General features: G+C 56.3%; 7 protein-coding genes, 2 long non-coding RNA genes and 2 pseudogenes across 27 annotated transcripts; 6 read left to right on the top strand and 5 right to left on the bottom strand.

Annotated features, from left to right (window-relative positions):
- Window positions 1-46,813: 46,813 nt before the first annotated feature.
- On the top strand, window positions 46,814-108,092 carry DNAJB6 (DnaJ heat shock protein family (Hsp40) member B6). Of its 4 annotated transcripts, XM_032304269.1 has the most exons (11): window positions 50,279-50,288; window positions 62,002-62,006; window positions 69,394-69,485; window positions 71,075-71,184; window positions 73,798-73,854; window positions 74,405-74,515; window positions 84,814-84,945; window positions 86,606-86,747; window positions 87,220-87,290; window positions 101,334-101,549; window positions 107,339-108,092. In XM_032304269.1, the coding sequence occupies exons 3-11, from the start codon at window positions 69,421-69,423 to the stop codon at window positions 107,419-107,421; spliced, it is 987 nt and encodes a 328-aa protein (XP_032160160.1). In that variant the 5' UTR covers window positions 50,279-50,288; window positions 62,002-62,006; window positions 69,394-69,420; the 3' UTR covers window positions 107,422-108,092. The 4 variants fall into 4 exon arrangements, with proteins under 4 accessions (XP_032160162.1, XP_032160161.1, XP_032160159.1 ...); XM_032304270.1 differs by lacking the exons at window positions 50,279-50,288; window positions 62,002-62,006 and adding an exon at window positions 46,828-46,954 and having other exon boundaries at window positions 84,817-84,945; XM_032304268.1 differs by lacking the exons at window positions 50,279-50,288; window positions 62,002-62,006 and adding an exon at window positions 46,833-46,954.
- Window positions 108,093-161,079: 52,987 nt separating this feature from the next.
- PTPRN2 (protein tyrosine phosphatase receptor type N2) lies at window positions 161,080-871,042 on the bottom strand. 6 transcript variants are annotated; one of them, XM_032303991.1, is made up of 23 exons: window positions 870,856-871,042; window positions 791,052-791,102; window positions 675,287-675,400; window positions 617,722-617,824; window positions 603,206-603,368; window positions 587,401-587,761; window positions 569,284-569,496; window positions 566,667-566,707; window positions 563,439-563,803; window positions 545,585-545,671; window positions 527,898-527,977; window positions 393,582-393,646; window positions 259,782-259,994; window positions 238,410-238,604; window positions 216,549-216,696; window positions 203,530-203,603; window positions 197,680-197,757; window positions 187,815-187,934; window positions 186,727-186,893; window positions 181,418-181,471; window positions 179,500-179,564; window positions 168,725-168,798; window positions 161,080-162,640 (listed from the first exon to the last, which is right to left on the bottom strand). In XM_032303991.1, exons 1-23 carry the CDS (start codon window positions 870,947-870,949, stop codon window positions 162,569-162,571), a joined length of 2,997 nt encoding a protein of 998 aa, XP_032159882.1. In that variant the 5' UTR covers window positions 870,950-871,042; the 3' UTR covers window positions 161,080-162,568. The 6 variants fall into 6 exon arrangements, with proteins under 6 accessions (XP_032159882.1, XP_032159883.1, XP_032159884.1 ...); XM_032303992.1 differs by lacking the exon at window positions 870,856-871,042 and adding an exon at window positions 803,189-803,228; XM_032303993.1 differs by lacking the exon at window positions 545,585-545,671.
- LOC116568536 lies at window positions 209,792-215,090 on the bottom strand. The gene is made up of 2 exons (XM_032303997.1): window positions 211,359-215,090; window positions 209,792-210,896 (listed from the first exon to the last, which is right to left on the bottom strand). The coding sequence occupies exon 1, from the start codon at window positions 214,438-214,440 to the stop codon at window positions 213,139-213,141; it is 1,302 nt and encodes a 433-aa protein (XP_032159888.1). The 5' UTR covers window positions 214,441-215,090; the 3' UTR covers window positions 209,792-210,896; window positions 211,359-213,138.
- LOC116568537 lies at window positions 265,310-266,683 on the top strand (annotated as a pseudogene).
- Window positions 397,621-399,390, top strand: LOC116568539. Its single transcript, XR_004276661.1, has 4 exons — window positions 397,621-397,800; window positions 398,187-398,301; window positions 398,539-398,663; window positions 398,890-399,390. It is a non-coding gene; the product is annotated as an uncharacterized LOC116568539 (long non-coding RNA).
- LOC116568540 lies at window positions 428,118-441,555 on the bottom strand. The gene is made up of 4 exons (XR_004276662.1): window positions 441,546-441,555; window positions 438,969-438,974; window positions 432,803-432,811; window positions 428,118-428,198 (listed from the first exon to the last, which is right to left on the bottom strand). It is a non-coding gene; the product is annotated as an uncharacterized LOC116568540 (long non-coding RNA).
- Window positions 871,043-871,297: 255 nt separating the features above from the next.
- Window positions 871,298-877,261, top strand: LOC116568538. The gene is made up of 6 exons (XM_032303999.1): window positions 871,298-871,343; window positions 871,969-872,150; window positions 874,067-874,112; window positions 874,218-874,300; window positions 876,187-876,539; window positions 876,622-877,261. The coding sequence occupies exons 1-6, from the start codon at window positions 871,304-871,306 to the stop codon at window positions 876,767-876,769; spliced, it is 852 nt and encodes a 283-aa protein (XP_032159890.1). The 5' UTR covers window positions 871,298-871,303; the 3' UTR covers window positions 876,770-877,261.
- A 10,593-nt stretch (window positions 877,262-887,854) lies between these two features.
- NCAPG2 (non-SMC condensin II complex subunit G2) lies at window positions 887,855-945,572 on the bottom strand. Its single transcript, XM_032303990.1, has 27 exons — window positions 945,328-945,572; window positions 941,668-941,856; window positions 941,200-941,314; window positions 939,542-939,696; window positions 938,924-939,058; window positions 936,264-936,358; window positions 934,761-934,830; window positions 931,918-932,004; window positions 931,292-931,387; window positions 930,165-930,290; window positions 923,616-923,795; window positions 922,025-922,177; window positions 917,650-917,872; window positions 917,327-917,424; window positions 912,622-912,795; window positions 910,395-910,465; window positions 909,215-909,368; window positions 908,717-908,890; window positions 907,015-907,131; window positions 906,789-906,929; window positions 906,257-906,356; window positions 901,168-901,355; window positions 899,579-899,719; window positions 896,429-896,532; window positions 895,495-895,595; window positions 894,311-894,410; window positions 887,855-888,297 (listed from the first exon to the last, which is right to left on the bottom strand). The coding sequence occupies exons 1-27, from the start codon at window positions 945,403-945,405 to the stop codon at window positions 888,246-888,248; spliced, it is 3,417 nt and encodes a 1,138-aa protein (XP_032159881.1). The 5' UTR covers window positions 945,406-945,572; the 3' UTR covers window positions 887,855-888,245.
- A 17,104-nt stretch (window positions 945,573-962,676) lies between these two features.
- On the bottom strand, window positions 962,677-1,042,154 carry ESYT2 (extended synaptotagmin 2). Of its 3 annotated transcripts, XM_032305575.1 has the most exons (24): window positions 1,041,743-1,042,154; window positions 1,015,596-1,015,637; window positions 1,014,604-1,014,738; window positions 1,011,592-1,011,668; window positions 1,007,617-1,007,689; window positions 1,007,285-1,007,374; window positions 999,373-999,428; window positions 993,863-993,983; window positions 990,740-990,916; window positions 989,659-989,741; window positions 988,183-988,231; window positions 987,030-987,119; window positions 986,469-986,564; window positions 984,532-984,633; window positions 980,901-980,963; window positions 977,633-977,707; window positions 976,537-976,623; window positions 972,378-972,527; window positions 970,559-970,944; window positions 969,365-969,463; window positions 967,969-968,100; window positions 966,044-966,149; window positions 965,410-965,459; window positions 962,677-965,314 (listed from the first exon to the last, which is right to left on the bottom strand). In XM_032305575.1, exons 1-24 carry the CDS (start codon window positions 1,042,052-1,042,054, stop codon window positions 965,269-965,271), a joined length of 2,697 nt encoding a protein of 898 aa, XP_032161466.1. In that variant the 5' UTR covers window positions 1,042,055-1,042,154; the 3' UTR covers window positions 962,677-965,268. The 3 variants fall into 3 exon arrangements, with proteins under 3 accessions (XP_032161466.1, XP_032161467.1, XP_032161468.1); XM_032305576.1 differs by lacking the exon at window positions 984,532-984,633 and having other exon boundaries at window positions 1,041,743-1,042,153; XM_032305577.1 differs by lacking the exons at window positions 980,901-980,963; window positions 984,532-984,633 and having other exon boundaries at window positions 1,041,743-1,042,152.
- Window positions 1,033,769-1,034,218, top strand: LOC116568999 (annotated as a pseudogene).
- Window positions 1,042,155-1,052,315: 10,161 nt separating the features above from the next.
- WDR60 (WD repeat domain 60) lies at window positions 1,052,316-1,107,091 on the top strand. Of its 9 annotated transcripts, none has more exons than XM_032304536.1 (25): window positions 1,052,317-1,052,421; window positions 1,058,208-1,058,261; window positions 1,059,664-1,060,084; window positions 1,062,294-1,062,385; window positions 1,064,354-1,064,662; window positions 1,068,280-1,068,356; window positions 1,069,772-1,069,826; window positions 1,076,683-1,076,760; window positions 1,077,555-1,077,768; window positions 1,078,849-1,078,951; window positions 1,081,000-1,081,129; window positions 1,082,826-1,082,937; window positions 1,083,666-1,083,754; window positions 1,084,997-1,085,126; window positions 1,085,736-1,085,903; window positions 1,087,455-1,087,627; window positions 1,088,525-1,088,687; window positions 1,092,197-1,092,310; window positions 1,092,405-1,092,466; window positions 1,092,942-1,092,993; window positions 1,095,894-1,095,954; window positions 1,098,932-1,099,031; window positions 1,099,215-1,099,346; window positions 1,100,795-1,101,018; window positions 1,106,715-1,107,091. In XM_032304536.1, the coding sequence occupies exons 1-25, from the start codon at window positions 1,052,407-1,052,409 to the stop codon at window positions 1,106,887-1,106,889; spliced, it is 3,303 nt and encodes a 1,100-aa protein (XP_032160427.1). In that variant the 5' UTR covers window positions 1,052,317-1,052,406; the 3' UTR covers window positions 1,106,890-1,107,091. The 9 variants fall into 9 exon arrangements, with proteins under 9 accessions (XP_032160428.1, XP_032160427.1, XP_032160434.1 ...); XM_032304540.1 differs by having other exon boundaries at window positions 1,052,358-1,052,421; window positions 1,058,208-1,058,393; XM_032304535.1 differs by lacking the exon at window positions 1,052,317-1,052,421 and adding an exon at window positions 1,055,467-1,056,474.
- The last annotated feature ends 13,469 nt before the right edge of the window (window positions 1,107,092-1,120,560 follow it).

Genomic DNA, 1,120,560 nt, shown 5'->3' with positions numbered 1-1,120,560 from the left:
TCGGGGCCGCTGCCGGCCAGAGCCCCCGCCCGGGAGGGACGCCGCCTCCCCACGGCTCTCCGTGTGGTTAGCAAGACACGTGCAGCAAGCGTCACGTGCAGGAAGACTCTCCTGTGCTTTGTTTGCCTCGCCGTGTAGCGGTTTGCCTCTGTGCTTGCTGCTGGCGGTTTCGTGTGCAAAAACCAGGGTGCTGAGGTAAAGCGGGGGTTAGTCCTGGTGCTTCTCACACCCACCTGCAGGTAGATCCTGGCTGGCCGTCCTCGGTGCCGGTGACAGTTCCATCGGCGACTCGCGGGAACACCTCCGCACAGCCCGGCCGAGCTCCTCGGAGCCCGCGGCAGCCACGCGTGCGGTCGCAGGCACACGGTCGGCAGCGATGGGGAGCGGAGCCAGGGCCTCGCAGACCCGCCGACGCTCACGGGATTTGGAGCACAGGAAGGGCTCTGGAAGCTTCCCCAACAGGAGTGGGGAGCTTGACAGAATTTCGTACTGAAGCTGCCTCACACTTTAAAGAGAGAGAAACGGCCAAAGGCATACGGTGATGCAAGTAAAACAGAAAGAACCTAAAGAAGCCGACCGAAGCTGCTCCTTCGCTGATCTCTTGCAGCCGAGACAGAAACTCAGAAACTGAGAACAGTCTGCGCTTTGAAATTCGTCTGTTCTGGCCCAGGAGGCATTCCGAGTGAGTAGCGACCGGTCTGAACTGCCAGCCACGTGTTACCTCGCCGGACGCGGCTTCCCCGACACCTCCGTCCCCAGGCGTCCCCAGGCGAAGGTGTGTGCCGGCGAGGTCTCTCTTCATCGTCCAGAGGCGTCTCCTGGCGCTGTGCTGGCCACCGCAGTCGGCAGCCTCAGCGCGTCCTGCGGGAGGCTTTGGAGAGCTGAGAGGACCTGTGGGCTGCAGGGCTGTGGGCCATGCAAAGCTCCCTGCTTCCAGAAGATTCTGAGGGGAGTTCGTAGAGCCTGAGTGCTTGGTGCATCCGCTGGCGTGTGAGGTGGGGATGGTTAGGTACTTGGGCTTCCCAGCCGCGTTGCGCAGGGACGTGCAGTAGAATCTCACCGTAGCCTGGTCTCACGTGGTTTGATGCCACGTCTACCAACTGCAGGTGTGGACGACGGCATCCGAGCCAGGCCTTAGGAAGCGGGACGCTGCCCCATCAGGCGCCATCGCGGTGTCCTCTGCAGAGGCGGGCCGAGGACAGTCACCCATCTGTCTTCCCTCCCCTCCGCTCCTGCTGTGGGGGGACGGCTCCCCGTTTGCCTCTGCGTGCCTCTCGGAAAGGAGCATCCCTCGCTTGTTTGGGACGACTCAGCGCGCTGCGTGAGTCAGGGTGTGGCTCCTCCGCGGTCCGCACTTAGTGAGCCGAAGCTCCGTTCACCTTACCCGGGAACCCCAACACTGGCCTCCTCGCTGGGCTCTGGGGTCAGCACGGGGGAGCAGACGCACCTGCAGAGGCTCGGGGCCACGTGTGTTTTCTCTCCCTCCAGAGTCAAAGCAGAGGGCAGCCTTCTGGTGACCTTGAGCTTGCCATGGAGGTGGGACCATGTGTGCGGTCGGGTGGGGACACGGGGTCTGAGCACCTCTTGGGGCTCTGGCGGGCCGACCGCTAGAGCTGCGGGCAGGAGCACACATTCTGATTCTGGGTGAGCCTGCGGCCTGCTGAGCTTTCCAGAAGCTTCTGCTTGGACACGGCGCTCTCTGGAGCAGCTGGGGTGAGGCGGTAAGTGGCTGCCGGACAGACTAGACCCGAGAGCGGAGAGCCAGCCGGAGGGTCCCACTACGTGGATTGCCCCGTGTCCGTCACGAACATTCATCTCACGTCTGCTGAGCTTCCTCTGGCTGCCATCACACGCCCCCATCGGGTGGCGGGAACGGCAGCCTCTGTCCTCTGTGCGGGAGGCCCAGAGGCGTTTGATGCCAACCCAGCTCTCACTGGGGAGGATCCTGTTCTCTGCCTCTTCCCCTCCTGGTGGCTGCTGGCACGTCCATGCCGTGGCCATTCTCCTGCCCACGTCAAACCTCTGCCTGCACTGCTCAGGTGCCCGACGAGGAGCCGGAGTGACCCACCTCAAGATGCGTGATCCCACCTGCAAAGTCCTCTTTCCCACGTAAGGCTGCCTTCCCAGGCTCTAGGGGTGAGGACGCGGACCTCTGCTGGGGGCCCACCGTGCAGCCCAGCACCTCTGTACTTACCCTCCCAGCAACAGAGCAGCGCGCTCGACGAGCCCTGTGACTGGCAGTCGGGAACCGCGGAGCGCCGAGCGGCCCCGCCCTTCACGGTCAGGGAAATGCAGGCTCGCCCCAGATCAGGGCCCCCGGCTTGAACGGGGTGGGCCGGGGGTGCTGACCAGTCTGCATTTTTTCAAGTGTCCCAGACAGTCCTTGGGTAGCTGTCAGGAAACAATGACGTCACTTCGGAGAGTCTTGAGTTGATAAGCGCTTCAGGGCAGGGCTGCAGAGTGTCCCCACGCCTCCGAGCTGTGTGGGATCCGTTTCCTCCGTTCTGGGCAGTACTGGGCCCTCTGCTGCGGAGCAAGGCTGGTTCCCTCCAGCGCAAGTGCCCCACACAGGGTTGCTGGGAGACGGGCCGGGCAGTGGCCCCTTGTGGCCCCTTGTGGCTCCCTCCCCCCACACACCCACGAGCAGGTATATCTGGGGGTCCCAGTCCAGACGCAGACAACAGTTCACACACTGCGTTTGTGTCCAGAGGACTCCCCTGTGCCTCCACTCCCCCCTTGACCCAGACTCCGTGAGCCCAAGACACCTGCCGAACCCCGCCTGGGCCCCAGGTCACCTGCCAGCACTGCTCCTGCCACAGCCGGACCGACCACTCCTCACCACGTTCTGCCGCCTCCCGTCCTGAGTCCTAGTCTTGGGTTTGCCTGGCTCTGCAGGTGCCTCTCCAAGGTTCCCCTGCTCCTGTCCTTGGTCACCTCCAGTCTGTTTTTACCTCAGTAGCCCAAGGAGACCAGGGGGCCTAAGCCGGTCCTCCTCCATCAGAGTCCGAGGCAAAGCCCTGGTGACCGTACCTGGAGCTAGTGACCTGTCTCTTGCTCACTGGGCTCCACTGGCTGCTTTGGCTTCTGCCCCCGGCCTCAGGGCCTTTGCACTCACTCCCTGTACCACAGACACTCAGGTGCCCCTCACTTTCTTCAGGCACTTCTTTGCTCAGTGTCGTCTTTCCTTACCTCTTACTAAAAACTGCCGCTGCTCCCTGTGCCCCTCGTGGCCCGTCCTCACTTCCTTACAGCGTCCTCGGCCGCGCTAGCTCCGTCTGATGTGTGATGGCCTCCACGCCGCCGTCCTCCGCCCCCTCCCCACTAGCGTAAGTGTCACGGGGGTAGGAGTTTGTGTCAACGGCACTGTTCCGACTCCCGGAGTAACGCCTAGCGCACGGCCGGTGGCTCTGTAATCCTTGTGGAATGAAGTCGCTTTGTGAATCAAGAAAAGCTTTGCCAACCCAAGCAGGTTTCAAGTGAACGCGCCTCCGTGAACGTGCAGATGTGGACCCTCGGGCCCCAGTGGGAGACCCTTTGCCAACAGCAGTGAGGGGTCGGTTCTCTTTATAGGCTGCCCTGCCCTTTTGGCCCCAAGACAGACCCTTCTGGGGTGCTGTGCCTTCCGTGGGGACTCCCCTGCCGAGTGCCCAGCGGGGGGCTTTCTTGCCCTCCTGGGCGCTGACGCCATCGCCTCGGTGGGTCCGCAGGCCGCACGCGCACCCTCTGCTGGTGGCGGGTGCGGCTGTGCGCCCGGGGCCCCTCGGAGTCTGTCCAGGTTTCTCTCCGAGACAGCACCCGCCCGGCCACCGTCAAGAAGCTTGAACCTCGTCGCAGAACCAGTGGGGCTGTCCTGCTGTGTCTTCTTCACGTGCTGGCCCTAGAACGACAGGACGGAAAGCAAGGCTTTTGCGGAACGTCTTAGATCAAGTTTAAAGTCCCTTCACCTCCGCTGCTCAGAGCGCCACCCAGTTAGCAGAGGAGCCGCAGTCCCGGGCCTGGGTTTATGCCAAGACGGGGGCACAGTTGAGGAGCCTGGTGTGTGGGTGTTGAGAGATGGAGAAAGCCTAAGTGTCTACCCGCTGATGGGTGAGAAAATCAGCTGGTTTTGACACAACCCCAAAAGCACAGGCGACAGAAGCTCGTCGGTGCATCTTTGTTTCCTTTCGAGTAGACTTTTAGGGCAGTTTAGGTTCTCAGCCAAACTGCCCAGCGCACAGGAAGCGTCTGGAATGGTGTTAACGGAAGCCGGTCCGGCCGCGACTGACTCCACGTGGGCTCTCGCCCCGACTCCCCCGCCTCCGTGTCTCTGCCCCCGCCAAGCTGCCCGTCCGCCTCGCCTCCGCCTGTCCTGCAGGAGACCAAGCGGCTCCACGTACTGCCCTGTCCCACCGCGCTCGGGACCGGCACATGCGGCGGGGCCTGGGGGCGGCAACTGCGCAGCCAGGACGGAGTCATCCCAGCAGGCGGAGGGTCCCGCAGCCAGCACCGGGGCTGGAGAACCCGCTCCACTCAGGCACGCTGAACTGACCGCTGCCAGGGCCACACTCTCGCCACACTGACCCTCCCTGTCCCCGCACGGGAAGGGCCACTGCCCCGCAGGCCGTGCCCGCTGGGTCTCTCACGGAGCCGAGATCCTCCCCGGCCGGGTCTGCCCCTTGCCTGCGCACCCGCGCGCGGCTTTCTTGCGTGGCTTGTTAAGTTCTTATCCTCGTCCTGTGTCTGTCCTGTCGCTCTGTCTTGTGTGACAGATGAGAAACCCAGTGAACTCTCAGGAAATGTCATTGAGTTTTGCTTTTTTTTTTTTTTTTAGAGATTTTATTTATTTATTTGACAGAGATCATAAGTAGGCAGAGAGAGAGGAGGAAGCAGACTCCCTGCTGAGCAGAGAGCCCGATGTGGGGCTCGATCCCAGGACCCTGAGATCATGACCTCAGCCGAAGGCAGAGGCTTAACCCACTGAGCCACCCAGGCGTCCTTATTTATGTATTTGACAGACAGAAACACAGTGAGAGAGGGAACATGGCAGGGGGAGTCGGAGAGGGTGAGGCAGGCTTCCTGCCAAGCAGAGAGCCTGATGAGGGGGCTTGATCTCAGGACCCTGGGATCAGGACCTGAGCTGAAGGCAGCCACTTGACGACTGAGCGCCCCCCCCCCCCAGCGCCCCTGTCTTTGAGTTCAGAGTCGTGAACCTGCTGTGATGTTGCTGTTCTGCTAAATAAAGCCGGTTGTGGAGACGCGACTCCCCGTGTGCTCGTGGCAGGCCCCAGACAGGCTGAACCACGTCAGAGGAGGATGCCAGAGCCGCCCCGCGCCCCGCCTGGTGACCACCCCGCAACGGGACGCCAGCGGTCAGAGGCTCACCCGACACCCAGTCCACCGTGCCCTCAGTCCTGGGCTTCCGGGGCCAGAGTTGTGAGAAGTTACCGTGCGCGGTGTCCCCACGAGCTCGCGGTGTCTGCCGGGGCACGCAGCACACTGGCGCCCGCAGGCTCATCCGGTCTCCGCCGCCTTCCCTGCCTGCAGGAAGCCTCTTGCTGGCACCCTGACCTCTGACCTCTGGCCACCAACTGGACTGCCCCTGCCCTTACTCTGGTGCCCGGGACACCCTGGCTCGGCAGGTCATGGAGCCCTCTGTCCTCCAGCTGTGTCCCCTGGCCACATGGCTGGGCTCCCCAGGAGGGCCGGCCCTCGCCCGCCTCTGTTCTGTGCCGGCGGCCACCACGTCCTGTCCGCAGCCCGGTGTCTCCCACGTGGGTCTTCGGTCCGGACCTCCCTTTGCGCCCCACCTTCCCTTGTGCATACTTGGTGGCCCACTTGGCTATTTCAGGGCTCTTCAAAGTCTGTCTTCCCCAACCCAAATGCAGACACCCCACCACACTCTCCCTGCCCTCCCTGGGCCCCCCCATGCCAGGCCCCTGCCCCACAGTGAGCACAGCTGGAACCCCACGTGCGTGTCTGAGAAGGAAGGAAAACAGATGGGGTAGGACGGACACAAGAAAAAAACTGGAGTAAACAGGATGAGGGGCGCCTGGGGGCTCAGCGGGTTAAAGCCTCTGCCTTCGGCTCGGGTCATGATCCCAGGGTCCCGGGATCGAGCCCCGCGTCGGGCTCTCTGCTCAGTGGGGAGCCTGCTTCCTCCTCTCTCTCTGCCTGCCTCTCTGCCTACTTGTGATCTCTCTGTCTGTCAAATAAATACATAAAATCTTAAAAAAAAAAAAAAAAAACAGGATGAGAAATTCATCTTTTACATTTCTATGGATCAAAGACCTAAGCATCCTGTTTCATAACAAGAGGTCACCCCGGAGACGAGGCCTCAGGCCTTCGGGTCACTAATCTGTTACTTCCTGGAACACACTGACTGTCCCCTAACCTGTGAGCATCTCGGATTCCAGGACGCCGCGTTCAGGCTCGGCCTCCTGGGCTCCCCCCGCCTCCCCTTGAAGTCGTGGCCACAACCTCTCCCACCTGGCCAGGGTCCCTGAGACCGCCCCCAGGCTCCGGGAGTCACAGGACGGACTCACAGCTCCCGGAGCCAGGCTGGCTACACCGGGAGGGCGCAGGTTAGACCAGTGGAGGGAAGGCACATGGGTTGGACCTGGGCAGAGAAGCACCAGCCTCCAGGTGCCCCTGGGCTGAACCCCTGTGGCGGGGACGCTCACTGGAGTCCGGGTGTCCAGATTTTTACAGGCTCGGTCGTGAAGGCACATGGCACCCCCCTCGCTGAGCTCACGTGCTCACTCCGCAGCCCCCTGGGGACTGGTCCAGCACAGCCTCGAGCCCCAGGCACAAGAGACGGGCACCGCTGTACCCAACCGTATTAGCACACGTCATCCGGCCCGACCCAAGGTCCAGGCACAGGACATTCCGGCAGCTGCCAGATTCCTCCAGTCCCCAAGACCTTTGGAACACATAGGCTGGGACCAGATGGGCCTCACGGGCACCGTGGGCACCCATACCGTGTATGTGGAGTGCGAGCCCTTTAGCTGCGTGGGCGGGACCCGGAGCCTCAGCCAGGGCAGTTGGGGCCTGGGCCGTGGTCTCCACAGCGTCTGCTCGTGTCCGTGCTGGCGTGGGCACTACCGGCCTGACCACGTTCAGGAGGCCCCCGTGACCTCCTGCAGCACCCGACGCCCGTGAAGGAGACGCTCCACAGCCTGGGCCTGTGGCCACTGTGCTCCCCGCCATCTTCCCACAGCCAGAACCAGCAGGGCCGCGGCAACTATTTGCCACCGACTGCACGCACAGTGACGGCGGCTAAGGGGGGCTCTGTGTGTGCAGGGGGTGTGGAAGGGCAGGGGCTGTGCCGGCCGGAGGACACCTGAGTCTCAACGAGCGGGGGTGGGAGGCACGCACCAGGGGGGCGGGAGCCACTGGCAGGTGGCGCGGAGGCACAGACCAGGCGCCCCGGGGAAGGACAGGGGGGCAGCTGGGCAGGAACAGCGACCCCACAGGAAGTTGGGGAGATGGCTTCTGTGTCCCTTGGAGCCGATCCTGAACGTCGGGGCCAGCAGCTTGCGACGCGCGAGGCAGTCATGAGTCATGCAGGCGTGTGAGGCCGGACTGCAGGCTGCCCTCCAGACGTGAGCTCGTCCCCATCGACGAGGGACCCGCCGTTTGTTAACTCTCTGCAGCAGAGCAGGGACTTCGGCTCACCCCCATCCGACCGTTGGGGTACATGTGGGGGGATGTTTCAGTGGGGACGGGGCATGTCCGAAGGCCCGTGTCGGGAGCCAGGAGAGACCGACACGCTCCATGTCCTTGGTCTGGGGCTGCTCAGGGAGGACCTGGGCCAGGATCAGGCGACACTGTGGCCGCAGAGTCGGGTCACGTCCACGGTTACCCCTGAGCCCACAGCACAGGGTCATGCCGGTGGCCAGCGAGGCCGACAGCCACAGCCACCTGCGAAAGGGAAGGGGCCGGGCCCTGCCAGGGACGGAGACACTCGGGGGCCTGGTAGAGCGCGGGCGGGTGGAGGGCCCACCCCAGGTGCCGGGACCCGGCCCGCACCCACTGCGGACCAGAGGGGAGACGCCAGGTGACTTCATGCTCAGAAGGGGCAGAAGCCATCCCTGAGCCCAAGGAGGCATCTGTGTGAAGCCTGTGCTCCTGGGGCCCCGCAAGGGGACTCGGTTCTCGGCGCCCCAGGGACGTCTGGCCGTTCCCAGAGGGTGGCGGTTCTGTGCCGGAGCGGGCTGGGAGGGACCCACGCCTGGGGCTCAGGTCCAGAGGGACACGGGGCGTGGGGGGGAAGGAGACCGCGAAGGTGCGTCTGGGGTCCTGAAGGCAGGTCTAGCTGGCCCCGGACACGCCGCAGCGTTGTTCACGCGGGAGCTGGTGGGGAAGGGGCCTCAGGCCGCGTCCTATTCGGGGCCTCCCGACCCACCCAGCCGGAGACACCGGCTTGGGCGGTTGTGCGTCATTCCAGATGTGGCCGGCAGGGGGCGCTGGGGCCACACGCAAACACGCACACGGGCCGTGGACACACGCATTCACATACACGTGTGCACGCACACGGCGCACACACGCGCACCCAGAACTCCACCTGGTCCTGGCCAGAACCAGCCCGGGCTCAAAGAGAGGGGAGGACCCTCCCCCAGGAGGTAGCGCAGGATGTCGGGTCAGAACTTCCAGGGCCAGGCTTTCCCGGGACAGCACACCCTGGGCCCAGCAGAGCCGACCCCCGTGGAGAAGACAGGTTTTGCTTCCTTTGAAATCCGTCTTCAGAGAGATGGGCTGGGTGTCCTCCCTGTCCCCCCGCATCCTGAGTGTGGGCTCACTGCCCTCCACCTGCCCTCCTGCTCTTGGGCCCAGGTGTCCCAGGGGGCCCTGCAGAGCCTGGGGGGCCGTTGCCCGTCCTGGTGTGTCCAGCTCAGTCCGTGTGTGAGCGCAGGACACGTGGGAGAGGGGGTCCTTGGCCCCTGGGCTGGACGATTCCTCTTCTGGTCCAGCCAGAAACTCCGACTTGTGACCCCGGCTGAGTGCAGCCTCCGAGACAGGGTGGGGCTGGGCGACAAGCTCACGGCAGGACCCCGCTCCAGTGGGGGTGCCAAGTGAGCGACGCGACAACGGGCCCAGGAGTCCCCTTGCCCTTGTCCCCCACGCTCCTTCCCAGGCCTCTCTGGGGTCCTGGGCTTGGGGGGGCGGCAGCCAAGGTGAGGCCCGTCCATTAGCCACACCTTTGGCCCCACCTGGAGGCAGCCCTGCCCTCTCAGAGGAGGGGGACACGCCTCATGAACAGGGACCCGCATTCAGAAGAGAAATACCCCAGTTCATCGTGAGGGTTTGGTGACATGGCCCCATGAAACAGATCCCGTAGAAGGAAGGCTGTTCCCCTGACGGGCCCAGGAGGAGATCAGTCCCCACAGGGACCTCCAGCCCCTCCCCAGCACAGCGGGGGACACCACGGGTTGGGGGAGTGGCAGCCGACCAGGCCTCACGTGACAGGGGCCCCTCCCGCTGGGGACCCCCAGAGCCAGGAGAGGTTACGGATCGTCCCCCTCTGTCAGCCCCGGGGAGGGCCATCTGCGCCGGGCTCTGCAGGAGACAGAAAGTGAGAAACCGTCCCATGCGTGCAGGGTCTCAGCGGAGGCTCTCATGTCTCCGGTTTTCTCTCCTATTCGTGGTCATTCATGGAGACTGTCGTCACGCTGGTCAGAGCCGCTGTCTCCGCCTCCACGGGCCCGCACCTGCTTTCTCTGGGAAGGGCACTGTGACAGCATCGGGCCTGCCGGGTGGTCCAGGATGACATCCCCGTCCCAACACCCTAACCGCATCGCCTCTGCAGACCTGTCACTGTAGGGAGTGACCCGGCTCTGATGCCGTGGGGGCTGCTGTTCGGCTCCACACCCCCAGAGGAATCCCTACAGCGTCTCGATGGTGGTTTTGATTTTTTACTATTTTTTCAGGCTGTCACATGCTCTGGGCCTCAGTTTCCCTGATTATAAAATGACCACATGCACCAACTCGCAGGGCCAGGGCCCCTCCCAAGGCAACAGGTGAGGGGCTGGCGGTCCAGGCTCGGGAGCCACCCCGGCAGGGCCCCCACCCCCAGCCCCCTGAGCCCCCTCGCTGTTTGGTTCGGCTGCTGTTTTGTGAAATCAGAGCCGTGATGCGTAGGGTATAGAAGGACAAAGGCCGCACGCGCCCCAATCCCAGCGCCGTCCGCGCGCAGCCGTCACAAGCTCCCAAGGTCGTGCAGACCCCCAGTTAGAAGGTCTTCGGGCTGGCACGTGGGGGCTGCGTGTGCCAGGCTCTTCCGCTGAATCGCGGTGGTCGCTTCTCTGGGCTCCCGCCCGCCCTGCGTTCTGGTGCGACTTGGAAGCCTCGCTTCAAACCATGTTGTCCAGGTGAGGCATCTGGCCCCGGGGACAGTGAACGCCTCAGCTCGTGATGTCCTCCTGGACTGTCAGGGACGCAGCAGAAGCTGGGTCCCGTGTCCAGGAGGGCAGCGTGGCCGTGGGAACCCCCAAGCGCTGTGTCCCTCAGGGGAGGGACCCTCAGCTCTAGGATCTTTCAGGGCCAAAGACCACGGCCGTGAGGATGCAGAGCCACGTGCCCTATGTGTCCCCTGTGACCCGCGCGTGTCCCGGAGGGCGGCTCCCAGTGCTCTGCCGCGCCTTCCGCCCCGGCCCAGCCCTGAGCTTCCTCCAGGAGCCGCCAGACACGCTGCCTGCGGATCTGGGTGGCGAGCAGAGAAAGGGCGGGCTGGTCCCCGTCCAGGGTCAGGGAGCTTTCCAAAGCGAAGGGCGAGCTGATATCTGAAACCTGAGGGCGCCCGCTGTGCCCAGGGGCTGGCGTGCCGGAGAGCTGGAAGGGCCCTGAGAGCACTGGGGAGCCTCCAGAGGATTCCGAGGGCGGGCGGGGGTGGAGACCGGGTCTGCACTGCCGGTCCTGGGTCTGCTCAGCGTGGCGGGGGCGGGGGGTGGGTGGGGAGCCCGGAGACTCATGGACAGCGAGGGGCATGGCCGGGGGGTGCGGCTCAGCCCCGTGCGGGCCGTGTGGATGCGGGGCTCTGGGCCCTGTTGGGGGTGGCGGGTCCGCAGCTCTTGGCCACACTGGGAAACAGGCGGCACGCGCCAGCTGACGGAGGAGCAAGGCCCGGGTCACCCTGGAACTGGGTAGTGACCACACTCGGCAGAGCCACCAAGGTCAGCAGAGGGGACAGATCCGCTCCAGCCCGCGGGCAGCTGGCCTAGTCCCCCCCATGCCGGCCAGGACGGCCACCAGGTGGTGCTTCCCCGCGCGGGTCAGGAAGCTGGGAACCAAAACAGCTATTTGCGGCTAGCTGTGCCTGGGCTGGGGGCTGGAGGCAGGCGTCCCAGGCTCACCCCTGGCCAAGAACAGTGTGGCCCAGCCGGTTCTGGGGGGCGGTCTACGCCTCTCTCCTTCAGGCACAGACCCCACAGGCCTTCCAGAACCCACAGGTCCCACAGAGCCTCCCCTGCGCCAGGCACTGGGCCCACGGTGCTGTGACCTGCTGCATGCAGCCGCTTCTCTCACTGCCCGGAGGGTCACACGGGGTCTGACCATGTCCCTGGGCACTGCCGGGGGCCCTTCTGAGTGCCACAGCCGGGGAGGGCAAGTGGTCCTGGCGTCCAAGGGATGAAAACCAGGGGTGCTGCGGGCTGGCCATGAAGCCGGGACCCCCACCACAGAAGAGCCAGCCCCCAGTGCCCTGGGCAGGAGGACACGTGAATGGACGGAGGGGGTCTCACAGCAGCCCAGCTCTCCGCCTCCCTGCCCGACCGCGGCCCTGCCGGAGCTGGTCAGCCCGCCAGCCGGCAGGCTTCAGGTGTCGGCACCCAGCGGTGCGGTGAGCCCTCTGGGGAACGAAGATTAACCGTCGGGCACAGTAAGCCATCTGCTGTCTGTGCCGACTGTTGTGGGATGTGCAGAGGGGGCCTGGCGGCAGGGAGGGCCCTTCGCGGTGCAGGTCGAGTGGGGACGCGCACCCCCACTTTCCGGAAGTCTCTGTTGGGGAGTCAGGGCCTGGGGACCAGCCCCAGTGGGAGCTCGCGTCTCCCCCCCACCCCGAGGAGCGGGACGCCCAGTTAGGTGGGACCTTCAGGCCGACGGTAAACTATGGCCATTACCCCAGGCACGCCCAGGCTGTCCACCCGAGTGTCCATGCACAGGCAGCCGAAGCAGGGGGATGCAGCAGAGACAGGGCCTCTGTCCACAGCAGATAAACAGGGCGGGCAGGGCCAGCAGGCAGGACAGCCGACTCCTCCTGGCCCCACAGGATCACGTGGTGGCCTCCAGCTCGTCCCGGGGTCGTGCAGGAGGCCGGGACACTGGCCCGGTGAACAGCACCCACTTCCGTCCGGCCCGGCCAGGCAGCGGGTGGCAGACATCAGGTGAGTCTTGCGAAGACAGCCCGAGCCTGGGGGTCAGAGGTGGAAGGCTGGCACAGGGTCAGCTCTGTCTGCCCCAGGTGGCCCAGGGCCGCTGGTCTGGCGGGGCCCCGGGGTAAGCCTGGAGCCTTCGCAGGCTCGAGATAAGAAGAAGGTGAGCAGAGCCGTGGGAGGACAGGCCTGAGTCACCCACAAACAAGCCTGGGGGCGCCTGCTGGGCAGGGTGGTGTCTCTTCCCCTGCGTCCCCTGAGGAGGGAGGGGTCCTCGTGAGGCCAGGCCCCAGCACAAACTCCACCGGCCCTGGGGTCCTCTCAAGCCCAGCACAGCCCCCAGGGCCTCCCCACCTGGGCGGGGGCCCCCTTCAGCAGGTGTAGGCGGGGGGGGGGGTAGGCTCGTGCCCCCAGACCCAGGTTAGTGCGCGCCTTCCTGCCCCCGCTGTGCGCCTGGTACGTCCCCGTGGTCAGGAGCACACCATCCGCAGGCCCTTCCAGCCTCCCCTGGCGGCCCAGCCCCCCGCCCTGGGGGCTCAGCGTTGAGCCTCTGCCTTTGGCTCAGGTCACGATCCCAGGGTCCTGGGATGGAGCCCCCCGCATCGGGCTCTCTGCTCGGCGGGGAGCCTGCTTCTCCCTCTCCCACTCCCCCTGCTTGTGTTCCCTCTCTCGCTGTGTCTTTCTCTGTCAAATAAATAAATAAAATCTCAAAAAAAGGCAAGAAACGAGAGAGACCTCTCCTCCCCTGGCGGTCTTTCAACTCACCACGCGGTGTTTGATGTCTTTCAAGCCACTTTTTTTTTCTTTTAAGATTTTTCTTTTTTTTTTTTTTTTTTAAAGATTTTATTTATTCATCAGAGACAGAGACGGAGAGAGAGAGGGAGGCAGAGGGAGAAGCAGGCTTCCGGCCGAGCAGAGAGCCCGATGCGGGACTCGATCCCAGGACTCTGAGATCATGACCTGAGCTGAAGGCAGAGGCTTCACCCCCTGAGCCACCCAGACGCCCTAAGATTTTATCTCTAAGTCATCTCTAGTTCAACATGGGGCTCGGAGACCGAGAGCCGTGCGCCGTACTGATGGGGCCAGCGACCCCTCCAGCTGCCTTTCTTCGATGGCTCCATCTTCCCAGGCCCCTCCTTAGTGGAAGAATGGGCTCCTGGGACCCGCAGATCCCCAGGCGATCGGGCAGAGGCTGCTGGAGGCAGTGGGCAGGGGTCTCCCGGGGCAGGCCTTTCATCAGGGGGCACAGCCCAAGGGCACAGAGGGGACCCCAGTGGCTGCGAGGGGGGGCTCGCTGTTGTGCGTCAGGGAGAACCCGCCAGGCCTGGAACCGCCGACTGCGAGCCCAGTCCAGTACCACCCCGGGGGGGGGGGGGGGGGGGCGTGCTGAGCCGCTTCGCTCCCAGGCCCAGAGCCCAAGGCCAGGGCGCCCACGCTTCCCTGCAGGCCTGGGCCCCCAGGAGCGGGAAGGCAGGGCGTCGAGTAGAGCGGGGCTTTCCCCGGGCTCAGCTCCGTGAGGCCGGCCCTCCTGCCGAACCAGCCCCCTGACATGCGGAAGCACACAGCCCCCTGTGTGTCGCACACAGTCACTGACTGGGAGCTGGGCGGGCACAGTGGCCACGAACACCACGCGTCCACGCGGACCTCGGGCAGCCGGGTGAGAGTCCCCCTTGGCCGGCCACCTCCGAGGGACGGCGCGGAGATGAAGTCGGGGCCTTCACAGACAGGCCGGGCGCAGGCCGCAGGGCTGACCCCGGGCATGCGGCCGCCTGCCGGTGCTCCCAGCCCCTCTGCTGAGCCTCTGGGGGGCTGGCCTTGCCGGCATGGGGGGCAACACGGGGGGCAGGGGCCGCCCGTGGGGGGCAGCCGGGGGAGCCCCGGGGAAGTGGCAAGAGAAGGGTCCGCACCGGCTTACTGTGGTTCCCGCTCCGATCCCCTGAGCGGCCCAGCACGGTGTGAAGGAGCACGTGCTCTGCGGGAGGGCGGGCTTGACCGCCGAGACCACAGAGGCCGGGACGGAAAAGCCCCCCTGAGGGTTACCTTCTAGAACGTCTGTGCCTGGGCTGCCATCAGAGGCCCCTGTCCAGGCTGCAGCCCTCATTCTGGGGGGGCTACGCTAGCGGGAAGGGACTGGCCCTCCGGGGCTGGGCGGCAGCCTGAGGGTGGGGGTAGGGAGGGGCGGTGGGAGGGGCAGCTTGGGGCCAGAGATTCAAGCTCGTCAGCTCTGATCCCGGGCGGTTTACACAGGTCCCTGTGCCTGTTTCCCGTCTGTCAATCTGTAAAAGGGCCTCGAGAGGATCCGGCGGCAGGCCTGTGTGAGAACTCACTGAGGGGACCCTGCGCACCGGCGCACGGCTGCGGCTCCGGCTCCCAGGCCGTGGCCCCGTTACGGGGATGCACCCAAGGTCCCCTGGCTCCCCGACCCTGCGGGGCTGGTGCTAGGTGGTCTGCGCAGTGGTCCAGAATTCATGTCCCCCCGGGCCCTGGTAGACTGCCGCCTCCTCAGCGGGCCACCTGCCCACCCCACTGTACCTGCTGCCCCCACCGCCCCCTCCGTGTCCCCCCCACGTGTCCTCCTGCAGGGCAGGGCCACGTCCACCCAAGCCGCGTGCCAGCGCCTCACGCACGCCAGGCACAGCTGGGGTCCAGAGCAGCGAAGCCGGCGGAGGGGGCAGGAGCACCAGGCCCGGAGGACGCGGCTGGGCCCGCAAGCCCCCGACACGGCCTGGCTTCAGGATCCGGAAAGGAGAAGCCAGAATTCCAGCCGCTGCTCGGGGTCCTGAAATCGATCACACGAATCTGCCCTTTTCCGTCCCACCGTATTTCTCGTCTTCAGCTAACACTGACGGTCCGTGATGAGGAGAGCGAGTCGTTTTTCTGTGACTCGGTCACATGGAAACACCTGGGGCTGTTCTGTATTGAAAAGACACCACAGGAAAGGCAAGGTTCATGTGGTTTCGGTCGGTCGGCTCCGACCGCGGTGGTGGGGGGGGTTCTTTATCTTTCTTAAGATCCCGCCGCCGTGTCTCAGACGCGCGCGTGATTCATGATCTTGGAAATCCATCAAGTTCCGTTTCATGACGCCGCTGCGTTGCCGCGCCCCGGGGCAGGCGCTCCAGCCCGGCAGGCAGCTTTCAGACCACGGGCTGCTCCGTCCAATCCCCGCACAGACCACCGTGGGGCCCGGGGGCGTGTTGTCCGGGGAGGGGGGACGGGAGGGGGCCTCCAGGGTCTGAGTGGTGTCCTCCCCGGGGTGGGGGAAGCGGCGCGGGCGTCCCGTGCAGGCATCATTCACGGGGCAGCCGACGGCCCTGGCACACACTCCCCTCGTGACGGCCACTCCCAGGGCAGCTGCCCCATGGCTCTGTCTGTCCAGTTCCCAAAACCGTCCACACCACCCTGTACCGTCCACTTGACAGCAGGACTTCCCAGCCCGCCGTGACCGTGGTGACCAAGTTCTGATTCTTGCAAGAGAACTGTACTCCTTCTTCCTGTTCTGCCAGTTTCTCCAGGGACTTTTCTCTGGATTCAGAGAAACATCTGTATTTCCCGAAAAACGCTGGGCGGGACCTGCAGGCTCCCCCCCCCCCCCCACTGGCCGGGCCCAGACGCTCGGCACTGCAGGCCTCGAGAATGGCCGCGTCTGTGTCAGGTGCCGCCCAGACGGACACCAGACCAGCGGTCGCCCGGGGCCCTCCTTCCCAGGACCTTAAATGTCCTGTCCTTGGGACTGACCTTTCTGGGCTTTTTGTTGCCACCTTAGCTCTTAGTTTGGGGACAGGGCTTTGGCTTTGGTTTTGAATCGCTAGCAGGGAACGCTGCTCCGTCCCCGAGCTCTGAGAGCCTCGCGGTGGTGTAGACGTCACACACACATCATGGGGTGTCTGCAAGCACTTTAATCCACCGGGGCATCCGGTCCAGGCGGCTGGGGGGCCGCTGGCCTTGCCAGGAGCGGCCGCGGTGCACCTGGGGTCCAGGAGGTACGGGCCGTCCCCAGCACAAGCAGCCAGCAACGGAAGTGCCACTCGGAGGGGACTCGGTTCTGAAGAAGCTGCCAGTTCACCAGGGGACGCCCCCGCCCGCCCTAGGGCCTCAGCTGTCTGGAGGCTGGTTCTGGTCAGGACAGGCAGGGCATCCCTGGCTGGGGGCCACGCTGGGCCTGGCCAAGGCAGCAGGCGTGGGCAGGGCTGGCGGGGACAGGAAAGCTGTTCTCCGGAGACCTGGCTTCCCACAGACAGTGGGTGTTGCTCTCACCGAGATGCGCTCAGACGCTCTGCTCGGTGAACTGCTTTAGGAACCGCCGGCCTCTGCACAGGCCAGGCCCACCACAGGCAGCCTGTCCTCTGTTCTCCTCCCTCTGGAGCCCTCGGGGCCCACATGGTCTTTCTGGGTTCTGTTGAGGGCCAGTGGTGTGGGTCCACCAGCCTTGGCAAAGTGTGAAGCACAGATTTGCCTGCTCTGTACCCTGGAGTCTATATCTTGTTCTAGAACTTTCTTTAGGCCAGCCCCCACGCCCATGCTCCTGCTCGCACCGCCGTCTCAGGAGAAGAATGTTGCCGTCCCTCCCTGCACGTATCTGCACCCCGGGAACGCAAAAGGACAAGGCTTCACCCGCAGGGACAAGCCCGACGTGGGCTCACCAGGTAGTGTCCTGGTTCCTGACGCCAGCGAAGACGGGCTCAGAGAGGGGACCCCACTTCCTCCCAGCAGAGGCGGGGCCACGGCGCCGGGAGCGGTCTGCAGCCTCAGCCCCGCCTCCCCCAAGGACAGCACCTGCTCGGCGGGCCACAGCCCTGCAGGAGGACTGAGGGCCCAGAGCCATCACGGCTGGCGGTTGCTGCAGTGAGTGAGCCTCGGTCCCCGAGAAGAGGCCGTCGGGAACAAAGGCAGCGTCTCTGCTCGCAGGACCTGCAGGTTTCAGAGCCGGACGGGATCGCTGCCGACAGGAGGCCCCAGGGATCGTGGATTCCTGTTGGGCAAACGGCTGAAGGGGGCTTTCCGGAGCAAGATCCGGGGGTCGTTGGTGCTGGTCCGAGTCAGCACAGACCCCTCCCCTGGCGGGCACGGCCCCAAAGAGAAGCAGAGGATGCTGTCCGCGGTCACGGGCCAGAAAGGGATGGACACAGGTCGCGAGGCTCGTGGTGGACCGGCCCCTGGGAAGAGCAGTCCCCAGGCCCGAGACCACAGGACAGAGCAGAGGCCTGTCCATCGCCCTCCTCCCCACCCCACCCAAGGCCTCATCACCTCCAGGTGTTTCTTGGGGAAATCTGGGACCGACAGGCCAGGCCCCACCCAGACCTGCTCCCTGGGAAGTACCGGCTCCTCCCCTGCTCGCGGGCAAGCCTCCTCCCTGAATGGGTCCCTCTGTCCCCTCCCAGCGCACAGCCTGCTTATTCATGCTAACCTGTGAATGACTAACAGCCCGGCAGCGGGCAGGGCAGAGGGAGGCCCTCCCGGGATGAGGGTTTTCTTCAGGGGCACTGGGCTGAGACTTCTCAGGAGATGGTACTGGGTGGGGGGGGCAGCTTCCCCTCTGTCCTGGCCAGAGGACTGGAGTTGCAGAGGTGCTGCCTGTGAGGAGGGGGCTGGGAGCGCTTCCTCTGTGGGGGTGGGGAGGCCGGAGACTGGACTGAGTGAGTCAGGGCAGGAGGGCAAACAGGTTTGCCTGGCCGGCAGCACGGGCGGGGTGGGCGTGCTGCACAGCAGAGCCGCCCTTTGAAGCCCAGGGCCTCCCGGAAGGGCTTCTGCCCCCAGCTGCCGCCCTGCTGCGGGCTCCGTGCCTGACCCGGCGCCGTCTGCCATCTGCCGTGCTCGCCAAGGCTCCAGAGGGCCTAGTGGACGGGCACGTGTGCTCTGGGAAGGGCCCCGCTGGGCTGGGCTCAGCTGGTTCCCCTGGAAAGCCGGCAGCCTGGACGCTGGGTATGGGGGAGGGGTCAGGCATTGGGGGGGCAGGTCCGGTGTGGCAGCTGGGGGGTGACCCTCTGCCTGGGTGGGGCTCAGGCAAAGGTGCAGGTGGCAGGTTAGAGCCTCTCCCTTGGATCACCTGGGGGAGGGGCCGTGCTCTGACCTCGAGGAGCCTGCGGTTTCAGGGGGACAAAGGTGCAGGGGGAGCCGTGTCTCTGCCTGCAAGCACCCTGCCCACCCCGCCAGCAGCAGAGCAATGGACAGAGTCACTGGCTGTCCTATGATTACTCTGAGCCGTGTGCCTAGGAGCCCAGGATGGGGCATGTGGGAGGAAGGGCTCTGACCCCGTGCTGAGGGGGGGCGGGGGGCGCTGAAGGAGCGGAGCTGTCCCGGTGGCGCGTGTCCTCCAGGCCGAGCAGAGAGAAGGACAAGGAGGAGTGAGAGCAGGTGCGCAGGACAAGGACGGGACTCGGACGCCCGCTCCAGGACGGATGGGTGAACCTGGAGGACTCGTCGCTGAGGGACGCCAGCCAGTCCCAAGGGGACAAATGTGTGATCTCCTCCACGAGGGCCCTGGAGTGGTCAGACTCACGGAGTAGAGGGGTCAGGACTAGTGTTTATGGGGACAGAGTTTCCGTTTGGAACAGGGGAATGTTCTGTGGACAGTGGTACGATACTGTGAGTGTCCTCGTCCCCCCGAAATGTCACAGAGGTAGATTTCACATGTTGGGTTTTTTTTTAAGATTTTATTTATTTATTTGACAGAGAGAGATCACAAGTAGACAGAGAGAGAGGCAGGCAGAGAGAGGGGGGGAAGCAGGCTCCCCGCTGAGCAGAGAGCCCGATGTGGGACTCGATCCCAGGACTCTGGAATCATGACCTGAGCTGAAGGCAGAGGCTTAACCCACTGAGCCACCCAGGCGCCCCTAAATTTCACATGTTTACTACAATCCAAACGAACAGAAAAATAAAAAAATTCCAGAATAAAGCTACAAGCGTCAGTGGGAGGAAGGCCCGTGTCCCAGATCGGGGTTTTCGGAGAGCTCCCTGGAAGGTGGCGCCCGGCTCCACTGTCCACTCTCCGCCACTCCGGGCCTCTTGTCCCGCACGCATGCCCGGGCGTCTGCTCCCGGAGGACGGTGGGCCTCGCTGTGCAGCAGGAGGCCCTCCCACGGGGGCAGGAGAGCTGGCCACCCCTGCCAGGAGGACTTCCAGGAGGCGGTGTGGCCCTCCCGGGCGGCAGCAGTGACTACACACTTGGCACGCCCCCCCCACCCCGTGTGGCAGGAAAAGTCACAGGGCCGTTCGCACTCTTGTGTCATGTGGGAGACGTTTCCGAACAGACAGCGACTGCCTTCGGGGTGCAGGACCCTCATCATGTTTGGGTGTTGACATGGGGCTGGTGTGACGGTCAGGACTGGCAGCGTCGTTTGTATAAGGTGCGAAAGGCAGTCGTAGCGCGCGTTGAAGTTAACGTGTCTGTGCTGTCACCGTGCGGACCCGCTGGGACAGCTGGACCAGCGTTCACTCTGCGAGCTGAGTACGCCTGTAGCTTGCGTGTGTGTACGTGTAGGCATGTGCACACGTGTTTGAATGTCATGATCATGTGCGTAAACAGGTGTGTATGCACGTGTGCGGGCGCTGCCAGTGTGTGCATGGTGTTCCGTGTGTCTGTGTGCTTGTGTGTGCATGCGTGTGGGCATGTGTGTCTGTGTGCTTGTGTGAGCGTGCGTGTATGCGTGTGTGTGGGTGTGTGCCGCTGTGTGCATGCGTGAGTGTTGTACGGTGCTGCTCATCTTCGTTATTTGTGAATGTGTGTTTACGTGTGTGTGCATGTGTGTGCCAGTGTGTGTGTGAGCAAGTGTGCGTGTGTGCATGTATATGTGTGTCCGTGTGTGTGCTTGTGTGAGTGTGCGTGCTTGTGCATGCATGTAAGCGTGTCACAATTGGTACGTGTGCATGTAACCAGTCCCCCAGACACGCTGGCCTGGAGGACAGCAGCCCACGGGAGTCACACTGGGGGTGGGACAGAGGCTCAGGGACTTGGAAGCCGTCCCCCTGAGCACTGGGGCCCAGTGCCCTGACTTCCCGCTGTCCCTGCAGAGGGGACGGACCACAGCCCCCAGGCGCTGAGCCCGCAGCAGGGCTGGGCGGGCTGCCTGGGTCCAGGAGACAGAGCCCCGACCTCAGAACCCAGCAGTGGGCCTGCCTGCTCAGCCCCCGGATCGGGAAGACGGCTGTGGACGTCCACAGGCCGTTCCAGACCAAGTCCCAGGAAGCCCTGGGCTTATATGAGACTCTGGTCCCAGGGTGCCGGTGCCAGGAAGGTGAGTCCGTCCTCCGGGGAGCCCCGTGCTTTCCAGCAGCGGGGAGGGAAGGAAGGAGACCTGGCCCGGGGACTCGGCCTGCGGCCCACCTGCCACTGTGCTGGCCTCAGGGGCGCCCAGGCCACTGTGGGTGCCTGTCCCCCGCTGGAACCCATGGTTCTGAGTCAGCACCGGCTTGAGCCTTGGTGGGCGCGCTCTCACCGGGGCTGTGAGGGAGGGTGCGCTTCTGCAGCGGGACGGGCGCCGGACGGGTGCCTGCCCCGGCAGGGGTGGTCCTGAGGGTGTGAGTCCCGCTCCAGGAAGTATTTGGGGGCCTCTGTTAGGGCTCACGTCTGTCGAGCTCCAGGTGCAGACACGGAGAGGGCGCGGAGATGAGTCTCAGATGGCAGCGGGAGGGTCCTTCCGGCCGGCAGCCTGGGCCAGACTCTCCCCCGATTGTGGCTGGGCCGCCCGCTCTCCCGCATCGTCCGCGCACCGCGTGCCCTTCGGCTGCAGTTGGCGGGGTGTCCGCGGTGCCGCTGTGCCCAGCGCCCCGCAGACAGCACGCCAGGACAGACAGACGCCGAGCACACAGTTCCACAGGCGGTTCTTACTGGCGGTGTGGAAGGTGCCTGGCACATGGGGGGTGGTGTGTGCCGGGTGTGGCCCAGCCGCCGAGCTGATGGGAATTTGGACTGAACTCTGGGCGGTGGGAAGAGCGTGGAAGGGAGTGGAGGGTTGGGGAGGCGGGACGCAGGGAGGGCCAAGCGTGTGCAGGGCTGGAAGACGGACCTGCGGACAGCACGTGCGTCCCCGGGGCCTGGGGGTGGGGGACTGCCTGGTGGGCGAGCAGGGACACCTGCGGTCCTTGGGAACCCCCCTGCCAAGAGGCAGCCGGGGCATCAGGAGCTGAGGAGCAGATGCCGAGCTGGGGGAGCCCCGCTTCTCCGAGCCAGCCGTCTCGGCACCATCGGGGTGACACCCAGAAGCGGGCGCCCAGCGTCAGCCCCACGGAGCCTTCGGAGGACAGCTGAGCCAGCTCACGCCGCGGAAGAGGCGGCAGAAGCACGAGCTGCGAGCGGCTGATAGCCTGAGCACGCGGAAGGACCCTCACTCTCCTGATCCTCGAAGGCTCCCTCTGCTCCCCGTGGCGTCCCCTGCACCCCACACGGCCCTGCCCACACTGGGCCCCCAATGGCAGCAGCTGCCCGACAGCTGAGCGGGGCAGGAGTCGTCTTCTCCCTACAGAAGGGGCCCCGGTGAAGCGGGCGGGGACGGCTGGACCCCAGGTCGTGACCCACTCTGCGCCGCCCCACGCTGTCCCTCGGGCCCTCTCCTTCCTGGCCCCGAGCGTCTGCAGTTCGCTCGTGTCACCCACCGAGGTCGTGGCTGACTCCCGGGGAGCCACGGCTAACCTGGCTGAGGGCCGGGTGTCCCCGTCTTCCATTGGCCAGCTCAGAGCTCCGCACGGATACCAGGCACTGGGGAAGCCAGGACGCGACGCCCTGTGCTAGCCCGAGTCCCCACGGGCTGCGACCGGCGAGTCCCCTCCCGGGGAAGGGGCACCTCTCCCTGCCGGGGCGTCCCATTAGGTAAGAGGCTCACTGATGGTGTCCTCTGTGGGTCGCCCTGATCTCTTGCTGTGACCCTCGGCGGGGAAAGGGGGCTACCGGTCGGGAGTCCCCCACTGCGAGTGGCGTGGGTCGTCGGTCGCAGTCGTGCCCTCTGGCCTGTCCCTGAACGCCCATCTCTGGTAGCCGGGCCGGGACGTAATTACCTGCAAGTCGGGGTGCAGTGAGCGGGCCCCCGTACTCTGACCGTGAAGGGTGGTGGCAAACCAGGGCTGACACGCGCGGAGACCACGCGGGAGCCCGGAGGCCTCGGGTCCTGTCCGGCCCCAGCCTAAGGCACCGAGTTAGCCTGCGGGCAGGCAGCACAGGCAGTATCAGCGACGTGACTGTCCCGTAGGTTCCGCAGAATGTGAGAGCGACAGCGGATGAAGTCGGCAGTGGGGGACCGTCGTGAGCGGCTGGGGAACGGGCTGGGGGCCTGGTGGCCCGTGGGGAGCTAAGGAAGCCGGAGGGTGACCGTGAGGAACTCTGACCAGGAAGGTCAGACCCCGGCTCCTTGTGCGACCACCGAGCTGCGACCATGACAGGGTAGAGCCCGGGGGTTGTGTGAGTTCAGTAGGTTCCGCGGGGAACGTGAGAGGCTGTCACCTGTGTTTGCTGATAGGGCGGGTCTCAGCTCGCCGGGGCCACCCAGACAAAGCCCCTGCGGGGCACTGACAGGGGACAGATGTCCTCACGGTCCGGAGCCCCAGGGCCCCTGCTCAAGGTGTCCCTCCGGAGGCTGGTGGGGAGACCCGGTCTGAGCCTGTCACCGGCCTGTGGATGCCGCGTCCAGCCGGGGGCCATCGCCTCCCTCAGCCCGTGTCTCCCCCTCCAGATGCCCCCATTTACAAGGAAGCTCGGCATGTGGGATGAGACCCAGCCTGACCAGAGGACCCTGGTGACTCCCCATCACCTGACCCCCTCTGTGGTCCCTGCCCAGACCCCCAAGGCCAAGACCACAACAGGGGACACAGTTCAGTCCCTACCGCAGGGTCTCAGTGGAAAAGCTGGAGCTTTTGTCCTAGAAGAAATGTGGGGTGACCGTCCAGTCCCGGAAAGGGGAAGTGGATGGAAGTGAGCTTCCCAGCCCCGACCTGACCTCCCCTGGGGCAGGGGTGGGGTCGGGTGCGTCTGGGGCGGGTCTCCCTCAGGGGTCCCTCCTGGCCCAGAGAAGAGAGCCGCTTGGCTCTGGAAACCAAACAGACTCCGCGGCAACCGTCCACAAACCCTCGCATGCATGTCTGTCGGGGCTGGGCTCACCTGGCAACGGCGGTTGCCAGACGCACGCGGGGCTGCTCTGACCGCAGGACGGCGCCCGGGCCAGACGGCGGCCCCGCGACCGCTGGAGTCTGACACGTTGTTGGGCTCGGGATTTCCCTGAGGTCTTACGCACCTTGTCCTAGTGCGTTCTAGAACAGATTCATGGTCCTTGAGCCATTCTGTACAAGGATGAAAGGTTTCCTGTCTTGGTTTGGTTTTTCCTTCATTTTAAAGAGGGAGTTGGGGAAGGGAGAGGGAGAGAAAGAGAGAACCTTTTTTTTGTTGTTTTTTAAAGATCTTATTTATCTGAGAGAGAGAAAGAGATCGCAAAATAGAGCACAAGGTGGGGGGCAGGGAGAGGGAGAAGCAGGCTCTTTGATGAGCAGGGGACCAGCCACGGACTCGATCCCAGGACCCCGGGATCCTGACCTGAGCCGAAGGCAGAGGCTTTAACCCATTGAGACACCCAGGCGCCTCAGGATACACTTTTTAAAAAGAGCCTCAGAAGTGCACAGAATTCTGGGGCGCCTGGGTGGCTCAGTGGGTTAAGCCTCTGCCTTCGGCTCAGGTCATGATCTCAGGGTCCTGGGATCGAGTCCCACATCGGGCTCTCTGCTCGGCGGGGAGCCTGCTTCCTCCTCTCTCTCTGCCTGCCTCTCTGCCTGCTTGTGATCTCTGTCTGTCAAATAAATAAATAAAATCGTAAAAAAAGGAGAAAGATGTGCATAGAATTCTGACATTTTCTTGGTAATGTTTTATAAAAATGCAAACCCCTTCAACTATGAAGCTTCTAGAAAATATTTGTTGGTCATATGGAATTTGGAGTGGCAAGCAAAGAATTTGGGAGGCAGAGGGTTTGGTCAGTAGGGAACTGATGCCAGTAAGGAGTGGCGTCTCCGTTCTCCCCTTGGTCCCTGAGAATTTGCTGGAAGAGTCCCTGGTAACTACCCGGATGGGGTGGGTGAGGGCCTAGCCGGGGGTGAGGGGCAAGGCCGCCTTCACGCACACAGTAGTGGGAACGGCCGGCGGAGCACAGCTCTTCTTTTATTTGGTCGTCAGTTCCGGACGCCAGACAGAAGAGGAATTCAGCCGCCCGGGCCCCACCTCTCTGCGCCCAGGCCCTGCAGGGAAGCGAGAGCCTCCGTTCCCTGGCCCTGCCCTTTCTCGTCCTTGAGGCTTCTGCCTGCCTTCTTCCCAATCCACTGGGGAGGGGACCGAAGACTGGGGGGCTGCTGCCTGGCAGGCAGGTGGCCCCTTGGTGGCCCTGACGTCAGAGGGCGGCTAGGTGGAGCCTTCAGAAGACCAGGGCAAGAACTCAGCCCCCAGGATCCCATGCCTCTGGGCCCGGACGGACAGGCGTGCCAGCTGCAGCAAGACCAATGCCACTTCAGAGAGATCCGCGCGTGTGTCCCCAGGTTCTGCAGAATCTGGAAGCGCCTGGACCTCCTAGTATGACCATCAGTTCAAGGTTCTAAAGAGGCTGAGAATATGGACACTGGGAGGGAACCCCCTCACAGCCGTGGCTGGTCTGGGTCTCATTACCAGCTCTCTCTGAAGATGTCGCCAATCGCTGCCCTGAGCCACTCTCCATCAGGAACCGCGTGGTTCCTTAACTAAGTTGCTGGATGTAAGTTCCGTTAGGGAAGGAATCGTGATCTTAGAGGCTCGCACTCTCCTCCACCTTTTCGGGATATGGTTTCAGACTGGTATTCGTGCCTCTCAAAATCTGACCCTGGCCCACGAGTTCAAGTTGATCTGGCAGGGGAGGAAGAAAACTTTTCCCTCTACCCTCTTCGGTTCAGTCCTGGGGGTGGGGACTGCAAACTAAACTGACAAGAGAGATTCACAGGTAGGAAGAAAACGATTTTATTTCCGGGTGCGAAAAACACACAAGCCCAGGGGAGAGTGGGGAGTAACGGCGTGATGGCGAGCACGTGCGGCTTGTGGGCCGCGTCACTGGGCGAAGCGAAAGGGACGAGGGCGCCCCGGGAGAACAGCTGCCTGGTTTTCAGGAGGGTCAACGCGAGACAGCGGTTGTGGTCATGTTTGTCTGGTGGGTAGAGTCAACGCTTCCATCTCCCTGCAGGGCCATAAAGCTCTGCTGGCAAAGGGTTTGGGATAGGTTTCATTCTCTACTCAGGGAGATCTGCCCGGAGGAGGAACTTCTTGTGACCTTATTCCTGAGAGGTCACCGCTTGGAGTCAGATAAGGAAAGCTCCAAAGAGGCCCTTTTCTCTACGTCGGTTGAATCTCCAATGTCTTCAGCTTCATCTCTGTTTCTACTAAAGCGGCAGATCGGATCGCTTCAACCTCCATCCCGGTAACAAACAAACTCCAGGCCTGCGCTGCCTCCTGACTCACTTCCTGAGGGGCTGCCTTGGACCCCAGTCACCCACCCTCCCCCTTCAGAACGCTGAGAGCTCTGGTTCTCAAAGTGAGGTTCCCTGGACCAGCCTCCTTTGGGAAACTTGCCAGAAGTGTACCCTCAGGCTCCACCCGGACCCACTCTCTCGGAAACTCTGGGCGTTGGGGAGCTGGAAAGGCCTGTTTTTAGGACTCTCCAAGTGATTCTAATCCCCACTGAAGTTTGAGAACCACCGACAAAGTGGGACGCGTGCCTGGCACTGGGCAGCAAAGAAAATACTCTCCATTTTCAGAAAGTCCCATCATCCCAAGGAGACAGACAGACAGAAGCTTCACCTGCCAGACTGCAGGGAGCGGGAGGGCGTGGGAGGGAGCGGGCCCGAGCACTGTCTGGTGGGAGCGCGAAGTGCGGGGCGTGTGCGACCACAATGCGACAACGTGTGTTAGGAGGCAAAATGTGTCTGGTTTTCCCCCAACAATTCTATTTTATTTTATTTATTATTTTTTAAAGATTTTATTTATTTATTTGACAGAGATCACAAGCAGGCAGAGAGGCAGGCAGAGAGAGAGGGGGAAGCAGGCTCCCTGCCGAGCAGAGAGCCCGATGTGGGACTTGATCCCGGAACCCCGAGATCATGACCTGAGCCGAAGGCAGAGGCTTAACCCACTGAGCCACCCAGGCGCCCCATAAATAAAAAATCTTAAAAAAAAAAAAAGATTTTCCTTCACTCGCTAGTTAAGCTGCCGCGGCTGCTTCAGAAGCGTCTGGCGCAGCGCACGCGGGAAGAATTCTGGAGTGACTTTGCTGGTGAAGGTTTAGCCACAGGACGACAGGCAGCAGAGTCCCACTGGCCACGACTAATCTGCATTTCTGTGGACCGTCCACTGCCTCAACCGCTTTCCACAATTCCAGAGTCCCTGAGGGGCTCCAAGACAACAGGAGGCCTGACGCCTACGATCGGGTGCTCAGCTCAGGACCTTCCACGGTTCCAGCTGGGAACTGTGACGTCACTGACCTCAAAAGACAGGTGCGGGGCGCCGGGGGCTCCGGCATCAAGCCTCTGCCTTCAGCACAGGTCAGGAGCCCTGGGTCCTGGGATCGAGCCCCGCATCGGGCTCCCTGCTCAGTGGGGCGCCTGCTTCCCCCTCTCTCTCTGCCTGCTTCTCTTCCAGCTTGTGATCTCTCTCTCTCTGTCAAATAAATAAATAAAATCTTTAAAAAAAAAAAAAAAAGATTTTATTTACGTATTTACCTGACCGCGAGCGAGTGGGAATAGTCAGATAGCAGGCAGTGGGGACAGGCCTGGGGGCTCTGAGGGTGACCGATTACACACTGCGGAGTTGATGAGGTAAGGACACGGGGAGGTTTTCAAGATCTTTCCTCTGCTGGAGACGACCTCCAAGATGCCGGAGGCCTGGCTGTGGTCATGCTGAGGTGCTTTCTGCTTCTAGCACCGCCTCAGCCTTAAGAGAGTTGGGAGTTTCCTTCCGGAAGTCGGTTTATTGATAAGAACGCGTTTTTTCAGGCGCCGGGGTGGCTCAGTGGGTTAAGCCTCTGCCTTCAGCCCAAGTGATCCCAGCGTCCTGGGATCGAGCCCCGCATCGGGCTCCCTGCTTATCGGGGAGCCTGCTTCTCCCTCTCCCACTCCCCCTGCTTGTGCTCCCTCTCTCATACTCTGTCAGTTAAATAAATAAAATCTTAAAAAAAAAAAAAAAGAATGCTGTTGTTGTAAGTCACTTAGACATTTATGAATGGAAGACGACTCCTGTCGCGATCTCTGTGAGTTTACCCTTTGCTTTTCCCTCCCTTGGGTTTCGGGCAGCAAAGGGGGATCCCACCCAGGGCGGGAGGGGGTGCGGGGGGAGGGGGGTGCGGGTGTCCACTCCTGCTTCGGCCTCAGCCTGCCTTCTGCCCCGTCATCAACGTCACAACAGCACCGTGTCGGGGGCTCAGGTCGGCCCGCGGGCCCCGGCGGCCGTGGCCGGCTCAGCCGTCGTTGCTACTTCGGACTGAGAAACCCCCTTCCGCAGGAACTATCAGGAACCGGGGAAAATCACGGATTTCTACTTACACGGCCTGCAAAGGACACAGCCCACCCGGGCCCACGCAGCCGTCTCGCAGGTAGAGGGGAGACAGCGCGGGCTGGGGGTTCTGCTCACTCGGACTGGTTGGGGACAATACTGGGGTCCAGAGGTGGGTGATCACGAATTCTTGAACCGTCTTCTGTGCGGACAGGGCGGCGGGAAGGGAAGGAGAGGGGCCTCCCGGGTGCCGGAAGCAAGGCATCCAGGACCTTAGCAGAGGGTCCCCAACCGCCCAGTACACCCCGGTCGGGAGCCCCTTCAGATGTGGCCGGCGGCCACGTGCCTGAGGATGGTTGCTAATGTGTATCCTGGGGGCTAGACAGAAAGTTTCCAAAGAGGTATTACACGTTAAAGTGGACTTACAGGGCCCTAGGGCTTGGGCTGAGATTGTCTCCTGCCCTTGGGAAAGTGTCGAAATCCACGCCCCTGGGTTTCTCTGCAGGTCACTCCACCGGTCCATGGACTTGCCCAAGGGCCGCCTGCAGGAAGGAAATCCAAGTTTTCCCTTTTGCTTTTGACGAACTTTTGGAATGTCGGTGAGGTCCCGAGCGGGAGGCGTCTTTGGTCCAAAAAGGTCGTTTTAGCAAAGTCTGGGAAGGGGCCCCGGGGGCAGAAAGAGCTGCGCTGGGGGTGTGAGGAGGGGCCGGTCCTGTACTCAGGGTTTGAGGGCGGTGAGGACACACGGAGGTGTCCCGAAAGGACTTTCATCTGCTAAAGAAGACCCTCAGGGTGCTGCGGTGCGGCCCCTGTCCGGCTGCAGTGGTCGCTCCCAGCCCCCGGGCGCTCCGGGTCCGATAGCCGGGTCCTCCCCGGGGGATCCTTATGCCCCAAGTGCTCGTCAATGGGCTGCAGGTCAAATGCACATTTGATTCGATCTGCATTTCCTTCTGCCTTTGTCCCGGGGCAGCCCGGGAGGGCGTGAGGAATGTCACACAGATCCCACCTGCGGGGGCGGGGCGGGGGTGAGGGTGGGGGTGGGCAGGGTGGGCGGGGGTGTCGGCCGTGCCTGGTGCCACTGGCCTTCGGCTACCTCGTCCCCGTGTCCCCACCTCGTGGGTGAGGTTAAAACAAAACCCTGCAGGGGCAACCTGGCTCTTTCTCTAGTTGTGGGGCCGGAAAAAATCCAGACGCCTCAGGAACCAGAGCTTGACTCAGGCACCCGCCGCGCAAAAAGAAGAGCCAGGCGGGCGGGTGGGCGGGCTCTGGCGGTAGAGCGGGCGACCCTCGGACCCAGACTGGTGAGGTCACCTTGGGCAAGGGGCCGACTTAAAAAGAAAGGAAGAAAAGCAAAGCCCCCAGGCGGGGCTTCCCCTCAAAGGCCACCTCGGCTCCTTGGCCATCTCCTCTGGCCCTCAGCATCCTTGCGAACTCGGGTCGTGGTCCTGTGGTCCTGGGATCCTGGGATCCAGCCCGCCGTCCGGCTCCCTTCTCGGTGGGAAGCCTGTGGTCCTGGGATCCAGCCCACCGTCTGGCTCCCTTCTCGGTGGGAAGCCTGTGGTCCTGGGATCCAGCCCGCCGTCCGGCTCCCTTCTCGGTGGGAAGCCGGCTTCACCATCTCCCCCTCCCCCTCGTGTCCCCTCTGTCGCGGTCTCTCTTCTCTGTCAAATGAATACATAAAATCTTAAAAAAAAAAAAAAAAAAAAAAAAAGAGTGACACCTGGGTGGCTCATGGGTTAAGCCTCTACCTTCAGCTCAGGTCATGATCTCAGGGTCCTGGAATCGAGCCCCGCATCGGGCTCTCTGCTCGGCGGGGAGCCTGCTTCCCCCTCTCTCTCTGCCTGCCGCTGTGCTCACTTGTGCTCTATCTGTCAGATAAATAAAATCTTTTTAAAAATACTTAAATATTAGTGTAAGGACCTATTTTAGAAACTGTCCCTGCTCCCCTTCCCCTAGGGGATTTACAGGTAACAAAGCCCAGATACAAAGGTGGGTCAGGCCAGGTGGAGACATCCGATCAGTGGGGGGCGCGTACTGTCTCCCTGGTTACCAAGGAGTATGGGCCCCGCCCTTTGGGAGCCTTTCTGGCGCCAATCCCAATCAAGGTGTAACAGGCTGGTTTAAATGTCTACTAGGGTAAATTGTAACTCAACTGGTCACCTAGCTTCACTGGAGTTTCCTGTGTGTGTTATAATCTCATTGGCCACCTATGCGTGGCCAGGCCCGACCCCATGGCCTTTGCCCTTAAAAGCTAGTCTGTGAAACAGAGAAGGGTCGCCCTCTCTTGTAGGAGGTGTGGCCCCGAGCGTTCGGTTAGATTCTTGATGCTTGGCTCGAAATAAAGCTTTGCTTGACCTTCGCTTTGTATCAGTCTCGCTCCTTTAAACACGGACCCCTTATTGGGGCATAACAATTAGTGTATGAGGTTGAATCCAGTGAAATTTGATGGGTTTTGATGTGTAAAATGGCAAATATATTTGACCAATTCTTACCAACGTTTGACAGTTTTCACCTAATAAAATCACAATTTCGTCCAGTTTATTTTATTTTTTTAAAAGATTTTATTTATTTGTTAGAGATTCTGCCGAGAGAGGGAACACAAGCAGGGGTGTGGTAGAGGAGAAGCAGGCTTCCCGCTGAGCCGGGAGCCCAAGCTGGGAATGGACCCTAGAGATGAGGAGCAGGAGACAAAGCAAGACGAAGCAAAAGCGGGCACCTTGCACCCCCTCTCCATCCGCTCCCCTCGGTAATATGTGTAGCATTCCTCAGGCACCTCCGACCCCATAAGAAACAAATAGTTAACTTGCTGAGATCACAATCCTGCAAGACCGGAATCTCCCAACTGTCGTGATGTTACTGGCTTGCTAAAAGACAGCGTGGGTCTTGCGGCACCTCCTAGGCCCTCTTGAGCACATGAAAGCTCCGCTGAATCCTCCCTTCCCCACACCTTCCCCAACCGCAGGGTACTTAACCCGCCACCCCTCACAGCCCTGGGCAGCCGCTCTTGCTGCCCACGGGTCCTGTCCCCATGCTTTAATAAACCACCATTTTGCACCAAAGATGTCTCAAGAATTCTTTCTTGGTCATCGGCTCCGGACCTCAGCCTACCGAACCTCACCTAGGTTCTAGAACTTCATCACTAGGACCCTAGGATCATGACCTGAGCAGAAGGCAGATGCTTAACCACTGAACCCCCCAGTCGTCCCAGTTTTGTTCAGTTTAAAAGTCCCTCCTGCGTGAGCATCTTTGTATCAGACGGTGGGGCTGTGCTCTGTGGCCGTTCACGTCCTGGAGGAGGTCAGGCCAGGGTCCGAGTCTCTGCAGGCCGTCAGGGAGGGAAGTCCCCCTGAACGAATAAAAAACAGATTTCAGAGCAAAAACCAAGTTGTTTTTGTTTTTGTTTTTGTTTTTTAAGATTTTATTTATTATTTGACAGGGAAAGACACAGCCAGAGGGAACACAGCAGGGGGAGTGGGAGAGCGGGGAAGCAGGCTTCTGCTGAGCAGGGAGCCCGATGCGGGACTCGATCGCAGGACTCTGGGATCAGGACCTGAGTTGAGGGCAGAGGCTTAACCACTGAGCCCCCTAGGCGCCCCAAAAACCAAATTTTTGGGTGAGTTGCTTCTGCCTCTGCCATTGATACCCACAGGAAACTCTCAGAACCCGCGAGGGCCAGCGCGCCGCCTGTGGGGACTGCGTGGGAGGCTCCGGGCCCACGGGGTACATCAGTCCTCCCCGAAAAGACTGCAAGCGTCCGGACGAGTTCCCAGGGCTGCCGCCACAGAACCCACTCCCCGGGCGGCTGGAGCGTCAGGAACACGACCTCCCGGGCTTCTGGGGCTGGGAGTGCGGGTCCAGGCGACGGCAGGACTGTCCTCCCTCTGAGCCTCCGAGCAGAATCCTCCCTGCGCTCTCCGGACTCAGGTGCGGGCCGGCGATCCCGGGCCTTCCAGGACTGGGGGCTGCGTGCTCCTGCCTCTGCCAACTGTCACCTGGCCGTCCCTGGGCCATCTTCCTGAGTCTCTCTTCTTCAAGGACCCCTGCCTGGGCCTGAGCTCACCGACTCCGGCCCGATGGCATCGTCATCGTAACCCGCTGCGTCTGCAGGGGCTTGTTCTCAAGGTGCTGAGCCGCTGAGTTCCCCCCAGCGCCCCCCGGACCGTGCAGGAGCTCTTGGCGGCTGTGTCCCTGCTGCCCTCACCTCCCCTGAATCTGTACCAGGAAGCTGCTCTCCTGCTCCACGCGGCACGAGTCACAGGCTACGTGGGCAACCTCGGCCAGGCGAGGCTGGCTCTCCCCGTGACCGTGAACGTCACTGACGGTCCTGGGAACCACAGACAGCCCTGCTGTCCCTTTCTCCAACTGCCCCCTTCCTGTCCCCCATCTCCCCTGCCCCACTGTGTCCCCCATGCCCCCATCCACGGCTGCCCCTGGCCCCAGGGCACCTCCGTGCCACCTAACCACAAGACAGTCTCCTGACCATGCACAGACTTGGCTGAGCTGAATCGGACAGAACAATTCCGAGTCGGACCCAATGCGTCTCTGGGGGCATCTGCTGATGCATACATGGCCCTTCGGACCTGACCTTCCATAAAGTGCTCCCCATATTTTAAAGATTTTTTAAAAGATTTTTAAAATTTATTTGACAGAGAGATCACAAGCAGGCAGAGAGGCAGGCATAGAGAGAGGGGGAAGCAGGCTTCCTGCTGAGCAGAAAGCCCGATGTGGGGCTTGATCCCAGAACCCTGAGATCATGACCTGAGCTGAAGACAGAGGCTTAACCCACTAAGCCACCCGGACTCCCCGGTGCTGCTTTTTAAAGACAGTCCTGACCCTCGTCCTCTTGGCCCGAGCGTGGCGTCGTGGCCACTGGGCTGCAGGCTTCATTATCCCTGGAACCTAGAACTGGAGGGTTTCATTCTATGACCCAAAGGGGGAGTGGGCGCTGGGGGACACGGGCAGTCCCAAACCGATCCACTCTGGAAACAGTTTTGACCCCATCCCTGGGGGCTGAGGTCTCTAGCCCAGTGCCCTGGGCTTCCTAGTGGCCCGAGAGACCCCTGGTCAGGACGCAGGAGCGGCCCACCTGCCGTGGGGTGCACGGGGGGAGGCGGTCGGGGTTCTGCCCGCTGTCGCTGTCCGGAGAGGCCAGCCCCAGCTTCCCACAAAGGCCGCGGCCGACGGCCTTTACGGCCTTGACTGCAGCCAAACTGCTGAATTATTTACATGTCATCCGACTGGCTTTTCTCCTCTAACTTTGCTGTCCTCACCCTGGAGCCCTGCTAACACCACGGACGTGTGCCTAGTGGGCCGGGGGCGCTGTGGGGAGATGAGCACGGGGCAGCTGTCGCCGGAGGCGGCCAGAGCCTCGGGCAAACACGGCGGAGGAGAAGCAAGGCAAGGGACACGGGGTGTGTCTGGCGGTCGCCGTGGGTGGCTGGGCCCAGTGAGCGCCCCCACGTGGGACCGCGTCCGCGTCCGTCCCCTGCCTGGTCGGGCCACTCCGCGCGGCCGCCCCTGACCCGGGCGGAGCGGCCGCTGCTCAGCCCCTCGGCAAAGTGACAATGAGAATATTACGATTTCACATCTCACGAGGGAGCAGCTTAGTTGCCATGACTTCCTGGCTTTGAAACCATCTTTACTCGGAAGGAAAATACCAGATGAAGAAAAACGAGTTTTCCCTGCGAGCGCGGCTGTCCTGAATCGCAGGTCCTGATTGTTCAACGCTGTCGGCTTTCCCCACGTCGCCACGTCTGGTGAACCATCCGTGACCTTCGCAGACAAAGCCTGTTTGGAGTCCGATGACGTTGTAGGTGACGGGGCAGACGGACATGGGCCTTCCCTAGCTCCTTGCCATTTCCGGAAACAGCAGGGCCCATGCCGATGGCTCACGCTGGTGACTTTCGGCGGGAGACCTTGGAGTGCTGGAAGCCTGCAGGCCGGGACGCCAGCATCGCATGGCGCACGCCCACGTTGGCCTTCTCTCCGGCAGGCTCTCGGGGCCCGGTGCGCGAAGCCCGGGCAGAGGAGGCCCATCTATACACATCCTTAAACAACAGAGAGTGACTCGTCTACCTGCTCCTTCCCTGGCCGCACTGGGTCTTGAGTCTGAAAAAATCCTCCAAGAGGGAGAGGAGCCCCGCGGGGGTGGGGGGCGGGGGGCAGGGCCACTTGCTGGGACACACTCCCCTGCGTCCAAGAGCAGGACATCGGAGGACATCCTCCTATCTGGCATGGGAGGACGCTACTGGGTCCTGCACGGCTCCCGGGGGGTGCGCTTAGGGCCAGTGTGGCTGGGGACCCTGCCGGCCGGGGCCTGGCCCTACCCATCACCATGTTGCACAAGCCCATCCCCTTGGGGGCCCTCTTGGCCCCATGCTGGCTGTCAGTGTCTCTCAGACTGTAAGGAGCCCCCCGCCCCTCTGGCACTCTCGGACCAAACGCGCTCTCCTCAGGCTGTCCAGGACGGTGTTCATGCACGTCTCTACCCGCTGAGTCTATAGACGTGCACACACCATGTGTCAGGCTGTGGCCGCCCCTGAGTGGACGTGGGGTGTCTCCAGCCAGAGGAGCAGCAAGCCCTGAGCAAGGTTTGGGCGGGCGACACAGAAGGAGGGTAAAATTTCGTCAGTGTCCCATGAGGAAAGGCTCCGTCCGCTGAGGAGAAGCCCAGGAGGGTTTATCTACAAGGGGCCGGAGGGGCAAGGCAGCTCCGGGAGCAGGCACAGGGCCCACCGCCATAGGTCTAGCCTGAAGGGACAGCCCGGAGTGAACACCCTCCAGCGCGCCCCCGCCCTCCGCGGCAGGACCCAGGGGGTCCTCGGCCTCCTCCTTCTCTCCTGGAAACTTTGGAAACGTCTCTCTCAGAATTCTGAAAGCAATACGTGTCCATTGCAGAAGATGTAGGAAACACCAAACAGCAGACAAGAAGGTAAAAGTCCCACGCCCTGCCCACGGAAGCAGGGGTGGTTCATACGCGTTGCAAATCCTTGACCCCCTCCCTAAGCCCCTCTGTTTGAATATGCAGATTGTGGATGCAAAAATCGGTGGGCTGCCTTTTTTCATCAAGTCCTGCTAATGTGGACTTGAAATGCCCCTGCTGTCCCCTCTCCGTTCCTTTCCTTTTCTTTCCTTTTCTCTGAAGGTCATCTCCACACCCGGTGCGGGGCTTGAACCCATGACCCTGAGATTGAGAGTTGCGGGCTCTGTGGACGGAGGCGGCCAGGCACCCCACGTGCTGTGCTATCATTTCAGCAGCCCCCTCACAGATGATGGGTCACGTGCAAGGACACACTTGTACCTTTGCAATCCGGAGTGTCTGCGGGTCACCACCTTCCCACCAAGGGGTCAGACTGGGCCCTCGGCGGCAGAAGTGCCCGATGGCGCCCAGTAGGCCCACCGCAGGTCTACAAGCTGCTCTTCTAAACAATATCACCTAAATCTCACGGCGAGGAAGTACTCAGTCCAGTGCCCTGAGTGCGGGACATCCTACAAGCTTAAAACAGTCCACACGGCAAGACGGCACATGTGGGGACGGCCGTGCTGCTCCCCTGGTCGACGTGTCCGCGGCTCACAGGGAACCGGTGTCTGTTTTCTCACGGTGATGGTGGCGAGGGGGGCTTCCCTTCCTCTTGGGGGCCACGCGCAGAAGAATTCAGGGTCGAGCGTCATAGTAGCCACAACCTACTCTCAGACGGTCCCACCAACAACAAACGGGAAGCGAGGGGGAGCAATGGGAAAATGGGGGCGGGAAGGACTTCTGTGGGTTCATTGGACTCGTTTTTCAACTTTCCTGCAAGTTTGACCAGTGAAGTGAGGAGTCGGGGTGGCGGGGAGCTTCCGTGTTGAAGGTTCGGTCTTCGAGGGCGGGGCCGCTGCCTCGGTTTGGTTGTTCGAACCTGGGCTGAAGCGGGAGCCCCGGGCGCCTGGTCTGAGGCTCTGTCCAGCGGGTCAGTGCCCGCCCAGGGCCGCGCGTGCGGGAAACCCGTCCCGGGGCTCCAGGCTTCCCGCCGACCCAGGAGAGCCATTTAGCAGCTTCCTCTGGACTTCAGAACGGTCGGGGAAGGAAGGGAACTGTAACGCTTCACCGAAAACTGGAGGAGGGTCGCTCTGGTGGGGGGCTTGCGCGGGAGGTCAAGTGTTGAGGCTTCTGAGAGGAACAAAGGCTCCAGGTCACATTCGTTCCAGAATCAGATGCTCTGTTATCCCGCTGTCCTTCTCAGGGTCAGAGGCCACGGAGACCGCTGCCCCCCGCCCCCCACCCGCGTAAGGGCTGCCACAGCCCTTGGGGGAGCAGAAGCAGGGCGCAAAGCGGCCCTCCCGCAGGTGGAGAGTGATCTGCCGGGGGAGTGCTCCCCTCCGGGGACGACTCCTCCGGGTCCTGATGCTGAGAATCCAGGAACTGCCTCCGGATCCGCAGTGTCCCCCAAGCCGAGCGTCCTTGCTTGGATCTGGATCTGCCTGGTCGATGGCCCCATCGCGCCGGCAGTCCGGTGGACTCTGCCCGGGTGGGGCGGTCTGAGCGCAGAGCCGGCTCTTCGGTGTCCATGGGACGGAGAGGAAGGAGCTGACCGGGAGCTTTGTGGGCGGTCAGCTCCTCACCAGAATCCGAAGCGCGCGTGCCTTAGTTGGCTACGGTTTCCTTCAGGAGGTGTCTCCACAGCAGGACAACAGAGGCCACGGCACGGGGCGAGATCAGGATTGCGTCCTACTTGGTAGTGGGTGCTGAGCGGATGCTCCGTGCCACTAGCCCCAGAATGAGTTTTCCCACCAACCCCAGAGACGGCTTTCGGAAAGCCCGGGCCTGAGCAGCCTCCTCTCGTGTTCGCCGAGCCGAGTGCACGTCCTCTGCCGGAGGAGACGCCCGCGCCGCCCACCCCTGTCCTGCCTGGTTCTGGGGCTCACAGGTCCCGCCCGGCGCGGCGCGCACGGGAAAGAGGAAATGTGGGTTACAGAAGGGAATGCAGGAGGAGCAGGAGTCTGCCGGCTGCGCCTGGGCCGTGGGACCTCCCACGTGGCCACGGTGACTTCTCCTCCAGAGCAGTCCTCAGCGCTTGAATCGGCTCTCAAGTATCCTGACAAATGTCGGTTCAGTCCTTGAATGCTTCCGTCGATGGGGGTCTCATTCCTCCATAGGCAGTCTTCCTCATATTTTGGGATTGGCTTTCCTCCTCTCCCAGTCCTGCCTGCCTCGGCACCCCCGCTGACCTGGTGGGGCCAGGCGGGGTCTGGCTGGCGGTTCACGGTGCCCGCTGCAGACTGGACACCGAAATCTATGGAGGGACAAAGGCTTGGGACTGGCCATGGGCAAGCCTGAAAGATCACACATCAGATTTTTTTTCTCAAAACATTTTTTCAAGATTTTATTTATTTATTTGACAGAGAGAGACACACAGAGAGAGGGAACAGGAGCAGGGGTAGTGGGAGAGGGAGAAGCAGGTTTTCTACTGAGCAGGGAGCCCGATGTAGGGCTCGGTCCCAGGACCCTGGGATCATGACCTGAGCCTAAGGCAGATGCTTAACGACGGAGTTCCTCAGGCGTCTCTCCCCAATTTTTTTTTTTGTGGTAAAATACACATAACATAAAATTTACCGTTTTTAACCATTTCTAGGTCCACAGCTCAGCAGCATTCAAGTCATTCCCTCGTGTGCGACCATCCTATCCCCGTGTCTAGGACTCTCTCCCTGTGGTGAAGCGCAAACTCCGTCCCCACGGAGCGCTGACTCCTCCCGCCCCGGGTCCCCGAGCGCCCGCCTTCTCCTCTTTCTCTCCCTCTGGATCTGGCGGCTCCAGGGACCTCACAGATGGAAAACCAGAGCGCGGGCCCTTCTGCGAGCCGCTGGTTCCGGGAGCAGGAGGTCGGCAAGGCCCCTCCGTGCTGTGGCCTGCTGCGGGATTCTCTTCGTTGTTTTTTTTTTTTTTTTTTAAGATTTTATTTATTTATTTGTCAGAGAGAGAAGGAGAGAGCACGAGCGCAGGCAGACAGAATGGCAGCAGAGGCAGAGGGAGAAGCAGGCTCCCCGCCGAGCAAGGAGCCCGACATGGGACTCGATCCCAGGACGCCGGGATCATGACCCGAGCCCAAGGCAGCCACCCAACTGACTGAGCCACCCAGGCGTCCCGATTCTCTTCATTTTTGAGGCTGCGTCCTCGTCTGTCACATGCGGGATCGCATCCGCTTGTCTGCTGTCTGTCCGCGGACGCTTGGTTTGCCTCCGGCCTCGGCTCCTGTGAATGGTGCTGTGTGAACACGGGCGTGCCCAGAGCTCCTTGGGCGCCTGCTTCCCCTTCTCTGGGTCTACACCCACAAGTGGAATTGCTGGGTCATCTGGTAATTCTATTTTTACTTTTCTGAGGAGTGAGAACACTTTTCCAGCAGCTACTCTCATTCCCCTTCCTACCCACAGGGCACTGGGGTCCAGTGACCCCAGTTTTGCCAACACTCCCTTTCTGGCTTTGTTTTTGCTTTTTTGCTTTTAAGATTTTATTTATTTGACAGAGAGAGAGAGAGCGAGCGCACGCGCATGAGCAGGCTCCCCGCCGAGCAGAGAGCCCGACGCAAGGCTCGATCCTGAGATCATGACCTGAGCCGAAGGCAGAGGCCTAACGACTGAGCCACCCAGGTGCTCCTATAACAGTTGTTTTGAACAAAAATTTTTTAATTTTAATGAAGTCCAAAATACTGATTTTGTCTTTTATGACAAATGCTTTTAGTGTCCCGCACAATCTCTGCCGATGGAAGTCTCATGGATTTTCACTTGTATCTTCTAGTAGTTTTATGGTTTTAAATTCTCATTTGGGTCTCCGAGGTACTCGGGGCTCAGGAGCCCCAGGACGTGTCCATGGCCGTATTCGAGGCTGCTACCTGCTGAGCATGTCCCTGTGGTCACACGCCGCGCGCAGTTCAGCCGCTTGGCAAGGTGAGCCATAGAGTCATTTTATGGATATTTCCACCACTTAAATTCCTTGAACGCACGGTTTGAGGATGTGATGGCCATGGCACTCGTCAGCCACACAGAGATCAGAGAAAAGCAGTCGGAATTCACAGGAACCTGCAGGGAAGGTCAGCCCTGTGCTCTTCCTTTGTTTCTGCGGGGTCGGTGCCTGCTTTCTTTCTCCGTCCGTTTTTTGTGTTTTTTTTTTTTAATTTTTTTAAAAAGATTTTATTTATTTATTTGACAGACAGAGACCACAAGCAGGCAGAGAGGCAGGCAGAGAGAGAGGAGGAAGCAGGCTCCCCGCTGAGCAGGGAGCCCGATGTGGGGCTCGATCCCAGGACCCTGGGATCATGACCTGAGCCGAAGGCAGAGGCTTTAACCCACTGAGCCACCCAGGCGCCCCTCTCCGTCCGTTTTATGGAAATGCCGAATATACGGAACTGGTTCGTGACGCCATCGCTATGACCCATAGTTCATGTTACCCTGTGTCTCATGACGAGCAGGTGTCTGAGCGGAGCAGAACGCCCAGGGGGGCCCCATGGGTCCGGAGCTCTGACAGTCCCAGGCGCAGGGGCGCCGCGGCTGGCCGCCGAGTTTGACTGTGGAGCCGCTCGCTGGGTTTGCCGGAGCTCGTCCTCTGCGCGTGTCACCTACAGCTTTTCGGTTCATTTGATGGGAAGAGTGTGACAGCCTCCGTGACATGTCGTGAGCAAGTCAGAAGCTTCATAGCGCCCATCAGCTGAAGCCTGGCTGACCCCTTTCCCAGGGCAGACAGACGCGGCTCACTTCTTACCTAAATCCCGAAATGCCCACGAGCGTTGCAGGGGGGGGGGTGTCACAGGGGTTTAGACGACAGCCCTTTCCCTGGGCCTGTTGATTCTACATGTGGATACATCCTCAGGGCAAGGGGTTCAAGCAGGAAGCACCGGGGGCCCTGTTCCCAGCTTCCCCCACATCTACTCTGCCGCCCAGGCTCGAGGCTCCCACCATGTTCTGCCCCTGTGCACCCTCCCATGACCCGTGACTCTTTTGAAAAATACTAGAGCTATGGAATAGTGAACAACTCATATTTTGCACTTGGGTGCATCGATTATTAACACTTTGCCCCATTTTCTCTCTTTACGTATTCGTACATGTGCCTCCCGTCCGAGGCTACCAGTGAGTGGGCACACGTGTGTTTTTGTAGGACGTGCATGGTCTGTGCTCTTTAAAGCAGACACTTTACAGAAGTCCCAGCACTTCCCCTCCAACACGTGGCACCCAAAGTCAAGGACGCTACCCTTCATTTCTCCAGAACTGTAGCCGGCACATCACCAGTCATGTCTAAGGAACGGCGGAGAAATGCACAGTAAAGGTACTGGGTTCTCCTTTTTAACCCTTTCAACAAAAAGACACATGGAGAACTGCAACAGGGCCCAAGTATGACCCCACGTGGGCCCCACCCCGGCCGCCCCACAGACTTTCCGAGCTCACTGGGGTCACACGGCACATTCTGTTCTGAGCTCGGCACTGTGTGCTGGAGCTCCTGTGGTCACATACAGATCTGTCGCGTTAATGTTTTATTTTTAAAATGGTTTTGGAAAAGTTTCAGTAGCTGATATATTCACTAGTTTAACCGTCTAGAATACCACTCGGGAACAAGTCTCATTTTCATCCTGGGCCCTGTCCTCTCGGTGCCCCCCCCCCCCGCACCAGCATTTGGGGTTTGACCTCAGAGCCCCCTAAGCCACTGCAGTTGTGTTTCTTTTCGCACAGAAGGCAGCAGGGCACACGCGCCGGCCACACTTGGGCATTCAGCAGTTGGCAATAGGTCTTGGTGTTACAATAACGTGGTTTCTAGGAACGTATGTGTGAGAGGGTCTCAGGGACCCCCGGAGTGTGCGGCCGACTCTGTTTCAGGTGTCTGAGCGAGGATTAAGCTGCTATTTCTTTCTGTTTTGTTTGTTTGTTTGTTTGTTTTAAGATTTTATTTATTTATTTGACAGACAGAGATCACAAGTAGGCAGAGAGGCAGGCAGAGAGAGAGGAGGAAGCAGGCTCCCTGCTGAGCAGAGAGCCCGATGCGGGGCTCGATCCCAGGACCCTGAGATCACAACCTGAGCTGAAGGCAGACGCTTCAACACTGAGTCCCCCAGGTGCCTTCAAGCAGCTGTTTCCGACACAAACTGTGGACAACATGTTTTGAAGGCAGGAAATCTAAAACGTTAATCACTTGTATACGTCAGCTTCTTTGTGGGTGATGAAGTCTTGGGTGGCCTTTGAGTTTTTTTCTTTTTTTAAATATTGTATTTATTTGACGGAGAGAGAGAGACAGCGAGAGAGAGAACACAGCAGGGGGACTGAGAGAGGGAGAAGCAGGCTTCCCGCAGAGCAGGGAGACCCATGCGGGGCTTGATCCCAGGGCCCTGGGCCGAAGACAGACACTTCACCACCGAGCCTCGCCGGGCTGGGCCTCTGAGATTTTTTTTTTTTAAGATTTTATTTATTTACTTGAGAGAGAGACAGTGAGAGAGAGCATGAGCGAGGAGAAGGTCAGAGGGAGAAGCAGACTCCCCACGCAGCTGGGAGTCCGATACGGGACTCGATGCCGGGACTCCAGGATCATGACCCGAGCCGAAGGCAGTTGTCCAACCAACTGAGCCACCCAGGCGTCCTTGGGCCTCTGAGATTTTTGACTAACATGTGTCTCCTTGAGGATCCCGAGGGGGTGTTTTTGTTAAATATGTATGTGAAATAGCCCATTCTCATAGAATACCTCATGTTTTCATGATTCCTTTTATCTGGGGATCTCCAAGAACTACCCCAACATCCCTGGAGAGGTGTGGGAGCGGCCCCTAGGTGCTGTACAGACAGGGACACCGAGGCTTGTGGCATGGTTAAAGTCACGGCGTCAGTGATGCTGGCGCTTCACTGCGCATTCAGGGGATGCTGGGTACAAGGTTGAATTCCGGTGTCACACCAGTGTGGCCAGTACTTAAAAGCAGCTGGTTTTCTGGCCTCTGGGTTAGTCCTCTGCTCTTTCCCTGTTCCCCTAAAAAACCCAGCTGTCCCAGAGATGGCAGCGCGGGAGCTTCAAGATTGAACGAGTTGCTCGCAAGCCATTTGTGTTTCCTTTCAGAAGATTGGGGAACTCTCCGGTGCTCAGCTCTCACACCCCTGCACCCCCCCAGTCCCCCCAACCCTGCGTTCCCTCCGATCACCCTGGTCTGCCTCCCATTGCCCGCCCGCTGGCTCCTTCACTGAGTCCCACCGGTCTCCGCCTCTTCTTCCCGCGTTTTGCAGGAACAGCTGTAAATCCCTCCTTCCCAAGGGGAGATCCATTCCTTCACGCTTGTCCCGAACCTCCCGATCTCCTCCGAGGAGGAACTCCTCTCCCGATTGCTTTTCTCTGCTGTTCTGCTGTCCCAGCGGCTTTGATTGGAAAGGTGCTGGAGGGCCTTTGGGGCAATGGCCAGACATAAGCAACAAAACACAACTGAGAAATCCCAACCTTCATTCTCCAGCTACTGGCTTTCTTCCTCAGTCTGTTCCAGGACCAGTGCTGCCGCCCCCGCCTAGGTCCCAGCAAAGCAGCCCTCTGCCAACCTGGGCGAGGACCAGATTCTGCGGGTACCTCGGTCCTTGGCTGCCCGCTGTTATCGGGGAAGCTCGTGAGCTTCTGCACGGAGACCCGTCTCAGAGAAGCCTCTCGCCGGAGCCGGGTCACAGGGGTGCGTGAGCAACTGGTTCCGGGGATCCCAAACACACTGGGTTAGCCACGCGCCGTTGACAAAGTCCAAAGGTTCAGAGACGTGTGGCCGTGAAAGAAGAAAGGAGGTTACTTCAGTGAGGCCAGTGCTGGAGGACAGTGGGCTTGGATCTCAAGGACGCTGCAGAATGCTGGACCGACTTCTGGGTTTATTTTTTTTTTATTTTTTTTTTTAATTTTTATTTATTTATTTATTTTTTAAAGATTTTATTTATTTATTTGACAGAGAGAGATCACACGTAGGTAGAGAGGCTGGCAGAGAGAGAGAGAGAGAGAGAGAGGGAAGCAGGCTCCCTGCTGAGCAGAGAGCCCGATGCGGGACTCGATCCCAGGACCCTGAGATCATGACCTGAGCCGAAGGCAGCGGCTTAACCCACTGAGCCACCCAGGCGCCCTATTTTATTTAAAAAAAAAAATTTTTATTTATTTATTTGACAGAGAACACAAGTAAGCAGAGAGGCAGGCAGAGTGGGGGGGGCGGGAAGCAGGCCCCCTGCTGAGCAGAGAGCCTGGTGCAGGGCTCCATCCCAGGACCCTGAGATCACGGCCTGAGCCGAAGGCAGAGCCTTTAACCCACTGAGCCACCCAGGCTCCCCTGACTTCTGGGTTTATATAGGGAAAACGTGGGGCGAAGGAGGGTGGGTCCGTGAAGGCCAGCACTGAAGGTCAAATGGGTCACTGTCTTGGAGTCAGTCCCGCAGGGGAGGGTGGTCCTTACCCTCCAGGACAGAGTTTCTGCTCCCAAGGCGGGATGCTTTGTCTTGGGGTCTTCTGCCTGCGCCAAGCGACCACCTGAAAAGAAAAACCCACTGTAAAGTTGGGAGGTCAAAGTGGAGGCAGCTGAGACCACTTTGACCTACACACACACACACACACACATGAATATAATTTTATAAAGATGGTTTCACATTATGTGCACCCTCTTAATGTGTCTTGGATGTGTTTGGTGTCGAGAAATAGAGCAGCCCTGGGGTGCCTGGGTGGCTGAGTCGGTTAAGCATCTGCCTTCGGCTCAGGTCATGATCCCAGGGTCCTGGGATTGAGCCCCACATCAGGCAGGGTCCCTGCTCAATGGGGAGCCTGCTTCTCACACTTCCTCTGCCTCTGTTTCTGTACTCTCTCGATCATTCTTTCTTTAAAACAAATAATCTTAAAAAGGAAAAAAGAATGTCATTATCATCTTTATGGCTGGCCTGGTATTTCCTGATAAGGAGGAGCTGGTGGTCTGCAAATCTTGTACCTTTTTTCTCCTTGTTTCCTGTGTTTATTGCCTTTGGGAAATTGCTACAAATGTTCTTGAATCAAACATAAATTTCACAGTGTGATAAAAATTGCCACTGTCATTCTGGACCTTCAGCAGGTGCTCCTGGACTCCGGGATGCACTCGGCAGGGTGTGCGTGCAGGGCGTGCTGATGTCTGCCCACGCCTTCCTGTCATGGGCAAATGTTTCTGGGAAGTTTGTACCTTTCCTCCGTTTCTCAAAGAGGCCGGGACACAGAGGAGCCGTCGTTTGCTGTTACTCCCTGCCAGGCTGAGATGAGTGCATGGGACCAACCCTTCCCACAAGCCTATTATCTCCATTTTACAGATGCGGCAACCAAGTCACAGAAGCTCCCACTTTCCCACCCATCCTGGAACCCCCAGGTGTGTCTGTGCCGGGCCTCCCTTTCCCACCAGATAAGGAGTGAAGTCCTTGCTGTCCACACAAGTAATTATTTCCCGTCCTCGGGGCTGGAAGTCTCTGTACCCGGCAAGCTGACAGGCACACAGTCCCCGAAGCCACCTTCCTTCTCCGCTGGCCCTCCGCCTCCTCATTCCGCCTGAAATGGGCTTCACTCACCCCAGTTTAAATCCTTGCTGCTCTGTTTTGAGTTGATTGTACTCTGGAGTTTCAAGGAGCATCACCATCTGGGCTAAAATTAATTTTGGGATAAATCCTCAATCTTATTTTTAAAAAAATATTTATTTGACGGAGATCACAGGTAGGCAGAGAGGCAGGCAGAGAGAGAGAGGAGGAAGCAGGCTCCCCACGGAGCAGAGAGCCCGATGCGGGGCTGGATCCCAGGACCCTGCAATCATGATCTGAGCCAAAGGCAGAGGTTTTAACCCACTGAGCCCCCCAGGCGCCCCGAGATCTTATTTTGAAAGATCCTTCCTGTTGTTTACTTAAAAGAATTTCTTTTCTTTTTGTTTTAAGAGTCAATTAAATATTGCCATGTCATTTAATGTCACTTAATGTTTATCCCAGTCCACCCAGCATACCACGTGAATCCCAGTGGGTGGGGGTGGGGGTGTGGGGGATGGGGAGAGCCTTGTTTTGTCCTACTTGGTTTTTCTTTTCTTTTCCTACTTGGTTTTCTGATAATACAGTCTGCTGCACTGACAGGTGATTTAAATTTTTTTTTTTTTTTTTTTTTGGGAGGGAGGTTGAACAAGTTATTTGTGGGTAGCCTGCCACTTACTATTTAAAATTCATGTTTCTGTCCTGTCTGCATTTCAAGATTAGCTCACACTTGCTGTAGGGACTTATTTCAATGTGAAATGTCACATGATAGGACTGTCAACACTGGAAGGGACCTGAAATTCCATCAGCCGGCTGGTATATACCGTTACAAATGACAGTGGCAAACTGTGGATATACCTGAATGAAATTCTAGTCTCTGCTGAGATTATCTTGGGTTTTATCATGAGGTATCCATACCAAAAGCAAATACTGTCTTATTCCTTCCTTTTGAGCATTTATATGATCTACTAAAAGAAAGAAGAGGGAACTGACTCAGATAAAGACATGTTTTTTGTTTTCTTTTGCTAATAGGTCACTTACTAAAAACTATGATGTTAATACAGTGAACGTTTAAAAAACACAAGAAAAGAATATACACAATATAAACCTATCTTTTGTTTTTAAGTAGTGCCAGGGAGCATGAATTCCTCTTCCAGTTCCTTCTACCTGGGTTAAAGTTCAAATTAACATGAGGTAGATTAGCAGGAAAAAATCAAATTTAATAGTTTACACATAGGGCATCCACAGAGGCAGGAAATTCCAGAGACAGTCAGACAAAATAAGATATGTATACGTCATCCTGAATTAAGAAAAAGGTACGGGTCTGGGGCTTTGAAGGGAAGGAATGTAATTCACAGGGCAGTAAGAAAAAGAGCAAATGTTCGCTAATTAGGTTTGTCCTGCCATAGGATTGGTCACTCACATAAAATTTATCTCTGATAGTAACCAATGTTCTTGGGAAGACTCCCAATTTAGATTCTTCCATGTAATTAAGGGAGGGGCAAAAAATTCTGTTGAGCCCACAAGGTCTCCTTTGCCATCAGCTCAAAATAATCTTCATGCCAGAGTGGCCCACCTTGGGGCAGTCTGTCCCCCAGAATAGGACAAACTAGAGGCAGGGCCACTTAAGCCTTCCCAGAGCCTAGAGTGAAGCTTATTAATCAGATGTTATAAATAAAAAGCGTTGAAAGTTATCTTCTACTAAAGGCTCTCAAGGGCTTAGATCAGTTGGGGGGTGGGGGGAAGTTGCCCCTCTACTAATTAAACTGACCTAAGACCAAGTAAGAGGAGGAGAGCAAACAGAAGCCTAACAATGTGTGCACCTCGTGCATACCTAGGGGACATCCGGGAAAACCGAGGAGCCCCCGAAATGGTCTAAACCCCGCCTTCAACACCGTCCTGGAGCGGAAGCCAGAGGAGGCTGGGGTGGGGAGTCAGCTCCAGGAGGGGAGCTGGGGTGGGGCTGGGGGTGGGGGGTCGGTTCCAGGAAGGGAGGAGAAGACAGCAGGCAGGGATGGGGTGGGGTGGGGTGGGGTGGGGTGGGGTGGGGGGTCAGTTCCGGGGCGGGTGCGGGAGAGGCACAGCCGGCAGCGGGTCTGCGCTCCCCGGAGACGCGGTCAGTCTCTCCCTGCCCCTGCGGGAGACACGCTCGCGCCCGACGACCCCTCTGCACGGACGCGCCCGCGTACAAAGGGGCCGCTGCGGCTCGGGCCGACACTGGGCCTGCAGGTCCTTAAACGTGACCGCCCACGCTAGTCCGCGTCAGAGAGGCCTGTCCCGGGCGGCCGCGGCGGGCCGGACACCAGGGGAGGCCGACGGCCGCGGGCCCGGCCTCCTCCGCCAGCCCTCGCCGCGCGGATCCGCGGACGCCGAGCAACACTCGCGGGAGCTCCTCCCCTGCAGCCCCACCCCCACCCCCAGTCCGGCCTCCGCGAAGCTTCGGGAAGGCGGGCGGGGCGGGGCGCATGCGCGGCGTCAGAGCCGGGCGGAAGTGCTCGTCGCCGCGCCGCCGCCGCGTGACGCACTTCCTGTTTGTTGTCGGAGAAAGGAGAGAAAGGAAAGCGCGAGGAGCCGCCGCCGCCGCCGCCGCCCGCGCTGCCGTGCCGGAGCCGAGGGGACCCGGGCCGCCGCCCCGCCGCGCCTCCTGCTCGCCGCCGGCTCCCTGTCCTCGGTGAGGGTCGCCCGCGGGCGGGGGTCGGGCGCCGGGCCGGTGTGGGGCCGGGGAGGAGGGTTGGGCCGGGGGTCGGGACCTGCGGCCTGCTGTGGGGTCGGGGTTCGGGGCTGGGCCGTCTGGCTGGGGGGGGGCCCGTGGGGGGCCGGAGCCGCGGGGTGGGGCCGGGGTCCCGGGGTGGGGCCGGGGTGGGCGTCGGGCGGGGGACGCGGGCTGCGGCCGCGGGCGGACGTCGGGGGTCGGGCGTGGACGGCGGGCCCAGGGGTCGGCGGGTCGGGGGCGGGCATCTGGCCGGGCGCAGGGAGGCCCGGGGCGGGCTGGAGTCCGGGGTCCCGGGAGTCGGGGGCGGCCTTCGCCCTTGGCCGGCCCCGCGCCGGCGGTTGGGCCGGGGCCCGTGCGGGGCCAGTGCGGGGCGCGGGCGAGCGGCGCGGGCCCGGGCTCGGCGGCGGCGGGGCCTGCGGCACGAGCCCCTGTTTGTGCCCGCGAGTCCCGCGTGGACGCGCCCGGAGCCCGGAGCCGGCGGGGAAGCGGCCCCGGAGACGCGAAGCCGCGTGCCCGGAACTTCGGGGCTGCTCGGAAGTTCGCTGTGGGGCGGAGAGCGCCGCGGTGCGCTGGGCTCCGGCAGCTGCTGCCCGAGTAAGGGAAGGGGCGGCGCGGGCCGATGCGGCGCGGGCCGCGTGTGGGCCCCGAAGGCCCCGAGCGCGTCGTGGCTGTCGCCTGCTCGCGCGAGCCGGGGGCCTGGCCGCGCGGCAAGGTCACCCCGCGAGGGCCCGGCGCTGCGCTCCTCCGCGGCCTGCCCCGGCCGGCGGCCTGGAAGACGGGGCTCGAGGTGGGAGGAGTCGGGTCCGACGACGGGCGGGGGAAACCGTGGCACCGAGCTGCTTGCCGGCCGGCTTTCGGGCTCGTTGTCGCTTCCAGGAACGGGCGGCTCCGGAGCGTCGGTGGCTGTGCGCTTCCCTCCCGGCCCGCCCCGCCGCGGTCGCTCTGGAAACGCCGCCGGGCCCTGCCGCTCCGGGCGCTGGCGCGGTCTCCGGGGAGCCGCGGGACGTTCCAGATCCTGCCCGTCCGGTGCGGGAGCGAATTGGCCTGGGGCGGGTCGGGGCGTTGAGTTTTGAGATCGGCCGGAACGGACGCGACCTGTTGCTGTAGGAGGCGGTCCGGTGGGGCGTCGGAGCGTCCCCGAGAAAAGGTCGTCAGTGAATTTTACTGTCTTGGTCTGACATGGGTGGTTTGAGGGGTGTTCCTGGCTGCGGGACGGGCGTCTCTGGGGCGCCGGGTGGGGGCGCGCGCCGAGTGCCGCGCTGCAGGCCGGGTCGCGGGCGGGGAGCGGCGCTGCTCCTGCTCCTGCTCCTGCTCCTGCTCCTGCTCCTGCTCCGTGGCGGGCGCCCGTGTTTCTGCGGAGCTTCTGTTTCGTGCTTCCGTCGGTGGAAGAGTTCCAGTGGCTCCGGCCTCCCTGCCCTGGAGAGTCGCACGCTTGTGCACGCAGTTGCTGCAGGTCCCGTCCCGCGCGCCCCGGCCGCAGGTTTTGACCGCGGACTCCAGAACCGGCTTCGCGGTGGGAGGGGTCTGCGTACTTTCGGGTTTTGAAGCTCAGTGAGTTCCTCGGTGAAAGGTCTTCCTTACTGAGCGCGGGGGAGCGCGCCGGAGGGGAGCGCGCCGGAGGGGAGCGCGCCGGCCGAGGGAGCAGCAGAAGCAGCCTCGCTGCTCAGACCTGGCACTCCGTCCCAGGACCCCGGGGTCACGACCCGAGCACGAGGCAGATGCTTCACCGGCTGAGCCCCCCGGTGCCCTCACCCTCAGGGAGTTATTTTAAGTTCAGCTTTTCAGGGTTGCTGTGTAACGCTGACTGTGTCACCTTGGTGGTGCCCTGTACCTTCTACTGGTGGGTCCGCCCATTGAAGGTCGGCCGCTGTGTTCATGACACGCCTTTTTCTGAGTCGGCCTCTCTTGGTAAGGTGATATTTTAACGGAATATATAAAAACTTTTTTTTGTTGAAATCCTGGAAACGAGTCTGATTTAGGGTAGGGGGTGGTCTGTGTTGGAAATCTGGGTTTTTTTGTTTTTTTGGTTTTTTTTCCCAGGACACCACCCAGTGGTGAAATGGGCGTAATTGCAGGTTTATTGGGGAATTAGGATGGGGACAGTGGCAAGAATTAACAAATGCTGTCCTTTCTCTTTGATAGGATTTGTGAGAACTTGAAATTCAGGAGGCAGGGAGCCTGCTTCCCCCTCTTTCTGCCTGCCTCTCTGCCTACTTGTGATCTCTCTCTGTTCAATAAATAAATAAAATCTTAAAAATAAAAAAATAAAAAATAAATTGAGGAGGTAGATGAGAAGAACAGCAAGGTTGAAGATAAGCACAGTGGCAGGAGTAACAGAAGTGGAGGGGCACGGGACTGTAATCGCTGCCCCCAGCGTGGGGCTTCAACTCCCAGCGCCAAGATATGCGTCACCTATTGTACCAACTGAGTCAGCCAGGTGCCCTGGAAAGACTATCTAAAACCGAATTAAAGGAAATGAGTTAATGGGTAACTCGGCTTGGAGAACTTTGTTGCTTTTATTATATATCAACTACAGATTTTTTTCTCCAAATTTTGACCTTTAATGGTAGCATGCAGAATCACTGTTCACCTTTTTTGTTTTAATATCCTGCCTAAGAAAGTAAGTTTAGAAGATACTTACTATTCTTTGTGCTGTTTATTTAAATACTTCACTTTTAAGGTGGGGAAAATTAATTTCTGGAAAAAAAAATACAAAGGTAGGGGCTCCTGGCTGGCTCTGTTTGCGGCGCGCGACTCTTGGTTTCCGGGTGTAAGTGGAAGCTCTGTGGTGGACGTAGAGAGGACTGAAAATCCTGAAATAATTATAAAGGCAGTTAAGTTCCTCAGGGTTGCATTATATGTCAAAGTGGGGAGGAGTGTGTTTTATTTACACCTCTAATTCTTTATTTCAAAAGCTATTCCTTATTTGGGCATAGCTGGGTTTTCTCTGAAAACTTTGATCTTTCTTAACATTTGTGGGGAGTTTTGACCATCCTAAGAAACATAGCTGCCGGGAGTGCTCTGAGGCAGTAGAACTGCGTGGGTTGTGAGTTGGTTGTGAGTTGGTGGGGTTTCTTTTTTTGTGTGTATTTGTTTATAAAATACTCCAGTTATCTTAGGATTCTTAAGTTCAGTCGCAAGGATCAGTTGTATTTGGAAGGGTGATTTCTTTGGGTGGCGTGGGATTTGTGCCCTTGAAAATTCTCCTTCTCCTTTTCACCAACGCAGGATTCCAGGACCAGCCTGTGTGTTCTCTGGGAGGGGCCTGGAATCCTCCCTGCAGGCTCCCTGTGTGCCTGAGGCGTCGCCCCGGACGGACCGTGCTGAGAAAACCTTGTTTGGATTGGATCCTTCCTGGTTTGTTTTTGTCCTCATGACCCTTCTGTGATTAATAATGGAATCCAGACTTTCGGAACGTTGGGGGCAGAAATACCTACTTTGAATTCACAAACCAGGACTGGGTACTTGCCGTATTATCTATTTTATTTTAATGAAAGGAAATGAGTCGTGCCTGTAAGTGTCTGATAGTCGATAATTACTGGTTTTGGCAATCATTGGTCTCAGATCTTGAGTTCAGTGGAAGTAGCTTCCTTGTTTGTTTCCGGAATCCTTGAGGCACTTGAGGCATATTGGGTAACAGATATGTAAGTAGATGGTTTGTGGGAAGGAGTGACGGTTCCCTTCTGTGTGTCTGTCCCCAGGCCCCCCCCCATGAGAATTCTCAGGTAATGAAATGATACATAGGTAACTTCTCCAGATTTATTTTAGTTTCTTCTTTCTCTCTCTCTCTTCCTCCTTCCCTCCCTTTTTAAAGATTTAAAGAAAATACAAGCTGGGGAAGCAGCAGAGGGCGAGGGAGATGCAGACTCTGAGCAGGGAGCCCAATGTGGGGCTCCATTTCAGGACCCCGAAGGCAGATGCTTAACTGACTGAGCCACCCAGATGCCCCCAGATGTACTGATTTCTCGTTAAATGTACTGGGTGCTTTCATTTCCATTAAGCAAACGGCATTCCACTAAATTAGCTGATGCTACAGAAGAATTAAACATTTAAAAAAATGGTTTCTTGGGGCACCTGGGTGGCTTAGTTGGTGGCATGTGAATTATTGTTATTATTTTTTTGGACTGTGTGACTCTTGATCTTGGGTTGGTGTAAGTTCAAACTCCATGTTGGGTGTAGAGATGAGTTAAAAATAAAATCTTAAAAATAAAGTTTTCTTTACAGTTATTCCTTTTCTGAGTTAATAGAAGTAATGAGTATATTGATTTGCTGGGTTTTTAGGCTAAAGATTGGGAGTGTGTTCAGTGGTTATATGACCTTTCGCTGGAATTCTGTTACGGTAACGCACACTGAGCGGCGGTCCGGGTGGGGAGAGAAGGCGCTGTGCGAGGAGGAGGTTTTGCTCCTCCCTTTCCCGACGGTCAGTCTTCACAGATTGGGCAGAACAAAGGAGGTTTTTGTGTTTTTTTTCTTTTGCAAGCAGAGCGAGGTTTGTTAGATGCTAGGTAGAGAGGTATTTGAGAAAGGTCTTGTGGAAAGAGGGTCATTTGTGTCCACTAACGTTTTGCTGGGTGGGTGGCCAACCTTTGGGCTGTAGAGTAACACCTCAGAGCGTGGAGGTGTCTAAGTCCTAGACCGCACTGGACCTCGACTCCGGGATGGTCTGTAGATGTCTGAGGATGATGTACTTGAGCCGTCCCGCCGGGCCCATGTCGATTCCTAGGCTTCCTTCGCCTTCAGAAACCGTAAAAACAAGGCTGCGTAGCGGAAGGGGGCCAACTCAGCTGTGCAGAGAACGTGGCTTTAGAGAGCTAACTCGTCCTGCAGCACCTCACGTAGCTCATCAAGTCACACTGATGTATTTATAGTCAGAGCTGATAGAGAAGTTCCAAGGCTGAGAGCACTCAGAAGCCAAGCTGGGCCTCCTGAATCCCATAAGGTGCTCTCGGTGAAGGGACTGTTAGGAGTGGGTCCAGTCCCATGTGTTCCCTGAGACCAGCCTTCTCACCGCGCCCTCATCTTTGCCTCTCCCCGTAGAGATCATTTCTGTCAGCAGCCTGTTTCTGGGGCAGGGCTGGGGGCAGGTATTTGGTGGAGGGGTAGTAAATTTGTACTAGTTTAGCCTTGCGGATATTTTGTTACATTTAACTTAGATCTTTATTTTGGGGCAGGAGCGTCTGTTCCCTTTGTGGCTGAGGCTTTTCTTTTTCCGCAGACTGCTGCTGGCAGCTGGAGAGGAGTATTTGATTCAAGGGTCTGTGTTAGAGATTATCCATGTATTTAGAGAAAATTGAGGTGGTTAGGTTGGTCAGAGGAAGTTTTAAAGTGAATAAGGTGAGTTTTTGAAGGTAACCAAGAGGTTTGGGAGCCCCTAGAGTGCCTTTCTGGTATTTTTTCAGTGTTACACAGGAATAGAGATTAGTAAAGGTAGTTTGGGTGGTAAGTCTATGCACTTATTTCTCTCTCTCTTTTTTTTTTTTTTTAAAGATTTTATTTATTTTATTTGACAGAGATCACAAGTAGGCAGAGAGAGAGAGAGCTCCCCACTGAACAAAGAGCCCGATGCGGGGCTCCATCCCAGGACCCTGGGATCATGACCCCGAGCCGAAGGCAGAGGCCTTAACCCACTGAGCCCTGCACTTATTTCTCTTGATTGCAAAGGGAATGTCTCAGATACCTAGAAAAAAAGACCAGAGTTACTTCACCCAGAATTCTACCAACAAAAATTCTCTATTAATAAAATTTATAAATGTAAATCATAATGGCCTAATTTGCTTGTAGAGTAATTGTAGGAGATGGTAGCTGACTTTGCTTTGGGAATTCGAGCTTGGTGTTTTGGTATCCAGGTCATGGTACATGGGTTAAAGTAGCAAGCAGCGGTAGGGAAATGATGCTTGAATTACCAGCCTTCACTCTGAGGGAGTATCTTCGGTATTGTGTTTATACCCCAGGTTATTTTTTATAATCGGAACATCTATTTGGAGAAATCGAGAACCTTAAAAAAATTTTTTTTTTAATTTTTAAAGATTTTATATATTTATTTGACAGAGAGATCACAAGTAGGCAGAGAGAGAGAGGAGGAAGCAGGCTCCCCACCGAGCAGAGAGCCTGATGCAGGGCTCAACGCCAGGACCCTGAGATCATGACCTGAGCCAAAGGCAGAAGCTCGAAACCCCTGAGCCCCCAAGGTGTCCCGAGAAATGGAGAATCTTAATGGACAGGGTTAATCCCTTAGGAGTTAGACCGAAGAGACCCTTAATCCAAGGGTTGTCGGGGAAGGAGAAGGCATTCCCACTGGGTGGGCGCCGGGTGTGTTGTAAGGGCTAATGGCTTCACTCCAGCAGCCACCTCCTCGCACGAGCCGAAGCTTTAGACCACGGGGTTCATCTCTGCGTTGACAGGACTGTTGAAACGCGGTCTGAATGAAGTAGGAGTTCATCTTCGTAGGGAGAAGCTGGCCCTGGTGTTTTGGGCACAGTGTAGTGGGTGCAGGCAGCTCCTCGAGAAGATGAGATGAGGGTGCAGGACAGCGGCCTATACTGGGTGTACAGGAGCGTTTTCCTATTTCGCTAGTTGGGTTAGAATTCATTCTGATAAGTAGACTGGCAGCCTTGGGTTTGTATTCTAGAAGAGTGTGTGTTGGTCACCTGATGTGCTCGTTCAAAACACAGATTCACAGGCTGACCCCATATTAGGTGAGGCGGCAACCTTTTGCTCGGGCCTAGGAGTCCTCAGAGAAGCTTTAGTCCTTCCCTGAGTGCGCTGGGTGACTCTCCGCGGCCGACTGTCTTTGTGGGTTTCTCTTTGCCCGGGCTCCGCGCACTGGAGGCCCCGTGCTGCCGGTTCAAGGCCTGCCCTGTGCTTCCCCGGACCCCTGCGGTCTGAGTTGCACTGGGTCTTCCGTGGGTAGGAGCACTCTGGATCCATCGGCCGCTTGTGCGCAGCCCTAGCAGTGGGCGGTGCCAGCTGACGAATAGTTAAAGCTCAGCTTCTAGTGCCCTTTGCGTGATTTGGTTAAAAAAAAAGTCACGAAGTCCCGCACTTAGGTGGGCAACGGACAAGGGACGCAGACCAGTGGTTCGTGGGAGCGCGTCGGGCGCTCCTTCTCTTGGTGGGTGCAGAGTCCAGCGGGGACGGGGTTCATTCAGGCCGGCGCTGCTTCAGAGGCTGGGAGAACGCAGGCTGCTGAGCCCGGCTGGATGTACAGTGGTGCCGCCTCGGTGGAAGGCAGACGGGCAGCATCTTCCACGTTTTTGTCGCAGAAAGTCCTGCACGCACCTTGTGAGATCGTATGCGACACTGGGGGGGGGCGGAGGGAGGCCCATGCGGGGAGGGCCTGGGTCTGATTTGGGCTCCCGGGGCACCAGCACTGTGGTGTGCCCTGCTGCACCCTGGACAGGGACCAGTTCAGGACCTCAGGTTTCAGTCCTGCCCTTCTGGTGTCTGTGCTAGTGCTTGCTGGTGTCTGTGCTAGTGCTTGCCACAGGGCGGACTGTGTGGCTAGTGCTTGCCACAGGGCGGACTGTGTGGGCTGTGTCTGGGTGGTCACTTGTCCCAGTGCCTGCCGCCCCAGGGGACCGTCTTCTGGGAACCAGGGAAACTGCCCTGCCCGCATCTGAGCCGCCGAGCGCTTGCCAGCACGGGCTGAGTGTGCCAGCCTACCGGCTGCCTGCCGCGGACGGCGGACTCTGCTCTCTGACCTCTGTTTCGCATGGGTTTGTTCTCGTGTTCGTGTGTTTTCTGATTCTGGTGATTGAATCCTGAAATACTTTTACTTTTTTGAGATAAAATTGGCATATAACGCTGTATGTTTGCAGTGTGCATGTTGGTTTTAGACATTTGTGTGTTGCAGTTTTATACGAGGTTCTTGTCAGTTGCATTAACGTCTGCTGTGCAGCTGACCCTTCATCAAGTCACATTGTCTTCGTGCGTTTTCATGCTTCCCATGTATTTTTTTTTTTTACGATTTTATTTATTTGACAGAGAAATCACAAGTAGGCAGAGGCAGGCAGAGAGAGAGGAGGAAGCAGGCTCCCCGCTGAGCAGAGAGCCCGATGCGGGGCTCGATCCCAGGACCCTGAGATCGTGACCTGAGCCGAAGGCAGCGGCTTAACCCACTGAGCCACCCAGGCGCCCTGTAATTGTTTTTTTTTTTTTTTTTTTTTTTTTTAAGGATTTTATTTTTATTTACTTCTCAGAGAGGGAGAGCGCGCGCTTGAGAGCAGGCAGAGGCAGAGGGGGAAGCAGGCTCCCCACTGAGGAAGGAGCCCTGTGTGGGACTCGATCCCAGGATGCTGGGATCATGACCCGAGCCGGAGGCAGCCGCTTAACTGACTGAGCCACCCAGGCGCCCCTGCTTTTTGTAGTTTGATTGAACTTTTTATGTGATTCCATTTTCTTTCCTTTTTACCTTTTTTACTGGTTGCCCTCCAGTCCACAGAGAGTGGTCAGGTGACGCATGCCGCATGGGAGTGCGGGGGCCCGAGGACAGCCCCTCCTCTTTCCTCCTCCTGCCCGGTGGAGCCCTGTTCGCGTCCCCTCGCCTGAACTCAGGTCTGCACAGAAGTACATTGTTGCTGGTAGTTGGAACCGTTCTCTTTTGGATGACTTAAGAATAAGGGAGAGTTTATTTTCTATCCATTTAACCTTTCTCTGACGCTCCTTATGGTGATCTAGTTTTTGTCCTATTCTTCTTGTCTTTGAAGGACTTTTAGTATTTCTTGCAAGGCAGATCTACTGGCAACAAATTCCCTCAATTCTTAATTGGCCAGAGAAAGTCTTCAATTCACTTTTGAAGGATAATTTTGAAGGCTGCAGGTTGGAAGTTGGTTGGTACCCTCCCCTTCCCTGTAAAAATATTTCGTTTTTTTCTTTCTTGCATGGTTGCGATTCTTACTTAAGTTTCCTTAAAGGTAAGGTGTTTTTCCCCCCTGGCTCCTTTTTTTTTGTTTTTAAAGATTTTATCTATTTATTGGACAGAGATCGTAAATAGGCAGAGAGAGGCAGGCAGAGAAGTGGGGAGGGGGGTGGAAAGCAGGCTTCCCGTCGAGCAGAGAGCCTGATGCAGGGCTCAGTCCCAGGACCCTGATACCGTGACCCGAGTCTGAGGCAGAGGCTTAACCCACCGAGCCGCCCAGGCGTCCCGAAAATTTTTTTGTTTTTGATTTTCTGAAGTTGGAGCATGATAATGCTGAGGCGTAGGTTTTTCGGTGTTTATCCCACAGGGTGTTCTCTGAACCTCTTGATGTGCGGTTTCGTGCCTGATATGAATTTGGGGGCGATTCTCAGTTACTTAACGGCTTCAGAGCTGACTGATGCTTCTGAGCACTCTTTCCACTCCTAACTCCTGCCCGGTCCGTGCCTCCTGTCCTGCAGCTTGTTGGCGTGCCATCCGCAGTCTGCTTTTCCCCTTGTTCTGTTGGGAGCTTTCATGGTTCTTCGGGATTCTTCTGCCATGCCCAGTTCATGAGTAAGCTCATCAAAGGCATTCTGCATTTCTGCTGGGGCTTTTGGTCCCAGGCATTTCTTTCTGACTCCTAGAATTTTCACCTCCGCTTGCATTACTCACCTGTTCTAGCACGGTGTCTACGTTTTGCAGTTAAGCTCTTGGCATATTAATTCTACTTTTACCAAGTTCTTGGTTTGGTGAGTGCAGCATTTTTGCCGTTTCTGCCTTGTCCCGATGCTTGCCGAGGCTTGTCAGACTCTGTCTTGCCTTCTAGTGTGCCTTGTAATGTTGTTTTTTTTCAAGGTGGATGTGATGGACCAACCAAAAGCAGCTGCTGCCCACAGGCCTTCAGTGATGTGGAGGCCAGGTTGGGAGAGGGGAAGGTTTCCACCCTGTGGTCCACTTCACCGGTGTGTTCCACTTCTCCTCCCTCGGGTGGGCTGGTTGGGGCTGGAGGGGACTGGGGTTGGTTTTTCCCTGCCCCCAGGAAGATTGGGCTCTTGTAAAACAGTTTCCCCTGAGTGCAGACCTTGAGAAGAACCGAATGCTTTGGTATTTTTCTTATTTATTTAAAGACTTATTTGTTTATTTGAGAGAGAGCACGAGAGTGCCAGCGCCGGCACGCACACACAGGGGCGCCTGGGGGGCTCAGTGGGTTAAGTGTCAGCCTTCAGCTCAGACCATGATCCCAGGGTCCTGGAGTCTAGTCCCCTGTTAGGGTTCACACTCTGGGGGGGGGTCTGCTGCTCCCCCTGGTGCACATACTGTCAGGTAAGTAAAAGCTTAAAAGAGCACAGAGATAGTACTCACTTGTGTTCAGGGACGATGACTTATGTGACATGCTTTCTGAAAGTCCTGACGTGGTGGGTCACTGAGTTCATTGGAGGAGGTGTAGTTCTTTTAGTTAATGGGGATTCGGTTAGTGGGTTTATCAGACAGATGGAGTTAATTTTTTTCCCTTGGCCAAGCACATTTTGTTAGAAATTTCATGGATTAATAAACTGGTTGCCCTAAGAAGCATTTGTTTGTGTCTTTTTTTTTTTTTTTTTAAGTGTTTATTCATTTAAGTAGTCTCTGCCCAACAAGGGGCTCGAACTCAGAACCCCGAGGTAAGTGTCACATGCTCTTTTGACTGAGCCAGGCAGATGCCCCAACAGCATTTGTTCTTAACTGAAAGAAGAGAAAGTGTTGGTTTTCTGTTGCTTCCTTAAAATACAGTTTTAGGTTCTGTTAGTGGGAAGTGAGAGAAGTTGTAGAATATCTGCTAGAAAAGGTGATGTAGTGAGAGAGCTCTCCTCCCTTTAACCTTGAACTGATGGCTCTTGGGGTGTTTTAGACTCTCCCCATGCCTTGCAAGCTCTGTTCTCTGCTTTCCAGAGAGGAGGTCAGTAGCCTTTTGTGGCTGTGGGGCCAGGGGACTGAGCTTTTCCATTCTCCCTCACTGTAATGACTTCAGGGTTCTTGGCCGCCTGTTGGGACCCGTTCACGCAGTGAGGCAGTGTGGGTTCACAGGTGTGCCAGGCGCGGTTTCCACCTGTCCGAGGCCTGTGGGCACCTGTGCTTTTAGTTTACGTGGTTTATGTGGTCGGCTCTCTGACATAATGCCTGCTTCCTTTTTGGCACTTGGATGCAGGGAGAGAAGCCCTGGTCTCCTGGCAGTGTCTGTGCAGAGGGGAAGGTGCCCTGGGGACACCGGAGAAGAGACAGCACGTGGGGGGATGTCGCAGCTCCCCTGAGTGCTCCGATTTTTCTGGTATTGGCTGCCCCCTGTAACGGCAGTTGGCCCTGGGAGACTGGATGGGGAATGTAGGACTCTGGCTTGTGTGTTGCTCCTCCTGGGTGATCACAGCCCCTCTCAGATTCCCTCGCAGGTGTCGCTGAGGAGCGAGCATGGGTGGCTGATCCTAGGAGGTTAGTATTGTCCCGGCACGTGGTGTGTTTTTCTTGAGAATAAATGGATGTATTTGATGCTTTAGGAAAATTGGATTAAGGATTCTAATTTATCTGTGGCTAAGGAAAGAGTCTATATAAAATGGGCATTTTTTTTTTTAAAAGATTTTATTTATTTATTTGACAGAGATCACAAGTAGGCAGAGAGGCAGGCAGAGAGAGAGGAGGAAGCAGGCTCCCCGCTGAGCAGAGAGCCTGATGTGGGGCTCGATCCCAGAACCCTGAGATCATGACCTGAGCCGAAGGCAGCGGCTTTAACCCACTGAGCCACCCAGGTGCCCCTAAAACGGGCATTTTATCTGTACATCTGGTTGAGCAGCAGTTTACTTAAAGTTGTTCTGGAATTGGGTAGTATTCTTTTTTCTTTTTTTAAAATTTTTATCTATTTGACAGAGATCACAAGTAGACAGAGAGGCAGGCAGAGGGGGGTGGGAAGCAGGCTCCCCACTGAGCAGAGAGCCCAACGCGGAGCTCGATCTGAACCTGAACCGGAGGCAGAGGCTCCAACCCACTGAGCCACCCAGGCACCCCGAATTGGTAGTTTTTCTTTTCTTCTTCTTCTTCTTTTTTTTAGATTTCATTTATTTATTTGACAGACTGATAGAACACAAGTAGGCAGGGGAGGGTGAGGGAGAAACAGGATTTCCTCCGAGCAGGGGAGCCTGATGAGGGGCTGGATCCCAGGACTCCGAGACCACGACCTGAGCCGAGGGCAGATGCTTAATGACTGAGCCACGGAGGTGCCCCAGTTTCTACTGAAAACCGGATTAAAATAAACTTTTTCATCCGCATACCATGTTTGTACTAGTGGTTTAACGTTCAGTTTAGTCATGATTCAGGCTTTGTGGGCCTGTTCCAGAGAAGGCGCGTCCCTGTCTCCTAGCGGCCGTGCGAGTTCAGATCCAGTCGCGGCCACAGCCTCCGGGCCCCGAGGAGCGCCGTGGGTTCGCATCCCGAGTCCGAGTCCGAGCGCGGAGCCGCCGAGCAGCGCCGCCGAGGGACCCTCCCGCGCCTCCAGCACCGCCTTTCTCGTTTGACAGCTGCGGAAAGCGGGCGTCTGGGGGCGCCGTCGGTGCAGCGTCCGCCTGCAGCCGAGCTCGTGGTCCCCGAGTCCTGCGGTGCAGCCCCGCCTCGGGCTCCCTGCTCGCCGGAGGCTGCTTCGCCCTCTCGTCCTGCCCTGCCCTGCCGCGGTCTCGGTCACAGGTGGTTGTCCTCCGGTGCAGCCCTGGTCGAGCTCGCGGCGGGACGGGTCTAGAATTGCCCGTGGCTTGTGTGTCCCGCAGCCTCCCAGACAGGTTCGGTGCCCCAGTCCTGCCCTGCGAGCAGGTTCTCCTTCTGTCCCTCTCTCCGCTTTGAAGATTCCATGGGGCACGAGCGGGCACGAGCGGGCAGCCGCGGACGGAGAAGAGGCTCCCGCCGAGCAGGGAGCGCTGCGCGCGGCGGGACCCCGGCGGGACGCTGGGGCCATGAGCCCAGCCGGAGCGCACGCGGGGCTGACGGAGCCCTCAGGCGCCCCGCTCCTTGCTTCTCGCGGCCCCGTGCGCTGGCGGTGCGGTCCGTGCGCGTCTCCCTCCCGTCGGCGCGGACCTGCGGGTGCGCATGGGGCTGCGGGTGCGCGTGCGCGCGGGGGTGCCCGCGTCCCGGGCTGCAGCAGGTGGCGGTGCGTCCGCGCCTGCCTCGGCCGTGCGCCCCACGCTCTTGGGATAGTCGTTCGCGGCCCGTGACTGTCTGCTGGGCCCGGAGCCCGTTCCCGAGGCCGGCGTGTGGCGCGCGGATTCGCTCGGGGTCGCGTCGCGGCGGCCGCAGCCGCTGACGGCACAGTGGGGGTCGCGGCGCTCTGGCTGGCGCGGCCGGGCTGCGGGGCGCGTGCGTCGGGGCGGCGAGGGAGGCGGGCAGCGCCCCTGGAGCCGGGCGGCGCGGAGCTCGGCGTCCGTCGATGACTCAAGGCGGGAGCGTGTCCCAGCGGCGGTCCGGGGAGCCATCGTCTGCGTCGCGTCCCGGGTCCTGCGGAGGCGCGGCCGCGGGGCTGCTCCGGGCGGGGACCCCGCGGTGCTCCTGGGACGCGCCGCCTGGGAACGGACGCCGCGGCGGCCGCGTGAAGAGCTGATGGCGATGAAGCCCCGGGACGCCGGAGGACGCCCGTGCGCGAGAGACACCGGCGGGGCCGTGCGGCCGACCCCGCGCCGAGTGAGGACCCGCCCCCCACGGCCGCCCCCTGGAGCCGGGTCGCGTGGAGGAAGGGCGGGCGGAGCGGAGGTTCCTGCTGCGGGACCCTTGGCGAGGCGGAGCCGACACGGTTACTGGGAAGGTCCTTTTCCTCCACCGGCACCTGCTGCCGCCGCGGCCCGGTCCGTGCGCCGAGCAGCGCCCGGTTCTTCTCAGAGCGGCCGTCTGCTTCCGGCCTCGTCTCCGGGGCCGTCGGGGCTCTGGGGGCCGTCGGGGCTCTGGGGGCCGTCGGGGCCGGGGCCGCGCTGCGCGTCGGCCGCTCGCGGCCACCCCGGCCGACCGCACTTGCTCTTCCGGCCTTTTTTTGAACTTCAGACTGAGTGGATTTCCGTCCCCAGCCCAGTGCGGGCCTCTGCGGCCCGCCTCGCTCCGCTTCCCGCAGTCGTCCGTGTGGCCGCCGCGGGTCCCGCGGACCGGGGGTCAGCCGCGCTGCGGCGTTGCGCACCGCGAACGGGCCCCGCGTCCGGCCAAACGGGCCCGTCCGGAGCGCGGGTGGCGCTCAGCTGCTGTTTGTTCTGGGTCACCCCGAGCCGTTCTGGTTCTGCTCTGGTGGGTTTTGGGCCAGGCCTGTAATTTTCGCGGGCGCTAGGGGGCGTGTCCTGAGCCCATCTCGACTGTTCCTGCCCAGTGCTGGCCTTGGTCTCACACCGTGGGATCCCCAGCGGAGCTGACCCTGTCCTTTGTTGCCCGTGGGTCCGCTGTGCGCTCCGGTCCTGTCTGCTAGGACGGCCTTTGTAGCTGCCCCCGGCTGTGAGGGAGGAGGGTGTGATGCGCTGGGAGGGGTGAGGGTCGTGGGGTTTGAGATCCCTGGCAGACACAGCCTCGGGAACCGTGGGTTCCCGTGTGTGTTGGGGGTCGGTAACAGTGTCGGTGAGGGTGGAAGTTTCCAGGGAGAAGCCTGGAAGCAGAAGCAGAATTTGCTAGAGAAAGATGGTGAGTGCGGTAGGGAGCGGCTGGTGAAATTTGGTCCTGTTCTCTTCCGGAGGGCTGTCACACAGCCAGGCAGCTGTGGCAAGCGGTCATCTGTCTGGTCACGTCTGAAGTGCCCAAGAGAGACCTAGGACTGGAGCTTAAATTTGGGAGTCACTGCGGAACAGGTGGTACGGCTTGCATAATGGGAGTGGATGAGCGCACACGAGTGTGGCTTGAGAAGAGGGTTCTGAGCCCTGGCTTCCCGACCCGGTGCTCACAGGTCTCATTGGGAGAGCAGACCTGGGCCGGGGCTGGGGGCGGGAAAGGCCCCATGTGCTGAGGGCTTTGGGGAGTCAAACTGCACAGGGTTTTCCTCTTGACCTTTGTGAGCTTCAGGTGGTGGTACTGGTGCTGGGGGGAGTTAGACAGGGTTGGGTGCAGGAGCCCGGGAAGGCCTGTGGGAACGGAGCCTCGGCCTTGTGCTGACTTGTGCTGGTGGGGTGGGAGGTAATCCCAGATGACTGGGCTTTTCCAGTTCATTTGCATTTTCTTCACGTGGCAGCCTTCTAGAAAGACTGACCAGTAGCCATCATTCAAGTGGTGTTTGCTCCCCAGGCTCTGTTAATTGATGGTGCTTGTCCTCCCCCCACGCCCTTGGGGCTGTTGCAGATGGTCAGGTAACTAGACATTTACCACCTGGCGTCAAAGCCACGTTTCCACCCACTTCTGCACGACTGCCTCGAGGGTCTTGCCACACTACCATCCTCATCTGCACAAAGGTGGGCACAGCCTCGCAAATAAAGAGAAAGCGCTTGGGCTGGAATGCCAGCTTGGGAAGTGGTACCAAGGACGTCTTAGTGGCCTGGGATGCACATTGCTCAGGGGATGGTTCCGCTGCTTCGAAGTGAGAGCCTAGTCCTGAGAGTTCCCCTTTGTTCCACACGGCTGATCATGGCCTGATGTGTCCGGTCACCGCCGGGCGCCCCCGAGACACCCCACAGATGCGTGCCGCAGCGGCTGGCACTCACGAGGGCCATCATCTGGCGTAGTTAATTATCAGCCCTTTGAAGTAGCGTGCCAGGATGCTGACTTTTCTGCTGTTTCTGGCTGCCCTTGCTGTGTTGTGGGTAGTGGTGAGGTTTTTGTTTTCCTGTTGATAAAGCTTGCTAGGCTTCTTTGTCACGAGAATTGGTGACCTCTTCGGTGGCTAGTAATTTTGAGACTGAACTTGGCTGCTGTCACTGGTTGACCAGCGAGGAAGCCTTTTAAGATTGGGTGCTCACTTCTCTATTGTTAACTGATTGCATTGCAAGCAAATACTTTAGTATTGTGTGTTGTACGTATGCAAACAACTGCCAAACCGTATTGTGAACAACCATTTTCTCGTGGGTGCGTCATCCTTTCCATACTGCGGGAGCTCATGGCTGCCCCAGGACGGGCCACTTCTGCGTAAAGATTATAGCAGATTAGAAGCAACCCAAACCCAGCACATGGGGGAAGGGTCCTCTGTGTCCCCCTCAGCTGCCTCCGCTTCGGCTGGGAAGGAGAGCCTGCTCCAGGAAGAGCGCCGTCCGCGGCGGCCTTGTGTTTCCACGACTGCCCTCTGTGCTCGCTGACGGTCTTCCTCCACTTCCTGTCCTCAGACCCTCCCTGTCCTGAGCTCCTCGAAGCTCCCCGCTGCCTTTCTGTCGTCAGGGTTTTCTGTTCATGCCTGTCACAGTGTGTTCTCTCCTGTCGATGTGGACGTGGCTCTGAGTCCCGCTGGAAGGGCCACGGGGCGGGGGGTGTCTTCCTCCTCACCAGCATTCCCTTTCTACCTGTCTGTCACAGCTAATTGGGTTTTGGTGTTAAGTCTCAGGAATTCCAAGAAAATAGTCACCATATAGTTTTCTCTTCCTAATTTGTAATTTAAAAAAATTCCGGGGGGTGCCTGGGGGGCCCAGTTGGTTAAACGACTGCCTTTGGCTCAGGTCGTGATCCTGGAGTCCCGGGATTGAGTTGTGCATCAGGCGCTCTGCTCAGCAGGCAGTCTGCTTTCCCCTCTCATGCACTCTCTCAAATAAATAAAAAATTCTGGGAATCTCTTTGAGAAGAGTACATATTTTGATTTTTTTTGTTTAAGATTTTATTTATTTGTTTATTTAACAGAAATAGAGAGCACAAGCAGGCAGAGCAGCAGGGGAGGGAGAAGCAGGCTCTCTGCTGAGCGGGGCGCCTGATGGGGGCTCCATCCTAGGACCCTGGCATCTCGACCTGAGCTGAGGGCAGACGTCGACTGAGCTGCCCAGAAGCCCCTATTTCGATGTTCTTAAGTGGCAGGTCTTTTTTTTTTTTTTTAAAGATGTTATTTATTTATTTGATAGACACACAGCGTAAGAGGGGACATAAGCAGGCAGAGTGGGAGAGGGACAAGCAGGCTTCCGGGGGAGCAGGGAGCCTGATGCAGGGCTTGATCCCAGGGTCCTGGGAGCATGACCTGAGCCAAGGCAGATGCTTAACGGCTGAGCCACCCAGGTGCCCCTTAGATGGCAAGTCTTACTGAGGTCTGTTCTGAGTTCTTAACTTTCCAGCGTCTAGAACTTACATTGCTGTATTTGAGGTTATACTTTCTTTTTTAAATTTCTCCATCAGGTGATCAAATGGATGCATTTCACCTAAATATAACTTGATTTCCTTCAGGAGATCTTCGATCCGAGGGCTTTCTGAAAACTAGGTTTGTTTCCTGTCATTCGGTTCTGCTTTTGTGATACTGTTTTCTGTTTTTATTCCGTTGTTTTCGTAAGCATTCCAGAGCTTAGACGTTTGCAAGTTTTGCTTGGCCAAAGTGGCATGTTTGGTAAGAACATGAGTTTTCTCTCTTTCCCTCTTCCCTTCCCTTTCCTCCCCCTTCTCCTTTGTAAGGATTTTATTTTGAAGTCCCAGTGTAGGACTCAAACTCACAACCCTGACGACAAGAGTCCCGTGCTCTGCTGACTGAGCCAGCCAGGGGCCCCAGGAGCTGGGATTTTCTGATTGTTAGCTGCAGGGCCCTAGTTTATGTCCGTTATGACGTGACTGTGGATGTACCTTCTATTTTTTTGATGTAAAAAAAAAGATTTTATTTATTTGACCTTCTGTGAGAGAGGGAACACAAGCTGGGGGGTGGGGAAATGGAGAAGTGGGCCCCCCGCGGAGCAGGGAGCCTGATGGGGACTCAGTGTGGGGCTCGATCCCAGGATCCCGGGATCAAGACCTGAACTGAAGGCAGATGCTTTCACTGACTGAGCGCCCCCAGGCACCTCTTTAGTTGTAAGTCTTTTTTTTTTTAAGTTTTCATATCTTTTTTTTTAAAGATTTTATTTATTTGTCAGAGAGAGAGCGAGCACAGGCAGACAAAGTGGCAGGCAGAGACAGAGGCAGAAGCAGGGTCCCCGCTGAGCAAGGAGCCCAATGTGGGACTGGATCCCAGGATGCTGGGATCATGACCCGAGCCGAAGGCAGCTGCTTAACCAACTGAGCCACCCAGGCGTCCCTATTTGTAAGTCTTAATAATTATGTTTTGCGTGATCTGAAGTGCGTCTTGAGAAGCATTTTTCTCTGCGCGGTTCTGCAGCGTCCGCGGCGACGGCTGTCTCCCCTCCTGCACCGGAACCTGGTACCCGGTTCCCGCTGGTTCCTGCCCCGCAGCTTCTGGCATCCTGAAGGTGGTGTTTGGCTTGTGATGCTGTTCTCGGTTGGAGGTTTTGAGGCCGTGTCGTCGCCCCTTTCTTCTCTGAAGGAAGGCCTGGTTCCTGATCGAGGTTCTGTTCTTGCTTGAGAGTCACGTTGCTGTGGAAACTTCCCTGGTGTTTGCCTTGAGCCTCTTTCATGTCCTTGGAGTTTTTTTTTCTATCGCTTGGAAGCAGTGGCGCTTTTAAAAGAATGGAGTGGAATTACGATGCACAGTGTGTTCCTTAAACTCGTACAGCGCTAGGTTTGGTTGTATGTCAGACTGGAAAAACAAAACTGACTTTTAGCATATCTTTAGTCTTCATTTAGTTACAGTTCTTGTGTTTACTGAGGTGTTTGAGTCAAACGTGCTCTTGTCTGTGGAACACTGAGGATTGCGTCTGTTGCGACGGGGTTGACTGGAGACGTTTCCGGATTGCACTGTCCTCACCAGGTGCCCCGCCTTCCCTTGGCCACATTGTCGTTGCTGTGGGGAGAACATCCTGTAGGTCGGCTTGTCCAGCGGCCGAAGCCTTCACCACCGTGCTGACGGCACGACCCGCCAGAACAGGAGCGTCGCAGCACGGCTGTGCGTCTGGGCAGCGCAGCCCCGGTTCTCCCGGCACCCGGTCCCGTTGCTGTGAGCTCGGGTCTTAACGTTGCAGCTACGACCCACCTTCTCTGGTGTGTGTCCCTCTCTGTGTGCCTTCCATACCCCCGCAGGTGGCCTGTCGGCGTCCCCTCCGTGCCAGCGGGACAGCTCGCGACTCTGCGCGCCCCATACATAACCACAGGACCCTGGGGAACCAAATACTAGTTGGCCTTTAGAAGGAAGGAAACCGTGGTGGTGGTGACAGCGTGGATGAACCTGGAGGAGTGACACCAGGAAATAAGCCAGACATAATCCTGCCAGACCTCGTGTGTGGGATCCAAGGGAGTCGAACTCCCTAGACACGGCGCGCGCGTGGAGGGCTGGCCGCGGGGCTGGGGAGGGAAGTGGGAGGGCGTCTGTTGCAGGTGCAGTCGTCCAGCTCTGAGTGAGGTCACACTGACCGCCGCTTACACATGTGCCCGATACGTGGAATTTGCTGAGAGAGAGCATGTTCTCGCCTTCGAAAGAAACGGGACGTGTCTCCGGTGATGGAGCTTCCCCTTCGCGGTGGTCGGTTTACAGTGTGGACATGATCACAGCCTCCTCTTGTACACCCTCAGCGGCTTTGTCGTGCTGCGGTCCAGCCGGGGACAGGAGGAGCTGACCGGGCCGTGGTTCTGTCTGTTCTGGAGCTGAGCCACGTGGCTCTGGGCCCCCATCTCCCCGCTGGTCCCGGCCTCTCCTCGGATTGGGGTTGGGCCTCCTGACCCCCTGCGGCGCCTGCACGTTCCTGGACCGCTTCCTGGACCGCTTCCTAGGTCTCACTTGAGCAGCAGCAGCAGCTCCCTCCAGCTCCGTTTCACCGGTCTTAAATGGCCAGGCTGATGACTGAACCATGTGCGGAACGGGTGGTTCCCACCGCCGGTGTGCTTTCCGTTGGCTGTCGTGGTTATTTTACAAATGCTGACTTAATTAACTGATTTTCTATGAGGATGATTAGACAAGATACTTCAACACATTTATTTGACAGGGAGAGAGAGTTGAGAGAGAGCATAAGAGGGGAGAGGGTCAGAGGAAGAAGCAGACCCCCCACCGAGTGGGGAGCCCCAGGGGACCTGATGCCAGCCTCTGGATCATGACCTGAGCAGGAGGCAGACCCTTCACGGACTGAGCCACCCAGGCGCCCTGAATGCCTTTTTTAAATGCAAAGTATGATCCCTTTCAAGGTTTTTGTTTCCGATTCTCGGTGGTGGTCTCACTCCCGAGGCTCCTTTTCATGGAGCTTGCCAGCTCCTCTAGAGCGGGGACTGCGTTCCCCGCAGGAACCATGTGACCTGGCTTGGAGGGCCACTCGGGGCTCAGGGACACCTGCATTTGCCTCCCGGCCCCGGCTGGCTCGGGCCGCTGTGGAGTGGGGAGCACTGCAGGGCGATGAAGGAAAGGGGACTCCAGTGCGGCGGGGGCCTCGTCCTCCTCCCCGCAGCGGGCCGGGGAGGGTGTCTCTCCTCCCCTTCCTGTAATTACAGCCCTTCGGGAGCCGCAGTGGTGGGGGGCGTCGTGTGGGTCTTCAGTGCGGCCAAAAGCAACTCCAGTCCTGATGACACAGGACCCCTTTCACGGCACAGCAGGGCCACCTCTGGGTCCCCTCCCTGCTGGCTCCTGGCACGGGAGCCTCTCTCTGACAGCTCCGCTTCTTCAGACGCGTGGGTTGCACTTGATGTTTCTAGGTATCTCAGGGTGGTGGGTCTGTCATAGACCATCCCCTGGTGGTTTTGGATTATTTCTTGTGTTGAGCTTGTGGACTAGTAGCAAGTGGGTTTCTTTTCTTTTCTCTTTCTCTTTCTTAGGGCGCCTGGGTGGCTCAGTGGGTTGAGCCGCTGCCTTCGGCTCGGGTCGTGGTCTCAGGGTCCTGGGATCGAGTCCCGCATCGGGCTCTCTGCTCGGCAGGGAGCCTGCTTCCTTCTCTCTCTCTGCCTGCCTCTCTGCCTGCTCGTCATCTCTCTCTGTCAAATAAATAAATAATAAAAAAAAATCTTAAAAAAAAAAAAAGATTTTACTGATTTATTTGAGAGTGAGAGAATGAGAGAGAGTGAGAGGGGAGGGTCAGAAGGAGGAGCAGAGAGCCTGAAGCGGACTCAGTCCCAGGACGCCATCCTGGGCCTCTGGGACCATGGCCTGAGCAGAAGGATGCTCACCTGACTGTGCCCCCCAGGTGCCCCGAATTCATGTGCTTCTTCTGACCCTTTATTACTGCTTTTTAGATTATTTGGGAGAGCATGGATGGGGGAGAGGGGCAGAGGGAGGAGGGCCAAGCGGATTCCTGGCTGAGCAGGAAGTCGGTGTGGGGCTCAGTCCTATGATCCTGAGATCCTGACCTGAGCCAAGACCGAAGCCTGCTGCCCATCTGATCGAGCCGTTGAGGCGCCCCCTTCTAAATACGGGGTTTCTGTATAAATGCTCGGCTGTGGTACGTGTAGATGCTGAGTCATGACGTCCTACTGGATTTTGTCCCCTGTGGCTTGGTCTCCAAATGTTGGCAACAGCTGTGTTTGCGTCTTGTTTGGAGTAGTGGGAAATTGGTAATTGTAGCATTATTAACCTTAGACCTTACTGAGCCTTGGCACGGTGGCCTCGGGAAGACTGTCTCTTGGGTCTGATAGTTGAGTTTCTGGGGACTCCTCGGAAAGCCCAGCTTCAGGTGTGGGCAGATCAGGCTGCCTCGGGCCCTGCTCCCCTGCTGCAGTCCGCATGCAACGTTGCAGGCTAGGGCTGCTCCTAGGGAGTCTCCGTCAGTGGTTGGATGAGGGGAATGTGTTAGATTCTCACAGAGGGAAATGTATCCCTGGTGTGTGGGACCCAAGGCCCTCCTGTTAGAGGTGGCCGAAGCGAACGGAGTCTGACCGTCTTGCCCGTGAAGTGACACGGACCTGGGTGAGGCAGGTCGCCGGCGTGGGCTCTCGGGGCGCTCTGCAGTTGGTGTCAACGGCAGGGCCGTGATTGTTTCGTGGCTGGATGGGACTTTAAGCCAGAGGGTGAAGGTGCTCTCATAGGTGTCTAATCAGACCTTTCCTGCTGCTTCCCCAGGGACCTGGCGGGGGTGCGTCACCTCCTCACTGTTCTTCGTGTGGTTCGCACGTTGCAGGGACGGTGTGTTCATCCTGGTGGCTGTGCAGTCTTGCCCAGTGCCTGGCCCAGGAACGCACTGAGAGGAGGAGGTGGCCAGAGCTCCTTTAGCACTGCCCGTGTCGGAAAACAGGATTGGCGCGCCAGCCCGTCAGCGGGCGGGTGGTCGGGTGTCCACCCCGGTCCCCCCCCCCCCCGTTCCCCCGTCCCCCCCCCCCCCCCCCCCCCCCGCCCCCGGCCTTACTCAGCTCAGGCTGCTTTGCAGAGCTCGTCCTCCCACACAGAGCGGAGTCTTAGGGCACAAGTCTTGGAATCTGTTCCAGACAAGGGCCCAGCCTGACCGGCTGGGGATTAGTGCTCTGGAGAGGTGACCCCTTCCCCACCCCCTCCGCTGTGTTCTTTCTCACAGAGAACCAGACCTTGGCCGTCCTGTCACTGACCATGGATTTCTCATTGCAGGACTCAACTCCAGCAGCCTGTTAAAACATGGTGGATTACTATGAGGTTCTAGGCGTGCAGAGACATGCCTCAGCCGAGGACATTAAAAAGGCGTAAGTAACTGTATTTATTTAATAATAAATCTTGGCTGTCGTGCTGGTCCTTGGATATTGTCACTTTTTAATCTATTGAAATGGGCCATGGAACAGAACACCCCCTTTTTTTTTTTTTTTAATCTTACTTACTTATTCATGAGAGAGGGGGAGCAGGGTGTCTGACGCGGGGCTCAGTCCCAAGACCCTGGGATCGTGACCTGAGCCAAAGGCAGATGCTTAATGACTGAGCCACTCAGGTGCCCTATTTCATTTTATTTTTTAAGATGTTGTTTATTTGACAACGAGCGTGAGTCCAAGCAGGGAAGCAGACTCCCTGCTGAACAGGGAGCCTGACGTGGGACTCGATTCCAGGACCATCCTGGCCGAGGGCAGACGCTTAACAGAATGAGCCACCAGGCCGTCCTAGCTTTTTATTTTTAATGAGCAAAGCTGTGTGGTGGTGCATGTTCCCGGTCCATTTTGTGGACTCGAGGCTTTGCGTGCGCAGCGATCAGGAAAACCTGAGTTGGAGGAGTGACCGTGTGGTGCTCTCCCTCCCGTGTCTTCTGAGAAACCTCCAGTCCGGTCTGGTCTGAGTCACGGCCGTGTGCTTCCCCCACTCCGAGTGATGTGGCCTGCCGGTCGTGGTGCTCATTCTGGTGTGAGTCCGGCTGCGGCCTCCAGGCCCACCGGGAGGGGCTGCTTTACGGGCCGTGCCGCGTGCCTTGAGCCTGGAAGAGCTGAGCGGTCTCTCACCAAACCTGGACAGACAGCACGCACCTGCGTCCTCCTGCGGGACCTTGTTGCACAGCAACAGCTAGTGCAAACGGACACTCTCTCTCTGTCTTGTCCGTGCACTCTCTGTTCTTACTGTGAAGATTCGTGACGCTTTAGGGCTTGTGGTCTGCTTACGGCTTATTGGGGTCCATAGTGGTAGAAAAATAAAGTCTCTTGGTGTTGTAGAGAGTCCAGCGTTAACCAGATTTTAAGAAGGCCAGCCGGAGGTTGTTGATGAAAATGCTGTGGTTAATTCGAGCCACAGCAGCTTTGTGTCCCCTTGTCAGATGTCAGGAGGCCTGCCTTGTTCCTCGGTCTCATCTGGATTCTGAGGGGCGCGCCCCTTCCCTGTTCGTCCAGTCCCCACCCCAGAGGTGGCGTTGATGTTGAGCTTAGTAAAAGGGAGCAGTGTGTGTGTGTGTGCGCGTGCGCACGTGCCCGTCACCGGGACTGTTCTGGAGTCTCCAGTGAGACCTGGATGCGGAGTGGGGCTCTCTGTGGATGCACCCGGGGCATGAGCGGGGTGGCAGGCAGACCTGCTCCGAGCTCCTGGCCTCTCTGCTGTGCTCCCGCTGCTGCGTGGTCCACGCACCCCGCGCGCATTGGCCCTCGTGTGTGTCCACGGGGCTGTGTGTCGAGCAGTCGCTTTGCGCCTGTGAGGTGGATGGGAGAGCCGGTTTCTTTTGCGGTAGGCGAGGGAGGTTCCACTGCGGACATCGGTATGCATCTCGCGAGTTCGCGCTCCGCATCCATTCCCCGGCCCCGTGGAGTTCCACGGCCGTTGGGTTTCTGCACGTGGATGTGACCACTGTCCTTTGACTCTCTTCAAGGTACCGGAAACTGGCACTGAAGTGGCATCCAGATAAAAACCCGGAGAATAAAGAAGAGGCAGAGAGAAAATTCAAACAAGTAGCTGAGGCGTACGAGGTGTTATCAGATGGTGAGTTAACCTGCCCAGAGCTCGGCCTCTCCCCAGGGCCGGTGGATGTGCCTGGCTGAGGTTTCGGACCCTGAGAAAAGACATTCCTTCCTTTCCTTGTGAAGCTTTGAGTCCTGTTCCTGGCAGATACTCGACACCGTTACCCGTGAGTGCTGTGAGCACCCTGGCTTCTCGCACGTTCTTTTGTGATGGCTGTTTTAAACAGGATGGCAGCCTGTTCTGAGGACGGACGGGACAGATCAGGGCATAGGAATCCATCTGGGTCACCACGTGGTGGCGGCGGTCACGATCTGACGGTGGTGCGGTGCTCTCTGCCCCACTCACCTCACGTGGCGGGCCTTTTGATGGTTTTCACTGTGCGCAAGGACTTCCTTTGTTTCTGGGAATGTCTGGCTGAGCTGTAGACTTCCAAAATTTGAGGTGTCTGTTCCCTGCCCCAGCTCCAGAGCGTCAGTGTTGGAAAGCACAGGCTTTTTGAGAGTCCCCATCTGTTAGCCTGGTCTCCTTAGTCAGGCGGAAGGTGAGCTTGATGCAGTCCGCAGGTTCGTGGTGGAGAAGAGTGTGAGAGGGTCCTGGGCTTGGGAGAGCAGCGTGGAGCTTTGTTAGAAACCGGGAATCTGCTGACGCCGCCTCGCCAGGAAGCGGCACGGAATGACCTGGTGTGAGTCCGCTCCCAGGTACCCAGGATGGAGGAGTCCTCGCTGGCTGCCGGGCCTGGGCCCCGCCCCAAGTGTGTCCTCATGTGCTCAGGGTTACTAGAGAAAGGCTTTTTTTTTTTTTAAATGTGCTTGAGAGAAAGATAGTGACAAAAATAGAGAATACACATGGGGAGGAGAGGGAGAATCAGATGTCCCGCTGAGCATGGAACCGGACGTGGACCTTGATCCCAGAACCTTGGGATCGAGACTGAGCCGAGGGCAGCACTTAAGTGACTGAGCCACCCAGGCGTCCCGTGAAAGGCATTTTTGATTTTGGAGAGAACTCCATGCAACCACGCTCCTCCTTACTACTAACAACACATTGAACATCCCTGTTTTGTCTGTTAATACATCTTTTTTACTTTAAAGGAAGTCCCAGATGTTTTATTTCAGTAGTAACTGTTAGTAGAAAACACGTAAACATTGATAATTGTAATTTTAAAAAATTAAGGTCTTAAACTGAGAAACTTTAGTTTTTTTTTTTTCTCCTAAATTTTATTTGAGAGAAAGCTCAAGAGCAGGGGTGGGGTGAGGGAGAAGCAGGTTCCCCGCCGAGCAGGGCGCCTGCGGTAGGACTCGAGCTCTGGACCCCGAGACTGCAACCTGAGCTGTAGGCGGGGGCTGCTAACCGCTGAGACCCCCGGCGCCTGTGCCAGCGGCTTCCTGGACTGGACCGACAGGCGGCCCCGCGGCCCTCAGCGTCGTCTCTTGCTGTTCTGTTTTTGTTTGTGCCGAACCAGCACTTGCGGAACGTGAGAGAAATCGGGGACTGATCCCAAATTATTTTTCATTTTAGTCTCGTGGTTTTACAAAAACAAAAAATGGAATTCAGACTTGATCTTTGTCAGGAAGGGAACCTTGACCTTCTCGTCAAGATGACAGCGTTGCTCTTCTCTGCCCCTTCTCGGAGGGGGAGCGTTGCTCTTGTGGTCTTATGCAGCCGGCGGCCCGGGGGTTCCCTTCCCGGCGGTGGGTCCCGTTCTTACTAGAGCTCTGGCTGCCAGAAGCTGGCTTTCGGTGGTTTGCTTGTGCGCACGGTTTCCCCGTAACTCCTGTTGTTTTACCTCACAATTTGGTAGAACCTGATGTTTTGGGGTAAACACATGGCATTAAGAGAAGGCGCCTGTCCATCCAGGGCTGCAGTGCCGCTGTTCGTTCTAGAAGGTAAATAGGACAGCAGACCCTCACCAAGGCTTGCTTGGACTGTTGCTCTTCCAAGGGGATGAAGCCTGTGGGGTTAGAGTTGGCTTCTTGTCTGGCTTTCAGTACATCGATTTCTTGCCCCATCGAGGCCCCATCCTGTTTCCACGCCCCAGATCTTATCCCCCCAATTGGACCTGGTAATAAGAAGGCACACGTCTGGAATTGGAGTAGTTTTTATAACGTGCAGTGTGATTTTAATGTATGTGTGAGCTGCACGCTCTGTGCACAGGAGGCTGAAAGAAATACTTAGTACGTATAACCACATTTTAAATTTTTTTATAACTTTTTTTTAGATTTATTTGTCAGAGAGAGCGAGAGAGCGAGCGCGCTCACGTGTACAGGCAGGCGGGGTGGCGCAGAGCGAGAAAGAGAGAAGCAGGCTCCCCGCTGAGCAAGGAGCCCGATGTGGGGCCCGATCCCAGGACTCCGGGATCATGACCCGAGCCGAAGGCCGCGGCTTAATGACTGAGGCTCCCCCCCACCGCCAGGCATCCCTGTAATCACATTTTAAGCTCTCTACTACTAAAAAAATTTTGTTTTTATGGAGATGTACTTGGATTTTCCCTCTTCCCCTTTTTGAAGTAAGAGAGGTCTGACTCTTTAACTGAAACCTTGAAAGCCGCATTGGTTCCTTGGTTTACAGTCTGGAAATGTTTTGGTGAATTGAGGGGAAAGGAACTTGGTCTTTATTGACTTTCCTTTTTAATTATAGCCAAAAAACGGGACATCTACGACAGATACGGCAAAGAAGGGTTAAATGGAGGTGGAGGTACGTAAATGTTGATTTTTCTCTTGGGTTTGTACTGAGCAAAGCACTTTGTAGATGCGGAGTCTGGGGGGGCCCTGCTCTGCCACACTGAGTTCGTGCTCCCGGATCGGTACGTGATCCTGGGTCGGGATACCCACAGGGCTTAGAGAACAGATGGTATGCACACCCCTGACGGCCTGTGGCGGTGGCCTCACACGGGTGCTTGTGTTTGATGAGACGACCCGTGACGGCGGGCGTTGACTGAAGGCCGCAGCCTGAGCACAGACCGGGTTGACGAGCACGAGTGAACGTTTCCGCCCTTGTACAGGATGCTTCAGCACAGAAGAGAAACTGCCTCCTGGGTGTGGATGGCAGGTGCAGAGACGGTGAGACAGGCTGGTGGCCACGCTGTGCCCTTCCAGAGCGCGAAGCCCACGCTCGCGTGTCCCCACCAGCCGCAGGCCATGAGGCACCCATGGTGTATGAGCCCGATTTACAGGATGTTCTGTGGATAAGGAAGTAGCCGCAAAACCAAGGATTCACAGGCTGAAAGCTCTGTTTCATCTTGCAGGAGGGATTCATTTCGACAATCAGTTTGAGTTCGGCTTCACATTCCGTAACCCAGAGGACGTCTTCAGGGAATTTTTTGGTGGAAGGGACCCATTTTCATTTGACTTCTTTGGTAAGTTCATTGTTCTGTGGGCATGTCCGTGATTCCTTTTCTGCTCATCACCGTGGCGCCCTGTGGTTCAGCTTTGTTTACGCAGTGTAGGGGCTCTCAAACCCGTTGGTCTACTCTGGCAGAGGTTTCTGAATGAACGCCTCGCATGTGGAAACAATAAAGGTGTGAGTGTGTCTGTTTCCTTACATGTCCGGCTCTAATTAACCTCCCTTTTTTCTCTCAGTTAGACAGTGGGGAGGATGCAGGTGCCGGGGCGCGGAGGCGCCGCTGGCTGTGGAGCGCGGAGTTCTACATGCATCTGCCCCGACTTGTTCTGGGTAGACACTGGGCCTCGTAAGCAGACTTGTTCAGAGGGTATTGGCTCTGTAAACCCGGTCTGTTTTTCTAACGGTGGCGTACCGTGACTGTTGAGGTCACAGTCGGTGAAAAGAAAGGTGTTTCCGGAGCGAGGCAGCGCCGGTCTCGCGGCGGAGAGTAGTCTTTGCGAAAGGAGCCTGTGGCGTTCGACTGCCGTGTCTTCCAGAACGGATTTTCCCGCCAACCTCACTTCTAGCAGTGATGCCTGATGCCAGGTTTCCGTGTGTGTCTCTGACGCGAGTTGTGGGGGGGCACAGGTGCGCGCCGCCTGTTGAGAGCTCCCTGTCCGCGGCTGCCCGAGCGGCCCTGGGGTGCCGGGAAGCTCGGAGGCCGGAGCGCGCCAGGTCCGGCCACAGCCATTTCTTTGTTGGCTCACTGGGGGTCCCCAGCCTGTGCTTCCATCCTTTGTGGCCTGGAGCCTGGCTGGAGAGCCTGAGCACCACCTGCGTCCCTCCACGGGGGAAGCCAGAAGAGAGGTTCTGCTACACATAACGGGAGAAACCAGTGGACCCTTGCCCATCCTGGGCATGAAGAAGAGTAATTCGCCGCCATGTCTGGTAGGTATTGGGGCCTGTGAGATGCTGTGGCCCTGGAGTTTACTTCAGATGGGGGTTCAGAGATATTTTTTTTAACTGTGGTGTGGCCTGACTTGGGGAGAGTTGCTGACGGAGGGAGGGGGTACTTGTGGAATAGCCGTGTAGTGGACAAGCGTGGATTAGCGTTCTCACCCGCAGGCGTCAGAGTGAGGCTCAGTTAGGGGTGAAGAGGAGCTTGGTCTTCGAAGCTTTATCCTGCTGCCGCAGAGTGTGGACTGGGAAGGCCCCTGTTAACGTGGGAGGTGCATCTGTTTGTTCTTGATTAGTTGGCTTTCATGTATCTAACAGATCTTAACGTAAGAAAACAAAGAATTCGTGGTCTTTTCCTGTGCTAAACTTACTTGTGTGTCTCATTACCACCTTTCGCGAACTGTGCATGTGTTGTGTTGGGGGAGCAACGCAGTGTTGGGGACTCTCCTGGTGGCCAGGCGAGGGTCCTCTGCCCCCAAGGGTTTGGGTTCCTGGCGCACATGGGGTGGGGGAGCAGTGAGCAGGCTCATCCCCGAGCCTCAGGCCAAGCTGACTTTATTGCTTCATGGTTTGTTTTGGGAAGGAGTCCTTCGTGGTTGAATTGTAGCCAGATTTTGTTTTCCGTGGGCAAAGAGTCGGTGGGAATGGTTTTCATTGAGCACTTACTCCAGAGAGAAGGAGGCGCAGCGATTGTGATCGGGGGTGGGAGAGGATGTGAAGAGTGTTGTACCCGCTCCAGGCTGCTGGAGTCTCTGGGCTTGACATGTTCTAGGTTGAGAGGGGTGTGGGTATACAGAAATCTTGATGTGCACGTGTAGCTCACGGACATTGTGGGCATGTGGACGTGTGCACACTTGGGCAGAAATTTCTTCTTTTGGACTGGGAGTCCTGTTCGGTCGATAACTAGTCCTGCTGTCATTGTAGACTCCGGGCCCTTGGTTTTAGAGGCTGAGCTGCTCAGATTTTAAGACTGGGCGTTTCCTCTGTGTTCCCCATGCCAGGTGCGACAGTGACACTTCTTCAATCCATTCTTGTAGGTGTTCTAGGGGACTTCCATTTTCAGGCTCTAAGGATTTGCACACAGGAAAAGAAGCTGCTGCACGGCTACTACATGTACGAAGTAACGGTTCAGCCTGCTGGGGGTACGTGTAGTCGGGTCTTCACGCGGGGCTGGGGCTGGCCGCCCCGGCCGTGGTTTCGCGGTGGGGAACCAGCGTCGGCGCCGTTGTCCCTCAGCCCTGCTGTGACGTCCGTCCGTAGCGGTACAGAACGTCAGTCCTCACTTTCACCTTCCTCCCTCCCTCTGCTCTTCTCCTCTGAGATAAGTAGGTCAAAACGGGAGACGCTCTGAGCTGTACTTCGTGAGTATCAGAATATAAAATCCCATGTCTGACTCCAAATGAAGATGGACAGAACTTGGAAGAACTCACGAGCGAGCCAGTGGCAAGGACGGAGATGTGAGGGGCTCTGGGCGACTGTACACAGGGCCGGGCCTCAGAACGCACCAGGGAGAACTGTTGGGGAGGTAGAGCCCGTGGGCCCGGGGCCTGGCTGCTGCCGGTACCCCGATGACCACAGCCGCCCGGAGAGGCAGTTGACCTGGATTCCCAAACCCGCACAGAGCCCTGGCCTGCAGATTGAGGGTGCGGGTCCTACCTTTGCGGGCAGCTGATCTTGTTGGAATCCGTTCCCACATACCAGGCACACCAGAATGAGCTCTCGTCCAAGCGTGCAGTGGAAGGGATTGCGTTCATTTGAGTCCGGGTCACTGTTTGCTTTTACCGGACCCAGTGACTCCGAGTTCGGAGAAGGTCAGAGAACACTAATGTCTTACAGTCATTAGAAGCCCCAGCAGGACTGTCGTTTGTAAGAATGTCTCGGTATACTGAGTATTTTTATTTACTTCCGCTCTCACGTTAGTAAGAGCCAAACTTCAGCACCTAAAGCTGTTTCCTGAGGGCCCACTCTGTTCAGCCCATTTTCCCTTCCTGGAAGCCCTGTCTGCGCACCGGCCGTAGCCGCGAGGGGACACGCCTGTCGCGCGGGGCCGGCGGGCTTTTGGAGGGAAGTGGTGTTCCCGCGAGGAGGGTCGTAGCAGACTGTTCTGACCCAGACGTCCGTTTGACGTAGTGAGCCCGTCATTTTGCTCTCCCAGGCTTCGAGGAGGTGGCGAGTGAGGACTCGGAGCCCGGGTCGGAGGACTCGGCCGAAGACGCGGCAAGCGAGGAGGACAGCGAGGTTTTGGATGTGATCTCCAGCGAGGAGCTGGATGTCTGTAGCGAAGATGAGCCCAGCGAAGGCTGTAGCCGGGGCCGGGGCGAGCTGCTCAGTGAGGAGCTGGAGTTTGTGTCCAGCGAGGAGGCGGCGAGTGCGGGGGACGTGGAGGAGCTCAGCGAGGAGTGTGCGGAGCTGCTGAGCGAGGACAGCGGGCCGGAGCCGGAGGGGCTGCCCGCGGGCCCGTGAGCGGAATAAAACGTTTGTGCGTTACGAACCAGTGCCTGAGACCGTCCTTGCTCAGACAGCGGAGCGGTCCTGGAGGGCGCCGGCGAGTGGACAAGGGGTGGGCCCCGGGAGGAGAGGCGGGGGCTCCCGCAGCCCCACGCGCACCGTGAGCGAGAAGCCTTGCGCTTCCAGGCCCGCTGGGTGGCCTCGGGCAGCCTCAGTCCCCCAGGCTTGGGGGCTGGCAAGAGGAAATGGTGTCTCCTGGTCTTTGGAGGCCAGGAGTGTGGAACCAGGTCCTGGGAGGGAGCAGCTCTTCCAGCCCCCTCAGATGGTCCGTGCATGTCTGCACACTGGCCCCCTTTGCGAGAGTGTCCCTGTCCAGATGTCCCCCTCCTAGGGACGTGGCACTCCTGGATTCAGACCCACCCTACTGAGCTCGTCTTAACCTCATCGTCAGCAAAGACCCTGTTTCTTCTGGAAAAGGTCACACTCAAGGGCTTGGGGCTTTGGGATTCCACACCACTTTGGAGGGCCACAGTCCATCCTGTAAAGTAGCTTTCCCCAGAGAGTTGTCTGTATACTCTAGAAGCAGCCCTTTTGGAAGGGGAGAGAGGGGGAGGCCTTCGAAGCGCGTTGTGCTGGAAGAAGGTAGGGAAGGCAGAGGTGAGAGGCGCGGGTGCCTCCCCACTCCTCAGGGATGAAGTGTCACACGCATGTGTCCACGCACGTGTCCTCGGAAAGAAGGCGAAGAGTAAGACTTGACAGTCCACGTGGACACGTAACGCGTCCGGCTAGTTTCTGGCGTCGTGCTGCCTCGGTGGCTGCCCCTCTGGCTTCCCCGCTGCTCCTCTTGGGAGGGACTGGCTCTTTGGGTCACATTTTCCTGAAGAACGTGGCCGCACGTCCCTGTGCTGCCTTGGGAGCGCTTGCCCTTGGTGTGGAGCTGGCGTGTGGAAGCAGCTCCTTTTCGTTTGAAGTTCATGCTGGCGAGTGCGGGCGCCTCGGCTCTTCATCCTCGAGCCCGTGCTTGGGAGTGATTCCGAGACGTGCCTGTGGTGCCCTCCGGTCCCCGCATGGTCCCCGCCGCGCATGGTCCCCGCTGCAGGCCCGCGGGGAGAGGGGAGGCCGGCTGCCCGACAGGGTGGTTCTGAGAACTCTCTTCCCGGCCGGGAGAACAGCGGAGCTGGCCCACGGCGGGTGTGCAGGCCCGCGGGCGGGGTCTGGCTGCCAGGCCCTCCGTGCGGTCTCACTTTCCAGGGTGGCAGCGCCTGGACGCCTGTCGCTGCTGCGGTGTTCGCGTAGTTTGTAGCCTTGCTTGGGTCCGTTTCCGGACTCTGTTGTAGGGTTGGCTCCCTGTGTCTTCCACGTGGAATTTTGGTCCGTGTAGTTGAAGGAAACACTTCCTGGGAACTGGGAGGACAGGTTCTATGGCCGCAGCTGTGGGAGAGCGTAGGGCAGTCGAATGGGGGCCGCTGACCCTCTTTCTTCGAAATGCCCCTGCTGCGTTGGAGGTTCTGTCCTGTCTCCCCCCCCCGCCGCCCCCACGTTTTTCTTGTGGCCCAGGCGGGAGTTGATACTGTGAGGCCTGTGGGGGGGAGCCGCTGGCACCGCGCACTGTCAGAGTCTCCTGCCCAGTGCCTGGGGTTTGCGCCTCCTGATTCACGGGAGGGCTTCTGGGCAGTGGGCTGGGAGCCGTGTCAGCCGGGGGGACTGAGTTTGGTTCCTGTGCTTGTTTGGTGTGCGTTAAGGGAGGTGATCGACCTGTTTCTCCAAACTTGTTCTGTGTTTATCTGCCAGATACTGAATCTTGGTAAACCTTAAGAACGCGTATGGCTTTGAACACTCTCAAAATGTAAACTTTTTTCCATAAGGCTGTTGGCACGTGTGCGTGCACGTGTGTATCTGTAGTGTGCACTTGTGCTAAATTATTCCACAGCGTTCAGTTAAATGTACTTTTTGTCCTAAGTGTGACCTTGTTACGTGGCTGTTGGTGAGGATCTTGCTGATAAGACTGACCCCCTTCAGGGATTTCCTGTTTCGGGGAGACTAGCAGATCTCTGAGGTACAGAAGGTGTGCTTGGTACACAGCCGGGGCTCCTGTGACCATGTTGGCTCACGGCCCAGACCTGCGCCTGTTTCGGGTCGCCTTGGTATCTCCCCGCTTAAAGGTCCTTGTAAAATCAGTGATCGAGCATTCAGATCTTACTTTCTGAAGTCTGTGTTACGTTTCTCCAGAGAAGAGCAACAGGGCCTGTGTTTATGTGTTTCTGTTTCTGACCGTATAGCCCTCTCTGAGGAAGTTTCGCTGTAAGGAGTCGGCTCGCTCGCTGTGGAGACGGACCGGTTCCGAGTCGGAGAGCTGCGCTCTGGGGTGGAGTCCAGAGGCCGTCAGTCTGGAGGAGCCAGGGTCCAGCTGAAAACCCATCAGGCTGGAGAATTCTTTCACTGGGGGGAGGGTGGCCTTTTGTTCTCTTCAGCCCTTCTGTGGATTGGACGAGGGACACCGGTCCCAGGGAACCCAACAGGTGCCGTTCCGTCTGCCGACGGCAGCGCTGGTCTCACGCAGAGACGCACCCAGGAGACCAGCGGGCCCAGTGTCGCAGCGCGCCGGCGCCCCTTCCAGTTTCCCCGTGAAACTCGCTCCACAGGCCGCCCCCGTCCGCTCCGGACCCGCACTCCTGTCCTCCGGTGGCGACTTCATTTCGCCATTTCCCTAACAGGACGATGGCTGTGCTGTGCGTGCCCAGAAACGCTCACCTTCCTCCCTCGTGAGGTCCTGAAACACCGTGGAAGCGGCGTGTGTCTGCGGCGCCGCGGTGCGGGGTGGGCAGCCGCTTGCTGGTGCGGCCCAGTGTGCGCTCGGGGCTCCCCGACCCAGCGGGAAGGGCCCTCGCCGAGAGCCTCGTGCAGTCACATGTGGTCGCGGCCGATGACCGTGAGTTCGGGGGCGTAGCTAACACGGGTTTGACGCGGGCTCCGTTTCTGACGGTGGCATCGTGGATGTATCTTCCCACGGTTCCGCATGTTCGGTTTTTTTCTCTCACTTAGTTACCGAGGAACGTGCAGTAAGGACTCGCGGATCCCCCGGCCCGCGGTGAGCTTGTCGGCAGCCGGCCACGCGCAGCTCAGCTTCTGATGAACCCGGGCTCTGCTGGGGGTGGGGGGTGGCCCCTCGCCCCGCGTCGCTCAGGGTCCGTCCCTCCTGCGCCGGCTCCCGCTTTCCTTAGCCGCGAGACCGGCGGCTGCGGTTCATGTGCGCGCTGGGCTGGGAGGAGCACTTGGTAGCGTGGTGGGTCGCGTTGTGTTGTCTTGTTACAGCTTTATTTCTAAAACCAAACATATTTACCCTTCTTGAAGGGGATGCATGCTCAAGACTTGGGAAGTACAAATGGGGTAAGGGGGAGATACCAGCATTTGTCTTGCTACCAGAGAAGAATCCACGGTTCACAGTTGTCCCGTGCTGTGGTTGTGTGTGTTACCTAAGTGTTCTCTTCTGCCTTCGTCTAAGCCTGAACCTAACGGCCATTTAAATATGAACGTTGAAAAAGCTGTTTACCACTTCCACTTTTGGAAAGTCTGGTTATTTTCAGTTTTCAATATATAATTAATGGTTTGAATTCTCTTAGTGCAGTGAAATAGTTTCATCTTTGAGATGAATGATTTCCCTGAAATAGAACTGCTGGGTTGAAAAGTTTTTAAAAATTGATTGTTTGTAGTTTGGGGCTGAAGATTTTGCAAGGTCACGGGACATACGCCTTCACTGCTTTCTGAAAGGGCACAGACTAGTAACGGCCCGTGATAAGCTCCTCGTAAAGGTGTGTCGAGTCTCAGAGTGGCGGCTTTTAACAACATAGGCATGAACTTAAAAAAGAACGTGTTCCTTCATATCACCATGGCTGTTGTAACGAAGACTTTTCATTTTCAGGCTTAAAGTTTTATAACTTGAATATTTGAAATTATGTCAAGTTTGATGAGTAAAACAACTACCTGAATTGTCGAAAAACATTTAGACTGTGTGATTAAAAAAAAATAATAAAAGATTTTTTTAAAAGAAAATTACCAGAAAATGAACTTAAAATCCACTGGCCTTACTCCTACTTCTTCTTTTTCTTTTTTTTCTTCTTCTTCTTCTTTTTTTTTTTAAAGGTTTTATTTATTCATTTGACAGATCACAAGCAGGCAGAGAGAGGAAGGGAAGCAGGTTCCCTGCCGAGCAGAGAGCCTGATGCGGGCGGGACTCCGTCCCAGGACCCTGAGACCGTCACCTGAGCCGAAGGCAGAGGCTTAACCCACTGAGCCACCCAGGCGCCCGCGAAGTCCATTTCTTAGAGGAGAGTCAGAAATTGCACAGTGTGTTTAAATTGCATTCGTAATGTTTGTTGCTTCACGTGGGTGGTGGAGGTCAGGGTAGCTCTGGCAGAATTGGGTACTGCATTTGGCTGTGGTTTTAATTGAACAGGGTGAGTCTCTGGGGAAATATACAAAGTGTTAACTAGCTTTTTGTCACATTTGTGATGGACTTCGTTCATACTTTGTTACAGTGGGCTGTAATCCCAGCCCCGTTTATGACGAGTACGTAATAAAGGATTTTCCGGAAAACGATTTTGTGGAGGGCAGCATTTACTGTGCAGTGCGGGAGTAGAGTTGCCGCACCGGCAGTCTGGGTTACCTGTTCTCACCCGGTGCCCGCTGTGACTCTACGTGGGTTCCTCGGGGGCCGGTGAGCCACGTCTCCACCTTAGGATTGCACAGAGGCCTTCCTCCTCCTCTGGCACCTTCTCCTTCTGATCTTCGAGGAGGGCCCCAGTAATCAGTCCCTCTGAACGTGTCCTTCAAGGCCACCGTCCTGCTCGTGGCATTAGATAAAGCAGAGCAGACGATTTTCGCTGAGAACCGCTCTGAGAGGCCAAGACTGTGCCTGTGCTCTTTCCTTGGCCCTATTTTTTTTTTTTTTTTTAAAGATTTTATTTATTCATTTGACACAGAGAGATCACAAGTACGCAGAGAGGCAGGCAGAGAGAGAGAAGGAGGAAGCAGGCTCCCCGCGGAGCAGAGAACCCGATGCGGGACTCGATCCCAGGACCCTGAGATCATGACCTGAGCCGAAGGCAGCGGCTTAACCCACTGAGCCACCCAGGCGCCCTCCTTGGCCCTATTTTGAGCTTCTTGAACTGCGCTTCAGCCTTGCCTAGCCGTCTGTTCTCACTTGGGGCGATCTGTGCATGTCTGCGAGTCAGGGCCGAGTTCACCGCGAAGGTCACGTATATCCGTGCACTTCGGTTGCATGGTGAACTCCATTTCCGCGTGGGGCCGGTGCTCCTTGCGTGGTCACTCTGGCCTGCTCGTCCAGCGGGTCCAGAAAACAGATGCTGGTTCGGTAATTTCTGTGCGGGCGTGGAGCGTGTTCCTGGTTCTCTGGCATGCGTTTTTTTCTTAGTGTTCTTCAGGATTCCTTGTTTGATTTCATGCAGAGCCCCTCAATTTCCCTGAAAAAAATAGAACACTGATTAATTCACAGAACCACAGTGCACTTTAAAAAAGTCTCTGTAATTCTTACGTTTTTAATAGGTGCCCATTGATGGATAACCAAGAAAATATCAGGGCTAATCTTATTTTTATTTTCAGGAGCATTTGGTGTGTCTAACAGGAATACTGTGCCTATCTGTATTCGTAACTTTCTGTTAAAGCAGGGCACATCGTTCCTGTCTGCCAATTAACATTTATTCAGATTTGACTTTGATTAATCTATTATAAATTTTTTTTTGAGATGTCAAGTTTACAGAAAAGTAGATGAAATTCTTAAACCCCGTGGCCCAGAATCAGCAGCTACTAAATTTTGCCTTACTTGCTATGTTCTGTCATGTAAATTAACATTAAAATAATCCATTTTTTGGGGCGCCTGGATGGCTTGGTGGGTTGATGGCTCTGCCTTTGGCTCGGGTCATGATCCCAGGGTCCTGGGATTGAACCCCGCATCGGGCTCTCTGTTCAGCAAGCCGGGAGCTTGCTTCCTCCTCTCTCTCTGCCTGCCTCTCTGCCTACTTGCGATCTCTGTCGAATAAATAAAATCTTAAAAAAAAAAAAGTAACATTAAAAAATAATCCATTTTTGTTATTTCTTAATTACGTTGGGGAAGGTAACCCAGGTCCCATGGAAAACAGTTCCTTGAGTGCGAAGTTAGTCTTTGCAGTGGTGGCAGCAGGGACAGTGCCGAGTCGGACTCACAGGCCACACTGAAACAGCTCCTGAGAGCCCCTGGGCAGCTGGGGTCAGTTACGTGACTGCCATGGGCTTCCGTCGTGATGCTGGGCTCCTTGCTCAGCAGCGAGTGTGCTGCTGCCCCTCCCTCTGCCCCTTGCACCACAAATGCTCGCAGGCGCACTCACTCTCAAATAAGTAAAATCTTAAAAGGAAAAAAAAAAACTCCCCTAAGAAACTCTCAGCTCTGGGTCACAAACAAGTTCGGGGGGATGTTCCGACTGGGAGATGAGCATTAAGGAGGACGCGTGATGGGTTGAGCGCTGGGCGTCCTGTGCAGGTGATGAGTTCTCTGAGCCTTAACGGTACATGTGTATGTGCTAACTTGAATTTAAGTAAAATCTCGATGCGAGAAAAAGGAGGAAACCCCGGCTCCTTGTGTGAGTTTGGAGTGCACATGGGTGATCCCGGTTTTCATGTTGGTTCCGTGGAGTGATTATATCAACAGTCTGGTTATTTTTTCCTTAGTACATTCTAGCTGTGGTTGAATTAAACGAGCAAGTAAAGCTGCTGGTTATTCGGTGGACTTGGTGGCTCTGCGGACCAGCTTTGGTCCAGCGTCCTGACGAGTCTCTTCTGATGGAGTCATGTGCTGTGAGGCGTGGCCTGTTTCCCTCCATTGCAGCTCTGCCATGCAAAATAAGCTGAACTAAAACTACCTTTGTTTGTTTCTAGAAGACCCATTCGAGGAATTTTTTGGCAGTCGTAGAGGCCCCCGTGGAAGCAGGAACCGGAGCACAGGGTCATTTTTCTCTGCCTTCAGTGGATTTCCGTCTTTCGGAGGAGGGTTTCCGGCTTTTGATTCAGGTATGAAACCCTTCGATCTGATGTCCGGTCTGTGGCCAGCGTGGCGCCGTTCAGGTTTGGAAGGAGCGTCTGTCCTTCTGGTTCTCGTAGCCGTGTATGTTTGCGGTGGTTTCCTGTGTACCAAGTCTGTACTGAGTAACCTGCGTTTTCCTCTCTCCGCTTCCCGAGAGTGTTTTACTTGAAAATCCACTTCTCCTCTTACTACCAAAGGTCAACATTTCATGAAATTCCTGGTTAAAAGAAGTCCCTTGATTTGGGGTAACTAATTGTGAAAAATCCCACCTGTAGACAATCTCCCTGAAACCTTTTTTGTCTGAGCTCCTCGGTTGCTGTAAGAACAAGAGTCTTCTGGGAGGGTCCAGGCTGAGGAGCCGAGAAGGGGGCTCTGACCCTGTGCAAGCGTCCTGGGCCACGCAGAGTGCAGCCCGAGGGGGTAACTGCGGCCTTGCCCTACAGCGGCCGGCAGCTCGGTGGCACGCCTGTGACTCTTGAGTGTGAGCCCCATGCTACATGTAGAGATCCTCGAAAATAATAAAATCTTTTATAAAAAAAGGGCAGCTCATCAACCGGAGTACTGTGCATGTGGCCTGATGTAGTTACGTATTTTACCTGAAAAATAAGGATTTTTTCTTTGAAGTTCGTATAGCTCCCCTTAACAGAGTTGCTCTTGTATCTCCGGGTGCTCTGACTTCTGTGTGAATTGCTGCGTGGTAGGCGTTGGCCAGGCTTGTTGGGGGCACCACCCTGCAGCCTGCCGCTGGGCCGCCTTCCTGTCCCACGTGCTGCCAGCACAGCGCAGGCGAACGCGGGTTCAATGGCGTGTGGACGTTCAGGGCTGCCGCACACCCTTGCCTGCGGGACCACGCAGTGCCCTGCCGGTGAGTTTGCTGAGACTCGAGGGAGAGTCCGAGAAAACCCGTTGAATACGTCAACCAAACGGTGCTTCACTGAAGAAATGTGTGTTTTTCTGCCACGTGTGGATGCAGACCCTGTAGCAGCCCTGCAGAGTCTCCTGTGCAGGGGGCTGGGGATTTGCCCTGGCGTGAACGTCTTCAAGACGGACAAGTGGAAATAAGCTCCGGAAACACGCCGGTCTGCTTCAGAGATCGGTTTGCTCTTGTGGGACTTGAGGAGGTCAGGGCTTTCTGGCCTCTGGTGTGATCGCCGTGATTGAGAACGTTGTGCCCAAGTGAATTATGTGGGTCCGTACTTTCCCAGTAAGTGTTCGCAGCTAAAATTGTGCTCTGTAAACTCAGAGGTTTACCCCTTCGCGGTCTCTGCGAGGAGAAGGGAAGCAGGTCGGCTGGGGCGTCCTGCGCTGGCGAAGCCGCGCTGCTCCTGCGGCCTCCCCAGGCCCCCGGCCTCCTGCTCCAGCGTGGTCGTGGTGGTGGCCGGCCGGCGGTCGCCAGGGTGAGCCGCCAAAGCGCGCAGCAGAGTGCTGGTGGGGGAGGGGAGAGGAGACCGCGTGGGAGAAGGGGGGCGCCTGTTGGGCCCCCGGCCTCCAGAGGCGCACGTGCCCGTCCCCCTGGTCCTCGTGGTTCTGGGAACGCTCTGTGCAGGCAGCGCTCCTTGGTTTGGTCCGATCTCCTGGTTCTCCTGTTACTCGCACCTGCCTGCACCGGAGCCGACAGGCCGGCCCTGATCATCCGTTTTCCCGCAGGGTTTCCTTCCTTCGCGCCCGCGGGGCACGGGGGCCTCACCTCGTTCTCGTCGGCGGCGTTTGGCGGTAGTGGGATGGGCAACTTCAAGTCCATATCGACTTCTACAAAAATGGTCAACGGCAGGAAAATCACTACAAAGAGGTAAGGTGCTTATGTGGGCTTCTAAAGTGGTGCCGCGTGTCTTCGGCGGCGCTTGGAGCGTGCCGTGCGGTCAGCGCGGACACCGGGGGCCTCCTGTGTCCGAGTCCGAGCTTTCCCTCTGCACGGCTGCTTAGTGATCCTGCGGTGGAGGTGGCCTCTGTGTGGAGCCACGTTCAGAGCGTGTGACGCGTAGTGGCCGCGCAGCTGGAGCGCGCCGTTGGAGGGCGAAAGCCGCAGGCCGTCCGTACTTGCAGAGGGCGCGGGCTCCCGGGCCGTGCTGGGGACGCAGCTCTGTCTGTCGGGCAGAGTGCGCTTTAGGGAAGAACCGTCGTCAGTCGGTTGCTCCCCCTGGGTTCTTAGCCTTCAGCAGGAGCGGTTTCCTGTGGGCCGGTGGGAATGCCACCATTTTAAAATAGGTAACGTTCCGTGTATGGAGTCTAAAAAGAGGTCTGCGGTGCATTTTATCTTTCAGAATTGTGGAGAACGGTGAAGAGAGAGTAGAAGTTGAAGAGAACGGCCAGTTAAAGTCCTTAACGATAAATGGTAAGGAGCAGCTGCTGCGCTTGGATAACAAGTAACCGGGCCCGCGCGCGGCCGGAGCGCGCGCGGTAACGGCGCCGCCGAGGACCGGCACAAGCGCTTTTTTGGGAAGATTTCAAACGAACTCCACTTTCAGTATAATGTACCTAGTCTAAAGTATTTATACACAGCTCGCCGGAGCCCTGTTTGTCCTAGACCTTTGAGTTTCTTGTTGGGACCATATAATAGGACCATTGTTTGGGGGTTTCTGTTTTTGGTGGTTTTTTTGTTTTTTGTTTTTTTTGTTCTGTTTTGTTTTGTTTTTGGTTCTGTTTCGTTTTGTTTTTATTTTGTTTTCTTGTCTTTAAAATTGTTGTAAATCTCTGTATGCACTTTGCTTTTTTATTAAACGTAATCCAAGGCGGCCGTGACTCTTTCGTACACTAACACCAGCACGGACCTGCTTCCCATTGTGTTTGAAACGTGAGCCGCTAGAGTCAGCCTGCTGTGAAGTTAACATTGCCAGGATGAATCTTCCACAAAAATAATTTCAGTTCTTCTCAGTATTTAGTAGTGAGAGATATTAATGCATTAATGGTGATACATTTCTCGTTTAATAATAAATTGAGGATGTTTTCTAGTTGTGCATGAATGCTGGCAACTTAGTAAGATTTGACAATTGTTTAAATATGTAATGTTAAGCTTAGGTTAAAGTAAAGCTGGTAAACTGGGTCTTTGTCATTTGCTTTAAAAAAAAAAAAATAAATGCAAATGTGTTTGGTGCATTCTTTCCTGAGTGGGGCCTGCAGCCTTCTTGTGTCCGTGTATGATTTTCGTGCCTGGGCCTCCGGTGTCCCTTCGTCCTCCGCAGATCTGTTCCTTGCGGCGGACGCGGGTGCGCGCGACCTGCGCCCGTCTTCTCCGTGTTGTCGGGGGTGGGGATTGTCCTCTGTGTCTCCTGTAAGGACGAGCCGTTCCCTGAAGCCTCTCCTGTGGTGAGGCTTTTTTATGGGGAAGGAAGGAACAGCACTGCAGCTTTCTCATTCTTTCCAAGTAGGTTTTAGTTCTCTAGCGTACGCTTCATGCCGACCACGTCAAGACGTGACGTGCCTGGCAAGGTCATGGGGTGACGGAGACGTGAATGTGGACAAAACCGCAGGTCGACTTTGTTCTTGGCCGTGTCAGAGCTGCCGCAGTCAGCAGTGACGACTGGGATTCCAGCCACAGGGATGTTACACTGGACATGCTTGCGTTTGAACGCCCCCCACTCAGCTGCGTTGGGGTAAGCATAGGGTTTTGCCGGAAAGACAGGAGGACCACAGGGGTAGTCCTTCATGACACACAAGGTTCGGTCTGTGCAGGCCCAGTTGGAAGGCATCTGGGAATTGCCCAAATATCCTAGAGTCTTTACAGAGTCAAACCTGTGTTTGTTGAAAACAGTGTTATAGAAAATCCCACAGAAAATATAAAAAAAAGGGCAAAATGTAGTGTAAATTCTTACTTTTTTTTTTTTTTTAAAGATTTTTGTTTGACAGAGATGAGTACCAGCAAGGGGAAGCAGCAGGCAGAGGGAGGGGAAGCAGGGCCCCCCTCCCCCCCTCTAAACAGGAAGCCCAGCGCAGGACTCGATCCCAGGACCCTGGGAGCATGACCTGAGCTGATGGCGGCTGCTTAATCGACTGAGGCACCCCGGCGCCCCTTCGTGTCAGTTCTTACAGACCGCTGAACTGAGGGAAGCCGTGCAAAGTGCTGAAGCGTCTGCAGAAGAGAGGCACGGAGAGGCGTCACACCGAGAGGACGCTTGTGAGTTCACAGACTGAAATTGGGACACCAGAGAGCCCATTTCGGTTTAGGCTGTTAGGGTGGATGGTTTCTCTGTTCGGAGAAACAGACGTGGCACTGACAGTTGTCATTAGAGGTGGGTGGGGTGAGGGGCTCATGGGGACATCGGGCTCCTGACGAGACGTCCTGGCTAATCTGTTAGAGCTTCCTGGGGCGCGTGTCGCGCTCGAGCCGTGGCTTCATGTCTGCGGACCTTTGAGGGTGGCCGAGACTGTTGGGTGCACCTCCTGCAGTCAGCTCTTCCCACCATGCATGGTACAGGCAGGAGGTCTCGGACTTGCAGGGCCTTCCTGCCGAGCTGGGCAGTGCTGTTCATCGGCAGTGGGGAGCACAGCGTTGGTTCTGCACTGGTGGCGCGGAGAGCGAGGTTCATTTTGTGAATCCGGGAGCGGGGTGGGCAACTTCGTGGCACTGAGGACGTGAAGTCGTCTCTTCGAGCCTGGGAAGACGCCCCACGGCCCTGCGCACGTGGCAGTGGTGCTCACGCGAGGACGTGCCAGAAGACGTGCCCGCCAAGCTTGTAGTGCGGGCTCCGTCTGCTGGTCGGTCTCCACGCGCTTCGGTGTTTCTGTAGCTTCGGGGACTTTTGGGAACAGGCCATGGGGCACCTGCACTGACTTGCCTGTGCTCCGAGTGCATCGTGTGCACCGCTGGTCCTGCCCGCTTGGTGCTGTGTAGCTCTGTTTCGGGGCGGAAGTCTTTACAGTCACGGGCGACGGGACGGCGCGGTCCTGATGCGTGTCGTGCTGCTCTTCTCCCGGTACCTGTGGCGCTCCCTCCGTCCGTCCGATCGAGCTCCGATGGACTTGGCTTCCCCTCGCTGTTGTCCTTCGCCGCTCAGAGGACCCAGAGGCGAGTTTGGAAACTCAGTAATTATGACGAGGACGATGACGAGGCTCGTGGCCGCGTGAATGGTCATTTGTCTTTCTCCCCCTTTTGACTTTCCTTGAAGGGCAAATTGTAGAAGTCCGTGCAGTTAGCTTTAGGTTTATTGAAGTTACTAGAATCTGTGTACCTAGTCTGCTGAAGTCTACCCACCCTCCCCTTAAAAAAAAATTCTATCCATGTATTGGAAAGAAAGCACACAGGCAGGAGAGAAGCACACAGAGGGAGAAGTAGGCTCTCCACGGAGCAGGAGCCCAACACAGGGCTCAGTCCCGGGCAGGTGCTGGACTGAGCCACCCGGGCACCCCGGAAGTCTGATCCTTACAGAGTGGCCAAGCTCCAGGGGAGATGAGACAGCATCTTTCCAGTCATTTGTCATTTCTGTTAAGGGTCTCCTAAAGGTTTAAACTTTCTCCTTGGTTACGTGGCTCCTCGCTGTCATGCCCGCTTCAGGGACTGCTGGCCTCCGTTTCCTTCGAAGCAGTACTAGTTACTGAAAGTATTTGTATTTTCGGAGAACCCAGCAGCCGTTTGTAATCGGCCGTGTTGCTTCTTGGTGGTGGCGAAAGGCAGCCTTCAGCATGTTCGGTATGGCCTGGAGGTACTGGCTACCTTCTCTGGTGGTTTTCAGGCAAGAATTTCTTAGTAAATTGAACACTTGATGCTGTGTGGTCAGGAGGGGTTGACCTCTATGACCCAGTGGCTTACATTTTATTAAAAAAAAAAAAATGAGGTTCTGCTAACCAGCTCGTGTGTGTGTCTGGTCAGTCACTGTGTGTCGGGCAGGTAAGCGATGCAAGGCCTTCAGGAGACGCAGACCTTCATTTTTCTTCACCTCCATCTCCTGTCTGTATGGGCTGTGCAGGGCTTCTGCTTTGATTTTATTGTATTTGTTTATTTGACAGACATCACAAGTAGGCAGAGAGGCAGGCAGAGAGGAGGAAGCAGGCGCCCTGCCTAGCAGAGACCCCGATGCCGGGCTGATCCCAGGACCCGGGGATCATGACCTGAGCCGAAGGCAGAGGCTTAACCCACTGAGCCCCCCGGGCGCCCCTCTGTTTTGATTTTAGATACATTTCCCAGTCTGGTCATACGGGGACCTTTCTGTTGTTGCTTGGTCAGCTGTGAGGATGCCGTGGTTCCTTGAGCTGTAGCGGGTTGCGCTAATTAGACGTAGACCTCGGTTGTAAGTATGGTTCACAGTTGGGATGGTGAGAGGCCAGATGCTTTTCCTTTTGGCTAAATTAGTTCCTACATCTTGACATCGAGAGGGTCAAGGAGGGAAGGTAGAACAGTTCTTAACCGTATCAGAAACGTTGGTCATAGTGGTCCCTGATGTGCAGAGACCAGGACTAACTGGGACTTCAGAGTCTCACTCGCTGGGGCAGAGGCGGACGTGGGCACCAAGAGGCCCATGAGCTCGCGGTTTGCCCTTGGGTGGCACATACTTTTTCTTGTCTCTGTGGTCAGGCAATCTCAGACTCCCTGGGTGGATGAATCGTTCACAGGGGAGCCCCCAGGGGACGATTGGTCTTTGCCCTCGTGTCTGAGCATTTAGAAAACGGAGGACTCTCTTCCGAGTGCACGCGTCCAGGACTAGAGGCCCTTTGGGTGGCACCGCTGCTGGCGCTGGTGCTTGAGGAAGCAGCCCGGCATGGCAGGGGCTGTCCCTCTCTGGCCGTCCTTGTTCGTCTGGGACAGCACCGTATGCGCTCCTTCATGCCAAGTAATCTCGAGGTGTGGTGTGGCAGGCTTGGGGCTACGTCTTGGTTGAACATTTCTCTGCTGGGTGGACCCCTGAGCCGTAAAGGGTCAGTTTCAGAGTCTAGGAAACGGCAGTGTATTCCGTACGGGATTGAGGCGTGTGAGGGAGGAGTGACCTGCCGTCATGCCCCTTCCCCCCCGCCCCCCTTGCTGACCGCCGGGGACAACATCCCGATGCTGAAAGTGTTCCACACGTGGGTAGGAAGACCCCGGACATAGGCCTTTGTGCGCGAGTGGCAGGGAGCCTCGCCGAGGGAGCTCGGAGCTGAGATGCCGCCAGGGTTGGGACGGCGCCTTTGTTCTGCCGCTTGGGGAAGACCATGTTACGGCGGGTGACCCTGTGCCCCACGCGGGCCCTCGCCCCGGAGCTGGTGCGGCGGGGGCAGTGGATCGTAGCGCGTTGGGTGGACGCGGTCTTTGCCAGAGGCAGCCCGACGTGCTGCTGGGAAGGGCGGCCCGCGCAGGAGCGTGGCTCCCGGCACCGTCGCTCTGCCCTCCTGCAGGCACGCGGCGACACTGCGGTTGTGTAGTCTGGTGCCTGTGGGGGGCTTGTTTCTCAGGCGTTTCCCCCGTTTTGTTTCTTACCTAATAGAGTTAATGATTGTTTCTGAGTGTACGTATGCCAGCCTTCCTGGTCATAGATGACTCTTCACGTACGTACTGAGTCATCGGTTGTGTTTCTTTCCCGAACAGTTTTTTCATTTTTAAATTCTTTATTTAAATTCCGTTAGTGAACATATATATTCCTGGTTTCAGGGGTAGAGTTTAGGGACTCATGAGTCCTATTCTCCTCACCTGCCGGGCCCTGCTTTACCACCCGGTTACCCCATCCGCCACCCCCTCTGGGCCCGCAACCCTCAGTGCGTTCCCAAGACTTAAGGTTCTCTTACTGTTGGTCTCCTCTGTTTCTGTCTCACTTTGCCTTCCCTTTCTCTGTTCATCAAACTGGAACAGTGGACGAATTCTCGCGCTGTCCCTGGCGGGGTCTGTGCTAAAGCTCTGTCTGCGCTGCTGGCGCCGGCGCCCTGAACACTTCTCTCCGTCACTTCCCAGCCTGTCCCCTAAGAGGACATTAAGGACCAGTGTTTTCCGGCACTGATGGTGTGTGCCGTCGTGTTGGGAACACCCGATACCCTGTGCACCACACACTCACGCGCACGTGAGCAGAGGTCCTCGCAGAGTCGGGCCGGCAGAACACGGGTGTTCCGTTGCCTTCTCCCTCAGCTGCCGCCTCGGCGAGCTCGCCCCCTTTGGCCCCGAGCTGGCGGTGGGGGGTGCCGAGGGCCTCACAAAGCCAGGCTGCGGGCCGCTCTGCCTGTCCCTGATGGTAGGAATGTGCTGCTGACCAGCCCGCAGCCGGAGCAGATGACCACTTGCCTGAGCCTGCGGGGTGCCTGGTAGGGTGCCAGGACGCGCACCTGCGACCCGGAGCTGGAGGAGGTGAACCTGGGCTCCAGTGTCTCGCCCGTCTCCCCTCGTCTTCCCCTGAGCCACGGCCTGCGGACTGTCGGAGGGTCCACACCAGGCATCCTGTGTGCGCGTCTTCATACCTTGTCCCGAAAGGCGGCTCGGGTTTGACCTTCGGTTTGATAGCTTACATCTTCCACAGACGAGTTTTCTCTCATTTTCTTACTCTCTCACACCGCTGTTCAGGTCTTTTTGTCCCTCTAACTTTCGTGGAGCGTTTCTGCTGACAGCCGCTTTCTCCCAGAGGCGCCTCCATTTCCTCGTGTGCGCTCCCGGTAGACGCACAGCTGTTCTGGGACGCCTCGTCTTTTGGCCTTACTTTATGCCGGATCACTGGAAAGGGCACCTTGTTCCCAACCCTGTCTGGGTGCTCCTAAGGGCTTGGAAATGAAAGGCACAGTCTGCTCAGGTGCCCACCCCTGTCTGATTTCCTTCATTAATTTTCCTTTACTGTCCCACCCGAGTGAGAAAGTAAGTTTTACATTGCCGTCTTGTCCAGTGGCTTCAGTGTATTCTTGGTTCACTCTGTTTCTGTTTTTGTTAGATGCAGTGGGGAGGGCAGAAGGAGGGAGAGAAGTTTTTTTTTTTTTTAAGATTTTTATTAGAGAGCAGGAGCATGGGGGGAGGGCAGGGGGAGTCCAGATTCCCCACCGAGCAGGGAGCCCAGTGTGGGGCTCGATCCCAGGACCCTGAGATTACGACCCGAGCCGAAGGCAGACACTTAACCTTGCCTGAACCACCTAGGCGCCCCTTGGCTTACTCTTTTTTAAATAGTATCAATCTTTTATTTTTTTCAAAGATTTTGTTTTATCCCTCCTGAGCCGGGAGCCCAACGTGGGGCTCGATCCTAGGACCCTGGGATCATGACCTGAGCCGAAGGCTGATGCTTAACGGGCTGAGCCACCCAGGCACCCAAGGACAGACTTTTAAAGAAAGACTTCCTTGGCCCTTACCTCGCTAGAGCTCTCCGTCGACCAGCTGGTGCCTTCCCACTGTCCACACCGGGGTTGGCCGTGGAGTTGAAGCGCTCCGCTTCCTGAGCAGCTGGTCTGGGGCTGACTCGGGCAGGGCAGAAGCACCTTCACGTGCTGTGCACGCTGACAGAGGCTCTAATGTCCATTGTGGTTCTCTGTGTCACTGCGTTTTAACATGAAGATGTCCCCTGGTTTTGTTTATTTAAATTTCCTTTTAAAGAGAGGGTCAGGGCAGTGTTGCTGACGGGTCGTGTTCACCGCTGGCATTGAGCAGACGCAGGCCTGGGCCTCGTCGGGCCCCCTGGCGCAGCCATGGCGCACGGGAGGCACCTCCTGGCGCTGTGTGCCCTTTCCTCGGGCGGGGGTACAGTCCCCGGGTCACCCCCGGTGTGTCTTGCTGAGTAAAACAGCTGTAGCAGTTCCTGGGCACATACCTTCATCTGAAACAGATTTCTGAAAGATTTAACGGATACCAGGATTTCACAGAGGGTAGAGTAACTGAGAGGAGACTGGAAAAATCAGATTATGTGAGTATGTGAACCTGCAGAAATAGAATGTTTATTCTGCTTTATGACGAGCCTGGTCAAGGTTTGTTTCAGTCAGTGCCAGTTATATCACCTGTCCCGTCTCCGGGAGGTCCTGCTTCAGAGCGGTGCTTACTGAGGACTGTAGGGCCAGCAAGCAGGCCCAGCAGCACGCTTGGGGCCCAAGGGCTCCTTTCCCAGTTCAGGGGACACCCCCGCCTGCCATGCCCACGCTGGTCCTGTCTTCCCGAGGCTCTGCTGCAGCAGGAATAGGGCTGTATGACCCTGAGACCTCCGGCAGGATCGCTGCAGGGTCCTCGGGGGTGGAGGGCGGCACGCAGGTGGCCGCCGCCTCCCTGCACCGTTCTCTTCCTGACCCGGTCCTCCGTCTTCTGCCATTGGGTTGGACGCAGGGCTCGGCAGCGTCCTACGGTAAGGGTTTCAAACGTGACCCCTTGTCCCAGGACGGGCCCAGCTCTGTGGAGGGAGGCCCAGTGATTCTGGATGGATCCAGGAAGGCCGGCCACAGACGAGTGTGTGAAGCCCTAGCTCGCGATCCTCTGCTGTCTTCCGTTTCCGGCTCAGGATCGCCCTCCAGCCAGCCGGTGGCTGCCACAAGGTGCGGTGACAGGATAATCCCAGCGGAGGGCTCGGTGTTCCCGGTCCTGCTGGCTTCACTGCTGCTGTGACACATTCTGCCGGGGCTGTGGGGTAAGTGGGATCCAGCCCCGTCCCACCCCCCGCCCCTGCCCCCAGCCGCTCCGCAGGGTTTGTCCCAGAAGCTGTGCGTGTGGGGTCTCCCTGGGAAGCCCTTGTGCTTTCGGGAAGCATCTGTGGCCGCCCCCGCGTTTTTCAGGTGTCTGCCCGCTGTGCGGCCTCGAACACCACACGGTCGACGCCACACGGGAGCTTTGAGGTCTTAACAGAGGCCCGTCGTGGACCCACGCCTGCCCGCTAGCCACGGGAGAGGCGCCGTGGGCCAGGCCCGGCTGCGGAGCAGGTGGTCGTGTGGGGCGGCCACACTGAGGAGGTGCGGTGCGGCGCCTTCTGGCGCCTTCTGGCCTTGGCTTCAGCCGAAGTACTGGGGGGAGCCGGCAGCGCCGGGCCTCGGGGTGCAGCTTCCTTGCAGGCTGCTCCGTTGTGGCCCCTCGTGTGGGTCACGTGCCCCGCGGCCCAGGTGGCAAACTCCACGCTCTCGCTGGCCTTCACCCCAGATCTGGGTTCCATGTTCTGCTCCGAGCACTACAGCCCCTCCCTGCCGGGGCCTGGGCCCTCCTGTGACTTGGTTTCCCTTCAGGTGATTGGCCATGGTGTGCTTTCCTGGTGTCTGATTACTCGGAGAACTAGTCCTTGCCCCCCCTAGCGAGCAGGCGCGCTGGTCTGCCTGCCCGGTCCCGCTTGTGTGTCCCAGAGTCACGTGTCCACCATTTGCTGGCCGGGACTGAGTCCTTGTTGAGACGCGTGCTCCGACCCCCTCGGTTGAGGAGACATCTGAGGCTCTGTGACGCGTCTGTTTCCTGTTCCTGTCCCAGGCCGGCCCGTGGCCACTGTGTCCTCCGTCCCAGGCCTGTCCCGGTCTGTGCCGCTCCCTGTGCTGTTCTCACGTCTCTCCTTGCCCCACTTGCTGTTGGCCGTGCCCTGGCCGAGCCTGACGTGGGTGGCACTGACCTCGTGGTGGTGCCGTGTCCTGTCCGCGTGCGTCCCGCACTGGTCTCCTGCAGCGGCACAGGCCAGGCCCTGAGGTTTGACTGAATCTTCCGACGGGCCGGGGTGCGTTTTTGGATGTTTGTGTCCACTCCCTCTGGGTGGGAATACTCCTGGTTTCAGTGAGTGTGGCCCCTGCCTTGCCCGTGCCCCTGCCGTGGAAAAGCAGTCACGACCGAGGCCTTTTGGATTGTACTTATTTGGGGAACAGTGATGCTGTTATTTCTGGAGGATTGTTTTCATTTGCATGTCATCAAGCCGGACTGTGTCTGGGCTCTGTTTGGGGAGAACAGCGAGGTGCCAGAGGGGGCCGGGGCCGGGGCCGGGCCGCCGCGGAGCATTCCTGTCATAGCTTCCTGGTGACTTCAGTGCGCTTTGGCTCGGGAGCCTGGCAGAGCACGTCTGTTTTTAAATCTTGTAACTTGGTGCTAGGGGCAGGACCAGTTCAGGCGTCTTTAGTTTTTCAAATGAAAACGGTGCTCGGACTCTCGTCAGCAGCAGGAAGCTTATTCATGCGCACGAGAAGAGGCGGCGGAAATCACAGCGACATAGTCCTTTGCGCGTGGGTCACGGAGCTCGGTGCGGCTTACTGTTCTCCAGGTACTTGGTGTGCGCGTCGTCCGGTACAAACCAGTCCACGGAACTTGGCTGCCGCGTGCTGCGCGCCACGGGAGGGGAGGGTCTGGTGCTTCACGAGGGACAGAACATCTGGAGAAACCCGTTGAAGCAAAGAAATAAAACGTGGCTTTCCGCAAGTGTGGCGTTGGGTCTGGGGGTGACGTACGGAGGATGTCGTCGGGCTGGCTTTTGTTCAGAAAGTCGTCCGTGCCACCGGGGCCCCCGTGCATTCGCAAGTTGCCCGCGGGTGGGCTTGCCCAGGCGCATGCTGCCCGCCGCCCCCGAGCGCCCAGCAGGGAATCAGGCCTGCTCTCCTGTGTCCCTGGGCTTCCGTCGGAACCGAGGCCAGAACAGACGCTCTGGAGGGGGGGTGGGGGGCGGGCGTGCTCTGGCCCAGGCGTGGTGGCCGGTGCCGCCGTCGGTGCTTGGGACGGTGAACAGGACTGCTTCGAAGCTCAGCGGAGGTAAAGCCGGGTCTGTCGCTGCAGCACGGACCCTCAGAAGCTCCCTGTGTGTTGCTACAAGGTGGGAGCAGTGGGGGCCTGACCTGCCCCTTTGTAGCCCAGTCCATTCTCGTACGGGGCACGGGGTGTCCTTCCAGACGCTCCTCCCTCGCCTCCCCCCGTCCCCATGCCTCTGGGTCTGCCGCGGCGAGGGGCACTCAGCCTGGGGGACTTCCCGCCCCTCTGCAGGGACCAGAGCCCCCGCCGGTGCTGTGGGCTCTGCGGCGGGAGGGCGGGCACTGTGCGGGGCTCTGAAGGGTCCGGTCCGGGGAGCACCGTCCTTCTTCAGACCAGCACTTGTATCCCCTTCCTCAGTCTCGAGGTGTACATGCCCCCGACAGGGAGATGGTGGCCTCCTGGTTTCACAGACCTGTCGGGCCTGTGAGCTTGGTGCGCTCGGAGTGGGCCCAGTGAGTGCTTGATCGGGTCCGTGGGACTGAGCCCTTGCAGATGGTTTCCAGCGAGGATTTGGGTAAGACCGTGATTTAATCTTGCTTCTCATTTCTTTCCTTTATCTCCTATCTCTAAATCATTTTTCCTGGTGTTTGAGACACTGTCCGGTCTTGTGGGAATTTTGTGGGGTCAGTGACATGACGGTCCTTGCTCCAGACCCGAAGACCTCAGGAGCTCCTGGTGAAGTGATGGGCCTGGGGGAGCATAAAGGTCACTGTGTCCTCTGTCAGGGTTGGCTGTGGGGCCGGGAAGACAGTGACGTGTGGGACAGTAGGTGCTAAGCTGCACGCCTGAGCACTGTTCATGACAGGGTCGCTGTGGACCCGACAGCCGAGCTCTCGGCCCTGGCCGCCCACCCCGATCACGCGCTGATGGTCGCTGCAGGGCCCGCGCAGTGGGGCTCGAGGGAAGGAGCCTCGTGGGCATGAGGCCTGAGCGCAGCGGCACTAGGATTTGCTGGGGAGCACGGGAGATAGACGCCGACCTCTGTCCGGAGCTGGTGGCTGGGCTTGGGTCGCCCCGCGGGACCCCGGCTTCCCGTGCCCTCCTGCAGTCAGTGACGTGCTTGCCTCCTGCGCTCTGTGCATGTCCGGATCCAAGAGACGTGGGAGACGTGGCTCCTTCCCCCACGTTTGTGGAGGGCATGGAAGCCTGCAGCGTGCACGTGTTGTCTGTCTCTCCGTATTCCGAGTGTCCCAGACTCGTCCTCGAGCTTAACATCTTAGAGACTTCGGGATTCTAACCACACAGCAAACCCAGAACGTGACGCGTGCCTGTCTGGGCCTGGGGAGCGCGGTGGGTTTAGCGCAGAGAGGCCTGGGTGCAGGCGGGATGGCCCAGGCCTGGCGCTGCTTCCCTGGACGGTGGCTTGTGCAGCCCTGTGGCGGCCTTCCACCTCGGATGACGGAAGCAAGGCCGGCGGTCTGCGCCCTGATCTGCCGCCGCCGCCTCCCTGGGGGGGTCCTGGGTGGCCGTGGCTGCAGGTGCTTGTGGAGGCGACAGGGAGGCCACCTCTTCTCTGACGGGCGCTGGAGTGGCGGGCAGGGAGCGCCTCGGATCCGAGGACCCCTAGGTGCGGTAAGTAAGCGGGGGTGGGCGTGACTCCCCCCATGTGCTCCCGTCCTGGTGCCCCTGCCACGTCCGGGCCGGACGCCTACGAGGCCCGGCACTTACGGGGAGGTCCGGACCATGTTCTGAACTCGGGCTGACGTGTTCTTCAGTCCCACGGTTGATCACAAGGTGTGACACTGGGGGACTGGGAGGGGCGGCCCGTTTTCCTTCTGGGGCCCAGCTTCCTTCCCAGGTGGAGAGCGGGCTGAGCAGGGCCCTTGGAACGCTCAGGGCACAGAGCTGGTCCTGGTGTCTGGGCCACCCCGCCGGCCAGTGCTCTGGTGCCCCGGCCACAGGCCCCTCCCTGTGTGTGGCTGGCAGCGGGGTGCCCGCGGCCACTGAGGTCCTGGCTCCCTGCCCTCTCCCCCGGCCACTGCAAATTCAGGCTTTGAAGTCACATCCCCGGCCAGCAGGGACCCCTGTCACCCACTCCCTGGGGCCTTTGCCATGTATCTGGGAGCCATACTTCTGTTGTACTTGCCCCAAACAACACGATGCCTCGTAGCAGGCCACAGACCCCTGAAGCGGTGGGCTCCCCGAGTGCTCCCCCAGCCTCGATCTTGGCTCTGTTCTAGGGTCCCCGCTGACTGCCTTCCTGCTGCAGACGCAGGGTGGCCCTTGGCTGAGGCGCCCACCCCAGAGTGACGTGACTGCCAGGTCCGGGCGTCCCTGTCCTCTTAGTCCTCTGACTCAGTCACCAGCTCAGGTTTGAGTCTGAGTCGCCTGCAGCGGGTCAGAGGCCCTCCCCAGAGATGTCTGCCCAGGCCCCTCCTGGGCTGCCGGGCAATTCCCTCCCTCCGTGAAGGTCTGCCTGCGTAAACAACCCCAGAGCTGACACATGATCTCGGCTGGCAGGTGGGGCGTGTGGGCGGATGTGGGGCAGAACTGGATGGGGGCTCGTGGCCAGGCCTCACTGCGGGGCCGGGGGTCCGAAGGCCAGAACACGTGGAGCGCCCGTGTTGCGTCCAGAGCTGGGGGGATTTTCAGACTCACCACGCTGGGAAACCCGCCATGACAACTGCGTGTTGCAGGCTGCCCCAAGACTTCCTGTTTCTCTAATAATTTCTCTTCCTGGTGTGGGTTCGCCGCCTCCAGCGTGGCCCTGACTGCAGTGGCCGGTGCTCCTGTATGAGGGCAAAGGTCATACCAGGGCTCGGGGGCCGGAGCTGGAGGCTCCGAAGCTGATCCGGGAGAAGGGCTTCTGCAGGCTCTGGAGGAACGGAGGCGGGCGCGCTCTTCCCAGTGCCGAGCTGGGGCCCTGCTGTGAATGAGCGTGTGCCCGCACCTGGCCCGGGAAACGTGCGGACGGCCCGACGCGCTGTGTCTTGGGAAGTGGAGCCGGTGCTGCTCTGACAGGCCGAGCGTGCCGAGACCTGTGCGCTTGGAGGTCGCGCCAGGAAGACGGTGGCCTTTCCGTGGGGCTCTGGTTCTATGCGTGGGCTGTCTGGCCATCCGGTGATGCTTGCTTCCCTTGTGGTAGATGCCCCCCTCCCTGTACGGGGCAGAGCAACTGCAAGGCTCAGGGAGCGGCCTGGCCTCCCCGGGCTTGTTCCCGGGGATGGGGGCGAGTGGCAGCGTCATCTGCAGACTCAGAGGGCACCTTCCTTAAGCTGCGCGTCTGGCCATCGAGAGCCTTCAGAGAACGAAATCCGAGATCTTTCAGTGGTCATTACAGCTTGTTTTCTGATTTTACTTATCGTGTCTAACGTGCGAAACCGCTTTCTGTTTCTACAACAAGTAGACACACACCTTTCCAAGCAGTGAGGACGGTCCCACCTCGGACGTGTCTCTGGGGTGACAGACGATCTGTGCAGTCCCGGCCTCGGCTCTCTGCGGGCAGGGAAACAGGCCGTGAGGTCCCACCTCCCGGCCAGCGGACCTCTCCTCCCCTTAGAGGGACAGGTTCTAGAATCCAGACTGCCCGGCAACGGGACGGGAGGCTGCATCTGGAGCCTTTTCCTAGCAGGGTGCTAACCATTGGGTTGATCTTCGTGGAAAGTCTGACCCCCACTGGCTTTCAGTAGGCCGTGTGCTCTCCTGACAACGTGTGAAGTTGCTGGTGTGCCCTGAGCCTGCCCATCCCCCCCCCCCCCCCGGGTTAAGGTCAGGCCCGGATAGCCTAGGTGGTGGACTCAGCGTCTCTCTTCTGCAGAAGCGTGGGGGCCCCAGGACAGGTGCAGAGAGGAGCCGTGAGCTGATGCCCGCCCCGTCCTGTGCTTGCAGGTGTGGCCGATGAGAACGCGCTCCTGGAGGAGTGCCGGCGCAGAGGCCAGAGCGCGCTGCCCGCCCAGCCCGCCAGCACCAGCGGCCCGTCGTCGAGGTCTCACAGGCCGGCCTCCCTGCCCAAACCCGAGTCTGAGCACGTGCGCGAAGAGGAGGACGAGCCAGGCAGTCAGCGGGCCGCCGGCAGCCCCTGGGACCCCTCCGTGCTCTCTGCAGGTGTGCAAAGGGAAACCAAAGCGGAGCTTCCCCGCGGGGACGCTGCCCCTCCCTCCCGAGACCAGAGAGGACCGAAATCGCTCCTGTGCTGTTGTGTCCTGACCTGAGCGTGGTGAGGCTGGGCGGGGGCGCGCCAGCGGCTGCTCAGAGCACAGTGGTGGGAGGAGGCCCCTTGCTCTCAGCTCCCCTCCTGTGAGATCCGCCAATTAAAACGGGGTGCCCGTCTTCCACGATGCTATGGAGTGTGTTGTCTTGGGCAGAGGATGACAGGTGCTGCTTTTACCTTAAATGTCCCTTTTTGTCACTCTGCGCTTAGGCTTGAGCTCGAGCTGCTCACGCAGCCTGCGGGCGCCCTTCGGCGAATGTCTTGCTTTTGCTTTCTCACCCTGTCCTCCCCCTGCGCTTGGTTACAGAGACCGCAGAGCCCCTGGCTGGCCCTCCTGTCACCCTGCCTCCCCGGGGGAAGCTAGACGTCTCCGTCCCGCCCTGGACGTGCTGGGCGTTCACGACCTGTGTCCCCAGAGCCCGGCTCTGCCTTCCTCTGGCTTCTCGGCTTGTGATTTCTCATAGAGCCCTAGTGGGGCTTTGAAGTGAGCTCCCATAGAAGGTCCCGGGTTATTTCTGAGAGGACGGCTGTGCTGTGGCTTGGACCTGTGTTCTGAAGTCCTGGGTCAGGGGGTCTGAATTCTTGGTCAGTGTGACGCATTCATGCCCATCTTTGTTGCCGCCACGGGGGCAGCACGGTGGCCGTCGTGTGCTGTGTGGTAGGGAAGACCTGCGTCTTCGGTCCCCTGTGTTAGGGTGACGTGACGGTACGTGCGAGGCTCAGTGCGGGCCTCAGCAGAACACACCGTCGCAGCTGTCCCCTTCCTGCCCCAGAACTTTGTCGGACAGGTGGCGCCTCGCAGCCCCTCCTGGTCCTTCTCAGGGTTTTGTGAAGGACGACGGAAGGAAGGTGCCACCCGCTTGACTGTGGGTGTCCTGGGGCTTAGACGCAGCGGAGTGTACACGGGACACATGTGGCTCCCAGCTCCGCCCGGGGCGGGGCCGACACAAACCGATGGCCCCTAATGGGAGACATTAGCCTTTTCCTGTGTAACTGAATGACAGCTGGAGGGAGTCGGAAGGGCTGTATGAATTCAGAAAGAGCTCATTCTGCCTTGAACGGGCGTGTGGACATTTTCCTGGGATCAATTGTCAGCTCCTGGGACCGGTAGTCTTTGGGCAGGGGGCAGGCTTGTCGATTCTGTTTGCCTGAACGAGTCACTGTTAAGACGGTGATTTAGGGAGCCCTGTCTGTCTGGTTGGAAGGACGCCATAAGCCTAGCCCCGTTCCCAAGAATAAGGTGTGCAGAGATGGGCCCCCTGGTAGTCTTCCTCGCCACATAGCCAGGCTCCCGCGGCAGGACGGGGGCTGTGCTGTCCCCAGCAGAGCCGGCCCAAGGGGCACCTCCTGAGTTCAGAACGAGGCCCATGCTTCCCGGCGACACTGCTTGTTTGTTCTAGAACCGAGACTCCATCTCCGAGTGCGGAAGGAATGAGCTTCTTGGAGAGTCCTGGGATCGTAGAGTTTTTGATTCTTCTCCCTGAAATCTAATGGTTTTGTCAATTTGTACCATCAGGCCCCCTCTAAGCACTGATTTGACCCTGGCACAAGTCTTAGACCCACGAGGCTAGGGGTGGACTCCTGTCGTGTCGAGTCCCTTCTCCTGGGCTGTGGAGAGACCTGGTGGCTTGCCTTGTATTCCCAGAGTGTAACCCCTCCCTGGTGGGGTGGCAGCGGCCAGAGCACCTTCCGGGGGCGGGGTGGTTTCTGATGCTGTCGAATCACCATGAGTAATGGGGTCTTGAAAAGATTGTCGGGTTAAGTCACAAGAAATTACAGCCTCGAGCCCCATACAGGTTGTACGGTGCGCTCATGCCAGATGCTTACATTGTCTTCTAAGCTGTCCCAAAAGAAGGGTCCACAGACTGAGTGAGAAAAGGATGTGACACAAAACTGCAGTCGGGCACAGAGCTGGCGAAGGCTGTGCGGAGTAGTCCGACCGTCCCTCCGCCGGGCTCCTTGCCGCCGGCAGGAGGCTTTGCTTCCCTGCGCGGACCTGCGGCTTGGGGTCCCGTGTTGCAGATGCGGGTGTCGGCCAGCAGTGAGGGGGCGGACGTCCCGGAGCTCCGCATGAGCCCTGGGCTCGGGACACCTGGACGCCAGCCCCAGGCGGTACAGCCTGTGTGCTCTGGTGTGGCCTAGCGCGTCCCGTGGCGGCTTTGTGCCACGTTCCCAAGCCTTGGGTGATTTCTTCTTCAGGGTGAGCACCCAGTCAGGAACTTGTTCCCCGGGCGCCTCGGTGCAGGAATGGCTCCCGGACAGAGGGGCCCTGGGAGCCCGCCGGAGGCCGTGGGGCGTGGGGGGCCCGGCAGCTCTGGGAGGGATGCTGCTGGGCTGGAGGCGCACTCTCTCCTGCCTCTGCTGGGGACGCTGCATTTGTTGCTTCTGGGAGGGGTTCCCACGGGGCGGCAGGCCGAGGGCTGCCGCGCAGGGAGCTGCCGTGTCTGCGCAGGGCAGGCTGGGGTGGCGACCACGGTGCAGCGGGGTGGTGGCTGGTGGCGCGGTCTTGCCCAGCTGTCGTGGCCGTCCCTGGGCCGTTGCTCTGCGCGCCCAGCCTCCTGTCCTGTCCGCCAGCTTCCCTCCGGGGACAGAGGCTTGTCAGCCTTGCATGCTGCGTGTCACCTGGACACGGTCTGAGTCCCGTGTTGTGGAAGGAGTCATGCTTTTCCTGTGTGGACCCCGCTTGGAATGCATGAGCCAGGGACACGGAATTGTTCAGAAGGAAAATTAAAGTTACTCACCATGAAGAAAATTCACGAACAAAAGTCTAGAATTGAGTCCTGAACTTTGTTTTGTTTTCCTGCATGGGGGTTGGAGGGAAGCGCATGAGCCAGGCCGCCGGGGGCGGGGCCTTGCCTGGGGCTTGGCTGCCCGGCCTCCCTCCCCGGAGGCTGCGTCGCTGGGCTTTGACGTCTGAGGTCGGCGTCTGCAGTGACACTGGTGCATCAGACACGTGGCGGTCTTTTGACATGGTTCCCCGGGTGGGACCCTGGGTGCCGGGTGGCACTCGTGCGGGGCATCTGAGTGGCCATTCTGTGGACGGACCAACTGCGCCAGGTGGCAGGAGGGCCCCTTCTCTCGGACTCATTGTCCCCAAACACAGATGCTCGAAGGAACTACCCCAGTGATTCTGCTTTACCGCGGAGCTCGGCGGTACCTGCCTCACCTGTCTGGCCTTGGCGTCGACCTCGAAGTCCCAGGGCCCTGGAGTCCAGGCTCTGCGCTGCGGTCCCGTTGTCCTGCGGTTTCAGATCCTTAACATCCGAATTGTGTCTCTGCCCTATGATCACGCTGCCGCTTTGTCCTGGGGACGGGGCTGGTGAAAGCTGCTTCGTGGCTGCCCTGCAGGGTTCAGAGCAGACGGTTTGGGCTTGGCTCGGATGCCGCTTGAGGTTGGGCCACAGGTGCGGGCTTGGAGTGGGGTTGGGGGTGGGGGGTGGGGACCGGGGAGTGGGACCGTAGCCAGTCCCTGTGGAGCCTCTGCCTCGGGCCCTCTCCGAGCCCCAGGCCCTTGGCTCCCAGCACCTAATGCAGACAGAGGCGGCTCCGGGTGCGCTGGACTGCTTGTTCTCGTCTGCTCTGCGCACTTGCGTCTAGTGACTGGGGAGCCCCGGGCTCCTTGAGGCTCTGCTGGCCCCCGTCTTTGAAGGAGTGGTTGCAGGCAGTGCCTGAGCAGGGTCTTATGCCCGTGAGGCCCTGGGCCTGTCCGTAGCCTCGGGCTGGCCAGTGTCCCTCATGGGTCCCAGACGCACGGGACAGGCACCTCCCGGGTGGGACAGGTCCGTGGGGTCACAGGCCCAGAATCTTGTCATCTGTGCTGAAATTCCTTTAGTTGGTTCCACGTTATTCTTCTGATAGCGTCCTACAATTAAAAATGCCTTGTGAGGGGCACGTTAATAGGGACTTGGAGCGAGGTGTCGCTGTCCCACGTGGGCCTGTGCAGTGGTAGCCGGTGCCCTCTGGGGGCTGCGGCTGGAACATGGCAGCACCGAGCCCAGCCCTGCCCGGCGTGTGCCCCGGGGCTTCAGGGTCCCTTCTGGGTCAGGTGTTAGGACTTTATGACTGGTGTGAGGGTCGGGGGCCCCAGCTGCCGGCTCCACGGCCTCACCATGTTCCTCCGGGGCCGCCTCCCTCGTCCTGGGTTGTGGAAGCGACAGCCCGGTAGAGCACGCGCAGGTGGCACGGGGCGCGCGGATGGGGACGGGCTCCTCGCCTCCCTCTGACGGGCATCCAGAGCTTCCGGGCTGCGGGGACAGCGCAGCCGGCGTTTCTTCTTCTTGGGTTACTGTCCATGTGGTCGAGTCTGCTGGGGGAGAGGAGGCCGTCCTCCCCTCTGCGAAGTGATGCCTGCAGGGAGTCCGAAGCCAGGGGCCCCGTCCCCCACTTGGTCGAGCCTCCAGTCACTCGTGAGGCCTCCGAACCCCACTCCCTGTGTGTGCCTTCGGGGCCACGGGCCGTTGCCTGCACCACTCACGGCTGGCCTGCGAGCCCCCCGGGGGAACGGTTCTGTCGGAGGTTTCTCCACAGGAGACCCACCTGGGACTGGACGGGCCACCCTGGTGTCCCCTGTTGCTCCTCCTTTGTGTAATCTCGTCCGCTAACGGACCCACAGACGTGTCCCTGGACTGGCTCTGCCTCCCTGTGTGACGCCGCACAGTGGCTCTCCGTCCCCGCGCCCCGATCGTGGCTGTTTGGTCCGCTCCCCGGACGCCCCTCTCCCGTGCCCTGCCGCTCTGTCTTCTCCCTCCTGTGGAAGACCCCGAGGCCACGCTCGGCGTGCAGGAGGCAGGTGTCCGGGGGGTGCTCTTCGTGCGTTGGCTGTCGGCCCCCGTCTCACGGACCGAGGACCCACGTGCCAGGGGTTGCGGTTCTGCGGAAGGACGAGTATTGTGCCCCGTGGTGTCTGCTGACGGGCCGCGTCTGAGTCCCAGACGGGAGACGGGGCCCCACAGTGTGGTCATGTCCTTGAAAATCCTGAGAGTGCCTTCAGGGGGTCTTCTGGCAGGTTCAGGGGCCACGGGCGTTGAGGCCCAGGCCCACGGTGCCGGCCCATTGAAATCTAGCGTTGTTCCCCAAAACCAGCATCAGCCTGTGGGCCGCTCGTCTGTGCTGTTCTGCCGCCGTGTTGTTCAGACCCATCCGCTCGAGGTCTTGAGTCACTTCTGCAGAACCGGAGCTGGGGCTCTCCAGGGGTGAGGAGGTGATCCTCCGCCTCCGCGTACGTGGAGCCGTGGCCCGCGGGAGACCGAAGGTTCTCGTCCTCAGAGGAAGTGAGGGAATGGGTGGCCCAGAGCCGGGCTGCCCCGTGGGTGGGACTCCGGCCTGGCCGGGGCTGCAGGGAGCCCGTCCCCCGGGCCGTGTCTGCCCAAATTGGTTGGGGCGCAGGGTCTCGCGCGGGTGTGGGGTGGGGTTGGAGGGTGGCAGAGGGGAGCGTGGGCCGCACGCCCGCCCCCTGCGTGGCTGGGACGCTCTTGGAACCGTGTCTTAGGGCTCGCTGTGGGGTGGAACGAGACAGCCGGGGCCTCTGCTGAGGTCCCGGTGTGGCCTGGGCAGAAGCAAGACGCTGACTTTACTCTGTGGGGTTTTCCCCTAAACGCGGGGGGAGTGTTTGGAAACATGTCGGCCTCTTAGTGGGGAGGCAGCCGTTGTTCTGCACAGTGTTTCACGAGCCGTGTTTCCTTAGGATCTAAAGAAGGTGGCAAGAGGAAGAAGCAGAAGCAGAGAGAGGAGTCCAAGAAGAAGAAGTCGACCAAAGGCCACCACTAGACGGACGCGCGGCCACGCTCGCTGCCCGAGCTGGTGCCCCGGCCGGCTCTGTGTGGTCGCGGCACGCGCTAGCGCCACCTGCTTTGCCTCTGTCCCAAGACCACACCTCCTCAGCACGGGGACGCGGAGGAGCCGGCAGTGACGGTCGTGGGTGGCGGTGGCCCAAGTGTGGAGCCTGCCCGGACTGCCCTCGCTTCTCCCAGCACTAAATCCGATCGCGTCTTCCCGGAGTGGCTCGGGACCCAGCTCCTTCTTTTCAGCCTTTCAGCCACCAGCTGCCGGGCTACTTAGAGCTCTCGAGGTGTGACAGGCAGAGAACGGAGTGTGTGTTCGTGGAATGGCTTCCCTCCTTCCTGGCCGCAGATTCCTGGGAGCTAGCGCGAGGGAAGGGCAGGGTGGCGGAGCGGTCTGGTGCATCGGGTGACCGCCACACGGTGCTCTGTCCTTCAGACGGGGGCGGGGGGTGCTAGACCTTCCAGCAGCTCAGCAGCCGGCCTGGCCTGGCCCATGGGGGCCTTGGGGTGACTCACTTTAGATATAAAGTCATTCCTTCCGTTTACCGTAGTTCTAGTCTCTAGCCTGAACTTAACTTCAGAGACAGTTTAATTTTTGCTAAAACCCTTCTTTTTTTTTTTCTTGGACCCTTAATTCTTAGCATATGCACAGGATCCTACAGAATTTTGTTGGGTAAATGTCATCTCTGGCTCTTAGTTTAAGTGATGCTGGGGAAGGACGGACGAGGTGTTGACACACACACACACACACTCACTCACTCACTCTCTCTCTCTCTCTCTCACGTGCTGGTACGGACACACACACACACACACACCTCTTTCTCTCTCTCACGTGCCGGTACGGACAGGGAGGCTGAACAGAGTGTGTCCGCCTGTAAACATTGATTCCTTTGCAAACATTTTTCCTGGCAAGATTCTGTGCGGTTTCCTGAGCTTGTCTTTGCATGATCAGCTGCTGCTTAACCCTCTGCTCCCGACCAGACCCTGCCCAGCCCTCACCTTCCCTGCAATGCGCCCTGCCCGGGCCGCCCCTCCTCAGCCCGAGGGCGTGTTCACATCGTGCTTGCGTGGGAGCGAGGGGGGCCGGGCACTCGCGTCTGTGGCTGCGTCATGGGTGCGAGGGCCGCCAGCGGGTGCAGCCTTTGAATTTAAGACGACTGTTACAGGCAGGTTGGCTTGCTTTGGCTTTGTGGGGCGGAGGTGTGGACTGGCGGTCACTGCTTATGGGGAAACCTGCCTATGGAGGTGTCCTGTGTTTTCAGTGCTACCTACAGAAATAAAACGTAAACTCACCGCGCTGCTGCTCCGTGACGTCCTTCCTGGTGCCTGCACGGCGCCCCGTTACCAGCCGTTAACGGTGAAGACCGTTCTGGTCTCTCAAGCCTGCAGTCGGGAGCGATCCAGTGCGGGTTGGGGCGAGTGGCCGGGTCCGGGACGACTGTAGGGGGAGGGCTTGTGTGAGGACTGCACTCCCGCTGAGCTGACCTCGGGTGAGACCGAGGCTGGCTGGCAGGGAGGGGGCAGCAGAGGACTCGGGGGACGTGTGCTGTTTTGCCCGTCTGGGCCACGGGCGCGGCGTGACGAGGGCTATGCTGTGAACCACACGATTCTGGGATAAAGAGGCCCACAAAGGACCTAGAGCCTCTCACAAGGGGACGTGTGGCCTGTGGCTGTTCGTAAGGTGCTCGCCCATGGGGATCTGCCGTTGGCACCTGGGGAGGGTGTGAGGCAAGGTTTATAGCCTTGGTCCGTCACCGTGCTCTGAGGCCAGTCATGTCGGGACATGACATCTGTGGGACGGTGTCTTCGAGCCACACCTGGAACTGACTTCCGTCCAGCTCGGGGGCCCCTGGGCCTCACAGGCCCCGGAGGCGGGCAGCCCTCAGGCCTGGTGCTGGGCAGACGGCTCACTGAGGTCCCGTGGCTTGTACGGAAGAGCACGTGAGCTCACACCCTGCTCCAGGTGGGCTCCTGTGCAGAGGCCTGGGGTCCTGGGGCCAGTTCTCAGCGGACAGCTCTCGTAGGGCTCTGATGCCTGGTGGCCTCTTGGAGGGGCTTCCCGGGCGCTCAGCAGACATCGAGGGTGGCGGAGGGCAGGACACCCCCCGCCTCCACCCGCAGTGTCCTCACGCTGAGGGGCCCGCTTTTTGGGGACAGCTTGTGGGACTGGTTTGGGGGGTGGTGTGCCACGAGGAACTTCCCCTTACACACCCAGGGCCAAGTGCCACACCAGCTCGACCCAGCGTTAGGAGGAGAGGGCGCAGAGCTTGCGCTGAACAGATGCTTCCACACATGGTTCTGAGACCCTTGTGCATTTGCAGGATATTTTATGACGGCGCCCGGGGGTCCTGCATGTTGGCACCCGGTCCCCAGAGCAGTAGGGCAGTGACGGAGCCAGGAGTGTGACACGGTACCATCTGGTGGGGGGCACGATGTTAATAATCACATGCCCAGGACTCCTGACGTGGCCTCTTCCCGCCGAGCACGACGGAGGCTCAGGTGCAGAACCTTCTGTCTGCTCGCTGCTCCGAGGGTCCCCTGGCCCCCCGCACCCACTGGGCACCTGCTTCCTGTGCCCGGTTCCCGTCTTGCTGGGTGAGAGTGAGGCTGGGCTCAGACGGTCGGTCATGCAAGGAGCTGCCGATGCTGGGTGCTCCTATAGGCACCACGATGGGCCGTCTGGGCCCTGCAGCAATGCCAGGCTCGCGGCCCCGTCCCAGGTTCCCATGGTTTGGATCTGTTTCCTGTGTGTCCCTCCGGCTCCTACCGACCCTGCCCCATGGGTCCCCCCCAAGTGCCCTCTTCTTGCCTGCATCTGGGGCGCCAGCTGGGCCCCACGTTCTCTGCTCGTCCTTCCCCGTGTGTGCCCCACACGATTCTCAGCTGAATGTTAGGGGCGGCAGCCAGGAGCCGCCTCCCAGCGCTGTGCCTGCCGAAGACGCCCTGCGGGGGCGGCGTGCGGGCTGACCTCGGCGTGGCTGGACGCTAAGGCAGCTGCCCTGCTCTCCTTGTCACGGGTCCGGGTTTCACTGCAGCCCAACTCGGCACCCTTCGCAGAGGGCCATCCGCTTGACCGTGCCCCGATCACGGCTTCTCCGAGAGAGCCTCGCACCGTCGCTGTCCACCCCACAGTCGGCTCCAGCCTCGTGTCACAAGTCAGGGCATCCTGTCCCAGACACGTTCTGTCCCAGACCCACCGGGTCCGTTCTTCTGGGGGCCCCGAGGCAGCAGCGGGTCCTCTCCCAGACGCCACCCGGACAGCGGCTGTCAGGAGGGACAGGCGGTTTTTCTGGCTCCGGCCCCGCCGCCTGGCCCTCGCGTCACCTGCTGCGCCCTCATCCGGCCGTGGACAGGCTAATCGCGGCCTGTCAGCCTTAATTCTTTGCCTTTGTCTCTGGGGTTTTTATAGGTTTCGCTTGATCAACAGCATTTGCTCTTAGTGAACAAATGGAATTCAGTGTTTATGGCATGAAAACTATTGTTTCTTTGACCGACGAGCCATTACATGGTGACCCGGGGCGGCCCCAGTTGACACGGGACCATGAATCTTGCCCGTTGCCGAGAGGGAGTGTGATTGATGGGGTGGCGGTCAGCTGTCTGGGTCTGGAAGGATGGGGCTGGGCTGACCGAGAACCGGGACTTCTTCCTGTCCACGGCCTGGTTTGGGGACATTTCTCCTCAGCCTGATGGAGCCCGGGTTGGGGTGGGGGGTGTCGGGCCGGCCCCCGCCTGCCCCTGGGGGTGCCACCTCCCCGTGTTTCCGTTCTTGCCTCTGATCCCAGAGCAGCAGCCTGGGCGGCCTGGAGAGGGTGGCGCGTCTCCTCCTGGGAAGCTGTGTGGGCTGTGACACCAGGTTTCTCAGGGAGCCTTATGGTTAGGGAGCCCCGAGGCTGCCCGGCTTTCTCCTGTCCCTTTACAAAGGAGAGCCCAGATTCCAGGAGGTCATGTGCATTTCTCAGCATCCACAGAGCTGGGCCACGTGGGATCTGGCTGTCCTGCTCTCACCGAGTAGACCCCAGACATTGTAGGCTGCATCTCCGTTGTGCTCTCTGTCTGCTTTCTGGGCTGGGATGCTGGAAAGACGATTTTTTCCCGGGTCTGCTCTGTGTCTGGAACGCAAAAGCCTGAGGAATGCGTCTTTCCTTCCCAGGGCTCCTCCAATACCCACTTGGCGCGCGCGCTCCCTCCGAGGACAGCACAGTGGTCAAATGCTATCTCTTTCCAGTCCCCTAATGAACTTAGAGATTCTAAGATCTTTCTCGTGTTCCAGCCGTTGGAGCCCCATCCCAGGACACTGAAACGCACACCTCTTTTTTTTTTTTTTAAGATTTTATTTATTTGACAGACACAGTGAGCGAGGAGCACAAGTAGGGGGTGGGAGGAGAAGCAGGCTCCGCTGCGCAGCGTGCGGGTGCGGGGCTCCGTCCCAGCAGCCTACCACAATCATGACCTGAGCCGAAGGCAGACACTTCACAGTCTGAGCCCTCCAGGCGCCCCTGAGTCTCAGCCTTATCTGTCTGGAGGAATGACCACGCTGGAGATTATGAGAAATGTGTGTATTCAATGGGCTACTCCAGGACTCAGAGTAATTCTGGGTGCTGGTCTGGGCCTGGTGTGCCTGTATGACAGAGGCTCAGCAGAGAGCTCTGGTCTGGGTATGCCCCATTGCACAGGAGGGCACGGTGGGCCCACCTGTGACAACAGAATGTGCCAGGGGAGGGAGGTCAGTTTGGTTTCAGGGATCAGATACATTAAAATCCTTTGGGAAAAACTCAGGAGCTATACAGAGGTAGTCAGAAGGCAGCACAATTCCCATATTCTCGTTTCCCAGGGTGACGCAGGCGCAAAGAATTGCAGGCCTAATTTCTGGATGACCAAGAAAGGCTGGCAAACTGGGGCTCCCTTCTCTCTTCCTGGGCCAGCTGTTGCCACCAGATCTTTCCCCACTGCCGATGATCTCATGGAGGGGGCCACCAACAGTGTATCAGCCCACCCGTCTGTCCACCTGTGCGTCCATCCACTCACCCACCCACCCACCTACCTATCCACCCATCCGATTGTCTGTCCATCCATCCGTCTGTCCATCCTTCCCTGCATCCACCCACCCACCAATGCATCCGTTCATCCGTCCACCCATCCACCTGTCTGTCCATCCAACCGTCCATCCGTCCACCTACCCACCCATTCATCCATCCATTTATCCACCCACCCACTTGTCCGTCCACCCGTCCATCCATCTGTCCATCCATCCACCTATCCGTCCGTCCATCCATCTATCCACCCACCCATCCATCCGTCTGTCCATCCATCTACCTATCCGTCTGTCCATCCATCCGTCTGTCCATCCATCTACCTATCCGTCTCTCCATCCATCCGTCCATCCATCTACCTATCCGTCTGTCCATCCACCCATCCGTCTACCCATCTGTCCATCCATCCATCCATCCACCTGTCTGTCCATCCAACCGTCCGTCCATCCACCTACCCATCCATCCGTCCATCCATCTCTCCATCCATCCACCTATCCGTCCATCCATCCGTCCGTCCACCCATCCATGCATCCACCCACCCATTTCTCAGCTCACCTGTCCCGTCCATCCATCCATGCATTCGTCTGTCCGTCCACCAATCCAACTGCCCATCCATACACCCACCCATTGTCCATCCATCTAATGCACACTGTGTCCAACATGTGTCCAGCACAGCGGAGACATAGTTATATGAGCTGCAGCCCCACCCAGCAGAGGGGGCAAGAGGTGAGGTCCACAGGCAGGATAAATCCTCCGCAGCCCTGCTCTTGTTATGCCCCCTGCCATGGGCTCAGACATACGGAGGAATTCAGAGGGGCACATGCTGGTGGGTAGGAGCTTAACGGTTAGGCCTTGGAGGGCAAGAGGGCAGCCAGGCAGGTGTCCAGGCAAGGAGATGGGCTAAGCCAAGGCATGGGATGCAGGCCGGAGGGAGGGAGGTGAGCCCAGAGAAGGGGAGGATTTGGGGTGGGGCAGGAGGAGGTGAGGCTGGCAGGGGGATGGGCCAGAGGGACGCAGTCTGCAGCGACAGCTGGACCGTGGACTTGGTGCTGAACGCAGAGCACACGGCATCACCCGAGCCCAGCGTCACCAGCCTGGCCTGGACACAGACGGTTCCAAGGAGAGTACGGGGGCTGCGACTCCCCTGCCTGGCCCCTGGGCCCCGCTGAATGAGCAGTGGGGGCTGGGCCAGTGATGGGCCTGGCCTGACGACTGCGTGCGTGCTGAGCAGTGGTCATCTGTCACTCAGCACATGTTCTCTTACCTGATGACTCTCACCCTTGGCTCTGGGAGTCCTGAGTCCTTTCTTCTGTCCGTCATCCCCCCCTAGACCGTGCCTTAGGGAACAGCCAATGAGGAGCCAGGCCGGAGCCATCAGCCTGTGGAGTGGGATAGCCCCTTGCTGATCACCTGGCGGGGACAGCCCTGTTGATCTACGGAAGGCAGTCTGCTCTCGCTGCTTTAGGCAAGCCCCGTACTGTCCACCTGGGGTCCCCCCTGAGCAGGCCTGGAATCTTGACGGAGGCAGCCTAAAGGAGGGTCTGCTCTGCAGAGGAGCGCCCCGAGGGCAGAGCGGTCTGAGGGACATTGATCGCTCCCTGGGCAGAGGACCTCGGGGAGCCGAGTACTGCCCGCCCCCCCCCTTCTGCTGCAGCGACTAAGGCCTCTGTGTCATCTGCAGGAGTTGACGGGGGCCTCAGAAACGTACATTGGCATCCTAACCCAGGACCTGTGACCGTCCTCTGGTGCGGAGACCGGGACTTCACAGGCAGGATCCAGCCAAGGATCCTGAGAGCCTCAGGATTAAGATGGTCCCGAAGCCATGGACGGGTGTCCTAAGAAGAAGGAGAGGGAAACTTGAGACACAGACACAGGTGGGAGGAGGCCACGCGGAGGCTGAGGCTGAGAGTGGGTGACCAGATGCCCGGGGCTCGAGGCTCCAGAAGCATCAGGAAAGGGGGTCTCCACGGGGAGTGTGGATCTCAGTCCTCTGGGCTCCGGACCTGCTTCGGCGCTGGGAGTGCTCCGTGCGTGGCGATCTAGGGGGGCCACCCCCGACGCTGACCCGTTGACCCCTCTGGCCTGCGGAAGCTGCTCTCAGAAATTCGCCTTGGAATGTGGATTCCGTGGCTTCATACTTGAGCATCCCGACTTTCATACCCCAAGTCGGATATTTTCTGAGACATTTCCGTATTTTGACGTAGGTTAGTGGGAATTTTTCTTTACCGAACGTCCTCCCGTCGGGCGGTGTAGACGGCCTGTCAGTGTCCGGAAGACAGTGTTTATAAGGTGCAGGATCTCCCGTGGCCACACGAGGGCGCCTCCACAACGGAAACCGGGACCGGGCAGCAGAGCCTCCACCCCGAGGCACACGCCTGCACGTGCACGCACACACGCTCGCTCGCGCACACGCACATGCTCACGCTCACGCGTGCACGACCACGCGTGCACGCCCACACGGGCCCACAGGCACACACACTCACACACCTGTGCACGCCCACACGGGCCCACATACACGCTCACGCACATGCACACGCAGACACGTGCACGCGTGCACACGTACACGCTCATACATGCACAGACACGCTCACACATGCGCGCACACATGCTCACACGCACGCACATACAGGTGAACACGCAGCAGAGTACATTATTCTTGGACTTGAATGGTCAAATTAATCAAGACTAAAATGGGTTGGAGGGGAGGGACCTCCCTGGAGTGATTCCTGTGGACAGTGGGGGTTTTTCTCGGCGCACATTCACCATCTAGTCTCATAACCTTCTCAGTAACGCGTCAAAGGACTCACAAGAACACGATCTGAGGAGATGAAATTAGGTTGTACCAAAAGTTTGGGATTTTTTTGTTCTACACCCACATGCCAAGAATATTTCCACATTTTTCACTCCAGTGACATCTGACAAGTGGTAATTCGTGGTTTCCTGGGCTAATAGGGAAAATCTATCATCAATGTTTCTGGCGCCCACGGAACTCCGCCCCCGCCCCCACTAAGTGGCAGTAGGAGGAGATGTCGAATCTAGCGGGTGTGACCTGGGGCCCGCACTCGCCGGGAGCAGACGGACGAGGCCTCTCATCTTTGTGCTTGACGAGCCCCGTCCTGGAATTGTTTGGCAGCCGTTGGTGTTAAGTGTAGCTGGTCCGTTAGCCCAGACGTCCACCATCAGTGGTTCCCGGGTAGGAGCGGGGGTGTCCCCTCGCTGGGCGCGCAGTGTGCTCCTGTCCTGAGCTTTGTAGCGTCGGACAGGTGCCTTCCCGCGTGCCCCGTCCTTCATTTCCTGCCAGATCGTTACTGCAACCAAAGCCCAAACCGCAGCTCATGGAGGAAAGAAAGACGGAAAGACAGGTCAAGAGCCAAGCCGCCCCAGGCCCAGGCCCAGGCCCAGGCCCAGTCCCAGTCACGAGAAAGCCTCCCCCACCCCCATTTCCTGCTTGAAACACTCACGGAGGACCTGGTGATCGCGCGCTTTGAGGCTGCTGCCGCCTCTTTCACTCGAACAAAAGGTCCTGCCTTAGCTACGACGGTGACTGACCCCCGAGGAAACCCCCCGTTGTCACTGAACCCGCCAGAGGAACACATTCTTCCCATTAGGACTGGTTTCAGCTTTGTTAACTTAAGTGTTTGACCTAAAAACTGTTGGAAGAGCAGGTTGGAATGCGTGAGGCCTGGCGGGGCGCCGACGTGCTGGCCGAGGTGCTGGGCGGCGAGCCGGGCGTGGGCAGACTGGCCGGTGTGCACGTGCCCGGCCTGGCCCGACGCTCCGGACGCAGAGGCCGCAGTGGTCGCCATGCACCGGGTCGTCCAGAACTGGGCACCGGAAAATCAGAGCCCGGGCTAGAAAGAAGCCCACTTGCCGCCCCGTCTCGTCTATGGGCTCCTGCGTCTGCTTTCCTTTTCCCGTTAGCCGCGTTGACGAGAGCCGTGGGGACCAGGTGTCCCGGGGGGACGTCCGCGCCAGTGACATCGGTCGGCTAAACGCACCCGGTGCGAGCACGAGGGCCAGCCGGGGGGCCCGTCTCTAGTCAGGAGGGGAGCAGGAGCCCCCGTGCGCAGCAGCAGGCTGACGGGAATCTCCTGGAATCCAGGCTGGTCAGCGCGACTGTGGCCTGAGGGTGGCTGGCGGTGGTCCCGGCCAGGGCAGAGAGAGTTGGACTAGCTGGGGAGCGCCTCACAGTCCACCCCTAGAGGATGCCACGGATGGTGGACGTGGGCCTTCGCGGGCCAGCGTTTCCTGGATAAGATCCTTGGTTATTACCACCGAGGTGGCAGTTCTGAAATACATACATTTGTTGCCGCTTCTGGGGACGAGATGAACTGAAAGTTTGACATTCGGCGTGAACAGTGGTGGACTCCAGCCGCCGTGAGGACCCGCGGGGCAGAGGCCTGGGGCAGGACCACGGACCGGCGGAGCCGCCCACTGAAGCCCAGGCCCGGGGACGGTGAGCACCGGGTCAGTGCCTGTCACCTGCACTTTGAATTTTCAAAGCGGTTCACTGCGAGCTCAGTGTGATCGCGCAGAAGGGTCTGAAGCGGCAGGAATCCCGTGTGGAGTGAGGGGCCGCGTGGTGTGGCCTGGCTGGGCCGCCGGCGCAGCGACCCCCGTGGCGGCCGTCTGTGGACACTCGGGGGAAGACGGCTCCGCACGTTCCAGAAACTGCCCCAAACTGGGACTCTGGCCTCCTGCTCTGCCTTGGAGGTGGCGGCGCAGAACCGGTGTCGTCTCGACGCGCTGGTATGTGCAGCGATGGGCTGCGGCGGCAGAGTTGGGAGCACGTGTGGTCGCCCCCATGTTCTTTCTTGTTTTTGTGCAAAACCTTTTTTTTTCAGTGTGGAAGGTGGGGCAGGCAGCCCGCGTCTCGAAGGTGACCTGCTAGTTGGGACGCCTCGGGCCGCCAGCACAAGCAGGTCTGCACAGGGTGCCACCGGCCCGGCGGTCAGTCAGACGCGGTCGCGTGTGTCATCTGTGGGTGACCGGGGCCTCGTCGCGGGTGCACCGACGACACGGACATCCAGAAACCGCCCTCCCGATGGGAGAGGAGCGTGTCTGCCGTCGGCGGCGTCTGCGCCCGTCCGCCGTGTCGTTGGTCCCGTGGACTCCGTGTCGTGGACGCACGCAGGCCGCACAGCGTCTTCTCGCGCTCGGGTGTCAGCCCGGAGCCCGGCAGGCCGTCGGCACAAGGCGGGCTGTTAGGACACGTGGGGTGGACCCCGGCTGTCACGGCACAGAACCCCCACAGCCCGCGGCCACCGGACATTGCTCCCTCGTGTGGAGGGTGACGTCGTGTCCTCCCAGGACCTCCTGTCCCCGCAGGGGCGAGCGAAGGGGGCGTCATGGGGCAGTGCAAGTCCCAGCACACTCGTCCACGTGCGCTCCAAGTGCTGCACACACACACACACACGCGCGCGCGCGCCTCGAGGCGGAGGGCATGTGCTTACCCGGGGATGAGCCGAGTGCGGGTGTCGGGAGGGCCGCTCTGTGTCCCTTGTGAGAGGGCCCGCAGTGTCGCGGCTGCCGGAGGCTGCCTGGGGACCCGTCTGGCAAGCAGAGCGACAGTGACCGTGGCCGGCCCCCGGGGAGCGTGAGGAAGAGTCTGCGTCTGCCCAGTTGGCGGTGGTGAGAGTCTAACAGACCCTCTCCTGGGCCCCGGTCGGGGGGCGCTGACCCTCCGGGGCCTCTGCCGTCGGGAGTGGGATTGTTGGGGGCTGTGTCGCGTCCTCCAGAAAGATTGGGTGAAGTCCTAGATCCCGGAGTCTGTGAACACGAGCTGTGACAGAGCAGGGGTGAGGAAGCTGTGGGGGTGGGTCACTGGAGCCGGGCAGCCCCAAATCCCGCGGCTGGTGCGCTTATAAAAAGGCCGCACAACTGTGGAAGCAGAGGCCAGAATGACATGGCCTCAAGGTGGGCATTGGCGGCTCCGCCGGGAGCCGGGAGGTGGGAAGGGCCTCTGCTGCAGCCTCTGAGCGTCGTAGACTGCCGGCCTCCGGGCTGAGGGGGACACTCCTGCCGCTGTTTCCAGGCCCAGTCTGTGGTGCTGGGCTGCGGCGGCCCACGTGGTCTGGCATGGGGCTGCGACACGGACTCGTGGCCTCTCTCCCTGGAGTCCTGGAGCGACAAGAAAGTGGGGTGATCCCGCGGCAGGTATGGGGCTGGGCTCAGGACGGAAGGTTCAGGGCTCGGAATGAAGGGCGCAGGGCGCAGGGCGCAGGGCGCAGGGCTGGCCTCCAGAGGCACTGTCGCAGCTGGCGCGTCCGCGGGCAGCGTGTCCGTCCCTTTCTTGGCTCTGCTCACTGAGCGGCTTGGGCGGTTTGTCACAGCTTTTCCTGTGCCGCTCACACCCTTGTGAGCGTTTTTCTCTCCTGCTCAGCCCACACCCTGGGGAACGTGCTAGTTGGAGGGCAGAGGCAGACGGGAGTGGGGTTGCGCATTCAGACTCGAGGCCACAGCCGACAGGGCCAGGGCTGGTCTGGGGCCTGGCCAGGCAGGTGACGGGCTGCCCACGGGGCCTGCGCAGTCCTCACTGGCTCCAGGGCCCCGGTGTCGTCTTGGGGGTGCGTGGCTGGGCGTGGGATGGAACACCGGCCTTCAGAGCTACTCGGACGACTCAGACTTAATTTCGGCCTGAGACGGATTTTCAGAACGACCAGGTGCAGCCGTCAAGAAATACGAGAACGCGCTTTCCGTGCGTCGTTGAAACGGACTGTCACAGCGTTTGAGTCGAGGTGAAGAGTTGAACTGGATGATTTCCTTCTTTGGTTCTAACTTATATTTTTTTTAAAGATTATCTATTTATATAGAGAGAGTGCACCTGGGGTAAGGGGCAGAGGGAGAGGGAAAGAGAGAAGCGGACGCCCCCCTGAGCACAGAGCCTAACCCGGGGCTCAATCCCACGCCCTTGAGATCATGACCTCGATCTGGCCGCCGGCCGACTGAGCCACGCAGGTGTCCCTTAACATGTTCTTATAGGAAAAGTCATGGAACAATGGACCTTAGGTCACTAGGCAGCTACACAGTGGAAGCGAGGTGGGATGGAGCCCTTGGTCCCAGAGAGGAGGTGGTAGGAACCAGGTAAACAGGGGAAGAGCTGGGGCAGGCCAGGGGCGCCCCCTTCCCCCAGCACCTGGGGGTCCTTTCTTCTTGCTGAGACTCAGCAAGACCTCAGTGCTGGCGTCCCTGGGGAGGGCTCGGGTCGGGGGCCACCGCTGGTCGGCTCCGTGACTGGGGCCGGCCTATCGTAAAGGCACCGTTTTCCCATTTGGGAATAACTTGAGCTTCAGAGGTTGCGTTCAGTAGGAAATTCACCCGTTTTCTCACTGTGCACAGTTTGCTCATTCCTTCCCTTTTTTTCAGCTCTCTCTCTGTCTCTTGGGGACACTGGGGACTCTGCACGTCCCTGGTGTCTGCTACTGTGGTCTTGGCAAAGGGGGCAACACTGGGCTGAGTCCCCGGGAGTGGCCGCTCCAGTGGCCGTGGCCTCCAGGAGCCATCAAGTCGGGAGAACCATGTGAGGGGCACCACGGGCCCTGGGTGGCGGTGATCGGCAGGTGGCTGTGTGCGCCAGGGCCCGAGGCAGCGGGCCTCAGAGAGGGCCCTGGCTAGAGCCTTCTAAAAACCACCTGTGGACGTATAATACCCAGCCCAGAAAGTCCCCACAGGGAAGCGTGCAGCCAGCACCCAGGCCCGGAGCAGACGTGCAGCCCGGCGCGTGCACCGCTCTGGCGACAGGTGTGTCTGCGACCCTTCATCGTCTCCGTGGGGCATGCCCGGTGTGATGTCCGTGGTTCATCGGTGTGAGATCTGCCCCTGCTGCCGGGCCCTGCCGACCATCTCTAGGCACTAAGCTTTCTCTGGCTTCCTGCCTCGGGGGTGCCCCGCCTCACAGGTTCTGCAGGTCCCAGGGCGGGGGGCAGAGTTCTGATCCTCTCGGGCCTGACTGGCTGGGCTGGGCGAGGGGGTGAGGGCCTGGTTCTGATTCTGTGCTTTCTCAGTGGCTTCTCCAGCAGCAGTGGCTTGGACGCCCCTACTTCTCCTTGGGCTGCATCTCTGCCCCCGTAGCCAGGAACCTCCTGTCCAGGCTTTCAAGGCTCCGGGATGTTACCCGATGGGATCAGGTTCTCCCACAGTGTGGGAGCGCTTCCCCATCTTGTGGGCTGGCCCCTGCTCCCAGTGGTGACCCCGCCTTTGCCCGGAGTCTAAGCAGGGCCCAGGCAGGGCGAGGGCGTCTCCGGGTTGCTGTTTGCTCTCCACGGCGCTTTCCCAGGGCCGGGCTGTGGCAGACGTGCCCCCCTCACCCCCAGCCCCGAGGTTCCAGGAGGCGGTGCTCAGTGCAGCCTCGAACCCCTCCCCGAAGCCCAGCGTCCATCCGGGGGCGGCTGAGCCGGTGGGACGTGGGTGCTGCTGCTTGCAGACGGTGCCAACGTCCCCCACCGCGGCTGCAGCCGCCCGTCCTCCAGCCCTGGTTCCCCAGGACGCGTGGAACCGCCTTGCCCCCAGCGGGGTTTGGGGTGGGATCCGCGCCGACCGGTGCTGGGGGGCTGGGAGCGGAGTGCACGAGTGGGGCAGCGAGTGCCTGTGGCCCTTCCGCGGGCGTCCTTCCCGGCGCGAATCTCTACTTCGTTTTCCCTCCATGGTTCCTGGCGCTGGTCCGTCTGGCGGCTCAGGCTGCGAAGGCTTGTCCACCCGGGGTCTGGCTGTCCAACGCACCCTCCCTCCCAGCCCCAGTGGCCTTGCTCGTGGTGACACAGCCCCGCTGGGGCCACCCCCTGTGCTGGGGCCACGAGAGGAGATGGGACGTGTGAACGCGGCCAGACCCCGCTACAGGCCAAGTGGACTCAAGCCGGCCGCACCCCTCAGCTGGATCGGCGCAAGTTCATGCTCGGGACTTTGGCGGGCACCTTCTCTTCCCGGGGTGATTGGGGTGACTTGGGGTCACAGCCTCAGACCCAGAGGTCAGTCGGTCTGGGAAGATAAGTAGATGTGTGCCGTGTGTGTGTGTGTGTGTGTGTGTGTGTGTGTGTGTGTGTGTTAGCGAGAGCCTCGGTCCTGCCATCTGTGGCCTCCGTGGCAGCGTGGGCGAGCCTGGCTCGAGCCCAGAAGGACGTGGCTTTGATCCCTCAGTAAACGGGTGAGGTCCCATGGGCACGTAGAGCATGTCCGTCCCTGTCCCCGCGCCCCCAGGAGCTGGGGTCTCTAAGGGAGCCCCCCGGTCCCCGCCCCGCTGGGCAAAGCGGGCGAGCTGCAGTCAGAAGCTGTTGGAGGCGCCAGAGGTGAGGCCTGGGGGCTTGGGGTTCGGGGGGCTGGCATGAGGGTCCGATTCCTGTGCGGAGAGCCTTCGGGGGAACAGGTGTCCGAGGGGACGGGTGCTGCCAGCACTGGGGGGGCGGGTGTAGAGGGACAGGAGAGGCCTGAGAAGTCGGAGCTTCGTTGTCCAGATGGCGGGAGGTCATGGGTCGTTCTAGGGCCTGGCGCAGCTCACTGCCGCCCCTTAGAAGGCCCTGGAAGCCTCACATCTTTCCTCGCCCCTGCGTGGGGCTGCTCCAAGGAGGCCGCAGGCAGGAGGGACGTCACCGCGCTCTGCAGGCAGCCAGCGTCCAAGTCCGGCTGCAGCGGGCTGTGGGCACGTAGCTCGTCCCACACAGAGAAATCTGGGGGTGTCGTGTTCCTCGTGGCGAGGAGCATGAACAGCGTTCACAGCCCGCGTTCCCCCTTCTCGGGGGCACCCTGGGGGCCATTCAGAATCTCAGGGGAAGGTGATTGGGGGCTTATTGAGGCCGTCAGAGCCGCAGAGGGGGTTCTGTGGGGAGAGCTGGGGCCTGGAGAGCCGCTTGGGAAAGCGTAGGTGAAGCGACCTCATGCCCCGGAGAGGGGGTGCCGGACGGAGCTGTGTCCCCCAACTCCTGTGCTGACGGTGTGGGAGGTAGGCCTCTGGGGGTCACTGAGGTGACTGGGGTCACAGCGTGGGCCTCCCTTCACCCCGGGGTCAGCCTCCTTCTGCCCATGCACAGAGGGCAGGCCACCCTCTTGGAGGCAGGGCCGTGGCCTGGGGGGGCCCCTGCCCTACTGGTTCCAGCTTCCAGCCCCCAGACCCAGGCTAGGGCCCTCCGTGGGGCAGTGGGTCACATGAGCCCCGGGTGTGCGGCTTGAGGCCGAGAGGCGTGTCTGAGCCGGTGGGGCCACGGCCCAGGCTAGGCGGTGGGCGCTGACGGGGTGGGGGTGGGGGGCTCCCTCCGCCCCGTCTCCACCTGAGCCTGTAAGCGCGACCCAGGGGAGGGAGGGAGAGCCTGGGGCGTTTTCAGTCATTTAAAATGTTCTTCTCACGAGCTGAGGCTGTTCAGTAATTAACCTTCTCTGGGTGTTTCCTCAGTGGGACGTGGGGGGGAATGCAAGGGCGGAACCGAAGGCAGAACCCCTCCCACCGCAGCCCTGCGCGGACCCCTCCGGGAGCCTGGGGGCCCGTCACTGGGAGACTCGCTCTCCAGGCCGGCCCTCGGGGCACCCCGCGCAGGGTGGGGCTTCTGCCCTCACACAAAGGTCCTGGCTTTGGGGGGGGGCTGCCCTCACGGAGAAGCAGGGCGACCCTCTGGGGAGAGGCTGTGCCTCCTGGGGACACCTGGCTCGGTCTCCAGCTGCCAGTTCCTCCGGAGAAATCCAGCAGGCGTTCACGGCCCCGCTGAGTCCTCGGTGGCCCCATGGGCCCAGCTGCTGCCCTATGCGGCAGGGGCTGACTGTGGGGGCGCGCCTGTGCCCAGCCTGCGCTGTCCCCCGTCTGGTGAAGGGAGCACAGTCTGCCGGCGGCAGGAGGCCGTGTGTACCCTCCCTGCTGGAGGCCCGGGCCACCAGTGCTGGCTTTGGGACGCAGCTGGGTGGTGTCTCAGCTCCGGCACGTGCCAAGGGGGCTTGGCTGGTGTCCCGTCCGACAGATGAGGAAGCCCAGATCCTGCCTCTCCCTGGAGGTTAAACGCTCCCTCCCTCGCCCTACTGTATCCAGGCATTTGGTGTAATGAATATATACATTTTGTTTTTTCTGGAAAGGTCTGAACCTTCCAGTTTAATCGGACCTCCTGCTGTGGGGTCAGTCCAGTCCTCAAGTCCCACTGAATTCACCGAGGCTGGGGGATCGGGCCGGAACTCTGCCACGTGACCTGCTGTGTCTCAGCCCAGCGCAGGGCTTGTGAGGGACGTGGTTCGGGTAAGCGCCAACCCACGGAGGACCCAGTGAAGCCGGGGCGGCTGGGGAGGGAGTGGGGCTCCCGCGGGGCCTTGGGAGCTTCTCCCGGTGTTGTGTGTCCGGGCGAGGCGGGTGACTCTTCTCACCTGTGTCCAGGGATGGCCGGGGCCGACGCTGCTCCCGGCACGCCCACCCGGAACACCAGTCTTCTCCACTGCCCGGCCTCCTGATGGTGGTCCGTGGGGTCAGAGGTTCCCCTCAGCCCCCAGCTGGGACTTCTTCAGCGGCTCTCATGGGCCACGGGTGACACTGAAACCCACAGCTCCCAGAGGAGGCGGCCTCGTAGGGAGCCGCTCCCCCCGTGGTCGAGGTCCCCTGCGGGTCCGCTGCCCTCCACCGCAGACGTGCCCCCCGCGCCGCCTGCCCTTGCGGCCGTGAGCTGTGGTCCTTGTGCTGCGAGTGTTGTCCCACCGGGTGCACGTGGACGGCCTTTCCCCTCCATCTGGCCGCCGGTGCTGCCCTTGCTGGGGATGTGGCGCCGTGGGTGGAGTTTGCTCCTTGGGGCCAGGTCCTCTCTGCCCTGCGTGTTTCAGTGTCAGCACAGGACAGGAGTCCCCACGGCCTGCGGGCGCTCAGGCCTGTGCTGGGTTTTGTGCTGTCCCTAAAGTTGGAAGCAGTCCTGAAGGTGGCCCGGACCAGCTTCTGTGTGTCATCCCGTGGCCTCCCTACCATGGGCCTCCGCCTGCCCCGGGCCCACCGCTCTCCTGAAGCTGCCGGCCCTGTTCGTCCGAGTCTGTGCAGGCCGTGTCCTGTGTGTCCCGCCGGATGCCCACACGTTGACTGCACGGTGGCTCGCCCCGTCCGTGGTCGCGCTCACGGCACAAGCTGCGGCGCGGCTCGCGAGGCCCGGACCTGCCCCGCGGGCAGCTGTCACTCCTGCAGCCCGAGCCCACCGGAACCGTGGGGTCCAGGCAGCTCTGTGTTTGCTTCCAGGGAGGGGGATGGCGGCGGCCGCTGCCCCCGGCTTTTCTTGTCACCTGTCACCCTCCTTTGCTCCGGCGCCTCGAGCGGCCCTGGGAGGAATCGCGGCGCCGGAGAGTGCCCGAGAGCTACTCCAGCGGAGCTTCGGCCATTTGTTCTTTAATCAGAACCTGCCCATCTCTGGCTCAGAGTCTTGATTACACCCCTCCGGCGGGCGCCCCTGACCGCGCCTCACCCTGATGTGTCTGACTTAATTCCTCCACCTCCTTCCTGATTTCTGGGTCTCGCGTCGCTCCCCGGGGGCTGGGCCCTGTTGTCCGCTGCGCGCTTCCCTGGGGCCGGGGGGCTGCGAGCAAAGGGACTGAAATCCCTCCTGATGGGGCTCCCGAGGCCATTCTTCTTGGCCCCTCCTGACCCCGGGCCCTGCCGAGCCAGGGGTTAAGGGTCATTCTCTCAGCTGTCGCTCCTGCGGCTCTGCCCTCCTCCTCAGACAGACAGACAGCGGCATGTGGGCGGTGGGCCCCGCTGTCTGAAGCCACTTCCGGAGTCCTCGGGTCTGTCTTCCGGGGAGAGGCTTCCCGGGGCTCCTGCAGGGCCTGATGGCAGCCAGGCTCCCGCGGAGGAGGGAGGGGCGCGGGGAAGAGTGAGAGTGGGAGGAGGGCGCGCCGGGCCGCTCTGGGACAGCACGTCGCGCCCTGGGCCTCGGGAGGAAGCCACGTCCGCGTCTGAATCAGTGGCCCCATGGTCGCACGCGGGAACGGAGCCAGTTAGTGTAGACAGTGTGTGGGGGCTCCAGGGCAGGCGGCCCTCCCGCGGGGGCGAGGCGCTGTGGTCAGACCCTCCTCCGTCCGGCTCTGGGAGGACGTCCGACCGGCGCCCTGTGCCCAGCCATTCTCCAGCGGGCTTCTCCGTAGAACGCACACCCCGAGACGGCAGCGCAAGGCCTGTGGGATTGCACGGCCCGCGAGCCACCTGCCCCCGGGACCAGGCACTCTTCTGCCGCACGCCTTGTACACCGTGTGTGAGGTTCCCAGTTCCTCTGCAAACTTCCATCAGCCTCTGCCTTGGTGCTCATTCTAGAACTTTCTGAAGGAAAGCGAGCATCTTACCCTTGTTAATGGCACTTTCCTTGATAATGCAGATGCTCATTTAAGAAAAACTGGGAAACACAGAGAAGTCGAAAGAAGCTGTGAGCACCACTGGTAACCCCACCAGCCGGAGAGCATCGTGGTGAACGAACCAGAACGTTCTTCCCGCCCTCCGACCAGCGGGCGTATCGTGTGTGTACAAGCTCAGCACGCACAAACGTGGAGCCCTGCACGGACTGGAGGCGGCCTCCCACTTGGAAGTGCACACAGCAGACATCTTCCGCCCTCAGCCTCCATGGAGATCCTGCTCCTTGGAGTTCTCCCTGTGGGCTGTGAGCTGCGGGATATGTGGCCTGCGTGTCCCCCCGCAAGCCCGGGGGAAGGACACTCTGTGCACGGCAAAGCCAGACGACAGGGGACGGACCCTCATGTGTGCGTGTGTGCGTGTGTGTAGGAGATCGCACACAGGCGTGCGGTGGAGACACGGAAGTCCTTGACGGGCTTCTCTGGCTGGGCTGCCCTGGCTGGATGGATTCCGTGCTTGGTGGGCGTCCCAGAACTGCTGACCGGTGCGGAGTCACAGTCACAGGAAGCCCGTGGAAGTGGCTCCTTGGGGACCGGGCTCCGTTCGGGATTGAGGTCCCGCGTGGGCTGGGCAGCAGGTGTGTCTACACCACACCTGCTGTGGTGGGTTCTGAGGCGGGTTCTGGCTGCTCTCTCTCCCGGGTGGAAAGGGCCAGGGTACTTCGGCAGAGAAGGTTCCTGGGCCCGTGGATCACCTTTCCCGGAGGGCCACAGTCTCCCCGTCAGCGTGCCCGTCCACACACTTGATCGTGGACTCGGTTTGTCTAAACTCTCTTCACCAGGTGATGTGCACGGTCGCTGCGTGGAATTGTGTTCCTGCCTGTGTTTCGGGGGTTTTGGTCTTCTTTTAAGGGAACACATATTGTGGTAACAAGAAATGCACAGTTACTTAAGAAAGCAGGTATCTTGGGGGGGCGTGTGGGTGGCTCAGTGGGTTAAAGCCTCTGCCTTTGGCTCAGGTCAGGATCCCGGGGTTCCGGGGTTGAGCCCCGTGTCAGGCTCCCTGCTCAGCGGGAGCCTGCTCCTCCCTCTGCCTCTGCCTGCTGCTCCCCTGCCTGTGCTTTCTCTCTCTCTCACTCACTTGCTTTCTCAATATTTAAAATATTTAAATATTTTATTTAAAATATTTTTTAAAAGGCAGGTATCTTTGGGTTCCCACTATAACTTTTTATCAATATGAGTGGAAAAGAAACGCATGAAATGTTGTGACTGTTGTGACCCTGGAGACCAGGGGTGCGTTTGCGGCTATGTCAAGCGGGAGCCAGAGCCGGCGAGGCCCTGACCACACCCTCCCCACCAAGGCCATGTGCTGCTTTGGCCCTACAGACCGGAGGGGTTATTTATCACAAAGTCAGATCTGCTTTGCGAAACCCTCCCCTTGTGGTGCATGGCGGGGCCCAAAGCCCCATCCTGGCCCGACGGACCCCCGGGAGCTTGTCCCAGGCCCATCGCCGGCCGGCCTGCGGGCTGTGCTGGTGTCTGTGTGTCTCTTCTCCAAGGCATGGTGAGCTTTGTGGGGTCCGTTTGGACTCTGCGGAAATCCAAGCGTGGTTTTAGATCTAAATCATCACGCAGGTGACATTTTCATGTGACTCAAGGGGAAGGCACCCATTTCAATCCAGGAGAAAAACCCCACTTTTCCCAAGATGAGATGATTTTTCCAGTAGGATTAGAGGACCCAGCAGTCTGAGTCTGCGTGAGGGAATCATCTCTCATGAAATCTGCTTTCCGGGAGGTTCCGAAGCGGAGCCCCACCACCTCTGGGAGGGTGTTTGGGGCGGGAGGCGGACCCGTAGGATATTGCATTTTCCTTCTAGCTCTTGGCAGCTTGCCCAGGCTCTTGCTAATTTAAATTCAGTACAGTTCAAAATAGGGCAATGGGTCCCAAAATACAGCTTGGTGTGTCCATGAGGCATGTGGTTATCTTGGCTCTCACGGCCCGTGAGTGAACGGGACACGGAGGGCTTCAGGTGGAGGCCGCTGCCCGCCGCTCATGGGCCCGGAGGCCCGGGGGCCCGGGGCAGCCTTGTGAGCTCCTCATGCCTCCAGGAGACCGAGGTGGCCGTCGGCGAGCCCGTCCCGGCACCCCTAGTGCACGTCGGGGAAGCGCGAGTGTGAGTTGCCCCGTGTGTGGCGAGGAAATCTTCAGCGGGATGGCCCCGCTAAGGGCCCTGGCCACAGCAGACGGGAGGTCATCCCCGTGCTTTTGAGGGAACACAGAAAAGGGTGCTGCCCGCGTGTTCCCCGAGTGTGATGTGAGGTGCGGGCCGGACAGCCGGACGCGGCCGTGGGCAGGGCTGCGGCGCCCGGCGGTTGGGCCTGTTGGTGGCCGTGCGCTGGCTGGAAGGCCTCCGGCTCCCTGCGGGCCGTGTGGCTTCCGGGTGCAAGTTGAGCTGCTGTGACGCCACGAGGAAGCTGGAGTCGGGACACTTGCCGTGAAGGCGTCCGTCTACAAGACCATGAACCCGGATGTCGAGAGCATGACTCCCTCCCTCTCGTCCGGGGGCCGCCCGTGGTTCCTGGGGGCACACGGGACTCCCGCCTGTGCGTCCTCTGCGGTGGCAGAGCTGGGGGGAAGGAGGGCACGCTTCCCTTGTGTTGCGTCGCGCCCCCGATAGAGCGTCCCAAGGGACGGTTCCCGGGGCGTGGGGGGCGGGCACGGGGATGGGGCGCATCTGGGAGGCTCTGGGCAGAGCCCTACAAGCGACCCGAGGCGCGCAGAGCGAGGCGCTGGCTTCACTGGCAGTCCCTGGAGGCCAGGAGCTTTGGCTGCGGGGGCCTCCCGGCTGGGAAAACCGACATGCTTCTGCCTCCCGACCTGGGGGAACCCGCCCCGGACTGCGGCTCCTGCCCCACAGACACGGACTACCCCCTCGGCCCGAGCCTGTGGCTCCTGCCTCCCGTCCCGGTGCCCAGCCAGGGAACCGTTCATAACGAGCCCCCGTGCAGATGTGTGGGAGCCCCCCCAGCCGGCGGAGCGGGAGGCAGATGTGTGGGTGCACCCCCCTCCGACCGCCGGTGGAGCGGGAGGGGGCCGGCCCGGATTGGCTGCGCCCGCGTTGCCAGGACTCTGTTGCTAGGATCTGGGCTCTCTGCAGCCCCTGCGGGAACACGTCATGAATTATGGATGGCTGATTTTCTCCAAGAGGCCTGATCTGTAATGCAGATGAGCTCCAAGTTCCCCCTTTTCTTCTGCCTTCTTAAGAAGAAAAAAATCAGAGTTTTAAATCAGAAGCCGGCATTTACGGAGCCCGGGTTGCCGCTACCCGGCTGGGCCCGCTGATGTTAATTCTCATGCAAAGAGGGGCCAGAGGTCAGTGTCTGTTATTTGTTCTGGAAAAGCTTGTAGGATTTTCACTGAACTCGGTGACCCTTTGGGGGCATTCTTGTTTGTGTGGGATCAGAGACAAACCCGGAGAGGAACACTGAGCAGGCATTTTCTGAACACTGGGCACATTTCCTCCAGCTTGCGGTGCCAGGCTTGGGGGGGTGCTCTGTAGGACCCTCTCTCTGCCTCCCCGGCCCCTCCCTACCCCACCTGCGCCCCCAGGGGCAAAGAACGGCCTGGCCTGTCTGAGAACACCGGGACCTCTGGTCTGCACAGTCCTCCCCGCCAGTGCCCCGAAGCCGGAGGGGACTTCATGCTCCCTGTCTTGGGGTAACCCTGTCACCGGGCCCTCGGGGGCTGAGTCACCTGCTGGCCTGACCCACAGGTGGTGGCCGGGAGGGGTCTGTGCTGCCTCCCCCTTGGCACAGAGGCAGCCGGAGCACTCCCTCTCTGGCCCTCTCCCCGCAGCAGGGTCCGAGGGGCCGTCCCACAGCCTCAGCGGAGGACCTGGGTCTGGGAAGCGGCAGCCGGCCCCCAGCCCCATCTTCCTCAGAGCCCAGAGCAGCGCAGTGACGCTGCCTTCCCAGAGGGCCGAGGCAGAATGGGGCAGTTCGGGATCCTGAAGGCCACTGAGCCGAGCACCGAGCCCGTGTTGTGGAGAAGCCCGAGCCCGGCTTCCCGTTGCTTCCCGCCTCGGCCACACGGCCACCAGAGGCCTGCGGCCACGGAGAGGGCGGGGAGAAAGAACTTCCCTTCCAAGAGGCAATGTGTTTATTCCAGAATGATGAAAAAGCAGTTGGGGTGACAGTTACATTTGTCGCCCCAATATTAATGTTTATTGAGCCGTGGCTGGTCGGACCCAGGAATCCCGAAGACTCAGAGAATCGATTAATGGGACAATCACCCAGAGTCCTTCCAGGCCGCGCGTGGGTGCGGCGCCCTGTCCGTCCGTCCTTTCTTCCTCTTGCGGGAACGCATGGATGTGGTGTTTCCGGACTCTGGGCACTAATTTGTTTATGTATTTATTTATTTTAAAGATTTCATTCACTCATGTGAGAGAGAACTTGCATACAAGCAGGGGAGGGAGCAGCAGGCTCCCCACTGCTCGACACGGGGGAGCCCGACACAGGGCTCGATGCGGGCACTTGTTTTAGTGAGAAGGAAAGTGCCCACCTGTTCTGTTCAGGGCCCTGCCCAGAGGCGGTAATTGGTAAGAGCGGCTGTCGTGGAATTTAAAGGCAGCCAGAGAGAAAAGCCCAGAGGACTGGGCTTCCCTGTGTCTGTCCCTTGTGGGTGGTGTGAGACGGGGGTTCACTGGGGGAGGCAGGCGAACCCCAGGGAGGGGGACGGTGGGGGCGACTGTTTCCTACGGCACCTGACTGCCTCCCTGCCCTGCAGACCAGGCTCCCAGCAGGCCACCACTCTGGGGCAGGGGCGGGCCTGGGAGTGGGGGCAGTGCAGGGCTGGGGGGGATATGGGGGCAGTCCTGGGTTTCCCGGGCGACTGCTCTGGCTCATGGGCTCACGTGTTGGGTGTGCGGGGTCGTGTGGGTTCGGAGCATCTAACACAGACGGCCCGTGGGAAAATGATGTTGGAAGAAATCAGCTTCGTGCCTGTAGTTTCTGTTCGTGAGAACGAGGACACAAACGAAGGTCAAGGACAGTTCACCTGGCCTCTGAGTGCGGCTCTTCTGCACCTGGAGGGGTGACCCTCCAGCTCAGCTGAGAACCCTGAACGCAGGCCCGTGCCCGTCTTCTTGCTGAAACAGGCAGGCGGCCCCTCGAGGAGGCTGATTCTGTTACCCAGTAGCCTGTCCGTCGACCAGGTCCTCGTGGTTTTCCGTGCGTCACGATCCCACGTGAGCCTCTGGTGTGTCGGACCCGCAAAGCCGTGGAGGTGTGCCGGGCGGGGGAGGAGGCAGGCGCACCAGGCCGCACAGGGCCATCTGCAGAGGAAGTGGGAGCCACGCGGGATGCGGGGACAGGCGGCTCCGGCCAAAGCGGAGCTCAGCAGACCAAGATCGCACCGGAGGTTCCGGGGAGACGGCTGGGCCGCCTCAGGGGCCGGTTTTGGTTGAATTTATGAAACTGAACCTCCAAACAAAGACAGATGTTTCCTCAACCATCCAGACGCTGTTCCAGGGGCGGTTTGGGCACCTGGAGACCGAGGTGTGTGGAGAGGGGGGCACCGGGGCAGCAGCACTGGGGGGGCCGGGAGGGAGCCAGAGCCCCAGCCATGCCTGGGACGCTCCGCCTGGGCCCGTTCCCTGGTCCCGTCACGAGGGTGCCCGCGTGCTCTCTGGAGGGACAGGACGGTTCACGGGGTCAGATTTGCAGCTTGGCTTTCTCGCCGTCCTGGGGTGGACCCCACTTGCTGTAACTGAACGAGGGAACCCGGCTGACCGGGGAGACCCAGCCCTGCGCTCGCACACACCACCGGCTCGCCCCGCACAGGCTGTCTGCACAGGCGGCACTGAGGGGACCCGCATGTCCACCGCCGTGAGGGTGTGCCTCCCGCCTCGGCCCAGCGGCCAGCGGAGAGCCGGCACGTGCACTGTCTGGCCTTCTGCCGAGACAGGGGCATTTGGTGGGGGCCCAGGGCTTGGAGCGGCTCCGGGTTTTCCATAATGGGACCCCACTTTCCAGCGGGCACAACCAGGGGAAAGCCGAGGACAGGCTGTCCTGGGGGACATGGCCTGGCGGTCAGCAGTGGAGACCGTGGCCAGGAGGCTCAGGATCTGGGACGTCCCAGCACCTGCCTGCACAGTCCCCGTCTTCCCCTTGCTCGCTTGCTCACGCGTGGACGAGCTCGGGGTCTCCGGGGTTGAGCCAAGCCTTGGGGACCCGCCTGCACTGAAGAGCGGCGCCCTGTGCCCCAGAGAGGCCGTCCGCAGCTGGGGGTCCGGGGGAGGAGGACGCGCACACCCACACCCTTGGCACTTTGACTTCTCTCCCTGAGTCAAATCGAATTCTTTTTTTTAAGTATATAGGCATATTGTTTTTTGTTTTTTTAAGATTTTATTTATTTATCTGACAGTCAGAGATCACAGGTAGGCAGAGAGGCAGGCAGAGAGAGAGGAGGAAGCAGGCTCCCTGCTGAGCAGAGAGTCCGACTCGGGGCTCGATCCCAGGACCCTGAGATCATGACCTGAGCCGAAGGCAGAGGCTTAACTCACTGAGCCACCCAGGCGCCCTGAAATCGAATGTTAATTGAAGTCAGATTAACATACTCTTGCCCATGGAAACAATCACTATATTCGCAAAAATTCACAAGACTCAGATCAAAGTTTCAATCAGAACCCCGTCAGCTGTGGAAACCTGGTGTCCACCCAGGAGCTGAAGGTCCCCAGAGGGGCCGCCCAGAGATCTGTGTGCCCTGTGCGTCCCTGACTGTCGGCAGCCAGGACAGCACTGGGACTGAGCGGGGGCTTGGAAACCACTGTGCAGTCCGGCATGGCTGGAACCTTCAAGGGCGCTATCATTTAAAAATAATTCCTTTTATTGTATTTTGCAGAAGTATTGGAAACACAGTAATGAGTTAGAGATCTCGGGTCTGATCTGCCCTTTTGTCTCCGGGGGTGTGTGTCAGGCAGAGGAGAGCCACGCGGCTTTAGCTCCGAGGTCAGTTCGCATCCCAGTCCCGGTGGTTTCTGTGTGGGCTTGAGCAGATGCCCAGGCCACCTGAACCCCGTCTGCAGACCCCTCGCACCTCTCCTGCTGGGCAGCTTCCTGCAGCGGGAGGCCGAGCCCTTGCTCCCCTGGTCGCGTCCCCTGTGGGAGCAGAATTCCGTTTGGGACCGGGGCCAGGCATACGAGGTGCGTTGTTGGGAGGGGGTGTGCGCCGGACAGCTTTCACCTCAGTCGTCTAGAGCCGACCCGCCCCGGGGTCCCGTCCGCATCTCCTAAGTGAGGAGGCAGTTCCCACCTGAGACTGTCAGGACGCTGTCTTTAACCGGACTGGAACCAAAGCGACGCTGAAAGAGAAGAAGGTATTCACATGTTTACTGACCTCCCGCAGGAGCTCCTTGCCAGGGTGGGAGTCGGGACCCAACGCCCCTGCACACCAGCCCTCTGCCCCCCTGGCCAAGCTCCAGGGAGGCCTACAGGGCTCAGGGGCCAGGAGAAAAGGGGGCCTTTTGCACTTCTCAGAAAGGAGCCGTCTGGACTGGCCAGTGTCTGTGGTGCTGGTCAGCGGGCCTCCCTCGGGGTGGCGGTCCGCGGCGGGCGGCTAGGTGCAGCGGAGGAGTGTCTGGAGAAGCTCCTCCACGGGGAGACGGGCAGGTGGAGGTGTTGCCAGCGCGACTGGGGACCCTGAGCAGCACGCGGCCGGGGCGGGACAGCGAGAGGCAGCGGGCATGCTGCGTCCACCGTCCTCACCGCCGGCTCCGAGCCCCTGTCCTTCCTGCCGCTGGGCCCCGTGGTTTCCTCCTGGCGTTTCTGTCCGCTGCCTGGGCTGTGTGCGGCCTGCCCTTCCCAGGTGGTTTCCGTCTGCGTGTGTGACTGAAGGTGTGGACAGCTTTGGTGGCCTCCTCCCTGGGCGTGGCGGGGATTCCGTCCGGGGGCACCGGGGCTGGCTGCCGTCCCGACGGGGCTCTGGCCCTCCTGTGCGCGCAGGCTCTCCGGGTGGCGTGGGGTCCCGCTGCGGACGCGACGTGGGTCTTCGCTTTCAGAACCTCGGCTGCATGTTCCGGAAACTGCTCATCTCGTGAAAATCCCCCGGCTCTGGCTTCCCGGGCTCTTCTTGTCTGTGCCTCGTCCTCAGGCACGGGACAGGCCTGTGGGGGGCCCGGGGTCGGGGCTGCGGCACGCAGAGCCATGTGACAAGGTGGGGTTCACAGCAGCAGTGATGCTTCTGCTCCGCGGGGAGTCTGTCCGTCCCCTCGCCGCTCCCGGCCCCACAGAGCACAGACCCGCTCCAGAAGGGCCGTTCTGACACCTCCCGATGAAAGGGAAGGGCCATGTGGGCTGGACGCGCGTGAGGTGTCCGGCGTGTGTGCACGCGCGCTCGCATGCGTGTGTTTCTTCCCGGTGAAGCCGTCTGAAGGGATCACCCTGACAATCCTGAGAACGGACACAAGCGTCCGCACAACCACGACGGAAATACCATGTGCAGGAAATGGACAATTGCACCTTTATAGGCTCTACGCAGTTTTCCAAGTTTGGTCATTATCTCAATCTTTGTAGGAATTATTTTGAATAATTTAACATTTTTTATGTTTTATTCTTTAAAGTTTTTTTAAAATATCCTAAACTGTTGAAATGTTTAAAACCAAAGATCCACTGAACGGCCTTACTGCCCACGTCTCCTCTGGTTCCTTCCTTCCAAAGAGCCCCCAGACTGTTTTCCTGCCTGTGGGGTGGGGACGTTTTGGGACGTCCAGGTAGGGGTTTGGCCTCACAGCCGGGCCCTGTGTCTCCCGTGGCCACACCGGGCGCTCCCCCACCGCGGCCCGGCCCGGCCCACTCCCGGGACCAGCTGGAAGCACCCAGGCCGTGCCCAGCCTGTGCCCAACGAGGTGCCATCTCTAGCTATGGCCGCAGCGTGCTCCCTGCTTCCTAGCGGCGCCTCCCAGAGCCCGTGCCTGCCAGAGCCAAGGGAGCCGGCCGCCCCAGCTGTCCCGGGAGCCCGAGCAAACACGCGGCTCCCCGTGCCCAGCCCCTGGGGGATCGGCCTCCGTCCCCTGCCCCATGAGGGTGGAGGGGCCGGCGTGTGGGCTGTGGGCAACATGGCAGACTTTCTCTGTGTCGTCTGGTTTGCTCGCCCCATCCGTCCGTCCGTCCGTGCATCCATCCGTCCATCCATTCAACCGTTGTTCCCCGAGCGCTGGCACCTCTGGGCGAATTCAGACAAAGCCCTCCCTCCCCGGCCAGCGGCTGGGAGCACGTGTGTGAGTGAGCCCTGGGCACGATCACGACCCTCAGCTCGACCGGCAGGGGCTGTGGCTTCTCAGCTGCTGGGCCCAGGGCTGACCACACCTGGATGGCCATGGAGCCCTGGTGTCTGCTGAGGCCCCTCTCCCTGGTGTGTTCCCGTGGGTTCCTGCGCGGCGGTCCCTCTGTGTGTGTCCCTCGGCCCTTTACACATCTACTGAGCGCCTGCTGTGTACAGGCCGCTGGCTGGTGGCGGGTTCTTGGGGTTCTTGTGACACAGGATGGGATTGGGAAGCAGCCGGGCAGAGGGGAGGTGGGAGAGCCCCTCTGTGTGGGTCCGGGGGGCTTTCTGTCATCGCCTCCGAGCTCAGGGCCGTGCTGTGCGGGGGCTCGAGACGGCACCTCAGTTTCCCGACCGCCGCCATCCCTGTGCACGCCGGCCGTGCCCTTCACGGGGTCACATCAGTTCTGCGGGTGACAGGACACCAGGTAAAGGTGCTCTGGGGACCCATTTGGAGGCTCTGAGTTGTGTCCATTACTTTAATTTCTTAAGGTATTTAAATTTTTTTTTATTAAATTAGGCAAAATTAACCTCTGCAGATGTTACCTCTTCTTGATTTGGTGAGCAAGCGTTTCTCAGAGATAGGCGGAGGCCAGCCGGTCCCATGCAGGCCGATATGACCGTGACCTCCCAGGGCTGGCGTGCGAGTCAGCGCAGCTCTCCCCACCGTGAGCTGCGGGACGGGGGACGCGGTGCCAGGGTGGCCAGGCTCTGCCCCTGTGCCCATCTCGGATGATGTCGGCCTCTGCCGTCCCGGTGGCCAGGCGGGGCGTCCCTAGAAGGAATGTACTAACTGGGCCGTGGACACGTGGCCTCATCTAGACGTGGCGCCTGTGCGACTCGGCGGAGCCACGCCGTGTGGTCACAGCCCGAGAGCCCGTGTCTGTCTTTCTAAGGCTTCGTGTCTGTGTGTCTCTCCCTACCTGGACACACGGTGCTTGATTTTAACAAAGCTCATTCAGCTCGTGGGCATCAACGTCTACTTGCAAAGTGCCCCAACGACCTTGGCTCCAAGTGCTTCTAGTTCTTGGGAGAAGCAGGAAGATTCCATCTGCTTCTCTCTTGCTCTTGGGGGGGGGGGCACTGCCACTCGGGGGATGGGGGACAGTGGGGGTCTGTTGGGGAGGAGACCCGGGGCCCCCCGCATCGTCCAGCACATTTAGGGCTGCCGGCCGCCCCGTGGCTCACGCTGGGCCATGCTGGCCGGCGTCCACGGGCCCCGGCCTGCTCAAGGGCAGCTGGGACGTGGGCCGGCGCTGGGCCCGGGTTGAACGTCAGAGGGTCCCCTGAAGACTCCATCTCGTGGCATTTACCCGCGTGTCTGTCCCGTCCTCACTCACAGCCGATGTGAACGCTGCGTTGTGTCTCGAGGGACAGCCCGCCCCCCACTGACCCGTGTGGCCGACCTGCCGTGTCCCTCTCCCTCCTCTGCCTCCCGGACGCACGGCTCCCTGTGCCGCGACGCGTGAGGTGGCTTTGGGTGCGGGGGGCTCCTGACACACGGAGGGAAGGTTGACGGCCTCACCAGGGGTGTCCCCGAGTCTCCTCAACGTCTGACGCAGGAACGGTCAGCATCAGGGAGCCAGTCCCGCGCGGGGACCACCGGTGGCCTCAGAAGCAGCTCGGGAGGGAAGAGAGCAGGCTCGCGGCGGAGGCTCGACCGGCGGCCGCGGAGGCTCGCGGGGGAGGCCAGGTCCGGCCGCGCACCCGGGCCTTCGGGCTGGAGAGCTGGGGGGCTTCCGGGGAGATGCGCAGCCCACGGCCCAGCCACGCCCCGGGCTTGTCCAGAGCCGAGACGGTCCGCGAGCGTGAGCGTGCGCCGGCCCTCCCCTCCGTCCTGGCCCCGGCGGAGTCCTCGCTCGCGGGATCGGACGAACGCGTGGAGAGCCCGTCCACGGGCTGCCCGTCCCTGGGAGTTGGCGGATCCGCGGGGATGAGTCCAGACTCGTATCCTGCGCGCCTGGCGCCCTGTTGACGGACCGGAGCCCTCCGGCCCGGGGAGGGTTAGAGGCAAATATCATCGATACCTTCTTACGTATTTACTTCACAAAGTTCTGTTTTCTTCCCTTTATTTCAGCAAAATAGCTAATTACCATTTTAGATTTTTTTTAAAAATTTATTTATTTGACAGGCAGAGATCACAAGTAAGCAGAGAAGCAGGCAGAGAGAGAGGAGGAAGCAGGCTCCCTGCTGAGCAGAGAGCCCGATGTGGGGCTCGATCCCAGGACCCTGAGATCATGACCTGAGCCGAAGGCAGAGGCTTGACCCACTGAACCCCCCAGGCGCCCCGCTAATTACCATCTTATAACAAAAATTTTCACACACCTTACTCTGTTGACAGTATTGACCGAAAGGATTAAAATATAAAACGTGATTAGAGCTTAGTGTACCAAATGTGAATTAAAAATGTACATTAAAGTACATGTAAAAATTAAAATACGAGGGTATTTATGTCTTCGAAAAGTTTTTCCTTCTAGATTATTAAAATTATCTGTTAAAATTAAAAGGCTCAATGCACACTAGATGAATAAATACAAAAATTTAAATGAAAATTATCGAAGTACATTTAATGTTTTATTCAGTTTTGAACACTGCATAAGGCTGTCCTTAGGTAAAGCTGCGAAGACCCTTCCAGTGCCACCGGCCGCTGGCTCCACCGGGGAAGGGGGGGGCCGCCGTCTCCCCGCGGGCTGCACCTGCTCACGGCCACGCTTGACAGGGAGACGAGCCGGTGTCGCCCTGGTCTCGGGGGCCGCGCACGGCTGCCACGGACCCCGCACTGAGCCGCCGGTACCTGCCGCCGCAGTCTTCTGGGAGAAGCGCTGCCCTCGCCGCTGCGTTCCCTGCACTCCCAGGGCCCGTCCTGCCGGCAGGTCGAGCTGCAGCCCCGTGAGTTCGTGGGCCAGGCCGTGCGGGACTTCCCCTGGGGCCGGGGGGTGCCGGTCTCGCGAGCGTGGGTTTTGGGGTCGCTGTGCCGGGCCGCCGCTGACAATGTGTGTGTGTGAGACTCAGGCCGTCCGCGTGGGGCTCGGCAGGGCTCGGGTCGGGAGGGGCACACGGAGCGTCCGAGGCCGGCGGTCCCCTTCTCCAGAGCGCAGCCCGGGGACACGTGTGTGCCCGGTGTGTGCGGCTGCTCCCGGCCCCCCGGAGCCAGACCCCACACTGCAGCCCCCTCCTTCCCGAGAGAAAGGAAGGCCAGCGTGTCTGGAGCAGCGTGAGCGACAGCAGCCGCAGACCGGCTGTGACCTCGTGCCCGCGAGGGCGGATGGCAGGAGTCCTGCAGGCCAAACCCAGCCCCGCCTCCCCCTCCCGGGGCGCAGCCGCGCCGGTCCCTCCCCCACACTGCTGCCGCCGCAGACGGGAGACCCCGGGAGCCCTGGGAGCCGGTCCTCGGCCGCTGGCCCAGTCAGCGAAGATCCCATCAGTGAACAGCTTCCCGTTTCCGTCTCCTGAAGTCCCCGAAGTCCCACGTCTGGGGCAGAGACATCCCGACGTTCCACGCCTCCCTTTGGGACTCGATGGTGGGGGGACCCCATTCAGGTGCCCACTGGGTCACCCGGCCCCTCGCAGGGAGGGCACATGGCGGCGGCGGCCCCAGCAGCTCCCGTGCCCAGACGATGGACGACCTCAGCCCGCCCCACGCCTGCTCGCGGGAGGGCGCCCCCCAACCCCTGCAGCCCGAGAATCTCTCCAGGTGTTGCGTGACCCGTACCACTCACTCCTGAATCGACATGACGCAGAGACCCGGTTTACGACGGGAACTCCGTGTAGGAGGCGGCGGCGCGTCTGTCTCTGGTTGTGTCGCATCTGTAAGCAACAAGCGGACGTTGCTGGTTTTCCCGTGTGAGACCTTCTCTCCTGGTCGGCTTCCACCGTGACGCGTCTCTCTCTCCTCCTCTCCCCCGAGGAGCTTATCGTGTAATTTTTTATGCTTACGGCATAACTGAGGCCACTTAATCTACTGTGGTGGTTTCATTTCTTGCATTAAATTTTGTTTTTTCATGGAATCACTGACTGCTCTCTCTTTTAAAAGAAACAACTTTGTTCTTTCTTTCTTTATTTATTTTTAAGATTTCATTTATTTATTTGACAGGCAGAAGGCAGGCGGGGGCGGGGGAAGCAGGCTCCTTGCTGAGCAGAGAGCCCGATGAGCCCGATGCGGGGCTCCATCCCAGGACCCTGGGACCATGACCTGAGCCCAAAGCAGAGGCTTTAACCCCCTGAGCCACCCAGGCGCCCCAGCTTTGTTCTTTTAATGTGTCTGGCTTTGTCCGGACGGCAGCTCCGCAGGAGACACTCTCCCGATCCGTCCTGCCCTGTGCTGGGCGATCGGCGTCCCCGCCGACCCGTGCGGCGCCCCTTCCCGAGCCTCCCCCGCGCCGCACACCTGCCCCTCCCGCTGATGGAGCAACATCTGACGTTTCCGAGAGAGGCTGTGTGGGAGATGAGTATTTTGAGAACCTGCTTGTCTAAAAATACCTGCGTTCTCTTGTCTTTCTTGACGGGTTTTCGCCCGCGAACATGTTTCAGTTGGACGAGACTTTCCCTTGGAGTCCCAGAGGCCGTCCCTGCACGCTCCGAGCTTCCTGGATGGCACGGGGGTCCGGGTCCGCCTGCGTCCCTGCCCTCGTCCCGGAGAGCTGCTGGAGTCCTTGCTTGTGGCGGTGCGAGATTGGCGGTGCTCCCGGGTGCCGCCCACTCGCTCTCGCTCTCCCCGGGACGCGGGTGCGGGACAGCCCTGCCCTCTGTTCTGGAGCGCCCACTTGCTGCTGCCTGCGCCCCAGGCCGAATCCACTTCTCTTACCGCTTTGTCCTGCTGGAGTTCTTCGTCTCCCCGGGGAGAGGGCTCAGCTTTTCCTTCCGTGCTACTAAAAATTCTGCTTTTATTGTCGTGGGAATTCCTTCTTGTTCTCCGAATACTTTCTTGTTCTTTCTGTTCTGAATCGCATCCTCTGTCCCGTGGCTGCGGTGCTGCTCTTGTCTCTCTGAACACCCTCGTTATATTTACTGTGACGCTTTCTGTACGTGAAGAGCTAAACAACTCCTTCCAGAGCTTGGGCATCTTTGGACGTACTTGGATTTTAGGGGTCAGACTCTCCAAAGCTGGCCCAGGGCGGGGCTGGGGGGATGCCTGGCGGCGTCCGTCCCACCGCGGGGTCTCCGTGTCTGCAGCTCTTCTCCCTGGGTGTGTCGAGGAGCCCGCCGGTCTTGTCTGGTGTGTGAGCCGAAGGTCCAGGGGTTCGTAACGCGGTGTGCAGGCTTTTGAGGACGGTCCCCTTTTAGCAAAGCCGTCCCCTGCCCTCGGCTGTTCCTGGCATCCCTGAGCCCAGAGACCCTGGAGCCCTCCCAAGGGCGAGCCTGTCTCCAGCTGGGCAGGAGGGTGGTGTCGTGGCCCTGTGGCCTGGGGGTCCGTGGTGGTCCCCGTCTCAGGCTTGTCAGGACTGTCTCAGCGGGGAGAGCCGCCTCGGGGCCACAGCCTCGCTCCTGGGGCTGCCTGTCCTCTTGTCCCAACTGGGTCAGCTCTCCAGGTGCTTCTGGGCCTGTCTGCTAGGCTGGCGGGGGCTCTGGGGACCGCACCGCAGCCAGCCCCTCGCCCTTCTAGAGTTTCTGATCCCGCGGTCCCCCTGTCCTGTCCGGCCACCTCATCTCCACCTCAGAGTCGGCTCCGCGGGACCCAGCCAGGGGTCCACCCTCGTCTCAGAGTCCCAGACGGCCAGTGATGACATCCCGCACTCGCGGCACCGTTACACCACTGTACGCAGCACAGCCCACTACACCCCACAGACCCCGTTACACGTCCGTGCACCCTCCTGTACCCCAGCACACCCATCACCCCCCACCGCAGCACGGCACCCTGCACGCGCCACTGTAACCTCCTGTGTCTGTGCTGGAACCGCAGGACAGTCCTCGTGGAGCTCAGCGGGGTTTGGGGTGGAACCGAACACCTGTGCCTGATTCCCCCTGTTTCCCCTGGATCCACCCCAGGGGATCTTGAGTGCCATGGGTTTGGAGGCTGTGGGTCCAGGCGCTGAGGGACAGGGGACCTCGGTGGCTCGCAGACCAATGCTCAGGGGAGCTGGACGGTGGCTTCATCTTGGAGACACTGCGCTAGACCAGACTTGTGTGTGAGGGCAACACGGGGGGCATCACGGTGAGGGTGGCATGGTAGGAATGTCGCAATGGGGGTGCAGGTGTCACACGAGGGGTGTCACAGTGGGGGCGTCACCACGGGGCGAGCGTCACAGGGAGGACGTCACCGTGCAAGCTGGCATTTCTGCATGTGCCATGTCCCCATAAGCAAGAAGTGACACTTTCCTGGGACTTGGCACCAGGTCCGGGCTCCAGAGAGCAGGCTGGAGCCGGAGAGCGGCCACAGGTGAGCCCTGCGGTGACCCACGCCTGCGGACGTGCCCTCGTGCACTGATCAGACCCAGTGCTTGAGACGCTGGGTGTGTGTCGGGCGACCCCGTCTTTCTGTCACATGTGTTCCTGGCACCAACAGCCCAGTTCCCCCGAACTTCATCTGGTTCCGTAAGGTTAAATGCAACATCTTTTCCATCCGGGGACAGATTCTGAAGGCAGGTGCTCCCTCCCCTTCTCCCCGCAGAGCTCTGGCTCCGGCGACTCTGGTGACACCGACTCCGGCGCACACTGTGGAAATGCAGGGGACAAGCCAGATTTGCCCCCTTTAACCCAGGGTCGCTTGAAGCCTTCACAGGCAGGCCCTTGGCCGGACCGTCTCCAGCACAGGTGGGAGCAGGTGGTCCTGGGCAGACTCTGGCATCGCCGCCGTCAGGGGCCGCTTGCTGGGGGCTCCTCTCCGAGGACCCCCGGCCCTCACCTCCATCCACGGGCAGTGACAGTGGCCAGCGCTCCACACAGGCTTGCGGTGGCCTCAGTGAGCTGGGGCTCCAGCATGGACGCCCAGCCTGGGGCCCCCGAGGCGGCACAGAGGAGCCTCCGACCGCGGGGTCGGGGAGGGCCGCACGGCTCCAGGGGCTGCGACATGCGGACACAGCTGTGCAAAACCACAGGAACGTTTGTTTTTTTTTTTTTTAAAGATTATTTATTTATTTATTTGACAGAGAGAAATCACAAGTAGATGGAGAGGCAGGCAGAGAGAGGGAAGCAGGCTCCCTGCTGAGCAGAGAGCCCGATGCGGGACTCGATCCCAGGACCCTGAGATCATGACCTGAGCTGAAGGCAGAGGCTTAACCCACTGAGCCCCCCAGGCGCCCCCCACAGGAACTTTTTAAAGTGACAACGTACCCGTCCCTTTTGCAGACAGTCAATGGGAAAGGGTGTTTGGGATTACATAGATGTATATAGGTTCGTGGGTTTTTTTCTTTAAAGAGAGAGAAAGCGCACAAGCAGGGAGAAGGGAAGAGGGGAAGCAGGCTCCCCGCTGAGCAGGGAGTCCGAAGCGGGGCTCGATCCCAGGACCCAGGCTCATGGCCTGAGCCGAAGGCAGCTGCCCAACCGGCTGATGTCCCCATTTGTTCTCGGACTCATGTTTTAACCATGAGTGGAGACAGTTTTCCTAAAGCCCTGGGACCACTGTGCTTTGTAGCAGCAGCAGGAGCCATAGCAGTCCCAGCGGTGGGAGCAGCTGTAGTGCCGGGGCTGGGGGGCTGCAGGGCTGCGGGGCTGGGGGCTGGGAGCTGGGGGGCTGCAGGGCTGCGGGGCTGAGGGGCCGCGGTCACCCACAGAACCTCTGGTGGCAGCCCCAGACCCTCTGTGTGTGTGCATGTGTGCGCGTGTTTGCATGCCCATGGCCGCGATGTTGGGGAGGGGGTACCCACGGCACAGGGACGGTCTGATTTTCGTGGCCCCTCCCACGGATGCACTATCTGGGATAGAACAGGAGGGACGCATCTCAGTAATGAACCAAATTGCTGTGCTGTCCCTAAACCATCGTAACCAGACATAACATCACGGTTCTGCCTGGAGCAGAGCCTTGTCGTGTGTCCTGAGACCAGCTGTCCTTGGCCGAGCCCGCACACACTCTGCTCTCCTTTCTTCTTGCGTGTGATGCGTCTGCGCCCCAAGTCACCCCGAGCACCCCGGGCGGTCTTCCTTGCAGGGCAAGGCTGGTCGTGACATTTGTTTATGGGGGGCACGTCCCTGTGCGATTCTTTGAGACAAGCTGTTGTTTGTATTTGCAGTAATGGCCTCATTCATTTTCATACCGGCCCGACTGTGCGTCTAAGGCAGCTGGAGGCGGTCTCTCAGGTGGGGGCACAGGCAGGAGCGGGAGGAGCCTCTGGTGGGGGCTGGGAGCTGTGCGCTGACCCCCAGCCCCGGGGGAGCGGGCTCGCGGCTGATTGCTTCAGAACCTCCAGACACGCTCCCAGCCCATTGAAATTCCAGGCATCTCCTCGTACAGTTCCCACCTGTGTCATTGTCAACTGGACCTTATCATCATTTATTATGCAAAATTGAATTTTTTTGAAGCGTGAAGAATGAAGTAATTTCGTATGCAAACAGTTAAAACCCTCCTGTGTATTCTGATTACGTGCATGTTGATAAATTCACTTATGATGAGTGACAGTGTGAGATGTTGGGGTCGGGCGGTCGGTCCGCGGAAGACACCGATGCAAATGATAAACCCAACGCCAGAAGTGTCCCCGGCGCGCCGTGGAGGAAACGTGCGAGATGTCAGTGTCTAGCGGCGTCTGTTAATGACTGAAAATGATTGTGCGCAATGAGCAGAGGTCTTCCTGGTGATTGAAGTGTGATCGCTCTCCGCGCTCACAGATGCCGGGGCTTGGAGGTTCCCGGTGCTCTGTGCCGACAGACGCGATGACCCTCCACCTTCTAAGTGGTGTGGGCCCCGCAGTCCTTCACCGCGCTGAGGGGGGCGGACGCTGGAACCCCTGGGTCCCTTTCCCGCCTGCCCACCGTGTCCCTGGGTGGGAGGCAGAGGCCCAGGCTGGGGGACGAGGTTTGGGTTTGGCCTTCTGGGAGCTCATGGTTCCCAGCCGCTTGCAGGGCCGGACCCCATGGCCCGGCCGCCGTGCCCCCTCACACGGTTGGTGGGGGGTGCATTCTGGATCCATTCAGGGAGCCCGTGGGCCCGAGAGCAGGTGTGGGGCGCATCGGGGCCAGCATGGATCGTTTTGAATCTAAGGGCAGCCCAGGGCCGGGCACAGGCCACTCGGACACAGGGAGGGCTGGGGGCTGAGGCTGGGTTCCGGATGAGCGCGGAGTGGGGGTCCACACATCTGGGGTGGAGGAGCCCCCTGTGAGCCGTTTGTTGGGGCATCTAGGCGGTTACTCCCGGCAGGAAATGTGAGAATGAATGGGGCAGCTTCCCTTCCTCAAGGGGAGCAGACGGGCAAGCAAATTAAGGCAATGAAACGGCTGTCCGGGGTGGGGGCTGCTCTGCGCAAAGACCCCTGGGGTAGAGGAGCTCCGAGACTGTGCAGCGTTTGGGGTAGGCTGGCCCGGGGGTCCCCCACTCATTCTGACTGTGCAGGTGCAAGTGGGCCTGGGAAGTGATGTCCATGGCCCAGCCCCGGGTGTGGGAACCCGGTCTTCCCTCCACAATGGGGAGGGACTTACCGTTTCAATCATCCTGCCTGGGACAAGTTCCCGGTGGAAGCCGTGATGACAAAGAAAGGAAATGTCCCTTTTAGTAGTTCTAATGCTCCGTGTTTATAGACTGAAAATCTAATGCAAAAACCCCCAAACCCTAAAAAACTAAACACGAAGTAAATCAATGAAAACAAAGCAGGAGTACCGGAAACACGCAGGAATAGAAGCCAGTAGGTCAGCCGGACCCTGGGAGGAGACACAAGCCACCAGTTCCCACCCCTGCTTCCCCAGCTGGAGAAGGTGAATTGCATGAAATGCGTCCTAAAGGCGAATTCTTGCAGCCTGTGGGGGTTGAACTTAACCTCCGTACGTGTGGATTAAATTTATTTGGGAACAGGACCTTTGCAGGTGTCCTCGGTCCTACTAGAGGAGGTCCTACCGAGGTCCTGCAACTCACGTCCTTGGAAGAGGAAGGATATAGACCCACAGGGGACATTAGGTCACAATGGAGGCGTAGGCTGGGGTGACATGCTTACGAGCCGAGGGACATCAGAGGCTGGGGGTAAGGTGCGACCCTGCACTAAAGCCTAGGACTTGGGGCTCTGGACAGTGGAGGCGTATTCCGGCACCTGGCCGTGGCACCTGTCACGGCAGCCCTGGGGAACGGGTGCATTGGCCCAGTGGGCCGGTTTGGGTGCCTTCCAACCAGTGAGAAGTTCGCCTCTAACGTTAAGAAATAGCTCTGCTAGGCTCTAACACAGACACGCGGTTCCCGCATGTCACGTGCACGGCTCGGTGGTGGCTGCGAGAACTCGGTGCACCCTTGTCTCCTGGACGAGAAACTGGAACCCTGCAGCCTTCAGCTCCCGCCCTCGTCCCCCTGCTTCGTTCCCCCACAGCCCCGCCACGGCCTGGCCTCGTGAAGGACTGTGGTCTCCTGGTGCTCGGATGTGCTAGGGCAGGCGTCTCTCCCTGATTGTGGCGCCGCCCCTCCGTCCGGACCGCGTCTCGCCCCAGCGATGCTGCCTTTCTGCGCGCGGCCTCCTGCGGGGGTCCTGTGCACCCTGGCGGGGGGCTCACTGGGCTGGGTCCCAAGCCCATCGCTTTGGGCGGTTTTCTTTAAGATGAGAAGCTTGGAAATATGCTTGCCTTCCACGAGTGGCTTTCCTCTGTTCTCTCGTGCGCACCAGAGCGGCAGGACCCCAGCATTCCAGCGCTGGGGCGCTCCTCGGGGGCGTCCAGTTCAACCTCCTCTTTACGTGACAGGTGTGGCTCCTGGAGAAGCTGACCGCCTCTCCCGAGGTCCCAGGGCAGGGTGGCAGCCAGGGCCTCCTGGCGGGCCAGGTACAGGTTTGCGACTACCTGAGCTCCTGGCGGGCCAAGGTATAGGTTTGCGACCACCCCCAGAATGGCTCCTTTGAAGAGAGTCCTCGGGGTTAGAGGTGGGGCGGGGGGCGCATGCATTCTCAGAGGAAGGTAGTGGCCACCCCCGCCTTCCTCCTGGGACCACGGGCAAGTGCCTTTGCTCACAACCCAGCCCCGAGGTCGGCGGGCAGAGCCGGGGTCCCGAGGAGTCTTGGGTGAAGCGGGACGTGGAAGCTCGTGGCTTGCGTGGACTGAACCTGGCCCCGGCGGTCAGAGCTGAATAAATATTTGCTGATTGATTGAACGAGTGAATGTATAATTTTAAGCCTCTGGCTCTCCGCTAATCCAGGACTCCTGGGAAATCAGTCTTTGTGAAGTTGCGATCAAAGTTGCCTCAGATCCTTCTGGAACAGGCAGGACAGAAACAACAGTTTTTAAGACGGTGGATGCCAGTGCCAGGGGAAGGGCAGGAGGACGTGGCTTCCCACCCTTGGACACTTGACCTGCTACGGGCAAGGCTGGGGTATCACCACCAAGACGGGCATCCCTCCACAGACAGTCACGGTGCAGCGGGGGTGGGGAGACATGTGGCTCTGGGCTGGGGGGTTTGAGGAGACGGTGCCCTGGCCGGTGCTGGCCGTCTGAACGATGGGTACCTTTGGGTGACACTCTCCGTTTGCACTGGGCTTCCCGTTGTTCCCTCCTGGCTGTTTCACCTGTGGTTGGGGTACCGCACACCGGTCACCCCGTGCCCCGCGCTGGTGGCTCGCCTAACGGACCCTCTGCTCTTCCGAGCCACAGCTGAACTCCGTGGGCTTCCGTGCCAGAGCCGGAGAGCGAGTCCCACCCAGGGCCTGCCGTCTTCCGGAGGCCTCCACTGTCGCAGACTTTCCGTGCCCCCTTCACAAACCAAGGGTCTGAAGTTCCCGGGAATTTTAACTTCTGGGGAAACGGAGCGTTCCCTTTCCCTGCAGCCCTAGCTTACCCGTCCACTCCCCGCCGCCGCTGGGAGGCCGCGCTTGTCAGGGAACTGAAATAACTCAGGCCCCGTCTGTAACCACCTTAAAGCAGAGGAAGAGAGAATCTGTGCAGTCACGTGGCTTGGGGGGCGCAGGGCGGGCAGGGCAGGTGCAGGGCTTTGGGGGCACAGAGGCCCGTAGCAGGGCCCCAGGCAGGGAGAGCCCAGGGGGCCTGGGCCAGCGGCTCCCACAAGGGCTCCAGGACGAACACACCAGCACCCCTTGGCCTCTCCTTTTCCAGGACACCCCCCTCCCCAGTCAGGCCGCTTTATTGTGGCAGCGGTGACCCTTTCACGGAGCCCCCCCCTCCCCGCGGCCCCCAGGAAAACTCCCCAAGGCTCCGGCCTGACTCCCAAGCCTCCTTCCCTAGCAAGGTCCAGGCTGCCCTTCCGCCGCCTGCACTGCTGGAGCCCGCGGGGCCACCAACGGTTGGATTCCCCGGGGACGCAGCACCGGGGAGCCGGCCTCAGGGGCGCAAACTGTGCACGCGCAGCTCGGGGTCGCCCGGAGAAGCGGCACGAGAGCCGGACAGACGCAGGCATTTCGGCCTTGCTTAGGGACCGGGCGCCGTCCACCCTCTTCTTCGACGGCGCGTGTGTGACACTTGGGGGCGCGGGGTGGGCGCGGAGGGGAAGACCCGCCCCCGGCCGCGCGCGATCCCGCGGGGACACCCTGGGGCCCCCAGCGCGCAGGCGCAAGGCCCAGCCCGGCTGCGGGGGTGGGGGGCGCGGTGTGGCCCCCCGCCCCGGCCCGGCTCTGTGAAGGGGGCGGCCAGCTGGGCCCGCGGCACCTGCGCCCCGGAGCGTCTCACCGCGGGGACCAGCCCGGCGGCCGCCCCGCCCCTGCCCGCCGGGCCACGTGCGCCCGCCCCGCTGTCGGGCCGCAGGACGGAGTTAGGTGGGCGGCCACGGGGACCCCGGCCCTGATGCCGCCCCGCGCCCCCCGCCCGCGGGGCAGACCATGAGCGAGTTGGCGACGGCCCGGGCGTGGCCTCGGCTGCAGGTGACCCGCAGAGTCCAGGGCCGCGCCGGGGTCGCAGCGTCCACCAGGAGGGACCTGATGCGGGAGGGCGGGGCGGGGTCTGTGGTCCGGGGTCTGGTCGGGTCCCTCCGCGCTTCTCACGGAAGGGGAAGGTGCAGCCGCGGGCAGGGGTCCATTTCCTGGGGCCGCAGAAGCCCCCGAGGCGCTGCAGTTTCGATCCCGCACGAAGAGAAGATGCGGCCGTGAGGACGAGGACGAGCTTCCCTCCGGAGCACAACACCGCGGCCTGGATGAAAACGCATGGCCCCGCGGAGCCCACCCGGTTCTGAAGGGCGGGGCGCCCGGACTGTGGGGCGGGAGGAGCCGTGAGCCACCCCCTCTCGGCTTGTGGGCTGGGACAGACGCGCTGGGGGTCAGCAGCCACCAGAGTCTGGCCGGGGGGCCCTGGCCGTGGGGGCCAGGCTTCCACGGGGACACAGCGGAGTCCAGTGGTGGCACCTGCCTTTTCACCTACGTGGCCCCAGGGGCCGAACCTCACTGTTCTGTTCTGTTCTGTACAGTGGGAGTGGACTGGAAATGTCACCAGATGCTGACCACTCCGTCCTAGATGGACCTCCTTGTGTGTCCGGTGGCTGCCACGTGCCTGCTGAGCCCAGGGGCTGTTTCTGGGCTGTTTCTGGGCTGCGAGCCGGGTGGACCGGCGTGGGGAGGCAGGGACAGCTCGGAAGGGCCCTTTGCACCGGCTGGCTGATGCGGGCAGTTTCCCCCTGAGGCGTGGGGCGGAGCTCCCTTCTGCTGGAGCTAGTCCTTGGCTGAGCAGTGGTCCACCCCGTGAGCTGCTGTTTCGGGAGCGGGGTCCAGGCCCCGTGACAAGCCATTACACGATCCATACCGTGTGTGCGTCGCTCTGGTCCTCGGGTGTCCTGTGATTTCTAGGTGATACTTTTTTCCCCTTCCCGGATCTCACTAGGGAAGTCGTGTAGCCCCTCTGGGCCCTGATGTTTCCATCTGTGCACACACGTGTGTGTGCACCACGTGTACATGGGTGGACAGTCATGTGCACGTGCACACGCGTGTGGACGTACGTCTGTGTATATGCGCACCTGGTGCCCGAGGGAGGGCTGGGCATAGATGGCCTCGGAAAGATCTCCCAGACCTAAAATTCTCTGATTTCATCAGTCTTTTTCTTTTTTTTTTTTTAAAGATTTTATTTATTTATTTGACAGACGGAGATCACAAGCAGGCAGAGAGGCAGGCAGAGAGAGGGAAGCAGGTTCCCCGCTGAGCAGAGAGCCCGATGCAGGACTCGATCCCAGGACCCTGAGATCATGACCTGAGCCGAAGGCAGCGGCTTAACCCACTGAGCCACTCAGGCACCCTCATCAGTCTTTTTCAATGAACAAACAGTGCCTGCGCCTTCTGCTCCCGGCACTGTTCTCGGAGGGCCTCCGCCCTCTGAGCCCTGCTCGGCCCACCAGGCTTCCGCCGCGTCTCACCCCTGCTGCTGCTCGTCCCCGCTTCCTCCCCCGACTCACGTCTGCACAGGTGCCCTGCCCCGCGTACCTCCATCCAGAGCTCTGCCTCGGCTGCCCAGGTGTGTCCCCCAGCAGACCGTCACGGGAGGGGGATGAGAAGCCGGCCGCGGCAGAGCCCACGCCCAGCCCCCCCCCCCCCCCCCCGCATTTGCTCTGGGTCCGGGAAACCGGGGAAGGGAGGGACGGACAAACGTTCCCACTCGGGGACGCCGGACTTCCGCAGCGGGAAGGAGTGCTGTGAGCCGCTTCTGCCCTCTCTTGGATCCTGTTTCCACGCTGCGGTGTTCAGAGATCTGTCTCTGGTGAAGCCGGTGGAAACCGTTCGGTAAAGGCAGCCAGAGGCGATGGGAGGACCCGGGGCAAGCCTACCCCTCGTGCTTCTTGTCAAGATGCTGCCACAGCCTTCGCCCTGCTCTGGAGCATGGCCGTGCAGACTGTGCCCGTCCAGGCCGACCTGGGATAATAACGCGCACTTGTCCTTGTTACGAGCGCCCTCCCGTTGCAACAGTGCCCTACAGCTGCTCACCGCTCCGGGGGAACCAGTCCCTGTTTCGCCAGTGTGCTTCGGGCCCGGCCGGGACTCGGGAGGGGCAGGTGCGCCGGGGGGTTGCCCGTGTGCTCCGAACCGCCGCCCGGCCCCGGTCCCCGGACGCACACTTCTCCGGAGCCTTGAAGGGACAGAGCCTTTTGCAACAGTCACGTCCCCTGAGTGACGTGGTCGGGAAACTTGTTGCTTTAGTTAAATGTACATTTTGGGTCATTGCAACTTCTTACATTTATGTTTCGTGGAGTACAAGTTTCCAAAGAACTAAAATGCAGACGGCACTTACAAGCCAATATCCTTATGAATATGGAGAAAAATCTTCGACAAAATATTCGCAGACCAGGCCCAGCAACACAGTAACACAGTGGTCGTTCACTGCCATCAAGCGGGCTTCACTCCAGGGGTGCCGGGACGGCTCAACAGCCACACGCCATCCAGCGCGGCGCCCGCCCTAACCAGGTGAAGGGGGAGTCCTGCCGCCGTCTCCGTCTCCGCCGAAGCGGAAGAAAATCTGGTAAGACGCGACGTCCCTTTATGAAGAAAGTCTCATCGAAGCAGGCACAGAGCGAACACACCGCCACTAGCACAGGCCGCATACGACACCCCCACAGCCAGCGCCACCTTCGAGAGGACGGGGCGGAGACCAGGATGCCCAGACTGACCACCAGGGCCCCTGCCTCGCCTGGGGGTTGGCGGGATGCAGAATGGCCTCTGGCTTCTAGAGAGAGACAGAGCCCTGTCGGCTGCCCCTGGCCTGGCCCTCCGAGCGAGCGTCCCAGCTCCCTAGCTCTCCCTGCCCGGTGGCCCCGGCGGCGGCCGTGCCGGCGTGCTTGCCTGCCTGCCTCTGTAAAATGGGCCACTTTCTCTAGAGGCTGGTCAGGATTTTCTGGCAGTTTGGACTGTGCCGAAGCGTGGTTTCCGTCATGTGTTTCCTGCTCAGGCTGTGCTGAGCTTCCTCAGACTATAAAATTCTGTCTTTCACTGAATGCGGGACTTGGGTGATTATTGTATCTTCAGTTATTTTTGCCTTGTTCCTTCTCTCCTCTTTTTTCTGGGACTCCAGACCCACGAGGCTTCAACCGCGCGCTCTGGTCCCGCTGGGTCCCGAGGTTCTCTGTTGGTTTCCTGTTGCCGCAGAAGGAATCACCCCAGATGGACCAGACTAGAAAGTAGGAGCCCAAACACCGTCTCTGCAGGGGTCTGTCGGGGGGTGTTTGCACAGGGCCCGGGAGGGGCACGTTGAAGTAGACCCCAGACCCCTCGCTGTCTGTTCCCTGCAGGTGCCTCCTCCTGCTGGGCTCGGAGGGCAGAGGTGGGTCCTCGTGTCCGCACAGCTGGCCCCCGGCCCCGGGCCCCCAGGCTTTGGGGCTGTGTCCACACTCAGGCTCTGCTGGCCCCCACGCACAGGAGAGCCCGCGACACACCGCGGGAAGTCTAATTTAATCCATGCACAAATATGACAAGAATTTTATTTTTTTTGCTAATAAAACAGATTACTTATCATATGGCATGGGTTGAAAATTACTCAGTCTAAAAATGTCTGATGAACAAAGGCTTAATTTTAGCAAACGATTCTAAATCAAGCACTTATGAAAGGCAACTTTTGTTCCCAAACCAAAAGGACACCCTCCCTCTTTTGGATAAAAAGAGAACTTGCTCCAGCAGTGATGACGTCGGCGCGGACCGCCTCCTCACTGGAAAGTCAACGCTCCTCCCCTTGTCCCCCCGGGACAGCCCCTCAGCCCAGGCCCGGGCGTCCCGCACCTGCCGGGCTGTAAGGACGAAACTAGGGATGTGTGTGAGACGGAGACAGACACAGCGAGAGACAGAGACCGAGACCGAGACAGAGAGAGGGAAGCATCACATGCTGTAGCTAGACGGGCCAGGAGAGGGCTGCTGGGGACGGGCACGTGAGCTTTGCCGCTGCCCCCGGAGGCCTGTGCTGGCTCCGGGAGCCTCCAGGTGTCAGGGGTGCCCCCGACTCGGGCCTCCAGCACCAGGTCTGGGGAGATCACCGCGCTCGAAGGCCCAGGCCTGGGACTCCCCACAGGACCCAATGGGCAGGGGCGGCCGTGCCTCGCATCCCAGGAGCCCCCACGGCAGGGGCAGGGACAGAGGCCGCGCGCGTGGTGGGCTCAGAGCGCTGTGGAGAGGCAGCGGGGGCAGAGCTCCATTCAGGTGCGGGTTGGAGTGGGGTCGTCACTGTCCTGCCTCGTGAGAAGAGGCGTCCCGGGAGGCCTTGGGGTTGGGGCTGAGTGGGGACATCGGGGAGGAGCGGAAGGCACCGGAGGGCAGCCTGGGAAGGCAGAGCCACCTGGCCTGCGCAGGGGGAGACAGTCCCCCGGCCCGATCCCGTGTGGACGATCTGCCAGGGTTGGGGTCAGTCTGGGGAAGCAAACGTTCCGTCCCCTCCCAACCCAAGGAGCCACGGGGTGAGCCTGGTCTCTAGTGGTGGGGTTGGGGTCGCCGTGGGTCCAACCAGCCCAGGAAGCTCCGGGGGGGATTCCAGTAGGATCTGGCTCCGGGGGTCTCCGTGTGACACCCCCTGCCGCTTGTCTGCTTCCCCCCCGAACTCTTCCGCCCGGGGGGTGCAGGGCACCCGAAGGAACAGGGCTGCTGTGAGCTGGCCTTCCTTGCTGAGACAGGCGCGTTGGTTTACGCCGACAGCCCCCTGTGGGCCTGCCCGTGCCCATGAGCCTCCCTGGTGAAGCCGGGGCTGGCTGGGCAGTGGGGAGGAGCCTGTGGTCCCTCGCCCAGGAGGCACAGGCCTGGAGACACGGGGCTCGCGTCCCGGCCCCTGGAACTGGGAAGTGCCCTCTGCTCTGGCCAGTAGGCCTTGGCGGGAGGGACACTCAGGTCTCTGAGCCCGTGGCTTTTCTTCTTTCCTTCAGGAATTCCCTCTGTTGGGGCCAGATGTGTGGGGCACAGACCCTCGAGCTAGTGGCCGGGGGACAGTGAGAGACACAGCAGGGCGGGCCAACGCACCCTGACCAGCCCTGGACGGGCGCGCGAGCCCGTTTTGGACCTTCCCGCGCTGCCCCATGGGACCCCAAGGATCCCCAGAGTTGGGTCCGGTCAGCCCGGCGTCAGGAGAACCACCCACGGGGGGCGTGGACAGCGGGCGCTGCTGGGGGCGGGGGCGGGGCGGGGAGGCTCCAGCTCGGTCCTCCCGCTCTTCCCCTTGGGGCGGCCGGGCTGCCTGGGGCTAGTGGACGTGCTTCTGCGCACAGCTTCTCTGGGGCAGCGGCCGCGGGGCGCACGCCATCCGCCTGTCCCAGGAACTTGCGTGCGCATTCGAGGAAACGAAAATCCCATTTTAGTGCAATTTATTATGAACAAACTTGTAAAAATTTATATCATCTTATTAGTTTTATTTAGGAGCAGAGTTTCTTCTTTCTCTGTCTGGAATGAGGACTGGTGCCGGTTTGAGAGAAACGCACAAGGGACGCCCGGCTGGCTCGGTTGGTGGGGCGGGCGGCTCTGGATCCGGGGTCGTGAGTTCGAGCCCCACGGTGGGGGTGGAGATGACTTACAAACAAAATAAAAAAAAAAAAGCTATGTGAAATCCTACGTGACCAATGTCCGTTTGCTCAGAGGGAGACAGACCATCCTTGCGTCTCAGTCACCTTGTGCCCCACGTCAGAGCCCGGGGGCTGCGGGGACGGAGGTGGCCGGGCCCCAGTCAGGCCTGAGACCTTGCTCCTTAGTACTTCCGGCCCTTGGGGAATGCGTGGGACTCACAGGTTCACTCAGGCCCTGATACCCTTTGTTGGGCTTCCCCTCGCCTGCGGTCTCCGTCCCCACCTCCCTGGGCTCCCCAACCTGCCTTCCCCCCTCTGGAAGGAAAGGGCAGGGAAGAGGTGACAGTTTTATAGGACCACCCTGGCTGCCGCGTGGGGCGCAGACCCCGGGGGGCCAAGGCAGGAGCAGAGAGAGAAGTCCTCACAGTTGCCCAGGGTTGTGGTGGCTTGAATTTGCGCAGGAGCTGTGCGGGGCTGGGGACCTGGGCTTCAGGGGGGTGGCCACACTAGAGCCAGCAGCATTTTAGTTTGGGACAGAGAGGAAGACCCCACGAGGCTGCGGTGGCATCTGCAGAAGGGTAGAGGGAGGCTCCCTGGAGGCTGGTGGTGGCCTCGGGGAGTCCGAGGCCCTGGGGAGGCAGCTGGCTTCTGGGGGGCAGTTTGCTGTCCGGAGACCTAGCGGAGCCAGGGGAGGGGCGAGGAGAGGGGCCGGCTGGTACGGGCTGTGGTGGCTCCAGGCCACACCTGTCACCTGTCGGACATCGCCCATCCGTTCCTCTGGTTTGGAGACTGAGAGGCGGAGCCCGGACCAGGATGTCACATTTGCACAATCGAGAGGCCCCTGGGGGTCCAGTGGTCTCTGAGCCCACATTCTTCCTGGCCCGGGCTGGTGCTTCAAAGCGTTATTTCTGTCTTTAATCTTGTTGCAAGACAAGCGCTTTGAAACACTTGACAAAAATGAACAAAATGCAGGGAATCGGGGAAGAAGTACAAGAGGACAGAGTGAAGGGCGCGTGCCGGATCGGCCCCTCCTGCTTGCGCTCTCAGAACCTGTCGTGTGTTTGCCCCGAACTGCTGACCCTCGTTAAAAGCCCAGATTCCCCACTCCCGGATGGAAACCCTGACTCAGTAGGCCTTGAACCCAAACTCCGCTGTGACCTTACAGCTGGACAGGGCCCTGGTGGTCCTAGGCCTGGGCAGGTGCTGAGCGTTGTGCGATCGTCTCCTAGGCACATTCTTGTGCCCATCCAGAGCTGCTTGACCTCGTCTTCAGGCCAGGGACCCTCAGTTCCTCCCACCTGAGTCCAGTTGTACATGTTGTGCACTGCACAAGGACCCCTTGCTGAGGGGATGAATTGGGACTGAAATGCAGCTCTGGCCTTGTGGGCCACACGTAGGAGGCTGCTGGGTTCTCAGCTGCTGGTAGCAGAGAGATCCTGGTTTCTTTTTTTTTAAGATTTTATTTATTTGACAGAGAGATCACAAGTAGGCAGAGAGGCAGGCAGAGAGAGAGGGGGAAGCAGGCCCCTTGCTGAGCAGAGAGCCCGATGCGGGGCTCGATCCCAGGACCCTGGGATCATGACCTGACCTGAAGGCAGAGCCTTGACCCACTGAGCCACCCAGGCGCCCCAGCCCTGGTGTTTGTAGCTGCAGACCTCAGAGGACTCCTCCTGGAGCGGCTGAGGACTTTGAGCACCATGGGCGAGTCCGCCTCAAGCACAGTTAGCGGCGATGTTCTGATTGTCCCAGGCCCATCCGAGGGAGGGTCCTCCCCTCCACCCTCCCTGCCTGCTGGCCCCAGGGCCTTGTTCTGGGACGGTTCTGCCCCTGTTCTCCTCCTGCTTCTGCGCTGGCCTCTCCAAGCTGCCCCATCCCCCGTGACCTCAGCCTCTGCCCTGGAGTCTCTCCACTCTTCCGGCGGCCCTGCGGGATGGGCACGCAGCATTGCAGGCACCATCTAGCCCTCAGCCCCGGGCATCCCAGACCGGGTTGCTGAACCCCAGGAGCCACAGAGGGTTAGGGTCCCCTTGCCTTCGACTGTGTCGTATTTGATATGAGAATCTGGGAGTCATCATAAATCTTGATCTTGGAATCTGGGAGTTTATCAAAACAGCCTTGTTTCTCACTCAGTAATCCTGAAATTTTGTTTCTCAGTGATAGAGGTTTTTGGTTTTTTTTTTTTTTAAGATTTAAAAAAAATTTACTTATTTGACAGAGATCACAAGTAGGCGGAGAGGCAGCAGAGACAGAGGGGGAAGCAGGCTCCCCGCTGAGCAGAGAGCCCAATGCGGGGCTCGATCCCAGGACCCTGAGATCATGACCTGAGCCCATGGCAGAGGCTTTAACCCTCTGCGCCCCCAGGCGCCCCAGCAATACTGTTTTCTGACAATAACCCACATTTGAACCCAGGAGACACACTGTCAAGCAAGGTGTCTGCTGCGGTGCTGAGGGCGCGCGAGGGTGAGTGGGGCGCCCGGGCCGCAGATGCCCAGGCCGTGGGAGACCAGAGTGGGGCGGCCCCGAAGCTGCTGGGCACGGGCCGGTGGGGACCAGCCTGGGGGTGAAGAGGGCGCGGGCACCGCGTGCAGGGGAGGCCCTGTCCCCCAGCCAGAGCCGTCCCCTGCACCAACGGCTGGCCGGCCGCGCAGCCAGGACGTCCCACCCGAGGCCTCGCGCTGTGTCCTGCAGCCTGAGCGACGGACGGACGGACGGGGAGGTTCGCGGCCTGCAGCGCAGACGCCTCCGCTGGGAGAAAGAGCCGTTTGCTCAGGTGCCTCGTTAACACGACCCCCGGGTCTGGGGACACGGTCCGGCCCCGCAGAGGACGCAGCCCCCGCGGCCTCTCCCCCCACAGGCCCCAGCCTCAGCGCGTCCTCCTCTGGGCGGTCCAGCGGGAGCCCGGCAGGGGTCCCCCGCCCTGTCCCCACCCCGTCGGGCGTCGCAGCGGGTGCCCGGCAGGCCCCGCCCCCAGCCCCGCCCCCCGCCCCCCGCCAGCCGGGAGGGCGCTGCCCCGCGGGGCGGAACTGCGGCGCCTGCTGGGCGGTTGCTCAGGGACTGACTCTGCCGGTTCGAGGGGGACGAGGGACAGCAGCCGAGGGCGCGGGAGGCGCAGCCGAGGCAGGAGGCGCGCACGCTCCGCGCAGCCCACGAGCGCGCGCGTCCTCGAGAGGGAGAGACCCGGCGCCCAGGAGGACGCGGAGGGCGCGGCGGGCGGGCGGGTGGGGGTGGGCGGGGCCTGGGCGCGATGGGCGGGGCCTGGGGCGCGATGGGCGGGGCCTGGGCGCTATGGGCGGGGCCTGGGCGCGATGGGCGGGGCAGGTGCGGGCTGGTGCGCGGGTGCGGAGGCGCGAGAGCGAGGGCAGCCCCGCAGGGCTCCGAGGTCGCGTTCCCACGCCCCGCGCCGTGGCCAGAGCGCGGGCTCCTTCCGCCGTTTCCTTCACCCCCAGATCCCGCCCTCCCGCTCGTGCGGGGTGGACTCCGGGAGCGTCCACGGGGCCGGGGTGTCCACAGATCCGGGGAGCGGCTGCGGGCGGGTCGTGTCCAGCCGGCCGGGCGGCTGTTCTCCAAACCCGCAGCGGCCCGCGGGCGGCGTCCCCTGGAGGGGCCGGGCCGGAGTGTGGCTGCACTTTCCAGCGTGTCCGGCCCGGGGCAGCGGGGCCCACGCCCCTCGGTCACCCCCGGCCCCGGGAGGAGTGCTGGGAGCAGGGGGCGCTGCCCGGGTCCAGGAGGACAGCTACCCCCGCCGGCGCCCGCGACCCTCCCCGGCCGCGTCGTGTCCACCGAGCAGCTACGGCCGGTTCCCCCGCGCCCCGAACAGAAGCAAACCGGCCGCTGTGTAGGGACAAAGGTGTAATCAGATTCTGACTTTCTACCCAGTAAACACCTTAGAATGAATGCCTGTCGCACTAATGGTGAAGGTTTCGTTAGTGTTCTCCTTGACTCCTGAAGCACTCAGTCTCCCGAAACGTTACTGCCCTTCCCCCGAGGGCACGGAGGGCACCCGCGACAGAGACAGCTGACAGCACGCCGTCGGCTCTTCCCAAGTCTGAAGGTGATTTTCCAAGACACGCGCAGCCTCCTGCACCCACGGGGCCCCAGCTGGGGGAGACCCTGGGCCCGCCCCTGGTGCAAGGTGGGCCCGGCTCGGGGAGGGGCACCGTGACCTGCCGCCCTCGTCGGACACACTGGAGAAGTGGATCATGGTCCTGCCGCCACGGAGATAGCGGTGAGGACACGGTGCGGACACCGTGCGCGAGGACGCCCACCCCCGGCGGCGGGGCGTGGCGACAAGTGGACTCCGTGTCAGTGGACAGGGCTGTGCTGGCCCCCATGACCGAGGGCCTTCAGCAGAGGTTGGAAAACTGCGTGGTCCTGATCAGCCCGGGCCTCCGGTGAGAAGGTGCGGAGCGGGTCTGGCCGGGAAGGATGGGTTGCGGCCGCCGGCGGGAGGCAGGGGTGAGGGCCGTGGTGGAGCCGAGCTGCCGTGCCACAAGTGGGCCAGGCAGTGACCCCAGCCCCCTCGCGCTCCCAGGACTTGAGCGACCAGCAGGTGCGCGTATGAGCACACGCAGGCGTTTTTCCAAGGATCTGTGGTGACCCCAGTTGCAAAACCTGAACACGGATTTAGGGGCTCACTGTGAAGAGAGGCATTGTGTGATTCTCGAGTTCCTGGGGTTACGGAAGTGCAGGGCACAGCTCTTCCGTTTTCTTCCTGTAAGAGCACATCTAACAGTTTTTGTTAAAAAAAAGAACAGTCTCAAGCAACAATTTCCCGCATCCCGGAATCGCTTCCTGGTGAAGCCCGCGTTGTTGGAAGGGGACAGTTAGAACCACGGCAGACTCGGTCTCTGGGGGCGACTGGGGGAGGGGCGGGCGTCCGGCGTCGCTGCGCGTGTCCCAGTGAATTCAGAGCCTCCTGTAAGGTGGGTGACCGACCCCTCTCCGCGTCGGGCTCGCGGCCCCCTGGTGAGGGTCTAGAGGAGTGCACGTATTGTCCCCCTGCGCCCCCCAACTGCCCCCGTGTTCCATGCGATCTTGAAGCCCCTCCGGACCGGCGGCGGCAGCCCCTCTGTCGGAGTAAACACTTGGTGCACACTGCATGCTGGGTATTGTCGGGGAAGAAAGCCCTCCTGTGGCTGGGAGACGTGCATCCCAGGTCAGTCCAGAAGGAAGTGCCATCCCGGTACCCAGGACCTCCAGCAGGTGTCCGCGGCCGCTGGAGTGGGGGCACCTGGGGTCGGAGCGGGTCTGCAGGGCCCCGGGGTGGGGAGTGCCCTGAGCTGTGGGGCGAAGGCTCTGCAGGGGGCCTGGCCCCCGTCCTGCCTCCTCCCGAACGCCGCTGCCGGCCGTCTCAGAACGCCTGGCGCTTGCCTTCTTCCGTGCGGTCCTCAGCCCTGCGGACGGGTCGCGGCGGGTGCCTCAGCGGCTCCCGGCCTGAGGCTGGACCCGAGACCTTAAGCACAGCTTGTCCCGCGAGCGCATGTCATCCCGGGGTCTAGATAACCGTTCCCTTTGGATTTCCCTCCCTGAAGCTGTGTCAGGGGGCTTGGGGGGCTCAGTCGGTTCCATGTTCCACTCTTGGTTTCTGCTCGGGTCCTGACGTCGGCGCGGCGTCGGGGGAGTCCGTGAGGCTTCTCTTTCTTGCCCTCTGCCCCTCCCCCACCCCCAATAAATAAATAAATAAATAAATAAATAAATCTTTAAGAAAAAGAAAAGAAGTTGCGTTGGGTTCTTTTTCGAATCGGCTTCCTCCCCACCCTGTTCCGACAGGACGCTTGGTGTGCTCCAACTCCTTGTCTTCTGCATCGTGTCATGTGCGACTCAGAGGTCCCTGCCCTGCCGCGGTCCCTCCCCCCGAGCTTTGCGGTTGTTTATGGGGAGCTAGTCCAGTCCTTTGGGGCGCGTTCCTCTGCGGACGCTGCTGGCCCGCCCGAGTGGTTTTGCCTTCACTGAGGCTCCGCGCCCGGGGGTCCGCCGGGCTCACGTCACCTTTGAACCTGCTTGTTTGGTTCGGGTTTCCTGTGCCACGTGGGCAGGGTGGGCCGGCCCCCACCTGACGCCTTTCTTCTCCAGCGGGACCGTGGGGCCGGCTGGCCGGTCTCCAGACTCCAGACTCCGGCCGTGGTGGCCCGGTTCCGGGCGGGGATGTGTCGCGGACGGCGTGGGACGGCGTGGATTTTGTGAGCTGGTTGTCAGATACGGTCACTAATAGAAAGTGCCCTGTACGAACCGAAACTTCCTGTTAGCACACAGGCGGCCACTTGCTAGTTCCTTTGATCCCTGTTCCCGCCCAGCGGCTGCGCTCTTCCCGGCCCCGTCCTGGTCCCTCACCAGCCGACCCTCGTTGAAGTCACTCCTCGTGGGGGTATTTGCATCCGGGGAATCAGCAGGGGACTGGAGGGCATTACTGATGCCGGCGAACGCGGAAGACAGGCGCGGGGAGCCCTTGGCTCCGTGGCCCGGATGACGAGGAGGATGGGCTGCGTCGCGACCGTGGACTGGGCGCGTGGGCATCCTGGGATGGGCTCAGCGCGTCTGCGTGTGCACGGTCGCGGAGAGCCTGCTCTGGCCACCCTCCAGCACAGCGCCTCCCGGGGCCCCCCGTGCGGAGTCAGAGCCGGGGCTCAGAGCCGGCCCCCAGCCTCGTGCGGCTCGGCGTCCACACTCGCCCATGCGGATGGTGGTTCCTTCTTGTCCTTTCTCAGAGCTGCCACGTGTTTCCAGCACATCTTGTCTGGCGTTCCTGTATTCACAATGGAGGGCACCTTTCCTTGGGGATAACTGTGGCCCTGGGGCCGGCCAGGAGTGATTCGGACGTGGGCTTATCACGAGGGGCCTCCCTTGTGACGAGCGCAGCGTGTGCGGGACCAGCGACCGCAGTGTCAGTGACTCACGGCAGCGCCGCCGAAGCCCGGGCTGGGTTGGACCGCAAGGCTGACTCCGGAGAGGGCTCTGAGAGACAGATGTGACTGGTGTCCGCCCCGCGAGGCCGGGCGGGCTGATCTCCCGAGAAGTGCACACCTACGTGTGGGGGACACTGAGGCCCTCAAGCCGACGGGACCTGATTCCGTGACAGCTGACGCCACACACCACCCGTGCCGCTGTGGTCCCCGAGGCGGTGCGGGACCAGCCACAGTGTGCCACCCTGTGCTGCCCGTCCTTGTCGGGTGAGACTCCAGAGTGAGCGCGTCCTCTCGGGGCGGCCACTTGGATGTGCGGGGAGGGGCTGTTGGCCAGGAGGGGCGGGACCCTGAGGTCCAGGAAGGAAGGCTCACCGGCCACTGCCCCTGAGCTCACAGCCCGCAGAGGGGCATGGGAAGGGGGTGTGGGACACTGCACGGAGCACGGCCCCGGCTGGTCGCGGAGATCCTGCGACCTGTCTCTGGGATGCTCTAGCCTTGGCCCGCGGCTGACCCTGCTCAGGCAGACCTCTCGGACAGGCTCCACCTGCTCCCCGACCTCTAGGGGCAAAGGCCGGGCGGGGAAAGGTGTTCTGTCTTCCCCAGATAAAGACGGCTCGAATGTGAAATCAAAAGTTTAATCTGACACAACTAAATATATTCATATATCTCACACTGGAGGATTGTTTGAAACATCAGAAGTTAGAAATTACAAGTAGGTATATGCTTCCTATATTCAGATAAATTTGTTTCTATTCATTATTTCGATTCCAGACAGGGAGAGACAACTCTGGAAACAGTCACGGGTCTATGAGAGCAGATGGCATGAGTGTCGCTTCAAGACGCAGACGGTGTTCTGGCCTCTTCCTCCCCAGCACAGGCCGCGGACGCTGCTGGGTCCCGGGAGGCAGACTCTGCTCAGGGCGGGAAGAATGTGTGGGGTCGGCAGGCGAGGAAGGCTACCGAGGGTCTCCCCGCACCGAGTCGTATCACGAAAGCTGCAGCCTGTCTGTCTGCAGCCTGTCTGTCTGCCTTCTTAGAAGCCGGCATTCCAGCGACACGAGTTCCTCTCTCTCGGGTGGGGTGTGGGTGGGTGGGTGGCAAATTCAAATCGCCTCAAGACACTCAGGTCACACCCATGTCTGACCCAGCTGACCCGGGCGAGGCCCAGAAAATGCTGCGGTTTCCACTCTTCTCCGTGCAGCGGGGACCTCACACCCAGCAAAGCCGGAAACGCCCGTCCCCCTGCATCTCCTTCTGCGAGCGGGGAGCCCAGGCGCTGCTCTCGACGCCGGCAGGGCCCAGGACATCCCCCGAGAGGGGAGCACAGGTGCCTGCGGGGGCCAGGGGGCTCCCCGGGGACCCCGGAGCTCGCTACCTGCCTGGCCGGCTCCCCCAGTTCCCGTCATCCCCAAGGAAAGAGTGGATTAGCAGGAGCTGCTTTGGCAACGTGCAAATCTGGACTTTAAAGTTAAAAATGTGGCTCTAGACTGGTGGGCGATGGGAGGCCTCCCCCGGGGCGGCTGGCCTGGGGCTTGTGTGCCCAGAGATCCTGCCCTTTGGGGGGCGGGGGGCGGAGATGGGCTGTCAACAGCCCGGGGGCGGTGTCGCCTGCACCGGAGCAGAGGGGAGAGGCCGGGACCGTGTTATCCTCGCTTCCCCGAAGTGGCAGCCGGTGAGGGTAACAGCAGCCGGGCCCTCCCGGCCATCCGCCCCCACCAGACAAACGCCAAGTGTCTCTCCTGCGCTCGGCGGTCTTCACGCACTCCGCGTGCCGCCGGCTTTCTCCGCCACCTGCCCCCGCCCAGCTGGCCCGTCCCTCCAAGCTGCAGCCACGAGCCAGCTCTGTGCGGGGAGACGTGGGTCACTGCTGCGTCACTGCTGCGACACTGCGGGGAAGAGCGTGGAGCGGAAGTGACAGCAGATACGGTGACTGTCCCTGGGACCGATGACCCCACACGTCTCCCCTTAGCATGATCTGGGTGGACACGAATGCACATTGGATTCGGGGACCGTGCGGACGAGGGAGGGACACTGGAGACGCAGAGCTGAGCGGCATCGCGATGCGCGGCAACGGTCCCGGGCGCGGGCCGCTCCCAGCCTCGGGGTCACTGCGGGAGGGCCCTGAGGATGGCGTTCACCTCTTCGGCCACGGCCGTCAGCGCGAACTCAAACTGCTCCTGGAGGGACGAGAGAGGGAGGCGGAGTGAGGGGCCGTGTTCCCTCGACGGCGGCCTTCCGCCCGCTGCGCTGTTCTGCAGAAAGAAACGGTTCACGGAAGGAAAGGCCACCTATGTCCCTAGAAAGGAGAGGACGGACGGACGGTTTGTACGGCGAGACCCCGTGTTCACGGCGACTAGGGTTTCTCGCTCATCTTCGGTCACGGAGGGGCCCCCGCCCGGTCCCTTCTGATTGCTCAGGGACGGCAGAGTGCCCAGCCCCTGAGGCCCGGGGCAGACGCAGACCCTGGTCGCTCCGAGCTCCAGAGCCCACGCCGGCTGCCGCGGGGCCGGCCGCACGGCCTCCCCTGGGAAAGGCAGAGGTCGTGTCCTCGCTGTCATGGCCATCGACCTCGCGTCCGGCCGGCCCCGCCTGCTGCACCTGCCGGGAAGCCCCACCTCACCGCGGCTCGTCCAGCTGCAGACGTGGGTGAGCACACGCCTGCTCCCGGTCACCGCACACGCTGGGGGGGCACGCCGTCTCACACGCAGACCTGCCAAGACCAGGAGGCGGCAGCGAGGGCGGTGTCAGGCTGTTCTCTGGAAGGGGGGGCTCGGCAGCCGGAAGCACACACCCTTCCCCGCGGCTCACAGGCCACCCCCCCGCACGCGTCACACGACGCGCCCGCCGCCGCACGGGAGACTCGCGGTCATCCCAGAGGTCACAGGAGTAGTAAGTGGCACAGGCGAGGCCTCCGGAGAGCTTCTGGTGAAGGAAAGCCCCGGGGAAGGTCTCAGTGCGCGAGAACTCAAGGGGGAAGTGGCCGCAGATCCGGAAATCACGGCTAACACTGACCGAACGCCGCTAAGTGGCAGAACGGCAGAACGGTGGGGTGCTCCAGCGCTCACTCTGGGACCAAAGACTGTCACCGGGTGTTCTCTTCACACTGGCGCTGAAGGACTGACCCATGTGGACCCGCACGGCGACCTTGCTGGTGGGCACGCAGCCTCCTGACGCACATTTGGACGCTGCCGTCACGGGTGCCCCGTCGAGTTTGCCGCGGAGCAGCAGTGGCGTCAGGAGGCAGGCCCTGTGCACCCGGCGTCCCTCCTCACGCTCGAAGATCCCGGGGGAGTGGCCTCTGGCCGTCACCGGGGACAGGAAGCTGTCTGCTGTCACTGTCTCTCCGGGTAACAGCCTGTTCAGGGGGACACGTCTTCGGGAGGACGCAGTTCAGGACGCACAAACAGTCACACCAGACCATTTCTTCCCCAATCGCCGGCTTGAAACTTGCAAAGACGAACAGAGACTCTGGAACACTCACGTCCGGGATCATGTGCCTGCAGCGGCTTCGGACACCCTGAAAACCCATCCCGGGACACAGCGCTGATGGGGAAGGCGGCAAGTTCACACTGGGAAGCCTCCGCGGCCGTCAGGAGGACCCGGTCAGGGTAACACGTGCTACAGGGTCCGTGACAAAAGCAGACAGCATATGTGACCCTGTGCCTCGAATGCCCTCATCAGACAGTCCACGTTTGCAGCACGCATGACACGTCTACAGTCAGATCCTTACTGGGCGGTTCGGGCGGCCCCAGGAGCGGGAGGGCCTGCGGGACATGGTGGGGGCGGCGCAGCCCTGGGTCCCACCATAGGAGTCGCTCTGGGCACACCGGGAGCAGGAGGGGGGCTTCCTGGGACCAGGACCCTTGGCAGAGGCTGTGCGCTGCGCCCGGGGCCAGTCGGCGAGGACACGGGGCTCGTCAGCCACCCTGCACCTTCCTGGAGAAGCGGCCGCGAGTGGCCGTGCCACCGCGTGCTCTGGTCTCCGGCCACCGGTGCGCACGGAGGGCACACCCGCATCTCAGCGGCGTCACCTCTGCTGAGAGGCCCGCGTCGGCCCCTCCGGAGCCCAGGGGCCGACAAGCTGGGCAGACCCAGCCTGTGACGCCCTTGTGCTGTGGAGACTGCAAGGGTCGGCGGAGGCGTTCGGGGCGGCTGCATGTGCGCGTGCTCATCTGTGGGTGCGCATTCATCGTCACACTCGGATTCGTGCTTGCCATCCCTGTGGCTCACACGAGGGCTTGGAGGACACACACCATGGCCCCAGGACCGTCATCGCTACTGATTCTGAAGGGGGTCACGGCGGATGCCTCCCGGGGCTGCCCCCTGCATGCAGCGCCCACGGCCCCCCCGCCGGGCAGCGCTTTCCTGCGTCTCCCCCAAGGTGGGGGCGGGGCGGGACGTGCTCTGTGCCCTCGGCTCAGCCGGTCCTCACAGCCCAGCGCTGGCAGCATCCTTGCTGTCTGATGTCAGAGCAGACAAGGGACCGGGTGCGTGCGCGTCCGTGTGTGTGTGTCTGTGTGCGCAGGTGCGCGTGTGCGTGTACACACGAGAGTGTATGTGCTCCTGTGTGTGCCTGTGTACACACGGGTACGAACGTGTGCTCCCTGTGCACTGAGCGCACGCAGGTGTGCGTCACCACTGTGCACACGTGTGGATGTGCGCACACTTGCAGGCACGCAACGCTCGAGTGTACACGTGCGTGTCCATATGGCGCACACACAGGTATGCACAGGTGCACACGTGTGCATGTGCACGGCCACGTGTGCGCAGATAGTGTGCGTCCACAGGCATGCAGAAGCACGCACACATGGGCGTCTGTGCACGGTCATGCGCGTGCAAGGCGGTTCACATGCACCAGTGCACACATGCGTGCTCACAGGGGTGCACACGTGTGCGTACGTGCACATCCACGGTCATACGTGCTCACACACAGGTTCGCACATGCATGTGCGAGGGGGGACAGAGACACAGCACCTGAGGGGAACCATCTCCAGGTTCGCGCAGAGCAGGACGCGGGTGGGGAGGCAGGGGCTGTGGCCTGGATCACACCTAATCAGTCCTTGTCACTCCCGGCCCTGAGCAAGGTCGGGGACGGGCTTGTGGAGCAGATCACGGACTGGGCGAAACCCGAACGCGGGGCAGGCCGGAGGTGTGGGCAGCCCACGCGTACCCCGCGCCCACCCACCCGGGGCCTAGCGATGTCAGTCCTTCCTGGGGACGCCGGGTCAGTCCGCTTTTCTTTTTGAAACTGAACGTCGGAGAGACAGCGTCATCAGCATTCAGGCCTCAGTGAAGGAGGCGCCACCTTCAGAGATGCGGGCATGGAGGAGAGGCTCTGTCCACAGCAGGCGTAGGCGGGACATCGCCCGCCCCGGGACTGTGCAGTTTCCACTGCGTCCGCGACTGCATCTCCCTTCCTAGGAATGCGCGTCCTAGCGCACTCCTGACAAACGTGCGGTGAGGGGCTCGGGTCTCACGGGCTGTGACCCCGCTGCACAGGACGTGCCCGCGGCCGACACCAGCTCCGTGGCCAGTTCCTGTCCCGGGCTGACGCGCGGCCTGTGTCTGGGCCCTGCTGGACCGAGTCTTTGTTTCCGGGTAGAGAAGCGGCTGTCGGGTTTTTTGAACGTGAAGATAGAGTTGTGCAGTCAGGCTGTGCACTGGGGCCGGGTGTCCGGTCACCATCACCGCTGGGGGACACCGGGTATCCAGTCCTGGTGGCGAGGCGCCCGCCAGCCCCTGTTCCGTGTCTTCGGCTCCCTTGGCACAGTCCGACCACACGCGCTTGCGTGAACCGCCCACAGGCAACCTTCTCTTGGCTTCGACAGAAGAGTATTCACATTACACGACACTTTTTTCCCACAGAAATTTCCCTTTTGTTAAATTGAACCTGAGGGGAAGCTCCGTCTCACGGAGTAGGGCTGGGCAAAGCCGTCATGAGTTAAGGCGGACGGAGGTCTGGATGTGCTTATTGCTCTTCACCTGAGGTTCCAGGAATTGCACTCACGGACACACTTTGAGTTCCGGGAATTGCACTCACGGACACACTTCGAGTTCCGGGAATTGCACTCACGGACACACTTCGAGACAACTCTTGAACGCCGACCCGAAGGAAGAGGGTCGGGTCCTGACGGGAAGCTATGTGAGGCCGATTCTCTGCTGCCTGTTTCATCGCCCTTTCCCGCAAGGCCTGGGGGCCACCTCCTGGGCCTCAGGACCTGGTGCCACGAGGTCCATTCTGGCAAACAGGGCACAGACAAGAGGGCCGACGGGTTTTGGGGTGTATTAGGCACCGTCCCCACGGTTTTGCCCAGATCCACTCTGGAGTGTGTTGGGTGTCCTTGATCTGTCTGGGGTGGAGGAAGGTACCCAGGTGCAGAGAGCAGAGGGGGCCTCGAACTGATGATCTCCTGCAGGTCATCCGTGCGGCATCGAGATTCAGGCGAGAGAGAATCCATTTCTCGTTCCCGGTTATGAAGTGTCCTTGCTCACCAGGCCCCGGTTCTCAGCACCCCCCGCCACCCCCCACCCAGCCTCCTCCATGGCTGCTGGTGGCCTGGTGGGGCCAGACCTTCCAGGGACAGTGCACCGACCCTCCCGAGCTGGCACTATGAGGCCACCGCCAAGTGGCAAGGGCTCGTGGGACGGACCTTTCCCAGGCACAAACCTGCAGGCACTTGTCACTGCTGACGTGACAGAGCACGGCAACAGAGACCCATGAACCACGCCAAGGCTCTCCCCCAGGACACTGCGCATTACCAAGGAGAGTAGCCTGGTGGACACCCTGAGTCGAGTGGCCAAAGCTCACCTCCTTCTGAGATGGTCCTGCCTGAGGGGCCCAGCTGGAACCCGTCACAGGGCAGACAGACAGAGTCACAACTGCCAGTTCCCTTTGGAGGACCTCTCCGGGCCACCGAGCTGTCCCACTAGGGGAGATGTGGGAGGTGGGGTGACGGAGTGCAGTGGGGGGTCCTGCTCCAGGGGGAGGTCGCCGGGGACACGGAGGAGCTGGACCAGGTCTGCACCCGAGTAAAGGGCTCAGACCGGCGCCGGTTCCTGGACATGGGGTTGCATAAGGTGCTGGCAGTGGGACCCTAGTGAGGGCACAGGAGAAGGATCTGGATTGTCTCTGCAGGGGTTTTGCAGGCCTGGAATAATTTCAAAATTTCAAATTAAAGAAAAGCTCCAGGAAAACAAAGTGTGTCATGACGGATGAAATCCTTTCACTCGAATCAACTGTGACGGTCAGGTCAGGCCGCGCATGGCCCCCAGTGGGACACAGTGAAGGGCAGGGTGCTCGGGGCAGACCCACTCCACACGAGTGCTTTTTACGACTGCGGTCCTCCTGGGCGTCAGGAAGTCCTTCCGCAAGGGCGTCCTTCGGTGCCCGTGGCCTCCGTGCAGGTGCTGGCGGCATCGGGGTTGGGACCACCTCGAGAAGGGCAACATTCTGCATTTCATGATCTCGGGACCATTACGGGACTGACGTGTGGGAGCGTCCGTGCCCCTCGGACCCAGATACCTCCGAATGCTAAAGGAACATCACATCGAGCCCATTTCTAGCTCCGCTTAAGCCAACGCCAACCAGGCAGCTTGCGCTCACTCCGGTAGCGAGTGTGGCCGTTTCAGTCGGCAAATCAGGTATGGTGAGGTGCCGGGCGCCTGCGTCCAGCCCGGGGCCGCTCGATGGCCACGCAGCAGAGCTGTGGTTCTGAGGGCCGGAAACGGGGGAGTCTGGCAGGATGTTTGGTGAATCTAGAACATTCCCCTGCAAGGGTGCTGGGGTTATCACTGACCTTTTTAAGATTTATTTTAGGGAATGAGAGAGAGCAGACCGCGGGGACGGGCAGAGGGAGAGGGAGAATCCGGAGCAGAGCCCCACTGAGCGTGGAGCCCGACAGAGCGCGATCCCAGGACCCTGACGTCGTGACCTGAGTGGAAACTAGGGGTCAGATGCTCAACTGCCTGGGCCCCCCGGGCGTCCCCATCACGGAGCTCTTAGTCTAAAAATGTGGTGCTCTCCCCCGTCCCCGAATCTGGTGGGGGAGGGCTCCAAAGCCTGGAGATCCCACCGTGTCTTTACGCTGGAACGCGGGTGGCCACCGGAACCGCGGGCCAGCCTCCGGGGAGGGGCCTCTGAGTCCCACCTGGGACCTGTGTGGGCGACGCTCGGTCCCCTTCTCCTCTCTCCTTGCTCAGAAACACCTGCAGGAAGACCCCCCCCCCCCCCGTCCCCGTCCCCGAGGACTGGCCGACAGTACCTTCGTCTGGACCATGCCTGGTCTCTGGTCCCTCAGGTGCTCTAGGGTCGCGGCGATGTCGATCTCCTTGGCGCCTGCAACGACACACACAGGTGAGCTCAGACCTGGCGCCCGCGCCCGCTGTCCTCACCCGCACAGGCTCCCTTCCGGCCGGGGCCCCGTGACACTCGCCGCTCACGGGCCAGGCGGGCCGCCGCCACGGCCACATTCGTCTGGAAAGACGCGGCGCGCTGGTTTCTGCGGGTTCACGCGGGAGTGCGGGCTGGGGCTCGGCTGCTGGACGCCTGCTTGGTCCTCACCACAGTCATCGCTGTCAGAGACGGCCTGACGCCCCGTGTGTGTGCGCGGCATTAACAGAATGTTTCAGAAATAGAAGCATATAAGCTTTCATTTCAGTTGTGTAGGTTTTTAAAAAATGTCATGGAATGAGAAATTAGACTAATAAACCCCTTCTGTCTTACATCGAAAGGTAGAGCTCCTGGTGAGGGTCTCAGTAAGATAAGGTGGAGATGCCCTTGTGTGCGTCCGCGGCAGTTTTCCTGAGGGACCCCTCCCCACAGGGGACCCCGGCTTACAGAAATACCATTTGGGTTTGAAACTTTGACCTTGTCCTTAATTCCACGTGAGTTCTTGTTTCCGTGTGTTAGTAGACAAGGAACGGCGCGGGGTCCAAGCCCACAAGCGTCTCACAGTTAAGGTGCTGGGGCGCGTCGGCCACCGTGCAAATGCAAACTGTGGGAACTGGGGGGGCGCGGTCGCCTCCGAGGCAGAAGGACCCAGACAAGGTGTCATGTTCCAGACGCCACCTCCGCTCGTCACCAGAGCACAGGGCGTGGGAGCTGCCACCCCACCCCGCGCGGGAGACCGAGGCTCGTCCCGGTGAAACAGCCTGTCCCTGGTCACGCGGCCCATGACCGTGGTCGTCGTCAGCCCGCACCGGGCAGGGTGCACCAGGTCCTGACGGGCCCCTCTCTGTCTGCACAACGTACGTGAGCACGTCGCTTCTCTCGGCACAGAACCAGAACCACCAACTCGGACGTTTCAAAGGTAGTTTTTCAAGTTCTGGGGCTTATTTGGCCAGAACCCAAGCAGCCCGTGATGTTTCCCAAGCACAGCGGGTTGAGCCGGGCAGAGCGGGGGCGAGGTGGGCGCTGTGGCCGCCGCCCCCGCGCCCTCCCTCTCCCCGCCGGTCCTGGAGCAGACAGGATGGGGGCACTCAGCACGCCGGGGGCCTGCAGCGGAAGTGCTGGCCTTACGGGAACTAGGCTGGCAGTCCTTCCAGACACGGGGCACTGTCCTAGCAGGAACAGGGACACCCCGAGTTTCCTCAAGCGTTACATCAGGGCCTTCATAGCAAGGAGAAGAAATCCCCCATTGGAACAGCCAGACGGTCCCCCAGGGTGCTCGGCAGCTGGGGTCGCTGAGAAACTCATCCAAGGAAAGGACAGGGGTCGAGTTCTGGACGTGCGTCTCCTCAGGTGTGACGAGGCCACAATAAATTTGTTTTAAGGGAACCCACGACCCTCTGTCCTGTCCTGTGGATCTGTGTGTCTAATTTTGTGCCGGTACCAGGCTGGCTTGGCGATCCCAGCTTTGTAACAAGAGCTCGAAGTCCGGATTTTGATGCCGCTGGCTTTGGTTTTCTTTTTCTTTTCTTTTTTGAAAAATATTTTATTTATTTGACAGAGAGAGAGAGAGAGCACAAGCAGGGGGAGGGGCAGAGGGAGACGCGGGCTTCCCGTTGAGAAGGGAGCTCGACACGGGCTTGATCCCAGGACCTGAGCCCAAGGCAGACGCTTAACTGACTGAGCCCCCAGGCGCCCCTGGTTTTCTTTTTCAAGGTTGCTTTGGGTGTTTGGAGTCTGTTGTGGTTCTGTACACATTTAAGGATTTGTCTAGTTCTGTGAACGATGCTGGTGGTGTTTTGATAGGGATTACATGAAATGTGTAGATGCTTTGGGTAGTGTAGACATTTTAACGATGTTTGTAAAAAACAGATGAACGCAGGGGCAGGGGAGGAGAGGGAGAGAGGGAGCGGGACCGCGGGAGACTCCTGAAGACAGAGACCACAGCGGGACGGGGCTGGGCAGCGTGGGTGCGGGCAGGAAGGGGGCACTTGGGGCGGGCGGTGAGCACTGGGCGTGTGAGTGACGAACCTCTGAATTCTACTCCAGAAACCAACACTGTGTGTTCACGGATCTTCAAGTATGAAAAATAAAGCTCAATGGATCAGAAACAGTGAGTAGAAATAAAGGGAACCGCTGAGTCTGAGAATCTGAAACAAACAGGAGTTTGCCTGCTGCTAAACGGGGAGTCGGACAAGAGAGGAGCCCAGCGGTCGGAGCGGGAGGCCACGGCGTGTGGTGCCCCCCACGGCGGCCACGGCCTGAGGATCTGCTGCCTCGTCTTCCCAGGGTAGGCTGGGCCCTCGGGGCCCCCATGCGAGTTATGGGGATAAGTGCCCAGAAACGCTTTAAGACACCGGCCTTAGGGGGTCAAAGGCTCCGCGCACAGGGAGCGAGGGGCAGAGGGATTCATTCCACACACGCGTGGCGCTGCTCTCCAGTGGGTGGGGGCGGCCGCAAAGGTGCCTGCGGGACTGTGCACCCCGCGCCTGCCGCCCGGTGCCAGGAGCTCATGGCGCTGCCCTGCCCCAGTCTGAGGCTCATGCTCGGGTGTGGTCTCAGCGGGCACGGAGCGCCAAGGGTCTGACACGGGGCGACACAATGCGGCCACGATTCACAGCCCTGACAGCGCCCTAGGCGCTCGCAGCTTCCAGAGAATTCACCTGCTCGGTTCTGGCCACGCTGGCGGCCAGCCGGGCCACGGCGACTTCCTCCCACGACCGCGAGGCCCAGATTCGGGAGCATCAGGTGTGGGGCAGAGCCTTGTGCAACAGAGAGGAGCCCCAGACCTTGAAAGCCACGGCTTCACGTGGGATCTGGACTTAGGGAGAACCCTCTCTTTCTAAGGCCGTTCGGGACACACACTTTGAGTCCTTGAAGCTGCTCAACACCTCTTCCAGCAGCTCTTTATTCTGAGGGGCTGCTCTGTATGCTGGGACCGTACGGAGGCCGTCCCTGCTGAAGGCCACGGCCTGGGCTGGGGACCCATGTAGCACTCCCTCGTGGGCGGCTGTCCGCAGGTCGAGGGACAATGGCCGCTGTCCCAAGCCGGCAGGATCCTTGGATAAAACCCTACAAGGAACCTCTCTTGTTTTATCACTTGCTGATGCCCCTCTGGACCACTGTCTGGGGAGCGGGAGGGCAGGAGGGGAGGGTGATCGGGTGGTCCCTAGACAAGGCGTTTAAGGCACCAGCAGAGCCAGCAAGAATCCCGCTTTTCCTGGAGCCAGTCGGACACTTGAGGAGGTCAAACCGACACTGAAAAACGTCCAGAACAAAATTCAGGGAACTGATGGGTTGACGAAGTGAAGTCTGTTGTGGGATGCGGGTGGCTAATGTCCCCTTGCTTGTCAGGACTGCGGCGGTAAGTTATTTGCAGGGACACCTGGGTGGCTCAGTCAGTTAATTGTCTTCGGCTCGGGGAGCGATCCTGGGGTCCTGGGATGGAGTCCCACGTGGGGCTCCTTGCTCCGTGGGGCGCCTGCTTCTCTCTCTGCACCTCCCCCCCGCCCATGCTCGCTCTCTCTCTCAAATAAAAACCTTAGAAAAGAGAAGTTACTTGCAGTGAGTGCGGAGAGAGACGTTCACGGAACTCAGTCTGTGGTCTGTCGTGTGCGCTGGGGTCCCCTGGGAAGGGCGGTGGGAGAAGGCGCTGCCCGGCGCTCGGCGCCCCCGAGTGCAGGGGGCCTCACGGAGCAGGACACAGAACCCGCATTTGTAAAGCAGACGTGTGTAGAGCGGGGCGGGGGTGTGTCCCTCCTTGTTCTATGATGGGATTTATTTAAATCCCCCCGATTCCAGGAAGCTCCCTCCAGTGGAATCCCCTCTTTAAAAATCCCGTCTTGTGACCACACGTGAAACTGGAGGTGGACGGACCCGGTGCGGTGCTCAAGTGGGAGAGCCGGTAAGTCGTCAAAGAAGCAGAACGTGTGGGAAGATGCCCGTGGGAAGACCCGACGGGCGTGAGAGACGGGGGAGCTGCCTGGCGTCCCTGCCTGAGAAGCGTCGCCATCCCAACAGCAGAGCGCTCAGGGGACTCGGCTGCCCCGCCCACCCCGAGGTCTTCCCCGTGGCGCCCAGGGTCGGCTCGCGCACACGGGGTCCCACCCAGGGCGGCGCTGCCAACACTCTCCGTCTCTCCTTAAATTTCAAGAACGTTGGCTTCCAAGTTTACGTACCCGCTACATACATTTTTAAGCCTGGAGAGGTTTTTAAGCCCTAGATAAAAAGTATTAATCATGAAAGAATGAACACTTCAAGAACATAGTATGATTAAAGTATTAAAACTTTTTTTGGAGCCGGGGCGTCTGGTTGTTTCAGTCGGTCAAGTGTCTGCTTTCGGCTCAGGCCATGACCCAGGGTCCTGGGACGGAGCCCTGCATCAGGCTTCTTACGCAGTGGGGAGTCTGCGTCTGCTGCTCCCGCGCCCCCTGCTTGTGTCCCCTCTCTCGCTGTCTCTGTCACATAAATAAAATCTTAAAAGAAAAAAAAGTTCCTTTTACATTGAAAGGATGTTCTTGAAATTTAAGAAAACCAGGGTCTCGATGGGGTGGGCTTCGAGCTCTCCTGGCGTGGGTTCCCGGCCGCCGGCTCGTGCGGACAGTCCGCCCACCATGGCCAGCAGGCCTCCTGGCAGGTGCGCACCCCCGCACGGCCTCCGTGGTGATGCCTGACACACAAACCCGTTTCGTCGGCTTCTCCCCACAAGGTGTGCACAAGCAGGGCTCCCGTGCACTCTCTTCTTCAAGGTAGAAAGACAAGGTGTGTCAAGTGTGCAAGAGGGAAAGCCTTCGGTTTGCACGAGCCGGTGGTCTGGCTTCTGCCGTCAGGAGGCGCTGAGTGGGGGCTGTGCTCTGGCCGGGGAGAGCCATGCCCGCCGCACACGGCCCCAGCTCCGCCTCGGACAAGACCCGGTGGGCTTGGGCACTGTCCCGCAGGTGTGTGCACTGCACACGCACACACACACGCACACGCCTGGCGCAGGCTCACGCATGCGCCCCGCTGTCCAGAGCCTTCTGGCCGCACCTGCAGCAGCCGGGGGTTTCTGCTGGCCTCGGACATGAGCTGTAGTCTTCTGTCTCTGGACCGAAGGGGACAAACTTGCATCCTCTTCCCTTGAAAATCAAGTATACCAGGACCTAAACCCAAAATACTTTCCGTTTTTTTAATAAAAAACAAGTTCTGAATCACTTTTCAGGAGAAGCTATGATGCTTCCCGGTCTGTAGGTAAGCCGCGAAGTCAGGCAGGAGCCGGCCTGCAGGTGGTGCTCACGGCGACTGCAGCGTGCGGGGCTGCTGGGGCGCCGGCCACCGGTCCTCCAGCCGGGGCGTCTGCACACCGCGGGGCACCCACGGACCTGAGCATTTGTGCCCAGCGCCCAGGTGTGAGTGAGCTCGCTGGCCGCTGGGTGTGCAAAGGGACGGATGAGGGAGACGCCTGGCCCTTGGGGAGCCATGCACGGGTGCGGCTGCCTCTCCCACCACCCGTGCAGCAGGTGCGGTGCGCTCAGGGCGGGAAGGAGACGCAGAGGCTGTGGGGTTGCGGAAGCCGCAGTGTGGTCAAGCCTCCTGCTCACGAGGGTCCACGCAGCCCAGGGAAGGGCCCGACTCATGAACGCGCTCAGGTGTGTCCTGGAGCGCATCCTGGCTGCGGGAAAGGGGCCTGCAGGACGGCTGCCAAGCGCCCGGGAACGCCAGGGGCTCCTGGTCGGGGAGTTTGTGGCTCGAAGCAGCTTTGCCTGAATGCCCGGGCGGTGGGGACGCAGAAGCCAGCCGGGCCGGGCTGCACGGGCCGCTCCTGGTCAGAGAAACAAGGCCTTCAGCGCGACTGGCCCTCCATCCTCCGGTCACCAAAGCGGCACCACGGGCTCCGCCGGCCCCTCCCCCCTCAGTCCCCCGCTCCGCTTCTGATGCGGAAGTCGGAGTCGAGGCCTGGCGGGGCACGGTGCGGAGCCCCGCTGTGACTCCAGGCTCTGTTGGTGCCGCCCGTGAAGCACTGGGCCCTCCTCCGTGGATGCCTCCCGGCCTCATGGAAAGGAGGAGCAGATGCCCGGGGAGGCATCGGGAGGAAGCCCAGAGGCTGGGGGCACAGCACGGGACGGTTAACACGTAGCTCCGCGGGTTCTGTCCTGTGGAAGCCCAAGCGACTCCAGGGCCCTCATGAACGAGCCACTAATTCAGGGGGCAGAGACACATCCCCTATACCACTGCCCCGGCCAGATGGCACCTTTCTCACTAAAGCCTCAGACTCCTACTTGACACAGCCTGTGAACTGTCACTGCAAAGTGACCAAGATGGCTGCGCGTGGGGACTTCCTGTCACCAGGAATGGACGGGGTGGGGGGCGGTCTCCGCAGGATCCGGGACATGCCCTCGCTGTGCGGGGAGGAAATGGGCACGAGGTGGGAACTGCGGCGGAGCAGGGCCCGGGCAGGCCTCTGGGGTCCCCAGGGAGAGGGTCACGGTGGCAGACGGAGTGGCCTCGGCGGCCCGGCAGTGGGCCGAGCTCTGCTGGGGAGCGCCGCAGCAAAGCCACTGGGCGTGTGGGGCCGGGCCCGGCCATCGGGCCTGCCTGGGGAGCAGGACAGATGGTGACGCTGCTCACAGGGTAGGGGAAAAGTGGATGGACAGGTTGGTGGCCCAGGAACCAGCAGAAGGAGGCCCACTCACAGAAGGGACGGCCCAAACACCAGCCAAGTCAGGCGGGTTGACCCAGGTTTCTTGGTGTCTCGGGCTTCGTGTCTGTGGGTCGCCACGGACTCGTCAGACACGGAGGAGCGCCAGTAGGCCGTGTGAGCAGATCCGACCCGGGGCGTGTGGGAGGGAGGGCTGCTGCTCTGCGGCGGCCTCACGGGGACCCGCGTCCCCCCACTGGCTGGTCTGAGCACCCAGAGCCGTCGCCCGCCCGCGCTGCTCATCGCGGTGGCCTGCTCCACGGGGCAGGGACCGTTTAGGAGATGAATCTGGGATCGCGGTTCACAAAATTACCCAAACACGTGGTGCTCGTGCTGCGTCCGTGGGGTAAGCGGCCCATCGTGTCCTTCTCTCCGGTAAGCAGCGCCTGCGGTGTGGCCCGGCCGGGGTCCCGGCCCACGGATACAGCTCCGGGACCCTCCTCCGAGTCCAGGCCACAGCCGGCTGTGGGCGCACACGGCTCCCAGTGCTCCCAGTACCGCTGCCCCACCTGACCCCGTGAACCCGGCCCTGCCACGAGCCACCGGGCAGCTTCGTCGTGGGAATGCGGATCCCGTTGGGCGGGGGAAGGCGTCCACCCACCCTGCCTGCTGCGCCCGAGAGGCCCCCAGTGTCCTGACACGTCACCTGGACTGCTCGGAGCTGGGGAGGAGGCGTCCGGCTTGGAGGCCGTGCTGACGCCGACTCCCTGTGGAACCGCCGCGGGTGAGCCCTGGGGACGCCAAGTGAGTAAATCCCGTCACAGGAGGACACATGCCGTGTGGTCCCAGGCAAGACGCCCGCGGCTCCGTGAGATTTCGGGACAGCGAGTGGGATGGAGGACACGCTCCTTCCTGCAGGCGGCCGTCGCCTGAGGGGCACCGTGTGACAGAACACAGGAAGCAGGCCAGGCCACTGACACAGAAGGAGGGGCCGGACCCCGTGGGCACAGAGACCTGCGCACGTCCCTGCGGCGCGGGCACTTCTGCGGCCCGTCTGCGCCCCCACAGGCCTGCGGGGCACGTGATGTGCACGTGCAGTGCGGTCCCCGGAACCTCAGCCCTCGGCAGACAACAAAACCCCAGGGGGCCGCGCAGTGTGGCAGCCTGGGCCTCCCTGCCCTTTGAAGGGGCTTTCTGGACACGAGTCGCCGTCTGGAGGCCGGGAGGCCGTGCTGCGCCCCCGGGACAGCCCAGTGGGGTACGGCGGGCCGGTGTCCGCAGTGGCCCCCCGCGAGTGACGTGGCCAGCCAGCAGCCGCCGCCTCGGGGTGGCCCTCCACCGCTCCGCCTGGCCGAAGAGACGGCACGGGCACACGCACAAGGCGCAACTTAGGGAAACACGTCGGCGGCAAGTGCGTCCCAGCCCCCTGAGCCCCGCACCCCGAGGAGCCCCGTGCTCCGGAAAGGCGCCCCAACCAGGCTGGGGACGATGATGAGTGACCAGCACGGTCGGGGCCGCGGAGGAACGTGCGGAGGAACGCGCGGAGGGACGCGCGGAGGGACGCGCGGAGGAACGCGCGGAGGAACGCGCGGAGGAACGCGCGGAGGAACGCGCGGAGGAACGCGCGGAGGCTTCAACCGCGGCGCAGAGAGCTTTGTCTTCCGGCCGCCTGGTCATCGGCCTGCTACTGAGCCGGCGGTGGAGAAACAGCCCCAAGGATGCCTCGTGTGTTCTCCGAGGCCCCGAATAGGACACGGGCCCTAATCCGCGGGAGCCCGAGTCCGTGGGCGCGGGTGTGGGTGCCCCGCGTGGGCCTGGGGCGCTGGAGGCCGTGGGGGTGCGTCGCGAGGGCTTTTTTTGGTCCTCATGCGATTCATTCCTTCTAAGAAAAGGAAACGGAAAGAAAGGTTTCGCGTCCAGCCTCGGGGCCTTTGATCTTCCGCTGACCGCAAGGTCTGCGGCTCCGCCTGCAGCTTCCCAGGCCAGACAAAGGCAGCCCGGGCCGCACCGCCCCGAGAGCCGGGAGCCTAGAACAAAACCCCAGGGGGCCGTGCAGTGTGGCGGCCTGGGCCTCCCTGCCCTTTGATCTCTCCTGAGACCCAGTCCTGGGCCCCAGGTCAGAGGATTTCACTCCGCACACACGCACCTCACACCCCAGCAGAAGGAGCAGGTGAAGAACAGAAGGGTCCGAAGGCGGCCCTCCTGGGCTGGCCCGTTCTGCGCCGCTGGGCTGCATTGTTGAACGCTCGAGCGCTGGAGGGGATGCTGCGGGTCATGCCGCGGTGGAGGCCCCGGGGGCGGGTCCATGCCCTGCGGAGACCCTCAGACAGGCCGAGCTTGGACAATGAAGTCCGCCCCACCCCGGCCGGCTCCCGGGGCTGCGACCTTCTTCAGCCGCTGCGCCGGTGAAGCCGGCCTGCGCCTCTGAAAATCTAGGCCACCTCCCTGACCCACGGCTAAGAGAGCAGGGACGTCCGTCCACACTCTGTGGGTGAGCCGGGCTCCCGTCGGATGCAAACGGGCCCCGTGTTTCCCTTGTCGCCTTGATTCACCCACACGGCGTCACGTCAAACAGCAACAACCGTGCGCGGCCCTCGGAGGGAACCTGGTTCAGGCGCAGGGAAGTAGCACTCTTGCGACAGGCAGAGAAAGAGGGTGGGCGTAAGGGGGGAAAGATCAATTCTCTCTGGGCTCCCAGTACTTGCAGATTTGCACATGAAAAGATGTCCAGAGTGCCATGGAGGGTCAGGAAACTTTCAACTAAAGAAGTTAGGGCTGTGTTAGGACCCGAACCCGAAATACGTCATTAAAACCGGCACCAGACTGTCTGTCTGTCTGCTTTGGCTTCTGTCTTCGCACGTCGCCGACACTTCCCTCATTGGGGGCTTAAAATAAGATTTGATGGTGCAAAGCCCGTTTCCTGCTCTCCGCGGTGGCTGGGCCGGGGGCTGCCGACACGGAGGGCTGGGGTGCCCAGCCCGGATCTGCTGCGGACCCCCCGGGCACCGGTTCTGCGCGTCCGTCGCTCAGGTGCGCTGGTCCTTACGTGAAGAGCAGGGCTCACGACCACATTCTTGGCCTGGGGGTCCACTTTTCTCCTCCCTTTTCGCCAGAAGGAAGTGGGGTAAGGAAAGTGCTTAGCTTGGGCTCGCCGGCATCTGCGGGAACGCGCCAGAAACGATCTCTGTAATCAGCACCTGCTCCTGCTTCTGGACAAACGATGGAGGACAGTGTCCTGGAAGGCTGGGGCCTGTCGCTGAGAACACGCAGGTGTGTGCACGCGTGTGTACAGACCAAGGGAATGTTCTGTTCTCAGGTGAGGGATGATGGGGTCCCCACCGCGGCGGGCTTCCTTCCAGGTCCCATGGGACGCGGATGGGCATGATGGGAAGAGCAGTATGCCCGAGTCGCCGTGGGAACTCGCCAGGACTCTCCAAGAGCTGGGTCCCATGTGTGTCCTTCCCCAACAGTGGCTGTGGGGTGTGCTCCCTGGGCTCTGAAGAGACGCCCCTGGCTTCGGTCTGGAGAGCACGTCCCAGCGACCAGAGCAGCTCAGCGTCCACACATCTGGGGGGCCCAGCGGGCAGGGGACCAAGCTCTGCCCTTGCCGAGCCGCTCGAGGCCGGGTGGGCCGCCTGTGCCAGACCCGAGTCTCCTCCTCCCGGGGTCGGGTGCTGCAGCGGTGAAGTGCGTGGACCAGAGTGCGAGGGGCCGCGGCGGGAAAGGCCACGGCAGCCCGCTCGCCCAGCTGTGGCAACAGGGGGGCTTGCACAGAGGATGTGGCCGACACCGGCTGGCTCGGCCTCTGCGGGGAGGCTCCCCAGGCCCCAGGCAGCGGCTGCTGCTGCCCCACACCCCGCGCTGGGCCGAGCGCCGCCCTGGCCACAGGCACCGGCCCCGAGAAACACCCTGCTCGCAAGGACAGGCCTCACGTGACTCAGGGAGGGGACCGAGGCCAGGGAGAGGGGCCCCCCAGGTTGCCATGGCAACGCGGTCCCGGCTCAGCCGCCACAAAGCAGCTGCGCTGCCCGCCTCACCTTTGGCCATCTTGTTGAGAACCATGTCGATCAGGACGTAGGTGCCGCTCCTGCCCGCGCCGTCGCTGCCAACGGAAGGGGAGACGTGAGAACAGCCCCGGCCACGGGACCCCCACGCCCACCGAAGCCAGGGCCAGCGTTTCCCTCCGCGTCGGAGTGAGGCTCACGAGGGGAGAGGGAGGCTTGACTTGGAGAGAAAGAGGAAGAAAGTCGGGTGAGGAAGAGTGACGGGATGGGGGGAGGGGGAGAGGGCAGAGAGGAGGAGGGGGGAGAGGGCAGAGAGGGGGAGGGGGGAGGGGGAGGGGCGGAAGGCCGGCGGGAGCTCAGCTTCGAGGCACAGGATGAGCCCGTGCCCGCGCGGATCTGCTCCTGTCTCCCCTTCTCCCTCTCTGGCCAAAGACGTGGTGGGTTTCGTCGGAATAAACAACACACGAGTCTGGCCGTGTCCGTGCCGAGGGCGTCTGCACTGGCGGTGAGCAAGGTCACCCCAGCCGTGACTGCAGCGTCCCTGGGAGAGGGCAGCAGCCCTCGGCAGGGAGGCCTTTTCTGGGGAAGGCGGCTGCTTTGTGAGGCCCGAGAGCGTCTCCCCTCGCCCCAGAGGCCTGAGTCCCCACCCCCGAAGCAGCTGCTAGATGGGGAATGTCCCGTGCGTCCTCTGAGCAGAGGCAGTCGTGCCCACTTCAGGATCAGGAATTACGTGACCACGTTCCCGGGAGAGCTGGCGGGGCCTCGGGGGCCTTTGTGGGAAGGGCTCATGGGCTCTGGCTTTACCAGACCCTCAGACCCGTGGCTGGAAAAGCCGCGGGGACCCGCAGGGTCTGTGCGTATGGGGAAAAGCCGCGGGGACCCGCAGGGTCTGTGCGTATGGGGAGCTCGCTCATCACCCTGTCCCCACTGCTCCCCAGGTGACACCTAGCTGTCCTGGTTTGGACGGGCCTCCCTCCCTCCCACGGCGGCTCGGACACCCGCACACACCGGCCACTGCGGCCGCCGCAGGGCACCTCTGCCTCCACACACGGACACACGCGGGGACACACCACATGCACTGGCACAGACACACGCAGACACACACACACGGAGGCACGCACCTGACACACACTCCCTCCACACACACACACTCACAGGCACACCCCCGACAGACACATGCAGACACACACACACATGGAGGCACGCACCTGTCACACACTCCCTCCACACACACACACACACACACACACTCACAGGCACACCCCCGACAGACACACACACCCCCGACAGGCACGCTTAGGCACATACACGTACACTTCTTGACCGCACGGACAGACTGGGTGTCTGATCCTTGGAGAGCTGCTTTCTCTCCCAGCAGAAGGGAACGTGCTATAAGACACTTCCACAAATCGGAGCACGGTTCTCTGACCCAACGAGGTGGGTGTGAAGCCCGGACGAGAGGGCCCCGTGACACGGAGCTTCTGGTGGGACCTCTGCTTGTCTGTGCGGGTGCACCGGGCTTCAGGAGCCCCTGGATTTTACTCCATGGCCAGACTCGCATCCTAAGCTGGGTGAGGCCAACCCTGGGCTAACTCCCGACTCTGCCCCTGCTCCTGATGGGCCCCGAGCGTGTCCCCAGCCTCTCGGTTCCAAACCTCAGCTGAGTGAGCTGGCGGCTGAGACAAGGCCACGGATGAAAAACACCATCGCGCGGTGTTTGTGTGCGGGCAGCGTGTGGGCCTGAAACCAACGGGCGGCGGCCCCGGCGGGTGGACCAGCCCAGCGGGGCACACGCGGCCGCGCAGCCTGGACCTTCCGTCCGCAGCCTGGTCTCCTGCAGCAGGGCCGTTAGCTGCGCGTGTGAGGCGGCGAGAACGCTCGCGTGGGAAGGTAACTGTGGCTCCTTCTCAGGTAGCGAGCCGGGGTAGTGCGCGGGAGGAGTGGTACTTGCCTGCAGTGAACAATTATTGGACAAGAACGGCCCCTGTAGCTCTTGTTTACTTTTCTGAAATAAAAAGAGACAGAAATCATGGTTATGCACTACGACTCCTGTCTTGCAGACGAACGCCTAAGCCCCAACCAACAGACCGTGTCTGTGACATCGTTTTGCGACTGTCGCCTCTTTTGACAAAGAGAATCAAAATTACACACATATTTTCAAAGATTTATTTTTCTGTTCAATACCAAAGGATTAAACAGAGCTTTAAAACCAGTTCTGACATCGCCACACTCACTTCCCTTTCCCAGCAGGCGCCGCATCACTTCCCTTTCCCAGCAGGCGCCGCAGCCTGTCACCAGCCTGTCCCACGGCCCCGTTGAAGGCACCAGTCACCTGGGCTGCCTGGTGGTGACGGAAGAACCCAGATTCCTTGCTAAAATGTTTGAGTTCTGCCATTTATACCCCAAGTTTCTTACACCCTAGACATCATACTGGAACGTAACACGACTACCGTCTCCAGCGTTCACAGGGCCTCTTGGCTCTGTCCGTCGGCGGGAGCGCTACATCGCCGAGAAACTGCAGTGGAGACAAGTCCTTCCTTTGTATGAATATGTGTGTGTTTACAAGCAACTCTGCTGTGCAGATTTTACACCACAGTTTAGAAGAATCAACAAGCATAGGTTTTTTGGTCACCCAGCCCTAAATCAAAAAGAAGCACTGATTTCAAATGCACTGTATAGCTCCGAGTTTGTCGGAAGTCAGTGAAACATGAAACAACTAAGCGTGTTTACAAAGTGCAACGGAATTCTCAATAAAATATTTCTGCACAGAGAAAAGTCAGTGGAAAAACGTGTGCGGGGCTGTGTTCTAAAATGCTCCCTATGAGTTTCTACAGTGTATGACATGAAGCAAAATTGAAAACGAATGACCGTGCAGAAAACAAAAATCTTTTTCCTCGCACCAGACGTGGGAAAACGTCACCGTTCTTTGCAAAGGCTTGCCTGCCCAGCACAGGGTCCGCTGGAAGCTCATGATCTGTCAGTGGGTGGCCTTGTCCCCAAACCCCAGAGCTGAGGGGTTGGGAGGTGGGGGGTGTGTGCAGAAGGAGCTGGCAGCCCGCCCAGGCACCCAGCAGGTGTTTCCAAGTCTGCCCCCAGAGCAGAGCTGGCTGCTCCTAGTTCCTGTACAGGCTGAACAGAGTGAGGTCCACACGGCCTCCGAACAACAAGGGGGGAGCCTGGGTACAACGTGCCCCAAAGACGGGCCACGCCCAAGGCCACTGGGGTAGCCCTTGATCAGGGGCTGCCTCCCGTACCGTGTGGAACCTGCAGACCACCCAAAGCCATCTTAAAAATGAGAAGACCCAGAAACGCGGAGGAACAAGTACTCAGGGTCCCTGTGGCCACGTCGCTACTTCTGCTGGAGCTTTTTCTCACTTTCGAGGTCATTGCAGTGTGAGGGTTTAGTGGGAAGGCGAGAAGGTATGAGTGAGCTCATTAAAATCAGCGGCGGGCCCGGATGCCCAGAAGGTTCTTGGACCTTTGAGAATCAAATGGATTGGAAAATAAATCTCTTAATTTCTCCTTCTAAAGCCTCCCACTCTTTGAGTCCCCTGGCCAGCTCGGTTGGTGGAGTGTGCGACTCTCGGGGCCAGGAGTTCAAGTCCCAGGTGGGGTGTACAGATTACTTAAAAACTAAGGAAAAAATCTTTAAACCCCCATTCTTAACTCAGGTTGTAAAGGCAACATGAGCTTTAGGTCTGACGAAATGGACGCCAGACCCTCAGGACGAACCGCAGACGTGAGCTACGAGAGGCCGGCTGGCCCCGCCCAGGCTGCGCACATGCCCGCGGGCCCGGCGTGGGCCTGCGTGTGCGCGCACGGTGCGTACGCGTGCCAATCAAGCAAGCCTGGCTCAGACTCGATTTGGGGAAGGTTCGTTCCTACAGGCCTATTAGTTTCAAACACAAGGTTTTCTTAGCAATCTCTTGGTCGCTGGAGAACAGTCTGGCCGTTTCCTACGTGGCGGTCCAGGCTGGGTTGGCAAGGCTCTCCCCGTTCGCCTGCTCGCACACGGCTCAGTCTCCAGGTTTGGGGCATTTTTTCTCATGGGGCCGAGCATGGAAGTAGTACGTTAAAAAAAAAGAAAAAGAAAAAGAAACCACTCCCAGATCCCCTTATTCAGACTGTACCGGTTTCAGAAAACCGTCACCGTAAGGGGCCAGGAGAGCAGCAGCTGGTCAGCCCCGTTTCTGGCAGAGCGCACTGAGGGTAACTGCTCTTAGAGAGGACAGAGCGCTCCGCTAAGTGCCCTGCGGTCCCTGCTCTTACGTGACAGAACAGAGCCGCTTCCTCTGACGGCGGTGACCAGCCGCCTCGACTGGGGCCAGGGAGGGCTCACTGCGGTCTAACTGTCCACGCTGGCCCTACCCCGGCTGAACCTGTTTACGAACAGCCAGAAGCCCAGCGTGCATACGGCGTGCTGCCCGGTGGAGAGTTTTATTTACAAAGAATCAGAAGCTTGTATTGTTACAAGGAAAAACATCACAAATAGAAAAGTAACAGCATCACATAGTCAACAGAAGCGTTCACCTGGTCGACCCCAGACAGAGGCGCAGGGCGTTCGTGCAGATAAGCCATACACAGCTGTCTTGTTTGACTCGATTAGAACAAATCAGCAGTCGGCGAAAGGTTGCAAACGTTCAGAAAAATGGATATTATATGTATTTCAGCAGGAGGACTTCACTGAGAAAGAACGATTAGTAATACAAACCGACCCGTGGGTCCCTGAGTGAGGAGGAACTGTCACGCAACCAACAGCAAGCCAAGGTCAGAGGTCGCTAGAGGCTCAGAAAAGGGGCTTCCCACACTGCCTTGCAGCAGAGTCACAGCCTCCAATGATCACTTTTGTGACTATGCAACTGGGCTCATATTACTAGCTGCAACATCACAAAAATGACACTGGCCACCGCTCACGAGCTGGCAAAGTAAGGGTCTGTCCATTTCTACAGGGTCACGATGTGAGTGCCGTTGCGTACAGCAGGACGGAGGGCTCAGAGACACAGACGCAGAGAGAGAATTTTTAAAAGCAAAGCCCTCACATGTGATGCTGATTATCTCCTGGCTTGAGCAGCTCCTCTTTAAAGTGGAAATGTGCTCCCTCTGGGCTCCCGAAGTAATCACACGTCTCAGCGCCTGACGCACCCTGGCCGGAGCGGGGGAAGGCGGGGCGCGTGGTCGGGGACAGGGGTTGGCGGGGGGAACCTGTGCATAAGGTGACCAGTGTCTCCGGAAGCCGATGCCCCTTTCCGATTGCTGACCTTTGGGAGGTTCTTCTACCCAGAAAACCCCAAGACTTTTGATTCTAATAGACCGGCACATGTCACCGGAACAAAAACCTCCTGGAGCCTTATCTCCCGAGCCTCCGGGGAGAGGGAACTTGGGGCATCCGTGTTTCTCGGGGCAGGTTGTACGCACCGAGGGCTGGTCATGTATTGTTCCGTTCCATAGAGGGATATGGATTTCCACATCCGCCCATAGCATATATGTGCAAACACACTGGGTGAGCGTAAAGACAAAGCTGGTCTCTCTTTGTAGCCACGTCCTTTGGCCAGTAACGACTGCTTCCCAAGACGCTATCTCAGGAAATGCGCTCTAGGTCAGATTCTTAGGCAGCCTGCCTTTAGAAAGAAATGTGCTTTAAGGAGAGTTATCTGCTGGCCAGATCGCAGGGATGGACTGAGGGAACCATGCAGTCAGTGCTGTGGGGTGCGTTCAGGCCTTTCTGTACCGTGCACGCTCGGTATCTCTGGGCGGGGTCACCAAACGTGTGCCACGGCTGGGACACCACGAGCCCATCTCTCCGGGAGCTCTTTCCCACGCTATTTGATCCAAAGAACTATTCAAATAAAGATTTTGTTTTGCTTTTCAAAGTAGACTAAAAGGCAAAAGAAAGAGTATCACGATAAACTTAAGAATGTCTAACACAAATTCAAGAAACGCAGCGGTCAGCCTGAAACCCCACTGTCTTGCGTGACGTGGCCACAGACTCAAGGATGGGAACTGCTCGGACACGAATCCCCCCGGGGTGGGGAACCACGCTGGACTAAGGTGCACTTTATTTCCTAGTTCGTTGTTCTGGATGTCTGCCTGCTTTTGCGAGGAGGGGTGTTTCCCACTGGTTAGGCGTGAGAGGGCTCCGCAGAGCCGGAGCTCGGGCTCTGCGCCGCTCAGCACCTGCCTCGCTGGGCGACTGCCCGTTCTTGACCGCCACAGGCAACAGCTAGTGCCGGCCCCCGTCACCACCGAGTCCAAGGGACAAGCCAAGCTTCCATCCTGAAGTCCCCCCTTTTTTGCCTTGTCCATCGCTTCCTGAACGATGGAGTCCAGCATTGATCTCAACAGCTCAGTAAACACCCTCTCGCGCCGGACAGCCCCCTGGGCAGCCGGCTGGTGGGGCGTGAGCAAAGACTGGATGTTTCCAGACTGTCGGCTTCCAGACTGCACTAGAACACACAGTTGTGTGCTGATTCCATCCACGCTCTCCCCCAAGATCTAAGGTCCCCCAGGCCAGATCCGGGCCCACGTCTGTTATGTCTCATTATCCTGTCCAACCAGAGAGTATCCAGACTAAAAACCTGCTTTTCCTCATCAATATCCTGTGAAGCAGGAACTTCAGGAATCCACCACTTGGAGAATCTTATCAGAAACAATGACCACATTTCCATAATTCTAACGTGGCTATGTCCCCCCGTTTTAACTCCTGTAAAACCAGAAAACACCTTGCAGGTTCCGTGCACCGTCATGGAACCCCTCCCCCACCCTCTGCCTCGTATCGTACAGAAGATACCAGCGACCCTGGAACAGCGTGGCTCTGAGCTGTGCCGGTCCACTCACACCTGAATTTTTTTTTTCAATAAATACAGGACAGCACTGAAAATGTATTTTCTCTTCCTTGTGTTTTCTTTTCTCCGGCGTGCTGTACTGTAGGACCTCAGGGTCCAATACACCTAGCACACCAGGATGTGCGGACTGACTTCTTGTGTCACCGGTAAGGCTTCCAGTCAACAGAGGCTTATTAAGTTTCTGTTAAGTTTCGGGGGAGCCAAAAGTCAAACGTGTATGTTCCACCGTGTCGGGGGCTGGTGCCCCAAGCCCGTGCTGTTCAAGGGTCGACTGCACGTTTATGATCTGTAACTACAGACAGAGCGCGTCGTACAGCCAATGACCCCTTAGACGCAGGAACCCGGGTCGGACCGCGCTCCCTCCTCTCACGCCCGCGCTCCAACCGCGCTACCCTGCTTGCAGGGCTGTTTGTCCTACCTGCGGAAATCCAGGAGGGACCTCGCGGAGGAAGGCACTCCCTGGTCATACCAGCTCAGGAAGTGGAACTGGGTCACGGTGCGCGTCTCGCTGGTTTGCAGGTTCTTCAGGTAGAAGCTCCTGACGAGGAAATCCTCACACCAGATGTGCTCGGAGACAAGGTTCACCTGGACGGGAGGAAGGGGGGCATCGGGAACGTGAAGGGTTGTCTGAGCACCGTGGCACTGGGAGCAGCGAAGGGCGAGCACTGTGGGGACGGCCCACGGGTCGGCAGAGGCTGGACGGCCCCTCCTACCGTCTCCGTTTTAACCGGGTTTATGCAAACGCTCACTGTGGGTTTTTAGTATTGCCCAGGTGCATTAGCCAAATAGTTATAAAATTATGTTACAATCCAAAGTGATTCTAGCTTTCATCCTTTGTATTTCTAAGCCATCCAAACCTGCAAAAAATCTATGCTTTGGAACAGAAACACCAGCGGGTTCCACTGCACCTTGAATCTCACAGCAGGTGGCTGCTCCCCGAGGCGGAGAAGAGACTGGGTTTCCTGCAGCAGAGGGACTGGGTGCCTTTCGGGGTCAAGGCCATGCTCAGTGGCCTAAAAGCCAGGACTCTGAGCTAGGGCTGGTCCTCACACCCCCACCCCACAGGACCCTGCCTTCTGACTGATGTTTAATGCTGAACAACGGGCTCATGTGGGTTCGGGCTGAGCTGCCCAAGTTGGCACCATTTATCGTCGATGTGGGCAGAGGGTCTGGCAAGGGAACGAGCCTCGAATCTGTGCCTCCACAGCCTTGGCTGCCGCAGGAGGCCACGGTGCAGGCAGACTCTTGCTACAACAGCCCAGGAGGGTCTGTTGCTCGGGGCCTGGCTCCAGGGGCCTCCTCGGGGCATAAATGTTTTTTGTTCCGTCTGTCTGAATTTGGAGCCCTAAAGCTTTACAATTTATGCCAGAGCCCGGGGTGCCATCGCACGGCAGTTTGGAAGGTCTGGGGGTCCATGGACTGCGGGGACCTGGGGACGCCTGCCTGCCCGCCTTCCCGAGGAGGGGCCCTGCTCCAGCGGGGCGGCTCCGGTCCCCTGGGGTGTACCTCATAGACGTGGTAGAGGTTGGAGCCTTCGTCGGGCCAGTAGTGGTAGCACTGCCGGACGCCGTTCTCCGAGAGGGGCGTCAGCATGACGATGACCACACAGCCACTCTCCCACACCATCTGCAGACAGAGACAGGCCACGGCCACCGCATGACTGCCGGGTCCCGCGGGACGCGTGCAATCCCTGTGCTCCGTGACGCAGGCCACGGGGGCTCGCGCACGAGCACTGCCCTCTCCTCGGCCACGCCTCCTCCGTGGCTGGCTTCCCGCCGCTGAGTATGCCCTATAGCTTCCACACTCCACAAAACATGAAACACCTCAGTGGCTCATTCCACACCATTTAGAACCTCTTGAGACCTACGCTCAGCCGTCTGGCCTCTCGGCTTTGGATCTGTGGAGGGAACCTACCACACGGTACCATCAGGCAGGGTGGCCTCTGACGCTGTCCCCACAATGCCACGGGGGGCACGTCTGCTCCCGCAGGCGCTGCGGATAGAACCTGTTTTCCGGTCATTGTCATTGTTCTGCATGACTAGAAAAGCGTTTTGCTTTGTGACTCTGCCGTCCTATGGGAAGCAGACTCTGCTTACAGAGAGCCATGGCTGGGGTTTCTTTCACCTCCAGGGAATATGGCCACGCTAGGCCACGAACACAATTCACAGTAGCCACGTTACAAGCCACAGCGGACAGACGGACACACACCCAAATGAGGAGGACAGACACCCGGGCCCTCCGCGGGTCTTCGTCTGCAGCTCCCAGCCCAGTGGCCGTGACCCCGCGTGTGAACCCTGCAGCGTCGTCGCCGAGACCGCGGGTTCCGTGGGCCACGCAGAGGCGGCGCTGCGGAGCACGTCGGCCTGCTGAATTACAGAGCCCAGACGAGTCTGCTTTGCCCGCGGTGGGTTACGGGGACTTCACAGAAATATTTACAAGCAACTGCATTTAGACGTAAATTCAGTATCAAGAGAGCGTCTATTTCTTTTAAATACAGATAGAATGATCCCACGAGAATCCCCTCATTAAATAAAAAATCCACATGGCTCAGATAGAAAACGCTTTTCCTCCCTAGTTCACGTCACGAACCCCCTTTAAGTTATATTTTATGAAGAGACGAGTCCACGGTGTTTCCCTTTTTGAGTACTGATTTATATTTCCACGTGATGGGAATGGTCGACGCCTTTCCCGCACGGCCCAGCGCCTCATTAACCCTGGAATTTCATGGAAGCTGCCGGTGTTTATGAAAAAGCCCAGAAATAAATACGAATGTCGCCCAGAGCTACATGCCTTCCTTCTCCTCGGCGCACGGCCCGCGGCGGGGGAGAATTCTGGGCAGGCGTCTCCCTCCCGGCTCTCGCCGCCCCACTAAATTGGTCCCTCCCGCACAGAACCGTTTAATGTGTCTTTAGAAGGCGGAGAAGCTCATTGAAGCCATTATGAAAATGAGGAGAAACACAGATTTTATGAGTGTCATAAAAATACAATGATCTAGACCGTAAACCAGTCATCGAACACCCGCTCCTGCCACCCAAGTGTGACGTTAGGAAGCCCCTCGTTTGAGGACGGGTCCTCCCGGCCGGGCAGCCCTGCTCACTGGCCCGCGCCGGGCGTCTCCGTTCAGGAGCCCGTCGGCTCTCCGAAGACCTGGCTGGGATGAAATCCAAATGAAACAATTTGAACAAACAATCCCAGAGGCACTCTCGGGGATCATATTGCTTTCTAGGTCACCGAGCCTATGGGCAGAAAGGGGACTGAGTAAATCACGCCATCAGGCGGCCCGGCTCCGTGTGTCCACCCGGCTGGCGGCGGGAGTCCGCGCGTGGGCCGCCGGCCCTGTTCTCCCGTCGCACCAGCCGCTGACCTGCACGGCTATTATGGGCTCCGGTGGGATCCAGGACGCCGGAGGGACCAGAAACAGGGACTGGTTTCTCTGCTTCCGCTTCTGCGGCTTCCCCGGGCCTCGGGCGGTACCCGGCTGTGGGGCCCTCTCTGGGGCACCCTCCTCATTCTCTTCCGGGAAGCAGTGGTCTACCCCGAGGATCTCCGTGTGCCGAGTGAGTGAGCTAGATGTGCGGATGCCAGAAATGGTGATTTCTAGCACTTTCCGGTCCAGTATCAGCGCAACACGCCCAGTCACTGCCTGGTCTACTGGGCACCTTCACCAGACACCCAGCAGGTCAGAAGGCTTCGAGGTAACTGAAGTCTCCGCCGAGAGCCGGGTGAGCACAGTGCCCTGCGGTGCGCCCCAGGGCTCTGCCGTCCTGCCCGCAGCTCCCTCCATCTGGTGACTTTTCCCAAATGGGAAGCAGCTGCTTCCGTCCTCGGATCCAGATGAGGCCACCAACGTGGATGGAACATGAGCCTTCAGGGCTGAACCCTGAGTATAAACGGGGCTGTGCTCAGAGGAACCAGGTCCCACTTGCTGGAGAGCCTCTGCTCGGATGCTCCGGGGCCGGCGCTCAGACCCGGGACGCCTTCATGGCGCGGCTTCATGCCCCGAGGCGGTGGCATTGGCGACCTCTGGTGTATCTGGTCCCGGCCGCACTCTTCTTCGGCAATGGTGCGCTGCAGGGCTGGGAGCGGTCCCGATGTCCTGTGCCACCACTGGCCGCCAGTCCCTAGGAGCCCGCCCCGGGCTGCGTCTCCGGGATGACGCAGCAGATGAGCGTGCCCGCAGCTCCAGGGGCAAAGACAAGCCTAATTAAAGCAGATGGAAAGAAACCGCAGTGTCTCTTCGTCCAAAGTTTGTCTTGAAAACTAACTATTCAGCAAACCGAACTCTTTGAAAGCCCCACGGAGACCTGATTAAAGGAAAGCTGACCCATCCGAAATCGCAGGATGCCCAGGTCACGTTCTCTGTCAGGCGCCCGCTCCCTCAAGGCATAAAACTGCTCTCTGTACTTAGATCTCTTGTGATGTGTCTCTCTCTACCTTTGTCATCCTTGTTCTGTGCTCATGTCTTTCTCCCACTGGCCCAGCATCTCTGAGAAGCCCAGAGGCTGGTCTGGGCGCCATTTCCACGCTCCCCAGCAGCCAGGACCGTGCCTAGCTCTAGCGGATGCTCGGCTGAAAAGAACACATATGTTTAGAAGAGACCCCTTGAATATTTCTGTAAAAGGACACAGATAAAATCCTGTCTAAGGCAGGCCTGGAAGGAGTTCTCCCGGGACCTGCTCAACGCCAGAAAGGCTTTTTTTTTCATTTTCTTAGACGGGAACCATGTGCACGGGAGTTGGAGCCGTGGGCACGTGAGGCGGACAGCTTTTCTCGTGGGTGCTGTAGCCTCCACGGGCCTGACCGTGCAGCTCATTTCTGTGCTGGACTTACTTTTACAGGTTGAGGAGAGATATCTGAAGTCTGGCCAAGAGAAAGTGGACTCAGATTTTAGGAGTCCGTTAACAAGGTTTAGTAATGCTTGCGTTTTCCTCCTCACGGGCTCACTGGCGTCCGTTGGCTCTACCATGGTCTGAAACACATCCACAAGGGAAAAAGAAGTGTCTGGGACACTTTCTGCAGTCGAGACCCCCAACCCGCCCTTGGCCTCCCCGAACGCCACGTCCGTGCACTGCGCCAGGCTTCCTGCGGTCACGGGCTCTGCATCAAGGCACTCTGGGGACAGGCGGGGAGACCTCTGTCGTGTCTTCTGCGCACAGCTCAGAACGCACCCACCCAACCCGCTGTTTGGCGCACGAGACGTCCGCGTGGGCCTCCCCCGGCGATGACGACGCCGTCCACGCTGGCGGCGTGATGTCGGGTGCCGACACCCTGCGCCCAAGCCGGTCACGTGGCCACCGTCCCACAGGCCGTCCATGGCAGTCTCGACCTCTGAAACCCCTCCCACCAGGCGTAAAGAAGGCATCTCAGTCAGAAATCCCTGCCGTGTCCCTGGAACGGGGTACACGTTCTCTAGGGAAGACGGCGCGGCTCCCTTAGCTGGAGGCTGCTGGGTGCGAACCCTGGTCACGCGGGGGTTCCCAGAGCCAGGGCACTCGCTTCCCGGCACGCCCGCTTCATCCAGTCCCGTGCAGTCCCTACGGGCTCTCGTCAGTGTTCCGACGTCTGGGACGCTCCCTGGACCCGAGGGCGCGTCGCCACTTGGAGTCGTCCGCTGTCCTTCGGCCTTGCTCCCCTCCGTGAGCGACCTGTCGTCCGCTCAGATGCGCGTGCCGGCTCGGGCTGCGGCTCTCTTCCTCCTGGAGGAGGGGCGCAGCGGGTGGAGGCGGGTGAGGAGGGACGGAGGGCAGGACGGAACCAGGAGCGCACTTAGAAACGGAACGGCCGGGATGTCTGCAGCTGCGATCTGGAATACCAGCCGGAAAAGGAACTCAGGCGGCCCTGGGGGCGCCTGGGGGGCTCCATCGGCGAAGCAGCTGCCTTCGGCTCAGGTCGCGATCTCAGGGCCCTGGGATGGAGCCCCGTGTCCGTAGGGCTCTCTGCTCCGCGGGGAGCCGGCTTCTCCCTCTCCCTCTGCGTCTTGCTCATGCTATCTTGTTCTCTCTCAAATAAATGAATCTTTTTTTAAAAAGGGGAGAAAGCGCTCAGGGTATCTGTCTCTCGCCGAGGCCCGAAGGCTGCGGAGGGGACGCAGGGCTCTCCGCTGTGCGTTCCCTACGCAGAGTCACGAGTGCTCGGCAGATCAGGGGTCTCCAGCCCCACGTGGAGGGGACGTGGTGAGCTTGTGTGCAGGGAGTCCGGCGAGACGATCCATCAGCGGTAAAACGTCCTGGCGCGTCCCGGGTGTGGGACTGAAGGGGTTTTCCCAAGAAATTAACTCCCATCAGTTCCTGTATTTCCTTTAATTTAGCCCAACAATGTGCTTGAAAACCAGCCAGTCCCTAAGCTAATGGGGCTCTGGAGCCAATGTCCGCTTCCACAACTCCGCGCTGCCCCAGAAGCAGGAGACCCGAGGGTGTCCGGGAGAAGACCGATGACAGCACTTCACGAGCGTCACATGGCGACGGGGCTTTGGGGACAAGCTCAGGCTCTCGGGGGGGGCCTCTCAGGACGGCCAGGAGCCCGACGTCTCACCTGAGCCCCGGTGTGATGTGGTCCCTTGAGGAAGAGGGCCGAGGAGGCTGTGGCGGCCCTGGAGCTGGGGGAGGCTGGGGCTGGCCCTGGGGACCAGGCTGGGGCTTCTCTGGACACTGGCTCGGCTCCTGCGGGCTTGGACGGAGATGCCTCCGACAGGGCCGTGTGCGGCCAGAGTGGACTGCCCAGGCGCCAGCCACGTCTCTCCCTCTGCTCTCCACCAGGCGCGGGCCGGGGGCCGCGAGGGCAGGGCAGACGCACAGACTCGGTCCCGGGCCGTGTGTGGGCTCTGGGGACCTGCCGCGTGCAGGCTGCTCACCCGGGCTTTGTGTGACTCTCCCTCCCCGGTCCCCTTCTCGCCTCCCCCGCCCGACCTCCCGTGGAGAGTGCTCGGGACAGGGAACGTCTGCCGTCTTGGGCTCCCACGGGACCACGGCAAGAACTGCGATCAATGACGGCCTCTATTGAAACCCAGCCCATCCCTCTTGGGAAAGAGAGCGAGCCCCCGTGAAGGCTTCGTAGCGGAGCACCTTCGGAACGTGGCGGACAGGACTCGACGGGAGGGCTTTCTTCTCGGAGACACGTAGCTCACAGCGTCCGTGTCTGCGCCCGCTGCGCACCAGCGGGACCCCCATCCACGGGGCGGGCCCTCTGCCCTGGGCTGCGGACTCTGGGCCCCATCCCTGCTTGTTGGCCGCCGGTGCCTCCTGAAAGAGCTCCTCTGTCCGGCGGGCCGGGCCGGTGTCCCCTGGGCTGCGCCGCCCTGTGGTGAATGCGGGGACAGCCGTCCGCATCCTGTGCAGAATGTCGCAGGTCCCGGGGCCGGGGGCTGCCGCTGCCCCGCTCGACCGCTCCCACCTGCAAGTCGTCCCCTCGTATCCGAGCTCGGTGAACGGGGTGGCCTGACTTTCTGTGGCGACGCATCAGCGCGGCCACCGTGGAAAGCACTCGGTTCGGGCAGCTTCCCCTGTAATACGAGAGGAGGGAGGCAGTCGCCTGCTCCTCAGATCAGGCTTCCCTCGGGACTGGGTGGGGAGAGACAGAGTGTGTGCAGGTCCGCCGGGAGCTCCACTGTGGCCGTGGGAAGAGGGGGGCCCGTGGCAAGAATAGCCCCCGGCCAAGTCCCCGGGACGGCCCCTCCTCCCGCTGCCCAGGCTGCCCGCATGCCCGTCCCACAGCGATGTCTCTTCTGGGCGAAAGCTGTCCTCACGCTCCTCTGGAGACGGCTGGCGTGGAGCTCAGTCCGCGGGTCCCAGGACGCCTCGGGGGGCCGGAGCTCACCGCCGGCAGCTCTGACCTGCTCTGGGCCTCGAGAGCCGGCGACGCGGCGCCTTTGTGGACAGCAACATGTTAACTGTGCGAACGCCCACCGTCTCCGCGGGGAGGCTGCCTGCCGTGCGTTTCTGTGAGGGGACGGGCCCGGGAGCAGCGCCTCCCCAGCACGGCGCCGTCTTCCCTGTGGAGTGTGGGCAGCAAGAAGCCTGAGTTCGGGAGACCCGGGTCTGAGTCGTGCCCTGCCTCTAGCTGGCTGTGTGGACTCGGGGAAGTCGTTAGCCCCCGGCACCAGCCTTCTGGTAGAACCGGGACCACGACCTTCTCCCACCGCAGTCGAATAAACCTAGGACGTACCTTCTCTGCCATTTCCACAAGCAGACTTACGCAGCACTGAGAACTCCCGTTGCCACCATCCGTCCCAGAACGTCTGTCTTCCCGAACCCAAACTGTCCCCGTTAAACACCAGCTCCGTCCCGCTCCCCTGGCGCACCCCCCCGCTTCCTGTCTCCCTGGATCGGACTCCCCGCGCCCTCGTACGGGGCCCCCCGGGTCTCAGGTTCCCCCTCGGTCGTCAGGGGCGCCGGCGAAGGTGGCTGCCCGCCCAGGGCCAGGCACGCGGGGAGTCTGCGGCGGGGTTTCCCTCGTCCTGCTCATTCCTTCCTCTCCCGCGGACTCCGGAGGCCCCTGCGTCTTTCTCTGGAAGGAGCCACGCGGGCCGCACCTCACGGCGGCGGACGCCCTCCCAGCTCCGGACGTGTGTTCCCGCCTCAGCGCTCGAGCCCCCGGCCGGCCGGCCTCTCCTCCTCCCCCTCTGCCCGCCCGTCCCGACGTTCCCCTCCCCCCACGGCTCGTCGGCGCCCGAGCATCCCGGGGCCTGTGGGCTGTCCCAGGCTGCGGGACTGCCCGCTCGCCCCCGCAAGTTAACTGAGCAGTCCTGGGGACTTGCGCGTTCTGGACATCCTGGGCCTGGCTTGGGCCCCCTCGCTGACGGCCGCCCCTGCCCCCGCTGCCCAGCAGCCTCTCTCTGGATTCCCGCGGTGGCCACGCGTCTGTCTTAGCAGCAAAGTGTTCGGTCTCAGTCACTGCTCTTCTCTCAGTAATGCGCGGAATAGTGTCCCCCAAAGGTCACACACACCTGGAACCTGCGGACGTGACCTTCTTTGGAAATAAGGCCTCTGCAGGTGCGTTCAAGACGAGGCACACTGGCCAGAATGGACCCTTAGTCTAATGACCAGCGACCTTGGAAGAGGAGCAGAATTTGAGCCAGAAACACAGATACCCTGTGGGGGCTCACCCCGTGGATGGAGGCAGGGGGAGCGATGCGTCCACGGGCCAGGGCACCCCACGCCGTGCTGGCCACGACCAGAAGCTGGAGACAGAGACACGAGCAGGTCCCCCCGCAGAGGCTCCAGGTGGAACCGGTCCTGCCCGCGCCTGGTGTCAGGGCTTCTCTGGGCTACTTTGTTCAGTCACGGCAGCCTCTGAGCCGCTGTGCCCCGCCTTCCCCGCCACATGGTGTCTAGCCCCAGGGTGTCTGGAGTCGAACCAGTTTCTTTATGACAGACTTCTCAGCGGCTCCTGCGGGCCGTCGTGTACAATAACCCTGGAGTGTGTGCCGGTCCCCACAGAGCCTTCTTGTCCTGGGACACCTGCTACGTTCGCAGGGACACTGGCGTGTTCTGAACAGCCTGACTAGGGCTGTGATCCCACCTGTGGTCCGGCTTCTCCCGTTGCTGCATCTAAGACGGCTCCTTCCGTTCCTGAATGTCAGCCCTCCAGGCACTCTGGAGAGCGACCCATGCCCTGCAGACCCGGTGACATGACGAGGGTCGCCCCGACAACCACGTCCGTCTGGAACAAGGGGCAAGAGACACACCGCGGTGCTCGCGTCCACAAGCCACATGACCTGGGCAAAGTGGAGGCCTTGTCGTTTTATGACGGCAAAGATGGTTTTAACACACACGCAACCCTCTGGGCGGGACCTGGTCCACGGTAAGTGGCTGTGGATGTGACGGCTGTTACCGCTGGGACGTGTCCTTGTGCCTTCCAGAAGCCTCACACGTGGGAAGCAACGGCCGGCCCCTCAGGGTTGTTAGAAGCGGATGGCGGGTCTAGGTTGAGGACTCCGTCCTCCAGCACACAACTTGGAATGTTCTCTGCCCCCCTCCTGAGCATCGGAGGCCGGAGAGGTGGCTGGAGCTGGACGGCAGCGGCGCGTCGGGGATGTTCTCCGAGCAGAGCGATGGTCGTGGGCTCCCGTGAGCCTCAGCTGAGCCTCTGCCGAAGGTCCCCCGGAGCAGGTGGCCCATGGGTGCCGAGCTCCCCGAGCAGGGAGGCACCCCACGCCGGCCGCATGGCCTCTCTAGGTGTGACGTGGGGGAACGTCGGGGTCTCGTGGCTCGGGACCCGCTGGTCCTCCCACGGCCCTAACGCGAGTTTAGCGGCTCCTCGCCGCGGTTACAGGTTTGGACAACAGAACCCTGAGGCTCCGTTGGTTCGTTTTCTTCAGCAGTGTGACGGCTGCGAGGCACAGCCCGGCTGCACGGACACGCTCTGATCTTGGTTCTGCGTGGCGGCCGCAGTGAGCTAGGGTCCCCGGGATCAACAGGCTGAGAAGGCAGGGGGCGCGCCCCGGACCCTCCCTCAAGTTCTCCAGAGCCCCCCCGCCCCAGGTCCGTGCCCTGTTGCAGGTGCGGAGGCGGCAGGGGGCCGACGGCCCGTTGGGGAGCAGAACGAGAGACTCTGGGGAACAGAAGCGTGGAGCCCGTCAGCCCGGGAGGCCTTTGCTCTTGGAACTGCCACGCTGGACGCCGGCGTCACCAGCGGGGGTCCGAGGTAACCCCGTCTGAGCGTGCGGCCACGCTGCCAGGGGTGGGGCTTGCCACCCACCCAGCGCGCCGTCTGCTCACCCCTCACCTCTGTCCTGCACGGGCTCGGCCGGGCGGTTGGATGTCCCCGCCAGGGCTGGGGACAGCGGTGTGCCTGACGCACAGGGGAGTTGGCGTGACCAGGCCTCCGTGCGGAGCCCTTTCCCCCTTAGCTCTGTGGCCCAGCAGAGGCCGGAGCAGGACGCGGGGGGAAGGAGGGAGGCCCCCTGGCCTCTGGGGCCGGCGCTCATGCTGACTCAGCGGCTGAGCCTCCGTCTGGGCGCCCAGGACTCTGCCGGACGGAACAGGCTAGCCGGGCCCTTAAAATGCAGGACAGAGAGTCTACGAGGACGAGGAGCTGTAATCTGACACCGCTGTTTACCTCCAGAGGGAGAGAACCACGGACACATATTCGGACAGGATGCAGTAATTTAAACACTTATTAATTCCATTTCCTTCTATTTCATGAAACAAAATTTTAAAGTGCTTAGAAAAGTTAGGCTCTTTAAAGCATTCACTCTCTCGAGTTTTGAAAAACAGATCGAGAACAAACCATCGAAGGACCCACATAAATCAGTAGCGTTGGGCGAATGCCTCTAGAAACACGCTGACATTTACCGAATCGGGTCCGAGCCATCCCTCGCGGCCCGTTTGTCAAGGTCTCATCGTCAGAGAAGTTCTGACTCCCGCAGACTCACCTGCCAGAAGTCGGCCACGGTGGCGGGCAGCGGTCCCTGGGTGGCGATGTAGGCGGGATTCCTGGGGTCGTGATCCATCTGCAGAGACGAGATTAGGGGAACAAAGATGAGCTGAAAGCCTAGGAAACAACCAGGAAAGAGAACACGGCTCAGGAGGTGAAGGCGGCATGTCCCGGGCCGGATGCCGGCCCTGGGGTCGCAGAGTGAGAAGAGCAGGCCGGGCTTCCGTGCTGTCCCTCCTGATTGCGACAGTGCTTGGACCTCGGCGGAGCCCCGGGGCCCTGGGTGAAGACAGGTGGGGCGGCTCACACGGCGCCGTGTGCCGGGATGCCAGGGTTCTAGACTGCCCAGCCACGGGCCAGCATGCGTGGCCTCCACCCCGGCCAGGAGCCTCGGCCCCGGCCACCTGCCGTGTGAGCTGCCCACACGGGTACCCCAGGCCACATGCAGGGGTGTGGCCAAAAAGCGCCTGTGGGAGCCGCAGGTGTGGGGCTGGGAGAGGTGAAGCCGGGGGCCAGACCCATGGGACCCCCTTCAGGGTCCTGGAAGAATGAATGGACGCGTGCATCCTGCCTCCCACGAAAAGTTAGCTCCTCTCACACGGACGCTGGTTCCCATTACCCGGAAAGGGGTGCCGGCACCTGGGTCAGACTGGGGGCCTGCGAGAGTGGGGTGCGAGCCCTCCGCCGCCGATGAGCCCAGCCTTCCGGCCGCGCGTTTCCCATTCCAGTCCTACAGGGCCAGGCACGGGGCTGAAGACAAACAAACAGCAGAATACGCCGTGGTGGGCGTTCTGGCTGGGTGGTCTGTCCAAGCACAGCCTGCTGGTTGCGACAGAGGGCGTCTGGCTTCAAGTACCTTCCTTAGGACATTTAATTCAAAGACGTCTAAGCAGGAGAGCGCAGGGAGAAAGGGACCCAAGGAACAAAGCCTGGAGAAGGAAACTGGGGGGAGCTGCCGTCTGAGGGTCGAACGGACAGCCCCTTCCCTCCCGGGACTTCCTGGCCCCCTGTGCACCCCGGACGGACGGCACATGGGGAGCAGACTGGGCCTCGCACTGGAGCCTCACCTCAGCACCAGGCGTCTGCTCCAGGTCTGCCCCTGATTCTGTCCCGTCTGGAGCTAAACTCTCCGGATACCAGGGTTTAAGGAGAGATTCACAGTCCTCTGTGCTTAAAGACCGTAAGAAGACGTCTCCCAGTACAATGAAGACAGGAGGCGTTTTCAACCACACGTGGTTGTGTGGCAGCCCACGGGGGTGTCGGCTGTCCACCCCACAGCCGTGGGAAGGCCTGGCCCCGCCCTGGGGTTGACACTGCCGCGGAGGCGCTGGCTCGGCATTGGGGCGTCCTCGCAGAGACGACGGCCGTCAGCACACGCGGCACGGGGCCCACCTCGGATTGCGCGGCCCCTGGAAGAGCGGAGGCGGGTCAGTCCCACGGAACAGCCGTGGGACACCGGCGGGGGCTGGGCGGGAAAATGCTTTTTCTGCCTCCGGTCTGTGAGTCCCGATTAAGACCGGACCTCGTTTTCAGAACGCGCGTTTGTGGGGGCGACAGCCATGTACAAACCCCCCGTCTCTTTCCAGCAAACGATTCTGCGTGAGAACTAAAACCCCGCCTCCTTTTCAAATGTGGGTTTTTGCCCAAAGCAATTTCGAGAGCACCACATTTAAAAATGGTCAGTGTGTTCAACCTGCACCCGTAGCTGCTTTCAAACTGGGAAATCTGTGATCAACAGTAACAACCCGAGCAGGGCTTCAGGAGGGTCAACAGGCGACCCACTGTGGTTGGTGTCCGTGGTCTGCCATGGCAGGGGAGGCGTGGACAAGGCTCATGGTCTCCCAGTGCCCCGGGCCACGGCCACGCGGCTGCCACTTGGGGGACAGCGGACAGGGTAACGATCACAGAGTGGGAATGTGTCACCCACCATTTAGCAGTAACTCACAGACGATTAGGATTATTTCACGCTGCGCACATTCTGTTGAAGAGAAAATAACTCTGGGCAGAAGTGCTTTGTGTGTGCAGCAAGTATCAGGCAACAGAAGGCCTTCTCACAGTTCTGTGCAATCTTTAACCCAAAAAGAGTAAAGCAGATACTTGACTAAGTGAACAGGAGCGTATATTTAAGATTTCCAAGGCAGGAGGTGCTCCCCTGTTCTTGGCAGGAGCACGTTACTCGTGTGCACGTCTGTTCACACGTATCTGCTCTGGGACGGGGCAGGAAGTCAGCGGCTCTGTCTGGGCCCCACGGTCAGGGCCGTGAGGCGGGGCAGGGTGGAGGGGAGGCTGCACACATGAGCCCGCGGCCCGTCCGCTCTGGGAAGCCACGTGCCTCCCGTGCGGACTCCCTTGTGGGCGCCGTGGGCGGGTGTTGCCGGTAACCTTGAGGCTATCGGTCAAAGCCTGTGCGGTTCGCACCACACCCTCAGGTGGCCTTCTCCCCCGTGGATTGTGGGAGACAGAACGGCCCCCCAAATCAGACACGACTTACGCCCAGTGACTGTATAGCAGGTGAGGGCCATGGGGTGCCGGGTCCCAAGTACGACTCACACCACCATGTTGCTCTCACGGACTGTGTTGAATCCACTGCCCATGTGGCTGGCAGCACACAGAGACGTGTGTTCCCTCGAATTTCTAAATGCACAGGCCCCGCAAAGCCGTCCTAGCCAACCGCTCCAGGCTGTGCAATGCCAGTTAATAAAGGGGTGCGAGTGGCTTTCAGAAGCTCTAACCGGCGTTACAGACTCTGCAACAGTGTCCCCCGTCGTACGAACAAAACAGACTTTTAACCTCAAGCACTGAGTGTGCCAAGACCAGGGATCCACGTCCCGAAGCCTGGAGAGCTCGGGGGAGAAGCTGGTGGGCTGCCTGCTGCTGCGTCCTGCGGGGACAGCCAGCTCCGTCCGGCGCAACGCTCGTCTTGACCACAACCCGGGGAGCGGGGCCAGGCCTCTCACCCCGAGCTCTCAGAGCGCAAACGCGCACATCTTCCTTCTCTGTTCCTATCCGGCTGCCCCTGCATCTGTTTTCTCTAAACTTTAGAGCAGACTTCACAGGCCATTTTCTTCAAAACAAGCGAGTATGAAGCCAGAGTTTTCAAGTCCATTTTCTAGATACCCAGTCTTTGTAGGGCAATTCGCGGAGAAACGGTCGTTTCCGTGGTTGATGTGAGAGAGGCTGATTTAGGCACTGAAGCTGTTTTCATAGTTTTTTCTTCTGAGCTGGGATTCAAGTAAATTAGAAAGTAAAACACACACAGAGCTGCTTGCGTGTAAGTGTTTTCCGAGAACCAGAGAATCAGCTCCCGTATTTGGCCCGTTTCTATGATACTCACGACACCGCACCGGTCACCCTTTCCTGAGGGGTCCAGGTGCGCCCCTCACGTTAGTTAAACGTGTTCTGAATTAAAACATTCAACAACTTTATCTCCCTCCGTACACAGCGGAAGGAAGACGAAGTTTATTTTCAAGTGGGGGCAGTTTCAGACCCGTCCCTGGTCACAGCGTGTGGTGTTTCGAGCTCATGGCGCGGCGGGTGTGTTAACGACCCACCTCAGTGCGCATCCTTGGGAAGAGCCGGGCGCCCCCCGCGCCCCCCCGCGCCCCCCCACGCTGGGTGGGAGCACGGAACTCCTGTTTACTTCCAGGACCTGCTCTCAAAGCCACGCCCCCCGTGGCTGGCGCGTGGATGACTTCCCCGGAGCTCAGTGAGGACGACGGACAGACACGACGGATGTCGTGGCACAGCCAGGGTCGTCCCCGTCCAAGCGCAGCTGGGAAGCTGGTCACCGCCGCCCCCCGGTCATTTCAGAAAGGTGCCCCGGTTCATTCTTACGACCCAAATGCGGAGAAGGAGAATTGTGGCGTGAAACGAGGGGGAAACATGAAAGACGGCCTAAATCCCTTCTCTCTCCTGGCCTCGCCTCCCGACCTGAGCCCGGCCCGTGGGGTCAGGGTTGGGGGTGTCGTCCTGTGTTTCCCACAACGGACGTGCGGGGTGTGGGAGCAGCTCGGGCCCCGTGGGAGCGCCAGGCGTGTCCGAGGAGGACACAGCTTCCGCACGGACACTTCTCTTCAGCCGGAGATCACCGGCGGTGGGACAGTGGGACGTTGGAACCCGTCAAATAGGCGGGGCAGTGGGGGGAGGCTGGACGCGCCCCAACTCTGAACGCTCAGCTTTTAGCTTGAAAATAACAGCTCGGCTCTCTTCCCGGCCCACGCCCGGGACGAGGAGCCCAGCGGGGGGACACGGTGCTCCAGGCAGATCTGCGCTGCCGGCACTGTGGCCCGCCGCGGGGGACCACGTCCAGGCCCTCACCGCGGCCTCCCAGAAACCCCGCTCTACCCGCAGGAGAGGCTGCACACCCGTGAGGCTTTGACTTGGTTCTGAATCAGCATCGACAGAAACTACTGAGCCCAGCGGGGCATTTTTTGAGAGACTGGCTCAGGACGGGAACCTGGAAGACACGGGTGCGGCCAGTCCTTGTGGTCTCCCTGCACCGGTGGGGACAGCCACTCCTTACCAGCAACCGCGGGAGCTGAGGTCTGGGCTCAGAGGGAGGAGACCGAGCAGCCGACCAGCCCTTAACCGGCTTTCTCGTGGTGAGGACGCTACCCTGTGCTCCCGCTGTGCACCATGAGGGCCAGGGGACGGTCTCTGACCCACGGCACCCTGGGCTCCTAGGAGTACGCTTACACGCCGGGTGCCCCGGAGATACACGGAACCAGCAGCTACTAGAAGGTTCTGAAATCACAGAGTGAACGTCCTCAGGGAAAGCCTGCTACTGCCAGAACGCAAGGTTTTGTCAGGATGCCGCAGGGTGTGTCCCCAACCCAGACGCGTCACCGCCTCCCTCGGCCCCCCCAGGTCACTGGCAAGCCCCTGAGCTGGGACGCTCCTCACAGTGCTCCCCTGAACGCAATCTGAGGCTTTCCTGAGACGTCCCGACGCCTCCCTGGTGACCAACGTCGATGCCACCGTTTATGGGGGTGGGGCAGGGAGGGACACACCCGACGTCCCCCCGAAATCCCCGCTCGCTCCCAATCCCTGCCATCAGCCGCGCTGCCCAACACTCAGCCGCGGAGGCGCGTGTCATGGGCCTCCCACTTGGATCACTCGGACTTCACCTTGAGAAGCCAGCTGCGCACCGTGCAGGCCTCTGACCCGTCGCCCTCCGGCTGCTCCGACCGCCCCTCCCGCCATTCTCCCGGGGGCTCACGCCGGCGTGGGCTGCGCGGGATCCTCTGGGTGCTGTGGGTCACGGGGGTCCCCGGGGTTCTGTTCGCAGGACGCCTGGCCTGGGAGGCACCACCCCGCGCACGGCTCGCTGCTTGTCCTGGGGGCTGCACCCGGAAACAGCCGCAGGGACCAGCCTGTGCGTCTGCCTTGGTGCCGCCAGCCTTTCCACGGTGGGGGGGCTGGGGGCTGATTGTTTCCGCTGCCCCGGAACACACAGGGAACAGGTGGGTCTGGAAGGGAGAACGCCCCAGATTTTCCTGAAAGCCGTGGGTTCCCGTCAGAAAACCAGCGGCCGCTCTTGCTGGGCCCCCAAGCAAGGGGGCCCAGGACTGCTCTTGCCTGGGGAGGCCCCGGCGCAGGCCGGCTGGTTGAGAGGACTCACCTGGTTAGGATTAACAGCTAGGTGGAGCCTAGCTGGCTGGCAAATACTAATGACCTGGTTCACCAGTCATCGGTTGAGCCCAGTGCCTGGCTGAGACTACCTGGCTCCCTAGTCACCGGCTGAGGCAGCTCACCCAGTCAAGACAAGCCACTAGCTGACTAGTCACCCGGCTGCCACCATGGGGGCTCGCGACTGAAGACGGGTGGGGCCCCCGGGGCAGGTACTCACGATGGGGCTGGCATTGATGTAGTCCGAGTTGCTGTGGCTGTTCTCGGATTTCAGCAGGACCCTGGAGTGGTCGTCTGCAAGCAAAGACAGGAAGTTAGAGGAGCGTACAGGCCGGTGTCCCCAGGGGCCACCCAAGGGGACAGCAGACACCGAATGCCCTTCGAGGGCTGCCAGCTGCCATGCTGCTGCCCCTCCCTGGGGCTCTGCGGAGGCCACTACGGGTCACTCCCCCCGCCCCATCCTCCATTCACGCTCCTGCAGCCTTGGGGTGGAGAAGCAGGGGGTGTGGCAAGGACACTGCGGTTCGTCCGGCAGAATGCGGCCTTCCGGGTTTTTCTTAGGGTCCGACACCGGGGTCAGGGGTTCCGCTGCAGGATTTTCTCTGGGGTCTCCCTTCAGCCAGCAGACGCATGCGGCCGCACACAGCAGACACGTTCCACGTGAATACCCAGGAACCGGGCAACTGTCCTCTGTATACAATTTTGTGGTCTGGAAACTGTTCCGCTCTGGAGATGACAGTTTTCTTTTCTTTTTTTTAAAGATTTTATTTATTTGACAGAGAGAGATCACAAGTAGACAGAGAGGCGGGCGGAGAGAGAGAGGAGGAAGCAGGCTCCCTGCTGAGCAGAGAGCCCGATGCGGGACTCGATCCCAGGACCCTGAGATCATGACCTGAGCCGAAGGCAGAGGCTTTAACCCACTGAGCCACCCAGGCGCCCCCACAGTTTTCTTTTAAAGAAAGAACAGAAGAAATAGAAAATGTGGCTGAAGACGGAAGAGGGGTTGTGCAGGGAAGGCCTCAAGCGCGCGGGCACCTGACGGACGTGGCAACCAGACGCCTCCGGGATCAGCGCCACGGGATCGCCACCGCTTAGTGCGTTCGGCCCATGGATTAGTCTTCATCCTGATTCTGGAATAACCACCCGCCTGCGCACAGTGACATCCCTCTTTGCCTATTTCCGGGAACTTCCCGAGCTGCACCCTCAGCGGGACGCGGAGGAGGGATGGCGGGAAGCAGGGTGGTGCCTGTTGGGACTGTAACAGGCTCAGGGCAGGGACGCCCACGACACCCCCTCCTCCTCCCGCGAGGCGCAGCTGAGAACTGAAGGCCCCAGACCTGGCGGCTCAAGCCTGTTCTCTGGGCTCCAGTCAGTGCCTCCGGGCGCCACACACAGCCCCACCTCCTTCTTCTGAGAAACGAAAGACAAGCTGGCTGGTGCCTTGGAAGCCAGGGACTGTGAGTGTCTGACCTCAGCCCCGCACCCCGCAGAGTGTCCGTTCCGGGCCCCCAACCCGGAGAGCCGCTCGGGCAGTCGGCAGGGAAGCCTGCAGACCGTGCCGCGGCTTAGACGTCTTTCATTTCTCTAGAAGGTTTTACTTAAAATTTTTTTTGTCAACAACTCTGGGGCTTGGAAACTTGGCGAGTCCGCTGGACTGGACGTCATCCCGCCGGTTCTCCTGAGATCCTGACGTTAGCTGAGATAGACGAGGAACGTCGAGAGATGCGGACAGGCGACGCGCTGCGTGACAGGCTGACGTCCGCGTACGGTCTCTACCCAGAGGTGCTCGGAAGGCGTTTATGACGGCAGCTGCGGGGGCGGCCCCTACGGCGTGAGCAATGATACAAAAATCCCAGGTGCTCAACGCCTCGGGTTCCTGCACACACTTACTCTTGAGACAGTGAAAATTGGCCGTGGCAGGAAATTGAAATAAAATTTACCAGAAAATTCGGTCAACTCTGACACCTAAATACGCCGCAAACCCTCCTGTGCAGGGTAAGCGCAGGGCGCCGGCCCCGTGTTGCTCCCGCCTCTCCCGCAGCTGTGACCCGCAGCTCGGAAGCTTCCGCTCAGCCCTGCACGCTCGCGCAGTCACTGAAGGAATCTGGCTGACGGCTGAGACTCAGGCAAACCGCCCCGAAACCCACTCTCCCCCAAGGACACACGAAGCGTGTGCGGAAGTTGCTGTGTCCAAGGGTTACAGGACACTCACGGCCGGTGCCTCGCCGCACAGATCCGGCAACCGGGACAGAGAAGCTTCAGCGTCCCCGCCGCCCCGACCCCTTCTGGCCCTGGGATGCCTGCAGCCGTCAGTCACCTTCGAACTCCAGCCCCCGCCCCTTCCTCTTCTGTCTCCTTGTTTTATTTCGGCTCCATTAGCCAACGTGGAGAACATCATTATTTCAGGCGTAGCGTTCAGTGGTTCATTAGTGACGCGTAACCCCCACCGCCCACCACAACACGTGCCGTCCTTCGTGCCCGTCCCCGCGGGCCCCTCCCCGCCCCCCTCCCCCCTCCCCCCTGAAACCCTGTTTCCCAGAGTCGAGGGTCTCCCATGGCTTGTCTCCGTCTCTGACTTCTTCCCACCTGTTGTCTCGCGGTCCACCACGGTCCTCCGCACTGGACTTTACGTTCCACGTGTGAGCGAAGCCATGTGATCACTGACTCTCTCTGCGTGACGGAGTTCACTCAGCACAATCCCCTCCAGTCCCGTCCATGTCGGTGCGAAAGTTGGGTATTCGTCCTTTGTGATGGAGGCATCATCCTCCATAGAGTATATGGACCACATCTTCCTTATCCGTTCGTCCGTTGAAGGGCATCTTGGTTCTTTCCACAGTTTGGTGACCGTGGCCATTGCTGCTACGAACATTGGGGTACAGATGCCCCTTCTTTTCACGACATCTGCATCTTTGGGGTAAATACCCAGGGGTGCACCTGCTGGGTCATAGGGAAGCTCTATTTTTAACTTTTTGAGGAACCTCCACACGGCTTTCCAGAGTGGCCGCACTGGTTGGCATCCCCTTGTCCCAACATGAAAGAAGCCTGCGTTTGTGCGAGGCCATTTGGTTCTTTAGGATGACAGGCCGCCATCTTGGTCTGCTGGGTTTCTGGATGAAGTCGCTGTCCTTCCCTCACCACCCTGCCTCTCGGCTTGCTGGCCTGTTGCGCAGCCAGCAGACTGAGCCCGGCCCCGGTTACACTACGCCCATGAGGTTCCGCAAGCCCCGTGGACGCAGCGCGGTGCCTCATGCACACGTCAGGCTAGAGACCGTGCTGTGCTGCTCAGACGCGGGCGCAGTTTCTGCAGGACACTCTGGGTCTCCCGCTGCAGCCTACACAGGATTCCGGAATTTTTAAAAAGCGGCACTTTTGGGTGCTTCTGAAGGGTTCCAGAGAGCCTTCTGGGGGCCCTGCCGCATTGGAAACAGGTTTGCCACAGCCAACCTCTGGCGCCGTTGATCGCAGCAGTGGGATCCCTCCCGATGGTCCGAGAACCTTTTACAAAGAGCAGGGTCACGGGTGAAGGGACGGGAGGGGTCTAGGGAGGAAGAACCGCAGCCTCCGATTTCTGGCCTCAGGCGGCGCGCTGCGAAGGCCCCAGACATTACCCAGCCAGACAGGTGCAGGTCTGGGGGCCGCTGGGCGCCCTTCACGTCGGGCGGCACCAGCCCAGGGAATCCCGGCCCAGCGGGATTTCCGGTCAGCACGTTGGCGCCGCACAAAGTGGGAGTCTCGGCGGCATAAACACGCCGTCTGGTATTGCGCTCGGCGCTCAGAGCTCTCCACGCGGACGGCTGAGGAGACAGGCCGTTTGGCGCGCCCGAGCCCGGCGGAGAGGACGGGCTGCGCTCCGTGCGGCCCCGGGAAGCGCTGTTTCAGCCGTGCTTGCTTCCTCTGGGCCGCGCTTTCCGAGCCGCCTTTGAGTCTGGGACAAGGACCGCGAACGCCTCAGAGTTCCGCTGCCTCCACCACACACCTGACTTTGGCAGCAACACGCTCATTTCAAGGTTAACGGTGATCTGGTTTTGTTTTTAACGTGGGGGCACCGGGTGGCTCATAGGTCGAGCGTCTGCCTTCGGCCCAGGTCATGAGCCCGGGGTCCCGGGATGGAGTCCCACGTCGGGCTCCCGGCTCCTCCCTCCCCTCATACTCTCTTTCTCCCTCACTGACTCTCTCTCAAATAAGTTAATAATAACATCTTTAAAAATAAGATCAGGCCATCCGAACCTCCCTCTGAAGCAGCCGGAGCTGCCCCGGAAGGGTTGGAGCCCAGCAGAGAAACGCTGCCATTGCTGGGGGGCTTCGATGGGTTGGGCAAATCTCAACTATCTTGTGGATCGCTTTTTCCTCTTCGTCTTTTTAAAACGGCTGACATGGGGGTCAGTGAGCGCTAGGACGTCAAGCAGCCACCGAGCGGAGTCTGGCTGCCTCCAGTCTTTGTGTGGCCCGGCGGGATCGCAGGGTCCCTTGAGGCCACTTGAGCACGCTGGAGGCGCGGGACAGGGCTTGTGAGCAAATGGTCCTCGCCCTTGCCTGTACTCCCCTGACTGAGCACGGCCCGTGGGAACACGCACCCCTGCCCCGGGAGTAGACATGGGGGCCCCAACCGCGGAGCGAGGTCGCGTAGCCACTTGGGGATCTGCCCTTCGACTGAGAAGGCCATGTGTTCTCCGATTCTCGCAGACCCCGCTCGGGAGCCAGGAAATGGGAACTCAGCGTCCTCCTGTCTGTATTAGGCCCGAAGATGGAGCTGTTTTCTCTCATGAGGGCCACAATAGTGAGCTCTGTCAGGGAGGGGAGGAGAAAGACACCCACCAAGAGGAAACTTGGTACCTACACGTGTAGGGCACGTTCCTTTGCTCAACTCCTTGCTCAAGCGTCTTCAGCGCTCTCTGCTCGAGTAGTTTCTCTCTCTCTCTCTCTCTCTCTCACACACACACACACACACACACAACCTTTCTTCTTCCGGGAATGCGGTGCCACGGATAGAAGGGGGTCTTTGTCCCCATTTCAGGTTGAACTGATTTTCGTAAATGCCAACAGAAGAAACAAGTTCTAGAAGTTCTTGATTATGAGTGGGACAAAGAGCACGTGAAGGCTGCCCAGGGCACATCTGGAGGCCGGTGGCCGGGCTGCAAGTGGGCACGCCCCGCTCTCGCCGTCATCAGGGACGTGTCCACGTGAGCTGTTCAAGGACGGCGTGGGGAGGCTTCCTTAACCTGTCCTGCGGCACTAGGGTCCTGTTTCTTTAGGCTCCTGCTTACGTCATTCGTGCCAAGTGAGCTGATCCACGCGGCCGATCACCTTCACAGCACGAGCAGACGTGTTCCTGGACACTGACTGCCTTCAGAGGAGGCACGTGTGGGGTCCTGGTGGACACGGGCACCGCGTGAGGGAAGTCTTTGCCGAGTGCTCTGCCCACGTCCCCGTGGGGCCTCCCACAGGTTCATGACTTTCTCCCCTGCTGGCTGCTGTTCCCTGGCGGTGTGGCTGGCAGAAATGCGGTATGTCCGGTGACCCCCAGTGCCGTGTGCTGTGGAGTCGGGGCTCTGAGTCTTTACGGAGACCCGTTATCCAGGGAAGCTCAGCGGCGCCCACGGCCCCCAGTTTCTCCTCAGATTTCGCGGGTCCGTGGACGGTCTGGCGCACTGGGAACACAGCCTACGGCTCTCTGCTGCCGCCAGCTCCCAGCCGCTGAAGCTGGTCTAGCGATCCCGGCCAGTTCTGCATGGCAATGTCCTTGCTGATTTGGACTTGGCATTGTTGAGCAAAGCTATAAACGTCTGCAGACTGGTTTCGAGACTGAGTAGCTACAAGCTACAAGCTACAGCGTGCTTCTTTGCAGACCCGGGAAGTGGAAGACCACAGCGAGGTCAGGAAACAGGGCTGCTCTCAAGCGTAAGTCTCCAGAAAGGCTGGCTCAAGCATCTTCCCATGGCCTTCCCTTCCTCAGTAAGTAAGCGGGCGCTCTGCTCTCGGTAAGCGTGCTGGAAACCCTTAGCTCAAACTCTAAAGGTCTCCAAACCTCCCAGAAGAAAGCAACAGGGTTCCGCTCAGCGCCTCTCGGGTCCGCACACGATGCTGCGTCTGGGTGGTCTCCATGGTGAGACCCCAGTCAGGGCGCCTTCCCGCATCCAGAGCTGGAGAGGGAACACGGCCCATCCTTCCCCCCTGCCCGTCACCCAGCACAGAGCCTCGTGTCGGCCTCTGGCTCCGGATGCAGCCAGGGGAGGTCTCAGAGCCCCAGGACGGCCTGGTCTGCCTTGTGGCGGCCACATTGCCACTGGTCTCTCAGAAACCAATCCCCATATCGGACGGGCAGCTTGCTCTCCAGGGGAATGACAGCGCAGAGGACAAGGGCCGGTCCATGGCAGGACAGCCGCGCACGGGCCTCGCCCGCCACCGCATAGCCCGGGGACAAGGCACCTGTATGCATAGCGTGTGTGCAGCGCACGGCACAAGCAGGAACCGACCCAGGGGCCTTGCACTGACCACCCAGCCCCTGTGGGATCAAGTGTTGACCCGAGTGACCCTTGTCTGCTGGCGTCCCCACCCCAGGGCCCTCGGGCCCCACGTGGAGTGTCTGGTGTCCTTACACGGAGAGGCGGTCGCAGAAGGAAGACAATGTGGGAGACGCAGAGCCAAGCCTGGAGCAGGGGCTCCCTGAGAGCCTCCGACGTCGGCCCCGGGGCCGAGAACTGCCGCCTGCTGTCGCTGCTGTGGCCTGTGGTCTGGGGCGCCGCGGGCCGCACACGGGGAGTTGGGTCTCCGTCCCGCTACAGCTTCTGCACAACTGACTGGCCTTCCCCTTGCCAGGCTTGTCGCGTGTTCTCTGATGCACTTTCCCCGTCTCTCGCAGCAAGACCATCAGGAAGGGGTGCTGGCAGCGGGAGAGAATCCGGATTCTCTGAGAGCGCTCGGCAGAAGGACGTGGGGTCGCACCTGGAGCCCAGCACGAGTGGGAGAGCGGGCGCTGGCCCTGCCGGGACGTGCGGGTAGCCCGCCGCGGCGGGTGGCAGGAGCGCTCTTCCCACGCTGGTGTCGGGGCCCTGGCTGCCGAGCACACTCGCAGGGCGCCACGTCCGATGCGGAGGGCAGAGCCGAGGGAGGCAGTGCGGCCGGCATCTCGTGGGAACGGGGCCGCACGCACACCCGTGACGAGAGCGGACGCCACGCGAGCACAGCCACGCCATCCGCACGATTCTTCTGAGTCTTGCAGCCGGCGCCCACGGATGCCCCTCTGCTCGTGTGCGGAACCACGGCACACTCGTGGCCGGGACGAGGGGATTCACGGCCGCAGGTGGCGGAGGGTGCGGCTCCCACAGCCCCGGGGCTGGCGGTCACACACATTCGAACAACAGAGCTGGGTGTGTGGGGAGCACAGCTGCCCCCAGAGCACAGTCCCACCTGCACCCATGCTGACCGGGGGGGACCAGAGCCCCTCGGGGTGTGGACGGTGGGCCCAAGCCATCGTCTTTGAGGATGGTCCTGACATCTGAAGGGGACCCAGGTGGACAGAGTGTCCCCTGACCACTGGCGACGCCGAGACAACATTATTACCCCCAGGCCTTGCACACTCGGATGCTTCTGGAAAAGTAACAGAAGAGAGCACGGCAGGAAACTTGCTGATTAACGTATCAGAGCTGGGGAGCAGCTCCCAGACACCCCACAGAACTAGCCCTTTCCACGGGGGGAAGGGGTGTGGCCCTGGGGACGGTGGACCACGAACGGACGTGGGAGCAGCTCTGGCTTCCTCCGACCCTGCGACTGGGCCCGAGCGGCCAGCACCTCCCCCGGGTCAGAGGGCGCCACGCAGGCGAGGTCAGCGTTCCTGCTGAGGGAAGGCCGTCCGTCAGCGTCTCCTGGACCTTTCCCCGCGCGACGATGTGAGCGCTCTCCATGGAAACGGGGCTGAAGTGGACGAGGAGAGGGTGGGAAGCAGCGGGGGGTGGTGGAGAGAGGGAAGCATAGGGCTGGGGACGGGAAGTGCCGCTTCGAATCCTGAATTCCCGAGGTCCCGAGAGCCCACGGCGGAGCGTTGCTACTCACCCGCGCTGACTTCTAATGAGGAAAACATCGCTGAACTCAAGGCAACCTTGAGGGGAACGTGGCCAGTTCATCCTAGAGTGTCAGGGTGCCACAAAGAAAACGCTGGCTGGGGGAGAGAACTTTGTTCCGGAGATCCTAGAAGGGAGCCCAGCCCCAGAGACGGGATCGCTCGGCATCCGGGCCCCGAAGGCATGGCTGCAAATATCCCGGGTAACGAAGGGACAGATGCCCAGAGCAGCAGGACGTGTGGGATTTCGAAGGCCACGTGCGGTCGTCCATCCAAGGAAGGGGTCACGCGAGGGCGCAGACCTCGTAGGAGGAGTGCAGGGAAGGCTGACGCCCTCCGTGGGCTGATGGCGGAAAACACAGAGGAGGATGACCGACCGCCGTTTCGGCTGCGTTCGCTTAGACCTATAGATCTCACCAGGTACAAAGCCTCTGGTGCAGAGGAAGCCATGTTAACAGGCGATTTGGAGAAAATGTATCAATTACGGCTCTGCCTGGACCATCTCTTTCCAAACCCGGAAGGGCAGAGACGGGGTTGAGGGATGGTCGGCGGAACTGCTCACTCCAGTCCGGTGATCGGGCTCAGGCGTTCACGAGTCTTCCGGGGAGGCCACAGAAGCACGCTCGCAGCTCATGTTCACGGCGGCCACTGGAGCTGTGGAGACTGGCGCGGCCGCTCTCAGGCCCACGGCGCACTGGGCCCTGGGGCTTGGCTGCGAGACCCGAACAGGATGGGGCCAGTGTGGGGGGGCAGCAGGCCTGCAAACAGCAGGTGAGCGCCCCGCGGACCCGTCGGGACGGTCAGACTACCGGCCGGGCCGTTAGCGACGCCGGAATGGGAATGTGGTCAGTGGGAGAGTGGCTTCATTAGGGACGAGTCACGTCAGAAAACAAAAGGCGCTGTTTTCACAAGACGCACAGGAGGGAAGCTCCACCTGATTACGTCGTGGTCACGCACCGCCGTCCGCAGGTGCCCGCGGTGGGGCGATGGACCAGAACGAGAGACTCAGCTTCTAGCTGTAGCGACAGGGTTGTAGGAACGTAGGAGAATGGAACATCCTTATTTTTAGGAGGCACAGGCTGAAGTATTTACGTGAGTGTCACGATGCCTAAAGCTCACTTTGAAAGAGTTCAGCTAAAAAATGGGTAAAGCACGAACATGACGAGGAAAATCGGCATAAGACTTGCCGGGAGCTGGGTGGTGGGTTTGCAGGCCACCGCCCAGTGGTCATTTCTACTTGACTGTTTTAAAGCTTCTCCAATAAAACTTGTGGAGGAAAGCCGTGCCGCCGGTGACGTTTCTTTGCCAGGGCTCCCGGGCATGGGGATCCCTCCTGGTCGGGTCTCGCTGCTGGCAGCCTGGGGTCACTCGCTTCCCCTTCTTAACCTCTGGCTCTTCTACGGACAATGGGGGACAGAGGACGGAGCCTCCCGGGTCCACGTCTGCGGCTTCCATCCCCGTGTCCACATGCAAGTACTGGGTGAGCATCTTGACGTCCCCGGGAAGGCCTAGCAGGGCTGGACGTGAAGCCCTTGCTCTCCACGGGCCACCGAATGTCCCGGCCCAGACCTGGGTCCGCGTGGGGGGCCTGGGTAAGGCAGAGCCCGTACTGACCCCGTCGGATGTATTGTTATAGATGGAGACACATAAATCACGTCTGTCCAACGTGCAAACGGCAGAAAGCTGACAGGAGAGGGGGGAGTGTGGAACCAGAAATTGAGCTCTTGTTGGTGGTGAGCAAGGATCCGTGGACGGAGCGGAGAGCAAAGTGTCTCAGCGGCACCTCGCTGAGGACGGCTGTGGACGGGCAGGGACGGGGTCGGGGGCACGGGGTGGGGACGGGCAGGGACGGGCAGATCCGGGTAGCAGAGGAGACGAGCCGGCCTCATGGCTCGTGGTGTGCGTATGGCAAGGTGGCTGTGGACGGGGCAGGGAGGAGGCACACCCCGTCTGGGCAAGGGAGCCGGGGCCTGTCCGGACAGGGTGGCCTGGGCTGCTGGCAGGCAGCGTCGCGGCCCCAGACCTCACAACCCCGAGGTCAGTCTGTTCACAGCAGCGGCGGGGAGCGCAGGGAGCAGAGGCAGCCGGGCCCCACACAGCCCCTGAGCCTGCGCCCTGGCTCGGAGCAAAGGAGGAAAGGAAATATAAAATCCGAGCTGCGAGTGTTTGAGCCGAGCCGACAGTCACTGCAGCTCCTGACCTGACCGCCCAGGTCCTGGAGGCACAGGGGGCCAAGCACAGCACTCCTAGGGCCGCCTCAGGACATGGCCTTGTTTCCTGAAACGTTGTTTTTGCCTCTACCCGGCTTCCCTTCGAAACAAAATCCAGCCCTCTGCCCCAAGCGGCACGGCCGCCCAGGACGGCGTCTGCCTGACGCGGCCGGAACGTCTGCCGGGGCGTTTTCCTCAGCTCCGGGAGGCGGAAGAGGTGCCTCAGATGGGCCCGGACGCAGAAGGAGCGAAGGCAGGTGGAAGGCTCGGGCGCTGTGCAGGCTGTCCGGGCTCCGGGGAGCCACGGGGTCCAGCTGTGGGAGTCCACAGATGCCGGCCGGCCCGTGCTGGGGAAGTCAGGCTGTCCGCTCCGGCCTCCTGGGTGGAGGAACCGCTCAAGGGCTTCCTTGCGTGGCCAGGTGCGGAGGCAGGAGGACAGGAGGCCCCGACTGCGGGGTCCTGCCCGGGGTGTCCAAGGATCCGTCAAACCCAGCAACCAGGGAGCTCGGGGGAAGGGGCAGGGCGGGCCATGGCACAGGAAGTGGGTGCTGGGAAAGCCGGCCCCGGCTCCCTCCCGCCGTGTGGGTGCCGGCAGGGGTGGGTTCTGCGCTGACGGCCCCAGCCCCTGCCCATGGGCCCCGCACTGGCCGGCAGAGGCCGGAGGCACGGGGAGCCGATTCTGTGCCATGGGGAGTGTGCGTGCCGGGCCACAGGAAGCAGGGTTTCCGAAAGAGGAGGCAATTATCTCCGGTACAGTCTGGCAAGACCAAGACGGTCCACGTCCCCCCCCACCCCCGCTCAGGAAGGGGCGCAGGCTGAGATCCGACGGGAGGACTCCCCGACGAGTGAAGACAGCCAGAGGCATGCGGACAGGGCGGTCACTGCAAACGCGTCTGCGCCAACAGCAGGCGGTCCCTGCCCCGACTTCCCAGACCGGCACAGCTGCGCCTTCAGGACCCGGACAGCGAGGAGCCCGGCCAGGCTGCAGGACACCAGCCGCGTCCCCCCGCGCCACGGGAAGAAGCAAGAGGCGCCTGTCACAGGGCGGGTGTCAGGGCCCCAAGGCCTTGGGACAGGACACTCCACTGTCACTAAGGTCCTGTGGGCACAAGGGCCCGTGGGCAGCTGCCGTGGTCTGGGTTTCCACTGTGGGAGGAAGAAGAGGCTTGGAGTTTTAGTATTTACCGTTCGGGACCCGGTAGTCCCAGTAAGCGAGCAGACCCGGGGGCTGTTCTGGGTAAGCCTGCTGGGCGTCCGTGTGCCCCAACCGCTGTGCGCCCGAGGCTCGGGTGGCAGCCTCCCCCCGTCCCTGGCCAGGTCCTCTTTGAGCCCAGCGGCCTAGCTAGGGCCTCACACCTCCCAGCCTATCTGCGGCCCCTGCACACAGTAGGTGCCTAATAAATATGTTAGTCAGTTGGGGGTTCTTTGTTGCTTACCTTCTAAATATAGAAGCTCCTATTTTTATGTTGCTCTTAAAATTTTTTAAAAAGATTTTATTTACTTATTTATTTGAGAGCGAGCGAGAGATGAGGAGGAGCAGAGGGAGAGAGAGACGGGAGAGGGGACACAAGCAGAGGCAGAGAGAGGAGGAAGCAGCTTCCCACGGAGCCGGGAGCCCGATGCGGGGCTCCATCCTGGGACCCTGAGATCTTGACCTGAGCCGAAGGCAGACGCTTCCCTGGCCGAGCATCCCAGGGGTGCGTAAAACCTCCTCTTTTTAAAGCCCATCACGGAAAACCCCTCAGACCTCATGGAAATGGAGGGCCTGGTCTGAGCCCCCAGGGAACTGTAGAAAAAATCACTCCCGGAAGGGCCTTCAGATGTCAAGGGTCTGTGGTGCCCCGGTCAGTGTCGAAGGCAGTGCAAGGGGTCAGCTTTTAATACCCTGACCTGTGAGCCCGATGGGACTTTTGCCATTTACCATCAGCACACGTCCCTCAGCCAGTGCCAGGCCAGGTGAGGGGGAACCATCCGGAGCGTGTCGGGGGGGCACCGTGCAGGCGGCAGTGCTGGCTTCCGGAGCGCTGGGACACAGTGTGTGGGACGCAGAGTGTGGCTTCGCTGTGTCCTCCACAACGTCAGCTGACCAAGAACATTTTCCTATGTTTGAAGTGTGCTCGACGGTTCTCGCCTGCGGGTCCTGGGACGGGGCCCGGGTCACTTGCGCACACGTCGGCCGCACACGCGGGCAGCCTTCCGAGAGCATCTGTTTCTGGCAGCCACATGGGTCCCAAGCGCGTCTCGCACGCTGTCCTCTGCGCGGCTTCCTACCTTCATCAGGCTGCGAGCCTGGCCTGAAACCTGCCGGAACACGGGAGCCTGCTGCGTTTCTTGGCCAAGTGGCTAAGAAAGGGTCCTGGCAGCCAGGCAGGGGCAGACCAGGCCGGTCTGTTTCCGGCCTCTGCGTGGGCCTGTCTGTCCGTCCGAGTCACACCACGTACAACACGTAACCTAAGACCGTCTCCTACTGGATGCAAGTTGATTAAAGCGCTGGTCTCTCTCTGTGTCCGCTTCCTGGTGCCGATCTGCGCAGAGAGCGGGCTCTCCGTGACGCGGTCTCGGCACGCGGGATGCTGGTGGGCATCTGCAGACCCTCCCCCACCCCGGGCCCAAAGCACCGACTGTCCTCAGGGCTCAGAGCTTTCCAGGATGACGGGAGGATCGCAGTCAGACGAAGGGGAGGCTCCACGAGGCTAAGAAACGAGTCTCCAACCGCACAGCAGCAGGGCAGACGGCAAGTGTTCACTGGGGCCCAGACGCCCTCAAACCAGGACCGTGCCCCAGGACCACAAAAGAATCCACCGACTCTGTCTCCCGGCTGGGGACGGCTCCTCAGCCACGAGCACCCGCAGAAACCCAGGCAAGCAGGGGACGGCGCGGCGGGCCCCGCCCGGCCGAGTTCCCCTCCCCTGCCCAGAGCAGGGCCCGGTACGTACAGGTCAGCACCGCCGGAGAGCGGGGCCCGGTACGTACAGGTCAGCACCGCCGGAGAGCGGTTCTTGGGCACGTTCTCCTCCCTCTGGGCCACGAGCGAGCTGTTGGGCTCGGCCTGGTAGACACAGAGCGCCTCCCACTCCTTCTCCAGCCGGTTCTTGTTCTTCAGGTGGTCCTCCATGTAGGCCTGCAACGGAAAACGGAGACTCAGGGACGGCCGCGGACGGCGGGTCCTTGGCATGACGTAGGACACAGGGCGCAGCCCACACGTCCCTGCGCGCATGCGTGAGGAAGCGGTTCCCCCAGACCCGGAAACGCACAGGCCCGCCGGACGCCCAGGGCAGGGCGGGCCCTTTACCTGTTTCGCTGGTTGGTTCCCGGGTGTTCGCGGCGTGTGTGTTGCAGGGGCAGAGCCCGGCATCAGGAACAGCCGGGCATGGCGTGGCCCCGTCAGCGATTCCCAACCGACGGGCACAGAGAAGGATGCGCCACAGACCCGATCTGATCAACCGACCCGAAGCCGGTGTAGACAGCGTGTCCACACCGTGCCGTTTCCCTTTACAGCTGACCTACTTTTCTGAATCAAGTGGGTGTGAGGCACTGAAGACACGGGCTGCTCTGACGTGTGCCCGGCGTTAACCAGCGTGGGGTGGCCACAAAAGACAAAACAAAACCAAAACCCAGAACAACGGAACCGATGTCCTGACCCTCGGCTGCTCAGATCTTAGTCTTTCCGGGCACTTGTCTCTCGGTGGCGATGGCCGGAAGTGGATGAGGAAATGCTTCCGGAACATTCCCTCCCACAAAGACAGCCCTGTCCGAGCATTCTCACCAATGTGTGTAGCTGAGAAACGACCGTGGCTTTAAGGAAAAGCATTTCAAAGGACCAAACCCCAGTGGCTTTATTGTGCCCAATAAAGCCCACCCTGGGACGCCGTGTTTGTGGGTCTTTGGTGTCATGTGTGGACACAGGTCCTCGGCTATGTCCACATACAAGATGAGACACATGCACACGAGTCCGGGTCCCTGGTGTAGGCACCCCCACGCCCAGGGAGGGTTGGCCCTGACCCCCTGCCAGCCTCTGCCATCCTCTAACCGTGGGGAAGCACGAGTGTCCCGCCCCCGCGCAGGCCAGGACAGGACTGCCCCACGCCTGCCCCCCAGCCGGCCGCACTGGGCTCGGGGGCACCACCTGCTGGACTAGAGCTGACTCGGACTGGTTTGTGTTATTCACTCAACAAACAGCAGCTTATCCACAGCGGTCCACAAACCACGGAAAGCGCCGTAGGAGACAAGGCACCGCCCTCAGGGCTGCCTGGCCCAGCGGGAGGGCCAGCCGTGGCTGTGACCAGCATCTGAGTTGTCACTGTCACGCGGGGAATGGACCGATGGCCTTTTGTGCAGATGACACCGAGCCACACGAGCCACACGGTGACATCCCCGCGACCCTCCCCCAGGACCGGAGCCCAGGGTGCCGCGCCTGCCCACCCCTCCCCGCCAGGGCCCTGCACCGTGACCTCCGCCCAGACAGCCCCTCCGGTTCTTGGCAAGGGCAGGCGGTGGATTTAAGTGCAGTCGAGTGGCCCAATCCGGAAGACGTCTACTGCCTGGTTCTTTCCTTTGGGGACATCCTCCCGGAATCCTGAAGACGGGGTGACCCTGGTAAGGACAGTTTTGCATGGGATGACACTGACATTCCGTGAGATGTTTACCAGCTGCTATACGGGGTGAGGGAGCTGGGGGAGGGACAGTTCTGGCTGAAGCGGGAGCTCTGTGTTTCTGGGGTCACTGCCCTCAAGACGCCGTCTGCGAAAGGGGTGCCGGACGCCCCCTGGATTCCTGCAAACACGGGTGTGTGCAGGTTCACCTCGACGGAAGCGAAACCACGCCGCGGGCTCGCTGGGATTTCTCAATTTACAGCAAGAAACACCAGCCGGGACTGTAGGACGCACGGCCGGAGGGAGGAGGGGCGGGAAAGAGCAGACGCGGCTGTTTCCCACTGAGGACAAATCGTGTGAAGATACACTCGATTAGATCAAAACTGAGGGCACTTTTTCATTCTTTTGGCGTGTGCGGCTCCGGTAGCCCGTGTCTGTCACGCTCTGGTCCATTTGATCTGTTCTGTAATGTTTTCACGAGACATCATTTATGATACAAAACGGATGTAATTTCCCCATTCATGGTTTTGGAGAATTTCCTCTTTCATGTTTGTAGATAAGATTCTTGCTTTTCTTTTCTTTCTTTTTTGAAGATTTTATTTATTTGTCAGAGAGAGAGAGAGACAGAACGTAAGCAGGGGGGAGGCAGGAAGAGAGAGGGAAGCAGGCTCCCCGCTGAGCAGGGAGCCCGATGCGAGGCTTGAACCCAGGACCCTGAGACCATGACCCGAGTCAAAGGCAGCGGCTTCACCGACCAAGCCAGGTGTCCCAAGATTCTTGCTCTTCATCTGTGACACGAGAGTATATTTTCATGTTGTCTGTGGGGAAGCAAGGCCTTCGTCATAAAATAATGTGTTTTAACCAAAACCAAAACCAAACTGGCAGAATAACTTAATTCTGGGAGGTCCTGTCTCAAGGGTGTGAGGCGTGCGGATCAGAACAGGTAGTCACCCTCCTGAGACGCGGTCGCCTCTGGAACAATGGGGCACGTCAGCACGTGGAGGAGCTCCGCTCGGGCTCTTCCCCCAGAGTGAGCTCAGTGTGCGCGTGTGCGTGCGTGTGCGTGCGCGTGCGCGCGGCAGCGAGTGTGACGGCGGCGGCAATGGCGGGAGGCTGCAGGGTTTAAACCGCACACGTTTATGACACAGTAGCACGCATAATAAAGAACAAAAAATGAAGGTAAGCGGAACAAAAGCAAAAGCCCCTCATGACTCCGCCGCGCAGGGCTGACCGTCGGGCTCTCCCTGGCACATGCACGGCCGCTCACGGCTCCCGCGTTACAGGACTTCCTTGTCCAAGATGGAAAGAAGCTGAGAGGAAACGTTCATCTTATTTTCGGAGAAGCCAAGGCCTAGACTCCTTAAACCCTTGCCCCAAAGCCCCCGCAGCCACCAGCAGCACTGGAGCTTGGGTCTGCTACCTGGGACACGGCTGCTGTGTCTCGGCTCCAGGCTGTGACCTCCTCCCGCACCCCTCCCTTCACGCCCACTTCCCAGTCCACGCACAGAGCGACAGGATCGCCGCTCCTGGCCCCGGATACCACCAGTTTCAGAAACCACCAACGCAGCCGAGGCCAGCACTAGCCTTTGTCCAAACTTCGTTTGACCAGTCTGCTCCTTTCTGTCTCCCCAAGACCACTCCCCCGTGTTTCGACCACCCCCACCCCACAGCAACATCATTCTTTACACTTTGTTCGTGCGATTCTTCGGTAGCGGATCTATCCCGACGCTGAGGTTGGTGCAAACACGATCGTGTCCTTTGGGAGTCTGGGGTGTGTCGGGTTCTCATTTCCTACAAACCCACACTCTTCGTTGGACACTTACTATTTTAAAAGCTCCGTCTTCTGACAATCACCGCTCTCTGCGTCGTGCTCTGGCTTCGGGGCGTCAGGACATTCTGTCCCTCATGAGATCAAGATTGAGAATGGGGCCAACGTCTCATTCACTTGGCACATGCTTTGGGCACACGGTCAATATTTGTTGGATGAGTGCTCACAACATGGAAGTTTCTAGAAGTAATCTGTACTGCGGATAAACAGTTTATATCAACGATGGCATCCAAAAAAACTGCCTTAGGATCTTCTCAAGTTGGAAGAAATGCCCTGACAAGTAGCGCACAGACTTTGGAATGTTTCATTACCGATTTCCTCACCTCCTTCCTCCTTTGTGGGTTACGCAGCCCCTCCAACATCCACGCCGAGCGGGTTCTGCCACTTTCTAATGGTCCCGTGGCCACCTGGACGTAATGGCAGCCTTAGGAACTTGGAGGCACCACAGCAGTTCAGAGAGCTCTTCCCCCAACCCTCCTCCGTGGCCCTCTGAGTCCAGCGGTTGTTCCCCCAGTTCTCTGTCATTGGGTGAACCCATGTCCTTGGCCAGTGCCTCCCATTCAGGACGTGATACGTGCTGCCATGGATGCCATGAGGGATGCTTCTAGAACCTGTCATCGCAGAGCTGTGAGCATCTGCTGGTTAGGTACCCGCCTCAGCCACATCACTTTACACAGCTCCTGTTATGGCTCTGGAGTACCTCTGAATTAAAACTCCAAGAGACAGGCCCTGGGGTACACAAAGTACTAGTTAATAGTACTAGTTAATAGTACCAGAAGCAAAGCAGCCTGAGCTGGTGGGACCCCGCTGTGATGTGCACTCTGGAAATGTAAGAGAGGTGAGGAGTCGGGGCTGAGCCGTAGTCGGTTCCATCTGAGGGGCATCGGCAAGTCAATCTTGACAGCTACTGCTGGTCCTTGAAGAGTGGGAAGCAGGACCCCGAGCTTTGAGAGGGGCTCACTGTGCCCTTAATACTTGGGGTGACAGGGGTTTTGGATGAGTGCTGAGCGGGGAGCTGTCTAAATCGTCTTGAATTCTGATAGGTTTCCTGGGACTAAACTTAATGGGCTTGCAGAAAAGATAATCCCCAGATAAAGGGTTTGTGGGGGAAAGCCCGCGGTTTCCAGAGCGTGGGTTTTCCGAGTCAGTAACCAGGACACACCGGCTGACACCGGTCTCGGGCTCTGTGGCATCCGTAATTAGGGCAGGTGGAAGATGAGCCAGCACTTCGGAGTCCTCTGCCCAGCGAGAACCACACCAGCTATCGTGAGCCGCACTTTATGAGATATTAACCCAATCAGAGCTTCTCCCATTTAATCTTCCTCGTACGAGTCCAGATCCCCACCTCGTGCCTCCTTTTCTGGCTCAGACTGTTAGAACATTGGTAGGAAGACTAAAGACCCTTTCTGGGTCACAAGGACTATGGGCCACCAGATGACACAGCGTCCGTGTGTTAAACAAACTGACGGGCCTCCACGTTGAATGGGATCATTTTACACGGAATCCCAACCTTTGGGATGAAAAGGTTACTGCTTGGAGACACGTCCACCATTTGTCAAGATAGCTCAAATGTTTTCTGCAATGAGCTTTCTGATGGAATTGTCAACACCGTGACCTCAAGAGTGATTTCTAGAAACATGGAGCATTTGGGATGCTCTGGCACATGATGGGGTTTTACTAATGATCGCCAGAGCACTGTGTGTCTTTGGGAGCTGATCACAGCTTCTGTCCCCAGGCCTTCAGGAATGCCCCGGGAGCCCCCACTCAGCTGGGACACAGTGGACTGGGGCAGGCGCCGGATGGGGCTTCTTAACAGTGTAGGACACAGCAAGGGCTGGTCCCCACATAGACTCTCTGGTTATCCTCTGCTCTCACTGGCCCTTAATTCACTGCTATGTAAAATGGGGATCAGAACACGGATTTCTCAAGGCGGTTCTGAGGGATGACTGGTCACTCTGTGAAGTTGCTTCGGGAATATGAAATGTGCCCCGCGGAGATGACGGTGATCGCGGCGGGTCTCTGCTTTTCTTTGGAAACAGAGGGACTCTCTTGAGTTGGTACCTGCATTCTGTGACTTTATGGCACGTCCTGGGGACATTGTCCCTGAGATAATGACATACGACACGAGTCTCCAGAAACAGCAGCCACTGGTGCAGCCTGAACACAGAATCCCAGGGCTGCTGCGGGGACACTGCCACGGGGCACGGGCCGTTGCCGCGGGTGCAGCCGCCCGGTCGCCCTGAGTGCAGCGACACCACCGTAACTACCGCTGGAGAGGAAAGAAGCGGCGCCAGCAAGCGCGCAGTCCTGGCTTCCGAGTCCCGGCCTGGCCCCCGGGGCGGCGGCCTCCTGGCTTCCGGGTCCCGGCCTGGCCCCCGGGGCGGCGGCCTCCTGGCTTCCGAGTCCCGGCCTGGCCCCCGGGGCGGCGGCCTCCTGGCTTCCGGGTCCCGGCCTGGCCCCCGGGGCGGCGGCCTCCTGGCTTCCGGGTCCCGGCCTGGCCCCCGGGACGGCGGCCTCCTGGCTTCCGAGTCCCGCGGACGGAGCCGACTCGGGCCGGGACCGCCGCGCCGGGCTCACAGCCGGCCGACCGTGCCGTCGGGGATGGTTCCGGAGCTCATCCCTTCCTCTTGCTCCCGTCTGCGGCTCGCTGCCCCGGGAGGCAGGTACTGGTGACCAGGCTCGAGTCACTGGAAAACGCCAGCAGAAGAGAAGGTGTGAACTCCGCTGCTAATGAGACGTTTTCCGGCGTGGAGAGCAGGTGCTAATGCCCCGTGGCTGTTCGCACTCCGAGCCCCCGGCCCGCGTCCCGCTGGGGGACTGTTTCCCGGGCGTCGTCTTATGTGTAGTGTCAACGTCGGGACCGGTTCCCGGGTCACGAAGGAAATAACGCCACTTAGTAGAATTACTCTGTTTCCCCACACGCGACAGGCGCACGTCCACGCTTCGATGCCAGGTGGCAGGGCTCTGCCCACCTCTGAACGTCGGGTGCCAGGGGCGCAGTGTTGTCGGGGGTCGTCTGGGCCCAGCGCAGGGCAGCACGGAGGGACAGCAAAGGTTATTAGTTCCGTGAAACGTGGGGCAGGTTCTGTGTCATTCCAGCATCTCCCACCACCGGCGATGAAGGGGTGCGATGCCCGGCCAGTGGGTTCGTCATCACCCTAGAGAACAGTGGGAGCAGCTCCCTCTCACGGAACGCCGGCGCTCACGGGGAAGGAGGCCCACAGACGAAGAAGTGAAACACCTCCACTCACGTTCCCTCAGCCAGCGTACGCAGAAGCCATGGACGTCCGCGCCCGACTGCCCTCGCGGCGTCCGGACACCTGCGCCGTGGGTCCTCACACAGGAAACACGCCGAGAACCACCCGGTGGCGCATCATTCGACAGCAGCGCTGCCGGACACCAGCGCCTGCCCGCCGTGGCCAAGGTGTGCTGAAGCAAGCTGGGCTTCGGGAGACCCGGTTTTTATGGGGGAAGCTTTGTTTCTATTCCTTTCTTTCCTTGGTGCCTATGAGCGCGTTACTTTACTGTGCGACAATCAAACCTCTCGTCCGAGTGAAGAACGCAGCTCGTTTACATTCCCTTCCTCGTGAGAAGACCTTGTCTCGTGCTCTGAAGTCGGCGAGCAGTAGACGAACGTCTGTAAAGGCAGGAGTAAGCTGCTTCTGCTGCCGTTTGGGCAAAGGGAGGACCCTTTTCCTCTTTAAAAATTAACGTTGCCACCTATCTTCGTTAGTACGTGCAAGGCAAATGCTGATGTTAAATGTTTGATTTCCTGCAGCGAGAGGTCTGGGTTCCAAGCAGAAAGTATGAAAAGATGAACGGAGAAGTTCGGGGGGTTCGTCGTCCTGACTCGGGGGGCTCACGGCGCCGGCTGCTGGCTCGGCAAGGGGAGAGGCTCTGCCACCCGCACGGAACCACTCCAGGCCCACGGCCACGTCGCTCTGGAGCACCCTGAGCGGGCACGTGAAGATCCCCGAGATTCAGATGAGATCTGACGCAGTACATTCAAGTCCCCAGAAGCACAGATCTGGTAGAACGATCAGAGCGTAGCCTCGTTATTTCTCAGCTTAGGAAAGACTTGCTGGAAACAGGAAACGTGCGCCCAGATGGTGTTCAGATGGCCGCCCGACTCTACCACAAGGAAGCCGCGGAGTGGGGCCCTGCACGGAGGCCGTCGCCTGCCGGCCCAGCGGGTCCCGAACACACACCCAAACCCCGCTCCTCCTCCTACCTGCCGCGGGACTGCTGGTCTCCCTGGGTGGCTCAAACACGCGTTCCTCTGGCGGATAGACACACGTTACCCTTAAAAATGGCAAAAAAGCCACAGACCCGGGAAAGGCCAACTCAAACCATGTTCCTGTGTTGTCAGAACGGACTTTACCTGGGAAAAGCAAACACAGTTTGGCCTTCAGCCTCTGGGTCGTGTGTACAAAAAGCCTAAAGATGTATGTGTGAGGAACAGGGGAAAGACTTGGGGATCTAATCCTTCTGATCACATTTTAAAAATCGCTGCCATGGAAATTCGTTCTGGGAAGGGAACGTTTCCACACATCTTTGCAGTGAGCCTGGTTCATCCTGGTGAGGTTGACCAGCAGGAACGACCAGCAGGTCACCGGCAAGTGTGACCCCTCGTCACTTCCCCCAAACCCTCCCTCCGGGAGCTCTGGAGGCCCAGCGGAGTCCCTGCGGAGGGGTGTCAGGGCTGTCTCTGCGTGACTGAGAAACGCACGCTCTCGCGTTATGTCATCGCCAAGCCGATAGCAGTGACAGAAGTGTGAAAGGGTTAAAACGGCTGGGAAGAGTTCAAAGGCTGCCAAGTGGAGAGCCTTTAAGAGAGAGTCCCCAGCTCGCAGGCAGGCGAGGCACGGAGCGGGAGAACACGGCGACACGACCAAGTACAGAGGAACACGCTGGGTTTGAGCCTGTGAACACTGAGTTCTCTGTTTTATTTAAAATCCCTTTTGTAACTGAAAAATAAAACATATGCAAGAACTAGGAAAATAAACAAAACCTCTAAAGAAAACATCATGTTTTTCAAAGAAAGTCTGGGAGGCCCCCTGGGCAGGAGTCTCCGAGGCAGGCGCAGAGACGGCGTCCGCGTCCCCCGCGCTTCCGGAGGCTCGGGGAGAACACAGGGGCCTCCTCACAAAGCGACCACAGAGGGGACTTGAAAGTCATTACATCTTGTTATGAAGAACCAAACTAATTGGGAACGTTATTATAATTTTGGGTCTTGGTACCCTGCGTCTAGAACAAGGTCCAGAATGGCTAGAGATCGTATTGACAAAAGAGAGGCCTTGAACAGCGGCGGACGAGCCTGTGGGTCATTTCCTGGAATCCGTCAATAACTACCCTGGCCACGGGGTGGTCTTCAGGGGGTGCCGCATGCGCGCAGCAGGCCACTCTGCCGGACTGAACACACACTCATCGAGAACGTGCGTGACTGCCCTTAACCCCACAGACTGGCAGAGGAAGAAAACCACAGCTCGATGAAAACTCACAATTAAAACCTCGATGGGAATAGGTAACAATGAACACCTTCTGTCCCCAAAAGGTTCTACTTAATAAACTTCAAGAAAGCAGCAGATCTGTCCTCACCACCTACTCTTACTAAACAGGAGGGAAGGGGGAAGGTCTGTCCTGCAACATGAGGGTTCTGTGTGCACGTGGGGGCAGCGGGAGCGACTCGGGCTCTGCAGGGAGATGGCGGGGGGGCCCGCGTGCTGGTGGCGGTCACGCTGCCCCGTGTTTCAGGCCATCACTCCTCGAGGAACTGGATGGGCTTAAATAAACAATTTTATAAGTCTTATTATCTTATACAGCATCTCAGAAATTAAGGTTCTACGAACAGAGGTTAAAATACAAAGATGAAAGTTAGGAGCGAAGGAAACTCATTAAGAGAATTACACCGTACTTCCCATCCACGTACAGGTGCTAATGTTTAAATGTCAGGCAAAGAGCTTCCTTGATGGTATGAGTGAACGCGGAACATCTCCTGTAATTGGGGGAGCGAGCCCCGAGCTGCATTCCTGGTCTAGACTCCTGCCCGGGACGGCTGGCTTAGTGCCTTATTTATTCATTATTCACGTTGTTGTGAGCACGTCGGACGAGACGGGGGTGTGTGTGTGTGCACGTGTGTGTGTATGTGGTCCGGGGACCCGCAGAGACTCAGTCCGTGTGCGGCTGGTTTCTTCAGGCAGGGGACAGGCCGCAGATGGATACACGAACACGGTTACAATGGCGACTTCACAGAGCGGTAAGAACACGCGGCAGAGATTAGGCGAGGGGTGGGTGCGGGAGGCAGGGGCTCGGACCCCCGGAGGGGAGGCCCCTCTGATGAGCAGATTTCTGAGGGTCTCCTGCCGGCTGGGAAGGTCTCCTTGTCTCCGAAATGAGGGGTATCATAGGGAGACAGAGCAGCCAGAGTGAGAGCCCGGGGTGGGGACGGGTCTGGCGTAGTCCAGCCACAGAGAGAAGGCCAGCGCGGCGGGAGAGAAGGGAGCGAGGCGGGGCGGCGGCCTGTGCCCCGACCCCAGGGGAGCCCGCCGGCCGCGGGGGAGCCTGAGGTCTGCAGTCAGAGCGGCGGGAACCCGCTGGGGTGTTTTAAGCAAAGGAGGCACATAATGGGAAAGATGCTTTTAAAAGGTCACGCTCACCCCAGGTGGAGACCCAGCGCACAAGAGGGACTGTCCGCACACGAGGCGCGGGAGCTGACATCTGGGGACAACAGTGGCGGCGGAGGGCACGGAGGAAGGGGCGGAGGTGTCCTGTATTCCGGGAGCCGAGCTGCCGGGATTCACTCACGGGCAAACAGGGGACCCGAGTCCGACAGAGACCGCGCGTCTGCTTCCCCTGACACTCCGTCCGCCGCTCCTCGGCTTCCGGGACCTGCACCTTGTAGGATGTCCTGCAGCCAGGCCATGCCTTCGCCGGACGCCCAGCCGCGGCAGGGCAGGGTCCCGCCGAGCTGGTCGGAGAAACAGGGTCACAGCCTTCATCTACCCCAAGTCAAACGTCGGGGTAAAGTCCGACACGTTCCGTCCGCATTCCTGGCATGTCCAGCACCCTGCACGCTTCCCCGCGTGGACGAATATGCGGATGGCCGCTGCCCTACACAGTTGTCAACCTCACCACGTGTGTCCGAAGAGCCGCAGAGAATCAACAGCTCGGCTCCTGGTTCAAACGTACAATCCTACAGCCACACAGCCCCAAGCGCCTGATGCACACAGACGCGCGGACGGCGGTTCCCCAGGTGGACTCAGGTGTGCGAGTGTGGTCGGGCCTGGGGCCGGGGAGGGCCGGGGCCGCGCGCGCTGGGCAGGGGAGACGCGGTGCTGGCTCCTGCCGACCCGCGGCCCCGCCGGGACGCCCCCGCCGCCGTCCCCAGAGCTGCTTCCACGTGACACCGAACGAATCCACGAGAGGTCCGTGGATTGGAGCAGAATGAGGGATCCGTGCATTAAAGTGTATTTTTTTTTTTAATCTTTTAAAGACTGAAACCAAGAAGGGAGAACATGAGACTTCTGAGGGCATGGAAAGAGAACCCCCTGCTCCCCGGAACACCCCCTGCCTGTGCTCTTTGGGCGCCACGCGGGGGGCAGCCCAGAGTTTCCGAGGAACTGCCACAGAGCCCCACGTCCCACGAGTCCGCCGTCCGTGTGTGGCTCTAGCGTGGCCTGAAGCCCAGAACACACGTGGAGTTGCCACGGGTCCTAAAAGGGAACCTGCCCTCCCACGCCACGCTTCCTGGGCTTCTAGAAACCCAAACACGGCCTTCCCCTGTTGGTGGCAACACCGGGCGCTCACCCGATGGTGCTATAAATTTAGTATTTTAGTCCACGTCCTCAACTCAGTGGGGAAAAGCAGGACAAAAAAATAAATGTGAGCCACATTTTAGGTGCTCCCAACAGGCCAATTATTTTACCCCTTTCAGTCTCTCCACTACCAGCAGGAAGGCTGGCACAGCCTCGGCCGTCAACAAATATTTGCTGTAGGACTCCCCTCCCGAGACTGCGGGACGTGTCCGTGTCGCCAACCCGGGGCGCCGGTGGTCGGAAGCAGGGCCCGTGTGGGGGACACCTGCGTCCACGGCAAGAGTCTCGGCAGTGTCACTGATGAAATCTTCCTGGACAGATGGATCCCAGTGCTCCGTTTAACGGTTTTCTTTGAACAATATTTACCATTTACGATCTCAACTCACAGGAGCATTCAGAAGTGGGGAAAGGCAGATTTCTAGACTATTAAGCAGATTTCCATTGCTTTTAACATATTCTCATATGTTTTAAGTTTTTCAGCTCTGGCTCCTTCCTCTGGCTGGCTGACGGACCCTCTCACCTTCGCTGGGATATTTGGGAATATTGCATAATCTGTTCCCTGAATGCACGAGCAGCTCTGGGCCCTATAAAATATTCATTCACTTTTAAAAATATTTGCACCCCGCCGTCAGTGGGGACAAATGCACCCAGGGTCGCAGAAAGCAGCTGTTTTAACGGCACGTGCTTTCTTCAAACCTTTCTTTCCACTAAAACATTTTCTTCGAAATTATTTTCATAAGAAAGATTAACAGTTTCAACATTAGCGGCTAATCCTCTTTCATTTAAAACTCTGCTGATAAAATTCTTTGCTTGTCATTCAAATAGTAAGTAATAATTATAGATTTGAGGCTTCCATCTCTGGCTGCATTAACGGTAAATTGCATGCAAGTTTGAAGCGTAAGTCCGCTTTGATACATCTCAAAATGCAATTTCCACAGCCTCCCTGGGCTATGCACAATTAATTATACAGTTAATAAGGGAACTATGTTAATGAAAGGAACATTATTCATCCGACCACCTGCCTTTACCAAATATCTTTTGTGCGCTTCTCTTCTTTCCGTGACGTTGCTGTGCAGACAATAACGACAGCCAGCACCGGGCCCCGCAAGCCCTCCGCTGACGGCGTCGCGATTTCAAACACGCATCTGCCGTTGGCAGCTCCCTCAGTTCTCACACGTCCAAAGAAAGAGTAGTTCGGCTTTATGATATTTCTGCTGATTTCTGCTTTTTAAGAGTTTAAAACGTCTGCCCACGGCATGTTGAACTCTTGAGACAACTCTTTCTTAAGCAAGGGCACTCCTGCGACGGCGTCCGGCTTCTACCGACGACGGGCCGGGAGTCAGAAGGGACTCCGCAGAGACGCCGGGACCCGACGGTCCCCGTTCTCTCCTCCCCCATGCCAAGTCTCGGTGTTTCACATTAAGTAAATCATTCCATCTGGAAGAGCGAAGTCTGACTACGGTTTTGCGCAGACACTGACGTTAACTTTTACAAAGGAAGTTCACGTTTCTGGGACTCTGATGTAGAACAGAAATCAGAACACTTTAACTGGAGAAGAAAGCCGCCCGACAAAGCCACATTTCTACTTATTTCTAAGATTACTTCAGCGATGTGAGAGAATGTGTTTGCAAAGAGTTTTACCACAAGTCCCTGTTGATATAAATTAATATGCTCTTTATTAAATGAGAACATGAGAATTTGATTTCAGCTGTAACCATGTCCCTTCGACATACAAAAAATACCTAAAGATGCAAGTTATGTAGAGACTCCATTCATGTACAAAATCCAGCAGGAAACCAACGCTGGGTTCCAAAGAGTTGACAGGAAACACAAAGACAGGGACACAAGAGGAAACATGTCACGAAAATGCAGTCCTAGGACAACCAAACCCTGAAAAGTCCTCTGTTAACAAATTCTCGTAGAAAAACAGGGTCTCCAAAACCAGGGGAACCCACTGCCATCTCTGGACCTGGGGGTACCTGATGGCCACTGCTGCGTCTACGCGGCAGTGCGGGCACCTGGTGGCCGCTGCTACATCTACCCGATGGCTGCTACTCAGCGAGAGGAGGTGAGATCCAGGAATCGGATCACCCATCCGCTCTGTCTACACTGGCGTCCGTGACTCAGGCGGCACTGGTTCCTAGAGCTCTTCAGAAGCAGGTTTTGAAGAGCGGTGTCTCCATGCGGTGGGCCAGCAGATTCACGCACTGAATGGCTGTCCACCTACCGTCCCCAAGTGGAGGGTCAGCTACAAAATTCACACGGCCTCAGTGGTGTGACACGAGCACGGCAACAGCGGTCTGAGGACAGAGCCCTGGAGCGAGGGGGAGGGGCTGGTTGCCCCACCACCCCCAGGTGGCAGGTCCTCCCTGGGCAGCACTGGGCACCCCACACTGATGACGACGTCCTTGCTGTGACCTCCTGAGGGAGCGCTCAGGGAGAACAGAAAGTCGCAGTGAGGCAGTGAGGTGACGTCGGCTTGCCACATAGACACAGAACTTCCCTCCCAGGCATGGACGGGCAATGCTGGCTCCTGCCGCAGCGCGTTGTCGAGACACGCTTGCAGGAATTCTGAGAGCGCTCCTTGGGTCCAGAGCATTTTCTGGAGCTTTGCTGTCCTAGAACCAACAGGCTACGTGCTGTGGGCAATAAACAGGAATGGGGACCAGCCCACGGCGCAGATGCCAGCAGCTCACAGAAGACCCCGCATTTGTTTTCCCCTGGAAGAGGCCCGAGTGTCCCTGACTTTCCCACAGCGTCCTGGCGGCAGCAGGACAGCTGACACACAGTGCGGAGCACGGAACAGCAGCAATCAGTCGGCCACCACAGCTGGGAGCTGATGGGCTTCAGTCTTCCGTCGATGTCTTTGAAACAAGGAGCTCAAAGTAGCAAAGAGAAGTGAGTTGATCTATCAGAAATTATCTTCACTTTTAGGCTGAGAAGTTAGAGGTAAGACTATCAAATATATTTTTAATCTCCCAGCTCAGCTGCCGATCCGACAGTGGACAGCCCGCATCCCACGCCCACGAGTTCTTGGGTTTGATGCGTGAAGTGAGAGTGCGCTGTCAGACATCGCACCACCCGCTCTCCTGGCCCCGTGAGTGCAGCCGTGGAGCCTGGAGCCACCCCTGCCCACAGCTATCTTTATTGTCACCGCAACAAGGTACCATCTGGAACACCTCCAGGGCCACCATCCGTCGGCACCAAGGGTTCAAGACTCTGGGCAGTGCACACCCACGGACGGCTTAGTTTGGATGCACGGGTGTGGGAACACTTCCGGAAGCATGTAACCCCTTTGCCTGCAGATGGTGGGGGAAGCGTGGGAACCAGTCCGAATGAGGCCACCGTCAGGCTTTCTTTGACAAGAACTTGCCATCATGTCTTCCTCATAATGCAGAACATGAAGTTGGCTCTCAGATGCGACTGTCAAGGCGGTGTGAAATCAAACGGGGCTACACACTTTCCCTGTGTTCCCTACGTTTAACCTGCTTTAAGTCTCATGTTCCCAGAGGCACGAGGAGTGAGGTGTCCCGAGGAGCCTTCCCCGTGAGCACGTAGAAGTGCTGCATAAATGGCACAGTCAGCTCCCCATAAGATGAAGGGAAGTCCTCGGAAATCCAGAATGAGGTGGTGAATGGACTGGTTAGCTCATGACCTGCAGGTCCTCAAGCCCTTGCGAGACGGCGGGGCGTGTAGTTTCCAGCCCCTCAGACCCAGGGTGTCTTGCTCTTGCTGTCCAAGAGGGGTCTTGGGGAAACCCTGCCAGGTGGAAGGTAAGGAGGTGGATGTGGGAGCCCCCCGCCCCAGGACCCTGGGAGGAACTCATTCCCAGGGAAAGGGCTTGCTCACGCCGCAAGAAAGCATGTCTCTTTCCACGTGGATCCGGAATGGGAAGGCTTTGGACCACAGGCCTCAACGAGACGGAGGCTCACATTAGACAGTACGTGGGTGGCCTGAAAATCTCCAGGTGAGGAACTGATACAAAGATGGTCCTGGTTTAATGGGAACCTAGACTGTGTGGCAAAGTGACCCAGGACCTGTCTCGAGTTAAACACCCTCCAAGTACTGAAAGATGGACGTGATGGAACCCAACAGACAGCAAACTCGCCCCTAAACAACTCAGCAAACACATCAAGAGCAGGATCAGCTTCAGAAGAACCTGGATGACAGAAGCATTAGACAGAAACCATCAAATCCTGGATTTACAATGACTGAAGATACTGCAGTGGGGACTGAAGAGGGGAGAACAGTATGGCAGGCAGATTCAAGAACGAATAAAGACATCAACCACAAATGAAGAAGACGCCCCTTGGAGTTACCCGTGCGATGGGTGGTCACATATCGATTAGACGCTGCGGAAGAGAAACAGGCAAACTGGACAGCAGACCCGAGGGAGTGCCCTGGAACGGGGGTGGAGGGGTGACAAGAGACCTGTGAAGACACGTGGAAGAGACGTGAGGGCCACGGGAGCACCACGACGGATGCTTCCCCAAGAGCAGAGAGCACAGACCGTCCCACGTCAGTTGTGAGTGACTGTCCTTCCTGGGGACCCATGCACAACAGGGCTTCTCCGAGGGAGGAGTACAGTAAAGCTGGGGCCAAAGGAAAAAAAAGTAGGTCTGCACCCAGAGCGGGCGCAGGAAGAATCTGGGACGACAGAGGTGTAGGGTTCAGGAAGAACGTGGGGAGACCCACAAAGGCAGCCACGGGGCAGGTCACAAACAATCTTCTCAACAGCTACGGCATCAAAGACAGCAGGACGTTTGAAGGAACGAAGGAATGTCAGCGAGACTTTGCCCGTTGGCAGATCTGTGATGCAAGCGTGAGGAGTGATAAAGAACATTCCTGGCCCGTTTGTCAGGGTCGCTCTCACCTCCTCGCCAATGAACACAAGTGGAGTGAACCAGTGAATGTCACTTCTCCTGTTTTCAGGAAACCACAGAAGCCATGTCAGGACCAAGCCCAGGCCCGCATGCGGGGGCTCCCTCTGGCTGGGATGTGGTCCAGGTTTACACACGGACTCCCTGTTTCGTCCGCCACAGACTCCAGCCCCGGGGCCGGACTCGGGGCTCCGAGGAGCCGTGCCGGTGCCCACTCCGTCCGCTGCCCACCCCAAACAGCGGCTCCTCCCTGGCTAACACTGCGCCTGGTACCCCTCAGGGCCGACTCCCCTCCTCAGTCTCCCCGCCACCCCACATTTCCACGACGGACGTCTTCCAGCAACAGAGCACGATCTGGCAGTTGGCCGTATTCAGTGCTTCCTAGACGTTCGCCCCTCTTCACTGCAGAGAGATTGTAAACACCAATCATGTGCTTCACGTGGGCTCAGACAATCTCCGTCCGACCCCTGTGATGTCCACGAGCCGCACGTAACGCTAAGGACACGAGATGAGCGAACTCAACGGACGCTTGTCTGCGCGCGGGTTATCTGTGGAACCACAGGCTTGGGGCCGTGCCCCAAACTCCTCCTTAGAGAGCGTCCATCTTCCACGGTAACTTGGACTTGCACAGTCCGTCGCTCCACGGGCGTGGACTGACGCTCTGCCGTCCCCTCCTCGCACTGCCTGCCGACCTCGGAGGTCTGGGGGCGCTGAATAGGCCAGAGGGACGCGCAGCCCTTCTTGGCTCACCCTGTCAGGTGGGCGTGAGGCCGCTGGGCCCGCAGGAAGTGCTTCCCGTTCACGTGGATGCGAGGGAACGCGCTCCAGGCCCGGTTTGGGGCATCGGTTTCGATTTCTTCCCCTCATAAATGTTAACGTGGAGACCTACTAACTGCCGAGCTTAGTGTTTGATACTTGATTTAGTTCGACAGATACACCTGGGCCCCTGATTGACTCACTCTGCTCTCCCCAGTTTACTCACTACGAGAAGATCTAACAGGCAGGGGACACGTGCTAGTATCACCCTAGCATTCCGAACAGTAAAGCAGATTTTTAAAAATAGCACAGCAAATCACACCTCCCCATCAAAAATATAGTAAATCCGTGCCCCCCCATAAAGACTGAACAACAGCAGCGACACTCTTTGCCTTGTGTCAACACCAAGCTAACGAGCGACGCCAACTTCCCAGCTGTGTAAGGAGCCTCGGACGGCCTGCAGAGCTGCCTTCTCCCGGAGGGGCAGTGGTGGGCCGGAGGCTCGGCTCGGAAAGGGACACCGGAGCTGTGCCCGGAAGGAGGAGCCGCGAGTGGTTTGGCAGCCTCTCCTTCTGGTCCTGGCACAGCTCTCGGGAGGCAGAGCCCGGCACGAGCACGTTCTTGATGGTTGAGCCCCAGCAGAGCACGGGGGACACGACGGTGACGGGAAAGACTGGGGCCTGTCACCTGCTTCAAGCTGCAGAAGACACAGGGTAGTTCAAGCAGCAGCACGTGTCTGGGCTCGTTGTGGCACCCGCCTCCTCCTAGCACAGAAGCCCGTCCCCCAGGCCTTAGGGCGTGACCGTACTTGCAGAAGCTGCCTCAAGGCGGTAGTGAAGGTAAAGTGAGGTGCCCCCAGGATGGGCCCAGGCCTGATATGACGGGTGTCCTGGTAAGAGGGGGACATCAGGACACGGACACACAGAGAGGGGCGAGCGTGGGTGGACACGGGGAGAAGACGGCCGTCCACACGCCGCGACAGCGGCTCTCGGCAGAACCGGCCCTGCCCACACCCGGATCCTAGATCTCCAGCCTCCAGGAGGTGAGGAACTACATCTCTGCCCTGTCCGCCCCCAGAACGGGTCCTCCGAGGCCCAAAGACCCCACAGCAGCCAGCCACTCGTGCCTTTCAGGGGCACTCTTCTCACTGATGTCACCGGACAAGTTATTTTTGGAAACTGAAATGGCGCACCTTGCCTGGCTGACAGCACTGGGCCCGCTCCCGCGCACAGGAGACGCGCGTCCTAAGGTGCGGAGCCTGCCTGCCTTCCGACTTGCTGGTGCCGACCTTGGTCCCAGGGTGACCTTGCAGAGGGCTCTTCGCTGTTGCTCTTACTGAAATTCTGACCAAGTCAGTTGCCAGCAGAGTCTCTCTCACGGGGGGTCACATTGGCCACACAGAGGAGAGACAAGAGTAACCTGGTTTCCCTATGGGGTCGAGGGCAGTACACTCCCGTGGGCATCCACGGCTCGCGCTATGCAAACCTGCAGACCGCGTCCTCAGTGGGCTTCGGAAGCCGGCAGCCCTACAGGCCTTGAGGGACACTTCTGAGGCCATTCTTGCAAGGACCAATAAGTAGTTCCCAAATGCAGGAAACGCTCCTCAATCTCATGCACCATGAGAGAAATGCAAATTAAAACTGCCTTATAATAACAGCATTTTCCACATCCCAGCAGCAAAAACGAAGGGTGGCCAGTACCCAGGGTGGCAGGGTAGGGGACACAGGCACCCTTCTCTACAGAGCTGGTGGGACTGTCTGCGAGTCACGTGTTTTGACAGGAAGTTTGCTGATGCGTCTCCAAATAAACAAGAGGCCTCTTCCATGACCTACGGTCTCCTAGGAATGCAGCCTGCAGTGCTTCTCACCGTGCTGTTTGTTTGAAGTGCAAAATTTGAAAACTGCCTAAATCACCCTTAGCAGTATAAAATAAATAAGTTATTGTACGTGGGATAACAGGAGATCATGGGTCCGCGAAGACAAGCAGAGTCGGCCGCGAGTGCCCCGTGGAGCTGTCTCTCAGACGCCGTGACATGTGCAGGACGGTGTTCGGTGCTGAGTGGCCGTTACTTATTTGTCACAAAAGGTCTCCAGCTGGCTTTGGGGAAGGGGCCTGTCCCTCACCATGAGGATGGCTTCCAGGGTGCTGTGGGCACTCGCTCTGGCCTAGAGAGCAGGGCCAGGGAAGAGGCACCACAGAAGCACGTCCTTTTAGAAAGACTACAATGTACTGGTTTTAAGGATGAAGGTGCCCAAGGCCGGCCAGCATCCACATGGGCCCCACTCCGCCACCCAGTCCAGCATCCGAGCATCTCCAGCCGGCCTTCCTAGGTGAGCAGTGACTTGCGCCATCCACAACACGAAGGAGCGTGAAGCCGCGGAGGCCGGTCAGACAGGAATGGCCAGAGGAGCTACCACTCAAGATGCAAATGTTGGCCATCGAGGCTCCGGAACAAATGTGGGGCACGCAGGACGGGGTTGCTGGTGGCAAGGTGGGCGCGGAGGAGCTCTGCCAGCCCCTGGGCCATCCCCACGGTGGACACGATGTTCTGCGCCCCTCGTAGGCTTTCTGCAGCCCTCGGTCGCCAAACCTCCTGCTGCAGCTTGTTCCCCCGTTCTTGATGACGCGAGGCCTTTCGTCCTTCCCGATGTTGGGAGATTCACTTTCACGTAGCAGCCCTCGGTCCTGTGGTCTCCATCTGTGATGCGGGCACGCATCACTTGCCCCTGCATGGCTTCCGGGCAGCGGCCGTTACGCAAGCGGCCTCTTGTCTCCGAGGGTAACGGGGGTGCAAGCCTCACAGTCCTTGCCTTTGACGGGGGTCAGCTTCTACGCCATGACAGCTGCCCAGGGATGAGCAGGTAGTGCCCTCAGTGCTGTCATCACGGAGTAGTGGCTGTGACCCGTCTCCCGACCCGTCAGCCCTTGACCTCCCTGCTTCCATGCGGAGCCCGTGGCCAGCAGTCTCCTCTCTGAGGGTCCTTTTGCTCGCTGGATGGAGTGTTAAACCCCAGAATTCTATTCCTGCGGTGTCCAGGCAGGAGATCACCGCACCTTGCCCAGGCAGCCTGGATTCTACAGCAGGAAGTGACCAGACCCGAGAGGCTGGGGTGTGAGGGCCCCTTCCCTAAGGGAGCCTGGCCCTAGGTCAACCCGCTTCCCTGGGAGCCCCGTCCCCAGGCCTGCTCCTCTCAGGGTCAGCCCCACCGCTGGGTCGGCGGCTGCTGACAGGGCTCTGGCCCGAGGGGTCCACATTTGGCCTTTTAACTTCCCAGGCCACTGCTTGCTTCAAACACGCTCTCCGTCCTCGGCCAGAGACGGCGTTCCCATCTCGCACACCGGCCCCGGGGTTGAGCGACGAGTATGTTTCCCGGGAAACTCGGCCAATTCCCTCCCGACTCCGTGGGGTGCCGCCTGCTCCCACCCTGTCGTCCGGAGGTGAACAGCCGTGGGTTCCGTCACACCGTGAGTTACAAGGTCACATCTGCGGGACACCCGTGGAGCAGCTGGTTCTGGGGATCGTCGGGCCCCGGCGGAATTCCCCTGACGGTCTCCGAGTCTGTGGCGTGTGGTTCCGGGAGATCACAACGTAGCTGTCGGACAAACACGAACGTTTCCTCGGGGAGGGTCGGGCGAGTGGTCACCCGGCAGTCATCTTCGCTTGGCCACGCCACGCGGGCCGACCGTGCGCAGACCGTGTCCCCCCACGGGCTCGGGCTGCTAGAGCAGAGGTGGGGGCAGGGCGAGACGGAGGCCCCTGGCGGCGGCGGCGCGGGAACGCGGGACGGGGCCGGCGGACGTGGCGAGATGGTGCGAGCTCGGAGCAGGGAAGGGGCCTCAGCCGACAGCCACGCTGCGGCTCCTCGACTTCCAGGGCCAGGGAAGCCCGAGTCTGCTGTGAAGCCCCAGTTCGCAGTGGCCGCGTTCAAACTGGACCAGGCCGCCGGGGCTGTGGTCCAATGTCGCCAGCACATGTCGTTGGTACAGAAACATATAAGGAAACTTACCACAAAAAATACATGTTTAAAGACCACAAACATGATGTTCAGGGCCCGTCTGGATGCTTGGGACGCACTGGACCGCGAAGACGGTCTGCCTGGTCCGGAGTGTTGCCACCGCATCTCGGGCCATGAGACGGCTGTGCCAGCTGTCCCTGAATGTTTGGTCTCTGGGAGGAGTGTTACGGCCAACGGCCTGCTGCGGCAGCTCTGCAGGCACGAGACGGCAGGCGCGAGCGGCCTGAGGGTCCGGGAGCGTGGTGTTCTGCCTCAGGAGACAGTCGGTAAAGCCACCAGAATTGTGAATGTCCCTCTAGGTGACGGTCAGACATCAAGCCCCCTTCGCGGGCAGCATCTGCCTCTCCATGCATGGCCCTCTGAGGGTTTGGGGAGGGACGGGACAGGGAGCCAGACGGGCAGGAGGAGTATGGACAGCAAGGCCCCCACACAAGGGCTCTGTACCCCCCACTGCGCCCGGCCACTGTTAAGTAGCAGCAGCAAGCGAGGGACAGTTGTCTCCCCAAACCCCGCCTGGCGAGCCGCAAGGAGGGGAGGACTCCACGGTCGTCTCTTGGTCGGAGGCTCAGCGACAGCAGTGCATACAGCAGGCGCTCACGGATGTGCATTCCTCCACTGAGAACAGCGCCCAGGGCCGAGTCCCACGCATGATCTGGCCTGTGTGTGTGTGCCCACACTCACTGCACTTAAAGCGGGGGACGGAGTCGGGGTGCCCTGACACCCTGGGCTTTTAACCAACCTCCCGGCTGCCTGACCGGCTCACCGCGGTGGCCAGCGCACTGCTGCTGGCACTTCTGATGTAGGCTCGGTGTATGGCAGGAAGCAGGGGACGTATATGTGGCAGGAGCGGCACCGTGAGCTCCCCATCCCTGCCCTGCGCCTTCTCCCCCTGCCCCAGACCACATGGTCTGAACGGCGATTCCAGACGGCGAGGACCGCGAGCCTTACCAGGACCATGTGGCCGGTGGAGATGTCCATGTTGGACTGCACGGGCTCCTCAGACCAGGACGACGTGCTGCTCCGTGCGGACGGGCTGGGCATCGGCCCGTCGCTGAACTGCGAGGAGACGCTGTTGACGCGGGACGCATGCGGGGCCTCTGGGCGCTCTGACGTGCGCACGGCCATGCGCTGCCGACACAGCTCCTAGGAGACAGCGACGGTCGGTTAGGGGTGCCCTCATGGCCCGCGGTCTCACCCCCAGCCCTGCCCGACCCAAGAGCCCACGGGCAGACGGGGGTCTGCCCTGTGGCCATGCATGTGCGCACGGATGCACACACATACAGATATCCCACGCATAGAAGGACACACAACACACAGATACGCAGATATCACACAGGTGCACGGATGTACACCCGGCCACACACAGAGATGCACACGTGTGTATACACACATACGCAATACACACAGATCTCCCACACCTCTACGGATCTCGAACGCACAGAGACACACACAGATACCCATGTACACAGACACAGAGTGCAGACACACACACGTACAGGCAGACAAGAGGACACTGGGCCTGCTGTGGTGATGGGTTATCTTGGAATGACAGAGGAAGGCGGGGGATGGACATCGGGGAGGGTGAGCGCCGTGAAGTGTGTAAACCTGATGATTCACAGACCTGTGCCCCTGGGGCTAATAATACATTATATGTTAATAAAAATAATTTAAAAAAACACATGTAAAAAGGAAAGTTTGTGGTTTAATGGACGAGGTTTGCTTCTCTGCCCAGACCTGCAAAGACCAAGCCTCCAAATTAAAAGGAGAACCTCGGTATGACGGCTGAATAGAGCTGCTGTCAGGTCCCCACAGGGTCCCAGGTGACCCCAGGCAGGGCGGGGTCTGAACACACGGCTGGGGACGGCTCTCAGAAGCAGGGCACTCTGGGGGGGGTGCACACTAGCTCCTGGTTGTCACCAGGGAGCTGGCCAGGACCCCCCCCCCAACATCTCACTAGCAAAATACCTGCATCTTGTCAGATGAATCCCAGCCTTTTGCCCCCGAAACGACCACGGTAACCTGAGCCACCGAATTAAAATGATATCAAGAGAAACTCTGTAGGAGAATCTGAGCCGAGAGAGGAGTTAAAAATGCACTCATGGGGCACGGTGCTGGACAGCCGCACGGCTCCAGGGTGCTTCTCCCTTCCCCGTGGTGGCGCCCGGTGGGGGGTCGCACCCTGCTGCCCCCACGAGCTCAATGTGCCCCAGGGCCTGGCTAAAGCCCCCAGAACCCCTACACTTGTTCCTTATCCCTCACGCGGGCTTCATGCCCTTGCCGTTCAAGACCTTCCCGTGGCCACAGCCACCACAGCGAAGAGAGCCCCCCGCCTGCCCAGCGCAGCTCCCCTGGGAGGCACGGCTTGGGCGCCCGGAGCCACATGGTGCGTGCCACCCGGCACAGGTACGCGGAGGGACCCCTCTGCCCGCCAGAGCAGTGGGTCTTACAGAGCAGGGCTGTGGGCACCCCGAAGGGATGGGTGACCTTCACACCAAGGGCCGCCGTGCCCCGGAACGGAAGAGGGAGGAAGGTAAGCTGCACTTCCCCTGGGCCCCCTCCACCCTCAGGGTTTGCCAGCTCATGCCTGGTGTTCACACAATGAGTTTGTTTGAAAAAACCATGCCAGGTTCCCTCAGAATCTTAAAAACAAACAACACACACACAAACCAAGCAACCCAGACACAGTGGGCCACTCCAACAGGAAGGTGGTACCAGGACCACATCTTCGCCCCGGATGCTCGCGGGATGTTACTTGATTTTGCAGAAATCATACCAATGGCGTTTCTTCGGTAAATGCTATGGTTTCACCTGTCCAGCTGCAAGATTCACCAGCTCCACCCGAAGCACAAACACGACCCAGGGTCGACCCAGGGGTTCAGATGTGCCCTTCCAGAAGGAGTGCCCTTGGTGAGGAAGGTTCGGGAGGGCTGAGATTTGGTCACTGAGAAGCCAACGTCACACCAGGTAGGGTCACACCAGCTAGGTGACCACCCTGCAACCATGCGGGGAGACGGAGGAGGCCCAGCCCCCGATTCCCGTTCCTCCCTCACGCGAGGTCTCGGAGCCCCAGTGTTTCCACTTGAAAAATGGAGGCGCCGGTCTCGCTGCCAGAGGACGCCGTGTGGTGCCCGCTGCAAAGTCTTCGGACATCCATCAGTAGATGTTAGCCCAAAAAATCAAAACTATTCTCTAAGCTGAAACAAACGCTCAGGGGCTTGGCAAGTTCCAAGGTATTTCTGAAGAAAGTGCAGAATTTTGGAGCTCAAGAGGCAGCAGGTCGTCCCCACAGGCCTGCCGGTCTGACAGGTGACTTTGGGCACTGGGCGTCCCACACGGTCCCATGGGGCTGCGACCGCGGGCCGAGCACTCCCAGTATTACTCAGGGCTGGCGCTCTTTGCAGGTCTTTAAAGAACAAAATTCTTAAAAGCAGAAGGACGCTTCCGAGCAGAAACGGTCTCCAGCCTGCTTGCAATGGCAGTGCAGCCCTCCTGCCCCCACTGGACACCCGGTTTGGAGAGCGGCCCCCTAAAGTGTGGCCGTCGCCCTGGTGTGGCCCAGAGGGGAGAGCTGGAGCATTCCCGCACCGAGGAGGCCTCTTCCGTCATGTCCTTACGTGCAGGTAAAGCGGGGGTCACCTGCTCGGGCCGTCTTGCCGTCGGACGGACTGCTGTCCTGTTCCTGCATAATGAACGCAGGAGCCGCTGAGACAGGGAGTTTCTGGAGGTAATGACGGGCTCCTGACCAGAGGGCTGGGTTGGAAGTGGGTTCTTGGGTTTGAGGTCGCTGTGCACTGGAGGCCTGTGAGCCCCCCGACCCCACGTGGGTGGCCGCCGGCAGCTGTGCTCCCTGGCCTTCCCAGCCGGCATGCTGTGCTGGGCTTTCCAAGGGCCGGGAGGGGCCGGACGCCAGGGAGACGTGCACAGCTCTGCTGTCCCAACAGAGACTCCACCTAGAACCCGGGGCTCAGGAGACCGATGCCGTAACAGCTTTGCCTCTGACCCTTCTCCCTGGCTTCCAGGTAGTCACTCCCCTGTTTGGGGCACCTGAGTGACAATGCCTAACTCCGATTCCGGTCCTGGCTTCAGCACCTACTGGCTGTGTGACCTCGGGCAAACCCCCAGCCTCTCTGAGTCCCGGGTTCCTCCTCCGTGCAAGCAAGCCCGTGGTTCTGGAGGACTAAGTACAATCACGTGCTCACCTTCAGCACGGCCTGGCCTGTGATCAGCGACTATTAATGTACTCAGCTCTCGCTGTGCGCGCATACCATTCCCAGGTGCCAGCCAGGTCCGCGGAGTAGGACCAGCAGGGCCCTGAGCTCCCCGCGCTTGTGGCCCAGCCCAGAGCGCCCATGAGGTCTGTCAGGTGTTTTAGGGAATGGGGCTGGTGGGCGGGGGCTTCCGGGATGAGGCCCTACAGGTCCGCCAGGGTCGTCTGGAGAGGCTAAAGCTTGCAGGCGGACGGCGTCAGCGGCCGGAGCGATGGAGAAGATCGGCCCTTGTCGGTGCACGTTCCAAACTGTGCGGCGCCTCGCACCATCACTCTCCGGCTGCTGTCGGCTCTCCAGGGAGCACGCGGAGAAGAGCGAGCGGGTCTGTCTGTTCGGCCGTGCGGTCGGTGGTGTGGCTTTCCGCACAGCCGAGGCCCCGAGGGAAGTTGAGGTGCACAGCCCGCCTGTGCCCACAGGCTTCCCACGTGTCTCAAGAGAATTCCACCCGCTGTTTGGGTCTCCTGGCAGCCCGGCCCTTGCCGAGGCGCGAGCTCTGGTGACAGAGGTTCCTACAGGACCAGCCGCCATCTCAGCTCCTGTGAGGCTGGGGTCTGAGCTCTGCCGGTTAAGGAGGAGCAGCCCTCCTCTGACCGCGGGCGCACCGTGTGCCTTCTGCCGCCTTGCCCTCCGAATCCGAGGCAAGGCGAGGAGCAGCGGCCCGTCCCCGCGTTCCAGGGCTGCTGCAGGATGCCTCATCACCACCACCCGCGCGCGGTGAGAGAGTGCGCTGCGAGTGCCTGTCCCGCTCCGCGGACTGTTGGGGGCAAGCCCCGGCCTCTGGGGTGTCCCTCCAGGCTGACACAACAAGGCCATGCCCATCCATCTGGGACAAAGCCGGAGGCTCCTCGTGGAAACGTCCGCCAGGAGGGGACACATGCCAGGCCCGCTGCCTCTGGGGGACCCTGGTGGTGCAGACAGCACCCACCTCTCTGCCCCGCTGCCCTCTCTGAGGGAATCACCAGAGGCCCCTTAGTTACTGCTTTTGGTTGATTACAGTTTGTAAAGGAACAACAGAAATTCTGTATTCTGACCAGTCTCTGTACTATTACATTAAAAAATTAAAGTTTCCTGAAGATAATCAAATTTCTTTTTAAAAGACAAAATGCAGACTGGAGCCTGACTCAGTTGAGTCAGGTCAGGGTCAAGGTCAGGGTCAGAGTCAGGCACAGGCTCAGGGTCAAGAGCAGGGTCAGGTGCAGACTCAGGAGCAGGGTCAAGGTGAGGGTCAGGGTCAGGCACAGGGTCAGGTCAAGGTCAGGCTCAGGATTAGGTGTAGGGTTGGGTCTGGTGCAGGGTCAGGCTCAGGTCAGGGTCAGGCTCAGGTGCAGACTCAGGGTCAGGGTCAGGGTCAGAGCCAGGCACAGGCGCAGGGTCAAGGGCAGGGCCAGGCTCTTGGTCAGGCTCAGGCACAGGGTCTGGTTCAGGCTCAGGATCAGGTGCTGGGTCAGGTGTAAGTCAGGGTCTGGTGCAGGGTCAGGGTCAGGCCAGGGTCAGGCACAGGCTCAGGTGCAGGGTTGAGTCTGGTGCAGGGTCAGGGTCAGGTTGGGGTCACGCATAGGGTCCTGCACTGTGCAAATGTGATTCTCTCAGCAGAGCTGCCTGGGTAGAGGGAGAGGTTCTGCCCTCCCTTCAGACCAGAAAGTTCCACTGGCCTGTAGGCAACGCCACACTCTTCACGTCAAAGTCTCATCGGCACCTGGAGAGGCAGCTGCAGGTCACACAGAGACACGTGGAGGGGTGACCTGTCGGACCCACAGGCTGTGATGTGGCAGCGATGGGTTGGGCACAAACATTATTTAAAATGTAATTTGAAGTTTGCAGCATTGGCTTCCGTTACCCAGAAATGCTATCGGGCCCCAGCGCTCCCCGCTCTCCCTGCCCCGCATTGACCGTCAGGCTTGCGGGGGGGCCCGTGTAGGACAGAGCAGAGACTCGGTCGGCCGTGACAAGCACCGCGTCACCAAGCGACAGTGTGACATACAGGGCCATGGCCATCCACAGGGCGCGTTTCACTTGAGCAAGAGAGGACGGGCACCGCTCAACGGAGAACGCAGACAAGCTCCAGAAGAAACCTGGAGGCTGGCCCAGGGCCACCCGAGCGCCTCTGATTTGTAATCCCGGCAGCAAGCACAACGGGGATCCCCAACACCCGTGAGGCAGGTCCCTGCGGTTGGGCTATGGATGCCGTGAAAGGAGAGACAGGCCCATCGTGGCTGTTCGGCCCCAGGGCGGGAACCGGGAAGATCACGACAGCCCTCGCCCTCCAGGCCAGCGCTCCGCAGGGACCCCGGCACGGCCTGTGCGGGGAGCACCGTGTGCTGAGCACCGCAGACTTTTCCCAAATGTACTTCCCTTGGCTGGAAAAGGAAGTGCCGAGCCTCCCAGCCCCTCGTGAAACACCAACAATCTTCCCACGTTTAAAACCCAGACTAAATCCACTTCAGTTTTTAAATCATGGTCAGGGTAGCACCACGTTAATGAAAATGGCATTCAGCTTGACCGCTTCGAGTTTATAAGACAATTACCATCTTCGTGTCGTGACTCATGGGATTCAACCACCGAGCAGCAGTTAATTATGAAGGAGGAGAAAGACAGGTCTCGTCAAACGGCTCGGAGTCACAGACCCACGCGTGGGGCCAGCCAGCAAGTCACGCGACCCCCTTCAGACGGCTCCCAGTCGGCCGCCCTGGGCCCAGTCATGCCGCCGCAAGGTGCCGAGCACCCGAGAGCCCCACCTACTCGGGACCGTGTCCCACGCGCACCTGCTGCGGGACAGAGAGCTCACTACGGGCTCACGACTCACCTCCCCTGGGAGCTTCACCAAATCGCTTTTCTTCGCTCATCGAATGTGGAAGAAAACGCCAGTGCGGGCGTGAATGAGAGAATGGTTTTCCAGAGAGCGAAAGGGTCAGTCACTTATTTTGGGAATGTGCTGCTCCATAGTTCCAGGCTATCCAGCTCTGGAGATGGGTTCCAGGTCTTTCTGGGGGGTCCACCCATCTGCGCATCTCTGCTCTGTCCCCTCTTGCTGTGCCCCCACCTGCCACGGTGCAAAAAAAGTTCTTGAGAAAACAGATGCAGGCGCGCCTGGGTGGCTCAGCGGGTTAAAGCTTCAGGTCATGATCTCAGGGTCCTGGGATCGAGCCCCGCATCGGGCTCTCTGCTCAGTGGGGAGCCCGTTTCCTCCTCTCTCTCTGCCTGCCTCTGCCTACTTGTGATCTCTGTCTGTCAAATAAATAAAATCTTAAAAAAAAGAAAAGAAAATATTGTGCCTGCCATGTAATAAGTGGTAAGTCACTCTTATTTAAAAAGAAGAAGAAAACAGATGCAGACCATTTCACGTTCCCGAGGAGACAGTGTGTGCACAATGAGAAGGTGACGCAGTTTCATGGGAGACCTTTCCACGGCAGCCATCCACGGTCAGTAAGCATGCGTCCTAGATCTCTAGCGTTTTAGGGAAAATCCCGCAGCGGAAAGAGAAATCCACTGGAGATGGAGAACACAGGCAGGAGACAGCCCCCAGGCTGTGTAAAGACCCACGTGCAGACGTGACCAGGACGGGGGCAGGCGACAGCAAGGGCTGCGGGCCCGGCCTGGGGAGTCGGGATCCCGCTCAGCAACTTGCCAGCTGCATGATATGGGATGAGAGGCTCGACCCATCCCGGGTCTCCATTTCCTGACCGCAAAGAGCTGGCGGGGCAGGTTCTAGAAGCGGCTGCTGCTGAGGCCCCCAGCGCCACCCTGGCCTGTCCCTGCTGCCGGGCTTCCGGGCTCCCTCAGGCCCGGGCAAGGGGGCGGGCAGGGCGGTTCCACGGCCGGCGGACGGAGTCAGGACGCCAGGCCCCAGCGCTGGGATGCCGGCCCTGCCGGACCACAGCAGCACCGGCCACATGGAAGCCAGGGTGGCGCTGGACCGCTGTCTTCAGAAGGGGCCTCTCCCCACCGTTCCCGCAGCAACCAGAGAACGGGATTTCTACAAAGGAAAACAACAGTGTTTTCAGGCCCCGACATTTAAGGGTTTGATCACAAAGTAGACGCAAAGTAGACCCGTGAAGCTTGGGTCACACTATCTGAGATGCCCGAGGGGGCCTTCGTTTGTCAGGAAAGGCGGAAACACGAGTGCCTGCACCCAGGTGTCCACAGCTCTCCAAGGAAACTCAAAGCCTCAGCCCCTGCGCGGCGCGGGGCTGTCTCCAGTGTGTCCAGAGCCCCCCACATGCGGGCCCCCCTGGCCCCCTTCCCCAGCCCCCGGGCGGGACCCTTCTGAGCAGGGTCAGCCCAGAGAGCCCCACGTTCTCAGGATGCAGGCCCGCTTGCCGCCTCCCGACCCCACAGCCCCCACCGCCCGAGAGGCCGCCGGCCCTCTGCTACTGGAAGCCGAGGCCTTGGGGTGTCTCCGCAGAGCCCCGGAGGGTCCCATACTTCTTTGTAACACAATTTGCAGAAAATAAGCTGAATAGGATTCTGGGGGCAGAAATCCCTCCACACACATAATAATGCAAATGTCTCACTTCTCCAATCTTTATCTGATGGGGGAACATTGCAGAGAGTGGGAATCGCTCTGAGAGAAAAGACCTGTCATTCCCAAATTCTGCCAAAAGAAAGACCAAGACGACAAAGGCTTAAGAAAAACCGCTTTGTACCTTTCAAGGAACAATCGGAACAAAGCAGCTCGCTGCCCAAGTGTGTCCACAAAGGGCGGCTGGAGTTTTAGGGCTGTTTGGAGAGCGTGATTTGCGGTAACAGGGCAGAACTGAAGAGGAGGGCACAAAGCCGCCGGGGCGGGAGGGACGGCTCGTTAGGGTGGGCTGCGAGGGAGGAGGGCCAATTACTTTCCAGGCCGCATAAAGCACTGAGCGAGCTGAAAAGGAGCCGGCCCTCTCCGGGGAGGGACCCCGCTCGGCTCACGGGGCACCGCGCGATCCCACAGATAGAGCGAACAATGGAGCACAAAGCCCCCGGAGGGCGGCCCCCGGGACGGCTGGCGGGCGGCGCGCCTGGCGCCCGGGCCGCCCGGAGCTCCCGGTGCAGGGAGGTCCTTCTCGCGGGGCCCCCGACGCAGAAGCAAGCACAGGGGGACCCGGAAGGGCACCCGGAGATCCTAACGGAGACCCTCTGCCCGCGGCCGGGAAGACAGGCGGTTTATTTACTTTTTTATTTTGCTCATTTTTTTTTTTTCCTCTAAATCAAGCCTGTGTGACTTTTGTGATAAGGAACACCAAAATGAGGGGTGTTCAGGATGGATGAAATCTTTCACTCAGTAGGATTAAGACTAAGTGAAGTGTTTAGAAAACGTGTGGGGACAAGGACAGGGAACACATCCCCGGCTGTCAGCCTGGCTCCACTGTCACATTAAAAGAAAAGGCGCATCAAGAAAGGATGGTGTGTCTGCTCCTCTCCCCCGTCCACAGTGGGGTTCCTAGGCAGGCTCCCCGTGGACCTGAGCGGGCCTGCGAGGGGCTGCTGCACGTGGCGGGCCGGGGAGGCGGGGGCGCGGAGACAGGTTTACGGGGACGCAGCTTGCGTAAATTCTCTTACCGTAAACAGCCCATCTGAGGACGACCACTGTGGGAAGAGAACGAGCTCTGAGCTCGGTGAGTGCTAGAAGGACTCTCCCCAACATCACAGGACACGGGGGATGCCGGGGAGCACTAGAGGACCCCAGGGGGACACGGGGGGACACTGGGATGCACGGGGGACACTGAGGGCGACACTGAGGGATATGCTCAGGGGCACCAAGCAGACACATAGGGGACACAGGGGAGCCACTGAGGCACCACTGGGGGACCTTGGGGGTAACACTGTGGTGACACTGGGGGACATGGGGGGACACGGGGTAATGGGGACACCAGGGAGCACTGGGACACACTGGGGGACATGGGGCACTGGCAGGCAGATGAGGGACCTTGTGGAGTACTGGGGTGGCAGTGGGGGGCAGAGGGGGACACTGGGGGGACACGGGGAGGACCCGAGCAAGACACCAGAGGATCTGCTGGGAGGCACCAGAGAACACCAGGGAAGACACAGGCAGACAGAGGGAGACACTGGGCGGCACTGGGGGACACATGGGGGACAGCAAGGGACACTTGGGGGACAATAGGAGGACACCAGAGGGCACTGGGTGACACTGCAGGGCATGGGCGGACACTAGGGGGACACAGGGGGACATGGGGACATTAGGGACCACTGGGGGACACTGGAGACATGTGGGAGACACTGTGGGGACACAGGGCCGTGGCCAGTCTGGGAGACAAACAGGATCCTCCCTGCTCCTCCCACGGGGGTCAGAGCCACAGCAGGCACCCTGGGGGGCTCATCCCTCGTCTGGGTCAGAGCCACACCTGCTCCCTGGATGGAGGGCCCAGTTCACAGCTATGCTACGTGACCAGCCTTCTGACGTGTGGCCACCGCTGCCCGTCTCGGGACACCCCCTCCCCACCTCCACCAGACTTCTCGGTGATTTGGACCGTGGGACAACACAGCACACCATGCCACACGGAAGGGACGTTTCTCCAGGGCAAATCCCAACCCAAGCTCTAGAACCCGGGCAGGACGGCTGCTTGCTTGGCCCATTCCCTGGGCGCTGGCGGCGTCCCCCACCATCGCCACCCTCATAACCGCTGGGGCGGCACACCATGTCCTCTGGTCCAGGGTGCAGCTGAGTTACGTAAGTGCTGGGTTCCACAACAGTCGTCACCTGACCAAAACAGCTCCATGGTAAACACCGTTTGCCAAGAAATATTGAGTAATTTTACCCCATTTTGCACGATGTTTTCTCAAAATAAAATTCAAAAACACATTTTAACTTATAGAAGTGAAAATACTTTTCCAGAGTCTTTGAGCCTAGAAGGGTCTTCGAGTCGTCCCAGGTCACAAGGAAATGAACTGCTGTCCCCTCTCCCTGCCCCGCACGCCGGCGCGACCCCACGGCGGGCGCCACGGCACGGCCATCGGTGTTGTCCTCGAGTTATCAGGACAAGAACTACGTCTCGCCTCCCGAACTTGAGGACAGAGGTCATTTCCATCTGTCATCCTTCTGCCTGGGGACTGTCTAGCCCCAGGAGGCAGCTCGAGACCGTTGTCGAGTCCGGAGGCTTCCTACTGTCCCGGGACCCCCGCAGGTGGCACACTCCCCCCAGGGGCGGCTCTGAAGGCCATGAGTGAGTACGCGCGACTCTGTCCACACGCGTGTGATGTGCCTGAAACCCACTCTTCTTTGAGGCTGCCTCTCCTTTAAGACCAAAGGTGCCCTCACCTTCTACTCCGCTCCCGACACAGATCTAACTCGTCAGAGGAGGGAAAGCACATCGTGTCAGTAAGCGCCCTTCTCCGACCGCCCGCACTCGGCGTGGGCTTCCGGAACCACGGCCCACACGGGAACCCGGAGCGGGCTGTGCTGTGGACGAGGCCCCTCGGATGGACACGCAGCCGTTGGGGCCCCGAGCAGCCGGGCCGGGCCGCATCTGCGCGGCAGGTCTGACGACAGACACCAACCCCAGGCGTGCGGGGTCCTGCGGCCGTCACCCTCCCGCCGTGAAGTCGCAAGCGATCCTGAGAAGTCCCCGATGCCTTCCGAGTTTGCGGCTCCGGCCCCGTGGACTCCGCCTCTGTGAGCGCAGCCAGCCTAGGGCGGCCCCCCACACACGGTTCAAACTCGGATGAGTCAAAGTCACCGAGTCCGTCAAAAATAAACTTCAGAGCAACCCGGGCCGGACACGGACTGAGCGGGAGGGCGGTTTTCTGTAAGAAACTTCTGTCCTGGTCCTAACTTCCCTCTTGCTCAAAAGGTAATGCCTTCTGACTGTTTGTCATCACGGCGCCATCACGTCGGGGCAGCACGCGAGCCAGCCGGCAGCGGGGACGGTCTGGGGAGCGGTCTACACCCTCCCCTCACCAGCGCCGCTCATGCCCGTGTCTTAGTGTCGTGCACCCATCGAGCACCAGAAGGTCCCCTGCCCCGGGGCCGCGCGTTTATCAAGCAGATCGGGCGTTTCGGGGACCCAGGCTGGGCCTCACATTCACGGAAGGACACGGCAGGGAAGGGACCAGGCCTGTCTCAGTGCGCCGCGGCGGGGAAGGAAGCCCAGCGAGATGGCGAGTGACGGAGACCACGGACGCGCAGGGCCGCGTCAGGGCAAACAGGGCGTCCAGATGAAAGGGTGCTGGTGTGGACGGCAGCTCAGGCCCCCCCGGGCTGGGCGGGAAGAGGCTCGGCGAGGCTGTGGGGTCCGCGCAGGCTGACAGATGGGAATGATCTGCAAGGATAAAGCCGAGTGGGGGCGAGCGGTCTGCACAAAGCTTCAGCGGCAGACTAGCACAGGGGACATCCCCAGCGCTGCGAGGGGCCGGCCGGGGCACAGATGCATTCAGGTCCGTCCACTCTGCGGCGGCACCTAATTAAGCCAGAGGGCAGGGCCTGGGGGTGGGGACAGGCCAGGCCCCCTCGCAGCTGCCTCTCTGCGTGGGGGCTGCACGTGGTCCACCCGATTATTCCCTCTGAAGCTGCCCCGCACGGCGACCCAGCGGCCCGAGGCCACAAGAGTGCTCCGAGGAGCCCCGGCGCAGTGGCTTTCCTCTGCCGGGAAACGGGTGAAGGGCTCTGGCCTCGAGGCCCCGTCAGAGTATCTGAGAGTCTGTCGTGTCCAGGAAGGGCACGGTGTTGACCTTCGGAGGAAGTCTGCGCTTCCAATGGCCTCAGTCCAGCCCGGGTGCCGTCCTGTGACTCGGGCCAGCGCCGTGGGAAGTGAGACGTTGGGAGGGTTCGAGGCGCGGGGGCTTGGGGTGCTGCCAGGCTCGCTGGGCTTCCCGGCCTGGAGTCGATCGGAGCCCTGCAGACTCAAGGCGTGCCCAGGAAGCCCCACGCACGCAGGGGCAGGGAGGCCGCCGTGCGGGGGCAGGAGACCGACAGCTCAATGCAGCCAAGGACAGTCGGAAGTTTGGTCCCGGTCTCCCCTCGTGTTTCAGTTTCAGAGTGTGGGGCCACCAGACTCAGGATTTTCATTCTCCGTGAATGTGGCAGAGGACGGGCACGCCAGGGCGGAGGACCCAGTCCCCAAACACGGAACTGCACGGAACGTCCCTTCTGACCGAGCACTGGGTTTTACGAACAAGCCCGTACTCCCGGTCTCCGCTCGGGGTCACGAGAGGGGCGCTTCCAGGAACACGTGTTGCCTCCCTGGTTACTCTTCCGCTCTGTTGTCTTCACAAGAAACGAAAGTGATAAAACGCTCCTTCACGGAACAAATCCAGACTTTTTTGAAGTTTCATTAGAGAATTGAAGCCTAGCCGCACGTGGGAGCTGATTTCCTTGCCATTAGCAATCCCAATGCTTATCACCCAAACTCCTCAGCTGACCTACGAGGAACGCCAGAGTCCGCCCCAGCTTAGAGCTGTACGTCGCGATCACGTTCTCCAAACACCCTGTGGGATGTGGGATTAGCATCTTAAGGCATTGGGCCTTACTTGCTCACGGAAGCATCTCTGAATCCTCCCTTTCCCGTTTTCCAAATAACCATACGCAGAGACACACACAAACGTAGACCCAGACACGTAATTCTGCTGCTTGCTTTATTTTTAAACTTTGGGTTTAAGAATCCTTAAACTTTCGTTAAGGAAGGCAGACGGCCCAGCAGCGCCTCGTCTGGGCATGTCTGGAGTCCTGGGCCTGACGGCCTGGCGTCCTCGCGCATGTGATGTGCGCAGCCGGTCTGGCGGCCCCTGAGCGTGGGCACGCGCGTGCCTGGGGCCCGGGCCCTCTTCTGCGGGAATGGGGGTCCTGTTCGACCGGCGCAGCTTTGGCGGGGGACACATGTGGCGCGGAAGGGGAGGAGGCAGACGCCTGCCTCGGCAGCCCCATGTGCCAGGTCGGCCCTGGTGATCACCAGGGTGGCCGGTGTCGCGGCCCAAGTACCCTCACATCCTGGCTATTTATTTGAACATCCGGAGTGAATCTTTTTCACAAGTCACCTTCCTAACTGGAGACTGTGAACATCTTGTACTTGCTAATAGAGAAATGACCTACCAAGTTTCCATCCTTAATTATCAGCAATCCTCCCAAAGCAGAGAACCCCACTGGAGATGGAAATATTTTGAGGAACAGGGTTTAGGGATGACTAATTAGATGGAGAAGAGAAACCCAATCAGGTCGCTTCTCTAACCCAAGAGGAAAAGTCCTTTCTGTTCCCTGCCTAAGACGCGACTGCGACACTGAACAGACCACATCATGTCCTGAGTGCGTCTCTTGCTCACCTACTCCAGGAAGCCCTCCTGGGTCACCCTAAGCTCTCTGTGGACCATCACGGCCCTGTTTGTCTCAAGCACCATCTCCACACTGGTGTACACTGGTCCTACGGGGAAGCTGCGAGTGAACGAACGGTCTTTGCCATCCTTATTGTTACAGAAAACATGATTCTTTCATTAGAAGAAATCAGCTTTCTGGAAAGCTGCCCACTGGCCACTTCTGAGCTGCAGGGCGACTCTCCACGGACACGGGATCCGCACGCGGCACCAGGGTGGAGGAGGGAGTGGGGACCTCGGGCCTTGGACGGGAGTGATGCTGACACGCAGTCTGTCCCCGGACAGGGCAGATGGCCGAACCAGTGGGACTCGTGCCTCCGGGGCAGGGGGCCTCCTGGCCAAGTGGCTCTTCCTCTCATGACCTTGAACACTCCCCCTTCGACACTTGGACCCCTGTCACCCCCTGAGTCCCTGGGGCCCGAGCGTGCACTTGCTCTTTAGAGTGAAGCCCTCCCGGCTCGCAAACACACGTCCTCTGCGGCTCTGAGGTTCAGGCTACTGCTCCCCACCCTGACCCCTTGTCTCCTGCCTATCTTCCTCTGTGCCTTTCAGCTCAGGCCGTGCTCCCTAAGGCCCCCCGAGGGCTCGAGTCGGACTGGAGGGTCCCCCTGGGCTCCGGCACCCCGGGTGCACCTGCCAGGCCCTGCTCAGCGCGGACATGCACGAGGCCGACCCCGAGGCCGACCCCGGGCCTTGCTGAGTGTGTCATCCCCACGTGTGGCGAGCCTGACCTCACAGGGTCCTCCTGGCCTCTCCCCCGGCACGTGCAGGCTGTGTTCCCCGACGGGGAGCGGGGGAAGCCGGTGCGGAAGCCTGTCCGAGCCGGAAGCCTGAGCTCTGGGCCTGCCGTACGTCGGTACATCGTGGTGCAACGACCCTGCACCCGGTCCCGGCCCCCGCGCCTGAGGGGACCCCCCCGAGGGCCTTTCTTCCTCCTGCCATTTTGGTCTAACGCCCGCCAAGTCCATTCTGCATGTTTCCCTTCACGCCATAAGCCTCTCCCACCAGCACCCCACATTCAGAGTAGCTCGACAGCCCCTCTGAGACTCGGGGGGCAGCCTGTCTCCGGGCACACAGCCGTGGGATGACTCCCCTCCATTAAGTCCCCAAGGCTGGTGTGTGGGGCGCGAGGTGGGCCCCAGTTTCACCCGCGTCCCCTCCCTCCGGGGACGATGTGAGGGCGGCTTTGTTGCTCTCTAGCAGCACCCACAGGAGCCCGGCGCTCCCTCCACACCTGCGCCCACCCTAGTGGTCCTCCCGAGGAGGTGCTGAACTTTCCAGAAGTCTGGATGTCCCTGGACTTACGTGCTTCCTGTACAGGTGGTCCGTCTCGAGTTCTGGTTTACAAGACGTGCCCCTCTCTGAATCGGGGCCTGTGGGGGGAGCAGCCGTGCCAGCGACACACCGGACTGCGGCGGTGGGGGGGGCATCAAGAACCAAGCGGTTCTGACGACTCGAGGCCCACCAGCCCCCACGATCGCCACAAATGACGGTCGCACATGGGATTTAGAACTGAGATGCATTTACACTTCCGTGACCTTTTCTGACCTTCAGCAGCCCCGTGAAGGGCACACAGTTCTTTCCATCCCGTTGTGTGGCGGGCACAGGAGGCACGAGGCCCAGACGGAAGGGAGGTATCACCGTCTCCTTGTCCCCCGAGGGTCAGTGTTGGGAAAGAAATGTTGAAACCGAGAAGCGCACCATGAGTGGGCAGAGCCGGAGGACAGGCGCGCCCGCGGCTCTCCCGCCGACGCCCTCAGCACAGGGGAGCTGCCGGGGGACGACCGACCTAGTCCCCAGCAGGAGCTCTTGGCTCGGGGCCCTGTCTGTGCCCGGGAGTCAGCCCCTGCCTCCAGTGTGCCCGCCTGTCCTCTCCTGCTCCGCGGGCCTGTCCTCGTGGGGGCTCTCACCCCCGTGAGAGGACCCCGGGCCTGCCCGTCGTGAGCCCGTCGAGGCGCCCTCCCTCAGCGGCCTCACGTGTGGTCCTGTGTTGCTCACTGAGGCTTCCTGTGGTTTCATGCAAACTCCTTGTGTTCAAGAAGTCAGAAACGGAGCAGAGAAGTGAATCTGACCAACCCTGACGCCGCCACGGCACCTTGCACCGCAAAGAGAAAGGCAGAGGGGCTCCACCAGGTCTGGGGCTCCAAGGAGGTCCCCCTGTCCTGTGTGTGGGTGCTCCTGGGCCCTCTGGCTTCCTCTGTGCGTCGGGAAGAGCACACTGGAGGGGCCTAAATGTGTTAAGTCGCCCTAACTCAGCCCTGCGCCCGCCCTGGGACTGGGACAAGTCAGGCTGACCTGATGCTCACTTTCCCCACGTGGCCGCATGGGGTAAGCTGGGGTCCAGTGTGGCTTGCAGAGTGCCCCTGGGGCCCTGGCGGGCACCGGAGGGGGGTTGGCCTGGGAGCGGAAGACGGGACCCAGAGAGCCTCATGCATGTGCAGGGCCCTCCCTTGGCCTCTGCCACCTGAACACACCTAGACTGAAACGGAATCTCCCACTTGTGTGAACCACCCCCGAGGCGGGCCCTTCCGCGGCAGCCCCGCCAGGACACGCGCCGTCCCCTCGGGGGTGCCTCCTCTCCTGTTGGCCCTCACGGACGACGGGACCCCCATGGCGGCAAGCGGCCTGACACAGGGGAGGTGAAGCCGGCACCCTCTCCCTCCCGTCTTTCCTTAACAAACGCTTATTCCAGTGAACTCCAGACCCACCGAATGTCCGACAGAAACCCAGCAACACAGACACACAGACAAGACCCAGCCTCCCGGTGCCGGGACCCCTCGCACCAGCCCCTCCAAGCTTTTGTCTTCCCGGTAGCTCAGTGAACGCTCGGCTATTTCCAATTAAGCCTGATCTGATTATTATCGTTTGATCAGGGGAGACGGCTTGCTATATTGGGACAACGACATGTCTCAGTTTTGTGTTTAGATATGTTTTTGGCAATCTTTCCAGCCTTCCGCCTCCTCTCCATTTATTTCCAAATCTTAGGAGCTATTTTGGAGGAGCTGTGTTGCACAGAAACTGGAGAGTGGGCACACAGCCGCGGCAGCGGGAACCTGCAGGCTGGAAAATGTAAGATTTATGAGAAAAACACACTACAGATTCACACTTCACAGGACGGCACTCAGACCCAGGGTGGAAAGGAATCCGGAAGATTCAGCGGAGCTCGCGGCCCTAACATCGATCCCTCGAACCTGCAGGCACACGCCCACACACAGGTTCTCGGAATGCTTGGGCGGACGCGCTCCTCGCGGCGGACGGAGTCTGCAAGCTCGCCTTCGGGTGTCAGGCAGCTGCGCGGAGAAGCATTGACTTAATTCACAGCGAGGCCTGGGCCTTCTTCTGGGGTCGTGGAGCTCAGGACCCCAGGACAAGGCCGCCCCTCGACCGGATGAGACATCAGCTCAGTGTCCGGAAGGCTTCAGGTGCCAGCTGTGACTTCCTGAAAGGCAAAATTAGCAAAATCCCCATTCTCAGGCTTGACTGGGTTGGGAAAAAAACCCAAGTTCTTCAGGAATGCTCGAGGGAGGTTTTCCTTCTATGAAGCAGGGTAGATTTCACTTGCTGGGGCGTCACACCAAAGTTACTTTGACCTGAAACTTTAGGTGTAAAGCAAAGAAAGCCCGTTGTCTCTGACTGATAGCTAGCTGTCGGAAACAGGCTATTCTAGGAGCTCGAGGTGGGGTCAGGGAAACCTCAGGAGACCCCCTGTTTTCCACCTAGAACGGAAAACACTTCTCTAACGAGTGTACCAGTCACAAAAGATCAAACTGCCTTCGAGAAAGAGGGTCCCTGAACTTGAGGCCCCGGAGAACAAGCTCGCGACAGACACCCTCCTCTGCGAGGGGCGGGGTCCCCCGTGGCCCGGTGGGGAAAAGCTGGGCCATAGCTGCCGGCCGGAGTGGAGGGAGCCCCACGGAGAGCAGCCAGCTGGCATCTAACGTGGGGTCCCTCGCTGACCATCGCCGTGTGTGGGATGCCCACCGCGCCCAGGGGCATGCTCCCCTCGGGGTCTGGTTCCCTCAGGATCAGGGAGTGTGCGGGCGTGGGGAAATAACCCATCGCAAGAGGCTTCTGGAAATTCTGCGGAGTCTGTGCCTTCGTGTAGGGACGGGGGAGTGGGACAGCGAGCACCGGACTCCTGCTCCGCGGTGACCAATGCCGCAGGGAAAGGAGGTGACACACGCAGAGACTCGCAGAGAGAGGTCAGGATTGTTCCAAGCACCTAATCACGGCCCTCCGCAGAGGCAGGGCTCCCGAGCCAGGAGACGCCTGTGCTGCGCTGGGCCCGCCAGCTCCCTCCTTGCACACCAACCGCACACGCCAGCGGCAAGCAGACCGACGTGGGCACACGCACACACGTGACATAGGTGCTGTGCGCTGACGTGCCAATTTCGGGGGAGAAAAGAGAGTAAAAGTAAAGAAACTATCTTTTTAGGTGACGAAGTACCAATTTAACCCAAATACGTTATGTTTTATAGATTTAGAAGAAAAAAAAATGATGTTCCGTAACACCGGGGACGAGTTTGGAGGCCATTAAAAAAATGGCCTTTCCAGGTGGATTTCAATTATTCTCCTAGTTAACATCCCCTGTTCTTCCAAGTTTGAAGAAATTAACCTTGATAGATTATCTGGTAAGACTAATCTCTTGGTTAAGTGCGAATGTGTAAGAGTCTATCGGGAAATATTTGATTTTCCAATAGGTAAAGCAAACCAAAATATCTCACACACACACACAAACTAAGCTTTAAGACGCCGACTCTGTCTACGAAATAGTTCTGTCCTGAGGAAGAAGAGAAAAGGTTTCAACGTGTTTGTGTTGGGACCGAATAACTGCAGACTACTCACTGTTTTGAAACAATGTAAGACAAGCCCACAGATGATTCTAGAACACTCCACAAACGCACTGTAGCTTCCCCAAAGCTGCAGACCGTGAATTATGAGCACACGGGGGCTCTGCACTGGCCGCCAGGGCCTGGGAGGGCAGATACTGGAAGGGGTGTGTTGTCGGGGCCGACGCGGGCCAGGGCTCACACAGGGCTGCTGCTGCGGGGGTCCGCCCTGCGCAATGAGGCCACTGCCCCGCAGTTTACCTGCACGCAGACGGACCGTCCTTTTTGGCTCTCTGGGAAGAAGAGCTCCCACTCCAGAGGCCCCCGTCCCTCCTGTGCAGCACCAGCCCTGAGCTCCCCGTCCTCCCTGCGGACCCAAAGCCTCCGTCTGAGAACAGTTAGTTCCTCCATAAAGGGCAAGTTCACATTCTGACGTCAGTAAAACTTATTACCTTGCCGCCCACCACTCCTCATCCCAGGCAGCTACTTCTAACCTCGTGCACAACAACCTTCGACTCTTTCGGAGAGTTTATACAAATGATGGCGTATGAACTGAGGGACGGTGTAAAATCGCTCTGTTTTCCTCATCACCCGGTGCTGGGAATTGGAGCAGGTTCAGCCAAACGTCACTTGTATCAAAGGATCAGCGAATTGCAGAAGTTCAACGGTTTAAAAAAAGTATAGCATCCAGGCAACTTTTCCTGAAACGGTTTTTATGTTTGCAAAACTTGGAACAACTTCTCAGACAGACTTGAAGCTGGAAGGGGGGTCTCAGGTGTCGCTCCGGAAAAGCCAAGTTCAGTGTGGTTGCGGCTGGAAATTCACACCTGCTTCGTTTACAAACGTAAACATCCGCTATCTGTAGCGCAGGGACAAGAGCCCTTCATGCATGACTCAGCGGAACCCAGAGGTGACAGTGCCAAAATCCCAACCCCGCTGGCGGGCATCTTCCGGCCAGGAGACTGCCCGCTGTGGGTCAGATGTCTGCATTTAATCAGAGCAGCTCCCTGAAAGGTATTTCATGGTGATTTCAAAACTAAGCCCATCAGAAATAATAATTTCATTTCATTTCCAAATTTTCCTAGATCATATTTTCTAAAGAGAAGTTTTTTCCCGTGCCTTTTCTCCCCTTTTTATTAATCTGGATTGAAGGAAAGCACACATTTCATTTATTGTCTGGATTACAGATTCTTATTAAACAAACCAGAGCTCATTATAAAATCAATATCAACTTAACCACCATGCCCCCAGGAGGAACAGCAAAAAGGTCACTCCAAGAAATTCAAACAATTTTCCTGCTGGAAGGGCATGATTTTAATTACAGATACTATTAATTAGAGCTGTCACTGGGAAGGTTTTTTTCTGTTAATTATCACAAACTCAGTTCTAAGTGTGCAATTTCCACCTGCATTTTTGCCAAACTGAGTCATTTGTGCAAGTCCAACCTTCCCATTCTATCAATATTTTATATTTGAATTTCAAAGTGTATCAAAGGATGCCATGCTTTCTAAAAACCCAGCCCTGTGTGATCTCCGTCTCCGGCACACAGAACAGAACTGGTGTGATAATTTATTTATGTCCTGGCACAGATGTGGCCCAGCAGCCCACACCGATGGTCTCGCTCAATAGAATTTCTGGATAAATTCTTACTAGTTTATGTGACATTTTTTTTCAGGGCTTCTTCTTCAAACGTGATTTTTCTCTTGCTTTGAAGCACAGCCGTGCACTGGGGCTGAAGCACCACCTCCCACACGTTTGAAGGCGCCATTTCTTTATAAGAGCAGATCACACTGACCAGCCTGCGGCCTCCTCCAGAAAACCAGTGCTTTCCTCTCTTGGGTGACAATACCAAGAATTTTCTAATTGCGGGAGAAAGCGCTCTCTTGGTCCCTCTTAAACACGGTGATTTTATAAATTCATCCCAGCTCCTCCTGTGGGCCAGTGTCAGGGTGGCCCACAGAGCAAACGCAGCGAGCTCCGCGTGCTCCTGGGAGGCACCTTGCAGGGCAGTGTGGAGGGAGGGGCGGTTCCAGAAAAAGCTTGAGACCTCCTCCCCATGTAACTGTGATGGCGGACTCTTCAACTTACATATTATTGTAGAAAACGACGCAGTTATCACCGTCATCATCATGTGAGCACAGGAAGGGAGGAATGTCCTCCACGGGGAGAAAATGTTTCAGAAATACATACTGATCGGATTTCTACAACGATGATGGAGTATTCTACCTTCCCAAAGGGGAGGACACTGAGAGTTGTGCCCTGACCTGCCTCCGCGGTGGGCTGGCGCTGCTGTCAGACCCCGGGCTCAGTGTCACCCCAGGACGTCACTAAGGCGGAAGCAGGTGCTACAGAGCGTCCAGAAACCTTTTCCTGTCCTGCCTGCCTCCCACTCGCAGTGGCTGCGGACTGCGTCCAGGTGTGCTCCGGCACCCGGCAGCCACCGCCGCTCTCACCGAGACGCCCTGGGCTCACTTCGCACTTATCAGCGTTAGATTACACTTTATCCAGAGACTGGCAGGGGGTAGCGATAGATCGGGGCAAAGCATCTTTTCATAGGAGACCCGGAGGAAGTCGATGATTTAAGAGACATCTTCAAACGTCTATGCAACCCATTTATCTTGCAACTTTGGCATTTTTCATGAACAGTGGCCAAACTAAGAAAGATAACAGATAATACATAATTCATGTTTCATACTTTTTCCACATTTCTAATGAGCAACCTGCTATCACTCTAACAGACCAGCTGAGAACAGGGTAAGATTAATACACAGCAACAAAACTGTGGTTCCGAGGCATTTCTGTGAATTCTGATGGACAGTTTCAAACCGTTTTCCCCAAAGAACCGGAACCATGACTACACAGGGCGCTGGGACCAGGGAGGGGCCGCAGGCCGTGCACTGATGAACGGAACCCATCTGAACCCCTACCTGGTAGGCGGCGGTGGCATCCGGGCCGGGGTGCTCCCCGAGCCCCGAGAGCTTCTCCTGCAGCCGGGAGTGGGAGGCGTGGCGCAGGCAGTAGATGACCGCAGAGGCCAGGAGGACTCCAACCATGGCGACGACAGAGACCAGGGTCAGCACGATGAACGGGGTCGAGTCCTCTTGCTCAGCTCCGTGCGGCAGAACCCTGAGTTTGCTTTTCTGCAGAACAGGAGAGAAGGAGCCCTGTGAGCCGAACAGACTATGACCTCCTAGAAACTACCCTTCTGCCCTGCAAACTCAGGCTCAGCCCAGAGCTGTGCTGGCATTAACGCAGCCACAGGAGGGCCATCCAAACAGCAGCCCTCAAGGCTGCTCTAACTAGCGTGCCACAGACCGCAACATTTTCAAAAGGAAACTTGGAGGCCTTACTTGGTTTCCTGAAGGCCACCATCTTTCCAACCACAAAGACATAGTCTTGGCAGCTGATTTGCTGCTTTAAGTAAAAGTGCACGTCCCTTCTTCTGAACAGGCGTGAGGAAAACACCCCAGTGTGTCCCGAGCTTGCCCCACAAATGTTTTGGGGGCACAGGGAGGTCAGAGAACTCTACAGCACACAGCCGGAGCCGGGGCAGGTCCGCAGCCTGGGAGACTCTGCAGGAGGGCGGCCTGCGCAGAAACCTTTCCCGGTGCCGGCACCCACCCGACCCCTCCGCCCGCGCGGCCGCGGGACACAGCCCAGCGCCCGCGCACCTCCGCGCGTTTCCCTGGAAGGATCTGCAGGTCCACGAGGGCACCCCTCCGCGGTGCGGAGTGTCAGGGAGACACAGCGTCAGATTCTCATTGTTCTGGGGGCGGGTGAGGGGATCCTTTGGGTGCACTTCGCTGGTCTCCGCGGGCAAAAGGCGCGCGGTGCTCGCCCTTAGCTTCGGCCGCAGGTGCGTGAGCCGCAGGGGCCAGCGCCCGGGAGGACCGGCCGGTGCGCGGCTCCGGCCGCGACGCCCCCCGCCCCTGCTGGGGAATGAAGGCGGACGCGCGCCCCCGCCTCGGCCCGGTTGCTACAAGAGGAGAACAATTAGCAAACTCCTTTCCACCACCTCATTTCGCGTGGTAACAAAATGGATTTTTTCCCCATGAATGCCTGGCCGGCCTATTCATTATGTCTCTCCTATTAGCGATTTTCTGCTCCGCACCCAGACTCCCACCTCCTCGTCCCCCGTCTCCGAGTGTACACAGGGCCTCATGTCAGGCCGGGCCATTTTTATCTTGTAATCATAAAGGCCACCAAAGCAATTATCGCCGGTCTTGACTGGAAAAGCTGGTCATTAATTAGCCTCCTTTTGCCTTCGGTGCCGCGGATTAGCTGGTGCCGGGACTGAGTTAATGGAAACGCGGGTTAAATGAGAAAAGACGCTGGATTTTCTTGCCTGGATGCGCGGCTCCGAGGACGACGACGAGGCAGGCAAACGGCGGGAGGCCCGCGGAGGGCGGGGGAAGGGCAGGGGCCGGGGCGGGTGGGACCGCGCGGGGAGGGACCCGGCAGGGCGGAGGGCCGGAGAGGGGAGGGCGGAGGGCGGGGGGCGGAGGGCGGAGAGGCAGGGCCCCGGGTGGGGGCGGCGGCGGGGGCGCGGGAGGGGCGCGCGGGGCTGCCCAAGGCCTGTGTGGCCGGTCCCGCGGCCGCCCCCGGCGCCGACCCCTCCCCTGCCCCGTCCGGCTCGGCCCCCTCCGCGCCCGCACGGCCGCCGCGGGAAGGTTAAAGCTGGCGGAGCCGCGGACCACCCCTCCGCGCCGCCCGCGTTCCCGCCGCACCCCTGCCCGAGCGGCGTGAATAAACCGCCGGGACCCCACCCGGCGCAGCGAGGCCCGGCCGCCCCGGCACCCCGGCTCCCCGGCCCCGCGCGCCGCGCTGCTTCTCGCCCCTCCGGCCGCGGCGAGCCCCAGGGCGCCCGCGAGGCTCCGGGTCCGGGGTCTCCGCCGCCGCCAGGGGTCTGCGTCCCGCGGCCGAATCGACACCTGGGTGGGGGGCGTTTCCAGGAGGACGGTTCGCCCTGCCCGCGCCCCCCGCGGGACAGCCTCGCCTCGGCAAACCTTGCCGGGACAACAAAGGAGGCGGCGCGGCCGAGGGAGGGGCGTCTGCTGTCCCCCTGCCCGGGCCGGGTCCTCCTGGCCGTCACTACGCGTCCCCCCACCCCGCCCCGGGACAGGCCACGGGAGGTGCCCGCGTCCCCGCTTAGGCCAAGCGCCAGCGCCGGGGATCCCGCCCAGGCGTCGGGAGGACCCCTGGCGCCCACGTGGTTGACGGCGCCCGGGAACAGGGACTTCCCGAACCTTCCCGCCCGGCGACGTGAGCGCACACGCGTGCGGTGGCCGGCCTGGCTCGCGGAGGACGCACAGCGCGCCCCCGACAGTCGGCCGCACGCGCGCCAGGGACCAAAGCCGGGGCTGAGGGTGCCGGGCAGTCGGGCACAAGGGGTCCCGCTGAGCAGGGTGGCCGCCGGCTCTCCGTGTAAGCGACACAGAGGTGGCCTGTTTGTCACCTGATTCCAGGCCGGAGGCCAGGAGACAGGTGGCAATGACCACACTCAACCTGGCCCAGGTCTGGGGCGAAGGAGAGACCCCAGGCTGAACACTCAGGAGGGAGGCCGCACCGAAGCTCTTCCCAGGCCGTGTCGCGGCCAGCCGGGACACCGACGGTCACCGGGACCCACGATGCGGTGGGCAAGCGCGGGGAGAGAAACAGGGCTTAACCGCTGCCCCCTTCGCGCGGAGCTAACTCACAGGTCAAAGAAAAATGTCAAGGAGAGTGACTGCCCCCAGACCTTGGGTCCCTCCTCTCCGATTCCGCTCGCCCTCCTCCCAGCTGCCCAGCGCCCCTCCCCCACCGTCGGAGGTGCGGCTGGAGAAGGGTAGGACCCCATGCCCGCTGAGTCCCAGGTTCTACGGTGTCCTCTAGTCCCAGGCCAGGAAGAAGGCCCCCAGGTTAGCCTCCGGCCGCATACCCGAAAGGAGGCCCTTCGTGCAGCCAGGGGAAGGGTCCGTGGCTGAGGACGGCGGGTGGGAGAGCCGGGACAGCGGGGGCTCGCAGGTCGCAGGCGGGAACGTGGGCGCGAGGGTTTGTAGGGGGGAGGGCGCCGCACCCGGCGGGGAATCAGGGCGTCTGAGCCAGAAGGCGTTTGTGGGGCAGACAGACCCGCCTGGCTGGTGACGTTGGCCCCCCAGGACCCTGGGCCGGCCCCAGGGCTGCTGGGCTGAAACCGGAAAGGTTACGCTTCCTGGCCCACTCTCGCTGCTTCCCCGTGTCCGACCCTGCGCTGAAAGGAGGGGTCCAGCGCGAGGAAAAACTGTTGCTGGTTGCTAGTCAGGTGTTAGAATCCCGGAAGAAACGAAAATTCATAGAAAATACTCAAAAAAAAGTAAAGAAAGTGAACTCCCCTCGTCGGCATAGTGATCGATTTAAAATAACGTTATGCTTCTTTCCTTTCCTTTTTGTGGAATGAAGAAAAGAAAACTTCTAGGCCCTGTTAACCACCAGCTTTAAGAGAAAACAATGAGCCCGACTGATACCCGCCGGAGAGGGCGTCTGCGCTGCCACATGCTCCAGGTGCGACCTGGATGGGGGGGCCTCAACCCCCTCCACTTCTGCTCCCTGCACCCCAAGGCTGAGCAACTGGAACTACATGTGCTTTCCCCAAATTTCGTCCTGGGGCTGGGCCCTGCAGAGAGCCCTCGACTAATTAGAGGCATCCTGTCAGTCTTGACTTGGAATTGAAAGAAAATAATGCTGAAATATTTATGACTTTGACATTTACAGTCGGGCGTCTTGTAAAAGCGGAACTGTACGGTGGCAGAGAGGTCACCCAGGCACGCTGGTAGCTGTGCACCCCAGGAGGTAGGAGACACACACACACAAGCACTTAATGCCAAGTTCCAGACGCAGGAAAAGTACAGTTTTCAAAAATAATCAGGAATAATTAAGTCAACTTTATATCAGGTTAGATGATCCTGACAGTACCCTGCGGCACAACATTGCATGCTACTCCCACTCAACCACTGCCACCTGCAACTCCTTGAATTTAGGATGTAAAATACTGCGGAAGCTGTGACTTAAGATAAATGTGACCACAGAGACAATTTGCGGAGTTGCTCTTAGGAATTAGAAACTACAGACGTTGTCCTGACCTATTTAAAGTATTTTGATCTGTGCTCATAAGTGACGGTGCATGGGGCTTTCTTTACATTGTCTTCTGAGCCATTTATGGCAAAATATCTTCAAAACTTTTTTTCTTTAGCTGTCCATGTGGTAAGCTTAAAAGGAAAGAGAGAGAGAGAAAAGAGAACATTTTATGCCCGGACTTGGTTTTGAGAACTAAGGCAGCCACACAAACACAAAACTTCATGGTAACAAATATTTGGGGACCAGTAGCAACAGTGTGCGTTTTCCAAGCCTGTGAACCGTTAACAGCAGCACCCCATGCCCAAGCCACTGACTTCAATTTTAAACCACACTTGCATCCAAAACTTATGGTCACAGGCATTTAATTTCATTACTGGGAAACTTCTAATCTGTGCATGTTTTCATTGTTTCCTTCCAAGGACTTGGTTTTGCAAACCCAGCTTCACCCTGTGCCCCTTGACCTGTGACTGCCCCAATCCCTTTGCCTGTAAAATTTAGAATTCGATTTTAGAAGCTATTAATGAGTTGCTTTAATGAATCTGTCTTTGCTTTCCCAGATGAAAAATTTTAGAATTATTTGGGAATTTTGTGCTCGATTTACTAAAATGGACTTACTAAAATGTGGTAACTATGTAAAGCCGCTCGAAAATGTTCATAGTTTTCAGGCTATGGGAATGACCAAACTTAAAAATATGGGGGAGGGCAGTGTCTTAAAATATTTTAAAAGTATTTTTTTTAAAGCTGTTAACTGAACTATTTTTAATTTGGAATTTGCCACAGAATTCTCATAAATGAGAGAAGTCAGGCGGAAATAATCATGTATTAATTCTCTGCATTACAAAATCTTTTCAGAAGCTATTATCAGAGCAAGAGGCATTTCGGTCTGAATCCAGGGTGGAAGAAATCCTTTGTGCAAGTGAAAGCCATTGTTCGTAGCACAGATGAAATTGTACTTGCAAATCTGCCATTCAAGTAGCCAAAAAAAAAAAAAAAAAAAAAAAAAGCCTATATAGGCTAGAGAAAAGAATGTCCAAGAAATAATTATTCTTAAATGAAAATAAGTGGGGATACCCTGTTTGAAAATAAGCCACTTGTTTATTTTTTTCTGGCATAGACACAGAAATAAATATGCGAAAGATAATAAATTATCTATTTACCAGCTTTAAGTGCTCCTAGAACATCCGTTTTGGGGAACTCCTCTGTTTTAAGATGTCGTGGAAGATTTACGGCATTTACGTTTAAAGGGAGAAGGCTACCCCGTGTGAACTGATTTTTGGCAGAGCTGGGTCCATCGCAAACTGTCTCGGGGAGAACAGAGGCCGAGCAGCTGAGAGCAGACCGGGCAGGACCGCTCCCCCAGAGAAATCCTGCCACAGCCTCCGTTCAGAGTCTCCACCTGCGTCCTCACTGCAGACGGACTCACACTCGGCCAACACACTTGATGCGCCCGCTCCCGACCGTGTTTTCTGCGTGCAAATCGGTCCCCGAGGCCTGCTCTGACACGCGCACTCGCCTCCTGGTCAGGTCAGGTGTTTCCCCGGACGCCGAGGTCTGGAAGAAGGAGCTCTCCCCGCCAGAGCCAAACCCTCTCCAGGACCGGAGCCCCCCACCCTCCTCCTCCTCCGCCGAGGCGGAGAGGCTCCATCCTGCGCTCGCCCGGCTCGCGGTCAGGACCCCGCCGTGGCGCTCGCTCCTTGGGGCGCAGGTCTGTTTCGGGGCTCCCGCCTGGCTGGACCCGCCGCGGGCTTTCTCACCTCCCCGGCCGGGTCCCCGGCTCCCTCGCTTGCAGGAGCCCGCGTGTGTCCAAAAGGTTCGGCCGGAGCGCGGGACAGGCCGCAGCGCCCGGGGCAAGGGCTCCTGGGGCCCGCGAGTACTCACAGTACTGAGCGGCTTCCAAGAGGTCCGGCCCCCTTCCCCGAGGGGACAATGCCATGGCCCAGCCTCCCCGCAGCAAAGCGCGTGGGCCGCGGGCACCGGTTGAGGTCCCCAACGACGCCCGCCGCCATCCACCCGGGACCGCAAGGCTGCCCGCGCACGTCTCTGCGGTGCTCCCCCCGCCACGGCCGCCCCCTTCTCGGGAGCCAAATGGGTGTGCTTGGCTGGGTGGGGGGCGTTTCCTCTCGGGTTGATAAAAAGGAGCGAGCTTCCCTCCCCCTCCCGCACACAAACCCTAACCTCCCCGCACTTTCCCTCGCCTCTAAATTCGGGGAGCGCTGACTGGGCAGAGACCACGTGGACACGCTGCGCCCGAGACCCCAGGCGGAGAGGCTCCGGCGGCCGAACAGGGACCGCGGTCTGCGGATTCGGCTGGGGACCGGGAACGCAGCGCGGGAGCACGCGCAGGGGCAGGGGGCCGGCGGCAAGGCCGGAGCTGCAGGGCCAGCCCGCGGGGACCTGCGCGGGGACGGTGCTCGCTGCCCTCGAGGAGGCTGAGACGCCTCGCTGCGTTTCGGGGCCTTGGCGACTGTGACGGAGAAGCCCCCAACCGTCCAGCGTGCAGCGCGGCCAGGCCAGCGCACTGGGGACACAAAAGGGCGGGAGACTCTTTCCGGCCCCCCAGCCAGTTCTGCGGTGGTCTCAACCCCTCCTTTGGGGTCCGCCTGACCGCCTCGAGTGGGACTTCTCTAGAACCTGGAAGGAGGCCACGGTTCGGAGCCGCACAGGCAGCGAAGGCAGGCAGGAAACCAAGTCCCTCCTTCCGAAGTTTCTCTCCGCGAGCGCGCGGCCGCCTCGCCTCGGGGGGCCGAGAAAGCGCAGGTTCCGTCTGGGGGAGGGGAGACGGCCGCTCCGACGCGCTTCTCCAACGGGCCGGGGTGGGGGTGCTCGAAAGATCCTGCGATCTCACCCGCGGCCCCACCTGCCCCTCGCTGGCTCCTCCCCGCGCATCCATCCCCAGCCCCTTTCCCGAAACACCCCGAAGGCGAAGGCGCGCTCCCGGACCGAGAGAAGGCAGTCAAGAGCGCCCCAAAATGGGCTGGAGGAAAACATCCCCGCGCTGGCTCCCCTCCATTCTGGCTGCTCATCCGCAGCTTCCGCTCCTTTCCCCACACCCCTGCCCATCAGCGTGCGCCCCACCCCCCCACTCCCCACGCCCCTCTCTCTCCACGGTCTGAACTGCCCGGTGCCTGCGGAAAGTCCAAGAGCGAGGGCCCCAGCGCAGCCCTGCTGGTGTCCAGGGGGCCCCGGGGGGTGGTGGGACATCTGCCACCCCTCTCAATCACCACCAGCCGGGTCACCCTGGGATGTCCAACCCAAACCCACTGGGGGGATGACCTCAGACCTCTCCCGCCAGCCAGGGGCTTTGACAGGTGTCCTGCCTCGAGTCTGAGTCGGCCCCTGCACTGGGCTTTCCGACGTCCAGGTTGCCCTCCAAGCCCCCACGCGCACCCTCCCCCCTCCCCAAGCTCTGGTTCCGCGCCCTGCCACCTACCCGCCCGGCGGTGCCCTCGGTGGATCCCTCCTGCTTCCTCCCTCCCCCACCCCAGCCCCTCTCCTTTCTCCTGCAACCGTGCCGGTGCCCGCGCCCCGGCCCCGAGCTCCCGGTTACCTGCGGAGGGGCCGGTGCCCAGCGCCCAAGCCGGAGAGGCGGGCGGCGTGCGCCGGGCCGAACAGCTTCGGGGCGCGGCGGCCGCGGGCAGCTGCGGCGCCATCACCACCGCTCGTCGTTTCCCTGCGCCTGAGCCACAGACGAGCGGGTCCATCCCGCTTCTGACCACAAACTTCTCGGGAGGCCGGCGTAGACAAAGGTGCCGTGCGCTGTGGCTCCAGCGGCGGCTGCGGCACCGGCTCGGAGCCCGCGGGCGCCGGCAGCTCTGCGCGGTCGCTCCGCGGGGCTGGGAGCGCGCCGCTCTGGCCCGGCCCCCGAGGCGAGGCGCTCGGGGCCGGGGCGCGGCGAGGACGGGCGCGGGGCCGACGCGGGACAGTCCCCGCAGGGCCACCGGCCGCGCGCGCAGCTCCATCCAGCGCGGCCGCCGCGCCCCGCCTTATATCCGGCCCGGCGCGCACCCGGCCGGCGGCGGCGCGGCTCGCGGCCCAGCCACCGGTTGCTATAGCGATGTCCCCCCCCCACATGTTGCTGACAGCAATTGGCTAAGGGGCCGCGGCTCTCCGAACACCCTCTCCCGCCCGAGACTATGAATGGACATCGGCTTTGTCAGTCATTGGTCCAGCGCCCGGGCCCTCGCAGCTCTTTCTCCACAGCCGCCTCCCTTCCACCGCCCGAGTGCACTTCCAACCCGGCAAGTTCAGGGGAGCGCCCAGCGGAGAGGGGGCCGCGGCAGGGACGGCCAACCCGCGTGGCCTGACTGCGACCTCTGCTAGCGGAAGGGTGGGGGTGTCAAAACTCTGCAAGAGGAAAATATATGGCAAATTGTTCTTCTGAGTTAGTTTTCCCACTTTTGCGATGGGGGGGGGCTTTTGCTTTTGCTCCCCATCGGAGCAGACCAGTTACGCTGGCACAACAAGCCAGTGAATGCCTCGCTGACCCTCCCCCTTTTATTCTCGAGCGTTTGGTCTCCAGCTCGCGTACAAAGCGCATTGCCCGGCGCGGGAAGGACTGAGAACCCAGCCACCACTTCACCCAGGCGAGCTGCAGGTCTCCAGACCTGAAGCTGGCCTGAGGCGGCAGTGACACCGTGGAGTCCATCTGCCTTCTTGCCTCCCCGGGTCAAAGGCTCGGCCGGGACCACGGCCTCGGAGGCAAATGGAGCGCAGGGGGTAGGGGCGTCGCAGGGCTGCCCTCCAGTCGCCCGCTGTCCCCGAGCTCCCTGACCCTGCTGGAGTCTGGGGCGCGACCAGGCCTGCTGGGCCCTGTGATTGGCCTCCCGCAGCCTCTCGGCCCTTCTCCTCATCCCGCACGTTTTTCTCTCCGAGCCCTGCCCCCCCCCCCCAGCTACAGGTTGGGGCACCCCGGTGCACTCCGCCCCAGGCGAGCAGCAGCGAACCGGGAGCTGAAACCCAACATCTGTGTGTACAATGCGATCTCCGAGGCCCACAGCTGCAGGAACAAGAGGAAGAAAGAAAGGAGCGGGGAGACCTTGTCACATGCAGATGACGGTCTGCGCGGGGCTCTTTAGTTTCTCCTTTTCTGGAAACCCCGGCGCCCTCCTCCCAGACCCCTCTCCCACTGCCTCACCATTGTTCCTGCGCTCGGGACAGCTGGAGACGGCGGCGCAAGCCGAGCAGGGCGGCCCCTTCTAACCCGAGGCCCCTCCCACCCCACAGCCGGCGCCCCCACTCCGGCCCCTCCAGGGCAAAGCGCACCCCCCACCCCCAGTCCCCGCCGGCCTGCCCGGGAGGAGCTTGCACCGCGGCCCCTCTCCACGCCTCCGCTCAGGCGCTGCCCCCAAGACGTGCCCGGCCCTCACTCTTCTCTCGGGGAGCCGCCTGGGCGGGGGCTCAGGGGAAGGGGTCGTCCACAGACGTGAGTCGAGCGCCTGCTTGCCTCTAAAAGTCTTCTAAGGACTCGCTTCCAATGACCAAGGCCTACCCCGAATTCTGCTTTGATTTGGTATTTGCAGTGGCCGGGAGCCCCAGGGCAAAGAGGTGACGCCTCCATTAACCGCTCCCGCAGGCCCAGGTGGCGGAGCTCCGCGCGGGCCAGGGCGTGGGACCTTCAAGAAGCGCGGGGGGACAAGGAGGTCCGGCGGAGGCCCAAGGGGGAGACCTGGGCTTCTCTTCAGTTACCCACCCCGCCGTGTACCCCGAGCCTCCATACACCCAATAGGTCGAGAGGCGGTAAATCACCCCGTAGGGCCTGCAAACGGCTCCCCGCCCAGCCAACTCGAGGGGGCTCGGCGGTTGGCCCTTCCCTCCGCCTGCCCCGCTGGGCATGGGGTAGTCCTGGCCTAGCGCCCTGAGCCCCGCGCCGCGCCTTGGTTCACTCTCTGCGGGTCCTCCTCGGGCAAAGACCTGAGCGGTGGAGGTCCTGTCCCTCCTCGCTGTCCTCCTCGGGGCGTGGGCCCACCCGGGAGCCCCGGCCTCGGCCTACTGCTCCAGCCTCTGGGGCGACCCCTGGCCCGGCGCGGGGAGGGAAAGAGGAGCGGAGGGGTTGCAGGCAGGGGCCGAGGCGGCGGGAGGGCCCGGAAGCTCCGGCGGGGCGAGAGGGGAGGTCGGCGGAGAGGGAGCGCCGGCAGGGAAGGGAGGCCTGGAGGAGGGGACCTGTCGCCCTCAGCCTCTCTGGTAACCGGCCTCTCCATGGCAACGGCTTGCGCGCGCACGCCTGTGTGTGTGTGTGTGTGTGTGTGTGTGTGTGTGTGCGCGCGCGCGTGCAGAGTTCCTGCGCCTCCCCAGTCCTGGGTGGGGGTCTCAGAAGGGGGGGCGGACGGCAGGGAAGGCCCCTCCGGGACCAGACGCCGGCCTCCAAGGTGCCGGGGTCGCCGCGCGGGGCACCGGGCGGGGCGCGGGGTGGCGGGGAAGCTCTCAGGCCCGGCGCTTGGCGGAGCGGCTCCAGGGCGCTCGGCCTTCGTCGCCGGGGTCGGCCCGCGGCGGTCTCCGGGCCCCGGGACCTCGGCAGAGTGACGCTGACCACGCGTCTACCGGAGACTCAGAGCGCGGCGGGGAGGACTCGCGCCGGGAGACCGTGGCGGCTGCGCCCGCGTCCTAGGCCCGCAGGAGCCCGGGCAGCCGCCGGGACCCGCGCGCAGGCTGGGGGAGCGCCCGGCCGGGCTCGCTGGGGCGGGAGGGGAACCCGCGCCGGCTCCCAGTCCGCCGCCAGGCGCACGGGGGCTCCGGGAACCCGCCGCTGGCCCGGCCACGCGCGCCGCAGGCCGGGCGGGCCCCGAGGACGCGGCCGCCGCCACCCCCCACGCCGGCCGCCCCGGGCGGACACGCCCCCTCGCCTTCCTCCCCGCCAGCGCCGGGAGCCACGAGCCCGCGTGGGGGATCCCGGGGCGTCCAGCCCCTCGGGCGGCGAGGTGGCCGGCGCCCCAGGCGGCCACCCCGGCTCTGCCGCGGCGAGGGCAGGTGCCCGGCTGCGTCCCGCAGGGGCCCTAGGGGGGCCGGAGTGTGGGCGACCCCGGGGCAAGCTGGAGCCGGGCCGGGGCGCAGCTCCAAGCCAGCCAGACTGTCGCTTACACACATGACAGGACATGGTCAGTAAGTACAGATGCATTTATTTTACGTGGCTACTTGCTCCCTTGTCCCCGAGGCTGCACTTCCAACATCGAAGCACCACAGTCCCGATTTAATCTGAATTTAATGACCCACCTGTCTCTCGAGCTTTCGGAAGCACGAGGGGCCGCGGGTACGACCCCAGCCCCTCCGGCCACTCGGTAGGTGGTTCGATGGGCCTGGAGCCCGGGACGCGGGGGCCGAGTGGGGCAGCGGGTTTCCTCCCGGACGCCTGGCCGCGCGCGCACAGGGCAGGGCGCTCTTTCGGGTCCGGCTCCTCCGCCCCTCCCCCCGCCGCCCCTCCCCCAGGGTTCGCCGACTTCAAGCCCGGCTGGTTAACCCGCCGGCGGAGCTGACGGCCCAGGAGCTCGGGACCGAGAGAGAGAGAGAGAGAGAGAGAGAGAGAGAGAGAGAGAGAGAGTGTGTGTGAGTGTGTGAGTGTGAGTGTGTGAGTGTGAGTGTGTGTGTGAGTGTGTGTGAGTGTGAGGAGCTGATCTTTTAGTCTAGTGTTTCAGAAACTGATCAATTAACCCACCAGATTTTCATTCCCTTTTCCTTAGTTTAAAATCCTTTCTTATTTCCAGGGCAGGCAGGAAAAATGTATCTTTTAATTCCTGAAAATGCTTTGGGAAAGTGTCTTTTCAGTAATGTGAGACTAGAGTCAGCAAGTATGATGTTAGGTGTTTTTGTTTTTTTTGGTCATGAGAGCTTAGATCTCATTTAATAATAAATTTCAATTCTCGGTTTCAGGGACATTTACAGAGAAAACTTTTCAGCGTGATGAGAATGTTTTGAGAGTTTTGAGAGACCCATTCATGGCGGTCATTTATCCATGAAAAGTGAGCACCTTATTCAGACAGAAGTCAGGGTTGTTTGGCTGATGAATAAAAAATATAGGATATGTAAAATTCTCCAAGATCTACCAAAGATCTACACAATATAGTTTGAAATGATTTGTGACTCTGCAAAGACTTCTTTAAAAGATCAGTTCACATTTGTTATGTGTAAAACCTAATGTTCTGTGATTAAAAAAAAGAAACTCATTTTCAATTTAGGAAACACCAAGTTATTGAACTATTGCATATCACATATTGAAGTGATTAGGATAAATTTCCAATGTATGAAATTATCAAAGAAAATGTATTTTTAAACAAAATAGAGAAAGACTGTCACGGAAAACAGGATTATTATAAAGTAAAACAACACCTAGTTCAGGAATTTAAAAAAATATGGATAGAAAATGATAAAAAAAAATACACCTTCTGGGATACCTGTTTAATTTCAGAAAATCTAAACCAATTTTGTTTTGAAAATAAAACAATAATTTGTAATAATGGTATTTGTAATAATGGTATACAAACTATATTTAAAATACTTCTGATTTGTAAATCCATTTATAAAAGTGACTTTAAATTATAAAAATGGTACTAGGTCTCTTTGAATATTATCATATGTGCATATGGTATTTTCATACATAGTAGAATGTTGACATAAATTTCAAAAATATCAATGAGTGAATTTTGAAAAGCACGATGTTTTGATTGGTCAACTGCCTTGTGAAACAGTGATTGGCCTTGCGGTAATTTAAAAAAGAAGATACTTGCATAGGTAAGATTCCAGATTGAAATTAATTGTCAGTAAAGAGCTATTTTCAAGGACCATATCTGTAAAGCTTTAGACACTACTGATAAGTCCTTATTTGTCATGAAAGAAGACACATGCTCTATGGAGAGAAACCCTGGGTGCGACCGTGTGACACCCCCGCCCCCCACGCTAGAGGCCAGGACAAGCGAATTCGGCAACTGGATAGTCTTTTAGAGAAGGCTTTGTTGCATTCCTTACGTTACCAGCTTGAAGAAATTCCTATAAAGTTGTTGCCCTCACTTTAAAATTGAGAGGCCCTGAGAAATAGTAAAATTATTGGTTCAAATATTTTACCTTCTTTCAAGAAAAAAAATGTGAATTCTGTACTCTAAACAGAAAAATACAGTCTTTTGGGGGGGGTTGAAAAATAATTACCAAATTACTCAGCTTTTGTTATCCGTTCTCATGCTGGCTCACATTGACTTAGAAGCTTCAAAATCCAAAAATAGGAATACTTTTACGAAATAGAGTTGGTACCCTCTCCAGTGGCCTGATAGGAAACTATTTTACGAAGAACAAAAAAATGTACTTTAGTCAAAGAAATTTGTTCCTGAAGGGCTGGTTAACAAATATGTAGGGAGTTTCAGGCTTCCTCTTCCCAACTTTGAGATGACAGCCCCATAAGAAGAAGAACCTCCCCCGAGACTTAAGGAGGTTCTCCTCGAGGGATCTGGCAGCCCGGCTGCTCCCAGGGACAGGTATTTGCAGACAGGCGGCCTCCCTGCAGGTTAATCTGGTGTTTATCCTCCAGGTTCTAGAATCTAGAAAGTGAATCACTTTCAGTGTACTTCCTTGGAAAGATCGACCCTCGGTTCTTTGGACAACACCACCATGAAACACAGGTTTACCGGTCGGCGCTCGCGGACTTGGTCTATGCGTGATGAGAGTTTATTCTTCACGAAATTCAGCTAAAATTCCTTAGAGTGCATGTTTGTAGGAATGACTCATTTTGTGAACAAGAACCTAACCTGTTTGCCATCATCTCTGATGACAGAAACAAAATGCTGTTGTGGAGAATACCCAGCTTTACTCTGTTTTTCAGCCAAAAACTGTTCCATAAATTCTGTCAGTTGCATGCTACTGGTCCATATAATTGGAAACCGTTTTTCCTTGAATTAGTTTGGAATTAAAAGTAGAACAACAGTTGAAGCAATGTTTACTGCACATTTATATCATTCAGCTTTGCGCCGTTTGCATATACTTTGAAGAAAAACTCTGAGGTCAGTTTTTCTGTGTGGAGTTGGGCTCGGGTTAAATGACGGAGCAGCCCAGCCTGACAGCACTTGCCTTGGTGTCTGGAGTCTCTAGAAGAGGGTCACTGTAGAGGGTCGGTGTTTCCTGATTGCGTATTACAACTATGTGTGCATGCGTTTAGCTCTCACGGGGACACGAGGGCTAGAAGCAGCTGGTTGCTTTTCCTTCTTGACATAAAGTGGACCAATCCCAGAAGGTTCAAGGTTGGCCCATCGGGCTCCAAAAAACTCGGTAAGGGAACTTCAGAATTCCATATGAATTCAGCCCCGGCGACAAAACAGCCAACTGAATGAAAACTAGTCCTGTCCTCTCTATAGATGCATGGCACTGCAGCTAGGGTGGTCCGGACTTAGCAGGTAATCTTCAGTCTGACTTTAAATTCTTATAAACCTATCTGATCCGTGGATCCTGCTGTCTTTCGGTTCAAACACTTTAGAAGCTTACTGTATGTTCACTCCAGCCTTCTTCCATCGTATCTAAAATTCCCACTTAGACGTATCTGGAATCCGCCCAAACGAAACTAGAAATCTAGTCTTACATGTTCTAATGATGTTTTACTTCTCGCCCCTCCAAACTCTATTACTTAACCGGATCACTCCATTTCATCATTCTTATCTCCGATGGCTCTTGAGTATTTTATTTTTATTTCTTCTCAGAGAGCGAGCGAGCGGCACGCACGCCGGCGGGGGACGGGGAGAGGAGGAGCGAGGGGGCATCTCCAGCAGACCCCCCGCTGACACAGAGCCCGACACGGGGCTCGATGGCCCGACCCCGAGATCAGGACCTGAGCAGAAATTGAGAGTCGGACACTCAACAGCCTGAGACACCCAGGCGCCCCTCTTGAGAATTAAAAAAATAAAATAAAATAAGCCTTTAAAGAAAGATCACTTCCTACCACTAAGAATATTTCCTGAGAGGCCATTTCGCAGGAGTGATGGCCCACGTGCGGCAAGCCATGACGGCCTGGCGGGAAGAAGGGGGCAGCCTCTCCAGGACTTCCTGTGGTCTCGCCGTGAGCAGACGATCCCCGTTACCCTTCGTCTCGGGCCTTCTCAGACCTGAATGTCCACCTCCTTTGTGGCCGCGCTGGAACCTTCCCTGCCCTTTGCCCTCCACTGGTCAGTTCCTGTTGCTCTGGGGCCACGACCGGTCTGCCCGTACCCGTGGTCCCCCCGTCCATGCTGGCTTGCCTGGGGGCCATCCTGGTCTCCTCGGAGTCCCCATCCCGATCCACTGGACCGAGCGCCTTGCTCTCACTACCAACCCCACCAAGCCTTCCTCAGGTCACCCGGAGGCGGGCTCCCCTTTCTCCCGCCAGCGCCGCACCCGAGCCCGCTTCTAGAGCACCCCTGCTCCTCGGCGTCCTACCCTGGGAGCCCCGGCCGGCCGGCCGCTGTGGGGCCGCCCTCGGCTCTCATGCAGGGGAAGCCGAGCCCTTGGGCTTCCTGGCTCAGAGTCTTTCCCTCACCCGAAACCGAACACCTCATCCCTTGCCTTCAGAGTACTTGAATGTTCCAGGCTTGTCGTCCTCTCCCACATGTGCACACGCACCCTGACCCCGGCGCACGCACCACCTGCACACAAGCGAACCGTTCCCTCTCTCATACACACACCCTACATGCACAGACCCACCGTGGCATTCTCCCCCAACGCACGTGTACCGTGTCCTGTGGCCCCCGCGTCGTCCCACGGCACCTGCCGTCAACCTGCATGTGAGCACGACCTCGCACACGAGCCACGTCTCGCTCAGGCACACACGCCGTCTCACACGTGAGCACAGACCATCACGCACACACACAGTCAACACAGAATGTCCACACACAGCACACACAGCACATACCTTTGTGCCCATCACCTCACACACACCTCTCACGCACATGGGACACACATGTGCGAACTTTTGCACGTGTGGAGATGAGAACGAGTTTCCTGACTGCGGCTGCTGTGCCGTGGGCCCCATTTGCCACGTTTCGGTGCCCGGTCCAGAGAAACTCACACGGACACCTCACGGCTCGTGCACACTCATTCGCGGCTTTGCAGACGACAGAACCAGGCTGAGCCCCAGGCCAGTGGGTGCCGGGACCTTGCCAGCCACACACACATAGTCTGGGGGAGAATCGGTTTCTGCCTCGGCCTTGCGGGAGCACCAGGGAAGCCGTGAGCAGCTCCGGGACAGGCTGTGCCCTTGCGTCCCGTTGAGACCCTCCAAGCGCCCCCCCAAAATAGCAGCAGCTCTTCTTACTCAGGTAACAACTTAGTAATAATAATTGTGTTGGCAAAAAGACACCTGGCTTTTATTCTCTGTATCGGTTCTACACGTATGTGGTTTTAAGAACCGATCTCTGTCGAATGAATGCAACTGTAGGTGCCACCCAGGAAACACACTTGTGCCGTCCACTCCACGTCACCAACGCCTCGTGCCCCTGCCCTGCCGAGCCAGCCTGCGGAGTGGCCACTGCTGGAGCCGCATCTCTGGGAGGTGGAGCTCGTCCACGAGATGAGGGTGGGGTGTCCAGAGGAAATCCGAGGAGCCCTTACACCTCGAGCTGCTATTCTGTTTTTATTTTTATTTTTTTAAAGATTTTATTACTTGTCAGAGAGAGACAGCACAAGCGGGGGGGCACCAGGCAGAGGGAGACGCAGGCTCCCCGCTGAGCACGGAGCCCGACGCGGGACTCGCTCCCAGGACCCAAGACCATGACCTGAGCCGGAGGCAGACGCTTCTCCGACGGAGCCCCCAGGCACCTCTCGAGCTGTTATTTTGTAATAAGGCGGTCCTGAGGGACGGCTGGTGATGGAACTCTTTGTGCTTTAAACGAAAATTAAGGAAAAGAATTTAACAGCTTTTACATTCCGAATCTATCACAGAAAGTCTGGAAAATGGGGGAACCCCAAATAGTCCTAAGTTCGGCTTGTGGCAGAGCAACTGGGCTAATCTGGAGGTGCGGGTCGCAGCGGATGGGGCGGTAGGTCGGCCTGAGCGGGCTGGGCCGGGCGGTGGGTCCCACGGATGGAAGGCGCCCGGTGACAGAGGTCCGTCCCAGGATTCCGTCCCAGAGCTCTCCCTGCGGGAAGCCGGCCTCGTGCGGTCTGTAACCGACTATCCTTGCCGTGTGTGCTCCGGCGCTCTTCCCACGGACGCGCACGGGAATTCTGTTTCCAGACAAACGCTGACGCTGTCCTTTAACACACACAGTTCCGTAATCAACATACGAGGGAAAAGGTTTTCCCCATTACAGGGAGCACGCGCGCGTGCACACATTCCTGTTGAGGATCCGAGTCCGCCGGTCTCGAGGAGGGTCCGACCCCTGCTGGGGGGGGGGGCTGGGGGGGCCCTGCAGGGGGACTCTGCACCTGCGGGTCCAGCACCTCCTCGGGGGACGGGGCGCCTGCCCAGCGAGAAGGACAAGCCACACGCAGACCTCCCGGGAGAGCGCGGGACCCTGCGGGACCTGGCGTCTGGCGCGGTGGGGACACTTGGAGATTTCTGCGGCCCACTCTGTCCCTGTTGCGCTTCCCAGAGCAGAGTCGTGTTGGTTTGGAATTGAGACACGCGACTCCGGAGTACACCCCCACGCCCCACCCCTGCGCCAGCGGTGGAGGAACAGCAGGGCGCAGCGCCAGCACGCGGTGAGGGCTCACACCGCCGGCCTCCCCATCGGGCATGTGTCCGACCAGGCGCGGGGGAACCAGACAGCTCTCGTGCCTCCTCACGTCCAGACGTGGGGCCTCCGCGTCTTCAGCCTGGTGCCCCGAGCCGCCCGGCGTTCCCAGGGACCCTGCCTCGCCTCCGCTGACACAGGGCCGATCGGCCTTATGGACTCACGGGGGGCCGTGCTCACCCGACGGCGATGGGCTGCGGCGATTAGAAACAGCCGTGCCCAACCGTGTGACAGCAGCCGTGCTCGGTCTCGCGCACAGCACCCCCAGCCACGCACGACGCCTCCTCGAACAGCATCAGAGGGAGACCCTCTGCCTCTCAAAACGAGCGTCGAGAGATCTGACACCTTTGATTTTTATCCTCAAATGAAAACCCTATGGTTACCCAGTTTCAGCAAATGTCACCCAAAAGGTGGTGGGACCACCTACACTACCTAAGAAACCACGAGGGAAGTGGCGGGTCACCAACGGCCGGGCTCCTGGGGAGGAGGCCACAGGGGACGGGCTCCCCCTGAGAACCGGTCCTCCCCGCACGCTCGCACCGCGGATGTGGCTCCTTGTGGGGAAAGGCGTGTCTCCCCGTCACCTGACGCTCCTCTTTCTTGCCCTTCGGAGCGGGCTAGGGAGGGGCCCGGCCTTCCTCCACACACCACGGAGACCAGCCCGGGGCTCCCGTGGTGCAGGCAGCGGTCACCAACCACAAGGACCGGGCCGCGGCCCTGGCAGATGGCGGGCAGATGACAGAGCCCTCCCGGGCCGGCTTTCGGCCGAGCTGGGAGCTGGGAGTCCCTGAGATGGGGAAGCTCATCACCTTCAGTTCCCCCCTTGAGTGGCCACAGCCCGGGCGGGCCCCACATGCGCTCGGGGTGGTGTGAAACCGCACACGTGCCCCAAGGGAGCTCTCTGCCTGCACACGTCTTACAGCCATTCGGTCTCTGCGTTTAACGGAACCAGGAAGGTGGCTCGTGACTGTAATTCTCTCTGTGGGACTTTCCAGTGCATAAACCAAAGAATGCAATATAATCACCCACAGACACCCTTTCTTTATCCTGCGTATCAGGCAGAAGACGGGCCACGGCCGACACTTAGGAACACACCGGGTAGGGCTCGATGCAAGTACCCCAGGAGCTCGAAACATTCTCGCACTCAGTTTGCTCTGCCGGCGTCCGGCGCTCCCGCCTCGTCTGACAGAGACTGTCCCCTGCCGGCGACACCCTTCCCGGGCAGGGGGAGTCCACCTGGGCCCAGAGGCCGCCGTCCCGTCCCTCCCCAGCAGGTGCGAGACTGTCAGAGCAACTGTGGCCCCCACTCCCCTGGTGGGCGGCGCCGCGTGCCCCGGGGACACACAGTCTGGCGCTGCTCCGGCTGCTTCCAGCCACACGTGACCGTCCCGCGGCCTCGGCTTGCAGGAGGCGGCGAGCTCGGCCTTACGGTGAGTGGGACACCGCCGCATACACCTTCCGTGCAGAATACGGGAGCGCTGTCCGCAAGGAGCCGCTTACTTCTGTTTCCAAGAAAACCGCAAACAAGGCTTCGGCCTCTGACCCTCATTCCGCACCCCCCGCCCCCGCCCAAAGTAAGGAAAGCCTGGGCCCCGCGAGGAAGCGTGCAGACTGGGAAGGGGCCCGCAGTGGACGCCGTGGCTAGATCCGTCAGCCGTCCCGGAGCTGCAGGGACACAGAGCTTCAAGCGGGTTCCTCCCTGCAGGCAGCCACGTGCGCCGGGAGCCCAGGGATTAACACACCTGCTCCAAGAGCCCGGGGCCCCCATGCTGCTCGGATTCACCCTGATGTGCAGGGACTTTGGGCGTCCCCCAGGGCAGGACACCGCCACCTCTCAGTGGCCTGGGATGTGCTGAAAAGCTAGACTTCAGGGACGGACCTGGAAGCCCAGTGCGGCAGGTCACCGCAAACGGGCCCCCCGACGTCCCACTGGGTGCCCCAGCTTCAGCACCGCTACCCGCGTGTGGGAGGGAGCGGCGTTACCGGGCCGTGAGCCTGTGTCCGAGCGGTCCCTTACTCGCCCTCCGCTGGGAGCCGGCTCTGGGGGCCGGGACGAGGAGGCCGTGGCCTGCCAAAGACCTCTGCCTCCCCAAAGGCTCCGCTGGCGGCCAGGGCTGGCCTGCACCACTGCCGGGTCCCAGACCTTGGCACAGACGTACGGCACTCTCCCGAGGCCACAGGGCGGGGGCCTGAGTCCTGGCGGAGACCTCGGGGAGGAGTCCCAGTCAGGCTGCTGGAGGAACCCGCAAGCCCACGCCCAAGCCCACCGGGAAGCGAAGATCCTGGAGGAAAGGAGATGCCCTTCGGCCTGTCTCCGGGGACGCGGCCAGTGTTCTGTGGGCGAACTGCCAAACGGGGGCGAGAAACAAGACTCCCACTTCCAGCCTCACTCCCGGATTGACCGGATTAAACTCCCTCTTACCAGCACTTCTCTGAGACTAGTCAGCGCTGGTAACCACATCCCCCGAAACAGGAAGCCAAGAGTACTTTTACTCTACTTGACTCGATCGTCAGCCGTTTGTTGACATTTTGTCCACGATCTCTCGTGGGTAAGAGAAATGTCCAGTCGTCTGGAACAATGTAGCGCTGTTTTCAGCAACAGAGTTCACACTTCCCACCCCTCGAGTTCACACTTCCCACCCCTCGAGTTCACACTTCCCACCCCTCGAGTTCACACTTCCCACCCCTCGTCCTGCTTCCGCTTTGCACGTGAATTACAGGTATGTGGGGGCGGGGGGGGCTAGGTGTGCGGTACAGAGACCTAGAGGGGTTGGGACCCAAACCCGGGCCATCTGACGCCACGTTTCCTGAGGCCACCTATCCAGAGCTGGGGCTCGACGCAGGTGGGAGTGTCGGGTCCTCCCTCCGCTACGTGGGGGCAACGCGGGGGTTCCTGTGCACGTGGGCGCGTGTGAGCGTGTGAGCGTGTGTGGCAGTCAGCCTGTGCCCCCTCCCTGGGGCATTTGCGGCTGGAGGGGAGGTGCTGCTGGTGTCCGGGGGGGGGAGGGTGCTACTTACACCCCACAGGGCCCAGGGTGTCCCCACGGACACCCGCTCAGCCCCCGGAGCGCTGCTGTCAAGGCAGAGTGCGGGGGATCAGGAAACTGGGACCTGGGGGCCGTGTGCGGCCAGGGCTGCGGGGCCGTCCTGCCCACAGAGCTTCAGGTCTCCAGGCCTCCGTTCCCTCCCACGGCCTCACGGGCTGCTGGATCTCACCTTTTCGGAAGCGCACCATCATCTGTCTACATCCCCGTCTGTGCACTCTCCGCGGCACCCCAGTCCCTTGGGAGACCCCGTCCAGTGAGGCAGTTGGGTTATTCCTGGAAAGCCCCAAACACTAGAGAGCAGGTATTTACGGCCCTGAAATAAGGCTCTTTTATTTGGGCTCCTTGCGATCCTTCTGCCCGCTGGAGCCAGCAGGAGGCCATTCCCTTGGCCAGGACGGGCCGCTTGATGCCGTGAGGCCACTGATCCCACCCTACCTCCTCTACCTTCCCTCGGCCACATTGCCCTGGGCAGGCCCTCTCGTCTGTCCTCGGTTCTGACGTTCCTCCGGCTTTGGGCTGCCATGTGATGGCAAAGCCTAGAGCTGCGGGCAATCCCACGGGGGCCAGGTCGCCCGAGTCCCCGGCCGTGACCTCCGTCGGCTGCACGCCACAGGCCTGGCAGATGGCACGCTCAGGGCACAGTTTTCTCCTACTTTTACCATTTTATCTTCACTTTGGTTCACCTCACTCTTTTAAGAGAGGCCTTAAATCCTTCCTGGCCAGAGCAGGGTGGAGATCAGGTCCGCGAGCGCCCAGCTCCCAAGGCCCAGCCGGCCCCAGAGGTGCGGCCGCAGAACGAGGCAGGGTGCGCGGGGGCCTGCCTGCCGGGTGCCCCCGCTGCTCCCCACGTACGCCAGGAGGGGAGGTCGTTTGTGGGCGCTCCGAACTTCCTGTTTTGTTTCAAGTAAAAGTCAGGCCTCTGGGTTATTTACGTAAAATTTCTCAACTTCGGAAACACCGAGCTGCTTTGAGTGTGCACGCTGGGGTGGGTCCTCAGAACCGCCCTGACCCTTTGCGACCGCGTGCCTGTGCCTGCTCTCCTGGTGACCCCGAGGTGCGGGCACCGGCCAGACTCAGACGTGGTCTCACCGGCCTGCGGCACATGGCCCTCCTGGCCTTCCAGGGGTGACTGCCCTTCACGGAGGAGGCAGTAGCGGCCTCCTACGTCTTAGAGGAAAGAACTGAGAAGATCAAACTCCACATTTTGGGGTGTGTAAGTCCAAGAAGGCATCAAAGCATTCCTCTGACCTTGCTCCTGGCACCCAGACGGTGGCCGTCCCCAGGGGAGCCAGCAACCTCCTGTCTTTATTTCTGAGTCATTTCATAAAGGCTATCACAAGGCTATGAAACGTAAACGTGGAAGGTGAGATGTTTAGAAACCTGTGTTCACGATGGATTTTGACTGAGATGCTCTGGACTCGGGGTGGCCATGTTCACGAGCTGGACAGTGCTGTCCGTCATGCACACTCGAATCGCATTCCCTCCCGGCCCCAGGCTGGCCCGGGGATAGGCCCGCCAGCCACGCGGCCCCCCGTCCCACGAGCCTGGGCTGTGACCACAGGCGGCTCTGGGAGCTGAGCTGGCAGTCCTGAGAGACACGTGTCCCCTTGCCTGGGGACTAGGAGAAGGACAGCCGGCGAGGCTTAGAAATAGAAAGACTCATGAATTTAGAAATTGTGGTACATAATTGCTATTGAGTACAACTTCAAACTATTTTCTTCCTCGGAAAATCAATATCCTACAACCGCGAGAAAACCAGCGTCAGCCCTGAGAGGAGCGCCCACAGACAAACGGCGAGCACGCCCTGGGAGCCAGTTTCCCATGGAAACACATCACCAAGCCCGGCGCGTTTCTCCTCAAAATATTCTGTCCAGCTTTCCAGTGATACTCTCTGGTGTCTTCTGTGTCACCTTCATCCCGAATGAATGAAGTTTCATTTTGCTTAAGAGGATCTTTCTCAAGAAGAGCCTCACATGCAGGCAGGTGGGGAGAGACACACGTGGGAAAAGCCAGGGTGGCGGCCGGTGACACGGGCTACGCGGGACGTGTGAGCCGTGCAGGGTCCCACAGAAGGGTCCTGGTGGGGGGGGGTCCCCTGGAAACCCCAGGTAGCCCAGCCAAGGGAGGCATGAGGCCCTGGGGAGGGGGAGGGAGGTGGGGCGGGCGGCGGCTGGGGGGAACCAGGGGTGAGGCTGCCGCAGGCCCCTCCCTCCCCCCCTGCAGGGCCCTGTGCACTCTCAGCTCTGCGGGCCATGGGTTTGACCGTAACTCGTGACCTTTCTGCGGACATCCCAGGGCACGAGTCTGGAAAGGATCTGCTGGCCTGACCACCCTGAACCTCGGCCGCTCTGGGACCAGGCCGCCCGCGCTCAGCAGAGAGAGGGCTGGTGGGCGACCCCTGCAGATGTGCCAGAGCCAGGGCTGCCGGGGAGAAGGGGGCCTCTGCAGACCGGGGGCCCAAGCGCTTGGGAGAACGTTTCTCCTTGACGGTGCCAAGGGGGCTGGACGCGGGCCTCCCGTCTCAGCTGCGGCGTGATCACGTCCTGGCGGGAAACGAGCGGGGGCACTCCAGGAAGGCCAGGGACCCCGGGGTGCTGAAGTCAGGAGTGGAAACTCAGCGGTGCCCGGAGAGCGGTCTTCATGCGCTCGGGGGTTAAACACTCAGATTTTCTTTTCTTTTCTTATCTTCTTTTTTTCTTTCTTTCCAACCTAAACCAATCTGAGATACAAACTTCCTCCAAAACCGGGAATGAAAAACAAAACCCCAGGAGCCTGCGTGGACTAAACAGACAGCCCTGTGGCCTCCGGCCTTGGCAAAAGCTGCTCCGGGTGGGGGCGGGGGTGTGTGTGTGTGGCAGCTGGGGGGAGAGAGGTCTCCTGCTGGGGACACACGGACCCACGACCCCTGCACAGAAACACCCAGAAATCAGAGCTATGGTCCAGAGCGCCATCAGTATGGAGACATGTAGACAGATACACACACCTGTGTCTGCGTCTGTAAAAACACTCGGGTCGTTTGACGCCTGCCACATGCTGGCACCACTGGAGGGCTCGGAAGAGAGCCTGCTCCTGGCTCTGAGCCGGTGTGCGGGCAGTCTCCGTGGCCGTGGGGGTTGGCTGTCCTGGGCTTGGACTGAATGTGGGCATGGAGATCCCCAGCAGCCCGGGCCACAGTCGACCATCACAGGCTCCCAGGGGCGCGTGGGCTCAAAGGACCCACTGGCTGGCTCCAGGCCCAGGTGACGCGGGACCGTGGGGTCAAGCTCAGACCCGCGTGTGGGGCCAGCGCCTTCCCTGGATGGTGGGAAAGCCCCTGGCCACGGCTGCTCGAGGCCTGGGGTCTCTTTCCTTAGAAGGGCCGGGCAAGCATCACTGAGCTTGAACGTGTCCACGTGCTTCCTGCTGACCCCGCACCCCCTCACCCCTGCTACGGACCCTTCTGGAGCGCAGGGCAGGTATTCATCACCACCGTGGCGGCCAGACTTTTCACTACAGAAGACGATTAATCGCTCGCTGCCACTGCGTGACTTAAGGGTGTTAATATGAAGCCGTTTGTCACTGTTCCTCCGAGAGACTGTGGGGCGCACGCCGCCACTTCATTTCTGTCCACGCCGGCGGCCACAGGCTGTTCCCACTGCCTGGCAGGGCCGCGCTGCCCAGACTTCTCTGTGGGCGACTTCGCCTTTGTCACTGCTTATCAGGTCCCTGTGTAATCTCTCCCAAGCCCTACGCAGAGCGAGGGAGAGAGCAGCAAAGAACAAATCTGCCGTGAATGTGGGATTTGGGGAGGGCGATAGAATCAGACGAATCTGAATGAACCTGGCAAATAAATGTAGAGTTTTTCAACGATCAGCTAATTCTACTGATAATCACTTACAGAGACCATTTTAGAAACAACTCATTTTCTCTGCTTTCACGTACGCTCCGTAAAACAAGAGGTTAACAAAAGCATTCTTTGCACGCTCACTTTCTCAGAAGGCACGGACCAGCGAGAAGCTAAAAGGTTGTTCAAGGTGGCCCCACAGGTGCGTGCGGGACACACGGAGTGGTTTCTCCCACAGCTCCCGGCGTCGGCCTCGACGGCCCCCGGATTCTTCTCAACTACCGTCTGGTGACAGCGGCAAGCTGTCTGGCCGCTTTGAGTCTGGCCAGCGGTCTCTGACGGGCCTGTCCGACGCACGGCTCCTGCGTCCTCCAGCGGGAAGGCCCGTGTCCAGCCGTCCACCTTCCTGTCCCGGCGTCCGCCCCGTGGGGTGCGGCTCTGGGCCTCGTGGCCCTGTAGCTCCTCCCCGCAGCTCCACAGAGGGGACCCCCCAGTCACACCCATCTGGGTGCCTCCTTCTTGCCTGACGGCGCATGTCCCCCGAAGGCCCGTCGGGTACACGTTTCCCCAGGAAACCGTCCTCAGTGTCTTGCCTTCTGGAAGTCGCCACCTGTTTCCCTCATTCCTCAGTCTGACCGGATGGAGCGGCACCTCGCCGGCGCCCCCCAGAAGGGAGCCCATCAACTCATGCATCTTACCGATTTCTTATTGATGAGGCGTGAGGCGCTGTGCCAGCCCTGTGGGGCCCGGAAAGACGCGACACGGGCGTCTACCCAGGGAGGCGGGCGTGGGGCTGTCACGGTCAGCGACCCCGACGGACGGGAAGTTGTAGGAGATGCTATGAGCAACCACATTCCTTAGGAACTTTGAGCAAAGAGTTACCCCTCGTCTCGGAGGACAGACAGTCCTTCATACAGCAATCTCTTTCCAGCCTCGTGGTGCTGCCGGGGCCACCCCCGGACAGTCCCGGGGGCGAGCAGGCCAGGCTCCCGTGTGCGTCCTTGTGCCGCCCTCGGTCCAGTGCTGGGCGCTCCCTCCCCATCCATTCGGAGATCGAGCGGAGATGCAGAACACACTTGTGAACGTCTCTCCACCGACAAAAGCAGACACACCCCGTGTTGCTGTTACGGGGCGAGATGCACCTCCTCCAAGCGAAGATGCAGGTTGAAGGTCCAAGTCCTGTGTGATGCCCTGAGTTCGTGTCCCCCCAAGGTTCATGGATGGACACCCTCACCCCCAGGGTGGCCGTGCGGGGAGGTGGGTCCTTCGGGGGCTGATGAGGTCAGGAGGTGGAGCTCGTGCAGGGAACCAGTGTCCTAAGAGAGACGCCTGCCACCGGCTGGGAACACAGCCGGAAGTGTGAACTCCGAACCAGAAAGTGGGCTCTCACCAGACGCCACACCTCTTGGTGCCTTGGTCTTGGACTTCCAGCCTCCGGAACTGCGAGAAGTAAATGTTTGTCGTTGAAGCCCCAAGCCTGTGCCCAAACAGACTGAGACTCCCGAGCCCCTTAGGATGTGACCTCATCTGGAGTAAGGTTGCTGCCGATGTAACCAGTGAAGATCGGGTCACAGGACAGGCTCCTGATCCGGAGGACGTGACGCATGTCCTCACAAGAGCACAGCCCTGTGAAGACAGAGGGGGCCGGGGGGCCGCGCGAGGACCGGGCCGGGAGCGCAGGGCTGCAGCTACGAGCCAAGGAGCGCCAGGGACGGCCGCCCACCCACAGCTGGGACACACACCGGGAGGGTCCTTCCCCACAGACACAGGAAAGGAGTGGGTCTGTCTTCCCCAAGGAGACACGAAAAGGGGCTTGACGTCACCTGTTGTCACAGGGAAACGCCAACCGGAACCACACGGAGACGCCGCCTCACTCCCGTCAGCATGGCTGTCCTCAAAAACACAGGAGACAGCAGGCGTTGGCGAGGATGTGCCAAAAGGGGACCCCACGGGCACTGCCGGTGGGAGGGCGACCTGGAGCCGCCACTCTGGAGAGCCGAGCGGAGACCCCTCCGAACGGCCAAGATACAGCTGCCGCGCTACCAGGCCGTCCCACCCCTGGGCGGTTGCCCACAGGAACGGAAACGGGAATCGGGAAGACAGACCTGCACCCCGTCCATCGCTGCCTACTCTCAACAGCGAGGACGCGGAGACAAGCAGTGTCCACCGACGGTGAGTGGACAGGAGGGCGGGCTGTGTACCAGTCCAGAGGGTTATCACTCAGCCATCAAGAGGAAGGAAACCTTGCCATCTGCAGTGACACGGACGGACCTCGAGAGCGTTACGCTCAGTGAAGTAAGTCGGAGAGAAAGACCAAATACTGTGGGATCTCTCTCGTATGCGGAATCTAAAAGAAGTCGCACTCACAGCGGCGGTAGAATGGCGGTTGCCGGGGGCCGGCGGGAGAGGGTGGGAACGGGGCGATGTCGGTCAGAAGGCGTGAACGTCCTTGTTGAGCAAGTCCGGGGGGTCACGCACACCGGTGACGGCCGTTCACAATACGCCGTTAGAGACTCCGAAGTCGCTAAGAGGGCAAATCTTAGATGATCTTGACGCAAAAGCAAAAAACCGCAAAGGATCATCTAGAACTTGAAGGAGAGCACGGCCTTGCTGACCCCCTGACTTCAGACTTCCAGCGTGCGGACCGTGAGAGACTGTGTGCGCACGTGTGTGTATGGACATGTTTGTGTTTGTGCATGTGTGAACATATGTTCGCACACGTACATTTGTGCGACACATGCGTGTGTTTGCAAATGCGTGTGTGTACACGTCTCTGCGTGTGTGTGTGTGCGGGTCTGTCTTTACCCGCCGGGTCGGCAGTGGCGGCCGCGGCAGCCCCAGGAGCCTGGAGCAGGCCCAGGGCAGCTCAGGACGCGCCCACCCGTGAAGTGATTTTGCGACCTGCGCGCTCGCGGTCGGCAGAGAATCCGGAGGAAGAGTCAGCGGGAATTCACGCACGGCTCGGGGCTGGGAGTCCTAACTGAAAATGAGAGGCTGAGGGAAGCGTGCCCCCTGCCAAGAAATTTCTCTGGTTTGAAAAGCTCACGGGAGAAAAGTGAAGAAAGAATCCTCAAAAAAAAGCAGGAAATATTCTGTTTTTTAGAACACTGACTCCGTTTTGGCCAAGAAAAGTGAACTCGAGCCGCGATTCTGCTGGCAGAGCTCCGTGTGGGTTGCAGCGGGCTTTGAAAATGGTGAGCACGCTGGGTGGGGGACGCCGGCACCCTGGCTGCCTGCGGCTCCGCCCCACGCGGGCCAGCCCCTCCCGGCCCTCCCGCGGCCCGGCCGGAGACGCGCGTCTGCAAGAAAGCGGGGCTCCGGCTTGAACGCTCTCCGCCACGGCCGGGCACGCTCCTGCGGCTGCGCCGCGTCGGCCTCTCATGCCTTAGCTGGGCCCGCGGACGCGGGGGTTCCACTCAGGGCCCCCCACCCCTGGGCTGCCACCATGACAGGCTCTGGGCCTGAAGCAGGAGCTTTGGAGGCAGGTCTTCAGAGACCCCCGCGGCTGGCACTGCAGGCCACCCCCACGCTCTCCGCGCCCAGAGCGAGGAGCTACCACGGGACGCTGGCGTGAGCTCTGTTGCCCCCAGAGGAGCTGCCCGCAGTCTTGACCGCGTTCTGCCCACGTCCCAGGCTCACGTGGCAGCTGCTTCCCAAGGACCAAGTTCGGCAAGGTAGCCTCTTTGTTTCCCTGTGCCAGGGACCCTTCCCCGAAGCCTCGCGGCCTGATGCTGTCACGTGGAGACAGAGCTGTCCTACTACATCCCGGTGGCAGCGGCTGTCCCGGCCCTGGACGGAAACGTGGATTCCGGGGCACGGGAGAGCTGTGGCCAGGACTGTGCTCCGGATTCCGAAGTCGTGTGGCCCTCCCCCACCATCAGCCTGTCCGGACACGGTCCCACGTGGCCCCTGCTGCGTGGCCTCGCCACCCGCCCGCTGCCTTGCCTACGGCACCGTGCGCCAAAGTCCTCGCGGCCCGGAACCCCACATGCCCGTGAGCACGCACTGCGGCCCCACAGGACCGGCCACCAGCTCCTGGAGCAGGTCCCATGCCCTTCAGGTCCCTTTGTGGGGACAAAACTAAGGACACCAGAAAATGGTGGGAATTCTCTCCTTTTTGTAGTAGAAATTATCACAGATGACGGAGAAGCGGGAAAGCCAACCCTGTCACCCACCGTCCCCGCAGAGCTGAGACACGGACTTCGGGTCTTGCTGGGGACGCGCCCACGCCTGGAACGGCGGGCAGGCCGGTGTGCGGCCCGTGGCTGGGAGGCATTTCTCAAGCGTCTCAGGTAGAGGCCCCAAGAGAGAGCCCTGTCTGCTCCAGGAGGGAGCCCCGGCGGGGGTGTGGGGAGCAGGGTGCACACGTGACCAAGACTGTGACCGTGAGGCTGCTGCTCTCCCCGGGCTCATGCTCAGGGGCTGGCCGGGGAGTAGCTAGGAAACCTTCTGCCACCACAGTCCCCTCACCCCAGGCCTGCCGCCTGGCGCCCCAGGCCGCCCCTTCCTGTTCCCGCAGCACACACGCCCACCTGCTTCTGGAAGCGCAGACGGGGCTGAGGGGCAGAGGGGCAGAGCACATCCGCGGAGGCCGCAGGCTCGGGGAAGCAGGGATCCACCCGCCCTTCCTCACCTGACCTTTGTGGCTTCCCTCTGGACACCTCCTTCCCATCTGTGGGCCAGGAACGCAGCCCTCTGAGGGCAGGGGGGTGCCCCCACGAGGAGGGCCTGCCTGGAGCCCGCTGGGACGTGGAGAAAGGTACGGACGCTGTGGCACCAAGAAGGGGAAGGGGACGAGCCGGGGGGTGGGGAGGGACACTGCTGCGGTGCAGGTCTCTGAGCGTCGAGAGCCAGTGTGAGCAGGAGGAGGACCGGCCAGGCCCCACGGGATAAGACGGGGTCTCTGGGGTGGGTGGGTGCGGGCGCTAAGCCACGAGGCAGGACGGCAGGTCGGGAAACGTGTGTGTCCGCGTCAGCCGCACGCGCCTGCGTGCCCAAGGGAGGGGAGTGTGGGGTCGCCCGTGTCCGGCAGGGAGCGGCCCGGGCTGTGCAAGGCGGCCGGGGAAGACGTGGAGGAGCCGGAGTCTGAGACGTGCGGACGGGACAGCGGGGCTTGTGCCCACGGGGCAGGGGTGCGGCGGGAGCCGTGACGGGCCGCGGGGAGGGAGCGCCCCTCTGGGACCCGCCCGGGGGTGGGCCAGACGCCCTTTTCGGGCTTGACAGGCCCTGGCCGGCTGCTGGGTAGACAGCCCCGAGTCACGGCTCTGCTCCACACGCGAACCTTTCCTGCGCCTACAACACGCTTCCCAGACACGCTTCCACCGGCTGCACACACGGTGCGCCTCGAGGGCCTCCGGAAACCGAGCTTTCTCTGATTCAGACGGCCACCCCGCTCCGGTTAACGAGGGGCGATTTGCTGGAAGTTCAAAGTTGAACCGAGGGACGTTCGGAAACGCTCTGTAGAGACGGGCTCCCTCAGTCAAGCGGGAAAGCGGGCTTCGGGGACGCGGGGCTGTGCCAGGACACGGGGGTCCCAGCGAGCAGACAGCGGATCCCCGCTCCGTCCCGGTCCTCGGGCTCCCTATGTCTTGCGGGCCACACGCCTCCCCCGGTGCCCCTACAGAGCTCGTGGCGCTGTCGCCCTGACCCAGCCACTCACAGGGTGGCGCCGCTCCCCAACCTGCCCTAGGAGGCCCCTGACCTTTGCCCTCCTTCCGACGTCCAGCGGTCACCACAGCCGGCAGCTTTTTGTCCCCAGACAGCTTTTCCGGCCTCCATTCCTGCTGCCACGAACTCGGGCCTCCGTGTCTCCTGGCTTGAGCGCCGGGCTGCCTGCTCCCCGGTCCCCCAGGCCTGGATGGTTCATGTCGGTGCTAAGGTTATGCACGACGGGCTCTCGACTTCCAGCTCCTACGCTCAGGGTTACGGGGCGACATCCGCTCCCGTAAGCAGCACGGACCCCATGCAGGGCACGGGAAAACGGCAGCACCCGGAGAGCTGGGCGACCGCTAGCGGAAACCAGCGCCCACAACTCAGGAGGCAAGGGCGAGGGAGTCCCACGGCTTCTAATTCACGGAGGACTTAGATTACCTGGGACCAAAATGTGTGTATTTGCAGAGGCTTGCTTCAAGGAGCAGCTAAAACTTCTCATTTTATCTTATAATGCATAGTTAAAACACAATTACAAAAATAAACAATTTCCTATTTGAAAAAGTATTTTCAGGCCTCTGGTCACCAAAGTATCTTCTGTCTATTATTGGAGCCGTAACGCCCGAGTTTCAGTTTACATTGTAGTGCGCGTGCAGCTCCCAAACAGGACACATTATTGAGCTTCCTTTTCATGAATTATACTTTCCCCATATTCCTCATTTGAAACAAATTAGAAAGGACTCATCACGTGTTCAATGGGGTAAAATCAATATGTGGTTTTATAGATTATCAATATTTTACAGATCTTAGAAAACGAATTTACAGCTTTAAAAAATACACAGTCTGAAGTAAAACTCTTTTACTTAAAAATTACTTGTTTTTTCCCTATACTACACACAAAAAAGCTGACTCTGAAAGAAACCGTTGAGGGGGGAGTGGTCTTCTCCACAGACGGTGCTGGGAGAGCCGGAGGTCCGCGCGAGTCAGGGCGAAGCTGGACCCTATCACACCAGAGACAAAACTCAACTCAAAAGAAATCGAATACCTAAACGTGGAGGAAAACCTATAAAAATCTTTGACGAAAACACAGGCAGGGAAAATCTTTATAACATTGGATCTGGTCATGATTTCTTGAATATGGCACCAAAACTATAGGAAGTGAAAGAAAAAAATAGATTGGATGTCATCGAACGTAGAAGCTTGTGCGCATCGAAGGACGCCATGGTGAGCGGCAGAGCCGGTGACAGTGGTTATGAGTCACACCCTGCAATGGGGTTAGCATCCAGAACACGCGAGGAGCTCCTACCACCGACAACCCCGCTCGGGAGCACGCAGAGGACGAAACAGACGCTTCTCGAGGAAGACGGCAGGAGGCGCAGGAGAAGATGCCCCAGCGGGGACGGTCGTTAGGGAGTGCAGGTCACCAAGAGACACCGCTCACCCGAGGGGCACGGCTTCTCTGAATGAAAACAGAAACAACACGCTTTGGGGCGGTGCGCGGAGGGACTGGGCATCTCCGGGGCAGAAGCGAGAGGAGCCACCACTGCGGGGATCCTTCCGAAAATTCAACGGGGAACGACCGTGTCCGGCATGTCCGCCTCTCAGTGCACACTGAAAATGTCTGGGAACAGGTAAGTGGTCAGGGACTAGGACGCCCGCGCTCACAGCCGCGGCGCTCAGAGCGGCCGGATGCAGAAGCCACGAGGCGAAGACGTACGACAGTGTCCTTTGGCCTCGCAAAGGAGGGCAGTCCTGCCCCGGCCACGGCCGGGCTGAACCCCGAGGACACCGTGCTCCGTGGAAGCAGCCCGTCACGGAAGGACAAATGCCGCCTGAGTCCAGCATCGGGGGTCCCCGGAGCCGTCAGATCCACAGGGACAGCGAGCAGACGGTGTGCCCGGGATTCGGGGAGAGGGACTCAGCGGGGAAGGACGAGGGAGCTCTGCAGACGGAGGCGGTGACGGCCACGCGAGGACGCGGATGCGCGTCGTGCCCTGAACCTGACACTGAGAAACGGCCGCAGTGGGAGAGTTCAGGTCGTGCACAACTTTACCGCAATAAAGGTAAAAAAGAAAAGATAGAATACTGAGAAAACACCCAGTACGGGGCTTCCCGGGTTAGGCACCTCCGAGAGGGCGTTTGAGGTGGGAAAGCAGACGGCGAGGGCCGACGGCGCCGGCAGGGCTCAGGGAGGCCCCGCTGAGCCAGCCCGCACCCCACCCTCCCGCCAGCACCCGGGTGAGATCCGCAAGGCCCGTGGGACGCAGCCTGTGTCTCTGCTGTGTCCGGCTCCCAGCACGCCATCCCTCCTACTCCCGCGGCCGGCACGGCCCCGGGGATCCCGCGGGCCCTCACCCCACCCGGCTGGCCCCATAGACGGGATGGAGCCTCAGGCAGGCCCTTCAGGGAGGGGGGCTGTGTCCGGTGAGTGGGCCCTCTGCCCCGCACCCCTGCACCGAGGCCCGGGTGGGATCAGCTCACGTGTCCCCCAAGAGTCTCCCTCACAAGGTTAAGGTCGTCCAGAGGTGCCTGACCAAGCGGCCAGCTGGTAAGCTGTAGACCCTCCCGTCTGTGGGGAGAGACGCTCAGAGAACCTTGCGGAAAAGAGACAAGCTTTGCCGCCTTCTGCAGCTGTGACACGGGCCTCAGGAGGCTTCTGCTGGCCTGTGCGGGTCGGCGGTTGGGAGGAGGGTGGCGCTCCCTACTATGGCGTCACATGGGATCTTTGGTCAGGAGACAGAACAGCTTTAAAGTTCAAGGCTAATTCAAATTGGATTTTAGAAACACAAAGTCTTAAAACATTTGTACCCAAACTAGGGATTACACTCTTATCTTACCCTCGGAAAAGCTTCTGAAGAACGGAAGAAAACGGAGCTCACATTTTACACTGGGCCCTCAAAACTTGCCGTGTGCGGGCTCCCTCGGCTGGCCGCCTATTATCCAAACGTAAAAGTCTTAGACTATTGAAAAAAGGATTTGCATAAATTGCTTTCACCTGCTTCTTACAGGAGGTTAATGAAATCAGGACAAACAGGAATGAATCCCCAGCCCAGTGCAGACCTCAAGGCCCCAGAACAAACTTTCGGGAGCCCCCAGCCCCGCTCGGAGAGGGCCTTCAGACATGGTCCAGGGAGCCGGCGGTTCTACACGACTCTCCCCGCAGGCTCGGCCTGGCCCGACGCCATGCACAGCTGCGACCCTGTCAGTCCCCAGAGAGGCGGCCCCAGAGCGCAGAGCACGGGTTCGGGGTGTCTACGCGGCCCTTTGAACCCAGGTAAAAACCTACAACGCGGGAACAGACGGAGCAGCACGGGAACGGTGGGAGGGCCGGCCTCATCCTGACACACGCATCTTCTTGAGCCAGAAACTTCACTAAATACAACACACCTGTGAATTTTCACCTGTTTAAAGGAGGAAGAAATTTCAGGCACTGATCTAGGTTGAGTGTGTTCAGGAGGGAGACAGGAGCCCCACACACTCATTTCTGGAGTGAGGGCACCAGCCCAAGGTGGGGGGGACCGGCCCCCACCTTTAACCTGCGTGCCTTGAAGTCCTGGAAAGCTTCGCTTTGAGGCAAGGTTCCTGCCGCTAGAACTGTGCGACTCCTGCCAGAGCTGGAAGGGTTGATTCGGAAAACCCAAGTGTGGAAGAGACTCGCCCCTCCGTGACCTAGGTCAGTCCCCCGAGGGAAGGGCCCCCTGCGGCCACGGGAGCCCCCGGGCCAGGAAGACCTCGTCTCTCCCTCCCTCCCGGTCTCTGCTTTGGGAGAAAACAAACCACGTGTGTTAACTGTCGGGTACACTTCTGTCTTGCAAAGACATCGGAGGCCACCAGGGGACGCGTCGACCTTCTCGAGGGTCGAGATTTGAGGAAATTACTTTTTCGTCCCAGGCACGCAGGTCATCACTGGCAGGGCAAGTCTGGCTGCTGTGGGTTCTAGGTTGACAACGTCTGTGCGGACCCCGTGGTGACCTGTGTGCCCACCCCGGAGTGCGCAGACCCCACAGTGTGGGGTGTGCCGAGCCCGTGGGGCTCCGTGCTCTGCAGGGGAGTCCCTGTGACCTGTGACAAGCGCCTGGGAAGCCTCCCGTTTGGGAGACTGGGGATGGGGAGCCAGACGTGGTCGAGCTCATGAGTGTGGGTCCAGGGTCTGAGGGCCCAGAGCACCCCTAGAACCACAGGCTGCTCTCCTGCCTTCTGTAGTGACGCTCTTCCCAAGGACTAGGAAATCCCTCCCCCTCTGGGACGTGCTGCAGGCCGCCTCTCCTAGTGGGCCATGGGGTTGCCCAAAAGCGGAATGAGGTCTGGGAGGACCCACAGGGGTGCTTGGAAACAGGGCTCTCGCCTGCCTGGGGGCCGGGGTTGGCCTTCTGAGTCCTGCTCTGAGGCCGAGCCCTGGGCATGGCTGCACCGCTAGGGGGGCTGATCTCTGCACTTGCTGTCCGCCAGCCTCCTGGAGCCTGTCTCCCCCAGGGCTTCCCCGAGACCCCCCACCTACCCGGAGCCCCTCCTTCCTCACAGCGACCTCGTCCCGGCTCCCCAACCCCACTCTGCTTCCGGCCAAGACGGTGGGCTCCATCCTGCACCCCCATGGCTCCCTCTGAGCTCTGCACTCCCGTGGGCAGCCCCCTCCCCACATGTCTGGATTTCCAGACCCTCTGCCCCGGCCCTCGACTCACCACATACAAAGGCGTTGGCTTAACACAAAATGAAGTGAGCACGTCCAAGCCCCGCGACCCATCGGTCTCGCCCCGACAAGCCCTGGAAGCCATCCAACGGCAGAGGACCCGAGCTCAGAAGCCCAGCTGTCCTTCTAGGAGCACCGCGCGAGGTGCCCGCGCACTGGGAACCGTTCCCGAGACTAGCTCCCTTGGGGAAGGATCTGGGTCCTGTCCACGGGGCTCCCGGCTGCACGCGACAACCAGGAGGCCCGGCTGGTCAGCCGCGTTGTTCGGCCCACGCTGTCCTCCTGTTTGGCCCCTCACGTTGGATGCAGAGCCGGGGCTCTCAGCGGGCACGACGTGCCTCTCCCGCACCCACCCCTCCCCTTCCCGCTGTGCCAAGCTCTCCCCCGCGGGGCCGAAGCTCGCTGTCGGGGGGAGACGGGCTCGCCGTCGCGCTCCCCCCGCTGTGTCCTCCCCCGGCAGCCGCGGCGCTCCAGGACGGTTAGTGCCGCAGCCACTGGCCTCCCCGAGTCAGCCTCCTCCGTCTTGAGCTCCTTCCCAAGATGTTTCCCAAGATGCGAGTCTGTGTTACTTCTGAGCAGAACCCCCCTGGCGGACACGTCTGAACTCCCCGACGTGGCTGCGACGTCCACGACCCCGCCTGAGTGTCCTCTGGCAGGGACCCTGGCCAGCTTGTCTCAGTCGGGCCGCCTCCAAATTCACGCTCCCCTCAAAGCGGGCTCCGGCGGGGCCCGTCCCCTGCGTGCGCCGATGGTGGACGGCTCTGTGCTGGGGTCGTCCTGGGGCAGCGCGTGCCTACAGAGCTCCGGCCAGCGACTCGTCCGCCGCTCTGAGCCCTGGACCCCCCACCCGCAGGGCGGCTCCTCCTCGAAGTCTGCCCGGGTCCGGTCCCCCACGGCCGCTCCCTGCCATTTCCAGACCTCGGGAGAGCGCTCGTCCCGCAGGCCTGCCCCAACGGGCGGCGGCGAGTCGGCAGCGTGAGCTCGGCAGCCGCCGGCGCCGGGTCCGCACACAACGTGTGCTCAGTGAGACTTGGCTGAAGGAAGAGGAAGTCAATTAACGGGGTCTCCTCGGGGACAGGGACTCTAGGTCACTCTTCTCTGTATCTCTGGCGTTTAGCACAGTCGCGGACAGAGAATGCTCCGTGTTTGTTTTTCCAGGAAGAGACAACTTAATCTTTAAAAAACGGTTTCTAACCTGCTCTAGCAACTTGCCTACTTTACGAAGACTAGTGTCGCTTCCGAGTAACGGCAGCTGTTGGGTCTGTGGCGGAGACGGGGCGGGAGACGAAGGCACCATTTCAACATCTTCTCGTCCCAGACACGTACAAATATTTTAACAACATCCCAGTGACTAAACGGTGACTCAGCCAACACTCCCCGGATGCACACGTTTCTATTCTTAACTCGGCTCCTGTCTTACTAACATGTCACAGGCTGTAGTTACGCTGGAAACAGCCATTTTCACTTGGCGTTAAAACCAGACCATGACGCTGTTGTGACCTAGAACTGTGTGGGCCGCCGGCGACCACGGGGGAAGGCAGAGCACAGGGCCAGGAGGTCAGCCGGCCACAGGCAAACCCCGGGGAGGACGCGGTTTGACTCTGAGCTGCGTCCCACCGATGTTGGCGTGGGAACCAGCCACGTGGCTCTCTAGGAGACACACACATTTCGGGCCACCAAACAAGCCATGCATGGACCCATGAAAGAGTCATCTCTCCAAGGAAGCTTCCGTCCTGGTACCGACAGTGCCCTGGACGGATGTGCTGACTTAGTGCCTTGGGGGTGTCTACCTTGGCACTCTGTGGGGACTGGGCCATGCCTGACACCACGGCCCCCACTGATGCTGACCCCACCTCCAACACCACATGTATGTGTCGCTTTAAGACAGCTTTGGTGGACACAGGCCTGCCTCTTACCCACATCAAACCACCTCCTGCTGGCCACTGCTCCCCGTGGCCCCAGCACTGCTCCCCGTGGCCCCAGCACTGCCAGTCCGTGAACACTCATAGCCAAATCAGCTGTGGGGGCCAGAAGGACAAGTCGAGCCACCTTGGCCGCATTTGGCTAGAAATGCATCAAACTTGCCATTGGCCTGGCGAGTCAACTGGGTCAACACAGTTCCTGGCCGTGGCCACCTGCGTGGGCTGCCCCGTCACTGGCTCAGAGTCACTGGCCCAGTGTGAAGATGCCGTCCTGGCAATCCGCGTGCCGTCTGGGTGCTCTGGTCACGGCAGCAGCCCAAGGCAAGCACAGGCAAACCAGCTGGGTTTGCAAAGGTTTTGCATCTGCCCCTCAGAAATGATTAGGGTTCAAGACAAAGTGAGCTCCTTAACAGGAGCAGGCGGCGTGGAAATAAAGAAGAGCTTATTTTAAGAAATGTTTTTGAAAAGCATGATGAGATCAAATGGCATCGAAACGCTTGAGATGATGGAACGTGATTCGGCTCCTGGGCCGGTTCTCACGGCTCCGGGTGAGCGGCGTGGGCTGCGTGCGTGGCTCTGGACGTCTTCCCACGGGTCCTCTGTTCACGTGGGGTCTGGAAGCCTCTGCCGCTGAGCCCCCGACAGACACGGGGGCCACACGGACTCTGGGAGACGTCTGCACCCGGGGCCGTGTCAATAATGACCCAATAAGCATCAGCAAGTCTCGTGACAAGACGGTTTTGAGGTCATCCAGGCTTCAGAGCAGGATGTGGGCCGATGGCCCCAAGGACGGTGACAGATGCTGGTCCCCACAGTCCCCGTCTGGAATCCTGCAGCCGGTGCGGCACGTCCGGGAGGCCAGGCTACGTCCCGTGGTCCCAGCACGACTGTCGAGAGCCTCGCTGCTCTGTCACCAGGATCTCTGGCTGGGGGGTGAGTCCCACGACCCTGGCAGGCAGGCGCCGCCCTTCCCTGTCCTAGCCCGGCCCCCGTGGCTGCCGCTCATCAGGGGAAGGCTTCCTCCTGTGCTCGCCCGGCCTTGCGATTTTAGAAGAGGTGATGCGGACTGACCTGTGTCCGCCAAATCCTTTCGCGGAAGCTCTAAGCCTTAAGGTGACAGTATTTAAAAATGACCCTTTAAGGAGAGAATTAAGGGTCAGTGAGGTCACTGGGTGGGCCCTCAGTGTGACAGGGGCATGTGCTTGTAAGAGGAGGGGCTGCCGGGGACGCTGGCACAGGGGAACGACCACAGGAGGACACGGGGAGAGGGTGGCCGTCCGCAGGAAGGACCACCCCAGCCGCACCCTTGTCTGGACTCTGAGGAAATAGGGGTCTGTGGTTTTGATCTGTGGCTGCCCCAGGGGACTGCGAGCCAGGGTGTCGGGCTTGTGTATTTGGGGACCTGTGTGCAGCATCAAGGGGCGCACAGCGATTTGTCCTTGGGGCTGTCAGAGGCTCGGTTCCCGAAGCCGCCCGCCCCCGTTCCTCGTGCAGCTGTGCCGGTTGTCTGCGCTTGCGAAGGTCTCCGCGATTCCGGAGACAAGAGCACGAGAGGATACGATTTCGCCGGTGGCATCCTGGACACACGGGCTCCGGAGCCGAGGGGTAGCGGCTTCCCTCCACGAACGAGAGCTCCTCTCTGCCCCGGGGAGGCAGGGCTGGCATTTCTAAAGGGGGGAGCGTGCTGGCGGCAGCGGCAGCTGGCCTTGTGGAGGCCACAGACATGCTCCCGGGCAGCCGGCCCCTTGGCGAGCTGCCATGCCAGGCATCCGCGACAAACACGGGCAACCTCCTGCTTCCCACGGCAGGGATCCCACACAACTGCTGTAGTCGTTACTCTGACCGTCTTCCATGCGGCCTCAGGACCCACGTTGAGTCTGGCCTGAAGCTATCTTTGTGCACTTTCCCTCGCTTGCTGGCCCGACGAAACTCGCGATCCTGCCCCGTGGACGTGCGAGCCAGGCGAGTCCCCCCGTCCTCACCAGGCGTGGGGGGCTGGGCCTGCACGAGGGAGGGCGCTGTGGGCATCAGCTGCATCTCAGGGCTGTGCCTAGCATCAGGCCTGGCGGGGCTCCGGGGCCGGGAGGCCAGCGGCGCTTCGCTCCTCAGAAGCAAAGATACCACCGGCAGGCGCCTCCGTGCTGATTCCGCAGCCCCACTGAAAGCAGGCCGGAGAGGAGCCTGTTCTGTCCTGTAGCAGGGCTTGGGCGGGGCAGAAACAGGGCATTCCCATTCGTCTCTTGGTGCATTTCGAGTTTCCCGTGTCCTGGCTGGAGGACCGGCCGCGATGTCCAGGGCAGAGATGCATTCCGAGTCCCATTCGGGCTCCTCGGGGTGCCTGGGGCAGCAAACTGCTGGGCACCAAGGACACCATGTACTGATGGACAAATAACACCCCGGCTCCGGGCAGAGCCTTCTGAGGCGGTGACAGGGGCTCTGAGAGGCTGGGACACCTGTGGCTCAGGGCCCAGCGAGGCCAGCCGCCTCAGGGGACGTGGCTCACGTGATGACGGAGGAGGCTTCTCACCCCGGGGCTTGGGCCTCCGTTGGGACCCTGCCCACATGTGCTGTCTGGGGGAGCCGGCTGCTGGAGGCCTGGGCCCGGCCTGTGCGTCTCTGACGCCCCTAAGGGCCTCACTGTTCTTTGGGTTGCACCATAAAAGCTTTCACTTTTCAACAACCCAAGCCCTCCTAGTACTGCATCACATTAAAAAAATCTATCTATTGATTGTTTATTGCATCAGTTAGCACGAGGCTGTCACAGCCAGCAAACCGGGAACCCGCGGGATCAGCACACACTCTGCATGGACCGCTTGCGACCCGGCGCGGGTCCTCATCGCGTCAGGCTTCTGGAGTTTCTAGCGTCAGAAATGAGCCACGGGCACCGGTGAGCAGGGCGTGGCAGGTGCGGCAGGAAGCTGGCCGGCAGAGCCACGGAAGGGCCACAGGCCGGTGGGGGCTGCGGAGCACTGTGGGATTTTGTGGATGTCACAGGCATGTGGCCGCTGGGGCAGTGGACGCCGCACCCCACAGGAGCTAGCTCAATCTCAGGGACCCACGCTTTGCTGTTTTAAACGAAATAATGTGGCGTTCGGTGTTTTAGGCATCAACGTCAGCCCTGGGGGTCGTCGTCTGGACTTGTGTTCTGTGGTTTTGTGCATGTCGTTGTCAGTTCCAGGAAGGGACGTGGGACCAGATCCTCCAGAGGTTCACAAGTCAAAACGCGAGGGTTCGGCGGCCGTCCGGCCCCGCTGGAAGGCCGCGGCGAGGAGGTGGCGGGAGGCGTCAGCAGCAGGAGGGGGGCCGAGTGAAGGGAAGGCTCCGCCCCAGCTGGAACGCATGGCTCCACTTCGCACTGGCTCGTGCTTCGTAGGTCTGTCCTAATCAGATCATCTGTCCGTCCAACCAGGTCTCTGTGACCCGGGACGTGTTCTACCGTAAAGCGTTTCAGGGGTGAGGACGAGAGCCTGGCCCAGGCCACACAGGGGACCCATGGCTCTCGGGGCTCGCGGCGGTCTCGGGTCCCGCGTCTCCACCTTGCCTGGGTAACAGCAGCTCCAGGCGGACGCCTGACACAGCAGCTGGGGGCCCGGCCCGGGCGGCCCAGGGACGTTTACAGGATGTGCACTGTTTGCGCCAGCGGCACAGCCTGTGACAGGGCTCCTCACCTTCTGACACTGGCTTCCAGAGCCCCACACGCCCCCGGAGAGGGCTGGGTTGTGAGCCCTGTGTACCTAGGACGGCAGGCTGCCCTGCTACCTCCTGCGTTCCACCCCGTTCTCTCCTGAGGGGTGGAGACAGGGTTTCTGGTGGCAGAGCTGAAACACCAGCAGGAAACCGAGGGTGGCCTTGGGGGTGTGGGGACAGTAACCCTCCCCGAGTTCTGGAAATGCAGTGGACACAGGAACCTCTCAGCCCAGACGAGCCCAGGGGCTGACTTGGTGCCCTGAGCCCTGGGGCGCTGATCTCTCTCTTCCCAAGTGCTGACCCCACAAGGTTACTGGATCAAACACCGAGGACTGAAGACACTCGTTTCAGTCTCTGTGCAAACACACCCCCAGGGCCGCCATATTGGTTTTTGTGGGAAAACCAAAAATGGTTGCACTTTGGGTATCGAGAGCAGAGAACTGGAGGACGCCTCACAGAGTGACGATCCCAAGGTCTGAGCCCTCGCGCACGTGCACACCCAGTCTCTAGCTACCCATCGGAGGTGGCCCCCAGCAGCAGGGTGGGTACCCACTGGTGGAGCCCCCACCAGAGAAAGCCCTTCTCCCACGGACGGCGGCCTCGTTCAGGAAGGAGGAGCCGGCAGGCTTCCGGGCTGAGCTGCGGCGGCTCTCGGGTCTGCCCTGGTGCTTCCGATGCTGCACCCCCGGGGACCCGGCTCACGTTCAGGCCCCCACGCCTTGTTCTTTTCAATGAGAATCTGGTATGTGGTGTCTGAAGCCCCAGAGTCGCCATCATGAGTCGCGCAGGAAGGTCAGATCTCTGGGCTTCCACGTCGGTGGATACGCCGGCTGCCACACTTCGCACATTTGAAAGTTTTTGTAACTGATTTTTTATATTTACACTTGCTTAAATACGTATTTTCCATCTGCCTTTTTTACTGATTAGGCGGACCGGCCTCCCTGACCCCGCATGACTCCGATCACTTCAGCGGAGCCACACTGCACACACACGCGCTTTTAAAAAACTGTGACCGACTTTAACTCCTTTCCTTGCAAGTAGACAGTCATGACTCACACGTTTCATTTAACGTTTTCTGAGACAAGAGGTTCTTACGGTGAGCAAGACACAAACCTGCCGGTCGCCATTCGTGATGTAGCGACAGACCGGCCGCTGGACCATCCTTCCTCTGGGACTCCGGAAGGTTCCCTCCTTGTCCACTGCTGGGGAGCTCCTTGGCCCCACCGAGCCAGCGCTGGGGGCCCGGAGGTCCCAGGCAAATGGGGATGGCCTGGGGTGCTGTGTGCTGGGCAAGGGGCTGTCTCTGGGGAACGGACCTCCCACCATCCTGGGGCATCGGCAAGGGGTCTCTATTCTATTTTCGGGATCTGCCTTTTTTCTGCTTAAAGGAGGTACATACGTTCTGGTTGATGAATTAGGTTCTTGGCGAGGATCTAGCAAGGACGCTGGAGGAATGCCGAGTGGGTCTCCCTGCACCTACCGAAGCGGAGATGATGTGGCCTTGCCACGTTGTGTGTCTCTCCAGAGACACTGAGGCAGCTCAGGGACAAGCGAGGCACCTGTCCCACCTGCCTGTCCCATGAAAGACCCTGACGGCCCTTGGGAGAGCCAATATTTGATACTGTCTGGTAATTCTATGCTTTCTGTTTTTGTGCAAAGTTCTGAATTTAGCACATCTTCACTGAGCAGCTACTATGTGTTGAGCGGGCCTGTGCCAGCAAGTCCGATGGGGGAGACGGAGCCCAGGCCACTGAGCCCGAGGCAGCCCACCGGGGAGGACACACGGAAGGTGCCGGGCAGAGGACGGGGCAGCACCCGGCCGACGGAGGGAGGGCGCAGAAGCATTCCGAGACACTGAGCTAAGTCAAAGGGTTTGACACTCCAGTAATGGAAGATACTGGAACGTAGGGGGCTTGAGACCCAAACCACAGACCCCCAGCCCTACCTGCCTACCATATACTCCATTCTGGGGGAGCCAGAGACTCCATTCTAGAAATAATGAATGGCTCCTCTGTCAACATGTCCAGAATCCTATTTTCATATTAAAAAAATGGAAGTTAATTTCTTATTTAAGACATAAGTAGACTTTTAATATTGTAGCCGCCCATAGTCTCCATTTAAGACACGAGATTGGGTCTGTTTCTCAGTTCTGAGAAGTCACACAAGTCTGCTTCTTCCGCATTTACACGCGCACCTCTCGGAGGACGGGGGCACAGACCCGCGGCAGGAAGCGCGTCTGCTGGTTTCATGCCGTGTCAGGCCGAGGGCAGGACAAGCTCTTCCCGTGTCCTCATCATTCGGCTAAGTGCCGGCAAGACAAACGGAACAGAGAAATGGAACAGCTCACAGGCTGACAGGCGGCCGGGGACTCCGCCTGCGGCCCGAGTGTGTTGCCCACCCCGCTCTGGCCCCCCGAGCTTTCAGAGACGTCCTTTTGGTGTGAGTGTGGTGTGAGCCCACTGGGGCCTTCCTCGTGGGGCCTCCGGGTCCATCCCTGAGCATGACCCCCCCATCCTGGGGGGCTCTGAGAGCCAGACAGGACAGCACCCTAGGGACACAGCCGCAGCACCTCGCAGGGGAAGACGTGGGGGCAGGGGGTGTGCAGGCTCCCAGGGGCGGAGCAGACCCCGCGCAGAGCCAGAATGCGCGGCTCCCAGCCCCGAACCGCCGGCTTATGTCCCTCACACCGCAGCTTGTCTCAGTCCGCGCACCTGCTTCGTGGGGCGTCCCCCCCCGCGACTCCAGCAGCCCTGGGCCCGGGCCGCCCGCTCTGCACACGTGTGTGGGGTGGACAGCCCTCGTGGAGCGACGGGCAGCAGGAAGGCCGGCCGGCAGCCAGGCAGAGGCCCTCAGATCTGCCGTACCTACCGCACGCCTTCTCGTCTGACCTGACCTCGCCCAGTACCGGGGCCCTGGGACAGGGAGGATGTGTGTGGGAGTGGCCGGGGGCTCCGACAGCACCCACGGGCTTCATGGGGCGCCCTTCATCCTGAGTTCCCAGGGTCAGTGTCGCGCTCGGGGGAGGCCCCTGAGGGAGGGACACGCACCCTCTGCTCCTTTCCGCAGTCACCCCCGGCTCTGCGCACGGCTGCACACGTCCGCCTTCCCCGCCGCGCGGGGGGCCTCGGCCAGGAGACGCCGCGGGACCGCACAGGGAGCCGGCAGCCACTGGACCCCACGCAGAACCGGCCGGCCCACGACCTCCTCAGCACCAGGCTAGCAGACCAGGCTACCAGCCCGCAGGGACCCTCTCTCTGCCTGCCCTGTATACGGCCTTCCCGGACGGCCCCGCCCGGGCTCCTCTGTCGCAGCTGCTTGTGTCATCTGGCCCAAGCAGCCACCCGGGACGTCTCTGAGGTGCCTGGGACCCTGGCGTCCCACGGTGGGTGGCCCCAGCGTTTTCAGTCAGACGCCAAGTGCCCCGGGTCCTGCCAAGCACAGAGCTCCAGGACAAGGAGAAGGGCTCCTGACGCCAAAGCCACAGGTTTCTCCCGACTTGTAGATGGGGCCTCTAGGGTCACAAGGAGGGAAGTGGGTGACCCTGCTTCGGGAGGCCAGCTCCCAAGTCTGAACGAATGACCCCTGCACATGGAGGAGGTCCCTTGGCTCCCTCACGGCCGGTCCCCACCAGGCACAGCAAGGGGGCAGGGCAGAGGGGAGGCTGCTGTGGGCCCTGGACCCTCACCTCCCCCGTCCGCTGGAGAACTCTCCATTTAATCTGACGTAATGATTTTGTCAGAGAGACGGAGCACACAAGCAGAGGTGAGGAGCAGGGGGGAAGCAGGCTCCCCGCTGAGCAGAGCGCCCAACGCGGGCTCCATCCCAGGACCGCGGGATCATCACCTGAGCTGGAGGCAGAGGCTTAACCCCCTGAGCCACCCAGACGCCCCTGTTTTCATTTCTTTTGGAAACAGATTTTGGCAGCAAAAATTGTTCCAAGTGTCCAGCTCATTCTGGTCTGTCCCCTCCCCTCAGCCCTGAGGCCCGGTATCCGGCAGGCTGCCCAGAGGCCGCCTGACGCGCACCAGGGTGGGGATGTCCTCAGTTGAGAATCAGCCGGACCCTGGGCTCTGGAGGTCTCAGACGACGGGACCAGCCGGGATCTGACTCGCAGGGACGCCACGCGCTGGGGACACAGAAAGTGGCCGCTGCCCGGGCCTGCGGAGCCTGGGGGCTGGCCACAAGGCCACCTCTTGTCCTGCTGCACAGGACAGGGCCCACCGTCGGCAGTGGAATGTTCGGGGCCACGTCTTACGTCTGGATGGAAAGGGTTACTTGACCCGAGGCTCCCTGAAGCCATCACTCCCCGGCAAGCTCCCACCCCCGGCAGCGCGCCCCTGCCTGTGTCTGGGCCGCCGGCTTCGCTGATTACGCGGCGTGGAGAGGAGCCGGCGTTCCAAACGCCCATTAATGGGCTTGGGGCTTCCGTGCAGCCGCGGTCCTGGGGAATTGATTTCTCTCTTGGCTACAAATTGCAGATGGAGACATCGTGACATGCAGAGGGAAGCCCGGGGACAGGGGCGCAGGGGTGACATCCAGCGTAAAGACACCGCGAAGTCCCCGTCTGCGTGTGCTGGTCGAGGAGAGGTGGGCTGCCCCCGGGAGAGAGGGCGGAGGGGAAAATCCGCACAGGGAGCCCCCCGAGGTCACCGCAGCGGAGGCTCTGAGGAAGGCGCCGTGCATTTAAATTAAACGTCAGATACAATTTAGCACGGAGGCCTCACGGGGCCGTCCTCTGCAGTGGCTCCCCGCTGCACCCCTGCACGCCCGCCACCCGGCCCGGCTCGGCAGGAGGGCTCTGCGTCCACCGCCCAGGAGGGCGTCTGCGGAGGTGAGAAGCCCGTGCCGTGCCCCGAGCCCCTGTAGCAGCGGCCGGCCAGGAAGCCGCCCTCGCTCGGAGCGGGTGCAGCACAGCAGCCTCCGGCCCTTTGTCTGCAACATCCGCGAACGGAGGGGGACGCTCTGTGGGACGCTCTTCCTGCGTCCTTCTGGGAGGAGAGGGGCTGCGGGCGCAGGCGCACGGGTCCGAGGCGGCGGTGCAGGGAGGCGTGCGGCTCAGAGTCCTGCTGGGACACCTGGCCTCGAGGGTTTCCCTTCCCGTTGTGAAGCCTTCTGACAACTCCAGCTCCCAGGCTCCGGGAGGCTTGTCCACAGACTCACACCCTCCGTCCGCGCCCCCACCCCTGCCCAGCCCTCGACCAGGGACTTCCGCAGCCTCGGCCTGCTTCCAGGGAAGACACACCCCAGCACGGGGCTGGTGTCACGGCGCGGGGGGCACGGTGGAGGCTCCCCTGAACCCAGCTCCGGGGCCTACTTGGGGAGCACAGGGCAGCGTGGTCTTGGGGACCTCCGGGCTTCCCTGTCTGCTTTCCCGCCCGCCCGCCACGTTCAGTCCCCAGCGGTTCAGACCGGCCCCCCGCAAGACAGCCCCCCTCAGCCGTGTCCTGCCTTCTGTTCTAATCTGCCCTCTGACCCGCCCGACTTCCGGCTCCAGTTCTGCGATGCTTTAGGATGGAAGTTCATGAAGGCCGCGAGCTGCCGGCCCGGGAGCCGTGGTCACCAGAGGCCGTTCTGTCTGCAGGACTGAGGGCAGCCAGACGCGACTGGGTCATCACCCAGACGCCCCAGGAGCTCGACTGGGCTCCCGCGCCCTCAGCTCCTGGCACGGGCTCACAGCGGAGGGGTGACAACGCACTCAGTCCCCCGGCGGCTTCCCTGGGCCGGCCGCAGCGGGGACAGATAGCAGGGGTGGACTCTGCGGCCCTCTGGGGCAGGGCCGGCCGCCACTGCAGGGACGCCCCTTCCAGGCCTGCACAGACATGCGTTGCCCTCAGAGCTCGAGCCTGTCACGTGGAGGGCATGGCTGACCCTCCAGAAAGGAAGGAGTGGGCGCTAAGTGGCCCCGCACAGAGAGAAGATGCCTCGAGCAGGCCAGGGACAGTGACGCACAAATACAAGCCACTAACCGCAGAGCAGTTTATTTTTCTGGCAGGAGGTTCCCCTGGTGCCCGCGGTATGTGGCTCTAGACAAAAGCCCGGTGCAGACGGGACCGAGCAACGGCCCCTTCGCCGGCACCAGGGGAGGACCCTCGTTCCAGGCCTCACTGCCCCGAGCCTGCTGCCCCGCGAAGCCTCGTCTCCGCCCTCAGACGACAGCCCCGCACGCGGGCCTCCTCGGCCTTCTGGCTCGCTGCTCTGCCCCCACATTCCCTGTCCACCAGGGCATCTCCGGCCTCGTGTGGTCCCCCCGCTCTCTGCTCAGTCACTGCTGACATCTGTGACGCACGTCGCCGGTCACCACTCCCGTCAGGAGGCCAGCACATCTCCGTCGAGAACACTGTGCCTCGCGTCCGCTCTGGCCACGCTCGCGGCCCCGCTTGCGGCCCCGCTGCCCGCCCGCCCTCCGGCCAACGCCTCGACCGCGTCCTTGGAAAGCCTTGGCCGCTCCAGCCCCACGTCTGCTGTGCCCCTCAATGGCAGAGTGACGGGAGGGGTCAGGAGAATTGGGCCACACAGCAAGGACCCCTTGTGCGTGAGGACAGGGTCAGCGACAGTCCTGCTCCCCAGATGGAGTTCAAGGAACACCGGTCCCAGGAGGTCGGCCGGTCCCGGACACGAGGCTTCCCGGCCTCCTCCAGGACCCAAAACCGCTTCATGAGGTGCACACGGTGTGACACTGAGCCAAGATGAAAGCCGGGTTAGCCGCGGGAGTCGCGGACAGCCAGGGTCTGCGAAGGACCCCACGTGGACCCACAGCCTAGAACCACCGAGTCTCACCGTGAAGTGATCTCAGAAAACACAAACGCTGAAATGGGAGGGGACACGCGCTGGCAAGACAGTGACCGGGAGCCGGGGACGTCCCAGCTGAGGAGGAAACTAGAGAAGCCGGATCGGGAAGCGCTGACCTCGGGCGGTTCTGTTATTCTCCGGCTGCGGGGTGCTGGGCCGGCGGAGTGCGTCCTGGAGACCCTCTGGGAGGCCTGTCGGACCTCGGGGCACACGCCCCGCGGCCGCTTCCCGGGTGGGCCCTGAAAACGCTGAAGCCTGCCCGCCCGACCGGCAGGAGAGCAGGAGCGTCCTCCACTCGTGGGCAGCCCCTCCCGGCCCGCGGCGGAGCCCACGGGTCTGCCGTCTGCGGGCAGGACCTGTGCCACCACACAAGGCGAGTGCGAAGCAAAGACCCACACGTACGAAACGGGCCGCGAGGGAGAGGGAAGGAAGATGCGTCTGCGGACGGAACAGTTCTGTGCGTGTTTCTAGAGCGGAATTCTCCGGAACAGTGGTATTGCCACAAGGCGCTTCCACAGTGAGACTCTGGAAGCCATCGGTAAATCGGGCTCTGGCCGGGGTCCCTGCGCTGTCCTGTTCCGAGCGGGAAGCGGACACCGTGATCTCCTACTATCGCCACCGCAAGGCGGGCACACAGCAGCGGGGGGTCAGCGGGCAGACGGACAGACGTCAGGGCGGCGTCCGCACACTGACCCACAGGCCTGACCTTTGCAGGAGGCACGGCGAGGCTTGGCCGGTGCAGGGAAGCAAAACACGCGAGAAGATCACCCTCTCGCTGACGGACGAGACGCCGTGAGTGAGACTCGCTTCCCCCCTGTTGTTCTAGAGCCAACGCGGGGGGACTGAGGGGCAGGTCAACAACCCAGCGGGAAGAGGGGGTCTCCCCGTGGACACAACTGGGCTTTGTGGACGGGTCAAAGGAAGAAATCCATCCTGGTTCAGAGGTCAGGGACCTGGGGCAAGGGTCCAGCAGACAGGAGGGCCAAGACTCCTGGCAGGAAATGGGGGACGTCCAGCAGAGGAGACGGAGACCCAGAGGGCACCGCGGGTGTGAGCGAGACTGACAAGGCCTCCAGGAGGGACCCTCAGCTAAAGCACCCTCTAGCTAAATCACCCATAGCTAAAGCAGCCTCCTGATGGGACAGCGCCTTCCCGCCGGGGGCCTCAGGGCACATCAGGGCTGGTGCGGAGGGAGGGATCCCCCCAGCCGATGCAAAAGCTCTCGGTGTCCCCAGGTGACCCACGGCACCAGGAAGGGCCAGGCCGGTGCGGGCGGGGCTGAGCTCTGGACCAGTCCCGGGCTACCCTGCAAACGGGGGACGGGCGGGCAGGAGTCAGGCGCACAGCACGTAAGGCAGCTGACGGTTAGGAGACACGGTGGCCTCGGGGCATGTGTCTCGGCGTCACTGAGCCAGGAAGGAGCCACGGAGGTGGACGGTCTCACTCCCATGCGTCAGACTGTTTTCTAAATAAAGGTTTTTCTAAGAACCGCGCCCACCACTACTATCATAAACACATCTCGGCCTACAAAACAGGGTTCCCCCAGCGAGCTGGCCACCGCCTGCCGCCCAGGACCCGGGAGGTGCGAGCCCAGCGGGCTCCTGTCCGGGGAGCACTGGGTAGGGCTGAGGCATGGCCTCCCCTCGGGCCCTGGAACTCAGCAGGGGCCCCCGGGGCAGGACGCCCTCGAGGGAGGAGGGCGACTGCTCTGAGATGGGGCTGGTGGGGCTGGAACACAGTCCCTGAGCGGGTCCGCAGGCCGCACACAGAGCTCCGGGCCGGAACACAGTCCCTGAGCGGGTCCGCAGGCCGCACACAGAGCTCCGGGCCTGGAACACAGTCCCTGAGCGGCTCCGCAGACCGCACACAGAGCTCCGGGCCTGGGACACAGTCCCTGAGCGGCTCCGCAGACCGCACACAGAGCTCCGGGCCTGGGACACAGTCCCTGAGCGGGTCCGCAGGCCGCACACAGAGCTCCGGGCCTGGGACACAGTCCCTGAGCGGGTCCGCAGGCCGCACACAGAGCTCCGGGCCTGGGACACAGTCCCTGAGCGGCTCCGCAGGCCGCACACAGAGCTCCGGGCCGGGACACAGTCCCTGAGCGGGTCCGCAGGCCGCACACAGAGCTCCGGGCCTGGGACACAGTCCCTGAGCGGGTCCGCAGGCCGCACACAGAGCTCCGGGCCGGGACACAGTCCCTGAGCGGGTCCGCAGGCCGCACACAGAGCTCCGGGCCGGGACACAGTCCCTGAGCGGGTCCGCAGGCCGCACACAGAGCTCCGGGCCAAGCCCCTGCTGAACGTTAACAGGAGCGGAGCAGGAACCCGTAGAGTAACACAGCCAGCGGTTTGCGTCTGTCTGCTGCTTTCTGTGTCTGAGAGCCTTTGTCTACACGGGCTCTGCGTTCACGCAGCCTGAGCAGAGTCCCCCAGACCGCCCCCACCCCACAGGTCAGGCGCAGGGAGGGTCTGCCCAGGGCCACACACCGGTCCACCAAGCTGAGCACGGCCCACGCGGCCCAGAACCACTCTCCCTCTGTGCTCCTGGGTCTGGGGGGCCACCTGGGACAGTGTACACATCTGAGGGGGCAGCGGAGGCAGCGTGGCCGGCAGCCCTCATCTGGGAGGGCCAGAGTGCCCAGGTGTCCCCGCCGGTGGGCCCAGCTCTCTGGGTCCCCCAGCACGGCCCCTACCCCCGAGTCCTGGGCAGATGTCTGGGGCTCTGCCTCCATGCACCCCACGTCATCGGGTCCGGCAAAGGAAGACACGGGCCAGGCCCGTTCCAGCTTCGTGTCCAGCGTTCTGTCCTCTGTCTTCTGGCTGCCCGCCCTGCTGACCCACAGGGACGTGGGACCCACCATCGGACGCACAGACAACAGCTTCTCGGCTCCCCGCAGCCCAGAGGACCTTTCAAGTCCCAGGACCGCAAATCCCCATGGAAACCACAGTGTCCTCTTGCGCCCAGCGGTCTGGCTGCCCGAGGGGACCCCCATTGCTACCGGGACTCAGCCCCGAACGTGGCCCCGGGCCCCTGCCAGCAGCATGTCACTTGGACATCAAGTCCCTGTAGGGTTCAGGGAATGACGTCCTTCTTCTGTCTTCATACTCGGAACTTCCTTTACACGAGTCACATCGGCTCATTTGACACCTCGGGGAAAAGGCAAGCATCTGTGTTCCTCTTTCTCCTTCGGTCTGAAAAACCAGGTGGCACCAAGCCCCCAGACCAACTTGGGGCTCCCTCATGCCCCCTCCTGCGGCCGGGGTGCAGCCTTGTGGTTGCGGTTTGACCTAAACCGTGTGCTCTCTGCTCGGGTCCTGACGGCCCCTGCGAGAGGAGCCGCAGCCTCGCTGCCCTGTGGCCTCGCTGTCCCCTGCAGCCCTGCGGGTCCCCGCGTCCGTGGCGGTATGTTGTTCTGCATTGATTTCCTAGAGAAAACTGTCAAAAGACTGAATTTAGTACGAGTACGAGGACACATATTTCTTTCATTAAAGGGAGCGAGTCAGTCCTCAAACTGGCCCTGTCTCAGCCTGCCTTCGAGCAGCCGTCCAGCATCCAGAACCCCCTGCCTGGCCGTGTGCAGACGGGCCCGTGGGAGGAGCTGCCGTCCTTGGGGTCTCAGGTCACCCGGACGCCGGTTCCTTCGCCCCGACTCACAGCGATGGCTGAAACCATGCGTGGCGAGTGTCTGCCGTCTGAATGGAAACTCGGAAGTCTGGACAAAACCTGAACTTGGCTCTCGGGGAGCCCAAATCTGGATCTTCCGATGGCTGGTCTTCACATGCGTATTTGACGTCAAACGGCCAGCAGGAAGGTCTGCTTGCTCTTCACTCCTCCTGCACGTAAAGATGCACGACTACATATGATTTGGCCAGATTATTTATAAATATTTTTAAGTTAAAAGCTGTTTCAGCAAAGCCCAAAGCCACTAAGAGCGGCCACATGGCATCCCCCACACCACACTGGTCATCCTGGTGCAGAGGGGCTCCCGTCCCAAGGTCCTGGGGCCCCAGCCCCTCGGGAGCCAGTGCCCTAACCACGGAGGCCGAGGGGTTCACTCCGTGGGGCCTGAGGAGCTTTCTTCAACTGACTCGTTCTCGTCTTGCAGTTTGACTTCTCTCTTAGTTCTTGGCCGAGTCCCACATGCTGGGGGCCTGGCTCCCACCCTGGGGCCCCTGGCTCCTGCCCCAGATGGGACTGACCCTCCCCGGGGGGCCTGCTCTTCGCAGATGGTCTCCTGGTCTCCTGCCGCGTCCGCAGCTCCCGCAGGAAGAGGACAGGTCACTTCCGACTGCTGTCCCGAAAGCCAGACCTCCAACCGGTGAGCGGCTCCCCATCGCCGCCTTCAGAGAGCAGCAGCGACGGCGCAGCTCCCCGTGGGGGTGGGGCCGGGCCGGCTCTTCCATCTCAACGCCGCGCTTCATCGGCCCGTGATGTCCGCGCTCAGATCCGCACATGCTGGGCTCGAGACTCAGAGGCTTAAAAAAACGGTCTAACGTGTGTGTCGAGATGGGCACCTGGGCAGCCACTTTGGGCAGCCAAAGGTCATGGTCACGGTGTCCTGTAGAATGTCCTTTGATCCCAGGGAGCATCCGTCCCGATCCGGCCCCCACACCCCTCAGGGCCTGTGCACAGTGGCCAGGCAGCCCCGTGTGAGTGACGTGCGTCGAGGTCCCAAAAGCTTCACTCTCTAGGAGACCAGAGGGCAGTCCCTGCTCAGACAGTCTCCACTGGCCTCGTTGGGCAGGCATTAGGGGCTGTGCACTGGTGGACTGGGGAAGCACGAGTCCGGCCTCCAGAAACCATGCTGGCCATGGGGACGCCTGCCACCTTCTGTTCTAGGAGCCCCTATACTGTCCACCCGACTCCCATGCCCGCCCCGCAGATAGTGGTCAGCCCCACTTGCCCGGCATTGTCTACTGACGCGGGGCAGAGGGGGTCTTTCTGGGCCTGTCCCCCACGTGGAGCACGGCCGTGAGGACATTACTTACGCTTTTAGAGACAACACTGGCGTGCCTTCTGCGTCCCCAGGGGCCGTACGTTCCACTCAACACGTGTGACCCTGAACCGCCCGAGTACTCACAGCATGAGCGACACCACGAGTCTGCCCTCGAGCCGACCAGCGTCTGGCCAGGGGCGGACTCGGATGAAGCTGTGAAGGAGAAAAACAACTATGGCTCCTCCTGCCCTGTGCTCTCCGGGCCCCTCAGCGCTCTCCGGGCCTCACCCTGCTGCCCTTTCAGTCAGCGGTCATTCCCCTGGGCCGCCTGGGCTACGGGCCGTTTAGGAAGGCATCCGGAACTTGGGGAAACTGTTCAGAGCCAACGAGGTGGCCTGCAAAGGAGGGTCCGCCCCGGAGCGGGCGTGTGAAGCATCTGTATGGAAGCGGGCCCCTCGCCCGCCCGGGGTGTGATGCTGCGGAGCCCACGGCCTCACTCTGTTCTGTGTGGCGCTCTGTGGCCCGAGGGGGCGCGCCTTTGCCATTCCCGCCGCCCTCCTGTTCTCCGACGAGAGAGCACGTGCTGTGTCCTGAGCTAGACGGGCGGCAGCTGAACGGGCCCAGCACCGGAGGGGAGACAGCGGCTGCTGGGCCCCGCGACTGTGGCCGTGGTCGGGTCCTAGTGCGCGTCACGGGCCGCCCCAGAGCACAGGTCCCCAGCAGGCTGGGTGGAGGGGCTCATGCCCTCAGGTGCCAAGGCTCCTCCTGAAATTTCAGCTCCGCCCCGGGCTGGGACAGTGGCCCCCATCACCCACCCAGGAGGTCGGTGCGGCGACCGCCCAAGACGGCTCTCTGCCCGCAGATTAAAACGGGCTTGAAGTCCTCGCGGGCTTCCTTGGTGGCTTCTCCTTCACTGGGGACTAACGCTGCACGTGGGCGGTGGGGGCTGGGGCACGTTCTCTTTCCTCCCACCCGGAGCCAGACACAGGAGTGGGCCGAGGGCAGGAGGGCAGCGGCCTTTCCTGAGGGCGCTGCCATGGAGCCACGCAGCCCCAACCCTGCCGGCCTCCCTGGGCAGGAAGGGGGCCGCCTGCGAGGCTGCGGGCGTGGGGGCACCTGCTGCGGGACCTGGAAGGCCATGGTGGGCGTGGCCCCGACATTCTCGGGCCCCCTCGGGCCCCCGGCTGTGCTTACGGAGGGAGGGCAGCCCGTGGCACAGCCCCGCGGCTCAAGCCTCAGAAAAACCACGACACCCACTTAACCCAACCCGTGACCTTGCCCCCTGCTCCCTCACGCTCTGCTGACCTTCGTGTCCCCAGGCACAGCGTGACTTTAGCTGTAACCATGAGACACAAAGGAGCAGACACCCGCCAGGAAGACAGTAACTGAGAAACGAAAACGGGAAACAGCTGTTGGCGAGGATGTGGGGAAACCAGACCCCCGAGCACGCCGGCAGCAGAGCAAGCCGGGGCAGCCCGTCGGCACGGCAGCCCGGAGGAGCCTCGGAAACGCAGCCGAGAGTCACTCTGCGACCCAGGAGTTCCGCATCGGAGGATCGACCCCAAGGAGCGGAAGGCAGGGACTCAGGCAGGCGTGTGCACGCCCGTGCCCGCAGCAGCCTCGCGCACGACGGCTGGGGGGAGAAACAAGGCAGACGCCCGCTGACCGGCGTGTGGACGCCCGGAATACGGCCCGGGCCCAGCGGAGTGCCACCGAGTCCCCCGCACGGAGCCCTGATGCCTGCGACAGGTGGCAGGTGGCTGAGCCTTGAGGTTATGGAAGTGAGAGGAGCCGGTGACGGGGCGGCAGGTGCTGTGTGTGTCCACGTCGAGAGGGCTGGGGCCGGCAGAGTGGAGGGTGGGGAGGCTGAGCTGGGGGAGGGGGAGTCAGCGTCTTCAGCTGGGAGCGATGGAACGTTCTGGAGACAACAGCAGTGGCAGCACAACCATGTGGACACAGCCGATGCGGCTGAGCTGTGGCCTCAGAAATGGCTGACATCACTGTGGTTTACCCAGCACCATGGTTAGAATTTACCACGATAAAGAAGGAACGGGAGACGCCGTTGGCCAACGAGGCAGAGGGGCTGGGAGCTCGGGTGTCGGTGCCGCAGGGGAGGGCTCTCCCCAGGTTTAGAGCCCCCGGAGGCTGCCCCAGGGCTTCCGGTCAGACCCGCTGGGAGAGGCTGACATCAGCAGTCCACACGCTCGCCACAGAGCCCACGTGCAGAAGCGTTCGTAGCAAAGCAAGGCGGCTGCCACTCAGCAAGCTCTTCCTCACTGTGATCCACAAACGGGGGGTTGTGTCGACCCCCTCCCTGCGAGGGGTTTGCGGAATCCAGCTGTGCGAGCTTCGTGTCTTCCCTGACCTGACCCCTCCCCACACCCCAGCCAGGCCCCAGCCACGGGAATGGGCGGCCACGGCCCCTCGGGGAAATACGGCTCTCACGTCCCCACATCTCGGGGCCGCAAGAGTGTGGAGGGGAAGGTCCCCGGCTCCGCGTCCCGGCTCAGGCATCTCGCGCCCTGGTGGTCGCCAGCGGGGGGTCTGGCCTCGACACCGCAGGAACGCGGGCACCCAGGAGCATCTGTCCTCTGCTCCCCAAGGGGCCACAGGGCTGGAGCGTCTCTCAGGAAGGGCTCAGGTGGCCCGATCTCACGGAGGGGTGAGGCAGGTCCTGGGAGGCTCCCCGGCTGCTGGTGAGCCGCTGGGTGGGGGTGAGTTGTTCTGGACCCGGGATGGGCAGTGGGGGGATGGTGGACGTCCCAGCACCCTCGAAAAGCCCCCACTGGGGCCAAGAAGGAGAGACGCCATTCATCATGGGTCATGGGCTCCAGACAGGGGGTGGCCACTTGTAACCCATACATTAGCCACCAGCGGTCTGCGGGCACGTGCACGGCACACACGGCAGGGGGACAAACCCCCAGGTCTTTCAGGACCTTCCACTGCAAGAAGACCTGCCGTCACCTACAGAGCATCTGTCTGTCCCCCAAATGCCTGCTGCGAAGTGGGACGGAGCACGGGCACAGCCCCCCCCACCCCCCCGCCACGAGATCCCTCAGATTCGGCTGAGACGCGGTTCTGGGAGGTCAGGAAGCCGCGCCCACAGAAGCTCCGTGACTCGTGACATTCTGCCTCTGACCCTCCCCGCCCCCCAGCCTCCCCCCCAGCTTTCGCAGGCGTGCCACTGGGGAGCCCCGGCGGCCTACGTGACACACGGAGCAGGCCCTTGCTCATGGGCTCGCGGGGGCCCTGTCCCGGGAGCCGTTTCTGCGTTTCCCCACGCTGGAAGGAGCCCCAAGGCGGGGCGGCCCCGTCTGCTCCCTGGCGGGTAGCACCTGTCTCCCCGGAACCCAGCAATACTGGAAGGGGACACCGGGCGCTGGCTCTCCGGCTTTCCCCTTGGTAAGTGGCCAGGGCTTGGCGCAGCGCGCTTGAATCCTCGCCCCCTCCCCAGCAGAAGAGGGGCCCCACTCAGCAACAAGGCCTCGCTCATGTGCGGAGAGAGGGGCGCACGGCTCTGCCCCACGCGGCTCCGGCAACACCACGGCAACTCCGTGCGCCGGGGACAGTGCCACAGTCACACAGGACGGGAGCGCCGACGTGAGCAGGACGGGCTTCCGTTGTCTCCACCGCCTTCTTTGTGAGCCTGAGGCTGGCCGTCCACACGGCTTCCTCGCCGCGGCGCACACGCTTCCCGCCGCTGCTCGAGCACTTCTGCCCGTCACGACGGAGACGTCAACAGCAGCAGCTCGCGGGAGGCGCGTGACAAGTCGTGGTCGGTGCCGTCTCCCGGCCTAGGAAGATCGGGGCCCCCGCACGGGTGACTGAGCCGGGCTCTGCCAGCCCCTCAGAGCCAGGACAAGCGTCCCTTCCACGATCACATGTCAGCGCTCTGCTCGGCTCTGCGTGGTGCAAACCAGGTCTGGGCTGGCGAGGCCACCGAGCAGCTCACCACCCTGGCACACTCCCTTTCCATTCAGGAGGACGGTGGGGCAGGGGCGGGGTGGTGACACGGCCCTGCCGGGAGTGGGGGTGACCTCACGCCCAAGCAGCAGCTTCCAGCGAGGTGTCCGTTGCTGGTGGACGTTCTGTAGGTGGGAATGGACTTCCCGAGGGCGCTCGGCGTTCAGGACTGGAAGACGGGGGAGTGATGTGCCCGCCGTCCCTGCTGGGAGCCACGCATGTCACTACGGCGGCCGTCCTGCCCTCGTCAAACAGGAGCACGACGGGAAAAGCAGACAGGGCCTCAAAGTGCGGCGATGCACGTGCCTTCATTTAACAAGACCAGTGACCGAAGATGTCACCCTTTGGGCTACCGCCTACACTTAAAACAAATTTTATTTAAATTCCCTTCGTCCACAGACGCTGTGTTAGGATCCGGTGTGGACGTCGTGACTCAGCCCGTCCGTGCTCCCCCGGTGCTCGACACTAGTCCCCCGCTTTGTCCCATCTGGTCCCCGGCAGCGCTCTCCGTAGCTGGGGACTCTCTCTCCCTCTCTCTCTCTCGTGTCCCCCTTGCCCATTGTTTTGTTCCTTAAACTCCATGTGAGGAGCTCACGCGTGTCCTTCTCCGACGTACTCCGCTGAGCGTAATCCCCCCCCCGCGCTGTTGCGAACGGCGAGGCCTCGTCTCTGCGCGGCCGGGCACTCTTCCTAGTGCGTCCACGCCGCTGTCCCCTCTCACACGCCTGGGCTGCGTCTGTGTCTCAGCGGCCGCGAGGCGTCGAGGTAAACGGGGAGCGCCTGCGTGTCCGCGGGCTACTGCCCACATCGGTGACTCCACACGACCTCTCGGAGTCGCTGGAACTTCCTGCTGGCCCCGGGGGACGTGAAGAGGAGAGCCTGGCACGCTCATCCCACAGTAAATCAATCGTCATCTGCTCCTCCGAGCAGCTCGTTTGCGTCGACTTGTGTCTCTCGGTGCGTCCACTCGAGCCCGGCCCCGTGGGCAGACCGCACATGCCTCGTCTTCATCAGGAGCCCCCGAGTGGCCCCAGCACAGCGACAGCGCCGTTCTGGCCTGGACACCCGCTGTTCCCGGCCCCGTGGCGTGCGCGCCTGGCGGTGTCGCCGTGCTCGTCTTCCCGGGTGCGGCGACGCACACCAACGGTGCTCCCTCAGGCTCAGGGGTCCCGAGGTGGCCAATGTCACGGAGGACAGCGCCCCCATCCCGGCCCCAACTGCCTCTCTGTTTCTGTCAAGAGAAAAGCCACTAAAACCCCTGAAACCACCACCCCACAAGAAAAGTCACCTGGAATGTTAAGTACCGATTTCCGTAGCCATTTAAAAACAGTGACATCCGTCTGTTCGTGCGCATGCTCCTGCGGGGCCCGTCTGCCTCCGCAGCGGTCCCTTCTCTGGGAAACGACCGAAGTGGCTGGAGACGCTTCCCGGCACCCACAGTCTGAAGCCACCTACCGAGGGTCACGGAACACGCCAGGGCTCCCCGGAGGGGATCCCTCAGCTGCCGGACGCACACGGCCCCGAGTCAGGCGTCTCCCGGCATCTCTGCCCCATCCGTCAACCAACAATTACTGTCAGCTCCGCGTGGGCCGCGGGGCGGGAGGTCACGTGTGCCAGGCAGCACACCAGAAACGGCCGTAATGTTGGCATAATTTTTCACGACCGTCTTCATTAACCACAGCTCGCGGGAGGGTTTGCCTGTGCCCCGTCATCGTCATGACAACGCCTCGAAAGCTCGCCTGCCCAGTGTCCACCGAGAGGAGAGGCTGAATGTCCTCATTATTCTGCCTCCCGCCTGCCCTGCCTGTGCCAAGAGGGAGACGCCGTGCACGGGCCGGTGATCTATCCCCCGCGATTCCCCTTGACAGCCGCTATGGCGTCTGGGCGAAGGCACTGGTCTGATTTCACAGTTTAATTACTGCTAATCTGGAGGGGGGGCCGTGCTAATGAGCCGTCAGCAATAGAGAACCAGCCGCGCCGCTCGCCCGCCGGGTCCCCAGAGACCTGCTGCTGGCACGGCCCCACCCCCCACAGCTCCGTCCTGGCTCCAGGAGGAGCTTCGTGTTGACCCCTGGGGTGACGGACGACGAAGCAGCGGCGGAGACGGGAAGGCTGCAGAGTCACGATGTCAAGAGTGAACGCGGAGCGCAGGCTCCCGTGACCCCACGAGGGGCCACGAAGGACACACAGGACACTGCCAGCCGATGCGGGACAGAAGCACGGCTAACACACGCACTCAGCCCCCCGGGGTCTGCATAGACACACCCACGGCCGGACTCTGCCCTCTGCCCGGCTGGGGACCTCGTCCGGCCGTCTGGGTCCTGGGCGCCGAGGCCACCCTGGCTCCCCCTCATCACGCCGCCTCTCTCCGGCCGCACGGACACCCCTAGCGGGGCTCCCTCCGTCTGCCCTTCTCGCCCGGGACAACTTGTTCTTCCCGGGACCAGCTGGGGGGCTTGTCGGCACATTCCGGGTTGTGTCGGTCCCACTGCTATTGTAGGATGAAGACCCCACTCCCAGCACGGCCCAGGAAGACCACACTTGGGCCCAGCACTTGCCGTGTTCCACGATTTCCGGGCAGAGCTTCGAGGGCCTCCACCATCGCCTCGGTCTTCTCTTCGGGAACGCGGCCTCGCAGCCTCACACCGGCTCGCTGTCACGTGGTCTCAGCGTCCTCTCGTCCAGCCTCAGTCCAGGACGCTCAGTCCCGTACCGAAGACCATCCTTCCCGGCAGACGCTGCCCCCGGACCAGGCCGGTCGTCCCCAGGGCCTGGCGTGGCGGCGCCTGTAGTTGTTTCTGGAGTAAACACCAGGCAGGCTCCTCTCACGGCCTTCCTGAAATGTCCTTGTCAGAAAACACGGAGGGTGCGGCGTGGGCCTGATGTCCCCAGCTCCTCCTACAACAGGCGCCAGCAGTCGGGATGCTGACCTACTTGTCCGTTTATCTGTGAACCGAGATTTCTTTATATCTCTTCTCATTCTAAAACACCACCTTCAAGAATACAAACAATAAAAGGGAAAAGCAGATAAATAAAAAATCAGGTCTGGGGGAAAGATTGATAAAAATACGAAAGAAAAAGTCCAGGGGGCCACGTGGGCAGCAAGCCCGTCCCATCGAGCTGCCGAAACCGAGCCAGGTGTCGTCTGAGCTTCCGGAGAAAGCGGGAAGCCGTCCCGTGCGAGTCATGGGCTCTGTGAGACGGACGGCGTCGGGCAGCTGCGATCCGACCGTGCATGTCCCCAGCGAGCCCGGCGACAAGGGCAGAGGCAGGCTCCGTGGGGCTGGAGTTGGGGAACCTGCGGTGGCTGTGAAAGCAGGTCTGACCGGGGGTGGCGGCGGGGCGTGGCGGCCTGACCCACGCGGACACTCCCCGCACCAGGGGACCCACGAGGGGCACCCGGCGAACGTGGCAGAGCTCGTGGTTATTTCGGGGAAAGGGTCTTTCAGCCCCACACAATATGGGATTTGTCTGCGGAACCCCAACACCCTTGATTCTCCGTCCGATCGGCGAGCGGAATTCCAGAAAGGTGCCGGAGCCGTGCTTGGCTTCCGAGTAGGAGAGAGAGCGGGAGGCTTCCGGGGCTTCAACGTATCCGTCCCAGGATGCGTAATGTCAGCACAACGCACCACTGCGGCTTCGTGATGATGCTAATTACGTATTCCTCACAGCAACACGGAGAGAAACCAGATTTTCAATTAAGCGTGTTCTGTGCTGAAGGTCTTAGCGGCTTTCCTCTCGCTCTCCTGAGGGCGCCGAGCTGCTCCGCCGCGGCCGGGCTCCGCTTCCGAGGAACGGGGGAGCCGCCGACGCGTGAAGCTGATTTCTTCTCATTTTCTTTCTGGTACCGCGAACCTGAAGGTGGGACTCTGCTCTGGGAGACGCCTTCGTTACAGAGTTGCAAAGCCCTGGGTCAGGGGTGCTTCGGGTAGCGGGGCAGAGGGAGAGGGGGCTCTCGGGAACCCGTCCTCCTGGCCTTCCAGCACGTCGGCCCAGAGCCACCCCGCCGAGCGGACGTGCATGAGGAGAGCCCCGGGGCCCAGCTGCGACGCGTCGCCGGGGGAAGGCAGAGGCGTCTCATCCCGACGCTCCTGCTTGAGCCGGACCTCTGTCCTCCCTGAGCGGCCTCCGGTCACCCCGGCACTGTGCCAGCAAGTTCTGGGCCTCAAGAGGCCCTGGGGTGGACCTTGGACACCTGCTCCAGGACACTCCCACTGCCCCAGGAGAGAGCCCAGCCCAGAGCTGGCCCCACTGGCCAGCCGTGTAGACGGGCCATCCTGCCGGTGAGCCCCTGGCCCCGGCTCCACGGTGCCTGTGAAAATGTCCCATCTGTGAGCAACACAGCGACAACATCAGCTCCGAGCTCCGGGATGACCTGTGATGCGCCTTATGGGATGCTGGCCTCTAGCTCCCCCGGCTCCTCCTCCACACTAACACCCACCGTCCCGCGGCAGGGCCAGCCCTCCCGGGGCATCCCAGCTCTGCGCAGCAGCACCTACGAGTCCCACGTCCAAGTGCGGGATGGGGGCCTTGCAGATGAGCAAGACGCGGGCCTCGAAGAGCTCACAGCTGAGTGGGGAAGACACAGCATAAGGTCCCGTAGTGCTAATATAAGACAGGGCAGAGACAGAGAGACAGAGAGAGAGACAGAGCAGAGATGCAGAGAAAGACAGAGACAGGGAGACAGAAAAAGAGACAAAGAGAAAGAGAGATAGAGACAGGACAGAGACAGACATAGACAAACAGAGGCACAGACAGAAAGACAGAGACAGAGGGAGACAGAGACAGAGAAACAGAGAGAGACAGAGACAGACAGAGACAGAGACAGAGAGACAGAGGGAGACAGAGACAGAGAAACAGAGGGAGACAGAGATAAAGAGACAGAGACAGAAAGAGACAGAGACAGAGAGACAGAGACAGAGAGACAGAGGGAGACAGAGATAAAGAGACAGAGAGAAAGACAGAGACCGAGAGAGACAGTGAGAACAGAAGTCCCTCTGGGGAGACTCAGGAAAACGTACTGACTTGGAGAAGAGTCGGGTCTCGAGAACAGTGAGGAAGGGGCTGCCCCTGCCCCTCCCCAGGGGGAACCACCGAGGAACTTACCCGAGGTCCAGGGTTGCAGAGGCCACGGTCCGGCCGCCCCTGACCCCAGGAGGGCTCTCGACTGGCCCCGGGCTCTTGGCACCTGCACCGTCAGACATGCTGAGCAAAGGTGCCTTTAATGCGAGTGACTGCTTCTCCTTCAGAAAGTTAGAGCCACTCGGCGAAGAAACCCCACCAAGCAGCAGCAGGCAGGACAACACGCGTGACTTGTAAACGGCGCGGGCGGCTCCCTGCTAGTTCCCTCCAAGCACACCCGCGCCGCGCTCCGGCTCCCAGGGCGCTTCCCTGAGCACAAGGAAGGTGCCGCCGCTGCGTGACCTCGGTGTGAGGTTCCTCAGCGTGCATGTCCCGCTCCGGCCGGGCCGCCTCCTGCCGGGGGAGGGAAGCGACGGCGCGGTGTGGCCCCACGGCCCTGGACACGCTCAGGGAGCGCCTCAGACGGGCGAGGACAGCGGTGTGGGGCCACCTGCGATCTCCTTCCGGGGTTCCGGGGAGCTGTTCCAGCAAGAATGTCACACAGCGTCCCCTGTGCGGAGCTCCTGCTGCACGGCTCCGCCCCTGCGTTCGCAGGGGCACCCCGACCCCGGACCCGATGCGGTTGGGGTCCTGCTGGAAGGCTCAGGTCCCGTGACGAGGCAGGGAGGACCCCAGGACCGAAGCTCGTCCGGGACGAAGCAGGAGGCCTTGCCGTCCCGCCTCGCCTCCAGGGAGGAGTCCGGGCCCGACAGGCCAGCCGCGGGCAGCCAGCAGCGCCGGCCTTCCCGACACGGACCGTGGAGGCGGGACGGGTCCCCGCGCTCGCTCTCCCGCAGCCGCTCCCTCTGCTTCCCCTCCCTCCTCTCTCTTCTAGCGTTTTCTCCTCAATGTTTTCCGCTCTTGCCGGATGCGGTCCAAGCCACAGGTGGGGCGGGCGCCCCCGGAAGAGGGAGTCACGCCCCCAAACTGGCGAGTCCAGCGCCGCAGCGGGAGGCCAGCAGACCCGGCCAGGCCCGTCGCACAAGCAATGCACCGCGTCGGAGCTGCAGGCGGCGCCCGCACCCCGCGCTGGGCTCTCTCCCAGGGTCCCCCATCGTCCTGTGTGGACGCAGCTCCGCTCACCAATGGGCCACGGTCTTTGATAACTGACGCAGGTGCGACGCGACCACCAGGTCTCGGAACACAAACGAACGCTCATTGGCCGCTGTTCCCTCGACCTCGCTAATTGCGCGGCGCGTCGTAGAGACGCAGCCGATGTGCGGAATCAACGGTCCACCGGGAAGTCAGCTCCTCCGACCGTGGCCAGGGAAAATGTTTTACTCGATAATATTGATACAGTTGGCTTTTACGGCATTAAGTTACCTTTAGCAGAATCTTTACGGCGCAGGACAAAATGCCTCAATTCAGATCAAACGAATAAAATAAGCTCAGACGAGAGCCACGGCGGGAAGGAAAAGCCACAGAACGGAAGCTCCGGGGCAGCAGAGCAGCGAGTCCCGGTGACGAGGACCGGCGGACCCGGGCCTCCGCCAGTCTGTCTGGCGCAGATGACGAGCTGACACTCCCGCTCGGCACGAGGGCATCGCGGTCCCTGCTGAAAGGAGCGACTCCACATTTCTGCCCCCGCGGCCAGCGCGGCTCGTCTGTGGACCGACATCTACAAACACAACACGAGGGCCGCGACCCAGTCTCCCCGCAGGTGCCCCAACTCTTGCTTCCTGCCGGGAATGGACTTGGACAGCGTGCCGTCTGCCTGTCAGCCGTCCCAGGCCGTCCCTCCCTGGGGTCTCGGGTCCTCCGGCTGATACCACTTAGAAGCAAACCTTCCTTTTCTTGGTGGCCGGGAGGCAGGCCTCAAATGTGAAACCGTGGACCCAGCCCGGCCAGGACGTGCGTCGAGTGTGAGAGCCAGCGCCGCACGGGGAGTAGAGCTGATGTTCGTAAGGGACAGGCGAGCCCTCAAGCCTGGCTTCCGTCGGGCGCGGCCGGACACAAAGCACACGTGCCCGTCACGCGTGCTCACAGAGGCGTGTTTCTCGTCGGCCCAGATGGAGAAGGACCGGTTTTGCGGGGGGCCTGCTCTTCGCCTCACTCACTGGGCCCACGTGTGCGTCCCGCTGGGCAGAGGGACCCGCGCGAAGCGGCCCCTCCGAGCCGGGTCTGCTTTGTTCCCATCAGGCCTGGGAGGAGGCGGCAACAGACTGCCGCGTGAGCTCGCTTTCTCCCGCAACCCGCGCTTGGCTTCTTAGCTCTACTCCAGGAGCCCCAGAAGCTGAGACAAACCCCAGCCTCAGCAGGAGGACGTGGGCCCGGGGCGCGGGGGGGCGGGGCTGAGGGACGGAATCAGATGCTGGTTCCAGAAACTTTCCTCAGACAGATGCCCCAGGAGAACAGCGGTGATGCTGGGTTTCAGGTGAGGGGCAGGTCTGTTGAAATTCATATTAGTTAAAATGATCGCTGTGTGTCTAGAACGAGCCTTCCAGGACCGGTCCGTGCTCGGTGGATGGGGTCACTGTCCCATGCGGAGGGGTGGACTGGCGGACGGCCACGAGCCTCTCCGGGTGCCTGAGGCCGCTGACTTCGGACCGCTCCACAGCGCGCATGGAGAGGCGGTGGGAGAGCCTGCATGTTCTGTCCAGCTACCTTACTTCTCGTGCGTGGGGCCCCTGTCCTCTGGGGACCTTCCTCGGGCAGACCTTGTCTTCCTCACACCCACCAGTCCCCCCACCAGCACTTAAAGCAGCACGAGGAGCACGAGTCCACCCCCAAGATGAACTTCTCGGGACGGGCCGTCGTCCCCAGGCCCCACCCGTGAGGCGCTGAGGCAGCCCATGGACAGATGTGGCTCCAGATGGGCCCCTGAGGGGTCCAGTCAGAGGGACAACCAGGGGCAGGCTGTCCCAGCGGGGGCCCTGGGTGCGGCAGCCGCGAGCGCAGACACCATGCCCGTACCCCAAGGCCCGAGGCTGCGGGATGTGCCGAGCCCCCGGTGCCCCACTCCTCATCATGCCGTGGACTCCTGCAGGCCGTGACAGCCACAGTGACGGTGTCTCGGGTCAGGATGCACCACAGAAACCCACAGGGACGGGGCCAAGCATGGACTGAGCTGTGACCGTGCTGAATCTTACCCGAGCCTGAAGCCCCAGAAAGTCCACCCTGTGTCCTGAGAAGCCGCCCCTGGTGACGTGGGGACCCTGGGACGTCAGAGACGCGGCCGGCCTGCGGCCTCCCAACTCCCACCATGGCCCCACCTGCCATCACGACTGAGGATTACGCCTCTGCTTATTGCAGTGTCCGTCTCTAGCCTCTCTGAACAGCAGGAGAAGCCCTGCCTTGCCCCATGGACGGTGCACTTACCGAATGGATGCCCCTGACCACGTGGGAGCGGCCTCCGTGTGCTGACGCAGACTCACAGGGTCCCCAGTGTCTGGGGCCACACGCCGGGTCCCAGCGCAGGGAGGAAGTGCATGGGCTGGGCAGGCCCCGTGCACAGGACGGCTCGGGGTGTCTGAGCAAGCCTGCCAGGCCTGTCTCGGCTGCAGAGAGAGAACGCGGCCGGCGGATGTCGACAAACCTCCCGGCTGTGGGCTCGGGTTGCAAAGTGGCCCGACCAGTAATGGGGTCGGGATAGTTTTGAGAGTCCATCAAATCGAGAGGCAACTGTTTTGTCAGAGGACACGCTCATCTCTGACTCCAAACCAGCCAGCCGGGCTGGTGCAGAGATGTCGGCGGACGGCGGGGCTCGGGGAGGGGTGCCTGGAAGGGGCAGACCGCGTAAATGCCATCTGACCTGGGGGGCGGGCTGGGGGATGGGAGACGGCCTTGACCTTGGCTGGTCGGGACGAGGATCGCACTGAAGGGCCCTCCCGTGTGTGTGTGAGTGTGCATGTGTGTTCATAGGCAGAGGGTAGGGTCACCACACGTGTGTACGCAGCCACGTTGCCCAGGGAGTATAACCTTCGTGTGTGGCTCCAGAGCCTGCCGGCCCCTCCAGCGTCCAGCGCACTCTCCAGGGCAGGTGGTCCCAGTCGGGTGTGCACACATTTCGGTGGTGGGGGGCTTGGGGAGCTCTGTCCCCACAGACAGGCTTGCTGGGGTGCCAGGGGGTCGTGGGGCAGCTGAGGGAACACACTGTGGGGTCGACAGCTGAGCCCATGCTGTGGCACCTGTTTGTGTCCCTGACGGCGCCCCGTGCCCCCGGCTGCGAGCGCGCACCAGGGCTTGGCGTGGACAGACGTGGCCGCATCTGCCGGAACGGACGGCACGGTCTTGGCCACCTGATCTCTTCATGTTTCCGCCTCCCTGTTACAACCAAGCTGCCGTAATAGCTCTCCTAGAACGTGCTCGCTGCATGGAATAAACCCGTATGTGTGTAGAAGCTTGACACGGCGCCAGCAAGTGTTGCACAAACATCAGAGAAGTGGTGGGAACAGTGGCAAGAACGAGAGGTCTGTTGTGCGAAGTTAACAGCTGCTCCGTGTGCCGCCTCTTTTGGAGTTCTGTGTCCACAGAAGCGCCCCTGAAGCCCCAACCTGCTGGGTGCCCATTCGCACCTGTGAGCTGCCCCTCGCAGTTCCCTGCGCCTCATACCGTCCCTGGGCTCCCCGGCGCATCCTAGCCCCTTGCACACAGCTGGAGGCTGGCAGAAGGTGGCGTGGAAGCTTCCCGGGACCAGAGCAGCCCTTGCACACCTGCATGCTGGACGACATACTGAGGGGCGGTCTGAACCCCGCCAACCGAGGAGCCACTCTGGAACACGGGGACGCACAGGCAAGGGCCAGCCTGGCAGCAGGAAGGTTCAGAGACCCAGTCCCGGAGATGCTGGCTACGGGGAGGTCACTGAGTCTGACCCAGGGTCGGGGGTGGGGACAGGCATCTAGTGCCACTGACTCGTCAGGCCTGGCTCCTGTCCCTTGGCTGTGAGTCCAGGCCTCGGGGCTGGTGAGGTGACAAAACACAGCCTCCAGGCCTGGCAGACACCCCAGCCTGGCAGGTGGGAGTGAGCACCATGGAGGGGGCACTGCCTTTCCCCCACGGCCTCGGGCTTTCACCCTGCACCCCACTCTGCTCCCCCTGGACACGGGTTTCCAAACAACACGCCTGTCAAGCAGCCTTTCCGAGCACGTCAGAGTCCAACATTATCTACTGAGGTCCTGTAGCGGCATGGTCTCCGCTTCCAGAGGTCCCATGTCCAGCCCTGGCGCAGTCCGTCCTGCTGCCGTTGGGGTAGTGCTGTTGCTGGACGTCTGCTGTGTCCCAGCCTGTGTGAACACGGCTGCTCCCTCCTCCCCCGCCTTCCAGTTTTCACAGAGTCCGCAATCATGGCCTCGACTTTGGGATTTGATTTGGATTCTGCTGGCTCTGTCCAGGGGCCCCTTAGGGCAGGGAGCCAGCGGGAGGGGTTCTGTGAGCCCCAGCGGCTCTGCACTCTCCATCTCCGCCTCTTCTGTCTCCCGTGGCCTGCGGAGGGCTCGGGATGCGTCCGGCGGACACCTCGTTCCCCGCTCGTGGGCACAGCAGGCCTGGGGGAGCGCGTTATCACCCGCAGGGAGAGCGCCTCCCGCCTCCCGCCACTCGGGTCCCAGCTGCTGCACCTCCTGGACCTGTTTGCGGACTCCTCCCTGTGTCGGCCCAGGTAGGTCTTACTGAAGTCAACATGCGTTTGAAAAGCTGCCAAATGCCTAACTTGGTATAAAGTTTGAGGATGAAGTTTAACAGTGAGAATTACTTATGGTGCCTCTGGGCTCAGTCCCCGGGTCGACGAGGGCCGTGTGTCCCCGGTCAGGCACGGGGTGGTTGTCATGTCAGGAGCAGAGATGGGGATTGTCCCGGCCCCCCAGGAACGGGCACGTCCTGACTCCTGGGAGCCATGACAGAGGCCTTGTGCAAGGGCCACGGCCCACTGTTTCCACCACAAAACTGGCCCCCACACTTCAAGATATTTGGAAATGTGCACTCAGGCAGCAGAAGCACCTTTAGAAGAGAAATGACTGCGCCCCAAATCCCCAAGGTCCTGGGACCTAAGCCCGACTGCTTGTCCTCACGCTGCACACACAGGAGCTGCTGAGCAGCACTGAATGCGAGTCCCACACCGTCTCTGCTCACCGGGATCCGCTCAACCGGGGCCGGCACAGGCAGCCGATGGGCTTTTCTACTGACCAAGCACGCGGAGCCTGCCATGGGGACAGCCCGCCATGGGGACAGCCCACCACCAGGACATACAGGACATCCCACCATGGGGACAGCCCGCCACAGGGACATCCTGCCACGGGGACAGCCCGCCACGGGGTTGCTTGCTGGGTTAAGAGCCAAGTGCTGAGCCTGAATCAGCAGGGGTTGGGGCCGCTGCTTGGAATCGGCCTCCTCTGTGTGGCGGGCGTGAGAACCCACCTTGGCACTATTTACAACCCCCTGTGCTGGTGGCGCCCCCAGGGCTGGGCCTCGCTCAGGAACGACAGGGCATGCACACAGGGAGCGAAGGCGGCACATCCTGTCCGTGGTTCTTGCCTTGAGAGGAGTCACAGAGGGCGTCGGTGTGGGACACCAGACGATCTGGTGCCGAAGGGGATGGATTCGGGGGCGCGTCCAACATGCCCTTCTCCGCACTGATTTCCTGGTTAGTCTAGCCTCCTTGGCCAACGGCGGGCTATTCCTCAGCATCGCAGCTGAGAGGGACCCCAGCACGCACTCAGAGTGGGCAGCTGCAGGGGGGACCCCACAGAGGAAGCCAGCAGACCACAGCCAGGATCTGGAGGAGGAGACGGAAACAAAGCTCCTCCCCTGGCTGTCTTTCCCGCACGAGGAGCCCCCACCCCGCCAGCTCCTGGGTCCAGGGCCCCACACCAGCCTCCTCTTGGGGAAACGATTTACTCACACTCCTGTGGCTGCAGCTGTCACAGGGCAGGGGAGAGGAGGGTCGGGGTTCACGCTCAGGCCTGGGGTAGGAGCTCTGCCTCTCCCAGCCCCAGGGGTACCCCCCCCCCCACTCCTCCAGGGCTCAGCAAGTGCAGGTGGCAGCTCCTCGTTCGCTGGAGGGTCCCTGAGTTAGGGGAGGCTGGGGACACAGTTGTGGAGTTCCCTGGGCTCCCAGCAGGGACCTGGAGGACGGCACCCGGACGCCCTCTTCCCTGTCATGCCTCGGTCTCAAATCCAAGCCTCTCTTGGGAAGAAAGCTACAGTAACCCTTTCAGCATCAGGCCTGGACCCAGGCCTCCAGCTCTGGGGGCACCGTGCAGTGGCGCTCACTCGCAAGCATCCGGACGACTTGGGGGTGCTTGCCGTGGGTCCCCAAGGAACTGCTCATGGAGATGGTGCCCGCTGCAGAGTCTCCCCCTCAGAGGCTGCTCAGTGGATACACACTCCCGTGCTGATGCACACTTGGATACACGCTGGCGTACATGCAACACAGGTACACACGCCCGTGCACACACAGAGGTACACATGCTATACCTGTACACACACAGGTGCACACAGGTACAGCAGTGCACACGCGCACACACTCCCCTCCCACACCCCCACATCTGCGCATGTGCGCGCACACACACACACGAACTGGGGCCCTTCTCCCATGTGTGACTTGTGAAAACTGTGGATCCGCGTACTGGGGGGAGCCTGGCGGCTTAGCAGAAACCAGATCGGCGACTTCTAGGTAATGCCTGCATCGGACGGGGAGCAAGTTCACTGCCCTCTGTCATCCCCTCAGTGACACCATGAAGCCAGGAGGTCCCGGGACTGACCTCCTGTCAGTTATTTAAAAATAGTGGAACGGAACTGGCCCGGCCAGGTCTTGCAGACAGGGGAGCTGAGCTGTGAAGGACGGGCTTCCCCGGAGCAGGCCCGGGGCCGCCAGGACCCTCGGCTCCGCTGGCGGGGGTAGAGGGGTCACCGGAAGGAGCTCGAGGATAAGGAGACACAACTTGTATGTCCCTGAGCCTGGGACGCTGACCTTGCCCCAAGGAGGCTGGACCAGGGCCTTTCTGTATTTCAGGCCCTTCCTGTCCTCCAGACCGTGAGGGCATGGATGGCAGGACGCCGTTTGGAACGAAATACTGAACTCAAAACACGGAAGCCGACAAGATAAGTTAAGTCAGGAACCAAGGTTCGAGGAGGTTAGCTGCCCGCACTGATGGTGGGTACAGCCTGGTTTCATGGACTGAGGCTCAGTGGCCCTGGCTGTCCCAGTGGACAGCAAGGAGACGCACCATCCCGCCTCACGCTGGACGGCAAGGACCACGCAAACCCTCCACCATCAGGCCCCACGTGGAGCACAAGTGCAGCGGGCCCTCCTCCGTCTGCCAGCACCCGTGCTCGATGCCGCACACCAGTCACAATGACCCAGCTGCCCCCTTCGGTCTTCCCCCGGCCACTGGAAGGAGACCCCCCGAGCACGCGCGTGACTATAGCACATCTACCTTCCACCGACAGTTTTAGGAGCTTGAGCAAAAGTCCAAATTCCTGAGTGGACTTGCACGGCCCCGCCTCTCCTCCTGCTCCCTGCTCCACCTCCAACCCGAGGAGGCTCCCGGCCCCCTGCCTCTGCCGTCCTGTGTCCACCTGCCAGCTCAGGCACAGCTCCCTCGAAGGCCTGCCCTGACCACCCCTGCTCCAGGCCCCCTGTTTAGACCATGCTACACCAGATCCTGTCTCTACAGCAAGCTGTGAGCTCTGGAGGGGGGTGCAGCAGCAGTCGGAGCCTGTGCCATTCGGAGCCCTGGGTGCAGGCGATGGAGGTCTGCACTGTGTGTAAGTGTGCGCTGCTGCCCACCCCAGGGCCATCCTCCCACTGTGCAGCTGGAAACTGCAGGGGATAAGGAAGGCCAACCTCAGCTTCTCCACCACATCCTGGAGAGAAACTACGGTGGGCCTGGATCTTGCAAATGGCTTTCTTCAGGGAACACTGTAGCCCCACACTCTGGTGCTGCACAAACCCCAGGGGTACGTGCTGTCTAACCTCTGGTGCTAGGTCGGCGCTGGGGAGGGGGGTTCCTTCCATCTGTGCCCCATGGCCTGTTCTTCCGGCCGGATTGTTAGAGACGGGATAGGTGTGGCAGCCCTTCCCCAGGAGGGGCCAAGAGCCTGGGGGCAGGATGGTGTCTGTTGAGCAGACAGGCTCCCGGGCCCATCTCGCTGTGGCTGGGAGCCAGACACCCCTGGCAGTAAGGCCACCGGGACTGACACCCTTCTGCTCAAGAGCTCACTGATGCTGCAGCATCGTTCCTGGGCAGCAGCGCTGTGTCCCCAGCAAGGAAGGTGACTGACGCTGAAAGGCTGCACATTTTATGTGCAGACATGGCTAATACCCAGACACATGGTAAGCCCCAGCTGAGATATTGCCACGAATGTATTTCTGAGAGGACATTAACCCTGAGATCAGTGAACCTAGGGTAGAGTAGGCTGCCTTCCACACTGTGGGTTCGCCTCATCGGATCAAGTGAAGGCCTGAAGGAAGAACAGACTGACTCGTCCGAAGAAGAGGGGGCTCTGTCTCTAGGCAGCCTTTGGACCCAAGCTGCAGTGCACGCTCTTTCGGGGGCTGTCCAGTCTGCTGGCCCGCTCCTCGGACTTCAGACTTGCCGCTCCCGCAGCTGCAGGAGCCAGTGCTTTACGGTGAATCCCCTTCCCAGGATAGGTGACTGTGTCCACAGAAAGTGGCATCAGGCTTTGCCAAAACACAGAAGAAGTAATTTGTAAATGGGAAAATTAATCACACTTCTGGGTCAAAAGACTTCCAGTTGTGAAAAGCCAGCCCATTATACAGGAACTTTTAAAAAAATGTATTTTATTGATTCATTTGACACACAGAGAGAGAGAGAGAGAGAGAGCGAGAGCGCAAATACAGCAGGGGGAGCAGCAGGCAGAGGGAGAAGCAGAGTCCCCACCGGGCAGAGAGCCCCTTGCAGGACTCCATCCCAGGACCCCAGGATCATGACCTGAGCTGAAGGCAGACGCTTGACGACCGAGCACTCCCAGGTGCCCCTAAAATACATTTCTAGCAAGAATCCTAGGGAGTGAATGTGTGACCTGATAATTTATTTCTGAATATCATTTGGGTCCAGGTCCTGGAAAGAATGAGCATTTATGATTGGCCAAGAAATTGGAGGAAAACAGAAGGAGGAATCCTCTGCAGAGACTAAAATATATGGTGAGGTATGAAGCTGGCATCATCGGGACGTGAGAATACACACGCAGATCCGTGGAGTAGAACAGACGGTCCAGAAACAGGCCTGAGTGCACAAAGGGCTTTAGTGACAAAGGTGGCATTTTGCACCGATGAGTAAAGAGTGAACTACCTGATAAATAAAGCTGGGAAAGTGAAAATAGTGTGAACCCTAGCACAGATCACATAAGACAAGCAGATCAAAACCTAAATGCAAAAAATAGTGAGCTATGAAATGATTAGAAGAAAATACAAAACACTTGCTTATCTTGGGACTAGATTATCACAACACCTAAGCAGTTTTTTAAAAATCCAGGAGTCTTGAAACATTAATATATCTGATGTATGAATGACTCCTACACATCAGTGGGGAAAACATAAAGGAAAAATGAGCACAGACTATGGTTAGATAAGTCACAGGAGAAGACAGAAGGACAGAAGTGAGTATATAAAGAGATGTGTAACTTTGTAATAATTAAAAAATAAAAATGAACCAATATTTTGCCTGTCACCTTGGCAAAGTAAAGAAGCCCAAGGACCTCTTTTTCTCACAAAGCGCTATCACGTGTATAAATCGTACTGTTGGAGGGTGACCTGCCAATAAGAATGCACAGTCTGAGCAAAAGCCCCAGTCCTTTTCCTCTAATTCACGAAGTTTACGGTGGGAGCGCACACCTGCACAGGGGTAGCAGCAGCCGGCCTGCAACCGCCAACAGATCAGCCGGGAGCCCGGAGCCCCCTGAGAATGCCCAAAGGTCTGGTGTCCAGGGCAGGGAGCGCTGTCCAAGGTTCTGAGCAGAGACGCCGCACCTATTCAGGGAGAGCTGTCCGAGGTTCTGATCGGAGGGACGGGGGACACACCCCCACCCATTCAGGGAGAGCTGTCCAAGGTCTGATCGGAGGAGACGCCCCTATTCTATTGCTTCTTATGTCTGAAGCAAATCATGGAACAGCCCACTGCCGATTTCCGTTTGAAACCAAAGTAACATCCAACAAGAAATAACATTCCAATCCCACGCATGTCACACGTGAGCCTTTTATGCTTGGAATTGGTGTGGGGAGCCCAGACTCCCAGGGCGGGTGTGGGACTGGGGCGGCGTCAGTAGGGGGGACCCTCAGCACTGTCTTGTCTGAGTGTGGCCGTGCTGAGTGCTATGCTGTCTTCTCTTCCTGTTTGTGCTTTTCTAGAGTTTTTGAGCGAAAAGCACACTTGCTTGCCTAGTCTGGGGAAGGGAGATGCTGACCCCCAAGGAGTGGTGTGGGTGTGGGTCCTGAGGGACGGGGAGGCCAGTGCCTGGCCGTGGCACCCAGTGTGTGAGCTTGCCTCGTGCTGCTCTATGAGGCACGCTTGGCTTTGTCCACTGAAGCCGGTCTCCGTGGGGACCCAGGGTTCCCACAGCTCAGGACTACTCTCCAAACACCTACCCCCAGCTCACATGGGCAAAATAAAGTCAGCCACTCAGGCTTTATTTATTTTGCTAGAATTGTCCTTTTAACCAAGAGATTCCTCTTGGCCTTTATATTAATTTGGTAACAGAAAGAGTTTTAGGTATAACCTTGTTCAGAACTTGAACAATTCTTGCTTTTGTCACGCAGAAGACACAAGGGTTATTCCAGGCATTTTCTATGGTTGGGCATCCTTCTCTGGAATCTGCTTTTTTAAAGGAGGCCTGGCATCCAAGGGTCCCTCCACCAGAGGTCCCTCCCTCTGGCCTTGAGGCTTCTTCCTCCCTCCCCCCTCCCCTGCAATGGAGTGGCTCTTGGAGAAGGCTCCTCACCTGTTTTCTGGAGGGCCTGGAGCATGGCACTGAGACCCCAGAGGGCCACCAGCTGAGAAGGGACTCAGAGGTACCCTGCATGGGACCAGATCTAGGGTATGGCCCCCCGTGACCTTTACCTACCCAGGGATCAGTGATGTCCCCCTTCCTCTGGACTGTATGGAGGTGGAGATGCACTGGGGTGAGGGGCCAGGATGCTGCTGCCTCTGGACCAGGAGCAGACCACCCTCTCTGGGGGGCCAGCCCCACCCTCACTGCTAGCTCAGGCAGGACCTTGGGGACCCTAAGTTCCTACCAAGTGGTGTTTCAATGGGTGGATAAGCATGCTGTCCCGGCAGCCACGCTGCATGGAGACCTCTTTGTCCCACATTGGGGGTGCAGTGTCCCCCGAGGCCCCATGGCCCCCATGGCAGAGTGCTCTCTACCAGCACAGAAGGTACGACTGCCCACCAAGGAGAGCCACAGGGTCCTGGGGACAGAGGAACTAGTGCTTTGCAGAGACAACACATGCTTGGCACTTCTTATGCATGGACTTTCCATTTTCAAGCAGGGCTGGTGATCTACAAAAGAAATCAGTGAATGCTCAGTTCTAACTCCAAGCTCCCACGGGGCAGGTCAGTTTCTTGGCTGCACTCATAAAGCTATGGATGCACTTTCAAAACCCATCTCTTTCCCAAAGCTGAGGCTAGGAACCTCAGTTTAGGATTAATCAACAGTGATGAGATAAATATTCTATATATCTTGTAGGGTTTCCCTCCAAGTCAGTGGACCCTTTCTGTGGTGTGCTGACTGGGGTGAAGTGCTGTGTGTGTCCGGCTCTCTGCGGGGCAGGGCGCTGGGTCAGCAACTAGTTCTAAGTCTTTGGGATTTGGAAACAGCAAACACACTGTTTTCACTGAAAGTGAATGTCGCCAGTGAATAACAACTTCCAGGTTTTCTAGAAAGTTCAGTCAGTACTTTAGGTGAGATTGTGGACACTGACTTCATGCCAAGGATGAAGGTGGTGCTGTTATTTTGGGGGGGCTCAGCGGGCAACCCAGCAAACACCTGTGTTTCTGGAGGGGGGGATTCACTCTTGAGATCATTCAAATGTGTGGGAATCAGTCACAGACATTTGGGGCCAGATAGGGTCTGAAAGTCAGCCCAGCCACGGCTGCACTGCAGGCCACTCTCTCGGGAGCACCCCTCCCAGCAGATCAGATGACAGACCCCAGTCTCTTTTGGAGGCGGGAGGATGGCTTCTGTGGGGTCTTCAGGATCCTCAGTGCAGCCCTGAGCCCCACAGAGACACCACCACTGGGGGTCTGTGTCCTGGTGCTGGCCCGTGAGGGACAGCACTCTTCTTCCCACACCAAGGCAATGGTGCCTGCTCCCCTTTGGTGACATGTGTGTGCACACAGAGCCTGAACCTGCCAGTGGTGCAGCTTCTGAGAAAGCACCTGCCCTGTGAGTAGTGGCCTCCCCGTATTGGGGAACGACCTGTCATTTGTTCCAGAGCTATGTGCTGGGGCCAGAGGTACAAATGAGGCACAGTAACTTCTCATTTGTGCCCTGCACTGAGCTCTGGAGGCCAGTGTTCCACGGACAACTCAGTCCTCCAGGCCCCCCGAGGACCACAGGCCAGGTGGGGGCCGGATGCGGGGGGTGGACCATGTTGGCTCAGGCCCTGGTGCCATCACTCTGGGCTGCTCCAGCTGCAGCGACTCCCCCAGTCTCTCTGGGCCTCGGTTTCCCTCTGAAAATGGGGTTGGCAACACCCACTGGAGGACAACTGCACCACTGGTGAAGGCTCCGACCCTCTTCCCTTTGTGGGGGGTCAGGAGCAGAGCCCCCACATTGGAGCCTCAGGGCCCTCCTGACACACAGGATGCAGGCAGGGCCATGGGGCCACAAGCCTGTGGCACTGTTGGGGGGACAGGGGCGAGTCTGCTGGAGTCTAGAACATTCCTAATCATAGGAGCTCAGCCCTCCCTGCTCATGAGTCCCTCCTCCTCCGCCCACTCCTGCCCCAGCTGCTCCTACACGGGGTCCAGGCCGCTCTGCCCAGCACCAGCCTCCTGGGTGGCCCTGTGGACAAAGTACAGCCATGTGGCTGTGGGCTCTCTCCGACCGAGAAGTCCGCTGGGCCCTGTCCCGTTCTCTGAGGAGTCACTTCTTCAGCGACGTGTGAAACTGGGTTCTCCCTCTCTGCACGAAAAGCGGCCATCGCGGGCCAGGGCCAGGGCCCCAGCTGTCTCTCTGCTCTGTGCAGTTCGGGCCTCATGTCTTTGTGACTTATAGGAACACACAGTAAAAGCATAAAAGGGAAAACCAATGCCCGACGTGTTTTTTGTTCTTTACCATGTCATGTACTCTGAAGCAGCCCGAGAAGCCTGCAGACACTCTGCCTGGAAATGCAGGGACTCGGTTGTGGCACCTGCGTCTGCCTCCCCAGCAAGGGTCACGTTACCTTTCTTTCTCTGTGACCTTTTCCAGGGGGAAACCTCCCTGAAATACTGTCACAAACACTCCCCCCTCCCCCACCACTGCATCTTCCTGCAGAAGAGGTCCTGGCTAACATGTCTGTCCATGCCGGCATGTCTGTCCACACCAGTGTGTCTGTCCACGCCGGCATGTCTGTCCACACCAGTGTGTCTGTCCATGCCAGCATGTCTGTCTGGTCCGAGCTGTGGGGCCCGAGGCCTGCGTCTGGGCTCACGCAGCCAGCCTAGCACCCGGGCCAGAGCAGTGAGGCTGCCACCTCTGGGGCCAGGCTGGCCCGTCCCTACCCTCTCCAGGTGGGTCTCACCGCAGCCCAGGGACAGCTGCTGCTCTGAAGTCTTCATCTCTCCCGGAGCTCCTGTCACTGCCCTCGGCCCCAATCCAGGTTCCCATGAACGAGTTCCTCTGGCCAGTCACGGAAGGTGACCTCACATTTATTCAGGGAACCTGGTTCCACGTGATTTTCAAGATACTAGGAATGACAAAGCAACACCTCCCTTCTAGGATCTGGATTTCCACCGCGGGTCTTTCAGGGGAAATGCCACTGGGGACCTTCCACGGGAGCTCCTAGGCCGGGCAAGGAGGAGAGATGGGAAGGAGGCTGTGGCCCTCCAGCCCTGGCCCGTGGACGCAGCACCCAGCTCGCCCATCCGTGGCCTCTCCAGCCCTGGCCCCTGGACGCAGCACCCAGCTCGCCCATCCGTGGCCTCTCCAGCCCTGGCCCCTGGACGCAGCTCCCAGCTCGCCCATCCGTGGCCTCTCCAGCCCTGGCCCCTGGACGCAGCACCCAGCTCGCCCATCCGTGGCCTCTCCAGCCCTGGCCCCTGGACGCAGCACCCAGCTCGCCCATCCATGGGAACCTGTGTCCCTCACACCTCGTAGGGAGGAGCCAATGCACACACAAGCCTCATCCAGGCTGGTGCCTGGGGCAGGGAGGCCGACCTTCCTATCCTGCCACCTTCCCAGTCTCCCAAGACCGATGAGCCAGAGTGGGACTTACACGTGCCCCTCCCTTACAATGCCTGACACAGAGATTTCAAGGGCTGTCTGCTAGGTGAGAGGGGCACATGGGGGCACTCCGGGCCGCAGAGAAAGAGGAAAAGGGAAAGGGGTCCCATCTGGATCCCAGGATAGTGCCGGCGATGGAGCGCCCGAGGCCCCGCAGGACTGCGGGGAGTTCCTCCCTTCTCACTGCTGGCCTCCCGCGTGCTTGGAAGAGGTGTCAGCTCCGCTGCCCTGTGGTATTTCCTTCCATGCAGGCTCTACACAGGGACGCCTGGCCAGTCTGCCTCTGCTCATGTCCACCCCAGCTGCTGCCCGGAGGCTGGCTGCCTGTGCCACATGGTGCAGGGCTCTGCTCGGGGCCCCCACGCTTGCCTCTGTGTCTCCACCACCTGGAAGCCAGTGGGTAAACCAGAGTGGCCGCTTCACTGTGTGTTGAGGAGGAATCAGGGACAAAACTGAATCCACGTCCCACTCTGGGACAGACGGACCTCATCCAGGGACTGGGAGGCTGTCACGGACACCCAGACGATGTAGGGAGGTTTCTGCAGCGTCTGATACTGCGCACCGGATCCTGTTCGTGCATTTTCCTATAAGAGACTATAGCCTTCGTCTACGCAAGGGCTCTATGGCCTCTCTTCTCCCAAATTAAGGCTCAGAACCATTCAATTCTGAACTCAGTGTCTGCTGCCCCAAGCCCCAGGGCTCTGCTTCTGGAGGCACAAGTTGCTGGAGACCGATCACAGTTTTTCCTTAGGTGGAAGCAGCCGTCCTAGATCTCCTCCAGGGCCTCCTGCCACGGCTGGGAGCTGGTCCCCAGTCTTGACTTGCTCCCTCCTTCTGACCAGCATGCACATGGGCAGACAGCCAGTATCAGGCTCCCCGATCCCTAAGGAATCGGTGAGGCTTCCGGATGGGGGGATCTGGTGATCTGCTGGGGAGAATGGCTCAGATAGGCCTGTCCTGCCTCAGGTGGTGACCAGGTTGAGGGGCTAGAGCTATCACCACCTCCCAGTCACAGGTAAGAGGCCCGTGGAGTTGTTGCTGTGATCTCAGTGAGACCTGACTCCAGTGAGACTCTGGGTGACTCACCTGCCCAGGGCAAAGGGCAAAGGGCCTGAGGCTCTCAGTGGAGTCCCTGATGATTTCATAAAGCCAAGAGGCAGAGCTGCGGGTGAAGGCCAGCCTCTTGGTGAAGGTCTCTTGCCTTGTTGCCTTCTGGAAACCTCCGGCATTGTGTAGAGGAGTCCCCGGCAGCATGATGGCTTTGAAGGGAACAGAGCAGCTGTACCCTGGAGGGGCTGCCACGGGGAGTCAACCTGGGGACAGGGCCGAGGGCAGACTGCGTCGGGGGTACAGACCCAGGAGGAGCCACACCACCATGTGCCCCTACCTGGCCCAGTGGCAGAAAAGTGCATGACCCAGTGAAAAAGCAGATAAATGCAGACATTCCAGGCCTGGGAATAAAGTTTTCAGCAAAACCCAAGGGGACTGGCAAATACCATCAATTTTCTATCTAAACGACATCAACATCCCTGTCAGATTCAGGACGGAGCCCGGGTCACGAGGCCATCTTCTGTACGCAAGTGCGATGGCTCTCCCCTTCCCCATGGACTTTGCTACCAACACGCTCTCTGAGCGCGCTCCTCCCGTCCGCGCTGGCGGCTCACGCACCGCACCCACGCAAACATCACTCGTAGAGCCGCAGCCGGGACACACGTACGCCTGTGACACAGGGCCCTGCTTCCCCAGCAGGGGGCACGGGGTCCCACGGGGTGTCAGCTGTGTGGTTCATCACACACCAGAGGGGAAGTCACCGCCCTTGGCCCTGGGAAAGCACAGAAGACTCAGAGATACTCTTGCTCTCAAAAGCTATATGCGCGAACACACATTTCTCCAGAGAAGACACCCAGATGGTCAACGGACACGTGGAAACGGGCTCGACATACTCGGCATCAGGGAAATACAAATCAAAACCACAGTGAGATCCCACCTCACACCGGTCAGAATGGCTAAAATGAACAAGTCAGGAAACGACAGATGCTGGTGAGGATGCGGAGAAAGGGGAATCCTCCTGCACTGTTGGTGGGAATGCAAGCTGGTGCAGCCACTCCGGAAAACAGCATGGAGGTTCCTCAAAACGTTGAAAACAGAGCTGCCCTACGACCCAGAAATTGCAGTACTGGCTATTTACCCAAAGAAAATGAAAATACTGGGCGCCTGGGTGGCTCAGTGGGTTAAGCCATTGCCTTCGGCTCAGGTCATGATCTCAGGGTCCTGGGATCGAGCCCCGCATCGGGCTCTCTGCTCAGCAGGGAGCCTGCTTCCTCCTCTCTCTCTGCCTGCCTCTCTGCCTGCTTGTGATCTCTGTCTGTCAAATAAATAAATAAAATCTTTAAAAAAAAAAGAAAATGAAAATACTAATTCAAAAAAAATACACGCTCTCCTATGTCTAAAGCAGCGTTATCAACAGTAGCCACAGTATGGAAGCAGCTCCAGTGTCCGTCAACAGATGAGTGGAGAAAGAAGATATGGGAGACACACACACGCACACGCGCACACGCGCGCACGCACACACACGCGCACACGCACGCACATACGCGTGCGCACATCATGGAATACTACGCAGCCATCAAGAATGAAATCTCGCCATTGGCAACCTGGATGCATCTAGAGAGTAATATGCTAAACGAAATACGCCAGAGAAGAACAGACGCCACGTGCTCTCCCTCGTATGTGGACTTTGAGACAAAACAAAGGAATAAAAAAGGGGGAAACAAAAGAGGCAAAACCAGACTCTGACCTCGAGCGGATACGCAGGTGGTCGCCGAAGGGGCGGGCGTGAGAGAAGGGGACACGGGACGGGGATCAAGGGCCCTTGCTGTGACGGCACAAGCCGGCTGCAGAAGGGCTGATCGCCACGCGTCACGCCGCGGCAATCCTCTTCCCCGTGTTTGCTTCTAGGAGTTTTAGTTTCAGGTCTTACTTCTAGACTCTGACCGACTGCGGGTTGGTTTTCATGCAGGGTGTAAGACAAGGTCCAGTTTCGTTCCTCTGCACGGGGCTGTCCAGTTGCCCACTGTTAACGGAGGACACCACCCTTCCCCACCGAACCCTCCCGGCTCCCTTACAGAAGAGAAGCTGACCGTCCCCGCGTGCATTCTTTCCCGGCTCCCTGTTGGGTCCCATCGGTCCGCGCGCCTGCAGTTACCCAAGCGCCGTGTTGTTTCACTTGCTGTAGCTTTGCTTGATGTTCTGAAACCAGGAGGTGTTGTGTGAGGAACTGGGATTCTGGCCAGGTTGCTCGGGACAGAAAAACATGTCAACTTTTCCTTTTGGTGTAATTTCCTTCTTGCCAACTCACATTTTCCTTAGACAGTAAAATAACATTTCCTAAAGCCCCTTGAGAGAAACTGCTGAAATCGTTGGTGTAAGCGCGGGCAGAGTGCGTAGCGAGGGCGTCCTGACACAAGGTCGCACTGACGGAGACGGGGGACCGCGCAGACTGGGATCTGCTGGGACACAGGCATGAGCCTTCTCCATGCGGACACTGGCCCGGACGGATGGTGCTTCCATCTCACAGCTTGGCAGTGTGCCCAAGAACACCGAACATCCCAATTCACAAAACCCTTTCACAAAGCTGGACGTGGCCCCCGGAGAGAATCCCGAGTTCCTAGCTAAGGAGCCCTCTATGCAGCCATGCTGTAGTGGGTGAGTGCTCAGGGGCCCACATGCCTGTGCGCGTGCACACACACACACACACACACACACACACACACACCTGCCCTCACGCTCCTCTTACCCCATCAGGGGCCCGAGGGCGACGGTAGAGACCAACAGCCCACCAGTCGGTCAGAGCGTGGAGACTTTCTGACTCCTTACAGTGGTGTGCTTTGCAGACAGGTCTGATGTTGCATTTCTCCTGCCCCTGCCTACAGTCTCACCCCCAACACCCAGGTCTGCGCCTGCCCGGAGGTGAGGACTCATTATTCTCCCCAAAGGTGAGGCCTGGCTGATCCCCCCGAGAGATGTTACTGTGCGTCACACTCCCCGAGGTCACGTTGGCTTCCACCATCCTGGGCTCTCACAGAGACCAGAGGCTCCTGCAGGCCAAAGTGTCCCAGCAAGGAGCGGGTCTGAAGCGCCAGCCACCTAGACCCCTTGCTCCAGCTCTTGGAAACAGCCACAAAAGCCACACGGAACAGCCCACAGCCAAACCAATGCTCTCAGATACGGTTTCCACTAAAACCAAAAAATTGCAAATTCCAATAAGAAAAAAACATCTTTCTTTCTCTAGTGACAGAATGATGAATCCCTCCCCTACAGTGATTTCCATAGTATGCCTCTGGAAGGTCTTTTGTAGACCTTGTTGTTTCTTTAAGAAGAAAAGGAAAAAAAAATAACAAGAACTCAAGGTGGAAGAAAAGGAAACGGATGTGAACTCGTCAGGAATGAAAGGTAGCTGACCCTGCGGAAGCTTAGTTCAAAGCACATTTTTCTCACAAACTGGGCCAGAGTAAAATTCAGGAAAATGGGAAAGGTAGAAATAAGGTTTCAAAACACGCGAAGAATTTCAATTCAATGAGGAGGAATCGGACGCACAGGACACGCAGCACATGACCCTCGGCGTGTCGGTGCACTACAAGTCGCCCGGTGCCAGTGGACGGCCTCCTGGTCTTGTTCAGTCTCCAGGTGCATGGGAGCAGGATTTGGTTAGCACGCCGGCAAGACACAGCCCTGGATCAACCCCACAGTGGGACCACAGGGAAAGGACCGCATTTGGCAGAGCAGGCAGAAGAACTCAACGGGGAAAGACAGAGCCAAGTGAGAGACCCAGGGCTGTCCCACTCCGGGTGACGGCACACAGAGGATCGGGGGGGGCCTGGCTTTGTTCGGGGGGGGGAGGGCCCGGTGCACCTGGTGTGCTCCGCCCAGATCGGCCATTCTGTGAGGACACAGGGGCTCCCTGGGGTTTTGAGGGCTCAGCTGTAACGGAGTGTGTCCCCACACAGACAGGCTCTGGGGCCCGGCCCAGGCAGACAGTGAGGCCCGTGTGCCTTGTGTCCATTCCTGATGCTGACTCGGTGCCCAGGAAGACCTGCTCAAGTCCCCACCTGAGGAGCAGCAGAAAACCGTATGCACGTCGGCAAGCAGAATATGGGATGCTATCGTCCGTGCACGTGTGCGCTCACACCGGCTGTGCCTCCGTGTGTGCACAGACGTGTGTGTAACCACACTCGTGCGTGCGTGCAAGGGAAGTTGTCGGCATGTCCATGCACGCGCATGTGTGCATGTGCATGCGTACAGATGTGTGCACGTGTGTGTAAGTGTACACACATGTGCGTGCATGTAAAAATACCCACTTTTGACACTGAAAGTCTTCTGTCCGGGGAGCCTGCTCGGCCCCAGTCCGGCCGTGATGCCCGGTGCCTGCGAGCCCCAGTTGGAGGACCTTGAGTGGTCCCAGCAGACGCGCCAGCAGCTGGACGCCTGCCCTCTGACGGACGCGGGGCCCTGGCTGCCGGGGCTCTTCCTGCGGAGACCGCCCGGCCCCGTTCCTCCTGCGACCTCCCTGCCCCGGCGGCTGCCCCGGGGGCTGGCCTGCAGGTAGCTGTGTCTCCGAAGCCTCTCGGACTCTGTTCTCATACATCTCAAGGTGCTGTAGTATTGAAATAATTTGCCTCAAGTTTCCATGTCAAATCGAGGTTTTCTGTGGTTCTTTAGCAGGTCAGCCCCGGGCTGGGCCCCGAGTCCCCAGGGCTGCACAGTGGCCGCCCAGGCATCGTGTGGGGAGGCATTCGGTGAGAAACGCTCATTCCCGCCGACTTCACGGCGCCCCGCTGCAAACCAGCACTTCACGGGCTCAGAAACGGCCTTGACCACAGAGGAAAACAATGGGTGATCCTGGCTTCTGGCCAGCAGTCTGTCAGGACAGTGTCCGAGGGCAGGTCGTGGCACAGAACCCCATTACGGGGCCCGGGTGCCCCTTCCGATCCCCATTTCTCCCCTCGTGGGAGGTCAAGTCTGGATTCAGTCCCCACGTAAGGCACCGACCACCCCGCCGGGGCCTGGGGCTGCTGGGTGCACAGTCGCCGGCTTCTCTCTGGCCACCGGAGCGCTCACTGCCGCCCGAAGTGCCCGGGGCCCGCGGGCCCTGTCGGTGGGTGGGAGGCCCTGAGGCCCGTCCACGTCAGCGGCCTGTACCGGGGAAGCCCGCCTCCCCGTCTCCTCCTTTCCCAGACAAGCTCAAGTGTGCGGCGCTGGGCTTGGGGGGATGGGCTTGGGGAGCACTGAGGGCGGCGGAAGCTGAGGGACAGGGACGTCTCTCAGGCGCCGGCTCATCCCTAATGGGTCCCTGCGGTCAGTCCTGCTAAATCACGACCACGACTCTCATTTTCTAAATTACTGACAAAATACAGCCCCTCTGTTAGGGAAGGTTAACAGACGTGCCCCGAGTCACGCAGCTTCGAAGCGGGGACTTACACTTGCACCGACTCAAACGGGGCTCGCGAGCCCGGGCTCACTGCAGGCTTCGAACGCGTGGTCCTTGCCCTCGCAGCCCCGCAGCTGCAGCGGAGGGAACCCCGGGTGGCCTCAGGGGCTGCTGGCCGAGGGGACAGTGTGAACACACGCTGAAACACCCACCCCAGGGAGTGAGTCAGGTTTCTGGGGGAGCTACGGGCGGAACTCTGTCCCCCAAATTCCTCTGTCAAAGCCCTGAGTCCTGGCACCTCAGGGTGTGACCTTGTTTGGAGACGGGGCCTTAACAGAGGTGATCAGGGTAAAGCGAGGTCAGCAGGTCGCCATGATCTCACACGGAGAACAGGTCAGAGCACACACGTGCGTGACCGGACGGGAGAGGGCGGTTCACACGCCAGGGAGAGAGGCCTCCTTATGACCCTGTGTCCCAGACACCATCTGGAGAGAGTCGCGGTCCCTGCCCCACCCAGCATTCTCGGCGGTTCAGAAACGCTCCAAACGTCCTGGTTTCCGCTGCTAGGCTAACTGGCCGTGCCGTCCGCGGGCCCGCACGCCCACCCAGGAGGACAAACACGCGGGCTCGCACGCCCACCCAGGAGGACAAACACCTCAGTGCCCTCCATCCACAGAGGGGGTCCAGCCGGCAGGGTTTGGAGGAGCCCGGAAAGGCAGGGAGCCCAGAAAGTGCTGTGCCAGCCCCGGGGAGCTGGTGTGACTGACGGCCGGGCCCTGGGCCTACCGCGGTAGCAGGAAGATCAGACCCGCTGCCCCAGCGTTCAGGACCCCGTGAGCACAGACTGGCGCTCGCAGGTTCTCTGCTCACCAGCAAACCACAGACCACGTTCCTGGCCCATCAGGAGCCCGAAGACTCACCCCTGACCCAAGGTGGTGAGTCATCAGCTAAGCCGTTCGTGTGCCCTCCCTGCCTGGCATCACAGTCCAGCAGCAAACCCCAGGACTCCAGGTCTCAGACCCCCTCCTGCGCCCCCCGGACAATGGGCCTCCTCCCCTTGGTCTGCTACCCTGGCCCCTAGCGAGCTGCTCCCAGTGCACCGGCGGGATCGTCCCTCGACCCCATGTCCCCCTCGGGTGTTGACCCACACCCTGAGCTAATGCGTCCAAGCCTTAGCTCCTGCCCAACGGTCCCCCATCTCCCTTAACTTTCTTGGAAGGTTCCCTGAGGTCCCCCTGTCCTCCGCAGCTCTAACAGTGGCCTGTCCTGAGCCTCTGCACAGCTTTTGCTGGACACTACCGGATCAAGCAGAAAGCAGGGCTCCTGGAGGCCCAGCAGGAACACGTAGCCAGCCTCTCGTCCTGAACCGCAGAGGCCGTGTCCCCAGGGCCTGCTTTTCTACCTCCCCAAGCCTGCGGATATTTTCAACACTGGCCTGAGGGCTACAGTGTCACTCAGAACCCACAGGGGCCAAGGGAGCCCTTGGGCGGGCAGCACCCGGCCAGGCCAGACCCACGCGGAGTTCAGGTGCTCCAGAAAGGACTCTGGGGGCGTCCCGAGTCGGGGGCAGACGCCTCCATCCAGCCCGCCCGCCCTGGGTGCCCAGGCCCGCAGGATGCGGACTCGTGCCGTGGTTTTAGGCCCACGGCGTGTTCCCTCACTGCTCGGCCCACGGCGTGAATTCCCTCCCTCGCTTCTCGGCTCCTCGCTGAACCTTCCCGCTATTTCCACCGCAGACAGACGGGGCCTCCGTTAGCTTGAGCGTCAGCCCCCAAGCCAGGCATCTCACGGAGTGGAGAAAGGCCCCTGGGACCCTCCCCTCGGCTCCTGGGAGAGGGCAGCACTGCACTCGCACTGGGTCATGTCACCCGGCGAGGACAGTCCCGCCAAGGGCAGGATGGCCAGCGAGACCAGAGTCTGAGTTCCAGAGGCTCCGCGAGCCTCCGTGAGGAAGAAGGATGCCCTCCACGCGCCCCGCGCACGGCGCTCATGCGAGGCTCACGGACGCTCTTTGGAGCTTTCCTTATTGTGAGGACAGAGCGCTTGCCCGAGCCAACGGGGGCCGACGCGTTGGCTGGGACGCTCGAGCAGAGGGTGGACGGAGGCCCGTGGGCCGCTCCGCTTCTCTCTCTGCTCGAGCGTCTCCACACGGGAACCAGCGGGGAGACCCGTCCCAGGGAGCTCATGGCAAGGAGGCTTAATTTAATCCGTCTGCCCTCCGCCGGGAAGGAAGCAGGGGTCCGTGCAAACAGACGGAGCTCGTGGAAAAGGAAGCAAGGTTTTCACTGTCGCGCCGTCTGTGGTTGAAGTTTCCCCGTGGAACCAACGCTGCGGAGACCCGGTCCTCCCCCGGATCTAGCCGGCCCTCATCGTGCTCGGAAGTCACACGTTCCCGCCCCCCTCCCCCTCCCATGGGCAGTGCCAGGGGGGCCCCCACCTCTGAACGGGCTGTAACCTTAAAGGGGGCCAGGCCGGTGGCGGAGGGGCCCTGATGGGAAGGGGCAGCAGCGTCCACGGGGCACGGCCACGTGCCTGTGGTTATGTGTCCATCTGAAGCCAGGACGCGCGAGCCCCTCGGGCACCGCTGGAGCGTGAGTCATCTCGGAGCAGGCGGTGACCGTGTGGGCTGTTGAGAAGGGGACCTCGGGGCCTGTCTGCCACACTGGCCTCAGCGCCAGGAGGGGGCAGGGCACGAGACCGAGGAGGGAGACGGCGCGGTCCCTCTGAGGGACGGACGCAGACTGTGCTCAGGCCCACGTAACAGCGTGCTGGGCAGTCGTGAAAAGAAAGCCCTTCGGCAGCCGGGGAAATCTGAGCAATGTATCAGATCTTAACACTCGGTGTACAAAATCTGGTGATCCCACCTTTATAGATGAGAAAAATTCAATTGCGTAGCAAAACGATGAAGTGAAAATGCCCCAGGACACAAGGCCACCCCGTGCCACTCAGGGACAAGGTCCCAGGCAGCCTAAATGACCTTCCCAGGGCTCTGCAGGGTTCCAGAAGTCCTAGGAGGGGCTCATGCTCCTTTCTCTTCGGACGGCACTGACGCCAGCGGCCACAGCAAGAGCAGAGCAGACCTCTCCTGGGCGTAGGCCGGCGCCTTCTCGGCTGGCTGTGGGCTTCTCCACTGTGGCCCTGGTGGCTGGGCCTCCTGGAAGGGGACAGTCGAGTGGGTCTGGCACAGAATTTCCGAGGCACAGATCCCTTCATTTCTCAAAAGAAAATCTCAGCCAGCATCAAAACAACCATCTCAGGACAATCTTCCACAGGAGGCCAAAGGCTGAGCCGGAGGTGCTGAAACCGGGCTGGGAAGTCAGAAGACGGGGTTGAAACCCAGCACACACCTCATGGCCTTGTCTGGGGCACCGCGTGCCCCACCTTCTCTGAGCCGGTGGGAGCACGTGGAGGTTGTGCTGGTGCCGCGCGTGCCCAGCGCCTGGCCTTCCGTGAAAGCCCCTGCCCGCTGTGGGGGCGATCTGACATCTGGAGGTGCTTTCTGCAGACCCGCGGCCGGAGCTGCTCCACAGGGAGGCCGGTGCAGGGGAAGCCTGGGAGCAAGGAGAGCCCCTCCCCACCTCCTGCACCACTGAGACCCCACAATGGGGGCGACTCCCAGCGACCGTCCTTCTGCCTGCCTTGCGCCCCTGAGGCGGAAACGTAAGGGAGCCTCATGCCCACGGCGCACAGAACTCGAGGCTCTTCAAGCAAAGCAAACATCTTCCCATCGCACAGCTCAGGCCACTCAGCTCCCGGCTCGGCAGGCGTCACTCCCCACCGTCCCCGAGGCCATGGAGCGGTCTGCACACGGGATTTCCCACCGCCACTCGCCTGTCGGGTGAAGGTCCTCTTGCCGCTGAGACTTAGAGAAAGTGACCAACGCCCATGTCTACACAGATGTCTGATCCCCGCCGCCTGCAAACGCCGGCAGGTGGGAGCCGGAGACCCTCAGAGCCAGGGCGGGAGGCCAGAGAGCCAGAGTGCATCCCGCGGGCCCGGGCTGACGGCCACCGCGACGGCTGTCCGTCAGAACGCCTTCTGCTCTGAGGGGTACAGCTCCTGAAAAGAAAGTTTGCTTGACAAATATAACGGGCTTACGCTGTCCCAGAGCAGGATTAGCTCCTTCTAGAACAGTCTAAATCGTAGGCAAATCTGCACATTTTTGCTGCAAAAGCTCTGAAGCTGTGACCTCAGGACTCTGTCTGTCCGTCTGTGACAGGAAATGCCACTGGGTTCAGAGATGCTGGGTTGGAGTTCCTGTGTCCAGTCCACAGGCACTAGGTGCGCTGCTCTAAGTCCCCCACATGTACCCACGTGTGCTCTGCCCACACCCGCTGTTCCTGCCGCGCTCGGATGCCCCCGGACAGACCGCCGCCTGGAGCCGGCCGCGTGCAGGAAGCTGGGGCGGGTGGAAGGCCTGTGCTGGGCACGCGCTTGTGAGAGAGGCCGAGACGTGGCCGGCAGCGGAGGGGGCCACTGGGGTCCCACGTGCAGAGAGGTGCCACGGTTGGGTTCAGGATGTCGATGTCCCGGCTGTCCACCTGCCCCTTCCCCGGCACAGGTGTGTCTGCCTCTCTGACCTCATGTCTGTGTGTCTGGATGCTTTATTTAGGCAAAACCCGTAATTCCCTCTTCGTGGGGGAAGGGATGCCCAGGCAGTGCTGTCGATCAAGGGCTGACCCCGCTGGGAAGCGAGGAAGGCTCACCAGACCCGCTGGGACCCGGGCCTCCACGGCCAGGCCGGACAGAGACCTGCACAGCGTAGCTGCTCCCGAGATGCGCCTCTACCGCGGGCCGCACCCCTGCCGCAGATACAGGGCAGACCCGGGGCCATGGAGTGCCACACCCCAGGGACCAGGGTTAGGGAGGAGCAGCCCCTCCCGCCTCGCCCTTGTCTTCAGCGGGTCCACGAGCCCCGAACACGCATGTCCCCGCCACGGTCTCGGCGGACGTGCCACGGACTCGGGCCTGCGGGCGGCGCCAGCGAGTCCTGCCCGTCCCGCGTCTCAGCCAGGGGCGACACTCCCGCCTTCCTTCCCCCCAAGAAAGGAAAACAAATCTCCAGTTGTTGAAGCCACTATTACTTTGGATTTTCTGTCACACTCAGTCACACTAATCCTGACTGAATCACGTCTGTCTGCCAGGAAACGGATTATCCTCTCGAATACGTCAAAATGCCAAGTCCGCTTCCAAACCGCCCCTGTGAGCGGAAGGCTGCCCTGTCCAGAGTGGGAGGCGACAGCCCGGCCCCTCGCCCCGGGGCTCAGTTCGCCGCGGGGGCGGACGCTGGCAGGCAGCTCGGGGCTCTCTGCGACGGGGGCCAAGCCGCGGCCCCTCTGGGCTTCGTAGGGGGCTTCGTGGGCAAGGAGCCGGGCTGGCCGCCCCTTCCTGCTTCCCCTCTCCGCCGCCCTGTCTTGCTCCAGGAGCCGTCCTGGGGAGTCAGCGTCCCCTGACCCCCACGCCTCCACCCTGCTCGTGCTCCCTCGCTCTCAAGTAAACCCGTAAAATCCTTCCGGAGCCGACAGGATCGCTCCCCTCGGGTAGGGCTGGAGCGTCCCGCGGCTGTCTGGGCTCGCTGTCTCCTCACGGTCCTCCCACAGCCCCTCGCACGCTCTTCCGGCGGACTCCCAGGGGGACGCCACGGACGCGTGGGGCGGACACAGACCCACACACGCCGGGCCTCGGGGCTGCCTGGTGGCAAAGCCGGGCCGGTGCCCCACGGCGCCAAGAACGGGCCCAGATCTGGGCCGTGGCGGGGATTTGCGCCCCTCTCCGCGGAGAGCCACAGCCCCGGGAACTCAGCCTGTCCTGCGGATGCTCCCGGATCACAGGTGGCAACGGGGGCATCACGGGAGGAGGACGGCCGGGGCTCCTTTCCCAGGGGCCCACCCCTGGCGTTCCGGAAAGTGCGACCTGGGGGCACGCGGGCCCTGCCCTCCCCGGCCCGCCCCCCGCACCCGTTTGGGGCTGCAGATTTCTCACTGGTTTCTCAGGGTGGGCGGCCTCTCTGGACAGGCGTTTTTGTTCTCTTTTCTGAAAAAGCTTAAAGAAATGCCTCATGGGTGGGCAGACAGACCCCAACCCCAGCTGCCAGCGAGGTTCCTCTGGGGTCCACTGCTGGCTTGAGACCCGTGTATACAGTGTGAAAGGAAGAGCCTCATCCAGGACTCACAGGCAAGGCCGGACAGCCCCAGAGCAGCCGATCACGCTCACAGCAAAGCCAGTGGCCGGAGGGAGCCGCTTTGGACAGGGGGTGAGGTGTCCCCATGCCTCAGTTTACCCCACTGTGGAACGTGGCTCCACCGAACGCACAGAGATCCCTGAAGAGGCTGAGACTGGGCACCTGGGGTGTCGGCCTGCAAGCTCCGTCCCATGTGTGGCCTGGACACATCCTGCCCTGTAGACGAGCGCAGCTCCAGGGCCAGGAATGCTGCGTCTCAGACCCCCGGCGCCACGGGGAACCTCGCCCTCCTTCGGCAAGAGGGGCAGGGGAACGAGGAGGGAGCTTTTCCAGAACACCCTACGGGGCCGGAAGATGCCAGGGAAGAACCCGCAGACCGGGGAGCGCGGACTCGGCTCCCAGCAGCACCGCACAGGCAGAGGGACGCCTGCTGCCGAGCTCCTGCGGGCGGGGCTCAGAGCTCCCGGCGCTGGAATCCCGCTGCCGCCGTGCCCCCGCCGTGCCCCCGCCGTGCCCGCCCCCAGCATTCACCATCCCTCCCTGCACGCAGCTCTGCTGTCTCTGAAACGCGGAGCAGGAGTGGCCTGGGGTGGGTGGCGAGTGTGCAGTGAGACGGCCCACAGGACACGCAGCAGTGCACACACAGCTCGGAGCTCCACGGGACTGACACCGTTGTTTGCCGTCCGGTGCCGGGGCCTGGCAGCACCCCACGGGGCCCGCACGGAAATACGCAGTCTGTGACCCGGCTGCCGGAGCCAATGGCCCGAGCCTGAGTGTGGGGGCAGAGTCTATGCCGCGGAAAGTGGCTCACAACAGAGCGGCCCACTGGCCCTGCACACACCCGCCCTTGCTGGAGAGGTGTGGCCAGTTGCACAGCAGGTCTGGCCCCCTCGGCCTCCCTTTGAAGGCCCCCGTCCTGGGTGGGGCTGGCCAGGCCACACTGTCGGGGCTCTGAGGACTAGGGTCTCACTGGGTCTCTCCTGATCCAAGCTGAGAAGTTCTGTTCTGGGACTTTGTCAGGTGCTGCAGGGCCGCAGCCTCACGTGTGTGCGGACGAGCGTTCTGGAATCTACCCGTGCTGCCCACCTGCCCTCTGGACGTCCTAACCCCGTTCACAACCACGAAGGGACCTGTCCTCCCCCTCCTTGTGGGGCAAAGTTGCCTTGCGGGGAGAGTCACCGCCCCGGCCACAGTGTCTTCTCCGGCGACAGCACCTGGCCTGTCTGAAATCCAGGTGTGTTTTCACTGGGCTTTACAAAAAGCTCTTTAAAACTAATAATCAAGGACTTTATACAGGGTCTTACTAGGCACAAGTCCTTTATTTTCCTTAAACCAAACCCGAAAACACAGTCAAGCCTGATCATTGCACATGGACTTTTCTGGAAAGGCAAGGAACAGAAGGCCCGAGGGAAGGACAGTGAAGGTCCTGGTCTCGTGGGTGGGCCCCGTTAGGAGGGATGATCCCTGGAGCATGTTGCTTGAAGTCACGAATTCAGTAAAAAGATGATGTCACTATGTCTTCAAGCGACGTCTCTTGATGCGTTCCAGTTTTTATTACTTTCTAAGGGAAACTGATTACATCCTCGTCTTGAAACTAAACACGATTTTAATTTCAAATGTGTTCCGAGTGCTTCCTGCATGCTGCGTGTGCCGGCGCCGGCATTAGACGCGACCAGGCACGGCACGCTCGTGAGCCCAAGTTTAATTTAAAACATGTAATACATTTTTAACGAGGACGACTAAATTTGTTTCCCTAGAAAAGTATTTTAAAGCGTCTGTAATAAAGTGTGTTCTCCAAGGAGCCACTTAGCATCGCAGTCCCCGCCCCAGCACCGGTCCGGGCCGCGGTGCTGGTTCACCACGCTGCTTGGGGAGCGGATGTCTTTGGAAATGACATGCATAGGCTTCCCCCATCAAACAGGTCATGATCTGGGGAAAAGGCCACATGCACGACCGGATGAGTTCACAGATCTGGGCTCAGTGTTGTCACTGGGGCAGGTTAAGAGACGCGCCAGGGGAGCTCTGTTTCCAGAGGTTCCAACAAGAGGAACCAGGAAGGTGGGAAGCTTTTCGTACGGAGGACCCACAGAAACTAAATGCAGGAAGTGGCCCGAATCGGTCAGCGACAGCGTCGACGACACAGCGAAGGCCGTCGCCCACACTTCCCTGCAGCTCCCTCTGCCAGGCATGGGCTCTGCGCTGACCCCAGCCTTGCGCAGGCTCAGAGCCATTTGGGGTTAGAGGGCTGCGCCAGATGGGGCCCCCAGGCCGCGGAGCCACCACCTCTCCCCGCCACTCTCCCGGGCACCCTGATCCCCCAGTTTCTCCAGAGACACGGCATCCCGACGCCCCCAGCAGCTCCCCGGGAGCAATGCCCTCCTGGTTTTCAGTGCCCTGGATGCCACGGAAGCTGGCTTCTCAGTACTCGCACCTCAGGGGCCTGTTCAGGTGGGAACCAGGGGCTCCCCACCTGACTTCACTCCTAGGCTGCCCTCCCCACCCTCCCCTCCCCAGCTGCTGGAGCAGGTGCATGGGGAACGGGAACGGGTCCGCCGGATGGTCTCACGGTCTCAAAGCCCCACAGACCATTCATTAACGACCCAGGAAAGAAGCTGTCTTTGTAGAGGAGTAAGGCAGTGCCCATGACCTTCACCAGCGACACTTAGCCTCGTCCAAACTGGGAAGAACACTGCCTCCCTCCTGACATGGCAGTGGGAAGCCTGCGACAGACCCCACCTGTCGGCCAAAATCTTTCCTCTGAAACTAATCACCCGGGGAACAGACAAACCCGGATGAAGCGCCAGCACTGCAGGACAGCTGGCCCCGTGTCGCCGCACGCTGCGGAACAAGGGGGCCGAAAATAAAGCCAAACGAAAAGATAGGACGAGGACTCGAGGATAGGATAAAGAGAAGCAGGAGACGGGACACCAAAGGCTTGACTGGAACCTGGACAGAAGTGAAAAGCCAGCCCCAAGCAGCATTATGAGAATGTGGGTGCCGGCCCGAACTGTCGGTCACACGGTGCACTGCACAAGTGCTGTACTTGGAGGGGTGACGTGGACCCTAGAAGACACACTTGTGAGTAAGCCCATGGCAGAGTTTTAGAAGGTCGGGAACAGACTTGCAAACATTCCATCCAGACAGACGGACGGGTGACAGGCTTGAGGACGTGGAGTAGAAAGCAAACAGTTGGTGAATCCAGATGAAGAATATGGATGTTTATTCTACTGACTTTCATCTGGTTCCAAAGTGTGGAATTTGCACACCCCCTCTGTGACGGCTCTACGTCTGGGCTTTCCACAAGGCTAGAACCCTTTCTCTCTGGGCTTGGCTGGGATTTCTTCCCTGCATCTAGCTGGTGGGGGCTGACGTGCCCAGGGAAGAGCCAGAGAACTTGGGAGGGGTGGGCAGTTCGGGTGCCCCCCTCAATCCTCCCCCGGTGGCACTGGATGGGGCGGAGAAGGAACAGTAGCCATGACCAGGGAGCCAGGGAGGGCCCACGGCTGTCTCTGACAGTCTGCACCCGGTCAGACCGGAAGCCATCAACGCTGTCCTCGAGCCGCCGGCACCGGGTTCCCCAGCAGGTCCTCCCGCCCTGCGGAGAGCAGTGACCAGGGAAAGCACCCGGCAGCCCCTCGGGGATGGCAGACGTCCGTGGAGCCCCAGGCCTGTGATGGACCCTGCCGTGGTGGAACCGCAGCCCGTCCCGCCACACACAGGGAAGCGTCTGCGGAGCTGAAATCAAGTGGGAAGTCCAGTAGGACAGGAAGGTTGGACCCGGTGGAGTCCTCCGACAGTGGGCCGGGGGGTGTCCCGACCCCACGGGGCTGGGCTTGTCGACAGGACGGATCCTGTCTGCAAGGGCATGAGTCGGGGATGGCTGTGGCCCGGGGCCCGGCAGGAATGTCGGTGGGGCTGTGTGCGCCCACGGTGTCTGCGGCCTCTAACCCCCACAGACAGGTACTGCTCCCACGACCGCGGGGTTCGTTCTTCTCCGGTTGACCCAGACAGCTCCAAGGGGCGGGGAGGGAAGAGCGAGCCTGCCACGGAGCCTGGCTGGCCGTGGGCTTGGCAGCCGCACCACGGCGTGCCCGCGTTAGCACTGTAATTGGCATCAGGCCCGGCGCTGTGACTCCTGTTCTGTCTCATGAGCAGGAGGATTACTTCAGACCGATCAGAGGCGACTGCGTTTTGCAAATTACCTTGGGCTGCGACTGTTTCGCACTTTGCCGAGTGGGCTCTGCCGATGCAGGAACGCTAATCCGTGTGGGTCTGTTAAGGACGGCTGCCTTTTTGTAAATGGGAGACGGAATACTTTGTTTTTATTTTAAATATAAATTTGAGGAGCAGGCGGACGGCAAGAAAGTTCACTGGTTCAGCTGAGCGGACAGATACACCCACAGCGGCGGTTTTATCCTGACTGATGAACGCATCCAAGCTTCCCTAAACCCAGATGTCCTGAGATCCCATAAAAATCGCCGTGAAAAAAGGAATAATGGGGGGAGGAGGGAGAAATGTGATCTGCCCCAGTTTTCAGAAGCCTGTGTCTCGTGCCTACACTGGCCTGAGACCGAGCAGGGAACAGTTCTGCAACTCTGTTCCCTCCAGCAGCAAAGGCAGCGCCAGGGCCCGGCTGGGTCGGGGGCCCAGGCCGATGGTGATGGCGGAGGGAGCAAAGTAACCAGCCCTGGCCCAGCGGGAATCACGGACAACTAGTCAGGAAAGCCTGCTTTGCGCCCAAGTTCTTCTAAGGGACGAGAAGCGACACGTACCCAAGGGGGGCAGGGACGCCGTCCTTGGGTCGCAGGCATTAATGGGCCATGAGCCCGGGGAACAGCGCTGTGGCCTCTTGCATTTTGGGTCCAGTGTCTCGTAAGTGTTCTCGTGTCCCCCGTCTTTAACAATTTTTAACGAATATTTAACAAATATTTAACGAATGTTAAACGAATACTCTTGGGATTTCCTCCAGATATAAGTTTATATTTTGGTTTTCTTCTTACATGGAAATTTTAAGACCAACAAGTCAGTAGCCTCCTGGAAACTGTGTGAGCCTCTGACCAGTGCAGAGAGGGGGCAGACCAGCAGCACAGCCCCGTGCTGATTGTGTCTGTGGAGCGCCTTGTACTTCCCAACTGTCTGGAGGCGTCTGTGGGACACAGAGCCGACACCGCCCCTGCACCTGCTCCTCGGCCAGTTCCACCGAGGTCCTTCGAACCTTTTCTGCGACCCCGGCTCCCCCCGTCCATCTGCCCATCCCCCGGCAGAGACAAGGGAGCGCCGCGCAGCCGCCTCCCACCAGAAGTCGGTGTAGCAGCAGACGGAAAGGCACGTGAGTGACCCGTCTCAGCGGAGGGGAGGGACGGGGGTTGGCCGCAGAGAAGACTGGAACAGGGCTCATAGGCTGGCAGGGCCCGCACCGACCTTGAAGACCACCTCCGGAGGAAGGAGCCATGCAGAACACAAGCCAGGCCTGTCCCTGACCCAAGCGTTCTGTAAATAAGGTGCCCCCATGTCCCCCAGTGCTGCCGAAGGAGCACCAGGTGCACACAGGTGTGTGCCTGCCGGGTCCATGCAGCTCTCCTGGCTGCCCGCCGTCTGGTGCACAGACAGCCTGCTGCGGAGCCTGGGGCCACACGCGCTGGCGGAGGGCGGCCTGTTCCCAGTGCGGAGGAAGGTCTCCTCCTCACCGCGTTCTCGTCCGGGCTCCGAGTGCCTCATGGGAGGCGGCAGGAGCTTTCAACCCACTGTTCCCGCATCTGTGCACGCGCCGCAACCCCCAAGGCGCCGGGTGGAGGGCTGAGGGCGGAGGGCAGCCCACCTGTGCCCCGGCTGTGGCCACGCCGCTGTGCTGGGCCCCAGGGTCTCCCACGCCGAGCGCTTCAGAGCGGCGGACAGCCCAGAGCGGGCCGGAGGCTTCGCAGGTGTCGAGCGGAACTACAGGGCATAACGAGTGACAACGCGGGGCCTGCCACAGACCACAACCCTGCACGGCCAGAAAGGGGAGGGGAGGGTTGGGGGACGGTGGTGGTTTGGATCCTGACCGGCACACACTTGTCGGGACTCTTCATTTGGTGGATTTTAAATGACACCACAGCAAAATGGATTAAAACCCACTTGGGAATGCAGGCATTTTCCTGGGAGCTACGAAGAGTAAGCTGCCCCCCTCCAGGCTCCCTCCAGGCCCCCCCAGGCCCCGAGCACAGCCTATCTGGGGAAAGAACGCAGCCAGCAAGCAAGCAGACTGCGGGGGCACATACTTCTTCCTTCTGTCAGAAAAGACTAGTCTTTGTTTGAGAATGAGCCCAAGCACAGAGAGGACCCGGCAACATGGGAACCCAGAGAGAATGTTCTAGAACAGGAAGGGGCCCCATGCCCAGAGTCTCTGTGAGAGCGCCTTCCAAACAGGACGGGGCCAGAAGACAAGGCGACACGAGAACAGGCATCACATGGTGACAGCCGTGGGGACGTAGGCGCAAAACAGTCACACAGAGACTGCGGACAGGCCAACAGGGGCAAAGAAACGAAAACGACAGGCGTGGAGTTCACATTCACATCAGGGACAACAGGCTGCAGCATGGCCCGACGTGAGCTTGTGAAGCTTCCAGAGCAACAGAGCACGCACAAGGAGCGAAGGCAGGCAGCAGAGGTGTCCATCGATGCAGGGACACGCTTCCTAAGAGAGACGGGCATCTGGGGAGAGAACCAACGGCGGCGGCAACTCTAGCAAACGCCTACTTGAAGACGTTCCACATCTGAGAAAACCTGGGCATGAACATCCAAAGGTTCTACACAACCAATCCGGCATGCTCTCTGCACCGTGAGCTTGTCTAGGAGAAATCCGCGATGGGCCAGGGCAGCACGGCGGACCGGCGGGAGCTGGGTCCCTTGACAAACGACTCACGCTGACCCCTCACTTCACCATGGATGATGGTGACAACGGAAATGACGCTGGTGAGTGAAAAGAATAAGGGGGAACTGTTAAAAACAGAAAATGAGAAAAAGAACTATTTCTCTGCTCAAGGATGAGCAAGGACCCTCCAGACACGGGAGCCGTTGGTGAAGTCCAGGAGGAGACGGCAGACACGCGGCCAGCCCAGCTCACCCTCTGCAGCTCCCAAAGGCATAAGAGCGAGCTGGAAAGCATCCAGCATGAGGAAGACGGACAGCAGAGGCGCAGGAGCAGAGCGCTCCCGGGAGCATTACAAGACGTGACCCAGCACAACTGATATGTCTAAGTTTACGCAAAATCGAAACCACAGATTCAAGCAACGACAAGATGCCACGATTTGCCTTGAAGATGGCAGAAACCTTGGCAAAGCTCTGGCCCCCCGTGCTGCTGAGGGTGTGCTGGCAGGCGTGCAAGGTACGGGCAGGGGCGCCCGTGGTCAGGGAAAATGCACAGGCAACTGGACCCTCAGAACCCAGAGACTTAGAGGGGCCAGCGCGCTCTGGCACGGTGCTGGTGCTTGCGTTTCTAGAAGCGGCTCTTTCGTAACAAGCCTCACGGATCACATCTAGGTACATGGGTTTCAACGGCAAGATTTGTAACAGTGTGAGTTGTAACAAATTCGTAACAAATCCCAACAGTGATTTGTAACAGGAGACCCCCGACCGTGATCATTGCACGGAGGACTCTACGCTCCCCGCTCCCCCAACAGGACCTTAAACTCCTGGACACGCCAAACGTGCTAGGTGAAGAGCCAGACGGAACTCTCTGTGGGGTGTGCGTTTTGATATATATTTTATAAATACATTAGTATTTCTATACATAGACATTATTCTGTAAGAAATACCAGGTAGCAAGTAAATCCGGGTGGCAGAATTATAGGTGTTTTACTTTTTAAAATTTTATTATTCTGCATTTTCTAACTTTTCTACACAAGTATCCAATATAGCAAAAGAAGTGTTTTAACAAAAACACGCACTTCAGACTCCAGAAACGCAGACGGCTGCCTGTGGTCGGTGCGATGACCTGTGCTGGCTGGACACGACCGTTCTGTTTCCAGAGACTTTCCAGTCGTGCCTCCAAATCTGCGTCTGCATGGTCAGCCTTCATCGCTCGCCCTCCCAGTCCCCTGCCTGCGCCCCCAGGTCCTCATCCCCTCCCTCCCCTCTCAGATGTGCTGTGGACTAGGCTGACGCATGGCTAAGCAGTCACTGGTGCCCCTCGGGAGAGCTGGGCCTGAGCGATGCAGTGGGGGCCTTGGAGCCCAGGGCCAGGGAGCCAGTTGGACGAGGGCCGTCAGCTTCGCCTCCGCACAAAGCCCACGCCAGGTGCCTCGGTCACCCCCACGGCCCCCGGATGAGGCTGCATCCTTGTCTCTCTGCCTGTGCCTGAGCTGGCCCCAGAGCTTGTGCCACCACCAGCACAGACAGCCGGGGAGCAGGCTGCACCCTCCCCTTGGAGAGCAACCTTCCGCAGCAGCACAGGGACGTGTCCGTGTCCCCGCTGCCTCGGGCTCTGACGCGGGGGCTGGTCCTGCACGCAGTATACTCCCTCCCCTGCCTAACACAGAACACGTGTGTGTTGGCCACATCTCTTCCCTGAAATGTGCCTCCTCCGCCATGACGTCTGCTCATGCCCTCTCCTCCGTGCAGCAGCCACTGAAACTATAACGTCTTCGTGAAGTTGCCTCTGCTGACTACACCCGCTCGGGAAGCCAGTGACGGGAGGATCAGCACCTAGTTGTTCTCTATTTAATTTGAGCGTGGCCGTGGGAGCGCGTGGACAAGCGTCCACATGTTGATCAGCGTCGGGCCGACTCTGGGCATAGATGGTGCAGTGTCTTTGCCATGGACTCACTTCAGTCCAGACAGTAGTGGGCGTGTGTCTGTCCAACCAGGTAGCAGGGAGGGACTGCCCTCAGGTCGTCAGAGGACAGGTCTGAGCGTGAGGGCTGTTCCAGCCGAAGCAGCAACACTGTTCCAGGCAGACACGAGGTGCAAGCCTCACCAGCAGCTCTGGGCCAGCAAAAGAGCAGTGGCCCCTGGCAAGTCCATGAGATGGGGTTGTGGGCTCAGACCACTCCTCACAATTAGAATTGGTCCCTTTCCTGATGGGTGAGGGCTCCAGGTCGGCCTGCTCTGTCCCTCGGGGAAGGTGACAGCAGGGCCGGATGTTGGCAGAGCAGTGGGCAGCCAGACCCAGCCTGGTTCCCCTGGGGAGCTGCCGCCACGTCCACATCCGCAACGGGTGCCCCCGCCACCCCCCGGGGCCCCTTTGCTCTGTCTTTCTGCCCCGCCGAGCGAGCAGGCCGCCCGCATCCCTGTGTGCTCCGAGCAGTGCGGGGGAGCCGTCTAGCCGCGGGCTGCTTCGGGTCCAGCACCGTCCTCCCGCAGGAACGCTCTGTGCATCAGCAGCGCGCAGAGAGCAGGCCGGGACTTTGACGCCCACTGAGATGAGACAGGAGGAGGGTCTGGAGCAGGAGACAAGAACAGGTCCTTCGCGCTCGGCAGCCGCCGGGGACGCGAGCCGCAGAAACCGCCGTGTGCAGGCCGACCCCCACACCGATGGACCCCACGGCCGCGCGACAGGGCTGCCCTCTTTCCTGCGGGTGGTGGTTGTTTTTTCTCTAAACTTACAGTTTTGTACTTGGGCTTCAGCCGAAACTCAGGTAAGGGCTCCACCCCCCAGTGACAAAGCTCTCCTAAAATTATCCTCAGTTTGCAGCCTTTACCAGTGCACACGTATCTGTGGCCCAGGAGCTGCTCTAGGAATGGTAACGACTGCGGGGCCGCAGGTGTGGGGGCTCCCCGGAGGCCCTGGACCGGGCCCCTAGCTTGGGGACCTTTGTGTCCCCGGGGCTGAGAGCGCCCTGCTCGTCCATTATTCAGCAGCCTGTGACGAGGAATGACACGGGTTTTCACAGGAGAAAGGGAGTGGGGTTCGACACAGAAGCGGGAGCAAATGAAGCTCTAGAAACCGTTTTCCCCACAGTTGGTGAGAAAACTGGCGGCTGTGAGGTGCCGGGCTGCTCCCCCTGCCGGTTACGGGCACACCTTCAGCAGTGCCCGGGACGCGCCGGGCGCCGGGTAGACACTTCCTGCCCACACCCTCCTCCTCACACGGCAGTGCTTTAAGGATCACCCTCAGAACTGGAACTTTCTCTCTCTCCAGCCGCATCCAATTAAGTGTCTCAGACCTCCCAGCGCTTAGCCCTTCGGGGCGGCCTGGCTGTCGGAGAGCTGGGAACACACGTACATGTTAAATCAACGTGAAGGTCTCCAGCCCACACCCGATGTTACAAGCGGCATTATTCACCGGCCCCTTTGTGCACAGAGCCGAGGCTCGATGCTGTGACGATGCTGCACCTTCTCCCGCCCGGCCCGTTTACAGAGTCATTTCAGTGCGAAGCAAGCAGGTGTCTTGTCCACCTGGCCGTCTGCTCGGTACACACCCATTTGCTCTTATTTTTCCTGGGGGAAGAGAAGGGAGTTTGGAGTGTGAAGGTACAGCCGGGGGCAGCCATCATTCCGTGAGCCATGGCGGGAGGCTGGCCATTTTACTTCCTGCCCCGGCCCGCGGGGACGCAGGGATAGAGCCCCACGGGATCTCGGCCCCGCGGTCCATGGCGCACAGAGCCTCCCTCTGCCCGCAGGTGCGGCGGGCACTGATGGCATGGGGAGAGGGACACCTGCGGGCTCACGCTCCTGCCTGGGAAGAGGCCAGGTGTGAGGAGATGACAGGCAGAGTGGGTGCCAACGTCTTCTTCAGGGAAGGCGAAGTGACGTCTGCACCCAAGCCCACAGATGTGGGATCACTGCATCTGGTCAGCACCCTTCCCTAAACTCACGCTCTGAGAACGTCGTCAAGACAGTGAAAACGATTTTTCCCTCTAAAATTAAATGTCACTCTTGATAGCATAATATCTGAAACATCACCTTCCTGGGTCCACACCAACCCTTTACACAGAAAATTAAACTCTCTGTTTATTGAGTGGATAATGTAGCCTTCCGATGTGTGAGGACCCCTGCTAGGTGAGAAATTAAAAAGCTGCACTATAAACCCTAATGGTATGTATGAAATACAAAAAGAAGGTAACTTAATTGGTAATCAGAAGAAATCATAAAACTAATCATGCAATTAATGTCTTCAAAAGCAAGCGTCTGAGGTGTGTATAATTACAAGAAAACAGTGCGGTGGTGGCGGGGCATTCATGAATTCCTCGTCCCGCGGCGCTGGTGTGGGTCTGCAGGCGGGTCTCCGACTCCCGCACCCGCGTCCTTGCTTTGCACCCCCACCTTCCTCCCCCCGGAAGCCTGATGGGCTGCGGCTGCCCCGGAACACGGAGGGCTCCCCCTGGCCTCGGGGAGGGCAAGGCCGGGAGCGGCTGTGGGGCGCAGGTGTTGGGGAGAAGCAGTGAGTGCGCACAGACATGACACCTTTGGGGGTTTCCCCCCAAATGCAGCACAACAAGCCAATAAACAAGTGCTTTGTTTTGTGGGCATAGTCTGAAAAATGGAGCCTGTACTTGGACATGACCGACCGTGGGCGGGGGGCTAATGGGAGGTTCATTTGTTGATGAAGAGGGCGATGGGACGGTCGCTGCCTTCTTTCCAGAGAGCCGCTGTAACAGGTCCCCGCGTCAGGGGTTCTGATCTGACGCCATCCCCATGGCTTCCCAGCTGGCCATGTGGTGAGCGGTCCACAGAGAGGGTCGTGGGGCAGAGACTCTGGGCCTCCCGTGTGCAGGAGAGGCTGGAGTAAGGTCTGCTGGCCGGGGAGCGGAGGCCACGCAGAGGGACACTCCACAGGAGCCTGGGGCGCCTGAGGGCAGCCTGCGACCACACGGGGGGGTGGGGGGGCTCCCTCGCGGGGCTCGGCACCCCAATAGGAGGTGCAGCAGAGACCCCAGAGTGGACCGTGGGTTTGAGGCTGAGGCCCAGAGGCCGGGGTGCTGGGAGGGCAGGGACGGGCCAGCATGAGCCCGGCCACTAGGGGCCTGGGATCCCAAAGCAGTTCTTACGAGAGGGAATTCCTTCCCCAGCGTGAGCACCGGCGGGTGAGGGAGGCAGGCCTGGTCGCAGGAGGCTCTGCACCCTGGAGGTCGGCCCTGCTCCTCTTCCCAGCCCTGCACCCACCGTTGTGCGGGGGTGAGCAGGGGTGCTGGCCGGGCCCACGCATCCTCGGGGAGCTCTGGTTACCCCCAGATCCTGGCAGTGAAGATGGCGCATGTTTCCACAAGGCTTTAGCTACTCCGTTCCTGCAGTTTGTTCTTACTCTGTGGGTTCTCACTGTGGTCTGACTGGTGGTCCCATGGGCAGCCTGGACACTTGACTTTCTGGTCCACCCACCCAACGGTCCGTGCCCTGCTCCAAACAGACAGACAAGCAGGGACAAGGGACGCGAGGGCATGCTGTCCCGACCCTGCAGGGGCCTTGTGAGGAGAGGCGAGGAGCCCCAAGCGACGGAACAGAACCTCTATGTCCATGGAAACTTGCGGGGGGGGGGACCTTGGGGCCAGTGGGAGAGGAAGGACCATTCAACTCGGGGTCCACATGCGACCGAAGAAATTTTCTCAAAATACTTGAAAATTAATACTTGAAAATTTACAGAGTAAAGCCCAGATGTGAAAACAGAGTCGCGAATGTGTCCGAGGAAACAGAGCGACTCGGCCAAGTGTCCCTCGGAACCGAGGCACAGAAACCAGAGTGCAGGCGGGTACAGCGTATCCGGGTTAAAGGTGCCTCTTTGGTGTCTCAGAAACACTTCAAAATCGGCGTGGGGGGTGTCACAGACCAGGGACGCTCTGGCCGCCTGTGTGACCTGTGTCCGCTGTCCCTTGTCCGTGGGTGACGACGGGAGGACGCTCAGAGGGAGCCGCCGCGGGTGCGGAAGACAGAGAGGAGGCAGGGGCCGTGGGCCGTGGGCCGTGGGAGGGCTGGGCCTTCGGTCTGTGTCCTGGAAAGGCAGGGAGCGGAGTGAGACCATCTTCACTCGCCTGCCCCACAACAGCCCGGCTCTGCCTCGGAGGGGCACTGAGCCTCTGGCTGGGGACGGGGCTCAATGCGGGCAGCCCCCGCCGACACGTGCTCTGAGGACGCCGACTGTCCCATCAGCAAGCGGGAGACGCCCCTCGCAGGGACACGAGAGCGAGGTGAGCTCCTCCCCTGTGGCGGCAAGAACAGGCATCCCAGCCGGCCGGTCAGTGAGCCGCGCGGACAGCGGCCTCGGTGCCCCGCCGCCGTGATCCACACGATGTCATGCATGTGCTCACAGGGTGCTCCCTTCACGGCACTGGACGCATGTCGGGCCCTTGTGCATGGGACCCGTGGCCGCCCGTCACAGGGAGAAAGTCGGGCCCGAGAGCCAGGAGAGCACCAGAGCGGGTCACAGCCCTCAGGCCCCCGTGCAGAGAGCAGTGAACTTTCTCTCTGGAGTGTCACCCTGCTGCGCCCTGGGGGCACCCCCTGCGCCCTGCCCCTACCTGCGTCCATAGCACAGAGGCCAGAGGCAGGCATGATGCCCCTGGGGGTTGGTGCCCCAGGGCAGACCCTAACCGGGCTGTGGTTCTTTGAGGAGAGGTCAGCGGATGGGCCGAGCGCCAGCGTGGCTGGTTTACAGAACTCTGTGTGGCGAAGCCCAACTTTGTGTCCTTGGATGGACAGTGGTCTTGGGGTGATGGGTGACTCTCTGGGTCCTTTCACGGGGCAAAGCCTCGTTCCCAGCAGGCTGACTGAAGCTGGGCGTGGGTGAGGTCGGGAGAGCACAGGAGGCCGCCCGCCCCGTGCCAGACCCAGAGCCACTCGGAGCTCCTGCTCACAGAGCTAAGTGGTCCAGAAGGCCAGACCTGCACGCCAAGCCCAGTGGCTGCTGGATGGCTCCACGCCACCCGTCTCTGGGTGAGCCTGGGGTCTGGCGCCGGCAGGAAGCACGGTCCAGGTGGCCTCCGCAGCTCTGAGAACGCCGGCTCCCGGCTTCTCGCACCGGACACAGACCTGGAGGGGCGTCTCATTCTTCTTCCTCCCGCCACGCTTCACTCCTACGGCCACGGACGTGTCCAATGGCCTGCAGAGTCCTAGCCGCCGGCCCACCTTCCAGACACTGGCCGCAGGTGCCGCTCAGACGGGCGCACCCGCACTGCCCCGCCGGCACAGCGGCACTCCTTTCCTCCGGGTGTGCGCCCTGGGCCGGGAGGAAGATCCGGTTCTGTCACCAGGGAGCAAGGGACACGGCAGAGATGGGACAGCGTGGGGGCTGGTGGGGCTTCCCGGTGAGGCCCCTGGGCGGCCAGGCTTCCCCGCACTGTCCTGCAGATCAAGACTGAACTTCCTGCTTCAGCTCACAGGACCTTCTGTTCAGATGCTCGTGGCTTAAATAAGTTGCTGGATAGAATGTGCTTTCAAGTGTGGAAAGGGGGAGGGAATATTCCTAAAGACGGTGCGTTCTCTCTGCGAGCTGTATCTCTGGGAGTTCGGAGAGACGCGGAGGGGCCCCGGGCCACGTTCCACACGGGCCTCGTCCAGCAAAGGGTCTTGTCCTGCACGGAGGCGCGATGGGCGAGCAGCATGAGGGTGTCCTCTCCTGTGCTCTGCAGGGATGCGGTCATCGTGCCGCATTTGGAACGTGCCCTGCCCAAGCCACCGGTTGGATTTCCTTCCATTGCTTCCACGGGACTCCACGGCAGGGGCCATGAGGAGATCCTGGCCCCCAGTTTCTGGAGGGACAACACAGTCTGGATGCCATGGGATGGCAGGGGTGTGGGGATCCGGTGGGGCAGGTCAAGCCCAGGGCTCAGGGGGCCTTCCCCCCACAGCAGGTGGCCGCCCCCATGGGCTGACGGGGATCCAAGTGTGCCCACCTGGCGTACGGGACCCCCATGCACAAAGCAGCCCCCTCTGGAGTGTGTCTTCTGGGTCAGGGTTTTCTTCGCTTTCCTTGGTTTGCCCCAGCAAGGGGGTTCCCGTAGGGCCAGGGGCGGGCCTGCAGGGAGGCAAAACAGGGGACAGGGATGCTGGCCCCCAGCAGGCTCCTCCCCTTGCCCGGCCCGGCCTCCTGCAGGCCCCACACAGCAGCAGGCCTCACCCTTCCCTTTCGCCGAATGAATGTCGGTGGTAATTACCAGCCCCTGAGAAGGGCTCCAAAGGGAGGCTTTTCATCATTCTCTTAATGAGGCCATTTTGGGGCCCCCTCCACGGGGTGATAGCTAATCTTCAGAAGCACATGCATTATTTAAATAATACAAAGAACATCAGCTGAGAGTCTAAATTATCCCTAACTTCTCAAAATCATCATAGCACGTATCCGAAAAATCACACAAACGCCGCTCATGAATAAAACCTGTGCGGAGAGAAAGCCCCGGAAACCTCACTTTATGGGCATCCCCGCCCCCCGGATTCAGCGACGGAGGGCAGTCCTCCTGTCCCGGCCGCGGATTTGCTGGAGCCAAGTGGCCCTCACTGTCCGGAAAAGAAGGCGAATCCCGGCTGGGTCACAAGCCATGACCCGGTCCTGCTGGCAGGGGCGGCCGGCTGCGGCGTGGCGCCGTCTGGTGCTGGGGGTGCAGGCGGCCGGTCGGTTCGTGGGGCGCCTCCGGCAGGTGCCTTCACATCGGCTTTTCTCCACGTGGCTGCAACCAGACACACCCGGCAAGCGGCCAGGCCGTGTGGTGCAGAGACCGTCCCCGGAGGGGCCGTGTTCTCTCCCGTAGCCTCGGCGGCGCCCAGCTCCCACGGGCACAAGCAGTAGGACACCTGCGGCTCAGAGCTTCTCACCTTCGGCACAGAGCCCCAGCGCCCCGTGCTCGGAACGGAGCCAGATGCTTCCTTGTGCAGCCGGTGTGCACACCCGCCTCCCTCTGGACCCCCCGAAAGACCCGCAGGAACTTGTGACCAGAGCTACACGTCGGATGTGATGCACGATGGCTTGTAAACAAACAAAGCCGTCTGTGTTGAATTTTTGGTCTGAAAACCGTACCTTAACGTTTCCAGATTTTAGACACACCTTTGCTTAGAGTGCTGCCTATCATTGTGTCTAAATTTTTGAAATATGCTAAAAATATCTCACAGCAAACAGACCTACTTACTTACATAGAAGTTATTTTAAGACAATCCTCAAGCGTTAGCAAGTTCTTTATCCGATTACTTAGGGTTTCAGCCCAAAGCATCAACTTATTTTCAGAAAGCGACTCTACGTCTCTGGAAAACAATGTGACTCTACGTCTCTGCGACCCTACGTCGCAGTGTGACGCGGCCCTCACTTCAGAGCAGGATGACGCCCGCTGCGGTGAGGGGCTCCGGGCACGAGCCTCAGACAACAGGGCCCCAGAGGGAGGTCTGGAAATTTTAATCTTTATTTTCTGGGGTGCCTGGGGGGCTCAGTGGGTTGAACCTCTGCCTTCAGCTCAGGTGGTGGTCTTGGGGTCCTGGGATCAAGTCCCGCATCGGGCTCTCTGCTCAGCGGGGAGCCTGCTTCCTCCTCTCTCTGCTGCCTCTCTGCCTACTTGTGGTCTCTCTGTCACATAAATAAATAAAATCTTAAAAGAAATTTCTGAACTCAGCCTTCTTTCCCACCAATTACTCTTAAATTAAATGTTTAAATAACTTTATCTTAAAAAACATTTCTATCCAGGTAGGGTTCGGGGGTTCAAAAAGGATGGTTCCAATTTCTTCTCCTATTTCCTTGAAAACCGCTAGTGACACAGGTGACATGTGATGCCTGAAGATCCACCACCGATCGCGTGAGGCTCGGGCAGTGGACGCTGATCGCCCGGTTTGCAAGGGGGACGCTCCCCTGGCGTCTTTTCCTCTCACTACTTGGACTGAAGCTGCTTCTCGTCACTGCGAGGGGAGGGCTGGGCTCAGAGCCCATGGCAGGCAACGGCAGAGAATGGGGCGCGGGCCCCCGCCACTGCAGACGGCTGCCCCTGCTGACCCGTGAGCACGGACACTGGAAGCCCCCAGCAGCTCCCGGCCAGTCTGAGGGCGGGTGCGCGTGCAGAGGTCAAGGGAGGCGAGACTCCGCTCCTGCCCACCCAGTGCCGAGGCGCCACCAGAGGAAGACGGCTTTCTTCTTCAGGACGCTCCCGCCCCAGAGGGGAACGGGTGGCCTCCCCGCCCGACTGCCGGCGCCCTGCGAAGAGGCCGCCTGCTGACAAGGAGCCCTCTCCGGACAGAAGCCGGTCACTACGCGGCCAAGGGGCTGGGCTGGGACCCTGGAAAGGAGAATTTGCTGTTTGGCCTCCTCTCCATCCCAAACACCTCAGGACACAGTCGTCTGTGCGTGTGACCTTTGTTTAAACGCTGGGGTGGGGGATCCTCCGAGGCCACACCGCAGTCCCTTCCTGACCGGGTAGGGATGGTGTCTGTCACAGTCGAGTCGGCCCCAGGGTGAGTCTCTACAGTAACAGGCCTGGACGGTCCGACGGAAGGAAGAGTGCTGGGCCGAGCTCCGCATGGGAGCTCCTGCCGTGCCAGCTGGGGTCCTCGGCCACAGGAACGCCTGCCTCGTTTGTTAGGGGCTGAGCCACGTCCCCCAACACCTGGGCTGGAGCCCCAACCCCAAGGACAAGCAGTGACCTTGTGTGGAGAGGTAAGCAGGCGACAGTGACTTCACCAAGGTGACCCTCATGTCACGAGTCTCGTGTCCTTGTAAGAGGAGGAGGCCAGGACACCGGCACGCACAGGGGGAATGACCACACGGGGACACGGGGAGAAGATGCCGCCCACAGCCCAGGGAGCGAGGCCTCGGGGGGAACTAACCCTGTGACACCTCGCTCTGGGACGCCCCGCCCCCAGACTTTACAAGCAGTAAAGTCAGGGTCTTTAAGACCCGCTGCCACCGCAGAGACTGGACGCACAGAGGGCAGCGTGTGGGCCTCCGAAGGAAGAAGCCAGGTGGCCGACGCGGGCATCTGGGCTAGACTTGGTGGGAAGGGGGCCCGAGAGCCGCACGGTACAGGCGTGCCCACGGGCTCTGGCAAAGCTGCCGGGGGTGTTGGCCGGCCTGCAGTGGGCACCATGGGCTGCGCGCCTCGGAGGCAGCTGTGCCAGAGCTACGCGTCTCAGGGATGGCCGTGGCAATGCCACCCACTCCCTCAGGGTGCAAAGGGGCGTCACTGTTCCGTCGCCCGCAAATGCTGAGCTGAGGGGACCCCATGGCGCTGGGACCATGGGCGTGCCCAGGGAGGGGCCAGAAGGGACGGAAAGTGGAGGTCTGTCGCTGCCTCCTCCGGCTGTCTAGTGGGACATTTGAGACAAAAAAGGACCGTAGTTCTCGAGAAGCAGCAGTGATATAAAGATGAACAAGAAGAAAATCCCAGCCCTCAGATCAGGAGAAATCATCTCCCTGGTCTGCTCTGAAACGCTTTCTACCTGTCCCTTTTGAGCACTTGCCAATATTCACTGATTTATTGATAATGCATCTACCTGCCACTGCACACATTGTACGGGTTGTAGAACATCCAGGAAATAAGCCTTCCAGGAGGAGAACAAGACGGAACGAGCAGCGTTTCAACACGTAACGACGTGATGGTGCGGAAGACGTCCGCTCCGCGCGCACGTCAACAGTCACCATTTTCACGAGAGTCCTACGGTCACCTGCTCCGTGCTTCTTGCTGGGACTGGTCTGCTAGTTTGTCCTCGAGGCGCGCGGCGGTCTGCGTCCCTGGAAGCCGGCTGCGGCGGCCGTGGGGGCTGCGGAGCATCTCGGAAGCCCGTGAGGCTCACCCGTTCGTGCGTCCTGAACTGTGGTGTCTGTCTGTCCCGTCTTGGCCGGCCGAGCGAAAGGGTCTCCCCTCGCCCCATGCCCAGTGAGTGTTTCTCAAAAGGACTGGAACTTCTGACATTCTCACTGTAATCTGTACTAATCACATTGAACATATCATCTGCGAAGGTGCTGAGCCTGAAAACCCCAGGTCGTTTAGAAACGTAACTATGAACAATTCAGTAGGGGGCACAACCCTCCCCTGAAACCACATCACACAGCCAGGCCAGCAGCTCCGAACAGCCCTGACTCGGGACGCGCATTTTGCTTGGTCGGGTCTCCAGAGAACAGCCCTTCCTCAAAGGTCCACAGCCCGGGACGTGGTCTCCGTGGCCCATTAACTCGAAAATGCTCCGGATAACCCGCCAACCTCTGTGTGACACATGCGTGTCTGCTTTCCTCTGATTTTAGTAAACTATGTATTATAAAGCTTATTTAACATTGAAAGTTCTTGTTTATAAGTCATAAAAATTAAAATACATGAAGTGTACAGACTTAAAATCACGTAGAGAAGGGGTTTCACGCGGGACGTGCCCCCTGTGCCTCACCCCAGAGCCCTCCCAGCCTCTCTTCCGTGACACACGTCACTTCCCCCCGATGCTTCTGCCTTTACCATACGGACTCTGCGCACAGAGTGCTGCTGTTACTGGAGAAGTCATTCAGTCCTTTTTAAAGCATTTATTCATTCATGACGTGAAAGTACGTGGAGGAGCGCGCACCGGGTAGAAACGGGCGCAGGCGACCTTGGTCGTGCCCTTCCCGTGGTTGCTGAGCAGAACCACGCACGGCGTCCTGGGTGACGGCCCCTGCCGGAGGCTCGCACGTCACGTCCTGTGATCCCCACGAACGCTGTGATTGTCATTAGTCCGTTTCGCGGGCGCACCTACGACTGAGCCCGATTCAGCCCTGGTCCGGACTATTCCAGCAAACCCTGCCAACTCCAGACCCCACCCCGCTCCACCCTCCATCATGCTGGGAAGGCGACTCTTGAACTCCCAGCGGCTTTCTAGAACCTTCCAACAAAGTCCAAGTCCTCGCACAGTGAGCAGGGGTCTGCGTTCCCCGATTCTACCCCACCCAGTCCGAGTCCTCGCGCGGCCAGCAGGGCCCCGGACCCCCGCCCACTCTGCGACCGCACCCCTCACCCCACTTGCTCCTTCCTGCCCCGCTGCAGCCGCGCTGAGCCGCCTCTCCGGGCTCCCATCCATGGAGACATCACGGGGCTTTACATTGTTCCTCCGTGGAAATGTTACGTGAACCGCAACACCGAAACAGTTTATAAGCAGAGGAAGGTCTGAAACACCTGTCATCCACACGGTCATTCAGCAAACCTCCCCAACTGCTAGTCTGAGACTTGCTCCTTCAAGTTGTGCGCAGTATCTCCCACACCCTTTCTGAGTGTGTGCGGACAGGCGGGTGGTCTGTTTTCAAGCTGCTCGTCCCTCAGCTTGCTCCGAGCCAGCGAGGAAGGAGGTCTGAACGTCTCGCCGAGCAGCCCGCCTTTGAAGAAGGCACGGCGTGCTCGTCCGTCACTGGCGGGGCAAGAGTGGGACGCGGCAGGAGGCTGTACGCAGTCGGGCCGTACACGGCTGGGCTGCACCCAGGCAGGTCGCACAGAGTCGGGTTGTACCGCTGGGCTCGAGGGGCCCAGGGCTGTGGACCACGGCCGCCCCTCGGGACGACACCGACGCGGTCCCAGAGCGGAAGTCCCAGCCCTCAGCCTTCCTTCTCTGTCGGAGGTCAGGGCCATTTTGTAAAAGGATCCCACGTCAGGTACCATCTAAGTCTCAAGTCTTGGAGAGCCACAACACTGCATTTTTTTAAAAAATGGAAGAGTTCCTATCTTTTGGACATAGTAATGAGTTTTTATCTCTGTTTTCCTATAGAGACATTTCAAGGCTGGGTTCTCGGTATCTAATTGTGTGCTTGGAATTAGATATCGCTCTATGCAAATCTCATTTCGGTGCCGTAATGATGCTTTTTAATATCTAATCCTCTGCTGTAGTATCTCGCTCACTAACCGCGCTGAGGTCATCAGGCGGCGGAAAGAGGCAAGCAGTCACATAAACGCGCACGCTGTGAACAAGGTGCAAGCCGGCCGCACCCGCGCCGGTCCTCGCCGGGCGGCTGCGGCCGTCATCTGCCCGTGCCGGCGGGTCCACTCCATCAGCAACGGGCGGGCTGGGCTCGTTTTCATTTTTACTTTTTCAGGGAACTGACCAGGCGGTACAGCCACAGTTGTCGAAAGAAGTTAACGAGAAGCTGGAGACCGATCCACGACCACGGCTCATTCGCTGGAGCCACGGGCAAAGAAAGCGGAAGCGACGGCTTCCGCCCGAAGCGGGCGCCGCAGGCTCTGACGCGGGAGGAGCTCGGAGCTCAGGGACCTCAGGGCCGATCTCCCCACACCGAGGAGAGGCTAATGCCACACAGTGGGGCCCCGAGGCGTCCTGCTGAGTCCTCACGCCTTCCTAACAAGTGAGCCTGGTAACAGCACAGAACCCTCGGGCCTAGAAGAGCTCTGCGGACCGGGGGCTCTGGAGAACACAGGTGCGCGGCCGGCACGCCTCCGGACAGTCTTGTCCCGCGTCGTCTGGGCAGGTCGTGATTCCCGCCGGTCCGACCCGTGTCTGACGTCCCAGCCGACAGGTGAGGCCGAGCTCAGCTGGACCTGGTTTGAGCCCCACAGAACTTTATACTAAGAAGTAGTTCTTCAAAAGGAAAACAAATAGTTTAAAACTCTGATAGTTTAAACACGGTTCTTGCCGACCTGCGGCCTCACCTCCCCCCAGGCCTCCTTCCTCCACAGCTGGCGAGACAGGGCTCTTGAGGCCCCCGGCACTGAGGCACGCTTCGGCTTCTACGAAGAAATGTATTTTGGGTCCGGCACAGTCTGGGGGAACCGGCCCCACCGCCCAGAGGCTTGTCAAGTGAAGACCGAGTGAGGCTTGACTGTAACGCGCAGGCGCGTCAGAATGGCCCGGTGAACCCTGGAGGGGACCTGTCGCTCCTTCCAACCTCCCTGCTCTTCTGGTGGGTAAGACGGATGTCGGCCACACCAGCTCCCACGTGGGCTCAGAGCCCGCTGGACCGCCCCACGGAGCCTCACCCCTGTCCCCGAGCCCATGATCGCCAGCCTGGCCTGCCGGATCCGGCAGTGACATGGGAGACGGGACAGGACAGGAGCTCAGAGCGCAGGGTGTCCTCCCCCGCCGCACGGGCTGTGCGCCTCTGGGCTGCCTCCCGCTGGGCCGCGCGCCAGCTGGACAACAGGACCGCAGACCTCGTGCCTCTACCTTCCCCGTTCCCTACCGACGCCCCAGAGCAGGTGCTAACTGCCTGCTGCTCTGTTTCTCTTCCTCTTGTCTAAGCACGGCTTCAGGGATGGCAGCGTCACAACCGGAGGGCACTCGCCAGCTGCAGGCGCGCTTCTGAGCCAAGACCCCCTCCCTCACCTGCTGCCGCTGTGCCCGCAGACCGCAGGTCAGAGAACAGCCGCTACACTCTGCACACACATGCGCTCCCTGCCGGCCACGCCATGTACACAGGACACACGTGCAGACCCGGTGCACAGCTGATAAGCACACACACCACACACACACACACACACACAAGCACAAGCACACACCGCACCCCCACGTAGTCACACACATGCACACAACACACCTGTGCGTATACACAAACATACCAGCACACAGAGCACGCTTGCACAGACACACAGACGTACACATGCGACCTGCTCTCCTGGCGTACCTTCCCCGTCTCGAGCAGTCGCACGTTCATAAAGGTTCCTCTCGCCCTGCGGCCACACCACGAGGTGAGCGAGTCAGGATCCGCACCGAGTCAGGATCAGCTCCTCACATCCCTGTGCCCGGAGACACGCCTTCAGGCCCGCTCAGAACACATGGGCACAACCGGAGGGTCCTCGTGGGCAAAAATACCGAAAAGCCATGACTTGCATTCACATCGAGACGTGATCCTGGGGTAAGAAGAAAGCACCTGGCTCATGTAAGTCAACAGGAATGCTCTCAAGAGCATGCAGCAGACGGAAAGGCGGAGCCCGTGCGCCAGCTCCCGGGCAGGCCGCTCTCCCAGTCTCGTCCTGGCGGCCTCGCTCTTTACGCTCAGGGGCTGGTCTGGCGCGGGAGGGCCGCTGGAGGCCCCGAGGGGGCAGCAGAGGCACGGCTGGGGGCCCGGTCTTACAGGCACACACCACAAAGTCTGCAGTAGCAGGCCGAGGGACACAGGGGTCACTAACGGGAATAACAGCCCTTTCCGAGTTAACTAGGGTCTCTGGGGTGACCATCAGAGGTTCGGGAATGGTGGGGCGCATGCCCAGTACCCTGAGCCTCAGAAGGCAACAGACGCTCCGCACCTTGTCAATCGCCGCCCAAAATGGCCAAACCAGGCAAGGTTTGCTTACTGAGGTACATAGTGATCCAGACCCCAGTGATCTGAGTGCTTCCAAGCAGAAACAGCTCCTCTCCAGATGCCATCAGATGAGGGCTCTGGGACCGGATCTCTGACCCATTCGTGGCCATTCATGGGGGAATGTGGGACAAGCCAGTTCCTCTGACCTGTGACTTCTCCAGGACATCTTGGGTGATGGGTGTGCTGAGAGAGAAGTTCCTTTTCAGGGTTATAGCCCACCTGTTTGTTTCCATGATGTGGTATTTCCCTGACGGAATCCCATCTTTGCAGGACAAAGCATCAAGGCTCCAGACTCCATGGGGTCCTCGGCTCTAGGGAAGCCCCTTCCCTCAGAGTAGAGCCACACTGAAAGGAATCAGTCCCATGAATCTCAGAGCTGCACTCATCCAGTATCTATATTCTCTCTGCTGTAATTTAAGAACTGGCTGAATTCTTTTAAGAAGAAGAAAAATATGGCACATAGAAAAAGATTTCATTTCAAGACCAAGGTCAGCTCCGGATAAAGAACTCTGAGTCACCCAGATGAACAGCTTCTTCATTCAACTCGTCCACCCAACCACGCATCCTCCACCCGTCCAGCCGTCCACTCACCGTCCGCCCACGTCATCCTTCCCTCGGACAGCCCCTCCACTATCCAGCGTCCACTCATCCGTCCATCCATCCACCTGTCTGTCCATCCATCCATCCACCTGTCTGTCCATCCATCCACCATCATCTATCAGACGTCACCCATCCATGCATCCAACAAAAACTGGTGGAGATTGTTGTGGAGCAACATTGTGGGTTGGTGGACATGCAAAGACATATGAAACAAATAGAGTTTCTTATTCACAGAGCATAAATTCTGGTGAATATTCTACCCAGAGGTGTTCAGGATCATCTGCCCAATTTTTACACCTCAGACATGAAGAAGCAGACTAGCGGGAGTCAACAACCAGCTCAAAGTGACTAGGGAGTTACTGGTGAAGCCAGGTCTTCCAAAACTTGTCCATTCTTGCCACCACAGCAGCCATTTTTAGACCAGACTCCATGTAGGAGTCATAGAAGCCTCCAAAATAGAGCTTACGGGCTTTCCCACGTCCCCTAGGCACCCTATCATACGTAATTCAAAATGTCAGTATTTAGTTTTAAAATTAGTGTAAAGGGGCACCTGGGTGGCTCAGTGGGTTAAGCGTCTGCCTTCAGCTCAGGTCATGATCTCAGGGTCCTGGGATCAAGCCCCGCATCGGGCTCGCTGCTCAGCAGGGAGCCTGCTTCCTCCTCTCTCTCTCTCTGCCTGCCTCTCTGCCTGCTTGTGATCCCTCTGTCTCTGTCAAAGAAATAAATAAAATCTTTAAAAAATTTTTTAAAAATTAGTATAAAAAAGTCAAATGTCTGGTTTTCCTCTTGATGCCAAGATGGTTTTGTATTGAAATAGTCAGTTGTTCTACACATGTTTCCCGCAGCTTCACGTTGCTGGGGCCCCAAGCGTGTGCCTACTTCCTGCTGTGCCTCCTTGACGCACAGGAGATCTGCGAAGGGCCTCGGAGCCTCTGCTGGAGCAGGTCCCCCGTCTCTTCCTTTGTCTCTTCTACATATAGAGTCTTGAGAACTAGTTCATCTGGTAGAATTCCGGGGCCGTACTTACGTAACAGACATACGTAACAAAGAAAATACGAACTTTACATTTTCCCTCAGGAGACAAACACATCGTAAACCTAGACAACAGCTTCAAGTGATGGATAAACTCAGAAGAATGCCAGCGGAGAACATGGGGTGAGTCGGCCAAGGCCCAGGCTGAGGCCCCCCGGGAGGCCGTGCAGACCACCTGCACTCACCCGCACGCCCGCCGCCCTCCCCCGAGTGGTGCTCCGTGCCCTCAGGAGAGCCCGGGGCGGGGCACGGCAGCCCCAGAGCCCGTCGCCTCCTCTTGGAACACTTTGCCTCCCTGGGAGGCCCTGCAGGTGGGTGGGCCATTGTGCTCAGCTGAGCCTGCCCACTGGGGACAGGTCATCATGGGCTCTGAGAATGTCCCGTACCTGGGGGCTCCTTCAGAGCACATGAGGGGCTGATCTCTCAATGCCACACAGTACCCCTGCCTCCACACAGACGTCCCCGGCCACAAGTGCTCTTCGGAGGAGGCCCAGCTTCCCAGCCCCCAAAGTCACCTCTGAATGAGGCACCCGTTCCCCCTGTCTCACCAGTCAAGACCCAGATGTTTCAAGCAGGGGTTCTCAAGTGGGGCCCCAAGGCACAGCCACGGGGAACTTCTGGAAGAGCACATGCTTAGCCTTTTCCTCAGCCGTCCCAAATCAGAGCCCCCGTGGAACAAAGAGTAAGAGGTCTTCCTCCGGTAGACGGACAAGGCAGCCACACTCACCAAATGTCCATCAGGATCCAGGATCCTGCCTGATCCACTTGTGGGGTCAGGAGGGTCCGTGTGCCCATGCCCAGCCTCCTGGCCCAGGCTCTCCTGTGTGTGCGCCCAGGCCCTCGGCTCCCTGGGGGAAGCGTCAGCGTCTTCCCATCTGATGACTCACCTCCAGCACAGAGTCCTCCGTCGGCCTCCCCCGACGGGGCTGGCGCCGCTTCAGGGTAGCTGCCTGCCTGTATGTCCCCGGGGCCCAATTCCAGCGATGGTTCTGGAGGCTGAACCACATGGCAGTGCCAAGGCTTCGCCATTTCTGACCTAAAAACGTAAGTTCCTTGTATTTCTACCTAATGGCAAGTGTTGAACAAGTGCTTGTTGAATGAACTCATATGTACCACGAAGGAAACACAGACCAACCAACCCTGATGCATTAGGGGCTTACTCTGCACAGGGAAAGACCCTCCTATTTTGCTCATTCACCTTAAAATCCCAAGGCTTGGTCCAGTGGAGACAAGGGAGCACCACCTCGGGCTTTTGCAGGCTCTACCTCCAGTAAGGGGGCCTGGAGAAAACAGGCTCCTTTGCAGAGCTCCCTCGGGCGTGGCATCTTCTGGACGTATGAAGACCCTGGTTCGGGACGTCAGGGGAGAGCTCAGCTCTCTGCATGACATCAGTGCAGAGATCCATCAGGTGCCTGTGCGAGAGGAGCACCAAGCGGACAGGGATGGGGCTGTCAGAAGTGCTGAGCGGGGGCGGCTGGAACGGTGGCAAGTCCATCACAGGTTTCTTGTTCCTCTCGGTCTACACTGGGCACCCCCCACTCCATAAAATGGATCCTCAGCAGCCTGAGTCCCTTTCTAGAGGCACCGGAGGAGGGGCAATGGGGGACTAAGGCATTCGCTCCTTGAAACCATCCCTCGCCTTCAGACCACGTCCCCATCTGACAGCTGGCAGGTGGATGAGGGCCGCGTCCGCAGGTTCAGGCCGCACTGGCCCCTTGGAAGGCACTGGAGCGGCCCCCAGCGGTCTCCTGGCTACCTCGCTCCTCCCTGGTCTTCAGCACAGCTGGCAGGTCGCTGCCCTTCGACCCCAGCAAGACTCATGACTCCCACTGCCACGAACACGCTACCTGCCTTCACCCTGAATGCAAAGCCCCAAGTACCTTTCCGCCACATGTGGGCTTCAGGTCAGCAGACAACGTCCTGTACTTGACTTTCTCCTCAGTCTGGCCGCCGCCTGCTTTCTGGGACCGCCGTGTTCTCTACCCTGCCACGCACACACCCAGCACCCACTCCTCTCTCTGCTTCTGCGCGCCTGGCCCTCGGCCCGGCGTCCTTCCTGCAGCGACAGTCACGGCTCTTCTTCCCGGAGGCCCCGTCTTCGCCTGGAAGCTTCCTGACTCACCACAGACGCATCTGGGGTCTGGGAGGCAGCGAGAAGGTGGAGCAGGCGGAGGTGTCGGAGCTGGCCGGCAGCCGCTGGGTACACTTGCAGAAGTTAACACACTCTCATGAAATGCACACACACGCACACACTCTCACGTGCTTGAGGCTTGTGCACACACGCTCGCACACTCACGTGCACACACGCTCACACACTCACGTGCACACACGGGCTCACAGGTACACATGCACATGCTCATATACTAACGCTCGTGCACACTCATTCACACACATGTGCTCACAGGCTCATGCACATATACTCACAGTCAGGTACACACTCATGCACATGTACTCAAGGCTCACATAACACTCCGGCACACGTGCCCACATGCTTTCACACACATGCACACAGGCTTGTGCGCACACACCCACACACTCATACTCAGGCATGCGTGCCCACATGCTTTCACACACATGCACACAGGCTTGTGCGCACACGCTCACACATGCACACTGGATCACATGCACACACACACACAGATGAGTAGAAGAAACCTGCAGGAAACCCTCCTGCCAAGAGCGGGGTCCCTGCAAACTGAGGGTCTGGGAGAGAGGGAGCTTGCTGATTGCTTGTTCCTTGGGGGGCCGGTGACAGGCTGTCCCAGGAGCCCCTGGGGAATCTCTAGTTCCTCAAATGAGAGAAAACCAGAGAATTTGTAGGCTTCCATGGGCCAGAGAGAGCTGCTGCTCCTTCCTTTCGGTTTCGAGCATTTGGAGCAGAACATGGGAAGATCTGTGTCAGCAGTTTCGGATAACCTTGTTCGAGGCTGGACACCCTCCTTCTGGCGGGGTGATGGGAACCTGAAGTCGAGAGCGGCAGCCAGGAGTTCTGGAACACGGGTCCTCCCCAACAGGCTTTCCCAGAGATGGTTTGCCTGCTCCTTCTGTCTCTACACGTCCTTCCCATGGTGCCCTCTGTCAGTCCTGCCAACGTGCGGACATCCAGCCAGCTAATGCGGGACCCCCAATGTGGGGCAGGAGGATATACGTGTGGCCCCTCATGGTCACGATGCCCCAGCCACCTCAGCCATCCCAGGGTGGTCAAGGGAGGCCCATCTTGTCTGGACCCACCAAGAAGGGATGGTGCCACTCCCAGAGTTTTCTGGAAGGGTCTGGTGGCTGTGTGGCCGGGTCCAAACCATGGCAAACGGAAGTGAGTTCTTCTGGCTCTCTCTCTGGGGAAACACCGATGACGTTCCACCTAACAGACCGAGTCCTGACCACTAACACCCACAGTGCAGCGGAGGGACTGGCCTTCACGCCCACCTGTGCTCTGTGTTCCTTAGAGGGACAAAGGCATAAGGGGGGCCCAGACTCAACTCCGTGCAGCAGTGCTACAGGCACACCTGCCTTCTCCTTCCTTTGGAGAGAATCACTACCGTCCACGCCCACCCGCGCTCGCCCTGCCTCCGGGTCCTGCTGCTTCCGTAGCCTCACGCGGACGGGCCAGGCTGCGTGGACCAGTGCCCACGTGAGTGCTGGAGACAGTCCCGTGGGAAACCCCTCATGCGAGCCCTGTCCGCCGTGGCTTCCAAGCGTGCTGTGTGGGGCCCACGGTGAGCGCAGCACTGGCACTGGAAACCAGCTCTCAGCACCGAGGACACGGAATTCACATGCGGCATCGTGAGTGTGTCTAAAACCCAACAGCTTTTTCCTGTGGCTGATCATCCCCTTCCTTGAAGAAACAGACTTGGTATTAGTACACGGCAGAAAGTCCCAGTTCTTTAATGTAACGATTTATTTATTTAAATCCCCCCCACTGGACCACGGCCTCTGGAGGGTCCACTCCGGCCACTGCTACGAGGCCCCACCCATCCCGCTCCCTCCCGCTGCTTCCCAGGCCTGGGCCTCAGCCTCCTGCTCGGGCAGGCTGCGCCCGCAGCCCAGTGCGGCCGGGAGCAGGGCTGCGGGTGGCGCATTAAGTGCCGCAGAGACACGGACCCTGGGGTGTTTACGGCCCTCATGAACAGGTGTTTGCTGCCGGGAGGAGGTGGATAAGGACGTCACAGGGATCTGCGGGTGACAAGCACCCTCACCCTGACCTCACGGACGTTCCCTCACACTCATACGGTGCTGGAACCCTAACCGACAACGACGGCCTGACTCACGACAGGAATTCCTGTCCAAGCCCGACACTGAAAACCGCCGCTCTCCGTCCGTGAAGACGCAGAGACTCTCCAGCGACAGGCTGTGGGAAAAGCAGCTTTAAGGAGGTGGCGACGGTCAACACAGCGGGGCCGAGGGTGTGGGTAGCTGGTGAGATGTCCCTTCTGGGGCTAGACTGTCCCTACAGGAGCGGTTGAACGAACCAGGAATCTGAGCGGAGCAGAGCAGAGAAAGAGGAGGCGGAATTTGCTCTCTGCCGGCCCTGGGATGTGCATCTTCTCCCGGCTGGTCACCCGCTCCTGGGTGTGACTTCGCGCCCCAGGCCTGCAGTGTGCAGACAGCGGCTGCTGGGACTTGCTGGAATCCGGAACCGCGGGCCAGCTCGCCACACACCTCCCCATCCCCTCGGTCTCTGCCCATGCACACATGCCCGTCCTGCTTCTCTGAGGATGAACGAATCCTTCTGAGACTGACACGGGACAGCACATACCAGCACAGGATCCGGCGGCTGGAGACAAGGTGCATCTCTCGCGCGGTAAGGGCGCGGCTGGCACCGGGCGGGTCAGCGCGAGGAGAGGCTGTGGGTGAGCGCACGGGGGGGTCCCTAAGGAGCAGGTTCTCCTGCTGCCCACATTCTGGGTCCTAGGGCGCAGGAGCGTCTTGGGAAGAGGGTCTGGCCCAGTACCAAGGGCAGCATCTATACAGGTAAGTGTGGAGCCTGCTCTAGGGCCTGGAGGGCGACGGCAGCCGGCAGAGAGCACACCGAACCAGACTCCTAGGAGGAATGTTGTTCCTGAAAGAGCCTCGTGAATTCCCTGTGCACGTAGGAAGCGATACGGACAAGCCCAGGAGACCTGAGTGTGCGCCCTCTCCCCACCCCAACACTCACGGAGGAACGAAAGGTCTCCAGACCCCACAGCAAACCTGAGGTCTTGGCAGGGCAGGAGAAGGTAGGGCAGGAGGGAAACGAGACACAGCTCTTGTGAGGGCTGGACCTCGATGGGAGGGGCGCACACACACACCGATCAACATGCGTGGAAGGAAAGTCTCCTGAGTCCTTCCTGGCCTTCCTGCCCTGGCGCGGAAGGAGCCGTGCAGATCTCTACCCAGAAAGCGCTATCCTGAGAAGCCACATTTCCTATGTGCTCTCCAAGATCAACAGACCGTCCCAATCAGGTCCACTTGAGCGAGAGGGTAGGAGTGAATGGGAAAGACGTGCCAGCGCCATCGTTGTAAAACACACGTATATACGATGTATGTAAAATATACATTGATGCGAGCATTCTGTTCTCTAGCGTAACCACAGCGGTCTAAGAAGATCCTGTCTGTGGAAGTAGGACACATTGTGATACACAGTGAAGACACGTGAGGATCGCTCGGGTATGCTGAACGGCTAGATTTGGCCCTTTGCTAGGGAGGAAACAGCACATCTTGCTCTTGCTCTCTAGGAATTTCCGTGGGGCTAAAAAAGGTTCTGCTCCACATGGGCGCAGGGCCTGGGGCCTAAGGGAGCCCCTGAGTGCTGGAGCTTTCCTAGTGGCCCGAAACACAGACGTGGTCAAGACAGGGTGCTGTGATGGGGCCAGAAACGGCATCTCTTGATGGGATCCACGCACACCGTGTTTCCTAATGAATGCCTGTTTAATTCAATGTTTTCAAATGCTTGTTGATGTGTAGGGAAAGTGGAGCCTTGAGGAACGTATCAGGAACGCGCACGCACACACACCAACATCCCGCAGCTACTATCTTTTCTTTTTAAAATCATACATTTTTCATTAAGCTTCACGCAGAGTGTCTTCTGATTTATGGTAATTGTCAACAAAAGCAAAAACACAGATGATTTTAACCCTGCAGTAGCTAGGAGTTAACTGGCATGAAATTACGTTATGTTTTTCTTAAAAAAGAGAGGGAGGGTCCAAAACACTCCATCTTGTTAAACACCCAGGACCCTGAATGAAGCGAGACGCTGGCCTCCAGCGCCGGTGGTGGTGGTGGCCCGCATCGGCCAGTCAGAGCAGCACCCGACCCCGTGGGCACCCGACCCTGTGGGCACCCCGCCCCGTGATCCCGCGTGCTCACGGCCTGGACGACTCTAGCGAGGCTCATTTCCATATCAAACCCAATTTAGATGAAACGTCTTGGTTGAAAAAAAAAAAAGCCAGCGCATCAATAGCCCCTTGATTAGATTTTCATCTCCTGAGCAGACAAATATGAATATTTATTACCATGAATGCAGACTTTCCTCTTTCCGTGGCTCTGATCTTGAATATTATCCACTGCTAATTTTTATGAAAATTTGGGCAACATAATGTTTTCACGTAAACTGACAGTTCTTGAGATAATCCCGTTATTGTCTGGTTGAAAACGACAGCTTCCGCTTATTCATGTGTTAACGAGGGATTAAATATTGTGTTTCATCCCCATAATCTAAGATGGACTGGAAATTAAAAATTGAACATTGTATATTAGCAGGGCTTTGAGGACCAGAATTTGTTTGCATTCACTTAGAGAAGATCTGTAAATTAGCAGTTTCACAATCAGTCCTTTTATGTTGCTGCCGAAGGGAGCGTCATAAAACATCACTGACATTTCTAGAATAAATTCGTTACTCTACCTGCTGCACACCGAAAGGACAAGGCTTCCGACGGCAAATAAGCCACAAAGAAACAGATGGCCTTTTGCCAAAGAAATAAAATTATAACACGGTTTACATTGTTTCGATGTCAAGGGACCCCCACACTAGGAGGGCGCGTCTTCCCCTCACAGGGGTCGAGGGCACTGCCACAAGGTGTCCTGGCTGGTCAGTCACACGTGGCCAAGCCTCCTCCACTGACTGGGACAGCGGGGTCTTCCCACCGTCACTGTGCAGACTTAATTTGCTTGGAACACGCGGTCATCTCTAGTTGCTGTGGCCGGGATGGCAGATCAAACCCGAACTCTCTCCTCAGCTTCCTAAGGATGCTCGCCCTTCTCTCCGCATCCGCCTTGGCTTGGTACAATGTTTCACCTTTAAGCCTGGTACAATGTTTCACCTTTAAGCCTGGTACAATGTTTCACCTTTAAGACTGGTACAATGTTTCACCTTTAATAGCTCAGTGGTCTCCTCTCTGAGCGGTTTTGTTTTTTAGATGTTAGCTTGTCTAAACATGGTCTTCTGGGGCTAACATGCCAAGGAGCCCACAGTTGAAGCAGACACCAACAAGACACATTAGACCATGGGTCCGTGTTAGGGGCAGATGAAGATGTTTATATTTTTAGGGCAGCCTTAGGTCCAAGTGCTTGTCAAAGGAGGAAAGTTACTTCCTAAGAAACATGTTTCTGCTTCACGCTCTCTTAAGAAAAACAGAGCTATAATTCCATATAAGGGTTTGTGCGTGCAGAAGCCTCATCAGCCTGGGAGCCAGGTCTCTTGTTGCAGAGAAATGAGAGGTGAAATCTGGGCGTGCGGACGGACGAAGGCTGGCCGGGGTCCTGCTGCCCAGGGCCCTCTACGTCCCCCTCCTCCTGAGCAGCTTGGTGCTCTAGGCGGGGAGGGCCGTGTGAGCACCGGGTCTCCTGAGGGCTCCCCAGCATGTGATGAGAATGCGTGTCATCCTCCCTCGGGCCGGGGCCGGGGCCTGTGTCCACATGTCCAGCATCCAGGGCGCTGCGGGGTCCTATGGGAGCAGCTCCGGCCCCCGTTACTCGCCCACGGTTCGTGCACGGCAGGCCCTGCACGGTGCCCCCACAGAGGGGTTCCAGGCTGGGGTGGAAGAAGGTCCGGCTGGCAACACAGACATACCCGGAGGAACCCGAAGCCCGGTTCTACCTGCCAACCCTCGTCCGCACTTCCGGGGTCTACCCAGTGGCCTGCCCCGGTCCCTAGGAGGGGCAGCATGCTCAGAATTGGAAAATCGGGGGCTTGCACTTGTAGCTCGTGGACTTTGCAAGTGAAACGTTTATACACGCACTCAACTGACCTTCCAGGCAAAAAGCGTTTCACGGCATAAAGTACGGCGAGCGTTCTTGTGCCTTGGGGTGAAGCGAAGGGGACTTTAACTTTTAAGAACCTTGGATGAGAAAAATAACCTCACATGACCATATAACAAGAATTAGGTAATTTAATAAAAACAGCAACATTAGATTTTCTGTTCATATTGACCTGAACATACGAAGTTCTTGGCGGGGTCTGTAAGGGACACACGTCTGTGCGTTTTCCCTCTGGGGCCCTCAGGACAGGCATGACCCACAAGGAGCTGCCTCCAGGTCCGGACACTGGCTCTCCTTGGTCCTGTTAGCACCAGCAGACGGGGCGGGTGTGTGTGTGTGTGTGTGTGTGTGTGTGTACGTGCATGTGTCTGTGAGGTCTGGGGGGGTCAAACCAGATGATGAAAGAGAAACAGATCTGGCCAGAGAGGCCAACTCTGTTCATACAATCAGATGAGCAAACTACTCTCCTCCCCAAAAGGAGAAAAATTTAGTTTTAGGTCAGTTAATAATAAACATTGGGACCTCAAGTCCGGAGGACAGAGGACACCTGTGATTTTAGGGTACTATGGATCAAATCTGTGTCCCCCAAAAAGATATGTGCAATTTCCAATACTCACTACCTGCGAGTGAGGCTTTATTTGGAAATCGGATCTTCGGAGACGCGATCAAGTTAAGATGAGGGCCTGGTGGGTGGGGTGGGCCTCACTCCAGCACGATAGGCTTCCTCGTAAGAACAGACACACAGGGGGGAAGGGAGCTCAGGCAAGGCTGGTAAGGTGGGTCCCTGAGCCCCGGCCTCCAAGGATGGCCAGCAAAGCAGGAGCTGGTCGAGCTAGGAAGGACCCTTCCCCTGGAGACTGCAGAGGGAGCACAGCCCCGCCCGCACCGGGACTGTGGGCTCTGGCCTCCAGAACAGGGAGAGATCAGCTCTTCTGTCTTTAGCTCCCCGTGTCGGCACTCTGTGACAGCGGCTTCCGAACCCCAACACCCAGGTCGGGGCAGTCACAATCCAGGCAAGAGACGGGTGGGTAGCAGGACCTGTCTGCCCGCTGTGGGTCCCACACAGGTCAGGGCACGTTGGCTAGGCCTGCCGACTGGCTGCAGAGGTGCCCCCTCTGGGGCTCACGGGATGCCAGGGCTCATCACTGAGGTTTATAGTCGGGATGCGAGACGTTGTAGGACCGTGTGGCCTGTGACGGATCCTGGGGCCTGGAACAGAGGCAGGCATGGGTGGCCGCCGTGCTAGGCCCAGCAGCCCAGGGAACGGGACCTGTCAGCTCCCAGCCAGCCCCGGCCGTGTGGCCCACCTGCACTCACCGTCCCTGGATGCGGGTTCCTGCTCTTACTGCAGACACAGGCCCTGTTTTCAGGGAAACGGCAGCAGGACGGACGCCTCTTCACTACAGGACAGACAGGCACACGTGTTGATACACAGGAAACTTCAGGACACGTCTACCTCTGCCGGACTTGACAACCATTGTGTCGACCGCCTGCTTTCACAGAAGTAATTTAAATTTAGCATTGGACTCTATTTTGTGTTATATTGATTACTAATTATTTCATGCGGATGAAAAGAGCCTTTAAAAAAAACACCAAGGCCTGATGAAGCCCAGAGGAGGTGTTCCAGTCAGTCGTCATGGAGATGAAGCCAGGCCGAGCGGGACAGAAGCTGCCGTGTAGACAGTCCTCTGCGATCTCAGGGACATCGGACACCGTGCACGCAACACGATTACGGACTCTGTCCTTCCCACAGGGATTTCAGCGCCGCGGGGGAGGCCGTCTGGTGGCCCGTGGAAAAGGGAGCGGCTGGGGCGTCTACCCTGCAGCCAGGCTTCACGATTCAATTCGTTTCAACGCATGTTTATTGAGTTTCTGCCGTAGGCCAGGCCTCGTGCAGGGTTCTGGAGACTCCGGGGACGACTGAGACACACGTGGAGCTCCTGCTGAGTGCACGGTTGGGCACAAACACGAGGTCAGGTCTCTCCAGTCCGCTCTGACGGATGCCACGCGGAGAGACAGGCAGGAGGGGGCGGTGTGCCTCTCGCCCAGGCTGCCTCGGGGACGGGGAGTCTGCCGCCTGCGCGGCTTCTCCACCCACCGGCCTCAGGACCCCCGACGGGGAAACAGCTTGCTAAAACCCAAGCTCTCGCATGCAGTGGGGAGGGGAGGTGACCAGCTGCCTCCCCCAAACGGCACGCTGGCGTCCCAACCCCCAGCACGTGAGAGAGGGACCTACGGGGACACGGGGTCGTTACAGAGGTCCTCGTGCCGTATGAGGGGTGTCCCCGGGAAGGGGACGTCGGGATGTGAACGCGGACGTGCAGGGGGAGCAGCAGGGGCAGGTGGGGCCGGTGTTCCACGGGCCGCGGACGGAGCCTGGACAGGACCCGCTCTCACCCCCGCGGGGGCAGCCAAAGCCGCAGCGGCACTTCAGGCCCCAGAGCCGCGAGCCTGGCTTCCCGCGTCCAGGCCCCCCGTTCGCGGCCCGGCCTCCCCAGCCCGAACGCACGGCTCTCCTTCCGCGTCCGACCCACACCCGGGCAGAAGCAGGGGCTGGCGCCCCGCCACGGTGCGGCCTCGGCCTGGTCTGTCTGTGGGGACCCGAAGCCGTGAAACCCTCCTGGGGGGGAGGCGGGGACACGGGGACGCAGGGAGGTGGGACACGTGGCAGGAACCACGAGGTCCCTTTCACCAGAAGGCAGAACCCAGCACCCCCTGGTTTCGGGCTGGTGTGGGGCCACGTACAGACTCAGACACGGGCTTGGGAGAGGGGCTGCCTGGCTGGGACCTGACACCGCCCTGGCCTGCGACCTCTCTCCGTTTGGTCGTCTGTGAGCCACGGGGCCGGCGGCCGGGGCGGCTGTGCCGCGGGGAGCTGGCGGCGTCCGGACCGGTGGACTTCCTCCGGACTTCCTCACGCTCAGCAATTCCCGCTCTCACGCGCTGAGCCTGAGCAAGGCTTTCTGAGCTAGGACCTTCTGAGAGCTCTCAGGACTATGTCTAGAGTTTCATTTTTAAATGAAAATTAACTTCCGAGGCTATAATAATGGGTCCTTGGAGGATGGTACAGGACAACCTTACGCTTTGTTGAGACGGACCCCCCTCCCCCGTGTCTTCCGGGGACGCTGTCCAGTCCCGGCCCAGACGGAGCCCGCAAGGAGACCCAGGCCAAGCCGGCTTCCACGAGATGCAGCTGAAGGTAGCCGAGAAGGTGGGGGAGGGGAAGGGCTGGTGGGGGAGGGGCTGTGGGGGTGTGGAAGGGAGGCGTGGGGGAGAGCGGAGAGGGGGTGCGGGAAGGGAGGCCAGGGCCTGGCAGAGGTGTGGGCCGCAGCCACAGGCAGACGCTACTTATTTCATTTTACGTGACTGTTTACTCTGATATTGAATAAAAATTGAATCTGTCACTATAGCAACTGCCACTTCGCTCGGCGCCGCTCTCGCCGCTGAATCACAGAAAGTATTGAAAAGACATTCATGGCGACGCGACGTGATACTTTATACAGCGTTCCAGAAGGGAAGGATGTTGTTCTATAATAAACTCCTATTTTTCGATATGTCAAGTGCCATGAGTCATATCGAACGCACTTCTGTGTGATTTTCTTCACTTTCGAGGAAGACGAGCACCGCGTGAGCAGTGGCAGCGAGGGCTCCGCGTGGAGGCCACGGAAGCTGCAGTGGCCCATCCACTGAGACTCAGATCTGCTGGTCGCAGGGGCCCCTCGGCCGAGGACAGAGCAGATTTGGGCAGGTCCTGCCTGTGTTCTCGCGCGACTTCACGCAGAGCTTCCAGCTCAAACACAAACTTGGAACGTTCACGAGCAAACAGGCTTTCCTAGGACCAATGCACTTTTTGCCTCTGGGAGGAAAAAGTTCCATTTTCTCTGTGCAGAAATGCAGATTGGAATGACCCCGGTGGCCTGTGCACCCAAGGACAGCTGTGGGGAGCCCAGGTCTGTCCAGCGTCCCCCCCAAGCCCCAGGGGATGCTCAGCCATGGCTCTGGTCAGCGGATGGGCACTGGACAGGGACGCCTCGCATCCCCTGGGACCACACTAGCGCATGTTGGGGGCCTGTGCGTGCTTCTGGAGAGAGGCTGCAAGGTTGGCCCTGGGCTCCCAGGAGGCCCGTGACGGTCGGTGTCCCTGTGGCAGCCCAAGGGTGGGCGGAGAGGAGCCTGGAGGAGCCACGGGAGGCCACGCCAGCTGAGGAATGTCGTGGACCCTTGAAAACACAAGACCGGCATCTCAGTCTCCACCCGAGAGACCCCATCTACCCTGACAGCCCGTCTCCTGCCACGCGGCCCGCTGCCCTCTGCAGCTCCTGCTCCGACGGCACCTGCCCCCAGCGACCCCCGCCACACCCACACCCCTGCTCTGCCCCTGGGTTTCCAAGTACGTGCCTTGATCCCAACACCAGACATACTTTAAATGACTCCCGACACCCTTCCTGTGGGCGCCACGGAAAATGTCCACAGACACGCGGCGACTTGAGCCGTTCTTGGCATTCTCTATAGCTGACGGCTGGGGCCCCGGGGCGTCCACACACAGCTGCGTTTCCTCCTGTGTCCTCACAGGTGTGTAAGTGTGAACACGGCTTCCCTGTTCTGTCCTTCTGAGCCCCTGCGGATCCACAACGATTTCAAAGTAAACAAACACCTACTGAAGAAACTTCTGGAAAAGGAGAGAACTCGCTTGGAATCCTGCCAGCCCCGCCCACCAACGGACCCATGTACACGTGCGCAAGGTCCCCTCACGTGAGGAGAATTTAAGGAAATCATCAAATTCCATTCGATTATTCCAGTGTAATTAGTTTCCTTCCTCTGGTTTCATACTTCATTCGGTTTGACTTTTTGCAGAGGTCCTTGGAAGGAGAGCCCTGGGTCTGTGACTGCCCAGCAGGGAGTCTGCCGTTCAAGCCGCAGGCGCCCGCTGTGTAGACGTCACGATGCCTTCTATGGGTGAGTGTGAGTCTTAGCACGTCTGTCCTCTGTCACCACAGCTGACGGCACCCCCAGACCAGTCAGAGCGCTGCCTGTGACTCGCCCCTCCCCACGCTGCACGGGGCTGACGGTGGCTGAGGGGCCCTCTGTGGAGCCCGAGTTCACGGGGTTCCCAGCCACCCGCCAGCCGAGGCACGGCCACACTCCTGTGAGCCAAAAGTCCCGTCCACCATCCCGTGAGTCTTCAGCAGGCATGATAAAGGCAGGTCCCTGTGCCACCGAGCACGTGACAGCTTCCCCTCACCCTGACCCCGTGGATTTTCTCCCCCACCTCTGATGTGGGGATGTTCAGCCACGTGGTCTCTCCACTCTGTGGGTGAAGGTCCCGCCCTGTCAAGTGACCTCCTGGGACCAGCCAGACCCCTAAACAGGGCCTCTGAGCACGTGCCTCCCAGAGGTCCCCGGAACGACTGGACGCGGCGTCTGTCCACAGACAGGCAGCAGCGCAGTGAGACCTCAAGCATCTGTCCTGCCACATGGTACCGACTGCCACACGGAGAATGTCCACGAAATCTAGGGTAGGAGTCCAACTGCCCATTCACAGACATTTTAGGAACTTTTGGGACCAACCTGGTCTTGGCCAAAGAACTCTTTCTTTGCATGAAATTGCGCCCAGGAGCCTGAGAAGCGACCTAAACACCGGAGGCACAGAGAGTGGGGTCACCTCGCCAACCTCACTCAAGCAAGATGCTTACACCCCAGGTCCCTCGGAAGACGCACACGAAGACCGCACCGAGGGGCGCCTGCGGAGCTGAGCTGGTTCGGTATCTGACTCTTGATTTCAGCTCAGGCTGTGTTCTCGGGGTCCTGAGATGGAGCCCCGCGTCAGGCTCTGCGCTCCGACCGGCGTCTGCTCGAGAGCTCTCTCCCTCTGCTCCTCCCCACCCCACTCCGCTCCTTCTCTCTCTCTCAAAATAAAATGAAATAAAATAATTTAAAAGAGGAAAAGCATGTCTAACATCACACCGTGCTGAGGATGGGGCTCAAGGCACCCCCCCCATATGGTGCCGGGACACGTGTTTCCCGCTGAAGGAGGCAGAGACAGCGCAGGAAGTTCTCTCTGACGACCCGCCCCGCCCTCCCTGAGGCAGGTCACAAGACCCTCACGAGACAGGGCCCCCTGGACGCAGGGAAGGGAGAGCCCGTAGCTCCTAGACGGAGTAAAGCGGAGCAGAGTCCCGCAGTCTCCCCACGGGCTGCCCTTACCGCGCGCTCCTGAAGCACCCGTACTCCCCGCGACGGTGCGGTGCGCATCGAATCCAGCATAAAATACTGGGGTCTAACGGTTTCTTTGGGTTTTCATTTCCTTATGCTCCACGTCAGGTGCAACCGGTACATCTGTGTGCTGTTCTCCTGCTCGTCTGTCTTTGTCAGTGTAACCGTCGGGCCCAGCCGCGGACCCTTGGGGGGTGAGGAAAACGTCCCCTCCATGCACTAGATGGAAAGATTTCCTTTTTTGGTATCTGGACAAATGGCCACCCCTCTTCTCTAGGTGACAGGGGCTTGTGACCCCCCCAGGGCGGCCCCTCTGTGGCAGACCCTGAGCACTCAGTCCAAAGCGAGACCGCGTTGCGGTGAAGTGTGGGCCTCCCACGTGCCCTCCCCTGGTTCCTGAGCCTCAGGAATGAGGCCGAGCCTCGCAGGCCACCTCTGCTCCCACTGAGATGCTGGGCAGGTTAACCCCCAGCTGCACGTCCGTCGCACATCGAGAGGTCACACAGTCCTTGTTGCAGACGCACTTTGGGGAGCCGGACTCACGAGTCTGCCATCCTGGTGACCATCACCTGCATCGCCTACCTTCTAAATACCTGAGTTTGTCTTGTTATAATTTTTTGGAGGAAATACGACTTTATTAATTTGAAGAAAGTGCGAACAATTTCAAGATGTCACAAATCAGATCCTGAAATAGGTCAAAACGCCCCAAGTCTCTTAGGAACGTGTGCGCCTGCTTTAAGCTGTTCATTTGCTTTACGTCTTGTTTTGAGATGCTTCCATGCGGCTTAAAGGGTTTTAGCTCCGCCGTCTGTCGCCCATGCACGCGTCCCCAGTGCCTGGGAGAGAGATGGCCGAGCTTCTAGCAATCAGCCTCCGCCGCGTACCAGAGTCGGGAAGCCGCGATGGGGCTCACAGTGAACGCTGTGAGACGGGAACCATCAGATCAGGCCGAACCCTGCACGAGGGGTGAACGTCGGAGAAACAGACGCCGTCAGCTTTTAGAAAGTACCTGCACTTGCCCCTTTGTTCCCATTTTCAATTCCCGAGACCAGCCCCCGATCGACTAGCACCGCACCTCCATCAGGGGCAGCTTCTGGACGCAGATGGGTTTGGGAGAAGTCTGGGGGGGACATGGGGGTCCCGGGCTAGAGAACCCACCGGATGGACCTCAGCCAACTTCAAGGTGAGGGAGCACCACCGTGTGGGTCTCTAGGCCCCCGGAGCACCAAGGAAACCCAAGGACTGCTGACAAGACAGAGGGGCGCCCGGGGTGCAGTGGGTGGGCCCCCATGGCCAGGCTCCCATTGGGGACCCAAGGGCAACACCCCAGGTGGGCAGAGAAAAGGAGGCAGCGCTGTGGCGGTGGGTTCGCAGGCCCACCCCCAAACCTGTGACCCCCCTCCCCATCCCCTGGGTCACCAGAGCTCCCCCGCCGGGGCAGATCCCCACCCATGAGTGAGAAGGACGGACATCCAGAACAATCGGAGGGCGATCCCTTCACAAACGGCCCAAGTGCGAGTCAAATTCCTGTGTGTTGGCCCAATCCAGCATGTAGATCGCGTGACGCCGAAAGGGACACAGTTTCTGTCAGTAAGACGGGGAGCTTGGGGACAGCGACGAGCTGGCAGGGAAGTCAGGCGTCCTGCCCACTTTGCACAGACCTCCCAGTGCAGAAACGTGGGGCGAGCAGGGCAGTGAACGCATCGGTCTGGAGATCTAAATTCGGGGTCACCATCCTATGAAGGAGGACAAAGCCAGGGTCTGGATGATCCCTCGCGAGGCAGTACAGGGTGAATGAGAAGACTGTGCCCAGTGGGGGCAGCTGGAGACCCGGGGTCACAGGAGGGCCCTCCGTACCACCAGGATTCCACAAACCAGGCTGGGCCGGCCAGAGGACAAGGAGCCTCAGTGCAGAAAGGGGCTCTGGCTGCGGCAGCCACGGGTCAGATGGCACCAGCGCAGAACCTCTGCGTCCTGATGGGGTTGACGGGAGTGCGGCGAGGTGCCAGGGCGGGAAACGCGCATGGAGGTTGGTGGGTTTGGCGGCAAAGGGCTCTGGGGTCAGAGGTCCTATCTGGTGTCGGCAACACGGGAAACACGCAGTGTGTTTGCTGACAGTAACGAGCCAGAGGACAAGGGCCAGGACGCAGCGAGGGCTGGACGGGCGCCCTCCACGCCGGGAAGTCCCACCCGCTCGCTCCGGCTGCGGTTCAGGCGCAGGAGGGCGCAGGGCTCTGCCCCGGCCGTGCGCGTCAGGACCACAGACTGAGGGCGGCGGCGGAAGGAGGAAGGACAATGTTGAAGGACGTGTCCTGGGCAGGTCCAGGCACGCGGGCGTCCTTGGACATGACCGTCTGGAGGTGCCGCGTGCTCGTCTGTGGTCTGTGGTGGTGAGCTTGCGGTCCGTCAGCAAGCAGGGGCAGGAAAGCCCGGGAGACACGCCTGCGACCCAGAACCGGGGCGGGGGTGCGCGCGGAAGCAGACAGACATTTGCACTAAAGCATGAGGTTCCTGACAACACGCGCGTGCCCCCGTGTGTAGACGGACAGGACGGCGGAATGAACGGAAGAGGCGGTGGTTCTGCTGGAGGCTCACAGAGGTGGGGGTGAGCACACGGTAGCTCAAGAGAGATGCGGACTTCAAGGTGGGCGAGCTCAAAAGCCCCAGAGCAGGGAGGGCAGGGGGCTGGGACAGAGAGGGGGACGAGGGGACGGTGGCATGAGGCGCTCCAGACCTAGGAGAGAAGTCGTCACGCGGGACGGAGCTGGTTTGCTCCCCTCAGACAAAGCCCAGCGGAGGGGACGGCAGGCTTTGTCTTCAGAGGGGACAGTGAGCCTCGCCTCTCAGGGGACCCCGGCTTCCAAGGAAAGGGGAGCTCCACGAGGCAGGTTTGCCTGTCCCGGGCCCGGCTGTGAGCGGTCCTTACACAGAGCCTGGTGCACAGGAGGGGCCAGTGCGGATCTGCAGGATGACGCGTGGTGCGGTGAACGGAGCGGGGCGGGAGCCGCTCGCTGTAGCACATGGACCCCGGACACGGCACAGCACCACAGCACCACACAACACCACACCACACAACACCACACCACACAGCGCCAAGACCAAAGGGAAGGACGGGTCATCTCCAGATTCCAAAACCAACAGAGACATGAGGACGTGACGTGAGGGAGCTGCTGCGGCTGCTCTCAGAGTCCGCGTCCTCACACAGCCTGGGTGTGGGGCGGGCGCGGCGTGGCTCCTGTGTCCACACGAGGACCACGTGCACCGCTGTTGGGGGGCGCAGAACCCGGGATAGCGGCTCGTCGGGGAGCGGGCATCCGGACGGCGCCCCAGACGGCTGTGAGGGCCACCAGTGGGCCCATGTCCCTCCACCTTCCAGGCGACCGAGCGAGGTGGAGACTGCGGGCACCTGGTCTGGCAACAGAGGGGAGACCTCGGAAGGAGACCTACAGGGAGGGGAGGACATCTCCTGCCGGGGCTGAAGCAGCACCACGAGGACAGACAGGAGGACACACGGGAAGACCAGGCCCTCGGTGCCCTCACAGACGGGCAAGTCACGGAGGCAGAGCCACCAGACGGGCGGGCAGCCCAGGGGAGGTGGTGACCGACAACCGACGGAGTGGGGTTTGGCCAAGAGCCTGGGGGAGGGGGAGGGGGTGAGGACCCTCGGAGCCAGAGCAGCCCCTCCTCCACGGGCTACAGCGCTGGCTTCACTGACGACCGTGTTTGCTCTCACGCTGTCCAGCAGCCCGCCGGTAGGCTCAGTCCCTGCCTGTCCCCTCTGTCCTGAAACTGCTGGAGGCCGTGCTTCCCTCAGGAAGAGGCGCTCTGGGATCTCTGTGGGCCGACCCCACAGCAGAGCCTCCCTGGCCCACACGGCCATCCCCCCTCCCCCGGGCAGCACAGCCGGCCTCCACGAAGCCCACGGACCCTCGTGGGGAGAGGACTCATGGCCCCGGAGCGTTCTCGGCTGGCCACAGTGCAGACGCCCTCCCCGGTCACCTCCTGGGGAAGGCTGTGGTGGGAAAGGAACGGGGGCTTCACGCTTTCACTGTCCCTGAGACAGGCAGCACATCCGGAACCTTCCGTCACGATCCCAACCCTCTATCCCTTCCTGCCACCGGCCACTGTTCCCTCCCCAGGCTTCGGCGGCCTCCGGCCACCCCCGCTCACTCCCTGCCGAGACCACTGCCGTCCGCGGCAGGGCCAAGAGGGGGACGTCCTCACCGGACGCACGGTCTGTGCTCCTGGCCATGGCCTGCAGGCAGGGAGAGGGTCTCGGTCCCGGCGAGCCTTTGCGGACAGGTTTCGTCCAGTGCCCCCTGCCCTCTGCCTACCAGTCCCTGGAACACAAGAGCACGACGTGGGCCGCTTTCCCCTCGAGGCTGCTCCTGCCCGCCGGCCGCTCGAGCAGCGAAGGAGCCCGTCTGCGGGAACAGGCAGTTAGACACGCTCTTCCTTCATGACCCAGGCCTCCCGGCTGCCAGGGGTGTCCCCGAGAGAGCGGCTTGGCCCTGGGGGCTCTGCAGGGGGCGTCCCTCTGGGAGTGAGAAGGACTCCTGAGAAAGCTGTCCCGCACCAGCTAATCATCCAGAACGGCGAGGGCCGTGACACTGAAACTCGACCACAGCGCGGGGTGTCGGGGTCTGCGTGGCCTCAAGTGGCCACGTACCCCCGCCACGCGGAGTCACGTGCACTGCTCTGCCTGCGGTTCGCAAAACTGCCCCAAGACGGGCCACGCAGGCACCGGGGGCGACCACCAGCTTTAGTGGCACATGGAGGACCTGGTCACATGCCTCTCTCGACAGCGACACGCCACGGGCGGGCACCACCGCCGCCTCACGAGATCGCGGCACAGAGCGTCCCCACATGCCTGGCGCGCCAACCCAAATGGCATCCTGGGATGCCCCAAGGACAGAGCGCTCCAGGGGGGCTCGTGTCACACGCTCAGCAGTTACGTCACCTCTGGGGAGGGAAGCTCGTGTCCCGAACCAGGACGGCCGTTCTCAGCGACACGCCGGACTCCGACTGCAGAGGCAGTGCACACTGGCATCGCGTCCCGTGGCCCGTCCGCGGGCCTGCCCTGCCCTGCCCCCGCCAGCCACGCATGCCTCAGAGGCAGCCGCCCAGGTACTCACCGACCCGCTCCCGGCCCGCACGATCTTCAGTCCAGATGCTTGTTCCAGCTCATCCTTGCCGTCAGCTGTGGGGAAGAGAAGCACAGGGTCAGCGCCCCCTTCTCCAGACTCCCTTGGCCTTCTCCACCAAGAGATGCCCCATCGAGTCAGCGCGCGGCCGGCCTGGTTCGGCACCGGGCCGTGAGCAGCCTGCGGCTGGGCCCCGAGTGCCAGCCCGCGCTGTCCACCAGGGGCGGCCTGGTTCAGCGCCTGGTTCAGCACCTGGTTTAGCCCCGAGTGCCAGCCCACACTGTCCACCAGGGGCGCCGCACGGGCCCGGCCTTCCCGCGGCCCCCGGGAGCCCGACACAACTGTCACAAAAACCACACGAGACGTCTCCGCAGACGTAGGGTCATTTTCGAGTGCTCTGCTGGTCACCTGGTGCTCCTCGCTGGGAAACACGTTCCACTAACTGGCGTCCCAAGCTCATGAGGGGGACCGTGGAGGGCGCGACTGGCCGTGTGCACATCCCGCAGCTGGGCTGGGGGCTGTCCCCGTCCTGCCCTCCCTGTTCCTGACCTACGATGACACAGATGGGCGGAGGACGAGCCGCCCCGCCAGACAAGGAGACACGAGCTCTGGAAACAATCAGCGGATGGAAGTGAGCACTCAGGAGTCCCGACGCCGGCACCGCAAGCCCCCAGCCCCAACTTTTTCAGGAAGATCTTGCGTCACAAAGCAACTGGTCTGGGCTTACAAATCTATAGAAATGGTCTTTTGGTCAGAGCCCATGTCATTTTGGAAATGAAAAACCGGGAAAAACAGACTTGACCACAGAGCCGGAGCGTGAGGAGTGCCCGGCCACCGTGGCTAACGCCAACGAGAACAAGAGATCGATCACTTCCCCTTGTCGCGTCCGCCCCGTTAACCTGGTGACGGGGCTCTCTCGGGTGCGGGGGTGGGGTGAGATGCTGTTACGCCCGCCTGCCCCTCCTGGGGCCGTCCGTCGTCCCGTCGGAAGTTTCCCGAGGACAAACGCACGTTCCTTTTACAGGCAGGTGGTTATCCCCGCACTGGGAGGCAGAGGCCCGCAGAGCCCCATCTGGTTCTGAGTCTGACGGGGCCGTGTGGGAGCAGGGGGAGGGCAGTGCGAGGCGGTGGCCCAAACAGAAACACCGACTGGAGGAGGACGGTCTTCAAGGGACAGAATACAACGCGATCGATTCCAATGTCCTTCTGCAAACAGAGGAAACATCTTCCCGAATGGCAAGCTACTTTTGGGGGCGTAATAGCAACTCTCGGATGGGCTGAGGGACAGGAAGCACATGAAGGCGGAATTTAGAAGGTTCTCCGTTTACTGCCCCCGAGCGAGGACAGACACTCCAGACAGCCCGGCCACGCGGCGCAGGCAGCGCAGTCCCAGAGTCTGCAAACCTCCCGTGGGGGCGGGGGGCGGGCGGCCCCACGGAGCGTCCTGCACGAGGCAGATGGCCAGGGATGGACCCGCGGGCCCGTGTCCCCGCACGAGCCGGAGGCCGAATGCTGGCGTTCTCTGCCCAAACGCCTGCTCACTCCGCGGTGTGCAGGGGAAGGCCGGACCCTCCCACAGAGCAGACAAGCTCTCCCTTGTGTCTCCGGGGGACACAAGCAGCTGAGCTGACCCATCCTACAGGCCCAGGTGCCTTGGAGCCCCAGGCCCTCGGGCAGGCCCTTTCCCCGCGCCGGAAACACCCTGCTGACCCAGCTCGCGGAAAGCAGTGTTGGCGTCGAGGCACGGAGCCCTTCCCGGGGCCGCCCGCCGGCGTCCTGCTCGTCTTCCGGCAGCGCTGTGTGGGCTCACCACCCGCCCCGGAACCATCACGCTGTGTGGACTGACACGGCTTCCGCTGGTTTCGGGGCGAACACGAGCGAGGAGTTGGTGACCAGGTCAGGGTCTGGCTCCCGCGTCGGTGCCACCGTGTCCACAAACCCCCGGACTGAGCCTCCTTTGCTCTGTGAGCCCCGTGACGCCCCGTCCTCTGCCCACGACGTCCGCCCTCTGCCGCTTCCCTCGGGTCCTGCGCGCTGCCCACGGTGCCTCCCGGTGCGACTCGACGTCCCTCAGCGGCAGGGAAAACCGCTGCTTCCTGGTCTCTCGACCTTCAAATCAGAAAACGCACAGGTGGACCCGGAAGTCCGCATTTCCGAAGAACCTGCTCCCGTCCCCCTCCCCAGCTCGTTCTCAGGATCAGCCAGATTGAAGGTCGTCGAGGAGAGGGTTCGCGTCCGTCTGTCCGTCCTCGCCGGGCTCTCCACGTGCGGCGGGGCGGCATGCCAGGTACGCGACGGCCGGCGAGCGGGGCAGCCCTGGTGAGTAGACACACTGTTGGGGACCTCCCACGAGGCAGGATGCGGCCCCGCGTGCCCCAGGTCCACCGAGAGGGGCTCTGGACGTGCCCGTGATGCTGCTGGTGTGGCCCAGCGGGATCACGGCGACAGGGGGACCCTGGGAAAGTCTGGGAGGTCCCTGAGCGTGCCGCACCGGCCGTGTACTCGTGACGGACCAGAGAGGCAAGTGTCCCGCCGCTGTCCCTTCAGGACGTCATGTCCGTCCGGTGTTAATTCACTCGCGACGCCCGCCGTCCCTCCGCTCCCCGGCTCCTTCAGCCAGAGGCAGGCTGCCGGCCGCCCCGACACAGGCCTCCGACCGTCTTCCTCACGCATGGCTGTGCACACACACAGCGAGGACGGACGGAGATACAGCCCCGTGGCTGGACCCATGCTGAGAGCGGTATCGACCCTCGCGACCTGCACCCGCCGCCCTCGTTCAAGAAGACGGGCTCTGCCCCCACGTGCTCTCTGCCCACATTTCCTCGTCTTCCGTGTGAGCGGCCGGGGTCTTGCTGACGCCGCCCCAGCTCCAGGGTCCCCCTCCATGCCACCGTGGGCCATGGTGCTTCAGAGAGCGCCCGGGGCCGTGTGTCCTGCCCGTGAGAACTCGCCGGAGACCTGCGGCAGTGCTGTGTCCCAGAAACCCTACCTGCAGCTCTTCGAGGAGCCTCGTGGGGGGTGTCCTGCCCCGTCCGCAGCCCCTGTGGCAGCTGAGGGCCGTGGCACCTGTGGCCTGTGCTCTTCTGTCCTTTCTCAGGCTTGGGGTCACATCCTCTCTGTTTTGTTGTCGTTACTGGTGGAGACGATGGAGAACAGAGCCCCGCGTCGCCCACACGAGTCCGCGGACGGCCCTTCCGTGCATTGTTTTGCTCACGTGGGCCCGGCGTGAGGGCAGAGCCAGTCTTCGGGACTCTGGCCCCTCCTCCACGCCATCCTGGGGCGCTCCAGAGGGCCCCGGACACTTCCTTTCTGAATCCCCTCCACGGGGCAAACGGCACCAGGAAGATCCCCGGCCTCGCCCGGCCCCCCATATGGCTGCCCCCAGGCCTGCAGGCTGTCTGTCCGGCCGCCACACCGTTCACGCCGCACCGCTGTCTGCGTGGAGGCTACCTCCTGGGAATGCTGCGCTGACGCTGCCATGTTTTCCAGGCTTTGGGTAAAAGGCATTTTAAAGAAAAAGAAAAGCTTTTCTCCTGCTGGGCTCTCTGTTGAATGTCGGCTGTGGGCTATTTCGACGGCCCAGTGCGGATGTGGAGCTGGCGGGGCCGGGAGGCAGAGACCCTGGGAGAAGCTGCTTTAATAACACCGACAACGGTGTATAAAGCCCATTTTTATCTTCATTGGAGACAAAAAGGGTTTCCAAACACAAAAAAGAAGTCCTTTAAAATTAAATTCACTAGATGCAGATATGCAAATGACCTGGAGAAGCAGAACCCTACGATGTTCTCAAAATTCTACAATAGCCTATTTAATTAGTGTTTTCATTTATCAGAATAATTCCTGGCACTGGACAATTTATGCAGGATTCCCTGTAATTAAGCACGAGGCTTCCGTGGGGTGAATTTGCCTCTCTCGCTGGCCCTGTCACTTTAACTGGAAGGGTGTGCACAATCCCTTCTGTGATCTCAGTGGGGGCCTGACAGCGAGTGGCCGAGCTCCAGCAGGAACACAGGGAGGGAACGGGGAGGGGGCAGGTGAGGCGGGTGGGGACAGCGCCCCCCGTTTGGGAAGCCCCGCCGCCCTGTGGGAGGAGCCCGGCTGCTGGCAGAGCTGGAACCACTATTCCTGAGGCTCAGATCTGCACCTCACCCACACTCTGCTGCACGGTTACACCCAGGGGGGCGTCCGTGAGAGGGAGAGAAGCCTCCAGGTCATTCGGGGACCTCAGAGTGGGCCTGCTGGGCCCCTTCACCTGGGGTCAGTCCCCCAAAGCAGCACAGCTACGCAGTCGCTGTGCACTTTGCTTTGGGGTGACTCCCTACTTGGAACCTGCCCGGCTGGAGCCCATGCAGGGAGAGAGGGGAGCGGGTCTGTCCCGTGCGGCAGGTGCCACGGCCCCTGGCCCTGCTGCCCTGTCCACGCCCTCCTTTCCTTGGTGGGGGCAGAGAAGTGTTACGGGGTCAGGAGCCCCTGAGCCCCCCAATCCCGCCCTAGAAATAACACCGCGCCCAGACTGCTGAGGGCAGGGCATCGTCTCTGGCAGGAGTTAGAAAGAAATGGGAACTGTCTCTGCTTGTTCACGCTTTCCTCACACAGGCCTTTTCTAAGAAGCAGCCAGAGGCCGGGGCAGCAGCCGTGGGCCTGACCCCTCTCCTGCTGCAGGGTGCCACCGAGTGCCCATTTCCATAAGCCACTCTCCACACGGTAACAGGTATTTGGGGGAGAAAGGAGGCCTCTGCTCACGGGTTTGGGAAACACAGAGCTAAACACAGCCAAACACACATACACACACCTGCTGGCCTTCTCAGAGCCTTTAACATGCTGTGTGCCTGGGGGCGTCTGGCACTGGGGGTGTCGCCGACAGACTGGGGACAGCGCAGACCGTGGGGAGGGGCTGGTTGGTGAGGATATCCCTGCGGGGGCACTCACGTGTCCCCCTTACCCCTAGGAGCACAAGACTCTCAGAGCGACGGAGCTGCGGCCTCCCATGGCAGGCCGGGAGCCCCGGCCAGAGGCTGACAGGTGGTCCGAGGAACCCCGTCAATATGGGGAGGAGGGCCATGGCCCCCACAGGTAGCCACGTGCAAGCCGGTCACGGTCACCGTGGTGGGGGGAAGGGGCCTGAGCGTACGGCCGGGGGCCATGGAGCCGGGGGAGGCCGTGGAGGGAGGAACAGGCACAGGCCCGGCAGGGCTCCGTGGGTGGACGCCAGGCCCTGGTCTTACAGCTGCAAACCTTCTCGTGGGCGTGAGGGGACCTTCCTCGAGAGCCCTTCCTGCTCACCAGGCTCTGCAAACAGGCCGTGTCCTGACACTGGGCCTTCAAGGGATTCTTCGGGCTCATCACGTGTCCATGGCTCATCGGGCGTCCTGTGTCGCTCCGACGGAGCAGCAGCGGGAGGCCGGGCCTCGCCCCCGCAAGAATGTCCTCGCGCGCTCAGATCCACTCCACACAGCAAGCCCCATCCTCGAGAAGGGGGTCCTTCTCCTGCACAAACGAAACGCCCTGGCTGGGGCACCGGGCTCGCTGCCGTGTCCACGGAACCTGCGCGAGTCGCGCCGCACGGCGTCTCCCGAAGCCAGAGGGAGTTAATCTTCACGACGACTGGATTATGTTTTCAAAACACAGAATTACAAACTCCTTCTTCCGAATATTTCTGATTTGAAGCTTCGGTATCTATTACTACATTTGTCATATACCTTTAATTGTCCATTTTGGGTGCTGCTCAAGAAAAATGTCCTTTTTGAAGATACATACATAATTTTAATGTTTGGTTTCTGATGTGCTTTGTATTTTTCATAAGAACACACTCTCGTTTTATACTCTGTGTGCTTACACTTGGATCATTTCCGTCTAAACGCACAGACTTTATGAAATCTTATTAAACAATATAATTAGCAATTTTCTAAAAAAAAGGGGAGCAAAGACATTTGTAAATAAATGTGCGATAATCAAGAATCACATGTTGTTATCACTCACCAAACTCTGCCAGTGCAACAAGAAACCCCAAACATGCATGACAGGATTCTGTGCAGCCGACTTGTATTACCTGGCTGACTTTCAGAAGTAAAAGTATAGCTCTATGCATATTTAAACAAACGTTTTTCATTATGAATATATGTATTCAAAGTACGAAGATCAGATTTTTTAATGGCTCGTTAACTTGAGGCAGATATTTAAATACTAGAACCCTGGCGTAGGGCCTCCGTGTGGCGGTTTGGGGCCCTCCAGCAACCGTCCCTCGACGGCCAGCACAGAAAACTCGCGGTGCCCGGAGGAGGAGGCAGGCCACTCCGTCTCTCCTCTCTGCCTGCCCTACCTCGGGGTCCCAACAACACAGGGTTCATGCGGCAGGTGCAAAGCTTTCCCAACCTGACCCCGGGCAACTGTGGCCCCTTCTGTCCTTGAACACCCTGGGGTACGAGCCTGCTTTAGGCCTTTGAAGAGCTGCTTGCTCCGGGGGCCCAGGCCCTGCAGGACTCACCATCCTCACGGGTGGGTTTTGGTCTGTCCAGTGAGAGCAGTGGCCTCGCCTGGACGGCCCACTTAGCCCTTCCTTCTGCCTTGCCCACTAGGATGTGAGCCGTGGCAGGATAGCCCGAGTGCCCAGGACAGCAGGGGGCACACAGGAGGACACTGGGGATGACTTGCCAACGGTCACGTGACCGCTGACCTGAATCCGCGATGGCCGTTCCTGGCGGTGATGGTGCCCCGTGACTGTGACCGAACGTCACCGCTGTATTGCTGGCACTGGCCTCGCTAGTTTTGGAACCAAAGCGTCAGTCCAAGAAGGGCCCCGGGATGCCCTCCTGGAGATCTGGCGGGCGGGACCTGCCGTCCCGTGCTGGCTCAAGCCCGAGTCCAGAGGTGGACGTCCCTGTGCGCCACTCGACCGCCACCCTCCCATCTTCCTCGTGGCCACATAGAACTGGGCTGTTGGCGTCAGAGCAAATGAGCGCATAACCGTCCAGCGCTCCTGGACGCTGGTGGGCGTGGACACTCGCTTTGACCCTCCCGACGGCCCGGCAGGTAGCACAGGAGTCTGGAATGGCCATAATGTGAAACACGGGAAGATGCTTGGATGCTACCTGTTTCGAATCAAGTCGTCTGAACGTAATGTGTTGCCACAATATTTGGATATTTATTTTTGCTAACCGTCAGGCAGAGGTAAAATGACCGTGGAACAGAACTACTGTCCTGGCAATTACCTACGACAGAGAAACCACTTAAGGCTTAATTCTAAGGGGAAAAACAGAAGGGGGGTGTGCACTGCCTGTCCTGTCCTTGGCTGGAAACGAGCCCTATCTTGGCCTCCCTGGTGTCCAGAGGCACTGGGCAAAGGGAGCTGGGAGTCGCCTGTTCCAGGAAGAGGAAAGGGGCAGCCAGGGTCTGTGTCACTGTGCCCAAGGCCGATGCCCGACCCCCGACAGCCCAAGGCCGATGCCCGACCCCCGACAGCCCTGCCCCTGAGCCAACTCTTCCACTACGCCCCCTCCCGTGTGAACACGGCCCACCACAGATAGTGGGAGTGACACAGCAATGCTCGTTTCCACACAAACAGCCCGAGCCTTGCTCAGTCGTGTTTCCACAGAGAAAGGAGACGCACATTCGCTTGCGCACGCGCAGCAGACATCGTGTCACTGAACACGTCACCGGACCGGGCCATGGATGTCGCGGCCGCCCCTTGATGACCTCCTGATAGCTGGAAATGTTACTTGTTGATTTGTAATTCAAAAATATCAATGTTTTCTATTTATGTTTCATTAAATATTAGAGACCAATGAATGTTTATAAAACACACATTGGTTCGGAGGCACAATGACAGCCAAGGCCGTGACACCGACACCCTGGGGGAGAACCAGAGCCTGGGAGTCCAGCACAGCCTTCGTGCCCCTGACCAGCTTGCCCATCAGACCTCCCTCCCTGGAATTCTGGGTTTGGAGCTTCCTTTTCTAGACACTTTTCCACACGTGTCTGTTGCTCACTTTTGCTGGGTTTGAATGCCACGGGGGGGTAACAACACGTAGGTTCTCCCCGACCGGCTTCGGTTGCTAACTCGGTCCCGGGTCCCGGGAGGTTTCGCGGGGCAGTGTGGTCTGTGTGATCTCCCTGCGACGGGGCCGCACTGCAAGCGTCTGGAACATCATCTTCTACGTCCCCTGAAGCACCTGATCCAATGGACAACCCTGTGGTTCCTTCCTCATTTCACACCAGCTCCCACCTGGGGCCACCGGGAGCATTCTCGCCCACGTCTCCAGCACACGAGACTTTTCTCGGTGGAGTGGCTGGAATGCAGACGGCCCACGGTGGTGCATCCATTCCCACTCCTTTGCTCAGGCTGTAGCGGTCTGCGTGGTTCCAGACACCCTCCATGTGCCAGACTTATGCCGGCAGCCTGGGGGTCAGCGCCTGCCTCCCGGTGCTTTCCTTTGACCTCTGGTCAGTGTCTTCCTGGGTGTCACGCACCATTCATGCTTCCTCCCACGTAAAATTCGTGTTTGTGCTTTTTGCCCATTTTTCTGTTGGATTATTTGACTTTTCCTTATTGCTTTGCAGGATTTCTTGAAATATCCCACATGCTAATACTTTGTCAATTGCGTGGGTTCTCACCAGTTTATCTCGGTTTGTGGTTTGGCTTTATAAATTTCCCAGTAGTTTCTTTGAAGGTTTTATTTATTTATTTGAGAGAGAGAGGGAGCATGAGCTGGGGAAGGGACAGAGGCAGAGGGAGAAGCGGGCTCCCCGCTAAGCAGGGAGCCCCATGTGGGGCTCAACCCTAGGACCCTGGGATCCCGACTGGAGCCGAGGGCAGACGCCCAACGGACTGAGCCACCCGGGCACCCCATAAATATCCTAGTTCTGATACACTCTGATTTATCACTTTCTTTAAGGTGTGCACTGTGGGTTCCTTGTTCAAAAACTCCTCTGTCCCGAGGTCGTGAAGTCGCCATTCTCCATGTTCTTCTAAAAGATCAACGTTTTGCTTTCCCACGTCCGTCCAGGAACGGATTTTGTGCGAGAGGAAAGGTTTTTCCCTGATTGAACACCCAGTCTTCCCAGGATAATTTGCTGAAAAGGTCACCCTTCCCTCTGATTTGCAAGGCCAACCCCATCAGATCCTCAGGAAGGTGGATACCCCCCGGGTCCTGCGTCCCTGTCCCCAGGTGCCCACTGTCCGCTGTCCCCCGGCCTCTGCAACCTCCCAGGGAGGCCGACCCTCATTCCTTCCGCAGGCGCCTGGCCGCTCTCGCTCTGCACACCTCCTAGCAAGGACATTAGAATCAGCTCATCAAGTTGCCAAATCAATATAAATTTTTTTTCAAAAAAACCCAAATCTGCAGGGATTTTTGTGAAAATTTTGTTGAATCTGTGGGTTTGGGAGAGTCATCATCCTTCTCAGCCGGGAACCACGACCACAGCTGTCCACCTGCCCACATGTCCCACGTCCCCGAGGGGCCCAGCTGAGGAGCCGCAACCACACGTTTGTCTGCACGTCCCACATCCCCGAGCTGACCCGACCCAGGAGCCGTGACCATCTATCTGTCCACCTGCTGGGGGCCACCACAGCAAGGACGTTTCTGTCTCCATCTCTTTGCCATTCCAAAGCTGGGGTTTTCTTTTCCTTTTAACGCTCCATATAGACTGAAGGCACCGAACCCTTTCCAGCCCCAAATGTCCCCACCAGAGCAGAGGGTCTGGAATACATTTTCTCCTTGGAAACTGGAAGGTCGATTTGTCCAACCCCACGCCTCGGGTCCCCAAGAAAGCTCCCTTAGCCCTTGTGTTCCAGCCGTAACAGAATAAATAAATGAGACTTTCCTCTGTCGGTCTCTTGCAAAGTCTCCCGGGAGCAGGCAGGGCTTCTGTGAAAATGCAGCTTAGCCACATGGTAATAATAATGACAGGCTGGTAAAAGCTAATGTCAGCTTCAATTTCCAAGTCATTTTTCAAATTATTTTAATTAGATATTGTTTCAATCTCACTTACATTAATTTAATATCTGATATCAACATTTCAGTTTTCAATTTGTTCAAATGATTTTTTCCAGTCTGCCTGTTGCCGTCAGTAATTTAAAATACAATGTTTATCTTCAGCAATGTTCAGTGCGTGGGTCCTGGCGAACTTCTATGTTCAATAAAAATGACGGGGTGGGAAGGACCATGGGAAGGACCATGGTGTTTGCAAACATGGAAATTCATCTCCTTCTCATTTATCTCCAGACATTAAAGTACGCAGGTGGAGCTGAGGCTAGGTGCTCATCGTCAGAAGATTTTCCGCCAATTTCACTGTGTAATTGGCTTTCCCAATGCACATCTCAGTGAGATCTGATGAAGGTTTTATTATTATTATTATTATTATTATTATTATTATTATTATTAAAAGGTAGCGGGATAAATAGCCACATCCCCTCATTAACATGTTTTCTGACACTCTTCAGGCACAAGGTCTGGAACCTGCCCCCCAAAGAGTCTTGTTTGCAAATGCACTGTGGTAGTGTCAGGTCCTGAGTTTCATTAGACCTCTCCCCAGACCTGTGAGCACAGACTCTGGTAAAGACACCCTTTGATCATGGCACACACAAGGCTGACCTCGACCTCCACATTACAGAGTGTGGAGGAGGCGGATACCCTCAGGTGCCATCTAAGATGAGAGAATTCCTTTCCTCCTGAAGGTCGCAGTTAGAACACACGGATCCAAACTACACTTGTAACGTCTGAAGGGCTTACAAGAGTGAGTACACGTTCCATGATCTACACGGCTGAAGACAGACACTACAAGAAACAGAAAGGACACACAGAATGTGCAGAGCAGGAAACAAGATGATGAATTAAAAACATGTGTAGTTATGACAATAAATGTAAACAGGTTAAATTTTACTCCCAGGACAAAGTCTCTCACTTAAGTCAAAAGTATTATCTACACATCTAAAACAAATCAGGTCAGAGATATTACAGATTTAAGGAGTAGGGAAAATATGATAAACATAAGCAGAAATAAAAGAAGTGCCATGATGTTAACATTAAGACAATATAGAATTATAAAGTTATTTTTAAGTGAAATAAGTAAGGTAATTGGAAAATTAATGTTTAAAATAATCCAGAAGTAAGATACAGTGTGTGTGCCAAGAAATAAAACAAAATGCTGAAATTAGTAAAGAAGAACCAACGTGCCTCCCATGGTCTGAGAGACAGAAAACCCCATGGCAGTCAATGCGCAAGGCTGCCCTCATTCTGAGGACGGTGACCAGCACGTTCACTGCCTTACATGAAGTGCCCCAGAAGACACGTGCACGAGTGAGGAAGATTGAGCTTACTTCAGGGCAGAAGTACCTTCCCTGAAGTCACACAACTAATAAGTGGCAGACAGACTTGACCCTGGTCTCCCCAGCCCATGTGGGAGACACACGAACACAGCTCAGTTGCAACTGGTCAGACTCCATGGTGAAGAAACTAGAATACAACAATCAGGTGTTGGGCCTCAGAGGAGACCTTCGCGAGTTCCAAACGGTCAAACTTACGTAAGTGATCTAATAAAATTAAAAATTAGTAACTGCAGAAGATAAACATCCAATCAGTTGGGTACTGAAAAATACATTCTTCAATGACTCTTAGGTTAAAGAAAAAAATAAAAACTATGATTTCAAAGTACTCAGCAGATGATAATATGAAAGCTTCAATCTGAACTGTGGGAGGAAACCGAAGCTCGCAGCATGGTAGGTGTGGGTGGCAAAGCTCACGGTTACTGAAGAAACGAGGGGACAAAACTCAGAGTTCAAATTAAGGTGTCAGGACTCGAGGGAAGGAACAGAAATAAGAAGTAGAAATATCATTAATAAACTATAAAAGACTAGGATTGGTGAATAAATCCAAGAACAGTATTTTAGACAAAAAACACATGAACTCTTACTAGAAGTCAAATACAGAGAAAAATATGACACCTCCAACCCTAAAGTGACCAAAATTAATAATGAAAAAGAAAACACAACCAAAGGATGGTGAAAACTTTAGAGTTATAAGCTAATAATATTACTTATGTATAAATGTCCAGAACTCTTGAGGAATTCGACTATAAGCAAAGAAAACACAAATCACAAATCAGCGAAGACTGAAGAAAGAGTCTGAGTAGATAACTATGAAGAAAAAGGAAAAACAGTCAAGTCTCCTTCAGGAAAAGCAAGAGTCTGACCGTGACGGTGCCGAGTTCATCCAGAACTCGGAGGGGTCTGTGACCCCGTGGGCACATGCAGGCCCCTGGACGAGGGAGCAAGCTACAGGGTGTGAAAGGTCCATGCCAGGAGCGCTCGTGACCATGGCGGACTGAGGGCGGTTCGGGATCCTGCCCGTTTCCTCTGTCCTTTCAATATTCAGGAGCCAAAAGGTTCGGAACTTCCAAAACCTCTCGAGCAAAATACCCATTTCATTGCGCCATCTTGTTTGAGTCAGAAGTTGAGTCAGTCACACGAATAGCTCGGACAGAGAGGCCGAGACGAGTCCCGGCGGGAGGACAAGCTTCCAGAGGACGGTCCTGCAGCGACTAGACATCCTCACACGGAGAACAAAGTGGGATGCGGACTGCACAGTTTCCACAAGAATGCATCCTTGGGTGAACCCACAAGTGGAATGCGATGCTCTGAGACGGGGGGGGTTGATGTTTGAAAGTGGGATCAGTAAAAGAAAATCTTGACAAGTGGGACTTTGCTGCAGTTAAAAACTGCTCTGTGCAGAAGACATGGTCAAGCAAACTAGCAGCGGGGGCGGGGAGGATGTTTGCAGAGGACACAGCAAGACAAAGGACTTGCATGTACACAAAACACAAATTATACAAAATGTACAAGTAAAAATGGGCTCCTGATCTGAACAGAGGCGTCACCAACGAAGGCACACAGCGGGCCCGCTCGGCAGCGCGCATCATCAGCAAAACACAAATGTAAGGAGACAGCACTACTGGCATGAGAAGAGCGGCGGTGGCTCTGAGCTGCCGCCCGTGCATCTTACTGTGGCAGCCTGCCCGCAGCCAGGGTCAGGGCGCTTCGGTAAGACCGAGTTCCTGCTCTGCTTTGCCTGGACCTTTTCCAAGTAAGCACTCGGAGCTGAGCCCACAGAGAAGTGACCCCCGCAGCCACCTTGCGGATGGGAAGTGCTCGCCAGCCCGCGCGCGGTCTCCTGGCACTGGCGAGCGGGGGCGGTAGGCCGCCTGCCCTCCCACACCGCACCCCCGTCCTGGATCTGTGCGTAGTAAGAGCTCTGCTGACTGAGCTCCCTCGGGGTGGGGGTACTGACACGGCACCTTCAATCAAAATGACCCCATGGGTTCATGTCTCAAAGTTGAGGCTCAGATGCTGAAGGAACCAGCTGCCTCCCCCATGCTGGCGGCCGGTGCCCTCCCGCAGCAGCTCAGAACCTGCACATTCTTGGGTCAGTACGCCGGCTGCGGCCCCCCGGCACAAGCGCACACCTGTCGGAATGGCCCAAACCCAGCGCAATTGCTGCTGAGGACATGGAGAAGCAGGGACGGTCTCACATCGCTGCTGGGGACGGAGGCAGACCGGAGCTCCTGACAGACCCAGACACGCTTGTGTGGCCGTCCCAGCAGCCGCCTCCTTGGTGTTTGCTCACAGGAGCTGAGAACAGACACGCTCACAGGTGCCTGCACGGGGGTGCCCCGAGCAGCTGCGTTACTATTACCGCGTTACGTTCGTCACTGTCTGCCATCACTGTTTGACGGCGCGTTCCGAGATTCGCTGTTTGCGTATAACACCCAGAGCTCCGTGCAGTCCGTGCCCTCCTGAGTACCCACCACCGGGCCGGCCCATCCCCCACCCCCTCCCTCCGAAACCCCCAGTTTGTTCCCCGGATCCACAGTCTCTCATGGTTCATCCCTCCCTCTTCAAATTTCCTCCACCTCACGTTTCTGCTCCTTCTAACGTCGTCCGTGCTGTTCCTTACGATCCGCGAGTAGGTAAAACCACGTGATAACCGACTCTGTCCACCTGACTACGCCACTCAGCATCGTCCCCTCCAGTCCCGCCCGTGTCCTTGCGAACGGTGGGTGTCCGTCCTCGGTGACGGCTGCGCGCTGCTCCATTGTGCATATGGTTTATTCGCAATTGTCAGAACCTGGAAGCAGCCGAGACTCCTTCAGGAGACGGAGGAGCAAACTGTGCTTCATCCAGACGACCGGACGTTATTCGGGGTGAAAAGAGGGCGAGTGCCGGAGCCGTGCAGAGACGGAGGAAGCTTCCGGCACCTTCCTAAGTGAAGACGCCATGCTGTGGGAGTCCAGCTCATACCCTGGGAAGGGCTGGAGGAACCTTCCGGCACCTTCCTAAGTGAAGACGCCATGCTGTGGGAGTCCAGCTCATACCCTGGGAAGGGCTGGACTACGGAGACTGGAACAGTCAGGGTCCCCCGAGGTCGGGGGAGGGCGGAGTGGACAGGAGAGCTTTGAGGACCCGCAGGGCAGACCACTGTAATGGTGGACGCAGGTCTCGAAGCAGCTCTTACAACCCACAGAACAACACGGAGACCGACCCTCACACTGACCACGGACGTTTGTCAGTAATTACGTGTCACCATTGGCTCACAAGTGCAACAAATGTCCCACAGCCACGAAACAACGACCCCTGGGGGGCTGTGGGCCGGCGCGAGGACTCCCTACTTTCTACTTGATGTTTCTGCAAACCCAAAGCTACTCTAAAAATAAAGCCTACTTAAATAATAGGCAAACTTGTTCCTATTTAAAACACAAAAATCAAGGGTTAAGATTCAGTTGTTCCCGTCTGAGGTTCAGAGGCCTCTGGGTAGATGCCTGGAGGCCCGGCGAGCTTCAGGGAAAGGGGCACAAAGATCACTACTACGGAGGAACGGTCAGTGGGAATTAGAAGAGCCATGATTGATCCCCACTCAGCCGACTGGTGTTCTGGGTTTTGGTTTTTAAAAACCAGGAGACCAGGCAGAGGAGGAGTGAGCCACAGAAGGGCACGGCTCGGCTACCCTCTCTGCTGCCCGCGGGGCCCACACCTCAACCCCGAGGCGCAGCGAGGAGGAAAGCAGAGGTCTGCCCGCAGGCGCGCGCTCTGAGAGCCCCGTGGGGGGTCGGACCCCGACCCCGCGGCATGGGGCTACGCAGGAAGTACAGACGGGAACCCCACACGGAGGCCTGGGTCCCTGCCGAGCAGCGGTCTGGGCAAGACTGCCGAGGACAAAGCCGCAAGCGCAAGTCTGCTCTGACCACTGTCCAGCGCGCGCTTTCTCTGCCGGGGGGCGGGAGCCGCGTTTGTGCCGAGATTACATTCTTCCGCTTCCGTGCGAGGCGAGGGTCTCCGCGGCCCGTCAGGAGGGGCCGCGTCACGTCCTTGGCAGCGCGCTGAAGTCACACGAGTTGGGAAAACGTCTTGAGGGCGTCAGGACTGCTTCACTGAGTCACAGACAACACGGCTAAGCCACGTGGTGGTCCGCTTACAAAACTATTCACTGCTCCAGAGCAAAACGAACGTGTGCTTCCGAACGAAGGCAGCATCCCAAGCTTGCTCTGGGAGCAGCTGTCCCCGTGGCTGCCCCCCCGGCATTTAACAAGCCCCTCCCTTCCAATAAAGACCCCAGAGACTGTTTACTTAGGCGAACGCATTTATTAGTGACCAGGGTCTAATGTGAAATTTAGCCTAAACTGTGTGTGTGTTTCCGTGCAGGTCTATAAATATACCATTCTGGGCTTTTCGTGTGACCCTAATGCTGTCAAGGGCCCAGGGGTAGAGCAGCTCCCCCGGGGACGGCGTCTCACGCAGAGGAGCCCCACCAGGTGAGTCCTGCGAATCCACTTGCAAGCCGGCGCGGGTGCAGCAGGAGGCGTGGGCCACTAGTCCCACTGCTGCCCGGACCGGGTGTGTCTGGGCAGGATAAGGTTGCATTTCAGGGACCCTCCGAACCTGGGGCTGGACCTCCCTGGGCCACAGGACATCCACGCAGAGCCAAGATCCTTCGCGACAGGTGGAATGTGGGACACTTGAGCACACTTGATGGGAAAAAAGGCAGAGAACGTTGTCCACATCCTCCTGCCTGCGCTCGCCGGTCCCAAACAGGCCAGAAACTGCCCTCTGAAGGTCCTGCACATTTTAGAGGCAAAGTCAACGGGCATCCGACTTCCAAGGCCTCACAGACCATCCCTTCACCCAGCAGATAAGCAGCCAGGAACACGGAGCAAACGGGCCCGACGGACAGATCTGCTGATCCAAACCAACCAGTGAGAGGGGATCCCAAAGGCTACTGTGAACCTCCTGGAACCCGCACGTCCCAGGATATCCGCAGAGGCCCCAGGCTTGGGCCAGTAGCAAAGCTCGACCCCAGGCAGCTGCCTGCTTACGGCATGGAGGCTCCCAATCCGGAGCTCACAGAGAAGATGACGCCTGGGCCTATTCTGGGGACGCCAGGCAGGAGGCCATCTGTCCCAGCGGGCTCGAGGCCTGTCCTGCCGAGCAAGAACTCGCCACTCCCCGGCTCACTGTCCAGCTCGCCCACTCTGCGTGATTAACATGTATCATTCCATTTTTAGGCGGCAAAGCCTTGCAGCCAGAGTCCCAAAAGGCAGATGCGAGAGTTAATGTAGAGCGAAGGCAGCTGTGGTGAGCCCCTCACCGCAGTAGCTTAAATCTCCTCCAGAATCCAGAATCCTACAGAGCCCGCATGCCCACATGTGCTGTGCCTACACTGTCGGAGCAGCCCACGACGGGTCCCGGCCAGCCGGGCTCCACGCTCTCCCGCGGCCGATCTGCCCCAGGTCCCTGTCGCTGGAGGCAAGCCCTGCCTGGCTGGGGGAGGTGAGCAGAAACCAGGAGGTGCCTTGTGGTTGGGAGAGGGGTGTCTCTCCAACTGTCAAGGACACAGGAATGGCCTGGGACTTTGTGAAACGCAGATTCTGACCCCAGGGGCCGGGGCGCTGAGGTCCTGTGTTTCTGGCACCTTCCCCGGGAGAAGCCAGCGCTGCTGGCCAGCACCAGAGAGCTGTCGGAGAGAAGCCGGCCGCTGCTAGCACGGCCTGAAGGGCTGGGAAAACGGGACGATACTGAGGAAAGGGAACGGGGAGGAGCAGGCAGGCGCTGGCAGCGTTCTGCACCAGGGATGTCCACAGAGCTCTTTCTCGGCTTGGTTCTACAGCCTCTTCTCCCAGAGCGAGAGCCCCACTTTCCTGCAAACTGTTTTGGGGTTTTGTCCTGATCTCTGGGACGCGCACTGGCCCTGGGCGCCCTGGTACGGACGGCTTCGAGCTCGCGAGGATGTGCTGGCACTGACGAACGGGTCTGATTTACATCATCTGTGCGTCTGTGTACTTACGGCCCCTCTGTCCACCGACTCTCTGCTACCGCAGCCCCAGCTGAGGAGGAGAAACCCACCTTGATCGATCACGTGTGCCAGGGACCTCGGAAGAGCATGAAAACACAGAAACCATGGGAGACAGTGATGCCTCGATACAAACACTGAGAGCAGGAAGGGGTTTGAGAAATCACCCGATTTGATCCCCCTTCCCCTATTACGGGCCTGGCCCTGGTCACGGGGTCTCTTGAGGAGCTGCCTTGGGGCAGGTCTGCTGGGGTCATGTGCCCTCAACACCACTGAACACCCGTACCTGACCTCAAGGGCTCTTCTCCCGCTTCTCACCCCTGGAAAGGATGTTCTCTGCCGGCGACCCTGGAGCTCGTGCGTCCTGTCTGCCGGTGGGTGGGTGACAGCCGTCTCCACTTGTGTCTGGAACTCTGGTTCTGGGAGTCCCACCACCACAGTGCTTCTCAAGCGGAGCCCCAGAGGCAGAACACAAGCGGCACCAACCGTCTGAGAGCAGAGGCCTGGCTGCACGGCCTGGGCGAGCGTGGTGGGCAGGAAGCAGCAGCCTGACTCGGATGGTCTCAGACTGCTCTCTTGGTGGTCGTCTGGCTCGGGGTTCGCGGGGCTTCCTCTTCCCCGCTGGGGGAGGGCTGCCTATAGAATCTCTCTCTGGTCCCCGAGATCCTGTGACACGCACGTGAGTCCATTCAACTCTCCTTGGCTCACGTAGGCTCTCTTTATTTCCTGATAATTTTCTTGGATCCGCAGGCTGGACAGTGTCAGTCTGACGTCCAGTTTGCTAATCCTTTCCTTGGCCGTCAAGTCCAAGCCATGAACTTTCCACCTGACACGTGCGTTTCTTTCCTGAGCCGTCCCTGTGGTCTTCTGTGTGTCTGGTTTCTGCTCAGGTCCCCGTGTGCCCAATCACGTGGTCACATTTTCCTCCGACGTTCTCAGGCGTACTCACAGCAGTCGTGTTGAAGTCCAGGGTCTGTGTCTAACGACCACTTCCTTTTCTTTCTCTTTTTTTTCAATCTGGATCACATTTTCCCACTTCTTCACACATTTCGGTTTTTTCTGTTCATTTGTTTTTTGCAGGGTGGACACTTTGATTGGAACATCATAGGAATGTAGTTACGTCTTACTAATTACTTTCTAAATCAGGATCAACTGGGAGCTATTAGGGTCTATATCCATTAGTACCAGGACGCACCGTTAGAGTTGCTCAGTTACCCTTACAATGTGCGCCGACACGGCCGTAACGTGGGTTTGTAACGCACAAGGAGCCTGTTTCTAAGTAAGTGCAAATGAACAAGACCAAGTGAATGTGGAGGTAATCTCCAGCGCCAAAGCCCCTACATCTCCCACAGAGAAGCTTCTCGTCACCAAGGGGCTTTACCACAGCCCCGATAACCCTCCTGCGTGCGGGTCCACGGGCAGAGGAAAGCTCTTCCGCCTCAGGTCACTTAAAAACATGCTGAGAGTCCCTGGGCTTAGCTCCGTCTTGTTGAGGACCCAGCACGCGAGACTATGGGCTCTGTGGGCATCACCGCCATCCACGCGACTGCCCGAACTGGAACCTGTTGGCCACATGCTGTCCCAGCTCTGCACACCCTGTCATCGGCAGAGACTCCTGAGGGTCCCTCCAGCAGCTCCCTGGTCACCCATCCTGGCCTCTCCTCCCACGCGGACGCCAGAGGCCGGGCGGGGGGCAGTGTCTACAACGCAAAGCCGGGCACGTGAAGCCCCGTGTACAAGTCCCCAGAGACCCTGCACATACCCCCCGACACACCGCGCCCCACCCTGCAAGGGCGCCCGCCCTGCCCTGCCGCGCGGCTTTCCTCACATGCCCCATGCTCCGGTTTCCTCGGGTCTCTCCACCACCTCCCTCACCCGCGTCAGCCTCGCTTGCTGCGTGGCCACTCTTCGGTGTCACTCTTCAGATCTCACCCAGGCACCTTGCAGAAGGACATCCTGGGACTTCTGCGACCTCAGGGCAGAGCCTGCTTCTGGGAAGGCCACTGTGCAGGCCCCTTAACAGAAGTGAGATCGTGAACTTGGGCGAGTCACGAGCCAGTGAGTGGAGCCCAAGAAGACTGTGGAGGGTGACGCGGGGTCTCCTGTCTCCCGGGCACTGGGGGATCTGAGGGTGTCGGTGAAGAAAGGGAAAGGTGAGAGAAGACACTGGTCTTTGATTTCTGGAGCGGATCGCCTGTGCTCTCCCTCTGTCTGCACTGCCTAGTCCAGAGCCTGACGAACAGCATTTGATGAGACAATAAGGCCACCGGCCGCCAGGCGCTACAGCCTCCGAGTACGGTGCTCCAGGACGACTCCAGGAACCGAGGCCTCCGTCGGTCACCCTTGGCAGAAAATGCTCAAAAAGCCAGAGAGGAGCTGGACTCGTCAGTCCAAAGGGTTCATTCCTGGAAGAGAGTGAGACACGGCCCTTGGGGTTTTGGGGTAGGGCCCAGCTTGAAAAAGACCGGCCACCCGTTAGCTCTCAGGGCCGGAGATGAGGGGCTGTGGTCTCGGGGGGCAAGTCTCACGCGTCGGCCACTCTTCTTTGCCCTGTTCTACGACCTGACGACGGGAGCCCAGCGGCACCCCTTACAGCCGCCGGGACTCGGAGCTTCCCACCTCTCTGACGCGCACTGTCTCTCGGACTGGCTTTACTTTCCTTGGCACCGTCGAGCTAGAATTTGGAGACGGTGTGACATACGGAATCTTCCAGATCTGAAGCAAAATGCAAAGTGGGGCTGTCTGATGTGTTTTCATCGATAACGCGACCCCAGCTGCTCCAAGACAAGAGCCACGGCCTGGAGGAAGAGCGCCGTGGACGGCGGCGGCGGCCGTGGGCCGTGGCCGTGGGGCGTGGGCGGGCCCATCACGGCAGGACGGGAGCGCGTGGCCGACGGCGCCTTGTGAGAGGCTCCTTTGCTTTGAAGAGCTGGCGGTCTCGGGAAAGCCGGAGCACCCCCCACCCGACTGAAGTCGCCACGTTAACTAGAGTGAACACGCGGGGAAACGCCGGGGCCGAACTGGGAACCAGGCTGAGGTGAAGGACGTGTGTGCACTGCCGAGCGGACGGCGTCAGCCGGGCCATTCCCAGGGATGCTCAGTCCTGCCCGGAGACGGTGGCCCCGTCTTGACACGACTGCTCAGCCACGTCAACACAGGAGGGGCCGGGGGCGGAGGTAGACACAGACTGCCGTCGGAGTGGACCACCAGGCAGACCACCCCGGGGCAGACCACCTCCCCCGCCCACCTACACCACGTGCTGGGCAGGGAGCTCCCCGGCTACTCCCTCCCTTTCGGACGGCGCATGGAGCCCTGGGGAGCACTTCTGTCTTCTCAGTGCCACACGACCACACGCAAAGGCAGGATCTGAACCCGGGCCCGTCTGGCACCAAATACCACCGTTTTCCATGTTAGACCTAGCCTATCAATACACCGAAGATGAAATGTGCAAATTGTGTCAAATTGATGGAAATACGGGTAACTCTCTTTCCAGAAGTTCTGTTCACTATCAAAGAGACATATCTCTCTGACATGCCAAACGGGATCATTTTTCCATGAAAAGAACAACCTTTTGGGGGCTCAGCACTTAAGTAGAATGATTTCATTTCCAGTCATGAAACAGAGAGTTTTTACCTCTGTGGCTGTGGCCCACGGAGAGGAACTGCCCCGTCAGGGTGGTTGCGGGCACCACGGCAGCCTGAGCCCAGCACGAGCCTTCCAGAGCTGCACTGGTCACTACCGCAGCCTCGCGAACTCATGTTAAACAAACTACAGTCAAATAACGTAAACAATGTAGCTCTTCAGTCCCGTCACCAGCATCACAAGCGGCCAGCGGTTGTCATATTCGACAGCAAACATCTACAACATTCCCGTTATCATGGAAAGTTCTAGGCCAGAGCTGCCTCAGGCACTTGGCACTGGTCTAAGTGTTGTGTGTCTGTTGGGTGGAGCTCACCAAGGATTAGCATCTCCGTGGGCAGAGCCGCATCTACAGGGAAGGGAGGGTCATGAACCCAGTGTACCGAAACCCATAATCACAGAATGGAGGAAGCAAGGCCCAGAGACCCTGCGTGGAACGTCCCGTGTCCACTATGGCTCACCGGTGGGAAGTGACCTCTTGCTCCTTAATCTGGCATTCTCCCAGGGATAACATGCAATTTATTTTTATATATATTTTTTTGTACAAAAAAAAAAAAAGTCTGTACACCTCAAGCTCTAATCATGGCAATTACCCAAAAAGGAAGACAAGTGTGGGCAAAGATGTGGAAACACTGAAACCCTCGTGCACCGCTGGTCGGGACGTAAACGATGAGAAAAACAGTCAGAAGCTCCTTAACAAATTAAAAATGGAATCATCCTAGGACGGCAATCCCACTTCTGGGTATTTATCCAGAAGAACTGAAATCAGGGTCTGGGAGGAACGTCCACTCCCACGTTCACTGCAGAGCCAAGAGGTGGAGACAACAGTGTGTCTGCAGCGCGCCTGTCAATGAATGCATGGGGAAAACACCACGTGTGCCCACATGCGAGTCCTACACACGCACCCACACACGTCCTATATCCATGTCCTACACGTGCACCTAAACACGCGCACCTACACACATCCCACACACGCACCTACCCACGTCCTACATCCATGTCCTACACGTGCACCTACACATGTCCCACATATGCGCCTACAACGTCCTACATGTGTGCTTACACACGTGCCCCACACATGCACCCACACACGCCATACACATGTGCCGACACATATGTCCTAAATGTGTGCCAACATGCATGTCCTACACACGTCCTACAGACATGCTCACACGTGTGTACTATGTGCGTGCTACATGTGTATCCTAAATGTGTTACATGCATGTCCTGTACGTGTGCCCACACACGTGTCCTACATGTACCTACATGCATGTCATACACATGTGCCTGCCCACAGGTTTACATGCATGGCCTGCAGCCATGTCCTACACATGCCCTGTACTCACACCTATGCCCATGTCCCACATGCAGCGAGATAGGCAGGAAATGCTGCCCGAGGCACGACACTGATCAAGCCTGAGGACACTGCGGAAGGGAAGCCAGTTGGGCCCCGGATGCCGGCTGCTCCGTGAGTCCGCGGGAGTGAGGCACCTGCAGTCGTCAGACTCCTAGAAGCAGGCAGTGGGGTGGTGGGTCACTAACCAGCAGATACAAATTCTCAGTCACGCACGACGGGAAGTCGCAGACACTGCCGAGCGCCCCGGGGGCTGCTGTGCTCAGCGACATCCTGTCACTCACACGCCTGTTAAGAGGGTTGTGTTCTTGCACAATGAAGCAGACCGCGACCGGCCGACCCTGCGTTCGACGGGGTGTGTCTGGCAGGTGTGCCTTGCCTGGGCGGGGCAGCTGGCCACGTGCCATCGATGGATGACACGTGGCTTTGGTCCAGTGGCCAGTGGCACCTGGACGCTGAGTGAGTCTTTGCTGCATGAGCGCAAGAAGCAGGCGCAGGAGGTCTCACTGTGTGGACAACAGAGCCACGGGCCCCGCAGGTTCCAGGCGCCGACGCCCAGGGCCGCGTCCCCTGCGTATTTTCTGTGGGCACTGCTCGCGGACCTTCTGTCCGGCTTGCTCGTCCCCCGTAGTGACGCCCAGAGCTTGCGAACTCCGCCGCAGCCTCCTCTTCAAAGCCCAGCGGCAGATTTTTTTTCCTTCCCTTCTTCGTTTTACATTAAATTTAGAAGGTCTGTGTCTGTTACTTTCAGAGAAAACCCTCGTGCTGTTGAGAAGCCGGGTCACGTTCAGCAGATTATCCAACATTAAAATACCTGCTCTTAACGACTAAGGAAGGCCAGAGACTCAGTGTCATTGTGACACTGGGAGCATCGGTCACTGGACTCAGCCCCTAGTGGGGCTGCTGAGTGTCTGCGGGCCTCCAGACAGCAGGCCGGCCGTGACCACTGCGCCCAAGGCACCCAGAGGGGGCTAGAAGGAATTCTGCTAGAAGGAATCTCCATGGTGGGCTTCTGACATGAGGTGTGAGTGCACGTCAGGCATGTGTACAGATGTGTGTGCATGTATGTGCGTACATGTGTGTGTAGAAATGTGTGTACAGAGATGTGTGCATTGTGCATGCGTATAAACACGTATGTGTGTCCATGTTTCTGCACGTACGTCCACACACATGTATCTACACAGGCACATGAGCATGCACGTGCATGTGTATACGTACAGCTGTGTAGGCATACACGTATGCGTGTGCATGCACAAGTTTCCATGCATGCGTACATGTGTGCGCACGTGTGTGTGCGCGCGTGTGTGTGTGCGCACAGATTTCGGCATCAGGGTCAGGGCCAGCCCTGTCTGGGCTTCCCCACTGGAGGCGAACCACCCAAACCAGTCTGTCTTCCAGGAAGTGGCTGGTAGCCCCTGGCTGGGGGTTGGTGAGTTCTCTGCCTTCCTGACGACCTTGCTCGAATTCCCTGCAAATAAGGTCATTTTCCTGAGCCTGGTGGAGGCTTCTGGGAGGGTGAGAACATTGGCAGCAGTTGGCTTAAAAAAATGGACCAGGTGGGAACTGAATTTTTGAAATACAAAATGGCTTAAAATCCTTAAAACCTCCCGTCTTACAGCAAACCCCACTGTGAGCTGTTGTCTCCTTTCCAAGGACAGTGGCCAGGCTTACCAGTCTCGGCCTGTCCCTGTTACCCACCAGAGCTGGCGAGGGCCTGGAACATTTCTAGTCACCATACTGAAGCCTCTGCAGGATGGGCTCGGTCTGCTGCTCCCACCGTCCAAACCCAAAGCCACATCTGTGGACTCTCATCACGGCTAGGGAGCCCCAGAGACAGACAAGAGCTGTGAAGGGACTGGACACCGCTAGGTCTAGGGGTGGGGGCTCCCTGACGTCGGGCCGGCCACCAGCCACCGTGGGCTCCCTGACGTCGGGCTGGCCACTAGCCACCGTGGGCCGTTCCCTCTAGGCACCCACCCTGGTCATCCGTGGGGTCTTTCAGCCCCGGTGCAGTGTCCTTGAGGGCACAGGTACGCCTGATCTCACCCAAGGTGGCGTCCCCAGCTCTCAGACAGTTGCTGCCGTCCCCCGCAGACAGGAGCGAAAGGCCTAGCTGCCGAGCAAGGGCCACTGCGCCCCTCCTCCAGTCAAACCTCGGTTCTGACCCAGCTGTCAGGAACCGGCGCAGACAGGACACCGGGCTCGTACCGTGCACCCCCGGGCGTCAGGCCAGCGTCCCGTTTCCAGGAGTGCGGATGCTGCAGTTTCACCACACTTCGGAGGAACCCTGCCCCATTCTCACGGATGGGACAGAAGCTCCCTCAGTGTAGGGTTAAGGGCCACACGAGACCATTTCAAACAGACGTTCAGGTCATAGGGTCTGATGGTCTTCACCACATTTGGGTGAGATCCAAGTGCATGCTGGCTTCTGGGTCACCTGCCAGTGGCTGAGGAACACAGTGTCCTCAGAAATGGTGTGGAACTACAGGCAAGCCCACAGCTTTGGCCTGAGCGCCGGCTCCAGGGCCCGGGGGCTCAGAACCCCGCGGCGCGTGCTCCGGCAGAGTAAGGCTCCGCTGTCCCCCATCATGCGGTGACTCGGGAACGCCCCTGCTGTCGACCGTGCGATCGCTAGGAAGCGTGCAGCAGTTGCGACGCTGACGAGGGACCCCCCTCTCTCAGGGGTCCTCACAGGCCCAGCGGACAGAGAATCACCGCGAGAGAAGTTAGTTGTGACAGAGACCCTTTGGGGCCACACAATGACACGCAGTGGCCTTTTCCAGACACAGCGCTCTCCCTGTCGGCCAGCCAACTGTCACTCCCAGGGCCCCCGGCTCCGCTGTCTGGGGGGCTCGGGAAGGCAAGACCAAGGCCATGTGGGGCCTCGGCGGTCGCCGCACCACCCAGCTATGAGCCCCGGCTTCGCCCATGGCTGGCCGCAGGCTGGCTGGTCAGCCGGGCGGCGTGTGTCCTGAGGCACGGGCCCTCAGGGCAGCATCTCCGGGGAACTGCCCATCTGGGCTGGGTCGGGACAGGGGACCGGGGACCGCAAATCCAGCAGCGCCCACGAATGGAGACACTGAGCGACATGGCACCATGTCCACGAGGATCCTGCATTCCCACGAGAGGCTGCTATGGTTTCCCAGCCCCTGACCCCAGCAGCTACAAGGTCACCAGAGTGTACCCCCCTGTCCCCCGCAGATGCTCAGCTCAGCGTCTCAACCCCAAACTCACTGCTCCTCCCCAAGCAGTGTTGCCTGTTCTGACAGGGGACCCGTCCCGCAGCCTCAGAAAGAAGCGGGAGAGAATGAGCCACTGTCTCCCGCCTCCAGTGGCCGGGTGTCCCCTGGGCTTCCTCTCGGACACCCAGGACCCTGCACTCCCTTTCTCTTTGCACTGGAGTCACGGGGTCACTGCAACCCTAACGTGGCCCTCAGTGTCCATCCCGCACCCCCAAAGTCAGAGCCGCCTACGGGGGCCACCAGCGTCTCCGTGCCCCCTGTGCATGTGGCCCACAAGATTTGCCACGCACCAGGCCAGTGACGGGCAGTGGGACCGCCGGGGTGGGGCATGCTCGCGCTCTGCGGCCTCACAACCCCCCACACTCTTGAAAGAGTTGCGGAGCCAAAGAACTTTTGTTTCTAGAAAACATTTGTGTCACTAAGTTGAAGAGAAACAGAAAACATCTGAGTCTCCCAAGACGGCTGGTGTCGCGACTCCTCATCAGGTCATCGGAGAACCAGACGCTCCCCGCTTCCTTCCCCAGCACGTCACCCCCCGAGAGACCCCTCGGCGCGGCCTCGTCTGCTCTCCCATCCATGATTCGGGGGGTGACCGTGGGGGCGTCCCTGAGACCAGCAGTAGCACCCGGAGACCGGGGCCCTGAGCCCCCAGGTGCCGTCGGCTGAGGGACCGAGCTCATGGGTGGCAGCAGGTGGCGGTGTCTCGCTGTCCGTCAGCATCGGGAGGTCGCCCACTGGCATGGAGGGGTCCCCGGTAGTGGACCCGGGGTCTGGGGGGCTGTGCGGACGGCCCTGCTGGCAGCACAGCTTCCTGGCTGTTACACCCATTTTGCACACTCAGGTGAGAACCCTAGGCCGCGGCCGGAGGGGCTGTGCGGGGGCTCTGGAGGAGGCGGCCCCATGGGGCAGGCCCAGCAGGGAAGGGGGAAGCTCTGCCGGGATTTCATGCTAAGATCAAACCAGCAGAGCACATCACAGGAACAGTGATGAGAAAGGACAAAAAGCCTCCTTTGCTCCCTGAGGGTCCAGCCGGTTCTGCCCGTGCGTCCAGGGAGCACCCCTTGCTGCATCTCTGGGCCCCAGAGCCCCTGTGAGCCGCGGCAGTGCCAGGCCCACCCTCAGGACCCTAGATGGGTGGTGGGCGTGATGGTGGGAGGCGGCCGCAGAGGCCAGCAGCACCCACGGAGCAGCACAGGACACACAGGCAGAGCCTTGCTACATTCCAGAAGGTTCTGCGTCCCTGTTTCAGGTATGCATCCTAGCCTGACTGCCAGCCCGGGGCCCGCACGGCGGATCTGCCGGGAGTGAGGCTCCCAGTCGGCTTCCTCTGGTTGCCACAGACCTCGGAGCTCCCCACGCCCCACCCTGGCCTCTGGCCTCGAGCGGGCCAAGAGCTGGGGTGCTGGTCTCCGTGGGGACCGAAACAACTGCAGGTACCCCTGGCTTCCCCCGTCACTCATGTTCTAGGATCCTCGCTGCCCGAACATCTGGGCTCCTCTGGAGTTCTCCTGGCTCCACAACCGTCTTCCTGCTCTCAGAGCCTCCTGTCAAGAAGAAGAATCACTGAGACGCCGGCTCCTGTCAAATCAGCGGAGCCACAGGCCGCCGGGAGCCACCAGGAGAGCAACCAGCCGGAACTGGCTTCCGGGAGCCTCCGCAGCAGCTCCCACCACGGGGGCCAGGGCGGGGGCTGCTGAAGAGCAGTGTCTGTCCGCAGGAGCGAAAAGCAGGCGGGGAGAGGGGCCGCAGACTCCCCGCTGCGGAGCGTCCCGCTCTGGGCAGCCCCGCGCCCAGGTCCTGAGCCGCGCTGTCCGTGGGCACCGGTGACCCGGGTGAAGCACGTGGTCTGCTTGCAGGCGCCTGCCGTGCCCCTTCCCGCCCACGGCGCCAGCTCTACGCTCTGCTCCCTGCTCCCCGGTCGAGAGCCTGGGACACAGAGCAGGCCATGGAGCCCCCAGGGCAGAGGGAAAACCCTCCCTCCCAGTGAGAGGACAGAAGATAGTAGGAAAGGCGGGAGTCAGCCACTTCTCGAGTCCCACGGTGAAGGGGCAGCTACTCCCAACCTCCAAAACTCACTCGGGGGATGTGGAAAAATCAACTTTTCTGTTCTCGTAAAGTAACCAAAGCAGTCGGCTGAAGTCTCTCCAGCTGGCTTGGGCCTCATGGGACATTTTACAGCTTGTTCTCCCAGGAAGACACTCAGAAAAAAAAAAAAAAAAGTAAAATCCAGGGAGACCTTAGGGAAAAAGTGTTCTTCTATCAGCAGGGAAAATACTGCTTATGTGCGGCGTGAAGCCACAAAGACTAAGAACACTTCAAGTTATGTTTCCACACCATTTCACACGTGCCTATTTTTGTCCCCAGGCAAGGATTCTGACATATCTGTGTACAAATGAGACCCTTCTAATTATTAACACATAAGCCAGATGCCAAAGCCCACAGACAGCAACCAAGGGTTTGCAACCTTGAGAATCAGGCACAAGGCCCCAGATGCAACTGCCCCAGGCCATTTGCACGGGGGCCTCCTGGCCTGAGGGCTGCTGGGGAAAGATGACCTCGTAAGCCACGGGCGTGGGGATGTCACCAATAGAGGATTCAACACAGAGGAACGGAGGCAGACGCTGCTTTAGTTGGAGCCCCACACGAAATGAGGATATGGCCACAAGGGTTTGCTCCCAGGAACACCCTGGCTGGGGCTGGGGGCCGTGAGGCCAGGAAGCGATGCTGATGAGGGTGCCTGAGTGAGCACCCGGCAGGCAATGAGGCCATCCTGATGCACACCCATGGGGCTGCAGAACCTGCCTCAGGCTGTTCTGCATTCTTGAGGGCTGCTGTGAGGAAGCTAACGCCTGAGTAGCCCTGGCCACCCTTGTGCACAGGCCAGATGTCCTCGCTGGGCCAGAGAGAAGCCAGGACCTGCCCAGGAGAGCTGTAGATGGGCCCGGCGGGCTGGGGGTGTGGGCAGGGCTGAGGGGTCTGTTAGGGAGCTCTTCCCAGATGGGCTGAAAGGCTCCATCAACTCAATAGCACCTCGGACATGGTGGAATGGGTGCTCCAAGGACCTGTCTCCCCAGTGAAGTCACAATTTAGGTGACAACAATGGACAGAGTCAACTCTTCAGAATACTGGGGTCTCGTGGAAAAAGCATACAGTGACCAAGGGAATGGCCCGAGAAGGAAGCGAGCGTCACATTTCAGTAGAAAGTGTTGCCACATTTTGCTTTCCACCCATCATCCCCTCCCCTCCACAGCTCCGCAGTGGCCCTGAGGACAGTTGTGTGCACTCGCTGGTGCTGGGGGTGACACTCACGGGTTCTCAAGGAAAGTGGTTGTGTGTTTGCGTCGGGTGCTTTTGCGAGGGGCCAGTGCAGACAGTGAGCTTTGTTTTGCATCCTTTGGGTGGGACTGGCTTTCCGGGAGGCGTCTGTTGAAAGCACTGCTCTACCTGGAGCCGGAGACAGTGGAAGACCCAGCATCAGAGAGGCCCAGAGGCTGGGGAAGGAGGAGGCTGAGAGGAGCATTTGGGGAAGATAAAGGTTCTGAAGGGCTGCTTCATACCCCAGGGACTTTGGAGTGTGACACACATGGCCAGGTCCCATATGCCCTCAGTGAAGAGCTGGGAGGACCCTAGGCTTGTACCTCAGGCCAACCTTTGAGCTCCGAACAACAGGAAGTGAAGGTGAGGGCTGGTGTTGAAGGAGTGAGGAGCCCAGAGCCAGTCAGCAGAGGCTGCGAGAGTTCTTGCCCCCTCCTGGCTCCAAGCACTTAAGGAAACCTCTTTCGGGTTACCGGCTGACCACAGAGAGGATGGCCAATAAAGCCTCAGATCTGATGACAGACATACACACGCATATCCAAAGAGTTCAACTACGTCACATAGGATAAATTCAAAGAGATCCACGCTGAATCATTATAACCAAACTGTCAGAAGCCAAAGACTAAAGACTCCTGGAGGCATCAGGAGACAAGTGGCTTGACACCTACAGGGGCCCAACCAGATCAACTTCCTCACCAGAAGCTGCATGGCCAGAAGTGGTGGGAGGGCATACTTTCGTGTGCTGGAACAAAGAACCTCACCCAAGAATTCTGTGTTTGGCAAAACCAGCCTCCAAAAATGAGGGTAAAGTTAAGACACTCCAGGATAAACAAAAATGGAAAGGACTTGTCGCTAGCGGACTTGCTCTACAGGACAAACCCCAGGGAGTCATGCCAGCTGAAGCAAAATCATGGAGTCTACAGCTCGGCCGAGGACAGAAGCACAGAGCTCCAGGGAGCATGGTGGCCGAGGGGCAGGGAGAGCGGTGGAGTGTGTGTTTGGTTCAGGCTCCACGGTCTGAAAGACAAATGCAGGACACAACAACTATGAACCCAAGTTAGGGTGGGCAACTGGGGTGTCTGGGTGGCTGGGTCAGATGTCTGACTCTCGGTGTGGGCTCAAGCTGTGATCTCAGAGTCATGGGATCGAGGCCCACATTGGGCTCCCTGCTCAGTGCAGAGCTGGAGATTCCTCCTCCTCACCCTGCGCTCTTCCATGCTCTTCCACGCTCTCTCTCAAATAAATAAGTTTTTGGGTTTTTTTTTTTTAAAAGGGCACACAGCTTAGAAAGAGGTGATGCATGACAATAACAACATAAAGCTGGGGACAGAGCTGTGTAGGATCACAAGTTCTACAGGCTCTGAAGCTACACTGGTATTAATTCCAACTATGTCGTTACAATCATGGGTTGCTAATTCGAAATCCTGTGATATCCACTACGAAGATAACTTTAGCAAGTACAGAGAGGGGAATGATGAGCAGACAGAGGACAAGTGTGACGCAGACAGACTCCAGTGGCATGGAGGAAGTGGCCTCCTCGCCTGAAATTTGGAAAGGGATTCAGCTCACCAATTGGCAGAAGACGTTTTAAGTACAATCTAACTGCACGTTGCTGCTAAGGCCCACTTTTTAAATTTTTGACTTAATTTTTAGTGAACAGACAGTACAATATTGGTGTCAGGAGTAGAATTCAGTGATTCATCACTTACATAGGACACCCAGTGCTCGTCCTAACAGGTGTCCTCCTTGACCCCCATCCCCCATGTAGCCCATTTCCACCCCTCCCCCCAGCAACCCTCAGTGTGTTCTTTGATGTTAAGAGTCTCTTATGGCATGTTTCCCTCTCTCTTTTTCCCTTTCCTGCTTCCTCTATGTTCATCTGGTTCGTTTCTTAAAGTCCACATATGAGTGAGATCATATGGTATTTGTCTTTCTCTGACTGACTTCTTTCACTTAATTTAGCACCCTCTCGCTCCAACCATGTTGTTGCAAATGGCAAGATTTCATTTTTGACGACTAAGTAATATTCCACTGTATGTATACACCACATCTTTCTCTGTTCATCAGTCGATGGACATTTGGGCTCTCTCCATAGTTTGGCTATTGTTCACAATGATGCTATAACCAACAGGAAGCATGTATCCCTTTGAATCTATATTTTTATATCCTTTGGATAAATACCCAGTAGTGTGATTGCTGGGTCACAGGGCAGCTCTATTTTCAACTTTCTGAGGAACCTCCATGTTGTTTCCCAGAGTGGCTGCACCAGCTTGCATTCCCGCCAACAGTGTAAGAGGCTTCCCCTTTCTCTGCATCCTTGCCAACACCTGTCATTTCCTGTCTTGTTAATTGTAGCCATTCTGACTGGTGTGAGGTGGTATCTCATTGTGGTTTCGAGTTGTATTTCCCTGATGCCAAGTGATGTGGGGGCACTTTCTCATGTCTGCTGGCCATCTGGGTGTGTCTTTGGAAAAGTCTATTCATGTATTCTGTCATTCCTTAACCGTATTATTTGGTTTTGGGGTGTTGAGTTTGATAAGTTCTTTACATATTTTGGATACTAGCCCTTTATCAGATGTCATTTGAAAATATCTTCTCCCATTCCATAGGTTGCCTTTAGTTTTGTTGACTGCTTCCTTGACTGTGCAGAAGCTTTTTACCTTGTTGAAGTCCTAGTAGTTCATTTTTGCTTTGTTTCCATTGCCTCTGGCAACATATCTAGGAAGAGGGAGCTATGACTGAAGTCAGATAGGTGGTTGCCTGTGTTTTCCTCTAGGATTTTGATGGATTCTTATCTCTCATTTAGGTCTTTCATCTATTTTGAGTTTATTTCTGTGTATGGTATAAGAAAGTGGTTCAATCTCCTTCTGCAAGCGGCTATCCAATTTTCCCAACACCATTTGTTGGAGAGACTATCTTTTTTTTATTGGATATTCTTTCTTTCTTTGTTGAAGATTAGTTGGCCATAGAATTGAAGGTCCATTTCTGGGTCCTCTATTCTGTACCATTGATCTATGTCTGCTCTTGTGCCAGTACCATACTTTTTGATAACTAAAGCTTTGTAATATAGCTAGAAATCCAGAATGATGATGCCTCCAGTTTTTTCTTTTTCAGAATTGCTTTGGCTATTTGGGGTATCTTGTGGTTCCACACAAATTTTAGGATTGTTTATTCTTGCTCTGTGAAAAATGCTGGTGGTATTTTGATAGCGGTTGCTTTGGGTCATATAGACATTTTAACAATATTTGTTCTTCCAAACCATGAGCATGGAATGCTTTTCTTTGTGTCCTCTTCAATTTCTTTCATAAGCATTCTATAGTTTTTAGGGTACAGATCTTTTACCTCTTTGGTTAGGTTTATTCCCAGGTGTCTTATCGTTTTTTGGTGGAATTGCAAATGGGCTCAATTCTTAGATTTCTTTTTCTGCCGCTTTTTTGTCAGTGTATAAGACTGCAATAGATTTCTGTACACTGATTTTATATCCTGTGAATTTGCAGAATTCATGTGTCAGTTCCAGCAATTTTTTGGTGGAGACTTTCAGATTTTCTTTTCTTTTTTTTAAATTTAATTTTATTTTTCCAGTGTTCCAAGATTCATTGATTATGTACCACACCCAGTGCTCCATGCAATACATACCCTCCTTAATACCCACCACCGGGCTCACCCATCCCCCGACCAAAATCTTCAGTTTGTTTCTCAGAGTCCACAGTCTCTCATGGTTGTCTCTCCCTCTGATTTCCCTTCACTTTGCCTTTTCTTCTCCTAATGTTCTCTGTGTTATTCCTTAAGCTCCACAAGTAAGTGAAACCATATGATAGTTGACTCTCTCTGCTTGACCTATTTCACTCAGCATAATCTCCTCCAGTCCCATCCATGTTGATACAAAAGTTGGGTACTCATCCTTTCTGATGGAGGCATAATACTCCATAGTGTATATGGACCACATCTTCTTTACCCATTCATCTGTTGAAAGACATCTTGGCTCCTTCCACAATTTGGTGACTGTGGCCATAGCTGCTATGAACATTGGGGTACATACGACCCTTCTGTTCACTGCATCTGTATCTCTGGGGTAAAAACCCAGTAGTGCAATTGCAACAGCAATCATACAATAAAGGAAATAAAAGGTATCAAACTGGCAAAGAAGAGCTCAAACTGTCTCTCTTTGCAGATGACATGGTACTTTATACGGAAAACCCAAGAGATTCCACCCCAAACTACTAGAAGTCACACAGCAATTCAGTAATGTGGCAGGATACAAAATCGATGTACAGAAACCAGTTGCTTTCTTACACACTAACAATGAAAATACAGAAAGGGAAACCAGAGGATCAATTCCATTTACTGTAGCACCAAGAACCATAATACACCTTGGAATAACCCTAACCGAAGAGGTAAAGGATCTGTACTCGAGGAACTACCGAACACTCATGAAAGAAACTGAAGAAGACACAAAAAGATAGAAAAGCATTCCATGCTCACGAATCAGGTTTTCTACATAGAGTACATAGTACATCATCTTGTCTGAAAACAGTGGAAGTTCAACTTCTTCCTTGCCAATATAGATGCCTTTTATTTCTTGTTTTTGTGTTCTGATTGCTGAGGCGAGGACTTCCAGTATCATGTTCAATAGTAATGATGAGAGTGGACGTCCCTGTCTTGCTCCTGATCTCCGAGGGGAAAGGCTCCCAGCTTTTTCCCATTGAGGATGATATTAACTGTGGGTCTTTTGTATATGGCCTTTATGATGTTGAGGTATGTTCCCTCTGTCTACTTTGTGAAGGATTTTCATTAGGAAGGCTGCTGTGTCTTACCAAATGCTTTTTCTGCATCTACTGACAGGATCATATGGTTCTACGCTTTCCTTTATTAATGTGGTGGGTCACACTGAATGACTTGTAGATGTTGAACACCCCCCTGCAGCCGAGGTATAAATCCCACTTGATTGTGGTGAGTAATTCTTTTCATGTACTGTTGAATTTGATTTGTGAGTATTTTATTGAGAATTTTTGCATCCATGTTCATTAGGGATATTGGCCTATAATTCTTTTTAGTGGAGGCTTTGATTTTGGAGCCAAGGTCATGTTAGATTTGCAGAAGGAGTTTAGAAGTTTTCCTTCCATTTCTATTTTTTTGGAACAGTTTGAGAATAGGTATTAATTCTTCTTTCAGTGTCTGGTAGAATTCCCCTGGGAAGTCATCTGGCTCTGGACTTTTGTTTGTTGGGAGATTTTTGATTACCAATTCAATCTCATTGCTGATTATGGGTCTGTTCAAATTTTCTATTTCTTCCTGTTTCAGTTTTGGTAGTTTGTATGTTTCTAGGAATTTGTCCATTTCTTCCAGGTTTCCCAGTTTGTTGGCATATATTTTTCATAGCATGAGGATTATAATTGTTTATATTTCTGGGCTGTTGGTTGTGATCTCTCCTCTCTCTTTAATGATTTTATTTATTTGGGTCCTTTCTCTTTACCTTTTGACGTGTCTGCCGAGGGTTTTTATCAATTTTATTAATTCTGTTGAAGACCAGTTCTTAGTTTTAATAATCCACTCTATTCTGCTTGTTTCTAGAGTGTTTATTTCTACTCCAATCTTTATTATTTCCCTTCTTCTACTGGCTTTAGGCTTTATTTGCTGTTCCTTTTCTAGCTCCTTTAGGTGTGAGGTTAGATTGTGTGTTTGAGACTTTTCTTGCTTCTTGAGGTGGGCCTGTATTGCAATATACCTCCCATCCCCTCTCCGCCTGTTTCCCTGTACCAGCTCACCCACGAGGTGTGGTTCTGCCAGTCACGGCATGGAGAGAGAGGCACAATCATGAGAACTTCTGGAATGCCCATTTTCATGCTCTATCTAACGAGTTTGTGAGCCCTGCTGGCTTCGGTTGACTGTGCCATGCTCAGAGGGCCATGCGCAGGGCTAAGCCTCTCAAGCTCTCAGCAATGAGTGAAGGAACAGACGGAGCTGGGCAGCCCACCCTCACTCCATTCTCTCTGTGACGTGGGATATTCTGAATTTCTCCTGCTGTGCTGACCGATCTTTGGTAGTAAACAGGACTGTAAAAGGTCAAGTATTTGGAAAACACCGGAAGACAGGCAGGCCTTCCTTCTCATAAACACTCCCACGCACGTTCACGCAAGGAGGCACATGGAAGGGAAGGGCTAGTGTGCTTTTCTGGAAACTAGAAAAATCGTGCACTTTTCCTACAAATTACGTTCATTCAATAAGACTGCCTTCACTCACAGTCAGTACAGCAGCTTTACTGGAAGCCACAGAGAGGTTGGGAAGGAGATGATATTCAGAACACTCAGGTTTTCTTCCAAAAATATTGCCTTACAAATATCCAAGATTCATTCACAGACTTTTAAGTCTTAATATTATAATAAAATATAAGAAAATGATTGGCCTGGTCACTGTAGAAACAAAGCACCCAAAGAAAATAGAACATTTGACATATTTGATAGGTTTTCCGAACAAGATTTGCTGACCATTTTATTTTCCGGATTTACTGACCACTGTCCATGTGCCGGGGACGGTTTAAGGCTCTGGGGTTTCAGTAGTGAACAAAATAGACAAAATATTTTCTCACGGAGATGACATTTTAGCAAGGAAGGAAGACTTACTAAGCAAAAATTGGTGATGAACATAAAGGAGACTATCAGAGTGGGAAGTGGACTAGGGGAGAGCTGCTGCCCTCCTGGGCAGGGTGGCCAGGGGCGCCCTTGCGGAGACGATGAGGCAGGAGCCACCTGGACATCAGGGGAGGACCCTACCAGGTGCATATAAGGATGACATCTGGGCTATGTTTCCAGATCGAGGGGACCTGTGTGGCCGGACAGGCTGTGGGGGATCTGAGAAGTGTGGCCACATCACTGGGCTTTGATCATGGTAAGGAACATGGCTTGGACTCTGTCCTGGGAAACTTTGGCTGATGGTGAAGCCACATCCCCAGGCTGCCCATCGGCTGTGATGGTCACTGTGTGGGTCTCTGTGTGTCATAGTGACCGACAAATCATTCTGGACTTCTTCAGGCCACAGACGAGGACGTGGACAGGTCCATCCTGGACGGTGTCTAATCCAGCTCTGGCTGAGGACATGGTTCTGCAGGGTCTCCGGGAGCGGGCCTGCATTCCCATCGGTGCTCTGTGGTGTGTCTGAGAGCAGACATGGGACGCTCGGTCATGGGGCCAGCGGGACCCACCCCAGCTCCACCACTCAAGGGTCAGCAGCTGGTCGAGCTCCAGGGCACACAGGATGGAGAGACAGAAGGAGAGAGGGACACTGACCCAGGGAGCAAAGAGACAGGTGGGGAGAGACAGACTGAGTCAGGGAGGGAGGCTGAGGCACAGACACAGTCTTGTGCTGAGCAGAGGGCTGAGTCACGTCACCTCACAAGTCAGAAGGAGGCCCCCGGGGCGCGGCGGGGGACCTGACGCTCCTCATCTGTCTGCTGCCACGGCCTGGGAGAGTAGCCCGGCCTGCCCGCCTGGCATTAAGCACAGCCGTGTGAAGAAAGCCGTGTACGAAACACCTCAAGGCCCGGACTCCCTGGCATCAGTGAAGTCGCACCCTGGCTGGGCTGAGAAGTCCTGCGACCACCGGGGAAGCCCCCATTTCTGGGAGGACGTGACACCAAGAGCTCCAGGAAAAAGTGCTCATCACATCGGATGTGCTGTGTGTGCTTTTCAGAGGATCTTGGACTCAAAACTCAAGATCATGGTGCAATTACAGGACCACCGGAGCCTACATGAGGAGCTCTGGTCCCAGGGGCGCCCTCACTTCAGGTACAAACACAGGGGGGAGAGCTAGCTTTTGGGGCCGGGGGTCTGGGGTCCATCTGGCAGCCTGTCGGTGTGTCTGTGTCCACCGTCGGGACTCCTGGGGCACAGGGACACACACGACTCCTGCCAAGTCTCAGTCCGTCTTCCCCGGAGACGGGAGCATCGGGGTCCTGCCGAGGGCCACACGGAGGGGCTGTCTAGGTTTGATAGGAACCACGCGCATATCTACACACCGGCACACAGGGCAGAGAAACGCCTTCAGTGTGGAAACCACCAGAGCGAGGAAAGGAAGCCGGTAACCCTTCTCCTCCGTGGCCTCGCCCTGTTTTAGAGAGGAAGCCCCGGGGGCTGGAGAGGCTCAAGGTTTTGGTGCAGCTGCAGCGTGCCACATGTGTCCACGGCACACACAGGTGGGATGGACGGGTGGGGAGGAAGGGTCTGGAAAGACGGCTCCCCGTCTGAGCAGCACCGGCCTGGGGCGGGCTTTCAGCGGGCGTTCTGAGGGCGCTGGGGGGCCCCGTGTCCTGGGAGGGGGCGGGAGAGAGGCAGTGGGGGCCCGAGGACACACTGCACTGAAGTGAATTTCCAGGGCTTCTGGAAAATCAGAGTTTTCTTAAAACACCATCAACGAAGGGCTGACTTCCACGCAGCACGGACAGAACGCAGCCGGAAGGGGACACAGAGACGACTATGCCACAGCACAGTCCGTGCTGCGGACTGGAAGCAGCGTGAACCCAGCGGAAGAAATCCCGGTCACCGGCCGCCTGAACAGGACCCTTCCCTGAGGTCACCAACACACATAGTCACGGTCACGGTCACGGTGAGTGGAGGCTGGCCAACCACGTGAACGAACCCACACGTCCCGAAACTCAGCTAGCTGCCTGATCCGGGGCCGGGTCAGCCTCCCACAGGGTGGGGGACAACGTCCTATAACAAGGCGGGCTCAGGCCCACCTGTGCTTGCTGGGGGTGCCCGAGCAGGCAAGCCAGCCAGGAAGGCTGCCCCACTCTCCTCGGCCTCGACCAGACAGCGCACTCCTGAGCCGTGACACCTGCCGGCGGCCCTCAGCTGTGTGCATCAGGAAGGGCGGCAGCCAGGCCCGGGGGGACCTCCCCGGAGTAGCAGAGTGCGGGCTCATGCGGGGCCCACCCCCAAACCCCCGTGTCCCCACCCTCCCGTGCTCTCCGCCGGCGGTGTCCCGGCCCCTCCCATCCAAGGACGACTCTGGGGACCATGGCTGTCAGTCGTGGCAAGCCTTCCAGGAGGCATTGGTGTTCTAAGCCTTTCATCTGCTGCCGAGGAGCACACGGTTTTGTTCTCTGCTCAAGGGATTTCTGGGAGTTCCAAGAAAACAAGGAGACATTTTGATTCGTGGTTTGGGGGACCTTCCAGTCTCTCTTGAAGTCACCAAGTCCTGTGGGTCCTGCACTAGGACAGGAGGAGGGCGGGGTCCTCGGCACGCGGAGCGCGGACGGGGATCTCCTTCCGGCGCTGGGCTGGAGTGTGCCGCCGAGAGGCTCCCGCGGTCCCCGTGCCCGCCCCCATCCCCGGGCCTTCGCGACCCCCGACCCCTGTCCCGTCACCGTCCCCGCCTCTGCCCATCAGCGAGACTGCCGATCCTTGTTTATTGTTTCGTTTGAAGACGCTGCTGTCCACCCCTTCCGCCGAGATGCCGACCTGGTCTTTCTGGTATAGAACCTGGCACCTGGCCGTGCCAAACCCTGTGGGAGGTCCGCGGCCCGCGGCTCCCCAGCCCCGGCTGTGTGCGTGGCGGCTTCGGGGAAACACAGCTCGCCAGACTGTTCCCCAGCAGTCAGTCCCGGGCAACCCCGGGGGCTGCGGTGGCCTGGCTGTGAGACACAGTGCTGGGATACATACATCTGACCGGCCAGGGCCAGGGCCAGCTCTCTGGGCCCTCTGCAGCCCTGCAGGGGCGATGTGGGCCACCCTCCTCGGAGCCCATGGTCCCTCCGAGCCCTTCAACACAAAGCAGCGTTGTTCACGTCTGCCGCCCGCTGGCCCGGACGCTCCCAGCCCTCAGCCCCCTGAAGTCCGTGACCCTGGGACCAAGGACGCTCCCAGATGCCTCCCCACCACAGCTGGCCTTCCAGGCTCCAGGAGCCTGGGGTTACCAAGGTGGCCTGGGGAGTCAGACCCCTGCAAGACCCCACCTGCCTTCAGCTTCCTCACCGAATTTAAATTGGAAAGAAAGTTTTAAACAATCAAGCTAGAACCAGTCCTTGTTCTGTAGTGTCTGGATTACAAAGCTTTTACATTTTAGTGAAAAGAGTAAGTATTTAGTGCTATGCCATGTGTATGCCCCACTGCGTCACCGGTGTTGGCTTGTGGGCTTCCCCCACAAGGTGAGGCCCGGTGGGGAAGGGGTCCCACCGTCCCCGCCACGACCTCCAGATCCAGGGTCTCCGGCCCGCACATTCCTGCGGGAGCGCGCCTGCGTGCTGGCCCGGCCCGGGCTCCACGGCGGGGCCTCTCTCTGCGCGCTCACGCTCACGTCCGGTCATGGAGGCAGGGTGGAGCCTCCCTCTGCGACTTCCCACTTCTCTGAGATTCCTGTCTGCTTGGGTCATTCATTTAAAATATTTTTTTAAGGTTTTATTATTTTGACGGGGACAGTGAGTGTGAGCGAGAGAGCGGGGGGGGGGGGGGCATAGGCAGAGGGAGAAGCGGCTCTCCGCGGAGCAGGGAGCCCGATGCGGGGCTCGATCCCAGGAGCTGGGGGTCAGGACCTGAGCTGAGGGCGGACGCTCAACAGCTGAGCCCCCCAGATGCCTCACGTTCCTGTCGGTGATTTTGTTTCTGGTCAGACGACTGCCGCTGGTGCGCAGCCTTCCCGCCGGTGGAGCTGCCGTTCCCCTAGAACCGCTTTACAGAAGGCAAACCGGGCCTGCTTCCGCTCAGAACTCTGTTTTCCAGACTGGGCTCCAGAAAGGACGGAGACGATGTGAAGACCGTGCAGCCTGGGAATCTGGAGGGAGACACGTCCGAGCACCCACAACACGTCCGGGGCAGCAACTGTCCACCAATGTCTCCGAGGCAGCCCCTCTGTGCCCATTACCACTTCCTGCCGATGGGGGGGGCTCCTCATGTATTACCAATAAAATAAAATATAAAAAGAAAACCACCCGTTCTCCGTCTCTGCACTTCTCTGCCCATTCTCCATGAGGAGGTTACCCGGAGGCCCGAGCTGCACTGACCCCCTTGCCCAGTGCGGCTGTGCCTCGTGCCGTGGCCGCCATCTGAGCCCGGGGGAAGGTGCGTGTGGGTCACAGAAGGGCCGGACAACAGAGGACCTTCCTGTGGTCCCGTTCCCCAGGCCAGCCAGCCCCATGTTCCAAACTCTAACCCAGGGACGAAACTCACAGTTCGGGGAGGGTAGTCTGTTGCCTGAAACCACTCCCGCAAACCCTTTTCACGAAAACGTTCAGGAAGCAGGAACTTCACTCCTTGCAAAGAATCACTCTGGTACGAAGAGGAAACGGCACCATTAAGTGTGACCGAGGTTCTGCGAAATCAGTGCCCAGAAGTCCCGGTTCCAGCCCAGGGTCAGCGTGCTTTCCCCCCGCGCTGAGCCGGGGAGCCTTCACCGCGGGGCCGACTGTCCCGACGAGGCCCCATGCGGCGCCCCCGGAATGCGGACTCTGGTATGGTTTGACGACAGTCTCGTGACCTACTGCTCTTGCCAGACAGCAAGGACACACTTCAACACCATCTCTCCCGGGATTAAGGCAGAAACCCCCTATCATTTGATGACTCTTGCTCAGTCGAAGAGTGAACTCCCAGGGGCCCGAGTCTGCACATGGGACACTTGAGGCGCCATCGTGACCCGCGGCTGAGCTCGGTCCATCCCGCCTGAGGGGGGCCAGACTCCAGGTTCGCCGGCTGCGCTCTCCTGTCCGGCCATCTCTGCCGTCTCTGCTCTCGCCCGATTCTCTCGGCTTCACGGGCTCGTCCTCCTGTCCCAGCTGGACCCACAGTTCTTTGCGAGGTGCCGGATGGACCCCGGCCACATCCTCACAACCAGTTCGCTGATGAGTCCTGGCTGGCTCGTGTCCCCGACGCTGCTTTCACCCCAAGGATCTGCGGGGCTCATGATGCTCCTCCAGATGCCCCGTGTGACATTCTCCAGAGTGGGTCTCGCCGTGTGATTTGCTGCCATGTTTCTTCAAAGCTCGAGAGCCGGAGGGCACTTGCCTGTGAGCCTCCTTCTCCGACAGCCTTGGCTCGCCTGGCACGGAGGCTGGGGGCACGCCGTGATACAAAACCCAAAGCCCGGGCAGGGTATCAGGGCCGGCTGCACGTGGCGCCCACAAAAGCCCGTCCACGAAGCCTCCTCAGGGAAGTCTGCCACCCAGTCCCTACTCCGCACCCACAGCAGATCCGGCGCAGGCACTCGGGGGCTGACAGCCTGGCACGCAGACGTGGAGCGACTGACCATGCACCGGATGCAGGAGGGACCTGGAGGGTGTGTGCGAGAGACCAGCGGAGACGGAGAGATTGAGAGAGCGGGGGAGGGGAGGTGTCGAGACCAGCCCTGAAACCAACCGCGGGCAAGAAGCTGCGGTTTCCCGCTCGTGATCAAGGATCCCAAAGCCCGGTCCCCGCCTGCTCTGCAAACACCCATTTTCTTTCTGGGTTGAGTCGCTGTGTCCTCTGGGCCACGGTGCAGTCAGACCCGATGTGAGGCGTGTGAGCGGGCTCTGCAGCCTGCGTGGTGGCAGGTGTGACCTGCCCCTGCTGGTGCCCCGTCCCGCACGTGATGGCGAGGAGGACCGGGCAGTGCGACGGGGTCCCCTCGACTGCTCTGACCACAGGGAATCTGAGAGGGCGTGTGCTGGCAGGAGCGCGGGCCGTGCACATCCACACAACCCCACGCGGGAGCCTCGCTGATGGCCTGGTCGCCCGCGGATGGCCTGCCCGGCTCTGTGCGTCTGGGCTCCGCTGTGGGTCTTTCTACCTGCCAGGTTTATGACCCGGGGTCCCCATCTGACGCTGGCGGTCACCTCTGCTCCGTAAACTCTTTAAGACGCCCCTTGTCTCCACGGGCAGCACAGACCCAAGGCGGAAGCAGAACAAAGAATCACGTCCCACCCACCTGACCTACCCCTTCTCCTGCGACACTGCTCTGTTTGAAGGCCGCTGGGGGCCCCTGGTCTTTTGGGGGCAATGGACCTTTCTGTTCGCACAGCTCTGGCCAGGACTGTCCCTCACCACCCGAGACGGTCCTTCTGGGTCTCTCTACCTCTGGGACTGCTCTGCCTGTCAGCTCAGTTCTGTTTTCTGGGCCACATGCAGGCTTCAGAAGGGAGCCCCCAGCCTCCAGCCTCCTGGGCCCACCAGCACGGGTGTGCCGTCAGGAATGCACAGCGCAGCCCGGGACCCGGGGTAGCTGGGGGCAGCTGTGTTCAGAAGTGGGGTCAGCCCGGCAGGAGGTGCTGTGAGGGGGAGGTGGGAGAGAGGCTTGCAAGGGGCCGTGACAGCACCGAGGGCAGCAGAGGAAGGCACTGCGGGAGAGGTCGGAGCAGAGATCACAGGGTAGGGGTCCTTCTGCTTCCGACCCCCGGACGCATGCACCCTTTGAAGACACAGCGTGTGTGACTGTTTCATCCAGAAAATGCTCTTAAAAGACAGTTCGAAGAGTTACTATTTTTTCAGTGCCTTATTAGTGGAAGTTCCAGCAATGGCGGACAGGTAGATAGATCTTCAATTGTTATTTTATTCTTAGTTGCCTCAAGGACCTGTAGATGGGCGTGGAGACTGACGTCAACAGGAAGCAACAAAGAGCCCCGAGGACAGGGAGTGGCCCTCAGTCCTGCCCGGAACCCCATCCCAGCAGGTGTGTGACCGTCGGGGGGACGCGGTGGAGCAAAGGCCGTGGGGAGCGTGTGTGCGCGTGGGGGTGGTTCAGGGAGTGTTTGTGTGCGTGTGTGTGCGTGTGGGGGGGTTCAGGGAGTGTGTGTGCGTGTGTGTGTGCATGTGTGCGTGTGTACGTGTGTGTGCGCTTGTGTGTGCGTGTGTGTGCGTGTGTGTGTGCATGTGTATGTGCGTGTGGGGGTGGTTCAGGGAGCGTGTGTGTGCGCGTGTGTGTGCGTGTGTGTGCGCGTGTGGGTGCGTGTGTGTGCGTGTGGGGGTGGTTCAGGGAGCGTGTGTGTGCGTGTGTGTCTGCGTGTGTGTGTGTGTGTGCATGTGTGTGCATGTGGGGTGGCTCAGGGAGTGTGTGTGTGTGCGTGTGTGTGTGCGTGTGCGTGTGCGGGTGGGGGTGGTTCAGGGAGCGTGTGTGTGCGTGCGTGTGTCTGCGTGTGTGTGTGCGTGTGCATGTGTGTGTGTGCATGTGCGTGTGTGCGTGTGTGTGCATGTGGGGTGGCTCAGGGAGTGTGTGTGTGTGCGTGTGTGTGTGCGTGTGCGGGTGGGGGTGGTTCAGGGAGCGTGTGTGTGCGTGCGTGTGTCTGCGTGTGTGTGTGCGTGTGCGCGTGTGTGTGCATGTGCGTGTGTGTGCATGCGCGTGTGTGCATGTGCGTGTGTGCGTGTGTGTGTGTGTGCGTGGGGGGGTTCAGGGGGTGTGCGTGCGTGTGCGTGTGTGTGCATGTGTGCGTGTGTACATGTGTGTGCGCTTGTGTGTGCGTGTGTGTGCATGTGTGTGTGCATGTGGGGGTGGTTCAGGGAGCGTGTGTGTGCGCGTGTGTGTGCGTGTGTGTGTGCGCGTGTGTGTGCGTGTGTGTGCGTGTGGGGGTGGTTCAGGGAGCGTGTGTGTGCGTGCATGTGTGTCTGCGTGTGTGTGTTTGCGTGTGTGTGTGTGCATGTGTGTGCATGTGGGGTGGTTCAGGGAGTGTGTGTGTGTGCATGTGTGTGTGCGTGTGCGGGTGGGGGTGGTTCAGGGAGCGTGTGTGTGCGTGCGTGTGTCTGCGTGTGTGTGTGCGTGTGCGCGTGTGTGTGTGCATGTGCGTGTGTGCGTGTGTGTGCGTGCGCGTGTGTGTGCATGCGCGTGTGTGTGCGTGCGTGTGTGTGTGCGTGGGGGGGTTCAGGGGGTGTGCGTGTGTGTGCGTGCGTGTGTGTGCGTTTGTGTGTGCGCGCGTGCGTGTGGGGGGGTTCAGGGAAATACTGAAGTCCTTGCTGGCATCTTTGGAACCAAGTCGGACGATGTGTTTAAAGATCCCGTGAGTTTTCAGTCATTATCTTGATTTATTTCTGCAAAACTACCGTTTACAATAAAGTAAAAGAGTAACACATCCCAGTATCAGATTTAAAACATAAGAACAGGAATGTCCACGAGGAAGGACGGGCACCCAGCACTGCTTGGACGCGGACGGAGCCGGAGGGGTCATGCTGAGAGAAGAAGCCGCAGAGAGGGAGAGAACGGTCCCGCGGCCTCACTCCCTCGCGGGACGGCGGGCATCGGGCAGCGGATGACAGGGAGGGGAAGCCGAATGGGAAGAAGCCATTGATGGAGACAATCGTGAGGCTCTTGACTCCAGAAACAAACCGAGGGCGGCTGGAGGGGAGGCGGGTGGGGGCTGGGGTCGCGGGGGACGGCGCGGAGGGGCCCGTGCCGTGGTGGGCGCTGGGCGTCGTACAGAGCTGACGCAATCTCGGAACGCTACGTCTGGAACTAAGGATAGACTACATGTTGGCTAATTGCGTTTAAATAGAAAAATAATAGAATACAATAAAATGAAATACAAAAGCTGGGGAATTCCGGGCCTTCTCCTTGGCCTTACCGAGCCCGGCTTCTCAGTTCGCCTTCGTGCTCCGCTGCGGGAGGAGACGGCACGCAGCAGGGTCACTGGAAATACGTCTTTTTTCTCCGCGAAAAGACCCTGCCCCGCCGTGGTCGATTCCAGAAATACTGACTTACCGCTGCCTCCCTCGCGCTGAAGAGCCGCAGACATGTGAACCCGCTCTTTCGTGCGGCTCGGGAGGAGCTGGTGTGACTTGGTGAACTCCAGAATTTTCTCTCCAGGAACATTGCTTCACTGCTGACAGAACAACCTCTTTTTGTCAAAAATGTCCTAAATCTATGCCAGATCATATACAGTTTGGTAACAGAAAGCAGCTCTAAGGACAAGAGCTGGAGACGGAGTGCTTTGTTTTTCCGGAGAGTTCCTGCAGCCGCACCCGGCACGAGACGCAAGGCAGGCTGCGTCTTTCCGGCGGGAGCTTGTCCACCTCCAGCCAGCGGACGCCGAGGCCCTACCAGCACGTTTATGCCAATTCGGCCTCTGAAGGCAAAGCTTGGGAAAGCACCACGGGCCCACCTCGGGTCCCTGGAGAAAAGCAACGCTCTGTCCCGCGCCCACCTCTGCTTCCGCACCGCACACAGCAGGGCTGTGCTTGCCTCCGAAGACTCGGCCTCGAGATCCCAGCACTGCTTCGGAGAACCCCAGTCACTTCTGTGTGACGTGGAAAGCAAGTCAAGGGACGGGAAGATCAGTGCCTCAGCTCCAGGTGGGGGCCGGCCGGGGGCTCGCACACGCGGACTCCCAAACAGTACCTCTGCACCAGGGTAAACACCGGCACGAGTTGTAGCCTCAGGGTCAAGGAAAACCCAGGAGACCATAAAAGAAACATGCAAATTTTGACAAACGTGTTCTCTGATCGTGACGTTGGCGGATCGATCAGTCATCCTGGGCCACTTGTGAGCCTCTGACACCAGTTCATGCCTTCTGGGTTCCTACGACCTGTTTTCCTTCCTAGGGGCCGACAGGACGCTCTCCAGACCGCTGTGCGATGGGGAAAATGGAGGGCGGCGGGGTGTGGGGCTCAGAGCACTTCGGAGGTTCTGGGCTCAGGGCACTGGCGTCAGGAGGAGTCGGATCAGAAGGTGCAGACCCATGTTCACCAACGCGTGTGACTAGCAGGAGACGGACGACATGTCACAGATGGGCTGGACCAGCACGGAGCGGGCGGCTCCTGCCCGCACCTGCGTTCATGGGGCAAGTCAGTACGGAGTCTACCGAGAGGCTTCTACCTGAGCTGGTGTTGTCGGGCTCTGGGGCCGTGAGGGGCTGGGCTCCGGCTGGAGACACACGGGCTCTCCTCGGACACCGAAAAAACAAGGCACCGAAGCACAAGGAACAAGGGTGTAAGAGGGTCTTCCAGCAGCTCCTCGGGAGCCCAGCCGTGTGCTGTCCACCTGCTTCTGGTCACTCACCCCCATGTGCGTGTAACACACCCAAGCAGCGAGAGGGGCCGAGCTCCGAGCCGAGTGCCGGGAAGGCGGCTGGCTGCAGGTGCGGTGCCCCTCCTCCCCGGTGCCCGTCCGGTTGGCAGCCACGGGGATTAAAGGGCGACTGCCCAGGGTCAGGGGTCATTGTTGCAGTGTTGAAGAAAAATCTTACTTTCCAAGAACATACATTTTTACATACAGAGCCTGATTTATTTTGGCTCCTGAGCCTGTGAGTTGGAATTAATTTGTGTGACTAATTCATGTCAGGAATTCACAAAATGAATGTCTCAGTTGCCACAAAGCAAAGGGATAATTTAAAATGCACGTGGCTGGAACACCTGATTGACCCCACTGTGAGGACCTGCATTCGAGCTTGTTCCGTTTCCACACAGCGGTCTCCTGAAGGAGACGGGATGAACAGCAGCAGGGAATGTCCTGCCTGATGCAAGCGCGACAGAAGCAAACAGCCCCTCAGAGAATACAAGTGTGTTTGGAACCGTCATTGTGGAGAGTGAGAAGCTGGGCAGTTACTAAGTCGCGAGGGGGGCTCGCACTTTTGAACCCATTGAACACTCGTGCAGGAGACCAGAACGATGCAGGGGAAATTTAGATCCCACCAACTCCTTTGATGTGTGCTGCCCAGCATCTGCTGTGTCCCCAAACCAATTCCCACACACCCTCCACGGCGTAACCATGCATCTTAACCACGTGCTCACGAAATGCTTACATTTGACCTCTGGGACTTGAACATTAATCCACATGGATGAATCCCATACACGAAAGACTGACAGTGAGTAGATAAAAGGTTTAAAGGGAAGTAGAGTTATGGGATGAAAAACAAATCAGACTACAGTGAAACCATCTCTAGACGAAAATATTTATAATGTACACAGATAAACAATGAAAAATAATCAGATTGACGAGGTAATACTTGAAAATAGTTATATTTGAGCCTTCAGAAGCGTGGGGAGAAGTACTCTGTGTTATGGGAGAACACTATGAACCAGCGCGTGCCGACGAGCTGGAGAGCCGAGACGAAATGCTCAAACTCCCGGAAACACAAGCCTACCCAGGTCCAATCACGAAGAGACAGGAAATCTGGACAGACTGAGAACTGGCAAGGCGATAGAACCAGTCATCAAAAACTTATAAACAAACAAACAAAAGCCCTGAATCAGATGGCTGCATAGGTGAATTCTACAAGTATTTAAAGCAGAATTAATATCAATCCTTCCCAAACTCTTCCAGAAAATTGAAGAGGAACACTTTCTAACTCATTGCATGAGGCCAACAATCTTGATGCCAAAGCCAGAGGAAGATACTACAAGAAAGGAAAGCTATATATCCGTAATCTTTATGAATACTGATGTGAAATCCCTCAACAAAATACCAGCAAACAGAATTCAGCAGTTTATTAAAAGAACTTTACATTATGGCTAAGAGCGATTTCTTCTTGGCATTCAAGGATGGCCAACATATTAAAATTGACCAACGGACTACATCACTTTGACAAAATGAAAAGAGCAAAAAACCTCAATATAATCATCTCAATTAATGCAGAAAATGCATTCAACAAATTCAACACCTTTTATGACTTAAAAAACTCAACAAGCTTAGGAAGAGAGGGAGACTACCACATAGTAAAGGTCACCGATGATAAAGGTCACATAGAAAAACCCACAGCAGACATTATACTTCACAGGAGAACACTGAGAACTACTCCTCTGAGGTCAGGAAAAAGATAAGAATGCCTGTGTGTGCCACTTCTATCCGACATTATCTCACAAGTACTTACCAGAGCAAATAAGTAAGAAAAAAAAGAAAAGTCATCTAAGTTGGAAAGGAAGAAGTAAAATTATCTGTTTGTGGATGACATGATCTTCTATCTAAAAAACCCCATAAACTCCACAAAAACACTATTAAAACCAGTGAATGAATTCAGCCAGTTTGTAGTATACAAAATTAACACAAAAAATGGATTGTTTCTGTACACGAACAACAAACAATTTGAAAAGGAATTTAAGAGAACTTCACTTACAATAGCATCCAAAGAATAAAATATTTAAGCAAATAAACAGACAAAGAAGTGAACTCCTCGTACACTGAAAACTACAACCTTGCTGAAAGAATTAAAGAAGTCCAAAATCAACAGAAAGACGTCCCCTGCTCATGGGCTGGGACACTCAACAGTGTTAAGATGTCGATGCCGCCCAAGCGGCCTACAGATTCGGCGCACTCGCTAGCAAACCCCCGATGACGTCTGCGGTTCCCTCACTTTTCGCAGTGCTCCACTGAGGGAAAATCCATCCTAAAATTCATATAAAATCTCAAAGGATCCTGAAAAGCCAAAACAATCTTGGAAAACACAAAATCAAAATCGTACTTACTGATTTCAAAACGCACTACAAAGTAATACCCATCAAAGCAGAGCGGTTTTGGCATAAAGACAGACAAACAGAACAATGACTACAACAGGGCTCGGAAATAAACCCTCACATAGCTGTTGACTGACTTTTGACGAGGTCGCCAAGACCACTCAGTGGGGAAAGGACATCTTCTGAGCAGCTGGTGCTGGGATCACTGGACGTCCACCAATGGAAGAACAGATGTGGGCCTGTATCTTACACCACATGAAAAATAAGACCCCTGCCTCCGGGGAGGAAGACCCAGGCCAACCCCGGTGCGGCCAAGACAGCGGGGTTTACAGCTGACGGCAGGGGCAGGAGGAAATGTGCGGCAAATCGGGCAGAAGTGACACGGGGGCCGGGGTTCTGGCTAAGCCGGCCGGCTGGGGGAATCTCGGGGATGGAGGGTTCCACACAGAGCGGTCGCTAGCCTGCACCCCACACACTCTCCTGTGCCAGGTTTACGGACGGCGGACCACAGCGAGGCCCGGTCGGCCCACGCGCAAACGGACCTGGGGAATCCGGGCCCCGAGGAATGACCGAATCCACAGGCGCCCCTTGTGACGCACCCTCTTGCCTTACTCCTGACAAACAGGCCCCCAGTGTCCTGTGGGCATGGACACTCTGTGCTGGGGGTCCAGACCCTTCAGCCTGCCCCAGGGGACACCCGACACGCAGCAGGGTTTTGTTAAATGTTTAAATAAAGGAAGGAGAAAGGAGCGGATCATTTGCTTTAAAAAAAATCACAACGTCTCCTATTTTCCTCAGTACTTCAGGGAGAAACAACACGCTTTAAAATTTGTTTGTGGATCAGCATAAACCACCAGAAATATCGGTGGGCTTCCCAGTTGTGACTGAGCATCGTGGTGTACGTGGGGCGAGATCTGAATTTAAATCTACGCACTTGGTAAGCCGGTCAGAGAGCGTCAGTGGGACCCGATGATCTCACTCAGACGTGGGACGTGAGAAGGAAAACAAACGAGCCGAGAGAAAAGGAGACACAAACCAGAAAACGGACTCTTCCGTCTGAGGACACACGGCGGGTCCCCAGAGGGGAGGGGCCGGAGGCGGGGAGACCCGGTGGTGTGGGGACCGGCGCGTCACTGTGCGCTGACGCTGACGCCACGCGGTACTGAGTATTAATTGTTCTAATTATGCACGCGCAGGGAAGCCGTTCCCTCCATTCCCAGCTCCGAGGCGTTGACCTCAACGCAGCAAAGCTCGGGTGCAGCGTCGTGGCTGAATTTCTAAGCTCCGTCACCAGCCGGTTTATTTTCAACGCCCAGTTCTGCCCTCTGAGGTCAGAGGGCAGACTGACGAAATCCTGAGGCCCAGGTGGGTTGACTGCCCGGTGAGGGCCCCGTCTGGTACGTGCGTGATTCCATGGGTGTCGAGACTAAGCTCCCTGGACGGATGTCCCTGTGTCTGGGGTCCGGCGTCGCCGGCCCGCACGGGGCTCAGGAAACGTGTGTCGGCGGAGTGAAGCGAGAGTCCCCCGGGAAGGGTCTCGGCGCCGACCTCTGGGGCAGGGAAGGCTCCTGACGCCTGCTCTTGGACGCACGTCGTGGGGAAAGTTCAGAGTGAAGCAGCAGGACCGATGGCCGCCACAGCCCAGCAGCGCGGACGGGGTGAACCCTGCAGGCCTCGCGTCGGGCGAACTCGCCTGGATCCAGGCTGGGCCCCGCACGCTGTGTGGACTGTGGACTCACACGGACCAAGTCCCACCCTCGGCCCCGTGTCCCACGGTTGGAACAATCTTGGGCAAATGGGTGTTGGGCCCCTGAACGGTGGGAGCAGAGCTGTTAGCTCTGTGACTCCGACACATGCATGTTGTCCCTTCTACGGTTTCCCGCCATCGGGCGTGGTGGGATGGCCCCAGGACCAAGGAAGTGAGGACCAACCGCATGGCACCGTGCGGAGCTCAGGGTGCGCCAAGAACTCCCCGCCTCGCCGTCTGCGGCCTCGCGCTGCTGTCCCCGCGGCGGGGTCCAGGGGCCGCGCACAGGACAGGCGCGGACAGTTCTGTCATCTGGGAACGTGAGCTGCAGAGTGTGAGGACCGACGGCAGACGCAGGCGCTGCAGCGGTCTATGGATCTCCTCAGCGAGAGCGAAGTCACGAACCGATTCAGTTTTATTATTTCTCCTTCCGCAGAGAACGTGCCGTGGTTAAGGCTCAGCTCTCAGAGAGGATTACACGGGACCGGCACTGCAGACATCGGCCCGGGCGTGAAGAGCCCGTTACTTGGATTTAATTACTTGTGTTCTCTGCGCCCCACAGGAAGGAAGGACACCACCATCCTCCGCTGCCGACACCCATGCAGTCTTGGCTGAAAACAGCGCCAGCGTGGGGCAGAAATCCCGTGACGGTGCCCTCACCCCCAGGACCCCCCGACAGCTCACGGCCGCTCAGAACTACCTTCACGTACACCAGCACATGGTCCCCATCTCCGATGCCAGGTCAGTGTTACTTCTAGTCGCTAAGAGGCTCCGGTTACCTTCCCAGTGTGACAGCAGGAACAGCTACCCTGATGCGGCGTCATGTCTACATTAAGTCCTACCTGCGTGTCACGTGCCCTGGTTAAGTTCAAATAATGTATTTTCTCAGATAAAGAGGATTCCTGGTAGGTCTTATTCCCGACCTGTAAAGGCTGTTGAGGGACGATCTGTGGCCCACTGTCTCCCGTGGGACTCAACCGTGTCCACCCCTCACACTGTGGGGGACTCCGGGAGCTCCTGGGACCCGCGCTCCACCTCCCAGGCCCTCCGCACCCTCCTAGCGGGAAGGACAGACCTGACAGGTCTTCCCGTGTGTGCACAGAGCTGGGCCTCCTGCCTGGAGTCTGAGTCATTAGTCGGGGGTGAGGCCTGGACCTCGGCATTTACAAAGTCCCCCCAGATAGTCCCTAAGTGCAGCGAGAGACAGCACTTCTGGGTTGGGGGTTATTAAGACACGAAGATGGTTCTGGCCCCAGCACTCGGTGGCTCTGCCATCAGAGCAAACACAAGGGTCGCTTGAATTAGTCAAGACAGTAAAATTGAGGACAATTTGAGCTTGAGAGGAATTAATCAATTTGCATCTAAACGGATTGAACTTGAAGCTTTCCACTCTAATGGCCAGATAAGTGAGTGGACGGGTCCATTCTGGAGCCCTGCGCAGACTGTGGGCACCGGCAGCCATGGAGGATGTCCCACAGCGCCAGCGTCCAGGGCCGACTGCCTCCCGCACACGTGGTAGCTGTCAGCCCCAGCCCAAGGATGACCTGCAGCCACACAGGTCCCCAGCCTCCGCCTCGTCCTCGAGGAGCTCCTGGGGCAAGTCCCCACTAGCAGTTGTGGCCAGCACAGGTGCCCAGCCCCCTCTTGCCGGACGCCCAGCCGCACTGGGGCCGTGAGCCTTCCTCTGCTCATCTTCTCCTCTGCCGGCAGCTCACGTGCAGCGCGGCTTCCAAAGAGGAGAGCTTGGAGAGTGGACACAAGCATCAGCCAGCGCCATCCTGGGCAACCCGTCTGTGGGGGGCACGTCTGCACTTACTGGGAAACGTCACCCGCAGAGAACCACCCACGGAAGGGATCTTAGCAAGGGTGAGAGCATGGATTTGTGCAGGGGAGGCGGGAAAGTGCTGGTCCTCTGCGAGTCCCTGCTTCATGCTAAACACTCACTTTTCCTCACATGGGAGACGGGGGTCCCCACCTTTCATCAACTCCAAGGCACACGGCTTTTCAGGTCTTAGCGTCTCCGGAACAACAATGCAAGGCTGCGTACGGCGATTGCAGCAAAATGCCTTTCTTGATGGTAAACGGAGCAGCGGTCAGTCTCGGCGCTGATCGTGGCTTGGCCAGGCAGACTGGCCCCTGACAAGCACTTCACAGCGGCGGCCGTTAGGAACTCAGCGCGCGACAGTGTCTGTGGCTTCCTCGCGCTCACAGTGACGCGCCCAAAGTGGTGCTGCTGGGACTCGCGCCAGCGCTGACAGAAGGCCCTGGGCACTTCCGCACACGCTCAGCTCCCCAGCCCCGGCTACCCGGCGGCCAGGCAGTCAGAAGTCCTGGCCTCTCCATCGGCTCCTTCCCAGATTCCCGACATCTCTGCTCACACCCACGCAGCATCCCAGTGCCCAAAGACTACGCTGCCTTTTTCCGACTTTCTGAAGATCCTGTTGCCTTAAAAACCGACCCCCACCCCCCGCCCCTTCCCAGGACACCTGGAGGCTCCATCGGTGAAGCATCGGACTCCGGTTTCCACTCAGGTCAGGATCTCAGGGTCCTGGATTGAGCCCCACGTCGGGCTCCGCCGGGTGTGGAGCCTCCTTACGGTTCTCCCTCTGCGCCTCCACACCCCGTTCACGCTCTTTCTCTCTCAAAGCACACAACAGCAGCAACAGGAGCCCCTAGTCTCCAAAACGTTAAAAAGTGTGTTTCCCAAACCATCCGCTAACCGTGAATGCTCCCAGAACCACGGACGCCTCCCGTGTGCCCAGCGCTTTGGTGGACCCTGGCAGCCAGGCTGCACCGAACCGCGAGGAGGACATCAGCCCCGCAGCTTCGCACATGCGGGGGCCAGAGACGGGGCTCTGTTCACACATGGGTCGCGGGAAGGCGGCCGTTCCCACGCCAGCCGCACCGTCGACCTGCCGCGCTCCGAAGTCTCGCCTCGCGGTCCGAGACACCCTCAGGAATTACTCTGCGGGGAGCTCCTCCTGCCACAGCCCTTATCCGGGGCTCACTGCGGTCGGGGGAGGAGAAGCTCCTCCCTGTCCCCTCCCCCCATCTTCCTCCTCAGCATCACTGTTTAAAAGGACGGAGTTCTAAAAGGACGGGTTCGAATGGCTGGTGGCCTGCTCCGGCCACCGTCACAGATCACCGCAGACCCACTGGTCCAGGGTCCGCAGCCCCGGCTCCCCTCCGTGGGACCCGGCTCCCGTCGACCGCACTCCCCGCAGGCGGAGGCTGGGCCAGTCCCTTCTGGCCCCCGAAAGCCCGCTCTCGGCCTCTGCATCTCCGAGGGCGTCAGCAAAGCCGAGGGGCCAGCCTGCACGCCCTCCGACCCCATGCCGCAGGCTAGAGGGTGTTCGGCGTTTTTGAAGGGGACTTCCTGATGCCACTTTACTGCCACACGCAGAGAAGGTGGAGAAGGAAAAGCAGAGGGAGAGGAAAACCTCAGTGGGACCTCATGACCTGGCCATGTGGGAACCGATTTCCTAACCCAGGAGCTCGGATGAGCAGGAGGGGGGTCTCCACGCTCCGAACTCTGCAGGGTCACCCTGTGGAGATGGGCTCTTTCCGTGGCCCACGGAAGCAGCTGGAGAAAAAGCAAGAGAGCTCTCTGCCCACGAGTCACAGTAGATTGCCTTTTCAGTCGGTGTGTGCTAAGCTTCCCGTCCAGGCCCCGTTGCAAGTCCGCAGTGCCCGAGAAGCCCTCCGTAAAAACACCCTCTCCGCCACCATGTCAGAATCCCCGCCTTTCCCTCTGGATCCGTCCACTGCAATGAGCTGCAGTCGGAAAGGTCTGGACGGCAGGCGGGAGAGCTGACCGGCCAGCATGGGGCTCTCTGTGCTCACCAGGCCCTCGGAGGAGGCCCCAGGGACCCGGCGGTAACCATGGCAACGTGGAAGCAGGACCAGACCGGAGAGCGGGTGAGCGGGTGTGGAGGGAAGGGAGGGCTGACCTGGGGCTCTGGTCGTCGAAGGAAATGGGCACCTGGGGCGCAGGCCAGCTCGGCCACATCTGGCAGGGAGGTAACCCAACAGACAGGTCCGTACCGGTCTGGAGCTCGCGGCCGGGGGGCGGTCGGGAGGGACAGACCTGGAGAGTCTTCACGGATACGAGGAGAGCCCTGAGCTCCCTGGGGAGACAGGAGAAGGCTCTGGGGGATGCCCTTGGGGCTGGAAGGAAGCGGCCCGGAGGAGGAGCCCACGGCAGGGCCACAAGGCCGGCAGGAGCTCCCACCCCATCCCCGGAGGTGCAGGCGCCAGGAGGTGAACTGCAGGACGGGGCAGGCCGGACCAGGACGGCACAGGAATGACGCGAATCAACTTTCCACGCAACGAAGGCCTGCCCAGCTCAGCTCCTTAGGGAACATGGGGGTCAGGCTGTGGAAATCACAGTTTGAGGGCAGTTTCACGCCCCCTCCCGGAGCAAAGTCCACACACGGGGGAAGACGGGGCCCCAGGCCGGGCAAGCGCTCGCTTGAGTCCTTTCACCGGGCAGACCCGCTGGGCTCCAAGCCCCCTGCTCACAAGGATGCGGAAACCATGATGGCCCCGACGGGATGGACGCTGGGGCAGGAGACCCGAAGGGCTCAACTCCCACCCAAGAAAGGCGTGAAGCCGCTCGGATGTCTGCGCAGCCCCGAGTCAGGGCCACGGAGGCTGACGGTCTCCCGCGGCGTCATCTGGCCCACGGGGCCAGAAACCCACCAGAAGGGAACGTCTGCAGGCCCACCATGCCCGCGGCGAGTTTTCTCTCCACTGACGGGTTTCCAGAGTCTGTTCAGGAAGGTGTCACCAGGTCAGCAGTGCGACAGCACGAGGCGCTGCTTCCTCGGGGACTGTGGCAGATGGTGCAGTGTCGGCGGGGCCGGCTGTGAAGGGGCCACGTGTGGCTTCGGCACCCCTGCACCCGCACTGGCGCTTCGGCCACAAGCAAAGGAGGGGCGTAGCACCCAGCTGCCCCCACAGCCCTTGAGCACCCACCGCCCCAGGACTCCCTGGTGGGCTCTTCCTGGTCACACCCGCCCCCATGCTGCAGACACACGCCAAGTCACCCTGCCCCGGTGTGTCCATGTGCACACGGCCCACAGCTCTCGACCACCCGGCCAGCTCCTCACTCGCGGTAGGAGCTGAAGTTCACGGCCCCCTGAAGCCCCGTGACACGGTCCCACCCCAGCTCTGGGCCCGCCGGAGCCCCTGGGCACATCCAGTCCCGCGTTAAGGAGCCCCGATGCTCATGCATCTTCCCGGCCGGTGCTTCCTTGCCTGGCTCTTCAAGGGAAGGGACCACCTCAGTTCATCTGGGCATCTCACCCCCAAATACCTGATTCAAGGCTTCGCACACGATACAGACTCGTATTTGGACTATTTTGGGGAAGGAATAAGTGAAGTCTTGAAGCATTAATCCCTCAAAAAAAAAGATTGAAAAAACATTTTTAACCCATCACGGACCCAATTATTTGAAAACCTCTGGACGAAAAGCAGGTGGGAAAGGGAACGTCCATTGGCGAGTCTCGGGGCCGCCGCACTCCAGGCCGCCACAACCGGCACGCACAGACACCAACGTCTGCGCTGTCTTCAAGCTCTTGTAATGAGCGAAGATCTCAGAGTCTTCAGCGTCACTTGGAAGTAATGGCCTAATCATTATTAATTCCTTTGGTATTTCCTACGATAACATTAATCACAGCAAACTCATTTGATGTAAATGGAAAATCACGCGTTCTGCAACTTTCCGCATTAATTAGCTGGAGTGCCACGTCAGAGCCTCACTGTGTCTGACGATTAAGTACATTTCTTGCACACTTTGATTAAGACACAAATCCCAAGCCAGTAAAGAAAAAAGGTGGGAAAGAAAAAAACAACACTTTATTGGAATGCAGTAATGAAAGCCTCGGGGAAGAGGCGGCCCTCGCTGCCGGGGGCTCTGCGAGCTGCCGCTTGAACTGCAGAGGAAAGGCGCTCCCCGGGGAAGGTGTAAACTGAAAATACCTCCTTCTGTACTTTAACTTATTAGCCGCGTATGTACAAAAGCAATTTTAAAATGTGTTTTAAACACTGCCACGAATGAAGGACTAATCCGCAGAGACACCGCTCAGTCTACACGAATTAGAAGCACAAAGGCAGAGATTTCCATGCAAACTTCTATCAAGGAATAGAAAACACCTTTTTTACCACTTAAGGTAAATGCTCCATTTCTAGAGGGTAAATTGCCTGCTGCCTCACTCCGTGGCGTAATTCCCTCCCGATGACTGACATCTGGGTATCGAGGGGGGAAAAAGGGGGCCAACGCGAGATGGTTCCGCTCGCCGTGCGAAAGGCGCTCGTTAGAACCGGTCCTCCAGCAAGCGGCACGCCGGAGTTGTGACAAAAATCCTGTCAAAAGTCACGTCAGTCACGCTATTTTTTCCTCTGCGGGTTCGAATGCGCATCTTTCAAGGGACGACGGACACGCGCGGAGACACCTGGGATGCGGCAGGTGACGCTCCCGTCTCAGAGGCCGAGGCCGGTGCGCACGGGCGACGCGTTCTGTGGCTGCCTGACAAGTGCCCGGACAGAGGGCGCTGACTCCGCCCCAACAACGGAAGACGGCTGTGGTCCCTCTGGGGAGAAACACCGGATTTCACAGCTGCGAGCAGAGCAGCTGCGTCAGGGGCAGAACGTCACGGCGCACGGGGCCCCCGCGCCCCCAGAGCCCCAGAGCCCCAGACCCGCAGACCCCAGGCCTCCAGGCCCAGTGCCGCGGGACCTGGGGGAGGGCGCCCACACCCAGCGGGGCATAGACGGGGGAGCAGGCCCGGAGAGGACAGCCCTGTTTTAAAGGCTAAATGTAGAGAACCACGAAACCTTCCGCGTGTGAAGTAACAGTATTTGAGGGAGGAAGAGTGTGGGAGTCACGGTGTCAGGGCGGGAGTCACGGTGTCAGGGCGGGAGTCACGGTGTCAGGGCGGGAGTCAGTGTCATGGCGGGAGTCACGGTGTCATGGCGGGAGTCACGGTGTCAGTGCAGGAGTCACGGTGTCAGGGCGGGAGTCACAGTGTCATGGCGGGAGTCAGTGTCAGGGCGGGAGTCACAGTGTCATGGCGGGAGTCACGGTGTCAGGGCGGGAGTCACGGTGTCATGGCGGGAGTCACGGTGTCAGGGCGGGACTCACAGTGTCAGGGCGGGAGCCACAGTGTCAGGGCGGGAGTCACAGTGTCATGGCGGGAGTCAGTGTCAGGGCGGGAGTCAGTGTCATGGCGGGAGTCACGGTGTCATGGCGGGAGTCACGGTGTCAGTGCGGGAGTCAGTGTCATGGCGGGAGTCACGGTGTCATGGCGGGAGTCACGGTGTCATGGCGGGAGTCACGGTGTCATGGCGGGAGTCACAGTGTCATGGCGGGAGTCAGTGTCAGGGCAGGAGTCAGTGTCATGGCGGGAGCCACAGTGTCATGGAGGGAGTCACAGTGTCAGGGCGGGAGTCACAGTGTCATGGCGGGAGTCAGTGTCATGGCGGGAGTCAGTGTCATGGCGGGAGTCACAGTGTCATGGCAGGAGTCAGTGTCAGGGCGGGAGTCAGTGTCATGGCGGGAGTCACGGTGTCAGGGCGGGAGTCACAGTGTCAGGGCGGGAGCCACAGTGTCAGGGCGGGAGTCACAGTGTCATGGCGGGAGTCAGTGTCAGGGCGGGAGTCAGTGTCATGGCGGGAGCCACAGTGTCATGGAGGGAGTCACAGTGTCAGGGCGGGAGTCACAGTGTCATGGGGACACAATGTGAAACCCAGACACGTCTCCAGACTCGCTCCGTCATTTTCCTAATCAGAGGGGAGTCGATTTTCAATATTTATGCACCCAATCCTCTAGAATGACTCCACAAAACAATCAGAGAAGACGTGCATGGGGCCACGCGAGCCGGTCCACGTCGGAGACTCCGCAGCGGCGGGGTGTGGTGTGTCCTGGGAGGGGTGGTGGTGAGCAGCAGCGACGAGGGGCCGTGACTCGGGGTGCTCACCTCGGACGCCAAAAGCCCAGCTCTCGGGCTCCGGGCAAGGTGCACATTGGTAAGAGGACATCGAGTGTCATTGCCAGATTTAAGGAATCTGTATGGAGCTTGTTTTATTGATGCTGTTGTAAAATAACAAAGGAGAAAACCAAAGATAAAGTAATCCCTTTTGGGAAGACAGTGGGGTTGGGCTGTTGCGATCCTGCTAGAGGCAGCTTTTGGAGGGTTCACGTGGGCGTCCGTGGGACGACCGCGGATGGACAGTGCGGTGAGACGTCCCTGACCAGCACGCTTCGCCCTGGCAGGTGGCTCCGCGGGCTGACACGGAGCCCAGACCAGGGTTCTGATCGAGAAGGCGGTCCCATGAGGCCTCCTCGACTCCCAGAGAACAGCCCCGCGTTCAGACGGCAGGTCTCGGATCTGCTTGCAATTCCCTAAGACAGTCTGGAGAAGTAAGCGCTCCGACGGCCCGGCTAGCCGACCGTGGGTCTGAAGCATCTGTTCCGAGAGGACAGAGGGAAGCGGGGACCGCGAAGCCCTAATGAGCAGAGAGAAGGGCAGGGCTCGCGGTCAGCAAGCGGCTTTACACTGCCCTGTGAGAGGGACGTCCCTGCACTCGGCCCTCGGAGCCTCGGCTTAGCTGCGGAGATCTCGGAGCTGGGTGGGGCACGGCCCGGGGTGGGGGTGAGATCCGGCCGCCGGGGGCCAGGCTGGGAGCAGCGGTGCCGGCAGGTAGACGATGGAGGTCCGGGCGGGCTGGGCCTCGGCCGCTGGAGGACGGGAGAGCGCCGGCAAGAGCAGAGACTAGGAGTGTCCGGGAGGCCGGTGCGCTGGCCCCAGCCCGGCGCCCCAGCAGTGCCGTCGCCACTTGTCCCTTTGTTCCCCTGTGGGCGTTCACCCCGCGGAGCGGTAGGCCCCTGGGGAGGGCTCCTCGCTGAGGCAGGACAGACTGACCGACCCACGGAAAAAGCCCAGGCGCACAGAACCGTGGTCTGAAAGCTTCCTGAAGCCGCACCCTCCCGGCGGGGCTGGAGACCAGCCGGAGCAGAGCTGCTCCCACGGAGAACCGGCGCTCGGGCGTCGCCCCGCCCGGCCTTCTCCCGCGCGACCTGCCGGTGCCCTTCGGTCCGGCCCCGCGTCCTCCGCACGCACCCCCGCCCTCGGTCCCTGACCCTGGCAAATGCCCCCGGGGTCTGCCCGGCCTCCCTCTCTTCCTACAGCGCTGTCCACACGCAGTTCGCAGGCGTCGGCCCCTCCGCCGACTCCCTTCCAGGCTCGGATGAGGCGCGACGGCCGATGGGCGGGGAGGGAGAAGGAATCCCTGGCCGAGCGGGCGCTGGTCCAGGTCCTCACGGCCCCCCGGCATGGGGTCCTTACAGATCGGAGGTTCCTCGCCCGTGGCCTCGCTGGTCTGAGGCAGAGCCCCAGCAGGGCGCCCGGGGACGGCGGTCACACCGACCCTCCGTCGGGGACCGGCTCTGCTTCAGCCGCTGGAGCGGCGCACAGACTGAGCTCGGAGCCCAATGCCTCCCTGACCGAGGGGCCCCCGCCCGCCCACCACGGCTGTCCATCCACGAGCTGCCTGACCTGCCCCAGGCCTCTCCTGGGAGCCCTGCCTCCCCGCACATGGGCCATTTCTTGTCCCCACAGAGGCCGTGCTGCTATCTCTGTCCTTCTGTCCTTCCTGCCTGGAGCGTCCGTCCTCAGCATCAGCTGACCGACTGCAGCCCCATGGCCTCCCCGGTGGCCACATTTCCTGCAGGGCCCAGCAACACAGTCCCTGTCCGTCCACCCAGGTCTGCCTCCTGCGCCGTCCAGGGCGCACTGACCTCGCCCCTCCCAGACCGCGGGGGCCCCAGGCCACCGGGCTTCTCCGAGGCTCTCATGCACTTAGCAGGTCTGTGCTGAGCCGTGTCTCCTTAGAGCAGACAGTTGAGGATAAAATGTTCAAGATCTAGTTGATATTAAAACTAAGTACTATTTTGCTTTTAATTACATCTAAGCCTATTTTGTCTTGTTTAGATTAAACTGTGAGCAGGGGGGTGCATCTTACAGCCATTAGAGCATGGAAAGATCTTTGTTAAATCCCCAGAATTATCAAAGCCAGGTTCAGGAAAAGCTCGTGGAAGCAAATCAGAGGTCTTTAACGAAGGTAACATACATTGTGAATTGTTACAGATTTCACCAGATTTCAAAGGCATGTGCCATTATGCACAGAGCAACAACACAGTAGTGTCCATCAAAACCCATTGGTAGATACGGAAGACAGAGTAGATGTGGCGACATGACCCACATGAAGAGCCCGTGCCCCTCACGAATCCACGGGCTGATTCCCGAACTGCTCAGCGTTTAAGCCCGTCCGCAGACCCTGGGAGAGCCGGTGGTCTTCAGGCCCTGGACCCGGGGGGCCCCAGGGATGAGTGCCTGTCCTCACAGAGCTTGCTAGAGCGCCTCGTCTGTAGCAATACTGACCCCAAGCAAGCAGACCAGTAAGTTGAACAGGATAATTTCACATCGTGACGGGACTCTGAATTGTGTACATGGTAGGGGTGTAGGGCTGGAGGTTGTGTGGGGTCTGGAAGCTAGGAAAGGCCTGCTGAGGGGGGGCTCTGCAGGGTCTAAGCCCAGGGTGGGCATGAGCTGAGGGCCTGGTCCCCGAGCAGATGCAGGGGTGAGGTCAAGGGAAGTGTAGGATTCATCGTGGTGCAGGGTTGGGGCTATACCTCAGGGCGGGAAGTGGTAAAGATTTAGCAGGGACATCCGCAAGCCCTGATTATGATCTGGGGCTCCCTGTGGCACCAAGGCCTGATGTGAACAACCTACGATGTTAAATTCCAAACAAGTTTTACAAAAGTAAAGGTCAGTGGTGGGTCGGGTGGACCCACGACTACCACAGACCAGGCCGAGAAGGGCCACCGGGACGCGCTTGGGTGGAGCGGGCGGCTCCTGGGAGGGCTGCCGGTGGCGCTGGGCTTGACGGCTTCCCTCCCCACAGCTCCTACAGCTCGGGGGGTGGGTGCTCCTGGAGTTCGCCGGAATCAAACCGATACAAAAACTTGTACTCCTCACATTCTTTCTTGACTTTCCTCTTCAAGAACCAAATCTCTCTTCACAGACAACAAATATAGAAATATTTTGACTTTGCCTACTTCCCAAGCAAAGAAGCACCATGGACCACTTAGCAAACTGCTCGCGGGAACTTGAGTCTCCTCATCTTGAGACGTTTTGAGCACCACCTTGTGCTGTTTCAGGCAAGATGGACCACTCACTCCTGCCCGAAGATACCACGTTTGTGAAAATAATAGAAAGGGCCTCAGTTTGGCATCTTTAACAAACGCCTCTGAGCCACACAACCGGGGAACTGTAGAAGCCAGAGCTAAGCTTCTGCAGGATGAAAGCGACCACACGTTACCCATCTTCAGGGACTGATGCTTCACCGAACAGGAGAGAGTCCTGCAGCCTCCCCCAGGGAGCCTCAGGGACGACGCGCTTTTTGTTTCTTTCTTCACAACAGGCCCTTCTGTCCTTTCCTCCCATTTCTCCCTCAGGGCATGAGGCAAGTCCGTCCTGACTTCTTGAAGCCTAGTTCAGGAGCTGCCCTGAAGGACCAATGGCTGCCTCACCTCCTGTAGCACAGCCATCAGACAGAACACCAGGCATACCCGCTCTGCGCGGTGACACACTCGGGTCTCCACGACCGCTCCGTAAGGCCGGACACCTTGCCCCTGTCACATACAGTGGGGTCCGACAGTCAGAGCAGCACTCTGGCTTGCCTACGTTCGAGCACCCGGCTACTCGTACGGTCGGGACACAGACCACGCTCGCTTCAGGTCACTCCCTCCTGAGTCCCGCAGGACACCTACGTGCAGGGTCAGTACGTGTTTCTCCCAGTAGTGGGAATTCCTACTGGGAACTTCCTAGTAGACACACAAGTTAACTATAAGGTACAGTTTAGAAGATATTCCCCTCACTTCCATGGTTTTCTCTGGAAAATTTACCACTGAGAACTTTAAACATCTGAAAAAACCACTCTGTGTAGCTGAGGTTGCAGCAGCAAGAACAACAGATTAGCAACGACGTGATGATGATGATGATGATGGTGATGGTGGAGGTGATGGTGGTGATAATGGTGGTGATGATGGTGATGGTGATGGTGATGGTGATGGTGGTGATGGTGGTGATGATGATTTTGATGATGACAGTGATAACGATAGTGGTGATGATGGTGATAATGGTGTTGGTGGAGGTGGTGATGGTGGTGATGGTGATGGTGTTGATTTTGATGATGACAGTGATAATGATAACAATATTAGCAGCAACACTGTTTTGCTGAATGTTTGCTATGTACTAGTCATTACTCCAAGTTCTTACATCACATTTAACTCATCAAAAATCCTATGAAAGGGGAACTCTCAAACCTGCATTTCACAGCTGAGGAATCTGATGTGACTTGTCCGGAGTTACTGTGTTACTGTGTAAAAAAGCCGGCATCTTAACCCAGACCGCTGACCACAGGGTAATCATACCTTTTCAGTTCCCCTTTCATTGGTGTGTGGGGTGGTTTCATGATGTTGACAAAATGCTTACAACTTCTCCCACCAAGAGGTGAAGTCAAATTCTCCTCCTGGAGTGTGGGCTGGACTTAAGGACTCATGTCCAATGAATAGAATAAAATGGAAAAGACAAGGTCATAAAAGGTCTTAGGGCTTCCTACCAAACTCCTTCTCTCTTAGATCACTTGTTGGGGGGGCGGCCAGCTGTCCTGTCATGGAGCCCCCTTTGGAGAGGCTTCCATGGTGAAGAACTGAGCCTTCGGCCAGCAGATGTGTGAGGCACCCCCTTGGAAGTGGCTCCTTCTTCCCAGACTTCAGATGGGATGTCAGCCTCTGCTTGCAGCTTGACTCTAAGCTGAGGAGCAGCTCTGAGCTAGGACCATCCAGCTGAGCAGCTCCTGGATTTCTGGCCCACAGAAATGCTGTGGGACAACAAATGCACCTGTTTCAAGCTGACACGTTCGGGGTAACTTGTATAGCATTAGATAACTCATGTGGGATGTTTCCTTAACGGAGGGAAACAGCTTTCAGGGAGCTCTGTGAAGATCACCACTGGGCACTTCTTAGTCTGTGTGATAGAAGCTCAACTTCATTTAAGTTCAGTGACCACCACATTTTGATAACCTGGTAAAAATTCAGCAGTGGTGGAAATGGTGAGAGCATCCTCACATCACTGAGATTTTTCTGCAAAGGTGAAACACTGTGGGATTCATTTATGCAAGTTGTGACTCTTAAACCAATGGGTTCGGCTGGACATTGACAGTTATCCAGTATCTCTGCCTCTGGGTAGGAAAGTTCTTCAACAATCTGTTCTCTTTATGCTAACTTCTAGGGAGGAATAGTCTTCAGATATGTTAGAAATGCTGTCAAGTTTTCTTAAAGTCCAAACGAGATAACCTTGGATCTTTGTGGAGGGGAGAGAGACCTGTAGGATGGAGCAGCTCCTTCACACCACAGGAGGATACTGGCACCGTGTCTCCAGTGACCTGGGACGGGTGACAGTCCCCCTGTGCCGACGGGGATGCCAGCGTGCCGTCAGCCAACGTCCACACTTCCACAGAGCCCTTCTGCATCCTCTGCACCAGGCCCTCCTTTGTTTTGGTTAAAATTGGAGGGATGACATTTTCTTCCACAAGGGGACCGGAATTGCATGAAGTGTCGGTTCTACGTTTATACAAATAATGCAGGAACCCCCACCCCCACCACCGCAACGCGGCTAGTCTGAGAGGCAGAACGAGGTGCTGGGGTCAAAGTATCAAAGTATCAGGCTGGGGCAGCTCTGGCTCCAAGCACCCACACCCCAGCGAGGCACGGAGGCCCCACCATGCCTTCCTGTAGTGTTGTGTTCGGACACTGAGAGTTCGGATCGGCATTCCCTACACCAAAGTTTAGAGGATAAATAGGGTCTTCCTCCAAGAGTGATCTCAAAGCTTAAAAGAACGTGCATGTCTCTGATCTTCATACAGAAGAGGAAAAGGCAGGACAGTGGCATCAAGGGAGACCCCCTGAGAGGAATGTCTGGAGGGTGGGGAAACCTCCTGACGGTGCCAAGAGCTCCATTCCAGCACAGATGAAGCTCATGGGAATATAATCAACTAATAAAATTTATTTTTTATTCACTTGTTTTTTAAGTAAACTCCAAGCAAATTGCAGAGCCCAAGGTGTGGTTCCAACTCATGACTTTGAGATCAAGACCTCAGATGCTCAACAGACTGAGCGACCCAGGTGCCCTCTTAAAATTTTTAAAAATATTCATCTATTTATTTATTTATCTATTTATTTCTTTATTTTTAAACAGGCTCCCTGCCCAGCGCAGAACCCAGCTCCAGGCTTGAACTCACAACCCTGAGATCTTGACCTGAGCCGAAATCAAGAGTCGGATGTGGAACCAACTGAGCTGCCCAGACTCCCAAAGACCATACATTTTAAAAACATACCAAAAATGTGACTCCAGCCGTAGATGAAATAAGAGATTTTTTTAAAAACCAGTGGTTTCTTTCCTGTTTTAAATGTAGTTTCCCCCTTTACTTTACTTAACCAAAGAGCTGTTCCATTTCCTTGTGTGTTTTTTTTAAATAATGCAGTTTCCCAACTTAGAAGCAAAGTCCGTGAAGAAATGACGTCACGATTCGCCACAGCGAAACCCTGTCAGCTCCTCCCTTGTCAGACCTGCAGCCACCACAAAGCGAGACTTGCTCTACAGCCGTCTCTGGGGTCGCGAGGGATCCGCCTCCGTGTTAGCTCACCCACGCTCAGGATGGCTCGAGCTGCAGGTTGAAGGCCTCGAGTTCATGTAACCGCAGCTCCTCACCAAATGAAGCAGTTTGGGGTCTTGGAAAACAGTGGTTCTCCACGGGGTGCCCCTAGACCAGGTGTCACCCGGGAGCCGTCGGAAATACAAACTATGGGGCCCCCACCAGGACCCACAGTGCACTAACAGAAAGGGAGTACAGTCCCAATTTTAACAAACCCTCCAGAAGTTTCTGACACAGCTCAAGCTCGGAACCACTCTGCTAAAGGATGTGCTCGCTCTCCCGTTCCGTTACCTTCAAACAGCAACGGGCCTCCGGCCGCTCCTGTCCGTACAGCCCCTGGCGTGAGCCTCTGTCCCAGGACTGCAGGCTTGGGGACAGCCAGCCTGGACACATAGGGAAGGTGTTCGTGTGTGTGTGTGTGTGTGTGTGAGTTCACGCACGTACCCACGCACCTGTGTGCCTTGAGACAGACCACGAGCGGGTCACTGTACCGACTACTGTTCCGGTGATTACTGGCTGGTACCTGACCGTCTGCGTGGTCCAGACAGCAGCTGGCCAGGACGATGTCCATGAGCCCACCACGTGCAGGCTCGGCCTTGTGTGCAAACCGCGCAGATGTGTGCCGCACAGACGGGTTTCTGGTGTTGTCTCTGTTCACAGCACAAGGTGCCCCTCCCAGCTTGACGTGGGGGCACTAGTGACGTGCCAAGTTCTTGCTCCTGCCTCATGCGCAGCCCCAGGAGATTAGAAATCAGCTGCGTCTATGCACGTGTGGGCCCAAGGACAAGAAAACGAAGGCACCGTGAGGTCATCCGTGCAGAGGACCGCGGGCACCGTGTCTTTACCTCAGACCGTCCCTCCTCGCCACTCACAAGACCGTGTCTACCCGGCGATGAGCCCGTCAGCAGAGCAGCCCGGCCCCGAGTCCCCCTTCCAGAAGGCCGCCCTCCACCCCATCAGCTCCACCCAGACCCAGGCCCTGGACTCCCCTGACACCCCCGAGGGACCGGCGCTGTGATGACGGGCTTTTCAGGAGCACGTCGTTGCGGGTTCTGACCCCCCAGCCGGCTCCCGCGCATCTGATGTCCGCCTCAGCAGTGGTCCCGGGGCCCCTGGAAGTGCCCCACCAGCTCAGTGTTCCTGCGGGCGCATCTCCAGCCACAGTCCCGTGTTCTCCCTCATGATCTAACGGTGCAGGGAGGTGGGTGTGAGGCGCGCCAGGCGCACACGTGGGGCTCGGGGACGGCACCTCAGCCGGCCCCCCAGTCCCCTGCTTGGCGCTCCTCGTCTGACCGCGGCTGCTACGCCCCTTGTGCCCAGTCTCACGCCCCTTGTGCCCAGCACCTCCGACCCCCTTCCGGGCTGCAGCCCCTCCTGACCCCAGCTCTTTGCCGGGACGTCCACACGCCTCTTCCCTTTGCCAAGTCCTGCCCACCCGCCCAGGCCCCCACAATGCCCCTTAGCTCCAGGAGCCGTCACCGAAAACCTCTCCTGCAGGAATCCTCTCTACAATGACGAGGCTCAGCTTGTGCCCCAGAAACTCGCACGAAGTTAGTATGTTTGGGGCCCCACTGCCTTCCATAGCACACACTTCCACACATTCTGCATAAGAAGCACCTGAAGGAAACAACATCACTTAATCACAACCAGTTGCTTTCCGGGCGGTGGAGCAGAAGCCGCCCCAGCAGAGGCCGGTCGGGGTCTAACTGGAGAGGCCAGCGCACGCCACCGGCATCTCACAAGTCCTAACGAGGCCGCCCGCGGGCACCCACGCTCCCGGGGAGGACGTGATTCTGAGCACGTGGGATGCTTCCGCAGATCATTTCTATGGAAAACAGCAGGCAGACAGTAATACGGACCAAGGTGACCTCATCACCAGCATTTGTTCTAGTTGTCATTAGACGTGTCACACCGTGTCACTCAGAATGGGCAGGAAATCAGAGCTCCTGACGCGTAGCAGCCGCGGTCAGACGAGGAGCGCTGTCCTGCTAGCGGGGAGCCCTGGGTCGGGCAGCAACACGCATCCGGTTGCCTCAGGCCCATCACTGTGGCCTCTGAGGCCCCTTCCTGCCCGTCTCTATAACGTCTCCTTCTCCGTGCCATGCAGCAAGTGGGGGTCCCACACGCCGAACCCCAAGACGTGCGCGTAGGCCGCGGAGTCCCGAGCGCGAGGAAACCAGGCCCCAGCCAGCCCCCCACGGCCTTGCGCCGACCCCGCCGGGAAGCCCCCGAGCCAGGCCCCTTCTCGCGGCTCGCGGCTCGTGGCTCACGGCCCTGCGCCAGGGAGAATTCAAACCGGCCGCCCCTCGTGGAGGGGACGCAGGCACGGCCGGTCTCAGGGCTCGGGTCCCGCGTGCAGGCTGCTCCGCAGGGAGGGCCGGGAAGGGGGCCGCGCGGGCAGCCCGCACGCTCTACCGTTCAGTCTGTCAGAAGTGCCACGACGGGGCTGGCGAGCTGCGGCCACTCGTGAGTGCTGGGGCCGGGAGCCACGAGGCCCAGGCTGTGGGCACGTGGGGACTGAGGCCCACGTGGCGGTCCCAGAGCAGGAATGACAGACAGGCCTGGAACCCTGGAGAGGCCCTTCCATGTTCCCTCCCCGGCCAGCACGCAGCTCCTTCTGCCCCGGGCCATCCTTCCCCGGAGCTGCCACCACCCAGACTTTGTTCTTGCCGGTCACAGCCCCGGCTGCGCTGGGCACACGGGGACAGGATGCTGACCTCGGGGCCGCCGTGGGCCTCCCAGCCCCCGCTTCCTACGAGCGCTCCTGCCGGCCTCCAGCTTGCCCCCATCCCAGCTCAAAGTGCACATTCGACAGTCCTTGGAGGGTTCAGTGTCTCTCTCCAGAGAGGCTCCCGGCTCCTGAGGGCAGGAAGAGCCCTACTCGCTCGCCAGCGGTGCCGTCTTGCACAGCGGCCGGAGGTTTGGACCATACACGTGGGCACACACAGCCTCTAACTCGGGTCAGGCAGTCAGATAAAGGCCACAGACGCCCCAGCCGTCCGTGGAGACTCTGCAACGACCCACAGGAACGTGGCGTCCGGGGTGCTGCGTCTCACTCAGACGCCCGTGTGCTCGGCGCCCCGCCTGCCCACTGTGGCGGCGGGCGTGTGGGGAACCTGACCGCGACACAGAGAATGTCTGGAAACGTCTCCCTCTACCGTCTCCGCAGCCGCAGAGACCCTGCCAAGCACACTTAGACCAAGCGCGTCCCCCCCGGGAAGGTATAGGCCCCTGCCCCCACCCGGCAGCCGGGCCCGGGTGAGCTACCCCCCGGGGCAGACGACAGCGGACCTCCGACTGCGGCTGTGAGCACGTCCCCAGGACGACGGGGACGGCCTGCGTGTTGCTCCGGGACGAACGCCAGACAGGTGCCCCGAGGCAGACGCCAGGAAAGCACTAACTCGGGCACCTCTTGCTGCCACGATCGGTGACAACAGCGTGTTGGACGGCGGCAAAAGGTACTGAGGACACAGTCCGCGGCCCCCAGGGCACCAGAGGGTGGGCGTCAGGAGGGGAACGTGGGGACAAGGTAGACAAGAAACCGACTTGATTTGGGCCCGAGGCCGTCACCATCCAAAACTCCTGAGTTGTACACATGCTAAGTTTTCCCCAAAAAAGTTATTTACAAAAAGTGGTTTGACTTCCTGGGCCCCAAAACGGGCACAGGAAGACAGCACCCTGCCCGCGTCTCCTCTGTGTGCCCACGCCGCGTGCAGCAGTCCTTCGGGCCACGTCTGGTTCCTGGACTTGTGTCTGAAGCCACGGAGGGAAGCCAGGGCCTCCCTCCCCACAGCCTACAAATATTTCCTTCGTTATCCGTCAACACACACATGCCCCAAACTGGAATTCTGGCCAGAGTGATGGCGGTGCTTCCTGCTAACACACTGAACCCCCCAAAGCTGGATGCGGCCGTCAGCAGGACAAATATAGCTCACTTTTTGGAAGTGGTTTTAATAAGGCTGGCTTGGCGAGCCAGAGGGACAGGCGGTCAGAGGGGCTGTGATCCACGGCAGGAGCCTGGTCCCAGACTCTGTCCCCGTAAGGGTCTTCGGCCGCTGTCCCCCAGCAAACCCTGCCGGCCCGAGGGGAGCGGGACACTGTGACCAGGGGCTCAGCTTGGCCAGTGCGCTGCGTGGGTGCGCTGTCTGGGGGGCTGGTCGCAGAGGGAGCTGGAGAGGGGTCGGTGGGGGACGCCCCCTGGGGCTGGCAGGGAGCAGGTCACCCAGCCATTCCCGCCCTTCCTCGGTTCCTAGATTTGGGGAAGTCGAGGCTGGTAAGTCCGGGAGGGCAGTGGGTGGGGAAGGGGCCCGAGGTGATCTCAGCTCACCCCTGCAGCGCTGCGGCACCCGAGCTCCTGCTGGCAGAGCTGGTCCGGAATCACCCCCCCCCCCCGCCCCCGCCCCCGCCTCATTCCTCCCAAGCTCAGAGAGACAACTTTCCGGCTGTCAAATGCAGACCTACTTTGTGTCCCTTCTTTGACAGTGAAAACCACTTTCTTAGAGAAAATGAGAGCTAATCTCTATCTCTCAGTGAACCGCGTCCTCCTGCCCTCGGTGAAGAGAGGTTCTCCGTGACGAGCAGGCTGTTAGCCGTCGCATTAACGGGCACCAGAGAGAAAGCGGGTGACGCACGGACAGATAACGGCACGCCGCCGCGGGAGGAGGGAGCCCTCCCGTAAGCCACGGTGGCGCGGGCCCACGGCCATGGGCAGCACGGTTTCCAGTGAAGTGGAGCTGCTGACCGGCTGGGCCACAGACATCAGCCCCACGGGGCCTCGGGAGGTGCTCGTCGGGGCCGCACGGCAGCTCTGTGGCCCGCGCCCTCCAGCCCTCGGGAGCTGGGCTGACCCTCCTCCTCATGGCAGAGACACCTGTGCAAGGACAGCGATCGGAGAGCATCACGTCCACCCTCCCCCCGCACACCCTCTGCATGGGGGACGGAGATGGAGAGGAGGCGGGGCAGTGCACGCAGGTGGGGAGAGGGGTGCGGCGGGCCGAGAGAGGGTGCGGCGGGCCGAGAGAGGGGGCGGCGGCATGGTTCCCTCCTCCCAGCCGTGGGGAAACGGAGCTGCTGCCGAACGGAGCCTCGTCTGTTCTCTGGTATCTCCCCGGAGGGTCCGAGCCGCCCGCAGGGCACCGCGGACTCGGGCAGCAGGACTCTGCAGAGCCACCCGCCCTGGAGGGCGCGTACACCCTGCCCAGCCCCATCTGAATGTTTCCTCAGGAACGTTCCCCGCCAAACTGCTGTCTTCCAAGGAGGGAACTTGTGACTAGCTGTGCTGTCTCAACGCGTGATTAAGGACCCAGCGTTCTGAGCCCCGACGTGCCGCCCCCGGTGAGACCCCGCGGCAAAGCACGAGAGTGTGTTTCCACCGTCCAGCGGAGTGTCCCACCCAGCCTGTCCTGAAGCCGAGGGACAAGGAAGGAGGAAAACAAGGGGGGCCCCAAGCCTGGGGGCCCGGGGCAAGGGCATCCGCCTCGGGGAGGTTCCCGGTCTCTTCAGGTAGCTCAGGACTCTGGGGTTCATTTCCACGAACACCTCAACTTGGGAACGAACATGAAATAAAAAGATCCTTCCCCTTCCTCGTTTCGGAAGCATCCTCTGTGCCAGCCGCGTGGCCCCCTTCCCAGGGCAGGGACCGCACAGGAGGGCTCCCTGGGGGGAGGTAGGCAGGTGCACCCTTGCGACCCCCTCCCCGCTCCAGGCGCCTGGGGCCCGGGCCACCCTCCCGCTCATCCTGCATTCTCGGCCCTCGGGACGCTCACGACGGGCGGCGGCTTCGCTGGGCCAGGCCCAGCCGCTTCCGTCTCCCGAGAGCTCAGACCATTTCCGTCTGCACGACGGGCTGCTCACGAGACTTTCCATCACACAGAACAGATCCAGTTTTCTGTGAAGAGCGGGTCTCCGCATCGGTGTACCCGTCCACATGCAGATGAAGCTCGAGGGTGCAGAGGAAATAGTTCTTTCTTCCAGGAGGGAGGACTTGATGAAATCAGAAAGGTCGTGTCTCAGCAGCTACCAGCGTCCCCGGAGAGGAGTCTGGCCAGCCCAGCCGTGCGTGGGTCGGAGCCGACAGGCCGTGGTGGGCGTCCCTGGCCGTTCCTGTCACAGAAGTAATTTCCATGACGTGCCGGGGCAGGACGAGGGAGCTTTGGAAGAGAAGCCCGGTAGGAAACCTGGGGAGGCTCCCTTGGACATGTGCAGGCAAGACCCCACTGAACCACCTGCCAGACCCGGGAACCCCAAGGCCCCCAGCCACGAGGAAGGCTGCAGGGGCTCCTGCAGCCGAGGGGAGACAGCAGGACTGCACTGCGCGGCTGTGAACAGGAAGGGTTTCCCCCGAGGAGAGACCCCCAGCGCCCACGGCCAGCAAGCCAGGCCCCCATCCTGGCCACCTTGCCGGGACTCCACGGCGAGCACACGCCACAAGCTCCAGAGGCACTGACGCGGTCTCACCGCCCCCAGGTCACACGCGTGCTACCGGGTACGCAGGACACGTGGCCTGAATAATTCATCGCCGGGCTCGCGATATTACTGAACAGTGTGCTGGGTATTTCTTTGAGACCAGCAGAACAGACCTAATATATCAATGTTGTTTTCAGCCTCTTTAAATATTTCCGACACAGCAATACTCTGCTACGAGCCACCAGTGATCTTTCCTTCTGGAGGGAAAAATAATTACACAGCTTAAGGGCAGACGCCTGCCCTGCGCTGGCTGAGCTCCCTTATTGGTGCAATTACAACCAACCGTGGTTTCCTTTCCAATTTATTCCAATGAGCAGCACAGTGAAGCTTCCTAATGTTTCCAGCCTTAAAACTGACAAAACAGCAACACGCTGACGGAGAGCCGGCATGGCTTCCCTAGAGGGCAGCGTCAGCCGTCAGAGCCTCGGGGACGTCCCGAGAGGGCACGTGGGCCTGCCTTGCCTCCGAGACGCGTCTGGACCAACGGCTCCACGCCGCCCGACGCCCGTCCGACCCCTCAAGGCCTGCCCGTCACCCAGGCAGCGGTCTCAGTAGTCTGGCCACATCTGGGAGGTAAAAATGCCCATCTCGATGCCATCAGCACTTCTAAACACACCCCGACAGCTGGAGCCCTGGTCCCAAATCCCCCAGGGCCGTATCTCCAGAGTTTCCGGATCAGAGCTCCCACGGGCTTCCCGACCCCCAGAAAGCCTGTGCCCACGGCTCACAGGGGCTTCTCAGCCTGTGAAGGCCGCAGCGGCCCGCGGACTCCAGGCTCGGGTCTCCCCGCTGGGCACACGGTGACACTGTCTGACACAAGGACAGACTGGACATGCTCACACCCGACAAGCCAGACAATCCACCCAACAAAACCCCATTTCTCTGGTGTGTAGTGACATTCAGGCAAAACTACCTCCACAAAGTACAGACGATCCTTTGCAAGTACGGCCAGGAATAACGTATGATGGGACCCGAGTGCTGTGACAAGGGTCCCCTCACGGTGATGCCAACTTCTGTCCACGGAGACGTGGTTTTCTCCTTCTGCCGGTGCTCCTTCTCTCCCAGGGCCACGCTACGAGAAGCCACACAGCCCAGCCAGCCAGCAGCACCCACCAGCCAGGTCCCACGCCGGGCCTGTGCCCAAGCTCCCAAGCGCCCTGTGGGGAGGCCAGGATGACGCGATTGGCTCACACAGCACAGGGACGACCTCCTTTCCGGGCCTGGCCCTGTGCTCCTCGCCCAGGATCAGCCCCTTGCTCCTCTGCCTCTGGGAGCTGGGCAGCGCGGGCCCAGGTGTGTCCCGGATCCCATCTGGGCTCCTGTGGGCCCTCAGCCTCCCTCTGGAAAGGACCCTACTCGCTGCTTTGTGCTGGTCCTGGGAAAACCATGACGAGAGACCCTCGAGGTCCGGTCACGCCTCTGCTCTTCCCTCTCAGAGCACCAAGACCCCTACTCCTTGCTGTCCCTCGTCCCCACACGTGCCTCTGCCACAGGAAGGTGAGGCCAAGTCAGTTCAGACCGTGTGGGAAAGGCCCTCTGCGAAGCGTCCTGCTAGAGACAGAGGTCACCTCTCCCAGCGGGACACATGCACTCCCTGTGTGCAAACCCGAGGGGTGATGTGCTTGTTTTCATTATGAGGATTAGTGGGGCACCCTGGAGGTCATCTGCTCCTGAGCCCCCCATCCATCCGTCTGTCCTTCTGAGAGCCTGTGCTGTCTATCCTATGCCGGCAGACAGTGAACCCCAAGAAATGAACCCGGGGCAGACAGAAAACACCTACTCAGACGACCAACCTGAGGGTCCCAGTCAGGGCAAGCAGGAGGAAGCCGAACTGCCGCCTTGTGGGGGGTCATGAGGGCTTGTGGGGGCTCCAGGTTGGGCTGGGACTGGGAAGGGGAGGACGTGAGGTCCTCTGACAAGAACCCGACGAGACGAGGCCTGCTGGGACTTCACTGCCCGGGAGGCTTCTCTGGCCTTCACGGCGAGCGTTCCTTCAGCGCTGACTGTACACCCCGTCTTTTCTGCCCGCTTCCTGTCTCCCAGCCCTGACAACGCTGAACCGCACGTGCGTCATTGCCCGACTTCCTCCACGGCAGGGATGCGGCCACACGCCCAACCGCTGTGTCGCTGAGAGCTGTCCATGGGGCCTCCTAGGGTGACACGACGTCTCCCCATCGGCGCTGGCCCGGCCCGCGTGGCCGTCTCTCCACATGTGGCCACGAAGCGCTGGGAACGTGGCCCGTCTAGTGGAAGGCCCACATGTTTACCTCAGGTGGCCCCCGTCTGGTCGGTCAGGTTCAGTTCGAAGCGATGACACGTTTAAACAGAAGATGGAAGAGGATCGGGAAAGCGTTCGAGCGTCAGTGTCCCGGTGGCCCCGTGACGTCTGGCTGTGTCCACTAAACCACTCGTGTTCCTGCGAAGACCCTGTCGGGGCTCTCAGGGCCACAGTCCACCCTGGCCTCCAAGCTCCTCCTGGTGAGGGCGGGCGCTGGCCGGAGGGCTGCTGCCCCCGACGGGACTGCTCATCACACGGCCGCCGATGGCCAGACCGTCACCTGAGGCCACGCGGACCCCATGCCCCGCGGGAACAGCCTCGGGGTCCCCCCACAGGTGCTGCCTCCAGAGCTGCAGTGTCTTTGGCGAGTAGCCATGGGGTGAACGGGACCACCGGCACATCGGGACACTCGACCGGGACCTCAGAGAACTTTCCTTCCACCTTGAGCGAAACCATCCAAACACAGGGACTTGGGTGTTGAGGGAGAAGACGAAGGCTTGGAGAGTCGTTCTGAGACACAACATTACTGCCATTCCCCGAGTCCAGACAGTGAGCCGCAGGGCTGGGCGGCGGCAGCGCCCACGGCCAGCGCTGGCTCAGCCGGCTCGTTAGCACAGGGTGGGCCGCGTCTCCTCGCTGACTTCCTGTCACGGGGACCCTGGTCTACAGGCCGGGCGGCGCCCATCAGCCTGGGGCGCGAGTCCTGGGACAAGGCCCGCTCGGCCAGCACCCCTGGACTGACCTCCCGTCACAGAGGCAGCGCTGACCTTGTCCCCGGGTCACTCACTGGAGCAGCGGCTACCGCGAATGGCGACCTGGGGAAGGACGGGAGATGCGGGCAGCGCCTGGGGGGAGGCGCGAGGAGTCGCGTGACCGGTCCTCGCCTTGAAGAGCTTGCCTCGTGGTGGTGGCGAGGGGACACGGTGGGCACGAACCCGCCCAGGGCAATCACTTGGTCACCCTGTGTCCTGAGCTCCTAGCGCAGGGGCTGGTGCCAACGGAGCCCAGTGACCCCGGGCTGGCGGCAAACGTGCGAACAGGTGAATCACCACGGGAGTCGCCCAAATCCGGAGGAGGCAGTAGCCCCAGAGGCTCCTCGCCCAGTCCGCCTCCTCGGAGCTTAGGGCCAAGCTAGTGAGTGAAGACTAAGTCGCAAAGGACAAGACCACGGGGGCAGGTGAGAGCCCGGTGCTTGCTCGGGGAGGGGTCTCTGGGACACAAGGGCTGGGCTGGGGCCGCGTGGAGGACGCCCAGGGCACAGGAGGTCGAAGACTGGGAAGCTGGACAGGCAGCCGGAGAAGCCCAAGAGGGACAGGGCCCCTCAAAGGCCTCAGCCGGTCCACGGAGCCCCAGAGTCAGAAGGGTCCTTGCAGACAGTCCCAAACCAGGCCGAGGACCCAGGCCTTTGCCACCCTCCCTGAGGAGGTGCTCAGCCGTGAGCCCTTGGTCCGCCCCCCCGGTCCTGGAGCACCCGGGGAAGGGCGCGGGTCCCGCCGTGGCCAGGGCGTCGGGTGGCCCATGGCTGCACTCCCTTCTGGGGGCTTTACCAGCCCACGCAGGCCCTCTCGGGGGGCAGAACGCAGCTGAGGAGGAGACACACAGGGAAGGGCGGCTGGGGGGTGTAGGCTGTGCTGTGGGCTGGACTGTGTCCTCTCTCAAGTCTAGGTTGAAGCCCTCACTTCCAGGGGGCAGTGCTTGGAGGTAGGGTCTCGGGGAGGCCATGAGGTGCAGTGAGGTCACGAGATTGGGCCCTGATCCAGGGTGACTGGTGTCCTGAGAAGAAGAAGAGGGACAGGCAGAGGCACGACCTCGTGAGGACACGGGGAGAGGGGCCCCAGGGGGACCTGGCCCTGCCCACGCCTGGATCCGGGCCTCCTGGCCTCCAGGACGTGAGGAGCAGACGTCTGTGGTTAAGCAGCCCCGTCCGGGGGACCCTGTCAGCAGCCCTGGGAGACAAAGCCAGGGAGGAAAGAGGCTCCACGCGGTCTGAGCCCCACTTGAGGGCAGGTGGGGGAGCCGCGAGTCCTCTGTGCTCATCAGCCTCCCCTGCCCCCGAGGACTTCTAAGGTCATCAATAAAGGGAATAAAACTTCTCCACGCTCGCTTTTTTGTAAGAGTAGCTTGCTTGTCTGATTGCTTCGAGAGCATCTACTAATTTCATCACTCTTGCCGACTTAATCAGCTACCGCCATTTGCAATTCTATAAACTGCAAAATCGTTCGCTGCTGTCACATCCTCACGGAGACTCGTCAGCGCCTCGTAGGACGGGCTGATGCCTCGTCTCCCTCAGCTCCGGGAGATCTACATGCAGCGGAGCCAGCTGGGTCTGCAGGGAAAGGCTCTTCAGCGTCTCGCCGGAAGTGCCTTGTGACTCGGATCCGTGGGAAAGAAGAAATTGTTTTGTTAATGCTTCCGGTGTCCAATTTGGGGGTGAAGAATGGATTTTATCACTGAAAAAGGAGCCTGTTACTAATGGCTCTGCCAGAGAAGCCTGCAGGGGTTGGGTGGGCTTGCAGGCCTGCTCCGGGTGTCTCCGGGGGAGGTGGGTGGAAAGGTCCATCCGCCCCGTCCAGCCGTGGGACAGAGTCCTCACGTCACGAGGGCCACACGGAGGATAGCACATAATGGAACGCAGGCTTCTGTCCTTCCGTGAGCTGCCCTCGCCTCCGCGGCCGGTGGCTGTTTCTCTTAACGGCAGGTGCAAAGTTAGTCAACATCTGTATGTCTGTAGAGACCTGCATGCATTTCCTTGCTCGGAACAGCACCCCATTAACACAGGGAAAGGTAATTAAAAACATCGACCACGTTTTCACCGAGTTGGCTGCCCCTTTATGTTATATTTCTCGTAGACAACAGAAACGGGCAAATCTTATCACTTTGCTGACAGTTTAATTTCCAAAATCACACGATACTACAAGCTCATGGGCGAGATACGTATCCCCTTGCATTCTGCTCTCCCCAAATTTGTTTTCATCGTCAGAAAACTCGTGACGATGTCTGATTCCCAGAGACTTCATAAACCATGTCCTTCAAGCCAGTGAGTGTAAATTTCCCCGTGACTCCGAGTTCATCTGCAGAGACGGTCTGAGAAGCGCTCGCCTCCACCCCCCAAACTTCCCCCGAGACGCTCCCTCCCTTTCTTCCTGCAGCGCAGGGGAGGCGCGTGACGTGACGGCTGGGCCGGAGCCCCTGGGAGTGCAGGACGCGCCCTGGGCGCACCGATCGCCTCCAGTTACACAAAGAGCCAGAGCAGACACAAGAGCGTGTGCGATTTCCCTTCCTCCTCACGAGCCACCGAATTTCCGACGGGAGGAAACGCGTCTGGTGTCCAGGCCGCCATGAGGGGCGGGAACCTGAGGCTGCCGGACTGGTCCTTAAGGTCAGCGCAGCTTATGGAAATGAACATAGAAAGGTTACTATTGTTGTCTTTTGTTGGTTTCTTCTGAAAAACGCAGAGAAGAGAAAGGTCACTAAGCAGTGTGCCTAAGCTAGTTTGGAATTCACTAATCCAACACTGACTAAAATAAAAAAGACGGGGGCTCATAAAACCCACGTTAGACGCAGAAAATGAGATTAGAAGTGGCGTTCTGCTTTTCAAGCTGCCTTTGGAGAGCTCCAAGATATGGGGGCGGGGAGCAAGCAAGAAACGGAAGCTCCCGGAGCACGGCCACTGGGCCAACCTGGGAACACTGACCGACGGGAAGGAGCCGCTTGGGGGTGGCAGCGGCGACCAGGCTGTCCTCACGCGCGGGATGCGTGCGCTGAGCCGCGTAAGGTCAGTGTTTGGCGCACGTGGTCCAGCACGCTGTGGGTACAGGCGTGTGTCGTGAGAACCCGCCCAGCGGCAAGCCGGCCCTACAGTTGGGCCCTCGTCTCCGTCTACAAAGACATGAATGAACCCCTTCGGGACTGAGACGGTCTCCTGCGGGACTCGAATCTGAACTTCCTTGAAACACTCGACGGAAGGCAGGGTCGTGATGGTGGCGCAGGGGCAGCAGCCCAGGCAGACGTTCTCGGCATCCTGCTCCTGGTCCTCTCCGAGGGCGGACGGTAGGTGCTCACCGCTCGGAGCTCCCACAGCCCCTCTCTGCGCCTCGGCTGAGACGCCGTCCTGTGGCACCGCGCCCACCTCCCGCCGGCACCTCCGAGCCCCGCCGCCAGCTGGGCGCGCCGCACCGTCTGCGGGACGCCCGGAAGGAAACGAACCACCGTTAGGGTTTATGTGAGGCGGCCATTTCCAGAAACCCCGTCCTGCAGGTCACTTGGGCAGGATGAACGGAAATCACACGGAATGTGTCGCTTTTCACAAACTGCTCCAAGAAAAGCACAAATCTCTGTCCTCCCGTGCTTGCTGTGGCCTGAGCCCTGACCCCGTGGCCGTCAGACTGGCCGGCTCCCTCCAGCACCCAGAACGCAGCCCTGACCTCCAGACACCGCCTCCTCCGGCTGTCACGGCCTCGCGGCCTCCCCAACACCCGCCGTCGGACGCACCTGCTTCCCTCCCCGCTCCCTCTCTAGACGCTCCCACCAAACCGCACATGAAGACCACGGAGGGCGGCGCCCGGCGTTGGTTCTGGTTTTCCGGGTCGGAGGAACAAGCTCGGCACCCTCCGACGCGTCCGCGACTCTCACGTTCTTTACTTACGGGCTCCACTTCCAGAACGTGCCAGGCCCTGGTCTGTCCTTGCCTTCTGCCCCAGCTGGTCCTGCCGAGGGGACACCCTCTCCCTTCTGGGCCACCCCACGAACTCCTGCCTGTCCTCTAAGATGTTCAGTGCCCGTGGGCTCCAGGCCCTCCCCTGCCCCCCCACGTCCCACACCCCGTTCCTCTATGAGGCACCTCCTGTTTGTCCCTTTGTCTCTGAGCCCAGTGGCCGCTGGGAGGTCCCAGCGTGTACCTCATGCCTTGTGCCTCGTGCACGTGGTATCCCCGGCAGGCCACACGGTGAAGATTCCGCAGGGCGTGAGAAGGAAGCCCGCCTTCCCCGCGAGACCAGGGGATGGTGTCACGGCCCCATCCGGCAGCTCAGCCCCAACCCTGTGTTCAGGGGAGCCCCGCCCGGGTCCGCAAACACAACAACACTCTGCAGTCTAATTAACGGCACCGCGTGTTTCCCCGTCAGGTGCACGCATAACACCTTTTCTGTCCTCGAACAAGTAGGAGTCCCAAGGCCAGCAGTTCGCAGGGCCGAGCCTGCATGGACGAGCCCTCGAGTCCACGACGCTACGTCCCGCCAGTCCAGGAGCTGATTGATCCCATGTCACAGCGTCCGTCATGCATCACTTAAACTGTGAGCATCACAGACAGTGAAAATCCAAGCTTTAGGGACACTGTGCCTCTTTTATTTAGCATCAGTTAGGTAAAAGTCATTCCAAATCAATATATTTCTAGGATATCGTAACACACCTACGCAGGTGCCCATCTGCGAGGTTTATACACTTTAAACTGAAGTCTGTTTTCAAAAAGTATTGCTTAATCGCTTATTTCTCTGCTGCCTTAAGTGTGGTAGAAAGAACGCGAGGGTATTCCTCATTTCAGATATTGGTGAGGTGCTCTTTGGTCCACGTTGAAGGCCTAAGATGCTGCTCAGAAAGGGCTGTCACCCCGTTCCCGTGGCCCCAGCTGGCTGTGGAAGGGAAAGGGTGTCCCCACTTTGAAAACACTTTGCTGCTTTGAGTAAAAATCACTTCTAGACACAGAAAATTGAAGAGGTGCACCAATTTACGAACACCGACAAGTTCATGGTGTGTGACGGTCATGGCCTTCTGGAAAATGGCCAAACAGTGATCGCTATGGTGTCCCTGTGGTGCTTCTCCAAACAAAATCCCAGTGCGTGTCATCACTCAGAAACAATGTGCCTCTGATGTAAACAATTTTCCACGTGGGCCTCTGCTTCTCCATGATGCACAGGAAGGCGGGGTTGTCAAAGAATCTGGCCACAGTCTCTAGGAGACGTCTCTTCTGCACCATCTCTGCTCTGCAACCCTTTACTGCGAATAGTTCTTAAAATACCAGTGTCCTAAGTCAAAGATGTTCCCTCCTCAGCGCCTCTCGTCTGGAGCACCCAACCAACCAGAAGAGGGAGCACGTGTTTAAAAGAAACTCGGAACCATCCTGTTGCTATCGAAGCCAGAGGAACCGCACTCAGCAACGGAAAAGTGCACAAATTCGGTAAGAGCAGAACGGTGCTTGGGTTCGTGAGGAGACGTAGCAAAGGCGGCAATGAAAGGACGCGGCACCGCAGCAGAACGGAGGCCGGAGCCGCCCTTCACAGTCTGTCTGCTTTGTCGCTTACGGGCCTCACCTTCAGAGAGAGGACCGTGCCACCGGCCAGTCTGGGGCCAGCAGCGGGCACGGACCACTGTCCTCCATCACCCACCAGGGGATCTCACAGAGAAGTTCCACGGAGCCTTCAGAGAAAATGAAGGGAAGTGCGGGAATCACTGTGTTGCCCCAGGTTTACTGTGACGAGGGTGTGGAGGAAAAGCAACCTTGCACCTTGTTGGTGGAAACGTAAACTGAGACAGCCATGATGGGAAATGGGACGGAGGCAATCCCACTTCTGGGTATGCACCCGAAGGCAACAAAATCGGTCGCTCAAGGGGGTGTCTGGTGCCCATGTTCCCTGCAACACTGGTCATGGCAGGCGATGTGGGAAACGGGCTAAGTGCCTGTCTGTGAACCGACAGATAAAGAAAATGTGCCCTTTGTACACACAGAGTATTACTTAACCTTAAAAAAGGAAATCCTGGGGCGCCTGGGTGGCTCAGTGGGTTAAGCCGCTGCCTTCGGCTCAGGTCATGATCTCAGGGTCCTGGGATCGAGCCCCGCATCGGGCTCTCTGCTCAGCGGGGAGCCTGCTTCCCCCTCTCTCTCTGCCTGTCTCTCTGCCTGCTTGTAATCTCTGTCTGTCAAATCAATAAATGAAATATTAAGGAAAAAAAAAAAGGAAATCCTGCCATTAACTCGGTGACTATAATGTTGTTAAGTGAAATGACTTACCAAGGACTTCAGACGAAATCTGGGACAAAGAATAAAAGCTTTTTATGGCTTGTGGATGAATTCAAGATTATAATGAAAGTCAGTCCTATGTCCGTCTCACGTAAGGTCGCCTATTGCATAATTACTGGACAACTGCTGTAGAACCTTCCGCGGTAGATGGTAGGTACACAGGAGCAGGGCCCGCGGCTCACTGACTCACGTACGGTTCACAGAACTTCACGCGCACTTTCCGCCGAGCAGACGTTGGATGATTCCGCTAAGGAGGTGACGAACAACCGAGAGGACCCACGAGTCAGGAAACGCGGTCACAGGACACGCGGCGAGGCGGCAGGAAGAGATTTCCCGCCACACGCAGACCGACCATGTGACGCGGATTTTGCAGCCAGGCGACAGGCGGCCGACTCCAGCAAGCTTGCCGGATGGAGGCAACACTGTTTCCAGTTCTGAAAAGCTACAGTGTTTCTCAGTCCATAGTAGAAGATTTTAAAGAGATGGGTAACAACCGTCCCGGGATGAATTACCAAGATTCACAAAAGTAGAGGAAGTTTTCTCAAGTGTCTCAAGTATAGTGACCTTGGAGTGGGGCCAGCAGGCTCCTATCCCCACGCACGGTGCGGGCCCAGCTAGCTCCCTCCCTGGCCGCCAGCCACAGCAGAGGCCAAAGTCTCGACAGGGTGCACAGCAGATACATCCCGCTCCTGCGAACGTGGGAAGCCGGGTCTTCGTAAAGGCCCCCTCCTGGTGGGCAGATGGCCATCTTCTCATCGCCCCCTCACGTGGGGGACAGTGAAGGGCCTTGCGTCTCCTCCGGTTTCGTTGGGACACTAATCCAGACTCCTAAGGGCCCCGTCTCCTAGTGCCATCACATCGGGAGTTAGGATTTCAATACTGGGGATTCAGCAGCAAGCACTGGATCCAAGCAGCCAGAGATCTAGAACAGTCTGTGTGCCCAGCTTCCCTCCCAGAGACCGTGCCGGGCGTACCGACGTCTGTCCTCGCACACACGATGCAGAAGGGGCCACACGCCTGCAGGAATTGGAAGACCCCTCTGGGGTGCTCACGGCTCAGTCCCCGATCAAGGGCACGACACTCGGGAAGGAGCGCGGGGTCTGCCGTCCCCCTGGAGAAGCTCCCTACCAGACAGCAGCGAGCCTGTGGCCAACACTGAGCCATGAAGCGGAACAATGAGCACTAGCCCTCATACCTAGGGCCCGTTTTCTGCAGCTCATCGAGGCTCTCACCCGCTCAACCGCTCCTTGAAGGAAGACCCCGGCCCCCCGCCTGCTCCTTCCGAGTCCCGGCCCCACGCCCTCCCTCCTCAGCCCCTCACCCCGTCGGCACAGGAGGCAAGTCGCCGCCGGCCTCCATCCGTCCAGAGGCGGCCGCGGGCCACCCCCGCACCAACCACCACGTCCTCTGCTTCCGGCTTCTCCTTGGTGCCCAAACCAGGATTGGAGGTGTCAAAAGACTCCTTTAATTCAAGACTGACTTCCACCCCTAGTCCACAGGACACAAACTCGGAGCCCCCCCACCCCCGGCCTTTGTTTCCCTTTTCATTTCCCTCTGATCTGGCAAATCCCACAGAGAAAAGTTGGTTTTCACCAAGGGAGGTTTGCCCAGAGCAGGGGGAACCGGGCCCACAGGCCCAAGGAGCCCGAGCAGGAAGCGGGGTTTCTCCGGGCGCCGCAGTCCTGTCCTGGGCTGGGCTAACTGCTTCGCCGTCTGCGTGCCTGCCGCCTGCTTTGTTCATTTTGTTTGTGACCTAAACTCCGAAATGGACACGTTTCCAGCCTGTTGATAACATGAGTCCAAGGTACCTTCAGACGGTTTGTGGCCCGGGGCGGGCTCCTGATGGGAGCAGGGGCTCGGGCCCTGAGCACGGGGGCTGGAGGAGGGGCAGGGCACGCCCTTGAGCAGCCGGGCCCAGAAGCACCTGTTCACTCTCGAGTCGGGTGTCTGTCCGCTCCATATTGAGATCGAGTACGACCAGGCTCCATGTCACACTCTGTTGTGCTCTTACCTGCTGAGGGCAGGCACAGACACACACCTGCTTCTTGGCCCTACCTCCTCCCTCACTCCCCTTGGACACCTCGAATCTGACTTCAGAGAAAGCATTGCCATCTTCTCTTGACTTACCAGTGGTTCATTCTCTTAATTTTTAACTAAAAAGATCTGCTTTTTTTGCCAATAGCAGACAACTTGTGAGGTGTTTTGTGTTTTGTGTGTGGCACTTAAGCAAACGTCTATTTATAGGAGCTCAAAACAAACCACAAAGATGTCTGTCTATTACATGTGTCTGACAGTCCCCGTCACAGTAAACATGAAGGTAAAAATATCTGTTCAGTAGAAGCTGGGAATTAAGACAGAAACGTGCTGAGCCCAGGATCTAGGAGGAGGGAAAGGGTGTGGGGGGAGAGAATGCAGGCTGGGGCGGAGCAGAAAGAGAAAAAACGGTCTTTGCCTAATAAAACCTCCCTGGCCTCACAGGACAAGCTCGATCTCCGTGCTCCCAGGCTCCGGACGGCTGCTGGACGGAGCGGCGCGGACTCAGCCTTTCTGGACGCTGAGCCTCCCTGGGCACCGTGCACAGAGTGCAGCCAGTCCCCTTCACTCTAGGAATCACAACCACTTCCAAGACTTTTTCATTCAAGCCAACAACCAGCAGGTCCAAGATCAGTGATTTTTCTCAAAGGGAGGAAAGAGGCTTCTCTGTAAGGCCCTGACACGGCTCTGAGTGTTTGCAGGAGGGGAGGACGGACAGGAGGAGGCCGGGCGGGAAGGCATGGAGGGGGGAGGGGGCGATGACGTTTCCGCACGGAGAACGGGCAGACCCCCCCCACGTCCCCAGCACAGATTTGTGTGTGACCTCACAGCACTGCTCCCCTGGGGTCCCGTGTGGGGAATGCGTCCATGCGCGCGGCGGCGGCAGGGGGCAGAGAAGCAAAACCAGGGGCTGGGGACCCCAAAGGGAGCTCCGGGGGGGCTGTCACTGGGCCTCCACCCAGGGCAGAAGGATGCCTGCTGCCCATTTCCTCTCTGAAGGTCATCAGGGACAAATCCCAGTGAACACACACACCCCCGCATCAGATTAGCAGACAAAATGGTTTCCGTGGCAACGCCTGGACAGAGCGTCGCCTGCATTCGGCATTAATTTAAGATATTTTCCTCGGCCGACTTGGAGTCGGTCCTGTGAAACACAAGTGCTCCGAGGCTTCCCCATCCACAGCGGCGTCCTTTGAAATTCTACCCCGTGTGTGTCAGAGCTGAGCCAATTAACAGGGAGAGAATTGGGTGGATTGCAGAGAAGCTGGCAAGACTGTGTTTACCAATTAGCTTTTTTATGATGCAAATGCTGCGCAGCAGGCTCCGGGATAAAAGCTGGCTACGCTGACTATGAAACTGTTAATTGCATTTTGGGAGACGCAGCTACAAGGTGAGACTAATCATACAGGCGATGACCGGGTGCCACCACCCACGGCGCTCTGCCCGGCACTCCCGCGACTCCCTATCCAACAGCCGCACGCGTCTTTGCGGGAAAGGAAAACACCATTCGGCAAAACCTTCCGCTTTTCAAGGGGAATAAGTACGTCTACACGGGAAGCAACATACAGGACAATTTTCTCTTAAACCAGATTAGTAATGTTAACAAACACTATGTTAAAGGGCAGGACGGTGCTTCTTGAAACGCATTCGTAGCTTTAAAATCAATGAGGAATGCATTCGCGAATGAACACAGGCACGTTCTGACAAGCGTAGCTCGTTCGAGAAGGAAAGGGTCGTGCTGGTTACGGACAGCTGATTTTCCCAAGGAGGAATGTCAAACAAAGAGGCCCTTCTCTAGTCAGGGGAGGCAAGACACGTTCTCCGGGTCCAGTCGACTCAGCGCCCCGGTGACGACGCTGGGGATAGGCAACGGCTCTGTGGAGTGGGGAGGGACTGGCTCCGGGCGCCCAGGGGCTCGTCTCATTACTGGGCTGGGGGAGAGACCGGGGCTGCCCGCGAACGCCGTCGTGAAGGCGTCCGGGTCTGAGCCAGCAGAAGGAATTCTGGGAGGGGTGTGGTCACATCGGGGGTTAGGTCTGCTTTTAAAAATGCCCCATAACAGTTTGCGGGGTTTTTTTTTTTTCTCATTTCTGTATTAGCTGCTCCAGTTCTGTGTAAGCTCATGTTAAACCACATGAACACTAATCACGAGACCAGCCCGCAGGGGCATGAAGGGCTGACCCCAGGCAGTGGCCTGTCCCTCAGCCAGGCAGGTGTCCTCGAGGGATCTCTAACTAGGGGTTCTGAGGTGATGGGTGTGCAGTAGACTAGGTTCTGGGGGTCTCCTCACAGCGTGCGCATGTCACGGGACTGCGCACAGGACAGCGTCACACGTGTATCTGTCCATCAGGTCTCAGTAAGTGTGTCTTCCGCCTCGCACTCCAGGATCGCCGGCTGCTTGAGACACCTGTCGTTTGGTTAAGAGAGACCACGGGGGCCACGTCTGTGGGGCAGAGCCTGGTGTGCGTGGCTCTCCGGTGGCTCTGTGCAGGAGGGTCACTGCGCTGCCTGACCCTCCCAACAGTTGAGCCAAGGCACCAGGGGGGGACATGTGTCCCTCAAACCTGCCCCAGCCATTCCCATGCCCCTTCTTCTTCTTCTAGAATTAGTGGGTCTGGTTGGGGGACGTGCCCGCCGCCGGGGTCCGCTCTGGGCACACAGTCCGCCATCAGGGGGATGGCGTGGACCCCATAACCTCTCATGGCATCGTGATTTCTCAGGTTCCTGACAAGGTTCCCAAACCCTGCCCGGCCAGTGTCCCTGGGATTATGGCAGAGAGAGATTCTGGACGGGGACCAGGGATGGAGACAGGTGTGGGTGACGGTACTCTCTCCAAAGAGCTCCAGACCGTCACCGCAGGCCCTGAGGACTGCGGGAGTGTAGACCTACTCTCCGCAGGACAGTCGCCCGCCTTCTCGCTCCCAACCCCGCTCCCCGCTGCACCTTGTGGCGCAGGCAGGAGCGGGTCTCGCCTCCTCCCTTTCCTCCGCGGGACCCGGCTTCCCTCGGAAGGCTTCCTCCACTGACATCTGGGGGCTCCGCTCCTCTCTCTCATGGTAATTAAATTCACTCTGCAACCCTAAAGTAATTCTCTGTCCTTGGGATTGCCACACTGAGAATTCTTGGCGGTGGCTGTCCCCACCAGAGTCACCCCTTTGCCAAGGCGGACGCGCTCAGCTCATTTACACTTTTCTGGCAAATACATCCTCCAGCTTCTCACTATTCCTTGGCTTCTCTAAATTTCCTCCAATTTCTGGACACCCTTTGGCTTCTCAGGTTTTAAATGCCTGTATTTACTTTGTCAGGACGCAGCAGGTGTTGGATGGGCCTGGCCAGAATCCACAGCACCGTCATCGTCACAGAAAACAAGCCTGAACAGATGCCTTCGGGGGAAACAGCATGTGATGGGGAGAGAAACCGCCATCGCTGCCAGTGGACAGAACGCTTCCTAACCCGGGACTGGACAGTGAGAAACTCAACTAATGAAGGTGCTCAACACCAAGGACAGACATTAGAAGATGGACACACGCACAAGGACAGGGGGACATATACTCCAAACGGAGAGAGTGAGATTCCCCACCCCCACGCCAAAGCCTACAGTGCTGGGCCTCCGGATGCTTTAAGTCAATGCACACTCGATTCTGAACATCTGATGTGTAATGGTAGGTTCTGTACTGAGCTGGATCCCTGGTCCCTGGAAGTCAGCAGAAGTCCCATATTTGTGCTTGCCAGGGTGCTAATTTTTCATGTGGATTTCAGAGGGATTGGGGTTAGCCTCTGCTACTCGGCATGGCCACTACAGCACGAAAACAGGCAGCGGCAAAAGATGCATGAGGATGGACTGTGTTCCAATCGAGGCTGTACGACAGAGCAGCATTTCCAGATAAATCACAATTTCATATGAGTAACAAATAATTTTTTAAGGTAAGTAATTCTATGCATAACTAGCTGTTTATCTGAACTGAAATTCAGTTTAATTGGTGTCCTGTGTTTTTATTTGCGAAGTCTGGTGTTTCGGGCTGAATTGTGTCCCCACCCAACCGAAAATTCCTATGCTGAAGCCCTAAGTCCCAGCGCACCAGGCCTCGACTATACTTGGACACGGGTCTCCAGGGCGAGGAAGGGGAGGGCGGGGGAGGGCGGCCCCCACCCAGTCCGGCTGCCGTGCTCAGCAGAAGACGAGGTATGGACACACGCAAAGACACAAGGTCTTTGGCCACAGAGGAAGACCCCGCGAGAGCACAGAGAAGTGCATACCAGGGGAAGAACCCTCACGAGAGGCCCAGCCTGCCAACACCTTGCCTTTGGACCTGCGGCCCCCGGACTGGAGAAGAATGGATTCCTCCCGTGGAGGTGCCCGGTCTGGCATCTGTTACGGCAGCGCTGGAAACCAATCCGTCTTGTAACCCTATTTCCAGTAAAGCTTTATTTGCGGAAACAGGTGGCTAGTTCGTGGGACAGCATCTGCCAACCTCTGTTTTGGAGACAGTTGTGAGACTCAAGTGAGGGGGTCTCGCGCGGTCCCTGGGGAGGCAGACTGAAGCACGGAGGCCAGCAGCCTCTGCCCCCGCCCCGGGCTGTGGGCCTAGAACGCACACCCGCTTCGCTCCGGTCGCTCAGGGCAGACTGAGGGACTCCCAGGGGGCCAGTCTTGGTTTTCACTGGTCCGGGGGCTGCAGACGCGCGGCACGGCGGTGTAGCTCCTCACCAGCCCACACGGTGTGACAGCGCAGGCTCTCCTTCACCTCATGCTCACCCTGTGGTGGGACGACACGCTCCCCGGGGCTCTGAACCCTTGAAGCCCCACGGCACGCCCCCTGCACAGAAGGCTGAGGCCAGCCTCCGCCGGGCCTGGTGTGAACCCGACAGCCTCGGCCCTCAGCTCTGTCGTCCCCGAGGGGCTATGGTGAGCGGAGACCCGTCAAGCCCATCAGTGCGTGTCTCCAAGGATTGGTGCCTGCACGTCTGGTCCCAGGCGGCACCTGGCTCTGGCAGCACGGGGACAATGGCGACTGTGACAACTCAGCCTTACTGGGTACTGCGACGGGCACTGCTCAGGATACGATCCCAAACAGGAAGAAAGAGATGACCCGTGGCCCTAGCCCTGAGGGGTGGGTTGAAGGTTGGCCCCCAAAGCATGCTGCTGTCCTAACCCTCAAGGCTGAGGTCAGGAGGCAAGGCCTTGTGGTGACTTGATTGTGCGAGGTGGCTGTCATCAGGGGGCCGGTGCCTTACGACAGACCCGGGGCGCTCCCAGCTGCCAAACAGCTGTGTCTGTGACCCCCGCCGGACCCGGCTGCACCCTGATCTCCACTGCCAGCCTCCAGAACACAAGGAGCAAAGGCCCACCGTGCACAAGCCACCGTCTGGTCTGGTCCCAGCGGCTGGGCAGCGGGAGAGAGAGCCTCCACGCCGGAGAGCCGCGTTCCCAGCCCAGCCTGGGCAGTGCCAGGCAGCGCAGAGAACTGATCACAGGAGCCATAGCCAGAGCCCTGAGCACCCGACTCCATGAACCCCGAGTGTCCCCCGCTAACCGGGACCCACCCTCTTCGCCGTTCTCCACTATGCTCACCCCTAATAAGGGATGGGAAAGCTTAGAGCCGCTGTGGCGAGTGGAGGCCCCGCTGCCGAAGCCACAGCTGTCCTCTCGCGACTCATGACTGATGGACAGATTGTCAGGACACTCGTGCCTGTGGAAAACCGAGCCCTGGTTCCTTCCGCAGCCACACTCTTGGCCCACCAGCGCGCGCTCAGGTTCCTGGGGACACCTCTCACCCTTCTCCTGGGGACGTGTGTGTTTTTTGGAATTTTGTTTTTATTTTTGTGGTGACTAACATTTCTTTACAATTTTTTTAAAAACTTCTGTACTTTGACCTAACTCATGTAAAACCTTTCCAACGCACAGACTCTGTCTACGCCTCAACCCCCCGCGCTGGGGAGAGCAGAGCCACTCTTCCGAAGGCCCAGCCCACTGGCCTGGGGTTTGCCCCAGTGATCGGAGCGTTTCCAAGGCTAAAGGAGTGAGCGCTGAGTTTCTCTCCCTGTGATCAGAGGGTATGCGCGTCCTTAACATGAGCCTGTCTTGGAGTTAGTAAGAAGCTTGGCTTCCCGATTTCACGACGCACGTGCGCACACACGCACACTCACGCACAGCAAGGTGCTGGGGCTTTGTATCTGGCAGGAGCAACCTCCAGCTCGAAACAGCAGGGCTGATTGCTCAGCCCTAGCGGGTTTGCCTGCTCCTTGCGGTCAAAGGGCTGTTTTCATCCTCTGCCAAATGCCCAAGTGACCCCCCGCCAAACCGGGTGGTGATGGACTCGAGACCTCCTGTTGCCGTGCAGCGTTTACACACTCCTGCCCACGGAGCCTAGATGGGGAGCTCTGACATCGCCGACTGGTCTGGCAAACCACGAGTCAGCTCATCCAGAAGCAGATCAGTGGGAAGGACAGCCGGCGGCTCTGACAGTCCCCGCAGCGGAAGCACCTGCTCGCCGCCCCGCGGTTTGAGGACTTCTAGTGAGACGCGCGCATGTTCCTCTTAGCTGCCAAGAGAGGGCCAGCGGCACTCGAAGAGGGTGTCTTGACGTGACCTGGACGGAGCCTTTGAGCGGCACAGACAGCGGCACAGACAGCCCACGTGGCTGGCAGCCTTCCTCTCTCCACCGTGCACCGGCATCTCCATGCGGCCAGGACAGACGCGCCATCCCGGGCCCTGGCATGGCAGGAGAACCGGGACATGGCTCCTGGCCTCAGGGAGCCCCACAGAGGCTAAGGCAAATGTGACAGATGGCTAATGGGAGACCGTGCTGGGGAGGGGCCCCTTGCTGGCGCCCCAGGCTAAGAAGGTCCCGAGGGACTGAAGGGTCAGCACCTTGACGGTCCTCTGAGTGTCTAGCGGCTTTCCACCATGTCCTTCAACAAACGTTACACACGGTAGGTTCTCAATAACCAACAGGGTCTCCCAAAAGACAGAGCAGGAACAGAGCAAGAAACAAGGCGTGGGTGGGGTCTGGGCACCACGGGCTGCTGCTCGCGTAGCCGGTGGCGGCTGAGTGGCTTGGTAGCTACGTGTCCGCCTCCCACAGTTAGGGGAACAGGGTCTGCTGTGACTGTGCCCCACAGGTGCAGGCGGGCGTCTGCCGTGTCGGCAGAAGGAAAGACATGTCCAGCCCGGCACAGCTCGGCACCCCACAGGCCCGGCGCTTCCGCAGCCCAGAAGAGGACGCATCCCCCCGGAGAGGCAGAGCTGCCGGCCAGCACACCCTGAGGGATGACAGCCAGTGGGCCGAGGTGCAGAACAGCGCCGCACGGGGACACAGCAGTGTCCTTTCAGGAGGAACTACAGAATCCACGTCCTTGCTATTGATGTGTCCCCAAATACTAGCTTGTGAGTTAGAGGTCAGGGATCGTGGAATTTCCGTGTCACCAGCTTTGAGGGGAAGCGGCCGGTCTGATGAGCGCGCTCTGAAGACGGGTCTGTGACCCATGAAGACAGGAAGCACCCTGAGAAGGGGCAGTTACAGGAAGGGGTGCGGCGGGACGGTGTCACGCACGGCCCCCGACTAAAGGTGAAGCCTCGCCCGCATCTCGGCACTGACCTGAGTTCCTTCCGTCGCTCTCTTGCTGCAAGCTCACAAACACAGGCGACCTGACATCCACAGTTCTTACATGCGAGTGAGTGAGAACAAAGGACCAGGAAAGAGTCAACCAAGAAGCTCTTCGTGGTAGCTGGCGTGCGGATGGCGGACACGAGCACGGCCGGGCAGTGACCACAGGAAGTCGCGCAGAGGGCCGCCGCCTCTGCTGATAAACCTGCTCCCTCGGGCTCTGCCCCAACGCTCGCAGCCCTGGAACGCTCGGCCGACTCGGACGCGCACTGCGCTGGGTGGGATGTACCTCCGGTCCCCCTGCGTGGATGCAGTCCTGGGTCGACAGCAGGGGTGTTTTCCACCCAGACGGGCTGGTCCTCTGTGGGGCCCGTGTGAGGGGAGGGCACGTGGTAGGCAGTTCTGGGCCCCCACCCAACCCTGCGTCCAGGAGCATGGGCCAAGTTACGCTGTGTGACAAACAACGCCCGCACCGGAACTCGATCCTTACCCAGTCCCAGCGGGCCGTGGAAGCCGGTCACTTTCACCCACAAATGCTCCCCTGTCCAACTGTCCACAGCTCCGGAGCAGGGCTGGCCCAGGCTCACAGCTACGCCCCCTGGGGTCACCAGTGTCCCGCTGGGGCCCCCCCAACAGCTCTCCTCCTCCGACTCCATGCTTTCCCGTCACCCCGAAGACAGGGTTTTGGAATTCCCTGCATAGAACTCACTGGTCACTCCAGTCGCTCACAGGGTCAGGCCCCACCTCCGGGACCCGGGGCAGGAACCCAGCACGGCCAGACTCGCCGGCACACGTGGGCTCCCTGCTGGCTGTCCCAGCCCCCAGTGCCTGGAGAAGCCTGGGCTCCCACCAGTCCAGCACCTCTCAGCTGTGAGCCCCTCCTGAGTGCCCTCTGTATCTCCTTCCAGAAACGCAGTCCCCCTGTCCCCCAGGACCTCTGCTGCCGCTGTGTCAGGCAGTCCGCGTGTCATCCTTCTCTGCAACCTACCGCCTTTCTCTGTCTGGTTCCCACCCTGTGACAGAGGTCACCCTGTGGCCTGCCGCAGTCATCGGGTGTTGAGCACTGAGCTTGCAGGGCCCACACATGGGTGCTGGTGCTTTCAGGAGGGGCGACGTGGGTGACAGCAGACCACTGTGCCTGGGTGCACGGGGATTTCTCCCGCCACCTCTCCCTCAGCCAGATGCACCCAGGTCCAAGGTCCTGGAACAGCCCCACCAAGGCGAAGGAGCCAGGCCACAGGTGACCACGGAGCTGGTGGGCGGGGCAGCCAGTTACTGGGGGCCGGCCACTGCCCTGTGGCTCCCCCGGTACCACAAGACGCTCCCAGAACTGCTCCCAGGCCAGTCCAGAGACCCACACCCTCACGGGCAGGAGAGGAGGCCTACAGAAGTAGAAGGACCCGTAGGTGCCGGCTCATCGGCTGGTCCCACTGAAAATGACGGGCAGGAGCTCGGTGATGACCTCCCGTGGCACTGTTTCAACAAATAAAACAGGGAAGGCCAGGTGTTCATTACACCGTGAGAGGAGCAGGAAGGAGCAGATGCAGAAAGTCTGGCTGCCTGGCTCTGTCCCCCTTCGGCCCCAGGGCAATGACATCGGGGGTTCCCAGGACTCGACGGGAGCTGCCGCTCCTGGGCAGACTCTGGGTGTCAGAGATGAGGAAACGGGGTCAGAAACTTGAGCGAGAAAGTTGTGATCCGAACACACAGAACCCCTCACCGCCACTTGAACCGCGGCATGGCCTATGATCGTGCACGTGGCCTCCGCTTCGGTTAACCCCACGTTTTCACAGTGGTCCTGGTGCTTCCCTAAAACTTTAGATGTGTTAGCCAACCACACCTTTAAAAAAATACCATTTTGAAGCCAAGGCTGTGGGGTGCATTTCTTCAATAAAGCAAATAATGTTGTTCCTGTGAACAATAGGAACATCGTAAGTGATCACAGCCCACGGTACAAGAGCCCGAATTTCATTCTCACAGAGAAAATGAATCCCATACCAAGATAACCACCTGGGGTGTCCTAATTACCCTGAGTCCTAACCGCCTGGGATGTCCTAACCACCAGGGATGATGTCTTAACCACCTATGATGCTCTAACCGCCTGGGATGTCCTAACCACCAAGGATGTCCTCACCACCTGGGATGTTCTAACCACTTGGGATGTCCTAACCCCCTTAGGGATGTCCTAACCCCCTATGAATGTCCTAACCACCAGGGATGTCCTAACCATTCAGAGTGTCCTAACCACCAGGGATATCTCAACAAGCTAGGACATCCGAATCAACCAGGGATAACTTAACCACACACGGATGTCCTAACCACTAAAGATGAACTAACCGCTAGGGTTGTCCTAACAGCCTAGGAATGTCCTAACTCCTAGGGATGTCTGGCATATATGTAACTTGTCAAAAGAGTCCAACATGACAGCACCTGTGAAGCCAAGAGGAGGTGGGTGTGGCCGTGATCAGGACGAAAACCTCTCATGGTGTTGTGTTTTCACTCAGACACAAGAGATCTGCAGCATTTCTGAGTGGTTATATTCAAAGCAGCATTAAAAAGCTCTAACTGTCCTATAGTCATAAGATTCTGGGCTTCACTTCTATTTGGAAAGTGTAAACAAGGAACATATCCAATTTGAGCTTCTAGCAGAGAAGACTTTGAGAAATAACTAGTGTGTCACAAAAATACGGCTGAATGAAGGAGTCCATGTGAACTAGAGATCCCTCCTTGCTCCCCGGGTTCGAGATCCATCCCACCAGCCACGGGACCGAGTGCTCACCCCTCCCTGTGTTAGAGTCCCCAGGGGACGGGCTGCTCTCCCCACCCAGCTGTGTTCGCTGCTGGTCAGATTAAAACTCTCTCAATGCTTCTCTGGCTAAAAACCCCATGAAAACAGGTCATTACTTGATTTTCCCTGAAATCGGTGGGATCAGGCTGTGTTGCACACTATTGTGAAGGAGAAGATCTTGAAAAACCCACGTGAATAGAATCAGGTGGAAAACTTGTTCGAGAGAGAAAGAAGGAAAAAGGAAGAAGACTTCAGAAGCTGAAAGGTTAGAAGTGAAGTGGAGAGACCTTCAAGGTGAAGCAGCTCCAGGACCCCCGAGCCCCTTCCTGTCCCAGATGCTGGAAAAGCCGGTCAGACGAGAGAGGGGAAAACAGGCGAGGCCACGGGGGACACGGGAAACCGCACAGCCCAACAGCAAAAAGAGACCGGGAGGGATAGGGTGAAAGTTAAAAACAAGAAAAAGAGGAGTGAGTTAGAGTGACTGATGTTTATTGGGGAAGAAAAGACCGGCGTTTTGGAAGGAAAAAGTAGCTTCAAACATTTGCTGCTTTAGGAGGAAAGCCCCAAACCTGTGACACACTGACCGATGGCCTGTCCCTCCCCCAGAACTGGGTGTCCTGCCCAAGGAACAGCGTCTGTGGCGGCGGGGGGCCAGCCCTGCACGGAGCGAGGGGCAGTGGGCAGCCACAGACCCCAGCTTAGAGTGACCACCTCAAGGGAGGATCCAAGCCCAAGAAGGCGCATGAACACGGAGCGGAGGAAGAAGGCCACGCCCTCCCGTTCGGTGACTGAGGCCTCCGAAAGGCATGAGGGCCGCAGGCCGGCCGACACGGCAAAGCTCATCTGTGGAAAACCAGTCCACCTGGAGAACACAGCTACCTTGACATCCAGGCCGGAACACTGGGCCATTAAGTCTCGTCGTTGGCCTGTCCTCAGCCCTTAAAAGAACATCAGGAGCGCTCCGGCGAGGGGGTGGAGAAGCCGGACTGCACGTGCCCGGCCTCCCCCTCCCAGCCCCACACCACTTCTCAGCAGGGAAACCTCTGCTGCCTACTGTCCTTCTCTGCGCCAGTCATGGGGTTCGCCTCCTGAAGACGGTTCCTATGGGACCCCGAAGCAAACATGCACGTTCTCAACACCGGCACTCCAAGCTCTGAAGGCCACGTGGCGTCACCGGAAGATACTGGATCTTTGTCCCTCTCACCAGACACGGAGCTCCCGAAACCCTCAGATTCCCTGAGTGTAGGGGTGACAAGGGCATCTCAGTTCTAATAAGGTGACCTTGGGGACCCCTGCATGGCTTTAGGATACAGCTGGTCACCAGGAAGACCAAACCCTGATCAGAAGCCTTGAACTTCTAGTTGCAACCCCCACAGCTCCAGGGCTGGGGTGGGACTGGGGAGAGAAAGAGACTGAATCAGTTACCAACAGCCCATGAGGCACTGAATCGCGCCAGCAGAACAGAACCTCCATAAAGACCCCAGAGCGGGGCCTTTGGGTGGCTAAGTCAGTGGAGTCTCCGGCTCTTGGTTTCAGCTCAGGCCATGATCTCAGGGTCGTGAGATCAAATCCTGCAGCAGGCCCAGTGCTCAGTGTGGAGTCTGGGGAAGGCTCTCTGCCCCTCCTGCTCACGCTTGCTTCTCTCTCTAACCCCAGAACGGCAGTTCAGAGAGCTTCCAGGTCGGCGAGCGTGGGGGGGTGCCGGGAGGCTGGTGACCTGGAGAGAGCACAGGAGCCCTGAGGGCACCCCATCCCTGGCTCTGTGTATCTCCTCCAACTGGGGTTCCTGAGGTGCAGCCTCTGTAGTAAACAGGTCATCTTGTAAGGAAACCGTGTCCCAGAGCCTGGGAGCTGCTCCGGCACGTCGCTGGTCCTGAGAAGAGGGTCCCGAGAATGCCGAATCACAGCCAGCTGGGCAGAAGGGGGGGAGCACAGACTCGTGGCTGGCATCCGAGGTGGGGGACGGTCCTGTGGGATGGAGCCCCTCACCCACGGGGTCTGCGTGAACCCCAGGTAGTGAGGGTCAGAAGTGAACCGGGGTCCCTTGTACGTGGACAAAATGCTGCCAGGCCGGTCTGGTCTGAAGAGGGGACTGCACATGGCTGCCGTCTGGGAAGGCCTGGAGCAGGTGCCCCTCTCTGCAGCCGCCCTCGCGAGCAGATGAGGCCCGGAGAGCGAGCAGAGATCCCAGGGGCCGGCGCCCTGGTGCCCTGCGCCCGTCCGGCCGCTAGAAATCCCGGGGCCAGTCGGTCCTCCTCCCGCTCGCCACAAAGGTGAAAGTATCTGAGCAAAATCGGGGGAATGTATGGATGTCAACCCACATTGACATACCGATTTCAAGTATTATCAGACCCGTAGAGCTAAGAACAAGGATAAAACAGTGTCTCAGATGGGAAGAAACATTTTCCCGAACAGAAGCAATAGCCAGCTGGGGTTCCCATTGGAAGAAAGATCACGAAAAGCCCATGACGGTTAGCTCAGAGACGGAACTTCCACGGTGAAATTTTACCTTCCGATGGAGGCCAGCAACTTTTTAAAGGCAGAGCGGTATGGAAACAAATCCCCCCAGAGAGGTAGGTCACAGAAATGGGACAGACCAGCACTCCTGAGCCTTCCGTAACCGCCGAGCTGAAGCCGTCTGCTCGGGGTCGAACGGTGTCCCTCCAAGAAGGCACACGGCTCTTGCCGGTGTGACCATTTGGAAACAGGATCCTTGTAGGGGGGATCCAGGAGAAACGAGGTCATCGGGGTGGGTCTAATCTGATGTGAGTGGTGTCCATGTAAAGGCGGAGAACAGGGGCCCACGGGGGAGATGGCCGAGGGGACGCGGCTCCCAAGAACCCAAGTGGTGGCAGCATCGAGAGGTGCAGGAGGCCTCCTCGCCCGGGCCCCACTGACACCCTCACCCAGCACCCATGGGTTCTGCAAGCACGACATGAGGCCCCTGTGCTCTGGGGCCCCTGAGCCGCCCAGCCCAGATCGTAGCCATCAGGAGCCGCAGCGCTAGGGGCCCGCAACGAGCCCCCCCCCGGGGCGTCCCCACGACCTCCCGTGTCCTCCCACTGGAAGCCTTTCTCCCCCCGTGCTCACAAGCTGGGAAGTGGACGAGGCGGAGTCATGTTCACGCTCACGTTCAGGGGCACGCGGCCCAAGCCGAGCCCCGCGGACCACGCTGATTCAACGGGCTGCATGGGGGCCATGGAGTCACCGCCGCTTGGGCACGGGGACGCTGCTGTCTTTCACAAATGGAAATTTCCATTTCCCAAAATGGAAAGACACTCACAGAACCGAGTGTCTATTCTAGAAGACTCTACCCGGTGAAAGACCCCCTTGGTCCTGTAGAGGTCGGTGCGCGGGGAGTAAACGGATTCTTCCCGGCATCCCGGCACCTCCTCGTCCCCACATGGGACCCGCGGGGTCTCCTTCATTCTCAAGCGAGGGCAACTCTCGCCAAGCGGCCGAGCCCAAGCAGGGAAGCCGCAGCAAAGGCCTTGATAAGACAGTTGATTGTGTCACCGCCACCGCCCGGGGACAGAGCCCCGTCTGGGCACGAGGGAGCCCCTTGGCTGCTGCTTATCCTTGAACTGGACAAACAGAAGCGTGACACATCCAGAACTGGGAAATTCATGCTTTTTCTGACTTGAGAAAAAGTAAATAAATGAAGGGCAAGCAAGGACATTTTCTGTGAACTGCATTCTCACGTAAACGTCCCAAAGGGAATTCTAATCTTCAGTGCCTGTTACTATGTTACTATTCATTTGTTTAAAAAAAAAAGGAAAGGAAAAGGTCAGGCGCCACTAAATAAAGTGACAAATAAAGCCAGAAGCGGCTGAAGTCACTCAGGAGGGACACGGACGAAGTCAGGGGTCACACAGACGGAGGGGACAGCAGTCGGGGGTCGCGCAGGAAGGAAGGGGACAGCATTCAGCAGGTGAGGCGCTCCTGCTGTGCATTTAGGATGTATTGATCACCGCCGCAGTCAAACTACACGAGAGCTTTGCGGCCGGACGCCCCGAAGGCCCAGGAACCTAACCCTAACCCTAACCCTAACCCTAACCCTAACCCTAACCCTTTCAAGTCTGTCCGCGTCCTCCGTTTCTCGCTCCTGACTCAGGACGACGCCCCGAGCTTCTGGGCTATCAATCTCAAGGGACCTTTGGCTGTTTCAGCGGGAGGACGCGCAGGAAGATCTCCTGTTTCTGGAGAAACAGGCCGTGCGGAGCCTTCCCGCCCACCCCAGATCCAGACCCAATGCAGAAGGGGCCTTTCTGCTCCCGCCAGGCTCTGGAACAGCTCCCCATGCCAGCTCCGGCCGAGCAAGGGGCACTGGTGCCCCGTCAGTCTCCTGTCTCCACTGGGGAGCATGAGCACGACTCTGTCTGGAAGAAGAGGAGGGGCTCTCTCTGAAGAAAGCCGTGCGTCCCTCCAGGACCACTTCAGTGATGGCCCCATCGCGCATCCTTCCTGGAGGATGTGTCCCCCGTCCTTCCCAGAGGAGGCATCCCCTATCCTGCCTGGAGAAGGTGCTGCTCTCAGCTGTGCTCTTGTAGCTCAGAGCAGAACAGTGCGGGGGGTGACCCCCCAGGAAGCACAGCCTCCTTTGGCTCAGGGGGCCTAGAGGGACCCCAGGACACAGCATGTCGGATGGCACCCACAGCTCCTGGTGCTGCTCCTTCTGTGCGGTCACAGCACACAACTACACCCCGTTCATGGGAAAGTGGCTCTCACTGGACATGGCCCAGGCTCAGGCAGGAAATCCCATGTCGCGCACACACGGAGTGATGAGACCACGTAACGGGCAAGTTGTCTGTGCTCCCGAGGAGGAAACACTGGGCAAGTGAGCAAACTTCTGTAATCGACTCATTCACACACTTACTCATTCACACACTTACTCATTCGCATTCATAATCAAATGCAGCTCTATGACTCAGCTGACCAAAAGTATACGATGCAGTGTCTTTTGAACATGGCCCCGTACGTGCCAAGGGCTAAAAGTCTTCACCAAAACATTTCTTCTGAGACTGTCATGTGGACGTTGGGCCAGCTTCCCGGACCATGGAGCAGCAGGGCCGGCCACGTCCTTCAGGCAGGGTAAGTTCATGGCTCTGCATTTCCCTCAACAGCCTTGGGTCTCCAGGGCCGGGGGTCACCCCAAATTTAATTTGAGGAGCCATAGCTATTTCCATAAAAAAAAGCAGTGACAGAGTTGCCAGTTCCATTATCGGGGGGACGCGGCAGCATCGAGCAAATCGGGGCAGCAAACCAGCGTGTGCATGCACGGTCCGTCTACGCCATCAGCCGCCCCGAACGTCTGTGCCTGTGGAGGTGCGCATCTCCATGGAAACAGAGTCCAGGGTGGGTGCGCGTCTCCCACAAAAACGGAGTCTGGGGGAGGCAAAGCCGTGTCAGGTGAACGGTGCAGAGTCTACAGTGAGCAGTTCCTCAGCTGAAAACAGGACTCACTGGCTTCGGGCACTGCCTTCAGGCAGCCCACAGCCCCTGGCAGCCCACACAGGGCCCCGGAGACCTGCGTTTCCCTCTGGGGACGGAGGAAGAAGCGAGACAGGAAAGGCCGGAAAATGCCAGCCAGGGGGACGGCTGGAACAACAAGCAGTCGGGTTCTCTGGTGCGGTTTGCAACCTGGCCTGTTCTGTCGCAGCCGCGGGGAGGGGGCCTCTCAAACCCCAGATATGCATGCCTGTGTGCGAGCAGAGTCCGTGCTACTCCTGGTGGGCCCCTCAGGCCCTAAGCCTCACGGTCAGTGTTCCTGACGTGGCTCAGGGTGGGAACTGCCACACCAGAGGGACAACCATGGGATGGAGGCCATGTGGTGGCAGCCCGACCCCTGGGGAGGGGGCTGGACACTGCTTTCACCCCCTGGCCGTGGGTTCCTCAATCACACCAACATACTGGAACCCCAGTAAAGCCTCCGGACGTCAGGTTCAGGGGAGCCTCCCTGGTGGGCAGGACCCTGCAAACCCTCTCGGGTCAACACGCTGGGAAAACGGTACGTCTGGGCTCCACAGGGAGACAACAAAGGAGTGTCAGGCCAAGACCCACCCAGGGACCTCCTATGTGTCTTCTTTCAGCTGGTCCTGGTTTGTGCCCTTTTGTGTGGTGACAAAACTGTGATCATAGACCGTGCTTTCCTGAGTTCTGAGTCAGTCCAGTGAATTATCAGACCTGAAGGGGGACACGGGAACCCCACATTTCTATAGTTTGTTAGGGAGTTTGGGTGGCCCAGGGAACCCCATGCTTGCAGCTGATGTCTGGTGAGGGTGGTCTTGGGGGCTGGTGCCCTCACCTGTGCCTCATCCCAGGCAGCTAGGGCCAGACTGCCCACCGCCAGCGTGTGGTGTCTGGGGCACAGAGTAACTGAGAGGACCCCCAGGTCAAGAGGCAGGGCCCAGGGACTAGGGGCCAGGGTAGCTGCTTGGATTCCTCACCCCAGTCCTCCACGCCCCCAAACGGTGACAAGCTGAATAGAGTCTGGGGTCACAGCAGAGGCCTGGGCACTAGAGGCTGGCTTGGCCACACGAGACTGGTCAGTACTCAGCCACATGGATGATCATCTCTCTGGGAACTGGTTTACATAGTGACACGTGGTCCAAATCCTACACGAAACGCTTCTCTGTGGTCTGTTAAATAAAATGCCACAATGGAAAGCTGCAGTCAATTTGGTGACTCTTCTTAAAACTAATCACCGTTTCTTTTGGACTGACTCAGAGCACGTGGCCTAACACGTCTGAGCTCAGGAGAACCAAAAGCTGGAGATCAGACTGGAAAATCTGTTGCTGTCTTTGTAAGCATCCAAGTGGCAAAGGCACACACTCTGACATACTCTGGTGCTGTAACAAACAGGCCTCTGAACTATACAACTATAGAGTCAGGAGGGACTCCAAATTGGAGAAAACACAGAAAACAACAGGGATGTCAAATGCATAAACACACCGAACATAATGCCACAGAGATGCCGACACACAACTAAACTGGAAAGGAAGGGAGGGAAGTCCCCCCACACCCAAAGCAGAGGAACACAAGGCTAGGGGGACAGGTGTGCGCAGAGACGGGCTGGGGAGCAGGCGGTGTCTGCCCCAGGCCGAGCGCCTCTGTGCCCAGAGCTGACGTCTGCTCAGAGGCAGACTCCCAACCATGGCCTCAAGAGGAAAGCGGGTCAGGTCAGAAGAATCTGTCCCTCCCTACCATCTCTGCTTCAGGCTCTGGGTCGAATCAAAAGTGTCTCCCATGAGAAAGAGAAAGCTAGAGTCTGCAACCGCCAGGAGTGTCACACCCTAACGTGATAATACATACTTAACACTCCAGCTGGACTCACTCTGAAACCACAGTAAAGAACAATCCCGATAAGGAGGTTTCCTGGGACTTCTACCTGATTCCCATAAGAAAAAGATAAAATTTTTTTTCAGTTAAAAATTATAAACAACATAAGAAACAACCCAAAATGAAGTTTTAGCGAAATTCAAAAGATAAACAAACAAGAATTAACACCATAAGAAATCGAGATGATGCAGTAGCCTGAAAAAGACTGTAACACCAAAAAGTAATGAAATCAGAAATGATAAAGAACACGGACAAACACACACATAAAAGCTAGTTATTTGGAAAGATGAGTAAAACAGGGAAACAGCTACCGAGATGCTCATGAATGGAAACAGGTAGAAATAAGAAGCATCAGGAACCAAGAAGGGACATAACAGCAGATACAGTAAGGATCGACAGACTGAGAATGCCAGGAGCAACACAACGGTAACTGGGAACAGAAATGAAATGCATCATTTTTAGGAGGAAAACACCAAAAATGCCAAAATTGCATTGAAAGGAAGAAAATTGACTATACTCATAGCTGTGAAACAGGATGCCATTATTCAAAGCCTGGTGCCAAGGAGGACCCCAGGGCCAGTGGGCACAGTGTCAGACAGCCTCAGAGCAACGTCCCCTCCCTGCCTCGGGCAGGTGTCTCCCAAAGGGAAAAAACTTCATGACCAAAAAGGGTCTGTCCCCAAAAGGCAAAAATCTGCATCAGAAAGTCTATATGTTATTCACCTTATTAAGAGCTTAAAGGAAGTGGGGGGGCACTCGGGCGGCTCAGTTGGTTACACATTTGCCTTCAGCTCAGGTCAGGGTCCCAAGGTCCTAGGATTGAGCCCCACATCAGACTCCTTGCTCAGCGGGGAGCCTGCTTCTCCCTCTCCCTCTGCTGTTCCCCCTGCTTGTGCTACTCTCTCTTTCTCTGTCAAATAAATAAAACCTTTTCTTTTTTTTAGAAACAGAGAGATTAAAGGGAGGAAAACCCAAATTACATTTCAGAGATTCAAGAATAAGCATTTCATCCATTCAAAAAAAAAATTTTTTTTAATTTTAAGAAACAGGGAATATAATTTCCTTAATCCAGTAACGGTTATCTACCCAAGTCTTTCAGCAAAGATCATCCTTTTTCAGGATGCATTACTGGAAAATCTTCTCTTCAAGTCTGACACAAACACTGACACCTGCTCTCACTCCGTCTACTTAACAGGATATAGAGAATCCTAGGTAACTTTAAAAAAATGATACACAGGATTTGAAGGGAAGAAAACAATTTGAAGCTGGGGATACATTTTCCTACATATAGAATCTACCATCAAGCAAGTAAAAGTAACACGAAGTTTCCTCAAAGATGCAAGACACAAGGTCAGAGCAGAAAACCAAGTGTCTCTACATCAGCAACCAATCATAAATTAATAATTGTACCTTTTTCTTTTTTAAAATATTAAGCTGTTAAACTGTTTGTTACCTTTCTACCTTTATGGAGATATGACTGGAATGTAACACTTTGTAAACTTAAGACACACGGAGTGAGGACTGGATACAATGTACACTTGAGATGCGGCCACACTAAGATGGTGAACAAATCCACCCCCTCTCCTGGTCACTGTTCTGTGCTGGAAGAACATGTTATATCTACTCCCTTTGCCACTTCCAAGCACACAACACAGCATTATTAACTATTAACATGGTCTCCACGCTGGATATTAGATCCCCAGAACTTACTCATTCTGTAATTGCAAGTTTGTATCCTTTGACCAACATCTCTCCATTCCCAACCTCCCCCTACCCGCCCCTGGCAACCACAATTTTCCTGTTTTATGAGGTTGGTTTTTCAGATTCTGCATATTAGTGAGATCATATAGCATTTGTCTTTCTCTGCCTGGTTTATTTAACTTAGCATAATGCCTTCAAACTTCATGTATGTTGTGGCCAATGGAAGAGTTCCCTTTTTATGGCTGAGTAATATTCCATTGCACACGCGCACGTGTGTGTGTGTGTGCGTGCACACCAAATTTTCTTTATCCATTCATCCATCAACAGTCTGCTTCCACATATTGGCTATTGTAAATAACACTTCACTGAACGCAGGTGACCTATCTCTTCAACATAGTGATTTTATTTTTCTTTTGAGTTTTTTAAAAAATAAATACCCAGAAGTGAAATTGCTGGATCCCAAGGTAGCTCTATTTTTAAAATCTTGAAGAGCATTCATATTGCTTTCTATAACTGCTGTACCATAATAGTATTAAACATTTGTAAATGACTAGAAATTAATTTAAAAATAATCCACTCACGTTACAGAACTTCAAAAAACTTTACAAAATATTTTAAGAACTTAATAGGAAAACTAATACGAGAAAGGAATAACTCAATAAATTATAACAATAAAAACATAAATCCACCATGTTACATGGATATGAAGACCCAAGATTGGATATGTGCCAATTCTGTCCAAACTAAGCTATGTGATAAACAGAACTCTGATTGAAAAATCTAATCAGTCTTTCTCAGGAACTTAATAAGCACGATCTTGGAAAGATGGACAAATACAATCAACAGCAAAACTCAGAAGCTAGGAAGATAGTATCTGCATGCAGGACTGGGGTACACAACATATATGATGTCACAGAACAGATGTGATGTCATCGGTCAGAGGAAGAGAGGATATTTAAACCACCTAGTAAAAGGTACTAGGACGGCTGACTAAGGGGACAGAGATAAAATTCTATCTAGCAGGATGCGGAGAAAGGGGAACCCTCCTGCACTGTTGGTGGGAATGCAAGCTGGTGCAGCCACTCTGGAAAACAGCATGGAGTTTCCCCAAAAAGTTGAAAATAGAGCTGCCCTATGACCCAGCATTTGCACAACTGGGTATTTACCCTAAAGATACAAACGTAGTGATCCAAAGGGGCACGTGCACCCGAATGTTTATAGCAGCAACGTCCACAATAGCCAAACTATGGAAAGTACCTAGATGTCCATCAACAGATGAATGGGTAAAGAAGATGTGGTATATATACACAATGGAATACTATGCAGCCATCAGAAGAAATGAAATCTTGGCATTTGCGATGACGTAGATGGAACTAGAGGGTATCATGCTTAGTGAAATAAGTCAATCAGAGAAAGACAACTATCATATGATCTCCCTGATATGAGGAAGTGGAGAGCCAACATGCGGGGTTTGGGGGGTAGGAAAAGAATAAATGAAACAAGATGGGATTGGGAGGGAGACAAACCATAAGAAACTCTTAAATCTCACAAAACAATCTGAGGGTTGCTGGGGGGAGGGGGGTAGGGAGAGGGTGGTGGGATTATGGACATTGTGGAGGGTATGTGCACTGGTGAGCGCTGTGAAGTGTGTAAACCTGGTGATTCACAGACCTGTACCCCTGGGGCTAATAATACATTATATGTTAATAAAAAATAAAAAATTTAAAAAATTCTATCAACAACAGCAAAACATTCCAGATGGATTAAAGTCTAAAGTTCTGGAAGAGGATACCAGCAATTATTTTTGTGACATCACTATAAAGAAAGACACCACAACAGAGATCCAAAAAGCCCAAACTATAAAGCAAGTATCGATCAATTTGATAAGCCTGACTTCTAGAAAATTCTGTGCAAAACATACCATATAGAAAGATAAAAGATAAGCAGTATCTTTATGTTTGTAGCATATAGAATTTACTGACAAAGGATTAGTACTCAATATAATACTACATATTAAGTAATAAAATCTTACAACATATGTAATACAAAGTGTTTACCTATAATATATAGTGTATATTAATATATAACATTTGTAACACCTCAAAGATACAAATGTCATGTTTCATCATTTATAACCGTATAAACGCTACGCACACAGGGCCCATTCTAGCCCCTCCCTCCCGCCCGTATCTCTCAGGGAGAAAGAGGGCTGCGAGGTGCGTGTGAAGGTCACGGCCTCCGGCACCGGCCACTCAGGCTATGAGACGCGATCCTAGGACTAGAACTTCCCGTCTCTCCACCCCTCACCCCGACAGTGTCTGTCTGAGGAATTAGAGCTACGAGAACTGCACAGCTCAGACCTAGGGAAACCTAAAGAAAACGGAGGGAACAAAACAAGGTCCCTAGAGGAAATTCTGGCCTCTGCCACCTACAGCCACGACACACAGTCAACAGAGCCCATTCATGGCCAGATAAACATAAACCCCACACCAAAGGCCCATTTGCTTATTCCTTTTGTCTGGTAGGTCATGGCTGGCTTTAAACAAAAACTACAAGGCAAGATAAAAGGCAAAACCACAAAGACAGTGTGAAGAGACAAAGCCAGCATCAGAATCAGACTCTGACAAGGTAGAGAGTTTGGAATCATCAGACCAAAAATTTAAATATCCATGATTAATGGGCTAAGAGCTCCATCAGAAAAAGTGGGCAACGTGTAGTAACAGTGAGTCATGCAAGCAGAGAAATGGAAAATCTGAGAAAATGCTAGAAATCAAAAACATGTAATAGAAACTGTGAATACCTTTGATGCGCTCATGGGTAAACCTACGCGGGGCCAATGGAAGAGCCAGCGAGCTTGAAGATATGTCAACAGAAACCCCTAAAACGGCCTCACAAAGAGAAGAAAAATGACAAGATGGGACAGAATATCCATGAACTGTGGGACACATTACAAGAGGTTCACTGCTTGTGTAACGGGACAACCAGAAGAACAAGAAAGAAAGGAATAGAAGAAAGATTTCAAATAATAATGGCTTAGAAATTTCAAAACTAATGACAGATCGTAAACCGCAGATTCAGGAAGCTCAGAGAGCACTGATCATTACTAATCGACCCCATCCACGCTTTGGCATATTATATTCAAACTGCAGAGAATCAAAGACAAAGAGAAAATCTTGAATAAGCCAAAGACAAAACACCTAACCTGCCAAGAAGCAAAGGTGACTTACACTGGCTTTGTTCAGAAACCACGCAAGCAAGAATAGAATGAAATTACATACCTAAGATGTTACAAAACACACACTGACCCAGCAGTCCTGTATCTAGTGAAATTATTCTTCGAAAGTAAAGGAGAAATTATTTTGCAGATAACAAAAATTGAGGGATTCTATCAACAGTTGGTCTGCCCTGAAACAAATGTTAACAGAAACCTTTCAGTGAGAAGGAAAATAATGTAGGTGAGAATCAGATGTATGTACAGAGCTATGCAAATATCTAAGGCTTTGGGAAGAGCAGTGCAAAGGCCCTGGGACAGGGGAGAAAGTCTGCTGGGACCGTTGCAGGAACAGGAGGAAAGCCGAAGCACTTGAAAAAGACACAGTCACTATTAGAGGAAGTTAAAAGTAAGAATAAGAATACATTGCATAAAAACTTAATTTTCCCCAAGTAGTTCTTAAGACCATTGACATAAAGAAATAATTGAAAACTACAAAAACTCAATATTTTTCCTCTTGGGAAACCTACAGCCAAAGAAACACGTGAACACTTACTTAGGTCCAGAAAAAAGGAACTAAGTTTATGTGGGTTTGGTTCTTGTAGGTCCGTGTCAGTCTCTGCTAACGGCGACCTGTCACGCGGCTCTTTCCTGTACTACTTCGCCTCTTGCGAAGTCTATGTTTGAAAAGACAGACTCCCTTCACGCCACGTCTAGCTCCTTTATTAATGCTTGTACTTTGCAAAGCACGTACTAATCTCATGGTTCTGAGTTCTCTGTGTACAGGTGTTACCTGTATTAGGCCTTCAAGCAGCTCAATGTCAACAGAGAAACGTCCTATGTTAAGAGAGGTTGTAATTAAAGACGCCAAGAGATTCTGGAGGACACGCGCTTTCACCTGTGAGCCGTGCTGGGACATTTCTCCATCCGGTAGCAGGACACACCAGGGAGTACACACCCCAAAGCACCTAAATCCTGTGTAGACCTCGCATCCGGACGAATGAATGAGTGAATTTCCAAACTTACAGCACAGAGAAGCCAGGGGCCAGAAACGTCGAGGCTGGGGAACAGACCAGATGCCTCGTGGTTAGCTCGGGGAGCGCAGCAGGACGATGCAGGGCGGTTCCAGTTAAGGACGCGGTCGGCCAGAAGTCCGCCGGAGCAGAGCAGCGGGCCCCTAAGAGCCGTGCGAGCGCGGGGAAGCAGAGGCGTGACTCTGCCCGCACTCTCCGAGCAGCCTCGGAGCTCAGGCCCTTCCACTCGCAGGAAGGACAAGTCAGGAAAGAAATGAAAGACCCACGTGCCGTGACTAACACTGAACGTGGCGGACACAGTATCTCCATTTGCACCCATTACTCTCAGCGTCTTCATCACATCCCTTCACGGTCTCACGTGCGCGGCTCACTCGGTCCTTGTCGGGGCTCCTCGCTCCTCAGTGAAAACCGTGGAGAACAAGGACGCTGCGGGTCCGAGCACACGGCCACGCCTGACAACACGCGGCTGGTCGGGACCCCGGTCAGGGCCTCGCTGACGCCTCAGGTTGTGGCAGGGACGCCCGTGCTCTGCGCGCCAGGAAGAAAGCGCGGGCGTGCGCCTCTGGGGCCCACGCAGGCTGGAAAACAGACGCCAAGGAAGCGCCTGGGAGCATCCGATGTTAGGCCGCGCGGCCCTGCTGGAGGGAAAGCTTGCGGCGCCCTCATGTGTGAACCCCAAACACACACACACTCGTGACATTTCTGAAAGGTGTGGGAATCGTCTGGCCATTCTGCAGCCGTTGCGGAAAGCGGAAGACAGCAGGGACAGCACGGACGTTCCCTTCAAGGCCCGGCAGGGGAGGGCTGGTGAGAGCACACACGGCGCGAGGGACAGCGTCCGCAGATCTACGGGAAGAAACGCAAGGACTCCACACCCCGTGCGGACAGCTGCTCCGTGCTGATTCCGTGTCCAGCCCTGTGGGACCCGCTGGGCTGGCGATGGACACCAGCAGGACTTCACTCCTGTTGCCCGACGTGAAGGGGACGCTGACTTTTTCAACAAAAACACTCACAGGCAAAACCGTGTCCCCACACAGACGCCCCACGGGAGCAGTCAGGGGTCGGCAGCGGAAGGCGCCCAGGGGAGAGGGTCTGCCCCTCCTCGAAGGTCAGCCGCGAGGAGACCCATTTCTGAGCAGGGCAGGGTGCAGGAAACGAAACGTGACGTTTACAGACCCGCTCACGAAACTCTGTCCTGAATCCCGGGCGCCAGAGCAAGCCCGCCCTCCTGCAGCTGCGGACGAGTCCGAACGGCCCCGGGGCGGACTCAGCGGGAGCAAGAACATGGCCGCAGCGCCACGGGCAGTGACGCACCGGTCAGCGAAGCCTCAGCTCACGTCTAATAGTTCATCTTGGCACCACATCCTCAAAAAGGAGTTCACCGCCCAAGTGACCCCGTCGGCCCCAGCATCAGGAAGCTGAGGCCGACCCGACCTGACCGCACGGTTTCCTGAGTCTGCGCTGCGCCCGGCAGCCTGCGGCCGACTGAAAGGGGACGGACGGGCAGCGCATGCGGGACGCAGGGGGACGGGGGCTGAGAACACGACAGCGGGAGGGACGGGGGCCGGCAGGCTTGGACAGAGCGGGGCATTCTTCTCAGTACTCTGTCCCCGTCTGACTCCTGCTCCTTCTCTCCCTTCGGACTCCCCGCCTCCGCAGGTGTCAAAAACAAAAGGCAGCATTCCGACGCACACGTCCTTCGTGTGCCTACTAAACACGGACTACTCCGGAGCCCACTCTAAATTACTTGCACCCCAAAGAAAGAGCCCCTGTGAGGGGATCAGACAGGGCAGCTGCGGCAGGAGGAGAAAAGACGTGGCTCAGAGCCGTGGGCAGAGCCGGGGCTCCGGACCCCGAGTCCCGGTGACCTGCCGGCACACCAAATCCAGCCGCGAGCCCGTGTGCCGGGGACATCTGCAGGGAAGGAGGTCGTGACACCGGGACGGCAGCCACCACCGAGACGACCCTACGAGTCCCCCAGCAGGGGCGTCGGGGCGGCTTGGATGAGACGTGCTCTCTGGCACACGAGCCCCAAGACGTTCAGCCTAACCACGAGGCAGCACCGAGGGGTGTACCTCAGGGCCGACAGCTCCCCAGAAGGGCGCCTGGAAGCCACTCTGAGACGCTTCAGAGCCAGAATGACCGTGAGCAGCGAACTGTGGCCACGAGCGCGCGGAGCGGGACACAGGCGATTGCCTGGACAGAGCTGGGATTCAGACTGCTCGCCGCTCTTATGTTTCTGTAAATAACTTCCTGTACTTTTAAGTACAAAACTAGGTTCTACCCATCAAACGGGCGCTGAGCTCACCCCTGTGTGTGTGTGTGTGTGTCCCACACTGACCGGGGGCTTACGCCTCAAATCCCAAAGGCCACGCACAGAGGAGACCTGGGGCTGCTTCGGCCGGAAGCAGCCAGGCTTCGGGGGAACGTCCGCCACGTGCAGTGTCGCTACGATTGTTTCTGGCAGAGACAGTTGTGAGAAAGGAAAGCTTAGCTCGTCCCTATGCCAGGAGGCTCCAAAAGGCCGGAGAATGAAATGCTTTTTATCATAAAAATGAGAACTGGAAAGATGTTTACACTCGTGAGGTTTGCAGACCTTCACTCTCCCGTGTAAAGCCCGTGGCTCCCAGGGCAAGGCTGTTGGCAGCATCCCAGCTCCGCGGGCAGCTGGCCAGCGCTGCGTTCCTGGGATCGCATTGGTGAGAAGACACACGGAGCAGGGCACACGACCGAAGGGAAGCTGGGGGAGGCGCAGGCGGCTTGCGGGCCCGGCCGGTGCGCCCCAGGCTCCGCTGAGGGGAAGACACTTCAGAGATGACGCGGTGAAATCTTCCGTCGCATCGTGGGAGCCCGAGCACTCAGGAGAGCAAAGGGCTCACGAGCAGCTGCCGGCTGGCCAGTGACCACCCCCCCCCCCGGAGGAAGTGCTGGGTCCTGGAGCCCTGGCACTGCCTGTCCCAGCACGCTGCCCTTGGAGACCTCGTGCCGGTCCGTGACGTCCTCCTGCGGCACATTCTCCCAGCAGAGTGTTGCAGCCGACACTGCAGGGTGGAGGGCATCCAGGGGCTGCCGGAGCAACCTCGTTGGCACGGAGGGAAGATGTGTGGAGACGCGCCTGGTCTCCTACAGCACGTTTCCTGGATCCCCATCTCGGGACGGGGGTCGCCCTTCTCGGCCGCCTCCTCCTCCCTCCCGGGCTGGGCCCCAGCTCCGTGCCAGCCCCACACGCTTGCCAAGAGGTCCGTCTAAATCCATCACATGCTTCTTTTTACTTTAACCTTGATCCTTCCAGCTCAGAGCGGAGGGGCGGGAGGCGGACCGGTGACAAGGAAGGCAGGCCCTTGCCCTGCTGCCTGGAGCCTCCGGGTGCGCTACCGTCCCGCGAGAAGGCACCTGTTCCCCAGTGTCAGCTGGGTGCCCGCCCCACACACAGTGGACCTCACACACGTGGGCACCCTCTCCAGGGAACACAGAGGGACGCCATCCCTGAGACACGGCTTAGCTGTGGCACAGTTCCGCCGCGGGAGTCAGACCCGAGCAGGCAAGCACACGCCACAGCTACTGACAAGATGAGCCAAGGCAGGTGGCTCGTTTCCTTTCCCTCCCACAGGTGGGCTTTGATCAAAGAAGAAAAGGAGGGACACACACGGGGAAGGGCTGGCAGGGCCCCATCTACGGGCACAGTGGTGTGGGCACCGTGACAGAACTACAGACCCAACAGCGTGTAGCTGGTGCCGAGGACTGGACAGACAGACCGATGGCCAAGGCGTAGCAGTGGGGTGACCTAGAGTTTCCTGACCCAAGTGGCACTTCGGAAAGTCAGGCTGCAGCGGTGCACAGAGACCTGGTGTTGGGACACATGTGGAGCAGACACTCTTCGGGTATGAGGCGGGGTGGCAGGACGGGGCAGTAACAGGGACCGAGAGGACGGGCAGACGTGGACGGCAGCCAGAGTAGCACACAGACCAAGAGGACGGCAGCCAGAGTAGCACACAGACCGAGAGGACGGCAGCCAGAGTAGCACACAGACCAAGAGGACGGCAGCCAGAGTAGCACACAGACCGAGAGGACGGCAGCCAGAGTAGCACATAGACCGAGAGGACGACAGCCAGAGTAGCACACAGACCTCTCTCATGAGGACGTTTTCCTCCTAAAAACACACGTGTAAAGACTAATAATCCCATACGCGTGCGAGTCCCTGTATGCGGGCATGTACACACACATACACACCTGCACGTACAGACACACACGCACACACACGCGCACACGGTTAGACTCCGTTCTTTGACTTCTGTTTGGACGCGTAGCGGAATGCTGGGGACGCCATGCCTGTCCGACCCGTAACGTGTGAGCGCTGTGGCTGTGGACCCTTGCGGGGTCTTCTGTTGCGGCCGCACAGACCTGCAGGAGAACAGCCCCTCCCTCTGCACGTCCCCAGGTCTCTCCTGCCTGTCCTGGTTTCCTCAGACCCACGTTCTCGTAGTGGCGGGGCAGCGTGCCAGGGCTCTGCAGCCTCGAACGTTCATTCGTAGGCACAGGAGTCACAGGGGAGTGACGAGACCAGCACCCTTGCCTCCGCCCTCTGAGGCTGGGTCCCTGGATGGAAACCTCTGTGCTTCGCTCTGCACGGGGCTGGGCGGTCGCTCCTCCATTTCTGGGGAACCGCGTGAACGAGGTCTTTGCTTGTGCAGATACGGGCAGCCGACGTGTCCAAGCTGGTGTCGCACGGCAGGCGCCGTGCCTGGGGGCCACCGTTCCTACCGTTCTCGGGGGAGGAAGGGTGCGCCGAGAGGGGTAGACGGTCACCGGCTCAGGTCTCGGAAGGCAAAGCCCCACGGACCCCGTCGGCCATCCAGACCTGCTACATCGCACCGCCCTCCAGCAGCCTTTTGTCCCACTGCCTCCTGGTGACATCACTCCGCGCCTCCAGAGAACGGAGCTGCTCTGCCCGCCCCCTGCCTCCCCCAAGCCCCTCCATCTGCGGCCGCCGGTCCCGCCGACTGCGGGCACTGTGGTGGGGGCTCCCTGCCCTCGCTGCCCACTCTTGGTGGGTCCTGCTCCCGGGCTGTCTTCCCCTGCCCCTGCCTCCTACTCCCTCCTCTAGACTCCGCAGGCCCGAAGCCAGGACTCGCTCCCGTGGACCCTCCGCAGACTCCGAAGCTCCCCAGGGAGCTCGGCCAACTTCATGGTCCCCACCGCAAGCTGGAGGCTGACCCTTGGCTCGTCTCAAAGAATGCCGCCTGGTAGACGCCGGCTACTCAGTAATCACGGCTTGGCTACCGTTGTGCTGGCAGGGCTTAAAGAGGGGGTGCCCGGGCTCACGTCACCCATCGTTAACCATCCCCTTGTCAGCCCCAAAATAAAGAAATAGCAGAGCGGTCGGCACCCGACTTCTAAAACGAGCGCGTTTCGGAAAGATGTGCCCAAGCCAAAGCACTCCTTCCGCGGCCTCAGACAGGTTCCACATCAAACTCTGTTGACAGAATCACGTTGAAAAAAGTACAACCGTTCGGTAGATGCAGACTTTCGTGGGCTGCTTTAACAGCAACGAGTGTTTGATTTCTCCATTCTCTTAGGACCAAAAACACCGTAATTCACAGGATACGCCATTTACTAAGTCAGGGTCGTGAGCACTTGGGGACACTGTTTCCGTTACCGACTCCTGAGCTCAGCATCCTGCAGCCTAACCAGCAGCAGCAAGTTGATGGTGACTGTGACCTCAGGGCTCAACCCGGCCGCCTCCAGGAAGTCCTCCAGTAATTCACAGAGAACCCAGAGGGTGCCACCAGCAATCCTGACTCCTCCCTCCTGAGGGCTCTGAGAGCCACGTGCCGCAGGCTCTCTGTGCAGTCCCCAGCCTTCTGCAGGTGCAGGTGGCACTGCCATGCCAGGGGGCTGTCCTAGGACGGGACCCTCCCCCTGAGGGCTGAGCTGGGGCGGATCCACCACCCTCCCCCACCCCTGCCTTGAAGATCCTTTTTCCCGGCTCCCCACAGGCCTGTGTCCTGAGGAGGAAAATCTATCCATCCCTGCCCCGTCACGTTCACACAGGAGGACACCGGAGACACGGAGCCTGCGGCCAGCCCTGTCCCCATGCAGCTGCACTGGACCGGCCACTCACGCCCACGGCCTCACGCGGAGTGGCCGCTGGACTTCCAAAGTCCGTCCCCAGCAACAAGAGCACAAGAAGACTCTGCCCGTGCCACGCACAGAGCACGAATGAGCAAACACGTGATGAGAAGGGCTGAAGGCCCCCAAGACGCTGGTGGGGCCGCGGGGGCCACAGACCCAGACGAGCTTGCGCTTTGCCTCCCTTTGCTGGTTTCTGACCCCAGGCCATGAAGGCGAGGTGTGCCAACCAGAGAACCGGGGCAGCCGCCATGTGCATGGAGGGTGTGGGGGAGGGCAGGGAGTCCCCGGACTCCGGCCCTGCACCAGCCGACCCGGAGGCTGAGCCCGGTGGAGATCCTGGAGCCCGGGCATCTGTGCCCGCGGGAGAGCACACAGGAGGGGCGCCGGACTGCCCGGCCTGAGTTCCACCAACACGGAGGCCCTAGGCTGCGGCTGACTCGGGGCCGGCCGGAAGGAAGCCCCTCCTCGCGCCGCACACACACACACTCACACCCGCGAGCGCTCACATAGCAGCTCGCACAGGTCACTGGGGCTCACTCACTCCCACACTCTGCAGGCTCACACACGCTTGCACACGCACACACGCCTCCACACTTGCATACGCCTCTACTCACCTCCACATGTCCACGCTGTGTTCACACGCACACGCCTGCACTCACACTGCACAGCCACACACTCGCGCACACACCAGGCTCACATGCGGACGCACATGCTTGTACACTCAGGTGTGTTCACACACGTGCCTCTGCACACACACTCACACGCATCCACACCCTCACACACGTCTACGCTCACACTCACGTGTGCTCACGCGTGCACACTCACACATTCATCATGGATTTACCGCTTTCTCTGGTGTGTGGAGTCCCGAGGGCTCTCGAGGGTCGGCCCAGAGAGGAGGACAGGCCCGTGGCAGCAGCCACGCACACGCGGCGCGCAGCTAGAAGAGCTCCGTGGCGCGCGGGCCGTCCTGTCTCCCCCACCGCGTACCTGGCCCCTTCGTCCTCTGGCATTTCGGTGGTGCGCCACGCTGGTCACAAAGTGCCTCAGCTGGTAGTAAGTGCACTTCATTTCTCTCCAAATGTGCTCTTTATTCAGTTCACAGATGAATCCAATTAGCATATCATTGTGACTGATTAAATATGCCTCATGTAAATTTACATGTCAAAACACGCCGAACTTAAACAGACCGACCGGGCTGCCAGGCGTCCGCACACAGCTTCGCAGGCCAGGCCGGCTCGGAACGGAAGGCGAGGATCACCAGGCGGACACGGAGGCCGGGAAGGAGCTGGTGTACCTCCTGCGGGGGGGTGGGGGCACAGACCAGACGTTCGCCTCTTTGTCTCCGACGAAGCTCCTGACGGGAGACTCCCCGTCCGCGCCGGGGCTGTCCCATCCGATGAGCTCATCAGGGGACAGATATTCAGCCTCTGATCCGGGAAGGGTCCCTGGGCACTAAAGCCGAGACTGTTTCAAAGAGATCTTAGACAGCAGGATTGAGTTGACACGGGAATGACTTCTACTGGAGGAAATTTCTTTGTTAAACACGTGCTAATGTTTATTATGCATAACATTTTCTTATCGTAAATGATCTCGTTTGATGTCCGTTCGTTTGTTCCTTGGCTTCTGGCATTCTTTTCAGGACGGAGCAAAACCCCGAGGATGAAAATGAGATCGTGAGCGTTGACGGAAAGCCTTCCCTGAAGTCCTCTAAAAGCAACGACCCCGGGTTTTGTGGTTGATTTGGGGGACAGTTTTCTAAATAACAAATTTGGTGACGTTTGGTTCAGAAATTCACGGCCAGAAATGCTTCCTGGGGGCAGCCTTGGGTCTTTGTCATCCCAGGGGTGGGCACTGTCCCTTCTCAGCCACACGTGGGGGCCTTCTGGGGGAGCCTGTCGCAGCAGCACAGTTGGCCAGCCACGCCGCCCTCTTGAGCCACCATGTCCCCGTGGGGCCATGTGTCTCCAGGCTGCTGCCAGCAAGGACACAGGGTGTGGGCCGAGAGGGCCTGAGATGCACCTGTGTCCACCTGACTCACACCCCTGCCCCCTTGTGCCATCTGGCCCCACCCACGCCTGCCTCTGAGCACCCCCGGGGCGCCTCACCCATCACACACACAGCTCTGTCTTTTTGCCATCGCCGACTCGGGAGAAGGTTACTCTTTCAACCATGAACAAGGCCAGTGGAAGTGATTTTCATAAACTGACCCAGAAAGGGGTTTGTAGCTGGGGAGGGGTGTGGTGGCTTGTGGGGCATCTCAGAGAGCACGAGGTATGAGACGGGGAAGGGCTTCACACCAGTGACGGTTTGGAAAAGCTCGTGGCGGGGGCAGATGCCCCATGAGGAACCGACTGAAAGGTGCCCCGGGGCTCAGAGCGGCTGCCGCGGCTCCATCTGGGGCTCCGCTGGACGAGTTCGGGAGACGGGGAGGCCCTGCCTCTCCTCGCAGTGCGGCGTTGGTGCAGAAGCTTGGTGTGGGATGTGTGCGGAGAGTGCGGGACGGGGCGGGCTCGGGGCGGGCTCGGGGCCGCCGCACACGGGAGCTCTGTGCAGGACGAGCAGGAGGACGTGGCAGGAAACAAACTCTCTTAGTATGTCTTGTCGTGAGTCGTTCAAGACACTCGGATTATGTGGTAAGAGAAAAGCGCTTAAACGTAACAGCGTGTTCCAGAAAGTTGAGTGTAAGCTTCTGGTCGCGTGAGTAGTGTTTCGGCTGAGGAAGATCTGGGGACACCCCAGAGCCAGGGTGGAAGCCGGTGCGCCTCCCTTCGGAATCCGGCTGCTGGGGACACGTGATGTGGAGGTGGCCACGAGGGACGACGTGGCGCTGCCCTCAGGCACCCCCTGGACCTTTCCTGGGCATGTGACAGGGTGGGCATTGCTCCTACAAAGGAAGCCAGCATGGACCCGTACCCCGAGGGTCGGACTCGGTACGCCAAGAGGGACTGGGGTCACCTCCGCGGGAGTCGGGGACGACGTGAGGGAGGAGGAAACCCCACCGGACCTGCAATCGCGGGGGTGGGGCGGTCCGGGGCAAACACACGTCTCTCCCATGACGCAGCATTCGTCCAGCAAATGCTTCAGATGCCTTCCGCGGCCTCCAAGCAGGCCCGGCCATGGGGTGGGCCCCACACCTCCTGGACCGTCGGGTGTGTCCACGGGCAGCACGGGGCTCCACACCCTCTGCCCCAGACCAGGCTCTGAGGCGGACACCACGGCCCCGCCCCGTCCCACCCATGGGTCCATCGTTGCTTCCTTGTCTCCATGTGGACGGAGCCAGGGGTCCGGCAGCCACTCCTCCCCGACTTTGCCCTCACCGTGCTCCCCACACCCCATCACTGTCCCTCCTGCCTGTGCCCAAGCTCCGAGCCCCACAGCCCAGCGCTCATTCTCCCTGGTTTCTCCACCCCGTCTGCCCTCTGGCTGCCCACGGAGGATGGGCACCGCCAGCCCAGCTCTCCAACACCCCCCAGTGCCGCACTCCGGCCTGCCTGCCTCGGCGGCAGCGCCCTCCCACCCCGCACGGCTTCGCTCCCTCCGCCTGCTCATCACCGCCCCGAAGGCGGTCACGGCCCCAGGCCCTAGGAGGTCTCCTTAACAGACGCTCTGCAAGACACGGCACACCCCACCAACCACCACTTCCGTGTGTGATGGCGTGAGGCCCGTCCCACGGCCAGTTAGAGGACCTCACCTGCGCCCAGGGGTCCTGGGAAGCCTGTGCTCTGCCCGCCCACCATCCAGCCACCGCTTTGAAAGCCTCTCTTATGTTCCTTTTCAACAGAACCAAGTTTTTGCCATGTGCCCAGGGCTGGGTCACCTTTAAACCCTTCTAAGGATCTCTGGGGTCAGCTAGGGGACATTTCCAACTAACCCTTTACTGGCCGAATCTCAGGTCAGTTCTCACACAACTACCTCCTCATGGGGAAGGTTCTGCCTCATGGGCCTCCTGCGCGCCTGACTCTGCGGTGACCCTGCTAACCCGCTTGGACTCTGCCAGCTGTATTTTTAATCTGCAGGGGCTTCCAGTGTGCCCGACTGTGACCGAACCGAGAGTTCAGCGGACGGCTGTCACTTCATTAACACGCCTGGATCACCACGGAGCCTCCCGCTAATTATTCACTGCCCAGTGTCTGCTCAAGTAAAGAGAAGGAGCCAGGGACAGGAGAGTCTTCTGGGAAAGATGCTGCGGTCACAGGCCTCTGCTAAGTGCCAGCCCAACCGTCAGGGGGGCACACGTACCTGACACGGAGTATCCTTACAGTTCGTAAACCTCACAAGCAAAGACGAGCCACAGATGGACGCAGTGGCCACGACGGGACGGCTGCCTCCCCGGGGACCCACTCCATGCCCACCATCTTGCGGCTGGCTCTGGCCTGGTCCACCTGCCAGGGTCCATCTGCTCCTGTTGGTGCCTGTGGGCACACGAATTGCCGCCACTACCCACCGTTTGCCGCTCCAGCTCCTAACTCAGGTGAAGAACAAGAAACGGTCATGGACCCACCCGCCGTGTCCGTCCCCCAGGCTACAGTGCAGGTGCCCGGTGCCCGCACGCCTCCCGCTGGGCACCGCCTTCGTGCTGTCAAGGGTGTGTTCCCACACCCGTCGCTGGGTCCCGGGCCTGTCCTGCTCCCCTCTGCTCCTTACACGTGTGCGCATGGACATCCCCGAGACCCCGAGCCCAGAAGGGCAGGGCGGCAGGGGGCAGGTTGCCTGCAGCTCATATGAAGTCTGTTCCGACATGGGGGCTCAGTCAACATCTGCTGAGGGGGCGGACAGGGCCCGGGGTGGGGCAGGGTGGCCCGGGCTGGGGTGACCGCAGTAGCCGGTTTCCGTGTCGCACGGCCACCGGGCCTGGCACTGAGCCCCCGACGCCTCATTCACTCCCTACTCCCGCGTCCCGGGGCCGGCCTCTCACTCACGCTGCGGCCCAGAGTGCCTGTCGCTTGCCCAAGACCACACAGCAGCACGGACCAGGCCAGGCCTGCGGTGGCATCACGGTTCCCGCACCTGGGCTGTCCTGCTGCCCGTGCGGGGCCTGGAGCATGAGGAAGACAGAGGTGAGCGGAAGGGTTTCCCTGCCCGGCCCTGCACGGTGCCGGCGGCCAGGCTCCAGGCTCGACGCGGCGCAGCAAGAGCCAGCGGATCTCCCCTTCCCCACTCTCTGGGGTTCCGGGAACGGTGGTGGGGAAAACAGAGGCCAGACAAGAAAGGCAGCTGCCAAGGGCAGTCGCCGTGGCGGAGCAGAGGGGACCCGAGGCGGGGTTGGGGCCTGGGGCTCGTCCCGGCCATGCTGCCTGTGAACGGACACTCGGCCCGCCCTGCTCGATACCCCTGACCGGGCAGCTTGGGAAGACTTCTGTCCACACGGCATCCCTGCCAAGCGAGCACACGTGTGAGTGCTCCCTGTGACCGACGGCAGGAAACCCCGACGCCGAGCTCAGCTGACATGGGAGCAGCGCCAGGCAGGGCAGATGAACGTCTCTCTGGCGGCCCACGGAGGGGCTGTGGTCCCACTCCTTGTGGGCAGGACATGCCCCGAGGTCCCATGGGCCCCACTGGCCTCGTCCACGACTAAGCGACGAGCCTTTCTCGGCAGAAAGCTTCAGTCTCGCAGACCTACGGCGCGGCACGTCAGGGTTTTCTCCATAACCAACCAGGAGCAGGTTACAGGGATGAGACCACAGCCCACTGCGCCGGGCGGCTCTGCGTCCCCGCTTCAGGCTGACCGGGCTCATCCCGGAGCCGGTGCTGCCACAGAGGGTCTCCGCGAGCACACAGCCCGCGCGGCTCCGGACACACACACTCCCGCCACGCTCCCTAGGGAGCTCAGGGGGGAACTTCCTGCCACGGCTAGCTACTGCAGTCTGCCCGCCAGCCTTCCCCCTTCTCTGCACCCCCGTGATGCGGCTTAGCCCATGGGTCTCTGTCCTCACGGGGCGGCTCCCTCTCCGTGACCAGGCCCCAGCCCGACCCCCACGACCCACCTCGATGTGATGACATCTACAGGGTCCTTCTCTCCAAGTACGGTTGCGTCTCTGGGCCTGGGGTTGGGACCTGGACGTGGCTCGGGGACAGCATTCCACCCACGACGGGCGGTAACCCCAGTCGTCACTCCCGCGAGCCCAGCTGCCAGACATGGCCCGAGCATCCTCGTCACGTCCGTGTGAGTGGCGTGGGGAGAAGCCGTGTCAGCCTCGTGGCGGAGCGACGCCAGGACCTGAGCTCCGGCCTCCTGCTTCCAAACTGCACCGCCTCATGGCCTCTGTGGCCTGACGTTCTTGACGTCACTGGGGGACAAAGCCCACGTCCGGGCGCCGTGAGCTGCCACGGGCTCACTTTTGGGCCGGGACAGGCCACTGTGCCTGCTGCTCAGTCAGGCCCGACTACAGCCACATCGCAAAGTGAAAGGACAGAACCAGCCCGCCGGCTCTGCTTAGAGACGTGCACCTGCCTCTGCCGCGCGCACGCACAGGCGACTGACGCTGAGAAACAAGGGGCACCTGGGTCACCACGGGACGAAGCCAAGGGCGGCTCTCCACACGCTCACCGTGGCCACCGCGTGTCCTGTGGGAGTGGCCTGCCACGCATGAGCCTCTGCAGAGGCGGCCCACGGAGCTCATCTTCTCCAGGCCGAAGCCGCTTCAAGGGGAGGGCAGACCGTGCCACGCCTTCACGCAACAGTGCCACGGCTGCCACTCAACAGTGGGAGCTCAGAGGCCCCCGTCCGCGGGGTTTCCAGAGAACCTTTTGGCTGCGGACCCAGAGGAGGCCGTGGAGGGGAGGTTTCCGTGGTCGGAGCCACTGCATGTGGTTAGAAGAGCGGTGGATGGCATTTTGGCCAAGGGCTCCTTTCTCACCAGCACCGTGACCCCCAGCCACAGACACCTGGGGCCGCTTGGTGCATCGTGGAAGGACCCAGACTGGGTCCGAAAGAGGCAGTTCTCCCACTGAAACACTGACGTTACTGTCACCTGAGCCACTCTGAGTGCGGCTAACGGCGCGGGCCTGTCTGCTCCCGGGAAGCGTCCAACTGCTGGACCACAGCAAGTGCCAAAGAGCCAGGGATGTGGCCCTTTGTGCAGCAGCCGTGAACTCAGAAACACCAGAACACCGTCAGTGCTTCAGCAAGAAAGCCAGAGTCCATGGAGCCTGAGCACCTGGTCCAGCTGCGGAAATTCAGGCCCTGAATCAGCTTCCAGCACCAGAGCAGCCCGGGAGCAATGGCACAGCGACCTCACCCTTCCAGGGAGGGGTGCGGACCTGACCTTGTGCATGGGGAAAGTGGGGTTCCCGAAAGACACTCTAGGAGAACCAGAATAGGGATCAGAGTTGCCACCTGACTCAGCCTGGGCCGCAGCCACCGGCTCCTTGGAGCCGGGATGCAGCGTGATGCGTAGACGGAGGCTGCTGCCTCCTCAGGCACCGTCAGGACGTGTCAGGGATGGGGGCACCCGGGCTGCTCCCAGGGTCAGCACAACGTCCCTCAGCACCTAGTTAGCTAACGGCCGATCTGCATCCTCAGACGCGCAGCACACACCTGCGCGCACACACACCCAGCACACACACACACACACACACAGGACTGAACACATACATGCTACATGTGCTTACCTGTCCACACAAGACACAGTAAACACATCGCAGACACGCCACACACCTGTGCACACACGGGACGTACACTCATGCACAAGCACACATCAAACAGGCCGGCACACCTGTCCCGGCACCACACACATGTGCGCAAACACCTGCACACCTGCACACTCAGCTCCGCTGCTCAGGCTAAGACCCCGCAGGCCCTCTGGGGCGGGTTGGTACAAATCAAAAACACACTCCACCTGCCGCCCTCCGCAAACGAGTGCCCCATCTTTGCGGATTCCCTGCGGGCCACTGTTCACCGCAGCCGACGTGCTGCACCCGCAGCTCTGGGCGCACACGCCGGGCCCTCGGGAGCAGCTCCCGTATCTCAGCCCCTGTGCTCTGCATTCCCGGGGCCACCGACGGGCAGTGTCTCCGGGGACGGTGGCATTGCAAATGTGTGTGCACGCTGGCCACAGGCAGGCTCCTGCCTCCAAGCAGAGCGTGAGCCCCCTCACAGCACAGGAAGGCAGAACATGGGGTCAGTTCTGCACAGTCCAGTGGAAAACAGCCAGACGCATGAGGAAAGTTCAGTTTAACCTGGCTCACCTCACACCCAGTCTGAAGACACATGAGAGCTCGGAGCCTGGGCACCTGAGCCCGGGCCATCCCAGTGACCAGACAAGGCTCCTGAAAGAAAGCTGGGAAGCTGAGGTCACGGGCCGGGGGCAGTGGTGGGACCACAGGCAATGGGCTCCGTCCTCCTTCTGCCCCGGACTCACGGGGACAAGCAGTGGGTGCTCCCGACCAAGCTCCACCACGCAACCTGCACCCAGCGGGCCGGTGTGGGCCCAGCACCTGCCAGTGGTCCGGGTCCTCATCCCTCCCAGGCCCCCTCCCCAACCGCAGGGCAAGAGGCCCAGCAGACCTGGAAGGACAGGAGTGGGGGCTTCCGCCTTAACGTGGGCTTGTGTGCGCCCGTCCGGGCCTAGTGCTCCAGGAGAGGGAGGAGACAGCACCTTCCGGAGGACCAGGGGGCAGGAAGGCACCAACCCATGGTGACTGGTACTGCCAGGACTGTCCCAGGATGAACGCCCACCATGCTTCTCTCTGTAAAGCATCTGAGAGAGAGCCGCCCACACAGAGAGCACCGTCCACACAGAGAGAGCCGTCCACACAGACAGCACCGTCTACACAGAGAGAGCCGTCCACACAGAGAGCACCGTCTACACAGAGAGAGCCGTCCACACAGAGAGCACCGCCCACACAGAGAGAGCCGCCCACACAGAGAGAGCCGTCCACACAGAGAGCACCGTCCACACAGAGAGAGCCGTCCACACAGACAGCACCGTCTACACAGAGAGAGCCGTCCACACAGACAGCACCGTCCACACAGAGAGAGCCGTCCACACAGACAGCACCGTCTACACAGAGAGAGCCGTCCACACAGAGAGCACCGCCCACACAGAGAGAGCCACCCACACAGAGAGCACCGTCCACACAGAGAGAGCCGTCCACACAGAGAGCACCGTCCACACAGAGAGAGCCGTCCACACAGACAGCACCGTCCACACAGAGAGAGCCGTCCACACAGAGAGCACCGTCCACACAGAGAGAGCCGTCCACACAGACAGCACCGTCCACACAGAGAGATGCTGCATTTGAGGGCGCCAATGGCTCCATCTTTCTAGGAACAACCCTTGCTCTTTTTCAGGGTCCTGTCTTCTTCTCCACGACCTGGAATTCTTGATTTGAGCCACTTCTGGAAGTTCATCTGTGAGGGCCCTTGGGACATTTGGTGCTGGTAGGGGTTGGAAGAGAAAGGCCCGCGCTCCGATGACCAGCCGGACCACCGGCTCAATCACACTGTCCCCAGCCGGTGCCGGAAGGGAACTTCCGTCCGCTCTCTGTACACGTCACATGAATGTGTCACAGACCCACCCGGTTATCTGGCGTCCCTGGGAACACGGGGTCACAGAGTGGAGACGGGGGCACAGAGCAGCTCACGCAGGAACTCACACGTGACACAGAGACTTCGCTTCACGCAGAGCAGGGGCTAGAGAAGAAAGCACGGGAAGGGAAGGGGAGCCGGGGCAGGATACAACATGGTGTGACGGATGACAGGGTCCACGCAACAGGCATAGGACAGGGTGCGACAGAGGACACGGTACCACCGGAGACATCCTCCTGGGGGAGAGATGCTCCTGAGGGGCCCACAGCGCAGAGACGAGCCTCCTGGCAGCCTGGGTGAAAAGGAACGCACGGCAGGTAGGCCATTCCTACCCTCTCGTGGCTGAGTCCATGGTTCCACTGGGCACCAGCCTCTATCCTGCTTCCAGCCCCAAGAGCCAGGATGGGGCCTTCTGGATGGAAGACCAGGAGAATCGCCCTCGTCAGCCGCAGGCGTGTTTTCCCACACGCGTTTCTCCATCACAGAACCAAGGACGGAAGGTCATGGTGGAGCCCCAGAACGGTCTACAGAGGGCCCGCCTGCAGGAATGGCGGCGCAAACCAGCCCTGGGGTCGCAGGCCTCCGGCGCCCACAGCTCTTGGGTGCAAGGTACGGGTCCGCTCAGCACAGCAGGGGCCCGGAGGCTGCGGGCCGTGGGGCCAGTGAGGTCAGAGAGACAGCCAGGGCTGTGCCAGGCTGGAGGGAGCGCAGCGGCAGCCGCACAGCCCGACGGCCGGGTCACGGGTGCTCGGGAGTTCGTGTTTTCAAGGCGGGGAGATGTAAGTGAGACCATTCACCAAACGGAAGCTGGAAATTCTTTTACTCATTCAGTTTTTAGAATAAAGTCAAACATCCATGAGGGCCTTCAAAAAAAATTACACATTCTAGATTTAATTACCGATAAAAGAAATGCGACTTCTATTAAAAAACGGTAAGTGGCATATTTAGAATGGAAACCGCCCTGGAGCACGAGAATGTTCCTGTCCCTCTCGGCACTCTTTCAGAATAAGAAAATCACACGCGCCTTTGGTTCTTGAACAGGTTCCTTAAAAGAGAGACGAGGGGGCACGTGCAGCCGGGCTGGTAGGGTAACCCATCTGGGACGGAGCCCGCTCACTCTCTAACCCCAGGCAGGCCCCGATTTCCCCCGCAGGGCTGCAACGTTCTGCGTTCAAAGCCCCTTCTGACATCAACTCGTGCTTCCATTTATCTTCTCCAAGGACCGCCGGGCAGAGCCATCCGTCTGTCCGCAAGCAGGCGGCGGTCGGGAGGGTCCGCTGCAGACGGACTCCGCGGCAGAAGGCCGCGCTCCGGGACCGCGGGCTGTGGGTCTACCCCGCATGCGGCCGAGTCTCTGGCTCCGGGGTGCAGAGACGTCCCCGACGCAGGGCCGGCGTCCCGCTGGGGCTCACCGAGCACCTGCACACAGTGCTTCTGCCCCCGCAGGCACCTCTGAACAGCTCCCGACCCTTCAGTGAGCAGCAGGCCAGTGGTCGGTGGGCATCGTGGGACGTCCACAAAACGCGGTGACAACACCAAGAATGATTTTCCCTCACAAAGATGTCAAAGTTAGGATTACTCCTGGGAACAGTTCCCTTGAGCTGTCCCAGCCTCACGTGACCGGCCCTCCTGGAGGTCCTGCCCCATCCGGGCGTAGCTCCAGGACTCAGCAGACCCCTGGGGCAGCCCGGCGACCACAGACCCACCGCCCTGAAACGGAGAGTTTTTGGGCCCCGAGGCTGGCAGGCAAGCAGCAGAGATAGCTGACTTCCAGCCCGTTCTCGGTCTCCACGCACTCGAGCGTTACGGGGTGAGCGGTCATCGTGCCAGACCAGAATCGCAAATTTGAGGGCGTCAGGCCACCTTCCCTCTGTCCTGGAGCTCCTCTCCCCACAGCCCACAGAGAAGCGGGCGGCTGCCGGTGCCGGTGGCAGGGTCAGAAGTCTGGGCGGTGTTACAGGGGCAGGAAGGGTCAGGATGAGCTTTTATCTCCACAGATGAAAAGGCCATCACTTGCTCTTCAGTGAAGACCTCCATTCAGGGAGTCACGAAACCGGGGAAACGCGGCGCAAATGCACGTTTTTCTTCTCTCGACGTCACTGCTCCCATCAACCCCAAATGCGGATGGTGTTCCGTGCCGTGGGCAGAGCCAGGCTGGGCGGCGAGTCTGACGACGTGTGAGACGTGGGTCTGTCTCCGGGGGTGTCTGTGCACGGCGGTGGGGACGGCAGACGTTACCCCGCCCGGCGGGAGGGCCTGACCCCTGCTGGGCCCCACTCCAGAGCACGTAGTAGGTAACAAGCTGGGACCCTACGAACCCCTGTCCTAGAACTGGAGTCTGCAAACGTTCTCTGGGAAAAGCCACAGCCGAGAGCTGAGGCAACCACAGAGCAGATGACGTGGCTGAGGGCCAGGAGGCTGGGGGCCGAGGGCCGCAGCTGGCCACCTCTGAAAAGGGGAGAGGCAGGGCGTGGCTCATGGGGCAGGGACAGGCCAGCACTGGGCAAGGGCTGGAGCCCCGAAGAGCCACTAGCATCAGCGCCATAAGCTGTCCCCAGAAGAGGGAGGATAGTCAGGGCTTAGGTGTGAGGGCAGGACAGGGCAGGCAGCCGGTGTGCAGGGGTGTGGGCAGGGGTGATGCCGGCAGGGCTTTGCTGGACAGAAGGCCTCTGCGCAGCAAGTGGCCCTGGGCTCTGGTTCCCCTGCCTTCCCCTGCAATGCTGGGGTCCAAGAGAGCAGGAAGGCGACGGTCCTGGTGGGGCGGGGGCACATGGGCTGCTCCGGTGCTGTCCATGCGGGCCTGCCCCTCGGCCCAGGTCCCCGCGGCCATCAGAAGCCCAGCACAGGGCGTCTCTGCTGCCCCTCTCTGGCCCAGAGAAGGGAAACCCCACCCCCGCAGGGAAGCGTCTGCTGGTGGCGACGGCTGGGCCCGGGAGGAAAGGGTCCAAAAGTCAAGAAACTCGGGACGTGGGGACTCTGGACGGTGAAGGCTCCGCTCCGGTCACCACCGCCCAAACGGGTCGAGCCCAGCTTCATCGTAGACGGTCTCCTCCAGCACGCGTCCGCTGGGCGGGACGCGGGTTCCCTGGTGACGTCAGCGTGGCTGTGAGGTCGGGGAGGCGTCCCGACCTGCCGCTCCGGGCCCAGGAGGGGTCGTAGCAACGCACCTGCTGACGACGGGCTCCTGAGCTTTCCTGCTTCTCTCCTGGGCTTCAGACGACGGTGCCGACCCGGCGCAAACCGTGTTACGTGCAGCCGGCATCACCGTACAGACGCGTCCGCAGGGGGAGGTGCTGGTGCCGAGGTGGGCCTCCCTCCCACGCTGCCCTCCTGCCATGTGAACGCCGCGAGCCGCTGCTGACCGTCGGCTGCCCAGGCTTCCTTCCTTCTCCCCGCCCTCACGTAGACGTCCAGGGAGCCACGGTGGCCCACGCGTCCCCCACCCGTGGCGGGAAGAGCCGCGGTTGCGTGTTCTGGCGCACCACCGGGGCGTCTGACCCGGTCAGCAAGCTGCCGCCTTCTTTACACCGTATGCGGTGACCGTCCCACGCCACGAGACACCGCTGTCAGCGCCTGGCCAAAGGACAACGCCCGTGGATGATGCTGTGTCACCACCCGCGGGCACAACGTCTCGGCCTCCATGCGTCCAGCCACACAGAGACAACAGCAACTAACAAGCCCTTCAGCTTGAATCGCGTCTCCCACCGAATCTGTCCGACCTCGTTTGCTGCGGCTGCAACCTCGCCGTGTAATTGCTGGCCCCGTATCTGACCAAGAAGGAGCCCAGGGCTTGCCAAGACCCAACGACCGCCCAAAGTCTCGGAGCAGGAGAGCAGAACAGGGACAAAGACAGGGACAGGGACAGGGTCAGGGACAGGGTCAGGGACAGGGACCAGGACAGGGACAGGGTCAGGGACAGGGTCAGGGACAGGACAGGGACAGGACAGGGACAGGACAGGGACAGGGACAGGGTCAGGGACAGGGACCAGGACAGGGACAGGGTCAGGACAGGGACAGGTCAGGGACAGGGCCAGGGACAGGGTCAGGGTCAGGGACAGGGTCAGGGACAGGGTCAGGGACAGGACAGGGACAGGGACAGGGACCGGGACAGGGACAGGGACAGGACAGGGACAGGACAGGGACAGGGACAGGACAGGGACAGGGACAGGGTCAGGGACAGGGACAGGACAGGGACAGGACAGGGACAGGGACAGGGACAGGACAGGGACAGGGACAGGGACAGGGACCAGGACAGGGACAGGGACAGGACAGGGACAGGGACAGGGTCAGGGACCGGGACAGGGACAGGGACAGGACAGGGACAGGACAGGACAGGAACAGGGACCAGGACAGGGACAGGGACAGGACAGGGACAGGACAGGGACAGGGACAGGACAGGGACAGGACAGGACAGGGACAGGGACAGGGTCAGGGACAGGGACCGGGACCAGGCTCAGGACCCACATCCCCGCCCCTCATGGTCCTCCCTCCCAGCCGCCACGTCACAGGAGAGCGGCCGGAGCTGAGGGCCCCGGAACGGGCTCTCCCCGGCTCACACCTGAGGGTCCCCTACAGCCAAACACCCACGCGGACGCACGGGGCTGAGGTAAGGAAGCCGCACCGCCCTCGGCTCCACCGGAGACCTCCGCCGTGGAGGGGTCCCACGTCCCCCAGCTGAGCCCTTTCTGTCCCCGTGGCTGACCTGCTGATGGCCCACGACCTCCGTGCCCGTCACAGCAGGTGGGCAAGGTGCCCTGCCGCACGTCACCAGGTCCTCCTGGGGGGAGGTGTCCCAGGGCCCGTGTGGGTGCCAGCCTTGCTGCATCAACTCCCGGGTTCATTGTCAAGCAAGAGCCCTCAGAGGCGAGCGTCCCAGGCAGGAAGACGAGGTGGCTGATGAACGGGAACACGCCCCACGGCACGGAGCCAGCCTCTGCGGGGGTGCTGGCCGGCACCATCGGTCGGGGACACATCTCGGCAGAAGGACTTCTCGCCCAAGTGCCAAATAGACTCAGGCTGGTCCCAAATGCCAGGGCCTGCTTCCCCCACGCCCCAGGCAGCTCTGGGCTCTCACACCTCTGCACTTCCAGCAAGAGGTCCTCTCCGGAGTCTGAGTCCCGGCATCTGTAGGAGCTGCCGCGGGCCGGCCGGTGACAGTTTGCCAGCCCGAGCACCTGCACGGCAGGCACGTGCTGATGGGCTCTGCAGCTGGAGGGGCCCGTGTGCCACACGCCCGCCGTGCAGGAAACACACCTACCACTGAGCCTCCTGAAGCAAACACAGGGGCAATCCATGGGCTGAGTGCACCTGTGTGCTGGTGGGGACGGCCACCTGCACCAAGAGGCCCTCCTGTGGTGGGCCCCACCGGGAGCCGCTGAGGGACAGGCACTGAGGGCTGCGCAGGGAGAGACCGGACCCGGAGGGGCCACGAGGAGGCCGTACACCCAGCTGCTGTGAAGCCTCAGATGCGGGCACGCCGGGGACTCGTGGGGAATCGGGCGCAGGCGTGCTGGGGCCAGGCGTGGACGGGCAGCCCACCCTGAACTAGAGCCACCTCTGCTCCGCTGTCCCCTGTTGCCATGAGGACTGTGGTTTGGGAGCTTCTGACACGCTGGAGACGGCCTGCCGGAGGCCCAGGCCTGCGCAGTGGCTGACGGAGCTGAGCTGGGACGCTTGTGCCTGGACGGCAGGTCCCACGAGCCGTTCCCTGCACGCAGGCAGGGGAACACCCAGACCCCTCCCCGTCTCCTCACCGGGGAGCCTGTCTTGAACAACGTCCTTACAAGCCTCCTGTAGCCCCATGGCCACATTTTCCAAACAAGACACCTCCTGTGTAGGCACAAGCTAACAGTCTCACGCGAAGACGTGAGAAACCCACGCGGCCAGAAGAGAGACACCACCCGAGCTGTCACGCCGCCCTGTCTGCAACCTGAGCTTCCAGCCGGGGCATGCCTGAACAGACAGCGACCAGCCCCCAGCAGCCCCGAGCTGCACGTCACGTTCCAGGGGCACCTTGACCCACACTGATCGCCTCCCCAACCCCCGAAGCAGCTTCCAGGTGCTCGGGCCGTCCCCTTTCCTGTTTCCCTTGCCCTGTACCCGGTCTCCTGCCGGTGGAGCCTATTAAAGCTGTGGGCTGAGGGCGGACCCAGGCACCTGTGCCCCTCACACTGTCGGAGCCAACACCACTCAGACCCGCACGGCTGTTTCCGAGGCGGCGACCTCCCTTCCCCCAGCCGGTCCGGCCGGCTCCGTGGCCGACACACGGTGCAGTGTGTCCGGTCACGCCATGCTGGTCGCTTCTCCACTCACTCGAAGTAAAGGCCCACCGACACGGGCTCCCCCAGATGCTGATCTGGGTGAGGATTTTCTTCGGGGAAACACAAAGAGCTGTGGGCAGTGAGGGACACCGTGGGACATCGGCCGTCAAGAGAGGGCCGTGCTCGGAGAGCTGACCAGCCACACGCAGCTCACATGAGGCAGACTCACAATCAACTGCTCGTGTGCGGGCAGTCGCGACCATCCGCGATGACACACCTCCGTCACGTCCCGGGAGCGGCGGCTGGGCTCCAACACCCACGGTGGGAAAACCGCGTCCGCAGCTGAGGGCCGTGCCGGGAGCCGTCAGCAGTCAGAGCCGCTGAAGCCGGTGCCGCCCCCGTCTCACGGACTCGGACCTGGAAGGTAGGGCGCTCCAAGTCCCCACAGCCTGGTGGCGACCCAGCGCGCCTGGGCCAGGGCATCGTGCCTCAGGACCCCACTCCCGGCGACAGGCAGCTTCTCTGGCCCCGTGTCCAGCCCACCTGGAGGGGTCTGTGTCCCGTGGTAGAGATGGGAGAAAGCACTAATTCCACCACAGCGTTCCTCACGAGACGCCGGTGCGCACGTACAGCCCGCTTGCTGATGAAACTAGACGACTTCCACCTGCCGTGCGAAGGCCAAGGCCGGACCGGGCAGCTCGGTCAGCAGCTCGGTCAGCAGCAGAGCGAGACGGACAGCTCGGGACCCGTGACCTGCATGGCATAGCCGACCCTCCAGCCTCAGAAAGCCCCCACCAGATACGTCTTGCCCGCGGCAGGAGCAGACGGGAGGCCCGCCTGGCAGGCTAGTGGTCGAGGCCCTTCCAGTGGGTGCGGAAGGTGTGGGGCTCTGGTTGCCTTCCAGCCCCCGACAGAAGCTGCTGAGCCCATGGAAGCCTGAGGAACAGTGGCTCGCGTGACCCCTGGGTCCCGGGGAGCACAGAGTGACTGACGCGGTCAGCGGCAGGAGGGAGGCTGCACGCCCCGCTCAGCGCGGACGGCAGGAGGATGGGCAGAAGCGAAGGTCACCACCGCCGCAGTGCGGAGAGGAGCGTGTGCCCAAACCTCACGGCACGAAGCTCCCGACGTCTCCAAAATGCAGAATGTCCCCCAAAGGCAGTGTGTTCCGGCCGGCAGCAGACTTGTTTACTTCAGTCGCTGGAACCGTGTCTTTGTACCCCCCGTGCATCCCGCGGCTGGGCTGCTGGGGCAGCTCCGGACGACACCTCCCAACCCACCCTGGCTTTCCGCCCGACAGAAGCGAGGACAGCGGCCCTGACCGGACAGAGCTCCTCTTGTCCCCAGAGTGAGAAACGGGCGTTACAGCCAAGCGTGTCAGAGCTGATTCTGCTCTAGAGACAGAGCCTGCCACTGCTAACCACACTGATGCCTCGAAGGGGATGATTTCGTGGTCTCCGGCCTGCACAGGACGAAGGTTTCTCAGGATGTTCAAAGGGGTCCGAGGCCTCTTTGTACCCTTTGCTTTTGAAGTGTCATCTCAGTCCCGTCAGACAAGCTCAGCTCTCCCGTCGCAAGCCAACACGGGCGCGGGACACAGAGCGGTGGGACTGGAGGACAAGCCGTTCCCCAGCGACCGTCCTGAGCTCCACTTCACGCTGAACCCACTGTCTCCGGCCTCCGACCTCTGACTGGCCACCCTGGCCCGCGCGGGACACCCGTATCCTCCGTTCTTGCTTCTATGCCTTTGTCTCCTGCCCGGGGCAGCTTCCCCCGCGGGCCTTGTTCTGGTGTTCCACAGGCCTGGTGGATGCTGAGGCAGCCACCTCGCCCTCCCGTGCCGTCCACTGCCCGCACGCTCCCTACTGACCTCTTGGGCAGGCCCTTGCCCATCCACTGGGGCCCTACAGGCTGGCCACGCCTGGTGACCCCTCCACCTGGCACTGTCCAAAGCCACTGGGCCAACAGCAGAACCAGCATCCGGGCCTCACACCGGACCCTCAGCAAGGCTGGTGTCCGGGCGGTGGCCAGCTCGGCCGGAAATGACCGCTGAGCCCGTGCCCGCCCTCCTGCCGTGGGTGGGTCAGTGAGCCCCCGCCCCGCCGGGAGCACCCAGCTGTGCCCCCTCACCGCACGGCCCACTGGCTGCTCTGGCCGGAGCCTCCCCATCTGGGTGGTGAGAGCTCCAACAGCGACACCGGCCTGTGTCTGACGCTCTGACTCTACCTTTCAGGGAAGCATGCGGGACATCGTGACGCTGCAACTCTATTCATTTCTCACAGGTGCCTCGTGCCCCCACACTCAAACACAAACTTCCTACCAAGTGGGCCCTTTCTAACATATCCAGGGCACCCTGCTTATTTTTCCCCGAAAAAGGACAACTTCTTTCCACACGAGGTCCACCAGGCTGTCTCACCCTGAGTCAGAAAGCAGCGTCCACAGGCAGGTTCTGGGCCACATGTGGCCGTGACACACACACACACACAGCCCCCTGGACGCTTGCTGGCTCCAGAGGCGTGTCCCCCAGCGGGCGGCCCAAGGTGGACGGACACGGTGGGAGTGTGCCACTCGTGCCGCAGCGGGGTCTCCCCTCCCCCTGCTGAGACCGGGAGGCCTCCAGGGTTCAGATTCCTGTCATAGGCGTGGCTGTGGGGACCCCAGGAAGGCAAGCGGATTCCCTCAGCCAGAGGAAGGCCAATCCTGAGAGCTCCGTGCAGACACAGAAGACACAATCCCACATGCAAAGCCTGATTTGGGACTGAATTTGGATTCCAGCACCCAGCCCGTGCCCACCCTCTGTCCCCGGGGACTCTGTGCCTCGGCCTTTCTGCTTGCCGGCCTTCCTGTGACCAACCTCCCCTCCCCTTCCAGCCCACCTAAGACCCACCCAAGGCCAGCCACTCTGTACAGCCTTATCTGGAGAGGGACCCGCAGGGTCATGTCTCTGAAAGACCGGCTAGGCTCCGCAGGCAGGCGGCTGTCCCCCGGTGCCGATGTCAGCCCACGGCCTGCGCAGTGCCGAGCCCGGCAGAGAACCTGAGGAAGCCGGAAGCACTGACGTTCACGTGAGAGTGGCAGCTCGGACGGCTGGACCGCGTGTGTGTCCTGGACGGGCTCGTCTCACAGAGCCCGGCTGGACTCAGTTATGCTTCCCGAAATGAACACGGCTGCCCGTGTTGTTGACGCAGACTCCAGGAGGCCGGGCAGCACGCCCTGTCGCGGGGGCTCTGGGGTCAAACGTCATGTGTACGGAGCACAGCTGTGCCGACCTCTCTCTGCAGTCTGTGTTCCAACCCCCGAAACCCGCCCTCGAGGCCTCGGGGTCCAGGGATGAGCCCCGCGTGGGCATCCACGACGGCGTCCAGAAGGGACAGCCTCGCTCTCCTGCGTGCAGACCCTGCGTAAACCACAAGCAGGAAGCAACACAGCAGAGAGGAGACGCGCCAACCCCTACAGACGCTGGACAGGTAAAGGAGGACTGCGCCAGGCTGCAGCCACAGGACTCGGGCAAAGTCAGCACGTCCTTGAATAAGGAGATGTTTGAAATGGCTCGAGCTGCTTCCCCAGCAAGATGACAGGAAGAATGGCGCCCAAAGGGCAAGCCTTAGAGGTTCTGTTTGGACAAGAGTGAGCGGGCTGACCCGAAGGCCAGAGGGAGACCGCCACCAGTACAGCCACCCAGCAGCGACACGGTCAGCGAGCGAGTCGAGCCGCCGCCCGGCAGAAGCCCGGCCCCGAAAACCCAGCGCCCGGGCAGCAGGAGAGGGTGGTCCACGCGGGAACAGGTGATCTCGGGGGCAGGGCCACATACAAGGGCGCACCCCGCAGTGAGTTGCGGGAGCCCAGGGTTTGGGGTTTGGTGTGGGGGCAGCTGCACAGGGGACAGCAAGCGTGCTTTCTAAACGATGACGCTGCTGTGTGCTCTCCGAAAGGAGAAATGCAAAAATGGACTAGAAACATGCTACTCAAGAATATACCAAGGAAGTGAAGTAGGAAGAATTTCTCTGTCCTGCCCGATTCGATCAGAGGCCGCGGCCAGCAGGACGGACAGGAACCAGACGCCCGGCCGTGGCACCCTGCAGCGTGTGCAGGTAGGACTGTGAGCCCGGGCAGGGAACGCTCACCAGTAACACATCCCGCCAGCGGCTTCTCCACACCCGGGGACACAAAAGCTCCTGCCCGCTTACTTCCCACGTTCACTGGTGCCTTGTGTCCACACGAGGTCGTGCATTCAGAAGGACGTCAAAGAAAGAATCACGGGACATGAGGAAGTGGCTCCAAAAGAGGAGGAGCGGCACGCAGCCATCTCGACGGGCACAACGGACGTCTGGTTAGAACGAACGTGGTGTTCACGGCAAGCCTGGTCGTGAGGTTTTGTACCACGTGTGTGAGGTCAGCGAGCAAAGCCCTTTGAAGCCCATCAGTGGGCTGTGTCCCCTTCACTAGTCAGGAACCCACGAGGGCCTTGAACGTGGTGCCAGCAGGCCCCGAGGGAGCACCGCAGTGACGGGGTCTGCAGGAAGTGACCCCAGCAGGTGCCCGGCCCCCACGGCACCCCCACCCTTGAGCAGGGCCTCCCGGATCGGACCACTCGGTAGCTTGCGACAAGGCCTCCATGTCGCCGGGAAACAGGAAACCACAAAGAGCTCCTTTCCCTGAACACGCTCGGGGACTTCATGTCCTCCTGGCCCCAGCGCCCTCACAGCCCCGTGCGCGGAGCGGGGCAGCGTGCGACCACTGAACCCTAACAGTCAGTCACGAAGTTATTTTTCGTCCTCTTTTTCCTGCACAGCCTCAAGTGCATCCAGAATAGCCTGAAACGACGCACAACCTAGAAGAACTAATTTTCTGGAACTGTGCCCGTGTGTCGCCGTTGGCACCCTCGGCTCGTACCGCTCTGAGCTCGCAAGGCTGTTGTGCCGCAAAGCCAGGTCTTCAGAAGGTGGGGGCCGGGACACCCAAACGTCCACCTGTCGGCGGTCCCCCCATGGCATACGGAACTTTGGTAACAACACGAACACGTTAAAATGCCCAAGAAGCTGGATTTGGGGTGATCGACCTCGTTTTCCCGAGGGAGCAAGGAAAGAAACGAAGGTTTCTCTCTTTCACTGACTCACGGTCGGTGAGTGTGCGGTGCGGACTGTCCCCGAGACACGGCTGCCCTCCGTCTCAGCAGACCCCACCTGGAAAATGTTCCTTCCCAGCCCTGGGATGAATGGCCACTTGGAGAACAGCTGTGACGGCTCCGCCTGAAAAACGCTGTACCTGACTGGGGCTGGAATACGGCCGATTGCCCCTTGTGCAGAGCAGCTGGATGGGAGAGTGGGCGCGGGAGGGGAGGAGGGCGGTCTGGGCCACCGACACCGTCCTGTCCTGTTTCCAGAGGAGAGCGCTGTGACCGAGTCTGTAGGCCCTGCTGGGGCCTCCGGGCTGGGGGACACACGGCCCAGCTTTGCCCAGTTACACCAGGCACTCTGGCCTCACCGTGACACAAGGCACTGGCATGAAGCCTGGGACTCTCCTCAGAGCGGGAACCGGTCAGCTTGCTGGAGGTACGACGTTGCAAGGGATTCACCCGCAGCCAAAATTACTGGCTCTGGGGTCCTCACTTCCAGGAAGAGTTACTATCGGCACCAAGATACCCCACGGGTAACACTTAGTAACAACGAAAATGGCAGACCAGCGGCGCATCCCACGGGCTGAGCACAGGAGCCACGCCCCAGCCCGGGCAAACAGCGCTGGCAGGGAGAGGCTCCAGGTCTCCAGCCAGGCCAGCAAGAGTCCCCGGGGCTCTAGAAGCAGAGCTGTGACCAAGTCCCTGTTTCTGTTCAACGCTCCCTCTGGCACCATCTTGGCCTCTGACAGACAGAAGCACACACTGCCCAGGACCCGGGGACGCCAGGAGTGACAGGTGGTCATTCTGTCCACTCGGGGGTCGGGGGCTGCTGCAGGCCCGAGAACCTTGCTCGCCAGGCACGAGCCTCTGTCTCCGAGGGAGCCGCGTGGTCCCCGTCCTCCGCCGGCAGCGGGCGGGCCTCATGACGACCACGAGGCCCCAGCCGTGCCTGCCGACCCGGCCGCCCGTCTGCCCGTTAGATGGTAGGGTGCCGGGGAGACTGTGCGTTTCCTCCACCCGGTGTGCATGTCCACGCGGGGTTGTGTTGACACGGCCTTACCTGTAGCCTGCACCACGTCTGCCGCCGTCAGGTTCCGGACACTGGCACTCACTCTGAAGGTCACGGCTGGTCCCAGAACACTGGAAGAGACGAGAGACAGCTCAGAACCGCCCCAGCATCCTGCGTGGCTTCTCTGTGGCCACGCGGAAAACACCGACATGCTCAGAACGCGCGTGAGGCCGCTACCGCGGTGGGGCCCACGGCGGACTCTGCCCCTCATTCGGTCATCTGACCGCCCCGCTGTGCTCTCGGAGCCGAGCCGCAGTGCGTGTGACACGTCCAACCGACCCCAACCCACCAACAAGGATGAGCAGAGGTTCTCGCGAAGGGAACTGTCACGGTGACGGAGTTTAGCATTGGGCTCCGATGGGAGCACCAGGAACCAAAGGCAGAAAGAGCAGAGACGGTATTTCGAAACCTCTTGACAAGACCCGCTTAAAACACTTACCAAAGTCACTAAGAACGATTTAGTATAAAAATAACTAGCGGGGAACTGCCAGACAGGAATGATTAAAATCTTCAAAGCTTTTTAAATGCTATGTTAAGTACAAGTTTGAAAAAATACGTCACGTCTGAAATCGTTTCATTCATCTGAAGAAGGGGGGGAGGGAGGGACGGGGCAGGAGGAAGCAGAGGTGACGGGACGGGGCGGAGGGGGAGGGGAGGCCAAGTGGACAGGGATGGGGGAGAAGGGGGGGGGAGAGGGGAGAAGGGACAGGGACGGGGGGAGGGAGCAGGGGACAGGGAAGAGGGACAGGGAAGAGGAGCAGCAGAGGACAGGGCTGGTCCTCCAGCTGCCTGGGCTCCGGCTCCAGTTGCCGGGACTCCCCGCGGGAAGCGCGACCCTCCATCGGCTTCTCCTCTCGCGAAGAAGGTGCACAGCCCGGAGCTGGCACCCAGAGGGCACAGAAGGCCATGCAGCTCGCAGGGAGGGCTGTGTCCTCACCCCCCCGCACAGACACCGCTGTGCCTCTCGGGTCCCAGAGGTACTGGGTGCCGCTGGCCGGACAGATGCCCTTCCCGGCGGTCACTGGGGGCTCCCGCCGCTGTCTGCAGCAGGCACTGCGTCCCACGGTCCTTCGGCCCAGGACCTTTTCACTATGCATGGATTCAACGCCCGGAGCAGAACCACCGTGCGTCACCTGCTGGACTCCTGTGCGGCAGGGACGCCGCCTAGCCTGTGCACCTGCTACATTCCAGCGCCAAGGAAACTCGGGACACCAGGGCCGTCCAGTCTTCCCAGGGACGGCCACCCGCCCGGTCTCTATCAAGCTGCCTACCTGCCCTGCAGGATGCCAGCTGCCCGCGGTCCTGACCCGGCCCCAACCCAAGCGCCAGTCTCCCACCCGGTCTCCCAGCATCTCAGCACTCGCCGGAGCTGTTCGTAAAGACGCCGAGAGTGAGAAAGCTGCCGGGAGCAGTACGTAAGCCCGGGGGCGAGCAGAGAGCCAGGCCATGGTCAGCAGGAGCCACGTGGAGACGGAGGGGACCCCCGGCCCCTGGTAGAACCCAGCCGGGGCGGACTGCCCTGCCTCTCCCCACATCCCCGCTCCTGCTCCCGCCTTCCCCCCGTCGTCCACGCGGAGCCGAGCTGAGGCTCCCGGATGCCCTGTGATCTCCGCCGGGCCTGCTCTGGGCCTTGTGACCTCTGGGGCGCTCAGACAGGACCCGGGGTCTCCACTCTGGTCGGTGGCTCCCGGAGCGCTGGCTCATCTCCCCGTGGGCTGGCTGCTGCACGAGGCCCTGCTGGGTTGAATCCCTGGCCGCTGCGGGGCCCCACCATCGTTGTTGGATGTTTCCTGCGGAAGCCTCAGCACCACCTCGGGCCCAAGGACACCTCCTCCAGGCAGTCCCTGGCCCTGCACCCACAGCTCTGTACAGCAGCCACACATGGCCCAGGGGCTTCCTGTTCCATTTCTTTGTACAAAAAATGTCCACACGGCCCTAAAGTCCTGCTGAAACTCCCTGAAAATGCCACCACGTTCATCCTCTGTCTGGGTTCCCACTGCCTGTGGCCGGAGCCACGTCCTGGCCTGACATGTCCCCAGGGGTGCCCTCCAGGCCTGCCCACTCCCTCCTGCCCACCAAGGCTAAGGGACCCAGGTGGCTCTGCAGGCCTGTGTGTGACGCCGCCGGCCCGACGGCCCCCCTTCCGCTCCTGCTGGAGGCTCTGTCCCCAGAACGATGGCTGTCCCCACCTCACACAGGTTGGTTTTCCTGCTGCCCGTCCCCCCGGCTCTACCGCCTCTCAGGGTCCCTCTTGGGCTGACCCCACCACTTGCGCTCTGACCACAGTGGACCCTCCCCCAAGCGGACCGTGGGCAGGGCCAGGAGCGCACGGCACTCAGCACGCTGATGTTCCCGCAGGACGTCCGCGGCTTCCCGAGGGCAGCTGGCTCGGGGAGGGCGTGTAGGCTGTTGACCAGCGCCGTACACACGCGGCAGGCGGCAGAGTCACGGCTGGGACAGAGTCGTGACACAGCGTGTCGCTGTCCTCTACGCCGAGAGGAGGTCCTCGTTAACACAACAGGCTTCATCTGCCGTCGGAGGGGCACTAGGACTTCGGGTCTCTGTGTGGTTTTGTAACGTTTCTCGCTGAATCTAAACATCCAAGAACTCACAGGCAGATGGCACTGCCCTCAGGTGCCCAGCGTTTTCTCTAAAGACGCTGCAGGCCTTCCTGGTTTTTGCTCACCGGGTCATGGAGAAGACCATAGCTCATCTGCCGCCGTGCCCCGTGGAGACAGTGAGAGATGCTGTGTGACCCGGCCCGGCCAGCAGGGGACACATCTGACCTGGGAACGCGCCCCGGCCAGCAGGGGACATGCCGGACCTGGGAGCACGCCCGTGACCTGGCCCAGCCAGCAGGGACACATCGGACCTGAGGCCAGGCCTGGGACACGGGAAGCACTCCTGAGTGCCAGCTTCGCCATCACGGAGACTGTACAAGGCAGGGAGGGCAGTGCTGCCCCGTCCTGGCCCAGGCACCCAGCCCGTCACCTCTTGGGCTCACAAGAGCCTCGTGAAGGAAGGAAAACCAACCCACAGAGCAGAGTCCGAGAGGGTCAGCCACCCGAGCCAGTGCCACGACAGGGACTCGGACCTGCTCTTCCCCGACGCCTGTCCTGACGTGCGACATGGACGTCCACACGCAGGCCTCGCAGCGGCGACCCTATGTGTCGTCCCCTCGGCTAACCCTTCAGCCTCGCCGGGCTCCGTTCACGGCTGACGGTGGGGAGACCTGTGCTGGCCGAGGCTCTGACTTCCGTCCCCGTGGCAGCTGTGGTGTGAAGCCAATGCCCAGGGGCTCTGGGCAGCGTCCTGGGACACGAGGAAGGGAAGGTCGGGCAGGTGGGCAGGGGCGCAGGGTGTCCTGCTGGCCCTGGGCGCCTGGCTACACACCGGGACCACACAGAAGCTCCCTGAGCCCCCACCAGGGGCGTCTAAAACCAGAAGCTCCTCCACCAAGCACAGCTGGGTCCCGGGGGCTGCGGTGTGCCCTGGGCCTCCACTCGGAATACGCCAGGCCCCCAGCCGCACCAGGATTTCTTGGACAAACGTTTGCGCGGGCAGCAGGTCGCCCGGAGCCAAAGTACCACCCAAAGGAACCCGCAGAAACCCCTCCAAGTGCCGGTCCCTCGGGGATGCCAGAACCCGTCTCCCCTTCCTGCTTGGTCACCCTCAGAACTTACGCCAGCCTCTCACGGTTACCTGCACTAACAGTAGTGCTTCCGGCCCGGGGCTGTTTGCCAGTTGTAGGTGGACACAAATGACTTCATCCAGGCCCTGCGGGCTCTGGCCGGAGGCTTCCTCCCTTCCAGGGACGCGCGGGCTGGCGGCCAGGGGAGCCAGAGGCTGAGGAGGCTGACGGGCTGCTGTGTCGGGAAGTGTTAGCAGTGCTAGATACGAGGGTACATTGAGCGCCGCACTGGGACGTGCCCGGGCTGCTCCCCTCACTCTGCGGGGCCTCCTCCAGCACGGGGGAGGCCGTCCAGGCAGAATGTGCCCTCTCTGTCCGCAGCCGGCAGACCACTAGGAGTCTGCAGATGAAGCTCCCTGCTGGGCACTGCGGCTACCGCTGTCCATGCGCATCCCTTGGCTCTCAGCCCCACACAGCAACACAGAGCAAACTGTCCCGTCTCTCCGGCTGTGGACAGGGATCAGCTCCTTCGCAGATCTGTGCAGGAATGACTTGCTGGCCGGTGGCTGAGGGAAGGCCTTGCCACCCTGCCCTTCGAACAAACCCATCACTGCGGTGGGCAGACAGACCAACAGACAGACTCCCTTCCAGATGCAAGTTTCGTGCAGAGCGACAAGGTGAGGTCGATAGTTCTGGCTGTACCCGCTTCACCGCTGCGGGCAGGCACGAGGGCGTGGAGGTGTCTGGACCCACGTCTCCCGCTGGGAGGCCCTTGGCATGCTCCTCTCTGGGCTTTCAGGCTTCCCGTATCCCACGGGCAGGCAGCCGCGGGGCAGGTGCCGCCTCCCTGACACGCCGGGGGAGGGATTCCGGGAGCAGCGGCCGCCTGAAGCCGGCCTAGTGTCTGGCCCCGGGCCACCCCGTGGCACAGGCCTGCACACAGCAGACGCTCAAGTAACAATCAAAGCCTGAGATCCACGACGGCAGAGCAAGGAGACTGGCCGGAGCCCAGAATGGACGCGGCCTTGCAGTGAGTCGGGGAGGGGCTTCGGGGAACAGGTACCGAATGCCGCCGCTGCCACCTCAAGGACTGAGTCCAGTTCCCTGGGGAAGGAGTTCTGTGGCGTTTTCAGTGCAAGCTCCTAGAGCGTGCTGGGGATGAACTCTGCGGGCACCTGGGTGGCTCTGTCAGTTGGGCGTCTGCTTCCCGCTCGGACCGTGATCCCCAGGGTCGTGGAATCGGGTCCCGCATCGGGCTCTCTGCTCTGTGGGGCGCCTGCTTCTCCCTCTAGCACCCCCTTGCCAGCGGTCTCTCTCTTTCTGATAAATAAAATCTTAAAAAAGAAACAGAAAAAGGATGAACTCCGAAGCAAAGGGCCGCCTCCCAGAACCTTGCCGTCAGCAGCAGCAGCCACTTGGCGACGGCGTGGGCCCCGGGCCCCTCCCAGCAGGACAGACCCAGTGGGTGCGGTGTCCAGCGGAGAGCCTGGAGCCAGCAGGAGCAGCGGCCCCTGCACCCGCCTGTGAGCACCCAAGCACACGCCGCTCCCAGACGGCCTCGGAAGGACGTGCAGGTCCACGCCATGATGAGCTGCTGTGGCTCCCATGCTCCCGGCCTGGCTCAGCCCAGCTTCCTTGCGGGTCCCCTAAGGGAACGCCCCAGACATTCGCTTCCTGCTGGCTTCTGTCCGTGACACGTCAGTGCCACAGACACGCTTGTGCCTCTTCTGTGCTGGGGCTCCCTGCAGGGCTGTGGTCCATCGTGCTGTCCCGCGTCCTCTGTTGGGAAGGGGCGCTCTGGACCCTTCCCTGGGGTCTGTCGGGGCTCAGTCGGGACTGCGTTCCCATGTGGACAGCTGGACGGGGAGGAGGCCAGATGACCCTCCTGAGACCATCTCATGTCACTTACCAGCGTCTCAGTCTTACCTCGGGGCGAAGTCTTCCCCCCAGGCCCTGGGCATATAGGGGAGCCCTGCGGGCCCACAGCCATCACAGAAAGCCTGTGTGCAAGGCTGGCCCTGGGCCCAGCTGGGATTTCGGCCATGGGTGGGGGGATGCCCGCCGTCCACCCCCAGCCAGCGGCGCTCCCTGTGCCTTAACAGCTCAGGCCACGCGGGACGCAAACGGGTGACGGGGGGCTATGCCTGGAGCCGCTACCGTCTTCCTCCTGGACAATGTGGCCTGGGTTGTCCTGACCGTCCCGTTCGCTCTGCGTCTTCCAATGCATGGGGAGAACCATCCTAGGCATCAGGCCGGCACAGAAAAGGGGTTTCTGTGTTCATCAGAAACTAAAAACGAGGACAGATGCCTGCAGCCCTGCAAAGTCTGAGAAGCAGACACAACATCTACCATCCGGGTCGGCGGGAGAAGCCTTTCTCTGTCCTGTGCAAGTCACTCATGAATAAATAAGGAGAGTTTCTGGTGCGGAGCCCAACATTCCAACTTCATCGATACAGAGACTAGTGTTTAGATTAGGAAGAAATCACTGGAACCGACACAGAGGAGCCTCGCGTTACAAGGGAACACCCGTGTTTCACCACGAAACAGAAAAATTCTGTTCTTTGGCTTTCAGGTTCTCATCCAGGTTCCACCAGTAATCGTTGGAAACACGCTACGGTACGTTTTTGCTATTTGCCGACTGACATAAGGTCAATGCACCTGTGGATTCGGGGACGCTGGACGCTGGCTCCCGGGGGAGCACGGGGCTGGGCTCTGCCAGCCTCCGCTCACATCTTCACCACCACCGGTCCGCGTACAGCTTGTCTGACGTGTGCACCAGTGGACAGACTGTACTGCCTCGTGAACGCTGAACTCACCACTTCTAGAGCGGCAGCTTCCCAACAATGACATTTTCTGCAAAGGCACAGCCCAGCCTTCTTGCACGTGGGAACACCAGACTCTACGTGTGCGTGGGGGCCGCTTCCAACAGCGAAAGCCCAAAGACGTGGAGAACATAGCCAGAAACAGTGACAAGCACGTGCTGACGTGTGGGCCGAGAGAAGAACGCAGCTGGAGCGTTGCTCAGGCTCAGCTGGGAACACGAGCGTGAGACACACTTTCTCCCTCTGCATCGGTCTTCAAGCGACCACAGAGGGGCCCTGCTCGTTTCGGGCTTGCAAATAAACTTGCAAATACAGTGAGAGTCTGCTGTGTTTCCTAGAGTCTGTGGGACGCATGTTCACACACATCGATGACCTTACTGCTTTTGTCACGTTCTAGAACCTAAAACCGTCGGGAGAGCCTGGCCCGGAGAGGAAGGGGCTTGTGCCGCGCGCCCGTCCTTCCCAGCTGTGTGCTTTCAGCGCACGACACTCCTGCGCCTGCGAAGTGGGGATGATGATGGCGATCGGGGAAGGGGCGGGTGTCCTGTACACGGACCCCATCGGCTTCTGCCCCATCCATCCAGAGGTCCATCCATCCGTGAGGTCCACACTCCCAGGCCTCTGTGGGTACCCACGCCTTCTGTCCTGCCTGCACGGCTCTAGGATGGCGAGCTCACGATCGCCTACGCAGGGGTCGTCCCGGGAAGACCCGGCCAGGTTCCCACAGCCTGCCTGCTGCGGGACGCTCTGCTCCGAGAGGCCCGATGTCACGTGACTCAATGTTCCTGGAGGACCACAGCGTTCCTGGCAGCCCAGTCCACCTGCGGTGGAAGAAAGGCCACTAGGTGGAACCCACCGGCCCAGAAGCAAACCTTTCCTACTCCAGCAGAGACTGTCCCCAGGGTCTCAGCCAGGGAAAGCCCCGTGGGCACGCCCGTCCCACGAGAAATGCTCCAGGGGCCCCTCCTGGACACCGTCTTAGGAGAATGAAACCACACACCATCATTGGGGGTCGATTCCCTATTGGGCCAGAAATAATACAAAAAGAGACTTCCCTGAGACCTTGCAGCATTCACAGATTTTAAATGTCCTTGAACCATTTTCAGCAAACCGTATGTGTGCCCACAGATGAACGGGGTGTCTCAGCACCACTGTTCCAGCCGGGGTCGTCTCCGTTTTAAAGACAAGTCCAAGCGGTCCTGAGCCCCGTAAAATGTTTCTACTTGGCAATTACTATTAATTCCATCTGATTCTAGGTGATGGTGGTGTATTTATAAAGTAACATGTGCGTATGTGCTTAAGACATATGGGATAATCACTCACTCTACTGACGGTTCCTCTTTCCTTTTCAGTCCCAGGACAGGCTAACAGAGAACAAAGGGAACTTCTCGCCTTTATGTCGACATCTTGCTGGTTTGCTGGAACCTGCCCGCCCGTCCCCTGCAGCTGGTGGAACACAGCCCCACGGTCCCTAACCTGCTGGGGACGAGATGTCTGCCCACGTCCCTCGAGAAAGTCGTTCCGCCTCCGTGACTTCGGGCAGTGACAGACGAGGCCGCGACAGTCACGTGACTCAAGGCGACCTTCCGCGCGGTAGCTGCCCTCGCCTGGCCCTCTAATTCCACCCGTTACAAGGCAGGGAGCTCCGCCCGCTCAGCCCGGCCCGCGGGGAGGGTGAGGAAGGAGGAGGTTCCCTCATCAGACCCTGTCTCTCTCTCTCTCTCACTATCTAGCACCGGGCCCAAGACACAGAACAGGAAAAGTCCGGTCAACGGAGCACGCCGCTGGGCCGGCATGATCTGGGTGGCGTCTCTCCTGCTTCCTAAGAGATCACACAAGACACAGGAGTGCGTCTATGGGGCCAGCCCGGACAGCCCGCAGAGAAAACAGCAGACACGACTGTGATTCTCTGTATACACCCCGGCCAAGCAGCCCGTTGTCCTTAAACAGACACAAGCCTCAGGGACTAGATCTCTCGACTCTGGGGGATCATAAGATCACAAAGTGGGGACCCGGGTGGCTCAGTCGTTGGGTGTCTGCCTTCGGCTCAGGTCAGGATCCCAGAGTCCTGGATCTAGTCCCGAGTCGGGCTCCCTGCTCTCCGGGGAGCCTGCTTCCCCCTCGCCCTCGGCTCCCCTGCCCCGGCTTGCGCTCTCCTGCTCCCTCTGTCGCCGTCTCTCTAATAAAATCTTTTTTTAAAAAAACAAGCATATTTGGCAGCAACAGACAGCTGTAAAGTTAGTGTTGGGGCTTTTACAACTAACACAGACGTGAACGCTGCACTTTCAAATGACTCACGCTCCCGAGAGTTGTTTAGAAAGTTAAAATAATCAATGAAACAAGAAGGGATTGGGAGGGAGACAAACCACAGATGACTCTTAATCTCACAAAACAAACTGAGGGTTGCTGGGGGCAGGGGTGTAGGGAGAGGGGGGTGGGGTTATGGACACTGGGGAGGGTGTGTGCGATGGTGAGTGCTGTGAAGTGTGTAAACCCGGTGATTCACAGACCTGTACCCCGGGGATAAAAATACATGTTTATAAACAAACAAACAAATAAATAAATAAACATTAAAAAAAAAAGAAAGTTAAAATAAAATACTTCTGATAGAATATTTAATCAAATGTTTTCTACTAGCACGGGCTTGTCTGGGCTTAACGCGGTGACCTGCGCTCTGTCTCTTTGGTCCTGGATCGGGGTAAAACCCGCACCACGGAAGACAGAGTGGAGGATGGGGACGCAGAGACGATGCGTCGCAGACAGTGGACGACATACGGGGGAGGTGACGGGGGTCGCACAGAAAGAGCCTGTGTCGATGCAAACACTAAGACTTTTTCTCAAAATCCCAACTACGGCTTAAGCATCTTTCTACATTAACTTTTCTCACCTATGGGCTATGCATTTGGTGAACTGCTCGTTCTGTACTTTACTTATTATTAATTAAAAAAAAACTAAAATGCTAATAATGGACCCAAAATTGCCCAACAAAATCCGCCATTCTGGAGACTTGCTGTGTCTGAACACGCTGAGGCCAGGTGAGAGCAAGACTTCTTTCTTCGCTTTTGAAGCTGACCGCCCAGCTGGCCCCCGGCTGAGGCACTGGACAGACAGCCGCGTGCCCCGGCCGGCCCCAGGAGCGCGGACGCAGACGGCGAGCCAGCGCAGAGCTGAACGCCACCGCTGCTCCTCTGGCAGTGCCCGCCTTCCACAGATGGATAGGGAGACCCTCGGAGTTTTAAGGACCAGCCCCAGAGGTCCAGCTTTGATAAGGAGGCCGCGACTGGAAAAGGGACCCCAGGGCGTTCCAGGACAGCATGCAGAGTGCCACCGACAAGCAGGCCACCCGCAGGCTGCCTCCGTCGGCGTCCCCGCCCGGCCACGGGGCCCGGACCACATGTGCACGCCGTCTTTCCCGAGAATGGCGACCCCCGCCCCCCGTTTCTGAGGACCCCCGGCTCCCTGCTGGCCGTCTTCCTAAGCTGCCCCTCACCCTGGGACACGTGCAGTTCGGTAATGGACTCAGCCAAGCTGCCACGAGAACGCCGCAGGGAAACGAGTCTAGTCCGGGCGCTACAGAAGCACCGCTGCGTGCCCCATCCCGTCTGTGTCAAATCACCAAATCCTAGAACTCCGTGAAACAGCAAAATCACGCACACACGCCTTCCTAAGGCTTACTTTCCATTCCTACGTTTTCTGCAAACGTATATTCCTGCCTCCCAAGCGTCAGGCCGCAACGTTCCACAACACCTGATCGGAGGAGGCCGAGGAGAAGGACCGAGAGGAGGCGTCGCTTCACTTCTGGGTGAGAACACAGAGGCTTGCCGAGCTCGTGAGGTAGCAGAAGCCTTCACCGAGACACAACATAGACGATGCGCCTCTTTTTTTTTTTTTTTTTAAAGATTTTATTTATTTATCTGACAGAGACACAGCGAGAGAGGGAACACAAGTGGAGGAGAGAGAGAGAGGAGGAAGCAGGCTCCCCACGGAGCAGAGAGCCTGATGCGGGGCTCGATCCCAGGACCCTGAGATCATGACCTGAGCCGAAGGCAGAGGATTAACCCGCTGAGCCACCCAGGCGCCCCGATGCTCTCTCTTCGTAAAGGGCTGGGCAACTGCTTTACTGTACGGATCGTCTCTTTCTTGCAGTTGCCGCGTGGCCATGTGCCGTTCGGGAATTCCTCTCTCGTTCGGGGATGCCTTCCTCCTCGTCCATGGAGCATTTGGAAGAAAACCGATGATTCGGTATTTATGTCTTGACTTTGCACGTTTAAAGCATCTGCTTAGTGAAGAGCTCCCGTGACAACTTACTGTTTTCCATTTGGAACCAAGAGATGATGTGTTTGGTCACAGGAGGCCTCTGCCCCACCAGCAGGGGTGCCCGGGGTGCAGACGGGGCCATGGGGACCACCGTAGGGACCGGAGCTGCCCGGAGGGACCCCCGGAGGCGCATCCGCCGTTGCGGTCGGCCTCCCACAGGGCGGAAGGACTCCGGAGCGCAACAAACAGTGGAATGACTGAGCTGCTGGTGACAAACCGAGAAACAAAGCAGCCCTGGAATTCTGGACGCAGGCTCCGTCCTGAAGCCTCAGAGAACCAGGCCGACGGCTTTTCAGTGCCTGGAGTGCTGACAGGAGCCTCCCGGCCGAGTTTCCCGCCAGCTGCGCTCCAGCCTGGCCCTTAGTCTCCTGACGCAGGGGCTCACTCCGTTTGGTTTCTCTGGACATCACAGCACGGCGTGTCATAGCCCACAACGAGCCACCACGACACATGGGGGCTGGTTTGCACGGCACCCTCTGATGCGGCCGCGTTATTCGCCCCTGCCCTTCCTTACGGATTGTAGCGCCCGCGTGCGAGGGGGCGTCCTCCCTCCGGGGCTCCCAGCTTTCTCGCAGGGACGGCTCCTGGGTGAGGTGTCCCGGCTTGTCCACACCACAGTCCCGCGGACGCGAGCGCGCGCAGCCTCTGACGCAGAGAGTGTCTGGAGAGTGAAATGAGCCTTGCTCGGCTCTCCCGGGAGGATGAGGATGGCGCGAGCAGAGACCAGCCGTCTTCACGGGCGAGAAATACAACATGTACTTCCTCACCCGTGCAGTTTTAGTTCAGTGTAAGTGTAACTTCATTCACGTGTTTAGGTATTTCTTACTTTACGTAACATTTTAGTATTTTCACAGCATATCACGTAGGGACCCCACGGAGGGCTGAGTAGTTGCACACTTAGCACTGGGCGCCCGCAAGGTCTCTGGCACTGGTACCGGACGCCCACCGGAGCGTGCACAGGTGAGGCGAGGCGAGCTTCAGCAGTCTGCCCGACGTTGAGGGTCTCGAAAAGGCACCACAAACCCAAGCCATGTGGATCGATTCGCTCACTCCCTCACCCACCCCGCCATTGAGCACACACCAGGCTCTGGCCACGTGCCTGACACCGTCCTAGGCACTAAGACACATCACGGGGAAAGAAGCCTGAGCTCTGCCGCCAAGGAGGGCGTCGTCTCCTGGGAGAGAGGAAGGCACTGCTCTTCCCGATCAAAGAATCATTACAGGAACCAGACTCTCCAACGAAGCCCTAAATACAGAGGCGTCCAGTCCAACACGCAGTCCTACCGTCTCCCCAACGCCCGGCACTCACAGGGTCCATGCCAGCCTGGGCAGAGGAGCCGAGTGCATCACTCTTGACTGTGAACCGACCTGTGGTTCGGTGCTAGAGCAGATTAGTGACAACAGAAGTAACGGCCTCGCGGTACAGGCTGGCCGGGCCGGATGCGGACACAGCGCACAGGCAACGGAGCTTCACGGAGAGCCCCTCAGCCTTGGGGCCAGTTACGCAATGTGTGGGGCCTCCTCAGAGCAGGATCCCACGGCACAGCCCACAGCACTCCCGACTGCCCACATTTTACAGGTGGGGAGACTGAGGCCGAGAAAGGCTGTATTTTCACTCTGTCCGTAAGCTCTGACACCATTTCTCAGTAGGGAGGGGCGCAGCCAGTACTTGAAGGATGAATCTCTTCACCCACCGCACAGGGACTTGCCCGAATGAGAAAGGGCCGTCTGCCACCCACGCAGAAATGCCCCTCGCTAGCACACCCCCAGCGTGCCCCCTGCGGGCTCCTCGTCCGCCTGAATGCAGGGCTGGGGCTGTCGTCACATGGCGACGTCTCCTTGAAGGCACCGTTCGCTGTCTCCAGCCACCCCGGGGGAGCCGGCAACCTGGCAGCTGTACCCAGGCCACGGCCAGTGCTCTACCCCGGGAGGACGGGGCCCCGTTCTGCTCCGTCCTTTCAGGGAGGCATCCTGGGCCCAGGTGCAGCAACGGGATGGCATCTGCCTGTGAACCCCAGAGCTCATGGGCCGAGGACACCCAGGCTGGGGTACAGTCACCATCTCCCGGGCCCCCACAGGCTCCGGGTCTCACTGTGGAGGGCTCCTGGCTGAGTCATCCGTATGTCCCCAGCACAGCGTCTGTCACCACTGATCTGCAACCTCCTGGCACGTTCCCCAGATCATCCACAGCTTGTCATGACCAGGTTCCGACCCTGTGTCCCTCTTCAACCTCCTCTTTCCTGTCCTCGTGAATCAGAGAGACAGGACAGGAGCCAAATAACCACAGTTCCGCCCTAGGAAACAGAAACTCCATGGATTCTTCCACTGTGAAGGGAGGGGCGGGGGTGGGCGGGGGTGGGAGGCGTGGGAAGGGGGACGACATGGGCGTCACATCCCTGGGACTCACGCACTGTCTGGGCTGGGCACCACCACCCCGGGCCCCGGCACGAAAACCCTAAAGGGATGTGTCTGGGCTGCGAGTTCCCACCACCGCACCTTCAGCAGCCGTTTCGAAAATCAAGAACGCTGTGTTTTCATCAATTCCGTAAATCACACAGATGGGAAACTAAACTGCCTCTTGCATCAGGAGAAGGCGGTGAGATTGATCACAGAACGAGGCTGTCTTCCCGCGGCGTCCTCCGCTGAGCCCAGCATTCTCGGGGCTGAGCAAAAGCCTCCGCCGCAGCCCTCGGGAGCAGCGTGGACACCGGCCCCCACCGGACCACGGTCCCCGCAGCACCGCGCCCCTGATGGCCCCGGAGGGAGCTGCCTGCACCTCCGTCAGTGCTGCTGTGAACACCCGTGATTAGATTACAAAGCCCTCACCAGGCTGCGGTGTGTCTGCTGCCGTAATTCATCAGCATGCTAATGCTGTTTTAATGGTCTCTAATGATGTAATAAGAAATAATGGAATTTACTTGACAGCTACATAACCATTAACAAAACATATTAAGTACAAAATTTCTGGCAGCTCCAGCCTGTGCGGCCGCCTCCCTCCTCTCTTCGAACAGTGTGCAACCCTGAGAACGTGCTCCTAGGTGCCAGGAGCTGCTCCCCAGCTGCCCCCTGCTGCGGCCTCCACTGCCCATGTCTGTCAGTCCGGCGGGTGCCTGAGCTCAGCATCATGCTGGGCCCTGGGAGCGACAGCGAGTGCACCCGTGTACACCACGGCACACGCAGCACACGCTCCGGCACACATGCAGTAACCAAGAACCCCAACGTGTGGGGCCGACACTAACTGTGGCACCGGGAGGACCAGCCTTAGACTGGAAGCAGGAGCCATACTCAGAGCAGGGGAGACTGGGGACACCTCCGGCTGGGTGCCGCAGCCAGGAGGACCCTCTGGAGTGCTGGGCCCCAAGGAGTGCTACGGGAGGACCAGCCTCTCGCCGGCTTCAAGACACGGTGGCGGTGTCACGTTTGGCTCCACGGGACATCGGAAGCCCCCAGTTTTCTGACCAGGGAAGAAACTGTGGCAAAAGACATTCACAAAAGCTTTGGTATGGCCACAGCTCAGCCAGACAGTGCTCCCTGGAAGCCCTGTGCCCCAGTTATCCTCAGATACTACAGGCTCCCCTCCCGCTGGACACCTCCCACCAGATGCCTCCCCACTGGACACCCCCTTCACTGGACACCCCTCCCCCACCAGATGTCCCCCCACTGGACACCCCTCCCCAGAAGAGGACCCTCCCCAGACCAAAAGCCCCTGCAGTCCTGAGATCCCCACCCCCAGCCCGCACCAGAAGCCCCTCAGTCCCAAAGCTTGCCACGCCTTACACTGGCCTCTGGCCCTCCTGCCGGGGCCCTGAGGCTCTGTTAGGGGCCTGTGAGCCTGGTTGAGGCTGTGGAGAAAGGGAGGTGCCAGGAGGGCAGCACAGGAAGGGCAGAGGACCAGCCAGACATGCGTGTTGACCTTGGACACTCAGCTCACGTTCTCTCTGGGCAACACCTTCCCTCGGCAGGAAAGGACACACTCTCGCTGCTAGAAAAGCTGTGGCCAGGTGCTCGGGGGTCGCCCGCCATGTGGACGGCTCAGTCCCACTGCGTTCGGCAGGCTGGTCTGCGGGGCCTGCCCCGGGGGGCTTCCGGCCTGGCCCAAGCACGGCTCCCCTCCTTGGTGGGGGGCTCCGGGTCATAGCCACGTGAGCCACCTCAAGCCAGAAGGCGCCACGGCTGCTGCTGACGCTCCCAGCCCCCGAGCTCCCACCCGTCCTGAGGACGGCCCTCATCCCAGACCGCGCTCTCTCGGCAGCCGGGGCCCAGCCCGTGAGGCACACACACCTCCACTCCCGACCAGCAATCACGGGCGGGGGCCCCAGTCTCCCCCAGGCGGAGACCTCTGCCTTCTGCCTGGTGCACACTCACCAGAGCTCAAAGGGAAATCATGAACACGCAGTAAATGTAGGCCGCAGTGGGCCAGGCCCAGTTTCACCTCGAAGCCTGTCCGTGGGGTTTCTCTGTTGTCTGACGCTCTCGATAAGGGGCCTGAGCTGTGGTGACGCTCTCCAAAGACTCAGTCCACCCCGGCCGCTCCTGGAGCACCTCCAGGAAATGCAAAGTCTTGTTATTACTTCCAGTCATTCCGGGATGCTCTCGCCTCTAGTGAAGGAAGCGGGACTCGTTCAGCCACTGTCCCCGCAGGGATGTGTCCGCGGCACGAGCCGCTGAGTCTCAGGGGCCAGATTCAGCGTCTCCTGCTTGTGGGCAGAGGGGTGAGGACCGCCTAGCCGTGGCTGGGGGCGGGGGTCACGTTGGTGCAGGCCCTGGGCTGGGTGCCTGACGTGAGCGTGGCAGGGGCCTTGGTGTCACCGGTGAGGACCACAGACGAGCCATCATGTGGGGAGCTCAGGAAACTTCCCTCTGCTCCTCTGAAGGGAACGGTCAGCACCTGCAGGTCAGCCGTGGCTCTCCTGTGTGATCTGTTCAACGGCACCTGTAGAGACTGTGCCCTGGGCAAAGGGCCCTGTGGGTCTCCTGAGGGCACACCGCGTTTCCGAGCCCAGCAGCCATGCCCCCTTCTGCAGGGCTGCAGAGGGACGGGCAGAGACACCTGCATAGGCCGGCAGTGGAGTCCTGCACGGGAGGGAAGGCCCTTGGACAATGGACGGTTCTCAAGGGCGTCTGAGACGACAGGCAGGACTGAAAGCCCTCGGGGCTGGCGTGCGGCTCCACTGAGCAGGGAAAGGCGTAGTTACAAGGGAGTGTCTCCCAGTCTCGCGGCTCCTGCCCACTCGTGATCTCCTCTCCAGCCCTACCCGGTGCGGTATCAGGACCACCAACACTCACCTAGAAGCCTCAGTGGCCCAGATCACTCGGGCCTCCACCTGTGTCCCTTGTAACTCGTTCTTCACGGCTGCAAACGCCCTCCAGACGTAGTCCCCGGTGGCCGGCAGCCCACAGAAGGAATCCCGCACTCCTCACGAGGACCTCAGGGCCCACCTGAACTGTGCTGCCACGCAGCACGTCGTCCCTCCCGCCTGGTGGCAGCCGGGAACCGGCTCTCCAGACCTCACAGCCTCGGGCCCTTTGTTTCCACGTGAATGAGGCTGCCAGACCTTTCCGCTCTGCTCCTGTGCCTGCCGGAACACCCCGGCTCCACACTGGCACCCGGCTCCGTGCTTTGTAACGTTTGTGGAATGAAAAGCCGCGTGTTGGGGGGGGTCTGGGTGGCTCAGTCGTTAAACGTCTGCCCTCAGCTCAGGTCATGCTCTCAGGGTCCTGGAATCAAGCCCCGCATCGGGCTCTCTGCTCAGCAGGGAGCCTGCTTCTCCCTCTCCCTCTGCCTGCTGCTCCCCTGCGCATGCTTCCTGGCTCTCTCTCTGTTAAAGGAACAAATAAAATCTTTAAAAAAACGAGGAGCTGCGTCTTGGAGGCGAGCATGCTTGCTGGGGCGGAGACGACACACGAGCCCTCACGAGCTGGAGAGATGGACTGGACAGTCGTCAGGTGCACGGAGCCCAGCGAGGTGAACCTGGGCTTCCTGTTGAGACTAGGACTTGGCCTTGGCCTGTCTCTCCCAACTTCTGGCTCCTTCCTACCCAAAATAAAGGGTGATGAACTTCCAAATGAGCTAACAGCAGCAGGAAAAGAGCTCGGACAGCCCCACGGAGTGGCAAGACTCACGGACGCTCAAACTGTATTTGCAGGATGGAAGGCCCCAGGCCCCAGGCCGCTGGCACCAACAGAGCTCGCCCGAGCCTCTGATTTCCCGAGCGGCTCACAACACACGCACCGGTCCGTCCCGACGCAGGTTCCGGCCTGTCCTCCACGTCCGGACCGACCCCCCACCAGCTGGGACGTGCCGGTCTGTGCACTCCTGCCCTCGCTTACGAGTCACACTGTGTTCACCTGCTCCTGCTCAGGCGTGTGGCCCCGTTCTGTGCAGCCTCCAGAAACGCGGAGGCGGCAACCCTCACTGCAGACTTGACCCGGGCCTGTGCCCCAGTCTCCCCAGCCACTAAGTCTGCCTACAGCCTGCCCACAGGTGACGACAAGGCCAGTGGCTCTCGGGAGACGTGGGCTAGCGAGCACGTGGCAGGGTCCGCACACCGGCGCCGCTTGGGAAGCGCTGACTTCTCACGGACACGCGTCGTCCCCGGGCTCGCGCTCGTCTGCGGCAGGTGGGGCCCCGGCACCAGAAGGTTCTGGAGTGCGCAGGGCTGAGCGCCGCGGCCGGAGTGGGCCCCGTCCTTCCAGGAGATCAGAATTCTTACAATTCCACCCCGTTTCATCCGCACGTCCACACCGCCCCAAGCCCACCCGGAATTCTTCCGTCCCTCCTGAACTGTTTCTCTGATCTAATTAACGAGAACCCCAGGCACACAGTTCTCTGCCTCGCAGACCAATTTATGACATGGAACCTGATGTGAGCAGAGACGCCAACCCCGAGACCCCGCACCGGCACTCACGCGATCTCCGCGAAGACACTCATCGGCACCTCCAGGAGACGCGCGACGCCCTCCATCAGCTCCTTCCCCTTCTCTGGACTCAGGGGGCTGTTGAGGAGAGTGGGGGTGGGGGCAGCGTTACCACATGGAACTCATCAACACTTGAGAAGCCGCGCGTCGCCCCGCGTCCCCCCACGGCGCCTGTGGCATTCCTGTCACATAGTGACCAGGCTCCCGGGGCAGCGGGGATCAGGTGCTGCTTCGGGCATGATGAATCACCTGAATTTCCCAGCAATGAGACAAACAATACGGTGCAAATGGAATTGTTAGAAGCGTAATGGGCCCGTGATGCAGCGACGGCTCGGCTCAGCCTTCAATAAAAAACAGAATAAGGAGGTGGGCGGGGAGGGCCGCCGGGAAGGGGGAGAAAAGACGGGGGACGGAGGGAAGCAGACGCTGAAAATCGAGTTTCAGGATGGGCGTCGAATGCACAAAGGGAAAGGGTTTCTAAATGGGTTTGTTTCTAAAATGAGTGCCGTGTGGGTGAGAGAGGTGAGCGGGACACGTCAGAAGGTCAGCGCGGAGCCCAGATCTGCAGCAACCCCCTGGGAGGGCCGCGGTGCTCAGGAGCGATGAGCCCGAGGCCCGCGGTGGGGACGGCCCCACAGTCTCTGTGCAGACCCGAGTTCCAGGGACAAGTCCCAAGTAGCAGCACATGGCTGTGTACACCACGCCTCCCCTTTCGGGGAACATTCCGGTTTGTCGTCATATACAACCTGGCGCGGCCGCCACCGTCCTCCCAGCGGGCCTCCCGCTCTCTCGGCCGGCGTGCGAGGGGACGGGCTCGGCGCAGCCGCAAACCGGGCCTCCCTGGGCCTGCGCGCCAGCCGCACCCGGGCAGCAAAGCCACGTGTGGCTGTGGATTTAACCGGGTCGCCCAAGCGCCACGTGTTCAAGACCCAAATCCAGAACTTCAGAATGTGAGCTCATGGGCAGAGAGGCCGCTGTGGACCATGATGCTATGATGAGATCATGAGGGAGATGAGATCCTAATCCAGTGTCGCGGAGTCCTCAGAGGAGGACACGCACGGCGTGAGTTGGGAAGGGTCCAGGTCACTGCGGCTCCAAGAACCACTGGGGTACAGGGTGCGAGGAGCCGACCAGGCCCCAGCAACCCGGGCCCTGGGAAGGAGGGGCAGGAGGGGCCTGTGGGCTTGGCAGAAGTGACGGGTGTGTGATGGCCCCAGGAGGTGCTCCGGGAGCCTACGAGACAGAGACGCCACGGGAAGGAAAAGTCGGGACTTCTCCTGTGGACACACCATAACGGACGGAGCCCGCCAGAGCACCTGAGCCGGGAGGAGCTGGGGGGCGGCCGCAGGGGACGGCCGCAGTAGGAGTCCCTGGGACAGAGCCCTCAAGGAGGAGCCGAGGGCCCTTGGGGGCCCCAGGAAGAGACGGAGACATGGGCTGGGGTCGGGAGCTGCTGGCCTGCCCTGCCACCCTCCTGGGGTGGGGAGGGACACTCCCCACAGTGGGACGGACACTCCCGTCCTCCAAGGAGAGGCTGGTAATGAGCCCCGGCACCAAGCCACCCCCACCGCCTTCTCTCAATGGGGACAGGACCGGACTTCTGCCTGGGGACGCTGGTTTCTGCAGGAGGCTATATACCCGCAGCCCAACCTGCTCCCCACACCCACACGGGCTTGTTCTAGATCTCCTGACAACCCGCAGGGTGCTGTTCTGCCCTAAGTGAGAAAGGAGAGACCCGATGCAGGTCTGTGATCAGAGCCTCTGCCCCTCCATCCGCTTCCCAGGAAGAGTAGGATCCCCAGGGTCGGGACCCTTCCAAGAAGGACAGACAAGTCCTCCAAGCCTCCTAACACAGGGGCTTTCCACATCACATTGGAACATTAGAAGATATTTTCAGGTGAGCGTGGGCACGTGGTGTGGAAGTATACCCTTTGACCATGTCGTCTGACCCAACTTAGAAACCCTCTGGTCATCATGCAGAGCTCACACTCATGGGCCCAGGAGGTCAGACACCGACAGGGGAAGGGGTCTACCCGGAACATTTGTGTCTTCATCATTTCTCCCTGCCTGTCCACTCAACTGCAGGCTGCAGCCCGCCCTTCCTCGGCTGGCCCAGAGCCCTAAGGAGGCCTGCGTGCAAACAAAGTCTGTGGGGACCTTGAGCCACGCTGGGGAGAGGTCACGGTAGGGTGTGCAGACTCAGGAACAGGAGGGCAGCGATGCCAGAAAGGTGTGTTCCTGACACGTCAGATCTGGAGAGAGAACCAGAGCCGCAGCCAGCCCTGGTCTGTGACGTGGGCCCCAGCCTCACGGCAGTGCTTGGAGGCTGCTGGCGAGGCCCTCGTGGCACAGCTCTGGTGACCCTGCTCACCGTGACTCCCAGAGGGCCAATGCTCCAGGAGCCAGGCTCCCCCAGACCCAGTGCAGGGCGGGTGGACCACCAGCATCTGCAGAAGCGAATGATGAGCTGTGATGAGGCCTACAGCGTACCAGGGCCGCCCTGACGTACGGAGCCCACATACCCCGGGCCAGACCCCAGCCTCCTCGGGCCAGCGGAGCCCGTCGCCTGTGCCCACCGACCACCACGGCACCCACTCGGTGCCTCCCTACCGACCTCCCAGGCCAGGCCGATGAATGCGGCCCAGTGAGGCCCAGACGTGGGAGCCCGGCCGCCCCCACCAGCGCCAACAGCATCCAGGCGGCAGGCTCCCGGCGCGTGGGGTCTGGGCTGCGTTCCCGGCACGACACCTCCCTGCGCTTGGACACGAGCCAGTGTGATGCAGGGTTGGCGGCACAAATGTGCGAAGACACAGGAAAATTTCAAAACGTCGAACGCTGGAAATCACTGGAATGTACATTATCGAAGGAGCCCCACCTGGCTGACAAGAGACGCCGTGTAAATCAAGGGAGTGGGTACAAAAGCCTCAAAACCTAACCGGCTCTCCAGCCCCGACTCTGTGTGACCACCAGCCTGAGTCCAGCTGTCGGCAGCACCTCTCCGGCCCGGGGCTGCCGGGGGCACCTGCTCCGGGCTCCTCCCCAAGCCCTCAAGAACATGCCCCTCTTCACCCCTCTCTCAAGGGAGGGGCCGGCTGTGCGCCTTTCACTGGCTTCTCAAGGTCGTCTTCCGTGTGAGCTCATAATCAAGAAACACTCACTTACCCTTGAACCAGGAGGACCTGCTGCCTTTCTTTCCCGCCCATTCCCACCGCCTATTCCCCAAGAAGGGGCCTATTTCGCACCCAGGCTGCAGCCTGCCGTGGGCGCCAGGGAGGGCAGGGGCCCGAGAGGCGGCGTCGAGGGAAGGCCCACAGGTGCTGCCTTGGTGAGCGCCCGAGAGCGAACAGGGCCTGAGGTGCTGCATTTGGGGTGCCACCCCCCAGTCACCAACAGAGATGCGTGAGGTTGTGCTCGGGTCACTCACGGGAGCCGGGGGGACACCACAGCGAGAGCCCAGAGCCGGAGTGGCTCAGCCCACACAGACGATGAGCGGGTACACCCGGTCTCTCCAAGGTGGGACCAAGGAAGCCACCTCCTCCCCGTCGGAGGACTCGTGGGGTGAATATGACTCACAGAGCCTCAGACGCAGACCAGCAGAACCCCAGGGAGCGGGACAGAGCGCGCATGTCTAACCCACCAGACGGTAGCCCCCCCGGAGGGGAAGCCAAGAGCCCCTGGGCTGCTTTCCCGTGAGGAGAGGAGCCAGCAGCGTCCACCCGGGACCGAGCAAGCAACACGCCTGATGGAGCAGCTCAAGGGGCCGCCCGGAGAGAGCCTGTCCTCGCATGGGGGTCCCAGGGCACTGGGCAGACACTCTGGAAACGCGCTTGGGTCCTGACCCCGGCAACAGGTGACTGCCCGCACTCCACTTACCCCGTTCCCACCCCGGCCTTGAACGTCTCCGTGTGACCCCAGAGCGTCCCTGCAAATCCTCAGGACGGAAGTGAAGCAAGACCCTTTCCACATCTGAGCACGGTCAGACCACCAGGCCTCAACCCTGCACCCCGCTCCCTCCGAAATTAGACCGGGTGATAGGAGTGCACGCGTGTGGCCGGGAGAGGGGCTTCATTTCAAGGGCGGCTGCAGCCCTGCAGCCCAGAGTGCAGTGACGGTTGAATCCAGGAAAATGGGCCACCAGGTGACAGCACTTGGAGAGGAGGAGACAGGAAGCTCGGTCTGAAGCACCTGCCGTGACGGTGGCGCCCGTGGCCCCGCCAGCTCGCCGTCCTGCTCCCTCGTGACATGCCGCCCACGTGAGGGTCGGCAGACCAGGCTGGATGGTCGGAGCCTGTCGTCACTCAGGACCTGCTTGGCCTGCAAATGTGTCTGTGTCCTGCGAGGACGCTGCCAGTGGGAGATGCGCAGGGACCTCCCCGCGACCGTGGGGCCACGACACTGATGGCCTGCTTCCCAAGCCTGTGCTCCGGAACAGACTCGGGAGCTGGAGTCCTGGAGGTGCCCGCACGTGGCCTGGGAGAGGAGGCTCCGCGGACACCGAGGGCTGCCCGGGTCTGCACACACACCACCCACTCCGACGTGCACACACCCGCGTGTGCTCGGGGGAAGAGAGCAGGCACACATTCCCGCGCGGACAAGCACTGAGAGGAGCACAGGCCCGGGAACCCGTGACGGCTGTGGCGGTGACATGCGCTCCTGGACCGACACTATGGGGGCCTGCCTGCGCCGTGACGCCCCCTCCTCCCAGGGACCCTCGGCTCCAGCCGGCCCAGCCACCCCCGTTCTACACCCCACAACCATGATGCCAGGAAGCACTTCCTCCCGTCGTGCGGACCACAGGCCGGGCCTCACCCATTCTCACCAGCTGGCCCGTGAGGCTCCCTCCTTTTCCTAAAACTCCCGGTGCTTTGAGGCAGAAGCCCTCAGGCGACCCCTGTTACGGAAGGTCTCTTAACTACTTCACAGGTTTAACCCCATTCCAGGCCCCACGGCAGACTCCGCGACGGCGCAAACACGTCTTCCCCTTTGTACCTGCAGAGCCCACTGCCCCGCGCTGAACATAAACCAGCTTCCCCACCATGTCTGCGACCAGATTCCAAGATCCTGTGCTTGAGCCTGTTTTAGACCTAAGGGTGACCTCGGGGCTTTCTCGTTAGTCCCAGCCCCACCTGAGCCTCCGGACTGTCTACTGACCCTGCAATCGTTCAGCCTGTAACGCGCACCATTAACACTTGTATCCGTAATGACATTATTTATAACGGCCTTAAGATAACGATGGAATCCCCAGAATATGTGTGTGACCCCGCCTGCCCTCGCAAGGAGAGCCCTGACCACACCAGCCGCCTGGCGAGCCCCCCAGCCCGTCCCGCGGCCACCACAGCTGGCTGTCCGGGCGGCAGCGTGGAGCGGAGGTGCCTCCCGATAGCGGCAGGTCCGGTCAGCAGTCAGACTGGTAAGATGGTACCGATCGTGCTCAAAATGAGCGCGCAGCCATTTCTATCTCATTTCTACAACACATGGCCATCATCTGTCATTTCATGGTCTGAACTTCCTTAGAGAGCCGTTGGAGTTAATCTCAAAAATCAATGGACGGATATGGCACACGCAATTGCATCTGTGGGGCTGTGACAGCTGTCCCCTTGATTGCCTGGACGCCTGGCGCTGCTGTGGCGGGAGGGACACAAGTGTGCCTGTGGCTCGGTCCCCCCGCCTGCCTCGACACCTAGTGGCCAAGAGGCTTCGCCAAAGCTGCGGGCCACCTGCTCTCACGCGTTTTCACACTGAGGCTCGGCAAAATGTGACTCCGTCTGTGGAACCGCTGTGAAGTCAGGGGCCCCTCGGGATCCACTGGAGAAAGTCCAAAGCACTCACACACTCGCTCGGCGGGAAGCTCACAGGACGAGCGACCGTACCCGCTTTCCACAATGTGCAGCTTTCCAAGGCTGCACACAGCCATGCGGGCTTTCACGGTGCCGTGAAGTCCTCGTGGGAATGACAGAGATGAAAAGGTAGAAAACCGGTTGTTAGCTGGCGACGGAGCTGTGGAGAGCCACCCCGACCAGGGAGGAGTGGCACTAACCCACGCGTGAGAAATGCTAGGGGCCGCGGAAGCCCTTGAAGTTCCCCCTTGCTCCCTCAGCTCGCCAGGAGCTGAGCCCACACACGACGGCCTCACGGAATGCTCACCACGAACCTGGGAGGAAGGTACTGTCGCGAACCTCATTTTAAAGGACTGGAAACTGAGATTAGAGAAAATATTCAAGCCCCAGGACAAGCCTTCAGTAAGTCCCAAAACCTAAACATTCCTCGTCTGTGAGAGTGTAACGCAGGCTTCCAGACTGTGGGGCAGACCCGGGTCGCGGCTGTGTCCTGCCCTGGGTTTTACCCTAACTAAGCGGAGGCGTGTCTGTGCCCACCACTCCTCCAGGCCCAGTTTTGGCAACAGGGCTCCTGTCTCTTCCTCGGGGGCCTACGTGGTCCTGCCGACCAGACACCCACGGCTAGGACACCAGGTTCAAGAGCTGACCGTTTGTGATTCTTCGGTTTCATTTTCTGATTTTGGATATTTTGTTATTCGTTTGGAAATTCACCAAAGGTCAGGCACTCAGTGATTTACGGATTGCAGAACAGTATCCGTCAAATCTAATACATACTTTTTTGATGAGATATTTCAAACCAATGAATAAAATGAGGTTCTCATGGGATTCCTCAATCATGCTAGCTGTCCCCATATACTGTTTTTTAACAAATAATGACATTTATCCTATTTAAATAATCTTATGAACGAGTCATACTTTCGCTAACCCCAGGGACTCTCCCCAATGCAGAGAAAAGACATTTCTGACGAGGGGAAGGAGAGAGGAGCTGCCACGATTCAAATCCCAACTTTGATTCAGAACCACCTTTCTCTCCTGCACGGAAATACAACCCAGTTTTCTGCAGAACGAGAGAGTGAGCTCATGGTACTTTGTGCAACCAAACTGATTCTTCCGCCTGCCGAGGCCACAGGCTTCTGGAGCCCCTGCAAACTCATCTGGAGTTCCCAGCAACCCTGAATTACACTGGCTACTAAAGCTGTTGACAGCCACCAACTTTTCACAGGTAAGAAATCAATGGGTGAAAAACTGCTATATGCCAACAACCCCAAGGTGAGACTATACTTCACACTATAAGTGTATTTATTTCTCTAAATTCTTGGAAAAAATATTTGCCAACAGCTTAATACAAATCTAAGTACACAATGTCTTAGAGTTAGTTTTACGGAAAGTGTATTGACATCAAAAAGATAAAATAAGGAAGACAATACAAAAATGTAAAGCATTCGTACACATTCAAAGTTATCAGCTTGAAACAGGCTGCTCCAAACATATGGTAACATATGGGACCCCACGTAAGCCTAACGGTAACCACCAAGCAAAAACCTATAATGCATACACAAAAGTGAAAGAGAACGGAAGGTAGGCGCACCACCATGGAAAATCATCAAATCACAGAAGAGGAAAGAAAGGGAAAGGAGCAAAGGAATTGCCAAACGGCCAGAAAATGAGTTACTAAATGGGAAAATGAAGCCCATACTTACCAGTAATTACTTTAAATATAAATGGACTAAAATCTCCAATCACAAGGCACAGGTGGCTGAATGGATAGGACAAAACCCTAACAAAGCCCAGCTCCATGAAGCCTACCAGAGACTCACTTCAGCACTGAGGACACCAACAGACTTAAAATGAAGTGATGGAGAGAGTCCATAAAAAGGGAAACCAGAGGAGAGCAGAGGTAGAAACCTTACGTTAGGCAAAGTAGACTTTAAGCCAAAGATTGTTAATGAGAGAAAAAAAATTATTATACAATAATGAAGAAGTCAGTTCATCAAGAAGATACATCTGTAGATGTTTATGCATCCAACGTCGCAGCCCCTGAATACATAAACAAGTGTCTGAGGGGAACGAGAGGCAGTACGGTAATAGCAGGGACCAGGAGGACCCAACAGGGACGTGAAGGACTTCCCACCCAGCAGCAGCACGACATAGGTTTTTCTCGAGTGCACGTGGAACATTCTCCAGGATGGATCACATGACAGGCCACATGCAAGTCTTAACCAATTTAAGAAGTGTGAGGTCATATCATGCATCTTTTCTGATCACAATGGTATGAAACCAGAAATCAATTACGAGAAGAAAACTGGAACATTCACAGATATATGGAGATTAAATGATATACTCCTGAACAACCAGTGGGTCAAAGAAGAAATAAAAAATACCTGAGACAAGTGAAACTGGCAACGTAACACACCAAAGTGTGTGGGATGCAGAGCAGAGCTCTAAGAGGAAGGCTCACGGTGATGGCTGCCCACAGCGAGGAAAAGGAAAGACCTTGAATGACCAGTCTGACTTTACAGCTCAAGAAACTAGAAAAAGAGGCATAAATGAAGGCCAAAGTCAGCAGAAGGAAGGAAATAATAAAGATCAGAACAGAAATAGATGAAACAGAGACTGAAATAGGAGACAATAGAAAAGATAAATGAAGCTAAGAACTGGTGTTTTTTGGTTTGTTTTTTTGAAAACATGAATAAAATAAATAAACCTTTGGCTAGGCTTACCAAGGAAAAGAAGAACTCAAATAAATAAAATCAGAAATGAAGTATTTCTGATGCCGCAGAACTACAACAGGTCTTAAAAACAGCCACGAACAATTACACGCTGTCAAACCAACTACCGAGAAGGAAGAGTAAGTTCCTGGAAACACCCACCCACCGAGCTTGAACTGTGAACGGCAAAGTCGGAAGACGCGGACAAGCAGAGAGCCGGGACCAGTGAACAGACGCCTCCCAGGAAAGAAAGCCCAGGAGCAGAAGGCTCCGCAGATGAGTTCTACCAACCACCCTAAGAAGAATCAGTACCAACCCTTCTCAAACTCTTCCAAGACACGGAAGCGGAGGGAACACTTCCCAGCTCCTCTTACAAGGCCGGCGTCGTCCTGACGCCAGTCAGACGGGGATGCCGTAAGACAAGAAAGCTACAGGACAATTTCTCTGATGAAACATAGACGCAAAATCCATAAATAAAATACGAGCCAAACAAATTCAACGCGACATTAAGAGGATCACACACCACAATCAAGTGGGATTTATCCCAACGCTGCAAGGCCGGTTCCGCATCCGCGGATCGATCCGTGCGCCGCGCCGCATTCACACGGCGCAGGATAAGAACCTTGATCACCCCAGCAGAGGCAGGAAAAGCACATGATGAAGCTCAACATCCACTCATGATAAAAAGTCCACAGAGTACGCAGAGTGGGAACGGCAGGGCAGCCCACTGGAACTTGTCGGAAGGCCCATGGGTAGAACAGTCCGGAACTGTAGTGACTGTCCAGGCCAGTTCATAGCCCAGATGACATTCTGCAGGTCAGCCTCACGGGGCAGAGACAGCAAGGGGGTAAGAGCGCTGAGGAAATGCCTCAGTGACCGGCACACTGCTGACCGGTGTCCGTCCCGTCACTGTACACACCTTCCGTCAGCCCTCCTCCACTCCGCAGCAGAGAGATCTCAGAGAGCAGGACCCCGGCCACACCACTTGTGCCGGCTTGTCCCCTAATGGTGTCCCATGTCTGCTAGGGGCAAGGACCCCGATGCTTGCTGGGCCCTGAGGCCTCACCAGCCTCTCCCACGCTGACCGTCCCCAGCCTCCCCCGGCCTTATTTCAGCTCCTCAAATGTCCGTGCTCCTCCTGAGCAAGGCCCCGCGCAAACGCGGTTCTCTTTGGAACGTGATTTCCTTTCCACCCACCAGCCCACTACAGAGCTCGAAGTAACGGCCGCAAAGTTGATCTGAAGCTTACAAGGGACGTCTGCATCGCCAGAATCCAGGAGGCTGTGCTGGAATTCAGTAGCCTGTGGCCAGCTCTTCTAGTAAGACCTTCTTTCTTTCCATGTCACCGTCCCCAGTAGTCCACAGCCGCGCTGTCAGGGCACCACCTTTCCCCACTCTTCCCTTTCCTTCTGCCTTCACTCGCCATCCGCAGTTGGCTTCTGTGTTGACGGTCTAGCAAGGCTCTTCTTCTCACACGTTTCTCCTTCGCTCTTACTCCCTCCCTGGCGTGTAGCAGTGATATTTAAACGGCTTAACTCAGACAGATTTAATTGGAGATCGACTTACAAAGCAGATGACACTCTTCAAAAATCAGTTGCCATGGGCAGGCTCTGGAGGTCCCTGGAGAGCTCTGCTCTGGACTTTTCTCCCGAAGAAGAAAAGCAAAGCTTCCCAACAACTACAGAAGTCCGACACCAAACCGGGCTGGCAGCCACACGACGGAGATGTATGGACGGGAGGGACAGAGGGTGAGGAGGCAGACACGTGGGCACAGACGGAGACGGAGAGCGCACGGCAGAGACCAACAGACAGGCGTGAAGGCTGAGCGCGGATCAGGGCAGACACAGGCGTGGACGTGGAGACACACGTGCGCATGTCGTGTAGACAGACGCGCGTGGTGAGCGAGCACACGTTCGTAGTGGGTGAGGTGCACATGCGGGCGCACCGGTGCCGACCCAGCGGTGACACAGCACAGACACGTGAACACTGCCACGACGGACGCAGGCGGACACAGACCCCGGCAGACGAGCAAATGCACCGCAGAGGCACAGGCAGACACGTCGAGGCCGGTGTAGACGCACGGATGCTGATGGAGACAGAGCCAGCACAGACGTGGTAGACCGTGTACATGGAGCGGCACGTGTGCATGGGGAGATGCAGGCGTAGACACAGACGTAGAGATGGGCACGGATGGTGACCCCTGGCTGCCCTCAGAGGTCGTTGTGGCCCGCCGAGTCCCACCACTGTCAGAACCTTCTGGGACCCTCGTGCAGCTCAGGCGTCCAGGCTGAGCCGCAGAAGCGACCTGCACAGCAAGCGCGCATGGGGCAGGCGGAGTTAGAAGCCCAGGCGCCGGCCTCGGTCCAATGCGCGGGGCTGTTCAACACCCCCTTTTCCTCCCTGCCTGGCCCCCACCAATTTCACCCTCGTCACAACAGAGAGCATCAGATGCAGGCAAGGGGCTCACCACCGTCCGGGACCACAGAAGAGCCCCTCCCTGGCATCATCTCTCCCGGCATCTGCCGACTGGCTGGACGTGGCCACGCCTGCTCGTCGAGGAGGCCCCGGAAGGGTCTTTGAGGCCCCCACCCCCGCTCTACCACGGTGTCTTCCACGCTGTCCCCCACCAGAGTCAGAGATCAGACAAGATGAATCCCAGCCAGTAACAGACATCACAATCCAACCCCTCACTCGAAACCCAACCGATGAGACAGAAGGGGGCCTGCGGAGTCAGGCATCGAAGCCGGCAGCCAGCGCTGGGTGTGCCTGGTGTGGGTCCCGAGACGACATCCGCGAACGCAGCCCTGGTGTGCGATGGCGGAGCTGATGCGGGCTCGGCTCCTGGTGCCGCTCGGGCGCTGTGAGAAAGGAGGACCCTTGCATTTCACAACCCGGTCCCGAGACAGCGCGGCTTCCGAAAGCAGCAGGAGAGGTGGGAGCAGGTGGGGGGGATGGGGCAAGGCCGGGCCTGGCCACGACCTTGTACCTGCTCCAAACCAGCCGCTGCCTCGCGGAGAAGATGAGACAGAACAACCAGGGAAGCCCGTTGGACCAGGAACCTGGGGATAAGCCGGCTGTAGCCCAAGGCCTCGGGGACATGGGGGGCAGGTCCCAGGACAGGGGCCTGGGAGCCAGGAGGACTTCATACCGGTGCTTCCTTCTGGGGGCGACGGTGCCCCCGACACCGATGTGGGAGGAGCCGTGTTGTCAGAACTTCTGAAAACTGTGACAATCGGACCCTCAAACTGCCCGGGAACAACGTTCACTTCAAGCATATCCAGTTTCTTAGAATTTACCAAAAGCCGCTTCGTGGCGCTCCTTCATCTCGCTGTTGTCGTGACGGTCCCAGAACCCGCCTCCCTTGCTCTCAGGTCCTGGACGTCCTCTGGCAGCCCTGGAAGTGGGGGGCCAAGGACCCGAGCAGGCCTCCTGTGAGGAGCGTCCATCTGCGTGCGGGAGGGGGTGTGACCCTGCGACCTCAGTGGTTTCCCGGTGGCCAGAGAGAAGGCTTAGGAAGGAGGGGCAGGGCTGCACTTTCGAGGGGCCCTGACGCAGCCTGGGGCAGCGGGGGCTCCCCACAGACGGGGAGGAGGAGGAGTTCCCAGTGCGTGTGGGGCAGCGCTCCTGAGTGGGATGAACACTCCCGAGGCCGTGACAGCCCCGTGCGTGTGGCAGGAGCCGGAAGGAGCAGGCGGGGCAGGACACCAGCCTGCGGAGGCAGGGAGAGGGCGAGTCTGCAGAGCCCACAGCTGGGGCCTCCAGCCCAAGGGCAATGAAACCGCCAGGTCTGCAGAGAAGAGTGAGGTGGCGGAGGAGTCTGCTGGGGTTCCGCATGCGTAACAGACCGGGGAAGAGCGGCGGGGTGCAGGGCCTCCGGCGAGAGAGGTCCCAGCAGCTGCCCGCCCCGTCGACTGCCACGAGCAGGACGGGGGCAGCCGTGAGGACTGGCCAGGTCGGGAGGGCTCCCAGCTGGAGGAGGCGGGGAAGGTGGTCTGGTCTGGTACGCCCCCGGGCATGAGCCCTGGAGGAGGAAGCAGGGTCCTGGGGCCCCCGGAGACGGCAAAGCCGCCGGCAGAGCTCCAGGCCTCCTTCCCATACCCAAGGTGATGGGCGGCGGGGAGGCGGCCCCGGAGGGCAGGCAGGGCGGCGTCGTGGAGGACCCGACGCCTGGGAGTGCCCTGGGAGAATGGAGTGGCCTCAGGCCACCGCTGCAGCCGCTGGATGGGGGAGGTCGAGCAGCGCCGGGCAGACTCCGGGAGGGAGGGCGGGTGGCCAGGAGCCGCCGAGTCTGGGGGGATGGAATTCTGTGGCTCCCAGGAGGAGGCAGTGAGCGGGGAGTCAGGAGGGGACGTTTACAGGAAAAGCCTCGTTCGGGTCATGATGCTCTGAGAGTCTGAGCTCACGGGCTCGGAGACCCACTCGGTTAACGCTGTTTGGGCTCCCTCCGGCCGGAGCAGGGCCTTGCGGCTCCGGGAGTCTGGCCGCGCGCCGAGCCGCGTGTCCCTCGTCTGCAAACAATGTGCACGTGAAACTGACGGTGCGCGACTTCCACGGGGGACCACGCGGGGCGGGTCTGGGATCTTCCTTCTTCGGGGGCCACAGGGCAGGGCCTAGCGAGTACGAGCCGAGGTCCCAGGCAGGGGCGCCCGCAGACCGGCTGGAGTTTGGCGGCGGCTGGGGCCACGGTTCACCATTCCCGTCACGGACAAGCCCCACAGCTCCCAGCTCTGTGGGCAGGACTTCAGATTTGGAAATACGTGGTTTTCCTTCGTCTTCTGGGCCACACGAGCAGTTGCGACTCTTTCCTCACTGGCTGTGGCCCCACACCTGACTCTCAGACGACAAAGAACCCACACACCGCACGGTGTCTCTTGACCCAAACGGAGGAGATGAGTGGTGACATCGCAGCGACTTGTCGCATTCAGGAAGACCCCCAGAAGACCGCAGCTGCGCTTTCCGACAGAAAGTTCGACCACGTCATCCCAGACATGGTCTGAGAGTCGGACAGAGTAAACCTGCAGACGCCACGACCACAGACCGCGAGCCCACTGTGATTCCTTTGCTCCCACAAGGAAGGGAAAACCGGCCATGACTCGGGCCCAGCTCCGGCCCAGCTCCGGCCCCGCGTCCCCGTCCGTCTTCCTGGCGACCAGCATGGGCCCCGCAGCCCCGGTGCAGCTCTGAGGGGCTCCGCGGGCAGCCAGGGGTCTGTGTGCAGGACGGGACTGTCCCTGTGGCTCAGCGGTGACGCTTCCCTCCCAGCACGCTGACCTCCGGGGAACAGCACGTCACTCCTGAGCATGTGGGTTTGTACGTTTTCAAGTTCGTGATGGGAAAAGCAGTCTCCTCGCCCCGGCGGCTCTGGAATCGCCTGGTTCTCGCTTCGGAGACTGACTGGGAGAGACGACTGTGACAGAAGGGACGATCGTCTGTCCACGCGTGAGGCTTCCCTTTGCTCACGCGCGACCCCCGGGAGCCGGAGCAGCTTCAGAAGACGGACAGCAGAAACTTCTTCCAGACTTGGATTCCCTAAACCCTAACGGCTCGCCAGTGAGGAGACGGCAGGACCACGCCTGCCGTGCAGGACCCTCCCCTCGACAGCCGTCGGGCTGAGTCCGCATGAGGGCCGTGCCTGGGAGCGGCAGCCACGCTGAGCTGCCCGTGACTCAGGCCGTGATACAGGAGACACATCGGTCAGCAGAGACCCGTCTGTGACATCACTGGTGGGCATGTCCCAGGTAAGAGCTTTACGGGAAAAAAACACTGGAGAAAACTCAGGGCCAACCTGTCCGTCTCAGAACACAGAGGCCGTGGGAGGCCCACTCTCTTTGCCGCATGTCCCCCCGACCCCGGCGAGGTCTCGGTGCCCCAGCCCTGGAAGCTTCTCCCTTGACTCCCCATTCCCGGTTTCCACGGCTCCGTTCACAGCTCCCGGGCCGTCACCCCCACCTGCTCTGTCGCAGGGCCACTCTTCTGCTGCCCTTGGGGGAGCTGCCCGAGAGGGGAGCGAGCCGCCCGGCTGCCGCTGGTGTGCAGCACCCCGCCCCCGACAGCCCGGGCCGCGGCCACCTTTGCCCCTCTAGGGCCGAGAGCACAGGGCACCAAAGCTTTGGCACAGAAGCTGGCCTTCCAGGGCCTCCGTGTGGGATGGTGGGGCTCTCAACGGCCTACGCACAAGCTGCCCACGGCCCGTGGGGACAGTGGCCTCCCCATCTCCCACGTCGGCCTGGTAGCCGCTCTTCTGCCCCTTCTCATCATGCACACGTCCTTCCCCAGGAAGACACCCCAAACGCAAGCGCGTCTGTCGGAGGCGCCTGGAGAGCCCCGGCTCTTCCGCATTTCTTCGTCAGACGTAAGATGCAGTTTCTCCTTTGCCAAAATGCAAACGGCTCCCTTGGATTCAAATTCCCCTTCCTGGGCTGTCTCTCCTGAACCCAAAACACTTCTAAAATCGCCCTTGGGGGACAGGGACGGCCGTCCTGACCTGCTGCTGGCCTCGGAGGGTCCATACGGGGTTGAAAGCGGGAGAGCGTAAACGGAGCCCGAGGCAGCGCCCCGTCCGTCCGTCAGCGCGAGACAGAAGCGAGCGAAGCTGGGCCCCACGGGGAGGATGTGTGTCAGCGAGCAGACCACACAGGGCACAGGTCCCACTGCTTCCCCTTCTTAGGGGACAAGCAGGGACCCAGATGGTTTTTTTAAAGAATGGCACCAAATTCTTGCCAATAGCTGATCTGCTAAGGCTGCAGCTGAGATCTGGTGAAGACTTGCCCTAGAGAATCCCAAGTTCCCGCGGAATCTGACAGCAGGCTCTCTAAAGGAAGGAGGCCTCGTCTCGGGGCGACAAAGATAAGAATTCCCGACACGAAGCCCTATCATCTGTATCGTGTAAATTTCATCCAGTTCAGACAGCAGAAGAAAAGGGGAATGAGCCACAGTAAAGATTTTTTTCCTCCGACCCATGCTTGTCGCAGATATTCAAGTCCCAAAGCTCTGGCCCTGGAGAACACTACAGGAAAATAAACTCTGAAGGCGAAGAGAAGTCCGACCCCAACAGGAGCCTCACTTTCTCCCGGGAAGTCAGCGGAAATGTCCGATAGGACAGGCCTCTCCCACAACCTTGTCATTCCCCTCCAAGAGTCACCCCAATGCGGAGGATGTCCCATGGACTGTCCTGCTCTAAAGGCGCCATGCCCTATTGTTCATGGTGATGCAAAGCTGCTCCTTGGAAGAGCCTTTCAAACAATGGGAACCCCTTTCCCGGCCCTGTTGTGGGGCACCCACCCCCTGCCTCATGCTGTTGCCGAGACCCCAGACCCCAGAAGGAAGAGTGACACTGGACCCTCCCCGCACTCTGGGGACGAGCCCTTGTGTGTTGGGGCTGTGCACCATTGACATCCTGGTGGCAAGAAAGAAGGCTCCCAGAGCAGCCACGCAGCAACACACATGTGCAAACGTGCATGTACATGTGTGCACATGCACACATGGGCACACACGAACATGTGTGTGCACACACATGCACATGAGCAGACACGTGTGCACACATGCAGAGAGCACGCTTACATGTTCACACAGACACATGAACACATGTGTGCACACGCATACATAGGTGCACACAAGCACCACACAGATGCATGCAGTGTGCATACACGGATACACAGTGAACACACGTGTACATGCATGTATACATACGTGCCACACACAGATGCATGCACACAACACATACGGACACGGGCACACACAGAGGCACACGTGTGCACGCATGACGCAGCCGTATTTCCTAAGGCAGTGAAAATCCACACAGAGGCTTTCGACAACTCGGAGGAGGAGCGCTGTGGGAACAGCCGCGTCCGCAGCAGCGGAGTCCGCGTCCCGCCTTCGCCCCGAGGGTGCAGAACTGTGCCCTCCGCACCTGTATTGTCACACCCCCGTTTGCACTGCTCTGTAGGGCACGACTCTGAAGACACTCACCCGGGGGATCCCCAACCTCAGAACCGGAGCCTGACGGCACCAGTGGGTCTGGGAGCTCCGCACCTGGGCAAAGGCCCGACACGGGAGGACGCGGCTCAGCGAGAAGCACTTGAGCAGACGGAGTCGGTGTTTCCGTGCGAGCTTGAAGCGTCAGCACTGACACTTCTCTAAAGGCACGAGGGAAAACACCACCAACAGCGCGAGACTCTTACGCTCAAGCTGGCTCCAATGGCGGTCAGCGCGTGGGCTCAGAACACGACGCCGCCTGTCCCGCCGTGGTGCCGGCTGCTGCCGACTGCGGTGACGTGCCGTCTGCACCAGCGACAACGGCCCGCTGGCGAGCATGAGCCCGGGAGCTGCGCAGGAAGAAGGCGAGGGCGCCCGGCATGAGAAACGGCACAGCCCCTCCCACACGGCGTGTCGTCAGCAAAGCCAGGCAGCTTCTGACTTACCTGAGGGACCGCCCAGATGGGGAGCACGAGCATGCCGGCGACGGCGGAACCTGGTGTGGGCCTGTCCACACAGCTGCACACACTCGCACACACGCTCGCACCTCTGCACACGCACACGCCGGCGCACACGCAATCCGCACACATGCACTCACACATGCACATCTGCACACACCTATGGCTGCACACATGCCCATGCACACACGTATCCGCACCTGTGTGCGCACATGCACATCCGCACACGCACGTGCACTTGCACACCTGCACACGTGCACACACACACGCGGCTGGCTGGCTGTGCTCTCCCCGCTGAAACCCTGCTTACAGACCGTGAGGAAAGAACATATCTACAGCCTCGTGTCCAAAGCCAGAGTCACTAGGCTGAGCACCTGAGCCTGGAGCCGACCCCATCACCAGCTGGGCACACACTGTGGGAACGAGGCCCCGTGACTCGTGCAGATCAGAGCGAGAAGAGCGTCCTGTTACCATGAACATGTCTCCCTCTGAAGGATGACTCGGGTCCCAATACCTTAAACGGCTGGAGTCTCAGCCAGCAGGGAGGCAACCCCGGGCAGATCCCAGCCCCCCATGCCCCGGGGCTGCTGCATCCATGGGCCCCACGGGCTGCACTGCAGGTACGAGGCTAGAACCAAGAGCCAGGAGGGGCTCTGTTCTGTGGAGAATCCCCCTGAAGCTCGGGCTCCTTGGTCACAGGTCACAGCACCGTGTGACGGACGAGGAGGCTCCCAGCTGCCCTCCTGCCCCCGTGACACCAGGAAGCCCACCTCCTCCTGTGCCTCCGAGTAAAGATGGGCAAGAATGAACGTGCTCCCCTCCACGCATGCGCCGGGCGCCAGGAGGAAAAACCAGAGCCTCTACTCACTCATTCCCGGTCACAATGTAGCCTTCTTCCTCCTGCGAAGGCCGGGCCGCCAGCCACAGGCTCTCACTGGGGCGTCCCCGGGCTCTGGCTTCAAGGCCGGCATCTTCCTGCGAGGGCCCCGGCACCCAGGCCTGGAGCTCGCCAAAGCCACGCCCCTGGGGCTGTGCGGGACGCGGCCTGTCCAGCCGGTCCTTGGAGTAGGTCTGACTCGTGACGTCCTCCACCCCCCACGTCAGGGGCACCTTGGGGGTCTCCGATTTCTTCATCTCCGTTTTGAAGGGCTCCATGAGAACGGGGGCGGCAGGAAAGAGTTGGGGCCCAGGATGCTGGAGGTGGTCCCCAAGTCTGAGGCCCAGATGACTGACCTGGTGGAAAGAAGGCTCAGTGAGATGACGTTCAGGAGAACCAGCAGGTAGGACCAGGCGGGGACGGAGTGGCACCCTCGTGGCCACGTTCAGGATCCCGTCTAGATGGGACACGTTCAGACCGGGGAGGACAAGGGCCTCACCCACCAGCCTCACGCAGCCACACACCTGTCCATCGATCTCTCTCTCACATACAGACACCGTCCTAAAGAGCCCGATTTGACAGCATCAGTGTGCGTGTTTGGGGTCTTTTTAAAAAGAGCCAACATCGGGGGCACCGGGGGCGCTCCGTCCGCTGGGAGCCTGACTCTTGGTTTCAGCTCAGGTCACGGTCTCCCGGTGGTGAGACAAGCGTCGTGTCGGGTTCTGTGCTCGGGGGAGTCAGCGGGAGACGCTCTCTCAGTCCCTCTGCCGCTCGCGTGTGCGCGCTCTCTCCGATAAATAAACAACATCTTTAAAACGAACAAAACAAAAACAAAAGCTCCACGACCGCGCATGGGGTTCTGAGCCCCCCCTGCTCTGGAGCAGTCGGCGCCTGGCGATGGCCGTGCTGCTGCATTGACTGATCCCTGTCCCGGACCCTGACCCACGTGGACTCCCGGGTCCTCGCGATGCCAGTGCAGGGGTGTTGCGTGCCCCACTTTCACAGGGAAGAGGAGACGTCAGGCACAAGCCTCATTGGGACATGCCCCGCAGCCTCAAAGCTCCTGGGGGACCCTGGGTCCTCAGAGCCGAGGTGTGCCCATCCTGACCCCATTTCCTGGGCAAGAGCCACTTAAGTGCCGTCCCGACAGACAGATGTCACGCTCAGACAGACACGTCCCGACAGACAGATCTGACACGCTCAGCCCTGAGTATGCGCCCGGCGCTGTGCTCAGTCTCGGTGCACGCTGTCCCTCATCACCACCTCAACCCGGGAGCGCGGCCCTAGTTTCATCTCCGGTCGGTGGGCTCTGGGGCTTACAGAGGTTAATCACGTGCCCGACGCCCGCAAGGCGGGGATTGGCTGGTCCAGAATTTGAGTGTCACTCCCGCTGGCGTCGGAGATGCCGCCACTGGGCCACACGGCCTTCTGGGACCCCAGTCCGGCTTCCCACAGAAGCCGGTGGTCCCTCCTGGCGTTTCTGCTGGCGCCAAGAAGGGAGGGCACACCCCAGGGCACCTCCTGGCGGGCAAGGGATTTCCTGCTTCCTGTGAAATCACCGTGAAAGCTCCAGCGTTGTACCAGACAGAAGGACAAAAAGTGGGTTTCCTTCACATGTATGAACCTCAAGCTTTTTAGGAAACTAAGGAAGAATTATAAAGGAAAATACTTATTCCATTGTTGACTAGAAATTGTATAGAAGTTTTCCTTTGTGTTTTGAAATAGCTACAGAAAATAGTATTTTGTTAAAAAACATCTGCTCAAGTTTGGATCCTGAAAGGTGACAGTACACAGCATTTCAGTGACCATGGAGGGCTTGGAGCCCTGTCCCCCAGCTTTCGAAAGAAAAAGAATGGTGTTCTCAGCTGGACTATGCTCCGTGAGAGGAGGAAACAGAAGATGCTCCAAGTCAGAGCTCAGAGAACACAGCACTCAGATGCCTGTTGGGAAAAAAACTGCTTGAGGGCGCTGGGGGGGCTCAGGCCTTGGGCGTCTGCCTTCCGCTCAGATCATGATCCTGTGGTCCTAAGATCAAGTCCTGCGCTTCCCCCTCTCCATCTGTGCACGCGCTCTCTCTCTCTATCTCAAATAAATCTCAAAAAAGAAAATAAAAAATTGCTTGAAGATGTACCCCCAGTAACAGAGAAATGAATCAAAATCCGACTTGTTCAGGAAGGAAAGGTAGGAGCCTGTGAACACTGGGGTCTTGAGAGGACCCACGGGGGCTGAGGTGTGCACGGTCCGGACCCCGCAGCCCGGCTCTGGCTGCACTCGTCCCCACTGTCCACGGCCCTCCACTGACAAGATGCATTCTTAGAGCCACGACTCCCCCCACCCCACCAACCGCGTTTCTGGTGGACATTTAAGAGAATTGCAGATGTTTTCTTTTGCTACTTGCTAACAGGCATTGAACCAAAAGCCACGAAAATAAAATGGAAACAGAAGTACTAACCAAAATGATTTTTTCCACTCTACAGAAAAGGGTTCCGTAGAACCACCTAAAGCCATTGTCATGGTTTCCACACTGATTTTCTGCATCCGTAAGACTTGCACTAATGAGCGAAGGTTCTTCAGCCGGAAAGGCCGGCAAACCACCGTGAGGGCCATCACCCATGACTGAGCCCTTCTCAGACGGCCCTTCCCACCCGCGCGGTCGAGAGACCCTCCAGCCACGACCCGCACATTCTCTGAACCACCCGGCCCACGGTTCACAATGGAACACAGGCGTTGGGGCCAGCACAACTGAGGGACAGCATTTTGATCTGCTTCGGCTTAACGAGCTTCCATGTAAAGGACACCCGGGCCAGCGGCTCCCGTATCAGATGGGGCAGGGCTGACGGCCCAGGGCCTGTGGAGGTCCGAGCTGAATGAAGCCCAGGAACCACACATGGGATGACCGCAAGGATCCAGTCCATAGCCCCAGGTAGGAAAATTCTAAGGAATATTCATTCCTTAGTTTGTATTAACCGTATTTTCCATATTTCTACGATGGGAAAATGTTACTGTATGATCTGAAAGTAGACATTAGTATGTACCAAAATATCCACAGTTTTTTATGCCCTCTTTATACTTTCTCCCAATTTTGGGATTAGCAGACTTTTAACAAACAGAACAACAAAACTTTGTGTTTTGTCTGCGTTCTCAAACCATGACCAGAAAGACGCCCAGCACAGCTCTAGAGCTAAGGTGAACTGAACAGGTAGAGACGCCTCACCATACCTCCTCGTCAGCTCCACCTCCGCCGTCCGGCCCGCGGTCATCTGTGGAAGACACAAGCATCATCAGAACCCTCGTCCGGACCCCGTCAGACACGGAGCGTCCGTCACAGGGGGTCAGGCAGGATGACATCAGCCTGGTTTCGCCTAGAAGGTAACCCTTTCCTGTTCGGAGGATGGTATCGGTGTTCCGTAAGCTCCATGGAACGTGGAAGGGTTAGCTAAGAGACGGGCGTGAATTCGGTCATGAACTATGTCCCCAGCCCCAGGGATCTGTGTGTCATCCTCAGAGTCTAGCACAGCAAGAAAATCCCACAGTGCCAGAAGCAGTTACCAGCGACAGAAAAGCAGAGGAAGGCGTCTACGCCGACCACCTCATGGTAAGCTGTCCCCAGAGCTCATGACTTTCCGAAATATCCTACCAGCAAAGCCAAAAGCCCCAGACTCGTGAACTCACGAAGCCTGGTGCCCAGGCCTCTTCCCGACCCCCACCCCCCCGCCGAGAGGCACCCACTGCTTATTCAGGACCGCGTAACACAGAACCCTGTCCCGCGGAGCACCGGTTCCCTCGGCTCTGGGCTCCCTGATGCCAGCTTCCGAGCCAGCCTGGGTCCCAGCCCACAGAAGACGAGACACCATCTCCTTATGCGTGTTTCTGGCACATGTGTTTTGTGTGTCTGCTGTGTCCAAGGCATGGAATCAGATGCTTCCGTGTGGTTCCAGTGACTCTGAGAAGCACACACGGGTACGTCCAGTCACCAGGGGAGCTGCTGTGTGTGTGTGTGTGTGTGTGTGTGTGTCTGTGTGTGTCCGCGTGTGTCTGTATGTGTGTGTGTCTGTGTGTGTGTGTATCTGTGTGTGTCTGTATGTATGTGTCTGTGTCCATATGTGTGTCTGTGTGTCCGTATGTGTGTTTGTGTGTGTGTCCGTGTCTGTGTCCATGTGTGTGTCTGTCTGTGTGTGTGTGTGTGTCTGTGTGTGTCAGTGTGTGTGTCTGTCTGTGTCCATGTGTGTGTGCTGTATGTCTGTATGTCTGTATGTGTGTGCATATATGTGTGTGTGTCTGTGCATGTGTCCATATGTGTGTCTGTGTGTATATGTGTGTGTGTTTCTGTGTGTGTGTCTGTGTGTGTCCGTATGTGTGTCCATATGTATCTGTGTGTCTGTATGTCTGTGTGTGTGTCTGTGTCTCTGTGTCTATGTGTGCCTGTATGTGTGTCTGTGTGTGTGTGTCTGTGTGTGTCTGTATGTCTGTGTGTCTGTTTCTGTGTGTGTGTCTGTATGTGTCCGTGTGTGTCCGTATGTGTGTCCATATGTGTGTCTGTGTGTGTCCATGTGTGTCTGTGTGCGTGTGTCCGTGTGTGTCTGTATGTCTGTGTGTGTGTCTCTATGTGTCTGTTTCTGTGTGTGTGTCCATGTGTGTCTGTATGTGTGTGTGTCTGTCCATGTGTATGTGTGTCTGTCTGTATGTGTCTGTGTGTGTGTGTCTGTGTCCGTGTGTGTGTGTGTCTGCATGTGTGTATCTGTGTGTGTCCGTGTATGTGTCTGTCTGTATGTGTCTGTGTGTGTGTGTCTGTGTCCGTGTGTGTGTGTGTGTGTGTCTGCATGTGTGTATCTGTGTGTGTCCGTGTATGTGTCTGTCTGTATGTGTCTGTGTGTGTGTGTCTGTGTCCGTGTGTGTGTGTGTGTCTGCATGTGTGTATCTGTGTGTGTCCGTGTATGTGTCTGTCTGTATGTGTCTGTGTGTGTGTGTCTGTGTCCGTGTGTGTGTGTGTCTGCATGTGTGTATCTGTGTGTGTCCGTGTATGTGTCTGTCTGTATGTGTCTGTGTGTGTGTGTCTGTGTCCGTGTGTGTGTGTGTGTCTGCATGTGTGTATCTGTGTGTGTCCGTGTATGTGTCTGTCTGTATGTGTCTGTGTGTGTGTGTCTGTGTCCGTGTGTGTGTGTGTGTCTGCATGTGTGTATCTGTGTGTGTCCGTGTATGTGTCTGTCTGTATGTGTCTGTGTGTGTGTGTCTGTGTCCGTGTGTGTGTGTGTGTCTGCATGTGTGTATCTGTGTGTGTCCGTGTATGTGTCTGTCTGTATGTGTCTGTGTGTGTGTGTCTGTGTCCGTGTGTGTGTGTGTGTGTGTCTGCATGTGTGTATCTGTGTGTGTCCGTGTATGTGTCTGTCTGTATGTGTCTGTGTGTGTGTGTCTGTGTCCGTGTGTGCGTGCACACACACACACACTGGAGAGTCGGGGGGAGCTCTCGGCTCTCCCTGGAGCAGCCTGGGAGGGCGGATGTGAGCCTCAAGCAGGATGAAGCCTTTTCACTGTGTTATTCAAATATTTGACTCTGTTCACGGGCAGAATCCAAACAGAACCACTTTCTATCGCTCCTGTTTTTTTCTAACTCCGAGCCCCAGCACTGAGAGCAATTTGCCTTTCCACATAATTGCTCGGCTAGGCTGAGGCTGCTCAGAAAGCTTTCAGAGGCAAAGTTCAAACAGATAAAACCCGTTCCTCCAAGTCGGCGTCTCCCCCGCAGAGGCAGGCTGACCAGCCCGGCGAGCCGGGCCTCTGCAGCCTCGCCGCGCCGCGAACCCGCAGGCGTCCGTGGCCCCGGGGCTGGGAGGCTCACCTGCCCCGCTGTCCCCGGCCTGCTGGCGGACGCCGGCCTCTCCCGGCTTTCCCGCGGCTCCTTTCTCGGCTCCTCGCAGCTCCCCGTCGGCACCTGCTCCCTGCACGGCGGCCGCAACCATGTGGGCCATCTCGCCGAGCTCCAGGGGGCTCAGGCCCTCCGCCGGCGCCGGCTGCCTTCCCAGGTCCTTCAAGAGGCTCCGGATGAGTGTTTCTGGGGGACACAAAGGCAAGCACAGATGACGCAAGGAGAGGCCGTCACCACCAGAACGAGGTGGCAGTGACCCAACGGGGCAGCGCGGGCCCCTGCAAGCTCAGCGGAGACCTGGGATTGAACAGGAGCAGCGGAAGTTCGGTGCGTGGGGAGCACAGCACTCACGATTTACAAAGTCACAGGTCGAGCCGCAGATTGGGCAACGGAGAGCAACGGGTTAGTGAATTTCCAGATACGTAACAGAAACTGTTATCCTCTCAATGACAGGTAAAAGGGGGCGCCTGGTGTCCCGACTGGTGAGGCGTCTGCCTTCGGCTCAGGTCATGATCTCAGGGTCCTGGGACCGAGCCCCACGTTAGGCTCCCTGCTCGGCAGGGTCTGCTCCCTCTGCTTCTGCTGCTCCTCTGCTCGTACCTTCTTGCTCTCTCTCTGTCTCTCAAATAAATAAATGAAATTTTTATTTTAAAATTAAAAAAAGAATTGAGAAAGACTGAGTGGAAACGGGGCAACCTGCAGCACCACCTCAAGCACAAGAGACTCCAAGTGGAAGCGAGAAGGAGAGGGACCAAAACACTAACGGGGAAAAACCTCCAGCAATTCCCCCAGACTGCATTAACTTCGAAAGCCAAGACACCAAACAGACCCCAAGAAGAGTGGACACAGAGCCACACAGTGGCACCTCTTGAGAAGACAAGGTAAGGCCACTCGCCACAGCCACGGGCAAGGACACGCGTGAGGCATGACGTGGCGGGATGCAGCCATGGCGGACCTCAGGCAGAAGAGGGCCCGAGTGACACCGCGTGCCTGGTGACAATGAGGTCTTTGACTCAGCTGGTAATTGTAGATTTGATCACACACATCCAATGACGTATCTGAAGAGTTAAAAGAAAAACCTTTCATTCAGACGTCTATGTCCAGTGGAAAGACCCTCCAGGCCGGAGGGTGAGGGAGAGACATGTCGGGTCACCCGAGGAGCTAAGCCCACCGGCCGCCAACAGACTGCAGACACGTACCCCCGAGTGACGGCGGCGGGAAATGCAGGCCTGTGGGAGCGCCGAAAAGCTCCCGAGGGGCAACTCTGTGGGTGTCCCGGGACGAAGGTCCTTGTCCTCCTCTTAACACCACTACGGGGCCATGACCGCTGACGGGGGAAGTAAGCGCGTTAACGGACGTCGGGGTCAACCGCGCGGCACCCCAGGGTCACCGGAACGGGTTGCTGCTATGGTTTACATGCATTTTCCTGGAGCTGTGCTGACCCCTGTGAGCACACTTGCTGCCGTGTCCCTGCCCAGGGTGAGGGGCGCTGCTGGCGTAGTTGTCACGGGTGCCACACGTCCGCTCTCGCTCGTCTGGGCGCTCGGCATCCAGTGCCTGATGGCAAGGTCTCCCTCAGCAACAGCACCGTCCGATGGAGTCCTGCCTTTGACCTGGGGAGCCCTGACTGCTGCTTCTTGAGTATCCAGTGGTGACGCGTCCAGTTCCCAAGTGCAGGTTTAGGCATGACGGTCATTGTCGTGGCTTTGCTCCCCGAGGTCGCAGGCACAGGGAGAGTTCACTCTCTCCATGGCCTCATGGAGGCCGTGCTCTGAACTGAGTGGGCTGTGGGCTCTTTTCTGCTTCTTGTAAATTAGGAAATTGAGGCTTTTCAGGTTTTTTAATGCATCAACCTTTGGGAGCTCCTGCCCGCCAACAGACATGAGAAGTTCTCAGCACCCACGGCTCAGCGGGCCCAGCCAGCAGGTGCTTCGCGCTGACGCCTGTCCAGAGAGAGCGGGTCACGGCTGCTCCGTGCGATGAGCAAGGAGCCAGCAGGAGAAGGCAGACCACCCCAGCCAGGCTGCACAGCAGCCCCACCAAACCCACCGCTCGCCTGAGGTGCTCACATCCAGGCCACCTAGCCGTGGCTGTGAAGTCTGAGCTGCGTGTAGAAGCTCCCAGAATGCTGTGCCAGCCCCCGCCGCCCCCCGGGTTCCACCTCGGAGTCGTGCCAATGGAGGAGACTGCCTCGCCCGGTCCCAGCCAGCTTGTCCATGACAAAGGCATGATAGGAGGGTCTCGAGCCCCAGACTCACCGGCTTTTCCAGATGAGCAGGTCGAGCCTACCATGGGAGAAAACGTACAGTCGCGCTCACCTCCAACCAGCCTCGCTTTTCCAGGGGACTCTTGCCCCATGGCCCTAAGGAAGCGATTGTTTCCGAACGTCCCGTGTGGCGCCCCACGTTCCCCCCCAGTCTCCTTCTTGCCAGGCAAGCGTCACCGCCATCATTTTGGTTTTGCTCTTCAAAGACATTTTCTGTCCATGTCCACTCCAGACTTCCCTGGGCACCTCGGATCCCTTCTGGGTCGACGGGGCTACAGTCTCCACGGTCATTGTTTCTGAGATGGGGCTGCAGGGGCGGTTGGCCCCGCAGTCAGAAGGGGGGGGCTGAAATTGAGAGCCACTAAGCGCGTCGTGCACGCTGTCCACCCTGGCAGTCGGCGACCAGACTAACTGCTCCCACAGCAGGGGCGGGGCCCTGTGAGGCCCACACAGAAGCAGGGCGGCACGAACACAGGCCAGGACATCTCTGCACCTCCCCGGCCTCAGCTCCGGCATCAGCCACAGGTTCCTCACGCTCTGATGTCTGTGGCCTCATTGGCCCGACTAACAGAAACCGCTCGCGGTCAAAGGGAAGGCAGACAGAAGGCGTCCTGCTCCCCTGCGTCCCAGAGCCTTGCACAGTCCCAGATGGTCAGCGACTGAATGCTTGATTCAGAAGTAACTTCCAGCACTGATTTCACTTCCCCATAAACAAAACATACCTAAGAATGCAGAAAGGCTTGCCGGACGCAGAAGGGACAGGAGGCTGGAGATCGGTGCGATCCCACACAAACAGCATCAGACGCCGGCGGACGTAAGGCGCGTGCTGTTCCACGGGGAAGACCGAGCTGCGCCCGGGATGGAAGGTGCACGCGCGGCCCGGCCCTCGCGGCTGTCCTCAACAAACGTACCGTCGCCGCAGCTTTCAGAATGGGCAGGGGCTCTCCCCAGCCGCAGCTGGTCAGCAGGCAGCACATGAGCACGACGTTCCGGGTTTGATTCCTGCCAGTGCCTCCCCTCCAGGCACCTCTTCTCTTCGGCCAGAATCTCAGCAGGTCTCACGTCACCACGCCTTCCCACGGCCCGCCCGCCGGCCACAGAGCTCTCACTTGGTGCTGGAAACAGACCCCCATGGGCGCGGGGGCGTTGGGTTCAGAGCGGCCGCTGTACCCAGAAGATGCGCAGGAAACGTCCAGAGGCAGAGCCTCCCGCCTGGCGATAAAGCAGGGCTCACCTGCCCTCGCAGCAGCATACGCGGAGCGAGTGCTCCGAACTTTCTCAAAGGAGAAGGTCCGCAGGGACCCACACTCGCCAAACCCGCCCCAGCAACCTTCCCTCACCACAGTGACCATGAGGACCAATCCCAACAGAAATGGTGTCACTCACACCCACTCACTCACTGCACACAGACCTGACCCTCCGGGGGACACAGGGACAGAAGGACACGGAGAACACGTGGGAGGGTTCTGTGGGACCGAGGGGCACAGCGGCTGGCCCAGAAGGGAGGAGACAGCGAGCAGAGACTTCGCCGGCTGAGGCAGATGGAGGACGGGGCCCGGCCCTGTCTGCTCTCTGTGCGGACCCGTTAGCCCAGGAGCTGCCTGGCGTCAGCCACGAACCCCACGGCTGTGGGCAGTGGCTTCTCATCCACTTTCTCAGGCCACATAATTCTAGAATCCAGAGAGGTTTCTCCTTTACTGGCTATAACTGTGGCTGAGACTTTGGTTTCCAAAGACACATTTAAAATTCTCATCAGTCACTATGTCAGTTGAGCTGTGAGGCCAAATTCCCATGAAGGAATATGGACTTCTCCCCAGTGGGGTGTGCGCTGCTGTCACGAAGGAGAAAGCGCACTACGGCACCTCCCAGATGCGCTTCAGGAAGCTGAGAGCCGACGGGGCTGCAGGCACACAGCTGGGCCACAGGGGTATGGATGAGTCTCCCTGCTAGTACTCCCCGCGTATGGCCTTGGGCAAGCCATTTAATCTCCCTGGTGCTCAATCCCTCCTGTGTTATGGGGACAAGGGAGACAGGCATGTGCATCACTTATCCAGTGGCGGGCGCACACGAAGGGCTTAACAACTGTACCTATTGTCACGAGGGTGAGGTGATGGCCACGAATCATTTACCCTCCATTGTTTTTTATCCCTTACAATCCACCGTAGATACACGGGCTTACATTTCCATGGTGAGCTCTGGCTACGGTTCCACATAATCTGTAAGTGAAGAGTAGAGAACACGCCGCCTGCCCATCAGCACGCTTGGTGGTTCAAGGTGACTACTGCCTCCCAGTTTGCTCAACATTTGCTTTCTGAGATGGTTCCTTGACAAAGTATTAAGGCTCATTTAAAAAAACGTTAACCTCAGTCACTAAAGGCTGACCTCGGACGCCACCCACCCACCTACCCACCCACTATCCATCCATCCACTCCTCCCCCCACTACCCGTCAATCATCCGAGCTTCCACCCAACCATCCATCCGTCCACTCTCCCATTCACCCGTCCATCCGTTCGCTTCACTAGCTGCTACAAGGATACAGAATTGACGGCATGGGGGCTGCAGAGCTACAATAGGATTGATACAAACATATCGAAATGTTTTAGAAGCCAGAGACCACTGGATAGTATATTAAGCAAACTCAACATCTGGGACAGACCAACCATAGAGACCCCGCAAGAACATCAAATGACAGCATGACTCAAGAAGCCACTTCATTTTCTTCCAGAAACAGGCAAGTATTTGAGCTGACATGCTTTTCAAACTGTCACTTATTACCCTATCTTAGGCAAATGTTTTCCTGCAATTCAACCAGCCTCCAAAATTTGAATCTACTTGTAAATAAATGATACTCATACCGTTAAAAAAAACTACTTGTAAATTACTCCCTACATTTTACCCTCAGAAATCAACAATTACATTGACAAACTTAGATCTGACAAATGTCACTTATAAAACTTTTAAAATATAAAAATATAAAGCTTAACTTTTGCTAAAGATGATCTAAAAATTCTCCTTGTTTATAATTTCTAATGAAGGCGACCCAATTAATTTACGGCCTTACTGATTTTTTTAGAAAGATAAACCCAAATTATGTCTTTCAAAAAATCTTACCATGTAATTCCGGGTTCTGAATTACCCTGAGCAAAAATTTTTCATTAAAAATTTCAAGAATATATTTCAAATAGAAAAATCAATAAAATACATCTCATGTCTTTCATGTCTAGCAGTATAAACACACCCACTTCAGTGTCCTGCATCACTCCAACGATGGCACAGAATGTGGAAAAAGGCACCTAAAAGTCGAAGTCCTGCTGCAGCTGGCCAAGGCCCGTCACAGCACGGTGCCGCACCCTAAATGCATGGTCCTTTTGGGGGGTCACGATGCCCCCAGACATTCACCAAGGCAGAGAGTGTATTGAGACATTTATGAGAAACGTTTAACGAGTGTTGAATCAAAACTGTATTTCCGGTGAACGCAAACTTCACCAGAAAAATCTCTGGACAGAAACGCTGCATTCCTAAGCACCTGGGCTCACCAAGGCTTTGCACCCAGGCCCGTCTTGCAGAGCAGAGGCGTCCATCCTAACGGGGCTTCACAAGCTGGAATCCCTGCCCCACGCCACTCAGTGGGCAGAGGACGTCACTTACTCCCCTGTGACATTCATCCTAAGTTAAGCCCTTGAGTCAAGGCTGACTGCCTACCCCGCCAGAAAGTTTCCTCTTGGAGCCCCAGGCTCCAGCCTCCCACTGTCTCCAGATATAGGACTGCAACCCGATGGGATTATTTTGCTGGAACAGCCATGCAAAGGGGCCACAAGAACTATCACGGTGGTTATTCAGGTCCTGGTTCGCAGCAAATTGGCCTCGGATGAAGCTACGGGGCAGGCTAGATTCTCACGTCCCTGCCTGTGTATGGCAACGCCTGTATCCCTCACTCCCTTGTACTGTCTTCCGTGTAGGAGTCCAGGGTTTAGTCCTGTCCCCATATGTCCAAATGCCCCCTCCCTTTGGCCCCCACATTACCCCTGCCCCCCAGGTTGCTCTTCAGGCAGCCTCTCTGTGCTGTTCACAGTATGGGAGACTCATTCCAGGTCTCATTAAGGTGACTGACAATCAGTGAGTGATTTATGCCTCCCAGAGGCCCTTGAACTTGAGCAGAAGTGTTCAGGAGATGCCCCCTTTCGTCCCTCCCGCCTCCCGCCGTTCTTTCCTTGCTTCCCTGCACATTTTCCATGCATAGTCACTTTCCAGGGGCCGCAATAATGCCGTTAACAAAGCCCTGGCTTTCAGGAAGCACTCATCCATATCGGAAGAGAAAGAAAATAAGCAATTGAAAACACATAGATGTCTGGTGCTGATAGGGGCGACAGATAAACAATCCAGGGTATGGAAGATGGGGGAGGTGGGAACCCAATAATTCCCACTTGAAGGGTTTACTATGATAACAAAATAGTGTGCAGATGTTCGACCATATTTCTAATAATCAATACAGTGAGAGCAAAATTGTGCCCCTCTTCCAATAATCTGTTCCAACATTTAAGAACTCAGATAAATTCTTATTGTTACCATATATCTTTTTTCTTCAGCTTCCTTCAGTCTGTTCTCATTATCTGGAGAAGAATAGGAACAGATCACCACATGATAAAACTCAAGTTCTTTAAGAAAAAGATCAGAGCACAGGAGAGACTTTCCTTGGGTCTCTTAAAATGCCTCTAATAAGAAATACCTAGCTTCAAAACAGAATAATAAAATATAATTCCTAGAATTATCTCCTTTCATCCAAAAAAGAAACTTTTCAGGTTTCATTAGTAAAAAAATAACTAAAAAAAAAAATTATTATTCTCACCACCACAACAACAACCCTTCAGCACGCAATGGCAGATTCAAAGGGACCGCCCCGCTGACAATGAGAACAATTAACACATGTCAGAAATCATCTTCCATACCGCCACCGTAAACCACACCGAGTTATCTCAAAGGCACCCACTGTCAATCATGTGAAGATGAACATGAATCAAGAGATCCTTTTTAAAAAGCCCAGCTAGCCCTGGTGGGTTGAAGAGGGACCACAGCTCAGAGCACAATCAAATACCACGTGCATCAAAGTGGAACATTCTTTTGTTCCATCAACAGCACCATATAATTCTGAGACCCGGGCAGCTTATAATGACATTTTAAGCAGCTTTCAGTGCTCTAAGTGGACTCTAGCAGAGCAATTACACAAATGTCAGGACGTCAAATATGTAAGGCCTGGAGTAGGAGATCAACTCGCAAGCATGACTGCTGCAAATGACCGACCAAAATTATATGTCTTACTAGGGTCCCCCAGACAAAACGTTCTAAGCTTTAGAGGACAAGCAGTGTTGTACAGATAACCTCACTATGAAACTGCTTTAACAAGGAAGATGTGGTTCACGTGCAACAGCTCTCATTCTTAAATGTCTTTATCACCATGAGTGTATGAAAGTACACAATTTAGTCATGTTGAAATACACATCATCACCATCATCACTATCATCATCACCACAACACCATCATCATGACCACAACCATCATCACCATCACCATCATTACCATCACACATCACATCACCAGCACCATCGTCACAATCACCATCGTCACAATCACCATCCTCAACATCACCATCATACCATCACCATCACACCATCACCACCATCACCACCACCACCATCATCATCATCACCACCACCACTATCATCACAATCACCATCATCATTGTCATCACATCACCATCACCATTGTCACAATCACCATCATCACCATCACCAGCATCACCATCACCATCGTCACAATCACCATCATCACCATCACCATCACCACCATCACCATAATCACCACCACCACTATCATCACAATCACCACCACCACTATCATCACAATCACCATCACCATCATTACCATCACCATCACCATCATCATCACCACAACCATCACACCATCACCACCATCACCACCACCACCATCATCATCATCATCACCACCACCACTATCATCACAATCACCATCACCATCATTACCATCACCATCACCATCATCATCACCACAACCATCACACCATCACCATCATCACCACCACCACCACCATCATCATCATCACCACCACCACTATCATCACAATCACCATCATCATTGTCATCACATCACCATCACCCAGTCTCTCTAGTACACGTAACACTGAGACAAAGAACAACAACAAAAAAGTCAAGTTAGGTTTGGCATTAATTCTGTCACTTCATTTGGTGGCAGGGTTGACAAACTGCTTTCTAAAGGATGTTTCATTGAAATTCCCATTAATATGAATCCTCACACTCATAATGTTAAATGACCAACTTGTGGCAAGGGGAGGTGGCCTGGACATGTGCTGGAGGGCAAATACCAGCCTAGAACATAAAACTTTCCAGGAATGGCCAAGAGTATTAACTGAATTTTTTTCTACCTCAGCCAAATAGGCTAAACCAGTGGAGCATTTGGATCCCAGTCACAGAAATCCTCTCTGAATGGCAAGAGCTTTTGAACTCCCTCTTAGTAGCCAAGTTCTATCTGGTGGAGGACCAGGTGTGCATGGTTAATACTTAGCTGCAGCTAAGAACTCAGCTTATGCTCACGTGCAAACCAATCACTGCCCACAGAGCCCTGGGGACTCAAGATCCAGCTCCATGGTGTGGGGGCCACCGACATCCTCACATCTCACAGGGAAAGAAGCCTCTGACCCTTCAGCTCTTTCCCAAGACCCCACTCTATGCCTTTGGAAGACACAAATTACCAGATTCAGTGGTCTCCAATAACCCAGAGTTTTGGGGTTGGAAATGGGGCAGGCAGGAAGATGACATTGTATGTGAGGGTGGCAGGTGGCAAAGACAGTGCACTTGTTCTGTGTTCTTCCAGGAGGCCTTCCTGGTGGAAAGTGACAGGAATGATGGTCACAGTAAGTTATCTTTAGGTGCCCTACCTACCCATCCATCTAAAAGAGACAGATTTCAACTCATTACTACTCTATAAAGAACTTTCTAGAAAACACATGAAGATTCTTGTGGAATGGACTTCCCAGGGAAGCAATGAGGTCACAGGTACTTAAGGAAAGGCTGAAAGTTCATCTGCCCAAGATGCCGATAAACATACTTGTCATGTGGGGGCAGAGTGGAAGACTCTGCAGGTTCTTTTGAAATCTGAACAGTGACTTTTTGCTGGTGTAGAAGCTAAGGACAGCCATCTCTAAGGCAAGGAGGAAGGCATGGGACTGAGGCAATGCAGAGTCAGGATCCTGGTCACATATAGCTGCTCTCCCCGCACAGCTGAGCAACCCACTCAGGTGTGTCCACTTCGAGGATGCTGGACAGGTGGGGTGGGATCAGAAGGCAAGACAAGGGGAGCCATCTTCCTGCTGTGTTAAGTCACAGACTGATACCCAGAGATTCCCCTGCCCGGCTCCTGCCTCTCCTCCACCTTGGGAAAGAGTAGACTACTTGCTGACCCCACAGCATGTGATGAGCTACAATAAAAGGTTTTAGGCATTTTACATCAAATGTGAGACTAAATTTCACTGAAAGAAGAGGTACTTTGATAACATGGCTGCCTTCTTCCTTGTGTTCTAGAAGGTGCTCATAAAACCCAGGGAAGGGCATAAAGTCAGGATGAAGAATTTATCGACAGCTCCTCATGGGGCCGGCTCTGAGAGGGAGCTTCTTTACTCCAGTGACTACGTGGTCGATTTGGTCCTGTTTGTTTGTTTAACCGAAGGGTTTAGAGCAACACTGGCCTTCACTCAAATGTGAATGGATTATTTTCAAAAACAAAAAAAGCAGTAAGTGCTTCCTTTCAAGTGAAAATGACCCCCAAATGTGGGCATATATTCTCCAGGATGACAGAAGCATCTGAATCTGGTTTTTCAATATTAAAATCTATCACTGTGACAATGAAAAGTCCTGGTTTGGTGCCCTCCTGAGATTGGGGTTGCAGGGTATACTCTTGGCTCCATATGAATTTCCAGGCTGGGACTCCCACCACAATATAAATAGGAAAGTAAACAACACAGTTGGCAAAGGCAGGACTTCATAATCACGGGAAGTTCAAACAGGAAGAGGCCCCAAACACACTTATCACGACACTCTTATCTTGATTGAGGAAAGAGAGTAAGAAAGGCTCTCGACAAGCTGGTGCTCAGCAGGTGTTCTATAAATGAGTGAATTCATGAGTAAACTTGCTAAGAGTCACACAGAAAATGGCTCAGCTAGTAAAGAAAGTGCTTCAGACTCCCACCCCAGGAAACATTCCGTATCAGTACAACAGAATTCATTTTAGTACAGGGTGGGGGGAGGGGTGTGTGGAGAACACTCATTACCTCGGCCATTCAACCTATAAAATAGCAAGATATCTGAATAGGAAAAACAACAAGTTGTGTTGGAGAAGCTGGCATATGGAATATCTAGGCCAAAAGTTAGCAGAGCAATAATATGAATTAAGTTCTCCTACTTCCTAGTCCAGACTCCACAAGGTATGAAATCAAAATGATAAAAAAGGAGTTCCAACACACTGGTTAGAGGTTTTGTTTCCTGTCTGGTTTGGTCTTGAGTGTTATCAGTGAGCAAGAATTAGACTGGAAGCTTCTACCGGTGGACACACTGCAGGTTATTTGCCATTAGTTCTGGGTAACCGTTTAGAAAACTGTGCATGAGGGACCATCCCCTCAGGTGCTTCCATATGATTTACTTGTCATCACTGAGACTTGATTTTAAAGAATGACTTTAGCCAAAATATTTACAATATCTATATGAAGAAAAGTATAAAACTCTAACAATAGAAATCAAAGAACTAAATAAATGGAAAGATAGTCCATGTTCGTGGATAAGAAAACTCAGTATTGTTGAGACATCAGTCCTTCCCAACTTGAGATCTATAACTGAACACAATCCCAATCAAAATCCCAGCAAGTTATTCTGTGGATATTGACAAGCTGATTCTAAAGTTTATATGGAGAAGAAAAAGACCCAGAAGAGCCAACCCAGTATTGAAGGAGAAGAGAAAGTTTGGAGGACAGACACTACTCAATTTCAAGAATTACTATAAAGCTACAGAAATCAAGACAGTATGGTACCGGTAAACGGACAGACATATAGATCTGGACCCACCATGAGAATAGTCGGCTGACCTTTCGCAAAGGTGGAAAAGCAATAGAACAGAGCAAAGACAGTCTTTTCAGCAAATGTTGGAACAACAGGACATCCACATGCAAAAAAGTAAATCTAGACACAGACCTTCATGCTTCACAAAAATTAACTCAAAATGTATCACAAGCCTGACTGTATAACACAAACATCAAACTCCTAATTGCAGCAACCACACTCTTCTGCATTTACCCAAAGGAGCTGAAGACGTATGTCCACACAAACCCTTGAATGTGGATGTTTATATTCTAGCAGCTTAATTCATAACTGCCAAAACTCAGAGGCAACCAAGATGTCCTTCAGCAGGTGAATGGATAGATTAAACTCTTGTACATCCAGGTGTGGAACATTATTCAGTGCAAAAAAGAAAAGAGCTGTCAAGCCATGAAAAGACATGGAAGCACCTTAAATGCATACGGCTAAGTGAGAGAGACCAGTATGAAAATACACACTGTGCGATTCCAACTCTAAGACATTCTGGAAAAGGCAAAACCATGGAGATCGGTGGTGGGAGGGTCGGGGGTACGGATGAACGGGGGGGCATGAAGGACTTTCAGAGCAGTGAAGCTATTTTGTGCAATCCTATCATGATAGACACACGTCCGTGTATGTCTGTGCAAACCCACAGAACGTAAAACACCAAGAATGAACCCCAACTAAACCCTGAATTGTGGTGATAATGGTGTGCCAAGGCCGGCTCTTCAGCCGGAACGAGCGTGACACGTCGGCGGGGATGCTGTTTACGGGGGAGGCGTTGCATGCGTGAGGGCAGAAAGTATGTGGGAAATCTCTACACATCTTAATTTTCCTATGAGTTTAAAACCATTCTAAAAGTTAGTTTATTAAAAAAAAAAAAAAGGGGAAAGAGCGACTTTAGGTGTGGTTAAAGCTCAGTGGCCACTGAGCCTGGGAAAAACTACGGTCAAGGTTCTACGGTCTGGAAAGATTCATGCATGAGGATGTCAGTCATGGTCGTCTGGGAAGATCAACACTGAGCGAGCAGTGGAGACTGAACCGGCGTGCGGACAACCCGTGACCCGCACAGCTGGGGACAGGGCAGACCACCGCCCACGGGCTGTTTCTAGCACAGGTGCTGTGCATATGTCTTCTCTCACTTACGGTGTTCTTTAACCACATTTCCTTTATCCTGCTGCAAAATGGAAAAACTTTATTGTAAAGATAAGTATGTGATGCATAGAACATACAGAGTACGTGAGCTGTTTATGCTGGCAGTAAGGCGTCTGGGCGACAGAAAGCTCTTAGCAGCAGTGAAGCTTTGGGGAGTCAAAAGTTATGTAAGGATTTTCAGCCCCTCGGAGGGCTGGCACCCAAGTGTCCACACTGATCTACTGCACAGGCAGAGAACTGACTCGAGTGTGTAACGGTCCGCACAGATACAGACTATCACGCCCCCACAAAAATGTAACGGAAATGCATTGAATGACGCGGCAAAGGGCTAACAACATGCGCAACAAGACAAGCTCCAGGCTCATTAACTTGATGATGGGGCAGTGGCGAGAAGGACACGGGGTCTTCCAGCAAGGACGCAGGTGCAGAGGCACGGACACAGAGGGACCCCCAGACTCCCCGAAGCTCAACGGGAAAGCGCCAGCATCTTTGCACCCCGGGTCCATCTGTGAGAACAGGATGTCTGGGTGTGTGGATCACTGGTTGTGGCCGGGAGATCTGAAGGACACACGGACGCGAGGCCGCTCACATCCACGCGTGCAGCCGTCACCGATGGAGTAGTGCTGGCCTTTCCCTTGGCACACGCTGACTATTCAGATCTTTCTGAAACATGCATTTCATAGTTGGATAATGCAAAAGTTAGCTTAGACATTTAAATATATCATAGCAGCAGCATCCACACTAGCTGAAAGCTAGAAGCATCCAAACGTCTGTCCCCAGACAGAAAAACTGTGGTGTTATCTGTGCAAAAGCATTTCACTCAGCCCTGAAAACAGAGGCAAGGCTCACGCCCGCTACAGCACAGAGGAACCTGGCGACATGACGCCGAGCGAGAAACGGCGGTCACAAAGAACACATGCTGTGTGGTTCCACTCCTGAGAGGTCCCTGGAGCCGTCCATCCCACAGAAACAGAAAAGAGAGGCTGCAGGCCGCGGCGGGGGAGGGACACAGGGACTCGTGTGTCATGGGGCCAGAGTCGCAGTCTGGGGTGAGGAAAACGTCCTGGGGTCAGAGGGTGGTGACAGTGTACAACAATGTCATTTAAAGCCGCTGAACCATGCTCTTCAAGTGCTGAAGGTGGTCAGTTTTGGGTCATGTGTATCTTACCACAACTTCTAAAAATTTAAATGTAAAAAGCAGACATGGAACTCTATTAGCAGAACGCCAGCGCTCCCAGGACTTGCCCGCGGTCGGGTCTCCGGCGAGAGGAAGCAGGAGGCCTGGCGAGTGCACTGAAAGACAAGCAGCGCTACAGCGTCAGAGGCCTGGTGGGACGAGGCCTCCAGGGCCGAGAGGACGCGCACGTGCGTCGCTCAGGACGGAAGCCCGACCTGACTTAGGTCTTCTTTCTCCACACCTAACGTTCGAGCTTTGCACAGTGACCATTGCTTTTCCCATAACTGATAAAAAGCAAACAATCGTCCACGGACCGATTCCCACAGCACACAGACCAAGCCAGAAAGTACGGAGCGACCGTCGCCAGAGGAGGTCCTGCGTGGGCAGCCAGCAGCCACGGTCCCTGAGCCGGATAGCTGGACGGCAACGCTTGAACTTCCCGCCAACGGGCTGCCGAGCGCAGGCCTCCCTGCGAGCCGCCCTCACACACGGCCTCAGAGTGTGCTGAAGGGAGTCGCTGTCGATCAGTGAGAAAGGAAGAAGAGGGGCTCTTTGCGATGACCAGTTTTCGCCAAATGCACGCCTGCCGGACCTGTTGGGTCGACTTCCTCACCAGTCTCGGTTGTGCATGAAACCTGAACACGGCGTCCACTTCGCACTTGCCCGTGCTGCACAAGGGCAGTCCCCGTGCTGAGTCACACAGGAGGCCCGGGTGCTCTGCAGGACCCCAGGGTCCCCCTTCCCGGCAGCAGCGCACCGGGCCCACGAGATCCCCGGGGTCCAGGCTGCACCACCCTGAAACCTCCGGGCGCCTCCCCTGGGCTTGCGTCCTGTGGCCTCCACGATGAGCCTGGTTTATGCGGACCACGGCCCAGAGACTCCGTGCTCATGGCGCGCTGCACCACGGGCAGCTCTCGGGCAGGGCTGGAAATGGCCCACCTGGTGTTGGCGGTTAACGAGCTCTAATTGAACCCCCAGGAGTGCAGAGTCTAAAAGTTATTTTCAGGAAGCCCCGGCCTGCAAATTTAGAGGAAAGTTGGTCTTCTCTCATTCTTTTTTTTTTTTTTTTTTAAAGATTTTATTTATTTATTTGACAGACAGAGACCACAAGCTGGCAGAGAGGCAGGCAGAGAGAGAGAAGGAAGCAGACTCCCCGCTGACCAGAAAGCCCGATGCGGGACTCGATCCCAGGACCCTGAGATCATGACCTGAGCCGAAGGCAGAGGCTTTAACCCACAGAGCCACCCAGGCGCCCCTCTCATTCTTTTTTATTAAAATGTAAGAAGAGAAATCTTTACCCGTTCTACTCTGCCTGATACCCCTGCCCCCCAGTGACCTTGGCTGCTCTGTGCCCTTGAGACTGGGCACGCACTTCTGCACACAATGAAGAGAGAAAGCGACACTTTGCAGCTGAAAGACTGTCAAGTCTTCCGAGTCCAGGAGCCACCAGAGGAACGAAGTAAGTTCCCTCCCATCTACACGTCATACATGTGCCTCCAGGAGCCCCCACTCTGTCTTCAGCCCTGACGCTATGGTGACCCAAAAGTGTCTCAGTGACCCGACTGTGGGGTGACCTGACTCTGTCCTTGGTGACCTGACTGTGGGGTGACCAGTCTCTGTCTTACTGACCTGTGGGGTGACCCGACTCTGTTCTCAGTGACCTGACCTGTGGGGTGACCTGACTCTGTCTCGCTGACCTGACTGTGGGGTGACCCGACTCTGTCTCGGTGACCGGACTGTGGGGTGACCCGACTCTGTCTCACTGACCTGACTGTGGGGTGACCCAACTCTGTCTCGGTGACCGGACTGTGGGGTGACCCGGCTCTGTCTCACTGATCTGTGGGGTGACCCAACTCTGTCTCGCTGACCTGACTGTGGGGTGACCCGACTCTGTCTCGCTGACCTGACTGTGGGGTGACCCAACTCTGTCTTGGTGACCGGACTGTGCGGTGACCCGACTCTGTCTCGCTGACCTGACTGTGGGGTGACCCGGCTCTGTCTCACTGACTGGACTGTGGGGTGACCCGACTGTCTCGGTGATGGAACCCTCCTTTCTGAGCATGAGCCGCACAGTCCAGTCTTAATCCAGGTCCTATAGCTCCAGGTTTACAGAAAGTACGAAGCAAAGGAACAAGTTACGTGTTATCTTCGGGACACAATCAGCAACAGCCGTGACAAGTAAATTCATTTTCTAAAATGTTCTGAGACAGGGAAGAAGAAGGGGAAAGTGCTTGTGCGAGTTTACACAGAGCCGCCCTTTAAGGGCTCTTCTTTGGATCCTGCTTAAGGAAAAGAAACCGTAGGAAAGTCTGCGACCGCTAGGAGAGGCGCACGCTGATCCGGCAGCGGTACCGAGACGTCACATTAACTCTCCCACGGTGAGCGGCTGAGGGCCGGTCCTACAGCGACGCAGCTCTGGGACGAGGCGGACGGCGCCTCGAGGACGGGAGGAGCAGGTGCAGGAAGCGGCGGGAGACCCGGGGCCGCCTCCGCCGAAGCCCGTGACGCAGCGCACAGAGGTCCCCACGGCACTTGGTCTGTTCTGTGGCTGACGTCTCACGGGCTTCTTTTTAAGCGTTACGTGCAGCTGGGAAGCCGGCGTGTGTGAGAACCACCGACATGGCAGTTAGCCCAGGAGAAAACGCCAGACAGAGTGCACGGCTGATAAGGGTCGTTGGGGACGGAAGAGCTTCTTCCAAGAGGACGTTCCCAGGGATCTGCACCTTGGGGTGTCGGGCCGAAGAGCCGGTCCCCGGGGAGAGGGAGGCGGGAAGCCCTTCCGAGCGGGAACGGACCCCCGAGTGCGTCAGGTTCTGCGAACAACGCTGGCTCTCGGATGGCTGTCAAGGCCCTCCGGTACGGGCTTCCTATGACCAGTGACTAGGGCAGAAGCCGTTGACAGATGCTGACCGGCGGGATTTTTGAAGTTGGGGGAGATGAGAACAGCGGCAGGGCAGCCGCGTTACAGAGCGGGGACACCGGCCATGGCGTGACCGGAGCACACGCTGTGGGCGCTCAGGGCCACGGAGAGGGGCCGGCGGAGGGAGCAGAGGCCCTGCCCCGGGGCTGGATGGCGGGCGCGGCCGTCCGCGGTGCGTTTCCTGCCCAGGTGTGGGGGACACGGAGCCACGGGAGACGGGGAGCGGAAGGACGATGGGAAAGTCCCACCAGCAGACAAATCCTCCGACGGAGTCTGCGATTACGGGCCAGCAAGAGGGTTTCTGAGAGCGCCGCGCGGTCTGAAGGGGGAGAGGCGGCCCCCAGAGGAGGGCGCGGCGCTGCTGCCCCGGTAGCCGCCCGAGGGGAGGGCCGCCGCGCAATGGTGCATCTGCAGGCAAACAGTCCGTGGGCAAGTACACAGCCTGCTCTCTCCCAGCCCTGCGTCCGCGCCAGGACGGAGAAGAAAGCCCCGGGCCTCCCGCTAATTACGACTTCTCTTGCTTCCATTTCGAAGGAGCCGTGATGGCTTCGTGGGCCGAGAGAGGGAGAACAGAGACCTACTTAGCTGAAAAGCAGCAGCACCGGGGAAAGAAGAGTGTCAGAGCAAATCCAATTAAGGCGTCACTCACAGAAAGACGCTGATGTTAATGTGATTCCTGCCCCGTTTTTGTAGAAACCCGCTGTCTGCTCAATTTTATTATTTGTATATCTTCAAAGAAGAAGTCACATTTTATCAGTCTCCCTTGATATTCGATGTCTTAGAAGACAGACACCCCAGAGCCCCTGCACCCAGCAGAGGAGGGGCCGTCCGTACCCCGTCTCCCTGGGGTGGCCTCAGCAGGGCCGCGACCCGCGGGAGACCCCGGAGGAGCAGTGTGAGAGCCGGTCCCTTTGAGGCACACAGGCACCTCTCGGCACTGTGTGGCGTTAGTGTCACTGGGATTTGGGGGAGAGGCCAACCACCGTAACTCCACGAGGTGGCCCCGGGTTTGGAGTGCTGAGGGGTGACATACGCTGAAAGCAAGAGACTTCATGTTCCATTTTCCAAATGTTCCGTGGCCAGCACGGTTTGGGGCCAGATCTGCTAACGTCCCCAGCCTGGTTCAGCACCTTCACCAGTGACATAACATGACAGACGCTGTGGACAGGGCCCACACACCCTCAGCTCTCACCACCCCCAGAAGGGCCCTTTGCTGCGGGGCCGGACGATGACCTGCTTCTCTCCCACAGCGGCGGGGGCCAGGAGGGTGTTGGAGGCCGTTCCTCATGCCTTGACCTGGGGCAGCGCTACCGGTCACCAATCACTCAGGATGGGCAGAGTACAAGGGGTTGGCCCTGGGCAGGAGACAGAAAGAAGCAACAAGACCCCGGGGGACTGTTGGGGGTGCTGACTTACCATCGCCCAAGGCTGGGGGGTCCTCGGGGTCTCCTGGAGGCAGAGACCATTTCCGGAGGGCTGCTGGGGCCGAGAGGACCCGCGCTGTTTTCCAAGGTCCGCGCAGCCGGTGTCGAGGCCCTGGGTCGTCATCCCTGTGGGGTGCAGGGGGCTTCCGAGCCACAGCAGTGACCAGCGCGGCGACCGGGCTCTGCCTTTCGGCACCGCCATCCACCTTGGGGCTGAGCTCGTCAGGCTGCAGCCGGCCGCGGGTCCCCAAAGGGCGGCTCCCGGGGTGCTCGGCCCAGGGCCCAGGAGCATAGGTCAGAGCGGCTGTCTGCGCAGTGAAGGTCAGCACGCCGTCGGCGCGGGGGTCCTCACCCTGCAGGGGCCGGGAGCAAACACAGCAGGTGAGCGTCCACGTCAGCCCCTCGGAAGAGCACCGGCTCCCAGCGCCCAAGGACCGCAGCGCCCGCCATCTCCCACAGGCGCCCAGATTTCCCGGCACCGACAGACCACACTTGGTCCGCGAGTGCCCCGCGCTCAAGCTGCCGCTTTCCGGATAGGAGTCGCACAGCCCGAACACCCAGCCCGCGGTTCCCGCACGTCCAGAGCCACGCGAACGCCCTCACCGTCCTTCCTTCCAGCACACTGGGCCCCGCCACAACAAAGCTCGCACTCAGCCCACCCCCCGCCCTCGCCGCCGCAGGTCCACTCCCCTCTCTGCGGAGTTGCCCGTCCGGGACGGGTCCCATCGGGGACTCGTTGAGCACACGGCCTCGTGCCTCCTGCCCAGAGCGCCCTGTGCTCGAGGAGCGCGGCCACGGACCCCCGGGGCTGCCTCTCTCCCACCGCCAAACACCTCGCCCTGACGAGCGCCCACACTGGGTTCGTCGGTCGGTAGACCTCGTGGGGCCCTTACGCCGTGAGGAACAGTCGTGGGCAAGTTTCTTGGGGCCGCGTTTCCGGTTCCCTCGGGCGCCGTCCAGGACAGCGCCAGGGGTGGGGACCCGCGCTCGGGACTTGCTGTCCGACGCGGCCGCACTGCTCACGCGCCCCCCGCTGGGGAGAGGACCCCGATTCTCTTCCTCCTCTTCGCCGGCTGTTTCCCTCCAGCCACCGGGCCTGCGGCCGCTCGCTGAGGCCACAACGTGCGCTTCCCTGCAGGTCGACGACGCGGAGACCCCTCTCTCCGCTCCGTCACCCGCGCTGGAGCTTATCCGCGCGCGAGAACGCCCTGCGGCCGCCGCACTCTGGCCGGCAGAAGCCCCTCCCGCCCCGTCTCACGGGCACTTCACTGCGGCTCCTCTACCGACCGCGGAGACCCCCTTCTCTCCTACTCTAACGGCAGCATTCTGCAACAGCAGAGCTGCCGGGGTCACTCTTCTAACCCTTCTAGGTCGCACCAGGTCGCTGAGCCCCCTCCCGCGTGCCCTCTGCACTCTCTCGGTCCGCGTTCCCAGGAGCGTGCGCTCTCAGACCGTTCTGCCTCTGGTCAAGTCAAGGCCCAGCTGCCCTCCACCCGGAACAGTTACAAAAAGGCTGAGAAGTTCAATGTTCTACTCCTGACTGTGGAACCATCAAACTTCCACGGAAATTTCCAACATGGAGGTTCCCGGAAAACTTCAGCTGTCCTGGAGGCTCGTTCAGAGCTGCCTTCATGGTACGGAACGGGCGCGTGGACCGTAGATTCTTCAAATCTTGCCCATCATGTTTCCTAAATGCATCTCGCTTGGGGCGCGGGGTCAGTGTTGACTCAGTGGGGGGCAGACCTTGGGATCTAGGTAAGATGCGAGCGTCCCTGAACGGAAGACGACTGGCTCAGACTCCCACGCTTGGAGGGTGCAGCCTTCCAGGATAGACTTTGGTGTGGCGAGTTAGACGTGAGAAAACTGGGGTTAGTATGGGTTCTAGTTATTGTTCTCACACATGAACTTGGGCAAATCTGTTGACGTTTTGAGACTCAATTTTCTGTCAAAGGAGGACACAGGACATTGTCTCTACGATTGCCTTTATTTCTAAAATGGTGTCATTTTAGCTGTCATCACGCTTGTGTCATGCTGTCCAAGTACTAGCTGAAATCAACGGCTTCTCCTTTAGAAAAAAGTAAGATTCATTAGACAAAGGGGCAGAAAAATACAATGCTACCGGGCAAAGAGCCCCCAGTGGTTTCCCACAAACTGGGCCAAAGGGTCAAGGTTAAGCTCAGCCTGAACTCCGGCTGGGAAAGACCGTGCGCGAACACCCGGTCAGGCCCCAGTACAGAGGCGGCAGCGAGCGTCCCCGCGCCTCAGCCACGTGCCCGGCAGCATCTCTCCTCCCGTGGCTACGGATTCAGCCTAACAGAGCTTCTCCTCAACGGGCTTTAGTTGCGGCTGAACTGGAGAGCTCCGGGACAAACCCAGCTGAACACACGCGCGGGACATCCCCGCTGAATGTCACCTGCACTGCGGACGGCGGTCAACGGTCTCTTTGGGGTCTGTTTCTCCTGTGAACCAAATCAAGGTGAAGAGGGAAAAATAGCATTTCAGCAGGCAAATGGAGAAATAATAGAAAACATCGTTTTTGACAAGTCACACCAGGTCCTCTGTAAATGACGGCCAGCACGATGGGGCCTCCGGGGAGCTCCCTGGGGAAAAGGGCCAGCCAGTGACTCAGAGCCAGGCTGCTGGAGACCAGCGACACGCGGATCTAGCGGCGGCTTCCTGTTCGTGGTGCCGTGACAAGGCTGGATTCTGGGGCAAGACTGCCTGGGTCTGCATCCCAACTCCGACCTCACAGTCCCCATGAGCGTCGCACTGAGGAGGTGTGTAGCCTCTAAGCCGTCCACTGGGAACGGTGAGCAGGCTGGCCCGGGCGCTCCCGGCTGGGGCTCCCGCCGCTCCCACGGCGGTCACTCACTCGGCCTTCTTGGACACTCCCTGTCCTCGACGCAGTGGGACGTCCCCTGACAAACTGCGCAGAAGCCACTCCCCCCTCTGAAGGTTTTAAGCCTGAATTCAACAAACCAATGACGTCAGGTTCCCTAAAATAACGCTGAACGACTGCTGGGACCGACCTGGGCAACCACGGTTAACACCTGAGAGTACCCAAACCGGCCAATTCCCCGCACATGGCATGGCCGCGCCTGGCACGTTCATTCTCGGCACCGTTCGTCAGAGGACTCTGGCTGGCGCATCCTTGACACGGTAGTTTGTACAGCACGTCTGGGAACAGCCCCCAAAGGTTGCTGAACTGGACGCTGAGGTCCTTTCCCACGAGGCGGCCACATGCGAAGGAGTGGACCCCACCGGCCCCCACCGTCCACGCTGTTGAGCAAAGCAGCGGAAGACGGCTCTGTGGGAGGCGGGCCTGATCCCGCCAGCACAGCTCCGGGGCACCTGGAGGACGTCGAGCTCCCTCTTCATGGCCTTCAAAATTAGGAAAATGCCTCCTTTTTCCTTAACAAGTGTAAGGCCAGGAGAGAATGAAAAGTTGGTTCCAAGACACAGCACACAGCTCAGAGGAGGTGTTGGATAAACGGGGGACACGATCACCACCTCTGTGACCGAGACCCGCCCCGACCGCCCCCCAGCAGCAGCACCAGCCACCACCAGCAGCTTCCTCACCACCGCGCGCGCCGCAGCACCATCACGCGTGCTGGAGGCGGGCGTGCCGCACTCTGGCCGACGTTCTGTGGGAAGACGGTCTCCGACACGAGGCTGCGGCACAGCGCCGGTGAAACCAGGAGTTAGCTCATGGCCCCGGGACTCTTCATGAAAGTGTGTTCTACACGGACAGTGTTCGGTGACTCATGCGGAGGGAAGGGACCGGAGCCGGCTGACGCCCTCCTAGAGCCGCAGCCTGTCCGCCCGACCGCGAGTCCGGCGAGGACTCCCCCCTTCCCGCCAGCCTCACCCCGACCCGGGGCCCGGAGCTGAAGTCAGGTTTCCTTCCTCTCGTGAGAATCCGCCCACTCCAGTCCCAGATGCGGTTAGGACATCAGGCTGCCGGGAGGGCCCCGCGAGCACTGAGTGGTGACACCTAGGTCTACATATGGGCCACCAAAGCTCTTCAGGTGTCCTGTGATGCCGGGGACCCAAAGCAAATTAGGAGACTCACACCAGGCCATCTTTTGAACACAGAACATCTTCTCCTGTTCGCCTCACGGCCTGAAGGCAACCTTGACAAGCACGTCGCTCCAGACATGCGGGCTGTCGGAGACGCTGCACAGCAGTCACACAGTCCACGGGCCTCCTGACGAGTGGCCCCGTGGTGCCGCTGGACGTGGCAAGACAGGGCTCCCTGTACGGGGTCTCGGGAAGCCTCCACCTGCAAGTCACTAATGTGCAGCAGGGGTGTCTCTGCTGTGCCTTTCTGAGTTCAGGACACAGAGGAGGACTCCGGCGCGTTGTGAACTCTCCCGCCCCCCCTTCCTGCGCTCCCTCCCATGCAGAGAGAAGGCCACCCTGCCGACCGATGGTGGCCAGGCCCGGCGCAGCCAGCCCTCCCGTGCGCAGGGAACACACCGGAAGGGTCGGAAGGGTCGTTCCTACGACAGCACTGCTGCCAGGACAAAAGACACATCTGCCTTTAGGGGAGCCTCACACTGGGCTGCCTTTCTCTGCAGCGGAGGCAGCTTTCGGTTAGAAAAATGAGTCTCCAAACACCTTTTACAGAGTTCACAAAATCTACGTGGTTGAAGAAATGTTAAGTTCGAAACTCGGGATCAACGAATTTTTCAGAAAGCTGACCGTAATGCGCGCTGTGGATTTTACATGACGGATGTCCACGCGATGCTGCCTTACGGTCGCTGGGAATGGATCCAGGGAGCGCCGGGGCGCGAAGCCAGCAGCCCCGGCTCCTCCTCTCTACACACACACACGACCCGCCCTCCTGCCGCTTCTGCTTCATCCGCCGTCCTGCTCCGCAGCCCGTCCTTCCCGGCACCGGCACCCACAGCCTCAGACTCGGCAGGGAACCGGTTCAACGGAACCACCGCCGCAGAGTCTGCCTTCCGCCCACCTGGGATCAGCAAGAAGCTCGGAGTTCCAGGCCAGCGACCACGACACCCACCTCAGATGGGAACTGCTTTCTGAGTGCTGGTGACAGGCTCTTCTTTGGGTTTCTGTGTTTGATTCTTTCTGACCCTTTCAACAACCCCACGGTGTAGACCCAACTGCAGCGTCCACCAGCAAGTGAGGACCAGGCCCCGTGCGTCTGGCCTCAGGCTGCGTTGCAGAAGGAAGCAGGCTCGCCCTGCGGTCTGTCTGGAGGAGAGTGGCAGAGTTTGGAGGCAGAAACTTGCTGACCTCGTTTTTGGCTTAAAAAATAAACACGAAGACACTGGACAAGAACTCAGGGTTCTGACTCAGCTGGTGGCGGAGTCCCCGGTCGGAAAGCGGACACCTAACTCCACCTACTCAGCCTCTGTCCCTCTCCGTAGACCACTGACGGTCTCGGGGAACTTCCCGTCCTTGTAGAGCATGAAGCCACAGAAAGGACAAGGCTGTGGCTTTCTCTCTCCCGGTCCGATCGGCTCGGAGGAGTCCAAAAGGGAGAAGTGTCCAGCTGTCGAGGAATCCCCACGGAGCTGCTCACACGTGAGAAGTCAGATCAGAAACAGAGGCTGTCGTCTGCCCGCACAGATCCAACACGAGACGTGATGTGATGAGCTCTGGGTGTTACACTGAACATCACATTAAGAACCAATGATGTGTGATCCCTTGGCTAATTGAATTTAAATTAAAAAACAAAAAACAAGAAATAAAGACTTCTCACAAAGCTTCTCTGTGGCTTCCTGTGTGTTTGTTCCACTCTCTCCTCCCAGCAAGTCGTCTGTCGGAGAGCAGGGCCGGCCGCCTTGCTCTGCAGCCGCAGGATCGGGGCGCAGCGGGAGGAAGGCGGAAGCATGAGCCAGGAGGAGAAGGGGCAGGGCTTGGGAGACCCCACCGCGTGAGGTCACACACTGCCCCCAGCCCCCACGACTGTCACACCTCAGACCCTCCACCTGCGGGGTAAGCAGATGAACACGTAAATGTTTGCCCACAGGGCTCTGTTCCGAGCCGACTGGAACCTTGGGCTTTCTGGAAGGGGGTGGCCTGCCTCTGCAGGGAGGACTTGACCGACCAGGGAATGGGGGACGGTACTTGGAGTAACTACGACTAATCCCTTCTTACATATTAGACACAACCCCGAGAACAGATCTACCGCGAGATCCCAGCTTCCCCTGCAGGTCAGTAGAAGTAACAGCCTGAGAAAGCAGATCTAAGTCAAATGACTGTCACGGCTGTGGCTCAGACACCACATCGTGGCCCTGGTCTCACAGGCGCACCTGGGCACACCCTCCTCCCAGCGGCGCCACTAAGTAGGGGCCAGAAAGAACCCTGAGCCCCCAGACTGGATTCCCTAAGGCAGCACCTTTTCAGAAGTGGAGGACGCCCGGCTGGTTTCCAGCCTGCGGCTGTGAGGAGACAGCCGCCACGGCCACCCAGTGAGGTCTTCTTGTGGACGCACTGTGCCATCTCGAGCGTGTCACCAGACAGATGAAGGGTCGACTGCAAGGAACCGCCAGCACCACGGCTGTATGTTTAGGTCCCACCAACTCCTTTACACCCTCCCCAGCAAGTCGGCACCACAGCCACTTCATTTCTGTTCTGGCCGATCTGGTGGACAGGAAGTAGTGGTCCCTTGCGGAGCTATGCCGCATCTCCCCAGTGAATCATGATGTTCGGCACCTCTAAGGCCCTAATTGGTTGTTTATAGCTCTTTTTCTTATAAAGCGCCTGTTCAAACCGCTCACACGTTTTGTGTCGGCTCACTCAGCTGTCTTTCCTGTTCGTCGTTATTAAGGTGTACTTGACACACAACAAAGAGCACACCCTTGTTCTGACACAACCGCGCACCTATGAGCCGCATCGCTGGAGTTAAAGCGACGGATGGAACTCTCACCCCGAAAGTGTGCTTGTCTGTCCTCCTCAACACTCCCGTGCCACAGCTTCCCACTCCCACACCCTCAGGCAAGCACGCATTTCCCTCCGCCACTCATGCACAGCTTTGTATTGTCTCATACTTCATGTAAGTAAAACCCTATCGGCATGCACTGTCCGTCCGTCCGTCAGCATGATGACTTGGAAAGGCATCAAGATACGGCACGCGTCAAGAAGCCATTGCTCTGTCGCCGAGCAGCAGCCCATTGTCTCGTCAATTGTCGACAGGCGTGGAGTTTTTCTGGTTTGGTGGGAATGACAACAGCTGCCATGAACATTCGTGGACAGTCTTCGAGCGGACGGAGGTCTGCAGGGTCGCAGACAGGAGCGTGCCCGCTGGATCACCGGTGGGCGTGTTCCCACCCGCAGCGGGGACAGGTCGTTTCCCCACCGCTTTGCCAACACGTGGGCAGTCTCTGACGTTTCAGCCGCGCTCGTAGGCGCAAGACGGCAGCCCCTGCCTATGCGTTTTATTTCCCCGACGAGCCACACAGGCCATCGCACCTGACTATTTGCCACCACTTGCTTTCTTCGGCGAAGTGTCTTCAGACCCTGTGCTCCATTCTTTACTCGCCTCATCTTTTTCCGTTTTAGTGAGTTTTGAGAGCTCTTTATACAACATAGAGAAAAGTACTTTCTCAGGTGTATTATTTGCAAATTTTGTTTCCCAGCCTGTGACTTGTCTTTTCATTCTCTTATCAGGACCTTTCACAGAAGAGACTTGCTGATTTTCATGAAGTCTAGCCTACGAGTTCTCCTCTCCTGGACTTCACTGGCTGTCACATTCGTACGTCAGTCTGGGGAACCTCAACACCTAAGACATGTGACACGTGATCGTATCTCCACTAATTTGCACTTTCTCTAGTTACTCTCATGGTTTTTCTTTTAATTCTCAGTGTAGAAAGCATTACACGTTCTGTTATCTTTTTCTTGTTTCATAGTCTTGATGCTACTGTAAATGACTTCTTCTGTTTGCAGTTAGTGTATAGAAATATAACTGATTTCTGCACATTTATTTGGCATTCTGTGGCAGTTCAATGCTCACGTATTAGTTTTAGTAGGTTTTTTTTTGTAGATTCCACCGAATTTTCCACAAAGCTGGACATGTAATCTGGATGTCATTTATTTCTCCTTTTGCTTTACTGCACTGACTAAACGCTCCAGCGCAGCAGAGGCACGAGCAACCCTCCTACTCTAATTCCAGATTTCAAGCAGAAAACATTCAGTCTTCATTCAGTTCTATGCTAGTTGTGGATTTCTATCCTGAATTGCTGATGACTTTTGTCAAATACTTTTTCTTACATCTTTTACGACTATAGTATAGTTTTTCATTTTCTTGTTAATGTGGTGAATTATACTCAATTATTTTAAAATATAGACAATTTCTCTGTATCATCACATATTATCCTTTTTTACATAATTGGATTTGATCTGATAAAATTTATTTACAATTTTTGCTTCTATATTCTGAGGGATAATGATCTGAAGTTTTCTTTTCCTATATTATTTTAATCATCTGATATTTATTGGCTTATTTTATGGCCCAGGGCATGATCTATATTGGGAGATACTCTGTGTACACTTAAAAATAATGTGTATTCAGCAGTTTTTATGGATATTACCATTCTATTAATATCCATTAGATTAAGATTCTGATGGTATTATTCAAATCTTCTATATCCTTAATGATATTTTATCTATTTGTGTAGAAGTTCTTGAGAAAGGAGAGTTAAAATATCTAAAAATGACTGTGGACTTGTTTCTCTTAGTATTCTCATTGTTTTTCTTTATGTATTTGAAGTGCTGACATTAGGTTCATAAAACACACGCGCGTCCTGTAACGAAGTGATCATTGGCTGGTTCTTACACGCAGTGTCCCGCAGCGCCGTGGCCTGACGTGCCCCTCAGCAACAACAGAGCCGCGGCGGCTCTGTCCATAGTTTCCTTTGTGCCTATTTTCTACACTTTCACTTTCAACTGACATAGGGCTTTCTAATTTCATGTGATTTGGCTTTAGTAGGATATAGTTAATTGTTCTCTGCTTTTATTAAACTTGAACATCCCTGCTTTTCAGGTGGAGGGTTCAGCCCATTTGTATGACGCAGTCACCCGCACAGGAGGACTGACATCTGCTTTCTTGGTATCTGTGTTACACTCAGCCCACGAGGTTTTTATTCCAAATCTTACCTCCTCCTTTCTTTCCTTCATATAGATAAATAATGCATTTTCAGCGTTTCATTTCATCCCTGAATTGACTTTTAGTTATACCTATTTTTGCTTACTTATTAAGATGGATGCTATGTAAGTTAAAATGTTTATATTTGATTTATTACAGTGCACTTTCATGTAATATTACAAAACATCAAAATCACTCTTGTGCTCCTGTTGCCATTTACTCTTCTTCCACATAAGCTATAACCCCCACAATACCCTTTTTAAAAAAGGTTTTATTCACACATTTGAGTGAGTGCGTGTGCGCCAGAGCACACGCAAGCAGCCAGGAGCAGCAGAGGGAGAGGGACAAGCACACTCCCCGCCAGCAGGGAGCCCGACACCGGACTCCAGCCCAGGACCCCGGGGTCACAACCTGCGTGTGCCAAAGGCAGATGCTTAAACAACTGAGCCACCCACACGCCCCAAACCCCGAAATACATTTTTGTTTTTTTCTTTTAAATATGCAATAGTCTTCATCAAAATCTTAGACCTCTTAAGTGTATGTATCTTTTATATTTACTTGCAAATTTACCACTCCCAGTCATTTTCATTCTGGCTTTTAGATATGGGTTTCTCTATGGCGTCATTTTTCTTTAAGCCAAAGCACTTCGTTTATGATTTCTGTAGCGGGGCGTCTTCCAGACACGGATTTTTCCCTGTTTCTTCTACAGTTTTGAACAACACAGAATTCTAAATTGATGGGCTTTTTTTCTTTTCTCTCAGCACTCTATGTCCTACAGTCTTCTAGTCTCCTAATGAGAAGTAAGATCCTTCTCACAATTATTCCCCAAGACACGATGTCTTTCTTCTCCTCAGTACACCTCTAAGATTTTCTCTTTGTCTTGGGTTTTCCTTGATTTGATTACGACATGCCCAGATTTTGTTTTCTATTTATCCTCCTTGTGGTTCATTAAGCTTCTTGCATCTATGTGTTGATGTCTTTTATCAATTCTGGGCAAATCCCAGGCATTATTTCTTTAAATACGTCTTCTACCCCATCTCTTTCTCACATTCCCTTCTGGGATGACATTTACACATATGTTGGAGCACCTAATAGTGCCTCGTGTATCCCGGACATTTTGTTCATTTTTTGTACTTCTTTTATGTTCTTTAGGCTTCATTTTTTTTATCATTCCTATTGACCTGACTTGAAATTCAGACTCTTTCCTCTGCTGTGTCTGGTCTGTTACTAAACTCATCAAATGATGCTTTATTTCTGATCTTACCGCTTTCAATTCTAGTATTTCCATTTGGTGTTCCTTTATTGTCTCCATCTCTTGGCTGCAGTTTTCTATTTGTTCATGTGTGTGTCTCACCTTTCCCACCCAATCCTTTAATAGATTTCTTCCTTAACGCGTCCCTTCCTCATCACGACACCACCTGAGTCACAGCTGGGCATCCTTATTCTTCTATTACCTCTTTCCTCTCGACCATGAGTCACCTCTTCTTGTGCTTCACGTGTCTCCCGGTTCTTGATGGTGAACTAGGTTTTGCATGAAGAACAGTAGAGATGGAAGTAGTATTCACACCTGGGACACGGCAAGTCCTTCTCTGTGAGTCGCTCTTGTGGGGCTGAGTTCATGTGAGCTCTGCGGGAAATGGGCTTTGGTTTTGTTGCAGACTCAGAGTCAGTAATTCCCGGCTACAGGGATGCTGAGGGTGGGATCAAGTCTTTTCTTCAGCAGTGCTAGGATCGAAGCCCTGGAGTGACTCTGAGGATGGCTTCATGCTCTGCAGACAGCTGCCACTCCTCGGAGCCCGGGAGCTGTCTCTGATTTACAGCCAGGACCAGTGTGTGGCCCCACCTCTCTGCTCCCCACAGGGTAGAACTTCTCCCACCGCTCTGCCTTGTCCCAAGCCTCCGGAGGGCTGCTGAGGAGTGCTCAGAGGGTCGGGCGCCCCCGCCTCCACCCATGGCATACTGCCTTCTCACACACTCGGTGCTCTGTGCCACTGCGGCCCGGGCCCCTGTCCCCACAGCAGCCCCTATGCACTGTCCACGGTTCCTTAAGGTTGGGGCCGCGCTCTTCCCTTCCTCCTACAGCTGGCTCCTCTCCTGCTGCCGCAGCCCCTGTGAAAGGAGTGGGGCCTCTTCTCCCCTAGAATGACCTCATTCGTTTTTGGAATTCTATCCATTTGAGTTTCTTTGTATCATCAGCAATCCAAGGGCTTTCTAAAAGCTAGGACTGGTAGCTCACCTGGCCTGTCCATACTGTTTGGGTGGGACTGGGGTGGTCTCCCAACATTCTGCACTTGAGTCTACCTGCTGACCTCCTGCTGCTCCCAGCACCCACCCCGCGGAGCCCTCACGGGCCCACTCGCCATCTGGTTCACAGGCCTCCTTTATTTGGAGCCTTCCCCACAGAGCCGCTCTATCCTTGACTGTGTGCGCACGTCTTCCCCCCGGGGAGTACTTGTGAGGTCCCAGCGCAAGACTAGGGTTTCCCTGTCTCACCCGGCACATAGCCTGTAAAACATGAGAATGCTTGTGCCGAGACAATGTTTCCAAAATAAATCAGTTAGTTCGCAGCATTTCCGAGTGATGAATTTGGGTTTTAAAGTTCCCAACAGTGTACTGTAAATTGAAAATGACTGTGTCCTCCGTAGGGACGACAAGGACACTCAGCCAGTGCTGCCGAGGTAAGCACAAGCAGCAGCTGCCTCCAGCCCCGACAATGCACGGCATGTGAGGACAGTGGTGCCCTCTGACCCCCTCGGGCTTTGGTTAGGACATAATTCGTATTAAAGCCTTGGAAGGTAATAACTTCACAATGTTTCTCTGACCCTATGCTAGAGTTAGATTTTTGAAGATACATAGGAAAAGATTATTTATAAAATAATTCACTGGAAATTGGTTGCACCTTAAAAGATCATGGATGTATAAAGCTTAAATTTCAATGTAGACTTTCATCACTCGAGGGGCTGGAGATGAGAAAACCCTGCCCCCAGCCCTGCCCGGCTGTACTTCTGTGGCAAAGAAGTATGCTGGGCGGCTTTGGTGAGGTCTGGTCACGGACTTCTGCTCTGTCCAGTGTTTGTTCATCAGAGAGATGACACTGGACAGAGAAAATAAGTTCTAGGTTTTCATGCATTTTTAACACTGAGAAGCATCCGTCTCAACGCAGAAGAAAATGCCTAAGCCAGAAGCGCCACCACGTGCTCACTTGCTCTCCTCCGCGTGCTCATCTTCTGAATAAAACCTTATGACGTGGCGCTAAAACGGCCATGTGGCAGGATGACCGCAGAGTCCATGACTGCACGGGGACATCTGTGAGGAAAAGTGCCCTGACAAACTGCGGTGGATGGCCCTCCCGCCGGATGTTTAAGGACTACAGAAGCCAACCCTGGCCATGTCGATGGACGGCTTGCGCGGTGAGACCAGCACCGGCCCCGCTCTCTCTCTGCTGACACGGAGTGCAGGCAGGGCTGGACGCCCCCTCTGCCTGTGCCTCCAGTGGCCGCAGCGTGGAGTCAGAGGCAGCGGCCCCACCTCTCAGACACAGGCTCTCGAAGGAATTGGGGCCCATGAAAGACACCAGTCCCACCTTCTTCTGGAACGAAAAGGCCACCCTGAGAGCAATCCAGGATGGTTTCCGGACGGTCAGTGGCAGAATCGCGGTGCACAGGAGCCAGGGCTGCAAAAACACGGCAGCAAATCCTACTGGCTGGCGTGAGCAAGCTACAGTCACGCACCCCAGCACCACTGCGGGCCTCACCGGACCCATGGAGGCTGGTCCGGCAGAGTCATTCACCACTCGGGAGGTCATACCCGGGGACCAACCCAAGAGCCCCCAGGAGCTGTCCCATGGTGTGGCCACCGTCCCTCCCAGCACTCCCGGCCCTGGAGTCCCCGGGGTCCCCCTTCACAAGGCCCCACCGTCGTTCGCAGCTGATTTCTGACCCCAATACTGTGCTGTCGGGTTCCTCGGAGCAGGGCGCGGACCACACGGCGATACGGCGTAGAACGCGGGGACCTTCCCTGCGCCCTCCGCATCCAGGGCGCAGACTCTGTGTAAACTTGACTCTCCCGTTTTAGTGCGAGGCTAAGTGCGTGATGACCACGCTGAAGGGGAAACACGTGCGGCTTCAGAACGAAGGCTGGGGCTCCCCGCCCAGCGGGGATAGCTGAGGAGGCTTCGCAAGCAGCCTGTGGGACGGAGGCGAGCTGCGGCCCTGGAGCCCGCCACCTCCCTTCAGTTTGTGCAGCCCACGGAGAAGACCCCAGACTTAGGCTAAGGGACCGTGGCGAGCCACTCCACCGAGAAATTTCAGCTGGTTCCTTCCCTCGGGCATCTTCTGGGTCTTCCGAGTCTGCAGAACCTTTAGCGACTCTCTTGCCCCTCCCCCCTCCACAACCATCGCTGGGTCCATCACGCAGGGTCACGAGGCAAAGTCTCCCTTACAGACGCCCAAAAACCCACAGCCAAAGCCAAAGCTGCGCATGAAGCGTTGTGTGATAAGGACACATGAGCGGACAAAGGAGGCAGACGACACGACGCGGTTAGGCTTGCGTGCGCGTCAGTCGCCCGTCTTCAGGACTGCGAGAGGGGCTGGCGTTCCGGAGTGCCGGGCGGCAGGCACAGCCGCGGGACCGGGGCCGGGGGGCTGTGCGGTGCTGGAGCGCCGACGGGACCCACGTCGTCCAGCACAGCCGCGGGACCGGGGCCGGGGGGCTGTGCGGTGCTGGAGGCGGACGGGACCCACGTCGTCCAGCACAGCCGTGTCCTCGGTCCTGCTCAGGAGACGGGGACACTAGCAAGGACCAGCAGCTGGTTTCCAGACTCCTGACCTACTCTCGCTGCGTTTCTGAAGACTGTCCGTGACGAGGAGTCATGACGACTGTTAAGTGAGGCCTTCCCCAAAAGCTGGACGTGCACGGCCTTCCCGCAGCCTCACAATGGCCGTAGGGCCGTTATGCGCACCTTCCTGGCCAGCGCCCGGCCGAAGAAGCTGAGCATCTGCCCCAGGCCACACAGCACTGAGGGGATGGGTTCTGAACCCGCTCCAGGGTGTCCAGCATCGCGCCCACCACCTCTGCCCACTGCCAGCTCCCCCAGCAGCCTCTGTGCCAATCCCGTCTCCGGCCCCGCGGGGCCCGCCGAGCGTCTGGCTCGTAGGAAGTGCTCAGTCAGAATCAGCGAGTGAGTAAAACATCTTCACACCGAGAAACTAGTGTGAAGCGGACCCAGCTCCACCCGGGCAGGGTCCGCACTGAGAAGCTGGCCAAGGGTCCAGGCCAGAGCGGGCTTGGGCGGAGCGCAGCATGTGGTATGGGCCCTCCTGGCGCGCCCAGACTCCCTCCCGCCAGGCTGTCCTGTGAGGCCAGAAGGAAGAGCTGCGCCGTCAGGTGGACACCACCAGCCCGGCAGACACATTCCATGACCCAGGGCAGACACGTGCTTGTGGGGAGCTCCCCGGCCCCGCTAACCTCACCACCCCTCTCGCACAGGGTCGCAGCACCCGGGAACATGCCGGGCTCTGCACCTCCTCAGAGGTCAGGCCCGGGTGAAGGCCACTCTGAGAACTCCCAGCAGCGAGCCCTCCAAAGGAGCATGGGGGACGCGACCAGACCCCCAGCCCAGAGCGGGCTTCGAGGTTCTCAGCGGCTTCTCGACAGGAAAATAATCCAAAAAAGTACCTGCGTTGCTTCCCCTACATCTCCCGGAGCCACGGCCGTCCTCCGACGAAGCCCCAGCAGGGCTCCAGGGAAGAGGACCTCCGTCAGCCATGCCCCCGTCGTGGAGGGAAACCTACGGCCAATCCCAGGGGACACGACTAAGAAAGACGCGTGTCCCCCGCCACCAAGTAGCCAACACGCCCACGGTCACACTGGACTTCAATGCTTCGTCCAAACGCCGTTCTTGCGATGGTGAGGGCCCCGGCTCTGACGGTCACTAGGCCTGCTCCTTTTAGGGGAGTCGAAACCTGGCAACTCCCGTTTAACAAGCAGCCGTTCTCTTCCGTCTCAGAGGCTAACGGAGATTTGTAGTTGTTTCTCTACAACGTTCTCTTGAACAACCTGTGATCGCTGGACGGCCCTGGCGGCGCTGGTGTAAATGACCTCCTCCCCAGACACGGCGCATGTGGGATGCCTGCCTGGGCAGGTGCACCCGGCACAGACAGGCTTCCTGAGAGGCGAGACTAGCAGCAGGACCCCAGCACGTCCCAGCCCACCGGGATGGCTGGCCACCCTGTGTCCACCGAATTCCAGCCAAATTCGGGGTCCCCTCATGCTCCTTCCCAGCGTGTGCCCACTGCTGTCCTGGGTCCCGGGGGTGAGGGTGAGGGTGGGCCCTTCCCCACCGTCTCTGCTGCCTCCAGATGTCACGTCTGTGTTTGATGCTGGGCTTTCTAGGGCTCCCGTCCAGGGAAGACGCCCCAAAGACCCTCACCCCTAAGCGGCCCCGACCACTGAGTGGCTCAGCGCGGACGGTGGGTGGGCCGCCACTGCTGGACTCGTGAGCACGCGTGTGCGACTGTAAAAGGGTCCAGGGCCATTCTCTGCATGTGCCCCGACCCGCACGGTACAGGAGAGAAACCAGTGAACACCCAGGACTTGAGGTCGGGCCTGGTGTGCACACAGAGAAAACAGCCCGTGGCAGGTAGGAGAGGTGCCCGGCCACAGGGCGAGTGATGGCGGTCACCTGAGCTGCTGGTCTGTCCAGCCTGGTCGCGGGATGAGCGTTTGGAGCTGCGGCCTGTGACAGGGCCTCTAGGTATGGCAAGTAGCGCTGGACAGCCCTGGCCAGGGCACCGGCCTCCTGCAGACTGGGCTTCCGCTCCTTCTCTGCACTCCGCTCCAAGCTCCTGAAAAGCCAAGAGAACCATAAGCCAGTCACACGTTTGTCCACGTGGCTTAGCCGTCCAGGCATCTGCTTCACACGAGACGAACGCACATGGGACAGCCTCGGTGCCAAGCGAGGACACGGGCCTCGTGGCCAGACGGTGAGGTCCTGCCCCCAGCACACGTCAGCCACGGGCTTGAGTCTCGCATGCACCCCCAGAGCCTGGTGCTCTGACGCGCCCTGGAGCCAAGGTGGGGACTTGACGAGTGACCCAGAGAGGGTCAGGCTTGGAGTGTGCTCACAGCCTGGCCGCTCTGAGCCCCGGGGATGGGAGACCAGCGACAGACAGACCTCCTGCAAGTCCGCCAGCACCTGAGAAGCAGAAAGCGACCTATGCAGCAGCCCGGGGGCCGGGGGTCTACGCAGAAGGGGGTCTGGGGTCTAGGGACGCGGACTGGCTGGGGCAGGGGTCGGGGGACAGCAGAGGAGACAAAAGCGAAACAAAGAGCTGAGAGCAGGTGTGAGGTCTGAGTGAGGGCAGGCCCGCCCTGAACCTCGCGGCCGGGGCGCAGATGGAGGCCGCAGAACTGAGCCGGGCAGGGGCACGTCTCCCGGTCACAGAGGCCCAGTGCCCAGGAGGCGGAAGAAAACCAGGCCCTCCCGCATCCCTCTACCTCCCAAAACCTCTAGACACTGCACACGCACAGCTGCTCAGAGGCAGCAGAGCAAGGAAGCAGAAAGAGTCCCGCGCGAGGTTTACAGTGACCCTGAGATGCCACTCCCGACCCTCACGGCTTGTGAATGTGCTGGGTTCCTGGGCACGGGGGCCGCGGGAGCAGGAGGTCCACACTCAGCCGAACCGAAGGCAGGGAGATGACCCCACGTCCTCCCGGGGCCCAGCGTGATCACAGGTCCTTAAAAGAGGGCGAGGAGGTGGAAGGTCGTGTCAGAGCGATGTCGCGGAGGACGACTCCGGCCCGAGGGCGGCCGGGCCACCGGACAGAGCGCAGAAGGGGGACACACACCCAGCCTGGCCCGTGAGAAGGGCCCCGCCGTGCCCGGGCTTCAGCTCACTGGGACCCCGGCAGAGCATCTGACCCACAGAGCCGCAGATGCTGCTGAGTCTGTGCGGGGTCACAGCGGGACACGAAGGCGGGGCTAGATGTTTCCGGTTGTGGAACTGTCGCCACCAAAAAGCCACGTGTGCGCACAGGCCGTGCCGGGCAGACGGGCGGAGGCTGGGTGACACGCGGGAAGCCTGCTGTTTGCTTTTCAAATGGTGGCGAGATGGACGTGACTCTGAAGCCACATGTTTGGCCCTAACTAGGGACACAGACGGGGCAGCGGGTGGCCTGCCACCTGCGGACGGGCAGGGCCACAGTCCGAACAGGTGCCAGGACACGGACATGGGAACTCACACGGCCCCTCAGCAGCCTCCTGTCCGATCGGCTCCCCTCCCCCACGGCCCAGACTGGGAAGAGCTGACCTCTGGGGCCACCCCTCTCGCAGCCCAGACACAGTGGCCAGAGCATCCCTGTCCACGGACGCTTCTGCTGTGTGCATGTCACCTGTCCCCAAGGGCCAAAATGCATCCGAAATGGGGCAGGAAACCACACAGGTAGATGTTCTGTGCAGAGAGCCTCTGTCACACACTCTGACCTCGGGTCCCCAAGAAGGGCAGCCTGACAGCGAATTCCTGGTCCTGACACCCGTGCAATCCGGAGCGGCCGGCAGCTCCCCAGACCATCTCCTCCCAAGTTCTTCTCCCCGTCTCGTTTCTCTCCTTCGCTGTGCTGCCCACGGCTGGCCCTGCTGTGCGCACTGACCAGCCATCTCGGCAGGTGACTACGCCGCTCTGGCCGCAGACCACAGGCTTTGCCGCTGTCCCGTCTTTTCTCTCTTAGCCGCGCGTCCATGCGCTCCCTCAGGCCGACCCAGAACTACGCCCCCACCCATCCACGTCTCCCCCGCACCACGGCTTGTCTGGGGCGCATGCGGTCAGGCCCGAGCAGCCGCGGTGGCAGGAGCCTGAGCCTCTGCCTGTTGCCTCTGCTGCTCAGAACCACGGGGGCCTCTGGGGAAAGGACCCCAGGCCCCATCACTCTCGGGCAACAGCTCCAGTCACGTCCCACTTCCCGACCGTTCAGTCACCTCGAGCTCAGGGATGCTTCCCCAGCATCCGGCGGGGGGTAGGCTCTTGTCACCGCTCACTAGAGCACCCCGGAACGTGGGCCCCCAGCGCTCGCTCCGACCAGAAGCCGCCTTCTTGACCAGGCACGTCTGTTGCCGGCTCTCCTCTCGCTGGCACGTAAGCCGCCCCAGGGAAGGGCTCACGCTCCCCTCCGTTCCTCTGCCCTGCGCCAGCCCCAGGACTCCCAGCCGCCGCTGAAGGCAGACGTGTGGGCTGAGAGAGTGAACTCGCGCACCCACGACATCCCGAGTTAATGCAGGTTCTACGTGTCACTTCACATGTGATGTGAAACGCTAGTGTTTGGGCTGTTACCCATGAAAGGGAGTTCAGGGTCCGAAACTGATCATTGTGGTGTGGTGGGGGGATCAAATTATGGCCTAATTTGAAAGAAAAATGTCTTATTTCCCTTTTGTTTTTTTTTAAGAAAAATGAGTTTTTAAGTTATATAAAACATGATTCTCCCCGTCTCTGTCTGGCCTCTGTGACAGCCACAAATACTGCTTGTGCAGAGAGAACGGGACGTGTGTCCCTACAGCGACTCTGTCTAACCTTGGACGGTGCTCTCCGGAGTGGGTGCTCATCACAGCGGCGGCTGATTTCTGAATAATAAATAATTGTAGCGATTATAGCTCTGACATTTACATAGCAATATACGTAAGTGGGTTTTTTCGCATACTAAATGCATTTGACCTTCATGTAAGTAAATACTCAGTTTCAAAATTTGTATTTTTTTAATTATCTGCCAGAAGTGCCCTTGACGTTGAACAAAAATACCGCAGACTGTTAGAAACACGGCACGGCTCACCCGCTGTCAGAATGAGGTCTAGAAAAGCGGCGCACGCGGGGTCACGGACGCGTCTGCTGTTTTCATCTCTTCCCCTCCTTTCTGACCCGACCTTTGCATCTGGAAGGATTTTATTTTTAAGCGATCATTCGATTTTCACTTTTGCTTATAAGTATACCAACTATGATCAAGTCTCATGAGAATTCTAGAAGTAAGGTGTTTTGATGTGCTGACAGGAGGGCTCTCAGTACCCCAAGCAGAGCGGGAGGCTTTAAAAAAAGCCATAAATGCAGGAAAAGTGGGGACATGGAGTTTCCCCACTCACAGTCCCATGTGTGTGTCTACATAAGTGTCTACTTCTCTGTGTGTGTGCGTGTCCATATGTGCATGCGTGTTTCTGGGTATGTCTGTGCGTGTGTGTCTGCATTTGTGTTTGGTCTGTGTACATGTCTTATACTCTGAGTTAGGCTGTGGTACTGCAAATAAAATGCCTAATTTGCTAATAACCATTTCCACTTTTAGGGCCCAGGAAACAGTACATCCAGTTCTTCCTACAAGCACGGTAGTTTGTGGCTTACACGGGGGTCTCTAGCGTGGTTCTGACCCCTTCAGGACATTCCTGAGGGTTAGGTGGGTCTTTAACTCATCACAGATTTCCCAATTACAGTAATGGGACCAGGATCCCAACTAGCTTCCGCATGTAGGAAGTCTGATTTCAGGAACGGATCACTACTGTTAGGTGTGGTGTTTGAACATGTTTCATAAAAGCTGGGACTTACAGAAAATCTTCTTGTTGTGTTTGTTCATCTCATGGATAAAGCTGCCCGGCTTTTCAGGCTGTACAGAATCGGACCCCACACGTGAGCCAATGACGAGGGCTTCACGGTTCCTTGATCTCAAACCGCGGCTAGAGTTTCCGGGACCATCACTGAATGGATGGAATCCCGTGCTGTGTGGGGTTGGGGTGTATCTTCACTGAGGTCGGTTTAGGACTCTGGTAGTCTGTCTTTTCCCAGGACTAATTGCTAAGCTCATAAAAGTGCCTCTGAACTGTCGTCGCTTTCCCGGCGGGTGCATGACGGGTCTGTTTGCGACGCTGTAAGGTGTCGGGGGACGGGCGCGGCTCTCACTTCACGGGGCGGTCCTGGACCAGGTAACTTGCAAATGGGCTTTCACCTGTAGTTCTGCTTAAACTAGGTCAAAACCTGGTAAGTACGTATTTTCCACCTCAAAAACACTAAAACTGTTTTACGTGTCAGACTTCACTGCTCCCTCTTCCAGTTGCGTGACTGATCTTCTGGCTCCAAACAACACGAGAGGCCTCAGTTTGCTAAAGAAAACAACCCAGACGAGGAAGACCATCTTTAGAGAGCGCACAGTGAACCGGGTCTCACTCCTCTCCCACGAACAGGAACCACCCTGGACAACAGTTGACTCTCCACACACACCCTTCAAAGACACCTGATGCGATGCTCCCAGGCACAGTCCCCTGTGAACTGGCGGGAGCCCCGGACACACTGCTGGCCTCCTGCTCTCAGAGCCTCGGCAAACGGCAGGCTTCGGCTCTCAGGGACCCCTTCCGCTTCCCTCTGTTCCTCACGTTTGGGATCTGTGATCAGTGCTGGGCCACCCTGCTGCTTTCACACACGGTGCTCACTCTGGTCAGGAGAAGAGTGGGGCCGGGCATCCTGCACAGTCTTAACCTCATCCGGGCCAGTAATTTCTGTACAGGTCAACTGTCCTGCGTGAAGCAAGCCAAGTGTATCTCTGGCCAGGTGTGGGATAGCACGAGTCCATCAAGAACAGAATGCTCTAGAGACCAGTATGCAGAATGCATTCCCTGTGGACTGACGGAGCCAAGGAACGGTTCTCGGCTGGTGTGGCTGCCCATGTAATAATTCAAAGCAACAGCAGGTCATTCATTCTGTCCTTCCTTCACTGACTCCAGAATGTCAACCTCGTGAAAGGCATGTGCTAGGTGCTGGCGTTCTCCGGGCCAGAAGCAGCACCTGGACCAGCACCGGGGGACAGAAGGCAGAAGCGTCAGAACGTCAGGCAGTCACAATCCAGGGGCCAGAGACACCCGGGCCTCACTGAGTGACCTGGGCCTGCTCAGGAAAGCTGTGTAGACATGACTCAGGAAAGCTGTGTAGACATGGCTCAGGAAAGCGGCACAGAAAATAGAGAGAGTCCAAGAGGTAAATTGTAAAGAATGACCAGATTCATTAGGCAAAAAATGAAGAGAGAAAATGGGAATGGCAGTACTAATTTTAGAAAAATGGAATCCAAGACAAAAAGCATTAAGGCAACCAAGGCACCCTCCGGAGCTGACCATGGATACAGCCGAAACCAAGGACGATGTGGCCCAGCAAAACTTACATGCTCCATGTCTGAGCCTTCAAGGGTTTAAGGCAAAATATATTCACAACAAAAGGAAAATTTACAGAAACAGTTTCTGTCTGAGAAATTTCAGTAAGTCAAAATGTAATATTATAAAAAATGAATAAATAAAAAGGTGAATAAAATGTTCAAGCTTTATCTAAAAAACAATAGGTCCAAGGTGCTGGGTGGCTCAGTCCATGAAGTGTCTGCCTTCAGCTCAGGTCATGATCTCAGGGACCTGGGACCGAGTCCTGCATCGGACTCCCTGCTCAGCGGGGTGCCTGAATCTGCCTCTGCCCCTCCCCCCTCCTCCTGCATGCTCTCTGTTTCTCTCTCAAATACGTGAAATCTTTAAAAAAACAATTGGTCTAAAAAAACTAAAAAACAACAGGTATAAGGATAGTAGACGTAAGAAGCCCAAAGATAATTAATTTTAAAAATCATGGTAAAAGTAGGGACACAAACTGATGGTCGCTGGAGGGAGGCTGGGTGGGGGATGGGGAAACTGGGTGATGGGCATGAGCGAGGGCACGTGAGGAATGGGCCCTGGGGGTTGTGTGCAACTGATGAATCACTGAATTCCACTTAAAGCTTAAAAATAGAAGTGAGTAGTGCCTCACTTAAAAATAAATACAGACATTGGAAATGACAAAGGTGGAGAGAGGCAAGATGACGGAGGAGTAGCGGACTGAGATGACATCAGGTCTCAGGAGGTCAGCGAGTTATCAAACCGCTCTAAACACCTACAAACTCAGGAGGGGATCGGGGAGAAGAGCAGCAACTCTGGGAACCGAAAATCAACCACTTGCTGAAACAGCTCTACGGGAGAGCGTTCAGGGAACAAAAACTCCCCAGAGCTAACCCGAGCCAATTGCTTAGCCCGACCCCGATGGAGTTCCACCTCTGACAAAGACATTTGAAAATCACCGCAGGAGGCTCCTCCCCCAGCAGATCATCAAGAACATCCAGCCAAGACCAAGTCACCGATCAAAGAGAACTGCAGAACTCCAGAGCCAAGGGAAAACAATGCGTGGAATTCATGGCTTTCTCCCTATGATCCTTTAATTTTGCAAAGTTAAATTAAATTTTTTAATTTTATTTTCTTTTATTCTAATTTTTTAACTTGTCCTCTTTCCTCTTTTAACGTTTAACTAGTTTATCTTAACAATGCCTTTCTAAAAAAAAATCTTTTTAAACCATCATTATTATAGTCATATTCTACCCTTCATTGTATTTAACCTTATTTTTTTGTATTCATATAGGGGTTTTTTTTTTCTAAAATTTTTTGGGATACAATTTCTTCTAATAGATCAAAATATACCCTAAATCTAGCACAGAGCTTTGATCTGGTATCCAACCTTAGCACATTCTCTCCTCTTTTTTTTTTTTATTCTTTCTTTTTCCAACCAACTTATCAATTTCTTTCTTAGAATTTTTCTTAATTTTCATTTTTGCAGTCATATTCTATCCCTTCATTGTGTTTACCCTTATTTTTCTAGATATATGTTTTTCTTTCTTTAAAATTTTGGGAGGTAGTTTCTTCTAAGAAACCAAAATACACCCAAAGAGTCTTTGCACCATTTTAGTATTTTATTGTTGTTCATATGTTCTTATCTGGATAAGATGGCAAGGCAGAAAAACTCACCACACACACACACACACACAAAAAGAACAAGAGGCAGTACCAATGGCCAGGGACCTAATCAATACAGACTTTGGTAATATGTCAGATCTAGAGTTTAGAACGACGATTCTCAAGGTGCTAGCTGGGCTTGAAAAAGGCATGGAAGATATTGAAGAAACATTGTCTGGAGAAATAAAATTCCTTCCTGGAGAAATAAAAGAACTAAAATCTAACCAAGCTGAAATCAAAAAAGGTATAAATGAGGTGCAATCAAGAATGGAAGCTCTTACTGCTAGGATAAATGAGACAGAAGAGAGAATCAGTGATATAGAAGTCCAAATGATGGAGAATAAAGAAGCTGAGCAAAAGACAAACAACTACTGGGCCATGAGGGGAGAATTGAGAGATAAGTGAAACCATAAGACAAAACAATACTGAAATAATTCGGATTCCAGAAGAAGAAGAAAGAGAGAAGGGGGCAGAAGTTATATTGAAGCAAATTATAATAGAGAATTTCCTTAGTATGGCAAAGGGAACAAGCGTCAAAATCCAGGAGGCACAGAGAACCCCCCCTTAAAATCAATAAAAATAGGTCCACACCCTGTCATCTAATACTAAAACTTACCAGTCTTAGTGACAGACAAAATCCTGAAAGCAGCTCGGGGCAGTTAGTCTGTAACATACAATGGTAGAAATATTAGACTGGCAGCAGACCTATCCACAGAGATCTGGCAGGCCAGAAAGAACTGGCATGACATATTCAGAGCACTAAATGAAAAAAATATGCAGCCAAGAATACTATATCCAGATACACTATCACTGAAAATTCAAGGAGAGATAAAAAGCTTCCAGGACAAACAAAAATTAAAAGAATTTGCAAACACCAAACCAGCTCTACAGGAAATATTGAAAGGGGTCCTCTAAGCAAAGAGAGAGCCTGAAAGTACTAGATCAGAAAGGAACAGAGACAATATACAGTAACAGTCACCTTACAGGCAATACAATGGCACTAAATTCATATCTTTCAATAGTTACCCTGAATGTAAATGGGTTAAATGCCCCAATCAAAAGACACAGGGTATCAGAATGGATAAAAAAAAAAAAACTTATCCATATGCTGTCTACAAGAAACTCATTTTAGACCTAAAGACACCTCCAGATTTAAAATGACTGGGTGGAAAACAATTTACCACGCTAATGGACATCAAAAGAAAGCTGGGGTGGCAATCCTTATATCAGACAAATTAGATTTTAAGCCAAAGACTATAATAAAAGATGAGGAAGGACTCAAGGGTCAAGACTCAAAGGGTCTGTCCAACAAGATCTAACAATTTTAAGTATCTATGCCCCTAACATGTGAGCAGCCAACTATATAAACCAATTAATAACAAAATCAAGAAACACATTGACAATAATATAATAATAGTAGGGGACTTTAACCCTCCCCTCACTGAAATGGACAGATCATCCAAGCAAAAATCAACAAGAAAATAAAGGCCTTAAATGACACACTGGACCAGATGGACATCACGGATACATTTAGAACATTCCATCCCAAAGCAGCAGAATACACATTCTTCTCTAGTGCCCATGGAACATTCTCCAGAATAGATCACATCCTGGGTCACAAAGCAGGTCTCAACCAGTACCAAAAGATTGGGATCATTCTCTGAATATTTTCAGACCACAATGCTCTGAAGCTAGAACTCAATCACAAGAGGAAAGTTGGAAAGAACTCAAATACATGGAGGCTAAATAGCATCCTACTAAAGAATGAATGGGTCAACCAGGAAATCAAAGAAAAATTGAAAAAATTCATGGAAACAAATTAAAATGAAAAAACAATGGTTCAAAATCTGTGGGACGCAACAAAGTCGGTCCTGGGAGGAAAGTATATAGCCATACAAACCTTTCTCAAGAAACAAGAAAGGTCTCAAGTACACAACCTAACCCTACACCTAAAGGAGCTGGAGAAAGAACAGCAATAAAGCCTAAACCCAGCAGGAGAAGAGAAGTCATAAAGATCAGAGCAGAAATCAATGAAATAGAAACCAAAAGAACAGTAGAACAAATCAACAAAACCAGGAGCAGGTTCTTTGAAAGAAGTAATAAGATTGATAAACCCCTGGCCAGACTTATCAAAAAGAAAAGAGAAAGGACCCAAATAAATAAAATAATGAACAAAAGAGGAGAGATCATGACCAACAGCAAAGAAATACAAACACTTATAAGAACATATTATGAGCAACTATACGCCAGCCAATTTGACAATCTGGAAGAAATGGATGCATTCCTAGAGACACATAAACTACCAAAACTGAACCAGGAAGAAATAGAAAACCTGAACAGACCCATAACCAATATGGAGATTGAAGCAGTCCTCAGAAATCTCCCAAAAAACAAGAGCTCAGGACCAGACGGCTTCCCAGGGGAATTCTACTAAACATTTAAAGAATTAACCCCTATTCTCCTGAAACTGTCCCAAAAAATAGAAATGGAAAGAAAACTTCCAAACTCATTTTATGAAGCCACCATTACCTCGATCCCAAAACCTGGGCTGCAAGGTTGGTTCAACATTTGCAAATCAATCAATGTGACACATTAATAAAAGAAAGAATAAGAACCATATGATACTCTCAATAGATGCTGAAAAAGGATTTGACAAAGTACAGCATCCTTTCTTAATCAAAACTCTTCAAATTGCAGGGATAGAGGGTACACACCTCAATATCATCAAAGCCATCTATGAAAAACCCACCGCAAATATCATTCTCAATGGAGAAAAACTAGAGCTTTTCTGCTGGGATCAGGAAGACAGCAGAGCTGTCCACCATCAGCACTGCTATTCAACATAGTATTAGAAGTCCTAGCCTCAGCAATCAGAAAACAAAAGTAAATTAAAGGCATCCAAATTTGCAAAGAAGTCAAACTCTCGCTCTTCGCAGATGACATGATACTTTATGTGGAAAACCTGAAGACTCCACTCCAAATCTGCTAGAACTTGTACAGGAATTCAGTAAAGTGTCAGGATATAAAATCGATGCACTGAAATCAGTAACATTTCTATACACCAACAACAAGACAGAAGAAAGAGAAATTAAGAAGTCAATCCCATTTATAATTGCACCTACAACCATAAGATACCCAGGAATAAACCTAACCAAAGAGGCACAGAATCTATACTCAGAAAACTAAAAAGTACTCATGAAAGAAATTGAGGAAGACACAAAGAAATGGAAAAATGTCCCATGCTCTTGGATTGGAAGAACAAATATCATGAAAATGTCTATGCTACCTAAAGCAATCTACACATTTAATGCAATTCCTATCAAAATACCATGAATTTTTTAAAAGAAATGGAACAAATAATCCTAAAATTTATATGGAAGCAGAAATTGCCAGGGGGAGGTTGAAAAACAAAAGCCAAAGTTAGTGCCATCAGAATTCCGGACTTCAACCTCTACTACAAAGCTGTAATCATCAAGACAGCATGGTACTGGCAGAAAAACAGACACACAGATCAATAGAACAGAATAGAGAGCCCAGAAATGCACCCTCAACTCCACGGTCAACTGATCTTCAACAAAGCAGGAAAGAATGTTAATGGAAAAAAGACAGTCTCTTCAACAAATGGTGTTGGGAACGTGGGACAGCCACATGCAGAAGAACAAAACTGGAACGTTTCCTTATACCACACACAAGAATAGACTCAAAATGGGTGAAAGACCTCTGTGTGAGACAGGAATCCATCAGAATCCTTGAGGAGAACACAGGCAGCAACCTCATTGACCTCGGCCGCAGCAAATTCTTCCTATAAGCATCGCCAAAGGCAAGGGAAGCAAGGGCAAAAATGAACTATTGGGACTTCACTGACATCAAAAGCTTTTGAAAAGCAAAGGAAACAGTCAACAAAACCAAATGACAACCAACAGAATGGGAGAAGATATTCGCAAATGACATATAAGATGAAGGGCTAGTATCCAAAATCTATAAAGAATTTATCAAACTCAACACCCAAACAACAAATAATCCAATCAAGAAATGGGCAGAGGACATGAACAGACATTTCTGCAAAGAAGACATCCAGATGGCCAACAGACACATGAAAAAGTGCTCCACATCACTCGGCATCAGGGAAATACAAATCAAAACCACAATGAGATATCACCTCACACCAGTCAGAATGGCTAAAATCAACAAGTCAGGAAATGACAGATGCTGGCGAGGATGCGGAGAAAGGGGAACCCTCCTGCACTGTTAGTGGGAATGCAGGCTGGTGCAGCCACTCTGGAAAACAGCCTGGAGGTTCCTCAAAAAGTTGAAAATGGAGCTACCCTATGACCCAGCAATCACACTACTGGGTATTTACCCTAAAGATACACATGTAGTGATCCGAAGGGGCATGTGCACCCGAATGTTCATAGCAGCAACGTCCACAATAGCCAAACTATGGAAAGTACCTAGATGTCCATCAACAGATGAATGGGTAAAGAAGATGTGGTTCACATGTACACAATGGAATACTATGCAGCCATCAAAAGAAATGAAATCTTGCCATGTGCGATGACGTGGATGGAACTAGAGGGTGTTATGCTTAGTGAAATAAGTCAATCGGAGAAAGACAACTATCATATGATCTCCCTGATATGAGGAATTTGAGAGGCAAAGTAGGGGTCCTGGGGGGCAGGAAAGGAATAAATCAAACAAGATGGGATCAGGAGGGAAACAAAACATAAGAGACTCCTAATCTCACAAAACAAACTAAGGGTTGCCGGGGGAGGGAGGTAGGGAGAGGGTGGTTGGGTTATGGACACTGGGGAGGGTCTGTGCTATGGTGAGTGCTGTGAAGTGTGTAAGCCTGACGATTCACAGACCTGTACCCCTGGGGCTAATAATACACTATATGTTAATAAAAATAAATTATTTTAAAAAGCAAAAAAAATTAATAAAAAAGAATAATAAAAAAGACAAAGGTAATAAACATATGTACATTGAGTGGTTTTTTAAATTATAATACAATTCTAAATGTCATACCAAGATAATAAATTTGGAGATCCCTATGAAAAGGATGATCGTTCTCTGCAAAAATAAATGCCTCAATTTCACACAGTAAAAACGTTTTGCCAACAGCCTTGGAAGACAATGAGAATGTTAGGAGACATGTCTCAAAGGAGGAGTATAGGAGATACGTACATCAGGAAACAGATAATTTCAGTGCTAAAGGTTTTGCAGAAATTTTGTGAAAAGAGGGAAAACCACTATCTGTACCATGATGACAGTGTAACCGTGACCAGAGCTGCAGGGAGGGACAAAGCCAGGAAGACAGCAAGGCCAAGTGCCCCTGTCCTGGCTGCTGAGATGGTCCACCAGGCAGAGTGCCAACAGGAAACACCCGAAATCTGGAGGTCTGAGTGTGGGACAGGACGCCACTGACAGAGGCACACAGGACTGAGAGGAGTGACAGGGTAACCATGGAGAGCCGCCAGAGCAACAGGACGGAGCAGAGAGGGGGTTGTGGGATCAGACCCTCTGCCCAGGTCCCACTGCCAACATAACCCCTCCGCCCTGCCCTCTAAGGCGGGGTGAATCCCAATGGACAGCGCCAGCCTCAGCCTGAAGCTGAGCTACCCTACGACCTACTCATGAGTAGGGACCTACTCATGCAGCTGAGGAACACCCGTCCCTCAGGGGCAGAGCCAGGAGCAGGATGGACAGGAATCTGGGGATACCCCAGCAAGTCTTCCCCAAACAGGCTCTGCTTTCAGAGCTCGGATGGCTGGTTTACTTAGGCTCAACCGTGTCAAAGACATGAATTAGAATTCCAGCCTAGAGACGGCTATGAGAACTGTCTCCGTCAGCAACTGTCTTCCATGCTACAGACCCGGAAAACCTCTCTACAAGATGGGATAAATGAAAACTTGCTTGCCTTAAATATAAAGGCTCTAAACTGAAATAAAACAGAAAAATACAAAAAAAACCTTTTCATGTGAACAAAGATCATGCATAAAAAATTCATACCTAAAATATGAAGAAAATTCCAATCTAAAATAGAAATATTTTTAAACTTTTAATCTCACTTATTAAAAAAACAGCAAAGATAAGGTATCATTTTTCATAATAAAACTGGCAACTTTTAGAAATGACAGCATTGATGCTGGTGAGAAGGTAGTGGTCGGGGGTCTGTTCAACGGCCTGCCCTCGCCTGCAAAGGCTGGTCCCGGGGGCCACCACGCTCCGGTGTCCCCGCCGGGCCGCACGAGGAGCCGTTCTGTGCTCACCCCGGCGTTCCGGCTCGCCTGGGCTGCGGCGCCTCACGGGCAGTGACGGTACATCTTCCTCAGTCGGAGGGAGCCATGGGCAGCCCGGAAGCGCCCGGGGGGAAAGACCAGTACCAGGAGCGCGCGATCGTGCGAGCCACAGCGGAAATGCGAGGCGGCCGGACTCGGTCTGGGTCGTCGCCCCTCACAGTCTCGCGCTCGCGCGCGGCGAGCACGGACGACCTCGGCCGCAGGAGGCCCCGGACCAAGACAGGCCGGGCGTGTGGAGCGGCAGCGCGTCTCGGGCCCCCAGAAAGCTCGGTGCGGCTGCTGGGGAGGCTGACGCGGCGAATGGGCTCTCAGTGTGTCCACGTCCCTCGGGTGGGGTCACTCGCTGGCCCTGCACTTGGCAATGAGCCTCTCGGTGGCTTAGCTGCTTCCCTCGGTGGAGGAACACCAGCTTCAGGCAGATACTCGCGTTTTCGTGTTACTGAGGTTTTTCTAGCCCAAGTTTCAGAACAATCTCTCTTGGGGGGAAACCAGACCTTCCGAACTTCCCGAAGCCTTTGCAGAAGGCCCTTCCCACAGTCTGCGACCTTGAAGAATCTAGCACCATGGCTGAGGTGCCACACGACCCTGTCTTCGGACTACGTTTTTACCTTCCTGCGTCTCCATTCCCTGCCCTCCAAGGCCAGGACAGGCAGCAGGGACCCCTCAGAGTGCGCAGTGGGGATGAAATGAGGTGCCGCAGCTCAGTACAGGTTGCTATGTATTGGCAACAGGAAAACCGCCATGACTAAACTCTGATTTTTGCACTAAAGTGAACATAAATTCTTACTGGGAAATGAGAAGTCTTGACTTTTCTGCTTCCAGCCAAGGCTCTGAAGAGGCAGGGCTTCCCAGTGCTCTCGGGAAAGGGAGGGGAAGGCAGCGGGGATGTCCGTCCTGAGGACCGCACCCGGCTCGAGGGTCCCGCCGGTGTGTCTTGTGCACCTGGGCCAGGCCCGGGGTGGGGGCAGCACCGCCCGCCCCTCCTGCACTGTCCCACCCCCCGGACCATCTACGCCACAAGGACAACAGGTCCAGACAGACACCGCTCGATGGGTCCGGGCTGCGGCCAGAGAGCCGTCTGCTTACCTGGCTGTGTCGGAGGCATCCAGATGTCGCGGGTAGGCGTGGGGCAGGTCCGAGAGCTCCTGGGCCATCACACGCTGGGTGTAGTCGTCCTGCCACGTGAAGCCTGGGGGAGGTCGAGAGCTGCATTATCAACCTAGAAACTGAGCTAAAGCCCGTATTTCCGTCTCAGGATAAACTGCTGCCGTTTCAAAGTCTGCCCTCAACGCCGTCAGCCACCCACATCTCTACCACGGCGGTGTTACTAAGGTTTCTCTTTACACAAGTCGCCGTCTTCTGAGAAAACAAGACCAAAACTAGGAGGGGCATTTTGCCAGATGAGAAGCACGAGGCGCGGGGTGCCGTGGCCGGACGCTAGGAGCTGTCGCCCGGGGCACATTTCACTCGGAAGAGGGAGGTGTCCCCGTGAGGGATGCAGACGTTCTCGCAGAAAGGCTCTGGTCACCTGACCCACGCGTGTGCTCATTCCCCCACCGCTGGGCCCCTAGCCTGCCTGCGCCCCACCACGTCTCGGGAATCCGTGCTAGCCCCAGCCTGCCGGAGAGCCACACAGTTGTAATGAAATAAGGGTATTGTTACTGTGAAGGCAATTATCACGGGGCTTAATGTGCTGTATCTGGGAGCCAATTACATTATATTTATCCTCAAATGTTATGACAAAGAGCTTTATAACAAGAGCGAAGTAGTTATGAAGGCAAAATCCATGCGATTATGCATTAATTACATGCACTGCAGATCACATGATAATTATGCTCAGAATTACCAAATAACTCCCAAGAATAATTATTATGCAATTTGTACATTTTAGATCTTATGGTAACACTTTAGCACTTAGAACTACCCCATGCAATTATCCATAATTATCTAATCACTAAATATCATGTAATTACAGAGATATATTTTTATGCCCTGTTCAAAAACACATTACCAAAATCTTCAAATCAGGACGGCTCCGTGCCTGTTTGTGTGCGTGTGTGCGTGTGGGAGAGGGGTCCAGAACTTGCTGCGGGAACCACATGTTCTGGGGAATTTAAAGAAGAGCTCAGCTGATATAAGCTGTCTTCGTGAACACATGTGAATTCTTTCTTCAAATGCAAATCTAACTTTTTTTTTCACACTTACAAATGGCAAAATTCAAACAGTTGGAACATTTCTAAAACTCGAAAGGCACTACCCCAAAGGGAAGCTGACGGGAAAACTCACCAAACAGGCTGGCCTCCCGCGGCAATTTGTTCTAGCTGCTCTGCTTGAATATAACATCTAGAGAATGGGTCGCGGCAGGGAGACGCGCCCCACAGTCACTGTTACCCTCACTTAGGACTGACTGTACTCGTAATCAGCACAAATCTTCCATTTGCCAAAAGCAACTAAAAAAACCACCATATGAAGTGTGTGCTCGTGTGACTGTCAGCCTCTGGTTGAAGACCCAGGAGTCTTTTCAGCCAAAAGCACAGTCGCAGTGTTAGCCTAATACCTAGCTCTGCGGATTTTGGAAATAAGCACAGTTTAAACACGCCATTCCAGAAGGCGGGGGGGGGGGGGGGGGGGGCGTCGTCTTAATACCTATAAGGAAACAGAAAAATCAAGAGCACAAAAGGAAGTTCCTAGTAAAAAAAGCTTTCATCTATAAAATTTAAAATAATAAGATATCAATGGTATTTTTTACCTAAAGAGCAGAAAAGTCTGAGCTTTTTCAATTCTGGGGTCTGTGAAGACACAGTCACAACAGTTGGCCAACTGACAAAGGTGCCATATACAGGCCATCTGGGAGGGGCCCTGAGCCCTTAGACCAGCTTCGAAGGCTTCCTGGGAACAGGAAGAAACTGGGCTCTTGGATATAGAAACCAAAGCAACGCATACACTTGGGGTCAGATGTCCTCTCTGAATGCCTCTCGGAGGCCTCCCGGAGAAGCTAAGCCCCGGGAAGAGAAGACCTGCTTCCAGGAAGATGGAGAAGAGGTACTTTCCCCTGCCCTTCCCACCAGGCACAAGGAAACCCTGGAGATGGTGTGCCCGGGAGGCTGTGAAGGGAGGACAGGGCACAGGCTGCTGTACTCCCAGGGAATCAGAGGAGTCACACATGCGGGGTTCCCGGGGCTGTCCTCTCGCCTGTGCACCTCACACTGGAACTGAGGCAGGGACCTGGGAGCACCAAGGGCAGGTGAAACCCTGAGGTCACCTGTCCCCAGCCAGAGGGCCTGACTCAGCACATTTCAGACAGTAACAGCTTTCCTCCTGTCAAATGCCACCAAAAACAGCAGAGCCCACCCACGCCCATGCTAACAAAGTCCAAGGGGGACCCTGCATCCTCTCTTATGAAGCCAGAAAGAGGCCCCTGACTTCCCCTGACCCTGCGAGGGTCAGCGGAGCAGTCAAGTAGGGAGTGGGTGGCACACCCACCCCTCATGTCAGACCCCACATGGAGAACACATGGGGAGTTCAAACTCCCCCATCCACTCTACCCAGCATTTGGCCAAGACCCCTTCCCTCAGATGTCAGCAGAAATCTAGTGGGGAACCTGGATTTCCACCTCCATGTTAGTAAGAGAGACGCCCCCGTACACACATTTCCCCACCACTCGGCCGCCAGCCTACCTGTTCACCACCACATCTCGAGAATTTGTTCTAACTCCAGTCTGCCGGAGTGGCTGGTATAGTGTCCGAAAAAGCTGTGAACCACAAGGCTTAAATGAGATCCAGAGTCACAGAATAGAAAGCTAAAATGTTCAGGTTTCAACAGAAAATCAGTTGTCACACCAGAACTGGGACGATCTCGGTCCACAGCCATGAACACCAAGACTGGAAGATGCCAGCATTACCTGCCAAGGGTTGTAAGGCAGCCTGAATAAAAATGTTTCAGTGAATGGCTATGAGTATACTTGAAAGAAATGAAAAACTAGAAGGCTTAGCAAAGGAGTAGGAAGTCTCAGCAAATAAATAGAGAAAGAGTGAAATGTAAATACTACAAATGAAAAAGACCATAACCAAAATAAGCAGCTCAAGTAGCCACACTAAATGGGAGGATGAGGGATGGAAAAACTCATAAACCAGGAAAAAAACAGAAATCACCCAATTCCAACATCAGAGAGAAAACAGTCTGGGGGGGGTGGGGGAAAGCATGGACAGAGCCTCAGGGAGTGTGGGACCATGATAAAAGATCTAACACCCATATCATCAGAAAGGGAGACGAGGAAGGCAGGGCTGAAAGGGCATTTGGAAACATGATGGCTGAAAACTCAACTTTGGCAAGAGACAGAAACCTAAAGATTCACAAAGCTGAGCACCTGCACAGGGTAAACCCATTCTCCTCCAAGACTCACACTTAAACTTCTGAAAACTAAATGCAAAGAAAAAATCTTGACAGCAGCCAGGGAAAAATGACACCTTACCTATGAGGGAATCACAACCCAATGACAAAGGATTTTCCAACAGAAACCAAGGAAATCACACAACATTTTTTCAAGTGCTGGAAGAAAGGAACCATCCTGAATCAGCCCTGAATCCTGAATATCTACCAATCCAGATACTCATCAAAAATAACCTTCAAGGGGACTCCTAGGGGGCTCAGTCAGTTAAGCATCTGCCTTTGGCTCAGGTCATGATCCCAGGGTCCTGGGATCGAGTCCCACATCGGGTTCTTTGCTCAGCGAGAAGCCTGTTTCTCCCTCTGCCTGCCACTCCCCTTGCTTGTGCATTCCCCCTGACAAATACAGAAATAAAAATCTTTAATAAAAAAAATCCTTCAAGAAGGACAGGGAAATTAGGACATTCTCAAAAACAGAAAAATGAGACTACTGCTTACAGCAAACGTGCCCTAAAACAATTGCTAAACAAATTTATTTAAACAGAAGGCAAAGACGGAAGAAGGAACTTTGAAAGATCAGGAAGGAGAAAAGAATGTGGAAAGTAAAGGCGACTAGTTTTCCTTCTCTGGACTCGTGTCAATTATGTTTGACTGTTGAGGCAGACATGACAACACTGTCTGTTGTACTTCTAAATGTGTGTAGAGGAAACATTCCAGATAATTACAATAAAGAGAGGGGAAGAGCCATAAAGGGAGGTAAGTTGTCTACATCCTACTCTAACTGGTAAAATAACGACCATATTAATTTTATGTAGCCAATTAATTTTATGTAGCTAAGATTAACCTAATGTAATATGATATCTTGACCAACCACTAAAAAAGACTATAAAGAGATACACTCAAAACCCTATAAGACAAATCAATAGGGATTTCTAAAAAATTGTTTACATAACCCTAAAGGAATGCAGAAAAAAGAAAAGAGAGGGGGAAAAAAATCAGAAAATAAATAGTAAAATGGTAAAATTAATATATCAATAATTACATTAAATGTAAAAGGACCAAATATCTCAGTGAAAAGACATTCACTAAGTGGATTAAAAGAGCATGATCCAACTATACGTTGCTTATACGAGACTCAGTTCAAATATAATGCTACAGAAAGAGATTATCATGCAAGCATCAAAGGAAGTAGCGGTGGTTACAGCAATAACAGATAAATTACTCATTAAAACAAACAAAATTACCAGGACAGAGAGATACTATATAATGATAAAAGAGCAAATCCCCAAGAAGACCTAGGAATCCTAAATATATATGCACCAAACAACAGAGCTGCAAATACGTGACGCACAAACTGGCAGAACTGAAAGAGACACAAACAAACCCACCATTATAGACGGAGACTTCAACATCACTTTTTTAGCAACTGAACAAATAAAGAGAAAATCAGCAAAGCTGGGGAAGAAAACGGTCATCCATCAGCAGTTCTAATCAGCATTTATAGAACACGCCTCCCAAGAAGAGCAGAGCACACACTCTTCTCAAGCGCCCACAAACACGGACTGAGATGACAGCCTGGACAAAGAAACAAATCACAGCAAAATTAAAAGAATCAGAATCATCTGAAGTGAATTCTTCAGCCACAATGGAGTCAAGCTAGAAACTAGTAACGTGTCTATAGTAAGAAAACCTCCAAACACTTAGAAATTAAACAAGCTTCTCAATAATCCCTGGGTCAAAGAAAATCCAAGGGAAAAATACTGAATGAAAAGGAAAATGCAACAAGAAAGTTTTGTGAGACACAGTTAAAGCTGTGCTAAGAGTGAAAGTTTTTGCACTAAATGTTCACATTTTTTATTAAGTCTCAAATCAATCATGTAAATGTACATATCAAGAATCTAGAAAAAGGAGAGCAAAATACACTCAAAAGAAAGTGGAAGGAAGGCAATAATAAAGACTGGAAATCAGTATCACTGAGATCAGAAAAAGAAAAACAGAAGTCAGTGAAAACAAAAGCTAGTTCCCCAAAAAGATCAGCAAAATTGACGAACTTTTAGAAGGACTGACAAAGGAAAAAAGAAAGCAGTCACGAATTACCAGTATCGGCAACAAAACAGATGATATCAGTACAGACCCTGCAAGACCTCATAAGAGAAAAAACAGGTCTACATGCATAAACGTGGCAACTTCCATGAATTGGACCAAGTCCCCAAAAAACACAAACTACCACATCTCACCCAATATAAAATAGATCATTCCACGGCCCTATCACTATTAAGGAAACTGAATTCATAATTTAATACCTTCCCAAAAAGAAATGCACAGATCCAGATGATGTCACTGGAGAATTTTACCAAATATTTAAGGAAGAATTAGCATGAATTGTAGGCAATCCCTTCCAGAATATGGAAGAGGAAATAGTTCCCAATTAATTTTATACAGCTAAGATTAACCTAATACCAAAAACAAAGACCAAAGAGAGAGAAACCTATAGGACAATATCCCTCATGAATACAGACATAAAAATTCTTAAGAAAAGATATCAGTACATAAGAGCCAGCCATATGTAAAAACAATTATATCATGGGTTTATTCCAGATAAGCAAAGCTGGTTCAAAATTCCAAAATAAATCAATGTAATCCAACACAGTAATAAGCTAGAAAAAAATCACATGATCTTATCAATACAGAAAAAGTATTTGAAAACGTTCAGCACCCATTCATGATGAAAACATCTGAGAAGAATGGGAATTGAGGGGAAATTCATCAGCTTGATAGCGAACATCCACGAAAGCCTACACTTGACATCGTAGCTAACGGCGAGAAACTGGCTTTCCATTTACCATCTGGAAAAGGCAAGGGTGCTGCCCCTTCACCACTCTTGTACAGCAGAGCTCGGAGCTCTATCCAGTGCAATAGGACAAGATGAAGGGGAAAAGGCAAGCAGATCAGAAAGGAAGAAACAAAATTCTCTATTTCCAGGTGAGGTGATCTCTACGTGGAAAACCCTGATGAATCTTCAACATACTTCTAGAATTAATAGGTTGTTTTTCTATAAGCCAGCTATGAACACACTGACACTGAAATTAAAATGAAAGACTATCTACAGCCCCTCAAGACATTAGATGCTCAGGTGCAAATGTGACATGCGCCAGGCCTGTGTGCTGAAAACCACACAGTGTGGATGAGAGAAATCAAAGTCCGAAAGAACGACGGTCGTGCCACGTTCTCGTGTCAGAGGTCTGAACGCCACAGTGAAGACGGGTGTACGGGTCCCACACAATCCTGTCCAAATCCCGGCAAGATGCTGTGCGGATACAGACAAGCGTTCACACGGTAGAGTCGCAGGAGCCGGAACAACTGGGGAAAGAGGAAGAAAGCAGGAGACACCAGGCCACGAATTCCGAGTCTGAGGACGTGAGCACCGTAATCAAGACCGCGTGGTATCCGCAGAGCAAACAGGTCAATAAAACAGAAGAGACCCCAGAAACAGACCCATACAAATGTGCCCGGTGGGTTTTGACAAAGGTGCAGAAGCAGCTTAATGCCTGAAAACCTGCCTTTCACCAAACGTGCAGGAGGTACGGGACAGCCAGAAGCACAACCAGAGCCTTCACCGTCCGTCTCGTGATCTACACGCAGAAACAACCAAGTAGATCGTGGATCTAAATGTAAAATGCAAAACAACAAACATTTTGGGAACAAAAACAAAAGACAATCTATGGGACCTAGGGCTACGCAAAACATCTTGGACTCAGCACCAAACACCCCGCAGAGGGATGGCCGCCTGGACCTCGCCGACACTCTCAGGGAAGACAAGGCAAGGCCACGCAACCAAGAAGGGACCAGTGCCTGGAAGTGGAACTCTCAAACGTAAAGATTAAAAAAGTCCAGTTAGAGAAAGGCTCAAAGACAGAGGGACATTCCCTCAAACAGGGTGTACAGATGACAAACAAGCTCATGGAAGGTTGTCCAGCGTGGTCAGCCGTCAGGGAAACGCAAGTCGAAACCCGCAGGGAGACGCCGCACCACCCCCCAGGAGGGCTAAGCGAGAAACGCCACAACCCCGAGTTCCGGCAAGCGCATGAGCATCTGGCTCACTTCTGCATTTGCAGGCGACTGAAACGACACAGCCGTTCTGGAAGACCGGGGGCAGTTTCCTAAAAACTAAACAAACACGCTTCATACAGACCAACAACTGACCGTTCGCCATTTATCCCAGAGAAATGTTCACAGAAACACTTGCACACAAATGTTAGAAGCAAGGCCAGAGGTCCTTCCGGGGGCACCTGTCCAACAGACTACGGCCCGGCCCCCTGTGCAGGGGTCCTCGGCAGCAAGACCGAGGGCTGAGCTACCGATGCCTCCACAACCCGGGTGGGTTCCCAGAACACTGCGCTGAGTGAGAAGAGCCAGTCCATAGAGGTCCCATGCCGCGCGACTTCCCTCATACATCACCTACTCTGCTGTTCTCAGTCGGGCACGGGACACCTGAGAACCGACACGACCCGTGACCGTTACCAGTCACAGGCTAGTGCTGACCCGGATGGGCACACAGTCAGCTAAGATCCAAGTCAGGGTGTGAGGAGTACATTATAAAGTTATAAGCAAACGGTTACAGGAATAGAGAAGGTAAGAGGTTCATTTGGGGTGGAGAACTAGGAAAAGCTTCGAAGGGAAAAGTGGTCTCTGAACCAGGGCAGGAAGGACAGCTAGAAGTCTAACAGAGGGCAGGAGAGAGTGAGAAAGACCTGAAGGTGGTGCAGTCACGTGCTGCCCCCCAAGGACAGTGCACGGCCTGGGAAGGCTTGTGCGTCGTGAAGGGGCAGGAGGGGGTCAGGGCACAGTGCGCGGTCCCAGGACCCCCTGGATCCCAGCTCAGAAGGGCTGGTGTTTTGCATTCACTGTGGAGCCATAAAAGCTTTCAACATAAACATCCAACTGTGTCTTGCAAATATGACAAAAATAACAAGATGAACATAACAAAAATTATAAAATTAACAATATCTACCTACCGAGCCTTAACCATGGGCCAGAGCAGGCCCTGTTCTCAGTGCTTCCTGTTCCAATCCTCCTGCTCTGTGAACACGAACTGAGAGCAGCCGACTGAAGGCGACAGGTGTACACACAGCCCACCCGGGGGAATCGAGGCCACAGTGCAGACGCTGGTAACGGGACGGCTCACGAGTTTTCAGAAGCGGGACCGGGAGCAGGATTATCAGGAATTCCCGGGGGGTAGTGGTGCAGGGGTCATGGTCAAGGTTGGCAGCCAGGTATACTGCCGGCCCGCCGGAAACAGCGATCCCAAAGGAGGGGACGCAGGGAGCACAGCAGCCTGGGGGGCAGGGCCCGTGTTTTCCCACAGCATGAATCTGGGGATGGAGGCAACGGACACAGAGAAGGCGGCAGGTGCACAGACAGGGCTGGGCGCGGAGCCGGAAAGCACGGCAGGCGGAGGAGGAGATGGTAGAAGGCGCCGCAGACCCTACTTCCAAGCAATGAGTCAGCCAACAACAGACCAAGTCCAAAACAAGGAAGTTCAAGATACAAGGAGAAAGCAAGACGGCCGCCTGTGGTCCCGGGCCCCGCTGTGTCCAGAGAAGGCACGCAGCTGGCGGGGAGACAAAACAGCACTCACCCCACTGTATGCTCGCACTCCACAGGCGGCCTGTCCCACCTTTCTCTCCCTCTGTGCCACTCCACTTCTGATGACTTCCCGTGACACCCTCGGACTCTCGTGGCCAAACATACTCCCGCCAGTGGCCGGCCTGTTTGGAGGGACCGTGCCAGGCCGAGGGGCAGAGGAGCAGAGCGGGCGAACCCTCTGGAAGGGTTTTTGTAGCTCTGCTCCGTTCTGCTAAGAACTTCCAGGAGGCATCCCCTGCGCTGAGCAAGTGCCAGAAAGCCGGCCCCAGCGGCAGCCTCCCCAAGTATCCCTCCCGCTGCGTGTGGCACGTAGAGAAACGGGAGTCCGGGAGACCCGCCCGCAGGGAGCGGGAGGGAGAGGGGAGAGCCCGTCCAAGGAAAGAGGCGTGGGTGTTCCTCTGTCGGTCTGGGAGAAGGATCCCGGGGGCTCTGGAGGGGAGGAAAGCCGTGCGGGGTGGAGACAGCCAGGAGGAGACTGTCCCCAGGCATGAGGGAGAGGAGTTGTTCCAAACTGGGTAACATCCGGAGAGAAATCAGAGTGCCCGGAATCAGAGGCGAAATCAGCTGGCGTTTTATTTCATGCGGACACAGCCGTGGGGTCCGTCAGCAGAGCGTGAGCGGCCAGGTTGAAGGACGAGATGGGGCAGATGCAGGCCTAACCTGTTTGCAGGGTCCAGGGAAGACACGACTTAAAATCACAGAGCGACACCGGTAAGCCAGTGCCTTCTCTCACCTCCGGCAAGGAGGGACCCGGTGAGCAGCACCAAGGAGGACCCCAGGTAGAAAGAGAACGTCTTCGCAACAGGACGGTGTGAGGCGGGGACCGGGGCGGTCAGCAGGCTGCCCCTCCCGAGCAGGAAGGCGGCCGTGCGGTCCAGCCCGTGAGCCTGGCATGAGACCAGGGAGCGCCAGTGCCAGGCTGGGTCAGAGGCGGGTCTGCTCGGGTGTTCACAGCCCGAGGCACAGCTGGAAGCACCACTAGGAGGTAGGAAGTCTGTCTGAAAGTCACACAGGAACCTCTACATCCAAGACTTTCAACGACGGTGTCACTGTCCAGGACGGTTCTCTCTGTCTCTCCGGGAAACCTTCTCAGAGACGGTTTGCAAACCGTGCAAGCAATCAGTCCAGTTTGTACATTTCCCCAGGGATTTTCCGACTGAAAGCAGTGTGACCGTCAACTTAATTTGCTGACTTGGTCGTGACCGACTTTGGTCCCACTTGGCACCGAGTAACTTTACGCCCCCACAGACCTGCCGGCCAAAGACCCCGGCACCGGCAGCGCTCGGACGCCCGCTCGCGGGGGAAAGAGCCCGAGGAAGGACTGTGAGTGTTCTCCGCAGGAAGAGGCCTCTTTCCGGGGCAAATTCTTCGGAAAGTGAAGTATTTTACATGGATACATTTCACATGCTGGTGTGTTTGTTTAAAGTGTCCGGGGAGGGGCCGCCTGCGGGCTAAGCACGTTGGGCGCCTGCCTTCAGCTCAGGTCACGCTGTCCTGGGATCGAGCCTCGCTCAGGTCTCTGCTCGGCAGGGGGTCTGCGTGTCCCTCTTGCTCTGCCCTCCCCCCACTTGTGATCGCTCACAAATAAATAAAATCTTTTTTAAAAATTAATTAATCGATGGATTCCATGTCCAGTGTGCCCACGCTGCTCTAAGGTGCACTTGGCAGAAAGCAAGACCACAACAGCTGCGGCCACACCCGGAGTGCGCCGACTCGGCCACAGACGGGAGGACGCCACCGACCCGCCCAACGCACGACTTGCCGATTACAGACGCTTCACCCTGCGCCAGCCTGACCGTTAATGGAGCGCAACGGGAGCCCGTTCGTCACTGCAGAGGGGACGCCACTGGAACACTTCCGCCGGCCGCCGCTTCGCTTAAGATGCAGAGAGAACACCAACAACGCAGAACGTGGTGCTGCCTTCCGGCCGCGGAGCAGATGCCGACCGCGTTCCCAGCCGGTGCCGGGGCAGAAGCTTCACTAACAAGGAAAAACGGGGCCAGAGCACAGAGCCTCTGAGCCCATCTCCGTCTTGTGCGCGAGTGTCCTGCACGCACATGTGCGAGGGAGACTCTACGCTTGCCACGCACCACGTTCTCCTGCGAGGGATGTGGCCACCCCAGGGGTGTACAAACACAGAACTCTGTATGATCGGGATTTGCTGAATATTTGGGAAAAAAGCGATAAAGTGGGAGTCGGGAACACGCCTGCTGTTCCGCGACCCGACCTGTGAAGACGTGAGGGAGGAAGATGCACTCCTGCTCCTGCGAAGGGTCAGGACGTCCTGCTTCCCACAGATGGGGACACAGTAAGTACGAATTCACAAGTAAGTAAGAAAACGCTGGTCTGTGGTACGTGCTGTGAGGAAAGCAAACCTGTGATGGCGAAGAGAGACGGGCAGCAGCAGACGGGAGTGCGGCGGACAGGGGAGCGCGGTGGACGGGCGAAACGTGGCGGCCAGGTAAATGCGGCGGACAGGGGAGTGCAGTGGACAGGACTCGCGAGGAAGAGCAGGAAAGGCTGGATGTGTGCAGGGGAGAGAGCAGCCCGGGCAGGGCTTCGAGGCGGAAGGGAGCCGAGCCAGGCACTCCAGCAGAGGGGGGCCGGGGCAGGCCTAGTGCATGGGAAGGGGTTGACATTTCAGGCTGGAAATGTGGGTCCTGTGGCAACACTCCGGGACCCATGGAGGGGAGGGAGGTCAGCAGGGTGGCTGGAGGGGACAGTGAGAGACGTGGCTGCTACCAGGGGTGTGCTGGGAGAAGCTGGACCCCGCAGTCAGGGGACCAGTGGTGAGCGTGAGGAGGGAGACCCAGCGGCAGCCAGAGCCCGGGCAGCTGCCAGGGTTGGGGCTGAGCAGCAGAGGGTCCGGTGATCCCAGGCCCAGGAGCGGAGAGACGGGCAGGGGCCTCGGGCATCTTCTAGGCGAGGCAGCATGCGGCCGCAGTAAGAAGGTCGCGGGCCCTGGAGCCCGCACGCCCCGACCACCCACCCGGCATGCTTCCTGTCTGCCCCAGGCCCTGCCCCTCTTGGCCTGACCCACTCAGTTTCTGCGCCCTAGGAAGGCCTGCTGGCCGGAACCTGTTTTATCTTACACCCCAGGTCTTCGTCACCACCCCGAGACCTCTTCTTTCAGCTCCTAAATGAGAATCTGCCCAGGACTCCACTGCGAGGTGGGAGCAAGGGGGGCTGAGCCCACGGTCTAGTGACAGGCGTGGGCTCAGCTGGCCTGGCGTGTCCAGGAAGAGGACACGCAGGTCTTAGTAAGGAAGGTCGTCTGAGGAGCGACAGAATCCAGGAGCCAGGGCCACGGCTGCAGGACAAAGTCAGGGGCCAGATGGGACACCAGAAGCAGCACCTTCTGCTGACGGGTCTCTCCGGAAGGAGAGGCGGCAGGAGGTGCGCGTGAGCTCAGAGACCCTGGGGGGCTTCAAGGGAGCAGGGACAGGGTGCCAGGCTGACGTCCCAGGCTGGGCTCGCCCTCGAGGCCTCGGTCGGCCTGGGTGGGCTCCGCTCACGCACGCTGAGCCACCGTCCGCGCTGACACAGTGTCGCAGGACTCAGGACCTTCTCCAGGCTCTGTCACAAAGCGAGGGTCCTCCTGTGTTGTGGCCTGATGGAAAAACGCACAGCCCAGTCCCCCTGGACTTGCCAGATGCCTGACCAGAGAAGCGTGGGCGAGTCTGCTGTCCTGGAAGGACACGGGGCGCCCTGTTCTCCCAACTCTCGGGAGCTGGGGGACTCTTCCCTCCTCTCAGTGCCCGGGGCTGTACTTCAGGCCAGAAGCCGGGAGCCCCTCACGGAGCAGCACCCCGGCCCCTCACACCTGCGCCACACATCGCTGATGCCTCCCTTCACCGTCAGGACGGGTCGGAGGGCGTGTGATGGGCCTTCTGCCCCGAGCTCAGCCCCGGGTCCACACCGGGACATGACCGTCTTTCAGGGGCTGCTGCCGTCGCCTGCCGCACACTCGTTCCGTCTCCCAGCGCCATCTCCAGAGCTCGAGGCACGTCGACGGTGTCGGCATCATTTCACGCGCTTCTGCTAGTGACGGCGCAGCCCGGCCTGAGCTGTCCCGTGCAGTCAGAGTCACGTATCTAGACGCTGCCGCCCCCCCCTCTGCACACGGCTGGGGAGGAGGAGCCTGCAAGGCCCCAGAGCGAGGAAGACAGGCCCTAGTTCTCCGCTGGCCACCGTGCTGCGGCCACGGGGCTGCGGGCCTGGAGACGGTGGGGACAGGCCCTGAGAGGTGTGGCCAGAGTCGGGGGCCCCGGGGCCGCTGAGGCCGCCGTCCACAGTCCCCGGCGCCCCGAGAAGGAAGCACGGCGATCGCTCCTGGTTCAAGGCGAGAGAGAAACCACCCGCTGCAAACACAAGGCCCGACAGGAGCCACAGACCTCTGGCGGCCAGAACAGCGTCATCCTGTTGTAAGAAGGTCGTGTCGGTCTCCAGCGGAGGCCGGCCTCTCCTAGCCGCAGGCCACGGTCAGATGCTGCAGAACATAAGAGACGGGGGAAAGCACACAAAACCAGTGGATCGGTCCTTTAACAAGGATAAGGAGAGAGAGAAAGCGGGAAAAGGAAAGGGGTTCAATGTGACTAAACAGACTCCAAGCAGAGGCAGAGGGCCACCATGTGGGAACAGCGGCCGCCACCGAGGGCAGGCACCCGTCTCCTCCGACTCTGCACCCTGGGTCCTTGCTCTGCCAGCGCCCACCCAGCCAGGGGCACAGCCGTCCGACGGCAAAGGAGAAAGAGCCCATAATTCCGGACATCTCTCCTTACTCTCCGACGCTCGTCATCGGGAGAGCGGAGGGCAGGCTGAGGCCGTGCGTCCCGGCAGAGGCCTGGCCAGACCCCAGGAAGCACGTTGGGACCCAAGCACACCATGCTGCTGGCAGGGCACAGCCTCAGAGCAGGCGCCCTTCGTGCCCAGAGACCCCAGGGGACCTAGGCCTCCAGGCTGAGCACCGGCAAGCGCCCCGGGACAGCATTCAAAGCTTCCCCAACTGTGACCTTGTCTAAATCCTTCCAATGCCGGGTCTACCCCCCAGAACCAGCTTTAGTCGTAATTCCTTCCATAATGGATTTGTTGACACACTTTACCTTTTTTTTTTTTAAGTTTTTTTTCATTCATTTGACAGAGATCACAAGCAGGCAGAGAGGCAGGCAGAGAGAGAGGAGGAAGCAGGCTCCCCGCTGAGCAGAGAGCCCGATGCGGGACTCGATCCCAGGACCCTGAAACCATGACCTGAGCCGAAGGCAGAGGCTTTAACCCACTAAGCCCCCCAGGCGCCCCAAACTTTACCTTTAAATTAAAATCTCCCACTTCCCCTGATAGAGACTTCCGCCCGCACTCAGCCGTAGCGAACTCGCCTCCTGAGGTGCTGACTCCCTCTGGCTTTGGTCCGCCTCCGTCTCTCACATCCTACCCCAATCTTGCAACTGACTTTAAATTAACCTCCCACAGCCTGTGGCTCTCCTGATGACACGTCACCCTGCCGAGCTCCTCCCCTAAAGCTTACTGAGTCAGGAAATAACGGGGGACATTTTTTTAAAGTCAAGGGAATAATGCATATGGCTTCAGGGTTCCTAAAAACGCACATTGAGCTGAGAAAGGGGAGGCCGCGGAGCTCTAGCAATGCTGAAACCTCAGGTGTCTCAGCCCAGGTTTGGCACCAGAGGCCTCCACACGGCATCCACGTTCTCGCGAAGAGGGCTGCTTTTGCTGCTGTTTGTTTGCAAATCTTCACTGAATCTGATTTGACCAAGATCGCATCCTCATGGCTCCTGACCAGCCTAGGGGATCCCCCGGCCCATGACCATGCAGCCGGTGAAGGGCAGGGCTGCCCACAGAGCCTCTGCCCAGACGCCCTGCCTACCTCTCCTGGCCTCGCTCCGTATCTGTTTCACACACAGATTTCCAGCTGCTGCGCAGAGCCCCGGCCTCTGTCCACCAGTGCACAGACTGACCCCCTCAGCCCTGGGTCCCTCCGGCTCGATCACAGACCCACACATTGGGAATGGAGAGTCGGCAGGTGACAGTCTCATTGACACGCTCAGCACAACGGCCGGGAGCAAGGGAGAAATGCAGAGTTCAACTCCTTCTAGGAAACGAAACACGCTGGCCCAGGAGGCCGGTGATGGACGTTCTGGACGTTCTGGTTGCAAACCACGGACAGCTCTAACCGGACCCGGCCTCTAATTAGAACTGAGCACATCAGCCAAGCTCTGGGCTTTCAGATCTGATTCAAAGCAGCAAAGATAGTCTTCTCCTTCTCGAAATTACAGCATGAAGGGCAAATGTTCTCACTGCTCACCTGAGACCATCTCAACGTGCTTTCTGGCTCATCTCTGTAAAAACGGTTCCCTTACGGCTCCAAAACCTGCACAGTCTGGTTTAAAGCCACAGTAGTAAGAAAACAAAGAATTATAGGCATTTCTCTGGCTTCGAGAGAAGAAAAGCTCAGTACAGAGATCGTTTCCCGTGTTTCAGGGTCATTCTGCAGGCCCAGGACACCACCCCGGCCATACCCCGCTGTGGAGGCCTCGGAGTCTCTGCTGAGGAGCCCCAGGAGGGCCGTGTGGAGAGTACAAACACCCCACAGGCCGGTCCCCTCACAGAGAGCGGGCTTCACTTGGTTCTCCACGAGAAGCTCTTCTGAGTACTGAGCACCTCCATGCAGCACGTCGTACTAAGCAGTACTGAGTCAGAAGTACCTCCCAGGACACTGTCCTGCCTTAGCACAGAGCACTGGTGAGTACTGAGTACTCACTCCCAAGCTTGGTTAAATGGGACTGAACCGCACTCATGTGACCAGGAACCCGGGTCCTGCTGGGTCTTCCCGACTGGACACCAGAGGCCGCTTCCTCACGCTGTCCGAGGGCACGTGAGTCACAGCAGAGACATCGGGGTCTCCTGACCTAGAACATAACCTCCTCAGAAAGACGGGGCCTAACCCACCTGCTCAGCCAACGGGGCTGTCAGACTCCTGACCGGCCAATCTGGGCGGACGCGAATGGAACTCTGCCAGCCCGGACTCAGACCACGAGAGCCGTCCCGCACACGCTCTGCCGCGTGCTGGCTGCTGACAAGACAGAACAGGAGCCCAGGGGCGTGGCGTCACGCACAGTGGGTCCCCGGCGCTCTGCCCTTCTCGTCCCCCACCGGGCAGCACGACAGCCCTCCGCATGGCACCCGCCCAGATCCCCACCATCTCAGACCGTGAGAAGCCTCGGCTCTGCGTTACAGATCCCCCATTTCGCCAGGCACCACTCGGGGCATGACTGGCAGCAGTCAGATTCTCCGACAGGCCCTGTCCACCTGCAGCAGTGACCACTGCACAATGTCACCCTCCAGGAAAGACACAAAATGGCACGGCACCAAAACTCATTAAAAATGGGCACTCCGGGCTAGCCTGCCTTTGCCGGTTTGACTGACTGATTTATTAGACTTATTTAAAATACACATTTCTCTAAGCTCCTGGTGATGTGCACCAAAATACACACACTTCACATACGTTGAAGTCAGCCCTTAAAGGAAGGGGATGAGGCACTGTCGTCGTGAGAATGCCACTGTGAAGCTGGGGGGGTCCCCTGGTGCCCCAGACACACGGCAGGCGGCATGCTGTGTCCCCAGAACCACAGGCTAAATGCCAGCTAGGGGGAGGGTCGGGAGGTGGGGCCTTGCAGAGTGACGACGTACAGTTGAGGCCATGACGATGGAGCCCTGCAGTGGCAGAGGTGCCTTTCTTGTAAGGGCCTTTCTTGTAAGCTGGGGACAGAGCCCTCTCTCTCTCCTGAGCACACAGCTGTGTCACGGGGGCCCTGACCAGACACCAAGGCTGCGGACCGTTACGCACACACACAGCCTCCCCTGAGTGAGAAGTAAATCGGTGGTATTTTGTCACAGACCCCAAGAGGACTGAGATAGATGGCTTCAAGATTTGGAGCCGCGATGCTGCCGTCACCACGCGGTGTGACCTTGGGCAAGTCCTTTCCCCTTCAGGATCCAGGACTCCACCTACAAATGTGGAAGACAGCTAAGGCTGTTTCCAACTCGGACCCTCAAAGAAAATGGCATCTCCTTTGGGAGAGGCCAGTAGGGGTCACTGGGTTTCAGAAGCTGAATTTGAACGCGTGATCACGTCCCAGGTCACCTTGGGTCACCGTGTTCACCAGACTTTTCAAAGTAGGACAACCCACATTCTAAAGCATTTGCTTTTTTCCTTTGATCTTTCGAAGGACTTACATGGAAAGCGGCAACCGAAATTACATGTGTTGTTAGTAATTCAGCCCCGCAGAGCTAACAGGCATGGCAACCCCGTGTGCTGGTGGGTCCTAATAAAATGGCAGGAAACCACAGATCTAACACGGCTGTTCCAAAAGGCATATGCTTCCAGGGACTGCGGGGGTCACTTCCGAGAAGGAACAGGGGGACTGAGTGTCAGGGCCATGCCCGAGCCAGGAAGGCCGCGGCACGGCTTAAGGAAGGTCGGGCGATGGTGCCCGGTGTGCGAGGACAGGGCGAGGGCGTCTCCCTGCAGACACCAGTGCGGACACCACACCGCGCCCCTGCCTCAGTGTGCAGGGAGCACGGGACCGACGGAGAGAAACACCTGCAGTGCGACACCGGAACACGCAGGCGGCTCCGAGGCAAATGCTGGCCTTTGGGGCTGAGTCGGGAAGAAGCACAAGTGGGCTGGTCCGGAGGGAGGTGTCCCCGCATGTCTGGGGAGGGCTCTGGGGCAGGAGGAGACAGTAGAGAACGGCGCTCTGGACCCCTGGAAGCCTCTCTAGGGAAATGCAAGGGAAGCCCAAAGGTGAAAGGCAGAAGACTGGCCCACGGCCCAGGACACGCGCGTCCCAACGGCCCAGGACACGCGCGTCCCAACGGCCCAGGACACGCGCGTCCCAACCGCGCACGATGCCCGGCACCAACAGCTCACACACGTCGGAGCACCTCACTCCCCTTGGGCATCGCTCTCAGCAGTTCACGTGGGTGGACACGGGCTGCACAGACGGGAAAACCAAGGCGCACACCCACTAAGCACCTTGCTCAAAGGCGTACAGCCGGGACTGGCAGAACTCTGGTGTCGCCCAACAGGTCGGCTCTGACGTCTGTGTTCTTAACGACACTTGCTTGAGACGCCCAGCCCAGCCCCAGAGGTCAGGGTAAAGGCGAGAGAAAGAGTTCTACCACCACAATTACTAGTATCAGGGAAATCATAACATTGTACTTAATAAACTGACAACACGTTATTCCAAAGGGTAAGGAATTAGAGATTCCATTGCAAGGGGAGAAAAGGGACGATGCCTTAACATGCTTTTAAGATAAAATCCTGAACCAAGAGCCCAATTGCAGTGCCTGCGAAGCCAACGGGCACAGAGGAGTGCAGGGCAGGACGTGCACTGCCACCCGGACAGAGGCAGTCGGTTTGCACTAAGAGTGGGCTTGACTACACGTCCCCCAACACGTGCAGCCGCCTTCTGTGGTCTGGGGACCCGAGCCGCCTCGCTAAGGAAGAACAAAGGTTGGAGACCCAGCTCACCTTCCTGGCTCTCCTTTGAGAAAAGAGCAGGGCCACGGCCTCCCTGAGAGCCGGGAGCCGACACGCACGTGCCTCAGAGACGGCAGTCACCGAGCAGCAGTGAGGACGGGCCGGACTGGGGACGCCACCCGCTTGTGGAGGAGCACAGGCTCTGGAAGCTTCCCCAGGACAGCTCTCCACTAGCACGCTGCTTTTCAAGTGTTGGCAATGAATCCAAAATCTTACAACACTATGTGAGATAAATGAACAAAATAAGACAAAACACACGCATGCACGCACACACACACGCTCACACACGTACGTGCACACCACCGCCTGTGACTCGGGGCGGCTGGCCAGCCTCCAGTTTGTGACTTCTCCACACCCCAAAATGGGAAGAGGGCTTTCTTTGGCCGGTTTGGCTGTGGTTTAGAACCAGAGCCGTCCCTCCTCGGGGCTGGAAGGGGCCACAGCACAGCCAGTCGCGGGCCCTCTGGGATGCCCTGACCAAGCAGCGGGTCAGCGGCTAATCAACGTGCGATCGTCAGCAGTGACTCATCACCGAGCTGTGAGCAGCTTTACCGTAAGTTGACAAGATGGGCCAAGACCGACCCACCCAGGTGTGTGTGTGTGTGTGACACACGCATATGCGTGCACACACACATTCCTTACACTTACTCCTGCCGTGTGCACTGAATATGATTTATAAAAGTACGTTTTTTCTCTGACAATGCACCATTACGCGAATTACCAGATGTCCGTTCCAACGGCCTCGCAGCCATTAAGGGAGTCATGAAACACTGTAGTCACAAGGAAAATGCTTGCGCTGTCCAGGCGGACGTAGAGCCACAGCTGGCCACGCAGGTGGCCGCACCCCTGCATCAAGGCACAGGCAGGGCAAGGCACCCCAGTCTCTATGGCTGGGAGAGGTGAAAGTGGGCATGCTCGGATTTCCACTTCTCCGTATTTTCTAATGAACATTTATTATTTGTCCTTATTTCCCTGAGTTGAAATCATGATGCACGTGTCCAAACCAAAACAATGCAGGACTCTGAGCGAGCAGAAAGAGGGGACCAGCCTTCCCCCCGCCCCCTGCAATGTGCTCTCAGCCTAGAGTCAAGGTTCCGTTTTCCCTGTACACACACGCAGCTCCCACATGCACACACACACACACACAAACACGCAGCTCCCACATGCACACACACAGCTCACACACGCACACACACAGCTCACACACGCACACACACATGCAGCTCCCACATGCACACAAACAGCTCACACACGCACACATACAGCTCACATACACACACACATGCAGCTCACACACGCACACACACAGCTCACATACACACACACACATGCAGCTCCCACATGTACACACACAGCTCACACACGCACACACACAGCTCACACATGCACACATACAGCTCACATACACACACACACACAGCTCACACACACACACAGCTCACACACACACACACAGCTCACACACACACACACAGCTCACACACGCAGCTCACTCACGCACACACACACACAGCTCACACACGCACACACACAACTCACACACGCACACATACAGCTCACATACACACACATGCAGCTCACACACGCACACACAGCTCACACACACAGCTCACACATGCACACACACAGCTCACACATGCACACACGCAGCTCACACACGCACACACAGCTCGCACACATGCAGCTCACACATACACACACACATGCACACACACAGCTCTCACACACAACAGCTCACACATGCACACAACAGCTCACACATGCACATATACGCAGCTCACACACGCACACACAGAGCTCACACATGCACACACACACACAACACATATGCATCTGCACAGAATGAGAACACCAAAGAAAGAATCTTCTGGAAAAAATAATCTTTAACAGGGAAGTTCAGAGGCGCCTGGGTGGTTCAGAGGGTTAAGTCTGCCTTCGGCTCAGGTCATGAACTCAGGGTCCTGGGATCGAGTCCCGCATCGGGCTCTCTGCTCTGCGGGGAGCCTGCTTCCTCCTCTCTCTCTGCCTACTTGTGATCCCTCTGTCTCTGTCAAATAAATAAATAAAATCTTAAAAAAAAATTCTGAAAAAGGAGATCCTCAGGATGCGTCAGGTGAGCGACAGACTTTGGGTGTCAGTGCAGGTCATGGTCTCGGGATCTTGAGGTCGAACCCCAGTCGGGCTCCCTGCCCAGTGCAGAGTCCGCAGGAGATGCTCTGTCTCCCTCTCTCAGCCCCTCACCTCACTCACTCTAAAATGAAAGGAAAAAAAAGAAAAAAGGAAACCTCCAGAAAAGAGGAGACACTGAGAAAAAGGGTTCAAAGAAGGTGGAGTAACTTGGAAAGTCACGCTGCGGAAGCCCGCAGACCTAGTGGCCGGAGAGCAACGCCGTGCCCCACACGGTCACCCATACCCGCGCAGTCCCCACGCATCCCTCGGCGGCCACGAGGAGCCTCGCCTCACAACAGCATCACTGCCGATGACCCCACACTTGGGAAGGAGAGGCGTGACCTTTACCCCGCCCCCGGGACAGGGAGGGACTACCCTCCTCGGGCTGCTCCCGGAGAGCCAGCTTTTCCATCGCAGCGACACACTTCCGGGACACGTGGGCTCCAGACAGCAGAGAGGCCTAAGGACAGGTGTTGTGGATGACCAAGTTCCAGGGGGACATCAGGTGGGACAGGGCCTGCCGTGACACGCGCGGACAGACAGGAGCTCTGTCCACTGACCGTGCTCAACACGAGGTTCCGCCGACAGAAGGACAGCAACGGTGGGTCTCACTCGAGCGGATTCGGGGGGATGGGGGCACAGGTCTGACTTCCCACGCCTGTCTGTGCGAGCCCCGGCCAGCCTCGCTCGAGGCCCGGCTCGTGAAGAAGGGGTCACCCGGGGCTGGGCGGGCAGCCTCAAGAGCAGACCCCGCTGGGACCTCGGAGAAGGGACACCTTCTCCCTCACAGGGACACGTGGATCACTTCCCGTGAGTTTTCCCCATCAAAAAGCCACAGCAGAGCTGACTTGTTGGAAACGAAGGCGAACTTGTCTCGCGCCACAGTCGCGGGGGTCCGAGCCAGAGCTGGGCTGCGGGCAGCGGAGGGAATGTGCGTGGAGCCGGGTGTCGGGTTCTCCGTCTGGAAAGCCCGGCTCGTGTCTGTGCCCGTGTCGTGGCTCCGCTCAGCAGGGCAGGCCCTACGGCCAGGACGCCCTTTCCTTCCTGTCTCTTCGTCACCTTCCCTGCCGACCTCCTCACCGTCTCCGGCAAGGGCGGCCTCCCGCCAGCAGGCAACTCTCGGACCTACCAGCCTCACGACTAAGTCGTCAGATTAAGACGCACGTCAGACCCACGCCCACTCCCTTCTCAGGCGTCATCGGGGGCTGCCGTCGTGACCCCGCGTGGGTCAGCGGTGTTTCTTCTCAGACTGAAGTGTTTCTAGGTCAGACGCCAGCGCTCAGCTCCACGGAAAGACGACACGGCAGGGCAGGTCCATGCTGATGCCTCCACCGTCCTCATGGGTCACCCACAGGCGACCGAACTCGCCCCTCGACAAACGACCTGCCCTCTTGGGACAGAGTCTAACACACACTGACCGAGGGAAGGACTGGCAGCCTTCACTCAGTAGCTTCGCCAGCAGACAGCACAGGATGGCACCCACGCTCCCCATCACTCTCATAACATGCCCCGAGTGAGGCCGCTGGTCATTCACAGATCGTCGTCCATGCCTGATGGCACAGAGCAATCCAGAAAACCACAGCAAGAGAGCTCACGGGAGCCACACGTGGGCAGCACGGTGTGTCCAGTGGCTCAGGGGCTCACAGAACAGGAACTTGAAAACCCTCCCCAGGGTCTAGCTTCACTTTCCAGTGGGAGATGCTAGGAAGCAGGAAATCGAGGCATCTTGTTGGAGGCGCCGGGGACAACGCCCCAGCAGCAAGAGCCGGGGTGCGGAGCCCTCTGTGTGTGTCGTGGGCCAGCAGCAAGCGCCATTTCAGATCCAAAGAGGGTCACTTGGACTCTGTGACCAGCACCCGTGACCCCACGAAGCCGGCTCTTGCTGCCGGGAGCCACCGCCGAGAAGACCTGCGGCAACGGCAGCAACTCGCACCCAGGAGGCTGTACTTCCTGGGGGGCACTGGGCTCCTTGATCCCGAGAATCAGGGGTTCACTCTGCTCCCACGATCTCGGGTCCAAACTGATACCAGAGGGTTGTCCCATGGCCGCCTGCCAGCTCAACCCGGGAACACGATGGAGAGACACAAGCAAAAGAGCCGGCACAGCCAGGCCCTGAGACAGGCGTCCTCACGCCCCGGCCACAGGAACGCCCACAACACGGGGATTCTAGGTTGTTACTGACTCCAGCCACGAGAAACAGCCCCGGAAATCTCATCCCACAGGGCTCAGCTCTGTCGCCAGGACCCAGGGGACAAATGCGTCCTGTGTGGTGCAGGTGCGGGCCACACGCATCAGACCTCAGCAGAACCCAGGAGATTCTGCCAAAACCCTACCTGGGAGGTACCCAGGTACTTCCCGGCACACAGGTGAGCTGGGCTGCTAACCAACCCCCACAGATCAGCCTCAGTCCCCTCGTGGGGACTCGCCCCGCTCACCAGAAAAGCCTGCCTCAGGCCGGGGAGTCAGTGTTCAGAGCCGCCAGTGCCCTCCCCTACCTGCTGGCACCGTCCTCACCTTCGGCAGCGTCACGGCAGTCCCTGGGCTGCTGGTAACCTGGGACACAGCCCTCCCTGAGGTCACCTCTAGTGAAAGCCCCTTCCACTGGCAGCTGCCTCTGACTTCTCGTTGGAGGACAGCCACAGTCTCGACAGCCCGTCCAAGACCACAGCCACAGACGCTGCTGTCCCCGGAGGCCCTGACACAACGTCTGTCTGAAGCCTGTTCCCCACCCCCCTGGGGACTGTGCACACAGACACCGTGGGCCGCGCGGAAAGCCCGGTTTACAAGAGGGTAAAACGGGGCGGGGGATCCCGAAGGCATCTGCTTTCTGGACAGGACTGTAAGTCACCTGCTCCGCCTTCCGATAGGCTGGATGGACACGTGACGCCCTCCCTCGGTGCATGAGGACAGGCAGTGGCCCCTCTTCCCAGGAGGCACCATCTTACCAACCCAAACCTCTAGGTCCTGAGAAGCAGACACATATGCCGGCCCTGCTTCTAGGAATGCTCCTGATCAATGCAGGACCTGGAACTGAAACAATTTTCCTGGAATATAGTTTCCAAATGCAAAAGAACAGCTTGAAGCAGCTTCTGGGCACAGGCTGTTTCACAGTGAGCACTGCTGGGGCCCCAAGTAGGGACCGGGGCCCCGAGTAGGGACCAGCGCCCCAAGAAGGGTTCTACCAAGGTCACCGGGTATTGCCTACTACCCCGTAACACCGGCCCTTTAAACGTTCCCCAAAACACGGATTCTCTCTCAGGGAGAAGTCTTGGGTTTCATTATTAAACCATCAGCCTTAGGAAGAGCCCACCTGGCCTGGGATTCCACACCAGAGAGAAGCCCGTGTCTGCCAGAGAGAGGGCACGGCCCTGCTTCCAACAATGCCTCGTGGACCTCATGCCCGGTGACCGACCCCCGCCTTGAGGGCTAACACACCACAGTTCACTCTTTGTCACTGTTGGGTGAGCCAGCAGCTAAGTGGTTCTGTCCGTCCCTTGGGTCTCCCCTCATGTGGCCTCGGCCAGCGGATGGCTCACTGGAGCTGAAGGGTCCATGGTGACCTCCTTCCCAAGTCCAGAGGCTCATGCTGCCTTTCAGCTGGGGAACTTGTGAAACCACGTAAAAGCATAAAGTTGGCCATTTGCATGTCTTCTTGGAAGTGTCTGTTCATGACTTCTGCCCCTTTCTTGATTGGATTATTTGGTTTTCAGGTGTTGAGTTTGATAAGTTTTTTATAGATTTTGGATACTAGCTCCTTATCTTATATGTCATTTGCAAATATCTTCTCCCATTCTGTTGGTTGTTTTTTGGTTTTGTTGACTGTTTCCTTTGCTGTGCAGAAGCTTTTGATCTTGATGAAGTCCCAATAGTTCATTTTTGCCCTTGCTTCCCTTGCCTTTGGCGATGTTCCTAGGAAGAAGTTGCTACGGCTGAGGTCGAAGAGGTTGCTGCCTGTGTTCTCCTCAAGGATTCTGATGGATTTTGACGGATTCCTGTCTCACGTTGAGGTCCTTCCATCCGTTTTGAGTCTATTTTCGTGTGTGGTGTAAGGAAATGTTCGTTTCATTCTTCTGCATGTGGCTGTCCCATGTTCCCAGCACCATTTGTTGAAGGGACTGTCTTTTTTCCATTGGACATTCTTTCCTGCTTTGTCGAAGATTCGCTGACCATGGAGTTAAGGGTCCATATCTGGGCTCTCTAGTCTGTTCCACTGATCTCTGTGTCCATTTTTGTGCCAGTGCCATGCTGTCTTGATGACTAAGGCTTTATAATATAGCTTGAAGTTAGGCACTGTGATGTCCTCAGCCCTGGCAATTCGGGGTCTTTTCTGGTTCCGTACAGACTTTAGGGTTCTTAGTTCTTATTCCATGAAAAATGTCCGTGCTGTTTCGATTGGGATGACACTGAAAGCGCAGCATAGCCATTATGACGGTATTTATTCTTCCGACCCACGGGCAAGTAGTGTTTTTCCATTTCTTTGTGTTTTCCTCAATTTCTTTCATGAGTGTTCTGTAGTTCCTCGAGTACAGATCCTTTACCCCTCTGGTTAGGCTTATTGCTAGGTATTTTAAGGTTTTTGGAGCTATTGTAAATGGAGCTGATTCCCTAATTTCTCTCTCCATGGTAACACTGTTAGTGCATAAGAAAGCTACTGATTTCTGGGCATTGATTTTGTATCCTGCCACGTCGCTGAACTGCTGTGTGAGCTCTAAAAACCTGGCAGCGACGTCCATGACCGCCCACCTGTGGGGGGAGCCGAGATGCCCTTCAGCAGGCGAAGGGACCACGAAGATGTGGTCCTCCATACGGTGCAGCAGCGCGGCCGTCAGGGAGGACGGACACGCACCTTCGGCATCGACACGGACAGGCCTGGAGGGGTTTTGCTGAGCGCCGCCAGTCGGACACAGAAGGACGCCGTCGTGCGGTCTCGCCCCCACGTGGGCCGTAAGGAGCAGCACGAAGGACCACAGGGACACGGAGGGGAATCGGGGGACAAACCGTGAGAGGCTCCGGACTCTGGGAACCAAACAGAGTTTCGGAGGGGAGGGGCGGGCCGGGGTAACAGGGCGACGGGCACGAGGGAGGAGCGTGAGGTGATGAGCACGGGGAGCTCCACAAGCCACGAATCACTGAACGCTACGTACAACTAACGGTGTACCGCACGCTGGCCGCCCGGACGTAAGCAGTCAGCCAGGAAGTAAGAGGATAAAATAAAATACGGTAAAATAAAAAGCTTCCAAAAAAAAAAAAAGGCATAAAGTTGAAGAAAAATCAAAATGGCCGCACGAGTGCTTCAGCAAATCTCTATTTTAAAGTCGCTTCTCCCTGTCCCGCGCAGCTCCCTCCTCCCTCAGGCTTTCACTGCAGGAAGCCGGCACCACCCAGAAGACGTGCCGGGGAGCCTGGCAGCAAGGACACGCTTCTCGTCCAAGACAGTCAGATCCCGTTCCTCACCCTAAACCCCAGCCCCTGCACACGGGCTCGCACGTTCCTGTGGTGAGCGCCCGCGGCACCTCCTTTGCCCGGTGAAGCAACGGAGCTTTTCCCTCCTCGTCCCAGAATCGGTCTGTGCGCTGTCTGGGCTCTGCAGCATGCACGCGTCTTTCTGAAACACGCTGGCTGCTCCCACGGAGCTCTTGCCCTGCACCGGCTCCACAGGCTCCTCCAGGGGCAGGAGGGCAGAGGAGGCCGGAGGCCGGACGCCAGAGCCCAGACAACGTCACTTCTGCCGGTTCCACGCGCCGAAGTCAGCCGCAGCCCAGCTCGGGTTCACGGGGGACGGGGACTCTGTGTCTGTGGGACGCAGGACAGAACCACGCTGCAAAGGAAGACCGGCGGTGCGGAGACAAGTAAACACGGCCCTCCCTGCCGCCCAGCAGCCAGAAGACTGGATGCAATCCCCCTCTCAGTTCCCGTAATGCTCCACGGTTTTGCAGGAGACTCTTTAGAAGTAAATGTAAGCAAAGGTTTAATGAAGAATCACGCCCTAGAACTGGCCTTCCCGCTGCTTTGGGGAACCTGGAGACGGTCATGCAAGTGTCTCAGTGAGTCCGCAAGATGGGGACAGTGGCCCCACTGCCCTCCTCGACTGTGGGCTAAGCCAGCTCACACGGCCACTGGCCAAGTCCCAGAGCAGAAAGGTCACCCACCGACCCACGGAACCGTGGGTTCGATGCACAGCCAGTGCTCAGAGCCATGGGTGTGAGGTCTGCTGTGTGACGGCAGCACGCTCCACGGCAAGGCCCTCCCTCTGATGACGGCCGATGGTTCGCTACCCCAGTGCCGCGCTCGGTCCGGCTTCCCGAGGTCGCTGAGCATCCCCGTCTCTGCCTCCTCCCACGCGGCACAGTTAAGACCGCTCACGGCAGCCCTACAGGGTCACGGCAGGAGCGCAGGGCACTTGGCCCAGTCTGCAGAAGCCTGCGCTCAGTCCCCTGCTCGGGGCGAGGACAGCCTCCCATCACCGGAGCGTGGCTGGGCTCTGGTCTGGGAGCTCACCTCACCTCAGAGCACTTGGCCTCGGCGTCCTCCTGTCTTATGAGATGCCCTAGGACTCTCTCAATAAGACTGAAATAACTGGCCCACAACCCAGGGGTCTTGCCTCGGTCGCAACCTTGGCTTTGCTGGCCACGAGGGAGAAAGGAAATGTCCAACAGAAAGGAGCACCGGCTTCCGGAAGCCCGCGGCACAGCACCTGCTGTCACCACCGCCACAAATGAGTGTCTCCGCCACACGGTACCCTCGAGGACAGCCTTGCTGAGCTCCGGGGATCCGCGTGGCCTGTCCTGGGATGTGTGGGGTGCATCCACCCCAGCCCTAACCCTACCCTGTCACACTGCCATGACAGCTTCTGCTCTGCCGCACCCGGCGGCCCAGGGTCTCCGACAAATCTGTTCTCCGTGACATCAGAGGCTACACATCACTCCCTGCACACGGCCGTCGGCAGCCAAAGGACCAGTTCTCGCAACATGGCTGCCTACGTCCCCGCGTGTGCTGGTGCTTCTCCCACACCCACACTGCAGGCAAGGAGGCAGGAAGGACCCGCCGGGCTTTTGTTTCTGAAACAGGTAGGGAAGCGCTTCTTGCTGGTGTCACTGCCCCAAGATGCCCCCCGTGGACCTGGGGACCGCGGGGCACCAAGCCACCGCCAGGCGTCACCCGGAGCCCCTGGGAGGCCACAGCCTCACCCGCGAGCACCCGTCTCTGCGGACAGCCTGACGCCTCGACCCACAGGCCTCCTGGTGCGTGTGGCTCTCAGAGGTGGCGGAACGGAAAGCGGGGTGACCAACCTCGTGAAGCTCTAGGAGCCCAGATGGAGGACGGCCATCTGCCGCTCCTAGGACCCCCATGACCTCCACGAGGAGAATGCCATTTTCCTGCAACCCAAAGCAGAACCTGAAGGGAGACGCCAGCCTTCCGGCCACATTTCAACGGAAGGACTGGTAACCACGATCCCCCTGGTCACAGCCAGCAACCAGCAATCTCCCGTCTGCCTGCATGTCGGCATGTGGGCCGAGCCCTCCCTTCCCGTCGGCCCGGAAACGCTCGGGTCACAGCCTGACGCCGACGTCCCGCGTGTCCCCGCCTCCCTCGCGTCCTGCGCGCCCTTTGCCGTCACAGCCGCCTCCAGCCTCAGGGTCTCGCTCCGCACAGCCATCCCCGACCCGTGCCCTCCCCGGGACCGCGGTCCCTGCCACAGAAAAAGGCGCACAGAACCGCACCCCCCCGCCGCCCCGTGCTGCCCTCCTGCACCGGCCCAGGAAGCGCTGCCTGCGGAGACCGAGAGCACGTGAGCCGCGCCCTCTCCACCCACGCCGGGACGTCTCTCCCACCGCCCTCCTTCTCAGTGGGAAAACTGTCCCCACGTGGACAGCTCACCGCCACTCGTCCCGTGTCACGGGGTCCAGTCGTCCTTCCTTACTTGGGTCAAAACCCCAAGCAGCCATAGGAACAGGCTGCTCTCCCTTTCTGGCATACAAACCCATGTGTATCCACGCACATATGCACACACGTGCACACACATACACGTGAACACGCGTGCTCATCCCTCCGTCTTTCGGGCTCTCCTGGGAAGCTGCGTGTGCTCCGGGTCAGGGTCTGAGCCTCGTCTCCTGATCCGACAGCGCTTAACCCCCGGCCGTGCTCCACCCCCACTGTGTCCCACTGGAGATCGACCACCTCGGCCCAGTGGGGAGACACGTCGGCAGAGACAGCATGAAGCACCACGGCCACAGCTCTTAGCGAGAGACAGGAGCAGGACATGATTAGAGCTCAGCGGCATCCAGGACACAGCGTGCACGCAGTGTGGGCAGGGGGAGAGGCGCACTCCTGCTGGTCGTGTGCAGACAGGGAGCTGGGAGACGGGTGCAGACAGGTGCCACAAGAGAGGAAGCAGGGGTCACACCCCCAGGGAGCTCGCTATGCCTTCTGTCCACTGTGTCATGGCCTCTGACAACTGGCCACCAGAGAGCCGCCATCCAGGGTACTTTCTGCAGGGGACACCGATGGGCCCATGGTGACCATCCTCTTGGGCACGGAAGGCGGGGAAGGAGACGGCGTGGAGCGGGTCAACGTGGAGTGAACCACTGCGACGTGGTGAGCAGGACACGGCGGGGTCGGGAGGCCCCCGGAAGACCCCCACGCGGCAGCGCCACTCACACGTCACTCTGAAAGGCCCTCCCACATGCCTCTTGCCTCCAACGCAGGACACTTGCCACAGTCACAAACTCGGCCGGGCAGGTGCAGCCTCCCAGAGCCGCGTGCGGAGCCCAGGATTGCCCGAGGCGGACGGGGAGGACGAGGACACCCGCGGACACGCCACCGAGGCAGGTGGGGTTGATGCGGGGAGAAGGGCCATCTGCTCAGACGTGGCCTGGGACCTCGTGCCCTGGCTCGGCTCCTGCAGCCCCCACCTCCCCACCCCCACCCCTGCCACAGGACCGGTGTGAAGGTCGTGAGGCCCCACCAGAGGCCAGAGGAGAACCAAAGCCACAGCTAACATCTGTCTCAGGCTGACCTCACCAAGGGCGAGACAGGAGCCCTTATGTCTACGACCTTGAAAACCGCGCTTCGGGGCACACCTTGCACTCGGAAAGGCCCTGATGGGGTCTGTAAGAGGAGGAGCAACCCCTTCCTGTGGCCCCCACGTCCCCCCGGCTGGGACGAGGGTGACAAACACCCTCCACATCCACAGGGAGGAGATGCAACCGTGCGTGTGAGTGCATATGTACACGTGTGTGCACACCTGTTTTATGCGTGTATGTGCATGCGTACATGTGTGTGTCCATGCCATATGCCTGTGGTCCTCTGTGAGCCTCTGTGCATGTTGTCTGCATGTGTGTGTGCACGGCTGTGTGTGAGTGCAGGTGAGCGTTCACGTGTCACACACGTGTGTGTTCACACTGCATGAGCGTGGGCATGTGTCTTTATGTGTGCATGTGTGTCTGTGTGTGTCCGTGTGCGACTATGTGTTTGTGGGTGTGCGAGTGTGTGCATGCCTGTGTCTGGTGTCTTCGTGTTTGCGTGTGTACAAGTGTGCACGGGCACACGTGTGTAGGAGACTGTACCCCGCACACGAGACTGAGAACGTCTATGTGTCTAACCGACAAAGGCCCTCTCTTCTGCCCACAGGACTTCTGGAGGCACCAACCACCTCAGTCACCAGGCGTTCAAGCACGGCAACACCGAGCGAATCCCCAGCAGGGAGGGCTCGTGGCGAGGCGCTGCGTGAGCTGCCTTCCCGCGGTGGCTGCCGGCTTGGCGCGAGTTCCCTACCAGTTCCTGCAAGACGGCCTTCTCGGTACACGGCTCAAATTTTATTAAGTAATTCCATGGGGAAATGAGCTCTTACATACGACACTTTGCTTTATCACTAATCTGTCTGTAACGCGGAGCCGTGTGAGCATTCATAAATCACAGTTGGCGGGAGCCATGCATCTGGCAGGTATGACTTTTCCTGAAAACCTGGAAAAACAGTGTGCTGGAATAAAGCCCAGAAGGACTATGAAACTGAAGAGCGTTCGCCCACAGTCTCCAAAAACAACGGGCGTAGCGTTCTCTCTCACAGACATTCAAGCACATACAATAAGGTTAAAGTCCTTGCACACCTAACACACACTCATGAACAAATACATATTGGCTGGACCACGGGAGCTTTATGGGGTCGATCACAGAGAGATCTGTGACCCCGCCTGCCTGGGGACCGCGTCCGCGGGAAAGCCCCTCCCAGAACGGGGCACTGGCCGACAGGGCTTATCATCCTGAGCACGGTAAAAAGACGAGTCTGGAAAACCTATAACACTAAGCCAGTCCCGAAAGCCAATCAGCAGCGCTGGCAGGCCACCGGAAGGCCAAGGACACCCACTACTGCCGCCAAGAGAGACCAAGAGACCAAGGAAGACCGCAGCCCAGGGTCAGCTCCGTGCCCCAGAGCCCCTGTTGTGGGAGCACCAGGACCATCAGTGGCTCTGAGAAGGTGCCATTCTAGAGGGAACCTGGCTGCCCAACCTGAGTGGACAGCAGCCCGACTTGGGACTGCTGACCTCTGTTAGGTGCTGACCCCAACGGCCCAGAGGACACAGCGGCAGCGGAAAGGCTATGCCCAAGGCACACCACAGGCCAGCAGGGTGGCGGGTGGGTGAGTGGGAGAGGCAGGGTTAGTGAGCGAGCAGAGAGTGGGTCCGCAGGCAGGCAGAGGAGGCCTCCCGGGAGGGCACCGAGGACAGGGACATCGTGAAATTGAGAGGAGATTGCCTGGAAGAGAATCCCAGTGTGTGAGATTGTGGGGGTTCCTCCTTCCCCGAAGCATCCTGTGTGGTTGCTGGCGGGAAGCCTGCCCAAATTCTAGCAGCACTGAGCTGAGACTGATGAGGGTGCAGAGAAGGTTTGGGATGAGGGTCCCCGAGACACAGGGTCACCGAGACACGAGATCACCGAGGCACGGGGGCACCGAGGCACAGGGGCACTGAGACATGAGATCACCGAGGCATAGGGTCACTGAGGTCTGGGAGGCATGCACACATACAAACCACAGATGCACATGCGTGACACACTCATGCACCCATGCAAACGTACTGTTACACACACGGACACGCGGATCCACGAGTCTATTCACACAGAAACACACGTGTGCACAGCGCTGCCCTCCGCCCGCCCTCCTGCTCCCCTGTGGCTGAGGGAAGGGCTGTCCGGCGGCCGCCGGTGCGTCCTCTGGGCGGGGAGGCAGGCCGTTCGGCGAGACGGTGTGGGTCTCCTGCACCTCTGAGCTGAACGACCGTGGCCCTGGGCTCTCAGAGCTGTGGTCATGAAGGACCCTGCTCTCCCGCAGAACAGCTTCTGAGCAAACCATGCGGCCCAGGCTTGCGGGTCCCACTCCCTCCGTCAAGCTCTCCTCTGCGGCTGTCTGTGCCTCCCCCAGCCTCCAGCGGAGAGCGGGGCCCTGGGCCACGGCCAGGCTCTGCTCCCAAGGGCTCCAGTCCCCCGGCAGCTAGGAGGCAAAGACTCGTGCCCCGTGGGGTCCCGACTCGGGTCTGTGGGTGGCCCTGGGTCCCCGTCCCCGTCCTAGGCCCAGACTTCAGGAAGCCGAGCGGGGCTTCACTGAGTGTTTGTTGCTGAGGTGCCCTGGGGTCCCAAAGAGCATGAGGCGAGAACAGCCTCCCCTGCCCGGGTTCAAAGACGTGTGGAAACTGACCGGAAAGCCAAAGGACGGCCGGTCCGGACGCCTGTGAGTCACCAGCCTCTCTGCCTTCACACGCTCTGCTGACCAGGGCTGGACCTCCCCAGTAACTACCGTCCCTCCAAGGCAGTCAGGCCTCCGCCTGACCCCTCTTACATGTGGACACCCTCGTTTCACCCTCTGGCAAGGGCCGTTCAGAAGGAGGCCACGGGGTTCGGGTGTAAGTCTCCCGCTTCTGGAGCTCGTGGGCCTCACAGCCCCAGAATCAGCAGCTGAGCCCCGGATAACAAGCTGTTGAGAGTGGGCAGGACCTCCTAAGTAGGTCGCGCTGCAGTGAAGCCCGCTGATTCGGGAGAGGAGACGGGACTCCAGAGCTAAAGACGTCTCTGTGGCTGTTCACGTCCACGTCTCACGGGGAGGGGTGGCACAGGGCGTCACCGGGCACACCCCACACACAGCGTGTCGCGAGGACTTCCCAATGTGGCTCTGAGATGTTCCTCCAAGCCCGGCGCCCCCATAACCCCACGAGCTCCTCAGGCCATGGGGGCCGGCGCCGCCGGTCCCACGGAGTCCTGTCTGTGCCGGCAGAGCTGGGCCCCCTCCCCGCTGCTCCCTCTGCCAGACCACCTTCCGCACGGGATCCGGTTTGGGCCAGGGCATCCCCTCGCCGGGGTGGCCTTCTTCCCCTGTGGTGGGCGGAAGGGACCCCAGAGCTCTCGTCAGCCCCTCACACGTGCTCCTGAAGCAGGCGGCCTGGCAGTCGGAGGTCACGCGGAGGCACACGTTTCCCATGAAAGCCAAACCCGGCGCCGTGTGGTCCACAGACACCGCTGGAAAGGAAGGAAGGAAGGAACCGGCGGGAAGAGAGCCTGGCACACATCTCGGAAAGTCTCTGGCAGGGGCGACCCACTCCTTCAGGGACAGAAGCCCACGCCACAGAACCAGAACTGGAGTCCGCCCTATGGGGCCTGTTCCCCCGGTTTCGCTCCCCAGGGGCGGATTCAGGGGACAGAGTGATGGGCGGGGACCCCGCCCGCGGGCTGAACACACAGCACGCAGCCTGCCCGCCCTTAAAGGACGCCCCCCCCCGCCCCCCCGAGCCCAGGCCAGGCCCTCGAGTGCGTTCCTTCAGTGTTTACGGCCGGTTCGGTGGGGACCCGACGATATCGCACATCTGTCCCACTCTCGCGCTTTCCGAAGCACCTCAGCCCATCCTTCCTGGGACCTCAAGCTGCTTCTCCAGGACCCACCCAAGACCCCACAGGAGACAGCAGCAGGCAGGCGTGTTTCCCTGCTCCTTGCGCCTCGGTGGGCTCTGAGGACGGGGAGCGGGCCCTCTTACTGTTAGACTTGCTGTGAGTGCACACGGTGCTCAAATTCAGAGCCCTGGCAGGGCCCGGGGAGGATGCGGGGACACGGGCCAGGGTACCCTCCGAGCACTGGTGTCCCTCAGGCTGCCAGCCAGAGCCAGGCTCAGAGCCAAGCGCTGCTGGCTTCAACCCTAACAGGCGTCTGATGGCACCACCTTCCACGGTGGCAGAAGCCCAGAAGGCTTGGCCGTCTCCTTAGGCTTCTCCAAATGACCCAAGCCTCTTTGCCATGAAAGCTCCAACCACCAGCGAGAAAGGACAGACGTCTCCTGAGAGCCCCGGCGTGTCTGGGAGGAGGAAAATCAAGGGCTCACTGAGCCGCTGGAGGGCGAAGCTTCTCCCGATGCCGCGTGTGCTTTCCGAGCCTGAGTGAGACGGGTTCCCTTGCTGCCAGTCGCCTCTCTTTGCAGGGACCCGGGAAATGGTCCTGGTGGGAAGATGGTGGAAAGCTCGCCCTCCTGCCTGCTGCCTCCCCTGCTGCAAGGTGCGGACGGTGAGACGCGTCCCGGGACCAGGCAGCAGTGTCCTGCGCAGGTGCGAGGCGGGCCCGGCCAAGCCTGTGGCCCCAGCCGGAGCGCGCACAGCTCGGCGCTCCCACGGGAGACGCACGGCGGTGCTGGCCTCTGGGAGCAGGCAGGCGGCTCGCCACCCTGGGGCTCCCGACCCCTGCAGAGAGGCTGAGTCAGAGGGCCGGGCAGAGTGTGCGGTTCGGACAGCCGGGCCAGGCGGCACAGTGCCCTCAGCACAGCACGTCTCCACGTCCTACTGCACAGACCCAGGGTCCTGAGTGGAACAAGGGTGTGAGACGCCCTCAGGGGGACTGAGCCGTCCACGCCCCTTCCTGTTAGCTCTGCCCGACATGGGGGGTGCTGATGCCGACTGCCCAGATGAAGGCCCCGGCCCCGCGGACACGGCCCGCCCGCTCCTCCCCGGCCCCGCGGACACGGCCGGTCCACTCTGGGGGAGCCCCGGCAGCACTTAGCCTCACCCTTCCCTTCAGACGCCAAAATAAGTTAAAAAATAAAGAAAGAAAATAAGCAGCTAGATGAAACTCTTCCTTTAAACGGGGCTTTCTTGGTATCCAGGAACAACCCACACTGAATTCGTCTTTGGCTTTACGGGATGCTCTAGAAGTCAGAGACCACATGGCGAAACGGGCTTCCCACACTGCAGCCCTTTCCAAGCAGCAAGGAGTTGCCATGAGGACATGGAGGTCCTGGGCCCTCCGGTCCATGGAGCAGCCACGGCTCCATGTGTGGGAGTCACAGGGCACGACCAAGAGGCCAGGGCGGCTCCCCGGGGTCACCAGGGCCAGTGAGCTCTCCCGGGGCCGAGACACCGTGGCAACAGACCCAGAGGCCGGTGCAGCAGGCCCGCTGCCTCTCCAGCATCCCCAACACCTCTGAGGGGAGCGGCGCGAGCCAGACCCCCGGGGCGGGAGCAGGAGGTTAGCTGGGGGAAGAGCCAGAACATTCCGTCGGATCAACGGCCAGCCTGGAGGAGGCAGGGCCCAGGGCTGGCCCGTCCCGAGGACTCTGGAGAGTCGCCCTCGCAAGGTGGCATCTGGCCGCGCCTAACCCGACCCCGGGAAGGAGAGGTTTGGAAGGAGGGGCCCAGCCGGCGGGGCCTCGGTGCGGGGGCGGCCCCACAGGTCAGTTTCCCCCGGACGGCGGGGAGGCTCCGGTACTCGAGGACTGAGTTCAGTCGGTTTAAGAACCGACCGCTTCCAGATGGAACTCAAATACGCCAAACGGGAAAAACCACCGACAGGCCAGCCAGTGGGAGGAGCGGCGACGCTACCACAGTGTCTGTTAACGCGGGAGCTAACAAGGCACAAGGCACACGCAGGGCGGCCACAGAATATCCGCTGAGCACCAAGGCCTCTGCCTGGACGCTGGCTCCCCTGCATTCCGGACACGCTGCTGCTCCCCCTTCTCTTTGCTGTCCAAGGCAGAGGGGGCAGCACGGAGCCACATGCCGGGCTCCCGCTGGGGTCCCCACCCCGGAGCTGTGGGGCTCCTGGGCGGAGCATGCGTGGGAGCCGCACCCCTGGGGCCCCTCCTGCAGAGGGCGGCCGAGCCGGTGAGCCATGGGCCGTGGCCGTGGGACTGCACCTCGGAGCCCGACTGGAGGTCCCTGATGACCGTCTCTGGACGAGGTCTGAGCCCTGGGCTCCACATCTCTCCTGCTTGTGGAACGGGAGGCGATCCACCTTAGAACCCTCTTCTCAAGAGCTTGGGGCACACCCGCCCCCCGGGCTCAGGTCCAGGGACAGACCACAGGCCACAGACAAAACCCAGCCTCCACAGCTGTCCTCCTTGGGCCACCTTACGGCAAGGACCTGGAGCATTTCTTTACACGATGGGCTGTGCCTACGATGCTAGAAACAGTGCCTCCTGCCCCCACACCAGCCCCCGCCCCAGCTCTGCCCCGGGAGCCTCGAGGAAGCCGGCCAGCGGCCCCCACTGCGGCCCCCACTGGCCATTCCTGTGCACATTCGCCAGGCGCTCTGTGACACAGGTCTTACGCTCACCCACTGGCGGCCTCTGGGGACGCACAGGCCACGGTCTGTGTCACCTTCACTGTGCCGCACTCTCGACTCGGGAGCAGGGAGGGGTCGGCAGCAGGGGTCTGGGAGCAGGCCATGGGTCAGCAGCCACGGCCCTGGTGGGACAGCTGCGTAGGGAGGCTTCGGGGCTCAGCGATGCAAGCCGGCCCGAGTGCGTGGGGCCGCCCCTGCAGACACATGGGGCTGAGCAGAGTCCCGGCGACCCCACTTCGGACGGCGTTGCCAGGCCTGAAACGCGCCGCTCTTCCCAAGTGCATGCTGGGACTCTCCAGGATGTCCTCAAGGAAGGTCACGGTGGCGGCCTCCCAGCATTCAGCCATGGAATCGGGTCACCATCCCCGACCACCTGCGCCCCCACACCCACTGTGCTTCTCTGGGCACAATGCCCTGAAAGCCCATTCCCGGGGACACAGGTGACAAGGGGAGCCGCCAAGAGCAGCGGGCCCTCACGGAGCAGGCAGGCCGGCCAGTCCTCAGGCCCCACACCCGGCAGGGGCAGGAAGGGCCCCGCAGGCTGGACATGGTGAATCTTCGCCCCGATCCTCCTTGTAGCCAGGAAAGAGCGGGAGGCCGCCGTCCTCCACGTGGACCTTAACGGTGGCGCCCGCCCCCGCTGTCTTCCGTGAGAAAAACTCATGGTGACAGTGTGAGTGGCGGGAGGGGCCAGGGGGAGCACAGACACAGCCCCCTCTGGGCGCTCACGGGGCGCCGGGCAGCACCACGTGCGGACCTGACTCGTGCTTCTCTGTAACTAACCAGACGCTTCCTCACGCCCATCGGCCGGCGCGCGTCCCTCCGAATTCCCGTCCTCTGTCCGTCCCTGTTAGGCGTCCGCCTCTTCCTCCTGAGCCGGGAATACCCATGTCCTCTATGGGACGTGTGCATGGCCACATGTCCCCCAGCCTGTGACTTGTCTCTCTCTCTCTCTCAGCGGCATCTTTGGATGAACACGAGCTGTGGCTTTAACGTAACCCAAGTGTCAGCGCACTCCTCTACGATGGCCCTGCTAGCATGGCGTCCAGCACGACGGTGCTCTGTGCGGAGAACGCTGTGGAACGGAATGGGAGCAGCGGATGCCGGAAGGAGAGAACGTTCTGTGGGAGAATGCCACGCAGCGGCGGCATGTCGGAGCAGCCGTGCCGGCGAGAAACCCGCGGAGCAGCCGTGCCGGCGAGAAACCCGCGGAGCAGCCGTGCCGGCGAGAAACCCGCGCCTGCTTTCTCGGGACTTCAGAGAAAAAGGAAGTCAGTCTGGACACCGGCCCCCTGGGTGGTGCGTTCGAGGCTCTCAGCTTGGAAGAGATGAAGCACTATTTGGAGAGACACACAGTGAACTCGAAGATCTCAAGCAGGAAAGCTCAGAGAACAGGAGGTTTGGAGAGCGGACCTGGGCCTCCCAGAGACGAGGCTATGGCCCTTCCTCTGCTCTAACGTGAGACAGAAACCCGGAGCAGCAGTGCCAAGGCCTGCGGGCCTGCGTGTGCTCTGATGGGCCCGTCAGCCCGGCTGGTCCGGCCCAGACAGATACCGGTGGTCTCAGAGCAGCCCACTCCGGGAGAATGAGTGCAGGGTAAGGCGCTGAACTCCCAGGACACAGAGAGGGCGAGCCGGAGCCAACGCAGAAGACGCCGGCCAGCTCGTGGGAGGGGGTCTTGCAAGGACCTGTGATGGGAAGTCGCCGGCAGCCGGCCCTGTGTGCTGCAGGGGCAGACCCCGCAGGCTGGAGGCAGAGGGCCCAGAGCAAGAGGCAGAGGAGAGCCCCACCCCCGGACTCCCCGGAGCCGGCGGTCACAGCTGCACCCTGTGGGGACATGGGTGCTCCTGACCGAGGTGCACCCCCACTCGGCGGGCTGAACGCCAGAGGAACCAGAGTCAGGTGAGGGCAATGACGCCGGAAGTTCGGGCCATAATTGGCTGAAGAAGGGCTAACGTGTCCAGGCCACCCAGTGTCCTGGAGAGCTCCCGGGGACGGACGTCGTGGAGAGAGAGAAGTTCAGCTTCACAGACGACAGCCGGCAGGTGGTCGTCTGTGCTGTGAGTGGAGCAGAGTCTGCTCTGAGCCAGCAGTGCCCGGGCCTGGAAACAAGCACTGGGAGCTGCAGACCACGCTTCTGGCCTCAGCCTGGTCCTCCGCATCCAGCACAGCTGGCCCCCAGCAACCGGCAGCCGCGGTCGGCACCGACAGAGTCGGGCAGTGACGAGAACAGACGCAGCCTGAAAAGCCTGGAAGGATGTGGCCCCACACCCGAGCGGCCGCGGTTCCTCCAGGTCCCTTGGCGGCCATCTCGGCGGGCGGTCGGGGGGTGGGGCAGGGGACCCTGTGGCACGGCCAAGCTGGAGGCCTGGCCCCTCTGCAGACACACAAGCTTCCCTAGACTGTGGGAACTCACCGACAGACCAACAAGTCCGTTCTGATGACGTGCCCCACGAGGCATCGGAAGTTCTCCACGGGTCACGACGCTGACATCCACCGAGTGGACCGTCACAGCCCAAGCGCAGAATGTTCTTTCCAAACGCTCTCGTGGGTTCCCGTCCGACGGGCTCTGCTCAGCCCCACCTGCGGCTTCCAGATGCAGGCCAGGAGGGAAAGAGAACCTTGACACAGCCTCAGCCCCAGAAGCCCCTCTCACTGTCCCCCAGACAGATGGCGGTGGAAGGTCTGACCCAATACCGACACCTGCCATGGCTACCCCTCCTCACCCTTCAGAGGTGTCCCTGATGCCGACTCGAGCTCTGGGGATGGGTCTCTCCACGTCCGCCTTCTCACGTGCCTGAAGCACGACACTGCGACCCCCGGCAGCTGTGCTGCGGTTCCCACGTGACACCCGGTGTGGTCCCCCCGGTTTTCTACAGCCGGTCCTTACGAATGGACTATCCGACCGACTCCACCATTTGCTGGGTCCTGGCGGAGCATAAAGGAACCCGAGGTAAGTGGGGTGGGGGGCTGGAGGAGCTTGGAGAGAGGTGGCGTCAGGGCTGAGGTGCCACTCCGGCCGGGCGGGCACTTCGTCAGGACAGCCAGAGCCCTGAGGACGTCACTGCCGCGGGAATGAGCCTGCCCGGGTCTCTGGGGCCGCTTCTCTGGCCACGGCCATCTTCACACAAGGGCAAAGTCCACATTTTGCAAACCCTGTGGCATCAAGGTCGGGAAGAACGGCCGGTCCATGCTCAGTGGCCTGGGTCACTGCGCAATTCTTCACGGACTGATTTCGTAAGTGACTTTGGGCACAAGTAGAGAAATGCCTTGAGTCAGAATCATGGATTTTCGGCTTTGCTTACCAAAGACACTGAACAGAGTTGCTCAGAAAACCCGTGATTTGTGCCTTCTAAGGTCCAGATGTGGTTCCCCACTCCCACTGGGTTCCTTCTCACTCTCCACCAGCGTGTGGTCCCGCCGCCGGGACGCCACAGGCCCACGTGCAGCGGACACGGTAACACCACCAGCGCAACCCGAGTCTAGACTTGAGCCAACACGACAAACTGTAAAAATCTCGGTCCGTGGGTCCGAGAGCCCTTGACAGAGAGCCCCACTTTTGTGGGGTTTTCTTCATGGAATGAAAATGGGACTTCGGCCCACGGTGCCGGGGAGGGACACATGGATGAGGAGTGGGAGGGACGGGGCCGGCCGGAGGGGCAGCAGGAGGGCCGGCGGGGGGCCGGCAGGGCAGGAACTGAGAGGGACCCCGCAGCCCACGCCCCACCAGCATCACGTACCGATCCCCCGGCCCCACCCCGCCAGGAAGCACGCCCAGGAGAAGCCCCGCAGGTTCCGACGGGGAAGCAACTGGAGAGGATGCCTCTTCCTGACGCACCTCTGCTGCCTGCTCCTCACCCCCTGCCTGCTGCCCTGCCTCCTGGGGCTGTGGGCGGAGCCAGGCACAGCGCAGGTCGTCCCTTCTCTGCCCCTCACACGGGGAGCAAGCTGGACAGCCCCGTTCACCGGCTCAACGCAGCCGACCACTCCCTCCGCTCCACTGACGGTGTGGCCGGAGCCCTGCGGTCTGTCTTAGCGGTGAGCTGTGTTTCTGTCTTTGTAAACTTCCGCCATCCTGTTCGTACGGGATCGACAAATCACCCCAAACGCTCCTTAACTCCTTAAGTCAGAGTATAACCATTTTAAGGAACAGATTACATGCTGTTTTAGAATTAATTCATAAATTTTGGCATTCACAAAAGTTGTACCTCCCCAAGAATGCCAGGCTTCTGTTCCAGTCATCCTGCCACAGCCACACGTCTGGTTCAGCATCGGCCTCCCCAAGACTGTGGAGGCTGTGGGGGCCCTACAGCGACCAAGTCACCCCAGCACTTCCGCGGTCTAACACAACAGAGCTTTACGTCTCCGCCATGCCCGTCCGTCTGCGTCAGGGGACTCCCACGACGCCTCCGTCCCCGCGGTGCCGGCTCAGCTCCCCCAGCTTCCTGCGCACCTCCCACAGCCAGCCAAGGCGAGGGCTTCCCGTGCTCCGGCCCAGGCCACAGGTCAGACCAACAGACGCCCTGTGATCAGGAGGTCCCGTTCCCTCAGCCCGCTGTCAGCGCTGGCCCGTTGCAAGAAGCTGGGGACAGGAGTCGGGCACACCGTGGCAGTGAGTAAACGTGACCTAGGAAAATGAGAGTTCCGACGGCCCGCGTGGCCTTCGTGGAGCTGGTCACGGAATCGTGAGCTCTTCCAAGGTTCACTCACCTCTTCTTTCTTCTTTTTCACGTTTGGAGCACAGAGGGGTCCGCGACCTTCAAGCTTTACCTCTGCGTTCTCTGGTTAAATCTGACGAAGGGGACCCACTGCCCTTGGCTTCCGTCCCGTCCTCCTAACGATTCTGCCCGAAGAGCTGCTGGCAGGTACAACTGCTGTATCCGCTCAGAAAGACCAGATCAACATACGCTGAAAAGGTCAGAGCTCGCCAGAGCCCCCGGGCTGCCATGCAGAACTGCCCTTAACACACGACCCGGGAAAGGGCGCCGGCACGTCGGCTTCTCCGTGAGGGGAGCACCCGCTTGCTGGTGTCACCGCCCACACAGAGCTGCTCTGTAAACCCAGGCCCAGCTTCCCTGTGCCCTCGTGGCCTCACCAGCACTGCCCGGAGCTGGAGAAGTCAACCAAGCAAGGGCTCCTGGCATCAGACTAGTGAGCAGAAGGAAGCATAAAGCGTCACGCTGTCCTGTCTCTGGTCGTCGCAGGGGCCCAGAAAGACACAAACAGACCCAAAGAAGCGTGCACTCCAGAGCCCCAGGCCTCGTTTGGAGGCTCAGGGCAGAAGGGCAACCTCCGGAAGGCAGTCCCCCTTCTTCCGATCATCCACTGAGCACATATCACCACTCGGAAATGGTGCCGGGCCCCGCGGCTTGTGGAGGAACTGTCCCGACTTCGGTTTCATGGTTCCCTGAGATCCGACTCCAGGCAGCTCCTCTGGCCCTTGGCTGAGCCTGGACAGGGCATGGACATGCCACAAATGCTGGTTTATCCGTTTTCCTCCGTCTGTCTGTGTATCACAGCGCTACATTCATTTGTTTAAAATTCTCACGTGTTGGGGATTACGTTCTTAGTGTCGTAGGAGGAAGCATGACCAAATGTTTGCCTGGAACAGGATCCGAGGTCGGAGAAGGTAGAGGCTCCCTGCAGGAGCCCAGGCGACAGGGTCAGCGACACCAAAGCAGCTGTGGGCCTGAGCCTTGGAGAGCCCAGGCCGAGGGGCAAGGCGGGACCCTCGGATCAGGCAACAGAAGGACGATGGAGCAAGGTGCCCTGAGATCCACAGGACACCAACCGCCAGGGGCCCAGACTCCGCCCACACTGGCCTGCACCACTGGGAGGGCGGGGTCCAGACCCCGTCCACGAAGACAAGGGGGCTGCCGAATCGGCCCCCCGAGAAAGCCAGAAACATGTGTAACCACGGCCAGCCCTTCGTCTCTGCGTCACAGACACCTCTGGGTCTGCTGGGATCCGCGGTTCCCACAGAAAACACACAGGGAAAGGCAGGGACCACACTCAAGTTCTGCAACTACCCAGGCTCCAGGAGGAAGTCATGCATAGTCAAAATGACTAATTTGCAAGGGGAATAAAGCACATTCCCAGTTATACCAAGTCATTTCATTTCTGAAGAATTTAGTCAGAATATTTATTTGCTACTTGACAAAAGAGATGACAGATTTCATCAGGGGTGAGATCCTTCCTCCTTAGACAAAGACCGGCTCCAGGCTGCTTTTCACATGCAAATCCGCCGCGATTAGGTTAACTCCTCAGAGCCTCCAGAGTCCCCCTCCGTCCTGCCACCCGCACCTCTCCCGGGGAGGGGCTTCGGAAAGCTCAGGAAGGAAGTCACCAAGGAGAATCAGATCTCCCCACAGCACCGCTGTCTAACCGCTGTCCGCCCCCTCCCACGGCCGCTCCAGGCCCGGCCGCCAGCGGGGGCCACCTGCCACCTTGGCCAGCCTACTGCGACCCAGCGACCCAGCGCAGGGGCACGGCCGGACGCCCTTCCTGGACGCCGGCTTCGTCACAAGACCAGCTCCTGCATGTGACTCCGAGCGAGCCCAGGAGTCTCTGCGGGGAAGGCCAGCGCCGCCCGCCCCTCGGCTGAATCCCAGCTCTGTGGGGTCAGCCTGGATCAGCTCCTCTTTCTCCCTGCATTCTCTTTTGCTCCCCCGATACCCCACCCCGCAAATTTTACTGAACAAAGTGCCCGGGAAAAGCACCGAGAGTCGATCAGAGGCACCCCTTGAATAAGGGCGTCACCCAGAAAATGCACTAAATTAGGGTTTAATTGCTAGAAATTACTTTCAATTACTAAAAATTACGACGAATTACTTGTTGAATAGACACATTCTTTCACCACCATTAATGATTTAAAATTGCTAATTGCATGTAATTGTGAGTCATTTTGGTTCTTTGTTGAGAGGCAAGGTGCTGCTTTGCCAGGGCTGGTCCCAGGCCTCAGCCATGCCCTGTGCACAGCCTCCAGGCTAGACCACCCAGGAGAGGAGACAGCCCTGGGCTCGGCAGGTGGGGGACAGCCTCAGGCTGCCCTGAGAGACAGGACCTTCCCTGCAGAAGAGGGCACAGGGCGCAGGTCCATGTGCTGCTAGAGAGGAGTAAATCTGGGTTTTCCGTGAAATCCAGAAGACCCTACCCTGCCGCCGGCGTCCCTCCCTTTGACCCTAGCACCGCCTTCGGGTCTTCCTCCCGCCTGTACCGGCTGCCCCTCGGCCAAGTCCCACGGCCTGTCCCCCCGGCACCTCCCTCTTCCCTCTCCGTCCAGGGCTTGCTGCCTTCCCTCGGGCTCCTCGAAGGCACAGCTCCCTCTAATGCCTCCCTGACTGGCGGGCCCCAGGAAACCCTGCCCGAGGCCCGGGTCCCTTCCATGCTGGCCGCGACTGCACAGCCATTCCAGGACCTGCCCTCCGTAGTGCCGTGGCCCCTCTGGCCACAGGGAAGCTTCCAGAGTCCCCCACAAGGCCACATCCAGAGCTGCGGGGACTTGGTGCATGGAATGTTTTGGTCTGGGAGTTGAGATGCCCTTGGCCACAGAGTCTTTCCGCGAGACCAGAGACCGCGTGGAGCACTGGCACTGGGGGCCTCCCCCTGCCTGCTGCCCAGCTCGACCCTTCAGGGTCCCCACAAGTGAGTATCAAAGCCCGGCTCCATGCAGACCCGTCTGCCGGCCCCCTCCTCCTCGTGGACGCACACACACACACCCAGGAAGACACTCTCCGGTCCCAAACCGAAACCCCCTACAGGCACTGGGGGACGGGGAAGGTGCATCTCCGCGCGCGGTGATCTGATCTGTTCACTTTAAAGACAAAGCGTCAAGGAGGAGAAGTGCCCCGCCCCCCTCGGGGCCCCACTGGGCTCCTGGGACCTCAGCTGTGCAGGGAGAGCCCGGAGCGGTGAGAAGCCGGAGCTCTCACTCCTCACAGTGACCATGTCCTGGGTCGAGAGACACAGCTGGGCTGGACTTGCATTCTGTCCTCCAGGAGCACCCGGGATCTGCCGGCCGCGCACCCGCTATCTGACGGGGTCCGGGATCTGCCGGCCGCGCACCCGCTATCTGACGGGGTCCGGGATCTGCCGGCCGCGCACCCGCTATCTGACGGGGTCCGGGATCTGCCGGCCGCGCACCCGCTATCTGACGGGGTCCGGGATCTGCCGGCCGCGCACCCGCTATCTGACGGGGTCCGGGATCTGCAGGCCGCGCACCCGCTATCTGACGGGGTCCGGGATCTGCCGGCCGTGCACCCGCTATCTGAGGGGGTCGTTCTGGCAAATATCACCCAGGATACCAGCAAGAGGAGTGCAGGGGAGGGCGTGACAGGGATGTGATATGGGCTGTCCCGAGTCCGGCCTCAACAGAGCAGGCCCATGGACGGGTCAAACCACTGCCCTGTGGTCACCTGTCCTAATGGAGATGGCCAGCACCAAAGCCAGAGGCACCCTGGCAAACAGCCCTGTCCCCGTGCAGTATTCCCACAGCCCCAACTGTCCCAATGTCCTGTCTCTGAAGCCGAATTGGAAAAAAAGAAAAAAAAATTCCCTCCTCCATCCTCTTCCCAAAGTCTTGACCTTCCTGGCACCCATACGTCCTCTCCTCGCTGGCCTGTGGGGAAAGGACCGTCCACGGCTACCACGCATCCCGTTCAGGCCCTAACAAGGGGCACGCACGCCCCAGGAGCACCGTGACTGTGCCCTGCGGAGCGGGCTGGAAAGAAGTGCTGTCACCTCCCCTCCCCTCCGGTCTCTGACCTGCAGCACAGAGCAGGCCGGGGCAGGTTCCCACGGAGGAGAATCCCCTGCGGAGCGTAACAGGTTTCCCTCTCGTGCTTTCCGTAAAGGCTCAGCACACTGAAAGGAGGTCAGCGTCTTGTCCTGGCTGTTCCCGGGAGAGAGACGCGCGCCGGACTCAGAAGCCTCGCCCCAGTGGTGCTGCCTTGGGAGGGAACTGCCCTCTGACCTCCCCAGCTGACAATTCCAGCAGGACACGGGACTGTCCTTCCAGAACGCCATTTCTCACAAATAAACCTGGAAACTGAATGCAGGAACCACTTGCCTCCTACAGGGTGGTCTCTCTTGAAGAGAGGCTGTGAAGGTCAAGTCACAGCCCCGAAAAATAACCAATGTGACCAATAACCCCTGTCACCCACTTCCCGAGCCACACGGCCAGGCCAACAGGACCTCGCCGAGCACACCCGTTGTGCAAACCTGGGTGCAACCTGGCTGCTCCCCGGCCGTTCCTGACAGCCAGACGTGTGCAAGGCTCTGCTGTCCGGTCCCTTCTCTGCTGAACATGCACGTGCCGTTCCACAGCCGGACACCACAGACCCTTAACCCTAACCGCACGGATTCGTTTCCGGCGCAGGGACCCAGCCTGAGGCCGAGCGCCCCGCACACAGACGCCCAAGCTCAGGGAGGCCGTGCGACCCCACGGTTTGCCAAGGGACAGCTGAAGAGCACCGCTGTCCCTGCCCCACGTGGGACCCCACGGGCCCTCCCCGTGCTGACAAGCGGTTGGGCACGAGACAGGAAGGAGAGGGCAAGAGGGAGCGGCAGGTCCCAGCTTCCGCCCTCCACCTGGAAATTCAAGATAATCTCGTCGCCCCGAACACCCAGTCTTGGCACACAAACCATCTCCACGTGTGTAACTGGCCCTCCCTGGGGGATGTTTTTTGAAACTCGGTCTTTGAAGGCCTTTCACTACGGTATCGAGATAAAGGGAGAAAGAGCAGGTTTTCGGCGAGAACAAAGAGCACGGGAAGAGAAGCAGGAGATGAGGGGGCACGGGCGGCGGCGGAGGGGAGCCGGAAGGACGCCCCAGACGGGCCTTGGCTTTCGGCACCCGCTCGACTCCCCGAACCGGGTCGTTCCCTGCACAAGAGAAGAATCACAAACCTCTTCCTTCCCGAGGACCATCTCATCAAACCTCAGACGTCCCCAGATGCTGAGCAACGGAAGACGTGTTCTTTGCAGAGAAGGTTTAACTTCCGAGTTCAAAGCAGAGAACTAGAATTCTCCCGGGGGAGGGAGGGGAAGCGGGCAGACCGCAAGCCGGGATTAGCCGCCGTCCCGGCCGCCCCACGGGGAGTCCCTGCCCGACCCCCGAGGGCTGCCTTGCGCCCGGCACACGCAAGTGGAAGGACACGTGCTCCTCCCGTCTTGCACGGACGTGTGTCTGCTTCGGAAGCACACGGACCGCTAGCGGTTCACGCGCCTGAGCACGGGCGTCCGGGCGGAAGACTGGAGAACATGCCTGAGGCTCTTCCCCTGAGAATGGGGCCACCGGGATCCTGGCGGTGGGGCAGAGCCACATGCACCAGAAACAGCGCCCCACCTCCCACAGCCCTCCCAGCAACCACGAAAGCTTGATTTTCAATTCTCCTGATTGGACAGAGGAAGGAGCAGATCCAGACTGGGGAGGGGGCCCGGGGAGTGAAGGGCCTCACGGAGCCCTGACACGGCAGGGCTGGCCCTTCATTCCACCACATGCCCCTGAAGAACACGGACACCAAAATGACCTGCATCCGGCAGCGTGTCCGTCGGGGGCCATGTCCCCAGATGAGGCCGCGACAACGGTGGTTCTCCATAAAGGCTTTAAATCAGTGACATATAAAACCAGATAAACCCTAGTTCTCTTGGGACTCTAAAGGTCTCAGGCGGCCCTGATCCCTGTTAGGAGGAGAATGGGACACGGGCGCTCCCAGGTCAAAACCCAGCCCCCGTCACCCAGATTCTGTGGCCTCGTGCAAACGCCCCTCTTGTAAGAAACCTGTCTAGGGTGACGGTTTCCTCTGTGCATGAGGCTAAGGGGGGGCTGCGTTCTAAGAAGTAGTTCTGGCCTTTGATTAGGGAGGCGTCAGGATTCTTCCCTGAGAAGCTGTGAGTAAGGTCTGGTTGAGCCTGTGACTAGGGTCCTCGCCATTAACAAGCCAACCGCCCTCAGGACAGGCTCCATCATTGTTCAGAGCGTGAAACAGAAGAAATCAGACATCCCCCCAAGAAAGCTTTAGGATCCATTTTCTGATATTTCTAAACAAATCAGCACCCACCATCCTAAGCACATAATCCTAAAACCAGAGGAACCTGTCTTTTTCTAATGTCTTGGGAAAAGTGACTTGCTTGCCTAAAGTAAGAGGAAAAAGGTACATTTTGTGTTTGAAATCCGGGGTGAAGCAGAATCTTTGAGTTTACAACACGGGGCTTTCGAGAGAGCACAAAAGAGTTATTATGGAGCCATGGGGCAGAGAACAAATCTCAGGGAATAGAGACAAAAGCTTTGGGCAGTGTAGGCTGACGACGTCCCAAGGCCCGCTGGCCACGTGGGTAAAGCTGAGATAAATGCTTACGTGGGAAGATATTCTGGTGTCGGGATGACACAAGTGGCCGGCTCAGGAACCAGAACAGAGGACTGGCAGCTTCCTGGACACAACACTGAGCAGGAGGCATGGGCAGGGGGACAGCAGGAGGGCCCTTGCGCATGGCCAGGAGCAATGTTCCAGAAGTCCTGGAAAATCCCAGAAAACAGGAGCTCTACACCCCGAAGACGTGTATTTCCTAGCTACTGTGCCCCTCAGAGGCGACGGCGAGCTCCAGCCCGCAGGGAGACGGGCTCTCTCAGAACCGAGCTCTTAGAGGGACAGGCACGAACTCAGCAGTTTCTGGTACCACAGCCCTGAAGGGCTGAGGAAAAATTAAGCTTTAAGACTCGATCGTATGTTCTCCGCTAACCGCAGGACTGTTGTGTCTTCCTCGCAGACTGACCAACAGTCAGCAGCAGCCGCTCACGCTTCGTCTTTCCCCATGTGTCCTGCTGTCGACTGTCTGGAAACCAGCTCCGAACCGTGCCGGGAACCGCGTGTTCAAAGGGAGCCTGAAGGACGCCTCAGGGGGCAGCGTGGCCCCTGCAGGTGAGGACGGCGCCAGGCCAGCGGCTAGACACGGCAGCGCCCTTGGCTGGGCAGCCTGCAGCCCGCAGCCCCGCGGACGCTCTTCCTACCCCTTCCGAGGAAATGCTGGTCGCGGGAGGGGTTTTCACTTAATCCGGGACTCGTTTCACGTCGACGCCAGAACCGTCCAGGGAGGCGGGGGCTCGAGCGCCAGGCGGTGTTGCAGGCAAACACGGACTTGCAAGAAAGTGTGGTTCCGGAAGGTTCTTACCAAAGAGGAGACGATGGTCAACGCTGAGCCACACGGGCGTTGCCGAGTCGGGCGGCCGTGTAAACGCAGCAGCCATGCAGCGCGGGAGGCAGCCGGCGCCCCGGGACCGTGCGTTTGCAGGGCTGAGGAGGGCGGTGACTCACCCGCTCGGGGGCTGCTTCCCTGTCCAGGGCAGCGTCTCCGGGGCCGGTGTGTGGACAGCGGGGACTCCCCGCTGGGACGTCACACCTGCCCCCGCATGCACAAAGCCGATCTCTGGAAACGCAGGTACATGACTCGTTACGTGAGGAGGCTCATCCGCGTGGGCCGCAGCGTCCGGAGTCCCCCGTGTGCGCCACACGCCCCACGGTCACCCTTCCGCGCTCCTCCCAGCGCGGCCCACGCGCTCACCTGCCCGCGGGCCTCCTTCCCCGCCACACGGCCACACCTCCGGCCGTAGTGAGCAGCAGGCCTGCGCGACGGGCCTCCCCGGGACCGGCCTGCTGCTCCGTCACACGGCCACACCTCCGGCCGTAGTCAGCAGCAGGCCTGCGCGACGGGCCTCCCCGGGACCGGCCTGCTGCTCCGCCACACGGCCACACCTCCGGCCGTAGTCAGCAGCAGGCCTGCGCGACGGGCCTCCCCGGGACCGGCCTGCTGCTCCGTCACACGGCCACACCTCCGGCCGTAGTCAGCAGCAGGCCTGCGCGACGGGCCTCCCCGGGACCGGCCTGCTGCTCCGCCACACGGCCACACCTCCGGCCGTAGTGAGCAGCAGGCCTGCGCGACGGGCCTCCCCGGGACCGGCCTGCTGCTCCGCCACACGGCCACACCTCCGGCCGTAGTCAGCAGCAGGCCTGCGCGACGGGCCTCCCCGGGACCGGCCTGCTTCCCCGCCACACGGCCACACCTCCGGCCGTAGTCAGCAGCAGGCCTGCGCGACGGGCCTCCCCGGGACCGGCCTGCTGCCCCGCCACACGGCCACACCTCCGGCCGTAGTCAGCAGCAGGCCTGCGCGACGGGCCTCCCCGGGACCGGCCTGCTGCTCCGCCACGGTCTTCATTCATCTCTACCCGCGTGTCCGCCCCTCGCTCCTCCGGGAGTCCCGCTGGCCGTCAGCCCTCTCGTCATGCCCAGGCCTGGACGTGCTCCGCACACGGGAACGAACCCGCCCCATCCGCACCCGCGCTCGGCCGCGCTGTGTGGAGACGCAAACGGTGGCCTCGGGGACGCTCCTGCCGCGTCTCTCCCCGCCTCGGCCCAGAGGACACAGTGTCCTCACGCCGCGCCCCGCGCCCCCCACGCGGACTGTGCGGGCTCCCCCGCGGCCGCCGGCGCTGCTGTCCTGTCGCCCCCTCCCGGCCTCAGAGCCCACGCGCGCGCCGGGACCTCGCCGTGTTTGCTCGACACGCGCAAGAGGCAGACACGCTGGCCCGCGCCTCCCGTCAGCTGGCCCTGGTGACGCAAACACGGCCTGCATCCTGCCCGACACACGCGGACGTCATTCCCGCTGGTTTCCAAGGCCGCAGAGGCGGCGACGGCTGCTACCGACGGAGCTCGGACGCCCGGAGCCCAGAGAAGCCGGAGGACGGACCTGGAAGTCAGAGCTGCGACGTTCGACATTCACTTAATTACTTTTGTCGCCAAAACAGCTTCAAAAACGGCTGCATCCACTGTGTCTGAGAATGTCCAGCTCGCCCTAGGTTCTAGCCAGTACGTGCGATTGTCAGAGTCTTTCATTTTTGCCATCTTATCATTAACGAAGTAATCTCTTATGGTATTAACTTCCACTTTCCTGACTTGATTTCTGCTGATCTACGAGTTCTCTCTCCGTTCTGGGCCTCGTGCTCCCGCAGCCACCTGGTCCCACGGGCCCCCTCACAGCCTCTCCATACCCCCAACATTGCCCACTCTCAGAGTCCGCTCCACTGGCTCCCACCACATGCGAGTGTCCGACGAAACGTTATGAAATCCCTGCAAAGACGAGTCTCAACTCTGAGTCTACGCGCTCTGCGCGCCCACGCCCCCTCTCCCCACCCCCAGCGTGCGTCTGCCTGCACCTCGGGGCTGGGCCGCGGCGGGGCCTCAGAAAGAAGGAATGACCACAGCTTCCCAGCACAGCAAGGGATCCCGGACAAGAGAGGGCAGCTTAGTGGGCGGAGGCTGAATGCGAGCAGAGAGACCGAAGCGGCAGGAAAAGGAAGAAGGCCGAAGCTCAGCCCAACCTGCTATACCAAGCGACTCCGTGTAGCACGTGCCAGAACGTGCCAGAATGTGCCAGAACGTGCTAGAATGTGCCCAGAAAATGCCAGAACATGCCAGAACGTGCTAGAATGTGGCAGAATGTGCCCAGAGTGTGTCAGAATGTGCCCAGAACGCTCAGCCAGCAGCTGGCCCCTCACCTGGCCCTTGTGCCTGGAGACTACCCTGGCGGTCCCCGTATTCCAGACTATTAGATGATTTCTTTTCCTTCTCTTTTAAGGAATTATAAAACTGTGTTAGATTTTTTCTTTAATTTTCCTTTTTCCCTTTTGGTTTTGACATATAGCTCAATACAACAGGAGATTCTTGCCAGGAAATAAATCCATAGTTGTTTTCACGACAGCAAATTACGTGCCAACGAGTGACATTTAAATGCTGAATTTTAATGGCTTGTCAGAAGAAGTGAAATGTATTTTTAAAACATTTAATCCATGAGCGAACAATGAGAAGACTTCCTCTTGTAGGACACAAGAGTGCTGAACAGAACGGGACATATTTTCTCCTTGATGTATATATTTACATCAAAAGAGAAAATTGCACAATTAAACCCCATTTTCCTTTCCTTCTTCATGAGGAAGGCTCCCCAACGGCCGTGAAGCAGCCGACAGTGAGACCCGCAGCCGCACAGCCAGACGGCGGTGTTCACGGATACGCACATGACCCACTCCACTCCCAGTGTGCCTACCGAGGTGGGATGATTTTAAGGAATTCGGAACAAACTCCCTTCCCAAAATCCATCTCCTATCAGGACAACCAAGTCCAGGGAAACAGCAGGGTTAGGGGCTGCTTCCTTAGGGTAAGACACAAACTCCCCAACCCTCCAGGGTGTTCTTCAGTACCGAGCTTTTCGTGACCAGAGGGAAAAACCTAACACACCCAAACAAAACTCGAGAAATAGAATAGATAGCACCGATTGGACAAAAATCAGAGGAAGAGTTGCGGATTACACGGTGCTGTTGGAGACAAGCGTTAGATGAGGGACTCCCAAGGGATGCAGGCCCATGCGTGAGTGTGTGTGTTTGTGCATGTGTGCACACGTATGTGGCCAAGTGTGCACATGCTGGTGTTCTGTGTGGTGTGTGTGCACACAGATGTGTGGGTCTGTGTGTGCCCACGTGTGTGTACACGGAGGTGTACATGGGGGGTGTGCGTGTGTTGATGGGAGCGGACGTGAGTGGCAGTCACATGCATCCACCCTAAGGCTTGCTGCAGGACAAACACGGGGCGAGGCGGTCCAGAATCAAAATCACCCGCCTTCAAATTTCTACCCAGACTCTCCCCACGCACGGGCGCGGGCCAGCCGCGGGAGCCCTCGGACACACTTACGGGGAGGAGGGCGGGGACACCGCAGAGGGCCAAAGAGGACGAGCCCCTCTAGGCCTGGGTTGTCCCCCACGCTTACTGAAGACACAGACGCCAGGCCCTGCTCCATGGCCCTTGTCAGAGCCACGGGGGTGGCCATGGGTCTGCATTTTCCAAGCTGCAGGCGGGGTTCTCCCAAGTCTGAGGAAACCTGTGGCCCCAGGAAGGAGAGGTAACGCGTCAGGAGGCAGATGGCAGTGGGAATGCAGGCCAAGGGCAGAGTCCAGCTAGAAGGCTGAATGCAGCCACGGCACCTGTGTCCCATCGTCTGGGGTGCACAGAGCCCTTCAGCCAAGCCGGCAGGTGCCTGGGGACTCAGCAAGGGGCAGCTCTGCACACCGTTTGGCTACGGGGACTTCCCAGCTCCAAGAGCACCAGAAACGCAGGAGCGGCAAAAGCAAATCTCAAGGTTTAGAAGCCAGCGGGAAGATCCGATGGTCTGCGAGGTGCACATCAGTCCAGAGAACGGGCCATCTCTGCCTCTCGGGGCTGCTGCCCTTGTCCTTCCAGAGTCCGGCCACAGCCGCGATGGGGCCCAGATGGAGCCAGGAACGCCTGGGCACACGGCCCAGAAGGGGACTCAGCACGGGGCAACATCAAAGTCAAAAATAGTCATTGTTTTGCCACCTGGAAACTCTTCCTCTGTTTCTCTCTCCCCCAGGTCCCCTGAAAGGCCAGGACTCAGTGTAAGGGGTGGGGTGGGGGTGGCAGGCCCCTGCGAGAGTCCGTCTGCAGGGCTGAGGGCAAGCACGGCCACAGTCCCTGCCCTGTCCCGCTCCGAGCAGGGTCCAGCCCCTCGCGAGGAGCCATACCGATGCCCACACTTCACGTTCTGCAGCCAGATCACTTCCCAGAGAAGCAGCACGCAACTGTGTAATGACCGCAGGCCCGGCCCCAAGAACTGGACCCTTGCACGGACCGTGGGATGCCTGGAGGCGAGTCCACCCCTAAGCCCGGTGGCCCATGCCATGACGGGTGGAGGCGGGAAGCAGAGACGCCCCAGCCTCGGCTGCCTGGAGGCCAAGCAGCGGGGAACTGGCCGGCACGAGCCATCGGGAGGGCCTGAGGCAAAGTCCAAGAATCATTTGCAGAAACCTTCAGAACAGTGTTGTTCAGAAAAGCACAATTCTCCCCAGGAAGTTTCTTGTCAAACTAGACGATAAAACCCACTTCCTACCACCTCCAGCCTTCCTGGGGCGTGACTTCTGAGCCACTAACAGAAAGAAAGAAATGCAATTTGCCGTCACAAGTGCTAATTCGTCACTGTGACGTGCCATCAGTGACGAAGCAGCAAACAGCCAACAGCAGCAGAACAACCACCATCTCCGAGACAGAACCCCGCACGCCAGACATCTCCCACCTTCTGTGGGACGTGCCGGGGGGCTCCCAAGAGACCTGTGCGGTCTGCATCAGGACCAGAGAGAGGGAGTCAACTTAGAACTGGGGAAAGGGCGGGCTGAAGTTCTAGGGCAAGTCAGATGTCACTGGTGGGGCCGGGGGACCAAGTCTGTCCACATCTACTGAAGGAAGAAATAGAGTCTCAAAGAGGGTAGTGACCCCTTCCCCCTCCACACCCATCTCTGGAAGACGGTTTGGAGGTTTCTTACGAAATTAAAGCTGCTCTTATCGTCTGAACCACAAGTGTGCCCTTTGTGTTCACCCACAGGAGCTAAAAACAGAAGCAGTCACTGAGATGTTTGCCGCAGCTTTGCTCGTAACTGCCAGATCTCGGGAGCAAGCAAGACGCCGTCCAGCCGGCGAACGTGGACGCGGAGGGTGGCCCCAGACCTGGAAGAGTGTTCGGTCCTAAAAAGAAATGCGCTGTGAAGCCACGGACAGGGCGGTACGCGGAGGGTCTTGACGGCCTCAGGGAGAGCAGCCGCCATCCGCTGCCGGACCCCGTTACGACGCTCGGGGAGAGCAGGACCACGGACGGTGAGAAGACCGGGCCGGAGGCCTGCGGGAGGGGTGAGGGGGGCTCCGGGGCCTGTCAGGGCAGTGGAACTCCTCCCTGTGACCCTTTCGTGAGGGACCCGTGTCCATGTGGGTCTGTGCAGACACGCAGGGTTAGAAACAAAAGCGGACGTTGACGTAAGCGACCGACCCCACTCAAGGGTAAGGCGGCAGCACCAACTCACTGACGGAACCACCGTGTCAGCGGGAGGGTCAGCGACGGGGCCATCTCAGAGACGGGGAGTGACGGAGTAGACTCTGACTCCACACGGCCGCTCAGCCTTTCTGCAAATCTGAAACTGCTCTAAGAAACAAAACCTATTAATTAAAAACCTTATTGGCCTTACGTAGGACCCCCTCCACCAAGTGCCGTCTGTGTGTCCCACACCCAGTGAGCACACCAGAGCCACCATCTAGCCCGCGTGTGACTGAGCTGTGCCGCCCACCAGGTCCCAAGCTCCGCGGGGTCCTTCATGCGTTGCCTAAAAGGGAGGAGACACCGAACCCCTACATTTCACAACCTTCCTTGCTGAAGAGACTAACCCCGTCTGAAAAGCATGTACGGCCACCAGGTGGTTGCCCTCCGTGGCCCCGCGGACCCCCTAGGACCCCCCCGCTTTGCCACCTCTCACTGCATCTTGAGCTGCTTCTGGACTCAAGTCCCAGCAGGCCCCGGGGTGGGGAGACACGGAAAGAGAGAGTGCAACGTCCTCGAGGAACAGCAGGACCCGGCCAGAAACTTGGGGAACACGCACAGGAACCCTTCTTAAGGAGACGAGGTCAAGCCGGAATGAAAGGAAATGACCAAGGCTGGACACAGATGCGGCCACGGAGCACCGATGCTCCCAGCCACGCCTTACATTGAAGGGCTGGGAAGAGCATGGACGGTGCCACCAGCGGTTGACATAACCCGGTTCCCGAAGAGGGCGTCTCCACGAAATGAGGTGGACACGCCAGAACTTCTCGCTCTGTCACAGAGACAAGCGTCCAAAGGTTTAGGGGACGGGGACACGGGAGCGGGTCATCATGTGAGACCCGCTAATGACCTCAGGGGGGTCCAGACGACACGTGTTTCCCCTCGACTGTGAGACGTGAGCTCACCAGAGTGCCCCAGGATTCCAAAGGAGCTCGGCAGGGAAGCCCCCGGCAGGTCCGAAACCACAGAGGGAGCACAGCCGCCAGCCTGCTCGCCAAGTGCAGCAGAGAGGCCGGCGTCTGAGGCAGCAGCGGCCAAGACGTGGCACTTCAGAGCCAAAATAGGTGGGTGTGGTTACCAGGAAGCAGAAACCAGAAGCTTCTGGCCACAGAGAACTTGGTTAGTGATTAGATGCCCAGAGCGCCCCTCCCACAGGGCTGCACGGAAAGCCTCCCAGAGTCTCAGGGACCCGCATACGCAGGGAAGTTCGAGATCTACCGAATTGAGGACTGCTTGAATCACCAAAACAGAGTCACAGCTCGGCAAACCATCCCCAGACTCGGCCGTTCCTGCCTCACGCAGCAGAGCCCCAGGAACAAAAGCAGAGGGTGGCAACAGGTCCCCTGCAGGCCACAGAAGCCAGAAATTTACGCAGTTACTCTCTCTTCTGGCCGTCCGCACGCAGACCTGCGGCCTCTGCTAGGCCGACTGTGTGCCAGGGAACAAGGAATGAGGACTCCTCCAGGGCTTATCAAACACGGACTACGACGGACCCCAGTACCGGGGCACCCGGAGCCTCACTGTGCCCCGCCTGTCAGAAGGGGACCCGCTGTGCTCATCCTGTTGGACCCAAAGAGCAGGACGTCGCGCCCAGCCACATGTATGGGTAGGACGTTTGCACACCAAGGGCTGTCACTGGCGGCCACGGATGCCGGCTGCAGACTCCCAAAGGCCCCAGTGGGCAAGCAGACCCTCGGGATCTTGGAGCAAACACGTGACATCCTCTGCAGGTAACAACTCTCCTTTTAAGAAACTGCTCTGGGCCATGAATCCTTAGTGAAAAACGCAGCCCCTGACCCTGGTCCTGCGAGGTACCCGTGGCGTGGCTGCTGTGAGCCAGATGCCGGAGGGCCACGGGCACGTGGCAGAGCACACGTCGCTGCCCCTCTGCCCACTCACTGCCTCTGCGGCAGCTGCTCTGCTCCCCGGGGCCCCACCCAGCCTCCCAGCCTCTGGGGACTGTGCGTTCAGCTCCCTGGTGAGGGGCCACCTTCTGCAGGACACCTCATCACCAAGGTCAAGGCCACAGGAACAGTCACGGACTCCTGTCCAACCCTGTCCTTGACCTCTTACGTCACAGCCACAGTCCCTCCCCACGGCCCACGTGCAGACCCAGGCCCCAGACTGAGAGCAGCAGCCTGGCCGAGACGCTCTGTCATCTCCCACAGCTGTGCGCGGCCGAGCCCCTGCAACGGACCGTGTACGTGGTCCCCCCACTTCCCTGACTGAACCCTGGCACGGCTGGAGTCCCAGGGAGAAAGGGTGCCACCGCAAGTGACTGCAAGTGAATGAGTGAATTAATTCTGTCTTTAAAAACATTTTATTTGAGAGAGACAGAGAGAGACAGAGATGGAACACAAGCGGGGGTGGGTGCAGAGGAGAAGCAGGCTTCCCACTGAGCAGGAAGCCCGATGCGGGGCTCGACCCCAGGACCCCAGGACCACGACCTGAGCTGAAGCCAACTGAGCCCCCAGATGCCCCTGAATTAGCCCAACCCCTTCCTGTAGAGCTTCCCGGTGTCCCGCGCAGCAGTGCACACTATGAGCGTTCCGAAGGAGGAACAGAGCGAGAAGCGTTTCCCAAACTGACGGGGCCACAGACGCTCCTTACGGAGCCACGGAGAAGCCCTGTAGGGTCTGATGGAGAAAGAATGTCGGGGCTCTCCTGGTCCCTCCCTTCCGGGCTGGGCCCCCAGCGGGGCCACTCAGGTGTTGACCCCGAGACCTGCAGGTTCACTCCAGGAACATCACCCCGACCCCGACACCAGGGCACTGTGTGTGCAGATCGGCCTAGGTCCAGGCTCCAAGCACAGGAAGCAGCCCCCCCACCCCGGCAGGACGAACCAGATGAACACTCGGGAAGCTTCCCCTCCATTTAAAAAGTATACACACACGATGAATCCCATATATGATGATGTCTAAATTATGGTAATTTTTAGTTATCATCTCAGCAACCGTGTGAAGTAAACAGGTTACAGCCGACTCCTGTGACCAAACCATGGGACAGGAACTTACACAATGACAGTATCTGGAGGCCAGCTGATGGCCTGGAGGCTGACCGGCCACTGGGCTACATGTGCTCAGGCCCCACGCCGCCTGGGGCCCGCCGGCCACGCCGCACCCTGCCGGACTCCCTGAAGCCTGGACGTGGCTGTGCTCCCGCACACGCAGCAGCAATCCACGGCCACGTCCAACGCACGAAGGAGACTCCCGCCAGGACCTTCCAGAAGCCAGCCCGCCTGCGCCCAGCCTGCTCCTCTCTCTGGCAACCCTGGCAAACGCCGTCCTGTGCTACGTCCTCACGACCTGCAAGGCCCCAGCACTCTGTGCCTCACAGCCCCCACACGTGTGCCCAGGCCCAGGACACGGTGGGGCCCGCGCCCGCCTACCTGTCCGCGACAGCTTCTGCAAGGTGGCCGTCAGGTGCTGCAGAGCTCCTGGCGACACCTCGTAGCGGTGTGTGTCCATCGCTGGAACCTTCTGGCACCTTCCAAACACTCCGTCTGCAGAAGAGGGGACAGGGAAGAGAGAGAATGGGACGTTCATTTCAGGGAGAAGGTATTAGACCCACCCTCGCGAGACACTCTAATTACGCCGCACGCGGAGGCTTTGGAACGCGGCTGTAGAAAGTCATCACAACGCTCTCGGAATTCAGAGCAGCTGGAAAGTAACGGCTTATTTAAACTAAAGAGCATCACGGAAAGCACAGCTGCAAAGGTCTGGAGAAGCGGACGTGAAGCCAGAGTGGTTCGCACTGTCTACTCTGCTCTGCGCTCCTTCCTCCCCGCCCGGCTCTCACGTCTCATGATTCCTGCCGCTGGCCTTCACCTCTCTGACGCGACGCTTCGCTTCTGACAGTCCCGTGACCAAAAAATCAATATCGTTCAGGGCCAGTTTTCCAGATGAGAAACAGAACACCCAGGAAATATAAATACTAATTTGCAGAAGCCATGAGGACAGTGGCCGCGTCTGCCGCAGGGGTGCCGTGTGGGGGGACCGGCAAACGGGGGGGGCAGCCCCGGGGACGGCGACGCAGCCAGTTTCGAGGGAGCTTTCTGCAGCGTGGCCGAGGAGAGGGGTTCCCGGAGCGGGGGACAGTGGCGGGCGCCCGTCGTCCAGCTCTGTTCCCCGTTTGTCTAAAATGACGGGCTCTGCTCATGTTTTCAACCACACCTTCTAATTAATTTAGGCCCCAATTAGTCTTTATCTGGCAAACTGTTCACTTTGAAATAAGCTTCCTGTAGGGGGTTCAAACACCCAAATTACTGTCTTTTGTGCACACAAAAGACTAATTCAAGGGCCAGTGCGTCGTCCCCTGGGCAGCCATCTGCAGTTTCAGGCCCGGATCGGGGGAGACGCTTCTTCATTGTTCACGACGGACGAAGTGTCGCTGAAGAAAGCCGTTCAAATGCAACAAGTTTAATTAGCAGAAACACATTTGCCCGATGCCAGGCTAACTCAGTAATTACTGGTCTGATACTACATATGGGCTTAAGACGGACGGTGCTGTGTGATTAGCAGAAAATCATCTTAAGTGTCGAAAGCACACCGTGAATTTGTATGGGCCTCTGCAAAGCTCCCAGAACCCGGGTAGGCGACCTGCACAGCTGCTCAGTGCTGCAGACAATGGCCGTGGGGAGAAGTCAAGCCCTCTGCAGGCCACCTCCACCACACTGGTCCGGAGGGATTCCCCGCGGCAGTGCTCCTGGAGGGAGGGGCCCGCCCCCCCTGCCGCCACCCAGGGAGACAGGCAATCTGCTCCAGAAACACGGACAGTAAGCGGCCCTGGTCTTTTTATTTTGTGCAAAGAACTCCGTGCCTGTGCACGGGGTGTTCTGTGGCAGGGGCGGGGGAAGGGGCCAAGAGAAAAACAGAGAACTCTTTAGAGTGTCCTAGAACGTCCACTCTCCTCACAAATGGCGTATCTCGAAAGCAAACTCTCACCACGCAGGGACTAGAAGGAGCATTAAGTTGGTCCGACCCCACATTTTACGGACGAGCTCCGAGACCCAGGCCACAGGAGGAGGAGAAGCCAGGTTCCCGACTCCCGCTGGAGCCCTCACCAGAGAACAGCCGACGTACTTTGGAACACCCCGAGTGAGCTCTTCCCTCCCGAAGCGCAGCGGCGTCCCTCTTCAAATCTGGTTTATGGGGCACACTGTCGTGAATACACTTTTGGAAAAATATTTATGGCATTTTCTTGAAATCGTTCTCTTAAACATGCATTTAAAACACACGTATACAACATAATACTTGTGCTTTTAAAATTAGTTGTAGCTGATAACTTGGTTTTAATGATTTAAACGTTGAGACTAAACTACCCTGATTCTCTCCGCCCCCAGACTACCGCCTTGCCGAGGAGGTGCCACATACTTTCCCCAGCTCTTTTAACCTTTATTTTTAAATAAACTTTTTAATTAATTTATTAGAGAGAGAGAGTGCGTGCGTGAGTGAGCACAGGAAGGGCGGAGGGACAGGGAGCCTGACGTGGACCTCGAACTCATGACCCTAAGATCACAACCTGAGCCGGTAGCAGGAGTCGGAAGCTCCGCCGATGGAGCCCCCCGGTGCCCAAATCAACTTTTTTTTTAAAGCAGTTTTAGATTCACAGCAAAACTGAAGGGAGGGTGCAGAGCTTACCCTCCCACATGCAGACCCTCCCCACGGCCCGCGGACCCGCCCCACGGCCCGAGGACCCACCCCACGGCCCGCAGACCCCCAGGGGGCACCTTTGCCACAAGTGTCAAGCCCACGCCAGTACATCGTGTCGCCCGAAGTCCGCAGCCGCTCGGGGTCGGGCCTGTGTCCACTGGCGGGGTGACGTGCAGAGCGGCTTCCCTGCCCTGAAAACCCTCTGTGCTCCCCCGTCCAACCGAGTACCCCACCCAGCGACCACCGGCCCCTCTCCGTTCTCCACAGCTGTGTCTTCTCCAGAAAGTCCTGGAACTCTCTGGGTCCACTTTTACACACAGATTCTTTACAGGAGAGGACTGTGCAGACACACGTGTGTAGGCGCGCCTGTGTGCACCGTTTTCACGAATGCGTGTGTTTGTGTCCACGTGTCTGGTGTGCACACGTGTCTCTACATAAGTGCCGCATGTTTGTGCTGTGCACAGGTGATGTGCATGTCTGCACGTGTGTGGACACGCACAGACAGCCCCGACCACTGTTTAACCGCCAAACTCATGCGAGAACCCAAGGGTACCACTCTTCTAACGTGGAGCGTCCGTCCAGGAAACACGCGGCACCAGCACAGCCAGAAGCCCGACTTCCGGACTCCTGCTGCACGGCAGCTGCTCGAGCTTTCTCTGTGTGTCTCTGGAGAACGGTGTGCGCGCTCACAGCTCACTGCTCACTACTTCCCGTCCCACACCCGCTGTGTGTCTGACTCCATCCCTGCCCCAAGGGCTCTGCCTTGCACCCCAACCTCAGGAAAGGCACGGCCCTGCCCTTAGGTCCCGCTGGCTGAACAGATGGAAGAGCCACAGGACACACATCTGGGCCACAGGAGGACACATTCACTGACCACGCAGCGCTGTGATGCGGGCCGCAGAGGGATGTCCCACGGGCGGCGGGAAGGAGGAGCACCGGCCTCGGCCCACAAATACATCAGGAAAGCGGCATCCGCTTGGGCTCCGACACGTACGAACGGGGCTGCCTACACGGGGCTAGAAGCACATCCAGGCAGGGGAGCGGGCTCTGCGGAGGGCAGGAAGCACCCCATCCCCAGAGCTCAGGGGCCTAGGGACTGAGTGCCAGGACGTGAAGCATGCCAGGCAAAACCCAAGGGTGTAGGGGGTGTTAGCCTTCTTCCCAGGGGCCGCCAGGCCCTTACCAGCTGTTCTGTACCCTGCCAGGAGCCACGAGCTGAAAGGCGCTCCCTGTCCAGGGGAGGATGGTCCGGAAGGACGGCCACCCTGGAAACGAGAGCAGAACGGGTCTGCGGCCTTTCCAGAGGGGAACCCCTGGACGCCCCCGCTGCCCAGTGCCAGGAGCCCCTCCAGGAGTCCCATGGCACAGAGGTTCTGGGGTTGGAGGGCATATTCAGAGAGATGGCCCAGAGAACGTGTGACTTTCCGAGGCAGTGACGCAGCCGCCTTGCCGCCGGCTGGGAGGTGAGGAAAGGATGACCCAAGGGCCCCGGGGGGGGGAGACCGCGCCCTCCTCGGGGAGGTCGCCTCACAGGCGTCCACGGGCAGCGACCCCAGCGACCCCAGAATCACGGCACAGACCGTACGTTCCCAAGTGTGCTGACCTCGGTGGAATTCTTAGGCTGTCCCCAAATCCCGAATTTCTGGATGGGTAATGCAGAAGCAGAGCGGAAGACCAGGCCCCCATGGCTCCTGGAAACCAGAGAGCACACGGCTTTAAACACAGAAAACGGAGGGATGTTTGCGGTCCTGAGAAAGACGATCTCCACCGGAGCCTCACCGGGCAATCACCACTAGCCGGCAGCTGGTTTCTTCCACTAGAAAGAGAAGCCTGGATAATTTTTTTGCTGGATTTCCAGAAGAACGTGAGAAAGAGCCTGTTTATTGTCTGTGTGTTGGCTGTAGCCAGCGATCCCTGAAGCGTTACTCCCGCGGGCAGAAGTCATTTTGACTCATAAACGTCACTGTCCCCTCATGACTGCTGGAGGCCAGCGGCAATGCCCTCCTCCTGGACCCCTTCTCCCTTGCTCTGTGGGGCCGTGCGTGGCCCCAGGCTGCGCGGCATACACGTGCGCGCACGCGCATGCGCACCCGCCTCTCCACGTCCCTCTGGCACACGCACACGCACGCGCACACGCACATGCCTCTCCACGTCCCTCTGGCACAGACATCGTCCTCTCACGCGCACACGCACACGCACGCGCACGCGCACACGCACGCGCCTCTCCACGTCCCTCTGGCACAGACATCGTCCTCTCACGCGCACACGCACACGCACGCGCACACGCACGCGCCTCTCCACGTCCCTCTGGCACAGACATCGTCCTCTCACCTCAGGACCCCGCGGGCTCCTGGACGGCAGGTGTCGGCTCCGCCTCTTAGACCCCCACGTCGACACCCACTCGGCACCCACCGTGGCTCAGTAAATACTTGTGACTAACCGGCGTTTTTCCATTTGCCTGAAGAAAAGCTGTGATGCCCACAGAAACTTCTAGCACCGTTAGCTAGCATCACACGGTTTGGAAGTCTTCGACTCCCAGCAAACGACCTTGCTGAAGGCCCAGGGATCGCCGCGACCAAACCCACGGGGCTCGTGGCAGGGCCGGCGAAGGAGGGGCACGCACCCCTGCACTCTCTGAGCACACACCGTGCCGCCTCTTCCTTCCTCGGGGCTCGGGCACTGGCCCTCCTCTGCAGAGCCGCTCTCGGCCTCACACGTGCAGGAAGAGGCCCGAGTGGACCCCTGCTCTGGGAAAGGGACTCTGTGCTCGGAGACACCAGCCTTCCCTCGCGGGATGCTGTTGTTTTGGGGACTGCTGAGTGCCAGGCCTCCCGGAGGACGGCCCGAACCAGCAGGTCAGACCACCAGGCAGCCACGGGCCTCAAGAGGTTGGTTTAAGTCTCTCCAGGAGAAACCATTTCTGTTCAGTCTACCTCATGCAACTCGCCTCAGACTTGCATTAAAGGACATCCTTTGGGGGGTGGGGACGGCCTGGGTGGCCCAGTTGTTTCAAAAAAAAAAGAAAGGAAAAGCCTACGGAGGCAAACTGTTCACCTACTGAGCAACACCCTGCAGTGTCATCAGCATCTCTCCCAAAAAGACCACCCAGGGGAGGGACCCCCAGACCCGGGGCCAGGACCGACCACCTTCTACCTTCCAGCGCCCTCTCTGCCGGGTCACGGGGCAGCCGTCATCACACGACGCATCTTTGTTGTGCGGCTCTGGTGATATTTTTTTCAAGGAATTAACCACGTTCTTTGCACCCATTTTACTTCTCTCTCCCTCTTTTTCTAATGTCTTTGCTTCTTTTTTTTTTTTAAGATTTTAGTATTTGACAGACAACAAGAGAGCACAAGCAGGGGCACAGCAGGGAGAGGGAGAAGCAGCTCCCACCGAGCAGGGAGCCCAAAGCTGGGCTCGACCCAGGGACCCTGGGATCACAACCCGAGCCAAAGGCAGACGCTTAACTCACTGAGCCTGTTGGTTTCTATTTCTCATACATTTCTTCATTGTTTCTTCAGGAAGAAATAATGAGACCAGGTAATTCACAAACACAATGTAATCACACTATTTACATGTTCGGGGCGGGATGATTAGTTTAGGGCACATTTAGGAATGACTGCAGCGTAGGTGCCTGTTCTATAACGTGTAGAAGTAGTTTATCCGTGTAAATAACAAGCACGTGTAAACGTATTAACTTGCTCTCTGGAAACCTTTAGAACGATGACTGGATTTTGGAATAAGAAGGGACAGGCAGAAAAGGTGTCACTATCATAAAGTCTGCAAATGAGGGTGAACCAGGGATGGTTTTCGAGTAATTACGGGGCAAGGGGTGGCTTCCAGCTCCTGGTCTCCGCTCGGGTCGTATCTCAGGATCGTGTGGCCAAGCCCCCTGTTGGGCTCCACGCTGGGTGTGCAGCTGCCGGAAAGAACCGTGACTGGGAGGAGAGAAACGGAACCCCCGTCTTCCGTCCGCAGAATTCCTTGCAGAAGTGAAGACAAGACTTCTCGGGAGGCCTAATGCAGGGACCGGCCTTGCTTCGCAGAAACAAAGGCCTGCGTCGTGCATGAAGGTTCTCAAAATCCTGCATCCCGTAGACACCAGATGCAGTCATTCCCCTGGAGAAGCGGCCAGCCACCCCGTGGGACAAAAGGAACAGCGCCCGTCGGAAACAGCTCTGGGAGTGCACGGGGCAGCCCGGGAAGTAAGAAGGGGTCTGCCCACGGGGCCTTTGGGGACATCCCAGGAATCTAACTCCGAGCTCAGAAAGAGCACACGGGCTGAGAGAAAGGAATCTGGGGGCCCAGGCCCCACACTTGACCCCGTGGCTGCACCTGTGGTCTGAGCTCGTGTCAGCCACCCTCCAGGAAGCACTCGCGGCCCCACCCCGTCCACATCCAGCCTGGGACCTCGGCGGCCGCGAGGCTGGAGGGCAACAGCGACCCCTCGTGGCCGCCTCCCTGCATCACTGGATCCTCCTCGGGGACAGATGGCCAGGGCTCCCGGGAAGCCGGGCGGGCCAGACACAGCACCGACCAGCCGGGTGGCCCCATGCGCTGGCTGGACCCTAGCTGAGAGATGCTGGTGGTTCTCCCTGCGAGGCAGGCAGAGTACAGGACACGCACACGTGCATGGGTGCACACAAGCTCATACATGTGTACACACACGTGCACACACCCACACAGGCTCGCGTGCTTGCACACTCACAAGGTGCACACACTCCTATTCCCATCTATGTACACGCCTGCGGGGCTCGCCACCAGACCGAGGGACCCCCTCATCTGCAGACAGACACCCGAGCCCAACCTGTAGGCCAGCTTAAAGACCCGTCACCAGTGTCCTGCTGGTCCCCCCGTCCCTCTCCCCTCTCCGGGTGGAAGCTGCCTTCCCCACTGTGCTGCCCAGGGCACCCACAAGGCCTCGCACACTATGGCCACCTGGGAAAGACCCACTTCGGGAGACCCCGGGGCACCTCTGTGCAGAGCGTGGCCAGGGGCCGGCACAGATGCAAGCTGTCCAGAAGCGGCAAGTTCGCTTCGGTCCTCGGGCTCAGGAGTCAATGATGTCCTGCCTCCCCTTGTGTGATACTGGGGATCGACGTCTCCCATCCCCCAAGGGGCACGAGGAGGTCTGGAAAGGTAAATGTGGCCCCTAGGCCCCAGGCCAGGCGTCAGGCTGGAGAGTGGGCGTCCGGTGCTGCCGTGCAGGGCAAAGGTGCAGACGGCAGGAAGTCCACACTTGCTCACTGAGGGCTCACACTCTGGCCACTTCTCTAAGTCTCCTCCACACACTGACTCTAAGCCACGTGCCACTCCCACGAAGCTGTTAGCAGGGAGAGCCCCTTCCCGTTTACACCACCCGGAAACCGAGGCACAGAGAGGGTCAGGGGCTTGCCCAAGGTCTCCAACCCACCACCGTGCGTGGAGATGCCCGGGACCCCTGCCCAGGACCTTCCGGAACCGTCCCCTTCAGCCCCGGCCACGATCACCCTGAGCATCAGCCTTCCTTTCCGAACACGTGTCCCCACGTTTGACACAGAAAACGTGGCCATCCTCGTCAAGCCACAGCAAGGGGATGTCTTGTTCCGAAACCAATTACACAATCCCCTTGGCCTCGTGTCTGTCCACTCCCAGAACAAGAGCCGACGTGTTTACATGCAGCTACCCCGCGCCCGCACCATTCCGACACTGTGGGCTCAGTCGAGCCTGGCACAATTCTCGGGGGTCCGAACGGTCACGGTCTCCTCTCCCCATCGGGAACACTAGGGCCCAGAGAGGCTGAGGGACTGGCTAAGGGCACACATAGGAGGCAGGCTGGCGCACACTCATTATTGCTAACACGACGTCTCTCTGGTGCAGCTGCGACAGCCGGCACCTGGCCAGGGTGGGAAGCAAGACCAGATACCTCGTCATCTTGATCGCCGAAGCCCACATCAGGAAAAGATAAACCACGGACGACGTGAGGAGGAGAAGGACTAGCACGTGGCTGTCTTGAGCCCCCTGATACCAGCAACAGTTTTGAGTGGACTTCTGCACCGCGACGTCACCCGTGACCAGGCAGCCCAGGGCCCTTCCCAAGATCATCCCACCCCTGCAGTGGGCCCGAGGTTGGCGCCCACGGGCCCCCCAGAGCTCCTTCTGGCACCTGGAGCCCACACGCACGACGGGGCTGGGTGTGAGCAGGAGACCCCGAGCTGCTGTGGCAGCTGTGAGCCCCCTGATGAAACGGTGACCCACAGCCCACACGGGGGCCGGCCCTGCAGAAGTCAGGCCGGGCCGGCTTGCTCAGACAGCTGGGCCAACCCATGCACGGCCTGGACACGCCCAGCTGCGCTCCAGGCTGAGAAGAGGCCGGGGGACGGGCACTCTGCGTGCTCCGCTGCCTGCGGCTCTCCCAGTGAGATCCCCTCCGGACGGCGGCCACGCGTCACAAACCAACCCTAACCCTAACCCCTCAGTGAGAACCAAGAGCTGTGAGGGACCCCAGAGTTTAAGAAACGAACCATCTAGGCCAAATACCCAGATAGACGTGATTTTCCTTTAAAAAGCAAACACGGGGCGCCTGGGTGGCCCCATCGGCTGACCGTCCGACTCCTGGTTTCGGGTCGGGTCATGATCTCGTGGGTCACGGGCTCCTGCTCAGCGGACAGTCAGTGGGACCCTCTCCCTCTGCCCCTCCCCCAACTCGCACACGTGTGTGTTTTCCCTCCAAAATACACGAATGAATCTTAAAAAAATAAAAGTAAAAACAACGTTAAAGAACCGGCGTCTCTTGTGCACTGTCGTGGGAAAGGACAGCAGCTCCTAACAGAAGAAACCCAGAACGACCGCACGAACCGGCGGCTCCGCCACCGAGTTCACGCTCAGAAGTAAGAGCAGGGACTGAGTTCCTCCCACCACAGCACGATTCAGAGCCGCCAAGAGCTGGAGACAACCCAAATGTCCCACCAACAGACGAAGGAAAAACCAAACGTGGTCCGTCCACAAAAGGGGGTGTTGTTCCTCGGGCTGCGAGAGGAGGAAATCCTGGCACCTGCTCCCCGTGAGCGTGGAGAGCGTCACGCGGGGTGAGACAGGCCGGCCCAAGAGGAGGGGTGCTGTGTGAGCGCGGCCACGAGGGGCCTGGAGGAGTGAGACTCACAGACGGAGAGACCTGGGGAGGGGGAGGGGTTCGTGTTCAATGAGGACCGAGTGTCAGCTTTGTGGGGGGAAGGGGGTCTGCCGAGGAAGGGGGGTGACGGCTACACGACGGTGGGAATGACCTTAGCGACGCAGAATCGTACCTTTAAAAAGGGGTAACGTCGTAAATTTAAATTACAAATATTTCCACACAATTTAAAAATTTAACAAAAAGCCAATCAAAATAAAAGAGTAGAACAAAGCAGCCCCCTCTTGAAGAGGACGGAGCATGTGCTTAATAGACGTCACGGTGTCCGCTGCCAGGGCCACCCCCGCTGGGAGCGGGCGAGGAGACATGTGCAGTCCAGGACCAGCCACGGCGGCTGTGGGCCCAGCCACAAGCGGGGCCGGCCGACAGGTTTTCACGGACACACGTGCACTTCCAGTCGCCAGGATGAGCTCACACTTAGATCAGCTCAGACCGGCGAGCACACATTTGGCGCCTACCTTGTCCAGAAGCGAGGTCCAGCCTTTTGAGTTCAGAAACACCAGCCCCTCACATCTGATGAGACACGTGTGAGCCTCGAGATGACACCAGGACCTGCGTGCCTGGAAGCCAAGGTCCAGAGACGGGCCTGGTTTGCTGGGGAAAGTCAGGGCCGATCAGGGAGGGCTTTCTGGAAGAGGCGAGGCCAGAGGGCTGGAGGACTGCCGCCCAGCGGGGGTGGTGGACAGGCCTTGATCTCCCGACTGCTCCTCCGCACGGCGTGGGAGACGCCTCCCGCCCGGACGGGGCTGGCATCTGGCAGCCACAAGACCATCCTAACACCTCAAGTCCCCGAGAGCCTGGGGGCGCCGCTTGGCTACAGGGACTGGGAACTCAGCAGGGGAGCCATGGCCCCAGTCGCGGTGAGGGAAGGCCGCTTCCTGTGCACCCCGTGGCAAGGCCCTCCCTCGTCAAAATGGTCACCCGTCACGTTGTCAAAGAGCCGACGCTTTGCATCTGGGGTTTGAGCACGAATTATACACGTGCAACCCGAGGCAAGAAGCTCCTCAGAGAGCTGGTGGCAAGGTCACGCCGGGGCCAGAAGCGCATCCACACGTGGGAAACCGGACCGGCGTGGCTCCAGGACAAGCCGAGGTAAAGACCGGAGAGGCCCCGGGTGGACCGGCCCAGAGCGGGGCCGAGGCTGCGGCGTCTCCCTCCTCCCGCAGCTTCAGGGCCGCGGACGCGCACGGAGCAGACGCCGGCGGCACCGGGAAGGCCGGAGAGTGTGACACGCCAGCGACCCGGCCTCCTCTGACGAGACGTCCCAGGCCCGCTCCGTGCCAGGGTCTCGCCGGGCTCGTCCCCCGCGCGCCCTCTCCGTTCGCGGTCTCTGGGCAGCCGGCAGCCGGCCGTGAGGCGCCCACGGGACACGCCATCTCCCAGGCCGGGGGGCTCAGCTCTCAGGCCTCGGGCGGGCTGTGCCTCACCCGCTCCCGTCCGCTGCCGAAGGTCACGGGAAAGCCCAGGACCCTGTCCACCAAGGAGCCGGTGTCCTGGGCCTCCCTGCCGGTGCCCGAACGGTGCGGCTCCCGGGACAGCCCGGACGCAGAGAGGCCGACGGCAGACGCGGACTTTTCTCAGCTCCACACGGTGCCGCCTACCTGCGGCCTCTTCCCGGCCACGAGGCCGCCGGTGCGAACGGCGGGACATGGTCCTGCAAACCGCTCGGAGAACCACCAGGTCACCGGGGAACCAGCTTCCAGAGCGACGTGGATCTCGGGGAGGGGCGCGCACGACCCGACCACCTCCGTTTCCGGCGCTTCACAGTCAGGCCCGGGAGGCCTGCGGACGGCCCCCGCGGAACGCCCCGTGCGGGGAAGAGCAGGCGCGCGGCTTCCCCCCGGGGCTGCTCCCCCGCACCCATGTGGCAGAGCGCGTCTCCCCGGACCCCACAGCCGGCGTCGCGGTGCTGACTTCTGGAGCCGCCTGGGCAGCCCCAGAACCTTCTGCTCCCGCAGGTGATTACAGAAAACCGGGGCGGGATGAGGTCTACGTCACACCGCCATCCGCACAGCGGCCTGTTCCCGTCTCGTTGACCTCTGACCCGGAAGAGGAGGTCTGGCCCTGCAGGGCCGGAAGGTCTGGAATAGAAAGTTCTGGGCCTCAGAACTCTCCAGGGAGGGGGGTGGCGGCGGGATGGGGTTGGTAACGCCAAGCACAATGTCGATCCACAGAAAGGAATCCCATGCAGCCTTGTGAGGCTCGGCCCTTCCTGCAAAGAAAACTCACCCCTGAACATCATCGGCGGGAAGGAGCGCGCAGGCACACGTCCTGGAATAGACGCCGACCTGCGCGACCAGCGCGGCTCTGCTGTCGTCTGCTCTGCTCCTAAACAGACCGACCCTCCCGGCACTCATCCCACAGCCCCCGAGAGCAGGTCAACATCTTGCTGCGCAATTTTAGAAAAAAACAGGGGGTTTGCTGAGAGCTGACGAGAACGGAGGTGTGTATTTTAGTCAGGCCCTTGTGCCTTAGGGACAAGAAAACGGAGGGCCTGTGGGACGGGGGCTGCCAGGGGTCACCCCGGTCCCTCCACTCCCCCAAGACTCCGCCAGCAGCCCCCCTCCTCGCCCTGGCCCCGCTCAGACACTCGAGCAGCCACAGTCTTCCTTCGGCAGGAAAACTCAAATAAAGGAAACGTAAGGTCAGAGTCGGAAGATAACACATACGCTGGGCCGTGCAAACGGTCTTGAAGACACGGGTGACGTCCTGCCCGTGTGGAGTACGAGCTGAACCACAGGTTCTACCTAGAGGACATGCTTGCCGCACCTACTAGCCCCGCTGTCCCCGGAGGCCCTCTGAGCACCGTGAGTAACAGCAGGACACTGAGGCGGGCCGGCCTTGTCACCCGTCTGCTGGGCCACCTCCAGCGAACTGCTTTTCTCCCTGGCCCCAGGTCCCTGCAAGGCAGCAGTCGAATGAGATCTTTTCTAAGATCCTTTCTTCTAGCTCAAATGCTCTCTCTGTAGAAAACACACCGGGCACAAGCAGGACTGGCCAGATCCGGAGCAACGGCCAGTGTTCACCTCATGCCAGGCAAGGCCCCGCTGCCTACACGGTGCCCGTCTGTCCCCTCGTGCCCACGCAGAGCCAAGCAGAGGCAGCTGCTGGGCTCCCCAGGGCCGGCGGTCAGCACCGTGCTGCAGCCGCAGCGCAGACCGTCTGGGCCCGTCGCTCGGAGCTCACTCCCACAGCCCCGAGTGCCTTCCGGAGCCTGGACCGAGCCTCTCTGATCTTCGGGGGTTGGCGTTGTTTTCTTTGCTTATGTCTGAAAAGAACAGACGGGAATGATCTGAACACCTCGTCCAGCTGGTAGGGAGACGCACTCCCCAAGCTGCGGGGCCGTGAGGGGTTTCATCGACACGAATGGGTGTTTACTAAGAGCCGGACTTGGGGCAAGACGGACAAAGGAAACCTCAAACCACCGAGGTGAACCCCGTTTGCAGGCCTGTGCTGCCAGCGGGCAGTGTTCCCACTTGGGTGACTCTGCCGTGGCAGCAAGAGCCCGTTCTGGTTTCCTGCCCGGGATCCAAGCTGGATGGACACAGTAGCTTGGCTCCCACGACGTCAGCCGTGTTCTTCTCCTGGAGGCGACGGGGTCGGGGGGGACCCGGCCACCGTGAATGAGCTGAGCGAGCTCCTTGCTCCGTTCAGGGGAGGGATGGCCGGCCCTGACCTCCAGGTGCTAGCCACACCCGAGCGTCCCCAGGAGGTCCAGGCTCACCCGGGCAGGGCCCTGGCTGGGGCGGGAGACCCCCCACCCCCACCCCACCGAGGCTGGCCCAAGGGTGCTCGGCGGCCCTCACTGTCGAGAGCTCAGATCCCACCCAAATCTCCGCGGGCTGTCGTGTTCGTGCGGCCTGCTGCGGGTCCAAAGATAAGCCGCCGGGAAGGGAAAAGGCGGTTTATCTGTGGCGGCTAATCTCCCCATCAGCAGCCTCTGCTCCAGCCCGTTGCCGAGTAACCGAGGCCGCTCCTCTTATCAGCCCGGAACGTTCCAGGGACTATTCAGACAAGAACAGAAAGGCCTGGCAGTGAGAGCCGTAAGCAGCTCCGAACGAAAATGGCACATTATGTGGGATGAGGAAAAAGGGAATCTGTTAGCCCTCGTCTTATCTGGGTGGTGACAGTTACTCAAACAGCCGTCCATCACGCGCCTCTGCACCCATTCTTACTCCGGCAACTGGAGAGCTGCTGCCCACGTCCTGCCGCGGGGGGGGGGGGGGGGGGGGGGGGAGGAGAGGCGGGCGGGAGAGAGAGAGCCGGGGCACCTGCTCATCAGCCCGCCTGCCGGTGCGGGCCCGGCCTCCACCTTCTTCTCCGCCCCTGCCCCTGCCCCAGCCCCTCCACCCCCACAAGCTTGAGGGGCTCCTCGGAATGAAGGCCCCACCTTCTGAATTATCCAAACCTGCGACCCCAGCCCAGGGCGGACACGGCGGAGTCCCCAGCAGGCTGGGCACACCCAGAGCCGGGAGGCTCCGTGACCTGCAGGGCCTGCTCCCAGCATGAGCCTCTGAAGAACGTCCCCAACCGCTCGTCAACAAACCCAAGACCCTCCCGCCCCCTCATGCCCAGCTCTGTTCTCAAGCTGGCAGGAAGAGAAGCCCCAGGGCCTGAGAGGGCTGGTGAAATGCAAGAAGCAGCTCAGGTCCTGGGGGAAAGTAGAGGTGCCTCCTCCCTCAACACGGCCGAGGCGGCCACCAGCCTGCCCACCGGAGCAGCCCCTGGCCTGAGCCCCGCATCAGAGACCTGCCGTCGGGCCCACAGGGAGCCTGGTCTTCTGCCAGTGCTGGTCAGAGGGCGGGGATGCATGCGCGGGCCACCGCCGTCCCCCCAAACCCATCGTGGCCTGAGAGCCACGTGCTCTCAGGGGTCAGCAGCCGCCACACATGCTTGGAACGGCCTCTGTGACCCAGAGACCACTGTGTGCCTGCCAGCACCAAGGAAACACAGCCCACTGAGTCCAGGAGACGCGGGAGCACTCCCCTGACCACTAACATGCGGGGCCTGGAGCTCCCCCATCTCCTCGGCGCCGCGTGAACCCCCCGTGGGCAGAGAGGGCAGCGGGTGTGGGGAAGACCCCACCACACCCCTGAACCTCCTCCACGTCCCCACCAGCTCCATGGCCAGCACTTCTGAGGGCCTGTCCTTCCCTGGATGCCATCTAGGCAGCCCTGCTCTCCTTCCCCTGTCGCAAGGTTATTTGTTGGGAAAATGGAAATTCCGGGGAGATCGTCCAGAGATGGGAAGTTAGAAGTTTTAGTATTCAAAACAGTAACTTATTTAATGGGAAAGCCCATTCTGTACAAAGTACATTTCTGCATTTAAAATAAATTTTAACTACGAGGGAAAGATACCGCTCTCTGGCATCTACGTGGTCTTCAGCTGCCCCTGGGATGACCACCGCACCCGGGGCCCCGAGCCATCCCTCTCAGTCTGTGCCGGCCGGGAACGCTGTGGGCTCTGCACGTCCCTCTCACAAGACTCACTCTCCGGTCACCGGACCTCAGCATCACCTGCTCTCCCTGCGCCCGGTGGGCCCTGCGTCCTGGAATCATCCAGCTGTCCTCCCCCGTAGGGAAGGGTGGGTCCCACGCACCGCAGTGACCGGCCGGTGGAAATGACTGAACAGGAACTCACCAAATCAAAAGCAGGGGTGGGAAGAAACGCTTACAACCCACGCTCACCACCGCGGCGTTCGCGGCGGCCCGGAAACAAGCACGCGGCCGTCAGCGGCCGCATGCAGAAGCCACGTGTGGCGAAGACGTACGACAGTGTCCTTTGGCCTCGCAAAGGAGGGCAGTCCTGCCCCGGCCACGGCCGGGCTGAACCCCGAGGACACCGTGCTCCGTGGAAGCAGCCCGTCACGGAAGGACAAATGCCGCCTGAGTCCAGCAGCGGGGGTCCCCGGAGCCGTCAGATCCACAGGGACAGCGAGCAGACGGTGTGCCCGGGATTCGGGGAGAGGGACTCAGCGGGGAAGGACGAGGGAGCTCTGCAGACGGAGGCGGTGACGGCCACGCGAGGACGCGGATGCGCGTCGTGCCCTGAACCATGTGCTCAGAAGTGGTTGGGGGTAAACTGCACTATGTACACTTGATCGGAATTCTTGAAAATGACAAAGAAATTAGTGAATGAATGGGAAACTGAAAGGAAGAGGCGTGTTCCCCACTTCAGGGGGCGTGACGGGAAGGTTCTCTCTGCGCTGCAGAACCCCAACAAGCCAAAGGGACCCAAGCACAGGGTGAAATACGTTATCGATTCCCAAAAACGTCATTAGAAACAAGCATGTCTGTCGGAAGAGCTCTTCACTTCACTTTGAAAGCATCTTGGCTTCCAATCCGGTCAGATCAGCGCTTGGGGGGATATGAGTGAATAATGGGCCACGAGAACAACCCAATTTGGTTTCCTGCTGGCAAAGAAATCTTCGGCCTAACAAGCCGGACGCAGAGGACGCCTTCCGCCCCTGTCAGACGCGCCAGATGAACTCTGACAAAGGGGCCGGCTGGACCACGGAAACCTTCTCCAGATCACAGTCAAGGACAGTCCTAGTCCTCACACGGCCTTCAAGGGTGTCCATCGAAAGGTCCAATTCAGCAACCCTCTAAGGCTGTTTTCTCAAAGACTACGAAAAATAATAATTCCTGCAAATCAACACGGATCACCCTTAATTACCACTCCGCCGCCATGGCTGTGTGAAAACCAGCCACGGCCAAGTGCTGACAAACATTAACGAGCAATGACGCACACACAGCGTCGTAAATGGAAGGATAATGAAAGCAATTTATTTGAAAATTAAAATAGGATTAAGAATGACGGCCCGTGGAGGAGCCCAGATGTCTAAGGAGAGTGCCTGATGCGCCACCGGCCCTCATTAACCAAGGAGCCTGGAGAAATTACTTTCCTTTCTCGGACAGTCTTTAATATAAAGTAACTTCGCTAACGGATGGGTACATCCTCTCAGAAGCCCGGCCTCCGAGGGCAGCCCCGTGCACGGGGAGGCTCGCCAACATAGCCCTCCCCAAGCGTCCCTGTCCGGGGCCATGAACTACAGCTGGCAATGCGGGTGCCAAGTGTCCGCTCATCCCCGGGATGCCAGGGAGGCCTCCAGTAGGGTTCTCCAAGGTCTGGGGTCTAATTTCAGACTCTGGGACCAAAGCAGCCACACGGAGGAGCAGCTTCTCGCGAGGCGGGTCCAATCTGGAGCTCGCCTTTTGTTCATGCAGACACAGCGCCCCCCACCTCGACCCCTCCCAAGGACGGTCGGAGCAGGCTGCCCTCCGGGCGGGTCCAGAAGCAGATGTGGAGGGCATGGCACCAAGAACCTGGACCCGGTGTCCCCACAAGCCCCAAAGATGACCCACAAGGGCCTTCAGGAGGCGGCTCCCTCAGATGGGGGAGGTCGCTCTGTGTTTGCTGCCGGAGTCCGGTCGTCCTCGAGTCATGGGACAGGCTCAGGCCCTCCTGGGCCTCTCTAGCCGGCACTGTCCCGTGCTCACCGTGTCTCAGTAACAACACAGAACACGTCCCTGCGCCTGTGCCGAGCCCACCCCGACCTCCTCCCAGTGATCCCAGCTCTGTCCTCACGTCACGGCTGGACGCTCGGGCTCCTCCTCCCCTCACACCAGGGTTCGGTTCCCTCCCTCCTCGCTGTGTAGGGGCCCCCCTTCGTCTGCAACACCACCAACCTCCGGATCAAAGCATGGTCCAGCTGCAGACAGGAGAGGGCTGAACGCCACAGCCCAGCACGAGCAGCCTCTCCTGGGCCGCACTGTGGCCTGGAGCTCTAGGGACCTGCCAGTGACACCCAGATGCCCAGGCCACCGAGAGCCACCCAGCCCTTCCTAAACGCGGTGTGTGCCATGGAACTGGAGAACAGACGGGGCAAGGACCCCCTGCCGCGGACGCTCCTGGTGTGGCGCTGCTCCGTACGCGCGCGGAGAAAAGCCCTCGCGTCTGCGCAGGGGAGCGGCGCTCTTACTCGGTCTGTCGCTACAGAGCTGCCAACCAGAGCAACGCGGCATTCTGCACCTCAGACGACGATCTGGGCAGCTGCTGTGTAGTGAGCACGACAGGCTCGTCCACTTTAAAACCGAGCAGTTCCTGTGGGAAGGTGTGCCGATGAGACACACCCTTCTCAAAGCCACGTCCACATCATTGCCAGAAAGTTTTACAACATTCAAACCTTTCTTGAAGGCGCTTCGAGTTCGCAGAGCGTCCTACCTGGTTAAACTTAGGGCATTTACGTGCTCAAAGTCTGGGGAGCCAGTGACTCACGTATCGGGGCAGTGTGAGGCGGCAACGGCAGGGTTCAGTGGTTAACCGTCCCCGAAGGACGCATACAGCCGAGGGGAAAGCTCCCTGTCCTTCTGCGGTCATCACATCGAGCTACAATAACAGGCTGAGGTTTGTGGTTTGAACAAATTATTCTAAACTTCTTAAATAATGTTTCGAAGTACATTGCTATCACATCCAAATAATAATACAAAGACAGATATTTAGTGTCTGGGTTTGTAGAAAGTATCCAGTTGTTTAAGAAAAATCGCTTTTAAATCTGCAGGAAAATCATGCCCACTTGCAAGTGTGAGGCGATGTTTTCGCGCTGTGCTCCGGGTTGCAGGCACGCTGCGGCGTGGACGGGGACGGGGAGCGCACTGTTCGGAAGGCCGGCGGAGAGGACAAGCGGGTCTCGTCACACTCAGGGGCCGCCCGGCTTGATGCTGCATTAGAAGAGCTGTGGACTGTCCCTTCTCTCCGCTACCACAGTGCTGTGAGGACACGTCCTACGCACAGCGAGGGCTTAAGAGAGCCCCAAGAGCTGGTACCCCTTGAGCACAAGCTCTCAGGCGCGTGTCCTGCTGGAGGACGGCTGCGGCACCACCAGCACATTCAGAAAGCCCCCGAGCACGGCTGGGGTGCTGCCTGGGAGGGAGCACCTGCTCCGCCCAGTAGAAGCCGGACACACTCCCCTTCCCACGTCCCTGCCGCCGTCCTGTGGTCAGATGTCCTCCTTCTTCCGAACGGATGTGGGTGAGCTGATAACTCATTCTAATTTGCACTGGCTACGGATTTGCGATGGCTACTAATGAAGGTGAGCATCTCTTTATGTAGTGGTTACTCATTTCGGTTTTACTGTCATGATATAAGATTTGAGACTTAAGGTTAATCATTCCAACCTGTGAGAGCAGAGTATCGGCCCGTTATCTCTGTCTTCTTTCATCGGCGTCGCGCAGTTCTCATCGGCGTCGCGCAGTTCTCAGAACGCGGGGCTTTCACTTCCTTACTGACGCTCATTCCTGGGTGTTTTGTTATTCTTGGTACAATCATTAATGCGACTGTTTTCTTAATTCCTCTTTCTGATAGCTCACTATCATGTGTAGAAACACAACCAATTTCTCTGCCTTAATTTCGTATCCTGCAACTTTACTGAATTCACATACTCATTCTAATAGTTGTTTTTCCTTTCTCTGGTGGGGCGTATACAGAATCACACCGTCTGCAAAGACTGATGGTTTTACTTCTCCTTTTCCAATGTGGAAGCCTTGGATTTCTTCTTCTTTCCTAATTGCTGTGGCTGGGCCTTCCCACGCCGTGTCGAATAACAGTGGCAAGAGTGGGCATCCCTGTCTTGTCTCCGATCTTACAGGGAAGCCACGGGCTTTCCATCGAGTTTGATGTTAGCTGTAGATGGTCATATGTGGACTCTGTTATATTTAAATATGCTCCTTTAAACCCTCTTTGTTAAGAGTTTTTAATCATTAATGGATGTTGAATTTTGTCCATTCTTTTTCTGTGTCTGTTGAGATGATCAAAGGATTTTTATCCTTCATTTTACCAGCGTGGCACATCATCTTGATTAATATGTGGACGTTGAGCCATCCCTGCATTCTTGCAATAAATCCCACTGATTGTGTAAGAGATTTATTGTTGAGTTCAGTTTGGTGATATTTTGTTCAGGATTTTTACCTCTGATGTTCATCGGAGATATTGGCCTGTGCTTCTCATTTTTCATGTTACCTTTGTCTACTTTCATAATTAGAGCAATGCTGGCCTCAAAATATGAGTTTGGAAGTCTTCCTTCCCCTTCAACTTTTCAGAAAAATTTGAGACGAGAAGGTACTAACATTTCTTTAAATGTTTGATAGAATTCACTCTGGTCCTGGACTTTTATTTTGCGGAGTTTTTAAATCAATGCTTCAACGTCATTACTTACAATCAGTCCATTCAGATTTTCTATTTCTTCACAGTTCACTCTTAGAAGGTTGAGTGTTTCTAGAAATTTATCCATTTTTCCAGGTTGTGGTAAATCAATTTTTTAAATATTGCCCAAGATCTGAGAATAGAAGTGAAGCGGCAGAGACTCACGTGTGAGTCTGATGAAGAAGCATATTAAAGCCGGTGGAGGTTCCACTAAACATCAAACTTCACACCGAAAGCTGGTGCGTAAGGCTCACCGTGCAGAATTCTCTGCTCCGGCATCCAGTCACGCAAGCTTTGCTGTGTGACATACGCGGGCCGCCTCCAACACCCGCTGTCTGTGTTTTCCACACACACAGGCCACACGACGTGGGTAGATGTAGTGGCACACCCCGTGGCCACGAGCTCCAGTCTGAAGACTCACGGGTCTGACATCGATGAAGGAGAGGAAAGGGTCACAGCTGAGGTTCGGGACAGGAGTCGCGGAGCCCGTGCTTCTCTGCACGAATCAGACAGTAACAGGAGCCCAGAGGGATCTCCTCCCAGGAGCCCCTTCCTCCCTCCTGTGACACCGCCTACACACTGCAGGTCTGAGGTCAGGGAGCAGCAAAGAGAAGGCACTGGAGAGCACGTCCGTGCAGAACAGCAACTGGTGGCACCGTGAGACACGTGGCCAGAAGGAGAAGTGTCCCGCTGCCGGGACCATCACTGGGAATGTGTCAGGGCGCCACGAGGCCAACCAGCTACAAGCCGACGGAGTCAGCACGCCTGAAGTGCGAGACGTCTTAAGCGCCTTCTAACCGAAAGCCCGACTTCCTGTTTCTCTCCTCCCCTCCTTCCCTGTCTCTGACGTCAGGCACCGCGGTTCCTCTACTCCCTGGCATCCGGGGCTCCGATCGGGGTTCTGATCAGCCAACGGCAGGAGCCCGCCCGCTCTGGCAGCTGCGGCCAGCCTCGGCGGAGCGCCTGTGGCCAGCAGCCGTCACAGGCGGCACGTGCGGACCACGTCCTTGACGAACGAAGCGCAGGTGGGAGCGCATGTGGCCTTGCCGGGTGCACAGCACACGCGCCCTCACTGCCGGGGGAGGCGGCAAGACTCATGCGAGACGTGGCCACGTGGCAGCAACGAGGAGACCCACGGTGACCCTGAAGCCAGTGCCCTCTCGTCTCTCCGCACAGGGCAGCGTCTCCACTGCCCGCCACACACGGTGTGATGGACGGGAGGCCACGCCACCCCGGAGGGTTTCTTCTGCCACGTTTGGGGGGACTGCTCTCAAGGACACTTTCCCTTTAGAATCAGTCATCGTTTGCAGCCACGGCTCATGCAGCTGCACCTCTCAGCCACTGGTCGCCCTTCTGCAGACCCCGTTCCCAGGGGCTTTGCAAGTGGGAGTAAACCTGCACAGTGACCGGAAGTGTCACAGGGGAGCGAAGAGTGGAAGCGGCCCGAGTGATGTCTGGTGGGGGTCTCTCCGGCCGGGAGCACAGCGCTGCTGGGACGTTGTCTTCCTCCACTCGGGGCAGGAAAGGGCAGCTCCGAAAGCTTCGGGGAAAAGGGACTGTCCTGGTGGGCCACCACGAGAGGCCAGCTCGCTGGGCGTGAGGGAGACAAGCTCCTGCCAGGAGCCGGAGATCCAACTTCTCTCATGGAAGGCGGCCCTGGCGCTCCGGAGCGGACACCGCAGGCAAACCCCCGCCCGCACATGCCGGCAGCGGAGCTGGGCACACACAGGGGGCGAGGACGCGAGAAGCGGGTCAGGGCTCCGGTCCAGGCCCGGGCGTGGCTGCGCAGGCGGCCACCGGCGAGCCCCAGACACTCAGAAAACGATGGCTGCACTGATGACGCTCCCCGCGCATCCGCGGGGCTGGGCCTGGACAGGGGCTCCAAGGCCAGAAGCGGGGGCCGCCAGGGCCTTCAGGGGCACCCAGCAGCAACACTGTCGACAACGAGAGGCTGACGGGTTAGGACCTCAAACTTGCGGTCTGCACGCTTGCCAGCTCGTTCTGCGGAGGCCTCGGCAGGCAGCCCCAGCGCCCACCACGGCATCACAGCTGCCCCGCGTGAGGACGGGGGAACGCAGTTTGCATGGCCACAGCACCACAGAGTCGGAGGGGAGTCTACGAAGGATTCGTCCAGAGTGGAAGACAGCCTCATCGGCACATTCACAGGGATCGGAACAGGCTCCCTTCCACGCAGGAGCCCTCTGGATACTCGGGTACCCACCAGAAATGCAGCTTCCCACAGCTGGAATCCATCGGGAAAAGGCTCAGTTCCATGAAAAACTTCTCCAGAACGATTAAAATTTCAACCACAGGATTAGCACAAGCCAAACGGCCACCTGGCTGAACCTAGACTCAGGACCGTCTTCTCGTCGTCCGAAGCTGAAGGCCTCAGTCGGACTTTCCCTCCTACGGGTGCCCCGGGGGACGGACACGAAGACAGTGCACCGAGGGGCAAATAAGGACTGCCAGATGTCGGCGGGCGTGGGCGTGATAAAACACAGGGTCAGGATTGCTCCTTGTCTGGGGAACACAATGTATCCGTCCTCGTAACGGGACACGCTTCCAGTGGGGATGTTGATTCAAGAGGCCGGGTCGTCACTGACCTCCCTGATACCCGGAGACCGTCTCAGTCTCTGGCGGAGACAGACCGTGGGCCCTCAACTGCCACGGCAGCTTCCCCAGGCGGCACCCACTGACGAGCGGACTTTAAATGAGCAGATCTTGATTTTTACTAGAAACGTCACAGCTCTTGTTTTGTCTCAAACCCTCTTGAGAAAAACGTGTTATTCCTGCCAGTATTATGCCTTGGGCTGATAAATTATCATGTAATTATTGTCACGTTAGCAAAATTCTGTCCAAGGCAGAGGTCAGGCGGTAGGCACCACCTGGAAAGGCTCCCGACTCCCCCTTCCTCGCTCAGGACCCGAGAGGGACGGCAACCCTGGGAGCCGGGAAGCCTGTCCCGCGAGCTAAGCCCAGAGAAGCAGCGAGGCACAGCTTCCCCAGGAGGAAGAAGACAGGGTTCAGCCTCCCCCAGAGGCCTCACGACCCAAACTGAGTGGCTGGGGTTGTTCCCGGTGCTTGGTCCCTCAGTCCTCTCTGTTGTTCCTGGAGAAACAATAATCTCAGGACAAGAACTATGTGTACAAAGGATGAAGAGACAGGAACCAATCTGGGAGACTTGCCGACTATTTAGATGCAGGAACAGCTGAATTATGACCCAACGTGTCCAAAAATAACCCCTTCAAGTGCTCAGTCAACGGTCAGGTGGTGGGAGCTGCCCCAAGTCCCTGAGCATGATGGTGTCTGAGTACCTCTCTGTTGGCTCAGGACGCCCACGGCCAGTACAGGCAGCCCCGCTGAAATCAGAGCAAGAGCCGGACCAAGACCACAGACAGGCGGGCAGTCAGGGCCCAGCATTCGACAAAGGCAGAGCCTCCAAGAGTCAGACCCAGTGGCATCTTAAAGCAAGTATTTTCACGCAGGAGAAACTTCTGCTGATGTGAACCAAAGGCGGCTTTGTCTGTAAGAGACTATTAACACAGCCATTTATAAAGCTAATGTGGAAGCAAATGTGGCTTCCATCGTGAGGCATGTGCACTGCAGAACTGCATAATGGAAACAGAATCCCGAAACTGATGACTTGACCTCGGGGCCCAGCCTATTCTAGATGAAGATGACTTGTGAAATGAAATTTTTGCTATAATTTGCTCTTGCTTTTGCTAAAAGGTTGAAGGCATTTCTATTCCAACTGAGTATGAATAACATTAATTTCACAGCATTACCCGCCATATTCTTAAATACATTTATCTTCAGCAAGTAAAGTTATATTGATTTAAAGAAAAATATATTTCTTTTTAGTAAACTAGTTGACCTGAAGGCTGCGAGACTGTTTCTGCAACAACCACATTTTCACTGAGAGTTCCTTAATCTCTTCAGAGTAAAAAATACACCAGCCACCCCCTCATCGAACAAAGTCTCTCTCTTCTGGCCCAGATACTTGGTTGTTTTTTGGTCTGGAGATTGTTGTTTCCTCCTGAATGAATGTGATTCCTCCATCTTGGAAACAGAGAAGCAGACTGTGTGTGGCCAACTTCCAGCAAAGGAGAGCAGCAGAAGAAACAGGATTCGGACACAGTCACGTCCCAGACCAGACACCCGAGGAGCAGAGACTCGGCTGGCCCTGCCTACTAGGTACAGGCCAGGTCCCGCAGAATCCAGAGCATGGGGAGGAACATACCCACCGTTCTGGGGCTCACCCCTCAAGCAAGCTGACCTTCTGTCTTCTGACCGGGTGGCGTCCAGTCATTAGGAGCAAATGAGGAAGAACAAGAACGTGGTGCAGAGCTGGACACTGAGCAAACCAGCAGTACACAACTGGCTACACCCCAGGAAAAAGGGACGACCATACCCACATTCATGCACACGGCCACTCCCACCGCTCATCCTTCCATCTTGGAGCTGGCCCCATCCCTGTCCCTGCCTCACAGAGGGGAAAATGGAGGCTGAACCTGAGCTATTCACTCAAGGCCCCAGGTATCTGGGTTTCAAAGGCTGATCTACCTGATTCCCAAGCTCCTTTGCTGACAAAAGGGGCAACAGACCATTGGGAATAGAAATGAATACCACAACGTGATCCCACTGCTACCAGCCAGAGTGGCTAAAACTACGAAGACAGACGAGCTTGCCAGTGAGGAGGAGCAGCTGACCTACACGCATTCCTGACAAAAGCAGAGAGCTCCCGCCCCGGGGAATGGTCTGCCATTCCTAACACAGACATATACACCTGCTCAGTGACCCAGCAATTCCGCTCCTAGATATCTGCCCGGGAGAAATGAAACGTGTCCACAAAGAGAACGGTGTGAGAACCTTCAGAGGAACTTTACCCACAAGAGCCAAACGGAAAAAAAGAAAATGTCCAACAGGAAAATGGGTTTCTAAATCACAATGCAGTGCCACTCAGCCGTGAACAGGCCAGGGCGGCACACGGCGGCACAGCTCCCTGGGCTGGAAATGTGCACACAGAAGAAGCGACCTGCACGATGTGGTAGCAGGGGCACAACTAAGTGTGCGGCAGAACAGATCAGAGGAGCCGCTGCCTGGTTGTGGTGCTGACAGGAAAGAGGGACAAGGAATCTTCCAGATGATGTAAGTGTTCTGTGGCTTCATAGTTGAGGGGACAATGTGGTGCGTGTATTTGCAAAAATTCACAGGACGATCCGCTTGAAGGTGGTAGGATTCTACTATGTGAAAATTTTAACTGGAAAAATGTAAACAACAAATAATAAACTACAGGGTAGGGAGAAGAGTCCGCCCTTCCAGCTTAAAAACGAGGGTGCCAACAGCCAGTGCCTGGCAGCACCCAGACGCACAAGAACGGCAGGACAGGAAACCTCAGTGGCGTGGACGGAACAGGCTCCCAGCAGAGCCCCGCTGCTGCATAAGAACTCGCCCTCCAGGCTGAAGCGGGTGAGTACGGTGAGATCCCTCCGGCAGTGAGGCTATGCGACAGTCAGGGCACACAGGTCAGAAAAGCAGCAGACACCCAGAGAGGCACCAGGGGTTGTGACATGGGACTCCCTTGTCCTCCTGACCCACGAGACCCACACCAGCTTCCAGGACGCCCCTGTGGTGGCAACTCAGGACCTCCTTGCTCCCGGCAGGTGCCCTCGGGGGCCAGCATTCCAGCGGGGGGCTTGCTCCTGGGACGGACTCTGCTGGTTTGTCCCTTCACTCAACTCGTACAGAGCATCTGGGAGGCAGGCAGGTGAGTATGGGCCCCGTCTCCACACTCACGGCAGACATTATAGCAGAAGGTGGGCAGCAGCCAGGCACAAACCGGCGGGAAGTCAGACCCAACAGTATCAGGGATCGGACACAGTCTCTTGTGTTCCTAAATCCCACAGACATCAAATCCACTAAAAACTACAATTTTCCCTCAGAAAAGTATCATGAATCTGACAACAATTAGGGTCATCCATGTTAAAAACAGGCACGTGTTCTCAAATCCAACACAGGGAAATAGTGAAATTTAAAATGCCTTGGCCTTCACCAAAGAAGGGCCGGGGAAGACTGATAAGCCCCAGAAAGGACGGTCAGCGCCATGACTCGCAAGAAAGCCAGCACCGCCACGGGACACTGCTAGGACCGCCAGCGTGGCGCAGAAAGCTCAGTACGACGTGCGGGGTTACGACAGTCGGTATTCTGCCCCGGACTGCTGGGGATACCGAACGGCAGAGCTGCGCTGGGACACGCCGCAGCCGGCTCCCTCTCCACGTGGCAGCAACAGCACCCTGAGCGGTTTCCCCAGGAGAAACGGCAGCTTTGTGTACTACAGCCTCTGAGAGAAGCTAATGTTTCGAAAGGGAAAGCCGGTCTGGACTCAAATCCACTGCGACAACGGGGACGGAGTCACGAGAAATGGCACAGAGAGAAAAATGGCTTCCAACACAGGTTTCAGTAACAAAATTAACATATTCACAGCAGGGTCACCAGGGAACATGGATCGCATGGGGACAGATGCTGACTTTGAGGGACACCAACTCTGCCCCTCACAAGACGCCCTACGGAGCCCCCAGAGGAGGAACAGTGGGCTGAGCCCAATCTCTGGCCCCTGGGAGGGACCGTTTGTAGACAGTGGGACACGGCCTCGCGCCTCCAGAGTCCCCACTAAGAGCAGGCGTGAGGGGCACACAGAGGAGGGCAAGGGCTCGGGACTGTCCCCCAGGGTTGATAGCGCCCCGCTATGATCACAGACACCCGTGGGTGAAAACCAGCTCCCCTGCTCCCAGGAGTCAGAGCCCTGGGCAAGCCTCCTCACCGGACCCAATGTTAATAGCAAGTTGATGGGACCCCATAGAACCACAGAGTCTCTGCAAATGCTGGTCTTCTGCACCCAGTCCACTCCCTTCCTGTCTCCCCAGGAGATCACGACGGAAGAGAAGAAATGCTTACACCTTCTTTTCTACCTAGAGAACGACTTTTTTTCTCTCTCGTTCTGTCCTCTTACAGTACGGTAACCAATGGTGCACACTCCGGTGAATGTCCTCACGTGTATCGGTGTTCACCAAGACGCGCTAGGTGGAGCCGTGACATGCCTGTGACCAGATCAGGCCACTCTGGAGGACACACGCACTGACCGAACATCCAGCTGAAAGACAGACCTAACGTCAAATTCTTACTAAACAGCTCTGAAGAACTACCGTGGTAATTCATTCAAAAGAAGAGATCACAGGCAAAGTGCCAGAAGGATTAAGGTATTTCTTTTCTGTTAGTGGATCTTTTTGATTTGATCTGCGGAGCCAGAATTTGCTTCAGGACACGGCAATGACGTAAATAGTATCGCTGCCATCGGCCCAGAAAGCACCATGTACTTGAAATTCTGAAGACGGGCCCCTGGGGTGGCCCATTTGAGGCACAGCTCTTGGCAGCACACCCTCGTTTCTTATTAATTACACGGCATCGAAAGCTAAACATCCTTGGGGAATCCCAGAAATGATTTTTGAAAGCGAAGCAGCCAGTGTCAAAAATTCAGTTTGAAGTTCAAGAGTCAAGGCAACGCTCTACATGGCGTCGTCAAAACAGAAGGGACAGGAAGGACTGTAGGCGGCGAAGGGAGAAAGGCATCGCTGACCCACGCCAGGGGCACAAGACTTTACGAAGTCACCGACGCGGACCGGGCGGGCGGCAGCAGCATGGCGCGCTCTCGTGGAAAACCTTCTTTCCTGTCCCGCGGGAGCCCCTATGACACGCCCACACACCAACACGCAGTGGTCAGGAGTATTTCTCAGTCCTGACATGCAGGACTTCCTGTCATCCAGAAGTCTGAGTGCACCGAGGGCGTCCTCTCCGCCCGAACCCTTGGTCTGAAATGCCCCCAGTATGCATCATCACTTCTGTTGAGAACTCTGGCCCCGAACATTTTCTGAGTAAGGAACACTTTAAATTAAGAACATAAGCGGTTTTACAGATAAGAGACCACAGCAAACGCTAAATTCTGCTGGAACCACTCCAAGGACCCCCTTCTCTATCACCGACGGTGCACACCACCTATACCAGGCTAGACGCACCCGCCGCCATGCCTTCTGCTGTATGCAGCCGACGCTGCTTGATGTGTGTGTCTGCGGACATCACCCACAGAGCCGCATTTGAAAGTCACCGTGGAGGACAAAGGTCTGGCCAAGAGTCTGCACTGTCCCAAACGCTCGGAGCGGAGGAAGACGCAGCTACGAGGGACCACTAGAGACCAGCCCTCACAGGTCTCTCCGCGCCATGAGACAAACAGCAGTGGGAGCAAGAAACCAAGTCGCTGGGACCACGGGCCATAACTTCCATTAGTTCAGGACCACAGAAGTGATGATCCCCAGGCCAAGGGGTTTTCCTACCAAGAGGAGTCAAAGCTGGCGTGTTCCCTACAGTGAAGGGAGAGGGTCTCCTGACCAGGATGTCCACAACACAAAGCAAAGCACAGAACAAAAGCCGCACGGAAAGCACAGCTTGAGTGGACGCGGATCACTGGGAGCAAAGCCCACTTCGGAGGAAAGAGCCAGCCGGAGGCCTATTTGTGGGACACAATGAACCTTCCTTTTACCAAAACCACAAGCTCTATACTCACAAGGAAGGCCCGTCTGTATGTTTGAAGAACTTTAACCTACCAACAACGACTGTATTTAAGTCTTGAATCTGCCTTCCTTGTAAAAGCAACCAAAGTGCGGACCCTGGCGGACGAATGCCCAGAAGGCACATTCAGGAGTCCGACCCCGGCCCAGCACGGCGGGTGGTCGCAGCCTCAGCACCGGTGGGTCTGGCTTCTCGAACATATCACCTCCACGTCTTTAACATCGTGGGGTTCACTGGAGCGGCCCCACTCCGGACTCATGTTCTTGAATGGGGATTTCTCAATTCGGGGTTTTCTGTTCCTGCTCCCGTAATGCCTCCAAAATGCTGAATGGTGATGATTAGACCATATGTTCTCTTCTGACGTCACAAGAGGAACCTGAACTTTCTGCACGTAGGCCAACGCCGTCCGAGTCCCACAATAACAAAAAGTCGCTTTAATATAAAGTCCTGGGGGCAGCTCCAGGGACCGGGCTTTGCCCCATTGGCTAAAGCAAAGCATCACAGAGAAGTTGTTTTAATTGCACCCATGAAAATTTACTCTGATGAAATTTCAGCTTTCCAGAGATTTGTAAAAACACTAAAATAAACACAAAACCATCAAAACAGAGTCAACTTCTCTTTTTATTTCCATGGCAACACCTCTTTGTGCGGCAACCACAGACCACGGCTGGCGGGTAATCCATGGGAAAATCCTACTCTGCCTAGCCAAGCACAGAACACCCTCGCCAGCAAAACACCGGAGTCGCTCCTGTCAAGACAACAATAACAGTCGGTGATGAGAAGGCCAAATCATTCCTTCTTTAATTTCTAGTTTCAGAAAATGTCCTTTTCCAGCTAACAGTGGCCCAAAGTGACGAACCCTACCATGCTGGTTAGTGGTGGGGTCTAGAGGCACCCCTACTCCTGAGGCCCCAGAGACCTCGGACCATCGGACCCGAGAGAACTCTGTCCCCCACTTCATTGGCACACACGTAGGACGGGGCGGACCAGGATGAAAGCACTGGCCGTCCAAGCACTGAAGGGAATAGAAACTTGAGGCCATTCTCCTAAAAACTGAGATCTCCCATTTCTTACCAAAGAAATTCTCCCCAAATTAAGTGTGCTTCCAAGTATCCATAAAACGGATTTCCTCCTCCAAATGTGATGGACAAATTTCCATCTCTCCCTTTGGTGTGCACCTGCTGGGCTGAGGATGGGGGCAGAGGGGTGGCTGGTCCTCCTCCCCAGAGCTCTGTCAGGACATGGTGACCCCCCAGTTTTGTAGGGGCGGCCCTGCATTCCTCTCATCCTTCTCCCCTGAGAGACTGACTGCCGACCGACGCTCCAGAAGGCATTGGCTCCCGAGGACCTGCTCAGGGCGGTCTTAGGAGATGCAATCCCGCCCTGGCCCTTGATTTAAACAACCCCTCAAGCCCCCAGCTGACCTCGAAGAGAAACAACCGCACCCCCAGATGCAAACTCACAACCTGAAGACGGTCACGGGGAGGGGAGAGACGAGCGCCAGCCCTGCTCCGGTCCTGCCTCTCCGGCCGACCGCCACGTCCACAGCCACGGCTGCTGTCTGGGACGAAGACTGTCCCACGAGCAACTGCTTACCGTTGTGTTTCCTTGTTCCTCCTGTTTCTAGAGCGGGAGTACTACCGGGTAATTAGATGAGACTTGGGGGACCCGAAGCACCCCTCGCACGTGACTCGGAGCCTCTCAGCTGATCCTACTTCCAGTTGGTGGTTCTTCGTTACGGTTGTACGAGTGTTTCCCTTCCTCTGGCAACACCTATTACTGACTTATCACCAACGTCCGGCTGAAGGGTTCTCCGGGACCGCCAGCCGCCCCCGCCCTGCCCTTCTTGCCGGCGGTTGGCGCAGACCCATGGCAGACCAGCTGTAAGCCTGGAACGTGTTTTCCCGCTTGTCTGGAGTACTCCCCAAACCGAGGGAAGGGGATGAGAAGTGCTCCCACAAACAAAGAACGTGCCCTTGAGAGCGGCCAGCCGTACCCAGACTCCGTGTGCATCGCGAGGACACGGCAGCCTTCTCCTCTGCCCTCACCCCTCCGCCTCCGGCCGCCGCCGCAGCTGGGGCTCTCCCGGCCGCACACGCTGCCAGCAGCCGCGCAAGCCCCAGTCCAGAAGGACCGAGACCTCACAGGCGTCATGAGGGCGCATCTCGCAGGGGTCGACCAGGAGGCCCAGAGCCCACCCGCCTTCAGGGGGCCGTTACTGGACTTAAACCCTTTCTCTGCGGAAGCCTCTCCGCCGTCCGCTTTCCCTCCAGGGGACGCAGTGTCTCGCCGCTGCTCCTCAGGTCTCGTGAGCAAAGCCCCTTCTCCAGGGCTCAGGGGAAACGTCGCTAAAGCTCCTTCACCCGGCCAAACCCCCTTCGGCTGTGCGCCCGTGAGTCCGGAAGACTCAGCGGGTGTGGGCCACCCCGCGCTCTCCCGCCAGCCGCCCCCTCCCTCTCCTCCAAAGCAGCGCCAGGGCTCCGGGTGAACAGGGCGCTCCGTTCTGAGGCCGTTCCCTGGCCTGCCTCCTCGACGTTACCCAGCCCGAAAACTGCTGTCACTCGAACACTCGGATATTCCAATCAGAGGCTTTAAAGTGGGGCGCCCGGGAAGGCCTTGGGGTCAGAGTTCACAGGCTCAGTCCCGCAAGCCCACCCCCAACTTCAGACACCGGTCCCAAGGCCCACGGCCCCCACACGTCTGACAACCAGCTCTAGCTCAGGGGTTCCCACCACATCTTCCGGTTCCGCGATGTGCCGGAGCAGCTCCCGGGACCCCGGGACACGGTTTCCTTACAAGATGACCTGTTTACTACAGGTCATCTGCTCCTCAGGAACCCCAGAGGGAGGAGACGCACAGAGCCAGGGAAGGGGGTGCCCTCAGAACTCCTGTGCTCTCTCCAGGTGCACCAGCCTCCCAGCACCCCGTGAGCTCGCATCTGAAAGCTCTCTGAACCCCCCGTTCAGGGGTTCCTGAAGGGTTTTCAGAGGCTCCACTGACAACCGCCTGAATGAGTCAGTCATGAGCTACTGGTAATTGATTCAACCTCCGGTCCCCCGTCTTCCTGCAGGCCAGGGTGGTGCTCGGAGCCCCGTCCTCTAACCATCCCTGGTCGCTCTGGGGACAGCCCCATCCTGAAGCCATGTGACCCCCCCAGGCCATCGCACTGGCATGCAAGAGACGCCGAACCCTCAGAGATCCCCAGGATCCCAGGAGCTGGAACAAAGTCCGAAGGCACAAGCCCCGGGACGACATCCGGCTCACTGCTTGTTCGTTCTGGGGTTTTCAACAAATGCCTCGTGACGTGTGTCCACACAGGTGAGCGTTGTGGGAGGCGCACTGAGAACCAGGCACCGTCTGCTTGGTTTTGCCGTGAACCTAAACCTGCTCGAAACACTGAAGTCTGTTCCTCAAAAAGAAAGACCAAATCTCTTTCTTCTGATGGCGCTGCACACGGGTCCCGTTAACCGTGTCTCACCCTGCGCCCTTGGCACTGAGCCCACCGTGATGGATCCGAAGGAACGGGCTCCCCCCACGGGTGACTGCCGCCGGCAGGGAGCGGACTTGAACCCAACACAGGGAAGAAACAGTGATGAGGTCAGCTTCCCCTCCGTGGCCGGCAGCCCGAGGGACACGACGCTTTCAGAGAGGAGACGCAGGGACGCAGGTTGACTGAAGGGCAGGCGGGGACAGGGACCTCCCGCCGACAGCCAAGGCTTTCCCGCCCGAGTAGGCCCTGAACAAGTCACAGACGGCACACCCGTGTTTTGTAGCGTCGTGCTCAGAGTTGACACACGTGCCGGAGAACACAGAGCCGAGGGCTCCGTATTTGTTGACCCGGTGAAGTAAAGCACACCCGGCCCCGAGCCGGCCCCGAGTGTGCTCGTCTGCGACCGAGGCCTGAAGCGGCTCAGCAGAGGCGAGACGGTCCGTGGCTCCTGCTCGTGGCGGCGTCCCAGCTGCTGCTCTGGTCTTTGAACCATGGCAAACGCCAAGCCACGGGTCCCCTCCAAGGTACGGGGCCCACGTGAACCACCCCAGATCACTCTGAGTCATGAGAACACCCAGCCCTTTTCTACAGCACATTAAAAATAACCGTCTCTGGGAGAGCGATAAATAAACACACGCGAGTAGGGAGAAGGCAGTCACTCGTCTGCTCTGGCTCTGGCTCCCAGGGCCGGGCATCTGCGTCTCCGCTGCGGCGGAGGACACGTCCATGACTTGTGTGCGGCCCGTGGTCTGGATGCACCAGGCCTCAGAGTTCCCAGATGGAGAGGCTGGGCTCGGGGAGAACCAGGCCTTCCCACGTTCCCTCCCGCCACCTCTTCTTAGTTCTCACGGCGGGGGCACTGGAGGGAAAGCATCTAGGAACCAGCGATCTTCGGCGAACTGGGATTCCTGCAGCTCCATCCTCAACAGGAGGAGGGACTGGGTGTGTTTGGGATGCCCACAAGGGGCCCCTCCTGAGGGCCCGGCGTTTCTCCCGCAGAGGCAGGCCTCCTGCCTCTCCCACTGGAAGGCCTCTGGGAAAGGCGTGCCCGATCCCTGTGTGAGGGGCCGGAAGCCCGAGGGACCGAGACTCGGCAAGGCCACTCGGCTTTCAGCCACTTTCCTTCAGCCCTGCTGCTCCTGGTCCCAGCCGGGGCCCCCCTCCCACCGACCAGTCGGCGGCCAAGGCCTGTGAGCGTGCTCTGCCCTCCCCTCCGGCGGCCCCGCTCGGGCAGAGCCTGCAGGTCAGCTCTGTGGCCCCCAAGCGTCCGCAGCCCCGAGCCGCAGGAAATGTCTCCGAGAAGGTGTTCCCAGGTGGTGAGCCGGGGAGGAGCTGGGTCCTGCCGACTTACCTGGTGGAAGCAGACGAGCTTTCCAAGTCGACACGAAGGAAACTGACCTCTTGGGCAGGGGGGGGGAGCCACGTGGAGGGGGACAGTGGGATGGGAGGAGCCCCTCACCACAGCCCTGTGATTTGACTTAAATCACCCGAAACTGGGAGCTGGGGCTCCACGGCACTCCAGGCCCCACAGCAGCCCTCGTCCAAGAGGAGTGACCCCTGCAGGTCCCAGAGGACACCCCCAGGTCTCGGCGCGTCGCTGCTTCCACAGGCCAGGTGACCTGCCCTTCTCCCCAGGGACAGCCCACACACACGAGAGCGGACGGGCCCCCGGCCTCGCCTATCCGCCTCACCCCCGCCCCTGCCCGACACTGCCCTGTTACAGACGTTCTCCCCAGATGTGACACCAGGGCCACATGCGAGGCGCGTGTGGTAACGTCCCAGCCAAATGAGGGGGAGAAAGGAGAGGAGGTAAGGCAGCTGGAAAACTGCCGGGCGCGATGCATGGTCCCCCTCACCTGTCTGTGCCGTCGGCCTGCCCCCTCCCTTCGAGGAACACCCAGCGGGTGCGTTCGAACCTCTTCTAACTACGGACGAGCTGTTCCCTCCTCTTGTGAGTTTCCACGCAGCTGTCGCACTCCCGAACTCAGACGGGAAAGTGCCAACTATAAGGCAAAAGACGCAGAAACAATACTTATTCCAAGTGTCCCAATCCGTCGGCCGCTGTCCCTGACTTCCGGCTGCGGAGAACAGCTCCTGCAGGACCCTCAGCTCCTGCAGGACCCTCTCGGCCCCGTCCCTCCCGCGGCCGCACTTCCGGTTTCTGGAGAAACGCTCGCTCTTCTGGCTGATCCTCAAACTTGTGCTTCAGCCGGGCCTGAAATCCGGGTCTGGAAAGCCCTCCTGGCTCTGATCTCTGGGCTGGCCTCGCTCTCCTGGGCCCCTACTGTGGGGGCCCCGCGGGAAGGTGGTCTGGCTCTGGGAAGGGAGCCCCACGGGACACCCCCCTCCAGCTCTTCCTCGAGCTTAAAATCACTGTAATGGGGATACACAGCCGACCCCGCCAAAGGACAAGGGACCTTCTGACACTTCCCACTGGGACACACTGCTGAGGCCAATGCCGCTCCGAGCCAGGCCCCAGGAATGGGCTGGGGGCAGGAGCAGACTCAGGCGCAAGGCCCAGGGCAGGGTTCCCGCCCTTCACAGCCCCGCGGGACGGGCAGGGGAGAAAGACACCCTCCGCTCGGGCGTCGCGGAGGCTAACGGGGGCCACCAGGGCCGGGGCAGGGCTGGGGAGGCCTCACAGGGGCAATGCCACACCGGGCTGGCAGGCGGCCAGGGACCACACCCTAGAAGGGGAGGCTGTGCGGACCAGGCTGACCTTTGACTAAGGGGCTGGGCACCCCACGCGGAGGGAAGGGGGAGGCAGACCCTGGAGGGGTCACGGGGGGCCACCTGGGGGCCACAAGCTCCTCAGGGCCCATCCCAGCACCACCGAGGGCTGCGGGCCGGGGAAGCGGAAGGAGGACCTACGCCCCACAAAACAAGGCCAGCCTCACCCTGGAATTCGCGGCTGAAGAAAACGGCAAAGCCAACTCGCCGGGCGGCACGTCAGCCCGCGGGACGGGAGGGAAGCGCGGGCGCCGCCACGTGTCGGGCACCACGCGGGGAGGGTCAGCTGCACCGACACCACTCCTGATGCTGCTGCCAGGTCAGGGACACACACTCGGTAGCGTCCCAGGAAGCACCCATGTGGGGACGAGAACGGCCCCAGCACCCACCCGGCAGCCGAGGCGCACCCGTCCTGCGGCCGATGGGACTCCGCTCAGTCGGACCCCATCACGGGAGACGCTACGGAAACACAGACTCTGGAAACTGTCACGAAGGGAGCTGAGCCCGAGAACCTGCCGGTGCTTCCCTTACCAGCCTCCGTCCCATGGGCTTCCCGAGTCCCTCCTCCAGCCCAGGGACCCTGCGAAAGGGACCTCTGCCCCGCCTCCTCAGACGCCCCGGGACACGTCTCTCTCTACACCCTGCCCCACCAGCCAGTGCGACCCCCTGCGTGGAATTTAGAGAGTGGCTTTTTTCCATTAAGGCAGAAAGAGTGGTTGGGATCTGGGCACAGATCTGGACACTCTTTCTGTGACTTCCCAGGTGTGTGGCCTCGGGCTAAACACTCGACCTGTCTCTACCTTCCGTCCTCCCTCTGTAATGGCACAGAAACCATGCCCCGCCAGGCACCAGGCGGGAGAAAGTCGCCTGGAGCCACCGGACCACGCTACTTCTGTCTGCCCACCCCCACCGGGCCCCTGGGAAGGATGGGCGATGGTGTCCCTAAGGGGAGCCCTGGTTATGCCCCCTGGTTTGGACGGAGGAGCAGAGACCGCTCAGAAACCCCCCACAGCTCTCAGTGCCTCCCTCACCCCGAGGCTCCTTCCGCCCCCAATCCGGAGTCTGAAACTCCCGCAGACATCCCAGAGCCCAGAGGCTGTGGCCATCAGCTGAGGAAGGCCCAGGGCACCCGCTGTCCTCTCCCCCACGCACTCCCAGAAAGCTTGGCCCAGCATCTCCAGCAGAACCGCCCAGGGCTGCCCAGGGGAGCCCCCCTCCTCTACAGTGAGGCAGAAGTGGGTCCCAGCAGAACAGGGGACACGGGTCACAAAATCTGGGGCACTGAGGTACGTCCCTGAGGCCCCAACACCCCAGCTCCTGGTCTGGGTGCCTGCAAAGAGTTAGACGCAGGCTGTGCTTTTCTGACTCTGGTGGATCAGGACCTTGGAACTAAAATTCAAGTGTAATTTTCATCAGATACAGTTTCTTGTGTCTCGAAGCAACATCATGGCTTGCTGGGTGATTCCTCCAAACCCTATGACTGCCACAACGGTGTTCACAATACCCAGTCACCCGGAGCTTGTGAAGCCGGAATCGTGGCCTGACAGCCGTGTGGAGACGGGACGCTGTGGCCCCTCGTGGCAGGACACCGTTTCCTGGCATCTCCAGCCGCGTGAGGCAGTGTGGGCTCAGCTCACAGTGCCCCCCCTCCGCTGAACCCCAGTTCAAACCAGGGGTTCCGACAGGTCTGGGAGTGCTCTTCCCTATCCGTCTCCCTCTGAAGCCCTTCCCCACCGTCAGCCCCTCCGGTGGTTCCTGGACCTGGCTGCCTGCTGGGTTCCCAGCCTACCGGGCACAAGCTCCAGTTTAGTCTGGGAACACAAGACCCCCAAGTCCAGAGAAGAGGGAGAGGGTTTCTGAGGGAGGAAGCATTTCAGAGGGGACCTGAAGATAAGGCCCATTGTTCCAGACAGAACCGAACCCTGCGTGCAGGGTGGCACCAGGTGTGACGGTCACCCCCACCCCGAGGCAGGTGAGAGAGGCCGTGCCGGGCTCTCCCCCAGGTGGGTGAGCGACCCTGGGCTCTCCACCCACGGCAGCCACCGTGCCGGGCCTCCCCCCACACACGGCCGAGGCCCCCCACGTGCCCCCCAACCACAGCGCAGGGAGGAACACGACCCAGGCCGAGCAGGAGCAACTTTTCCTACGGGGAATGCAGAGTAAGCGTCCAAGCTTCTAACTCCCCAGAAAGGGCAGCCCAGCCTGCAGAGGACACACAGGCACTGCGGTGGGCAGGCTGCGGGCAGCTCTCGCCGAGACCTCCTAAAGCCGCAGCATCCAGCACAGGCCTGGACAGCAGCCCGTGCGGCAGGCCCGCTGACCGACCGCGCTGAGCATGGCACGCAGGCCACCCGCCCCGAGCGGCCAGACCTGCTCGTGGACGGAAGCTTCCTAAGTCACGTCCTTCTTCCGAGGCAGGATCTGGTGCTGCCCTAACCCGTCACCCAGGCCGCTGCTCCGGGTTTGCCAGCCACCCCCACCAGGCCCACGGCGCCTCCCCTTTGCCGCCATGAAGCATCCCCAGCCGCCCGCCACAGCCAGCACAGGAGCTCCTGTCCCCATCTATTTCTACCCCGCGGTCCCACAGCTCAGGTAGAATTAGTTCTCCCCACCACTCTGGGAGGCACGACTGGCCGGAGGTCGCAATACCAGAGAGTCGCCACAAGATGGCACCATGGAGAGGCCTTTGCCCCAAACCCCAGGTAGGGCCTGGCACCTGCCACGGGAGGTGCGGCAGCAGCCCCACTCCCACGGGCCCTCTCTCCCTGGGAGCGGGGAGGGACAGAGGGTGTGGGACCACAGGGCCCAGCCACAGGGCTACAGGCCGAAAAGAACGCAGCTCCTCTCTTGCCCTCCAGGGGGGCGGGGTGGGAGCGATGAGCGGGAGAGAAGGTGCCCATCCCTGGCCCTCCCAGACCCGCAGAGACCCTCTGCTGAAGGCCCTGGGAGGGGACAGTCTCAAGCTACCCAGGTGGTTCCTGCAAGTCCAAGGTGAGCCCCATGGCAGGCAACTCCCTCCCAGACCCCCGTCACGCTCAGGCTGGCTGTGACCTCCACACACGGGACCAAAGGGCCCAAGTTCTCAGTCAGAATAGGAGGCTGAGTGATGAGCCTAGACAGCCTGGGGACAGCCCGGGAGCCCCGCTCCAGGGACAGCCCTGTCCTGCTTCAGGACTTGTGGCAAGTCACCAGGGCCCACAGGGCTGAGGACCCGTCCTGCGGGAAAGACTCTGGTCCCCACCGTCAGTGGCGAAGGCACTTAGAGCATTTTCAGAAAAGCAGCTGAACAAAGAACAAAAGTGTGTTGAGAGAAGGTTACAGTATATATTTTCTTTCAAAACTGCAAAATGGTCAGCGCGCCTGGGGGACTCAGTGGGTGAAGCCTCTGCCCTCGGCTCAGGTCATGATCCCAGGGTCCTGGGATCGAGCCCCATATCGGGTTTTCTGCTCGGCGGGGAGCCTGCTTCCCCCCCGTCTCTGCCTGCCTCCCTGCCTGCTTGTGATCTCTGTCAAATAAATGAATAAAATCTTTTAATCTCTGTGTACCGAATCTCACTGGCCACCTGTGTAGAGCCCCACTAAACTACCTGAGGCCGGGAAGGGTCGCCTCTTTGCAAGAGACGGCCCTGACCAGTCAGTCTGATTCTCGCTTGGCACGAAATAAAGCTTTGCTTGACCTTCACTTTGTATCAGTCTCGCTCCTTTGATTACAGACCCTAACACTGTGGGCTCGTCCGCGACCAAATGACGAGAACTGAGCCAGCATCAGAATTTCTGGGAAAGCCTCTGGAGGTAAGATCTTGGGATCTTGTCCGTCTGGTTGCGGAGCTCCAGGGTATGGCCCACCGGGGACAAGCTGGATGCGGCCATGCTCCCCAGGGCTGGAGTGGATGCAGGGACGCCCCATCCCTCCACTGGTAGATCGACAGGGGATTCAAGTCCCCCTGGGCAATTGGGGGGTTAGAGTTCCCCTGAGCAGTCACCAGGGGGTTCGAGTCCCCCTAGGCGGTCACCAGGGGGTTCGTGGTTCCCAAGACAGCCAGGGTGTCCAAGTCCCCCTAGGCGGTCAGGGGGTTCAAGTCCCCCTAGAAAATCCCCACCGGTGGCAGGACCGCTGGGCCGGCAGTTGTCTTTGTCTTGTCTTTCTGTTGTCTGCTGTGTTGCCGGCTGTGACTGAAGGAGTGGGGCAAGCAGAGAGGAAGGGGCTCCGACTTCCGTCTCTCCGTTCCTCGTAACACATGTGGGGCTTCTCCCTCACTCACTTCCTGTGTTAAGGGCTATGGGTGGAGCCAACTGGGGTTAGTCTAACTCAAGACAGAGACTTTAAGGAACATCCCAAGCAGCTGCCGAAACTCCCTTTGTTTCGGGGACTTGCTGTCTTCTCCGGCCGACGTGGACGGCCTAGCCCCTCCCCTGCCGGCGGGAAAGCGTGGCGTCTGGAGTGCACTGGGCCCAGGTGGAACGTGACATCTCGTAACAAAGAGGTGAGTATTCCTTTCTCATGCTCCTTTTTGTTTTTCCCAGACTTATAAATGCCGTGTTTGCTTGGTTTCCACAGTCTGGTCACTTCGTGTGGTCTTTTGTGTGTGTGGTATTTTTGGTTTGGTTTTTTGGGGTTTGGGGGGCACCCATCTTTTGTCATAGGCTTTTTTAAGTGTCTGATGATCCCGGGCTGCCTACTAATACTTAAGAAGAAGGGAAAACAAAGCTAGCTGGGAGCTGTGTGTGCCTGGGGAGTTGTGGACAGCGTCAGTACAGGCGATCCCACTTGGCTACTTCACGGGGCAAACCTTCGTCCTAGTTCCCATTTCCCTGGAAGCAGAAGAAGAAATTAGCACAGTGGGGAAGGGAGACAAGAAAGGTCAGGCTTCTAATGAGTGTGCCGACAGGCCGGCTATCTCCGTGGGCGCCTGGAGCAGTTACTCCACGGAGAGACCCTGGGCACCGAAATGACGACACGCATCGGGATCATCCCACCGAGGGCAACTGGGCGTCCCTTTATAGCCCAGTTATCCTTCCTTGGACACCAGTTGGGGCTCCTGTGGCAAGAGGGGTGGGAAGTGAGGCAGTCAGTCTTCCAGAACTTTCAGTCCCACCAGAGGACAGTAACAAAGGGTCATAATGAGGGGAAGGTCCGGTGGGGACAGGGGCATGCCCCAAAGGGACGAGGCTAGAGCATCAGCACCTGCCAGACTCGGGTCTCAAATGATCTGAAATATTAAAAATCCACTTGGATTGGAACACATCGGATTAAAAATAAAAACACAGCTGCATTGCACCTGTACTGCCTTTCCTATCAGGTGGCTAAGTAGAGTAAGCAAATACCTTTTTCATGAGAGAGGTGTTTTCATGTAAATACTCCAAGGGGCCAGAAAGGAAAATATTCTAAAAATATACCCATTGCTCGGATAGCTGAAACTTAACCTTCAGACACTCTACTTAACAAACAGTCCCCCCCAGATGTCGTGAATTTTGCCCAAAGGAAAAAAAACAAAAAACAAAAAACAAGTGATTGGTATTTCTTCTGAAGCCAACATCTTGATCACCTTCGGGCCAACTCATCACGCGTCTAACAAGAGCGTGAACCCGTACGTACTTTACACGGACAGAACCGGCGCTTGTAAACAGCATTCACCTTTTCCTACTGTTTCCACACTTTGAGTTTGTGCAGATTTTAGGTTTTTATTTTGGTGTATTGGTCTGTGTTTATCAAATATACAACACCTCAAAACCTCACAGGAAAACTTCTTGACGTCACAACAAAACGACCACCATAAAAATCAGTGGGACCATCTATGATCACCAAGTGGATTTCCCTGAGACTCAGCGCCATTGCGACATAACGTTCCATGGGTCAAGTCAATGCAGATCCAATAAAAACAACAAAACTGCATTAACCTCTGGTCTCTGGTTTCAATAAGACCAAACTGAAGAATGACCGGAAGCCACCGTCCTTGCAAGCTTCCTGTCTCCCACCACGGGCAGCAGGTCTCCAGCAGCTGAGACACGCCCCAAGAGCCACAGAACATGGCGGCAATCCCTCCAGCCACAGATGCGGGCAGGCATCGGCTCACTAAGCCTGAAGTGTCCCACAGAGCTCCACACCACAGAGTGTCCCTTACACACTTACACCTGTTCCACACCTGCTACACCAGCCAGGCCAGGTCTCCTGGGGCGGTCCTGGCTCTGGGCGAGCCCTTCAACTACCAGCCACTAACCCGCACTCCAAAAGCTCCCCTCCGGCAGATCCTGGACAACTATCCTGATGTAGGACACTGTCCCCTCAAGCAGAAGCTGAGCAGGCAGTAAACCTGGATTCCCAGCTTGCACTTGGGTCCTGCTGCGGGCTCCGGTGGCCAGAAGGCCCATCATTAGGGGGTGTGGCCTCTGTAGAAGCTGCAGGATGGGGACTAAAAAGAGAAAGCCGGGAACCTTCCATGAGGAAGGTGGGGACAGTAGGGAACCATGATCCGTGGTGCGGTCCGCAGCGTTCATCCTGAGTGGCCGCCGGTTCCCTGGAACTTGGACGGCTCCGACAGCCACTTCAGAAGCACGACCCAGATGGGGAGAGCCAAGCTCCAGCCCCGTGAGGCACAGGAAAGCATGGACCGGGGACTTCAGTCCTATTCTGTAGCTTTATCCCTGCTGCTCCCTTCTCTGTGGCGGTGTGAAGCCCTTCATACCCCGGAGCCCCTTCCTGCTCTTCCTACCACAAGAGTAGCAGCAGGGTCCTCAGGGAGCAGAGACTGAAGGCAGTGACCAGGAGGGGCTCGCACAGATGCAGGTCAGGGCCCAAGGGTGTCCCCAGGGCACATGTGACGCTCAGGGTCCCTGGCACGCCATGTCACAGTTATGACTGCCTTCTGCTAAAGGGGTGAAAATGCTACTTAAAAATGAAGAATAAATTCTTATGAAAAGTTTGTGTTTAGCAAAACACCTGCATATATTTTAATGGAGAATATCACCCTAAGACATAGCTTGAGTGGCAGCTGAGAGGCAGACGGTGAAAACGTCCAGTGCTTGTGTTTAAGGGAAGGACTCCGTGTGCGGAAGGGTACGAGTGGAGTAGAGGGGCTGTGCATGGCCCAGGAGCCGGCAGGAACCCCAACACCAGGATGGACCCAGGAACTCAGAGACTCGGGAATGGAACACGTCTTGTAGGGTGTGCAGGCTCCGCAGAGTCAGAGACACCTGGGGAAGAAGGATCTGCTTGGTGTCCAGGGGGGCACGGAAGGGCACAGCACACAAGACCAACAGAGAAGGGGTGGGGAGCACTGCATGTCCGCACTCCGCTGGAAGCAGTGATCCTGGGACCTCGCACGAGTCTGGAGTCCCAGCCCGAGAGCATTCACCGAGGCACTGACATCCTGCGGGACCCAAGCACCGGTGGCCAGCTTGGGTATTTGCACCCAGGAGGAGTACGTGTCGGCACCAACCTGAATAAAAGCTCCTGCACGCATCTGTCCAGGTGGGAAGGTGCGTCCCACAGACCAGACACGCTGCCGCAGAGCGCTGACACCCAGAAGGGGTGGTGCCTGTGCTGTCGGGGCTCTGCTGATGCACCCGAGCCCTCCGTCCTGGGCAGCTCGCGTCCACAGTAAGAGTAAATGAGTGAGAATCTGATGACAGTCTGAAGTATGGCCAGCACGGAGACAGCGCGCGCAACCCCAGTATCTGACACGACAGGGGCTCAGTTAATATTTGCTGGAATGAGTTAAATCCTTCCCCAAATCCACAGGGTCACATCATGAATCTCCTGAGGTTAACTGGCTTACAGCCTCAGGTGCGGCCCTGCAATTTCCTTCCAGGAAGGCTTTGCTGCAGACCAGCTATTGCCCTGCAGTTCCCACATCCCATTTACAATCCCCGTAGCTGAACTAAAGGTGTCCAGAACCGTCGGGCCACATCCAACAAGTGCTTGATGAAGGAGAGCATGGGGCGGGGACGCAGCTCCTTCCACACCTCTCCAAAACACAGCAGGTAACAGCGGGGGTGTGAATGGGAAGGGGCAACCAAAAGAGAAGGAACACGAGTGACCGACCCAGTGACGGACCGAGAGCCAGCGCCATGCCCTGGCTGGCGGGGAGGCATGATCTGACCCACAGCAGACACGGGTTCCCTAGGAGCCTGGCCCCACGTGGAGCCCAAGGGCCCGAGGGGACAACCCTTCTCTAGGAGGGCTCAGGGCAGAGGAACAAATACACCTTTGACCTCAGGGAAAAGCAGCGAATTCCTCCCACGTTAAAATGAGACCAAGTAAACTCCCTGCTAAAGTGAGAGCCGGTGAGTCGGGTGTCCGCTCGCAGCCGTGGGCATGAATCCTGGGCCCCTTCCGCTGCTTCTAGCGCCAAGAAAGGAAGAGGCACGAGAAGGGAAACGGGACGTGTCCTTACTTCCCGCCACACCAGCTTCCCTCCCTCTGACGCACCCAGACACGGGAGGGAGCCGGGGAACCGGCAGTGCAGGGGGCAGCCGGGCAGCCCGCACATCCGCGGCCCGCCCCCCAACCCCTCCCCCCATCTCCTTCAGGTGCCCCTGCAGTGTTCCCATATGGTGGCCGCCCCATAACACGTGTGGGACGGAGGCCCCACGAGGCAGACCTGGGAGCTGGTCGACCGGAGGCAGAGCAGAGCAGGACGGAGATCCCGGGCACTTGCCCTGGGATGAGGCCCCGCTCGGCATCGTGGTCCCCGCCCCAGTGCTAGAACCTAAACTGCCGGCAGCCACGGCAGGGCTCCTGGAGCCAGCAGACTCACGACAGGATGGGGTGCAATCTGCAGACAGACGCCCGGGAAGCCTCAGGCTGCAGACACGTCGCACAAAAACCAGAGATCAGCCAGCCCCCTACAACCCCCCACCTCCTGCGTTCATGGGTCTGTAAGTTGTCTCTACCCCTGGGGCTTGGGGTAAGCACCCGTCGACCTCAGGGCCCTCCGCACTGCAGGGCCCTCCATCTTCATGGCCACAGGCATACAGAGCTCCCTCGACCCCCACTCGTGCGGACAGCACCCCAGACGGTGGCTGGAGACCGGACCAGCACCCGGGCAGCCCGAGCTACCCTGAGCTGCTCGCCCCACGTCTCCACCTTGAGCTTAACACAGAGCCCGGCCCTCCTGTCCCACCACCTGTCCAGCCCTGGCGTGCGCTTGGAAGGCCACAGCCCCGCTCGGCAGCAGCCGGTTGGCAAGTCTGCCGACTGGGAGCAGACTTCTGAAGGCAGAAGAAGTGAGGGCAGGAAACACAGAACATTCTACATGGCACTGGCGTCCCAGGACCTGGCAGGGGACACACTCAGCGGGGCCATGCAACCCCAGGCCAATCACGCAGGCTCCCAAGACCCTGACCGGCCCGGCTGGATACCTGGGGCCGGGCCGGCTTCCCCAGATGTGCTTTCTGATCTGGGTTCTCAAGCACAGACGACCTGCCTGCTGCAAGGCTTCCATGTCCCGAGAAAGCTCAGTAGCTGAGGCCAAGCGCTCCGTGGGCCACGCAGCCGTCAGAACCACCTCTCGCGCTCACGCTCTCCTGCTGCCTGCTGCTGGTGCACAGGCCGGCTGCACGTGTGTGCTGGCAGAGGGCACGTGCCTGTGTGCAAGCTCATCCCCTCTGCCCCGGGCGTAGCGCACCGGGGCCCCCGGCAGGCCTCGGGCTATCCCTGAAGATGCAGCGTAGTAATTCCATTTACCCACGAGGAGGCGAAGCACGGCCCTCTTCACCCGAAGGCTCCTCATGACCTTCCGATACACCGTGACCCGCTCTGAGCATACGGCTCTCCCCTCTCGCCAGAGCGGATACCACGTACGGGGTGACAACCGATGGGGCCCCCCACATGTCCTCAGGCAGGTTGGTCGGATCGGTGCGCTCATCAGGACCATCAGTGTCTCACCGTGCCCTCCGTCCCCCTCCCTCTTCACACGGCTGTGCTGGTGAATGACAAGCCGCCCAGACCACTGCAGACCACCGCGCCGACGGCTCTTCTATCAGATCCAGCAGATAAGTCAGCGCCTCCCTAATGGCTTTGTTGCCTTGGCAAGTCATCAAAATCCATTCTTGAAACCTGAGTATCTCAGGACCTCCCAACGGCATCATCGATTCTGCTGTTCCCCTTTCTTTGGTTGTGGTGTAACGCCCAGAGCCGAAAACTCACATCCTCGGCCACCCTCAAGGGTATAGTCCACTGGTACTAACCATGTTCACGCTGCGGGCCAACCGCCACTGCCCCCCAGCCCCACAAGTCCTCTGGGCCCTTACACTGAGACGCCGCACCTACTAAATACTAACTCCCCATCCTCCCCGACCCAAGCCCAGCAATGCCATTCTCCTGTCTGTCCTTACGATTCTGATTGCTCGAGCCACCTCACAGAAGAGCGATCCAACAGTGTTGTCTTCTGCTGCCTGGCCCAATTCATGGAGGATCGCGTCAAGTTTATCCGTGTTGGAGCAGGTGTCAGCATTCCCTCCTTCCTAAGACTAGACGACTTTGACCGTGTGGACACCACATGTGCCTTATCCATCTGTCAGCGGACACGTGGATTGCTTCCCCAGTTTAGCTACGAGGAGGACACTGCTGTGAACACAGATGCAGGGAACCTCTTCAAGGCTCTGCTTTCGTCCCCTGGAGCACGTACCTGGAGGTGACTTTGCTGGGTCACCTGGAAGCTCCAGGTCTAACTTTCTGGGGAAGGTCCACACTGTCTTCCCCAGCAGCTGCACCACTGTACACCCCTCAATGTGCACGAGGAGCCCAGTATCTTCACATTCTCGCCAGCGGTTGCTGCTTCCTGCTCCTCTGAGAGGAGCCACCATCACGGGTGCGACACGGTGTCCCAGTGCAGTTCTCGCTTACATTTGCTAATTGGTGGTGTTATCTTTGCGTGTCTGGGCCGTTCATCTACCTTCTCTACAGAAACGTGTATTCAAGTCCTTTACCTGCTTCTGGGTATTGGGTTGTTTTGTTGTTGTTGAGTTGTAGGAGCTTTTTATATATTCTGGGTATTAACCCCTTATCATCTAGGGTTTTCAAATATTTTCTCCCATTCCGGAGGTTGCCTTTTTACTCTGTGGACAGTGTATTTTAATGCATACTTCTAGAAAATTTCCGAGAAGTCGTTTGTCTATTTTTTCCTTTGTTTCCTATGCCTTTAATGTCATATCCAAGAAGTCACTGCCGTGCAGCTTTTTCCTGTCTCTTCTTCTGAGAGTTTCATGGTTTAGGCCTACATTTAGGTCTTAGATCCGTGGGGCATAAATGTTAGTACGTGGGGTTCGGCAATGGTCCCAGCTCCGTTCTTCTGCATGTGGGGAGTTGTCAGATTTCATTTGTTGAAAAGTCTGTCCTTTCCCCCCATTGAATGCTCTTGGCACCCTTGTACAAAATTATTTCACCATACACGTGAAGGTGTACTTTGGGGCTCCCTACTCTGTTCCATTGGTCTCTGTGATATGTCTATCTTTATGCCAATATTACAACTGTCTCGATTAATGCAAGCGTTTGAAATCAGCAAGCAGGAGTCCTCAAGTCTCAGTCCTCTTCTTTAGGACTGTTTAGTTACTCAGAGTACCTTGAGATTTCATATGAATTTTAGGCTAAATTTTTCTATATCTGCAAAAAATATCATTGGGATTGATAGGAATTAGACTGAATCTGTAGATCACTTTGGGTAACTGACATTTTAATAATACTGTCTCCAATTCATGAATGTGAGGTACATGTTCATTTATTTAAGTCTCCTTTAATTTCTTTCAGCAATGTTTTGTAGTTTTCATTGCACAAGTCTTCACCTCCTTGATTAAACTAATTCCTAAGTATTTTATTCTTTTCGATGCTACTGTAAATGGAATTGCTTTTTAAACTTCCTTTTCAGATTGTTCATTGCTTAAGTATAGAAATGAAACTAAATTTTGTATGTTTTTTATATCCCACTACTTTTCTGAACTCATTTATTAGATCTAACAGCCTTTTTTTGTGTGAGAGAGGGATCTGCTACATATAAGATCATATCATCTGCAAACCAGATAATTTAACTTCTTTTTCAATTTGGACGCATTTTATTTCCCTTTTTGCTTAACTGCTCTAGTGTGATAGCAGACAGAAGTGATAGAAATGGGCATCCCGGGGCGCCTGGGTGGCTCAGTGGGTTAAGCCGCTGCCTTCAGCTCGGGTCATGATCTCGGGGTCCTGGGATCGAGTCCCGTATAGGGCTCTCTGCTCAGCAGGGAACCTGCTTCCCTCTCTCTCTCTCTGCCTGCCTCTCCATCTACTTGTGATTTCTCTCTGTCAAATAAATAAATAAAAATCTTTTTTTTTTTTAAAGATTTTATTTATTTATTTGACAGAGAGAGATCACAGTAGGAGAGGGGAAGGGAAGAGATCACAGAGAGAGAGGAAGGGAAGCAGGCCCCCCGCCGAGCAGAGAGCCCGATGTGGGACTCGATCCCAGGACCCTGAGATCATGACCCAAGCCGAAGGCAGCGGCTTAACCCACTGAGCCACCCAGGCGCCCCAAAATCTTTAAAAAAAAAAAAAAAAGAAAGAAATGGGCATCCCTGCCTTGCTCCTGATCTCAAAGGAAAATCTTTCAGCTTTTCACCATTGAGTACCATGTTTGCTGTGGACTTTTCCACTTACATTATTGTTTAGAGGCAGATGACTCTTGAAAAACATGGGGGCTGGGGCACCAACCCCACAGCTGAAAATCTAAGAACTACTGACTCAGCCAAAAACTTCACTAATGGCCTACTGTTGACCCAAAACCTTACTAATAACATCAACACACAGTTTGTATATTTCACCCTGTATTTTTAAAATGAAGTAAGCTAGAGAAAAGAAAGTGTTATTAAGAAAATCACAAGGAAGAGAACTACATTAACAGTATTATACTGTATTTGTCCAAATACCTGCATATATGTGGACCCAGGCAGCTCAAACCTGTGTTGTTCAAGAGTCAGCTGTATTCTGTTGAGTGTTTTTATCATGAAATGGTGTTGAATTTTGTCAAATGCTTTTTCTGCATCAATTGAGATGACCTTGTGATTTTTTCCCCATCATTCTGTTGATGAGCTACAATACACTGCTCCAGTTTCCTATGTTGAACCATCCTTGCCTTCCAGGAGTAGATCCCAGTACATGCTGTAAAATTCAGTTTGCCAGCATTGTGTCGAGCATTTTTGCATCAGGGTTCATAAGGGGTACTGGTTTATAGCGTTCTTTCCCTGTAGTAGGTTTGGCTCTGGTATTAGGATTATGACGGCCTCACAGAATAAGTTAGGAAGTATTCCCTCCTCTTCAATTTTTTGGGGGAAAGTTTGAGAAGGACTAGCATTAGTGTTTTTTTAAATTCTTGGCAGACTTACCACTGAAGTTGTCAGGTTGAGGGCTTTTCTTTAGTGGGGGATTTTTACTGATTCAAACTCCTTAGTACTTAAAAGTCTATTCAGATTTTCTATTTCTTTGAAATTTAACCATGGTATGTTTTGTGTTTATAGGAATTTGTCCATTTCATCTAGGTTACCCAGTATCTTGGCATGTAGTTCTTCATATTATTGTCTTGATCTTTTTCACTTCTGAAGAATCAGAAACTCATCTTCATTTCTGACTCTGGTAATTTGAGTCTTCTCTCTTTCCTTGGTCTATCTGGCAAGAGGTCTGTCAATTTTGTTGATCTTTTTAAACAACAAAATTTGGTTTCACTGATCTTCTCTATTGTTTTTCTATTCTGTTTCACTTACCTCTGCTCTAATCTTTGCAATTTCCTTCTTTTCTGCTAGCTTTAAGTTTAGTTTGCTCTCTTTTATCTAGTTCCCTAAGTTATAAAGTTAGCTTGTTGATTTGAGATTTTCCCCTTTTTTTAGTGTTGCAATTTATAGCTACAAATTTCCCCTTTAACACTACTTTCACTGTGTCCCATAAGTTTTAGTAAGTTGCAGTTTTGTTTTCATTCATCTCTAAGTATTTTCTGATTTCCCTTGTGATTTGTTCTTTGGTCTATTGGTTGTTTAAAATGTATTGTTTAATTCCCACAATATTGTGAATTTTCCTGATTTTGCTATTGATTGGCTTCATTGGAGAAGCTACTCTGTCTAATCCCTACCTTTTAAAATCTATTGAGACTTAACTTGTGGTCAAACATATGGCCTATCCTGGAAAACGTCCCATGTACACTTAAGAAGAATGTGTGTGCTGCTGTTAAGTGTTCAGTGAATGTCTGTTAGAGCTAGTTGGTTTACAGTGTGTTTAAGTCCCCTGTTTCCTTACTTAACCTTCTGTGTGGTTGTTCTAGCCATTATTTTGAGTGCAGTATTCAAGTCTCCAACAATTATTATTGAATCGTTTCTCCCTTCAATTCTGTCAGGCTTTGCTTCATGTATTTTGATGGTCTGTCATGAGGTGCATGTTTATAATTGCTGTATCTTCTTGTTTTATTGAACCTTTTATGAATATACAATGTTCTTCCTTGTCTCTTGTAAATTTTTTATTTAGAGGCTATTTTTCTGAAACTAACATAGGCACCTTTACTCTCTTTCGTTTACTACATGCATGGAATATCACTTTGCACCTTTTCTCTTTCAACCTGTTTGTATCTTTGGATTCGAGGGAGTCTCTTGCAAACATCATATAGTCGGAGCATGTGTTTTATCCATTCTGCTATTCTCTGCCTTTCGATTGGAGAGTTTAATACATTTACTTTTAAAGCAATTGCCGATAAGGAGGAACGTCCTTCTGTCATTATGCTATTTGTCTCCTATATGACCTATAGCTTTTTTGTTCCTCATTTCTCACATTCCTGTCTTCTTTTCAATTTAGTTGATTTTTTATAGTGAAAAACTTAAATTTCTCCATTTCCTTTTGTGCATATTGTATAGCTTTTTTGTGGTACCATGGAGATTACTTTTAACATCCTAAAATTACAGCATTCTAATTGAATTTATAGTAGCTTAGTATCAGCAGCATATAAAAACTCCACTCCTTTATAGCTCTGTTCCCGCCCCTTTCAGTTGCTGATGTCACAAAATTAAATCTTTATACATTACATGCTCCAAAAAATAAATTAATATTTTTAAATGCATTAGTTGCCTAAATTAGGTAGAAAAGAAGATTTGGAGTTACAAACCAAAGTTATAGTAATACCAACGACTGCTTTTTATTAATACTAGCTTTTACACTAGTAACTGGGGTTTTTGCTTTAAAGGTATTAGTCTCCTATATAAAGTAGAAAACAAAAAGTATGGTTATAAACCATTGTTACAAGAATACTAGCTTTTACATTGCCCATGTGTTACCTTTTCTGAGATCTTTACTTCTCCATACAGCTTTGGGTTACTGTCTAGTGTCTTCTGTCTACTCTCATTTTACCTTGTAGGGTTCCCTTTAGCACAGCTACAGGTTATGAACCCCTCAGCCTTTGTTTATCTGGGAATGTCCTGATCTCTCCCTCACTTTTGAAGAACAATTTTGCAGATGGAATTCTTGGTTGACAGTTGTTTTCATTTAGTACTTTGAATACAGGGACCCAGGATCATCTGGCCCCTAAAGTTTCTGATGAGAAATCTGCTAATGTTCTTACTGAGGATCCCTTGCATGCAACAATTTGCGTCTTTCTTGCTGCTTTCAAGATTCACTCTTTGGGTTTGGCTTATGAAAGTTAGATTATAGTGTTTCTTGACGTGGATTCTTTAGGTTCATCTTACTTAGGACTTTATTGGCCTTCTTTTATATTTATTTTTGTGTCTTTCATCAAATTTAGGGAGTGTTAAGCCATTATTTATTTCTTCAGATATTTTCTTTGCCCCCTTCTGTCTTCTACTGAGATTCCCACAATGCGCATTTTGGTCTGCTTAATGGTATCCTACACATCCCTTGGCCTCTGTTCACTCTTTTTCAAGTGCTTTCCCTTCTGTTCCTCAGATTCAATAATTTCCATTGTCCTATCTTCAGGCTCACTGATTTGTTCTTTGGACTGCTCAGATCTGCCTTTGAATCCCTATAGTAAAAATATTTGTTGCAGTTATTGTACTTTTCAGCTCCAGAATTTCTTTTTAAGTCTTCTCTTTATTGAAAGTTTCACTTTGTTCACACATCATTTTCCTGACTTTTTTCCTCATCTTCCTTTAATTCTTTAAGCATTTTAAAGAAAGTTGCTTTAAATTCTTTAGCTAATAGATCTACTATTGGGTCCTTTTCAAGGATGCTTTCTGTTGACTTATCTTTTTATGTTCCTTTGAATGGCCCATACTCTCCTGTTTCTTTGTATGTCTTGTGATTTTTGTTGTTGTACACTGGACATATGAATCTAATAATGTGGTAATTCTAAAAATCATATTCTCCTTTCCCCTAATTTCCTGGGTCTTGTAATTTTTTTTGGTTATAGTTTTTGGTTTTTTTAACTGTGGTAGACTGTCTCTGCACCAAGGATCACCCTGAGGTATAATATATTTTCCTCATATAACTAGTTGTTTTTGAATTTTCTAGTCTTTAATACCTGTCTCCCAAAAGTTGAAAGGTGACAAATGAAGGGAGTAAAGGTAGGGCACTGACCCTTTAAATCCCATGTAAGTCATGTAAGTCACTTACGCCAGAGGGGAAGGTGCAACATCAATGGCCACCCACCCATTTGTCTGTATGAATGTAATCCGAAAAAGCAATCAGGCATTAGAACTCATAGCCCCAGGATTTGAAAGACAGGGCTGTTTTTATCCACGCTGGCCTGCACAAGCCATATGCAAATATTTCCAGAACATAGTCTGGAAAGGCCCTGGATGTCCCTGCCTGCCAGGGACTGAAGGCAGGAGACAGGTAGCTGCTCCAGGGCTAAACTGAAATTTAGCTGAAACTGACCAAGATTAATCCCAATTTACTCTCCAAGCCTTCCCCTGGAAGTTTTAGCCTTCAACAGACTCCAGAGCTCTGAAATAGTCACTCAGATGGATTATGACCAGGGCAACTACTGTTGAGGTGGGAGAGTTTCCTCATGCTTCCTGCTCTGTCATCTTCCCAGAATCCTCCTGTTTTTGTTTTTTTTAATAAAACTTATCCCCTCAACTGAAACTTAGACTCCTCCAAGGATTCTCAGACTTGAGTTACTACTCAATAGCACTAGACAATTTTTGCATGTAATTAGATGGTACGTTATTTACTCTTTTGTGGACAGACATAAGTGATCCCTAGTCACTCTTGTAAATAACTATAATCTCCCTTGATTTGGCCTGAACTACCACTCCCTCTGCAGGGCTACGGGGGCCAACAGAGAATAGCAACAGGCCTGAACTTCCCAGGTACTGCCATCTCTGCAACGACACTTTGCAAGTAGGACTGTTGGAAAATTAGTTGGAATTTTCCCATCTTGTAGTTACAGTTACAGTACAGGGTCTTCCCTGAAATAGTAATTATCCTTCACAACAGAACTGAAATAGGGCCCTCAGGTGCCTGTCTGCCATTAGTGCCATTTCCTAGGACACATCTTCCTACCCCATGGCCGAATTCAGGTTGGCTGAAAACTGTGCAAAACAAAAGATACAATTCCTTTCTAAGGCTCCATGCACAGTGGATTGATGGCCCGACTCCAGCCCGACGGTCAGCCCGCAGCGTGGCGCTTGTGTCCCAGACTTTGCACGGGGCAGACATGTTAGAGTCTCCATCCTCCCTCCTGTGCATTCCAGGTTATGCTCGAGAGTGTGATTCAGAGTGCAGGCCGTTTATCCACCTCCAAACTCCCTTCCCGTCTGACATCTCTACAGCCAGGGCGGACAGGCAGAAAACCAGACGCTCCTCCTGCAACCCAGTTACCTTGCTCTGGTCTCCGTCCCATTGGGCTCCCCGGGAGGCTACCACAGCAGGTGCCTTTTTCATTTCAATCCACCTTAACCCTCCAAGTGCATTCAGCATGTGCAGCACAAGCGCCAAGGTGCCATCTGAAGCAGAATGGTAACTGCAGGGGAAAGGGGGACTCACCCTTTCCGCCCCACATCTCTGCCAACAAGCAGACGTGCACACATGTGGACGTTACGCAGAGGTTACACGCATCACGCATGGGCCGCTGGAGAGATGAAATGCAGGACATGTCCACATTCCATTTGTAAAAGTGTGTGCAAGGGGAAAGGTTCCCATCCAGTCACCGTGTGTCACTAGTACCTTCTCTTGATGGCTGCAGAGTCTAGGTGAATTTCAGGGTTTGCAGTAATTGAAGAGAAGACAGAACTGGGAGTCCCGTACCAAATAAAAAACGAACTTGAGAGTTTTCTCGAGACCCAGCATGTAAAGTGGATTATCCATGGTTCTCCCCTCTGGGTCCCAGAACAGGGGCTTCAGTTCGTCACCAGCCAGATGTGAGGGTGTGTTAAGATCAAGTGGTTGCAGCCTCTTTCTGGTGACAGAACAGAGCTTGTGACTTGAAAGAAAAGGCAGACTTCCCCATTCCTACCTTTCCAAGGCCCGCATGGACTCATATTCAGTGTCAAAGGGTGCCAGGGAGACTCCAGGCCTGGCCCAGCCGGCTCATCTGCAACTTCTCTTTCCTTCCAGAGCACAGGACTCCGCGTGTATCTTCTTTAAAATGCTCTCAGAGATCAGCTCCCACTACAACAGGGCGGCTGCGGCAACCTGGTCAGGACAGTATTCTGCTCCCCAGAGAACTTCACTGGTTTTTCCTGTTCATGTCACTTAAGGGTAAGGGCAGAGCCTTCCAAAAACACTTTTCCCCCACTCAAACGGAAAGCTGAGCTTTTCTGGGGCAGGGCAGGAAGGCAAAGAGCGAGCGCCTGAGGAAAGGTGTGAGTCGGAGGTCAGAGATCCAAAGGCAGCTGGGGGAGAAGCCAGAAGGTACACGGACTTCCCAGAAGAGACCAGGAGCTGGATCTTACTTAGCTCAGGAGTTGGGGCCTGTGTTCGTCTGCTGGGTGCCACAGCAAGTGCCAGGTGCGAGGGCTGAGGACCCCACACATCCACTTCTCAAGGGGTCGGCAGGGCTGCTTTCTGGTGAGGCCCCCTCCTTGTACAGTCACCTGTCTCCACCGGTATCCTCGCGTCACTACCCACCGTGTCTGCCTGGGTCCAAACTTCCCCTTCCAGAAGGGTGTCAGTCAGATTTGGGTTAGGGTCCACCTACTGACCTCATTGCAACCGACGACATTTGCACCGACCCTATTTCCAGATAAGGTCATGTTCTGAGGTACCGGGGATTAAGATTTTAATATGTAAACTTTGGGGGAGACACAACTTAGCCCACAATAGTGCATGACTCAGAAAAGGTGAAGAGCAAAGTTGCTTACTACACATTTGTTCCGTCCACACCACTCCCGATATCACGCATCTCCGTCAAATATGCGGGGCCCTCAAGATTTCCTGCTACCCTGTCCCCCCACAGGTTTGCCATGTCCCAGAATGCTCTACGTGAGCCCTTCCCAAGGCAGCCAGCATGGGCCTTCTGCCTGTTTCTGTTCAGAAACCTCTCCCTGCTCAGCACCTTTCCCATTAAAGCCTGTGACGCCTTCTTGATGTGCATGTGGGAGGCAAAGCAGGGCCAAATGCACATCCAGGCGCGTAACAGGGACAGACCTGCCCCAGCAAAGCTTCACGCATCAGAACCTTGGACAGGGCCTCCCAAGCAAAGCAAATGACGCAGCCTTCATTGCTAAAGACACAAATTACACCAAAACGCCTGTGGGGGAATTTCCTTTTGTGTACAAATTTTAAGAACAGTAGTTTTAGGATATGACCAAGAACAGTACTACTCCTTCCTGGCTCTCCTTCCTGGACAGCCACGTGCAGAGTGATTCCATTCTCCCGGGCAGCAGTTTTGAGTACCTGTGGCCAGAGGACGCCCCTGTTAAACTCAGACTCCTGAGAGTGAGAATTTTTTCACCACGGAGAGATGCACTTAGAAGGGTGAACTGGGGCGAGAGCAGTGGTGATGTGAGTGGCTCGGGAGTCACACCCAGGGAAGCCGCAGGGCCAACAGGGCTTTCGCGTTCCCCAGAGCTCCGCGGGTCTGACTCCCGGACAAGGCACTTTGGGAAAAACCGACGACGACTGAACGGGAGCACAGGCACATCCGCCTCGCCTCTTACATCACATAAAAATTCAACCAATCAGTGTAATACAGTTCGAAAGGCAGGTGAAAAGTCACAAGTTCTCTGGGACTTCACGTGTGTGAATGCTCGTGCATCCACCCAGAAAGAGAAAAGCTGGCGAGACACACGTGAAAACGGGAACGCAGCACTGGGGCGGAGCGCCCGCCGTGACTGACCCTTGCAGGTGCTGTGAGTCCTCTAAATCCTCCACAACAGACACCACCGTGACGGTAAGAAAAATCAGTTTTACGAAAGCCACTTAATTAGAGTGTACTTCCCCCCAAGATTTTGAATGTGGATTCTCTCGCTACAGCGTGATGTCCCGAAGCCAGGGCAAGAAGAGCAGCAGACATGCGACAACACGAGAGAGAAAACAGGAGTCGGCACGAGGCGGCGCCAGACAAATCAGCGAAGCAGGCTCCTGACGAGGAGTGCGGTGACCAGAGGCACCGGCAGGAGTCGCCGTGCAGAGGAAACTCGGCCCATTACCGTGGCGACCGTCCAACGGCAGGCCTGGGGACGGTCACAGCCCATCACCTTGTTTCACGAGGAAGACGGCCCCTCCTGCCCCTGCAGGGATGCGGCGCGCCTTGGCCAGTTGTCTCTGGAACGGGACATGGGCCTGAGGTGCGGACGCAGACATCTCCAAGCCCACGCAAGGACAGGCCCTCCCAGGGGACCCCAGCAAGCACACCTGCTTGGCTGCGTTCCCTGACTCGCGCTTCCGTGTGGGCCTTCGACAGCCCGCTGCTGCGCGGACACATCCACAGAGGCCGGTCTCAAGCAAGCCGTCGGCACCGCACTCCCACCCCCAGGAAGCTGTGCTGGGGGTGGGAGTGCGGTGCCGACGGCTTGCTTGAGACCGGAGAGGGCACGGTGGACCCTCTCAGCTGGGGGCACATGCATCCCACATCCCCTTTCCCGCGAGGCAGATGTGGGAGCTCAGGCTAGATGTGGCCACAGAGCCCGCTCCAAATCCTTCCCTTACACCGCGAGCTGGGCTTGGCCTGGAGGACGAGGTCTCCTTATTAAGGACACCTGAAACGCTCTACAGAACCGGCCTCTGAAGGACACGGCTTCTCCCACATTCTGACTCCCTGATACCCAAATGGAGCTGTGAGCCTACCCCTAACTGGCAGGAGAAACAACAGGTCTTCAAGAATTTTTCCAACAAACGGTGTTTTATCGACCCAGCCCTCCCTGTGGCAAACAGGGTTTATCTGGTTTACGGTAGCCGCTAGCTTCTGAAAGAACTCAGAATGCATGTTTCTGGCCTCAACCAAATTCCTGTTCTTCACGATCTTCAAAAAAAAGCCAGACCCACCTGACTGCAGAGGCTCTGCTCAGGAAACCCGGAACCTTCCAACTGCGAGGCAGACACGCTGTGCAAGGCGCAGAAAGGATGGGACACCACCCACCCCGTCACATGGGACCCGAGGCCCGTTTTTCACGTGAAGGAAGGCCTGCACATAGCTGGGGCACCCCTGAGCGACCACTACCTCCAGCGGCGACCCCAACGGCAGCTCCGTGACGCCCCGGCTGTGTGACCGCTCCGGTGACCTTGTGAACCCGGGTTCCCTCTCCCAGGGCTGCGCCGTCCACACACCTTTAAAAGGTCGCTGCCGAACCAACAGCATCCGCTTGCTAAGCTCAGGGTCCCGCACGCGCCTCCTGCTCTCAAACCTCATTCCTCCCGTGGCTGTTTGCGTTTCCGGCCGGCGGTCTTCACCTGGTACCGAACGGCCTGGACAACAAAGCTTCAGAAGCACACAGACAGGTGACTTTACGCAAACCGTGTGGCTTCCTCAGCTGTCCAGTGAAGAAAATGCCGCAGGCACAGAATGGACAGCACGGGTCCTGGCCCGCAGTTAGTACTCAGCTACCGGCTGCATAGCTGGTACTTTCCCCAGCAGGTACCCTCCCGCCGCAGAGTAAGGGGCCCCGGAAGGAGGAGTGGCAGGAAACCTCCCTGGCCGCCCGCCCCGGAACTCAGACATTAGGCAAGCTCAGCCCTGGGGTCCTGGGCCCACCGTAAGGCCAAAGAACCCCGAGAGCCCCGGCACAGTGCCACCATGACCCTGACCTGGAAGCCTGTGCTCATGGTTCCAAAACCTTGATCCTGAAACATCATGTTGCTGAGTAGGATGGAGAATGAATTCGCAACACATTTATTTGCAAACAAACCTTCAAGAGCGTGAAAGCAAGATGCCTCCCACAAGGGTTACCACCAGCGGCCTGGAAGGACAAGTGTGCAGGCCCCGTTAGGCTCTTCCCTGATTCCAAAGTCCAACAGGAAAGGGACATGCGCAGACAGAATGACAAAGGCACCAACATGGTGCAATTTTATTCATTAAGTCACACTGACATCTGGTGGTCTTTGTGTCAGAGAGGAAATGCCTCCTGGTTCTGTAATCAGAACATGTCTTCAGTTTCTTTGGGATTGAAACCAAACACCACCAGAGGCAGCAGAAAATATTAATAAAATAATGAAAAAATTAATAAGAATACATTTAAGCATATTTTTAATTTTAGTAAACCAAAAGAATAAAGCATGATTCTCTTCTTCCTAGGCCAAAGCTTGTTAAAGCAGCTTATGTTGCAGTGGGCATTCCACAGCAGAACGTTTCAAATGGAATTTTAGGAAGAAGAAGATCTGTCCCCAAGGGCACGAGCCCACGGGCCTCTCTCCTGGGAAAACTGTTCGCTCGAATCCCACAGGAAGCTCTCATACTCTTTCGGAGTGAAACCGGAGAGAGTAGGTATTCATTACTTATTTCTGCAAAATGATGTTTATTACTAAGTACGTCACGTGAAAACCGCTGCCACCACCAGCCAGAGTCAGGCAGGTTCTTCCGCAGCCGCCGCTGCTGCCATCTCCACGCTGACGGAAGTGCCCAGAGAGAACAGAGGTGCAAGCTGCTAAGACTGGGCTGCACACGGGAATTTAGGAGGCATCACAAAGTAACCCTCTGAAGGTCAAGAACGCCCCTGGAGGTCTGGAGAGCAGCGAACATCTGGCTGGCTTTTTCCCTCACCTGCCCAAGGACGGGGGTGTGGCCAGCGGCTGGCCCAGGGCTCCTGCAACCAGAGCTCTGGACGAAGAGGGGCCCTTGCAGATGTGCAGACCCTCCCAACATTTCCCGCAGGATCTGAGAATTATATTAAGAAATGAAGTGAGGAGCTGAGAAAAATGTGTTGACGTCGCCTGTCAAAAAATCCAGTTTTAAGAAGAAAGAAAGCTGTTGCCTCTCTGAGTGGATGCCATGCACTTGCTCTCCAACGTTTCCTGAAAACCGCAGAGGATAGGGAGCCTGCCCACTTGGCGTCACCCACTCCAGACGCTCATCTGAGCAGTGCTCTGACTCGGTCCAGGGTCCGAATTTCGCCCAGGACTTCCTCCAGTGGCGGCAAACATGAACCTGAGTGCGTTGGCTGATGACCACCAGGGTCTTTGAACACCTTCCCTCTCTGGCACCATTGAAGAAAAACACGGTTACTTCTGAGCGCCTCTGCCCACGGCCGCTCGCCCTCAGGCACGTGCCGGGCAGGCTCTCCCACCGAGCCCACCGTCCTCTCCCATCGTCCTCTCCCCACCGTCAGAGCATCAACCGCCCCAGATAATGAGAACGTGTACGCTGTCCCCTGGGGTGGGAGGGGCAGGAGGAGGAGACCCAGAGGCCAGGACACCAGATGCCATCAGCTTCCTGCCAGGGAACTGTACACAGACAAGTCTCTCTACTGCCACAGAATGAGAGTGGTGCAGAAGATGTGGACCCCAGTACTGGCTACGGATCCCCCAGGCTACAGACCCCTCTGGCTACGGCTCTAGGATCCCTCCGGCTATGGCTCTAGGGCTCTGGGGAGCACGGTGGCCAACAAATGGCAGAGCCTCCCAGAGCATCCCAAACAGGCCAAAGGCTTTGAGCAAGACCAACCTCTCCAAGCATCGTTTCCTCACACTGAAGTGAGAACAAGGCCAGAGGCTCTGTAGTCCTTTGGGAATAGGGTTCTGCAATGGGTTGAACAGTGTCCCCACAAGATTTATGTCCAATCAGAACCTCAGAATGTGACCTTACATGTAAATAGGGTGTTTGCAGGGGTTATTAGTCAAGCATCCTGAGACAAAATCATCCTGGGTTTAGGGCAGGTCCAAAATGCAAGGACTGGTGTCCTTCTACGACACACAGAGCACAGAAGAGAAGGCGTATGACCACCCAAGGCCATTAGGTCCCCATGTGATGGTGTGGGACAAACGTCCCATGAAGATACGGAGCTCACCCTGTGAGAGGCCACTTTCATGGCATTCTGCCTCAGCGACTTGACAGCCTGGGCTGTCCTAAAACAAACGGGACCCCCTTCTCTTTGGGCAATTTCCTCCGCACCGCTGCAGGCTCCTCCAGGACCCCATTTTTCTCCGTTACCTCCCCAGCATCCAGCATGATCTTCTTATAGAGCAAACAGTAATTTGCGGATTTGGGGGTAAGCCAGCAAACGAACTCAGCATGTACACCGCGATAAAAACTCGACTTTATTCTCGTGTCCCGCATTTCTTTGAGCTTTTTCTGTTGGTGGTGGGGGGTGTTTTTTCCTATACCTGCATGAGGATGTATGAAGGCCCAAGGTTTTTACCCTGAAATTCCAGGGTAAGCCTGAAATCAGAGCCCTGCTTCTCTTGGCTACGGGTCTCTCGTGGCTCCTTCCTCCACATGAGCTCTTCTCAGCGAGGTTTCCATGTCTTTCTAGGCCCCCCTTGTCATCACTCTCCCCAGCAGCACGGAAGGAAGAAGAAGGCACACCTGCCCCAATCGGCTCAGGGGGTCAGGGCCACCCTCGAGCAGCCTGCCAGGCCTGGGGTCAGACCTCACCAGTGAGGCACCAGTCCTGGGCTCCTGCAGAAACCACTTCGAACTGGTCAAGTCATCGCTCAAAGGCTGGGTTTACAGGTCCCCCTTCTTCCTGTCTCATCCAGAGCTGGGTGGAGGCAGTTCAGGAACTTGCTCCCCAGACCCCTCACCGTCCACGCCCAGCTCCGGGTGTCTCTGGGACCAGGCTGAGGGCCTGGAACCACGAGGCCAGTGGCAGGGCAGCTTCCTGCTGGATCTGTGCCCGCGAGATGTCTCGGAAGATCACCTGAGCTATGAGGAAGGACCAACAGCCATGCGGTTTGCAGCCGCTGGGTCTGCAAATGCAGCTACAAATACGAGGGCTCACACTTGTCATCTGAGGGACCTACGCGATGTCCTGCCTTAGCAGCTGCTAGGAACCTCACATTTGTAATCAACTCTAATTAGCATCTGAAAACAGCTATTTTCAGGCCAAGAGACCAGCACTCATTAGTGTATTGTCTGTTAATAAAATGTCCTATCCAGTACCAGGAAGCTCGTTATTTTTAAAAATACAGAGTCTGCTTATTGCGCAAGGCTGGCGGATGCTGGGTGTTCTCCTCTAGAGGACCATAGCACCGTAAGATCACAGAGAAGATGTGGCGGTCACTCCACACCTTAGAGACGTGCTCTGCCCGCCGCAGGCAGATCTCCGGACTGCAGAGAGCGCGGGGACCAGGGAAAGCTCCCAGATGTCCCCAGCGGCGTGGCAGCTTCAACCCAATGCACTCACTGTTCTCACCGGGGCAGCAAGGCCGCCTGGAGACCCACCACCACCCTCAATGCTACTCCAGGCAAAGGGCCAGCTGTGCCCGAGGAAAGCCCCTTCTGATTCCCAACAGGCGATCACCTGCCCACCGACCCCCACGTGCCAGGAACAAGGGCTGCTGTCAGAGATCAACACGGATGTACTCTCCCTGCTGAAAGCACTCTGTACTTCACATTGGGAAACTCAGCCAACCGTCAATCCTCTACAGTCAAGGGGATCGGAAAAACCACCTCCCAGGCCTCTGCTGCCCACCTCAGGAGCCCAAGGCAAGAAGCTACCCCAGAGGTCAGGAGCGCTCTGGAGCCAGGGCTCCCTTGCAAGTTGGGTTCTCTTCTAGAGGTCAGGGCCACCCCAAAGTTCCAGCCTCATGCACAGAAGTCAGGACCCCCTTGGAGTTCCAGCTGTCCCCCCCACCCAGGTCAGGGCCTACCCAACCCCCATCCCACAGAGGACAGATTCCCCTGCAGCCCTGGGGGTCAGCGCAGAGACCCTGGGCGGCACCCAGCCAGGTAAGCACCCTGTTCTGTCTGGGTATAGAGTCTGTGTAACCCAGGTAAGGCAGTCTGCGGCCCCCACGTCCCGACGGTGCAGTGCACATGACATGGGCTCCCGTGTGTCTGGACCTGGGGGAGCCCGAGTCAGCAACCCCGCCCGGGCCTTTCCCTCAAAGGCTAGTCCTTCTCCGCTGTCCGTAGAGCACACCCTTGCTTCCTTATTCCAGCCTAACAGAGCAAGAGCTGCTTAAAGACCTAGTAGGTAGGCTACAGCAAGAGACCAAGTCTGGACTCAGGTTTGGCTCAGGATTGAAACAGTTCGTACCGTGTCTGTAATAAGCTGCAGGGGAGTGAGACAAAGGAAGAGAAGCCAAGGGCTAGGAGCCGAGCCGGTGAGTCTCTCCACAGTTCACTTCGCGTCTGAACGAAGTCCACACCCACGCGGAGCCAAACACCTTCCAGCAAACACTGTGCAGGTGCGCCCCGTTCGCTGCCTCCTCTTCCCGCGGCCCGATGCGGCCCGGAAGCTAACAGAGGGGTAACACCCCACCCCGCGCGTTTTCCAACCTGCCCGCCTAGAGCCCAGCCAAGGCAAGAGCCACGGCTGGACGGCTCCCTGCTCACCTCAGCAACAAGCTGCCAGGTTTTCTCCCGGAGAAGCACTGCCGGGGACCTCCGTGGGTCAGAGAGGAGCTCCTAGCCCGCTAATGGTCCCTGAGCCCCAAGTGACGGGGTGGCCTGAGCACCTGGAGCTCACCTGCGCGGCGCGGCCCGTGCACTAGGCCCGTGAGGCCCTGCTGCTCCTGACTCAGCCTCCCCTTCCCGGCCGGGCTGCTCCCCGCGGTGCAGTCAGGGTCCCCCGACCACCACCACCACCCAGGTGCGAGCAGGGGTGCGAGCCGCGGTTCCCACACACCTGAGAGGGCGTGGAGGGCCACGGTGCTCTCACGCGACAGGGGAAGCGGGGCCACGTCCTCCACAGACCCAAGCGAGGCCGAACGGAACAACTCCCCGCCAGCCGCCGGGCAGGGAGCGGATCTGCCGCACGGCAGAAGCCCCGAGCGGGACACCAGGCAGCTGACCCGGAGGGCTCTGCGGGGGGGACATTCGGGAGTGAACAGGCTGACAGGTCGAGCCCAGGACGCTCCGGGACGGAGCAGGGCATGAACAATGGCTCCTCAGGCCTTCACCACAGAGGGAAGAAAGAGCCTTAAAACAGAATCTCATCACATCCTCCTGCACCGAATTTCACTACGGTTACTGCGTCCGTGAGCGAGGCAACGGCAAAGAAGTGAGGCGTCCTCGGGCTCGGCGGGAGGCAACCCGTCGGGACGGCCGCCTGCTCCCTCGGACCCGCTACGCCATCACCCGAGGCCCCAGCACCAGCACGCTCGTCCACACTGCACTGCTCTCACGCCGTCCACAGCAGCGCCGCTCGGCCTTCAGGGCTCCCGCTAACACTCGAAGGGCCGTGGAAAGCAGGATGCGCGGAGGAGGAGGGGCGTCCCCCGAAGCAGCTCTCCAGGGCGCTCTCCAGCCTTCCACAGCCGCCCCACTGTGGGGTGACCACCAGTCTCGGAGCAGCCTGTTCGCAGCCCCCAGCGTTTGAGGGACAAGAAAGCGACCGTCTCAGCCAGCCTGGAGACGGGCATTGAAACGAGTGGGACCTCTCCTGGCACAATTCTGTTTACTGGAGCCGAGCAGTTCGGTTCGCTTTCCGGATAGACCATGTGGCCTAAACTGCGCCTCCCCAAATCCACTTTTCTCTCTAATGACCACTCGCACCGCTCACAGCTGCTTGGTAAGTAGCTGGGAACCCAATGAACGAGGCCTCCAGCAGATCACCCCAAGAAACCCGCCCGCTGTGGCCGGGCTAAGGCCGGAGGCTTTGCCACAGGGTCTGGGGATCACCCTGGCCCCGCCCTCTGGCCCCTCAAGCCGGGCTGTGCTTGGAAGTCCCAGAGACCCTGAAGATGCTGACGCCCGGGTCCCAGCCCTCCACAGCTGCTCGTGTGACTGGTCTGGGGCCGCCTCGGCGTCGGCTTTGTAAGAATCTCCCCGAGCGACTCTACAAGTGGTAAAGACAGAGGACACCACAGCCGTTCTGCCAACACAAAACTGCACACCAGTTCCCACCGACCTCCTCCCCAGCCCTCCGGTGACTCACCAGCACCCCTCACAGGAGGAGACCCCGCATCAGAGACCCTCAACCAGGCTCCTTCCCTGATCAATGAGAAAGGTCTGAAGGGAAATTAAACTAATTCGGGTGACTCAGCCTAGACTTAGCAAGTCACCAAGACTTCAGAGCAGTTTATGAAATGGCGTCTACAAGGACCTTCAATGAGAGAACATGACCCACAGGGTTAGGCGGTCACCGCAAAGATGCTGCAGCCTTACGTGCAGGAGCTCCCTGCGCCTGCTGAACTCTGGGTCCCAGCCCCGGCGCGAGCGCCCCTGTCATTTCCATCTCTGACGTCCCTGGTGGCGACCACTGAGTCCCAGCTTTCTTCTCTCCCATGTTGACTTCGCCAGGGGTTTCTTGAACAGTAAGTCCTACACGTGAACATCTCCCCAACCTGACCACTGACCTCCGAGACGGTCTACACACGTACACAGCTTGGCGGCACTCAGCCAGACTTGGGACCACGTCTGGGATGGGAGAGCAGGAGGCTTCACTCGGCCGCTTGTCGTGCTGGGCCCCAGCACCCAACAGTGGGGTCCGCACTTCAGTCTTCACGGTACAGCGGCCACGGAGACCGCCTACAGGACAGAGTTCACTGCCAGGTCCTCTGTGAACACATCACCGCGCCTGCACCAGCCGTGTGACACACCTGCCACTGCAGGTCTTCCATAGGTCGTCGGGGACAGGCCACGGTGTGGGCGTCCTGCTGCTCACACACAGACAGCAAGCCACCTCAGGGGCCGGCTCCTCGTCTTTGGGGGATAGACCACAGGAATGGACACTCGGAAAGAGGGAACTGACCAAGGAAGGGGAACGTGAAGCAAAGGAGTGAGAGCCGGCGGTGCAGGACGTGGGATTCGAATCCGATGCCGACGGGACTGCAGAGGAGGCAGCTGCCTGCTGGGTGTGGACACAGCCTTGTCTGGGAGCCTCCAGATGTGCCGCCGCAGGAACGACGGACGGCAGCTCGTCGGCACGGATGAGGGGTGCGGCTGTGGGGGAAAGGAGGCAGGGACAGAGGCGGAGCCAGCCGGAGACACTCGAGGGCCCCTCGGACATAGCGCAGAGCCCTGAATATGCAGGGGTAATCTCTGGAGGCTGATCCAAACTTAGAAAGGTGCGTGGCAGTTTATCACGTCCCAGGAAGGACGTTGTCTTCAGATCTTTAAGTTAGAATGCAAGAAAGCGAGTGCAGTTCAAACCGGATTTGGGACACGTTCACTCTCCGTGTTTTTGAGGCTGCAAGTTACACGGTCCTAGCCCAATGTTAGTGTGTTTCACTGCCCTATACATGGATAACCAGCAGTGAGAGAGTCTATGTTTTTACAGAAAAATGTAAATGTCACAGAGTCACTGTAATTTCCCCCACAGGCCAGCAGCGGCCACTGTGCCCAGTGTCAGCGTGCTGGTCCTTGTTAAGGTCCCACATCTCCGTGCAGAGTGGGGAGGGCCGGAACTGGTCTTGGGAGTGCCTCTGCTCCTCTGGCCATCCCGTGCAGCATTCTGTGTGAACATGCATCTAGGCACACCCACAGCATGGCTGCGCTTTGAGGGGAAGATGGTCCGAAGTAAAAGCATGTGGTTTGGGCAGTGTGGTTCCTGTGACCGACCGACAGGATCTATGTGAGCCTCCGCTGCTCGGACAGACTACTGGGAGGTCAGCGCAAGCCGGGGGAGCCTTCTCCACGTGAAACCCATTTCAGGAAATGGCTGTTTTGCAAACATTACGCACACTGTAACAAGCCCACATCCTTCTCTGCCTTAATTACGCATCACAGATGCAGGAAGTCTGTATCAAGGGCACTGGGGAGCCCTTAGGGCTCAGAAAAAATGCACAGTTTCACAGAAACATTGTTAAAGTGGAAAGTCAAATGAGCGTCAGCCCTTTCTTTCCCTCGTTACTCCTGAAGAATTGATACTGATCGCACAGACCTTCGTCTTCTGCTTCGTGCCAGGACAGTCAGCATCGTGGCCAACCAGAATTAGAATGATGTATGTGCCTCGAGCGCTCCAAGTAAACAGCACAATTAACAAGCCTACTATCACTTTACTTTGCCAATATTCACCAACAAGAGATTTCTAAGATTGCAAATAATGTTTTGAAGTCTTTGGAAGCTTAGCATTTCATTATTTTACCATCTACAATCTAGAAGCAAGGGGTGTCTCTGTTTCAAAGCCTACTCCTAAAAGAGAAAACCTTTACAAGCAGTGCAGACAGATAGAAAATCGACCTCAGGTACAGACTTTTCCTACCTGTTATTTACTCACAGACGTTCACTGGAAGCCTAGTACGTTGTTAACTGTTATGCTCTCAAGCACATGATTTCATCCAAAAGCTCTCCACAAAAAAGGGTACTAGACCACAATGAAGGGGACAATCCAACAAGAAGATACAACAATTATAAATATTTATGCAGCCAACAGGGAGCCCTCCAATGTATAAACAGTTAATAACAGATACAAAGGGAGCAATCCGTAGTAATACAAGAGCAGAGAAGTCTAATGCCTCACTTAGATAAATGAAACGATCATCCAAACAGAAAATCGACAAGGAGACAGTACCTTTGAATGGCACACTGGACCAGATGGACTTAACACAGACGTTCAGAACATTCCATCCTAAAACACAGAACACACATTCTTTCCAAGTGCACATGGACCCCAGAACAGACCGCATATTAGGCCACAAAACAAGTGTCAACAAATCCAAAAAGACCAAAGTCCTACCATGCATCTTTTCTGACCAGACCACCATGAAAGTGAGATCAACCACAAGACAAAATCTGGAAAGACCACAAGTCAGGTGGAGGTTAAATAATACCTACTAAACGGTGAATGGGCCAACCAAGAAATCAAGTAGAAAACGAAAATATACATGGACACAAATGAAAACACAACGGTCCCAAATCTCCGCGATGTAGCCCAGGCCGTTCGAAGCAGAAAGTGTAGAGCAGCGCAGGCCCACCTCAAGAAGCAAGAAAATTTTCTAGTAAACAACCTAACTTTACACCTGAAGGAGCTAGAAAAAAAAAAAAAAAAAAGCCCAAAACAAAAACAAAAAACAAAACCCAACAGAAGGAAGAAAATAATAAAGAGCAGAGCAGAATAAATGGAATGGAAACCAAAAAACCAGTAGGACAGATCAATGAACGCAGGAGCTGGTTCTCTGAAAGATCAGGAAATCGATGAAGCTCCAGCCAGACTCAAAACAACAACAACAAACCAAACGAAAGCAATGGCGAGGAGAGAGAAATGAAGGACTCGAGTAAACAAACTCACAGGCGGAAGAGGAGAAATCACGACCAGCACCGCCGCAGAAATGCAAATAACTAACAAGCATGACAAATTATACGCCAACAAATCGCACAACCTAGAAAAAATAGATACATTCCCAGAAACACAACCTACCAACCCTGAAGCAGGAAGAAACAAAAAATTTGACAGACTGATAACCAACAGTGACATCGAATCAGTAATGGAAACACTCCCCACGAACAAACGTCCCAGACCAGACGGCTTCACGGGCAAATTCTACCAAACACTTAAAGAAAAGGTAATACCTATTCTTCTCAAACTAGTCCAAAAATCACAAGAGGAAGGAAAACTTCCAAATTCATTCTATGAGACCAGCATGATCCTGACACTGAAACCAGATTAAGACACCAAAAAAATGAAAGCCACAGGCCACGATCTCTGACAAACATAGGTGCAAAGAAAATCAACAAAATAGAAGCAAACCAAATCCAACTATGAACTTTTTAAAATCTTTCACCATGATCAAGTGGGCTTTATTTCCAGCATGCAAGGTGGTGCAATCAAATCAGTCCGCGTGACACGTCATAATAAGAGAAAGGATGAGAACCATATGATCGTTTAAATAAATGCAGAAAAAACATTTGACAAGGCACAAAAACCATTCATGATAAAAGCTTTCAACAAAATAGGTCTAGAGGGAACATACCTCAACATAATAAAGGTCATCTATGAAAAACCCACAGTGAACATTCATACTTAGTGGGGAAAACTGAGAGCTTTTCCCCTAAAGTCAGGAACAAGAAAGGGATGTCCACATTCATCACTCTTACTCAACACAGGACTGAAAGTCCTGGCCACAGCAATCAGACAACAGAAAGAATTAAGAGGCACCCAGATTGATAATGAAGAAGTAAAACTCTCACTATTTGCAGATGACATGATACTATACCTAGAAAACCCTAAAGATTCCACCAAAAGTCCACTACAACTGATAAATGAATTCAGTAAGGTTGAAAGATACAAAATCAACGTACAGAAATCTCTTACATTTCTATACACTAATAATGTAACAGAAAGAGAAATTAAGAAAACAATCCCATCTACAATTGCATCAAATATAATAAAAATATCCAGAAATAAACTTGAATAAGGAGGCAAAAGACCTGCACCCTGAAAACCAGAGAACACGGGTGAGAGAAACTGAAGATGACACAGATGGAAAGACATCCCATGTTCATGGGTTGGAAGAACAAATGTTAATGTGTCTCAACCACCCAGAACAGTCTACAGATGTCACGCAACCACCATCAAACCCTGACATCATTCTCACAGAACTAGAACAATCCCAAGATGTGTGGGGACCACAAGACACCGTGCATAGCTAAAGCAATCTTGAAAAAATAAAACAAACCTGGAGGTATTACAGGTACGGACACTGCAGAGCCATGGTCACCAAGACAGCATGGTTCCGGCACAAACAGACACACAGATCAGTGGAACAGAGTAGAGAGCCCAGGAACAAACCCACAATCACACGGTCAATTAGTCTTTGACAAAGGAGGCAAGAAATAAATGGGAAAAAGACCGTCTCTTCAAAAACGGTGCTGGGAAAACTGGACAGCCTCGTGCAGGAGAATGAAGCTGGCCCACCTCCTCTCGCCCTGCACGAGAATAAACTCAAAATGGATTCCAGACCTGAACGTGAGGCCTGAAACCATGAACGTCCTAGGAGAGACCAGCACTGACTTCTCTGACATCAGCTGGAGCAACGTTTTCCTAGATAGGTCTCCTGCGGCGGGGGAAACAAAAGCAAAAATGAACTTCTGGGACGTCATCTGCACAGTGTAGATAATAGTCCACAGAACTAAAAAGCAACCTACAGAATTAGAGAAAATATTTGTAAATGATGTGTCTGATAAAGGGTTAATATCCAAAATATATAAAATCTGATACAGCTTGGGGCAGCCGGGTGGCTTAGTGAGTTAGGCAACTGCCTTCGGCTTAGGTCGTGATCCCAGGGTCCTGGATCAAGCCCTGCTTTTGGCCCTCTGCCCAGCAGGGAGCCTGCTTCTCCCTCTCCTTCTGCCACTCCCCATTTGTGCTCTCTCTCTCTGTCAAAATAGATAAATAAAATCTTTTTTAAAAAATCCGATACAACTGGGGCGCCTGGGTGGCTCAGTGGGTTAAAGCCTCTGCCTTCGGCTCAGGTCACAATCCCAGAGTCCTGGGATCGAGCCCCGCATTGGGCTCTCTGCTCAGCGGGGAGCCTGCTTCTTCCTCTCTCTCTGCCCGCCTCTCTGCCTACTTGTGATTTGTCTATTAAATAAGTAAATGAAATCTTTAAAAAAAAAAAATCCAATACAACTCAACACCCAAAAAACAAAAAATCCAATTTTAAAATGGGGAGAAGGGAGTTGGGGGAAATTGGAAGGGGAGGTGAACCATAAGAGACTGTGGACTCTGGAAAACAACCTGAGGGTTCTGAAGGGGTTGGGGGTGGGAGGTCGGGGTACCAGGTGGTGGGTATTAGAGAGGGCACGGATTGCAAGGAGCACTGGGTGTGGTGCAAAAACAATGAATTCTGTTACACTGAAAAGAAATTTAAAAAAATTTTTTTAATAAAAATAAATAAATAAATAAAAATGTGCAGAAGACATGAACAGACATTTCTCTAAAGAATAAGACATCTGATGGCCAAGAGACACATGAAAAGACCTTCAGCATCGCATCATCAGCGAAACGCGGATCAAAACCACAACGAGGCACCACCTCACACCCGTGGGAACGGCTGAAATCGAACCCACGAGAACAGCAGGTGTTGGGACGACGAGGGAGAAAGGCTCCCTCGAGCGCTGTTGGCGGGACGAGCCGGCGGACACCGTGGACAACAGCGTGGAGGGTCTCGGAAAGGGAAACGTCGAGCTGCTCTAAGAGCCAGTGACGCGCCACGGCCTGCTGCCCCGGAACGCGGCGGAAGCGGGACCCGAAGGACGCACCGCAGCCCCCGCCCCGGTGCTCAGATGATGGCAGCGGCTCAAGTGCCCGTCGGGAGAGGACGGATAGAGACCACGGGGTCGCACGCACCGTGGGACGTTACTCAGCCATGAAAAGGATGAAGTCTTGCCGTTTGCGGCCGCACGGATGGAGCCGGAGAGTGTTGCGCTGAGCGAGGCCGGTCCGAGAGACAAAGCCATGTGAGCTCACTCGTGTGCGGCATTTAAGAAACGAAACAAAGGCAGAAAGGGAAATGAGAGGGACAAACCAGAAACGGACCTTACGTACGGAGCACAGGGACGGTGACCGGAGGGTGGGGCGGGGGGACGGGGGACGGGACCAACGCGGACCCTTACGCGGAGGAGAGCACAGAGTCACGCAGAGCCGCTGAGTCACCACATCCCACCGCAGAAGCTCGCACGACACTGTGTTAACTGTACTGGAATCAACATTTAAAAACTTATTAGGAAAAAGTCTCCAAAGGGAAGTAGGGATGCGCCGTATCATAATCGGTTTCTGTCCAATGCGCGTACAAGCACTTCAGCAAGTGAGCAAGGAACGGAGAAACCGTCTCTCTCCCCAACAGCCACTGTCTGTTTTTCTTCCCAAAGCACGCCAAAAGTACCTGGCCCGGGGGCACGGTGGGGGGGGGGGTCAGTAAAGAGAAGCTCGGGACAGACCACTGGCAGGGAGATCACCCTCCTGTCATGGGTCCCACCCGCCACACGTGCCCTCTGACCTGCACAGCTTGGTCTCCTGGGGCTCTTTTCAGAAACAAATCTCAGTTTGTCTTTGGAGGATGGGGGCTTCCGGGGCTGCTTTAGGCAGAGGGTGGGCATGTGCTCCTCCCTCTTCACCAAATGCAAACAAGATCAGCCTATCTGCAGAGCTGTCTCGTGCTTTCAACTCAAGAGACGTTTCCGAGAAGGGAAGGCTTCTCGAATATTATGGCTAATTAGTTTACACACGTAGGCATGATTTCTGAGTTCTTTTCCCTTCCCAGAGACAGGGGCTAACGTGAATCACGAAAACAGTACCATCATTCTCAGCCACATGGGCTTCCAGAAGAATCCCCCCAGCTGCCCACTCCCGTCTCCCTTCACCTGCAGGCCGTGTGTGAAACGTGTCCCACAGGGTGTCTGCGGACGGTGCGAGGCAGCCTCAGCCCAACTCTTTGTAGAGAGATGTGTCCACGGTCCCAGCACGGCCGCGTCACAGATGTGTCATGCCCCAAGGGGCCACAGTCCTCAGGAATAAAGCACCCGAGGTTCCAAGAGAAAATTTCTCAGTGGAGAAATGCCACCGGTTATCTTCTTGACCTTTCCAAAGCCTGTGCAGCTTTCAGAAAGCAACCACATGCCCCATTCTGCCAAGGTCCCTCTCTGACAAAATTCAGCAAATTCCAGTTCATTTCTGGAGTGACAACTGTCCTACAGCCTCAACCCTGTGGGGCTCACATTCTGATCCAGGCTCGGGATAAAAATAAGCCCTTTATACACATTTATCAGGTGCACTGCAGTTAGTAATACAGTAGTGTATACCCCGCGTACTGTAATTTAGTCTCAGTCTTCAGATAAAACCTCCAACTGAACCACAATTAAAAGGAAGAATTTTACCTGGGACCCAGTACTGAGACCACCCCCATGAAGAAATATTAATAGAAGATTCATTTTGCTTCTTGGAGTCTTCTAATTTGTTTTAGGTTGGGGTAAGGGCAGAGTTACTGAATCCAAAGTAGAATATAACTTTTAATTCTTTATGCAGAATGCACCGACAAAATGTTATCCAATGTTTCTGACATATTTTCCTTTTTGTAGTTTCTCCAAGTGAGATATGTCAAGAAGCAGCCTTCCTGTGACGTGCCCAAAACAGAAATGGAAAGAAAGAAATGAACAGATGGCTGGGATTAAGTCTGAACAGAGATAAGTAATGGCTTTGAGGACAGCTGGGTAATGTACTCTTTGCTCAGAAACATGTTTGATCTGAAACACAAAAACAATCTTATGGTTTCCATGAAAGTGGGAAAAAAAAAAAAGATGAAGCTGAATAGTGCAGCCAATTGCTGGGTTTTTCTCTCCAGTACGTTCTGTGCTGCCCTGAGAGCCGTATGTCCTGTTGGATGCAAGCAGGGTGGAACCGAAATCTAAAGGCTCCCGCAGAAGCAGGGATCAAACACCCCCGCCACGTGCTCGTCAGTAGCGGTGCAGAAAACAGGCATCTCTACCCCCCGTGAGGTCTGGAGCACAGCCGGGAAGCCGTCTTCACCATCGCAGTCAGGTCTTCCTTCACCACCAGGGCGAGAAGGGCCTGCGGCACAGGTGCTGAGACTGGAGACCGGTGAGCACGAGAGGCCAGTCGGGGGGCCCCCTGGAAGCCAAGACTCAGCACCGGAACACCCCAGCAAAATCCACCATTCTAAGGGGACCTACCAAAAACGTGCGATTAAAACGTGCCATCCTGCTGGAATTCATTAATTTCACCAGCCTGCGGAACCCCGCCTCAGAGATCGCCAGCGCTGTGGTCACCGGCCCGCAAGGAAATTCCGCTGCACCCGAGAGCGACCCCCAGCACCGCAGACTCGAGGTGGGCTTCCCATCTGCAAAGCCGACACCCACACGGCAGGGAGGGAGACACGGGCTGCTCTGGATTGGGAGAACCGGAACGTGCCCATGGGGGGGGGGGGGGCATCAGCAAAGCCCCTCGAGGGCGGCTCCGGAACACCGTCCGTCGTCTCCAATTACCAATCCCGGCGTGACGGGAGCTGGAAGATTCTGAAACCTGCCAGATCCTCCTTTCAGATGCAAACCCAGACTCCTGCGTGTCTCACAGTCAAATAAAAGGAGGAAATGAGAAACAAGACAAGGAAGAGACCCGCTGCTCCAGCTGAAGCAGCAAACGCCGCTTGAAACCCCGTGCGTGGCCTGCTGCACCGAGCGCGGCCTGAGGGGAGAAGCACAGGCTTCCTGGTGACCGCCTGGCAGACCCCGTCCCGGTGACTCGGCCGAGCCCGGCCAGCCTGACCACGCTCGGGGTGGTGTATCTGGAGGTCACCTGCACAGGAGGGGCCAGAAGACCCAACTAACAGGCCCTGTGCGCTCCAGGCTGCTCTCCGTAGACAAAGCAACAAGGGGGGATGGTGCCAGCCGGGCACAGGCCAGCTTCCTGGACGGGAACTCCAGTCCCACACAACGGAGCCTCGTACTCTGCGAGGTCGCCCAAAGCAAGAACACCTGAGGAGAGCGACTGCGTGGAAGCTTACCTCAACCACCGTCACTTTTTTTTCCTTTTTCTGTCTCAGGGTTAGAATTGAATGATTCCATTCAATGACTGCATACAACACCCAGTGCTCGCAGGGGCACCCAGGGGGGCTCAGTCGGTCAGGCATCTGCCTTCAGCTCAGGTCATGATCCCAGGGTTCTGGGATCGAGTCCCCTGTGGGGCTCCCTGCTCAGCCAAGAAGCCCGCTTCTCCCTCTGCCTCTGCTGTTTCCCTGATTGTGTTCCCTCTCTCACTCTTTCTGTCAAAAAAATAAAATCTTAAAAAAATAAAGCCCCCCAGTGCTCAGCACATCATGTGCCCCCTTCATGCCCATCACCCAGTTACCCTACCCACCCTCATCCCCTCCGGCAGCCCTCGGATTGTGCCCTGCAGGTAGGAGTCTCACGCGTCTGCCTCTCTGATTTTCTTCTGTTGGGCCCATGACCAAAGGAATGAGACGGAGACAAACTGAAAGTTATGCAAAGCCTTATTCTATGCCAAGCATTAGAAGTCAGAATGACCGGCCAGGGCCGCCTCCGAAGAGAGCGACCGTCCCTTGGTCCTACAGGCTAGTTTTAGAGGGCACAACCGCAGACCTCTACATACGTGGCTTGGCTGACTGCATGTTTCCACCTGTCTGGCCTTGTTTTAGGTGTGTGTTTTAGTAACGGTTACCTGGAACCGATATTAATAACTGTTGAGGCGTTTATTAAACAAAATGGCCTTCTTTTAGGTGTGTGTTTTAGCAACAGTTACCTGGAATTGATATCAGTAACTGCTGAGGCATTTATTAAACAACAAAATGTCTACCTAGGCAACATGGAGTCACTATGGCTAAGTAGGCTCAGGTAGGCCCTAGGTGTTCAACAGGTTTTAATGTGGAATTGGCCCCAACACTTCCTTTTTTTTTTTTTTTTTAAGATTTTATTTATTTATTTGAGAGACAGAGCACAAGTCGGGGGAAGGGGCAGGGGGAGAGGGAGAAGTGACTCCCCCCTGAGCAGAGAGCCCGATGCAGGGCTCCATCCCAGGACCCTGAGATCATGACCTGAGCCGAAGGCAGCGGCTCAACTAACTGAGCCCCCCAGGCGCCCCTTCCTCTCGAATCTTCTCTGATTTTTATTCTCTCCCTTCCCCTGTGATCCTCTGTCTTGTTTCTGGACCTCCACAGGTGAGGAAAGTCACAGGGTAATGTCTTTCTCTGACTTACTTCACTTTTTAAGATAACAAAGGAGCGGCCTGCGCAGGGAGTCAGCCGGGAGGAGCAACAGGAGACCCGCTGGGGAGGAGGGAGAGAACACGAAACCACATCTCCCCGGCGCCAGCTGTGCACACGGGGCCTCGGCAGCACCTGGAGCAGGTGACACTGGGGGCCACACCTGCCCGAGGGCTGCAGGGGTGTGTGAGCCGAGAGTCCTCTGGAACGCAAGCGGCGGGCAAGCGGCGGGCGGTGAAGTCCGTGAGACTCTCCCTGGATCCTCCCGGAGGCGACCTCCGCTGTGCGACAGCGAGTCCCAGACGGTCTCTTCCCAAGCGCTCAGCTCGGCCCGGACACTCCTCCGGGAGGGGATCCTGGCGGTGAGTCTGGCTCCCTCCTGCGCCAGGAGGCGATCCGGGAGCAGAGACGTGACAGCCCTGCTAGGCCCGGAGAACCGAGACAGCACCAGAACTCCGTCACACACGCAGCTAGGACGTGCTGCGTGTCTGTGCTCAATAGTTTTATTTCACTCAATCTTCACACTCCCCTCTGAAGCAGTAACTCCTTATTTGCACTTTACAGATGAAGAAAACGAAACTGGAGGGCACAGAGAGCACGCGAAAAGTCTGGGAGCTTCGACACGGCATGCCTGCCCCGGGAAGCACCTGCCAGGGCCACTCCAGTCTGACCGTGTCGGCCCAGGGTCTCCCACCCCAGAGCCGCCGAGTGGTTTTCACAGGAGGACGCAGGGCCCAGGCGCACCTCATGCAGCGTGTCCCCATGTGGAAAGAGGCCCGGGCAGCGGGCTGAGTGGTCTCGCTGGTCTGGTCACTGGGCAGTCCATTCTCCGCTTGACCTCATTAAGCTGCCACCTGAGCGGAAGCAACACACAGATAAAACAAGAAGCCACACTGATTCCTGCTGAGCTATAATAGAATTCACTCAAGGAGCAAAGAAGGACCTGATGTTCAGAAACTCTGCCCAGCAACACTTTCCCACTGCGAAAGTCTGTAAGAAGAGCACACTGGCTCTGACTGCCCGAGGGCACCTTGCTCCGTGCAACGGCAGAGAGACGGGCCCGAACTGCCGGAGACAAAGATGGGAACTACAGACCTGACCCTCCCCGGTTCTCCTCAGTGAGTCTGAGGCACATACAGCTGGATGGGTCCCCAGCTGGTCCTGCTTGGTCAGTCACATAAGCCGGCTTGGCGAAGCGGTCACACCTGGCTATTTAGACGAACACTGACATAGGCATGTAGCTGTGACGCTGTCTTGTAAGTGTGACTGCTAGCCACCTCCACCGACTTGAAGGGCGTGACCTCCATCATGTGGGACGCCATCCCATGAGTGGAAGGTCTGGAGAGCAGAGGCTGGGTGTCTGGAAGAAGTCGGCCCCATGACCGCAGCACAGACTCCCGCCTGAGTTCGCAGACGCAGACCTGCCCTGCAGACTTTGGACTCACGCCCCTACAGTCACATGAGCCAATTCCTTAAAATAAACTTCTCCACAGACACACAGATGCGCCTGGACTCTGACTGTTTCTCTGGAAATCCTGACCGACACGGTGGTAGAGAGACAGATGCAGAGATCCGTTGTTACGACAGAGTGCCACAGGAGACCCACGCTGACCTCGAGGGCCATCAAGCACACCGGGGGGCACAGAGCGGGGCACCGAGCTCCATCGGCACGGATCTGGGACGGCGGATCCGACAGCCCCACGCGGGCGCATTGGCCGGCCGAACCAGGTCCAAGCAGATGTGTCGGGACGGTGCGGACCCACACGGAGGCAGCAGCGGGGCCGGAGATGGACCCTTGAAGAACGAAGCTGGCCGGGCTGGACAAGACAAGAGCTTCCCGTCCTGCATGGGCTGCTGGGGAAGTGCGCACTACGGACAAAGGAGAGACCGGGGAGGGCCTAAGGGCTGCAGCTGAGACCAGAATCACACACTGAGAAAGTCCTGTCTGATTTGCCAGCAGAAAAGGGGCTAAAATCCGACGCCTCAGCTGACGGCTGAGCTGATGCCTCACTATCTAAACTGCCTACTTCAGATACATTCTGCTCGGTTTCCAAGTTTCAGGGGCTCTTCCAATCAGGGGTTCCTCCAATCACGGCATAAACAGGGGGCTGAGGACCCAAAACCCCACGGGGACCTGTGAGCAGGAGCCCCGTGGGAACCTGGCTCCCACAGGACAGACATGCAAACTTAACATTTTACTTCAGGCAAAAATCAAAAGTAATTTTTCAAGTAGGGAAGCATGAGGCACTGAACATATCCCGGGACGGTGTGATGCAGAGCCCGGAAGAGCGCGTCTGCTCTCCACACGCAGGAAGAGCGCCACGGGGAGACCTCAGAGAGGCCCTTCCCGAGAGTCCCGAAGGCTGTTCCTCGAGGGCGTCTGGACCCGCGGCCAACAGAGAAGGAAACGACGCTCCCAACCGCCAACCGGAGGAACTGCCTTGACATTCAGGCTTCTTGACTTTCCCTTTCCTGCTTGGGATCCTGTTACTCACGTAACTCAGCTCCCTTTCTCGCTTAACGTCATCGTGAGAGTCCCCTTCAGTCCTTAGGAAACTACAGAGACCGCTTCATAAACCCAGACCGAACACTGCTCCGGATGTTCCGCAGCTGGAACTTAAACAGAACTTTTAAAATGACCCAGAAGTCCTTATAATGGCGCACAGCATCCATCCCTGTTCGCAGCTTGCCAGGGTGGAGCTCTTCCGGTCAGGAACCCAGGTGGACCGTGGCAGGTCTGGAGAGCCTGGAAGCCCGAACCCACAGGGAAGGGAGCCGTGGCTCCGCGACAACTTCCATTCCTGATTTCGTGGGGGATTCAGTCGGTCTGTGTCAGCATTTCACTCACTTCTCTCGGTGTCTTTTCGGATAAAAACAACCGTCTTCCGTAGCAGTGGGAGTTTACAGCCATGAAAGGACCACAGTGAGACAGGAACGTCACGCGCTCGCAGCCCAAACCCTTGCTCTGCCGCCTACAGTCAGCACGTGTGCCGCAGGAAAGAGGCGAGGGGGCGGAGAACCCCAGCCCCATCCGGGGAACCATTCTGGGTGACAGGACTGTGTGGCCGCAAAGCCTGGACTTCCCCAAGAAAAGCAATCATTAGAGGGAAACGAGCCGGGGGTAGAATATGAAGGATCTGCAGAGGCCAAAAGCGTAAGGACACTCCCCAGACCTAGACAACTCCTTAAGACAACACGAGGTAACAAAGCTTTCTTGCACAACGTGGGATCTGCTTAAACTAAAATGCTTTGTAAGGAGTCCGGCAGACAAGAGAATCACACTGAGTGGGAACCGCAGAAGGAACACAGCAAAGGCTGCCCCCGGCTCTTGCTACTGAGCGGAGGGATCTGTACCACCCGGGGCCACGATGGTGTGAGTCTGTTTAACGTGCGCTTAAGTGAGAACGAGAACCACCTCACAAGAACACTCGTGACATGTCCGTCCCTGCAGGGCTCCACACGGGCTCGGCGGCCTCAGGACAGCTCCGCACCCGCTGCGTCTGGGAAGTCACCTGCTGGCCCCCTCCCGCGGGTCACTATGGCAGCGCACTCTCCCACCTGCCTTCCCGCCCACCGGAGGAGGAAAAGGGGTCTTTGCCCAGAAGTCTCTAAGTCCTACGAATCACTCTGATCGGATTGGCATGGGTCACATGACCTCTCCTGACCCAGCTGTTGAGGTCAGGGCCTTCGAGTGCTCTCTCCCTGACTCGACCGAGATGCGTTCTCCAGATCCCCCAGACCGCGTGTGACATTCACGCGACGGGAAGAAGAGACCGCTCCGGGTAGATGGTCAGTGTGCATCCTGTGGACTAAAAGCCGTGACGTGTAGATGTGCCTGCACGGGGCCCAACCCGTGACGTGAGACAGGGCGCAGAAAGCGTAGTTGGGTTCGGCCAACGAGCATCTACACGGATCCAGCTACACAAGCCACTGCAGACGGGAGCAGGGGTGCACGGCACATGCTGAGTTGGTCCTGGGTGCTGGATCCGGCTCAGGCCCCGTCCCTGACCGGAGGGAGAAGACCCCTTCAAGCTCACAGTCTCCCTCTGCAAAGGTTCTCCGGGAGACTGGTGATGGAAATGTTTGTTATGGCCCCTGCCATCTGCTTAAAGCATTACGAAAGTTACCACGGCTAGAGAAACATTTTCGCGGACATTTTAGTAAAATACGACATGTCTTCTGTACACGTGAGAGGGATCCAGCTTGAAGAATTCTCAGAGTGCACACACCCACCGAAACACAGACCCCAACCCAGAAGCACGCCCGCCCCGCGCGGCACCCCGCGCCCCCAGGGACCGCAGCGACGCTGCTCCCCGATTCCCACAACTTCACAGAAACACAGTCGCACTCTGTGCACACTTTCCCACCTGCCTCCTTTCTCAGTGTCGTGTTTGCGAAATTCACCAGCACTGGTCTGCGTGACACTGCTGGTGTTTTGTCATTTCTCCGTAGGACTCCGTCGTATGAACACGTTCACGTGCACGTGCCTCTGTACACGCGCGACGGACACGGTAGACAGTGCTGCAGTCTGGGGCCGTCGGGGTGAAGCTGCCGGGAGCATTCGTGCACACACCCTTTGTACACCTCAGCATGCCTTTCTGTTCGGAACACACACCTAGGAGCGAAACTGCTGAATCGCACAGTAAGAACCGTATGTATTCCTAAGTTTGCCATCACATCTGAGTCTACGGCAGAATCGTTCACGATATTGCTTTATTGTCTTGTTAACATCTACAGGGTCTATAGTGATGTCCACGCTTCATCCGTGGTATTAGTAAGGGGTCCTTCTCTTTTTTATTAATCAATCTTGTCATGAATTTATATTTAAAAAAATCTTTTTAAGGAGCCAGTGATGGGCTTTGTTCATTCTCTGCTGTACATTTGTTTTCTGCTACATTATTCTTTGTTCTTTATTATTTTCTTCAAGTTCCATTTCCTATCTTTTTCTAAATTCTTGCAGTGGATATGCAAATTATTTTCAATTTCTCTTCTTCTCTGACAAAGCACTAAAGATCATTATTTTCTTCCAACCGTAGCTTTAGCTGCATCTCACAAAGTTTATGGTATTGTATTTTCATTATCGTTCAGTTCAAAATACGTTCTTCTACTGAGATTTCCTCTTCGATATATAGGGTATTTAGAAGAGTAGCTAATTCCCAAATAGCTAGGAACTTTGTTAACTTTATGGGTTTCTAGCTTAATTCCTCGAGTCATAGAAACATTTTGAGTGATTTCAGTCTTTAGGACACTTTTTGCCGACATATGATCAATTTTAGTCAATTCAGTAAACACTACAGTCGCAAAGAGCACGTATTCTGTTTGGGTGGTGCGAGTTCTGTGTGCGTCCGTTAGGGTAAGTCTGCTCGTCTCATCCTCCAGATCCCCTGTACACTTAGTGGGTTGGTTTTGGGGGGAGGTTTTTTGTCTGTTCTGTCAATTATTTAGAGAGATATGCTGAAGCCTGTGATTGTGCATTTTTTCTATCTTTCCTTTGATTCTCTCAATTTTTGCTTTATGTATTTTGCCATTACATCAGAGGCATTAAATGTATGATGTTGTGGGGCGCCCGGGTGGCTCAGTGGGTTAAAGCCTCTGCCTTCGGCTCAGGTCATGATCCCAGGGTCCTGGGATCGAGCCCCGCATCGGGCTCTCTGCTCGGCAGGGAGCCTGCTTCCTCCTCTCTCTCTCTGCCTGCTTGTGATCTCTGTCAAATAAATAAATAAATTTTGAAAAATAAATAAATAAATGTATGGTGTTGTGTGTTCCTGGTCACCACACCAATCCCTCTATCCCTAAACACGCTTCCACCTTAAAATCAACTCCGCACATTCACACACTTACGCCAGCTCTGTAGGTGTTTTCGTGGTGCCCTCTTCCATTTTCTTATTTTATGTCTTTTATATCCCACATTTAAGACGGCTTCTTGTAAGAGCACATAATACAGTTCGGTTTTTCAATGTCATTTTAATGTTTAGTTGAAATTTTTAGCCCAGGGTAGCAGGGGGCAAAGGGGAAGGGAGAGAGGGAGAGAGAGATTCCCAAGCAGATGCCACGCCCAGCACCAAGCCCCACACAGGGCTCGATCTCACAACCCCGAGATCAGGACCTGAGCCAAGATCAAGGTGCTCAGCCTACACAGGCATGCAGGCGTCCCCCACCAACTTCTTTTCAACACCGTCGCTGGTGTATTGGGGTTTCCAACTACCATCTTATCATTTCTCTCCCTTGGGCCTTCTTCCTTACTATTTTTATTACCTCCTTGTTGCTTCTCCCTTGCTAGCTGTTCTCTCTGCGGCTGTCCTAGAACTCCTAACAGGGTCCCTGACTCATCACAGCATTAGCCTGGTCACTGCACCCAGCGCGGTGCCGGAACTGAAGGACGCATGTGGCCCCACGCACACGGTACTCGGGTGAGTTCACCACCTGCTTGCCCCTCTCACTGCTCTCCAAGTCCTCCTGCGTCTCCCGCTCCTAGGACGAGCTCTTTTCCTTTGTCAGAAGGACTCCCCTTGATATTTCAGTGAGGGTCTCCTCTTGCTGGACTCTCTCGAGTTTTGTCTCGGCATGTCTTTATTTCATCTTTACATTTGAAAAGTAATTCAGTCAGCCTTATATTTCTGGGTTGACAGGTATTTTCTCTGGTTACTTTCCTGGTTTTCTCTTCAACTTCAGTTTTTACTGATTTTACTATGATACTCAGAGGCATGGGTTGATTTGAATTCATTCTATAATGTTGAACCGTATGAAACTGCCAATATGCAGCTACAAAATGGCTACTTAGCAGATCTTTTAATATCCAAGGTTTGGTAAACTTTCTTCAGTTTTAAAAAGAAATCTCAGATGTTATCTCCTCAAATACTGCCTCTGTACTGTCTTCTCTTCTATTCCAGGACTCACCGATGGGACGGCATGTCCCACATTCATATACTATTTTCAAGAGTTTTTAATCAGCTTTGTGCTGTTATTCTTTTTTTAAGTTTTTATTTATTCATTTGAATAATCTCTCCACCAATGTGGGGCTCAGACTCAAGCCTGAGATCACGAGCCGTGTGCTCCTCCGACTGAGACAGCCAGGCTTCCTGCTCTGCTGTTCTGCCTGCTCATTTCCTATTGACCTACTTCCACTTCACTCATCTGCTCTTCTGCCGTGTCTACTCTTCCGTCACTAAGTCTTTAAATTCAGCGCTAGTATTTTCATCTGATTATTTTATTCATAGAATCCATTTCCCTGGGGACACCTGGATGACTCAGTGGGTTAAGTGACTGTTGATTTCAGCTCAGGTCATGACCTCAGGGTTGTGAGATCAAGCCTCACCTTGGGCTCTGCACTGGGCATGGAACCTGCTTAAGATTCCCTCTCACCCTCTCCCGCTGCCCCTCCACTCTACACCCCCCCCCAAACACGTGCTCACTCGCTTGCTCTCTCTCTAAAAATTTTTAAAATAAGAATATATTTCCCTCATAAAATAATCTAGTCATCTATTTCCTTTGACATAGCAATCACAGTTATCTTAAAATTTAAGTATGGTAAGTACAATAATTATAAGCATTTTTCATTATCTGTCTTTGTGTCTTGGTCTTGGCCACTCAGCCTCAACAACTGAATGCCAGACATCAGCTAGGAAACTGCAGAGGCCCTGGGTGCCTGATCGTCTTACCTTCCTCACAGTTCGGCAGCGAGTAGGGCCAGGTCACTTAATCCAATCAAGGCCTAACCCTCACCATTGTTGTAAGGACATTTCTACCTCTGGTTTATCCACACACCTTGGAGCGTGACTCGTCAGGTCTCTCAGCGAACACCTGGGATGTGGGCTCTGACCCTTTTTTCTGAGAAAGTCTGGAATTCCAGTTCTGTCTCTTTCGCATCATGAAACCAAAAATTCTTCTTTCCTTTCCGTATCCTTCAGATTAGCCTTTAGCTGTGCAACCCAAGAATCGGGCAAATGCCTCAGGGGAGAACCACAGGCGTGGGACCCTCCTCCTGTGCCTACTTCTCTTCAGGATCTGGAGGACTGTACATTTGTGCGGGATGACAAAGAGCACTGCTGCTTTCTCTGTCTTTTCCTTGCCTTTCTCGGGCAACTCCTCCCCAGTTTCTCGGCCTCTTATTCCAAGAACTGCAAATGCCCAGAGGGAAAGAGCAGCTTGCAGATGCCAGCTCTCCACTGCCCCATCTCTGTTGGATCTGGGCCACTCCCGGTTGCGTTAGCAGCTGCCCAATGCCTTCAAATATACGTCTCGTGTCTTCTATCCAGGTTTTCTAGTTGTTCTTTGCAGGAAATCTGCTCTGCTGCAAACTAGGCCATCATAGCCAAGAGAGAGGAAGTCTGTAGTTCAATCCTTATGACCATAAATGTTCTTGGAAATTGCCAAATATGAATCACACTGTGTGAAAACACCCTTTAAAAGCTGGTTAGGCTGGATGTTCAGCTGCAACACACAGGGCTCAGCAGAATTTCTACTGCCAGCAACTCTGTAGGAGGAACTCTGACCACAGGTCAGCAAACTACAGCCCTCAGACCCACACCTGCCCTCGGTCTCTTCTTACAGGACCTTTTCAAAGGGTTGAAGAAGGGGGAAAGAGGAGGAAAAAGAGACAATGACCTTATGTGGCCTTCAAAGTAAAAAATATTCATCACCTGCCCCTTTACAGGAAAATTCGCCAACCCTCATTCTAGGCCATCTCTCATTCTTTTAAATATCAATTCTTGGTGTGTATTGATATAGATATTAAATATTAAATATCTGTTAAATAAATATAGAGAGTATAGAATATAGAAATAATTTTATATTAATTGCAAGATGTGTTTTGAAAGACTAACCACAGAACTATCCAATATGCAAAGCCCTCTGGGCTTATCTGAAGTGGTATATCTTACAACCCTCCCAGGGAGGCTAGATCTTTTGGAGCCCATTTTGCAAAGTGGAAATACTGAGTCTTGGGAGGGACAAGGATTGATCATGGGAAAGGCAGTTTCAGATTCTGTGGTTCCTACACATAATGCACTAAATCACTTAGGAAAGAGCTTTATTTCCATGAACTCACACGGATCCTACTAGGTCCTGCAGCTTCCTGCCCTCACTCAAACACGTCTCAATTCTGCGCTGACCTTCTCCCCAGACTCCGTTTTAAGAACAAAGAACGTGTATTAAACCCACCAAGACAGCTTGAGTGGCCACAGCCCACAAAGTTGGAGAACCGTACCAGAAAACTGTCTTCTTGTAGGTGAAGACACCACCTCAAACACAAGTTCCAAGGGCTTGATAGTCAGGCACCAAGCACCTCCAGGTCCTGCTCCCAAGAGCGAGATGCTTTCCACAAAGGCCCCAAATTGGAGACCTTGGTGTCTGTGAAGGGTCACAGACTTGACACAAGTATATGAGGGTCGAGCCCAGCACCAGCCACGTACTCAGCACTGACAGTGAAGACCATTCTCTGACCATCTGACATAGTTGAAAACCTGAAAGTGATGGTTTCTCCAAGCATAAGTGAAGACCATCGTCATATGCCACTTAAAGGGGCTGAAACAGAACACTTAAACCCACAACGTTTTCCACGCTTCCTTTCCACACACAAATACACAAGGACTTAGAAAAGACTGTCATTAAGGGCTAGTATCTGTATAATGGAAAACCCCTGAAACCTTGGTTTTCATCATTAGGGGACTGGCTCAGTACAGAACTGTATTTCCTTATGATGGGCCCTGTCAGTGCCCACCCGTGGAACACTACTCAGCAAAACATGGCAAAGGGGTCTGCACTTTTACAAGTGATGAGAAGAATCTGGAGAGTTATAGGATTCCATTTTTGTTCCCAGATAAGCATCTGGAAGGGTATTCACTCAAATGTCCTTCAAAACGATTATTTTGGGGTTTTAGGAGAAAGTGGGTGATTTTGATCTTATTCTTCTGTACTGCCCAGACAGTCGCCATTCAGCATGTTCCTTTCTTTACTGGGTACAATGCTTTACTTACAAGAGACCTGCACATGCAAAAGGCATGGAAGGGAACGAACCTGTGTTTCCTTTTTTATCTGAAAGTAAAATAATACATTTCCGTTGTTGAAAAAATTAAAACAGATTTCATCTACTTCCATTGTTCTCACCTTAGGGGAGACAAGAAGAGGACCGTGTCTGAAGACAGACTTCCCACACTGGTCGGTTAAAAGAAATTTCTAAAAACACAAAGTGTCCCCAGGCACCTGGGGGGCTCAGTCAGTCAATCATCTAACTCTTGATCTCAGAGTCATGAGTTCAAGCCCCATACTGGGCTCCACACTGGGCATGGAGCCTGCTTTAAAAAAAAAAAAAAAAAGAAGAAAGAAAAAACACAAAGTGTCAAAGGGATTGGCCCAGAAATCTACAACGTAAGTACTAAAGCAGGACAGAGCCCTTTGAGGATGGCGAGAGAGTTGTTCCGTTCAACCCTCCTCAACAAGCGTCTAACAAACCACTGTCTCCCACTGGACGACGCAGATCACTGGGTGAGCGGGTCCTTGCCAGCCCGGACATGTAGGTATGGGTGCAGCACGAGTGCCCCGTCTCCAGCACCACATCTGCACTGATGGCAGCAAAGCGAAATCACCATACGGGACGCACACGGCTTCACCGTCACCTTGTCTTGCCTATGTTACTCACAAATCCAGGGACGGGTTTGTAGCAAACGGACCAACTGCATTTCTTGGGAAAGGAGCAGATGAACTGAGGGAGAATTAAAGAGATTTTTCCCACAAATCTTTAGGATCTGTGCGCTTGTCCTTGCCCATGGGTCAACCCCCCTGTGGGAGCCTGTAAAAATTCATCATGTACCTGAGCTGCCAGGAGGTCCCTGGAGGAAAGCAGGTGTCAAGTGTGGAAGGGCCATGCTCCGGCAAGTCTTTCGTCCCTGGGCAGGAGTAGCCACTGGCCCGCACCTGGGCAAGCTGTCCTCTCCCCGCAGCCCCCCTGCCAGATGCCTTCCTAACAGTAAAACTCAGCAGGAAGGACGCCACTCGTCCCAAATCACTCTGGGACTGCAGTACAACGTCCTGCGGGTGTGAGGCCCCACGGGTCACCACCCACCACGGGTCACCGCCCAGGTGACAGGGCAGAGGGCAGCCTGGGCGGCCGACAGGGAGGTGGAGGCCACAATCGCCCCTGGGTGGGGGACGTCCCAGAGCAGCTCACCACATTACTCTTAGAGTGCCCCACGCTGCACACAGACCCCGCTCCCACCCGGCATGGTCACCGCCAGCCAAGAGTGGGGTCTGCTGGGAACGGCAGTGCCACCACCCTTCTCCCACGGGCTCCGGACCCTGGGATGGGGGTGGACCCAGCGGCAGCCTCTGTCCACTCTGCCCTGGCCTTGCAGGACAAGCCAGCTGCCGGTGGGGGTTGAAGCACGGGGACACTTGGTCACTGCCCTCCCTGCCCCCAGCCCAGACGGTACTTCAACGACTAGACCAGGCCCTTCCTGCAGGGGACAGGCACCCACCCGATGCCTACATCTGCCTTTCCTCTGAAACCTGACCCGACACCCATCGGCAAGCCCAGCGCCCTTGAGCCCGGTCGTCTTCTGAGTGCTGGTGGCCGCCGTCCCGCCCCAGGGAGGGGACAAGCCTCTGAGGCAGGTGTGATTTCCAGGCCAAGACCCTGCCCGGTAAGAACTGCGCAGGTAAGAATACCAGCGTCTGTCCGGACCCAGGCAAAACCTGAAACGGAAAGACCAACAACCTCACACGACAATCAGGGCGCCTGCCGACGGGACGTCCCAGAAGGGCCCTGCTTCTGGGTCTTTTCTGCGGGACCAAACAAAGGGACGAAGGTATGGTCTGACCTGCTTCCCAGCTCCTCGCCTACAGCCCTCTCCTCAGAGCGACCCCCTGCGTGACCCTCCCGTCCCCCCCAGGTGACCCTCCACCCCACAGGACCCACCCCTCCCCCCGGTGATCATTCCCCCCACCAGGGTAACCCATCCCCACCCACGTGACCCTTTCTCTCTTCAGTCCCCTTCCCTGGTCTGGTGCCCAGAAGCAGGTCTGAGCTCATGCTAACACGGGTTTCCCAGGTGCTGGGGAGCATCGAGGGAGACGCCCCGAGAGAAGGTGACAACTGGCCTCTGCGCTCCGGCAGAAGATCTCAGTCTCACAGCAGCCCACACCATCCACTCCGGGCTGGTTTCCCTCAGTGTTCCACCATCTGCCTGCAGGTCAAGGTGCCATGAACTAGAGGAAAAACAAAACCAATTTCTGTGCCTTTTCTTCCCCCGACTAACCACCGCAGGGCAACAAAGGCATGCACGCATTTTCGCCAGGTCACTGGGGTGGGGCATGTTTCCAGTAAGAGACCACCCAGCCCCGCTGTGCGGTGCATGTGCTAAGCTCACACACTCACTTCCCAGGAATCTTCCAGATGAGTGGCGAGCAGCCGGCTGGGCTCAGTGTGCACGACAGGACTAGATGCCAACTTGTGATACACTCAATTAGCTCACAACGAACCTGTGATGCCAAAATCGAGTTGGGTGGAAAAGGCGCCCCTGTGAAGTTGCTGGAGTGGCCAGAAGGGAACAGCACGGCCATCTGACTCCGCCCTCCCTGTCGCCCACCCTGGGAACAGCACTGTGGGGTGGCCTCCCGCCCTCGCCCGCACCAGAACAGTGGCGTGAGGAGCTGTGGCACTCTGACGGCAGCCGCAGAACAGCCCCGCATCCTGGGTCTGGGTTCCTGAAAGAACAGAGCTCCGGAGAAAACGGCACACAGCACGTCCCAGCACCCAGGGTACAGGAAACAAACCGCCTTCATACTCTGCCCCGTCCCTGGGCTTACACACGTCCCTGCAGGAACAAAGGGCCACGAGACACAGGGCTGGTCCCCATGAGCAGAGACACACGCGCGGGCTCGGCCTGAGTCCACGCAGCGAGAGGAACCTGAACCGGCCGGCTCTCCGCCTACAGGATCAGGGCATCCACACACCCGCTTGCTCAGCCGGCTCTAACTCAGCCCTGTGCATGCTGCGGGGACGCGGACCAGTGACGACGGAGACCCCCCGCAGGCCGGCAGGCTGAGCGATTTGGAACTTGCAGCGCCTCCAGGACACTGTTAGCGAGACCCGCTCTCTCCGGTGGTCCTGTGAGTCTGTGATCAGGGGACACGTGGGTGGCTCCGTCAGGTAAGCATCTGTTGATCTCAGCTCAGTTGTGATCTTAGGGCCATGAGTTCAAGCCCTGCATTAGGCTCTGTGCCTCAGTAAATAAACAAACTATTCATTTTGTGATTTTCCCAGCAAAGAGAAATACTAAAACCTCCTTTGATTCCCAAATTACTAGGTTTTCAAGGTTGTATTACAGTTGGTATTAAAGTGAAGATGGCAGAGCTCGGCCAGCCTGAAACCCCGTGCCGGCGGAGACAGACGGAAGTGACGGCAGGGCAGGGAAAGTACTCGCTGTGACTGCCACACGCGTCCCTCCCGCGTACGCTCCAGACATGCGACCAGAAAGGCCCGGCTTCTAGTAGCCTTCCGGCGTGGGCAGCCGTATCCGCCACCCTCTCTCCCCTCACCCACACCCACCGACCACCCTCACTCGGCTCGCTTTGAAAGGCTGCAAGTCTGACCTGGCGAAGGCCCTGGTCCCGCAGCAGGGAGGGCTCTGCGTGAGAAAGAGCGCGCCCCGCGGGCCGGTCCGCGTCATGGCCCGGCCACGGCTTAGCCCTCTATCACCCATGGGACCCACAGGTCTTACTGCAGCAGTGACCAAAACGTCGTGACCAAATGATGGGTGCTCCCATTCCCTGGTCTCCAGCTTTAAAATTCTCTACAACGAAAACCCAGGTGCGTGTGACTCAGGACAGCTGGAGGTGAGAGACGCGACCGCAGGAGTGAAACGTGTTGCAAAGTCAGCTGGGGACAGCTGCTCCCGGCGGTGTGCACAGCGGTCACTCTGGCTGTGAGGACCTCCCTGGCCGCCGGCCCGTGCCTGGGTCACTGCCCGGACTCCAGAGCATGCAGCTGGCCTCCGGCCACGGCCCAAGCACTGCAGACGGTGGGGGAGGAGGCAGGACACAGACGGGTGCCGTGCTGCTTCTCTGCTCCTTTCCAGGGCTGCGGTGACAGAGAGAGGCCCGCCCACAGCTTACGCTAGAATTCGAGCGCCTACGAAACGCCGGGGCCACGGGTGCGCAGCAGCCACGTGCCACGTCAGCGAGCTGGCGGCGGTCGTCTCGCGTCCCCGAAGGCTGCGGAGAGGCGGGAAGGAAGCGAGAGGCTGGTTCCGGAGAACCCCTATGTTCTCAGTCGTGCCGCGTCCGACCCGGCAGAAGAAAATACGGCTCCCGTGTGAACGCACGACGAAATCACAAGCTTATCTTTGAATTTTATTTTTTCCCCCTTAAAAGGGAAACAAGTATAAACTATTTCCTAGTTGTAAAAATATTCATTATGGTCTGCTGAACATGCAGGAAATAATTCGCTCATTCAATGAATCATTTCATTTGCTTAAGGTAAGGAGAAGCGACCCCTCGAGGTCACTGCAGAGCGCCGGGAGCAGACGGAGATGCTCAGCAGCGCCGAACACCGAGATGAACCCGGAAAGCAGACACCGGACGGGAGCTTCCTCCCTCCTGGGACGCAGGGGCTGCGGTCCGGAGCAGGAACATGCAGGCACCCCGAGCACGCGCTCCGGTCTGTGTCTGTCTTGTCACTCGTGGAGCACTTCCTGGGAAAGGACACTTGCTAAGAGAAACGCCCCGAGCAAGCTCGGCTGGGGTTCCAGAACGTTTCCTGTCCGTGCTCAGTCGTAGCAGCGCGCCTAAGGGTGCTGCGGAACTGTCCCGCCAAGCAGACCCTGCCTCGCCGTGGAGAAACGTCCCCTCCACTCCCTCACCCCCGTACAGGAAGGCAAAACACAACACCGTACCCATGAGATACGTGCTGGGAAGGCTGCACGTCATTTAAACATTCAAAATTACATGGTCTTAACATGGATCGTAGATGTCTAAAATCTACATCTAAAATCCTCTGAAAGATGACTCCTTTTCCCACTGAAAAAACGGCAAAAAAAAGGAAAAAAAAAGAATTTATGATGAAATACAAATTTTTCTCCTATTCCACTCACCCAATCTATAGACCACCGCCCACTGGTGCTTGGTGTCCTGCAGAAGATCAACAAGGCCACAAGCGTGGGTCACACACCGGGGGCCTCACCTTGCTGCTTCGTACTCCTTGTTCATTCCACCACCCGACCAGATTTCTCACGCTCCCAATTCGCAGCAACATCCAAACTTTGTAAACTCTTGAGTTTTTGCCAGTTGAGTAGCTAATCTACCGTATTTCATGTGGCTTTAATTTCATTTCTCCGATTTAATAATTAGGGAGAACCCGGTCTTGTATATTTCTCAATCATCAGGATTTTCTCCTTAGACTATCCTGTGAAACCATTATGCCAAGTTTTCTGGTTTGTCTCTGTCTTTTCTACTGGTTTGTTCGGATTCTTTATATATTTTGAGTATGAGAGTTCTGTTGGTAATAAGTGTTAAAAAATGTCTTCTCCTGGGGCATGAGGGTGGCTCAGTGGGTTAAGGTCCAACTCTTGATTTCAGCTCAGGTCATGATCTCAGGGTCGTGAGATCGAGCCCCAGTAGGGCTCCATGCTGAGGGAGGCACCTGTTTCAGATTCTCTCTCTCCCTCCCCCTCTGCCCCCCCCACTCTGTCTCTCTCTCTCTCTCTCTCTCTCTCTCAAACAATTAATTGATTAATTTTTAAAATGTCTTCTCCCATTCTGTTCCTTGTTGTCGAACTCTCTTTTTAGTGTCTCTTTAATTAAGAGATGTTCTTGATTTTAACGTACTTGAAATTACCCATCCTTTCCTTTCTGGTCAGTGCTTTTTTAATGTCCTATTTTAAAATCTTTATCTGCTGAGGTCACAAAATCATTGCATTTGCATCCAAAAATCTTTATTGTTTTGCCTTTTGCACTTAGGAGTATAGGACTTGACTTTTCTAGAAGAAATCGGGTCCAATTTCATATTTTTCTGATATGAATCCCAGCTGTTCTGCATCTCCATTTTTCATTCAAAATATCTTGAGGTCTTTCTGAATCAGCACATACACAGTTCCACCTTTGGGTTGAGCCATCATCTGAAGGATATTTAAGATACTCATGGTTCTCCTATTAGAATGTTCCAGAGAACCATTTTACGTTGGATTCTTCACACACACACACGCACATTCATCATTAATTTCACAGGAGTGGGCTGGCGAATTAAAAGTATGTGTATTTTAAATTTTCATGGATAATGGGTTTTCTGCCTTGCTTAAAAGATTTATTCCTTCTCAAAATTATTAAAAATCCCCCCGGGTTCTCTTCTAGTACTTATAAAATCCCATTATACTTTAAATCTTGGAACCATCTGGATTTTATTTCGGGGTAAGAAGTTTGGGAGGGACTCAGCTCTGTATTTTCCAAATGTCTGGCCAGTTGTCCCCAAATCATTACTGAATAATACATCATTTCCCCCACTGATTTAAAATGTCATCATTATCATATACTAAATACCCATATGCATTCAGGTCTATTTCTAGACTTTCTATTCTCTTCCTTCAATCTGTCTGCCTATCTGCAACCACAACCACTCAGGTCTGAATACCCCAGCATCACAAAGCCCAGCACAGTGGGACGGACAGTCCACACCCAACAAACAACTTCGCTGTTTCATCACTTCCTGTTCAGCCTCATATGTACCTCTCAACATGAACTTTAAAACTAGTTCGCTTAATTCCAACAGAATTTTTTTAATGTTTTATTATAATTGCTTAAACATAAAGATAATTCAGAGAGAACTGACATGATACAATATTAACCCTTCTGACCCAGAAACACCATCTTGCCGATTATCCAGCTGTCCCTGTGCTTCTCAGAGGAGATTCTGGAATTGTTCATGAGTCTACCTCCTCCATGTGGCTCTTCACCCCTTCTCCAGGGACGCAGACTTTCTACCACTTACTTCACCTTCTTTTTAAAGATAGTTTCTCTGGGTATAGTACTTTATGTTGACAGTTACTTTCTTTCAGTTCTTGAAAGACATCATTCCATTATCTTCTGGCTGCCCCTACCCGTCGACATCAGGACTCAACTGCAGGAAGAATCACCCCCAAACCCCATGATGTCCAGCGGCCACGCCATGAACCAAAGAGGTCCCTGCTGTCAGGCCAGCAGCTCTGTTATTCCCTCCTCACCAGACGGGCGCAGGCGAGCCAGCTGGTGAGCCCAGAACAAGAGAGTGAGCAAGGAATGGCATCGTCGCACAAGGCTACTTGACAATAGGCGTGCGTACAGGTGAAGAGGAAGGTGTGGGAAGTAATGCAATCTCCCACGCAGTCTTCTCAACTAGGCAGTTATGTGCTGCTTCTGATTTCAGGTCTTATTTTTAAATTTTCATTTTCCACAATTTTTCTGTAACATTCCCGTGTGTGTGTGTGTGTTCTTCTTAGGGTCCATAATGCTTCAATTTTTGCTTTATGTTTCTCACACATCTTAGAAATCAATTAGCCTTCACCCCTTCAAACTTGCTTCTCCCCAGTCTCTGTCTCCTCCCCTGTGAACCTCAATCCACAGTAGGTTACGATGTCCATGTGTCCTCCTCCTTACAATGTCTGTGTGTCTCTCTGTATTTTTCCATCCTTTCCTCTCACAGGATGTGGTCTTCTGGCCTACTTCACATTCTCTCCCCTCTGTCCGATCTGCTACTAAACCCAGGGGCTGCACTCCTAGATCCAGGTGGTACCTTTCTCAGGACTAGAACTTCCATGTGGTTCTTTTCTATGTATTATGCTCCATGTGCTCCTTTTCTATGTATTATGCTCTCAGGACTAGAACTTCCATGTGGTTCTTTTCTATGTATTATCCCCCACTTACCAGCTGTCGTTCTGAACATATTAATCACCATTATTTCAGAGTCAAAGCCTGATGACTTCAATACCTGAATCATGCACATCTGTCTCTGTCCACCTGTGCCTTCTCGGTCCTGTCACTTAACAGACACGGCAATTCTGACCACATGCTGATACTGCGTGTGAAAAATGGAAGAGGCTCAAGCTGAGACCCCATAAAGAATTTTTCTTCAACTTCTGGCAGTCAGCAGTGCAGGGCAGATTACCTGAGCCTGCTGTGGCCAGGCTGGACATGGGGTTATTCTTACCCATCCTTTCTCCTGCTGTAGCTAGTCCCAGCCTTCCAGAGGCCCTGACTAAAAGCCTAGGCTGTCCCCCAGAGTTTTCACTCCTTGAAAGGCCCTGAATGACCACTCTGAAACCCCAACAGCTACTTTCTCTCTCCCCTTCCCCCTGCCGGCAGTGATGACTGATCGGCAAGTGCAACGATGCTGGGTCCCCTGAACTGGTTCCCCTTTCTGCAGCCTTGGCTCTCTGTCCGTCTGGTATATCCCACAGGTAACTTTCTGCTGTTCACCCAGTTTTTCTATTAGCTTTCGGGTAAAACTGGTCTGTTGCAAGCTGGTCACCACACTCAGAAGCAGAGAGCCCTCGGCAGAGTTAGAGAGGCTCCCACACAGGACCTTCACCTTCCTCAGACTACCTCCAGAGGATTGAAGCATCCCCCATTGCATTTTCTGTGGTTGCTGGTACACAGGAAAGCTCTTCATCTCTACAGTAAATGTGTAACCAGTCACCCCACCAAATACTGTTAAATACGGCCATCCTCTGGCCTGCAGACCAGGGCAGCCCACTCCAGAGGCCACCCTGTGGCACCCTGCCACCCTCACTTACCCCAGCAACGCACAGCAGGCACGGTACTTATTTCTTATTTCCTATTTACACCTGGACGACTGTTCACTCAGAAAGTCCTCGGAAGGTAGCAAATGAACAGGGGAAATGAATGAATCGAACATCAGAGATGACAATTCTCTTTATCTTTAGCCACAGGAGAAGAATGGCTATGTCAGATCATCCTAACGAAATGCATGAACAGACCCCATACGGTCGATGCATTAAAAACCAAAAAGCATAGCTGCTCTGTGCATGGATAGATTACATGAGGCCGTCCCACACGGTGACTCACCCTTCCACTATTTCATCGTGTTACCCTAACCTAGCCCTGTCTGCAGAGGGCAAGAAGTCCCACTCCCTCTAGAAGCTGCTGTGTGCAGATCCCACTTTGGGAAAACACAGAAGACGCCTTGTTAACCTCCATGCCCTTCTAGGTCCCCCTCCCTGCCACCCCCAGCAGCTGCTTGGAAAGATCCACAACATTCTGGAAAAACAAAACGCATTCCACTATGGCTAGGCCAACCAGCACCGTGGCGTGCACAGCAAATTTTAAGTTTTTACTGTGAAAATTCTCCTACACACGCAAAGTAGAGGGGACTGTTCCCGCATCCCCTGACCAAGTGCACTAATCCTCCTCCTGCCCCTACCCTGCTTCCGGGCGGAGTCAGACTATATTAAAGAGAAGCTTACACACCATATTGTACGTAACCCTAACAGATGAGGGCTCTTTTTAAGGTTTTATTTATTTGACAGAGACAGACAGCGAGAGAGAGAATACAAGCAGGAGGAGAGGAAGAGGGAGAGGGAGAAGCAGATCTCCATGCAGAGCAGGGGCCCTGATGTGGAGCTCGAAATCCAGGACGCTGGGATCATGACCTGAGCCAAACGCAGACACTTAACTGACTGAGCCACCCAGGCACTCCAGATGAGGACTTTTAAAGGATAAAATCTCAAACCTACTATCACATCCAGCAAAATAAACAATTCCTTACACATAAATTTCTATTACCCAATGACTGTTAAATTTTCCCAAACTTGGGGCGCCTGGGTGGCTCAAATGGTTAAGCATCTGCCTTCAGCTTGGATCACGATCTCAGGTCCTGGGATCGAGCCCCGTGTCCAGCTCCCTGCACAGCAGGGAGTCTGCTTCTCCCTCGCCCTCTGCCTCTCCCCCTGTTTGTGCTCTCACTGTCTCTCTCTCTCAAATGAATAAATAAAATCTTTTTTAAAAAATTTCCCCAACTGACTTTTTAAAATGTCATCTTGGGGCAGCTGGTTGACTTAGCGAGCAAAGGGTCCAACTCTTGATTTCAGCTCAGGTCGCTATCTCAAGGTCGTGCGACGGTAGCCCAGCCTCAGGTTCTGCACCCGGTAGCGAGTCTGCTTGGGTTCTCACACCCTCTGCCCCCCCCCGCTTCACCTGCACGAGCACACTCTCTCTATGTATATATAAATAAATAAAATCTTTTTAAAAGTTAAAAAAACTATGGAAGATTAAAAGAATAAAAGGTCATCTTGTGGTTGAACTATCCGACTCAAGAACCAAGCACGGGCGGTACATTCTGTATTCTGGAGGACTCGGTAACAGTCATCGTATCCGTGCGAGCCAGAGGAAGCGTAGCCGGTTGGTGAGGAGTTTTCTGAGTCCTTCTTCAGAATCTTTACCTCGTAAAGTCCTCCTTACCTGACCGCAGAAAGTCTAGGCTCTGTCATTTCTTCCTAATTCTGCTTCCCACTTCTGTCTGGCACAGCAGCTCTGCAATCCCCAGCGAGAGGAAGCCCTGTCACGTAGCCCCGCCGCGTGATCCTGCCGGACCCCTCCTCCGGGAGAGCCCCCCAACGTCAGCCCAGACAAATGTCGCTGGCCCTAAAAACAAAGATGCTAAAACGGGTGGCGGAGGGTGGGGGGGCCCACACACAGTAGGGCAGCTGGCATGTCCGGACAGACAGCCACTCCGGGGCTTCCCGGAAAGCATGAGGAAGACAGGATCACAGTTTAAATCCTGGGGAGGATATTACTCACATCCCGACTTCTCTCAGCAAGGTCAAAGCTGCCCATCTATGGCTAAATTTCTTCCCTTCGGAAACATTCCAATTCTCCTCCAGGTCTGTGTGGACGGATTTTACATCTTGCCTTTAGTTGTAGAAATCGGGAGTTCGAAGAAGTGGCTGGGAAGGGGTGAACGGGCTCTGAGGGAAGGCTGACCCTCTCCCAGGCACTTGCGTTTAGCTCTAAACACGGAAGGAAGCAAACCTTGGTGCCCACCCTTCCAGCAAAGCCTCCGGAGGTCTGTCCATCTGCGCACTCCCAGCCCCGGGGCCACAGAGCAAGGCCATCACCCGGCGACACCAGGGCCTCTGCCTGGCTGCCCAGGGCAGGACCCCCTGCACATGTGAGGTGATGAGGGCCCTGGAGACCACACTTTCCAACATCTCCAACTTCCAGGGCGAACACTGGACAAGGGGAGATAGCTTGCCTGGGTGCCCGTGGGCACACAGCACACAGGAGGGAACCCGGAGCCCCGCAGCCCTGGGAGCCTGGTTCTGAGCTGGCCCCACCCGCCTGGTCCACACAATCCCACGAAGACCACGGACGGCTCTTTCTCTTGCTCCCACTGTCCACACACATGGGACCCACAGAAACCCTATGGCTGGGGACCCCACGGCCCCTGCGGTAAATGGAGACCAGCTGCCCGGCGGCTGTCCCTGCTGTGGTCCTGGGTCTCCCACCACTTCTCCTTCATAGAAAACCCAGAGGAAACTGAACTCCAGGGGCCTGGGGCCTCCCCTAACAAACCAGGTCAGACTCATCCCGGGTCACCAATCCAAGCCCTTCCCCTCACAGAAGAGCATGAGAAGATGTCCACACACCCACCCGTCTACACACGAAAGCTCGCCAGGACGGACAGGAGCCGTGCGGTCCGAGGGCGCTGGCCCTGGAAGGTCCCTGGGACGTCCCGAGTGGTGCTGCTTCGGGACCCCCCCGCTCCGGTCCTGAAGGCTGGTCATGGATACAGAGCTCAGCAGCGCCTGCAGCACTCCTGAGGGCAGAGGACCTCAGAGCCCGTCAGAGAGAGGGCAGGCTCCCCGGGGAGGCCAGCAGAGAGGGGAGAGCAAGCCCACCGCCCCCCCACAGTGCCAGTCAGGAGGACACTCTCTGCGGAGGCCACACACGGACTTCCCCGCAGCCAGACACACTGCCGAGCAACAGCAGTATTTCGCACAAGAAGTGTACCCCGGGTCGTGCAGCGTCACTTGCGGTCAGAAGATCACCTTGTAAAAATGCATAGAGGAAATCACAAATTTCCAAATTCCCAGTTTTGGGTAACTTTTTTCCTGGTAATATGAACGATAAAATCTTATGGCATAAAATTGGAATACACTGAGAAGCATGAACAAAAAATCATTATATATAGACGCATTTTCTTTTGATGTTCTTCTCTGCATAATTACTTAATTCTAGACAGAGTTGAGCTCACGCTGTAGCCCCAGGCCCCTCCCCCCGGCCTTTCCTAGCAGACACTGGCATTGCACTGGGAACTCCTCCTGGGCCGCTAAAAGTTCCTCAGGACCATCCTTGGAGGCTGCCGGCACCACGCGGGTGTGACCAATCTCTTTTCCTCCTGGTCACGTAAGTGGTTTCAGGTTTTCCACATCCTGAGGAAAGCTGTTACACGTCTTCACACATTAGCACCCGTCTCCACATTTGAATGGATTACTCCAATCTGAGTCACTGAGTCTAAAAAGTAGTAGCATATCTAGGACTTTCAAGAAAACCACCAACTCTCTCCGTAGCGGCATGAGCGGTCTGGCTCCTACAATACCGCGCATCTGAGTGAAAATCTTTCAGACCCAGTAGAACAGCTCCAGCGTTCCAAGGGTGCGTTTCTGCCCAGGGACGTCACTCATCCGTGCTTCCCTGCTTGCCTCGTTCACACCCCTTGCTCCTCCCCTTTCCACAGAGCAGGCCCTGGCCAGGACCACCTTCCCCCAGGCCTAAATCACACACAGCCCCTGCCCGTATTCCTCCACACACAAAGCAAACTGTTAGGCTGCTTTTGAAGGTGCTTGGATGAGCTTCTTTTTCGCCTCTCACAAGTGATGCAGACCTGCACGCAGGGCAGCCAGTGCTCTTGACCAGAACCTGTCCCGAGACCTCACAACAGGCACTGCCAGACCACGCCCCTCACTCCACACGCAGACAGCTAGAAGTCCAAGAGGCCACGTGCCATCACCATCTTCGTCATCACCGTCATCAGCATCATCACCGTCATCATGGCCATCAACAGTGTCACCATCATCATGGCCATCATCGTCATCACCATCACTGTCACCATCATGGCCATCATTCATCTTCACTGTCGTCATTGTCACCGTCATCACCACTGTCACCATCATCCACTACCATCATCACCATCACCAACACCATCCTTATCATCATCAACATCCCTGTCACCGTCGTGGCCATCACCATTGTCACCACTGTCACCAGCAGCAGCAGAGTTACTATGCCATTGATTAAATATCACCTGCGTGCTAGGTTCTTTGTTCGACCGCTCACGTTCATCAACCCTTAACCTTCAGATAAAGAGTATCATTCCCCATTTTCGATCTAAGGAAGCTGAAGTTCCGAGAGGCCAAATAATTTGCGTAGAACAACACAGCCCCTCAGAAAGGCTGTAGGACAGCCCAGATTACAGACAGGTACAGACCCTGACTCCAGCACCAATCAGTACTGTGATTACGGACCTCCTCCCCTGTCATGGGGTGACACTAAGAGCCCACCTTAAAAACCTTTTATGAGGAGAAATGGTGGCCTCTCTACAGCCCTCACAATGTCCTCCTCTTCCCCGAGCCTGTCTTGACTCTCACGGACGCCATTTCCAGCCGCCCCGTCCTTACTCTGTGTCGCTTCTTGTCCTTCGCTCATGTAGCTCCCCTCACTCCGGCTCACGTATGAGTCCTTCGTGCGCTGCTTCTCCCTCTGTCAGTGGGACCCCCGCTGTAGGCCTCTTGTCACGACAGTCTGACCTTCCCTCCACTGAGCGTCCAGGGTCCGGCACATAGTCCGCAGTACCCCACTTCGCTTTTAGACGAAGAAGACACGACTACGCTCTGCAGACAAGCAAACACAGACTCGGTGCCTGGGAGCCCCAGCAGACTCCGTTCTCAGGGTTGTTTCACTCGCTCCCACGGCACACGCTCACCACCACGTCCCTGACAAGTCTCTGCCCCAGACGCCCTGAACATACGTGTCCAACCGCCTCCAGAACATGCTCAGGAGCTGGCTACATGCCAGGCAGGTGCCAGACTCGGGCTGATCTCCGACACCGGAGTGTACAGCATAGCGAGCCCCGGGTCACGTGTGCTCGGCTGCTCAGCCTGGAAATGCGCAGTTGGACCCTCTCCCTTGCAGCACAGCGGTCTTCCCGTCCATGGTGCATCCAGACAGTGATGGAAAAGACGCCCATACGGCAAGCCCAGAGCTCATCTCCTCATGTCACCTGGCGTATGTTTAAGTCACCGGCCTCCAGAACTTAGGGAATTCTGCCGGCAAGAACCCTGTCAGCCCCAGATCGGGCCTTCCAGTTGTGCTGTATGACCCTCCTCTCCTTCTAGCTGACCAAGCAGCAGGCATCGAGCAGCCGGTCCAAGATGCAACTGGAATTTTATGGCAAATCGGCGCAGACGAGACCTCCGGTGAGTCGTCAAACACCAAGCAGGCATCAGCAGCAATCACGAGCTTTCTCAGTCTTCCTGGGTCTCGGGCTAATATCCTTAATGACTAAAATCAGAATACGATCACTCAAATGGACCAGGCTATTCGTTTACCTGAGACAGTTCCGCACTGTAATCCGCAGGTTGTTGAACGGTGAGGTAGTCATCGGCACTGATCTGTGTGCCCACAGAGAACTACCGTTTACGCTGATGACACTCCTGCTAACAAACCCCAGAAATAATGAGGAGACTGAACTCCCCCTCCATATCTTTGGCTTCATTGCACAAAGCACAGCTGGCATTTCAGTGCAGAGATCACGGAAATTTTAGGGCCGGAAGGGTTCTTAAAGATCACGTGGCCCAGTGCTTCTCAAGTCCAACTGCGTAACGGAGTCACTTCAGGGAGCTTACAAAAATCAGGAAGGAAGAAAACAAAGCAAGATGACGCCAGGGCCCCACTCCCCAGAGAGCCTGGGTCAAGGCCGCCAGGCAATGTCCGAGCACCAGCACCGTCTGAGAGCTCCCAGGTGTTTCTAATGGCCGACCGAGCTCAATAGCCACCCACACAGCCAAACGACTCACCTCGCAGGCGAGAGATTGGCACCTTCAGTGGAGAAGCGGCTTGAACAGAGAAGGCCGAGCAAAAGGGCTGGCGTCCCAGGCTGGCCCCAGCTTCCTGACTTCCGGTCCAATACGTCTATACCAGAGATCAAGAGCACAGTGTACACACAAAGGTACACATACACACATGCGCGTTCACACGCACACAGGCACGCACGCGACTACAATGAATCGCTGGCATCAGTTTTTCGGATTAAGAAAATTAAAACACTACCCCACGATATACCCACTCAAAAGTGTATAAAGTCTGGGTCTCATGTTTTGTGTTTCTTTTCAGAGAATAAAGAGATAAAATACAAACTGCTAATACATGTTTGTTTGTGATAAGGAGGAGCCCAGCAGTGCTCTGACACGGGCGGGGGGGCAACCCATGAGCCCCCAGTGCGGACTCTCCTGGGCCAGAAGGAAACACGTGACTCAGTGTGTTGAGTCCGAAGACTGGCCTGAGCCCATCGGACGACGTCGATGACTCGGGCGCTGCACATGCGAGAAGGCAAGAGGCCCGCCCCCACCCATCACTTGCGGTGGTCCCAGGGGTCTTAGTAAGGCCGGAGGGAATTTCTCTTCCCTGAAACAAATAAGAAAAACAGAATCCTAGCCGGGTCGTCAGAGTAGCCAAAGTACATTTGTGTCGTGCCACACAGCAAGTGAGAGAGAAACCTAGCCAAAGGAAAACACAGGGAATGGTGATTTTTCCAACAGCGTAATGGGATCTGACTTACTGGAAAATAATCAAGTAGAACTGGAACAGTTCTAATTTGGACATAGGTTATAGTCAAATACGGTTATAGTATTTTAACTCAACCACTGGGAAAACAAAGCTAATGCATTCTGTTTGGTCCGAATACGAAGTCCGACCCAGGGGACCAGACCACTTAGAAAGACGACTACGTGTTTCTCTCGTGGCTTACGGTATAATCTACTTTTTACGTATGTACTTTTATTTCTTGCATTTCTGCATCCTTCCAGACTCCCAGGTACTGAAGGAAACTTTCCAGATGGGTACCCAAGACAAACCCCACTGTCCACTGCACGAGGGAGTCAGCAAGGTCCCCCAAACGCCCACATGGGGCACTCCTAGCAGCCTTCCTTACAACAGCCACACCCCGGGGGCACCCTAAACCCAGCCCGTTCCTGCACCGAGTCCACAGGAGCAGACAAAGCAGCACGAGCAGCGGGAGATAAAGGCAAGAGAAGTCCGCGGTAATGGGTAACGCCAGTCACTGAGACAGAAGCCGACTCCATCCCTGCCCTGGCCGCACCCCAGCCCTGCTGCGCACACGGAGACACACGACCGCGAGTGCGCGTCCCGGGGAATACAAGGAAGGAGGTGAGATGCGTCTCGGTGGGGCGGCAGAGAAGGCGTGAGTCACAGGAGGCGAGGGACCATCCGCTCCTTCCCCAGGTAAGCACCGCCCCACCCCCGGGGACTTCTTCAGGGTGGCACACGACTGGCCGCAGGACCGACCCGGCACCGGAGCATCCCCATCTCCCATCCCTGTTCGTCTCTGCTGGAATGAACCCCGAAGGACTTGAACCCCCACTTGTCTTCAGTCCTGAGAAGGCCAGTGCTCGTCGGGACCATGGCTTTCGGGGATCCCTCTCTGAACACCTCCATTCCTCTCGTGCTAGTTCTAATCTCCTCACCACGCCCCACTGCTCCAGCACTGAACGCGTGGCCCTGAGCTGCCCCGCCCCCAGCACGACCAGACTGCCCGCCGCCAGGTGCGCAGCGGTCTGTCCCGACGAGCTGCTCGCGCTGCGGCGCTTCCCACCTCGCTCTCTCCTCTTCTTTCCGGAGATCAGCTTTATTCTAAGCAAAAATCTGAGAGTTTGTCTGTTTCCCAAAACAAAGGCAAGAACAGGAAAGCAAACTGTCCCGTCACATCTCACAGGGCAACTTAGAGAGGAGCCCAGAACAGCTCTTCCCCACGTCGACAGACACTGCTGAAGGCCTGACGGTGGGGCGGGCCTTGTCCTCGCCGGTGAAGGAGCCTGTGCTGCCCCGAGCCCCCGTCGCTCCCCAGCCCCCCGCACAAAGCCCCCGGTTCTGCCAGCCATGCGAACGCAACAGGGTCTCCCACTCTCCAGTCTCCGAGATTCCTTCCCATCCTGAGAACAAAACCCCACTAACAACACAGATTCCAGATCAAATGAAGGAAGCGGGCAGGAGACCCTCAAGTGTTTTCCTTTCTTTATTTCTTAACGTAAAAGGAACCAAGAAGCTCCCTAAACTGGCGGGTACCTTGGCCACAGGACTTCTCCCAGGCGTAGGGATGCCCGAGACGCCTGCCTCATTTCCAGGCAAACACACTCGTTACAAGAGAGCCTGCAGAGGCTACGGGGTGACACGGTCCCGCAGAGGTGTCTGGAATGCAGTGAAGACTTCACAAGAGCCTCAAGGCGAACCTAGAACGTGCGCGGAGGAGGCAGGTGACCGCGAGCCACCGTGACCCCGGGCAGCTTTGAGACACAAAGGGTGAGTCCGTCAGAGGAGAAGTGGGCCGGGTCCCCCGTGGGCCGTAGGGGGACTCTGTCCCCGCGTTCTGGATTTAACATCGAAGAGCCCGTGTTTGCCGTCTGTTCCGTGAGAACAGAAGTACCTCAGGGAGGAGACGAACGGCTCAGGGACGTTGCAGAAATCTAAGGAGAGGACATACGTGAGACCCGCCGCGACAGAGAAGCCGCGCGGCGCGCTCTGACCGCTCACCACCCGGCCCGGCGCAGGAGGGGCCCTGGGGTGCGCGGCACAACAGCTCCCCCGCCGGAGCCCGCAGCGAGCACCGCGGCTTCCGAAACCACCCGAACCGAGCCAGTGAGCCCCGCAGCTGTGAGAACCTCCTGCGCGAGCGTCACCGAGGCCGCGGGCCACCCGCCCTTCCAGATGCTGCCACGGACCCCCGCAGGGTAAGCCGCACCTCCAGAGGGCCGCACGCAGCCTCCCAGCACCCTCTGAGCACCTGCCGCGGGCTCCGCCGCTGCAATGAGGCCTCACAGTCTCCCTCTCGGCAAAACGTAAGGTTTGTTTGTTTATGTTTTTTAATTTAATTTTATTTACTTATTTGACAGAGAGAGAGATCACAAGTAGGTAGAGAGGCAGAGAGAGAGGGAAGCAGGCTCCCTGCAGAGCAGAGAGCCCGATGCGGGACTCGATCCCAGGAACCTGGGATCATGACCTGAGCCGAAGGCAGAGGCTTTAACCCACTGAGCCACCCAGGCGCCCCTGTTTAAGATTTTATTTATTCATTTATTTATTTATTTGTCAGAGAGAGAGAGCGAGAGCGCGTGTGCGAGCAGGGGGGAGGCAGGCAGAGTCTGAGAGAGAAGCAGGCTTCCTGCTGAGCAGGGAGCCCGATGCGGGGCTCCATCCCAGGACCCTGAGATATGACCTGAGCCGAAGGCAGACACTCAACCCACTGAGCCACCCAGGCGCTCCAAAGTTTTTTTTAAGTGTGACCTTTAGGACCGAAGTTCATATAAAATTTTGCTTTAATGATAGTCTTTGTGCTATTCAAAGCAGCAAAGCCCCTGACAGACACGGTCCCTCCAGCCTCTTGGCTTGAGCTGAAAATATCAACAGCTTTTTTCTTAAAGACGTATTTATTTGAGAGAGAGAAAAAGACAGAAGCAGGAGCGGGAGGGGAGAGAGAGAATCTCAAGCAGACTCCCCTGAACACGGAGCTCAACCCCACGACCCCGAGACCCTGACCTGAGCCAAAACCAAGAGTCAGACACTCACTGGCTGAGCCCCAGGCACCCCAGCAGCTTCCGACCCCCAGTGCCTGCTTCTGTCTCCTCCAGTGCTTCCCAGAAAACTTAACCGGGATTTAACAGATTCTCCTACTGCAGCGGCAGTTCTAGACTCGGAGTCCTAGAAAGGGAGAAAGAACAGCTATGAAAATATGCCAAAACAAACTACTCCTGCTACCAACCAAGTCCACTCTCCGAATAAACTGTCCCCGGAACAAGCGGCTTCGTGTGCAAGCATCCCCACAGCTGGCATGGCAGCCTGGACCTGGGCCGGCCCACAGGAGAGCCCATGGGGGCCCGCAGTCCCACACAGAGGCACACGCCCCTGTCACCTCTGCTCCCTGGCGGGCCGCTGCCGACTGGGAAAAGGCTGGACTCTGCGGCCCACCCCCACTCATCACCATGGCAGCCGGACTCTGGGGAAAGAGGAAAAGGAAGCTCACAAACTGCATGATGCCTTCCCCAGACACGGGTTCCCGTGCAGAGCACAGCCGTCCACCCAGAAAACCTGGGGCAGCTTGAAAGGTGCTGATGAAACTGCCACCTTGGCTTTGAGCGCCCCTCTAACAGCTGACAGCGACCCTGTGGGAAAGAATCAGCTGTTCCTTCAAACGCCAATTTTACAAATCAGGTTGGCCTGCCAGTATTGTAAAAACAGTCTGAAGCATTTGGAAGAAAAAGGAAAAATTTGCAATGCAAAAATTACTGCACCCTAATCCTAGCCACCGACAATTCTTGTCTCTGACATGCTCAAGTCAGCTCGGTTGTCTCACCGGAACACTGGACGGTCCCGTACGATGGCGCAGCTCCGTCCTTCCGGGCTGGTGGTGTTCTTAGACACTGAGATCAGACCATGAAACACCAAAGTGACGTCAGCACAGACTAATCAGCCACGACTTGGGCCAGAAGGGCCGGCCAGAAGTGTGGGAAGTGTGGGTGCGGGCAGTCACCGTCCACACAGAACTGACGGAGCCACCCGCTGACAGCGGAACACTCGTCAGGCAAACCCTGGGCCAGCTGGAAGGGTCCGTGCATGGAACCTGCTCATTCACTGGAAAGCAGATCAAACCGTCAGAGCAGCGCTGGGAAGGCCGTGGCCCCGTCACCGCAGCGCTGGGTTCGCGTCCCCTCGAGAAGCACTCTCAGTGGCTCTGGGTTGGGACATGCTGCAGAAAACATGTTTACAGATGAGTCTCTTCTACTGGACGACTGTCCCAACCCAACTTCAAACCTGGACACTTAAGAGTTAATTCGACGAGTGAGAACATCACTCGAGAAACTGGAGACAAAAGGAAAAACCAGTATTTCAAGAATGTCTTAACAAATGCACATGTCCACTGTCCTCCAAGTCAGCCACGCAGCTGGGAATTGGGGTGATTCCACTTCCTCTGTTGGGGGGAGGGGGGCTGGGCCTTCACAAGGCAGGGGCCGAAGGCAAACCCCCCGGGCAGGATGACCCCTGAGGATGGCTATGACCTCTGAGGACGGCCGGGAAAGCAGGCTGCCCGGGCTCCGGGGAAACAAGCCACTTGGCTGAAGGAAGTGTCCTGTCCGAGAACAGTCCTGGAGAGAGGCTAGGGGAGGCCAAGGCCCCCGGGGGGACGCTCTAACTGCACCCTGTGGACAGCAGCGTCCTCAGGGATCCCGGCCCGGCAGTGACAAGGGCCCCACAGAACCACAGCGGGCCACTTCTGCACCCTGGGAAACGGGGCCAAGGAGCCTGTCCACGGGTCAGGTGACATTCCACGGGTCAGGTGACATTCCAAGTGTGCCCTGCGGGGCCTGCTGAGTGGCTCCAGCAGCATGAACCATGATACGGTCTAGGTGAGGGTCGGGAGGCATCTGATGGGGAAGAGGTCTGGGGACCAGAGTCCTTGGAACCGTCACGAGCAGAAATGCAGTCCCCCAGCACTCGTCTCCGTAACTTGAGGGACGGTTCCAGGCGGCGCACCGGGGCTCCGGAGCTCACCGTGCACCGGGGTCTGCGTTACTCTGTGGATCAGGGATGACATATACTCCCTTTACGTCCCCATCGATGATTATCTTAGCTACAAAGACAGCCCCATGCGACCCCCGTAAGTCAGGACTGCATCGGGGGTGCGGTAAGCGGGTGTGCGTGCCGTGTTCGTGCAGGCCCACGAGTGTGCACATGGGCACACACGGAGTGCAATCGATTTTAACTCACGTCACAAATGCAAAGGCTCAAAACGGCATCTCTTTCCTGTTAATAAGCCAAATTAAACTTTGCTTCACGCTGTTTCACTCGGTAATTAACTTCCATTCCTTTTAAGTTTGATTAATTGGAATTTGGGAGGGCAACAAGCCTCCTAGCCCTGCCAGGTGGTACAGTCCCACATCCCTGGGCTCTGGGCCTGCGTGCAAGATGCCCGCCACCCCTCTGTGGGGTCGAGGGGCGTGATCCTGCCCACAGGGCAGCCCAGACAATACCCACTGCTGAGTCAAAGGGCACGAGACCAGTGAGTGTGCTGGTTGCTGGTCTTTTTCAGGAGGAATCGCCTGGCACAGTGTAGGGCACTGGGCATAGACACAGGTCTGGCAGCCACGCAGCCACCACTTCCTGGCGGAGGGGCAGTGGGAGGGACACGGAGGAAGTTCTTTGCCTTCGACACTGCACGTCGCCAGCGTTCAATTTTCGTAAGGCGAGGCCCATCCACTACTGTACAATTTATTTTCGAAGCAACACGTGGCAAACCTAGAAGAGAAGAGCAAGGGATGCCCCCCGGGACCAGCACGTCTTTTTACTAAGATGCTGCCGCCGTCTTCTATTACCCAAGGACTTCCCAAGAGGCTCGAGGAACGGACAGGGTCTGTCTCTCACACCCGGTGCTGCCCTCAGGGGCGCGCGGGCTGCGCTCACACGCGCTATCCGAGCGCGACGAACGCTGCGCACACACGTGACAGCGAGAAAGACGATGCGCTCGAGTGGAAGCATCAGCATGAGCTACAGGGTTACGTGTGGGGTAATACCTTGTGTCACTTACTCTTTATTTTCAGATTTTCTACGCTATACAAAGGCAAATAAAACTTTTTATTTTAAAAATCCATTTAACAGATGTGACTACACGCAGTGAGAACTCATACACTATCGCTTAGAGCCAAATTACACCTTCTTGTTCCTTTCTCGATCTCTAACAATCTCCTTCATTCTGTCAGCCTCTGTTGGTGGTTTCTGCACATCAGGTGACATTCCAGCCCCCAGAATACAAAGATATTCCCCAAACTCAGGAGCCCGTGAGGGGTGGGCAAGCACCCGGGAGCACAGGCTGCCTTCTGAGAAGAGAGGCGATTCTAACCCAACCAGGAGGACTTCTGACGGAGGAGACTTCAGTGGAACGTTCATGGAATGGCATGTGTCACCACAAAATGACAGAGGACACATCATTATTTCTAGTAAGTTTTGTTTTTAAATGAACTTCACAACACGACCTCCTTCTCAAGCCCCCAGGAGTGCGTTATTCAACCCGGCAGGCATGTCTCTGGAGAACTGGAGCACTAGAAAGTTCTGGAAACCTCTCACCACTATGAGAGATAATTCTGCTCTACACTTGACGGACAATACGGGTGTGGTGGCTCCTAAAACGTTTGGTCCTAATTTTCTACTCTCCAAACAGCCTTTCAGCTTCAAACCAACACACAGAAGTATCTGAGTTGTTGTTTTTTTAAAATGTGCCAAATTCTCTATTAAAGCAAATAAAACAAAAACAAATAAAAATAAAACAAAAGTCTTGGGAATCTCAGTAATGTGTCCTTTCTATACGTTTCTCAAAATCCAGACAGATCGAACAGCTCTGGCTCTGTGAGCTGCGGAGAAGGGTCCAAATGTCCCCACAAACAAGCCCGGAAAGTACATGAGGAGGAGAGGGCAGAGTCGGTGTCACCGCCCGTCGGACCCCGCACAGAGCCCAGACCTGCAGCACCTTGACCCCCAGAAACCAGGGCTCCATGTGACCACAGTGGCTGCCCGGAAACTGCTTTGCACAAAGACTGCCTCTGGGTCACACACCAGATGAAAACCCTCCAGGAAACACACATGAGCTTGCCCAGGCAGCCCCAGCCTCGCTCTGCATCCACTCCTTACGGCTCACCGGACGCGCAGAGAAGACTCCCGCTCGGGAGCGGGCCACGGGAAGGCTGCCAGGAGCCACCGGCTGACCCCGCAAGGTTACGACAAGTCCTCTCTGTCTCTTCACAGGCTGCTGCCACGCCCCGCACGTGACCACACCGTCGTGACACTTCGCGGGCGTCCCCCTCCCTGATCCCCCACACTGCAACCGTCAGAAGCCACGCTCTCGCCAGTCTGGCAGTCCGGTCACAAGATGTCGGGAGGGTCCCCCCGCTGGTTACAGAAATGCTCTTCTGAGAAGAGCAGTCAATTCCAAGTCCTGCCAGGTCACCCCGGCCCCGACCCACAGGCGGGGAGTGCGAGTGAGGGTTCACAACGCGGCCGTGTGCCAGTCCTTGGCAGAAGACAGAGAGTGAGAGAGGCCAGGCGGCCAGGGGACGAGGCAGGTGACCGGCAGGAGACACACGAGGGTAGGAGGTGAATGTAGGAGGCAGGGCGGAGGGGGGATGGGCGGAGGGGGGATGGGCGGAGGGGGATGGGCGGAGGGGGGATGGGCGGAGGGGGATGGGCGGAGGGGGGTGGACGGAGGGGGGATGGGTGGAGGGGGGATGGGCGGAGGGGGATGGGCGGAGGGGGATGGGCGGAGGGGGGATGGGCGGAGGGGGATGGGCGGAGGGGGGTGGACGGAGGGGGGATGGGTGGAGGGGGATGGGCGGAGGGGGGTGGACGGAGGGGGGATGGGCGGAGGGGGATGGGCGGAGGGGGGATGGGCGGAGGGGGGTGGACGGAGGGGGGATGGGCGGAGGGGGGTGGACGGAGGGGGGTGGATGGAGGGGGATGGGCGGAGGGGGGTGGACGGAGGGGGGATGGGCGGAGGGGGATGGGCGGAGGGGGGATGGGTGGAGGGGGATGGGCGGAGGGGGATGGGCGGAGGGGGGTGGACGGAGGGGGGTGGACGGAGGGGGATGGGCGGAGGGGGGTGCGCACCGATTCCCCCAACGGTCCCGCCTCCACCAGCGACGCTCTCGCACGTTCAGGGCACTTTCCTGAAGAGAATGCGCGGCCCTGACAGAGGGAAAGGCCCAGGGAACCGCAGGGAGGATCTCCTGGTCGGCTGTCACCTCCGTCTCATGACGCGCCGTCGGATGTCACCTCCACGTCAGGACGCAGACTGTCGGGGAATCAGGAAGTGCTTCCCACGTGCACATTACTACGAGCAGAAGGAAGGCAGTACTTCAGGATTTCTCGAAAATCTTCGATCCGGAAGGGAAGTTACAACGTGAACGCTGAGGAGAACTGAGGGCCCGTGCGTGTTCTTGGTGGAGCAGGCAAGGCCGGGGCCCAAGTGGAGGGGATGTGGGCAGAACTGACGGCAACGGAACAGTGTGGAGACCACAGAGAGATTGACCAAAGGGAGGTCACCTTAACGTACTCCTGAGGTTGGAGCCACCTGTACGTGACCTCAAAGGCTCACGCTGGCCTCGGGAGTCTAACCCCATGGGAACAGGGACAGCCGAAGGCCTCGGACCAGGAGAGGCAGCGCTGCACGGCAAGAGGGGCCGAGAGGACAGTGAGGCAGCAGCCCGCCTGGAGGGGAGCACGACGCACGGACGGAAGCCAGAGGAACAGAAGACCCTGTAGAGAAGGGCCAGCAGGAACCGGGGTTACTGTGCACGAGAGACCCCAAGACTGCAGAGAAACAAGGACAACTTACAGAAGCAAACTCAAGTGGTTCCGGCCATCAGAGACAAAACTCTTAGAGCTCCCGAAGCGCCATCTTAGGAGAAAGATGATCACAATCGTCCAGACCAGGTCACGGAGAAGCTTCCGTGCCGTCGTACAAGTAACCGAACTACTAGGAAAACAGGTTTCCAAATTCCTTTTTCAGTGGATTTGAGCCCATGGCCCATAACCCTACATGGGAAACAACCAAAAACAGATGCTATGTCCTAAAAACAGATCCCGAAGGCATAGTTACCACCTGCTGCATCCAGAAATAAAGGGAACAAAACGGCAAAGATTTCTTTAAAGGTCATGCTTAGGCTGGGAAGTGAGATGTTCGTTTTCACGTAAGCCGTGGGACACAAACTAAGCACAAACTGTAGAAATCGGTTTGCCAGCATGTTCTGTGCCTCAAAACCCCCACAATCCACTAATCTGATTTCTAAGATCATCTGACAAGAAAATGACCAAAATACCAAAAGAAAACTTCAAGCACAAAGCTCTTTTCTGCTATGATATTTACATTAATTTAAACATTAGTGAACACACCTTAAATATTTAAAGAATTGAAAGTGCTTTTTAAGGTTATGCTCTACTACCGCACTTCAAGTACGAGGCAGAAATCAAAGAGAAGATTGCAGACAGCCGTTGCCAGCACCGCGGATGCCGGTGGGAGACGCGGCATCGGGGAGCCGCTGGGAGACGGCCGACTAAAACTCGGGAGCCAGCGCGGCAGTGTAACAGGAAGACGGGCACAAAGAAGGGACGACAAAGGCCACACCGCTAACCTGTTAACAGAGACGCTCGGGGGTGGCACCTTGATTTCCCTGCGGTTTTCCACGTCTCCAAGCGTCTACTGTGAGCACATCGCCGTAAAGATGAGACGTCGGAGGAGGTACCGAAGCCAGAAAGGAGGAGGAGGAGGACCCAAGTCCAGGAGAGGCACACAAGTGTGTGGTGAGCCTCAGGAGAGCCACTGGAGACCGTGCCTGTCCAAACCGGAGCCCGGCAGCCAGCCTGAGCCCCTGGGGGCTGAGAAGTGCAAGTTCACACCCTCTGTGTGGAGGAGGGACGCAGACATCAAGAGACGGTGCAACGGTGCGGAGCCGCTCTGCCCGTCTGCTCTCCTGACAGCCGGCTCAAGGCTAAGCCACGCCGTGAGGAAAGCACAGTGACTGGCCGACACGGGACTTCTCTGCAGGTCTGCAGGTCCACTGCAAGGGACCGGAACCTTGCCCTGGGACTTGGCGAGAGGAAGCGCTTGGGACAGCACAGCTCGTGGCAAAAGCAACAGCTAGCCGGGGAGGGGCCGCACTACTGGTCACTCCCCAGAGAAGGCCACGGAGCGAGGCTCCCCCCGCCCCGGGGCCCAGACACCCCATCTTCCCTCAGTCTCTTCTCCATGGAAGGGGCAGATCATCATTCAGACATGAGGACAGAAATAAGGAACCATGATTCCTTAAAGAAATTACTGCTCTGACCCTAGGCACATGGACTCCCAGGACACTTAAAAAGAACCAGCACAGGTTACAAATGCCCCACCATCTGGATACACACTAAATCCACACCACTTTCCTCCCAAGACTCAGGAATTGGTCAAGGAAACAACTGCTTCCCAGCGGTCCAGTGCAACATAGATCACTGAAAACGTGCGAACTGCCCCAAAAGGGAAGGACTGTAGAGTAGTCAAATCCTAAATCTCTTACTAATTTCTTGAAGCCTCAAGATTAGTCTCAATTGCATTCCCCTACCAAAGCATGCTCGGGGCGGGCCTTCCATGGACAAGTACTGGCTGAGAGACTGGATAAAAGAAAAAACGAATGGCCACTCGTCCTCATTTCCACAGCGTCCAGAGGTCTTCGCAGGAGACATTGCCATAGCCTTGAACGGAAGGGCTGGCGTGCGATTTCACGCTAGCTCCCAAAAGCATGCTTCAGGAACTGCCCGAGGGAACGACATCGTTGGTGAAGATCAAACCCACAGATTCGGCCTCTGCAACTTGCTGATGAAATGATGTTGCCTCAGGGTGCCTGGGTGGCTGACTCGTTAAGCGTCTGCCTTCGGCTCAGGTCATGGTCCCAGGGTCCGGTGACAGATTCCCACATCGGGCTCCCTGCTCAGTGGGAGCCTGCTTCTCCCTCTACCACTCCCTCCGCTTGTGTTCCCTCTCTCGCTGTGTCTCTATCAAATAAATAAATAAAATCTTTTTTAAAAAAATAAAAGAAAATGAAGATGTTGCCTCAACATCTTTATCCAGAATTTATGACACCATGAACTTGTGGTTTACCAAGACAAAACTACTATGAACTCTGCGTCCCTGGCGTCCAGAAATCAGGACAGAACCGGACCATCACCGATCCCACAACTGCTTCACTCTCTGAACAGCACTGTCCAAACAGCAGCACCTTCCAAACAAGAACTGAAAATGGTCACCATAAAGCTGATTTGTAAAGTCTGTTCTGTGGGAACCCACTGCTAAGCTCCCTGAAATGGGCCTTAGCTGGTCCCAAACACCAAGCCTGGCTTCCTGGAGAAGCAGAGCCCACCTCCCGGGGGCCAAAGGGGCCTGGGCCTGTCCAGACCCTGCAGAGGCCAGAGGGGCCTGGGCCTGTCCAGACCCCGCAGGCTTCCTCAGGCTCTCCAGGTGGCCACAACTCATACGGCTGAGGTTTCACTGCTACTCCTTGATCTCTTTCCAGACCAACTCTACTTTTTCATGGTCCCCCAGGCGTCAGATTACAGCTGCGTATCACTCTATTTTTTCAGAGCGATCCAACAGAGGAGCTCGGTCTATCAAATTTCCCGCAGCGCGCAGGGTACCCCAGCAGATCGCGACCTGCCGTTGACAAGACCCGCCGTGATCCCTGAACACGAAAATGAAAGTAAAAAACTGCTCAGAGCACGTCCAACAAAAACATTGATTTGGCCGGCTCCCACCTCGAGAAGGCTTCGGAAGGACCAGAAGGAAGAAGGGGGAGAGGCGGGAGGGAAAGAGAGAGAAGGGAGAGGAGGGAGGTGCCTTCGTGTCTGGGCGCTCAGAGCCTGAGCCAACCGAGGGCCAGCAGCTCCCCAGAAAGGGCCAACGCAAGAATGAGGCAGCAGCACGTGGCCTCAGACCTGACCCCAGCTGGCCCTCTGTCCAGGTGCAGCCCTGGCCGCACCCCCGACCCCACAGCTGGGCCCCCCAGGGCTCATCCTCATGGACCAATGCTGTTTCCTGGAGGGCAAGGCCGTCCAGGAGGGACAGGGTTTTTTTGCCCCTCCCCCAGCCCAGCCTCTAGTCCCTGCCTTCACGGCCCCTCAAGCGTCCATCCCTGGACTTCTGGGGCCACACTGCGCACAGGTTCTTGTACAGCTCCCCGCTCAACACTACCCCACCCGGCAGACCACCTTCTAGGCACCAGCTATCTGCCTGACCACCCCCGTGAGACACGGAAGACATTTCCACCACAAAGCTTCCATCGGAAACCAGAACAGGGGTCTCCTGGCTCCTCAGGGCCACCCCTGGGGGTGCTGAGAGCATGGCTGGAGTCCTGGCTGGTACGGAGCAGCTCCTGGGTCAGCAGGCCTAAACGCGGTTGGTCTGCCTTTCCAAGTTCAGCAGACTCCGAAATGTCTTTACTAGGTAAGTGTTACTACCAGAGTAACACAGGACTCCTTTAATAAACAGATCTTTGATCACACGTTACCCCCCATCTATTCCCTCTCCACACTGCCCCAGTCCCCCCAAAACACAAGCTTGTCACATCCTCCCTCCTGGTCACCCGCCGGCCGTGGGAGTGGGGTCATGCACACAGGCTTTCCCGGAAACTAGGATCAGATCAGAACCACTGCTCTGCAACTTACTTTTCCTACTTACCATATAAGGGACATTTTCCTGGTCAGGAAACAGACATGTGACTCATTTGTACGTCCCTGCGTAACTGCCGTACCCCGGATACGCCATCATTTCTGAAGCCATTCCCCTGTCCACGGATTTACAGGTGTTACAGGTTTTGCCAATAAAAATACTGCTGCAGACCTTTGTTTTTATATATGTGAGTCCCCAAAACAAATCAAATCACCAGTGTACTGGTCCTTTAACAGACAATGTCAGATTACGTTCCCAAAGACTGTGACCAGCTCACACGCTTGCCCGCAGAGCGGGTCTATGCCCGCCTCCCTGAGCTCCCGCCAGCACCGGATGTGTTGTTACTCTTCTTTTCAATTTTTGGCAATCTTCTGAGCGTGGTTTATGTTTAAATTTCCCTGGGTCGCAGTAAGGACAAACACGTTTTCACATAACACGTGGACCATTTATTTACATCTTTGCCCCGCGTCCTAGTCAGTGCCGTTCTGACCGGGCACAGCAGCTCTCCGCACTGCAGAAGCAGCTCTGGCCCACCATGTTGCTAAGGGGCCTCCCAGTCGGGCTGTCGTCTCTCTTTTCGACTGTGACATTAAATCAGACAGCGTTCATGACGGGCATGCGGCGTCTGAGGCATCCCCAGGTGTACCGTTCGTCGGCACTGAGCACACGCACCACCAGCGCCGTCGTCCCCAGAACGTTCTATCTTCCCAAGCTGAAACTCTGTCCCTGGTAGACATGAACTCCATCCCCCACCCCAGCCCCCGTGCCCACCGGTCTCTACGAATCTGGGACTTCAAAGAGGTCAAATCCCAGAGCATACGCCCCGCCCCCTTTTCTTTACGATTTTTCTTTATTGGAGAGAGAGGCAAAGAGAGCAAGCATGGGAGGGAGGAAGACGGCGAGGCTCCCCGCCGGGCATAGAGCCCCACACCGGGCTGGATCTCACGGTCGAGACCACGGCCCGAGTCGAATCCAGGAGTCGGACGCTGAATGGCACCTCTGAGCACCTGCCGTTTCGTGACGGTTTAACCTCCCTGAGCACGATGCCCTCCAGGTTCACGCACGGCGCGGCGGGTGTTGGAAATCCCTCCCTGCCGAGGCTGGCGGTACCCCACGGTCCATGTGTGCGCCTTCCTGCGACTCACCTGTCAGTGCAGGTTCGGGTCATGTCTCCCTCCTGGCGGTCGTGCACGACGCTGCTGTGGACACAGGTGCCGAGAGCCGCCTGGGTCCCAGCTTCCCAGGCCTCGGGCGCTGTTTCGAGGATGCTGATGACGTGCTAATTCGGTGTTTTGCGGACCCGCCCCCTCCTTTCCTAGGCGGCTGTGCGGCCTTACGCTCCCGCCAACTCGGGGCGAGGGGTCAGTTCTCGCCACATCCTCACCAGCACTTCCTGTTTTCGGTTTTCGTTTTTTACAGTAGCCGTCCTGACAGATGTGAGCTGGCAAATATGTTTATCTTTTGACTTTCTTTATGAAGTATCTTGTTTCACGGAAACATTTCAATTTTAACTATGATTTAAAAGTTCTGTTGGGCAGTTTGAGAACACGGAGAAGGTTAAGAGGCTTGCACATTTCCGTCTGTACCCCAAGCAAAGGAAGGGGAGTGGGAAGGAAAGAAAAGGAACCTGTGTGTGACCACAGAATGTGCTGGACTCCACATGGCGGCTCGCCCTGTGCGTCCCTGCGAAGCTGCTGGGCCACACCTCCCTGCCCAGCCAGCTGTCAGGCTGAAAGACATCACGGTGAGCCAGACCCACAAGGCACACTGTCCTGGTCACTCTCTGTCTGCTACTCACAGGACAGGATTTTGTGAGAATGGATGGTGCCTGCTTTGCTGCTTCCTAGACCTTAACTGTATGGAAAATACCAAATATTGTCTGTCTCCAGATGTCAAAGCCTGCACACGTATATTCACATTTAAATTACTTTCTTGGGGGCGCCTGGGTGGCTCAGTGGGTTAAAGCCTCTGCCTTTGGCTCAGGTCATGATCCCAGGGTCCTGGGATCGAGCCCCACGTCGGGCTCTCTGCTCGGCAGGGAGCCTGCTTCCTCCTCTCTCTCTCTCTCTGCCTCTCTGCCTACTTGTGATCTCTGTCTGTCAAATAAATAAAATCTTTTATAAATAAATAAATAAATGACTTTCTTGTTCCAAAGAACAATTATGTCGTACAGAACGCTGATGCGACTGCGTGTGCCGGAGAGGCAAGCTGAGGCCGGGGAAGGAAACCTCCAGAGTGGCCCGGACTTCAGGCCTGGTTTCATCAAGGACAAAGAAGAGGGAAGGACGCTGGTTGTTACTGTGCTGATTAAACACACACGTTTCCTCTCTAACCCTACTTCACTGCGGGCAGGGGGCATGATTTTAAAACAGGATTATTTTTTAAAAGCCGCCTCCCGATAGAAGCTACACAAGGTACAGTCACAAGCGGCCTGGGCGGGGAGGCCGAGGGTCAGGCCTGCGTGTGTGGAGGAGCCAGCAGACACCCCGGGCTGGGAGGGCAGCCTGAGCTCCACATCGTCCCCGCACGGGCGTCCTAACAGACTGTCCCTCTGGCCCCAGTCAGGGTTTCCTCAGGCTGCACACAACGCTTCCCCCAAACCCCTGCCACGGCCAAAATAAGACAGACGAGCACCCACAAAACCGTGCGACCCAGAGCTGTGGCAGTTTATCTCCAGGGCACGTGAGCCACCAGGGACACAGGCACTGCTGTTCCCAGCCCCGAAGCCCCGGGTCCGGGACACGGGGCCGCTGTCTCGGCAGGACGCGCCCAGCACCTGGGTTCTGACTGTCCGAGCCCCGTGGTGTCCGCGCTGCCCCCACAAGGGCCAGCGGAGCCACAGCAACCTCGGGCAGAAGGCGCCTCTCCCTCCCCGACAGCCTCTGCGGAAGGAGCCCCTCCACACGCACCCCTGCTGGCGCCGGGCACTGGGGGAGCGACATGCCCGTGTCAGCATCGCCCCTAACTCTGCCCGCGGACCTGGGGAAACAGGCGGGTCCCTGCCCCGCAGTCCGGTCTTCCGGAGCGACCCGCGCCCCCCGTAGACCCAGTGCCCCATGTGGGGCCTTTCCTTCAGGAGCCACGCCGGGCGAGCCCTCCACGCTGGCACTGCACCCTCCCTCTGCCCTCCTCACCGGAGGGCCACTACCAGGGGCCACAGCTGCCCCCGACTGGCTGCCCTCAAACAGGATGCCGGGTCTCTGCTGAGATGCATCCCTCAGAAGCCGGGCAGCTGCGCCTGCCCCGTCCGGCCCTGCCCGGTGGGGCTGCTCCCTGCACCATCAGCACTGGCGGCCGCCACTGGACACTCCTTGGCCCCACAAGAGAAGACCTGGCAGGCCGAAGGACAAACGGTCGCCTGCCGAAGGAGCAAGAGCCCGCGGAGGGGGGTGGAAGGTCCCACCGGGGTCAGGGCCGCGTGTCCAGCCCCGGGGCCAGGGAGCTGCCGTGAGTGCCTGTCCGTCCCGGGGTACGACGAAACAGAAACATGGACCAAAGCCATGCACATGAACGACGTGTCCCGCCTGTGCCCAGTGTCCACTGAGTTCTCACTCCTGCCCTGGGGTGTTTCCTCCCCTCGACCCTCTGCAGGGTGCTGGAGAGAGGGAGGCGCACCCAGCACATGGCGGCGGCCTGGCAAGCCCAGCCCCGCTGCGGGGTCGGCCGCGCCGCACACTTACCGTTGACACAGGTCTCAGACGGTCTGCAGAGGCCATCCTCGAACAGGCAGCCTGCGGAGGAAGACAAGAGAGAAAAAAGGACTCAGTGCTACGAAGCACGGGGCAGCTCTCCACGGCCGCGGCACCTGCGGACTCCTGGGTGTCCCAGAAACGAGGCAGCTGCCCCGCCGCAACAGGCTCATGGGACACGGCATCTTCGAGAGCAGCTGAACCTGCGAGCCTGGCTCGAGTCAGTGAGAGGACGGACGTGTGTGTGGACTGGCTCCCCATCAGGAGGACCCTCGAGTACGCCCCGTCCCTTCCAGCAGCAGGGCAGGGCTGCCTGCCCAAGGACACCCTCCAGAGCAGCGGAGGGAGCGTGGGGGTGAGCCATCCCCGTGGGCACCTCCCTAGCCCCACGGGGCTCTGTCAGCTCCACCACTAACCCAGGACCTCTGGGTCCTTCCGGCACACATCGTGCCTAACACCCACGCCGCGAGCCCGAGTGGACAGACGGCCCGCACGTGCGGCCAGGAGCACAGGAAGAAGGCGCAGGGAAGCAGATCTCGTCCTCCAGAAGGGACACAGACCGGATGTGAAGTGGGTGTGACCCCAGACGCAGTTACCCTCCACAGAAGGGCAGCGGGAGGTCAGAGAAGGTGGACAAAGGGTATGGAGAGAGACCTCCACCTCCCACAGGGTGAGCCAGTCAGCGGGCGGCACTGCAAGGGAGGGGGAGATGGAGACCCAGGTGACGTCTCCCCGCCAGGCTCCCTGATGCTACGGGCACCCCGCCCCCCACAGAGGAAGGCCGCCGGCCACCAAAGCCTGATGTACTAACGCAGGAGCCCGCCGGCCACACGGAGAGCATGTTCCTGTCCTGTTTCCCAACGGACAAACTCCTGTCCATCCACCAAGACCCCACTCGAAAGTCGCCCACGGGACCCCCGAGACTGGCAGGCTGGTACTGCTCAGGCGCCCACGGCCGGACTCGCCACATGTGCCGCGCTTGTCCCTTTCAGGGCACAACCTGAACAGGACAGTCGGGATCGGGAACCACACGCGCCCACCGCCATCCCGCGCCTCCCCTCCGTGCGCCCCGTGCGGCGCCAGCGGGGGCTCGGGAGCAGCAGGGAGCAGGGGCAGCTCCGAGGGGGCTGGGACGGGGCTCGGAGGGGGCTCGGAGGGGGCTCGGAAGGGCTCGGACGGGGCTCGGACGGGGCTCGGACGGGCTCATCAGGAAGGAATCCTCCCCAGCGCCGCGTCAAGGCCCCGATGACCGCGCGCGCACTAGGGACCGCACTGAATGGTCGAGCGGGAAGCGTCCCCGACGCGGACGTGGCCGGAGGAAGACAGAACAGGACGGACCTGCAGAGGCTACGGGTGTCGTCGCGCACCCCGGGGAGCAGAGCCGGGCCGGCGTCACGGCCAGTCCCTGGGACACGTCGGCGCTGCCTGCCCTACGGCAGATGCGGGACGGGCCGGGACGGGCCCACGCCCCCCAGGAGAGGCCCTAAAGGCAGGCCCAGGGCACGAACCCGGGGAGCGGCTCCCGCGGACCGCCCGGGCCTCAAAGGGTCTCCCTCCCCGGAGCAGCGCCCCCGGCAGACTCGGGCGACGGCTCGGTCCGGCCGGAGCACCCCCGCGCGGCTCCCCGCAGCGGCCGGCCCCGGCCCGCGCCCCCGACCCGCGCCCCCGGCCCCGCTCCCAGAGCCGCGCGCTCTCGCCTCCTTCGCCCTCAGCCCCGAGGCAGGCGCGTGAGGCGGAAGCGCAGCGACGGCCGCAGGAAAACCGCAGAAACCCTGCGGGCGCGGCGGGCAGCGGGACCGCAACGCGCTCGGTCGCCAGAAGCAGTGACCCGAGAAAGGCCAGGATGGGCCTGAGCGCTCCGGGGACCCGTCCGGTCCTCAGGGCTCCGCTCCGGCCGCCCGGGAGGCCGTGTCCGGTGGGAGACCAGACGCGGACGGCCGGGGCCGCGCGAGGAGCCCAAGCCCCGGCCTCCGCCCGCGCGTGTCCAGGGCGCACGGACACCGCGGTCGACGGCTGCACGCGGGGACCGGGCCGGGCAGCCCCACAGCGGCGCCCAGGACTCGGTCGCGCCCACAGCCCCGCGCGGCGCCCGGAAGCCGCGGCCCAGAGGCCGCCCCGACCACAGCGGCGGGACGCGCGGAGCGACACGTGCGGCGCGGCGGGGCCTCAGCCCGACCCCGGGGCGGCCGCCGCGCTCGGCCGACCCGACGAATGCGCGTGCTCGCTCCGGAGCGGGGGACGCGCCGCCCGCGGACACGGCTCGCGACCCCGCGTCACGGACACAACGAGACGCGCGAGCGAGACTCGGCTCCGGCCCGGGCTCCGCGCCCCGCGCCCCGCGCCGGCGCCAGAGTCGGCCCCTCCCCCCGCGGTCTCAGGGCCCGGCGCACCCTCGGCCTCGAGACCCGCCGCCCCCGCCGCCGCGCGGTGGCCTCCACAGAGCGAGCCCGTGAGGCGGCCCGGGGGCCCCGAGCTCGCAGCCGCGAAGCCTCCGTTCGGACGGCGCGATCCACCCTGGCCGGGAAAACCAGGGCCGCGCCTGCACGTGCTCACCCTGCGCCTGACTGAGCGCCCGGAGGGCGGCTGCGGGGCGGGAGCGCCGGGCTCCTCACAGCCACACGCGTGCCGCGGGCCTCAGAGCGCACGCGCACTCGGACGGCCGCGCGCGCACTCGGACGGCCGCGCGCGCACTCGGACGGCCGCGCACACGCACTCGGACGGCCGCGCGCACACTCGGACGGCCGCGCACACGCACTCGGACGGCCGCGCGCACGCACTCGGACGGCCGCGCGCGCACTCGGACGGCCGCGCGCGCACTCGGACGGCCGCGCACACGCACTCGGACGGCCGCGCGCACACTCGGACGGCCGCGCACACGCACTCGGACGGCCGCGCGCACGCACTCGGACGGCCGCGCGCGCACTCGGACGGCCGCGCGCACGCACTCGGACGGCCGCGCGCGCACTCGGACGGCCGCGCGCGCACTCGGACGGCCGCGCACGCACTCGGACGGCCGCGCACACGCACTCGGACGGCCGCGCACACGCACTCGGACGGCCGCGCGCGCACTCGGACGGCCGCGCGCGCACTCGGACGGCCGCGCGCGCACTCGGACGGCCGCGCGCGCACTCGGACGGCCGCGCACACGCACACGCACGCTCGCGGACGCGCACGCTGGCCGCCGCGCGCTCTTGGTCAGACACGCGTTCCCTCCCGGTGTTCTCAGAATTCGACGGAGCCGGCGTCACCGTCTCGACGCGTCGCTCCTCTCGTCCCACCCGAACCCAACGAGGACACGCAGTCCCGCAGGAGCCCGACCAGCTCCCGCCGCCACCGCTCCCGAGCCACTCAGCAAGCGTCGGGGTTCTGCGGTGGAAACGGGCCGCGCGCGCGGGACCCCTGCCCCCCGCCGACCGGAACCGGCCCCACCACAGCCCCCCCACCCCCGGGGTGTCCCCGAGGCTGCGCCGCTGCGCAGAGGGGAGAGTGGCCTGAACGTCAAGGGCCGCAGCCCAGCAATCGCCGGCACCGCTGTCCCCCCACCGCAGGGGACTCCTCGCCCCCCGGGGTCGGCTCCCGGCCGCAGCGTCCGCAGAAGCAGCGCGACGGTCCCAGAGGTTCCGAGACGGAATAGCGGGAGAGAAGGACGGAAGCAAAATGAATTCTCTCCCGTAATCAAACGGGTTCCCTCCAGGCCGGCCTCGGGAGCAGGAGCAGGAGCTGTCCTTCCTGTCCAGCCAATGGGGGATTCTCAGAACCCACGGACTCTCCGGAAATGGTCTTAAAATTGAGAGCGAAAACGCTACTAACCCCAAAGCAGCTCAGTTTGCAGCCAGATACCACGATGACGGGTCCGACCTGCTCTTGGATTCTACCCAGACGCACGTGTATCAGGACTGGGTTATCTTTCCCAAAGGCGATTCCGCACAAGTAACAACGTCCTCCGTCGTCCCCTCTTCTCACTGGGCACCCCCAGATGTAAACGACAGCACAGCCTCACGACCCCCCACAGCCTGCTCCCAGGTTGCAGAAGAGGAAACCTGTGAGGAGGCTAGGGATGTGCCCACAGCTTGACCCAAAGCCGGTCCGTCTCTCCCCCGACACACACCTTCTGCACCACTGCAAGCTGCCGCAGGAAGAAGGGCGTTGTGGGTCCACACAGGAGTTCACCCGGGCAGACGGAGGCCGCATGGCCGGGCCAGCACAAGGACTTTACATGGTGGAGCTCCGTGTCCAGACACTCGGCCTGCAGCGCTCGGCCCTTCCACCCACCTCTGCCCACAGCTCGCTCTCCACTGGGGGCCTGGAACAGAACCAGCGACTGCACAGGCACACACGCCTGGAGGGAAGGAGAGCCCCCACCCCTGCACACTGCTACCTGAGCTGAAACCAAGAGGCAGATGCTTAACGGACCTCACCGGCCAGGTGCCCTCCCACCGCTACTCCCTTCACCACAAAACTCCCGCTGAGACAGTACCACTGGGCCCTGGCCTGCCTGTGGCTCTGTTCCTGGCCTCCACGCCCTTCCTCAGCTCCCAGGGGCCTCACAGAGCAGCCCCCACCCCAGCAGGAAGAGATGGGGGCCATGCAGAGCCAGCAGCTGGCGATGCCTGGACTCGGGTGGCTTCAGCCATAAGCACGCACTAAAGGCCTGGGCCGAGCATTTCTGCCCCAAGGCCCATCCTGCCGACAGCGACCAGGAGCAGACCCCAGGACAGCGACCCAAGGCACATCTCGGAGCAGACAGTGGAGAAAACGAAACCAACAATAGCCAACAGGCCCAGGAGGGGCAGGAAGGCCCCGCTGGCTGCACCGCAGGGGACCGAGAGCAGGCAGACATCATTTTCTTGTTAGTTTTTCATTTGGGTCTTGATTTGCTAAAATCTTTGTTCTCCGCTAACCCAGACCACTTCTCTTCTCCTGGGAGCTGACTCTTGGATCAGACATCTGAACAGCAACAGCCTGGAAGCTCCAGGAGGGCGCACGTGTGCAGGGCTTTACTCTGAAGGCCCGTGCTGGAGCCCAGTCATGAGTACCGGGAACACGCAGTGAGCGGACCAGACTGCTCAGCATAGCACAACCCCCCGCACAGGTGCAGACCTACAGGCCCTGGGGGGCCGTCCGCGGCGGGCCCGCACAGCTGGCAGGTGCCCGGCCAGCAAGGACAGCTCCTGGTTTGCAGGGCTCCCCAGTAACAGCGCAGGCCTGCAGCTGGGCACAAACCCCGGTCAGCTCCATGTAACTACTTCCAGGTGAACCTTCGCAGGTCCTGCACACCTTCACGTGCCTGTCCTTCCTCTGCCAGGACGTCCCGGCTCCCCTAAGAGTCCCTGCGGCACAGGAGGCACTCAGTACACCGGGTACGTACTGTGCGAGGAATCCCTTCTCTGCTTGTCGGGATAAGAAGCTGAGTAAGAACTCTCCGAGGCCCCAGCTCCCAAATGTGAGGGTCCACACCGCAGCAATCACATTCTCCCGGTTCAGCTACTCCTTTCACTGGAAAAGTGACATCAAAACAGCTAACGGCTACAAGATATCCGTCATTAACATGTTCCCCCTCATTCTGTGAAGCCTCGCCTCCCATGGGGCAAAACGCCCTGCGAGTATGCAGGGAGGCCCCGTGCCCTGACCTGGACTGGAACCTGCTGGACCTGGCCCACATGCTAAGCAGCAGCAGAAGCCCTCCTGCGAGTGGGCAGAGGTCTAGGGGGCGGCCGCCGGGTGCATGTTCTTCCTCCTGCAATGCGACCTCCAGGGTCTCTGGGTCAGACCTGCCACCGCGACCTCCGGGGTCTCCGGTTCAGGAGGGCAGCCCCTCCAGTGCCAGAGGAGCAGCTGCTGGGCTCGTCTCTGCCGGGGCAGGGAGAACACACGGCCCTGTGAACTGATGGCTACCTCACCCCCGCCCCTGCCAGCTACAGGAGCAGAAGGAAGTTCTAAATGAGGCACTAGACCCATGTGACAAAGGCCTGTAAGCCCCAGGTGACCTGAGCTGGCATGTGACGGAGGGAACCAGACTATCAGCCGGGGCTGGGCAAAGTCCAAGAAAGCTGTCACCCGGACACGTGCACCCGGGCTGTCTCCTGCCATCTCCACCAAGCGCGCATCCACCTTGAAGCCCGCTGGCCAGTGACGGCCCGCACTTGCAGTGACCAGCTAATCGCTGGGGCCAGCAGCAAGCGAGGCACCAGGAGTAACGTCCGTCCCCAGACTCCCCACCCACACCCCAGCGGGCAGAGCCACAACCAGAGTCACGTGAGCGCGAAGCGGGTGTCAGGAAGGACCCTCCAGTCCTCACAGCTGCCTCTGCAGGGGCTTCCTGCCCCAATGCCACCCTGCTGCGAGGGACCTACACGGGCTGCGTAGATCAGAGAACATATGGCAGCCGGCTGGCTGGCTCGGGCAGCGGGGCACACGACTCGGTCTCACACACTCGGGCCCCGCATTAGGCTTGGGGTTCACTTAGAAAATACGCACACACACAGCAAAGTTAGATGAAGGAGCCTTCCTTCCCCGCCGTGCCCTGCTGACTTCCACGGGAGCCCTCCCGGGACAACCTAGACAGACACCCCTGCCCACATCCCGGCTGATGGCACATGCTCTGCTGTCCGTGGTACTGACTGGCTCTGTCCCCGCTTGTCCGCGCCTTAGACAGAGCAGCTGTGCCTCAGCCCACAGGCCCCAGGTCCAGCTCCCGCATCGGATCCCGACAGCCAATGGCGAGTTTTTATCAACGTAGCTCCAATGCCAGAGTTTACCAAACAGTGACGGCCAGCAAAGCTGCTGACCAGGCTCCCCTAGCGTACAGCACGAAGGGCTATAAAAACCTGAGGTTTGGGAATTACATTAAATTATTTCCTTCCAGGCACTGCATTAGCAAAGAAACAGAAGGTGTGAGCTTTGAAGAGATATTTTTTTAAAAGTCACCTTCATTTTCTCTTGCTACAACAAAAGAACTTTATTTAAAAAAATTTTTTTACAGACACGGGTGCTAGAAAAGGCTCTTTAGTTAACTGTACAGAAATGAAAAGAATGAATAAACAACAACAGCATCAAAGACCTCCGAACAGTGACACACTGACAAAACAAGGCCCTCCAAACTGAAGCCGAATCTGAAAGCCCTGCTCTTCCCTGTCCGAGGATCCCCCTCCCGCTGCCTGGCTCTTCCCGGACGAGGATGGCGGACCAGCGCTGCATCTTAGCGTCCATCCAGAGTGCGGACGTGGCGGCCTGGCTCCGCCTCCTGGAGGGTGCACAGCCTTGCCCAAGCCCCGCTTTGGCTCCGTCCTCTCCTCCGCGAGTGGGGTCAGCTCCCCACACTAGCAGTTGTGGGGATAAACTGCCCGGCGGGGCCTGGCACGCCGTCTCACCATCGCAGCTCTCAGCAACACCGTGCCGCAGGCACAGACCCACACAACCACGAATTCCCGACCCCCACTGCAGTGCTCCCCAACATTTCTATCAGACCAAAAGCAAAAATGCGCTTCCTCAGACAGGGTATCCAAGCAGGGACAGAAAGCCGTTTCCACCTCAAGAACTGCTTCTTTCGGAATAAGACCTCAACGGCTGGCGAGCGTTTAAAAAGCCTCAGCCCAGGGGCTGGGGTGCCGCCAGCCTGCACTTCCAGGAGCAGGGACGAGCCCCCAAACCAGAGCTCAAGACACCGGACGAGCCCCCAAACCAGTGCTCTGACACCCCCATCTCAGCAGCAGGTGCCACAGGGTACGACACTCTATTTCCTTCCCCCAAGATCCCGGGTTAAAGCTGTGATCCTGATTTCACAGACAAAAGGGCAAAAGAGAGGAGGAAGAGAAGAAGGGAGGGCGGAGAGAGGGCACCAGAAGGGCGCGGGGAGCGTCTGGAGGTTTGTGCTTTCCTAGCAGGAGGGCTTCTACCCATCATGTTCATCCAGTGGGACAGAAACCCCACCCGCAGCAGTGACCCCTGCTCTCCCAGGGCAGAAACCGCAATGCAGGACCCCAGTCATCTGCGAGAGGAAGAAGACAGCCCTGGGAGCACAGGGGTGTCTGAGACCGGCTGTCAAGACTGGTGTGCGCTACTCAGGGCACGAGGGCCGCATGGCAGCCGCCCAGGAGCGACCAAGAGCCGAGCACGCAGCAAACGCTCCTCAGTCTGTTGGCTCCAGGCTCCGCCGTGGCTGGGTCTCCTTAATTTCTCCTTCTGCTGTTCAATTATCAGCGTCTAGAAAAGCTACCAACCGATTTCGTTTCTGAAGACTTACTGAATTCACTTATGAGTTCTAGTGGTTTCTCAGAGGAATCTTTGGTTTTCTATTCATAGTATCACGTCATCTGCAAATGCTGGAAGTTTTACTCCTTCCTCACCGATCCAAGTGCCTTTTGTGTCTTCCTGATGTCTGATGGCTGAGGCCAGGGGCTCCAGTCCTGTGCTGAATAAAAGTGGGGAGAGTGGCCCTCGTCTTGTTCCTGACCGTAGGGGGAACGTTCTCTGTTTTCCCCACCGAGGCAGACGTTGGCTCTGGGTTCGTCATGGATGGCCTGTGTGAAGCTGAGGTGTGCTCCCTCTGGACCTGCTCCATTAAGGGATTTTACCAGGAATAGATGTTGTACTTTGTCCAGTGCTTTTTTTATACTGATTTTACATTTACATTTACATTTTAGATGATCATATGATTTTGATCCTTTTTCTTACTGACGGGAAGTATCATGTTGACTGTTTGGCAAGCATTAGAACTTCCCCTGCAACCCAGAACCAGACCCCACCGGGTCGTGGTGAATGATGCTATTACTGTACTGCTAGATCGGGTTTGCTAATATTTTATTGAGAATTTTTGCATTTATGTTTGTCAGACATACTGGCCTATATTTTGCTTTTTTGTGGTGTCTTCATCTGGTTTTGGTGTTAGGGTAATGCTGGCTTCATAAAATGATTCTGGAAGTTTTCCTTCCTCTTGTAGTTTTGGAATCATTTAGGAAGAACAGGTATTACCTCTTCTTTAATCGTTCAGCAGAATTCGCCTGTGAGGCCATCTGGACTTGGACTTTTATTTTTGGGGAGTTTTTAATTACTGATTCAATTTCATTGCTGGTAATTGGTCTGCCCAAATTCGTTATGTCTCCTGCTTCAGTTCTGGTAGATTATATGATTCTGGGGACCCACCCGTCTCTTCTGGGTTGTGCAGTTTGTTGGTGTGTCGTTCTCCCAATGTTCTCCTACAAGCCTCTGCGCCTCTGCGGTGTCTGTCGCTACTCCTCTCTCATTTCTGATTCTGAGCCCTCGCTCATTTATTTACTTACCTGAGTCTGGCTAGAGGCTTATCAATTTTCAGAGAACCAGCTCCTGGTTTCATTGATCTGTTCTATTGGTTTCTGGTTTCTATTCCATTTATTTCTCCTCTACTCTTTGTTCTTTCCCTCCCTCTGCTGGGCTTGGCTTGGGCTGGGTCAGACCTGGCATTTGCCAGAGATGCAGTAGCACCGAACTGTGGCACTTCCCCGTGTGGTCCCTGAGAAGAGTCAGACCAGCTGCCTGCCCCAGCCCAGCCCTGAGGCCGCAGTCAGACCCGTGCGTGTGGTCGTCCGAGGGGGGCAGGACTCACTCCCGAGCAGTGCTGGCCCCCAGTGGGGCTGCCCACATGCTCCCAGGCTTCTGACCACTGTGGATGAGAGTGTCCTGCAGGGGCAGGCCCGCGGGAGAGAGCAGGGGCAGGCCGTGGGGTACAGTGAGGCCTGCACCTGTCCGCTGTGGGGAGGACGTCTGCCGCCACCTGAGAAAACCCCGGCCCCGGCCAGGACGGAGGGGGCACGCTGAGAGCAGCACGCGGGAGAGGGGCTCACCGGCAGCCCGCCGAGTGGAGAGCGTTGGTGCTGTACTGGTCCCAGCTGGTGTCCGGGTCCTCTGGTCTGGGGGCTGGGGAAGGGAACCAGCCCTTTGGTTCTTGGAGAAGTCTCCCAAAGACCCCCACCCTCCACATATGCTCTGAGACTGGGGAGTCAGTCTCCCTCCCGCAGGCCCGGGGGTCGCGCAAACTGTCGCTGCTGTGTCGCATCTCAGTGGTGCTGTTTGTGGGGGCTTAGGGACGGGAACTCTGCTTCCTCTAGCCCTGCTCCCCCAGCGTGGAGCCTGCTCGCTTTCGAAGTTCCAGGTGTGGACTGTCCAGCCTGGTTTTCAAAGCCAAATGTTGCGGGGATTTGTCCTTCTCGTGTGGGCGCCCATGCCTGGAGGGCCTGGTGCCGAGTGCCTGCTCTCCCTCTCGGCGCCCACAGGGTTTCTCCCTTCCACACACAGCCCAGGGTCCATCTGGCTCCCACCTCAACGCCGTCCTTCCTACCCTCTTCAGTGGGGCCTCTTCTCTGGGGAAAGCGGAAGTCTGTTCTGCCAGTCATTTTCTGGGTTGGTTACACCGCGTGGGTGTTATTTAGTCATATGCGGGGACAAGGTGAGGTGAGCCTAGGGCCCTCCAACTCCATCACCTTCCCTGGAAGTCCCGCATAAGAATTTTGTCAGAGAATAAGAAAGACTAGTGTTAGGAAAAATCTGAGGTGATTCAAACATACCCTTTTTTGTAGTCTTTAACTTGTTACCTTTCAGTGCTCCTGCATCTCACTATACACTGTGGATGACGATTAAATGACAGAACCAAGGAAAGGGAATTAAAATTGTGTCATAGTAAAAGTCACCTCAGCAATTAGCGACCCAACTGGCAATAATATCCCGTAGGACACACGCCCTAGCGCGTTGAAAAGTATGGTCCAGAAACGGGGGGACATCAGACACGTTTGGAAAAAATGTGAGTTGAAATTTAACAGGATTTTCCTCTGCAGGACTTCTCAGAACTTCAATGCTGCAAAAGGTCGTTCTTTCTTCTAAGAAAGGGGAACCCTCCTGCACTGTTGGTGGGAATGCAAGCTGGTGCAGCCACTCTGGAACACAGCATGGAGGGTCCTCAAAAAGCTGAAACTAGAGCTGCCCTACAACCCAGAAATTGCATTGTATTTATCCTAAAGATACACATGTAGTGATCCGAAGGGGCACGTGCACCCAAATGTTCATAGCAGCAACGTCCACAGTAGCCAAACTATGGAAAGAACCAGGATGTCCATCAACAGATGAATGGGTAAAGAAGATGTGGTTCACATGTACACAATGGAATACTATGCAGCCATCAGAAGAAATGAAATCTTGCCATTTGCGACAACATGGGTGGAACCAGAGGGTATCATGTTGAGCAAAATAAGTCATTCAGAGAAAGACAATTGTCATATGATCTCCGCGATATGAGGAAGGTGAGAAGACAGAATATCACAGAGGAAGGGAGGGAAAAATGAAACCAGATGAACCCAGCGAGGGAGACAAACCACAGGAGACTCTTAGTCTCAGGAAACAAACTGAGGGCTGCTGGGGGGGACGGTGGGGGGCAGGGATGGGGTGGCTGGGGAGGGACACTGGGGAGGGCATGTGCTGTGGTCAGTGCTGTGAACTGTGTAAGACTGATGAGCCACAGACCGTACCCTTGAAACAAATAATACATTGTACGTTAATTAAAAATAATAAATAAATAAAAGAAGGTCCTACAGGTGATGTCTGCCAAAGTACTTGAAAAGCAACCCTTCACCACACGGTACCCAGTGGGACAGAGGAAACTAGACCACAGAATGACAATAAAGATGTAGAAATCATCCTGCCTCAGGGATTCTCGGACTCGAGCACCAGAAGACTTGTTAAACGCGGCTGCTGGGCCCACTCCTGGTTTATGACTTAGTAGACGCAGGGTAGGGCCTGAGACTCTTCAATGCTAACAAGTTTCTGGGAATGCTGGACCCCATTCCCAGCACGGCTAGTTAGAAGTAAAACGTTGGTATCCCTGCTGCTAACCCCAAACAACCCAAGGTCAAGGTTTTGTTCTTTCAAGTCTCCCACATCCCAGGTCTAGGAGGCAGGAGTCCTGGAAGAGATCAGATTTGCTTCAAACCGTGGGGTTCCCCTCTACCTCCAGCAGGAGCACACCAGCCCCTCTTGGTTTGTGGGACACGGCACAGCTGCGAGCTCTGGACAGATGCCCAAGGAGAAGGTTCCATGGCTGAAGAAGCTACACCTGCCTCCCAAAGGGACCCCATCTGTGGTCAGCCACCCACCAGTGGACACACCGGCGCAGCCAGAAACATCACTCATGACCAAGGAGGCAACTCGTGTTGGGGCAGCTCTGAATATTTTGAGGTTTTAGTCCACTGAGCAGAAGTTTGTCTCCTAGAAGCTCCCGTCACAGACCCTGACGGTACTTGGCATTTCACAGAGCAAAGCTTCTCCCTCTTGAAATGAGGCAACAAACTGCCCCACAGAGCGATGAGCCCACGTGATCGCTCGGTGAACGCCTGCTCCTGCGCTGTCCCCGCCTCCCGCAGGACAGACTCTCGAACGTTCAGACTTGCTCTTTGCCTCAACGCCGCAGCTCTTTCCTACGATACGGTTTCAGACCACTCTGCCCGTCTGAGCTCCCTGCTCTCAACACCACCAGGCTCTTGCGGATCCACACTTAGATGGGAGGCACATGGCAGAATTAAACGGGGGTGGGGGGCACGGCCACCTGCGTGACAGACATTCTTCTCCCTTGTCTGGACTCTCCCTCCTACCACGGGGGCCGGAGTCCATCGGGCTGCCCGGAGGTCAGCGAGAGGACTCAAGTCCAGCCGATTCTGGCGCACAAACCATGGCCTTACGTCCTTGTAAACGAAGAGTTCCTGGAACACAGCCCACCCACCTGCGTACATCTCGTGTACGGCGGCTTCTGTCCTGCCACCGCAGAGCTCCGGAGTTGGGGCAGAGCGGAGGAGCCTGAAGAACGCGGTCTATTTATAGAAAAACGCAGCTGCCCGGCTTGATAGGAGAGCAGTTGCTCACAGGCACAAGAGGGGGTTAGAAACTGGGCTTGGAGAAATGGGCAGGATCTAAAATAAGATCCCACCAGAAAAGGGCCACCACCACCACAGCCCCAGGACACAGCTGCCTTCGGTGGCTCTGCAGCCGCCAGGTCCACCACCATCCACCACCATGCTCCTGAGTCCCTCCTCGCGGCTCTGGCTCAGAGTGTCAGTGGAGCGTGAGACCGGCCTCGCCCACAGCACGGGGCTCCAGGGGCAGCCACGCACCCCAAACCTGCGCTTCACCCCTGAAGAGTGCTGAGCCTCTCCAGGGCCCCATCACACCACGGGCTCTGACTTCACAGGAGAACACAAGCTGTTTCTTCTCAGATCACAGCGGACCCTCCTCCCACAGCCCGGACCGTCCTGGACCACTGCATCACCAACCGCCCGACCCCAAGATCTGGACTCTACCTCGTTCTCTTGCGGGCACACATTCCTACTTGACCCCGCTTCTAGCCTACATGTTTCTGGAGTCCCAGCTGTGCCGCCCGTGCAGATTCAACAACCAGATCTTCCCGTCTGCATCTGAGTCGCGGCTACCTCCCTGCAGGGGGCTGGAGAGCAGCAAGGCTGGCTGAGAGCGGCGCGAAAAGAGGGAGGAAAGGAAGTCTGGAGAGGAGGGGGCGCTGCAGGACAGAGCTCGCTGCCCCCCACCACGTCGGCCTTTTCCTAAACGGAAGCATCCCTTCCCTGCATTCCTCTGAAGAGAGCGAGCAGGGCACTGGGGTGATAAGAAAACAGACATGATGGCACCGAACCCCAAAACCCACCCTGAAGCGCTGGCAGAGCTCTGGCTCAGAAACAGAAGGTGCGCGAGGCCAGTCACGTGCCCGTGGACAAAGCACGCGTTCTCTCTGCACCGGTTTACTTGGAGTAAGACTATGGTTGGGAATTTCTCACATCATAAATGCCTAGAAAATTAAGAAAATGCAGAAAATCACAAGAAGAAAATAATACTCGTTACCTCTTCATCCAAAGCTAACTTCCCTCTTTTTTTTTTTACCTTTTTTTTTAATAATTTTTTATTTTTTATAAACATATATTTTTATCCCCGGGGTACAGGTCTGTGAATCGCCAGGTTTACACACTTCACAGCACTCACCATAGCACATACCCTCCCCAATGTCCAAAACCCCACCCCCTTCTCCCAACCCCCCTCCCCCCAGCAACCCTCAGTTTGTTTTGTGAGATTAAGAGTCACTTGTGGTTTGTCTCCCTCCCAATCCCTTCTTGTTTCATTGATTCTTCTCCTACCCACTTAAGCCCCCATGTTGCATCACCACTTCCTCATATCAGGGAGATCATATGATAGTTGTCTTTCTCTGCTTGACTTATTTCGCTAAGCATGATACCCTCTAGTTCCATCCATGTTGTCGCAAATGGCAAGATTTCATTTCTTTTGATGGCTGCATAGTATTCCATTGTGTATATATACCACATCTTCTTGATCCATTCATCTGTTGATGGACATCTAGGTTCTTTCCATAGTTTGGCTATTGTGGACATTGCTGCTATAAACATTCGGGTGCATGTGCCCCTTTGGATCACTACGTTTGTATCTTTAGGGTAAATACCCAATAGTGCAATTGCTGGGTCATAGGGCAGTTCTATTTTCAACATTTTGAGGAAACTCCATGCTGTTTTCCAGAGTGGCTGCACCAGCTTGCATTCCCACCAACAGTGTAGGAGGGTTCCCCTTTCTCCGCATCCTCGCCAGCATCTGTCATTTCCTGACTTGTTGATTTTAGCCATTCTGACTGGTGTGAGGTGATATCTCATTGGGGTTTTGATTTGTATTTCCCTGATGCCGAGTGATATGGAGCACTTTTTCATGTGTCTGTTGGCCATCTGGATGTCTTCTTTGCAGAAATGTCTGTTCATGTCCTCTGCCCATTTCTTGATTGGATTATTTGTTCTTTGGGTGTTGAGTTTGCTAAGTTCTTTATAGATTCTGGACACTAGTCCTGATATGTCATTTGCAAATATCTTCTCCCATTCTGTCAGTTGTCTTTTGATTTTGTTAACTGTTTCCTTTGCTGTGCAAAAGCTTTTGATCTTGATGAAATCCCAATAGTTCATTTTTGCCCTTGCTTCCCTTGCCTTTTGCGTTGTTCCTAGGAAGATGTTGCTGCGGTTGAGGTCAAAGAGGTTGCTGCCTGTGTTCTCCTCAAGGATTTTGATGGATTCCTTTCGCACATTGAGGTCCTTCATCCATTTTGAGTCTATTTTCGTGTGTGGTGTAAGGAAATGGTCCAATTTCATTTTTCTGCATGTGGCTGTCCAATTTTCCCAGCACCATTTATTGAAGAAGCTGTCTTTTTTCCATTGGACATTCTTTCCTGCTTTGTCGAAGATTAGTTGACTGTAGAGTTGAGGGTCTATTTCTGGGCTCTCTATTCTGTTCCATTGATCTATGTGTCTGTTTTTGTGCCAGTACCATGCTGTCTTGATGACGACAGCTTTGTAATAGAGCTTGAAGTCCGGAATTGTGATGCCACCAACGTTGGCTTTCTTTTTCAATATCCCTTTGGCTATTCGAGGTCTTTTCTGGTTCCATATAAATTTTAGAATTATTTGTTCCATTTCTTTGAAAAAGATGGATGGTACTTTGATAGGAATTGCATTAAATGTGTAGATTGCTTTAGGTAGCATAGACATTTTCATAATATTTATTCTTCCAATCCAGGAGCATGGAACATTTTTCCATTTCTTTGTGTCTTCCTCAATTTCTTTCATGAGTACTTTATAGTTTTCTGAGTATAGATTCTTAACCTCTTTGCTTAGGTTTATTCCTAGGTATCTTATGGTTTGGGGTACAATTGTAAATGGGATTGACTCCTTAATTTCTCTTTCTTCTGTCTTGTTGGTGTAGAGAAATGCAACTGATTTCTGTGCATTGATTTTATATCCTGACTCTTTACTGAATTCCTGTACAAGTTCTAGCCGTTTTGGATTGGAGTCTTTTGGGTTTTCCACAAATAGTATCATATCATCTGCGAAGAGTGATAATTTGACTTCTTCTTTGCCGATTTGGATGCCTTTAATTTCCTTTTGTTGTCTGATTGCTGAGGCTAGGACTTCTAGTACTATGTTGAATAGCAGTGGTGATAATGGACATCCCTGCCGTGTTCCTGATCTTAGCGGAAAAGCTTTCAGTTTTTCTCCATTGAGAATGATATTTGCGGTGGGTTTTTCATAGATGGCTTTGATGATATTGAGGTATGTGCCCTCTATCCCTACACTTTGAAGAGTTTTGATCAGGAAGGGATGCTGTACTTTGTCAAATGCTTTTTCAGCATCTATTGAGAGTATCATATGGTTCTTCTTCTTTCTTTTATTGATGTGTTGTATCACATTGATTGATTTGCAGATGTTGAACCAACCTTGCAACCCTGGAATAAATCCCACTTGGTCGTGGTGAATAATCCTTTTAATGTACTGTTGAATCCTATTGGCTAGTATTTTGGTGAGAATTTTCGCATCTGTATTCATCAAGGATATTGGTCTATAGCTCTCTTTTTTGATGGGATCCTTGTCTGGTTTTGGGATCAAGGTGATGCTGGCCTCATAAAATGAGTTTGGAAGTTTTCCTTCCATTTCTATTTTTTGGAACAGTTTCAGGAGAATAGGAATTAGTTCTTCTTTAAATGTTTGGTAGAATTCCCCCGGGAAGCCGTCTGGCCCTGGGCTTTTGTTTGTTTGGAGATTTTTAATGACTGTTTCAATCTCCTTACTGGTTATGGGTCTGTTCAGGCTTTCTATTTCTTCCTGGTTCAGTTGTGGTAGTTTGTATGTCTCTAGGAATGCATCCATTTCTTCCAGATTGTCAAATTTGTTGGCGTAGAGTTGTTCATAGTATGTTCTTATAATAGTTTGTATTTCTTTGGTGTTAGTTGTGATCTCTCCTCTTTCATTCATGATTTTATTTATTTGGGTCCTTTCTCTTTTCTTTTTGATAAGTCTGGCCAGCGGCTTATCAATTTTATTTATTTTTTTTTTAAAGATTTTATTTATTTATTTGACAGAGAGAGATCACAAGTAGGCAGAGAGGCAGGCAGAGAGAGAGAGAGGAGGAAACAGGCTCCCTGCTGAGCAGAGAGCCCGATGTGGGACTCGATCTCAACACCCTGAGATCATGACCTGAGCCGAAGGCAGCGGCTTAACCCACTGAGCCACCCAGGCGCCCGTTTTTATTAAATCTTTCAAAGAACCAGCTCCTAGTTTCGTTGATTTGCTCTATTGTTTTTTTGGTTTCTATTTCATTGATTTCTACTCTGATCTTTATGATTTCTCTTCTCCTGCTGGACTTAGGGTTTCTTTCTTGTTCTTTCTCCAGCTCTTTTAGGTGTAGGGTTAGGTTGTGTACCTGAGACCTTTCTTGTTTCTTGAGAAAGGCTTGTACCGCTATTTATTTTCCTCTCAGGACTGCCTCTCAGTCACTTCCCTGTATTGTAAACAATTCCAGACTTGTCATTTCTCACCATCGTAAATTTCAATCACTACAAAATAATTAATTTTACAAACATCCATCGATATTTAACCGATTCCCTCTTGAAGTAACCTTACATGGTTTCCAATCTTTCCCCTTTAGAAATCGTGCTACAATCAGCGATCCTGGGTTTCGGGCCTCAGAGAGATCTCCGGTTCTGTCCCAGGATAAATCCTTACAAAGTGAGCTCCAGGGGCACCAGGCCGGCTCCATGGGTAGAACACGTGACTCTTGACCTCAGGGTTGTGGGTTTGAGCCGCACACTGGGTGTAGAGGTTACTTAAAAATAAAATCTAAAAAAAAAAGACTCCAGATTTTTTCAGGTGTTCTGTGTTAAGATTTTAGGAAAGTGTTTACAAATTGCCTCTCACCAACATGCATGTGCCTTGGAACCTCAGCTTCTGGGTCTGTGAAAGGGTTAAATATCGCCCCTCCTTATGTCATAGGGACGCTGGGAGAACCCAGAGACATAGCAGGGGTTGAAACATCTTACAAAAGGAGGCATGCAGGAGGACTGTTAGTCCCACGTCCCTCTGGGACACTGCCCTCCTGTTCTGTCCCTCCTCCATCATGGGGGCATGAATCTGAAACATCAGCAGTCAAAAAATGTAAATAATAGAAAATAAGCTCAAAAGGCAGTCCGGGCAGAATGAAAGCACGTTCTAGGGTCTTAACCCAACTTAACGCACATCCTGAACTGCCGAGACAGGTTGAAGGCTTGGCCCTGTGCACTCTGCAGAATTCTCTCTGCTGACTGGTTCCTAACGTTCTCTGGCTAACGTTGATGCCTGTCGATCTGCAGGGGACACTGCAGGGATGTCCCAATCGTCCTGCTTGCTACAGAGGCGGTGCTGGTCTCATGAGGCCACAACAACCATCAGGAGGTAAAGCCCAGAAGAGCAGACGTGCACTCTCCACCTGAGAGCACGTCTTCCTGCACCTACCTCTGCTTGGACCATGTCGCTGCCAAGCTGGGCAGTGAGATGAGGAAGAGCCAGAGAACAGACTGGAAAGGGAGGGAGAAGCAGGGACAGCAGGGGGTGCCCCCGGTGACCCCGAAACCCTCCCCAGCCTCTGGGCCTCAGTGATTTCACCTGTAAATGTGGACAAACTAGAGCAGGGTCCGGGGGCATCGGGGACATAACGGTGGAGCTGAAAGACACTGGCACACGGCGGCACCCAAGAAGCAGCAGCTCCAACTGTCCCATGTGTCCTACGCTGCCTCGGGTGCAACAGATGCGTCCCCACACGCGGGGACGAGGGGCCAGGCAGGGCCTGCAGACGGCCAGCAGGGTTAGAGATGGGCTGTTAGGAGATGTCCCTCAAAAGACACATGGATGGAGACGATGTGGTTCATATACTCAACAGGATGACACGCAGCCATCAGAAAGGGTGAACACCCACCGTTCACACCAACACGGACGGGGCTGGAGGGGCTTATGCTGAGTGAAAGAAGTCGGGCAGAGCAAGACAGTTACACGGTTTCACTCACGTGCGGAGCGTCAGAAACGGAGCAGATGATCCTAGGGGAAGCGAAAACTAAAAGGGAAGAAATCAGAGCGGGAGTCGAACCACGAGAGACGCTGGACTCTGGGAAACAAACAGGGTTGCGGGGGGCTGGGGTCACTGGGGACGGCCATGAAGGAGGACACCTGCTGTGATGGGCGCTGGGCGCTACGCAGAGCGGATACGTGACTGAACACTACATCTGGAACTAACGATACTCTATAAGCTGGAGAACTGAATTTAAGTTTAAAAAAAAAAGAAATAAAGGAACTATGAGGTCAACACCGACCAGAAGAAAGTCACGGCCGTTGGGTCCCTGACCCAGCTCCGTGCCCTTTCGCCGCGGTTACTGGGTCCGACGGCAGCACTCCGTCCCGCGTGCTGCCTCCCCCCCACTCTGGAACTCCGTGGAAGCCGGAAACCCTGCAAGAGCTCACCCTGTACGTGACAAGCGGGACAGGACGTCCCGAGGATGGCAGTGAGGACAATGGCCGCAGCAGGCGCTGAGAAGGACCTGCTTCCTGACCAGCTTCCAGGCACACCTCCTGACACCCCTCGCACAGCCCGCGGGCCCCACTAGCTGACCTGCTTTGGCCCCACAACGGGGTGGACTGGGGGAATGCCAAGTCTGGGTCCAGGCCACAGAAGGCCTGCGCACTCTCGGAAGGCCCTCTTCCCACCATCACCACGGGAAGGACGCCTGCTCCGGCCTGCGGTGACGGGACGAAGAGGGGAGACACGTGGGCAGACCCCCGAGGCAGACACAAAACAGCTGAGACCCCAAAGAAATAATGACTTACTGCGTTAAGTCTCGGGGGCTCCGTACGGCTCAGTGACCGACACGCGGACTCCCACTCTCACAGGCGGGCAGAGCAGAAAGCGCTCGCGTGTCCGGCTGAGGGACGCCGCCGCACAGTGGCCCGGAAGGAGGCGGCGCGGGAAGCGGCGAGAAGGTGGGGCCCGGCCCTGGAGAGGGACGGGCGCTCCGGCGAGACCCCGCGCGGCAGACGGCACTCTGTGGGAAACGGGTGGGCATGTGGGGGGCTCAGGACCCTCCTGGCGACACCCACAACGGGCAGAAGCAGGAAGCCGGGCCGCAGCACCTTTCCCAAGCTCTGGAGGGAGGGAAAGCGCCTCCTCGCCGTCCGGGAAGACTCGGCTGGTGCGCGGCGGGGCCGCGGGGCCGTGGGAAGGAGGCGCAGAGGAGAGGCCGGTCTGGGCCACGAGGAAGGAGGAAGACGCTGGGGGTCAAGGTGACGTGGGGTTCTGACTCAGCAACAGGACGACGCAGGAGGAGGAGGAGGAGGCGGTGAGGGCCTGGCTCCGTTCGCTGGGGGGTGAAGGACCAGGTCACTGAGGAGGCGACGCCAAGGACACGGGGAAAACGTGAGCCCCAGGAGAGGTGGGACGAGGCCAGAACGGGGGCTGGGGTGGGCGTGGGTGAAGGGGGAGGGGGAGCAGGGAGCCAGGGGCCGGGAGAGCGAGTGACGGTCAGCCAGGCGGTCCCAAGCACCTTCCACCGCAGAAGCCGCAAGCAAAGGGCCAGAGACGGCCTTTCCTCCCGGGAGCTCGCCCAGGGCTGGTTACCGGGATCCTCGGGGAAAGCCTGCAGCCATCACGACCTTCCTGTCCGAGTGGCTCGATCCTGGGATGCGGGCGCACGGACTCCTCCTCCAGGCACAGAAACAGGACCGAGCCACGTGTGCATCCCGACTCTCCCATGGGAGCTTGCACACCCCCCGGAGGCACAACCACAAGGCAGGGAGTCGGTTCTGCGAGTCACCTCAGGCTCGGGTGGAACGTCACATCCAAGCCCGTTTCCCCTTTCTATTGACCAGAGCTCAAACCCCGAGGCAGGGCCAGCGTCCTGTGCAGCCGCAGGGGGCAGGAACACGCCCGCACGCCCGCGGGAATGTCCACACTCCAACACACTTACCTCCCCCTTTCCAGCCTCCACAGGTCCGTTCACGTCTGTATCATGGGTCGTGCGGGCAACACCCTCCGGGAAGAGGGGACACTCCAGCCTGTACCCAGCAGGCGGCAAAGACACTGTGATGAGCCCCTTCCTCGGTCTGGGGGTGGCAGGCTGGCCTGAGGCCCCAGGGCCCCACCCAGCAGAGACTCGAAGGTGGCACGCCAGCTGAGGCGCCCACAGGCTTGCCCGGGAGAAACCCAGGTGACGTGCCATGCTCTTGGCTCCACGCCTGGGGGTGCTCCGGGCAATTATATGCACCTTAAACTGGACTTCCACTCGCAAGCATTTACTCACGGTCCTTTACAGACAAACACGATGAAACACGGTATTTCATTTCCCAGAAGTCCCCACGGAGAGAATACTTAGATTAGCAACAACCTACTGGCAATATCTTGATTTCCCAAATTTCAAGAACATGCTGGTAAACTTGCCTTGTTTTGTGCGCGCTAGGGGACACATCTCTGGGCCTGGTTCTCTGAGGGAACACCTGATGTATTTTCAGTTTTCGAACTCTGCGTTTTTAGCTTTTCCTCGAGGGTTTCCTGCAGCCCGATGACAAAGAACGGGGTGCTCTGAGGGAATTTTGTTTCACTTCCTCAGCCCACGGCAGGCGCTCCGCAGAGTGTGCGCGTGTGTAAGCTGATACGTTCTCAAACTCTCACCCCGTAGAAGCCTTATTGACCCGAAGCTCCCTCCCTCCCTCTCTCTCGCTCTCCGATTCTCACAAATTCGGGAAAAGGCTGTATTATCTTTTGCAAAATTCCATTAAAAATGGTTCTTCCCGTCCTCGCCGTCCATTCGAACTCGCTCCGGCCCACCAGTTTTCTTCTTGTCCTTCTTGTTTTGTTCTGAGACGGTCAAATATCTCGCAGGCACCAGAAATTCTACCACTTGATGACACATACCAGAACCCCGGAACGAACGAGAAAGAAACCCGGTCTCTAAAACACGAAGGAGAAGGGGCAGAAGGAGATCAGATGTGGGAAGAAAGCACAGTCAGGACACGAGCACACGCTGACGGAACGGGCCAGGATTCTTTCCAGAGACCATTCCCCCGTGAGCGAGGAGACACGGGACGCGCCTGTGAGCAGATCCGTGGAGACAACGAGAAGAACCAAGACACGGCGGCGGCCGCACGGCGCCCCCCACCACGAGCCTTCCCGTCCCGTGCGTGAGGCCGCACGGGGCCCGCAGACTCTCCCTGAGTGACATGACTGCAGTCAGGTTAGCAGTACGTCACCTTGATGTGATGTGATGAGAAGGGTAGTTCCTTTTGCGGTCTTCCCCCCTAAAGCCCCAAACCCGGTCTAGTCATGAGAAAAGAATCAGACAAATGCAAACTGTGGGACGTTCTGCAAAGTCCCTGACCAGCGCTCTTCAAACTATAAGGTTACGAAAAACAAGGAAAATCTGAGAAGTGTCAGGATGAAGACGACCCTAAGGAACATGACGGAACACAGCGTCCTACTCGGGCTCCCAGGGCAGGAACAGACACTATGTCAGAACCAAGAAAATGTGGATGAAACACAGAATTTAACTCATGGTATGTATCAATATTGCTTCGTTAATTATAACAAATAAATGGTGCCAACGTAAGATCTTAATAAGAAGGGAAACGGGGTGTGGGGTATTCAGGAATCCCACACAGTCTTCACTGTTCTTTTTTGTAAATCTTGAACTGTTCTTAGGTCTCATGGGTCTCATGGTGGGGCGCCTGGGGGGCTCAGTGGGTTAAAGGCTCTGCCTTCGGCTCAGGTCATGATCCTGGGGTCCGGGATTGAGTCCCGCATGGAGCTCTCTGCTCAGCAGGGAGCCTGCTTCCTCCTCTCTCTGCCTGCCTCTCTGCCTACTTGTGATCCCTCTGTCAAATAAATAAATAAAATCTTTAGGAAAAAAACAAAAAAAAGAAAGGTAGGTGTGATGGAGGGAGGTGTGGGGACGGGCCGGACGGGTGGTGGTGTTCAGGAGGGCACTGTTGGGACTGGCATCCTACGAAAGTGCTGAATCAACAAGTCCCAGTCCTGAAACTAATACCACATTGTATGTGAACTACCTAGAATTTAGACAAATTTGAAACAAACAAAAAAAGCTGCTTAAGAAATAAACGTTTGTGTGTATAGTGTGGACACGGCGCAATCTGTGAAACTCTCCCAAGGGCGTGTTCTAGACGCTCTACAAACGCGGGTCAAAACCAGCATCTGCGGCGGCCGTCTAGGGCGGCCGTGGGGCTACGTGAGCCGTTACTTTCGTCGCTTGTCTGTGGTCAGACTTTCCTCGAACAAGTCCCCGGACCTGAAACACGAAGCGCTCCACGCCCCGTTCCTGGATTTGCGTCAGGCCCGAGAAGGAGCTTCAGGAGCCCGCGCGACCCCGAGCCGGGAGCTCGGGGCGGCCCCGGGCTCTGCCGCGGGCCCAGGACGCCGCAAAGGTCGGCTCGTCCCCCGCCCCTCTCCGCCGGTCCCGCCGACCCCCCCACCCCGTCCCCGCCCGTCCCCGCCCCGCCCCGCAGAGCCGCCCCCGCCCGTCCCGCCCCGCAGAGCCGCCCCCGCCGGTCCCCGCCCTCCCTCCCCCCCCTTACCCGCCCCGCCCCGCCCCGCAGAGCCGCCCCCGCCCGTCCCCGCCCTCCCTCCGCCCCGCCCCGCAGAGCCGCCCCCGCCCGTCCCCGCCCTCCCTCCCCCCCTGCCCCGCCCCGCCCCGCCCCGCAGAGCCGCCCCCGAGCCGAGCGGGACCGGCCGTGGCTCCGCGCACTCGCGCGCCCCTCGCGGCCGACGGTGGAAACGACCTGGAAACGCGGGACCAAAGCCCGGACCTGCCCCAGCGGTTCCCCTGAACCGAAATACGAGTTTCCGGACACTCTCGAGCTGGCAAAGACTCGCCGCCCTAAAAACTGACCTTCGAAACGCACTTGTTAAACGATTTTATCTTTGTCGTGTATCCGACAGACCACAAGTGGGGCGGCTCCCCGCGGCGCAGAGAGCCCGACGCGGGGCTCGATCCCGCACCCTGAGGCCAGACCGGAGCCGAAGGCAGAGGCTTCCCCCCCGGAGCCCCCCAGGCGGCCCCAAAACTTACTCTTCCTTGAGAATGAGGAGAAAGGAAGGAGGGGCAGAGACGGACCGCTCGGGTCGGCCGCTCCCCAGAAACCGCCCCTCCCCCGCCTGCGCTGCTCCCGCACGTGGTCTGGGGACCCCGACCTGCTCAGAGGGCCCGGAGCGCCAGACCGCGCTGGATCACGCCAGATCGTGCTGGATCGCGCCGGACCGCGCTGGATCGCGCCAGACCGCACCGCATCATACTGTACCGCACTGGACCGCGCCGGACCGCACCAGATCGTACTGGATCGCGCCGGACCGCACCAGATCGTACTGGATCGCGCCGGACCGCAGCAGATCGTACTGGATCGCGCCGGACCGCACCAGATCGTACTGGATCGCGCCGGACCGCACCAGATCGTACTGGATAGCGCCGGACCGCACCAGATCGTACTGGATCGCGCCGGACCGCGCCAGATCGTACTGGATCGCGCCGGACCGCACCAGATCGTACTGGATCGCGCCGGATCGCGCCAGACCACGCCGCATCATAGTGTATCGCACTGGACCTCGCCGGACCGCAGCGGACCGCACCGGATCATACTGGACCGCACCGGATCGCACCGGACCGCGCCGGACCCCAGCATCTGCCGCAGCGGCTCGGGCCGCACCAGGGCACAGGAGCGCAGAGCTGCCCAGGAACCGTGGAAACCGCAGAGCGTCCCGGAGGCGTGAGTGGGCGCGGGGAGAAGGCGACTCCGACTTCGCAGGGAAGCATTAGCCCCGCCGGGGAATCGGGGCTTCCCGGGGACCGCCCGACGCCGGAAGAACCACTTCGCACGCGACCCCGCGGCTGTCGGCGCCCCCACCGCCCGCACGCCCGGCCCCGACTGTCGTCCATCCTCCGCTGGCCTGACCACTCGGCGCCACCTCTGACGCCTCCGCTCGCCCCCACTCAGTCCTCAACCCCTTTCCTCCCGCCTTTGTTCATGCGCACGCCCCGGCACCGACCCGACTGTCCTGCGGATTCTCTCCTGCTCGCCCGTCCTCTCTCTCCCCCCACCGCCCTCATCTCTGATGACCCCTACACGCATTTCCAGCTGGATCAAGAGTCCGGCCGGTCGGAGCGAGTGCGTCCCCAGCGGTCCACGCCCGCCCACAGCCACAGCTCTGCCCCCATCCGCGGCTCCTCGGAAAGCCTGTCTTCGGCCTCACGTCCATCCCTACGCTCACCGGCTCTTGCCTGCACGGCCTCCTAACCAGTCCTGGGGTGTAACCTGTCCCCTTCCCTGCCAGCTGTTCTCTCTGCGGCCACAGAAACGTTCTCCAACACGAAATGAACAGCCTCCCGTGCAGAGAGCCCTCAGGAGCCCTACCAGGCCCTTCTGGAAACGCCACAGGGCCCTTCCATTTGACGCCGATGCCACTCCCACCTTCTTCCCTAGCCTGCCCTGCTCTCCAGCGGGCACAGCTGCCTACCCCCAGCTTGGGCTCACAGAATTTCCAGGCTCGGCAGCACTCTCCACTGGACCCCAGTCCTGGGTGCAAAATGTCCCCAACCCTCTCCTAGATCCCAAACGCAGCCACTCCCGTGTCCACACCACCGACTCTCCCACCTGCTCCTGCCCACACAGGCATCACACCGCACGGGACGATGGGGTGAGGCGGCTCCCCCGTCGGTTCAGAAGACTCCCAAGGGCCAGGAGGCCCCCAGCACGGGGCATGGCACACAGCAAGGGCCAGGAGGAAGTACGTGGTGTGGGAACAGACGTGTGAACGAGAGGGTGATGGGTGGAAGCCACACACGTGCCCTCCAGAAGGGCCTGGCCAGCAGCCCTCGGGCCTGTGTTTAAGATTTCCAGTGAAAGGGACACTTCCTCTTGGTGGTAGCTGGTTCAAAGTTTAAAGACTCTCATTCCTGGGACGTTTGCCCTCCTTGATCTTGGGGCGTCTTGCAGTTCTGTTGTCAGAACAACAGCTCTTCCCTCTGAGCCCCAGTGGTCTCTGAGCTTGTGAATGCGCCTCTCTCCCCACCGTCTGGCTCCCACTCCCGGGACCCGCACCCACTATTCCCTGCCAGGTTCTCCCAGAGGAACGGCTTCCGTACTTCCCAGCACCTCACTGTCCTCGGTGACCCCCATAAAAGCAGGTCCCTGAACTGGCCATCTCCCCCGAAGGTGGCCTGCACAGCACCAACAAGGACAAGCCCACCAGCAGCGTGACCTGCACAAGACGGCCCGTAGACGTCGCCCAACAGGACCCGACTAACCCGGCCGGCACCTCCCGTTTGGGCCGATACACACACACTCACCCAGCTTTTCGGGTAACATCGATTAATTCTACCTGCCTCTCTCCTAGATTTGTGCTGCGCAGTCTCCACAGTCAGAGAAAACAGCAGGCGGCAACACCTGCTTCGCAGAACACAGCCGCACACAGCAGAGTCCAGACGACAACTCTCCACTTAACTGCCTCCAACCACCAAGTCCCAGCTCCTCCTTTTCCTGGGTATCTCTTCAACGCTCCCTGCTCTCTGCTTCTCCACCACCATCTCCCGTCTCCTCGTAGCTCTGACTCCCGACTCCACTCACTGCCCACTCAGCGGCCGGAATCATCTTTATAAAATGCAGAAGTCGGGGCGCCCGGGGGGCTCAGTTAATTAAGCCTCTGCCTTCAGCTCAGGTCATGATCTCAGAGTCCTGGAATCGGGAATCGAGTCCCACGTTAGGCTCTCTGCTCAGCGGGGAGCCTGCTTCTCCCTCTCTCTGCACCTCCCCCGCCCCCGTTCATGCGTCAATAAATAATCCTTAAATAAATAAATAAAATGTAAACAGGATTGTCTCTTCTCAAGCTGGATACCGTCAGTGGATTCTGGTCGCCCGAGGAGAGAGTCAGGAGCTGGCCTCATGGACGGTGACTCCAGACCCAGCTGGACAAGCCCGGGGCCGGCTCCCAGCGTGGCTTTCGCTCACCACTGCACTGTGCTACGCACTGTCTTTGTGTTATGAGGGTGACTTTGAGGGTCTTAGATGGACCAGTCCCTCAACTGGTCTGCATGATTCTGAAACTTAGTTCTAAAAGCATTCAAGAGTCCAGTGACCACACAGTGTCCCCAAAGGAGAAGAGGGGGCTCCTCCCCCAAGGCTACTGATGTGTTTCCCCATAAACGTGAGGACCTCCTCCTGGTCCCAGCTGCCACGTGTGAAAGTCACTTGCCTGAGGAGAAGACACCTTCAGGCCTCCTCTTGCCAGTTCCGTGCAAGGCCAGTGTAGTAGTGACCCTCGGACTAAACCACCTGCCATTGCCCTGTCTTCCAACTCTGCTTCCCATTAGACTGCATCCAGCTCTGCACCAGCTTCCTGGCCCCCCCGCCGGACGCACGAGCCCCCCGCCGGCATCCCGGCCCCCCCGCCGGACGCAGGAGCCCCCCGCCGGCATCCCGGCCCCTCAGCCGGACGCATAAGCCCCAGGCAGGCTGTGTGCTTGGGAAGGCACTGGAATGGGACAAACCTCCCCGAGGCCGCGGGACAGACCGGGCCGCCCCCAGCCCCACAGGGACACTTCTTCTTACAAAACAACGCGGCCAAGAAGGGAACACATTTCCAGCTGTGTAGCTGACCTTTCGCCTGTCCCACCACGGGACACGATGTACAGAGGTCAAAGGGCTCCAGCTCCTTAAGGAAAGTGCAGTCTGGGCATTAGACAAGACCCAGCCAGCCCTTCACGGAACAGGGTGAGACAGAGGGCAGCCAGGGAGAAGTGTGGGTCAAATCATCGTGAAATATCTTTACAGAACCTAACAATCTACTCCTTCACAAAACATATTGTTTGTGTCAGATCAGGTGGACTTTTTCTCCATCTGTGTTACTGGTGCAGTTTGGAATAGTTGGCGCTCATGCTCCCGGCGGGCGACTGCGAAGCCGTCTCTCCCCGACACCCGCGGCAGCTCCTGACCTCAGCCAGAGGCTCCCGCAGGCAGAAGTCGCTGGCACCGGCCGAAGGGACAGGGCCCTGCCCGGAGCAGCGGTTCCAGCCATGACTTCCCACCGCCCCAAACTGAGAACAGCCCCTTGTCGATCTGGGTGACGGAGACAACACTGAGAGCAGCATTGATGGTTTGTTTTTTGTGGGTTTTTTTGTTTTTGTTTTGTTTCCGAAAAGCTATAGCTCCTTATTTTAAAAAATGTGTAACTGGGGCGCCTGGATGGCTCAGTGGGTTAAGTGACTGCCTTCGGCTCAGGTCATGATCCTGGGGTCCTGGGATCGAGCCCCACATCGGGGGTCACTGCTCGGCGGGGAGCCTGCTTCTCCTGCTGACCCCTCCCCTCTCATGCTCTCTCTCGCTCTCTCTCTCAAATAAATAAATAAAATCATTTAAAAAAATTTAAAATGTGTGACCAACAGAAACAAAAAGACAAAGCAGCAGAGCATGGCCCACTGTCAGAAACTCCCGGTCCCTTCCTCAGCCACGGACCAGCCAGGCCCCGCCGGGCTCTCCTGTCTCCCCGCCGGGGGAGGCGGTGTGAGAAGGCTGTGGAGCAACGGACGAGACTCTCCCTGGACAAGTGGAGCCAGAAGCTGCCACACGGTCCACGGTGACATCAAAGACTGCACCGAGCTTGACAGAGAGGGAGCACCCGACCACACTGCTCTCGTCCCTCCCGGAACGGACGTCCGGTGCCCCGTCCGGGACCCGATCCCACGGTCTCGCTCTGTGGGCACCACTGGGAGGCACAGATGGGGGGTGGGGGGTGGCCGGTGCCCCCGGACTCTCGGCTCTGATCCCGGCGGTTCCTTACAACTACATGAACCGAATGAGTCACTGCCCACCTGCAAACGGTACGGAACTCCTGACGGCACAGCCAGTTACAAAACTCCACGGGTTTCTGACTCTCTCGACCCCAGACGAAACCTGCCCTGAACCGACGTGTGCCCTCCACAGCCCAGCATGTGGGAGTCTCCATGTGAGCGAAGTATCAGCATCAGGCGAAGATTCTCTGGGGCAGAGCACGACCCCCCCCCACCGGCTCCACACCTTCCAACCGGAGGCCGCCGGTTCTGTCCTCCTGCGGACGGCCAGAGACGCCGGGGCTGCCCACACGAGCTGGGCCTCAAGTCCAGGTGCAGGCTCCAGCAACACGCGAGCCGCGCACGGAGTTCTTGCCACGCGCGCCACGGGCGCCCCTCTGCGAGGGCAACCACAGGCTTCTCTCTCTCGGTGGTGCTGAGTCCTGTTGGACTCCACCACGCTGACCTCAGGAGAAACGGATCAACATTTGCCCCTGTTTCCTTCAAAGAGGGAATACAAAAATCTGCCTCATTTGTTCCTACAGCAGGTTTCTGCTGCGCATCTGCCCTGACCCAAGCACTGTACTAAGGTACCGGGGAAGAAGGCAGGCAAGGCCCTCACCCTGGAAAGCACAGATTCTTGGGAATTAACTAAATCCACTGTGGTTGTGACCAAAACAAAAACAAAAACAAAAACATGCCTGATGCCATGACCACTATACTAACAATAAATAATGTCCAACTGTCTTGCCCAAAAGGTCCCGAGAACACACCTGGACCGATTCTGTGGTTGGGTGACTTGCCCAAGACCCCACAGTTGGGGGCTGAGGCAGATATAGAATCAGGCCTCCTGCTTCTACCCAGCCAACTCACTTCTACTAAACAGTTTTCCTCTCCACTTCTGAATCTAACACTGAAACCTATTCGTACCCAGCAAAATACCGAAGCAATAACATCCCCAAATCAATCTGCAGACAATTGTCAAGAAGACCGTGATGGGCAACAGCTTAGAAAAGACGGTCCGCAGCAGAGTCCCCTGCTGTCTGGGAGGGCGTGCACGCCCCGCTGCATCTGGATGGAGCTTTCTCCGCTAGTCCCCGTCACCAAGAGCACGTTGACGAGCTGGGCTGAGCCAGGGGTAATGCAGTCGTGGACGTGAGCTGTGTGGACTGAGCGGTGTCTGGGAGGGACAGGCCCTGGCAAATTGGCCAGGGGCTCGGGTCCAACAGAGCCCCCAGCAGGTTAGCTCTGTCTGCAGAACCCAGTGTCCCTCCCGGTTCACCATGCGCATGTGCATGTTCCTTGTCTGTGACACGCACGTCACTCAAGACCTTCCTTGGAAAGACAGCAGTGGGTAGGGAGAGTAAGAGAGCGGAGATGCTGCTGAGTGGGAGTGAATGACAGGCTCCCCTCGAATGTGCTGGGTTTGAGATGATCATGAAAACCACCAGTATCCAAGGACTTCGACGAGAGGCCAGGACGACACTCAGATTTGGGACTTTCCAGCATCTGAGAAGCTGAAGGATGAGGCCTCAGGAGAGCGAGACAAGAATGAAGGGTCAACGTGTGCATCGAGGGAGCCAGGAGGCGGCACTGCAGGTGAGATCAAACGAGAAAAGACCAGGCAACTCCAAGAGCTGCCGAGTGGGGTGTCCAGAGTTAGAAGCAGGAGGTGGGAGCAGGGGGTGGCAGCAGAGGGCCAGGGACACGGCCGCAGGGAGACTAAGAGGCTGGCCACAGAGACGTAGCCACAGTCTTTCAATGCGAATGTCCATGGAGAGGCGAGAACTCAAGCCACATCCCTGCGGAGTAAGAGGAAAGTTGGGGTGTCACAGGCTGAACTGTGTTTCCTAAAATTCACAGGTTGATGTCCCAACCCCCTATGGCTCAGAGCATGACCTGATTTGGAAACTGGGTCACTCCAGGGGTAATCTGTTAGGGTGAATGGGGTCACTAGGGGTCACCACCCCAGTGAGACTGTGTTCTTACACAAGGGAAATTTGGACACACACGGAGAATGCCATGTGGAAAGGAGACTCGGTGTGACACGTCTACGAGCCAAGGACCGGCGAGATCAGCGCGAGCACCAGAAGGTAGGTGAGAGCCTGGAGAGACCCCGCAGAGCCTCCGAGGGAGCGAGCTGGCCAACACCTTGACCCCGGACCTCCAGCCTCCAGGCTAGGAGACGACACAGTTCAAACCACTCAGTCTGAGGGGCTGTGTTGCTCCAGCCTTGGAAACCGACACACGGTCACAGGGAGAGAGCTTTCCAGCAAGTTCCACCCCCAAGAAGGAGCGCAACGGCCACAGGGGACTGAGGACTGGCCCCCAGCTGGGAAGAGAGAGGCAGGGTGCGAGCCACGAGGGAGGAGCCAGAGAAGGTGAGAGGCTGAGCAAGCTGGAAACAGACATTTGCAGGACTGAGGCAAGGACCCAGCTGCCTTGCAAAGGAAGCCCGATGCCGGTCACCTGGGTCTCCTAAAGGACAGCCCTCTCTGGACCGTGGCTCGCGATGAGCAAGACTTTAAAGTAAAATGTCAGAATGTCCAGCACAGCCCAAAATCGCAAACCCAAGAGTCCCCGCCAAGGAGGAGGCCAGCCCAGGGACACAGTGGCAGCAGGACAAGAGACTCAGCCCTGCAGGACGCGTTCAAGGAGCCCAGTGCCGGGCCGACTCCCAGCCTGCTGGCCCTGCCGACCCCTCTCAGACGCAGAGACTAAACTCCCTCCAGGCCAAGCTCACCTTCCTCTTGCCCCACCACTGTCTGCAGGTCTCTGCGGAGACGGGAGCGGTGTCCTCCTCCGCAGCGTCCTCACAGGGCTGTCTGCGGCCAGGAAGCAACACGCTCTAGTCTCCTTCCCCCGAGAGGAGCCTTAGCTGTAAGTTCTTGGGGATGTGAGCATTAATAGATGCTATGCTTAATTACTATTCAGTATAATTAAATGTATTCTGGGGAATTAAAGATCCTCTTACGCACAGTGAGTACTGATTAGCCCAGAGCACCCCACTCGGGAGGCAGACTGGCCTATCCTCTCCTTCCGAGTCCCACACAGACACCTCTGCTGGTCACTCCCTCCCAAACCCAGAGCCCCAGCCTCCAGCCATCCCCACTGTCCAACAGCCAGGGGCCAGGCTCGCAGAAGGCCTCCTGGAGACGGCGTGGGCTACATCACCCAAACCCACCATCCCAGTGCCCGGAGTATGAAGCTGTAGGACCCACATCTCTGCGGCTTGAAAGCCGAGGCTCCTCAGGGCCCGGCCAACAAACTCCCCTCCTTACATGGCTGCCCGTGGACCCCAGGCTCCGCTCAAGCCTCCCGCTCGCATCAGGCTTCCCCAAAGGCCCCTTGTGGAAATAACCGTCCCTGAGCTCCTGAGGAGACCACAGCTTCTTGGAACGTGTGAGCTCCCGACAGAGAGACACGCTGTGACTTCCGCAGCAGAAGTCTGCAGGGGGCTGCTGTCTGGCACGCCTGGGCCGGCCCCAGGAGGAAGCAGACCAGCGTGTGAACGAGGTATGTGATGACCGCCGGACTGAGAAGGAGAGCGCCGCGGCTGGCATCAGCACCCAGAGCTGCTGGCACAGGGAGAGGAGGACACATGCTCCTGAGACAGACTCGACCACCCACATCCCCAGCGTTCCCCTCCTCAGGGGAAAAGGAGAAAGATCCAGAGTCCTATGGTTCCTTTGAATGGCAACGTTCATTCTTAACAGCTCAGGTCTGATGGCGGCTGTGTGGTGACCAAGCGGCCAAGTCCCCTTAGAACGTACGTGTCCGAGCACACGTGGGAGAGCGTTCGCGGGGGGGCAGGAAAAGCACGGAGAACAGCCAGCTTGTGTGCACGCGGCTATTCCCAGCAAGCAGCGCGACCTCCTCCACCAACGCAACTGGACCCGCAAGTCAAAGAAGCTGTAGCTGCTCAACGGCTCCAATGCTCCAAGATTTTAAAGGATGAAACAATAAGAAACTTTTTAGTTGCAAATGGAACTCATTTCTCTCTTCTTTGCCCAAAGAATGGCAGTGAACAGTCAGCCCTCCCTGTCACAGCGGCTCTCACACCGATAAGCGTGTGAGCGGATCAATGGGCAAAACACTGATTTCAGCTTGTGCCAAAAGCCCACCAACCAACCAACAAACACCAAAAACAAGACTGTTTGAAACGAAAAACCCTAAGCAGTTCTGTGGCCAGTGAAGCTCAGGTCTGCACGGAATTTAACGTCCCCAGCCACAGCCGGCCCGGTGGCTCTCCAGAAGCTTGCGGGTGGCAGAGAACCACACGCTGCCCTCACACGGGGAGCTCGGGGGAGTAGCCACGGGGCCACACGCCGTGACTTCGCTCTGTCCCGCGGCCGTCTCAGTACACCCTGGGGAGTGCTCCTCCGGACGTCGGTCCTACCGAGTCACCCACCACTGTCACCAGTGTCACCACGCCCGCTGGCGGCAGCTGCCCCTGGAGCAGTAATGGGGACAGGAGAGAGCCCTCACACCCCTGACCCGTGTCTGGGAGCCACGTTCAAAGCCGGGAGCCAGGCCCAGCCCTCACACTCACAGAGGGATGGAGTGCGAGGTCGGTAAACCCTGCCAAGGCAGTGGGCTGCCGCGGGTGAGCGGAAACCTACGTGTCACCAACTCCCTCCCGGAGAGCAGTGGGGAAAACCGGTCCTGGCGTGAGGCGCGCCGCCCTCGGAGAATTCCAGAAAATGCAAAGCCGATGAGCCGTTAACATATCATCTTAGGAAAAGGAGCTAAAGAAATTTGTATCACATGAAACCAACCATCAACGCCAGCCTCCCCCCACCACAGAGCCGCCCCATCGGCCTCAGACCGGAAAAGGTGACGCTTACGCAGGAGCACGTCTTAGCTCGTTTTCATACGATCATGCACCGACTCACACATGTGTTGGCAACTAATGCTGGAGGCAAACGGCGCCATCCGCCCCCTCTTCCAGAATCATCTAGAAGCTCGAACTCACCCTCACAAATCCATGGGCCTGAGAAGCCCACGTGCCAGGCCATTGTTCTCTTACAGGAGCAGGAAAGACAAGCCAAAGAGCCCGGGTGCCTCCACAGATCCCAGAAACATGCTCACTCCGGCATTTACACGGCATTAAAAGCTACAGCGTAGTTCCTCCTCACACTAGAACCCCACGTTTGGGAGAGCTCCTAGAGGACATGCAGGGCCCGAGGGATGCCTCCTGAGGTGCCCCCGTCCTGGCCCCTGAGCGGCTGCGCGGACAGCACGGGGCTCGCAGGGACGCGCGCGACGGGGAACACAGCAGCCAGCTGACCTGGGAGCCCCGCTGCTCCCCCACAAGACACGCTCCAGGCTCCACGAGGCACCCTGATGGGCTCTCTGCAGAGATTCTCAGGATATGGACACTGAGGACCCCCGCCAGAAACACAAGCAACAGGGGAATGCTAGCCCTCCGTCTGCCTACATCCTAGCTCTAAGGAGCCCCGGCTGTGTGGAACCTGGGTGAACTCTCCGGTCCAGCTGACAGCCCGGCGGACGGACAGGCCACCCAGGGATACCTCAAGAGGTCCTGCCCATCCCTCAGGTGGCCAGTGCCTGGCGTTGGGTCACACTGCCTGCCGACTGGGCGCCGGAACTCACCACTGGGCTTTTGAAGGGCAGCCTTGCTCAGCCTTGCCCAGCCTTGCCCAGCCTTGCCCAGCCTTGCCCAGCCTTGCCCAGCCTTGCCCAGCCTTGCTCAGCCTTGCTCAGCCTTGCTCAGCCTTGCCCAGCCTGCCTCCCTCACATTCCTGAGAGCGGTCCCCAGCCGACCTGCAGGACAGGGGCCACTCGGGCCCCCACAAGCCCTTCTCAGGACATGCTTCTCTGCCAAGTTGGCTCTCCCCACCCCGGCCAAAGCTGGGTCACTGCTTAACACCCCAGGTTGCCTTCCCAACGTCACGGTCGCTGTCCAACGTGCCCCAAGCTCTCTGAAGACAAGACGTTCTTCACACGCTGCACAACCGCAGACACGTACCAACAAAGATGCGCTGCGGGGCCGAGAGCAATACCACCTCCATCTCCGACTCCACGGTCAGGGAGGGACAGCACACACTGCAGGTCTCACGCGCGAGGGCCGGCGCATGAGCATGGTTAGCGAGCGGGAACACAGCCCCGCGGAGAGACCGGCCAGGCTCCGACGTCCCTGTGGGATCACCCGAACGATGTCACTACACGGCAGGGTCAGGTTCCCACGGGTGCCTTCCCCGTGGCTCTTACTCATGGAACCTAAGGACGCGTTCCAGCTCCAAGTTACCCCGCGGCAGACGCGTCGCACACTCCTTCCACGGCACGTCCGAGAAAACAGCAGCACCAGTCTCTGGTCCTCTCAGCAAAGGCGCGGTGGGAAACCACGGCTGTGCAGCCAGCCGGCCCGGGACCCTGCGCCACCCCTTCTAGCTGCACGACCCTGGGCAAGTGACGCCCTCGGTCTTGAGCCTGTTTCACTTTCTGCAAAACAGATCGGGAGGGTTGTTGGGAGGGCCTGCGGCGCCGAGTAACGCGGGAGCCTGGAGCCAGCACCGCTTTCCCACAGGCTCGCTACCTTCTCCCAGCGCCCGGCTGCCTCGGAAGCCTCCTGCGGCTGGACCGCTCGCCAAACGCCGTGAAGAGCGAGAGAGCCAGAGGAGGGACGCGGACGTCTGGGGGGTCGGGTCGTGGCAGGGACAGCTCTTTCCGTGGCACAGGGCTTAGTTACTCACACGGATGAAGACAGTCATTAGGCAAACACCAGCACTGAGACGATGAAGTTTTCCACCACTTGATAAAACCGCTCACATAATGCAAAGGGGAAAAGCAGGACACAAATTGTACGTGGCGTGTGTCCTCAGCCGCGCCGTTTTTTAACCATGCATTAAAGAAAGGACAGGAAACAAATACAGTCAACCTTGATACAGCAGCGATACTTGGTACTGGTTTTCTCTTCTCCATCCTTTGGAGAATGTCTACATTTTCTACCATGAGCCTCTGTTATTTAAAATCAGGAAAAATACTTCACGCATGAATAATGTCAAAGGGCAGCTCCACACCAGGTAAGAGGAACAAGTAAATCAGATTTAGCTCACACCCAAAAGGTCAGGACCTTCTTTTCTTGAAGATTGACTTCTTTGAGAGTGAAAGAGAGGGCCCGAGAGGGAGAAGCGACTCCCCACCGAGCAGGGAGCCTGACGGGGACTCGATCCTGAGACGCAGGACCATGACCCGAGCCAAGGCAGACGCCCCGATGGGGACGTTCTGAAACATCTACACACCCAGCCCCCAGACGAGTTTTGTGGTGGTGGTTGTTGATGTAAGATCCCAAATTAAACTGACCTCGTCGATTACAACTATAATCTTAAAATCAGCCGTCATCATCATCATCATCTTGACAACATGAAAATGTAAATCCAAATGTCTGAATGAAATACAGGAGTTCGGACTGGAGACGTTGACTGGAATCACGTCAGTGTCGTTTTCAAGAAAATGAGCAAAGAAGAGAAAAAGTGAATGAGTGAGTCTGCTTGGCCGCGTCTGTGCTGCCCCAGGGGCACGGGAGACCACCAGGCAGTCGCCTTGTGACGGACCTCCAGGTCCACGGTCAGCGGACACTGGAACTAGAGAGAGACAAGCGCGCACTGAGGCCATCAGGAACGCAGGCGGGGACAGACGGTGCTGTGGACAGCCTGTCATGTCCTCCCAAAAGTCCTCTGCTGAACCGGCACCCACGTTCCAGGTCACGGTCCCAGAAGGTGGGGCATCTGGGAGAGGACTGGACCAAGAGCGGGGAAGCCTACGATGGAATCAGTGCCCTTGTAAAAGCATGAGACCAGAGCCCAGCCGCCCCTCTCTGCCCAGTGAGCACACCGGGCCCTGCGGCAGCTTCTACAAGTCGGGAAGACACTCACCAGACACCCAGTCCGTGGCCACCTTGATCCTGGACCTCACAGTGCCCAGAATGGTGAGAAATGAATGTTTGCTGTTTAAGCCTCCAAGTCTGCGGTATTTCTGCTACAAAGACCAAACGTACTAAGACAGAGGCTCCGTGAAGTTAAGACCATTTGGAAGGTGTTGAGTAGAGGGACCACTTACAAGGCGGTGTGGAGGGTGTTAGGAACCACACAGACCACAGGGGCTTCCAGGCTGGTGGTAAACGGGATTTTCTGGGGCCCTCGAAGATGGAGGAATGAGCACAGCACGAGACCCCACGGGGGCACTGAGCTGGAGCCGGAGGACAGCGTCCGCCGGGGATGTCGCCACTGGGAGGGAGCCAGAGGAAGAAGCCTCCGAACTCCTTCCTCCTCCTCGTGCCTGCTGGGCTCCCACGGCAGCAGACCCGGCCACAGACCACAAGCCAGCGGCCACAGGACACAGAGAAGTGCTGCAAGCGTGAGCAGAGCAAGGCAGGACGGACCGTGCCCCTGGGGGACAGATGGAGGACATGAGGCCACGTCCCACCTACCAACGAAGCAACCAGCGACTCTGGGCTCTTCCGCCAGACTGTTTGTCGCATAGAAATATGAATTATTGGACTGTATGACTGTCTCACTGGTCTCCCTGCCGGAACTGTCAGCTTGTTTCTTATTTAGCTGATGCGTGACTGTCTCTTCGATCTTACTTACAAATGCTCCTTTCCTTGTAGCACCTGTGAGTCTCACCTTGACCTCGCACACTTCGTGGCTTCAAGTTCTAGCAGCAGAATAGCTTTCTCACAATGCTGAAAAGTCGTTCTAGAGCTAGCAAGAGAAAATAGTGGCTTTGCTCCAGGTTTATTTCTCCCAGCTTTGGAAGCAAATCTCTGGCTTCCCAGGCTGAAGGAGTGAAAGCCCCGGCGACTCCACGGCTCCTGCCGCAGGAAGCAAGCGCACTTGGACCGAGGCTGCGCACGACAGCCCGGGCCGCGCCAGAACCACTAGCAGGTTTCCAGGGAGCTCGTGGGAGCTGCTTCCTTTCCACGCCTCACAAAGCACACACCTGGGGCTGGGAAGAGCATCTCGTTCTGAAACTTTTCAAGACTCTTTTGTTTACGAGGAAGTGATGAGCACCGTCACAAACATTTATTTTCCTCAGCTTCCCTCGCAGCCGCTGCTGTGCGCAAGCCGCTCTGCGCAAACCCATTCATGGCCCAGCTCAGACCCGTGCCTGATTGTCTCCTGCGCTCACGTCGCGAACCCGGGTGCAACCGCGAGGTTCCGGAGAAGAACAATGCTCCGTGTTTCATGATTCTGATACTCTCCCGGTGTCCGGCGTAACCCACCGTATCTGCTTCGGTTAGCAGACGGGATCGACCCACGTGCGGCGGCGTCATGGGCTCCGCGGTGCGGACATGCCTCACCGCTCCCCAAGCAGGGAGGACAGAGGCCGGCGTCCTACCTCCGCAACAGGCCGCACCTAGCCGGCTGCTGTCCTGCACCCTTCCCGACATGCCTGTGTCCGCTGCATGGTCCAGAAAGGAGGCCGCAGAGAGAAAAGGTACCAGCTGGACCTGCTGACGTTTGCTGAATGCCGACCTTGTGCTGAGCCCCGCGCTCGGCGCTCAATAGCTTCGCTCATAAACAAAACAACGATCACGTGAACTCGGCATCTTACTCCCATTTTACAGATGAGCAAACAGATTTGAAGCAACTCAGCCAACTCACACCACTGGTCGGCCTGGCGGCCCGACCTCTGATGTCTTACTCCCAAGCCAGGGTCTGGTCACCTGCTGGAGGGGAAGGAACCTCGGGCCTGCAGGTCAGTGTCCTCAGACTCAGCTTGGGGATAATCACTGCTTCTCTCTCAAAGTTCTCGACGCAACTAAACTACAGATTCAAAAATGTTCCAAGGAAAACGAGGTTCTACGCATCCGCTGTGATCTCCCACAGTTAGAGACGGCGAGAACCACACTGGTCGTGAGCAACGGGTGCACTTCCCACAAACCATTTCTCCAAATTTCACCTAAAAATATGACTATGGATTCAAACGAGCCAGAGAATCTTTTAAGATTTACATTCAAATGCACAAGGTGTGGATTTACTATTTATCTTATGCACATTTTAAGTACCTTTCACTGCAAGTAATAATAGTATCTGTTATGTGCATTTAACTAACATAGATTCACCCTGCGGATCGCCAGGGCTGGTGCCTTTTAAACAACCTTGGGGTTGACCCTTCCAAAGGAAGCACTTCATTCCCACAGACAAGAAACGGGGAGCAGCTGGAGCACGGAGCCCGGCCAGGCACCCGATCCGGTCCCCCCACGGTCTCCCCACGGCCTCCACCCCACCTTGAGCCCTACAGCCTGTGCCCCGACCGCGGTCCACCTCCAAGTAGAGGCAAGAAGGCATCTCCGGGTGCACCCTCCGCGGAGGGTGAGGGCGGCGGACGGACAGCTCGCGGGGAGCACGGCGCCGTCTCTGCGCGGGAGAATCCCCACGTGTCTGCTCAGAGCCCACCTCTGTCTGCCTCCTCGGCCCCAGACACCTGGGACTCTCACTGCTGAGCCCTCGTCAGCTTGGAGAGCATCCAGACCTCAGTCTGCGGCTGGGACCACGCCCAGGCACAGCCGTGGCCCCGCGGCCGCTGGCCCCCCTCTCAGCCTGGCGACCCTCAGGGGCCAGGGCTGCACCTTCTCCTCCAGCCCCCGCCCCCGCCTCTCCTCCTCCGGAACCACCTCCCCTGCCCAGGGCTGCCCCCTGCCTCTCTGTGCAGCGTCTCCGCCCTCCCCCTGCGGAGGGCCTCCTGCCCCCCAACCACTGGCCTCCCCTTTCAACGGAAGACAGGCTGGGCAGGGCTTAGGCTCACGGCTGCTTCCAGGCAAGGTCGGCTCCCCAGCTGCTGGGTCGCCGCGCAGGTTACAAGCTGGGCCTCAGGGGCAGCACTGAACCCCCCCGCCAGCACCCTCCGTCACCCACGGGGAGCAGTGAGGCAGGACTTCTGAGAAGAGCGTTCCTCCTCCCACGCCCCGCCATGCACACCCTCGGCGGGGGGGTCGGCAAGCAGGGCGCTGGCGGCGCTGGGGGCCGTGACCACCCCTCACCAGGACCGAAGCAGCCCACGAACCCTGGGACTTCAGGGCGGACTTCAGGGCGGGGACGTGGCCACTCCTGCCTCCCGGTAGACACAGGGGGCACTCACACACCCACCACCGGTGACACCTTGTCCCCCCTCAACACCCCAGGAGCTTTCCCTGCAGTCGGGAAGAACTGAACACGTGTTCTGTGCCTCCCTCTAGGGTCACGGCCTCAGTTCTGGGCACCTGACATCTGGTGACAATACACACCCTGACCCAGTATTATCGTCCCAGTCCCGAAGTACTTCCCACGAATGACCTTATTTAACCCTCACGACCCCCTGCAAGACAGAAACCTCGCTGTGTGGTGAGGCTGCCAAGGCTATGGGCGGGGAAGGGTCTGCGTGCGGCTGCAGAGCCGGCAGCGGGCTGGGGTCCCCGCGCAGGTCTAAGAGCGGACCTGCGGCCACAGAACACCTCAGGGAAGAAACCCTCACAGCGCGTGGCACTCGGGGTCCTTCACAAATCAGCTTCCCGGCCTCTCCCTCCGAAGACAAAGAGTAACTTTCGGGTCAAGCACGTCCCAGGGACACTATTTGGCTTCTTCTCGCCCCGTGCTCTCCGGCGGGCGTGGGGCCTGTGCGGCCTCTGCTACTCGGAGAACTCCAGGTCGCGGCGGGACCCGCTGGGGCCAACCTGCCCAGAAGCCCCGCAGACACGCCTCGTCGTCTAGTACCAAATCCCAAACGGCAGCGAACTGAGTCACCCCGCCGGACAGCGGCCAGTCCCGCGACAGCACAGCAGTCCCGGGGCCAGCGTGGCCTCTCTCTGGGACCGCTCGGGCCGGGGCGCAGGGCGCTTCCAGGGACGGGCGCTGGGCTCCCAGGCGAGGTGAACAGGAAACCTGCTTCGGCTCCCAGGAGTGAGTCTCCGACTCCGGGGCCGTCCAGCGGCCACTCATCAGCTCTCGACGAATTCTGGCTGTAATTCTACCACGTCGCCAACGGTAGTTGATTCTTTCAAGGCTTAGCTACGTGAGCTGAAGAGAATCAAAATACTCGCCAGAGCTTGCCTCCGCTGAGAAGCCAAGGAGGCTGCAGTGCACATCCCAGGAGAGCACTCGAGGGCGGCCAGGCCTCCAGCTTCAGGGAAACTCCCCGACCGCCAAGCTGCACTCCTGTGCGGGACGCCACACGCGGGGCCCGACACCGCCCAGGGCCGCCGGTTGCCACGAAGCAAACAGTCCGGCCCACCCCGGCTCACGGACACGCTCTGGTCCCAGAGTCCGCCTGGAGGCCACCGCCCTGCGTGCTGAAGACTGACATCCACACGTACTGCAGATAAGGCTCCAAGAAAGGAGACCAAAACACAAAAAGATGTCGCTCTGGCTTTACTTACATTCTTCGTAATTAAGCAATACATTTTCTAGATTTTTCCTCATTTCCCAAAGCAGCGCCCTTTGTATTTCTTATCAATGTCTCGCTTTGATCCGGGGACGTCACAGAGCTCCACACACACCAGCGGGCCATGTGGTCTTACGGCTCTGCCGTGTGTCACCGAGGCTGAGGGTGAACCGAAGCCCAGGCAGGGACATGCCGGCGGCTGCTCTCCTCTGGCTGACCAGGAAGGCCGCTCACCCCGCTGCGCCCCGGTGCCGTGCTCGGCCCGACGACCTCTGGCCGGGGGATAGCCTGCTACCTTGTTTCTCTTCTTCTAATAATTTTGTTCTCGAATGGTCAAGTGTTAACAATGAAAAACTTCAAAATTGAGTTTTCTATAATTTAATACATGCCGATATCAAATCTGTGCTTTTCGGTCCTATTCATGAGAAGGGCTCCTGTTCCATTTATCAAGGTTTTGTTGTGGGATTCCTGAAGTCTCTCAGAAAGAAGAGCCAGACCATTGTTGAAAGTTAAAACGTAGGGACGCCTGGGGGGCTCAGTGGGTTAAGTGACTGCCTGCGGCTCGGGTCATGGTCCCAGGGTCCTGGGATCGAGCCCCACCTCGGGGTCCCTGCTCAGGGGGGTCTGCTTCTCCCTCTGCCGCTGCTCCCCCCGCTTGTGCTCCTTCTCTCTGTGTCAAGCAGATAAATAAAATCTTAAAAAATAATATTAACAGGGAGGGAGGGAGGGAGACGCGGGGAGGAAGAGAAGGGAGGAGAGGAAGAGAGAGAAAGAAAAAGGAAATCAAGCCTTCTCGACCCCCGAGGTCTGCAGGGCGCTGCCCAGGGGAGACCCGCAGCGGGTAGGGGTGTCCTCCCCTCCGTGCCCCTCGCCCCGACAAGGAGCCCTGTGGCTGGAGGAAACACCACAAAGCCACATTTTCAAACTGCTCATTTGGAGGAGGAAGATGTTCTTCTGCTTCATGTGGAACTGAAGAAACAGAACAAAGGGTCAGAGGGCAGGAAGGAAAAGATCAAACAAGACGAAATCAGAAAGGGAGACAACCCATGAGAGACTCAACCACAGGAAACAAGCTGAGGGTTCCTGAAAGGGAGGGAGCTGGGGGCTGGGGTCACGGGGGGCTGGGGTCACGGGGGACGGGCACGGAGGAGGCACGTGACTGATGAGCCCTGGGTGTTGCGTACAACGGATGAGTCACTGACCTCTACCTCGGAAAGCAATAACACATCACATGCTCATGAACTGAAAAAAAGCGGTCTGTTCAATCCATGCACTTTTCAAACAAGGAAAGGCAGAGACCCAGAGTCTAGCTCTAGTCTACCTTCTAGCTGAGGCCCCCGACCGACGCTTCCTCGGTGACCGTGCTCACCAGGCACAAGCCTCCCACCCCACGTCCGTGAGGCCGCTGGGAAAGCGCGTGAAGAAACGGACGGCCAGAGCGAGGGGAAGGCTGTCCTCAGCTCAGCACCCCCGACCCCGCCGCCGCTCAAACGCACATCACCAGTGGGATAACAAAAGACCCTCCAGAAGGTCCGGCACGCGACGAACGGTACAATTTTTTTGTTTGCTTTTTCCCTGTTTATGGTCTTTGAAAACACCCTGAGATGTAATGAGAAAATGAGACATGCGGGTGTAAACACGAGCTTACATCAAGGGCTGCGCTGTCCGAACCACATTTTATCTGTGCACGAGGCCCGAGAGCACAGGCCGTGAGCGCCAGGAAGTATTTAATACAAATACTCGGAGCCCTGCTCACAGGCCGCACCAAGCCCCACGCAGGGTGCCCAGTGCACGTTAGAGGGAGGGACAAAGCCTTCGTGTGTCGGATCTGTAGGTGACCTCGGCGAGTTTGTCAGAGGAAAGCACTGGGACACCCCCCAGAGGAAGACTTGGATGCCCTTCACCCAATCCTTAACGTGAAGAGCCAGCTTTACTTCCTACCTAATAACTTACCCATCCTTCGCCAAAAGCACAATCAAGCGTGCGACTGTCCCGGGCAGGGCTGACTTACCTGGACCCTCCCCGACAGCCTCCGAATGTCCCTAAGAGAGGAGCGCAGTCCTCCACGCACACGCGGTGTCCATCGCTGCACACCAGAACCCATGAATACCCAACTCGGTGCGCGCCTTTCCCAGAGGTGCTCCGAGTTCCCAGACTCCGCGGAAGGGCCTGGGGCTCAGGCGCACGGTCTTCCTCAGGCGGGAATGCAGGCAAAGGTAGACCGGAGGGTCTGCTATGAACCTGGAGTGTACAGAGCGAGCTGCACAGATTTCACCGTGGAGCTCCCCACTCCCCCAGAACCTGCCCAGAATAGGAAGCCCGGAGGAGGGCCGCCCTACTGCCGCCGCAGCAGCCCATCCGGACGCGCAGAGTCCCCCTCGCCTCCCGTGAAGCCTGCTTTGCCCCTGGTCAGAAAGCCCATCTCCACAAACGCTGGACCGTTGCCAGACGCCACTGGAGCCAGGAGCCGCTCATTCTCCGGTCAGCTCTGTTGGGCAGTGATGGGTCCCCACTTCGAGCTTTTACTTAATCTTTTAAAATTTGCCTTACCACCATCCTTTTAAAGAATTAAACAGGGGGCAACGGGGTGGCTCTGTGGGTTAAGCATCTGCCTTCGGCTCAGGTCAGGATCTCAGGGTCCTGGGATCGAGCCCTGCACCGAGCTCCCTGCTCAGCGAGGGGCCTGCTTCTCCCTCTCCCTCTGCCCCTCCCCGTACTTGTGTGTGCAAGCTCTCTCTGTCAAATAAATAAATTTTTTTAAAAATAAAGAATTAAACAGGGATAGTTTAACCTCCCAAATCTCAGTACTTAACTCCCTGTCCAGCTGAGTAACACCACAGGTCAGTTAGACAAGTAAAAACGTAAAAAACATGAAGTCGGCTGGCTTTCTGGGGAACCGCCGTTTTGCTTCCGTCTGGTTTCCATCACATCACACGCACACCACCAAGAGGACCCTTCCAGGGGCATGACAAGCAGGTGACACGTGTGGTTCCACCATCCAAGCTCACGCCCCCACCACTGAGTCAACACTCAGCTGGAGCCGCTGCTGGTCCTAGGAGGAGGCACAGCCACTGGCTAATTCTAGGTCCACTTTTGACCCAACACTTCATCTACTCCCCAGTAATTTGTCGGAACACGTGTAAACTCCAGTAGGATTTCTCATCCCCTACAAAACCGTTCGTTCAAGTAAAACGTCACGGGTCATTTCTTTCTCTTCTCTACACCCTTCCCAGGATGGACAGGGTGACTCTTCCATCCCAGACCGGCACCTGTGGGGTTGTCCAAAATACCGTCCGTGGACCTGCTTACTGACCCTCCGTGCCAGGGAACACAGAGCTGCGGCTCCGGGGGGCCCTGAGTGGGGGAGGAGAGGCCCACGAGGGAGGAGCCACCAGCGAACCCTCTGCTGCTCGGGAGCCACTGGGGCACTGGCATCTGGTTACGCTCCTTTTTCCTTTCAGACCGTCCGATGTCACAGGATGTAACTGAGCGGGAACTTCCTGCAGGGGCTCCAGACCAGACTTGGTGAGATGCCCACAGACGCCCAAGCCAGGTGAGCTGGGACCCGCCGGGCAAAGGAGCAGGACTTTGAGGCTGGGCCTTGCCGTCCACGCCCGCACTGTGGGGAACATTCACCCTTCTTTGTGCGGCTGGACGCTCTTGTGCCGTGTAGGGCTCAGTTCTGACCTGAGGCAGAGTCAGCGAATTCTTCCTACGATCTCAAAGGTTATTCCCGTGTCCAGGGGCGGGGACTTTGCCCAAACAGCGGTGCATGTCCAGTGCCTTCGCAACGCTTCCTCGGATCAGCCCGCACAAACCACGCAGTCTGCTGAGGTGGGGCTTTTGTTTTTTGCTTCGGCTGCCAGGAAGATCAGACATCAAGACGCACCGTGTCACCACCGTCAGGAGAGCGTTTCCGCTGTCACTGAAGCGTCCACACTCCAGGCCTTGGCCAGAACGTGCAACCGTGAGCCGCCGGCAGCCGAGCTCCGGACGACCGGCCTGCTGACAGCGGTCCTTCGGGTCACGGACTCGGTCCCGTCTGCAACCTGCTCTCCGTTACTTCTTTACTCTTCCCTGCCTTACAGGCCCCGCAGTCCCTTTCCTTCCGAGGAAACGGAGACTCGTGAAGTTACCTTAAAAGGGGGCATGTGAACCACAGCCTCCAGGAGGGATTCCAGGTCCTACGCTAACACCCCGCAGACCTCAAGGGTGCGACACCCAGAGCCGCTCACCGCCAGCCTGGGAGAATCCCTCTAACCGTGGACGGCAACACGGCTGGAGACTGACACCCGACCTGCCTCGTGCTCTTCGGCTTTCAGCGGGCAAAGAAGCACACGGACAAGGAAGGACCTGGACACTGGCTGTGTCCCTCCGGGAGAAAGAAAGAAGGGGTCACGGTCATCTCATTCACCCTCTGGGGCGAAAGTATGGAGGACTGGCTTCAGTTCGGCGCAGAGTGAGACTTCTGGCTTTCTGAGATTTCCACCTGCCCAGAGATGGGAGGTCCCTGTAGCATGAACTCAGTCTCTGACCCTGTAATAAACCATTGCCAGCAACACATAAATGCCCGGCAGGTGACTCCGGCTGCCTCCCACGTGCTACTCTCTGCAAACAGCGATCACTGGACAGACCCAGCCTCCGCCCCCTGAGTAATAATAAATGCGTCATCACCAAGGGACTTAGAAGGCCGACTAGAGAGGGAAGCAACTGCCTGGATACTGGCCCTGGATAGAAACCCCCGCCATTGGCCCTACCCGGAGGCCCAGCTGCACGCTATGCCAGCCACCAGCAGGCAGGAGGGCTCACATCTGTCTTCTAAGGTTGGCGTCACCATCATGACACAAGGACACAACCAGACCCAGGGCGTTGTCTGCAGTGGGTTACTGGCTGGGCAGGAAGGTAGACCAGGTGTCTCCAGTGCCCTCACCTCACAGGTGACAGAATCCAGAGCAAGCGTGGGAGGGCACGCAGCTAAGCAGCCCCCAGAAATTCATGTTGCTACCCTCGTGCTTGCCTTTCCCATCTGCAGACCCCACAGTCGCCGTCCCCAAAGGTTTCTTCCTTTTATACACCACACACGGGCATGGGAGTCAATCCCATGATACTTAATTCTGTGCAGAGAAGTCAACTTCCTTTCTATTACTTGATTAATTGTTGTTTACTCTTCTCGGAGATCAGCACCCCTTAGAATCACTCCTGCAATCTTCTAGTAGGCCAGGCAGACAGCTGGTTCGTGTTGGGGATACAAAGACCCTTTAATGACGTGTACTCCCAGGAAAGTTGAGTTCACGGCTGTGCGCCAACACTCCCCGTGTGGCTTCTGAAGCCAGCTCCGTGCGTCACCCGGCTTCACCCGCAGCATTCTGTAGACATTTTGTAAGGACTATACAAGACTCAGCAAAATCCCCTGGAAAAGCCAAGACTCCTAGACGTGACCTTGCCCACCCAAAACATACCCCCACCCACCGACAGCACCGGGTACCCAGGAGAGGGAGACAAGCCCAGCAAGGAGATGGCAGGAACCCAGATGCCCCCAGGCGGAGGCCTCTCTAACTCCCAGACCAAGAGGAGGTGGTCGCTGCCCTGGCCACCACCTAGGAGGCAAGAGGAGTGAAGGGGCGGAACCAGGACGAGAAGCGGAGAGACTGTACAGGGCACAACAAAACTCCGCCAACACCAGCACCTGAGGTCTAGACTAAGAGCATCTTCCAGGAAAAGCCTCGCAGGACCCTCTGTCCTGGTCCTCCTCAAGGCAGCAAAGCCTCCTTCCCTCGGAGAAGGACCAGCCCCCTGCCATCGAGCCACCTCTGATGCAGGTGCACCAGGAAGCTGGTGCCCAGGACAGAGGCCTGGGACGGAGTCTAAGGCTGACCTGTACGTTCTCTTCGTCCCTCGCAAGGACAGGCAGGCGCGAGCAGGGCCTGGGATACCACGGGAGAGAAGGGAACACTGGGTAAATACTGTTCGCATGAATGATTCAGGCTTTTTTTAATGAAAGACAGAATCTTATTTCTGGAACCGAAGCTGACATGAACCTCCCACAGTGAGTCACAGCGGGGAGATTTCTCCCACCACAGTTTGGCAGCAAGTGAACTCCCTGACGTCAACTGGAGACCTGTCCCATTCAGCCCGAGAGGGCAGCCCGATCCGGTGCCCAGCTGGCACGGAGCAAAGGAGGATGCTGTGCCAACCCGTGTCTGCTTTAGTGTCACCTCCGCGTCCTCAGCATCCAGCAAAGCAGCCAGCACCGATCCGGATGTCCTGCCCGGCCCCACCCTGCGGAGGGGCCTATGGAGTGGGTGTTCTCGCCCCTGCATAAAAATTTATTTCTGGGGTGCCTGGGGGGCTCCGTGGGTGAAGCCTCTGCCTTCGGCTCAGGTCATGATCTCAGGGTCCTGGGGTCGAGCCCCCAGGGAGCCTGCTTCTCCCTCCGCCTCCACTCCCCTAGCTCCTGCGTACTCTCTCCCTCGCGCGCACTCTCTCCCTCGCGCGTACTCTCTCTCCCTCGCGCGCACTCTCTCCCCCTCGCGCGCACTCTCTCCCTCGCGCGTACTCTCTCTCCCTCGCGCGAACTCTCTCCCTCGTGCGAACTCTCTCCCTCGTGCGTACTCTCTCCCTCGTGCGAACTCTCTCCCTCGTGCGTACTCTCTCCCTCGTGCGTACTCTCTCCCTCGCGCGCACTCTCTCCCCCTCGCGCGCACTCTCTCCCCCTCGCGCGCACTCTCTCCCTCGCGCGCACTCTCTCCCCCTCGCGCGCACTCTCCCCCTCGCGCGTACTCTCTCTCCCTCGTGAGTACTCTCTCCCTCGTGCGCGCACTCTCTCCCTCGTGCGCGCACTCTCTCCCTCGTGCGCACTCTCTCCCTCGTGCGCACACTCTCTCCCTCGTGCGCACACTCTCTCCCTCGTGCGCACTCTCTCCCCCTCGTGCGCACTCTCTCCCCCTCGTGCGCACTCTCTCTCCCTCGTGCGCACACTCTCTCCCTCGTGCGCACACTCTCTCCCTCGTGCGCACTCTCTCTCCCTCGTGCGCACACTCTCCCCCTCGTGCGCACTCTCTCCCCCTCGTGCGCACTCTCTCCCCCTCGTGCGCACTCTCTCTCCCTCGTGCGCACTCTCTCCCTCGTGCGCACACTCTCGCCCTCGTGCGCACACTCTCTCCCTCGTGCGCACACTCTCCCCCTCGTGCGCACTCTCTCTCCCTCGTGCGCACTCTCTCCCCCTCGTGCGCACTCTCTCCCCCTCGTGCGCACTCTCTCCCCCTCGTGCGCACTCTCTCCCCCTCGTGCGCACACTCTCCCCCTCGTGCGCACTCTCTCCCTCGTGCGCACTCTCTCCCCCTCGTGCGCACTCTCTCCCCCTCGTGCGCACACTCTCCCCCTCGTGCGCACTCTCTCTCCCTCGTGCGCACACTCTCTCCCTCGTGCGCACACTCTCTCCCTCGTGCGCGCACTCTCTCCCTCGTGCGCACACTCTCCCCCTCGTGCGCACTCTCTCCCCCTCGTGCGCACTCTCTCCCCCTCGTGCGCACTCTCTCTCCCTCGTGCGCACTCTCTCCCTCGTGCGCACACTCTCTCCCTCGTGCGCACATTCTCTCCCTCGTGCGCACACTCTCCCCCTCGTGCGCACTCTCTCTCCCTCGTGCGCACTCTCTCCCCCTCGCGCGCACTCTCTCTCCCTCGTGCGTACTCTCTCGTGCGTACTCTCTCTCCCTCGTGCGCACACTCTCTCCCTCGTGCGTACTCTCTCGTGCGTACTCTCTCTCCCTCGTGCGTACTCTCTCTCCCTCGCGCACACTCTCTCCCTCGCGCGCACTCTCTCTCCCTCGCGCGCACTCTCTCTCCCTCGCGCGCACTCTCTCCCTCGCGCGTACTCTCTCCTGCGTACTCTCTCTCCCTCGCGCGTACTCTCTCTCTCTCGTGCGTACTCTCTCTCCCTCGCGCACACTCTCTCCCTCGCGCGCACTCTCTCTCCCTCGCGCGCACTCTCTCTCCCTCGCGCGCACTCTCTCCCTCGCGCGTACTCTCTCCTGCGTACTCTCTCCCTCGTGCGCACTCTCTCCCCCTCGCGCGCACTCTCTCCCCCTCGTGCGCACTCTCCCCCTCGTGCGCACTCTCCCCCTCGTGCGCACTCTCCCCCTCGCGCGCACTCTCTCCCCCTCGTGCGCACTCTCCCCCTCGTGCGCTCTCTCTCCCTCGTGCGTACTCTCTCTCCCTCGTGCGCACTCTCCCCCTCGTGCGCACTCTCTCTCCCTCGTGCGTACTCTCCCCCTCGTGCGCACTCTCCCCCTCGTGCGCACTCTCCCCCTCGTGCGCACTCTCCCCCTCGTGCGCACTCTCTCCCTCGTGCGCACTCTCTCTCCCTCGTGCGCACTCTCCCCCTCGTGCGCACTCTCCCCCTCGTGTGTACTCTCTCCCTCCTGCGCTCTCTCTCCCTCGTGCGTACTCTCTCTCCCTCGTGCGCACTCTCCCCCTCGTGCGCACTCTCCCCCTCGTGCGCACTCTCTCTCCCTCGTGCGCACTCTCTCCCTCGTGCGCACTCTCTCCCTTGTGCGCACTCTCTCCCTCGCGCGCACTCTCTCCCTCATGCGCTCTCTCTCCCTCGCGCGCACTCTCTCTCCCTCTCGCGCGCACTCTCTCTCCCTCGTGCGTACTCTCTCGTGCGTACTCTCTCTCCCTCGTGCGCACACTCTCTCCCTCGTGCGTACTCTCTCGTGCGTACTCTCTCTCCCTCGTGCGTACTCTCTCTCCCTCGCGCACACTCTCTCCTGCGTACTCTCTCTCCCTCGCGCGTACTCTCTCTCTCTCGTGAGTACTCTCTCCCCCTCGTGCGTACTCTCTCCCTCGTGCGCACTCTCTCCCCCTCGCGCGCACTCTCTCCCCCTCGTGCGCACTCTCCCCCTCGTGCGCACTCTCCCCCTCGTGCGCACTCTCCCCCTCGCGCGCACTCTCTCCCCCTCGTGCCCACTCTCCCCCTCGTGCGCACTCTCCCCCTCGTGCGCACTCTCCCCCTCGCGCGCACTCTCTCCCCCTCGTGCGCACTCTCTCTCCCTCTCGCGCACTCTCTCTCCCTCGTGCGTACTCTCTCTCTCTCTCGTGAGTACTCTCTCCCCCTCGCGCGCACTCTCTCCCCCTCGTGCGCACTCTCTCTCCCTCTCGCGCACACTCTCTCCCTCGCGCGTACTCTCTCTCTCTCGTGAGTACTCTCTCCCCCTCGCGCGCACTCTCTCCCCCTCGTGCGCACTCTCCCCCTCGTGCGCACTCTCCCCCTCGTGCGCACTCTCCCCCTCGCGCGCACTCTCTCCCCCTCGTGCCCACTCTCCCCCTCGTGCGCACTCTCCCCCTCGTGCGCACTCTCCCCCTCGCGCGCACTCTCTCCCCCTCGTGCGCACTCTCTCTCCCTCTCGCGCACTCTCTCTCCCTCGTGCGTACTCTCTCCCTCGTGCGTACTCTCTCTCCCTCCTACGCACACTCTCCCTCGTGCGCACTCTCTCCCTCGTGCCTACTCTCTCCCCCTCGTGCGCACTCTCTCCCTCGTGCACACTCTCTGTCAAACACACAAAACCTTTAGAAAAATCTATTCTGAAGTCACGTGTGCACTAGGAAGGCAGAAACACAAAACGGAACGCTTGCCCCTCCTCCTCCAGGAGATTTCTCTCTGTGGATCCAGTTCCTCTGTAAATAATGCAAGGGCAGTAGATTCACGAAAGGCCAACAGATCTGTAAGACTCCGAGGGAAGGAAACTCAGGCACAAAACACGGGCCTGGTCTCAGCGAAACGACAGCACTGAACCAAATCTAAGACCAACAAGGACCAGGCCACTGGGAATGGGGCCTAGACAGCCACTTCCAGCTCTGGTCCCCACCGTCAAGCCCCCGACCCAGGGCGCCAGCTGTGCAGGCCAGAAGTTCGGCTACTACGCCTCCAAACCGCCTCGGAGCTCCCCGTCCATCACAGCGTCTGATGAGAGCACGCGCATAAGGCTGTGAGGAGAAGTGAGCAGGACGGGGTGCTGGGGAGACAGCCCGTTGAGCTTCTCACTCTTGGTTCTGGCTCAGGCTGTGATCTCAGGGCCCTGATCTCAGGGTTGTGAGATCGAGCCCCATGTCGGGCCCCATGCTCAGCGGAATCTGCTTGAGATTCCCGGCTGCTTGTGCGCGCGCGCCCGCGCTCTCTCTAATAAGTTTTGAAAATAAATCCATAAATCCATAAATACAGCTCCTGCTCGTGCCCCTCAGCCCCAGGAGGCTGAGTCATCACACCCCTTCCTCCTGCCACTCCGCACCACAGACCCCCAGAGGCCCCCCGGACCCCAGCCCCGCTGCTGAGGCTGCACGGGCGGTGGGAGGTGCGAGCGGGATTGGCACGGACGTCGGCCCTGGGCAGACCCGGACTGAGTCCCCGCTGTGCTGGTGTGTTCCCGCATCTGTGCAAATGAGTTTATTGGAAAAATAAAAAAGAAAATGCCTGTGGAGTTTTTAAGATTGCAATGAGTCACCATTATTGTGTGGATTTTAAAGTATTTCTACAACTTGCCCTTAACTAAGTAGCTGGGTTGGTTGGACTCTGTGCTTGTTTTAAGAGATTTAACCCTTTGGGGGGCCCTGGATGGCATAGCCAGGTAAGCACCTGACACTTGGTCCAACTCAGGTCCCGGCGAGCTCAGGGTCATGAGATCGAGTCTTGCGTCAGCACAGGACAGATTTCAGAGTCTCTCCCTCTCCTACTCGTGTGCACACACACTCTCTCTTAGATCTTTGAGAGAGAGAGAGATTTAATCCTTTCTCTTAATTCTAACCTGATGTCACGGGGGCTGATTCAAGCCAGAACTGAGCACCTAACACTCTGCGGTCCTTCCCTCTCGGGTCCAGAGGGAAGGCCTCCCTGCCCAACGGAGAAGGCTGCGACTTCCCTCCACTGCCTGCCCTCACTCCGGGAGCTCCAGCACGCCAGCTCCACGGAGAAGGCTGAGAGCCAGCGGGTTCTAGGATCACCTCCCACTCCCAGGCCTTCCTCTGGGGCCCCCTGTGTCCCCAAGGCCCTCAGCGCTGCACCCAGCCAGATCCCGGCGTGCCGAGGACTCCAAGTGGGCGCCGCTCCTGCTGGGAGCTCCTGATGGACACCGGACACAGCATCTCTGAATATGGGCTGTTTCTGAGCCTGAAGGGAAGCCTGCCCCTTAGTTTAGCAAACAGCCCCTCTACCAGGGAAATAAAATCCCAGGTAATCCACGATCATGCTGCAGAGTAAGAAAAGTCAGACTCAGCCAGAGAGCCCTGCCCGCCCCCACACTGAGCCCTCAGGACACAGAAATCAGAATCCGTCTCAATAAAAGTTGAATAAAGTAAAAGAGAACTTTGGGGGGGGGGGGGGCGCTTGATAGAAGTCAATGGAATAACTCTTCACTCCAGAGCAACTGAACCCAGAGACAACGGGAAAGCCTGGTGAGCAGAGGCCACCCCCCGAATCTGGGAGGGGTGACTTTAGGACAGACGAGACGCGGAACAATAAAATCCAGCAGGGGCAGGGGAACCAGGCTTCTTGAGGGTAGGGGCTGCCTCTGCTGCTGTCGCTGTCCAAGCGCCCAGCAAGCCCGGAGCGCAGGAGTGGGTCCACAGACATGAGTCTTTCAAAGATAATTCCAGTTTTCCTTTCCTTGTTTTTATTCTCTCCCAAAGAACTTAGGATGGGTCGAAACCGTGTCCTTCCCTGGAAAGCAGAACCCTCTGGCCCTACTTCTCCCTCTGGACGTTCTCTTCTGGCTCTGTGGGAAGCGACTTGGTCCGAGAGCCCCAGAGACCACCACACCCTGTGGACCGGTGCCAGCGTTCCGGGAGCCCGCAAGCTGTCCCATCAGGCAAATCACGTCAAAGAAGACAACAGGGCTGGGCAGCTTTTCCCACGTGTTCCATGGATGAGAACCTTATCAGTTTGTTCTCTTGCTGAGGGACTAATCGCCCACCTCACCCCCACCCCACCGCCACCCAGCCTCACGACTGTCACCTGACCAACCCCTCTGAACTAACTCCCACGGGACGGCCACCCTCAGCTGGCGCTGACGCCGCATTTCTGACTCCGGGCTGGCATGTGTGATCCCCTGAACCGAGACACGCCACCCAGCCCGGCACCTCACCTGCAGACACTGAAGCCCGAGGGCACAGCCTTCCAGCCGCAGCCTTTGCTCGGGGGACTGCCCTAGAGCGCGTCTGAGCGGCAACCCGCCATCCACGGGGTCCCTGATGTTTCAGGCACCAAAAATAAGTCGGTGGGTCTGACCAAGGGTCTGACCAAGCAGAGCTGCCCAAAAAAGCCCTGGCGGCCGGGGGAGCCCTGTCCACGTCCCGCAGACAGGACCAGGCCCCTCTCCTCCCTCGGGCGGGTCCAGAGCGGTTCTCCACCCTCTGACACATCGGGACCGGACGAGAAAAAAGCAGTTCTGGAAACCTACGACCGGGTCTCAGAGAAGCAAAGACACCAGGCCCAGGAGAAGGATGAGGGCGCCCCCTCCCGCACTGCTCGCCCACCTTCTGACAAGCCGGCGTCTCCCGCCAGTCGTCACCCTGTCTTCGCGTGGGGAAGCTCGTGCTGAGATCAGCCAACAGATCGGAGCAGCCCAGGGTAGCTCCCCCGGGGCCCCGACGCCACCCAGCAGGGCGGAGGTCCCTGAGGGCCGAGGGTCCGGCTCCCCCAGAACCATTCACAAGAGCAGCTCTAGTTCTGAGAGAAGATTTTTCTCTCACGGTGTCTTTGTCCTCCACTAACCCATTTACAAAGAAATGTTATACATTCTACATTAAAAACTAGTTTTTAGAGGCGCCTGGGTGGCATAGTCAGCTTAGCATCTGCTTAGGTCTGACCCCGGGGGCCTGGGATCGAGCCCCACGTCGGGCTTCCTATGCGGCGGGGAGCCTGCTTCCCCTCTGCCTGCCGCTCTGCCTTGTGCGCCTGCGCTCTCTCTAATACATAGATAATAAACTCTTTTTAAAAAACTAACTTTTATTGTTCTCATTACACAGTGTTTTCTTAAAATGATGAGTGGGAGCCCCTGGCTGGCCCCGTTGGTAAAGCACTGCAGCTCTTAATTTCAGGGTCACGAGTTCGAACCCTACGCTGGGGGTAGAGTTTACTTAAAATAAAGAATTTGAATACATAACAAAAGTAAGAAATAAAAAGAAAAAAACACACCCCCAAGTCCCGCTCTGTACAGATACATCTAACACCATGACTGTATATAATTTTTTTAGCCCAGAATTGGGTCAGAAGTATTTTTCTGAGGCCTGATGTGTTCCCTCTCCAGAATTACATAATCCCACCACTCAGGCCGCGACACGGCCACAGAGGACCCCACGAGGTAGGTATTTCCACTTACGTACCGACTCTTCCTGAACATTCGTTTCCAGTGAAAACGAGGACTGTTCTAGCACACGAAGGAAAGCAAACCACTGTACAGCGCACAGCGCGGAAAGGAAGTCTTGTGGGCTTCGCGCCTCCTGGAAATCATCTGAGGAATACGGCCCAGCAGGGAACTAGGGGAACGCTGGCCCCTCGCGACACGCCCCGTCAGACCCGCGCCACCAAGACCTCCCTCAGCACCCGCAGCAGGGTCTGGTCAGCCACACCCCTGTGCCCTCCTTCCGCTTGGGAACGCCAACAGAGAGTCTGGACGGGCTGGCTAACCCCCAGCTAGGAGGCTGGGTCCCCAGAGCTCCACAGGCCTGGAAGTAAAGATGGGGATACGTCATAAAACTAAATGCTCCTTCTGCTTTCCACTTACATGTTTTAATTTTTTATTGTGTTAAAGAGCAAAAAACGTAAAACTTTCCATCTTAACCATTTTTAAGTGTAGAGCTCGTTCGGCCGTGACCGTGACACGCACGTTGCTGTGTGACACACCACCAGCAGTTTTCATCTTGCAGACAGGAAACTCGGCCCCATTAAACACCAACGCCCCATCCCCCGCGCTTACCTCCCGGTGCCCACCCTCTACTGTGTCTCCATGAATCCGACAATTCCGGTGACCTCATAATAAGTGAATCATATCATATTTATCCTCTGGAGCTGGTTTACCTCACTTAATAGAATGTCCTCAGCGGGAAGCCTGCTTCCCCCTCTCTCTCTGCCTGCCTCTCTGCCTACTTGGGATCTCTCTCTCTCTCTCTGTCAAATAAATAATAAAATATTAAAAAAAAAAAAAGAATGTCCTCAAGATTCATCGATGTTACAGCAGACATGAGAACCCCCTTCCCTTTTACGGCGGGTGATACTCGGCGCGTGCAGGGAATTATCAGTCCCTGCACCGTGGATGTGCGGCTGCATCGCGCCTCAGCCGTCTGAACGAGGCTGCCGTGAGTACGGGCACTGGACACTCTGCCTTCAGCTCTTCAGGGCACAGACCCAGGAGTGGGCACACATGGACTTTTCCACGGTGCGGTGTCTGATGATGTGTGAGACACTCAGAGTAACAAGTAAATGTTGTGACCTAGCCGGGGACACAATAAAGGTGGTTTTTTTTCCCCCTAATTAATTGTTAGATGAAAGTGGAACTGAACCACCAGACAGTGGAGCTCAGCTCAACAGACGAGCGTGGCCGGCCCTGCTCGCAGTGTGCTAGGGAAGGGGCATTTCATCTGAGCCTCCGAGAGTCCTTTGATGCAGGCATCGCTGGACCCCGGCCCGGCTTTCATGCGAGGACACCGACCCCGTGCAGCAGAGATGACAGAGCTCTTCCTGGGAACCCACCAGTCACCCTGTGAGAACGGAATTGACGGGCACGAACCGCGTCAACCCTGAAGGCAGAGCTGAAACTATCCGGTTTGCCAAAGCATGACCGAACGCCGCACCGACGTCCCTACGAGAAGTCGGCTGCCCTAACATTTGCCTTCCAAGGGGCAAACAACCACCACAGTAAGTCGGCTTGCGTTACAGGAGAAATCTTGCCGCCTGTGCTCTCTCAGCTGTGACCAGGCTTTGATTGATTAACTCGTGTTTGGTTCCTCCATGTCAAGAAGGCTCACCGACGGGGCACACAGTAGGCATTCCAGAAAGAGAAGCTCTGTTTTTGGCTGGGTCTGGAAGTCTGGAGGCCTGGGTTCTAATTTTAAATTCCCCCACCCTTGCAAACTTGGTAAGCCAATAAATCTCAAAATCCAGAAAGACTGGAGGATCCGGCGTGTAATAATTCCTGTAGTTCCTTGAAGTTGGAGTATCTGAACAGTTCTCAAAGTTACAACCCCGGCCATTCTGATTAACATTTCAGGGTATCTTCCAAATACAAACCCACAACACCTATTGCCATAGAAAAGCAAAGGCCTCACGTCTAAGACAGAAAGTCCCGCCTGGGAATCTGGTCCCCGGCAGCCTGGGAGCTTCTTCCGTAACACAGGAAACATGTTTCTGCAGGACTGTGGACAGCCTCCAAAATCCATACGATTGACTTTTTAAAGAAAAGCCCCAGAGGTCTTACCCACACACCAGCAGGTTTTAGTGTTATTTCATTTTTCCTTTTAAAGCTGAAACTTCTTCCTGATTCCCAAATAGCAACGGTTTAATTGCTTTGTTTCTCAGTTCTGACACGGACTCAGACCTCACTTTCTAAGTGTGTCCCCAGAAACGCAGGCTTGAGGGTCCAAACAAAAATCAGAAGCTGCATTTTAACATGCTGCCCCCAACTCAATCCCATCTCCGCTTGAGAATCGCTGCGCAAGACAAAGCACTCTCAGAGGCGGACAGACGCGCCTGAAATCAGGGGTGTCCCTCCCGCCGCGGCTCAGATGAACCCCATGCGCGGGGGAGCATGGCCACACGAGAGGAGCCTGAAGGGAGCTCACAGACCAAACACCGTTTAGATACGTCCCCACAGGGGCAAGGCCATGGACCTCGGCTCTCCCTCTCCCTGGTGCCAGGTGGATAACCAAACGGGTCGATGGACATGTGTCCTCAGAGACTCTGTAACCCCAGTACGAATGCGTCTTCCGAGCTGGGGAGATGGGCGCAGAGCCCTCCATCCACCGTCCCTTTGCTTGAGAAGCGACCGTGAAACCAACAGTGACCACAGCAGCAGACAAGATGCAAGTGGGTGCGGCGACGCCCAGGGCCAGTCTGCACTTCGACCCCCTCTGTGTCCCACGAATAAAGTCAGCGACACGTTAGAGCTCCTGATTATTAACGGTCCATTCAGCCCTTAGAAGCAGCACCGCGGACCCTCAGGCAGACGCCCGGCACACTTGCTCTGGAGGCGGAAGATGTGCTGAGTCATAGACCACGAGATCATGCCACGGGCCTTGAGAGTTCACGACATGCGTCTTCTGTCATACCGGCGAGGCCCACGGGGCCCGCGGAGCTGGAAGGCTCACGGCAGCCACTCGGGATCAGGGACGGGTGAGCACTGCCTGGAGTCCGAGCCGAGACCGAATGGCTCCGGTTCAAAACCCCAGATGCGGACGGAAGTGGATTAACTCATCATCACGTGAAAGATGCCAGCAGCCCTCTTCGCGCTGAGTACGGGTCCTCCACAAACACACTCCCTGATCCTTCCCGGCACCCGCCGCCAGCAGAGGCTGGAAGCTCCGTCTTGCCCACATCAAGAGCAGGGAAAAGAGGGGTCCTCCTGGCTGCAGAGCAACGGCCCACCCCGGCCAGACCCGCGAGCACAGAGAGCCCATGTGGCCCTGCGTGGACAGGAAGGCGCCCCCTGGCTGGAAGGGACCCGGCCTCCAGGGCAAGGCCTGTCCCCAGAGCGGGACTGCAAACTCGAGCGAAAGCCCCGGGGGGGGGTGGGGGGGAGGACCCTGCCTCGAAAGGCTTCGCGGCCAAAGCAGAAATCTCCGTGACTGACCATCGAGCGCTGACTAACCCACCAACGGCCTTTCCTGACGCCAGACAGAGGAAAGGCCAAAACGGAACGGACACGAGTGGGGTCGGGAAGAGCAGAAACACAACACGACGTCTGACCGCACGGCAGTTCACAAACCGACCGGGATGCTCCATGACCTGAGGTCCGGGTGAGGCCGTGCCGACCCCGGCCGGCGTGAGCCGAGAGAACACGAGGGCCGCAGAGCCCCGGGAACACAGCCTGACTCCAGCAAGCGCTTCCCCAGGCAGAGCTAACGACACAGCATCCGGCAGCTCGCGGCAGCTCGAGTAAGAACACCAGGGACGCTCCTGATCCCGACATCTGGGCATCCCTGTGGGCTCAGGCCACACCTCCGCGAGGCCCGAGGTCTGGGACAGGTGAGCGCTGTGGTGCCGGAGGCGACAGGGCTCCAGCGGCCCAATCCCCCCCACCTTCGTCTGACCCCCTCACTAACTGAAGAGGGAGAGCTCGGGCCGCGATGCCAGCGCCTGAGCGTGTCTGAGATGCGCGCCACAGGGGTTCCTCCGTCACAGGCCCCGTGAGGGTTCAAGGGGGCAAAGTGAGCAAAGGGCACACGGAAGTTCCGGGCACAGAGCAGGCTCTGGACGGGAGCCCCGTCGCCGCAAGTGTGACCGAGCACATCTCTGCGGGTTCTGCAGGAGGAGCACGACCCGCCTCACCAGCCTCGTTCGGAACAACACGGCTCCTCGCTGACGACCGCAGCGGCAGCGCTGGCGTCCCGGCACCGGCACAGGCACGCAGGCCGCGGGACAGACTCCGGGAAGTGGACCTGCCGGTCGGACGGCGGAGCGCGCGGCGACGAGAGCCATCAGTCACCCGTTGGGGGCTGAGGTGACTCCACGGCCACCAGGAGGACACGAGAGTGAGGCCGCCCCACGCCCTCGTCCCCCACCCCTGTGCTCCGTGAGGTCTGGAGGCCAGCCATGAACACCCAGGGAGCCAGGGGGTGGGGCCGCCCGTCTCCCATCCCCGCCGATCCCAGCGGTCCCCGAGTGCCCCTGGGAGCACCTGCTCGACTCCGTCTCTCACCGAGCCCCCAGCTGTCTGGGCCCGTCCTGCTGGAGCTTCAGCCGCGTCTGTTCACCGGGCAGGCGGGAGACGGACAGGCAAGGCCTAGAGGAGAGCCTGGCTCCACCAACAAGGAATTTCAGGCCCAGGAAAGGCTCCGGCAGGAACCAGTCAGTAGCGTGGAGGCGGGGGAAGGCCTTGCTAGGGCGAAGAGAGGCGTGTGCCCACCAAGGACGAGGCCGCGGCACACGCATGCACTACAGGTGGCCGTTTGCAGACAGGCTTGTCCTGAGCGGGGTCCCGCCGTGAGCCACCACGGGGACCGCCGGCCGCCCGCCTGCCCGCAGCCACCCGCCTGCAGGTCACACACAGCTCTGAGAATGCCAAGGTGGCTTGGAACACCGAGTTGTGGGGAGAGGGGCTCGGACAGCATGAACGAGCGAGAGGTTTCTCCTTTATAAAACCATGAGGTCCCCACAACTGGAGAGAGCCTGGTGCGTCTGCGTCTGAGCACCGAATCCAGCTGCATTTGTGGCAGAGCCGCAGGACGAGCCGCAGGACGAGCCGCAGGACACGCCACAGGACACAGGACAACCGCTGCGGCTCCTGCCACCGCCTGTCAGGACGGAGCTCAGCAAGCAGCCTTCAATAAGCCCCACGCGGCGGGAGTGTTGCCGACGGCCAAGACCCATCCCGAGGGGCCGCCCCGCCCCGACGGCACAGGCCCCACCTGTTCCCATACTCGGCGGCCGCGATGGCACAAGTGTGGCTTCCCTTGGAATCCCAGGGTGGTGAGGACGCCCCAGGGGACACCAAACATGCCTGCGGGAAACACAGCCTCCGGAGACATGGGAGCCCACTGGGAGCGGACATGCAGGTACTGAGGACCCGGACACCCCTGTCACGTCACTCCTCACATAATGAACCAAACGCTCTGACTCCAGCCCCATGACAGCGGTCCCCTCACACGGGAGGAGGCTGTGGCAGGAAGCTCCTGAGGGGCTTCCCACGTCACCAGAGTCTGGACGCTCACTGACCACAGCTCCGTCCTCTCCAGCCAGCCCCTTCGTCTCAGCCACTGCCCCCCACACCCTTAGAAAACCTCTCCCTGGATCCTGACGGGTTTGGATGACCCCGGGATCAGCGACTTGCTCCGTCCATGAGCATCAGAAGCCCCTTTCAGCTCCGGAGCATGGAGAGCAGCGGCCAGAGGGTCACTGCGGACCCCTTTCCAGGCCAGCGGCACGACTCCCAGCCCTGCCCTCCCTGCACGCGAGCGAGCACGGACAGTGACCCCAAGGGACCTGATGGCCCATGTCCCGGGTGAGGCAGCCCGGACTGCGGACAGGCGCCCCGGGTCCCGGACTGCGGACAGACGCCCCGGGTGAGGCAGCCCGGACTGCGGACAGGCGCCCCGGGTCCCGGACTGCGGACAGACGCCCCGGGTCCCGGACTGCGGACAGGCGCCCCGGGTCCCGGACTGCGGACAGACGCCCCGGGTCCCGGACTGCGGACAGGCGCCCCGGGTCCCGGACTGCGGACAGGCGCCCCGGGTGAGGCAGCCCGGACTGCGGACAGGCGCCCCGGGTCCCGGACTGCGGACAGACGCCCCGGGTCCCGGACTGCGGACAGGCGCCCCAGGTCCCCGACTGCGGACAGACGCCCCGGGTCCCCGACTGCGGACAGGCGCCCCGGGTGAGGCAGCCCGGACTGCGGACAGGCGCCCTGGGTCCCGGACTGCGGACAGACGCCCCGGGTCCCCGACTGCGGACAGACGCCCCGGGTCCCCGACTGCGGACAGACGCCCCGGGTCCCCGACTGCGGACTGCGGCTCCTGTCTGAGCTGCCTCACTCCCTTCCCTTTTTTTTTTTTTTTTTTTTTTAAAGATTTTATTTATTTATTTGAGAGAGAGACAGTGAGAGAGAACATGAGTGAGGAGAAGGTCAGAGGGAGAAGCAGGCTCCCCATGCAGCTGGGAGTCCGATGCGGGACTCGATCCTGGGACTCCAGGATCATGGCCTGAGCCGAAGGCAGTCGTCCACCAACTGAGCCCCCCAGGCGTCTCCCTCACTCCCTTCCTTGCAGCGTCTCCAACAAAGAAGATTTTCATCGTCTCCATCATTTCATCCGGGGGAAGGGGGCGGGAACAGCCCCGCAGGGGGTGTCACACCTCCTCCATTCCGCTGCCCCGGATTGCACAGGTTGCCTGACGGTCCTGTCACCACGGCAGGTCCAATGGCAAATGCTAAAACCAAGGAAATGATAAAAAATTAAAGGAAGCTAAATGGCTTTCATCCAACTGAACGCAGGAAATGTATCTTGCAGAGAGCGTCCCCGGATATTTATGGTGTTTATTCCAGTCTTTTCTAGGCCAGAAATTTCCCGAGCTCACGACAGGCCGTCCTGTCACCATGACAAACAGGCTGTGCCTGCGATCGCAGTCTGCACCCTCCACACAGAATACATTAGACGTTACGCAGGCAGCATTATTCTCGGAAGGCTTTTCATTATGGCGCTGTAAAATGTCAAGGCTCAGACTCAGCGGGCTCTCCCCAGACCCGCAGGCTCCCTCATTACCTGACAAACGCACACGTTCCTGCCGTGTGACGAGTGAGCTGGCCCCCCCTCGAAGGAGCAACCCAACATCTAAGTTCATCAACCCATGGAAAATGCCAGAGGAAGGAGGCCTCAGACAGGGACATAGCCCTCCAGGACAGGGCAAGAGGTGGGGTGCTGTGACCAGGACACGGGCAAGAGGCAGGACATCATGCCGAAAGCAGTGAAATGGGGGGAACAGGGCAGTGTCAGGTGCTCTCGGGGGAGACAGACTCTGGACAGTGTCCTGGCCCAGGGCTCAGGCACCGTGCCCTACCCCAGAGATGCAGGACAGAGGGGCAGGTCATCCTGGAGGAAGAAATGACCAGCCCGCTGCTAGCAACGTCCATTCCCGCTACTAAGGCATGCACAGACAAAGGAGACGCTCATTTATTAACAGCTGGTATTTATAACCCGTACACTTACTAGTATATGTAGTTCAGCCTCCTCATTTCATAGGTGAGGGAGAGGAGGTGCACAGACAGCAGATGACTGGGTCATTCACAATATAATGACCCCCCCTTTTTATTTACTCCCAGGGAAGGTGGAAACATCGAATGATTCCATCTGGGGGTGTTGATTTGGAAGAAAAACCAACTTTTAACTGCATTTTCTTCTTCCAGCACACCGAGCAGACGCACAGGGAAACAAGTTCTTCAAACATTGGTGTCGGTCACACACCTGGTTTATATTGCACAAAACTGTGGTATTTACCACAAATACTCTAGACATGTTCCTGGAGGGGGGTCAGCACCCGTCACACGTCACAGAAACACGAGGACCACACTTAAAACTGACGTGTAACGTGTGGGTTTTGGAGAGAGAGCACGCGCCAGCATGTACACAGGGCACAGGGGTGGGAGAGGGAGAAAAAGATCTTTTGTTTAAGATTTTGTTTACTGATTTGACAGAGATCACAAGCAGGCAGAGAGGCAGACAGAGAGAGAGGAAGGGAAGCAGGCTCCCTGCCAAGCAGAGAGCCCGATGCGGGGCTCGATCCCAGGACCCTGAGACCATGACCTGAGCTGAAGGCAGAGGTTTAACCCACTGAGCCATGCAGGCGCCACCTCCACCTTTTTTTTTTTTTTAAGATTTTACTTATTTATGAGAAAAAAGAGAGCGAGAGAGACCATGAACCAAGGGAGCGGCAGAGGGAGAAGCAGACTCCCCACTGAGGGAGCCCACTGCAGGACTTGATCTCGGGACCCTGGGATTATGACATGAGCCAAACGCAGATGCTGAACTGACTGAGCTACCCAGGCCTCCCCTGTAGGATATAGTGAAAAGCTGCTAAGACAGTAAATCCTAAACATTCTCAACAAGAGGAAAAACCATTCATTTTTCTTCTTCCTTTTTTTGTATCTGACGAGATTACCAATGTTAACTAAACATCATTTCACAATGTTTGCTAAGTCGTTACGCTCTACAAGAGCTTTGCTTATCCAGTACTATATGTTAACTGCATCTCAATAAAACCGAGAGAAAAAAAATATTCCATAAAGTAATGGTTTCTATTTTTTTTTAATTTCATAGACAAGTAACCATGTTTGTTTGATTGTTTTTAATCTCAGGGGAACCTCCAGAAAGTTGCCAAATCTCTAGGTTTCCAACTTAAAATACTTAAAAAAAAAAACACCACTACCACCTGCTATCAGCAGTCACTGATGGGGGCTCCTGGCCGGCTCAGTTGCTAGAGTGCGCAACTCCTGACCTCGGGGCTGTGTTCAAGCCCCCCACTGGGTATAGAAATTACTGAAAATTAAAGTCTTTAAAAAAGAAAAACAAAACAATCACAAACTAATAAGTAAAATCCCAGAATTTTAGGAAGTATCTGAAAGTGGGTAAATCGGAACTTCTGGGAAGGTGGCCGCCCCGCAGCATCAGGGCCGCCACGCCTGCCCCCGCCTCCCCGGACGACCAAGTTTGGGCCTCCAGGCAGCTCCGTGCCAATAGCCCACACGGCCGCACAGGCCAAAGGGGCTACACTGACCTCCGGGGCCCAAATCCGGCTTTCCAAGGGAGTGTGCCTTTTACACCCAGAACCAGAGCACCGCTGAGTGTCCCACAAGGAAATCAAGCCTCCACGACACGCAGGGCGACTGCAGACACACTGTGCTCTGCTCCCTGCGCTCGAGGACCTGATGCACGTTCCTCACGGCGAGCTGGGTCAGAGCCAGACACAGCCTGGGGGCTCGGACTGTGCGCGCCCACCAAACCCCGCTTCCCACAAAGACGCCGCCTGGCTGCTCACGGCAGAAAGGAGAAATGCGGTCGGTCACCGTGTCCCAGAGACAGAGGAGCAGTCAAGGCTCACGCAGTGCAAAGCCATCTGTCACCCTCCCTGCGGGACGCGCACACTCAGCACAGACAGCGGACAGGGCTCCTCACCTTTTCCAAAGCCTCTCAGGGCACCACTGTCCTCGCTCACCAACAGCAGAGCTACCCTATGCCGCTGTCGGAACCGCCGCCCTGCGTTCCTCCCTCGTTCTGCTGAGCATCTAGAGACGCGAGCAGCAGGACACATGGTCAGTCCAACTTCCAACCCCTATCCTGCCGCTTCATGCCTCGGCCCTGTGAGAAAATGCTGAGCAAGGAAGGTTCTGGAAGTCAGGGAAGGTTTGGGAAGGCAGAGAATGTTCTGGAAGACAAAAATGTTCTGGAGGGCAGGGAGATGCTAGAAGACTGAAATTTTTCTGGAGGCACAGAAGGTGCTGGAGGGAGGAAACACGGCAGGGAAGGTTCTGGAGGCAGCAACTGCGTCTTGTTCATGTTCGCATATCCAGTGTCCAGGACAGTGCCCGGTACATAGGAGGGACTCAATCCACGCTACTGACCAGAGGTTTCCCTGCCTCCCTAACGTTATAGGTCAGTGGGAAACCAGCACTCATTATTCACAGTGAAAATGCAGAACCGGCAAAGGATAAGTATCTGAATTTCCCTCCCAATGTCATTTTTGTTTGGTCCTGACATCAATGGGGGGGAACTGTGAAGCTTCCTCAAACTCTAATGATGCCACCTTCTTCCAGAGAAGACTGAATCCTGCTTCTGTCTGGTGGCTTAAGATCCAAAGACCCTGACAGCCTTGTCTAAGCATAAACTGAGATGATTCATGGCTGGGTCTCTATTCCCACGGGAGAGCTGTCCTGTCTCTGCTGAAGCACTTCTCCCAGCGTGTAGCCCACTGGGTCCCCACTCGCTGGAAAGCACACCAGGGTCCCTGGCAGCCCCTCCCCAGAACCGGCGGACACTCTTGGGTCTCAAACCCCCACCTCTTCACTCTGGTCCTTCTTGTACTTCCTGCTTTTGTCCAGGCTCTCTTGTGTTCTCAGGGGGTTAATCCAACGACTCGGTCCCCCACTCCTGGACACAAACAGTTATCCGGGATCTTTGGCACTGATATGGCTTTAGAACTTGTCCTTCAGCAAAGCTGAAGCTGATACCGAAATGGCAGTTTCTAAGTGAAAGTGAGAGCATGGTGTGTGTTCTTCCGCTCCCTGGCCGTGGCTGCTTCAGGAAGCTCTCAAATATGAGTTTTTGTATTTTCTGAATGATGTACATTTTATTCCAACCGAGTAAGTAAATCTCACCCCAACACTGTCTGGGCTGAAGAACTCTCATTAGCTCATTTGCAAACATTCTCAGATGGGGAATCTGAACTTTAAAGGTTGTTCTAGAGGTTAGACTGACACTCCATGAACAGTGGCAAGAAACCCTGAGGATTATGGCACAGAAATGCACTTCCTGCCGTCACCTTACTGCTATAAAACCACACAGTAGGAACGAACACTGTCCCTGGTACACATACCTCCACTGCTCCCCAACATTCCTTTGTGCTTTATTAACGTTTTACGCTGACAACCAGAGAAATGGGCTAGGGGGTGAGACAGGGAATCTGTGCTCTAGAAATACAGAAAACGGGTGCCTGGGTGGCTCAGTGGGTTAAGCCGCTGCCTTCGGCTCAGGTCATGATCTCAGAGTCCTGGGATCGAGCCCCGGGTCAGGCTCTCTGCTTGGCAGGGAGCCTGCTTCCTCCTCTCTCTCTCTGCCTGCCTCTCTGCCTACTTGTGATCTCTCTCTGTCAAATAAATAAATAAAATCTTTGAAAAAAAAAAAAAAAGAAAAGAAATACAGAAAACATCAGCTTTCAGGAGCCTGAGTGGCTCAGTGGGTGAAGCACCTGACTTCAGCTCAGGTCCTGATCTCTGGGCCCCAGGATGGAGCCCATGTCAGGGCTCCATGCTCAGCAGGGAGCCAGCCTGTCCCTCCCTCTCCTCCTCCTACTCATGCACTCACTCTCGAATAAATAAGTAACATCTTTTTTAAAAAAGAAAGAAAATAAATCAGCTTTTACTTCTCATGAAGGCAGATCCAGTTAAGACATTTTCAGGATGAGACTCTGTTACTTGTGATTACAGTCAATTTTCAGATTCACTTTCGAAAACAGTCTAGCCCTAAAGCAAACAGAAGGGACTGGAGGAATAAGCGGCCGTCCCCGACTCTAGGAAGGGCTCCCCGCACTCTCATGTCCATTCCTCCCTTGAAGACTTTCGGACCGAGACACTGCCCGCCCCACAGTCCTCCTCAGGTTCCCTGTCGGGGTCCTTCTGGGAGGCCGTGCAACCTCGACGTCGTAGATCTGAACCTCCTCACCTAGTATTTATACACTGCTGCAACCAGACCAGGGAAACTCCTCCAGCTCTGTAAGTCTGTAACTGTTTTATTTATTCAGCAAAAATCACCGAGTGTGTATGCTGGAACACGCCCCCATGTCCATTCACGATGAAGCCTATCTGACCCACGGGCTGATTCTGCAGCCTCAGGAGGCCCTGGCCAACCGCCCACTGGGGTCTGGGGGAGGAAGCATGGATGACCCTCCCACGGTTCTCTCGACGCCCTGCAGCTCACCGGGAAAGCACTGCGCCTGGTGATGTGACTTGTGGACCAGAGGACCCGCTCTAACCAACACAGCACGAGCCAGAGACTTGAAGGGATTCTTGCAAAGGAATCATGTTTGTTAACAACCGCAAAAACACAGAAAATGGGGCTGAGTACTTACACTTCTCTTAGTGGGAACTGTCCTTCGGACACATTCTGAGGTCAAAGGCACAGCAATTTAACCAGACCCAACAAGAAAGTGGCTAAAAAGACCATAACTCATCCTTTAGACTCATCCAAATATGGGTTTACATATATTATCATCAAAAGTGGACATTGTTCTAACTGCGTCTTGTGACCTGAGATAGTAGACGACCAGCTTAAAGACATTAAAATCAAAGATACTGAAAAATTAAGCATCTGAAATATTATCAATAGTAATTTTGGTGAGTATGGGGAAGTTTTTTAATTTTGTCATACTCTCTTTTTAAGATATTTTAAAATATTTTATTTATTTATTTGACAGAGAGAGATCACAAGCAGGCAGAGAGGCAGCAGAGAGAGAGGAGGAAACAGGCTCCCTGCCAAGAAGAGAGCCCGATGTGGGGCTTGATCCCAGGACCCTGAGACCATGACCTGAGCCGAAGGCAGAGGCTTAACCCACTGAGCCACCCAGGCCCCCAAGATGTATTCATTTGAGAGAGAGAGAGAGAGGGTGTGCACGAGCAGGGGGAGGGGCAGAGGGAAAGGACCCTCATGTGGATTCCACGCGGAGCAGGAAAGAGATGCTTAACGGACTAAGCCGCCCAGACACCCCTACGGAGGAGTTTTCATACCTGAAACTGTGTCTTAATGACTAATCAATAATTACTTCAATGATTATTAATCCCTCATTCTTTTAAATTTGTTTTTTAACTTGACTTATAACAAGCATTAGTTCAACACAGCACACGCATAACTTGTAAGTAAGTGTGTGTGGGGACACAGACGGGTTGGAGGGCATCCCTGCAGCCCCCCTGGGGAGAGGAGCTGGGCCTGGGGGACGGGTGTGAAGTGGGGGGCGTGGGCCTCCTCCGGGGCGGCTGGGGAGGTTTCCAACAGGAGAACGACAGGGTCAGATCTTCCTGGTGGTCACTGCCTGAACTGGAGAAGGGCTTGCAGGAGGCAAGACGTGTTCTACAGTTCGTCCTGCCACATTTTAGCCGAGCTCTCGCTGGGCCACACAGGAGCGCGGGGCCAGCAGCCGCGGCCCATCTGCCTTCACATCCGGCCTTCGGGCGTGGCGTGGCCGCCGTCCGCTCTGTGGGCTGGGGGCGTCTCAGCAGCCTCCCTGCGTCCGCGCTGGAGGGCCCAGAACATACCTCCCACCCCTGCTGGGTGAACCAGAAGACCGTGGAGACCACAGCGGGAGCCACTGGGTTCCAGGAAGGGCCCGACCCCTGCTTCTCCAGGCCGCAGGTCCCAACAACTGTCTGTCTGTCCCGCGAGACTGCGTTCTTCCTTCCGCTGCTCGTGTATCCCACACAGCAAAGCGGCATCTTTCGATATTCCGGAGGAAACACTACATGAGGAACACGGTAACAATAAATCCAGACCCGGTAGAATCTTTCAAAACAAGGTTTTGATTTTAGTTAGTACCCATTTAATTACAATCTTCGTGAGACGTGTTATTTTATGTAAGGCCACCTCTAACAGTCGGGAACATTCTTTTTTCCATAGTGCTTGACTTTAAATTTACCCTGGATATCCGGTGTTTTCCAGAATACCTATGAAAAACATTTAATCATTAAACAAATGCTATATATTCTTCAACAGCATTTAGACCAAAAATATCAACTTTTTAGCATCACTAATAGACTTTATCATTAATGAACTGATATGATCCTAAAGTGGGTTTAACATCTATATTTCAATCCCTCGAAACCTTTGAAAAATAAGAACAGGCATATCTATATAAATATCCAAATTTTCAGCTTGATTGCACATTTTTATCTTCTCAGAATAGCACTAAATCAGCTGCTCTTTCAGAACTACATCTTACTTCCCCAAGAGACAAAATACACACAACCAAGCAAAACCTCGTTTCGTCGCTAACATTTGGTCTTTCTGTCCCTCAGGAACTGCTCATGCTTTTCTTTTTGTTCTTTTTTTTTAAGATTTATTTATTTATTTATTTGACAGGCAGAGATCACAAGCAGGCAGAGGCAGCAGAGAGAGAGGAGGAAGCAGGCTCCCCGCTGAGCAGGGAGCCCGACGCGGGGCTCGATCCCAGGACCCGGAGACCGTGACCCGAGCCGAAGGCAGCGGTATAGCCTGCCGAGCCCCCCGGGTGCCCCGATGCTTTTCTCTAGTCACTCCTCATCCCCAGACTGTTCTGACGTTGCCTTGGCCGGACACTGGCTTTCCTTGTGTGAGTTTCACAAGATGGTTTCAGCGACCAGCGCCGCAGTTTCCACCTGTCAGGCTGCCTGACCTGCACGGACGCGCCCATCCTCTGGGACAGCAGTAAATTAAAACCAAGGCTCACTGTGTGTAAGGAAGAAGCGATTATCAGAAATTGTCATGGGGGGGGCACCTGGGTGGCTCCGAGGGTTATGCCTCTGCTTTTCGCTCGGGTCATCGTCTCCGGGTCCCGGGATCCAGCCCCGCGTCGGGCTCTCTGCTCAGCCGGGAGCCTGCTTCCCCCTCTCTCTCTGCCTGCTTCTCTGCCTGCTTGTGATCTTTGTCAAATAAATAAAATCTTTAAAAAAATTTTTTTTAAATAAATGAATAAAATGACTTCTTGGCGTGCCTGGGCGGCACAGTCGGGGGAGGGCCTGACTCGGTCAGGGCCGAGGTCGTGATCTCAGGCTCGTGGGAGCGAGTCAGGCCCTGCACTCGGGCAGATCAGCTGAGGCTCTCCCTCTGCCTCTGCTCCTCCCGCAATCTCTCTCTTTCTCTCTCTCTAAAATAAATAAATCTTTAAAAAAAAATGAAAAGGTTTCTTTATTCAACCGTCAAAATGCTTAGGCTCCCAGCAATTAAGAATTCATGTGCGTTTTCTCTGGGTCTGGAACACCCACACCTAACGCGGCCTCTCGAAGCACCTGCCTCTCGCCGCAGACAAAACGGAAGCGAACCCCACGGCCTGGTGCGGCCGCTCCCAAGGAGACCAGCTCGGCGACCGTGTGGAGCAACCGGCGGGCGGGGCACTGCCTGGCACAGCGCCATGGTGCCCGAGCACACAGCCTGGCTCCGGCCGGAAGAGGCCCTTCGCCCAGACCTGGCTCGGCAAGAAATGACCGTCGGCCCAGTCTCACGTCTGACGTCGGAGTCTCTGTCCCAGCTGGATGCGGCCACAGGGCCTTAGTGCAGGCGCATTCCAGGCCACAGGAACAGGAAGAGATACTGACGGCCACGGGGGCTCAGAACGGGGGCCTCCTTGCCGGGCAAGCCCCACACGTGCCCCCCACGGCACAAGGGCTTCAAGTGGGGATGCCTCGCCCCCGCGCGCCACCCCACACGGCACCCACCAGCACCTCTGCCCACCTCACCCCACGGGCATCTCCGCGAGGTTTTCTCGGGGGAGTCAGGTGCTGTGGACGCGGCCGCACACGACGGTAGTTCACCACCAGGGACCAAACACAAGGGCACCATCCCTGACGCACAGGCGTAGAAGCCGACTGTCACGACAGACACAGGGTCGGGCCAAGGTGGAAGGCGCAAGGGGCTCAGCTCCTACCCCTCCCGCCACCCCACAAACAGTCCGGGCACCTGCAGAACCCAGGGAGCCCCACGGCCTCCAGAAGAGCAAAGGGAGAGCCTGTCCCGTCTTCTCTGAGGGACAGCTGCCGGGGAGAGAGAGGACACCGCGAGGCTGACAACGCGACGGGGCCCAGGCCCAGAGCCACTGCCCCTCCGTAAGGAACCTGACCCAGCCCCCTGCAGGGCACACGACCTGACACACCTGAACCGCCAGGCTGCCCATCTCTCCCTGCGGTTCGGGTGGACGCCGGGCCTGCAAGAAGCCCCTGTCCAGCTGCAACTCAGACGCAGGCCACAGAGCGCGAGACTAGGCTTCGGCAGAGCGCACGAGTGGCCCACACACAAGCCGAAAGGGACAAACTGTGGTGACTGCTGGACACCAACAAGGCAGGGTCTAGAGCTCAGGGCCCCCCCTCCAGAGGGGGACTTGGTCTGTCAGGCCCACACACCCTGAGCCCCAGATCAGAAAGTCTCTGCTCAGTGTCCTCCGAGAGAGATGCTCACAGAGCCAGGCCTCCTGACCACCCCCCACCCCGACGCTCCTGGTGGCCACTGCAGTCTTTGCTGAAAGAGCACAGTGGCACCACACATGCATGTCCTCACACCCCAAGTCCTCGGGGAAGCGGCATACAACGTGGAGGACTCAGCGGTTGGAGACTCGCTCAGCCCTCACTCTGCTCAAATAGAGGCCTCAGGGTGCAGGGAGGCTGCCTGTGTCACACCCTCACTGTGATGTGCTGTCCCTGCGTGAGGCTGTGGAAGGCAGGCGGGCAATGCTCCGTGGGACTCTTGGTGCAGCCCCCACTCTGTGGGACCCTCGCTGCTCTTACAAGTCTGTGCGTCCTCCGGGCTCCAGCACTGGACGGCTGTCATGTCTCTGTGACAAGAGAGGACGGCAGACACCTAAGAACAACACAGCCAAGACTGGTCAAATGTACTAAAAAGGGTTCTGATTTTTGCATTCATCAAACATTATATAATATTTTAAAAGAAAATGTTTAGTGTACCTGAAAAGAGTATGTATTTTTCTTATACTTTCCACTCAAACATGTAAGAAATGTATATAACTATTACTTAAGCCCAATTTCTCTTATTCAAGGGCTTTAAACTCTTTGAAGGGCTGATGTGAAATAAACTCAGACGATGCTCAACACCACTAGTCATTCTCGCTACGACATAATTCGGTTTCCATCCTAACTGTGTGTAACTATATTTTTAAATACGTTTATCAAAAAACGTAAGTGACGTTACTATTTAAAAGGCAACGGTGGGACACCCGAGGGCTCAGCCGGCTAAGCGTCCCACTCCCAAAGTCTGCGCGGGTGGTGTGAGATCGAGCCCCGCGTCCAGGGCTGGGGGGGGGCCGCTCCAGATTTTCTCCCTGTCCCTCAGCCCCCCCCCCCCGCCCCTCGCCCCAGGCGCAAGCACACACAGGCTCTCTCTCTAAAATAAATAAATCTTTTTTGAAAGATAAAACGTACTGGTGATGCTTTCACACCCTCAGTAGTCAGTCAGCTGAGACCCGGACTCACCGAGGAACTGGTATTTTCGACAATAATAAGCTCCTGCCCTGTCTGGCCACCAAACTCCAACATTAACTGGAATAAAATGGGGTTTCCAGGAACAGTGACATCTCAGACAGCCGGTACCAAGGACTCTCCGCCACCTCATATAATCCTCTCAAAAAGAAGAAGAATTTGGTACTTCGCTCGAGGTACGAATTCAGAGAAACGACAAGTGAAGTCCTGTCGCTTCCTCTGACTTTCCCCCTGACTTCTAATGTAAGTGCGACTGCGAAGATCACCAGATGGGGACCGCCGGCCATGTCTCCGCGTGTCGACGTGCGACACCAAACGCTGCATTTGTCATTTGACTTGTGCTCTGGACCCACACCCTGCCATTCCCCACCACGCTGTCACAAATCACTTGGAGTATTCGTGTCTTTTCGTGTATTATCTCGTGGAATCAAGGACCAGAACACGCTGGTGAAGCAGGCTGAGAACCTGGGGAGACGGTCACGGGGACGGACCCCCACCCCTTGGGACGGAAGCCACCATTCCCCACGCGGGCTTACCATCACAGCGGTGCTGCTCGCACAACACTGACATGGGACGGAAGACGAGGGACCAGAACCGAGACCTTATTTCGGGCAAAAGCAGAGAAAGAGATTCAAGAAGTCCTGAGTGATATTTTGGTAAAAGCAGATGTGCCTTTGCAGGACAGAACATGCCTTGAGGTGAGAAGGCCGGCAGACAGGTGGTGGCCCAAGCTGCTTCCTCACTCCGTTTCCCGTGCCCAGCCCCACGGAGAAGGGAGCTCTCGCTAGTTTGCCTCGCCTGCTGCCATTAAAACACCAGCGATTTCAGAGGACGTGCAAATCACCTCATTGGCTTCGAGCCCTACCACAGGTTAATTACTGCTTTAACCTGGATTAAAGCCACGGGCCCAAATGGAAAAAGCATCCACCTCCCATGGCCCGTGTTATTGGCTGCTCTGTCCGTTTACAGGTTGACCATATTTCACTGCTGGAATCAGAACTTGCACCATTAATATAAAGTCCTTTTCCTCGGATGCCTGGGGCCTCAGTCGGTTAAGGGTCTGCCTTAGGGTCAAGTCATGATCTTAGGGTCCAGGATCGAGCCCAAGGTCAGGCTCCCTGCTCAGCAGGACATCTGATTCTCCCTCTCCCTCTGTCCCTCTGCTTGTTCATGCTCTATCTCTCTCTCTCAAATAAATAAATAAAACCTTTAAATTAATTAACTCATTAATTAAAGTCCTTTTCCCTTTGAAAGCCAGGTCAGCTTTTCTCCTGAAAATTCCTTCCACCAAACGAACCATTCCCAAATATCTTTTGTACTGTATGTAGGACATTGCATCAGAGTCCAAAATGGACCTTCAGAACACACAGCGACACAGAACGGCCGTCATTCTCTCCCCTACCAGATGCCTCGGAAAACAATGGGAGAGTAAAAGAGCCATCCCTTTGCTGGTTCGCCGTGCTAAACGTCAACTCCAGATGGGACCTCCTCTGAAGACCTTCTTAGGAGAATAGCCCTCCTTCGTCCTCTCTTGCTCTGGAGCAGTGTTCCCGGCACGGCCGCCGTGAGAGCTAGTCCTCGAGGTCTGCAGCACCGCATTCAAAGAGGCTGGGGTAAGCACTGGGCATTCTGGACCGTGGTTAGGGGCACAGTAAGCCGTGAACCCTACGGTGTCACTTGCATTCCTGCCATGAGGAAAGGCTCAAGGTGTCCAAAAACACGTTATCCATTTCCATACATGAAGAGTCACTCAGGGAGACTAACCAGATCATGGACTCTGACACGCAGAACAAAACCCGCGGCAGAAAACCAACACTCCCCGCACCCCCAGACCAAAGGGCATTTTCCAATTCTGTCCCAAACAGGCCCTTCAAGCCTAGTGGTTCGGAAGCTCTTTAGGAAAGACAATCAGACAAGTGAAAATCCCCTCTGTCCCCGTCAAAATAAGAGGCAGACTCCCCTGTTCTGGGTGTCTGCCCAGCAGATCCCTTCTGCTGGGACCTACATCCTAAGGAGCCACCCCCGGGGCCTCATCCTGGGGTCGCCCGCTGGAAAGAAAATGAAACCTGAAGGTCAGAGAACTAGGACCCAATCCCAGCACCAAGCATCTTACCGTACTCTTCCTTTTTTTTTTTTTTTTTAAAGATTTTATTTATTATTGGACAGAGAGAGAGATCACAAGGAGGCAGAGAGGCAGGCAGAGAGAGAGGAGGAAGCAGGCTCCCCGCTGAGCAGAGCGCCGATGCGGGGCTCGATCCCAGCACACTGGGATCGTGACCTGAGCCGAAGGCAGAGGCTTAACCCACTGAGCCACCCAGGCGCCCCTACCGTACTCTTCCTAACCCCTCTAAGCCTCAGTCTTTCCATCTGTGAGATGGGAGGTGCAAAGGCTCGCCTACCAAGGAGTCGGCGAGTTTCCAGGGAGTACATGTAACTGCACGTAGAGGGTTCCAGAGGTTGCCAGGGGCTCAAAGTAGGCTGTCGGTACAAAGGGGGAGCACAGGGCAGTGTTGGGGGGAAGGAACTGTTCTACGAGCTGTCATCAGAACCCAAACCTAGACTGATACATCAAAACAAAAACTCCATTTCACTGTATAATCGTTTTTCATTAAATTAGAAAAGAGAAAGCACCCCGATCTGTTTTATAAACACTCCCCTCCTGCCCGTTCAACTGCCCACGTGGAAACCAATACTAGTCCCATGTAGAGAGGGAGTATCCTTGCATTTTCTGAACCATAATCATAGGACCGAGCGAACAGATGAAAATGAAAGAAATAAAACGCCCAGTTAACAGGCGCCCCGCACTGGACAGCCAGCAGCAAGTGAACGTCACGAGACCCTGACCGGCTTCCTTATTTCTTCACGCCACACACACACAGACCACTCGAAAGACAGACTAACCCTGACGTTTCACACACCTGCGCCTCGCTCACAGTTCAGGGCCTCACACCTACTGGGGAGTCACCTGCTTACCAGCTGCAGACGCCAAGAACAAACAAAAAGGTCATTTAACATGTGAACAGGAGTGTTTCCATGAGAACCACACCCCTTTTCACTTCCTGCCCTAAATATTTAAATAGTGCTTGTGGCAGACGTGTTGGAGAGAACGAGAATTAAAAGAAAAAACTCCCTTCTTCCTTCGACAAACTGTTTCCAGCCAGCAGAAAAGTGCACGGATTGTTTCTGCTTCTTCATTTTCTGTCCTCCTACCAACCAAGATCAAAACTAAGTCCAGCCGGACCCACATTCATGAAGGTCAGTTTCGAGTAATGTGGAAACAGCTGCCGGGTGCTTTTCTGCGGAGCCGAGAGTTATCTGCCGCAAATTCAGCTGTTTGCTTTCTCAGGAAATGGAACATCTTGTCAGTAGAGATAAGACAGGCTCTTGGTTAACTGAGCCTCCCTGGGCCTGCGTCTACGGGAACACATCTGGATTCAAATTCTTTCCGCCCATTTCTTAAGGTTTTTTGTTTTGTTTTGTTTTCTGCCTCTTCACACATAAAGACTCTTAGAGTAGCAGTAGTCACACATAGCCAGGCATATCTCAAATACATGCCACCCAAAGCCAAAGGCTTATTTTTTTTTTTAAGATTTTATTTATTTATTTGACAGACAGAGATCACAAGCAGGCAGAGAGGCAGGCAGAGAGAGAGAGAGAGGAAGCAGGCTCCCTGCCGAGCAGAGAGCCCAACGCGGGACTCGATCCCAGGACCCTGGGATCATGACCTGAGCCGAAGGCAGAGCCTTCAGAGGCCCACTGAGCCCCCCAGGCACCCGGCCAAAGGCTTATTTTTCATGTGAGTCACATTGAGTTACGTTTAGCTACAAACACCATTTCATAGGGAATTTTTAAGTTCTAAGGTAAGTCTCCAAGAGATCGTGGTGACAGAAACCTTTCTGACGAACAGCATGTATGAGGACGGCTCAGCTAACGCCAGGCCTCTTTCAAACTTCTCCTCTTCGCCCATGTTCCTAACTTTCAAAAATAAAAAGGGTGAGTAACTGCATTCACAAACTGGGTAATATCGCCTGCCTGGGGCGGGGGGCCAAGAACAACACCAGCTCAGAGCGCAGCCGTTATCATCATGTAAAAGGGAAAATAACTGCTCTAGAGCTCTCCAGAACATCACCCCGGGTGAGCCCCTGGCCCCATGTCCCCACCTAACTGCGGATGTCCCACTCTGCTCTCGCCTTCTGCGGGGAAAGCCAGGGACTCTGCACGTCTGCGCACTTCGTGGCCCACAGACATGCCTGCACGCGGGCCACGATGGGACCCAGCATGCCACGGAGCAAAGCAGAAAGCCGAGTCCGGAAAACGGAGCACGCCTCCCACACCGACGAGTGGGCGCTACCGAGGACGATCTTGGTCACCAGGTACAAAACCAGATCGGCTTTTAAAAAGAAGAGCTGCGAGGCGCACGGCGAAGCTTAGCCCCGAGAGGAAGCCGTCTCAAAACCTTTCACTCCGCACACGTTCCTTCCACGTCTGACACACATCTCCTGTGTCCAGAGACGGCGGCATCACAGTTGCACCCAACGCATCCGGCTCCGTGGGTGAGCCCGCCGCCCGTCCCCGCCCTTGCACAGAAGCCCACGGCCTTCCACGCGCCCCGTCCTTCTGCACGGGGCCGTCGGCACCGGACGCTGGGGGAGCCGGGGCCGAGGGAGGAGACTGGCAAAGCCTCAGCCGGAAGAAAGGACGGAGCAGGCTTTGTGCAGTCGGGGAGAGGCAGGCTGCTCACCACCGTACGCCCCACAGAACCAAGCGCTACGGACATAAGAGCGAAGAAGGATGTGTGCTTTTGTGGCGGAAAGGATGCTTTGATTAAAAAATAGACAATCAGGCTATTGAGGTGACAAAGCAGCCGGCCCCTGCCCCAGCTGCTCTCTCCTCAGCTCCGAGCGGGCTCCCTGGTGAATGAAGGCTACGCGCAGGCGAAGCAGAAGGCGGGACAAGGGAGAAGGAGAGACACGCACCCATCTCAAAGCTAGAGGCAGAGGCTAGCTTTGACTCTGGATTCTCCAAGGAACATTTTCATGAGAGGCTGACCGTGTGCTTTGGAAAATGAGATTTTCATTTCTTTAGCAAGAGAAGGTCCTTTTATAGGAATGCTCTTAAATGTGGGGGCTGTTCGAGCAGGTTCCCAAGCTGGCTTCCCTAGAACTAAAAACTGGCTTAAAGACAAACATCTTTCACTCACACCAGACCTTGGTGGCACCACCTGAACAAAAGGAGGTCCTGAAATCACAGAGAAAGGCAGAGGGAGGAACCCAAAGATGGAACCCTATGGAAGAGAACCAAACCGCTCAGCTACCTGGGACAAGGCTGCCTGATGCACTAACGGTACTTGGACTAGAAGCAAAGCTGAATCGTCTCATGGATGGGGGTGCCATAATTCCCACCGTGTTCAGCTCTGATAACAGTGTCAAAGATAATGAAAAACTATGTGCCATAAAACAGCTTTTTGCACCAAAAAGACATGGACACGAAGGTGGAGCGGGGCATGAAGCTCAAGTGACCGATGGGGAGGGTGCAGGTGAAGAAAGGGAAAGGTGAGACACCCGCTGCCACTGGGATCCCGCCCATAGCTGCTGTGGAAACATGGTAGCACCATAGAATGTGGCTCCGAACAAGGAGAATACATGCAGATTTCAGCACCTTTGTTGACCCTGGTTTTCATTAACAAGTCCTTCACTGTCTCAATCTGAAGAGAACTGTGACTCAAGTCAAGGCAACCTGTACAGAAAGACCTGGTCTTGGGTCTTAACTGGGAAAAGGAGACTCCTCATTCTACCCGACAATTTTATGATGCTAGCAAGGAGCAAAACCTCAGATTTCCTTGAGCTGTGTGTGACCTTTAGGTGCCAACCTGAACTATACAAATAAGAAGAGAACAAGTGGCAAGGCTGGGCCACCACTAAGGTCTCCAGGGGATCTTCGCTGTGCGTTCCACCCTTATTTGGAACAAGGTACTTAGTGTGACCATGACCAGGCAAGATCCGGACAGCGGAGAAAGAGAAACACGGTAGCATACACCTTTCAGAGGTGACTGTGGTTCTCCCCGAGCTTTCTGAAGACGGGGATATGAATTTTGAGAACCTGGCAGCAGCATTCTTGGTGAGGACGTTGGGGACAGAAGGCTGAGTGGACAAGATGGAGGGACCTCACAGGTAGACAAAGCCACATGCTACTCCAAAATGAGAAGACCACACTTACATTGCGTTGTCTGTATACACTGCCACGCAATTTCCAATCACGTGGGGAATGGCGCAGCTTAACCCTCCCAACCGAGTCCTTGAGACAGTGTGAATGATGTCTGGACCCCCAGTGTCCCACATAAAGGTGGTACCCAGGAGACTCCCCAGGAAGCAGAGGAGAAATACGGCACCTTTTTAAATACGATTCCACTTTGCCTGTAGCCAAAATACCACTGCTTTGTCGGGTAGCGATTCCTCCTCTTCCCGCCTCTCCAGTTCGGATTTCCCTTCGCTCCCGCCCTCCTGCCTTCCCTGGGATTACAGCGGGCGCTGGGACCGGGAATTCCAACGGGGAAAGAGTAGCCAAGGACCAACGTCCCACCTCGTCGGCAGAAACTGCCCTGCCTCGAACCCCGCCAGCGGAGCCGGGTCTCCCTGACCTGGGGGGTCGCCTCGGGCCGACGAGCGAGCGGCTCTCACCGAGGCGTCGAGGCCAGACGCACAGTCGCTCTCCGCAGTCCGGGGGAGGCCCCAGAGACCCCACAGGGACCCAGGCCCAGCCCGCGCCGAGCAAGGCTCCCCCGACCAGGACGACCTATGCGCGGCCCTCAGCCCCGGAATGTGGGGGGTGGGACGCACCCCTCCCCGCAGCGGGCCTCTCACCAGCTGTCCCCCAACCGGGCCACCAGGCCGCAGGCACATGCGAGGAAGGAATTCGGGGCGACGGGTCCGCGCGAGCCAGGAGCCTGGGGGACGCCGCCCGCCTCGCGGTCTCTTTGTTCGGGACCACGGAGCCCAGGGGGCAGCCGGGCTGGGAGGAGGCCGGGGGCCACGCGCCGCCCCTCCCCTCGACCCGGGCCGCCCGCGGCCCTCACTTTCCACCGCGGTCACCACCGATATTCTCACGCGTCTGCTCCGCAATTCCGGCCTCGGAGCGAAGCGCCACAGAACGCCCGCAGCCGGCCGGGCCGCTCGGGGGCGGGTTCGGGCTCGGCCCCGCGTCCCTCCACCTCAGTCGCCGAAGGAAAATGTCCGTCTGCGGGCGAGGCCGGGGGAGGCGGAGGCCACGGGCGGGCCACGCAGGCAGGAGTCCGCGGCGCGGCGCGGGGGGGGGCCACGGCCGCCGCCGACCAGGTCCAGCGCCCCCGGGACCCTGCCCCGCGGCCACACGCACGCGCGGGGCGCGCCCTCCCCAGGCCGCCGGGGCCGACCCGGGCGGAAGTCCTCGCGGGGAGGGGCGCCCGGGAGGAAACTGAGGCAGGGCGCGGCGGCGAGGTCGCGGCGGCGCCCCGGGCAGGGCAGAGACCCCGCGAAGCCCCCCGCTGCCCCAGCGAGCGCCTCCCACCGCGCCCCGACCCCCGCCCCCTCACGCACCCGGGCGCCCCACCCCGCCCCCGCGCGCCCAGGAACCTCCTCCCCGCCCCCGCCCCCGCCCCTCCTCTTCCTCCTCCCCCCCCATGAGAAGCCCCCCCCCGCCGAGGGAGCCCCCCGTTCCCTCCCCCGCTAAGAAGCCCCCACCCCGCCCCCTCACTCACTAGAAAGCCTCTTCCCCCACCCCCTTCCTTCGCCAAGAAGCCCCCTCCCCCCGCCCCTTGCTGGCCGAGCAGCCCCCCTCCCCCGCCTCCTCAACCGCCAGGCCCCCTCCCCAGACACCCCCACTCGCCGACAAGACCCTTTCCCCGGAACCCCCCGCGAGAAGCCCCTCCCCCGCCCCCCCCCGCCGACAAGCCCCCTCCCCCCGCCCCGTGACTCACCGAGCAGCCCCCACCCTCGCCCCCACCTCAGGCATCTCCTCCCCCACTCCCAGACCCCCTCCCTCGCCGAGACGCCCCTTCCCCGCCTTCGCAGCTCACCCCCGACGCCCGCGCCCCTCCCCCTCCCCCACTCACCGAGAAGCCCCGGAAGCGGCCGGGCGCGGGGCGCGGGCGCGGCGCGCGGCGGCAGCAGCAGCAGCAGCAGCAGGAGCGCGGGCAGCGGCCCCATGTCGGCGGGCGGGCGGGCGGCGCTCAGTGCATGGCGGCGCGGCGGGGGCGGCGGGACCGACTCGCGAGCACCGCTCCTCCCCGCGCAGCCCGCGCCGCCGCCGCTTCAGCACCGGACAGCGCCGCCGGCCCCGCCCCCGCCAGGCCCCGCCCCGCCCGGGCCCCGCCCCGCCCCGCCGCCGAGCGCCCGCCGGCCCCGCCCACGGCGCCCCGCCCACGGCTCGGCCCGCCCCGCCCGCGGCCGCGCAGGCTCCCCCCCGCCCCCCGCGCGCCCTGCTCCCTCCACCTCCACCCCTGCGGGACGCCAGGCGGAGCGGCCGGCGGGACGCGCAGAGTTAAGCCGCGCGCGGCGGCGATGGGAAGGCCCAGCCCTTCTCGGCTCGGCCCGTGGGCAGGTGCGCGCCCGCGCGGTCCCCCGCGGCGTCGCGAGCACGCGGGGCCTGGACGTGGGGCTGCGCCGCGGGGCCCGCCGCCGCTTCCCGGGCGACCGGAGGGCTGTCGCGCGCCGCGGTTCGTGCGCGGGCCCACGGAAAAGCGGCCCGGAGCGGGGTCTCGGGGTGTGGGGTCCCCAACCTCGGGAGGAGGCGGTGGGCCTCGGGCCAGGGGATCCGTCCCTCCGAGCTCTGGGCTCCGCTCGGCGAGATCAGGGTCCACGGCAGGGCCGCGGTCCCAGGGGTCCCTCCCTGGCATGGGGTCCCTCCCTGGCACGTCCCGGGGTCCTTGAGGGGCGCTGGCGACTTTGCGGACCTCCAGGGGAGACCCCCGCTTCCCAGAGACGGGGCAGGGCTTCAGGGGTCCTGGGAGGGGCGCGCTGGAGGCCTCAGAGGGGCCATGTGTGCGCCAAGAGAGAACGTGAGTGCTCGGTGCTGAGTGCGGAGAGGTGGGGTGTGAGCTGTGAGTGACCTAGGGGTGAGTGTGGCTGTACTGTGCCCACGCCCTTGGCGGCCCGACCGCCTCCCTCATCACCGTCCTCCCGTGTGCCCCTGCCCGGGTGCCCCAGTCCCCACCTGCTTCCTTCAGCGCTGGGCAGTGGCCTGGACCCCCATCCCCGCCCATATGGGTCCAGTGGCCTAGGTCAGCTCTCCTTCCTGCGGCGTCACCTTGGAGGTCTCTCTCTGCTGCTCTCATCAGCCAGCCTTCCCATGTCCTGGCCCTCCTTGCCGGTCACCATCCCCATAAGGCTGGCCTGTGCAGACTTCGGGGTGGGGTAGATGGTGAGGGGTTACGGCTCAACCCAGCCCATCTACAGTTGGGACTAAATATTGGCCCTGAGGCCTCAGCGTCCACCTCCTTGCTAACACCTGTCCTCCCCGCCGGTCCCTCCCTCGTCCCATCCTGCTCAATGTTCTCTGTCCCTGTGCCCAGGAAAGCAGTTCCTCCTTCTCTGTCTCTGTCTGATGTCGCTCAAAGGCCCAGGGACCTGTCCAGCAACCGTCGTCCTCCTGCTCCACGTTTGCCCACAAGTCTGTGTTTTGTAACCTGCGATCCCACAGAGCAGGAGTGCCAACCTGTTGGGGACAACGATGCTGAGCGGGCTTTTCAGTGGACTGGGGTGGCTTTGCTCTCGGTGTATGCTGAGCACTTAGGACGTCAGGTCTCTGGGCTAGCACGGTGCCCCCGCCTCAGAGCAAACGAGCCTCCTCCAGTAGAATCCACCAGTGAGTTCACCAGTGAGAGACTCACCGACGCTTTGGGGAAGGCTAGAGGACACTCGCCCCTCAGCTCCGTCACAGCACCTGCTAAGCCCAGGGTGCACATACCTTGAACCTGGGCTCCCAGGTGTGAGTGGTCTACCTCAGTGGAAGTGCAGGCCTGACACTCCCAGAGTGAGACTGCTCCCAGGCTGGGCTCCCAGCGGGGCGGCCCCTGCGCCAGGAAGAGAAAGCTGGAGATAAATCAAGGAAATAGGATCTAGATGGGCTACAAGGTAAAGCTTGTTCATGACAGGCCCACAAGGTGGCCCAGAAGCGGGAGGGCATCACAGGTAATTGGTCAGGGACGTCCCTGTGCGATGCCCAAGGACCTGTCACCAGACGTCTAACTCCATTTCTGTGTTGTAGATGAGGGTCACTGCACTCTGGCCGCCGAGGGAGCTGGCTGCCTGAGGACAGGATGTGCAGGTCACGGGACACTCCCTGTGGGCAAGGTCCCTCAGGAAGGACCTGCAGGAGTTTTGAACCCTTCCTGACCGGCATCCCAGAGGACTGTTTCGTTTTGGGTTATGAGACAGGGATCCCAGGAAGGGCATGGGTTGTTCTTGTTCTGTGGCTCCTGGGTCTGGGCCTGCTTCACCCCAAGGGCTCTAGCCTCAGGGCCCTGGCAGAGTCACAGGGAAACTGGAGGTAAAATGCCCCAAGAAAGGGGACGTGGAAAACTGCCCTGAGAAAAGGGAAACGGAAATCCCCGTACCAGAAATACTGAGGGGTACCTGGGTGGCTTAGTTTAGTGTCTGATTCTGATCTGGGCTCAGCTCATGACCTCGGGGCCACAAGATCCAGCCCCAGGGGGCTCCACGCTCAGCGGAGAGACCCTCCAGAGTCTCTCCCCTTCCCTCCGGCCCTCCCCCAAGGCACACACCCAAGCTCTCCTTATAAAACACATAAATTTTTTTTAAAAATTTTAAAAAGAAGAAATACTGGGAAGAAGTACAAAACCCACAAAGATGCGGACGGTATCACCACACTGGACTCCGCTGCACTGCGAGATCTCGGCTCTGCTGCAGTGGCGGGAGCCGCTAGAGGCAGAGAAGACGGACACACGGGACGGACGGAGGAAGGCAGCAAAGTATGGTTTAGCAAGAGCAGGGCCGGGTTCCAGGGCTCAGTGTGAGGTAACCCAGCTTTCTGATGTCTAAGAAGGCTGTGCATGGCTCTTTCTGGAGGTCGGGCCAGGCAGAGAGGAATCCCCAGGGCATGACCCAGACGCACAAGGAGACATGCACGTGTGTGTCCTTGTGTTTGGGTGTATTGCCTGTGTGTGGACACGTGCACTTGTGTATGCTGTGTGTGCATGAGCCTGTGTGTGGGGCGAGGGTAGGTCTGGAGGCTGTACACGGCACCTGTATGCACCCGTCTGCCACGGGTACAGCATCTAACGTTCCAACATGTGTTTCTCCAAGTCCTTTAGACGGTGGGTGTCCCTCTGTGGCTTTGCTATGAAATCACGTAAGTTGTCACACTTCTCAATGGCATGCGTCCCTCACGTGCTAAGGTGGGCTCTGTACACGAAGCAGTCTTACAGTTCATGTAACAACATGTTTGCCTTCATAGCTCAAGCTCATCCAAGGAGACTTTCCAGGTCAGACGCAGCTCTCCATCCTCGTCTTTCTCCAAGAACTTCCCATGAGTCTGAGGTGAGTGGGGTGGAAGTCCCAGGGAGGACACAGGGCTCGGTTCCGACGCAGCGCGTGTCAGCTGCATGGCCTTGAATGTCACCGAGCAGTGACAGATCAAACTATCGACCAACCTGATAGTTCCGACGCACTGGCCCGTGCTCTGGGAAATATCAGAGTTGACGTGGCAGAAGAGCTGTGACGCCTGTTGGGACCGGGAAGTACCCCGGTGAGGTGGCCTGCTGTGGGGGAATAGGGGATGGCGAGCACCAGAGGACGTGGCTCGGTCACCAGTCCGCAGGGCTCGCAGCTCCCTTGCCCGGTCTGGCCCCGTCCTTCAGGGGATGCCAGGTGTTCCGTGGGCCAGGCCGGGCATGCCCACCGGTGCCCACGCGATGAGGGATCGCTTTCTCAGGGAGGAGAGATTTGCGGCGAGATTCAGGGTGAGCACAGACAGCTTTTGCACATTCTGTGTGAACAAAGGCACATGGATATGTGGTCACGAGCGTCCTCCAATTACTAGACAAACAGTGTGGCCCTCGCTGAGCAGCACCCTACTGTGGTGTGCTGTGATGGAATTACTGACTCAAACGTCAGACCTGCCAGGTCGGCCACTTTCAACCGGCTCGTTGTCGCCATTTAAACACAGCTCGCTGCCCGGGGGTCTACTCAGGTGTGAGTCATCCGCTGGTCCGCTTGCTCCCGAGGGGGAGAGCAGCTGCCCGGCCCCCGAGAGGAGGCTCTGTGGGCCGGCAGTGAACCCTGGCTGCCCCCACTGCTGCCGATGAGGCACCCGCAGCCTTCAGTCACCGAGAGGCCACCTGCCCCTGCTGAGGTCTTGTTCCAAGGACACCTGCTTCCTCTCACGTCCGCAGCACAGCTCTCTGGCCCCAAACAGGGACAGTCCCAGCAGGAAGAGGGAGGCTACAGCCCCCATATTGCTCCTAGACCCCCAAACTCGGAAGAATTAGGCTGAGCCTGTTGGACGCTGTGTTATTGGCCTTTTGCCAGTCGGCAGAGACCAAAGGGTCAGGAGGTACAGCTGACCCTGCATATGGGGGGAGCTGGTGGTGTCCGCAGGCTTCCCTGTGGCCGGCAGCTCTCCCGTCTGCCATCATGACCTCCCAGCAAACACGTGTCCGTCAAGATGTGCACCAGCGTATCCTCGGCTTGTACAAGCCCAGGCAGATGCTCTGTCCTGGACTGTGAGTCGTCAGAGTGCCATAGGCCGGATGTGTTCAGAGCTGGCCTCTGGGGACTGCGTGTTGGTTCCTGAAGCCCTGGGTCACCCCGGCCTGCATCTGTCTTCCTTGGCTCTGCAGGCTCCTGGCCTCCTGTGCAGCCCTGGGCTTTGCCGGGTTTGCTGCATGGCTCTCCGGTGCTCTGCTCACAGGCTTGCAACTGTGGCCTCAGGTTCTTTATTACTCAGAAGCAGTCACGAGTGTTAATAACGAGAGAAACGTCCAACTTTATAAAGCTCTGGCAAGGACAGGGGCCGATGGGGTCACCCCCACTGTACAGGACCAAGCTGAGGTGATGCGAACCATCTTCCCAAGATCCTACAGCCAGGTCAAGCGGCACGATCGGAGTTAAAAGCCATGGATCTCATGTAGTCCAACACCCCACCTCAGCCCTTCCTGGTTCACCATCTGACGGTTTGCTGAGAAAGCTCTGGAAGCCAGTCCTTGTGACAGCATCTGGGCCTCTCCAGAGCAGGGCTCAGCCTGCACCACAGGACACGGACTGGGTGCTGTGTGGGGTGGTGCCGCCGGAGACACTCGGCATCACAAGGGGCCCCCATGTTTAAGTCAGTTTTGTTTCTTCCACTTCGAGTCAGAAGGAAAAACATGCCTTTAGCCAACTTGACGGAAAGTTAAGCTTTGTCGAAAGTCACATTCTCCCTACAGGCTGGCTCATCAGTCCATTTCTGGAAGACGTCCCTAGCCTATGGTGCTTTCCCAGAGTGTTCTAGATGGACAAGTGACACAAAGACCTGGCTGGAAAAAAAGTCTCCTAGTAAAGCAGCAGAAGATGAAGCCAGCCTTGGACACCGCCTCACCTTCTCCCACCACCAGCTTTCCCCAGGTTACCAGCCAGCGTTCAGGCCCCTGGATCCACAGGGACCACTGTGGCAAAGAGAAAGTCTAACCTGCCCAGAACCAAGTCCTTCAGACCAGGGCCACAGACAGCCTGGGCGTCCTGTCAGTTCTCTGGCCAGCTCTGCTCCAGGCCGGGTTGGAAGCCAAGCGTCTGCAACCCGGTATGTCTTAAATGTGCCCACTTGAGTGTCCTCGGGCCACTTTCAATTAGAGTGACTCTGAGTGGTGCCATTTGGATTTCAGAACTCGGGTTCCCACAAAGCAAGATTCCACTGGTTCACTTGCAACGAGAGAGCCTCCTCATTTACACTGTGTGTTTCAGCCTGAAGACGACAGAAGACCCTACACGCCCCAACTAATGAATCTGCAGTCTCTGACGGGGATGAGGTAAGACCGCATGGACTGATGGGTTAGTCCCAAATCAGAATTCTAATGAGGTTCACTGGCAGAGCCAAACCGACACAGCCTTCCATCAGATTCGGACTCTAGTTCCCAACAGGTAACATATGAAGACCATGTAGCTGTGGGGAGGAGGTAGACAGGAAATCCCAGTGAACGCCATGCCCTGACGCAACACTTGAAGACGTTAACAATGCCCTCCCGGGCACCACCGTAGTGGCCTCACCCTGTGTAAATCTCAGGGGGTTAGCCTCATTTCCAGCTACAGACTCTGCAGCGCACAGGAGGGTTGTCAAGAAACGTACTCTGAAAGAAGAAAGGGGACATATTTCCAAAGCGTTTCATGTCTGATACCTCACTGATGTGAGATGAGCGGCATCATCCGGATTATAGAGGTAAAGTGAGGCTCAGAGAGCTTCATAACTTGCCCAAACCTCACAAATAATAAGAGGCTAATCCAAAATGTAAAGCCAGATTTAATCTCAAAGCCATATCAGAGGGCGCCTGGGTGGCTCAGTGGGTTAAGCCGCTGCCTTCGGCTCGGGTCATGATCTCGGGGACCAGGGATCGAGTCCCATGTCGGGCTCTCTGCTCAGCAGGGAGCCTGCTTCTCCCTCTCTCTCTGCCTGCCTCTCTGTCTACTTGTGATCTCTCTGTCAAATAAATAAATAAATAAATCTTTAAAAAAAAAAAAAAAAAAAGCCATATCAGAATGGCCCAAAGGGTGTCTCACGGAAATCCAGAACTGAGATGCTACCATGTGGAAACTTGTAAAGGAGACCGAGCCTTGTCAAAAGGGCACAACAACAAGCTAGTAAAAGGCTGCTACCGGCCAAATTCAGCAGACTTACAGGAATGCACTGTTGCTAATGATACCAAGAATGTGTTAATAACCTTCAGGAGCTGCCAGGGCACCAACTCATTCTTCTAAAAATTGGAAAATAAAGAAACCAAAGCATTTGGCCTGATTTCTCTGCATGAATAATGTTTCAGAGTAGCTAAATGATTTTTGGAGTAAAATTCTTCTTTTCAGAAAATCAAGGTGACCAGTACAAAGGAATGACATATTTAGAAAATCACCATTTTGCAACTCCCAGTGAAATAATGGATGAAGATAACAATAACCAAATGTTGGCAACTAAAAGCGGGGCAGGACAGGATGGGTCTAACAGATACATTCACAGCATTCCAGCCTCAAACACAGAACACACGTTCTTTCCAAGTGCACATGGACCCCATCCAGAACAGACCACATATTAGGCCACAAAATAAGTGTCAACAAATCCAAAAAGACCAAAGTCCTACCATGCATCTTTTCTGACCAGACCACCATGAAAGTGAGATCAACCACAAGACAAAATCTGGAAAGACCACAAGTCCGTGGAGGTTAAATAATACCTACTAAACGGTGAATGGGCCAACCAAGAAATCAAGTAGAAAACGAAAATATACATGGACACAAATGAAAACATAACGGTCCCAAATCTCCGCGATGTAGCCCAGGCCGTTCGAAGCAGAAAGTGTAGAGCAGCGCAGGCCCACCTCAAGAAGCAAGAAAAATTTCTAGTAAACAACCTAACTTTACACCTGAAGGAGCTACAGAAAGAATAAACGAAAACCAAAACCAGCAGAAGGAAAGAAATAATGAAGATGACTGCAGAAATAAACAAAATACAAAACTACAAAACAATAGAACACATCAGTGAAACCAAGAGCTGGTCCTTTGAAAAGATGAAGAAAATTAATAAACCCCTAGCCAGACTCAAAACAGAAAGAGAGAGAATTTAAGTAAACAAAATCACAAATGGAAAAGGAGAAATAACAACCAACACCACAGAGAAACCAACCACGGTAAGATTATTGAGAAAATTACACACTGACATACTGAACAACCTAGGAGAAATGGATAAATCCCTAGAAACACAACCTACCAAAATTGAAGCAGGAAGAAATACAAATTGGGACAGACAGGATTACCAGCAATGAAATTCAATCAGCATAAAATTCCCAACAAGTACAGGCCCAAGACCTGATGGTTTCATGGGCAAATTCTATCAGATATTTGTTTTTATTTTTTCAGATTTTTTACTTATTCCTTGTCCGAGAGAGAGACAGAGCACAAGCAGAGGGAGAGGGATAAGCAGACTTGCCACGTAGTGGAATCCTAACATGGGGGTCAACCAAGGACCCCAAGGTCATGACCCAAGCAGAAGTCAGACGCCCAACTGACTGAGCCACCCAGGTGCCCCAGAATTCTACCCAACATTTAAAGAATTAATATCTATTCTTCTCAGACTATTCCAAAAATTATAAGAGGAATGGAAACTTTAAAAATTCATTCTATGAGATGAGCATTATCCTGTAACAAAACCCGATAAAGACACCACAGAGAGGGGCGCCTGGGTGGCTCAGTGGGTTAAGCCGCTGCCTTCGGCTCAGGTCATGATCTCAGGGTCCTGGGATCGAGTCCCACATCGGGCTCTCTGCTCAGCAGGAAGCCTGCTTCCCTCTCTCCCTCTCTGCCTGCCTCTCCGACTACTTGTGATTTCTCTCTGTCAAATAAATAAATAAAATAATTAAAAAAAAAAAAAAAGACACCACAGAGAGAGAGAATTATAGGCCAGTATCTCTGATGAACATAGATGCAAAAATCTTCAACAAAATACTAGCCAACCAAATCCAGCAATGTTAAAAAAAAAAAAAAATCATTCACCAAAATCAACTGGAGTTTATTCTCCGGATACAAGGAAGATTCGATGCTCGTTAATCAATCTGTGGTAGCACTACAGCAACAAGAGAAAGGACAAAAGTCACATGATCATTTTTTAAAAAAGATTGTATTTAGAGAGAAAGAGAAAGCACACGAGCAGGGGGTGGCAGGCAGAGGGAGACCCGAGCTCCCTGCTGAGCAGGGGGCCCGACGCAGGACTCGATCCCTGGACCCCGGGATCATGACCTGAACCGAAGGCAGACACTCAATCGACTGAGCCCCCCAGGTGTCCCCATATGATCATTAAAATAGATGCAGAACAAAGATTTGACAAAGTACAACATCTATTCCTGGTAAAATCCCTTAATGGAGCAGGTCCAGAGGGAGCACACCTCAGCTTCACACAGGCCATCCATGACGAACCCAGAGCCAACGTCCGCCTCGGTGGGGAAAACAGAGAATGTTCCCCCTACGGTCAGGAACAAGACGAGGGCCACTCTCCCCACTTTTATTCAACACAGGACTGGAGCCCCTGGCCACAGCAATCACACAACAAAAAGAAATAAAAGGCATCCAAATTAGTAAGGAATAAGTAAAACTTTCACTATTTGCAGAGGACATGATACTATACTAGAAAATCCTAGATAGGGGCGTCTGGGGGGGCTCAGTCCTTAAGCATCTGTCTCCAGCTCAGGTCATGATGCCGGGGTCCTGGGATCGAGTCCCTCACCCCCTGAGCAGGAAGCCTGCTTCTCCCCCTGCCTGCCACCCTCCCTGCTGGCGCACTCTCTCTCTCTGACAAATAAATAAATAAAATCTTTAAAGAAGAAAGAAATACCAAGAAAACCTACTAGGACTGATAAGTGAATTCTGAAAGTCACAAGATACAAAATCAACACACAGCAATCTGTTGCGTTTCCAACCACTAATAATACAACAGAAGAAAGATTGATTTAAAAGCAATCCCATGTACAATTGCATCAAAAATAACAGAAATGTCCACGAATACACTGGAACAAGGAGGCAAAAGACCTGCACCCTGAAAACCAGAGACCACGGACGAGAGAAACTGAAGATGACACGGATGGAAAGACATGCCACGCTCATGGGCTGGAGGAGTAAATGTTAATGTGTCTCAACCACCCAGAACAGTCTACAGATGTCACGCAACCACCATCAAACCCCGACATCATTCTCACAGAACTGGAACAGTCCTAAGACGTGTGGGGACCACAAGACACCATGCATAGCTAAAGCAATCTTGAAAAAGAAAAAACTGAAGGGAGGATCATAATTCTGACTTCAAGTTAAGTTACCAAGTGTAGTGAGGGGCACCTGGGGGACTCTGTGGGTTAAGCATCTGCCTTTGGCTCAGGTCATGATCCCAGGGTCCTGGGATTGAGCCCTGCATGGAGCCCCGCATCGGGCTCTCCGCTCGGTGGGGAGCCTGCTTCCCCCTCTCTCTGCCTGCTTGTGATCTTCTGTCAAATAAACAAGTAGAACCTTCAAAAAAAAAATACAAAGCTGTAGTGATAAAAACAATATGGTACTGGCACAAAAACAGACACACAGATCAAAAGAACAGAATTGAAAAGCCGGAAATACACCCCCAATTACACAATTAGTCTTCGACAAAGGAGGCAAGAAATAAATGGGAAAAAGACCGTCTCTTCAAAAACGGTGCTGGGAAAACTGGACAGCTACGTGCAGGAGAATGACACTGGCCCACCTCCTCTTGCCCTGCATGAGAATAAACTCAAAATGGATTCCAGACCTGAATGTGAGGCCTGAAACCATGAACGTCCTAGAAGAGAGACCAGCACTGACTTCTGACATTGGTCCTAGCACCATTTTTCTAGAAATAGAAATATTTAGAAATCTAGAAATATTTCTAGAAATATCTCCTGAGGCGAGAGAAACAAAAGAAAAATCAACCACTGGGGCTTCATCGAGTGCTTCTGCAGAGTGCAGCCAGCAGTCCACAGAACTAAAGGGCAACCCTCAGAATTAGCGAGATATTTGTAAATGACGTGTCTGATAAAGGGCTATGTCCAGGGCCCCCAGGGGCTCAGCCGGCTACACGTCTGCCTTCGGCTCAGGTCACGATCCCAGGGTCCTGGGACCGAGCCCCACGTCGGGCTCCCCGCTCGGTGGGCGTCTGCTTGAAGACTCTCCCTCTGCCTCTCCCCCCATTTGTGCACATGCTCTCTAATAAATAAATAAATAAATCTTTGTAAAAAATGGGCAGAACGTAGGAACAGACATATCTCCAAGGGAGACATCCGATGGCCAAGAGACACATGAAAAGACCTTCAGCATCGCATCATCAGCGAAACGCAGATCAAAACCACAACGAGGCACCACCTCACACCCGTGGGAACGGCTGAAATCGAACCCACGAGAACAGCAGATGTTGGGACGACGAGGGAGAAAGGCTCCCTCGAGCGCTGTTGGCGGGACGAGCTGGCGGACACCGTGGACAACAGCGTGGAGGGTCTCGGAAAGGGAAACGTCGAGCTGCTCTAAGAGCCAGTGACGCGCCACGGCCTGCTGCCCCGGAACGCGGCGGAAGCGGGATCCGAAGGACGCCCCCCACCCCCCCCCAGTGCTCAGACGATGGCAGCGGCTCAAGTGCCGTCGGGAGAGGACGGATAGAGACCACGGGGTCGCACGCACCGTGGGACGTTACTCAGCCATACATAGAACGGAGCACACGGATGGTGACTGAAGTGTGGGGCAGGGGGATGCGTGACACAGCGGCCGGGGACTAAAACGGACTCGGTCAAGGGCACAACTGTTGAGTCACTCACTGGGTCGCACCGGAAACCAGTGTACCGACAGGATGCCACCTACTCTGGAGTCAAAGTAAAAAACGTCAACCCATGGGGCAGGACATCATCCACGTGGCAGAAGAAGAGTGTTCCAGGGCCAAACCCTGGAGGAACCAGCCTTGACATCAGCCACGGGAGAGACAGCCTTTTTGGAAGCCCGGGGTCTCCGGGAGACATCAGCGTGCCATCGGAGCACGAGGTAAGAGCAATACCAAGGACTGTTCTCACCCGCGGCCGGATGCCCAGGGGAGAGAAGACGGTTTTGTGTCCCGCCTCCCCCAAGGCAGCACCTCTCAGGGCCAGAGAGTCCTACTGGGTCCCTCACTTCTGCAGGGTCGGGGCCGAGAGAGTGTGAGCCTCCAGCGTCCGCAGGGGTGCGGAATGCATTTCCCTCTCGCCGCCATAGAAGACTGCGGAAAGCCGCAGGGCCTGGGGCAGGTGGGGACCCCCCACATGGCCCACAGGTGTCCCCCACACACTCCCCAACCCCGCGACCAGCTCCCTGTACGCGCCTCGCAGGAGGGAGTGAGCTTCTGGCCAGGACCGCGGGACCAGGAAGAACCGCACACACCGGAGGGTTCCGCGCTCTCCCAGAGAAAGCGAAAGGCGCTTGGCCTCGCGCGGCCACACGGCGCTCCAGTGCCTTCTCCAGAGAACACCTGCGCGGCAGCCACATGCACGGAGACGGTCTGCGGAAGCCGGACATCCTCACAGGCCTTGGGGTTCCCAGGTGATCCCTGGGAAGCTAGAGCCAAACTAGACAAACCAAACTGACCACATTCTGACTTGCTTTATTTAAGCAAAATACCTCTAAGTCTAGCAAAAAAAGGGGACTTGGAACTTCACCATGACGTCAAGGCCTCTCCCCCAGGCCCAGGGCATCAGCAGACTCTCCGAGCCTGGAGCTTTGGGCGTTCTGAACTCTCCCTCCTCCTCCGCACAGCCGTGGCTGTCATCGCTGCTGGGCGGGGGACCGCAGGGCAGTGGTGGTGGGCTGATGCACACCCTTGACAAGCCAGGATGTCACTCTGGCCTGCCCCCGCGGGCCCCCCAACACACCCCTTGCCATTCCCCTGGGACTGAGCATAACCCCGTGGTGTTAGCCTCAGCGGCGGGAGCTACGGGGTACCCCCAGCCGTGGAATGAGGTGCCAACATGCGGGAGCGCAGAGCGGGTCTGAGCGCCCCCGCGGGATGTTCACACCAGCACCACGGACACGCCATGGGGCGCACTGGGAAGACGGACACCACCACCACCGGAGCATGAACCGCAGAGACACGTGGACACAGGAGGTGTCCGACGCAGACGAGCATCTCATGAAGCTCGAGAGCCGGCCACACCCCCAGGGCGACAGCCATCGGAGCCGAGGCTGCTTCTCGGGGGTGAGGGCAGGAGGGAGCTTTCCAGGGTGCTGGGAATGTCCTCGTCTCGACTGGCGCACGGTTATGTGCTTGAACATACTTTTTACAACTCATCAAACTGTAAATTTACGACAGGTGAGGTTTATGTGTAAGTTTTCAGTTTTTTAAAAAGTAATGGCAATTTCTGAAGGCCGGAGATCTGTACTCGGGTCAAAGGTTTGAATGACGCCAGCTGGTGGCCCTCATCACACGACTTTCGCCCCAGCACAGCCTGCGTGGGAAGGCAGAAGCATCTTGGAATCTCGGAGAACGTCCTCGTGACCCCAGCAAAAACGCGAGAGGACGCCAGGCCTGGGCTTGAACTCGGCAACTCCTGCCGCATACGACAGCACGTGGCCAGCCAGGGAAGCAGGCAAGCGCGACCCCAGCGTGGGAGGGCCCTATGTGCGCGCGCCAAGCTCTGTGGGCACAGGGGAGCTAGCACAGCCCCACCACTAAGGAAGAACCGTCCTCGAGAACTCTCCAGATGGATAGGTGCACATTCTTAGCATTTCCTGGATACACCTAAAAGCTGCCAATTCTGCGAAACCCCAATCGAAAGGTTTTCCAACAGCAGAGCAAACTCCTTTGCCGGTGGCCTTGAGCCAAGCAGCAGGTTTCCGTGCAGACGGGACCGTGTGCCGCCACGGAGAACGGCAGCGGAGCTCCTGGGTTCGTAGCACCTCAGGCACTCGAGCCCCTACTTTCCTCCGCAGGAAGAGATCTCGGCTTGCTGCGGGCCCTCAGAAATGGGCACGTGGTCATCCCAGCAGGAGACCTCACCAGACTTCGAGGAGAGTGTGGAATGGGCGGCAAGACGGGGCGTCACAGAGCCCCCGCCCCGGGTGGCGGTCCCAAGCCTCCTCCCCTCACGCTCCTTTCCGGCCCGTCGTGTGCATTTTACCTTCCTCATCCTGTCACCTGCTACTGGACACAGGCTATGCTATTTAACGCCATGAGTGCCCCTGGGCCTGCGGGTCACCAGCGGCATCTAGGCAGGCCTCGCGGAGGACCAGAACTCCCTCCAGGAGGGTCTGCCCACTGGAAATGGCAGCTCGGGTGCAGGACGGCCCCCCGTGTTGGCCAGGAGACCCTCCGACCGAACAAATGGCAAGAACACGGAGCACCAGGACGGACACGGGGTCCTTTGGGGATGAGTTGCCCAACATCTGAACTTCCTACCCGTGTGGGAGTTTTGGTGGGAGATGGGGCCAGTGAGAGTTGCCTGTGGCTGCTTTGACAAAGTTCGACAAACTCTGGGGCCTGCAACAACGCAAAAGCCTTCTCTCCCGGTCCCAGCGCTGGCGGCGCACGGTCTCACGGGCCCGCATCCAGGTCTTGTGGGGCCGCGCTGCCTCTGAGGCCCCGGTGGGAGGCTCCATGTGCCTTTGCCAGCTTCTGGGGCTGCCTGCCGCTCTTGGCTTGTGGCCACATCCCTCTAGTCGCCACCGCTGTGGTCACTGTGCCGTCTGTACGCATGGGACGAGTCGCCCAGGCTCCCCCACGAGGACCTCCAGGAGGTCAGGGCCCGCCCAGCCTCCCCCAACTCAAGACCCTAAACTTCATCACATCTGCGAAGTCTACTTTGCCATGTAAGGTAACACTGACAGGTTGTGGACTGTAACAGGTAATTTTGAGGGCCGTTACCCAGACCCCACCACAGGGCCGCTCAGTGAGCGTGACCCCACGTGCTGTGTTTATCCCGGAAACGCACTTTACTTTCATAAGACGGTCTACCCTAGAAACTCACCAACAACGGTCTTCCCGCAAGACAGAGGAGATGTACCTGAATGGGAGCTATTACTCCTGACAACTCTTCTTCTAACAAGGAAAGCCAGACCTACCACCTCCTGCGTGTAAGCTCATACGGAGGTGGTCAGCGTGGGCTGTTGTGCCAGTAAGTGGGTTTGGTGCACGACCATCAACCCACAGCCAGACGAGACCAGACACCGTCTGCCAGATTCAGGATGGGGCCAAACTGGGAACTAGAAGAAACTCCTCACGCTGTGGGTCCCGTCCAAGCAGGGGGAGGGCTGGCAGAGGGGAGAGGGGAGAGTTATGGAGGCTCTTTCTGGCGGCCGTCACACAGGGGGTCAGCACGCCCTGGGGTCTCTGATACCCGGTGGGGGCGACCGTGGAGCTGGGGTACAGGCTGCCTTAGCTGAGCATGGAGAGGTCACGGTGCCAGAGCCATTCTACTGTGCTGATCTATCAGCCTGACTCACGTCTGCCCTTGGTACACGCTTTCCCCGTCCGTCTGTGCACGAGCCGAAGCCCTTGTGAGACCGGTCACCGTGAGCATCCAGAACACTCGGGCTGCTGACTCACATTTGTTCTGATCGCTGTCACCAGTGGGAGGAGCTGCTTGTACCATGAGTACCGGAGGCTGAACAGATGTCCCCGAGGGGCACAGGACCCCCTGCTGGAGGCTGGTGCCAGGAATCTAGAGAAATGTGGATCAGGAAATTTCCCCTTCCTGGAAAAAAAACACCAAGAAATGGCTGCCATATAAGACATCTCTGCTGAAATTAACCCTCCAGAAATGTCCTTTATTTTAGAGAAAGTGGGGTTCAGTCACGAGTTAGCTACGAAAGACGCCAGCACGCCCATGAGAACGTGGGCCTGAGCGGGACGGCCGCGGAGCCGTCAGCAAGCATGTGCTCCCGGACACTTTCTTGAACACATCCTCCTTGTCCAGGACAGAGTCCAGCATGAGGCTTGAACTCGCAGCCCTGAGATCGAGATCTAAGCTGAGATCAAGATTCGTACGCTCAACCGACCGAGCCTCCGAGCGCCGTGCCGTGGACACCTGTGCCAGCGAGCTCAGCCCAGCCCTCCCAGCGCTCTGCTCCGGAGCACAGGGTACGAGGCCTTTACCTGCTGACACCCAGCGCGACCCACTGTCCAGGTCTGGGCCATGCGCACGGTCACCAGCTCTTTTTCAAAGGACAGAGACCCGAGAGTTAGACATCAGTGGTCCTAAGAGAGGCATCACTATATTTTACGTAGAATAATGTCAAAACCAGCGAGGCGCTACAGCTCCACCTTCCTAGTTTGCGCTCTCCCGTTCTGAGGGCACCTCGAGAAACCGCTCTCACCTTAGGGACGGCAGGCAGTGGAAACGTGGTGTCAGGGCAGTTTTTAGAGGACAGTCACCTTTCCTCGTAGATCTGCAGTCAGCAAAGGCCTGACTACTCTGCCGAGAGCCAGTCCCACAACGAGGGACCATAATAAGGGCCACTGGGCGGTGCGGCACAGGCCTCACTGAGTGGGAGCGAGCGCCTGCCCCGAGGCTCGTTTTCATGCCACCAAGCTAGTCCTGGGTGTCTGACGGGTGAGGGGGCTCACCGACCGTCTGGTCAGGTCCGTTGTTTGCTGCCTCACTCCCGGAGGCTGCTTCGCTCCCGGGCTGTGGTGCGTAGCCCTCCTGTTGTGTGTAAATGGGCGGCACGGGGCTTTCTGTTGGTGGCTAAAACGTGGCACCGCCACTTCTGTTCCCTCTTGCTGCCTAGCCTCTGCTGCCAGACGCCCCTCCGTGCATTTAATACTAAAACTAACACCAGCAAGGACAAACAAAGGAAGGAAAAATTACATTTGCCAACATGGAATACATCTTAGCAAAGATGTCTAAAAGGTCCCGTTCAAAATTAGCTAAAATAACAACCCCCACCTCCCATTTCGAAGCTATCTCAGAAACACTTTACCCTAACTGCCCCTGTGGTAAGCAGTCCATTTCTGTACCTTCTTAGAGAAACAGTGAAATTGGTGTTTCTTTACCGCTTTGCTGGGTCAGAGGTCAGAATGAGCGTGTCCCATCGGTCACAAGCGGCCGCTCTGCCACGACGCAGGGCCTGAGGCTGACAGAGACACACGGACCTGGTCACCTACAGCAGACAGGCTGGGGTCTTGGGCGACACGGCGAGGAAGCCCGGCGCTGGCGCTCCACGGGCACCAGGTCAGCTCTCAGAAGAAAAGATGAAATCGCAGAGACACCTTCTGGCTGAAGGACTCAGCTCTGCCACTCATACTAGAGCCACCAGACCCAACCTGACACCCAGTCAAGCAGCAGCAGGACCAGGAGAGGAGGCCACTACAGGACCCCGCACGCGGCTCCCTCCCTGCGCCTGGCACGGCCCCTCCCTGTGCTTTAGCACCTTCCACTCGGCAGAATTCAACCCTTCTCTCTCGAGGGGAAGACTCACACAAACATGTCGTCAGCGCTTTTATTACTCAGAGTTTAAGCAACACTTTTATACATATACGTACATATATATAAATTCCTTTTTAAAACAACCATGTTTGCTAGAAAAGTGTCTTTTTTTCCTTTGCACCACTGATACCCAGAGTCCTTTACAGTAAATATAGTATTTATGCAGGCACCAGGCAAAAGCTTAAGAACCTTTGAGTTTCCTACAAATCCCACCCCTGTGACACTGGTTATTAACATTAAAAACCCTAGGAAAACACACATTCATTTCACTTTCACTGAGTCCTTTTCCTGTTTTGTGACCGAAGATGCCGGCTCGGTCATGAATTCAGAAGTGCTCCCAGAGTCCTCGATGACGATTCATAGAGAAACCTGAAACGTGAAGAAAGATGATTAAAACAGAAATCAGTGACCAAACACCCAGATGCCCATTTTCACAAAATGACCCTAGGCCTGCTGTGCAGCTGAGCACACTCGGAACGCTGCCGTCATCAGTAACCCCCCCACCGCTGGGCGACGGCGCTTGCACAGGCCAGTCGTCCCGCCCCCGCGGCCAGCAGCGCTTCCCGGAGGCCCCAGCGCGCTCCCCACACAGGCAGAAGGGCAGGCCAGGTCTCCTACGGGTGCGACCGTATTTGCTCAGAAGGACTCTCATTTGTCAGCATCTGAACCAGGACTCGGACACAGGTGAGACTCACAAACATGACAAGTACGTTTCACAATCTTGGGCTTCATTTCTCTCCACAAAAACCCAAGATAAATGAAGACTATTTGCCCCAAGACACACTGTTACAATGACACTTACTTCAGTCACTTCCGGACTCAGCTCGCCTCCCTCCGTCCCCTCAACGCACCTGTCCCAGGACAGCCTTGCTCTTCCCTGCCCCATGGAGCCAGGTTCGGGCTGAGCTGCTCCAGACGTGCCCCCAAAACCTGCGAGGAGCCGTCCCGGGGCCGTCCTCACACACGCATCTACAAGCGCGCGCTCCCTTCCTGTCCCCGCCTGCGCCCCAGCACTGCCCTCGAGGGCTGCGGGCCCCAGACTCCAACACCAGTCTCCATCCCAGCGAGGGCCAGCGAGTGTCGGGCTGCATCCCGCTCTTCGTGGAGACTCACGCCGCGCCGTCTCTAACAGCCCGTCTCGCATCAGGACAAACGGGCACGGAAGTAAACTCCCTACCAGCCTCATTAAAAGAGATGACAAGATGACAGGAACAAGGGGAAGCTCTTCCCGATACATTCTATTCTACTCGGTATCCCCAAACCACGTCTGCCCGTGGCCGGCATCGAGGGAGCCCTGGCGTGCTCCGCAGGCTCTCTTCCACACTTCCCTTCCACGCGCGCTTCCAGACCCGGCGCCGCAGCTCGGCCGGACTCGCCACGTTTCAGGGGCTCAGTTTCCACATGTGACAAAGTGGCCACTGCTGGGCCAGGACAGAGCCAGGAAGATTTGGAGATTTTTTTCTTTACCCCTGGAATTCCATAATTTTATCCACAAACTTACTTAGGTGTGATTTCTTTGCAATTAATTCCATTCAGAATTTAGTGAAAGAAACGAAAGAATCTTTAGAATTACGTATTTCTGGGGCGCCTGGGTGGCTCAGTGGGTTAAGCCGCTGCCTTCGGCTCAGGTCATGATCTCAGGGTCCTGGGATCAAGCCCCACATCGGGCTCTCTGCTCACCAGGGAGCCTGCTTCCTCCTCTCTCTCTGCCTGCCTCTCTGCCTGCTTGTGAAATCTGTCAAATAAATAAATAAAACCTTAAAAAAAAAAAAAGAATTGTGCATTTCTTCAGTTCTGAGAAGTTTTCTCCTCTTATGTGTCAGGCGACTGCTTCTCCTGGGCCCATTTCCCATCTGTCCGTACCCGGCGAGCCCTCGTCACATAGGCTCTGAGGTCCTCCCCCAACATGACCTCTCAGACCACCTGGAACCTGACTCTCAAGACTGACATCTCTCCAGTGCATCACGGACATTTTACTTTAGAGTTTCCCATTCTACATCACCTTTTTGGGGCATAACTGATTTTTCTTTGAAGATACTTATTACTGATTATCTGACTGGCCCACCTCTGTTACTCGAGCAACAGCTGTTCTGCTCTAACTGCCGGGCTCCCGACGTGTATGGCTCTTGTGTCTGTGCCCGACAGGCCCTTCAGACAGAGGTGGGACAGTGAGTGGCGGAAGGCACAGGCCTGTCGGGGCCACCATCACAGCAGCGAGCCGGAAGAGATGGTCCAGGCCGCAGCCTGATGACCTCCCTGGGCCAGGGTTCTTGAGTGTGGCTTGGTTTGAACCAAGTGAGGCGCTCACCCACCGGAGCTCTCAAAGCCTGTAAATCATGGTCAGAAGCTGAGTCTTCATCCCGTCCACCATCAGGGCCCAAGCCTCCAGCAGGCTGTGTCCACGTGCTGAAGACCGTGCGACGTGCCCACAGCCACGGGAGGGGCAGACAAAATCAATTTTCCGGGGAAAACATTAATAAGATAAACAATGCCTGTTTTTATTTACATCTAGTTTTAAGTCATCTACACCAAGGTCCACTGGCATTGATGATGATAGAAGCAAGCTTCCAAATGAGCTATAAAAATCATCCAGTCCCAAAATCACTTTAAAAAGACGACTAAAATTTCATGCAGCAGAGTAAAATGGTATTATTCGTCCGTGCTTGATAACCAAAGAGAGGTGATTCTGTCAGGGAGAAGTCCTTTCCTTCAAGGTCTAATAGCAAGGTTAGTGCTGGGGGCACCGAAGTTGTATACACGTAGGCATAATCAGTATCGGCAAGTAACTTGCTTATGATTAGAATCCACTAACTCAGTGGGAACAATTCATGATATAACCTCAACCATAAGAAATATTTATACTGCTAAAATTTCTCGTTATGAATTTATTGCTATTTTCATACTATTTATAAAAGTAACCAATATAACATACTTGGCATTTCAATGCACTAGGGAAAACAGCTTCGATCTACAGTACCAGGGAGGCGAGGAAAGAGCAGTGAGAAGCACTCTTATTTCGCACCCAACAGACCAGCTAACAGAATACTAACACTGCTGGACAGAAAAGTAGTGTATTCGCTAAGAAAACATTCGCTTCTGAATTAATGCCCCACTGCCCAAATGTTAACTGGATTAAAAGGTTCCCAGAGGCTTAAAGATATTAACTTGCTTTAATGCCTCTACCCCAACGTCAAATCGGTATTATTTTCTAATTTAGTCTTAAATCTCGTCTACTTTCTTTCTTTCTTTTTTTTTTTTTTAAAGATTTTATTTATTTATTTGACAGACAGAGATCACAAGTAGGCAGAGAGGCAGGCAGAGAGAGAGAGAGAGAGAAAGAGGGAAGCAGGCTTCCTGTGGAGCAGAGAGCCCGATGCGGGGCTCGATCCCAGGACCCTGAGATCATGACCCGAGCCGAAGGCAGCAGCCCAAACCACTGAGCCACCCAGGCGCCCCTCGTCTACTTTCCATTAGGCTGATTTTGTTTTAGATGCCGGTTTTCTACAATGTGTTTCTTGCACATTTAGGGAACGTGAGTTTCATGATCCAGTCCTAGGTCCTAAGATGTTTCCTCCTTAAACGAAAGAACTCTTTGTGCCGTCCGTGTATCAGCTATTAATAGCACACGGAGCCTGAAACGGGGCTTGATCCCACAACCCTGAGACTGTGACCTGAGCCAAAATCAAGAGTCGAACGCTTAACCTACGTCTCCACCCAGGGGCCCCTGGTTTTGAACTCCTAAGGCCTTTTTTCCCCTCTCAATATAACTAACACAATTCAAGTACTCACCTTAAAACTCTGTGCAAATGGGAATAAAAGAAATTTCTAAGAAGGAGCAAACGTCCCTGTTCCCTTACAACTTCACATTAGTACATGCGTGCCATTCTATGCCCCCAAAACTTATCCTTGCAAATGTTATTTCTAAGAACAAAGAAATCCCGTTAAAACGCTTGAACTTCTGGGGCACCTGGCTGGCTCCGTCCGACTCCTGACGGCAGCTCGGGTCATGGTCTCAGGGTCCCGGGATCAAGCCCCACCTTGGGCTCCCGGCTGGGCATGGAGTCTGCTCAGGATTTTCCATCTGCCTCTGCCCCTCCCCCAGCTCACCCTCTCTAAGCAAACAAACAAATAAATAAACAAAATATTTTTTAAAATGCCTGGACTTGTGAGGTTGTCACATCTTGTGAAATGACATATTATTTGTACAGGTGGTAACTCTGATGTGCCTGGTGGAAATACGTACACTGCCATGTGCCTTCTGAACTGCAAACACTATTTCCTCCAACTCAGACGATCACCGCCCTCTTCCCCACAAGCATCTAGACGTGAATGAGCTCATACAGCGCAGGAGTCTGCCGGGTTTCTCCGTCACACGCACAGCTGCAAAACCAGCTTCATTAAAGTCGCCTGGTAAACGCTCCACCGTTCCTAGGCTGAAGTGTGTAACCGAGTGCACTCCCTTTGCTCACAGCTGCGGTCACACAAACCCCTACCTACTCCAGCACCCGAGTCGATGCCCTGGTCTGTGGGGGCTCTCCCCTCCCGGTTCTGACCGCTGCAGAGACCTCAGACTTTGTGGGGCAGGTTCCCACCAGCCCAGCCTTCTCCGGGAGCCACCGACAGTAACAGCAGCGCCTCAGGCCACAGTCCCCACCAAGCCGGGGCGGCTGTCCAGCCGGCAGCTCCCTGACCAGAACAGCACGCGGAAGCTCACAGGATTGGCGGGGGGGCTCCAGCAGCTCCCCCCGCACCTCCCCTGCCCCCTGGACACTGGATAGCCAGCAATGCTGTCAGAAGGCCTCAGGACTGCTCTGTCCACAGAGCGGTCTCAGCCCTGGGGCGCGCATTCTCCCGAGGGGCAGGGCTGTTCCTCGCATCTGCCTGGAGGCTCTCCTGGAGTCCGCTGTAACCCTCACAGGCCCACACTCGTTACCCCAGCGCCCGGATGAGAACTTTCTGACACTGTGATTTTCCTGTCCTGGTTACTGCGTGGTTTCTGCCTCCTAACCGGAATGCCACGCACCCCAGGAAACACCTGCTGAAGGAGGTCAGAACAGTTGTCTTAATATCGACACGTGGACTTACAAGAGACAAAGAGAGACCCTTTGTACAAATAAAAGGATCAACTCACCCAGAAGATACAGGAACCCTAAATTCAGACGCACCTGATACCAAGGCCACAAAAGATGCAGCCAGACCCTCTTATCAGAAATGCACGCACCCAGCAGGCAGAGGAACATTAAGAACACAGCTGGACCCAACAGCACCATCCACGGGCTGCCCGCAATTGCTAACAGTGCACGAGATGTCTACCATGAGCGGCTGGGTTTCTTCCAGGTTTCTTCCTGGGTTTAACACTCAAAACCAGTGTAACCCATCACACCAACAGGCTGGACGAGAAACAGCGTATGATCACATCAGTAGATGAGGGAAAGTCTTCGACTGAATCCAACATCCATTCATGATAAAAAGTCTCGGCAAACAAGGAATAGAAGGGGACTCCTTCAACTTGACCAAGACCCTCCACAAGATACAGGCAGCTCACGTTAATGGTGAGAAACTAGAATTTTCCCACTAAGATCAGGAGTAAGGCAAGGATGCCAGCACAGCACTGCAAGTCCCAGCTAAAGCAGTGAGAAAAGGGAAAAAAAGGTAAACAGGACGAAAGAGAACAGTCTTTGTTCATAAATTAGCACCTTGGGGTTTTCAGGGCCTTTTTGCAAAGGAGAAAGTAGCTAAGGAAAGCGGCTACTTTCCCAGGCGTACACGAAACTGTCACTAGTTCAGAGCTCTGCAACACTCGGCCTTACGAAGTTCACAAAACAGCAAGAGAAACAGGTTTTGCTCTTGACCTGAGAATCAAACAGCGGACAACAGAGTCTGCAGGAAGCGGCACGGCGTGTGACACGCAAAACCTAACCACAAAGGCGCTCGGTTGGAGCCCAGCAAATGCCCTCCTCAGAGAAGTCCCAGTGGGGGCGACCGGCCACCAGGAAGCCAGACACGACCGGTGTTTCTTCCGAGGTTTGGAGGAACCTCTCCCATCCTCGTTGTGGACGCCTGGGGACTGGGCAAGTATGTCTTAGAAATTTGAAGCCTCTGATTTCAAAAACAGCAAACCACTCAGAACAACCTGCTTAGTCTTAAAACTATATAAATAAGTTTTTACGCCTTTACTTTTCTGGTGTAGAATTTACCAGATGACAATCTTGTTTTTGTTTCTGAAGACAAATTAGGGAGTAAATTAAACATATGCTCGAGGCGTTTTCCACCAGAGACGTCTCTGTGCTCCCCACCGGGCTGCGTGTGGCGGCGGTGGGAACGGGCTCTAACGGGCACCTGCGGAGCAGCGAAGCCCAAGCAGAGCACGTCCAGCGCTTACCTCTCCGTGCTGTCCTCGTCCAGGGTGATCTCCATGAACGTCTTCAGTTTTCTGTGAACGCTGGCCGCGACTTCCTTTGCTTTTGAGCTCCTGTGTTTGCCTGCGCGGAGTGAGTGAAGAAGAGGAAAGATCTCACCACGACTGCGGTGCTCAAGCAAGCATACTCTGCTCCCAGCACGGGTTCAGGTGCAGGAAGGCCAAGCCTCCTCACCCTGCCGGTCAACCTACCCACTGACCCGTGCCGCCGTAACCGGGCCCTGACCGGGTGGGACAAGATCAAGCAGATGTTTTCGGAAGCACCTCATGAGCCCGAAGGGACGGCTCTGGACACGGTCCCAGCTGAGTCTGTGTCAGAGACCCGCTCCTCAGCTGTCCCTCCGTCACAAGTGACAACGGCCAGGTCAAGGCGGCATCGCCACACGGCACAAGCTGAGGTCCCTGGTAAGTGCCAGGAGCTCATCAGCTCCTGACCTCTCGCCTTGACCCCTCGTTCTCCACACCTCCGCTCAGGGACAATCCCTTGGACAAGTCTTTTCCGATGTCCGCCCGAACACCAGTCACAAAGTGTTACCCTAAACCTGCAGACACGCCACGCGTCAGGGCGTACGGGTACACTCCTGGTCTATAATACATCACATCTTAGAAAACAATTTCAACACTTGTGAAGCTGAGTTAAAAACATAGAAACTTAACAGTAATATGCAGGGACATGACTGTATTTTATACCGAGGTGAGCATTTTATAGATCTCTCCAACTATTTTTCCAGTACTATTTCAACTGGCTGGAATATTCAAAACACGCAAGTATAAGCTTAAGTAGAAAAGCAGATAATATTAAGTATTAAAACCAAAAACATACCACCATTACCAAAAATAAATTCAGATTTTTAAGCACAAGTAACACATGACAAATCAATAGAAATTCAGTTCTGAAGCCCAGAGAGGGACACGTAACGGGTCCAGTGGGGGTAGGCGACAGGTGGACAGGACTGGTTTCCGGGCCAGCGCAGGGTCCGCAGGGCAGAGGAAGCCCAGCAGACGGCGTGCGCTCAGAGAACGGGACAGCGGCTGTGAGAGCTGGGGGAGCCACAGCGTGGAACGGGGTTCGCGAACATCCCGCAACAGTTCTGCATGAGATCACACCCAGCAATGTCCCAGACCGTAGAAGAGAAAGTTTAACCAACCTTTATTAATAACCAAAATAATATGCGTAACAGCTGTGAGACACACAATGCCTTCAATATCATCAGATGTAACACACGCCTTTAGTTCATCTAAAAATGACCTGCAAGAAACAGTAACCAACATCTGGCATTATTCTACAGAGCATGTCCTGAGACTTTACAGAAAGACTAAGTAACCAAGATCACCCACCGCCGTGAATTCTAGCTCTCGGGTAACGGGAAGCAGATTAAATTCTTCTCACTTTTACTGTAAGCACGTACTAACGTCATACTAACTAACTAATAATCACATACTAACGTCAGTGAGGTATTAGCACCAGACGCCGCTGCTAGAAGGACAGGGACATTCTGGTAATTGAGAACAGCTACTCTGCATACCCACAATGCACACAAAAAAGGTTTCATATCACTGAAAGATAACTCAGGCTGCCAAATATGATGGTTTTAACGCCTTCATCAACTGTGTCTGCTACCGAGGCTCCTCAGGTTATCAGACAACTGAGAAACCTCTCCCTCTCTCCTCTCTCAGTCCTCTTTTGCCACAACAAACCCTGGGCTTCAGCCAAGGACAAGGGACGGCAGCGTGCCCCAAAAAACCACACTGGCATTGAACCCAGGCAGGTGTTGGGAGTAGACTTCGTGAAAAGTGTCCCACCACACAGTGACATTTTAAGTGTTTCCCTCTAGCTCGATTTTAGTTATAACCAGGGATGTATCTGACAGAAAGTCAGGATTTCTCTTTGTAGAAGTATAATGCAAAATGTTAAAATAATGCAACTATTTTTAATTGCTAATGAGAGCAAATTCTGTGAAACATTTTTCTCATGGGAAAAAAAAGCACTTTTGAGAGATTTTGAGAGCTGAACACAGCAGAATCTACTGTGAGCTTCCAGACACAAGGAGAAGGTCAGGAGAGTCAAGAGAACACGGTTACCTGGTCACATCCGGAGATTTCATTATTATTCCTACTAAACACCTTGAAAACGGTGGGAGGTCTGCAAGAACCTCGGGGGGAGTGAGCTCTTCTGTATTAGACACCTAAAAAGAAGTTCCAAATCAGTATTTTCTAAGTGGAGACTGAGATAGGGCTAATAACTTGTTTTATACTACTGCGGGTTTTCAACCACAAACTCAAAAGAATAGTTCCTATTAGCTGCTGAAATATCTACGATTATGATTATTATTGAAGACAGAAGTAAAAAGATACACACACTCAACAAACCTTTGTCAGATCGCCTTTACCACGGTAGCACTTTCTGAAAACAGCGTGTTTTTATGCCCATCCAGCCAGCTGTTCCTGGTCATCTAGGACTGGGCTTTCTCAATCTCAGTAGGACCAACGTCCGGGACGGAGTAACTCCTTGCCGTGGGCCATCCTCGGCACTGCGGGGTGGCTAGCAGCACCCTTGGCCTCCACCCAGCGGATCCCAGGAGCGCCCCCTCCCCAGCACTGCCAGCGTCCTCTGGAGAGCCACCCACAGTGCAGTAACATTGGTCTGCACTCACGTAAGGGGCTCTGCCTGGATTTACGCCCTCATCACTGACCTTGCAGTGCTACAGTCAGCCATTCGAGGCAAGTAAGTCCACAGGCAAATGGCTCCTTGGAAAGTCTAAATCCAGAACCCTGCTCTGGAAGGGGCGGGGCCCGGGGGGCGGGGCAGGTTATCACTTTCTGTCCTGATCCCGCGGCCTGTCTCCTCCCCGCCCCATCCCACCTTCATACACCCCACACTGCCTCGCCTACTTCTCGGCCGTCAGGGGACTCGACTCAGGTGTAACGGCACAGTACTTCCAGACGGCCTTTCCACATGCCCTCTGGAGGATTCATAACACTAAGGTGGATGTTCAAGTCCAGTCATCATTATGTCTGAAATAGCGCTGTTTCTCATTAAAGTGCTTTACCTCTTGAATGCTGTGAATGCATTTCTGCTACAGACAAATGATTATGGACTGGTTAAAATAAAAATGTATCTTGGGGCGCCTGGGTGGCTCAGTCAGTTAAGGGTCTGACTCTTGGCTTTGGCTCGGGTGCTGACCTCACGGTCGTCAATGCAGCCCCACGTCAGCTCTGAGCTCAGGAGGAGACGGCTTCAGATTCTCTCTCTCCCTCCCCCCTGCTTATTCTCTCTCTCTCAAATGAATAAAAAATCTTTTAAAAAATGCATCTTGAGATTTTCAGCATATGTAGCAATGAAGATACAGAGCAGCACGGAGTAGGGGAATGCAAATCAGAAGAGTGTTGTTTGAAGGCTCTTCGGATGCACAGGCACATGGTGATTTCTTAGGGAGACTGATGAGCTAAATACACACACTAAAGTCTCCAGAGAAACCACTAAATGATCACACAGGGGACAATATGAAGTCAATGGAGAAGATAAAATGCAACAGTACAAACACCTGATTCGTCCAGAAATGGCAGGAGAAGAAAAATAGGGGGACTATTAGAAAACAAACATCAAAATGGTCAAATTAAACCCAAACATATCAACGATTTCATTAAAATCCAATAGGTTAAATACCCCGGGTAAAAGGCAGAGACTCTAAGACTAGACTCTCCCCCACCAAAAAAGGCCTGCCCACGTGGTGATTATAAAAAACACTTCGAACACCTAGAAACACATGTTGAAAGTAAAAGCCATCTCTTGGACGATCGGACAGCCAATGCTGCAGAAAGACACAGCAGTCCTGAGTGCACGACCTAACAACAGAAGTCGCACACATGCAAACCAACGGAGAGACACAAGCCCACCATGGCGCTCAGCTCTCATTAATGGAACAAGCAGACAAATCAGTAAGGAGACAGAAGAGAGGTCAGCAAACGTGTTGTATAAAGTAGTAAAATATATCAACTCTGTGGGCAAAACAGCCTCTGTGAGGTCGACTCAACTCTGCAGCCGCAGAGAGCGTGTGAACGATCAGTGTGCCTATGCCCAACAGAAGTTCCTTCACAAAAACAGACCGTGAGTCTGGTTTGCCACACAGGCCGCTAACTGATCTAGTTATAGATGTTAGCTACAAAGCTCACTGGAGTAAATTCTAGGTCTTATTCTATGTACAATCTAGTTGCTAGTTTCCTAACCCAAGCTTAAGCTTTAAGGAGGGCCTTAAATTCTGTTAGTGTTTTAGGAGTTTAGTTGGCTGTGTCTGTACTGCTGGTCTTACAGTACAGAATCTATATGACGCAATGCCACTGACTGTCAGACTCCACATTTTCGTCCCAAGAGAACCAACCAGCACCTTTCTATCCTCTGAGTCACAGCTCCTGACCGTATCCTCCCTCCGTGTCTCAAGGACCTCACTGCGGAAGTAGCTTTCTGTTCAGAACTGAATCACCACCCTGGTTATGTCCATCCTTACCCAGGGAGGCGAACTGTAAAACCTGTGCACTGGGGCACCAGGGGGGCTCAGTGGGTTAAAGCCTCTGCCTTCAGTTCAGGTTATGATCTCAGGGTCCTGGGATTGAGCCCCGCATCAGGCTCCCTGCTCAGCGGGAAGACTGCTCCCCTGCCCACCTGCCTCTCTGCCTACTTGTGATCTCTGTCAAATAAATAAATTAAAACATTAAAAAAAAAAAAAAAAACTACACATATGTCCTTTACAGAGTAGGAGTGAATACGCTGTTTAAACTGTATCCGAAGGTCAAATTCCTTATGCTTAGACCCACAAGAGAAACATGAGGCCTGCGGCTCCAGCAAGGCCGTCAGACGCCAATAGCCCCAGGTGCACAGCCTGCCGCACCTGCACCCTGTTTCCCGCTGACCACAGCTGCTTTCGCCTCGTCAGAAAAGGAAAAATATCAACTCGTGCAGATATCTACGATGCAAGAAGGAAAAAAAAGTTCACGATGGAAGGACTTGCTGGGCCTTAATCAAAACGACAACACCCGTAACGAAATCTGCCAGTGGTCAGGACTCAAGTCACAGCCACCTACGACTCTGAGGGGCAGTGGCTGGAGAAGCAGATACCTACTAAACTGAGTCCTTAAAAAAATACTTGGGAAAACATGACAACGAACTACTAGTGGAGAAGAGCGAGTTGGACAGTCAAAAGCAGACACAGTGGTTTTGGGAGGGCCACACTTCACCTTCCGTAGCTGGTGGCCGATCTCCACCACAGACGCAGCGATGACCGTGGAGAGCACGCCGCGGTGCACAGGCGTGTCCAGGTGCCAAGACTGAACCGTCATTAGCAGTTCGTGGAGAGAACTCTGGATGGAATACAGAAGCTACAAGAAAACACAGTCATTTTTTAGTGGTTATAAAAAGTCACGTTACGGGAGAAGTATTCCTACTGTCCTCCCCAGGGTATCAGGAATCCCAGTCTTATCTGCGCCCAATCCTTCCCTTCCCACTGCTGACTCCAGTCTCTCAGGCACCACAGCTACAAAAGGACAGACAGGACCGAAGTCCACTGGAACTACTTTCACGACAGTCTCGATACTATAAATAAAGAAAAGACAAAGAAATACCACTGATAGTAAAAGACCAAGAGGCCGTGAGTTTTGAAAGAATTCACACAGGGGCGCCTGGGTGGCTCAGTGGGTTAAAGTCTCTGCCTTCAGCTCAGGTCATGATCTCAGGGTTCTGGGATCCAGCCCCGAGTTTGGCTCTCTGCTCAGCAGGGATCCTGCTTCCTCCTCTCTCTCTGCCTGCCTCTCTGCCTACTTGTGATCTCTGTCTGTCAAATAAATAAATAAAATCTTTAAAAAAAGAAAAATGAAAGAAAGAAAGAAGTCACACAGCCAATGTTAAAAGACTTGGTGAGAAAATAGAAGATTCTGGCACAAACTGAATTATATAAACAGATCACACACTGGAACCAACTCATCAAAAGCAGAAACATTTCAGATGAACTCTGAGATGAATGAGTGAGCTAGGGAAAGCACAGCCAACAGCCTTCGATTGCCTTCTATCAACTAAGAACAGGGAAAAAACGAGTCTTCAGTGTTTCATAAACATCTCCCACTTTAGCATTTTTTAAAGCTTTATTTAAAAAAAATAGCTAACTTGCATTTTTTAAACCACTACCTAGAAAAAAAAAAGAGCGGCCCCCCTCTGATGACAGTATGATTCTCGGAGCGAAGCCCGTGCGGCCCACGGGTTCTTCGCACACGAACTGGCTACTCCAAGTCCTACTTCACAAGAGCTTTTGCCAACGTGGGAACCACAGCCCCTCCAGCTCTGTGACTCTCACTCCCAGCGGGGGGGGGGGGGGCTGACATGTGCCAAGAGGGTAGCCTTGGGTGGAAATTATTACTTCCCCTTATCATCTAGAAATAATCAGAACCCACACTCTCAAAAGTGTGCTCCCGGTGGAAAGTCCGACACAACAACCGGGCACCACCGTCAGATACAAGCTCCCGGTCCTGGCGGGCGGAAGGCTCCGCTGCAGCCGGCTGACCCGGGCTGCTTAGAACCCGCTCCAAGGCTAAGTGTGAAGGGTGGGCTCTCGGCCCCCCCGCCCCAGCTGCAGACAGCACCACCTCTCTGCCCACCCATGCTCTGAGGGTCAGTGAGCAGGACTTGAAGGACGGCACCTAACTGTCCCCCACACGGAGGTACACCCCACCCAAGGGCACAAGCGAGCACAAGCTGAGCCTGCGTGTGAGGTGATGCCGCCCCCAAGCGCCCCTGTCTGCGGCCCCCAAAGCCCGTCCCGGAAAGGTGCGAGTACCCGCAGGCCTTCTTCTGGCTGCTTCCTGAAGCTCCGGGCCATACATTCCAGCAGTTTCTGAAATACTTTCTGGACCATATCAAACAGCGTTGCAACCTCTTCGTCTGAGTCTGGTCTCTGCATCAAGGAACTTCCGGTTATCTCTTTCAGAATGCCCAGAAGTAATGACACGTAAAAGAAGCCCTTCACTAGAAAGAATATTAGAAAAAAGTTATCCAACCACAAAATTTAGCTGAAATTATTACATTTTTCACACAACACATGTATATTATGCTAACTGGAAAGAAATTGTTACTGGCAAGCCAATTCCAGGTTGATGAGATTAACCTAAATTTTAACACACGTAAGTTTTAAAATAAATAAGATTTAAAAACTTGCTCCTTTTAAATGTAACACAACGAGCTTCAACAGTAACAGTGTATTTAACTTGGTCACTGAGAACTGGGCTCACTACACACCCATGGATATGCCGATCAGAGAACATGTATCATTTTCTCATGTGATGGCAACATTAGCACCAGCTCTACAGTCACAAGTCCGAGAAGGATGGCCCCAAAGCTTTCGAAATGTGATTTACAAATGTCACAGACCAACTCTGCTCAATTTCCAACATTTTATAGTCTGCCACCATCTTTCTCTTCCGATTCACTCCCTTTACAGTGTTGCATCAATTTGCTGAAGTGCTGGGGCGCTTGAGGGGCTCGGATGGTTAAGCATCTGCCTTCAGCTCAGGTCATGATTTCCAGGTCCTGGGATCCAGCCTCACGTTGGGCTCCTGGCTCTGCAAGGAGTCTGCTTCTCCCTCTGCCTGTCTCTCCCCCTGCTCATGCTCTGTGTATCTTTCTGTCTCAAATGAATAAAATCTTTTAAAAAACAATAATAATAATTTGGTAAAGCATTTTCTACATGTGAGCCTAATCCTACAGTTTATTCTAGAGATACTGAATTTTCATTTCAGTTTTTATCCTATCTGGATTTTAAGTTGAGTTGTAAGAATACAGCTGGGAGGGGTGAGTATGTGCGGGGCACCTGGGTGGCTCAGTCGGGTAGCATCCGACTTTTAATTTAGGCTCAGGTCATGACCTCCGTGTCGTGAGATCCAGGCCCACGTCAGGCTCCGTGCTGAGGGTGTGAAGCCTGCTTGGGATTCCCTCTCCTTTCCCCCCACCCCCTCCCCTGCTCACACACTCTCTCCCTCAAATAAATACATAACTCTTAAATCAAAAACAAACCAAAACCCCAGAGCCAGGGGTCTCACCCCTGGGAAGCTTCTCGAGCATCCTGTTTCTCACTTCTCTCTGGACCTCACGACGCCTGACACTCGCTGTCTGGCCTTTCTGAGGTCTGTGTGCGCGAGCACCTCCCCGTTCACACCACGTGCTCTCCCGGGGCAGGAGTCACGCTGCGCGACTCTTTCTTGTTTACACAACGAGTATATGCTACATAAACATGCAAACTGCACACTACATACATAGACACGTACATAAACTACATAAACTGTGCACCTGTATTTTTAAAACTCGTCATGTGGGAAAGCACGGAAATAACGTTTCTCATTATCAGACTATTATCCAGGTGACAAAGAGGTATGACCTCTTTGACTTTACCTAGGAATCATGACTTCCCACAGGACATGGACCTGGGCATAGCCCGCAAGGAACCTCCATTTAGAAAACAAATTCTTAAGATACAGTAAGCTCAGCTTGAGACAGAGATAAGACACGAAGCCCAAACCCAAATTTACCTGCTAGCGTAAGCAGAATCACTGGTCATGTGCCAGTTGCGTTTACCCCTCAAGAGGCCTGTGGCACTACCAGAACCAACAGTTTCTAAAATCACTGCAAACATAAAAGAAACTTTCAACAAATGAGTCTCTTTTATTTAAAAGGCACAGGGACACACGCTCTCACACATGCAAGTCACTTCCGTGGAACGGACAGTAAAGAAAGCTGGGCTCTGAGACCAAGTACGGACAGCTGAGGGGAGGCCGATGTTCTGAAGAGCAAAGACCCAGCAAATGAGAGCGCTGCTCTTTTTCATCCATCCTCAAGGTCACAGGGGCATGGGGGAATCACACATTTAAATGGGATCTTTAATTCTGACAAAACCCAGAAAAGCTATAAAAACTAATTCAAACCTATTTCATTATATTCAAGCAGTATGTGTCTTATAACCAAATACATAGACAGTGGTTAAGTAAAATACAACACATTATTAAAGATAAGTCAGAATTCATAGCTCCACAGAACAGATGACCCTGACTTTGGAAGTTCTTGCTTCTCTAGAGGGAACTGGTCCAAAGCGACTGCTGGGAGTGACGTCAGTCTACCACTGAAGGCATTGTCGAAGAAGCAGACGCACGCGACCCCACCCCACGGCAGCAGACACAGCAGGGCGGTCCGTGGACCCTGTCCTCCTCTGGCTCTGGCTCAGCCTGGCATGTGTTCCTCCCTGGAAGTCCCTCTGGCCCAGCTCTCCCAGGCCCTATGCCTGTGGCCCATCCACCTTCCAAATAAGACAAACCCCTATGCTTAACAGTACTCATTCTTTATCTTTTTTTTTTATTTTTAAAGATTTTATTTATTTATTTGACAGACAGAAATCACAAGTAGGCAGAGAGAGGGGGGACGCAGAATCCCTGCTTGAGCAGAGAGCCCGATGCAGGGCTTGATCCCAGGACCCTGAGATCATGACCCGAGCTGAAGGCAGAGGCCTAACCTGAGCCACCCAGGCACCCCTGTACTCACACTTTCTTTACTAGAATTGTTAACCCGCTTTTCTAAATGACTTCTTGGAGGATCACCATCTCCTTAGTGGTCCAGCACACAGCACTATCTTAACCACCTGCCGCAGACTATCTTTTCCCACAAGCCCTGTTACTTTTTAGCCCCGGATTTTGCAGAACACATGGTCTTTTTTTTTACATACATACGGCATTATAGCTGAAACACCTACAATTGTGTGAGCTTAGATTTTTATATTTGGGTTTTTTTTTTTTTAAGTAATTTAAAAATATATATTTTATTTATTTATTTGACAGACAGATCACAAGCAGGCAGAGAGGCAGGAAGAGAGGGGGAAGCAGGCTCCCCACTAAGCAGAGAGCCCGATGTGGAGCTCGATCCCAGGACCCTGAGATCATGACCTGAGCTAAAGGCAGAGGCTTTAACCCACTGAGCCCCACAGGTGCCCCTACATTTGGGTTACGTGTGGGGACTCGGCTCTACTCACGGAGACCTCCTGTAGCATGTGCACCTCAGCATGGAGAAAGCCATATTATAACATTAGTAACATAAATGTGATTTCGTTTATTTTATTTTATTTTTTTTTAAAGATTTTATTTATTTATTTGACAGAGAGATCACAAGTAGGCAGAGAGGCAGGCAGAGAGAGAGAGGAGGAAACAGGCTCCCTGCTGAGCAGAGAGCCCAATGCGGGACTCAATCCCAGGACCCCAAGATCATGACCTGAGCCGAAGGCAGGGCTTAACCCACTGAGCCACCCAGGCGCCCTGATTGCGTTTATAATTAGAAAGTTTTATTAGCACTCTTTCAAGTAGAGCAGAAAGCCCTGTGAACAAAAGACTCTGGGTATATCTTGCTAACTTGCTAAGTACAATCCTATTTGTGACAGGATTACAAAGTATGGCCACAGTTGATTCTCCCCTGTGAGCCTCTAATTGTTGGAATATATAAATGCAAAGATCATTTCAGTTTTGTTCAGGTAAAATCAGCAGCTTAAGGCCTTATTTTTGGAGAACAGATACCTCCGTGTCATGAAACTAGGGACATCGGAGATCTAAAATTCCAGTTAACTCCTTGGAAACGTAAATTTCATACTCACTGTAGAGTCGGTTCTTAGGAGAAAAAATTCCTAAATGATAAAGGAAGTTTTAACAAATGCAAGTCATTTTTCCTTGTTTCAATCATTAAACTTAAGTTAAAAATGTTTTCACTCCAGAAAGTAAAAGTGATAAACGATTTAACAAAGAAAAACCAGATTCTGAAATAAATAGTATTTATTCGAGTCAACATTCAGTCGCTACTGTGGGTATTTAAAACAACTCCTACACAACCTAACGGATAGCACAGGTTACTTTCAAGAATCACACACTGGAAAGGCAGAGCAGGGTGGCTGGCCCTGAGCCCTGAACTCTGACCCCGCGGGCAGACCCGAGTCGGCCTGCGCGACAATGTTCAGTGCCACCAGGGACCAACGGCAAACTGAACTAGGGACTCCCTGACTCTATGTCCAAATCTTAACATTGAATCTACAAATGATAAAGTCATTTTCAATGTCTTCTGGCAGATATATAGGCTTAAAGAAATTTAAATACTGAATTTTCAAGTTTCTGATATAGTTCGGGGAAACAACCAGATGTAGCGTCAGGACACACAGCAGGAGCAGTTCAGAAACAGTTCTGCACCCAGTGGGTGGTGGGCAAGGGGGAGGGGGTCACAGGCCAGCCAGGAGAGGCAGCAGAGAAAGCCTGGATCACTTCTCCACTCCTCACGCCGTCACGGCTGTGAGAATCTGGCCCTGGGACCCGTGGTCGGGCCGCTCCAGGTCATCGCGCAGCCCAGCTCTCCCCCAGACCACCTGGAAGGAGGCTGACCTCGCGCTCACTCACCAAACACACTTGACACAGTACCCAGTACGCAGCAAGTACAGACCCCACGGTTTTAGTTACTGAGGGTTCCACTGTCACCCTGTCCTCGGGGTAAAAGCACCTTCCCAGCAGTCCTGAGGAGAGTTTAAACAACCCTCCTTACACTTCCCATGTGGTGAGCAGACAGGCCCGGGGCTGCCACGGCACGAGTCCACCACACGGCAAAGTCACCTGACAACCAGGCAAACCACTGGGAGAATCCGTGAAAGAAACTGTGGGCTCAGGCGCGTCGGACACCAGAACCACCTCTGAACTGCCCAGCTGCGTCAGCCCCTAAATCCCTGTTTCGGAGTGAGCCAGTTTGTGTTACGTATCTGCCACCTGAATGCAAGAGTCCCAATCAGCAACGTGAGAGAGGGTGAGAAGGACTGGTTTGACCATCCGTTGCTCTAAACGAGTCCTTTAATAGAGGCAGGGTACCTGTTTGCATGATTCGGAGACTCCACTGTAGAAGCTGTATCTGAAACTTATCATCGCCAAGGCCAACCATCACGACATCCTTACAGACTGTCAGGTAGGTCTGCAAGAGACACAGACACGCTGGTGTGACTTACCAAGAAACTGAGAGCCACAAAAGGGGAATAAATCCAGCCTGGTAAAGCTTCTAACATCTGGCTGGACTACTAGTTAGCTCCCACAGCAAGTATTTATAAAGGTGTTTTACAAGGGAATTATCATAAAGCTACATTGGTTCTCATTTTTATTTCCATAAGAAATATGGAAACCCATTTTATGTCACTCCACAAACATTAATGAAAACCTATTACATGCAAGCTGTAGAACTCCGTGAGAATTACGTGGTGTACGTGCTGGGAAGGGACAGACTCTGGATGTTGAACGGATACCACACCGCAGAAGAGCGACACCACGTCCAAAGTCACAGCTTTGAAACAGAGAATGTGGAAGCACAAGCTTGGGGAAGAGAAGGGTTCCATGTTGTAGGGCTTCTGACCTGGATGATCTGCTGATAAACGACCCTGTGAAGCTTGAGATATTCTTCTTCTTGATCTTGGATAAAAGACAGAACTTTGTTTTCTAACCAAAACCCAGTGTCTTCCAAAACGGACAGGTAAACCTTCCCTTCTGAACAGAACTGTCCAACAAGAAGACGACAAATCAGTAACGGGACCGGCTTTGCCAAAGGGCTCGGCGTCGTCGCGCAGCAGGGCCAGACTCACCTGGTGCTGCAGGTGAATGCTGAGCCGGCAGTGCAGGCTGAAGGCCCGCAGGGCCGCCGCTTCACTGAAGTTGGGATGTTTCCCACCTGGCAACTGTAAAATGGATTCCAGGTCCGCCTGCAAAGTACAAAAGTCTGTGGTCGTGTTCCAGCTTCTCAGTCACCACCCACGTGTGGCCGCCGCACCGGGAGCACAAGCTGTAGCGGCTGCCGCACAGCGACCGCTGGAAGGTCACACTGGGACGGCGGAGGGGCTTTAGTGACACCACAAAACGTCCGAGAAACGTAGTTCTCCCCTGCTCTCCCCCAGAGATGCTCCGTTCTACGCTATTCATGTAATTTACTATCTTTAGTTTTTAATTTAAATTTAATTTTAATTTTAATTTTAGTTCTAGTTAGCTAACAAACAGCATAATATTTGTTCAGGAGCAGATCCTCCCTTCTAAAGGACAAGATAAAAACTCCCCACAGAGGCGCCTGGGGGGCTCAGTGGGTTAAGCCGCTGCCTTCAGCTCAGGTCGTGATCCCAGGGCCCTGGGATCGAGCCCCGCATCGGGCTCTCTGCTCAGCGGGGAGCTGCTATCCCCTCTCTCTGCTGTCTCTCTGCCTGCTTGTGATGTCTGTCTCTCAAATAAATAAATAAAATCTTTAAAAAACAAAATCGAAAAAGCTCCCCACAGTTACGGCTCAGGAACTATCGGGATTAAGAACGCAAGCATTTGCCCCTGGAACAAACTGTGACCTGCTCCGAGCCAGGGGCTAGGGGCACAGACAGTCCCAGGAAAGAGCAAGGCAGGCAGGTCCACCCAATAGCAATGCTCTCACACCCAGGCAGGGCCAGAGCCCCAGCCTGCCCACAGTTCCCTAACCCCGTACCCTAAAAGGAGTCCCTCTGTGCTGGGAAACAGCTGGGAGCCTGTGTCTGGCTGTCACATGGAGAGGAGGAGGTCCCATCAGCATTAGTCGGTGGGGCTATCGTCTGCGCCCCTCCTCGGGAAGTCGGAAGGGGAATGCACCCGCCCATCTTTCCCAGAGCCCACAGGTAGCCCTACGTGGGACAGCAGCACAACCAGTGCCCCATGTTAGTCCACGGGCAAAATCCCAGCACCTCCTATCCAGGCCTGGCCACCAGGCGTGGCCCACTTCCTCCCCTGGACAGCCGGCACCTCCTTCTCCTCCGTCAGACCTTCCCCTCCCCTTCCCGGCCTGACCCAGCTGCGAAGCGCTGGCAGCTCTGGCCCTGGCGTGACCCACCCCAGCGACGGTCAGAGAGGCGGTCTCTGAGGGCTGGCCCTGGAGATAGCCAGAGAGCCAGGAAAGAAAAAGGAAATGCCGAATTCACAGGAAACACCCTCCAAAGACTCCTAAAAACGCCTGCCAAGGACTGTGAGGGGAAGCTAGTGTTCCCTTCTCCACGCGAGAGAAGCGTGGGGAGAAGTCATCCTACACACGGGTGCGCTCTGAGGAGGGCTGCCCACGGGCCCGGAAGCCGCAACCGGCGCCCCTCTCGCCCTGCCAGTGAGTCACCTGCGTGTCCTGTCCTGGTCTGCAAACAGGAAGTGCGTTAGATGGCTCTAAACTCCTTTCCAGCGGGAAAAACTTTATACTCCAAGTATGAAAAACCTAAATCTTACTTTGTCTCTCGCACACGTTACTTACACGGACTCACTTGCGTGGTGTCCGTGTCTGCTCTACAAAGTTACCTTGCACAGTTCGAGCGCTCTCAGAAGGTGGCTGAGCTTCTTCTGGGGAGCAGAGAGAAGGCACTGTCGGTTCTTCGGGTGCGTCAGCAAATACTCTAGGTAAACCAGGGCCAGCTCCGGTTTTACCGGGCGTGTGTCATGGATTTGCACTTTCCGTTTAGATGCTGAGTTACTCTGAAAGAACAGAGCCATAAACTGACGATTAAAACACATGCTCTGGGCGCCCAGGTGGCTCAGTCGTTGAGCGTCTGCGTTCGGCTCAGGTCGTGATCCCAGTGTCCCAGGATCGAGCCCTGCATCGGGGGTTGGGGGGGGTCCCTGCTCAGTGGGAGCCTGCTTCTCCCTCTGCCCTTCAACCCACTTACCCTCTCTCGGTCTTGCAAATGAATAAATAAAATCTTAAAAAAACAACAACAACATGTTCTCAGGAAAGCATACGATCTCTAACACACATATATCATCATTCAGCAATTTTAAAGAAACATGACAGAAATGCACCTTGCTCTGGGGCTGTTCCTCCGGCAGCCAGTCACAGATGAGTTCCAGAATGTGTCCCACGTGTCCCCAGGAGCAGAGACAGTCCAGCAAAGTACTATAGCGCTTGTCCGCTTCTCCTTCCTCTTGGTTTCTTAATGTGGAAATCACACCACAACTGAAAATGTCAAATACATAAAATGAGATCTATCATTTCAGTAACAGCTTCCCATTCCTCAAAAAGTTGAAAAAAAAATAAGGAAGCTAAACACTGAGGGTACATAAGGCCCTCTTATCGTAGGAACTCTTGGACACTCTCCACCGCAGGAACACAGTTCCCCGCAATGACCGCACAGGGTAATTTCCAACACAAAACAGTAAGTCTGCCCGCGGCCTGAGAACACGGAAGTCACGGCAGCCTGACGCGAGTTACTAAGTTACCAAGGACACGCCAGGTCTGTAAACCCTCTGCTTTTCTGTTCTCTGTCATCTCCATCGGACTCTAGAGCAAAGATGCCTCACTTTTTGGGAATAATTTTTGCTTAGCCTCAAAACATTAATTTTTTTCATAAATATGAATTTAAAACGAGTCTTTTTTACTGAGATAATAACCAACACTCTAGAACAACACCATGCAGTGAAAAATACAACATGAGCACAAAAACAAGCTACTTAGGTCATTTAAAATTTTCTAGTAGTTACCTTTAAAAAAGGAAAGAAAAATAGGTACAATTAATTTCAATATTGTGTCTTATCCAACCCGTTGTCCCCACAGTGCTGTCTGCAGGCAGAACAGCAGAAAACCACCAGCTCCTCACGCCTCTCTCTCCACGCCGGGCTCGCGCCTGCTCTGCACCCCCCGAGGGCACCCTGCACCTCAGCACGTCTCAGCCCAGGAGGCCCCGTGCCAGGCACACGCAGGCAGCATGCTTCTGAAGTCCCTTCATGCTGGCCTTGACAAACACCCCAGATTTTAAAGGGACAAATTTTAGCTCACGTAGGCTCTTCCTATATTCCTTAGCAACTCCGGCGCCCACTGGGAACCGCATCCTGCTGCGTCCCCGCCACCACTGCGACCTTAAAGCAGAAGCGTGACAGTCTGCCGAATGTCACGTTAACAAGTGAGCACGACGACGGCAGGGTTCCCACTCACGACCCCTCCGAGAGAGAGAGAGAGAGAGAGAGAGAGAGAGAGGGGAGATACCTGAATGTGGGCACAGCAGAGGCCGGCATAAAGGACATGAGCATGAACAAAGGGACCTTGCAGCGGTCATCCTAAAAGCACAAAAAGAGGGAAAAAAGAGTATTTAAACGCAATGACATTTTGAAAGGCTGTCCACACAACTTCCTAATAACCCATCTTCAGAGCTGCTCAGTGGGAACTAGAGCACTCCTTTCAGTGTTCAATGGGAACCTTGAACCTACTGCTAAGCCTCATGTTTGAGAAGCAGTTTCAAAGTTTTAAATGACATTTTACCACTTTGTGCGATATATTAATTGATGCAAATATTTATTAAGCCCCTACTGTGTATGAATTGCACAGCTAGATCCTGGGGGTGCACCAGTATGCAGAATGGACAAGAAATTCTTGGCTCTCAAGGCACTGACTTCTATTTTACAAACAATACTGAGGGGAGCCTGGGGGACTCAGTGGTCCCAGGGTCCTGGAATCGAGTCCCACATCAGGCTCCTTACTGAGCAGGGAACCTGCATCTCTCTCTCCCTCTGCCTGCCACTCCCCCTGCTTGTGTGCTCACTCTCTCTGACAAATAAATAAATTAAATATTTTTAAAATTTTTTTTAAAATACTGACTAAAGGAGAAAAAAGTTAACTCTGTACACTTGGTATCCTAAATAAATGTCAAGAGAATGAAATAGAGAAAACCTTTTCCATAAAATAATAAAATCTTTGGGAAGACAATACAGTTTATGGAAAATGTAGAGGCTTAGAAGCCTCCAAGCCAAATCTTGGTCCAACCAGACTCCAGTCTTACCAGCTGGGCCAGCAGAGAGCAAGGAGGCAGAACAGAGGTCCGTTTCCTCCTCTGCAAGAGGGGAGGGCACCGTTGGAAGGACCGCGTGAGGCACACGACAGCACCCCATCCACGGTGGCACTGAAGGAGCCAGAGCCACACCACAACACAAACGGTAGACCAGGCTCCACCAAAAACACTTAGTAGAAAATATCCTTAGTTGACTGGAAGAATAAGAGATGGTGGACCCTAAGAGAAAAAATTAACAATTTCCCCCAAACCATACATGAGACAGAACCAGGGACAACACTGAAATCTGATCTGTACTTTCTCTGCATTCAGTCGGCGTGGGCCCATCCCTCCCCCAACTCCCAACACAAAAATTGTGCTCTTACTGTTTCAAAAGTAGACTGGTAATTACCACGAATTCCGCCCTGTCTGGATTACAGACCGTTCATTCATTTACAGAGAAGACCACAATGTTCTCGGAGCAACTGAGTACAGAGCAGCTCTCTTGCCAGAATCGTTTGAAATTAACTGAATTAATTAACTGCCTTCCTTGGGTCCCCGGACACCTGCAGGCCGCGCTGCTCACCTCTCTTCTCACCCAGTATTCCGTGGGCTTCTGTGTTGTTGTCTGAGAATTTTGAGATAACGCTGGCTTCTCAGTCCAGTGCAACTATTTGAGCTTTGCACTGCACTAACGACTTTGGCAAGTTAGATTATTTACCTCCCTGAACAGGTGCATTTCAGGAACACAGTGAAGCTCAGAGACTTGACAGTCACGGAAATGTGGCTCAAACAGCTAAGGGATCGAGGTCATACAAGCGGTTTTGGAAGAGCCCAGAAGTAAAATTCATTGAGAAGGACGGTTCAAGAAACCTATGACCAATCTGTACTCAAACCACACTTTCTCTGTAGTTGGGAGTACATTTTCATCTCTAGCTCAGTCTTATTTCTACTTGCTTTGGAAAAATGAACTTCCCTCCAAAGTAAAAAGTCAAGAAACAGGTTTCCATCACCCAGTTAGAAGCTCCATGCATGGTTCTGCCCGCAGACACACTGCACACCCCTCAGAAACCCACGTGCGTGCGGTGCGCCATCAAATGCCTCAGAGCGTCCACAAAACCCAGCCGCTGTGGTATCGTGTTTGCCCACTCTTCCTTCTCAATTTCCAGCTGATCAAACTAAATTCTCAAATGGTGTCACAGACCACTGAAGACAGGAAAACCGAGCACTTACCCACATATTTCCCTGAGTGCTGGGGATATGAGGGGGGAAGACATGGTCTCCACCCTCTGGAAAGGCTGGAGGCTACCCCCCCTGCCAGGTGAGCACTGGCTTAGCATCCCCCCCTTCCAGAGGACCAAGCAGGTCCTGCTAGGTGAGCGTGTGGGGCACCTCGGCTAATTTTGCACAAAAGCAATCTTACGCGGCGTGCGATGGTGAGCGCCTCACCGTGAAGACTTTCAGGTACTCAGGGAGCACGGAAGCGAACTTGTGAATGGTGTAGACTCTAGCCTCCTTATTATTCTCCATACTTCTGTGAATACTCTTCCAGAGAATCACGACGATCTCTAACAAACCCGCCATGGATGCGACGTCACTTACAGACAGTGTTTTATCCAGAACCTAAGATATGAATAATCTGATTGTGAATCAAGTCATAACAAGTACTGTAACAACGCTAACTTTAAAAGTGCGTTTCAGAATTCCAAACCTGCAGCAGAGACGTAAAGCGCATCAAGTCTACTTCCGTTTCATGAAAATGATCTGATCTTCTATTCGAAATCTCTAGTAGAGGTAAATGCCTTTAAAAGCCCATTCCAGAAATAAATGCTAAATGAACCCTATATCCTTTCAATCAACACTTTATATGAATTAAAAACCGTCTAAAAATCAAAATGTATAAACTATTGTCTTTAGGGACACAATATGCAAGTAAAGAGCATATTTCTACTATATCTTCTGAATTGTTGTAAGATGTCACTTTTTTTAATTAATTATTTTTATTAACATATAATGTATTATTTGCCCCAGGCGTACAGGTCTGTGAATCATCAGGCTTACACACCTCCCAGCACTCACCATAGCACAGACCCTCCCCAGTGTCCATAATCCAGCCACCCTGTCCCTCCCCCCACACCTCCCAGCAACCCTGTTTGTTTCATGAGATTAAGAGTTTCATGTTCGTCTCCCTGCCGATCCCATCTTGTTTCATTTTTTCCTTCCCTACCCCCACAACCCCGCACTCTGCCTCTCAAATTCCTCATGTCAGGGAGATCGTATGATAATTCTTTCACTGATAGACTTGTTTCGCTCAGCGTAATATCCTCTAGTTCCATCCATATCATAGCAAATGGCAAGATTTTAGGGAGTTCTCTTTGATGGCTGTGTAGTATTTATATATATATATATATGGAGAAGATGTGGTATGTGTATATATACACGTGTATATACATACACATACCACATCTTCTTTATCCATTCATCTGTTGATGGACATCCTGGTTCTTTCCATAGTTTGGCTACTGTGGACGTTGCTGCTAGAAACATTCGGGTGCACGTGCCCCTTCTGTTCACTACATGTGTATCTTTAGGGTAAATACCCAGTAGTGTGACTGCTGGGTCATAGGGCAGCTCTATTTTCCACTTTGTGAGGAACCTCCTGCTGTTTTCTAGAGCGGCTGCACCAGCTCGCATTCCCGCCAACAGTGCAGGAGGCTCCCCTTTCTCCGCGTCCTCGCCAGGCAAGATGTTACTTCGTGCCATAAACTTTGATGTGGACACACTGGGGGTGAGGAGGGAGGGATTTACGGAGATGTGATCGCTACTGAAACTCAGCTACAAACTCGGCCCATCAGACCACCCCAGGCTGTCTTCTAGCCTCTCCACCTGCAGGCCTGGTGAGGGCTGATGATGACCGACTCCCACTCAATCACTGGCTTCCTCAGTTTGCTCTAAAATAACACATCGTTACATCTTCTGAGCTTCTGGCCGTGAGCAATATTCGCTGCTGCGTTCTGAGGGCTCCAGCGAAGCCACAAACGCACTCAGGCAAGTCTTCTGCACAGAACACAACCAGCTCACACACATGCTGATGGGAGCCTGCTAGCCAACCCTACAACGGGACAGGACCAAAGACAGTCTGAGCCTGCAAAGAGCCACTACAGACAATTTCCTAAAAATCGACCACGTTAAAATGCAAAAGAAGATTCATTTCGGGCACCGGTACTGTTATGCTATCTACTCAAACACAATGGAAAAAGATAGTTTAAAAGAAAACAAACTTGGGGCTCCCAAATGGCTGTCAGTAAAGCATGTGAGTAGTGATCTCGGGGTTGTGATTCCAAGCCCCACATTGGCTGCAGAGTTTACCTAAATAAATAAACTTAAAAAAAAAAAATACAAGAAATTTACGGAATACACAGAAAAAGCAAAGGTACTTTATACATAAAGCTAGATTTTACTTTTCTTTTTAAGATTTTATTTATTTATTTGACAGAGATCACAAGTAGGCAGAGAGGCAGGCAGAGAGAGAGAGGGAAGCAGGCTCCCCGCTGAGCAGAGAGCCCAATGCAGGATTCGATCCCAGGACCCTGAGATCATGACCTGAGCCGAAGGCAGAAGTAAGCCAAAGGCTTACCCCACTGAGCCACCCAGGCGCCCCAAAGCTAGATTTTTCATTATGCACTTAATATTCTGAATGAGCTATGGACAAATTTAAAAAGAATTAAAACTACTAAAGGCTTAGAAACTACTGAAAGAACAATATAAGTAACAGATTGATGAAATTCCATTCTGCAATTAATTTTACTTTTTCCCATTCCAGTGTTTAGCACAGCAGCCTTATCATGAAAGTCTCATGAAAAAGCCACCACTACTTCCTTACAAAAATGTGCTAAGTTTCTAAGCTGGAAGCCAACTTTTTATTTTAGCAGAGAACATCTTTGATGTTTAGTAGTTAGCAATTAGAAAAAGTAAAAGAACAACTTTAAAAATTTTGCTTTTAGCTACATAAACATTCCTGACACGAGAATGTCCACATGACAAAGTGTATTTCTTATCTAGCATAAACTATAACGGACCTACATATTTCTAAACTCTTGTGTTTTCAAATGGTACAGAAACTGACCCAAAGTGTTATACGATGCAAGATTTCCCAATAACACCTAAGTTTTTAATAATGGGGTGGAGGGTTCCTTCAAAATTTATAAAATTTAACAGCCTCTCAATGAGTACATCACAAACTACGTCTCTGCTCTTCTGCAAAACTGATCTCACCGTCACTCTGAGCTCACAGTGGTGACCCTGAGAGAAGCGGTGCTCGCTCCCGTGTTTCACTCCCACCGTTTCCCACACCGAGACTGGACACTCCAGAACCATGGAGTGAGGCCACCATGCCGGCCTCTCCATCGGAGGTTTCTAACGATATAGGGCAATGCAGTCACCGTCCTGAAAATCTCTGCCCGTACAATCTGCATACTGAGGGGAAAACCCTGAAGAGACGAACTTAAATTCCACCCAAAATAAAAGGAGAACCAACTCCAAATGCCCTGGGTGGAAGGCTCTCCAAATCTAGGCTGAGGTCTGTGCGTGGTGGTAACTACTAGCCGAGGTCCACGGTCAGGAGGAAACCCAGTTCCACTCTCTCTGTGCACTGTTCTCCTTGATTCCACACCTGTGTCGCTGACTGGGCTAGAGACGAGGACTTGTTTTAACAGGGTCTAGGCTGGTGGAGTGGTGGCCTTCCAGCTGTGAGCCCACGGGCACAAGTGTCCCTGGGATGTGTGCAGGAGTCGTGAGGCCAGCGTGAGACATGTGAGCCAACCAGGTGGTCTCTCCTAGAAGAAGCCTGTGTCAGAGGCGGTGGACGCAGGCTGGGACTGAGGCAGGGTCAGGCTGATGAAAGGACCTCACCTTGGGGCCTACATGCAGGACTAGGTCTCAGCAAAAGGACAGACTGTCTCTTGCAACTTCTTTGAAAGGCTGGTTACCTAATCTATTTGTGTACTACAAAACTACTCCCAAGTTTTAGTTTAGATGTACATGAGAGTGAGAGCTTGTTTAAAAACTTAAGATACTGCTTATAAATAATGTGTCTGAGTCTTCAATTTCTTGTAAGTGGTCACTCTGGATTCTGAAGAAATACCAGCTGACCAGTCCCTTTAACTCCTTTTTAAAAAAATTTTCAATTTTTTTTAAAAGATTTATCTATTTGAGAGGGAGTGTATGTGCAAGCACACACACAGGCAGAGGAAGGGGCAGTGGGAGAGGGAGAGAGAGAATCTCAAACAGACCTTCCAGCTGAGAGCAGAGCAGACTCACGTTCCGTCCCATGACCAAGGTCATCACCTGACCCAGAATCAGAAGTCGGAGGCTCAACCGCACTGAGCCACCAGGGGCCCCAATTTAATTACCTTTTAAGAGACAATTCTAGGGGCATTTGGGTGGCTCAGTTGGGTAAGTGCCTTTCGTTCAGGTCACGATCCTGGGATCCTGGGATCCAGCCCCACATCGGGCTCCATACTTTAGGGAGTCTGCTTCTCCCTGCTTCTGCCTCTCCCTACACTCCCCCTGCCTCTCCTCCTGCTTGTGCTCTCTCTCAGACAGAGCAGGAAGGAAGGAAGGAAGGAAGGAGGCGGGAGGGAGAAAAGCCGATTCTCAATAACCTCATTCCCAGAAATTCAGCCCCCAGATGTTTCTAGTGGAATCTCACCGCACTGGCTATGAGTGAATCCTTAACACTAACACCCATTAATTACAAAGTATGGTACCGTCCAGAATCCAATCCAGGTGTACGCTACACCCAGGCCGAACTGAAATATACAGAGAGGCCTAAGGCCGAGAAAATTTGGGACAGGGTGCTACCAGTAATAAATTTTCCTCTGTACTAAATCCTACCCAAACTCCACAACGAACTACAAAGGATACAGAGCAATTCTTTCAAAAACATTATTTATGATCCCCTATAATAATCCACTGAGTTATCTATCAATACTGAAGAAATAAACGGGAAATCAAAATATTACCAATGTAACAGTCTACGGAAATGCCCGTGCTCTGCCCCTCCCTCTCTAGCCACGGGGCACGGGGGCCTTTCTTCCTTGAGGTAACATGGCCGCAGGCGCAGCTCAGCCAGGCCAAGCCTGACCACACTCACGTTCTCCTTCTCCCGCTCCTCGTGGCCCTCGTGGCCCTCGCGCGCGGCCCTCCGGATGCAGGCATTTAAGCAATGGCGAATCACATGAATCAGCTTTGCTAAAACGTTAAAACAAATCGGTAATTAATATACATGTTTCTTCAACAGAAATATTTAATAGTAAAATCAGAATCCCAAACAATTAGAAGTATTATTTTAAAGGAAATCATTAAGAAATGCACTAAAAGCGTGAAGCTTATTAATACGAGCCACGCGGAGGCCACACGACGTTAATTACGCGCTGGGGAGGCGACGTGCTGTGCTGAGCCACAGGCGTCCCGCACCTATGTTGGCGCACGCGGTGTGCTCGTGGGCGTGCTGGTAGAATTTCCTGGCGGCCGCGTGGTTCATCTGCAGCAGCGTGACGCAGCGCTCACACCACACCTCCTCGGGCTGGTTCACGGGCAGGAAAGAGTTGAAGAGGAGGCTCACCAGGCGCCGAGACACAGGCCGGGAATCTGATTCCAGACGAACCAAAATGTGCTCCATGGGGCATATTTTCCAAAACTGTGTACGGCACACACACAGGAAATAGTCAACTGCCTCTATAATCTTGCAAATACTTTAAGCAAAATTTCCTGAGAAAAATCAAAAAGGAACTAATCTTTATACTCAAGAAAACTCACTTTAAATGACTGTACCAGAAACCGTGACTCTTCCGGAGAGAAGTTAGAATAAATCCATATTTTAAAAAGCACTGACATAAGGAAATAAAGTATAACACTATTGGGAGGGTTAATTACAACTAATTAGTATCATGCTTGGTGTAAACTCTCAAATGATAACTATGATTACCAGTCTCATAATTCAAAAACTTCCTAAAACACCATAACTTTTGGTGCATTAATGTGAAAAGTCAAGAGAAAAATTGACAACAGTTTTGACACAGAAAGCTAACGTGGATACGCCATTCCCTGTGTCGGAGACACAGAGACTTCACTCCTGAACCCTGGGGGCACCTGACCTGGCCCAAGGCCCAGAGCAGGCAGCCCCCTCGGGCGCGTCGCTGCCTCCCCTCCCCGGGGCCAGCTTGCCTGGACGACCGCGCCGGCCTCCTCCCGCCCACCTTACAGCTGCGACCACAGCTGTCCCAGAGTCCCTCTTCTCAAGAGCCTCAAAGTTGTCTACCACCTGCAGAAGAGCGGCTGCAGGCTTCCAAGCAAGATGTTCCAGACGAGAGAAACGTGGTAGCAGAAAGAAAACCGATTCCAGTGGTGAAGTGTTCCAATCCTGTCCCCGCCCCTTCTCCGCGGGCGATCCTGTGCAAACACCGACCCGCGGCAGTCCCCTCCTCTGCACAATGAGGGAAATACCGCCGACGGGCATTCTCCTCAAGGACCTGGCTCTAACAGTCTGTCCCCTTTCCAGTATTGTCTACGGCACGTTTGCCATCAGCACTTAAGTATTTTCGAGTCTCTCCAACTCATAAAACAAAAGCCTCCCCCACAAAACTCTGCTTGAGTTTTCCGTCGTCTCCTCGAAGCTCACCTTCCCTCCTGCCCCGAGGCCGGTCTCTGCCCCCACCACCACCCCCTCAGCCACCTACAGCCCCACCCACCGCGGCACGGCTTCCGCTCCCAATGAAATTGCTCACGCCAAGGTCATAATGACCTTCTACTGAAAATCCTGGAGAACACGTTCACACCTCCCCTTGCAGGAAATCCTTGAGCATCTGACCGGGCGGGTCACTTCCCAGAAACCTCCCGGGACACTTCCACTTAGATACCTCTTAGTATTTCGGAAAAAGTTACCGGAGCAAAGACACCCAACACTTGTACTCCCAGTGGTACTGGGGAGGCAAAGGCACCCCGATGCTGCCGGCCGTGAGTCAGGCAGACAGGACAGAATGGAGGCCCGCTCTCAGCTCTTGCCCCACCAGAGGCGGGAGGCTTCAGAGGAGAGAGCCCACGGCCAGCTAAGTACAAAACTAAGCGAGCCGGCAGGCAGGCGACCGGAGACTTCTACTCAAGGGTGAGAGGCGGCACTTGCAAGGTTCAGGAGAGGGCAGTGCTGGGAGTGATCCGCGGCAGATCGAACTCGTCCCTCACCAACCCTGCTCCCTTCCCGCCCGCGTGTCAGCTGATGGGCGACTGGTTGTGTGGCTGTGGATGTGAGTGCCCTAAGGTGTAATCCTGAACACCACACCTGTGGCTGACAACAAAGCCAGCAAAAAACACTTGCCAAAACACTCAAGCACACCTAGCTTTGCAGTGAGATTTCACAACCCCTGCAAAAGCAGATTCAACCCAAGACCAAAAGGGCCAACGAATGGGCTCGCCATTCACCTGCTGCGCGGGGCTGCCTGCAACATCACGGAAAGATGGGTGACAACGGTGTGCAGCCACGCGCTGACACAGAACGGAAGCAGACGGCTCCAGAGTGCTGAGCCCCTCTGGCCGACAGCGCCCTCGACAGGAGCATCACACCGTCTCCACGCGAGGACTCGGGTCAGTTCTGCCATTAGTAAATGCCAACTTTAGAACATGCACAGCCAAAGAAGGAAACATCCCAGCGAAAAGGGAAAGCCTCCACTTGAGAACTCTGGGAAGCAAGTCTCTTCAAGACTCGAGACCTCAGAGCTCCAACCTGGCTGCAGGAGAGAACCAAGAAACATCCCAGGTCCCAGCACAACAGCCCCAGTCACAGAGCCAGCCTGAGAGGCTCTCCACGGTCTGTCCCCAGTCACAGTGAAATGGCCGACTCCTGAGCCTTCATGGAGACTACACCATCTCGAATGCGAACTAGCCATCGGCACTATTACCAAATGCCAAGGTTCCGGGTTGATTCTTACAACTAACATTTGGTGCACATCTTCCTTTCCAGAAACTCCCCGTATTAGCTTGTTTTTCTTTGATTCACTTTTCTTAAATAATGCAGAACAATTCTGATTGGCGCAGATTTCTGTTATTTGTTTCAATTACCCAAGGTTTTACTTTACCCAAACATATCACCAGCAGGTTGGTTTCTCCAACAGATAAGACCAGAGCAAATCGGTAGCTGGTCTTTGGCTCCAATGTTGTGTGTGCGTCACTAACACAAACATGAGCGGCGTCTGACGGCGCAGCAGGGGACCCGGTCATTCCGACACCGTGGACGATGAGCCACTCCCACTTCCAGTTAGCTGCCTCTCGACCCTTCCGAGATCTCACAGCTGAATCACTCTCGGCCTGGCTTTTGAACAGGTAAGACTGAAGATGAAAGAAGCACCCCGGTACAACATTATGCTTTCTTTCTCGCTACTCTCCTACAATCCAAACTTCCCGGTCAAAGAACTTCTGTCCTCGTCTTACCTGGTCTCCCCCAACTGTCTTGAGCAGACCCACAAGTAAAGAGAAAACGCTCCTCTCTGTTCCCCGTCAGTCATCACAACAGCCTTCTGCAAACAAACCTGCACTGCAAACAACACACTAAGCCAAAAGTTCCGTCTCAGATTCAGAACTACTCAGTTTTAATAAGCTGCTAATAGCAAATGGGAAAAAAATTGCAGCCGGCTTTTTTGTTAAAATGGACACGCTGATTCTAAAATACATGAGGAGACACAGAAGACCTAGGGCAGCCCAACAGCGCTGCTGGGGCACACGTGCTCCGGGACCTCATGGGGGCCTGCAGCAGCGCAGCCCAGGGCCTGAGGACCCACAAACACGTGGAAGGGCCACAGCGAAACCCAGAGACAGACCGCACGCGGTCCAACGACTTCCAACAAAGTGACCACGGATGGGCACTTGGGTGTGACTTGGGGCATGCGTGCTGTGGAGGTCATGTAAAATAGTTTTTAGTTTTTAATAAAAACTCACAGTTCAAAATTCATAAAAACCATAAAAAAACAAAAAATATATATCCTGTCCCCCATTCTCCATCCCCTCACCTCAGGCAACTGTTACTAATTCCTCATTTCCTTCTAGGAATATTTTACACCATCTGAGCACATACATGCATGTAGTGGTGGCCCACTATACACATCTACACCTGCTTTTACTCTTACCCCGTGGAATTTCCGTGTGAGCTCATTCCTTTTCACGGCCACACAGCATTCTTCCATTGCATGAACAGACCACAGGTCTGTGTGGCCAACCCTACATTAATGGACATGTCAGGTAGCTCCCACATTCTATGCTGGAACAAACCAGCCTTTTACAGTAAATTTCAGAAAAATACCGCATGGAAGAAGAAAAGACAGTGTTATCAAGTGAAGTTAAAAACCTTCTAACTAACGTTTTTTGCCAAAAACTGATAGGATTCAAGCTAAAAGAGTAGACCCTCACTTCAAAAGTTTACACCATGTTAAAATGTCCATCACAACACAATTATCTCCTTGCTTTCTTCTGTAAAAGGTAAAGGACGTTCTCCCAGCAATATTTAAGTAGTTACTGAGTGCCAAGTATATTTGAATAAAATATAAAATATAAAAGTATATTTGAATAAAAGCTTTCACGGACATGATAAAAATATAATTTAAGGTGGGGGCTGCTTACATTGTCTTTCAAAAAGAAAACACACATTGATGAGATTTCCAGAAACTTCAATGAAAATCACAAAATAAAATTTTATGATATAATAAATTGGCAGAAGAGACCAGACAACGACTAGTTTAAGTGTGATTACTAAGACTCTTGAATTAAAATTACTTTGTCTTCAGTGATAAAGTCCTGCCTGTCCTACCTTAGCAGCCCGCACGGCCTTGACTTTCAGCAGCATGTCAACAAACGCCACTCTCACTTTCTCTGAGTTGTCGTGCAGACTGTATTTCAGCGCCGGCAGAAGCTGCTCTAGTAACGGGTGGCTTAATTTGTTATCCAAAATTATCGGCAGACACTACCAAAAAGGAGAAATATAAACAATTCAAATTTAGAACATAAACAATAAAAAGTTAAAATAATTCCGTTTCATCCTTATTAGTGAACTATTAGTGAAACAAATAAATATACCTACAGAAAGTAACACTTTTCTTTTTTTTTTTTTTTTAAAGATTTTATTTATTTTATTTGACAGAGAGAGATCACAAGTAGGCAGAGAAGCAAGCAGAGACAGAGGGGGAAGCAGGCTCCCTGCTGAGCATAGAGCCTGATGCGGGGCTCGATCCCAGGACACCGAGACCATGACCCGAGCGGAAGGCAGCGGCTCAATCCACTGAGCCACCCAGGCACCCCAGAAAGTAACACTTTTCTAAAAGGTTCACATATTTTTAAAGAATTAGTAAAGTTTCAACACTGATAATCAGTTTACCCATTGTTCTGTCCAAACAAAATTAAAGCAGTTACAAAATAACCCTGCAATGCTTTCGCTTAGCCACATGTTACGGGAGTTTTAGAGATGAAAGACAGAACAACTACTGGTGGAGAGGGCTCCAAAGCCAATTTGTGTCGGATCCAACAATCCTTTCACATTTTTTTGGTGGCCCATGAATTCTCTTATTTCTTGACTCCATCCTGCATGAAAGTCAGAGGGCACAGAGCCTCCCGTATCGTGGGGACACAGCCACATGCACCTCAGACAGGTGGTCGCGTGACCGGCCCGTGCTCAGACCAGTCACCAACTGGAAGATCTGATACACTCCACCTTTGCTTTCCACTTATTAGGAAAAAGGATTTTTTAAAGAGACCTCTTTTTTATAGGAATTACAGTGGACACACAATGTGACACTCATTTCAGATGCACCACGGTGGCTCAACAATTCTGCACGTCATGCTGTGTTCATGACAGTGTCGTCACCACCTACCACCACACAACATTACTATGATATTATTATCATTAAATAGGACAAGATCTTATATTTTAACCATCATACTGAATTATTTATAGACAAGCTGATACAGTTTCGAAGTAATCAATAGTGGGAGACAATAGACTGGCTAAAGACGAAGCCAGACCAGATGTGTCCCTGATAAGCGCTGACACCAGATGATGGGACAAAGGACAGTCCCGTAGGTTCTTGTTAAAAGTACATATGGTATACCAAAACAGTCAATTTTAGTGTATAACTTAAAAATTTTAAGTACTACACACAACAAAACACTGTGCACCACCCACCCAGGCCATACACCAAAAGCCGGTATTTTTCAAGTAGGCCTTTTTCATAGCCCACACTTTCAGTTTGGTTTTTATAAAACTGTTACTTTGGATGTACAACAAAAATGTCCATAGTAGCATACCTATAGAGTAGAATCATGGGTAATTTAAAAATCGTTCTTTCTCTGTATTTTCTTATTATTCTATGATAAATAAATACTGCCTATGTAATTTTAAATACTACCTTAAAGACGGAACAGCGCACGTCAGCTGAGCTCGTGTCAAACGCCAGTTCCCCAGTTACTTTCTTGAGGAGATCAATAAGAATGGTTGGAGGCATCATTTCCCAGTATTTGGAAGTTATTTTACACACACCAAGGATCCCTGTAGAACGGACCATTGGATAAGGATCTTCTAACAGGCTCTGTAAGTTGGAGGGGGAAAAGACTTAAAAATCTTAAATCAGCTCCTTTATATCAGTATTTGCTCTGCACATTAGTACTCTATGCATTTACAATGTAGCAGACATTTCAAGTCACAGAAACACCGGTCCTAGTCAGACTCACATATCTCTTATTATTTACCATCTCTATAGCTGAGCACTTCAAGAGGAGAATCCAGACATGTGTGGAACCTTATCTGTCAATTCCATCTACAGGACTTTGCCAACAGCAGAGTCTCAAATACCATCCCCACACTCAGTGAGGTATGTAGACAACGATCCTACAGACACCGCCTATGTAAACCACTTTCTTGAATTTCTAAAAATGTTGTAATGCACTAAGCCCAGAATAAGGTAAATCCACTTAATGAATTAAACCAGGAAATGGTGACCAGTGGTTGCTAACAATACAAAAAGAGGGAGCTTTGGGGGTTCAGTGGGTTAGGGCTCTGCCTTCAGCTCGGGTCGTGATCTCAAGGTTCTGGGATCGAGCCCCACATCAGCTCTCTAGTCGGCAGGGAGCCTGCTTCCCTTCCTCTCTCAGCCTGCCTCTCTGCCTACTTGTGATCTCTCCCTCTCTCTGTCAAATAAATAAATAAAATCTTTTAAAAATTATTTTAAAAAAAAAGGGGGGGCACCTGGGTAGCTTGATCGATTAAGTGTCTGTTTCTTATTTCAGCTCAGGTCATGATCTCAGGGCTGTGAGATCGAGCCCCATGTCAGGCTCTACACTGGGTGCAGAGCCGGCTTAAGATCCTCTCTCTGCCCACCCTCCCTACGGGCCTCCCCTCCTCCCTTCCACCCTCTTTAAAGATACAAGGAACAAGATACTGTAGATCTCGGGGCGCCTGGGGGGCTCAGTGGGTTAAAGCCTCTGCCTTCGGCTCAGGTCGCGGTCCCGGAGTCCTGGGATCAAGCCCCGTGTCAAGCTCCCTGCTCAGCGGGGAGCCTGCCTCCGCCTCTCTCTCTACCTGCCTCTCTGCCTACTTGTGATCTCTGTCTGTCAAATAAATAAAATATTAAAAAAAAAAAAGAAAGCGTATATCTCGGATGGAAGTACACAACAGCTCCATGAAGAATCTGACACAACAAACAAAATCCCCACAAAAATAACTGATCAACTCTAAGCTACTGACATTCAGGAAAGACAAAAGGCAGAAGAAAATCATAACACCACTACAGGGATATGTTCCAGAATGCGGGGCGACTGGGGGGGCTCAGTCAGGTGAGCCTCTGCCTTTGGCTCAGGTCATGATCCTGGAGTCCTGGGCTCGAGTCCCGCATCAGGCTCCCAGATCAGCGAGGAGCTGCTTCTCCCTCAGCCTCCCTGCCCCCTGCTCTCTCTCTCTCACATTCATGCTCTCTCTTAAGTAGATAAATATTTTTTTTAAATGCAAGAAACAAAATAATAATTTGGCTTCTTAAACAACAAAAATAGTAAGGCAAAGAGAGAGAGACATTGAGGCTACTGGACTTATCGGTACTGGGTCTTATTAATATACTGGCTGATCACCTGCACGGTTCTTACTTACACACAGACTCAAAACAGGGAGAAGTGTCATTGAAGTATCACTCAAAAGCAATGACACAGGGATGCCTGGCTGGCTCAGTCAGGGGACCGTGTGACTCTTGATCTCAGGGCCATGAGTTCAAACCCCATGTGGTGTAGAACTTACTTAAAATAAGAATTAAAATTTTTTGTGTGTTTAAAAAAAAATAAACATCCAATATTTGACAGCATTCAGGAATTATTTTTCATCTTTCTTTAGTTGTAATGATGGTACGATTATGCTTTTTTTCTTTTTAAAGATTTTATTTATTTATTGGACAGACAGAGATCACAAGTAGGCAGAGAAAGAGAGAGAGAGAGAGAGAGAGGAGGAAGCAGGCTCCCTGCTGAGCAGAGAGCCCAATGCGGGACTCGATCCCAGAACCCTGAGATCATGACCTGAGCCGAAGGCAGCGGCTCAACCCACTGAGCCACCCAGGTGCCCCCGATTGTGCTTTTTTAAAAAGCCCCATGTTTTAGCGACTCCTATGAAACATTTAAGAGTTAAAATGATGACACCTCAGATCTGCTTTGAAATCAGAAGAAATAGGTAAAGCTCGGGTCAGTAAACACAGACACTGAGACAGTCAGTACTGAAACTGCATGCGGGTACACAGGCATTCAGTACACTAGACTCTCTGTGATCATGTGCAAACTTTTCTATTACAAAAGTTTAAAAGCACAAATAATTCGTACTCTGTAATGAGGGGGAAATAAAGTCTTCAAGTTAGGATAAGCACTTACTTCCTCTCCCCAAAATCTGACCAAAATGACAAGGTCGTAGAAATAGCAACACTGGAAATGAGGGATTGTTTTTTAGTATTTTATTCATTTATGGGGCACCTGGGTGGCTCAGTGGGTTAAAGCCTCTGCCTTCGGCTCAGGTCATGATCTCAGGGTCCTGGGATCGAGCCCCGCATCGGGCTCTCTGCTCAGCGGGGATCCTGCTTCCCTCTCTCTCTGCCTGCCTCTCAGTCTACTTGTGATTTCTCTCTGTCAAATAAATAAATAAAATCTTTAAAAATATATATATATATATTTTATTCACTTATTGAAGAGAGAGAGTGAGAGCACAGAGAGGGAGAGGGAGAGTGCGAGGCAGACTCCCCGCTGAGGAGAGAGCCTGACACGGGGCTCGATCCCAGGACCGAGATCATGCTCGCGACGAAGACAGAGGCTCAACCCACTGACCCACCCAGACGCCCCTACGATGAGGGATTTCTACAGGAAGGAAGGTAAAAACAGATTTCATGGAAGGAAGAGCAGAAACGGTTGTGACCCAGACATTCCTACGCTCTTCCAGAGTTCAGACTTGCCAAACCTGGTGTCATAAACACAGACAGTGCAAGGGCTCCTGAGAGCTCCCTGCATTGGCCCCCACCGTAAACCACCTGCCAGGGAAGAGCTCGCAAAAAAGGCCTGAGGGGAACAGAGGAGCTTAGAAAAGCCAGCAATAACTCAAACATCTCCACAGAGGAAAGAAGAAAGGAGAGAAAGCCACCAGGAGGGGAGTCCCCGCCCTATCTGGTCACCTTGGGGTCACTGGCTTGCCTGTCCCTCAGCCACAGAACCCGAGGGGAACCCCATCTGCTGAGAAGCCCTGTCCCCCTATGCAGAACCACAACCCACTTACCAGTCCTAACATGGTCTATTCCTTAGACTCTAACAAAGACTCAGCATCTCTTTTAGGTGTTTTCTCTAAGAAGAATTTTCCACTCCTATGCACATTTTATTTTTCACAGTAACACATTAATAGGTCCTGCCTCTTAAACTAATTAACATGTACATATTACACATTTGCTAAAATTACATCAGCCTTCGTAGCACAGAAACATTTTTACTCGTACAATACTTTCACCAAGTGATGTCCTGATAGTAGGATTTCCACAATTTACAATACCAGTGATTTTTAATGGAATAAAAAGAAATATAGTCACACTATTCATTAGCCAATATTCTAATATCCAAACTGCCAAGCATTTGACAGTATCTACATCTCAGAGAGACCAGCAGCCCCTCCACACCTTTCGTCTGCCACATCAGTATCAGACTCCCCTCCAGAACTTCATTCTGGTTTCTAGTACAAGAGACACAGGATTCACCAAATGTTCCGAATATTCTGTTACATAATCGCATCACCTTACATATTGTTAATGTTCCTATGGACAGTAATAACCACTGTCATTTTTTGTACACAGTATTTTTTATTTTAATTCCAGTGTAGTTAACATAGTGTTGCATTTACTTCAGGTATATGATATAGTGATTCAACAATTCTACATATTACTCAGTACTTATTTTTTTTAAGATTTTATGTATTTGACAGAGAGAGGAACACAAGCAGGGGGAGCGGAAGAGGGACAAGCAGCCTCCCGCGGAGCAGGAAGCCTGATGTGGGGCTCGGTCCCAGGGTCCTGGGGTCATGACCTGACCTGAGCCAAAGGTAGACACTCAACCCACTGAGCCACCCAGGTGCCCCATCAGTCAGTACTTACGAAGACAAGTGCACTCATAACCCCCTTTGCCTGTAACCACTGTCATCTTAATGTTAGGGACTGAGCTAAATGTTTTATATTTAACTTTTCATGGAGACCTTATCACAATCCAACAGAATATTATTTCCAGGTTTAAAGAAGAAACTGGGGGCGCCTGGGTGGCTCAGTGGGTTAAGCCACTGCCTTCAGCTCGGGTCATGATCTCAGGGTCCTGGGATCGAGTCCCGCATCGGGCTCTCTGCTCAGCAGGGAGCCTGCTTCCCCCTCTCTCTCTGCCTGCCTCTCCGTCTACTTGTGATTTCTCTCTGTCAAATAAATAAATAAAATCTTTAAAAAAAAAAAGAAAAAAGATAAAGAAGAAACTGTGGGGATGCCTGGGTGGCTCAGCAGGTCAAGCGTCTGCCTTCGGCTCAGGTCATGATCTCAGGGTCCTGGGATCGAGCCCCACATTGGGCTCGCTACTCAGCGGGAAGCCTGCTTCTCCCTCTCTCTCTCTCTGCCCATCTGCCTACTTGTGATCTCTGTCAAGTAAATAAATAAAATCTTTAAAAAATAAAAAAAACTTAAAAATGAAGAAACGGTGAGGAGCGGCTACGAAACAAGATGTGCGACCCCATGCTCTCTCAGTCACTCTGTGCGCTGCTGCCCAGCACAAGGGCTCAGGAGCCCTAGCCGGACGCCCACGGAGGACTGCTCATGTGCTCCACTCGGGCAGGAGGGCCTCCGCACACATCCTGGGAGTCTGAGAAAGGGCAGGTGCAATGTAGGACCCGCATGCCGGCTGGACAGGCGGCACACACTCCGTCACCACACCCCAGGCAGACACTTAGACCTTTGAAAATGTCAGTGTCTTGGATTTGGACACCTGGGTTAAAAAGCAAACGCTGGGGCACTTGGGTGGCTCAGTCGGTGAAGTGTCGGACTTTGGATCAGGTTGCAATCTAGGGGTCCTGGGATCAAACCCCAAGTCAGGCTCCCTGCTCAGCAAGGGGGTCTGCTTCTCCTTCTCCCTCTGCCCCTCCCCCAGCTCATGCTCTCTCTCTCTCTCTCTCTCTCTCAAATAAATAAATAAAATCTTCATTAAAAAAAAAGAGAGAAAAAGAAAAAAGAGGAAACGTTTTTCATCGTTTTTTGGCTAAAAACTATCAAAATCTAGCCCCACAAAATTAATGATTCTCAAGGGGAATTCTAAGTAAATATGCATGCGACTAAGGCACTTACAGCAAAACACGAATGGCTGTCATTCTAGGTGCACGTGCATCTATAGGCAGGTGTGTGGGTATGTACGTGCACTGTGCGCACCTGTGTGCACACATGTATGTACGTGCGAAGGGCTCAGTCTACACACACTAGTTACACTATTATTTCAACTTGCTGCGCGCGTGAGATTTTTCATTCAACAAACAAACAAACAGGGGCACCGGGGTGGCTCAGTCTGTAAAGTGTCTGACTTTGGCTTGGGTCGTGATCTCGGGGTCCTGGAGCCGAGCCCCACACTGGGCTCCGCACTCAGCAGGGAGTCTGCTTCCCTGCGCTCTAAAAAAAAAAAAAAAATCCTGAAACTTAAAACAAACAAACAAAAGGAAGTGCTGTTAGGAATGTCATGGATAACCAACTCTATCATGGCATTTTTGTTATCACTTCCTAAAATTTTATTCTACTAATTACAACAATAAATAGTATATTTTAGCTTGTGTTAGGAAGCCCCGAAAATGTAAGGGTACGTAGAAAAACAAGCAGAGGCTAGCACTTTCCAGCCGGGGGGGGAACCCCCACAGCACCCTTGGGAGCAACTGCGGCACCCAAACGTTCTCAAGTCTCATTTGACAAGTTACTGCGACAGGCGCTCGCAGGCTCGCCTGAAGACACCACAGTGTGTTTATCCGCACTGCTCCACGGGCAACACCTACATGATCGAAGTGCAGAGAGAGACCCAGAAAAGTGAGCGACTTGCCCAAAGTTACACAACTATCAAGAAGTGGAATCAAATCTGCATGGGACCTACTGTAACCACAGGTCACACTGCCGACCTGTGCTGGGGAGATAAGAATACACATAAACATTTAAAACCATATAGAGTAATAAATAACGAGATGTTCCACAGGCGACAAAGAGAAAGAGAATAACTATTGGGTCCACGTGGTCACCGGAGGCGCCGGCGGGGCGTGGATTTCTGTGAAGAATGTCACGATCTAGAAAGCCTGCCGTCCGACGGCAGCACACAGGGTAGTTATAGGGGAGGCCAGCACCCACCCCAGGCCCAGAGGGAGAGGACATCATAGGGGACCAGCCACATGCAATACATACATAGAGCTCTTCAAACTGTTTCTGAATTTCACTGTCCATTTCGACAGCACTGAAACTTGGATCTCTAACAGGAAATGCTTCAATGAACAACAGGGCAGCATTCGCCCGGACTTCAGAGTTTCGGGCCTAGAATAAGGAAAGAGTGTTTCAGGGTCGAAGGAGCAAACATTCAGAAGCTTCCAGACAGATTTTCTATATAATGCTTCTAAAGTATCTCAATACAGACTTACAAATTAAAGACAACCACAGTCTTTTAACTGACCAACGTAGACCTTCCATGAACTAAACCAAACTCTTGGCTCAGTAATGACAGATATTCCAAGACCCAGGGGCACCCGAGTGGCTCAGCTGGTTAGCATGACCCTTGATCTCAGCTCAGGTCTGGATCTCGGGGTCTTTAGTTCAAGCCCCACACTGGGCTCCATACACGGAGCCTACTTAAAAACAAGAGAGAAAGTGAGTACAAACCATGTATTTTGGGGGCACCTGCAGGGCACAGTTGGTTAAGCTTCCAACTCTTGCTTTCCGCTGAGGTCATGATCTCATGGGTCACGAGAATGAGCCCACACTGGGCTCCCCAGTCAGTGGGGCGTCCACTTGAGATTCTCTCCCCTGACTTTTCCCCCATATATTCTCCCTCCAAAACAAATAAATCCTAAAAAAAAAAAAAGACCCAATTCCTCGCCTCAAAGTCCACCTTCTGTCACTAAGAAACGGTGACTCTCTCTCTCCCAACACTAGATTTACCATGGTGAAAATCACTCATGTTCACTCCGGCACTCCCTGGAAGGTTGTCATCCTGTGTGTCAGTCATCAGCAGAAGGTCCTGAGGGCCAGGATGGCCCACCTCAACTATGCAGACCCCCAGCGTTTCCACTGGCTTGCGTGGCATGACAGACCCCCTTCCCACTGTTTAGGCTGTGGAGTCAGTCGAAACCAATTCAGAGTCCCACTCTAACAGGCCTAAAAATGTTTTTAATAAAAGAAAAAGACATTTATCCCCAAATTTCACAAAGCCCCCAGCTTCCAGTCTTATTTACACTGCCTTATCACAATCCTGAATTAGAGCACAAAAATCCAAAACCCAGTTAGCATGCTCTCAACAGACGGATGTCGAATAGCTGTACCTTTAGTCCTCTCCAGAGGATGGGTTTGTACAACCTGTAAAGCATCTCTTCCACTCCCTGACGAACTTTCTTTTGATGATGAAAATAACTCAGCACCTAAGAGCAAAGAGAAGAAAAGAAAGGTAATGTTGTTTGGGGGCATCTGGGGGGCTCAATGGGTTAAAGCCTCTGCCTTCGGCTTAGGTCATGATCCCAGGGTCCTGGACCCAGCCCCGCATCGGGCTCTGCTCAGCAAGGAGCCTGCTTCCTCCTCTCTTTCTGCCTGCCTCTCTGCCTGCTTGTGATCTCTGTCAAATAAATAAATAAAATCTTAAAAAAAAATAAATAAAAATAAAATAATTTCAATATCCGTTTTTGAAAAACTGGTAGTGGCAGTTAGTAATGATTCTGGACATTTTTATGTCAAAGAATTTAAAGATTATTTGAAGTTCTGACTTTCTTAACAACACACTTCTAGTTAAAACTGCCAGCCGCCAAATAGCAAGATTCTGAGAAAGCCCTTTCAAGCTGATGCCTGTGAGGGGCTAAATTAATTTTTTAAATTAACATACACAATAATCTAAAAACAGAGAAGATGAGACATTATCTGAAAAACGCAAGACTGGTGGGGCAAGGGCTGTGCTCACCTCGCGTACTCGGGAGTGCACCGGAGAGCGGCGCGGAAGGTGGACGCCGTGGTGCATGAAGTCCTGGATGCAGTCGTTCTCGATGGTCTGCAAGGGCAAGCACAGCGTGAGCTCCGACAGATGACGGGACGGGCGGTGCCGCCACTGGAGTCGGCCCTGCTCATCCTCCATTCCAGGAGGAAAGCACCAGAATCCGCTGCTCAGAGCTCTCCTGCTTTAAATCTACCCCTCTTAGAACCCCTTTACGTTTGATACTCCTTTAGCTTCCTCTATCTTTGATGAAACATCAAGTCTGTGCTAGAGAGCAGGCAAGCTTCCCCCTACCCCTTGAGGCTTGTTCAAGCCAGATGCTCAGGGACTCAGCGTGGCCTGAGGGCCTCTCCTGGAAGTCATGCTGACCTAGAAGACCTCAGAGACTGGATCTGTCCAAGAGCCTCCCCAGGGCTGATGCTGAACTACATTTAAGGTGGAGGCCAGGACTCCAAGTGACTGAAACAAGCTCTTTCAGGGCCACCCTGGGGAGGGGCAGGGCTGGGGGGTGAGTGTGGGTGGCTCTTCGGTTAGATCACAACACCTACATCCTTCCAGAGCCGGGCAAGGAGGCAGAGCCAACCGCTGGGAGCAGCCCAGTGGACCTTCCGGCCTGTTACCCTACACTCTGCCCCACTCCTGGGGTCCCATGGCTTTAGGGACGGACACAAGGAAAGCCTACTACTACAACCAGCCGCCTTCATCATCTCTGAAATACTCCCTTCACCCGAAGATAATAATAACCTTAGAATCACCACACACACGGAACCACGCTGACTCGTGACGAAGCGGGGTGTGCGGCACAACCTCTTGAGTGTTTGTGCCACAGAAGTCGAACCTTTAGAGTTACCTCCCAGAATATGGACGTTCTACAGGACAACAGACCCAGTTACTTCAACATACCCATGAATGGCACAAGTTTTAAAAACAGAACACGAGGGGGGAGGAATGCTCTGAGAGAATTAAATGATGTAACAAGCAAATGCCATAGGAGACTTATGGGATCCTGATGCCAAAAAAAACCCAAAAAAACAAACCTTTGAAACGAAGCAGAGAAATTTAAATATTTTCAAAAATACCCAGAAATTGTTAATTTTGTTAAGTATGTTAATGGCATTGTATAACCATACTCCTTAGAGATGCAGACTGAAGTACAGATATGCAATTTCATATTCGGTACAGACTCCAACAGTTGTTTTTAACGACTAACACCCATTATTTTTAAAAATTGAGCTTTATTCATTTCTAGTGATTTCAACACCGTAAGTGGGGCTCAAACAGCAGACATCAAAAGTTGTACACACCACCGACAGAGCCAGCCAGGCACCCCTACAAATATCTATTTTTAAAACCACTATTGGAGGGCGCCTGGGTGGCTCAGTGGGTTAAAGTCTCTGCCTTCGGCTCAGGTCATGATCCCAGGGTCCTGGGATCGAGCCCCACATTGGGCTCTCTGCTCTGCAGGGAGCCTGCTTCCCACCCCCACCCCGCCTGCCTCTCTGTCTACTTGTGAGCTCTCTCTGTCAAGTAAATAAATAAAATCTTAAAATAAATAAATAAATAAAGCCACTATTGGAGAAAAGGGGGACAAATATTCTTCCCCATAAACAAGTATCATGCAGCAATAAAACAATGAAGAAACGTACAGCAATGTCCTGGTTTTGTCCTTTCCTCTACAATATTTCACACTGCAAAATGATCGTAGATATTGTCAGTAGGGATACGAGCGATCAGTTTTATCTCTATAAGCGGAAGTCAGTGATAAACCAAGCTGGAGCTGCACAGGAGCAGAGTGGACGGAAGGGAGCTCCAGACAGCAGGCAAGCCCTCTCCCACCTGCCAGGTCAGCACCTGCTCCCTGAAGAGCAAAGACTCCTTTTTGACTTAGAGTAAAAATTTTACTCTTGGAAAGAAAATATGTTTGAGAATTTAGTATGAGAAAAACATAAAGGATATTAGACAAAAAAACTTTCTTCTGATATTTTTCCGAAAAGGCCTTTGAGTCTTACTGTAACTGTGAATTACACAGCCACATCTTCCTAACGCAGACATTAGAGGCCGTTCAACATTAGCCATATTCAAGAGGAATGTCTTTATAGTCTCAAAAACAATGTAACTAAAACGTAACGGGTAGTCTGAGGTCCCAGAGCAGGGCAGCTCAACAGAAACAGAATCCTAACCACAATTGCAATTTTAAATTTTCTAGTAGCAACATTAAGAAAAATAAGAAATAGGTAAAATTACTTTAGTAATACATCATGTTCAGCCCAATATAGCCAAAGCATTATCATTTCAACATGCAAGCAGTATTTTACAAACACATTCATAGATATTTTACATTCTTCTCTCTCTACTGTATCTTCATAACCTGGTGTGTTTCTCATACAGCACATCTCAGCGCACACTGGACACATTCCCAGGGCACGGCCGGACAGCACAGGTCTAATAAAGCTACCAAAATGACAAGGGACATCTCAAGGAGTATGACTGGGTCCGTGACTGAGCGTGAAAATACATGGGAATGACAGTGAAATCTCAGTCCCATGAAGTCTCATTATCTGGCTTTATTTTCAGAAAAAGCATCAACACAGATTTTTTAAATTTTTTTAAAGTTTTCTTTTTTCCTTTAAGTAATCCCTGTACCCACCGGGGGGCCCAAACAACCCTGAGATCAAGAGTCGCACACTCTTTCCACTGAGCCAGCCGGGCGCCCCTTCAACACAGATTTTAAATGACTATCCATGATGACTTACTTAGTAACTAGAATACAACAAAAATAAATATTAACATTTAATAAAATGAAAAGAAAATACCTCCAATATTTTCCCTGAGGCCTTTTTCCAAGCTCTGAAATAAACTTCTGCGATGTGTACCATCAAAGATCTATGGGGGGAGAAAAAGTCAACCAAGTTCAAACCATTAGACTTTTTTTTCAAGTTTATATATTTTTAGTAATCTCTGCACCCAAGATGGGACTCAGACTCATGATCCCAAGATCAGGAGGGCACACTCTTCCAACTGAGCCAGCCGGGGACCCCAAGTGATCGTACTCTCAATGTATGTCAGTCCAGGCTCCCTCCTTCCCCAAAGAAGGAGAAATGCCGCTACAGACTCGCTGTCTGCCAAGTACCCACAGAGACAGGTTATCTACCTATAGCAGGAAGGAGAAAAGGGAAGGAATTTTGAGAAGGGAAACTGAAATATCAAACAATCTTCTCCCTTCTCAGTCAAGGTTTCCCCAGAACTTTACTATTTTCTGTGAAATTTTGAGAACATAATGAGAGCCAGATTCTTCAGTTAAAAAAAAACATGCTTGGGCGCCTGGGTGGCTCAGTGGGTTAAGCTGCTGCCTTCGGCTCAGGTCATGATCTCAGGGTCCTGGGATCGAGTCCCGCATCGGGCTCTCTGCTCAGCAGGGAGCCTGCTTCCTCCTCTCTCTCTCTCTGCCTACTTGTGATTTCTCTGTCAAATAAATAAATAAAATCTTTAAAAAAAAAAAAAAAAAAACCACATTTAATCTTATAAATACAATTTTGACTTGGGAGTCAATTTTTGACTTCCCAGATGATTGATTCCCTAAAATACCAGAGTTGATTTTTCAATCAGTTTAGAAATCAACTGTTTCAACCCAAATACTCTGCCCGTGAGGAAAGGGGAGGAAGCGCTCCAGCGAACAGGGCGGCTGTGCCGCGGGGACTAGGAACCGCGCTCGGGGCTGCAGGGCTCTGCACGGACAGCCGAGCCCGCCTCCGGACAGAGAAACTCCGCCACCAAGCGCACCTCCAGAGCAGAGGGCTCCGCTGCACCTGATAAGCAGCACTCACTGGGCGCGGGGGCTTCCCAAGGCCGGGAGCTCAGGCCGAGAGCGCATCCCTGGACTTCTGCCCTGTGGGACTCTTCCCACCACCCCACAGCGCTCCGTCCACAGGGAACTGGAAAGTGTACGTTACAGTCACACAGTATCGGAAGTGCTGGTGACGTGGAATTTACAGCGACCGAGGCTAAGGTTTGACTGGTGAGTAATTTGACTATTTAAAGAATGATCACAAATTAACAATCTCAATTTCAGTGTCATTACTGAGAAAGAATGATTTCCGAAAGCAGGGAAAAACACTCTCCAGCGACGTAACAGTACATGATAAATACACAGTAAAAACAACAGCACACAATAAACAGTACATAACAAATAATATAATCTTAAGAGAGAATTTTTAAAGCTTCCAACAGATTAATATAATTTTGAAAAGTCAGGTCAAATAGAATATTTCATAATCAAGTTAAGACACCACAAAATATTAACTGCCTTTAATACTTACTTTTGTAATCCCTGTAACTGGTTTTTAATGGTCTCATGGATCATTTTAATAAAATTTATATTCCAATTGAAGAGAGAACTAAGAAATCTTCTTCCCTATAAATTAAAAAAAAAAAAAAAAGATATAATATTGAAATTGCAACCAAATACAAAGTTCCTGATAACTAAAAAACAAACAATTCTTTGGATGTTCAGTAACACAAAAGTCTGTTATTCCCAGTGAAGGAAGCATACATAATTGTAACTTGGGACGGCCTTCTGGGCCTTGGAGTGGCAGAGCGGGGCAGCAGGGCATCAGCCAGAAGACCCTCCCCATGGAGGCCCAGCAGCAGACACCCCGATCTCCTACCATGCTCGACCGCAGGGATACACAGACGTGTACCATGCCGCCCAGCAGCTCAATTAAACAGTCCACAAACATTTCATTCCAGCTCTATCTACATAACCTAAAATCAAAGAATGCTTAAAACTTAGCATTTTGGGGTGGAACGGAACCGAACATCCCTTGATTTCATCTTTCATAGATGAGAAAACAGGATTTGTGAAGAGACTCTGCATCTGCCACACTAGAACGTTCAAATAAACAAACTCCCCATGTTAGTCCTCACGCGCGCCAGCAGATGACACATGACCCTAAGAAGCAGTACTACCTGCCGACACTCAAAACAGCACATAAAACACGTCCACCACGTAGTCCCTCACCAGCACCACCATCACCTCCTCCCTGCTCACCCGTCCAGCACTACTGTCTCTGCGATCCACAGGAATGAAACACACTCTGGTACAGACAGCAGGGCACCAGGCTGGCAAGAGGCAAGTTCAAAACAAGTATTTATTGCAAGTAACTTGCCGTTACACCACAAGGTGTTTGTCCTTTACCAGAATAATAGGAAACCGCACTAACGAAAGTGAGGACTCATTAGGAAGCTAAGTTTAAATACCATAAATTCAAAAGACACCAATCCAAAAAAAACGGGGGGATGTTAACACAGACATACATTTACATCTTTACAACGACTAGCACTTACACGGTGATGTGCAGGTCACCGTGCACTATGGACAAGTCACTATAAACACAGCTGACTTGTCTGAATTCCCTTTGGCTACTTTGCTCTCCTTACACTCAACCACAGTCCTGGAGACGCCGAGGGCACAGGCCTCAGGTGCGGCCTCTTTCCCCACAATGACGATGCAGTGAGAGCGTTCCACGTGCCCGGTCCCTGCCAGGCACTGTTGCCCAACATTCTACACACGTCACTTCGCGCGCGCCTCGGGAGTCCTAAGAAAGATGCACTGTGGTTCCTATCTTACAGAAGGAAACATGAGGTTCAACGTAGTCTGATCAAAGCTACCACCCAGTAAGTGAACAAACAGAGATCTAAAAACAGCCCTTCTGGCCTGGGAGCTGAAGGCTTTGGTCACCATGGTCAGGACCCATATGTGGCCCTTTACGCTAGCTGGCTGGAGATGGTGCATGCGAGTGGGCAAAGCATGGCCACGTCTTCGCCCCTGAGCAGCCACAGGACCCTGAACAAACTTCATTTATGAGCCTCCAAACCAGTCCTCCTCCTCCTCCTCTGAGAAGTCCTTCCCCATCTATTTCGGGGAAGAGTGGCGACTTCCCCCTTTGGCCTCATGTGGATCTGTGACGCCACGAGCAATCAGAAAGAAAGGCTCTTTCTGTAATACAAACAATGACTGTCTCTGCGTCCCTAGCATGGGAATACAGTCCGTGTTCAGTAAAGGACTGCGTAAGAATCCCACGAGAACAATTCAGACGTGCCCAAGAGAACTATGCAAGCTACTCTGTATTTTGTTTTCTAAAAACCACATTAATAGAAGTAAAAAAGATGAACTTTAATAATATATTTATGTAAAACAACATATCTAAAATATTATCATTGAAATATGTATTAAGTATATAAAACTTGTTAGTGAACATTCTACATGCTCTTTTCACAGTGAGTTTTGAATCCATGTATTTAGCTGAAGGCCACAACTCAACTGGCCGTAGTCCATGTGCTCCGTAGCTACATGTGGGAATGACCACCCAAATGGACAGTGCAGCAGTACCCAGAAGCTTCTCTCTGGATTGACTAGATCGCAGGAAAAGAAGTCAAGAATACTGCGTGATGATGGTTCTGAGTAAATGCCACTTAGCCTCAAATTAGGGCAGAGGGTCAGGTCTGATCTACTAGGAAATGCTTTCTCAACCTTATTCTTAATTATTCTTTTTTTTCCTTTCATTGAAGAAATGAATTTTTTTTTTAATTTTGTTAGTGAACATACAGTGTAACGTTGGTTTCTGGAGCAGAGTGCCGTGATCCGTCACTTACCTGGACACCCCGTGCTCATTACATCACATGCCCTCCTTAACGTCACGCCCCAGGTAGCCCACCCCCCACCCAATCGTTCTCCAAGTGCAATCACAGGTGCCCCGGATTCACAGCCACCTCTTACCGTCTGATCTAATGATGAAATACGTTTGCAAATTCACTATTTGTAAAATGTGTGAATACCGCTACGTGGCAAAAATGTGCAATAAATGTAACAACTCTTGACAGCGGTGTGCACGCAGCACAAGAGTGACCATAGTAACTCGGAAAAAACGTCCATTAAAAAGCAGCACACAAAAATACCAAAACAGAAAAACCTAGTTACCTCTTCTTTCTTGATGTATTTCACACTTATGAAACACTCAAGCAGCATATCTTTAATGTCTTTACTTTCCTCTAAGTCATAATCAAAGCAATACAAAGCCTGGTGAATACGCCAGAGCCGACATATGTCTGCGCCCTGGGAACGACACAAAAAGGAAAGATGTTAGTTTTTTTAATAAATAATTAAGGTCACATTTCAAATTTACGATCAGAATGCTTTATATAGTAAATAATTAAACTCTGGATCATTCCTCAAAAAGGAAGAAACCACAGCAAAGGCACACAGAAGCACCCAGAGGCACCACGGTCTGGTTTCCACATGTGGAGCCCAAGCCTGCACCGCCCAGCGCGGCAGCCACCAGCCCGTCCCGCTACAGAGCACGGAAGCGTGACCCGTGCATGAGGAACCCCGCGCTATAAATGAAATCTTAAAAAAAAAAATTACAAAGACTGCAATGTGGAGCCAGCACCCGCTGTCCACCCCTCAACATCTTGGGTTCAAAAGACCCTAACTGGGGAAGCAGCTGCAGTTAGGCCACTTATGAGCGAACGTAATTCTTAACCAGCGTGAACAGGTGCACTATCATAGGAAGGGACGTATTTTAAAGAGGACACATACTGTTTTAGTCTCCAGACTCTTCCGTAAGAGCATGATGAAAGCAGTCTTCCCCATATCTTCCTTGGCAGGCAGGCCTTTCTCCCACCATAGGACACATAAATCCTGAATGGAGCTCTGCAGCTTTCTTTCAGATTCAGGTAATGCATATAAAATACCTAAAACAGAGCACAGTAATTGTCCCGCTAGTAAAGTAAACCAATATTAGTTGAGATTTAATGGTGTAAAGTACTACAACTCATACAGGTTTGCTAAGCAAAAACATCAGTTTATGTTTAACTTGCCAGAAATTTATATACATTATTTATAGAATATAAACGATGTACCTTAAAAAAAAAAACCATTAACTATTGTTATAAAAGCAGACCTAGCAGAAGACAGAATTTTAGGACTGGAAGACTCAGAGGGCTCACACTGCCCCAACCCCTCACTCAGGAGAGGCAGGGATTCAGACTACCCCGCTGTAAGTACACCCACGGTACCACTGACCCCCACCGGCCCGGTGCGGACGGCACTAATCCCCTGCACCTGTCCTTCCCAGGCTGGCCTCAAGTCCCGGCTCACCGGGACAAACAGTAAAAGCAGTAATTGCAATGAATACAAAAACTACAGTGCTTTTATTCACAGAAAAGCTCAAGAAATGAAATGAAAATACTGGTAATATGCTCATAACTGTTGCGCACAGACTGCCGTCGCCGTTACATGGCCGTGAAGTTCCCGAGCCGATGGCGAGTAAGGAACGGCGAGGCGGCCGGCGCTAACCCTTTTACAGAGCAGTGTTTGCGGATGGGGAGAACAAACTGCAGAGACGTTCACAAAGCACCGGAACTATTGACATACTTCTGAATAAGACATAACTTCTTAATAGGACTTTGTGTTTCAATACAAGAATTCTGAATAAAACAGATACATAAATCCAAGTGGCACCAAGAATGAAAAGTCTGACGGAAGAGTTCGTCACACGGAGCTAATTAATTCATAGGGTGAAGGTGAGGACACTTAGATGATTTTTCTTAAAACTCATTAAAACTTCTTTTGCATCTTTTTTACCTATAAAATCGTTTTATGAAAACATTTTATAATCAGAGATTCTCACTAATTCATAGCGTTCCTCCTCAATTAATAACTACAGTTTCACAGTTTAGTTAAAACCTGAAAAGCACCGTGAGATAAATTTTAATAGTAAAGCTCCCCTAAGAGTCAATAATTATTCCTCAGGTCACGTTCATAACACATTGCAAGAAAAAAAATGCAATATCACAAATGCTTGGTTGAGCTGAACCTTTCTGGCAGTAATCACCAGTTGAGGAATTCATGGTCAGACCACTTTCCCTTAATAAGCTCTTACCACTTAAGAGCTACAGGGTCCTGCAGGTCAAATAAGACATTCTGGAAAATCTGAAAACAACGAGCAGTCCTTATTCAGAAATGCACAATTTTCAGCACCTGAAACAGTTCTACATGGCTTAAATTAAATGAGCTCATCAGGACTGTTCTTAAAAGACTACTTCTTTGCTCCTTTTCTAGGTGAAGTAAAAGAGCTTATATGCACAGTCATGCCTTACTACCTCCACTTCTATGTGAACGACCGTTTCCTTGGACAGAGAATCGCTACTAGATGCCCACTTCTGAACTCGTCACGCCATCAAAACTGAACTCACCATTCAACATAACCGCACATTCCAGTAAGTCTTCATAGTCCTCACTCTCATTTATTACAGGTACAGAAGCAAGAACCACAGCTGTAACTGCATGAATTATTTCTATGTGTTTTTTCTACAAATGAAAAAAAAAAATCAAAGTTCAAGTGATTTAAGATCAACTTAAAATACAATTTTTAAAAGAAATGTGAATGTTACTAAATTTATAAAAATCAAGCAACACTTCTAGCTTATTCTAAAAAGTGAATTAAAATTTGAACACAGGTCATTTGTGCACAAAGAACAGCAACATTGAACAGAAGACTAATAATGGCAGGATTGGGAAAAGTAAAACTCAAATAAAGAGATTTCTAATATTCTTAACTTCCAACTTTAAGTTTCTTCTTAACTTGAAATTCAATTCTACACATTAACTAATTTTTAACAGAGAAAAGGTAACAAGTTTCATATCTGAAGGACGACTCCTACCATTTTTGAATCATGCTCTGTTTCCATATCGTCTTCGCCCTGGACTTCCACCGTCTGCCACCCAGCCACCGGGCTTTCTAACAACACATCCGTTAACAAATTCTTGAGCCTCTGCCATAGCTCTTCTTTCTGTTTCCTTGATAATTCATCTAGTAATTCATTTAGGCTGAAAAGGTCAGAAGCATCTTTCTGCAAAGTAAATAGCAATTGTTATATTTTAGATACAAAAATTTGTTCTATCCCTTTTTTAATGGCATCAAAAGTCTAAGTGCTAAGTTAATTATCATCTCAAGAGCCGAGCTGTAGTTTTGAAATACTTTTCCTACAGGGAAAAGTACAGGAATTACAAGACAGAAAGCAGATTCCAGGATGCCTGCGTGGCTATATTGGTTACATGTCCGCCTTCGGCTCAGGTCGTGATCCCGGGGCCCTGAGCTCCAACCCACACTGGGCTCCCTACTCAGCAGGGAGTCTGTTTCTCCCTCGGACCCCTCTGCCAGCTTGTGTGCTCTCTCTAAAATAAATAAATTTTAAAAGTAAGATTAAGATAAAATAATAAAACACAGAGTAGCAGTTCCCTCCTCTACCGAGTCAGCAATAGTAACCTGGTCTTTGGAGTTTAAAATTTCACCTGCTTAAAAAGACCTTCTCTACAATCAGTCCGTCCAGACGTCTACCATCTCCAGGCCTGTCATGAGGGCACGAAAGTGTGCTGGAGCTACACAACCGGCACAGTCTAGCTCCAGCCCCCAACACAGCAAAGCCAACTGAGTATTTGCAGCTTCTGATCTCCTGCCCAAAGTGGGCCCTCAACACCCACCTCTCCCTCGTCGTCCCTAGACATCATTCTCTCCCATTAGCCAACGAGACTACATCAGACCCACTCAACTATCCTACAACCCCTGACCCAAGCATTTCCTCTCACTCTGAGCAGGTGACCTCGCTTACTCTGACACAGCAAACGGAAACCATCATCGAAAGGGTAGAGGGTCCATTACAAAGGGAACAGCGGCAGCTAATGTGAGCACAAAACAGTCTCATGACCCAACGAGTAAAGTAAGAACCAGCGAAACTATACTGACAGTAAGTAAATAAATAACAGACAGCATCGCCATGCTACAGAACACCGACGAGTAAACACGGAAGGAACGTGTGGTTAGAAAATCACAATTTCAGAGCCATTATAAAAGAATTGATTCGGGCAAGAATCATCAGTCGACCGGGCACCTGGGTGGCTCAGTGGGTGAAGCCTCTGCCTTCGGCTCCGGTCATGATCCCACGGTTCTGGGATCGAGCCCCGCATCGGGCTCTCTGCTCAGCGGGGAGCCTGCTTCCTCCTCTCTCTCTGCCTGCCTCTCTGCCTACTTGGGATCTCTGTGTCTCTGTCAAATAAATAAATAAAATCTTTAAAAAAAAAAATGTCACGTTTACTATGGTATTTATGAACTTCTTAGTGAGTTACCTTGTATAAAACTACTTCTTATTAGGTCACCATCTTTTTTTAATGTGTCACTGGTGAGGTGTTTGAGTGTCATGCCCTTAACCTCTTGTCACATAATCCTGGTTTTCACTGCTGTTCTGCGGAGTATAGTGATTTTTGGCAATTTCCGGCATTGTGTATGCTGCCTTATAGCAGAACTGACTGTACGTAGGCAGGTCCACTTAGTAGGCCTTAAACTGACTCCATTATCTGGCTGACCACATAAAACTGCCATTATTCGACTACCCAAACCTACAAAATGTCATTTCATATCTTTCAACTCAAAGAAAACAAGTGCTGCACAATTCTACATCTTCTCGTTTTCATGTTAATTAAGAGCTACACGGTGATTGAGATACTAAATTACGAAGTGCTAATAAGGCTTGGCACTCGTGAACTAAAACGAATGCCCAAGAATATGAGGGCGAGCTCAGCATCCTCCCCAGACATCCGTTGCCGAGCAACCGACCGAGGCTCTGGAGCACGTGACCCGGGAAGTCAGGGGCAAGCACCTCACAGGGTGCTCTGTCACCACAGCAGCAGTGTCATCTTGCAAGGACTGTGCTAACCAAACGCTGCTGCTCTGGCCTTCTGAATTTAAATTAATATCACCTCCGCTTCACCATCATCAGTTCAGCCTGTGGTACTGACGCCACGACACCAGTGTGCAACGGCAAGCTTACAGACTGCAAACCACGTGTGCGTCGCACATCTAATACAATGCGAATCAGCGACACTCCTAAAACAGGCGTCAGGTAGCATCTAGACAGTCCGCTCCAACAGACGCTCCTGCGACGGGCTGATGTGCGTTCATGCCGGTCATTTTCAAGTTTACAGAGAACCACTTTACCATGCAAGATCGTACTAGAAGCTCATTTCCTCTTAAAAAGAAAAATGACTTCATAAATGTTTCTAGCAACAAATTTCCTATTAGGATACCCTCTACCTCTTAATTACTACTATTTAATTTCCAGTGCATGAGCAGAACAAGCGAGGTGTCCGTCTCCTGCCCCAAAGTCGCAGTGCTTTCAAGCTGGCTCCTTAGGGTCAGGGCTCCTCAGAGTTCTGCCCTAGGCTTCGCTTCTCTTCCTGCACTATAGCCGATCCCGGGCGTTCCCATGATTGGAGCTTCCCAGTGCCCCTGAGGACACCCAAATCTGTCTCTCCCCAGGCCTCTTTCCCGGGCCTCAGATACAGCTATCCACACACGCAGCGGACAACGTTGTTTGTGCACGTCTCCTGGCAGTCATCTAGAACACCCCACACTGAGCCTGCCTTGCCCCCATGTCCATGATCTCACTGAAAGGCACCACAACTCAGATCCTGGAACCTGCCTCCGCCCTGTGCCCGGCCTGCGTCCAGTCAACAGCACCACCACCTCACAACCGGGCAGCTCACAAAGACACCCCCATCTCCCAGGCCCAACCACTCATGCGGCCACCGTCACGCAGGGCACGGCCCGCTCACGCCTCTCTGGGTTCTCGAGTTGCCCTCTTCAGTGTGTGCACGTACAGCCTCCACGGCTCTCGGGAGTACGTCTCAGCTCACTCAAGTGGCAGGAAGGACTCACGCCATCTGAATCTCAGCCCCTGCCTCTTTCTGACCCGGCATTTCTACACCCTAACCCCACCGAATGTCCTCAAGTTCAAGCAGCATCTGCCTTCTCCGGTCTTCAAAGCCATCCCCTCTACTCGGAGAGGTCCTTCCCTACACCCATGTCTGACTGGCTGACGGGTCTCCTCTGTGTATCATAGCCTGCACACCCTTGCCATGGGGACGGGACACAGTCCACGGCTGGATTGGGGCCCCTCCTATACCCTAGCTTAGCCTTTTTACTCGGGTGGATTTTCACACCTGCACCTACCACAGCACTGGGAACGACCCGAGGACCAAGAGAGCACGTCCTCCTCACTAGGCGACGCACAAACAAGGGGTCGGGAACTCCCGAAGTAACTAGAAGCACACAGCGTGACATCACTTCGCACTCCAACATTCCCGTAAAGGGAAGCAGGAAATACAATTTGTGAATCGTTGCCCATCAGCAGGTGTATTTGAGAACAGTTTTTTTGGTTTTTTTTTTAATAAGCCTTGGTCTCTGAAGATTCACTCAGATAGGTATATTCCATTTGCGGAAGTAATTAACGGTCAAACCGAAACAAAGCGCTGAATATAAAACTTACATCAAGTTGAACAAACTGCAAAAACTCTCCAATCAGCTCCTTGGACACGGCTTGCACGAATGTCTCCCGTTTCTCCATGACAGAGGAAAGCGGTTTTCATACGGCATTTATTCTGTGACCCTAGCAGAAAACACAATCGTCCTCAAACTTGAATTTGCAAAGATACCTTCTCCTACAAGATGTGACTCGGCACTAACACCCGGAACTGCAACAAGCAAACCACCAACCGCAGACACTGACTCCCCTGAGAGTAACCCCGCGAGGATATCCACAGAGAACGCCCGCGGTCGTTACCAGGTCCGTCCCGACACAGCACGACCTTAGGACCAGCTGTTGTGAGGTCAGCGGTGGACGAGAGAACGCCGACGGCCCGAGTCCGCGCGGAGTCGTCCACGGAAGCCGGGCCCAGCGCAGCGCGCGAGGGTCTCGGCGGCGCTCGGAGGACGCAGAAAGCGCTGGAAGAGAAAAGCCAACAGAGGGGAGAGGCTGACCGCGGCGGCCGACTCCCGCAGGCCGCCCTTCTCCGCGGCCGCTCCGCTCTCACCTCCGCTCTCACCACGGTCCCGGGGCCTCGCCTGCGCTTCAGCGCGCCCGGGCCACCCGGGAGCTCGTTAGCGGGCGCAGGTGCGGGGGCGCCGCCGCGGCTCCTACCCAGTCCCGCGGGAGCCCGAGCTCGGGGACCGCGCGCAAACCCCCGCCCCGCCCGGGCCTCCCACTCAGCGCCCGCGGCCGGCGGGGCTGAGCCGTCCAGCCCCCGACGGAGGCTCGGCCAGAGGGCGGAGCGGACGCGCGGCCGGGCCGCTCCCGCGCAGACCCGCGCAGACCCCGCGCCGTCCCCGTCAGCGGAGCGGAGCGGAACCTCCCCGGCCCGGCGGGAACACGCAGCCCCAGGCGGTCTGCGGAGCTGCGGACGCACGACCCGCGGCCGGCCGGGCGGCAGGGAGGGGCCGGCCGCGAGCGCGATGACTAATTCCGCCCGCGGTCCGCGCCCGGAGCCCTCGGCACCCCGCGCCTCCGACGCGTCCGGGAACTCTCCCCGGGCCCGCCCGCGCCCCGGCCCCCGCCCGCAGGCTCCGCCCGAGCACGGCCTCCCCGCGCTCGGACCCGGGCCACCGCCTCTCGGCCTCGCGCCCTGGCGTGGCCCCGCGGCCCGTCTGCGGACTCCGGGCGCCCCGGCCCTCGGCGTCCCGCCCGACGCGGGGCTCCGGCTGCGGCGTCGTGTCAGCTCGCAGTGACCGGTCCGCGGGGCACACGGGGTCGCGCACCGCGGGGCCGCGAGCGCTGGCCGGGGACGCCCGGCGCGGGGCAGCTCCTGTGGCCGGGGCCGGCCGTTCTCGGGACGACGACCGCCGCGAGGGGCGGGGTCCGGGCTGCGGGTGGGGGCGGCGCCGGGGCTGCGGACCCGGAGCTCCCCTCACGGTCCGGGCCGCGGCGCCCCGGACTCAGCCGCGGGCGTCGGCGCGCTCAGGCCCGGGGCGGCTCCGAGCCTCCGGCGTCGCTGCGGGACCGCGGGCCCCCCCCGCCCGGCCCCCGCCGCGTCCCGACCGTCGCCCCCGCCCGGAGCCGCCCCGCCGACGCGCACCGCGGCGCTCACCTCGCCCCGCAAGCCCGCCGCTTCCCGCGCTCGCAGCAGATTCAAACCCGCCCGCGCGCGCGACGCGCCGCGCTCCGCCGCCAGGGCGTCATCACGCGCCGCTCTCGCGAGAGCCGAGCGCGCTGGGCGGGGTCCGCCGGAGAAGGCGCTCCACGCCCCGCCCCGCGCCCCGCCCCGCGCCTCCGCCGCGCTCTGAGCCCCGGCCCCGGCCCCGCCCCTCGGGCCCCGCCCCGCCCCCCGACCCCGCCGGCCACGCCTCTCCCACGCCCGCAGAGCCGCCGTGCGGTCGTGCGGGGCTTCCGGCGGCCGGCGCGGGGGCTGCCGAGACCGACTGTGGGAGCCGCCGGCCTCTGCGGGCCTCGGTGCGACCCGGCTGGGGGGCGGCCCGTGAGCGGTCGGGTCCCCCTCGTCCCCCGGCCCGGGCCCCCGCACTCGGCCCCGCACACGGCCCCTCGCGCCGGTTCCGCACGCCGTGTCGCGCGAGACGGGCTCGCGGGGCGTCGTGGGCTCGTCGTGGGCTCGTCGCCGCCGGGACGCGCGGGCCCGTCGGGCGGGGGTGGACCTGCGCGGTGCTGCGGTCGCGCCTGCCCTCGGGGTCGGCGCTCGCGGGAGCGGAATGCAGACACGCGCCCTGCGGACCCCCGCGCCGACGGCCGGTCCCTGCGGAAGGACGCAGCGGCCGCCTCCGGAGCGAAGGTCCCTGGGGAGGCGCGGGGGTCCCGGGGGTCCCGGGGGGTCCACGCCCCTCCTTGCCCTGTAGCCGACGCGGGTCCGGTCCGCTGCCGGCCCGCAGCTGCTCCGGGGGTCGGCGCCGCGCGCAGTCGGCCGCCCTGCCCGCCCTCCTGTCCACCGCCCGCAGGACCCAGGACCCTTCCCTCCCCGTGCCCCACTGTCCACTCCCGCAGCGCGAGCGGCCCTGGGCGCGGACCCGGAGCCCGCCATCCGTTCGGTTCACGTAGTCTGTGGCCACCGACGACCGCACTGACGTTCCTGCCGGCGCTGCCGAAAGCGCAAGTCGGAAACCCCCGAGTTTCACTGAGATTTTGTATCCGGTCACTTGGAACCATTCGCTGTCTCAGCCCCTCGGAAGTTTACCGAACCCTCTGTCCAGAGGCACCGATTACTATTAATTACTGTACATTGTTCACGCTTTCATTTTAGGCACTTTTGTCTATGCCATTTTTTAATAAAAATAAAAGTTCGGGGGAGCTCGATGGCTTGGTCAGTGAAGCGTTAGCCTCTGGCTCAGGTCACGATCTCTGAGTCCCGGGATGGAGCTACGGCCCGGCCGGGGGTGCCCGGCTCCCAGCTCAGCGAGGACCCTGCTCTCCCTCCCTCCCTTGCTTGTGCTCTTTCTCTCTCTCTCTCTCCAATAAATAAATTAAATTTTTTTTAATGAAAAAATAGTAAAAGCGTTTATCTCTGGATTTGCATGTGCTTTTCCCACACCTTGGGGTGCTGCAGGTTCTACTCCCTGAATACATCGTCTTCCAGACGATCCAAGCGGTAAGTCAGGCCTCGCGGCCAAACCAGTCGGCCGAACCACGATGAGTGGTCGGAGCGTCTGGAGGAGTGTGTAGTGCGCAGCTCTCCTGAGATCTGGGCCCGCGGCCCCTCAGAACAAAAGCCCTGTCCCTGCTCCTCCTTCCCCGCTGCGGGAGTCAGGCTCCGGAAAGGCTGTCGCAGAGGAGTCCCGCAGCAACCAGCGCACCAGGCTGTGGGCCCGTCTCACCACCCGCTGGCTTTCTTCATGCGGGGGTTGGGGAGCCCCAGAAACCCGCATCCCTGTCCGGGCAGCGCGCCTGAGCCCTGTTCATGCGGGCAGCATACGCGGCTCCTCTCTGTGCTCCAGACCCCACCAGGCTCTGCCACATCCCTCATTCTTCCCTTCTCCCAGGGCCCCTGCTCTCTGGAAACCCTCCCACTGTGCTCAGGTCGCGGCAGCCACCCCTGCTGTCCACACAACAGGACTCCCTGCGTGAGGACACGGCCCCTGCAGCCACAGCCCCTCGTGCATGACGGTCCAGAGTGGACTCTGCTCTCCTGACGGCTCCCAAGCCAGCTGGAAGTCGCTTGGAGGCAGAGCGTCGTTGCCATCCTGACCCAGTGCCCACCGGCGGAAACCCCACGTGAGCCACACGGACCTCTAGTTTCCACGCTAGAAAGAATAAACATAGTGAAGCGAATTTTAATCATGTGCTTTTTTAAACCCAGTAAATCAAAAACATTATCACTGCAGCAAGCAATGTAAAATTATAGCCTGTGGGGGCAGGGCACGGATGTGTTAGGAGTAGTGGCTACAAGAGGCAGGCCCAGGGGGCTCCGTGACAGCTTGGGACAGTTCCATGGGCCCACCTCCCTGGGGCCCCAACTCCTCTGTCACCTCTGTCACCCTGGGGCCCCAACTCCTCTGCCCACTGCTGCCACTGCGTGACACGACCCCACTTGGCCTCCGTCGCTCTGGACTCCTTCCTGAGAGCTGTGACCCCATCCCGGGCCCTCTCCCAGCTCTGGGCACGGGCCGCGGCTACCCGCCCACACTTCCCGAGCTGAAACCCAGCTGCCTCTCCCGTCCTCCAAACGCTTATCCTGTCCTCACTCTGTCCCCGTTACCATTCTGCGTCTCCTGACAAAACAGGGTGGGTTCTGGACCCGCACTGTCTGGGCATTGGGCTCTGCCACTCGCCAGCCATCTGTATGACATGGGACAGGCCAGGCAGTGACTGCATCTCAGCTTCCTCATCCCGGCCCCGCGGGCAGAACTCTCCCAGCCAGTGAAGCCATCCCCTCCAGGCGCGAACAAGGCTTCCCTCAAGAATGACTCCCAGGCCTCCTCGAAATCCTGTATAAGTGCAGTGTGTCTTCAACCCTGCCCTGTGACGCAGCCTCTGAGCACGTCCCTCCTCAGCCCTACCTGTGCCTCCGTGTCAACACTGTGCCCTACCCAGCCCCACAGCCTCCCTGTAAGTCTGGCACGTTTCCCTCCCTTCCTTCCTTATCCAAAACGTAAGCTCATGCCCAACGTGGGGATTGAACTCACCACCCCAAGACTAGGCGTCTCATGCTCTGCTGACCCAGCTGGAACCCCCTCCCACCGCAACATGTTAGATGCTTGAAGAAAATGTTTTCTGAAGAAATGAATGAATGAGGTTTGAGGTGATCTCTCTTCTTAGAACCTTACCATGGGGTAATGAGAAAAGGTTGACAGAATTAAAAGTGGACCCCATGGCAGGCAGTATTAACTAAGGCAGAGGGGTTCGGGACAGCTAAAACAAGAGACGCTAAAATAGTGTCTTTGAAAAAGGACCAACTGCAAGACTTGGGTTTTTTAAAAATGTATTTTGTGTTGGGCAAATAACACAAGTCACGTTGCTGAAATTCAAAGGAAAACACCGTTCCCAGTTTCCTGACTACCCTTCCAGAAATATTCTCTAACAAGAAAACACAAAATTGTCTTTTCATCATAATATTTATAACTGGGAAAATTAGTTTAAAAAGAGGAGCTCACTGGCTGGGAACTTTAACATGGTGCTGAGGGCTGGGAGCATTTTGCAGGACAGGGTGGGGCAGAGCGCAGGGCTGGGGGTCGGAGGGGACCAGGACGCCACCCAGCGCCTGAGTCACCAGTTCCGAGAAAGAGGGAGGGGCCAGGACTAATCAAGAGGCTGCCGCAGACACTTTCCTTCCTTTTTGTGGTTCTTACTGTAGCATCTCTAAAAGCCAAAGTGGAACTTGGGAAATGTGGATGTGGATGTATTCGAACAATTAAAGGAAAAGCAGAAGTAATTGGAAGCTCAAGGCCCACACTTGCCCTCTACCCTCTGAGACCCGGGCCAACGGGCCATGCAGGACACCTGCCACCCAGACTGAGTGAGGCCTTGGGAAGCACTGGGGGGGGGGGGGGGAGCTGGTGCACTGTGCTTTGTCTGCCCACACCTCAGCTGCTATGTGCACCTGCTGGAGTCTCCTGGGTACACAAAAGGGAAAAAAGTAGGAACCCCTACCTCACACTATTCAGAAAAATTAACTCAAAGTGGATCAGAGACCATCATTAAATCTAAAACCATAAAATGTTTATAAATTCCTCTCTTCCTGCTCCTTTTCAATGATGTCCCTGGAAGGGTTTGCTCCTCCGCAGAACCTGACCGTCACCAAACTTTGCTCAGCTTTTGGAGCTCTCCTTGCCTCAGGATGGCGCCCAGTCCCGTCCAGTCCCGTCCAGTCCGCAGGCTGGGCTGCGTCCCTTCTGACTCGTCCGAGCTCCCTCCCTTCGCTCCTCCTACCTGAACCCTTTCCTCCGGCCTCAGCACATACACCTCCCCCACCCTGCGGAGCTGCCGTAGAAGTCCCGTCCAGGTGCTGGATCCCCAGACGCAGAGCTCCTGCCCACCCCCACCCCCACACCCTGCCAAGAGCACCCTGGATCCCGTCAAGCACTTTAATTAGATTCCTGATGACTGATGAGCCCATGGTACTGTTTGATTGTTGGGCAACTCCGCCCGGGCTGGCGCCCACACAAGAGTCCGCCACAGCGTGCAGTCACAGAAGGCACTCACTGAATGGATCAAGAATGAGTGTCCCCGGGGCGCCTGGGTGGCTCAGTGGGTTAAGCCTCTGCCTTCGGCTCAGGTCATGATCTCAGGGTCCTGGGATCGAGCCCCACATCGGGCTCTCTGCTCGGCAGGGAGCCTGCTTCCTCCTCTCTCTCTGCCTGCCTCTCTGCCTACTTGTCATCTCTGTGTGTCAAATAAATAAATAAAATTTAAAAAGAAAAAAAAAGAATGAGTGTCCCCGGGTCTCGGCTATGACCCTAGTGAGTGTCCCTGTGGGGCTGAAGGAGGAAGCAGACAGGCAGGGTGTGCGGTTCGCAGGGGGAAAGGTGCTGCCGCGAGCACCCTTCTGAGCGTCCGCGGGTTGCCATATACACTTGTCTGATCTCCCAGCAACGGCTATTAAACATGCGGTGCCCTGGCCTCTCGGTCAGGAGTCACTGCCTTTCCAGACATGCGGCGAGACTTGCCTTTCCTCACCTTTCCAGGAGCACAAATTTTCAGAGCACTTGTGTGAGGCTCAGAGATTAGTCTGGTTTTATCCAAATAAATGCTAGTTTGTTAAATCACTTGATGTCATATATTCTGTCCCAGATTCTTTTGGAAAATTTCCTGTAAGTCCGTTTGTGAGCTAGAAAAGAAACTGTAGGGGCGCCTGGGTGGCTCAGTGGGTTAAAGCCTCTGCCTTCGGCTCAGGTCATGATCTCAGGGTCCTGGGATCGAGCCCCACATCGGGCTCTCTGCTCAGCGGGGAGCCTGCTTCCCCCTCTCTCTCTGCTGACTTGTGCTCTCTGTCTGTCAAATAAATAAATAAAATCTTTAAAAAAAAAAACAAAACTGTAATCTTACTGGCTGTTCCTGAATAATTAAATTCAAAGGATGGTCCAAAGAGTCCCGTGATCATCGGACGGTTTAGTAAAACAGTGACGGAAGGAAAGGGTCGTCAGCACGTTTCGTCTTAATAAGAATGATTTATTTATTTCTTTGAAAGATTTATTTGTCCATTATTTCAGAGAAAGAGAGTGCGCTTGTGGGGGGAGGGGCAGACTCTGCCCCTCCCCCACCCAAAGGCAGAGCCTGACCAGGGCTTGATCCCAGGTCATGACCTGAGCTGAAGCCAAGCCTCAGACGTGCCCCTTCAGAAGAATGGTTTAAATGCAATTATTCTGCTGAACTTCGACATAGCCATGCGGGTAGAAACGTCCTGCGTGATTTCGTCATCCTGCGTCAGCATCTGTGAGCATGTGGGGACTTGCCTGTACTCTCGCCACGTTGGCCTCATGGCCAGCCCTGAGACCTTGGGCACATCCCTGATTCGAGGGCTGGAGCTCTTCTCACGGGCCCGAGAAATAGAGCTAAGATGGCTAGCAGGTCCCATCTGAGGAGGAGGAGGAGGACGCATGAAACGGTGTGACATCAAACCTTTAAAGCCTCTTTGAAGTGTGTGGCAGTGACCACAGTGCCGTCTGGTGGGCCGAGGCCCTGGAGGGGGCACAAGGCATCAGCCCACCTGCTGTCTCACATGCAGACACACACGGAAAGGCCACTTTACGTTATGGTGTGTAGGGAACGCTTGGTTCCACTCACTTCCTCTGCTCCGAAAGGCTGTAAAAGGTGAGACTGAACGGAGAAAACAAAAAACGCGGGCTGTGCCCCCACAGAACAGGAACACAGAGCGCAGGTCCTGAGGTCAGTGGTTTGCTGGCAGCGGACGGGCAGGTGAGTGAGTCCTGAATGCAGAAGGGCTGCGCAGGCTCCTTCCAGAACAGAAACCAGGTCCGCGCTCACTGCTGGCTGCCAAGGGTCAGAGGGACTGTGTGCCCAGGAAAACAAGCTGAAAACTCGTGAACCCAGGGCCCATGGCCCAGTTTGTAGGGAGCCACAGGCCAAGACATAACCTTAGGACTGGCAAGTGCGTGAAGTCCTTTCTCACCTGGTTGTAGGAGCTGTTGTCCCAAAAATCTCCAATATCACCGAGGAGAAGGGTCTCAGGTGTCCTTTAAGACCTGTTCTTGGCTCCTCGGTGGCTCAGTTGATTAACCATCCAACTCTCTCTCTCTCTCTTTTTTTTTTTTTTAAGATTTTATTTATTTATTGGACAGACAGAGATCACAAGTAGGCAGAGAGGCAGGCAGAGAGAGAGAGGGGGAAGCAGGCTCCCCACAGAGCAGAGAGCCCGATGGGGGGCTCGATCCCAGGACCCTGGGATTGTGACCTGAGCAGAAGGCAGAGACTTAACCCACTGAGCCACCCAGGCGCCCCTAACCGTCCAACTCTTGATCTCAGCTGGGGTCTTGATCTCAGGGTCTCGAGTTCAGGCTCCGTGCCGGGCTCCACACTGGGCATGGAGCCTGCTTTAAGAAAAACCTGCTCTGGAGGATGGAGCAGCAGGTGCTCGGAAGACCGAGACTGGGGAGGAAGTAGGATGCGCTCAATTTCCCCCACAACATTCTATAGACCATCTTCTCTGACCTCAGGGCATTTAAATCAGTGACCAACATAGAAAATGTAGGGCAAAACATTCTTTGACACTGAAAAATGTTCTGAGTAACCCATGGAGTAGAGTAAGGCCAGGGTGGATTTGGACATACTTAGATCTGAGCGGCAATGGAAGCACTTACCCAAACCTGCGAGGCAAAGCTACACCGAGTGTAGCATAAAATGTGTAGCCATGAATAAGTTTAATTTCTTTTAGATTTTATTTACGTATTTGAGAGAGAGACCAAGAGAGGAGATACAGAGAGCGAGAGAGAGAGAGAGAGAGAGAGAGCTCAAGCCAGGGGAAGAGGCAGAGGGAGAGGGAGAAGCAGGCTCTCCACGGAGCAGGGAGCCCGATGTGGGTTCCGTCCCAGGAGCTTGGGATTATGACTAAGCTGAAGGCAGACCCTTAACCCACTGAGACACCCTGGTGCCCCAATCATTTTAGTTTTTTTTTTAATTTTTTTTTAAAGATTTTATTTATTTATCAGAGAGAGAGAGAGAGAGAGAGCAGGCAGACAGAATGGCAGGCAGAGGCAGAGGGAGAAGCAGGCTCCCCGCCGAGCAAGGAGCCCGATGTGGGACTCGATCCCAGGACGCTGGGATCATGACCTGAGCCCAAGGCAGCTGCTCAACCAACTGAGCCACCCAGGCGTCCCTCATTTTAGTTTTTTAAAAGAAATATTGGGGGCGCCTGGAGGGCTCAGTGGGTTAAGTCTCTGCCTTCAGCTCAGGTCATGATCCCAGGGTCCTGGGATCAAGCCCCCCGAGGCGGCGGGCTCTCTGCTCAGCAGGGAGCCTGCTTCCTCCTCTCTCTCTGCCTGCTTGTGATCTCTCTCTGTGTCAAATGAATATATAAAATCTGTAACAAAAAAAAGAAATATTGAAAACAAGTTTGATGCTAACTCTAGAAGCTAGAAGAAGAGCAACAGAGTAAAAGGAAACAAGCAGATATTAATACAAAAATGAGAAACAATTGATAAAATTTTAATAAAAATTAAAAGTGCCCGGGTGATTCAGAGGGTCAAATGTCCAGCTCTTGATTTTAGCTCAGGTCATGATCCTGGGGACATGAGTCGAGGCCTGCATTGGGCTCCCTGCTCTGCACAGAGTCTGTCTGTCCCTCACCCTCTCCTCCTCCCCCACTCACTCTCTCTCTCGCTCTGTCTCAAATAAATACAATCTTAAAAAATAGAGGTGCCGGGCGCCTGGGTGGCTCAGCGGGTTAAGCCTCTGCCTTCAGCTCAGGTCGTGATCTCAGGGTCCTGGGATCGAGCCCCGCATCGGGCTCTCTGCTCAGCAAGGGGCCTGCTTCCTCCTCTCTCTCTGCCTGCCTCTCTGCCTGCTTGTGGTCTCTGTCTGTCAAATAAATAAATAAAATCTTTAAAAAAAAAATAGAGGTGTCTGCGTGGCTCAGTTGTTAAGGGTCTGCCTTTGGTTTAGTTCATGATCCCAGGGTCCTGGGATTGAGTCCCACATCGGGACCCTGCTCTGCTTCTGTGGGAAGCTTGCTTCTCCCTCTCCCACTCCCTCTGCTTGTCTTCCCTCTCTGCTGTGTCTCTTTCTTTCAAGTAAATAAATAAAATCTTTTTAAAAATCTTAAAAAATAAAACAAAATAAAAAGTCAAAGTTTTTACAAAATCAATGAAATAAACTAGGAGGATTCCATAATCAATAAAAAAATACAGGATAAAAATAATATTAGGAATAATTAGGAATAATATTAGGAGTAATTAGGAATAATATTAGGAACTTCCAATATTAGGAAATTAAACAAAGATGCAACTATAAATGTAATAGGAATAGTAAATTCATAAGAAATATTTTTCCAGGGGCACCTGGGTGGCTCAGAGGGTTAAACCTCTGCCTTCAGCTCGGGTCATGATCTCAGGGTCCTGGGACTGAGCCCCGCATCGGACTCTCCACTCAGTGGGGAGCCTGCTTCCTCCTCTCTCTCTCTGCCTGCCTCTCTGCCTACTTGTGATTTCTCCCTGTCAAATAAATAAACAAAATCTTAAAAAATATATATTTTTCCAATAAATTTGAAAACATAAAATGGATAACCTTCAAAATTGATGAGAAACTGAAGACACATAAATACAAAATTTTAATAAAACAAATGGGTAATTGAGATCTCCCTATTCAAAGACAATGGCTCAGAAAACTTCATAGGCAAGTTCCACCAGATTTTCAAGAAACAGATGATCACCATCTTAAACCAATTGTTTCAGAGAATGAAAGAAGAAAAATAATCCCCTCCCTAGGACCGTATTCCCCAAATAAATCACATGCACGTAATCCTTGCCTCAGACTCTGCTCTCAGTGGAACCTGAGCTCAGACTCACCTGGAGAAGATGATCCTGGAAGATTTGAACATACGCACACACGCATACCCACACACATGTGCAAACACATGTACACACAGGCACACAGCAAGCACACACAAACATCCACGTTGGCACTGCACGTGCGTGCACACACATTCACTCACAATCACACACATACAGGTACAGCCACTCGTGTGCATAAGTGCTTACGCAACACACACACACTCATGCATCTGCACACGTGTGGATGCACTCACATGCACACATGTGTTGGCATACATGTGTGCACTCACATGTACAAGTACTATACACACTTGCACACACAACACACATGCCATGCGTTCACAACACACAGCTGTGTCACACACTTTGCATATGCACACACACACTAGTGCACACACACACACACACATGCACACACATACATACACACTTGGTCCCTGGAGACAGACGCTGCCCCCCCACGCCCCTGCACCTACCTTGTACACAGCATGTGTGTGGTTTGAACATCACTGAATGCAGAGCACTCCCAGGCTTCGGCTCTCAGTTTCTTTTTTTTTTTTTTTTTTTAAAGATTTTGTTTATTTGTCAGAGAGAGGGAGAGAGAGTGAGCACAGGCAGACAGAATGGCAGGCAGAGGCAGAAGGAGAAGCAGGCTCCCCGCCGAGCAAGGAGCCCGATGTGGGACTCGATCCCAGGACTCTGGGATCATGACCTGAGCCAAAGGCAGCTGCTTAACCAACTGAGCCACCCAGGCGTCCCCGGCTCTCAGTTTCTATTTTGAAAAAGTCAACGAGATGCTTCACAGGTTTACATTTTCAAAGAAGAGGAATATGTGAGTGTGTAACAAACATTCCCCAAAGCCACGTCGTACACTTGACCAGAAAGAATGAACAGACTTCCCAGCTGTTCTGCCCCGAAAGCTGCTTTGCCAGGCCCAGTCCCTCATGCTCAGGGTGTAGAACCAAACTAAAGTGGGGTCACTCACGTCAGGGACGAAACGGAGATGGTCAGGACACCCACAGAAAGGAAACTTCCCCTTACAGGACTTTGCAGCTCTTCTCAGAAATCAGAAGGCACCAGCCGGTTCTCCCCATGTCTGGGCTTCCTCGCCCCCCGACTCAGCTTCCCCGATACAAGTAAGAACGAAGACCACGAGGCTACGGGTCTGCTGAAAACGCCGTCTCTTGGGTGCGTTCACCTGGCGAAGACCCCGAAGTCTGAGCAGCGCTGAACCCGCCTCCTGCAGCCGCGGGGGCTCCGGCCCGCAGCCCGAAAGCCTGGCAGGAACGCGTCTTCCTGCTTGTTCTCTCCCGTGTGTGGAGCTGGGTTGTGACACCAGCATTCACACGCAGGAGACGCGCGATGGAGGCTTTCACCTCTCTCTCTGGGCAAGGTGCTGTTAGAACTGTTGCACTGAAAAGAGACCCGAGAAACTTCTGGTGTTCTGTTTTGCAGATGTGGGAGCTGTGAGAGGAGGCGGCTTGCAAAACCACGGGCAAGTAACAGGGCCTCTTGGCCGAGACAGAGAGGTGATTTGATATTAAATATTAGTAAGAAAGGGCAAAGGGAATTCCACGAGAGAACCGAGTCTCTAGCACATGGAGGTGAGGGTACACAAGGAACGGGGAGCTGCAGCTTTAGAACCGTTTTAGTGAGAAAACTGCCGAACACAGCTCGCCTTTCATTATGGAGATGAATCCAACTTCAGCAGATCGGGGCCGTGAAGCGATCCCAAACACGCTTGACCTTCCCTGTTTTATCCAGTTGCCTGTGCATTCTAGGAAAGTGTGTGCTGTGTGTCGTGACCTCACAAGACTGGAAACCGAGGCCAGCCTGCGGTCTGCCCCCAGCAAGGCATGGCCCTGCCGCCGACCCCGTCCGTCCTCGTGTTGGAGGAGAGCGTGGGCTGGGAGGGCCGCCGCGTCCCCGGGCTGGTCCGTCCGTCTGTCTTCACACAGTCCTTTCCCGCGCAGCCGGGCGGGCTCTGGGGAGCAGCGCGCCGGCTCTCGGACGGAGGCCTCCTTGGTCCTAGAAGCGCCTCCCTCGGTGCTACGGGCCTGGACCCTCAGGACACCTGTGTGGGGGGCTGCGGCCTGGCTCCCCGCTGACCGCGGGTTGGCGCCCCGTGTGTGTGTGGTTCTCGGGTCCCCAAGGCTTCCCCGGCCCACCCCTCGCCAACAGAACCCCAAGTGGAAGAAGCGGGACACCAGCACGCACCGCTCGAGGACTCGGCTCTGCCCAGCTCAGGGTCGCCGAGGCCAGTCAGCGCGCTGGGCTTCGGGCTGGGAGCGGCCCTGTGCGAGGCCGGCTCGAGGGCGCACTCTTCGCGTCAGTGCTGGTCGCACGCGGCGCTTGGGAACGTCTGGGAACATTCTGGGCGGAACAGCTAGGGTCTGTACACGTTTGCGTGTGGTTGATACCCCAGCGAATGCAGGTGGCGGCAAAGCGAGCCCACCGTGGAGGAGAAAGGAGACGGCACCTCCTCGCCGCGGCCAGGAGGAGCCGGCTGGAAGCCGCCCTCACGGGAAGGCCTGACAGACACGGGGCTGTGGGTGCGGAAGGTGTGGGCTCCCGCTCTCGGACGCACGAGAGACGCGTGCCAGAAGCAGCAGGCCGGGGTGGCGCGGGGCGGGGGGCAGCCGGGCCCTGGGAGGTGCGCGGTTGGTGTCCTGCGCGCAGGAGCCACACGAGGCTGGGGCAGGCCTGACCTGGGGGGGACGCACGGAGGGGCCGCCCTGCCCTGGCTGGAGAGGGGTAGGGCTCGGGGCGGCTTCTCAGGCGGCCTGCCCGGCGCTGGCCTGCGCACTCGGCGCCTGCGGTCTCCTGCTCTCCTCCAGACCACCCTGCACCCGAGTCCTAAGGAGCCGATGCCGGAGGCTCAGAGACGGTCTGCGACTTGCTCTCGGTCACACAGGCCCCGGCGTGGGGTCTGCACACGGCAGGCGGACTCTGAGCCGCGCTCTTAATCCCTGGCCACACTCCCTCCCAGACTGCAGCACCCCCGTACCAAGAGACACATGAAATTGCGGAGAAATCGTGAGGAAGCGAAAGCAAACACAGAGCAGTGACGTTAACTCCTTCAGTGTTTCTTGGAGGTAGGTGGGCTTGTGAGGTTTTGTCTCTTTTTTTAATCTGGGAATGGCTGTTTGTCCATCATTTTTGCTGGACACAGGACGTTTGGCTGACAGTCTTTCTTCCAGCGTCTGAATCGGTCACCCTCCGGCTTCGGGGGAGAGGCAGCGGCTGCCTTACCCAGGAGCCCAGGGTGAGACGGTCTGGCTTGCGGCTTTCGGACGGTCCTCGACTCCCACCAGCTCAAGCACGATGTGCCTGGGGCCGACTCCCTGTGTGGTCCCTCCCTGGCATGCGCTGGGCTGTCGCCTGTCCTTTCGGGCCCTGCACCGCCTCCCTCCGGGGCGCTGTCACGGGAGCGTGGCCGTGTCTGGTCCTGACATCGCACCGACCCGCCTCCAGGGGGTTCTTTCTTCTGGCAGCTCGGGTCTGTCGCACGCCTTCGGGAGATCTTGTACTTCACTCATTACGAACTCGACTGCTGGCTCATCCTTTGCACCATTTCTCCCGCGGACGTGCTCTGTTCTTCTCACACCCGCCTTGTCTCTTCGCTTCTCTGAATGTGTGGCAGCAGCAGACTCGAGGTCTTCGCGCACGTGTGCCCAGCCTCTGGGTCTTCTCAGGGACACGTCCCGCGGCGAAGCCCCTTCACGGCTGCCCTGCACGTCTTACGGCTTTTTGTTGAGAACTGGACACTGAAAATAACAGACGGCAACTGCGAGTCCTTGCCCCTTGATTTGCTGTTTCTGGTTTAGCGACTTTCTCGGGCTCGTTCTCTGGGAGCTGCCTTCTTTGTCCCGTGCTCCCTCTGAAGCCTCTGCCCGGCCGGCTGTTCCAGCCAGCCAAGGGCTGGACGGGTTTCCTCGCACGCGGATGGCCAGTCATCAGCACCCAGCCTGCTCTGCCCTGGAAGCCAGCCCCAACGGGCACCTGGTTTCCCAGACTTCCCTTCAAGTCCTTTTGGTCAGCCTCGCTGGCCCTGGCTGGTCTCACTGCCCAAGCAGCTGCCATGTTGCACAGGATTCTCCTGTTGCACGGTTCCCTGATGACGCGGCCTCTGGCGGAGCTCTACAACCATTCTGCACGCTCTCCTGCTCAGCTGCCGTCACTGCTGTCAGAGTCGCAAGGCTACCGAGTGACTTCCCCGGTATATTTTCTCTTTCCTAATCTCCACACCCAATGTGGGGCTCGAAATCACAACCCCCAGATCAGGAGTCGCACACTCTACCAACTGAGTGAGGCAGGTGCCCCCCGTTATGTTTTCTAATAGTTAGTAACGGTATATGAGACACAGAGATTTGTACGTTTTTATAACTGGCCCCTTGTTAAACACTTGTTAGTAAGTTTTCAGATTACTTTCTTAGTTGTTGTTTTTTTTTTTTTTTAAGATCTGAGGAGAGAGCAAGCGAGCACACACACAAGCAGGGGAGGGGCGGAGTGGTGGGAAGCAGGCCTCCGCTGAGCAGAGCCCAATGCAGGACTTGATCCCAGGAGCCCAGGACCATGACCCAAGCCAAAGACGGACGTTTCACCGACGGAGCCCCCCAGGCGCCCCGCTTTCTTAGGTTTTACAGGTAGACAATCTCACATCTTGAAACCGACGTCTCCCATACAAAACTTACCGTTTTTCTTTTCATATCGTATTGCCCAGGGTTTCCAGAATAACACCAAAAAAGGGCAGACTTCCTGGCTCCTTTCCCAAGTCTGTGCTCCACGTTTCTTAATTACACGGTCGGCTTTTCGTTGCAATGGCATTCGTTATGCTCATTAGTACCTTTCTCTTTTAGAGAACGGTGGATAGGTGCCTTTCCTCCGACAGAAACTTGAGACAAGTTAATGCTAGGGTCTGTCCAGCTGGAGACTAACTCAGCCAGCACCAACGCGCTCACCGTGTGCCCAGAGCAGTGCAGAGCCTGCGGAATGAGATCTGAACAGCTGTGTGGTCTCTACCCTTGGGAGCTTCCAGTGTAGCTGGGAGGCGATGGGGAGAGAACTGGTCCGGGGCGGCTGGGGAAGCGCACTGAGGAAGTGGAGAAGCGAGGGCAGTGGGGGTAGCCAGTCCAGTGTCGGCCGAAGAGCAGGCTGGGGCACTGGGTTGGGAAGGAGGGGTGGGGAAGTTTCCGGAACGGATGAGTGGCACGGTAGAAGGAAATTCGCTTGGAAGGGTCTCCCAGCTTAGTGTGCTCTTGGTTTCTCTTCTAGGAGCACGGACAGCAGGAGAGTTACAGGTGTTTTCCAAGACCCCTTTGGCTGTTTCAGAGAAGACAAGGGCAGGAGGGGAGCTGACAGACAGGCAGCGGCTTGGCCTTGAGACAACAGCGCAGTAGATGTATTCCGGGGTGGAACTAAGGGACCTGTGACTGCATGGGAGGGGGCGAGGCAGACGGAAGCAGAGGGACCGCCTAGTCTCCATCTCAAGTTCCTCGGCAGATGGGCAGAAACACCGTGAGGCCTCTCGGTGTGGAGGGCTAACGAGGAGGCCCTGGGTTACCGGGCCTTGGCCCAGCAGCAGTCTGTACTGCAGATACAAACTGGGAAACTATGGTGAGTCACCGGTATCGAGCAGAAGGCAGAGTAAATATTAAAACAGGCACTGGCCCTAAAACCCGTGCCTGTCCACATTCTCAGTCTGTGGTAAAAGTGCCTGATGAGTGGCCGGCAGCACGGAAGGGCCGGGTGTCAGCGGCCACGGGCACTGGCAAGGCCTGGCCTAGTGCTTCCCCACCTCAGCCTCCGTGTCATCACTTTGCAAGGGCTCTGAGAAGACCCTCAAAGACTATTTTTCCTACTTGTGACTGTCCTTCGTAAGAGCTGTTTTTAAAACCCTAGTCTAAGGCAGGCAGAGGAGAGTCAAATTAAGATGGGAACAAGAGGGGCGCCTGGGTGACTCAGTGGGTTAAAGCCGCTGCCTTCGGCTCAGGTCATGATCCCAGGGTCCTGGGATCGAGCCCCGCGTCGGGCTCTCTGCTCAGCGGTGAGCCTGCTTCCTTCTCTCTCTCTGCCTGTCTCTCTGCCTACTTGTGATCTCTGTCTGTCAAATGAATAAATAAAATCTTAAAAAAAAAAAAAAAAGAAAACAAAAAGATGGGAACAAGAGAGGGGTGCCTGGCCGGCCTGGCTGGTGGAGCCTCTGACTCTCGATCTCAGCGTTGTGGGGTTGAGCCCCACCTTGGTCATGAAGAGGCCTACTATCGGTGACCTCATGTTCTTTTGGAAATTAAAGAATTCAAACACAGACGTATAAATAATGTACCGTGTCTACTTTTCAAAATATTTGATCCCACAATGAAAACTTCACTTCAAAAGACAAAAGAAAAATCACAAGTTAGGTAACGTAAAAGTTTATTGAATAAATACATGCATTGTCATGTAAAATTAGTTGATCAAAAAGGACATTCTATAATAATAATTAAAAAACCCCCTCTGTTTCCCACTTGCAGCGGGCAGCGACCAGAGTGTAAACACACACACGCTGGCCGCACGGTTCCTGAAGGGCTGACCTCCTGCTGAAGCGTGTCAGCGACACGAACTCTCCTAGGGCAGAATGTACTTTGCGGTGCGTACAGCTGTGATCTGAAACCTGAAAACACCACTGCCACACTTCCATATTTTAAGGCACAGGATAAGCAACCCACATGTACAAACTAACAAAATTCAAATCCATTTAATTTTCCTCCCACTGGTTTGGCTCAATATAGAAAAGTTAACGTTCCCTTTTCCTGGACGAATTGATCACTAAGAACCAGGGATGAACATTTCGAGGACTCCGGTGTTCTCCACTCCAGGATCCCGGAGTGCCGAGTCTGGCCTCAACGGTCATTCTCGCCTCTCCCCACAGGACAGAAGAGCTTCTCGGTAAATGCTCACGTTGCCACAGGACGGAATCACCTCGGGAAGCGGTTTACGTCTTTAGAATAGTCCCTTTCCTTTCAAGCAGAACAGAACAAAGTCTGCTGCCAGAGGCCTCGGAACCTGCAGAAGGGTCTGTCTCCAGGCTCCCCGGCCCCTGGGTCGCAAGGCCAGTGTCATGCTGCTAACTGGCTTTCCACCTTTCATTGTATTTACTTTGTCTCATTTGTTAAATAAAATAAATCCATAAGGTAAATATGTACCAAACAGGTGAGCACATGACTGCAAAACCCCAATGTTTAGGGTGTTGGTAAAAAGCATTGGTATGAAGCATTTCAGTGAGCAGTTCTCTTTTACAGATCATGCCAGAAGCCCTTCAACAGACTGAATGAAGAAAACAAATCTAATACCATGGGCAGGCGACCAGATTTAGTAAGTAGTTCCCTGCCTGCACCACGCTACTAAAACACCACAGCTAATTTGTGTGCTCCTAGTTTGTGTGTGCACTGAAACATTAATAAACTCCCTCCTGTACATGAACATTGGACACGGCTGACAGTGAGGTTTCACTAACTAGGGAACGGTGAGGTTATGCAGTCTTTACGATGACGTGAAAAGTGTCGTGAACTACAGACTCCATTATGAACAAACCCATGGTTCCACGCGTCAGTTAAAACCAACGTGAAATCGCCGGAAGGCAGGAGTGTGCAGAAGTCACACCAGCACCCACCACAGGCACTTTGGTATTTTGGTCACACGAGCAGTCCGTGAGTCCACGAGCTCTCCAGGTCCGGTCACCGAGTTCCACTCCCTCGGTCTCCGAGTACATGACCCCAGAATGTTCTCATGGCGAAGGAAGTCCTTTGCATCAGACGCTTCTCAGAGACGCGCTCAGCCAACGACACGACTGCAGAGCCTCGGGCATGTGAACATGCTATACTAACCCAAAAGGAAACAAATAACCCAAACAAAAGCTGTATAACAATATCCCAGTACTGAGGTCAGTCATGGCATAAAGTGAGGAGACTCAGGAAATGGTTATTTACAATCACCAGCCGCGAAGCCGGAGCCCTCGGCCCCGCAGCCGGCGGCCTCACGCAGGGAATCCGATGGACGACATGGCACCGATGGCCACATGGATGAGCTGTCGGTTTTCAAACCGACTCCCCGCCTACTTAAGACCCACCCCACACACTTCATGGTGACCACGTGAGCCTGTCTTCACAGGCTGGGAAAACACTGAAAATTTGTGTTCTATTTTAGGAAGTGTAACTGTGTATCTGTGTACTACTTCATGAATAACTTGTATCAAGCAATTAAAAATAAACGTAAGACATTTCATTTTACGTAAGAAATTTCAAACTAGCGCCCCATGATCCATGGATCATGGCAACGCTCTTCGTATTCTGCGTTGCTCAGCTACACTTTTCCTTATACGCACTCAACTCTCAACGATACATCTTTAAGAAACTGGTAGTATTTTGAATACTTTCATCATTCATGATGGGCAGAAGTATACTAATATTTAAACTTTCAGCCTTTTTAATAAGAAACACCATAAAACTGGTCACTGAGAACTTTACCCTGCGAAGACAAAGTGATTATCTGTCATAAGAATTTAATACATTTTAGAAGAAAAAAAATATATTTCCTTAATCCATTTTCTTCGGAATTCAAACCAGCATGTAGAGATTATAAAAAATAGTCTATTTACATGGCATAGTGTACCCCAGTGTGTACAAAACAAGGCAACAGTAAAGCACATACATACATCTGGTTCCTGGCAGAGAAAACGGACAAACCTCTTTATGTGACACAGTAACTAACTGCTACCCTATTACACACTACTGTAACAGGTGAAATACTAGAGAAAATTAAACATATAAAAGCTAACGATAATATTGGCCAAATATGCCTAAAATGTCAACATGGTTTATAAAACTATGAAGATTTATATAACTAAATACAGTGAAATTATAAAACCAGTATTGGTACATGAGCGGGAGGGTGCGCTCTGAGCACACAGCGTGGGTGGGGACACCAGGGCAGGCTCCTCGCGCCAGATGGACTACGTCACCACGTGTGGTCTCGTGCCATCTTCTGTGAGGTCGTACCTAGGGGTCACAGGGAGAGGAGGACAGACCTGAGGTCAGCTGGGGACAGCGCTGTGAAGGAAACACACAGGGCTCATCTGTGGTGGGACACTCACCACTGGGTCCAACCCCTGGCTAGTTCTTCGGACGCCAGACCGACCAACACCTGTGGGCGGAACGACACTGGTCACAGTGGGAGGAGCAGCCCCTGCGCACACGCCCCCAAATCCTCCCAGCCTCCCCCTGCCTCAGCACGGAACCCTCTCTCTGCTATCTTGAGGCTCTCCCGGTCGGTGTTCTGGGCGCTAGGACCCCTGTGAATGATACGGCAGGTCACATCCAAGAGCTCCACCCTGTACCCAGCAGTCTCAAAGTTCTGCTCAGACTCAGTGCTGATGAGTCACAAAAATCCGGCGCATGTGCCACTAACAGCAGCACGGCAACATATAATCTTATGCAGGAGTTACATGTGAATTTAGACAAAGACTAGAATAAATTCAGAAAATAAAGCCACTACTCTGTTAGATGAGTAATATGCTAAGTATATGAATATGTACAAATAACCTTCAGGGCGTACTCAGGTTTTAAACAGCACGGTCTTTCACAGTCTACTATTTTATAAAGAAGCATAATTACAAAGGAAGTTTACCCTTTTCTACTTATTTAAGTATGGTCTAAAAAAATGCATTTTGGGTAAGAGTTTAATGTTCATAAAATATAGGAACTGACCAAGGCTATTCCCACGCTTACTTTGCCAAGAAGCCCTTTGTCTTTGGACAGGAAACCGCCGCTGTTCTTCACCGCCACGTCCAGCGTCCTCCTCTGCACCTCGGGCAGCGAGACACTGAAATCAAAGCTGACGTGGAGAAGAGAGAACCTTCCTTAAATTTCCCCAGTAGCTTTACGGTATTTTGTTTTAACTAAAAAATGACATTTCTGCTGATGAGACAGTTCCGAAACTCATGTTGATTTTTTTTTTTTTAAAGATTTTATTTATTTATTTTACAGAGAGAAATCACAAGTAGATGGAGAGGCAGGCAGAGAGAGAGAGAGAGGAGGAAGCAGGCTCCCTGCTGAGCAGAGAGCCCGATGCGGAGCTCGATCCCAGGACCCTGAGATCATGACCTGAGCCGAAGGCAGCGGCTTAACCCACTGAGCCACCCAGGCGCCCTATGTTGATTTTTTATTACACAATTGAGCTCTGTTCAGTGTTTGGATCTGGCATTTCCTAAAAACTCAAAAACAAATTTTTCCCATTATTTTCCAAACATACGTGGGGACTATTGCACCGTTAAGTAGGGGAAAGGCTCTAGTGCCTGTGGCCCCCTCATGTGAGGGAGGGATGCTGTGTTTATAATAGTTACAGCAACGTGGTGGGGGGGCGGGGCACACTGGGGATGTTTACAGGACACATCGGGGGTCCTCACAAGTTCATCATCCAAGCCTAAAGACTACAGAGCACGAACTACCACCCCAGGGTGAGCGAACTAAGTGACGCGCACATGGAAGGGAACAGATCTGCAGTGCACTTTTTAATGGCTGAAGTCAGGTGCCACGAACTAAAATGCCTCCAGGGCACCAAGTCTTCAAAGCTGGCTGGCGCCTGGCTGTTGTGAGGCAGGGTCTCTGGTAAAGCAGAGGACAGAGAGCCTGAGGCCTTGCAGGGCCGTGGTTGGAATGCAGCTGGCCTTTGCATGGGGCAGGAGCAGCCAGAAACCCAGGCTTGCAGGTAGAGAATCCTTACATGCTTCGAGGTAAGTGAGAGCACGGTCAAAACGTGCCGGCACAAGGATCTGGCGCACCTGCCCGTTTACGACCGTGGTTAAACAGAGCTGTTGGCGTGAAGTTACACCAGTGCCTTTAAAGATAAATGTAAACAGAAGTGACAGATACTTTGACACCATCTGACTTTATTTCCCAAAACGCTGGTGGATTTTTGGCTACAGAGCTGTAACGTGCGACACCCAGTCTGCACAGACTGAGGTTTACGTAAAGGTGGCCTGAGGACCCTAGAGGCCCCCCTCCCCAGACCCTCTCTGGAGATGAGCACATCAGACTGACAGCAGAAGCAGTACGACATTTATTAAGACAAACCTTTAAAGAGATCTGCAAAAATGTTAAACAATAGTGACATTTATTTATATACCTTCTTTTTTATTGCTTTGGAAACTAGTTTTTCAGAAAACATTTTACGATGTTATAGGTTTACTATTGTTTTTTAAAATAAATTTTAAAATCAAGCATTGGGTCTTGTAGGTAAGTGATGAACTACTCAATTCTACTCCTGAAACTGTAATTACACTATATGTTCACTAACTAGAATTTAAATAATAATGTGAAGGAAAAAGTTTTTAATTCTCAATTTTTATTTATAACTCAAAAACCAAAAGATACAACCCCACAAAATAAAGTTCTTTAAGGTCCTCAATCATGAGTCTCTCTTCCACAGTGTCCACAACTTGGACTTCCTAGATATGGTGCTTCTAGATGAAGTTCAGCATGTTTATTTATGCAATAAGTCTGGCAAGTCTGTGGGCGCTAATGTGGAGTTCTTCACGGACACTTTGCAACACGGTGTTAGTCTGAATGCACCGGTCATTCAAAGGTATCGATCAAGCCTTCCGTATCTGAGGCATCAAGAGGCCGTGCCCCCCCACCCCGAGGAAGCGTCATACCTCTGGTCAAACACGGGGTTCAGTGTTTTCTTTGACACATGTGTTTTTCTCCTTCCTGATCTCCTCTTGTCTGGCAACAAATACATGCGGACATAGGGGTCAGAGCCATCTTCAGAGAAGGCAATGAGATTTCTTACGACACAAACCAGAGAACACTAGATATTAGAATCCGGGAAAGTGACAGTAAGCGTCATGCTCAAGTTCACAGTTCTGATTTCCCATTTACTCAAACACTGAGAAGCACGACGGAGCAAAGTGCACTTCTGTCTTCACCCTGGGCTCACTCGCTGGCGGAGGCGACTTCTGCCTCCATCTCCGGAGCCCAGTATTTGGGGGACATTCTGGTACCCTGCTCTACTTTAAAGTACTTTAACGTACTTAGACCGTGTGTCTTCTCCCACGGAGGGAGAAGCCTTCCTTCCGGCCGTGGGCAGCAGCCCTCGGCAGACCCCAGCGAGGCCATCCCCTCCTCGGGGCCGGCTCAGCGGCTCACTCACTGCTCTCCGCCCTTCGCCCACCCGAACCTTTCACCTCCTCTGTGCGGCCCTCGCTGCTCTGCTCTTAGGACAACTGGCCTGAGCCAGACACAGTCCAGCACTTCATTGCATGCAACCACTTCAAATTATTTGCTTACTGATCAACTTGAAGATCTAGCTGGGGATTATTTGGGAGACGGTAATTCTCTCACCGCGAGAGTACATAAGGTGCTCAAGAAACAGGCGCAAACGGAACCCTACACTTACACAATTTTTCTAAATGTCACTAATTTCAACCTCCTATGTTTCTAGAAGTCTTTTGCAAGATCCAAATATTTATGTCGTACATTTATACCGTAAATGTATGACAAGTTACCTAAAAAGGAAATAATTAGTTGGCTGCACACTGTCATCACTAATCAAATTATACAAATTATAGCAACACTGGCATCTCATGTGACACTTACTACATTAGTGTACTGTACGATACGCTGTTCCCGATCGGGGGTCGGGGGGAAGGCACACCTGTACCCTCAGGTGCCAGTGTGAACTGGTATGCCACAGAAACAGTCCTGAGAGACGACTGGCAATGCCATCATGAGCCCATAAACTTTTCTGGATCTTTCGAATTGATATAAACTTACTCCTGGAAATTTAACCCCAAAGAGACACTTGAAAAAAAGATATTTTTGTTACCATGTTACATGTAATACTAAATATCCAGGATGACAACGGAAGAGTCTATTACAAAGCAGCCCAAATGGCTTTGAATAGAAGATATTCACCTACGAAATAGTGACGAGACCAAAGCAAGGACACAACACTGAATACTAGGGTTAGGGTACAATCTCGTGACCTTGGTGAGGCCAGAACTCAGTGCTCTGCTCCCCATGTAACGGCTGCCCGGGGGCCCAGCTCACCTGCAGGAGTGCACGACCACCACAAGTTTGTTCCTCTGGGAGCTGTGCCGGATGGTCAGCTGGATCTGCCCCAGAGGCGACTGGCCCAGGGTCGTCCCACTGGGGAAGCAAAGCAGAAGGTTAACGCTCTCCTCAGAACTGAAGGCCGTCCGACCCTGGCACGGGAAGGAACCACACTGCCCGTGGACGGAACAAAGTCTGAACTTTGGACTCTCAACCAACCAGCTGAACTCACAATTCAAGTAAGGGTTCCACGTAACTTAGCTTATTCAGTTAGGATGCACGGTAAAAATGAGACTCCGAGGTTGTGTCACTCCCCAAACGACAGACGCTTGCTCAAGGCCCCACACGCGTTGCGTGCTCCGTCCTGCAGACTCTCGGACAGAAGAGGACCCCTTGGCTTTCTCTCTCAGGGCTAAGGCACAGACTCCCGAGACCGCGGACGGCGGCTCTGGTGCGACGCACCCAAGACTGCGCCGGCTACTCCCCAGACTTGGTTCCTGAGAGAAGGTGGTTTCTTATTTAAAATTCTAGTGTTGCTTTTAAAGCAAGAGAGGAATGGACTGGTTTCTTTTTTCCACCGCAGGGGAAGTGAGAAAGGACAAAGGAGAGAAGTGTGCTGTGGGGGTCACGACCCGCGTCCCTCCTCTCCCCGCAGGAGCACTCACTTCAGCTCTGCCTCCCTTCCTATTCCTCAACACACCCCTGAGAACGACAGACAGGAAGAACGGCTTCAAAGGGCAAGTTTATTCCTGCCGCTGAGAGGAAAAGGCTAAGGTCTGAAGCTTGTGATAACTGCAAGCTGTATGCCTCCTCTCAAGAACGCAGGGGCACATTTATGAATCCAAACACTAGACAACAACAGCCAGAGGTCAGAACGCTCAGCACACAGGACCTGTTGTTATAGCACAGACACAGTCTCTGTGCTTAGAGCACACATCAGCCCTAGATCCCGTCTTCCTGGTCTGAGGACAGGCACACCACAGCTTCAGACCCTTTTCTATTCATGGAACCTGCTACCCACTGCTTCCTGATCCTTAAATGAGCCAAATATTAGGTCCAAGAAAACAGGAGGTTTATTTTCAAAGTCAAGGACTCAGTGAGCCAAAGGCCAAAGCCACCTCAAGTTCTTCTAACTAACTTAAGATGATGTTCCCTCTGCAGCAGGAAAGAACAAAGGAGGTGTCTAATTACTTCTCCAGCTGCCGAAGTCTCTGACGAAGCTCCTGGGTGGCGATGGGCAGTGATATGTCTGAGGCTATGCTTGGGGTGGGCTCCTTAACGGAGACATGGCTGGGGGAGCAGGTGGCACCGGTCTGGAGGCTGGAAGAGCTCCTGCCCAGGTCTCGCAGCCCCTGGGGGCTGGCCTCCACAGGCTGGGTTCTCTCTTCCATGCCAGGCTTACTGCTGCTCCCCATGACTGGAGTGCACGGGGCTGTGCTGCTGTCCCCAGAGCCTGGCGACGCAGACTTCTGAGATCTCACAGATATCTGCCTCCCTTCTTTAGAAACAGAGGGTCGCTTTACTTGAGCTGAGTGTTGGTGGTCTGGAGACCTTTCTTGCTTTTCGAGGTGGAGTACCTAGAAGTGAAAATAAACAAAAAATTAAAGTCAGTGACACTAGGGGCGACTGGGTGGCTCAGACATTGAGTATCTGCCTTCGGCTCGGGTCACTGTATCAGGGTCCTGGGACAGAGCCCCGCATCAGGCTCCCTGCTCAGCGGGAAGCCTGCTTCTCTGTCTCCCACTCCCCCTGCTTGTGTTCCCTCTCTCGCTGTGTCTGTCTTCCTGTCTCTCTTTCTGTCAAGTAAATAAATAAAAAAATACAATCTTAAAAAAAAAAAAAAAAAAAGTCAGTGACACTAGAACAGCCTGATACCTGAATGACTTCAGATATAGTCATTTGCAAACGTTTCTTTAAAAGCTGGCACAAAACCTTCTGAGCAGTCTGGTCTATATGTTCACTCACTCTACTATTAGAGTAATGCCATGTGACAGCTTAGAAATCAGAGTATCACTTCTGTGCCGTCAGTGTCACTTCTGGGTGTTTCTCTTCAGCCTCTTCCATCTGCACATGTTCCCACACAGTTGCGGGTGACGTCACTGCTGGGTGAGCACGGGCTGCGTGCCCCCAAGAAGGGATAGGCGGCAAGGAGACCCTGCCCAGCGGCCACTACACACAGCAGCGTCGATGCGGGGTAGGCCTCACGCTCCTCAGCTCGTGTGAGGACGTGGACCCTGTGCTTTGCTGGCGTTCGTCTGTAGTGGCCGGATGTGCAGCACTCTGCTGAGCAGAGCCTGTGCTCACAGCCCTGCACCTGGGGTCACTGGGATGACGCTGCCTTTCCCTGCCTCTGTTACAAAGCTGCAGCAAACATCTTTCTGTTCAAGGTCTCTCTGCATTCTGCCCTCTTGCTGAAAGTCAGATTTGCAGGGAAAGCGTTCTTGGTTCAAGGGGCTCTATCGTTCATGGCCGGGAGACACCGCAGGCCTTCCTGCAGAAACTATGCCGGTCCCCAGAGTTGGGACCAAGTGCAAAGAGCCCATGTATGCTGTATCCTCCACTAAGTTTGCTTTAATTTTTTTAAAAAGTGGGTTCTTTTTAATTTGCATTTTAAAAATTAGTGAGTTATAGCATTTTTCATCTGTTTGCCAACTTCATTAATTTTGAACATTTCCTTAGGCACTCCTAAGGATCACTATTTTAGACACAAACTTTTTTGTTTGTAATGTCTACTACCTTGTAGAATTTTATTAATTTTTCCCTCTTGAATGACTTTTGAAAATTTAACTTGGCCTGCTTCAAGCAATCAAAAACACCAACTTGGGCAGATGTCTGAGTCCAAGCCTCAATTCTCTCTCCCTTGGGCATCTGGAAAAGGTCAGCAGTAGTCTCTGCTCCGCACATGAGTGCCCCAGGCCCTCTGCCCTACTCTGGAGCAGGGCCCATGAACGTGAGCAGTGCTGCTCGCCGCCCCGTGCACTCTCCCACGTGCTGCCGAAGACTACAGTACCCTGAGGGCGATCTTCATCTTCAGAGTGCTGTTGGGCCCTGAATTACTGAGCTGGAAGCGCTGGTTCATGGTCATGTCGTCACTGGTGAGCAGCTGACTGAGAGGGATCTTCAGATGCCCCAGAGAACACTGATGCTGTTCATCTTTGACCTGAGGGACACACGACAGAACACACTCAGCTGGGAAGGTAAAGACCAGAAAGCACAGAAGTGTCCCAAATCCAGTCTTTAAAAAACACTTCTGCCATCTCTAAGGTAGGGTTCTCGTAAATGACTCACACAATGGACGCGCTCAGAATGCTGTGATGAGTGAGGTTACATTGTGCCCAAGCCCCATGTGCAGGTCACCTCCTCATCACAGTTACAACGAGCACAGATGGAGCACTGTGTTTCAAGAATCCGTAAGAACCGTGAGTTAAGAGGCAGCAGTCTACACAAATCCGAAGATTAGGAAGAAATGTCTTAAATTCTGTGAAAACGGTGACAACACACATTCATGGTGATATGTCTTATCAAGTTTCTACTGGTGATACTTGTTTACAGAGAAAAACATTTCTAAGTGTCTTTTATTTTTTAAAAAGATTTTATTTGACCGAGAAAAAGCACAAGTAGGGGGAGCAGCAGATGGAGAGGGAGAAGCAGGCTCCCCACTGAGCAGGGAGCCCGATGCGGGACTCGATCCCGGGACCCTGGGATCATGACCCGAGCCAAAGGCAAATAAGTAACCGACAGAGCCACCCAGGTGCCCCTTCTAAGTGCCTTTTAAACACTTCCTATTTAAAATCTACCTGGTTGTTCTGAAAATTCGTAGTATACACTTTAAGGGCAAGGCAATTTCTGTCTCCTGAGTAAGAGCCTATAGCATTACTTCTGTAACCGGTGTTATTCCTGTTAGAGTGTTGTAATACAAAATAGCTTTGTTTTTTAAATATATTCTTTTTTGAAGTAGGCCCCATGCCCAAAGTGGGGCCTGAACTCATGATCCTGAGATCAAGATCTCCATGCTCTACCTACTGAACCATCCAGGCGTCCCAGTAATACAAAACAGTTTAACCAAACAGAGTAAGAACTCTGGAGATTTCATGGGCTATATGAAAGTAAGTAGTCAAAGATGCTAACTAAACGTGAACATTTAAAAGCCTGATTGCTATTTCTTTTTAAACTGTAATCATAAAAGCATTTTTAAAAAGATTTTATTTGTTTGAGAGAGAGTGGGTGTGCACATTCACAAGCAGGGGGAGGGACAGAGGAACAAGCAGACCCCCTAGCTGAGCAGGGAGCCTGTCATGGGGCTCCATCCTAGGACCCTGAGATCGTGACCTGAGCTGAAGACAAGACACTTAACCAACTGAGCCACCCAGGTGTCCCTTAAATAAATAAAATTAAAAAAAAAAAATTAAAGATCCTTTAAGTACAGATTATTTGAAAAATAGTACAATTTATGAAGAAAAAATCAGCTAGACAAATACAAAATAAACAATTAGCTAAGCATACACATTTTGTATGAAACAGAAAGCAGAAATATAAAAGAGCAAACACAGAAAAGCAGACCAGGCTGGGCATTACTGACAGTCCAGGAGCTGTGATAACCCACTGCAAGATGTCCCCTCTCAGACCTCACGACCTCCAGGGACTGAGGAACAAAGTCAAAGTTCTACAAGCCAAACAGAAAATGGAGACCCTTAAACTTCTCAAAGACTGAATGTTGGGAAATAGGACATAACCAAAAAAAAAAGAGGGAGCCAGGATTCTTTAGACTGGCATGTTTAGCACGTCAGCAATGGGAATGTGACACGAGCTGTGTGATCCACTTGGCACTTTCCTGGCGGCTAAGCTAATATGAGTGAAGGGCAGAACACACGACCACCGAGAGTAACAGGTGTACGCTCAGGAAGCTCGGACCCTCCCAAGTATCTACTTCTATACATTACGTATGTTCAAACATGCAGAGGACTTGTACTTCTGGCCATGACAGAGCAGCCAGACCTAAACTTAGCGTCCCATGTTAGCTTAAGAACCAGACAAAATGTGCGGGATGATGGGTTCTGGGCTGCACAACATGGAACACTGGACACAGCAGTGCCCTGAGAACATGGACACTAAGTGATGTAAGCCTGACAACGATGCCCTGCCTAGACAGTGTCCAGGCCCTGACTCCGGCACGAGGACGCCAGAGAGATGTGAGTCGTTGCCCGGAAGGAGGAAGGGTGAAGAAATCAGGGAGCAGGAGGTTCCAAGAGAGCTAGAGGCCTCTGAAGATCCCTCATCTTCAGCCAATCAGCACATGAGCGAGCAAACTACCCGAGGCCAGGAAAGATGCCCCAGGAGGCGCAGGGCAATTCCCAGAGCACAGAGGGCTGCAGACAGTATCCATTCCAAACAGAGATGAGAAATCCCAACACCAGGGCATCCGATTAGCGAGGCCACATGATCCCAAGATTAAAAGGCTGTTGGGCCTGCCTAACAGAACTAAATCAAACCTTGACAGGCTCAGTGTCCAAGTTACTTACTTGCAAATGAGAACAAAGTTCCAAAATACTTAAAGGAGCACAAAACCTCAGCACTCAAGAATGTAAAATTCACAACGAAAAATGACCAGGCAACCAAGGCAGCAGGAATATATGAGCCATAATGAAGGAAAATAACTCACAGAAGCAGACCCAGCAATTATACAGATGACAGAATGAGTAACAAGGCATCAAATACTCTCACACTAAACATGAGAATGTACAAGAAAGACATGGAAGAAAAAAAGATCCAAATGTTTTGTAAGATGGAAAATCTAAGATGGAAAGTATGTCTGAGATGGAAAAAAACAGGATGGGACTGACAACACAAGAGACACCCGGGGCAGGGAAAAATGTGAAGTCCTGGTCAAAAATTTTCTAAACTTTAACAGCAGCAGACTTTTCACATAGAAACAGTGCAAGATGCTCCTTGAAGAAGATAAAACTGATAAACCTCTTGCCAAACTGATCCCGGAAAAGAGAGGGAACAAGGAAATTACCAGTATCAGGAGCAACAAAGGGAACATCTTTCCAGGATACTAAAAGGACATTAAAGGGATATTCTGAATAATGTTGTGCCAAGAAATTCAACAATTTAGATGAAACGAATGAATTCCTTGAAAGGCATAAATATAAAAAATCATCAAGAAAAAACAGATAACCTAGATAGATCTGTATCTATAATGGAAATTAGTTTGTATTCAAGCTCCTTCTTACAAAACTACAGGTCAATATGGATTCACTGGTGGAATTCTCCAAGCATGTAAGGAAAAAACCCAATTCTACATAAACTCTTCTAGAAAAATGCCAGGAAAGAACACTCCCCAACACATTCTATGAGGACAGCATTATCCTGATACAAAAACTAGTGTCATAAGAACACAAACTTATAGATTAGTATTCTTCAGGACTAAGGTACAAAAATTCGTCACAAAATTTTAGAAAGTTGAACTGAATACATAAAAAGGATACTGCATCACGACCACGTGGCGTTTATCCCCAAATAAAGGTTTGCAAGGTTTAACATCTGAAAATCAACAATGTATTTTACCACATTTACAAACATAAAAGGAAAAACCATACGGCCATCTCAATAGCTGTAGAAAAGCCTCTGAGAAAATTCAGTATCTATTCATGAAAAAACACTGAGCAAACTAGTGAGCAGCTGGAGAAGGAAACTTCTGAAAAAGTATCCGACTTAACAGTGAAACCTCGAGGCTCTCTCCCCACAAGATCGGGAAGGAGACAGAGAGGTCTACTCAGTCCAGAAGTGGGAGGGCCACGGCAGGGTAACAAGGCAAGAAGAGGAAGTAAAAGGCACCCAGACTGTAAACACAGAAGTAGAAGTGACATCATTAACAGAAAATGTGACTGCCATATAGAGGGCAATCCTAAAAGAGCCATAAACGGCTAAGAGTAACCAATACAATAATGTATCAACATACAAAAGTCAGTCGCATTTCTAGATACTAGAAACAAGCATCCAACGTTGAAAATTGAAAAAAAAATTACGTTTCAAAAAGTGTGACATTTTAAGTCTGACAAAAATATACCGATTATGATGTGTCCATAAACTGTCCTCTTCAAATCTGTGCAGTGATTTGTACGTTGGTTGCATTTCTACAATTCGACTAAAAAATGCAAATAAAATACCTCGACTTCGAGGTCCTGGCGCCTGGGATTGTGAATGAAGAAGGTGAAGTGCTCCTCCCACACAGGCTCGTTGGTTTTGTACCGAATCTGAAAGACATCACCAAGTACCAGCTCTGTGACACTTTCCGTGGAAAAGGGCTGCCGAGACTGTGGGTTCATTCGTTTACTGTGTTTGGAAGCTCAGGATGACTTTAATTAAATTCCAAGGCACTTATTTACTGAGCATGTGCTATTACGTATTAATTGTGAGAACTGTTCAAAGACAGAGATCGTCCAAAGCTTTTAGAGTGGGTCGGGGAAGTTAACTGTTAGGGAATCCCAACTGTGTGCCCATCCCAAAGACAAGACCTCGTCTGCTCTGTTCTACCTCTTCTCCTATATAACGCTGGTAACTCAGGAAGCTTCTGAAACTGTGAACATTTTATTTTATTATTTAAGATTTTATTTGCTGTAAACATTTCATTTTTTTTTTTAAGATTTTATTTATTTATTTGACAGAGAGAGATCTCAAGCAGGCAGAGAGAGAGAGGAGGAAGCAGGCTCCTGCTGAGCAGAAAGCCCGATGCAGGGCTCGATCCCAGGACCCTGAGATCATGACCTGAGCCGAAGGCAGCAGCTTAACCCACTGAGCCACCCAGGCGCCTCCATGCTGTAAACATTTCAAAAGCGAACAATGGCCTATAGCTTTAAATAATTCCTGAAATGCTTTTCTAACATTAAGAAAGTGGAAGACATTATAGCAATAGCACTGCCCTTGATTCTTGAATAGAATTGTGTTTGTTGAATTTTAAGGACTGTTGGTTATCTTTCAAACAAAATATTTACAGAGCATTCAAAGAAAACTTAGAACTTTATCCCACGTCATTCAACCATGAAATCAAGCAAAGGCTACTATAATTTTTTAATGTCATTTTAGGAAACGAACAATATATTTGTTACCCAATAAAGAAGTATGGTTATCTATGAGTTGACTGATTTGAGAAAACAAGAGAAAGATATGGAAATTAACGATCTCATGCCTACACCATTAGCCAGCTGCCAGTTCTCAACTTAGAGCAGCAACAGTGACATCACAGGAAACTAGTCAGAATCTTACCTTGCTCTCCTGGGCCTTGTGTCCGACTGACATCTGGACAAGAGGGTTTGGATGGCTGTTTATTTTCTTCCCTGACTATCCAAAAACAAAAAACAGACAAAATAAGCAAGCATACGTCTTGAAATGGGGCTTACTAAAAATGAGATTATTGGCTCATATCAATAGTCATTTCTACTTATTTCTGATACTTCAGTTACAAGGAATATCTGGGAAAAATTTAATCGGAAAATAATTGCTGAGCATATCCCAAAGCAAAAATTTTATCTACCATGAGATAAATTAAGAAAATTCCTGTTTGCTTATGATTTTTAAATGTTAAGGTCTTTTATTTTTAAAGCAAGTTACTTTGGAAAAATGGAATCTTCCAAAAATCTTTAACACTAATTCCAGCTCTTAAAACTTATCTTACTGGTATAAGAAGATGAGTAAGTGCAGCGAATGAAAACAGAAAAACACAAAGAAGGCAAAGGTAGGAGTGTACAATTCAGAAAAGAGCCCCCTGGCTGAAATAATAAAAATTCTACAAAGTATCAGAGTCTTCACGTTTTTAACTTAGCATCTTCTGTGCAAACATGTAGCTATCAGATAACAAACCTTGCTTACCAGCTCCTAAGTAATTCTGACTGGAAGAACAAACATCAATCTAGAATTGCGTTAAATTAAGCAGATATAAATATGAGAAAAATTCAGGAGTAAGAAAAAAAATGGTAAGCATACTTTAGCAGGCAGGTGATAGAACACAGTAAAACACAACATATATGGGACATGAGGTTTATTTATAACTTAGCCCCACAAGAAGATGCAGTTAAATATATGTTAGTGGGAATTAATTAGAAGGTCACAAAAATGTTTTTTAGTTGAACAATTTCAGAGTCAATCCTCAACACCGTAGCAATGACAGAAACAGGCATCAAATTTATGATTATCGGAATAAAATGTTACTAGCTCAAACATACTGTGATAATTTATTTTCTGGTTCATCTTTTTGATGAGAATAAATTCTGCAAAATGAAATAAATATTGTTAAAAAAAAATATCCAAGGCTATAGACTACTGTGGCAGAGAATACTAACTTTTCCCCGAAATCCTTCCTTTCACTCTGGAAGCCTGGAGTTCCAGCTGAGCGCAAGTCCTCTGTATGTGCGTGAAAATTCTATTTCTGAACTTCCAATGCAGTTGGGTGTGGCTGGGTAATAGTCTGGCCTTCAAGGAAGGGCGTCCCCCCTTCACAGTGCCACGCGGTGCCACGGGCCAAGATTCCGTTACATTTCGGGGAAATAAAGTTATCTTCAGCTCTAGCGGCTGCTGATACAGGAACTGCGTTGATACAAAAACTGCTTCTGGGCTTACTGCATCTTGGAAAAGTAGGCTTTCATTCCTAAAGTTACTGTATACATTATCAGTTCTGAGACACACTTTTTCTTTTTTTTTAAACTTTCTAACATCTCTTGGAAACAGAATGAAACTTACACTTGGTAACTTGATGTACCTGTTTGTAGGCAGGTCCCAATGGTAAGACAGTTGTTCTTTATTTAACTGATTTATTTTGCTTCCATTTTCCTTTTGTTGTGTGTGATATAATAAAAATCTGTATTTATTCTAAGCATAAAAATCCTTCCAATAAACACAAACACTATCAAGCCCTAATTGGAACTTTTTTCTTTCTTAGTACATAAAATAATGGTCTATTTTTAAATAAATGATGTTTGAGATTTCATGAAATTAAGATAAAATCACTAAGTCTTCTACCATGATGCAATATTCAAAACGCAGGAGCACAAGTCAGATATACAGGTATAATGAAAATAATGAGTTAAAAATTTTTTTTTAACATTTAGTTTTTTATATTTTAAGTAGGCTGCATGCCCAACGTGGGGCTCGAACTCAGGACCCTGTGATTAAGTCACATGCTCTACTGACTGAGCCAGCCAGGCACCCCCAGAATAGGAGTTTTTAAGTTAGACTATCTTGAATTAAATTTCAGCTGTTTGCAACTGATTACTGAGACCTACAAATTTCATCTATTTGAACCTTGGTTTTCATGTCTAAAAAATGGACACGATACCAAAAAGCCTTGTTGTTAGGTTTAAGTTAAATGTCATAATAATTAATCGCTACACTGAGCTCTTTTACACACATGACCTTATTAAGTCGATACTCCAAAAAGATCCTGTCACGTCCAGTCTGTAAGTAACAGAGGACTGAACATCTCACTCTAGGTCACACTGGGAAGTGGGCCAGGCTGGGCCAGGTTGCAGTTCAAACCCAGACAGTGTGGCTTAGAGCCTTCACTCTAGCCATGATGTCTTGCTGGTCAGTGACCCTTAGATACCACAGAAACGGTGAGGAGAGACTGCTGATCTAGTTCCTTCCAGTGTTCCGGAAGTAGTTACTTCAACTTCTGTGCTAACTAGTACTGCAAGAGAGTAATTCCGTGCTAGGCCACACTTCATCTCAGGGGAGGTTAAGGGCTAAATTGTTATGTCAGAAAGCAGACACGATTTGTCCTCCTCACTTGTAAAGTTGAACTTATTTTCCTACATGAAGCGGATTAAAACCACTCCTGATTCCTTCGGATAGAGTTTTCTTAAAACAATTACATTTATCCACCCCCCTCCCCCAAATATTTAAGCCTAAATGTTCAAAGAAATCAGAGGAAAAATAATAGAACACTGTAACTCATCGAAAAGTTCACAATTTAGCCAGAAAATACACATTCATGTTGTTTTAGGGAGTGGAGCTTAGTTTTCAATATACCTCATTTGATGAAATTTAAAGCTTCTCGAAAGATCTGTCACCCAAACCCAGCAGCACCAGAAGCCATGAGGTCACCGACTCAGAAACGGCCCTAACTCAGCATATTGGAAGAGGTGATTTTCAAACGGAGAGTCACAGTGCACAAGGGGAGAATATGTAGAAATCATGATCTCGAAACTGGGTAAGTTTTTAAACTGATCTTCTATTTCACCGTGTTCACAAATTCAAATCCAATTAAAATGCAGATGACTTAAAACCATCTTAGACACTGCTGCCGAAGGCCAACAGGACAGACGGCTTAATGTATCATGTTGGTACTTCATAAATTTTATCTTCAAAGTTAACAAATTCTTCTAACTACTAATTCTTGGGTAACAAAAAAAGCTCTAACTAGACAACTAATTACTACATTAGTAGGGGGGCAATTTGTCAACAGACTCATGAGAGTTAAAAAGCATCATCTCTTTCAATATGTTTCAATTAACTTTTCAAAGGGAAGCTATTAGTTTACCTTTAAAGCTTTCTGAACTGCAGACTTCTTCAAGACATCAGGGTTAAATTCTAATGGGTTACTCTTTCAAGTCAGAAGAAAATGAATATACCAAGGGTTAATAAAACATGCAACGAGGAGTTTATGTAAGGTTAATGACCAAAAATTTATGAGAACAACAAAAAATCTTTAAATGAAAACCACCAACAAGAATGACACAAAAAACCAGTAAAACTCATTTTTAGCACATAGAACTCTTTATTTCCAAGATTCTACCTTAGAATCAGCCTTTCTAAGTACCCAAACACATTTCTTCTGTGATGACTACGATCCTGTACTGTTCTTGTTATACTCCCAGCCCTCTTGTCTTTGGGATTTGAAAGACCCAGGAGTGACACCTTAAGTATTTGCTATCTTTTACTTGAATGAACCCCTCAAATATCAACCATAAATACACTACAGGTTGTATCTAAACTACAAAGGAATAGGCTGTACATGCCCAAATCGCTCTCCGATCAAGATCATACACCAGCCGAGCAGACGCTACTTTACTTTCTTCTGGAATTTACCTTCTGTGCAAAACCACAGCAGTGGGGGGGGCCTTTTCCACGTTACTCCTACTCTCTCAAGCACCCCATGCAGAAGTGATCACATCATTTCAAGAGTCTGTCCTGGCTTTAAAGTTCTATTATTATGGGTTTTATGTCCTACTTTTATTGATTTTTTTAAAAAAATCATTACTTTCTTGCCTTCAAGAGGGCAAGACTGAGTTGTTTCACAAGCTCCTTCAAGGACTAACATTTAAGAGTAAAGATTTTATCATGCTAGTTGTAATTACCTTTATATGACAAACTGCTTTTTATTATCTTTTCATTAAACAGCAGATTTCATAATGAACAAAGATGAGTAACTAGCTTCCCTGGCTCCTGTGGTCATGGCAGGGTGGGCCACATGAGAAGATGAAAATGTTTGGCCAAAAGGAATTAATGTTACCTAAAGGTCAGATCATTGAGGCAGCCCGTGGAGCTTTACAAACACGGGACCCACCAGATCAGCCTCTAGTAGGAGCCTGGACAGGTGAGGCTGGGAACCACGGCCCTGAGGTGTGAGGCCTGATAATCTTCAGGTGTCGTAAGAAGGCTTCCTGAAGCTCACTTTGGATAGATGTGATCTAGGCTAAGTGCACATATTACTCTGACATGCATCAGTGAAAACAAAATGAAGAGAGAGGCCGTGGTGAGGGTCAGCGTGCCAGACAAGCACCGTGGAATGTGGGAAGCTGCACGGGCTTGAAGGAGACACAGGCCAGGTCACATGGTCCACCAGGAGAAGCCCACCGTGAGCCCTGGGTCTGTCCACCATGACCGGAAGCAGTGACAGCTCCCTGTACTTTTTTGAGACTTCTATTTCTCAGTAGTCTCCACACCCAGTGTGGGACTTTACCTCACAGTTCTGAGACCAACACTCAAATGCACTCCCAACTAAGCCAGCCGGTGCCCCTGCTTTGTTTTTGAAGATTTTTAAGCGATGCCACCTGTACTTTTAAAAAGTGACATGGCACCAGCAACATCAAACCCAATGGTCTTCACATTATATAGTTAGCATTTTTATCTATAAAGTGGATGACAGTGTGAACACTCAGCTCAGATAAACTTCACGGAGAGATCTATGAACTTATAAACTTGAAGTGATAACGAATTCACTTTAAACTAAGATGGACTAGACAGCTGAGTTCAAATTCCAGCTCTGCTACGGACTAGCTGCGGTCTTGGGTCTCTAACCTCTGTCCCTCACAGTCTCGGTCTCCTTACCTGAAAAGTGGTCCTGACAGCCTGAGACCAAAATGAGGCACCCAGGTAGAGCCCTTGGAAGGTACTCAGCACATGGATGCTATAGTGCAAGCCTTTCTAGTATGGGAGAGAGTCCTGCAATGCTAAGGTTTGCAGATGGCCTCACTGGCGGTCATGCACGCACAGGGTTGGAAATTCAGTGTTCTGAGTAGGTAGAAGCTAAGAGACTATGGTGACTGGCACTTATTAGAAATACCAGTGGTCTCAGACTTTGAGGAAAACTGAAAACACATTTAACTTCATACTGAAAACCAGTGGGTTTAAAAAAGAAAACAGGCAATCAAATCTGTTCACATTTATTTTATAAAACATTTTGTTGATGCCTGTATTTGAATCATTAAGCAGTACTAGTATGTGATTTTGATAATGCGGGAAGAAAGCTGGTTTTGAAAACCCAGCAATGTCTTAGCTAAATATTACAAAGCAATTAAAAAATCCTGACATGAGGTCAGAAATATTTCCTTTAAAAAGCAGTCACAGAATGAGAAAAAGTAACTCAGGGAAGCTACTATACACTAACAGGGTTTAAGCAGCAGAAGCACACTGCCGTCTACAGACAGCGGCTTACAGTACTGCCCACCACGACGAAATACTGCAAACAGAAGATCATTTTATGAAAAAGTGACAGAGAATGGTTGCTAATAGGCAACCGTTTTGACCTCATTTTGACTTTTAAAATGCCTCATTTTGACTTTTAAAATGCCTTTAACAGGAACACCATGGTTACCTATAGAGACCACGGTTACCCTTTCCTAACTATGTGACTCTCAACAGCTCACCAAACCCTTCAGGGTCTTGATTTCCCTCAGCTATAAAATGGGACAAAATACCTATTTTTCAAGTTTCGCTCCACTCTTCTTTTTTAAATAAGAATAATCTGAAAATGTATGTGGAAACAGAAATGGAAACTCTTCAAAAATGCAAATTACTACCGTTGGATTCAAAGGCCAAAGAACTTTAAGGATCTCACTAGTTACTGAATTAAATCAGTCTAGAAAGAGTAACTTTCTAGACTAATGAATAAGCCACTGGTGACCTTCTCTGACCTCAAAGCAGGTAAAAATCACCTGCTAAAAGCACCAAGAACAGTACTGGGAATCAAGGCCCCAGAGCAAGACCCCGGGACACAGACATAATGAGATCAGAATCAACTTTCCAAATAAGGGTTAGAAATGCTCAATTATCCATGCCTGGAAATTCTTTAAGTTCTTTAACAGAAGCTGAATCACAAAGTCAATCTGTTTTTTCCTCCCTTAGGAGCTCTGGTGAAAATGTGAGGGAGAAGTAAGATTCCAGGGTCACAGGCGGACTGTCTTCACTGACCGTCCCTACGGGCACAGCTGGCACTGCCAGGAAAGCCATGTTCTAACACTTCTGTGTTTTGTCAGGAGGAAAAAGTAGATTTAAGGAAGCTTTTTGAAAGCTTGCAAGTAAGTATTTACATCTCACATTGAGATGAACTGCAAGGAAATCTGTTTTAATCATTATGGCTTCATCTTTTCCTCAGAAGAATTTTTGTCTTTATTTTTTTACGGGCTGGAAGCAGCTTAGGAACGTAAGGCTTCTTCATGACTCACCAGGTCTGTTCATCTCATCATCAGATGTAGTCACCAAAGGTGGTTACAGCAGTGTGACTTTTACAAAACAAGCACAAAAGAAACACACACACGGTAACTGAAATCATGCAAGAAAGTTAAACACGCATGCCACACCATGCCACCCAGTCGATGGCATTAGAAGTTCAGCCCACATTCTAGCAGTCTCCATTAAAACATAAGAAGAAAGAACACCGGAGAACTCACAAATAGTGCTCTATAGACTGAGGTAGTATTTTCACAAAACACTAGTCCCGACGCTCGCCTCTCTTTTAAGTATCCACACCCAAAGTTTCCCTCGTAGATACTCTTGGGAAAGTGGAAACAGGAGGAGAAAGCAGAGAAGGGTGGGTTGCAGTCAATGGGCGCACAGGCAGCACGAGTACACAGGGCGCAGAGGCAGAGTCACAGCGCCCCTCAGAGCCGCGGGGGCTGGCGGGCAAACGCTCCCGTCTCCAATAAACCCCAACCAGCAGCGATTCTGCAAAGACCCTTTGCCTCTGACAGCCAGAGCACACTTCATGCACGAAGTGCCGTCTTAATAGAGTGAGAAATTCACTTCTGCTTTTGTTTGGCTTATGTGGTGTCATCTAAATTCAGTTAAACATGACAAAATATACAGTGCGAAAGAGGCCCGGTTCCTTCCTGCCAATTCACTAATGCTATTCTTTGATCCTAAAATATACAACAAATTCACTTCCATCAGGGATGATATAAGGCTTGTTATATAACAAACATTACTGTGACTGAAAAAAAAAAATTCTACTGTATGAGAAATTCTGTAGGAAGGTTAAATAACAGAACAACTTTCCCCAAGTTGAAATTTTATCAGAAAAAGTCACAGAGTTCTTACTGGAAGACTGGCCAAAAGGTTAAGGTAACACTTTAAGAAAAAATAAAAATTTACGAAGTTAAAGTCAGTCAAGAAACCTTCACTGAAAGAAAGAGTACAATTATATGTAATTTCTTTTCAATTACATGTGATTTAACATAGCGTTCAACTTTATCTTCCCAGCATTAAAAAAATGATCAATTCCCTTTTGTTAAAGGCTTTAAATGATAGAGATGCCCAAAGTACCTTTATTTGCTTTTGCGCTAAGTGCAAATACAGCAGCATTACAAAACCTTGAAAGGCACTAGGCAAACTAGGGTGTGTACTTCATGGGATAAAGGAAACGGTCTCGCTGTGGTGAGGCGCGGCTGGGCACAGTCCAACGTGAGACACTCAGATGCCAGCTGTGAAGGGCAGGGACACTTGGCTTCCTTGTGGGCCCCCAACAGGCAGATGCCAACGGGGAGGACACAGGGAGACCACGCGCAAATGCACTCGGATGGGTGCGCATCTGTTATAATTCTGGGAGGAAACAGCCTGTATCTCTAGTCAGTCTTCCCCCAAATGCAATAAAGAATGGCCATCTCTTGGGTAAGTAAACTGGCACTAAAAAAAAAAGAAGAAAAAAGAAAAAAAGAGACCAAAACAATCTGTGTGTCTCTAAGGATCACATTACAGTGGGTTTAAAGTATGGTGGTGGAAGGTCACATCAGGCTTCATGTGAGAGGAAATAGCACGATTTCTCCTCCCCACAGAGTCGTTACCTATAAAAGCTGTCCTTCCATTTTTTTCCAAGAGCAAGCCCGTGGAGAAGCCCGTGCTCTGGGCTGTCGGAGCCGATGTGACTGATCACCCCGGGTGGGGTCACCAGAGGCTCCGCTCCGCGGCGCTCTCCTAGGCTGTCCTTCTGTCCTGCCGTGCTACAGCCAGGAAGGACTGTGGGCTTGCCGGGAGAGCACGCCAAACAGAGGTACTTTCCATCTTAGGTAACTCTGCTTCAATAATTAGTGATTTTCTGCTGAGTATCCCCTTCCCTAACTACCAGGCACATTCTTTTCCTATGTAATGAAGACTTCATAAAACAGGTCAGAGTAAAAGTAATTCTGAACACCCTGAATAAACCCATAAGATGTATAAACACAAACTGTAGTCATGAAGCAAATCCACACTGGTCCCTCCCTCCCCTGTGCTGCTCTCCTGGTGCGAGTGAAGTGAAAACAGAGGAACGGTAACAGGTGACAGGGTGGCTGAATGCAGCAAGATCTGTTGCCAGGAAAGGAGCACCTAAGGGAGCACCCATGGCATTACCTACCGGAAGGTTCCTTGCTGAATCCAAATACAAGATCAGCAACGAGGAAGAAAGACCATCATTGGCTTCGTCTCTGTCAGCCCTGATGTCTGTTAGCACCTGTGAGGACAGGACAAAATGCCTCAGCAGGTGTATTTCCACAAGAGTTCAGACTATTTCTACCTGATTAGGTCTGTGATGCTCACGACAAGAAGGAAGGTGGGGAAATAATCCATCCACACGTGCAACACAGAGAGAATGAAGACAGTACATGTATTTTAATGACAAGAATCGGTATGAATCAATTAAATAAAGCATAGGTGATCGGTGGCTCCCCAAAGCCCCGTACTGTATCGAACACAAAATATGAAGAGCTCATAAAACAGGTGGGAATGACCTGTAACTCTTTCTTTTAAAAAAATTCCATTATCTTTAATTTACCCCTGATGTGACTGCAGTGAGTTATAGCACAAGAATGAAAATTACTGCTGTCCTTTTTCTAAGCTAAGTAGCAACGCAACCTGAGGACACTAATCTTGCTTAGTTACGAGGGTGGCTGTCGTCCCGGGAAACACTTCACAGCACCTTGTCGAGGTTTGAAGCATTTGGCATTAACGTGAGCCACTCCAGTTTCAAGTGCAGCTTTCCTCTGGGGACCTCGTCCAGGGTGAACCACTGAAGAGAGAGTGTGAATGTTGACAAAGTTCTCCTGAGCCACCCTTTCCAGTCAAGCAGTTTCCCCAAGTGTCACAAGTTGCCCACGGTGAGGCACCAACAGCTCCTGACTAATGCTGAAGGACCGAGTCCGGCCATGTCTCGCTCCGCCCTTCGAATGAGCCGACTCGCCCGCCACCTCCTGCTGGCCGGGGCCGGCGGAGTGCTTCCCTCGTGTGGACCCCACCACGGTGGAGTCAATTCCATCCTCACCCCTACCTTACACACAAGGATTCGAATATCTTCCAGAACTGTCCAGTACTGTCAGGGTTCTGTGTATGGACTTTCACAGAACTTACGGGTCAGGAGATGATAGAACATTGATCTTAAATACTGAATTTTATTATCAAAAAAGTTAACAAGCTTGGCTTTATTCACCACTCCATACTACTTAAGAAAACAGCACACAGGTGTTTCAGCTTGAAAACCACAAAGCGATTCATCGAAGATCATCCCCAAACAGTGTGAAGACACTGCCCTGAGGAGTGTGTGAGAAGGAAAATGTGTTACTTTGAAGGCAAGGGATCAACAGTTCCTTGGTTACTTCTGCCCTACTTATCCCAATTACACCCATCTTTTAGAAGCCACCTCAAAATCTTTTCTCAATACTCTCCACTCCGATAGCAATACCCTGCTCGAAGCGGTGTCTGTCTGCTGTCAGCTCGCGCTGCGCACACAGGCGGCTTCACGTGACAGCTTCCCAACGACCGCACTGGGCCGGCTCTGGTATCGACTTTGTCTTTAAAGAGTCCACCTTTCGGGGGCTTCTCACAGGCCTGTGCCTGGACTCCCGAAGGAGAGCGCGTGCCCCGCACGCCGACCCGAAACAGTGGGTTTGTGTTTGTACTCTCAGGAATTTCTAGCATGCGGTGGGCACGTAATACCTACTATCTGATCGGGCTGTTACACTTATTTCTGTTCACTTTGCTATTACTGAAAGGCCTGAGTTTTCGGAACGTCATGTGGGGGGACCAGTAGGTGTGTCAGGGCTCAGGAAATAGAGTAATACTCAAAGAAAACTTACTTCATCTAAAAGGCGCTCCTTTTCAACTTCAATAAGATCAATCATAAGACTATAGAAATAACAACACAACAACTTTAGAACATAGAAACACACTTCTTACAACTGAAATAACCTTAAACGTTAGTCTACAAAAAAGTACTCTGGAAATGTATCAAAATGCTACAGTTTATCAAGAAACAGACTTCTTCCGGAACATTCCTCAGGCTTATCCCAAAACTATCAAAGGAAGTAAGGAAACAAGCAGGAGTGAGTCTCTGGGAGGTCAGGAGCTCTGTTTGGCAAAGCCAGGATCAAAGTTGTAAAAAATGTGGTTTTCCCCACAATGCAGCTATTTATAAAGTGCTGAAAACATCTGAAAATATTCAGCCCTCTTGTCTAACACGCTCCCCCTCAGCGCGGCCGTCCCGTCACCACAGCTCAGTCATTGTTGTGCCCTTCCCGTGCTCACTCCACAGCTCTGGACCATCCCCACAGACATTTCTGCTTTGGCTATCTGACAGCCCCTTCCATTTCCCCCTAAAAATCCTGCCCTACTGCCAAGCACGGAATCCCCTCCCGCAGACGCCAGGGACGGCGAGACTGGGTGGCCGCACTCCGCTCTCCCTCGCGGCTGCCTCCGCTCCAGGTGAGGCCCTCACAGCTCCTTCCTGGTCGATCACCACAGCCCCCAGTCTCAGTCTCCGCTACTCTGAGCCACACAGTGGTTTTACTGGAACGCAGATCGGATCCATCACTGCCCTGCTTATATTCTTCGGTCACTCCTTGTTAAGAAACCATTCAGGATGGATTCTGAAGTCACAGCATTAATACACAAGTCGTTCTTGATGAGGTCAAATCTGTCCAACATAATTTATCCCTGTATCTTCTTTGCCACAAGAAATTCAATTAAATAATCAAGACTAGGGTTAGATGTATTTTTTAAAAGCTCATGTTTTTCGGCTGTAGTGGTTGTTCAACTTAAGTGAACAAGTCAATATTTGTTTTTCCAATGTGTAGGCACAATGTAAATTACTATCCTCCCCTGTTCCCTAAATAACACAACAAACCGAGAAAGCTTAAAAACTCCTTTTCCCAATCTAGAGCAAAGCCTGCCTGGTAGGAAAGCAGCCAGCGGCACCCGTTCTGGGGCCACACTCCACATGGAGCTGACAAGCACTTACATGGGGGCAGGTACAACTATCAAAGTGAATTTAAAACTGTTTAGTTTTAATCAATTAATTTAAATAGCTACATGAGGCCAGTGGCTGCTGGGACAGACACAGATCTAGAAGTTATCCTTCTTGTACTTAAATGTGAAACTTTATAGGAATAAAACCTACTTTTACTGAGTCTAGGGTGAAATAAACACTGTATCTAAGAGCCACTTAAAAATACACGTAACACATACACAGCCCATTTCTTGAAGCTACATTAGTTCTAAGTGTCACTACTCCAAAGACAGAGAGCACCCAGTGCTGTCCTTCCCCGGAGGTTTACCTTCCTAGGAAGTCATCCTTGTCTGGGTCTTCATCGAAGAGCTCAATCTCTAATTCCTGTCCAGGATGTTCATAGACTAGAGCCTGAAAAAACAACGAGTGGTTATCTCACACGGTTACCGAACGCGGCTGGAGCGAACAGCCCCCTGCTCTCCCGTGGCAAGGAGCCGGAACGCACATACATCATGTCACTGTCAAACCACACGCTTCGCCACGGCAGACCGTTCTGAAACATCTGCCCTCACGGTAACAGTCTACTGTGTTTCCAGTTATCTGAGAGCAGACTCGCTGGGACAAGTCCCACTGCTCCCACAAACTAGGACAGGCTTGGGACATCTTTCCAGTCCTGAAGGGGCTCCAAGTGCTACCGCTGGGATACGGACAAGTGACCCATTCGCCAGCACCGAGAGAGAAGCCAGCGGGCAACAGGCCGGAATGGGAGGGTGGGGCGCCAGCGCAGCTTAACTGCACGACTGTTCTGCAGAAACCTATCATTCCTCCCAGCGTAATTTATGATGCGGCAATTCCACCCTGAGGAGCTCGTCTGGAGAAAACCTGGATCAAGGGAAGAAAGATACATTCACATCACAGTTAACAGCAGCGGTTCCAACGCTGACACGAACAGCCAGTGTCTCTCTGGGTAAAAAAATGATGGCCTCTCATCAGTGAACGGCAAGTACAAGTCAGGTCCACGGGACGGACAGAGAGATGTCTAGACGCATTAAACAAGAATTTATAAAACAGCACATAATTAATCTCATGTCTGTAAGTACTCACGTATGTTAACCGCAGAAATCACTTTGCCATTATTTACTGTGACAGTTTCACGTAATTGAAGTTTAACATTTATGTGTTCTTCATGTGTCGGCATGACAGGAAGTTGTGAGGTACGGACAGAAGGTAAATACTTTTAAAGATGGAAAATTAAAGAAAAATGACTCACATGGCCCTCTAACCCAAGGAGCACCTGTGTCATGGCGGCGGAAGAGAATCTGAGGAGAAGCCGACTGGCGCCCGCACCTGTGTCATGGCGGCGGAAGAGAATCTGAGGAGAAGCCGACTGGCGCCCGGACGCAGCTTACCTCGTACACCTCGTTCCACTTCGGACTCAGGCTCTCTCTGATGACCTTGCTTTGGAAGATCTGGTTGCCGACTCGAAGAACTCCATACGGGTCAGATTTTCCCCTGACGAGTCCCTTAAGGTACGTATCTTTCCCCTGAAGATCCTGAGCTTCAATAAAATGTATCCTTAGAACACCCTGGAAAGAAGGAGCACACACGGACTGTTCACTGGTTCCTCTGACACACGTGGAACCACGGCGGTGTGCTCACTGTCCTAAGAACAGGGCGGACACACAACAACCTCAAGAGGGAGGGGAGACCCTCTTCTTGTGCAGCAAGAAAGACGTAAACATGGACTGTGGGCGGCAGAGCAGAGGGCGAACCAAAGCAGGGCAGGACGACAGTGTCCAAGCACCACAGTCCTCCTCAGGAGACCACCCCAGGGAGGAGGGTGAGGGGTGACGCCCAGAGTGACAGTGTGTTCCAGGACCCTAAGGCGGCTCGGTTCCGTATGGCAGTACGGGAGACCACCATTACAGAATGGTCCAGACGTGTCACCAACAAGCCCCTGACAGGCACTCATTACTCCAATTTCTAGAATAATCCTATGAAATACGAGTGACCTTGGAACAAAACAGGTTTGAACGGCATGGCTCCACTTACATACAGATTTTTTTCGATACAGAACAGTACTGTAAATGTATTTTCTCTTCCTTATAATGTTCTCAGTAACATTTTTTTCTCCCTCTAACTTATAGAATACAAACTATAGTACATAATATGTAAAATATATGTTACTGGTTTACGTCACCGGTGTGGCATCTGGTCAACAGTATGCTGTCAGTACTGAAGTTCTGGGGGAATCGAAAGCTAATACGCAGATTTTCTAACGTACAGGGGTCGGCGGCCCAATGAGTGTGGTCAACTGCGGTGTCATTAAATTTACTTTATGGACAGGAAACTGGAACTTCGCAATACGTTCTACTCAGAGACTTTAAACATAGTTTCCTTCTCCTAAAATGTTGTTTAACTGATAAAATAAAAAAAGTTCACTCACACTTCTTCCAAGGTGAACAATGGCGCTCAAGTTAGCACTGGGCAGCAGCTCTACAAACCGTTTAAAAATCACTGGGCAATAGTCTTGACCCAACTGGCTAGGAAGACAGACATTTTTACAGATAAAAACACTTTAAAAACTTAGAGCATTTCCTGTTTACAGGAAATGTGTCTAAAGTTTAGGTAATCTGGCAACATTTAAGCAGCGCTGGCTTTTAAAGCCCACGAGGTTAAGAAGGTTGGATTTGGGCAGGCTCACGTGCTCCCCACGCTCAGAGAGTGAGAAGTGCACATGGCAAAGGTGCATGAGGTCTTCCACGTGGAAGAGAATTCTTGTGTTTTCAGAGATGAAAATCATTAAGTTCAGGAACAAAGACATGCCTTTCTCATGCGCACTGTCCCACTAAATCTGAACACCAAAAATATAACTAGTTCGGGCGTCAATTAGGCGGGGTGTTGGTACTTCTAAAAAACTTTAAGAAAGCGCAGACATCTTTGATTTGTGCATGGAGATCTAGCTCAACCACAGACGAGTAACAAGCCTCAGGGAAAGCGGTCTACTTCACTTCAGCAAAGCACCCGCACCACGCCCAGGGAAACGGGACCAACTCGACATCTTCTGTTTGGTGAAGGCCGCTGTGCCCTGCACCCATCTGCAGATGCCACACTGCGGGGTGGCTGCTCCAGCCCCCGAGAGCACAGGTTCAGTGGGAGGAAGGACCCAGGGAAAGCTCTGTGAAAGCGAGTACCAGCAAGCCTGCTCCGGAACGGGTGGGGACGCTGGCGGGGGCAGCGCGCGGGCTCCAGCCCTGCACCGTCCACGGCAGGCCTGGCGGGGAGAGAGGCATCTCCCGGTGGGTGCTGTTCTACTCTCCCGGCAGGAGGAGGGACGGCTTCCTCCTGGCCTGGCACCAGCGCAGCCAACGAGCAGCCGCTCCACGTCCCAGCTCCCAGTGCACACCGGCAGACTTTTCGCTCACAGCAGCTGCTCCGCCCACCGCCCCCTCCTCTGGGAAGGGGCCTCCCTCCTTTGCTCCGCAGGACCCCTCGGTTCTGCCACCGCTTAGCTGTCCCAGAATGCAATTCTCTCCGCTCCCGAAGAAACCCGTTCTGCTGGTAACGTGACTGGCAGCTTTATGTTTTTACTTTCCTAGGGAGGGAGTGAAGGAGTGAGGGGAAGAGAGACAGAGGGAGGCAGGTGGGGCCGAGGGGAGACTCTTAAGCAGGCTGTCCACCCAGTGAGGAGCCTGTACGTGGGCTTCAGCCCCACGAGCCGGAGGATCATGACCTAAGGTGTAATTGAGAGTCGGACGCTTCATGTACTGAGCCACCCAGGGACTCCTGGGGGTTTTAAGGTTAAGAGCTCTCCCTAACCGTGAGGGCCCGTCCAGTCCAAGCACCTCTTCTCTGACCAGTGGAGGCAGTTCTACGTCCTTGACCAGCAGATTCTCAGTCTTTGGTTGACACTATATGGTTTACTCAAGTGAAGGGGACTCCAGTATCTGTGACCTAACTCTGTGTGCCAGGCATCATCCCCAATTTACAGATGAAGAAACTGAGGTCTACTAATGGCAAGTAATAGCCCCAAAGCAAAGCTGTTGTTGGACTCCAGGGCTGTGACGGAGGTCCAGGCCCTACCCTTCCCATCCTGTCCGCGGCAGGTTTAACACCAGTACTGCTTCTGCCGTGGTGCTTACGACGTGACTCGAGAGGTAACCACACTCACTGCTGAGAGGAACCCTGTGCCAGTCAGGACTCAAACTGCCCGCCACTTAGACTCAGCTGTTACATTCTGAGCGTGCAAGCAGCACATGCCTCCTGAGAGAACTCCCCGTCACGGTCGTCCTTCAGGACATGCAGTCCGATCTGCTGTAAGCACCTTGGACGTTCATGGCTGAGCTTTAAGAACGGCCCTGAAGCCTCTGTGATGCACACAGGCCAATGTCCTAAGGTGTGTGACAGGACAAACGACCACATCGAGATCCATGTGGCGAGGTCACCGTTCAGAGAACCGTGAGAAGTCACAACATCCAAGGACGTGAGACGCGTCTCTGCATCTGAGTGCCGACGTGCTCAGGCGCACTTACCTTTGGTATAGGAAACCGCAGCTGAGCTATCTGGACTTCACTGACGAGAGGAACGGTGATCCGATTGGGAAGCACCAGGTAGTTTGATATTATGTCCAGGATGATTGTATCCGACAGACCACTGTCGGGGGGGCAGGAAAAAGAACAAACCAACGATCAGGCCTATCAACGCTCGTTACCGCTTTAACAGCAAACTTACCCTAAACACGACACAGCACCTCACTTACAGGGCCGCAAGTGTCTGTCTTCTCGCAGACAGTATCTAGAACAGCAGTTCAGTGCCTGCGCGGCAACACGGCCGTGCTATTACGCGGGATATACAGAGAGGGCTGCGGTGTGCAGCTGCAGACACAGGGTAATACTCGGGTTACATCTCACACTATTCTAACTAAAGTTTCATACGCTCCTGTGTGACTTAACCACTGACATAGTATCAACCCAGACACGTTACATGTTCCTCTTTTAGCATACTTCAAACAGTCACAAAAGTGCAAAGAATACTATACAAACGCCCAGCACCCATTCCATGTTTCTTACATTAAATTTCTCTCATTTTTGCACAGTTTCCGGTCGAGTAGAAGATTTTAGTTCATTCTCTCTTCACATCGTATTTACGTACTCAATACTGTAATAATTCTGAAATTCTATGTAGCACTCACAGAGAACTCCGTAATATGAATAAAATTGTGGAGGATAAAGACACAAATGTACTTTTAATACATTTTTGCCTGTTCTGTGAGGTAAATGTGAGAACTAAGTAACATGTATGGGACATTTTTGAAGGCATAAATGAAATTTCACTGCTGTGGAAGAACAGTATTAACTGGAATGGGAAGTTTTAAGAGAATCTTACTTCTTGCCAGTTATTTCTCAGATGTTAAAATTGTGAACAGATATACGTAAAGTAATTTTATGTATAAAAATACCCACCAGGACAGAGTGAAAAGTCACCATCATTCAGTACAGCTGAACATTCACTCTAAGCCGGGTACCCAAATGTGACGACAAGAGAAGGGGTCTTACCTTAGGACTTTCTAGTCCAAGATGAAAAAAACACCCAAAACCCCACAACCCCACAAACAATACAGCCCTATTTATGAGTATGTCAGTGACTTGGACACTAACACTCTAGAGACAGAGAGGGTTCCAGCTGCCAGACGCTGAAGAGAATGTTCATGAAGAGTGACGTGAGCTGGTGCTTCGGTTTTAAGAGCAAGCATATTCTCACTCTGCCATTCCCCGTCACCCACAAATACTGGTTTTGTTTATACTAAAAAAATCTGCTGGAACAGAAAGCACTTTGGTGACCATATGCTTTTAAGAATTCCTTACCTGCTGTGTTGGTAGGCCGACCACCTCACCACCCACCCAGCCAAGCAGACGGAGAGGCGCGACACGCAGGAAAGCAGCAGAAGGCCCACCCTGGTGCCTCATCGCTGCTCACCTTTCGAACCTACTGTGTACACGCCCAGCCTCCCCCTGAGTTACCGGAGCTGCAGTGCCGCCCCTAATCGTTCCCTGGGGCAACCCTGGTTGCTGCCATGGTCTAAATGGCCCTCGGGTCTAGTCCTTTTTGTCCTTTGGCACTGCCTGCTTATCACCTTACTTGTGTTTCTACCATAATTCCCTTCCCTTCTTGTACTTGCGCCACTCAGTTCACGGTTCTTCACTGAAACAGGACGTCAAGGGCAGTAATCTGGGTATTACTGTTACTTAATCTCACTTCCCCAGTGGGTACAGCACGTACAGGTTCACTTTGTAATGCCTGAGGCAAGACTTGCTAGGTTCACAGTTACTGAACACTCACTTTTATAAGGTAAGACCTGCCACAGCTGGGATCTGATAGGAAGTCTTTGAGTGGGAAAGCACAGCTGAAGTTTTACATTATATAGTTTATTACATGAAACTCATGTTCATATAAAATGTTATATAAGTTCTACATAATTCTGTATAAATTATATATATCCTATACAAACATATAATTTTATTTAAAAGGGATGTTTATATATATGCCTTTTACACCACAGCTTTGTTTCCGACGGGTGCGTATTTCTAATATACATGAGTATGTATTTTTAATGATACATATAATTCTCTACTAAATGTATCTTATATACTGCATGTCCAGAAATCTATACATAAAATAGGTTAGAGCTATTACTGTATAAAAGAACCCGTCATCCTCATTAACCATTAGATAGAACAGAGTTTTACGGACCTCCGCGTGCACAGATAGAGCAGAGTTTTACGGATCTCCGCGTGCACAGATAGAACAGAGTTTTACGATCTCCGCGTGCGCAGATAGAAGAGAGTCTTACGGACCTCCGCGTGCACAGACAGAGCAGAGTCTTACGGACCTCCGCGTGCACAGACAGAGCAGAGTCTTACGGACCTCCGCGTGCACAGACAGAGCAGAGTCTCAAGGACCTCCGCGTGCACAGACAGAGCAGAGTCTCAAGGACCTCCGCGTGCACAGACAGAGCAGAGTCTCACGGACCTCCGCGTGCACAGACAGAGCAGAGTCTCACGGACCTCCGCGTGCACAGACAGAGCAGAGTCTCACGGACCTCCGCGTGCACAGACAGAGCAGAGTCTCACGGACCTCCGCGTGCACAGACAGAGCAGAGTCTCACGGACCTCCGCGTGCACAGACAGAGCAGAGTCTCACGGACCTCCGCGTGCACAGATAGAGCAGAGTCTCACGGATCTCCGCGTGCACAGATAGAGCAGAGTCTCACGGACCTCCGCGTGCACAGATAGAACAGAGTCTTACGGACCTCCGCGTGCACAGATAGAGCAGAGTCTTACGGACCTCCGCGTGCACAGATAGAGCAGAGTCTTACGGATCTCCGCGTGCACAGATAGAGCAGAGTCTTACGGATCTCTGCGTGCACAGATAGAACAGAGTCTTACGGACCTCCGTGTGCACAGATAGAACAGAGTCTTACGGACCTCCGCGTGCACAGATAGAGCAGAGTTTCACGGATCTCCGCGTGCACAGAACAGAGTTTTACGGACCTCCGCGTGCACAGATAGAACAGAGTTTCACGGATCCTCGTGCACAGATAGAACAGAGTTTTACGGACCTCCGTGTGCACAGACAGAGCAGAGTTTCACGGATATCCGCGTGCACAGATAGAACAGAGTCTTATGGACCTCCGCATGCACAGAGAGCCAAGTTCACGGATCTCCGCGTGCACAGAACAGAGTTTTACGGATCTCCGCGTGTACAGACAGAGCAGAGTATTACGGATCTCCATGTGCACAGATAGAGCAGTTTTACGGACCTCCGCGTGCACAGACAGAGCAGAGTCTTAGGGACCTCCGCGTGCACAGATAGAACAGAGTCTTACTGATCTCCGCGTGCACAGATTGAAGAGTTTTACGGATCTCCGCGTGCACAGATAGAACAGAGTCTTACGGACCTCCGCGTGCACAGATAGAACAGAGTCTTACGGACCTCCGCGTGCACAGATAGAGCAGAGTCTTACGGATCTCCGCGTGCACAGATAGAGCAGAGTCTTACGGATCTCTGCGTGCACAGATAGAACAGAGTCTTACGGACCTCCGCGTGCACAGATAGAGCAGAGTCTTACGGACCTCCGCGTGCACAGATAGAGCAGAGTTTTACGGATCTCCGCGTGCATAGATAGAGCAGAGTTTTACGGATCTCCACGTGCACAGACGTAAGTACGCATACTCCCCTTTTACTTTCTTTGGTATTTCTATTTTTTGATAGGCTCTATGCCCAACATGGGGCTTGAAACATAAACCCTAGATCAAAAGTTGCGTGCTCTACTGGCTGAGCCACCCAGGCGCCCCCCTTATGTCTCTTTTGAATGAATGATCTGCAACCAACTCCCCCAGCAGGAGGCTTGCCAAAGGCAGCAGATGCCCTTGGGCTCACGCTGTAAGGGAACTAATGCAATACTATTTACAGGGTAGCTGCTTGACAAGCCTGTGTTTATTTTAGTCCTCCCATTATATAAAAGGAGGAAAGTAGAACACATTAAAAAAAAAAAAGATTCATTTATTTTAGAGATTGTGGTGGGGAGAGGGAGAGAGAGTCCTCCAGCAGGCTCCCCACTGAGCACGGAGCCTGATGCAGGGCTCAATCCCAGGACCCCAAGATCATGCCCCAAGCTGAAGTCAAGAGTCGGCCGCCTGAGCCACCCAGGTGTCCCCCACACATTCTCTACCCCAAATGGCAACAGGAAGCTGTTGTTCTGCTGGCTAACCAGCATCTGCTCCCACAGACCGACGTACTGGTGGAAGTTCTTCCTTCGGTTCTCCCGCACCCCTGTCCTGGTCCCCCCGGTTCCTCCTCTAGGGGTGGGCAGGAGATCCAAGCATGATCATGAGATCACAGGACTGTCCAAGGATGGGTGCACAAACAGAAGCCAGCCCTGCAACTTCGGCTGGAACTAGCAGAAGAAGGTTCTTTCAAAAAACAAGAAAAGAAGAAGAAGAAGGTTCTTTTCAGACGGAAGCTGCTACGCCAGGGCCAGGCCTGACAACAAATGCACACAGGGAAAAGTAGGATCTAGAGTGAGAGTGCGAGCCCTCAGGCCATCAACTGAACACCAACACCTGCCTGGGCCTGACTGCACCCCGACAGGGCTCCAGAGGGCTCTGGGAACGAGCCACAGGAATGGGAGCTTGGCTCGCATCTACGCCATGGCACTAAGAACAGTGGTGGGCTGGCTCATAGCAGGCACTAAACTGGTTTGTTGGATAAATGAATAAATTGTCTTAAAGATAGTACTTACTTACTCATTTACTTTTTTTTTTTTAAAGATTTCATTTATTTGATAGAGATCACAAGTAGGCAGGGGGAGGGGGAAGCAGGCTCCCTGCTGAGCAGAGAGCCCAATGCGGGGCTCGATCCCAGGACCCTGGGACCATGACCTGAGCTGAAGGCAGAGGCTTAACCCACTGAGCCACCCAGGTGCCCCCAAAGGGCTAGTTCTGAAATATATATTCATTTTTTAAAGTTCTATTTTTCTGAGAAAATAAGAAAAACCAAATTTAAAAATTAACTTGCAGAATATTGAAAGGCTGCTACTTTTCTAAAACACCAAAGCTTGAGGCAACTGACTGGCTCATTGGTAGAGCATGTGACTCTTGATTTCAGGGTCATGAGTTCAAGCACCACACTGGGCATGGAGCCTACTTAAAAAAAAGCCTATTAAAAAAAAATTAAAAAGTTAGAAAGAAAACACCAAAGCTGGAAAAATGCTTCATGATGAATGAAAAGTAAAATGAAGGGTAAGTGACCCACCTGATACCCTCACCCACTCTACTTCTGCTCACTTGGTCCCAGGATCTCAGATGCAGTTAAGAAAACGGAGCCCAGCCAGGCTCCCCACCTGAGCCACAGGTGAGAGCCCGCAGAGGCAGGGATTCTACCCGGACACACTGGCCTTACCCATTCTGAGTTGTTCCCACGACACTAGAAATGCACTCTCCACTGTCAACAAGCTAACCACAGGACATGACAACATACTTACTTTAATCCAGGGATATCGAGAAGATTAGTCAGTCCTGTCCAGTTAATTTCTATAAGCTGTTTTAAAAAAAGGGCAAAAATATTAAGTTTCCAAACTATTTCCAATTATGAAATCAAATCATACATATTTCTTTATAAGCAAAATGCATTCGTTCATAATATTGTCTTGCTTTTCACTGTAAAATATCAAAGTCATTGTCCTTTGTTCATAAATGGGGAACTACCTCTTTTTTTGTGTGTTGTTTTTGATAGTATCCATTTCCTCTGGTAAAATAAAATAATTTATATACCTTTCCTATTGATGGACACTTACATTAACTGAATGCAAAACAGCATTCAAAAGTGAAAGTTTTGGTCAAAGATGTTTCTCCCCCCGGCCCACAGATTCTTACTTTGGGGGTGCCTGGGTGGCTCAGTCAGCTGAGTGTCTTACTTTGGCTCAGGTCATGATCTCAGAGTCCTGGGACCAAACCCTGTGTTGGCTGGGGGCGGTATCCCTGCTCAGTGGCTGGTCTGCTTGTCCCTCCCCTCTGCCCCAGGTGCCCCTGCTTGTGCTTTTTATTTTGAAGTTTTTAAAATTTATTCATTTGTTTCAGAGAGATACAGAGAGACAGCATGAGCAGGGGGAGAGGCAGAGGGAGAAGCAGACTCCCCGCTGAATCAGGAGTCTGACATGGGGCTCGATCCCAGGACGCTGGGATCATGACCCGAGCCAAAGGTAGACACCTTACCATTTCAGCTACCCAGGTGCTCCTCTCTCTCTCAAATAAATAAAAACCTTTAAAAGTAAAAAAAGTTCTTTATAATATTTTTTAAAGAGTTTATCTATTTGAGACAGTGCATGCCTCTGTGTGTGAGGGGGGAGAGGGAGAGAATGAATCTGAAGCAGCCCAGAGCCCAATGTGGGGCTCAATGCGATCCCACGACCCTGATATTATGACCTGAGCTGAAATCAAGAGTAAGATGTTAAACTGACTGAGCCACCCAGGTGCCCCTAAAGATTTTAATTTTTTTTAAGTAATCTCTACACCCGACATGGGGCTCGAACCCCCAGCTATGTGATCAAGAGTCGCATGCTCCACTGAAGGAGCCAGCCAGGCACCCCTTATATGTTTATTTTTTATGTTCACAGATGCTACCCAATTGCCCCCAAAATCATCTCCTGCACTGATTTATATATGGTCCCACCCTAAATACATGAAATGTCCTTTCTTTATCCTTCTCCCCACCAAAACACAGAGTGAAAATCAGTCTGGTAGGTTAAAAATGGGACTTTATCCCTGTCTCAATTTATATTTTCCTGGCATCAGTGGAACATGTTCTATCTACTCAGTCAACATCTGTATTTTATTTGCTCAATTTTCTAGTGGGTATTTGGGTATTTACTTAGAATAATTCCTACATAGTTGGCTAATAAAAGATTCCATTTAGTGGATGCAGACAGGTTAAAAAAAAAAGCTTGATTAGAAAAACTGCTTTCTTGTCAAAGTGCATACTATACATAATAAAATTATCTGTGCTTTATATTTGTAGAAGAAATGCCGCGTGAGACTGCATGATCTCAATCACCCACACAGTCGCAGGAATGAAACTGCTCAAATCCCCTGGGAAGTGTATAGTTATGAATAAACACAAACTGGAAAGTTAAGATTCTTTTCGATAGGCCAAAACTGAAAAAAAATTTTTTAAGGAAGTCCTAAAAGACTAAGATTTTTCAGAAAAAGAGAAAGGAAATATAAGTTTATTGCAAATCTCAGTACAAACTCCTACTGGTGCCCTTGTAACCCCAGCCCCCAACCCCCCGGCCAACAGGTGTAGAAGCAACGGCAATCTGGGGCAACCAATGCCGGCCAGCATGCTGACCATGATCTCTGAACACATCTTCCAAGGGACTGTCAAGAAACAGATATTCCAGGACTGGGGCAAAAACTGTTAAGATAGCCTGGGGGATCTTACTGAGTCAGAAAGCTCGGGAAACACGGAGATGAATGAGAGGTCCTATCAAGGTGGGTCCCCTGGAAAGGACTTGAACTAGGGGTGATCAGCTTATTCTCACGACCCTGGTCAAAGTGAGGAGACACAGTTAAAGGCTACCCAAGTTCAGAGAAACCAAACACCAGGGAGGCAGGACCAGGGTTCAGCTGGGTTTGAGACGCGATGTGAATGCAAACAAGCAGCTCCCAGGGAAGCGACGTGCTGGAAGCCCTGAAGGAGCCGGCCTGTCCCTGAGCAAGGGGAGGCAGGACAGAAAGAGTCCAGAGCCATGGAGGGGTGAGAACACGGACAGAGACCTGTGTGTGAGAGCATGTGTGAGGGCAAGCGTGAGAAAGTGAGCACGCGTGAGAATGAGTGAACCAGGAAACGAGTGTGGAAGAGGAGGATGTGTGAGAATGAAGGCGGGAAAATGACTGTGGAGTGTCAGCACACGTGAGAATGCGTACAGCTGAGAACAACTGTGAGTGTGAAAGCACACGTGAGAACGAGCGCCTGTGAGAGGCTTAGAAAGTGAGCACACAGAGGGGGAAGCCACAAGAGGGCTGGGAGCAAGGCAGTGCTTGAGAAAAGCAACTAAAATTAGTGTCCCGTCACCACCCCCACTGTGCACTGGGACCACTGAGACCTCTGGGAAAAACTGAAGAGACAGACGTCTCCCAACCCCTCTCTGGGCTGCTGCAGCTCTCCTAGGAGAAATGGAACCAGCAGTGTGGTTCCACTTCCACTGGAACACCATGCATCTGTGTATTTCATGAAAACCGCGGACATGCCTTGCTCCTCTCTGCCGGTCCATGAACACACGGGTGTGATGGGTGCAGTGAAATGTGTGCTCAGCTGTTTGCTTCAGCGCTCACTCCGTGCCAGGTGTTCTGGGTGCGCTGAACTGTACAGTACAGACCATGAGTCACCTGGGAAGTCTGCTAAAAATACAGACCAGTGGAGGGGCTCAGTTGGTTAGGTGACTGCCTTTGGCTCAGGTCATGATCCCAGGGGCCTGGGATCAAGCCCCATGTTGGGCCCCCTGCATAGCAGGGAACCTGCTTCTCCCTCTCCTCCTGCTTGCTACTCTGCCTGGTTCTGCTCTTTCTCTATCAAATAAATAAATAAAATTAAAACAAAACAAAACAAAAGAACAACAAACTAACCTAAAGTTAGTTTGGCTCCCACCCTTCTCCAGAGTTTTTCATTTAGTCAGTTTTCCCTGGTGGTAGCCGTCAAGAAACTCTTAGGATTTCCAACTTCCACTTGGGATGCAGAAAACTGGAAAGGGCATCACAAATGCAGAGGAAGAGCTGAGGTGACAGGGCTACCGGCCTGAAATGCTTACTCAGAGCAGCTCTCAGGGCAACTGACAGGTTCCAGCTAAATCCTAACTGCTAAAGGCCAGGAGCCGGTGAGACAGAGAAAGCCCTTTGAAATCCCGACACAGGCCATCTGCAACCCACTACGTGGGCTCAAGAGTGTGGGTGTGCTATAGAGACAAGGGAAAACCCTTCTGCAGGGGTGAGGTGAGGGATGGAGCAGCTGCTGCTAGAAAGACCCAAACGCCACCTTCCGCAGTAAGGAAGAGAAGCCACTATGAAAAGGGACATATAGGTAAGGCTCACTGCGGATGAGGAGAGGAGAAGAAAATACCCTCTGTCTGGGGAGAGTAGGACACCAGCCCAGCCCTGACTGTTAGAGATCCTGTAGTTACAGGAGGGAGGTGTGCAGACTAACTCCTGCATTAAGACCTACCAAAAACACAAGCACAAGGAGAAGGCAAGGTCACTAGTAAGGGTGCTAACCATGGGGACCCTGGATGGCTCAGTTGTTAAGCATCTGCCTTCGGCTCAGGTCATGATCCCACGGTCCTAGGATCGAGCCCCGCATCAGGCTTCCCTGCTCAGCTAGAAGCCTGCTTCTCCCACTCCCCCTGCTTGTCAAGTCCCCTCTCTCGCTGTCTCTGTCAAATAGCTAAATAACATCTTAAAAAAAAAAAAAAAAAAAAGGCACTAGCTCTGAAACCCAGTACGGCCAGAGCAGTAGGGAGCTCCCCTGTTTCAACTACTGGGGGAAGGGCAAGACGATCCAGAAGAATGAAAGATATCAAACCACAGATCCAGGACACTCTGAGGGCACCTAGAAGGATAAATACCCTCCAAGCTCCCGGGTTGACCTGAGGTGTCGTTTAAGTCTGGGACCCTCTGCAGTCCGGTAGACTCTGGCGGACCCGTCTGCCCAGCCCAGCCTCTCCACCTCCCGCCTGCCGTCTACACAGGGTTGTAGGAACTGGCTCCCAGGAGCCCGATCCAAACACTGCAAACCTTCCTCCCTCCTGCCGGTCTAAGCGCCTGGATCCGACACCGCAGGAACAAGGAAGGGAAAACAGGAAGGCGCACTGCCTCTGGAGTGCACTGGCAGCCCTGTTTCTGGCATGTGGACTAGAAGACCAGAGGAAGCTGGTCTCACAGGGAACACAGAACGGAGCCATCAGGTATGGGGGACAGTCACAAAGGCTTCAAGTTCTGCATTCCAGTGGTTCTATGAGACAATACATGCTGTTTTCATTTAGCTGAAGCCTTTTCTTTTCCCTTCCTTTGATTAAGGGGTCTCAGTTTCTGGACTTGTAGCCAACAAGACTCAAGCTCTTCTCAGTCACTGTAAAAGGAAGATACTTGCCTTTCTCCATCTCTAAAAATGCAATCTGTGGTTCAAAGATTCTGCTAGCTGGGAGGACCCTCTTAGGATAAACAGACTGTGGGCACACCCAAGATCATCTCCGGAGTAAGTTCTGGAAGATGGATTTATTTGAGGCTAATCTGTGCTCTTGGAATCGCCCAACAAAGAACTGGGGATTCTCAAACACCTCTGAGTGCATGCCAGAGGCAGTTTCAGTAACAGTCACGTTAGCGTAAGTGAACGGCCAGTTCCCTGTGACATGGCCAAAGGGAGACACTGTCTTTTCTGGCTCCTACCAGAACCTTCACCCAAGTTTTTGTGTTTACCAAAACTTGACTTCTGGTATTAAGACCCACCAGAATGCTAAACCTAGGTACAGGAAAATACTTAATTTCTTTACAATCTGAGGACTTACCATGAACTAGGAACCTACTGTTTTATACCTATTGACATTTACTGTTGTGAGGCAGTAGTCCCCGTGTCACAGATGGGGAGACCTGGGCTTAGGAGGATTGAACAAGCTGTTCAAGGCATACGGTCAGAAGAGAAAAACCAGGAGTGGAAGACCAGGCTGGAAAACCCAAGTCTGTCACTTAACCATTATACACACCGCTTTCACGATACTCTGAAAGTCTGTCACTTTAGAAATTCTTAGTTGTTGTTTTTTTAAACAAGTAGCACATTATCAAAAATAACTGAAACAAACGAACAAGAATAAAAATGTGCAAAGGTTTCAAAAGAGTCTCTGGCAGTATTCTCCTAAATCATCTGGATAGCCAAAACCCCCAAATCTTTGTAGCTGTATTTTTCCTTAGGGTGAGGAAGAATTACTTGGCAGCCAGAAGCGAGTTCTGTTCTCATATTTTCCAGTCAAAAAATAACTGGGGAAAAAAAAATTCCCTTCTCTCCAAAGTGTATGTTTGGCAACTTTTCTCACCATATAAGGAAATGAATGATGCTGAACTTTTCACAGCCTCATCCATTTCTGACACTAAGATTTTGTTTGGAAGTTACATTACAATTTTTTAAAAAAGATTTTATTTATTTATTTGACAGAGACACGAGAGAGGGAACACAAGTGCGGGGAGGGTGCGGGGAGAGGGAGAAGCAGGTTTCCCACTGGGCAGGGAGCGTGATGCGGGGGCTTGACCCCAGGACCCTGAGATCATGACCTGAGCTGAAGGGAGATGCCTACCAACTGAGTCACCCAGGCGCCCATTATTTTTAAAGTGAATATACCTATGGAAGATCCAACCTAAGGAAGAGCTCTACTAAGTACTGACGGAGATTTAAAGATTTGGATTTCATTATTTTCTGAACTGAAAAAAGGTCTTTAGTTGTTAAAAATTCCTGTAAATCAAAAATACATAGCCATCTACTAAAGATTAGTTTTTTATACTCATTAATGAAGGAAGTTTCTTAACCATACGATGGCTTTTAAACAGCTGGTATGTGGAAAAAGAAACATGGATTTTATATCTTTTTTTTTTTTTAAGAGAAGATTTTTTTTTTTTTAAGATTTTATTTATTTGACAGACAGAGATCACAAGTAGGCGGAGAGGCAGGCAGAGAGAGAGGAGGAAGCAGGCTCCCCGCTGAGCAGGGAACCCGATGCGAGGCTCGATCCCAGGACCCCGGGATCATGTCCAGAGCTGAAGGCAGAGGCTTAACCCACTGAGCCACCCAGGTGCCCCTGAATTTTATATCGTTTATGGAACTCTTCATTTCTCAAAATTTTAATGAATTAAATTTTAACACAGAGATTCCTTAATTCCTTTAATTTAGTGTTTTATGTAGTCAAAACACATTAAAAATTAGCCTGTTATTTAAGCAATAAGAAGCAAATCAGTAGTACTTCTGGTGGTAAGGAAGTGGGGACACTTAAATTCTTGTGTTTTTACACAGAAAAAATGCCATTTGTACTTTGGTCTAAAATAAACACATATTTTTTAAAAAACCCAACAATAATAGTTTGCATTAAGTTCTTTACAAAACTATAAAAATTAATATTCCTGTTTGAACGATGACAACTCCAGAAAGGACTCACCGAAGTTATAAAAATGGTGAATCACGGAAAGGTAACCGAGAAACCGGTCAATTCCTCCGTCGGACACTCACCGAACTGTACGGAGACGGACATGGCTGTGGCTTTCAAGGAGCTCATGAGCAGTGCGCCAGAGCGCACAGGACAGGAGGGCAGCAGGGGGACAAGGGCGAAAGCGGACGGCCTGGGTCTTTGGAAGGGATTACACAATGGGACGGAAACAGTGCTCTGGGAGTAGGGAACGACAAAGGGAGGTGAGGCGAGACGATGGGGCCGGACCGTCCTTGGGTTATGCTTCCTCCCTGGGGCTGGAAAGGGGGACGCTCCCCGGGGCAGTGCCAGGAAACGAGGCTGGAGAGAGACCCCACCTAGACCATGAGGACTGTCTGCCAGGGAGAGATGCTCCCGAGTGGGTCAGTTCACACCTTGGGAAGCTGACCCTAGTGGTCAAGTGCACTGATGACAGAGCCAAGGCAGGAGGCCGGTCAGAGGCTGCAGGAGTCCACATGAGGAGGATCCCTGTAGGGAAGGAGCCTCAGGAAGAATCAAAGGAAGGGGAGGGGCTGAGGGAAGGGGTCACTTAGGCAGGAACGACATTTTTGCTGTCTTATTTTGAGCTAATAATGACTAGTAAGTACTGGCTACTTGTAATAAAATGTGGGATATACATGTATCTCTTCCACATATGTGCGTGTGGGGTATACACGCCAACAATGTGAAGTGACGATTACTACGGTTTATCCAATGTCAGTAGGTGTGCCTGGGTGGGGCAGTCAGTCTTGAGTCGGAGCCCCACACTGGGCTCCGCATTTGGTGTAGTGTACTTGAAGAAAAAACAAACAAACAAACAAACACCCCTGAAAAAACCCATAGTTCAATCCAAACCAAACCAAACCAAAAACCTTAATGCCTTAAAAATCATCTACTGTGTAGTTCATTAAACATACCACGCCAGAAAGGCTCTGCTTGTCAACGCTGGCAACCTTTGCCGGCGGGGTTGTGAGGTTTACGACAGCAACTTTGTCAGCGTGGGCTCCCTGACTGACTGGTTCTGTGACTTGCACAGATCAGAGATGAAGCCCTCCGCTGAGAGCATAAAGAAGTGTAAAAACACTCCAAGGATTCATGTATCAGAAAAGGGAACTGTGAGAGGAAGACGCTTCTCTACCTATCTTTGTCAGTTAGTGAGAACATGAAATTAATGTTGACTTACTGGTTTCCTAAGGAAGAAGATAGACAAGGCTCCCACTAGGGGCATGTCTCCAATCAGCGGTTCCAGGATCACCCGCATTGTACCATGAATCTAAATTCAAACGGGAAACCAAAACATGTCACAGAAGACAATTCCACAGGCCATTTACTGACGCAAGAAGGAGGGTACATGATCATCTTAGTGACTTCTCAGCATGACTTCATGTTTCTCTCAAGTATAACCTACAAACAGAAAACTTAACTTCAAAGAAATTCTGAGTTAATAAAAACTTGACTTTCTTTTGAATGGAGCACAGAGAATTTTAGAAGACTATGAAGCTTTTAAAACCTTACCTGGATACTTTGCACACCAGCTCTACAAAAATACCGCTTGATCTCCAAGTCAATCTCACAGTTTCCTACAAAACTAGCAGACAAAGTTCTGTATTACTGTCTCTTAATCACCACAGACCGGCAAGGCATATAATCTGAGTAAAATGACAGCAAAACAACCAAAACCAGCTTGCACTGTAACGTGAGACCCATGTCTGAGTGTTTACTGTCCAGATCACAGATGTCCCTGCTAGTAGAGTTGACACGGCCACACCAATTACACAGGTCACTTCCCAACCTGCATCTTCTGGATCAGTCTCCTGCTGGACTACAGTTTTCATCTGTTTCTCAAACAACTGTGTTTGTTTAAAACATTAAAAAAAAAAAAAAGCTTAGATTATGTCTCGCCAGAAGTAAATTTTGCACCCATGCTCTGGTCATGAGAAAACTAACAGCAGTTCTCCAGGGCTCTGTGACATCAAAGGTTAGAAGTGAAGCGTCTCTTCGGGGCACGAATTTTACTCAGTGACTAAGTCATTTCAATCATTAGTACGAAACGAACAAAGGAAACAAGAATTAGTACGACGCGGAACGTCAGGCTTGCATCGAAAGGTGAGCTTGAAGCATCATCTATGTTCTGTGCAGGATCTCAGCAATCCGACTCCCACCCTCGGAAGCAGCACGTCATGCTCCAGCCTGAGCACATCTGGGGCTGGTGTGACAGATGCTGGAAAGCACACAAGTACGACACTAATGAAAGGCATCTGGGATGAATTCTTCCAATATTTATGTCCTGGTGTTCGAGTCAGCACCTGTAGATTCTTCTCACTGTGCATAATGCTGGATCTAGCTGGTAAAATCACCTATTAAAAAACCATCTCAAGGGGTGCCAGGGTGGCTCAGTGGGTTAAGCCACTGCCTTCGGCTCAGGTCATGATCCCAGGGTCCTGGGATCGAGCCCCGCATCGGGCTCTCTGCTCAGCGGAAGCCCGCCTCCCCCTCTCTCTCTGCCTGCCTCTCTGCCTACTTGTGATCTCTCTCTCTGTGTCAAATAAATAAATAAAATCTTTAAAAAAAAAACAAAACACCATGTCAAAACTTTCCTCTTCTTCACCCTAAGACCTGATGATTGTATTTCCTAATATCTGCCTTCCTCGTCTCTACCACCAATAACCTAAAGTCCCAGTCTAGAGCACACAGAATGGAGAAAGCAGGTTTTCTTTAGAGACATAAATATCTGAGCAGCATAATCTGCGTATGTTGTTCTGACTGCTAAAACCATGAAAGCCAGACTGCGTCTTCACCATGGCATCCGTTAACTGATTCACTCACAGGTTTATTTAATAAATGTGTAGGAAATCCTCCCTCGGTGCCGGAACAAGAGAACACAGTTTCTACCCTCAGGAAGCTCGTTATCAGACCCGGGGACAGTCCCAGGGTACAGCTGAGGAAGACACAGTCGGGCTTCCTTCTATCCCACTGATGACAACAGTGCTCACTGTCGGGCCTGGTATTTTAGAGACGCAGCTTTTCCCAGCAGATCCTTGGAGGCAGTCAATGCTTCTTTTGAAAGTGAAGGTAATCAGCGCCAACCCTGCACAAGGACTACATTCATACCCTTCAGAAACTCAAAGACAACACTACAAAACACAATGATCCTTCGTCAAGGTAAGAAACAAAACTACGGACTGGGTCTGTCAGTGGACGCACGTTAGCGGCTGCCCTTCCACAGCTGTGCGGCGAGGCCTCACAGGGATGCAGGAAGCCGTGAGCAGGCTCACGAAGAATGAGGACAAGAATTAAACAAAACCACCTTTATCTGCCAGGTGTGGTACCGGGCAGATTGTCCGCTCATCTTTTCCCCAATTATTCTTTCTTGCGGTAAGACACGAAGAGCGTCAAGCGGACCATCCGGCTTATCTGAGTGTGCAGTTCAGTAGCGTCGAGCACATTCACCTTGTGTGGCCAGCGCCGCCGTCATCTTCAGGACCCGTCCATCTTACAAAGCTGCAACTCTGTCCCCAGGGAACCACTCACCATTTCCCCTCCCCCAGGCCCTGGAGCCCAGCATCCCAATTTCTTTCTCCAGGCGTCTGAGCACTCGAAGGACCTCGTGTAAGTGGGGTCATAGTGTTTGTCGTGTTGTGACAGGCTCACCTCCCTCCGCATAACATCCTCATGGTTTATCCACGTTGTGTCATGGGTCAGAATTTCCTTTTTGTTTTTTTAAAGGTGACTAACATTCCACTGCATGTCCAGACCACATTTCCTTACCCGTTCTCTGCCGCCGAACATCTGGGCTGCTTCCACATTTCAGCTACTGTGAACTGCTATGAGTGTAGGTGTACGGTAACTCTTTGAAACTTTATTTTCAGTTCTTTTGGTTATGGACCCAGAAGTGGAATTGCTGGGTCTTTATTAGTTGTTTAATTTTTTGAGGAACACCAGCAACCGCACCGTTGCACACTCTCATCAACAGCGCACGAGGGGTCCAGTTTCTCCACGTCCATGCCAACACCTGCTGCCTTCTACTGTCTGACAGCAGCCATCCTCCTGGGGCCAGGTGGTAGCTCACTGTTGTGTTCTGCGTCTCCCTGAGCATCAATGAGGGAGCACCCTCTCGTGTGCTTGCTGTACATTTGCACATCTTCTTTGGAAAAATGTCTATTCAGGACCTTTTGTTGATTTCTGAACCAGGCTATATGTTCTTGTTGAGTTTTAGGGGTTTCTTACACTTTCAGATATTAAGCGCTAGCTGGACATGTGATTACACGGACTGAGCTGCTTCCACGGATTACCTTGAGTGCTGACATGCAGTAACATTAAGTCTTCCAAATGAAGAACACGGGATGCCTTCCATCTCCTGTATTTCTCTCAGCAGTGTTTCATAGTTTCTTTGTACACGTCATTCACCTTCTTGGCTAATTCCTAAGAGTTTTAATCTTTCTGATTCTATTGTAAATGAGATTTTCTTGATTTCATTTCTGGAATGTGCACAGTTAGCGCATAGAACATAACTGATCTTGTGTGTGCTGACTTTATATTCTGCTGCTTTGCCGAACTTGTTAGTTCTACAAGGTCTTTTCTGTGGAATCCTTAAGGTTTTATACATATAAAATCATACCACATGTAAACAGAGACAATGCTACCTCCTCCTTTCAACCTGGATGCCTTATCTTTTTATTCCTACCGAGTGGCTCGGGCTAGGACTTCCAATGCCATGTTAAATGGAAATGGTCAACGTGGACATGCCTGCTCCTAATCTTGGAACAAGAGCTTAGTCTCGCACCACTGAGTATGATGTCTACTGGGGGCTTCTCACATACACCTTTTAATTTTTTTAATTTATTTAAGTAATCACTACCCCAACGTGGGGCTTCAACTCATGACCCTGAGATCAAGAGTCGCACACTCCTCTGAGCCCGCCAAGCGACCTCACATATGCCTTTTATTATGCTGAAGTAGTTTTCTTCTGTTCCCAGTTTGTTGATGGTTTTTAACATGGAAAAATAATTAATTCTCACAAATGCATTTTCTACATCAACTGAAATGATCATGTGTTTTTTCCCCCTTCTGTTCTGTTAACGTGGTGAGGATTCATTTGTATATGTTGAAGGATCCTTGCATTCTAGGAGTAAATCGCACTTGGTTATGGTGTATAGTTCTTTTAATATGTTGCTGAATTCAGTTTGCTACTATTTTGATAAGGGGTTTGGCATTAGTGTTCATAATGGGTCTGGGTCTGCAGTTTTCTTGTAGGGTTTCGGTATTTTTAATTTAACATGCTTATGACTAGCAATTATCTAGGCTATCAGGAATTAAGACAAAGAAAATCAATAAATGTAGGTCTTCAACAATTCAGTCAAATTCTACCACACATCAGGTAAGAAGTACGCTTCTATCTTCCACTTTATGGGTACAGCTGAATGACATTATAGGCCATTAACTAGGAAATAAATACAACACACACACACACACACACACACACAAACTTACCTAATCTGAAGGTCTAAAATTATTTGCCTTTTGTCCACATTTTCAGTGTATACCTTAACACCATTGATCCTGAGGGGCTGAAACAAGAGGCAGCTTATTTTAAAATGCTTATTTAAAAAATAAAACCCACCCTTACAATGCAGCACAGAGATGAGAACAAGTCTAGCACGAGGCTACAGGAATGAAACTTCTGCTTTCAGTGCAGTAGCTGTTCTGCTTTGGGCAAGTCCGTAGGCCTCCACTCTCCAGCGTCCTATCTGTGAAGTGTGGATACTAAGCAGCATCCATCTAACGAGGTTACTATGAAATCAAAGGACAGGAGGAGCATGTCTGACGCGCAGAGAGTGCTTCAAGGCCCAACCCCGTGGCCCTGTTTCTTCCAATTTACTTTGATCCTTCCCTCTTAACTCATTATATGGTTTGAAACACAACTTCCTTTTTTTCCCTTCATGACTTGTAATTTTTCATTTCTTAAAATTTTCACAAAAATGGGGCTTTTCAGTGATTGAAAAATACTGGCTGTAGGTATAATTCTAATCTAATCTTAATTTAACCTGATACATGATAGAGACATGATTGTAAAAAGAACAGGCAGATCATAGTAACGGTCATGTCTCAAGGGCCCTGCTGTAACCATTTCAAAATCTCCCATTTTATCACCTTGAGACTGCTTCTAGGAAAGTTCTCAACCTCCCCTCTGAGCATCACTCACTCAAGTGGAAGAGATTCCTGACCTTTGGAGTACTACAGCTTACTGTGACATCTTAGGTGCCCCAACATCTTACCCCTCACCCCTCAACTGGCTGTAGGATTAAACTCTAAGACTTTGTGGCGGCGGGGGGCGTGCCTGGGTGGCTCAGTTGGTTAAGTGTCTGCTTTTAGGTCAGGTCATGATCCTGGGGTCTTGGAATCCAGCCCTACCTCGGCTCCTTGCTCAGCAGGGAGCCTGCTTCTCCCTCTGCCTACTGCTCCCCCTGCTTGTGCTCTCTCTTACAAATAAATAAAACCTTAAAAACCAAACAAATCTCTAAGTCTTTGATCCCCATCCTCTACTATCTACTACCTACTCTCCTAGGTTCCTGGCGCTTTCCCTGATGTTACTGGCTCAGACATGCACAGACTATGAATCACAGAGAATACAGTTCAAATCACTATGCTGATGACTGAAAATGGGAGACAGGTAGCTTAGGACCTTTAGCTTAAATGTTTGCATTAGACAATATTCCCTTCCTGCGCTGAACATGACCTCTGATGTTAGGAGAAGGAGCAAGGCCAAGCCCACTCCAGGTGACGAAGCCTCACCCGACACAGGACAAACACTTACAGGCAAGAGAACTCAGCTGGCTGACTCAGCCAGCACATCAGGTGTACAAAGAACTGTGCGTGGGGCTCTGCACGTCCTTCTAGGCTGTTCCTTCCTCAGATAGCCCGAGATCGCCTGTACTTGTAAGACAGCAGTGCAGTTGATGATGTCAAGCCACCTTTACCGAGTCAGCACTACTCTTAATATTCTTCCTGTTCTCCAAGGATAATCTTAGTATCAAACTTAAAGACCGTGTAATACCAAGTGAACATAATTCCCCCTAAAACAAATCCAGCTGGGGTTAGAATTCTAATCTCCACAAACACAAGCATATCACCTTACATTCAGGGACCACAAACCATGGCCTGCAGGTTCAACTTGGCCTTTGGCTAAGAAAGGTTTTTACATTTTTAAGTGATTATAAAAGAAATGGGGGTGGGGCAGAGAAGAATAAGCCTCAAAGACTTTATGGGCTGTCAAGGACTGAAATATGTAGCACCTGACTTTTTAACCTCTGCTTCATGCTCACACAGCGTTCTACCTTGTGATTGTGTTTTACTATTTGTTATCATTTAGGTCAGAGAAGGCCAAGCACACCTGAAAGGAAAGTGGACACAGGCGTCCTGTGCAGGCCCGTATGTGCTTGAACAGCAGGATGATCAGACCCCAGGCTCCTAACGTATCTGGAAACCTCACAGCCAAGAGGAAAAATGACTAAGTACAACACAAGTGCCTGCAGTGGAGACCCCGGGTTTTGAGGAACCGCAGGTAAGATGGCGCGCTCTGGGAGCACCCAACAGCGACCGAGTCAGACGCCCCGTGGCCGCATCATGAAAAGCGAGTCAGACGCCCCGTGGCCGCATCATGAAAAGCCTGCTGGTCTGAGGCAAGGACATGTGAACTACAGCAGCCGGTGAAGGTGTGCTGCGTCGCCCTACTGTGCGTGCGCACAAAATGTGTCTCAACTGTGTAGGTGTATTTAAATTACTACTGAATTCTTAATTTTCATTAGGCAGACAAAACAATGTTACCCTGGAAAGTAACACAGTGTTCTATGCCAATTATACCTCAATTAAAAACAATGTTACCCCAAACTGTTGCTAATCACTGTAAACAGGGACTTAGAAAAAGAAGCTAGCCATGATCGACTAATTTACATGCTGCTTTGAGGCTTTCGCTAGAAGGAATATTAGGAATCAGATGTATTTGTGTATGATTCTAATAACAAAATCTATCTTCCCCTTCATTTACATAATTAATATAATTCTGTAAGCCCAGCACTGGAATCCTGAATTATTGTATTTACACATCTTAAGGGGTAAACGCCTTTAAGCTTGTTGTCATTAAACTTTCAGTATGAACTCACATATCAAACCCCAACTAGACAGACTGTGAAAAACTGTACAAAGGAAAATTCTGACAGAAGGATGCAGGGGTAGAAAGACAGGCTGGGAACTGAAAGAAACCAACCGGGAAACCGAATGGACCGAAGACCCCAGGGGAAGAGTGAGTGTAACACACAAGGGGGCAGACAAGGGGAGGGCGAGCCCCAGGAGGCAGAACTGGGACCAGCTGCAGAGACAGCCTGCTAGACCTTCCCCAGCAGCAATTTTTTCTCTAGAAAGTAATGTGAAGTCGTTTCATATATTTTTTAAAGTCTTCACTCCAATTTTACCATGTACACAAATGATGCTGAAGAAGAAACTGACCTGCTGACCCACGTCAACTTTAGTGAAACTGAAAGTGCTAAGGTGGGTGTTTGCTCCCCGCACAGCTGGCTCTATAGTTTCTCGAAACAACTTCTCTATAAACTGGCAAATGAAAGGCCACATATGTTTTACAGTCTGTAAAGAAGAAAGAACTCATGTCAAACAAAATGCTCTAATACACAGTAATGTACTATGTACCAACATGTCATAATGTACTTACGTCATCATGGAAAATTACACCTCTATAGTTTACCAGAATTTTTGAAAATTAAAGGGGGGGTATGTGTCTCATTTGTTATGCAAAATGAACACGATCTGAATTTCAAGGATGTGCTACAACAATATACTACAGATTAACTAATATGTTGCAGAAATTATTCTGGTTAAGCATTCCATTTAAGCCTGTCCTCACATTTAAAGTTGCTTAGGGAAAAAAATCAGAAAAACAAGCTGGTTTCAGCTTGTTTCTAAAAACCTAAAACTGTCTAGATCTTAATAAACATTAATGAGCTTTCTTTAATGATGGACTAACTTCTGGTGCTGTAAGGCAATCATGAATCTATAAGGATATATAAAATATGGGGGGAAACATCTACTTCAAAGTATATGATCTTAAAAAATAAATAACTTTAAAAAGGATTATTCACCTAGTACTAGGTTTCTTCGGAATTATCTCCCTTTTCCTAACATTTTCAAAAATTCTGCTTATAATTATAAAATAGACTTGAGCACTAGCCAATGAGTGAAGCAGACACAGCCCCAAATACACAACTATGAAAATATCATTAATTTCTTCATGTTAAAGACACAGTTTTCACCATCTAAAAAGTAACAGATCAGTTATGACTCTGTTTTTTTGATAGCAGGAGCCAGTCCACTAAGTCCAAATGAGTTCACGCACTGACAACATGCAAATTCCCCAAAATGGAGAGATGGCAGCTCGCTCCCTCATCCCCACTGATAATGTGGTATTTAGTATATTCTACTCTTACCTTATTTAGCCATTCTGCTCGTTCGGTGTCTGGAAAATGAACCTAAGAGAAAAACATACACATGACTGACGGACCCCCAGCAACTGTACACGAAATGTCACACAGGCTGTTTAACACACTATCGTACGCATACTGTTTCCCTAAACGCTTCCTGACAACACTGGCGCTGAAGCTTTGCACGAGGGCTTCTGAGGAGACTGAAACGTGTGCCCTCCGGCTCTTCAGGTCCCAACAACACTCTGAGGCAGGAAAGCCTAGTGACAACCAACAAGACAGTCCCTTCTCTGGACCTCTCAGGTCCGGAGGGACGCTCGCTGGCATCGGGGATTTGGGGAAGAGTACTCCGCGGTGAGCTCCTCCTCTTTGAGAGAGGAAGGCGAAAGCTGTTTCGGGTGGGGAGTTCTCTGAGGAATGCTAGGTACTCCCTCAACGGCCGGCCACACTGATGCTCTGAAAAGCACGTTCTTGGTTTACATGTACAACGGGTCACAGGCAGCTTCTTAAGGGCGACTGAGATGTGGTCTGGGAACTGTTCTGATTTCTGGAACTGCCAGCCCACCCCCACTTTCCTCAGTAACACAGGGACAGCAGCCAGTGAGAGACAAGCCCCTGGCCCCACGTTCTGTCGGGGGATATCACGGTGGCGGGGGGGCAGGGGAGCTCCCGAGAAGATGGTTCACTAAGAACCAAGTCCACCTCTGAAGCTTGGCCCTGAGGAACACACGGGCAGCAGCCGCCGGTTCCCAGCCGGAGGCCCCTGTCCCCGCAACCTGTCTCAGCCCCACCGCTCCAGGAGAGGGGCCGCCGCGGGTCCCTCCTGCGCTCTGTGACCTGGCCGGCCCACCCTTCACATCACCGGTGCGATATGCCTGAACCGTGAGCGTGGGCCGGAGGGAACCGGAATGTTTTCTGAGTCAGCCGGCTCGGATGCATTCTTGGACAAAAGCAAAGGGACGGCAACCTTCCAGAAGTAAGGAAAAGGCGTAAGAGCTGGGAAGGATACTACTCAAGAAGGCAAAGACTTGGGGACGAGAACGGCTAGCAGACACTGCTGAAGTTCAGAGGGCTTGCTGCTGTGGAGAGGCCTGCTGGGCCCGACTGGCACTGGACTTCCAGCCAAGAACTCGAGACATCTGGGGCCCGTGAGACTGGCCGGACGAGGTCGCGGAACGAAGCGCGCGCAGCGGCCCTGCGGGCCGGGTCCTGCTGGTCCTTCCCGCTGCAGTGAAGCAGCCAGTACCCCACGTCCCTCCAGGAATGGGGCGGGGGCCGCCCCCGGGTACCAGTTCTTCGAAAGCAGGGGCTCGGCTGTGCTCCCGGCAGCAAGTGATCGTGAGGCTGTCTCCCCGTTGCCGGGCCCCTCTGTATCCGACCAGCCCCGGTGGCCAAGGAAGGACCAAAAGCCCACGCCGAGCACCTATCCGGAGACAAGTCAGAACGTCACCGTAGGTGTGTTTCTGCGGTCATTTCAGAGTCAGCAACGGGGTCGAGGACTCTCTCGCAGGCTTGTTTTTTCTGGTGATGCCATGACCGCAGACACTCCCTTGCCTGGGAGGCCTTGCCCGGCTTCCCAGCCACACGGCATCTAGCTCTAGAATGCGAGGACACAGGAGCCACACTCCGTTACCTCACTCAGGGCCATAGACTCCGATGCGGGTCTCAAACGGGAGATCAAAGACCTGCCTCAAATCGTATTTTCTCTGACTCACCACCCCCCAAATCTTGTCTTTACCACGGTCCTGTGGAATTCAACCAAACAATAATGGTTTCCTTTGCACAGAAATGCAGTCTTGACTTACTGGTTACCTTTTTCTTTTTTTTTCTTTCTTTTTTTTTTTTTTTAAAGATTTTATTTATTTATTTGACAGAGAGAGATTACAAGTAGGCAGAGAGGCAGGCAGAGAGAGAGAGGAGGAAGCAGGCTCCCTGATGAGCAGAGAGCCCGATGCGGGGCTCGATCCCAGGACCCTGAGATCATGACCTGAGCCAAAGGCAGCGGCTTAACCCACTGAGCCACCCAGGCGCCCCTGGTTACCTTTTTCTTAACCTCCCCTCTCGGCCAGTTCTCCCTTACAGTCAGCTCACCTCCACCACAGACCACTGCCCGAACCTCCCGCCATGATGGTCCCTCCTCAGCCACACGGCTGTCACACTCAGGTTCTCTCCAGAAACCTGCATCTGTCACACACCACTCTGCTGAGGCTCCCCAGCGGCTCCCTCTCGCCCAGTGCACTACACACTTGTGCGGCGGAATGAACTGTCCCTAGAGACATGCTCTAAAGACACGCGACTCGGAGCAGACAGAACGCTCAACACCCAGCCTCGTAACGGGACGCCCGAGCCTTCGTGCGCTCTGCTTTCTCAGAGACACCTGGGTTTGTGACTGCTTAGACTATTACTGCAATTACCGTGAACTGTACGGGATCCACTCCAATGTAAGATGGCATGTGAAGTGTGAAACCTTAATACAGTATTGGACTTAGATGAAAATTCTGTATCATTCCACGCTGAATAAAAATAGCAACTACCCACATCAAGATAATCCTTAGGCTCACGTGGGGTTCCAGACGACAGAAAGAACACACAAATGATGCCAGATGTCAGCGAGAGGGGCCCCCGCCAGTGGCCCATGGCTTCAGTTCTAGCAATCTTAAACCGCTGCTCTGCTTCAGAAAGAAATATTCCTTATGCCAAGTGTCCTTTAATAAAATTACAGCAAGATGAGTTTAACCTGTTTTCAGATCTTTCCTTTGCTCCCAAATATTATGAAGTGACAGTGTATGTTCATCTAAACCTTATCCCCAGTAAACAACTGCAGTGCCATCTGAGGAATCAAGGACTTTACTGGCTGTGATGTTGGTCTGTGATACCACGAATCCTCACACGAGGCACACGGGCATCAGAACGCCCGCCCTCCTGAGAACATGGTAGGCTCTGGGGGGTCCGGCAGGCACCAGCACCTCTACAGACGGCTATCTCACGTTCCCCAGGGACCGACAGAAGGCAGGACAGACAGATGGGCTGCATACTTCTCCAGGGAGCAGGGGGTAAGCGGTCTGTTCCCTTTCAATAACTGGTAGAGAGTCATCTATTAACACCAAATACTTCAGAGAAAGTGCTTCTCCGTAGTTTATGTGCAAAAGGTTTTCCTTCTACTACTGAGGGGTAAAATGTGTCGATAGCAGTTTTTACTTATTTTTTCCTCCAGATTCTTTAGTTCCTTTGAAGAACTGAATTTTTGCTAAATTTTAAAAGCCATAACCAGGCAACCTAAGTATGGTGCCTCACAGAGAAAAAGCTTTGACTAATCTAGATTTTTCTACCCACTTCAAATTTAAGGCCTTCTCAAAGATTAGGATACTCCCTGGGAGTCCATACACACAAAGTTGTATGTATACAAACTCAGAGACAAATCATCAGATTTTTCACAAAGTCCACAAAACCAAGAAGGTTAAGATCACATAATGACGTGATGGATAAGGCTGAGTTCCTTTCAAAGCCTTTCATACGAAAGAGTCAGAGGAGCAGAAGGTGGGGGAAGGCAGATGCTGAAGACCCATCCTTGGATGGCCGAGGAACAGGTAACAAATCTCCCTGCAGCTGGGTTCCTGAAAGATGAGTGAGTCTCCAAACCCACGGGTACCTGCGTGGACATAAAAAAGTAACTGGTAACTGCCGGGTGGGATTATGTCCTGCTTTCTGTGTGGCAGGTCCTGTGGTAAGCTATCAACATACATTATCTGAGCTCATTTCTTTCTTGGTGTGGATAAAAGACCTTGACTTTTAATAAGGGAGACAACAGTGTGCACACCCCAGGACAGCGACCCACGCCCTCTGTACCCAGGCATTTGGTGCAGAGGTGCATGTATGTCACCACAACTTTGTAAATCATACTTTTTCCTCCTCCTCATCTTCGTCTTCAAAGCAGAAAGGAATTATCTGTGAGGCCATGAAACTTTCCATCCCCCAAGTCACAAATATGGACCCTGCGTTCCTTTTCTCTCCTGCACCACACCTGAACAAACCCGGAATCTCAGAGTCAGCAGGACCACCCTCTCCTTCACTCCCCAACCCTAGTCAGCTCTTCCTTCTAAATCTCCATCTGAGCTAATTCTCAACAACAAATCTACAAACAGGAACCATTCATGTCCCGAATTTACAGAATAGCTACTAAGTGACAGAGTGGGGAGGAAAAATCAGGTTTGTCTGCCCCTGCTGTTGGCCGCTCTGCTACTGAGGGACGAGAAAAGTGTGTGGAGACAGTTAATCCACGGAACCCGTCAAGTTCTCAGTAGGACAGACTCCCATGAGAGTAAAGTTCAGAACTTAGGTGATACGCCTCCGATTATATGAAGCTCTAAGTCAGAAGTGGAAAATTTTGCATTTAATAGTGATCTATTTATCTAGACTCGAGGTCAAATAAAGTACAAGTCCTGAAACAGCTCATAGCAAATTCAGCAAGCACGACAGTGACTCACAATAAAGCACAATTGCCAAACCCAGCATTTCACCCAAGACTAAGAAGAACGCAATTTGAAGACTGGTTTTACTTAACATATGCAGGAAAAGGCTATGATATTTAAGTAGTAATGATAAAATTCCACATATATTCACCCGGTGACCCAGCAATCCCATTTCTAACGAACTGATTAAATATAATAAAGTGAATTCTGCAAAAAAAAAAAAAGTTCCAAAATGAAAACATGTGCCTTCTCTAACTTTATCTGGTTTCTCCAAGTTCCCTGGTATTTTCCAAATTAGGTCTGCCAGTATGCTAGCAAATTCCTACTCATCCTGTCATAAAGACAGAGTAACCCTATAAAGCTATTGTTTCTGTCCTACAAAACACATACTAGTCCCACAAATCGCCTACAGAATTTACATTTATGTAATACTAAGGCTTCTCCATGCACCGTCATGCAGCAGAACAGAAACACAGTTTGACTGGTGTGAGTTCTGGTTTTGTGACTGTATTTCTGTCGCCGCGCTACTCCTTAATCTACTGCACAGGTGGAGATGGTTCTTGTGGAAGAACAGACCGAAGCAGCCATTTTGTGAACAGTCACTTCTGGCTCTGTCCCCAGACACAGACTCAGACACGCGCCTTGGGAAGATCAGAGCTGGTGGAGTGGACTGTGCGAAAGGTGTGACCACGGGTCTATGAAGGAAGACCGGGGACCCTGGGGAGGATCTGATGTTGCCTGGAAGAGTCTGTAAGAAACTGGGGAAGAACACAGTGTGTGAGATGGGTTTGGAAAAATTAGTTGGGGTTTGCTATGCAAGGAAGAGACTATTCCAAGCAGAACTAACGGCACACGCAATCTATGCCGGCTGGATCTGGAGACGGGGGAACGGTGAGTGCTGAAACGGAAAAATGAGGTCAAGACCAGCCTGAAATGTCCTCTACGCCACGCAAAGGAGTGCTGACTTTATTCTACAGGCAACGGGTCCAATGCTGGGGTGTTCGGTTAAAAAACGACGGAAGATCAGCACTCCGGGAAAACCTTCCGCAGTACCCCCGACCTATTCTGAAACAACCAGAAACAGGAAGGCGGAAAAACCGCCTCTGCACCATAGACCGGCAACACCAGTGAACTGGCTGGTGCTGAAGGTCAAGCCTTGTCCTCGCAGCAGAACGCCACGACACTCAGCGGTTCCAAGGGTTCTGATGTGTAAGGGGTTATTTCAAGGTGCCAGAGAAAAATATATCAAAATCGAAGAAGGAAATCTGTTACCAAATTTTAATTCTGTTTACTAAGTCAAAAAATCTGCTTCTCACTAATACATATTCATAAACATTTGCTTATGTTCCACCAAACAGAATTTAAAGTAGCAAAAACATTGAACATAAAAACTGGGATAGGGCGCCTGGATGGTTCAGTGGGTTAAGCCGCTGCCTTCGGCTCAGGTCATGATCTCAGGGTCCTGGGATCGAGTCCCGCATCGGGCTCTCTGCTCAGCGGGGAGCCTGCTTCCTCCTCTCTCTCTGCCTGCCTCTCTGCCTACTTGTGATCTCTCTCTGTCAAATAAATAAATAATAAAAAAATTTAAAAAAAATTGTTAAAAACTGGGATATACAGAGGAAATAGAAAACACATTCCTAAATCACAGAAGAGTCCACGAACACGTATCATTTGGTTTCAAATCTTATCTTTGAACTTAAAAAAAAAAAAAGCATAAAACCACTTAAATCTTTATAAGTCCAATTAAAAAAACAAGTTTTCATATTTATTATTTATATTTTCTCTACCAACTAAAAAGAACCATTGTATGATTACTTACATTTTCATTATATTTGAAAGTCGACACTACCCAAGAAATCTCTTTTTAATCTTATCTTTAAGAAAGAACAAAGGCATATTTCGGATTCTGATATGATGTTGATATTATTATTGAAGTTATTTTGTTTAAAAAAAATTAAACTAAATACACGAAGACAGAACATTAATTGTATGCCGGGAACACACAGTCTCTTGTTTAATCCTCAGAACACTTTGAACAACGAGTGGCCCCTCTGACGGGTCATGAAGCAGACGCGCAGAGCAAGGACACGAGGGAGCAAGCTGGAGGGAGGCGGCGCCGACGCCCCCCCCCACACCTGCTGACACGCAGGGGTTCTGCAAGTTGGAGCACAGCCGAACTTTTCTAATCCTTTTCCCCATTTCTGAACATTAAAAATAATATGGGCTAATGCTAAAACTGAAGTGAAATAAAAGAGCTGTGTTTCTCCTTCCAGCAGCACCCCCTGAAGGCAACGTGAACACTCGGCACTTGTGTGGGCCCCAGGGAGCACCCGCCACCCACAGGAGTGCACTGAGTGTGGGGAGCCCGTTTCCAGTCCACCGCAGCAGCAGCACTGGGCTGGGCCGTCCTTCCTTTATTTAAAAACAAACAAGCCAACAGAAAATAACTAAAAACAAGGGGCGCCTGGGTGGCTCACTCAGCTCAGGTCATGAAGATCCCAGGGGCCTGCTCAGTGGCGAGTCTGCTCCTCCTCTTTCTGCCTGCCCCTCCCCCTACGGGTCCCCTCGCTCACACTCTGTCAAATAAACAAGGAAGACGACCCAGCATCTTTTTAAAAAAATCTAGAATACGGTAATCACTGCCTGGGAAAATACGAAGAAACATAATCTATGGCACCTGAAGCATGACTGATGTAATATTTTTAAGTAAAATTAAAAAGATAAATGAATAAAACGATCATTCTGGAAACCAAATGTCACTGAACCTCCAAGAGGAAACTGGCCAATTAAGTTCATCAGGTTCACCTAATCACATTCTTTCTCAACCCAAGGGAGATCTGAGCTTTGCTCCCCTCTGCATCACCCTTTAGGCACTATCTCAAACACAAACAAATAAAAACCAACAGCAAAAATACACCCACTACCAAAAAACTCACGAAATTTTTACTTGGAGCAAAGACTGGCTCCAGTGAAAGAATTCTTTCACTACTTTGGGGGAAAGAAAAAGGAATTCAATCCCTCCGGGCTGGCTGTTCTGAGTGTGCCTTTGGAACACGGGAGAGGTCCCAACCTGCACAAGTCCAAGCAGGCCCTACCTCGGCAGCCGGCCGGCACCAGGGACTCTCCCACACTCTGGCAAGCCCGAAACATCAACCGTCCTACACTACGCAATGAGTTCTACCAAAGTCTACCAAGAAAAGACCGAAACAGGAGTTGTATTTCCTTATCTATAATTAACACCTCTCAAAAATAAGAACAAAGCAAGAATAGGACACAGGTTCTAAGAAAACATGAGATGCCTACACTTTATTCGTCGTCACCAAAGAAACTGTTTTCAGGAACCCTTTAAACGATCAACACATACCTTTGCCTGAAGTACACAGCAGGTTTATATAAACAGACCTGAGCTGCATTCAAACAGTTCACAAGCTGGGGAGATACTAACTAAAAATCTTCACATGTTTGGGGTACCTGGGGGGCTCAGTGGGTTAAGCCTGCCTTCAGCTCAGGTCATGATCTCAGGGTCCTGGGATCGAGCCCCGCATCGGGCTCTCTGCTCAGCGGGGATCCTGCTTCCCTCTCTCTCTGCCTGCCTCTCAGTCTACTTGTGATCTCTGTCAAATAAATAATTAAAATCTTTAAAAATCAAATGTTTAATATTGTCTTGTCTGCATACTGATTAATTTTAAAATCAATGCAAATGGAAAAAAACTTGCAAGTTAAAATTACCCAAAAAATTTTGGTTAATTCACAAATCAACCAAAGGGAGTCGAAGGTTCCGGTGCACAGAGGACTGTGGAGAACCCAGGATTTGGAACTGCTACTGAGGTGGAAGTGTGGGACACCAGTGCACGCGTGTCAGAACCTGTTCTCTCTCCCCTGATCTTGGATCAAGCGGACACCTAAAATTCTCCATGCCCGTGCTTCCAATCCTGACAAAGATAACCACGTATGTACGGCCTGCTGAGATCACGTGGAGGGGACCTGGGGACTGCTGTGTGGGACCTGGAGGAAAAAAAACATCACATTTCGTCATATTACATAATTAGGATGGGAAAAAGGCATTACGGGAAGTATTAAATACTGACATTGGACAAACTTCCAAACGGAAGGATTTAGAAAAATTTTACCTAAGTCATCAGTATCTTGTAGTGTATGTGACCTCCTGGTAAACTACCGGTGAGGAGCTCTGGGCATTCTGACAGGTTGGCTGTTGAACATATCAGCGAGAAAATGATGTAGATGAAAATTGGTAGCAACATAAATTTCTGCCCTCCAATCTTTTTATATTTAAACTTTTTAATTTATTTCACAGAAGGGTTACTGCAAACCACCTGTCTGTCTTCACAATGCCCAATTTCAGTCCGTCCTACTCCCACCCTCCCCAGAGGCTCAGTACGTATGCAAACTGGAAAAAATGGGGAGTCAAGAAATCTTAATACAGTAATTTCTTCTAAGATACTGGAATGCTTTCTCCTAAAAGCTATTTTTACGAAGGAAGTATTCAAGGTTAAAAACATGAGAGAAGGCTGTTTCTCTCGGAACCCGCCAATCCTCTAATGACATGTTAACAGCGTGGGGAGGTTAGTCACTTGGAGGGTAAAAAGAAATCGCACAAAATAACTGGGTCTACCTATTTTTAGGCTACATAAAAGTAGGCGATCAACTAATTCATGCAGTAAATAAAGCAATTAACTTTCTTCAAAATCCACACAGCTGCACCATTCTACGGAGTTCGTGTCCGCTTCACGTGGCCTTTGACTACTTATATCCTTGTGATCTGATAGACCAAAAAGAACACTACAGTACGAAGACATTAAAATACGATGACAATGCTGGACAACCCACCTGTTTAAAGTCTTCTCCTACTGGGAAACATTTTCAAAATTCTCTCCTAAGTGCTTTTTACATTAACAAGAAGTTTCACCTGGGAATTTGAGAAGCACTAATATTCCTCCAGTGTTTACCTTAGACCAAAGGTAGTGACCACGATCACTTCTTTATATGCTGACCACAGACCTAACAGGGTAAATTTGCTGCTTTCTTCTGTGGTCTCAGACTCTAACAGTTTGAAATAAGAACTGGCTGCTGACCAAAGGCGGCTGGCTGGAACCCCAGCGGAAAGCCACATGCATGGCAGACCTCAGCTCCATGGTCCTGAGACTCTGGCTCAAGCAGCAGCAGCAGGGGAGGGTTTACAGACGCTGCTCACAGATGTTTAAAGCATGTCCACCTTCAATAATTCGTTGCTCCTGTTGTATGAGTGACCATTACCTACTTCTGCACACCAGGAAACAGTAAATAAAAACTAAAAAGCTAGGATTATCCCAGCACATCTTTTGTAACAAACCAAGCTGTCTGAATCATTTTACCATGAGACCTTCCGTAATGTCCCACAGTGTATCTGCCACGCTAGACCTGCAATTTGTTGATCTGGTTATTCTGGGAGGGGGAGGGAGGCTGAAGTCCCAGTGCCCGCATGGAATGATGGAGAATTTAAGCTGGGGCTGATCTCAGTGCCAGAGGCCGGGCAGGGTTACTTCCTACCTTCTACGCAGGAGAACAATGAGACAGCCCTTCATCAAAACCCTGATGTCAAGAGATTCATTTAATGTCTTACATACAAAAGCAAATCCACGGATATTTTTCAAAGACTTAAAGCATATTTTAAAAGAATTCTAAAGTCATTTCGACATTCCTTCTGCAACCGCTAAAGGGAAGTCATACATGTTATGTGACAAACTTTGATTTAGAGGTGAGGTTCTGGCTTAAATTACATCAATCCTGCAAATTAAAATGAGTCCAAGAATAGCAAACATGTCTTCTCATCTCTTTCGCTAAAACATTAAAGACATTCTGGTTGTTTCTGGTCTTAAATTCAAATCAAATGCTACTATTCTAATTTAAATGCTTATGTTTTGACTGAAACGGACCAGAAGACAGATATGTAATTGCAGCGCTGACTTATACACACGTGTTCTACACACCACGTGGAATCCATCCAGCTTTGTTCTACTGTTGAAGGCAGCAGCAGCAACAACCATCGGAGTCAGGGTCAAAATCCCCCGCGGTACAGAACTGAGAGGAACAGCAAACATCTACATGGACTCAGAAGTCACTTCATGTTTGAAATTGTACTGTGAGTTTTCATTTTCGAGAAATAAGTTTACATATTTCTAGGAGCTTAATTTTACTCTCTTTCACAGGCAGTATAGATTCGAAGCATTACGAGAATGAAGTCAAAGACATTTACAAAGCCGCACTCTACCTGTTTACTCTTTTTATTCCTTTAATGGTAGACAACGAAGAACAACAGATAATCAGGCATTTGAAAACATTAGGACTTTTTCCTAAATATAATATTTTTACTGGATGTTTAAAACCAAGATTCTGATAAATCCCCCACTTTGCCTGTTTGTCATCAACTGTGATCATGGAATCTAGAAATACCTAAAATAAAAAACCAAAAAGTCCAAACCCTCAGTTCTGGGGTTCCAGTGATCCGGCTCCTTCTACCATCCTTTCTTTTCCGTAAGAGACTTAAGGACAGGGAACCTCAGGGGAAAAAAAAGTCACAAAAACTTTGATGTATCTCCTGGAGTGTCTGGGTGGCTCAGTTGTTAAGTGTCTGCCTTTGGCTCTGGTCATGATCCCAGGGTCCTGGAGTCAAGCCCCGAATTGGGCTCCCTGCTCAGCAGAGAGCCTGCCTCGCCCTCTCCTTCCTGCTTGCACTCTCTCTCTCCAATAAAGAAATAAAATCTTAAAGTTTTTTGTACATCTCTTGATCAAATCCTCGACCCTCCCCAATTCTTCCCAGAAAACCCACTTGCTTATCTACTCTAAGTGCATCACTACATACAGAGATGACAATTAGATCACTAGTTTATTCACTATTTATGTATAACTAAATACAGAAACAATAACTAGATCCCAAGATCATCTTCAAGAATTTCTAATCTTGGGGCGCCTGGGTGGCTCAGTGGGTTAAAGCCTCTGCCTTCGGTTCGGGTCATGATCTCAGGGTCCTGGGATCGAGCCCCGCATCGGGCTCTCTGCTCCGCAGGGAGCCTGCTTCCTCCTCTCTCTCTGCCTGCCTCTCTGCCTACTTGTGATCTCTCTCTGTCAAATAAATAAAATCTTAAAAAAAAAAATTAAAAAAGAATTTCTAATCTTTTCTTTTGAAGTAATTACATGCATTGCAAAAAGCACTGAAAGTCCCTACGTGCACTTTGCCCGGTTTCCGCAATGGGTCTTATAACTACAATGCACGCTCAAACCTAGGAGGTGGGTATGGTGTCCGCCGGTTATCAAGGACTTTTCCCCTCTCATTTTCTATCATCTACCTCTATATCCCACAGGTAGTCGAAGTCACAAAAAGCACACACTGTCTGGCTCTATTTACATGGGCTGTCCAGGACAGGTAAGTCTACAGAGACAGGAAAAGGATCAGTGGTTGCCTAGGGCTAGCGTGAGAAATGCGGAGAGAATAAAAAATCTGATATAACACCCCAAAACCATATAATCTAATTAAAACATGGGCAGAAGACAGGAATTGATATTTTTCCAAAGAAGACATTCAGATGGCCAACGGACACACGAAAAGATGCTCAACATCACATCATCAGGGAAACACAAATCAAAACAACAACAAACTATCACCTCACACCTGTCAGAATAACTAAAATCAACAACACAGGAGAAAACAGATGTTGGCGAGGATGTGGAAAAAGGGGAACCCTCCTACACTGTTGGTGGGAATGCAAGCTGGTGCAGCCACTCTGGTGAATAGTACGGAGGTTCCTCAAAGTAAGAATAGAGCTACCCAGCAATTGCACTACTGGGTATTTACCCAAAGTATACAAAAACAGTAATTCAAAGGGATACATGCACCCCGATGTTTACAGCGGCATTCTCAACAAGAGCCCAGTTATGGAGAGAGTCCAAGTGTCCATCGACTGAATGGAGAAAGGTGCACATAAACTACTAATATTACTCAGCCATAAAAAGGACAAAACCCTGTCATTTGCAATGATGTGGATGGGGCTAGAGAGTATTATGCTGAGTGAAATAAATCAGTTAGAGAAAGACAAATGCTGTATGATCTCACTCATGTGGAATTTAAGAACAAAACAAATGAACATGGCGGGGATGAAGAGAGGAAAACCAAGAAACAGCCTCTTAACTACAGCGAACAAACTGACGATACCAGAGGGGACGTGGGTGGGGTCATGGGTTAAACAGGGGACAGGGATTCAAGAGGGCACTGGGTGATGGGCACCTGATGCCAGTACTACACTGTATGTTACCTAACTGGAATTTAAACAAAACCTTGGAGGGAGGAAGTACATAATGTCAATGTAAATGTTTAAATGTAAAATACTCAGGGAAACATTTTGAAATAAAATTACACAAATAAAACTTGACACCTAATCCCTTTCTCCTGAACCTATCTCCCCCCACCCCCCAACCAAATCCAACAGTCAACAAAAAACTTTTTCTTCTAACTTTCACAGGGCACTATACTAGGAGTTCACAAATCTATTTTTTCCCTAAAAATAACATTGGCTTCAAGCTATAAGCACAGGAGAACCTTGCAACAGACCGATTCTGCAGAGAACCAGAGAAGCCAGACGAAACACGCTCATTCACACGGGCTCACACTCTCACATGTGCATATACACACGTGAAGACACTGGAAATCTGCCAAGGAATGAAGGCCGGAGAGGCTAAACTACCAGGGAGAGGACACTACAATGGTGAGGTGACATTCTGAGGCTGTCCTCCCGGGGTGTGTAGAAAAGGTTGAGAAAGTAGCTAGGAGGCAAAGAAGCCACAGAATTAATGGGAATCTCACAAGACCAGGGAGAAAAGCACTGGGAGTTGGGGTCAGCTGAGTAACAGGACTCCAGGGTCCAAGATCCCTGGGGGAAAGAAGTGAACCTACTCTTACAGTGTTACCCTTGAGGTATCTGCCAAATTCTTAAGCTACTCAGGACAAGGAACTAGCCTCTAACAAGAAAAAGAGCTTCTGACAGGCTCCTTGTACCGAGAAAGCATAACCCGGACCCTGAGGTAGACTGAAGGGGGATTTAGTCATCACCGCATGTCTTCAGCTACATTTGGAGGGCTGTGCCTGAAAGTGGGTGAGACTAGACTAGACAGAGCTTTTCCCTGCAACGTGCTCTAGTGCTAACTCAGAACCTCACTAGATTAAGGTGATCTTTTCTCATTCTGCCCTAGAGGACAGGGTGAACCCTCTGTGCAGGAGGGAACGTCATTCGGAGCAGTGAGATGCTGGTACACATTTACAACCAGTTTTGAGACTGCCAACTCTGAGACACAAATATTCCCACCACAGCCAAATTAAAGCTACCAAAACTCAACTAAAAGCGGAGTTGGGAAGAAATACACATCTTCCTATGAAGGGGATATTAGTTACTATGTAAATGCAAATAAACCCACAGTGAGATGCCACTTCACATCCACCAGGATGGCTATAATCAAGAAGACAACAGATAACAAGTGTTCAGGGGGTCTGGCTGGCTTAGTCAGCAGAGCAAGCGACTCTTGATCTTGGGATCTTGATATTGAACCCCATCTTGGGCACAGAGATTACTTAAAAAAAAAAAAAAAAAGCTTTGCTAGTGCCCACTGGTGATGGTTAAAAGTTAAATAAAGATTAAAAAGTGCTGGCAGGCATGTAGAGGATTTGGAACTTTTTCACATTGTTGGTGAGGATGTAAAAGTCCCATTATTGTGGAGAATAATACGGCAGTTCCTTAAAAACTTATGCCCAGCAGTTCCACTTCTAGGTATATAAACCCTCCTAATTGAAAACGGGTATTCAAATAAAAATTTGTACACAAAATTCACAGGACTATTTACATTATCCAAAAGAAACAACCAAAATGTTCATCAATGGATGGAAAGATAAATGAACGGATAAACAGACTGTGGTATATCCGTGTAATAGAATATTATTCACCATAAAAAGAAACGATGTCTATCGCAGGGTAAAATCTTGAAAATATCATGCAAAGTGAAACAAGCCAGACACAAAAGCTCACATGTTATACGATTCGATTTACAGGAAATATTCAGGAAAATCACAGACAGAAAGCACATTAGTGCCAGCCGGGGGACAGTGAAGTGGGGAGGGACTGCTCAAGGGACAGGGTTTCTTCTGGGGTGATGAAAATGTTTAGGAACCAGTTGGAGGTTATAGCTGCACAACACTGTGAAGGAACTAAATGACTTCTAAAAAGTTACTTTGTTATTTGAATTTTACTGCAATAAAAATCAAAGAAAGATATGAACTATCAAGCCAGGAAAAATGAGGAACCTTACATACATACTGCTACAGTTAAAGAAGCCAACATGAAAGGTCACATACTACATAATTCTAAGTATTTGACATTCTGAAGAAGGCAAAACTATGGCCAACAAAAAGCTCAGTAACAACCAGGGGTTTGGGAGAGGGAGAGAATAAGAGGATTTTTAGGGCAGTGATACTACCCCACAAAAATAAGGAGAGACTCTTGGGGCGCCTGGGCGGCTGAGTAGGTTGAGCGAGCGACTCTTGGTTTCGGCTGGGGTTGGGATCTGAATCCTGGACTGAGCCTGGCATCTGACCCTGCACCCAGCAGGAGTCTGTCTGTCCCTCTCTCTCCTCCTTCCCACTCACACACACACTCTCTCTCAAAATGAAAAATAAATATAAATAACAAATCTTAAAAAAAAAAAAAAAAGAGAGAGAGAGACTCCTAATGTAAACTGGGGACTTTAGCTAAATGAATCAACACTGTTTCAGTAACTGTAACACATGCGACGTACCAATCCAGTATGTTAATATAAGAAGTCATATTAGGTTGGAATATAAGAATTCTGCATTATTTGCTCATTTTTTCTGTAAACAAACGCAAACAGAAAATTCACTGCTGGCTGACTTGCACTGAAAGAAATATTAAAGTGAATTCTTCAGGCAGTAGGCAAATGATCCCAAACAAAACCTTGGAAATGTAAGTAGTAAACAACCAAGAAAGAACATTTCTATTACTTGTCCCAAATACTCACAGAGATCACAAACATTTGAAATCTATGCCACTGTCCAGTTGTTACCCCTAACATACTAAGACTCCTAGCGCTATATGAACCGAAGAGCTATCTGGCTGAGGGGATGGGCCACGAGTTTGTGTCAGTGTGTACCCCCTCCACGCCTGCAGGTGCCACGGCCGACCCAGTTCTCCAGGCACTGAGAAGCAGTGCAAAGAACATGGCAGGCAGGGACACGGGACCTCAACCCAGCATCGCCTCCGGTATTTGTGTGACTGTGGCTAACTGCTGAAGCCCTAGGGCTTTACCTGCCTCCTCTGAAAAGTGGAAATTATCAAAATGACTAGACAGAACAGTGTCTAATGCCCAGTTCCTTCTTCACGACCGTCAGGAGAAGGCGGAGAGCAGAGGAACAATGGCACAAGAGCCAGACAACTTCCCAGTTCAAATTCTGCCCGGCACTTCCGATTCTGGGACAAAAGGCAAATGACAGAACATTTCAAGAGTTAGCATGGTTCATCTGTGAACAGAGGGTCACATGTCTGTGGGGTTTAAATGAGTTCGATGTAGAGAGTAAGCGGCACACAGAAGCACTAGGTGCACTCACCATTTTCCTTCCTTTCCCATCCCAATGTCCTCCAGAAACACGAAGGGTCTGCGTAGGCCACCGGCTCTTGTGACGCCATCTACATACCCTTCCTCCCTTTCCCATTCCAAGCGTGATTTCAACCACCCATCGCCTGTGAACTGAACACACTGATGTGTGTTACTGGCTGCTATTTGGATAATACTCCTCAGAACTTCCCCAGGCTTCTGCAACCCCCATCCCTACGGCGGCTCCTGTATACCCTACTCGGTCTACGGCACCATCATTTCTGCACCCAGGAGCGCAGGCCGGTAACCCGGAGTCTTCTACCTTTCTCTCCTCTCCTTCCTTCCTTCCTTCCCAGTGTGACTCCAGGAGACCGAGGCACTCCCTCCTTCTTCTGCTCAGACTGGCCACAGTCTTGTCCCCTTGGTCTGTCTCGATATCACTCCAAAATTTATCTTGTTATACACGCCCTTTCAATTTTTGTTTTTTACTATTTTTTAAAAGGTTTTAATTCTAACTAGTTAACATGCAGTGTTATAATTTCAGGAGTACAATACAGTGACTCAACACTTGCATACATCACCCACTATGACTTTTTAAACGTGAGACATACCACTCTTTTAAATGTTTCGATGCTTCCTTAATGCTTGACCTAACAGATCAAGCCCAAACTCCTACACTTACACAGGGCAAGGCCCTGCTTCATGTGCTTATCTCCTCACCTACAATGCAAAAACGCTGCCGCCTGTAAGCCGCCCATCTTCCAAAGGCTTAGCTCCTCTCTCTCCCATTGGTTTCTGTGTATTTCATCTCTTCAACACCACCCATTAGGGTCAAAGAGGGAAAGGGGAGCAGCCACAAGATGAGATCAATTTAAAACAGACCATGACTTTCTACGCCACAAGAAGAGCCTGCTAACTCGACCATGACACGTGGCTGGGAGATGAGTCCACAGATACAAAGGGGCGGGGTGGGGGGTGGGAGTGTCTTTCAGAACTGATGAAATATGGCTGAACCGTAATTACCGCTGTTCAGCCATCCTGGCTCCCAAGTATTCCAAGACACAGGGCAGCTCAGTAATGGCTCCCCAAAAGATGTTTATGTCCTAATCCCTAGATCTGGTGAATGTTACCTTACACTGCAAAAAAAGGACTTTCGGATATGACAAATTAGGAATCTTGAGTTAGGGAGATGATCCCGGACACACCAGGTGGCCGTAATGCAATCACAGCATCTCTATGGGAGGGGCTACAGGTGTGGGAAATACAGAAGAGAAAGGAACATGTGATGGAAACAGCGACCGGCTCTGAAGACGGAGAGGGCACCAGGGACTCCAGAATGGAACTCGAGAAGCTGGGAAAAGCCTCCGGAGGGAGCACAGACCTGAGGACCCCCTTGGTTTCAGCCCACAGGAACTGATTTTAGACTTCTGGCCTTCAGACTTATGAAAAGTAAATCTGTGTTGTTTTAAACCACCACGTCTGCAGCATTTTGTTACACTGATCCCAGGCAGGCAGCAAGCAAAGATCAGCTGTAACCTTTCCCCTCCTGCTCATTCCTTTTAAACTACTTCATGAGCACAGCAACGTTCATGGCTTTACTTCCACCAATGTGAAGCCACAAGTTGACTCGCTATTACATAAAATCAACACTTTGTATTAGGTAGTGGGTAGATTTCAAGATCTTTATGCATGTGAAAAAGTAACTAGAAATTATATTTCATTTATGGTTGAATTACATTTGGACTTTTGCTTTCAGTAACCCAATACTCACACATTAACTTAGAAAGTATTAACATCTTAGGTATTCACTTGCTAGGCATTTAAGTATTTATAGCATGAATGAAATAAATTAGTGAACCCAAGAGACAGTGCACCTCAAATATGTACAGGAATGGCAACACGGGCATTACCTAACAATTTACAAACTGGGTGTAGGAAGTCCTAATAAAACGAAGGGGGTACATAGTTCACTGTTCCAAAAATTCACTAGGTGTACCGAGTAAACTATTTAGGTGCATTCTGCTAGCCGATACAACGGATATTGAAAGTCCTTACTCCACTGATATGACTGGCCGGCGGACAGTGGGTCTCTTTTCGTCTCCGGCTGCTGGAAGCTCAGCCGCCATCATCAACGACATGGTAACTCTCCATACCAGGAAATTCACGACCAACGGACTACTTCAGCACAAACAAATGGTTACTGATGTCCTTCATGCCAGAAAGGCAACAGTACCGAAGACAGAAATTTGGGAAAAAGTAGCCAAAATGTACAAGACTGTACCAGATGTCATATTTGTATTTGGGTTCAGAACCCATTTTGGTGGTGGCAGGACAACTGGCTTTGGCATGATTTAGGATTCCTTGGATTATGCAAAGAAAAATGAACCCAAACATAGACTCCAAGACACGGTCTGTACGAGAAGAAACGACCTCGAGAAAACAGCAAGAAGAACGCAAGAACAGAATGAAGAAGTCGGGGCTGCGGAAGCCAATGCCGGTGCCGGCAGGAAGTGAGCTGGAGACTGGACGACAGAAGGAGCAAAGACGCTCCAGTGGCTCTATCTGTGGGGACTGTGCAGGTTTTTCAGGCGAGGATTAATAAACTAAGACTGTTAAAAAAAAAAAGTTCTCATTTCAAACTCCTAGTCCTACACACAAGTACAGGACAAAGCAGATTTGACTAAATGCTTTAACAAATACGCAAGCAGAGTTCAGTAAGAAAACAGAAAATAAAAGTATTGCTCAGATCAATAACTGTACCAATTTGAACAGGTACTCCAGTGCGGCATTTGCCGCATGAAGCAAGTTGGACAAGGTTCTCTTCCCACATCACTGGATTTATCTATAGTTCTACCCTTATTTTGGGGGAACCTAAAATGTATCACCCCTCGATGCAAACAGAAGGAAATGCCTCCACATATAATACAGGTTAAGTTAAACTATTACAACGGACCCAGAAATAGGAGCGCATTTTCAAATGAAAATGAATGAAAAAATTTTACAACATGATATTGTTGGAATGTAACTATGGTTATCTACTGCATCGGGCCAGCTGCTTCAAGCAGGACAGGGAAAATTAACCACGTCCCCAGGGTAGCGTTTAAGGGAGCAGCAGCGGCAAGGATGAAGGTTTATAACGCAGGTTCCTTGGCTATCAGTTTAGGGATATACAGAGAAAAGAGAGAGAGAAGTTATAAGTAGTACTTTTGAGTGTGAACAATAACAAAGCATGAAGGCAGATAAACTCTTAGCAACAAAATAAACCACAGTGAAACAGAAACAGAGAGAAACCCCAGGTCTCATCTGCCCTCTTTTGGTCGAAGTGCGGGAGGAGAGGTAAGGGTTAACAGAAATGACTCAGGCAGCAACACCAAGGAAACTGAAAGGGAGCATGAGCCACCTTGATCACTAACTCGAGGGCAGCACTAGCCGCACCCTCCCAGGCCCAGCACGTCCCTGGCCTTCCCTCATTCCAGCCTCATGACCACACCATGTTCATTTCATGGCTCATTTTAATGCTTACCTAATGATGAGGAAACTGAGGGTCTAAAGGGTATGACTGATGTGCCCAAGTGCACAGAGTTAGGAAGGGACTGGACTCAGCAGGGACGCACAGTTACCAGGTCTGGAGCCGGCTTCTTGAGTGTGCACCAAAGCAGCGATGCCATCACATGTGAGACTGGGAGCAGGAGGGCAGGCCATTTATCCGCTTGGGCCACACACCAGGCAGTGACTGAGGGCTGCCAGAGGACAGAACTGGTCACATGGCAGGAACACAAAGTCAGTGACCATCCAGCCAGTCTTCTCAGCCATCTCTAAGGAAGCATTACGACACTGTCTACAGAAGCCACAACTTCAGACTGGAACATTCCTCCTGTTAACAAACTTGAATATCCCAACACAGCAGAGGAAGGAAAGCTACTTAAAAACTGTGACTCCTCGTGGGGGGAATGCTTTCCTTCTCAAGGTTACTTAAGAAAGAGGGATCTGGGTGACGGTGCATTTGAACATTAACACCACACTGCCCTCCAAAGTGAGACTTTTGCCTATAAAATTATCATGCTACTCTCGGAGGTTCAAAAATAGTTCATGTATCCTGGAACAGATCAGATATATAGCTCAAACAAATCACCTTTATAACTTGAAAAGAGCAGAATATTGAATAAATCTCAAACTCTAGTTTTATCTTTCTTACCATATAATATCTAACAATCTTATTTTTGAAATCTATCAGACATCATTTAAATAAAACACAGCAGCCCCATAAAATAGATATTACGATAACCAAAGTCACATTTCTGAATAATGACGTATGTTCACAATATAATGCTTAATGAAGGATACAACACACACACACACACACACACACACACACACACACGTATAGCCATATGCATTAAAGATTCAGAAAATCATCAAAAAATCATGGTCATAACTAGTTAGCAGGATGCAGGTGACTTTTTCCTCATTACTCTTCTCCAAAGCTTGAAATGACTCACAGCAAGGCTGCATTCTTCTCACACTAGAACGATTATCTGTTTTTGGGAAATAAAGAAAAACTTAACTGCGTGTCCCTTAAAAATAGGTTAAGAGGAACCTCACTAAGTGCGTAAACAAAAGAACTTCAAACTCAACTTCAATGACAATTCTGTAAATGGTAAGAAGGAAAGCATGGTGTGAACTGTCAGGTTACTGGTGTGGCTGTCACCGACTCCTGCGCGCGCTCCTCAGGAGAGCCCGACTCCTGACACGGGGGCGCGCGCAAGACGAGGTTCTTCAGCGCTGGTACTTCCATCTGCACACCCTGCTGCCATCTGACAGGTGCTGGACTGGGCGTCCCAGAGATGTTCACCATGAGTAACCCTGAAACTGCCTTTCACGAAGCAGGCTAGGACAGAAGAGCATAAAACTGGACTTCGATGCATAGCTAGATCAACAAACCCTAGAATAAAGTTTTAATCCTCATCAATACAATTTTTGTTTTCAACCAGATCGATTTAAAGACTTTAGATGTTACCTAATGCTTTCCTTCTCAAGGTTATTTATGTAAGAGGGGAATCTGGATGAACTGACAAGGTACAAATGTACGAAATGTTCTAAATGGCATATTTTTTAATAAAATGAACATATACCACTTCATCAACACAAAGACCTAAGAAAGATCTGCCTTTCCTTTCTCCATACATAGTTAAGCATCAAGAAAACTAAATTTTAAACCACATTTTCCTGAACAAATGATTTTTAGTATGGTTCATCACAAATAGAAAAATTCACAATGACAATCCCATTCACGGTTGTAATTTTCCACCAACTACTGTCATGGGTGGTTTGCAATGATGAATGATGTCCCCCACCCCCTGCCCCGAGACTTTATTTACTTGTTTGTCAGAGAGAGAGAGAGAGAGAGAGAGAGAGAACACAAGCAGGCAGAGTGGCAGGCAGAGGCAGAGAGAAGCAGGCTTCCCTCTGAGCAAGGAGCCTGATGTGGGACTCAATCCCAGGACCCTGGGATCAGGACCTGAGCTAAAGGCAGCAGCTTAACCAACTAAGCCACCCAGGCATCTCTATGAATGATGTTTTTAATGCATTTTTCCCCCTGGATTAAAAAAGCGAATCTTATTTTATTAAAAACAAAAACAAAAACAAAACAAAATGACTGCAAATGCATACTATGATTAAACTAAGATTTACACATAGATCTCTGTGCTCTTAGCAGGTGGTAAATTCTTGAGGTTTAAGGCCTTATCTTATCCACAGTCTCTAGTACCTAGCAGGAGACCTGAGACATAGCAATGATAATAAATGTGGGAGTAAATAGATGAATCCATAAAAGCGCATTTCTAATCCCTACATGTAAGTTGAGCTACTTCCTTAAAAATGGGATCTACTCTAGGAAAAATTAAAAAAATAAATGATTTCCTTAAAAAATAGGACTTTCATAACAGGTAAGAAAAATAAATGAAGAAAAGCCAGTGATAAAAAGATCACAAGAAAACTCAAATAAAAGATGTTTAATGGAAAAATGACTCTGTACAAAAGAATCCACTGATATTGTTTATGTAAGAACTGAGCCCCACCCAACCCCAGAGCACTAGGTGACTCAGTACTTCACCACAATAAGGTTATTAAGGGTGAGGGAGAATGGTCTATTTGAGGGAAGGTGGGCGGGTACTTAGCTACCTCCACAGTACAAAGAGTAACAATCCCCAAGAATCTTGGCTTGTTTTCTGACAGCCCAAGCAAGAAGAGAACTCTGCTCCATTGCACGGGCGCTTCCACTTTCTGATTTCAGAAGCTTAATTTCGAATACATCACTATCTCCCCTTCCTCCCTTGCCAAAAGAGTCTTTCTTTTTTTAAAAAATATTTTATTTATTTATTTGACAGAGATCACAAGTAGGCAGAGGCAGACAGAGAGCAGGAGGCAGGCTCCTGGATGAGCAGAGAGCCCGATGCTGGACTCAATCCCAGAACCTTGAGATCATGACCCGAGTCGAAAGCAGAGGCTTAACCCGCCGAGCCACCCAGGCGCCCCAATACTGTGAGTCTTAAGAGTAGTATTTATATTTATGCTCAGCTCAGGTCCCTGTGAACTGGGAGAGCTGCCCCAGAACCCGGCCCAAGCTGCATGGTGCACATCTACTCCTCACTCCTGAGCCTCAGTTCACCCGGTTCCACACAGCTTCCTCCTGCTGGGACAGTCCAGGTGCGCTTTGATGTTCCCACCAAGGACTCTGCCTGATTTCCCGCTCCCGCATGTTTATCCTACTGTCCCCATAGAGTATAATGCCATGTCCTCCTATTCTGCAATGTCCATAAACGTGTCTATCTGCTTCCCTCGCCACTAACCACCTCCCATCCTCTGTTCTGACCACCATGGCACTGGGGCCATCACATCTTGCCTTGCATCTACCTGAAAGACAGCACAGCCATGAGGGCATGGTGACCTCTCTACTTCTGCATATAGTAGATCCTCAGATCTTTAAATGGAGAAAGAAAATTCATCGGAGACAGCATTGTGTCATGGAAACCAAAACAGATGACTTAACAAATCCTAATGAAATGCAAAGACCATTAACAATCTGAAAATAATGATACTATATGTTAACTGAATTTAAGTAAGATTAAAAACCATAAAGACCACAATACATTCAAAAATCATGCTACGATAAATGAGTCTAATATAAAACCAATCTATACCCTAAATTTCTTAACACACATAATTATGCGTTACTACTTTGAATCAAAAGAAAGAGTTTCTAATAACTCACAGAAAAACACATGTAAGCTATTTGTATCTTTGAGGCAATAATTTCTATGTCATTTATTAGAATTTGTTTGTTTAGCCATGATGGTGTCAATGTTTATAGTAACATTAAGATCAAGGTAAAAATATTTACCTTGTCACTTTTCATTCATAAGCCCACACTTTTCATTAAATATTCTCTGAAATGTAAATGCCTTAGAATTTAAGTTGAAACAATAATTTTTAAAAGTTGTAGAAGTTTTACACTATCTTGTACACTTGATACTAATACAACACTATATATTAACTATACTGGAATTAAAATAAAAAGCTTAATAAAATTTAAAAAAAACCCGAATTGTAAGAGTTTTAGCTGGAGTTCCATAAGCAAGGACATACAGTTTTCTACAAATTATAACTAACCTTTTCATTTCTTTTTAAAATAAATTCAATATATATACCTTTAAATAGCACCATTGAGATATAACGCACACACCAGTTTGCTCATTGAAAATGTACAAGTCAATGGTTTTCAGCATATTCACAGTATCTGTGGTATTATTCTAAGTTAAACGTTGTGAACTGTTAGCAGCAGAGATTATGAAAACCTACAGAAAAGGTTCACCAGGTCCAACAAAAGCAGCATTACCAGTCGGTTTTTCAGAATCGGTTCTTCGCAGGATCGAAAGCTACACTATAGATTTTTTTAAGGTTTTATTTATTGATTTGACAGAGAGATCACAAGTAGGCAGAGAGAGAGGGGGAAGCAGGCTCCCCGCTGAGCAGAGAGCCCGACGCGGGACTCGATCCCAGGACCCTGAGATCACGACCCGAGCCGAAGGCAGCGGCTTGACCCGCGGAGCCCCCCAGGCGCCCCTACACTGTACGTTTACTGTAACCCTAACCTGACCTAGTTCTAACTCCTGCACTGGGTTACAGCTCACTCCGTCCTCTCCAGTCTCCGGTCTGAACGCAAAGTCCGACGGACACTAAGCTAAGACAGCGGCGTTCCTAGAACCGGGGTGCGCAAGCCGACGGACGCTCACGTCCTGACCCTGAGTTACCATTCGAGCTAAGAAAAGCAGCCCTCACCGCCCTGGGTCCAGCAACCTGCCCTCGGTTCCGGCCGCCGAAGCCAGGGCCCTGCAGCGTCCACGGCTCTGCGGCCCGCGGGGTCCCTCCAGGGCCCACGCGCCAGCGCGGCGGACGCAACGACCCGGCGGTCCGATCAGCTACAGAACCCCGCTTCATGGGAGCACACGCCGCGGACGAACCCTGGGAGTCCAGCCAGACGCTCGCTCTTCCTCCGCTCGCGACCCCGGTGCCGTCTGGGGTCTCGTGCGCCGGGTTCTCTGCCCACGCGCCTTCGGTTCCCGCCTCCGGCGACGGCGCGGAACAGCGCTCCCCCGGCCCGAGCGCTGACAGCCCGGCGGCAGCCGGCGGCCCCCGTCCGACCACGGACCCCCGAGCGCGGGGCTGACGCGACACCAGCGGCCCGAGCGCGAGTCTGCGGTGTCCCCGCCTCGCAGCGCGGAATCCACGTGTCCTGGCGGCCACACGGGCGGGACCGGCGCAGACGTCGCCGCGCCCGGTTCGGAGCTTCCCGCCGGCACCGACGGCGACGGACGCCGCCCCGCTCTTCTCCGGGACCCTCGTCGAGCACGTCCCTCCGCCCGCGGCCTCCGTTCAGGCCGCCCGTCCACCCCCCGGCGCCTTCCCGGTGCACCGGACGGCGAGCGCGCGACGACGGCAGCGCGGGGTACGGAGAAGCCGCGGGGCCGAGTCCGCAGAACGCCCCGGGCGCGCCGGGCGCCGCCTTCCCCACCCGCCGGCCTGAGCGCGCGTCTCCCCCTCCGCCCCGAGCGGGGCCCGGGGCTTCACCGGGGGCTTCACGCGGCCGCGTCCTGGGCAGGCCCGGTTCCGGCAGGCCGCGAGCGCGTCGGGCCGCCGCTCCCACCGCGCTGAGCCCGCCCGCGTCGGCGCACTGCCGGCGCACACGCACCTCCTGCTCCCGCACGGCCCACCCCGAGGTCGCAACCCCCGCAGCAGCGCGTTCGCCAAAGTCCCGCACCGCGGCCGCGGGGGTGACGGCCCACCCGGGCCCCGCGCCCCGCCCTCTGCCCGCCGCCCGTGTGCCCCCGCACGCGTCTCGGCACGGGAAGCCGCCACCGCTCTCGGGTCCTCCCTGCGGCCGTCTCCGCACGGGCCCGCAGCGAGCCCCGCGGGATCGCCCGTCGTCGCAGAGCGCCTGCCGCCCGCGGGACGGCGACTCCGCGTCGGAGCGCACGGGGGGGGTGAGGCGCGCGCGAGGAGGCGGCCCCGACCGCGCTCCCGCCTCACTGCGACGCGACGCGAGCCCGCAGACGACTCGCGGTGCGGACCCCGCCGTCAGCGCACCCGCAGCCCGGCCCCCGGAACGCGCCCTGCAGCCCAAGCCTGCCCCGAGCCCCGGGCGGCGCGAGGACAACCCGCGTCCCGACCCCGCGGAGCGGCGCCACAGCCGCCCGGACAGCGCTCCCCGCCCCCGCCCCCCGCCGTCCCCGCGAACGGGCGGGCGCCGCCGGTCTCCGGGACCCGCAGCCAGCGCGGCGGCACCGGGCGGTGCCGCGAGCCCAGCCGCCGCCGCCCCGCGCCCTCCCCTGTGCGGCCCGGCGGCCCGGGGCGGGGCGGCTGGGGCGCAGCGCGCGGACCGGCCGCGGCCGCGGCGACCCCGGCCAGGAGACGCGCGGGGCCGCGGGCGGCGGGGCCGCGGGCGGCGGGGCGGATCCCGGGCCCGCGCGGAGCCGCACTCACCCAGGCCGGCAGGTCGCAGGCGCGCACCCCCAGGCGCACGGCGCGCTCCTCGTCCTCCAGCAGCGCCAGGGCGCGGCACAGGCGGGTGGCCTTGAGGCCGCGGCTGCGCCGGCACCACACGAGCAGCCCGAGCGCCAGCAGCACCCAGCTGAAGCTCAGGCCCAGGTAGCCGAGCGCGTACACCGGCAGCAGCAGCGCGAAGCTGCGCGCCAGCTGCGCCAGCAGCCCCGCCACGTCCACGCTCAGCGCCGCGCCCGCGGACTCGGCCTGGGCAGCGCCGGCCTCGGCGCCGCGGCTCCCCGCGCCGCTCATGGCGCAGCGTTCGCGTCCCCACCCGCACGCGGAGCCTCTGCCGCGCACCAGCGCCCCTCCGAGGGGACCGCGCCGGCGCCCCCTCCCGCCCGCGCTTCCGCCCGCGGGCGGCGTGCGACGTCAGCACGCAGGGTGGGCGGGGCGGCGGCCGGGCGCGGCCCTGAGCCGCGGTGCCCGGGAGGGGAGGGCGGGGACGGCTGGGGGACGCCGCCGTGCGTTCGCCACCCGAGGCGGGAGTAAGCGCGGGGTCGACGTGAACGTCAGCGCGCGGGGTGGGGCGCCCCGGAGGCGGCCGAGCGCGGCCCTGGACCCCCGCCACGTATTCACGACGGGTGGGCGAGGCCGCGCTGCTACCTCATTGCGGGGCGGGCGGGCGCCCGCGGAAACGGGAGTGGGGGGGGCCGTTCCGGCCGTCGGGCGCGTGGTCACGTGGGGCAGGCGGGGCGGGGCGCGCCTCCGCGGCGGCCGGACGCGGCCGGCAGACTAGAGCACGTAGCTGACGTCCCCACGCCTCCGCAGGCGCGGGTGGCCGCCGTCTGAGGCGGGGGCGGGCGGGGCCGACGCGTGAGGTCTTCCGCGTGTGACGTCAGCGCGCGGGGCGGGCTCCGGCTGCGGGGTCGCGTGCGGGGTCTCCGGCCGCTGCGGCCGGCGGGGGGCCAGCGGTGCGCGTTCCGGCGCGGTGCGCGTTCCGGCGCGGGGTCCGCTGGCCGGCCTCCGGGACGTTCCGGCCGGATCCGCGCACCCCCGCGTGGGTGCGATGGTGCGGCGGCTGCGGCGGGCCGCGGCGGGAGGACGCTCCGTGTCTGGGGGTCTCTCGGCTGTTCGGGGGAGACCGGTCGGTCCGCGTAGCGCGCGGGGAGCGTGAGGAGCTCCGGTCTCTGGGGTCCCCGCCGGTGATCACCTCACGGTCCGGACGCTCCGTCAGGGCCGGCCCCGGTGAAGCGCCGTGGAGCCCACGCTGCGTGCCGAGGGCCGGCGGCGGAGCGGGTCTCCGTCCTCCCTGCTCCGGTCTTCGTTCCCGGCGACCTGGAGCATCCTCCTTCCGAGGGGCGGGGCTGGGGGCGCGCGCGGTGGCGGCCGTTGACGGCGCTGTCACCTCGTGTCCCCCAAGCTCCCCCCCCGGAGTGACATCTCTCGGTGTACCTCGTGTCCCCCGAGTTTGTCCCACCGAGTGACATGTCACCGTGTACCTCGTGTCCCCCGAGTTTGTCCCACCGAGTGACATGTCACCGTGTACCTCGTGTCCCCCGAGTTTGTCCCACCGAGTGACATGTCACCGTGTACCTCGTGTCCCCCGAGTTTGTCCCCCAGAGTGACATCTCACCGTGTACCTCGTGTCCCCCGAGTTTGTCCCACCGAGTGACATGTCACCGTGTACCTCGTGTCCCTGGAGTTTGTCCCCCCGAGTGACATCTCACCGTGTACCTCGTGTCCCCCGAGTTTGTCCCACCGAGTGACATGTCACCGTGTACCTCGTGTCCCCCGAGTTTGTCCCCCGGAGTGACATCTCATCGTGTACCTCGTGTCCCCCGAGTTTGTCCCACCGAGTGACATGTCACCGTGTACCTCGTGTCCCCCGAGTTTGTCCCCCCGAGTGACATCTCACCGTGTACCTCGTGTCCCCCGAGTTTGTCCCCCAGAGTGACACATCACGGTGTACCTCGTGTCCCCCGAGTTTGTCCCCCGGAGTGACATGTCACCGTGTACCTCGTGTCCCCCGAGTTTGTCCCCCCGAGTGACATCTCACCGTATACCTCGTGTCCCCGGAGTTTGTCCCCTGGAGTGACATCTCACCGTGTACCTCGTGTCCCCCGAGTTTGTCCCACCGAGTGACATGTCACCGTGTACCTCGTGTCCCCCGAGTTTGTCCCACCGAGTGACATGTCACCGTGTACCTCGTGTCCCCCGAGTTTGTCCCCCCGAGTGACATCTCACCGTGTACCTCGTGTCCCCCGAGTTTGTCCCACCGAGTGACATGTCACCGTGTACCTCGTGTCCCCCGAGTTTGTCCCCCCGAGTGACATCTCACCATGTACCTCGTGTCCCCCGAGTTTGTCCCCCGGAGTGACACGTCACGGTGTACCTCATGTCCCCCGAGTTTGTCCCCCGGAGTGACATGTCACCGTGTACCTCGTGTCCCCCGAGTTTGTCCCCCCGAGTGACATCTCACCGTATACCTCGTGTCCCCGGAGTTTGTCCCCCGGAGTGACATGTCACGGTGTACCTCGTGTCCCCAGAGTTTGTCCCCCGGAGTGACATGTCACCGTGTACCTCGTGTCCCCCGAGTTTGTCCCCCCGAGTGACATCTCACCGTATATCTCGTGTCCCCGGAGTTTGTCCCCCGGAGTGACATCTCACCGTGTACCTCGTGTCCCCGGAGTTTGTCCCCTGGAGTGACATCTCACCGTGTACCTCGTGTCCCCCGAGTTTGTCCCCCCGAGTGACACGTCACGGTGTACCTCGTGTCCCCCGAGTTTGTCCCCCCGAGTGACATCTCACCGTATACCTCGTGTCCCCCGAGCTCCCCGCGCCCACAGTTCGGACCTGATGGGGTACCTCCTGTTGCCACGAGCTCCTCCCCCACGGCGGGGATCCCGGAGTGACGACCTGCTAACTAGGATGGCGCAGGGACGAAGCCCGGCGTCGTCAGGACGAAACCATGACACTCCGCTGGCTGCTTGGCCGCGCGGAGGGAAGCCCCACTGGCGACGGTCCGCGGAACAGGTGGAGGACGCGGTGCTCCAGGAGTTCCCCGGGCGGGGAGGCGGCTGCAGGTGCTGACCGCATCGCCCACGTCTCCTCAGTAGGTCCGCCGGCTCTGTCCCGTGAGCAGTGACCGTCCTTGTTTGTCACCGCGTCTCTGGGCCCGAATGGATGGCCGAGGGCGCCCTGCTCCTCTTCGGTCTGTCCCAGTTAGGTTTGCGTGTATGTGTGCGTGGCACGGGGGTTTCTCCACGCGTCTCAGAAGCGTTGCTCGAGGGGCCAGAACACAGTTTTGGGCAAGGACCCTCAGCCCCAAGCGAGGGTAGAGGTTTTCCTTTTCTGGCTCTTTCCCGTAGTACACTTAGTTGTGAATATGTAGCAGGGCCGGTGTCCGACCTTTTCCTGAGCAACAGCTAACTGGGCTAATGCCAAGTCATCGTCAAGACCACGTTACAGATGCAAGACAAGGACTGACTTGTGAACGCAGGAGTGGGCTCGAGCCTTTCGGTCCTGCGGTCTTTCCTGTAGTGAGCCCCAGAGTCAGATCCTGTAAGGGTCTATGAATGAACACGAACCGCCTAAGACGTGTTGCACATCGGCAACGGTGTTGAGCCTGAGCGGCCTCCCGCGGAAAACACACCGAAGAGAGGTGTCCGCACCGGACGCCAGTCAACCTCCCGGTCTCTGCTGCCCTCACACTGCGGGCCACTTCCCTGTGCTTGATTACACCAGCAAGGCAGAACACATCTTATTCGGAACAGTCTAGTAACAGGCCCAGCTCAGTTGGGCTTTTCCGGTATTCTCAGAGTCCTCGGTCTCCTGGACGCTCTTCATGTTACCTCCTTGCTCGTGTGCCGACACTTAAGGAAAGCCACTGCTTTCCGAGGGAAGAAGATCATTGTGAGTGATCTAGTAAGAAGCTCTGAAGTTTCGGACCGTGCCCGTAGCATTGCAAGTTTCAGAGAAAAGAGCTGCCTTCTGTTTAAGGTGAATCCTTCCTGCTTTGTTTCACGATGCGTCTCACCCAAGTCTAGGCCTTTGTCTTGTCCCTCTTGTTCGGCTTCTTCCTATCACCTCCACCGTGGGAGCACAGTGTGCCTGTCTTCCTTTCCTACGACTAACCACGACTCTTTTTGCCCAAACTCACCAAGGCTCCTGTCTTTTCTGAGATACTCCTTTGGTGACGCAACCACGTTTTTACCTGAGCCACCTGAGCGGTTTCTGTGCTATGCAACCAAGAGACTCAGAAAAGGCTTGTTCCTTCCTTGCTTGCTCAGATCATTACAGAAATCTCGGACTTGACTGGTAACCCTTTAATCCTGCTCTTTCAAAGTTGCACAGAGACCATCTCTCCCCACCATAGAGGAGGCAGTGGCAGGCCTGCCTGAGGTGGAAGGCTGACTTGCCAGCCTGGTTCTATTAGCAAATAAACGCACACTGAGGATAATGAAAGCCAGGTTTCTTGCTGTTGGGGAATATATTACAAACATGGAAAGGGAGAATCCAGAAAGAACCCTTGTGTTGGACTGGACTTGGAGGAGGTATGAACTCATGTGTTTTGACATGTACAGAGACCCAAAATAGTTACGTCTGTATTAGTGTGTCTATGTGTCATTTTTAGGTATTTTGTATTTCTGTCTGCTGAGAGTTTCCAGAAGCAATGGTACCCCCATCCAATAAGCACAAGTAACTCCCAGATTTTGGTGTCTCGATACCATTTTTCCAATAAAAGGAACCAGAGATCTCTGGAGAAACAGTTGACTTCAGGAGCAGTGAAAGTACAAGATGAGCCTGGGATATTTTGTTGTGCCAGGAGGTAAGAAAATGCTTAGAGAATCATGTGCTGTCAAAGGACATGGGGGGCATGTCCTTGACATGACTTGAAGGGCTCCTGCTGATTAAGTCTGGGACAATCTGAGCCCCAGAATCAAGGATGACATTGGCAGATTATAAACCAGGGAGTGAAACAGGAACCCATGAGTCCATTCTGATGTAGCTGAATGAGCGAGTGAGGAATGCACCGAAAATAGACTGTTGGAATCACGCAGATGGAAAATTCACCATTTAGCAGTCCCTGTAGTGCAAGAGTGAGTTATCAAGGGAGGCTAAGGGCAGCAGGTGGAAGTTTGATGAGGAATAACACTGGAATACTAACTACAAGACACTTACCAATTACACAGAGAAAGGAGCACAGCAGCATTCCTGGGGCATTCTGCCAGAGAACTTGAGAAAACTTGACTCGAGTATGGCCTTGGGGCAATGCAATGTAGGGTCTCCCTCTGTTCTTACTTAGGAATTAAATATTCCAGGTCACAAGACTGAAGAGACACAACTATATCCAGCGTGTGTTCCTCTGTGGGATCTGGGCTGTGAAGAAAAAGAAGTGTTTTGGGGACAGTTGGTGGAAAAAGGGGGTCCATGGTTTGGACAGCAGACCTGGAACCATGTTGACTTCCTGACTGGCAGGCTGTCCTTGTTTTGGGAAAACAAACACGAGTATTTTGGAGTGATGAGTAACCCTATCTGAAGTTCTTTGTCAAATGACTCAGAACAAGTCTAATAATAATGGGTAAGCATATGTGTAGACAGATGAACGCTAGATGACAGACGAGGGGAGCATGTGTGCTGGGAGGTTCATGGTGGGAATCTTGGCAATGGAGGCAGGGAATGCTTTGTACTTGCGTATTTTCCAAGTTTGAAGTGAACCCAAAGGTCATTTTTAAAAGTCCGTATTTCTATCAAATGGCCAATTCAAAATGCAGATCTGATTGAATCTCTTCCCTGCTTACATATTGTTTGCTTCTAATGTGAAGTTCCAGCTCCTCTGCGTGACACACAGAGCTTGTCCACATTTGATCCTACTTCTCACCTCACTTGCAACCTACGGTCTGCACTGCTGCTCATCTCTCCCAAACCCTGCTGCTACCTGTCTGTGCCTTTGTACCTGCTGTTCTCTGCGTCTGGACTACCCTTCTCCCTGATCCTTCTGCAAAACTATTCTTCTTTCCAAAACAATTTGTATATCTCTGCTTCTGCGAAGCCTTTTGTGAGATTTCCTTCCTTGAGTTAATGTTGTCTATACTTTATGCTTATCTCCATGACTACATTTATCTGCTGAATATAGCTCAGCTCTCAGGAGCCCCAAGGCAACTCTGCGCATGTGAGGGGGAGCCCTAATATTCTTGGGGAAAGTCTGAATTAGATGGTACATTTTAGAGCACCCAACTGAAGCCATCTATCAAGTTATAAGCCCCCATTCCAGTTTTTATTACTATTGAATATGATATTTGTATGGGTTCATTAAGTCCTCTGCTCAGGTCTCATTAGGTGAAACCAAGTGTTGCCTTGTTGCCTGAGCTGTGGTCTCTCCTGGAGACCTTCATCTGAGACCCCTCCCAAGTTCAGTCAAGGTGTTGGCAGAATTCAGTTCACTGCAGCTGTAGGGCTTAAATCCCTAACTTCTGCAGGATGGCATTCAGGGGTCACACTCTGGTCCTTCCATGCGCCCCCTTCCTTGGCCTTTCCTGGCATGGCAGTTGCTTCATCGTCTTCCAGGACAGGAGCGCCTCTCAGATGTATCGCCTTTGAAAGTCAGGTCCACTCAGGATTATCTCCTTTTTGACCAACTTAGTCCACTGCTTAGTAACCTGACCACGGGAGTAGATCCCGTCACATTTACAGGTTTTGCTCACACTCAAGGAGAGAGTGTGAAACAAGAGTGGATGGCAGGGCAGGACTCTTTGGGCCAGAGTTCTGCCGACCACAGTCTCTTCACTGATGGAAGTGCTCCAACTGTGGTTTCATACAGTAGCAGGGAACTCATAAATTGATAAAGGAAGGCTCTAATTTTGTTTTTCCACCTATTTTAATCTGCCGTAGATGTTTATAACTTAGGTTATAACTTAGGTGCTAATCTATAATAACAAGAGTAAACTTGTTAATTCACTATGTGCTCAGTTGCGGTAATCACTGTTCTGGGGACTTTACATAATTATTCATCTAATCCTCACAGCTGCTGTACAGAATCGGTACCTCCTAATTTCCATTTTACTGAAGAGCTAACTGAGGCACAAGGTAGTAAAACAAAGTGCCTAGGTTCACACAGCCAGTGAGAGGCTGATCAAACGTCTCACTAGCATGTTAGTTCATTAGTTCAACCCACAGGCAGGTTTTCTACCATATCCATGTACACAGACATCAGTGACACCAAAATTACCTGACCTTGAAAACCAAAGAGCCTGGGATAGGAAGGTTCTTGATTTTCGTGACAAATTTGCTTGTTACTGTGAAAAACATTTCTGTTTTTATCATAACCTGGAATTATAAGCTGGTTGACAGTCCAGTGAGGACAGTCCAGTGAGTCCAGAGATGGATAGATGTGTTTAAATTCTAGAAAAGAGGATGTAGGAGAACTTTAACAAAGCAGTGGGACCAGATGTGAGCAGAGGAGGGTCTGTGCAGAGGTGCTGCAGCTAAGTCTCTGGTGGGGGAGAAAGGGCCGAGAAGCAGGCTGCACAATGGCAGCAAAGCCCCCGAAGCCCTCACTGCTAGCTCCCTCTTGTCTCGAACCCCTGTCCCTCAGCCTGCAAACACAGCATTCTTTTCTGGTTTTAATGACTTACAATTGCCCAACAACGCTTTAAAGCTTCACATCATGCCATTTTGAGGCCCTTCGCCAACTGGCCGTGTCCTCTTTCCGGCTTCCTCTCTGACCATCTCATGCCACTCCATGCCCCAACACCTCCACTCACGTACTCTGTGCTGGACACCTGCTCTGCTCCGGAGGTCACTTGTCATATGGGGCTTTGAGCACGTGAAATGTGGCTGGTCTGAACTCAGGTGTGCTGTAAGTATAAAATACACACTGGATTTTGAAGATTGTGTAAGAAAAATGTAAAATAACTCAACACATTAAATGTAATATGATAAAATAACATTTTATATGTGGCTACATTATTAAATTTGTGGCTACATTATTAAATTTGATTTCATCTGTTTCTTTTTACTTTTGAAGGTGTGGCTACTAGATAATTAATAATGGCCTATGTGGCTTGGATTTTATTTCTATATGCTTTCTTCTACAGCACACTTAAAGGAACAATCATATTTTCTGGAACCCTCCAAAGCCTTCCTCTCTGTGTGCTTGTACCCATATTTGTTTTCCTCTCAAGATGTTCTTTCCCAGCCTCTCTGAGAAATTATGTGTCCTTACCAAACTCACTTATTTTTTCTGGACAGCTGTCTGTCACTTCCTCACTCACTGCTTTTACATGTTCACATTATTTAGCAGTGTTTGCCTATTTCTCTGTCCTAGCAACCACGAGCTACTAGAGGTCCAAAGAGTGTTTATGTAGCTTTCTATCTCTAGCTCTCTGTCATTTCCCAGGTCATCAGATGAACTTCGGAAGGCATCTACTGAGTAAATGAACGCAATAAAAGAAGTAGTACAAGATAAAATGGAACTGCTGATCAAATGAGTTATTTAGAAAATAGTTGTTTTAAGAAGTCTGAGGAGAGAAATGCTGTTAAAGAAATGCTCTCTCCATAGGCATTTATTCAGCAGCTGTGCTGGGGAGAGTGAGCAAGAGGAGACTGCCTTCACCAAGCCCGTGAATAGGGTGCATCTGAGGAGCTTGAAGTCGTGCCATTTGCTGATGAAGGATGCGAGCAGGGAGTGGGCTGCAGTGGAAATAAGGGGCAGAGTCGACACACGATTATCTTGAAAGGCGTCTGGTTGCACTCGAGACCCATGTCTGTCACATGGTGTGCATGACTTTATCCTCATAGTCAACAGAGTCTGAAGCTTTTCCAGAATCAGCTGTTTTCTCGGTTGACAAAGTGCTTAAAAGCATGGACTCCGGCATCAGCCCATCCACCAGCTTGACTTTGTGAGTTTAGGCAAGTGAATTAACCTTTCTGGACTTCAGTCTCCTCATCTGGAAAACAGCATGTCTACCTCACAGGGATGCCACGAGAATGAAGCAAATGGCCCAGTGGATCCGGTTTGAGTTTGGTGCCTCACTTAGAGCAATTCCTCAAATATCACAGCTCTTACTGAAACTACCTTTCCTACCTTCCTTTTCTGTTATGTTCTTCCTAAAGGGTTAATGAGTGACGTTAATGAGCTCTTCCTAAAGGGTTAATGAGTGAGAAAAGAAAGTGATATGCCCAGGCTTTTTAGATCTATTAATTTCTCTAAGGCAAGAAGCTAGGTAAATGGCCTTTGAAACAAAGTAGACAGGTCCCATAAAACTGTAAACTGGTTCATAATAGTATATGATTCAAAAACACGACATCTGCTAAATAAATTTTGTATTTCCAGGAAAATGCTATCAAAAGCACAGAGTACTAATAACATGCTCACGGATGTACTCCCTAATACATGATTTGAGAGTCTACTCTTTTTTGTGTGCATGAAATATTAAGGGGAATCTTTCCTTAGTAACATTTGCATACTAAACATGCAGAAGAATTTGTGGAAACAGCTAAACATTTAGTTATTATAATGTGCATCACTGGGTTAGGACCAGCCCTGTTCAGTCTGGCATGCTTAAGATGGACTTCTATATTAAGCTTCAAATAAAATAATTCTGATAAATCTGAGATGCAGAATATCTTAGTGTTTCAGCTCTTTTGTCTTTTGTCTTATATAAAAAATCATTCTTCCAACAATTACATTTTTTAGGAAATATCTTATTTATTTGACAGAGATCACAAGTAGGCAGAGAGAGAGAAGCAGGCTCCCCGCCAAGCAGAGAGGGACGCGGGGCTCGATCCCAGAACCTGCGGATCACGACCCAATCCGAAGGCAGAGGCTTTAACCCACGGAGCCACCGAAGCGCCCCTCAACAATTACATTTTCAAACCCGTTATTCACAGTCTCTCTCTCTTTTAAGATTTTATTTATTTCAGAGGGAGAGAGAGAGAGGTGTCACAAGTAGGCAGAGAGAGGAAGGGGAGCAGAGAGCGGCCCGTGGGCTCCATCCCAGGACCCTGGGGTCACGATGCAAGCCCAAGGCAGAGGCTTAACCCACTGAGACCCCAGGCGCCCCTATTCCCAGTCTCGTGCAGGGTGTGTATTATCCGGTACATACATAGGGAAGCAATTTCTAAGGTGCAAAGCCATACACAGATGGCAAGCTCTTTTCCTAATCTACTGTGTATTTGCTAAGTCGAGTTTTGGGATGCTTAATTTTCTTGCTTTTAAGAGGTGGGACATGAGATTGCTTCCCGGTGCTGCTTCAGGACCTGAGTACAGCGCGCTCCCAGTCCCCGGTCGGTGGGCTCCGAGGACGCGGGCACCGGGAACTGGAGTTGAGCTGCGTAAGTGGAAGTCGGCTGCGGAGCCTGCCTCGGCTGCTCCGCGCAGCTTAGCGGGCCCAGCGATCGCTCGGCGCTCCGTTGCTGCTGCCTGCGGGCTGCTGGGGGCCGCGGCCGCGCGGGCGCGCTGGGGACGGCCGCGCGGCATGCCGGGACGGCGGTGGCTGGGCGCTCTTCGGCTCCTGCCCGCCCCTGGCCTGGAGCGGCGAGCGCCGAGCGCGCGGGGCAGCCGCGCGGCATGCCGGGACGGCGTCGCTCGGCGCGCCGCTGCTCACGCCTGCCCGTTGCTAGGAGCCGGGGACGCCGGCCGTCCGGGCCTGCGAGCCGCGATGGAGCCCGGGAAGGTGGGTGCGAGCGGCCGGCGCGCGGGGCCGGTCTGGGGGTCGCCCGTGGGCCCGGAGCGCACGGCTGCCGGCGTCCCGCCCTCCCTCCCGCCGTGGTCGGGTCGGGTCGCGCGCCGGGCGGTCTCGCGGTGGGTCCCGGGAGGCGGGCGGCAGGATGCGCGCGTCGCGGTCGGCCGGGCCGCGTCTCCCCCGAGGGCCGGTGTGGCCGGGCGGGGGTCGCCGCGTCCGCCCCGTCCGCCCCGTCCGCCCCGTCCGCCCCGTCCGGGCCGCGTGAGCACGGTGGGCCGGCACGGTGGGCCGGGGCGGGAGCCGCTGCTCGGGCCTCGCGGAGGGGCCGGGCCGGTCGCGGGCGGGCGCCCAGGGGCGTGAGGACGGCGTCCCCGACCGTCGGGCGTCCCGTCGCTTCCCCCGCGGCTCGTGCGCGCGGGAGGGCGGGGGCCGCGGTCTGCGCGACTTTCCTTCCCGCCTTCTCGTGTTTTCTCGCCTCGTTTACTCGTAACGCGTCAGAGAACGTCCTTTGTTCCTGGGGTGCTGCGGGTGTGCTGCGGGCGTGCTGCGGGGCGTGCTGCGGGGCGTGCTGCGGGGCGTGCTGCGGGCGTGCTGCGGGCGTGCTGCGGGGCGTGCTGCGGGGCGTGCTGCGGGCGTGCTGCGGGGCGTGCTGCGGGCGTGCTGCGGGGCGTGCTGCGGGGCGTGCTGCGGGCGTGCTGCGGGCGTGCTGCGGGCGTGCTGCGGGTGTGCTGCGGGTGTGCTGCGGGTGTGCTGCGGGCGTGCTGCGGGTGTGCTGCGGGCGTGCTGCGGGGCGTGCTGCGGGCGTGCTGCGGGTGTGCTGCGGGGCGTGCTGCGGGCGTGCTGCGGGGCGTGCTGCGGGCGTGCTGCGGGTGTGCTGCGGAGCGTGCTGCGGGGGTGCTGCGGGCGTGCTGCGGGCGTGCTGCGGGCGTGCTGCGGAGCGTGCTGCGGGCGTGCTGCGGGGCGTGCTGCGGGCGTGCTGCGGGTGTGCTGCGGGGTGTGCTGCGGGCGTGCTGCGGGTGTGCTGCGGGCGTGCTGCGGGGCGTGCTGCGGGCGTGCTGCGGGTGTGCTGCGGGGCGTGCTGCGGGCGTGCTGCGGGGCGTGCTGCGGGTGTGCTGCGGGTGTGCTGCGGGGTGTGCTGCGGGCGTGCTGCGGGCGTGCTGCGGGCGTGCTGCGGGGCGTGCTGCGGGGCGTGCTGCGGGCGTGCTGCGGGGCGTGCTGCGGGCGTGCTGCGGGGCGTGCTGCGGGCGTGCTGCGGGCGTGCTGCGGAGCGTGCTGCGGGCGTGCTGCGGGGCGTGCTGCGGGCGTGCTGCGGGGCGTGCTGCGGGCGTGCTGCGGGTGTGCTGCGGGCGTGCTGCGGGGCGTGCTGCGGGGCGTGCTGCGGGCGTGCTGCGGGCGTGCTGCGGGGCATGCTGCGGGCGTGCTGCGGGCGTGCTGCGGGGCGTGCTGCGGGCGTGCTGCGGGCGTGCTGCGGGTGTGCTGCGGGGCATGCTGCGGGCGTGCTGCGGGGCGTGCTGCGGGTGTGCTGCGGGTGTGCTGCGGGGCATGCTGCGGGCGTGCTGCGGGGCGTGCTGCGGGGCGTGCTGCGGGTGTGCTGCGGGGCACCAGGACGCGCCCACCACCTTCCTGCGGGCTGGTTCGGGAGTGAGTCTGCGCCGCGGCGCCGCGGGTCCCCAGCGTCCCGGCCCGGCCCGGCCCGCTTCCGTAGCCGGCCCTTAGGGTTCCTCTTCCCTCTTCTCTTCCTCCCTCCTTTCCTTCTTTCCTTTCTGACAGAGATCACAAGTAGGCAGAGAGGCAGGCAGAGAGAGAGGAGGAAGCAGGCTCCTAACCGAGCAGAGAGCCCCATGCGGGCCTCGATCCCAGGACCCTGAGATCATGACCCGAGCGGAAGGCAGAGGCTTCACCCACTGAGCCCCCCAGGCGCCCCCATTCTGTTTTCATAAGTCATTTTTAACTTGGGTTTTCTGTGATTTTAAAAAAATAGGTGGAATTTTGAAGTCGAAAACCAGTGCACGCTCTGCAAGCAGCGTTCACTGCAGAGCGAAGCGACCGATAGAGAAAATGCAGTCCTGAGTCCCTCAACTTGTACTGCTCAAGAACTGTGTCTGGAATAAGTTTTCGTCCCTTCAGTTAGTTGTGCAGTTACTTCACAGTTGGACCATGCTCTTCTGAAATGGTCCTTTGATTTTCCTGTGCTTTGTGTTTGCCTTCTCTTTGGCAAAACAAATGCCTTTTTGCTAACCTTATCACTTAAGATATTTTAACCTATTAATCAGTCATATCTGTTTACTAAATGTACTTTAAAAAAATTCTTTCAAGTTTGCAGACTTTCTGTTCTAATCAGGACTAGGTTTTTTTGTTTTGTTTTTTGTTTGTTTGTTTTGTTTTGTTTACCCCCAAACCTCAGAGCAATCATCCAGGAATTTCTTTTCTTTGTACTTCTGAGTTGGATCTACTGTTTTTTTGGATCCAGTCTCATCAGCATTCTTGAAATCCCCTTTTTTTCCTCTGGAGTAAATCCTCAAGTACCTTTTTAAATAAGGTTATATAGGAAGGAAGCTATACTCTAAGAAAGTCTTTATTATATTGATACACTTGTTTGAGACTTTGGCTTAGCACAGAATTCTAGGATCAGAATTAATTTCTCCAGGACTTTGAAGATTTATTCATTTATCTGAGAGAGAAAGAGAGCATGTGCTCAGAGTGGGGTAGGGGCACGGCCTCAGGCAGCCGGTGTGCCTGTTGGTGTGCTACCAAGGAGGGATTATAGGGCAGAGCAGAGGAGCAGTCAGTAATCCAGGTCACTTTATTACTTCAGCAGCCAATAATTTGTTTCTAAGTAATCGAATTCAATAATATAAAACATTTTCTAGCATTAAGGGGTAATTTTTTTAAAAAAGATTTTATTTATTGAAAGAGTAGTAGGCAGAGAGGCAGGCAGAGAGAGAGGAGGAAGCAGGCTCCCCGCTGAGCAGAGAGCCTGATGTGGGGCTCGATCCCAGGACTCTGGGATCATGATCTGAGCTGAAGGCAGAGGCTTTAACCCACTGAGCCACCCAGGCGCCCCAAGGGGTAATTTTTAAAAAGACAGCTAAAGGTAAATTATGTCTGAGTCTGAGAGCTGTGTATGAGCCAGCCTCCCCTCTTTGCATCTTTAGGTAAATGCACTAGTTAGTCTGTTGCTCCGTGGGCTTGGTAGGCCACCCTTCTGTGGCCTCCAGTGTCCCTGGGTGCTATGAACTAGATCTACAGTGGTGCTGTAGATACAGACCACGTGACTGCCACAGTATGAAAGGCTGGGCTGGGTGTGGGGCAGTTGAACTGGGTAGGAAGAGTGGATTTCTTTCATTTTAGGAAACACGTTACAAGAAAAAGTAGTAGGACTCGATGATGGGTTGCATCTCATCTGAGAACGGAATGTCGGTGCCCTGTCCACGAGGCCAGTCTTGGTGTGCAGCCCAGCCATGGTGACCAACAACCAGTATGCTGAGGGCAAGGGTGCTTAGCCTCCAGGTGTCAGGAGATGCAGGAACTTATTTCAAACAATTTGTGGAAAACAAGACAACCTAAGACTTTTAAGCCTTTATTAACATGCAGCTAACCAGTTCAACTGACATTTAGCTTTAACGTTTGGCAAGCAAGTGAGTGTTTGCCCAGCTGAGAAGGTGCTGGGTTGTGAAGACATCGGGTGGCTGCGCAGCGTTGCCAGTCCAGGACGTCCTGGCAGTCCCTGGGTTGCGTGGTGTGACTGGTGGAAATTATATCCCCTGAGGGGTTTGGAGGCAGTTCCAGGTTGCTGAGCTCTTTAGTTGGAGCGAAATGTCCTGGCATCTGTATGCTTTGGGGAAACTGCTTTTTGGGAATAGGGAAGTGGGGTAGAGGGATGACCGGAGGTAATGGGCCTGGGGCATGACCCCAAGAGGCAGACTCTGGCTTTCCTGCCTCTGAGTCTGGCTCGAGAGCAAACAGTAAATGGTGTGCTGCGGGAAAAGGAAGGTGACCCAGGAGGAGATATTCTGCAGCCCCTGCGACCCAAAAGGATGGCGGGTGAGGTGCCCATGCTCCCACTCCCTCTGGGGTTTCCTGGGGTGTCAGCGTGAGGTGGAAGAGAAGTGCCGAGAAGTGCCGAGAAGTCCTGCTGTACAGCAGGGGCAGACGGACCGCACCATGAGGGCCGTCTGAGGCGCTCCCCGCACGGTGCTCCGGAGAGCCTCGTGGTAAACGGGCATCAGTCAGCCAGTTCGCCGTGGGGTTCGGGTGAGATGCTGGTTGGTACACGGGGCTCGTTCTGCAGTCACTGCTCGTTTTACGTGCAGTGGACCCACAGCCCAGGGTCACCCAGTGTGGACATTGACCTCATGGAGTTGAACTCTCAGGTTTGCCTGTGTCTGGACTGAGCAATCCTGGAGCTTGAAGGGTTTGCTGTGTAGGCAGCTCCCTTCTTTTCGTTTTGGTTTCAGGGTGGAGTTTATTCCCCTTTTAGGGGAAAGCGCTGCCTTTCCTATTCTGTTCTTGGAGAGACCAGAGTTTAACTGGTGTCTCTGTTCCACAGGGCAGAGACTGAAATGCTGGTGGATTTGGTCTTTAAGAGGCCTTGGCTGAGTAGAGGGTAAAAAAGACAAAAGACTCCTGGTCTGAAGCACTCTGTCCTCACATAACTACGCAGAGTTCCTAAAAATACGTGTGACATGTGGGGGCTGGGATAGGGCATGAGGGAGCCATGTGTTATTTTATAAAATAGACCTTCAATTTTTTTTTTTCATAACGTAAGACATTTAAAAGAGAAAACAAGGAAGAAAAATCTTTAGGGGTGAGCAAGGCCATTTGCCTGATTTTTAAGTGCCGGAGCTTGGGCTGGTAAAAGAGGCAGAAGGAAGATCTTGGGGAGCTGTTGCCCTCAGGGGTTTTGCCGATCAGCGTAACTCATGTAATCACTGCCAGGAGGGGGTCCGGTCCACGGGCTCTGGCCGGCGCCCTTCCACTCTTGGGGTCTCTAGCTCTTGTCCTCTCCCAGGGGCACACAAGCTCTCTGTTGAGTTTGGACCATTTGTTTGGAGAAGGGCCCATGTTAAACCTCTACACAGAGCAGTGAACTTGAGACAGAAAGAGTTTTAAGGTTCAGGAACTCCAAGTCACAGCTATGCTAATTGTTGCTGACCATCTTACAGCGTATCTTACCAAGGACGCCTTTTGTTAAATCAACGAATCTGTTAAAAAATACATTTTCTCAAAGGGAAAATGAAATAATCTGGGTAAATCTGCCTTTTTGTCTGTAGGAAACATCCTTGATTAATTTATGTATTGAATTCCTTCATTATCTAAGTGTGTCTTCCCTGTGGCAGGTGAACTGTGTGTGTGCTTACGGAGGGGTCGTGTTCTGGATGCTCAGTCCCTGGGGGGTGGGAAGGGGTGCGGCCTGCTGGGCAGGGACACTCCAGGGGCATCTGCTCTGTTGGCAGACAGAAATACTGCTGAGCAGTGGGACCGGGCATTGACAGGCATTGGGTGACGTGGGGAAGGTGGGGGGGGGTGTTTTACCTGCACTTACAAAGTAGCCAGAGGAACACATTCTGTAATTGTTTATAGGTGATTTTAGACTAGGGAATAATTTTTAAAAATGTGTATTACTATTACCTTTTCTTCTAGTAGGTAGTAATTTGTTGCATGTGAAGGACTCATTGCCATTGACTTAAATGGCCTAATGAAAAAGCAGCTCACTAGAGTGTACAAAATTAGTTTTTTAAACTTTAAAAATTCTAACTTTATACTTTTCTTTTTAGAGAAGAACAAAAGATGATACTTGGAAAGCAGATGACCTCAGAAAGCATCTTTTGGTACTGTCTCTGAAAGATTTGAGTTGGGGTCCTTTTGGAGCTTGGACGGTTTCACCTGCTTCTCAACCTCGCTTCTGTGTGGCTCATTTCAGAACTGTTTTTGACCGAGAGATAAAGCCGTATGGTTAATAGGTCTGGAATCTGGTGGGACAGGGTTGCCCTATTCAGCCCGGCATCCCAGTAGCTGCGTCGGGTTCTGTTATGGGTCAGGGCTTGGGCTGTGTGTGTGTGTTTGGTGTGCACTGGGTACACGTGGTATGCACACACATGTATGTCTATGATGTGTGCACACGTTTATGGTTTCTCTGTGCAATACATGTGCATGTGTGTCTGTGTGTGTCTGTGGTGCACATTAAGTACATGTGTATGTGTGGTATGTGCACACACACTTGGCTTTTCTATGTGGCATGTTTGCATGTCTGTGTTTGTGCCTGTGTTCATGTATGTGTGTATGTGTCTCTCTGTGTGTGGTGTGCATTGAGGGCACATGTGCGATGTGTGTGCACATGCATGTGTGTGGTGTGTGCACAGACATGTGGCTTCTCTGCGTGACACGTTTGCATGTGTGTTTGTGCCTGTGTTCATGTATGTGGATATATGTCTCTGTGTCGCTTATGTGGAGGGAGCTTTGGGCTGTGAAAGCGAGTACAAGCAAGCCTGCTCCGGAACGGGTGGGGACGCCGGCGGGGGCAGCGCGCGGGCTCTAGCCCTGCACTGTCCACGGCAGGCCCGGCGGGGAGAGAGGCATCTCCCGGTGGGTGCTGTTCTACTCTCCCGGCAGGAGGAGGGACGGCTTCCTCCTGGCCTGGCACCAGCGCAGCCAACGAGCAGCCGCTCCACGTCCCAGCTCCCAGTGCACACCGGCAGACTTTTCGCTCACAGCAGCCGCTCCGCCCACCGCCCCCTCCTCTGGGAAGGGGCCTCCCTCCTTTGCTCCGCAGGACCCCTCGGTTCTGCCACCGCTTAGCTGTCCCAGAATGCAATTCTCTCCGCTCCCGAAGAAACCCGTTCTGCTGGTAACGTGACTGGCAGCTTTATTTCTAAGGTTAACGGGTTGAGATCAAGACCTGAGAATTTTATAAGAGGGTGGGGGTCAGTCCTTGTTCTCTGAGTTGGACCCAAGTGTGGTGTCTCAGAGACTGTAAGACAAAGCCTCAACATCCAGTTCCTTTTCTTCCCGTTCCCTGTAGTATCTCAGCTGTGACTTGCCAGCAAACGTGAATGTCTCTAATAAACGGGCACCCGTCGCCAGTCGTAGGCGAGCTCAGTCTGTTCCCCTGACTGATTCAGAGACTTCTTCCAGGCCCCACTTGCTAGGCTGGAGAGCAGTGGAAGCCAGTGTTAAGACCTCTCACTGAGTGTGACCCAGATTCCAAATTTTGCTTTTTTTCTCCTGGTTTAGGCTGCACAATCAGGTATTCCCAAGGAAGATAAGAAACACAGAGAAAAGAAGCTGCATAAGGAATCAGAAATGGACATCCCTGAAAACAAAGAGCCCAAGCACAGGGACCCAGACCGAGACACCAAGTACAGAGAGAGGCCTGGCGAGAGAGACGGCCACCCCTCCAGGGACAACCCTCATGGGGACAGAGACAGAGAAAAGCAAAGGGAGAGGAAAAAAGACTCCAGAGACCGGGACAAGGAAAGGCATAAAGAGAAATCCCGAGAACGGGACACAGAGAAGTCTCACAGTAAAGGAAGAGACAGGGGGGACAAGGACAGAGACCGCAGAGCCAGAAGGGAGGAGCCCAGGCAGACGGCGGCCCTCCATAACCTGCTGGGCCGGCAGCCCCTGGACAGAGCAGAGCACAGGGTGGGAGCAGGTGCGTGTCCCCGCGCGGAGCCGCGGCCGCTGCATGGCTCTGGAGTCCCTCCTGCGGCACTGCTTAGCCACCGGCCGCAGCCTGTCCGTCTCGCTGAAAGACCTTCGTAGCTTCCTGCTCAGGTCCTGGCCCTCTTTCCCCGAGCTGCTCATCCTTGTGTTTGTTTCATGGTTTGCATAAGTGGCTTAGCTTGACCTTGAAGGTACAGGCCTCGGGGTGTGTGTGTGTGTGTGTGTGTGTGTGTGTGTGTGTGTACACTTTTCAACTTTCTTTTTGGCATTTTTAAAACTTATTTCAGTGAGTGAAAAGAGTAACAATGTTCTCATTACTTGCTAGAGGTTTACTATTGAAACACATTTTAGATTACCTACCTAAAGTTTAGCCTACATTGTAAATAAACAAATAGTGCTCTTTAATAGGAATTCCTCAAAAGTGTCAGTCTTATTCTGAACAAGATTTAAATGCTTTTATCTGATTCCCAGGAATTCTAAGGTAAATGTGCATACTGCCCTCCCCATGTAAGTATTGTCATTTTTGTACTATACAAATAGTATATGCTCTTCTAAAAACTTCTAACTGGCTAACGTAACCAAAAAGGAATATGTTTAGAGATTACACAGTAATTCTTAGACTCGTCAGAAAGGCTTGAGGTCCTAGTTACGAACCGGACGGAAACCCAGTCCCCTGGTTCATGTTCTCTGTTACGTACTGTTGCTTTCTGCTCCCAGGGCCGCTGCCCGGGTCTGCAGAGCCCAGCAGCCGTGCACTCCGGAGCGCGGGCGAGCATTTGTGTTGGGTGAGGCGTCCTTGGTGGAGGGATTATGAGTTAACGGGGTCACCACTCAACATGTTTAACAGCAACTATCTTACTCCCGTTGCCTCTTTTTAGGGTGATTTTTTTTGATGTTCTTGGTATGCATTTTTAATAACATCACTTTTGTTCTCAGATCTTTTTTCGTTGCTACCTGATCTTGTCTTTTCAGTGTGTTATTGATATGAATAGTTTGGACCTTCCTTCCCCCTTCTTTGGCCGTTTATGTGGCTCTGCCCTGTGTCGTCTGAGCCTCCCTTCTGTGAAGTGTGGCCGTGGTCTTTGGACTTGTGTAGCTGTTCTGTCTCTGTCAGTGACTGCGTCCTTTCTCATGATAGAAACCCTGGTCATCTGTTCTTGACTCCTAAGTTTTGGTTCCCAGATGGGTTTCATCTCTGAACTCTAGGCTTGCATACCCTCTTGTCCTTTGATGTCTGATAGATATTGCAAACTTGAACTGGGCTTCTGAAATCCCTGCAAATCCTGCTTCCCCAAAGCCTTACCCACTTCAGTTGATGGCAGCTGTATCCTTCCCTTCCTTTGGTCAGAGGACCTGGGAGTCCCTTGGACCCCGTCTTTCTCCTGCTGTCTCCCGGGACCTGGCCCTTCGCTCCCCGCTGCTCCTGTCTCCCCTGCTGTTTGGGGTCTCTCATGTCCCAGGCTCCCACTGACTGTGCTCCACAAGCACTTTTTGAATGAATGGGCTTTGTTTCAGTGATTTCTGTTTAGTTTTGTCCTCATCTCTTAATTTATTGATTCTCTTAATTTTAAGCCTTATGACTTTTTTTTTGGTCTGTGCATGTTCAAAAGCGAATCTCTAATTCCACTATCAGGGAGAGATCTCACATTGTGGGTAGGGGTGGCTGCCGGCAGGTGGGCTGCAGACTGCCTCCTTCTCACAAGGGCCTTCTCCCTGCCTGGTGCCCTCAGCAGTGGGCACTTAGAGGCTGTGGGGCTGGTGCAGTTCCCCTGTTGTCCCCCAAGGCAGGCATTTCTTTCTTGGCCTCCGAACACTTGGTGACTGGGCCAGTTTTTCGTAGTGGATGGGGCTCTGTCTCCCTGAGCCCCTCTGTCAGTGACCAGGTGCTCAGCTGGCATGTGTGTGTGGGCTGGTGCCCCTCTCGAGTTTCCAGGGCTCAGTCTGATCTTTCCCAGGCTGCTTCAGTGGCAGCTGCCGTTGTGATCTCCCTCTTTCGCCCATTTTAAGTTTAGATTCTAGAACTTTTCATGCTTGATATTGAAGGATGTGTTTTAATTGGTGAATATGTTTCCATATGTGTTACCGTCTACTCCACAGTAATGCACTACGTACGTATGGTAGGGAGGGCAGCAAGATGTTAGAAGGTCATTCCTACGTGCTGATGTTTGGGGATGTTAAAAACACACTCTGTTTTGTAGTGAGCAAAGTGAGGACGGAGGAGAAGGAGAGGAGAGACGAGGACGCTGAGAGAGGGGACGAAGAGAGAGAGAGGCGCTACAGAGAAAGGAAGGTACGCGGGCTCCCCGGAAGGGCTCCCTCAAGTGTGTTCGCGCGTTGTTAGAAGCGTTTTTGGAAAGGGCTGTCACACGGGATTCAGGGTCTGAGGAAGGTCTCACCTTTCCTCGCACAGACGTGTCGTTCTCTTCCCAGGAGAAAGACATGGTGCTTCGGAAAAATTGAGAAAATTCAAATAAGCCATAAGAAGAAAATAAAAACAAATCTACCCCAAGATACTTACTGATGATACTTAAGTATAGACGCTAACAGAGTGGGTTTACATACGCTTTTGTATGTATGTGCCTATATATCTGTTTGTTTTCTTAAATTGGATTTTTACTCTTTTATAAACCTTAAACTGGATACACTTGAACATTTTTCTGAGTCCTGTTTCTCTATAATATTAATGGCTGCTCAGTATACTATTGGTATGTCATAGTTGTATTGATCTGGGTGTTTTTGGACACTTAGGTTGCTTCTGAATTTTTTTTAATTATAAAGACATCCATGAGGTAAAGTTTTTACATTTATTCATAATTATTTTCCTCTGATGAATTTCTGGAAATGAACTTGCTAGATGAAAGTAAATGTAAACTTACTGCTCTACAGAAAAGCTGTAATTATTTATATCATCAGAGTATAATTGCCCGTGTCCAAAGTAGCAACTGGACATGATCGTAATTTTTAATCTTTGCTAATTTGATTCAGAACAGAGAAGCACTCCTGAGCGTTTTATGCGAGGGCTCACCGCCCCGCTGTTAGTCATGCCCTGTGTATGTTTACTTATTTCATAATGGGGCATTTTATTCTAAGAGTACTTTAAAGATGAACTCCCTGCTAGTTGTTTCTGTTCCCGTTTCTGTTTCGAATTTTGTTTGTGGGACTTTGTTTTTATGAGTAAGTTTACAGTTATGAAGTATCGGGTCTTTCATTGTTGGTTGTTGATGTAAGGCTCACAGAGCCTTCCCCCCCCCCCCACAGGATTATGTAAATAGTTGCCTGTATTTTGTTTTGGATCCTTATAATTTTTTTTAGCACCTAAATCTTTTAATCCCCATAGGGTTGATTTCGGTGACAAATGTGTGGTAGCAATCTGACTTTCCGACCGAGGAGCTGCTCGTGGAGCTTGCCAGCATGTTTTTCTTTAGGAAGGTGGTGCTGGCAGAGACGGGTAGAGTTGGTGGGAATCAGGTGAAGGAGAGAGGTCAGGAGGCTGCTGGGTGGCCCTAGAAGGGGGGCGGGAGCGGGGATCACGGGGGCTGAGCCGAGAAGAGGGTAAGCGCCCTGTGGCTGGAGAGTGAGCAGCGACCCACTGTTGGGTGTGAGGAGAGGAGGCCCGGGTGGGAGGAAAGGGCAGTTCCACTTGGGGTTCAGCTGAGACACTGACGATGCTTCCGAGACTGGGAGTCTGGGCCAGAGGTCAGACGTGTTGGGCAGCGTGTTCTGCACAGAGCTGTGCGTCGCCGTGTGACGGAAGTCAGCAGTTACCGCTGAGCACCCACGGTGGTCTTGGGGAACCTGTGATGACTTAACAGTAGTGTCCAGTTTTAAGAATCTCCCTTATTGGGGAGCAGACATGTGAACTGCCAAGGACAGAGGTCGGCAGGGCGTGTGATGCTCTGCTCCCAGAAGTGACAGATCTCACAGGAGGGACCGGGGTTGATGGAGTGCCACGTGCGTTCACAGTTGGAGAGAAGGTGGCAAGGCTGACAAGGATGGAGCTGAGGAGGAGGGGGCGTACTTGCCGTGCTGAGGGGTTTGGACGTGGTTTTCCGTAGCAGGGTGAAGGCTGGAGTGTGGTGTCGCCACTGTCCTGTGGGCTGTGTGAGCAGCGCTGCGTTTTTCTTTCCAGAAGCTCCTTTCTAGAGTCGGGAAGGAAGAGTGAGGGCAAAGCGGCTTCGCCACCTTTACCACCCCGTGTGTGAAGCTTGGCAGCCCATGTTTCGTGTGCTCACGCGCTTTCCATCTGTCCCATTCAAAGCTGCAGTACGGCGACAGCAAAGACAACCCTCTGAAGTACTGGCTGTATAAAGAGGAAGGTGAACGGAGACCCAGGAAGCAGAAGGAGCCAGATCGAGAGAGGAAACATGGAGAAAAAAGCAGCACAAGGGAAAGAAGAGAAAAGTATCCAAAAGACAAGATTAGTTCCTTCTCTGACAAGGAAGGGGAAGAAAGACACAAGGAAAAGCGACACAAGGAAGGCTTTCATTTCGACGAGGGGAGGCGCCCCAGTAACCCAGATAAGAAAGAGAGGCTGTCGAGAGAAGATCTTAAGAAAAGGGAGTCCAAGGTACCATTTCTTTCTTTCTTTCTTTCTTCTTTTTTTTTTAATATTTTATTTATTTATTTGACAGAGAGAGAGAGATCACAGGCAGCGGGAGTAACAGGCAGAGAGAGAGGGGGAAGCAGGCGCCCCGCCGAGTAGAGAGCTTGATACGGGTTTGATCCCAGGACCCTGAGATCATGACCTGAGCCGAAGGCAGAAGCTTAACCCAAGCCACCCAGGTGCCCCCAAGGTACCATTTCTGATGCTTCCTAGCCTCTGTGGTCATCTGAGACAGGCACTCACAGAGAAGAGTTTTATCTCCCTGTCGTCAGAGGATAAAACTTGTCACCTTGGTAAAAATGTGATGCAAGTGTGTGTGATGTGATCAATATGGAGAAATTGCTGGTCTACTAGGAAATATGAAATCAGATTTTCTGATTATATTGTGAATGTACTTTTAACATATACTCAGAAATCTGTCATGAAATGGAAATTTTGATGATGCTATTAAGTGCAAAGTAAATGGATAATACAGCAAAATGTTTGAATCAGAATTAGTAGTGTAAGTTTACCAAACAGAACACAAAAATAAAACTGTTGATTGCGAAGGGTCTAATTTTCCTCCCGTGTATATTGGTTGTAACTGCAACCTGTCCTAATTGTATCTTTTGTTTTCCTGGATATACTTTCTGCTGCGCTGTTTTCCAGACTCTGAAGCGAAGCGATTTCATTCTTCTGCTTCTTGGTGGTGCTCCCTTTCAGGTGGACGCAAAGTGAGGGTCAGGTGCGGTGAGGCTCAGGAGACTCAGGCCTTCCGGGCAGAGACTGGGACCCCTGGTTGACTGGTGCCTGTCCAAGAAAGTATGCATGTGTGTTTTTGAGGAGTGTTTGTTAAGAATGTCCTGAAAAATCTTCGCAGTTGCTGCCTGGCCTCGTGCCCCTCCGGGCTGGCTCTTGGCTGAGGTGATAAATTACGTCTGTGCCTTCCCTGACGGCGGGACCGCACCCCGCCCTGGCACCGGCTGCCTCTGCCCGTGATCAGAGCATACGGTTGTCTGACTGGAGCAGTCTTGTTGACCGCGCACAGACGTGCATCTCAAGCCCCTGGGCCTCCCTGGGATCAGGCCCACTGAGCGTTTACCTGCTGGCGTGTCAACGAGCTGAGGGAGGCAGGAATTGAGAGCGGGCCCTCACAGACACGTTTTCATTCCTCTTGTGTTTTAAATCTCTTTCCCTAGATGAAAATCTTTTTCGGGAGTCTTCCCCAATATTTCATTATGAACTTTTTTAAACATACAGCAAAGTTGACAGGTTTCCACCTTCTAGATCCTCCCACTAACATTTTAATAAACTTGCCTATTTCACATCAAATTCAGTGACTAGACACGCCCTCTTTGGTTTCCTACAGAAATCCTCTCTGAGGCTTGTCACCACATTCACATTTGGGTTTTGTTAAGGCTGGAGGTGAGAGACGGCCCCTGTGGATAAAACCGTCGCCGTCAGCAGTGCTCCTTCCGTAAAGACGGCCGTAGTAATTAGTCCCTCCAGAGACTCCTGATGATGACCAACTTCGTGTCTTTGGTAACTTGTTCCTCTCTATGGAGCGGCCACTCTGTGCTCGCCTTGTTCCATATGCTGAGGACACAGCTGTGACCAGAAGTTTGGATTGTTGTGCTCGTATGTCATCGGAGAAGCCGTTTGATAAAGAAACAAACGCACACACAGTGTATCGCAGTGATTAGTGAGACATGTGTTGTTTTTTATAAAAAGATTTTATTTATTTATTTGAGAGAGAGTGAGAGGGGAGAAGCAGGCTCCCCGCTGAGCAGGGAGCCGGATTCGGGACTCGATCCCAGGACCCTGGGACCATGACCTGAGCCGAAGGCAGACGCTTAACTGACTGAGCTGTCCAGGCGCCCCCTGTATGACTTTTGATCCGTTATTTTAATTGTGTACCTCCTCCAGTTTCGTTTCGTTTCATTTCTTTACTTTTCTCTTCTCTTTTCTTTCTGGTTTTTTTTTTTGTTTTTTTGTTTGTTTGTTTTTTAAGTTGGCTTCGTACCCAGCGTGGGGCTTACGCTCACAACCCTGAGATTAGGGGTCGAGTGCTCTACTGCCTGAGCCAGCCAGGTGCCTCCTCCTCTGGTCTCCCATTCGGGATGGAGAAGTCAGGATTAAGCATAATAACTATAACGAGTTGTTTATTAGAATAATGAGTTGTTTATTAGAAGAATCCAGCATGATTATGCCTCTCTTACTGCTGCTGAACATGGACCCTGCTCCTTGCTGCTTCTGGGTCAGTGACTGCCCAGGCCCCTGTGGGCGTCTTTTTCCAGCCCAGCACCCCGCCGCTGGGAACACCCACACGGCTTGGGAACAAGGCACTGAGCTGCTCATAGCTACTTTTTCTTCTTCTTCTTTATACCTAGACAGCCATTAAGTCATATTTTTTCCTACCTGGCATGACTGATTTCATTTTTTTTTTCCCATTCCAATCTATTTAATAGACTGATGCTAGACTGCTCTTCCTGTTAAACATGTAATTATACTTTCCTCCAGTTAATTTTGGAAAAAATTTTACAGAAAGAATAAAAAAACCCAAAATTTATCTATGATCCCAGACTCAAGAGATAATCCATTTTGTAATAAGTATGTATGTACTTAAGATTCTTTTTCCTATATGTAAATGAAGGCAACGTTGGAATCATGCTATTTTTCCGTGTTATTCTGGGAAATAGTCTTCTACGGTGGGTGTACTCTTTCATGTGGCCATAACCTTACTTATTTAACAGGCAACCTAATGTGGGACATTCGGGTTACTAATTATTTTTTATTTTGTAAATTATTGATGAACAGATTGAAAACCTTAATACAAGTTTGTATTCTAGGAATAATTTCCTGGAAGTATTTATAGATGCAAGAAAGTGTTTGAATATCTTTAAATGTTTTCAAGGCTTTTGTATACATTGTGTACTGCACTCCAGGCTGCCTTTCTTGGTGGGTGATTCATTCCTGCCTCCTGCTGCTCTGCACACTTCATGGGGCGGTCCCCAGGGCTGTGAGCTTTCTCTGCCCCAGGGATGCCCTGGCCCTGGTCCCCTGGGTCTTTACCTGTCCCATTCCTGCCTCATACCCCTCCCTCCGGGCCATTTCAATGTGTGCCTCTCTCTTTAAAGCACCTATCTGGATTTGTTGGCTTGCAATCTAATGGTTTTAATTTCATTTTCACAAATTCACTTAATTCAAGAGAATTACAGAAGTAGAATTTATTGATCAGTTGTTTACATTTTCTTTTTTATAGGTGGATGAATCCATGCAATGGCCACATTATGTTTGAAAGTTTATAATTTTAAGCAGTGTAAGGAACTAGTCAGATTTATCTGAAAGTAATGTGAAATTGATGAGTAAAAATGTCTTTTACTTACTGAGGTAGTGTATGATCGTCTTTTAGTATACCTTTACTCCTCTTCCTTACGTTAATTATGTGATTGAAGACAGCGGGTAAAAACAGTCTTTCAGGAGAGACCGGTGGTGGAGATGCTTTTGTTAAATCCGGAGTTCACGCTTGTTGTACAGAACTTACAGTTACGGTGACTTCACTATGCGGTGCTAATGAGTGTCGTGGAATTTTTGTTTCCTAGGGCAGTGAGCACCGACGTCGGGGCGCAAGTTCACGACGAGATCCCACCGGCAGCCGGGAAGGACCGTGCGCTCTCTGGTGACTGTCGGGCGCGCTGTGCTTCCGCAGACCGTGTTTCTTACGGGGCCTGATTAGAGTCAGTAAATGAGAGTGAGCGATAGATGCACTTCACTTGCCCTGGCGCAGCCCCTCCAGATTACAGTCTGGGTGCACTAGAAGAGCTGGGAGCTTGTTATAAATTACTAGTTCCATTTTGCCTTTTTTTTTTTTTCTCCCAGATTTTATTTATTTATTTGTCATAAAGAGCATCAGCCGGGGAGGAGCAGAGGGAGAAGCGGCTCCTTGCCACACAGGGAGCCTGGTGTGGGGCTCGATCCCAGGATTCTGGGATCATGACCTGAGCTGAAGGCAGGCGCTTAGTGACGGAGCCACCCAGGCGCCCCTTGATTGTGTCCTTTTCCATATATGCTCCTGTGAACTTGGAGAGGAGCACTTACTTTGGGGGGTGAGGGTGTGCAGGCGGGCTCCTGGCCTGCAGCCTGTGGAGCCTGGGGAGGGTGGACTGTCTGCGGGCAGACTCCTGGCCCCCATCTGCACTGCCAGGGCCCCCGACCAGTGTTTGTTAGTCGGAGTGCAGAGACTGTCTGGCCACAGCCAGGGCTCGGGCAGCAGCCTGCTGGGGTGGCACGTCTGCGTCTGTGGGGCCTGTTGAGTGACCCTCCAGAGCTGTTGGTTTGTGGGTCAGTCTAACAACAGCACCTCTTTTGTGTGGGTTTGGTGAAGGTTGCAGGTTAGAGTTGGTGTGTACATTCTCATTTTGTACATAAGCTCTAGATTTTCTAAAAGTCTTTATTTACATCGCAGTGTAGCTACCGTGCAGTATAATGTTAGTGTCAGTGTGCAGTGCAGTGATTTAGCCCGTCTGCACACTGCCCGGTGCTAGCCTCATTCCCTCTTCACCCGTTCCCCACGGCCCTCCCCTCCGGGGACCTGCCGTGTGTTCTCCAGAGGGAAGAGTCTGTTTCTTGGTTTGCTTCTCCTTTTTCCCCCTTTGCTCATTTCTTTCAATTCTCAAATTCCACATATGAGTGAGACTATATGGTGTTTGTCTTTCTCTGACTTATTTCACTTAGAAGAATATTCTCTGGCTCCGTCCGTGTTCTTACAGATGGAGGGTCTCATGCTTTTTCTGGGAGTGACTAATAAAACTACAGAGTGTTCTAGAACTCTCATAGGGATAGAGAGTCGTACACATGCACAACTTTGTTAAAACACGTAGCTTTTTCTCTCTGCTGAGGCTCTTTCTTGGTTTGCTGCTGACGTACAAGCAATGTAGGGAGAGCCTAGTGCCCACAGCTGTGGTGAGACGGGCTCTGGAGGTCTGCCCGTCTTAGCAGCTTAGATCAGATAGAAGAGCCTTCGCTGAGATGTAAAATGCTTTATGTTTCAAGTCTTTGTTGAAAGTTAATTTTGAATTTGACCTTATTTCCTAGGTATGCAGAGAATTTAGTAAGAAATAATGGAAAAGATAAAGACTCGAGAGGGAAGGTAAGACATTAATGTTGACTTTATTATGCGGCAAGAGTAGCCCTGAGTCTGCGTTTGGCTCGGAGCGCAGAGCCTGCGGCAGCCCTTGCCGGCAGACGGGGGTTCGAGTGGTGATCCCAGGAGCACACAGCGGACGCCTGTAGATAAAAGATGTGAAGAGCTCGGAAGTAGGAAAACGGACGAGAGGGAGCTCCACGTGGCCCCGTGTCGCAGCTAGAGAGGGAGCTCCACGTGGCCCCGTGTCACAGCTAGAGAGGGAGCTCCACGTGGCCCCGTGTCGCAGCTAGAGAGGGAGCTCCACGTGGCCCCGTGTCACAGCTAGAGAGGCTGCACCCAGGGCAGTGGGCCCGACTCTGAGACGAGCCTGGTGCCCTGTGGGGGGACCTTCTGTAGTGACAGAATCAGGAGCTAGCAGGAAGATGTCGCCATTGTAAACAAACACATCCTTGATAAGAGAGCCTCAAAATACAGAATTAGAGGGAGACGTGGAGGGTTCCAGGAGAGTGGGCCTCAGGCGCCTCCTTTCACTGGGGCACAGAGCGACAGCATTTCCCGGCTGGCCGCATGTTAGGCCCCGCAGGGGAAGGGACAGCTCCTGGAGACAGGAGTCCCCATGCTGTCCCCACAGAGGGCAGACGTCTGGTAAGTGAGCAAACCGCCTCAGTGTTGAAGTCTTCCCGCAGGGAGGCCCAGGCTCCGACGGCCTCACGGGCACACCACCGTGGTCCTGCCCTCGCGTGACTGTCCCTGTGCGTGGAGGGTGATGCCCGGTCTTTACTTTCTTCCCACCGTCGTGATCACCATCAGAATCGTCTTCATGGTGAAGCTGTAGTGACTGTGAGGTGGCGGGCGCTGGGGTTCTCATTACTGTCCGGCTGTTTTCCTAGTCGGTTGTTGGTGTTGCAGATGTGGTGAGCAGGTGGGGGTCTCGTATCCCAAGGAAATTTTTCCTGTCACTTTCCTTGGTAGCTGTCTGAAACCTGAGCGACCCTGAGATAATCATCTCTAATGTCTTGTGCCATATTTTTATGTATCTCTTTATCCCATATGCATACCCAGAAACACATGGAATTTTTGTTACTTTGATGCGGGTGTGTTTTATTCATTCGGTTTTGGGGGTGGTTGGATCACTCGCCATCTAGCTAAAGCCTTTCAACGACTTCTTCCCAGGTAACCTTTTCGCTGTACAGGCTTTGACCCTCGTGCATGAACGTGTGTATTTGGGAGTTAGGGATGCCTTTTTCTCTCTTGCACACGCACGCCCACGCCCCACGCAGCGCCCTGTTCTTACCAAGTCATTGTTCTAGTGACCAGCTCTGCCTCACACTTTTTGTGGATAAATTCTGAAACTGGAGTTGTTGGATGAAAATTTACAGATTTTATAGTGTTTTCCTTATATCCTCCAATTCTTCTAAGGAGCTGTAGATCAGCACTATTCACCAGAGTATAATGTGAGCCACATTTATAATAATAGATTCTCTAGTAGTCACATTAAAACACAAAAAGAAACAAAATTCATTTTAAGAACATGCTATATAATCCACTATTTCTGGAATATTATTATTCAACATGTAATCAATGTGAAAATTATCAATAAGACCTTTTACAATCTTTTCCGACCCTGCTTAGCTTCCGAGATCAGACGAGATCGGGCGCGTTCAGGCTGGTATGGCCGTAGACCTCCAGAAGGATTCTTGAAGGGATTTCACAGCTCATTTTGGCCCATGATTAGGTCATATGTTTCACAGCATTAACACCAAGTTTATCTTGCTTTAATTCTTGAGCCTCATGAAAAGCCTACAGTGTGCCAGAATAATTCTCTGGATACATGGAAAGCTCCATACTCTCTTCATGGTAACACATCATTCTGTCTGCAGTCTTATGCACCGAATAGTTGTGGGTAGTGATGTCTAGGACTTGTGCCTTCCTCATGCTGGTGACCACAGCAGGGGTGGAAATCGGTGTTTCCCTTGCCGGCACAGGGTCACTTTATCTGTCCCAGTCACTAGGAGGTGGGTCTGCTGCTGCCCCTTTATCCATGGTTTCAGATACCCGTGGTCAACAGTGGTCTGGGGGCAGATGGCCCTCCCCCGACGTGTCAGCTCCCTACGCTGCGTCCTACACCCGTGTCACTGCCCTCCCTTCATCTCTTCACGGGGCATCTCGTCATCTCACGTTCCCACGAGAAGGGCAGGTGCAGGACAGTAAGATACACTGAGAGGTCTCAGTGTATTGGTGTGTTGTTATAATTGTTCTACTTTATTCTCAGTTATCGCTGTTCATCTCTTAAATTAAACTTTGTCGTAGGTATGTATGTACAAGAGAAAACATGGTATGTATAGGATTTGGTACCATCCACATTTTAGGCATTGCTGGGGGTCTTGGCACGCATCCTTGTGGGTGAGCAGGGAGCCACTGTCCTGTTCTTATCCCCACTTCTCAGAGGAGAAACCCAAGGCACAGAGCTTACTCGCCCTGGGTAATCTTGTATTTTTACCTTGGGGCCAGAACCCCAGTCCTCAGCCACCGAGGGCAGCCTCCCTGGGGGGCCCGGGTGGGCTCTGGGGCTGTCCTTGTTGGCTGACCTCGGCACTGACTTCCAGCACAGCCGTGAAGAGGGTGCCTCGGTGTGGAAGCTGGCCCTGAAGCGTGGGAGGGAAGAAACGGCGGTAAGGAGAGCCCGTCCTTCCGTATTTGGTCCTCCCATCCGAAGATGTGCTTTTACTCGGGGTTGTTTGCTTTTTTTTTTTTTTTTTAAATTAACATCTAATGTATTACTTGTTTCAGGGGTGCTGTGGCTCATCAGTCTCACACAGTCCACAGCACTCAGCACAGCACGTGCCCTCCCCGGTGTCCGTCCCCCAGCACCCCCCCCCACCCCCAGCAACTCTCAGTTTGTTTCCTGAGACTAAGAGTCTCTTATGGTTTGTCTCCCTCTGTGGTTTCCTCTTTCATTTTTCCCTCCCTTCCCCTATGATCCTGTCTTCAAAGTCCTCATATCCGTCAGATCGTATGTAACTGTCTTTCTCTGATGGACGTATTTCACTCAGCATAACACCCTCTAGTTCCACTCATGTCATTGCAAATGGTGCGCCTTTGCTTTCATAGCCCCTTTTTATTAGGGTGATTATTACTCCTTTTAGACAGCAGAACATGGGTGTGAAGGGGAGGAGCAGACTTCTGGGTTTTTTTTTTCTGTTTTTTTTTTTTTTTTTTTTTTTATTTACAGTGTAACAGAATTCATTGTTTATGCACCACACCCAGTGCTCCTTGCAATCCGTGCCCTCCATAATACCCACCACCTGGCTCCCCAACCACCACTTCAAAACCCTCAGACTGTTTCTCAGAGTCCATAGTCTCTCATGGTTCACCTCCCCTTCCAATTTCCCCCAACTCCCTTCTCCTCTCCATCTCCCCTTGTCCTCCATGCTATTTGTTATGCTCCACAAATAAGTGAAACCATATGATAATTGACTCTCTCTGCTTGACTGATTTCACTCAGCATAATCTCCTCCAGTCCCGTCCATGTTGATACAAAAGTTGGGTATTCGTCCTTTCTGATGGAGGCATAATACTCCATAGTGTATATGGACCACATCTTCCTTATCCATTCGTCCATTGAAGGGCATCTTGGTTCTTTCCACAGTTTGGGGACCGTGGCCATTGCTGCTATAAACATTGGGGCACAGATGGCCCTTCTTTTCACGACATCTGTATCTTTGGGGTAAATACCCAGGAGTGCAGTGGCAGGGTCATAGGGAAGCTCTATTTTTAATTTCTTGAGGAATCTCCACACTGTTCTCCAAAGAGGCTGCACCAACTTGCATTCCCACCAACAGTGTAAGAGGGTTCCCCTTTCTCCACATCCTCTCCAACACATGTTGTTTCCTGTCTTGCTAATTTTGGCCATTCTAACTGGTGTAAGGTGGTATCTCAATGTGGTTTTGATTTGAATCTCCCTGAGGGCTAGTGATGATGAACACTTTTTCACGTGTCTGGTAGCCGTTTGTATGTCTTCATTGGAGAAGTCTCTGTTCATATCTTCTGCACATTTTTTTTGACATGATTATCTGTTTTGTGTGTGTTGAGTTTGAGGAGTTCTTTATAGATCCTGGTTATCAGCCTTTTGTCTGTATTGTCGTTTGCAAATATCTTCTCCCATTCTGTGGGTTGCCTCTTTGTTTTCTTGACTGTTTCCTTTGCTGTGCAGAAGCTTTTGATCTTGATGAAGTCCCAAAAGTTCATTTTCGCTTTTGTTTCCTTTGCCTTTGGAGACGTATCTTGAAAGAAGTCGCTGTGGCTGATGTTGAAGAAGTTATTGCCTGTGTTCTTCTCTAGGATTCTGGTGGGTTCCTGTCTCACATTGAGGTCTTTTATCCATTTGGAGTTTATCTTTGTTTACGGTGTAAGAGAATGGTCGAGTTTCATTCTTCTGCATATAGCTGGAGGAACAGACTTCTGCCGGCATTTCTGTTGCTCTTGTTGGAGAGTCCAGGTTGCATTGAAGGCGTCCCGGTGCCAGGGCTGGGAGAGGTATGGCTCACTGCGCGTGCGCGGACGCCACAGCCTTCCTCTGCGGGATGGGGGAGGTTTTGAAAAGAGCAGGCCGGGCAGAGGTTCTAGCTAAGTAAAGAGCCAGCCTTGTCATCATCGCTCTGTATTTAAATGCAAGAGGGTTGAGGGGAATTGAAGAAACCAACTAGAGACCTCTCAGAAGATGTAATTCATTATCAGTGAGACAGAGTCAGGGTAACAAATAATTTTCAGAAATAAATGCCAAACCAGGGAGATCAAGGAAATGGCACTCTTTTCTTAATTTTTAAATTTTTTAATCAAGATTTTATGTATTTATTTATCAGAGAGAGAGGGAGCGGGAGGGAGAGAGAGAGGACAAGCAGGGGAACGGCAGGCCGAGGGAGAAGCAGGCTCCCCGCTGAGCAAGGAGGCCAGTGTGGGACTCGATCCCAGAAGCCTGGGGTCATGCCCTGAGCCGAAGGCAGCCGTTAATGGACTGCAGCACCCAGGTGTCCCGGCACCATCTTTTTATAAGGGGAGGTCAGGGGAGGTCAGGGATAACTGAGTAGTTCTTCCCAAGACTGGTCCGTACGGCGCCAGGGCACTCTTCTCAGGGTCCCTGGGGGGGTTGGTGCTTGAGCAGCTGCTGGTAGAACCTGGTTCTCAGCGGGTTCGAGCTCTACAGAGAGGTGGCGTGTCGGCCCTGCGGTCCCCTGGCAGAGTGCCTGGCATGCCCTGGGGTGCTGTGTTTGCCAAGTGGCAGGATCGCCTTGGGAGTGTTGCAGAGTCCCTGTGAGTGTGTGTCACGGAGTCCCTGCGGCTGTGTGTCAGGGCTCCGGTTTCCGGGAACAGCGTTCAGCAGCGCGAGGCTGCAAGTTTTGCTTAAGGCTCCTGCACAGCATGTGTGTGTGTTTCTGTCATCGATTATCGATTAGCAGGAGCCGCGTCTACTGCTGCAGTACAGGGGATGGGCGTCGTTCACGCTAATGTCCAGTGACCCTGTGTGCCGGTGTGCCAAAAGGACCACTTTTAGGGAACAGTTTTTCCTATGAAATCTCTGCATAAGATAACTCTCCCACCCCCAGGCCATGAGGTGCCCTTAATAACCCTCTCAGTCCTGTGGGCGTACGAGAATGTGCGTCTTTGGAAAGTCAGACGCGGGGCAGCTGGATGTCTCTGTGGCATCGAGCACTGGTTTGGGCCGTACTTGACTGCACAGCGCTGGCCTGGGCTCTAGCGATGACAGATGCGCTCCCCGCTGGCAGACCGTGTCCCTGGGTGCTCCCCGAGCTCCGTCCGCCCCTGCACATCCCTGTCTTCTGTGCACACTCACCGTGGTCTGGCCACGCTTCCCGCAGGCTCCCTCTCCCTCCTCTGTGTCTGTTTTGGGTGAGGTGCTGACATCCATCCAGGTTTCACCACTGAAAATTGGGGTCATTTCTTTCTTACCTCTGAAGCCAGGCCCTGTCACCCTATAACCCTTTGCACCCCGAGCCCGTGCTGCCCATGTGCCAGAGGTGCCCCTTTGCTGGTGTGCTTGTTTCCTCCAGCACAGGAACCAGAGCCCTTCTGGGGAATGTCTGGTGTGTGGGCCCATGCAGCTGGGCTGAGGAGTACCCGGTGTGAAAGCGGGTGTGGTGTCATCACGTGTCTTTCCTGAGAAGGACGGGGACCTGGCAGGGATGGGGGTGCTGGGCTGAGGATGATGGCGGGGGAGGGTTGGGGCCCGAGGGGCTCCTGCGACATGGAAGAGCAGATGTGGATAAGAAGAGAAACAGCTTTGGGAGGGAAGATAGGAGTTTTCCAAACATCTGTTTCATTTCTGCTGCTGTCTTATCCTGGAGATCTGGAATGTGTTTCTACTTGGTTTTCCGGGTACCTGGACCAGGATGGCTTTAGGGTGACAGGTGCAGTCTCCCTACACATCCAGAGTCCGACAGAGCACCCCTCCCACTGTGGGACTTAGTGGTTCCCCTGTTTATTCTCCGGCCCGGAGTGAGGGAGCCACGGGCCAGGTGTGCTCTGATTCAGAGGCGCGAGGATTTGTGTAGCTTGTCTGCTGCTCCGTGAGGAGAGGACCACACTAAGTACCTTGTGCTACTGGTCTCATCAGAGTTTAGTGGTTTCTCATAAAGGATAAGTTCTTTAACTTTTTTCTCTTTATGGTCATATTTACTATTAGCAAGGTGTTTCTTAGAGAATTTGTTGTTGGGTTATGTTAGTTTTGTAAATACATTTTAAAATTAGCAACATCATATCTTAGGAAACATTTTCCCAATGTATTTGCAACATTCAAATTTGTGATTGATTAAATTTTTTGTGTGTTTGTGTTTACATCTAGGAAGTGGAAAAGGAAGACTTTGATTCAGAAAGTGCCGGAGCAGATGAATATACAGCTTGTTTTGAGGATGATTTTGAAGTTTGTATAAAGTTAAAATTTTTTGCAGCTTAAAAATAATGTGTTCTAAAATATGCTTGCTTTTTTTTTTTTTTTAAATATTTTATTTATTTATTTGAGAGGGAGACAGTGGGGAGAGCATGAGCGAGGAGAAGGTCAGAGGGAGAAGCAGCGAACCAGCGTCTCGAAGCCGACTCCTTGTGATGCCGGGAGCCCGATGCAGGACTTGATCCCGGGACTCCGGGATCATGACCTGAGACAAAGGCAGTCGCTTAACCAACTGAGCCCCCCAGATGCCCTAAAATCTGCTTTCTTAACTTAATAGCCTTATTTCTCTCTTTTCGTTACCCTTAATACTCTATATCTGGGTGATTTAGGCTTGTTACCAATAAAAAGTGGTATACTTCTTTCAATGCTTACCAATCCGATGTAATTCAATGATTTTACAATTGCACATATCAAGTGCACTGCACCCAGATGTGAGTGTGCATATTGGAACAAACATCTGTGTGTGCGGAGGACACAGCCCCCCCCCACACCCCGTCACGTTCTCAGCACAGAACGTTAGCACGTCAGTGTTACTAACAGGTGTCAGTGTATGTAAATCTGTACAGTGGGCTTCATTTTCAGAGAAAAAGGCAGCAGTTTATACAGATTTTTAACTCAGTGACACTGACATCCGTTAACTGTAAAAGTTTTTCTTAGCTGTAATGAGCATTTTGTCTATTTTAATTCTAGACGGTGCGTTTGTTCCATGTGTGTTCTTTAAAGTCAGGTTGTCTTCCAAGGTCCAAAGCTGGGATTTTTGTTTGTAGGACTACGAAGACGACTTTGAGGTTTGTGACGGAGATGACAGCTCTGAGGAGCTGGAAGCAAGAGAGAAGATCGAAGAGCTTCCTCTGGCCCGAAAAAAGGAGATACAAGAAGTTCAGAAAGCCATTAATGCCGAGAACGAAAGGGTCAGCGAATTGTCCTGCAGACTGGCTCAGAAGCAGGGTCCTCCGGAGGGTGAGAGGGACTCGAAGACAGGTACACGCGTCCGTCTCTCAGGACAGCGGGCACCCACGCCCGCACGGTCCTTGGGGGCAGAATCCTTCTAATTAGGTGGCAGACGTGTGAGTGTCCTGTGCTCCCGCAAGGGTGCCATGTGGGACACTCAGAAGATACTGGTCCTGTGCGTCAGGGACCGTCCGAGGGGGAGAGCTGCGCGTGGCCTCCCTGGGGGCGGCCTGCAGCCTGCGGGCGGCTGTGAGCACAGGTCGTTCTGGGGTGCTCACGCAGGAGCCACCAGTCCTGGGTGCGGCCCTGTTCACCTTTCCTGTGGTGTCAGTCGGCCCGTCTGTAGCACGTCCTGTTTTCGGATGCCACCGCCTTTGAGTTTCACACAGGAAAGTGACCAGGTTCGGAGAGAGGCTCAGAGCCAATGGGAGCCTATGTGGGTGGTGGCCGCGGGGCTGAGGCCCGGTTTGAGGAGATGGGGTCGGGAACGTGGGCCGCCGGATGTGTCTCACGAGCACTCCTGAGGGAGCCCTTCTTCCCAGGGGGTTTCCTCTACAGAGTTAGAAATGGCACTGTGCTATGATAAAGTCACTTGTAAGAGGAGAACTAAATATTTTCAAGTCGCTTAAAGGGAAAGCTGTGACGTTCTGATAAAAAACTAGCGTTGAACATAGCACCAAAGATCAAATAGGACAATGTTAAAAATATTGCCGGGTGATATACTACTTTAAATTATCTAGTAAAACAATTAGCAGTTAATACAACTAATTGTAGTTAATAATTAATATGATACAACAATGCAAACGAACGTAGGCAGAATGATTACTATCCTCATTTTTTTAAAGTTTTATGTATTGAAGTAACTTCTGCAGTCCACGTGGGCTCAAACTCATGACGGGGATCCAGAGTCTCCTGTTCTGACCGAGCCGGCCAAGCGCCCCTAGTCCCCTCGCGTTCTGTGCCGGCCGCAGAGGAGGCAGAGCCGAGCTGGCGAGTGCTGACCCGCCGAAGGTTCTCTGAGCTTTGGCGAACCAGCGTCTCGGGAGCCAGGGAGTGGTCCCGCGTGAGAGATGCTTCAGTGTCACGACACAACATTCTTTCTTTGTGCAGGTGCACTCGGTTCCCCCGCCAGAACCCCAGTTTGTGGAATTTTCGTTGATTTTGCCACAGCCTCACGCCGTGAGAAGAGTCGGACTCAGGCCCTTAAGCAAAAGTAGGTGTGTTGGGAGTTTGTGAGGGGATTTTAATATACTTCGACATGCTTTAAAAAATGGAGCTTTTCTTTTCATTTTCACTGCAGACGTTAGGTACATTTTTAAATTTGTGCCGCGCTTCTCTGTGTTCTGCTGTCGTGTTAATAGTGTCCGTGTGTGGCCCGCTCTCCCCTCCACTCGGTGTCCAGCGTCCAGATCCTGGAGTCACCCTGGGAGTCGGGGCCTGTCTTGGCTGAAGGGATCACAGCCATGCGCTCCCTGACCTGCCTGAGCTGGGCCCTCCGGTGTGTGGGCGCCGGGCTCCCCCTCGGGGTGCAGCTGGCACCACCTAGTGCCTGCACGCCGGCGGCCTCAGTGTCCCCGGGTCCCTGTCTCAGACGGGGAGGCTGAGTTGTCAGGGTCCGTAGTACTAGCGCTTGGTGACACGTGGCGCGAGCTCCCTCTTTGTCCCAAGCACTGTGCCGCCGTGTGCTAACTACGTCACTCGGCCCTGCGGCTCCGCGTTACAGATGAGGACATGAGGCTAAGGGTCAGCGTCTGGACGGCGGAGCTGAGCGGGGAACCCAGGGCCCCCAGGTGGCGCAGCCCACGCTTACAATTTAAGAATTCATAAAATTAGAAATTTATGAAAGTCAAGGTGTATAGTCTCAAGTAAAGGGTTTATCGTATTAAACTCAAGTATGATTTAGGAGTAAACGTAAAAATTATATGTTTTTAGGAAACCGTGTTTAAAAGTCATCATTCCGTCTAGCTCGGTACGCGACTTTAGTGGGTGCTTAGGAAACTTTGCTTAATAAACTCATAAATCATGATTAATAAGAATAAGTTTTCATATCATTTTTGTTGTCCTTATATTTTGGGCCTTCACAATAGTAATATCAGTTTTTGCCGCTATGGCTAGGTTTTGTTTTTGCTTTAACCTCATTCAAGTCTTGGAAACTACATATGCTTTAGTGTAATTTTTAGAGACTCGGAGAGAATCAGAACCACGCAGTGTCATGTGTGGGCATAGATAAATGTCAGCTGGAATTACGTTCTAGAAAGCAAGAAGATGATCGTTGCAAGTTCTGTGTATTGGTTGTGGCAGGCAGTGGGGGGCCCTTGCTGGGCACAGGTCATCCCACGGTTTCAGGTCCTGGGATGTTACCGTATTATGGTACATAAGTGTACGTGTATTATTTGAATTACTTCGAGTCAGAAATGACGCTGAACATGGAGGACTGTGGAGGTGCTAATTCGGGAAGGTGTGACAGTGGCCAGAGCGTAAGGTCATGGAAAGGTGGCCGTTAGTGGGGATGTCTGAGGACGGGCATGTAAGGGGGGACGGGGCAGATCTCATTTGCAAGCTGCCCGGTGGTGGAGACCATTCCCCACACGCAGTCTGAGCACCAGCCGTGTGGAAATCCTAGTAAATGGGAGAGAACAAACGCTCCGGCCAGGCAGAGCTCGTGTCCAGTGTGGGTGATGAGCTGTGAATTCTGGGCTTGGTCCTGGGCAGGCCACAGGAGGGGCCCAGAAGGAAAGAGAGACCAGCTCAGGTGAGTGGAGAAAGACGGTGCGTGAGGCCAGGGGAACCCACAAACAGGAAGCACGCTGGCGGCCTCCTCGGGCGGGAGGGGCCACGGGCTGTGTCGTGTGCTGCTTGGCCACCTCCTGTCTGAGCATCTCGGAAGGGTGGCCTAAAGGATGGCGTGTACCTGACCACAGCCCGGGTGACCTCACAGGATGTAACCCTTCGGATCAAGGCATCAGTTCATGAAGTGACGTCCTTGCTTTCCATGGAAGTTCTAGGCAGGCACATATTCTAACTTTATTTTGTGTTCACGTCTGGCGCACGGAATTAGAAGCAAAAATTTGGTTCATTCTCTCTTTGCATTGCTGGTGCATGACTTGTTATTAACAACTGCTGAGTACCTCAGACTCACACACACAGGAAAATCGGGTCCTCGGCAATGACCTGATCTGATCATAAGCTTCCTCATGCTCCCCCGTGATTCCCTTTGTGCATCATCAATTTGACTTTCTCTTGCCTGCATTTGTTTTAAAGGATGCGCAGTACAAGGCTGCTTCGGCTCCTGGACTTGGATTTTTCCTTCACTTTCTCTCTCTTGGATCTGCCCCCAGTGAATGAATATGACATGTATATCAGAAACTTTGGGAAAAAAAATACCAAGCAGGTGAGCAAAGATGGGTTAACTAAGTGGCAAAATGCAAGTGCAGCCCCATGAGGGACTCGTACTGTGCCGTGTGCCGTTCCGGAACATGAGGGCTTGGGACCTGTGAGGGTGCAGGCCTGAGGAGAGGGAGCGCCTCCATCGTGTGGTGCACATGAACCTGGGGAGATAGGGCAGACGTCCCCCCGGGCTCCAGGGGCTCCCAGGCGGGGACGGATGGCCCGCGTGGAATGGAGTACGCTCCCAGACGTGCAGATGTTTTGTTAAAAGTCAAGCAGAGTGTTGCGTTTGGATCCCTTGCCCGTGCCTGCCTTCTCCCCCGGGTCTCAGAGTGCCCGCCCCGCTGCCCCTGCCCGCCTCGCTCTGTTACCTTGCTTTCCTCCCGCCCCTCCCCGGCGAGTCCCCAGTGCACGTCCGTCCTTCAGGTGAAGCCCTCCCTCGTGGCTTGCTCCGAATTCTCTCTCCTCGTCCAGACTTGCCACATCCGCACCACACACGCTGTACTCCCCTGCTGGACTCTCGGTGTTAGTTCTGTGACTGTCCAGCTTCCCAGCAAGGGTGTAAAGTCGGGCATCGTCTCTTATATTCTTCTTCTGTCCCTGATGCTGTCAGCGGTCGGCAAGCACTTGGGGTTGCTCCATCTGTACGACTCTCTCCACAGAGAGAAGGTCACAGGGCAAACCTCGGTGAGCTGCCACCTCAGTCTTGGCTTCGAGGCTGACTCCCTCCGTCCTTGAGCAGATGACCTGCTCACCTCAAAGCTATTCGTGACACGTTGATCTTTACTGAAGCGTGTGCCTTTGCAAAATAAAACAAGTTGCGTTTGGTTTTACGAAGCCAGAGAATGTTCTGAGAAGACAGGAAGTTGGTGAGCTGGGCGGCAGTATCGTCAAACCAAAGCTGACTTGTTTTGTCCGGAATGAGGGAGTGTCTGTGCTGTGTGAACGGAGGTTTTGGGCTCCCCATGAGAACGCTTCCTTGGGATCGTGTTTGAACAGACGGCCAGAAGGAGAGCAGCGAGCTGTGTGTAAAGCGGATGTGCTCTCTGAAAGTGGGGGGGCCGTTGGTTTTGGGGTTGGATGCTCTTGGCTCTCTGGGCTGGCAGGAGCTGTGTTTCACGGAGGTGCTTCCGTGCTGGGGGAACCACCTCCTGCAGGTTGGGTGGGGAGTTTTTGCCCCCGCGAGGTTGTGCTGGAACCTCCTGGGGGCCTTTCTCCTCGGGTTGGGTTGGGTCGGGTCGTACCCTTGATGCAGGTGCACCCTGTGGAGCCCAGGGCTTGCCCTACGGCAGAGGTGGAGGTGGGCGCTCTGGGTCCTCAGGCCCAAGGTCTTGGAAGCCTCGAGGTCGGGGTGCTGAGCCTCAGGCTTTTGATGTGTAGCTGCTTCCGTCCCCTGAGCTGCTGACTCGGTTGCTCTGGGACTGGGGGCTCCGGCTCAGGGAGCTCCTTCCGCTTCGGTCCAATTTTTACTCAACAGTTGAATGTGATTATTTGAAAACACCTTCAAAAATTAGGCCTGTATGTATCAACATGTGAAACCCAGTGGTCTCTGCAGGATTGTTATTCCAACCAACACCTTTGACAAAAACAGGAAGACTCATGATTAACTTTAAAACTTGTTTTTTCCTTTTTGGGGGGTGGGAAGGAGCTCGGAAGGTGACACCGAGCACTAATTCCAGCGTCTCTCTCTCGTTTTCAAGGCCTACGTCCAGTACAACGAGGATGCTGTGGACAGAGACATCCAGACTGAGGAGACAGAGACCCGAGGGGTGTGGACGCAGCACCCTGCCGAGGGCGCCGCTGCGTCAGGCGGTGAGAGGTCTTTGCTCTTGAGTGCCGCCTGCGGTGTCACGATGTCGTTTCCCATGTGGTGTTTGTGACCTTTCCTGTCCTTTCTTGTGCTGTTTTCCAGGTGTGGTTGTTAGTGTGTGACTAGGGAGACACTCTGTTCTTCCCAAGAGCAGGCTAGCTCTTGGGACTCACTGACATGAGCCCTGAGCTAGGGTCCCAGTGGGCCTTGACGGGGGCTGGTGACTCTGGTTCCTAAGCAGAGGGAGGCCACATTCACACAGGTGCTTTCCGATGGGCCTGTTCTCACTAATAGAGAACTTCCTCGATGCGGTTGTTTCCAGACATGCTGCTGCTGCGTGGAAGCCGGGGGAGGGCCCGGGGAGTGCCGGTCGCCTTCCTAATGGATTGTTCGTCACGGGACGTAGCCTGTGTGGTGGGGGCCCTATTGCTCCCTTTTCTCAGGGAAGCCCCCACTAAGAAAAGAAGATACCCAACCCTGACACAAAGTGAATAAACTGATGCCTTTAACTATTTCCCCAAAGCATGTCAGTAGGGTCCTGTGTACAGACTTTCTGTAAAACGAGGTGCAGCTGTTTCTGAAAAAATCGTGATGGATCTAGAGAACAGTGTAAAATTCTCTGACTTTTCCTTCCAGGGAAAAGTTTGTAACAATTCTTTGAACCCTAAGGTGTGTAAAACGTGAAGTTTAGGGTCGACTTCATTGGTTCAGCGCAGCCTGCTCTCCTTAGGGAGCGGGAGCGGAGAGCTCTGTGATGTGGCCACCGCACCGAAGGTCGACACGCCCCGGCTGTCCAGCTTCCTCCGGGCGGCCTGCCAGGTACGCGCGCGACCGTCCCCGTGGGACGTGTGTCAGCACGAGGCGTGTGTGTGTGTGGGGATTCCGTACTGGCACGCCGATGGCTTAGGTTTAGCATAAATAGAGACGGAGAGCCAGACTTGCTCAGTTGTGAAGGCAGCTGTTCACTACAGTCTTCAAAATTAGTAAATTCATGACTTTTAACTGATTGTGGAAATTTACAAAATGCCTCCAAAGATGATGGGAACAGCCGGTTGAACCCCATGCACACTGCTGGTTGTCCACTCCTGGCCGATGGGCTCATCCGTGCCCCTCACTCCCCCACCCCCAGCTATTTCTGAGCAGACACTCGGCCCCTCCGCGTTTCCGCATGAGTCTCTCCGAAGGCTCAACATTAGCAATACTCCTTAAGTCGATCAAGAGACCAGTCGCTCACATGCCCTCCGTTGTCTCCTGTGTCTTTGTGGAGCGGCACGTGTGGTGAGCACGGACCCTGACGGTGGGTTTGGAGCCAGCCTGTTTCTCCGTCTGTGTTCTGGACACACGGTGGTCCCTTCTTCCCCCCGCGTGTGTTAGGGAGAGGGTCTGTGCATCCTCAGAGAGATGACACTTTCACGTAATTTTAAATTTAATGGCCTCTCTTCTAGGGTCCATTAATGGGGATCTACGAGGAGAGAGCCCTTGGGTACAGGGTGAGGAGGAGGAGGTTGGGGTGGAGTAGGAATGAACGAGGCCAGAGCGGGCGGGGTTGGGTCGGGGCTGACCTTGACCTGCCGGCTCTCCTTCACCTTCTGCAGCCCGGCCTCCCGTGTCTCCTGGCTCTGCCGCGTGTACCCCTGCCCCGTCATCCCCTAACTAGACGTGACCCTGTTAGAACCATGCCAGAGATGCACGGCTCATTCTCTCCTTGCCGCGGCCCCATGAGAAAGACAGTGGTGGTGTGTCCATGCCACGTGTGTGCCCCTTCTTTAGTCAAGAAGACTGGGGTGGTCCACTGTTTTCCTTCTCCTGTTGTTTTTAGCAAAGGCATTTAAGTAAGGGTTCTCCTGCGGGGTTTATGTTAATGTCACTTTACCTCTTCGTTTCTGTTATTGTGCACAAAGAACAACGTAATTTTGTTCTGTTGGTTTCTGTGACGTCTGGAATTTAAGCAGTTGTTTTCGGAAATGTGATAGATGCATAGGTCATGACTTGTGCGTTCTGTGTTGTTCTTACGAAAGTGCGTATGTTTGCTTACGAAGGACTGCTCACTGTCTTTGAAAGGTGATTGCGGTTCTGCTTGAAGAGGACCGTTTGGGACCCGAGCCCAGCTGGAGCCCTGGGACGCAGGACGGCACCCTGCCCATCAGTGACAGGTCCTCGCAGCTGAACACCGGCCTGCCGTTCCTTCAGAGTAAGGGCCGCTCTGCGGGTGCGTCGGTGCGGACAGAGCACTCTTTACTGTTGCCTCCCATGTCCCTGTCGCGGGGCTTCCCGACCCAACCCAGCCTCCGCGGCCCTCTGAAGGGCAAGGTGGGTCTCCTTCTAAAAAGGAAGCCCCCTTAGAGTCAAGTGAACATGCCTCCGACGGGACAGCCGGGCGCGCTGTGATCTCAGCGAGATCCTCCTCAGGGAGCTGAGGGTCTGTGGGTTTGGGTTAGATCCTGTTTCTTCCAGTCCCTTATGTGGTTTCCCTGGGCCCCTTGCAGGGCAGCCCCGGGAGCCGCGCGAGGGGGTGTCCCTGACTGCTCGGTGCTTCCCACGGGCCCCCGTCCCCGGATCTCGGCGGTCCCTGAGCGGTCCCCGAGCGCCGCAGGCCGAGTGGCTGCGTGCGCGTGAGACTGTTGAGACTGCCCGAAGCCCAGTGCGTTCACGTGCTCAAGCTGACGTTTCGGGAGCTGGTCACCTCTGCCTCGACCCAGCTGCTGAGGTCGTGGCCGCAGCCTGGTCCCAGTCTGTGCTCTGAAGGAGGCAGAGGAGTGTGTGAGTCTCTTCAGTAACTCGCGTCTCGTGCTGCACGCAGAGGGCACAGATGGCGCCTGTTGGGAGAGAACGGATGTCCTCAGGCTTTACCCGAAGCCAGAGAGAGCCGGCAGGGAGAGCCCGTGGTCGGGCAGTATTGGGGTTGCACCGGGAAAGGCACAGTGCGATGCCGGCAAGACCAGCTTCTGCAGCTGCCACGACCCCCCGGGTGCCCAGCGGCCTGCTCGCCTGGCGTCCGGGGCCCCCGGGGAGCGGGCGTTGGTGCCGCTCGCTGGAGGCGTTTCTTCTGGCCTGTCCGCTGTCTAGACATTTAGACTTTCTTGTGTTCCTGCGCATTAACTAGGTCCAAAAATGGCAATATTAGTTTAAAAGATCTCACGTTCTGTGAGAATTTTTCATTTTTGAAAAGGTAAGAGTTACCCTATAAGAAAAATAGTTGATCATTGTCTCTGTAGAGCTGAGAACACACGTCACACTCCTACACTCACCGCACCCCAAGGCATGGGAGTTGAAGATGTGCTTTCGTCCGGGTCAGGACGAGTGACAGTGGTTCACGAAAGCCGAGGGAGCTTGGGCCAGATACATGCATCTAGGATCCTTTGTGAGGGACATGGGACGCACGTATGTTCTCGTAGGACGGGGCCCTGGGTGTGGTGGGCCACGGCTTCCCCCAGCGAATGGTGTGCAGGTTTCTCTTGTTCGTTTTGTGTTTCGTAACATGAACGTATTTTTTGAGAAAGAGAGAGAGAGAAAGAAGGTGCGGGGTGGCTGGGGAGGGCAGAGGAAGAGAGAAAACCTGAAGCAGACTCCACGCCCGGTGCAGAGCCCAGCGTGGGGCACCAGCTCAAGGCCCCGAGATCACCACCTGAGCCAAAACCAAGTTGGCTGCTCAGCCCAGAGAGCCACCTGGTGCCCCTTCAGTGACATGAATTTTCAGGTGACGGAAGGAAAAAGAGGCTAGATGGTAGGTTTTCTGACAGAGAAGTGGGTCTCACCTGTGAGCCTGGGACTTGGTCTCAGTACGCCCCAGCCCGAGCTTCTCACGGATCTGTGCGGCGCCGTCCTTGCTGTTGAGACACGGCCCACTGAATGATGCGGCCAACGCTGGCTGCTGTCTCTTCGGGTCAGGGGGCAGGAACCCTGGCCTCCAGGTGACTGGAGGGGTGAATGTGCCATGTGCCCGAGGGGTGAGTTCTGAGGACAGGAAGTGACAGGCCCGGTGCTCTAGGGTCCTGAGGGAGAAGGCCTCGCTGAGTGAAAACCACAGGCTTTGAGGGGGCTGAGCCAGGCACGAATGGGTCCCCTGCACGGCCTGACTCCAGATCATGTGCAGGCGACTTGGTTCCCTGGGAGAGCTGGCGGACGGGGGGGCCTGCGCCGAGTATCAGGAGACCTTGAGGCCGCCCAGGCCTTTCTCAGGGAGAGCAGGGACCGCTTGCTGAAACCTAGACCTCAGGCCCAGGCAGCTATGAAAGGGCTTTGTTCATTCCGAGGAACTTTGTTTGAATATTCCTTTTACAAAATATTACTTTGAGAGAGAATGAATGGGGGAAGGGAGAGGGAAGAGACTCCCCACTGAGCCGGGAGCCGGATGTGGGCCTCGATCCCAGGACTCTGGGGTCATGGCTCGAACTGAAGGCAGACGCTCAACTGCCTGAGCCACGCAGGCGCCCTTATCTGGATATTCTTGTGTGTTCATTTAACGTGGATTCCGGCAAACACCAATGTGCCGACACGGTTCTCTCATTTTTACCCCCAGATCGGACAGTGTTGTGCTTATGTGCCTCTCGGGGGCAGAGACAGACGGTGGTGTCTGTGCACGGACTTCCTGGAGCCCCGTTCGCCCCTGCTCTGGACAGCAGATACGTACTGTGCGTGTGGGATATCTGGCAGCCTTCGGGGCCCCAGAAGGTGCTGATATGCGAGTCGAAGGTACGGCCCCGGGAGAGTCGTAGGTTTACGGACAGGAAGGCCCGGCCGTGGGAGGGGGTGGTATCCGGTGCAGGGCAGCATGGGCCCACGGGGACTCAGGGGCCATTTCTTGCACTCCCTGGCTGCCCTCAGCTGTGTGCATGTGTGAGGGGACACAGGCACGTGTCTGCTTTGATGCTAGAAATTCTTAGTTCAAAGGTCAACTCAGACTGAAGAAATGTGGGGTCATCAAGCCTTGTGGGTCCACTGGGATTAGTAGGTACCAGCGTAGCTACGGACTTCGTGAAGATGTTGGTCACCCTCGGCACGGCTCTGGCCCCCAGAAGTGTCCTTTTTGGCTCGCAGGATTTGAGTCATGGGTATTTCAGGAGTTTCTTCGTGGGCTGACGGGAGGCAGAGCCCTCGCGCGCACCTCCCAGCCCCTTGTTAACAGATCCGCCGGGAGAGCTGCCCTTTTATGTTGTGTTGGGGAAACACGTTTGTGTTGCTTCCATGTGTGTTGGGGAAACACGTACTTGTATTTTCCTGTTCATGTGCTCTTTGACCTCAGAGTCACCGATGTTCACCAAAGTTGTTGAGAAGAGTAACTTCTACAGGATGTCAATAAAATGACAAAGCACGGCGTTGCCGTTCTGGGCCCGGTGACTTGGGTTGAACGGAGGGGTCAGGGTGCACACTCTGTGTGCCCAGGTGTGTGCGAGGCGCCATGTCTGTGACCGCCAGTCCTCGAGGGGAGCTCGTCCTCCCTGCTTTTCACCGGAGTCGGCGCGGACTTGCACCTGCTTAGCTCTGGGCCGGGGTTCCCGGGGACAGTGTGTGGGACATGGCGGGGGGGTTGGCGCTCCCCTGACCATGGCCTCACATTTTTAGTCTCCAGTTTCCTGTGTGTCATTCCAGGTCACGTGTTGCTGCTTTAGCCCTTTTAAAGCCTTTTTACTGTTTGCTGGGACAGTGCACGGCTCGGTGGTCGTGTGGGACCTACGAGAAGATTCCGGAATACATCGTTATGTGAAGCTGGGTGATTGCTTCTGGACGTTCAGGACAGCAACGTTTTCTACTGGTCAGTGACACCCACCTGCCCATCCGGTATCTTCTAGAAAAGTCAGGATAGTGTTGAGGAACAGCCTTCCTTCAGATTACCACAGAGGACGGGGTCTGACCTATGAGCAAAAGAAGCATTTGGTGAACAGCAAAAACAAAAATCTACCCGCAGGGCTCAGCTCACGGCAAACAATGCTCTTTTTTGTTAAATTTCTGGATTCCGAATCCTCAGTGAAATAACTTCTAGTTTTAAGTTAGCACAAGGCATATTGTGCGTGTGCGTTCCGCGGCTTAGTTAACCCCACTGATGCTTGAAATAGACAGAAAATGCCTCCCCTCCTGGAGGTGAAGGGACCCTGCACACCTGAGCCTGCCAGGAGCTTCCCGCCGTGCCGCCGGACCCACAGTCACGGCACCCACGCAAACACAGACCGCAGCAGCCACACCCACACAACCACAGCTGCGGCCACAGCCCCCACCTTGCTGGTGGGCCCTCGTGTCCTGGGCTGTGTAGACGCAGGTTGTCTGATGCCTGTCTTGGGCTCCTTCCCTCCTGCTCAGGGAGAGGAGAAGCTTGTCTCTGCTCACACTGGTGTCGGGGCGGGGCCCGCGCGCAGACCCCATCGTCTTCAGTCTTTCTCTCTGTTCCTGCCCAGGGTCTCCTGGTTTCCTGTGTCTGATCAGTGCCCCAGCCACTCATCTGTTTTCTGTCCACGGTTTGCTTTTCTCCTGACGTCCAGTGAATGGGATCCTCCAGCATGTGGACCCTGGAGCCTGGCCTCTTTCACTTACATTTTGCCTTTACGGGTCTTTGTGCGGGTGCGTGCAGCAGCAGCTCGTGCCTGCCCCGTGTGCCCCGTGTCCCCCGTCTCGTTACCCGCCCGCCCGGCGGTGAGCATGTGGTTAAGCGGGCTGTGGGCGGCTGACACGAGAGCCTGTCTCAGCCGCAGCAAACATGAGCTCCTGCTGCTCTGCTCCTTGCCAGCGCTTGGGACCACTGGCCTTTGAGCCACTTTGATAGGTGTGTACTCGTGTCTCGCTGTGGTTTTAGTCTGCATTTCCTGATCACATAGGATGTGCGGAACCTTTTCAGAAGCTTTTTAACAAAAGATTTATTTATTTATTTGAGAGAGAGCACGCACGAGGTTGGGGAGAGAGAATGTCAAGCAGACTCGGTGCTGAGTGCGGAGCCTGATGCTGGGCTCGACCTCACGGCTGGGATCACGACCCGAGCCAAAACCAAGAGTCGGTGGTCAGTGGACGGCTCCGCCCGCGCGCCCCATGGGCTTGCTTTAGTCGCTGTGTGTCTTCTTCCCAGAGGCGTCTTCTCAGGTCTTCAGCACATTTCTACAAGTGATTTATTGCCGCCTTGTTGAGTTATAAGAGGTTATTATTTTTATTTTGGATGACAGTCCTTTACCAAATGTGTTTTTTGCCAGTATTTTCTCCCAGGCTGTGGCTCATCTTCTCGAGAATTTCTTAACCCGGTGGCCGTTTGGACTTTCTGTCCCCAGTCGCCCTCCACGAGAGTCTGATACCTCACATGTGGTGCGCGTCTGTGTGCTGTATGTGCGGCCCTGTGTTATACGGGAGCCGTAAAGCTGCCAGTTATTTTACCAGCAAAAGATGGGTTTATTTGGGCACGGAGGAGGGCTGTAAACCAGACCAGCGTGCTATGGCAGATCTACAGGCAAGTGCGAGAAACACAGGACAAGCACGTTCTTTCTTGGAGAAGGACGAGGTCGGGAGGGTTGTTAGGAAGGAAGGTCCCCTGGTGGGAAGCAGGGGTTCCGGGTGATGGGATTTCTCACCAGCTGAGCTGCACGGGATGCAGTGGACATCTTTCCCGGTGATTTTGTTCTTGTGGAGGGTTCTGATGTTGGCATCTCTAGCGGACGGTTCTTCTTGTGACCGGCGCTGAGGGCTGGGCCCCCGAGCTAGCCTCCCGACTCCACTGGAGTGAGGTTTCCCTTTATTAATTTTCACAACATATAAACAAAGGTTTTTTTCTCCCCTAGCAAACGTCCTTTGCCTCCATGGGGGCAGTGTTGCTACTGTTGAGACTGTGAGAGTTTATAGGTAACTTATGGGTTTAATGCTGTATATTACAAAAGATAGCTTTTTTTTTTTAAAAAGTGATTTTATTTATTTATTTGAGAGAGAAAGAGAGAGATCACAGAGGGAGAGGGAGAAGCAGGCTCCCCGCTGGGCAGGGACCCTGAGATCGTGACCTGAGCAGAAGGCAGACACTTTACCGCCTAAGTCACCCAGGCACCTCCCCAAAGACAGCTTTTAAATATGTGCATTTTCTGACTGCTCCAGAGGTACTAATTAACATTTGAATTCATGACCGTGTTCAAAACACTAGAACAGTAAGTTTTTGAACCGCACATACGGATAAGTGACTCCATTCAAACATCTCCTTCATTTTCTTTTGCCAAATGAATGTTGCCACCGGGACCAGTCACGGGTCTCTAAGCTCCCAGTGGTGAGAGAGCTGGGGAGCTTCCGACCCCGGCCCTGCACAGCCCCCAACCAGTGTCACCCCCCTACAGCGCCCCCCCAGTGGACCCCCCAGTGCTGTCCCCCTGCAGGCCACCCCCAGTGTGGCCCCCCATTGTGTGCCCCCCAGGTTGGCTCACCCGTTCGCAACCCCCCTGCAATGCACGGCACCCACTCTCCCCCATCCTTGCCCAGCCCCCTCCCAGTATGCCCCCCTCCCCCCGCCCCGTATGTGGGCTGCCCTGAGGGCTCGTGCCTCGGCCCCGGGAACTGGAGTCTTGTCTGCTCTTCACCGGCTTTCCCAGGGTTTGGCTCCTGCTCTCCACGCGTGTCCTGGGTTTCTGATTTCTTGGGTGGTTGCTTGCTCGAAGTCCATTTCCAAGTGCTTTTTGAATGATGTGGGGTGGTTCTGGGCTTCTGCGAAGTACTTGTTTGGGGCAGGAGGACTGCCCCAAGCACTTTGATTGGCATTTTGTATTTTCTTCTTACAGCAGTTTTGTATGGAGTTTGTCTGCTTTTTTTTCTGCTCTTGGACCTTTTGTCGATGGCTGTTCTAGGTCAAAGGAGCTTTATTCTGTTAGTCTGTGAGATGTTGTTTCTTTACTGGGTGCAAGCAGGTGTCTGCTCCGTGCGTCGCTGGGCCCTGCCCTTCTGTTGCACCTCACTTTCCGGCCTGTCTGTCCCTGTGAGTCGCCCCCCAGGCCTTGCCCTGGAAGCTGGGTTTGCTCTCTGAGGGCGCTTTTGCCTGGTTTCTGTTCCACCTTCACTCCCTCGTGCGTGAAGAGTCCTCCTCTCACGCCTGCCCGCGGCGCCTTGTACACTTGGGGAGTGAGAACTCGTCTCTCCTTACAGGTGTCTGGAGGTCCACGGTCTCTATGTCACGGTAACGCTGGGAGCTGTGATCATGCCTCATTTTAGTTGAGGCCCATATTGGTTTTCGGTGTTTGGTGGGGGCTGGAACCCACATGACATTGGTTACGCTTCTGTGACTCCTTCACATGTGGTCCTGTGTGCTTTAAACCCTAGACGGCATCCTGACTTCCGTAAACCACTGCAGTCCCGTTCAGGCGGTGGAAGCTGTCTCCACGTCTGTCTACAGGAAACAGAGTTTTGTGCTTTCTCCCTTTTCTACTCAAGAAGGTATGTGACCTCTCACCTCTGTCAGGTCCTTCTAACCAGTTATCCAACGTGGTTTCCTTGTTCACAAGCCTTTTCCTGTTTCTGTTGCCACTAGAGATGTCAGGTTTGTCATTCCACGTCGCTTCCCTGGATGAAAGTGGGGTTCTCAATGTGTGGGTGAGTAGGACACGCCCAGGCGCTCACACACGGGGCAGCGCTGACTCGGAGCTCAGGCCCTCTGACCTGCCGGGTCCGAGGTCGTCCTGGCGCCGCTAAGGGTCGGACGAGGGCGTCCTTGGCTAAGACGGGAGCGGCAAGGGCGAGACTGAGCTGACCCGGAGGCTGCTGCAGGCCTTGCTGGGGGGTAGGGGTGGGGCTGGGGGTGCCTTCGCGGGGGGGGTCTCTTGGAGGTCGCACTGAGGCTCTGGCCACTGGCCAGTCGGAATGAAGGGGTTTGAGAAGAGGTCAAGGAAAGGGATTCATAACACTTGAAATGCTGGCTTTGAAGTCAGCGATCGGTCTTTCTTCTGGAGCAGTTATGGTTTTAGTACCGCGCGTGCAGTGCTGTCCTAATGAGAACGCGCTTCGCGTAGATTGTGTCCTGGTATGGCCCTGACACGCATTAATGCTCATTTCAATATTCTGTTTTTAGGTGGTGGTTGAATTACCGAAGGCAGACATTGCAGGCTCAGTAAGTGACTTAGGTAACTATTCAATAAAAAAGATTAATTTTGGTCAGTGTTTTCTAGAGTGAATAGAGATTAAAGATACCGACAACCGCTCTGAAGCAAGCGGCTGTCGCAGACGACACCGGTGATCTGGAGGCCGCGGTCCGAGGGGCGCGGAGCCGTAACCGGCCGCGGAGCAGGTGCCGCTAGGCAGCCGCTGATGTCCTTCTGGCTGGCGGTGTTTCCACCTTGGGTAGGGTGACCCGTTCCATTTCCGTGCGCCATTCTCTGTGCTCCGCCCGCATACTCAGGAGTCTGTCTCCCCCGGTGGGGCCCCCTCACCGTCGCCGAGCAGCCCGGGGCTCCCCAGGCAGTAGCGATCGGCAAGGGGCCCGAAGGGGCTTCCTGGCCACGCTTTGCTGGGGCTCGAGCTCCGGCGCTGGGGGAGGCACCGCGAAGGGGGCTCGGCTGGCTCCCCGGGAGGGGTCGGCGAGACTTTAAGCAGACGGGGAGAGAGGGGGCCGTCTGGACGGCAGGGCAGGGGTGTTCTGGGCGCACACTTGGCGGTCCTGGTTCTTCGTGCTCCTTCCTAGGCTGCGTGTCCGGTTCGCGTGGTAAGCCCCCAGCCCGGGTGTGAGTTTAGCGTGATAACGAGGGGAAGCTGCTGAAGGCTCGGTGCTGAGCTCCGTCTTGGCTCAGGCCGGCTCCGGCTGGTCCCCGTGGCCTGGCCTCCCCGCGGCGTGCTGCTGGGTCAGCGCGTGTCCGAGCGGGGCTGAGCCCGTCAGAAACTGGGTCCGGGGCCTCGCTCAGAGCTTGTGGCTTATGGAGTCTGGCTTAGTTTCTGGCAGCAAGTGTCACCTGCCAGCAGGGCCAGAGAACTGGGTGACCGTGGTGGCTGAGGGGTTCCTGGATGAGGGGCCGGGGTCCCCTCCCTGCTCTGTGTCAGCCGTGAGTCAGCTGGGGCACTCAGCCACCACCGCCGCCGCGCCATCCAGTGCTCTGACCCCCCAAAGCTCGGGCACAGGGTCATGCGTCTGTCCCTCGGGTCTGGCGCTCCCTGACTGTCCTCACGTCATTTCGTCAGTGGCTCAGCTTCTGGGGATTGGCCCTGCCCCCGCCATCGAGGAGCACGCCCGCCGTGTGGAAGTGAGCGCGCGAGAGCTGGGGTGCTCGGTGCCCCGCGTCCGAGGCGGTGTGCACTCGAACTGCAACGAAACGAGGCTGAATCATTCAGGGATTTCACTCAGAGAAACTTTTGAGGCAGAGTAGCTTCACTGTTTTCCTGCAGCATCCTCTCTGCTTCCTGCCACGTCGTCATGCTGAGTCTGTGTGGAGCCTCTGGGGGGCTCGGAGACTCCCGGACGTCAGAGCAGGACGGCGTCTGCGAGGGGCTCACCCCCTCCTCTGTGGCCTGATGGTGGGGCTGGACTCAGAGTCGGGCCGGGGTTGACCTGCCCTCACCCTGGCTGGGGCTCCAGGCCCATGGGGGTTGTAGTCTTCGAGCGCACCGTGAGGCTGCCTGTGTCCCTCACCTGAAGCATGACCAGGACATGTTTTCGGAATTTTGGATGGGGGCGAGGGCTCAGTCTCTGCGCACGGCGGCTCACAGTCGCCGGTGGAGGTGAAGTCCTGTTGCATGTTGTCGCCCGGGGTCAGGGCCGGGCAGGGTGTGTCCCATCGTTAGAGGTCGTTATCTAGAAACTCCTTTTATCTGTAGAACCTCGTACCAAGCTCTGGCCCTGTTTCAGCTTTGCTTCTGGGAAAAGAAGGGAAGACGTTCCTACCCGTAGTCCGTGCTGGAGGGGCTCTGGCCACGAAGCGCCCCGGGGAGGGTCCGAGGCGTGTGTGTCTGACAAGAAGCTGACGCAGGTCACCGCTGACGCGGGCCACTCGCCATCGGCAAAGGACTGGCCCTCTCTTGGTGCCCGGGGAGCGTGGTGACGGGACACTGGCTGTGCCCCCGGGGTGCTGTCTTGGGGGAGGCTGGCACACCAGCCGTGGCCATCGCGGCTATGACCGCTGTGTCAGAAGCGCTTATTAAAGGTTGAGCACCTGGGGCAGGAAGACTTCCCAGGGGAGGTCGTAACAGTCCGGCCGAGATGGCCGGCGCCGGAGCTCCTGCAGGAGGACCGTGTGTGTGGAAAACGGAGGGCAGTTTCACGTGTGTGACAGCAACAGCGAACATGGTCCCGTCAGTAACTGTGACAGAGCCGGCACGTAGTTACAGTCACCCCTCCTGTCGCAAGTCGACTTTATCTACGTGGCTACGCTGACACACTCCCAAGGTTCTAGGCAGTACCTTGCCCAGAATTTGGGTTTCAGTATAGATACATTTTTAGTTCCCTCCTTTGCAGTAATTACAGAAAAAGAAGGACGATATTGGGGACAGACAGAGGAGGCAAAGCCAGTGAATGGCTGAGGGGTCAGGGTTGTGGCCATAAATGCTTTGGGAGTCCAGGGAGGGAGCAGCTCTTGGTCCAGGGAAGGGGGTACCAGCGCTGAGGAGTGGGGGCACCTGTGCGCTCTGCGGCGAGCGCGCGACCGCCGGGCGTGCCTCCGCGTATGTGAGGAGGGAGGTCCTGGGGTTTCTGATGCGCGCAAGACCACCAGTGGGCATTTACGGCAAAGTATTCCTCTTGGAAACTTAAGGTTTCTTTTTTGTTTTTGTTTTTGTTTTGCTTAGTGCACCACCATTTTTTTATTTTATCAAATCTAGAAATGTAAAGGCTTCTTGATTGGTTCCACAGTCCTTTTCTCATAAGGCAGTTTGCGGGAACCTCGCCTGCATTAAGGAGGGAACACTCTGGGCCCACGTTTTGGTGGCATTTCGTAACACAGTTCCTTGGACAATGAAAAATGATTTCGGGCAACTGCAGTTGGATTTTGGCGTAACTCGTATTAAGAGGTGCATTTACTCACGATCGCCCTGTCTTCAGGTCTGATCCCCGGAGGGAGGGTAAAGCTGGTGCACGGTGCTGCGGTTCGGCTGAGCGACCGGTAAGTCTGTGCCCCTCTGAGTCAGAACCTTCCCTCCTTTCCCAGCGTCCGGGAGTCGCGCATACAGAACGTGCGTGGTCAGGTGTGCAGGGAAAATCCAACTTCTCAAACTTGGCGTTTTGCCGAGTTCGTTTAGTATTAATGAGTCCGCGTAATAAATGCAGTTACCAGGTGTACAGCGAACATCTCTTTCTCGATAATTTCTATCTTATACATCGGCACTACAAAAACTTGACTGTTTTGGGGCGCTGGGGTGGCTCAGTGGGTTAAAGCCTCTGCGTTTGGCTCAGGTCATGATCCCAGGGTCCTGGGATTGAGCCCCACGTCAGGCTCTCTGCTCAGCGGGGATCCTGCTTCCTCCTCTCTCTCCACCTACTTGTGATCTCTGTCAAATGGGTGAATAAAATCTTTAAAAAATTTTTTTGACTGTTCTTCCACTAGTTTTGATAGAACTGAAGTTAAGTGGGTTTCAGGTTCAGAAGCTCCGATATGAAAGTGTGATTTAGAAGCTTCAATTTCCGCTTTTACTCCTATAACTTAATGTGACATAAAGACTTTATTAAATGCACAAATATTGTCTGTGGGACTTATATATGTAATATATGTAAATTTATTCCTGAAACATCTTTTCTTGGTCACTTATTGTAGTTGGGGGCTATCAGCATGCGATTTGCCCTGGAAAAGTTTTTTATATTAGCGTGATTCTTCTTAGAATGCCTCTGGGTGATCGTAATGAATTTGTACCTGTTTTGAGATTGTAAATCAGCTTTAGTTGGTTCAAATATAATTACTACAGGGACTCTTTTATGTTTGAAAAAGTCAGCTGCTACACTGTAGAACCAGCCGCAGGTGACCCCTGGCCCTCCCTGGATTTCCCCGTGGGTTGGGGGGTGACAGCTGATGGGAGGTGGACGAGGGGTGCTCAGCCAGAGGGAGGGGCACGAGCCCCCGACCCACCTAGGGTACTGCCCGCAGGTTTGCTGTTGAGAGAGGTGGGCGCAAGTCACTGGCCAGGCGCGAGTGTTCGCTGTGCTGGAGGGTGCAGACGGCTCTCTTGCAGGAGGGACGGAGCCAGGACAGGAGTTTAAGGCAGGGAGTGGCAAGTCTCATTTGTGGTGTAGAAGGATCAACTTGGCACCACTGTGAGGCTGGACGGAGGAAGGGAGACAGGAGCTGTTGCAGGGTGGGTACAGGGCTGTGGTGTGAAGCACGGCGGCCCTCTTGCTTATGGAGGGGTTGGCCTCAGGGGGTGGAGCTCGGGGAGCTGCCCTGCCCCGGGTGTCCGGCTCCGCGGCCAGCTGTCCCGCACACAAGGTGAGGACCGGGAGCCCGGTGGGAGGGGGCTGGGCCGTGCTGCGTGTGGCCATGACCGGGAGGCTGCCAGCTCCATGGCAGGGATCTCAGACTGGGGAGTCCTCAGCTGACTGGGGACATTTGCGGTCCTGAATGTGGTATGGGTAGAGAGGCCAGATTCCCAGCTTCTGGCAGAAGGAGCAGCCGTGGGCCCTTTCCTGTACTTGTAACATATGCTTATAACAGAAAAACTAACCATAAACTAAACAGTTTTCCCAGCAAAGATGCTCCCCTGCCGGGGGCGGAGCATGCAGTTAGCTTGCAGGCCTCCGTCGTGTGGGGGCTCGGCTGTCGGTGTGGCCGTGCAGGGCTCAGGCCATGCGACCAGCGCGCATCAGGCTTGCGGGACGCTGAGGGCTCGAAGTGAGAGCGCCGTGTGGGGTTCCTGAGTTCACGGCCGCTTCAGTGAGGAAGAGACCCAGGAAGCCCCACCCCGACCCAGGAGAGACATGGGGACAGGAGACTTGGAACCCCAGGGGACCCCCAACCTGAGGAGGCGGCCCACTGGTGGACCCCAGGACAGTTTTCCGCTAGGCGGTGCTCGAGGCTGGAGGAGGCCCATCCTTCCCGCGGCGAAGGGGTGTGAGGCTGGGAAGCCAAGCGGGCGACTCCGTCCAGTCTGCTTCGTGTGTTGTTCAGGGTAACCTGCGGACGGGGAGGGTTGAGCAGGCGACCACCAGAGTCGTGCAGCTTGTCCCTGAGGGTTCACACCGCAGTGCACAGATTTTATAGAGTGAGGGGTGTGCAGAGAGGCCTTGTGGTAAGGTCTGAGGGTTTGTGGGCCCCTCCCGCAAGCTAACCCCTAGGTAGATCTCATGGTGCCATCTGGGCCTCAGGAAGGGGAGACCCTACATTGTCTTTTTTTTCCAAAGATTTTATTTATTTGACAGAGATCTCAAGCAGGCAGAGAGGCAGGCAGAGAGAGAGGGGGACGCAGGCTCCCTGCTGAGCAGAGAGCCCGATGCGGGACTCGATCCCAGGACACTGAGACCATGACCTGAGCCGAAGGCAGCGGCTTAACCCACTGAGCCACGCAGTGGCCCCCCTATGTTGTCTTTAACAAATTGGTGGACAGCCAAAGCAAGCCTCCCCCATCCTGGCCTCAGTGGTCCTTTCTTAGGTGTGTATATTACTCCCCAAGGGTCCCAAAACACGTTTCTCCAAGAGAGGACACACACCAGATGGCGTCAGTATTGCCAGCACTCCAACGGGGGTGGGGGGATGCTCCCACGAGATGGGCTCCCTGCACTCTTAGGGGAAGCAGTTCAGAAAGAAAAATGATAAAAACTCCAAGCCTGAAGCAGCATCTACCACGGCACAACGAATGGGTTCAGCACAACAAGAACTTGGGATAATGGGACAGTTTAAAAGACATTTCTGGAAAGAAACTATCATCTTTCAAATTTACAGTCTGTGGGTGGTTAGATAGATTAGCCGTAGCTGAAGAAAGAGTTAGTGAACAGGAGACCAGAGCTGGAGGCCTGCCCAGAGCTTAGGGAACAGGAGAAGAAACGGGCAAAAAGCAGCGAAGAGCTCTGCTGTCCAGGGCCTCGGGCGAGGGGGAGTGTGTGATGTGCTGTCAGCCCGATGGCGTCAAACATCTCATCTTCACGGTTTCTTTCAGCCTTTCCCATACGTGCTTTGAATTCTGGGGGGCCACGCAAACCCTGAACGTGAAGTTTCTTCCTTCAGACCCTAGTCACTTCATTGTTGGCACAGACGTGGTAAGTAGGAGTTTAAATCTAATTCTGTAATTCATTCTCCTTTCCTGGTTCCTTGGCAGATATCTTCATTAAAGATTAACTTACTATTTTTTTTAATGATGCTGTGTAATTGTTTCAAGAATAACTGTTTAATCCAACCTGATGCCTGATCCTTTTTATCACCATTGGTCTTCTTATTACCAGGGTCTTATAAGTCATGGCACCAGACAAGATTTGAAAGTATCTCCCAAATTGTACAAACCCCAGCAACCTGGTATGAGACCCGTCAAAGTGAATGTGATTGATTTTTCACCATTTGGAGAACCAGTATTCTTGGTAAGAAAGTTGGTTGTTAAAGCACCATTTCTGTTTGGGCAGCAAAACACCAGCAGTGACCTTGAGGATTCCTTTAAAGTGGGGGCACTTACCAGCTCACTTCAGTGCCAGCGGGCTGCCTGCAGGGAAGGTCCTGTGTGCAGCCCGTGCAGAGCGTTCCACGCCGCTGTGGAATGGATCTGGAAGGCTTTATCTTCGCGTACTTTGGGCTTACAGGAACGTTACAGGAAGCTGCCTGTCTCTTCTCTTACTTCCATGGCTCCGTCCTCTCTCCCAGGCTGTCTGCGGACGTCCATGCTTCCGGGCAGGCGTGTGTCTGTGCATTTAGGACCTCAAGTGGACACATAGCCATTGACTGTCCTCATTGGGTCACACCCTCTGGGGCTGCCTTACTGCCTCTGCTGCTCAGCCTGTCCTGGGGTCATCCTTCAGGCTGGCTCTGGGGTTTTCTGGCCTCATTCCACGGGCCCTTCTTTGTTTCCTAGTACAGTAAACTCCAGCATCAGCCTTTTCTCCAAGGAGTCATGGCCGTAGTCAGGAGAAGAGTCCTGAGAAACTAGGATCTGGGCAGTGGGAAGTGCTTGCTGGGCAGGACACAGCTTCGATCCCCACTTTGAGCTCTGTCTGCTTATCGTAACCCTGTGCTGGCCCACATCCTTCATGCCAGGGTGACCCTGCTTCCCTGCACCTGCCGGCGGGAAGAGACCTGGCTTCTCTGACCTGTGATGTTCGCTTCTGTGCTCTACCCCAGAGTGCACAGAGCGTTTGTGGTGCTAACTCAGGCCTCTGCTCTTTTGGAGGAACCATGTAAAGGATCACATATATCGAGTTAGAAAGGAGTTAGGCTTCTCTAAGCTAAAAATTGGGGCTTTTACTAAACCAGGCAAGGATGCCTGGGTGGCTGAGTTGGGTGCCTGCCTTCGGCTTGGGTCATGAACCCAGGGTCCTGGGATGGAGCCCTGCACTGGGCTCCCTGCTCTGTGGGGCGTCTGCTTCTCTCTCTGCCTGGGCCTGCCACTCTGCCTGCCTGTGCTCTTTCTCTCTGTCAAATAAAATAAATTAGTAAATAAATAGTAAGCCAGCCAAGTTTTGTTTTATAAAAATCTCAATTCAAGGGGGATATATAACCGTATTATTGGTTCAGGTTTATATAATCTTTCTAAGGAAGTGGGTTATTGATTTCTGTGGAACCGATCTTCACGGCCTGTGGTCGACTTAGCAATATCCAACTTGGTTAAGGATAAACCCCGATTTATATATTTGCTGAATTCATTATTGGCTGTTTGGGGAGGGGGAAGGGGGTTCAAAGTGTATCAGGATCTCCAGGGTGAATGCTCAGCTCGGTGATTTGGGAGGACAGAGCTAATGCTCTGACGATGTCCCTCTCTGGTGACACTGAGTGAAAGGAAGACAGAACGGAGACCAGCAGTGTCCACCCCTGTCCCCAGGCCGGCTGCTCAGACGGAAGCCTCCGGTTGCACCAGCTGACCTCCGAGCGCCCTCTCCTTCAGTGGGACGGCAGCACCGACGGCCACGCGGTCACAGGCCTCCACTGGTCCTTGACCAGACCTGCCGTGTTTCTGGCCCAGGATGACACGTCCTGTATTTATGTCTGGGATCTGCTGGAAAGCGATCTGGGTCCTGTAGCCAAACAGCGCATCTCCCCAGACAGGTGAGTCTGATGGTGCCTCCTCATGGGCACTACTTTCTAGAAGCGTCCTTGGGGGCTTACGGGTAAGGTTGCTACACTTTAAACTGTGGTTTTTCATGTTTAAATTTAAACATTTTTATGTTTACATATATAAGTAATATTTTGAAAACCACTTTGGAATATGCTATTTCATATTTAGTCCAGAATACTCTGTGGATTAAAGAGTTCACACTGTGCTTTTCCCTGTGATTATTGTTCTTACTCATCTTTGCACTTATCCGAGATAGAGTGAGAACGAGAAAGAGCGCACAGGCGGCCGGGGGAGCAGCAGGCGGAGGGGGAAGCAGGCTCCCCGCGGAGCAGGGAGCCCGATGCGGGGCTCGATCCCAGGACCCTGAGATCATGACCTGAGCCGAAGGCAGCGGCTTCATGACGGAGCCACCCAGGCGCCCCTCCTCCCATGATTATCTTCCTGTAAATGAAAGAAGCTTTTTGTGAGGTGCTTAGTCGCATTCCGTTATTAGTCTTTTAAATTCAGTATTTGTCTGAGTGATGTGCAGAGTCTTCCATTTAGTTTCTGAAAGAGGATGCCACGTGTGCCACGTGGGAGTCAGTGGTTCACAGCATTTCACAGCAGTGTCACTCCTCTGCCCAAACTGATGTCCCTTCAAACCAGCCCCATGTGCCTCGGCACTGAGTGTGGCGAAACCCATGCATGCGCGTGTGGATGTGCTTTCAACCATCCCGTTTTTGTTGTTTTGTTTAATTGAAAGCTGAAATATGTATCAAGTTTTCACTGTGAAGGGCTCTCTTTCGACCCTGCTTTGTCTCTATACTTGTTTTCTTTCTTGAGATTTTCTATTTCTTGTCAGTACATTCTCCTGCTGTGAAATGAAGTCTCCCAGCGACCTGGGGGGGCCGGGGGCCACTCAGCTGTATCCCACACCCCTTTGTAGAGGAAAGAGTAGGACAGGCGGTGCTCAAAACCAGGGTAGGGTTTGACAGACCACGAGGACACAGCAGTAAGACCTGGAAAGGGGCGCCTGGGTGGCTCAGTGGGTTAAGCATCTGCTTTCGGCTCAAGTCATGATCCCAGGGTTCTGGCTCCCTGCTCGACGTGGCGTCTGCTTCTCCCTCTGCCCCTGCTTGTGCTCTCACACTACCTCTCTCTCTTTCTAAGAAAAAAAAACCTGAAAAAATTAAGACCTGCATGTATTTACTGCAAGTACTAGGTTCACTTACATTATTCTTTTTAAAAAATTATTATTTTGTTATGTTAGTCACCGTATAGTCCGTCATTACTGTTTGATGTCGTGTTCCAAGATTCATTGTTTGCGTATAACACCCAGAGCTCCGTGCAGTCCGTGCCCTCCTGAGTACCCACCACCGGGCCGACCCATCCCCCCACCCCCTCCCTCCGAAACCCCCAGTCTGTTCCCCGGATCCACAGTCTCTCATGGTTCACCTCCTCCTCCAGTTTCCTCCCCTCGGTTTTCCCTTCCTTCTCCCGATGTTGTCCGAGCTATGCCTTATGCTCCACATGGAGTGAAACCACATGAAAGTCCTCTTTCTGTCTGACTTACTGCACTCAGCATCGTCTCGTCCCGTCCCGTCCGTGTCGATGCACGTGGTGGGTGTTCATCCTTTCTGATGGCCGCACACTACTCCGTTGTGTATAGGGACCACATCACACAGCAGTTCAGCGATGTGGCAGGATACAAAATCAGTACACAGTGGTCAGTTGCTTTCTTATACACTAACATGTAACTGTAGAAAGAGAAACTAGGGAATTGATTCCATTCACAGTAGCACCAAAAATCACAAGAACCTGGGAATAAACTTAACCAGAGAGGTAAGATCTGTACTTGAGGAACTACAGAACGCTCATGAAAGAAATCGAAGAAGACACAAAGAGATGGAAAACACTCCTTGCTCATGAATCGAAAGAATAAACATTGTTAAAATGTCCACACTGCCCAGAGCAGTCTATACTTTGAACGCCATCCCAATCAAAATACCAACGGCATTTTTCACAGAGCTGGAACAAACAATCCTAAAATTTGTATGGAACCAGAAAAGACCCCCGAATCACCAGGGTAAGGTTGAACAAGAATACCAAAGCTGGGGGCTTCACGTTGCCTGATTTCAAGCCCTGTTACAAAGCTGCGATCACCAAGCAGCATGGTCCTGGCACAAAAACACAGCAGACCGAGGGAACAGAGTAGTCTCCAGAAATGGACCCACTTACATTATTCCAATTATTAAAAAATATATCCTCAAAATCCATCCTGTGGTTCACATAGAAACACAGAATGCACACAGTTTACTCTCCAGAGCTTGTCCGCTACTGAATAAAACAAGTGCGTGGGCGCACCTGCGTGCAGTGGGGCGGCGGGGAACCGGCTGCCGGCTCGAGGCCCGGTGGGTCGTAAGCCAAATAAACGAGCCGTCCCACAGCTTGTGACGGGAGAAGTAAACAGGGCGGGGTCGAGTGTGGATTTTCAGTGGGGCAGGGAAGGAAGGTCTTACCAAGGACAGTGCTCCTGCCCCATGCCGTCGGTGCCCGTGTCCGGATCTTGGGAGAGGGCAGGGGAGCTGCCGAGGCAGAGCAGAGAAGGATGTGGAACATTCCTTCCCCGACGCCTCCCGTCTCGGTAGCGGCAGTGTTAGGTGAAGGAGTCGCATTCCTAGAAAGGGCCCAGTGTTTCTCTGGCCGCAGATAACAACAGAGCAAGAAACTAAGAGAGTCTAAAAGGCACGAGTTGAGGTAGAAGGAGGAACTGGCCACATTTTGGGTGGATTTTGAACCTGCAGGCTCGTGGTCTGGGAGCAGAAGCAGGTGGGGGGGGCGCTTGTGTGGGGAGCAGGTGAGGCTCTGGGCCACCGTGGAGGTGGGGGCAGCTGCCTGGACGGAGCCTGGACGGGGCCTTTTCTCTGCCCTCAGCTTGGGTTCCGTCGGGCTCTCAATCCCCAAGACATACTACCTGCACCGTCCCACACGCACTGGGGCTTTGACCTCTGTCCTCGTGCTTTTCACGGAGCCCCAGCTTGGCGGTGGCCCATGGAGCATGCCATGTGGCACCTGCGGGAGTCACAGTGGCTGTGCCGCGGAAGCCTCCGCCTGCTACTCATGCTTCCAAGCTTGTGGCGACTCCGCTTGGCCTGTGTTTTACGCTAGTCACGGAACGGCAGTGTTGAAGCACCGGGCAGCACTGAGTACTGGGTCAGCACACGGTGTAGTATTAGTGCTTCTCAGGGGTGCGTAACAGCCAGCGGTCATCACGTCCCGTGCCCTCTGCCGCGCCCGTCCCAGGTGAGCCCAGCTCCCCCCACGCCCCCTTCCAGCAGCCCTCTGCTCCCTGGAGTCTCTCAGGCTGTGCCTTCCTCTACGACTGTAATTTGTCATGGTTCGCGGGCCGTGAGCGGTGCCATGGCACTCCAGCGTGTGGGACGTGGGTGGGTGTAGACTGACCAGCCGCAGGGGCTCAGTCCAGTCCCTGTCAGGGTGGCTGTGCTTGTGTCACAGCGGCCTGGGAGCTGGGCATCCAGTGTGCTTATAGGAGGGTGGCACTCAGGCCCTCTGGGGCCACTGTGGGGTTTCTCTGCCACCTGCGACTGCTGGCGTCCCCTGGAGGGGCTCAGTGCACCTGTCCTGTGTCTGTCGTGGACCCCACTGAATCGTGGCCCCTGTGGGGGCTGGTGCTGGTGGCCCTGGTCCTTAGGAGGAGACAGGAGGGGCAGGAGCATTGAGGTCGGTATGAGGCAGGCGTGTGTCAGCCTTCTTGGCGAGTAAAGGTGGGATGAGTGGGTGCCAGAGGCACTTTGAGGGTGCTGGGGACCCCTGACCAAACCAGGCATAGTCAGGGGATCTAGTCGGGCTGCGGGAGATCTCTGGAGGCGACGCCACTGAGGCAGGTCTCAAGGGATAAGTGGGAGTAAACAGAGGAAGACGGGAGGCCGCCCCGAGAGGCTGGCCCTGCAGGTGCCGGTGGGAGCCGGGAGCTGCGTGGGCCGCGAGCAGACGTGGGCCGCACGTTGCTGAGCATCTGGCAGCAGCCTGTGAGGGAGAGGTGAGAGGCCGGACCCGGTCAGAGAAACTGGTCAGTGAAGGGACTGGGGAGGCAAGGTCGGGGCTGTTGGGCGGGCTCTGGGTGCCTTGCTGGATACTCGGGGACCACTGGCATCCCGGAAATTTATTCCTTATTAATAAGGAAATTTATTCCTTATTCCCTCTAGGCAGCTAATGGGCTTTTACCAAGTGTATTTTTATTTTATTTTATTATTTTTTTAAGATTAAAAAAAAAATTTATTTGACAGAGAGACCACGAGAGAGGGAACACAAGCAGGGGAGTGGGGGAGGGAGAAGCAGGCTCCCCGCCGAGCAGGGAGCCCGATGCGGGGCTCGATCCCAGGACGCTGGGATCATGACCTGAGCTTACAGCAGATGTCTAACGGCTGAGCCACCCAGGCGCCCCTCTTTTACCAAGTTTTTTTTTTTTTAAAGATTTTATTTATTTATTTGTCAGAGAGCGAGCAAGCGCGAGCGAGCACAGGCAGACAGAGTGGAAGCAGAGTCAGAGGGAGAAGCAGGCTCCCTGCGGAGCAAGGAGCCCGATGTGGGACTCGATCCCAGGACGCTGGGATCATGACCTGAGCCGAAGGCAGCTGCTCAACCAACTGAGCCACCCAGGCGTCCCTCTTTTACCAAGTTTAAATACAAAGTTTATCTTAAAATACTCCCAACGTAACTACTACTGTTCCCAACCACGTCCCATGTTCTTCCTTTCCCCTGGAAAAAAATAGTTGTTTTTTTTTCTGTTTCGTGTGTGTGTGTGTGTGTTGCTTTGTTTTTCAGAGATGGGATTGATTGGAAAAAAGTACTATGTTCCATTTAAAATTTTGGTATATGGCATTTTCTAACTTAGGAAGCCACAGTGTTCTTGACCCATCATGATATTGGGTAGCATTAACTAAGTTTTATGCTTCCAAGTCACTTTTGTTTTTAAGAATTTCTTGATATTGTTATAGCCTGCCTTCAATTTTGATCCTTTATTCTAATTGTCAGATACACAGAATTTAGCCTTTTTTAGCCTTCTGTCTGGTCGCCAACCGTTCTTACTTGGTGGCCGTGTACTTGGAAAAAGGCCGCATGATCTTTCTGGCTCCTCTCAGTGTCTAAGGATACTTGCTTTCCTGGCTTGCATCCCACAAACTATTTCCCTCACCCTGTTTCCTGCAGCAGATCTCTCCTCAGTTGATGAGACTGTGTTTATCTCCTTGTAACCCTACCTGTCCGAATGGTCTGACATCGTCTGCCTTTAAAACCCTTCCTCCTCCTCCTGTGAGTCATGATGGGGCTGAGTCGTACCAAAGCTCACCCCAGACTGTTTCCTTAGTGCCTTGTGGAAAAGAGGAACAGGCTGGCCGGGAGGGTCTCCGCTCAGGGCCTGGACTGGGGTGGGACGCACAGGTGTCTTCAGGCCGCGCACATCCGTCGCGACCTGTGACCCTCGTAAGCACTCAGTCTGCAGAAATGTAGAAATGCATTTTCTAAGCGGTTTCTATAGATCTTTTATGTTTATTTCTGGCCTAACCTTTCTTCTGACTATTACTGAAATTTTTAGAATTTAGCATTTAGTAAATGCTCTTTCCTCTTTCCTTGGAGGATAGATAATTTGGGGACTCATGATCACACAGCACGTGCTTCTTCCTTTCAGGCTGGTGGCCATGACAGTCGTGGGTGAAGCCGAGAAGGCCAACGGCAGCTTCCTGGCCCTGGTGCTGGCCAGAGCCTCTGGCCGCGTGGACGTCCAGTACCTGAAGAGGACGTGGGCAGCCCCCGTGGCAGACGAGCTGAGGAAGCTGCAGCTGCTCCTGCGGGAAGCCCTGTAGGGGGTCTGCAGGAGGGCGCGGTGTGGTCCTGGGGGCAGGGGCGAGGGCTGGGTGTGACCCCCATGGGAGACACGGTGACTCCCGTGTGTATGTACATTGATGTAGAGAGAGGACATGTATTCTGTACGTAACTTATTTTACACGAATGTCACCTCTGTGTTCCCAGTAAATAAATCACTATTTTCTGAATGGAAACAACAAACACTTGAGTATATGCTGAACTGGAAATGGTCAAGTTGGTTATGTTCTTCTCTGAGAATATTTCTACTTTTTAGAAGAGCTTTAAAATATTAGCACATTTGTATTTTAAACACTCTACCATGAAAATGTTCTTTAATGAACAATTTTCTTAGTCCTGCAGGAAAGGACATACTCAGGTATAAATTAAATGGAGTTATGTCATTGAAATGACCTCTGCCAACTGTTTTCTTAAAACTTTCTTGGGCTTCTTTTGGCATTATTTGAATGTCAGACACATTTTACATTATGCTTTAGAATTTAAAAATGTCTGTATAAAAATAACCCAAGTAAATAAATGCTCTTGAGTTTTGCACTCAGTTATAACAAGAAAGCCCGGGACGGCCTCCTGGCCAGCTCCGTGTCCCCTCGACGGTGATGGCTGAGGATGGTCAGCGAGGGCCTGGGGGAGCTTCGGTCTCTTGGGCCACATTTAGCAACAGGAAGATGTCACTGCAGAAGCAGAGCATCTTTTCCATGGAAGGTAGAAAGGGACATTCCGGAGCGTGTCACCTGTGTGAACTGTGTGAGTCTGACTTGTTCAGTTGGCGTCTGCCTCCTTCACTGGACCAGGAGCTCTGTGGGCGGAGATGTGTCTCTTTTCTCAACATCGTCTCTGAGGGCTGTGTGTCTGCCTCGCACACAGTAGGCGCTCAACCAATGGTGCAAGAAGGAAGAAAGGAATGTGTGGCCGCTGAGTGAGTTGGCTGTGTGGCTGTCACTAACACAGAGCCAGGTCCTGTCAGAATGCTGCATTTCGTGACTGGTTGTGGGGACTGTAATTCTGGAAACAGGCTAATCTCCTCGGCCCCTCATCTACTGCCCCCAGCCCTTATGTGTGAAGTTTGTCCTAAACTGGAATTGAGGGGAGCGACCTCCAGCCACCTGCAGGATAAGATGGCATCAAGCTAGCAGCCATACTGGCTCTTCTAAACCCCATAGAGGCTCAGGAAGACACAGGAGGAGCAAGGCCTGGCCACCAAAAACTGACCCACTGATTAGGAGCAACTTCTAGATGTGAGATCGTTGGACTCCGCTGAAGAGTGCCAGTAATACCTAGAGACTGAGGTCCTCCCACTGGGCCCATGTCTTGGACACAAGACTTGCCTGCAATCCCCACTGCCCCGTGCTCTGCGGGCACTGCTCCCTTCGGTGGACGTTGCTCTCTGCTTTCAGACAAAGCTCCCTCATGCCCACCATCAGCACCTCCTTCCTGCCATCCACTTCAAGACCCCAATACCGGGAAATACCAAGAGGGAAAGAAGTGCCAAAATATAGTTTTGCCAAAATTATCTTTGAGGACATGTGGGGACTAGAAGGTCCTGCTGGCAGTCCTTACTGGGGAAGCCAATTTTGGGGGTTTTGCTCTTTGAAGAGCTTGTTTAGAGTGTCTAGCAGACACCAAGAACAGAAGAGGAATTCCCATCTGAGTCTGGGGTCTGCACCAGAAAGAGTCTGCTTTGGGCTAGAGGTGTGCACAGCTCTTACCCCAGCGTCTAGAAGGAGAAGGTCCCACTGAACCCTGCTCATTGGCAACCAGAGTCTGGACATTGGTGCTCTTTGAAGGAGGAGTAGACCAAGAGTGATGAATGTAGTGCCGTGAAATGTATTATTTGGCAGATGAAAGATGATCCTGAGGACCCAGAAAGGGAATAGACATCTGGAGACACTTGGCCAGAGGAAGAAAAGCAGCAGCAGCAAACAACAACAAAACGGTCGGCTGTGATGAGAAATGGCTTCCCTGGAAAGGAATAGAAAGCCAAGGAGAAAACAGGTTCAACATTAAATACTAGAGAAAATGTGTAAAATAAGAGTTAAAATCCACACTGAAGGTGACAAATGGGTCTTTTCCGTAAGGGAGAATGGGTCAGCGATGTCCAGACTTGAGGGGTTTCTCAGGATGCAGAGGGACAAATTGATGAAAATAGTGAAACACCGGTGGTCCGAAGTGGGGGTCACAGTGTTTCCACGGATGAGCAACGGGAAAGAAGGAGCCCGGACAGTTGTGGGAGAGCTTCCCGAGGCGATAAAAGAGCGGGTGTGCATGTGGGAAGGCTCACCGGGAGGCCGTCCACAGACAGCAACAAGGTGAGTCTGCCTAAGACGTCAGTGTGCTTTCAGAGTCACGTAAACGTTTCTCTCTTTCCTCTTGTTTTCCCTTCTCTCTAGTTAACTGAGCATTTTGTATGATTCCATTTTACGTCTGCTGACTTAGCACTCAAACACCTCTTTCAAAAAGTTGTTGGTGATTGCCCTGGGGCTGACAGCAGATGTCTTCGCTGAGCCAGAGTCTGTCTCCGGATGGTCTCGTACCCCCCCGTGCGCGGTGTAAGTTGATGGACAACCCTCCCTCCTCTCCTCCTGTGTGCATCTGCTTGTGTGTCTCTTCCTATGTGCTGATGTTCACACATGAGAGCGCGAGCGCGTGTGAACATCTCAAGCAGAGGAGCCGGATGCAGGGCTCAATCTCATGACCCTGAAATCATTACCCGAGTGGAAACCAGGAGTTGAATGCACCGATTGAACCACCCAGGCGCCCCTCTCCTCTTAAGAAATGCATCTTAACTCAGTATAGCATTCTGGGCTGAGAGTTTTCCTTCAGCACATCAAAGATGTCCTTCCATTGTCAGCCAGGTTTCTGAAGAGAAGGTGCCTAGATTTTCATCTTCGCCCTGTGTACAATATATATGTCTCTTCCCTGGCTTGTTTTAGGCTTTTCTCTTGGACTTTTTACCAACAATTTGATTATGATATGTGGGTTTCTTGTTCCTCTCCCCTGCTTTAAAAAAGTTATCTTACTTGGTGTTCTCTGAACTTCTTGGATCTTCTTGGATCTTCTGTTGGTGTCTATCATTAATTTTGGAAAATTCTCAGCCATTATTTCCTCAAGTATTTCTTTCCCCTATTCTCTCCTTTCTTCAGAGTCCAGTGATGTATGCATTAGACTGTTTGATATTATCTCAAGGCTCCTGGATAATGTGTTCTGCCTTTCTTTCCTCTTTCTGTTTCTGTTTCAGTTTGGGTAATTTCTCTTGACCTGTCTTTAGGTTCATTTATTCTTTCCTTCCTGTGTTGAATCTAAGGATGAGCCTACTGAAGGCATTCTTTTTCTGCTATTATGTTTTTCTTTTCTAGCATTTACATTTAGTTAATTCTTCATAGTATTCATTTCTCTGCTGAAATTACCCACCTAATCCTGTATGCTGTCTGCCTCTTCCACTATACCCTTTAATGTGTTAACCATATTATTTTAGGTTCCCTGCAAATTATCCAGTTAGTTCAACATCACTGTTCTATGTTTTTTTTTTTAAGATTTTTTATTTTTATTTATTTGAAAGAAGAGGGGCAGAGGGAGAGGAAGAAGCAGGTTCCTCACTGAGCAGAAAACCTGATGAGAGGCTCCATCCCAGCATCCTGCGATCATGACCTGAGCTGAAGGCAAATGCTTACCCAGCTGAGCCCCCGAGGCTCCCCTCGCTATGGTATCCATGGTTCTGATGGTGGTTTCATCTTTTAGGAGTATGTTGCATTTTTTCTTGCTTTTATGTAGGCTTCTTGTTTTTTTGTTGGAAGTTGCTTATCTGGTATAGGGCAGTGGAGACTCAGACCTGGAAATGACTGGCCGCCTCCTACCAGGCCTTTCATGAAGGGCTTGAGTCACTCTATCAGGGCTTGGGGTGTGTTTGAGATTTGCTGTTGCTCCAGATTTCTCTCACTGATCCTTTGGGTCGTGGTGCTCATCTTCATTGTCTGCTCCTTCCTCAGTTTTGGGGCTCCCTCAGCATTTCTCAGAGTGGTTGTTCCCCAGTAGGCGACTTGTTGCTTAATGCTCATTGGCCTGCTGGGGAGTGGACTTTGGGTTTCTGTTTCGATGGAGCCTGGTCTCAGCAGGCCCCAGCACGATGTCTCAGGGGTGTTCCTGCTGCTTTCTTGGCCAAGCCCTGAGCTTAGCACCTGTTTTTGCCCTGTCCCCACTAGGGGCCCCAGTTTTTTTCTTTCCCTCCTAGCTACATGGTCATCACTTATGTTGTAAGGTTGACAAGAGTGTACCTTTTTTCTTTTTTTGAGTTTTGGGTAGTTAACATACAATGCAATATTAGCTTCTGGAGTAGAACTCAGTAATTGATCACCTACATATAGCACCCAGTGCTCGTCCTAACAGGTGCCCTCCTTAATCTCCGTCAGCCGTCTAGCCCATCCCCCAGCTGCCTCCCTCCAGAAACCCTCACTTTGTTCTCTGTCATTCAGAGTCTCTTATGGTTTGTTTCCTTCTCTCCTTTTCTCATTTCCTCCTTCATGAATGTTCATCTGTTTTCTTTCTTAAATTCCACATATGAGTGAGATCCTATGGCATTTGTCTTTCTTTGACTGACTTATTTCACTTAACATAAGATGCTCTAGCTCAATCTATGTTGTTGCAAATGGCAAGAGTTCATTCTTTTTGATTGCCAAGTAATATTGCATTATATATACATACAGCTTCTTTACCTATTCATCAATCCATGGACACTTGGGCTGCTTCCATTATTTGGCTATTAATGCCGCTCTCAACATTGGAGTATATGTAGCCCTTTGAATTAGTGTTCTTGTACTCTTCGGATAGATACCCAGTTGTATAATTGCTCAGTCATAGGGTAGCTCTATTTTTAACATTCTGAGGAACCTCCACACTGTTTTCCAGAGTGGCTGTACCAGCTTGCATTCCCACCAACAGTGCACGAGGGTTCCCCTTTCTCCACGTCTTTCCCAACACCTGTTGTTTCCCGTGTTGTTGATTTTAGCCATTCTGACAACGAACATGCCTTCTGACAGGTAAGCCTTGTTCTGTCAATAGACAGGGTAAAAGTCTTGGCCCCAAGGTGGGGGCTTTGCACCAGGAGGATGCTCTCAGGGCCATGCTTCTGACAGTGCCTAGGGCAGGGGTCCAGGAAGAAGCTGGAGAGTTCCCCCCGCCTCCGTCACTGACCCTCCCCCATCCACTCCTGGGTCTCCCAGCCCATGGCTGGCTTGGAACTTTCGGCGCCCGTACTTCCCCCGCATGTGCTGAGGGCGCAGCTCACGCATCCTCAGGGCTTATTGGTGCCGCTTGGCGCACCCTGGAACAAGGCTGCCCTCCCTCAAGGACGCTCTGGGCTCTGGGATTTGCAAAGGCACATGAACTGTGAGAGCGTGAGCCATAGGGGGCAGCAGACATCCAGCCATCCCTCTCCCCTTCTCTGGGCCAGGGTGGCGCTTGCATTCAGACTTCCAAACAGCTAAGAGCTTTCCTCTAAGAAATGTTGTTTAAAAAATATCCACCAGAATCCAGTCTTTTCAGGGTGCTATCAAGGGGGATGATCACTTATTTTTTGAAGATCTATTTTTGATAAGCACTAATCCGAAATACTTAAAAAAAACCCAGTTAGATAAAAGCTTTTCTACAGGGAAGCCCTGTCCTTATAGTTCTTACCTTTTCCCACCACACTTGGGCCCTCGCCCTGACTCAGGAGATGCTCCCGGAGGCCTCCGAGCAGGGTGGGTGGAGGGTGAGCCCTGACCGTGCACGTGCAGCTGCCCCCCACCCCAGGCCCCGAAGTCCTTGGTTCTGCCGGGGCTTTTCCCTCAAAAAGTGAGCCAGCTCTGCTGTCAGAACTACCACTCACGGGGTTACCTGCGCTGCTCAAAACAGACCCTCTTTGAGTCAGTAGCGTCCTTTCTCTGGCCACGATGGGCCATTCCTCCTTTCTAGCCCGAGGACTGTTCTGCCCCTGCAGCCAAAGCTGCGTGTCTCTAAGGACCATCTGCAGAGGTAATTCTGTGGTGTTGAGGGGGTGCAGCTGGGGAGAGACTGCTGGTCTTCCTTTGGAGCTGTGAGGAGGGGGAGTGTGGCTTGGGGGAGCAGGTGTCCTGCCCTGCAGAGGGGATCGGTGCCATCTGTGCGGAGTTTATGTGGAAATATGCCACAAGGACAGGAAAACAACCCTGGGCAACTGAACAGCTGCCATCAGAGGGAGTTTGGACTTTCCATGGTTCAGCTTCAAGCTGTAATTATTACCTTTATAAATCTGTGAGAACAAAATTCTCCCCCGAGTACTGGAATACACCATCTGGTGATCACAGAGTCAAGGCTTCTACTTTAATGGCATCTTTTTTTTTTTTTTTTACTTTTGTTCATTATCTTTTACACTCAAACTCGCAAGGCTGAACCCAGATCAGACTAGGACAGTACAGCGATTCTTGGGTGCGGCCGGGAAATCTCTTCACTGGAAGGTTCGAGCCTGCGCACCCCTAACCGGGTGCAGAGGCAGGAAGATGGCCCCGCGTACGCCCTTCCCGCTCCGCCCCACAGGGCAGCAGGGTGCACGGCAAAGGGGCGGGTTGCCCTGAGCGTCCTAGCAGGGGCCTTCCGGGACCCTGGGAAAGCCTGTGGCCCGGCCGCCTGTCCTGTCCTTGCCGTCCGGGGGCCCGTCTCAGGACCCATTTGAGCAGAACGGCCGGACTCTGCCGAGTCGGGTGAAACCAGAGGAGACACACGTGGCCTCTGGGGGGCAGGCGCCAGGGACGGCCGAGTGTCTGGGTTTTGCACGTTGCTGTGCGCCTCCTTCTGCTTGAGGAAGGCCACCCAGGGCTGGGGGTTCGGGAGGGACAGGATGAGCGCCCCCCACCCCAGAGACCGGGCTGCTCCGTTCTTCCTGACACAGCTGACTCTGAGGTCATGACCAATAGACGGTTTCCTCGATGTCCAGCTCGGACAGGCACTTGGTAAAACGTGGTTCGGTGAGGGCACATCAGACAGACAGTTGCCAAGGTCTGAGTCTAAACAGTGTGTGACCTGGGCGTCACCTACTTCAGTCTGCCCTCCTGTCAAATAGGAAGGAATCATCGTGTTCACCTAACGGTTGTTTTAGGGACTAGAAACCCCCTTTCCTTCCCTGCTGATGTTCGGACTTGATTGGGTGAAAACACACCAGACATGTGGCTTTTGACTGTGGCCCCTGGGCTTGCTGGCACGTGTGCCCAGAATTGGGAAGATGCCTGGACAACACCAGCGTGTCCCAGAGTGGGCGCCCGTGCCCAGCAGAGAGCGCCGGAAGGCATGCGCTCTGCTCACAGGGGCCCCTGCCGTGGGGACAGGAGGGCATGGCCTGTCCACTGCTCCCTCTAATGCCCTAGGCACACGGGTCCCAGCCAGCTGGGGCCCAGCGGCGTTCAGATCAGACACTGTGATCTACTCACCCACACACACCCTCAGGGATGAGACATTGGACACATGTGTGTGTATTAATGTCACACGCATGCTTAGAGCTTGAGTCCAGCCTCAGGCTGGGAGCAAACACAAGCTTCCCCCAGACGGCTGGACTCAGAGTCTCTGGGCAGAATTGTTTTCAGGGTCCGCCGGGTACCCGTTAGCAGCATGGCTGGGAACCACCATCTGTCTTTTGATCTATCATCGATAATCTATCAATTTGTCGTCTATTAGTCATCTGTCAGTCTTGTTTATGCATGTCTTACCAATCATCTATCGATCTGAGACATTCCTATGTTTTGGTCTCAGCACGAGCTCCTAGGAACTGCTGGTGACCTTTAAACGGTCCGTGTGCGTCTGTGCTGCTTCCCTGACAGCCCCGCAGACATCTTCATCCCTTCTCGTGGGCTCACTTAACGGGCTCTGGCACCTGCACACAGTCTGGCTTCAGTATCCAGCTAGTCGTGATCTATCATTCTTTAACCTTCTGTTTTTCCCACGTAACAGAAGCAGTCTCGTGTTGTCATTTCTAAAGGGCATCGTGGATGAGTAGAGCCCTGCCTTCTTTCCTGTCCATTCTGTGAAGGAAACAGCTTTGGGACGGGACCCTTTAGGCCCCAAGGCCCATCAGAGAGGGGGCCAAGGTACTCCCATGCTGCAGACCCCCCCAGGGCAGCTCTCTGTTTGTGAGGCTCCCCTCCTTCCCTGGGGGCCCATCAAGGCCACCACCACCCCAGCCTTCCGCCTGGTGTTTACTTCATTCTGCCCAAACGGAACCAGTCGTGTGTGGGGCTCTCTCCTGTTAGGCTGTGAGTCCCTCGTGGCTGGAGAGCGTGTTACTCTTGAAGCACCCCCCCCCCCCCCCCACACACACACTGTTTGCTCATTGTGACACTCAAACTGCTTTCGAAGGATTCTTTACTTTCTTTCTTTTCTTTTCTTTTTTTTAAAAGATTTTAGTTATTTATTTGACAGAGATCACAAGTAGACAGAGAAGCAGGCAGAGAGAGGAAGGGAAGCAGGCTCCCTGCTGAGCAGAGAGCCCGATGCGGGGCTCGATCCCAGGACCCTGAGATCATGACCTGAGCATAAGGCAGAGGCTTAACCCACTGAGCCACCCGGGCGCCCCTGAAGGGTTATTTCTTAAGGCCTCTGATTTATTTTAAAAGCTTTAAAAACATTTAATTCTCCCTTTAATTCTGTGGCATCCGGGAGACTGAATTAAGAAGAATATTAGATTTTCTGAACACTCTGCTTCCCCCAAGTTTGGTCGCACTGCTCTGCAAAGTGAAGGCTGGGCGTCCGTCTTCCTGTGTCTTCCCCTGGGTCACGTGCTGGGGCAGCCTTGGCTCTTCACCCTCAGAGCTGTAGCCGGTGTCCCAGTGACCTCCTTATAGGGGTGGCTCTGGGCGGGCCGTGTGGTGCTGCTGGGACAGGACAGGCCCTGGGGTGGTCGGGGGGCACGTGTGTGCAGGTGTGTGTGCGTGCGAGTGTGTGTGATGCCTGTGTGTGTGGGTCAGGAGTCAGGAGCTTCCCTGTCTTCCCTTCAAACCCCCTCCCCACTTGTGGAACGGGGACCGTGGTCTCTGTCCACTCGGGACACTCATCTTAGAGGTTGCTGTGGGCCAACGGGAGCTACTGTAGGTGGGGGCCCCCCCGCACGACCTGCAGGGGGAGTGAAGGTCAGCGTGTGTTGGTGGGGTAGCTACCCGGTTCCTCATTCTGCTGGCACTGCGGACTGGCTGGGCTCAATCAGGGGCTCGCGACTCCTGCCCAAGACCAAGCTTGCTTGGGGTTGGAGGGGGCAGGACAGGCTCACCTGACCGCCTCTTCCTGGAGTGGGGTGTCTTCCGTGTGCTGGGTTCTCTGTCCGTGTCCAGACCCTAGGCTACTTGTTTATTGCAGTGCGGATGCCGGTGTCCTCACGTCCTGCTGGCTGTCCCGTGGCTGACCTGGAGCACCTGCCTCTCCCAGACCTGATCTTTGCCGCACACTTGGCTATCTTGTCTAAATCTGTGCTTTTGTGAAGCAGGCGCAGAGTAGTATCACCATGCTCCTCCTCACATCAGCCAAACGTCTGTTACACAAGGTTTTAGATTCCGTCTTCGATGGTTGGTGTGCGGCTGCAGCTCCTGGTGTTGGGAGACCCTCCCGTGGGTGTGGGTGACTGTCTCAGCTGTCGCTAGGGCCTGCGGCCAGCCCAGTACACACCTGATCTGTGTATCTGCTGAAGCATGTTCCATGGCAAGCAGGTTCCAAACCCAGCAGCTGAGGCCCCTGTGTAATCTCCGTGCCTCGGACGGGCCCTGACCCATGCCTGAGTCTGTCACTGCAAGTGCCGGCGCCTGGGTTTGTCTCACTGCCCAGCAGTCCTGGGTGCTGACAGTCCCTCTGTTCCCCTACAGTGTGTAAGGCTCACACCACGTTCCTGCTGGCTCCTCCGGGGAAAAAGGAAACCAAACCCCACAGCGTACACTTTTTTAGTGGACATTGCTGTCTGTCTGCCTGTATGTGCCAACTCAGCTGCAAGGCATGCCTCCCTGGTTCCGGGCTTCTCAGCAGCTGGACTCAACCCCTTCCTCCCAGGGCTGCTGGCCACTGCTCTCAGTTCCCGGGTGTCCACGAGACCCCTGTGCCTTCGTGTACTGGGGCGGCTGGCCGAGAGACGGCTCTCACCCCAGCTGCGCCCGAACCCACAACATTAGGCCCTGTGTGCTTCTACTGACGTCACAGTCTGTTGAGGGGCCCCTGGGAGGGACTGCGCCCAGCCTATCCCCCAATCCCCGTGCCGCCCAGGATGTGGAGGTCTCCAGCAGGGTCTGTGACAGCAGGGTCTGCGACAGCAGGGTCTGCGACAGCAGGCTGGCGTTCCTTCTAGACAAATCCAGTGTCCCCCCCAGGAGGGCACTGAGGCACAGTCCTCGGGGATGCCCTTCTTGGGGTCCTGCCAAGATGGAGCCCAACTGGCTCTTGTGTCCCTGAACCTCCCTTGGCTCCTCTCTCCCTCCTGAGAGCCTGAAAGCTGCGGCCTCTGTGGCCTCCCGGCCTCCTGCTGGGAGGGGTCGCTCAGCACCGGGCACCCCCGCCGGTCTCTGCTGCAGCCCCGCACGTCGCCGTGGACCACTGAACAGATGTCGTCCACGTCAGCCACGAGCTCTGACAGCTGCTCAGTGGTTGGAAGATGGTCTCTGTGTCACAAGAATTTGTCACAGCAACCCTCTGAATTTTGGAAATTTTGTGACATATTCTGAGATATTCTGTTTGCATTATCGTCTGCACGTGACAGGACGTCAGCTGCATATGCAGCCACTTTTTATTTTCCTGCGTCAGACCCAAGATGTTCTGAAACTATTTAAAATTGTGACTAGGCCTTGATATTGAAATTACAATTCTATAGGTGCGAAGGGTCCTAGCACCCCAACGGGCCGTGGCCGGGGGTCCTGGGCAGCTGGGTGCTGGCACGGCCCTGCTGGACTCGTGCTGGCATTGGCACGCACGGCCTCTCGGGGCTGGAAACACAGTGAGGCCGCGGCTCGCACGTCCGCAAACTCCTGCTGGGTCTCTGGCTTCTCTCTCTCTCTCATTCCACCTGACCCCTTGGCTTCCAGCCACCACCTGGCCAGGATCCCAGACGCTTTCCTACGGTGGCTGTTGGCCGGCCCCGAGGCCCCTGGGCCCCAGGCCTGGTCTGTGCCTCGGCTGGCAGCCAGCATCCACAGGAGCAGGGACCCCGGTGCGTCCGTCCTTGCCTTCGGACCGGCTCTGCGCCCGCTGGGTCTTGGCCTCACGTACCCAGGAGCCTCAGCAGCACCCAGGGGTGGGCTTAACCTCATGGCAACCAGCCCTGAAACCCGCGGTGATCAGCCCGAGAGGGCTCTGACTCAGCCCCGGACGCCCTGGCCTCTCCCATACATGTTTGCAAACACAGCTCGTCCATGACCCCTGCTCGGAACTGAATTCTAGCCGCCATTCGGGCCACTCCCTTGGCTTGATTGCGCTGGAGGTTGGGGCCTCTGTGCCAGCCTGCTGGGTGCTACGGGCAGCCACGCCCTTGGCCCTGGGCCCGACCTTGAGTAAGTGCCCGACGAGAGGCGCATGAAGCCTCGGAGCAGGTCAGAGACTCACAGACCCTCTGCCGGCAAGACCCACCCGTTCGCATGGATAAGAGTGCTGCGATGGTTGCACGTCTTCTCCTGGCGGCTTACAGGGCTTTGACCCCGCAGCAGGCCAAGCCGGGAGGGGCCGGTGCACCGCTGTGTTCTCTGCAGCTTCCCCAGCGGACGTCTGAGGACGGACCGCAGTCCCCCTCTTCGGAAGATCGTCCCTCTTGCGCTGGTGTCGCCAGGACCCATCTTTCCGTTCGTGCAGACGTGACTGACGCTGACTCCCACCAGGACCTGCCTCCTCGGTGCCCGAGCTGCTTCCCGCTTTCCCAGGCGGGGCTCCGGTCAGCAGGAGTGGGGTCCCCACGGGCCTGCTCTGCTGGGCGAGGGCGTTTCTCAGGGGTCACCTGTCTGGGTCACCCTGGGCGGCTGCGGCCTAGAGGAAGAGGGGGCCTGGAGAAGAGCCATGAGAAGAATCCATGGTGGACACCGGGCCCCCAGCCCCCAGCATCAGAGCGGGGGGCACCACTTTATTTGTCTCGCAGAGCAGCCAGTGTGGCAGCGCTGGCGGTCGTATTCGAGTGGGATCTCTAGAAGGACCTCTAGTCGCGGGTCCTGAACGTGATGCTCCGGGAGTGTGGGAAGGAGATGACGAGGGTGTGGGAGCCAGCAAGGAGAGTCGGCGATCGGCCGACGTCTCTGTGTGTCGTCGTGATTTCTCGGCGTCACCAGCTATTTTGTACTAAAACGTCCAGGAAAATGGATTCTTTTTCCCTGCAGAGTTCAGTGAGGCCTGGATCGATCTCCGGGTTGTGGGTCCTTGGAGGGCTGCAGTGGCCATTCCCAGAGCTCCACGGACGGCCTCTGCATGGAAGGCCCGCCGTAAGAACGATGCTCCCGGCGTCCGGCCTCCAGGAGCCGGTGTGTACCGACAACCTTCTCCGGTTCTGTGTGTGTCTGGGGGCCATGAAGTGCAGATCCTAAACAAGGAGCCAGACTCATTGTTTTGTGTCTTTTAAAACGTTCTTTTATTCTGCCTGCCCAGTACCAAATATCGGGATGGCTCGAGGTTCAACTTGTTAGGTTTTCTTACAACCTATCGCGGATAGAGCCTCCTTTCTTTGGAAGTAATTGTGATCCATTTATATGCAAATGATCCTGGCTTTATGAAGGGCTGTTACTGTAACCGTCTTAAAGACGTCTCTGGGATTTCAAACCCACGTCCTCCGCAGGGTCCGTGGGGACATCTGTTTTCAGCGCAGCCCCTCCCCGTTCCCCTGTGTGAAAGGACGGAGGACCCCACAGCTTCTCCTGTGTTACTCGGGAAGGAGAAGCCCCCCCACGAGGGGACGCCCACGGCGGCCGGACGCGGGGAATTCATTTGCAGAAATGAAGGTTTGGGGACGGAGGCGAGCTGACATGGCCTTCCCTGCTTTCCTCCTGCCTGCGGGTTCCCCGAAGCCACTGTCCCCTGGGTTCCAGCCACCGACACTTTCCACTGCTCCATGGCCGTCGAAGCTTGTCCGGTGCATCTGGCGTCTAGTCTGCGTTCTCGGGTGTGTGTTCATGTTTTCCTTCAGGCGATGGGACTTCAAACCACGAGGCTCATATTCTTGGAAGACAGACAAATGGACTCTGAAAGCAGTTTCAAAACAGTCTGAAATGTTCCAGGGCTCACTTGTGACAGCAGGTCCCTTAAGGGAAATCACCTTGTGTTTCTGGCCCCCAGCCCCCAGCCTGGAAGATGCCTATGGCAGATCCTACTGGCTTTCAGGGACTCCAGGCTCCAGACTGGCTGAGTCGTCTGGTGGAATCGCCAAGTGGTTTCATCTCCAACCACGGCAAGCCCTTGGTTTCCTCCAGCTCAGAGCCATGCAGGTCTGCGAGTCTGTGGTGGGGACGTGGGTGCGGATCTGTACTTCCTCTCTTCCGTCCTCCTCTTCCGGGATTCTGGCTCTTCCAGGACCCAGGCTGGGAAAGATCTGGGGAGCTCTGTTCCCCGAGCAGTGCCCTCATGTCCCAAGGAGGCTGGGTCACTGCGTCTCTGTCTCTCTCCTTCATGAACGCTCCTGTGCACGGTCCCCTGAGCCGGACGTGTGCCCTCAC

This window comes from Mustela erminea, chromosome 11 (genome assembly GCF_009829155.1).
Source record: "Mustela erminea isolate mMusErm1 chromosome 11, mMusErm1.Pri, whole genome shotgun sequence".
Taxonomy (NCBI): Eukaryota; Metazoa; Chordata; class Mammalia; order Carnivora; family Mustelidae; genus Mustela; species Mustela erminea.
Note: the sequence above shows the minus strand (reverse complement) of the source record. Positions and strands in the feature narration are given on the sequence as shown.

Bases quoted from the DNA above. Each gene is read 5' to 3' on its own strand.
- DNAJB6 (XM_032304268.1), top strand. From the start codon at position 69,421: ATGGTGGATTACTATGAGGTTCTAGGCGTGCAGAGACATGCCTCAGCC. The intron at 74,516-84,813 runs GTAAGTTCATTG...GTTTGTTTCTAG, and splicing joins ATTTTCATTTGACTTCTTTG to AAGACCCATTCGAGGAATTT. The intron at 101,550-107,338 runs GTGTGCAAAGGG...GTGTTTCCTTAG, and splicing joins CCCCTCCGTGCTCTCTGCAG to GATCTAAAGAAGGTGGCAAG.
- LOC116568536 (XM_032303997.1), bottom strand. From the start codon at position 214,440: ATGCCTCTGGCTGTCTTCACTCGTCGGGGAGTCCTCCCGTCGGATCTC.
- PTPRN2 (XM_032303991.1), bottom strand. From the start codon at position 870,949: ATGGGGCCGCTGCCCGCGCTCCTGCTGCTGCTGCTGCTGCTGCCGCCG. The intron at 587,762-603,205 runs GTGACCGCCATC...CGGCCCCTGCAG, and splicing joins TGGACAGACCAGCAGCTCAG to GGTGAGGACCCCCGCGCCGA. The intron at 186,894-187,814 runs GTACACCCCAGG...CCTCCCGTCCAG, and splicing joins ACCTCTACCACGTCTATGAG to GTGAACCTTGTCTCCGAGCA.
- LOC116568538 (XM_032303999.1), top strand. From the start codon at position 871,304: ATGGGAAGGCCCAGCCCTTCTCGGCTCGGCCCGTGGGCAG. The intron at 872,151-874,066 runs GTGGGGTAGATG...TGTTTCTCCAAG, and splicing joins TGGCCTGTGCAGACTTCGGG to TCCTTTAGACGGTGGGTGTC. The intron at 876,540-876,621 runs GTATGTCTTAAA...TTTGGATTTCAG, and splicing joins AGCCAAGCGTCTGCAACCCG to AACTCGGGTTCCCACAAAGC.
- NCAPG2 (XM_032303990.1), bottom strand. From the start codon at position 945,405: ATGGAGAAACGGGAGACATTCGTGCAAGCCGTGTCCAAGGAGCTGATT. The intron at 941,857-945,327 runs GTAAGTTTTATA...TTTACTTTGCAG, and splicing joins TGCAGTTTGTTCAACTTGAT to AAAGATGCTTCTGACCTTTT. The intron at 931,388-931,917 runs GTGAGCACAGCC...CTTTGCTCTTAG, and splicing joins TGCACTCCCGAGTACGCGAG to GTGCTGAGTTATTTTCATCA.
- ESYT2 (XM_032305575.1), bottom strand. From the start codon at position 1,042,054: ATGAGCGGCGCGGGGAGCCGCGGCGCCGAGGCCGGCGCTGCCCAGGCC. The intron at 988,232-989,658 runs GTAAACCTCCGG...TTATTTCTATAG, and splicing joins AAGGATGACTTCCTAGGAAG to TCTTATGATTGATCTTATTG. The intron at 987,120-988,182 runs GTAAGTTTTCTT...CTCTCTCTTCAG, and splicing joins AGGAGCGCCTTTTAGATGAA to TGGTTCACCCTGGACGAGGT.
- WDR60 (XM_032304535.1), top strand. From the start codon at position 1,056,400: ATGGTGTGCTGCGGGAAAAGGAAGGTGACCCAGGAGGAGATATTCTGC. The intron at 1,087,628-1,088,524 runs GTACGGCCCCGG...GTGTCATTCCAG, and splicing joins TGCTGATATGCGAGTCGAAG to GTCACGTGTTGCTGCTTTAG. The intron at 1,092,311-1,092,404 runs GTATGTGACCTC...TGTTGCCACTAG, and splicing joins TCCCTTTTCTACTCAAGAAG to AGATGTCAGGTTTGTCATTC.